Source organism: Cydia fagiglandana, chromosome 9 (assembly GCF_963556715.1).
Source record: "Cydia fagiglandana chromosome 9, ilCydFagi1.1, whole genome shotgun sequence".
NCBI classification, from domain to species: Eukaryota; Metazoa; Arthropoda; class Insecta; order Lepidoptera; family Tortricidae; genus Cydia; species Cydia fagiglandana.
Genome location: NC_085940.1, coordinates 16,572,629 through 17,568,039, shown reverse-complemented (window position 1 = coordinate 17,568,039; position 995,411 = coordinate 16,572,629). Strand labels below are relative to the sequence as shown.

Genomic DNA, 995,411 nt, shown 5'->3' with positions numbered 1-995,411 from the left:
ATAAAATTAAAGTTACAAAAAACTTTACCATATTGAATAACACTTTAATTTATTCACACTATTCGGTTTTTAGAAATCTGGAACAGCTGCTTTCTGGTGAACGTAAAAACAGGAATTATTATGAAAATACAGAATTAGAGTAGCTGATATTGCAAAATTACGATATTATCTATCAACTTAGTGTACATGTAAAAAGTTAGAAATGTAGACAATGTGCTTGTCTAGATATTGATTTCTCGTTAAGCAGTATAGCCAATATTGAATTAAAGTTTGTAGAGTTAATATTACACGGTCATAATAAAGATCTTACTTCTCACACAAAAGATTAGAAATATAAAATCACGGCGACACTAAATACTGATACGTAAGTATGCATTCCGAGCTTATATTAAGTTACATTTCAAACGCGCGGCGTTTGCGCGCGCCGCGCTGTGCGCCGTGGCAGGACGCAGCGATCGACGGTCGCGGGCTAGCGGTTAGCGCGGTGCCCTTAAAAATACGCAAAGCGTTTATAAAATTATTATCAATGGTAAATAGTTATTTTACACAGTACACTAATGGAAACTTACCTTCCCTTATTTATTTCTATATGTACTAGGGATTGCCCGCGGTTTCGTTTACGTAGAATTCGTTATCGTGTTAAGTACAGAAATAATAGATACATTTGAAAATTATTTTAGGTGCATTGTCATACAGATAACTACCCTTGTTAAAGTATTCTTCAAATTCAACACACAGGTGTCATTTCAATATAATTTTGCGTAATTTGGCGCTTTTAGGTTATAAATGACTAGCGACATATATTTTTTAAGAGCGATCATCTCCGATAATATTTACTTTATCATAAAATCAATTTCAAACTGACGTTATTCAATATTTATCATTTTAAAGTCAATATTACCAACCAACTGATCCAATTTACCTACGGTAACAACTCAAAATTTGCATCAAATTAAATGCCACTTTTCTTATCCGTTACGAACAATCAAGAGGGCCTTTACGAGCTGATGTGGTGAAAATTTTATTTAACCTTCGTCCCTTGAAACCTTCACTACGCTCAAGGTTCAACTTTACGAACCACTAACTACGCTCGTGGTTCAATTTTAGAATGTTTGAATTTGTGAATGCCTCGAACAGCCAAACTGTGGAATGAACTGTCCGATACGACCTTCAAACCTTCAAAGACCCCCATCTTAAAGGTCGGCAACGCGCTTGCAACCCTTCTGGTGTTGCGGGTGTCCATGGGCGGCGGTAATCGCTAACCACCAGATGATCCGTCTGCTCGTTTGCCTCCTATTTAATAAAAAAAAATGTTTCGCTTGTTTGGGTATCAATATTAGCACGAGCGGTTAATCAACAACTTTTCACCTTGTAAAACAAATAAATAAGGTAGATGAGGTGCAGGCATATGAGGCCCGGCGGGTAACAAGGCCCAGCATTCAAAAATAGCAGTTGCTCCCTATTATTCCCAATTATTCTGAATTTGTACTTGTTGCTAAGAAGGCCCACTGTCAGTGCAGGTAAAAAGGTCTAGTCCCGGGCCTTATTGAACGTATGAGATGAAATATTAGATTAAAATATTTTAAGATAATTTTCAATATTTTTAATCTCTTATTAATAAGGTCGATTTCAAGAAACTTCTATGAAATTATGACTTATAAATAACACTTGCACTGCGTGGGCTGTCAAAATTGCTGCAGACTTTTCTTGGTCTAACTCTAATAATTTTTCACTTGCTTTATTGACCTAAAGACGTTTTAAGAATCAAAAAGTCTAATAACATTGAGGCACTTATACTTTTTAAAGGCAGTAACTAATTACAAGTGACTTTTTTTTGTTAATACATAGGTAGGTATTTACGATCATCATCATATATTTAAGAGTATGACTCTTGTCGGTGGAGCAAATTCCATGTTTGGCGGTCCTCCGCCTTCTCTTTGACAGCCCGATACGACACGACTTTGATCTTTTCCTTTATTTGATCCATGTACGCTCTCCTTGGTCTTCCCCTCTTCCTGTTTGCTTCAACTTTCCCTTCTATGATATTTTTGATAAATTCGTCGTGTCGTATCAGGTGCCCAAGCATCCTTCCTCTTCTATTGTCTATAGTTCTTAACAAACTCCTCCTCTCTCCTACTACATAGGCCGCACTGAATGTTTTGCACTACTGGCCACTGGTAAATATTTAAATTATGAATTGTATATTTAAAAAAAATACAGGCTTTTGATTATGGAATGTGACAAATGTTGGCGACAAATCGATCGTCTTTTGTTTTTAATGGCTTGTCAAAGTAAGTCAGTGCGTTGAACGTGGCTTTAACGCGAAAATATTTTTAGAGCTATGATTTTGTTATGATTTTAAAAGTTCGCTTACTCCGCAAGAGCTTCGCTTACTCTGCTTGCCTTCAAAATGCTTTTGGGATTGAAGCACCACATCTGAGCATCGTGAGGCGTTGGTATGGTGAATTTAGTAGAGACAGTATTATTCTAGATAATGATTTTCGTGAAGGTCGACCGTCCACGGCGATCATTCAAGGAAACGTGGCTACTGTGAGACGACTCATTGAAGAAAACCCACGAATCACCTATGACGAAATTTGAGGACAATTAGGGATAGGTATGAGACAAATACAAAAGATTTTACAAGAATATTTAAAAGTCGGGAAGCCTTGTTGTCTTTGGATTCCTCACGAATTAACTTCAGTCCAAAGACAGGTACTTTTTGACTGGTGCCGAGAAATGCTGCGTAAGTACAAGCAAGAAAGTTCAAATGCTGTATATAACATCGTTAGAGGAGATGAAATCTGGATTTACTGCTACGATCCGGAAAAAAGGCATTAGTCCAGTCAATGGGTCTTTCGAAGGTGACAGGAGGCCCATAGAAGTTCAACAAGCCAAAAGCGTTGCCAAACATTTTGATCGTCTGTTTTTTTTAAACGCGACTTTTTTGTAGCGTACTTTTAAATAATAAAAGAACGTTAAATACTGAGTAGTACACTACCATTTGTGTGCCCGCAGTCATTGAAAAAGACCGCGAGAGACGACCGAGAAGCCGCATCCTCCTGCGTCATAATAATGCGTCCACCGATACCGCAATAAAGGCAAAAACATTTTTTAATTACGAAAACGTGGAAAATGTCTCTTATACGGATTATAATCCAGACATTGCACCCTGTGACTTCTATCTATTTCCCAAAATTAAGGATTTAATTTGGGGTTTGACATTTAAGACCCCGGATAAGGCAGTTACTACGTTTCATCACCACGTCGAAAACATGCAGTCAAGTGATTGGGCCTCATGCTTCCAAAAATGGTCTGAGCGAGTGAATATGTGCATAGAATGTAAAGGGAAACATTTTGAGAAGCAATAAATGTATTATTATGGTTATAAATGATTTTATTCAAAAGTTACGCAAAACTTTCAGTGCGGCCCTCGTATGCGTAAAACCTCTTCGTTAGTTTTCTTTTCTTTTACGATAGAATTGCGAAAAATAGATATTTTGCAACGAGTGACGAATTTTAAAACACGGTCAAAGGGAGTGTGCAAGCAGAGATGGGTGCTTATTATAGCACCGGTCGTAATGTAGCACCAGATGTACTGTAAAAATTATGTTAAAAGATAATACTTACTGTTACGAATAAATATTTTTACTGTAAAAAAATATCCCACCAAACACATTTTCATTTTGTTGCTAAGGCGAAACCATAAGACTCGCACTGTCAAAAAGTTGTCAGATCTCTTGTCGAGCCAAGCTTCAAACTCTACAAGCCCCAACTTCACTAACTCTACACCTTAGTCAAAATATGTGGCTTGGCTGTTTCGCTACCGCCACATGGGCATAAGGTGAAAAATTTATTAAATTCATTATTTTTAGGGTTCCGTACCTCAAAAGGAAAAATACTGAACCCTTATAGGATCACTCGTGTGTCTGGCTGTCCGTCTGTCACAGCCTATTTGCTCCGCAACTACTGCACCAATAAGTTGAAATTTGGTATACACATGTAAGTCTCTAGCCCAAGGACATACACGTAAAGTAAATAATAGAAATTCAAATAAAGGGGTCACTTTTGAGATGAATGATAAATAGAAGAAAAAAAACTATATCTTGTTATAATTAATATAAGAGAATTAGAATATGAATTAATATAAGAGAATTTTGTTAGAATTTTAATTAGTATAAGATAGATATGTATATTGTCATGTTATTTTCTCGAACTCCCCATCGGCATACAAACCTCCTCAAGGTTTTGCCCACGATGGGTCTTGTAATAATAATGTACTTTATTTAGCTTATTGTTCAATAAATTAAAAAAATATATATATATCAAACGAAGGGGCTCATTGTAAGAATCTCAGATATATTTTTTCATAATTTTAAAATAAATAGTTCAGAAGTTATTTAAGAAAATACGCAAAAAATGACCATTCCCCCCTCCCCCCTTATCTCCGAAACTACTGGGTCTAAAATTATGAAAAAAATACACATATTAGCTCTCTTCCTATAGATGACAGGAAAACCTATTAGAAATGTGCAGTCAAGCGTGAGTCGGACTTAAGTACCTAGTTTTCCGATACCTACGGGTTTTTAACCGACTTCCAAATCCCAAAGGAGGAGGTTATCAATTCGGTTGTATGTTTTTTTTTTATTTTATTTTTTTTTTTTTTTATTTTTTTTATTTTTTATGTTTGTTACTCCATATCTCCGTCATTACTGGACCGATTTTAAAAATTCTTTTTTTGATTGCATGTATATGCATACAGATTGGTCCCGTTTTTGTCAAAATCCAGTTCTGATGATGGGATCCATGAGGAATCGACGGAACTCCTCAAATCTTAAAGGCATATATATAGTGATTTTTGTGTTTTTATCAACAAATCAAGCATATACATTCAAAAACGTGACATTTGATGAAGTGGAACTGCTGATGATGATCAGAACGGAACTCTTCAACGACGCATAGTTCACCTTTGGCGATTTGTCCTCTTCCTTATGTTTGTTAATCAAGTTAAGTTTTTAAGCAACATTTTTGTCAAGCTTGAGTTCTGATGATGGGATCCATGAGAAATCGAGGGAACTCCTCAAATTTTAAAGGCATGCGTATAGAGGTTTTTGTATTTTCATCAGAAAATCAAGCATTTTCATTCAAAACTGTCGCATTTGATGGAGTGAAACTGCTGATGATTATCAGAACGGAACTCTTCAACGACGCATAGTTCACGTTTGGCGATTTGTCCTCTTCGTTATGTTTGCTAAGCAAGTTTAGTTTTTAAGCCACATTTCTGTCAAGCTCGAGTTCTGATGATGGGATCCATAAGGAATCGAGGGAACTCCTCAAATCTTAAAGGCATACGTATAGAATTTTCTGTATTTTCATCATAAAATCAAGCATTTACATTAAAAACTGTCGCATTTGATGAAGTGGAACTGCTGATGATGATCAGAACAGAACTCTTCAACGACGCATAGTACACGTTTGGTGATTTCGAATTTCGATTTTGACTTGGACTGGGACCCGGACTCGTACCCGGATCGGAACCGGACCTGGACTCGGACTCGGACTTGGACCCGGACTCGGACCCGGACTCTGACCCGGACTCGGACCCGGACTCGGACCCGGACTCGGACCCGGACTCGGACCCGGACTCGGACCCGGACTCGGACCCAGACTCAGACCCGGACTCGGACTCAGAGACCTGGACCTTGACCCGGAAAATCACTATGAAACCTAAACTAAATAAACCGCTATGATTACCTACCATAAAATGTAGGTATATAGTATGATGATGCCAAACCCCTCCCGCTCATACCCCCGTATACCGCACGGCATGCGCCGTTAAGTGGGTTAGGTTAGGTTTGAACTGCGATCCTCACAGACCAAACAAAAGTGGGTTAGGTTTGGTTAGCACTGCGGGCTTTACAGAAACGAAATGCTACTAGAAAAGTGGGTTTGATTAGGTTCGAACTACGATCCTCACAGAACCGAACTGCAATCAGAGAAGTGGGTTAGGTTGTAGTGTAGTCAGATCATACACAGCTGCTATCAGCTGATACAGCTGATACTTGATGCCTATCTCCCATATATGTATTTTACTACTTTATAGAACATTAAGTTAACGATGCCATAAACCTTGACTTACTGTAATTTACTATACAATGGTTAATGACCATTGCCATAACTTCCACTCGATTAAACCTGTTAAAACCTTAGTATATAAGGCCAGCGCTTTCTACCAATATATTCAGTATTTACTCGACTCTTGTGTTATCATTATAAACCCTGAACGCCGAACACTTCATGGCGACCCTGCCAGGCGGGCTGCTCGAGGATTAGCCCGAACACTTCATGGCGACCCTGCCAGTCGGGCTGCTCGAGGCAGCCCCAGTTTAAACGCCGCCCCGTAGCCCAGCCAGCCAACCAGACCCGCCGCCTCTACCAATACCGCCTGTGCCCAACAGCAAACACCAGATGACTACAGGCCAGGACGAGTGCGGCATGTGCGCGCCGCCCGCCACCGGCGCCAGTGTGCTCCCCAAACCCCAACCGCACCCGCGCTACAACAACAAGGCCGCCCGGCTCCGCACCTTCAAAGACTGGCCCAAGAGCATGAAGCAGAAACCCGAGGAGCTCGCCGAGGCCGGCTTCTACTACACCGGCCAGAGCGACAAGACCAAGTGCTTCTACTGCGACGGAGGACTCAAGGATTGGGAGGAGGACGACGTCCCATGGGAGCAGCACGCGCGTTGGTTCGACCGGTGCGCGTACGTTCAGCTCGTCAAGGGAGAAGATTACGTCCAGAAGGTCATGAGCAGCCAAAAAGGAAAAGTCATCATTGCTCCGAACAAAGCGTCCAACAGCGCAAGCACTAGCCAAGCTCACAGCGGCTCAGGGGCTATGATAACAATAATAATAACGGTGGATACCACGGGACAGAAAGCCACAACAAGAACAGTCCAGTGGGCCACAAAAACACCAGGTATTCACCGTCGACCCCAACTACCAACTCGGCCGGATCACCAGCCACCTCATGGACATGGCAGAGCCCACACTTCCAGGAGACAATACCGAAGCCGTCACGTATACCGCAGCCAAACGCAAACCTAACAAGTAAGCAAGCACACCAACTACTTAAGGATTTTTTTTTCTCGTCTTATTAAAATTATCAGTTAAAATTATCATTAAGGATAATATTAATCAAATTCATAATCTATCTATCTATGTAAAGATAGATCTATAATCATAATTATGTATAATCTATTCTTTAAACATGCAGATCCATCTGCGAGCGATATTTCAATTTCTACTATCTATTTATCTATTAATAAAATTATAATTAGTTTGCGATTACTACTTGATGACGAAAAACAAGACATGAATATATGTTAAAAAAATATATATATTCACCAGTTGACGATAAATAATAATTATTAAAATAAAACAAGTAATAAAACATACATAAAGATAAAATTAAATATCAACAACTTATTAAAATAAAACATACATATAGATAAAATTAAATACCAAAAACTTGCAAAGATAAAACAATTAATAACACAAAAACATTTTCTAATAACCATCAATAAATTTAACCGAGGCATCATTCGTTAAATTTTAAAACACATAAACAAAATTAAAACAAACAAAACACATATAAGGCGTCGCATGGTTAACTCAAACAGCTTTATACAATCAGCAATTTTTAATAACTGAGACGGGGGTGCATTCCATTATTTCCATCTTTACAATTAACTTAACATATATATCTTCATATAGGTATCTAAAACACCACAATAAAAAAAAAAAAACACCTCAACAATAATATTATTTAGCATCGATTAAAACATAACAAACCCATTTCCCAACGTAAAGACAAAACCACTATCACACTAACCCAACATTAACTTGGACTAACTGACAAACACTAGAATCTATTATTCCACACATAAAACGGCATCACTTATTATCTTTACAAATTATTATCCAATTTAACGTTCAAAAACTTAGCTTTCACACCATTTGGTTTTCAATACGTAACATATTTAATATATTTTTGCAAAGGCCCTCTTAACCAGTTACAAATTAATTTCATGTTTTCCAAAAGAAAAGCAAAAAAAAAAAACCCCAATCAAATCATTTCGCTATTACAATCAATCAATCAAACTTTTATTGGTAAATTAAAAGTATTTTACATGTCAACACTTTATTACAATTACAAAACACATTATTATTTTATACATGAAAACATTACTTACACAGAATATTATTATTATTTTAGATCAAATAATTTCAACTTACATATACTTTAATACCTTTAATGCGAATTATAAACTCTATATTTTTTTATTATTATCTGTTCAATTTGCAAATATGATTTCAATTTTTTTAAATAACGGCATAACTTATTTCTATGACATGTAGTCAATCAGAATAAATATTTTGTTTTTAAATCTAAAGTAAATAAATAACAATCTTACATTAACATACGTTAACTTACATTTATATATCAATAATATTCAGTCCACGGATCTATTACTCAACTAATTAGAAATTGCATAAAAATAAGAAAATGCCATCAGCCAGTCCCCACTCTCATAATAACCAAATATAAGGGAAAATACAAAAATTTAATTAAGAAAATCAATATTCACATCCAACAAATTACCAATAACAACAAAACATACAAAGTAACACAAACATATCAACACTAGCTACTAATCAACTTAAACATATGATATGATAAATGGGATGCACCAGACTCGTGAAGGCCGCGTCACGCGTGCTCGTCACACGTCACCCAATACGGATGAACAAGCAACACATGCTATGTCATCTCAAATTTCGAGTACCTACCTACAGAGAAAGAAGAAAAATAAATAACCATAAACAATTCATACACTTAACGCATTATTAGAGTTTTAAACTAAAAAATAATCGCAACACATAATATGAAAATCAAGGCATAATATAGGTACTATACGAAAAGCTATACACTAAATATAATGAAAGACAAAAAAAAAAGAGAAAGGAAAAATATAAATATCACATTGAGGGAGCTAAATCACATAAGTGTTGCAACCATTAGCCTGATCAACTAAAATTTATTGTGACTCTTATATGCTTTAAGTTTTCAAAATGACGATTTCCTTTCAAAATGGGGTAGCTCGTGGAATTAAATAATGTAAGCAAGGTACACCAGGATACAACCAGGCAATAACCCTTGAAACCTGACCATGATTCGATCGAGCATCAATCGTGGAGGCTCCTTGGGCACACGGAAAAGTTTTTTTGCTGTTCCGATGTGTGAAAACAACTGTCTGGCAATACATATTAACGCGTAATATGTATTAGCGCGCTATAATAAATAATGTCCATGCAAACAATTGCATGTTGATTTTTGTATCCTTAATAAATATGTTTTATGTAAAAAAAAAGGTCGGCCGACAGCGAAAGGTTGAGCGCTGTGTACTTTTTAAAAGACAGGTGACAAGTATCACAAAGTCAGCTTACAATTATTAGGTCACAATGCAGACATTACAAAATGGCTCATTGGCGATCAATTATTACACAATGCAGACATTGCAAAATGGCTCATTGGCGATGAATTATTACAATAATAAATAATTTTCCACAAATCACGAGCAATAATTCTGATGAAAAATTAAATTGAAATAAATGAAAAACCCCAGGGAAAATAATACACATTATAACACATCAGAATAATATTTTTCTTTTACAAGCACTGAATCCTTGAGACATCATGATAGGGTCGAGTTACCTTGCATGGAGGTCCTTGGACACATAGTATGTTTATAAATATAAACATGTGTTAAAAAAAACAGCCTGTAAAAAAAGTATATATGAATATATATACATATAAAAATCAAATATAGCCTTATACTAAAAAAAAAAACAACTATCAATCAAAACAGAGAAGAAAATAAATAAATAATACAATAAATTATGTACTAAGTATGCCCGAAGATGTGGTTTCAGCACAAAATGCGAACCAATTTAAAAATAAATCAGACAAACACATCAATACATCTACTTGTCAACGATAACTATTAATGATTACTGGATACAGGCAATGTCAGTTGTCACAACTGCCTGCCTGCTTACAAAATAATAAATATATTTATGAATAAAATAAAATTAAAACAAAGAACATTAATTAAATAAAAAAATAATAAACGTAAAACGAACATTAAAAAAATACCTACAATTATAGCGATAATAATAAACAAATCAATTAAATAAAAATAAAAATACATACTTAATTAAAAATAAGTTAAATTAATGAAAAAAAAACCAATTCAATCACAAAAAAAATACCTTACATGTAAATACAATACACGTTGTATTGTGTCCATAATATAATAATAAATTAATGACCAGTTTGCATGTCGAAGAAAATTCGCAAAGATACCTAACAACCTATTTACCATACCCACAATAGGTCAATGTAATAATAATAAAAAAAAACATATATATAAAATAAATAAAATAATACAAAACTTATTTCACTCAAAAGAATACCACTTAATTTAAAAGTTTAGAGTATTACATTATACTACAATACGAGTTTTGCGTCACCAATGTAGAAAAATCCTTTTAACCACATAGTTATTATTACCCAATGTATAAAAGAGCCATATACTGTTATTCAAAATCAGGGTACAAATATTAGCATTAAGTAAGAACATATTGTAAAAAAAAAAACCAGCCATGCAGCACAAAAATAATGCAACCCTTACATTGTCAATGACATATTATCAAAATTATAAATCAATTTTTTAAATCATTACACTTTTCGGCATCTAAAAATATCAGTTTACACTGAACCGTAATTATTCATAACAGATAGACCCAATTTATAATTTTAACTCTTATTCCCTAGAACTTAAGTATAGATTACAAAAGTCCCAGGAGGACGCTAGACATAATGTAATTATGTCAAAACAACTTAAAAACCAAAAATATGAAAAAAAATAATTCATGTAACAATAACGTAGGAAACTTGATATTAATAAAAAAAGGAAGATAGAGATAAGATGGACCCAGTATTAACCCTACACAGTATTTCAAGACTAAGGTCAAAATTTAAAAATATTAGTATCAGGAAAAGAAAACATTGTACACCAAAACAGAACAAAGCACTATTACTATTAGAACTCACCTTTTTCGGCACACCAGACATATACACACACAAACACACAAGTCAAATTCAAACGTAATTACAAGTTCCATGATCGACCGACACAAATCCGCGAAGCAAGCGACGGAACTAATCTGATAATCTAACAATCCACATTTCTTATTTTACAAATGCAATTTAAAACCGATCACCTTTAAACTTACCAAGCCGACAGAATCCAAAAAAGGATCTCCATCTTCCTTATTAGAACATAAGAAAGCAAGCAACGCATTGTTTACAGTAGTATATCTAATGTTACATAGAATAATTATAAGTAAGAAACATACTAAATGTCAAAACCGCACTTTTAGCTATAAGATAAATAATGTAACAGAAAACCTAACATCCCATCGCATACCACCATCCATATAAGGAACCACTATCTCCATGACACAGAGAATTAATAAATAATGCCTAACAAATAAATATCATATTAGTTAACAGTTTCAATAAAAGTAAACACATGTTAATGCAACAATGTATTTCATAACCATATAAGGAACATGTAATCTTAGAAATAGGCATGTAAGCAAATTGTATATCCAGATAGCAGTAAGATTTTTATTATATTCATAATTTTAAGAACCAATATGTATACCATAGATATAAGTTCACTTAAGCCAAAAATAATACTTGTTATATATTTTTTGTCTTCAAAAAAAAAAAACGGGAAAGCTGTAGTGTAGTCAGATCATACACAGCTGCTATCAGCTGATACAGCTGATACTTGATGCCTATCTCCCATATATGTATTTTACTACTTTATAGAACATTAAGTTAACGATGCCATAAACCTTGACTTACTGTAATTTACTATACAATGGTTAATGACCATTGCCATAACTTCCACTCGATTAAACCTGTTAAAACCTTAGTATATAAGGCCAGCGCTTTCTACCAATATATTCAGTATTTACTCGACTCTTGTGTTATCATTATAAACCCTGAACGCCGAACACTTCAAGGTTAGGCTAGAACTACGACCCTTACGGAAACGAAATGCTACTAGAAAGTACTGGTTTTACCTCCTTTTCTACATAGTGCACCATCTACCATAATTTTTCACCGGGCCCCATAGAAGTCGGTTTTTTTTTCTTAAAAATTATTTAAAGACTACTCACTTTTCTCTTAAAAAAATATATTGTGAAAAATTGTGTAATGTACAGAACCCTTGGAACGCGAGTGCGACTCGCATTTGGGCGGTTTTTGTATTATACTTACATACAATAGTTCTTGTAGAAACGAAACGGCCAAGCCACACACTTTTGGTGTAGAGCTAGTAAAGTTAGAGGGCTTGTAGAGTTAGAAGCTTGGCAAGAGATCTGATAACTTTTTGACAGTGCGAGCCTTATGGTTTCGTTTGGGCAACATTGTACATCAAAATGTTTTTGATGGGATTTCACTTCTTTTTGTAAGTTGTTTATGACAATCTTCCATCCCCTTTATTTAAAGGGTTGGGGGTGATTTACTATTAAAAATCCTGAAATAAGTATCTGGGGGCATCTGTTACACAATGTACTTCTTACTGATTCCCCATATAACCCTTCACCCCGTAAGGGTAAACTTTGGGGTTGAAATCTGCCTTCACCCCGTAAGGGTAAACTTTGAGGTTGAAATCTATTCTATATCCTTCCCCATGACAATACCTATCTACATACCAAATTTCAACTAAATCGGTTCAGCGATTATTGATTTCCCATACAAAAATTAAACCCCATCTTCATCCCCTTAGGGATAAATTTTTTTTGAATTTATTTGGTGTTTGTGTACTAAAACTATCTTACATACCAAATTTCAGCTTCTTAGAGGACTTCGGGAAGTACCCGGTATTGATGGTCATCAAGTGAGTGAGTCAGTGACGAAATCGAAGTTTTTAGATATGAATAAAATCTAAAGTATAAGAGCTATGCAATTGATATGCTTAATAAGTCCGAGAACTTTGTTTATCTGGTATAATCCAACCCCAAGTTATGAGGGTTCCAAAAAACGACGAAGCGCTTCGAGAAAAGGTAGATAGTGCCCTTGCGCTTTTCTCGTCTTGGCGGGGGCACTGCCGTGCCCCCAGATGTTAAAAGATGAGACTACTGTAACTAATAAAGATTTATGTTTAGTTACCTACTATTTTCGCGTAAACTAGACAATTTTTATATCTTTAGTTATTAAGACCCAAAATAATTATTTTCACTTATTATAAATAAATCCTCCTGTTATGAAGTATCAAATATTGTTATTTGTATATGTATAAGTCTTAAGTTAAAAACAATAAAATCTGTTATTACCTACTGTCAAAATGATTATTTTTTGCGGGATTAAGTAATACACTGGTAGTGTTCAATAAGGCCCATAATAGGACTTTTATAAAAGGTATATTTTCCAAGAGTATCGTAATATTTTTATAACTATTTTGGTATAATGAAGAAACTTAAATAAATGAGAAACCTATTTGAGTGAGTTTTTCATACTTCATATCCTGTTTATTAAAAAAAAACCATTTTAATTTAAGGTGGGCTGTATATATTATGCTTAAAAATATGTCCTATATCAGATAAGTATCACTTTTTCAACTTTAGAATTATCAAAACTTTTAGTGCAAAAATCCGGTCCCACTATTGAGCTATTGTAGGATTTGAAGGACCCAAGAGGCATCCTACTTGGGTTTGTAGGACGGCTCGTAGTCCGCGACCCCCATACACAATCCAACCCAACAAGGCGGACTACAAGGTCGGAGTGTGAATGGGGGGCTTAAAACATTGTGAAAACGCCTCTGCATTGAAGCGTTTTTTTGTATTCAATAACTTGGGACACGCTTGTGGACAGCGGTATAGTTGAGTGAGAATAAAGAATACCTTTAAACTGTCATTTAATTCCAAATAAATAGAGGTGTTTCTTTTCTGGTACAAAATATTTCAAAGATTTCTATAACAATAGTGGTCATTTGTCGTTGAAATTTTGTTTCCGTACGCTAACATAGCAGTCTAAATATAATAGAGATCATTTGTATTAATATTAAGAAGGAGGCGAGTGCCTCGAAGCCAAAATGACTTCGATAATTGATCAAATGGAGCAGCACTCCCAGGTTTCGACGAGGTTCCCTGGGCCGGAGCCCATGACGTCCTCGGGGTTCATCAACATGCAGCTCGAGGACAACACGCCCATGTTCGCGAAGCAGAAGATGAAGTTTAACCCCACTGACTCGATCACCCACGTAGCGGTGGCGAGCGACTATTTGGTGCTGGCCATGGCGAACGGGAAACTGTTTCGTATGGATTTGAAAAGGCCTGATCAAAATGAGGGTATGTGTTGAAACTAGACAGATATTTCTAGTTAGTGACTTCCTTCCGATATTTCGTTTATTCTTGTTCATTTATTTTCAAATGTGACCTTTCTATATGAAACTTATAAGATAGGTATTGATAAACTAAATATCGGAAGGTGGAAGTCACTAGCATTGCCTCGTTCGTGCTAGAAAAATCTCTGTCTAGTTGAAACTGTTAGTGCCATAATACAGATTAATAATTAAATATGTAGCTTGCTGAATATTGTGTACCATTCTAGAACATGTGGATCTTGTACTGCTGCCATATTTATTACATTGTTCAATTTTTAATAGATACAGAACATAAGAGCTTAATTATTCAGCTTTAAACTAGAATATGAGCAAATTATATTATTTATACAATTTAACATAACTAATCAAGACTATTATTTTTATCTCAATGCTCACAGATTAGTAACTGTATATGTACACTGTATAGGTTACACAAAAGTTGTATAAATAATATAATTTAATAATATAATATAATAATATAATTTGCTCATATTCTAGTTTTGTATGTTAGCGGTGATAATAATGCATTAATACCTGATTATAATTGCTCCTTTCCTGTTCTGATTCATATTCTGTTATCTAGGTACTTATTTTTATCACAAATATGTGTAAACATGTACCATGATTCTGAACATTCATTTTAAAATAATGTATTAAAAATGAAACAAATGCGACCACAAAAAAGTAATTCAAGAATTCATTTGAGGCCCGCTCAAGGATTCTTTTGTAACATAATGTCTCCTTTTCAGAACTCCAATATTCAAAGTTTGTGCAACCAAACACCCGGCTGACAGGAATATTCCTCGACCCACTAGGCTACCACCTGCTCCTAGCCTTTGCCGCCAGAAACAAAGATGGTAACCCTGAACTGGTCTATTTACACCGAAGAAGCTCAAAACTCAAATCCGTCACAAAATCTAGGAACTATGAAGTGACGGAAGTTTGCTGGAATAATGAAAATACTTCAGAGGTTACAACGGGTCCTTTCCTGCTTGGGACCTCACAGGGACACATTTTGGAGACTGAGTTAGAGGCGGACAGTGATAAAATGTTTACGGCTAACCAACAATATTGGCGACAGGTAATTTTTTGTTTATCTTGTATATTTTATTTCATATTTTTAGTTTGAATCTTTAGCCTTGATTTATTTCACTTTGTCAAATATATCAATTAAGAGTACTCAGACTTAAAGAATTGACCAATCTCTTCTTCGTCCTCGTTTTATCCCGGCATTTTGCCACAGCTCATTGGAGCCTGGGGTCCGCTGACAACTAATCCCATGATTAGACGTAGGCACTAGCTTTTACGGACGCGACTGACATCTGACCTTCCAACCCAGAGGGGAAACTAGGCCTTATTGGGATTAGTCCAGTTACCTCATGATGTTTTGACCAATGTGTGATTATTAAAACTTTCTCTACCATTTACTGATTTCAACATCATTATCCATCTTCAAAATTCTATTTTCGTTATTGGTGTATTCTAATGTGTAATTTATTCCTTGCAAGCTGCCTAATTACCTCCCGCTGTATGGAGGGAAGGAGATAGATGGTTTGGTAACTAGCATGTCATACTATTAACAGAGATTATAGATAATACTGTTGTAGTAACATTCAGAATTCTGATGGTCTATCTATATGGATTATCTTATCACTAATACAATAAAATTACGAACTTTCATCACCTTCTATCAAATATAATTTGGACAAGCCCATCGAGCTTAATTTGAGACTATTATCCCGACTCCTTGGTACCTTTAAAGAAACAAAAGGTTAATATGCTGCCAAAACATCTTATGTAAGTGTCCTTTTCATGATTGCTCAATTGAACATCCACATAATAAATGTGGTGAATTTTTAATTTTACATAAAAGCGACTTTTTACGCAACATTTTTAATTCCCGTGAATTTCTAAAACGCACTTTAATAATTTGTAACAATTTATGCACAAAAGCTAAAACCCGAACCTACGGGGCCTTAGCTTAGCCATGATTTAAAGATGCATATATATATGTATATACACAAATACATACTTGTCATCATATATCATGTTTTAAGTTAATTGCATGAGACTTGCCCGTCAAAGATGAAAAAGCCATTTAACATTTATATTGATATGTTTATCTTATTAAATCAAAATGCATGATAACTTGATTAAATTAACTCGACTTTTAAATTATGACTCAGGCTGCCAAACTATTATTGAAACCTATTGTACACCGTTGCAGATATTCGACATAGTGGACAAGGATTCCAACCCCCCAGTCACCGGCATTCAGTTCCACCGCGTGAACAACACGAGCAAGTTCTTCGTGTTCATCACGACCCCCACCAAGCTGTACCAGTTCATAGGATACGCTGTCACTACGGACGGCAAGCTGTCGCTACAGTCCATATTCCACAAGTAATATTATTATTATTATTATTGTGTAAGCAGGCAGGCAGTTGTGACAACTGATATTGCCTGTATCCAGTAATCATTAATAGTTATCGTTGACAAGTAGATGTATTGATGTGTCTGTCTAATTTATTTTTAAATTGGTTCACATTTTGTGCTGAAACCACATCTTCGGGGAGTTTGTTCCAAGCCCTCACTACTCGGTTGCTCAGAAAGTGTTTGTATGGGTTACTGTGGGACCTATGCCTTTCTAACTTTAAGTGATGACCTCTCAGACGGGTGTTGTTGTTGCGCTTGAACATCTCATGAAAATCCTTGAGGTCATAGTGCCCAGACAGTATTTTGTATGTTTCTATTAGGTCTCCACGTTCTCTGCGGTGCTTAAGAGTAGTGAGCTTCAGTTCCTTCAGTCTCTCCTCATACGGCTTGTTCTTAAGTTGCCTTGGTAGTTTTGTGAAACTCCGTTGAACCTTCTCCAGCATATCTATGTCCTTGGCAAAGTAAGGACTCCAGGCTTGAAAAGCATATTCCAGTATGGGTCTGACATAGGTTTTGTAAATTTTTAACATCATTTCTGGTGTCAAGGTTTTGAAAGCTTTTCTTATGAGGTAAATCAGGCTTCTGGCTTTCTTTACCATTGTAGAGATGTGCTCTTCCCACTTTAGATCCTCTGAGATCTTAACGCCTAGGTCAGTTTGTGTTTTTACAGCCGTTAGTGGAGTGCCATCCAAGTTGTAAGTTAGGCGGGGGTTCCGATTTCCTATGTGAAGTATAGTACATTTGGCAGAATTCAGATTGATTAGCCATTCTTTAGACCAGCTTGCTAATGCATTCAGATCATCTTGTAGATGGCTGTAATCTACGAGTGGGTTAGCAAATAACTTGGTGTCATCCGCAAAAGTACTAATACTGCATTTTAGGCGACGCGGCAGGTCAACTGTATACAAATACAAATACAAATACAAATATTTATTAATAACACCAAAGTTACAGGTCAAAATGTCTAAATAGGTACAATTTCAATGTCGCAGTATATCATTTCATATAGTACAGATTTAATTTATATTAATTAATCATTTACATTTCGTATAAAAACAATAATTACATTAAGTATATGTTAATACAACGTATGAGTATTAATAAGTTATAACCTATAACCTATTACCTATGGATATGGTAATTTAAAAAACTCCTCGACGTCATACAAAGATAAGGTTAGTAGCCACTTTCGCAGTCTACATTTAAATACATCGGTGGAGGCTGCATCTCTGACCGCTGCGGGTAGTCTGTTATAAACGGACGGACCCATAATGTATGGAGAACGCTCTGACTTCGAAAGCTTGTGTTTCGGTGTGACAAGACGGTAACTATATTTATTGCTACGGAGCGCATGACCCTCATTCGTGCCGCGCTTCTTGAACAAGTGTAAGTTAGTGTGAGTGAATAGCGCCACCTGGTACACAAGTTCGCCTGGCAATGACAAGACCCCTAGGTCCTCGAAGAGGTTCCTGCATGAGGTGTCGGTTGGTGCTTTAATAATGGCACGTAATGCTTTCTTTTGCATTCGAAATATGCGCAGAGAATCAGCCGCGCGGGCCCACACCTCGGCACCGTATGTGAGTAGACTATGCACTGTCGCAAAATAGCAGGAGCGCACTACGTTCAGTGACGCGGTGTTGGCCAGCCTACCCAATGCGAAACACGCCCGCCCAAGTTTCGAGCTTAGCTCATCGATGTGCCCGTCCCAGGTGAGAGAGGAATCGACTAGAAAACCCAGCAGCTTTGTCGACCGTACTTGTTGTAATAACGTGTCGCCAGCCTTCACATTGAGAGACTTTTGAGCTTTACCGTTCAAATCGAATGTCAGGAAGCAAGTTTTGTCCCTGTTCAATGCGAGGCCGTTCGACGCAAACCACTCCTCGAGCTTATGGACTACTTGGTTAACTTTAGTTTCGAGCATAGCGTCCGAAGGAGCCTCAATTACCGCAGCCACATCATCTGCGTACATATAAATTTCGGCGCCTCTAATGGACGCGGGAAGGTCGTTCAGTAAGAGGCTGAAGAGCGTATTCGACAGACACGATCCCTGGGGTACCCCGAGGACATTCTCCAGCTCCGTGGAGGTGACACGTCCCCCCTCGCCCACCACCACTTGGATCCTGTTGGACATAAATGAGGAGAGCAAGGAGAGGACCGGACCCCGAATCCCATGGAACTGGAGCTTGTCGGCGATGAGGCCATGGTCTGCGGTGTCGAACGCGCGCGAGAGGTCACAGCACAGCAGCGCCACGCGCAGGCCCGCCTCGCGCGCGCTCAGCACGCGCCACACCACTTCTCGAACCAGGTCAGTGGTCGCGCGTCCTGCCCGGTATGCGAATTGACGATCCGATAAAATGTTTCTATCCAGTACATAATTCAGCAATCTCTTATTTAGTCCTACCTCTAATATTTTACTGATTGCTGGTACAAGGGAAATCGGTCTGTACGATTTAGCTTCAGATCGTTTTCCTTTACCCTTGTACAGCGGACTGATTTTTACCTTCTTAAGGGCAGAGGGGTAGGTCCCTTTGCGAACGCTAGCGTTACAAATGCACGAGATCGTAGTAGCAGTTGGTATTGCTATTAATTTAAGCAAGCTTGCGGAAAGACCGTAGTAGTCGGTGCTAGTTTTTGAAGCTATATGGAATCTCAGTATGTTAACTATTTCGGAGGGATTGAACCGCGTAAACCACATTGACACGTCACTCGCTCCCGCGTTAGCTGCCAGCGCACCGCCGGCGAGGGGCCGGTTGGCCGGGGGGGCACCGCACTTGCTTGCCGCAGTTATAAACTCCACATTCAGTGCGTTAACTAGTTCCTGTTTAGATGAAAAAGGTTTACCATCTGGGTCCCTTATGCGGTCGGTATAGTCAACACGATCGCGGGTCTTACGACCTAATTCTACATTTACGACCTTCCACATTCGTTTTGATTTATTGGGGTCGTTACGAATCTGCTCGGAATAAAACAGTGTTCGCTTATTTTTTAATAAGAGCTCGTATTTCAAGGTCAATTCTTTAGCAAACTCGTCAACGACTGAGTTAGTCGGGAGGGCGCGTTTTAAATTTAACATTTCGTGTACTAGGTGTTTTAAATTAAGTACTTCTTCGTCAACCCAGTTGTTTGCGAGACACACAGTAGGTTGTTTTTTAAGCGGAAAGCAAATCTCAAATTTACCTAATACAATTTTAAGAAGAGCGTCCGTCAATGCATTACAGTCATGTTCAGCCTTTTTTATAACGTCGTTCCAATCAACAGACTCAATCGCGGATAGAAAGTTAATTTTATTAGTGGTGGTAAAACTGCGCCGTGTGACGTGCGCGTGCGAGCGCTCGAGTTCCCGCAGGATCGTCAGGCGCTGGGCGCCGTGGTCGCTGAGCTGGGTGTCCACACTAGTGAGGCTCTCGATGCGCTCCGTAGGGATGTTCGTGTATGCATGGTCTATAAGAGTGCTGCTGTCACCGTCTATTCGCGTTGGAAAATCTACCAATTGTCTAAAATTGTGCAATGATAGAAAATCCAATAGCTGTTTTTTAACTGCGGACTCGTCCAGGAAATCTATATTGATATCGCCCATGATAATTGCGTCGATATTCTCGCGTGTGATTTTGTCAAGGAGGTTTTCGAATAATTTTAGGTATTCATTGTTACTAGTTAGGTTAGAATGGTATATGCCGACTATCAATAAATTATCCTCTACTACTTGCGCTGCACAAATATCAAAGATTTGTTCCTGCGCTAGGTCGCAAACGTCTTGTCTATTACTAACTATAACGCCCGAGCGGGCGTAAATGCAGCATCCACCGTGCGCAATTTGTGGCCTACAGTACGAGGAGATAAGGTCGTAATTACTAATTGTTACGCAATCTATTTGACTATCGCGAAGCCAGTGCTCCGACATTATAAGGATATCACAAGACAATTCTTTATTTAATAAAACTTCTATTTGTTTTGTCTTATTGTTAAGGCATCTGATGTTTTGATGGCAGATTGTGAAAGGCTTTGGCTTAGTCGTCGACGGTGGGGGTGGTCTCGGGGGGAGTTCCTGAAATCCCGGGGGAGCGGTCGACCCTGGAGCTGTTAGAGTTGCGGCGCGGGTGACGGCGGCGCGGGTGGCGCGGGCGGGGGCGGGTGGACGCGTCTCCCGCGCGCCCGGCGCCGCGGCGAAACCACTCGCTCACCTTAGTGCCTAGTGGCCAGTTTTCTGCTTGCATAAAGAAATCGAAGCGGCTGCATGGTACGCTTATAGCAAAAGAAGCGTAGTGATTGTGATTGAGCTTAATCTTATCTACGCAATAGTCGTCGCAGGGGTTTATTTTATTCATGTGTGACGCTATAAGTTCCGGGGTTGTGTCTGGTTTGAAAAAACACGCATGTAATTTGCGCACTCGCTCAACAGTTCTCAACTCAGTATCGGTTGTGCTGCTACCAGTTATTACATTATAACGTCGTCGTTTGTTGTTTATTCCGCTCGCGGCAGCCGTGGTGGTGTCGTCTTTCTCAGTCTGATTGCCCGGAGGGCGGTTGTGTGAGCGCGATAGCGCAGGCAACGACAATAGTTGTGTGTTGGACGGCAGTGTGCGTGTGGCTGACTGTGGCTGTGTGTGTGCGTGGATACCGGTTGGCGGCGCGGGCGCAGGACTCGGCGAAGTACTAGTGCGCGGCGGGGCAACGGATCCTATATTGGCGGCTACAGCTGGGCCGGTCATCGCTGTGTGCGTGGACTTACTTGTACCTTGTGCAGATACACGACGTTGGCGATCGGACGTCATCAGTGGTGGAGCGCCAATCGACGCTCTGCTTTGCTTCTTGGTGTGCTCAGTAGTTATGTTCCTACCTTCGTCTTCTTTTTGTGTCGATCTATCTTCTTTAGTTTCTAAATTTCCAATTTTTTCTTCGAGCCTCTTTATTTCTTTAAGGGCTGTGTTCAATTTTAGTTCGATTGGGGCAAGATGCTTCGCCAAAAGTTTGTCCAGTGAGTCAAGAGTGGATTTTGCCATTGCAACCGAATTATAAACACACACGAACGCGAAACGCGACCAGCTGTTGCGAATGCGAGGGTACAATATAGTATGTAAAGCACGGGGCCCAAAACTGAACCCTGTGGTACCCCACTGTGTATCTCTCGTTGCCGTGACTTGGTTTCACCAACTCTAACTTTAAAGGTTCTATACTGTAGGAAGGCCCTTATCCATAATAATAGTTTCCCACGGATTCCTAAATGTTCCAATTTGTGAAGTAGCCTCTCTGTGGGAACTTTGTCGAAGGCTTTTTCATAGTCAAGGTAAATGACATCAGTAGGGTCTCTCTTGTTAAAACTTTTACTCCAGGCAGAGAGGCAAGACAGCAAGTTAGAGACTGTGGAACGATGCGGGCAGAAACCATGCTGTTGGTCACCTATCACACAGTGCAGAGCAAGAAATTCTCTTATGTGTTTTACTAGAATTTTCTCCATAGCTTTGCATGCTACGCTAGTGAGGCTTATCGGCCTGTAGTTAGATGGTTCAAGCTTATCTCCTTTCTTGAATATTGGTGTCACGGTGGCTGTTTTCCATTGCTTAGGTAACGTGCCCGTATCATATGATGCCTGCATTATCTTGGCTAAAGGGCTGACCAAGGTATCGCACTTTTGCAGCAGTGTAACAGGAATATCATCCGGTCCTGGTGCAGAATCTGTTTTCATTTCTTTAATGACTTGTTTAACTTTATCTGTAGAGAAGGTAATGTCTGCAATACACTCCTCAACTCTGAGGGATAGGTCTAGATGTGGCAGTTGACCGTGAGGTTCCAACTGAAAGACATCCTCAAACTGGTCCGCAAAAGCTTCAGCGATATCAGGGGCACAGGTTACGGTAAGTCCTTGTTTGTTTCTTAAGACGTTGGGTGTGCTGACCTTCGATGTTAATTGTTGACGAATATAGGAGTAAAACCGCTTTGGGCCAGTATTTAACAAGTCTGTTTCATATTTTATGCGGCATGTTCTAATACGGTTTGTTAGCTTGTTATTTAGCTTCCGGTAGTCTTTATAAAATTCATCCAAGCCAGTTAGCACATATTTGTCCCAAAGCCCTATTTTCTGCTTTATCATATCTCGAATCTCTTTATTGATCCACGGCTTATCAGAAGTGTCATCATTTGTTTTAATTTTACCCTGTGGTACATATTGGGCAACAGCATCCATCACTACAGTAAGAAATACATTGTACTGTTCTATGACGTTATTCACTGATTCTATACTTTGTGTTAACTTGCGTGAAATTGTCTCATTTAATTTATCGTAGTCCGCTCGGTTGTAGTTATATCGCAGTTGGCTATTGGTGCGAGGTGTCTTCGATTGCAACTGTATGGTAGCTTGCATGCAAGTGTGATCACTTTTACCAATAGGAGCTTGGTGGTCAATATTTGCTATTAGTATGTCATCATTTGTTAGGATAAGGTCTAGGCAGGATGGTTGGTTGCCTTGGCGAAATCTAGTGTCTTTATTAACCAGTTGATGGAAGTTCGTATCCTTGTACCATTGCACAAAGTTATCCTCTCTTGGTGTCAGGTATCCAGAGCTTTCTAATGGCCACTTTACTCCACCGTAATTAAAATCCCCCATGGCGATAAATAGATTCGACTCCGAAGCCACGCTCAGCGTATTAAGAAGGGTATTGTCTTGTTCAATCGTTGACTCATGTCCCCTATATACGCCACATAAGATGAATTTACAATCACCAACTTCCACGTCCAAAATAGGCACTCAGCGTTTGTATGTTTTGTGTTGTACTTAGTGTTTAATTTTGTTTTCATTTTAATGTCCAATTTATTTGCAGCATATATTGCTACTCCACCACTACGTTTTTCAATCCGGTCGTCTCTATATAAGTCATAGCCTGGTATTTTTATCATCGAGTCGGGAATATTTGGTTTGAGCCATGTTTCTGTAATAATGATCAGGGTAGGTTTCAAGTTATTTACTCTAGCAATAAGTAGGTCTAGTTTGGTAGTAACAGATTGAATATTCGTGTAAAAAATAGTAACTGTAATAATAGGAGGTAAATGTACTCCAACTGTGGTGGCCTTATTGTTGGTGACCACAGTCGGAAGATTCTGGCTATTTCTGGTGTGAACTATTGGTTTTTTGCCGGTCTGGCGGCCAGTTGGGCGGTCTCTCTATATATACCTTATTGCTAGGAGATAAGGTTTAGTTTAGTTCTTGATGTTTATGGCGTATCTGACCAAGCTGTACCTGTAAAATAAATGATTTATGATTTATGATTCTGTACTGATGGCTGAGATACGCGTCATACTCGTGAACGGGTGCTGTTTGTGGAGACTGGTCTGTTAAGCTAACACGAGCTATTATACTTAGTAACTTTTATTAATTAATTACAGTGAGACGCCTCATTCTGTTCTCGTATGTTTCTTTTCTTTTAATGAATGTATTAATTATACAGGATATTGACTCTTGGAGACCCTATACATCTCTAAGGATAACTTGATAAACTATATAATCTTATAGTTCTGACACCTAGAGACATTTACACCTCTAAATATTATAGATTTTTTGTGTGTGTTTTTTTATCTGTATTTTGTATGTAATTCGACATTAAGAGACCATATACATCTCTTAGTAATTGTAATACGTTAGATTGAATTGTTAGTTTTAATTTATAAAATTGTTGATGTTATTATTTTTGCTTTTATGTAAATTCAATGTTGACGTGTAAAAGTGCCCTTGTGGCCTATTTGCTGAATAAATGTTGATATTTGATATTTGATATTTGTACCAGTTCATAGGATACGCTGTCACTACGGACGGCAAGCTGTCGCTACAGTCCATATTCCACAAGTAATATATACCTTATTGCTAGGAGATAAGGTTTAGTTTAGTTCTTCATGTTTATGACGTATCTGAACAAGCTGTACCAGTTCATAGGATACGCTGTCACTACGGACGGCAAGCTGTCGCTACAGTCCATATTCCACAAGTAATATACAGGGTGGAAAGGCACGACGATCCTTTCCGCAAAAGGCGGATTGTTTAGCCTAAGCTCTAGATTTTCTCCATAGAAACTATGTTAATGTGGGCAACCGTTTCTAAATTATGGCCTTTTAAACATCCATGCAAAAAACTACTTTGTTCTAACCCTAACAGGTGACAAGGTCAATGAACTTACTAGTAAACAATCTGTATACGACAGGAAATTGTACTAATTTGTTGCCATCCAACTATTCTTAGGTCTGCTTGCAACACGGTAAGAATCGTTGCAGGATTTTCGCTTTCTTAGTGGTTCCACTTGTTCAATACTTGAATGAAGTAGTTATGTTATTCCTTAATATTAATAATACTAACCACAACATTGTTTACAACGACAGTTTAAATTGTGATATTGACAACCACTCAAAAGTACGCAATCGTCTTATAAATATCTCTGGTTTCCTTGACTGATAGAAAAGGTTTTAGTTTCTTAACACGTTTCACAAAATTATTTTCGAATAATTGGAAACTATCTAAAATAATACAAGTAGGTTGTGTCTGATAGACCAAATGAATTTGCAAAAATGAAATATCTGCTAAGAATACATCAAGAATAAATAGGTACTTCTTAAATACCTAACTAACAAACCTTCTTGCGTGGCAGAAAATAGACAAGACGTCTGATGTTTGAAATCAAATTGTCATTGAACTTTACTAATCTAATGTCATATTTTTCAAATAAAAATACCGTTGTTAGATGCTCGTGGTTATTTAAATTTGTGGGACTGTGTAAAAGATATGGTGTACCAAACGGAACGAAATGAGACATTAAAGGCTAATTGCTGCTTTTGACAATCTGCGGAGGAAAAATGACGAAGAGCTATCGCATGGGCAATGTGCGCGGGCTCGGGGGCGGGCTGCGGCGTACATTATAAGACACGGAGGTACATTTGAAAACCGTATGTGAGAAGATAGTGTTAAATATTGGCAAAAAGTAATTATCTAAGGAAGTAATAAAATTGTTTGTAATATTTTTGCATTCATTTGATTTATTTGTCATTTATGCGTCATTCATACATCATTGCGATTCTGTCAACGATCGGAAAAAAGCGTAAAGTCCCGAGCTTTCCCGACGGAGATCCTTAACCTAGCCGTCATGGGCACATGCTATAGGGTTATCACCACAGTTAAAAAGTAGAAAATTTGGTATTTTTATTTTTTACTCAATTAACGATTCTTACCATTACCAATCTGCTCTGTATCACTTAAACGACCTAATACTTCCGGGAAGGATCGTCGTGCCTTTCCACCCTGTATACCTTATTGCTAGGAGATAAGGTTTAGTTTAGTTCTTGATGTTTATGACGTATCTGACCAAGCTGTACCAGTTCATAGGATACGCTGTCACTACGGACGGCAAGCTGTCGCTACAGTCCATATTCCACAAGTAATATATACCTTATTGCTAGGAGATAAGGTTTAGTTTAGTTCTTCATGTTTATGACGTATCTGACCAAGCTGTACCAGTTCATAGGATACGCTGTCACTACGGAAGGCAAGCTGTCGCTACAGTCTATATTCCACAAGTAATATATACCTTATTGCTAGGAGATAAGGTTTAGTTTAGTTCTTCATGTTTATGACGTATCTGACCAAGTTGTACCAGTTCATAGGATACGCTGTCACTACGGACGGCAAGCTGTCGCTACAGTCCATATTCCATAAGTAATATATACCTTATTGCTAGGAGATAAGGTTTAGTTTAGTTCTTCATGTTTATGACGTATCTGACCAAGCTGTACCAGTTCATAGGATACGCTGTAACTACGGACGGCAAACTGTCGCTACAGTCTATCTTCCACAAGTAAAATATACCTTATTGCTAGGAGATAAGGTTTAGTTTAGTTCTTGATGTTTATGACATATCTGACCAAGCTGTACCAGTTCATAGGATACGCTGTCACTACGGACGGCAAGCTGTCGCTACAGTCCATATTCCATAAGTAATATATACCTTATTGCTAGGAGATAAGGTTTAGTTAAGTTCTTCATGTTTACGACGTATCTGACCAAGCTGTATCAGTTCATAGGATACGCTGTCACTACGGATGGCAAGCTGTCGCTACAGTCCATATTCCACAAGTAATATATACCTTATTGCTAGGAGATAAGGTTTAGTTTAGTTCTTCATGTTTATGACGTATCTGACCAAGCTGTACCAGTTCATAGGATACGCTGTCACTACGGACGGCAAACTGTCGCTACAGTCTATATTCCAAAAGTAAAATATACCTTATTGCTAGGCTATAAGGTTTAGTTTAGTTCTTCATGTTTATGACGTATCTGACCAAGCTGTACCAGTTCATAGGATACGCTGTCACTACGGACGGCAAGCTGTCGCTACAGTCCATATTCCACAAGTAAAATATACCTTCATCATCATCATCATTCAGCCTATATACGTCCCACTGCTGAGCACAGGCCTCCTCTCATGCACGAGAGGGCTTGGGCTATAGTCCCCACGCTAGCCCAATGCGGATTGGGGACTTCACATACACCTTTGAATTTCTTCGCAGATGTATGCAGGTTTCCTCACGATGTTTTCCTTCACCGAAAAGCCTAAATAAATAAACCTTAATATACCTTAAAAACCCTCTTAATATACCTTACGCGAAATATACCTTATTTCTAGGATATAAAGTTTATTTTGGGCAATGTAACTAGCAATCATAATGATAGACCAGAAAACACCAAAAGTATTTTATGATATTTTCAAACTATATCACCGTCAAAAACACAATCGTACTAAATTTTAGTTCAATCAAATAAGGTCCAGCACAAGAAGATGTTCATTTTACATACAGCGTTTTCTTCCTTATCAGGTACTTGACGATCCCGGAGACGGGTATCCAGGAAATCCCGTCGAGTCTCAAGTACTCCAAACTGCAGTTCTACTTCGACCACAACAACGTGCCGAAGTCCTTCGCCTGGCTCACGGGCCCTGGGATATTCTATGGACAGGTAATTTGCGTTAACTACAGGGCTGCACAAGAACATTCTGTTATTGGCACAAAGTGTCAATGTCAGTTTAAGCTTCCGATTTAAACCCCACAACCCACTAGGGGGCAAGAGTGAACACATGCTACATGGTGTGAAGTCAACGTCAAGTTTAAGAGCCAACAGGAGTGGTCATTTCTCGATACAAACGTACTCCACTGTTTCCTCCGTGGGTTTTGAAGCTAAAGCAATGATTTTTTCAACACAGATTAATATTTTCAATATCTGTGTCGGACCGTTTAGCTTTTTCGATATTTTTGTTTTTTAAGGCAAAATGGCCTAATTGACTATGCCGCAATGAGAGGCGTGGTATTCAAAACTGATATCAATTAGCCAAAAAAGCAAAACGGTCCGACACAGATAATTTCATAATCATTTAGATTTCCAAATTTGGTAACGATTGGTTAAGTTTTGGAGGAGGAACAAGTCGAGTACGAAACCTCGATTTTTGAGATTTTTGCGCAGGATTTTTCACTTTGTCCTTATCGCACTAGTTTTAGGTGCGGCTTCCGTTAGCGAGACGGGTATATTTACCTAAAATATTTAAATCTCAGCTCCTGTTTCGTCTTAAGTTTCCCATTTAGGTAACAAGATGGCAGAACCTCCACCACCTACGGTCCTTATTTTTCAAACAGCTGTTTGACTTTTTTTTTATATCAGATTAGTGGATTGCCTTCTTTAGTCTTGACAGGCGCACAGTGTTTCGTCTAGAACAAGCTAGGTGGACAAAATTATTTTTTTGTGTTTTTGGGTAGTATTATGGTTAGTATTGCTTAATTAAATATAATTTACTAAAAATTTTAAAATACCATGAAATAAAGTAAAAAAATTAAAATAAAATATATATTTAAATTAATTATATATTTTTTTGCAAATAAATTATTAACACAATAATAAACAAAATTTTACAGTTCATTAGATACATTATTTTCATAGTATTTACTTTAAAATATACAAAAAAATAAAAATGTAATATAGAAGATTAATTAAAACTTAACTTATTATTAATAATTAATCTGTTAATTATTAATAACTTATAATCTGTTCTAACTCATGTATTATATCAGAATAATAATTGTTTTCCTTGTTTTGCGTAAGTTTTTTAAAGTTCTTCTGAAGGAAATAACACGCTTGTACCTTTTGCATTGGGCAAATAATCATATGATGAATATTTATGATAATCAGCCTTCATTGACCACATTTTAGTCTGCTTGTAAGTTTGTATTTGTCGATTTTGACTCAATATAATATGCTAATGCTTCATTAACACTTAGCTGCCTAGAATTCATTGAAGTACCTACTGCTGTCGTAAGAACAAGACTACGTTGGCTTATGTGGACTTTCTCTAATATTTTTTAACATTTTTGCCGTGTTTTATTTGCTGCCGATCACGAATCAATCGGGATTTCGGCAGCAGTTAAAAAATAGGTACGTAATTGTACCAGATCTTTAACTCAGCGTTTTTTCCGTTTTAAAAGGGGAACTTTTGAAGTTTAATTTGGGTCTTCCTGCAGGATTAACATTTTCAGACGACGTTGATGCACTTGGTCTAGTTATGTACACTCGTAATTCTATATTTTGGCCATCCATACCACTTTTAAACTTTTTCACAAATTGCTTCTTTAAATCTTGACGCACTATTCCACTTGGTATTCAGTTTTGATGAATAACTGGTTAAAATATTTTTTAACCGTCTCTCAGACTCTTCTTTGAAATCTCGTAACTCATATTTTACCAATATAAACTGATAAAGGTGGAAATTTTCGTCGTTTTTCCCCTTATTTGTCCATTCTTCAAAAACCCCTTCCTTAAAATAGAGAGAACGTGTTCTGCAAAAAAATGAAAAAAAAAATGTTCTGCAAATTTCTGCAAAATGAAATATACACCATCATAAAATAGAATTATGCAAGTAAATAATATCAAAAATCTAGACCGGTGTCAAGCGGTGTCAAGTATTTGCTAGTCTATCAAAGTTCTAAAATGAAGAAAATCTCACCACGTTTTTAAGTGCATATTTATTGCTCTATACGAGCATTATTACAACTGATATGAACATATTTTTATGAAAAATATAAAGTGCTTACCTTCAGTTATAAGATCTATCACCAAACCTTTTCATAAAATAACGTTTTACTTGTAAGAGATGTCGTTGAACGCATCACAAAATTGCAACTGATTAAATTGTGCAATTGCACTTACCTCATTAGCTGACTTCTGCACTCTATGGCTCATAAAATTAGAAAGTTAGACATAATCTATTAATGGGTTTGGGGGTTTCAACATGTTGTTTATCATATCTAATGACTCATTAGAGATAATTTGATAACGACTTTTGTCCACCTAGCTTGTTCTAGACGAAACACTGTGAGGCGTGGCTCACTCCGCGATTTCGTTGCTTTGCTACAGGTAGCTAAAAGTCCATCCGTTCGACCCCAATTTTGGGGTTTGCCATAAGCCGCGCGTGGCGCTGTCGCCACCTAGCGGGCATATCTGTGCTGATCGTGACAGACGCGTTTTGTTAGAGAGCGAGTCTTCTGTACCTAGTACTATTATTTATTCTGTGGTCTTGTCAATATTACAGTTGGACCCGTCATCGCAACAGAACTCCAACTCCCTGTTCACCCAAGCGGGCCTCATCAATTACCCCGACGACAAAGACAAGGACGACAAAGACAGAGCACCCCTCTCTTTCGTACTCACCGAGTTCCACGCCCTCCTCATGTACCCCGACCGCGTCAAGGCAGTGTCGCTTCTCAACCACGAACTCGTCTACGAAGACATTTATTCCGAGGCCCATGGAAAATTAAAAAATATAGTCAAAGATTTCAGAAAGCGAACCATCTGGGCTGTGACAGATAAAACTCTGTTTAGATATAAAATTGTTAGAGAAGAACGGGATGTATGGAAAATTTATTCGGATAAAGAACAGTTTGATTTAGCTAAGGACTACTGCTTTAATAACCCAGCGTATATAGATATTATTAATGTCAAACAAGCAGAGCTGTTATTCGCTAAAGGAGACTACGAAAAGAGCGCAGAAATATTCGCAGACACGCAAAGTAGCTTCGAAACTGTATGCCTTAAATTTCTGGAGGCAGATCAGACGAATGCCTTAAAAATATACCTGAACAGGCGATTAGAATCTCTAAACGAAGACGATAAGACTCTAATTTCAATGATCGTTATCTGGATTACAGAATTATATCTATCTCAGTTAGGTGTGCTAAGACGGACAGGGCAAGAAGATACTCAAAAGTATCATCAACTGCAAAGCGATTTTGAAGTGTTCCTAGTACAACCTAGAGTTGAAAAGTGTATGCAGCATGTCAAAAAGGTGATTTACGATCTTATGTCCTCTCACGGCGACAAACAGAACTTAATCAAACTAACCATTTTAAACGAAGACTATGAAAACGTGATAGCACAGAATATTTACAAGAAATCTTACGCAGAAGCGTTAAGCACACTTTCTACTCTAAAGAAGCCAGATTTATTTTACCAGTTCGCTCCCGTATTGATGGAAGAGGAACCTAGATTGACAGTGAATACTCTAATCGCTCAAGGCACAAGACTGAACTACCTCAAACTACTCCCAGCTTTTCTGTCTTGCGAGAATGATGAAGCTCACGTGACTGAGATTATGAGGTACTTGGAGTTCATAATGCAGAACTTCAACGTGAAAGACACGGCGATACATAATTATCTGTTGACGTTGTACGCGGAACATGACAAGGTCGCGCTCATGAGGTATTTGGAGAGGCAGGGGCAGGATGCCGCGTTGGTGAACTATGATGTCCATTATGCTTTGAGGTGAGTAGACAAATGTTTTTTTTTATTTATTGGCCTACTTTGGTGTCCCACTGCTGGGTAAAGGCCTCCCCTTGGTTTCTCCACTCGACCCTGTCATCGGCGTTTTCCCACCATTTGGGGTAGAATGCGTCCAAGTCTTTTACTTTTAATCCTAATAAACAAAATTGTCTTTTACTTTGAGTGCTTAAGGCAATTCGTTTCATGGTTTATTATGGAGTTGCAATGGTTGCATCTCCTTCCTAAAGGAAAGGCGCAACCATTCAACGCAAAACTCACGACGTAGTCCCTTTTTTGCAGTAAAGTGAGTCTATTCCAGTATATGCCTACCTGATTGGGTCAAATCTGCTACTCTTTATGAAGATTGGAGGATGAATCCAAACGATTTGATATTTTACAAGCTTTTATTTAGTTTCACCTGACCGTTGTCTGTCTGTCTGTGTGTAATCAAATCTTGCAAGTTAAATTTGATCCACTTCCCGGTTTCCGATTGAGCTGAAATTTTGCATACATACGTAAGTCGGGTGACAATGCAATATGACGGTGTCATCGAGCTGATCTGATGATGGAGACCGGAGGTGGCTATAGGAACTATGTGATAAAACTACGAAACCTAATTGTGTTTGGGGTTTTTAGAATTGTCTCGATGAGCATTCGTTGCCTGTGGAAAGAAAAGTACAGTCAGCGATAAAAGCTTGTACCAAAAATGAAATTATTGCCAAAAACTTTTTAAGTTATTATAAAAATTTTACCTTCCAATAAAATTATTATTATGTTTCCTATCCACATCGGATATCTTCATTGAGAGAGTAACGCGATCGTTGACCAATGATGCCGCTAGCGTCTATGTAGTCGCTCCGCCCCACGCCGTGACGTAGTTCCGCTTCCACTTCCTGCGAACCGTTGCTCGCTTCCCGCCACTCGCCACCGCCATGTCATTGTTGAGGAGAAGTACCGTCGGCATAAAAGTAGCCTAGTAGCCTGCCAGGAAGGCATTACTCAGATATCCGATGTGGATAGGAAACATAATAATAATTTTATTGGAAGGTAAAATTTTTATATTATGTGTTCCGTACTCCACATCGGATATCTTCATTGAGACCTGTTTATTATCTCCTGGTGGCGAGTTAGCGGGCGCGCAAGCGATAGGGCTACACCTACTGTCATAGAACTCAGAGAACGAATAAATATGTATACACCATATTGCAACCCATGAAATCACAGTGACTCGTTATAATGTGAATTACAGGAAATTGAGAATTGAAATTGTAATCTCAGGTTCGAATCTGACGTTAAACTGGTTTAAGAGAATTCTCATTCGAAATCGCATCCGATCCGCAAAATCTCGGCGAGTCATGTTCCCAATTAACATAAGCGAAAATATCGCTAAGTGAATAGCTTTCCAGCCAATTTAGTTATTAAGTACATCGTGGATCAAAAGCAATCGTAGGCGAGGCCGGCTTGGATGAGACTGTGGCTGAAAGAAATAAGCGAAGTGTCCCCTAACATTTTGTGTAATTCTCGCAAGGTGACGTACCCAGACTACCTACTTATACTGGGTCTATACTTTATTCCGGAGCTTCTAAGAGTCCAGTCGGTAAGACACGTTATCTGGTTTAGAGCCGAATTTCGGACACAAAATAATAGCGTTAAAGTTATCTATATAATTGCCCGGGCTACAGTGTAGTAGAGTAAGGTCATTGACCCTGCGGCCTGATGCTAACAGCAAAAGTGCGGCAGCTATTCTATCGTACTTCTTCTAACGTACCTAACGTTGTAGGGCTATTTAAATTAGGGCAAGTAGATGTCTCGCGTCCCAAGCTGGTGCTTTGGGAGGCGCTGGTCTCGCTATTAATGGCGTTGGAAGAAGGCATAGTGTCCGATAGTGGTTCATACACAGCACTTGTGAGAGGCTTATGAACGAGTATCGTTCTGAAAGCTAACATGGATAATAGAAATAGACGTCTGAGATAGCTCGCTACTTCACTGGATAGAGGTACCTGGCAGTTGATCTTATTTTTGATGCACCATAAAGACCGTTTCTACATTGTGGCCGTATATGCAGCCTAGACAAGGGGACGATCTAGGGGCTCCCGTTACTGTTTTCTATACAAACACAGTACCGGAATCGGGAATATCCGGTTCTTCCATATTAGTGAGACAGTGACAGTTGCGTTTCGTTCGCTACGTAGCGTTAGACCTTGGCATGTTATATGCATGCGCCAGTCACGCCAGTAGCGGACGTCACTCCTGATCCCGCCAGCTCGGTGTTGGAGCGTCCTATCTGACAGGAGCTACGCCTCATTCTTAAGGTCGTTGACTCGTAAGGGAGGGCGGTCTGACGTTGTGTTCACTAGGACCGCCAGTAAATTGCAAGCTTACCACAGCTGCTTTAAGACTCCTTATCACGCCGTCGCAGTACACAGACTAGGCTGGGAGGTGGAGACATCCATGCCAAGTCTCACAGGCAGCTGTCAAAGGTCGTGGTAGCAGTTCAATGAGTCTGTTAAGAAATACCGTGGCACAGTGCGAGGGCTCTCGAAAGCGGAGGCCGGCCAACAAGGCGCCTGTCAGGTGAAGACAGTCTCGGCGGCTGCTGGGCGCAGCTGCCACTCGGGCGCGCAGTGACTTCTTGATAAACCGTTGCCCTCGGGGGTTGTACCGACCTGGCAAGTAGCAAGCAACCAGCGCGACCTGTAGACGATCTGCTGGCATCAGCAGTTTTTGCGACAGCCGTAGTAACGGAAGGGATGTAGTGTCGCCGTCGTTTTATGTATACTGTACCGGTGCGGTTGTATGTTTACACTTCTGTCGTCAGCGCTGCAGATGCGGCCCGTTAACGGTTACTCTTCGCTGAAAGGGCCTTACCTCGTACATTGTCTACCAATATTGGAGATTGTAACGGACTGCTTGCATAAGATGAGGAAGAAAGTGGTGCGAGGCTTTCGGCAGCTCCGTGTTGCTGGGGACTGCGAAGGCTTCACCTTCCTCCATGAACTAAAGTTTGCGAATTTGAGACTGAACAGAAGGCATTGAGTCTCATTTCTGCGAGAAACTCTGCAGCAAGGCAGGCCTGTATGTCGCGAAAAAGAAAACTTTCAATCGGTGTGTTGTGCCGCGTGTCCCACGTGATGTCTAGGAGCGTGATGGTCTAATTCGCTTTATCCGAAGAGACACCCTATATCGAGTTAGTATAGGGCATCGAGTTAGTAGCATGCTTTTAAGGAAATCGAACTGATGAAATCAAGTCTAAAATCGATTTTGGCGCTTTGCGTAACAAAACTGTTTCGATAAAGTCGAATACAGACAGATGGAAACTGCTGGAGTCCTCCTGGCCCCTTTCTCTTAGCACCGGAAACTCAAGCTTGTTCAGGCGCAGCGGGTTTATTTGTCCCATTTTGTTTATTATGGCTTTTCGCACGAGTTCGTCTTTGTAAGACGGAACTTAAGCTGGAGAGCGCGAGCAAGTAGAGATAATTATGTGAAGTCTGCAGACCTTTTCGATGCCTTTCACCTCGGTTTCGAGCGGTCGCACAGGGCCTTGTCGCTAGCTGTTCTCCGGTTGGACCACTCCATGGCCTCGAGAAGTCGTAGGAGCTTCGAAGCGACACAGCGAAGTCGATCAGCACCTTTATGAAGCCCGGGAACACGACGTATTTTCCTCTGAGTATCGACATATCTTACCGCTTTCAACTCCGGGCAGTCGAGCCGCGCTAGGACGGGGCTCTTTACGACCTTGTTTGCCGTCGCCGGAGGATTCTTTAACCGAAACCAAGAGCTTAGCGGTCTGTTCGTGCTGTACCATACCATACCTATACCTGCACCATAGCTATAGGCGCCTGCGTACCTCAATGGAACCATGTGGACAGGACAAAACTGATACTGTGGCGCCCAGCGAGCAAGGGACGACATCGTCGTAGTTGCAGCATCGGTGGACAGCATCGGCGTGATTGTGGCAACCGCCGCCGCTCGGGAGGCGCCGGTGCGTGAAGCTAGGGGCGCCATCGTGGCGGCCGGCTCGGGGGGGGGGGGGGGGGCATCGGTGCCTGAGGCCGGGCGGCTCATGGCGGCCGCCACTGGTTCGGGAGGCGCCGGTGCGTGCGGCGAGAGGTGCCATCGTGGCGGCCAGCTCGGGAGGCACCGGTGCATGAGGCGGTCGCCGTCTGGCTGGCTGGTCTGGGAGGCACTGCTGTGAGGCGAGAGGCGCCATCGTGGCGGCCAGCTCGAGAGGCGCCAGTGCGCAGGTGGTGGTGCCATCGTGGCGGGCGGCATCATCGTGGCGGGCAGCGCCATTGTGGCAGCCGCCGCCGCCGCGTCGATGCGTAATGCGAGAGGCGCCATCGTGGCGGCCAGCTCGGGGGGCAGGCGGTGTCATCGAGCGGGCGGCGCCATCATGGCGGCCACCGTCGCCAGGCTCAGGTGCGAGAGGCGCCGTCGTGGCGGCCAGCTCGACAGGCGCCGGTGCGCGTGACGGACGTTACCGGCACGGGAGGCGCCGATGGCTAGGCTCGTAGTTGCACGCATCATCACGGCGACGCTGTTGCCCTCGGCGGTGCCATCGTGGTGGCCACCACCGGCGCGTAGGTCACCAGCGACGTCATGACGGCCGGCAACCAACGCGGCGATCGTCGCTGTACTCGTAGTCTTTCCACTGCTTACACGTAACTTACCTTCCTTCCGCTCGAGCAGTCGGGACGCAGAAGCGGTCCGCCTTCACCTTGGCGCGATCCACCCGCGATGCGCCCGCAGCTGCAGGAGCGGGCGTGTGACGCGCAGAGCCACGCGGATCTCTCGGAGTCCCGCTGGACTGGAAGCGTCCGCACCGCAACTGCAGCAATAGGAGCGGGCGTGTAACGTCTCGCGGAGTCCCGCGGACTGGAGGCGTCCGCACCGTGACTGCAGCAACAGGAGCGGGCGTGTGACGTCTCTCGGAGTCCCGCGGACTGGAGGCGTCCGCACAGCGACTGCAGCAGCAGGAGCGGGCGTGTGACGCCTCTCGGAGTCCCGCGGACTGGAGGCGTCCGCACCGCGACTGCAGCAACAGGAGCGGGCGTGTGACGTCTCTCGGAGTCCCGCGGACTGGAGGCGTCCGCACCGCGACTGCAGCAACAGGAGCGGGCGTGTGACGTCTCTCGGAGTCCCGCGGACTGGAGGCGTCCGCACCGCCACTGCAACAACAGGAGCGGGCGTGTGACGTCTCTCGGAGTCCCGCGGACTGGAGGCGTCCGCACCGCGACTGCAGCAACAGGAGCGGGCGTGTGACGTCTCTCGGAGTCCCGCGGACTGGAGGCGTCCGCACCGCGACTGCAGTAACAGGAGCGGGCGTGTGACGTCTCGCCGAGTCCTGCGGACTGGAGGCGTCCCCCGTGGCCCGCAGCGTCGCGGTGTCTCGGAGTCACCTTGGACGACAGCAGAAGACGCGGCGCGCGCGGGCGGGGGCGGGCGCCGGGCCCGCGCCCCCGCGCCGGGGGTCGGGGCGCCCCGGGCGCGCCGCAACTAACAACACGAGGTACTCCCAGGCTACTGCCTGAGAACCCTCCGCGAGTGACGAAGTAACTTCTGAACGCCAATAAAATTAGAATATCTTAAACTGGCTCACCGGATGGTTCGAGACAATCCAAACCTCCTTATCAGCGAAGCGCGGCGCCCGAAAGCAGCGCGCGCAGGCTCAAGACGGTCGACGAAACAATGACATGGCGGTGGCGAGTGGCGGGAAGCGAGCAACGGTTCGCAGGAAGTGGAAGCGGAACTACGTCACGGCGTGGGGCGGAGCGACTACATAGACGCTAGCGGCATCATTGGTCAACGATCGCGTTACTCTCTCAATGAAGATATCCGATGTGGAGTACGGAACACATAATAAAAGTGGCGCATGTTGTGCCGTTGCAATGCGTTATAACAAATCCAACTTTATAAGTTTTTGCATTTTAAGAGCGCATATATTCTCATTTTTTTTTATCTCATCGACATATCTTTTTGTCATCGTAAGTTCGACCTGGGTCTCTTTTGCTTCCCATAAAATTTTAAGTCATAATGTATTGTTTGTCCACATTTTCGTTAGTCATAATTTGGTTTTTCTCAGAAACGCGTAACTTTTCAGGATTGCCATAAAACAAACCTAACCTAACCTATCTATAGAATAACCTTACGAATATCCTGAAATGGCTGAAAAGTTAACGGTTTCAGAATTATGACTAATGATAATCTGACAATCATTACATTATGACTTTCAATAATTATGTCAAACAAAGAGATTCGGTTCGACTTAATTATTGGGCCTGAAAAATCTTTTAACCGATTCGGTGCTGATGACACGCCTGCCATGTCATCAATGTTTTTTACACATGGCTGATGACACGGCAGGCGTGTCATCATATTCTATAGCGCATGGCATGGCTGCCGTGTCATGAAATGATTGTTCCGCGCCACAGCCAAAAGTTTTCGAAAATGGAACACGCAACGAATCGGTTACTTTGTCTTGAGGATATTTAGTGCGCGCACTTGTAACTAATCTCCTCGATCCACAGATTATGCCGCGAGAGAGAACTCCCCGAAGCTTGCGTCAAGCTATCCGCCTTACTAGGACTCTGGGAGGCGGCCGTGGAGCTCGCTTTACAAGTGGACCTGGCGCTAGCCAAGTCCGTAGCCGCGCTGCCGCCGGAGCCGGCCACGCAGCGCGCGTTATGGCTAACCATCGGTAACTAGCCTCAAATCAACTCAACTAACTATAGAGCTTGTCTCCAACTAGCAGCTTTGCTAGGACTCTGGGTGGCGGCCGTGGAGCTCGCTTTACAAGTGGACCTGGCGCTAGCCAAGTCCGTAGCCGCGCTGCCGCCGGAGCCGGCCACGCAGCGCGCGTTATGGCTAACCATCGGTAACTAGCCTCAAATCAACTCAACTAACTATAGAGCTTGTCTCTAGCTAGCAGCCTTACTAGGACTCTGGGAGGCGGCCGTGGAGCTCGCTTTACAAGTGGACCTGGCGCTAGCCAAGTCCGTAGCCGCGCTGCCGCCGGAGCCGGCCACGCAGCGCGCCCTGTGGCTAACCATCGGTAACTAGCCACAGATCAACTCGACTAACTATAGAGCTTGTCTCTAGCTAGCAGCTTTGCTAGGTCTCTGGGAGGCGGCCGTGGAGCTCGCTTTACAAGTGGACCTGGCGCTAGCCAAGTCCGTAGCCGCGCTGCCGCCGGAGCCGGCCACGCAGCGCGCGTTATGGCTAACCATCGGTAACTAGCCTCAAATCAACTTAACTAACTATAGAGCTTGTCTCTAGCTAGCAGCCTTACTAGGACTCTGGGAGGCGGCCGTGGAGCTCGCTTTACAAGTGGACCTGGCGCTAGCCAAGTCCGTAGCCGCGCTGCCGCCGGAGCCGGCCACGCAGCGCGCCCTGTGGCTAACCATCGGTAACTAGCCACAGATCAACTCGACTAACTATAGAGCTTGTCTCTAGCTAGCAGCTTTGCTAGGTCTCTGGGAGGCGGCCGTGGAGCTCGCTTTACAAGTGGACCTGGCGCTAGCCAAGTCCGTAGCCGCGCTGCCGCCGGAGCCGGCCACGCAGCGCGCCCTGTGGTTAACCATCGGTAACTAGCCACAGATCAACTCGACTAACTATAGAGCTTGTCTCTAGCTAGCAGCTTTGCTAGGTCTCTGGGAGGCGGCCGTGGAGCTCGCATTACAAGTGGACCTGGCGCTAGCCAAGTCCGTAGCCGCGCTGCCGCCGGAGCCGGCCACGCAGCGCGCGTTATGGCTAACCATCGGTAACTAGCCACAGATCAACTCGACTAACTATAGAGCTTGTCTCTAGCTAGCAGCTTTGCTAGGTCTCTGGGAGGCGGCCGTGGAGCTCGCTTTACAAGTGGACCTGGCGCTAGCCAAGTCCGTAGCCGCGCTGCCGCCGGAGCCAGCCACGCAGCGCGCGTTATGGCTGACTATCGGTAACTAGCAACAGATCAACTCGACTAACTATAGAGCTTGTCTCTAGCTAGCAGCTTTGCTAGGTCTCTGGGAGGCGGCCGTGGAGCTCGCTTTACAAGTGGACCTGGCGCTAGCCAAGTCCGTAGCCGCGCTGCCGCCGGAGCCGGCCACGCAGCGCATCCTGTGGCTAACCATCGGTAACTAGCCACAGATCAACTCGACTAACTATAGAGCTTGTCTCTAGCTAGCAGCTTTGCTAGGTCTCTGGGAGGCGGCCGTGGAGCTCGCTTTACAAGTGGACCTGGCGCTAGCCAAGTCTGTAGCCGCGCTGCCGCCGGAGCCGGCCACGCGTTATGGCTAACCATCGGTAGGTAGTACATATATGTATATTATCAGAATAAAATAACTAATTTTATTCCCTATAAAAAACCGGACAAGTGCGAGTCGGGCTCGCCCACCGAGGGTTCCGTATTCAGCGTATGTATTTATTAGTATTTGTTGTTATAGTGGCAACGGAAATACTAATAAAATTTCAACTGTCTAGCTGTCACGGTTCATGAGTTACAGTCTGGTGACAGATATACAGACGGACAGCGGAGTCTTAGTAATCCTCCTCCTCAGTCGTTCACTCTTGACAGAGTGGTCGTGGTTGTATGATGAGACGTATCTATTGTGGATAACGCAGCCCCCGCAATGTGCCTCCATTTGCCACGGTCTTCGGCGTTACGGGAACATTGGACTATGGTGGTTTGTGTCGCAGATTTTATCAGGTCTGTCCAGCGCGTAGGTGACCGACCTCGTGACCGCTTGCCTTCAACTCGTCCCTGGACAACGAGACGTTCCATGGAGTTTTGGTTTCGTGTAACGTGCCCGAAGTATTTGAGGATTCGTATTTGAACAGTCGACGATAATCTCTCCTTCACTTTGAGTTCTTCCAAGATCGAAACATTGGTCCGAAACGCAGTCCAAGGAATACGCAGTAGTCTCCGCCAGCACCACATTTCGAGTGCGTCAATTTTGCGTCGGTCTTTCAGACGCACCGTCCACGTTTCTGCGCCATAAAGAAATATTGGGAAGACTAAGCTTCTCATCAGGCGGACTTTCGTGGTTTTAGTGATGTTGCGGTTGCGCCAGACTCTGTTCAGCTTGTCAACGGCAGATCTTGTGATAGCACATCTCCTGCGGATCTCGTCCTCACACCCACCATTGTTCGTGATCGTGGAGCCGAGGTATATGTAGCTTTGGACAACCTCACAGTTGCCAATCATGGAGACATCAGGTTGATTTAGTTCCGCTCGATCCACGACCATCATTTTGGTCTTATCTCTGTTGATCGCGAGTCCGAAGGAGAGGCTTGTTGTCTCTAGGCGTTCCAACAACAGTTCTATGTCTTCTTTTGTTTGAGCGAGAAGAGTTGTGTCATCAGCGTATCTCAAGTTCGATGTTTTCCGCCCTCCCACTGAAATTCCCTTGTCCCATTGCTCCAGAACAATTCTCATAATACATTCTGTATAAATATTAAACAACAGTGGAGAGAGAATGCACCCCTTTTTTTTTTTTTTTTTTTTTTTTTTTTTTTTTTTTTTTTTTTTTTTTTTTTTTTTTTTTTTTTTTACGTGGAGTAATGCATTTAGGCATTCCGCCTAGCCGGGGAACTAGGACGGATATGTCGGACTCGTGGCCAAGGGGCCAAATACCGACTAAACCCTCCACGGTATGCCCGTCTCGCAGCAATAGTGACGGTGAACACGGGATCGCAGAGCATTCTACCGCGAACACCGCCTGCTGCCGACAGCCGAGGCTGTCCCCTCCTTGGACCCGAAGGCCCTGGAGCCGAAGCTCCCCCTCTCGAAGGTAGTATGCAGGGCGACACCACACACTGATCCCTCATGACAACCTCCACGCCGGGAGGAGATGGAAAAACCCCGGGTTCCACCTCCTCAGGTTGTCTTAGCGATTTTTTATAGAGGTGGTCATCCTCGTGGCCACCATGCCGGCGCCGGCCAGCAGTGGCAACCCCCCCGGCCGTCATCATAGGCCCTCTGCCTAGACAGTTACGGGGACCGCAGTTTTATACAGGTCAGCGGCATTCCTGTGCCCTCACGCGCCCAAAGGCGCCCGGCCCGAAGGCCCCATCCGCGACCGTAGCCGCCCGGCCCGAAGGCCCCCTCCAGCACACACTCGGGTGAACTCTCCCTCATTGAGAGGACACCCTGTGCGGAACCCCCTCAACCCCCCCACGACAGGACATTGGCAGCACCGGTAAGGAATCACTCGAAAATCAAGAGATTATTTACCGTTGCCCCCGGGGTGCACCGTCCAAGAACCCTTCCCTTACCCCCGGATCAATTAGATCAAGAGGAATGAGAAGGGACCTGGCGCTCTGGGAGGTTTCCTGTCCGTAGCACCCCAGAGAATGCACCCCTGCCGAACACCAGCGTGTGTCTGGAAACTTTTCGAGTCGACGTCGTCAATTCGAACTGTCGCAGTTCCGTCCTCGTAGAGTCGACGTATGAGGCGGACCAAGTGGCTAGGTACTCCCATATGAAGTAGAACGTCCCAGAGCTTGTCCCATTTCACGGTGTCGAAGGCCTTGCGAAAGTCAACAAAGCAGATATAGAGTGGGATGTTAAACTCTCTAGACTTTTCGATAATTTGTCGAAGAATTAAGATCTGCTCCCTTGTTCCACGACCTTCGACAAATCCTGCTTGCTCCTGAGCTATCTCCGGATTCAGAAAAGCTTTCAGTCTGGTGTTGATGATATGGAGAAGTACTTTGCTGGCGTGCGAAATCAAAGCTATAAGTCTGTAGTTGCTACATTTTTTTGTAGATCCCTTCTTGTGCAGTGGTACGAATACGGAGTGTGCCCAGTCCTTAGGCCATTTTTCTGTCTCCCAGACACGATTGCAGATTACGTGCAGCATTTCAACTCCGTATTCGCCCATTGCCTTGAATATCTCTATCGGAATGTTATCACCTCCTACAGCTTTGTTTTTCTTCAGGTGATCGATTGCAGCTTGAATTTCACTCATCAGCACACAAGGTTCTTAGTAATAGTGTCCCGTTTTTACCCGTTGGGTACGGAATCCTAAAAACCCGTAATCATAAAACTTAGCAAACCTTTGTTAACCTCTAGCCGCCCATACGTCAAACCTTGCCAAGCAAAATGAAATTTTGAGTTTGTCAACACAAAGTTCAAATTAGAATGGAACAGGAGACCTTTTTATAGGTCTCTGGGCGGCTAGAGGTTAAATGTTGTCCGTTTCTAACAAACACAAATGACAAAATGACGTATAGCGAAACAAATTACGAGAAACGATCGTCAAGGGCTTGTTACTCTTGTTAGACTTAGGGCCAGTTGCACCAACCACATTTGACAGACTGATTAACGTCACAGAATAAATAATAGTACTAGGTACAGAAGACTCACTCTCTAACAAAACGTGTCTGTCACGTTCAACACAGATATGGCCGCTAGGTGGCGACAGCGCCACGCGCGGCTTATGGCAAACCCCAAAATTGGGGTCGAACGGATGTACTTTTAGCTACCTGTAGCAAAGCGACGAAATCGCGGAGTGAGCCACGCCTGTCAACGTCAGCCGGTGCGCCCCGGCGCTTTATTACTATGAAACTTTCCATACGTAACAATTTAGCGAACTGTTTAACGATACGAACAGTTTGGTGCAACCGTCCCTTAGTAACATGGCGCCAGCGCGCGATATCGTGACGGTGGAAGTTGAAGGGTTAATATTTATTCAAATGACATAATTTCAGCGGAGCACGTCATCACCAAGAACCAAGACCTCCGAGAAGCCATGAGCTTCCTCACTGAGTGTCCGCTCTTGAAGATAGAGGATCTACTCCCGTTCTTCAGCGACGTGGTCACCATCGACCACTTCCGCGACCCCATCTGCCAGTCGCTCCAGGTAATCATCATCATATCAACAGAACCAAGACCTCCGAGAAGCCATGAGCTTCCTCACCGAGTGTCCGCTCTTGAAGATAGAGGATCTACTACCATTCTTCAGCGACGTGGTCACCATCAACCACTTCCGCGACCCCATCTGCCAGCCGCTCCAGGTAATCATCATCATATCAACAGAACCAAGACCTCCGGGAAGCCATGAGCTTCCTCACCGAGTGTCCGCTCTTGAAGATAGAGGATCTACTCCCGTTCTTCAGCGACATGGTCACCATCGACCACTTCCGCGACCCCATCTGCCAGTCGCTCCAGGTAATCATCATCATATCAACAGAACCAGAACCTCCGAGAAGCCATGAGCTTCCTCACCGAGTGTCCGCTCTTGAAGATAGAGGATCTACTCCCGTTCTTCAGCGACGTGGTCACCATCGACCACTTCCGCGACCCCATCTGCCAGTCGCTCCAGGTAATCATCATCATATCAACAGAACCAAGACCTCCGAGAAGCCATGAGCTTCCTCACCGAGTGTCCGCTCTTGAAGATAGAGGATCTAATCCCGTTCTTCAGCGACGTAGTCACCATCGACCACTTCCGCGACCCCATCTGCCAGTCGCTCCAGGTAATCGTCATCATATCAACAGAACCAGAACCTCCGGGAAGCCATGAGCTTCCTCACCGAGTGTCCGCTCTTGAAGATAGAGGATCTACTACCTTTCTTCAGCGACGTGGTCACCATCGACCACTTCCCCGACCCCATCTGTCAGTCGCTCCAGGTAATCATCATCATATCAACAGAACCAGAACCTCCGAGAAGCCATGAGCTTCCTCACCGAGTGTCCGCTCTTGAAGATAGAAGATCTACTACCATTCTTCAGCGACGTGGTCACCATCGACCACTTCCGCGACCCCTTCTGTCAGTCGCTCCAGGTAATCATCATCATATCAACAGAACCAAGACCTCCGGGAAGCCATGAGCTTCCTCACCGAGTGTCCGCTCTTGAAGATAGAGGATCTACTCCCGTTCTTCAGCGACGTGGTCACCATCGACCACTTCCGCGACCCCATCTGCCAGTCGCTCCATATAATCTAAAGCGCTGCCCTCACCTAAGGGTAATCATAACAATCTAATGACTTAGTAATAAGTTTTAGGCAAAAATTCATTTTTGGGTAAGCTTTTATCGCTGACTGTACTTTTCTTACGACAGACAAACTAATACTCATCGAGACAATTTTAAAAACCCCTACGAGTAACACAATTAGTTTGCGTTGTTTCATCACAGAGTACCTATGGCCACCTCCTGTCTCCATCATCAGATCAGCTCGATGGTACCATAATAAGTCATAAGTCATAAGTAAGTCATAAGTCATAAGATTTGATTACAGACTACGGGACAGGTAAAACTAAATAAAAGCTTGTAAAACAGCAGCTACCTTTAGTCAGCAATGAGTTATGATTGAAATCTCTCTTTCTTGATATTTATATTCTGGATAATTGAGGCTGAAATATTTTATTTTACAACTAGCGACCCGCCCCGGCTTTGCACGGGTAGTTCAAATTTACATAAACCCTCTACAAATTATACACCTAAACCTTGCTCAAGAATCACTATTGATAGGTGAAAACCATATGAAAATCCGTTCAGTAGTTTTTGAGTTTATCGCGAACATGCAGACAGCCGCGGCAGGGTACTTTATATTCTACATAATAGAAGTGTCCACATTTTTATATGATTGATGATGTGCATTGAACACCCTTATAAATAACTGTAATCACTAACTACAAGGCGGGTTTTGTTATGCCACATTTTTGTTTATAGGAATACAACTGTCAAATAAAGGAATTGAAAGCAGAAATGGACGAAGCCACACAAGCCGCTGAATCCGTAAGTAACCTATCTGAATTATCTTCGTAAATCTAAAATCCAGTTTGTCACCTTTTCGCTCTCGGCTCTTGTATAGGTTTTTTATTTTCCCGGAATTTGTTAAAACAGCTTTTATTACATAACCTTTCTGACCTTGTAATAAGGGCAACATACGAGTATTACGAGTATACCTATTCATCATCAATAGAAATAGAACTGAAAACACAAATACATATTATTTCAAATTCTCGTAGAAAAGGAACAGTCATAACTGTTTTTAATTTCTCACAGGTTCGCGCGGACATCAAGTCGTTCCGCAACCGCAGCGTGTGCGTGTCGGTAACGGAGACGTGCTGCCTCTGCGAGATCGCGCTGCTGCTGCGGCCCTTCTACCTGTTCCCGTGCGGGCACAAGTTCCACAGCGACTGCACCAGGGCCCAGGCCATGGACATACTGAGTCAGTACAGTATACACAGTCTAAGTCGTTCCGCAACCGTAGCGTGTGCGTGTCGGTGACGGAGACGTGCTGTCTCTGCGAGATCGCGCTGCTGCTGCGGCCCTTCTACCTGTTCCCGTGCGGGCACAAGTTCCACAGCGACTGCACCAGGGCCCAGGCCATGGACATACTGAGTCAGTACAGTATACACAGTCTAAGTCGTCCCGCTACCGTAGCGTGTGCGTGTCGGTGACGGAGACGTGCTGCCTCTGCGAGATCGCGCTGCTGCTGCGGCCCTCCTACCTGTTCCCGTGCGGGCACAAGTTCCACAGCGACTGCACCAGGGCCCAGGCCATGGACATACTGAGTCAGTACAGTATACACAGTCTAAGTCGTTCCGCTACCGTAGCGTGTGCGTGTCAGTGACGGAGACGTGCTGCCTCTGCGAGATCGCGCTGCTGCTGCGGCCCTTCTACCTGTTCCCGTGCGGGCACAAGTTCCACACCGACTGCACCAGGGCCCAGGCCATGGACATACTGAGTCAGTACAGTATACACAGTCTAAGTCGTTCCGCAACCGTAGCGTGTGCGTGTCGGTGACGGAGACGTGCTGCCTCTGCGAGATCGTGCTGCTGCTGCGGCCCTTCTACCTGTTCCCGTGCGGGCACAAGTTCCACAGCGACTGCACCAGGGCCCAGGCCATGGACATACTGAGTCAGTACAGTATACACAGTCTAAGTCGTCCCGCTACCGTAGCGTGTGCGTGTCGGTGACGGAGACGTGCTGTCTCTGCGAGATCGCGCTGCTGCTGCGGCCCTTCTACCTGTTCCCGTACTGGCACAAGTTCCACAGCGACTGCACCAGGGCCCAGGCCATGGACATACTGAGTCAGTACAGTATACACAGTCTAAGTCGTTCCGCAACCGTAGCGTGTGCGTGTCGGTGACGGAGACGTGCTGTCTCTGCGAGATCGCGCTGCTGCTGCGGCCCTTCTACCTGTTCCCGTGCGGGCACAAGTTCCACAGCGACTGCACCAGGGCCCAGGCCATGGACATACTGAGTCAGTACAGTATACACAGTCTAAGTCGTTCCGCAACCGTAGCGTGTGCGTGTCGGTGACGGAGACGTGCTGCCTCTGCGAGATCGCGCTGCTGCTGCGGCCCTTCTACCTGTTCCCGTGCGGGCACAAGTTCCACAGCGACTGCACCAGGGCCCAGGCCATGGACATACTGAGTCAGTACAGTATACACAGTCTAAGTCGTCCCGCAACCGTAGCGTGTGCGTGTCGGTGACGGAGACGTGCTGCCTCTGCGAGATCGCGCTGCTGCTGCGGCCCTTCTACCTGTTCCCGTGCGGGCACAAGTTCCACAGCGACTGCACCAGGGCCCAGGCCATGGACATACTGAGTCAGTACAGTATACACAGTCTAAGTCGTCCCGCTACCGTAGCGTGTGCGTGTCGGTGACGGAGACGTGCTGCCTCTGCGAGATCGCGCTGCTGCTGCGGCCCTTCTACCTGTTCCCGTGCGGGCACAAGTTCCACAGCGACTGCACCAGGGCCCAGGCCATGGACATACTGAGTCAGTACAGTATACACAGTCTAAGTCGTTCCGCTACCGTAGCGTGTGCGTGTCAGTGACGGAGACGTGCTGCCTCTGCGAGATCGCGCTGCTGCTGCGGCCCTTCTACCTGTTCCCGTGCGGGCACAAGTTCCACAGCGACTGCACCAGGGCCCAGGCCATGGACATACTGAGTCAGTACAGTATACACAGTCTAAGTCGTTCCGCAACCGTAGCGTGTGCGTGTCGGTGACGGAGACGTGCTGCCTCTGCGAGATCGCGCTGCTGCTGCGGCCCTTCTACCTGTTCCCGTGCGGGCACAAGTTCCACAGCGACTGCACCAGGGCCCAGGCCATGGACATACTGAGTCAGTACAGTATACACAGTCTAAGTCGTCCCGCTACCGTAGCGTGTGCGTGTCGGTGACGGAGACGTGCTGCCTCTGCGAGATCGTGCTGCTGCTGCGGCCCTTCTACCTGTTCCCGTGCGGGCACAAGTTCCACAGCGACTGCACCAGGGCCCAGGCCATGGACATACTGAGTCAGTACAGTATACACAGTCTAAGTCGTTCCGCAACCGTAGCGTGTGCGTGTCGGTGACGGAGACGTGCTGCCTCTGCGAGATCGCGCTGCTGCTGCGGCCCTTCTACCTGTTCCCGTGCGGGCACAAGTTCCACAGCGACTGCACCAGGGCCCAGGCCATGGACATACTGAGTCAGTACAGTATACACAGTCTAAGTCGTTCCGCAACCGTAGCGTGTGCGTGTCGGTGACGGAGACGTGCTGCCTCTGCGAGATCGCGCTGCTGCTGCGGCCCTTCTACCTGTTCCCGTGCGGGCACAAGTTCCACAGCGACTGCACCAGGGCCCAGGCCATGGACATACTGAGTCAGTACAGTATACACAGTCTAAGTCGTTCCGCAACCGTAGCGTGTGCGTGTCGGTGACGGAGACGTGCTGCCTCTGCGAGATCGCGCTGCTGCTGCGGCCCTTCTACCTGTTCCCGTGCGGGCACAAGTTCCACAGCGACTGCACCAGGGCCCAGGCCATGGACATACTGAGTCAGTACAGTATACACAGACTAAGTCGTCCCGCTACCGTAGCGTGTGCGTGTCGGTGACGGAGACGTGCTGCCTCTGCGAGATCGCGCTGCTGCTGCGGCCCTTCTACCTGTTCCCGTGCGGGCACAAGTGCCACAGCGACTGCACCAGGGCCCAGGCCATGGACATAATAAGTTCGTATACGGTCGGTTAGACTAGAGATACTGAGTTAGACTGCAGATGCAGTGTATTGGATTCACAGGGTACTACTATACTTAAAAGGAAAGGTACTTACCCAACTGTCCGGCTCGGATTTGATTTATTTTGATATATGTTAGAAAGTTGCCTAAATAACAGCAACGTATTTTTTTGACACCCTATCTCAACCTATTGGATGAAGTTGTCCTCCAAAGTACTGAAAAGTGACTAAGAGAACTTTTGTTCAAGCAAATTGCTAGATGATAGAGCAAGTGTTTTGTTATATCAGCTCTTATTTTTTCTTTCTTAAAATGACCGTAGTTATTGTTCCATCTTTGTAACTTCACGCCAATGTATTGCATTTTTGTCGATGCCGTTTTGACGTACGACTCTTCTCTTTATACCCAATGAATCCCATCTAAATCGTACCATATGCCCTAGTAATAAAGTCCATTTTCCCCAGGCCCCGCCCGCCGCAACAAGCTAGCCGACCTCCAGCGTCAGCTAAACGTCCTCTCCAAGATCGAACTGTCCACCATAACCAGCAGCGGGTTACCGCTGAGAGAGGTACTGAGGAACGAGATCGATGACATAGTGGCCAATGAGTGCATCTTCTGTGGCGAGCATATGATCAACTGTATAGACAAGCCATTTATTGCTGAGGAGGACTGGGACCGGGTTATGAAGGAATGGGAATAGATTTGGAGTATGGATATGATGGTCGTTGTCTACGTGACAGCGTGATAAAACGGTGTCCGTCACTTACTATCCCGCGGTGTTAAAAAGTGACAGTTATTTTATTACTTGGATAAAACCATCCATAATAGGCTGCCTGGCCTTACTTGTATCCGTTGTAATATACATATAACTATAAGTTAAAGGGCACGACCTATTCCTGAGGCATCGTCTTGGGTCGTCCCATTCGTTTTTCGTCAAGTTCTTAAATTAGTCCTATTCTGCTTTCGTCACGCTACATTCGTCACAATCGTCGGTAGCTTTCAATGTAGAATGAGTGACGAAAGCAGAATAGGACTAATTTAAGGACCTGACGAAAAACGAATGGGACGACCCAAGACGTGCTTTTTAGAAATAAGAAGATACTAAGTGACCTAATCTAAGTTTTTGACTTAGGTCGAGTTGAAAGTGAGTAGAATCTAGATACATTATTTGGGAGTGGAGCCCTATCCTCATACTATTTGTGTAATTAAATCCAGTATTTTTTAATAATAACGTTTTGTAAAGGACCAACAAAGGTTTGGCTGTGTATTTTGCTTGAAGATATCGACTGAACTGATGTATAAGAGGCTAATTTCTAGTTGATGTTCCTTTACACCTTGATTTATATCACACTAATGAGCATTGTATGTATTAAAAACAAAATAATTATATTTTTAGGCGATATGCTCCCTGTCCATAAAAGGAAATATAGGTCTAATGTCCCTCTCTACTCTAATTATAATCGCTTACTGTGATAACCAATTATAATTTTATCTTACGTCGCCATGTTATCTATATGTGAAACAATTATGTAAGAGAAATATGAAATAAATATATACAACATATTGTGAAATCATCATTTATTGAGAAAATTGTGTTATCAGATAGTGATAAACAATAAATTAATTAAATATATAAGGATTTAATTAGCGCTTCAAATCCTACGCATAAGGACGCCGTCCTTTCGTATTAGAAACTTAATGTACAAACATAAACACGTCAACACCTTGTTATTATGCACGAGAATATCACGAGGAAGGCTGAACGCCGCGGCGTACTCGCATCTACATGAAACAATTCACTAAGGCAATTCATTGACTAGCTGCCGCGTCTACTTCCATCTTCTGAGAGTCTTGGTCACCTTTCTCGTCGACTTGCATAGATTCTAATTTTTCATCCTTTTTTTCTTCCTTTTCTTTAGTCGTATTGTCTTTGCTCTTGTCACGCTTCTTGACTACTTTTTTCTTGGGAGTCTTTTTCTCGACGTCCTGCTCTTTCTTCTCTACTAGGACGGCTCGGTTCTCCTGGGGTCGCGTGTCGGGAGGCGGGACCTCTTTAGTTTCCTCCGGTTTAGCTTCCTCCGCCTGTGGCTCCTGGGGTTTCTGCTCCTCCTTGGTCTCCTGCGTGTCAGCCTTCGCCTCCTCTTTGGTGTCTTCTTTCATTTCGACCTCTCCGTTGGTCTGGTCGCCGGCCGCGGCCTGCATGTCCACATCCTGCGCCGGAGCGGGCGCCGCCGCCGCCGCTGCCGCGGCGTTCGAATTACTCTCTGCCTTCGCCTCTAGCACCGCTATACATTTCTGTATACACTTGATCGCCTCCTTTCTCGCCAGCCGGATGTTCTCCTTTCCGTCCGTTTCGATATTGTCTAGTTTGATGAGGTTCCTCGTCAGCATCTCGTCGAGGTAAAGGTACTGCTTGTCATTTTTGGCGCCGGTGAAGTTTTCGACTTCGGACATCAGGTTGAGGACGTCGGTCTGGATGGCGAGGATGACTGTGATGGGGTCATTCGGGGTGGTTTGTTGCTTGGGCGGAGGGGAGGGCGCGTGCGGCGGCGGTTGCTGCTGTTGCGGGTGCTGCTGTTGTTGTTGCTGCGGGTGCGGGTGGTGCTGTTGCGGGTGCTGCTGGTGCTGTTGCGGCGGCGGAGCCTGCTGCTGCGGATGGTGCGACTTCGCAAACTGCTCCTCCTGCGTCGGCCGCTTGGGCGACTGCGAGCGCTGCGGGGAGGCGCCGCGGTACGCGTTCTGCGGGTAGGCCTTCTGCTGCGTAAAGGGCTGCGGGCCCTGGCGGAAGCCCTTGTTGAAGGGCGTGCCGAAGGCGCGCGAGAAGTTGGGCGGGTGGTGGAAGGCGGGGCTGTCGTCGGCGAAGTACTGGTCGCGGTCGACGTGCGGCGGCGGCGCGTAGTGTGGCTGCGGCTTGGTCTCGCCGAAGTGCGCGCCATGGTCGACGTTCTTGTTGATGACGGGCTCGTCGCGGCCCTCCACGAAGATGGGGATGTGGCGCACGTTGCCGGCCTGCTGCTGCTGCTGCTGTTGCGGATGCGGCTGCGGCTGCGGCTGCGGCTCGGGCTGCTCGTTGGCGCTCATGCTGGGCGGCGGGCGCGCGTCGGGGGGCGCGGACATGGAGCGCTGGGCGCGGTCGTCCGCATCGACCGACGGGTCGGCGGCGCTCTTCTGGCCTAGATCTACCGTGTTCCTTAATCCGTACTGTGGGAGATGTGGGGAGGGTGCGGCTTCAGTCTGTGTGGCGGCGGAGGTCTGCTGGGGCTGCGGGGAGGCCGGGGCGGGCGGCGCCTGGGCCGGCTGCTGCTGTGTGTGGGGCTGTTGGGCCTGGTGGGGCTGGTGGGCCTGGGGTGCCTGGTGGGGCTGGTGTGCCTGGTGTGCCTGATGGGCCTGGTGCGCCTGGGGTTCCTCAAACCGGCGGCCCCAGTGCGAGGGGAACGAGTCGCGGAACTCTGGCGGGATGTCGTCGAAGGGGAATCTGTCGAAGCCGAACGCGTCGCCGAAACCTGAGAACAGTAAACGTTTCTTGGTAATGTAACCTGTAAGAAAATAGACATTCGTTAGAATGCTGTTTGCTAGTTTGTAGTAAGAGACGTCGTTCGTTTTATAGTTACCAGCTAAACTAAGTTGCTTTAAAACTTGACAAGTAAGTCGGACTGCATCTTTCTACAAAGCTTAGCAAAAACAGATTCATGAAAACGAATGGTATTTCCGATAGTCCAATAATGCAATGACCTTTTAGAGCTAGACAGATGGAGGATAGTGCCCAGCAGTTGGATGTTTATAAGCTAAATTACTAATGGTATATGAAATAAGACAGCAGTAGCTCGAGCCAATTATTTCCTCCATATTTTAAACTCAAAGATTAGGTAATTTATGATGTTGCCATTAATAAATATGAAGATGATAGTTACCGTCAGTGGCGTCCTGGCTGGAAGGCCTGCGCTTGCGCGCCCAGGTGGCGGGCCGCTGCCGCAGCCGCGCCGCTATGTCGGGGTGCCGCGCCGCGAGCGAGCTCCACGCGCCGGACTCGTCTTCATCAAACGGGAAACCGCGCTGAAACAAGAGAAAACATAGTTCAAAACACCTGTCATACTTGCTAAAACTGTATACGTGTTAAAAAACCTCAACAAAGAAAACAAGCATTTAAAATCACTAATTTATAGTCCACTACTCTATCGGTTTTTTTAGAAACTAACGGAATAAAAAGCACGGTTCATAAATTTACGTGTTACGATCTAGGTATCATACAGGCAAAGTTGTTTTAGATAACAAATAGGCGGAAGAATATCAGCTCTATGCAATTCCTACCGCATGATAAATGTGTATGAAAATCCGGCCCGTGAGCCGTTTCTTAAATATTATTATAATTACAGTTAACAAAAGTTGTATCTGATGACATTTTTTGTGTATCAATTTATATTTAGCCACCCACGTAAGTATATTTGTTGTGTGTCTAGTTAAAAATAATGACATCGTCTTTCAAAAACATGTTACTCGTATTACTTGTGGCACTGCGCAATGCCTACACGAGGCTATGTGGGCGTCGTTATTAAATCTTGATTTTACTATACATATAGGTATACCAGGAAAACACCTTAGTCACTTATCTCCGTACCTATCGTTTTCCATATAACTACAAGTATGCACGATTGACATAATATTACGGCACAAAACAGCAGGACATAGTTTTTATCACGAGTCTTATTTATAATTTAAACGTGTTGTAAGCTGATAAACCCAGACGCGGACGGCGGTAGTCGCGAAGACCCGACCATATAAGGCAAGGCCGACCGAGGGCGGCCTCAACGGACACTTTCTTATTGGACAGAGTTATGTTAATTCCGAGTCGATACCCGGGCAATTACGGAAATAAAAATATATTGAACATTGTCTCAGACTTGAATTTGGGTAGGTCAGCATATCGGTGACATTGTTGTCAAGAGTAGGTTTTTTTACAACTTTACGTAAAATTAAGAACGCACATTTTCAAAGAGTCCATCGATCGTAAACTCCAGTGAAAACAAAAGCCTATTACCAAGCACAAGGCAAAATACTAACAAGTAACAAAAGGTACAACTGTGTCCACAACAGTCACCGCAGAAACACTCAAATGCCATTGCCGCGAGTCAGATAGGACTGCACAAATAGTTGACAATTACTGCAAACGCACTCAAATTACAGGAAATTGTTAAGTAACGAGGCGCGACCGTGTTAGCGAGTGCTAAAAACATGGAATCATGATCGCCCGGTCCCATACAATACAAATTGCCGTGGAGACATAAATTTAAAGCGATATTATCTTTGACAAATTGGATTAAATTTATCTTACAACTCGTGCGCAAATACGCAACGTTAATATATTTTAAAGATGAATTAAGTAGCTTTTTAAGGCGTAATTGAGAATAGGTATTAAAAGCTGATAGTCCACTCATTATCAAGTTTGTTATTAAAATGTTGAATTCAAAAGGACCTTCTAAAATTAGCGGATGACTGAATTACCTAGTCTTGTTTACCACAACGCTATTAAGGCGTTAGGTATTACTCGATCCAACTGAATAAATTAGGTCGAGTTCTCAGAAGTATTACCATACAACTTCTTTTTAATCCAACAATAAATAAATACTAAATCACTCTGCGTGTATCAATCTTAATAGATCACAAACATATCGCTTATGGAAGTTAACGACATAATGACTCGATAAAATTATAGTTATGACGACAATTAATAGAGTAATTGACAAGCGCAAAAAGAAACCAGAATGTGCCTCGCGGATAATATTCACTTGATTAACAAATTGAATTTGAGTCGTGACTACCTAATCGCCGCTAAACGAGCTAATCACCAGAAACAGCATAGGGAATATAGCTGAAGTGGTAAACTCTTATATCGTAGTGTAGAATTCTTAGTTCCGGAATGATAAGTTGCCTGTTATCACGTCACACGGTGGGCTGAAAATCGGCCTCCATAGAAATAGAAACCGAAGTCTTAAATTTGAACTTTTTTTTATTGGAATAGCTTTTGTTAGGTTTTATTATGTCCCAAAATTAATCTTAGCTAATTTGGTTGGAAAAATAATTAATTATAATTTTTTTTCAAAATCTTTGTATGGCGCGTATCAGAAAAAACGAGTTTTCTCCGAAAATAAAAAGTTAACCGTAATATCCTGACAGATGATTTTAAAACCAATTATTCTTGATTTTTCCACATAATTAGAATTTTCCTACGGGGTGCACTTTTTTTTAAAAAAATCGATATATATTTTTTATTTTTATTATTTTATTTTTTTATTTTAATACGGTTATACTCGTTATTTTGACTACAAAAAATGAATTTGAGTTTGATCGAACCAATAACTTACGCGTAGTGAATTTTTGTTCTAAGCAAATGTATGGAGCGTACGAGTAAAACGGATTTTTTTTCAAAAATTAAAGGTATACCGTAATATCCTTGCAGAGGATTTAAGTACCAATTATTAATGATATTTTGACATAACGCGAACTTTTCTACCGTGTGCACTTATTTAATAAAAAATAAAAAACTTATTTTTTCATGCTGAAATAGCTTTTTCTCATTGTTTTAATCAAATAAATAATAAACATACAAGAGTTACAAGTAGAAAATTGAAAATAAAACCATTACATCCTTTACATTATTACCATTGTATCCTCTTTATTACATTATCTTTGTACTTAATGAAACAGTATTTAACAAATGACACATTGACAACTTATGAGTCTAAAATTAATGATCATTAATGAGGTCCGGTTACAATCGTTAGTAGATATTATGAATGCAGTTTAATCATTAAGGTTTTAATCATTATGCTTATAATTAGACGTAAAACTAATTATAATAGCAATGATATTATACTCGTAGAATGGTGGTGTTCATTAGTACTAGCAATAAATAGGTAAGGGGTACATTTTATATTTTAGTTCATCTTGAGCTTCTTAACCGCTAACTTACACGACCATAAACCATGGACAGTCTTATTACGAACTTGGACTTGTTTGTTATCCTAAAATCTCAAGGATCTAGTTTAAATCACGAAGCTTTGTTTGAAATAGTGCTAACTAAATCAAACCTTAACCTATTAGAAGATCGTGACACCTTGAAAGAATTTTGCCGAAGATTTACAAGAGCTGCTACTGACAGATGGAAGAAAAGCCAACGGAACACAGAAAAATTTAGAACAATGTATGGATCTTGGTTAGAAGCAAATATTGACTGGCCAAGTTGCTTTTATCTTCAGTTGGATCTTCAGTTAGCCCACGCATCAACCAGCAGTGATCTCATTCCTCATACACTAAGCACATCATCAACTGGAACCATGACGCGATTGAAACGTAAACCATTCGAAGACCTCGGAACGAAGCAGAAAAAAAACAGATGCAGCGATCTAAGCGTTGAAAACACAGACGAAGTGGTGTTTTCAGCTGTAAAGCTTTTAAAAGAAGATGGTCGGGGTGAAATTGCATCATTGATAGAATATATGTTAAAGAACCCAGAAGCAGTCCAGAAATTCACTGCAATCATCAAGAAGCCTGGTTCTACCGCGTCACTTACAGCAGAGAAGGCATTAGGTCTACTGATTTCTTTGAAGTTAAGTAAATGGCAATACATAACTTTACGAGAGACAGCCATCAGAGAGGGTGCTTCAAATTTATACCCATCGTATTATAAGGTGCAGAAGGCTAAATTAGATTGTTATCCACCAACGCAATCTGTTACTGTAACGGATTTTTCGCGTGAGATAACATTGCAAGCTTTGCTGGATTTAACAGTTACACGAATTTTGAATAGTTTACAGGAACAAGTAGAAGACATGCAGTTAAGTTTAATTTCTAAATGGGGATTTGACGGTGCTTCCAGTCAAAGCCGGTACAAGCAGAAAATTGGTGGCAGTGAACAAGATGACTCAAGCATTTTTATGACGACTTTAGTGCCACTAAAGCTTATCTCTGGCGACAAGACAATTTGGACAAATCCAAAACCATGTTCTGCTTCATATTGTCGTCCAAAGCAATTTACATTTACTAAAGAGAACAAAAACTTTGTTCTAGCTCAAAAGAAAAAAATGGACGATGAAATCAAAGACCTAGTGCCCACAGAACATAGGAACAACAAAGTGACACATAAACTGAAGATGACGATGGTAAACGGCAAAATCTGCACATATCTTTCACAGGCTAAGTCAAGTGCAACATGCGTTTTATGTTTAGCTAAGCCTAATGAAATGAACAATATAGACAAAGTTTCGAAAAAAACAGTGCCTGATACTACCTTATATGAATTTGGACTATCATCTTTACATGCCCGGATCAATACCATGGAATGCCTTCTTCATATAGCATATCGATTGGACTTTAAAGAATTTTATGCAACTGAAAAGAGGGGCCTTAAACAGAAGATGGAACTACGGAAGAAGATTATTCAAGATCGCTTCAAAGACGAACTAAATCTTTTAGTCGATGTAGTAAAACAAGGTTCTGGGACAACGAATGATGGAAACACAGCACGAAAATTTTTCGAAGATCCCGAAAAAACAGCTAATATCACTGGACTGGACAAACAACTGATTCGGAGATTTGCTGTAATTCTGCAAGCTGTCACATCAGGTGAAGTAATTGACACTGAAAAGTTTAAAGCTTATTGTAAAGATACAGTGGACGACTATATTAAATTTTACAGTTGGTATAAGATGCCCCCAACAGTGCATAAATTGCTGATCCATGGCACAGATATCATTGCACAAAATGATATTGTACCGATTGGTCATCTCTCTGAAGAAGCATCCGAGGCACGCAACAAAGACTTCAGAATGTTCAGAGAGCATCACTCACAAAAAAAAAACGAGACAAGATTCGAACAGGGATGTTTTTAATATGTTACTTTTGTCTTCCGATCCTGTCCTTTCTTCAATGAGGCCAACAATAAGTGGAAAAAAGAAACAGGCTTTCTTCCCTGAAACTTTAGAATTATTCATTTGTCTGGAACCTCAAGAAGAAGAAGTGACAGATACCTCAAATGTGTACCCTGATTCTGAAATGGACACGGATTCGGAAGTAAGCGACCAGGAAAACTAAACTTTCAGGATTCCAATATTAGCATTAGAATACTTTTAATTAGGATAGCATTACATATACTTATTTCTGTTTTTATGTAAACCAATTATTGATAATGTTACTGATATTTATTTAATTAAGTAAATTCGTAGTATCTACTAATGATTGTAACCGGACCTTATTAACGATCATTAATTTTAGACTCATCAGTTGTCAATATGTCAAATTTGTTAAATATTGTTTCATTAAGTACAAAGATAATGTAATAAAGAGGATACAAGGGTAATAATGTAAAGGATGTAATGGTTTTATTTTCAATTTTCTACTTGTAACTCTTGTATGTTTATTATTTATTTGATTAAAACAATGAGAAAAAGTTATTTCAGCATGAAAAAATAAGTTTTTTATTTTTTGTTAAATAAGTGCATACGGTAGAAAAGTTCGCGTTATGTCAAAATATCATTAATAATTGGTACTTAAATCATCTGCAAGGATATTACGGTATACCTTAAATTTTTGAAAAAAAAATCCGTTTTACTCGTACTCTCCATACATTTGCTTAGAACAAAAATTCACTACGCGTAAGTTATTGGTTCGATCAAACTCAAATTCATTTTTTGTAGTCAAAATAACGAGTATAACCGTATTAAAATAAAAAAATAAAATAATAAAAATATATCGATTTAAAAAAAAAAGTGCACCCCGTAGGAAAATTATAATTATGTGGAAAAATCAAGAATAATTGGTTTTAAAATCATCTGTCAGGATATTACGGTTAACTTTTTATTTTCGGAGAAAACTCGTTTTTTCTGATACGCGCCATACAAAGATTATGAAAAAAAATTATAATTAATTATTTTTCCAACCAAATTAGCTAAGATTAATTTTGGGACATAATAAAACCTAACAAAAGCTATTCCAATAAAAAAAAGTTCAAATTTAAGACTTCGGTTTCTATTTCTATGGAGGCCGATTTTCAGCCCACCGTGCGTCACTTAACGCGTTAACTGCTGAACTAACAACTCGGGATGGTCCATGTCTGTTGACCAATCATATATTTACAATTACATTACGCCGCGATGACTTTCAAACCGGTTGAAATGGTCTCTACAAACTAATTTTAGAATTTGCCCATCTTAGAAATACTAGTTATGAAGAAAGTCTAGATGGATGAATTTCACACCTTACGTCACTTATTTGTTCGGAATATTTATCAACATACGCGTGAGAAGTTTCTCTTTCTGGCCAGAATAAGGATAAGTTGCGAAAACGACCGCACTCTGATGATTTGCACAGGGTGAGATCATCGGGGGACGAGCAAAAACCGATTACCACAACACTGATTATTAAGTAATCTGCGTCGTAAGAGAATATAAACAACTAGGTAGGCATTTAAAAATACCTAGGTACTTATTATCATGAACTAAACCTGTTGAATAAGTTTTATATAAGGCAAAGTTTGCATAAGGTAGGTAGCTAACCTAATAGCGAAATCATAACTGTAAATTACTTTTGGAAATGAAAATAAAAAATGTAGAAGTAGAAACACGCATCTTCGACAGTTTTTTTTTTGGCAAGTCAATGGCCAAGCGATGATGGCAAAGAAGCAAAAAAATCTTTTGAATGTTAAACATTAAAGTTATTGTTGGCCAACGGGACGTAGGCGGGACAAATGTTAAGGTGTATTGACAACGCAAAAGGAACTATTCCTAATTTACAACTAAGGCCATTTGTTAAATCGAACACGAAGTCAATTCTAGGCGACACAATCTTTTGCACAATCTACAAAGATGGTAAAGCACGAAAACGACTTCCGCTCAAGGAAAACGTTGAGAAATCGTCACAATTATGCATTTACTAATAAAGAAATAGTGTTGGTCATCGAGAACAGTATATAATCCACCGTATTTGCACGGTAGTGGGCGTCAGATGGCGTCACGACAACTCCTAGCCCGTTTATGTGCAAACGATGGATTTGCCGTCTAAGCCGAGCGCGATGACATCATCTCCTCAGGTAGAGTGTTTGTGAGAGCCGTGAACGTGACCGATCGCCGGCTTCGGACGAAAAGTCAACAATCAGTGAGAAAGATCATTTTAGCACGTGGCGTGATGTAGTATTTGCATAGAATAATATGCTAGAAACACGTGACGATACAAGAGTGTAAAAAAACGAACAAAATAAATAGTCGACAAGCAATTTTGCAAGACAGCTTTTCTACAAAGGGGCTCATTTTCAATTGTATTTTCTTGTACAGTATTTATCTGCAATTTTAACTATTCCGGTCTATTCCTCTATCCTTAAGTTGTCAAACGCCCCGGAAGAAGTACGTTTCGAAACTTTGGCCGAAATGGATTGTTTTTGGGTCAAAGCAGACCTATCTTAAGCGTTAAGATAGTAACTGCTCATCAAACAACCAGCACACATTTCCAGAAGCACTCAAGCAGAATTTACAACAGAGTTGCAGCAAACTGACCCGTTTACATGCGTTTACGACTGAGGAACAACATGTGTTCAACCAATATTCGATTGAAAGTGCAGAGATTAAATCATATTTAGAACACTACCGGTAGGAATACAGAAGAGCACTAGTGTTTGAAGTCTGTTTGTCGGTAAATTTACTGAGACCTATTAAAGAGTAGCGTAGTAGTAATATTAACAGAAAAGTAGATAAAACTAGTCTTAAAAGTCAGACTATTACTAATTGCCAAGATGGAAAAGCATCGTAAAATTGTCCGTGTTTTTAGAAGTAAATCAACTTGCGATGATAAAGTACCAGACACCCGTGTTGCCCTCGTTCAGAAAAAAAGACTGCAATTGTGATTACCTGTCTTACGCACACTAAAACCATATTAATGAGAAAACAAATTCACGTGCAGATGCCAATGTAAGGGTGCCCAATGAATAGGTATGTCATTCAATAACCTAAATGACTTCATCTACCTACAGCACCAAAAATATTAAGAGCTTTAAGAGGGAATGCTACATTATTTCTGTTTTGGCAAGCAAAAGTGGTTAATATTTTGAAATGGCCAGAATCTCCGGTTTGGATAATTACTAAGCAGAATTGGCGGTGATCGAGACAAACGTTATGTGCGCGTGCGCTGGTGAGTCACGCAGCGTCGCGACGTCACTACATGTTTACATTCGCAAGCGTATTCTGTAATCCGAATTATATCCATTGCCAATTTTTTTTGTGGACAAAAATATTTGAAAATTTATGATGATATATTTAATTTTTCTATTGGGGCCCTGGACCTACAGGAAATGTGTAGATAGAGCTTTGCCGGGTTTTTTTTCAACAATTCTTGAGTTAATTGCGAAGATTTAATTTTGACATAGCAAGTGCTATGAAAGTTACCAAAGCGAGGATTTGGTTTTAGGCTTACTAGTTTGTGTGTGTTACTAGTTTGGTTTTAGTAGTTACTTATTTAGTTTTAAATGTTTCAAGATAGAAAATCGAAATCCATCAATTTCGATCTAATCGTATGACAACCATTTCTAACAGTTTCTTAAACCAATTATGTCCATCAAGGAACACCAAATTTAGACAATGATTGACAAGATCGAGTGAATCACTAATTGATTACAATGAATCTCATAACTAAGGCTGACCGCCCACACGTTTTTGAGGCAAAATTGGCTATTGTTGATCTAGGTACCAGCTGGTGTCTTGTATCGATCTTACTTTGGAGAGGTCACCGGTCGATGTAAATGTCCAATATCGCGAGGATTAGCGGAATTCCAAGAAATCTAAAGGCTTTCATGGTCTGAATAATACACGATGGCTAAAAAATAACTGCATTCCCATGCATTGCATGGGAGGTTTTGGGATTATACTGACCAAGTTTTACTATGGGGACCCACCCCGAAATCGTGATAAAAAAATTGCCCTCCTATAGAAAATTGACCAGCAAAAAGGAATGACACAGCCAAAATTTTCTTTCGCGATTTCGGGGTTGGTCCCATAGTAAAAGTTGCTCAGTATAATGCCATGCAAATCCCTGGCAACGGGAATGTAGTTATTTTTTAGCACCCCGTATAAAAGTTTTTCCTTATATACATCAGAATTATTTTATTTTAATACGCAGTGCGCCGAACGTCGGAGTTCTAATGAGTCATTATTCATGGGCACCACCTACGGTTTATTCGAACCAGAAGGTGGAATAAACAGATGCAATAAGACAGCCATACAAAGGTGAAATTTATCAAAACTTTTAATAATTAACCATAAGGATGCTACAAGTCATCTACCAATAATTGTATTATACAGACAAGGGTGGTATGAGGGTTTGTCTAAAAATATGACGATTTTGTCATAAGACCGTTCGATAGTTTTTAGGGTTCCATTACCTAAAGGGTAAAAACGCGATCCTATTCCTAAGACTAAACTGTCCGTCTATCTGTCACCAGGCTGTATCTCATGAACCGTGGTAGCTAGACAGTTGAAATTATCACAGATGATGTATTTCTACAAAACAACAAATACTAAAAACAATAAAATAAATATTTAAGTGGGGCTCCCATACAACAAACGTAATTTATTGGCCGATTTTTGCGTAGTGGTACGGAAACCCTTCGTGCGCGAGTCAGACTCGCACTTGGCCGGTTTTTTATTTATTTATTTTATTATTTCCTCTACTATTAGTACATTTACATGTCAAGGTAGCCATGTAAAACAAAGAAGCAGGTAATTTCCTTATGTAGGAGGTGCGGAAATTATTTTGGGCCCGCGTCCAGGGTTATTCACGCACAAAATTGCGTTCTAAGTAACTTGGCAAACGCTCAATTTCGGAAAAGATTGTGCGTGTGATTATGATTATTTTTTTGTTTTTATATTACCTACTAATGAATATTTCACCTTTGCCCAAGATATTTCGTCTGGTGTCAACCGCAACTCACTAATTGCAAAAAAGGTTGAATATTATTTATATTTATTGAAAAGATGAGGAATACAGAATGAAGATTTAATAAAAGAAAATTGTGGCTACTTATAAAATAAAACTATGTACTAAAACTAAATCTAACTAGGAAAAAAAATACATAAAATCAACTTTGTTTCACGGTTCATTTGATTCCGAACTTGCAGAAGTATGGTTGTCAACTTGTCACCTGACGAATCATATGATAGGTAGTAGGTTAGGTATAAGTAATTATTTTATTCGTGTGATACACACGACATTCTTACATATTGGCATGTCCATTGTCCATATGCTATGAAACATATTCAGCCTGATTTTTAAAATGACTAACCTGTTTTAATAAATAAATTACTTTATTTCTAATAAATTAAAGAATTTATAAAAAAAAAATGTTAATTCAATAAACTTCGTGAACGAGACTTAATTTGTAATAGTTATTGGTTAATAAGAATAGGTACAATAGAGTCAACTGAGAGACTGAAAAAATATTTTATGGTATGATTCAGGTACCTTTCAGCAAAAACATAAATGAGAAGAAGCAGCACCAGTAAAAGTAACTTTATAAAAAAAATGCTCGCAAAGGTCGGTTAACTCTATTGTCCAAATATCTCGTTTGTCATCAAACTAACAATTAGCCACTAACAGCGACAAAATTCTAAATAAGGTAATGTTTAAGTTACGTTAGACGAAAAGTTTATCAAAAGTTCAAAGTCCTAGCCTAGGTGCTTACCTCATCCTTACTCCCGTGGTATTCCGGGGGCTTCTCTAACACAACGGGTGATTCCATTTCCTTAATCCTAAACACTGGAATGTATCACAGATAAACACTTCACTTGGTTGCGTGTGGCACGCGAATACTGATATAAAGGTTAGCTTGGTAACGTACGCTCTCGTTTCTCAATGTATACTGAGTCGACGGCGAGCAACGCTTGCATTTATACCTACGCTGTTGGAACCCGCTTCGAGAAGCGCCCGGATTGTTCGAGAACGGGGCTTCGCTAGACGTTTCGAGGCGGTCGATTTATAAGCGACGAGTCCATTGCCGCTGCCCAACAGGGCTTGTTAACTTTTGTGTATGAGGGGAGGAACTAAAGCGGCAATGTACGCTTGCAAGAACTGTGCCACATTTTCTTAAAGCTCGGGCAAAAAGCTCGCATGCGTGGTCGGGGCGCTTGGAACTTTCGAGCTTTTTCTACTTTATTCGGGATATTACGATGTGGCGCCCTTAAAGGGATTTGAAAATGGCGAAGTTTTCTTTTTATACAAACTTGCATCAACTTCCAAAAAGTACAAGATCCCAATATCCTCGATACATTGATGCATATTAAAATAATTACAGACTACCTTAGGTATGTCTATAAATAATGTAGCGTACGAATATCTCATTTTATTCGTCGCCATGTATGAATCACCAAATGCAATTTATTTATTGTAGTGACAAGACAATGCAAATTACATGTGTGTTTATTATTAAATTTCCTTCAGCGATCCTTATACTTACAAGTAACATTTGTACCTGACACAGCTTATGTAGAGTCTTAAACAAATAAGTTGGTCATAAAATATCACATAAACGATTGTTTCGTTATATAAGCGGTCACCGTGTAAATAAACACTATAAGAACGACTGACGCCATACATTTACAAATCGCTATGAAGTTGGTTTAACAAATGTCTAACAATAAGATTATTCAGTACGGATATAATAAATAAAAATATGCAATAATTGCTTCTTTACAAAAGGTATAAGATATAGGGGTTGTCCTTCTTGAATATTTACTGGTTTCTGTGTATACCGCGGTATTACATGGAAGTTGGTGAGGGATGTAGGCCCCTGTGGCGAGCTACCAGAACAAGTGTAAGAATACATTCATGGTGAAAGGGCGTAATTAAACACAATGTAAAAAATTTAACTCTCAGTACAACAATAGTAGAACACTGAATCAGTTTAAATTATACTGTATAAAATTAGCTATTAATAGTGAGGCTATTCTTCAACAGCTGAGTACAGTGCCGTGGCATTTGACTTGGCCTGCGAAAGGTCGTTGAACCGCTAAAGAAAACGCATTTAGACCACTCGGTGCAATGCAGATGGAATACTAAATAATACAGGTGGTTAATATATTATAATTAGATACAAAGACAATAAATATAAGAAGTACTGTACTTGTTATGTTCTTGGCGTACAGGTATTTATTTCTTTTGTCTACCAAGATGAATAGTAACAGCAAAAAGAATATAGTATAGAGGGGTCCTGTCATAGTAAATGTTGTAGTCACTGTAAATTTACTGCCATCTATCGACACACGACTATAACTCAAAATAAACACGTATAAAATTATCAAAAAAATGAATATATGTATATGGATAAATGATTTTATTATTTTTATATAATTTTGACCCATGTTCATTCACTGATATCTATGTGTTAAAATTGTTAAATATGAAACGGTGTCGTCCCGCCATCTAGCCGAGCATAGGCTAAAGGTGTGTGCGCCATCTATCCGAGAATGACTTTTTCTTGATTTCCGATGCACGTTTTTTTCTTAGACTTTATTCATCTTATACGAAGTTACATGTCTTTGGTAACTAAGTTCAGCAGCGTAACAAGATCGAATAAGACGGATTAACCTTACATAGGTATATACCTACGGATGAAAATGAAAAAATAATTGTACTCGATAAAGTATGAAACCTTTTCAACATCCGTCAAGCACCTTTCATGTAAATATGTCTAACGTAGAGATATTTACGGATAATGGGTTCAATAACAGCTGATCCAGGCAGATTAATTACTAACCAAACATAATGTTCTCTTGTAGTCATCTTGTAGGCATGATTGGTACCAGATGCATTGCAATAACAACAGTTTATTCAGAATCAGACCAATGCCAATCGGTAGCCCCAAGGTTGATCGCAACCCGTAAACAACACAACTGGGGCATGGAGTGTGTAGGATGCCGTCTGAGTTCTAAATACAGAAGTTTTGGTCAATATTGCGTAACTAAATTTACGCGACAATTATTGGTGACCTCAAAACACTGAGAATCTGTGTCGTCTGGAAAGTATTTCATGAGCGCCAGACACTAACGAACGCGTTGAAGGAATTTATTAATAGTAAATTACACGAAAATATTACAACTTTAAACAGTCCGTGTAATATTCTTAGTATTAACATCAGCATAATGACAATGAAAGTGTTTTGAGAGAACGGGCAATGTCGTTGCGCTATTAAGTATGAACCGATTGGTTTTAGAGATCTTTTATTGAGACCACGTGAAAATAATTAAACACATGATCAAAGCTGTAATGTGGTGTAAACAAAACATAAAGATATTGGCAGTCCCGCGTTGTTACCGAGAGATATTTGCCTATTTTTATAACGTCCTGATCGTCCGGCTCTAGCCTTCTATCTGTACTCACATTTCGCTTCATTTTACAATCTCATCATCCGGGGATTCAGTTGAGAATTTCCTAGCAATCCGAAGGTTTTGTTCTTGAACTAAACACCACACCACAGAGTTTAGTTTTTATTCTTCGCACACCACTCACTCGCGCTGCTCGGTTCGTTTTGCACGTGCTGTGGGTGTATGCCGCGAATCACCGAAATAGAACTTTTGGAATAACTCTACACAAATTATATTGCCTGCGTCACTCCGTGAAGAATACTAGACGAGCTGAAGATCAAGAACGGAAACGCGTTTGCGAGAGCCTGTGATTAATGGATGTGACACATTTTGTGGAGACGCGAGATGCAGTGATTGCCGCGATCTTGTATGCATTATTAAAGTTTGCCATACTAGACTTTTGAATTTTGTTTCAGGAGATGTATGCAGGTCTTTTATCGAAGCTAATGGTTTATTCCACGCAACAAGAAACAACAAAATCCAACGAAACTACACTGTCAGGAGGAAGACCACCGATGTGTTGAAGAGTGGATCTCGGTTCCATCGTCTGTTTTCTGTGACAAATACTATTTAGGTCCCTAACTCCCATACAAAACAAGAGTATATGGGCGAATCATAAATAATTATAAATATTACTGAACCGATAGCTTCACCTTTGGCCCTGGCATCCCATAAGTCCCATGTCCCATCAGGTAGAAATAATAGGCGCAACCTTGTGCTGGTTTTCCGTGTTCATTGCTATTTTGTCTATTTTAGTTTCCGTTTACCTACTTTTTTCTGCACAAAAGGTATTTGATTTGTCTGTTAGACGCACGCCTGGGACGTACTGGCTACCAAAAATGTAAAGACAATAAAAAAATAATAAGTGATACGAGTAAGAAGTAAGTGAGTGAAGTGTATTAAGTGACAAGAGTCAGTCCACCTCCTTTCGCAAAACCTTCAGGTGTAGCTCAAGTTTCACGTATCATTTTCGAATAATATATCAAACGGTGACAGCGCCTTTGCACAAGCTAAATGGCTTCCTTCCTCGTAGTAGAAGGGAGTCCTTGAGCTGCAGCGCAGGCGTCTCATTAGCACCCACACTGCCTATCTATTCACACATTTTGTATCCAACAGATATCTCACTTCCAGTATAGATTGACCTTGATATTGGTAGGAAGTGTGTCTAATCGGTGGATAAAGTTATACTGGTCTGTTATCGATGTGAATCAGGGCAGGCTGGTGGGCAAGAGGGATTCTACTGCATATTGCAGCGCGTGGGTGAAGAGATCAGGGCTGCGTAATGCGACTTGTTTATACCTAGTAATAATGCATCATAATTCAAAAGGTATTTAGATTTCCTCGCCGTTTTCCTGTGTATAATCCGGCTTTGTGCAGGTGCGTACATATGGATGCGCACTTGATGCTTTGGTAAACAAATTTGCAGTTTGGTTCGAAGAACATTTAAACAGGAGTGCCGGTTTCCCTGCAAATCATCATAGAATGAACTTAACACCAAAAGTGTAGACGTTAATATAAAAGTACCTACCTATACTTTTTGTAAATATTTTCTTCCAGAAATGACTGAAATCAGTCCTCATTAAATCGTTTTTTTGTTTGACGAAAGGCTTTAATATTTCCGATTTTTTTTAATGGTCAATGTAGAACTTGATCGCATCAGCCCTAGAACAATTACTGGTTGATTGGTGATAATGGTGCAGCCCGCTAACGATAACAAATGGATAGAGGTGTTCTTATTACTGCAACCGCTGTTATTCCTACGTATAAATAATATGTTGAGCTTGTTAATGTTAGTACAAAGTTGCATTTACAAGTTGTGCCATATCAGAATTACATTGTCAACATCTTTATTAAGGATGTAACTATGAATTCCTATAGCTGTAAATACAAATAGGTTTGATAATCAGATAATAATTTAGAAATAACGAATCTTAATTCTGGGTCTTGGAATTTCGTCATCATTATACCTACATATAGACGGACTGCATTGACGGAATTGTCGGACTTTGTTAAGCTCTCGGAAATTTCAGGAAAATTTCACAAGTAAAGTGATTTAATTTTCACTAATAATTATAAGAATTTCCCAAAATTACCACGTGTGGAATGGAAATTTCGTAATTTTTGAAACATTTGTATTAAATAATGGAATTGTAAACATAAAATAATCATAATCACAAAACAGCTAAACTAAGGTCATGTCATAATACCTTTACGACAATATAAGATCAATTACTTTTGCAACGGTAATGAAATTGATGACAGTCAGATGCCACTCACATATCTATCGATGTCAATGGAATATTAATTAGTGTTCATTGCATTCATTATAATATTTCATATGAGTGTTTAGATTGTTTAAAATCATGCAATTATTTAAACATGATGATAAATTCCTTTAACTTTCTTTATTTTTGTTATCATTTCCATATATGACTGAAACTGTTCGATGTTTGTGCAATATAAATTCAATCAAAAAACAGGTCCCACTTTTCCCTTAACCCTATAGCAGTACATAGTTGATTAAAATATCCGATAGTATTGGCTTTTACGACAGCTGACACTGATTTGTGAACATTACAGATTCACTCGCCGGAAGAATTGCAAAATACAATTAAAGTTTACCTTCCAGAGTGACATCGCCTGATATGTCAAGTCGAAAATAAAACAAGTATCACGCAAGGGACAACGCTCGGACCACTACACCTTCAGGGTTTTTTTAGGTTAGCAACCAGTTTGTCACTGATCTTTGATCACGCAAAATTCTTACTGATGTCGGGATCAAGTTCTAGCAGCACTGTCAAATGTTTTGTGAAGTGACCAGGGCGCGGTCCACAATGTAAATGTATGGAAAGTTATTAATTAACACGGTTCACACCTTCACTACATTTGGTTGTTTAATGTATGATTAACGAGAATTGATAACACGGTCATCTTTATAAATAAACATGACATTGACATCATAAAATATAATAATATGAGATATAAATTACTAGGCGTGGTGATAATGAGGGTAAAAGTGCAATCATGTCATTCATTAAGTCACACGTGATATGACATATAATTATAAAGGCGTAATATTGCACATATTACATGATTATAGTTTTTAAGATTCCTCTCCAACTATGTAAACCTAAGTATTACACGATAAGATAAAGCAATAAAATTTATATGCGGATTAGCGAATAAACATATTGGATTTGGTTATTGGATACTTTCAATATAATGAAATCGTAAGTACAAATAGCAACACTCCTAACTGTACATCGGTGGACTTTATTCCAAAAGGCATAAGGTTCACCGATGTACAGTTAACACTGTAGGCGATGGTACAATAGTACAAGAGCCAAATAAACTTTATTGGCTGACGATTCTTCTTCATTATCCATGCAACAATCTAAGCTGTCGAATCTTGGAAGTATTGGATTGTAACCACGGGTCTCGAATGATCTTAATCCGGCCTATTTTCATTCCTTTATCCTACACCTAAATTCTTCCTCAATCAATGCTCTGGCACATTAGCAGATAAATCTCATCCCGCACTCACGGTAATGGAGTGTATGATACGGATTAGATATTTTTAAATGCTTATAGGTATCAATCTTCCATTTGGTATGTAGGGTAGTGGAATGTTGGCGTGTGTAAGGAATCATTTACACGAATCTCACGAATGTGTTGCCAAGCTAAGACAAAAGGGCATATCTTCATACGAGTTTTAATAACATACTTGTGTTTTGCTTTTGATAGCTTTTGCTTGTGTCATTCAACTACGAACATTCAGGTTTTTTTTTAATGGATTTATTGGTACACAATTACAAATTGCAAGTAAATATCTTGGCATCAGTCTAATAGATACCTAAAGAACAAAAATAATTTGTGCTTATCTTCGTGTGCTTTTAGATTGGAATTTGAATGGAAAGAGAAATATTGGAGAAAATATCTAACACGAGGGAGATTCGTGATGTCACAACAAACAGAGTTAAAGAAATAATCATACATTATATTCAATTTAAGAACATTACCCTCATTCTTGACTTGTGTAGATAATAGATCCGCTAACACAATTTATAGTTCACGAAACAAAACAGCAAATGTATTATCCGAAAACTAGATAAGAAATGTTGGATAAAAAAATGGTTACCAAGCTGTTTCAATTAAAACCATTATAAATATTTATATGTGTTGTATAAATCCAGAGAAACGTAGGCTGACTTTTATAGGCCATCTGCTAGTCAAACGACTCAAACGTCAGATCGAATGGCTATAAAATTACGACACCTTTTTATTTCCTATGGGTGCAATAACTCCAAACGCTGCTATATCGTTCGTAACTTGGCTCATTAGTGTCGTTTACATGATAATTGGTGACATACGATATTATCTAATCGGACACAGTGACAAGAGTGCTAATTATCTAGAGCGTATGAATTCGAGGTTTGCAGAGAAATGAAATGGATAAATAGCTGTCCATAATAACAGAGTCTGTGCTGAAAGAGAACAGTCGAGGAATGTATTGGACCCCATACCGGATCCATATTGGATGTCTATGTCTATTTGGAAAAGAAATCCAGATTACTTTATTGATGCTGACTACCAAGTAGGTACACTTGTATGCTGATTTTTGGTTAAGCAACGCAACCTCCAATATTAATTTAGTTAAGCACAATCATGTACAAACCCAGATTCGTCTAATACTTACTACTTATGGCATGGCTTAGTCGATTAGTGATGTAAGAATCTCTTTATCTATCTGAGAAATTGATTAACAGTCCGCCGGACGGTATCGGCCTGTCAGTTAGAACAAAATTTTGACAGTTCCGAACAACTAACAGGCCGATACCGTCCGGCGGACTGTTAATCAGTGGGCCCCTAGAATTTTCCTGTTCCAAATTTATACACATAAACTTCATCTAGAATTTACATAAACTTTATCCACTCTCCCGTTTTTTCTAAGAATCGTGCCCAAGGCGTATTTTACGCGACTATAAAACTTGTTGTAGCGTATTTAATTGGTCTGCCCTCAAATACTACAGGGCTTTGTCCCGTTACGTCAGAACGGGACATTCCCGATGGCGTCCTGTTTAGCGCATAAGGAATAACCAACGAAATACAATTTATTATTTATGGCTGTATATACCAGTAACAAGTTTATGTTTAGTACTTTAGTAGTACGTAAACATCTATCAGTAAATTTGCCGGACGTTTTGGTTTCTTAGCGCCACGTGCACCATCCCACTAACCCGGGGTTAACCGGTTAAACCATTAACCCAGTGTCAAATTGTACCGGTAACCATGGTAACTCTAGGTTTAACCGGTTTACCCCGGGTTAGTAAACGGTGCAAGTGGTCCTTAGCGCCACTTGCACCATCCCACTAACCCGGGGTTAATTGTACTGCTATTTAACCATGGTAACCCCAGGTTTAACCAGTTAACCTCGGGTTAGTGAATGGTGCAAGTGGCCCTTAGTATACTAAGAAAATAAAAGCTTGTAACAAAACGACTGGCAAATAGATCACCTACTGCGTTAATTATCAGTATTATCACAGTTTTAAATGATTCACGGTTAGTTTCACTAGTCTTTCGACCGGGATATGGACCGGGGTATATTAATGCCGTTTATAATTCTTCACTGTGTTCGATAGTTAACTAAATTAGCTGGAAAATCAGATTGTTAATTGTAACCCAGATTTGCTCAGGTTACTTTAAGAAGAAGAAGAAGAAGAAGAAATACATTTATTTAACATCTGGGTATAGAATAACACACAGAACAAGTTACATAAACTACTTAGATGCTAAACAGGATCCCCACTCAGCATAATGCCACGGCAAGCCATGACGCTGATTTTCAGTGGGTACCTGACTTAAAACTAATCTACATCTAAACTAAAACTAGACGAGTGACAACACGCACTTCAACACAGATTACAAAATACAATCATACAATAAAAGAGGGAAACTACAACAAAAAAAAATAACTTAAATTAGACGGTAGTTTATCATTTTTTGAACTTTAGGCTGCCAGCAGAATAGATTTAAAGATAAGGAATCGAAATGGACTTACAGATATTGTCCATTTGATGAATGAAAATATGGTAACTAGTTGCGCTACTTGTACTGGTACACAGACTTCGAAGGTAAAATGAAATCCCTAGCATTTCATTTAATCAATTTTCTCATTTTACATATGATTTAGTATATTAACCAATCTGACCAAGATCCCGACGCCATCCGCTAGTCGTTTTACTTTTCAATTAAATAATTGAATTACTGATGTCTTTCGACAATGATAATTATCATTTAAATGACATTACGCACGGAAACGGTCGAATCCATCGCTTGAGCGTAGAGAATCGATTGGACAAAGGTAATTTGCTAATTTACGGTAGTAGGTACTTTAATCAATAAAACCTTGAACATGGATGACCTTCATTTCCAGCCATAATTATGTCAGTCATAGGTATTGGATTGTAGGTAGATTTAGATAAGTAAGGCTACTTATCAAAAATAACTAGAATAGTCTTTAAATCAACGCATTCAAACTAGGTTAATTCTTATACGGTTATCTATAAATAGAATTTTTAGCTATAATTCCTTACTAAAAATAGTAATAATTTTCACCACATTTTCACCATGTCTTTTATTGTCACGTGAACACAAGCGTTCTGAGAAGAACTAAGTGTTTTCTGCAAAATTAAAAGGAACCAACAACTCTCCATGAGTTATATGGCCCGTACCGCATCCTTTTTGGAACGGCTTGATGAAATAGAGAAAACTTACTAAATCCGTTCTGTTACACGTAACAAACGATTACAATGGCACGAAGTGAGTTGTCCATTTGGTTGGGCTATTTTTTTTTTGCGTAGGTTCACAACTTGGTTTGGTTACTTAATGTCAATTAAGATAGTAAAAGTTGGATGATTTATTGCTTTAGTCTGGACATATAACCATGTAAACATTAAAAGCTGATGTATGTAAATCAAAATTGAACATTTATTTATTGATTTAAACATTATTGTGGATTACGTTTTAGTGTCGTTTACAGGCGTTTCTGCTTAATACAAAATTAATTTATTTTTATTACACTCCTTTTTTGGGCAGTTGTGTAAAAATGGGATTCGCTCCACTTGCCTATCTAGACTAGTTTTCTACAGGACTTAATTTATTTTACTTTATTTTATTTTATTTATTTTATTCTCAAAGAACTATAATTTCTTCTTTCAATGGGTTCTAACTAGGTAACATCACAAACCTAGTGTTGCTACTGCGTAGGTCTACTCATGTGAAGCGACATTATTCGCTCTCGACCCTCTCGATGTAACGATATACCCCAGCTCCTGCGAGCCGTCGCGGTCCGCCGGCTTGTCTCATTGTTTCAACTGCTACGTAACTTATAATATGGTTATAACATCGCTTACATGCTACCAGAATCACTATTAATTGACCTTTGTTAGACCTTATAACTTTGCAATAAGGTTTACGAAATGTAAGTTAATTTAGGGACGAAGGTACTTGATTCGAGCACGAGTTTATTCTAGTTCAAGTGGCAAAAACGGTAGATAAACATCTGATTCGTACAAATGTATAAACACTCAAGATTGTGGTATAATGAAGTCCGTGAAAAAGAACACTTTAAACTCTCGCGTTTTGTACATATATTTAAAATACACAAACGGGTCTACTGCGAATACTGCGATATAATTTCATTGTCGGGATATTGTTTCATTTAAACGTCGGAATTTACGGTAAATATACAATGAAATTATGTCGCGGAAGACCGGTAGACTCGTTTGTGTAACTAAACATCCGTGAAAAAGATGTTATTTAATTGAATTTAGAATATGTTGACCCATCAAATAGCCTAAATTATTTTTTAAAAGGAGTCAAAGTTACCTGTTTCATGAGATTTATAATAGTTTAGCAAAAGAAACTATGTTTATTAATCGAAGACCCATATTTGATAAGCTGCAATAGGTATTCTAATTGAATCACCAGCTGATTACTCATAATTAATTGCGATTACTTTCCCGATACAAATGTTTTCGATTTGACTCATATGGTTTGTAGAATTCGTTCCGCAACTGTCGTAGCGATTTTGCTGATGTTTTATTATTAGTGGAATTTACTTTGTGGAGCACTGATTGCAACAATATACTGTTGTTGTCATTTATGGGCTATAATTCGCCGAAATATAAATGCAACTGAACTAAAACCAGCCCGTGATGACACGATTGAAATGCTGAATTGAGCAAAATATACAAACATGTTTTTTCTGTGTACCGAACGAGTAAACAAACACGGGTGACAAATTAAAACAAATGAACCTTCAATAACGTTGACAAATCGTTGGCCTCTAACTTTAAAGTTGTTCATGAAATTGTAATGGAAGCAGGCAACGAAGACAAAAAAGGGAAGGCTTGTTCGCTTAATGGCCCATTCTGGTATTAACATATCAATGAAGGAACGTCACTCTTTCAGGGCGTACGGAAATTAAATACTAGTAAAAACTAAATATCGCCTAAACCAGCAATATAATTTTTCTGCATTTTTTACCATTTACCCTGTAAACATGTCTCAAAAAGAAAAAAAACTCTTTTGATATCGATATGACTATTTGTTTACGCACGAAGTATCACGACACCGCCACCGCGACAGTCGCGATGTCTACAACACACAGAGCCACTAGTTTATATTAGAAAGGACCCGATTTTTAGTATTTAAATAAGCCTATATTTGACCGATAACATAAAGTTCGAAGTATGAAAATCTATGTGCACGAGCCAATTCGGCGTTAATAAATGCGGTATTCTCCTAAAGTTTAAATTTACGATCTGTCGTAATCTACCCCATATGGGGTGCGCGTGACATCCGGACTGCACTTCTCGTTCAGCAAGTGATAAATTATCTTTCTGGCACCTCGACGTGTCGCCCACGGCCTCCCACTAGTATGCGCCGCAGACACGCGCACTGGACATTCACAAACTACAGATTAATCAGCGTTTAAACTCCAATTACCCTAGTTATAGCAAATCTACGGATCACGTTTAACTATAGTGATGAGATGAGTTAACGATTGAGAACTAAACGATTATTATGTAAAATCTAGGAAACGTCTATAAAGTGAACTAAACTCATGAAATAGATACGCGTCGCAAATATATCCTTCTTTAATCTTTGCAAATGCGAAGGTCTTCTTTAAATTTAATTAAAAGATGTCATGGAAAGATGAATTTAATAAAACTCTGTCTATGTATAATTCATTTTATTATACTTAACTACTGTGTGCCGATTTGCTACTACGGAACTCTATATGGCTCTACATACAGGTAAATATAATAATCAGAGCTAAACAATAAGGCTTGGAATGCAGGCAAGCCTCAGTTCTCGGCATATCCAAGGCCGCGGAGATAATAAGATGCTACAAAATGATGTGAAATTAGTCTCGTGTCTACGCTAATCAACGTAATATGTTGAGATTAATCTTTGTTACGAGGAATCTTTTAGTGACTGCTACTGTTTATTTTAGAGCAGTTCTATTCTAGAGTAGGAAATTGTAATAATTAGCCTTTATTATTATATATATTAGTTGGTACATAGTATAATTAATTCGATTTCATAACTTTAACTTCAACTCGTCCTTTGACTTAGGGCTCCCCCATAGCTTTCCATTTGTTTCTTTCTTTTGCTGTTTGCATCCGTTTACCTCTTCCTATTCTTGTTAAATCATTCGACCATCTAAACTTTTGTGGACCACTCTTCCTTTTATTATATCTTGGGATTTATTAGGACCAGCGACACGCCCCAGCTTCGCACGGGTTACACGAAACCATAACAAATTATACACCTAAACCATCCTCAAGAATCACTATTGATAGGTGAAAACCGCATGAAAATCGCGAACATATAGAAAGACAGACGTGGCCGGGGACTTTGTTTTATAAGGTGTAAGATTAGAAAAAACTGCATATGCATACAATTCTAAATTAGACATTTCGTACAGTAAAATTATGAAGTAATATGTACTGTAATAAATAATAATAGTCGAGTCGTGCTATGCTACTAATAGCCGTGAGTGGAAATATAATTTAAAACTTTTTGACGTATACCTCGCTTTTTTTAGCATTAGAAAAAAGGTAAACAATCTTGATGTGTCTTTTAATTGAAAAACACATTTTAAAAATAAATTACGGCAAATATGTAACAATTATGAATCTAATACGATCATTTATATTCTTCTGCTTTCATAAGTAATAGTTTTTAGTTTTTAAAAAGCGTTTTTCAATTAAAAGACATGCCAAGATCGCTTACCTTCTTGCAAGTTCTTTCTAATGCTAAAAAAAAACGAACTTTAGGTACAGCCAACTGTAAAAATATGGGTGTAGACAACCTACTCAAAAATATTTCCGGTTGTTCTTAATTCACTGACATAAGAGTTAATGGGACATATTTTTGAGATGATTTATACAACCATATTTTTAAAGTTGACTGTATCTACTCTCTAGAGAATGAAATCTCTAGGGAATTTCTGTGGTTTTTAATCACACTTACATAGGGTCAAGATACAGTCAATCTTCTCCTGGAAAGGAGATCTTCTCTTCTCCAAAAAAAAATTAGTTACAAGAAAAAAGAAGCGCTATGTGTTATTTACGCGAACTTTTCGTTTTACTCTTTCATACCTAGACCTATTGAACACAAACGCCTGAATAGTTTATTTATTAAAACCTAAGCCTTGAGACTATCTATAACCCTAAATTGATAAGTTTATGCATTTATTAAAGATAGTTCCTTCTTTAGATAGGCATATTAGAATGCGCTTATTGGAGACGGGTATCCGACTATGGGATTGGTAAGACACTCGGAATAAATTCCGTATAAGTAGACAATCTGCAAACTCGGTATAAATATTGTATAAGTAGACAATCTGCATAAGAGATTGGCCACTTATATGGTATTCTGCAAGTTTTCCAATGTTCATATTCAGCAGAATTTTTCAGTTTAAGCACTGAATATTCGGCAAATAATTTTTATTATGTTTGTCCTGTTGTAACACTGTAAAATGCAAGCTCCGTCATAATTTTTCAAGGAATCTTCATCAGGATGTTTTCCCATTGTCATTAAAACACATGAGACATGTTGAATCCATAAGGTGTTTTGATTACTTGTGGAGAGTTGTAAAATTTGATTGTGTCCCTTGCATTTTAGGCTGCTAATCTAATTACAGCGTTTTCAAATGGTTTATTTTATTATTATTATATTATATTGTTTAATACACTAGCAGCTGAAAGCTGATGCGTGTATATCACTGCACTTGTTTTTTTTTTAATTTTGGGTGAATCAACTTTACCTGGCACTAGTTGCCATGGTTACGGTCTCCTGGGTCACTCTTAAAATACTAGTTATTTCGTATTTAAATGAACCAAACTTGAATTTTTTGGTAGTTATAAGGCCTTTATAATGGGACATCTACTAAGCATGTTTGTAGAACATGGTACAGCAGCTCTTCTAAGAAACTATGCTACTATTGTCTCCTGGCTGATGGGACGGAATAACAACAAGAAATAGTTGATCAACCCGTTTAATGGGATATAATAGTATCTTAGGGACTTTACAAAAAAAGTATTGAAAGCTGGGAATTGATAATCTTAACAAAATAAATTTTGTAGAAAGATTGGGCTAAATACTTGTTACCACATATTCTAACTAAAAAAAATTACACATTTATACAGAAATAGATAAATACTAAACATATACCAAAAAATAGAATAAACAAAACAAAATATTCACACTAACCTCGCAAGCAGTTAGGGGCCACTCAGGATCACTAGGGTTAGCAGGCGTCAACCGTCCTGTGGAAGACCAGCAGATCAGAACTAGTTTGACAAACCAACGGCAAACACCGCCAAACTATTCCCCCCACATATTAATTCCCGGAGGTTATTACACAGTCAAGAACACTACTTTTGGGAAACTGCCAAAAAATTTGTTGCACAAATGAAGCATGCGAAAATGAAAATCATCAAACCAAAACATTTTACCTGCCTCACCTCACACAGATTCAACTAGAAAAGCAGTCGTCATCTCGGAACGGAGCTAAGTGCATCCAAGGTCGTCATCAAGGATACAAAAGAGTGACAAGCTCACATTATGTTAGAAAAATACTAGTTAGCGCATGACAAAAAATGTATGGTTAAAAAGATATCGAGTAACACTGCAGGGGCACTTACGAAACTACTTCCTCTCAAAGGCATTTCAGTCAGGAATACAATAAAATCACGCACTTTTTTGAGTCAAATATTAATGCAACCGTATTAAACACTCGTTACACAAAGACAAATACGTAAAAACTAATCTGTAAATTGCTTCTTGCCTCGGCGCTTGATGCTGCAGATAAAAATTTGACAGCACTAGCACTGTAGCAGTCAAGAATTCGTTTCTAGAACAATCACATGCCGCAAAACTTGTATGCATTGTGCAAACTATTTAATGATAACATTAAACATTACCTAAGGACTAACGCTACTTTTAAAACTTTATCAATATTTTTCAATTTAATTAATTTAAGAGTAGTACGTCTATTTATATAAATAAATAAGTACACATTTTATTATTCAAACTTCGATAAAATTCTCAAAACTCGTTGTAAATGAACAAAACGCTTTTAGAAGCGTTTTTAGCATAGACTTAATAATATATAAAGACGGAGTCTCAGCGAGCTGTCACTGTTGCCACTTTTGTTTCGTGTACGATTAACAATGAGGCAAATGAGGCCCACGTTGCTGTAGCCATGTCGATAAAGTCATATCGATAAACTATCGACATTTCTTGCAATTTTAATTTTACTTCAAAGGCTTAACGATACCTAAAATGACGAAAAACGCTTTTATTCTTTATTGTGGTTATCAGATCACAATTTTATAGTCACGCCCCAGCAGGGAACCAAGGGAAAGTTCAGATATTTAATTAAAATACATGAATACCTCCTAAAATAGGTGTTCCGCAATAATTGAATTATATTATTATATTATAATATATTCATTATCCATTAGCATTTCAATTATGTTTATGTTTAACGAAGATATTGAAGCTTCAATGAATCGCTATTTCGTTCCGCTGTGTAGCGTTTATCGATATATAACATGATTAATATCGACTTTTCACATCCCTAAAAGAGCACACATATACGCTTTTACGCACACATACACAGCCTGGGCGCATCAAGAAAGGCAACACTTGATTTGAAGTCCACCTTGTCAACAGTATGGTTGTCCTTTTTTGACAAACGGCATTTTAAAAGAGCGAGGAGAGAGAAATGATACTAGTTGCTGCGTCGTGAAAGAGAACAGAAAACGTTGGGCCCTTGATCTGCACAGTCGGACTGCACAGTTTTATCGCAACGATTTATCGTTACGTATGTAGCCGGCATAACCGTATCCTTAATGGCTCCTCTACACGATGGGCCAACGCCGGCCACTTCAAGGGACGCAGCCATGCGGTAGAATGAGATAGCAATATCACTTGCTCCCTCTAACGCGTCCCTTGGAGTGGCCGGCGTTGGCCCATCGTGTAGAGGAGCCATAACGTTCTTAAAAAACCTCTAGCTGACCAAATGTCATTTAAAAAAAACAAATGTCATTTGGTCATGTCATTTTTTATTAAGTTGCCTAATTTGACTGTTTAATACTGTAGACTGTAGTTGATAAATTTATAAAGACACTTAACTCCTCCTCATAAAGATTAAAATTGAATTTTCACTTGATGTTCGCAATGTGCATCATCTGCATGTATCCTCTACCCACCAAAAACATAAATGTAAAAAAGGAGAGCCAAGTTCAATACAAAAATTATGCTTGGCTGTGGGGCTCGCCGCAAAAAGAATGGAGATCTAAATGAGTGCCACTGCCAAGTTCTATGCAAAATCCAAATATGTATTTATAGGAACAAAATAACATTATAAACAAGTATTAAACTCTATTTCTTTGCTTTATTGGATACCTATAACAATTGCTGTTATTTAAAAAAATGTGAGACCTTAAAGTAGGTTAGATTTGACTTGGCCAGTTTTCATTATATCAATCATTTTATATATATTGTAATTCTGATAAAACCTGGCCAAGCCAAATCTAACCTACTTTAAGATCTCACATTTTTTTAAATAACAGCAATTGTTATAGGTATCCAATAAAGCAAAGAAATAGAGTTTAATACTTGTTTATAATGTTATTTTGTTCCTATAAATACATATTTGGATTTTGCATAGAACTTGGCAGTGGCACTCATTTAGATCTCCATTCTTTTTGCGGCGAGCCCCACAGCCAAGCATAATTTTTGTATTGAACTTGGCTCTCCTTTTTTACATTTATGTTTTTGGTGGGATATCAATACTTTTTGTAAAGAAAACTAGGCAGGTATTGAGATTTAATGTTTTTTCTTGTGTTTCCGCTGTATGGTTTTTACTTCTGTTCTTTGTATAATTATGTGGTACCGCGCGCCGCCGACGACACACCGTTGGCCGGTTGTTTAGAGCGTATTAAAAGTTTTTTGTATGGGGCACCACTTATTTTTTGACTAAACTTTATTTTAATATAGCAAATATAATAATACATATATTGGGGTAGTTTCAAATATCTGCTTGTAACGGTTCCAACGCTACAATAAAAAAATATGTTTTTGTATGGGGACCCCCCCTATTTTTTAACTTTTTTTTATTTTTAGATTTTTTCCTACGCTTACACACAATAACCGAGCTGGATTCCAAATTTCATCCTTCTAGGTCATCTGGAAGTAGGTTAGGTTTAGGTACTTATATCAGTCCCAATAAAAAATTGTTTTTTTGTATGGGGACCCCCCCTATTTTTAAACTTTATTTTATTTTTAGATTTTTTCCTACGGTTACACACAATAACCGACCTGGATTCCAAATTTCATCCTTCTAGGTCATCTGGAAGTAGGTTAGGTTTAGGTACTTATATGTCAGTCCCAATAAAAAGTGGTTTTTTTGTATGGGGACCCCCCCCTATTTTTTAACTTTATTTTAATTTTAGATTTTTTCCTACGGTTACACACAATAACCAAGCTGGATTCCAAATTTCATCCTTCTAGGTCATCTGGAAGTAGGTTAGGTTTAGGTACTATAAGTCATAAGTCAGTCTTAAAATTTACGACTTTTTGACCTTCATACCTTTATAACCGTTTGAGCTAGCTTCATGAAATTTGGGCTTCTAGATATCCTTATGGATATAATTAAACACACGTAGTTTTATGTGTTTACGTCAAAGATGTTTTGAGTTATAGAAGGGTCAAAAGTGGCACCAAGTGGTTCGTGTAATATTACACTCGGCGCTGGCTACCCAGTTCCTTTGCTTGAACTTGGCTTGACACGCTGCCGCGTGTCTAGATAGTTTTGTATTGATAAAATTTATTTTTTAGTTCCACGTTCTCCACAAAACCCAACGTAGGTGAAAAAAAGAGGGAACGTAAATCATTATTTGTACTATACATTGAGAATATAGGCTTACTCGAGAAGGAAACTACTTTGATTAACTATACTTTATTAATTTTTGCCTCTTAAGTGTGAGTAAATAAGGAAGTCTTAAGTTTGCAGAAGTTGTTATCAAAGTGGGTGTTGTATTCACCTTGGAATTAATGCGAAACTGAAATCTGAAAATGGGAAGCCATCCAGAACACGTGGAACCTTCAATCAAATCCAAATTTACAGTACTATTTGAGAAAATAAATGAACCGAACTATGTTATGGATAGCTACTACTCTGATAACTTGATCAATAAGTTAATTGAAACCAGAAAGGGTGAGTTTAATTTTGTAAATAAAATATATCTACAACTGTATGATTTTCTGTAGCGGATCCCCTAAATCTGCTACTTTTTTTTATTATTATTGCCTGTGAACTTACTTTGTGAGCTCCCTGAAAAATAGTTGTATATTTCCGTACACGGCGGGAAGAAGTTGATAACTCGAGATATTCTACCGAAGGAATTTGAACTTAAAATAAAATTACATAAGGTTCAGATTTCTTTTTGTTTTCCCGCGAGATATCAACGTCTTCCCGCCATTTACGGATTTATATGGGTGTGTTGTAACCTTATGGGCTGTCCCTGTCTTGAAGACTCCTTTAAATTTGTGCCCTGTATTGATTTAATGAGCTGTGCATTCAAAAGTATTTGTATTGATTCTCTGTCCTTTACCGTAGTAACTTATTCATTAATATGTGTATAATTGTATAATAATATACTGGTGCAAGTAAAAAGAAATAAATAATATTGTGTAACACCCAAATCACTGAACACCATACAAAATGCGAGTTTAAAGACATGTTTTATTAAAATCAGACTTATTCATAAGTTTTTTTTCTTTACAGATAACAACTATATTTGTGTACTATCACATCTATTGGGTGAACCAATACAGAATTTGAATAGATATCATATATCAGTGCAAGTTTTCCTCATCAGATCCCTGGGCTTTGTATGTAGCAAAGAACTGTTCTTTGCCAAATTAATACATCACATCAATGATACGCTAAGGAAAGGATACACTAATCTTGGGTCCCCTACTATGAACCCGAGCCTCAGCGTTGCATATCTAGAAGTTGCCTTGTCCCTGGTAGAGCACTACACCAGCCTATACTGGCTGCTAGACAGTGGCATGTGGAAAGAAATCCTTCGTGCCAACGAGTCCAAAACAGTATTTGTGACAAGGCAGAAATATAAGTTTGTATCCAGACTCGTTTGGAGATTAAATGGATTGGAAGATGAAGCTAATTTAAAACAAGTGCTGACTTTTATACTGAAACCACTGATTGAGACAGAAATTGTGATAACAGAGTCAATAACTACAGACGAGGAGGAGTTATCCGCCAAGCAGTTTGAACCAATGCTTCACATGCTCAACTCTATCATGAATGATTACAAGGAGCTGTCCAGATCATCTCTTGTCATTAACATGCTCCTGACACACTTCAAAGTGGTCAATCAAATGTATGTATTGCTAGACAGATACCGCAAAGATAGTTTGACTTCACCGAGTGCTAAATTAATCTTTCGTTTGATCCTGGCTAAAATTTTCAACACCAAACCAATGACCGACAACTCTACACACACTGCTGAAGATTTTATCGAAACTAGCGCGGCCTATTTCAATACTGTAAATGTGTTCCTACAAAGACGGAATCCTATGGCAGTTTTAGACTATTGCTATTCTTGCAATGAAATTTGGAATGCAACATGGGACAAGAAAATACCAAGAATAAACACATTAAATGGCAAAAAGGTGGATTTGCAGAACAAAATGTTGTTCTTATGTCTCGTGCCAGCTATTTCCTATATAACAAGATATATGCCGGATAATGCTTTTCAAATGGCTGGTAACATTCAGGACTATATGATGAAGCTTATTAATGCAAGTTGCGAGCACACGGCCAAGACCGCTTGGGCTCTGTCACGTCTTATCTTGGAGCTGGACACAGAAACCATCGTCCTGCAGAGCGTTAAAAGGCTGGCCAGCTTGAACAACTCTATGAACAACGAACAGGCTAACTTAATGTTCCAAGGTCTATTCTACGTACTCAAGCAGTTCGACCCCATGTCGGAAGGCCATCACAAGAAGTGTCCGGAAGCCATGTTCCAGGAAGACCAGGAGAACCTTTTCCTGTACACATATGCCCTAGAAGCTGTCTTGCTTCTGGTGAAGAACTATGATATCAACTGGCAGGAGAGCTTGGAAATTATTTGTTTGTACAATGTGGTCTTCAATATACTGCAGAAAACAAATTTATCCAGTAAGGTAAGTCTGCATGTCCATACATATTGATTCACAAAAGCTAACAGGAATGGAATGAACAAAACTTTCATTATATAAGTGGCACCTGTATCAATACATCGTGGTGAAAAAATAAGTGCATTCCCGTTAACAGGGAGGTTTTGGGATTATACTGAGCAACTTTTACTATGGGACCAACCCTGAAATCGCGAAATTTTTTTGACTGTTTCATACTTGACTGGTCCATTTTCTATGGGAGGGTAATTTTTTTTTCGCGTTTTTGGGGTTGGTCCATAGTAAAAGTTGCTCTCAAAACGTCCCTGGCAAGAGGCTGTCCATAAATTACGTCATCGATTTTTGACGATTTTAGACCCCCCCCCCCTAAAATCATCCAAAAATCATGCTTCGAATGACCCAGTTTCCTCCTACGTCATGCTACCATCATCCGATGTCCAGACCCCCCCCCCTAATTTGAAATGACGTAATTTATGAATAGCCCCCAACGGGAATGCACTTATTTTTTAGCCACCGTGTATAGTCAGAGCCATCATTTATTGGGCGAATGTGATACACACATAATAGATATTTTCATTCACTCATTCATTCCATTTGTGTCAGCTCTTCTGAATGGACCAGGGCTATAACCGCGAATATCGAAGTTCGCAAATTGCGGGGATTTTTCTCTGTCACTCGAATTACGCCTTCATTGGAGTAAAAGAGAAAGATCCCCGCAATTTGCGAATTTCGGTTTTCGCGGTAGCCACTCAGTGCCTACTTAATGTAACCATTATACAAAATAATATATACATGAAACTAGCATCTGCACGCAACTGGGCTATAACCGCGAAAATCGAAGCTCGCAAATTGCGGGCATCTTTCTCTGTCACTCTAATTACGCCTTCATTGGAGTAAAAGAGAAAGATCCCGCAGTTTGCGTATTGCGGGTTTGGCGGTAGGCCCTCTGTTTCTGCGTGGAATAATGATGATTGATAAAAATATAACATGCAGAGGTAACAGACAAACAAGAGTTACTTTCGCATTTTTAATATCAATATAATAAGTATTATAATAAGTATTATTATATTCATGGCGAGGGTTTGGTAATGGAATAAGCCAAAAATTAGGAAACTTTTTCGTCATAGTAGGACTGAAACAGCTCTTTATTCTAAGTAGGAATAAAAAAAGTACAACAAGGTTTTTTTTTGTACAGTCCAAATATGTTATTTTTATTTATCAGCATCTCCTGGGCATCACTTAAATCAATCATTTTAATGTTTGTATGTACGTCTAAGTACACAAATTGTGCGATTTTTTCGTTTATACCAAAAATTATATTTTGAAATACTGTGAAGTAGAACCGACTATATTGTCTAAGCAACAAGGCTCAAATTACAAAACAGCCAACCACTCAGTACTATCGTTATCAAAGATAAGTGGTTGGCCCAAATTATAATCTCGCAAGGTCTATTTCCGATCGAGTGGAGGGTGTACGTCCGATAAGGACGCAGCTATAAGTGAGAGCGAGAAAGTGATATGCTGAAAAGACCAGGGTCGCGGTCCAGTACACCTGTACTTAACACGACAGAGAGTTAAGATCTTACTTAATCTTTATGGTTTGACCCATTGGTTGACTGGTAGAGAATGCCTTAAGGCATTAAGTACGCCATTGGTACTATTTATTGCCAATAAAGATTAAAATAAATATCTTCAGATATTAACTGCTGTCGGATGAACTAATGTGTCCAGTAGCCACCAGGGCGGCGCCACAGTCATGCATGAAAAGACGATCGGAGACACGTCCAAGGGCTTGGTAGTTCTGCGTATGGATAAAAAAACGGACCATTTGGAAATGGAAAATTTCGTTCCTCATACAAACTACAAAATTAAGAGAAGGTTCCGAAATTTGAGCATGTGGATATTTTGCAATTTCTGAAACTTTTTTACATCAGTAATATCAGTATACAACATTATGATCTAGGAATTCTAGGATGAGTGTATCCAGGCTCTTGACTCTAGCTCTAGCTAGAGGAAAGGCCGATAAAATGAGATGCAAGATTTTTATCATCATTATAACCTCTCATTCTAACAGCGACCTTGCATGATAATATGTAATCAAGGGAAATTGATAACTACTACGTTAGCAAGCGACACACCCAATCGCGTGCGCGCTTCGAGTTTGATCATTAGTAAAACATCTCTGAATTGTCACTCCATCTCAGAGATGGTGAATAAATTGAGATCTTATGTCATTGTGATAAAGTCTAGTTTACATTTCAAGTTTGCTACTATCAACGTGAAGTCTGTGTGACCTTTAAAACATCAACGTGCTTGAACTTCGAGTTGTTGTGATTTGTGATCAAAGTTGGACGTAGTAGGTAGTCGAGTGGACGTACTAAAAATTTCATTAAGAATATAAAAAAAAAACTTAGTAGTAGTAAACTTAGGAGTATTGTCAGTGACTTGGTACGAATACCTAAAGTAATAGAATAATTCATTTTGTGATTAACTTTTAATTATACAGTGGTGGATTCAAAGATAATTCAGGAATTCTTAAAAATAATTACAGTGAAGTGACCATGGGCAATCGATCAAAATCTGTCGAAAGTGTAATTAAAATGAAGTTTAAATCATTATTCGAAAAAATAAATGAACCTAATTATGTGATAGATAACTTCTACTCCGATAATTTAATTAATAAACTGTTGGAGAATAAGCCAGGTAAATATAACCGGTCAAACAACTTTGTCAGTAGAAAAAGGTGCGTAATTTAAATTTTCAATGGCACGATAACCCTTCGCGCCTACAACTTTTAAAATTGCCGCTTTTTTCCACTGATTAAAATTTATTCACAACCTTTATTTACTTATATAGAGCAATAGTAAAAAATGTACACCCTTACCCTTACCTGTATGTGTACCCTTATCGAAAAAAAAATTGATCCATGCCCCATTTTGTTCTTTTGCTACGCTATGGTAGCGCTGATAACAACCATTCTGTAGTTTTTCGTTTTCAAAATTATCATTATTAAAAAAATACATTACCAACCTCTGCTATGGAGGAATGATATCATATTTCTTCATTACTAAAATAATTAATGACTCTAATGAGTAGCGATTTATTGTTTCACACGGCTGTTTTCTTTACAGAACTCAATGTTACTTGTAGTGTAAGAATCCTACTCGAGGAACCCGTACGTAACCTGGAACGGTACCATGTCTCGGTGCGGGTGTTCCTCGTCAGACTTCTGGCTTTGGTCGTCAGGGAAGAACTATGTTTCGCGAAAGTTATACATAACATTAACGACCCCTTAGCCAAAGCTTATCAAACCCTTGAATCTCCCACAATGACCCCAAGTCTTCGTGTGGCCTACCTAGAAGTCGCACTTGCTATAATAGAGCACAATACCGGCTTCTATTGGCTCCTTGAGAGTGGCATGTGGAAAGAAATCCTTAGCATTAACGACCAGTCCAATACAGTATTCGTCACAAGACAGAAGTACAAGTTTGTGTCCAAACTTGTTTGGAGATTGAACGCCTTGGAAGACGACGATAACGTTAGGCAGGTGCTGAATTTTATCTTGAAACCCTTGGTGGAGACAGATATCGAGGTAACCGAGTCTATGAAACCTGACGAGGAGGAAGAAGCGTCCAAGTGGCTGGAACCGATGCTCCTCATGTTGGTGTCCATAACTAACGAGTACAGCGAGCTCACCAAGTCATCTCTGGTCATAAATGCACTGCTGAACCACTTCAAACTGGCCAACCACCTGTGTGTGCTTTTAGATAGATTCCGAAAAAACAGCCTTACCTCACTCCTAGCCAATCTAATTTTCCGCATATACCTCGCCAAAACTTTACACAACAAGCCATTAGCTGACGACACGGTATACCGAAGTGAAGATTTCGTGGAAACCACGGCATCGTATTTCAATACCATACATTACTTTACAATTAGGCGTAAGGCAATGATGGTCCTCGACTTTTGCTATTCGTGCAATGAATATTGGAATGGATTGTGGCGCGACAGGAAGCCGTTAACGATTATAATGGATGGTAAGAAGGAGAACTTGCAGAACAAGGCGTTGTTTATGTGCCTCGTGCCGCCGATCTGCTATGTGACCAGGCGTTGGCCGAAGGCGGTGCGTTACGGCGAGGGGTGTATCCAGGATTATATAATGAAGCTCATAAATGCGAGTTGCGAGCACACTGCTAAGGCAGGTACCTTACTATCCGATCTTGTCTTGGAGTCCGACGTAGAAGCAATAGCCCTGAAGACTGTCAAGCGACTGTCCAGTTTAAATAACTCCATGAACAATGAACAGGCTAATCTAATTTTCCAAGGGCTCTTTTACGTAATAAAACATTTGGACCCTGACCCGGAACACTTTGAATACCGCTTACCGTCTTCAGATGCCAAATTACAAGAAGACCAGGAAAACATGTTCGTATACTCGTATGTCATAGAAGCTATCCTAAATTTGATAAAAGAATTTCATATAAACTGGCACGAGAGCTTGGAAGTCATTTGTTTGTACACTGTCGTGTTTCGTATAATGTCGAGACCGAATTTACCCTGTAAGGTAAGCAAAACGTACACCAATTCGTAATAAATTCATTAAGTAGCTGCAAGTACCTAAAGGTATTTGCATCGATCAATCGGTAGGCGCAAGTAATTATTAGTTCGTGTGGTCGCGAAGGTACGATATGGTGCAAGAAGCTTGCGCATGCCGAACTACAGACAAACTTGAATGCAAGTCGCTAGATTATTAAATTTTAATACCGTTTTATACACGATACTTATATTTGTGTATGTTATGTCTCAACATGCGCAAGCGACTTGCATCCTACGCAAGTGCCATAAGCGAGTCGGTCGGCTACAATCGTCCTGGGATCACGTTAGTTTAACTATAATATCTAATTAGTAGGAATGTAATAATAATAATGATGTAGAATTCGTTATTTCATGCGCTTGTTTCAACAAGTAATGCTAGAATTAAACTTATTCTTCTTCTCAGTCGTGCACTCTTGTCAGAGTGGTCGTGGCTGTTTTTGACGACGCACATGGCTGATCTTCATTTCCGGTTATTACTTATACATTTTATAAATTTAAAACTAGGCACTACTTAGGCGACAAAACGGATTATATTCCTACTAATATTGTAAATGCGAAAGTATGTCTGTTACCTCTTCACACTTACACAGCTGAACCGATTTAGATTAAATTTGGTATGGAAATCATACTATTGTTGCCTCACTTGCCCTTTACCTAGACGTAAAAATATACAAATACATATCCCCAATTTGTTTACAGTTCATAGTAACGGCCCTAAACGTGATAACGGTGACAGTGTGCAAATTCCTGCCGCCCAACCTGTCACTGTTAATGGAGTCGAAGCCCGGCTCAGCCATGCACGACCTCGGGCGTCTCATCTACATGAAGATGCACGACTTGCACTGGGAGGTGCGAGATTCAGCGCTCGAGCTACTACTCGTGGTCACCGAGATCTCTTACGTCAGTGAGTACACCTACTACACCAGTTCACGACCTTGGGCGTCTCATCTAGGTACATGAAGATGCACGACTTGCACTAGGAGGTGCGAGATTCAGCGCTGGAACTCCTACTCGTGGTCACCGAGATCTCTTACGTCAGTGAGTATACCTACTACATCAGTGCACGACCTCGGACTCATCTACATGAGGATGCTCGACTTGCACTGGGAGGTGCGAGATTCAGCGCTCGAGATCCTACTCGTGGTCATCGAAATCTCTTACGTCAGTGAGTACACCTACCACATCAGTGCACGACCTCCGACTCATCTACATGAAGATGCACGACTTGCACTGGGAGGTGCGAGATTCAGCGCTAGAATCTCCGAAATCTCTTACGTCAATGAGTAGGTACACCGACTAATCCTACTATAAAGCTGCGACCTCCGCCTCATATGCAATATCTACATGGACTGCACGATCTGCGCTGCACCAGAGGGGCGAAACTGATCCTTTTGGGCATTCTCAGCTCCGTTCGGCTCAACATTGCTCCCAGAAATTATTAGGGTTGGCACAACTTGACGTCCCTATGTGTGTGCAGTGTTGGGCAAAAAGTAATTGAATTACTAATTAACAATTGCAATTACAAAATGTAATTCCAACAAATAATTTCCATTACATGTGGAAAGTAATTAAAATTTTAATTACTAATTACAATTGCAAAATGTAATTAGTAATTAAATTATTCATTACATTTAGTAATTAAAATTTGTAATTTAATTACTTTTTTGAATTACAATTACTTTTATAGAATGCAAGTTTTTGATCATCTTTATTTCCAAAATCAGATGAACATTTTGAATGGTTTTAAATTTGACTAAGCAACATTGTCAATGTTAACTTTGGTTGGACTGTAGCAAAGGGAGGGCTGGGACTTAGAATTTTTTTCTGATTAAGTGGTGTCATTAATAATTAAGATACTATTTTTAAATGATTGTAATGTGTAGATCACGTCAAAATAAGCATCTTTTACTGAAAAAGCTTTTCTCTAAAATAAAAAATGGCTGAGTTAGACGCCTCCAAAGATTGATGTTTTTAAAGGGAGCTGGGACTTAGAAAATTTTCATCGCGAGTGGTGTCATTATGACATATATTTTAAATGATTGTAACGTATAGAACACGTTAAAATAGGCTACTTTTACTTGAAAAACTTTTTTCTAAAATTGAAAATAGCGGACTGTAACAAAGGGGGGCCGTTTCTGGGACTTGGTTTTTTTTTTGAGAAAATGAAAAAAACAGGGGTTTTAAAACAGTTCTTAATAAAGTTTTAGAAAAAAGTTTTTCAAGTAAAAGTAGCTTATTTTGACGTGTTCTATAAGTTACAATCAATTAAAATATATGTCATAATGATACCACTCGCGATGAAAATTTTCTAAGTCCCAGCTCCCTTTAAAAAATCAATCTTTGGAGGCGTCTAACTCAGCCATTTTTTATTTTAGAGAAAAGTTTTTTCAGTAAAAGATGCTTATTTTGACGTGATCTACACATTACAATCATTTAAAAATAGTGTCATAATGACACCACTTTGTCAAAAAAATTCTAAGTCCCAGCCCCCCTTTGCTACAGTCCAACCCGAAAGGCACCTTAGGTTGGCGCTTACGTCATTATTAGCGGCGCCCCAATACTAATGCGGTGCTACGCGGCGTAAGCGCCGACCGCCATATTCAACGTGGTTTGTCACATAGTACCCTGTAAAGGTATGATTCCAGGGACAAAAAATATGTTATAACGTTATCCAGCGTATAATGGAATTCATAAAAGTTTTTCTTTATAATTACTCCAAGTAAATTTGTTCATATTTGCATATTATTAAAAAGGTAAATGAAAAGTAATTGAGTAATTTAATTACTAATTAATGTAATTACAATTGCAAATTACACAGAAAATTTAATTACATGTAATTAAATTTTATGTAATTCAATTACATTGTAATTCAATTACATGTAATTCAATTAGTAATTAAATTACACGAGTAATTAATTACGCCCAACACTGTGTGTACGACACAGATAATTACCTGAATTTTGACAACAATAAATAGCCGAAAGGGATGCATGATTCGTCCCTGTCAAATTTCGATTTTGTAGGAAGGATCTTTTTTGTACGGTAGTACTTACCGTTGGTACTATTACTTATTCTGTAATAAGCCACACACATACACAGCCACAATATATCTATTAGGGTGTCCAGATATCTTGATTTTCAGCCATGGAATTTCGCATTGAAAGGTATACATATATTTAAAATTTTAAATGTGTTCTGATGTTCCACTCGGAAATAACGGAACCCCGAATTTCAGTACCCTTGCCCCGATAAATAGGAATTTGGACCTGGTACCAATACCCATACCTACTAATATACTATGGTGATTTTGCTGTCTGAGATGGGAACTGCGATATGGGGACCCAACACAGAACCCGCGAAAAAAAATCTGCTGTTCCATAGAAAACATTGACATTTGATTCACTGAAATGTATGAGACGACAGAATTTTTATGTATGACCCACATATTGACCCCTCAGAATGGTCAGACATAACAAAATCAGTACAGTAAAGATACTTGTTAAGTTAAAAAACTCCACAATGATAATTACAAAAGTCGTTAGGAATTATCACCTATTATTTATATAAGATAATGTATATTTAAATAAACAATCGTTCCTTTGTTGTACCTACCGTTAGCACACTTGATAATATTACTGATGTTATATTAAATAGATCTCTGTGGTAAATATTATGGACAGACTATTAATTATAAAGTAGTACTTCCGTGAGCTTAACAAGCGCCTCAGGGAGAAGGGGAATGACCCCCGTTCTGAGCCATGGCTTGTCCAACAGGTCTCCATCGCCATACAGCGGGATGACGCTGATAGTCTGATGGGGACCTTTGAACCCGGCATGGCCAGAACAGGTTTTAATTTCTAAAGACTTGTGGGCAGGTAGATTTGTTGGCAGGGAATATATTGCAATCAATTGATTCACCTCGCCGGTTTTTCAAATTTATCACACTTGCTCATAAAGCGTCGTGTTTCACGCAGGTTTAGCGGGAGTTACAGCCCACATTAATGTTAATCCCCAATAAAATGTTTTTTTATTATGTCATCGATTTAAAGATTTATCTAAAAAAACCAAACAAAAAAAATTACCACTATCAATTAGGTGGCATTTGTTGTTTCGTTAATTAAGTAGAAGTCACAATTATTGACATACCTATTAATAAATTTAATTACTCGTGTTAAGGTTAAGATACCGCAATGTAGTGAATGATAAGATAAGACAGAATTAGATAAAATGCTGATCTATAAGGTACGCATTAACATTTAGCGCCTTTTCTTCAATAATATACCTATTGTATTTATCAAGCAAACACTAAAATTTAATAACATTTTTGAGTTAAGATAATAAATATCACTGGCCATCAGATGTCGGAGCGCTGCGGCCAAGGTGCTCACAAATATCTGAAGACGCCTCTATTGTCAAGGCGTTAGAGTGCGTGTTGCGATATTTTTGAGTAACTCCGCCGCTCCGATATATTCATAAATCTGATGGCGACGGTACAAATAAAGATATGTAAGTTGCGGAAAGTCTCTAAAAAGTTGCAAGAGCTCTTGGAAATTTCGGGAAAATATCACAGGATACAAAGGAAACATTTGTTTTGGATTTGGAAATGGAAAATTTTAATCTCCATATAAAATATGAGATGGTTCTGAAAAATTTCTATGTGGAAATTACGCAATTTTGGAATTTTTCCGACGGCACATCCGTAGGTACAACAAACAAGCATTGAGGACGAGAAAACAACGTTTGGTATAATTTTATATCAATCAATCAATCAAAATTAAAATATTTATTTGCATAAATAAGGGTACAATGGGTGGTATACAAAGTTTTCATTCTCATTCCTTATTTTACCATAATCGTACAAATATTCAATAAATTACCCATAGACCCATATACTTTTGGAACAAAGGTCATCATGCCATCAATTAAATAAATTACGTTTCTCTGATACTAAAATGAGAGTTTGATTGGCCAATTTACCACTTCATCCGGTTTTTGTACCAATTTTGTAGGTACTGAAATAATAAATCGGTTCATTTTCCGGTAAATCCGGGCATTTTCTCTGGGATATAAAAGAGGATAGAAGTTGGTCTATATGGTAATTAATTTCTAATTGACTGTCTTATGAGTTGAATAACTGTAAATATTTAATATTCGAAATTAGCTCCAACTCACAACTCCATCTTACAAAAATACATATAGTTTTCTTTCGTTTCCAGAATTCCCGCCATTCCAAAAGCAGATAATCGAGAACGAACTAATCGTAGTAGCTACAGCAGTAGCGCTGAACGACCATGAGTTCTACGTGCGCGCGTCCGCGCTGCGCTGCCTCGGATCCGCCTGCAAGGTATCCACCGTGTGGGAGCAGCTCAAGACCAAACACCCTGATATACAGGTACCTACAGACTAACACGCATAGACCGGCCACTCGTGTCACAGATAGAGATCGTAGTAGCTACAGCAGTAGCGCTGAACGACCATGAGTTCTACGTGCGCGCGTCCGCGCTGCGCTGCCTCGGGTCCGCCTGCAAGGTGTCCACCGTGTGGGAGCAGCTCAAGACCAAACACCCTGATATACAGGTACCTACAGACTAACACGCATAGACCGGCCACTCGTGTCACAGATAGAGATCGTATTAGCTACAGCAGTAGCGCTGAACGACCATGAGTTCTACGTGCGCGCGTCCGCGCTGCGCTGCCTCGGGTCCGCCTGCAAGGTGTCCACCGTGTGGGAGCAGCTCAAGACCAAACACCCTGATATACAGGTACCTGAAGATACAGAGACATACAGACAGTGGTGCCACAAATACAGGTGTTACAGCTACAGCAGTAGCGCTGAACGACCACAAGTTTTACATTTAGCGGCCTCGGCCAAATCATAGGTTCTATGAATACTGACTTAAAAATCCGTTTACCATTCTTGCGCGTTTAAAACGACCACTAAGTACCAAGACCAGTAAATACAAAATTAATTGTGTCCTAAATAAGACATCCATACAGTTTTTTTTTATAGAGAACGTTTGCTATATAAATATTCTTATTTCCAGGATTCCCTGCTAAACATTCTATGCAACAACCAAGAAGGCATAGTGCGCAAGGAAGCATGCAACGTCCTCTGCGAGATGTACCTCAACCTGAAGCTGTGCCCCGAGTTCAAGCAGGCCCTCTACGAGCAGATGGTCTCCTCCGCCGTCAGCGACTTCCACTGGGAGGTGCAGCTCGCCGCCCTCAAGTTCTGGAAGATCGTCATCCACAACAACCTCTGCGAGCAGGGCATGCTCGACGGCACCTTCCCACCCGTCACCTTCTCCAAAGAATCCAGAAAAATCGTCACCCTCAACAAGGCAGAAATACAGAGGAGACTCTTGAAAATCTTAGACGAACTCTCCGCGAAAGGCTGCCTAACTGTCTTATCCAAACTATTACACGAGGACACAGAAGTCGAAATTATGGACGCGAATTTAGCTATCGCTCTGAACCTTCTGGATATTCTAAAGCGGTACGAGGTACCCGAGTGTGTGAAGCGCGTCGAAGGCGAACCGCGGACCATGCAGGAGTATTATACGGAGACCAAAGAAGATGCAATGGACCAGGAAGACGTTATCATCAAAACGGAGGATGCTCAGTCGGATAACGTTATCGAGGGCATTATAAACGCTGATGACATGAACCTGCTCGCGCACATATATGAACGACATATGAAATTGCAAAATGACAAACCTGAACTACAACCCAAACCGATGATCAAGTTATTACGGTATGTGAAGCCTTATTTGTTTGTGAATCATTTGATGAGCAAAGACTTCAAGGCGGTTATAGAGTACAAGAAACAGTGGAGGAATGGGATACGCAGCGTGGAGTCGCTGTTGGACGACGTGTTAGGCATTTACGAGGTTGGCAACGATGTAAATAATTTGGATTGCTATTGAGATTATATTTTGTTATCTAAGCATACTTTTAGTAAGTATACATTCCGTAAGGAGTGATTGTTATAAATAAAATGTAGGTATACATTAAAATATATTTTTATTGATCTTTTGTGTCTTCATCATATTTTTCCTTGCATCTATCCACTTACTTGCCTATATGACAAATTATAAAACAAATTTTCTTCAAACAAGGTAATTCCTAAAAAAATTCAGTGTGTATAATGTATGACACCTTCATCTGCTACACACGTACTCTTAAAGCTCATCAATACGCCACCAATTCATCTATCAACGTTCCTAAGTCGACCTTCGACGACCGCCTTTTCGTCGCTTCTCTTACTGTATCTATAAAATCACTTGGCTCCATAATTTCTATGGGAGCCGAACTATCAGTACTTAAGCACTCAAAAATTTCTGAAATGAGATCACTAACCTCCTCTTCTTTAGTGTTTGTACTCGTTGCCTTTTTGGCTTGAACTTCGTCCTTATCAGTGGGAGGAGTAGGACTCATATTAGCATTGTTCACAGCGCTAAGAACACCACTAAATTTATAATGATCTAAAGCTTCTACGATACTCTTAGTGATATTATAAGCTTTCTCCATCACTTCACTATTGCTCGAATTCAGACATTTAACCATTACAGCTAAGCAGCCCGTTTTCGACAGATTGTCCATGCAGATTTCTAGTTGTTTATGTATTTCTTTGTCGTTCAAAACAATGATCTTCCTCTTGTGCTTGCAAAAGGTGACAGCGGGGAATCTGCCATCGATCATTCCTCTGTCTGTGAATTGTTTCTTCAACATTTGCGTCCAGAAATTCAGGGCCGCTATTTGAACAGGCCAGTGCGGGTCTTCTGTGGCCGCTGTGGCCATGGCCTTTGAAACGCGCGTTGTGAAGGCCTGGTTAACCTTGCGGTTGATGTAGATGTGCGTCAGTACATTAGCTGCCTCTTTACGCACTTCTCCTTCGGAGTTATAATGCAAGATGCTCACCAGTTGCTCCTGAAACATTGAAAGTAAATACTAAGATCATGGATTTCTTGGTTTGGTTTTCCCTATCTCTGTACTTGTGATTCAGTGTCGTATGTTATCACGGGTTTTATTGTATCATAATACCAACTAATCGGTAGGTATGGGCTAGTATATATTAGGTATATACTATTACTAAACGATAACGTAATTTGTTGGCTAATAATATGTTACACAATTTATTCGGATAGGTACAACCGAATTCAAAGGTGTATGTGAAGTCCCCAATCCGCATTGGGCTAGCGTGGGGACTATAGCCCAAGCCCTCTCGCGCATGAGAGGAGGCCTGTGCTCAGCAGTGGGACGTATTATAGGCTGAAATGATGATGAATGATGACAACCGAATTGAGGCCAGTTTTTAGATCTAAAGACTGGCTTCCTATAGTTCCTATTCGGAACCATTAACTAGGTAAGTATGTAGGTTTGTAGGTAGGTACCTCTACAGGTTGAGATCATAATTCCGGTGAATCTACCTGCGTGTGCTTGCTACGCACGCGCTTACAAAGGTATTTCCAACGTAGCACGTACCTACCTACGCTATCTAATCCACCATAGAACCCATGCATAGCCGTTGAGGTACAAAGGCTCTGGGACAATTTAATAATGATCACTAATAGGGAGATCTGCACCAATACGAATACGGATACTGACGATCTAGGAATAGAATGGTCTTTTGAATTATCGGAGCGACGAGCGATCAATTATCATTCAGTCAAAATTAGTGCATTTATACGTGCATAAACTTACATATAGATTCTGGCAGTGGTCGAGCATCTCAGTCCACAGGTCTTCGCAGCTCGCCGCGGCCACGAGGCAGCGAAGCGCCGCGGCCTGAGCGCGCGTGTCCGGGTCATAGATCGCGCAGTGAGCAGCCCCGCATAGGAGCCCGTGCGCAGATATCACGGCGCGCAGCGGCATGAACTCTGGCGGTTAAAGATTATATTTTTAAATATACAATTTTAAAAACACCTAAAGTCGTGTTTGTAGCTTTAGAAAGCGTCATAAGCAGTAGAAACGCGCCCATTAGAATATGGGTAAAGTAATAAAATATTGCGATCAACAACCTAATTAAAAACCACTGATAAAACTGTAGGTACTGACTGACATAAGCCACCTCCAAAAAACTTAGAATCAGCTGCAACGCGGCGAGTCGGGCTTCGCTTTCAGGCCGCTGCAGCTTCGCTCAGCGAGCAGCCGCGCTGCGGCGCCATCAGCAGCGTCAGCTCCGGCGACAGCAGCTTGCACACGCACGTCGTCACCAGCTCCAGCGCTTGCACCAGCACCTGGAAACATCAGACTTTATAAAAGTCGCTTTTATCGAGAAAAAACCTGCATTAAATTATGATTAAATACATAAATTTAATATTAGATAGGTATCTACAGGTCAATCTTAGACTAATCCAGCTATATATAGTCCCACAGTAATTTTGGTAAGTAGTAGAAACCTACAAGTACCTAAAGCTCAAGTACTTCCAGTTCTTGACCCTTACCTCGACCGGCAACATGTTCTGCTTTATCAGATTCACGAGCGCTGCTTGCAGCTCCCCGATTTCCAGGCTCTCGTGCCAGTTGATCTCATGCTCGTCGAGAAGCATAGCGATGGCGTCGAGAATCAGCGCGAGGAAGCGCACGTCGTCGGGCGTATGCAGCGGGTTGGCCAGCAGCACCAGGTCCGGACCGTCAGTCAGCACGAACTCGCTCAGCGCGTAAAACAGCGTCTGAAACACCACGCACGCCTGCTGCCGGCTCAGAAGCCTTTTCAACCGTAGGAGCTCCCGTAGCGAGTAGGTGGACGCCAAAGTTAAATTGTTGCCAGTCGACTCTGTTATTAAGTCCCTGAAATCATAACCCGTGTTCACCATGTCGCACGGAACCGTCGTAGCCATGTCGCTATGGAATATTTCGGTTGCATCTTCCAGCTTAAGGTCGCGGACTAAACTTTTGCCATGCTTTTGCCTCAGATATAAAGGCATTAATATTAGAAGTAGGAAGTGATTTTGTAAAGTGAACTTCTTGCCAAATTTTTCGAACGCTACCTGCGCCATTACCCGTTCCACTTTGTGCCAGAAGGCGTGGCACTGGCATAGGAATTCGAGGACGGTCTTAAAAGACCTCTTCTTGATTAATGTGCCCATTATTTTGTTGATGGTCTCGTGGAATTCTTGGTTTACTCGGGTCTCGGGTCAGTCGGGCCGGAGCGAGGCGACCTGGCGGCTCGCGGCGTAGTAGTAGTGCAGCGTAGCCTCGGCCAGCAGGCCCACTAACTCCGGCTCCCGCGACTTCTCCAGGGCTGTAGTCAGTTTACTCTCTATGGAAAACACTTGTGCCAGTATGGACACTACATTATTAGGCTCCGCCAAATGCTCCACTTCTCCTAATATGTGCACTAACGCGTGCAGGGACGGTAATAGAGACTCTGATTGAACCATGAGGGTTTCCGATTCCATCGTCGTGCTAGACAAAGAGCATTCCAACAGAGGTTTTACAATGTACTTTAGGACTTCTAATAATGCCTCTTCTTCTTCATATTCGCTTAATTTCCATATTAATTTCGTGATAAATTCATACAAGACTGCTGCCGATTCAGCTGGCGGTTTATATTCTGTGAGAGAGGTCAAGACACGTTGGTAGACTTTATTTTCAACAACGTATCTTACCCCAGAGTAATGAGCGACCAATGCCATTGACTGCTGGGCTCTAGCCACCCCCAGTTCGGTGGGGGTGTCAGCAGATCGAATCACTACATGGCTGCGGTCCACGAGCAACTCGAAGCCCTGCATCTGCACGAATCGGTTGAAGAGCACCTCATTGCTTAGTACGATACTCACAAGCTTCGAATAAAATATATTCACCGATTTCGATGCGATGTGGATATTTTTTATTGCATATACAAGCAAATTTGCGAAGAAGGGGGTTTCTAAAATCTTCGCAACGCCTGAAAGAAATCAGAGGGCAACAGGTAAATAAACTTATTTTATAGTTGATGCTAGGTTAGTTAATATAAATCCTTGATCCACTTTGTAACTACTAGTAGCTCGTGATATGTTAATGGCTTATAGCTGATTAGTGATTACAAATGATTAGTATTAGAAATCAAGTTTTTGTTTATGATTTGAATAGAGAAGCGCTATCTACTTAGATAAAATAGGTATATAGGTATTTCCTTGGATGTAGGTAAATAATATTGATAGACACGTCATGTAATTGTGTTCCGTGTATATATTAATTATATTTAGCGCGAAATTTTGCGTTAAATTATGCCGTGTAGCATTAAGTCCGCCTTTTGTCACTGTATATTTTTTACTGTGCAATAAAGTTTAAATAAATAAATAAATTACCTAACTTCTCGAACTGAAGTTAACAAAACTTAGAATAAACACTTAAGGTAGGTACTTACACTACACTCTCTAGACCTAAGTTTAGAGATAGCAGTTAAGTTAACTTACATTTATCTTGGCTGCCATCCAGGTATTTAAGCAAGTCCTCAGAATGTTTAGCACTTAGTTCGAACTTGTTATTCAAAAGTTTATCAAACAACGCTGTAAACTTTTTTTTGTAATCACTGGACTCCATAGTAACACGCGGTGAACAGAATCACATGCGAGTGCCATTACTTGTTTGGACGTGAAAACTGTTTTGAGGAGGGATAGCAGCTGATAGCGCAATCACGATAAGCGATAACGATAATACCAATACAATTCGTTTGATTATCTAACCAATAATACCTATATGAGTTGCGCCTAACCGGCAGAGTGCGCTGATCTAAAAATTATGAAATGCGAACGCCTGAAATACTTTACCCCCCTACCCGAATGAAATACTGATAACCACCCAAACCAAGAATCAACGTAGAACCGTGGCAGATAATAAGTAGCATTTTGTCAGTTTTTATTTGCTAGGTCCACTAATGAAGTTGGCGTGTAATGTACGTAATGTTTTTGCATATGAAAATTGGCGGTTAAAAGGGTGAATATGATAATATAATTATTATGATGGATTAAATTTAGGTATGTGTTTAAATACCAAAAATAATGGAATTTTAACAGTGGTCCACTCTTGGGAAAGAGAAGGATTTCAGGGAATTAATGCAGTTTGCTAAAATATAACAACAAAGACTACATTTTTATTTTTCCAAGTATAATATAACATAAATTACAAACTAAGCTTTACATCTAATAATCTAATCAACTTCTATGATGGCTCCAACTTTGGTTAGCGCTTCCTTTAGCTTTTCAGCCTCATCTTTGGAAATATCTGCCTTGACGACTGTGGGGACACTCTCTACAAACTTCTTGGCCTGAACAAGGTTGAACCCTTCTAGAAGATTCTTCACTTCTTTGATTAGTGCCACTTTTTGTTTTTCATCAAATTTGGTCATTTTTACCTGTAAAATTAAAATTTTTTTTATAAATAGTGAAAGTATTATTGTTTGCTATAGTTCGTTTTTTTTAGCATTAGAAAGAACTCCACAGAAGCAAGCGTGCAGTTTTTGTCAGGCTCTTTAATTGTTAATAATTATTGAATTATCTAATGTAGCATGGTCAATACATGTAATTTACTTCAAATTATTACCACTCTAAGTGCCGGATTTGGAACTACAAGCTTACTTCTGCGAAGTTCTTTCTAATGCTAAAAAAACGGACTATAGAAAATAAATATTGTTTCCTAAAAAATACACGCTTGTTGCTCCATTTGGTTTCCTCACCATATAATTCAACATAAGAACAAGAAAATATATTTGTGACGCTATCTACGAAAAGGGACCCTATTGTCGGTGGCGCTTACGCCATTACTAACGATGCTCCGATACAATGCCGCGCGACGCTGTGCTGCGTAAACGCCATCAACAATAAGGTCCCTTTTTATAGATAATGCCCCATTTAAGTGTTAAATTTTATCTTCAAAACTACCATCATATTTTCTGGTCAGTGTTTATTTTTTATTTCATTTATTTAGAAATTGAAATCAGGCAACAAGGCCCATATTACAAATACCTTACAGACTAACATACATATGTATTTTATAAACTTAAAACTAAACACTATTTAGCTGTGCTGCTTTTGTCGGATTCTTGTGTTTATAACCGCCATACATGTTTCACACATGCATAACTTTAAATATTAAACTTTATTGTGGTTGTACAGAGTTTGATGCCAATCAAAAGCATAAATAAAATACGAAAAATTCACTTACAGTGAAACTAGTTTTGACTGCCTTTGGTGCAGCCTCCTCCTCCTCGGCGGCGGGCGCGGCGACGGCGAATCCTCCGACCGGCATCATGGGCGCGTCGGGCAGGTTCAGCCGCCGCTTCAGCACCTGACTCAGCTCCGACACCTCCAGAAGATTCAAAGTCGTGATCTCCGCTACCAATTTCTCTATTTTAGGCGACGCCGGCTTGTCTACGCCTTCAGGAACCGGAATGGACAGAGGAGCCGCGGCTTGCACTACTTCTTGGTGCAATACTGACCTACAAAAGATTAGGATTTAGTAATTTGTTCATTCATAAAATTATGATATTGGGTTAACATAACCTTCAAATTATTCTTAATTACCATCTTGAAAAAGAACGCAGCTGGCGAAAAGGAAGGTTTTTAACGATTCTAATACCGTTCATGGTGAAAATAGAATTTTCTTATTTACAAAACTTTATGAAATATCCTTTTTTAAAGTAATTTAAATTAATTCTATTTCCAGGCTCGCGTGACAGTTGACAGCCTCGTAGTGTTGTGCATTTTTTTTTATTTCTGTTCGGTAATCGATTGCAAGAGGAAGGCAGCTAAAATCGATTCATCTGGGAGTCTATTCTTCTCGTTTTTAATCGGAAAAGTACGGCACTATAACCTGTTTGGCACACAGATTAAACTGCTACTTTTAAAACGAAAACTTCAGAGGGATTCTTAAGTAATCTCAAATACTCTTCAAATCAAAACACAAGACAAAAATATGGCGGACGATGACGAGATTGACGTTTTGGGAGATTTTTCATTTAATTCTTGTTTAGCGCAAAATAATCAAGGAATGTAAGTACTTATATATTTAGCCTGAACTAATATTTACTATGCACCACTCGAAGAAAATATTTCCTCGAGGAATAGTGTATAAATTAATATAAATTTGTTGATGGGTTTGTTGACATCAATTACGTATCAAAATATTTTTGTTGTTTATATAACAAACTTTTCATCTAATTTCAATAAAAAATGGAGCATACATTTTAAAATTACGTAAATGAATGTATTCACCATTAAGTTTTGTATCAGACTAAAATAGTAAAGTAGATGAATTCATGATTTGTTTGAAAATGTTTATTCTGAAGATTAATGAAATACTATAAAATGTATTTTAGCCCCTCTTGCTCAAGCCGAGAGGATACGGTGCACCCACAGTGGCTACTAGACTCCACTGTCGCCAACTGGTATGACAATGAACGGGAAAAGAGGCAAGTAATTTAAGTAATTATTTATTTAGGTCAGTTGTATGCTAACAATAATTAATTGTTAAGCTGTTAGCAAACTTAAGTGAATATGTTGCTAATTACAGTGAAACCTGGTTAAGTGGGACCTGGATAAGTGAGAAAACTCTATAGCTGGGACTCATGGTGCGGTCCCGACACTTTAGCACTGAATTACCTCTGTTACTGAGAAAAAACGAACCTCTACATATAACTGGGATTCGTTGTTGTGATTTTATAGTCACATTTACCTCTATAATTGAGAAAGAGAGAGTATTTTAGCTCTTTTACTGAGACTATATTTATAAGATTACATTTTCCTAATTGTTTTTTAGAATTTTATAGGGAATTGACTTCTGTATCTGAGATAACGTCAATCTATGACCTCTCTAACTTGGACTTCATTGAACAATTTCCGTATTCTTACTAACTCTTAGTTTATCCACAAATTCCGCATTTGCCTAATTGTGTCTAAACAACTTCAAGTTTGATTTAGTTAATTTATGTAAGTAGTTAAAACTATCGAAACGAAAGCTGAAATTTTGATAAGTAACACGAAAAAATAAATTTTCATTTATTAAATTTCTAATACGCAATGAAGGCCGTATCAAATTTAATTTAATTTTGAAATATCTATCCTTTGGAGAATCATTCAAAATAAATTCAAAGAAATATTTAAACGGACTTAAAAATATTTAGGGACAAGGATTATTTTACCTTATTTATTTTTAAAGATAATTACTAAATACCTTATTAACCACCTCTATAACTGAAATATACTCTATTCTCACCTCTATTAATGGAACCCTCTGTAAATGAGACAGAAATTTATTTGTACCTGGCTAACTGGGAGCCTATGTAAGTGGAAAACCTCTTTAAGTGAGACAAATTTGCTCGTCCCTTGAGATCCCACTTATCCAGGTTTCACTGTATTTTAATAGGTCAATAAATATAACTAGATGCTGTCATGATCTTAGCAAATGTATAAAGATTACTATTTTGTTCTAGGGCAAAATATGGTCCGTCTAGGAAACTGTCAGGGGACTCCAGGCTAAAACACCAGCGCGTGCGGCACTCCTCATGGAGCCAGGCCGAGAGGGATTTACTTAGCAAGGAAATGGTAAATGATTATTGACAATTACCATAAAGTAATGTGTGTTTAACATTAACATAGAAATCATAGAATATCCCAAGACTAAAATATAATGTACAGAGGAAATGTTCAAAAGACTAAGGAAGTAGGTATTAGTCAAACATTGTTATTAATTAAAGTGTATTTTATTTTATTGTAGGCCAAATATGGAAGGAATTTTCATAAAATATCCCAAACAATAAAAACAAAGTCAGCAGCTGAAATACAAGCATTAATAGAAGCGGAGTATGGTGTCAAACTTGACGACCCTTCCGTCGGGCTCCCGAAGAATGAAGATCAGGATGACATCCCGAGTGTAGGGCAGGAAGAGATTGTCACCGATGACTCCAGCATCCACAATGTTCTGAGCCTGGTCACCACAGCCTCACCAACTATTACGGTACCTAAGAAACCATTCAGGAAGAAAAACAATAACGTTACCCAAAAAAGTCTGAAACCTGCCTTACAGAAACCGGAACTCATTGTAAATCCATCTGAAATATATTATGAAGATGAACTTGTGATAGGATCCACAGAGTCTGTAGGATCCCTGGATCCAAAGGAAAACCATGCAAAGTTAAAAACCATGGCTAAACAACAGAAGGTAAAAGTAAAAGCTGTAAAGAAAATTGGTAATCACCGGAGGAAAGTGTCAAAGAACTTTGATAAGGGTAGAGCTAGAACTAGCAGTAAAGAGCTCTTGAAGTCTCCTCAGGAGAGGCGGAGGAAGGATTCAGGGGTGTCTGAGGAGAGTATAAAGAGTCCTAAGTTGCAAATTGTCTTGGGCTCGGGACAGGCGTTACATGTTTCAGAAGGGGAGCAAGTGGTAAGTTACTGCTATTGAAATGCATGAATGTATCTTATTATTTACTGAATATTGTATTGTTAATAAAATTTTCTGCCCCCATCTAGATTAAAATAGAGAAAAAGAAGGATTCTGAATCTGATAGTGATATAGAAGTGGACATAGACAGTGATACTGAGAAGCCTATCAAAACGGAAAAAATTAAAGATGAGTTGGCTGAGAAGGATAGTGGCAGCGTGGTGTCTGAGTTGGAAGCTCCTGTAGCAGTGCCATTGAATAACTTTGGTCTGCCACCTAAGAGACAGAAGAAAATTGTTTTGGTGAGGTCTTATTCTATATTTTTTCTGGTCTTTTAGTGTATAATTTGATACTTCTTAAACTTAATGTTTATAATATTAAAGTATGTACAGTCATCAGCAATAGTATCTTACACAGCTAGGGCCGCAAAAATATGTGACACGTTCTTATTTGGAGCGCAATAAGAGCGCGTCATATATTTTTGCGGCCCTAATTGTGTAAGATACTATTGCTGATGACTGTACTACCAAGGCTGTTCAAAAGTTTCAAACTATTGGTTTAAGAGACTATACTGTTGTGGTGTCATATTGCTTTTACTTTCAATAATCAAACCACATTTGTTTTGATTTTGTGTTTCTTCAATTTTATGAACATTAGTATCAGTCTGAAGATTTCAGACTTGAAATTAGAACTTGACTGTATTAATATCCATGGATATTTTAGCATGAAATCTTTTCTAGCTTCACTCTCATGTTGAATATAATAATACGCCTCTTGAGAATGTTTGCTTAGCATTTGCATTTTGTTTTTAAAACACTATGTGCAGTGAATAGTGAATGTGTTGGTTCAGGACGGCGACGGCGGCTACACGATCGCGCACACGGCGGCGGGCGACGTGCTGCAGCGCCGCGCGGAGCCCCGCCGGCCGCCGCGCGCGCGCGCCGAGCGGCTCCTCGCCTGCCGCCTCTACAACGCCGAGCGACCCGTGAGTGTTCTGCGTACTCTCGAGTAGCCCAGGACCGGACACGTATGTCGCCTAGACACTGGGAGATGGAGCAAATGTGTCTTAGCGTAAATTTCAAAACGTCATATATCACTGGGGGTACTCTAAAAATTAATTTAGACGGTGCGCGAACTCGCATGCGAGTTTCATTACATTGCGGGTTTTGATCGTTCGGTTGAATTGGACGTAACCAATAGTCTGCAATGTAGCTAAAATCGCATGCGAGTTTGTGCGCCGTCTTAATCAGCCTTAAAGGAGAGGGACAGTAAATCGGCCTATGTGTAAATAAATTGGAGAGGTGTATGCCCAACAGTGAAAACTAAAGAAGAAGAGTTCAAATTTGCCCAATTGTCATACTTTTAATTTGATAGGTTTGATTTGTGTCGTTTCCAAGTATGTTACTATGGTAGTTGTTTAGCAATATTACTAAACTGGTTACCTACGGATGATGGATTTAGATTTAAACTAAATTAAAAAGAGTTTACATCATTGGTGTAACTAAGGCGCATAGGCTTCGGTGGCTCGGCCATCTTGAGCAAAAGGTAGGTGATCGGGCGGTGAAAAGAGCGTTTGAGGGAAAACCGATCGCCTGTTTGGCCGACCTAGGTATCGATGGGCGGATGTGGTGGGCGCTGATCTGTGCGAGCTCGGTTGAAAATTGGCGAGAAACGGCACAGGACCGGGATCAGTGGCGAGCAGTCGTGTTGGAGGACTTGGAGGCCAAGACACACTTTGGGTCGCTGCGCCAGAGTAGTAGTGGAAAAAGAGTTTAATTTATTCAAAACATTTTTTGTTGTAACAGGCGCCGTATTCGGTGGTACTGTCAGTATCGGCGCTGCTCCTGATGGACGCGCACGCGCACGGGTCGCGCGCCGAGGTGATGGGGCTGCTGGGCGGGCGCCGGCGCGGCGCCGAGCTGCAGCTGCGCGCCTACCGCGCCGCCGCCGCCGCCGCCGGCACCACGCACTGCGACATGGACCCTGGTAACCCACACAACACTAATTACTATTTTGTTGTTTGTTTAGAATGGAACAGGAGACCAAAAAAGTTTTATTTATGTCTGGGCGGCTAGAGGTTATCAAAGAGTTCCTATGGCTACTGGCTACCTTTTGTGTCCATCATCAGATCAGCACAATGGTACCATAATATTGCATTGTCACCAAAGTTACTTATGTATGTACGTGAAGTTTCAGCTCAATCAAATAATGAGAAGTGAGTCTAGTTGAGCTTGCAAGATTTTACGTTTGAAACATTGCAAATTAAATCTTGTAAAAAATTCGGTAGATTGCATTATTTCTGGATGACATTAGCTCAGGACCGGGACAAGTGGCGAACTAAAAAAGAGGCCTATGCTCGCAGTGGGTTGTTAAAGTCTGATATGATGATTTAAAAAAATATAAGTTAAGTGTCGTTTGTGTGGTGCAGTGTCTCAAGCGGCGGCGGGCTTGTGGCTGCGCTCGCGGGGGCTGCGCGTGGCGGGCTGGCACCACTCGCACCCGCGCTTCCCGCCCGAGCCCTCGGCGCTCGACGTGCGCTCGCAGGCCGCGCTGCAGGCCTCGCTCGAGCCCTTCGCCGCGCTCGTCACGTCGCAACACTGGCCGGCCGGCCGCACCGCCTCTCAATATAAGTGGGTACATTTATATCTCAGCCTCCCGCCAGCCCCGTTCGCGCGGCGCCTGTTAAAACAAAATCTTTGACCGTTTTGCAATCGTAACAACTAAAGAGCGGTATCACGTCTAGTATTATTAAATTATTTACTACAATCAACTCAGCTACAGTCTGGCATAAAAGAGCAGAAATTAAAAAGTGGCAACACTAGTGGTGACTAGGGTCGTCCCTTTTAAACTTTTTTTGCAAGACTGTAACTTATTGTTTTATTATAATTCTCTCCCAGATGCTTCCGCGTAGAGCACCCCGAAGCAGGCGAAACCGAGCCGCAGGGCTTCCAGCTCCGCGTGCGGCTGGAGCCCGACGTGACCGAGGCCTCCGCGGCCGACCTGCTGCGCGACATGCGAGACCTATTGGTAGATCAGCCGCCCGACCCGCACCGGGTGCAGATGGACCGGGACGTGTGTCCTCAGGCCAAGCTCACCTACTTGGAGAAGGTAACTAACACACACAACAAGCCTTCCAACTCCGCATGCGTCTGGAGCCCGACGTGACCGAGGCCTCCGCGGCCGCCCTGCAGCGCGACATGCGAGACCTATTGGTAGATCAGCCGCCCGACCCGCACCGGGTGCAGATGGACCGGGACGTGTGTCCGCAGGCCAAGCTCACCTACTTGGAGAAGGTAATACCACAGAATAAGTAATACTATCGTACAAAAAGAAACTTCCTACATACCACAGAATAAGTAATACTATCGTACAGAAAGAAACTTCCTACAAAACCGAAGTTTGACGACGATTCACGATCAAGATTCTTCAAGTTGTGCCAACCCTAATAATTGCTCGGAGCAATGCAGCCGGCCTAGCCGAGGTTACAATCGCTATCGCTTCGACAACGAAAAGCATCATGTCTCTCTATCACTCTTCCGTATTAGTCTGACAGTGACAGTTGCGTTTCGATCGCTACGGAGCGTAAGCGATGTGCATCTTGGCTACGCGGCCTGAGCCGGATGGAGCCGAGAATGCCCGGAAGGATCAGTTTCGCCCACTGGTATAATACTTATGATTTCCAATGCTTGGATTGTGGCAGTTTATAATTTGCATCTACGTTCAGTTGACGTAAATTTTGTGGTTGTTTTCAGTGCGTATCAAGCATGTCACACCACCTGCGCGCGGCCGGTTACGCAGAACAGACGCCGGTCTTCACGCGGCTGACGGAGGGACTGCGGAACATCTTCCGGTAGCCCAACTATACTCTGTCAAACCAACCGTCAGTAGAAAAGAGTGCAAAACTAAAAAATGTAGGCGCGAAGAGTTATCGTTCCATAGGTAATTTAAATTTCGCACCTTTTTCTACTGACAAACTTGTTTGACCGTCTATAAAAATAAAATGATAGCAACATCGAATACTTGTATCATATTATTCCAAGATCATTTTGACTAATGGTAATTTTGTGATTTGTATATTTTGATGATTATTGTGCATCACAATTGTAACATAATGTGATTTATTATTTCAAATTCCACAATATATTTCAGTGAGTTTGTATTGTTTTTACGTTTTCTATAATTTTATAAAACACCTTTATGCTTAGAACTATATCGGTACATATTTGTTTTGTATTACTGACAGTATTGATTGATTAGTTATTGTAAATAAATGTCTATATTTGCTATTATAATTTTTATGCTATTTGGTGCACATGACAATAATACTTGTAAGATGTTAATATTTCGACTGAGTTTAATTTAAGTAATACTATAATTATTTATAATAATAATTTGTAAGAAATTATTTGATTTATGATGATTAAAGCAGTTTAAAGAATTTAATTACATTCTTTTATTTTGCCTAATATACTTACCTAACCTTTATTTATGTACCTACGTTTTTTACTAAACAAACAGTTATGACTTATGAGATATATCAATTGAAAATGCCTGACATTATAATTATATCAATATTTTATTCATCTTTCCGATCCTTAAGACAGGTTTTAACACTTCTTAACCTGCTTTTAACACACTAGCTGGTTCTGCGATTTTGCTGTCGGGAGGTTTAACTTAACACATTCACTGCAATCGCTGCCAAGAGCACGCTAGTTGTCTTCATTTTGTATTGGAATTGGAACGCTTGGCATTGAAAGTGTTGAGTATTCCTCTGTGAAGCTATTCCAGTCTAGTATTTGCTTTCCGTCTATACTATGATTGTCTGCTACGGCTTCTCAAGTCGATCTGTTGGTTATAGTCGTTATAGATGTTAAATATGTATTGTATTGTAACTAAATAAAATAAACCTGGATATACAATAAAAGTCACAAGTATATGGCACAGTTCCAGTTTATTTTTTAAAATGTTACACGTTCTAGATAAAAAAATAATACAGTCCGATTATAGCAATTAAATAGTTACCTACAAGCGCGGCGCGGCGGCCGCGGGCTCTGCAATACTGCGGCGAGCCACCTCACGTTCGTACACATGGAAAACTGTATTTCTTTACATAAAAAACAATTTAAACTTCGAGATAATCATGAGTTCTTATGAACAGTCTTATGACAATGGTAGTTGTATGACAGAAAGTGCCCAATGTAATGTACACTTCCCGCGGTCACCGCAAAGCTCGCAGAGATGCGAGACGCTGTCAATAAACACAACTTTTTGAGATGACACATAAAACAATGCAAATACCGTAAAATTTGATGACTTGAAAAATCTTAGATGAGAAAGCAGCATTGTTCATTCCTGATTTATACGGTACCAGTGAGTTAAGCCGTTCTCGAAAACTATAAATCAGATGAGCAGGATAAATCTCCATAGATTCTATTTTCAAATAGGTCATTAAAAATGTTTATTTAAATGAAGCATGAATTTTTAAAGTCACCCCATTTTACGGCATCTAAGTTTTATTGACAGCGTCCATCGCCAACACAAGTAGAAGTAGGTATTCTGGACATTACGATACCTCTCAGACACGGACACGGGTACGTCTTCATACACCAACCTTCAAATTAAATCGATTATATTGACTATAATCGTTAATTACAGACACTAAACATATCAGCTGCGTTCAGTAAAGTTTTATAAATAAACGCGGCATAGTTCTAATCTTCTCTTAAATAAAAAGGCAATAGTCCGCATGAGTTGAGAGTGATAGCAATCGACATTATAAGAGTAATTTGAGCTAGACACGAAAAACAAATTGGCAGTGACAAGACTTATAATATAAATAGATCGAAGATTGTCAGAAGCAATAGCAACCTAGGAGAGCTCGACTGGGAAGTTTAGAGGCTGTGTCTGAGACGGGCAATAAATTAAAACGTGTTATATTAAATTAAATAAAAATAAAGTTAGAATCCAAGGAGCGTTACATCTATATTTACAAGTGTTAACTTAAGTCTAATAGAAGCATCAACTATGAAAAATGTATTAACATTGAAGGCACATATTTCCGCACCCGATTGTCGCACCGTGCACCCGCGGGGCGGGGCGGGGCGGGCGTGGGCACGCCGCTGGACCGGATACACTAACTTACGCTATATGATACAGTAGGCGAAACAATAAGTACGTGACGCGCGCCGCGCGGCTCACTCGTGCCGCGGACATGGACTAGGCTTTAGTGGAACTGACTGGCCGACGAACACTGGTCGGATGTGAATGGTACAGTAATACTGAGTTGATAGATTTACTAACAGAATGTACGTTCATGTATTTTTTTTTACTTTGGATTTTATAACTGGCTGCGAATATTACGTTCTGGGATGACCGATATTATCATTTCTAAGCATATATTAAAAAAAAGTAGCAAGGCCATACTTTGTGTGTCTTTAGTAAATCTGTCAAATCGGGTCACTGGATTGTGTAAGTATTAGGTGTTTCCCTATAACACTGGGCAAGCAGATTAATTAGTTCTAATGGATAAAACTGGCAAGCGGAAGAATTTCAGTCCTAGAACATGTTGAAGAAATACGCGATAAAAATATATCGTAAAAAAGGTAGCGTTTAGTATTAAAATACTTGGCAGAATTATCCATTGGATATAAATAGCATAATACTGGTTTCGTAAACACAGGTCTTGGGTCGTGTCCTGTATATTTTGTTAACACTTTGACCGTCAAGACGTCCATGGACGCGCAGGGTCACCGTTTGATATTTACCTTTTTGCATTCCAATAAGGTTTACTATGTAGAGGTATGAGTACATCTATAAAATGGCAGTGGATTTCAAAGCCTCTTTTGTTAACATTTTGAACGCCACGCCTATAGTGCGCGGCGCGTCATCGCGTGAACCTTATCAGAATGCACGAAGGTTGACATTGGGCTGTAGCAGCGCGTCACTTGACGTCTTTGACAGTAAGGTAAAGCTCGGTTTTCCTAGGATAGCGACATCCTTATATAGCCGTATTATTTTGTATGGAGACGGCCGCTTTATGACGGCACCGCTATCCTAGGAAACCAGAGCATATGGGTAAGGAAAGCGGTGCAACCAGTCCGGAGTATACTGACTTATTCTATTTCGCTAAGTAAGTCCTATTCACAGCTGCAGAACGGAAATATTCTCAGTTTCATTGTTCATTTGTAGCGTACATACTTCACTTCATGGAAACGTTTAGTTAAATGAGATCCTCTCACACGATGGAAGATTATTAAATTCATTGTAGCAACTGTTACGGAGAAGATACTGGTTCATGGACGCAATACGGAGAAAAGAAGCTCTTAAGTGTAATTATAAAATTACACTAAAAACCTTTGTCAACGGTGACTTTCCTATTTGTAGTATTGTTATAGGTTTCATTGCTTAACGTGCAGAATATATTTGAATCAAAAACTCGGCATTAATTTAACCAGACCAGACAACGAAATAAATTGGCACGTTCATCAGAAAAACCCATACATCTGGAATTGTATCTTGTATTAAGATAGTTTCTTTATTTCTCTGGTGTATGGTTGTCAATGGCAAATAATATTATGTCTTACAAGAACCAGTACCCTCTCCGTGAAACAATAATTCATTAACATCTCAAAATTCCGAAAGCCAATTCAACGAAGTAATAAATTTTAAACAGAACACGTCGTAACTATAGCTAAGTTATTAATTTAAAAATATACAAACTAAGCAGTCATTCAAATAACACTAGACTCAGCCTTACACGACTCTGTTGCGTGACCGCGCAAAATAACACTTAAATGTATTTCGATAGAGTATAATTTGCATTGATATTGTTTATCCTTATATATATTTTCGCAGACGTGTAACAGCAGTCGTGTAAAGCTGCCATAGCAAGCCGGACACTTGAACCATAAAGGCAGTATATGGGTGAATCAACTTTTTATTGTCGGTCTCCTGGGTCACTCTTAAAAAACTGGTTTTATTGTATTTAAAATGACCAAATACACATTCTTATGGCAGTTATAAGCCCCTTCCATATATAATGGGTCATCTATGTTAGCATATTAGTTGAACGTAGTATAACATTTTTTCTAACAAACTACAGATTTAGTGCATAATTATTTTCCATCTTATTTGCACGGAAACGTACGAACGTGTCTTGCTATTTCAGTCAGTCTCGGTACAAAAATAACTGAGGTTGACTGAAGTAGCATGACAAACACGAACGTTTCCGAGAAAACAATTATGCACTACATTTGTATAATGTATACTGCAATTGTCGGCTGGCTAACAGGACGAAAAGAAAAAAAAAGTTGATTCGCCCATTTATTTTGACGAAAAAACTGACCGCTTGGCCTAGTGTCCGGACAGCTGATATAAAAATTAATAATAAAACATGTGGCTTATCGAGCGGCCTTAAAATATATTGTACAAGCGTACTGAACTAGCTCCGTGTAAAAATAATAACTACGCGATCAATGTACGATGGCATTACACAAGCAACCTTGTGATGATCTAATGTGCTAATGTCATCGCCACTTCGACAAAAACGCCGATGAAATTCCAACGCAGTCCAATTTCTGGATTATTGGTATTTTTTGAAATATTTAAACATTGTTCTACACAAAAACATAAACAACATTTGAATATTTCAATAAAAGTTCAATAAAATTATCACTGCGCCAGAATTTCAATATTTGAGGAACCAAATAAACATAGTCGCGTATTTATAGCGATTGTACTTAACACTGATTTCTATAAAATAAATAATTTTAATATTTCTAGGTTCGCACTGCCTCTAGTGTGAGTTCTCGTCAATAAAACTATTCGATGATAATAGTTAAACGTCCGTACATACACGTACACATTGGCAAAACAATTGATTATGGTTTTTAACCGTTTCATTCGATACACAATAATTTACTAAATATATTTAGTACAACGAATAATCAGTATCGATACGATATGATAACCTGCTGTCATATATTCATTTATAAATTTCATAATTCGTCGGATGTTTATAAATCTATCACAATTCGTGCTCTGTATCTATCAGTTGTATGAGATTTGAATTGATTTGACTTGTGCATAACTCTTTATCTCTGTAAGAATAACCAACGATATTTCGATTTAAAATAATGTAATTTTTGTCAGATATTTTCGTGTCTTTATTTAGTAGAACAAACTGGCAGTGGCATATCTAGAAAATAATTTTGACCTTGTTTTTGACAATTATGTTAACAGAGAGCGTGTATTCATTGAATATTACCCAGCCAATCAGGTAACACAAATGTAAACAATAGAGAAAACTATAAAATAGACAGAGATTTTAATAAAAACCATTAGAAAGTAGATATTTAAATGTCATCCCACTATTTTTTTTTACTTATGCGAGGTAATACTCAATGAAATCATTCCTTAAAATTGTCAACAGTTTAAAATAAGAGTTAGCACGCAATATGGCAACTGATCACAATCCAGATCTGACCGTTTGCAGTCCAAACCCCGTAGCACAGAACACTCGTGCGAAGCGTGCACGTCGAACGAAGCGTGCACGCTGAGCGAGGCGTGCACGTTGAGCGAGGCGTGCAGGGCTCACTCGACGGGCTTAACGCGCGCCATGACCTTGCCGTCGAACATGGGCAGCGTGTCGGCGTCGTTGCTCACCTCCTCCTGGATCACGGTGTTGTCCAGATCCGCGCACTCCGTTTTGAAGAAGTATCTACAACAAAGGTTTTGAGTTAATATTTGTCTCGTGCTTAGCTGAAGGACAATAATCATCTAGAATTCTTAAAAAAACACGGGATGTATCTTCGGACCCGTGCGTGGATATTATGTTGTGAGTCGGATCGTTGACTATATAAGTGAGTATAAGTGAGAGTAGTAAGTATAATTTGGAAGTTGAACACATGTTCCGTATAGATGTGGTAACATTTACTGGCTTAGCAGTCGATCCGCGACCATGATCAATAGAAACTGTGCCACAACCTTAGAATTATTTCATTTGTTATAGACGTTCAACTTTCTCTTGTAGTCGCCTTGAAATTTACATCGGTCAGCATGAATTTGTTAATGATTAGTCTGAGGCACAGAATAAATACTGTACAAAGGAAACTTCCTACAAAACCGAAGTTTGACAGCAGTTCAGGGTCGAATCATGCTGTCCCTTTCTAATATATGACACTATCCCTTTCGGCTATTTAGGGTTATCAAAATTGAAGCCACTTATCTGTGGTCGTGCACGCAAAGGGACGTCAAGTAGTGTCAACACTAATAATTGCTCGGAGCAATGCTGAGCCGAGCGAAGCCGAGTTTGGCCGAAGTCAGGAGTTTCGCACCACTGTCTGAGGTAAGGATTCCTGAGCACAGGTATATGGATGTGTGTTACCTGTAGTTACCCCTCCTCGGCAGGAAGTCCTTGAAGGTCCGCAGCGTGAGCGGCACCTGCAGCACTTTGAACCGGTACGGCACCGCCTCGTCCAGGAACGACACCACCACCACCGTGTGCTCGCCGCACCCGCTGCCGCTGCCCCTGCCGCCCGTGCCCGTGTGTTACCCCTCCTTGGCAGGAAGTCCTTGAAGGTGCGCAGCGTGAGCGGCACCTGCGGCACCTTGAACCGGTACGGCACCGCCTCGTCCAGGAACGACACCACCACCACCGTGTGCTCGCCGCACCCGCTGCCGATGCCCCTGCCGCCCGTGCCCGTGTGTTACCTGTAGTTGCCCCTCCTCGGCAGGAAGTCCTTGAAGGACCGCAGCGTGAGCGGCACCTTGAACCGGTACGGCACCGCCTCGTCCAGGAACGACACCATCACCACCGTGTGCTCGCCGCACCCGCTGCCGCTGCCGCTGCCGCCAGTGCCCGTGTGTTACCTGTAGTTGCCCCTCCTCGGCAGGAAGTCCTTGAAGGTCCGCAGCGTGAGCGGCACCTGCGGCACCTTGAACCGGTACGGCACCGCCTCGTCCAGGAACGACACCACCACCACCGTGTGCTCGCCGCACCGGCTGCCGCTGCCGCCCGTGCCCGTGTGTTACCTGTAGTTGCCCCTCCTCGGCAGGAAGTCCTTGAAGGTGCGCAGCGTGAGCGGCACCTGCGGCACCTTGAACCGGTACGGCACCGCCTCGTCCAGGAACGACACCACCACCACCGTGTGCTCGCCGCACCCGCTGCCGCTGCCGCTGCCGCCCGTGCCGGTGCGGCCGCTGCCGCTTCCCCTGTTAACAATAAATACATCGTTAGGTTTAATTATTATCATAAGTGCCAAACATAAAGTCTTAATTCACAATTTGCCCCGCGGATTCCTATGTCTGTACATTATATACGAAAATGAGCCGATTAATCAGCACGTAAAGTGCCGTAAGTGAAAAGACTAGTCTTCTACGCCTTCTGTATTATGTTCTACACACATGATCGGTAGAAAATGATATTTCGTCCACGTTTTTTGTTAATTCAAAACGGGTTTTGAACTTGTAAACAACAGATACGTTTCTCGGAGTCTAAAACAACATAATTTTTTCACGTAAATATACACCGTGTTTTTATTGAATTCCGTTAACTTCGGGGTATGGTTAAGTACGTTTAAGAGAACTAAATGGCATAGTTAATTTTCGAAAAAAAAAAGTTTTTTTTTATGCTTTTTTTTATAAAAAAAATAAGTTTAAAAATTAATTAAATGTAGCATATAGCGTTGTTGTAACAGGGGCATTACATTGAACTCAACCAAAAAATTGAAATCTGTGACATATCAATGTCATTTCGAACATCGATCAACCGAGATTGTACTTAAGTTTGGTAGCAAATGTATGAACTCATTCTAAACACTAATCAATATGTAATCCAGCCCTAAGGCAAGTATACATACTTGTAGAGGCCTTGTAAGAAAAAAATAAATTATTGATTATCTCCGAAATGGAGTTAATTAGAACATCGGTGTCTTTGAGAAAGTTACTTCATTTAAGCTCAGGAATGCACCCTTGAAGTTAACGGAAATAAAAAAAAACACGGTGTATAGAATGTGTACAGGATTAAAATATATATGTATTATGAAGCGTTTTTAAAAGTTACACAAAATGGCCGTCTCTCGCCATTTTGTTCACCTGTCAAAGCCGTCATGGTTAGCTGGATTGTATAGTTTTGACATTTGAACTGTCTGTTGGTTATATGTGTGTAGTGTACAGAAAGGGGTGTATGCACTGATCGCGGCTTCTGCGCGGGATGGTTACTGAATGCTGAACTGTCTGTTGATTTGTTGTGTATGTGTGCGTATAGAAAGGGGTGTATGCACTGACCGCGGCTTCTGCGCGGGATGGTTGCGGCGGCGCGGCTCGTCGCGGTCGGCGGAGGAGGCGCGCGAGCGCGGGTTGTCGCGGCGGCTGCGCTCGCCCTCCGCCATCCACTGCAGCACGCGCCCGCCCGCGCTGGCGCCGTCGCTCACCACCGACACGCCGCTGTCCGTCAACTCCGTCACCGTCTTCTTCGAAAATGATCTGCGGAGGGAACTGTATGTTGTGATTATGAGTAAATTTGTCGAAAAAGAAAGAAAATGTTCAATGTTTAAAGTTGTGACCTGGTATATCAAACAGTCAGTTTTTAATAGTATATTATATTATAGTCGAAGTGGGGCGCCTTTACTTAAGAAGTTTGTCGAAGCTCGACGTATGGATGGCGCAAAGCGTGTAGCAGTTGTGATTCACGAAGGTTGCTTAATTTGGACGTCCACAGCGCCCACATGTGTATAATAAAGACGGTCGAAATCCGATGTTTGGGGCGCAATGGGTTCCAGTGTTGGAACCGCTTAGAGCGCCTTCGGAACACGCTCAACCTGCGGCACCCTCATATTACGTCGAGCTTGGACCGCGTGAAGTAATGTTCGGATAACTTACTTACTGCTGCCCTAGTGAAAACGGATACAAATCTCGCGTAGCTTAGGTCTAAAAGGGCACAAGTGTTACACGGACCTTACACCCTTTTATACCTGCGCTGCGCGAGACTTGTACCCTTCTTCACTAGAGCCACAGTTATGACAGTTTAAATATGATCAGTCTGATGAGGTGAGGTGAGGTGTTATACCTGGAGTGGCTCGGGGGCGGGTGCGCGCGGTCGCTGGCGTCGCAGTGTCCGGAGTCGGCGGAGAGCGCGGAGGGCGCGCGGCGCGGGTGCGCATGCGCGTGAGGTGTTATACCTGGAGTGGCTCGGGGGCGGGTGCGCGCGGTCGCTGGCGTCGCAGTGTCCGGAGTCGGCGGAGAGCGCGGAGGGCGCGCGGCGCGGGTGCGCATGCGCGTGAGGTGTTATACCTGGAGTGGCTCGGGGGCGGGTGCGCGCGGTCGCTGGCGTCGCAGTGTCCGGAGTCGGCGGAGAGCGCGGAGGGCGCGCGGCGCGGGTGCGCATGCGCGTGAGGTGTTATACCTGGAGTGGCTCGGGGGCGGGTGCGCGCGGTCGCTGGCGTCGCAGTGTCCGGAGTCGGCGGAGAGCGCGGAGGGCGCGCGGCGCGGGTGCGCATGCGCGTGAGGTGTTATACCTGGAGTGGCTCGGGGGCGGGTGCGCGCGGTCGCTGGCGTCGCAGTGTCCGGAGTCGGCGGAGAGCGCGGAGGGCGCGCGGCGCGGGTGCGCATGCGCGTGAGGTGTTATACCTGGAGTGGCTCGGGGGCGGGTGCGCGCGGTCGCTGGCGTCGCAGTGTCCGGAGTCGGCGGAGAGCGCGGAGGGCGCGCGGCGCGGGTGCGCATGCGCGTGAGGTGTTATACCTGGAGTGGCTCGGGGGCGGGTGCGCGCGGTCGCTGGCGTCGCAGTGTCCGGAGTCGGCGGAGAGCGCGGAGGGCGCGCGGCGCGGGTGCGCATGCGCGTGAGGTGTTATACCTGGAGTGGCTCGGGGGCGGGTGCGCGCGGTCGCTGGCGTCGCAGTGTCCGGAGTCGGCGGAGAGCGCGGAGGGCGCGCGGCGCGGGTGCGCATGCGCGTGAGGTGTTATACCTGGAGTGGCTCGGGGGCGGGTGCGCGCGGTCGCTGGCGTCGCAGTGTCCGGAGTCGGCGGAGAGCGCGGAGGGCGCGCGGCGCGGGTGCGCATGCGCGTGAGGTGTTATACCTGGAGTGGCTCGGGGGCGGGTGCGCGCGGTCGCTGGCGTCGCAGTGTCCGGAGTCGGCGGAGAGCGCGGAGGGCGCGCGGCGCGGGTGCGCATGCGCGTGAGGTGTTATACCTGGAGTGGCTCGGGGGCGGGTGCGCGCGGTCGCTGGCGTCGCAGTGTCCGGAGTCGGCGGAGAGCGCGGAGGGCGCGCGGCGCGGGTGCGCATGCGCGTGAGGTGTTATACCTGGAGTGGCTCGGGGGCGGGTGCGCGCGGTCGCTGGCGTCGCAGTGTCCGGAGTCGGCGGAGAGCGCGGAGGGCGCGCGGCGCGGGTGCGCATGCGCGTGAGGTGTTATACCTGGAGTGGCTCGGGGGCGGGTGCGCGCGGTCGCTGGCGTCGCAGTGTCCGGAGTCGGCGGAGAGCGCGGAGGGCGCGCGGCGCGGGTGCGCATGCGCGTGAGGTGTTATACCTGGAGTGGCTCGGGGGCGGGTGCGCGCGGTCGCTGGCGTCGCAGTGTCCGGAGTCGGCGGAGAGCGCGGAGGGCGCGCGGCGCGGGTGCGCATGCGCGTGAGGTGTTATACCTGGAGTGGCTCGGGGGCGGGTGCGCGCGGTCGCTGGCGTCGCAGTGTCCGGAGTCGGCGGAGAGCGCGGAGGGCGCGCGGCGCGGGTGCGCATGCGCGTGAGGTGTTATACCTGGAGTGGCTCGGGGGCGGGTGCGCGCGGTCGCTGGCGTCGCAGTGTCCGGAGTCGGCGGAGAGCGCGGAGGGCGCGCGGCGCGGGTGCGCATGCGCGTGAGGTGTTATACCTGGAGTGGCTCGGGGGCGGGTGCGCGCGGTCGCTGGCGTCGCAGTGTCCGGAGTCGGCGGAGAGCGCGGAGGGCGCGCGGCGCGGGTGCGCATGCGCGTGAGGTGTTATACCTGGAGTGGCTCGGGGGCGGGTGCGCGCGGTCGCTGGCGTCGCAGTGTCCGGAGTCGGCGGAGAGCGCGGAGGGCGCGCGGCGCGGGTGCGCATGCGCGTGAGGTGTTATACCTGGAGTGGCTCGGGGGCGGGTGCGCGCGGTCGCTGGCGTCGCAGTGTCCGGAGTCGGCGGAGAGCGCGGAGGGCGCGCGGCGCGGGTGCGCATGCGCGTGAGGTGTTATACCTGGAGTGGCTCGGGGGCGGGTGCGCGCGGTCGCTGGCGTCGCAGTGTCCGGAGTCGGCGGAGAGCGCGGAGGGCGCGCGGCGCGGGTGCGCATGCGCGTGAGGTGTTATACCTGGAGTGGCTCGGGGGCGGGTGCGCGCGGTCGCTGGCGTCGCAGTGTCCGGAGTCGGCGGAGAGCGCGGAGGGCGCGCGGCGCGGGTGCGCATGCGCGTGAGGTGTTATACCTGGAGTGGCTCGGGGGCGGGTGCGCGCGGTCGCTGGCGTCGCAGTGTCCGGAGTCGGCGGAGAGCGCGGAGGGCGCGCGGCGCGGGTGCGCATGCGCGTGAGGTGTTATACCTGGAGTGGCTCGGGGGCGGGTGCGCGCGGTCGCTGGCGTCGCAGTGTCCGGAGTCGGCGGAGAGCGCGGAGGGCGCGCGGCGCGGGTGCGCATGCGCGTGAGGTGTTATACCTGGAGTGGCTCGGGGGCGGGTGCGCGCGGTCGCTGGCGTCGCAGTGTCCGGAGTCGGCGGAGAGCGCGGAGGGCGCGCGGCGCGGGTGCGCATGCGCGTGAGGTGTTATACCTGGAGTGGCTCGGGGGCGGGTGCGCGCGGTCGCTGGCGTCGCAGTGTCCGGAGTCGGCGGAGAGCGCGGAGGGCGCGCGGCGCGGGTGCGCATGCGCGTGAGGTGTTATACCTGGAGTGGCTCGGGGGCGGGTGCGCGCGGTCGCTGGCGTCGCAGTGTCCGGAGTCGGCGGAGAGCGCGGAGGGCGCGCGGCGCGGGTGCGCATGCGCGTGAGGTGTTATACCTGGAGTGGCTCGGGGGCGGGTGCGCGCGGTCGCTGGCGTCGCAGTGTCCGGAGTCGGCGGAGAGCGCGGAGGGCGCGCGGCGCGGGTGCGCATGCGCGTGAGGTGTTATACCTGGAGTGGCTCGGGGGCGGGTGCGCGCGGTCGCTGGCGTCGCAGTGTCCGGAGTCGGCGGAGAGCGCGGAGGGCGCGCGGCGCGGGTGCGCATGCGCGTGAGGTGTTATACCTGGAGTGGCTCGGGGGCGGGTGCGCGCGGTCGCTGGCGTCGCAGTGTCCGGAGTCGGCGGAGAGCGCGGAGGGCGCGCGGCGCGGGTGCGCATGCGCGTGAGGTGTTATACCTGGAGTGGCTCGGGGGCGGGTGCGCGCGGTCGCTGGCGTCGCAGTGTCCGGAGTCGGCGGAGAGCGCGGAGGGCGCGCGGCGCGGGTGCGCATGCGCGTGAGGTGTTATACCTGGAGTGGCTCGGGGGCGGGTGCGCGCGGTCGCTGGCGTCGCAGTGTCCGGAGTCGGCGGAGAGCGCGGAGGGCGCGCGGCGCGGGTGCGCATGCGCGTGAGGTGTTATACCTGGAGTGGCTCGGGGGCGGGTGCGCGCGGTCGCTGGCGTCGCAGTGTCCGGAGTCGGCGGAGAGCGCGGAGGGCGCGCGGCGCGGGTGCGCATGCGCGTGAGGTGTTATACCTGGAGTGGCTCGGGGGCGGGTGCGCGCGGTCGCTGGCGTCGCAGTGTCCGGAGTCGGCGGAGAGCGCGGAGGGCGCGCGGCGCGGGTGCGCATGCGCGTGAGGTGTTATACCTGGAGTGGCTCGGGGGCGGGTGCGCGCGGTCGCTGGCGTCGCAGTGTCCGGAGTCGGCGGAGAGCGCGGAGGGCGCGCGGCGCGGGTGCGCATGCGCGTGAGGTGTTATACCTGGAGTGGCTCGGGGGCGGGTGCGCGCGGTCGCTGGCGTCGCAGTGTCCGGAGTCGGCGGAGAGCGCGGAGGGCGCGCGGCGCGGGTGCGCATGCGCGTGAGGTGTTATACCTGGAGTGGCTCGGGGGCGGGTGCGCGCGGTCGCTGGCGTCGCAGTGTCCGGAGTCGGCGGAGAGCGCGGAGGGCGCGCGGCGCGGGTGCGCATGCGCGTGAGGTGTTATACCTGGAGTGGCTCGGGGGCGGGTGCGCGCGGTCGCTGGCGTCGCAGTGTCCGGAGTCGGCGGAGAGCGCGGAGGGCGCGCGGCGCGGGTGCGCATGCGCGTGAGGTGTTATACCTGGAGTGGCTCGGGGGCGGGTGCGCGCGGTCGCTGGCGTCGCAGTGTCCGGAGTCGGCGGAGAGCGCGGAGGGCGCGCGGCGCGGGTGCGCATGCGCGTGAGGTGTTATACCTGGAGTGGCTCGGGGGCGGGTGCGCGCGGTCGCTGGCGTCGCAGTGTCCGGAGTCGGCGGAGAGCGCGGAGGGCGCGCGGCGCGGGTGCGCATGCGCGTGAGGTGTTATACCTGGAGTGGCTCGGGGGCGGGTGCGCGCGGTCGCTGGCGTCGCAGTGTCCGGAGTCGGCGGAGAGCGCGGAGGGCGCGCGGCGCGGGTGCGCATGCGCGTGAGGTGTTATACCTGGAGTGGCTCGGGGGCGGGTGCGCGCGGTCGCTGGCGTCGCAGTGTCCGGAGTCGGCGGAGAGCGCGGAGGGCGCGCGGCGCGGGTGCGCATGCGCGTGAGGTGTTATACCTGGAGTGGCTCGGGGGCGGGTGCGCGCGGTCGCTGGCGTCGCAGTGTCCGGAGTCGGCGGAGAGCGCGGAGGGCGCGCGGCGCGGGTGCGCATGCGCGTGAGGTGTTATACCTGGAGTGGCTCGGGGGCGGGTGCGCGCGGTCGCTGGCGTCGCAGTGTCCGGAGTCGGCGGAGAGCGCGGAGGGCGCGCGGCGCGGGTGCGCATGCGCGTGAGGTGTTATACCTGGAGTGGCTCGGGGGCGGGTGCGCGCGGTCGCTGGCGTCGCAGTGTCCGGAGTCGGCGGAGAGCGCGGAGGGCGCGCGGCGCGGGTGCGCATGCGCGTGAGGTGTTATACCTGGAGTGGCTCGGGGGCGGGTGCGCGCGGTCGCTGGCGTCGCAGTGTCCGGAGTCGGCGGAGAGCGCGGAGGGCGCGCGGCGCGGGTGCGCATGCGCGTGAGGTGTTATACCTGGAGTGGCTCGGGGGCGGGTGCGCGCGGTCGCTGGCGTCGCAGTGTCCGGAGTCGGCGGAGAGCGCGGAGGGCGCGCGGCGCGGGTGCGCATGCGCGTGAGGTGTTATACCTGGAGTGGCTCGGGGGCGGGTGCGCGCGGTCGCTGGCGTCGCAGTGTCCGGAGTCGGCGGAGAGCGCGGAGGGCGCGCGGCGCGGGTGCGCATGCGCGTGAGGTGTTATACCTGGAGTGGCTCGGGGGCGGGTGCGCGCGGTCGCTGGCGTCGCAGTGTCCGGAGTCGGCGGAGAGCGCGGAGGGCGCGCGGCGCGGGTGCGCATGCGCGTGAGGTGTTATACCTGGAGTGGCTCGGGGGCGGGTGCGCGCGGTCGCTGGCGTCGCAGTGTCCGGAGTCGGCGGAGAGCGCGGAGGGCGCGCGGCGCGGGTGCGCATGCGCGTGAGGTGTTATACCTGGAGTGGCTCGGGGGCGGGTGCGCGCGGTCGCTGGCGTCGCAGTGTCCGGAGTCGGCGGAGAGCGCGGAGGGCGCGCGGCGCGGGTGCGCATGCGCGTGAGGTGTTATACCTGGAGTGGCTCGGGGGCGGGTGCGCGCGGTCGCTGGCGTCGCAGTGTCCGGAGTCGGCGGAGAGCGCGGAGGGCGCGCGGCGCGGGTGCGCATGCGCGTGAGGTGTTATACCTGGAGTGGCTCGGGGGCGGGTGCGCGCGGTCGCTGGCGTCGCAGTGTCCGGAGTCGGCGGAGAGCGCGGAGGGCGCGCGGCGCGGGTGCGCATGCGCGTGAGGTGTTATACCTGGAGTGGCTCGGGGGCGGGTGCGCGCGGTCGCTGGCGTCGCAGTGTCCGGAGTCGGCGGAGAGCGCGGAGGGCGCGCGGCGCGGGTGCGCATGCGCGTGAGGTGTTATACCTGGAGTGGCTCGGGGGCGGGTGCGCGCGGTCGCTGGCGTCGCAGTGTCCGGAGTCGGCGGAGAGCGCGGAGGGCGCGCGGCGCGGGTGCGCATGCGCGTGAGGTGTTATACCTGGAGTGGCTCGGGGGCGGGTGCGCGCGGTCGCTGGCGTCGCAGTGTCCGGAGTCGGCGGAGAGCGCGGAGGGCGCGCGGCGCGGGTGCGCATGCGCGTGAGGTGTTATACCTGGAGTGGCTCGGGGGCGGGTGCGCGCGGTCGCTGGCGTCGCAGTGTCCGGAGTCGGCGGAGAGCGCGGAGGGCGCGCGGCGCGGGTGCGCATGCGCGTGAGGTGTTATACCTGGAGTGGCTCGGGGGCGGGTGCGCGCGGTCGCTGGCGTCGCAGTGTCCGGAGTCGGCGGAGAGCGCGGAGGGCGCGCGGCGCGGGTGCGCATGCGCGTGAGGTGTTATACCTGGAGTGGCTCGGGGGCGGGTGCGCGCGGTCGCTGGCGTCGCAGTGTCCGGAGTCGGCGGAGAGCGCGGAGGGCGCGCGGCGCGGGTGCGCATGCGCGTGAGGTGTTATACCTGGAGTGGCTCGGGGGCGGGTGCGCGCGGTCGCTGGCGTCGCAGTGTCCGGAGTCGGCGGAGAGCGCGGAGGGCGCGCGGCGCGGGTGCGCATGCGCGTGAGGTGTTATACCTGGAGTGGCTCGGGGGCGGGTGCGCGCGGTCGCTGGCGTCGCAGTGTCCGGAGTCGGCGGAGAGCGCGGAGGGCGCGCGGCGCGGGTGCGCATGCGCGTGAGGTGTTATACCTGGAGTGGCTCGGGGGCGGGTGCGCGCGGTCGCTGGCGTCGCAGTGTCCGGAGTCGGCGGAGAGCGCGGAGGGCGCGCGGCGCGGGTGCGCATGCGCGTGAGGTGTTATACCTGGAGTGGCTCGGGGGCGGGTGCGCGCGGTCGCTGGCGTCGCAGTGTCCGGAGTCGGCGGAGAGCGCGGAGGGCGCGCGGCGCGGGTGCGCATGCGCGTGAGGTGTTATACCTGGAGTGGCTCGGGGGCGGGTGCGCGCGGTCGCTGGCGTCGCAGTGTCCGGAGTCGGCGGAGAGCGCGGAGGGCGCGCGGCGCGGGTGCGCATGCGCGTGAGGTGTTATACCTGGAGTGGCTCGGGGGCGGGTGCGCGCGGTCGCTGGCGTCGCAGTGTCCGGAGTCGGCGGAGAGCGCGGAGGGCGCGCGGCGCGGGTGCGCATGCGCGTGAGGTGTTATACCTGGAGTGGCTCGGGGGCGGGTGCGCGCGGTCGCTGGCGTCGCAGTGTCCGGAGTCGGCGGAGAGCGCGGAGGGCGCGCGGCGCGGGTGCGCATGCGCGTGCGGCGGGCGGCGCGCGCGGCGCCCCCCCGGCGGCGACGCGCCCGGCGTGCGCTCCGACCACACGCGCGACACGTGCTGGTCTGGGGGACAGAGGACGTTGTTATTACTCAAGCGTGTCATGCAAAGAAAACAAGGCCCCTTTAAAAACTTTGAGCTGCGGTTACAAAAGTTTCACTAATGTGTTTGTTAGCGCTGTGGCAACCCAGCCAGCTTCGAACCAACCAATGATGTGTAGAAAGGCCCTGCTACTCCCAAGATGCCAACATGTACGGCGAGATCAGCGGCCAACCAGAAAGCGCGATGCTAGCGCCAATGTTTCGCCTATACGACGCATCCCCAGGCAGCGGACCGCTCTCATCTTTCTCTTGCAATCTAACCACCGATCCGAACGCGCGTGTCCTAGACTTATAAACGAACCTTTGTACAACTACATTTCACCATTAAAAGAATGGTATACATTTACCCCCTTATTCATAAACATGCTACAAACCTCAATTAGCTAATAATCATTTGTCCTTATCTGTCATTTTTACTTATGTATTTGTAAGAAAGGGATAAAACATAATTTAACTAAATCAGTTCCGTAAACTTTTATGAATAAGGGGGTTAATCAATAGTTTTATTTAAATAGCCCAAAAGGCTCAAACATAAATTGGCGACCGTGACAGGACACGCGCGGAATACTTGAGACTTTTTAAAGTGCCTGAGCATCAGCCACCATCTTGGGACGCCGTGGGCCTGCAGCCGACTACGACGACATGCTCCCTGAAGAATAGTTTCCTGCGTGGACTCACCGAGGATATCCTGGTCGTTATCGTCGTCCAGCTGCAACTTCTCGCGAATGGCGGCGGCTACAAGCTGTGGAGGCAGCGCTTGCGTCGACGCATCCTCGCCGTCACCCTGCAAGATAACAACTGCTAAAGTAACGTATACTTACTGGCGGTGTTATCCATTGGCGGGGTCGCCATGTAACGGTTCCTAAATTATTTTAAGAACTAAAGAAAAACTAACCCCGGATCTAACCTACACTTCTCACCTGAGAAGATACCGGCCGCAAAAGAAAGTAGGCGACCGATATTTTGTTAAAACAATATCTATTTTATACCTTATATTTATTACAAAATAAATTAAACATAGTCATATTATTGAATAATTGCGATCAACGTGTAGATTCTTTCGATTAGATGGCTCCCGCGTGTCACAAACCACGATACGTGCCTCTTAAATGATAGATACAGTGTATCTGCCTTCTGTCCATTGACCAATATATCGTTTAGTGGTATGTAGTCGCGTCTGGAGGGAGAGAAGCACAGCTCTAACTTGGCCACTATAAGTTACCTCCTGCAGGCGTCGCTCGAGGCGCTCCTTCATCACCTGGTCGCGCTGCACGCGCTCCAGTTTCTCGATGAGGAGAGGAGCGAACTCGGCCGGCGGCAACACTCGCAGCGCCTCCGCCGACATCCGCTGTGTTCGCGGGATCACCTGCACCAAACAAAAAACTCGTATTGTTGTTGCTGTGTGTATTGGTTATGGGTAGTCTGAAATTAAACTTTAAACGTCAAGGTATTTTTCAAGGCACAACGCAAATGAGTGTAACTAATGTAATTATCAGTGTATGTATGTTTTTATGTATATATTTCAAAAAGAAAATTTCTCAGGCCTTAAATTTGCCGCATTTTTAGTGACGTAAGATGATGGACAAGTATAATAGACATACGACGTATAGACTCACCATAGCCGTATCCTGTTCCTTGTTAATGACAGCGTTCCGGTCGAGGCCGGGCAGCCGCGGCCGCCGCGTCCGCTCGCGCGTGCCTCGCACGGACAGGCCATCCCTGTAACACGAAATAATTACTACCAATGGACACTGACAGGCGTGACTCACTCCGCGATTTCATCGCGTCGCTACAAGTACATGCGGCCCACACCAATTTTGGTGTCTAGCCATAGTAGTTGTCGCGCACCGCAACGGAATGAACGCCTACTCGGTATTGCGCTACCTAGCGGTCATATCTGTCGTAATAGACGCGTTTTGTTAGAGAGTGAATCTTCTGTACCTAGTACTATTATTTATTCTGTGACAGTGATCAAAAGACTGGCAGATGAAAAAGACACCTAGGTATACCATCGAAGTAATAAATAATTGGTACGTAATAATTCTGCAAATAAATTAGTTCCTGTCGAATCGAAAAGTAGAAGCGATGTGAGGACACATAATATGAAAGACGCTATATTAGAATCATTGTAGGCAATAACAAAGGTGCACGATGAAATTATGGTGATTTAAATTTAAAAATAAGACAGATAGCCACAAATTAGCTACATTCGTATAAAAAAGTGCTTGAAACAGCTGTAGCTAAGCTTTATTAAAACGACAAAAACTATATGATAAAAACTCGTGCAGGAAACACAATAATACGAGTATTTACTAGGGAGAAAACAGTAAATTACATTACCAAGCAGGATAGTGCTAATACTCACTTCAAACAGAAATACACGTCGGCGCACTCATTTTTTATTCTGGATACGAGTGTAGACCAGTACCATGAATTTCGAAGATTGTATATTCACGTTGTCGATCGGTACGAGCACATTGTACATGTCGGCGGCCGATCGTAAGATCAGGCATATCGTAAAATTCCTAGTCATATCGTGAAACGTGAAAATCTCTGACTGGTTCCCTGAGTCGACGGTGCCCCGCTACGCGGGGCTCCTATTTCTGGGCAGAATGTGACTATCGTCAAAACATTACACAGGAACATTCCGATCTGCCTGATCTTACGATCGGCCGCCGACATATACACTGCACTCGCAGCCAGCTAGACGCTGGAGGCCAGTGACACAGATGTCACGGCTTGTTGTTCATGTCCTAAGGCACCCCAGAGGCGAAGAGGGCCTTTATGAGCTCGCATCACGCCTTTCTATATTTAGCAACATACTTGTCTTATAGTCTGTTTCTTTAGGTATTTAAATAAAAGTAAACAAAATCTACCCTTCAAATGGCTCCAGCCAGTTGACGCTAGATGAAAACATTACATACATGATCAAATAATGTAGGTTAAAGTCAGGTCGTTTACTGACAGATCCAGGCGGTTTTGTTTTGGTTGGTTAACCAATAAATCTTGTAACTACCCGAAAATTTAAAAATTGTTTGTTTACTTTTATTTTAATACCTAAAGATACAGACTATAGGTCCAGCTCAGACCACCTTTAGGTATACTCACAGACTACTCCCGAAGAGCAAGACGACATCACCGCTACTCAGGCCAGCTCGCTCGGAATCTTGCCTCGATTGCACCAGAGTAAATAACGTTCAATACTTGTTGTCCTTGTCTAACACTTACACGCTGCTCCCGGAGAGCGAGACGACATCACTGTCCGTCCGTCCGCTGCTCAGGCTAGCTCGCTCGGAGTCCTGCCTCGACGCTGGCGTGTATCCCGCGTAGGTGACGTGCGCGCTATATACCGACTTCGTGCGGTGCTTACTGTTGCCAGCCGGGGTTCAAAGGGTTAAGACATGGATAGGTGGGTAAGCCAAGGGTTAAGTTATAGACAGGTTGTTTAGAGTGGATGTTGGAAGGGGGCAATCGGCGGCAACGCAGCGTTAGCGCGGCAGGGCGGCATGCAGGCATGGGGGCAAACGATACGACACATCAGATAAGCTGCCGGGGCAACTAAATATAAAATAAAATGGCGAAAAAATGTGGCCGAAATTTCTGCAAGTGGCTCGGACTATGTAAATGTATAAATGCATAGGAGGTTTTTTATAAAAAATGAATCTGAAAATGTTTTTGTTTAATGACATTTAGATGTAGCGAAAACTTTGTTTGTGACGTACATACATATATATTTTATTTTTGCAGAAATTTCAGTGCTATTTAAAAAATATGAATATATTTAAGTTGGCTCATGCTATGGGGGTAAACAATTGTTTGGTGAAATAAAAATGTAAAAAGCCACTAAGGATGGGGTCACACAAACTCGTCCATGAATTTGTAACACAACAAAATCCTTTGTAGCCGTCTTATTTTTTTGAGCAAACATAGGTATGTGATGTGTTAGTGAAATTCATGGACATGTTTAAATAACTGACTAACACAATAGTACCTTACGTTACGTTCTCAAGCAAAAGGCAATTTTAATTAATTAACATATTTAAGATAATAACTTTTTATTGATAACCGGCAATTTATCTTTTGCTTGAAAATTATAAACTACACATACCTATTACAAATCAAATCTAATAAAGATACCTACTTCCTACTGCATTCTTAGTTACTAAGCGAGAAAACTATCAGATCACAGTAGAATGTTTGGATTTGAAAGAGGGTTTTCAGACATTGTAACTACTGATTCTTGCAATTTATATTTGAAGACAGTATCTCGCGCGTGAGAATTAACTACCTGACCCTTTGATGTTAGAAAAGCAAGGGTAGTATATCTTGCGCGCTTGATACTGTCACAGTGCTAAGCCTACTAACTAAGGCTTAGAACGCACTGCGATTTATTTCTTGCGGTTTCACAACCGCAAAAAGTATAGCGTACGGCATGCATCCGAAGCGCGCGCACTTGCTAGTGTAGTGTACAGAACTATAGATCTGCACCTCTAGCACATCTTGCATCCGCGACTTAGACCGCGACTCGAGTCGCCATTCCCGCGGCTGTCAAATCTGTCGAATTCCGTAGCATAACTTGTACCCGCGACTGCAACAGCCGCGTAGAGAACTCAAAGTCGCAGCGCGACTCGTCAGTGTTACCCGGCGAAATCAAAGTCTAAACAAATCGATATTTGCAAGTGGCAACACTGAATCGGAAACCAGGGATGCGCTAAATCATTCGTTCTTTGATGGTAAAAAATCTAGTTTTTTGTCGATGGTTAAATTTTTCCTGTCAAAGTCAAGGAACTTTCAAATTGTGTCAACATTTAATTACGGGAAAAAATATGAAAAAATGTAAGTAATAGAGCCTTATATACTTAATATTGATAATATTCCTTAAAATACATATTGTTTAAAAATTTCTGTTTAATAAACCTTTTAAATAATTTTTTTTTGTAAGTAACTATAATAATGGAATTGCTATTATTGGTTTTGTTCTCATATTCCTGTTGTAAATAGTGTTTTTTTTTTCAGAATAAGTTCAGCATTATCCTAGACACGATTTATATCCCAGCACCCAAAGGAAAATATTATTAACAGGAACGTGCCAACGGGACCCGAAGTGGAGATTCAGGAAAAGAAACACACTAGGCAAGCTTGTAGGTTTCAAACGCGGAGCTGTCCCCTTTTCTAAATTAACTAAGATGTGAGAAGCGCTTTAGCTTTAAGAACACCACCGAGGAAGTGAACTATTAATAATAACCCTAATGGTTATGGCGTACCTATCTAAGCTGCCACAGTAACTCTCAAATAAGTTTCATATAGTTTTTCTTGTGCCAATAATGGATGGCATGTGTGTGTACTGTGTACCTACCTAACTGTTTATGATTTGACAAATTGATATGAAAAGCTTATTTCATAGTTCTCGATGAAGTCATGACCATATTTTATTGTCTTGTTTACAAACCAATTTTCTTTCCAGAGTGATATTTAATTGTCCTACGCCGCATGTCGAAGAAAAAGGAAGAGAGAAAATACTTATCAAGGGTAATAAAGAAGATTCTTACAATTTCTCTATTGTTCTAGATGTTAATATATATGTATTAGGTTTAATAATAAGAAGTCGAATATTGCAAGAATATATAAGGCAAAGCAATATACTATTAATTTAAATATTGTTTTTTTTTCTCCTGTATTTTTACCTGAAAAGAAACAAAAATAAAGTAGGTAGGTACCTAGAACTCCTAGAAGCCAGGATTAGCTCCCCAAGGCCCACTTCATACCTAATGCTGACAGCAACGTATCATAGCATGATCGTATCAGGCCCTGTCAAACATGAAGTGAAACATCTAGAACACGGGTATGATCTAGAGGAGTTTCAATATGGTAGACCATATGATAACCGTACCTATGCTACGCAGACTATGACATGAGCGTAACGACTCCTTCAAAATATTGTTGGTCGGCTCGGTCCAGACACGTCACGGTATGGTGTTGGCAGGGGATGGAATGGTTTAGTGGGTGATGACTGATAATATTTCATACAAAGCATTACTTTGAGCCAGAGACGATCCTGTTATAGTCACGTATTACATCATTCTGTTACAGTACGATGCAGCGGGCACAGGCCACATGTAGGTATGTTTTGTTGAAGACGAGGAAGGTTCCAAACGGTACGGAAATAGTAAGAGATTGTTGAAATTAGACATCTAACCGTGATCCTAAATATTAACTACTAAGACTATGGCTTACTTAATAAGTTGGATAGTTTGTTTTGAACATTTGTACATACCCACCTCATCGGCTTCGTTTATGTACAAGCAAGCGGGCTCCGTTGTTAGGTTGATTAAAGTTTTGTGTAAGGAAGTCTTAGGATTACTTTTACAAACTTACGAACCTGAATTGAAATTTAAAAATCCTACTTATGTAAGTACCTATTTACTTTTTAATTGAGTACCTACAAGCTAGCTGTTTGAAATTAAAGTTGTAAACATGATGGGTGTGTTGTGGACGTTGTGGTACTTGTAGGCATCACCGTGCATAATCGATATAAGAGTGCGTAAAGCGCATTTAGTGATTGTTCCATACTTCCGTATCCCTTAGGGCAATAAGTAATTATACAAAATATATAATTACATAATATATGAAACTTGTTTTTAAGTTATAACTATCATGAGTTTAGTTAAAAAAGTACAAGCAAACCACCCGCGAGAGCGAGTCGCGTTATAAAGTCGCGTAGACTTCGACTCGCGGATTGACATAAAGACGAGAGAATATTTTGTCTCAAAATAGGCAGTTGTGCTACGGATTTTAGTTCAAAGTCGCGATCGTTGTCATTTTCTGACAGTGACACCTGATCGCGAGTTTGTCGCGGCTCTCGCGCGTGAGTTGTGCTGCCAACACGCGACAAGCCGCCAAGTCGCGCCGATCTGTCACTTCTCGCGCCTGTCGCGGCCAGTTGTGCTAGAGGTGCTGAGAACTGAAACCGCAATAAATTAATCGCAGGGCGTACTAAGCCTAAAGGCTGATTTAGACGGTGCGAGAACTCTCATGCGAGTTTCATTTTTAAATTACTACGTTGTTCTTACCTACCTCTTTATTTTATTAATAATTGTGTTTAATGAACCTCCAGGTCTGTTTGTATCACCTCTCCGTTTCTGTACACTGTGTACAACATATGCAATATGTTTATTATGACTGTTTGTGTTCTAAATAAAAAAAAAATTACATGGTGGTATTTGATTGGTCGGCTAAATTGGATGTAACCAATAATTCTGAATGTAACTAAAATCGCACACGAGTTCGCGCGCCGTCTTAAGGGGCCCACTGATTAACAGTCCGCCGGACGGTATCGGCCTGTCAGTCGTTCGGAACTGTCAAAACTTTGTTCTAACTGACAGGCCGATACCGTCCGGCGGACTGTTAATCAGTGGGCCCCTTAAATCAGCCCTAAAGGTGGGAACAATCTGCTATGCGTATGGTCGCACGTCAGACAATAGGTACGTACGGCGCGTGGTCGTGGTGCAGGCGGCGCGCCTGCGTGGCGAGCAGCGCGTCGTGCGTGAGCCGCGCCGGCGCCGCCGCGCTCCCAGCGCCCAGCTCCTGCCCCTCGTGCAGCGTGGCCAGCCCCAAGCTCACCTGCATATACATACAGTTTTCAATTAGGGGCTCAGTAAGCTGTACACTTCACTAACTTCTAGACTCCTCCATTCTGAAGGACTACCACACAACAAAAAAAAAACACATACTTATTGATCCCGCTCGCAACATTACACGAGTACTGACTGAAAAGGTGACCAGCAGAGAAGAACATTTGGTCTGGACATACGAAAGAATTTTTGTCAAAACTGAAATGAAGATTCGGGAGCTTGGCTCAAAACTGTTCCAAGCAGACATTTAGGCAAAGTCTAGTAAGCGAGAAAGAGACGTTGTGAGGGACAACAATGCGCTTTCATACACCGATTTTGTTGGACAGTGAAAATTCTGTATGCATCACTATTCTGAGACCATGGATTCTTACCCAAATTTCCGGTAAACCTTAGGGTCAGAATCGTCTTCGTATACTCGTATTTTTAATTTGTCAACCCATCTAACACACAGGCTTTCTTTTAAGACCTTTAAAATTTCAATCTTTTCTGTAGTAACCTAAAGGCTCCAATGCCCGACACAGCTCCAATAATCGGCAATCAAATTGACAGCAAGGTGTCGAATATTGAATCTTAACATGTCGATTGTTGGGGTGTTTATACGCTATCTATTTTTAAAGTAGTCATCATAGATCCGACCCTTAAAAGATGAATAAAAGTAATGGTATCCCCACCTCTCTGGGCTGGGGCGGCGAGGCGTCGGGCGAGGAGAGCGGCTGCGTGGCGGCCGACACGTACGACACGTACGCCTCGCTCAGCAGGAACGCTTGGTACGTTGACTCCGTTATAGCTCGCGTCACCTGCGAATACAAACTTCAATTATTTATCTTATTATGGCTAAAGAGCTTATTTAGAAAGGTTATAATATAAACCATGAAAAATCTACGTGGACTACTCCAAAGACTTCGCGGATAACTTCTTAATAGAGTGTGCGGAAAGAGAAGAGTCTTGGAGTGTATGGGGCTCAATACATTCCACGACTCTTCTATTTTCAGACTCTAGTTGTGTAGACGCAATTTGGTACAGAAAATGCTCATTAAGATGAGAGAGAGGCGTGAGAACTCTAGATTGATTGAATTGGATGTAGCAAAGTAACAATTTAACGAAACGCGCATGCGAGTTCATTCACCGTCATCTAAGCCTCAACGATGAGAGCAAACGTGCCCAGCGGCTAGCACCTAGAGCTTATATCGGTTGATTGTGTGTCTTATTTGACAGGGTGTGGGAAGGAGTACCTCCTGCTCCATGCGGTCGAAGACGGTCTTCTCTAGCGGCGCGCCGTCGCGCAGCGCCGCCTTCACGCGCGCCTTCAGCTCCTCCGGCATCGCCAGCGCCGACTTGCGGAGGAACCTGACAACACAAGAGTTCCATCAGTGGACTCCAAATTATCTCAGCGATACATTATAGTCTGGTTTTAGTGGAGAGGTCGGCGTGACTGACCAGGCCGCGTAGCCAACATGCCAATCGCTTACACTTCGTAGCGATCGAACAGCAACTGTCGACACAAAGCGTTTCGTTGTCGTAGTGATAGCGATTGTCACCTTGACACACGATCTCAGTTCTCGGAGGGCAGAGGCGCGCGAACCGCGGTCGGCGCTGATCGCTCCGCGGCGCCATCGCGCGGCGCGTACGCCCATGTATGTGTCAGCGTTATTATAAAACGCTCCCTGAACATTATACATACATGTTGGTCAGCGTTAGAGTTGAAAAAACCCGGAAAAATTTCAAATCAGCTCATTGAGTGATGACAGTGTCAAAGTCAATACAATGCTAGAAACAAACACATTAGACGTGCAACCTTAACCTACCTGATTCAATTCTTAATTGAGTATATTGAAATTGTTTCGGCTTTATTAGTTTTTTTCGGAAGTATTGTAACTGAAACTTGTAAAAAACGAGCCTTTTTGAAATTTTCCCGTATTTTTCCGTGTTTTTTATGTTGTTGGAGCGTAAGCAGCAGTACTCACTTGTATATGGCGGAGACGACCTGGCGGATCTTGGTCTGCTCCGTCTCCTGGCGCAGGCCCTGCACGGCGAAGTGGAAGTTGAGCCGGTCCACGTGCAGGGCGCCGGCGCCGCCGACGAACTTGCGGAACAGCCGCACGCCCTCTGCATCCTGGACACACACACATTGTCACTACATTCATAGAAACAAGTCTAGCTGCCAATGGATAAAAAACGGCAGCTGTTAGTGTACTGCCGTCTTGAATTTGCCAAATAGCTCGTGCTTGCCTAGAGCGGCCCGTTCATTTTGCGCGCTATTGCCGCGGCTTGGTCGGTCCGGACATGCCTATTAGCAGCTACCGGATGGACGACGTCAACATTAGGGTTTCTGCTCGAGAATTCCCGAGGCGAGAAATCTCGAGAAATTTGTCCTAAGTCGAGACGGGAAAAAAATATTCAATGCCTCGAGAACTCGAGAAATAAATCTCTAGTGATAAGTAAAAAGAAAACACGCGTATAACATGAGGTGTCTATTATGTATTTCTTTAGGCAGTTAAATAAATATGAACAATTTTTTTTTTACATTTTCAGGTAGGAATCTACTTAAAACATTTATTACCAACCAAATAAAAAACTACCTTGATCCGTCCCCTATCGTTCTAGCTTTAACCGCTTTTCATGTTTTGAAACTTTTGAACTATCATGATTTTAATAACATTCATGCTGCGTCTTTTTACTGAATAACACTTTAAAAAAATTGTAACGAATTATAGGACCATGTAATAAGTGTAATAACAAATATTACAAAACTAAATTACTATTGATAAATCAAATCATCCCGATATATTCCAATTAGCAAAATATTACAATTTAGTAAGTACGAGTAATTAATATTACGTAGTAAAACTTCTGTAAGTTTTGTCACATCGAGTTAAATTTATTGACTTGAATATTGCTGCCTAATAAAATACCATATTGTGGTTTGTTTACATTTTGTTGACACGTAAAGAAATACACTATAGCACATCGCCGGTGCGCACGCCTGCACCTATAGTTTTTTTTTGTTGTTGTATTTTTGATTATTAAGTGCAATTTATGGTCACTAAAAATGTACCATATGTTTAATTATTGATCTCACCTACGATTCCTACGAGTTTGATTTGTAAAAAAGCAAAAAAATTTAAATAACATGGTGTTTTTGGAGCTTTCAAAATTTCTCGAGATACTCGAGAAACTCGAGAAATCTTGGTCGAGAATTCCCGTGCCTCGAGAAATTAAAAAGGTCGAGAAACCAGAAACCCTAGTCAACATCTTCGACTAAGTTGATTATTAATAACGTTATCTTAATCAGAGAGTTAGTTTAGTTAGTTAGTTTAGTTAATCAGAGACACTTATCACCAGATTCCGTCCACCTACGGTCTACTGTTACTTTTTACACTGTGATCTAGATAGACAGTAGGGTGACATTATAATATAACGAACCAATCGAGATTTAACAGATGTTAGAGACTCTTCCTATAGTACGTTCTAGTGTGTGCACAGACAAGACATCCTCCAGACTGAGCAATCTGAGCGTAGTAGCTCTACCCCCTCTGCCACAAATACGGTAGTTTTACTCCATTTTCGAGTCGAAAGTGTCTTTGTGTGACGTCCGTGTCTTTGAAACCAATCACGGCACGGGACCTCGCTCACCTCGTCCCCCGCACCCCCGTATTTTTGGTAGCATCGGTTTCATGAAATAATTGCTCTAAACTCCGTCTAGAGGATTCCTACCTAGTCTATGTGTGTGTGTGTTACCTCGAGCAGGTCGTGCAGGGAGCGCGCCCAGCGCATGTAGGGCGGCGAGGCGAGCGAGCGCGCCGACTGCCCGGAGCTGCCCGACGAGCCCTCCGTCTCCGAGCGCAGGGCTCCGGACGCTCCCATTCTGTACAAACACAACAATAGGCACACGTCAGCGATGTACAATAACAATTAGGGCCAGTTGCACCAACCACATTTGACAGACTGATCAACGTCAGCCGGCGCGCCCCGGCGCTTTACTATGAAACTTTCCATACATAAAAAATTTGCGAACTCTTTAACGATACGAACAGTTTGGTGCAACCGACCCTTAATGTAGCACCTAGCCTTATGTACGCAATAAAGCTTCTTCAAGGCCACCATTTTACATATTTATTTGTATCATCATTTCCAAGCGTAGAAAACCCTAATGTGGGCTGTTCACACTCGTAGAAAAATCCCGAGACAGGCCGAGAACGAGTGTGTACATGCTGCTCCCTTCTCATTACGCCCTTCCTTGTCTCGTCTCTCGCTTCTCCGATTGGATCGGGCGAGAAGCTGTCGACGAGAGTACACCAACACCATGTACCTACACACTCGCTGAATCATTTAAACCGCGGATGCCCGCCACGATGGACATAGAAACTGTTGCTGCGATTTGCCTCTGTGCTGCTAGCTACTATAATTATTTAGGCCTATATCATAAATAATTTTCACATTCACTTCTTTTATATGTAGTCTGTCTGAGCCAATACCAAAATTGTGGGAGAGGAAACTTACTTGGACATATGTGGGTGTGCGAAGACATGTTTGGAGTGGGTCTTCCTCTCCTCGCCAGAGGCCGGCGGCAGCGACGACCGGTCAGCAAGCTTGTGATCCCAACCTGAAACATAAACGATACTTAGCATTGACGTATAAAATTACGACGGAAGGGCCGGTGCGGACGGGCCGGTTTAAAAACCGGGCAAGTGCGAGTCGGACTCGCGCACGAAGGGTTCCGTACCATAATGCAAAAAAGGCAAAAAAAAAACGGTCACCCATAAAAGTACTGACCCCGCCCGACGTTGCTTAACTTCGGTCAAAAATCAAGTTTGTTGTATTCGCCCCACTTAAATCTTTATTTTATTCTGTTTTTAGCATTTGTTGTTACAGCGGCAACAGAAATACATCATCTGTGAAAATTTCAACTGTCTATCTATCACGGTTCGTGAGATACAGTCTGGTGACAGACGGACGGACGGACAGCAGAGTCTTAGTAATAGGGTCCCGTTTTACCCTTTGGGTACGGAACCCTAAAAATGGTAGGTACTAGTTCAGCGGTGTTACTCACGAATTCCAGCCAATCGTGCCGTCTAATGCAACTAGTTGCGACCAATAGCGCGCGTAATGCAAACTTATCAACCTATCGCGCGCGTGATGCGAACTCATCATTATTATGCAACCATAATTGTGTTTTTAGTTTTAAGATATATTTTGTAATAATATGTATGCTAGTTTTAAGGTATTTATCTATGGGCCAATAGTTGCCTGAAAATAAATGTTTTCATTTAATTTAATTTAATTTCATTATCAACCAATCGCGTTGTAGCGGTTTCACACCGCTGTACTTGCCCCTGTCATGCCTCATTATTATTGCCCGCTAAGCCAGTCCCTAGATATCTATGTCAATGATACTTAGCAACTAAAATCCTTGCTTATCTAAAGACTGCGAATAAACAACCAATAAAACAGACGAGAGTTGTAATCAAAGTAAAAGTAAACAGGGAAGTCCATAACTTCTTTCGCATTTAATTGATCGCTCTTAGCGATGAGTCCGCCTGTTAATTATTACTTAGGTACTCACTTATGTCGTGTCTCTGTTTGTAACATGTATTTTTCTTTGTAGTACACAATAAAATATTTTATTATTATCTGTTCTGTATGTCTTTCCATATCTCAGGAGCATAGGGTCCCGGACCTTTTATTATTGACGTCACTGGAAGGCTACCAAGGACAGCCAATCGATCACAATAAGAAAACTATTTCGTTGAGCCCTTTTGGGTACGGGCAGAAACGAAATCCTGTCGTAAACCCAATCCCCTCATTTCGATATGTTTAAATAAAATGACTAATTTCAAATCCGGTCATATCGCCTCTATCTCAGCTATATATTATATAAATTATTCCCAAAATGCAGCGGTATACAAAGCCGTGGCCGTCGCGTCCATCAAGTAATGTTCCAATCCGAGTATGATCTATACGGCATATGGGCACGCCAGCAGGTGCACCAATATGTGCGGTGATATATCGCAAGCGCATATGAAGCCCCCTCCAGACTATGCGCGTGAATCGCGGGCGAAGCCGCGAACGCAAGTGTGGCGTCGATTTCGCAGATTGTTCACGCCTTCGCGCCTTGTTCTCCGTTTTTTGTCGGTATTTCGGCCCGCGTCAAAGGAGACGCGAAGCGCGAACTTGCAAGACTCCACATTACACAATATTTTGGCTCCTCTGTGGCGAGATAAATATGAATTATATTATGATTATATTACATTAAGCAGCTATATTTTACGGTTTTACAATAAAACAAAATGGAAAAACAGCTAAATCACGTATGATGCCATAGATAACTAACAGTTAAACTCGATCAGCTGATGCTTTTCCGCCATATTGCCGCAAACCAAACTGCGAAATCGCCATGAAGTGTGCGAGTGTGGAGTCATACGTCAACTTCGCGATATGTTCGCTCCGCGACGTCGCGCCGCGATTCACGCACATAGTCTGGAGGGGGCTTTAGATGACGACGGTGCGAAAACTCTTATGCGAGTTTGGCCATATTGCGGTATTTCATCGATGTATTGAATACTTCAGTAGTCAGTATTCAAACTAAACTCGAAAGCGAGTTCACGCACTACCTATCGCATGTGTAAAATGAATGTTGAGGATGTAGACAACTAGGAACTTACCTTGCGGGTGGCCGCCTATAGGAGTGTGGCTCATGGCGCACAGGCCCTGCTCCCACCCGCGCGCTGCATGGCGAGATACCACCTGAGAACAACACATTACAACTATTTAATAAAATCACTGACTTTTTTTAACCTTTCATGTGTGTTGTGGTCAAAAATCATGGGTTCAAACTTCGGTTGTGCTGTATCTATAGAGCAGGAGAAATCTTTCTCGAAAAAATGCAAAAATCTTTATAATAAGGACGCCTAATATTGTACGACGTATTTTTACGTACAATAAAGATTAAATAAATAAATAGACACGGGCTTAAGACCAATAACCAGCATCTAGCCGTTTATTTATTCCAATTCACGAAGACGTAAGTCCAAAAGCGTAAGTTGGCGCAGTAAAATAAAATACGTAAATAGATTATGAAATGACAAAGAATGGGGCGTGTCTTATTTTCTTGGATTGAGATTACTATAGGCTACAAAAACTGCCAAATGATTATTTTAAACCAAAATATTACTTTGCTAATCCGCGTAAAAGAACGCAAAACGCTTTACGCGGATTAGCAAATTAATATTTTGGTTTAAATTCATATGGATTTCCGCAAAGTAACGCCTGATTCTATTCACTATTTGCCAAATGATTTGCAAAATATTAACAACTTTAGTTCAAATAACAATTGTATAGAACAGTTATTTCCAAGAACCCATGATGCGAAGCTTTCCTGCGCGATCTATTCATATCTATTTGAATAGTCTCACTGTATTCTAAAAAATCGGAGTCACTAGATACGGTCGTATATAATATTTAGAAGAATTGGTATAGATAATCATCGCGATAACACGATAAAATAATACGTGTAAATAGTATATAAAAAACAATAAGCAATAAAAAACGCTCCTATGTATACCTACTCTTTCTCTTATAATCAAATTCAAAACCATTCTTTGCTAATGTTTGGAAATCATTGTTTTAATTTTTGTCTTTTAGTCTCACAAAATACAAATTTTAAACTACTAAACAGTATCTAAATAATATTTTACTTCTTTAATAACTGTGTACATGTATTAGTTTCACCCATAGATAGCCACAATATAATAATTGAAAATGATGCGTCATGTCTGGAATCATATTCATTCACTCCGCATCACTAGAAACCACCAAGCCACCAAAAAAATCAATACATTACACAATGAGGATCATATCCAGCATCACAACTACTTGTATAGGTTGGAACGGGACAACAATAAAAAAACGAGATGGCGGACTGAAGTCAAGAGTCTCCGGCATCGATCGAAGCCTAAGGTGTTACGCATTCACCAACACAAATAGCGGGCAAACTATTTATAAGCTAGTTTACCATCACAAATTAAAGTATTAATAACACTCAATATCAAATATCAAACATCCCTATGTAAAAAACAATATTTCATAGCGGGCCCAAAAATTTATAAAATTCTCTTTCAAAAATCATCCCACAATGTATTGCACAAAAACTGATATATAATAAGGGCATGTCAAAACATATTAAATCATAACTTCACGGTTCAATAAGCAAGTTATGAAAGAAAAAACATTGGGGCAAAAAATTATAATAGACCTTACCATATTCATTGTGCATAAACAAACAATACACTGAGGTAGCACACCAGTTAGAGGAATTACTTTTCAATATTATAAGATGATCTTTATTAATATTTGGGATAAAAAACTCTGAATTGATTCCGGCACGACTGCGCAAAGCAACCGCTGTGGTACAAGTGATCCGAGCGGAGGCTGAATGCTCCACACAATGGGTCCGTAGCTGTGTAGCTTCGGACCCTTACCAATTATGCAGTGGTTGCATTTATGATAGGGTTTAATATTATTGTGGATCAATAACTTGATGCCAAATGCATGCAACTGAGAATAGAATGCAATATTATTTCAATGGATTAACTTTTTTTTATGAGTAGAATATCAAGTTTGGTTATGCACATCACTACTGGATAGAAAAACAAATAAAAATGAGAGACTCAAGGCCAGTGAAAGTAAATTTAGAGGGTTTCATATACAGTTTTGATCAAGCTTTTAAAACACTTTTAGGAATATTAATGTGTAACACTTTCAAGTGTATGGTTAGCTATACTGCTAGCAGTAACTTTATCAAGTATTAAACGCGGTTCCCATTGATGAAACTCGACTCTCGGGACAGGAAACAAACTATAAACAAACTTGTCACATTTCGTAGCCCTAACTGAAACAACGCCTCGCGACACCAAAACACTGTTTATTTCGTACTCGGAAATCTGAACACTGCGACATAATCACTGTATCACACCTTATGCTAATTTAGACAGATGGGAATGGTATTTATCCTGGAATCATTAGCTGTTGCGGGAGACAATATTATGGCTTTATGACTAATTATGAGTGAAACACTGCAAGGTCTTTGCTCTTACTTGTTACAACAATAAAGGCGGCCGCTGCAGAGCCAAACGGACGACATTAACAGAAAAGTTTCTTTTAAATTAATAATAAATTAGCTTGGTTTGGTTTTGTATACAACAGTGACACGAGTTTGACAATCAACCAACCATGACAGACAGCTGTCAACTAGCGCCCTCTATCGATGACGCCTCGAACCGCGGTAGACATCAAGAAGCATGCGACAACCGCATTTGCATACGTTGGAATATTTTCGTATAGATGGCAGCACGAACTGCAAAAATAGTATAATTTTGGCGGGAAACTAAATAAAATGTGTAGACTGCCAAAATGGCTACGAATACGTGCCTAGTAAAATATTTCATGATCATTAACCATAATTAGTATTTAGTAATAAATAAAAATATATTTACAGTACATATGGTCCTATTTTTCCGCACTAGTGCGTAAAATAGCACTTTTCGTGCGATGTCAAAAGTTTAAAGGGCCATATGTACTGTAAAACGTTGTACGATACACGTGCGAATAGATAATTCGCAACTCGTGTCGATTTAAAACACTCCCTTCGGTCGTGTTTTAATTTATCGCCACTCGTTTCGAATTTTCTCTTTTACGCACTTGTATCGTAAATAACTATTGTCTGAACTGAACACTAACCTGTATTGCAGCTTAATGCCGCTGCATTGTGATATCTTTTCTGACAGGACGGTGGTGAAATAATTTATCTGCAACAAGTAGGTAATTTCAGTAAAGATGGAGACCACATAGATTGTCAAAGTAAGTTTCTTACAAAGTTATTTCATTTAGTCATCAAATACCTAGTGTCCATTCCATAATTAAATTAACAAACCAATAAAATAGGAACATGAGACGTTGTTGTCAGTTATAAAATAGACTATTGGTGTTAATTGTTTAGACGGGACGCGGCTTATTGTGCCTTTTACTTTATTACTACTACTACTTTATACAATTCTCGAATTTTATAACTGCCTACGTAATAAATTTGTGTATTCGAGTCGAATATCAAAAAATCGAAACATACCTTGGGAAATTTATAATTCAAAGTTTTTAGTGTTTATCCCGCAAGCGCCTAAAACTATATTACATATTTTTTTAAGAAATAGGTGCAATTCCTCGAACGTCTCTAAAGCTCAATTGTAGCTTCCTAAATGTTTTTGTTTTCTATGGTGTTATTGGTGTTTCAAGAATTATCCATTAAATATTAATAGGAGATTTAACGAGTAATGACCATTTTTTATTAATTTTAGTTCTTAAAACACTTAAGTGTTTTGTAATTTGTCAGTGACCAGAATCGATTCAATACCACAATGGTCCACCTTTACCCACTTAATTTTTATAAAAAAAGCTCTTCCTATTTATTTCGTTTTCACTCGTTGGAGTCTTTGTTGAGGAAATATTCACGCGTTGCAGTCTTGGTTGAAGTTTTAACCATATTTTCTGCCTACCAATTACTCACAGCATTATTAAACTTTATATTACAATGTTAATATTCCTTTACAACCAAACTTCATGTTTACATTTTACAGTCACAGTACCTTTCAATATGGCCAATGATGTCTGACCGCGGCCCGCATTAATTGCCTAATGTCCCACCACAATCCCCGACAACGATCAAAAACGGCTTACTCCCGTCCGAACTCCGACACACATACGCCGGCCCGATCAGAGATGAAACTCCAAATGGGAAAATTCAATTAGTGTAATAACAGCGCGCAGTTCCATTATACCAATCAAAGGAAAACCGGAAAGTTTGCGCACATCAAAGAGTCGCTTAGTGCGTGTGTAATGACTGCTTGGGGACGGGATCGGGCACTGGCAACGGTAGTTCTATGAAATAGGCTCATATAGATGATCCCTTGATATCCATAGATAGAGGATAAAAGTTTCTAATACTATTTAACTCTAGGTATGCTATTTATTACAATCGAAGCCCTAATTAAGACAGGCCAGGTAAAGCCGCTATTGGATATTTTTGAAAACAAAAAAAACTTTAAACGCACAATTTCACTTTACATGTAAATAAGAGCCTGAAGATAAATACTTGTAATAAGGCCCACCAATAAATGAGCAAGTATAGATTTGCAATGAGTCAATGACTGAAAAAATTGATGATTGGTTTGTAGTTTCGTACCATCATATTTTTCAGTAATGTAATCTTGTAATTACAAATACACACTCGATCACTTTATGTAATCGGAATAAAGCGTAAACGTGTATACATGAGGTTGAGGCCGTGTCTACAAGTACGACATCAAAAGGGAAGTTAATCCTTCCATTCCCGAGCTGATTACCTGTCGAAAGAAATCATTTCACGTGTTTCTGTCTGCCATTTCTCGGTACCGCGTAAATTAGAGATTGGGACTTTGGTATTAATGTTAAGGCTTCAAAGGCTCAAATGACAGGAATTGGAAACTTTTTAACTGAACTTTTCCTTTAAGCCGCGGACTCAAAATGTTCTTATTAAAACACTTTGATGTCAGAAGGGTACAAATAAAAGGTATAATATAAACGAATCTTCATGAAACATCTTCTCCGGGTAACCGTATAGCAATGTGGTAAAAAATATCAAGAACTAAGGTTAGACAAACAAGCGCTATCTAAAAGAAAAAAAAATGCTAGGCAGTATTTTCGTTAAATCTCTCTGGTATCTTCGTTAGTTTGCCTCTACAAATAGATTATCTAATGAGCATCCAACTATCCGCTACATGTCATTCAAAAATGATGAGCTTTATCAATATCACACTAATACCTACTTCAGTTTGGAATTATTAAATAAAGCGAGATAACTATTCGAAGCCAAAGGCAGAATTCCAGGAGCGAAATGGCCTTTACAAAAGGTAGCCAAAAAGTATGGAGCGGCACAAAGCGAAACAGATTTCTGTTTTCAAACATCGCATAGAAGAGCGTAACTAATAGTAACTAGAGATCAAAACGATAAGGGTTGTTCAGGGATTTTACTCACAACTTTTACATAAGGAATCGCTCCAGAAAAACCGGTATAAATGTGATCGATAACAACTTACAATTGCTACGGAGATGGAGTTGCGCTTACGCTGGTTTTTTCTAAAGCGATGCCTTGAATCGTTGGGAATAGCAGGCCAGTATTAGCGATCCGTCATCAAAGGGGGACGACCACTTTGATCGGACCGCTTCCTGGGAAATTCCTTTAGCACTACGTAACATACTAATCAATCGCTGGGATATATCCAATCGGAAAAGGCATTAAAGGCAATAGTTCCAGCTTGCGGTAAACTGTTTGCGAGGGGGGAGGGGTTAGGGGGGGATGTTCGCGCCGCACATCAAAGGCGCGTCGAGACAAAGCTCTAAGAGCCTTTTAACTTTATTTAGCGGAGTGGTAAGTTTAGCCGGTCGCGATTCGCAGGTTAAAGAGTAACACACTCACTTGAGCCACGGGGGGACGGCGCAGGGTTGAGCGGAACTCACTGCTAACTACCCGCGCCAGCCTTCTGCATACCTAGAGTCGAACCAAACTAAGTCTGCATGGCATTTGCAATAACAAAGTGTGGAAATATGTCATCATTAATGTCTAATTTGTTTGCAAATTAGACTTTTACAACGACCACTTTTCACTTTGTTATACATATTCTAGTCGGTGTAGTATATTTATCGCTATTGATAAAGGACGTGGTTTTTCATAAAGCACACTTATCGCCAAAAATAATTTCGAGAAATACAGATGCGTTACTGTATATAAAGGGTTGATAGAGATAGTAAGTATATTAGGTAGAGCAGTTTATAAATACGAATAATTGCTGCCAATCCACTGCTATCAGCGAGTATTAACATATCTTGTTTGTCTTGCTACTCTTTGATTTACTTAGTCACTGCTATTCGTAATTAAAGTTTAATTATTTTGCAGCAAGTATTATACTTCTTGTTAACATGACACAATAGATGATACAAAACTTTACAACAGCCAATTTTTTCAATAATTTTAATCGTAAATCCCTGATCTAAACAGAGAACAAAGCATCATCAAACCTCTCAGCGACCCTCCACAACCTTAGACCACTCAACACAAATCCTGCTTCAGCCTAGCCCTAGCCCTAGATCTGGCAACCCTACCGGCCCACCCCGCACATCAAACGGGCCGCTAATGCCGCCCGCACCGCGGCGCCTCTTTGTCGGCACCCTTTGAGTCGCGATGCCGCGCCACCTAAGCCTCGGACAATGAGGCTGGATCGACTGCGAACTGCGAACTATACAACCTACAATGTCGAAAACGATGTTTATAAGTAAACAACGGTGATGTATGATCTTTGTTTGTCAATTTACACTGCATGCAGTGTGCAGAAACTGCAGAACAACTCGCCCAAGACACAGAATAAATAATAGTACTAGGTACAGAAGACTCACTCTAACAAAACGCGTCTGTCACGATCAGCACAGAAATGGCCGCTAGGTGGCGACAGCGCCACGCGCGGCTTATGGCAAACCCCAAAATTGGGGTCGAACGGATGTACTTTTAGCTACCCGTAGCAAAGCGACGAAATCGCGGAGTGAGCCACGTCTGCCCAAGAGAGAAGATTAATACAATATGAATAAATGGAATATCCTGACAAAAGTTCGGACATCATCCGGACGCTCATTTTTCCATGTCAAGAAAAATCCTGACGGATATCAACCCTATCCAAGAGTCTCATGACCAGACATAGGAATCCGCGGGGCAAATTGTGCTAATTACAACAAAATTTAGGCTGTTTTAAAACGATTAGGCAATTAAAAACAATTTTTTAACTATTTTGTTGTAATTAGTACCATAAGTGCACAAACATAAAGTCTTAATTCACAATTTGCCCCGCGGAAACCTATGTCTGCTCATGACTCTACATTTGGCCACATCATTACTCCTACTGTCTAATCCCTTCAATCTTTAATTCAAAAAGGCACAAATCAGTTCTCTCTCTCTCTTCAGCATTATTATTATTAAATCAGCAATAACCATTATTATTTTAGTTTTTCAACATTGCCAGAAATTGGCCGAGAGATTATTCATTCACCCTTATGTGATAAAAGTACGCTGTGTTTAGATCTTTCGCTCTTTTTCCAAGCAAAGTTGGTACACAGGCACATCAAAAAAAAAAACTGTACACTAACCATGCAGGCCATGCAGCCCTTAACCTCTTGTTTGTCTATGATAAGGATCCTGGCCGAATTTCTCATCTTTTTGTATTTTTATCGAGAACGATAAGTTTGCTCTATACAGCACAACCGACGTTTGAAACACATACGAGTACGTATGAAAGGTTAAAGAAAGGCTTTAACCAAGAAAGGACACACAAACCGACTTTGACTCATTACATTTTTGCACTTATTTAAAGGCTTCAAAGACAGGCATCTGCTTTAAAACAATCCAATCCACATTCAGATCCATGGCTAGTTAAATCTGATCATTAAATTCAGACTGCGTACGAATCAAATCCCCACTAGCGGGGGCGAGTGTGCGTTGATTACCATAAGCCGGCACAAAGGCAGGCCCTTTGACGAATTAGCGCTAACATGGCCTATGTTTATCTATCACATCTATACGCAAATGGCTTTCATGTCAGCTAGATAGCGTGTCACTAGTTTTCATCACCACATCACTGTATGATAGTTTATTTATACGCCCACGATCCTATTTTCAGTATTTTCTTTGACATAAAGCGAGCTCTCTGATGATCGTGTTATAAAGCTTCTATGTAGTAAATGAAGGATAAAACATAGAAGTCCCTTTAATATTTTAGAATAATTTAGTCCTTAAAATTAAAAGGCCCGTAGCTTACAAACAGAGAACAAAAGAGGAATGGAAGTAATCAGTGAACGTGCCATGATGTGTTATAGTTAGTTGCTTTTAGCATTGCATGGAACCTTTAGCGTATTTAATTAATTTATACATCTCACAAAGATGCCTAAAACAAACGTAACCGACTTATTTCCGTACCTGAGACACCGTAACACGATATTTAACAGATAAGAGATGAGAACCGTCCTTCGCCAGAACAAATACAAAGGCACAAAAGCTCTTATCTCAGTAATAAACTAACCGCCGCACCTTACAAACGAACACATAATGTTAATGATAATAATGATACAAGTGTGATACGTTGGTCACGTGACGTCAGCTGAAAGCGAGCGCGCAATAAGAAAGCCGATGCGTGTAATGTCCAATGCACACGTGTTTCATACGACATTTTTCAACACACTTGTGAGGAAATAGACAAAATATTATTAAAAATAAGTCAAATTTTAATTGTTCAAACAGTTACTAAAAGTACAATAAAAAAAGTGTTATTCATTCATTACCGCACAAGTTCGATAATTATAATTATGAGCCTAAAAACGTTACGAGCAAGTGTAATAAAAACAATCGTTAAATTTACACTCGAATATGTAATTACGGCATGTTATGTTCATTTCGCAAGTTTTAACAGGATTCCGAGCGGACCGCGTAACTTGCGGGGGAGGCGATGAAATTGATTTCCCAGTGATCAAAAGAATGAAATTCGCAAAGGGAAGGAAGGTAATTTATTTGACCAAAGCGTTGACAGAACGCTGCTACCTCCGCAAATGTTTCTGGACACGGGAATATTAAATCTGCGCCGAATAAAATGTTAAAGTGTAAGTAATCATTTTATTGATATTTGTTTCGCTGCAAAATAAAATCGTACGTAGGTGTTCCACGAACTCTAGCAGAGATCAATGTTAAAACTTTTTGTTTTAGGCTATTATTGTGTTAGTTAAGTTTGCAGCTAACTCTAATTAGGTGTGCCTAGTTAGTAATTAGTAAAATATCAAAGGACTGTTCACGTGACCCTCGATCGATCATCTTATTTATCATCATGAATGAGAAACTTTTCTAAACCTCGACATAATTAATGCAGCGCCAATGGTCAAACCTATCAGTGGCCCTATATACCTGGCCTATAACCGCGAACATCGAAGTTCGCAAATTGCGGGCATTTTTCTCTGTCACTCTAATTACGCCTTCATTGGAGTAAAAGAGAAAGATCCCTGCAATTTGCGAATTTCGGTTTTCGCGGTAACCCCTCTGATGCACCTATCTCGCTGGTGTAGAACTTACAGATATTTTATAATTATAATGCACTAGGTTCTAACCGCGACTTCGTTTGCGTGGGATGATGATGGTGATGATTAATACAAAGTATCTACCCTGTCCTTACCCTCAAACTCTTATCTCCATGCCAAATTTCATCTAAATCTGCGTTAAATTAGTGTTAATTAAGCTTGAAGAGGTAACAGGTAGACTTTATTTTTCGCATTTATAATATTATTACCTACCGATTAGTACAAGAAAGAGTATTATATAACGCACATACTCCATTCCATCGAGGGTAAAAACCAAGGAAAACTCTTTAAATTGTTTTCGTTCTTTGACAACCCTATCAAAGCCAAGAAATAAAAGTAAGCGTTCTTACGGGTACGTAAAAATTAAATCCCCTTCTTAAGTATTAGTATAATATCCTGCGCTTTCTTTCTACTACAAAAGGTTAAGTAAGAGCTCCGTTCGATCGTCCCAGTCCACGGTAACTCGATTGGAAGCGTAACTAACTAGTAAACTAGAGGCGTACTATACGGTAATTATTTCTATTGTGCCGTTACCGGCGGGCTAACTAAATCACCTCACGGTAACCTCATTACCGATACATGTATCACATGCGTATATGTATGAGATATAATGACTATTTTGCGTACAGCGCCTGCATATAAAGGTAATTAATTTACTTCGTTAACTGACAGTAACTATGTTAATAGTGTTCCTTGAATTTCTAAGTCTCTTCATAATATATTGCTAGGCATGAAGGTAAATAAAGATAAGAAGGATTGGTATATAAATGATAGTCCTTGCAAATAAGTTTGAATACCTAATTATATTAATAACACTACGAGATCTAAAATCATTTTATTTTGCTCAGCTCAACTCCTGAAATTCGATCTCTAAGAATGTGATGTGACCACAATATGATTCGCCTACACATTTCTCGGTATGCAACCAATATTAAAATATTTCCTGACCATTGAATGCAATACGCCAAGGATTCCATGAAATCTACATGGGCCCGAGCGTGGCCTGCCCGCGTCCTCGCATGTCTGCGGCCCGCCGAAGCGAAATTTTTGCTTCGCGACTCGTCTTGACCACGGAACGATTGGAATTCCATATCCGCATACATCCGAAGATAACTAATACTTAAATAGTTGGATATAAAGCTGAATGCCCTATGTTAAACGACAGTGCTCACCTCAACGCACAAACAAATCGAAAACATTTACCCCCCTTTAGCTTTCCCTATTTCTATAATTGAAACAGAAGTCTGAATAGCAGTTTTACAAGTCAGAGCGTCCAATCAGATCCATTCATGTGTCTCCAATTGTCACCCGCCTCGGCAACCCTACACAATTTGCCCACGTACTTTCGAAGTGAGAGGAAATTGACCATCGCACGTGTTACACACGATCCTACTCCACATGGCTACACCCGTGCTTACAAACGTTGAAAAAAATACCTCTTTATACTAATATATAAGGCTCAATATCGAACGAGCGCTGGACTTGGTGGAAAAGTCACGTGTCCCAGCCGCAGGTACAGGCGCTGAATTCTATTCAATAGAAAATCATTCGTGCGCAATTTCTTATGCAATAAGGAAGCCTCCTAAATTGTCACTAGGGAATTGAATCAAGCCTGCTATGTGACGCGGAATATTTCCGAATTACGACTATTCCAAGGATGTGACGAGTTAAATTTTTTTACGCGGGGTGTCGGGGTGTGGTGTTTTCAACGCTTAGCCAAATTTTGTGTAGTGAAATCACGAAAAAAATGTATGAAACAGCCAATTATTTTTCGCGATTTCGGGGTTGGTCCCAATGGTCCCATAGTAAAAGTTGCCGATATATGTACTCACCTTAAAACAATTGGCTGAGGGTGGAAAAAACAGTGAGATAAACATACTATTACGCGCTTAAATTAGCCTACCGGGTCCCATGAGCGTGCTTTTGAAAGACAATGAAACGCTTGGGGGCATAAAGAGAGCATTCAATCTCGCATCGAGCATTGTTTTTCCGACATTACCTGGCTGATTACACCGCTGCCGGTGACGGCTCCGTCTCCAGGTGCGGCAATCAGCCGTGGAATAGGGTCTGCCCGCGGCTGAATAATGTAACCCGTAACACAGATCACACACCTTCTAGACGGAACGTAGTCATCCGAATCAAGCATTGTGTCCCTGCGCTTGTAAATTCCAACATGCGTAAAAGAGCGCCCGTGGCGGTGACACAATGGTGACTCCGAGGCTTCATAATCATCATCAACTTGCCGTTTTCCCAAGTTCATTTGGGGTCGGCCCTTCTTGTGCGTCTGCCTGAACAATCTCTTTTGACAGGGGACCACCAGGAAGCCGGAGGTCTGCCCCCTGCTATTGGCTTGATGGCGTTAATGAGCACGGTTTTCGCGGAGTAGTTGTCGTACTGTCCCATCACATGACCGTACCATCGCATGTGGACCCTTCATAATGCGAGTTCTAAATGAGGGTAGTCTATACCTCGTAATCTTGGCTAACAATAACGTCGCCTGCACGCGACGCTTTGCATACAATGACCCGCCGCGAATGAGTTGCGGAGGGAAAATGCGACTGTCGTCTCTTAAAGGATTTTTTAAGCAAATTTGGCTCAAATCCAGTTTAATTTGAATTGTGCTCGTTATTTTCACTCGTTTCCAATGTTAATGAAAACGTGTTGACTGAGTACTTAGTTAAATCCCAGGTGCTCTAAAGTCTAAATTGTTTTAAGCAGATTTGAGTGTGTTGAAAATATTAAAGACACGAGTCTGCCCAGGGTACTTACTTCTTAAGACATTTGAATCTTAAAACGAATTGACCATTTAAACCCAACTTAGATTGTAATGGGAAGTTTTCAGGCAAACTACACCATACATACATTCCGGCAGTAACCCCCTTCCCCCTTGTTGGAAAGATACAATATAAGATCGTTCATTAATATTTAAGGTTATCTTCCCTTGAAACTGCACACATATGTGTCTCTTCTAATCGATTAGTTAGCGAAAACGCACAGGCGTCTGATAGTGATAGTAAATGTGATACTTGTGACAATAAAACAGTTGTAAGCGGAAAAGCATACTATATATAAAAAAGCTACCTGTCTTATTAAGTCATATAAAGCCGTCACTTGAACCGTACTCGCAGCGAACGCAATTCAATTTATATCAAACGGGAATTAATACAAAAAGCGAGTATTAATTCGCGCACCGTCGACCCGCGAACCACACTGCCAATCCATCAGTTGGCTGTACTTCCAGCAATACTATACTTGACCATTGATGAACCCTATATTGAAGCAATAAGGCTTATTGTCAGTTAACAGGATAGCACAATAGGTTGTGGTAAAAATTCATATTGTTTTATTGAAGCATTTGACATGTTCGATGGGTCTGCGGTTCGTCACGTCATTCGTGGACAAGCGCCGATAGGAAATGTTTTTCGTTTTTTTTGGCTTGTCAATATTTTGGCAGGGTCGCTAGCAGACGTGTTTTATTGTTGTGCAATTAAAACTAAAAAGCTAATCAGTACTCATGTATTCTAGTTCTGAGAAGTTTTCTCTGTTTGTTTTTAAGCTATACTTAGATAGGCAAAGACAAATTTAATTACTCGTTAGTTATTAAGTGATGTTTGCCATCCGTTATGCCCTTTAAATTATATTACAACAATAAAATAGCACTCTCCTCTCCTCTAATTTAGACCCTAGAAGTCTAGACTTATTTAGTTTTTTATTTATTGATAATAACGTTTATAAGTTATAAGGTTTTACTCAGCCAAGTGATGTTATTATTGCTGGCAGTACTGGAAAATCTTGAATGTTTCTGTTTTGTAAGTTCATCTGATTTCATATGTATGTATGTATGTATATGTATATGTAAGTAGGTATATGTATTTGTATCAATATTATTTATATTTATGTATGTTTATATTAGTGTATTTATTATGATTGTATTATGTTCGTACAGGTACCTAATTGTATCATCTACTACATGTTTTTGCACCGCCTACAACTTATCTGCTTTGCCTAAAGGTTGACTGGTAGAGAATGCCTTATGGCATTAAGTTCGCCTTTTGTACAGTGTATTTCCTTATGTGCAATAAAGATTAAATAAATAAAATAAAAAGTGTTAGACGGTTCGACAGTTAATTATATTGATAACAGTATGTTACAATTGTTATTGTAACAATAAATAAGAATATAATTATTCAATACTAATATTAACACCTCTACTTTAAATACAATTTAGTCACCTACTCGCTAACATCATGTGGATTATGATCATTGCGATAAAAACAATGAGTAGTCCAAGTTTTTTTACCAAAAGTATGTAACAATAAAATCGAAATAAACCATTTAACAAAGCCAATCCGTGCGTCCATCTCTCTCTATCCCCAACCGTAAGAACGAGAGGTCAAAGGGCAATACAGCAGATGTAATAATTTGGCCGCCAACGCCTCTGGAGAGTACTTGCGGGAATGATTGGTCTGATGAATAAAAGATCCGTCAATTTGTGTAATACGCGGACTAAAGCATTGTCATCGCTGCATTCAAACCAGTATAGAAATGACCTCAATCGCCTTTATTAAAAGCGTAATCAGAGATCAAGACTATACTGGTTTTTAAGTCAATTTGTTCCGGGAATGAAGGGAATGAGTCCAGGGATTATGCGACACTCAATTTGTGGTCCCGATGTTGAGACATCAATTATTTTCGCGTTTACATAAACAATGGGGACGGAAGAAGAGCAGATAACGGCTGCTTATCAATTAATGTTAATGCTTTAAGACGTCGTTATTGTGAACCGAAAATACATAATTTACATATACAAATTATATTCGAGTAAAAAGACATACCTATTACGTACATCCAGAAATAATTAGAAACTAAATTGATCAATCTGTTTTGGAGATGATTGAGATATTTAGTGTATTGTGAATAATGTGCACAACAACCTCTCACTTAAACTCTAAGCTATTTTTTTTGCACCGATTTGACTAAAACAAAGTAAGGGTGTGTCAATGGTCATAAAACATAGAAATTTGTCGTTAATAATGACATTGTCACACACCAGAAAGATTGCAAACTCGTTGCCAGCCGTTATGATGACAGTAGGTACGCCCTAGTATATGGATTTTTTATTTCAACATGTCGGAGCCGTAGGTTATGGGAGGTCTACAGCACAGCTCACAAAGCCACAGGTATAATTTCAACAACATACATAGTATGTGTATATATGTTAGTATCATTCACATCGTTCACATCCGGAGCTCCGCAGGCATCCACGCGAGCAGCCGCGTCTGACGCGTGTCTGGCGCACGCGCAAGGGTTGCTCCGCTACGCCGCGCCGGCCGGGCCCTGCGAGTGATCGCCGGGCGATTGAGCAGAAACGCGAATACTGAACCCAAATTATAGGAACCCTTTGCTGTATCTGCAAGGACAGGGACCGTTTAATGTAAAAATGTTATCGATTTGAAGATTTTACTCACAGTTGCGCAACTGTTTATATTTTTTCGTGATATGCGATGCGTCACTCTCGGTTTTTCTCGGCTAGTGACAGACAATGAAAGCGCGACAAACAATGGCACCATTTTCTAAATGTTACCTACACCCATTAGCTCACATCGCTCATGAAATAAAAAATCCTTGAAAACACAGAAAGGCCTAGGCGATGCCGACACATGAGCTGACTAGTTATGTATAATGGCGAAGGAAAGGAGATTTGCTGCTAGAAAAATATATACGTATGGGAAAATTATCTAACAAATCTTCTAAATGTCATCTTCAGAATTATTCAAGTCCGGTTATTTTAACCATCGATATAATCAAACCAAGCAACACCGATAGCAACAATTAGCGCTCCACTAAGTTAAGTTATTAAAACAGCCATCAGCACGGGCTCAGTTCGTCCGGTTTTCCGGGCTCAGTTAAAAGTTGTCCGGTTTTCCGCGCTCCGCCTAACTCGCGCAACCTAATCACTTACCCGTAACCACTATATCCGTTTTGCTCAAATTGTTTTACTCCGCTACAATACGCGGAGGGCTTTTATGGAACTCGAATCACTTTGCAAACACTTTAGACTAGATACTTTGTTTACTCGTAATAGGGCCTACAAAGGAATAAAGGATGCTTAGATTGGTTATTTTATTGTATGTTTTCTAACTAATAATCACTTACCTCGCTTTAACTTACAATTAATATCAATTATCAATTTAAGGCGGTTAACATTTTGTGTTCAAGTCCAGTCCTCTTTATTTAAAGGTCAGATGGCATGGTTGTCGATTTGCAGAAACTGCCCAGTAAAACTAACTAAACCCATAAGTTAGAAAGGCACTGACTGATCCATAATGTACTGAATGATACAAAAACGACTGTTTTACGGATTCTGACGTACAGTCAGCTGCAAAAGTTATCAAGCGGGTGTGGTGTTCAAAATTACCTTGACGCGTTCTTACTCTTAACAATAAAGTCGCGTCAAGATCATTTTGAACACCTCGCCCGCTTAGCAACAATTGCTGCTCATGACTGCAACTATTGGCTGTACATTTACGATAAGTAAGTAACAGGATATCAGAAACCCTCTAAATAGTCTAAATCTTCACAGTCAATAATGAAACCATTAACATCCCGTCCCGTGGCCGGGTCACTCGTATATTTGTGGGGTCGGAGTGGTTACGCAAGGGCACGAGTTGAGAAGTCAGGTGTTGGTAAACAGCGGCCGCACGGGCGGCACGGGCCTCGCCGCGTGAGCGGGGCGGAGGCCGACTTATCGCGGGCAGAGGCCGAACTTATAGCGGCGTCTGTGACGTTTATTTGAGAAACCTTTCTAAATTAAACGTACATATTAAGTAAAGTAGGTACGTAGGTAGTTGAAGGGAGACTTTATTTTATAGTACCGAGTTAATTTGTTTTTATTGTAACAAGGTAATTATTTTATCTCAAGAGATTGCTTTACATTTGACACTACAATTAGACTTGTAGTTAAAAGAAAATACTAAGGAGATTCAAAATTACTCCAGCCCAGAATATTTGTAGCCAATGGCTTCGTTTGAAATGACTAACAAATTGCTTAGTTGTAATATAAAAGGTTTTTAAGTTTAGTACAACTCTAAATTGATTAGCGCCACTTGCACCATCCCACTAACCCGGGGTTAAATCTAGAGTTACCATGTTTACCAGTACAATGTGACATTGAATTAACGGTTTAACCCCGGATTAGGGGGATGGTGCAAGTGGCCCTTAGTAAGTAATGTAACTCTCGGTTGGACAGTGTCGCCCTATAACCATTTGGCAACAATGCTGCTGTACTTAACAGCGCGCTTATATCATAATTCGGGTAATGGGGCTCAAACCGCTGTTATAGGAGTTGAAGTGTATTTACAGGTTTTATTCAAAATGTATTCAGCTTAGAGTACTTTTAAAGAGTTTAGAACTACATTAACAGCACAAGTCAGCCATGTTGTACTTTTCAATATAGTCCGGTGGCCAACTGCATGAAACCCTACCTGATAAAAAAATAGAAAATCCTGCTCTGTAGGGGTAGCTGACTTTTAGTAGCATCAACTGCTCTTGGTCGGCCTCGGCTTAATTTCGCAAATTTTGCGTAAATGGCAAAATAGTGGCACAAAAATTCATCAAAAAAAAAACCCCATCGTATAATAGAATGAAACTTGCAGGGTAGGATAGCTGCCTTTGAGGACAGCAAAACAAAAGTGGTCAGCTACATCCTGTGTTGGCAGGTTCCTGTGTTCGACCGAATTTCTGGTACCACGTGACAACTACAATTTACCTCATCGAAAAATAGAATGAAAAAAACTGACTGTAATACCTACATTAAATTTGTTGACGTATGTCTTGGTCGGCCTCACCTTAGCCTGATAGCTTTTGCAGTCCGTCCGCATTAAAAAAAATGTGAATGGCAGCAATCCTGCCATACAAGTGACATTCTATTTTTCGATGAAGTAAATTGTAGCTCACGTGGTACCACAAATTCGGTCGGACACAGGAACCTGCCAACACAGGATGTAGCTGACCACTTTTGTTTTTTTGATGAATATTTGTACCACTTTTTTGCCATTTGCGCAAAATTTGCCAAGTTAAGCCACGGCCGACCAAGAGCAGTTGAAGCTGCTAAAAGTCAGCTACCCCCACAGAGTAGGATTATTCAATTTTTTTATCAGGTAGGGTTTCATGCAGTCGGCCACCGGACTATAAATCCATAAACATGGCGACAACATGTGCTATAAGTGTAGCAGTAAACGCAGTTACTCGACTTATAGTCGAATTAATGAGATATAACAGAAACTAGATCGTGTAAGCAAATTTTTACTTATTTTAATTAATATTTTTTTATTGAAATTTAAGAAAATAGGCGGCCCATGAATATATATGAACCAGTGCCTTTGGTTTTATCAATAAAGTATTTTTCGCGCTAGGTTTTACTGTATTACGTGTACTTACAGACAGTAAAAACTTATGTACACAATCACGGTAAAAATAAATGTCATGGATGACAGCAGTAAAAAAATACTTAAGTACCTTTTTGTTTTATTAGATACGTGAAGACGATTAGGCCTCAAACTTATTAATCAAATAATTGAAATATAATCGCTTACCTGAGATCGTTTTTAGCACATATTAGTTGAATAAAAGCATTTACTGCACTCTTACACATTCAAAATGCCGAGTAAAAGCAATTCGGCTACTTTTACGAAACATTTTTGCTGAGAAAAAGCAGTGCGGTTGCTTTTATAGAACACTTTCACTGAGTAATAGTAAATTGCTAATGTTTATAGAACGAATAGTCGAATAAAAGCACTATCGTTGCTATTAAAACACTAGAATCGCTTTTATCCACTTTTACTCAACTCTTACAGCATCGATTTGCTTCTTATACAGCGCTTACTCGATTTTTATAACACTTTTAGTCTGTATAAGTGCGCCTTTTCGCGTTGAGTAAACGCTTACAGGACTTTTATTCGACTGTTTTTACATCGTTTATAGCACCAAAAAGCGAAAACAAAAACGTGCTCTCAACTTTTATAGCACATACATTTGCTAGTTGGGTACCCACCGCCAGCTCAGCACTGCAGCCAAATCCTCATAGTCAGTCATCGCCAGCCGCGGATATTTACATCCATCCCTATTGTTTTAGACGACAGTAGGGTAGATCTGTTCGTCTTATCACATGTACAAACAGCAACACTCCTAACTGTACATCGGTGGACCTTATTACAAAAGGCATAAAGTCCACCGATGTACAGTTAACACTAACAGTGTGGGTGATATGTAACTATTGGTCGGACAGTGGCGCCCTACACGCCGCCCGCCGAGCGCTGCGGCCGACATCTATGACAGTCAATCATCGCCAGCCGCGGACATTTATATTCATCCCTGTTGTTTTAGACGGGCAGGGGTAGACAATGTTTAGAATTTATTAGGTAAAGAGTATGAAAGATACGTTGTGTCTAATTTTATACCTGAAGTATTAACAAGTAAAGCCTGAAAGCGATTGAGGTGAAATTTTGAGGCGAGCGAGCTACTAAAAAGTAGATTAAGTAGAATAAATACATACATACCTACTCAATTACTAAATGGTAATAATAATCGATAAAGACCGGTTGTAGGGCTCTTTCATATAAGTATTACAACCTAACGAAAAAACCTTAAATACAAACCGAAAGCTCATAAAATTAGTTACAAGTTTTATCTAGTAAAGTTTTTCGATATCTTGAATAGTTTTTGAGATACCCGCTCTTGAAAGTTTATTTAGGGATTTTAATTTTATCTTGATATCTCCATTTTCGTATAAATCGGGGGTGCTGAATTCATTTATGGTATCACATTGACACTATTCCGAAGTAAAACCAAAATTTAAAAAAATATATTTTTAAAAATCCCTCTTCACGCTTAAACCGCTGAACCAATTTCGTTGAAATTTGGTATAGAAATAGTTTCAGTCTCGACACAGGACATAGGATGGTTTTTATAACCAAAAGCATCTTTTGAGGATGTGAAAAGTGGGGTGGAAGTTTGTATGAGGAGTCAATAACCGCTGAACCGGTTTAGGTGAAATTTAGGATGGTATACATCTGTGATTTAGATGAAAATGATACCTAACATGACTTCAAACTTTACCTTAAGCAGTATTTACCTCAGGAATTCAGTTTCGTCGATGAAGTTGAATTCCCCCCATACACCATTTCACAACTTTAAAGGATGATTATTGAGATAAAAAGTATCTTATGTCCTGTCTTGGGACTCGAAATATCTGTATACCAAATTACAATTAAATCGGTTGAGCGGTTTAAGCGTGAAGAGGAATTTAAAAAAAAAGGTATTTGCTTAAAGTTTATATGTTTTTTCTAAGGAATGGTGTCAATGTGATACCAAAAATGAATTCAGCACCCCCGATTTATACGAAAATGATACCAAACACGGCCTAGCAGCTTCACTAATGTAGATATCAAGATAAAATCGAGAGCCCTAAATAAACTTTTAAGAGCGGATATCTCAAAAACTATTCAAGATATCGAAAAACTTGACTGAATAAAACTTGTAACAAATTTTATCAGCTTTTGGTTTGTCTCAGTAGTCATGTCGCTAAGACGCAAAGTTTCCAAGATATTAGTGAAAAACCGAAAAATGAGACCTTCTTTCCCCCCCTCTCCCCCCCAGCACCGGGACTACGGCCGGGGACTTTTGATATGTTCACCTCCTAACTAGTCCAAACAAAGTTACGGAGTCAAAAATTGTGTTATAGAGGGAAATGCTAGTTCCCTCTATAACTTCTTATTTCTTGGCCTACTAATAGTATTTTTAAGTCATTGGACGGTCTAGGAATTTTATTTCTGTGCCACCATGTTCCTTGTCACAGTGACAATAATTTGAGAATACCGCCTTTAACATTAATGCACGAAGCTATTAGGTATACGAAGGACCAATTCCTTGACTGTATATGTATTTAAACTTAAGTAATTATTTATTTTTAGTTTTTAAGTTTTGTAGGTTAGTTATTTAATTATGTTTTAAGTATTATTTTTGTTTGTAGGTATTAAGCTGATATTAGTTCTGCCACTTTGCGTTGATGACAAGTACAGCTTGGGTTTAAATTTGTAAACAATTACTAGTATAATACTTAATAGACAAACCGCCTTTCCCAGTCTCGTCAGTTACTTACTGCCAGACCCGCCTTTACTGATGTCTTGAGCTTAAATATATTCCTAGGATCAGTATAAAAAGCAGTGAATGCAAAGTGTGTCGGCGGTGACTAAGAAATATGCACTCTCCTATTTCCATATCGCGATGTGATTACTTATTGCGTCGCCGTCTACAATTTCTACAAATGGGATTTGTGCTGCTGCCTTACGAGTACTGAATTAAAGTATGCGGGGTATGTATTAACTTAGTCTCTACTAGCATTATGTAGCTCCTTGAAAATAACAGATACCTGTTTCATATTCTTGGATGTGGCAGTATACGTAGACTAGTCGGAGAAGTTACACCTCTATCTTTTTCAGTGAATGTACAGAAAACAAATCGCTGCTCTAAAGAAGATGCAAATCGGTGGAAGAAATAAACCCTGTATAATACTAAACAATACACAAAATAATGATGATGATGATGATGAAAGTTATTTTTCAGATTATGAGGCTTGACTTAGACATGCCTAACTGATATTGAATTTACTGTTGTCGGCGCACGCAAATACTTTCATTCTCCTTTTAAAAATGTACGAAGAGAAGTAGCGCCGCGCAGGTGCCAAAAGAAAGTTTCTAAAGGTAAAAGGTTTCTCAATTACCCCGAGTACTTGACCGTTTCATAACTTGAGCTATTTCAAAATTTGGAAAGAAGTAGAATTCTAAAAGCAAACCAACAATTATGGTTTCGCACAAAACAAAAGATGTCGTTTCAGGAGTTTCATAAACTTGAACATTTTTACAGAAATTATAAAACCAATTTGGCAACAGTCGTGTTCTTATTTAAATAGCAAATGAACGTAATTTTGACATTTATTAAACGTCTTCAAAGGACAGATAATACAGAACGTTCATGAAGATGTATACATTCAAATAGTAAGAACGTTTCAAATTCCAAACCGTAATAAGTAATAAAATGTTACAAAGGCTTTTACATAAACCAATTTCGAAAAATTGCAACCTGAAACAAGCTCGTTAAAGCCTTTCAAGTCAGAGCAAGCCCCTCATATCACTTTAATAAGATAACTGAAGAGGCAATATCCCGCCATAGAGATTTCGCGTCCACTATGCCAGTAAGACACAATGCCTTAATCTCGTACATTATTACAAAGTGGAGACGTTGCGAGACCATTGTGGCTGGCGACTGCGGGCCTCTCGACCGCTCTCATATTAACTAGCTCCCCGATGACGATAACTCGATTTTTTCTCAAACGGTGCAAATCTATTCTCCACTTCTCTTTGCAAACCTTTGTTTTCTGGCGTTTTTGCTGCCTAATTAAAATTAACTTAGTCAAAGTCAAAGGAGTGTTCCAAAATAAAGCTTTCTGTAGATTATTTTATTCAGTTCTCTATCATGCCGTTTTCTAACAAACGAAAAAGCCAAGAGTAAAACTTTTACTACGCTTTTTTAATTTTCTGTCTTTGAGAATCTAGCGAGTTTTTTTTAGTGTTTTATTCATGTTAGAAGCAAGCGGGGCAAAGTAAAAAGTAAGTCAGGTTAAAAATTTAATAATTCCCGTAAAGGAGGCGGCTAGTGGGACGCTTGAAAGAAATATGGAAGGCATTGCTGGCAGTAGGACACTAATTTGAATATTGAAGGAAATTACATTTACATCGGGATGTATTGAGCTGCCAAAATGAATCTACCGGGCGATTAGTTAACGAGTAATTGAAAGAAATGGGAACAGAATTGGTTAAGAAAGAATTGTAGAAATGGAACGAGCCGCAGCTGGCTGTGGGTAAGTGGGTGAAATGGCTGACAAATCGTTCACGCAGGTGTTAGACGATGGTTTTAAATTGTAATAAAAACCCGTTTTACACAAATAATTTGTATAATTCGATATCCTCACAATATATAATCGCAGTAGCCCAGTAGGTAATCTATACCATTTTCTAATGTTGTGAATTGCTATTGATGTTTCTCTGAATAAAAAAAACTTTGTTTTACTAGAGCAGGGCTACACTGTTGACTCAGCGAAAAAAGAAACGTAGAACATAATTAAAGGGATCGTTACATACTCTACATTAAATGCATGTTATTAAAACAAAATGTTCTTGCTGAGGAAGAAAAAACCTGCAGCTTCATAAAACTTTCTGTTGACAGCCGAAACTGGGCATTCGTAACTAGAGAAGGGCCGAATATTCGGTACCGAATTATGCGGTATTCGGCATATTCGATATATTTTTCAATGTTCGTATTCGGCCGAATAGTTCGGCACGCACTGCCGAATATTCACCGAATAAACAAATTGCACCAACTGTCTGTCACCAAGTCACCACTGAAAAGCGCCCTATTTTTTTTTGTATGGGAAAGTCTGAGTGACGTTACTCAGTCCGTCAATGGTCATGGTGGTTAGTGCAGCTGACCCGTAGCCCGAAGCAAGCTCGTGTCGCACTTCGTTTCGGGAAGCTGTCCTACTCGGCTTTCTGTTCTGCGGCGCTCCGGCGGCACACTACAGACTGCACCGTGGCGTTACAACAGCCCTCCGCTTTCACGGCCCCGCCGGCATTATGCCTCTAATGTCACTTAATTTACCGTGGAGCGCCCTCACGTCAATGCAGCTGGTTTAATATAAAAATTTCCCTTTTCCACGTTACTGTTGCCTCTCGAGTATAAACGCTTGTGGGATCGAATGCGGCCACATGTTTAAAGTGACTCGTTTTTTTTTGCGGTAATCGTGATTTTAATGTTTACGCGACTCTAGTGAAACATACGAGGGCCTCTTACGAACGACTTGCTGTGGAGAAATAATTTGCAAAAATTCAAAAAATTTACTGTAACCAAGGAATTTATAATAGGTATATATAGGTTCGTGACCGCCGTCTTTGAATCAAAGCAAAATTAACTTAATGACATGCCATTTTTAATTTATCATTTTATTTTTAATTTATACTATCCCAATCTATCATTACAACATACCTAACATTACAACGTACCTAAGAATATTGATGAGTTAGAAAAAAACCCCACCCATTTCTGAACCCATTCTTTAATTCTTCAGACGATTTAAAAAACGCAAAAATATTCACAAAATCAAATTCCGATTAAGCTCAAATAAGGAGAAAATAATGTGTCGCTTAAAAAGAGGTACTTAACCGCGAGGTAATTGCCGGTTTTCTATAAGGTGCTAGGGTCAAAAAGGGTCTAATAAATATCATCCTTATCGATAACCGACGTACCTACAGTTACATTTTTACTAGAAAAAGTTTCAATGCCACGGGTCCCGTTCTGCGTGGGACTTATCGGAAATATTATTTATACCGGCCGCAAAAAGTATCATGTCAGCTTTAATACGAAGGCGGAAAACGGACAAAGGCACATTAAATCATTATAACTGAGAAATAAACTTATCGCTGACGGGGAAGGGCCATTAATTGGTTGTTTTCTGCCGACAAGGCTGCTTGGTTGGCAATTTATTTGTATGTAGGTACTATTAGTTATAAGGATTTTGATTAACCTTAGTAAGCAAAAATATGAAGCCTTTTGTAGAAAATTAACTTGAGCATCGGGTACATCGGTACTTACCGATGTACTTACATACATTCTCTATGGTGTCGTGCTGTTAGCTCCCATAAGTCGCGTATTTTTTTTTATATTTGGCAAATACATATATGGTATTGTTGTAAGGTAAGTAGACTAACGTCGCGAGAAGCTAGTCTAAAATAATCGTTAAAATAACCATAAACTAAACAAAAGTGCCATAAACTTTTTGTCGGATTATAAAATACTTATAGTAAGATAATCTTTACAGTTTAGCGAAAAAAGTACTATAAAGTTTATTTAAAACTCTGAACAATGTCTCAAAGTCCACTTGTAGCACAATCGTAATCTTCAAAAGAACACCTCCAATGTTCGCATTAAGAAGATCAGTACAGATTAACAAAACAAATTATATCTAATCCAACATACCTTAATCTTAGCTAAACGGCGCCGAATATGAGGTGAATATCATCCTGTAACAAAACAAAATTAATTCTATTATTATTGTTTCCTTAGAAGATTCCACACGCGGATAAATTGCCATTTTCGGTAAACAGATTAACTGAGATCAAAAGTTTGTTTCTTTTAATTTTGAGGCAAACGAAAGTACAATTAGCGTGAATATTTAAAATAATGTAAAAATAAATTGTAGGATATTACTTTGATACTTTTCCACAACAAAATAAGCACAGAAGTAAAAAAAGCACAGTAATAATTTTAGAAAAAAACCTCCAACCTAAAATACTTTTGACGTGGAACAGATAACATAGACACATCATTTCATATAATAAATAAATAATATTTCTCATATCATGCATAATTGTTCCTCCAGGACTCTTAGAGCGTTTTCACATTGACCGACACGATATAGGATGATCCTTGGAGAAAATCAGCTGCAAAGACAGCTTAGTGGTTTGTTTTTATCGTTAAATCTTAAATAATTAAACGGTAGATTTCAATAACGCAATTCGACAAAAGCACTAAACACTACACGCAGTTTGCATTGCACCGTGCACCGTCATACAAATGCATAATGGATGCACGACAATTCGCGGGGCATCTATTATTTAGGCGCACAATCAGCTAATGGCCGCGATGATCCTGTTTGCGGAGCCATCGACTGCGCCGCGGTTTTAACATCACAATAAATAGACGGATGAGGAAAGCCTTCAATGTATTAAATAAAGAAGGACGTAGTGGTTTAAAATCGTTTTGGTTTTATATTTAGAGAGAATGCTTGTATAGCTGTTGAGTCTGCACCGCTCGGCTAATCAAAATAATAATTAATGTTCCTTTAAAACAAGCCTGAATTGAAAGTGGGACTTGTCGATTTAAGTAGTGTTTTCATAGTCCGGCAATGCTCAGGAGGCATGCAAATTGAGAATAGTTCGACAACTTTACTATTCCACCATATCACATCACATTAAGTAATAACTAATATTGATATTAAGATGTATAATGGTATAAGTAAATACATGTGTACGATCATAAATAAATACGTCAAGATGTAATTTAATTGCAATAAAACTTGCGTGATAACTGACCTGACTAAGACACGATAAGAGTATAGGCAGAGCCTCAGAAATATTTGTGGAGACATTTATTTTGTCGTTAAGTACTTAATTTCACTTTTCGAGAGAAAAAGTGTCAACGTTTGACACCAAAAATGTTTATAAATAGGTATACATAGAAAAAGAGAAAACTAAAACGTTGTAAGATTAGCAATTAGTACAAATATTTCTGCTACAATCAATAACCACTAAATCTCTGGCAACATTCATAAATCCCACGGATTAGTCATTCATGCCTTTGTTTCACCCACTCCGGTGCAAGGGATATTCTAGGATTCAGACTCGAGTTTATGAAGACCACATTAAGACTCAACTCAGTTTTTTAGACTAGTCTCTACAAAACAAAAAGATTTACAAAGGGTGTATATGACTTCTGAATTCCATCGTCACATGAAAGTAATGTCGAGTTCTAATTTAGACTTATATTTAAAACTCGAGTCCTTAGTAACTGTAAGATATTCGCAACGTTATCGGTGCGGGCGGGCTGCGCCGGCGCCGCGCGGCCCACGCCGCCGCCGCGCGGCGCGAGGCAAAAAGCCCAGTCGAGTCGCGGCATTCCGGAGACCGGTCCCTGCTCAATGGAAGCCGAAACGCTGGCTTACGAGTATGTTCACATTGCATCGCGTTAAGAGAACCAGTATAATGTTACCAGCCCACAATATGTCAATACAAGTGCCAAAATATTTTTGGCAGACTTGATAGTCCTTTCTATCTAAGTACAATACAATACAATATATACTCTTTATTGCACACCTCACATACACGTAGTTTACAATAAATGTACAAAAACATAAATAAAGACAATAGAGGTAACAACAGGCGGTCTTATCGCTTAAGAGCGATCTCTTCCAGACAACCTTTGGGTATCGGAGACAAAAGAATTAGAATATACGGTAGGTGGCGCAAATAAAGAATATGAAAAGTCGATTTGAATATAACCAAACAACACAAAACATTAATATAGATAAGCATAGTTAAATACGTAGAACCATAAGTAGCGTGGATTTGAGTAATAAAAAATAAAAAAAAGTATAATTACTATCATTACTAATCATTAGTCATTTCGTACTTTTCGTAAATCCGTTTTCCGGTATTTAAAGTATTTTTTTTTAACCCACAACTAGATGTTCGTCGCGTCAGTGTGCTCCTAAATTTCCCAGATTACGGATACTTGTTACGAATCTCAATTATCTCGTAGGTAAAACACCTGGCTAGGAACAACTAAGAACGCTCGTGCGATGGCAATAGATGACCACGGCTCATCAACCCAGCGGATCAGTAAAAGTATGGCAACGGACAGTCGCTGTGTTGGGATCAAATAGTAATTGGAACTAGCTCACAGTAGAGACAACATTGTATTGAGAATAAATAAGCATTACACGAACGGGCTGCAATGTCAGCAATGTTATCCTTTTTTTCAACTCCACATAAAGTTGGAACTAGCATGTCAGAATTATTTCAAACTCAACTCTTTTAGGTATTAGGTTCAAATTGAATAAGGAACCTGAGTGAGGAAATTATAATCTTATTACTGTAATACATGACAAAAAGTAGAGGTAGCGGCTCGGAATATTAAATGGAGGTTTAATGGCGCCGCCTCAGAGACGGGCATCGGCTGTCATTACAGATTTCACAGCGAGTGCTCCTGTCCGATAGCGATAGTCTCATTTGATTTTCCGAGAATTTACCAACTTTTTGGAAACTTACCGCAACTTGAACAACGGTACACTTGGGCAAATCAGTGCAAGGAACTGCAAATACAATTCTTAATTTACGCTTCTTGTAATAAAATCCGAGATTACAGAAAATAAAAAGCCGGGTAATAGAGAAAAATTTGTCTTCTCTTGAAGTTAAAAGATCTATTGTCATTTATTAACTCTTAGCAGATTTAATCCCAATCCTTTACAATACCCTAAAACAAACTGTGTAAGCACTTCGCAAACATCCGCGGCACACACGGAAAGAAGAAAGACAAAGCAGGTATGTAGATCAAATATCCCAGGCCGAGACCAAACAAGAGGAAGAGGCTACACCGTACTTCAATTAAAAGAAATCAAACATCGGGCTGTGTGACGTCATGAAGGGACGCGAACAACTAGGTAACCGAGTATCATAATAATTTTCCATTCTATTCTCGACATAAAACTTAATGGACTAAATATCATAATCCGTTTAAAGATTGTGGATTAGGGTCTATTTGGAACTGGAGCTTCACTATCCGATTGTGTTTTCTTCAACCTTATTATGAAGGCGGTAGAGATGAAAATGTCGGTGAGGTCCATGGGCGCGGGCGCAGCGGGTCCGGCTTCCAGGAACTTTGTCGTAAACCCGCAACGGCGCGCCGCGCGCCGCGGCAACGTCTATGTTGTCGGATTTCGAATTCCAACATTTTTTAGCTACCTACTAAATTCCAATCGTAATCCGTAAAGAGGTCAGCCATGAAACTCAATGGTCGAAGTGAACGATGTATGTATAAAGAAGTAATGTTAAACCAAAGCAATAAATAAATTTTCTCAAAAATGGACGGCAAAGTCGACTTTGCCGTCTAAAAAATAGGTCGCGAAGCGCGTAGTTTATGGTCAGTCAAAAATTAAAAAGTTAAAAACATTGCAGTCTCGATTTTGGGACTGCAATGTTGCATACAAATTCCATTATTTGTCGAGTTCCAAACTTTTTAAAAGTTGAAATGACCATATCAAATGAAGGCACAGGCCCATTAAACAGCCAAACAGATGATTAGTACCGCGACTATTTAGATGTCTCAAATAGGTTGGCGTATTTTTGGCAGAAAAATACACTTCTATTTTTTTATTAAAAAAAATAAAAAGGCGGCAAGGGCATTTTCCTGTCAAAATATATATGTAAGAACGTTGCTTTTGTAAAATATTTCTATGATATTTATATTTCTTGCACCATTTTTGAGAAAAGCACTATATATGACTCGGCTGGAAGGCTACTTGCTGGCTTCGGATTCAATTAAACGGACTCCCAAGGTCGTCCGTTTAAAACGAATCCTCAGCCTGCAAGTAGCTACTTCCGAGCCTCGACAATAATGTACTATAGCTCAATAACATGTATTTTTTTAAATTTCAATACATATTTTAATTTACAATAGCGCAATCGTTTTATCTACAAAGTCGTTTAATTATATTACTGCAAATAGGTATGATATTTTTTTGCCTCGGCTGCGTTGTAAAACATCTATCTACAACAGAGAAATTGCCTAAAAATAAAAATAATCTTTGGTGCCTTTGAATGTGAAGTTTTAACCAAAGTTAGGTATGCTTGTTTCTAAGGCTTTAAAACTTTGGGAAACCTAACCGTAGCCTTTCATCTCTTTAGATTTTATTATACATTTACCTCCACGACTCCGTACTTTTCACTTTGAGAATTTTTAAGTGTAGGTACTAGATTATTCTCTGTCGTGACTTTGTTATCATCATTTCAATATGTAGATACCTTAATTACAGGGAGGGAGTCGGGGCCCGAGTAATAATATATCAGCACAAACATGCCGTTAGGTAGAAAGTTTCCGCAGAGCATATAGTCGTGTAAGTACGCGTCAGACGGAAGTTGATAGGACATTCCGTATTAATTAACTAAATAAGTCTGGCAAAGCGAGGCGAGCGCTGAAACAGAGTCGGCGAAGTCGGCAGCGGGCAAGTACGAGACGAGCAAGTTATCAGTCGCGTGTCAATAAGACAGCGAGCGACACGGTGGATTTAAGAATGGGGCCGGGGGCGCGGGCGGCGGGCGGCACCTCCCCAGTGTGTGGTTTCCTTTTGATGTCATCTTCGCGCAAACTTTGCTACGGATCGGCTTTGAGATAGAGAGACGGAGAGTGACTAATTTGGCCCAGCATTTGATCTCGAGAACTCCGGTGCCTGTGCGTCCCGCTCGCACCCGCCTCCACGCCGCCGCCGCCGGGAAGCTCTTTGCAAAATTTCGCTTTGATCGCAAAGTTAAATTATATGGGAATTGGGCATTAAATGGATACACATGTGAGGCGTGCTTGTACGGCGCTCGGCGAACGGCTCGGCCGCCGGTGCTCGGACGCGCCGCGTCGCGAACGGGTAATATAGTCAAAAATGAAGCTCCCGGGAGTCGTTTGAGGATTACGGCGACTTACATAAATGATGAGCGAAGAGTCACTTTCAAAGTTATACATTTGTGAGAGCGGCGCTTGTATTTAACTCCGCCTAATTTGCCGCGAGTACGCAGTACCTTTGAGAGCTCCGTTTTTACTAGTTTACGAAACAGATATTTGCGCCCGCCTTTCGCTTTGATACGGCACTTTGTGGAGCATTTTACACGAGTTTCTTTTGAGGCCATTCAGACGGTGAGTAACGAAAGGCTGTCTTTGATAAACACGTGCGAGGACTCTTCAGTACTTATTAGGGGTGCTCTCTTTGAAAGCGCTTTCTTGTGAAATCTTATTTGAAACGTTCACAATCTCCGAGCATCTACGATGAAAGCTGCGCTAATTAAACTGGCAATAATTAAATTATGTAAAAAATTAAATCTCCGGAGTGTTTGCCGATCTCGAAGACTCGCTCACTGTTTGTTGAGTAATGTGAGGACGTATTTCGGGAGGACAGCGTTTAAAGTAACGTGTTTCTAAGGCTAGTCGTTGTAGTAGAAGCATTGTTGGTGTTTCGGCGTTGGCGTGCGGGCACGTGTGCTGCAGCCTGCCGGAGTGCAGGTTATTAACGCGGCGCGGGCCAAACTCGCGTCAAAGACGAGTTGGCGAAGTGGCAGCTTTGTGAGCAGACTCGTGTGTTTTAACTCCGCGACACTCGCCGTGTAGCGACGCCTTTACAATGCACTAGTCGGAAAACTAAGCCAAATGACTTCATTGCAAACCGCAACTTTGCTTTTACACGAGAGGTGTAGCAATCGCGCATTCTTTCCTATGAGTTTGCTTTATTTAAATAACAAAGCTCTAACATTTTACATTACTTACAAGTACATTAACATAGAGCAACGATATATTCTTACGCCGAAATATAATGGGAAATTTCCAATATTGATGACTTGTTTGAGATCAAAGGCTCGGGTAGACTTTGATGTTCCAATCTAAAGGGACTTTTAACTGCTGTCTTTTTCGCGGAAGGCTCCTTGCCACGGCCGAGGTGAGGCGAGGGCGGAAGCGGGGCGAGGGGTGCACCGTGTGACGCAAACTAATGAATAACTAACTAATTAAACCTACGTAAAGCAGTGAAGAGCACCTTTTGATTTGTAAAGGGAGTAATTAACTGCGAGTTCCTGTATAAATATATGGTGGGTTCTGATACTTTCCGAGAATATTTTGATAATCGTATTTTGTTTAAACGGCTATTAACTGGCTATTTAACATGTAATGTTCAGTATTTTTACTTATTTTCAAACAGAGTTAGGACCGGTTCGCTCCAAACTTTATTTATTTTAATGTAATTTAAAAAAAAAATCTAATTATGTTCAAATATAATAAAAACAAACTGTAAATTACACTGTAATTTTAATTATTATTTGTTGTTAATTGGTACTACTAAGCATCCTCACAAAACAGCGAAAATTAATCGTCTAAAAGTCTATTAAGATATTTCCTCGAACAAACTAATCGTACAATTCCCGCGTAGATCGCAGCAATATTTTTCACAAGTATTTCGCAGAATCCGTCAAAAGGCTGTAAAAGTGTATTAAGATCGCAAGTCGAAATCAAAGGCGCGTAATTGACAAATTGCAATTACCCGGTAGCGGACGGCGCAAATAAATAAATGTAGAGCCGGCCAGATTAGGAACACTAAATTTAATTACAAAGTGAACTCGAATATAACAAATTGAAGAGGATAAACGCGACAAAGTAAAAGAGAAAACACGCCAAAAGGAAACTCGGAGCATTGATATAAACGAAATTTAAATTAAGTACAAAGGGAAAGAAGATGAAAAAAATCCTTTCATTGGAAGCACTCATCCCGGAGTCAGAGGGCCGCTACATCAAAGACACCTCCGCCTATCCTTATCTGTGCGAAACCGAGTTTGGAAATTAGCGCAGAGCGATCCTTTTTCTGCGTCGCGGCGGGCGCCGTGAGCTCGGCCCGTCGTTGAGATTTGAGCCCAGTGTTGCTAGATGGTCGCAAAAGTCACATTTTTTTGTGATTTTTGGCGCTCGTCTGTGATATGTGGAGCAATGGTCGGTTTTCTTTTTATTTTATAATGCAAGGACAATGTGACTTTTGCATTTAAATGTGACTTTTCATTAAATAAAACGTACTTAATACTGTTGGGTTCCAAAAAGGTACCGGTGTGCACCGAAGGAAAAGTCATCCCAGGTCCTCTGTGATTCCCGATTCTCGGGAAATTCACAGGTTACAGTTAATTTTGAAATAATGTCAAGTAATCCAGAAGAAATATGAAACAAGATACAATATAATTGACCTAAATGCGTGTGGCAACCTGTTTGCGGCTGGGTGTCCGTGTTGGTGCTCCTCATCGGTGCCCTTGTGGTGCTGATGTCGATGTGCGCGGCCACCGCGGGGCTACCACGAACTACATTCGACGTGTTGCCTCTCTGTCGCACTTGTCAATTCGTATGTAAGTGTGACAGGGAGACAACATGTCGGAAGTGGTTCGCGGCAGACCCTCTGGGCGTTTTTCCAGGCACTCGTCTCTCAACGACATCTTACGACGCGCGATCGGCAGCGCTAACGTGCCGACATTGCTGAAGCCCTCCGGCGTCCGTCAAGGACGATGGTAAGAGGCCAGACGGTATGTCATTGATCCCATGGGAGATGGGGCGGATGTTGGTGTAGGACGCTACATGCGTCGATACACTGGCCCTGTCCCATCTTCATGGCACCTCCGTCACCGGGTGCAGCTGCGGATGCAGAAAAGGGCTAAATACAGCCGTATTGGGCAAGAATATAGTTTGACCCCTTTTGGTGTGGAAACACTCGGCCCGTGGGGTCCCAGTGCCCTGAAATTTTTCGGAGCCTTATCAAAGAGGCTGATGGTGGATGTGACTGGGGACCGTAGGGCTGGCAGCTTCCTCGCACAGCGCATTAGTATTGCAATTCAGCGGAGTAATGCTGCCAGCAATCTGCGACTGAATTCTGGACATATGAACTAAAGGCAAATTTATGCTACGTATTTTTACCAACCCTTATTTTTAATTACCTGCAACATTGATAACGGGTTATCCAAAAAAACAGATAATTAGAAAGTTATGGAAGAGCGGCAGCAAGTAATTTTATCGTTGTATCTCATGGTTGGGTAAAATTTCCAGCACTGCGCCTGTGACCTATAATAAGTACTCGATTAACTCTAGGGCTGGTCACCCTATAATTACGTATTTGTTTGTTTGAGTATTTTTCTTTGTGAATCAACAACAGAAACACACTTCACAAAATTTTTAAAAGAATAAATATTTAAACAATTAACCACCTAATTATTTTCATCATCATTTTATCAATTTAAGTTTTTAATGAAACGATAATTAATAAAAGACAGATTACTTTCTGAATCATAATATGCACTTATATATATATGCATGAACTGCATTATATGTATTGCTACTATACTATCTAAGATATTTAACTGTAATGTTCTCCAAAAAAACAGCACTTATCAAAAAATCCGTTTAAGTGAGGCGCGTTGATGTCTTTTCTATAAGAAAGAAGTGCGCGACGCGCGCGTTTTCTGCACTAAGCGAAAATTATCTACGCCGAGTTTAAAATACGTAATAATTATTATATTACATGGTCTGACAACTTTACAATAACGGAATAAAGTCACCACACTACAAACATTTAACTACAATACGTTATTATGCTAATTGCAACTACACTGAACAAGCAACAGGCAAAGTTCTCAAGCATAAATATTCAGCCGGCAACTAATTCAATAACAAAATAAAACAATAAAAATAAACGCTCAAAGTGCCATTAAGCTCCGCTTTGAAACAATAGAGGGCACGAACGAGAAACAGCGTAACAATGGCAAATACAAGGGACAATAGCGGCATTACAATAAATATTTAGAATAAGCTCTAAGTAGAGTCCGTACCGCGCTCCGTCGCCGCCACCATAAACCGTAACAACCCCAAACTCTATTCAAAATTATACCTGCCGAGTTTAACAATCCTTAAAGAGACAATCCGATTAAGCTTCACAACACTACGACACAGATTTCAATTGAACACTAGCACAGATTAGATATAAAAGCTACGTTAAAAGTTACAGAGATGCCCAAAGTTTTTCGTATCCGTACGAGAATCGGAAAGACTATTTGCTCGAACACGGACGTGTCTCCGCGACGATGTCTCACGCGCGACTGCGGCGTGCGCGCGACGCACGTGGCCTCAGAGGGCGGAGCCAAGCGAAAACTGCCCTCCGATTGGCAGAGCGATCCCTTTGATCAGCCGCCGACAACTAACTACATCGTCCCGCACCTTAATCTCAGTACTAACGTCCTTTTAAAACAGGTAATTTTATTACAAAAATGTGGATGGCCCCGTGACAGTGAATGCAGTCCCAATACACGTCAAAGGATAAAAGACTTTCTGCCCGTATTACAGCAGTTTTGGCATCTACCCTTTGATGCACATCAAAGACGGCCAGCATCAAAAGTAAACAGATTAGTTTCAGAGCGCCCGATACGGAATGACATTTGCAAAAGAAAAAGTTTGACGTGCTAGCGTGCTAACAAGCTTCGTCATGACTTCATGATATGACTACATACTAATATGATACACTAATTGAACTAGATACAGGTTTTTTTCTGATACAGGTTTTCGTCTTTAAGTCTAGAGGTTCATCAGCAGGATCAATGTTTCACTTCAAATCTCTATTTTGGCCAAGATTGATTGCTAGCCTACAGGACCTATCCATCGCATAAACGCCGGTTGTCTTTACTCAAACAGAGATTGCAGAAACGTAATAGTTTCGAATATTGCTTCCAGTAAGTGTTGCGGCAGCGAGCGAAAACGCAGCCGCGGGCGCAGCTCGCGCTCAAACATCGCATATTGGTTGCGGTGCGAGCCGATATTAATAAGAGAAGATGCGCCCCGCCGCGCCGCGCCGCGCCCCGCCGTGCCGCGCCGCGCTGCAGCCGCCGGCGCCGGCCCGTCTCGTCTCCTGCATTATTACCCGGCCCGCTCCACCGCCAGCCCACACCCCCGCGCCCCACATATAATGTCAAAGGGTGAGCGCGCCGCCTCACAAAGCGTAAGTGCAACCACTAAAAGCCAATCCTAAGTTTTATTGATACACATTGTATTGCGACAAAGTCTCCGGCGGCGCCCCCACTCACCCCACGCGGCGCACAAAGACAATATCGCGACGTCAAAGGAGCGCCGGGCCGCGCCCGCCGCCCCCGCCGCGCGCACAAGCCCAAAGGAAATGAAAAATTAAATTGTCAACACATTTAATATCTGCGAAAACGTGCACCGCGCCGCCTTTGAGCGCCTCCTTTGCGGGACCGCAGGCTCCGGCTTTAAGTATAAAAATTTGAATGGTAAAATTGAAACTGTTTAGATTTAATTAGTCGAAGGCGGAGGTCCGCTGCAGCGGGCGCTAATGAGCGCGACACACTCGCGGCAGGTGCGGCCGAGCGCGGGGCCGCGGGGGTGCGCGACCCCCTCGCGTTTGATCGGCGCCGCCGCTTTGACAATTATTAAAATTTGCCTCGTACCTCTCGGGCCTCATCTTTTTCCGTCGCCTCGATTACGCCACGGGTTTGTCTCATTAGGGCTTTTGTATGGCCTCACGAGTTCCCCTTTTGATGTGCGCGGGGCGGGGTAGGTGCGTCCACCTGCACTTTTATTGTCCCGGTTCGAATTTGCACGCTCCGCTTTGACTTGTCTCTGTGCGATTAGCGGCCGCCCGCCGCTCTTTGACCCGCTATTGATACGACACGTCACCGCGAGCGCGTTTGTTGATCAACATTTGCCGATACGGATACAAAGAGAAAATAGTGCCGCTTAATTGCTGTAGCTCGGCGAGAGTTACATTAAATTAAAACGAATTATCGTCATTACTAGCCAAGATCCTATGTTAAAGAGATATTAATGAATAATTTTCAGGTCAATAAGTATTAACATGGGTTGAAATGTCGAGTGATGCAGGGCGGAGCGAGTCGCGCGGCAAACACTCGACACCCCTTTATTACTTCTGTACCCTTTGTGCTGTCATCATCGCATACGGCTCGAATTAAAACTTTTAAACAAGGACAATTTGCGCGGAACGCTTCATTGGCGCCCAACGCGGGACACAAAACTATCAAACAAATTGCTCCAGTAACTGCGCGACGCAAGTTTAAATTAAACCTGATTCCGGGAATGTTCGTATGGAAAATTAAACGTTTGTGACTTCCTGTACCTACCTATGTCATTAAGTGTTATCTGAACGATTACTTTTATTAATATGTATGTGTATAAATACTGGAGTCAGTTATGTAACGCTGCCATACATGACCCAAAAAAATTTTATTAAGCTATGAGCTTCATCACATCTGATATTTGAGTAATTCTAAGCATTTCTAGCGTGAAGTGGGGGGGAGGGTGGGGTACAAAGACGGCCGCCATCCGTCATCTTTAAAAAAAATCTACTCTGATCCTGGTGGGTACTAGGGCAAGTTTGGTATCATTTTCGTATAAACCAAAGACGTAGAATTCATTGCTGATATTTGTTTTTTCAATTTCATAGTAATTTTACAAGAAAAACGTAAAAAGGTGAAAAATTTGGTTGGAGATTTTTGCTACGCGGAGCCGAAACTACAAAAGATAGAAAGTTGAAATTTGCACACTAGATTACATTTATAAAGTGTACAAGAGATAAGAAGCGATTTTGAGAAATTCAACCCCTAAGGGGGTTAAAAAGGGGATGAAAGTTTGTATGGGGTTCAAGTTTTATTTTAAGCTAGGAATTTGAAACTTCGTAAAACGATATATTATTAAAATACAAGAAAACTAATTTCAGCGTTTTTGAAAATTCATCCCCTAAGGTGGTGAAAAAGGAGTTGAAAGTTTGTATGGATATCAAAAAAAATTTCGAACGCGGGACTTGAATCTTTGTATTTGGGGATATTATTAAAAGACCATACCACCACCGTGGCGCCATAAGAAACTATTTGCTATCCCTTTCTCTCGTACAAAATATTGCTCAAATTCTTATTTCAACCGTTGTCTCAATTATTATAATATAAATGTATCCCACATTGATCTATTTTCGTATAAAACCTGTGAAAGTATTAAAAAACAAATTATTACTCACTTTAAATTGAAATTATAAACAATAACAAACTGTATATTCAAGTAGGTAACGATAAAATAGGTATAATTGAAAATAACTTATGTATATTAGTTAGTATAATTTATGCACTCATTGATAACTTTGTTATTTAATGATAACTTTGTTTTCCGCTTACTGCTCCTACACTTAGATTAAAAATTGTTTTATTAAGATAGGGCACTCAAGGTCTATTAACACATATAATATTATTATATAAGTTTTTGTACAAGACTGTTTGTTGCCTAAATAAATTAAAAAAAAAAAAAAAAAGAGGAAAAGTAATTTCAGCGTTTTGTAAAATTCATCCCCTAACAGGGTTAAAAAGGGGTTGAAAGTTTGAATCCATTACAAATCCGAGTAGACACACATTTCTTATTGGCTCCCAGGCTTGAAATGCTTAGAATTACTCAAGGAACATATGTGATGAAGCTCATAGCTTAATAAAAAATTTTTGGGTCAACTTTATAACTGCTTCCGCTAAAACAAAAGAGCTTGTAGGCGGCCTTCACCACATTGACTATAGAACAGAATAAATAATAGTACTGCCGTACAGAAAGGAAACTTCCACAAAGTTTGACAGCGGTTCAGGGTCGAATCATGCTACCCCTTTCTAATATATGGCACTATCCCTTTTGGATATTTAGGATTGTCAAAATAGAAGTGATTATCTTATCTGTGGCCGTGCACGCAAAAGTAAATCAAGTGGTGCCAACCCTAATAATAATTGCTCGGAGCAATGCTGAGCCGAGCGGAGCCGAGTTTGGGCGAAGTCAGGAGTTTCGCACCCCTGACTATAGTAACATTTAGCCGACCGTGGCATTTTACGTATATAATTTAAGTTACAAAGTACCAAGACTTGAGATCTACCATCAGACCATCACAGTCCCAGACTGAATCCTCTCCCATGTTTCGAATCTCACGCTCGTCTCGGTGAGCCCGGCATAAACAAGGCTTTAAAACTAAACCGCAGAGATAAAGGCATTCGCACATTTCGTACCGCGAGCAAAAATACGGTTGACGGAGGTTTTGTGACGTCATTCACACCTAATGTTTCACTTCACGAAATCAACGTGTTTGAAGATGTTATGTATGAAAGTGCATATGTGAAAACTAGCTTAGATTGAGCGGTTTTGTACATACACAAACAAGTACGGATTTATTTTTAAATTAGTTCTAGACTCCGCTAGAATAGCAAGTGCCCATAAGACAGCGGTGAATGCTAACCATCAAGTAGGCCAGCACTTGATGGCCAATCGTAATGGCTCCTCTACACGATGGGCCAACGTCGGCCGCTCCAAGGGACGCAGCCATGCGGTAGAATGAGATAGAAATATCACTTGCTCCCTCTAACGCATAAATGTGTGCCTCGGAGTGGCCGGCGTTGGCGTTCATCGTGTAGAGGAGCCATAATATAAAAAAACCGGGCAAGTGCGAGTCGGACTCGCGCACGAAGGGTTCCGTACCACAATGCAAAAAAAAAACAAAAAAAAGCAAAAAATAAACGGTCACCCATCCAAGTACTGACCCCTCCCGACGTTGCTTAACTTTGGTCAAAAATCACGTTTGTTGTATGGGAGCCCCATTTAAATCTTTATTTTATTCTGTTTTTAGTATTTGTTGTTATAGCGGCAACAGAAATACATCATCAGTGAAAATTTCAACTGTCTAGCTATCACGGTTCGTGAGATACAGCCTGGTGACAGACGGACGGACGGACGGACGGACAGCGAAGTCTTAGTAATAGGGTCCCGTTTTACCCTTTGGGTACGGAACCCTAAAAATACTAACGCCGTCGGCCGACGTACCCATGACGCATCATATCCATAGGTTTCTGCATCAAACGGTCAATCATCACGTGCCGATACGCGGGGCGTCGCAACCCTTGACCGGCGGAGTCACAGGCTTTGTGCGCAACGCGGCTTTCATCTCGCGCCTTTGACCCACGCAGGGTTGGCACCTACGCGGGTCTTTTTGTTTCTCTATTTTTTTTTGTGATATTTATGGAATTTAGAGAAAAAGAGGCCTCTATAGTATCCATTGGTTTGACGCCGGGATGTCCCGAAGGGACATGGCCTCGTGCAGTTTTAATTACATAGGTTACAAAGCTTAAATTGCCCAAACCTTTTCTAAGCGGAAACTAGGGATGTACCGACTAGTCGCCGACTAGTCGGGAAAGCCGACTATCCGGCCACATTTGTAGTCGGCGATTAGTCGGCGACTAGTCGGCAAAAATGGCCGATTAGTCGGCACTTTATTAGTGAAAGAAAACAGAAAAAAAAAGAAATCAACAGTCAATATTTGCCATATGTTTTGTGTTTATTTTACCAAAATACCTATTCAGGGTGTAGACGAAAACTTTTGTTCATATAATTTGGCCGTTTGATCGTCATTCATCGTATGTTGGTGGGCTGGTGTTTTCCTCTCGTGTTGTCGATCTCAACTGATTCTCGTGTAAATTCATGGCCATGTTCTAAAGTTTATTATTATTCCGTTTTTGTTTTTTTTTTTAATGGTGGAGCCATGGGGAACTGTTAATGTTATTGCAAAATTTAGAGACTTATAAACAGGGCACGTTGCTCGTAATCTCGTAAAGTCGCTGACCATAGGTGATAGGTTCTTAACTGGCGACTACGTACGGGAAATAGAGCCGTGGAAATACCTCCTACAAGTTATACTGACGGTCTGCTCAGGATCGCAAAATAAAAGAAATACGGAAATCGAACGAGGATTCTTGTGATAGGTCTTTGAACCTGTAGAGAACACCTTTTAGCTAAGCTAATAATATATGATGAATAGCGCAACCAAAGGAGCAAAACTATTGTTTTTCACCTGAAATTATACGAAACTAATGATCTGGCCGACTAGCCGACTAGTCGGCCGACTAATCGGCCATTCGAGCACCGATTAGTCGGCTAGTCGGCTAGTCGGCCAAATCAATAGTCGGTACATCACTAGCGGAAACTATTAAATTTTAAATCATTTGACAATAAGCTTATTACATTTTTACGAGCTTCCGTATGACTGAAGTTGGAGCTAAAACCGCAATGCTGAAATGGGACTGGGATGATTCATCCACAGAGAGGGGCTTGTAGGTATATTAGGTACGGAGTAAGAGCAAGTCACTGGCAGGCCCAGGAAAAGATGGCGGGATGATTTGTACGTACCTATATCTTAACGACTGGCCAGAGATTGCCCAGAAGAAATTGAAGGGATACTCTATAAACTTTTTTTTCGTAACTTTTTTTTTTTTTAACTTTTTAATTATAATAGATATAGTGCGTCAAGCAAATCTTGTCAGTAGCAATGTAAAGCAAACTAAAGAAGGGCAACACCCAAAGAGTAGTATTGCGCTAAGAAAAGCAGCAATGTACAATGTACATCGAACCAAAACTTTTTTTTCCGCTGAGCGCGCCTTGTCACGTACGTCAATTCAAATTGTCACTCGCGGATTCTCTACTGAAAATGTTTGAAATTGTTATTAATACGTATGGACGGACAATTTAAAAGCGGTGTGTGATGTTGATAAAAATGATTAACTAATTTGAAGAACTCAAAATAAAATTGTAAGTGGACTATGCCGTTAAACAAGAATGTATGAATAAAATCATTGCTTCAGCAGGTAGATGTCATACTGGATTTTCATATTTTATTAGATTTCTCAGTTGGCACTGTAGGCATTGTAGGCACCTTAGCTTTAATTAAGCACAGTCTTATTTAATATATTGGTATTTAATGGTGACACAGCAGAAATATCTCTTGAAATGGAATCGATTCAAAATGTAAACATTGTAAACCATTTGTAAACAAACAAGATGATGGCTGTCATTCGCGATCCACATTCCACAGATAAAACACAGATGACACGCGATTTTCTAATTATTCGAACACAGTGTTGCTAACCCGCGGTTTTTCAAATTTGCCGCCGTTTGCTACTGACAAGATTTGCTTGACCCAGTATATAAGATCAAAATTTACGGAATTAATGCACGAAATGTGTTTGCCGATATTTGTAATTTCTGACTATGAAGAAAATTTAATCAAGAGTTCAAACACTTCAAACTTGTAAAACGTGAATATACTGCAAGTAAGCCAAAAATATTCCCCTTTTAGTGCAGGTAAGATAAACACAAAAAGAATAAGCCGGTATCAGAGGCAGCCCTAGAGTTAGTGCATTCCTTTTGATGTTAAAGAGTTATCCTTCTGGCAACGCTTTTCTTATTATCAACTTGGGCGTAAGTTCAACGTAAGCGCGGCTTTGACACAAGATCTTCTGAAATATTAGTTACTTAGTTTACCTGCCGACTTAAATTTGTTAACAGAATTTGGATTTCAATGCATTCTTAAATGGACATCTATTGCACTTAATATTTGCTTAGAAATATTAAATATACAAGTGATTACCATTTAGAAACATGTTTACGATACTTACCTACAAAATTACCCTAATCTCTATATGTAATAATTCAATACTTTTCAAAACAATAATAATTACATCAATAAATTGCTCTGAGAATTAGACTAAGATGATATTCAATTTCAAAGTGCTTGTTGCTAGGCCTACTTTAATGAATAATATTTTGACTTTGACTTTGAATTAACATGAAATAAAAAGCCAGGGGTCAGCAATACCTACGTTTGATTTAGCGCAGAATATTTTAGTCCACGATGTTAAGTATCACATCGCATTTGAGTTAGGTACCTGTTTAGTTATGTACTGGAGTTTTGGGGACATATTAATTATTAATGTATTGTTTTTATACCTATCATTTTTAATCACAAAGTAAATAAGATTCGTTCAAAATTTCTCGTGGATCTCATTAGCCTCAGCCTTCGGAAAAATCCAATCTTATACTCCATCTCGATCCATCAAGAATAAAGCGCGTCTCGTCGCGGGCCGACTGCCGAGATTGAAATAGTAATTTGGGCGGAGGCTGCACTCCGCAATGCTAAGTAAATCGCGACGATGCGCCCGCGATCTGAGATAGCTGGGGCCACGCGGAGAAGGACGAAACTTAACGTTGCACAAAACTGAACATCGCAGCATAAACCAGTTATCTCTGCATTAATTATTATTAATGCGATTTTGAGTTTGTAAGAATATTTATTATTATTGTACGTGTGTAAGATAGTAAGGTATGTAATGTGTCTATAATATCTATAAAGGTTAGGGGTATCAAAGTTAATGATCGACTATTTGAGCCAGTAGGTATTACTAACAACAAAATAGAGTAATATTATTATAGTTGAATATGACCACATATGCAAAACCGAACATGAAAGTGTCAAAAATGTCCTGAGAGAGCTAGGCCTCAGACCGCTCAGAGGCACTTTATCATCAGGTCTCATGTGTTTCGAAAAAATTGAACTTCTGCAAAGTGATGGAGACTGCACGCAGATTTTATTAATATAGCTAGGAGACCCATGTAGTGTAGGGACGCCCGGCCGGAAGCAGGCGGGCTGTCGATCGCTTGTCGCGTTCATTCAGCCCGGTATGTAGATGTAGATGTAGTGTAGGGACGCCTAGGAGACCCATGATATTGAATACATAATCAACATCAATTACTTATTTACTTTGTTTATTTGAAACAAGATTAGAAGTTTCCGAGATGCAGCACGTGGAAATTTCCCACTTTATCAGAATTTTCAGTTCGCGTCGTTGCATGTGGCGCGTCGGTACATTTTTCCATTCTTCGCCGGCAGATGTTCCCGGATTGAATAGGCAATGTGATAAATTCGGAGACGCCACCGCAGCCGATACGCTACATAATGTAATAGCGCAGACGATGGAGACGCAAATCGCATTTCACCCACAGATTTGCTGATTTGCATGTTTTGAAGGAATCCCACTAATTCCATATTCGGCAATTCATAGTTTTCTTTGTTTACTACCGTTTTAAGTATGTATCGTTTTAATATATTAATTTAAATATAGGTACTTCCAAATTTTGGTGAAGGTTGTATTTTTAATACAACCGCAAATTTGATCGAGGCGTAGGTTTCAGTGTCATAAAAACGAAATTTTAAACAAAAATATATTATTAATATTTAGACTTTAACTAAAGTGCAATTCATTCTGAAAATTTTTAAGCGGCGATATTGCGTACATAGTGCTCAGTTGTGTGACATCGCGTCAGTTAGTGCGATGTTTGGAATGTAATGATACATTGCGTGCTGAATTATTTTTTATAGTAGGTAATTAGTAAAACACATTAAAGTTAATTCATTTGGGCCTGTACAACAACCCTTATAATATAGTCGTACTAAAAAATGCTTTTCGAATCATAAAATCTCACAAAATCTCTGGCGTACAAACGTCTAGGCTTCGATACTACGCCGACTCTTAAGTATCATGATTATCATGAAAACTGTTTCGAAATTATTTTTCACTGAGCCTTACATAAGGAGTTACTGGAGTGCCAAAGCCAATAGCGGCGACAACAATCTGTCAAAGTAAGTTAGAAAATGGACATGTTGGCGTAACGTAAACCAACTAAATTAATAAAGTTGACAAACTGAAATCAGTATCAGATACAGTATCGAGCACCCTTAGACATGATTTGCGGAGTAATCCTAAAACTTCGGGCGAGAGTAGATTATTACTTCTGGAGATTGATATCTGGGAGTGGAGCGATATTATCAAACTTGGTCTGACTCGGAGAGCCGAGGCTGAGAGCAAGTGACGGGCAACTCATCCAAACTTACCGCCACGCCATCTACACGACGCAATGTCGATTCTCGGAGACATACTGGAAATTTGATGGTATTCTTGTACAAAGTGCCTAATGGGAAAATTTACCAAATTAAATTCATAATAATAAGCTAATTCCATTACGATACATCTACTACGCATGTTAAATAGATCGATTACAACATTATCTCTAACAAACTGTATAGCAGTTGTGTAATAGTATTTTATGCAACAGTTTTATAAGAGGGGTCAAAAAATGTGAGTGGCGTGGGTAACAATGTGAGCCGAAGGCGAACATTGTTAATAAATACGCCATGAGCATTTTTTGACTACTTATACAACGTTGCATACAATGCTTTTTCTATGAGTAGGCAACATTAAATAAAATACAAAAAACTATAAACAAAATTTTATTTATGAGAATGTCAATGTAAATTTTGGATAGTAGGTATGTATGTAGCTCTTGTCTGCGACAAGCACCCATAATACCAAATATTACTGCAACCTGTAACAAGAAAAAGGAGAGTTAAATAATATTCAGTTTCAATGCAAAAATATAAAATGTACGTAAATATAGCTCGTTGTACTGTGTACCCTAAAAATGTGTATCAAAATGTTTTATAACATATACCAACCTTGCTTAAAAGATAGATCTGATCCGGTGCTTCCAATTAGTCTTTGAAAATACACCAAAGACGTTTTCTGAGAATGACGAAGTTTTGTGCTCCAATCTCCACGCAATGCACTTCTCATAATATTTGTCATATAGGTGCTGAGATTTAGTACTTAGGCAGCAAATTTTCGGTCGCTGCTTGTGCTGCAGCGGATATTTCTTCCAGTGTAGAAACAATGCAGTCCTCTTTGTCCATTTTCAACACTTTTTATGAACGCAAAACAAATAGTAACGCAAAGTACTCAAAGAACAAGAAATTACCGGGAAAGGCGGGAAACGAGAAATAAACGAGTAATGTCTATGGTTATGTTATGTATTTTTTTTAAAGCCGTTACACACTACCGCACCGCACCAGGGTCGTGGTGCTGTAGGGTATAAAAGTATTTTTTATTATGTTGGTAGCAATGATCTCAGTACAAATTTGTTTCTTTTTTAATAAAAACCGTATGCATTCAATCGTTTGCCATGTTGGTAGCAATGTACCGGTATGTGGCACCTGCTACCCTAGCTGCACTATTAGCTTACCGTATCGTAATGTCTCTAAAACGACACAAGTGCTTTTTTGGGCAATAGACTATAGACTTTTAAGGATTATTAATAATGTATGCCCTTATATGTTCGTTCGTGACTATGTAAATGACAGATAAAAGTACCCGAGTAGAAAAACATAATAACCAGGCTTACTGGCTGATCGGTCAGAGAAAAGGGTCCACAAGTCCACATATGAAACCAAATGCAAAGAAATTGTACATTTTAATTACTAGGTACGCGGGATCGTAATCAGAATCACGAACAATATAAATAAAAAACAAAGCTGGTTTAAATTTTAAATTGTATCCCTCACTGTCTTTATTTTTCAGCAGAATAATTACTGGACCAACATACTGTACTGACTCTTTACATTACTTTCGTTTACACGCCTAAGTACTCGTAAGTACACAAGACTCAAGCAGAAGGGCACTCATGACAATTAAACTATACCACTAATAACACAATCTAACCGGCAGCCCCGCTCGGTTAGAATTAGCCGAGGCTCGTTTGATCTCACAGGTATTTGGTAATTGAATGAAATTGAAGGCATGTAAGACAGCCGACACCAGTTCCTCGCGCCGAGTCAAAAGGCTCACTTAACCTGCGCGAAACTCAATAACTTTCACTTTAAATAATAAATTTTCCTTTGACGCAGGCCGAACAACATAGGCGCAGGGTTGTCGGATGAGATGGATTTTGTTAGTGGTTTATCTTTCGACTTTTATACCGTTTGTTTCTTTATACCGAAATTATAATAATTAATTTAACACCATCAACAACTACATTATGTTATTTACAAGTCGCCTCGTTCTTATAATAATGATGATTGATGGTACCTACTTCTCAACCTGTCGACAATAATTCATCTGTATCTTCAAAAACTAATATTTCCTCGGAACTTTTTTTTATGTTCGTTGTGTAATAGCGACAAAATATAGATAAATATTTTCTGAGAACATTTCATCCTAGTCTAGGTACATAACGGGCCATGAGAATCAAGTGATACAGCTAGCTAATCGACCTACAGGTAGACGTAAAAGGGACACTTAGGTTCTCCAGTTTTTAGTGGTGTCTGGTTAATACCCTTTCGAAACGAAACCATGAAAGAACTTATAATTACAGACACAAAGAAAAGAAAATTGTGGAAACGTACTACATATTTGCATATTCAATACAATACAGCAGTCCGTCGTTTGGCAACCCTATCGCGCAAAAATTGGTTCTATCGGAGGAGTCCGTGGAATCCTTTTAATACAAAGAATTGATTTTGATTGCGAAACGTAGACAAAGCATTGTACCTTTATAAAATTTCGCTCGTTTTATCCGCAAAAGGATATGGCATTGTTAATTTCGTGGATGTCCGTCTGCGCCTTTTGTTAGGTTTTTGGGCGCGAACGGGTATAAATTGCATTGAGGGTAATTTAAAACTTCTACTGTACATATAGATACCCATGGAAAATTTAAGGAAAAACCTCGATGATGAGAAACACAAAAATAAATACAATACAATGAACTCAGTGAGTATAAAAAAAAAAATACAAATAAAAAACCTTACATAAGATACGACATGAAAGCATAGATAAAACCTTGTGATCCCTACTTAAAAGAGTGTAAGTTCTCATTTATCTCCCTTTGACTTTGAACTGAGGTTTTCCCTTTATTCTTTATTCGCGCGGGGCGATCGTGTTGCGACTTCATAATTAAATCATTCCTTCGGATTAAATCTGCTTTCAGATATGGCCTGTGTTCAGCTATCGAGTGTTCTTCAGAGCCTTTCATCTCTTAAATATCGCGTAATGGATGCTGGAACAAAGCCGTGTTCGGGAGACGTCTTCACATTACAAATAACGTGTGAAATAGGACGCATTAGAGAGCTAATAAGATCAATTATTTTTCGTACAGATCAAGATTTCAGGAATACAATTGTTAGGGCGCAAATTGGGCAAAAATAAAAAATATTTGCAATTGGCACGATGCAAAAAAGGTTGTGAAACCCTGAAATAGAGAAATCCTGGGACAATTTGGTCTTATTGCGATTAATGGAGTCGAGTCGTAATTCGGTGTTTGGTTTGCAAGCCAGTCTGTTGGTAATCGGTTTAGAGGCGTCCGGCGCGCCGCGGTCCGCTGCGCCGCGGCCAACCAATGCAATTAACCAAAATTGCATTGTAGAAAGCACCAGATAAACTTTGGAACTTCAACTGGACTTGACAATGATGTTAAAGTCTGAGATCAAGAATATTTCTTCATAAAGTTTGTGAACTCCGTAAGCGCAACGCTGAGCATGGCTCCGAATACAGTAATGGTGGTCGTATTTGTCTATGTCGGCGCCTGATTTTGGAATTCCTAGGTATATCATGAAATTCATGAAACTTTGCTCAGGCATATCACGATGTGCCTAATAAATAATCACGGCAGATCGATGAGAAAGACATTCACAGGGTGAAAATGATAGTGTCTGCCTCTTTCAATCACGCAAAGTTAAAACTTGACGCTAATTATCGTAGATAACGACATCCATCATACGGATAGGATCATACGAAATGCAGTAATAAAATAAAAATAAAATATTGTTGCGTTCGATTCGCAGTAAATGTCATATGTGGTGTTCCAAAGTGTTCAAACAAACGTTGAAAGTGTGAAACACAATGGGTAAATGTTATTTGCAAAAAGGTCGGCACTAGGTGCGCAATGCGCGTCGATTAAAGTTTTGGTGTCTCATTTTGATCTTCTGGCAAACAAAGCAATGGCGTCAAAGGCTGTGTAAAAAGGAATCCAGTGATAGAGGCAGTCAACAATGGGGCAGATAAGAGGGCAGACCAAGTGAGAGGAGCCAGCGTGTTTCTAGTGCAATCTGATGTTACTACATAACACACACAAACTTAAGGTTTTATTGAAAAATTGGCGGAGATAGTCACTATATTGTCCTTTACGGATAATCGTACCTATTTGTCCGACAATTATATGTTTACATAGGATAATCAGACACGTTATCGTGTCGATTTGTTCTCCGCCCTTGTACCCCGAGCCACGCTCGCAGGCGAGATGGGCTCCTGCTGGCGTTTTGTGCCGCGTTCATACTGCGGCGCCAATAGATATCGACTTGACGATGATCTGCTGATGGAGTCATGTATAGTGTGTAGCTTTCAAATAGAGCTCGACGGCTAATCCTATTGTCTATTGTTAAGTAAAACCGGTCGTGCTACTTACCTGCAAAAAAGGGTCTTCATTATTAGGTGCGCTCTCCGATAACGCGCCTTTGTTACGCATCTCGATGACATATTTTAAACTGGTTCTATAGCGTTGGACTCGCCGGCACTCAGTAACCGAAGTACGTATTTTTTATGCAGGTGGTTGTGGCACGTGGCACGAGCGGTTTTACTTAACAATAGACAATAGGATTAGGTGTCGAGCTCTATTTGTAAGCTACACACTATACCTAGGTGTCTATCCGCTCTGTCTCCCGCCCCGCTGCCACTCGTGTCCCGAGCCACGAACGCGGGCGAGGTGGGCTTCCGGCGGCGCTTTGTGCCGCATTGATACTGCGCCGCCGATAAATATTGTGGCGAGCTTTGACTAGGGACGCGCCGCTGCAATATTATAAAACACAAAGACGCTCGAACCATCCGTCTCTGCAGTTGCAGATTCATCTGCGTCGCGTTTGTTGTATTTTGGCTCAGCGGCGCGTGAATACCAACTAAAGAGATCTTAGGCTTTAGTCCTTATTTCTTAGCTTTCTCCTATTTATAAAAACACCAGACTGCTTACTAAGATAGCGACGAAGTCTTCAAATTATAAATTTGTTAAGCATTTTTAACCAAATTCAAAAATTGACAATAACTGAAAATATTGAATGGTCTCATCTTTTGACAGATTTTTTTTTGTTATAAGCTTGATACAGTAACACATGTGTCGAATGTGATGATTCATAAAGAGGTAACCACACAGACCAATTAAATCAACCAGCATTAATTACTGACCCTCACTTTAGTCCTACCGACTGCGCCAATACGGCAAGAACATAATTCTATTTAGTCCAATGTTTCGTTTCCTTGTTAGGTTAAGTAAGAGGTATGTTATTGGTCACATTTTCACACATGTTCTACCAGAAGAGATTGTGAATTCCGCTATGTTATCCATTTGAAGAAAAAAGTTTTTAAAAATCGAGCGCATAGTAAAACTTACAACCGCTTTGACAATTTAAGACGCCTTTCATTACAGAATAAATAATAGCACTACAGGTACAGAAGACTCGCTCTCTAACAAAACGCGTCTGTTACGATGAGGACAGATATGGCCGCTAGGTGGCGACAGCGCCACGCGCAGCTTATGGCTATATAGCCACCAAAATTGGTGTGGAACGGATGTACTTTTAGCTACCTGTAGTAAAGCGGCGAAATCGCGGAGTGAGCCACGCCTGCTTTCATCGACACTGCAGAGTGAGCCCCCAACCCCATCCCTAACCGGCACACATTGTCGCTGTATCGCATCGACGTCTCCCAAAGTCCCGGCAACTCAAATATCATAAGTCGCGCGTCTGTGCGGCGCCTTTGTCGGCTAACACCTACACTCTACAGTCGTACGAGCCTTTGACAAAACGTGCGGTCACATCCTTGTGTGCTGAATTAATATCTCTATTTGACTTTTGCTTTACAATTATAATGAATGCTTGATTACTCCCTGAAAGATAATGGTATATGTATAAAACATAAGATAAAAAGTTTTGGTAAATAGAGACATGACATGACAATCGAGATGGATGATAAAGAAATTTATCGGAATAAGTAAACATTTCAAATATTTTTTTTCGGCTAATTCAGCTTTGGCAAAAATGCTTTCGTATGTACATACCGGGTGTTTTCCGGTTTCGTCTACAGGTCGCAACTCGCAATTCTCAACCGATTCTTGTGAAATTTTTTGAGCAAGTTCGATGATGAAATATTATATATTTTTTAATCAGAATTGGATTTTTTTTTCCAAAATTTCGATTATTCAATTTTAAGTTATGCTCGCGAGGTCTACACTCTACAGCTCACAAAGCCACTAAGTTATATGAAAAAATACATAATTTTTAGGGTTCCGTACCCAAAGGGTAAAACGGGACCCTATTACTAAGACTCTGCTGTCCGTCCGTCCGTCTGTCACCAAGCTGTATCTCACGAACCGTGATAGCTAGACAGTTGAAATTTTCACAGACGATGTATTTCTGTTGCCGCTATAACAATAAATACTAAAAACAGAATAAAATAAAGATTTAAGTGGGGCTCCCATACAAAAAACGTGATTTTTGACCGAAGTTAAGCAACGTCGGGCGGGGTCAGTACTTAGATGGGCGACCGTTTTTTTATGCCTTTTTTTGCATTATGGTACGGAACCCTTCGTGCACGAGTCCGACTCGCACTTGTCCGGTTTTTTCTGTTTCAATTTCAGAACTACTCCTAGACGACGTCACGTTATGTTATGTCTCACACGCTAACTCTAAAACTAGCAAAAGTTACGTATCTGAATGGGCCATCACAGCCGGGTCATCTCGAGCGGGGACAAAGTAATATCTCATTCCAATAGCCCACAAATACGGACAAATCAAACGTTAACAAGAACCAGTATACAAGTGTTCTCTTTGTTTAAAAGATACTGTCGTCAGGTTGGTGTTCTACCTTTTCGCCGAACATTTATTGTCTGAATTTCACTTGGCAACCAACTTTTTGCTCATGATTTATTTTGACAAGTAAGCTTTGACAAAATTTTCATTACGATAACGTTTTCCTTGGCAGAATTATTGTTAAGTGGATTATTATTATGAAATTTATGACATGACACACAACATTTGGAAAACATTTAATTTTATGTTTTATATTAGTTTTACGAAGTCATTCTGCTGTCCAAAATGTAGCGGTGTAAACATGTCTGTTTAAGTTTATGTCCAAATACTGTTAGACTGTTGGTATCGTTAGGTCGAAAAGTCATACCCAACATATACCCAATTATTGTGTTGAGTTGCGAAGTGTCACTCGGAGAAAATTTAGAGAAGGGCCAAGTTATATTGGAATGTGGTGTAATCGACTCGGGGCTTCGGCCCGGCCGAAGGGAACACACGGTAAGGTCAGCGCGGCGGCGCCCTGCCTTTGTCTCAGTCCTTTGATCTCGCGCTTTGATTGATATTACGCTATTTATGCGACGTTGCCACAGTCAACCAATATTAAAGGTTGACTTGTGAAGAATATTTTAGAGTTTTTAGGATATTAGCTGTAAATAAACGTTAATAAGTACTTTAGTTTGTATAGTGAATTTTAAGAAAAGCCGTATTTATTTCCCGGGAATCATGTTTCTAATTAATTAATATTAAAGAAATAAAAGCATGCACAAAACCGTGACAGAAAAAGGCAATCCCATAATAGCCTTAGAAACAGAGACATTACCTATCATATAAATTTGTAATATCATCTCAGCCATAAGACGTCCACTGCTGAACATAGGCCTCCCCCTTGGACCTCCACTCGTACCGGTTGTAATATCATACTTCTTTAAATATTGATTAGTGGTTAGTGCTAGTTTATACATACATCCTCTAGTTGTATTTAGAAACAGTAATCAATGTGGCAGTCATAACAATATATAAATTAACATTAATTGACCATCTGTTTGTACAACACCACTCCTAATTCCTAACCTATACCAATGTTTACTCCACAAAACCTTTAAGCCCTTTTAATACGTGCTATATTCCGGTGCACATGTCGGCACGTCGCAGCTCTAATGAGCCCGCGCCACAAGTGTGCCCGCAGAAGGCACGTGCCCGAGAATTTTTCGGCACTAACACGTTTTTAGTACAGCCGCGACTTGACTCACTGCACAAAGAGGCTGTGGTTTGTGAAAAAATAAGGTTTGCTTAGCTAATGAAATGTCAAGCGAATGTAAATGAGCTTCCTAAAAAGATAACGGTGTGAAAATTCTACAATGCACAGTAGTAGCCTATGATACCTTCGTATAGTTTTTGATGTACCTGTTTCATGACATGAAACCTGTGCTATGGTACAAGTACCTGCATGATATATTAGGTAAGTAGTACTGCTATTCAGATATTTATATTTTTGTAAAATTATCGCCTAGTCTAATAGAGGTATACAGCCTGGCAAAAAAGAGTAGAAATTAAAGTGGCAACATTGTAGTGTCGTCCCTTTCAAATCAATTTATATAAGAGAACGGGACGACGCTACCAATTTCTACTCTTTTTTGCCAGGCTGTAAGATTGACGCCTAGTGTAGCAAGGCTCTTCCACTGTGACCAATCTTTCTTTTAAAGCAGGCAACTGGCAAGGGCTCAAAATTCCCGAGACCCCCGATGAAACTAAAAATAGCTTTAATTCATAAAAGGTATTCGAATTACACACGCGAAGTTTTATTTCGCAAGTGTCAGCAAATGTCAGTTTCCTCTTTATATATCCTGAAAACAACTTCAGCCGTTATTTTTTTCTTGAACAGACCGAGCCGACATAATTGCTACTAGTATTCAAGACATATCAGACGCCACTTCGTTATAACCAACCGGCGCTTCAAAGCTGGTCATATATAAGTATTAAACCAATGTTTTATGTCGAAGTCGTGATTGATGGCGGCATCAAGTTTATTGCCATTGTGCGGGTTATGGCAAAATTGCCAGCATGTTTTATTCATATTGTGCAGCCGGCGGCCATCTATCGAACAATTTGACACGCTTCTATCGCCCCTGGGTTCCTGTCAGCCGGTTCAACTAGTAACTATCAACTTGAACTCAAAACGCGTAGTAACTATGTGTAACTGGAGATCAGACTTATGAACCGATATGAAAGTAGTCCCTGGCCCTTCGGGACGGTTTTTACAGATCAGTAGTTTTTGTTTCATTGGGATTAGTTTAGAATTCGTTTTTTTGCATAAGAGACCATGACTACTAGTGTATATCAGCCTATTGTATCTATTCAATATACAGTCTACGTCAAAGATATGTTTAAGTACATATTTCGCATTAATACAATGAAGTAAGGTGCAAAATTGTATATATATCTTTGACATCGGTCGCGTCGACTGTACAATACAATAAGCACGTATAATTATGGTGACAATGTTATGTTTATGTTATACTAGTAATTACCTATATGCTCATGACGTAATTATTAATTGGCATATTATTGTAAATGGAATTTAAAATATATTTCAGTTTCATCCACAATGTGTAGGTAAATAAATTGTAAATTACTCAAAAATGGATTAATTAGTGTCTTATTGACATGCAATTATTCAGCAATGCAGTTTATAGATTCATATTAAAATAATTACACTAATACTATTTATATTTATGTATGGTGCTTTATTTATTAAATACCTTGATTCTCACTAAAGTTGCACTTAAATATTTTAACACATTTCCTTCTATTTTTACTACGAACTGAAATACTAAACAGTGCCAAAGCGATACAGATCTTGCCCTAGACTAGTTAATAAACGAGACATTCATCTAGTATGCTCCTCTAAAAATGTTACGCATACGTCCGTTTCACGTTGTTCAAACTGACTGCAATATTTCCATATTGAAAGCTAAAATTCAGCCCCGCGACCGAAACTTGCTCCTTTGAAGCTTTAAAATCGGTTTAGACTCCGCAAACGCGAACTAAATGACTTGTCAAAGGCGAGGTGTGGCGTACGTCCGTAAAATTGTACAAATAAATAGCGGTAAAGATAATAAATTACTGGGAAATTGCTAATGATGAGTGGGGGGTGCGGGGCGCGGGCCGCGGGCGCTGCATTAAGCCGCGGCAAACATCAAAGGCCCTTTGACCGAGCCGCCGCTCCCACACCCCTGGCGCGCCCCCGAGCTACTAATACACTAGTTTGTGTGAACAACTGATATCAATTAATCAATGTTTGACTCCTGTTTCGGGACAAATGGAGCTCCGCTGAGTAATGGCGTGTGGAGTGATGCTGTCCCATGATAAGCCGGCTAGGAGATAAGTTTTACGTGATAATGGGTTCGTATGTGACTCGCTGACTAGTACTAGTTAGAGGTACTATTTAGTAAATGGTTGTCGGCAATTGATTTATATTTGTCTATATCGCATTATAATTATCGTTTCTAGCATTAAATGCATCAACGTCGCATCTTTTTCTTTTCTTTTTTAGGGTTCCGTAGCCAAATGGCAAAAAACGGAACCCTTATAGATTCGTCATGTCTGTCTGTCTGTCTGTCTGTCTGTCTGTCTGTCTGTCCGTCCGTATGTCACAGCCACTTTGTTCCGAAACTATAAGCACTAAAGCTTGAACACGCCAAAACGTGGGCACATAAAATTACAAATAAATAGAAAATAAAGGTCTAATGGAGCGAAATATATATTGAATATAATTGAAAATATTATAGTTTATCATGCTAATATACTAGACTATCATTTCAGCCTCAGGATTTGACATGTCACAGACTTCGTGATGACCAGGACACAGGCACTTTGCACGACATGATTACTGTATGTTTAAGTAGTCCAAGCCAGAGTTATTTGCGGATAAGTTGATAATATAACTTTAACAGGTGTCTTTTTCAAATATTCATTGATATGGGCCCAGTCCATTGCCATCCGCCTTCATTTATTACCATCCCCCAAAAGTACCCTTTTGGCATTGTCAGCATGTCCATCATGTTAATACCCCTTCGTCACTGTTATAGTGTAATGATAACACGATGAATGCTACCAAAATAGTAACTGTGAGCTGTGGCTTCTTTAAAATAGGTTTAGGTCATTTTCGCAAATGTTTCTTGCATATATTTCTATAGTCAATGTCCCTTATGCGAATCAATTAACGGCATCGCTTGATGCAATCACAAGTAGCTGGCTCAACCATAAAGAATGGGGATACTTAGCATTATTTTTATCTTGCAATCTTCGGGAATGTATTAGCAACTCATAGAAGTCACACTTTTTATTTTGTGTATTGCTTGAAGTATGTATTTCTATAGAACCATCGTCTAACACCTAACACGCTCAAATACGTTAAAAATGATCAAACGTTTTAATATCCTACATTTTGCATACAAATTTCATTTAGCACCACTATTTTGGGAGCAGATAAGCTCTTGCTAGCTCTTAATCTAACTTGACTTCTCTTTTTGTACATAAATTTGAGATATTTGTCCGTTTTTTGTAACATAAGAAAAATTAGGTTTCGGTCTTTATGTAAGAACGCTGTATGTTCCTAGTTTCTTTTTTTTTCTCATTTGTATCTCGTGTTTTTCTGCTTTCTGGTTGTCTTTCCATTCATTGACGTCTCCGCAACATTTCAAAAACACAAAAACTAATCGATCCTCGATATATTAACATTTTCACAAGTTTCCTTAGCCTAATCGACTTTTCCAATGCTATTGGTGCAAAGTGATTTCGCTCCGTTATTGTTTAAAGCTCGTTATCATGAAAACGAATCATACAATTGACAACTATTGTGGTATCATATGTTCCTCATACTATAGCGATTTTAATTTAAGTAAAGAAATAAAATTTAACCACCCTTTACAAAATTTATAAGCAAAAATGTGTGCCCACGTTTTGGCGTGTTCAAGCTTTATACTGTTGAAACTTGGTAAGTAGATGAATTCTGTGAACCGCATTAAGATTTTCATACAAAAATAGAAAAAAAACAATAAATTTTTAGGGTTCCCCATACATAGAACTAGACCATGCTCCCGGGAATTCCCGGTTCTCATATTCCCGGGAATTCCCGGGAATTTTATGGTATCAAAAGAACCGGTACTGAAGACCCGGTACCGGTACTTCCCGGTTCTCATCATATGACTATTTATTCCCATTTCAATAGTAGTAATGTATTAGTACTTTAGCTCGGGACATTATATAACATTTAATAATGGTGCTATGAAACAGGGAACCCAAATAACTCGATAAATTAACCTAGTAAAGTAGGCATTCGTGAAGGCAGGCCGTGCCGTCATATAGTGCTGAGTGCATCGACTATGCTACGGCCGTGTGGCTCGGCCCAGGCGGAGCCAATGTGTGCCGGTTAATTTCGTAAAATAGGTTGGAACGCCAATTAAGTGCTTGTTTATAATAAAATAAGTCATTTATTAATTCTTATGCAATTATTTATATGAAAAGAAGTCATTCATAAAGATTGTACGCTAACAGAAACAATTTCTTAAAAGTAATCAAAAGATGCCTTGAGAACCGGGAAGAACCGGGAATCCCGGTTCCGGCCATGCTCAGAACCTGGAAATGAAATTCTTGGTACCGGGACCGGTACTGCATGCCCTACATAGAACTGAAACTCAAAATTTTTTTTTTCATCTAACCCATACGTGTGGGGTATCTATGGATAGGTCTTCAAAAATGATATTGAGGTTTCTAATATCATTTTCTTCTAAACTGAATAGTTTGCGCGAGAGACACTTCCAAAGTTGTAAAATGTGTGTCCCCCCCCCTGTAACTTCTAAAATAAGAGTATGATAAAACTAAAAAAAATATATGATGTACATTACCATGCAAACTTCCACCGAAAATTAGTTTGAACAAGATTTGGTAAGTAGTTTTTTTTTAATACGTCATAAACCGTAAACCGCAATTTTATTGTGTTACTTGCTGTTACGGAACCCTTCATGGGCGAGTCCGACTCGCACTTGGCCGCTTTTTTTTTAAACATAATCTCCTCTACTTGAGATAAAGTGAATACCTACTGTTTTATAATATAATTTTTATTGTATTAATATTCCAAAAATTCAAGAAATATGCTATCAAAAAATTGTCAGCAAACTACCAAAACACATCCCGGCACGGGTTTCAGCCAAGTAACTAGAACGAGCGAGGACAGCGCACGATCGAATTAGAGGAGATAAAAGCCTAAAGTAAAGGCCTTCCAGCATATCCATTCCGGAAGCGTCACGGCTCTGTGTCACGCGGAGGCGCCGCCTCGTCTTCCGCCGCTCCACAACACGCGTCAAATACAAATCAATGGCTTGCTAACTTACTGCTGCCACACCGCATCCAGGCGAACTTAACCACATACCGCATTATTGGCCACTGAAGCTGGTCAATTTGAACCATCATAAAAGTTTTGCAATAGTAGTTATTGTATTTATTACTTTTATTAGTATGGGCACTTCAGAAGCTTTTGTCGATGTTTAAATTGGAATGATGTAAAAATGGGCAATTTCATTGTAACTTTCATTTTAAGCACGACTTAAGGCGTGTTTCAGTAACGTCTAACCGTCACATATCTGACAAAATGTATGGGATTTGACATCGACCATCAGTTTCAGTTTTGCAACGATTGCTAACCGGCCGTTAATGGTACAGTCACCTGCAATAATATGTTACACAACGAACGCTGCACAAATATCTGACACGATCTTATTTGTAGAGCCATAAGAGCGTGTTACATATTTTTGCGGCCTTCGAAGAGTAACATATCATTGCAGGTGACTGTACGTAGTTAATTGAAAACGCCATTTATGCGTTACGCAACAAACTAAAAGATGACACGGATTTTATAAAAAAAATTAACAGTTCAGTAACAAACATTGTCAGCTTTTATGAATCTATCTATACAGAGAACTACACTTTTTTTATCTCAGTTGGCACAAATAAAGGGAAAGCGTTTTAGGGAGACAATAATCTTACCTACATGTTATTTACGTCTGCTCTTCATATCTATTACTATGTGTAATCTAGATACATATGTGTATAATAATCCTATTATATACGTATTTTTTATTCCTAGTCACTGCTCACTGCATAGGGGTGGGCACCTGTATTAATGGAAGCATCATCGACCCTTTGAAGATAATAGATTTATGCAGAAACGATATTTAATGAAATTAAGTTGAGTACCCGTGTGTCTGTGCCTAAACTCGCCAATAGACAAATATAATGTAATTATAGCAGAATGTAATTAGCTTCAAAATTACTGCAAAAATAAGTATACAAAACAAACAAATTTTAAAGCCATGTTCGCCGTGATATGATAAATAATAAAATAGAAGTTACTAATGTGAAATAATAAAACATTACCTTATGTTGTAGGAAAAATTCTATAATTTTTCCTGCAACCAAATTCCTGGTGTAGAGAGAAATGTACCTTCCTATGGGTATCTGTATGGGTATATGTAAGCAAAAAAGTAATAAAAAAAGCTAAAGAGAGAAATTAAAAGTAAACGATTTGAAAAACACAAGTATTTAACTTTTCAACAGTAAGCAGCTTATAGCTTAAGTGTTGCGTATAGATATTTGCCATTTTCAAAATGATCCCGCCTTCGCAGTAACCCAAATGCACCTTACTAACCTAGGCTATATAAGAAATGTAGTAGCAAGTCAGTAAGTGGGCTGTGCGCTAACAGTTTACCTAAAGCCCCTTTTAATTTTTAAACAGGTACACAATATTTAGGTACATTCAAATTTCCTCAACTCTACGACATCAAAATCCTCAATGGCATATGGCATCATTATAAGCCAAGGATCGTCTAACTCCAAATTCCAATAGCGCCAGGCCACAGCATCAGCGTTCTAACGAGACTCGTATCGTTAGTAGCGAGAGCGCGATAACGACTCCGCGAGGGCTCTTGCCGTAAGCGCGTCTTTGTCGCGCCTTCACTCATTCCCATACCCAAGCGACAACCAGAATAAGTAGATCTCCAGTTACGTACAGCTATTAAACATCACAAGTTCATAGTTATACTAGTTTAAGATTAAGGTTTGGAATAGAAGCGCACGCGCCGCCTATCGCCATCTGCACTAATAAACCAGGTGTCACACATTGTTGGATGTGCTTCAGTGAATCAAGTGCTTGTGCTGCGTTGTTTATTTGGCTTTTTGCTTTGATGTGGTGAAACTTTCTTTTTGATCAAGGGTTTTACATTTTTCGCAGTTGGGTTGGATCTATATTTATGTCACAGTACAATTACAACTAGGAAGTGGCTTATACTGCTTATAGATGGAGATGCTGCTTAAACTGTCAATCTGTAGGTAAAAATTCTAACGTTTTACAGAGGACGGATAAGACATGAAAAAAATATCGTAAGTTCCTAAACCGATGAAATAAATAAATAAAAATCATTTTAATTCGGATATAAATCCATAAAATCAAAATCAATTAATTCTTAACTATGATTGAACTGTTGAAGAAATGAATTAACGGTATGTATGTTATGTATAAGTATGTTTTTTATTTACTCGAATAATAAATTTCTGATTCCTAAACGCTGTGTGATACATGTGTGAAAAGGTAATTCACAATTTGTGTCGTTGTAAAATTGTCGATTGGTACGGAATTCCTTACTTCCTTTTTTTATTAGTGTTCCGAACAAAACTTTTTTAATTAGTTGGTGCTACCAGGGCCCAGTTTTATAAAGTTACAAGTTACAGGTTACAAGAGTACAGGATACAGGCACCTGTAATGCACTGTGTACGGCTACAGGTGTTTTATAAATACACATAGATAATTACAGTTGTAAAGCACCACGGTCAATCTCGATTACATGTGAAATTTACAGGTGCGAAGGACATCACTATTTAAAAAAAATGTCTGTCATAGAATTCATAGATACTCTGTGCTCTACTAAATGCTGCGTTATTGTTTGCTGTTAAGTATTGGAAAAATGGCCAGAAATGAAGGAGAAATCGAGTGGTTGAGAGCGGTGTTTGATGCCAAGGATATACTTTTCGGGCCGTTTTCAGATTCAGATTAAGTTAGATTTAATGAAATATTTACCTAATAAGTAAATAAGTACTGTTTCACATTACAATGTATCGTTTCGGTAGTGGCTCAAAGATAAGTACGCTGTGTATCGAAAATTATGAATAGTACACTTTACCATAATTTGAATGCACTATACTTAAATAAAGAGACGAATGCTAATAAATCAACGACAAATATCGGCACCAATCCCTTTCCGTTTCCTAGTAGATAAAATAAAACGAATCATCAATAAAATCAATATCAAACATATTGTCACTTCATTTCCTATTTACTATATATTTCAGATACATTAACAAAAACTGATAAGGTCAGTGCATGGAAAAGTATGCATGCCCTGGCACAATCGTTGGCGTTAGTGCCTAACAATAAAGAGTACAGTTTAAAATCTCTCAGAAAATGAATAACTTTAATTAAACTTAAGAATTACGAGCAAAAGAGCGAATCAGACACACTACAAGTAGCTGCTGTTGTGCTGTTACAGGACTCAAGACGTATGTCAGTTTTTGTTACAAGTTTACCAATCTACACTTGTAATTTACAATATTTTTATAAAACGCTTGTTCGATTATGAGTTTAAAACTATTAATCTCCCATATTTTCGTCTATGGTTGAGCTACAGGCACTTGTACCTGTAACCTGTAAAATTGTAACACGGTACTTTTATAAAACGCAAATTGTAAAAAACGGAGGAAGTGTTGCCAGTAAACGCCTGTAAACTTGTAACTTGTAACTTTATAAAACTGGGCCCAGACCATCTTCCAATTTTCAACAGAATGGTCACATTGCTTGAGCAATCTCAAACGTTAGATACAAACATGTCTCGATTCTCGATTGAGACGGCATCCAGGAAACAAACCTCGGTCTAATACGGTGTAATTGCCGTGCCCCGCCGCAGACGGCCGAGAGCTATCGACCGATTCTTGTGCAATTAAACTGCACACAGGGCTCAGATATGTGTTTGTTGTTCAAGAATTTTTCAGTTTACAAACGTTTGCAATAGCTTTCGCGTGGCTACGTTCAAGTGCGGTTTTGTTTTTCGCGACACATGATTGTAGCGAAGTTAGCTCGATAGAAATCCTGGGATTCTTTGAGCTATATGCACCTTGGTCTGTACAAACGTATTTGATTTCCTGTCGTCCTTTATTGCTGATTTCTATGAACCAAGTGCTCCAAGCGCGGTCAAACCAGTATAAGCGATCTCAGATCACGCATAGTTGTTACGGAACTCGAGGTCGCTGTTAATAGCTAGCTTTAGCTAGCTAGTTATTTGCCTCGTGACTTGAGCTGCATGAACAGAGCTAGCTACAGTCTCCGAACGAGCGCACGCTTTCCTCTCGAGTGGGATGCCATCTCGACTCAACATCAACTGTTGACAACCGAACTGCGTCCACGCCTCGAGTGACCCTAGACCGACTCAAAGCCGAGTGTTTGCCCCTTTGTCTTACCGGGCAATTAGTCGGTCCGTTCATTTAATTCTATCGGTCGATTAGCAAAGCCAGGTGCCCATTAATTGTGCGCTATCAATTTGACTACGGCTCCTGGACGGGCGATGTCGTTAGTCCAATCAAGTAGGATCGACCGAGAAACGTTAGACAAGTATTTGGTTCGAACTATCAAATCGTATCGTGCTTGCAATATGGCCAGATCTCAAATTTTATGATTTTTTGCTTATCTTAATTTTAAAAACATATTCTTTAAAGCCTTTTATTTGACCCTGTGAAAACATGTTGTCATCTACCCTCAACTGGCTTAAGAGGGTAGATTGTGTTTACCAGTTTTTAAATACCTAAAGATACAGACTGTTGACCTTGAAAGCCCTCCGGGTCATTGTGAAATACTTGAAAGACCATGAAATTCTCCGATCTTTTTTGGATTTTGAGAAGTTTTCCTACTAATCATTTATGTTAAGGCAAAAGTTGCTAAGAAGACTTTTCACCAAACCCTGATTTAAATGAGCATATCCGCTAACTTTTTCATGAGAAACGGCTTGTTTATTTATCCTATAACAGGCAAGCTATCGCGATTCGTATTCGGATGCCACGCCACGATAAGTGAACTAGCTAAATATTCAAGCAATCCAAATAAAAAGTAGATTAAACAAACTTTCAGCCCGCATTTGTGTAATGATCGGATCGTAGTTGCGAACTCCCACGCAACACAAACAGCCCACGGAAAGACTCGGAAAATTTGCCGGTGTCAGCTACCCGCATGTAATAGTTGAAGACTTTCACATTAAAAGGATTACGAATCTTTCAATTTAGATCGAAACTTGACTACAGGGAGGCGGGTTTGGAAACTTAAAGCCAATCATTTGATTGGCTAGCATGGGAGAACTTGGTATTCAATTTAATGTAATCGTTTTATCGGTGCATACCTACAAAAAAAAAAAAAAAAAAACGCTTGATGCTTATCATTCGTAAGAGCTGGATTTTTCTTATAACATCTACAACGAGTGTTATGCTACAGCAATCTCCTACTCTCTTAAATGGCGAAATATATAACATTAATTAAACATTGCTGTTATCAGTCAGTAACTTTATTCGAAGTTTACTTTTGTTTCGCCCTCGTCTTTACTTGAAGGGTGCGTCGTCAACGTTTACACTTCAGTTTGGTTCAGGAAGATGCTTGGTCAAAATACAAACATATACATTAGAGAATTTAATAGAACTTTTAAGATTTATGCTAGACTTTCAGTTCGTTCGTGTTTTAACAAGTATCTTCTTCAAATATGACGACCTTTGTAAAAAAAGGAAAACTTGACGCTATCGTATGATAATAATTTACTAAACAAAGAGATCAGATCCAACCCCAGCTGCCTACAGACATGTACAATGTACGAGTAGACACATCAAGTGCATAATTACGTACAGACAAACCGGACAATCTCCGAACGATCAAAAAAAGGTTAATGCCTCGGCTCAGACCTTTCGCAAAGTCTCCATCTCGTTCGCTACTTTCGCTAGTACGTATAAAGGCAGTAAGTCCCACTTACACGACAAAGCCTGAATCGTCCCCTTTAGTCTGGCTGCGACTGTCCTAGTTTCAAACCAAACGGTCGTAACAGCCGCGTATGATCGGTCTCATTAAAAATTCTAATTACGTACCTAGTATTCTGTTATAAGACATGTTTATTTAACCGTGAATATAAGCGAATAAAAATGGCTTTGAAATATAAGCGAAATTTAATTTTGCCGGTGTTTCTTCAGAGAAACACAGCGAGCACCGCAAGAACTCTTAAATAAAAGTCTTTGATGTGTTTCTCTTCATCAGAGACTTATTAAAAGACGTTTTACGTGTCTTGCGGAGGTAAAGGTCAAGTGCGGCGCCGCGCCGCGACGCATCAAAAGGGCAATAAAAGACCAAACTAATTATACCCCTGCAAATTACTTTGCAAGTTCGACTTAAGCAAGAGTTCGGGATTTCGTGGTATTGGGATAATAGTTACTCTGGCGGCATACAATAATATGCCTTAAGTAGAACATTGTAGCACAATGAAATATTGTTTTAATAACGGTTCCTTTGAAATTCGGTCACCTTACGACGTTGCCTGTAAAATTAGATCTCGAAAAAGTTTAACTACCTTTGGACTTTTTCGGATATTAATATTTAGGAAAAGCGTTTAATGATCTTAATTCATGCTTACAATTATTGTATTATAATCATATCCAGAAAAAAGTAAAAGGGGTTAATATAATAAAGAAAATATAAGGATATTTTGTAGCTCGTTTATGATATATATCATACAAAGGTCTAAATTAATGAGTGATAGTGAGCCTGCCTGCGACGCTGAAGGTACAGGTGGTTCAGGGTTCGAATCCGGCGATCGATTAACACGAATACCTATTCGTTGAATTCGTACATATTCTGAGTAGTTTACCTATATATTTAAGTACCTATGTAATGTCATGGGTCATACGTGTACATTTGTTTACCAATATTTATACCATAACATATAACTAGTCCTAGTCCTATATCAGCCAAAATTGTTTTCATCTCTAGACTAATTGAAATATATTTATTTATTTAATTTATTTTAAAGCAAAAAGGCATACATAAATAACGCTTTACAATACAACACTCGATGTATTGTACGAACATATATGTATTTCCATCAGAGAAGGGTCCTTATGCTTCATGTGCAATAAGGACTATTCTATCAAAATTTCTGTTGAATGTTGAAATTTCAAACGATAAACACCTTATTGCACTTGAAGAATAACGACGCTTCTGTGTGGGAAAGCCACATATTTTTGCGACAAACCCGTTGAGCACACACGGCGGTGCGGGAGCTTGTCGCTTTGTCGACCGTGTTAGTTGACTACCCGCACTGGTCTTTTGCCCTTTGACTATAATAATAATAACGTAGGTACTGTAGGTAGTACCTATAGTCGCACCAATAAAAGTCTGCAGTAGATTTGATAGCCCACGCAGTGTAAGTGCGTATAAGTCATAATTTCATAGAAGTTTGACGTTTAAAACGACACTTGCACTGCGTGGGCTATCAAAATCGCTGCGGACTTTTTACGGTCTGACTATATAAAGCCTACGTGTCTCGGACAATGCCACGTTTCGAGTTTACTCGAGCGGAGATTTGCGGAAAAATATTTGTCTGTTGGGGTTTACTTAAAATAAAAGTCCAGTTAAACAATTAATTCAACTTTGGGTATAAATACCAATCAAATTATTTTAGAGGTCAGCCAGGCTGGCCAGGGCGTTAGCCGCGTAAGCTAAAGTTCGACCTATTAATAGAAATAAATATCAAACCTACTACGAGAATAGGAAGAACATCAAAAAGTTTAAGAATGTTTTTTTTTTTATTTATACTATGATCATCGTAATGTCCTAGCCGGTTTTGGCCTCGGCGACTGGGTATTCACCGGTTATTGAGAGCGACGATCGTGATCTATGCCGATTTATACTATGCATACGGTTAGTTAAAGTAGTGTTAATAAAAAAATCGAATTAACGCACTAACAACATTTTAAACTTATCAAAAACATCACCAAACAAATTGGTACATTGAATTAGAAAACGTTTTTAAAATTAGAATTTAATTCCTCACGTCGCTTGCGCCCTTTCTCCCCGCGGCGGCAGTATTAGCGCACTGTCGCGTCTTCAGAGGGCGGCGAGATCAAAGGATAGGTACACACCAACCGCTCCCATTGATGTCGCGCACAAAGGGAATTGATTGTTGCAAAACTCTTTTTTTTTTTAAAGGATCCATGACACATTTTGCTTTGTTTCTATCGCGGATGCGTGTCACGCTTGTATGTTGTCTTAATAAGACAAGTAAAATTCAACAAAAATTTATTACATTAAAACAATCATAAGTACACAGGCAAAGGGTTAGGTAATACATATGTGGGTAGGGTAGAAAAGTGGTTTCAATCGATGTGTGGAAGGGCGGCACCGTCGTCGAACCCAAGCCACCTGGCGGTCGACTTAAAACGGTGGCGTGTGCCTCGGATACACATGCTGGTGGCGCGTATAAGACATGTAAATCACTTGTGAGGTTTTTGTGAGGGTTACTTATTATTTTATCATTTTTATTTTATCTTTGATGGATCAAAGGGGGTATGAGTTTTAGGCTGTCTGCTTTTGAGTTAGTATTTACGAACTAATGTTCCCAGTTCCTGTTTACCCATATATAAAATGGATTGAATAGGATTTTTAAGTATGTTTTAACATTGATGTTGTGCATGTATCCATGAAAATATTTTGTTTCATTCACACTGAACAAGTTATGAAAGAATTACTTATTAACGGACCCTCTGGTGTACGAGTTTTAAGCTGATAGGCTGTTTGCTTCTGAGTTTATATTAAACAATGAATATTTCCATTTAGAATGGATTGCTAAGGGTTCCTGGATAGGTTTTAACAGTAACACTTTCAAGTTTTAACTTATCAGAGGATACTGCTAGAATTATTGTTAGGGGTTTTCCAATGAGTTTTGTAAAAATGAAAGATCTCTGTGTTGTGTCATATTTCCATATTTTTAACTAACCATAAACTAGACCGCAAAGATTTTATTGCTGTTTGACACCTTATTTCATTGCAATAAGACAAATATATCACATCTATAATATCCGGTGTACCCTAATATTTATAAAAGATTTTTTAATAAAAGATTTGTTTGTTAATATGTATATAGGTTATAAATTGACTATATAAGTGGATGCTGATACGCAATAATGTGTCAGCCCACATTCATTTTGCAATAAGATGTGAACTCAAAAAAAATTACGCTTACAGTTGACATTTTAATGAAAAATTAATGTGGGTTGACACATTTTTGCTAAACACCATCTAAGTATGCTGAAGGCAAACAAATGATTTGAAATATTTTTGTATATCTAAGTTAAATCTTAATACAGACTGTTTTTTGCAATAATAATAGTCTCTGGTTGCTATCTGCAAAACTTTTTTAAAAGCAGAATAATTAAACTATTTTTTAATAATTGTCATGCATTGTGTAAATACTAATAAATTTAATGACAAATTATATTAAACCATAGTATAAATGTGGTGCCTGCATTTACTTAAAGAGAGATAAGCTTGTAACAATTTATGTATGTCCTTTAGTAGTAAATCTTATAGTTTTGTTTTATGTTTCAAGTGGCAGCCAGAAGACAATGAGGTTTATCTAATTTGAAATTTAATTAATTCATTAAAAAATGTCAATATTGATTACAAGCAATGGTAAATTTTAAAACATTTAGTACATAAAACAATGTTAATAAATTGATAAGTTAGAGGACTGAGCAATTATCGGATCAAAATAGAAGTAAAATTTAAGTAAAATATTAGCTACAGTGATAAAATTTAAGGACCTAGTTGTACGGTCACCTGCAATAACATGTTACTCTTGGAAGGCAGCAAAAATATGTGACACACTCTTATGGCTCTACAAATAAGATCATGTCAGATATTTTTGCGGCCTTTGTTGCGTAATATATTATTGCAGGTTTGTACTATTTACATATATTAGGGTGGTATTCCACCTGTCCAATTTCTTTGTCCAATGTGTCTTGTGGGCTCACATTTTGCTCTGTGAGATGCACAGACATTGGACCAAGATATTGAACAGATGGAATATCACCCTTATGGGTCGATCAACTATTTCTTGTTGTTATTCTGTCCCATCAGCCAGGAGACAATAGTAGCATAGTTTGTTGGAAGAACTGCTAAACCATGTTCTACTAACCTGCTTAGCAGATGTCCCATTATGGAAAGGCCTTATAACTACCAAAAAATTCAAGTTTGGTTCATTTAAATACGAAAAAACTAGTAATTTGTGAGTGACCCAGGAGACCGTACAACTACAACTAGTGACAACTAGTGACAAGAAAAAGTTGATTCATCCAATAAATAAAAAAATAACATTCTTCCAACTCTACACAAAAAATATTTTGATACATGATTATTTTGCACTTAAGTTTATTGAGTAGTTATTAAAGCATCTCTTTCTCATTTAACATAACTGTATTTATCATGGCCACAGTGCAAGAGTTTGTGATACTTTTGATTTATTCATATGTTTGACATATCTCCTTATCTTCTGCTACTTCTGTACTCTTAATCTCTTGAACTTGAAGGAATAATCACCTGTATTTTAAATGAAGATTAATTCCCGAACATTTTTATTGAATTAAGCTGTAGAATATATATAGAAAATAAGTTTTGAAAACAACAAACTTCTGCAAAAGTTTTGAATGAGTATTTAAATGTTCGAATTGCAGCCAACAAGCGCTGCAGAGTCGTCCGCACCGTGTGTACTCGAGAAATACACATCCATACACAAGGCAAAATATCATAACCTATACAAAGTATTATTAATAACTATTACCTGCGTTCTTCCCAAATTAGCTTACATTGAACTAATTACGAGGACCAGGAACGCTCATACATGTGTTAATATCAATAGTGTTAATTATAGAAGGCACAATCTTGGAATAAGCTTCGGTTTCTTACCTCGTTGACACCTGAATTCCCAAAAGTGAGCGATCCCAGAGTTCGTTACAACTTCAAACACTAAACTTTCAACTTTCTAAAGAAAAAAATAACACTTAATTGAAGATATACACTTATAGTAACTTTGTAAAAAGTAATTTAACTTATAAAAGGCTAGAAAACAACATTTTTCACTTAGAAAACAAAAAAATATTCGCACCGTTGACGTCGCTGCTTCGAGGTGTTGATGCACTATAGCGACCTCTAGTGTGCATTTTTACGTAACTATTTACCTTTTACGTTCCATTTCACGCTGCAAATGTCAATTATAAAAAATGTAAAAAAAACAAAGAAGTCTAAACAGGCAGGATTTGTTTCTTTCTGCCAGGCTTTTCTTTTGTTATAGATTATTTATCTATACTTGGTCAAGCAGATCTTGTCAGTAGAAAAAGGCGGCAAATTTGAAAAATGTAGGTGCGAAGGGATATCGTCTCATAGAAAATTTGAATTTCGCGCCTTTTTTTACTGACAAGATTTGCTTGACCGTCTATATTAGACTTATTAAGGCTCAGTAAGTTCGTGTTCATCTCTCTCTCATTAAACGTAAGCGTGAGCGAGATAGAAGTGCGTGTCAGGGACCTTTTCCCGGTTCGCGAAATTCAAGCCGAGTCGGTCGTAATTACTTCGTTTTTTTATTTTTAAAGACATTTTATTCCTGTTCCACTTAAAAAATAGATAGTTAAGAATTGAGTTCATGTACGGATCCCTTGGAACGCGAGTTAGAAGCGCACTTGACCGGTTTTTTTTATCGAAAGTCAAAAACTTCAAAGAATTCGAATCGCTGAAGTAGAGTAGAGAAAGCCTCAAGATTGCTATTTTCCAGTGAATGCATATATCAGTTCGCTGGTGTGTTATAATAATTATGAGTATGGGGATTATTTAAAGGCCTGTGCGTACCGGCCTGCGTGTGCGTGACGTGCACGTTTGCGTGTGCTAAAATGTTGGAGCCGCACACGCACACGTCACGCAAGCGGTGTGCCGTCTCTCATAAGGATCTTGTATACTACAACGCCACGCGCACGTGCACGTCACGCACGCGCAGCCGGTGTGCCACAGGCCTTAAATAAGAACACGTAAATTGTTCACAAAACATATTTATTTATTTTATTTCAAACACATCCACACACGTACAAAAAAGAAAAAAAACAAAAGTAACCATAACGGGGTAAGGATGTTTTTAAATGCCCAACACTATTGAAGTTGAACTGACATATTGCATACAAAAGTAAAGTCCAAAGTTCGTTTTTATTTTGAGCAGGTACAATAATAACTAAGCGTAACACACTCTAAATCTACGAAAATGACTAAATCAATGACTGTCTTTCTTAGTTCTAACAATAAATAAAGAGTAGAAGTGAGGTATTTCTTACACATATAAGGAACTTACTCGTGTAAGCTAGAGAATCACAATTTACGATGTTATTGACGTCATTAACGTTTAATAAAGGTATTGAGACTTATATAATCAAATAAACTAAACACTAAACACCCATCGCTTCTTTCGAACGGGTCAGAGCGGCTACCGCGAAAACCGAAAATCGCAAATTGCGGGGATCTTTCTCTTTTACTCCAATACAGGCGTACTTAGAGTGACAGAGAATAATCCCCGCAATTTGCAAACTTCGTTTTCGCGGTTATAGCCCAGGCCCAGTGTAAACGCACCCTTATACTGGAGGTACAGTGAAGTCAAATATGCATACCAATACCATTTAAAATAAGTGGAATTACATACATATTTAGAACCTTGACTACACAAAAAGATATCGTGGTTGTTACATATTAATATTATGGCTAATGGTAATGCTAATGACCCTTAGGCGCCGTTACAGATGTGGTAAATTTCCAAAAAGTTGGAAAATGTGTCGGAAATTTTAGGAACATTGTACAGGAAAGAAAGGAAACTTTTTGGAAATGGAATATTTCGATTCCCATACAAATATGAGAAATTTCCGAAACTTCTCCATGTGGAAATATCGCAACTGTCGCAACTTTCCGACGGCACGCCAGTAGGCGCTGACCATTTATTTTCGTGTAATTATAGCCTACTGGTATTTACTACATTGTACGGTCGCTATCAAATTTAAAGGAGCGGCCGAGTTGCTCACAAATATCTGAACACGCCTCTATTGTCAAGGCGTTATACTGCGCGCTCAGATATTTTTGAGGCCCTCGACCGCTCCGATATATCTGATAGCGACCGTACTGTGTACTCTAGACTAGTGGAACAGAGAACTTTATCATATCTAGAGTACGCCTTTTAGCGCACCAATACTATCATTTTATAATAATTTTTCGAATTCTGTCAATACAATATATATTCTGTCAATATTTACTTCTAACACGTAGTCAAAACGTACAAAATCGCTACAAATATAAGTGCTATTGGCATTACCTAATAAAGACACCCAGTGCAAATATTTCTTGGACAGTGCGTGTAACGCGCTAGCCACGACATTGCGCGACTGGCTTCGGCTAAGGCGACAACCGTAGGTTGGAGCGAGACACAGAGATCGGACCTTTCGAGGTGGGGTGGTTGTCGCCTTAGCCGAAGCGAATGTCATGTCGTGGCCAGCGCGTTAGGCTCAGAAATTAATTAGACATTATAATCCAGTAGAGATGCATTAATAATTAAAAAAAAAACTGATGGGCCTTCCACGAACAACGAAATTTCGTTATCTGCCTCTCTATCGCACGAATATGGAAGAGCGTTAGAGAGGCAGATAACGATATTCGATTTTTTTCGCGGTTAGGCCCTGTAATCATGTTTTAACATTTGATATATTTATTTATACTAAATATCAATATCTGTGTAAGTGAAATTTCTCTTTACAACATTTACTAAGGCAACTTGCTAAAGCTGTGGTCGCTTCACTACTGCTACTTTATATAAAACTGTGTTTATTTTGGCTATGAATGTCTAATCTATACAAAACTTCAAGTACGTCCATAAACTTAACATACATTTAAACAGAGACCAGTAGTGCAGGCTCTATACTTGCTTTCAGCATAGACAAAGGAAAGCAACCTACTTAATTCTCTTTGCTTTCAGACAGTTATTTTGCTTTACTTTATAAAAAATGTTGTTATTACTATGTTTTCGTGTTGCTATTTATTTAGTAAATGGTGAGTGCATTTATAAGAATATTAAAAAAGAAACTGGATATATCACGATTACGACAGGTGATTTGCTTATATTTTTTGCAACTTTCTTAGCGAAGATCGATATTTCTACTGGCCCAATAATACGTTGACAATGAATTTTTAAACTTTACACCTTATTTTACAAAATCGAAACGACAATCCTGTAGCTTTGATACACAAACACAAACGTTTATATTTAAAAAAAAATTGTCAATGTATTAAATGTATTTTTGAGCCAAGCTTTGAAGACTTAGTTCGCTTTCGTTTGATTTGTGTAATATTGGCACTTCACTACACTTTCATGACTAACCTTACTAATTAAAACCGAAATCTCGGTTATAAATATTCGAACGGCCCTTACATAAAACGGTAATCACACTGATGCAGATCCGCTCGTCGCTCCAGTATGTGACTTATGTGAGCGAGAAAGCGCTATCCATGTATATCCCGCTCGCACATAGCGGCGAGTGGATACACCGCGTGAGGACCGCCTAAAGCTCTGGTTTCCTAGGATAGCGGTACCGTCTTATAGCGGTCGTCTCCATACAAAATAGCACTATCCTAGGAAAACCGAGCTTAAGATTTGGTGTAAGCCTCTACAGTTACTCCTTCAGCGTGTTGAGTCCCCTTATAAAGTGTGACATGTCATACTCTTCCTCATATTGCCTGTCGTCCCACAGGTCGGGCAGCGCCTCCAGCGAGGAGGGCCCGGGGGCGGTGTTGGGGGTGTGGGGGGTGGAGGGGGAGGGCTGGAACAGGTCGAGCAGCTGCTCGGTGCCCATGGTCTCGATGGCCGCGTTCTCGCTGCTGATTACCGTGTTCGCTGTTTGGAGCTTGAATTTTTGTAATCTGGAAACAGATAATATTGGTGAGTTACTTGGATATTTATTAAGAAACCCCGTTATTAATGTTATATAGGCGCGGCGGGGACGTTGTATGGCGGTGTAGGTGAGCCGCCTCGACCGGGCCCACTCGACGGCGCGTTGTGGGCAGACTAGGCGGTTTACCTATACCCTCTAGCCCCCAGAGGCATATAAAAAGGTCTCCTGTTCCATTCAAATTTGAAGTTTGTGTTGACAAAATAAAATTTAATTTTGTTTGGTAAGGTTTGACGTATGGGCGGCTAGAGGATACACCGTCATACAAGGATCCCGCCGCGCCGCCGACATGCCTAACGGCTGACTTTCTCATCGGTGGCCATCCGACATTCGATATTTTGGTACTTCTGATAATTGAAATAGTGGGCCCCCTTCAGCTATCGGATCGATCATTTTTGATGACGCCGATGGAGTCACGACGGGCAGTTACAAGTACACCGCGGCCCCATTTTGCGGATGCAAAATTCTACATCCGATATCGGATTGGATCATGTGAAGATTCTTTCAGTCAACGGTCTCGTCGCTAGGTCAGCGTTCTCGGGCTCGTAATATTACAAGCTTTTATTTAGTTTCACCTGTCCGGTTGTCTGTAATCAAATCCTGCAAGTTAAATTTGATCCACTTCCCGGTTTACGATTGAGCTGAAATTTTGCATGCATGTATAAATCGGATGACAATGCAACATTATGGCATCATCGAGCCGATCTGATGATGGAGACAGGAGGTGGCCATAGGAATTCTGCGATGAAACAACGCAACCTAATCGTGTTAGGGGTTTTTAGAATTGTCTCGATGAGTATTAGTTGTCTGTCGTAAGAAAAGTAGAGTCAGCGATAAGAGTGTAATACCCCATGATCTTCTCCTCGAGCGTGGCGCGCGTGACGAGGCGGTAGACGTTGACGACGCGGCGCTGGCCGATGCGGTGCGCGCGGTCCATGGCCTGCAGGTCCTTCATGGGGTTCCAGTCGTGCTCCACGAAGATCACCGTGTCCGCCCCGGTCAGGTTCAGCCCCAGCCCGCCCACCTGCAATACATCATACACATTCTTACACTGTGCTCATCCGTAAAGCCTCTGTGGGATCTACGCGAGAATACTTGAAATACTTAATTAAAAAAAAACAAAAAACGGCAAAATAATCACGTTTGTTGCATGGGAGCCCCACTTAAATATTTACTATATTCGGTTTTTAGTGTTTATTGTCATAACGGCAACAGAAATACATCATCTGTGAAAATTTCAACGGTCTATCACGGTTTATGAGATACAGCCTGGTGACAGACAGTTGGACGGGCGGACAGCAGAATTTTAGTAATAGTTTTTACCCTTTAAGTACGGAACCCTAAAAAACAAAATCCAGTTGCATAGAAGAGCTGTTTCTGTCACCAAAAAAGTATGGATCCGCTGTTGTAAACTGAAATCAATGTCATATATGAAACCTCGCATGGTGGGACCGCAGTAAACTACAGTAGAGAGTTCTTCTTTGTAGAGATTAAGTTACCGTGGTGGTGAGCAGCAGCAGGTCGATGGAGACGTCGTTGTTGAACCTGGTGACGAGCGCGTGGCGCTGCTGCGGCGGCACGGAGCCGTCCAGCCGCAGGTACGTGACGGCGGGCAGGTGCCGCTGCAGCAGGTCGCGCTCCACGATGTCCAGCATCTTCTTCAGCTGGCAGAACACCAGCGCGCGGTGCTGGGAGACGACCGCCCCGGCGCCGCCGTCGCCCGCCTCCGGCGACACGCCGATGCCGCAGTCTAGGAGGAGTTGTCTGTGGACATGCAAATACAGGTTTAAATGTAATACAACCGGCTGGCAATTTTTCTAATTCATCTGACAGGGTATGCACGCTGCCCAACGGCTGTGGTTGCCAATCGTAAGCGCTTACGAACCGTTACTGTGAACGGTAGCTTAAGAGATTACGAGTGTAATTGGACTAAATGGCGACATACCCCAGGCTGGACTTGGCCTCGATACGTGTCTGTACTATTTATCAAAAATAAAAAAGTAATACTTGAGAGCGGGCAGCTTGGCGGCGTGGTCGATGTCGTCGAGGCTGGAGCGCTGCGCGGCGAGCTGCTGCTGGATCTTGCCGTACTCGGGGTGCTCCGGCGTCAGCACCAGCTTCGGGTGGTTGCATACGTTCTGCAGGTAGTGTAGGAACTGGAACGAGACAAACAGCCATTTTACAATTGTAAGGTACCACGTTTTTTTAAGCCCATGTTGTGCACTAGCAACTTGTAATGCCAGTCTTAAAAACCGGCGGAAAATCAATAAAACTCTGAAACCCAGGACCGTAACGAAGATAATAGTTAATCAACAGATGCCATTCGAAAAGTAAAATGTATCGGGCGAACAAAAACTGACGTGATCATTTCCATACATTACTTAAGTTTCGATTGACATTTTCTATTAACTATTGTCTTCTGGTTAGTCATAGTTGACAGAATATCGACCTGGAACACGTGTTGCTGGCGGGTGACCTGCGGCGGCAGGTGCTTGCTGAACTGCTCGTACAGACGCCTCTGGAGGGGCGACAGCTCGCAGTAGTAGTCTTGTGTGATCTTCGGCGGGAGTTCCTTTAGCACGTCTTCTTTTACGCGCCGCAGTAGGAACGGGAGCACCTGGAACGAGTCACGATGTTAGATCCCGGATTACAGAATGGCGTTGTATATTTTCTAAGACTACAATGGCTAGGCAGCTAGACACCAACATTGGCGTGGGTCGCATGCACTTGTAGCGACGCGACAAAAGCGAGGAGTGAGCCGCGCCTGGCGCGGTGAACTGTTCGTGTGGCATGTAATGGACCTTATGTGGTGGTAATAAGGTACCTGTCGGTGCAGCGCCTCGCAGGCGAGCGCGCCGGCCTGCAGCTGCAGCGGCGTGGCCTTGGCGTCGCGCGCCAGCAGGATGGGCCGCGAGTAGCGCGCCGTGAACTGTTCGTGTGGCATGTAATGGACCTTATGTGGTGGTAATAAGGTACCTGTCGGTGCAGCGCCTCGCAGGCGAGCGCGCCGGCCTGCAGCTGCAGCGGCGTGGCCTTGGCGTCGCGCGCCAGCAGGATGGGCCGCGAGTAGCGCGCCGTGAACTGCCGCTCGGTGCCGAGGAGGCCGGGCATCAGGAAGTCGAATAGCGACCATAGTTCCAGCACGTTGTTCTGAAATATCATCAAAGCTTACGTAAAAAAAAAAATCTAAAATTTAAAAATAAGTTAGCAAACTTTGCTACGTGTAATATTTGTGGTAATCATACGACCTGGGAGATCTGTAACAGACCGTCGTTTTATATAATATATCAGCTAAGAAAGAGAAAATAGCAAGAATCGATGAAGTGGTAATAAGCCTTTCAGTTCGGGTGAAATGACCTCGAAATCATAGAGTGGTAATTCTATCTGTCCAATATATTGGTTCAATGTGTATTGCGACTATTGCGTCTTACATTTTTCTTTTTCTTAAGATAATTCTTCTTAATAAGAGAGTGAGACGCAATGGCATTGGACAAAGAAGACGAGTGGAATACCACCCTTAGCTACGACAATTATTTAACATGGAGATTAAGTTCACATCCTACATAATCTATTCACCGCAGCGAACATGTTAATAATGTAATAGCAATATTTTCATATGTACCTGTATGGGCGTTCCGGACAATATTAACCTATGGTTAGCGACTAGTTGCTTTATGGCTTTGAACGCCTTGGTCTTGCCGTTCTTGATCACGTGGCCCTCGTCCAAGATGCAGTAGTTCCATTTGATGGCGCTGAACACAAACAATTTATTATCAAGGTTTTATCAGATATAGCCCTCCAACGCCCAATGGAGCGAGCCGCAATAGTAGGAGAAAGTGACTAGATTTGTTTATTTCATAAAGAAAAAGACAGTACTTTACGGGTGAATCAACTTTTTCTTGTCACTAATTGCCATGGTTACGGTCTCCTGGGTCACTCTTAAAATACTAGTTTTCTCGTATTTAAATGAACCAAACTTGAATTTTTTGGTAGTTATAAGGCCTTTCCATAATGGGACTTCTACTAAGCAGGTTAGGTTAGGTTAGGTAGGCAGGCAGGTAGAACATGGTTCAGCAGTTCTTCTAACAAACTATGGTACTTTGTCTCCTGGCTGATGGGACAGAATAACAACAAGAAATAGTTGATCGACCCTTACACAAAATGCTTTCACTAAAATAGTTCATGCAGACACGCGCCTTTTGTTTTTAGGGTTCGGTACCCAAAGGCTAAAACGGGACCCTATTACTAAGACTTCGCTTTCCGTCCGTCCGTCCGTCCGTCTGTCTGTCTGTCACCAGGCTGTATCTCACGAACCGTGATAGCTAGACAGTTGAAATTTTCACAGATGATGTATTTCTGTTGCCGCTATAACAACAAATACTAAAAGCAGAATAAAATAAAGATTTAAATGGGGCTCCCATACAACAAACGTCATTTTTGACCAAAGTTAAGCAACCTCGGGAGTGGTCAGTACTTGGATGGGTGACCGTTTTTTTTGCTTTATTTTTCGTTTTTTTTGCATTATGGTACGGAACCCTTCGTGCGCGAGTCCGACTCGCACTTGCCCGGTTTTTTCAAGACCGTAAGTAGCTACGTTCAAGATAAAATTACTCTTCTGTGTCCAGGAGGAGATATTCCTAGAGTTTTGATGACTTACCTGAAGAAGTCAATGTCCTTCCGCACGATGTCGTAGGAGGCCACGATGAGGTTGAAGTTCTTGACGTGGCTGCGCAGCCGCTCGCGCTCCACCGGCGGGCCCACGTACTGCAGCGGCTTTAGGTACTTGCTGGAGATGAACTTGTTCACTTCGAACACCCAGTGCCCTGGAATAAACAAAGAATTGTATTTTTTTTGGAATAAGGAGGGAAATTAGTATAGGGACGAGGCGGGAACAGTGGTTCAGCACGAACAGTGGCTCAGTCGCTCAAATATAGCTCTATGATGTGGCACCCTCTCGTGTTATAATAACCATTGCTCGTCCATTTGAATTGGTTCCATTACTTAATGTGTTTGCTGTACAAACACGGTGTAACATGTGGAAACCGAATAATTTTAACAGAGTATTCCTGATCATATTTAGAGACAAAAATGTCCTATAAACTTTTTTGAAATTCGCCTAGTTTCAGAGAAAAAAAAACAAGTTTTCATTGTTACATAGTGTACAAGGCCTTTTTGATGGTGATGTTGCTGCTATGGGACGTAGTCTAAATATCCTTATTAATAGATGTCAAAAAGTGACAAGTAACACTTTGCAAAAAGTAGTTTCTACGAAAAAAATGTAAAAATCTATTTTAAGTTACAAATTTACCACTAACATTTATTTTTTATGTACAAATACATTCAAAAAATTGAATAAAACAAAACAAAAATAAATTTTTATTTGGCGAAATTCACCTAAACTCATAATACATTTTTTACTTCTTTTGACCTCAGAAATGCGTGGTTAAAATTATTCGGTTTTCTCATGTTACAGCGTGTATATTAGCAGGCAAGCAAATGGCTATTTGCTTCTCTCGTGTAGAAATTAGTTTGAGTAAGCCACTGTTCCCGCCTTGACCCTAGGATAGCGCATTTGCGATAGGACTACAGAAGCGCCTCCCGCCGCGGGGTATCCGAGGAGGCCACCACTAATCTGTATCGTTTTGCCCACACCCATGTCCTCGCAGAGCACGCCGTGTAGTTTGTGTTGAGGAAGCGTGGCCAGTTAACGCACGAGAGACTGTCGCGGTGGACAGAGGAGGATCAAAGTCTGAAATAAGTATGTAGTGATCTTACCTGTTAGCGTGGGCGGGCAGACTACCAGACTAGGCGCGTTTGGCTCGCGGCGCGCGGCGCGCTCGGCGTGCGAGGACGCCACCACCACGATGGACTGCAGCGTCTTGCCCAGACCCATATCGTCGCACAGCACGCCGTGCAGCCTGTACTCGTTGAGGAAGCGGAGCCAGTTCACTCCCGCCTGAAATGATATACACGTTAGTCAAAATAAACACGATTCGTATGTTGAAAAGAGATGCATAAGAAGTCGAAAGAAGAGATACAAAATCTGATCTCGACGTTTACACGATTATGTCAACAGTCTTAACGTCAAATGTAAATGCTATATCATACATAAAGCATTACCGACTTGAACGCAGTCTTGACGCTAGCAACAGAAACGGAATGCAAGTTAGTTAGTGTTTTCCACCGCGAACGAGTAATGAGCGAGAGATGGCTAAGCGGAGCGGACTTCGTTGTTAAAAAATAGGTTTGCGTTTCCATCAACAAAGAGTTTAGTTGTTTGATTCCCACCGCAAAAGAAATGAAAAAGAGGAATGAGCGGAGCGGGCTGAACGACAAATGAGAAATAGAAAATGAATAGTCGATTTCCACAGAGAGCGAGTTCAGTTGAAGTTTTGAACTGGTCGACCACACAGTCGTGTTTGAACATGATGTCGAGCGATACGGAATCAAATGATAGCGATTACGAGTTTTTATACAAGAAGAAAAAATACATATTGTTGTGTATAAAACAGAGAAACAAGCGCCAAACGAAGATTTTGGTTATGCCAGCACATTCGAGAAAGAACACTGAAGGGGGAATATAGGCTATTCAACGATTTGCCAAAAAACACGACTCATCAGTCATTCAGCTATCACAGCAATATGAAAGCGCGCTCGGTGCCGGCGGCGACGGGGTAGGGAGGGGCGGAGACAGCAACGAGTCCTTTTCAAACTAGTCGGCCGGACCTTGACGCAGCGGGCTCATTTTAACTAGTTGGCTCGCTCCGTTCACCTCTTTCCCTGTGGAAACGCGCCTATGTAATTTACCATTGCGTATTGACCAGACTCCGTAATGACACCGCTCCGCTCTCACGAGCTGAGCGAGCTCATTTCAACTCTTTTTGCTCATTTTGTCATTTCCGCTCGACTATTTGTTGGTGGAAACACAAGTACGTAGTTTAGTCTCGCGAGTTAAACTAAGTCCTTAATGAGTCCGCTCCGCTCGCGGTGGAAAACCCGCTTAGTTTAGTAATATGTTACTACCTGTGAGTTCCTATAATTGGCTTCCTGTATCCACTATAATTTCTATGGTATTGTCATAGCTGTGGGATCTCCAAATAAATAAAATAAAATAAGTCAAACGTTACGGAATTCTAACCTGCTGATAGCTTCTTAGTTCCGCAGCCACAGGCACTGGTACTTTGTAGTCTTGAATAGAGCGAGGATTGAACAGTTGATCGAGGAAGCGCTTGTCGCTAAGCCGCCGTGCCCGTAGTTCTGGAGATAAGCCCTCTGGTTCTGGCGCAGCGCCATCTAGCGGCATGAGTTGTATGAGGGAAGCGAAGCAGCGGGTGGACATCACGCGGACGGCTTCGCAGTGGTCGCTCATACGACCTACATGTAACAAAAAATGTGTTCAGTTTATATTGCAGCGTTATTATATCAAAATGATTTGAGTTCGAAACTTGTGACTGTGTACGTAACATCTCGAATGTATTGCACTAAATGATTGGAAAACTTCGAAAACACATCGAGAACAAATTCCTAAGGAAGGCAATTGATCTATATATCACTCATTCATGTGATAATGGGTCAAAAATAATTTGTAATTCAGGCACCACTCACAACTTTAAATTATAGTGCATTGACTTGTGCAAACATATCGCGGACAAATTCTTGAAGAGCTCATACAAAATTGAATGGAAACAAACAAAATTATAATGTAATTTTTTGTAAAATATTTGTTCACAATGCCGGCCTATGTCACGCATGTGAAGAAAATCACGTATATTTACCTAATAGAGGTATGACGAGCAACGCGATGTAGGGCACCACTTGGAGTTGCAATGCTTCGACAACCCTGGACAGGGCCTCGGCGCTGCCGCAGCGGACGCGGACGGCGCTCATGTCGCTCAGGGCTGGCACGAGCTGTAACATTCATATTATGTTAGGGTACATATTACATTGTTCTAGAGGTGGATTATTTTATTTGTAATGAAATTTTGCTCGTATTCAAGCGCACGGCGTATTATTGCTTTCCAGGTAAATAGAGGAGCGAGTGACAGGAGAGGTGATCGCAGGCCATTTTAGGCCTAAATGAAGTACATAACTTACGTCTTTGACAACGGTAGCCATGACGGTGTGCGGGTCGCGGCGCGCCATGGCGGCGAGCGCGCGCGCCGCCATGTGGCGCACGGCCGTGTGCGCGTGCCGCGCCAGCCCCGCGCACGCGCCCAGCCCCAGCCGCGCCGACTCCCAGGCCAGGGGCGCCAGAGATGAGCACACCGCTTCGAATACTTGCAAGCGGGAGATTAGCTCTTCGGAGGCTTCCACGTCGACGCTCTCCAGCTCTGAAACGATATAAACTTTTTTGTCCGACGCGATTCTAGTGAAAAATATGAGTAATACCAAAAAGAATAGATAGTATAGAGGGGTCCTGTCATAGTAAATGTTGTAATCGCTGTAAATTTACTGCCATCTATCAACACACGACTATAACTCAAAATAAACAAGTATAAAATTATCAAAAAAATGAATATATGTATATGGATAAATGATTTTATTATTTTTATATCATTTTGACCCATGTTCATTCGCTAATATCTATGTGTTAAAATTGTTAAATATGAAACGGTGTCGTCACGTCATCTAGCCGAGAATAGGCCAAAGGTGTGTGCGAGAATGACTTTTTTCTTAATTTCCTAGGCACCCTTTTTTCTTAGACTTTATTCATCTTATACGAAGTTACATATGTCTTTGGTAATACGAACTTCAAATTTCCGTTTCTGCATTGACAGACGCCTCACGCTTATAATACGTCTAATAAAATATAAGAGATCCTTTTTAGTGTTCCGTACAAAACTTTGTTCACGGAACACTTATTTTGATACAACCTTTGAAACTTTAAATGACCGTACCCAAAATTCTGTTACCATATACGTATGCTTCAGTATCTAATTAAAAAGTAATAATTTACATTCTAAAGATATTGAGATTGCTCAAACCCGAAACGGATGAAGAACAAGGGGAATGCATTTTCCCAACAGTGGTACTAACCATATGGGTTAATAATAAAGATAACAATTTCTCAAAAATAATTATAAAACTAAAAAAAAAAACTACATCTTACCACTGTCAGTCATGACATTCGCGAACGGTTCCGTGATGAACTCCCAGAGCTTCGGTAATTTCTCCGGCAACTCGTCGCCGAAGTATCTCGTGAGACTAGTGAAGGCCAGCGTCGCCCCTCTTCGCTGAATGCGAAGCTTTTTACGATTCTGTTGAAATATATTCACTGTTAGTGATCTTATCTCTTAAATAATAAATAATTGCCACGCTCTATTGGGATCGATCTATCATCACTGACAGGACTATAATTGTAAATAAGCCTGACATTGTGATAATAGATCGATCGCAAAGTCGGGCCGTGCTCGTTGACATCACCATCCCCCATGATGAGAATCTCGTAAAGGCCGAGAAGGACAAGTCCAGTAAGTCTAGACTTCGCTCACGAGATAACCGCCATGTGGGATGTTGATTCGACGATCATTGTCCCGATAGTTGTTTCAGCAAACGGTCTGATAGCGAAGAGTCTTGACCTACACCTAGACACAGAATAAATAATAGTACTAGGTACAGAAGACTCACTCTCTAACAAAACACGTCTGTTACGATCAGGACAGATATGGCCGCTAGGTGGCGATCGCGCCACGCGCGGCTTATGGCTAGCCACCAAAATTGGTGTGGAACGGATGTACTTTTAGCTACCTGTAGCAAAGCGACGAAATCGCGGAGTGAGACACGCCTGACTCGGCTCACGAGATAACCGCCATGTGGGATTCGACGATCATTGTCCCGGTAGTTGTTTGCAGCGAACGGTTTAATAGCGAAGAGTCTTGACTAACACCTAGAGAGACTCTTGCTGGGTGGTTGGATCAAGTACCTCGTCCTCGCGGTCGTGCAGGATGTCGGGCGGCACGTCGGGCACGGCGTGGTGCTGCGGCGGCCGGCCGCGGCGGGGGGTCACCTTCACCGCCGCTCGCTGCTGCTCCCACAGGGTCAGTATACCCACGTGCGAGTCCACTACGGAGAGATAAATCAAATGAAATTTTATTATAAATAAATTATCTTGATATCATGTAGCGGACTCAAAACGGCGGCCATTTTTACGGTGACGACATGTGGAAAGTTCCACGGCGTCATAACACACCGTCAGCAACCAAGGTCAAACAAAACGTATCCACAAAAGAAAATGGACAACCTTGATTTAGCTTTGATGAATAAACTATCATCAGAAGAGGAAAATAATCGTAGTGCGGAAGATCATTTATTCAAATCTCGTGGTACAGAAGGTGCATTTGAGATTTTAGTAGATATGGCTTCACCGCTATCAAATAAAACGTTCACGGAACTATTGAAAGTATCGAAACCGTCAAGACGGCCGTCATGCAAATGGTGGCAGTTGGCACCGCTTTTTGACGTTACGGTGTCAATTACCGCTCTCTAGGAAACCGCGCCATTTGGTTTACATAGGCAACGTTCTAGTGACGTCATTCACCGCTATATGACGGCACCGCTTTCCTAGGAAACCAGAGCTTAAGGTGGTTCTCCTTGCTCGATTTTCATACAACTTTCTTGGCACCCTAGCTCCTATTATATAGGGTTTCTTCACTTGTATATGTAATGTTTGGGTAGTATATATATTTCTGTCTTCGCAGAACGTAAAAAAATACTAGATTTTGATTAAAATTATTAAGAAAAAAGCCTTTGAATATTGGTAAAAATTTGCCCCATTGCTTGTTTGTGTGAGTGATGCTTATAGTGTAGGTGTAATTCTAACATGGCGACTTCATTTGACAAGCAATCATTTTTAATTTATCAAAGGTGTAACAGATGGCACTTTAAAACCGCAACACAGATTACCTGTGTATTTTGTTTTATTTTCACTCAATAGAGGGAGATATATTTAATGCACAAAGCATGTTACGAGTATACTCATTTAAGAGTCTCCTTTCTGATATAATTTCATTCCCAGATTTAATATAACTTAATAATTATTATGATTATTACACAATAAAATACATTTATATAACTATACATTTAATAGAAAGGTCAGTCCAAACAATCATTCGCGTAACGGTCGTCCACCGAAAAGCCTTGTGAATTCTGCTTTCGGTTCGGCAGAAATATAAATGTTCGCTGGAAAAGCCTATATTTATTGTAACAATGATTTTTAAACTAAAATACCTAGCTATATTTTTCTCAAAAATATATAGGTATGTGGAAAAAAATGTCATCTTCTTGTAAATAAACAAGATTCTATATGTTCTACTTGTGCATAACAATAACATTAGTAGATTATTAACCAAGTGATCATTTCTTGTTGAAATTTTTTTCAAAAATGTTGCCTTTCACCCGAGTTAAAACACTCTACTTTTCATTTCGCATATAAGGAAAGTAAAATGCATGTGTTTTTTAAATACATTTTTATACTAGGTATTTTTGAGAGTAGGTACTTTCAATTAACAATTTGGCCAAAAGTAATATCGTTATTTATGGAATGGGGAGTCAAATATCAGAATGGAAATTGTTATACATCCATTTATACCCAAATTTCAATTCCTTATTGTAAAAAGAATAATAAAATCGTACTTGGAATTGGAACCTAAACTGCTCTAGTGCAGAAACGTAGGGTAAACCGGGTGCAATAGTACCACGGGGCAATAGTACCATCGTTATTATCTTCACAATTACAACAAAATATGAATATGTGGGTATATACGATAAAGCCCAATACTTGTCTGGACCCGCTCACTTAGTGTAGTAAATAAAGGTAGTGGACCCCGCAGTAATTCCTCAGCCAGAAAAAGCTTTACAGTATGATAAAGTATCAATAAATAAAAAGTATTGTATAAATTTCCAAAGAACAATAATAATAGTATTTAAGTAAATACCTAAAGTCTTAAATCGTTAATATCTTTTTAAGGAAAATTGCTCCGTTTAAACTTTCTTCTCCGGACATGTTCATGTAACGTATTGCAACAATATATGAAATATCAAAAAAAAATCCCCGCAGAAATACCAATATTAACAAAATATATTTTTTTGGCGTGGCTTGGACCGGAAAATTGCTCAGTCTAATTTTTTCACTGGAATGCCATTTTATTGCCGATTTATACATACAAATTGAAAATCTAAAAAATTTACCATGTAACTATACTTTTTTTCAGAAATTGCCTTTTTACTCGCTGTGGAAAATTTCTCTATCCATTTTATTTATTGAATTAAGTTCACAGTTTTCTTTCCATTCAACTATAAAAACATCCAAAAAAATAACGAGCGTATTCAAAACTAAACATATCGGGAGCAGTGTATAGGAGCGGGGTGTACAAGGGATGACAGTTCTTTTGGATATTTTGGATTTAAGTATATACGTGACTACTTAGTATATATTAAAAAAGAAATCAGGCTGAGAAATTTTCCACTCTCAGTTTTTTATAGTTCTAAAATACATAAACTTGGGTATGCATTTTTTTTGGATTTTCTTACCCACTACGCCAAATTATATTCTAAGATCATATAAGAAGGAAAAAATGGCAGAGCAATTTTCCGATGAAAATGAGCGCCAAAAAAGGAATTATCGTAAAAAAAATATTCTCATGTTTGACAAAAGTTGTAGATTTTTTCTAGTATCAGATACTGATACAAATAACTTATTTGGTAAAATAATTTTGGACGGAGGAATTACTCGGTTCAATATATAAACAGATTTGTATTTTTACGTATAAATACCTAACTTAGGAGTGGTTTTTTTTTGGATATTTATATGTTAGTTTCGGCTCATACTATACAATAACCAAGCAAAATTTCATCGACTGAGAAATTAATGCATGGGTCTCCATACAACAACTTGCTTCGTTTACTACACTACACTAGTCGGCCGCTCGCTGCGACGCGGAACGGAGGTGCGCGGAGACCATTTTTGTTTTCGAGTGATCAAAGTAAGTATTTACGAGAAATATTTTGTCATATTATTCAAAACCAAATAATCCTAGAGTTAGATTGGTATTAGATTATGATTAGTTAGTTATCAAAGTTTCTTTTGTGGGACAGTATGGGGATGAGTTAGGTAAAGGAATTGAAATATAAGTACTTTATGAAATTTTGGGTACTCGGGGGCATTAGTAACTATGTGAGCCGGGGACAATTGTACCGTTACAATTGACACCGCGGTACAAACGACTCCTTAACAACGTTACCAAAAATATTAAAAAAGCATTAGGAGAAACCAAAAATAAAGGAAAAATATGAGACGGAAAAAGCAAAAGGGAAGGGAAAAGGCAAGGTAATAGACAAGGGGAAAGGGACCGGAAAAGGAAAAAATATTCAACGACAAGGAGGATTCTGTAGAAGAATACTATTGCCTAGTCTGTGGTGAGCCTTATAGTATAAGCAGATCCAATGAAACATGGGTGCAATGTGATAATTGTCAATTGTGGGCTCATGAAGAGTGTACTGACCAGGGCCCTATTTCACCAACTACGACAGGTATGGCAATTGTCAAAAAATGACAGACCTCTGTTTTACCACACCGACATTTGTCAGTGACATATGTCGAGTGACAATTGACAAGTGACAGGTGACAATTTTGTAGATTGTTTTGTATAGAATTTCATATAAACATGACAGGTATTTTGGTACAATTGTCCATCTTAAATTTAATGACAATTATTTTGTGAAACAAGGGTAATTTTTACTAGTCGATATATTTGTCAATTCTTGACAAGATATCGTTAATTGCTTTCTGTGTACCGTGTTGTCATCACTAACATGATATTGATTGAGATCCCAATCCCACCTAATGCAGCGTACCTACATTATTTGTTGACAAGGCGTGAAAGCATTATTTTTTTGTTACTTTTAAGTTATTTTTTCTGCAAATGCAAGTGCAGTGACGTCAAAGTAGAAATCTATTCTTACCTACTTTATGTATTCCCTTGTATAAGAATGTCACCTCTGTTACTTTCGCGTAGATTCATTTTCTAACCAAAACCCTAACTTTACCGTTAGTGCCCAACTTCGCCCAAGTAAATTATAAAAAAAACAATACCTACCTATTTACCTAAACATACCTAATTTCGCTACCTGTCCCCAACTCAATCAAAACTATACTGAAACTTATTCCAAATCCTAAATGTTGAAGTACTAAACGCCTTCGTAGGCAACAATTACTATTTATAGTGTTATTATGATTTCATGCTTGTTAAGAAGAATTTAAAAGCGATTTTTATTTGTACCCTAAAGGCGAATTTAGGGTACAAAGTTTGTTTTGCCAACGTTTGCCAATAACGGGGTTTGCTAACAACGAAAACACTACAATTGTCACCTAAGCCTGACACAGCTCCGATTTCATGTCAAGAATTACCGACAAATTGACAAACATGTCGACTTATAAAAACTACTCTTGATTCATCAAATCATTGTCATTAAATGAAAGATTGACAATTGTAACTAAAGGCGTGTCAAGTTTATAAGCATTTCTATACAAAAACAGTCTACTAAATTGTCACTTGTCACCTGTCACTTGGCAATTGACACTCGACATATGTCACTGTCGGCTTGGTGAAATAGGGGCCAGGAATTGAGTTACACTTGTCATAATTGTGAGTAGCGATTATCTTACTATGAGATATGTTAGTTTAAGGTTCCTTAAAGAGCATTCGCTCATCAGACACGTAAACGTACATTTATTTATGAATTGGAAAAAAAAAACACCTCAAGCAAGCGGTGTGACTTGTCATAACGCACGCACAATATTAACTTTAATAAACGTAAAGTATCAGAATTTCACATTTTTTGTTGGATTTTACAAAAAAAAATAAGTAAAATACGATAACCCCTAATTCCGGAACCAGTTCCGGAATTCCGGAATTCGAATCCAATATCGAAAATCAGTTCCGGAATTGGAGACCATCCGATATTGCAAGCCCTAATTGTAACACAAGGAATCATTGACCAAAAACGGGATTTTCTACCATATTCTTACCGTTAACAACAATTACCCTCAAAAATACGTAAATCAATAACCTACTATTTCATATGTAGGTACGTACAGTTTTGGTTCAACTCCTATACATTCTGAACTAGGAACCATTATCCAAAAAATGGTACTATTGCCCCCGGTCTACCCTATCATTTCCTGCACACCTTTTACAACAACAATGACCGTCTTTCATAGCATGCGAAATGAAACGGATATTTCTTGTTTTCTTTGCATTAGCATTTTTCTCTCGATAATTTAATCAATTTGCAACATAAGTATTAGAAGAATCGTCATAAATTCATAAATAACAAAATATAAAAGGACATACATTTATAGAAGGTTTCCCCGCGCGACGTTGCCAATTGGTTTAAAGGGCAACATGCTCGCAACGTTTGGATGTCAATAATTCGACAATGAAAATTTATATTTCAAATCAATTCAAACTTGATATTTTTGACAGTAATGGGTTACTTACTTAAATAAGAAGGCATATTTCGCCCGGGTCTACTATGGTCAAATGGTCTAGTGGCTTTTAGCTAATGAGTATAAGTCTAATAAGTTGAACAGCATGACAGGGTTCAAACCACGAACAAAGACTCATTTCTTTTTGTATTTATTTTATTTCATTTTTTTGGCTTTTTATGACCTTATTTTTTATCACATGATTATTTTACGATTTTTAATCATTATCAAACGGGACTTACCTAATCGCGTATAATTAAGTTTTTAAAATTTACCTCCGAGTTCCAACGTTCCGATGGCGTAGTCTCCGTGGTTGTCGGGTCGGGCTCTTAGTTCTCTTAGACAACGGGGACGGAAAAGTTGGAGGTACATTTTAAAAACTTAACTAAAACGGTTAAGTACTGTTTTTCTAAATAATAATATAATGTATAGTATTTATTTTAACTCTAAATTAGTTTTAATAGGTATATATATATTAGAAAAGGTGGAAAGGCTGACCATATAGTCATCCAGCGTGGAAATGCTCTCAATATCCTTTAGCATTGCATTTTCTAAAAACCTATCTAGATAGAACATTAGGTGTTTATGTAAAATGGTAACTATGTATAATTTCAATAAAATGTAGGTAAAGGTATACTTACTTACTTTATAGTTCGTTTTTTTTAGCTTTAGAAATAAGGTAAACAATCTTGATGCGTCTTTTAATTGAAAAACACATTTTAAAAATAAGTTACGGCAAATATGTAACAATTATGAATCTAATACGATCATTTATAATCTTCTGCTTTCATAAGTAATAGTTACCGATTTTTTAAAAACGTTTTTCTATTAAAAGACATGTCAAGATCGCTTACCTTCTTTGTAGTTCTTTCTAATGCTTAAAAAAACGAACTATAGTTAGGTATAGTTTTTAGGACTGACCAACAATGACTACGATATTTACGATAGGTACAGAAAGTAAGGCTGACTGCTGTATAAACGTAAGGAAACATAATTATAATTATGTACAACAATATATAAGGTATACCTAAATGAACGAGTTCACATCCCATCATAATCACAATATTTTATTGTGTTTAAAGAACGATATATTTTGATTTTTTCTGTTTCTCATTTCTTCCCCAACAATGTGACTCACACGCCAGCTTAGTAGTGTTACGTTACTACTAAGGTAACGTTAAAAGCGTTTTTTTAATTTTAGGTACCTAATATAATTTGCGTCATTTTCAATTGATAATAAGAATAACAATATATAAATTATAAAACTTTTCATAAAATAAAAATAAAAAACAAAAAAAATAAGCACCGTCGTGATTTGAACCCAGAATCATTGTAACTAGCTTAAATTTATTCAAAACAGATGTTGTGGGTGCCACAAGCACATGACAATTTACGTTTCAAAATTCCAGTTGGTTCCAAGTTACTTGTCAATGTCACAAATAAGAATTTAAATTCTAAATTGTTTTTACAAAAAATAAAATTTCATGCGCTGCACTGCGCCCTCTAGGATACTTTATTGTAACATTCCAAATCTACTGACATTTGACACTGACTTTAGGTATGTAAGTGTGCGTGAATGCAAGAAATTGCAATATTTTGCAGTTGGATTCCGGTAATAACGAAATGAGACAATGTTGAGTTGAACATGTCTCGATTTGGATGTAGTATTTTTTATAGTTTTCGCACATATCAACACATCTTATGAAACTTTGTATTTTGGGAGAAATAGTGAAAATCCACAATTCGTGCACAGTGACGCCATCTTTTGGCTGATAATCGGCATCCCATCCCTAGACATCCACCTTAAGCAATTCTATGTGGGCAATACTATTTAATCCACTGATAGTAGGCCTCAGTAGCATAATTATTTAGTGTAGAAATGCATTTACAGTATATTTAACTTACTAGTGGGTCCATGCAGTGCTCTTTCCGCCTTGCCCTCCGCCCCGCTGTCGCCACTCCCAGAGTCTCCGTTTTCGTCTGTATTCTCGGCCAAAGATACGTGCGGCGTGAACTCAGGGTCACATCTGTAAAGTAAATGTCCGTTTAGTATTTCAAACCCACTCAACAAAGCAAACACATAAAGAAAGTTAGTAAGAATATGCGAAGTACGCGTGCAAATATCCGTAGCAACAGCAGACTAGATTTAGGGGGCCGTTAAAAGACAAAATTCAATCATACATCATCAAAACAATCTAATATTGCTGCACTGCAAAGTGAATATTTCAGAGGCGCTTATTTAATCTTTGATTATGTAAAATACCTAGCAATATGATAAAAAATTAATATCATAATCGTTAGCTTTAATTGTTGAGAAGATTCGATACTAACCTCAGAAACGCCTTCAAGTTGTGCAGTATCTTGTTATTAGGGCTCGGCTCGCGGCACACCAGACGCGACGCCAGCGCCGCCAGCGACTCCGCGGACTGCGCCTGCAGCTCCTCCCACATCTCCTTCTTTATACTCTCCATTAGCGGCCTCACCACTGGGTTCAACTTCTCTGGTAACGAGTTCAGACTAGCACAAGCGCCAGCTAAAGCAGCCTGTACTGAAATGTTCAGAATAGTCTGTTCTGCCGCGCATTGGTTCACGGCGGTTTGGAGATTCTTTCGACGCTCCTCTAACGTCGTAACTACCCGTTTCAGTTTTAGAGACGCCACCATAGGCTCTGTGACTGTTGTCATGTGAATAACTTGCTCGAGACGGATGATGTTGTTGAATTCTTCACCGTCTACTGGTAGTTTATAGTGTTTCATCATTGCTAGTAAATCTCTAGCTTCTTGAAGTATTCTGTTGCAGTTTAAAGCTACTTCATCGTAATATAGCGCTTGGTTGAGAGACGCGTGTAAAGTAATTGTTAGTGGGGGTGGAGCTAGTCGACTTATTGGGTCGTCGGTGATGTCGTCTCGTTTTTCACCGAATATCGGAGGGGGGAAGAGATTGTGGTGTAAGGAGCGTCGCGCCCACGCGGAGACTACTAGGCCTGCTACTAGCCGCTGCAGCGCGCTCGACGATCTCAAATGCACTAACAACACTTTTACGAAGCAGTCTATAGGGCTTTCGTCTTCAGGTTTGTACTCTATACCGGGAGCCGGTTGTACTAGATAACAGGACAGATATCCTAGTATCTCTGCAGCGAGGCAGCGCGCTCGAGTTACATTCTTATCACGAACGCAGGTAGGTTGAGATTCGCTTCCACCCAGGAACCATTTTTGATTGGGCCTCGCCTCAGGCGGCAAGCCCTCTCCTAATTGGCTCGGTTTTGTCGGCGCTCGCTTTTCTTTAGTAGGCGGCTGAAGTAAGAGATTGGGTGCTATAGGTAACCTGGCCGGCTGCATGGCGAGGCATAGCCAGGTAGCCAGCAGCGGGCAGGCGGCAACTAACACTATACCTAGCGGTGCGTAGCGGAGGAGATTCTCCCAAACTTGAACGGCGATCATCTGTATATCGCCGACGTGCTCAAACAAAATTCTTTGGTAAACGTGTCTCATAGCCTCTTGTAGTAGTTCAGGGGTCCACATTAAATATTGGACACCGTTTATTGGTTTCACATCTCCATTGCTGGACTCGCCGTTGCCATTCGTGTCCGGACCCTTAACCTCTGTGACTAGTGGTCTCGTGAGTGTCCTCAGTGTTTGGAGGGAAGCTTTTCTGACCGAGCTGGTGGAGTGGTCTAAATACGGCCACAGCCTTGGCAGAACGTCGGCCAAGTCGATAGGGTGAAGGAGTTTGGCCGCTTGCGGCATGGCCATTAGGGAAGCCAACAATGCCATGTAGGAATTGGCAGGCGAAGCGAGGTCATCCTGAAATGGAAGCATTTTGAAAGAGCTACGTATTTGTGATTTCATGTACATATATGTTTATTTTTTATATCAAATTCTATAAAGTTATGTACTCACTGAGTATAATTGCATGAATTCTATAGTAATTTAAATTGTATTTTTCTTAATTACTCGTAATGCATGTTAATTATAAGATGTAATAATGTTTTGAAAAGATGTGTCCCGCCGAGTTTGTTGCCGGTCCCATATTGGGATACCCTCCTCCAATTGAGGGGGGATTTAAATCTTCTCGGGGCAGAGGTGTACGGTTGGAGCCGATAAAGGTTTATTTGACGTTCATAAGCGCATTGTAATATGCCTACTTGAATAAACAATTTTTTATCTTTATCTTATCTTTATCATTATTGTTAAATTCAAAATTAATAATCATTTTTAAAAACTCACAAAAATATTTCGTTGAGACTAGGGCACTTCACAAGAAATAGTTGTTAAGGTCGAACAGGGTAGCTCCTCCAAGCGTTACAGTGGGCAGTGATTGTTAAGTTTGATTGAGACTAAAATGATGTAATACTCGTAGCTCTAGGATCATGCCCGCCGCCACGGCCGACACGTCCTCCGCGGGGTCGCTCAGCCCCGATATCAGGTGCTCGATGATAGATAGGTTACCTGGTCATGCAGCAGCTGCCACAGCCGTGCCACGACGGTGGGCAGCACGGCCGCCCGGGCGTCGGCGAGCGCGGCCGCGGCCGGCGCGAGCGCGCCCGCCGCCACGGCCGACACGTCCTCCGCGGGGTCGCTCAGCCCCGATATCAGGTGCTCGATGATAGATAGGTTACCTGGTCATGCAGCAGCTGCCACAGCCGTGCCACGACGGTGGGCAGCACGGCCGCCCGGGCGTCGGCGAGCGCGGCCGCGGCCGGCGCGAGCGCGCCCGCCGCCACGGCCGACACGTCCTCCGCGGGGTCGCTCAGCCCCGATATCAGGTGCTCGATGATAGATAGGTTACCTGGTCATGCAGCAGCTGCCACAGCCGTGCCACGACGGTGGGCAGCACGGCCGCCCGGGCGTCGGCGAGCGCGGCCGCGGCCGGCGCGAGCGCGCCCGCCGCCACGGCCGACACGTCCTCCGCGGGGTCGCTCAGCCCCGATATCAGGTGCTCGATCACGCCGCTGTCGCATGCCACTTCCTGTTCAGAGAACCACATGTAAACATTAGTTGAAAGTATATGGTGGGTCGAGAAAATTTGGGTCGGTATTCTGGTACACTGCCCATGGTTAGATTGTTACTTTTATTTTATACTAGTTTCACCTATATCTATCAATTTTTCTTGCAGTAGGTATGAAGGTTCTTTCATAAGAACCTTCTCCTGACAATAACAAACACAACAAAAAAAGAATTAACGAAATAGTAACCTGTCTCGCGGCCAGCAGGTACTTGAAGCCGAGCAGCGCCCCGTGGCGCGCCTCCCACTGCTGCTGCGCGGCCAGCGTGGACAGCAGCGCGGCCACGGCGCGCACGCGCGGCGCGCGCATCTGCGCGAGCGCCACGCCCAGCGTCTGCGCGCACGTCTCGCGCACGGGGGCCACCACCTGATGAACATGTAGCGCGTGAGACATTTCAAGCTTTTGGGGTAATGTACGATTGAAATTCATCATCAGGACTGGCGATGATCAATTAGATTATGCTTCTCTACCGCTCGAATATGAGTGAGCGACTGAGGCAAAAATATGAAATCAGTTTTCGCTCGCGTTACACCTCAGCCGAGATGCAGCAGATGGCTGGACTGCGGCGTATCAGGCGTAACGAAACGTATGTTAGTTGCGCGTCCAGATCGACTGAGAATTTGCTTCATTGTTTTGCTTATAAATGTTTAAATCAGTATACGATGTAATAAATATCGCTAATTTTGTATCACAAGAATACTTGAATGGTATTTACATCATTATATTTCACCAACTGAGGACAGTTTGTTGGCGGATAAAGCGCTCTCTATCCTTTGTTTTAGCACTTCAGAAATAGCTAAATCACAAAATACAAATGATAAAAACACTCACTTGATCTGACACAAAGTCTCCGAAACGGTCCAACGCTAGAACGCAAAGCAACCTCAGCGCCATATCTTCCAGCCATTCTTGGTGGGCATCTTCCATCTGAAAACAAAGCATTCGTTTTTCAAATTTCAATATTAGATAATAATTGATGGACCTGGTGTTTCAGTATTATTTTTTCTGGATATTTGCGCTGGATAAAAAAACTCAAGCCTCAGGCCCCACGCGCCGGAGCAGTCCGGCACCGCTAGTGACTGACCTGCTGCGGGGTCCCGCCGGCGGCCTGCCCCGCGGAGGCGGCTATGGGCGCGCGCAGCAGCTCGCGCAGCGCCGAGGCGGCGCCGTGGCGCGCCTCCCACGCCGCGCTGAACAGCGTGGCCTGCAGCGCGCCGCACCAGCTCTCCAGCGGCCAGCTCGAGCTGGCGCCCCACGCGCCGGAGCAGTCCGGCACCGCTAGTGACTGACCTGCTGCGGGGTCCCGCCGGCGGCCTGCCCCGCGGAGGCGGCTATGGGCGCGCGCAGCAGCTCGCGCAGCGCCGAGGCGGCGCCGTGGCGCGCCTCCCACGCCGCGCTGAACAGCGTGGCCTGCAGCGCGCCGCACCAGCTCTCCAGCGGCCAGCTCGAGCTGGCGCCCCACGCGCCGGAGCAGTCCGGCACCGCTAGTGACTGCTCCACTGCCAACAAGGGATCAATTACTAGATAATTGTAATTGGCTTCCCATCTCTTATTAATTTGGGATACTCTGTATCTATACTCTGTATAGTTGTTGGATTTCCAAAACAAAAATAAAATAAACACGAGTCAAACCCAAAAGTCATGTTGAAGTGTCTAAAGTCAGACCAAGAATAGTCTGCAGCAGATTTGATAGCCCACGCAGTGCGTTATTTAAAACGTCAAACTTCTATGAAATTATGATGTAGAAATGACACTTGCCCTGCGTGGGCTATCAATCGAATCCGCTGCAGACTTTTTTTGGTCTTTAGAAGCTTGAGACCTATAAAGACACGACAGAACGCGCTTAAGAAATCATCTTCTAAAACAATAATTAAAGAACATTACAAATCTAGAACAAAGAGTCACGAAAAGATACGGAGGCAAATCACGATTACGATCAGGCTACTGACTGTTGACGGCAAACCACAAATATGTAAAACTGACTCATTACGGCTCGTCCACGACATTGCGCGACTGGCGGCGGGAACGAAAGGTCCGATCGCTGTGTCTCGCTCCAACCTATCGTTGCCGCCACCGCCGCCGCCGGTAGCGCAATGTCATGGCCTGGCCGTTAGCGTTATCATATAGATCCCAAGGGCTATTAAACTAATACTCACAGCTAAACTCGTCGATCTCCAGCTTGATCTTCTTCCGGTCCGGCTCGACCGGCGGCGTAGGCGGCGCGGGCGGCTCCTCGCAGTCGCGCGACTTCTGCTTGCAGAACGCCGCTTGTCGCGCTTTGCGCTTCGCCAAGTTCATCTCGCGAGAGCTGAGCGGCTTGGATGACGATGGGACTAGCTCTTGCACTGGCCTCTGTGGAAAAAAAAACAATTAGGTAGTTTGCTTAAAAAAAGTACCTATCAAGTATTTCGAAAAAACCGGGCAAGTGCGAGTCGGACTCGCGCACGAAGGGTTCCGTACCATAATGCAAAAAAAAAACAAAAAAAAAAGCAAAAAAAAACGGTCACCCATCCAAGTACTGACCACTCCCGACGTTGCTTAACTTTGGTCAAAAATCACGTTTGTTGCATGGGAGCCCCATTTAAATCTTTATTTTATTCTGTTTTTAGTATTTGTTGTTATAGCGGCAACAGAAATACATCATCTGTGAAAATTTCAACTGTCTAGCTATCACGGTTCGTGAGATACAGCCTGGTGACAGACGGACGGACGGACGGACGGACAGCGAAGTCTTAGTAATAGGGTCCCGTTAATGCGACATATCCTTTTTTTCTTTTTATATGCCTTTAAACTTTACTATGTTATATGACGTGTTTAGCCAAGTTTTTTAGAATTAATCTAACTTTACAGGTGCACATAAGGACGTGTACACTGTCAGCATGACCGTGTCGGACATAACAAATTTAGCTCTACGCTAACTATTGAATTCGTTGTGACTCCGATTGTCACCTGTAACACTGTAACATTTTTGAAGTGAAAACTTCTTTAGCGGCGCTGAGCACTTTTTGAGGTGGGGAAAAAATGATAAACTCGAGACAGCGTAACGCGTAAGGTATATATACGCGTAAGGATAGGTCAATAAAATTATACATAGTGCTGTAGACATTTTGGACTAGCCATTGAGTTTTCACTTCTGTCGGCACTCCCGGAGTGCAACCCGTTGTTTTTTTTATTTGCTGTTTAATCAGGTGCGGTGCCGTACCCTGATCACTTCAGTCTTGACTGGCGGCGGCTTGGCGGGACAGAGGTCAACGTTGGTGTACAGCGCGGTGGTCAGGTCCACGCCGAGGCTGGACGCCACCTCGAAGCCGAGGCGGGCGTATATATCTGAGCACAAGTGTGTGACGTACCCTGATCACTTCAGTCTTGACTGGGACCGGCTTGGCGGGACAGAGGTCGTCGTTGGTGTACAGCGCGGTGGTCAGGTCCACGCCCAGGCTGGACGCCACCTCCAAGCCGAGGCGGGCGTGTATATCTGAGCACAAGTGTGTGACGTACCCTGATCACTTCAGTCTTGACTGGGGCCGGCTTGGCGGGACAGAGGTCGTCGTTGGTGTACAGCGCGGTGGTCAGGTCCACGCCCAGGCTGGACGCCACCTCCAAGCCGAGGCGGGCGTATATACCTGGGCACAAGTGTGTGACGTACCCTGATCACTTCAGTCTTGACTGGCGGCGGCTTGGCGGGACAAAGGTCATCGTTGGTGTACAGCGCGGTGGTCAGGTCCACGCCCAGGCTGGACGCCACCTCCAAGCCGAGGCGGGCGTATATACCTGAGCACAAGTGTGTGACGTACCCTGATCACTTCAGTCTTGACTGGGACCGGCTTGGCGGGACAGAGGTCGTCGTTGGTGTACAGCGCGGTGGTCAGGTCCACGCCCAGGCTGGACGCCACCTCCAAGCCGAGCCGGGCGTTGAGTTGTTGCCGCTGCCGCGATAGACGCTCGTTGATGTCTGAAAATAACAAAAATGTCTGACCACACCGTATGTGAAGGCATTAAGGATTCGCCGGATTTCTTAACGACTGATCAGAGGAGAGGAAATTAAGGCATTGCCCGTCAGAGGGCCGTTTTAATGGCTTAGAAAAAATTCGTATGACGATACGCTGAGATTCTATATGAGACTCTTGGAGCTACCCTATCGGATAAAATGACTTGACCGATTGAATAAACCTTCTTGTTCACGAATTTTCCTGTTCATCTTAGAGTTTTTCTTATTACAGCAGTCCCGAACACGATTTTTTTATCTCCAAGACTCAAGAAGTCTTTTTCTAATGCTAAAAAAACGAACTATACAAGCAAATGACCACTCTATAGAACAGAAAGTAGAGCAGGTATCTCGTCAACGTACGAGCAGCATTAAGGGCCTCTACGTTCAGGTCGTACCCGTGGCCCTCCGAGCCCATGAGGTACAAGCAAATGACCATTCTATATAACAGAAAGTAGAGCAGCCGGCCTAGCCAAGGTGACAATCGCTATCGCTTCGACAACGAAACGCTTTGTGTCTCTCTATCACTCTTCCATATTAGTGCGACAATGACAGTTGCGTTTCGATCGTTACGTAGCGTAAGCGATTGGCATGTTGGCTACGCGGCTAGGTATCTCGTGAACGTACCAGCAGCATTAAGGGCCTCTTCGTCCAGGTCGTATTCGTGGCCCTCCGAGCCCATGAGGTGTGCGCCGTGCCGGAGAACCTTCTCGATGTCGAACGTCTCGCACCGTAGCCGCCCGTCGCATTCCGATTTCTCCTCTATGGACAACAGAATAAACAATGTTTAGAAAAAAGTAACAAACCCCCTAGAAAAGCATAATCTTTTTAGTAACTACTCGTACAATCGCCATCAGATATTCATATACGTACCTACCTATCGGACCGGCTGAGGTATATGCGTGTTCAAATCCTTTTGTGAGCACCTTGGCCGTTCCAATATTGATGCGAGGTGATGGCGACTGTTCAATACCTATAAATGCTATAGTTTAACATGTATGTATATGTCGGAGTCTATTTCTACAAGTTGTTTATGATTTAGTCCTTTGGTTTGTAGTTGCCCATAAAACGGACTAAATTAAAGTGTATTCAAACACCTGCTTAGTACCATTATTACTAAATTCAAACCCCTTTATCAATCATTACGCGCAATCCCACAGTCAAACCGTGTAAACTGTTCAACAGTGTCCCACACACTGTAATTGTATAAGATGTATATTTTTATGTTAATAAATAAATAATAAAATGCCAGCAACTAACCTGACCGACATTCTAGATTAGTTCGAATCGAAGTATTGTTGTATATTCTATTTAAAGCGTATTAACAAATGAAAATATCATAAGTTTATTAACCCGCGCATACAATAATACTAAAAGAAAACATCCACTGAGTTACATTAAACATTTCATATTAAGAGATACCGATTGAATAGCGTCGATTCATATCAAAATCCTACCGAGTAACAATCAACTTCAAGCTGTCGTATTAACCATAATTGATCTAATATCATTTGAGCACTAAAATTGTCTGTTGAGTGAATATGTCGCTATAGCTATAAGGTGACCCCTGCGTTGATAAATGAGCCCCAATAGAGGCACGTGAGTCACGGGACTATTCCATGGCTATTAATAGCTCAATAACGGCGAGGTCTACTAGTGCTAGTTGCGCTGCAAAATACGTAGAAGACGCGCTACTAAGGGTTGCCATATATGTGAAACGTCGCGCGGGACAAATTGTTTTTTTTTCACATTGGTGTAACGTCGGAAATAGATGCCTCAATCTCACTGTCCAAGGTCCTAGATCACGCGGCCGCGGTAGGCCTAAGAAGTGCTGGCTGGACGTCGTGACAGCGGACATGGAAGAGAACAATCTCACACCTCAGGATGCGAAGACCGGGCAAAGTGGAGAAGACTGAGCAGGAAAGCGGACCCTGGCGCTAGGCCGGGAAAACGCTAGGTTGAAGAAGAAGATTATGGTGTAATGTGATATGTAGAATACATAAGCCATGCTTCAAAAGAATGTATTATGCAATCACTTTCACAAGGGGACATTTCCTTACTGGCCGGAAAATCGGGACACCAAGCTTCAAACAGACATGTCATGTTTGGCGCATGTTTTTTTTAACCAAATATATTTAATTTAATGTTAGTCATATTTTGAAAGATTGAGTTATAATAAATGAGACCATTATGCGGATACAATACAGAATTACTAGAGCGGCTCTATGCACAATATCGCTATCAATATACCTAAACACTTACAGGAAATCCGGTCGCCAGGAAAATTTTATTTTAATATATAATTATAAATGGACGGATAAAATATAATTATACCAATTATGCTATACCACCAGATAAACTATTGTTGTTAAGTAATGGAGCAAGTCAAAACTTTTGTATAAAAATCAAGTTTTGTTACATACAAATAAACTAATATTTAAATAGATACTTAATATGTATGTCATTCACAATCTATTTCATTGTTAGGTATAAAACGAAATGCAAAAATGGAAAACTAATTCATATTTTTTTATCATTCGTGTACAGCATTTACCTATTTTAAGATGTCTATGAATGAAAACTACCCCAGTGTCAACAAGCAGACGCCAACAAAAGCCTTGAAAATACTGGGGTATTGCGTGTCTAGATATTTTTAAGCACCTTCACCGCATCAATATATCTGATGACGACCGTAGTAGTTAGTAAGATCCTCTAATTCATCCCGGCAGACCTGTCATCCGTATCACTAAAGACATAATCTATGTATAACTCAGGGCTTCCGGCCATCACGTGCAAATGAACCAATTGGAACCCCCGCGTTTGGACCACTATCAACCAATTGTGGGGCTCACAAGGCCGGCTCACTGAGATACGGTTCCAAAAACATACAGGCGCGTACCTAACCATAGAACCGATAAAAGTTTGACCTGCGACCCGCTTCATGAGAGCTTGTAAATTTTGAAAGTCTATTTCTAAAGGCCCCAGTACACAGTGCCTAACGATGGGCACTGTCAAGCCACTGCCATGGGCGACTCTATCAACACCAGACACCAGGCTACGATTCCTTTGAAGTGTTAAAAAAAACCGATAACTTCCCGATTGCGCACGATAGACAACTGATGGCCAGTCGTCTGACATTGTATACCATTGCCCCCTGTACACAATGGCGACGGATTGTCATGGATTATTGGACCATCCTTGACCGCTGTGTATGGCCTTAAGAGAAAGAGAAAATAAAACTCTCGCTTTTTTATATAGAACTACACTATCTATGGTGCCAATTTTTGATGATTTTTTTTTCGATGTTTACATGGGACCGACGGCTTAAAGCAAAACGAAAACCAAACTAGAAAATCAATAACGCGTAAATTTCTACAGCTCTATTTCGAAATGCTTCAACTAAATGCTGGCTGGTGCTTCCATGTTTCCACTTTTGTCATCCCCTAAGGGGGTGAAAAGGGGGGGGGGGGGGGGTAGAATTACCTAAGGAACTGGGAAATTGAAGTTGCGGGCATAATCAGTTCTGTTATTAAATTATACAATTATGTCAACATCCTAATTGTAAACAATATTCAGGCTGCCTTTTCAGTGAGGCCGTGATGAGAGGAATCAACCAATGCTATTGGTTGATTTTTAGGGTTCCGTAAAACGGGACCCTATTACTAAGACTTTGCTGTCCGTCCGTCCGTCCGTCTGTCACCAGGCTGTATCTCACGAACCGTGATAGCTAGACAGTTGAAATTTTCACAGATTATGTATTTCTGTTGCCGCTATAACAACAAATACTAAAAACAGAATAAAATAAAGATTTAAATGGGGCTCCCATACAACAAACGTGATTTTTGACCAAAGTTAAGCAACGTCGGGAGTGGTCAGTACTTGGATGGGTGACCGTTTTTTTTTTTGCATTATGGTACGGAACCCTTCGTGCGCGAGTCCGACTCGCACTTGCCCGGTTTTTTTTTCGATGTTTACATGGGACCGACGGCTTAAAGCAAAACGAAAACCTAACTAGAAAATCAATAACGCGTAAATTTCTACAGCTCTATTTCGAAATGCTTCAACTAAATGCTGGCTGGTGCTTCCATGTTTCCACTTTTGTCATCCCCTAAGGGGGTGAAAAGGGGGGGTGGAATTACCTAAGGAACTGGGAAATTGAAGTTGCGGGCATAATCAGTTCTGTTATTAAATTATACAATTATGTCAACATCCTAATTGTAAACAATATTCAGGCTGCTTTTTCACTGAGGCCGTTATGAGAGGAATCAACCAATACTATTGGTTGATTCTTCTCATCTCTGCCTCAGTGGAAAGACAGAGTCATACTGGTCACCCTGACGCTATGAGCTCTGTAAGCTGTGCGAACAAATAGTCCAGGAGAGATGTAGGTCGCCGGCAGTCAATGCACTAGACGGAAAACAAAAGACGCCTGTTATGCTAAGCATGTTTACAATTTTTATGGTAATGCGTAGCGATAAGCGCTCAACTTGTAGGTATTGGTGTAGGTAACTAACTTATACATGTATATTCAATCGAGAACTATGTAACAAAGAGATTTTCTCAAGGTCAAGTTCGTATATTCTACAAATCTGTCTGGTTTGGAAAAAGTAGATAGGTACCTTAAAGTTCGTTTTTTTAGCATTACGAGTAGAAAAAGACTACGCGATATTGACGTGTCTTTTTATTGAAAAACAAGTTTGGAATAACAATTATGAATCATATACGATTATTTACATTCTAGGCCAGCCTCTATTTGCTACAATTATATAGGTGTTGTGCTGACGTGCCCAAAATGCGCTCGAGTATTTAGCAAGAAGGTAGGGTACCTGAGCCACCTAAGGGCGCACCAGAGAGTGGATCAGCTGCACTCTAATGGCTCCTCTGCACGATGGGCCAAAGCCGGCCACTCCAAGGGACGCAGCCATGCGGTAGTATGAGATAGCAATATCACTTGCTCCCTCTAACGCATAAATGTGTCCCTTGGAGTGGCCGGCGTTGGCCCATCGTGAAGAGGAGCCATAATAACACGAGTTCAGGGTTGCCTACTCCGGAGCACGCTGTCGCTGTGGTCGAATTCGGTCAGGAGAGCATCATCATCATCATTTACATTCTTTTGCTTTTATAAGTAATAGTTACTGGTTAAAAAAAAGCATTTTTCAACTAAAAGATACGTTAAGATTGCGTAGTCTTTTTCTAATGCTAAAAAATTAACTAAACATTTATTAAGCGTTTAAATGTCAAAGATAGATAGATACCTTTTGCATTAGGTATGTACGTACACCAAAAAGAAAATAAATAAAATCCAAAATATCCGAAATCTAACATTAAAATTGGACCTATAATGTTTTTTTAGCGTTCCGTACAAAACTTTGTTCATGGAACACTTATTTATGGCCCATCCCATGATCCAGCGCTTTAAGCGGGCCACAGACCATCAGTTTTAACTGTTCAGTCAAACTGTTCAGCTAAAACGTACGTGTGTAGGCAAATCTTGAACTGTGCAGTTGAACTGACGATCTAATCGAAATTTCATTAGATAAAGTTTTAACTGAACAGTTTGAACAGTTAAAACTGATGGTCTGTGGCCCGCTTAAGCGTATACAGTTTAACTTAATAGGAAAATAAAATATACAAAACTATTCAACACACAAGATAAAGTATTTTGCAATTAATTTGATAAGAATTGACCGCAAGCATTATTTAAAAATACACGTGGTAATGAGGTTAGGGGTCATCCATTAATTACATCACACGTTTAGGGGGAGGGAGGGGGTCAATAAAATGTGACATATTGTGACATGGGGGAGGGGGGAGACACAAACTTTGTGACGTCACTTTAACTTCATCAGTAACCGAAAATTTATTTAAATTATTTTATTCGCTGTACATTTAAATAACAAGTTTTTAAAACGATAATCGTTTTATTTGTTTAATTTTCTTTCCTAAGCAGTTTTGGGTTATAAAATTACTAATATTTATATCGTGAAAAATATTTTGATAAAATATTAATAATACTTAGGTACTTACTTAATTCGATTTGGCGATTTCGTAGAAAAAATGTGACGTCACACTAGGGGGGAGGGGTTTGCCAAATGTGACCAAGTGTGACAAGGAGGGGGGGAGGGGTCAAAAAACCTAGAAATTCGTGTGACGTAATTAATGGATGACCCCTTACTCAAAGATATGGTAAATAACATTGAATACAAGGATAACTGTATAGGCACGTTTATTAATTACTGAGCCTTCTACACAGACAAAACATCCTCTAGACTGAGCATAGTCGCGCTACCCCCGCTGCCAAGCATACGGTAATCTTACTCCATGTTCGAGTCGAAAGTGTCTTTGTGTGACGTCCGTGAACTCGTTCGTCGTTTGAACGGACAAATCACCGCACGGGACATCGCTCACCTCGTCCCGCGCACCCCCGCATTTTTGGTAGCACCAGTTGCATGAAATAATTGCTCTAACTCTAAACTCCGTCTATAGTTCGTTTTTTTTAGCATTAGAAAGAACTCCACAGAAGTAAGCGTACAGTTTTTATCAGTCTCTTTAATTGTTAATAATTATTGAATTATCTAATGTAGCACGGTCAATACATATAATTTACTTCAAATTATTTCCGCTAAAAGTGCCGAATTTGGAACCACAAGCTTACTTCTGCGAAGTTCTTTCTAATGCTAAAAAAAACGAACTATAGAGGATTCATGGAAACATGGTTGGTTATCGCTGTGTTTAGAATAAGGGACTGTTGTGTGGGTTCAGAAACTTTATTAGGTACACAAATCTACTATCCTCCTAAGGCCCAGCCATACAAATGAAAAATCCAAAATATGCCACTGAAATTGGAACCTATCGTGCAGGGAATAGAGTTGATTATGTTTTGTTTGAAAATTGAACGAAACAAAACAACTGCAACTCTATTCCTATTTTAATATGGTTTAAATTTCATCGAAATGGTTAAGTACTATAGGTAGGACCTTGGGGCTTAAGAGGCTGTCTTAAACTTAGAGCGTCCCCTAACTGGCTCGGGCGCATGCACGCGGTGTCATTGTAGGTAAAATTCGCCACAGGCGTCCGCGCCTGTTAGCGTTGCTCATATGTACTTACTATTTTTTGTTAACCCGCTCAACCGTTCCGTGCTCCCGCGCATGGCATGTCAATGTCACGAGTTTTCATTAGAACATGTGTAATACGGGCCCTGATCTGAATTGTAACCGTTTCCACGGCTGATTATATCCGCGCCAATCGACGCCAATGAGGAAATCCTCGGCAATGTAGCGCGAGTGCGATAACCCCCATGATTTTATTACGACACGGGTATATATATGTATGTTGTACTTGTGTGCCATAGTTTTATTGACATTCTAACCAAATAAGCAGATCAAATAACATGTATAAGGGGCCAAGTTACGGCCTATTTGGCAATCAGCCCCACGAAAAGATCCAAATTTCATGCAATCAGTCCCGCGAAAACGAAAAGGTAGCGAATGCCTCACGCCTGGCCGTAGCCACAGAATAAATAATACCTAGTACTACCGTACAGAAAGGAAACTTCCTACAAAACCGAAGTTCGACAGTGATTCAGGGTCGAATCATGCTGTTCCTTTCTAATTTATGGCACTATTCCTTTCGGCTGTTTAGGGTTGTCAAAATTCAAGTGATTATCTTTTGATGCTGATTGTACAGTCGCCATCAGATATATCGAGGCGGCTAAGGCGCTCACAAATATCTGAACACGCCTCTATTGTCAGATATTCTTGAGCACCTCGGACGCTCCGATATATCCGATGGTGACTGTACAAGGCAGGTTTCCCTTCAATCTACTATACTTGCTTTAAACTTTTCAAATGTATGTATTCAGTAAATTAGTAACACTTGTTTAATAGGTAACAACAAAAAGTATCGCGAACCGTGTCTAATAAACCAATTGAGCGTAGAACCGGAGCCGATTTGAAACTACACTGTTAAACAGAACAAAACTAGTGTTTTACAATACATTGGATGACTGACAGGTCTACAATGCCGAATAGATTTAAGCTTATTCAAAAATATAGTGGGTGATTTTGGGGTCGTGATCCTGATTCTAAAATGTGTTAAGATATATGGTCATACCAAAAAGGATAGATATTATAGTATAGAGGGGTCCTGTCATAGTAAATTTTGTATTCACAGTAAATTTACTGCCATCTATCGACACACGACTAAAACTCAAAATGAAAACTTATTAAATTATCAAGAAAATGTATATATGGATAAATAATTTTATTATTTTTATATCATTTTGATCCATGTTCATTCACTGATATCTATGTGTTAAAATTGTTAAATATGAAACGGTGTCGTCACGCCATCTAGCTGAAGGCTAAAGGTGTGTGCGGCATCTATCCGAGAATGACTTTTTCTTGATTTCCGAGGCACGTTTTTTTCCTTAGACTTTATTCATCTTATACGAAGTTACATATATTATGTCTTAATGTCTTTGGTCATACTAAACTAATAATTTCCCTAATTTCCCATGGTACTAACCACAATATCGCAAAAAAGACCTAAGGTATTCCATCTGTCCAATATATTGCTCCAATCCAATATCGAATGTGTATTGTGTGTGTCCTTTTGCGTTATGAGAGAGTGAGACACAATGACAATAGATAAAGAAATTTGACAGGTGGAATACCACCCTAATGGACACCTTGAGAGCCCGATGTAGATGAAACTTACGGGCCCAGGAATTTTTTTGTTCACTATTTTCATATCGGTCCCATGGGAAGCCTTGTTCAGTATGGCCATCCTAATTAATTTTTAACATTCCGAATCACGGCGGCATCACCCAGCATACCTATACATGTCTCTTTCTAACAATTGTACTGACCTTTCTTTCCGGTGAAGGGCGGGGGATGCCATTGTGGAACGTTCGTTAGAATGGCTTCCACTGCCTGGAACCAAAAACAATAAATATTAAAAAAAACATAGCAAACGCCCAGTTGCTGTTACCCACAGGCTTCTGGCGTGTATCAGAGTAGATTTTATGTGACATAAACAGTTAAACACATTATCCTCCTTTGTGTGGCGCTGTCAGGTAAAAATTACAGAAGCGCATAGCATATTGAAAGTAGCGTTTGTGACATTCAGCGGCATGGTGACTTTTGGCGCATGTGACATTACACGCAGAGGTGCTTATCTAACACGATCTGATATGCATTTAGGGACTTTAACTACTGTAAAAATGTCACTGCTTTAACCGTTTCGGTGCGGATGGCACGACAGGCGTGTCATCAATGTTTGTAACGCGTGGCGTATGACACGACAGGCGTGCCATCATATTCTATGGCGTAAGGCACGCCTGTCGTGTCATGAAATAATTGTTCGCCGCCACAGCCAAGTTTTCTAAAATGGAAGACGCAACGAATCGGTTAAAGATGTCCTATATCGGTTTAAACTGCAATCAATTTTGTTGTATATCTATCCGTTTGACCTAATATTTTGCTTAGGTAGGTAGTACTATTATGTGATGATGATGCTATGTTATGCGACCATCAAGATGTGATGATGGAGACAGAATATGGCCACAGGAATACAGTAATAAGACAACGGAACCTCATCTAGTTTAAAAAGAATGTTAAGATCACCTTGAAGGGAAAGTAGGTACAGTTAACGACGATGAAGGGTTGAAGCAAAATTGAAAATTTGGAGCAAAATTAAAATCAGTTATCGACATTAACTTGGATTAGCTCACACCATAACGAGAACCTGTACTGATAAGTTAATCAAAATAAAATAAAACCAACCGAAAATCATTCGTTGTCCAATCGTTGTTATGAGTGAGGAAAGCAGCGATACACTCATTATTAATCATTGATACCATTTTTAACCCGTCATAATCATGTTTTAAAAACCGGTCAAGTGCGAGTCGGACTCGCGCACGAAGGTATCCGTACTATTACGCAAAAAGCGGCGAAAAATCACGTTTGTTGTATGGGAGCCCCACTTAAATATTTATTTTATTCCGTTTTTAGTTTTATTTGTTAGCGGCAGCAGAAATACATCATCTGTGAAAATTTCAACTGTCTATCACGGTTCACGAGATGCAGCCGGGTGACAGACAGACGGACGGACAGTGGAGTCTTAGTAATAATTTAAGGTCCCGTTTTCACCCTTTGGGTACCGAACCCTAAAAATCGAAACAGTAGTGCGCATTTCACCAAAACATGTGTTACTTGAGCCGAGACACTGAAATTAAATAAGGCCGCCCATGAATTATTCAGGATTTACTGACTGGCTTACAGACTGATTTACGGATAAGCAGTATAACTACTGAAAGCACAACCATTATACAGATGTAGTACATAATTGTTTACCATCGAATTTTTTCGGGAACGTTCGTATTTGTCATGCCACTTCAGTCAGCCTCACCTACCTACCTACTTTTTGTGCCGAGAGACTAACTGAAATAGCAAGATATATGTTCGTACGTTTCCGTGAAAATACGATGGTAAATAATGGCTTTCATAAGTAATGTTATAAAGTAATTTGTTAAAGCGTTTTTCAATATTTTTAATAAAAAGACACATTAAGATTGTTTACCTTCTTACTAATTCTAAAAAAACGAACTATAGTCACCTATGGTTAAGAAGTGACACTTCAAGACTCTTGAAGCGTCACTTCTAACTATGTCGATACCTACTCGATATGAGGTCATCTCGACAAACACGCCCCTAGGGGATTTTTTCAATCTTCAAAAGTAGGTACGTGCTCGTATAATATAGAGTCATATTCATCTTCAGTCTCGCCAAGTCCACAGAGATTACCCCTTTTATAAGAGAAAACAATTTTTAATGATATTTTGATACCGTTTTATTAGATGACGAATCTCTCATGCTTTTAGAATGACGGGATCAAATTGATTCTGCCACACCATGTGTGTTTTTATGGCGGAGCCCCTGAGCTGGCTGAATGATTTATATCTGTTTCCACTTAAAACTGAAAATAAAACCACTACACAAATACTCATTCTCTTCTCATTCCAATACTTATATATATGAAATTCCATGTACGTCAGAGTCTGAGGATTTAATCGGCCGACATAAGTGGAACAGTTTAACTTACGTCAGATTCAATTTTCCGTCGAGATGCATCTCCATTGTGAGAAGGAATGCCATTGTTGATTTTACGGAATGAATGTACTCGAGATCGAGTCCCTGTTGCAAATTCTATTTTCGGCGTCATATCATGTCCAACTCAACATGAAACATTTTTTTTGCAAATGTATGAGTCGGGAATAAACGTTAGTTTGCCATAATCACTGATACCTAGTTAGGTATACTATAAAGCACATATTAGTGCCACGCCAATTCCAACCATTGGAAAAAATCAGCCGTCTTAAAAAACCGTAAAGTCAATGTGGGAAAGACGGGCATATAAAATTTTTGGTTTAGCAGACCGTCACAGGGCAAGAACGTAATTGTTATCCCACCAAAAACATAAATGTAAAAAAGGAGAGCCAAGTTCAATACAAAAATTATGCTTGGCTGTGGGGCTCGCCGCAAAAAGAATGGAGATCTAAATGAGTGCCACTGCCAAGTTCTATGCAAAATCCAAATATGTATTTATAGGAACAAAATAACATTATAAACAAGTATTAAACTCTATTTCTTTGCTTTATTGGATACCTATAACAATTGCTGTTATTTAAAAAAATGTGACATCTTAAAGTAAGTTAGATTTGACTTGGCCAGTTTTCATTATATCAATCATTTTATTTATATTGTAATTCTGATAAAACCTGGCCAAGCCAAATCTAACCTACTTTAAGATCTCACATTTTTTTAAATAACAGCAATTGTTATAGGTATCCAATAAAGCAAAGAAATAGAGTTTAATACTTGTTTATAATGTTATTTTGTTCCTATAAATACATATTTGGATTTTGCATAGAACTTGGCAGTGGCACTCATTTAGATCTCCATTCTTTTTGCGGCGAGCCCCACAGCCAAGCATAATTTTTGTATTGAACTTGGCTCTCCTTTTTTACATTTATGTTTTTGGTGGGATATCAATACTTTTTGTAAAGAAAACTAGGCAGGTATTGAGATTTAATGTTTTTTCTTGTGTTTCCGCTGTATGGTTTTTACTTCTGTTCTTTGTATAATTATGTGGTGCCGCGCGCCGCCGACGACACACCCTTGGCCGGTTGTTTAGAGCGTATTACAAGTTTTTTGTATGGGGACACCACTTATTTTTTGACTAAACTTTATTTTAATATAGCAAATATAATAATACATATATTGGGGTAGTTTCAAATATCTGCTTGTAACGGTTCCAACGCTACAATAAAAAAATATTTTTTTGTATGGGGACCCCCCCTATTTTTTAACTTTTTTTTATTTTTAGATTTTTTCCTACGCTTACACACAATAACCGAGCTGGATTCCAAATTTCATCCTTCTAGGTCATCTGGAAGTAGGTTAGGTTTAGGTACTTATATGTCAGTCCCAATAAAAAATGGTTTTTTTGTATGGGGACCCCCCCTATTTTTAAACTTTATTTTATTTTTAGATTTTTTCCTACGGTTACACACAATAACCGAGCTGGATTCCAAATTTCATCCTTCTAGGTCATCTGGAAGTAGGTTAGGTTTAGGTACTTATATGTCAGTCCCAATAAAAAGTGGTTTTTTTGTATGGGGACCCCCCCCTATTTTTTAACTTTATTTTATTTTTAGATTTTTTCCTACGGTTACACACAATAACCAAGCTGGATTCCAAATTTCATCCTTCTAGGTCATCTGGAAGTAGGTTAGGTTTAGGTACTATAAGTCATAAGTCAGTCTTAAAATTTACGACTTTTTGACCTTCATACCTTTATAACCGTTTGAGCTAGCTTCATGAAATTTGGGCTTCTAGATATCCTTATGGATATAAATAAACACACGTAGTTTTATGAGTTTACGTCAAAGATGTTTTGAGTTATAGAAGGGTCAAAAGTGGCACCAAGTGGTTCGTGTAATATTACACTCGGCGCTGGCTAGCCAGTTCCTTTGCTTGAACTTGGCTTGACACGCTGCCGCGTGTCTAGATACGTAGGTTAGGTACTTCGCTCTGACATAGGTAAGTGTCAGACCGGAAGAGCTTTCGCTCTATTTGCTCTACCGACCATCTGTAAGTCGAGTATGCGTACTATGTGTAATTGTGTACAAAGTCAAGAGTGAGAAGCGATGAAAGAACTTGTAGACGATCTTACCTGATAGTCTTATCCACATTGACTTTACCCCATTATTTTACAATTTTGTTAATTCTACTCCGAATTACGAGCGCTTCCAGACATAGGTTCCGGATGGTAACTAGTGGGCCAAAGTGCCTTAAAATTAGATCCCCACTAAGTAGTTTAAAAGATGGTATTCATTCCACTTAGAATTAGGAGCACCTTCGGGCCTATTGGGACAAAATGGTGCCTCAAAATACGTTTAAGAGCAGTCTACGAGAAGTGATTAATTAAAAACAATTAAGTGGGTATGTCTATTTATGATCGTTTAAAATAGATATCCGTATAGTATAAGTATTTATTTTTACTACCATCAGCTCCCGTCATCCCACAAAAATTACCTAAGGTCGTTCAAGTGCGGCTGATAGCACGGGTCATTATAATTATGCAATCAAAACGCCTATACATTATAAACACGTACCTATTTACCTATACACATCATACATATCTATAATATCAAAATCCGATAACATTAATGGCAGTGCAATACAATTGCGTAAACTGTAGTCGACCAGTCGAATTCGCGGGTCATTTAACTATGTAACAAGAGAGATAACAGAAATTCACTAATGTCAGGCGAAAATATGTGTTTTGCATTCCAAGGTTATTTTTAATAGGTAAAACAATATATGATGACAGACGGTATCTGATTGTCACAGTTAAACTGTACCTATATGCATTTAGTGTTAGCCTTGGTCTTTGCTCTTCCTTTGTTTTTTTGAATTCTTTAAAATAATCGGATGTCAACACCTAACGCATTCTAAATATTAATATGCAAGAAAATATGTTTAAACATATAAAATAAAATAATAAAATACCTAGGTCCCAGACTATGGAAGTATTGGAACTATTGGAAGTAGGTACCTAATGTAATCTAGAGAATAAGTGAAGTGTTTCTATTACCCTAATGCAGCCATTCTCAAAGTGTGTTCCGCGGAACCCTAGGGTTCCGCAAAGCCTCTGTTGGGGCTCCGCGAAAATACTTGTAATAATAAGAAAAAAAAACAGCTCTATAGGTATATCTGGTCCAGTGATGGATGAAATTTTTTAATTTGGGGCTCCGTCAAATATTTCGCTTGCCAAAAGGGTTCCGTCACAGAATAAATAATAGTACTAGGTACAGAAGACTCACTCTCTAACAAAACGCATCTGTCACGATCAGCACAGGTATGGCCGCTAGGTGGCGACAGCGCCACGCGCGGCTTATGGCAAACCCCAAAATTGGGGTCGAACGGATGGAGTTTTAGCTACCTGTAGCAAAGCAACGAAATCGCGGAGTGAGCCACGCCTGGTTCCGTCACCAAAAAAGTTTGAGAACCGCTGCCCTAATGAACGGAAACACAGCGGTGCCCGTTGCCTGACAGCAGAGCTGATAGTTAAAGAAGAAAGTGCGACTAAGCCCCTACTGTCTTTCTACTTTTTAGGATAAAGGAAAGAGTATCTCAAACATGTACGCTTTTTTAGGGTTCCGTACCCAAAGGGTAAAACGGGACCCTATTACTAAGACTCTGCTGTCCGTCCGTCCGTCCGTCTGTCACCAGGCTGTATCTCATGAACCGTGATAGCTAGACAGTCGAAATTTTCACAGATGATGTATTTCTGTTGCCGCCATAACAACAAATACTAAAAACAAAATAAAATAAAGATTTAAGTGGGGCTCCCATACAACAAACGTGATTTTTGACCGAAGTCAACGTCGGGCGTGGTCAGTACTTGGATGGGTGACCGTTTTTTTTTTGCCTATTTTTGCATTATGGTACGGAACCCTTCGTGCGCGAGTCCGACTCGCACTTGCCCGGTTTTTTTTTTATGTACTTAACCTCGAACGTTTGTGAATTATCATGGCTTCTTTAACTCAATGAAGTCAATTACAATTAATAATTATAATCTCAAAGTATTTCATTAAATTAATTCGACCGGACATGCCAATTCGCCGGATCCTTACTTTAATTGCACATCTCAAATATGCAAGAGAACAATGCAATGCGCCGGCGCCGGATCGAATGCAAATCGATCGCTAAACGATTTGCATAATCGAGCTCAGATCGGCGGGCTGATGGAAACGTTGCATGATTGACATTATCCTTATATCTGGCTACAATTGTATTTGTTTACGCATTTAGAACCTTTTTTAACAGGTGAAACAGGAAACTGATTAGAAAAAATGACTTTTCCTCGACATTGGCAAAATCATTAAAGGCCACGGAGCCATAATACTCAATTAAGCATGCAAAACCTCTGGAAACAACTTTAATTTAACAAAGGATGTTTTCTTAATCAACTCATTATCGCGTCATATATCATTTGACACCTCATTCACCAAAATCAGCTGAATACTTGATGGTACGGTGGAACAATACAACACATCCCACATAACATAAATGCGTACCTACATAACATAGACGGCTAACCCTTTCCGTGGTCGGATAAAATTAATTGATAAGTTGATACTAAAAGAAAAACCCGGATAGACACTTTTGGAAGATCGTGACTTACGTTCTAAAACGACAATATTTATAAACTTATACGAACGAATAGATCTTCTTACCTAGGACCAAATTGAAATCTACAAACCCCACTTCATTAATAAAGTAAACAAAAGTATATCGTCTGTCTGCCCCAGACCAAAACATAAACAAAATACTGCAAGTAAAGGAAATGCAAAGTAAAACTGAATACAAAGAAAAACCTCAACCTGTGTGGCATGTCCCAAGGACGCAGTATTAGAGGCGTGTTCAATTTTTCAATTACAATAATGCCTTCATTCTGTGTTAATAACCATATGCTCATATGCTCATAAATAATTTCAATACATAATTACATAATCACTAAACGTAAATTAGAAGTATACAACAATTATACATGTAATGGCATTCACTGGAATAAAGGAACTAGAATATATAATTACGAACAAACATGAATCTTGTAGGCATTTGAAAATCATCTTTAGTTTTCATAGAACGTTAATTTAATTATTAATGAGTATTTAGGATGTATAACGATTTTAAGTTTAACTATCGCTGCCGTTTAAAAGTTTAAATATGTTACCGGATATATTTTATTTTTTTAAATTTACTTGTTTGGAAGTAAAGGGATTCTAACTCATACATACAAAGATTCCTCAGGATATATAGTCCTCCTCATCGTTTTCGATGACGGCGACCCCAAATAAATATCATGGACGTTGTCTGGCGTGAGCTCTTATGTGGCTGGCCAGGCTGAACTTGGTCTTAAATATTCTATTGCACGTGTGACAATAAAGTTGGCCAGCTTCGTTGAGCGTGTACACGTAGGAGGGCTTAGGTCTCTCTTTCCTCAGGTTATATAACTAGGTGATGTAGCTTCATATTAACTCTCTTAACGCAAACCAGTTTCAAATACTTGACTTTATCTGACACTGAGTTACAGAAACGATAACAGGATTATTGATCTAGTTTTCCTTTTCAATCATAAATATGTTCGTCTCCGAATGTCCTTGTTGCGCAAATTGTGATTATGATTGCGGCCTATTGAGAGCTGATTGGGGATAATGAACCTTAATGTTGACTTCGTCTGCTTCCAAATATAGTCGAGAATTCTTTGCAGAGTAAAATTAGCTAAATGTCAATTAATGCTGTATTTACCTAAGGGCTTTCAATGGTTTCAAAGATTCGGGATCGGCCGAGTTTGAGGACAACGTCGAGTATCTTCGTACGTTCAGAGAAACTAATTTTTACAAGCCCGGTTTCAAACTCACATCCTTCTTTATGGAGAATAAGATCATCAAACTAAAACAAATCTCTGTTTTGTTTGCTAAATGCTAAAGCAATTGCAGCTTTTCTTGACTCATAATAATATGCGCCTAAACCACATGTACGCAGCAAGATAGGACTTTCATATAAACATGTGTGAATAAGCAGTAAGCCACGAGTTAGTTATAATAATAGAGGGAATTCTCCGCTTACAGAAGAAACACGCTTTATTATGAAGAATAACTAACTGCCGGATTCAAACTTTAAGATACGTCAATTAATAGATCTGGAAACGATATGGATTAGATGTGTCAGTGTCAAAAGTGACATATTTCTTTGAATAAACGTCGCTATTGACACTGACATATCTAATGCATATCGTTTCCAGATATATTAATTGACGTATCTCAAAGTTAGAATCGGGCCGTAAAACCCCACACCCAGAGTCGTTTGGATTAGGATAGCTAGCGAATTAAGTAGAGACAAACAAGTAACTACAGGGTGTGTGCCTTCTGAAACTCGCCCAGTTACCGGGCCGCCAACGAGTCTAAAACTAAAAAGGTTAGATTTGTACTCGTGGCGGGTAGGTTAGATCCTAACCTAATGTTAGTACTTGATGCGGCTCCTCAGGACGGGCTGCAACCCCTAATCGCCACTTGCACCATCCTACTAACCCGGAGCTAAAAGGTTAAACCGTTAACCCAGTGTCAAATGGTACTGATAACCATGGTAACTCCAAGTTTAACCGGTTAATCCGAGTTAGTGGAATGGTGCAAGGGCCCTAAGAAACACTAAATAACTCTAATCCAGACAGCCAGTACCTGCGAGGCGGCGACCCTGGTCTCCCAGGCGGGCGAGCGGAGATGCTTCATCAGGCGGTGTAGCAATCGGTGCAGTTCTTCAGGGTGTGCCTTCTGAACCTCGCCTAGTTGCCGCGCCGCCGCGCGCCGCGTTGCCGCGCCCGCGCCCGCCTCCAGCAGCACGAACAAACGGTCCAGCCTGTGCAAACAAAGGGTTGAGTGCCAAAGATACGGCAATAACAGTATGTCCCTATACCAAAATTATTTATTAGTCTGCTCAATAGTTTTATTGCACCATTACACATCAAATTATTAAAAAAAATAAAAATAATCATAATTTTCAATTCTAGGTATCTGTTACTGATATTTATTACGAAACTTTGAAAAAGTTTATCTAGCTTATTCTTATTTGGTTAAGAAAATACTAAACGCATTTTGTTCATTATGCGCTTATTGTTCTCAATGTAAACGGCCTGCATATCACATTTGAACATACCACCATACAATCGTTTTAATAAACCGTAAAATACATTTTCAGTTAACCCATTTCAACATGGTGTGTGTGTGTGTAACTGTGTAGCGCGCACTTGTATAAAGCCACGTAATCCATTTCGCAATTTCGAACATAATTCGTCTGTGCAAACAGTAACAGTTCGTACCAGGCTAGCGGAGATAAGAAAGAAACAATAAAGCTGGCTGGGCCGCTCAAGCAGGTCACGTAAAAAAATCTAGAGTTAATTGGCTCAAAACAAAATGAGACAAATCTACCCTTACCGTAACTTGGCAGTGGCCACTAGCGACTACGTAAACCCACCGAAGTTGTTGACTACGGCCACTGTGAAGTCATGGTAATGGTAAAACTGTGAAGTCATGGTAAGACTGTGAAGTCATGGTAAGACTGTGAAGTCATGGTAAGACTGTGAAGTCATGGTAAGACTGTGAAGTCATGGTAAGACTGTGAAGTCATGGTAAGACTGGTAATAGTAATGCTCGTGAAATGTGTCATGGAATGGTGGATTATGTCAGAAACTTCAGAAAGCCATCGGGAGAAGAGATCGGTTATAATGAAGACCACGACGGCAATTTTGCAGCGCATTACATTTCACGATACGGAAACTGATTAAATCGCCGTTCAATATCGATGCGAACGCGAAATAGTCGAGGTGCAGAAGAATATAATAATATTTGTGTACATTGAGTCTTGCACCTGTGGCCACTGCGGACGCGCGTGCCGCTAGATTACCTCAGTGAATGCGAGTTTTATAACTACCTACCGTGTTATTGTTAGTGGAACGTAAACAAACCGTGGTGTGCAGTGAAGGTGCAAGGGCTCCTGTTAACAGGAGTGCCTTAATTAAGAAATGAATCAATCCACAATGTCCCAAATCCCCACAATGTCCCAAAAAACCCCAACGTCCGAAATTACCCCAACGTCCGAAATTACCCCAACGTCCGAAATTACCCCAACGTCTTCTAAAACACAAGTGTCCGAACAACAACAGCCCAATTCTCAAAATCCCGTTAGTTATGCTAATGTAACTTCGACTGCAAGTTTCCCCAAGAAGGATCAAGCAATTATTCTTGACGCCGTTGACGGCATTACAATAAAAGACTATTTGGTGGCGTTATCGTCTATCGTACCATCTACCTCTATTCGCTTCATCTCCCGTATATCAAATGCCCGCATATGTATATACATGGATTCCAAGACAACTGCTGATAATCTCATAGACACAAAAAAACATTTGAAAATCCGAGATAAACAGCTGGAGATAAGACCATTAGTAACCAGAAATAAAAGAATCGTCTTATCGAACGTATGCCCCGTCATCCCGCATAACGTTATAGAAAACAAGTTCGAAGAATTAAATGTAAAAATAATGTCTCCTATCACCTTCATGAAAACCGGCGTAACGGAACCAGGTTTCTCTCATGTGTTAAGTTTTAGAAGACAGTTATACGTCACCCCTGAGGATGAAAAACATCTACCTGAATCATTCCAAGTAACCTTTGAGGATACAAATTATTGGATCTATATCTCCACTGACTCACTTAAATGTTTTACCTGCAATAGTATTGGGCATCTAGCTAAAAACTGTCAACAAAACACTGCTCACAACAGTGAAGTAAACCCACAAGCAGTCGCAGAAGAATTAATGAATATTTTCGAGAGAAACGACGACCTCATTCCGCCAACTCCACAAGGCATTAAAAGGGTCCATTCACCTACCACAACAGAATCGTCAAAATTAGAGAGTGTGACCCCATTTTACCCTCCACTCCCGCAAGAAAAATCGATGGCACCAAGAGAAATGGATTCTGATGACCTTGAAACCGATGAAACCCTTAGTAATGTATCCCTAGAAGAAAATTGGACAGAAGTAGAAGGAAAGAAGAAATTAAGAAAAAAATTGAAGAAGACTGATCCGAAGGATGAAGAACAGGCCTGGAAAGATGTAGAAAAAGAAATGATTAAATTGAGCGAAGAAGTCAAGTTTCCATTAAACATAGATCAATTTAAAAGTTTACTGGATAACACACGTGGCAAACAAAATGTAAAAGAAGTAGTTCATTCATACACTGATAATATTAGAGACATCATTATGATGTGCAACAGCCTACATGCAAAAATGAACAAAAGCCTGAAAAACAGATGTTCGCGCCTATCAAGAAAACTTCACGAGATCTTAAAGACAGAAACAGCTGTTTAATGGTAATTGTATAATTAGGTTAAGTTTATATCTATATCTATATATATTTTATATTACATAAATATAAACTATAGATAATTATGGATATACGGCAGTGGAACGTGAATGGGTACTTTACACGTTTAGAAAATATTAAATTGTTAATTAATCAGTTAACTCCAACCTGTATTTGCTTACAAGAGACTAATTTCTCTTCTGATTATTGTGCGTCATTAAAAGGTTTTTTTTTTCTGTCTATTTTTTATTTTTAAAGCCAACAAATTTATTCATAAACATTATTGGTAGGTACATTCAATGTCAATCTTAAAATCTATAAAAAATGTCAAAGATTACAATACAATACAATTCAACACAAATCCAAAAATCACTAATTTCTCAACCTAAACTAATAACTAAACTTATATTTAAATAACAACACTTAATTACAAACTACAAATTACATAACATAAAAAAAAAACACACACACACAAGTCAAAAACAAAACAGTCACCCGTCAGTCAAATATCCCACCCCGCGTCATCCCTGGCGCAAAGGTGCCCAAAACGCTTGCCGCATTACCGCGCTGAATCGCGATGGACAACCTCTGCACCAGGAATGACCCGGAGCGGGGATCCAGGCCTCTATCTCGCAACCGGTTCCCAACCTCCTTAAAAAACTCTCTAGCCTCTGAGCACCAACATCCAGCCGTTTCGACTGCCAGAGGCACAAACAAATAACCGTCCAATTCCGCATACTTCTCCCGTTTTCTCAGCGCCGCCACCTCAGCAGCTGCCCCTGCTGCCCTCACGGTGCGGCCAATGTGCGATGCAGCAAAAGTGCTAACGCATGTAGCGTCCCAAAGCAAGCACTTTCCTCTCCGCCAAGGCACCAGCGTCAACCCGTCAGGCCTCTTACCATCCGACCGGCTAAGGCCTGGGGGCTCAAGCATGCATGGGACATTCGCGGAAACAAGCGCCCTTCGGATCAGATCGTTAAGAGCGTGATGGCGTGGGAATCTCCCTGCACATCGACCACAACTCAAAGCGTGGTGGCCGTTGCTCTCCACCATAGTACCGCAGATGCATAAGTGAGGAACACACACATCGCAGCCCAGACGAAATGCGGAGTGCCCAAATGCGGAGATGGAAGCGCATGTAACCACGCCCCCAATTCCGATTGGGACCCCGCCAGCAGCCTCGCCCTATCCGCCCCCACTGCGTTCTCCATCAGACCCTCGACAATCCTCTTGACTCCAACATCGTCCCATAGCCGTTGTACGTCCGGCTTCTCGGGTCGGGGCGCGTCCGGATTGAGAGTCATCCAAGCCGCCAAAGCATCAGCAGCGTAAGGTATGGATACCCTGTTACCATTAGGAGATAAAATTCGAGTAACAAGATCCACGACCCCACTCGCCGATGCCAAGAATGCCGGTAGACTCACATCCCTCACGCGCCGCACCCCCAGACCACCACTCCGAATGGGCAAGGACGCCAGGTCCCATTGTTCTGGATTTAAAGCCACATTCAGCAAGGACTCAACAGACTCCCTCAAAGCACAGTCAAAGGAGTCCATTTGCGTAGGGTGAAGCCAAGTCGGTACTGTGCGCAAAAAGTACATGAGCTTGGGAACAGCAAAGCAAACCCGCAATAGCACGAGAGCAACATGCGCCGACAGTTTCTCTAATCTCTCCCTTGCCATCAAGAGAAGCTGTCTTCTAACCTCGAAGGCCTCCGGGATCGCTTCTGCAAAAATAGGGGAGCCCAAAAGGTTAAAATTTTGACCGGACACCTCCGTAAGACCGGGAAGGATATCATAAAAGGAGGGAAAGGAAGAACGGGCCCCGGCACTACAGGGGAAGAACTCGCACTTGGTAGAGTTAACCTCTAGCCCCAATTCTCGAAGGCGAGGAAGAAGCGTGAGCAGATCCCGTTCCACCTCTTCTGGTTTTCCTCCTATGGTGCCATCATCCAGATACCAGATGTTTAACGGGGACTGAATTTCGGAAATCGCCTTTTGTATCCCGAGACTGAATACTAGAGGACCCAGCGGATCACCCTGCTGCGCGCCGACTTGAGACAAAATCTGGGAACCGCTGTAAAAGAGGAATGATGGAAGCGAGTATACCTGGAAGAGAAACGGATAAAGGGAAGGGACCTTTTCTCGGACTTCGGTCAGAAGTATATCGCGTTCGATGGAATTAAAGGCATTTTTCAGGTCGATTTTTATTATAACACAATCCGCGTTGTTGGGGTCCACTGAAAAAGGTTTTGAACACTTCTTTAAAAACCGGTTACAAGGTAACAGAGCCAGTGGCGGAGTAGCTATTTTCGTGAAACCCTACACTTTTCCAGAACAAGTTCGTTTAAATACACATTTAGAAGCCTGTGCAGTCCAAATAAAGTTTCCCTTAAAAGTTACAATATGTAGTATATATCTTCCGAATAGTAGTTCCTTAAATATGAATGATTTAAATGATTTAGTCAATCAACTACCTCCCCCATTCATCTTGTTAGGCGACTTTAATAGTCATCATTATTATTGGGGATCAGAAAGATGCGATACTAGAGGTCGAATAATAGCCGATTGGTTAGACTCTCATGACAACATAGTCTTACTAAATACAGATCAACCCACACATTTTGATAGTAGCACAGGTCGCACAAGTAATATTGATCTAACAATAGCTTCACAAAATATTGCTTCATATTTTGAATGGAATGCTTTTGATGACCTATATGACAGCGATCACTTTCCAATTTTGGTTAAATCCTTAGTCAATGATGTAACACCTACCTCCAATTGTATGACAAAAAGATGGAAATTCCATGCAGCTGATTGGTCGCAATTTCGAGAAGAAATTGATAACAATATTAGTAAATTAATTGACTTGGATCACGATACCGACATTACTATTAATGACATAGTTACCAATTTTTCTAATTTTATTTTGGAAGTAGCAGAAAAATGTATACCTAAGTCTTCAGGCAATTGTAAAAGAAAGAACTTGGTACCATGGTGGAACGAAGAATGTAAAATAGCTATTAAAGAAGCAAAAAAGGCTCAAAGATTATATTATAAATGTGCTAAGAATGATCATGATTCAAAATTAAAAATTGATTATAAGAAAAAGAGATCTAAAGCTAGAAGATTACTTAAAGACAGTAGTAGAAATTATTGGGAAAAGTTTATTTCATCTATTAATAGTCAAACACCAATAGGTATTCTGTGGAAAAAGATCCAAAAAATTAATAAGAAAAATATTAGATGGGACACTATAGTATTGCAACATTTAGACGGAATTTTAAGTGCTGATCCTGTTGCAAACGCAGATCTACTGGCTAAGACATTTGCTTCAAATTCCAGTTCTATATTTTATAATTTTAAAGCTTCACAAGAGGTTCAAAGTAAATTTGATATTACTGATAATTCTAATAAAATAAATAAGGATCTGTCCATGCATGAGTTATTGTCAGTCCTTCCACAATTAGGAAATACTAGTCCAGGACCAGACAATATTCCAAATGTCATCATAAAACATCTTCCTATAAGTGGTTTGAATTACTTATTAAACCTCTATAATTACATTTGGAAGAAACAGATGTTCCCAGATAGCTGGAAAGAAGCTTTAGTCATACCAATTTTAAAACCTGGAAAAATTCCGAGTTCTTCAGGAAGTTATCGTCCTATATCTTTGACGTGCAACTTATGTAAGATTTTTGAGAAAATAATTAGCAAAAGAATCAGATGGTACATAGAATCAAATAATCTTTTATCACCTTTTCAATATGGATTTCGCCAAAGTAGATCGACAATGGACTGTCTGATGAATATTGAAAATGAAGTTCTAAACGCCCTGGCTTGTGATAATTCAGTAATAGCTGTTGCCCTCGATATTGAAAAGGCCTATGAAATGGTATGGAAGCACAGAGTACTTGAACTGCTGCAAAATCTTGATATCAAAGGTAACACACTGGCCTTCGTTAAAAATTTTCTATCGGACAGAACTATCAGAGTCAGAATAAATAATTTTCTTTCTAACACAGTCTCAGTGGAAAACGGTTTGCCGCAAGGTTCAGTTCTGAGTGTTATTTTGTTTCTGATAGCTATTAATGACGTACTCGTTGTTATTGATAAACCCGTAAAAGGTTATTTATTTGCAGATGATTTAACAATCACTTGTAGTGGCAGAACACTTGAACCTACAGCTAAATTAATTCAAAATACTCTAAATAATCTTCAAAAGTGGTCAAGTAAAACAGGTTTTAAATTTTCTAAAACTAAAACTGAATTCATTATATTTACAAAAAAGAAAAAACAAAACAAAACGATTGAATTATCATTGAATGAACATTTAATCAATGAAGTTAATAATGTTAAAATACTGGGATTAACGTTCGACAAAAAAATGTCATGGAAAACACATATTAATAAATTGAAATGGTATGGAAGCACAGAGTACTTGAACTGCTGCAAAATCTTGATATCAAAGGTAACACACTGGCCTTCGTTAAAAATTTTCTATCGGACAGAACTATCAGAGTCAGAATAAATAATTTTCTTTCTAACACAGTCTCAGTGGAAAACGGTTTGCCGCAAGGTTCAGTTCTGAGTGTTATTTTGTTTCTGATAGCTATTAATGACGTACTCGTTGTTATTGATAAACCCGTAAAAGGTTATTTATTTGCAGATGATTTAACAATCACTTGTAGTGGCAGAACACTTGAACCTACAGCTAAATTAATTCAAAATACTCTAAATAATCTTCAAAAGTGGTCAAGTAAAACAGGTTTTAAATTTTCTAAAACTAAAACTGAATTCATTATATTTACAAAAAAGAAAAAACAAAACAAAACGATTGAATTATCATTGAATGAACATTTAATCAATGAAGTTAATAATGTTAAAATACTGGGATTAACGTTCGACAAAAAAATGTCATGGAAAACACATATTAATAAATTGAAATTTGAGTGTATTAATCGATTGAACATAATTAAAACATTATCCTCTCTTTCTTGGGGTTCTGACAGAAATTGCCTTTTAAACACATATCGTAGCATAATCAGACAAAAAATAGACTACGGTTCAGTTTTATATGATTCTGCAAATATTGGAACCTTGAAGAGTGTACAAAACACGGCCCTGAGACTTAGTATTGGTGCATTTCGTACAAGTCCTGTAAATAGTATATTAGCAGAGTCGGGTGAAATGCCACTTAAATATAGGAGAAGAGCACTTTCGTTGATTTATGCTTCGAAAATTTTATCACGCCCAAATTGTCCTACATATAATGACTACATCAATCAATCTGTTACTGATAATGAATTAGATTTTCATCCAGGTTTACATCAACCTTTCAAAATTAGAGTAGCAAGATATCTAAAAGAGTTAAATCTCACTATTCCAGCATTATATCCAATAAAATTACTTACTGTTCCGCCTTGGGAACAGCTTCAAATGCCGATAAATCTTGAATTAGCTGAAAATAAAAGGAGTGAAACAGCACAATTTATTTATAAAAATCTGTTTAATGAACTTAATGCTGGCTTTGAAGACTGTAAAACTTATTATACCGATGGATCAGTTATGAATGACAAATCTGGATGTGCAGTTATATCTAGTAACAATCACTACAATTATAGACTCCATGATTTTAGCTCGATTTTTACCTGTGAAGCGATAGCAATTCTTAAAACTATAGAACTAATTGAAAAAGATTCTAACCTGGTGAAACATGTAATTTACACTGATTCTAAATCATGTTTAATGGCCCTGCAGAATCCCAAGAACTCCCATCCACTTGTTTTACATATTAAACAAAAAACTATTGACTTATTAGAAAATCATTTCAGAATTGAATTAATTTGGATTCCAGGACATCAAGGGATTCTTGGAAATGAAAAAGCTGATATTGAAGCTAAAAACGCTACTAAAAATCAACAGATAGACTATTCAATTAAATCCAGCTACCCTGAAGTTAAAAAACTAATCAATTCAGCTATCAAAACATTTTGGAATAATTATTGGAAAAATGGTAACTCAAGTAAATTATCGTGTGTTAGAAAATCAGTTTTTGAAACCCCACCGATACCCTTCACGTGTAGACGAGATCAGATCGCTATTACTAGGTTGAGAATTGGACACACAAACTTAACCCATTGCTATCTTATTACTAAGACTGAAAAAAATAAATGTGATAAATGCGGTTTGGAGTTGACTGTGAACCATATTTTAATTGAGTGTTTAGCATATAAGAAAGAAAAAGAAATCTGTAAGTTGCCTGAAACCTTAAATGATTGTTTAAATGACGGATATTTACATGTACTAAGATTTATAAAATTGATCGATATATATAAAAAATTGTAATTATCTTGTGGTCGCTAATGACCTTTGTTGTTAAAAAGCGACCTTAAATAAATCAAAAAAAAAAAAAAATATTTGTGTAGTCGATCTGTATTCAAGTTTTTCAGAAATAAATTATCCCCTTACGCGTTGTTGACCAATATGCAGTCATTATGTAAATGTATGCGCATTTGGAAATTTAGTTAAAATGAAATTAATATGTGCCACATTCGATACAGAAGTAAGTATAAAAATCTATGATATAGTACGTACGCCTAATAGGCGCGCCTTCGACCAATTAACAGTAATCTAATAGGGCAACTTAATTGAAACAATTTGCCGGATAAACGCCCCGTTTTATAGATGGTTTTATAACAGGCCGTAAATTGCTACTAACTCAGCATTTTAACCGATTCGGGGCTGATGACACGCCTGCCGTGTCATCAATGTTTTTTACGTGTGGCGTATGACACGGGAGGAGTATCATCATATTCTATGGCGCATGGCAGGGCTGCCGCTGCCGTGTCATGAAATGATTGTTCCGCGCCACAGCCAAAAGTTTTCGAAAATGGAACACGCAACGAATAGATAAGTTATGGCGTGCTTATGTTCTAAATCCTATAGTTCGTTATTTTTAGCATTAGAAATAAGGTAAACAATCTTGATATGTCTTTTAATTGAAAAACACATTTTAAAAATAAGTTACGGCAAATATGTAACAATTATGAATCTAATACAATCATTTATATTCTTCTGCTTTCATAAGTAATAGTTTTTGATTTTTAAAAAGCGTTTTTCAATTAAAAGATATGTTAAGATCGCTTACTTTCTTGCAAGTTCTTTCTAATGCTAAAAAAAATAACTACAAAAGAAGTAAAAAATATTGACGATAATTTTATTTAATAACATTTTTACAACTTTATAACAAATCACTAAAACTTATAAATAAAAAAATTGCCCTAAGTCATGGTCCGTAGGTAGGGTGCCCAGAAGGCTGGTCGCATTGCCCCGCTGGATGGCAATGCTGATCCTTTGGGCAAGTAAAAAATCTAAAAGATGATTTCTAATTATTGTGATATGCGGCGTTTTAATGACAGGTCACAAGCGGTGTTTTTATATTGAAGTTACTAAAATTACAGTCCCATTGGCCAATTTATTACCCCCATCACATGCTTTTGGACCTTCTGTGTACTGAAATCATAGATCAGTATGACAAAATAGATCAAATTCATATAGCTGGAAATTATTTACTTAGGGAAAAAGTACCAAATAGATACATCATTATCCAAGACATCACCAGCCCTGTTAGATATTGAGAATCTAAGGAACTTTGAATACATTGGTATGTACCTACTTATTCAAAGTTCCATAGGTTCCCATGTTGGTTGTGATACTTGTGATAATACGGACGGATAGTCTATTATTGAATTTGACACACAAAATCATCCAAGCGTCAAAGCGTCCTGACTATCCATTATCCAACAATTCTAAAATTAAATTCGTCTCATCAGAATCCTTATGTCATCTGCCTGCGTGGGCCGCACCAGACGGCTCATGTCCACCTACGCCACGTGCGAGCCTGTACTGACGTCATTAACCCTTCAAACGACGAATACGTCAACTGACGCGCGCGACTGCAGCCTCCTTGTGCTTTCCAACAAGGTCACAGAATAAATAATAGCACTAGGTACAGAAGACTCACTCTCTAACAAAACGCGTCTGTTACGATCAGGACAGTTATGGCCGCTAGGTGGCGACAGCGCCACGCGCGGCTTATGGCAAACCCCAAAATTGGGGCCGAACGGATGTACTTATAGCTACCTGTAGCAAAGCGACGAAATCGCGGAGTGAGACACGCCTGACAAGGTTTACGATGATGCGCCGCGCACAGAGGGGCTACCGTGAAAACCGAAATTCGCAAATTGCGGGGATCTTTCTCCTTCACTTCCATGAAGGCGTAATTAGAGTGACAGAGAAAAATTCCCGCAATTTGCGAACTTCGATTTTTGCGGTTATAGCCCAGGGCCGTCTTAAACCATGCTGGGGCCCTGGGGCACATAAGAATTTGGGACCCTTATGGAAAGTAAAGAAACCGAATTAAACTATTTTTTTTTACTATGATTCTCTATTTAGGTATACTGCTACTGTCTGTCCTTCGGGGCCCCGTGTACCTTTATGTTAAAGACGGTACTGGCCCACATGATAAACATTGAATGTGTTAAATGACATTGAATGCTGTAACTAGGGGTTGTAATTGCCCATAACTCGCCCAGAACTGGCTGCTAAGTGCTTCAATTACCTATGTGTAATGCAATTTCAATGTAATATTTATGCTTTGAAAGATAAAAGGAGACTTACCTATAAGGAAAAAAGAAGAGATAGGTAGAGCGTTTGGTGTGGTTATATTAGATCATCAATCTTACGCCTGGTGTAAGTTAAGTTTATGTTTCCTGTATTAAATTCAAGTAAGTATTATCCTTCATAGAGCATCGGACAAAAGTATTAAGCAGGTTCTTTCATAATTATATATATTTATGGCAAATAGCACCCATGAGTGTTATCGAAATTTGACACGCTGAAAATGAGACTAAAAATGTATTCGATTAAAAAACTAAAGTAGAGATCGACAACAAAACTAATGTTTGTTAGAAGTTAGAATAAACCTACTTAATTAAGTATTAAGTGATATTAAATTAACAGAAGAATAAATGAAGACGAAGACAATAAGAAGATTTATTCGTTTATGTACATAAATAAAACGCCCCATAACAAGACTGACAATAAACAAAGATTAATAAGAAATACTATTTATAGAAGCGTTTTTGTGGTGTCATGTCAATCTGACGTCTTAATAACATCCATGACTAGAGAAAACAATAGTTTCTAGTTCTCGTTGACACGTCACAAACAGCTTTGATTGCAGGTCGATAGTCTGCGAGTACTACTTATAAAAGTTATAAATAAATAAATAAATAAATATTAGGGGACATCTTACACAGATCAACCTAGCCCCAAACTAAGCAAAGCTTGAACTATGGCTGCTAGGCGACGATATACATACTTATATAGATAAATACATACTTATATACATAGAAAACACCCATGACTCAGGAACAAATATTAGTGTTCATCACACAAATAAATGCCCTTACTGGGATTCGAACCCAGGACCATCGGCTTAGCAGACAGGGTCACTATCCACTAGGCCAGACCGGTCGTCAAATATTATACTTATAATTATAACATTTATAATAATACTATTCTTGGATAAAAACTTACCGTGACGTCATGGCGAGGCCTTATCTCAGTCCAGGTTCAAGATGCAGTCCTTTCTGCAACAAACCAAATACACCTCTCGTAAAATTATCACTACGGATATGATGGTCGTATTTGTCTACGTGACAGCGTGATAAAACGGTGTCCGTCTCTTTCTATCCCGCAGAGTTAAAAAGTTACAGTTGTTTTATCACGTGGATAAATGTGGATAAAGCGATCCATAATAGGCTTGCAGTTCTGTATACCTATACCTATTAATAGGTACTAATACTATCGTACAAATCAATAACTATGTATAAGTAGTCCACTAAAGTGTATTCGGGTAAATCCGAAAGGAGAAAATCACTAAAAAAATCCGAATAATGGCTCATATTATAACGGAATATGAGTGATTTTCAAATGATTTTCAGGATTACCCAATTTCCGAAATTACCCGACTACACCTTTCTACAACTCACACCAACATCTTATTATGTAGGTAAATGACAATGCAATATTTAATAAATGCCTAACGACTAACTTATAGTCGACAAGTTATCAATATAATAAGACTCTTCTTCTTGGTGTTGGTGTTTTTTTCTTTCCTTTATGAAAATATTTAGCCTTATAGAACTGTGACGTTTCAATAATAGTCACACCTGAGGGACAGAGATGTTCGAGTTAGTTCTGAACCAATTGGACCATAGTTGGGAGCTTTTGGACTATAGTTGCGTAGTTTTACGGGTATACCTTTAAAGATCGTCATAGTGATCTAAAAGATTCGAGCCTTTTAATAGCTCTTGTCTCATCTCTTGACGCCTAAAAGGCTAAAAGACTATTTTACTAATTAAATAGAAATAGCTAGGCTTCTAGCCTTTTAGGCGTCAAGAGATGAGGCGAGCCCTAAAAAAAAGAGCTCCCCTTCCCTCCCTTTGCTTGAGTCTTTTAGATCACTATGGCTATCTTTGAAGGTATACCCGTAATTTTTAATTCTTGCGCAAGAGCTGCGAGATAACATCTTCAGTAGGTATTCTTCGCAGAGTAGGTATTAATTAAATGACGTAGGTCTATCCAAAGATTCGTCGTCGTTTAAAGAAGTCCTTCACGTAAAGTAATTGGACTTTGAATTAGAACGAATTGACTTATCTAGATAACGACATGCACATTTGCAATGCTTAATTCAATGTAATTGAAGATCGATCAGCTAGCACATCAATACATATTACTTATTTATTTTTCAAATAAGTGACACAGCATTACAGTAAAAACTAAGGCACTGTGAAACTACAAAATAAGAAATAGAATAAGAGATCGAATAGAATTATGTATAAAATAAAGACCCCCGCCACGTCTGTCTGCCTGTATGTTCGCGATAAAACTACTAGACGGATTTTCACGCGGTTTTCACCTATCAATAGTGATTTTTGAGGAAGGTTTAAGTGTAGGTATACCTAATTAGTATCGTCTTGGGTCGTCCCATTGGTTTTTCGTTAAGTTCTTAAATTAGTCCTATTCTGTCACTCATTCTACATTGAAAGACCGACCGACAACTGTGACGAATGTAGAATGGGTAACGAAAGCAGAATAGGACTAATTTAAGAACTTGACGAAAAACGAATGGGACGACCCAAGACGATACCAAGGTTTTGTGTAAATTACTTGAATCATGAGTTCAAGCTGTCTCACAATAGTGCTAATAATTTTGGTCTAGCTCAGTAAAAGATGCAAATAAACGGTCAAAAGTAATGGGTCTTCTCTCACTGTCCCGTTGCCAATTTAAGGTTCAATCAAAATAAGGATCAAACCTGCGCTAGGTTTTTGATGTTGAAGTGTAAAAATGTACCAACCGCGAATGATGGCCAGGTACAAGATGGCTATATGTCGAGACAGGATAGGAAAGCGTGCTGCCCTCATGTGGACAGAGCTATCCTAATTTTGGGATAGGAAAATACCTATAGCAGGCTACATTCCTGCTAGTCAAATCAGCTTCTTTTTTAAAACTGTCAAAACGTTTTGCTAATATGGAATTTACTATATGAAAACTAATGTAGTGCCGTCACGGTAAACTCACCTACTTTTTATATTTCAATCCGATTTATTAAATACAAATTGTGTTTAAGGGCCACCCCACATCTAGCGTCCCTCGAGCGTCGGCGTCTGGTCAGCGCCACTCAGTTCTATGGAAAATGACGTCGCTGCGCAGTTGCGTCGACGTTGCGTCGACGTTGCGTCGAGCAGCGGCCATAGAATTGTAGACGCCGACGCTCGAAAGACGCCAGATGTTGGGTGGCCCTAAAAATAGCTGCTATCTATGTTTTACTAATAATTATCTGGTGTTTTATTTCGTGCACGGTTTGAAATAATTTATTTTAAGTACAGGAAACATCCCTATTAAATATCATGTGCTAGTTTTATGAGCGGCTTTTTAAGAGTTGCATCCCTGAGACAACGAGTCAGTGGAGTGGAGATACACAGCTGCCGTCAGCTGCGTACACACACGATGTCATGTCTACATGACTCGCTTGCGTTGTCTAGCAAGAGAATAAGCCACGCTGTGTGTAAATACATTTTTAACACATTCACTGTCAGGATCCCGCCTAGTGGGCGCTCTTTGCTCAGATGTCAGACAACAACAAGCAACTAGCAGGGTTGACACCAGCAAACAAGTAATTTTTATGTTTGATATGTCGCTAAAATCATTTTAGCTGGCGGCGTTGCTAAATTTCCTCTCAGCCAATGATGACCTCTTTCCCAAGGGGGATGACTTCGAGAAAGAAAAAAATTCGGTATATTTTTCTATTTGCTAAACTTTTTCCGTCATAGACAGGTAAGTATCTAAGGAAGTTTTAAATCTGTACCATCAAAGCGTCGTCATCGCGTCCATAAAAGCAGAGTCCCACCGGCTTGCCTGTTTTTGGACGTTTGAGCTGGGTTGTAAAGGAAATATGTAAGCCAAATTATAGCACCGGCTATAGATATGTTTCACGCGCCGCCACTGGTACCTACCTACTAATTGTCGTTTAAAAGAAATCAATTGCATTTTAAACCTTATGTAAACATTATAAGGGTGGGATTCTATTGGCCGTGATTATTTGATTAATTAAAATGACTGAATTATGATATGATTTTAAGAGCCCGCATGCTAAGTCTGGAAACAATAAAACCATGTTTTTTTTTGGTACTATTCTGGTCTGATTTTTATTATGTTTAGTAAGTAAAACTGCAATAGGACTTCTACTAGAATATCAGCGCGTCACTTCATATGTTACCTAAGTAATAACTGGTAGACCTATAGAGTTATCATTTAGAACAGAATGTAGAACTTTCATAAAGTTTAATATTGTTTTAAAATGCCACGAATGTTGCTTCATGCCTGCATAATGCGTTTATAACGCGTGCCTCACCTAAACCACATACTTTAAACATTTAACAAATACCTTGCATACAGTATACATAAATACATATTATCAGATTATCACTTATCATTCAAAACATTCTTAAATAGGCAAACATTGAAATTCTCTTAAAGATTGACAGTTTGCGAGTTTAGTTAAGATCATATCTTTAAAAATAATTTGGCCAAGTCCGAGATAGCTCGAGGCATTTAGTGTTCCGTACGGCTACCATCAGTTTGGCATTGACATAAACGATATCGTGAACGTAATTTACTTCCTATAGGTATATCTCTTTCGCACTAATATATCAGTACGAGCGAGATACATAGAAAGTAAATTACGTTCACGCCCACGGTAGCGTTTATGTCAATGTCAAACTGATGGTAGCCGTACCGCTCGCATCGTTACATTTTACAGAGGTTGTTTGCCTGTTTTTAGGATACCGTATTCAACTACACACACAGAACAATAGTACAAAGTGTTTAGACACCGTGCGAAGGCCGAAGGCCGAGCTTTAGCAAAATGTCATTGCTTTAGCACAGAGCAATAGTACAAGTGTCTAAATGTGAAGGCCAAAGGCCGACCTCCGCGTAGCCCGAAGGCCCGAAGCGTCCAGGATGTCAGTGCTTTAACACAGAACAATAGTACAAGTGTCTAAATGCGAAAGCCGAAGGCCCGAAGCGTCCAGGATGTTAGTACTTAAACACAGAACAATAGTACAAGTATCTAAATGCGAAGGCCGAAGGCCGAGCTCCGCGTAGGGCCGAAGGCCCGAAGCGTCCAGGCTGTCAGTTCTGTGTTTAACCACTGACATCTTGCAGGCTTCAGGCCTTCGGCCCTACGCGGAGCTCGGCCTCCAGCCTTCGCATTTAGACACTTGTATTAATTACCTGTGTTTAGAACTGACCTCCTGGATGCTTCGGGCTTTCGGCCCAATGCGACTTCAGCCTTTGGATCTTGCGACTTAGACACTTGTACTTAAAAATACTTGGAAAAGTTACAGGAGGCGCGCGTCTGTCGGACGCTTCGGATCTTCGAATCGCTCCTTCGGCCTTTGCATTTAGTTAGATTCTTGTACTATTGCTTTGTGTTTGAATACCGAAGTCGAGCATCTCGCGAATGCTTGATGTATTATAATAATTTAGAGTAAGGCCAAGCGCGCACCACGATTTTTTGTCCTGCGATAATTTTGTCGCAGAAATGCAACGTATGTGTTTATATGTTAGTGCGCGCATATGCGACAAAAAAATCGCAGCGATTTTAAAATTGTGATTTGTCACATTTTTCCGCGATTGTTCGCGACGCGATTGTCGCAAAGTGAATTGCAGCATGCGGAGTTGTATGGCCCCGCGCGCGCTATGATAATAAAATCGCACCCCGGCCGGACCTCAGTCGGCATTTCGCTCTCCAAACCCCAACATCTCGGCACCTGCATCTCAAAATTAGACGCTAGATGTTGACCATTTAATTATGGAAATAGACGGAGATCACCTTTGTGTTATAAATGCTCAAAGTCATACAGCAATCGCATATTAAAGACACGTTTCATGACAAGCGACTGGTACGAAATCCATGTTGAGAATGAACAAATCGTCGACTTTTTCATCGCAGTGCGCGCAGTGAATTTTCTGCGATATACAGGGTGGAAAGGCACGACGATCCTTTCCGCAAAAGGGGGATTGTTTAGCCTAAGCTCTATATTTTCTCCATAGAAACTATGTTAATACGGGCAACCGTTTCTAAATTATGACCTTTTAAACATCCATGCAAAAAACTACTTTGTTCTAACCCTAACAGGTGACAGGGTCAATGAACTTACTTGTAAACAATCAATATACGACAGGAAATTGTAATAATTTGTTGCCATCCAACTATTCTTAGGTCTGCTTACAACACGGTAAGAATCGTAGCAGGATTTTCGCTTTCTTAGTGGTTCCACTTGTTCAATACTTGAATGAAGTAGTTATGTGATTCCTTAATATTAATAATACTAACCACAACATTGTTTACAACGACAGTTCAAATTGTGACATTGACAACCACTCAAAAGTACGCAATCGTCTTATAAATATCTCTGGTTTCTTTGACTGATGAAAAGGTTTTAGTTTCTTAACACGTTTCACAAAATTATTTTCGAATAATTGGAAACTATCTAAAATAATTAAAAATTAGAAGTAGGTTGTGTTTGATGCAGCAAATGAACTTGCAAAAATGAAATACTAAGAATAAATCAAGAATAAATACTTCTTAAATACCTAACTAACAAACCTTCTTGCGTGGTAGGAAATAGACAAGACGTCTGATGTTTGAAATAAATAAATTGTCATTGAACTTCACTTCATATTTACTTTATTTCACTTATTTCATATTCTTTAAATAAAAATGCCGTTGTTAGATGCTTGTAGTTATTTAAATTTGTGGGGCTGTGTAAAAGATATGGTGTACCAAACGGAATGTGAAACTGCGGACGAAATTAGACATTAAAGGCTAATTGCTGCTTGTGACAATCTGCGGAGGAAAAATGACGAAGAGCTTACACTTATCGCATGGGCAATGTGCGCGGGCTCGGGTGCGGGCTGCGGCGTACTGTACGCCGCAGCCCGCACCCGAGCCCGCCGCGTACATTATAAGACACGGAGGTACATTTGAAAACCGTATGTGAAGAGAAGATAGTGTTAAATATTGCCAAAAAGTAATTATCTAAGGAAGTAATAAAATTGTTTGTAATATTTTTTCATTCATTTGATTTATTTGTCATTTATGCGTCATTCATACATACATCATTGCGATTCTGTCAACGATCGGAAAAAAGCGTAAAGTCCCGAGCTTTCCCGACGGAGATCCTTAACCTAGCCGTCATATGCACATGCTATAGGGTTATCACCAGAGTTAAAAAGTAGAAAATTTGGTATTTTTATTTTTTACTCAATTAACGATTCTTACCATTACCAATCTGCTCAGTATCACTTAAACGACCTAATACTTCCGGGAAGGATCGTCGTGCCTTTCCACCCTGTATAATCTAAAATCGATTCTAAAAGCGTGTCGCAAAAATTAATATCGTGGTGCGCGCTTGGCCTATAATACCTTAAATGTATACTCCTTCAATTTGAATTTAGAACTCATTATTATTTTTTATTTGATTTTGTTTCTAGTTCTATGCCATATATATAGACTTTAATATTATTTAGAACTGCTAAAAAACAAAATCGGCTTACTTTAAATATTTCGTCAATTTTACCTTTGTTTCTAAAAACTGTGATATTTAACTGTCATATACTATTAATGTCTTCCAAAATTATTTTCTCGTAACAAGACTGAGGGGCTACCGCGAAAACCGAAATTCGCAATTTGCGGGGATCTTTCTCTTTTACTCCAATGAAGGCGTAATTAGAGTGACAGAGAAAAATGCTCGCAATTTGCGAACTTCTATTTTCGCGGTTATAGCCCTGAATCTTGTTGCTCACCGATCCGTTCAAAAATATACATAAGTACTGAATATAATTAATAGATATTATAATTATACAATTAATACAGAAATGTAATGGTAGGTACTTAATGAACAGGAATATTGTGTATATTGTTTCGACGAATCAGATACTCTCAATAAAATCTATACATGAGGCCAAAGCTGTTCATAAATATTAAATGACTTTATTATCTCTATACGCCTTACTAACTCTATGTGTCCTATTGTGGAAAAAAAAAACACAACGACAGTCAAGAACGGAATTCTTAATTTGAATTTTTCAGATTTTTGAAATGCCTAGTCCATTGGTTGGAAAGCCCGTTCGAAATTGAAACTTATTTGCAATGTTATAAGGTCGTATTTTGTAGATCTCTCTCATACTTATAGTAGGCTATTGAGATAAAATTAAATATCCCACAAAATAAGCAAGCTGAATTAAACTTTGTGTCAAAGACATAAGTCATAAATTTCAATGCCAAAGTTTTAACTAAGGATGTTTCTCGCCTAATACGAATTGACCAGTGTAAGCATCAGTTAGCTAGCCCTAAGCAACCAAAGGTCAAGCTGCAGTTGAAAAACTAATAAAGATAAAGTTAAGCTGATAATTTTCCCGCCGTCTCCATGCTTCTTTAAGTTGGGTATTGACTGGTCAGCTGCCTGTTAGCTATAGTTTTCGCGAAAATCGCCAGGACAGAGGTGAAAATTTTTGTATGAAAACTTGCAACTTTAAATGCCTTTTTTGGCGAAACTATTGCAGTCTAAAATGAAGTCAAAATCAGTCCATCGACTCAATTTTTTGCAAGCTTTCTAATGGTACCCCACACGATTCTTACAAATGAAAAAAGTTTCAGCCTACCCCTCTCAACCCCCTAAATTTCCCCCTTTAATAAGAAATAAGCAGTTTTGACTTATTTACAATATGAGTGGTGGTAATTGCTATAACTGTTCCACATTTTAGGTATCTATGTCAAACGGTCTCTGAGAAAAACGTATTTAACTGATTTGCAAGACCGAAGTGATCCCATAAGTGTTCCGTAAACAAAGTTTTGTACGGAACACTAAAAACTGCCTAAACCTGGTTATGGTTACAAGTCACCTACTTGTGTTATCTTATTTATCAATGGCTGTATTGGCTGTTATCTCACTTTCAAAGTTTTGAACACACAATATCAATATTTTAGTATACCATACTTTGTCTAGTTTTAATAAAGAGCCTTGGTATTATGATCTGTTTTAATATACCTAAACAACTTTTACTTCCTAACCAGATCATAATCTATCTTTTACAATACTTGTCCGGTCCGGTGGCATAGTTTGTTGTAGTGTTAATCAGTGCCAAGCACCATTTGAACGTAATACCAAATTTATAGCTCTTATGCGTTGAATATATATTAAGTTGTTAATAGTTAAAATGTTTTAAACTAAATACAAAATGTAAACCTTATGTTTCACCAAATTGAATATTTTCTTGAAGGTTCTCGATTTGGTAGGATATTTTTTTATGAATAAAGCAAGTACCAAAGTTACTCAAATATGAATATAGTTTTGCAGTTAGTTATTGATCAATCAAATCAAACAGTTCTGTTACAAACAATGTACAAGTACAGCCTAAACAGTTGTAGTTAATAATTTGGAACATGGATCATATCGCATCAATTAGGTTCACTTTTTTCTTGTGTATACCCAAAGTTAAGGGCTATTACTAAAGCATAATACCCTTACCCTTATAAAATCTGTAACACACCTACATATAATATTCACTCTGTAGGCATTGTAAAGTAAACAACTTCGCAGTTATCATTATTAACAACTTGGAATGAATCCAAGTTCAAAATACTTGCAGAGATTACATATAATATACCTACATTATAGAATTATCAACAGTACTTGTCGGTATAATACATTTATGTTACTAAACTAAATTACTCTTGCATGTGCAGACTCACGTCTTATTAATGAACGTGTCAATAGTTTTATTGACAGTAAGAGGTAAATTTGTGTAATAGTTGGTCCAGTTGCATTGCAGCGTTTGTTGTGATAAATCCCTGATAAATGAATCGTGCGAGTACCTACGAGCTGAATGCACTGTTATCTCATTACAACAGCCCATCCCACAAGTCCAATAGGTAATCTGAACTCACTGAACACTTTAGCTATCGGTCCGTGATATCACAGTCTTATAAAACCAAAATAAGTAGATCAAAACAATTGACTAGAAATAGTAACGGTAAGTAACATGACCCTTTCACGCATAACATATGGCCGAGCTAGAAGAATAGTATCGATTACTCCAATTAATGTACTCGTGGTCACATCACGGGGATATTAAAGACCTCTAGACTCGACCTTGGAATGCCTAAATTAAATTACGTCGAAAGGCACATACGTAGTGACTTTCCGATTGATTTTTTGGTGCCATGATTTTCGCTCGGAACTCTATGTAAATGAATTATTATATTATTTCACGGCGCTTTAGCATTCCTCATACATATATCGAGGCTCACCTTACAAAATAAGGCCGGTCTCAGGTCACTGCACCCAATTTTTTCCATATTTCATAGCACAAAAATTCACGTTCGATAACATTTTCGTCAAAATGCACAAATAAAAAAAAGCGACGTAACGAGAGGAAGCGCATCGTTCAAGCTTCAAATATATACTGAGCGCCATGCTGCTGATGAGTCCGTCTTTATTGTGGACTTGCGAGCTGATTGGCCGAGGAGTGGCTCATAAAAACTATTAATTCCTTGCTTCCGCCAATCACAGGCAAGAATTCTGAAATGTTTATGGAACCGTGCCAAAAATCGGTAATTGAAATAAAAATGTTTCATATTCTGAGAGTATTTTTAGAAACTGCCGTAATGATAACATAATAGTTAATCACTGATAGCATACTATTAAAATATAATTATAAATTTATGGAAAAATACAATTTACGGTATAAATTACAATAGAATCGTGTTTATTAAAAAAATCACATGCTAAAATCGAATAGTTACAATTCGATATTAAAAAACCGGTATAAAAATAATCAACTAGACAACCCAAATTTAAAAAAAAACATGTGTCAGTCTGTTAAATAGTATCAGAACTGTCAAAACATTGTTTTGCACGCTACTTTTTAGGTTATATTTGTTATTGTGCTGAATAAAGAGATTTAACTTAATATGGGAAAACGTAAAACCAAAAATCAAGAAAAGAAGAAAAAAATAACTCTAGTGTTCGACGAAAGCCAAAGAAAGTTGGTAGTTCGCCATGAAGATATGATGACAATTGGTTAAAGGTTACTAGAAGAATGATAAATGAAATTTATGTTTACAGGGATTACTTGTGCGGTTTCCGTAAGAGAAAGCTTGAAAGGAAGAAAAAGGCTCAAGAAGAAATTCAGCGTTTATTGAAGGAAGAGAAGAAAAGAATAAAACAAGAGGTTAGTTAGTACATACCTAATAATACCCTCATCACAACATTCAGGTTGAAATCCCTTTAATAATACTTAACTATAAATTCGAAATAAGTCTGTGCGTTCACACTTATATGACATCAAGATTGTTTACCTTATTTCTAATGAAAAAAAAAACGAACTTTAACCAGTAAACTGATTTATATCAATTTCGATATATATTTATTTATCTATCCTTGTGCAATTCTGTTTACAATTAATTCTACATGTTCTAAATTTTATTTTGTGTATTATTTATTGAGTATAGTAACAGAAGGTTCCAAATGCAACTTATTATATTTCAGAATAAAGAGTCCTACAAAAAACTTGTAGTCTCCAGTAGACCCTTACCTGACATTGAACAGCTACTTAAAGAAGAGTATGAAGATGATGATGTAAATGTCAAAATAGTTGAACTGTCATCAGACACTTTGCAAAAAAAAGACTTGGTTATAGGTGAGAACAGACCTCAAGAAAAAATAGAAAAGAAATCTATCAAAAAACCAAAAGTAACTTCAGCGGAAAGTGTTCCTGGCATGGGTTCAGATACTGAAATGGAATCTGCTGATGAAGAGGAAAATGATGATAATGATAAAGATGATAAAAAACCAAAATCCAAAAAAGAGTTAAAACATATGCTGATGCAGCAAGCAAAGAAGAAGATGCAGAAGAGCAAAGTATTCCAAATGAAGAGCAAGTTGGACAGAGTACAAAATAAGAAGAAATCTCACCAAAAGAAGGAACACATGGCCAGGACAAAGGCCAAATCGGGCAAACCTGGCAAACCAAGAAAGGAGAAGTCGAAAAAGAATTTTGGTAGAAGAAAACATTAAAAATAAAGTATTATAAAATACTAATTGTTTATTTTAAAAGATACTTGATTTACATAATTATATAACAATCAAATCAAAATTAACAATCATGCAACATTTAATGTATAATTGAGGTTGAGGTAAGATTGATTGGTCAATGACTTTAAATCACATAAAAAAAAACAATTATAACAATTATTCAAACACTGGAAGATCACATTGCTAAATATTCCTTCATGTGCTCTAGCATTCACATATCAATAAAAAAATTGCTCAGCAACTTCTTTACAAACTCTTAGTTTTCTTTCTACCAGAATTATTACTGGCAGGTTTGATATCATCTTTGTTACTTTGAACTCTTGGTGATTTACGTATACCTGGTGATTTTTTTGATTTAGCTGATTTCTGCACATTACTTTTAACTTCAAGTAAAGCTGGCTGCACAAAGTCATCATCATGATTTTGTTGTGATTGTACTTTTTTGGGAGTAATCTTTCTTTTTAGTGGAGCCTTTTTATCAAGGTTATTTGTACTTACACTTTTATCAGATTGTCTACTTTCTTTTACAGGTGTAACTTTTCTTTTTCTTGGTTCTTTTTTTTCACAGATATTATACTTAATACAGTACTCTGTTAAGCATTCTTCAATAGTGTTAACAATGTTAACATCAGCTGGCTCTTTAGCTCTTTTAGGTGTAATCTTTCTTTTGGTTTGCTGCAAATTTTCTGAATTTGATACAGCTGCTAAATTTTCAGCACTATCTTCTATGACTGTCACAGCCTTTTTAGGAGTGACTTTCCTTTTCCTTTGTACCTTTGTATCAGGGTTTCTTTCACCAACAACAGGAATTTTTAAATTGACTTCTTTATTGCTATCTTCATTTTTAACAATTTCCTTTTTGGGACTTATTTTTCTCACTTTTGGAGCTTTTGCATTTGTAACATTCAATGATATCCCATCTTCATCAAGTTTCAAGTTCTTCAAAGCTTTTTTCACAGCTTCTTCTATCTTAATATCTAATGGGTCAATTTCTTCTTTAACTTTCACGGGTGTTGTCTTCTTTGGGGACTTCTTTATACCTCTAGAAGGACAGATGTCATTGTTTAAGCACTCCTCGCAGTTTGGACCAATGGGTAGACAGATTGTTTGTCCGAAGCCTACAAGTAGGTGGTTGACCTCGCCCCAGAGCTCAAAAGGCAGCCAGGCCTCCAGGGCCTTGCGGGTATCTTCTGGGGTGGCTGTTGGCTTCTTCACCCAACCTATCCTGTTACTAATCCTGTGCACATGGGTGTCAACACCTGCAGAATGAAAGGTGAGTTTAACATATGGGTGTTCCAAAATATAATACAAAGTAGCTAATTACACTTTATAGTTCAACAACTTTCTTTTAGAAATCATCCACCATACAAAAAACTGCTAAACATAAGAAATTACCTATGCCAGTGACCTTGTTCCAAGCAACACTCATACAAATATGTGCCATCTTCGGGCCAACTCCAGTCAGCTTGCAAAGTTTCTCCACCGAGTCTGGTATGTCTCCGTTGTACTGCTCTTTCAAGGTTTGTGTTGTCTTCTTTATATACTTCACTTTTGTCTGTTCACAAAAAGATAATTTTGGATTGTTAAATAATAAACTGGTGAATGAAATGCTTCTTAGGATTGACCTGAACTTAATACAATGCATATCTGCTTTCTTCGCTAAGGGGTCATCCATTAATTACATCACACGTTTAGGGGGAGGGAAAGGCAGTTTTGGGTTATAAAATTACTAATATTTATATTGTTAAAAATATTTTGATAAAATATTAATAATACTTAGGTGATTTCGTAGAAAAAATGTGACGTCACACTAGGGGGGAGGGGTTTGCCAAATGTGACCAAGTGTGACACGGAGGGGGGGAGGGGTAAAAAAACCTAGAAATTCGTGTGACATAATTAATGGATGACCCCTAACTAAAAAGTAAAGAAAGAGGCCATAGGAGTATCTATAGCAGAGTTTGAATACATTATAAGTCAATTACATTTACATTAGTGTTGAAGAATATCAAGATAGCCCAAGCAGAGAATGTCAGTATACCAAATTTTAAGATTTTTGTTACCAATATGGATGAATATAATTTTAGAATAATCATTAAGGAATATGTAAACTAGATACCTTCCAAAATCCCACAGGGTATATCAGCTTCCCCAGTTCATCGTCACTCATGCTCAATACATTGTCTATGGTGAGCCCTCTCTCTCTAAGTCTCTCCATGGCTGCAAATGTGACCTGGTCCTTTGTTTGGCTTGACAGCATCAGGGAAATGAGATGCTGGTATCTGATCACCTGTAAAAAATACCAATTGCCATTACCCATTTTAAATTCAGTACTATTGTAGACCCATCCCATATTATCTACTCTATGCTCTACCCAATGCCATGATTGAAACTTGGCAGAAGGAAATATAAATAGATGGTGTTTTTATATCACTAAAAAAAAGTTATGGCAGCTAAGCTATGGCAGCATGGCCAGATAATTTTACAAAATCAAACTGTCAAACAGTGTTCTTAATAAATAAGTATATAATTTACCAACCTTTTGGCCGCCGGACCTAGTCCGCAAAGACGCTCACTCACACGCCAGAGCAAATTTTAAGTAAACAACTAATAAAAAGTTTAGGGATTGCAAATAGTGATATCGATATTTACAATATTATGGTAAAAATCTTTTTAATTTAGCTTTGTTCTTATCCTGTTTTAATTTCATTCCAAATTGCCAAAATTAAACATATGCTTTACACCCGAAAATGTTTAAAATATAGGTATTTAACATAAAAAACAACCACTAAACAATGTCGATTCAAGACGTGATATCGCCGCACTAGGCTGTACGAGAAGTCTTTTATACAAGACAACGGCGCCCATGGACTGCCCGCAATGCAGACCGACAAGGACTGTTTCCGCGCGGATCAAGTAATAATAGTCTCTAGGTCAACGGCGTAAGCGCTTGTCGGTACGTAAACTTTATTGGCGTAACGTTAAAGCTGCGCATCATGTGTCGATAAAGTCTATATACCGGAACTGTTTTAGTGAAAATTACACGTGGGTTGAATTTTTAATGAGTGAAGATATTATTCCGGAATTAGAATCTATCATTATAATTTACATTAATCTATAGGTAAACTCTTATCAAAAAAACGTTCAACGACTTGTTATAAAAAAATTACACATTAACTTCAATGTTATAACAAAAAAAGTAAAGTCTGATAAACAGGTATGTCCCTGTACCACACTTGTGCGAAGCGGTCGCTGCGGTGTATCCCTTCCCACTAAGCTATAAAATAACATCATTTTTTTTTTATCTCTTCTGCAATTAAATAGTCCACAATCTACAATGGCAAATTTACTTGTCTGACTCTACTTTATAGAGCTAAAGAAGCTACCTGAACTTTAAATATAGTTATGCCTACCTGACTCTCGTTCTACGTATTCTAGTAAGTAGTTACCTACTATTCGTTGAAAAAAATTGGCGATTAACAAGTGTTCAAATACTTAGATAAAAACATATTTCTGACTTTATATTTACTTTAAAAATTCCCATATCGAGTTAACATTCCCATCCCTAGCTGTCTTTTATACAAGACAACGGCGACGAGGAACATGAAAAATGTTGAAAATTGGAGCAATTTTTTTAAATGCCTTATTATAAAAGAAGGGATTTATATAGCGGCTTAAAAAGCAAATAAATGAAAAAACAAAGACCTTAAATATGAACACGAGTGTAAATGAAATTGCAATTGTTATTATTTTCACATTAACTCAGTGGTTGAATTTGTGTCTTGTATACAAGACGACGGCGCCAGCATATCGTTCTATCGTTGTCTTCTATACCGGACAACGGCGGTCAAAGGGTTAAGAACTTACTTCTGGTGGAGCTTTAGGATCGGATGACATGTGGCAACCCATTGTATCCACGGGGGCATCTTTATTGGCCCTCATATTTCTCAGGTTGAGGAGAAAGTCCTGCCAGTGTGGTGGTTCCCAAAGGCCTTTAGCTTCCTGTGAAAGTTGTTTTGGTCAGTTCCATTGTATTTCAACTTAAAGTAAAATATTAGTGTCAGCAAATGTGAGACACAAACAATCACTATATAGTATAGTAAAGGTGGACGGCAGACTTAGAAGAAGAATAGTATAGTGTAAAGAAGTACCTGCTTGACTGGAGATTCTTTTTCATATTCAATCCTAATGTGCGGTTTCTTTTCAAATTTGAATTTGCTTAAATCTAGAGTAGGGCTTTTATTTTGAGAGTAGCTTATGCCTTCCTCTGGCTCTATTTCCTGATCTTCGAATTTTATTTGTGTATTGGCTTCATCCTTGTATGGAGATTTCTTTTTCTTTACATTTCTTTGTGTAGTTGAAGTTTCGTTGTTTGCAACGGTCGCTTTTCCAAGTGGCATTCTAAGATATACAATGATAAGTTAATTAAGTAAGTTCTCCTTTTTATGATTACAATTTCCTAGAACTTACCTACTTACATTGAAAAACTCAATAATTTACGAGGTGAAACCTGCCGCCAAACGCGGTAGATCATTTATTTTTGAGGGAAACGTCAAAGCCGATATTGGTCTTAAATAGTTTCCAAACAAGTTTTTTAAGAAACAGCATCTATAAGTTCAGCTCAAATGACTTTTGTTTTTTTTCTATTCTTGGTTTAAAGCCCCCTCCAGACTATGCGCGTGAATCGCGGGCAAAGCCGCGAACGCGAGTGTGGAGTCGATTTCGCTGTCTGCAAAAATGTAGAGGGGGCTTAATGTCAATATTGTCAATGTCATTCTACTGTCATGTGGTCAACCTGAAATTTATCGATTTTATTTCTCTCAATTTCCTTTATAGTATTTTAGCTGTAATTCAATAGTTTATTGTAACTAACATTGTAAATATAATATACTTTACACGATGGCAGAATTACTGCTAGATCCCAATATACGAGGATGGGTGTTTCTGCCCATAGTAATAATCACCTTTTTAGTTGGAATTGTTCGACACTATATTTCTATTATTCTGTCGTCTCAAAAGAAGATCGAGCTATTGCAGGTTCAGGACAGGTAAGTACTAACCGCAAACATCATACCATATGCTCCGTATTTTTCATAAAATATTTTATTCCAACCTCTAAATATGACCAATTGCTAAATGATTTACTTCTCACGTTATAGACCCAATATCAATAATGCTTGCAGGAGTTACTGGATTATTGCAACTCTTGTTGTTACCTAATCTTAAACTTGTAATTCATTTTCTGCGTATTTCTAACTTTATGGTGCTTAACATTTTGCAGTCAAGTAATGATCAGAGCACGACTGCTACGCGAGAACGGAAAGTACCTCCCTCGGCAGTCGTTTGCGATGCGCCGCCACTGGTTCAACAACGAGGAGACTGGCTACTTCAAGGTGCAGAAAAGGGCTCCGGCGTCACAGGTACTTTAATTTAAAAAATTCATTCATACTGAATTTTAAGAACTTGAGCTGGTTACTGTCCTTGTTTACCTTTTTGGGGTTCCACACCCAAAGGGTAAATACGGGACCCTATTACTAAGACTCCGCTGTCTGTCTGTCACCAGGCTGTATCTCATGAACCATGATAGTTAGACAGTTGAAATTTTCACAGATATTTCTGTTGCCGCTATAACAACGAATACTAAAAACAGAATAAATTAAATATTTAAGTGTCCCATCCAAGAAACGTGATATTTTTGTTTTTTGCGTAATGGTACGGAACCCTCCGTACGCGAGTCCGACTCGTACTTGTTTTTTTTTGTGCAACAATAAAAATATTTCTACTAGATCCCTTGAAACAAGAACCAAATCACCCAACACTGGTTACTGTCCAACTCTGATTATAGTTCGTATTTTTAGCATTAGAAATAAGGTAAACAATCTTGATGTGTCTTTTAATTAAAAAACACATTTAAGTTACGGCAAATATGTAACAATTATGAATCTAATACGATCATTTATATTCTTCTGCTTTCATAAGTAATAGTTTTAGATTTTTAAGAAGTGTTTTTCAATTAAAAGACATGTCAAGATCGCTTACCTTCTTGCAAGTTCTTTCTAATGCTAAAAAGAGGCCACTATAGGCCAGAGTGCAGCCTTTATAACATATTTATTTAATTTTTAATTTCACTATACAAGAAAGTGCAAATGGTGGACCTTAAAGCATTGTCTGCCAGTCAACCAACTTATCTCACGATAAAAACTCAAGCATGCAAAGTTGGAGAATGATTTGTTTTTTTTGTTTGAATTCAGAACCCCATGACTGACCCCAGCATGATGACAGACATGCTGAAAGGCAACGTGACCAATGTGCTGCCCATGATCATCATCGGAGGCTGGATCAACTGGATGTTCAGTGGTTTCCTCACAAGTATGTACCAACTATAATATAATACTCTATATACTCTCTACTATCTATAACTCTATATCTGGAAATCCTGCTGTTGCCTGCTTAATTTTTTTAGCATGCTTAATTCTTCTTCTTCTTCGTCGTAACCTCATGACTGAGGGTCGTGACTGCCATAAGTTGCGTTTTCTTGGATTGCTCTCCAACCTGGCCGATCTTCTGCCTTCCGCATAGAGCCCTGGAACTTTTAGCATTAGAAAGAAGTAAATTATGAGTACTGACCATGCAACATTACATAATTCCATTATTATTAACAATTAAAGAAACTGCACGCTTACTTCTGTGGAGTTCTTTCTAATGCTAAAAAAAAACATTGTTTCTTTATTCTTACAGCCAAGGTGCCTTTCCCGCTGACGCTGCGCTTCAAGCCGATGTTGCAGCGTGGCGTGGAGCTCATGTACCTGGACGCCTCCTGGGTGTCCTCGGCCTCGTGGTACTTCCTCAACGTGTTTGGCCTGCGCACCATCTACACACTTGTGCTTGGGGAGAATAATGGTGAGATTCTGTTGACTTTCTAAGCCTAATAAAAAAATTATCACTCAAATGTCATGCCAACGCACAGAGCTGCAACAAAAACTGTAACCTACCTCTACCTTTATTCTATATCAGATTATATGTAGCTGTCTTGCCAAACTTCCTTAACCGATTCGACCAAGCCCAAGCACAAAAGCTGTCACACTGACGTCACTGAAGTGTCATAACTGAAATCAGGCGTATCTCACTCCGCGATTTCGTCGCTTTGCTACAGGTAGCTAAAAGTACATTCGTTCGGCCCCAATTTTGGGGTTGGCCATAAGCCGCGCGTGGTGCTGTCGCCACCTAGCGGCCATATCTGTGCTGATCGTAACAGACGCGTTTTGTTAGAGAGTGAGTCTTCTGTACTTAGTACTATTATTTATTCTGTGCTGAAATTAAACTTTATGCATATGCATATAGGTCTATGGCTCTGTGGTCTGTGACCGATTAATCAGAGTTTGGCGTTGGAGCTGCGGTGCGGATATATCCGTCATTGGCGTCCAAGAGGTTGAGAACTTTACTGTAACCTTAACCTTTTGGCCGCCGGACCTAGTCCGCAAAGACGCTCACTCACACGCCAGAGCAAATTTTAAGTAAACAACTAATAAAAAGTTTAGGGATTGCAAATAGTGATATCGATATTTACAATATTATGGTAAAAATCTTTTTAATTTAGCTTTGTTCTTATCCTGTTTTAATTTCATTCCAAATTGCCAAAATTAAACATATGTTTTACACCCGAAAATGTTTAAAATATAGGGATTTAACATAAAAAACAACCACTAAACAATGTCGATTCAAGACGTGATATCGCCGCACTAGGCTGTACGAGAAGTCTTTTATACAAGACAACGGCGCCCATGGACTGCCCGCAATGCAGACCGACAAGGACTGTTTCCGCGCGGATCAAGTAATAATAGTCTCTAGGTCAACGGCGTAAGCGCTTGTCGGTACGTAAACTTTATTGGCGTAACGTTAAAGCTGCGCATCATGTGTCGATAAAGTCAATATACCGGAACTGTTTTAGTGAAAATTACACGTGGGTTGAATTTTTAATGAGTGAAGATATTATTCCGGAATTAGAATCTATCATTATAATTTCAGTTTGGTTTACATTAATCTATAGGTAAACTCTTATCAAAAAAAACGTTCAACGACTTGTTACAAAAAAATTACACATTAACTTCAATGTTATAACAATAAAAGTAAAGTCTGATAAACAGGTATGTCCCTGTACCACACTTGTGCGAAGCGGTCGCTGCGGTCTATCCCTTCCCACTAAGCTATAACATCAATTATTTTTTTTATTTATCTCTTCTGCAATTAAATAGTCCACAATCTACAATGGCAAATTTACTTGTCTGACTCTACTTTATAGAGCTAAAGAAGCTACCTGAACTTTAAATATAGTTATGCCTATCTGACTCTCGTTCTACGTATTCTAGTAAGTAGTTACCTACTATTCGTTGAAAAAAATTGGCGATTAACAAGTGTTCAAATACTTAGATAAAAACATATTTCTGACTTTATATTTACTTTAAAAATTCCCATATCGAGTTAACATTCCCATCCCTAGCTGTCTTTTATACAAGACAACGGCGACGAGGAACATGAAAAATGTTGAAAATTGGAGCAATTTTTAGTGTTCCGTACAAAACTTTGTTTACGGAACACTTATGGGATCACTTCGGTCTTGCAAATCAGTTAAATACGTTTTTCTCAGAGACCGTTTGACATAGATACCTAAAATTTGGAACAGTTATAGCAATTACCACCACTCATATTGTAAATAAGTCAAAACTGCTTATTTCTTATTAAAGGGGGAAATTTAGGGGGTTGAGAGGGGTAGGCTGAAACTTTTTTCATTTGTAAGAATCGTGTGGGGTACCATTAGAAAGCTTGCAAAAAATTGAGTCGATGGACTGATTTTGACTTCATTTTAGACTGCAATAGTTTCGTCAAAAAATGCATTTAAAGTTGCAAGTTTTCATACAAAAATTTTCACCTCTGTCCTGGCGATTTTCGCGAAAACTATAGCTAACAGGCAGCTGACCAGTCAATACCCAACTTAAAGAAGCATGGAGACGGCGGGAAAATTATCAGCTTAACTTTATCTTTATTAGTTTTTCAACTGCAGCTTGACCTTTGGTTGCTTAGGGCTAGCTAACTGATGCTTACACTGGTCAATTCATATTAGGCGAGAAACATCCTTAGTTAAAACTTTGGCATTGAAATTTATGACTTATGTCTTTGACACAAAGTTTAATTCTGCTTGCTTATTTTTGTGGGATATTTAATTTTATCTCAATTGCCTACTATAAGTATGAGAGAGATCTACAAAATACGACCTTATTATATTGCAAATAAGTTTCAATTTCGAACGGGCTTTCCAATCAATGGACTAGGCATATCAAAAATTCAAATTAAGAATTCCGTTCTTGACTGTCGTTGTGTTTTTTTTTTCCACAATAGGACACATAGAGTTAGTAAGGCGTATAGAGATAATAAAGTCATTTAATATTTATGAACAGCTTTGGCCTCATGTATAGATTTTATTGAGAGTATCTGATTCGTCGAAACAATATACACAATATTCCTTTTCATTAAGTACCATTACATTTCTGTATTAATTGTATAATTATAATATCTATTAATTATGTTCAGTACTTATGTATATTTTTGAACGGATCGGTGAGCAACAAGATTCAGGGCTATAACCGCGAAAATAGAAGTTCGCAAATTGCGAGCATTTTTCTCTGTCACTCTAATTACGCCTTCATTGGAGTAAAAGAGAAAGATCCCCGCAAATTGCGAATTTCGGTTTTCGCGGTAGCCCCTCAGTCCTGTTACGAGAAAATAATTTTGGAAGACATTAATAGTATATAATAGGACAGTTAAATATCACAGCTTTTAGAAACAAAGGTAAAATTGACGAAATATTTAAAGTAAGCCGATCTTGTTTTTTAGCAAAATAATAATGAGTTCTAAATTCAAATTGAAGGAGTATACATTTAAGGTATTATAGGCCAAGCGCGCACCACGATATTAATTTTTGCGACACGATTTTAGAATCGCGCTGTAATATATCGCAGAAAATTCACTGCGCGCACTGCGATCAAAAAGTCGACGATTTGTTCATTCTCAACATGGATTTCGTACCAGTGCTTATCATGAAACGTGTCTTTAATATGCGATTGCTGTATGACTTTGAGCATTTATAACACAAAGGTGATCCCCGTCTATTTCCATAATTAAATAGTCAACATCTAGCGTCTCATTTTGAGACTCCATTGGAGATGCAGGTGCCGAGATGTTGGGGTTTGGAGAGCGAAATGCCGACTGAGGTCCGGCCGGGGTGCGATTTTATTATCATAGTGCGCGCGGGGCCATACAACTCCGCATGCTGCAATCACTTTGCGACAATCGCGGAAAAATGTGACAAATCACAATTTTAAAATCGCTGCGATTTTTTTGTCGCATATGCGCGCACTAACATATAAACACATACGTTGCATTTCTGCGACAAAATTATCGCAGGACAAAAAATCGTGGTGCGCGCTTGGCCTTACTCTAAATTATTATAATACATCAAGCATTCGCGAGATGCTCGACTTCGGTATTCAAACACAAAGCAATAGTACAAGAATCTAACTAAATGCAAAGGCCGAAGGAGCGATTCGAAGATCCGAAGCGTCCGACAGACGCGCGCCTCCCGTAACTTTTCCAAGTATTTTTAAGTACAAGTGTCTAAGTCGCAAGATCCAAAGGCTGAAGTCGCATTGGGCCGAAAGCACGAAGCATCCAGGAGGTCAGTTCTAAACACAGGTAATTAATACAAGTGTCTAAATGCGAAGGCCGGAGGCCGAGCTCCGCGTAGGGCCGAAGGCCCGAAGCCTGCAAGATGTCAGTGGTTAAACACAGAACTGACAGCCTGGACGCTTCGGGCCTTCGGCCCTACGCGGAGCTCGGCCTTCGGCCTTCGCATTTAGATACTTTTACTATTGTTCTGTGTTTAAGTACTAACATCCTGGACGCTTCGGGCCTTCGGCCCTACGCGGAGCTCGGCCTTCGGCTTTCGCATTTAGACACTTGTACTATTGTTCTGTGTTAAAGCACTGACATCCTGGACGCTTCGGGCCTTCGGGCTACGCGGAGGTCGGCCTTTGGCCTTCATATTTAGACACTTGTACTATTGCTCTGTGCTAAAGCGATGACATTTTGCTAAAGCTCGGCCTTCGGCCTTCGCACTTAGACACTTTGTACTATTGTTCTGTGTGTGTAGTTGAATACGGTATCCTAAAAACAGGCAAACAACCCCTGTAAAATGTAACGATGCGAGCGGTACGGCTACCATCAGTTTGGCATTGACATAAACGCTACCGTGGGCGTGAACGTAATTTACTTTCTATGCATCTCGCTCGTACTGACATATTAGTGCGAAAGAGATATACCTATAGGAAGTAAATTACGTTCACGATATCGTTTATGTCAATGCCAATCTGATGGTAGCCGTACGGAACACTAAATGCCTCGAGCTATCTCGGACTTGGCCAAATTATTTTAAATGCCTTATTATAAAAGAAGGGATTTATATAGCGGCTTAAAAAGCAAATTAATGAAAAAACAAAGACCTTAAATATGAACACGAGTGTAAATGAAATTGTAATTGTTATTATTTTCACATTAACTCAGTGGTTGAATTTGTGTCTTGTATACAAGACGACGGCGCCAGCGTATCGTTCTATCGTTGTCTTCTATACCGGACAACGGCGGTCAAAGGGTTAATAAACCGGTTTTCTATCCATTTAAGGGAAGTAGAAGCTTCAACTCGAATGTGATAGATATAGGCAGAATGATTAAAGAATAAGCGTTTCTTTTTATTTCAGCCGCGGACCAGTCGAAGATAATGCAAGAGCAGATGTCAGGCGCCGCCATGGCGATGCCTCCGGACCCGAAGGCCGCGTTCAAGGCCGAGTGGGAGGCCCTCGAGATCACCGAGCACAAGTGGGCGCTCGCCAACGTGGAGGCTGAACTTCTTACAGAGACCAAATAGGCTGATGCCTGATGCTAGTATTAAAATATTGTGGCTATTGGTAGACCTTATGTTTGTTGCAGTAAGGTTTACAATGAGCCAACCGTTGCAAATGACACGCAGAGTTAGCGACTCTACCTACTTTAGGGTAACAGCTGAGTGTGTTATGAATTATGATTTGTGAAAATCTCTGACCACTTTAATATCAACGTAAATAGTTGCAACTCTTGTATTTATACTTCGTATGTTACGTTATACCTAATTTTAAGTATTTTACGGTATGAGGGAGAAAAAGGAATAAATGAATTGTATAAATAGGTAACAGTGTTTTCATTTACTAATGTTTACATAAACTAAAAGCGACTAGCGGTCTACTATTATTTCGTGCAAGAAACGTATCTGATGACAAGACATGGATCCTGTGTGAACAGTATGTAAAAGGCAGAGGTTGACTCCCACCATGATTTCGAACTTTATTTCAAAGTGATAGGGTTCAGTTTTGTGTGTATGCTGACGCCATAAGCCTGCGGATCTCTAGACTGTTAACACTGCTCATAGTTACTCGCTTAACTCGCTTTTCCTGACCACCGCCGGTTAATCCTTTATGTCACGTTTATCGTGTGTGCCGCGCCATTGTGGCCCTTGTCGAAATACACGGAGGAAGGTTGTTATGGACTAGCCGCGCTCATCAGTTGACGACTTTGGCGGTCAAAAGGTCAGCAGCCAGTCGGAACGTAAGTTAGAAAAAAACAAAAATGCACTTTTAAAAAACTATTTATTCCATTGCAAAATTATAATTGAGTATATACAACAATGATAACTCTTGAACAGTCGTGATTGTTTTTATTGCTTGCGTTGGATTCATATGACGATAAACTTAGTGTAGATAAACACTCTAGTCTTTTAGAACTCGACTCAGTGTTTTAATTTTTAACCTTTTGAACGCCACAGACGGCAATTGACGTCAACGCAAAATCGTGACAACGACGCCAAAGGCGGCATTTGACGTCGTTCGTTTTTTGATGAAAATCTAATGCAAAACACCCCACTCATAGTCTAATAAAACATGGTCTTCTCTTCCCAGAGTGACACAGGCCTACGTCACACTAACATGGCCGCTATATATAGCGCTATCGCATATTATCATATAGCGCTGTCGCATGATGACGTAGGCTTGTGTCAGTCAGGTGACCTAGAAAAGACGGGAAGAGAGTACCAGGCGGAGTATATTATTATACCATGACCCCACTTTTAGGTTGGCATTATTTATTCACAAAACTAAATTTTACCCCCCTGGCGTCAGTGGCACGGAATTTAGATGCGCCGTTTGGCGTTCAAAAGGTTAATAGCCATTGTGGAAACTGATAGGTCTTGCATACGATACGAGTATATATCGGTCAGTCAGATACTTATACAGGGTGGCTTAAAAATAACTGCATTACCGTTGCCAGGTAGATTTTGTGATTATACTGTGTAACTTTTACTATGGAACCAACCCCGAAATCGCGATAAAAAAAATTACCCCCCCATAGAAAATGGACCAGCCAGAATGAATGAAACAGCCAAATTTATTTTTCGCGATTTCGTGGTTGGTCCCATAGTAAAAGTTGCTCATTATGATCCCAAAGCCTCCCTGGCAACGAGAATGCAGTTTTTTTTTGCCACCGTGTATATCGGAGCGACCAAGGTGTTCACAAATATCTGAACAAAGTCTCTATTATCAAGACGCTAATGTACAGTCAGCTGCAGATAAATAGCAGATTTATTAAATGAATACATAAAAAAACATACGACATACATTTTACTTCTATCCGATCGAAAATGTTAAAATGCTCTTAGGCTGCCTTTCCACTGAGTCAGAGATGAGAGGAGACGTGGAAGAATCAACAAATAGCATTGGTTGTAATTTCATGTGTTAATTACATTTTGTAGTTTCCCTCTTTTATTGTGTTGGTATTTTGTAATCTATCCTCCTAATGGTTAGGGAGGCGAGGTAGCTAAATGGCGTAATTCAACGGCGCCGTCGAGACCTATCAAAATCGAAAGATAAAATAATTTCGAAAAGAAAAGCTCGTATGGCAAAAACCATTTTAGCGGTGGGTTTGGCGTGTACGGTTTTTCAAAAATGTTAAAAAAAACAGTTACTTGGGCATTCTCGAGCGCGTCAGATATTCATACTACGTATGCCCCGAGTGCCTCTGATAACAACGGTATACTAATCTGCCGGTTTGCGTGGTGGGGGTAGGCATATAAAGTAGTCAAAAATGCAAAAAAAAAAATTTACTCGGGCGCGTCTGATTTTCGGAAGGGGTGTTAAGTAGGCCCCAAGGAAGCTTCCTTTAAAAAAACTGACGATTTCGGCGTGACGATAAGTTACGATGAATTTTTGAAAATGCAAAAAAAAAAAGTTTTTTTGAAATACTCGAGCGCGTCAGATTTTCATAGGGGAGGTTTATCTCGGTATCCTGAAAGCATATTTTTTTAATCTGACAAAAATGTTGGTGGGTTCTCTTAATCTGACCGATTTTATGATGCTTCAAGTCAAAAAGTTTTAACTTTGGACAAAAATGTAAAGAGACCTTTTTTGTGTAAAATAAAATTACCTTTTTTGTTTATTTAAACTTTTTTTTTGTAAAATGTATCGTTCGCGACTTATTATATGCCGCAACGCGTTCTTAGGAAGACGAAATGGCTCCTCCACACTTCCGGTCATGCGGAAACCGGCAGATTTTGTATTTTTAGTAAGTTTTAGATTATATTCTTCAAAATAAAAAATAAAAAAATCGCGCTCGAGAATACCGGATTAACGTTTTTTTTTTACAAGTTCGCGACCCTATAACTCGGCGGCGTCAAGGACTTATCGTCAGATTAGTTAAATTTAGTCTTTAAACACTAAAATCAACCCCCAATATCTTAATCTGACGCGCTCGAGTATTTCAGACTATCCATTTTTTTTTACTAATCTGATCGTCTATCCTAGGCGCGCGTCACTACATATAGAGCTAAATACTTTACAAGGTTGTTCTATTAGGTCTAAGGTATCTCTCATATCTTAAACTGCCACGCTCGAGTATTGCAAAAAATTCCCCTATTCGCCTCCCTAACTATAAGGCCTAAGGTGCTACCTATAGTACATATTCAGTTCGATGAAATTTAAATCATATTCAATTGGAATAGAGTTGCATTTGTTTTGATTCGTTCAATTTTCAAACAAAACTATAATCAACTCTATCCCCTGAACTATAGGTTCAAATATCAGTGACAAATTCTGAATTTTTCATTTGTATGGCTGGGCCTTAGGAGGCTATGATTGACGTGTGTGTTGTCACTCAGTTTTAGTTTAGGTTTAGCTTAGTTGCTAACATGGCTTGCCGTGGCATTATGCTGAGTGGGGATCCTGTTTAGCATCTAGTTTGTCTACCTAATTTGTGTTATGTGTCATTTTATTAAGATTGTTATTTAAGATGTTACAGAATTGTATTTCTTCTTATTCTTAATCCGGGGAAGCGGAGAAGAGAAACAATGCTATTGTATTGTATTATATTCTCATCTCCGCGTCAGTAGAAAGGCAGCCTTTTAGCATGGTCAGGCTCTTAACTATTAAAATAAAATGATCATTACAAGATAGCATTTCAGATGCCAGATTTTTAATAAATTAAAGTCACCAAGTTACATTGCTTTAAGTTTTATAACAATGAATAAACATTTCAACTAAAACCGCCCAAAAGTCGCATAGCGTTGACTAATTTTATAATTTATATAAAAATAATAGCATTATTGCTGTAAAAGTTGTCAAAGGCATAATGATATTGCGTCCAATCTAGTTATACAATTTCTGTTAACCAAAATAACACAATCTGACTACAATTTATACCTTTAGGCGTGCCGTAGTAGGTACAGTCGCCATCAGATATATCGGAGCGGCCAAGGTGTTCACAATATCTGAACACGTACTCTAACGCCCTGACAATAGAGGCGTGCTCAGATACTTGTGAGCACCTTGGCCGCTCCGATATATCTGATGGCGACTGTATATACAGAACAATAGTGATAGTGACATATTCTGTATTTACTCGAGATATACAGTACTACCGGTTTCTTAATTGCTATCAGCCAATATGCTAAAAAAAAACAAATATACATTATCCACTTGAAACCAGAAATATCATACAAAATGATCCCAATCACGTTTTTTTTTCTTACATACGACAGGGCTGAGTGGCGGAAAGGAGGGGAGGCCTTTTACCCAACAGTGGGACACTAAACTAGGCTAACGAAAAAACCGGGCAAGTGCGAGTCGGACTCGCGCATGAAAGGTTCCGTACCATAACGCAAAAAAAAACAAAAAAAAAACGGTCACCCATCCAAGTACTGACCACTCCCGACGTTGCTTAACTTTGGTCAAAAATCACGTTTGTTGTATGGGAGCCCCATTTAAATCTTTATTTTATTCTGTTTTTAGTATTTGTTGTTATAGCGGCAACAGAAATACATCATCTGTGAAAATTTCAACTGTCTAGCTATCACGGTTCGTGAGATACAGCCTGGTGACAGACGGACGGACGGACGGACAGCGAAGTCTTAGTAATAGGGTCCCGTTTTACCCTTTGGGTACGGAACCCTAAAAAGATCTATTTAGGACAATTTTAATAAAGTTATACACTACACTTTGATTTAGATTTGAGTAGTGTTTGAGTTATTCCATTCTGTTACAGTTACCGGCACACGAATTCTATAGTAAAGGGCAACGGAATGGAAATAAAAATCATGGGGGCACTTGTTTTCTCCTTGTATGTAAATTGCATCTTGACGTGTAACAGGGCCCTTGTGGCCTATTTGCTACATAAATGTGCGAGTTTATAAGAGCTAACATAGAAATACCTAAAATCAAATATCTAGAAACCGTATAACTTACAACGTTAAATAAAATGGCCCTCAAACATTAGTTGACATTGATTGATTTATCGAACATGGATTCATAATCAATTAGCATGACAACCCACAGATGAAAGTATATAATAGGCAGCTGATAACTCATAAGAAACTTATAGTAATGTAGATACATACCACACATCGATATCAGAAGGTCCGAAAACAGGCTAGTTTATTTAGATGTGCCCGCAAAATTAATTACCTGTAACCAAAGATTCATTAATCAGATATGCATAGATAAACAATAATATAGAGATGAAAAGGGGGAGGGGGGATATCACCGAACGACATGGTCTTATGAAACTTTCAGTAGGAGTAGCAGAGAAGGCGCTTTTATTTTTAGTCCTTGTCATAGCTGCCTGTTCATTTCGGCCTACTTCTAAAAAGTCGGAAGTGCTACGTCAAAACGGTAGACTAACACCAATTATGGAGTGTAGAAGTAAGTGTACCTCTACCTTCCATAACACCAATGCTTGGTGGGCAACAATGAACCCGACTAAATTACATAGGTTGTTTTTGGAATGTTGTCAGGAATGTTAAAATTTGTTTTTAATTTCGTCGCATTGCGTATTTTCTGTCCCTCGTGGATCGAGTGGCCCACGTGCTGGATGGTTACTGACAGACTATAGCAACTACTCGAGCCTACTTCTTGATGAGCTGCACCACGTCCTCGTCGTGGACGGTGTGCGCGATGCCGACGCGCTGCGGCGAGTACTTGGTGCTGGTGCCCCACACCAGCGCGTACTTGAGCTGCGCGGCCAGCGTGCGGTGGATCGAGTGACCCACGTGCTGGATGGTTACTGACAGACTATAGCAACTACTCGCGCCTACTTCTTGATGAGCTGCACCGCGTCCTCGTCGTGGACGGTGTGCGCGATGCCGACGCGCTGCGGCGAGTACTTGGTGCTGGTGCCCCACACCAGCGCGTACTTGAGCTGCGCGGCCAGCGTGCGGTGGATCGAGTGACCCACGTGCTGGATGGTTACTGACAGACTATAGCAACTACTCGAGCCTACTTCTTGATGAGCTGCACCACGTCCTCGTCGTGGACGGTGTGCGCGATGCCGACGCGCTGCGGCGAGTACTTGGTGCTGGTGCCCCACACCAGCGCGTACTTGAGCTGCGCGGCCAGCGTGCGGTGGATCGAGTGACCCACGTGCTGGATGGTTACTGACAGACTATAGCAACTACTCGAGCCTACTTCTTGATGAGCTGCACCACGTCCTCGTCGTGGACGGTGTGCGCGATGCCGACGCGCTGCGGCGAGTACTTGGTGCTGGTGCCCCACACCAGCGCGTACTTGAGCTGCGCGACCAGCGTGCGATGGATCGAGTGGCACACGTGCTGGATGGTTAGAGACAGACTATAGCAACTACTCGCGCCTACTTCTTGATGAGCTGCACCACGTCCTCGTCGTGGACGGTGTGCGCGATGCCGACGCGCTGCGGCGAGTACTTGGTGCTGGTGCCCCAGACCAGCGCGTACTTGAGCTGCGCGGCCAGCGTGCGATGGATCGAGTCGCCCACGTGCTGGATGGTTACTGACAGACTATAGCAACTACTCGCGCCTACTTCTTGATGAGCTGCACCACGTCCTCGTCGTGGACGGTGTGCGCGATGCCGACGCGCTGCGGCGAGTACTTGGTGCTGGTGCCCCAGACCAGCGCGTACTTGAGCTGCGCGGCCAGCGTGCGATGGATCGAGTGGCACACGTGCTGGATGGTTACTGACAGACTATAGCAACTACTCGCGCCTACTTCTTGATGAGCTGCACCACGTCCTCGTCGTGGACGGTGTGCGCGATGCCGACGCGCTGCGGCGAGTACTTGGTGCTGGTGCCCCAGACCAGCGCGTACTTGAGCTGCGCGGCCAGCGTGCGATGGATCGAGTCGCCCACGTGCTGGATGGTTACTGACAGACTATAGCAACTACTCGCGCCTACTTCTTGATGAGCTGCACCACGTCCTCGTCGTGGACGGTGTGCGCGATGCCGACGCGCTGCGGCGAGTACTTGGTGCTGGTGCCCCACACCAGCGCGTACTTGAGCTGCGCGGCCAGCGTGCGGTGGATCGAGTGGCACACGTGCTCGATCGTTACTCCCTGGAAATTAACGCCGTTTTAATTTTGATCATTCTCATGGTACCTAAACTCTTTCAGAAACAGGTAAAGCATAATAGCCCTATCAATTAAGAAATCTGAGCTACTTACCAAAAGTTAACAGAGGTAACAATTAAAAATACAACTGTTGTAGGTATTATACGTATTCGAAGCAGAATTTGATCCATACATGAGTTTGAAGCACCACCAAGTACTACCGTACAGAAAGGAAACTTCCTACAAAACCGAAGTTTGACAGCGGTTCAGGGTCGAATCATGCTATCCCTTTCTAATATATGGCACTATCCCTTTCGGCTATTTAGGGTTGTCAAATTCAAGTGATTATGTTATCTGTGGTCATACACGCAAAAGGAAGTCAAGTGGTGCCAACTCTAATAATTGCTCGGAGCAATGCTGAGCCGAGCGGAGCCGAGTTTGGCCGAAGTCAGGAGTTTCGCACCCCTGGCACCACCACTCAAATGTTGAACTTTGTATCATTGTCAACCATTTAATTGTCAGATTGAAGTGCATAGAAAAATGGGTTTTATTTTTATCTACATTTAGGGAAAGTGGGGACTTTTGGGACACTTTCGAACTTTCTAGAATTATACTGCAGCAGCAATGACAGTACACTGACATACCTTCCTAAGGATCAGTCCGTCATCAAAGTCTGGTGGCTGGCCAGGCTTCTTGGTGTAGACGCGGATCAGCGCCAGGTACTCCCACAGCGTCTCCAGGAGGTAGTCCAGGTTCAGCTTCATGTTGCAACTGCACAGGAATATTGCAATTAAAAAAAAAAACGGGTTGCACTCTGGGAGTGCCGGCAGAAGTGAAAACTCAATGACATTGTTACAGTTTTTCGATCAGGTCACGCGTCCGTCTTACGCTCTCGCGAGTTTAACATTTTTTCCCTATCACAAAAAGTGCACAGAGATGCTAAAGAAGTTTTCATTTCAAAAAAAGTTCTAAGTTTTATTTTTAAGAATTTCTTTACAAAATACTCAAACTCAATCGATGTCATAGATAAGTTTACAATTTTCGCCTTATTACAAATGAGTAAGTAAGTTGCAAAAGTGTAAACGTAGGTATCTTTGAGGTCGACTGTACAACAAATGGTTCTTACCTGACAACAACCGAGTTGGGTCCACGAGCGATCCTTTCCACCTCCTGTATGGAGATCTGATCTATCTTGTTGTACACGTAGATGCAGGGAAGGTACACCCTGTTGGCCGGATCACGTCGATCAGGTCGTCCGCCGTGCAGTCTCCTATCAGGTCGATCACCTGGTTTGGGTATTTTAGTAAGAAATCTGGTTCATACCTGACGACGACCGAGTTGGGTTCGCGAGCGATCCTCTCCACCTCCAGTATGGAGATCTGATCTATCTTGTACACGTAGATGCAGGGAAGGTACACCCTGTTGGCCAGGATCACGTCGATCAGGTCGTCCGCCATGCAGTCTTCTATCAGGTCGATCACCTGCTAGTTTGGGTATTTTAATAAGAAATCTGGTTCTTACCTGACGACGACCGAGTTGGGTTCGCGAGCGATCCTGTCCACCTCCTGTATGGAGATCTGATCTATCTTGTTGTACACGTAGATGCAGGGAAGGTACACCCTGTTGGCTAGGATCACGTCGATCAGGTCGTCCGCCGTGCAGTCTTCTCGGAATAGTACCTGCAGATTTTGACTTTATTATAAAACTGTCTTGGTTCATATTTCAATGAGTGGTGAATAGATTCCGCAATCTCGTTGCGCTGTCAACTTAATAATAAAATCGAAATAATTTAATAGGCTTCGGTAATGCATTGAAATTATTATTATTTTTATATTATTATTTTGGATGGACTATGTGAGAGACGAACACAAGTGAATGAGATGATGGGCGACAGAGAGGTATGGAAGAGACATGCTGCGCCGACCCCAAGTGAATGGGACAAGGGCAAGCAAAATGATGTATAAAAACTTACAAATACTTAAAATAGCTGCCATAAACTGATACATGTTATAAAAAATATCAAGTTGAATGAAATCTCCTCGTGCTAACAAGATGGTGGAATTTAAATTTAATACTTTACTTTATACAATGCATTAGATAAATGTAATATTTAAACGGCAGGGCCAATAGCGGCGAGCAGTAGCTGCCGCTGTAAAATGCAACATTAATAAACATACACCCAAGATTACAAAGCGCTAGATTATTACTACTAGAAGTATTAGAACAAATTAAATTATATTCACAAAATATTTCAGAAGAATCCACCAGAACCTGTTAGAAGGTCGTACCATACTGTTCTACCTTAGGGATGGGCAGGGGGCGCCATAAGCCTTCAGTAAGAAGTGCATATACTTGGAAAAATTCGACCTATGCCGCTGTGGCCCAGTGGCCGAATGACACAGGCACCTGCCGCGATAGCAGAAGACGCTAGTTCGATTCCTACACTGGAGGCTTTGGTGACTTTTTCTTAGTTTATGACATTTATTTCAGTTTACTAAATTATTATCTGTTGTGTGCACTAGATGTTACCTCAGCGTTGAATATCTTGTATTCGTGTAGGATCATCTGCACCATTTTCTCGTCCACCTTAGTGAGCTGGCACGTCGAGTTGAACGAGAGACCGCCGCCTTTCTTTTGCTGTGAATACAACGCACTTGTTAACTGTTTGTGAAAATATAATGTAGTTAAAATGTACACGTATACGTATAAAGATAGTAAATAATGTTGTGTGTGTGCGCGGCAGAGGCGTCAGCCTGGGAGCTATGCCTGTAACTCAATAGTGACTAATACCACAGAATAAATAATAGTATTAGGTACAGAAGACTCACTCTCTAACAAAACGCGTCTGTCACGATCAGCACAGATATGGCCGCTAGGTGGCGACAGCGCCATGCGCGGCTTATGGCAAACCCCAAAATTGGAGTCGAACGGATGTACTTTTAGCTACCTGTAGCAAAGCGACGAAATCGCGGAGTGAGACACGCCTGCTAATACTCAATTGACAGAAGCCAAATATGATCCTACGAAAGCTCATCTGTAGGTACACCCAGCTGAAAATAGCACTTACGGTACAGACAAAGCTTCGTGGCGGCCGGCATCATCACCAGGCTGTGTTACATTACCTATCATCTTCTTCCCCGGTCCCTCATTGCTGAGGATCGCGACCATGTATGCTCCGTCTCCACAGTGTGCGATCATAGGCCATATGGTCACGTACTGCAAGTTGCCGCCAACCACCCTCTTGACAACATCAGACCATCTCGTGAGTACTTTTCCATATTATCTATAAATTGTACTATACCTTAAAGTAAATATTAGGTTTGGCCTTGTTGAGCCTGATGCCCACACTCTCAAGCTCCTTCTCGAGCAGCTGGCGGTGCACGTAGGGCTTCGTGGCGTCCAGCATCATCAGCACCAGGTCCGCTGTCCGGGCCACCGCTATCACCTGATGACATAAATTTATAATAAATGTTATTGTATATCGTTAATGGGCATTCCGCAATAATGACACATTTTGTTGGTGAACAAACTGAAATTCGTCCCTGGAAAGACATTACAAATTTCAAACCGAATTTTCAGCTTTCTAGGGATTATATTTTCTTTCTTAGTAACATTTTAAGGATGAAAGTTTCAGGGTCCTGTCCTGCAATCAATGGGTACGACTTTAAGCCATACACTGTCTGTCAGTATATGTATGTATATTCAAGGAACTTCATTTCAGAATAAGGAGGTGGAAAGAAGGTTTATTGGTCTAAGTGCGTGAATCAACTTTTTCTTGTCCTAGTTGCCATGGTCAAGGTCTCCTGGGTCACTCTTAAAATACTAGTTATTTCGTATTTAACAACAAACTTGAATATGGTAGTTAGTAGAATTTTATAGGGCCTTTCCATAATGGGATATCTACTAAGCACGTTTGTAGAACATGGTACAGCAGTTCTTCTAACGAACTTTGCTACTATTGTCTCCTGGCTGATGGGACAGAATAACAACAAGAAATAGTTGATCGACCCAAATATTCTTCTTCTAATCTACACACAAAATAAGGTGATCTTAGTTAAAAGGTTGTGAAATGTTACCAGCAAGGTCTCTCTCTCTTTAGCCTTTTTCTACCCTTCGGGTGTAGGCCTCCTTCATTTTACGCCATTTGTCACGGTCTTGTGCAACCTGGAGCCACTTCTTCCCTGCAGTCCTTCCGCTCTTCCCCCCATGGTCGCCACCATGTACCAGCAAGGTACCTTTCCTTAAACATCACATATAATAGTGTAGTATTACCTGTCTTCCTCTTCCCTTGCCCTGTGCAGCACCCTCAATGATACCCGGTAGATCGAGCAGCTGTATGTTGGCCCCGCGGTACTCGATCACACCAGGGATGCATGTCAGTGTTGTGAACTCGTAGCTGGCGGCTTCTGAGTGTGTGTGCGTCAGTGTTGACAGCAATGTGGACTGGAAAAAAATGTTGTTACCTACAATTTCCTTGTCTACTACTACTGTCAAATGTATCATCTGTATGATTTTTATTTCTGTTATTGTAAGAAAGCAATCTAAATTGGTGTATTATTCAGAAAGAGTTACTCCAGGGCTCTCCAAACCCTGGCAAGCGTTCCAATCCGGCTCAACGGCAGCATTCCAATCTGGCCCATGGGAGTCAGGCTCCAAATGTTCAGCCCTAACAGCAGCAACCAGTTACACCCCCCAGCCCCTCGGCGCCGACGGTGGCCCGCGCGAAAATTCTGAGGCGCAATATGGCCCACAGGTAAAAAACTTTGGAGACCCCTGAGTTGATTGCTATTTAAAAATGCATCCAAAATTCAAGCACTTTGTAAAAATATAAATTTTACTTAGCATACAAGTAGTATAAAGAGAAAAACCAACAAGGATATTTTTATAATCAAGTATTTCATTAAATGAGGTTCAAGCACATCATATTTTCCTATGAACCTTCTAAGTTACTTATAAGAGTTGTTTCTATGTTTCATATTGTGGAGCACTAGTATTTGCACAGGAAAACATTTTTTTTAGCATTAGAAATAAGGTAAACAATCTTGATATGTCTTTTAATTGAAAAACACTTTTTAAAAATAAGTTACGGCAAATATGTAACAATTATGAATCTAATATGATCATAAATAATAGTTTTTGATTTTTAAAAAGCGTTTTTCAATTAAAAGACATGTCAAGATCGCTTACCTTCTTGCAAGTTCTGTCAAATGCTAAAAAAACGAACTATAGTATACAACGTATGTAACAAAGCTACTAATTAAAAATAAATAATTCTACAATAACAAACTGTTATTCCAGTCAATCTATTTAGCTTTAGTCTTTCTATAGTTCGTTTTTTTTAGCATTAGACATGTCATTTAATTGAAAAATACATTTTAAAAATAAGTTACAGCAAATATGTAACAATCATGAATCTGATACAATCATTTATATTCTTCTGCTTTCATAAGTAATAGTTTTTGATTTGTAAAAAGTGTTTTTCAATTAAAAGACATGTTAAGATCGCTTACCTTCTTGCAAGTTCTTTCTAATGCTAAAAAAAACGAACTATAAATATGTCATTAACCCATTGTTAATTCTGTACTCACCTTGCCCACAGAAGGGAAGCCGATGAGCGCCACCCTCGCGTCGCCCGACTTGAGCACATCGAAGCCCTCGCCCTTGTCCCCGCCCTTCTTCGACGGCTCCAGCAGCTGCGACCGGTACTTCGCTAGCTTCGCCTTCAGCAGACCCAAGTGGTACTCCGTGGCTGACAAAACACAAACAATAAGTCATATACTAGGAAGTAGGCTGCTACGCTAAAAATGTAGGTCAAACTCACCTTTATTCTTCTGGGTTCTTGCTATTTCCTTCTCAATCTCAGATATTTTCTCCAAAATACCCATCTTTGTAAGACACTAGCGGAAGCTTATATTTAACTATAATAAAACTTTATCCTAAGAAGCTATTAAACAACTTAATATTACGCTAGACTATGGACATTTCGTTGCTAAATTGATGTCTATTTCGATAAAAACAATTTGTTGCCGAGCATACATAAAGTCGTTATAGGTTATAGACGATCTACGTAAGTGACAATGTTGAGTGTTGACATTTGACATTGACAGTGTGATGCGTACAGAGAAGAAATAAAGCTTGCCATTAACGACAATAGTACATTACGATGCAAGTGCCAAAAATATGAAATTCTAACACTTGTATCCAAACTTGTATCGTAATGTACTATTACACATTTGCGTTAAAAAAGTGTGTGTTTATAAAATTATCACATTGTCCCACTTATATATTCCCTGATGATTCAATGAATTCTAGTGCTAATATTATAACTGTGTTTTAACCAAAGAGTAGTATATTAAAAATTTACTTTTACTTTAATCATTTTTTATTTATGTTGCCTTAAGTACTAATCAATTTTAATGCAATGCCAACTAGTTTTACAAATAATCATACAAGATTTTGTTTAGCACGATTTAAAAAACAAATAACCCCCGAAATGTCATGTTTGTACATTGTAAACATTGAACGTAATTAATATAATTATGTTCAATTTTATTATTTGTACTTATTCTTTTTACTGTATCTTGTTACAAATGGTTCCCGTATCCACAATGAAAACCACAAAATCACTATACGATATGGCCGACGACTATGAGGATGACAAAAATTCTGCAATCGCGATCTCTGACAAAGGTTTGATGTCAAATTTTCTTACTAGGAAATAGTGACCTATAAAACCTTTAATTCATTGGAGTGAAATAGAATAGAGCTGTCCTATATTCTTTATTCAGGCAAACACTAAGTATAAGTTGGTATAAGTTTACAGCTCCAGCCAAGACAAATACTGTTAATAGCCTATGTTGTCAGTTTCATAAAATTAGTACACTTTTATTACACACATTATACACTTTTCGAACTATCTCTAGAATTAAATATACATTCATATGTATTACTAAATTACATATAGAGATTTAAAAAAACAATTCTGATATTAAGTATAGATATTTAAAAAAATCCTGATACTACGTTGTAGGGACGGCCACTTGTCTGCGAATATGTCTGCGTTTTGGACTGTAGCTATGAAGTTATTTAGTAATATAATTATACTACTCTTTGGAATAGAGTGTTAAAGTCTGTTTTTTTATCGCTCCATGCTTGACAGTGGCGGCGCCCTAGTGGGTGTGTTATTTGACAGTCGATAACTCGATAAGTTTGTATTCCCATAAAAGTTCATATTTTCACCACGTCTTGCGTTGGCGTCGCATCTATTTTCCCACCAACTTCGCCCATACTGTTCAAAATATACTGCTTTTCAGATAAAGATAATTTCTACGATGATTTTTATCTTGAAAAAGATATAGAATATAAACATGAATCATCTATGGATATTATATTTTACGGACCCCCTGAATCATTCATGAGACTCGACGCCGAAACGATTCTTCATATTCTCTCTAACATAAGACTGAAACATTTAATTCCAGTTAATAAAGTTCTCCAATCTTGGGACATTATTACCGGTAAGTAACATCTTGTCGAATAAAAAGTCAGAATAATATTCAGTGAGAATTTAGTTCTTTCTGTATAACGAAATTGTATGTTACCATTTGTTTCTAGATGGAAGGACGGCTGCCTATTTACATGGAAGAGAATACTTAGCTTTTGGGCCGTTATTGAACTTTGTTCCGGAAGAAGATTTATACTATGTCAATATGGGAGATCGGAACGTCCGTGCTTATTTCGCTCGTTTCAGCCAAGAGTTGCACTTTCGGAAGGTAGACATATACAGTGGAACCTGGATAATTGCAATCTCAAGGGACCGGCCATTTTTTGTCAATTAACCAGGTTTTTCATTTAAGCAGGTCGTGTCAATTAACGAGGTTCAAAAAATCGTTGTGTCAATTATAGAGGTCCTCATTAATAGAGGTTGCGTTCTGACAAATTTCTTATATGGAGGTGCAATTAACCTTTGAAAGTAGATTTACACGCTTACGTTCTGGGTTTTTGGTCTTTATATTGCTTATGTCTATACTTGTACTTTTACACTATATTAATTACTACTTTATTTTCTTATTAATCATTTGGGTTTAAAAAAATCCCTTGAATTGTAGAAGAAAGTTTTATTAGAATGTAAAAAGCATACTTTGTTTTTGATTTAATTAAAAGTATTTCACCTACTACAGGCTGTGATAGATACCCAATAAATAAATTGAATTCGGGATGAAGATATAAATAAAATGATCATTGCTATCAATACATATATTGTTTCTGCTGTCTACAACTACATTATTTCAATTACAGAGGTAATAAGTAAGACTCGTTTCAATAATGGAGGTAAAAAGAAGAGCAAAAATAACGGATTTTTTTAGCACAGTGTCAATTATAGAGGTCTTAGTTGCGATGTGGTCAATTACAGAGGCAAAATTACTAAAAGCACTAAAATCTAAATTGCAATTATAGAGGTTCCAAAATTTCAATTATAGAGGCCTTTTGGTCTCAAGGGACCGGGACCGGACTTTTGGTTGCAATTATTGAGGTTTTCCATTTATCCAGGTGCCAATTAACCAGGTTTCACTGTACTGTACACGTTATTGTTAAACATAATCACGGAATATAAGTTAGTAGAAGTTAAATGAATCTACAGATTATTAAGAAAACACTGCTGTTGAAAAATTAGCACACAAAAAATTACGTGCTTGATTATTATGTGGTGCAGTGTTTAGTTTCCTTTCTGGCATGAAATTCTGGTGGCAGTTACAGTTGTTTTTGCGGCACCAACTCGCAGAATTGGTTTGCCATGTTAGAAAGCCAAGAAAATAGATAACATTAAGTTATAAAATGAGAAGTTAATCCGATCTAATTATGACAAGTGATATCTAAAATTGGGATTATTTTTGTTGCAGTTTGGTATATTAGTAGCAGCTTATAGGCGTTATTTCGGAAATACCTGGTACTTGAATGCAACCTCTGTAAACGAACTAGGCTACATGATATGTGGGTTTCCACCAAATGAGCTCAGAAAGATTACCCCAGCGATTATGAAAGAACTTAAAAGTTCTGTTCTAGGAAAATTGAGGAAATGTAATGACAAACAAGTTCAGGTAAACGTCACACAGAGATACTGGCTTATTTACATGCATGACATTACTTAGTTTATATGAAAGCACTACGACACCCAGACAATGGTCCCTCTTTTCATGATAATCCTCATCATCTATAACTAACTTAAGAGAAGGTAATTTCGCTTAATAGTCCACAATGATTCTAATATTGTTCGACTGTAGATAATAAATCCAGGAATTCACGTAGGTAATAGACGTGCTTGTTAGCATAAATGGCGGAAGCTGTTAATTAATACATTTTTGTAAGGGTCAAGTTGGAAAGAAATACCAAAATAGCTTACAATCATCACTACAGATATAAGTGATATAACCGATATAAACTTTACTGTTATTTCTTTTAGACTCTATATGATTTAGCCATACAGCCCGAAGTCTTTGGTGAGCCATACAGATGGACGTCACATGAAGTCAGCCGAATGGGATCATTACTTAAATGTTAGTAAACACCATGTGTATAATATCATATGAACTAACATTTGAAACTTCACGCAAAATGCGAACAAAAGTAACTAAAAATCGTATTTAGAGTAGTAGTGATAATATCTAAATGTTAATGTTGTTAGTTAGCAGCCACGAACATAGCTCTCTTTTGACATAGTGAATAAAATACAAACTTGTTTTAGTCCCTGTTCCAGTTTCAACATTCGCTACCTATTGGGTTGTTCTATTGACACATACACATTCATCGGTTCATCACTAAAACCTGAATGGAGTTTATCGAATTTCATGTTGCTGAACTACTATAGTTACGTTATTTGGTTTGTTTAAGAATAGTTAATTTATTGTCCCTAGGTATTCCAGCGGATCAACTAAGCTCTATACAATTAGAAGCAATGCCGGCAATAACAGAAGAAGTTATTAAGCAATTTAGTCAGCAAAAATTAACGCAATTTACAAAACAGCAAATAATGAAAATGCGACCATTAACACGAAGAATTTATATACTAAGAGTACAGTTATTATCTAGTTTTGATGTAAACGAACTATCAAAACACGCTGCGGCTTATAATAATGAATCTTTTATTTTATTAGTTGTGTGCTTTCTCTACATTATATTAATAAAAATATTTGTATACTAAATTCGAATTTTATTAGTAGTAGAATCAATGTGTCGGTATGGTGTAGACAAATAGATATATTGTTTTGTCGTTCTATGAACGATTCGCTGTTTCAACGAAATGCAGCACATGAAATTGTAATTTTCAACTTTTTAGACCACATATTAATTAAGATATCTGATAGAAATGTGTACCTTACCTTCATCACATCTTATTTTTTTTAGATTTCAAAAAGCACACTAAGAAATAAAAAAACAATAAACATATATAGGTATTACTAATTATTATTATAACAGTAACACGATGAACAAGTTTAGTAATGTTTAGTAACGTCTTCGTTACTTCTTTTGATATAATGAATGGGAACCTTTAATAAACTTGCGTATTGTATACCATCACCGTGCGTATACGCAAATACGCACAGGAATGCACTCGAAAGAGATTTATTATTCAACAAAATAACAGCATAAAATGGCGCTCATAAAAATGTAGTGTATTTTTAAATGATCTAATCATTTGAATGTAACTTTAGCTAAACACAACTTTGCTTTTAGAACTAGCAAGAAATAAACAATGTAACGACTATTTCGATTTTTAAATGTAAATAATACTACTGTCAAATGCTTTTAATTTCCGGTGATTTTTGATGAATATCTATTATAGGATAATATTGTCTCCTTGCTTAGTTAATAATGTTCTTTATAATGTTTTATATATGATTAAAATAAATAATTAATAACAATATTCACCTTATTTTGTTGTCTGTACATAAGTCCTTATATAATTAGTAGACATTAATTTGATTTATTTTCGAAAACTTTTCAAGGTCGATTCCACCATTTTGGTTTTAATTTCGCCATTTTCTCTTCTTGTCAAAAAATCATAGAAATCGTTTCTTTTTCCTTATGCGGAGTACGCGTAGTTGTAGTGCTCCTTAGTAAATATTTTCGAAACTATTATTTAAGATTAATAAAATTTATATTGGCAAATATGCCGCCTGTTAAGCATTATTCGTGTAGTGAAGTAAATCAACATGAATTATCTTCGAGATTATTATCTCTAACAGAAAATAACACATCTTATACATTGACGCAAATTAACGGGCAGAGGATCTACAGAAAGGCTCCTCACGCATGGTCTGGGCCGGAGCCGTCTAGGAATTGTGAGGTAAGATTCAATTTTATTATCATTACATCCAACAAATCCAAATTTTGAATTGAGGCGCCACGATGTCGCCAGGATGCCATACGCTCAAACTCGAGAATGATTGGCTTTTCTCGGAACACCTGTTTGATAATAATAACTTTTAGTAGCTATGTAGGTAAGTATAGGGATTGTATAGTTATTTACTTAACCCACATTACACCTGCTAAGTTATTTGTTCTTTTGCTGTTGTATTGTGATCGTTGTCCAGGGGCGCGATAATTTTCCCGCCTTCTCCGCACGGTACCTATGCTGAATGTATTGTACCTAATTTGTACTCTTAAGTACTGATTACTTCTATCATTCTGCATCAGACAAGTCCTTATTATTAAGTAATCCAAACGACGTGACGTCAGCTTGACCTATATTTTTGTCAGGTGTCTAGCGCAGGATTAGCATGACGCATTTATAGGTAAATGCAGTTCAATGTAAGTACCTAATGAAGTTGGGCATGTTCAAGCACTTTGTTTCAGCCAAGTTAATCAAGTTATGGCGTTGTGTGATGATGCGATGTTTAAGATGTGATGAAGCTAACTAATCAATATACTATCACGCGCATAGGTGATTCAAGGGCGAAAAAAATCGAAAAAACCTTGTTTCGGATCGGTTGTTCTACCTAGATATAAGGGCTTGTGCACACCGGATGCGTGTGCGTAGACGTGCAGGTGAACGTGCGCGTTGTAGTATACAGATCCTTATGTGAGACGCCACACCGCTTGCGTGACGTGTGCGTGTGCGGCCCTAAAGGCCCCCGTACACAGTGGTGAAGGATGGGCCATGCCACGCCGTCGCCATTGTGTACAGTGGGCAATGGTATACAATGGCGGACGACTGGCCGTCAGTTCTGTTGTCTTGGCTCCTCTACACGATGGGCCAGCGCCGGCCATTCCAAGGGACGCAGCCATGCGGTAGAATGAGATAGCAATATCACTTGCTCCCGCTAACGCATAAATGCGTCCCTTGGAGTGGCCGGCACTGGCCCATCGTGTAGAGGAGTGTGGCGGGCAATCGGGAAGTTGTCGGTTTTTTTGGCACACTTCAAAGGGATCGTGCATATCGTGGCCTGTGGTGTTCACACAGTCGCCATTGTTTGTTTAGTTTATTACTGACAGCTTGAATTGTTGACCGTTTGATTAAATGTTGATAGCCCAAAACGTCATTATCGTGGAGCAACGAAGAGACTTTTCAGTTTATAGATTTATATCAATCTTAGCCTGCAATTTTGTTTTTTTCTTTGTTTTTTTTGATGCACCATTGTGTGATCATCTACGTGATATAGGCCTACAGTTGCGCATTGCCAAGCATGGCTTGGCATAGACCATCGTTGACCACTGTGTACTGGAGCTTTAACATATAAGCGCATAGCTCACGGCCGCACGCGCACGTGCACTGCACGTCAGCATAGACAAAGGAAAACACTATCTACTTAATTTTTTTTGACGTCACGCACACGCTGCCGGTGTGCTCTGGCCTTAATAGAAAAGTACAGAAAGCCATCGAAATCAAAGAATCCAATTGCAATATATATGTCGGCGGCCGATCGTAAGATCAGGCATATCGTGAAATTCCTAGGCATATCGTGAAACGTGAAAATCTTTGACTCGTTCCCTGAGTCGACGGAGCCTCGCTCCTATTTCTGGGCAGTTTGCCCTCCGAGCATCTGAAGCAACCTAACGAACCTATCTTACCTATATATTGGTTTAATGTGACTATCCTCAAAACAATACTCAGGAACATTACGATCTGCCTGATCTTACGATCGGCCGCCGGCATATACATCATTTAGACAATGATTGTAGGATGGTATTCCACCTATCTAATGTTTCTTCTCACATTTTGCTTAATGCGAAAGTGAGAGGCAATGACATTGGACAAGTGGAATATCACGCTTAGTAACTCATTTAAGTCACCTAATCGCAATAGAATCCAGTTGAATTACCATAGAAAATAATAAACGTGTGCAAAAAAAAAATCGGCTAAAAAAACATCGTGTGTTGTGCCAACACTGCCAACCATCAATCAATCTTTAGGTACCTACCTATTATGGCTCCATCGATATTGTCGATGATTCCGAACAGAACCTTACCACGAACAAGAACACGAACCTTAACACGGGCCTTAAGCGCTACCTCAAGTGCCGAGTACCGTTACCGTGCTAGGGTGACCCGACGACCTATTGATGTGTCCGACTGAAACCGGACTTTTCGTTTTTAGGGTTCCGTACCCAAAGGGTAAAACGGGACCCTATTACTAAGACTTCGCTGTCCGTCCGTCCGTCTGTCACCAGGCTGTATCTCACGAACCGTGATAGCTAGACAGTTGAAATTTTCACAGATGATGTATTTCTGTTGCCGCTATAACAAAAAATACTAAAAACAGAATAAAATAAAGATTTAAATGGGGCTCCCATACAACAAACGTGATTTTTGACCAAAGTTAAGCAACGTCGGGAGTGGTCAGTACTTGGATGGGTGACCGTTTTTTTTGCTTTTTTTTTGTTTTTTTTTTTTTGCATTATGGTACCCTTCGTGCGCGAGTCCGACTCGCACTTGCCCGGTTTTTACCAAACCTTTACGTAACCAAACCTTCGGTTCAATTCAAACGTGATTTATGACGAATGCGAAACCGAAACTTAGACCGTACACTACCGAAAATACGCAGTTAATGCAATGCCTCCTGCTCCTGCAGTGGCGGATTTGCCCCAAGGTCCCGTAGTCCTGGGCCTAGAGCGGCAAGATATTAGGGGCGGCAGCAAGACGGCAGCCTGTATATGGGTGCTGAGACTGCTGAGAAAGGGGCGGCTAGTAGTTACTACAGGGCCTGGGACCTAGGGCGGCCAACACTGCAAATCCGCCACTGTGCTCCTGCCATCTAAATACGACGACAGATGTTATTGATCTTCAATCTTTGGCTCTTATTACATCTACACGTTCGTTTTTGTAGGGCAGTTTTCCTACAAAAAGTACCCGACGACGACGACCGCGTCTATGTCGGCGGCCGATCATAAGATCAGGCAGATCGTAATGTTCGTGTGTAATGTTTTGACGATAGTCACATTAAACCAATATAGGTAGGATAGGTTAGGTTACTTCAGAATCTTCAGATGCCCGAAGGGCAAACTGCCCAGAAATAGGAGGCCCCGCGTAGCGGGGCTCCGTCGACTCAGGGAACGAGTCAAAGATTTTCACGTTTCACGATATGTGTAGGAATTTCACGATATGCCTGATCTTACGATCGGCCGCCGACATCTACACGGATCAAACAGTGTGGTTTACGCGGTATTCACACTGGTGCTGGTGCGAACTCGCACGTCGCTCCAGAGGGCTTACCGCGAACGACGTTCAACGTGTTGCCTCCCTATACTTAGGTACGAATTTACAAGTACGACAGAGAAGCAACATACTGAACGCCGTTCGCGGTAGGCCGTCAGTGTAATATTTACCTACCCGTGCCACACTATGCTCCTCGCGCTGTAGCGATGTTGTCCACTCTGGCCACACACTGCTCTGCTCGTGCATTTAATCGCGACAACCAGAATTGCCGGTCATCGTGCATGCCAATAAACGTACTCGTGTCATTTGTTGACAACGCCCGTGTTTTTTTTTAGGTGTTCATCGGCCGCATCCCGCACGACTGCTTCGAGGACACGCTGGTGCCTCTGTTCCGGCAGGCCGGCGAGCTGTTCGAGTTCCGGCTCATGATCAACTTCTCCGGCTGGAACCGCGGGTCAGTACCAAGTCACTGGACTGTTGCTCAGTCTGACAACGCCGTGGCATGTTCAGGTGTTCATCGGCCGCAACCCGCACGACTGCTTTGAGGACACGCTGGTGCCTCTGTTCCGGCAGGCCGGCGAGCTGTTCGAGTTCCGGCTCATGATCAACTTCTCCGGCTGGAACCGCGGGTCAGTACCAAGTCACTGGACTGTTGCTCAGTCTGACAACGCCGTGGCATGTTCAGGTGTTCATCGGCCGCAACCCGCACGACTGCTTCGAGGACACGCTGGTGCCTCTGTTCCGGCAGGCCGGCGAGCTGTTCGAGTTCCGGCTCATGATCAACTTCTCCGGCTGGAACCGCGGGTCAGTACCAAGTCACTGGACTGTTGCTCAGTCTGACAACGCCGTGGCATGTTCAGATGTTCATCGGCCGCATCCCGCACGACTGCTTCGAGGACACGCTGGTGCCTCTGTTCCGGCAGGCCGGCGAGCTGTTCGAGTTCCGGCTCATGATCAACTTCTCCGGGTGGAACCGCGGGTCAGTACCACAGTCACCGCCGTGGCATGCTCAGGTGTTCATCGGCCGCATCCCGCACGACTGCTTCGAGAACACACGGTGTTGGCTCATGATAAACTTAGCTGACTGGAATCTCGTGTTGGTACCGACGAATACCCGCTGCTGCGCACTCGTAGTAGAGTTTGTAGAGCTGTGTTCCGATGGCGGCGGAGATGCGTTTAATTTCATAACGACATCAAACTATTATATATCGTATCGTATTCATTAGTTATTTATGTACTAACTAAGCGTGTAAAACTATACTATTGTGTTAACACAGGTACGCGTTCGCCATGTATACAACCGATGCGGAAGCGAGCAACGCCATACGGATGTTCAACAACTACATGATCAGGCCTTCTTGGCAACTGGGTAAGTAATAATAGATTGTAATAGTATTTACATCAAGAGTAACCGAACAGAACAAGCATTTTATTCGAGGAAATTTCAATCAAAGGGTGGGGTAATTTCACGTAAGTTTGAAGTTGTAACATTGTAATGATGTTTTCGCAATTTAGATTTCGACTTTATATCAGGTGAAAATGTAACCAGACTATTGGAGCATTCGGAGGATACCTTGCTCGACCTTTAAAAATGAGAGTTTTGACATTGCAAATTTACGTTCTCAGTGCGTTGTGTTGAACTGAGCTCCAAAAGCGCCTCTAGCTAGTCCGTCCGCACAGTACGAGCTGCCTTACGAGCTCGGTAAATGCGCCTCGTCCGAGGTAAACTCCGCGTGACAGCAATGCCTCTGGCGAGTCAGTCGAGGCACATCTACTCAGGTCGACCCGCTTCCCGCGCAATGCCTCGCCAGGCGGCTCGTCTGTGGACTCGCATGAGTTAACGCAGCTTGTTTACAGGCGTGTGTCCGTCCATCAACAACTGCCGCATCTTCATCTCGCGCATCCCGCCGACGCTGTCCTCGGCGGAGATCGTGCGCCTGCTGTACGAGCTCACGGACGAGGTGGTCGAGGTATGCTATATTTGGTTAACCATAATATTGAACTGCAAAATCTGTTACATTCTAATTCTGTAGTTCCTTATGCTGTCCAGCATTCTCTAAAAAAAATTCTCGTTTGAGAATATGAAGTTTTTCGCTGTTGGGGCTTGCCAGTACAACTCCTTTTACCTATTATAAAAGTTAAAAAAAAACCGGGATCACTGGTAGTAACAGCTGAAAGCATTTGATACCCAACACACGCGTCCATTCCGTGTACTAATGGTGTGTCTAGATCTGGCGAAAGCGCTGCTAGTGCTAGCGCACCATTCGAGAACCGATCGCGTAGATACTGCATGCGCGTATCGTAGGAACTACAAAACTTACACGACCTGCGGGCGCAGCATAGTTCCATTTTTATTATCTTCTATCACTATGCCCGTCACTTTTGCACTTACATACTCGTTAGAACGTGACAAGCATGGTGACAAGCGATAAAAATGCGACCGTGCTACCAGGCCTGTTAAGGATCCCTTTGTAAATGGTTTGTTGGTGTAATTGCGAGATCTGAAGACACATTAAATAAGGCATTTATATTGTAGGTGCGCGTCCGTCGCTCGGTAGCCTCTAGCGCCGCCATTGTGGAGTACAAGTCGCACCGCGGCGCCGCCATGGCGCGCAAGGCGCTGGTGGCCGCCGCGGCCGCCGCGTGGGGCTCCGGCGCGCGCCCCGCCGTCGACTGGTCGCTGCCGCAGTCGCCGCAGCTGCTCAAGCAGTACCGCGAGGTGGGTACAGTGTTGTAGTCTCTAGCGCCCTCTATTGCACACGGTCCCTTATGCCCCGATGCGCCCCTTTGCCTGAAATAACAGATAACGTTTATTGTTTTGTACCAAGCACCTATAAGTTTGTTTTCACTTCTCATGCTCGTATAGTTCGGCTTTAAGTCGTCCGTAGACGACAAAGTTGCTTATTATGTTCTAGAGCTTAAAGTAAAATCATGTATTACGACCCTTATTGACTTACTAATAAAGCCATACAAACTGCCAGCCCTGTGCCGTGCCGGCGCGCCCCCGACCGGTCCGAGTACAATTTTCTTTTGTCTTGAATAAATATGGTAAAATAACCCAAAATATTAGATATTTTATGTATATTTTACTCACAATCGAAGTGAAAAACAGAGTGTATAACTCAGGCGTAAATGTTCATTTTAAACTCTCGCTTTATGCCCTCGTACAATCTACTAGATATTTGTGTCGTGTAGGTCGGCCGCTGGACGGCCGAGCGCGGCGTGGAGTTGACGCGCGTGCCGGAGAGCGGCGCGTACTCGCCGCCCATCGCGCCGTCCTACACGCTGGAGCCGTGGTCGCAGGCGCGCCGCCTGCGCATGATCCATGAGGCCTCGCGTCGCCACCAGCCCCAGGAGTAAGTTGAGTCTCGCATTGTACCCACAGATCGCATACATACTAGATGGACCATATCAGAGGACTTGCGGTGTATAGACAGCTACACTCTTTTAACTGTACATCGATGGACCTTATTACAAAAGGCATAAGTATCGATAAAATAGGCAACGGTAGCCGTGTAGGCGTGTACTTACCTATCATGAGGCGTGCTGTAAGCTAGTTTGCCAACGTGGTGAATAAGTGCCAGTTGCACCAACCACATTTGACAGACTGATCATCGTCAGCCGGCGCGCCCCGCGCCATTACTATGAAACTTTCCATAGATAAAAATTTAGCGAACTCTTTAACGATACGAACAGTTTGGTGCAACCGACCCTAAGACTGTCACAAGTATCACAACACATTAGCGTTCGAATAATATATTTTCATGATAAATTCTCAGAAAAATCATCAACAATAATAAGATAAGACGGTGTATTTTGTAGTTGAGTGGTGCTACTCTCAGCAAAGTAGGTACTTAACTGATTCCATGGTTGCTTGACTTGCTTGTCGAACCAGTAACGTTCAGCAAAACCTACGCATCGCAAAATCTAAACTGACGCCTAGTGAATAATACTGACTTGTTGCTATGCTTCGATTGCTAGGCGTCATAGATTTTTATAACGATTGTAAACTAAATTTCGATTTCACAGGAGAACCTTTAGAGTTAGTGTAATAAGGACATATATTATTTTCTATTACATAAGGTTTATGATCAACTTTTTAGAATACCTACACAGGCAAAAAAGTGATTAACAGGTAATATATATTCTACGATGTCAGTCTTTGTTAACCATCGTGGTTGTTAAGGAGATTAGAATTTTTTACTAGCTACCTTATCGTTTTAGTTGCACGAAACTGTGTCGTTGTATCTATATTGCTATATTAGGTATCGTAACTATCGTAAGTATGACGAGATTAGGGCCGGGCAGAGCTAGTTTTAGAAAGGGAAGTGATTAAAAATTCTTGTTTTAGTTCGCCGTGACCGGACCGGTGTTTAGGATAGGTGTGTTAAAAAAATTTAATTCTGAAGAAAATTTCCTCAGTGACTTTCCTTTTTATGACCTCATTTAACTCATCGGTTCCTTATTGTAGTTTCACGAGATCATGTCATATACCTATAATAGGCATTGACAATTCGATGTTTTCCATTCAAACGTATCTTTTATCGTGCACACTGTATAACATATATGCGTATAGGCTTCGGTACTTGAATGTCTAACCTAACAGGTGGTCACCAATCCATTGTCAAATTAGTATACTTACTTTTCAGCACTACTTAAAATTCGGGATTCCGACATTTCAGAATGAAAATTGCGGACACGTCATAATTTTATATGTACTAAATTGGATTTCCTAATTTTCGGGATATGGCCAAATTATATGGCTAAAAATAGCGACGTCCCGGAAACTCGGGACATCTGGTTAATCTATTTTCAGAACAGGCGTGTATGTGAACGTATAAAAGTAAAAATGTACGTTGTGTGTGCAGCTGGAACGGTCGGCTGGAGACCGGCATGGGCATGGAGTCCCTCGTGTCTTCAATGTCGGGCCTGGGGCTGGGCGGCGCGGGGCGCGTGTGGGCGCCGCCGGCCGCGCCGCCGCCGCGCGACTTCAACCCCTGGACGGCGCCGCACCCGCTGCACCACTTCCTGCAGCCCGAGAAGCCGCAGTGAGTCCAGCGCTGGCCCCTCTCCCTCACCCTCACCCCTGCCCGCCATCTCTAGGTGAAGGTGGACGTCGGTCAGAGATACTCGTAGCGCCTGACGATTACTCTTGCTAACAAGTCGCTCATTCCCGGAAACGCGATATCCATGCTTCAATACGAGGTATTGCTTTAATATTCATGAAATGTTTTTATTTGTAATAGGAATCGTCAACTCGATTTCAGGAGTGGAAAAACTAGTGAGTTTTGTGGTTTTCCGGACATCAAATGCCGAGCTTTTTTTGGCGATTTCATAGTTGCACTATACAAAACCACGAGTGATTTGGAGTAGTGATGACTCTAAGGGCCGATTTAGGCGGCGCGCGAACTCGCATGCAATTTTAGTGATATTGCGGACTGTTGGTTAGGTACGCCTAATTCAACCGACCGATCGAAAACCGCAATGTAATGTAATGACACTCGTATGCGAGTTATCGCATCGTCTAAATGAGCCCTAACGCTTAGGATGTCTAAGCGAACGAGAATAGTTTTCAGGTTCGAATTCTTCATACTCATACGTAATAATGAGCTCAACGAGCGAAAGTGGGATCGAAATAGGCGGCATGCGGCCGACTTATGACCCCGTGTAATGAGCACCTTGTTAACAAGATTTTGTCTTTCATCTATTTAGGGCGATCTAAGAATCACGCTAATCGAGGTCACTTTAAATATGGCCTCTATTTATTACACCTCTACGCACTTTTGCAATCTTACTGGCCTGTACTTATTTTGCAGAAGTCACATGAATCTCCACTACAGATTCACAAAAGAATTAGAATATGGCGCCGCCGAGCAATAAAGAATTGCCAAGGCCGTGACCGAGTGCCTGCAGATTTTAAATGCAATGTTTTTCCGGTTGGCGTTCAATGAATCCAAAACTGCAGATTATGCCTTGTCAACCAGGTACTTACGTAATCTACTGTGACTAATTGAAGTATAACATTGAGACAAGTGTTTCAAAATAGCGATTATTTAATTGTCAGGCTGTGTTTCGGGCGGGTGGGGTAGGGATAACCCATTATTAATGTTTTACAATTAATTTAATTTTTACCCACGATTAATTTATTGCATGTATTGTTTAAGAATGCAAATGTGTTTTTATGTGTTGTGTTGCATGTCATGTGCAGTGTCGGAGTGTGAGAGGAAGCCCCGTGCATAACTGATTGTATTTGTTTTTATTTTGTTGCTACTAAAACGCTGACCAAGAGTGTTTACAAGTTTTAGTTGTCTCTGGAGCAGCTTGTCAACGTTTTTGTCAGTTTGGTGTTGGTGTGGCGATATGGGGAAAAGAAAAAGAATTTGGTTGTCATTTTAGTTTAATGTTTCCTTTCTGTTTTGGTGTTAAAATGCTGCTAAGGGCACCAATATTATTTTTCGATTTCCTAAAGTTATCCTCGGTGCTGGTGTGCTGCACTGTAATCTTCTCTTGCACTCCTTTTAATACTTAAGAGAGGTAAATTTTACATTTAGACACTATTTAATTTAACGGTAATGTATTGAATTAAGAATCCATTTTAACTGCATAGATTATAATTTATTAAAATTAAAAAATATGTAAGGCAGCATCGATATTTAAGTAAGTATGTACAAGATCGTTTTATGTTATGAATTAAGTGCAACCGCCGGTCCGCCGTGCATATAGTTGCATTACTGGCAATCTCAATTTTTTGATGTTTTTTCAACGAAATATTCATGTTATTGTAGTTTACTATTTCATACGATCAAGTCTTATTTAAAATCAGGTTTTAAATAAATCAATTTGGATCTGTTTTCTCTTCAATGGATAAACACAGCATTATGAAATTATCTATCTTATTCTACACGAACAGTATAACGAGACATGAATTTATCTCTCAGACTTTTATGAGATTTTTAAGCTAATATTGCATGCCAGTATTGATTAATAAATTTAAGTATAATGGTTAATGTTCCCGGTGTTTTATTTGTAGCTCGCTCCTTCATTCTCCTCGGCTGACCGGTACGTTTGACGTTTTTGCACGCATGTTAAATGTATAGGTTGTTACTCCTCCGTACCGACGAGCAATCGCCTCTTGTATGGTCTTCAAATACGGATAATTTCTGCAGATCTTGAGGTCACAGTTATACCAGTTGTTAAAGAGTCTAGAGCTCGGTAAGCTCCGAGGTAAGCGACGGGAGTCAGCGCGAGGCAATGCCGCGTAACATCCCGCGGAGGAAGGTTTTCCTTCAATGTCACCGCGCGCCGGCGGCGGCGGTGCAGCGTGGAAATGCTCAAACAAAACCCTACGCCCGCGCCGCGCGGCCGCCTCGTGTGCCGTCCTTGTTTACAAACACCGCGAAACTACTATGTCGTGACATAACTTACTTAGTCTACTAGTTGGATAGTTATCGTGCTTTATCGTTATGGCGGTGTGTGACAAGTGGGTCGCGCTCAAGATAGTGGAGTTTGTGAGTATTCCCATGTCTATAAGTGCAGCTACGGAGTTGAAGATTCGCGTTGAGTTCGATGAAGCGTGAAATTACTCTATTGTCAAGTCTTCTGACATGTTGACCGTACCTTATGCAACCAAGGCTAAAGATAAATAAACCCACAAAAAAATTTAAAACTATGGTTCGAAGCACAAGTTCTCAACAATAATAATGTCAATAATCGTTGTAGGTCAAACTTACTTCTGCTGCAGACAGTTCAAAGTCGGCATCAAAAGTAGTAAAATTGATCTGCATACGGTATGGCTCTATTGAATGAAAGTAAAAGCGTGTGAAGATTCCATAGCTTTTTCTGATTCTGACCGTATACATGAACTCTATTGTTATAATAATAAAGTATAAGATCGTGATATTTTGTGACGTTTACTAACTTTGCCCTTGGCTGTATAAAAGCTTATATATGATGTTCATATCTAACTTTCTCAGCTTTTATTTATTACGTTTGGGCGTTACATTTAACTCAACTTAATGTAGTAGTTATCTGTGTTTTCTGCGGGAGAACAGTACAGAATAATATTATGTAATTGTATTGTGCACAGAATATGTGCCCAGACATATCGGAACCAGAACACTCCTCAATGTAAAGTCCCCTCATCATCATCAGTCATTTAGGGCCGGTTCCACTAACCACAATTAACAGACTGATCAACGTCAAGCAGCAGAGAACTATGAAACTTTCCATACAATAAAATTTACCGAACGCTAAAACGGTGACAGACGGTTTGATGCAACCGACCCTTAGAGCAGCAGTTTGATTAGTTGTTTTTTAGCAACTTTGCTTTTCCGATGTATCTGATAAGTGATAGCTACTACTAATATGATAAGGTGCTTGTTATGTGGATTTTTAACCTGTACTTTAAGTTTGCATAAAGAACAGCTCACAATTATTAGCATTAACATTAAGTTTGCAATTAGTTTTTAATTACGCTTAATGCTGACTTACAATGCCCCATAAATATAACATTACTAACCCAAAGCTCCATTGTGCAATCTACCTGTGCGTCACCTGTATAGGCTCTTCGTTTTATTACAAGTATTACAATACTAGGCCTAACAATTATTAATTTAGTAGTCACGTACTTGCATTCTTACTAAGATAATGAGTAATGACCAGAGTCAGCGAACACACATTGGATAAAAATATGGGCGACCTTCTTACGACACTGTTAGCAATCACGTTCGAATAGGTCGTACAAGCGTTTCGAAACTATTTGTAATGCAATTAATCTCCGACGGGTTATTGGAAAAGTATATTAATTGAGTAGCCTATTTGGGGAGATATATAAATAGCTATTACGTTTGTTTTGATTTTGTTATCGTTTATATGACGGCAGTTAGTCCAGTTACAATAGTTTTACGTTAGGCCTACGATCAAGATTACAGTAAGTATGGTGTTCAAATATGCAAATGTCATGGCTCATGGGCGTTACCGGCCCTTGATCAAAGTTAATGCGTAATAGTAGCTACCAATATCATCTTATGATCACAGACACTAAGAATGAGAATTTTTATGGGTCGGCAATGCGCATGTGACACTGAAGTTGCATGCGTTAATAGGCTACGGTAAGCGTTTACTTTAAGATATCACCACAAAGTAGCCCCAACGTTATCGCTATGCCACAAGCGTATTGAGCGCTGTCCTCTTCCGAAATGCAAAACTAAATTTGCCAGACGTAATATCAATTATAGCGCCCCCTTAATGTATAATAAAATAAAAATAGAACTTAAAACTATAAAAACATTATGTAATCATGCTTTTAAAAAGACAATTTGGACATGGTTGTGTAATTTGAATTATGATGAGACTGAGAAACTATTAAGCCAGGGATTATTTGGGTGTTAGGATTAGTACACACGCACGCGCACACATACACACTCACACTTAACACACACACACGCGCACACACACACACACACACACACACGCACACACTCACACACACACACACACACAAATGCATGCAAGTTTTTGAATAGCCTTTCCCGCTATATTGTTATTGTTGGTACCTAAACTAGATATTATATAAAAAAGTTTATTTGTCCCTACTTTCTATGTTACAATTTAAGTCAAATTGTTCTTCAAAATTCTAGCTGATTATGTAATACGGGCAACCACTGGGGCTGCAACACAGTGTAAACTAACGCAGTCTCCAGGGCTCCAACTTCATATAAATCATGTATGTGTTTTTGATCAATAAAGACTTATTTATTATTATTATTTATTACTTTGAAATTGTATCAGTATTTCTTCTTGGTGTGAGACATTAGTATCTCATCAACATCGCTCGGTTAGTTGATCTGCCTAATTTTGGTCCCTAAGGGTGGGTGGTATTTCACTTGTGTCCAATGTGCATTGCATCTCACTCTCTCATTAAGCAAAATGTGAGACGCAAATACACATTGAACCAAGATATAGGACAGATGGAATGTCATCCTAAAGTCCTTAAGTAGATCCATATCTACAGAAGACGATCAAAAACTTTTACGTATGAATAACGGCGTTAACCTGCAGGTAGGTATTCTAAAAATGTAGACGAGTTGTCGCGTTTAACCAGTTATTATTTTATTTATTTTGGTAGAGTCGGCAACAGACACTACAAATTACAATTAATATACGCAGTGTTAAATAAATAAAAATATGTCTAATATTTATATTATAAACATTGAGTGCCAACATCTGCTGACTGTAGCAAAGGTATTTTGTTTACCATTAATACACGTGCGCCGTCTTGTTTGGCTGTAAGGTAAATCGTCGTATGTGTTCATATTAACCAGCAATCATAAGCTGCTGTCGAGGCTGTGAAACACAGAGATACACAGGTGATCTGATAGATATCTTATTACGGATGACTCGTCGCAGTCCTTGTCGATTGACATAATCTAACCGGTAAGGCAAGTGCGCTAGCGTACTAGTAATTATAGGAATCAGTGCGCTTAAGTTTTCCCACAGCACAGCCGCGCCCTTTAAGTATTATTGTCATTACTTATTATTATTTTTTTTTTTTAAATAAAAAAGGAAACTTGATTTATTGATAGATAAATCCACAGACATTTTCGGTAGGTAACGCCAGGGACGTGAAAAGTGTCGGTCTAATAGTCGATTCGCCCAGAATAACTACATATTATTGTAGAATAATTACTTATTATTGTAGCTAAGTATAAGTTTTAGCACTATATTGACAATATTAGACAGAATTACTCGTAATTACGGGTGTTATCAAGTTTACCATCAGTCTGTGGCTGTGGCATCCGAAACTAATTTAAGTGCGGTATTGTATTAACTTAAAAGGATTCGTAAATTGCGCTTTTATAATTTTATCCAGACATTTTTAATGTAGAGTCATGTTTACGTATTATTATTTTATTATTGTGGTGTTGTGGGCCTTTGAGTGTCGCATCGACCAGCATTGATCTATTGTGACGGCCCTTTAAAGTTCATTACTAATGCCCGTTGCATCCAGAAAGTTCCAGATTCTTTGGGCCGTAATGTTCTGTACCTCATACGGTTGCACTACGTGTCGCCCTAGGTAGGTACTTCTTTTTGACATTAGTGGTCCACAAGAGCAGAGAATGTGCATTGCAGTCTCCTCTGACTCCTGACAGAACCTGCATGTCGCATCTTGTTTCTTCCCAATTTGAAACATATGTTTATTCAACTTACAGCAGTTAAATACAAAAGTTATACTTTAGCAGTTCTGCTGTTGAACCCTTTGATTAGAGCTTTCGAGTGTTCTTGTCCTTTAACGAACTTCCACCACTCGGTTGCTCTCGTTTTTTCTAACTTGCTGAGCAGAGAATATGCATCCCGTTTTGTGATTCCACAGAGCGGTTCTGGGCCGACCAGGGGTGTGTCTGCGCCCTTTCTAGCAAGTTCGTCCGCTTCTTCGTTTCCGTTAATGTCGGAGTGCCCTGGTACCCATCTAAGTGTGACCTTGTTGGAGTTAGCCAGTGCATTTAGGTTTGTTTTACAGTTCTGGACTAGTTTTGAGTTTGACTCAAGGGATTCTAGTGCCAGCAGAGCAGCCTGGCTGTCTGAGTTGATGTAGATATGCTGGTGTCTTAGGTTTCTATCCAGGTTAATCTCCGCACATTTGTTGATGGCGAAGACTTCTGCCTGGAAGATTGAGGCCTGTGTGCCCATGCTGACGCTAGCTCTGAGCTTAGGTCTCTCACCATAGATCCCACATCCTACATCATTGCCTTTTTTGGAACCATCTGTATACCAAACGTGGCTTCCCTCTTCGACGTACATTTGGTTGTTGATCCATTTGTCTCTAGGAGGTATTTCTACTGTGTACAGTTTGGTGAGATGACATTCGGTGTGCGTGTCATCAGTGGGCATGCTAAGGGTTCTATTTGCAAAGACCCAGGCCTTTAGATTGGCTAATGCCTGAGAGCGCCATTTTGGCCTGTTTAGCGTGCATATTCTGTAGACGCACTGCTTGGCCTCCTTTTGCACCTGCAGGTGGAGTGGTATGATGTCTAGCAGTGCATCTAGGGCCGCTCCCGGTGTCGAGGAGAAGGCGCCTGTTGCTGTTAAACAAGCCGTGCGTTGCAGGCTGTTTAGAGTGTCTATTGCTGTCTTTTGGTTGGTTTTGTTACACCAGACTGCGGAGGCGTAGATGACAATTGGCCTCACTACCGCTGTGTATAACCACATAGCAATTTTGGGTCTTAAGCCCCATCTTGCTCCTGCCATTCGACAGCATGACCACATGGCCATTTTCGCTTTTTGCATAGTGTTTCTCAGGTGAGGGTTCCAAGTTAACTTTTGGTCAAAAGTGACCCCTAGATACTTGACCTCTTCCGAGAACGGTATTATTTGTCCATTAAGTCTTGGTTTTATTAGTTTATCGAATCATGTTTACGTAACTATGTAGAGGCAGTTGCCCGGCTGATCTTACATACATACATACATATAATCGCGCCTATTTCCCGGAGGGGTAGGCAGAGACCACGGATTTCCACTTGCTACGACCTTATGCTGTATAAAACGACTTTAAAATTTGAGGCTGACCGTACTTACTATAAATAAGTAGGTATGTAGATTAAATTAAATGCAGGGTCTGATTTAGTTAAGGCCTCTAGAAACATTGACTTTCAAGGGCCAGGCACTTGCGTGCGCACAGTTTGTCAATGAAACTATAGAGGTGTTACCGTGTTAGGTATGTCCACGTCCAGTGAACGGAGTCTTATTCAAAATTACATACTGACTGTTGTATTTAAATAGTGTTTAGTACTGAATTATATTGAAGCAAATTAAGATGATCTGGTACAAATGCAACAAATCGTTATCAAACGGGACAATCTGAATACAAACTCAATAAACTAGATATTGTTGATTTGCTATCTCAAGATATGGGATCGAGTCAATGCCAGATGTTACTAATGTTACTTGTATAACCGAGTAAGTAGGTGTACCTACGTAGGAATTTCGCGTCTCCTCGACCCGTATATTCTCTGGTAGCTCGGCACGCGTATGCAGGCGTGTCTCACTCCGCGATTACGTCGCTTTGCTAAAAAAAAAGTACATCCGTTCGACACCAATTTTGGGGTTTGCCATAAGCCGCGCGTGGCGCTGTCGCCACCTAGCGGCCAGATCTGTCCTGATCGTAACAGACGCGTTTTGTTAGAGAGTGAGTCTTCTGTACCTAGTACTATTATTTATTCTGTGGCGTAAGTGAGATTGTTTGTCAGCGATTAGTAGTTGACTGATACTTACAACTCGTAATTTTATATTGTGTAGGTAGTCGGTATATAGTCAGTATCACATACTCGTAGTGACAGCCGAAGTGGCCAAATATACCTATATCGTAACACACCATTGTTACCATATGCCATAGAAAATTAGAAATAATAAGGATATACATGTTCCGATATTTGGCCGTCACCGTTTATTTGATGCTGACTTCAAGTAGAAACAGGCAGGCGTGGCTCACTCCGCGATATCGTCGCTTTGCTACAGGTACCTAAAAGTGCATCCGTTCGACCCCAATTTTGGGGTTTGTCATAAGCCGCGCGTGGCGCTGTCGCCACCTAGCGGCCATATGTGTGCTGATCGTGACAGACGCGTTTTGTTAGAGAGTGAGTCTTCTGTACCTAGTACTATTATTTATTCTGTGAAACAGGTAGGTATGCAGGGCACATAAGGTTAGATGGTAGTAAAGTTAGGACGTATTTAACTAATACTAAGTAGGCAGAAATCTAACGTATTTTTTTTGGGATAGGTTGCCGAGCAGACATCGGACGGTCTAACACGAGTTGCTTTCTCGCGCGCGACTCCATACATCAAACGTGACTTGAAGTATGGACTCGCGCGCGACAACGCAATTCATGCTAGACCATTTGTACTGTTATTCACATACATGTAATAAGCTCGCTCTCCATAAACAAGATATTGGTCTGATATAAAATATTAAATAACCTAAACCTGGACCTTGAAAACCCGATTGCAGCGCCATCTACGTCAAGCTTTCCGTGTCTGATTTTTATGCGAGTCTATTAGAATATTCCGCACACGTACCACGCATATGCGACAAGATGCATTAACTGTCTGTACGTACTCGTAAGTGCGTCTTCAATGCCGCTCCCACGGTGGACGACGAAGGACTCGCGGATAGGTTCGTGATTGCTGGACCATTGTCACAGGGTTTTAGGTCAAAACTAACGACGCCACCTAAACCGATGTGAAGTAGCCATAATGCTTCTGGCTTTCGTATTTTTTTTGTTTGTTGTCGTAGGTAGTTTGCCGGGCATCACTTAGATTTGTCTTACTAACTGTTTTAAATTACCGTCCTTAAATTATCTGCGAAAACCTCTAACGAACTCGGTAGATAACGTTGGCATTGGTTCCAAGGGCGGATCCAGCTTTATGGTCTGGTGTCACAAGGTCATATTATAGTTATTTTTCGCATATTCTGAATTAATTTTCAACATATCTGAGCTAGGGAAAAATCAGCAGGAAGTAAAATCCAAGGATCCATTTGTATATTACGCGCACGTCTCGCGCCTCGCGCAAGATGCAAGTCTTCGTCTTCAATGCTACTCCCACGGTGGACGATAGTCGACGAAGGACTGCTGAGCTATTATGTAGGGCTTTAGGTCAACGCATTGACGGTGACGCTCAAGTGTCCATAAAGTAATGCGTAATGACGTAGGTTCAGCTGTTTGCTGAATAAGGATTTGGACATTGTTCGCAATGTACTCGTATCGAAAACATTGTAGGCACATTCTTTAAGATAGTTTTCTAACTGTTTTGTTTGAATTTAGTACATATACCTACACAAATTGCTAAACAATTTAAATCAAAGATATGAAAAAAAGAACTGCGGTTCAGCTTCGCAAGCTATTTTGATAAAGCTTGTATATGTTACTCCCACAACTGAGACGAATCTAATGACAACACATACATTGTAATCTTTCAAACTGTGTAGGCTGATTTAGATCGTGCTAAAGAATGAAACAAACATACAGTCATATAGTAGTCATATGTATATTATACATGCGTTCGAAAAGCAACCCTCCTTCGGTAGTCGTGTAAAAGAAACGAGTAGGTACCAGTAGTGGCACAAGAGCTATTAGCGGTAGTCTTATATTTAAGTAGAAACTTTTCTAGAACTGGCTGGTTGTGAAGTAAGGAACCAAAATTTTGGGACAAGCATCACTTCAATAAGGAAGTAGGTACTAATAGTCGACAATTATTTGCGGCACACTAAAACTTGTATACAAACCTTGCTGACCGTACACTTCACCTTAGATACCCATTACCTTTTAATTAAGCGCTTCAAGATATACCTAACGCGATCATCGAAACTTAAGTTCAATAAAAACATTAACATTCCATTCGAATATATAAGCTTTTCTTACATAAGATAGGTTAAGTACGTTCTTTTTATCCATCTAACATGGGTGTGGGTTGTCAGTTTCTAAACTTGTTTAACGCTATTGGTGATGGTATGCCGAACGGTAAGCGTCGTATCGTTGCGTCATAGGTTTCGACACAGCATGTGGATTCCGAATTGACACCGTGTTTAGCATATCAGCCGGCCTAGCCAAGGTTACAATCGCTATCGCTTCGACATCGAAAAGCATTATGTCTCTCTATCACTCTTCCATATTAGCGCGACAGTGACAGTTGCGTTTCGATCGCTACGGAGCGTAAGCGATTGGCATCTTGACTACGCGGCCAGTTGATTTTCTTTTGGAAACGAAGCAGTGTAGCGTGAAACAGTGTTAAAACAACCTATTACATGGCTTTGAGCAAATACTATTAGAGACAACTAAATAATACAGACTGTCCATCTGTAATATCTGTATACGAAGCGATCGTAGTTTTGTAAATCTTACATGGCGAGCCTCTATGACCTCCGCCTTATAGGTGCCATAAGGCCAACTAGTAGATAGTTTGAGATCGTTAAAATAGATGAGCGGGAGTTCAAATTACAACTATGACGACGGACGAAACCCTATGTGGTGTCTGCATTATTCACTTGTCTCTGATACTAAGTGTTTAAAGTAGGTCTGTACCTCTGCACTTGAGCAAAAGTAACGCCTACTTGCGCTCCTACTCGCTGCTTTAGGAGCAAGGACATTTTAGCATCTGTTAAAATAAAATGGGTCCCTTTTCTATGCGTATGAGTAGGTACCTACCTATTAGGACACATGCTATGCATGTAAACAGTAGGTTAATAGCAATGTCTGAGAAGCTGGTGGTCGTGGGTTCGAATCCCGATATCCTTTTACCTGTGATATTTATAGTAGGTATTAACAAGACGAAGAAAATCCACAAAGTTCAAATTCTTATTTAACGCAAGTTTGCAAAAAAAAAAAACATAACTTTGATACGTGGGGTTATATAAGAAAATTCTTTCTGGGCCCAGTTTTATAAAGTTACAAGTTACAAGTTTACAGGCGTTTACTGGCAACACTTGCTCCGTTTTTTACAATTTGCGTTTTATAAAAGTACTGTGTTACAATTTTACAGGTTACAGGTACAAGTGCCTGTAGCTCAACAAAGTATGCATGCCCTGCATACTTTTCCATGCACTGACCTTATCAGTTTTTGTTAATGTATCTGAAATATATAGTAAAATAGGAAATAAAGTGACAATATGTTTGATATTGATTTTATTGACGATTCGTTTTATTTTATCTACTAGGAAATGGAAAGGGATTATTGCCGATATTTGTCGTTGATTTATTAGCATTCGTCTCTTTATTTAAGTATAGTGCATTCACATTATGGTAAAGTGTACTATTCATAATTTTCGATACACACCGTATTTATCTTTGAGCCGCTACCGAAACGATACATTGTAATGTAAGAATGTGAAAGAGTACTTATTTACATGTTATTTACTTATTACGTAAATATTTCATTAAATCTAACTTAATCTGAATCTGAAAACGGCCCAAAAAGTATATCCTTGGCATGGAACGCCGCTCTCTACCACTCGATTTTTCCTTCATTTCTGGCCATTTTTCCAGTAATTAATATTTTACAGCAAACAAAAACACATAATTTAGTAGAGAACCGAGTATCTATGACACACGTTTTTTTTTAAATAGTGATGTCCTTCATACAGTGCCGGATTTACCACTAGGCTGAGTAGGCTGAAGCCTAGGGCGGCAGATTTTAGGGGGCGGCAAATTTGGGTCAAAAAATATTTTATGTGCTGCACACCCGACCAGAATTTATATGTAAAATTTAAATAACAAGCATGATTTGTTGATTTTACCGCCCTCTGTCATGTCAAGACCCTTTATAATATTGAGACAGACAGACGGCCGGACGGACAACAAAGTGATCGGGTTCCGATTTTTTCCTTTTGAAGTACGGAACCCTAAAAATTTACCTACCTACTATTTTCTCGAAAAAATTTCGCGCTCGCTACGCTCGCGTTTTTGTTTAAGTACCACCTCCATTATTTGTGCCCATCTGACCATCATCTGACTACATTGTACGTTTGGGATGATCGTCGATTCTTGTGTCTTCGTGGTATTGTGGATTCTAGTTTTTTTTTCCTTTTGAAGTACGGAACCCTATAAATGTACCTACCTACTATTTTCTCGAAAAAATTTCGCGCTCGCTACGCTCGCATTTTCATTTAACTAACTACATTTTTTGTGACCCATCTCACTACATTGTGAGTTTGGGATGGTCGTCGATTCTTGTCTTCGTAGTATTGAATCTCACTAAATTGTTCCGATCCCATGCCGAAACTCAGGATGGATAGAGGATATCAGATACAAGCTTTTCATGACTTTCCAGCACCACAGAATGAGAGACATTGGCACGGCCTGTGTAATACGTATCCCTACTACTGTCATTTGCAATCTGCATAGCAATGATTATCATTGATAAGCAGCAATGATAAGCACAGAACCTAGTGGAACGCCAGCGGTAATGTTCACACTATCGGAGCAGCTTTCATCTACTATACGGCTCATTTGCGCCTACCGGATAAAAAGCTAGCGATCCATTTGTATAGCATACTTCCTCGAGCAGACTCGATGCCAGACCCGACCGAACTCCTTACCTATATCCAGCCTGACTGCCAATGCCTCACCTTGATTCTCAATGGCCAAAACCCAGCGGTACCCACCGGTCACCGATCAGATCAGGCAAAATAACGAGATCGCATCGTGATTGAGTGACAAAAACGGCCCATATACACGGTGTAACATGAGGAAACCGAATAATTTTAACCACGCATTTCTGAGGTCAAAAGAAGGAAAAAATTTCATATGAGTTTAGGTCAATTTCGCCAAAAAAAAAAATTTTTTTTTTGTTTTTTAAATTTTTTGAATGTATTTGTACATAAAAAATAAATTTTATTGGTAAACTTGTTACTTAAAATTTATTTTAACATTTTTTTTCGTAAAAGCTTCTTTTTGCAAAGTGTTACTTGTCACTTATTGACATCTATCAATAAGGAATAGAATAGAATTTCTTTATGAATGTAGTCAGATATTTAGACTACGTCCCATAGCAGCAACATTTTGATGGTAATCAAAAAGGCATTTTACACTATGTAACAACAAAAACTTGTTTATTTTTAAATAAGTATTATCTCTGAAACAAGGCGTTTTTAAAAAAAGTTTATAGGACATGTTTGTCTCTAAATATGATCAGGAATACGCTGTTAAAATTATTCGGTTTACTCATGTTACACCGTGTACTTAAATCTGTATCTAGAATGTGACATTAGTGACGTCACCTTATATGCATTTTAATATGGCTATGGTATGTTGTACTATAAAATTAAACGCCTCTGAAAGAAAAGTACTTTAAAAACCTACAAGCGAGGCGGATAGGGGCGGCAAAATCGGCATAGCCTACGGGCGGCAAATGTCTAAATCCGGCACTGCCTTCATACCTGTAGATTTCACATGTAATCGAGATTGACCGTGGTTCTTTACAACTGTAATTATTTATGTGTATTTATAAAACACCTGTAGCCGTTCACAGTGCATTACAGGTGCCTGTAGCCTGTACTCTTGTAACCTGTAACTTGTAACTTTATAAAACTGGGCCCTGACCGTCTTTCTGTTAAGATTGCTACATCAATAAACTCTTAAGCTGGCGTTAAACAACCAACGTCTTACAGTTCCAAAGTCACTGATAAAATGTTACCCCATCCTCCATTCTACGATGGATAATATATATTTCAATTCCAATTATATTATAACTCAATGACAATGACAATTACCTAATTATACCTACAGATATTTTGCGTGGCGTGCCTGGTGTACAAGCGCGTGTCACAGGACGACGAGGTGCGGCTGTCCCTATTCCTTCAGAAGTATTCCAGGGAATGGTCTCTACTCACCTCCGTGACCTGGGACTCGGTCGGCGGGGCCTTCGCCGACGCCGTTTACGGTGGTAATACATACATTTTTTCTTTCTTTTGTCCTTTTAACGCAACCATCATATTAGGTAAAGGGCCCCTGTTTCGGCAGGTTAAGGCTCTTGAGAGTGAGTTGAGAGTTTGTGTATTTTTTTTAAATATTACTAAGCATATCAATACCTTGAAAGCTTTTGAATATGTTATATTCGTTCTTTGTTAATAATTTAATGTATAAACTGTAGGGTTTTAGTTGAAACTTTTTTTATATGAATTTTTTCGTGAACCTCTTATTTGGCTCCCATTTCGTGATACAAATTTAGGTCAGCTCCTAAATTCGTGAATTCGTGTCCCCTGTTTCGGCATAAAGTTTTCTTAGAGTAATTGGTGATAAATTGATAATTTGCTGATAATCATTTTGAATATTTAACGGTCTTACCTACTTACGAATAATTGTAAGGTCAAATTAAAAATAATAATAAAAAAAAATGTTAAATTGAGAGCTATTATAGCTTAAAGTTTTTTGTACTCGTCGACTTTAATGGTTGAATTAAGACTTAGGGAAACCATATGGGTACTTTAATACTTGATTAAAAGTCGAACTATTTAATTTAAATAAAAAATAGAAAAAATAAAATGAAAAAAAATTAAAAATAATTAAAAATAAAAATTATTTACAAAAAATAATTTACTATCTTATACGTTAAAAATAAACATACACAAAAATAAATCAAATTTCAATAATAAATAAAATTGTGCTAGTAGTTAATATGAGAATATACGTGGAACTTCCCTAAAAATGTTTAACTCGGGTCACATTCAAACTCGTTTTATGAGAATTCTAGTGAAAAAAACATATACCGAATTTCGCTCATACGAAACTTCATGAAATACATTAATTGTTTTCTAATTTATTTTTTTAATTATCTTTGTTGTTATATTTAAAAACAAGCATTCAAAATGTATCTAGAAAATCCTTGATTCGTTAGTGGCACGAAATAGGAGACACACGTAAGATAAAATGACCGCTATTTCGTGAGTCGATTTATTGCAATTTTAAGTTATTTCTATGCATATATTCAATCTTTTTTCTTATCAAATCAATTACTAAGGAACCCACAGAAACACTCCCAAAAACTTTTATTCGAATGGGTTTAGCTTTTCCTTCCTATAAGCTTAACAAGTGAGAGCGCGCACCTTACGCCTAAAAAAAGTGCACGCATACAACACAGCTATTCGCGGCCGTCTAACAGTTTCGACCGTCGTATTACTCTTAGTTTAATCACTAAAATATTGGTTATCACATTATTGAAGAGATTAAATAATACAGATTTTTTTCATATGTATAATTTGAATAAAAGATATTTGAATTCCTTATTATTTGCGCCAGAAAAAAAACTAACGAAATAACGTACTAACACGAACTTGGGGCCGTTTACCTTTGTACTATAATTACCTATTTGTGTTGGACTTGCTTGAAACATCAGCAGCAGGACACAATATGACGAAGAAAATTACATAAAATAACATAATGGCGCCTGTGCCTGCCTCGGCAACGTCGTTAACTATCATTAATCGCAATGACTTGTTAATGTCCAGTTCAGGCCTACAGCGCAATGGCCGTTAACGTAAAGAAAGCAGAGCTCGACCTTTGCAAAATACATGCTTTTTAGGTACCTGGGTGCTTAGCCAAAATGCCTATCGTTTATGCTCCTTAGCGAACGAAACGCACTATTTAATATGGTAGACAGTCACTGTCGCACTAATATGGAAGAGTGATAGCGAGACACAAAAAGCGTTTAGTTGTCGTAGCTCAAGCGATTGTCACAATGGCTAGGCACCCTGATGTATTAAGTAGGTAAATCGCTTAAGGCAGGAGATTAAATTGTTTGGAAAATTCCACATTATATTAATCATTTTTCTCGAAGCTACTCAAACATGTCTGACTACTATATTGACTTATCTGGTCATTAAAGATGACCTAGCGTTCTTGATGATATTAATAACTGTACGTCCGTAGTGACATCATCAAATAGTTGCAATTAGGTTGGTGAAACCCAAATTATACAAATTATCAAGTATCGTTTTGTTGTTTTTTAAGGTTACGTGATTATTACCTTCGGGTTGCTGATTGCGCGGATCTTTCAAGAGATTCCGAGAGGCAGGCGGATACTGGAGGGCTTCTTCCTTGGCTTTGGAATGCTGTTCTTCCTAGTTTTAGGTAAGAATTCGCAGTTTCTTTTGAAATACTATTTAATCCTTTTCCAGGCCGCACCAATCCACAAGGCTTTTTCGAAAAATCCAAATACCTATATCCCAATTTGGATTAATTTGATTTGAAGACTCATTTTATTTAAAGACAAGTCACATTTCCCGAAAGTGCTATCTAATTTGAACCTTAAACCGGAATACTAAAGTTGTAATTCTATTGGCGCGTATGTGGTGGATAAATTCATATGCCTGGAAAAGGGTTAAACATTTTTTTGCATAGGTAGACATCACCAGACAACGAAATTACTCCCATCCTACTTAAACCTGCATCCTACTAAAATTTAAGAATGCGCTCGCTTCTAGGTACCTAAACATTAAAATTCGTGCTCACATCGGATCTCTCATGATGTAAAAATTAGTTCTTGCAGACCATGATTTGACTTAAGCTGGATTTGTCTTGCAGGTGGTCTAGAGCTCGCATCTCTGGACGAAGTCCCCCACAAGCTGTACGTGAACGGCGCGGTCCTGGGCAGCCTGTCCCTCATCGTGGCCGCCCTCTTCCTCATCGACCTCCTGGCCCCGAGGGTCTACACCGCCACCCACCACTCGCAGACCGACCCCGTCTCTTCACCCAAGTCAGATAAGAAGGTATCCATACTTTCACAGCCGAAGAACAACGGAGTATCACAGCCAAATGGTAACGGAGTCATAAGTAATGGCAAACAGAATGGCCACATTACTACAGAGAAACCGAAGGATAAGAATAGACCAAAAGATCTAGATTTGACGCAAACCAAAATTGATAAAACTGACAGTCCTAGCTTATTTGACTCTCCCAGCCCCGGCTATACGAAGTTCGATGATAACATAGAGCCGCATCTAGAAAAGTCCAAATTCGGATCACTTCGCAGTGGCCTCGAAGCTGGAAACTATGTCCGGTTATCGGACCCCATGACAGAGCATGACAAACTCCACTACGAGCGTGAGCTCGCCAAATTCAACGAAAGATACTTTAAAGATTACCTGGACAATTTCGCTGGAACGTTACAATGTAAAGAGGGCTATCTTCCCGAGTTGCAATCGCCTAAATTCGCTAAAGTGCAAACTGGGCGATTAAGGAGCTTGTACGATGAAGTGTCACCGAATTACGAGAAGGCTCGACAGAAGTCCCCGACCAGAGCGAAGACGGTACCGAGCCCCACCATGCAACAGTTGGAAGACTACTTGAAAGGATCCAACAAGTCATCGAGAAGGTCGGAGACTCCTGCCTTGTTCCCCATGGAGCCTATAGAAGAGAGAGACAGGGAGGGTGTAGACCTGACGGACCGTGCGTCGGGGACGCCCACAGACCCTGGCTACGTGCAGTACACGGCCGGCAAGTGGCCGGACAAGCGAGAGATTCGCACGCCCCGACACAGCCCCAAGTAACCACCAAAGTATAACATAATGCTCTATTAGGACTAAGAAAAGAAGTTACCAAGTTGTTGACCAGATTTTGTAGCAAGGATTGGTTTGCTACTTCCGTAATGCTCGAGCCGCCTTTAATGTGTTTATTTTAATGCGCTCTTTTGTCCAGTGCCTTCTAATAAATCATGTGACGGGAACTCCGGTAAGAGACAAGCGTTCAGTATTATTGTGAACATTGACTGACATACAAATTCTATTGTTGTGTTTGGAGTGTGTGAAATAATTATAAATAGCCATTAATATGTAGATAAGCAGTAGGTAGGTACTAATAAATTTTGTATGACGATGGACGTAATAAACTAATTTTACACGGTTATTTGTTTTTATCGTGGGAACTTTGCAGTTTTTCCTCTAGAATTATTGTAGGCGTTAAAGACAAAATTAAACTTTAATCAAGATAAGTATACCAATTGTATGGACCTTTTAAGTTGCGGAAGTTCGTTGCTCCAGCTCTAAGTGGAAGATTAGAGTTAATTTCAAAATAATGAGGTTGGGACAAAGCATTCCACAAACGTCCGACAAACAGCGGACTGTGATTTGAGTCAACGCATTTGTCATGAGTTCTCGCGGCTACCGCTCGTGTAAAAACGGCAATTAGAGGTATGGTTTTTCCTACAGTAAAACATATGATTTATCTTTGATACGATAATTTAGGGTTTGAGTCTTTGAGATCTATCTACGTTAATTTAATCTTTGTCAGTCACTAAAAACCTAACTATTGCCCCTTGCGTGCGAAAAAAACCGCATTCAATTCGGTTCATCTCTTTAGGAGCTATAAATGCCACAGACAGACACAGTGATTCAGAAATAGGTAGGTACATACATTAAAGTTCGCTCGATAGAAAATAAAGTACAACAACCCATAAGTAGCAGTACAACCTATAGGTAGTTAAACCATGATTGCATTAATTTTAACTTCGAGTTCCCAACAATTAGGTACTTATATTGTTATTCAAATAGTTGTCACACAAAAACTTCCTCGTTATTCATGTCCACTCAAAACAAGTCCTTGAGTAGTTAAAGCCCACACTTTGCTACAGTTTGTGAATGAATTTCGCAACGTTACTACGCTAAACGCTACGCTAATACAATGGACCGCCAAATGATCAACGAATTCCGTTTACGTGCGTGTTACAACACCAAGTAGCCTTTGAACTTTGGTTAGCGACGGTCAAGAACAATTGGTACTGATATGTTAGGTACCTACTTGATCAGGGTAACAGGCTCTAAGGTTGACATTTTGACAATACCTAAAGGTTGGTAGGTTGAGGAAGTTTTAACAGTGGTCAACTTTTGTGGGTTTTTAAACGTTGGTGGATTTAAGCACATATTATTTTATCTTATAGGTATATCTCAGATACTCAACTTCGAGTAACCAATTTAGTATTGGCATATATTGGGTAGGGTGAGTAGTCGATTATCCTGCCTTCTGGTAATACAAATTGGGGTGTTATATATTTTAACCTAACTAATGATCAGATATCGTAAATTTTCTAGCATTTTTGGTGCAGCGGAGTGGTGTTAACGGAATTGGTATAGATAATGCCAACTCAAATGGTAAATTAAGGTTAATATTAACGAAATTAACGCTAATTAATCATTAGGGTTGAAGTTTTTTATACCAATTCCGTTAACACCACTCCGCTGCGGGATAAAATTTACAATGTCTGCTAATTATTATTTATTTTATCTGGAACATTAGCAACATTAGATTTCCCAATATTTGCCACCTTTTCAATAACGTGACGCCCTATTCGTCACCTTCCTTGCTATGAATTAAGTGTTTAGTCTCATTTCGTCGTCAACTTTTGTAACTTGTTTAACGACATTGCTACACGGTCGCCGACAAGCCTTCTAACCGTCTGACCTTGGTCTGTCCTTGGCCAGTTTTGGTCAAATTTTGTTGGCAACAACTGTCTACACGGTCCGGGACCGGCCAAGGCCACGCGGTTTGGGGGCTTGTCGGCGACCGTGTAGCAGGGGCTTAATTTTCGTAATCTGATGATTGAGCATTTGTCATGCATCTTTATGAAAATGTAGACACTTTCGAATTAGTCTTACCTATTTGTGTTTTAATAGGTACATATTAACGTTACAGTGTATTCATAATTTATTTTCGTCATACGGTTGTAATATTTAGATACTCAGCTGTTATAATATGTTTCCTAAGAGTCAGTCATCTCTACGTAAATATTATGAAACACATCGGCTCACCGTATTTTATGCTAACAACGTATTATTGCGACACTATGGTAAACTGTTGTCACAATACAGCTACAACAGAAAAATGTCTGTGAACGCCCTTATAAGCCTATAAAGGTATCTAAAACACAACTTACTTATTTTATTAAGCAACTATTTGCGAAACTTGCGAACCTAAATTCAAGGATTCACTGGAATCCCGCGACAAGTAGAGAGCTAAGTACTATGATATTATCACAGGGCCTACAGCGAACCAGTAGCGACTTCATAGAAGGGATGGGCCTTTCATAAAACCTTAAAAATCGAAAGTTAAATATGTACCTAACGTTGATTTTTTTTTAAGCTGACCGTATAGGGCTATGAGAGCTCATAGTTCTAAACGGTCAGCTTAAAAAAAATCAACGATACGTTGCTTTGCTTGCCATTCAAAGTCGTATTGAAATATATTAACCTCGCCTGTAGGTACATTTTAGTCATCTCAGTTAATGTAACAATACCACGGCAGCTTGAATACATGGAAATGTCAAATGCTAATACAAAAATGTCCAGCAACTTTTCAGGCTGTCTTACAATGGTGTGACCTAGACCTAATTGGTTGCGCATTGTAGGTAAGTTATTTATATTATTTTTTTTATATAAGTAGGTACCTGTCCTAGGGTTGTAACCGGCTAGTTAGTGCGGTAAAAGAAAACCAGGTTCTTTACAGTAAACAATATAATATGAAAATATGTACAATAAAATAAACTAATTTCTGTCAGTACTTGAACCTAAACCAAATAAATATCGTCACTGGCCTTAACGTTGTTGAATCCCATGCATTCTTAGTCGAACCGTACGATCAACTGTGGCTGCGGGTGCAGGAATCAGCTTTAGCAATGTAGGCTCCACGCAGCAAGGTCCACAGAGAGGAAAGCTTCAGCAGCAATTATTCAAATAATAAGCAGCAACAGTAGTAGCTCTTCAATTTAAAAGTAGAAGAAAGGGCTGGAACAATCGTACGTTCTTAGACTTGTAGTCGAAACCTAACCCAAGCCTTATTCCGTTACAAGAACCAGTGACGTGCATTACGTACAAATAAGACTTGGATTAGGTTTAATTTCAACATAAACCTAAACTTAATGCTATATATACAATTATACAAACTTTACCTGCATTAGTGGCAGCCCTAGTATTAAACTTTATCACTAATTATAATCATACAGTCGCATTAAAATAATAATTACAGAATTGTGCCATATCAGACAACATTTCCAAAGGAAAATTTTACGAAGAAAAACAAAAGACGGCGATACCCTTAGTTTTTTTATTTACAACCGGCCAGTGTGCGCGGTGACTGTACATGCAGGTTTGCCATGTTACAGGGTTTTTGCGGAATTTTCTCTTGCGAAAACTCAAGACTGTGGAAAGAGCTTCCGTCTGGGTTTTCTTCAGATGTCGGTTAAAAAAGGGTAGAGTTTCTATAATTAAATCGACAACCCGCATGTGACATCCGTAGTAAGGCAGTCGATCCATAATAGGCTACAGTAAACTGCATACGTTTGCTTTTCACACACGTAGGTACCCTTAAAAAAGGTAAGTACATACCGTCGGCCTAAGTCGCAAACCTCGTAACTCCCCCGAAGGTTTGCGACTTTAAGTATTGTAGTCCAATGTAGTAATTACTAATTTCCATGAAATGGAGTTATGAGGTTTGCGACTTAGGCCTACCTATGCTGCCCTCCTAACAATAAGTGCAATAACTCATATTAAATTATCCATGAAATAATATACCTTGTTCTCATACAATATGTCACACAAGCGATTGAGATTTCAAAATTAGTTATTGCACTTATCGTTAGGAGGGCAGTATGACTCATAGATGCTAAATGTTTTCGTCCCTACCGGTCAGCGGCGGCAATCAAGAGACGAAGACAATGGGGATTGTGTGAATGTGGCCCCAAAATGACTCGGAATTTCCGACTAAACACTAAACATCCTACCACTACTTACCCACAAAGCAGAATTATTTATGAAGAGAAGTAAAGAATAAAAAAAATAATCGTGTTTTAAATTTGAAAGCTGATATAGAGTAAGTAGTACAGTCAGCAGCAGTAGTTGCTAAGCTGGCAAGGTGTTCAAAATGATCTTGACGCGACTTTATTATTAAGAGAATAAGAGCGCGTCAAGGTAATTTTGAACACCTCGCCCGCTTAGCAACTTCTGCTGCTGACTGTAAAATGCCAACTGTACGGCGGTGATGATGGTAGTTTGCCATTTAGAATATTTATAGACTGTCAAACTCGTCTAGAACACTATTTTAGATAGACTTTACTTCTCTTCTACCATCAACTATTCTTTGCACATAGTATAAGTAGGCATTTGCTGATTTACTGTGTGACTTGCTGGGCCTCGTTTGGTCCTAACCAAGGTTAATGTGGTAATGTTATGTGTGAAGTATAAAACAGATGCAATAAATGTGTCATAATTGTATAACATTTGCATAGCACGGCGCTTGCACTACGTGTTTGCGATTGTTATTGAGGACAATATCGAGGCTAGGTTGACTGCTTCGATTAAGTATATAAATATTATAGTGAATATAAGCAATATTATGATTTAATGCAGATTTCTCAATGATTTTGCTTTAATTCGCATCAATTTTGTGTTCTTGCTAACCTTTATTAATATTTAAAACTTTCGCGTTTTGAACACATCATCATCATCATCATCTCAGCCATAAGACGTCCACTGCTGAACATAGGCCTACCCCTTGGACCTCCATACGTGCCGGTTGGAAGCGGCCTGCATCCAGCGTCTTCCGGCGACCTTAACAAGGTCGTCTGTCCATCTTTGAACACATATTAACTCACATTTATAGACGGGTCTACCGCGAATTATTATTACTTTTATTTACGGAGGTTTCGACACAGATCTACTTTATCAAGCAGCGAAGCAGTATGTACAGTTCTGTTTTTTTGACAGTAATCAACTAATCACGATAAGTTTCACACTCTGTCAGCTGTGCAGTCCCCTATGACTCACACCTATCAAGTATATTTCCCGTAAGTGCGACTAGGCGAGGCATATAATTATGCAGAGTTAGGAAGCCTTGGTGGTACTGAGTTGGCGGTAGACAAAGGACAGTTTTTCCGCGCCGTGGGAACGCGGGGGGCCTTGGCACATCAGCTGGGGCTGGCTTTTAGGATGCCACTGGCGTAGGGTTGTGCAATAAATGGTAATTGGAATTTGAAATGGTTAGGGCTATCGAGAAGTTTTAAAATGACAAAAAACGATGTGAGTAGGCAGTGACGCCAGGCGACCTATAGGACTATAGCTCATCCGCAAAACTTTGTCTGACATAAATACCTACTGCGTCGAGCCGTGCAATGTTGTCAGACATGTCAAGCAAGTGTTGGAACTAACTTAATTACTTACAACAATGATGTTGGCGTGTGCTTAATATACCTACATAGAGTTATTCAATCTGAATAACATGCGATGCGTAGGAGACGTGGTAAGTAATATGGGTAAAGAAAAACAGTACAGAATACTCAAAATATTACTTTATTGGTATCTACATTACATTCTCATAATTCGAATATTTATTTAAATTATATTACATAATGACAACAAAATAATTGATTTTAAAATATAAGTATACATGACTCCGACCCTAAAACGGCCTAAAATATATAAAAAGGAGTTATTGCTTACATTACTTTATTTTTGAGTTGATTTCATTTCAGATATTTAAAGAACTACTTCATAAATAGCACCTTTATAACAGAAGGAAGACAGAGTAAGGCACAAAATATCATACAATCGTTTTACCTCGAGATTCGTAAACTGTGGGATTCAAATTTTGTCGATGGAAATAACAATACTATATATAACATAATACGAATTCCATAAACAAAACACAAATAAAATTATCTACAACATATATATGTTTTGTGAATATTTTGTGATTGACACTATCACCCTGTTCACGTGTTGGAATGTTAAAATTTACTTGGAATGCATTTCACACATGCAATAATTTTTCATTATGCTAAAACAAATGTATGAATAAAATATATTAAACTTTAATGTATCATTGGTGGTTACACAAGAATGCGATTATGCAAAACATTCACCTAAGTTGACTAAGTAAATTAAATATCTTTTAAAACTTCTCGTAAATTATATTTACTAACTATGACTAAAATGAAAATAGAAGTAGGTATCTACGCGTGGAATTGTTTTGGTGTGAAGTAAACAAACATACATTAGTGCTAAAATCCTATTCTCATTTCAATCGCGGCGGCCGCAGAGCATACAGATCGATTCAACGAAGCTGGCGTGAATGAAATGAACTGACCGAATTACATATATCGTCGTGTGTCTTCTATATATCTTCTATCATCTTGTCGTATCATCATGTACATAATGTCTGATTTTGACGTATGCACAAATGCACATACATTAGTTCACGCCAGCTCCTTAGTTGATCTTGACATAGAAATAAGGCAATAATATACAAACACGTCGAAAGTCTTTAAATATAAAATTATTTCAAGATGACCGATCATGCATTGCGGCTGACGAAATATATAATAATAAAACACTATCCTCAATACTTATTACATTACGATGTTCAGATCTCCATAAGGACGGATTGTTTAATGTTAGGTGAGCATTATGCATTGTATATTATGCATTGGTTTGTAATATAATTACTGGAAATATTATACACACTGCACTTATTACTTGAGTCCGTTTATTACCTGCTTGGTCTAACTGCCTCATGCGTTGAAACCTGCAACAAAACAGATGATTAGTTTTCCGGCATTAACAATTTAGTATGAATGAATGTAGTACTACTATGTGAACAAATTTTGTAAAGTTATTTTGAAACATTATTTCCTGTTTGGAGCATTCCACGGGCTGTCCCGTACAAACGCATTTTATTTCCTGTGTTGCGACTTTTTTCTCGGCATTTAAAGCAGGCGATTATTTTTCTGTGCATATTTTTGACCATTTGTCATAGAAAAGGAAACTCTTATACCTTTAAATCTTCAGAAACTTCGCGTTTGTACGGGACAACGGTAGACAATTTCATGGAATGCTCCGTTTATCTTTCAAATTACAAATGTAATTGGTCACTCACCGTCGTGGTGCCTGTGGTCCCTCTGCAGCTGCACGTACTGCCGCACCAGCCGCGCGACTTCATGGGCCTGCTCGGCCTGCAGTCGGGTCACTCGCTGCTGCAGGAGCGAGCCGCACTTCACGTCCAGGAATAGCGTGCCGTCTTCAGACCGGACCTGGTAATAAAAATAAACATTTAGCAAAAATGAACAAAAGTGATTATATAAGTAATACATATAGTGATTCAGTAGTTAACCTTTCGTCTGCCTAAGCACTGATCAGTGCGCACGAATTAAAATCCTTTGTTTAATACAATAAGTTTAAATTCGTTTGCACTGATCAGTGCTTAGACATACGAAGGGTTAAGTAATATAGTGTTTATACACTATAGGGTTGTCAAATTTGCGCGTTAGACGCATTGTCCAACACACTCAGTGCCGCCCGAACTCCCAACCCAACTACTCGAACAGTCGTCGAGTCAAGCGCCCACTCTTTATTTTTTTTTTTTTATTTTTTTTTTTATTCAAACAAAATTTTATACAGTCTGACAGTATAAACCAAATCACTGTAACAATTTAGAGTTTACTTATACGCTACGGTACACAACACTTTACAAACAGTTTTATAAAATACCACTACCATCCATCGCCTCGCAGTACCTCAGGCAGATACTACATACACTTGCCCATCGACTTGCAAACAAATCACATTCAGGAGCCCATGACAGGTGCGCGTTTAGAAATTTTAGAGCGCGAATGAGAGGAGATTTTAGGTGTGCTGCAGTACGCGTTGCTGGAACTGCAAGAAGGTTATGGTGTCTAGGCCTAAGTTCCTGCTTGGATAGGAAAGGCACAGAGAGCCTCACTATCTGTGCCACTAGGTCAGGGCAGTCGGAATCTCCGCGCAAGGTTCTACAAGCCACTACCAGAAGATTATGGTTCCGCCTCACTTGCAGAGAGTTGAATCCCAGGGATCCTAACAAGAATTTTGTAGGGTATAAAAATGGATAGCGCTTGTAAACATTTTTGTACAAGAATCTTAGAAATGCCTTCTGTACCTTTTCTAGAAGCAAGGCATACGTACTTTCAGCGGGACTCCACACTATGCTAGCGGCTTCAAGCTTACTCCGAACAAGGGCAGTATAAAGTAATTTAATTGCCTTTGGGTTGTTAAAGTCGCGAGCATTCCTAATGATGAATCCCAGCCTTTTAAAACAGTCGGCAGCCAGAGCCTCAATATGATCACGAAAAGTAAGTTTGGTATCAAAGATAACGCCGAGGTCTTTTATAGTACTTACGCGAGTTATTACTTCGGATCCAAGCAAATATTGGGCGTGAAGTGGTTTCAATGAGCGAGTATAGGATAAAACACAGCATTTGGAAACATTAAAAAACAGTTTATTTACTGTGCTCCAATCGACTACAGCCTCTATGTCCGCCTGCATTGCCTCGCAATCTGCCACTCCTTCTATACCGCAGATAAGCTTCAAATCATCGGCATAAAGAAGGCATCTTGCGTGTTTCAGCACAAGTTCAAGATCATTAATCATGATTTCAAATAAAAGCGGGCCAAGAATAGATCCTTGACTAACGCCTGATCTTGTTGGATAGATGGAGGATATGAAACATCCGTGCTTTACAAATTGTTGCCTACTATGCATATAGCTAGCAAACAGTTTGAGAAGCCGAGGAGAAAAACCAATGTGAGCCAGTTTACTGAGCAAGACATCGTTATCGACTTGGTCGAACGCCTTTTTAAAATCAAAGTAAAGAACATCAACCTGTTTTCCTTTATCTAGGTACTCAGAAATAATGCTTGTAGCAGTTAAAAGATTGGTTTCGACTGACCGCTTTGATCTAAATCCACGCTGTGAGTCGCATAAGAAAGGTCTAATCTGGGGAGAAATCAACTTCTGCAGAATAGCTTCAAACAGTTTTGCACAAGAAGACAGAATGGCTATGGGTCTGTAGTTTTCCACGCGGGAGGTATCTTTGGTTTTGGGAATAGGAGTAACACGTGTAAGTTTCCACTTGCTTGGATACACTCCGGTAGATAGAGACAAATTTACTATGTGATGAATAGGAAGGGCAAGAAAATCGATGCATCCCTTAATCACAAATGCAGGAATATTGTCTGGCCCCACAGAACTTCGTGGCTTCAAGCGCCTAATGGCAGCTTTCACGTCCTGAGGGGTAATCAAATCAATGTCCACAAAGTTTGCAGACTTTGACTCATTGTTGTTATTGGCTGCGTTGTGATCAAGTAAAGGAGCATTAGGTAGGAATACGCTCGCGAAGTAATTTGCAAAAGCTTCAGCTGCCTCCTTGCCAATATATTCTTCTCCGTTATAGTTAACAGAGGCCTCGAAGCCACCCTTTGATTTTAAGGACCCCACATGTTTCCAAAAAGCACAAGGGTCATGACAAATTTTGGCTTGAAGGCCATTCATATAGGTATCGTACGCATGGATCAGTCGCTGTTTTATATCCGCTCGCAGCTTTGAGAACTCGTTATAAGTAGATACACAACCCGTACGTTTCCACTCACGATGTAGTTTAGCCTTGTGAATGATGTCACTTATTATTTCACTACTAAACCAGACCGGATATCGCCTAGTACGTTTTTTGGAGCGCGTTCTCCTGGGAGCTATAACGTTAAAAATGCTATACACAATGCTATAAAATATATCTACGGCTTTGTCAACATTATGAGAATTATACACCTCTTGCCAGGATACTTCAGATATTAGGTGATACAGTAGGCCGTAGTCGCCTTTAACAAAATTCCAGTCCAGCTCGCTATCAACATTGCTTGGATCTATGTATCCAGCTATAGGATTCTCTTGATTTGAGACGAGGTGGAAAGCTATATCTAGTGGAGGGTGGTATGCATCACGAAACGGCACAAGTCCGCCTCCTACGGTCTCCATAATACCAGTAATCCGGACGCGTTCTGCCACGAGTACTACATCAAGCTTACCCCCATACATATTCTCTATTTCATTCTTCTCATTCAAACCACAAGAAGTTAAAAAATAACAGTAATATTGCGAAACATTCTGAGATGTATATAGTGGGTTAAGATTGAGATCACCTAAAATAACAACTTTATCATCTAGTGATTCGATTACAGATTCCACTTTTTGAAAAAACTGCATGTACACATCATCGGTAGCTCTAGGATGGATGTAGACTACACATATATGTAAGCACGTTCCACCGATTCGCAAAGAAGCCCAAAGATCCTCACCGTCCGCTGTTTCTAACTCTTTGCGCCTCGTCACTTTGATGCCTCAAGCGGTCGTTCTATCCTAAAACAAAAGACCCGCACGCCTTGAAAATTGTGTGTAAGGGTGGTATTACATCTGTCCAATATCTTGGTCCAATGTCATTGCGCCTCACTCTCTCATTAAGCAAAATGTGAGACGGAATGCACATTGGACGAAGAAATTCGACAGGTGGAATACTACCCTAAGCCATTACGAGATTAGATTATAAGTATGATGCCATAATAACTAATTAACTATCGATGTTCAATTTCGTCTGGGCATGAGTCATCGTGTCATGCGTGTGTAAGGCCTGAGTGGACGCTCGAAGCGGAGCGTTCAGCGGGGCGTGCAGCGTGGCGTCGGGCTCACAAGTGATTTGAGCAGCGTGCACTAAGGCCGCTCCTATACGTTTGCATTTGTTTAACATGCATACCGTACGCCCCGCCCCGCTCGCTGCACGCTCAACTCGAGCATCCACTAAAGTAGTGTACACACCTTCCTGGTGGAGATGAGGTCGGCGTAGGGCCAGTGCGTGTCGGTGTCGTGCGTGTGCGCGTCGAGCAGGTGCACGCCGCGCCGGTTCAGCGCCAGCACGTGCTCGCGCCACTCGTTGGGCGCGCCGCCGCCCACGCGCCGCACCGCGAAGAACGACGACCCGAACAGCGGCCAGCGGGATAGGACCTGGGGAAAATATTACATTCATCATTTATTCACTTTGATGAAAACAACTTTGTTTCATGTTGGTAGCAAGATAGTCTCGAGCATTTCGAAATTTAAGCGTAAGTTTAATTAAGTTACGCTACAAGCTACTGCATGGTAAGTTAAATAACTAAAACTGGAAACCAGAGAAAATAACTATCGTAAACTTCACCAGCTCAAGCGTGAGTCAGTGTCAGCATTGGACAGCAATACTGTTCGGTCCCGGGCGGGCGACGCCTCGGTGGCTCGCTGGTTCTATACTTAACGCCTCTGGCACCATCCCACTAACCCGGAGTTAACCGGTAAAACCTATAGTTGTCATGGTTACCAGTACAATTTGACACCGGGTAAACGGTTTAACCGCTTAAACTCGGGTTAGTGGGATGGTGCAAGTGGCCCTTATAGATACTGCAGCCAGTTGAGAACACGAGCCTTACCTGTAACACTTTAGACTTGGCAGCGGCGGGTGAGAGAGCGCGCGCCGCCGGCCACTCCTGCGCCACCCAGGCGGCCCACTTGGCGGGGCGGGGCTCGCGCAGCGCCAGCAGCGGCTTGGGCAGCAGGAACTTCAGGTCCCGCGCGTGCGGCGCCTCGGCCAGCCCCGCCGCGCGGTGCAGCAGCGCCGCCACCAGCGCCACGTCGCGCAGCACGCCCGCCGCCGGCGCCGCGCCGCCGGGCAGCACTAGCAGTAGGCCTTCGAGGTAGTCTGGAGCCACCTGCGGATACAATTATAGATATGAAACATAAGCTTTGTCTAAGAATTTAATTGGTACACGATTCGTCACGTCTAGAATGTTCTCGTCTTGTACCTATGATTATCTGGACTGGATTACTGTCCAATGAGGACTCACCTGGTTGAACAACACCTCAGTGTACAGCGGAGGCGCGTCTGATCTGAGCGGGTGGTGCCACACGGAGCGGCAGAAGACGAGGTAGAAGGGGTGATGAGCTCGCTGCAGCTCCGTAGTCACGTCCAGCACGTACTAGTATCATACAAGTGTAGGACTCACCTGGTTGAACAACACCTCAGTGTACAGCGGAGGCGCGTCTGATCTGAGCGGGTGGTGCCACACGGAGCGGCAGAAGATGAGGTAGAAGGGGTGATGAGCTCGCTGCAGCTCCGTAGTCACGTCTAGCACGTACTCGTATCATACAAGTGTCGGACTCACCTGGTTGAACAACACCTCAGTGTACAGCGGAGGCGCGTCTGATCTGAGCGGGTGGTGCCACACGGAGCGGCAGAAGATGAGGTAGAAGGGGTGATGAGCTCGCTGCAGCTCCGTAGTCACGTCTAGCACGTACTCGTATCATACAAGTGTCGGACTCACCTGGTTGAACAACACCTCAGTGTACAGCGGAGGTGCGTCTGATCTGAGCGGGTGGTGCCACACGGAGCGGCAGAAGATGAGGTAGAAGGGGTGATGAGCTCGCTGCAGCTCCGTGGTCACGTCGAGCACGTACTAGTATCATACAAGTGTAGGACTCACCTGGTTGAACAACACCTCAGTGTACAGTGGAGGCGCGTCTGATCTGGGTGGTGCCACACGGAGCGGCAGAAGACGAGGTAGAAGGGGTGATGAGCTCGCTGCAGCTCCGTGGTCACGTCCAGCTCGTACTCGTATCATACAAGTGTCGGACTCACCTGGTTGAACAACACCTCAGTGTACAGCGGAGGCGCGTCTGATCTGAGCGGGTGGTGCCACACGGAGCGGCAGAAGATGAGGTAGAAGGGGTGATGAGCTCGCTGCAGCTCCGTGGTCACGTCCAGCACATATTCGTCGCCCGCGAGGGGCATGGTGAGTGCGTCGCCGGCCACGATGCAGTAGAGGGAGAACTCTTGACGCTCTGCCTCGCTAGTCACGCCGATCTGAAAGCAGTGACACATTTTAATCGGTTTCATTTATTGTACTATGATCTATATACCCGTCACACCCCCTCCGTTTTGTGCATATTTGCGTTGTCGTAAAGCAGAGTAGATTTATACTCCATATTTACTGTTCAGTTGTTTATCTACTCTCAACATCATACATCATCGACCCTTTAACTTTAATATAACAAACAACAACAGACTTAGGAAACTGGGTTACGAGAAATGAATATTGTGCGTGTTATTTTAAATTTGTACGTACCAGCTGGTGGCTGATGGGGACCGGTAAAATCGAGGGGAAAAGGCCAAAAAAAAAGAAAAACGAAAAAAAGAAAGAAAGAAAAAATAAAAAAAAATAAAGAAAGAAAGGAAGAAAGGGAGGGGGAGGGGGGAAGGGAGGTAGAAGAGTGAAGAAACTAAAAACTTGTCAGCGACGCACTCCACCAAGCTACAGAAAGGGACTGATGGAGAAAACTAGTTGACGGAATCAAACGGAGTCACTATCTTCAGCAATGAGGGACCGATTGAAGAGAGAGAGAGAGAGAGAGAGAGAGAGAGAGAGAGAGAGAGAGAGAGAGAGAGAGAGAGAGAGAGAGAGAGACGTACCAGCTCGCACAGCTCGTCGACGATGTCGCGCACGACGGTGGCGCAGCGCGTGTTGACGACGCGCTCGGCGCCGCCCGGCAGCCGGTACAGCTGCCGCCGCGCTGACCGCCCCGCCGACACCGCCGTCACCTGACAAATCATTATCATTAGTACATACTCGGTCAAAGGCAATGTGATATACACTGAACGTTACGTTAGATTACCCATTTAGCGCCACTTGCGCCATTCCACTTACCCGGGGTTAACCGGTTAAACCTGCTGTAACCATGGTTAGCAGTACAAAATGACACTGGGTTAACGGTTTAACTGGTTAGCCTCGGGTTAGTAGGATGGTGGTAATTTAGTATTAAGTGGCGCTTAATGAACTGAGGTTAACTAAGTAAAATTCAAAATCCTATAAAGACTGTCTTTATTTAGACATATGAATATTGTAGCTATAAGGGCGGGTGGTATTCCACCTGTCCAAAATTTTATCATATCTGCATAGCGTCTCTCTCTCTCTCTCAAAATGTGAGACGCAAATACAAATTTGATCAAATATTGGGCAGGTGGAATACCACCGTAATCAATGACTCTTATGTGTAGGCTTGGCTTTGTTTACTTTGAAAAAGAGTAGGTAGCTCTTGGAACCTATGTTTTACAGGAAAATGTGTCCTTACCTCCTCGACACTAGGTACATTCTTGCGTCCGCCGCAGCGGAGCGTCTTCCTTAGGTTAGCTAGACACACAGCTGCAGTGCCTTGGCACGGCCGCCGCCGGTCCGCCGCCGCAGCTGACAGGTATTCCACTAGGAACGGCCTGTAAAATACCATTTAACATTATTGCTATTATTTAAATCGGTAAAATAAAGTACTTAGGTAACTAAAATTCCTAACACATACATACATAATATACATTCAATTTGATTACGTTATGTTAGCAACAGGGTCGTTTTTACCATAAAGAGCACACTGGATCCGCGGCCAACAACGCCACAGGAAGGGCCCCATGGCAAGGAACCCATGAGGCGCATGCGACAAGAGAGTCCCCTGGAGCGTCTCATGGGTTAAAATGTATGTTATCTTATCACTATCAACTTTAAGTACTTATCGTCTGCTCTTATGTTGTCCTTCTTTGTGCCAATTCAAAACGAATCTCCCTCATTGTATCTAGTTCGGCGAGGCGTTGTCGTGTAGGTGACGTGTTGCTTTCAGAGGGGCTACCGCGAAAACCGAAAATCGCAAATTGCGGGGGTCTTTCTCTTTTACTCCAATGAAGGCGTAATTAGACTGACAGACAAAAATGTTCGCAATTTGCGAACTTCGATTTTCGCGGTTAAAGCCCTGTTACCTTCGTTAGTGCTACTGATTGTGCCACCTTTAGGGCTGATTTAGACGGCGCGCGAACTCGAATGCGATTTTAGTTACGAGTACATTGCAGAAAATGGGTTACGTCCAATTCAACCGACCGATCCAAACGCGCAATGTAATGAAACTTGCATGCGAGTTCGCACGCCGTCTAAATCAGCTTTTATACATATCTAGTTCTAGAGAGAGTTAAAAAAAGGGATAAAGACCTTAAAGTATCTGAGCAGGTGAAGTAAGCGGCCAGGATGGACATGAGCCGCCAGGCGCGCTGGCAGGAGTCGGGCGCCGCGGACCGGTTGGAGGTGGTCTGCTTCATCAGCTGGCAGTACACCTCGTCGCGGAGCTCCGGGACCGAGTGACAATGCTGCAAAACAATATACATAGTGTTATTGTACCTATATAGAAATAAGTAATAAATATAAACAACATAACTAAACTATTCAACAACAAAACTACCAACAAAACTATGAGCGTCACTGTCACGATTACAATGTGTTAGTGCCTATTATATAACAATTTCATAAAAAAACACTCAAATGTGGTGTAAAAGTGTGTCTTTGGTTATTAAGTTACTTATAACCAACTTATAACTATTTATTGATAATAAAAATTAAAAGTTTGTCATAATAGAAATTTGCTCCTTAAGTTTACAGGATTGAGGTATTTGATGAAACATCAAAACAAAAGGCTATTAAATTACTAACTCGTATTCCTCACGAATCTCATGATGGAAGTACTCAACAATTAGTTTAACACTCGGGTACAGAATCCCACGTGAACAAAGAGCATAATGTTGATTTGTATTTAAATTCAAGAAATGTTTCACGCAGGCTCAGTGAGGTGTGAATGTGAACACTTCCTCAATGGCGGCGTACTTGAACTTTAATAAGTGATATTTTTATTAGCAAGAATATATACGAAACGGAGACTTTTAAATGCTTTTACGACCACTTAAAAGCAAAATAATTGCTTGAAAGAAAGTAGAGTAAATAGTCACCTTAACGCGGCAAAACCAAGGCAAATAGCATCAATAAAGTACATTTACCACAAGCTGTATAATTTAACTTCAGTAAATCCTGATGCATGGCCCATTCATTCGAATTCAAATATCATAAAGCACTTCAAGGCGGACGGGACCAACGCAGGCTGGAGACGACGCGGCAAGGCAACTGATTTAGAACTCACCATAAGCACGGTATAGACGCATTTAACTTCAGTCAAATCCTGGTGCATAGCCCTCTCGTTAGCGTTCAAGTCCCCACAGTAAGCCCGCACACACGTGAAGCACTCCAAGGCCGGCGGCGCGAGCGCCGGTGGCAGGCGAAGCAGCGGCGCGCGCAGCGCCGTCGCCTGCCATTTCACCACGTCGGTCTGCGCCTTCCAGGTCCATTCGTTGCGCTTCGCCTTACTCTTGAGTGATGAATCAGCTTTCAGGATTTCTAGTCTGAAAAGGAAAACAAAATAGTCAGAACTCGATACACGACAGTGCAAATAAACGGCTGTATAAAATATTGCTGATTTAGAAATTTTGCAAATTACAAATAACGCGAAATTTGGTCCGTTGGTTGTGGAGCTAAAACTTTACTTCAAAGAGTTAAAAAAATAGATAAAACTTTATTTAGATTTCAGAGGAGAATAACCTAATCAGTCTAATCAGGTTAAAATTCTGTAGTTATTTTACCAAGAGCAACTTACGATCTATGTTAATTTGTCGTTGTCACTTTGCATAAAAATCACTTCATATTTGTGTCACCTCGTGTTATATAGTTTACCTAGAAGCGGCACGCGATTCAAACATTCTTCAGGAGTATAAGTAGGAATGCACTACACCACCAACCAACACACCTGACAGATTAACATTGCACCTACAATGCAGTCATGTCTCAATACAAGCGTGTAGCATTTGCCGTTTTCGACATTCAAACGGATGAAGTACTCGCTTTCTTATTGTTACTTAAACCAGCGGTCGGCAACCTATTAGCAGCCAAGGGCCAAATAGTAGTTACTGAAGTTGACGCGGGCCGCACTTTGTTAATATTTATGACTTTATGAGATATTGTCGTTTGTCAATATTACATACAAAATAGTCAGGGAGGCTCGCGGCCGCAAGTGAGAGGTACGCGGGCCGCTTGTTGCCGACCGCTGGCTTAAACTAATAGCCGATTTGGGCGCGCCTTATGGACGATAAAGTCGATAAAACATCGGTATCGGGCCTTTTATATGTTACGTCCGGATCATGATTTAATGTCTTTTTTAAAATATTCATAGCATATTACGCTGACTACGCAGTTAATTTTCACCGCCCATCTGTATAAATTTCGTTTCCCTTTAAAGTAATTATTTTTGACACCGTTTCTCTTTTCATTAGATAGTACCTACCCATTTACTATCTAAGAAATTTCAAAGCATTTGTAATGGAACTAATGGATTCAAACTTTCAACCCTTTTAGGGGATGATTTATTAAAAAAATGGAGGATAGGTCCCTGCCTATCCTAATCAAAACCAGTAAGTAAGCGACTTACAAAATAGTTTTCTTGACATTCATATTATATTATTGTCAGACACTAAAATTACACATGGTATGGTATTTTAAATTCTAGCTATTTTATGTAAATGTTACTTATGTAGAGTTCGTGATGATTTTGATGCTGTATCTAAACCATGTAAATTAATTTTAATGACAGCAAACTGTTTATATAAATAAATAATATAAATATAGATATAAATATGTATGTAATGTACTTTTCGTGACACCAGCTATTAAGGCTGAATAACATATTAACTTAAGTAGTTAAATGTCACCTCCACTTGTTTTATTGTGATGCAATAAATTACGTTTTATAACCTAAATGTCAAAGAAAGAAGCAACCGATATTGACATATAAATGCAAATCCTCTGCAAACTAATGAATCTCGTTAATATTATGACTTGCAAATTAAATGTTAATTTCAAATTTGTCTTCCGAAGTGTTATATTTATTGCCTTTGTGAACTAGATCCATTTCGCGAGGGTTATGAGTTTTATTTTAAGTTTTCGTGTTGCATAATACGAATATTTCCTACTTTTTATATTATTATCTAATATGTAAACATAACATTATTCGTTATTACATATAATACGTCGAATGTGTTTAACGTCAAAGTAAAAACGCAGTTTAATTGGATGCACTAACTAGGTACCTATCTACTTTAATTAATTTGCCTTATATACATTATTATATTACTCTATCTTGTATTTTAGGAAGTTTGAAGCGATATTGGAGTCAACCCAACCACGTATTTCGACCTGTAGGTACTCTAGATCTATGGAGATACATCTTTGAAGTATGCAACAAGGGGGTCAAATAGTAGCAGAAATAACCTCGCGTGATTTGTGCACAACACAACCCCTAAGATCCTAAGTATCATAACAAACGCCATATTTCCATAGAAATTTGACATCAATTGTCATGCAGAGTCAGCTTGGCCCGTCTCTACATCACCAATAAAGCCGTAAATCCTGACAATAGTGTACTCTACTATCTTGATAGTACTCGTAGCTTCAAATTATTAATACCTAGAGAACACCAAGGTATCGTTCTCGTCATTACAAAAACGCACGGCTCGATTTGGGAAATGAATTAGAGAGAGACTCACTAGACAAGCCATTTTTGGCTTAGCAGTTAAGAAACATGAAACTCTGCGATTCATTTAATTGTTTAGAACATTGAAAAAAAAAAAGATATGAAATAGTAAAGATATGCGACGTTTCACTGCAAAAGGTACCTTATGGCGGCTGGCGCCGCGATTCGGGAAATGAATTAGAGATTCACTAGATATAAAATAATGAAGATAATATCTTTACTATATCGTATCTAGTTAATCTCGAATTCATTTCCCGAATCGCGCAGGCAGTCAAAGTAAACAAAGCCAACAGGAAGCGCACGCGCATTCGATGCAAATTCACGCAGTCGCATTGTTGCGGACACTCCAGCGGTTATTGAGTAATGCTGCGCTTTTTATAAACGTAAATAAAGCGAAAACCAAACCGTTAAAATAACGTGCTACCGATCAGTAAAACAAAATTAGGCTCTTTTTAGGGTTCCGTACCCAAATGGTAAAAACGGGACTCTATACTAATAATCCGTCCGTCCGTTTGTCTGTCTGTCTGTCGGCTTGTCTGTCACCAGGCTCCCCTGTCTATCCCATGAACCCTGATAGGCAGTTGAAAATTTCACAGATGATATAGGTATTTCTGTTGCCGCTATAACAACAAATACTAACTAAAAACAGAATAAAATAAATATTTAAGTGGGGTAAATATATAATCCCATACAACAAACGTGATATTAATTGCGTAATGGTACGGAACCCTTCGTGCGCGAGTCCGCCTCGCACTTGACCGGTTTTTTTATTATCCGAACATTGGCAATACACTTAATCGGGGCTTTATTGTTATTGCATTTTGACAGCGAACACAACACTTCCACAGCACAACACGGATATGACCAAGGATCTCACAGGATGCTGGTGGCCAGCTCATCGTTGCTGGTCTCCTGCGGCACCTCGCTCCCCTCGCTGGACGACAGGCTGTCCACCGAGATGTCGTGGTCGGTTCCCTCCGACCGATCACCGCTCGACACCGCCGACATTGCGCGACTGCCCGCCATCATCGATACTACTCGCATCAATCGGGGAAAGTATCGAACCGGGGAAGCGATTACGGATTACGATACGAATAATTTTGCATTTCATTTCGGCTTTCAAACGTTAAACAAACGATCGGCCTTTACTGAGAGCCTACCGTGAACCATTTTCGACGTGTTGCCTCCCTGTCACACTTATGTACGAATTTACAAGTACAAAAGAGAGGCAACACGTCGAACGTGTTAGTGGTAGGCCCTCTGATTGCGCGATGTATGTTACGCGCTTCCTTATCCCTTAATTTGGCAGAAAATAAAAAACTTGATTTTAACTTTAATATGCACATTTATTTATTATTATGCCTTTAAATATGTCCTAAAAAATGTTTAAAAATTATTTCACTGTAAGATTTCCTGAAAATCGAATGTACAGTATTTTTAACAAAAACGTACGTTCGTCAAACTTAGTGTGTTAAATATACTTAACAAATTTCAAAAAAGGGTATCGAATCAAAGACAATAAAAACATTTTTTTGGCATTTAATCGAAGCAAAATACCAATGTTTAGTATGAGTTCATATATTTGCTACGAAACGCAAGTACAGTAATATAGGGTTAACGATTTTCGAAATGACATTGATTGAGTTTAATATAATGCCAGTGTTACAACAACGCTACTTATATACTTAGGTACTTGCAGCATTTAAATATTTTGAATGAAAAAAAAATACACAATACCACCTACATGAAGTATATTTGAATTGAATTGAATAAAAAAAATTAAAATTAACCATTTCATTTAGTTTCCTTGAATGTAATAGCCATAAGCCAAATTGAACGGAGTTTTATAAAAAAAACGTGTATTGATATTAAGTAGTGTTCGCTTTGTTGCATACTAAGCTGTAAATGAATAACGAATCAAACTATAGCATTCAATCTCTTCTATTATGGCAAAATATAAAGGTAGGCAGTGAAATTTGTCAAATAATTAAAACTGTAACATAACGTCTTGTTAAAAATGCTTAACAGATTGTTTAATTTCTAATACACTGTATATAATGTTTTGTCAAAAATACTTAACAGTTGTGTATGCTTGCTTATTTCACGTAAATAACTTGATTTGACGAATAAGTGTGATATGTAGAGTATACGTAATACTATAATTAAATGTAATAATAGTATATGCGGTAAAATTTCGCGTAATAGAATCGAAAAAAATAAACAAATACCTGGATAGAACGCAGTGTCGACTTTCTACTCGCTATGTTGATTCACTACTAACATATAACATTGTTGCCAGTAAGATTTTATTTTTTTCTTTATTCTTTATAATATAAATGATACATAGAAATTAATAAATTCGAATTTACGTAAAAAATAACATGTCTACATTTTTTCAAAGTAAGTGTTAAGTATACTTGACTGTGTCAAATTAAGGGTTATTAAATTTTTACACTTGCGTGAACTGTTATCAATGCTTTTAGTTTTCTGTCGCACCTATCTGTTTATCTATGCCGGATAAATAATTGAATCGAACTTGTTCCGGTTTTCACCGATGCGATTCATATCCGAGTATGGTTATTGTATATAATTAAGCCGTGCGAAGATAGGCGTAGCGTAGCGGTATTAAACTATGAAGCTTTAAGGTACAAAAACACAATGTATGAAAATGATACAGTTCCAAGTCTTAATCTCAATAAACTCGTCGTAAAGTTAAGACTCTGTCTAAACAGAGCTACAGTCGGGTTTGTCTAAAGTGGTTCATTCTTTGGTATTCTCAGGCTAGTCATGACTTTTGATTTATTCGCACATATATGTTACGAAGAAATTTCTCTTTGTATTCAGCCTTTCGAGCACCGGAAGGCATCGCTAGACACACCTTCTGCAATTGAATCGTCAAAAGTTCACGCAACGTCGCTCGATAATCGGTCGGTGTCGTCTTTACGCTAATTGCTTGATTAATTACAGATCCGACACACTCCGTGTAGGACAAAGCAATTAAAGTTAGTAAAACATTCATTACGAAACTTTTACTTCAGGTTGTTTATATAAGGTTTAATGACACTGAAAATGTATGGTAATGTTTAAAAATTATCCTGCCTACATACACATAAACTAGTCACCAGAAGGAATATACATAATAGTTTTTTTTAATAACTGTGTTTTTCTAATTTGACGTACACGGACGTAACACTTGCCGAACTAATCCGTGAAAATCGCTCATAAATGCGGACACCTTTTTACCAAAAAAAACTTATATCACAAAACAAACACTCGGTAAAAGAACGATTTGATGGAGGGAAAGCGTACACTCGACGTTCACGCGATTCATGCACGAACACTCGCGTTAGGAAACTGACGAACATCGGCACTAGAGTACTAGGGTAGCAGGACTAGAAGGTGTCGGGATACTTGCATGTAGTGCTTCAGCCTGGATAGCGCTGCGCACGGCATGGTGGGCGCCCCGCGACTGTCCCACGACGACCTCGGGAGCACCACGTTCCACCCGAATGATGTTCAACGCACAACTAACTAGGGCTGCCGCAGTTTTTCCGAAACGTTTTTATGGCGCATTGTCTTCGTTTCAATGCAACTGACAAAACTGTTGCTCAAGATTCTCATTACGAAAAACGTAGCATTTTTTACAATTAGGTCAGTAGATGTGCCCGTACGTCGGCTACTGTGGGCCAGTGATTGTTATGTTGGCTAATCTTGGCTTCGATCTCACAATGTTTGGATGTGACTTGTATGAATGGGTTGCGTCATGTGTCACGAAAATTACGCTATTCGCATAAATTGAGATTATATCACTGTTGGATTCGAAACTTTTTTTGTAATTAGTTGTCGATGGGTTATCTAAGGAAATTAATTAGTACACACAATAATAACCATAGCAATCGGTGATTGCTCACCTATTTTAATCGATCTGATTCAGACAAGATTTGCTATAGTAAGACTTCGCTTTAGGAACAGAAGGAGTTTCTGTTGAATTCAACAGTCAGCATACCTAATAAACTGCTAGGCCTAACTACCTACACTACCTGCAGCCTGCCGAAGTATCTTTTGCCGGTTGCAGAATACATTAGAAAATAATGTACATGTTAATTTGGCAAACCAAAACCTAGAACGTAAACAACCTGCGTTTTGATCCTGCCTATGGAGCCATTGGTCGTGAGTTGGAATCCCGGTAAGGGCAATATTTTAGTGATGAGCACAGGTATCTGAATCGTGAGTATATTTAAGTAATAAATCAATTATTACCTTTATATCGTTGTCTAGGTACCTACTCACAACACAAGTTTTATCTAACTTAACGTGGGGCTTAGTCAATATGTGTAAGAATGTCGTATGTATAATATTTACATTTAAACAACCACAACCCTGAAAGAGAAACAGCAGCCGCAAAAACGCGAGTAGAGTGCACATTCCTAGAGCAAGCAAGCACTACGCGACGCATTCAATGTAAATAGTCGTGGAAACGACGGGCAATTACACACGAGACGCTTTGTCGGGTTACTTATATGTAATGTAACATTATAATTACAATAAACTGTGGTAATATATATTATATATATGGACTATTTAATGACTCTATGTAATGTTCCTTCCTTCCTCGGTCAGTTTCTTTAATGGCTTTTGTATATGCAAAAGACTTTCAAAACAAAGCATTTCAGATAACTGAAACCTTTGTCATAAAACATATATTATGAATAATTTATAATACAAACATCCCAACGTTTCGACCTCCTTACAGTCTACCCTCTATACTTTGACGACGAACGCTATCAAGGAATTATCCTTCCTTCCTTCCTTTTGCGTTTCCTTCGAAACGCGGTCGTTCGGCTCGGCTCGCATCGGCCGGCCGCTACCGACGCGTCGCGTCGACGGCTTTTTCGCTCTTATTGCGCGGACATAAAACTTTCCTATCGGCTTTTGCCGAATTCGCGTCGATATATTTGGGGAGACCATTAATATGCTAGTTCAGAGGCAATGCACAATTCATACGTCAAGCGACGGGAGCTGGCAATAGAAGTCAGATTGATAGTTAGATGGTTGTAATTATCGATAATGTGTTTATCTGATGGTGTAGTGCGAGTGATACCGAACTATACGTTATGCTCGACCTGGACTCTATACTCTACAAGTCTACACAATGGATAATTGAGTGAGCCGCGACTCGCGAGTACTGTTTTTGTATTGGGTTGTTAAGCTAATAAAGTAGTAGACTGTGTTATTAAATTTGTCACAGGTATATTACTCGTATTATTAGTAGCGATTCAACGAGACCGTTAGTGACCAGTAGTATTGATTTAGTTCCAGGATCTAGGATGATCTACATTGACGCGCTAAGACAGGTGGAGTCTTTAACTGTAACTACCATTTAAGCCGGCTAATCGTACACATAAGTTTCCAGGTCAGTATTAGAAGTTCACAACAAAATATTGCATAAGTATGGTACCTACCTATATGTACGTGATGATGATGATGCTCCTGACCAATTTCGGCCACAGCGACTGTCTGTGTACTCTGCAGTAAGCAATTTTTAATTCGTGGTATTAGAGTGTAGCAGATCTACTCTCTGGTGCGCCCTTAGGTGGCTCACGTACCCTATCTTCTTGCTAAATACTCGAGCGCATTTTGGGCACGTCAGCACACCACCTACATAGTTGTAGGGAATTGAGATTGGCAGCCGAGACTTAAACTCATCGTATGTACCTACTAAAGGTATGTCTTGTAATGGTTGGCTTTAAAGACCGTTTAAGCTATTTAAAAGTTAAACAATCAACATATATATATGTATATAAAAGTAACGCAGTAGCCGCCGACTTATACGATTATTTAAAGAGCAACGTTTGTATTTTTATTTCACTGATCATCACTTTTGGTTACGCAATCAATTTATATAAAGAATTATACTTCGAGCTTCAACCGAAGACGATTTAAGGTTTACAAGGCAGCAGTTCACGGAATGATGCTGTCTCAGTCACACATTTAGAGCCCACAACAAAAACTAGATTTTTTATCTCACTCGCACACTCCTGGTGCTAGTGGGAACCGGGGCTCGCGCCATTTACGCGTTTTTGTGCGGTCGAAGTCACACGTCTCTTAAATAAAATTAATTTGTAGTATTCCTTCGATTCGAATAAGCACAAAAACATTTACGCCATGGGGAAAAGGAAGAGGTCGCGTTCTAGGGACGACGATTACGACCGTATATTAAGAAAGATTAAGAAACTTGAACAACGGTTAAAAAATCGTCGACGAAGTAGTTCGCGCTCGCCGTCTATTGAACAGGAAAATATAGATGTGAATATAGACGTGCATCAATCGGAAATGCAGTCGCCGTTGCGGGATACGGAATTTACCGAAGCAGGTAGGTTGGGATGACTATTTAGTGACCTACCGCTAGAAAAAACAACTTTGTCGCCGTAAAGTGAAAAATAGCTTCGCATCCGACTTTGATCCTTAACCTATTGGATTAAGGTTTCCTGCCTCCTAAGTGTATATAATTACGAAGTTAGTAATAATTTATTTTTCAAACTTCGCTGTACGTATTGGCTCACGTATATCGTGTGGCTAAATACAAGTTAACTTCCTATATGGAATGTTAAATCTCCACTATTAGTGTCGAGTAATTGACCTAACATCCTATATGGATTGTTAAAGATTGTTTTTCCGCGTATATCGCGTTGAGCAATATAGGTGCCTTTATGGCCTAGCTACTGGTGATCGCAAAAATATGCGTACTATAACTTCCTACCTGCTTGTACGCTAAGCGTGTACCTAGTATTTCTGTTTACTATAAATGCATGTCAGCGCTTTGTTTTTTTGCATTGCAGATAATAATGAAAAGGTATGCGAAAATCTCTCTGGATCTGACCTTGCCGATCATTTGAGGTCGTCTAAGGCAATTAAGAAATCGGGATTAGAATTAAAACCCGTTTACACACCGCGGGTGCAATCGAAAATAGTTCCAGCCACGCAACCTCAACGAGGGGCTTTAAACTCACGGGGGGTGTCGCGGACAGCAGCCTCCGAGACGCGCCCGTACGCCGCTGCCCGGAGACCACCAGCGACCGTTTCGACGACCAGGGATCGCCGTCACGAATCGTCTACGAGCCGCTCGAGCTATCATCGTCATCGAGTCCAGCGAGGGAGGAGGAGACGCTGAGCACCGCGTCGCAGATACACGACCACGACATTCCAGTAGCTGGCAGATTAAAATATTTTTATAAAAACTGGTGTGAGTTAACACATGATCCCATGATTTTGTCTTGGATCAGGGGCTATTCTATACCCTTCAAGGATAAGCCTTCTCAGTCTTCGGTACCTAGCGATCGTTGTTATACTAGTAATGAAACTGAGTTAATCAATGCGTGTATAACTGATATGTTAGCAAAGGGAATTATATCGTCCTGCGAACCGTGTGAAGGTCAATTTATCTCACCGATTTTTACGGTTCCAAAACCAGATGGCACATGTAGATTTATTTTGAACTTGAAAAACTTGAATAAATTTATACAAGTGGAACATTTTAAAATGGAAGACCACCGTACTGTTTTAAAATTGTTAAATTGTAATGACTTTATGGCAACTATTGATCTTAAAGATGCATATTTTTTGGTTTCTATTGACAAAAATGATAAAAAATATTTACGATTCTGTTGGAATTCCCAATTATTCCAATTTGATGTTTTACCATTCGGTTTATGCACGGCCCCTTACATGTTTACTAAATTGTTAAAACCGGTTATACAACACTTACGAAATTTAGGTTTCGTATCGGTTCAATACCTAGACGACTTTCTTTGTATAGGAAGGTCTTACTGGGACTGTTTACATAATGTTCAAACAACAAGAACATTTTTAGAATCCTTAGGTTTCATTATTAATACAAAAAAAAGTATGATGCGTCCTAATACTTCGTGTATTTTCTTAGGTTTTTTATTTAATACCGAAAATATGACAATTAACTTGACCGATGAGAAAAAGAAACGAGTAAAAGACAAGGCTATTAAATTTTCTAAATTGAGTAAGTGTTCTATAAGACATTTTGCCGAATTTCTTGGTTTATTAACTTCAGCTTGCCCAGCTGTAAGATACGGCTGGCTATACACAAAATTGTTTGAAAGAGAAAAGTTTTTAGCTTTAAATTATACTGAAAATTACAATAGAATAATGAAGTTACAGTCGAATCTAAAGAAAGATTTTCGGTGGTGGATCGATAATATTGATGATTCTTACTGTCCTTTATACAGTAATAATTACGACCTTGTAATTTTTACTGATGCCTGCCCTACTGGCTGGGGCGCCGCCTGCGATAACCAATCTGCAGGAGGGCATTGGGACAAGTCTAAATTAGATTGGCATATAAACGCTTTAGAATTAAAGGCCGCTTTCTATGGGTTAAAAATGTTTGCTCGGGATCGTAGCAATTGTCAAATTTTATTAAGGATTGATAACACCACTGCCATATGCTATATCAACAGAATGGGGGGTATTCAACATACCCATCTGAATGATATAGCCAGAGAAATCTGGCAGTGGTGTGAAATTCGACACATACACATTTTTGCTTCTTATGTAAAATCTGAGGATAATAAAATTGCAGACCGTGAATCGCGTCAAATAAAGATAGACACAGAATGGGAACTTTCAGATTATGCGTTTAAACAAATCAAAAAATCTTTTGGCAAACCTGATTTTGACTTGTTTGCAAGCTCACAAAATAATAAATGTAAAAGGTTTGCTTCTTGGAAACTTGACCCTCACTCTGAGGTTATAGATGCGTTCACTTTTAGTTGGAAAAACATATTTTTTTATGCTTTTCCGCCCTTTTGCCTAATCTTAAAGGTCTTACACAAGATTATCGCCGATAAAGCCGAAGGGATATTAGTAGTACCCAATTGGCCATCACAGCCATGGTACCCGCTGTGGTCACAATTAATCGTATCAAAGAGGCTAATATTTGATCCTCACAAATATCTTTTGCATTCTCCTTTCAGAGCCTGCCACCCGCTGCACTCAAGCCTTTCCCTGGTGGCAGCGAGGTTATCGGGCAATCGATTGCGAAAATAATCTTACCTCATACATAGTTCCCTAGACATTATCAGAGCCCCGTTTTCTAATAATACTAATTGCTAAGTACAATTCACCATTAAGATCATGGTGGGCATTTTGCCAAAAGAATGATTATGATTTTTACGAAGCTACACCTTCTCAACTTTTATCTTTCTTAACAGAGACATTTGAGAATGGTGGCAGCTATAGTACACTAAATACCTACAATCATTGCACCAATAACGAGTTCGTTAATGCAATTTTTTTGTACATGTATGTACTAGCTACAAATTGATTAAAATACTCATTTACCAAAGTTTAAATCAATCAATATTGAGTTATCCTCAATAAAATTAATTGATTATTTAAATATGTAGTTTTGTTTATTTTTTTTTTACATACAGGCTCTAAACATCTGCCTTGTAAACCTTAAATCGTCTTCGGTTGAAGCTCGAAGTATAATTAGGAATTAAACGAACTTACCTTGTGAAGTTCAATTCCAATTATGCGAGAGCTTTTACACTCCTGAACCGAAGACGATTACACTCCCACCCATAACCCAAGTTTTACAAAAAAAAAAAATTTTGTTGTGGGCTCTAAATGTGTGACTGAGACAGCATCATTCCGTGAACTGCTGCCTTGTAAACCTTAAATCGTCTTCGGTTGAAGCTCTCGCATAATTGGAATTGAACTTCACAAGGTAAGTTCGTTTAATTCCTAATAATGACACAAAACACAAATCGAAGGCGCCGAGCAATTGAGAAAATGACTACGTATTACGAGTGAGAGGTCGTTACATACACCGTTATAAAGGGATTATGATGTGTAAAACCCACACTAAATTGGTATTTGTAGCGTATGCCTTTATCGTTACGTTACGTTACACGTAAATTAGAAATTTTAAAATTATACGTTAGGAGTATATACCTATAATAGGTATACATATGTTGAAAATAAACATTACATTGCATTGTAATGCTATAACTATCTAGTAAAAACGTATAGAAAGTATCGAAATATTAGTGATATTAAATTAATTTATGCATTCTGCAATTCTAGTTTTTTTACTAAATTATGTCATTTTATTTAGTTTAACTTGCACCTGTTTAATTGCTCTCGAGTGTAATTAGATTCCTCAATAATGCACCAGTTGGTAGATACATTAATCGGAGATCAAATCTGTTTGGATTCCTCATGCTAGACCGAGCGATGTTAATTGGTATTCTAACGGTTGTGCAAACGATATTTAATTCATTACAATTAAATCACGGTCAATGCATTTATTCATGCAAAACCGCGTCATGGACGATGTCCGCTCAAATTCCGCTCAGGGTGCGTAGCCAACATGCCAATCGTTAATGCTCCGTAGCGTAGCGTAGTCATCTCTCTCTCTATCACTCTTCCATATTAGTGCTACAGTGACAGCTGCGTTTCGTTCGCTACGGAGCGTAAATGATCCCACAAATGCTCCCTAACAATAAGAACTTGTACTTTGCGTTGGTAAGTTGGAGTTGAAAATGGGAGTTGACGTTTAGAAAAATACTGGTCATTGAACGTTCACGGGCAAATTGTTTTACATTTTACAGCTGCAATATGCTGCACTTCGCATCAATTATCTTTATATATGCACTTTTTTTTTTAAATACACCGTGTTTTTATTGAATTCCGTTAACTTCGGGGTATGGTTAAGAACGTTTAAGTGAACTAATTGGCATAGTTAATTTTGAAAAAAAAAATTTTTTTTTCTTTTTTTTAAAGAAAAAATTAAGTTTAAAAAGTAATTAAATGTAGCATATAACGTTGTTATAACACGGGCATTACATTTAACTCAACCAAACAATTGAAATCTGTGACATATCAATGTCATTTCGAAAATCGATCGACCGAGATTGTACTTAAGTTTAGTAGCAAATGTATGAACTCATTCTTAACACTAACCAATATGGAAACCAGCCCTAAGGCAAGTGTACACGCTTGTAGAGGCCTTATAGGAAAAAAATAAATTAGTGATTATCTCCGAAATGGAGTTAATTAGAACATCGGTGTCTTTGAGAAAGTTACTTAATTTAAGCTCAGGAATGCACCCTTGAAATTAACGGAAATAAAAAAAAAACACGGTGTATATTGCGTGATTACAAGGCCATGATGCTGGAATTGTTGGATGACAAAAAGTGACGAAAAGTTAAAAGATTGTTAAATTTAATAGTTCATTAAACAAACGATTACTTAATAAAAACTTTTACACCACAGTAAATTATAAAAACGGCTACCGAATGTCTAATGAATAACTAATTATATTAACACTACACTTAAACGCTGCTAATTTTGTTCTCGTAAACTTTTACGTGTTTTTAATTAAGTAATTAAGAAACTTAGCGCAAATTCAATTTGTTTTTTAAAACGACAATCTGTAAAATTTAAATGATTGCAAAATTTGACATTTAAGTATGTAAATCCATTTAAAAAATGTTTCGACTTATTATTAGTACGTGACGTCGAAGCAGGTCCTGTTGGATACAGTGATACCACCAATATTTGAATTAAAAATAGGTATATAGGTATACGATAGGAATAATTAAGACCCTTTTTGCAGGTAACTAGCACGTGCCATTTTACTTAACAATAGATATTATAATAGGATTAGCCGTCGTCGGGCTCTATTAGAAACCTACGAACTATACCTACCTATCTAATGTTTGGGCATTATAAACTTATTTTTTTTTATATGTAATTATTTTTTATCAACAAATCTTTATTTAATAAAATTAATTGTGATATGTGTGTTAACACATAGCGGTATCATAAACGTACCCTAACCTAACTTCTACTTTTTTCCGTCTATCTTTAAAGTTATACATAGGTACCTCCTCGCTTCTAGTACGGGCGACCTACAACTCTTATTACTTTGTTTTATATTTTGCATTATATTAAGATATTATCATGTAGTATAATTGCTAACTTCTACTAAGAATAAATTGTTTTTGTGAAATACATTGATAATAGTAGTAGACCGATGTTTTAGGGTCTACAGAGTGTTAAAATAAAACCGAGTGTTAAAAGCTAGATAAACCCAACTAATCCCAATAAGACCTAGTTTACCCTCTGGGTTGGAAGGTCAGATGGCAGTCGCTTTCGTAAAAACTAGTGCCTACGTCAAATCATGGGATTAGTTGTCAAGCGGACCCCAGGCTCTCATGAGCCGTGGCGAAATGCCGGGATAACGCGAGGAAGAAGAAGAAAAGCTAGATAATGTAAGTAGGGTACTCACTCAGGGCTCTGTCGGAAGTGGTCCACAGCGAACTGCAGCAGCGGATGCCTTCCGTCATGCTGCGGCGTAGTCTGCTCTCTTCTATCCTCCCTCATCTCCCGTTCCCTGTCCCTCTCCCTCTCCCGTTCGCGGACGGGCGACGCGTGCCGAGGCGCATGCTCCGTCTCGTCGCGGGACTCCCGGGTGTCCCGCGTTTCCCGCGAGTCCCGCATGTCGCGGTGAGAGTCCCGGGATTCGCGGGACTCGTTCCGCTCCCTCACGTCGCGGTCCACGCGGTCCTTGGCGATGCCATTTGTGATCGCTTTCGGTTGGACCTGTAACAACATATAGAAGGTTAGGTTAGGTGACTTATTTATTTAACCTTTATTGCACAATACAAGAAAGTACAAATGGCGGACTTAATACCATAAGGCAATTTCTACCAGTCAACCATTGGGCCAAATATAAACATACAATTGGTGCGGAAGGAAAATCAGTACAGAGAGATAAAATTCACTATCTAAATAACTTCTTAGGTGTATTATGATTAGTTTAGTTACATCACTTATGTTGGTCGAAATCACTCATTGAATAATAATTTAGAAACAGTAATCGATAATTTGCTAATTTATAGACAGCTTTTATGATCTGTATTAGGCAAAAGTGGCAAAACTCAGGCAAAAAGCTACTTTATTGGTTGTCAATAAGATGTTTCACTAGCAAATAGATAATTAGAAATCGAATTTATTACCAACTAGGTATGACCTTTTGCCTAACAACGCCACAAATAATACCTGTGAGTAGGCAACAACACAGGATACAGTGTAATAGGATTAAGTAATTAACAGCCGACTATGTCAGTTTCAGCAATGTAGTTAACAATTTACGCATAAAACATTGTACGTGGAAATACCTAGGTAGGGTGACCTGTACATCAGTTAACCACCGCTTTTTCGAACGATCACTATAAATTACTTATAGCTAGAAATTTGCATTCCAGAAATTGTAATTTTCCTAAAGTTTTCACATTATTACGCTTTAAAAAAAATTTGAGTCCATCTTGGGGGTGTTTCTAGAGTTAACCAAGTTCCCATTTAATCTCCATGGGAACTTTATTTGAGTAATTTGCAGCAATTTGTGCTTTACATTGATAAATTTACATAAGTTTCTTTTTCAGTCTACTTCACTAAATAACATCGAATGTCCGAAAGTAACTAGGAAGCTAATTTGTGGTAAAATGTATGTGACGCCACAAGGTGCTACAACAGCTCCACGTCTAAACCGTAAATCACATTCTTCTTCTCAAATACAATCAATGACAGAATATAATTGTCGAATTTACTACTTAATCATTCTGTTCTACTAAAATAATGAATCGCTCCGACATATTAGGGGCAATGAGACCTCATTTTAATATTTGGAATATATAAATAGAATTTACGATCGCGATATGTTCACTAGGTAAGATATATTATCGGCGCGCGCGCAGGAAAGCGTGAATGTCCGCGCACTATCCCCCGAGGCATGCGCTGTGACGACGGTAGGGTTGCCCGTTTAATAGATAGAATAAAGTCTCAGAAAAACACATTATAGTGTCAGGAACAAAAAAGTACATCATAAACATTACAACGGTAGTACAGTACAAAATTACATATACATAGACACTGTTCGAGTTTAAAAATCAACGCATATTGCAACCCCTATTGAATTGTATTGTAAGTAGATATATTGTGGTTATGTTGTACTCGTAGAAGACTATTTTGAGGTCTATGATTTCAATACACTTTGAATCATAAAGTGAAGTTTTTGACAAAGCATGCATTGAAATGGTAGAATTTTGACTGGTAGGCGGCGAGGAAGAATGAAATCCCAATCGTATTCATTGCTTATTTTGATGTTATGTTAGACATGAATAAGCAAAAACAAAACTGAAAATAGGCAATTGTTAGACCAATAATAAAAGGTAATCGAACATCATCGTTGGCACATACATTCGTGTTATTTAAAAAGAAAAAAAAAATTACACAATAGATTTTACAACCAAAATAGGAACCTTCTTTTAAGTAAATAAATACTTGTACCAGAAGACTCCGTTCTTCCATTAATTACAAGGTTTACCATGATCATCTTAAATCTTAAGCTTATACTTCATATAAGGTAAGATACTTTAAATTAAAAACCAAATCATATTTCAATATTTATTACCATGCATTAACAATTTTCTATTTGAAATGTTATTTGTTTGTTCCTTTGGTTTTATACCGTTGTTTTATTTTCTGGTATTTGGCAGCCCTGTGTTCACACATTCCTAACACGGGATGCAGTTGCAGTGTGCGCCGCTAGCCAAAGTTACGTGCTTCGAAGCCCAGTTATAATAACTCTTACATGTTTGTTGCGTTATTGTTACGGACCCTCAATTCGTACTTATCATCAGACATCGTACATGCAATCAGCAGATTGCTAGTTTTATGTTGATCATTATCGTACTGTAAAAACTAATTATCCAAATCGGTAATTATTTCTTATAAAACTAAGTTTTGTACGAAGCTTCAAGAAGTCGGTTTATATGATCTGCTAATCCATTAGCTTACGTTTTGTGCGTTCGTAAATAAATATGTATAAGAAAACTCTAGGAATACGAGAAGCACCTTTTTTATCAAGTTCATTGACGCCTCATTACATTTTGAGGCTTGTATAGTACTTTGGATGAGTATGTAAGTACAATATTGTTGAGAAAAATAAAAAACGGAAAGAACACGAAGGCAGAGATTTCCCAATTATGACTTGCTGATAGTTAAATTGTTCATTACTTTTATTAGTATAGAAAATATTTCTTTACCTTCACTCTTCGTTTCAACGTCTTCCGACTCAAAGTCCGGATGATATCGTAAAAGTTCTCCATGACAATGGCGCACACACTACCTACATACAATCGTCAGTTTCGTTTTCGAATCGTTAATGTAATTGAATCATAGTTTTCACTATATCGCAAGTAATTAGGCCTAGTTAATCGATTGATATTTAAGTAATCAAGTTTGATATTTAATCATTTTTGAAACAATTTCATTTTTTGCAGTCGTATGTCCCTTTTAAGGGTATATTTTTTTAAATCGCTGCCACGGAGTAGCCAATATTGTAATAATTAGTTTGATCGTAGCGATCGCGACCGCGCTGCGCCGGCGACGTGCAGCGGCGGTGTGCGCGCGCGCCGCGTCGTTGCAGCTACCATTATTGGTGCAATCGAGATGCAAGCGATTTATCACGCTTTTTTATATCGCATTCACTGCCACCAACGCACATGTGCGTTCACTGTCATACAAGTTTGTTCCTAGGCCGCGCCCCCTGGCAGTGAATGCGTTAAACCTATGTATTTCAAATTATCATTTTGTATTCTTACTAAAGCTGGGCAGATGGCACTCTTGTTAGAAAAAAAAAGGGTAGGGGTTACCAGTTATTCTCCTAAAAGTCTCTTAATAATCCCTATAAATCCCCGTGAAGTTAACATAATCTTTATAGAGACATCTTCAAACCAACGAGCCGTCAGGGTGGCCGGTAAGATAAACGGTCTTGAATTATAAGCAGATTTAACTTGGTTATACACTTTTTAAGATTTTATTGAATATTCCAAAGAGGGAAAGGAAGAGCTTGAGAAGAATAGAGTAAAATCCATTAAGTAAGATGTAGGTACCTGGCGATTCCAAATTCCCATTTAATTAAGGAAAGTTACACTTAAATACAAATGAGTATGTTCGCGGACTCGGTGATACACATCTCATGATTCCATGTCAGTAACTAGTGCGTGCAACGTCCGACATCTCGGCTAAATTTGTAGTATCCGTTTTGATTTTCTTATTTATGAGTACATAAATAACTAGCAGAAGTACATATTAGGTAAGCGCGCGGGATAGGTGTTAAAATGACCTACCCAAACTCTCATGCTCTTGACAATAAAGTTTAGTTGTGATCTGATATTTTTACCTAAGGACTTCTAATTCTTGTGTGTGTGCACATGCTGCACTTAGAGCAGAAGGAGTGAAGCTCTTCGTTTCTGACTGTGGTGGCAACGAAGAAGCAACTCGATAATTTAATCAAAACTTCATTGTAATTAAAAAGTTAATTGTGTTAACATTAGTACCAATTTTCATTAGAAAATTGATTCACCTCCTGTCAAATTAGGCAAATGCATACCTGTAGCTACCGACAAGTAAATAATGTTAAATTATTACCGCTGTTCCGTTTCCGTTGTTGTTTTTTCCTGCATTTGAGCAATTGCTGCAAATTAGGAGTTTCTTCCAATAATGTTTGATTTCATTAAATAACCCAGTAAGTACCTATTTATTAACTAACTAATACTTGCGTACGTTTTAAATACGATCGTCCAAACAGTAGATTGGCAATCATGACCCATAAGTATTAAGTATAAAAAACATGTTGAATAGATAGGTTAGGGGTGTTGATATCAGTACTTTTGTACTATGTACAATTAATGTCTGTCTTATGAATTTACATACTTTCCTATTTTTAAAATGTTCAGTGTGCATTAGGTAGGTAGTCTTTCTTGAGATGCTCTTGCATGAGAATTTTATCCGTAGGTAAGGAAAGACGAAGATTTAATTTCAACAAAATTCTGGAATGAATCTTCCAACTTCGCCGCAAAGCCTTTATCGGTTTCGGTAGAAGAGTCATAACCCAGATTTTTTGCATTCTGTCCACGGTTCACTGCGTCGGTTGACCGGTAACTACAGTCATGTTTATTATTCATTTCAATAACCCAACCATAATGACCCAAACACGATTGTCATTTGTTAGTTGCAGAGAGCGATTGCTAAACAAACTCCTTTGATATCAATTTGGGGGTGCAACAAAGAATGGTAACATTACCTTGTAAAAATTAATCCCATCAAAAAAAATTCATGCAAAATGTTGCCGAGACCATATGGCTCGTACTGCCAAAAAGTTATCAGATCTCATGTATAGCCCAGCTTCTAACTCTTTCCGGCTTATCTTCACAAATTCTACACCTTAGTCAAAATATGTGGCTTGGCCACCATGACAATTTTTGAAAGTTTTTGGCGTTATAAAGACTACATATGAGTCGCTTAACTTCAAACTCGGGTAAATCCATCTGTCAGATTATGCCATTTTGGTATTAAGGAAAGGTAATATGGTAGATATTTGCTTAGAGGGTCGAATGGATTTACCCGAGTTTGAAGTTAAGCGACACATATGTAGATTGAGCGTATAATTTAGGTAGGTACTGTACTGTAGGTAGATACATTTCAGCGTGTTGCCAAGTGCAAAGTTGGAGCTGCAAATTATTGACAACAAATAAATTTGTTTGAATATTAACTACTAATCATGAATTCATGACACACTTTGATGTTTCAGCGGCTCATGATTTCTTAGCACATTTTTGTATATATGCATTTGTTTTTTGGTGGGATAAGATTTAATTAGAGGTGATGTTACCAGTTGCATGGTCATGGGAAAAAATGTTAATAATAACTAATATGGTCGGTCAAGGCTTCGTTCACGCATCTTGCCCTTGCGGGTAATTGCGTCAATCTCTTGTTATAATGATAAAAGTTATTATTAAGAACTTATGAACCGATGGAGTAATAATGGGTTAAATTACTTCGAGCAATTTAAAGGGTCAGCGGTTGAGCTTGAAGAGTACAAAGCGAAGCGAGGAAACCTCAAATGTTATAACCGAGTGGCCATATTTTGTGGTTACCAGAAGATTACCAGGTAATTCCCAAATATAGAGAAGACTAGTTTTTACCTTGAAGTATTGTAACTTCAAAACTTGTATAAGACTATTTACTTACTCACCATTTAAAAATAAATAGGAAACTTTAAATAAAAACGTGGGTAACATGGTTATTGGGTATTGGGCGTGGGTAAAATATGTAATCTAGGAGGAGAAAGAGGCATGATTTCGTTTTCATTTGCCAAATCATCAGTTTAATCGTATAAGATGTACCGATCGTAAATCCGACGCGATTGTTTGCAGAGTAGTAAAACCAAACCAAAGGTGGATGGACTGTGTGAGAGATGATATGAAACGAACGCAAGTGAATGATGAGATGACGGGCGAGAGAGAAGTGTGGAAGAAAAAGACATGCTGCGCCGACACCAAATGAATGGGATCAGGGCAAGCGAATGATGTTGATGAGTATTAAAACCAAAGTTACTTAGTGTAAATCTTAAAAACCCATACATATTTCACACATTGTGACTAGTGACAAGCTGTGGTTCGGTACAGTAACTACCCGGAGTCCGGGGCGGTTTTCCGAGACCACTCTCACTCAGGTCCGTGCTATTGAACTCGCCTACACTCATTCAAGTCCAGGCTCTACATTCCCATCGCTGGCTAGATAGCGTTTGCCTGACGCCTCGGCCAGGAAAAACGGTATGAGAGAATATGTTAGAACCATCTTTACAGCCCATTTGTCACCTCTGTTCGTGCCTGTTCGTGTGTGTGTTGTGTGTTCGTGTTCGTGATCAACTGGTGGTCTTTCCACCGCGATACAAGCGGCGGATAATATTCACCATTGCCTATAAAACATCATCTGACAAAGTTTCAATCCGGATGCGATGACAATATTATTTTTTCGTCATTAGGTGACTGCCGATCCCACCAACGGAGCGGCAGCTGACGTCATTATAATACATCGCCCTTAACGAGTTATCGTCCGGGGTGCGATGACTAACGAAATTTACGTCTGGACCGCGGTTTGTAAGCTTACAAAATTTAAGATCACGCTTATATTGGTTTCCTAGAGGCGATCGCTCGCCTATAGTCGGTAACAGATAGGAATGACAGGTAAGTGGCAAACAACTTGCAGCTTGTAAGGCTGGAGTAGGAAGCTTTTTTGTGGCACGCAGTCGGATAATCGTTAACATGAATTCCGTATAGGCAACTGTACTTATAAATGTCCGACGGTGTTTGTATGGTAAATGTCCTTATATGTATAGAAAAGAATACTTGCTAAGTCAATCAATCCCTTTACTAAAAAGTTTTCTGAAAGGAATACAGTACTTAAGTACAGAAAATTCGTTAAAATATTTACGTAATAGGACTACCACTGAGGTGTGATCTTATTAAACAATCATTGAAATCAGACACTCTAAAAAAATGCTACGAAACTTTTGTAACACTCTTGGTACTTGCGGGCATATTAAACAACCTACAATAACCTTTAAAATCTATTTAAATGTCTAAATTGTACAAGTATTTACACCTAGATAACTAAATATGTGATTCTCCACTACAATACAGATGTAGAGGACAAGTTACAACCATCGGTTGTTTGCGACACCAATAGGGCTAGGCCAGGAAGGACACCGTTACGAATGCTCAACCAACACATTAGCGCCCCGCTAACACTTTTGACCTACTGCCGGCCGCTTCAGAGGACTTGACTCAATATTTATATTATATGTTACACAGAAGACAGATAGTATTACTTTGTACAGTCACCTGCAATAATATGTTCCTCAACGAAATCCGCATAAATATCTGACACGACGTTTTTGTAGTGCCATAACAGCGTGTCGCATATTTTTTCGGATAAGAGTAACATATATGTATATTCTTGCAGGTGACTGTACATAATGCAGCTATTTGCTACTTTGTAGATAGTAGATAGATACTGATTTTATTTAACAAAAAACCTAAGATAAGTCTACTACCCAAGAAATTAATGTTTCTCAAGATAGCCCACAGATCGGATACAATCAAAGAAGATAAATTTAATTTGAGACATTTGGATTCACAAAGTGTGTCAGTGTCGATGAAAATAAGACGATTATAATGACCAGACATCGTACATTTTCCAGCATTTTTGGTGCAGCGGAGTGATGTTAACGGAATTGGTATAAATAATTTCAACCCTAATGATTAATTAGCGTTAATTACGTTAATATTAACCTTAATTTACCATGTCAGTTGAAATTATCTATACCAATTCCGTTAACACCACTCTGTTGCACCAAAAATGCTGGATGTACGATGTCTGATAATGACAATCGCTCACTTTGCTGTTCAAATCTGTGTAAAGTTATCTTAGACGGACTCTACGTAACAATCTGGTTCCTCATTAATTTTCTGCTTCAATGATCGTCCCATAGAAATCGTCACATCTAATGATAGGAACATGATCACTTTCCATAATTGATAGCGCAACCTCGTTAGTGCGTAATGTGAACTGAACATTGCAGAGCATGCCGCTGAACCGACTAATGAAACGCCAGGAAAGTGAGGAGCCGGGGAAAGTGATCATTGATGACCGGGGTGTGGAATTAAGTATGGGGATATTAGTAACGGTCGTTGGTTTCGTTGGCCCTTCGTTACTTGAAGCTCTGTGTAGACGGTTCCATAAGTCAACTTCATATAAAATAAATACAGTTCCAAGCCCTTTAACGGTAGGCATGATTGGCGCTGCAGTGTATATTTCAGCGGAGTTAGTTGGAACTAACACAACAATAGCTTAACAAAGGTGCAATTAACGGCGGCTACGCATCGTAATTATACAAGTACCAGTCGCAGACAGATATCGGTAGATGGCGCTAGAGATGACGCGCAGATATGATACTGATCTATAAGCACAGAATAAATAATAGTACTAAGTACAGAAGACTCACTCTCTAACAAAACGCGTCTGTTACGATCAGCACAGATATGGCCGCTAGGTGGCGACAGCGCCACGCGCGGCTTATGGCAAACCCCAAAATTGGGGCCGAACGGATGTACCTTTAGCTACCTGTAGCAAAGCGACGAAATCGCGGAGTGAGACACGCCTGCTGTAAGTGTCAAAGGTGATGTTTCTATTTGAGGAAATGTCACTTTGGATACTAACAGATCAGTAGGTATCATATTGGAAATAGATCGATAACTAAAACTCGAATTGACCCGTTAGGTGGTACAGTCGACGTCAAAGATATGTTTACATTTCTCGCCTTAAGTATTACAAAGGAGTAAGATGCAAAAGTGTAAACATATCTTTGACGTCGACTTTACAGCAAGCTGCAGAGATTTACGAGTAGTTTAGTGCTCTACAACGTAAAGTGTTCTTTTTGCATTAGCTAGCTAGAAATAGATGAATGTTAACATCGGCGATAAACGTTTCCATGTTTGGATAGGTAGCTGAACGTTAATAGGTACTGCACTGACATCGAAACAGGTAGCCGTGGCCACATCCTACTAACAGAAAAAAGGAAGATTCTGTGGTAGAAAATAAGTAAATTCAAGCTACTTACATATCCGTCTTACGTTATTTTCCTATATCTACTTGTTCCTATTAAACAAGCCAATTATTAGGACATTCACTGACAGATGTCACTGAAAGTAGATACTTTTATTGAAGACAGAAGAAAATTTTTTGTAAAAGTAATTACCTACTTCCAAGTGTCGCTCAATTGCTCAAAGGTTAACTGGAAGGGATATGAGCACTTTTGTACTAACTAATGTTGTGTTATTTCACTTGTTGCTTTTCTGTTAACTTCCATTAAGTTCATTTTATAAGTGAAACGTCAATTATTTTCTGGATGAAAGTGTTTTTGATGAGCGCTTTTAAAATTTTCGGCCCTCTTTTTAGATAAATATCTTGTCTATGACACGTCTAAGATTCCACCGCGAAGAAAGATGTTCATGTAGGAAACATCTGTTGCCGAAACTTATCTCGCTTTCACTGCGCACCGCCATCTCTTGATCAGACAAAAACGCGTGAAATATGAGCGCACGAACTTCCAGTCACGACTTGAAATAAATCTAATTGTTTATCTTTGCTTATTATGCTAGTCAACGGCACTGTGTTACAACGATAATCTGGCTCCAAGAACAGCCCGGCTTGAAGGTTTTCAAGTTTTATTTTCGTTTTAACTTCTTAAGTTCTTACGTACCTTCCTTCTTCTTACTTCCTTACGATCGCACAGTATTGACACTATTGACTGTGTGCACATCAAATTTGAGCTCAATCGAACATGACGGCTAACAATGCATATTTCGAACAAATACAATAGCGTGTCGCCGAAAAACAACACAATAGCGAGAAGATGCGAGTGGCTGTCGTGTCGTCGCCAATGTTATTAACACCAACAAAAAATTGAATGACACGAGTAGATGTATTGAACAATGTATTGTTTCTGAACAGGAGGCGTATTCTGATTGCAATAACAGGGTACGAATTTGATATGATCTGTCACTGTGAAAAGTGACATTTGTTCAACCAGAAACGTCCTAATGTGCGGAACCATTCCAAGCACGAATTAGTCTACAGATGTTACACATAAGTCTTTGTCTTTACTTACTACCTAACCTACCTAATAGTTAAATATTTAAAATAACACAAACTAAACATAAAACTAATTAGAAACCAAACTTAAATATAAACTAAATAAGTATAAAATAAATTGCCTACTGAAGCCCGTCCCGGGCTGCCCCCGACGCAAAGGTGCCCATCGCGCTCGCTGCGTTGCCGCGTTGGATTGCGATGGACAATAATGACAGTGCCAATGCCGTTATCCAAGCGGGTGTACAAATATTAGTACCTATAACTGTCCACCTTCCTGATGCGCGTACTTATTTTGCACTTAGGTCGCAGTAGCCTCTATTACCGTAATATCCAGTAATCGGCAGTATCCGCTCGATCGTGACAAAGAGTTTTCATGTTGCCTAAAATTGACAATGCTTGCTTGTTTTTATTTTTTTTTCATCACATAATTTCAATGGTACTACTTAAATGCAATTATTCCTTATTATTTTAATAGCATTTGTTAGTGTGCATGCAATACGAGCTCAAAGAACTAGGTAGTATTTATCTAAGCTTTATTTAAGTATAGGTTGAGTCAGTTAAAAATAATTTTTGATATAATTTCATATCAACTGACATTTTGGTTATAAACCAAAATTATTAGCCATTAGGTACTTTATCATATCTTACTATAAATCCTACATTGTAATACCTAACAGCAAAACTCATTAAAAATAAAAATTAAAGTTCAGTGCTTGCGTTATTATGAGGAGTATTTATGAGATTATGTATAGGTGTATGATGGATTCTCAATATTCTCGTAGCTATAGCGTTATTGAATGTGATATTATGTGTGCTACTGACAGTCATATCCAGTTACAGTCAAGTGTGTTGCAGACGAGAAGGTAGCAAGCGGGCATAGATTTTACCTAATTTCCCTTGTTTCTTCTTTCGGCATCCATTTCAAACGCGAACAACCAACAGTAGCTTCCTGTTATTAATAACAGTACTATTAGGTACCTAATAACAGCTTACATATCTGAGAGTGTTCTTACTGGTAATTGAGTAGTCTAAAACCATCTCTTACTCGTAACTACCGGCTTATCTCCAGCATCGATAAAAAACGATGAGTGTGTGGTTCACGTTCGTCTAGCTAGAGTGTTACCAACGCTGGCCAAGTACATATAAACCTTGTATAAACCAGATTAAATGCGATCTCTGGGGGCCTACCGCGAACCACGTTCGACGTGTTGCTTCTGTCGCACTTGTTGTACGTAAGTGTGACAGGGAGGCAACACGTCGAACGAGATTCGCGGTAGGCCCTCTGATTACGCGTGGTCAAGAAGCTTATAAACAGACGGGGATTAACCCCCTTATTCATAAAACTTTACGGGCCTGAATTATGGTTTCTTACATACCTATTACATAAGTCAAAATAACAGATAAGGACAAAGGAATATTAGTTTATTGAGGTGTGTAGCGCGTTTATGAATAAGGGGGTAAATGTAGAACTACATAAACTTGTAGAACAAATGCTTTTTCCGATAGTGGAGGGTCTTATGAAAATAGGCATTAAGATAATTTACTTGAAAGTTACTTGATAGCTATACTTTCCTTAGAAGACTAAGAGAGTTAGCCTGAAGGAGAGGACAGAGAATACATATGCGTGACGTCATTTAAGTACTTATTGCAATAAGGACGTACGCATCTAATTCTGGTAAAAACGTCCTTATTGCAGATGAAGCATAAGGACCCTTCTCTGATGGAAAGTCATATATTTTCGCTCCACAAATTTTCGTTCTGGGCACAAATTCCAGTAGGGGTCTCGTCGAGATGATAATAGTTTATTAGAATACGAAAATCGAAACTAAAATTCATAGCAGCTGTTATGCCGATACATTTTTTTCTTTTCGTTTGGCATTTGTCGATTGTGATCTTGGTCAGGCTCCCAGATGGATAATTGGAGAGGTATATAAGTTTCTTGCGTAGTGGTTTATAGATCTCGAGGACCCGTTTACAGTGGCGCCCAAAAACCAACCACTTGCGTACGCGACTCCTACAGCTATTTACTTACACACGGCATTTAAGGCGAGTGACGCTGTGTTTATTATATTACCGCGTAGAAAGCGAATCGTTCGGTTCCGCTCTCGTTGCGACCCATGGCAATTAGTAGCAATTGTCAATTACCATGTGAGCTACAGTGCTATTACCAGCAGCATTGTATAGGGAGGTGAGTATGAATAGGCAATTCGTTTTGGCTAATAGAAAGATAGTTAAAGCAACAGTGTTGATAAAATCTTTAGGTAATCAATTTTGCAAATATATTCTACGTAAATTATCAATGTGAGTGTTGATAGCTTCACATTGGATAGACTAACGTTGGAAAATTTGCATTATCTCACGTTACTATGGAGTGCAAGTAACTAGGTAGTCATTCTTTATTTAATGCAAAATGCATACGTTCAAGAAAGAAATTTCCTTCATATTTTCAACCATACTTCAGCAGTACTTCTTAACACAGGTAATGTTTTACTTAAAAAGAGATCACTATACTCGTATTGTATACTGTAAACTACTGTTGTTTGAATAAATAATTTCTAATTCAATTTAATACCTACACAGATAGTCCTTTTAAAAGTTTCCCATGACCTTCAATTAAAGCGTTTGCAAATATCAACCGAGCACAATGTAACAAAGGAGTTAATATCCGTGCCACCATGTTTCGGTGTGCGGTGTAAGGACGCGCTGGACGGAAGCACGGATCGGCGCGCGCGCCGGTCACGTCTGCGTGGGGCACCTGTTTGACAGCTACTCTTTATTTGACATATGTCGACCTTATGTCCTTGGAATAAGGTTTACGAAATGTCAGTCAACAGTTTGGACGATGGTAAGACATAGGAAACCGTTAAAAATGGGGTGCTTCAAACGTTACTTAGATTGATGAAACAATGGGACCAACTTGGAACTATCTTTCTAATATAGTTTCAAATAAAAGAATAACGACGAGTTCTGACTAACACACCAAAAATACGGTCGAATTGCCTTCTTATTTTTTTGAAGTATTAAAACAAAAAATAGTGCTTTGCTAAAAAAAATGAAAATAATTTATTTCGAGGAGTTGGCAAAGCAATATATTTTGTTTAATTATTATGAATTTCCGCAAAGTAACGCCTATATCTTTTAATTAATTGAACATACTAGAACTGATCGAGAAAATAAGGTAGGTAAAGCTATTTAACATGTGAGTAGATAAAAACATTGAGTTTTTTAGAGCGATAACCACGGTCTAAATTCTCAATATTATTATCTAAAGCTAACGTACAAAAGAATACTCGCAGTGATGGTCATAATAACATTTCTCATAATGTTATAACTCACAATGAATGATAGCATGCAAATGCTAATGTGTTAGTTCCTTAGTGTTCAACGTCACCGCTTGTCGCTCTTTCTATTACCGGTAATTTAATAGCTTTCCACGACATAAAAAAAGGTGCTAAAACGCTACCGACTGTTAGATTAATCGGCACAACTGGAAAGCGGAGCATTTATTAACATTAGTCCATAAATCGCATTGCAAAATAATTTTATGCTAAAAATGGCATAATGCAAATATTTTTATGCTAGAGATAGCATAAAATTATGCAACACGAGACTACCGTCGTAATTTATAAGTAGGCGTCTAATGTAAATAGTGCTGCTAACTGCGATTCTTGACACGAATCGATTGTGGGATGAATCGATCAATGATTTGCTCTTAATCGATGTAGCGGACTGTTCGTATCATGATCTAGTGTCGGTTACATTTATATGTGACACCAGGATACTGCTATAGGCACCTTATATTGTGCATGCAATATGTAGTTACTCGTATATTTGATGTAGGGAATGCAATAACCGGCCAAACTTCATAACCGATTTCGGTTACGGTTATGCCCGAAAAATAACCGATTATCGGTTATAATCGGTCTAACTCTCAAATTCAATTACTTATTCTGTTTAAAAAAATCCTAAACACCAGTCTAATTCTGTCTTGACATAAACAAGTTTGTCAAAAGTTTGTAAATGTCAACCTCCACAACAAAAATGAGAATAGGAACGTATATTTTATTCCTTTGACAAGAAAACCTTTGACAAGTATATTTCTCTCTCTGCACCAATTATAGATGTCTGTTTGGCCCTATGGTTGACTGGTAGAGAATGCCATTTGGCATTAAGTCCGCCATTTGTACATTTTTGTATATACTTTGTGCAATAAAGTTTAAATAAATAAAACCATGCCATGAGCAAGCCCCCTTTCTTAATTCTAATTAGTAACTGTAGTACAAACAAATTTCTATGAAGGGGGGGTTCCTCTTTCTGCAGCTGACTGTACAATTGTACTAACGATGGCATTTGTGACATTTAACGCTAAAGCCTATTTACAAGTATGTTCGGATTGCATTTGCAATCGAATGCAAACCCAGCGATTGCTCGGTACTGACCGTGTTGGTTTGGACGCCGTCTGTTCGCCTGCATTGTGCAGGCAATGAGTCAATGTGTGGTTCTGGTTAACTATCCGCGTATAACGGTATTATATACATACATTCCTTGCATGTATGATTGTATGTACCTACTCTAAGCTTATTTATATTTCTGGTTGATTCGGAATTTTCACTATTACAGTTTTGCGAGTAGGTAATGTTTCTTTCTTGCACTGAATTGGTGACTGATTATCATGATCCTAATATTTTTTCAGTTTTACTCGAGTTTAAATATTTTATTAGGCTCTAAATTATGACTTATTACTTGCAAAAATAACCCAATTGGGACATTTTGTGGGCACATTTTTAAATCTACTGAATGATTTATAGACGCAAATATTTTATCATGCATGTCTTTATTTTCTTATAACTAACCCTGATATGCAGTTAAAGGTTGAACACGCCAAAACTGGGGCACACAAAATGTAGTACAAAATTATAATAAAAGTGAAAAAGTATATTATGTTTTACACATTTAATAGCATATTTAACGCTGTTTAAAATAACATTCCATATTTTAGATTTGGTCTACACAGTAAGCCATTTTTCTAACTTTCCTACGTACACGGCTCATAAGACTTTGCACCATGTTAATAGAACTCTTGTTGCTAATAGAAGTCTTGACGCCCATGTCCACATCTTTTGTAGTTCAGGGACCGATTTTACTCCGCCGCCTTTCTTTTTTAAAATTCCCTTCATAATACTCCAGTACTCTTCAACGGGCCGCAGTTCCGGACTATTTGGGGGGTTGCACACTTTTGGTACCACCACGATCCCATTTGCAGCATACCATTCCATCACTGGTTTTGAGTAGTGGCAACTGGCTAAATCTGGCCAAAACAAAGGTGGTGAGTCATGCTTTCTTATGAAAGGTAGCAAACGTTTCTGCAAACACTCTTTTCTATAAATATCGCCGTTTATTGTCCCGGTAGTAATAAACGGCCGACTTCTTTTCCCACAGCTACATATTGCTTGCCAAAGCAGGTACTTTTTTGGAAATTTCGAACGTTTTTTTAATTTACACTCTTCAGGGGCGTCTACTCTACTTAGGCTGGTATAGAACTCTTGCCCAGGAATTTGTTTAAAGTCACCTTTTATGTATGTTTCGTCGTCCATGACGACGCATGCAAATTTGGTTATGAAATTCTCATAAAGTTTTCGAGACCGTTTCTTCGCGGATAAGTTCTGTTTCGAGTCTCGATCTGGTGCTGCCTGGGCCTTATAACTCCTTAGGCCAGCCCTACGTTTCACTTTTTGAACATAGGACTGAGACATTTTAACTTTTTTAGCAACATCGCGAGACGAAATCTTAGGAGGCAAACATGTTCACCACCTTCTCGTCCTTTTTTTTATTCTTGACACCCTGCAAGCCTCCACTTTCTGGCTTCCGATCTATTGTTAGGTGCTTACGGAACTTTTTTAATACGCGACAAACCGTAGATTGAGGACATTTCAGTCGTTTCGCGATATCTCTGTAGCTCAGTAATGAATTGTCTACGTATTCGTGCAAAATTCGCTCGCGTTGTTGATGTTGTTTGCTCGACATTTTGACAACGAATAAACATAATTTAAAAAAACTTGATAACATTATAGGCCAGTGTCTTGTGACCAAGTAGGTGCCATAAAAGTTTGTATATCTCTATTATTTGCATAGCAATAGTCGATTGTACATGCCCCAGTTTTGGCGTGTTCAACCTTTATATATAAACTAAGTGGGCACACACAAGGTAAGTCGTTCGAAATAGAAAGTAAAGATATTATGTGTGTGTGAATTTGTCACTGTCCAGTAACATTATTATCAAAAGAGCTTTTGAATGGCACTATGACTTAACATTCCATTCATGCGTGTATCAAAGCACCTATTCAATTTCATGTTATTATTAGAATTTGTAAATAAACCAGAGAACCAAATTGTAATTCATTTTCGTCACCAAGTAGTAAAATAACAACTTTGTCAAATTGAAGGCGATTGCAAGCCGCTGATCACTCAACTATAACAGCAACAAGGGACCTTAGCCATGATGACAACCGACGATAAAAAACGCCTACTTATGGAAATATTTAGTCATGTGACTTTTGGTAGCACCTGCAATCCCGCTCAATTTTTTATTTTCGTTTGGCGTAGAACAATGTACGAATGTTATCTTGGCTGGCCCCCCAGATCTTCTAGTATTCGATAGATACTACTATTGATTCAAAACGCGTTTTGAATTAATAGCGCGATTAAATGCCAAAACAATAGTGAGATATTACGGGACCCTATTTTAATTTTAATTTAAGTATTACATATTAGGGGCCCATTTCTCGAACGATTATAGTCTAATATTATTAGTGTGTTGTCATGGCAACCCATACGATTCGACAGTTAGTGGACTAATGATATTAGTCTAATATCGTTCGAGAAATGGGCCCTATTCTAGTTAGAGAATATACCTAATATGTAATTTTAGTTACTCGTAGTCCTCTAATAAACCAGGTGAGATTAACACCTTCAAGCCGTAAATCAGAGTTGTTCCTGTCCTGGCTACAGAACAGATAACCGACTGTGGGAACTAGGAAGAGCGGAGCATCCAGGGCCGATGACGCAATATCTGATCTTACAGGGACCTTAAAAACACGTACAAGACGTTAGTCAACACGTGATTTTAAATACTGCAGTTGTAATTTAATTAGTAAGCGCCACTTGCACCATCCCACTAACCCGGGGTTAAGCGGTTAAACCCTTAATCCAGTGTCAAATTATACTGGTAACCGTGGTAACGCCAGATTTAACCTGTTAACCTGGGGTTATTGAAAGGTGCAAGTGGCCCTAAGTAAGTAATTATTGATCGAACATTTTCAATGAAAATTTTTATATTACGGTTAAATTAAATAGAGCGGATCTTTTAGACTAGAATATCGCCGTGGCAAATATATTAACTAAACTGATTTCTTAATTATCTCCATGTTATCACTACACCTTATAAAACAAAGTCTCCCGCCGCGTCTGTTTGTTTGTGTGTTTGTATGTTCGCGATAAACTCAAAAACTACTGAAGAGATTTTCATGGGGTTTTCACCTATCGATAGTGATCCTTGAAGTCGGACGTAAGATTTAGTAGAAGACGGTGAGTGAAAGAAGCTTATTTTTAAACAGCGGCGGGGAATGTAACTCCAATAGCAACAATACGTTCTGTCGATACGTATAAACTGACCACAACCACAAACGGAAAAGAAAATATGACCACAATCACTTGTAATTTGACGTTGTCAATCCAAGCCACTTCCTAGATAAGTACACATTTCTCATTAGATTAAAAATACGAGCAGGTAAACGGGAAAAAGATGGACGGACGACCTTGTTAAGGCCGCCGGAAGACGCTGGATGCGGGTCGCTTCCAACCGGTACGAATGGAGGTCCAAGGGGGAGGCCTATGTTCACCAGTGGACGTCTTATGGCTGAGATGATGAAACGGGAAACGTTGAAACTCAAAACGGCATTTATATGTAAAGAAAAGTGCCAATGCCAATGGAATTTGAGTAATTCAACTTCAATGAACTAGGAAACCTTCATAAAAAACATATCTCTATTCAAAAATAGAAACTGCCTTTAATTCCTGTGAAATTTTCCCGAATTTATTGAGCTTCAAAATTTTTGACACCCGTAGATTTGACTTTTTTCTATGTTTATATTTTCCATAAAGTTTTTGGCAACTTCTTAGGCCGGTTGTAGACGTACGGTGTTTCCGCCGAAAATCGGACCGTGTTACGCGACTACGTCCAGTTTTGTATGTGGCTACCGACAGCTACACCCAAGAGAACGTCTTGTTCCCATAGTCATAGACGAACCCGGACATTGTCCGGCGAAACCACCGTTTACAAGCGGCCTTACGGAACCCGCCGGGATGGTTGTGTGAGCCCAGGTATAAAACGACAAGTAAAAAAAAGAAATAAAATCCAGTTACACCCGTTAGCGCCACTTGCGTCATCCCACTAACCGTTAACCCAGTGTCAAATTGTACTGGTAACCATGGTAACTCCAGGTTTAACCAGTCAACCCCGGGAGTAAATGGTGCAAGTGGCCCTTAATGACATTAAATAAAAACCAATTCCCTAAAAACGCATACATGTAAGTATTGCGTTAAAACTGAAAACCCCTAGGTAGTCATAAGGTTTCGTTTGGTTCCACACTCGGAAACGGAAACACGGGCCGGTAGCGATGGCCGCGGCTTGTTAGCATTAGCTGCGCTTTGTCACCGCGCTGTCGAACCGAATTATACATACCTACCTACACGCGTTCCCAAATCTATTTCAGGGCCAGCTCAATTTACAGTGGTTTTTTTAGGTTTGGTTAGTATGGTTATAGGCTAGGTATATGTAGCTCGAGCTCGATCGAATTTTTCTATAGGTAGGTTACAATTCTGAACAATAATTTTCAGTACATTTCCTTTATTTTCAAGCAAGTTAAATGAAAAATAATGTATGAAAAGTCACGCAAAGTTGGTTTAACTTGAGTGTGCAAGGGTTTCAAAACAGGAAGGTCAAACAGACTTTGCTGCGGGGCGCTTAACATGATTTACAAACATAAGGAAATGTTGGGAACCGTTCTACAATTAAATGGGGTCAAGGTCAACATATTCCTGGGGGGGGGGGGGGGGGTAGCCATTCTAGACAAGATGACAATCGACCGCAGAGAAACGAAACGCTGTCTCTATCACACTAATGTGGAAGAGTGATAGAGAGACAATTGCGTTTCGTTTTCTGTAAACCCCCTAGTAAGCCCCCTGGCCCCCTGAAAGGTAAGTTAGTAAGTCGTGTATATGTTGCTAAGGGGCTATTCATAAATTACGTCATTTCAAATGGGGGGGGGGGGGGGTCTGGACATCGGATGACGGTAGCATGATGTAGGAGGAAACGGGGTCATTCAAAGCATGATTTTTGGATGATTTTAGGGGGGGGGGGGTCAAAAATAGTCAAAAATCGATGACGTAATTTATGGACAGCCCCTAAGTGAAAATACAATTAAATTACAACAACTACCACAGCCGAGACGGTAGAAAACAGAGGAAGATGGTACCGTACCGATGTTGCATCTTTCATCAAAATTGTTGGGTATTAATGTATTAATTTGTCTTTTCTTTTGGGTAATAGGGTAATACGTGTGGTGAGAGCGCGGTTAAAACATTGGAAGTTTTGCTTATCAATAAGCAATGGATGATCCAAAATGATATTAATTGCTATATGTGAATGATGATGAGTAGACAAGCTTGACGTACGATCAACTTTCCCTAGCGTAGCCATCGTGACGGTTTTCCTTTTCGCCCGTTTTCATCGACGTTTCCGACCTATTGTTGACAGTTCTGACAAAACACACGCGCTCGAGGGGTGTTAATCATTTCATTATTAACCTAGATCGTTAAAGGAAATTGTATACAATCATAATTATGTGTTAATGATTTGAAATTAGCAATAATAAGGCAATATTTATTATAAACATTAATGTTATAGTAGGGATGAAAGATAAAAAATATGTCATTTGTACAATTTTGTTAAAAAAACACAGCTGTCAAGGTAATCCTGAATGCTCGTCTCCATACCTATTGCCCTTCTAAGCCGAGTAGCGCTATCTCAAAAACAAATGATTTTGAAAATTAAATTCACAGTTATAGAAACTAAAGTATAAGTTAGCAATGAATTTTCTTTTGAGATAGCGCTTTTTGGCTTAGCAAGGCAGTAGATTAAATGCAATTTCAAACCAAAATTCATTTCATTAGCAAAGAAATTGTAAAAGGCATTAGAATGGAACTCATGTTTGCAATGTCGAATGTCGCAATACGTGCAAACGATAATGAGACTGTCTGATTACATGTGTGCATTTTTAAACAACGATAATTTGCAATGACAGCGAGAAACGACAGACTCTACATTACTGTTAAATTAAGTTCTGATTGATAGTTAGGTCACAACTTCTTTTGACTCTTTTGTTGATCAAAAGAAGTCCCGCGTTTCAATTCGTATTGCAAAAAATAATAGTTCTATGCGTACTGCTACATTTGCGCGCAAATTGAAAATGAATAGATTTGTTTTGTTTTCCTATTCCCAAACATTAAGAACAATACTCGTAGTAAAAAATACCCACAGTTTTTGTACAGTTGTTTTAATCGAATAAGATTTACATTTACAGAAAATATAGGCTCCAGTATCCCCCTTGTATTTTTTGAAACCAGGAGAAATAACATTTATAGAGACAATCGAAATAACTTTTTAACAAGACACATCACAAAATAGATAAAATCCGAAGGGTAAGTTGGTAGGTACCTACCAAAATATTGAGGCAAAGAGCGGGATTATAATAATATTAAACGTTAACCTACCCAGTATGCAAGCCAAGCCTCGCAGCCACACCGTGAGGTGTTCAGACATTTATTATATTGTAATCAGCAGGATTACCTTGACTGGAGAAGGGTCACCGAATGATCTAAGTGCGTTGTAACAGCGGTCCTCCGTCTTACGTAAACGCATTACTGTATAAGTGTATACTCGTACATCCCAATGACATTTAAATGGCTGTTTTTGCTGCGAGTTACGTGGTCCGTGGCGAATTTAATGTGGTAGCGAATTTATTGTACTAGAACAAAAAATGGACACTACTTTCTCAAACATTATGATAACAAACCAATGATTTTAGGCTGTAGACGCGTAATAACACAGTAAAATCACGGTACGTCATCGGATGAGCATGCAGCCATGATTATTTAGTATTGGGATTACACAGCGTTAAACGGTTCTAAATTGGAAGGACACTACATTGGAATATTAAAAGCATATATGATAGATTGATAGGTGTAGAATAGTATAGACCTTAGCGAACTCGGCGCTGTTGACTGGACAGAAACGGCTCTGGACTGGACAGAGTAGCATGGCGGTCTTTGGTGTCGGAGGCCAAGATCCACTTCGGGTCGTTGCGCCACAGCAGTAAATAAGTAAGTATATAATATGATAGGTCAGGTACATCTTATATAAAGGCTGAAAAAACATATCATACAGGGGTTCTGTTAAAAATGGTAAATGTATTCAATGTTTAGATGGCGGAACCCGCTTCCTAGAGCTAGAATCATAATTAATAAGTTCGCAACACACAGACATAGTTCGTAACACACTAAACATACTAAACATAATGAATGTATGTAAATGTGTCACTGGTGGCCGGAAAACTATTTGCACATAAAATTGCGCTGAATTTACACAATGCCTCGTTTTGTGGTCATCTCTTTTCAATATATTTGTGTTAGTGTACTTTCGTAGGTACCTACGGTAAAGGAAATTCGACCAACTCATGTATATATATATGTACCTTAAATATCACGGGCGTTTGATATTATATTAACACTAGCGACCCGCCCCGACTTCGCACGGGTTAACAAATTATACACCTAAACCTTCCTCAAGAATTACTCTATTGATATGTGAAAACCGCATGAAAATCCGTTCTGTAGTTTTTGAATCGAGTTTATTGCGAACAAACAGACAGACGCGGCGGGGAAGGGGGGAATTTGTTTTATAAGGTGTAGTGATATCAAACGTAGGTAGCAGTAAAACATAGGTATTGTTTCACTGCTTCAGCCAGCAGTCTCTACAATAGCCCAATATCTAACGACTCCAAACACATTCACTAAATGATTTTTTCCACAGATGTGTAGTGTGTTGGGTTAGTGTTAGGTTTCCCGTGATGCATTTCTTCATCGACCTTTTTTATACATTTGACATACTTAAAGTTGACTACAATAAAATGGAAATAAATCAATAACAATATTTACGACAATAAATGATTAGCTACCTGTAATGTGAGTAGGTACCTATATTATTCCACCACATGAATTTAAATAATGTCAATTGGTAATAAAAATATATATACTTGGCTGGCTATAGTAGGTACTTATACATAATAACCTACTTATAGGTTTATAACAGTAATTACCCAACCCTCAATGCATTTTATCGGCTCATTTACTTAAATCTTATGTCATATAGGTACGAATGTTGTCGATAACGATGTCATTATTTACATGCTTATGCAATGGTTAATAATTCATATCGTTGCTTATCATGAACAGTGGTACAACTAAAAATGAAATGCTATTGCATTTAATATTCTATCTTTTACTGGTAAGATTTAAAGTCGAATGGCATTTCATTTTGTTTTGTGTCACTATTCATGATAAGCGTCGATATTATTGGCGTGTCACATAATCGCTCCACGGGCTATGCAACTTAAGTTCATATTTATAGGCTGAACATTCCCTGATTAAGAAAATGATAAACATTTATGAATGTTACAAAATCGCAATGCAAAGGACTGCAGACATGATAAAATAACTAGAGTATTTGGGTCTGGACTCAACCAGTATGATTCAATACTAATTCAATTTTAATTTACGCGTCGTTTTTTGAAAATTTAGTTAAGAATATACATAGTTATATTTGTGTAGTATTATCGATCGGTAATTGCTCCACACAATAGCAATTCAAACGGGTCACCTTGTAAGAAAATATAAGAGATTTCTGAGTGAGAGTGTAGGTACCTATAATCAAATTGTGCACGACACTTTAAAATATCATTATAAAGTTTCTTATGTGTTGTATTTATTAATAAATTACTTCGATTGCTCGGGACCGTTGGCACCGAGTGGAAAGCCGAACGATTGGAAAACAACAATCGATTTGCAATTATCATCTTCAGCCGATACAGAATAAGATATGTTGGTAAACATGCGATTTCGCGCACGCGCACATTGCCATTAGCGCCATTGTTATTAGCGTAATGACAAATAACAATCTATTATTTGCATATGGATGGTCTCGCCGAACATAGGCATTCTTCATTGTTTGTTGGCAGCTCGTGACATCGCCTTATGCACTAAAACTCAACGATATTGCCATATAGGTATGTCTATTTCAACGTTGTATGACTTTCGGCGCGATTCGGGAATGAATTAGAGATTCACTACATATAAAATAGTAAAGATATGTGACGTTTCACGGCAAAAGGTACTATTGCCCCGGCTGAATATTGGAGCGGCGTTAATAATAGCGTAAGCGCCAGCCGCCATAAGGTACCTTTTCTGTAATTCATGTCCCGAATCGCGCCGTTTGTATATTTCGAATAGCAAGTTTGATATTTCGCCGGTAAAATCACAACTTTTCACTAAAGTGATTGTGGGCACTATGTCACGAATTTAATTAAACAAGGTCGAATTTGCCTCTTATCTTTGTGCTCTTAGCTTTCATTTTCAGTTAATAAAAATACATTAGAAAATGTCTTACCTTCTCGGACATTTAAAAAAATAAAAACTACGTGATATGCCTGTTTAGAACACTGAATAAAATCGGCTGTCGCAGCTTTACACAGAGATCACTTCACTGGCACTGTACCTGATGCGTGTGGTTGTGCGCGGGCGGCGCCGGGTGGTCCGTCAGGTTCTCGAACCTCGCCAGAATCTCCTTCACAGACACCTTAGGCTCCGTCGTCTCCTCGTGTATCGTCTCCATGTGTCCGGAAGACGACGACGAGTAGCTCTGCGGGCATTTCTTGAATCTGTCGCTTCTAGGCCGGGGCTCGGGATCCCGGGTATCGGCGCCGGAGTCTGAGTCCTCAGGGGCGGTGTCGGCACTGGACGCGGCGCCTTCTGACGAGTTGATGAGGGAGTCTAAGCTCGGGGCCCGGCGCGGTGGCGAGCACTCCTCGCAGTCTAGCTCGAGCCCGTAGAGGCGCTGTAGATGGCGCCAGTTGTCGCGCATGGCGAGCGAGAGGCGCGGGCGCTGCATGGTGCGCGCGCAAGCGCGGTCGCAGGTGGACTGACGCGCGCGGCATGGCTATGCCTATGGTGTGACCGTTCAGGTCATTTCATATCTCTCTACATTTGATCGCGCATCGATATTGATTCGCCGCGACAGTTTTGCTGTAGGATTTTATTGATCCTGTGGTTTTCGCGTAGCTTTCAGTTTCTTTTTAGGTGCGCTACGAGAGTGCTACGAAAATGTGCTACTGTACAATATACAGTGTTCTTAATTGATTTTAAAATTAGTGTAATTATAGTAATTATGCTAAATGCCACTTGCACCATTCATTAACCCGGGATTAACCCTGGTGTTACCAGGTTACCAGTACAATTTGACACGGGGTTAACGGTTTAACCGGTTAACCATAGATTAGTGGGTTGGTGCAAGTGTATAGATGCTCCACGATTGTTTTGTATCAAGTTCTATTGATGCCCTAACGGTTAGGGCATCAAACCACAGAATAAATAATAGTACTAGGTACAGAAGACTCACTCTCTAACAAAACGCGTCTGTCACGATCAGCACAGATATGGCCGCTAGGTGGCGACAGCGCCACGCGCGGCTTATGGCAAACCCCAAAATTGGGGCCGAACGGATGGAAAAGCTACCTGTAGCAAAGCGACGAAATCGCGGAGTGAGCCACGCCTGATCAAACTAAGAGAATGGGATTTTAAAAATCTTATTTATTGTGACTTTTGAGGCTGTTTTCAAATTCAATAACTTATTAACTTTCATTTTCAATTCACACATGCAACATCTACGAGTACGTTCTATTTTTGGCGCATATTTAAAAAATAATAGTCTAACGCTTACTTGCAGTTATGTATGTACAGTGAAACTAAACTATATAATTCGTTAATAGCCCACCGCTCGCGCATTACTTACTTCTATCTTCAAATCTTTATATAGACCTTACCATATCGCAGCCATTTAAAATTGGCATTTATTACCCGGACTTAAGGTACATGGCATTAATCCAATATTTTACAGAGTATAAATGTTTAATATACGTTGTTTTAGCTACCGGAGAAAGTCACGAAATTCATTAAAACGCTGTATGCGCGATATAGCCCCAGATAAATAAACATGGTTGCTACTGCGTAATACTCATCAGTTGTAAAATGGCTTAAGTTGGTTGGACATTGGGCGTTCATACGCTTTGTATGTGGAGCAAGGAAAGGCGCATTTAAATAATTACCTTTTAATACGATCTAGTTACGTTAAACGAACTAGTTGGCTACACTATGGCATATTAAGGGTTGCACTTGTCACACTTGTTCGGTACCTGAGACTGATTCTAAATAAGATAGACAACTATGCATACACATTTTAAATCGCAAAGGCATGATTAAATAACTCAATCAAAGCTCTCTACCTACACTACAAATGAGCTATGGCTATTTGGACTTTTTGTGTAATGAATGTTACAATTTTTTTTTTACTTTAAAAATAAAGTTTTAGTTAGTCGTATATCTACATACAGCCTACATAAGGATAAGGATTTTTAAGGCGTGCAAATGTTACTTAAGATCATCTCATCCTACAATTTTTTTAAAACCTAACAATAAACTAAGAGTTGTTCTTCGTAAGTATCGAGAGGCGACGTTCACTTTAAGGATGACTCACGTTAGACCGGGCCGTGTCCGGGCCGGAGCTTCCGGCGCATCGTTTTCTATGGAAAGCATCACGTGATCACCTGTCATGTCATAGAAAAGTAAGCTCCGGAAGCTCCGGCCCGGACACGGCCCGGTCTAACGTGAGTCATCCTTTATAGAAGTTTATTGCATCCCGGAGTGGTGTCATTTATCGCGGGGCGTGAGTAGCGGGAGCCACAACACTGACTGTGTGGCCAGTATATTGATCTTTTTCTTATACAGCGGCCAGCAGCCTTTTAGCAGCCAAGAGCCACATTAACTAAGTTGACGCGGGCCGCACTTTTGTAATATTTGTGACTTTAGCAAACGTTGTCGTTTGTCAATATTACATACGAGTTACAAAATAGCCAGGGCGGGCCGCCTGTTGCTGACCGCTGATCTCATAGATGTAACTAAAACCATGGTACAGGAATTCTCAACGACGAAAAGTCATCACGGCACCGTGATTTAAATACAATTTCGACAAAATACAATATTTTATATAAAAATTTCTGTACCGACCCCAGTACGCTTGTACGGTCGCGTCGCGACAACGTTGAAAACCACTAGTATACAAATTATATATTATATTATAATAATAGAGGTCGACTTTTCGAAGTGTTTCTATATGAACGCGTTTATGTCGTTTATTTCACAGGATGCTTCTTTACATAGACCGCTTTCTTTTTTTGCCAGCGCTAAGTGTCGAACCCATGACAGTGGTGCAGTTGCGTTACGTTAAAAAGTTGGAAAACTTCTCGGATACTTATCTTTGGAAACTTTTAACCATCAGAAATTAAAATTTAGTTGTTGTGGCAAGTATGTGAGCAGTTTCCGAAAAAAATCCCATGAGAAATTTCGCAAATTCTGTAACTTTTTGTCAGCACATCAGTACCCAGGTCTAGGTAGTATCACCAAAAGATAATAAATCTAAATTGCAAGCTGTAAAATAATTGGTTAAACAAAATGAAATCGAAGTAGTAAAATAATTAGACTGTGATTACTCATAGCTGCGCGCGCGGCGCGGTCAGCCTAACGGGCGCCTGCGTAACGGCGCTTGCACATTGCACATTCATTTTATCACCCATTATCTTAACTTACAGCATCTTTACTCAAACGCGAATTGTATCTTAGCAGCGATATTTTTTGTAACTTACGAAAATAGTCTGATTATAGTGATTAATTGATTATAGTCGAATCTAGAAATACTACCTACATACTTTCAATTCCTACAATCCTATTTTTTCTATTCACCATATATTTTAATGTTAAAAAATACTCCAGTTATATCCGGCTTCTTCCGGTGGCTACAAATGCAAATCGCTACATTTCTATTCCTACAATTATTTTTTAACATTAATTGGCAATCTTATCTTAAATATTTTTACGTGGACTGTGACGCGGTGGACAAAGTTATGTTAAACGGCAAATTTTTATACTTTTACGGTATATTACATTCGCACCTACTATACAGGGTGATTTCTGGGTCGTGATCCAGAACCACTTTTTCTGACTCTGTAAAATTGTAAATGATCCACGTTATCATATGGTAGTATTTGATTAAAAGATAATTACTTTAATTATTTTTAATTTTTAAATAAAATTAATGTTATACTAAGTAATTATGGTCACCCTATGACTTTTGACATACGCTGTATGGAAAGCGACAAGACGTCACATTGAGTAGGGTCACCAAATTGTATGAAAAATGTTTTTTCCTACTTGTCATCTGGAAAATAATCCTCATTATTGGTGATAAACAATAATTAACAACATCATTAGGCCCATCTTTGGATTCTGTATGATGTCTGGCTCTCTTGCTCCACGACCCCGAAATCACCCTGTATTATTCGTAAATAATGGTACTTACTGTTGTACTTTCTTACCACCAATGTCTCTAGTCATAAGGGAAATGGAAATGACTGACGATATCCCCTGTGATTTCTATTCATCCTTTTACTTATTGCACGATAGAAAATGTATCGCTTTAATATATGTTCCGGCGTACACAACGCTCATCAAAATGTACGTAGGTAGTATTCTTATTTAATGTTCGCTTTTACTATTAAATGCCTATGTTTAGATTGTTTAGTAGGTTCAATATGTTCAACAAATACAGTAGGTACGTGAAAGCTACATACAGGTCATATTGTCGAAAACTTATCGTGTAGGTCAGTAATAATATAAACAATAATTTGTATTCTCAAAGTTTATTAACCTTACTTTTCTCTTTCCGCTGTTTATCAATTGAGTTTTTTTTAGTTGGCAATTAAATTTTGTTGGTATAGGTCGGCTGTTTGATTTTGAACTCTAAAGGTAAATATAGCAAGTTATATATTTATTCAACGACTATTACGACTAAGCGAGCGTAAAAGTGTAGTTATTTATCATAATCATCTCATTTTAATTAAAAACCAAGACCTTGCGCCACTAAGCGACCCACTTAAGAAACGTTCACAAAGTTTCATTGATAATAAAACATTTTATTAGCGCTGCAGTTTATTTCGTACGTAAGCACGTACTTACGTACAATTTCCAAAGATACTTTCACTAACTCGCATTTCACAATAATCTGATAGCAAAAGCAACCTTGTTCGATATAAAATAAAGTCCAAACTCTGATAAACAATGCATAAGATACGAGCATGCAAGTAAGCGGTATCGTTGCTCATCGTATCGTACACAAGTCGAACTTGCACGGTCGTGAACACCAGTAGGTCTACTGTAGGTACACAAGGCGGGTTATGTGTTGCTGACTGTACTTGTTCCAATTACGTACTCATTAAAAGTCTAATTGAATTGCAGATAGCGTCTTGTTGGAGCTGCTGGATCTAAGTACTTTTGAATTAACTAGTTTTAGAGGTTTAATTTCTCCTTTGATATTTTATGTATGTATGATAGATCGTCGCACTGTTAAGAGGAAAGGGGACGGTCGCTTCTCCATATAAACGTAGTCCCCATTTTCCTCTATGGATATATTGACATTATGGAAAATATTTTTACATCATTTGATATAACCATAGCTATGCCCCTACGTTTATTTTTTTTTCGATGTTTTGATAATAGCAAAAATTAAGAGCGAAAAACAGATGTCATGCAAATTTTTAAATACTCTTAACTTTTTTTAAATAAAAATTCAGCACTCACGCCCTTCTTTCTCATATCTCTTTCACACAACTGTCCACGTAATATGAATAAAGTATAAAGTTATGGCCAATGATACGATTAAGGACACTACTCTTACTAGACACTGCAGGCAAACATATTATCACCTATCTAGTAGAACAATTAGATACATAACACTAGGGAGTACAAAACTAGGTTTCCAGAACACGTATAGCCTTAAGCGCTAATCTTCTCATTACTTCTTCTTCTTCGTCGTTCCCTCATGACAGAGGATCGTGATCAACAACTATGTCCCTCCATTTATCTCGAACAAGGGCTATTTGCCCTCTGCATGGAAACACATGCTTGTTTAACGGAATCCGACCATCTTGCACAGGCTCTTCCTCTAGGGCGCTTGCCTTCAACTTGCCCCAGGATAAGATCATTATAATAAGATCATCACATGCGACTTATGAATACTATAAACATTACCATAATTAGACCTTATCTCGTTGCAATAAAGTTTACGAGTGGCCAGATAACTGTGCCTTCGATGGTACGGTCGAGATCACATACATTTTTACAAGCCAACGGTCCTAGAATATATTTACGTTTCACGACCTTATTGTCAGCGTCTTAGAGGCGTGTTAATATATTCTTGGAACGTTGGCTTGTAATGATGATTGTAAACTCGACTGTACATTCACCATTAGATATACCGGAGCGGCCAAGGCGCTCACAAATATCTGAACACGCCTCTATTGTCAAGGTGTTAGAGTGCGTTTTCAGATTTTTTGAACACCTTGGCCGCTGCGGTATATCTGATGGCGGCAGTACAATGTAACTATAATTAATGACCAGACTAATTAGCAGAACCACAACACAAATAAAACATCAGCCTCACAGTGACCCCGATATTTCTTTAATTACAGTTACGTCATTTCGCAAACGATGCGTATAGGTATTTATTTACATTTTATTCTCGGAGATCGAATGTGGTTATTGATTTTGTTTTCTTTATGTAACGTATGACGAAATGACGAGGTTTTGATTGGGTCGTCGGAACACATGAGACGTTGCTGTGTAATTGGTGTCATAATGTAAGTAGATCGGTCGCGATTGCGAATTTGGGTAGACTTAAGATGCTTTATTAAAATTATTAACTATCGGCATGACGAAAAAGATAACGATGAGATGTAGTTCACTGATAGTTTTAGTGATAGGTAGTTTAATAGTTAAACACCTCATAGATATACTAGATGCTACTAGCGACCCACCCCGGCTTCGCACGGGTTACACAGAACCTTACCTAAGCCACCCTAAGCAAATTATAAACCAAAACGTTTCTCAAGAATCATTCTATTGATAGGTGAAAACGCATGAAAATCCATAGTTTTTGACTTAACGGGAACATACTGACAGACAGACAGGGACGTTTTATAATATGTAGTGATAATCTGTTTTTCTACAAAACTAAGATACAATTCCGGATATGACTGTCAGTATAAAAGAACAACGGGTTGCACTTCAGGAGTGCCAACAGAAAACTCAATGACTAGTCCAAAATGTCTGCAGCACTATGTATAATTGACCCATCCTCCTTTCTATTGAAAAACTTTAGTTCCGAAATTGCTGGTCAGTGAGCTTGTTTAAAATTCGAAATTCAAATTTGTAGCGTTAATTGTTTAAAATTCGAATAGAAATTGTAAAGTTACTTTGCAGACCTCGCATCTAACAATATTCATGATATTTTGAGTTTTATTCACCAGTACTAGAGTTCACTTTTATTAGCGATTTCATCAAGATGTAGCTTTATTGAATTATATTTGAGTGATATAAAGTTAGAAAGTAACTGTGAGATCCTCGTATTTCAACTCGTACAAGATTAGAACCTTTTTCATGTAATGTTATTGAGTTTTTCTTTATTGATTTAAATGCCATCTAAATGAGTGGCCATCTTAACGTTACGGTCACGTGATCGCGTTACGCTGTCTCGAGTTTATCATTTTTTCCCCACCTCAAAAAGTGCCCAGCGCCGCTAAAGAAGTTTTCACTTCAAAAAATTAGTCAATCAGTCGATTAGGGTCAAAAATTAATCGCTGTATCATGCCCTATTGTCACTTCATTTACATAACACCATAAAAAACATATCGTTTTCCCATAAATACGTGTATCACATGACATGTAGTGATTTAGAATGCCCATATTACGAAAATAATCCGTTGGAAAATCGCCTTAACTGAGCAAAGTAGAAGATTCAAATTGTAATAACAAGCTTATAATAGTTTTCTTCAGGTTTTCTCTAATCAATTATGTTTAATCATACTTTATTGTGGCGTAGTGTCCCATACATCAATAACATCATTGATTGTTGATACTAAATTACTTCCCGATATTGCAATAAATTGCATAATTCGGTGACATCAATGTAATGCTAACGACGGAAGAGTAAGCGAGAACGATTCGCGTGTTCGTCTGTGACGATTTTACTTTTAAATGTCACATGTGTTACATTTTATGCTTCGTCATGTTTAATGTCTGGGCCCCGAATGCAAGTCACAATATCGTGATATAAGTTATAACCGTGTTTCATGTGTCTTTTCCTATCTGTAGGTACCTTATTACATCAATTGATTGCATCAATTATTGACCTGCTTCTGAATGGTTTTACTAAAAAGATCATTGTTTGCTAATTTCTTCTCCTGAAAATATTTACTAGTAAACTCTGCAAGAAAGGGATTCTGTTACATTGTCCGATCCGATATCGGATGGCCCGTGGTAAAAAAAACTACCACTGGAGAGTGCCCTACGGCGTGGCCATTTTATTTTAGTATTGACACAGAATAAATAATAGTACTAGGTACAGAAGACTCACTCTCTAACAAAACGCGTCTGTCACGATCAGCAGAGATATGGCCGCTAGGTGGCGACAGCGCCACGCGCGGCTTATGGCAAACCCCAAAATTGGGGTTGAACGGATGTACTTTTAGCTACCTGTAGCAAAGCGACGAAATCGCGGAGTGAGCCACGCCTGGTATTGACGCTTCATTTTGAACAATCATTATTAATCAGGTAAATGAATCAATATATTTAAAATCGCACTTTTTAAATTTTACTTCTTTGTGTTCGTATCCCGATATCGGATTGGTTGGGCAATGTGAAAACGCTCCAAGAAGTTATGGAGCGGGCAGCAAAATCATTTGAAATATTGAGTCGCCTCTCATACTACAGCCGAATAAACGCAATTCATCAACATCGCCCGCAGACATGCTCTTTATTTTGTGGTTTAGTTATATTTATATAAATATACTGCTTTTAACGCGCCTCTAAGAGCGATTGATTTGTATTTACATAATACATAGGAACTATGTAGGTATTACATAATTAAGTATTTTACTAATTGGGTAGGCATATTTGCCAGTTTCTTACAGTTATAGTTAGTAAAATTCACAGCTTTATATTAGAAATGCATGAATTTTATGCTTCCGTTTCTTCCTACTATTTCCTAGTTATTCTTTGGTATAAACAAATACATGTAGGTACCTAATCAAAGTAGGTACTGAAAACATGCCATCTATACTTATGACTACACCAGTAACGGGTCTTACTGAGCATCCTAGTAGCAAAAGAAGTCATCCAGCATAACAAGGTGCTAATTCAGGGATAGAAAACCCGAGTTACACGAGCCGCAAGCGGCTTTTTCGGGGTCGCTGGCTCCTTTATAAAAAAGTTTGTCGACTCCTGTAGGCACTAGGTATAGTTCGTAGCTTTGTAATAGAGCCCGGCGGCCAATCATCATATAATCATAATTATTCTATTTGGTACCTGAGCGCGGGCTAGTCCGACGCTCAAAAAACCAGTGTAGGTGCACTCTCCGATAACACGCCTTTGTTACGCATCTCGATGACACATTTTAGACTGGTTCTGTAGTGTTCGACTAGCCGGCACTCAGTAACTGAAGTACTGTACTTTTTATGCAGGTGGTTGTGGCACGTGGCACGAGCGGTTTTACTTAACAATAGACAATAGGATTAGCTCGGGCTCTATTAGAAGCCTACGAACTATAAATACTATCCTGTAGATTCTAGGCACGTACCTGATCAGCCTGTTGCGCCAATTCCGAGATAAGTGAAGCAGCGTGGTGTGCCAGCGGGGCGTGTAGTGTGAGCGGGGGCTCCCTAGCGGGGGACAGCTGCAGGGATTGTGGCGCGGGTGCCGCGGCGCGGAGACCCGCTAGTGGCAGCGAGCGGCGGACTGTCAGACCGGTCGGCCCTGTGAAAATATATTAAAATTAGTCAATATATTTTTAGAGATTTAAAATGAAGATATTTACTAAGGTTGGGTAGACGTTAGAACTCGGAGTAATTAACAATGGAGCCGCCATTAACAGGCATTCCCCTCTGTCGAAAATAGGCGGCCAATGGTCAACCATATGTATGGACTGACGTTTATCTGACATGACGTACCTATACATTTGATGTGCCCCTCCCCCGCAAAAAACGGCAGACTATTTTGTACCGAAAATTTTAGACATGGCGTCTCCGCTGTTAATTACTCCGAGCGTTAGAAGATCAAATTGGAAGTACTTTTCAGATTTGCACGTTTTTAAAAGTTTCATTTCAAAAACTATTGTTTGATGGCCTACCGCCAACCTAACATCGAAAAATCGAATATCGTTTATGGCCCCTATCTTTCTCGCATATTCAAGCGGCCTGAACAAACAAAACGCGCAGAAATCGCGAAGCGTCTGGTTGACGTAACTGGTGACCGAAGAACTGGCGACTACCTCGCACAACGTACATCAGCATTGCGATACAGCGAGGAAATGCCGCCAGCATCCTTGGTATTGGTAATTTCTTTTAGTAATATCACTGTATATATCTTGTTTGTAAATAAACGATTTTTTAATATCACCTTGTATGTGGGGTACCCGTCATGTACTATTTAGTACATCCCCGATCCCATCCCCGCTTGGGGGTACCAAGCAAACTTCACATTTCATATCACAATTCAACCTGTTCCTATGGTTCAACTCACCTCTGACTCCAATAGTGACACCATTATGCGAGACAGCTAGCACCGCGCTCTCTCCCGGCGGCACCCTAGCAGAGAACAGTCTAGCGAAGTAGAACGGCCACCCCCTGGCCATCTCAATGAGTTGTCTCTTGGCCTGGCGCGCGGGCGAGGCGCCGGCGGCCCGGAGCCAGGCGGCGCCCGCGCGCCGCTCGCTCGCGTTGATACGGAGGGATGAGGCGGTTGATGTGATGTCGCTGACGATCTGTTTGGAAGAGAACCATGTTGGTAAGTAATCTTTTATTATTTATTGGAGAAGTGACAACTTAATGGGCCCTTGCCAAAATACAAGTGTAGATTACAAGTAAAACATTTCACAATACAAAGTATTAATGCATGATGTACGGGTACAAGTAATCTTTTTAGGCAATTTACTAAAAATTCTGACACATGTCGTTGAGACACTGACATCAACTGGCATAGAGTCACGTAGAAAGTAGACAAAGAAATTAACTGGAAATTAATAAACTAAAGAATGTAGCAATGTAGCGTTTAATTATCGCAAAAAAATAAGAAAATTCATAAATGACTTGTTTTTATTTTATTAATTAGCGGGTTAAATACGAAATTCGAAACACACCACTTAGTATAAATTTGAGCTTGATCAATATGTTTTGTGGTGGTTTCAGCCAAAGCCCTAATTAAATTGTCTTGTTAGTATTGTCAATATTGTAAAATACCATGGATGAGTATTATATTCTTTGCCATGGATGCAATGAATAAAATAAATGATTATGATTATTGTCATATCAGTATTGTCAATATTGGCATATGATTGTCATGTATCGAAGTCAAGTGGCGTACAGCCGCTTCTTCTTAATGTTTTCAAAGTTTTAAACGTTCCACGCACCTGCGCGTATATGAGGTCCAGAACGGCGGGGTCGCTGTAGGTCTCACTCGGCGTGAAAATCTCCTTGCGTACGCGGAGACGCCACGGCACGCGCGAGTACGTGAGGAAGGCTCGGTCCGAAGACGGCAGCAGAGCGGCTGGTGCAGGGACGTCACCTGGCAAAATATACCGTAAGTATAAGGAATATGGCTCACATTGTATTGAACTAAGCAAAACTAAGTTATGAAGTCGGCGCAAGGGAAAAACGCCATCAAGGCAACAAACCGTAGGAATAAATTCGCGTTGTTTAAATTCTTGCCTATCTTAGGGTGTATACCACCTGTCCAATTTCTTTGTCCAATGTAACTAATACACATTTTGTTTAATGAGAGAGTGAGACGCAATGACTTTGGACCAATATATTGGACAAATGGAAAACCACCCATACAAATATATTGATACTTACGTTCAATGTGTTCTGTCCGATCAGTGACATGCGTTGATACGGAATGCCTTCGCTCCGCCTCCATCTTGCGATCCCGTTCCTTCTGCGCCATGTGTGTCTTGAATGTCGCGCGTTTGGCTGTGTCATTGTCGTTGAATCCCGCGTCCGATCGCGGGCTATTCCGCGCTCGCCCGACTAGCATATCCCGGGAATTCTTCCGACCGTCAAACCTCTCAAAATCGTCGGAATATGGCGACCGTTTGCGGTCGAAATCATCATGGCCGTTTTCTTTCCGACGCTCAGCTCTCGTCGGATGAATTTCGTATATTTCTGAAGCGTCACGACCCGAGAAGTTGTCACGCATGTCCCTCATGTCTCGTCTGTCGTGGGCGTCTAACCCAGACTCGGAGTCCCACTCGTCTCTATGCTGTCTGTCATCGTTGAAGCTACGGATGTCGGATTCGTCGCCCCATTCATCACGAATGCGGTGCTCCCTTCGATCGGCGGTTAAGAAACGAGTAGCCAAATCGTCCCGCGAGCCAGAATCAGGCTCGTCTCGTCGCCTCGAGTTCCAGTTGGCTAAGAACGCGTGTCTGTCGTCGGCTTCCCTATTCTGATGGACGCCGAACGTATCACGGTCACGACGAAGTTGAGCAAAAGACGATGATTCAGGGACAGGCGGTGGAGGTGCAGGTCTGTCTGGAGGTGTAGGGGGCTGCATTGGCGGAGGCGGCGCAGGGCCAGGCGGTGCTGGAGGTAATGGTGGCGGTGGGGCATCCCATCTCGCGCCACCTCCTAACTGTCGCTCTAACATTAACTTCCTCGTGTCCTCTAGCTTGTTGACTGTGCGCGGAGTTTCCGCTGCTGATGAGGAGCTACGGACAGAGTGATTAGCTGTAACACGCTCCAATCTTTGTCTCATTTCTGAACTAAGCTTTAGCTTGCCAACGCTTCCAGGCGAAGGGCGCTGAGCGCCGATCTCGAAACTCCTTCTTGCCGTTCGCTGCGATGGCGGCTCCCGGCTCGGAGACACAACGGGCCCGTCCACTTCAAACTCCTCCCATTCTATACTCGGCGAGGCCTCTGACCTCGATCTGCCACGTGGTTCAAGCTCACCATTCGTCTGCGACTGCGGAGTATGCCTCCGTTGTATTTGACGTAGCTTGAACTTAGTAAAGTCTTGATTTATGTCCTGGCCGTTGGCATCTTTGGGCGGGGGCCACCGCCATTTTCCGATGCGCACAGTTTTAGCGCGACCATAGGGATCCATGAAGCCACGAACTTCTGAGGGGTCGGTGGCGTGGAGGGGTGGAGGCATAGGTGGAGGAGGCGGCGGTGGAGCGCCCGTCGATGAACTCTCATTGGATTCTCGTCTAGACTTTGTCACTGAGGGTCTGGGAGGTGAATGTACTTGTGCATGGACAACTGTGGACGCTCGCACTGGCGACGTCGGCTCCGATTCCGAAGGCTCGACGACCTGACCCGCTAACAAGGTTTGTAGCGCCTGATTCTGAGCTAAAAGCTGCTGCTGAATCTGAAGATTTTGAGCCATCGCGCTTTGTAAGAATGCGCGCTGCAAATTCTGATGATATACATTCATGTCCACCGTACCAGACGGTGGTAGATGAAGACCTAACGCTGCCGCTAACGCTTCAGGCGTAGCCGGCATGGATATAGGCGACATGGCACTGAAGCTAAGCGCTGAAGTATTAGCTGAGGCTGCTCGCGGAGTTACTCCGCCTCCTTTAATCGCACCAGACAATCCTTCTCCATCTGTCAATCTTTTTAAGCTGTCATTCATGAAGATCGGATCAAAGAGATTGGTAATATAATCATCGACAGAATCTACGCTAGATTCCTTCCTGCTGCTTTTCTCCTTATCTTCTTTTCCGCCCCCTTTGATCAGCCTGCGCACTGCAGAGTTGTCCAACGCGTGCAGCTGTTCGTTGTAGTCGCAGCTGAGTACGGTGTCAATGAACTCGTGGTACGAGCCCCCCTTGATGCTGGCCGCGAGGGAGCGCGCGTCGGAGAGCTCGTCGATGTTGGGATCGAGCACCGGCGAGAACAGGTCGTCCAGGAACTGGTCCACGTCGGAGGCCTGCGAGGGCACGCGGACGCGGCGCACGTGCGACGCTAGCGACGGCGCTTCGGAGGTGTCTGACATTGCTGACGACCTAAAGACAAGGAAACGGCTAATTAATATGATAATACCACACCCCGGACACTGGCGATCAAATCTATGAAACAAACGCGTTCCTACGCGGACAGCTAAGCTCGTGTAGGTGAACGCGTAGTATGCTTGTGTGAGTGAGATAAGACGTGCGAGGGTTCTCGCCATTTTGTTGTCAAGTGCGATGACCTCAGTGACTCAAAACTTATTGCACGAATTAGGAATAAATAAGAATCGTATTATGCTGTAAGGTGGGTATCTAAGCTCGATTTATACAATAGTTTCCTATTTTGAATCGGTATAAACGAAGTAACAAAATTTTTGTAAGGAAATCAGGCCACCAAAATATTACGTAAGTTGAAAACATGATTTTTTGTTCATATAGATATTGTGTTGTTTTCAGTGTGATCTGATAGGTTTTGTAAATATTTGAATATTTTACGTGGCCCCCGCTCTGCGCACCGCGTCGTCGCGTCCTTGCCAGCCGGTAACTGTGAGGTAACCGAGAGCGGGTGGGTGGCACTTTCAACGGGAGGCAGGGAGTGTCCATACTGTACGTTAGTACTCTTTATTATACTGTGATAATACATAGAACAACTTCAATTATATTTCGATTAGATAACCTAAAAAATCAAAACTCAATAACAATTTTTTAAGTCAAAACGTAATTAAATCCATCTTGTCAAAGTATTTACATCCATGACTTGAAGAAAGAAAAATTATAAAACATTGTAGTGGTTAAATTGATCTAAAGCTACCGTGCATTATTTTTTCTTTTCAAATTTCAGATACTTAAAATAATTCAAAGTTAATAATGTTGATATTTAAATATATACATTTACTTATCAGACGTGAGTTAGGTATGCACTGTCACCAAGTTACTTCATATAAGTATAATATTAGAACACGGCTTAAAGTAGGTTGCAGAGTAAACAAAAAGAAGCACGCGATTTACAAATCTTGCAATACACCGTACCTGACACCGCCGAATTCCGAGCTCTTCTCAATATAAGCGCGACTGGACTGACTGCCGGCAGGCGCCCTCTTGCCCGCGTACTGACTCTTGATGTACCGGGACGGCAGAACCCTGGAACCGGTTCCATATTCCATCTCCATAGCTCCTTTACTACTGGACACGCTAGGAGCACCGCCTAGTCTTTCTACCGAGTGATATCGGTCGTTTAGACGAGATTGCGACAGCCCTAAATCAGCCAGCTTAGTCGGCTGCGGCACAGGGTTGTCACCTAGCAAATTATCCAAAGATCTGCTGCGTATTTTCTCTGAATTCTGCTCGAAGTATCTCTCGTTGAGCGCGGATTCTCGCGACAGGATGTCGTGGGAGACCTTTCTGGAGTAGTCGTTGTGCTTGGTGAGGGTGTGGGTCTCTTCCCTGTCCATTTTCCAGGTGTATTCCGACATGCCGTCGTCCATGGAGTCTTGGAGTAAGCGGCTAATGCTTGGTGAGCGTGATTTTGGTGGTTCTGGTGGGGGCACCTAAAAAAAAAATACTTGTTATATTTACATACACAGAGATAGAAAATTACCAACGAAAGAAGGTATAGGTATGTAAGTATATGACTAAAATACATTAAATCAAAGGCAAAATGCATGAACACGGAGAGGCTCGCTGTGACTAGGTGGGAAGAGTTCACCCCAGTGTCTATCTTGCTCTAACCTTTCCATGGGCCTCACGGCAGGCGAGCGATATGCTCGCTTGGGTTCAACAGAAGCCCGCCGGGGAGGGGCGGGGGTGTGCATCCGCGCCCAGCGTGGGTTAGAAGAGTGCACCCACAGACTAGCTCGCTCTAACAGTGTTCTTCTTATGCTCTAGTTTCCAAGGATAGCGGTGCCGTCACATAGCGGCCGTCTCCATACTAATACTACTACATCCATATTTAGCCGTATTATTTAGTATGGAGTCGGCCGCTATATGACGGCACCGCTATCCTAGGAAAACCGATCTTTACCATCGGCCTGGCGGCGGGCGAGCGCTCGGCTCTCTCCGGTTCTACGGAGGCCCGCGGCGGCGGCGCGGGCGGCGTGTGGCCGCGCCCGGCGCCCCGGAGCGGCTCGCTGCGGGTCGTGGGCAGGGCTGCCCAAGTTTCCAGTTCGCCTACTGCGTCTAATGCGAACTCACAGCCCGCCCATTCTGTGAATAATCAAAATGTAAGGTAGTGTATCGTTCAAGTTGTAATTTTCTGGTGCATTTATTATTAAATAACTTGTAAAAATATGTAAATAAGGAACCGGCGTACTCGAGTACCTACATAACGTTACGTTTTAAATTTTACCCGAGAACTATTTAACGCATGCTCCACGTTCGACGCTGACGATATGTTTTAAACAATGTATGGCGCCATATAGTGTTATAGCGTCTAGCGTGCACTCCCGGAGTTCGTATGAGTTTCATCTGTAAATAACCTTATAAGGCCCAATGTGCATTACAATGTACACTCTATTTCAGTCTAATTCGAACCTTTCAAAAACTACATAAAGTAGCAATTTTTTGTTTCATTATTTTCTATAACAAACGAAAGTGATCCCAATGTATCTCTACAACGAGGGTCAAATTACAATAGGGAAACTTTGTAAGGTGGGCCTTACGAGGATAAAGTGGATATACAGTATGTGTCTGACCATGGGGCTTTAATTCCAGGGCTTGATTTTACTCGCTAAACTGAGCTACTTTTACTATGGGACCAACCCTAAAATCGGGGAAAAATTTTTGGCTTTTCCAGCCAAAATGTATGAAAAAATAAAAATAAAAAATTCGGGATTTCGGGGTTGGTGCCATAGAATCGAGCCCTGGATTTAAAGCCCGATGGTCAGTTACAACCTGTATTTGTGGTAGTTACCGGTGAGTTGTCCATTATGCTCCATGGTAAGCGACCACCCGGTAGCCCGGCGCGCCACGCCCGCCGCCGCCAGCGCCGCCGCGGCCGCGCGCTCGCACGACGTCCACGGCTCCACGCACACGTGGTGGACTGAATCTGTGGGATAATGGGGCATTAGTTTGATATTAAGAGACATTTTAAATTGAGAGCACCTACAATTATTAAAAAAAAAACAGGTGAAATGAATACGCGGTGAAGTAAGCTTTAAATAAATGCTTTATAATGGTCAGGTATCGTGCTTAAATCCGAGCGGCATCGCAAGAAGCGTTTGTTTCCTAAGTTATGCACGTCACTCTAGTAATTTAAATTTTAACAAGCAGAAACGTCTGCGATGCTATTAAAGTAGTCTAGTAAAGTAGACGTGCATATAATATATCGCGTTTTCCAGTCTGGCGCGTAAGGGCGATATTCTACCTGTCAGATTTCTTTGTCCAATGTGTATTTTGCTTAAATGTGAGAGTGAGACGCAATGACATTGGACCAATATATTGGACTGCTCGCTCGCAAGCATTGCTATGTACCGTCGTATAACCGTAGCGGCAAAGCCGGGCGTGCGTCAGTCTTCTGCGACCGCCATTCCAGTAGCGTCGGCGGGCAGCGCCGCGCCGAGCCGGCCGCGCGCGCCGCGCCGGCGCCCGAGCCCCCGAGCAGGCGCAGCAGCTGCGCCCGCTCGCGCGGCGGAGCACGTTCCGACACGAAGCGGACCAGATACCTGGAATAAATTCAATTAGTTAGGACATATTAGAGCAGCATGTCCCAAACTATGGTTCACGACCTACCACCCATTGGTGGGTCGCGAACGAATATTTAGTGGGCCCTGAAACTACTAGGGCATCCGAGCGTTACCAATAATATTTTATGTGGATCCCGCATTTGGCAATTTTTGTTCGGTGGGTCGGAGCCCTGTTAACTTTGGGAACCACTCTATTAGAGCATTGTCCTGAAAATCTCAGTTTAGTATACTTATATACAGGGCTCTCCAAACCCCAGCCCGCGGGCCAAATTCGGCCCGCGAAGCGTTCCAATCCGGCCCGCGGGAGCCAAGCTCCAGGTATTCAGCCCTAACAACAGCAACGAGATACACCCTTCCCCCCTCGGCGTCGACGGTGGCCCGCGCGAAGTTTCTGAGGCGCAATATGGCCCTATGGTAAAAAAGTTTGGAGACCCCTGCTTATACAGATCGAGACATCTATCATATCGAGGCTTATAGAATAATTTTTTAATGTATCTAGACCCTAGGGTCTAATAATAAGAAGTTCTGTGGTTTATTTCTCCAAAGCCTAGAGCTACAGACTCACTTGTGCAGCGGCGGTGTGGGCTGGAAGGCAGAGAGGCAGTGCGCCATGAGCTGGCACACGCGCTCGGCGGAGTCCCCGTCGGCCTGGTTACACAGCTGCACCAGGATCTCGTCCCGTAGGCCTCTGGAGGCTAGGCCTCGGGACGCTATGTAGTCAGCCAAGATCTGACAAAAGATATAATTATAGTGGTAACAGGCAATAAGGGGGTTTTCAGACGAGTGGTACAGTGGTATAACTGAATCAAAGATGAGATCGGAAGTTGGTTAAAATTAAAATTAGGATAGCATGTTACCTTTTGTCTGGCTTCGTTGCCGGCAGCAGATTCGTCACACCATCTCAAAATAAGTTTGAACGTAGCCACGGCGTCGTTAAAATCTTGATCCCTGAAATATAAAACAACGTTAAAAATTGTACTCTTTTAAAAGAGAAAATCTATTTAGAACACGAGAAACGTGGTTTCGAGGCCTCAGGTGCGCTGTGGTTGGATATAAGGTGCAAAGAGGAGTGAAGATTTGCTTCCGAGACAGAGTGTTCGAATTGTTATGTACTTAAGCCATAGCTGATTTGCTTCCACTTCTCTGAACTTCATTTTTCCTACACCCCTGGCAAAAATTCGCCACGATACCTCCTCCTGGTTTATTTTTTTAGAATGTAAAATGTAATATATGAATAATATATGAAAGTAAGTTACCTGACAGCGGCCTTGGCAAGGAAGGGCCTCGAGATAGGATGCTTGCGCGGACTGAGCTGACCGCCGTCCGCGAAGTACACGGAGCTGAACTTGGCGAAGGCGAACTGCTGCAAGTCTCGTGGTAGTTGGATGCGCTCGTCTTCGGCGTACACGTCGCCGGCCACCTGGAAAACAGATAATTTAACCCTTTAACCATTTGACATTCCTTTGTAGTCATTCGATTTCGAACCGTAATTCTTATAGGGGGTCATCCATTAATTACGTCACACCAATTTCTAGGTTTTTTGACCCCTCCCCCCCTTGTCACACTTGGTCACATTTGGCAAACCCCTCCCCCCTAGTGTGACGTCACATTTTTTCTGCGAAATCGCCAATTCGAATTAAGTAAATACCTAAGTATTATTAATATTTTATCAAAATATTTTTGACGATATAAATATTAGTAATTTTATAACCCAAAACCTCTTAGGAAAGAAAATTAAACGATTAAAAACTATTTTCGTTTTAAAAACTTGTTATTTAAATGTACAGCGAACTAAATAATTTAAATAAATTTTCGGTTACTGATGAAGTTAAAGTGACGTCACAAAGTTTGTGTCTCCCCCCTCCCCCATGTCACAATATGTCACATTTTCTTGACCCCCTCCCTCCCCCTAAACGTGTGACGTAATTAATGGATGACCCCTAGTAGAGATGCGTTTTTGTTTTAAGTATGATGGCAAGTATGTTGCCGCTACGGACTAAAGGATTACAATCTTATAAATATAAATAGAATACATCTGAATATGTCTTGAAAATCGTTGCTGTTATTGCTGTTAGTAATTACTAAGGAGCAGTGGATCAGTGGCGACATCTGGACATACAATGAGCTCGTTTTAGATTTTCGATGGCATCCTAAAATGTTCTATTATCTATTACTTTAGTAAATTCTGAAAGAAAAATGTAATGACCCGAGTGGTCCGGTTAGCCCACGGATGTTATGATCGTAATCTGTGATGCTGTTCTGTTTATGCAGTTCTTAAGCCATTTAATACCTTGGCCATATTTCTCTCGGAGTGTGGCGGCTGCCACTCGTCCAACTTGGACAAGATAAACGCCAACTCGGCGGGCACTTCTAGCACTTGCAGGCTCTCTGCCTTAGCCTTCTGCTCTGCTGCTCGCCGCCTGAAAATATACACGAAACATTAAATCAAAACATAATATCTTGAACTGCTGTAGGCAGGCTTTCTCTCATTATACAAAAGGATCTGGGCTTCCACACACTGTCCCAATCGGGAACTATGAAATAGTTTAAGTCGCGCGAAGTGTTGTTTCATCAAACTTTATTCACATGAATTTCGGATATTTGGCACTGTTACAGTCGCCATAATTACTGGCGTTCGGGGGACTAAGTTTTTATACTTGTAATTTATTTGTATATAACTTTATGATAGGTAGTAAATAAAATAAACACTAACTTGGCTTGTTGGATCTGCAGGTCCTGCCGCCTCCGCTGCTGCTCGCGCAGATGCATGGCGAGCTTGCGCGCTCGGCGGCCGCGCACGAGCGCCTGCGCGCGCAGCACGCCGCGCCGCGCGCGCACGAAGCGCGCTCGCTGCCGCCGCCCCCGCCAGAACGCTTGGATTTTGACAGCTGACGCACGCATTGCGTTGTAACGCTTTCTGGAATTGGGAGGAGAATAGGTTAGTTCAGTTGTAGCAAGAAGGAAGTCGAGGAACTTGAGAGAGACATTAATACCTTCACAGGAGGCGCTCTTCGCTACATACGGGTTTTCCCGTGTTATCAGCTACGCTCGTAGCTCAAAGGCCCCCAGCAGTTAACTCTTTCTTACATTTAGGTACTTAATTTTACATATAGCTCATGTTTCTAACCTGTGTTCAACTGCGTTAAGAACATAAGTTTGTAGAATGTAGATATCCGTACCTGGCGAGGAATCCACGGGCGCGAGCCTGCAGCGCGGTAGCAGCGGCGCGCAATTTATCAGCACGTGCGCGCTCTAGCGCTCGGTGTAGCGCCTCTCGTAGGAACACGCGCGCTGCGCCGAGCTGGTAGTCCGCACCACCTGGAATAACAAAGGTGACATATGAGTATTATTGTCTCATAAAATAATACACTTTATATTACACACCTTACACTGTAGATTCTATAAATATTATATTAATTTAGAAATAATATTTTCTTTCTCTCATACCATGTTTCAGGAGTGAGAGCAGACGCAACAGATTATTATTTATTACTTAGGTAGGAAGATACACTATTGATGTATCATTAAGGGATAATCTTTTAAACGAATATTAACAATGCAAGTCCACGAAGGCCGTTAAGTTTTCTTTAGGTATCTAACAGTTACCTATAGGGGCAATCATTATCTTTGCGAATATTCTGACGATATAACATGCAAAAAGCTACAAGAGGAATGCCAATTTGCTCCTCATAAAATTACTCGACTATCGAATATTAATTCAAAAAAAATTCAAAAAAAAATTCAAAAATTCTTTATTACATAAGATACACTTTGTTTATAATGTAAAGTGATGGAGCCACCCGGTAAGCAAAAATGCCTGTGTTGGGTGGCGCCGCTCTTCCTTTAGACATAACTATTATTTAATACATGCTAAGCTAATTAACTCTAATTTACTGGCTAAAAATTGAAAAGTTTATCTTATAGTTACTATTTACACTTAATCTAGAATTATGATACATAAATCAAGAAAAATGAAATGTATATGTATCCCTCTCTATCTGTGTGTGTGTGTGTGTGTGTGTGTGTGTGTGTGTGTGTGTGTATGTGTGTGCGTGCGTGTGTACTTGTCTGTTTGTGTGGTTTTTCGATCAAGGTCAATGTAGTAAAGTCTCTGTCTCATCATAGGTTAAGGTCTTCAGCCAATTTGTCACTTCTCTCTTGCAGTCATAATAATGTTTCGAGTAAATTTCAAGTTGTTTGTTCAATTTAATATAAACACATTATCCGCCGCTCGATAAATTTTACGATCATTTTCTAACACGATAACTCACCAGCTCCTCTCGGTGATGAATTTGTTGATATTATTGAAACGCAATAAATCCGTATCGAGTCTGAGGATCTTGCTTAGAAATCGATACAAACGCGAGGCGGCTCAAAAAAGCATATTTTCAATGAATTTTAATTGCAACAAATACGTAGCCGAGCGGAACCCCTCCCCGCTATCTGACAGCTTGAAGTCTTAATGGAGCACTTTTCTTTTCACATACCGGCTAGCGAAAGCACGAAAAGTAAAGATTATATTTAAGATCATGATTTACGGTCATTTGTCTCCGTAATCATTTTTAACGCGGCTTTTAATCACGCATTTACACTTTTTTCGGCGTTCAGATCATTTTCAGGAACTTTGAACAAGATACTTTATGTCTTATAAAGTTTTTTTTTTATGACACATTTTCGTCACTTAATTTTGAACACTTCAGGATTCTTTCACAAGGAAATAGTTTAAAGCATTGGACAACGATACGCGAATGTGAACAGGCCGTGACTGAACCAAACTGCTTCGATCAATTAGTAGAAAGTGGATAATCAGCTGGTTTCAAAACTCGTTGTGAAGGATTGATGTGCACATTACTTACATTTATAGCATGCCTATTAACACGTGGGCACATCCAGATAGACGCGATCTTTGATATAAATTATATCATATATAAGTATAATAATTATTTATGAGTAATAAACAAAGCAGTTCCTTATGGTTTACTAACAACATCCGCTATTAAATTGCGAACTTAAGTGGGCTTTAAAAATTACATTAGATTCATTAATACAGCATCATGAATAAAACAAAATATATATTTTTTTAGTTCCCAAAAACTACTACCTACTTTCTTAAGATGTTACTTAGGGTAGTAATAGTAGTTTATTGCGAGTTTATTGTTCATTGCGAGCGTAAAATACCTATGTGGCCCAAAAGTTATCATCATCATCATTGTGGTGTTCATCAATAAATAAGCAGACGTGCTGGCAACACTGAGTCCCGAAGATGGCGGCGGCTGTTGCGGCTGGCTGTGTGGACCGAATAATGAATTGTTTTATTTACCTACAAACAGTAGAATTATAAATAAGAGTAAACCAGATTGATGATGTTAAGGAACATCACAATCATCATCATTATATCAGCCAGAGGACGTCCACTGCTGAACATAGGCCTCCCCCTTTTTCGGGGGGGTGAATGCCATAATCGCCACGCTTGGCAGGCGGGTTGGCGATCGCAGTCGAGTACACCGAATTTGAGGGACGCTGCTGCCCGTCCACCGGTGGTCTTGGACGTGGTTTAAAGACATACCCGGGTCCTGGACGTAGTTTAAGGACATACCCGGGTCCAGTACCCACATAAAATAATCCTGCATCAAAATCATACAAACAGATAGATGCGGTCGCTGACTTTGTAAGTCACATACTTACTTATGCGAACAATTACTTATGCAAAGGTTTTTTTCGTAGGTTCAGTTTTACCAATTTTGTAGCAACACATGAGCTTTAGAATGCGATGCTCATTATGCGAGTTGCAAAAGACAATGATTGTGCTCATTACACACAATAACAGCCGTGGGCGGATCAATTTGGTTGCAATACAACACGCAGCCTGCCGCCTACTGATAGTTCTTTACTTTTCGAAAAGATAATAACTACTTGTAGCTGCTGACATCGATCAAGAGAGCTATGGTATTTAGCTTTACTGCCGGACTAGCCAAGGTGACACTCGCTAACGCTTCGACAACGAAACGCTTTGTGTCTCTCTATCACTCTTCCATATTAGTGCGACAGTGAAACGCAACGGGCTTCGATCGCTACGGAGCGTACGATTGGCATGTTGGCTACGCGGTCTGGTAGCATTTCGAAACAGCGAGCGTTTCTGGTTGGCTAAGGTCTAACACATAAACAGGTATTTAATAAATAGTAAACTAGTATAATAGTAATTTTATGGTAAATCTCGTTATGTGCCTACTAGATGAAAGTGTCTAGTACCGCCTCAGTACCGCTATCAAGCTGGCTTCGAGGAGCGGTAGGCAAAAGGCTACCACGAGTAAGGAGTGCTCCCGGTACTGGTTTTCTATATAAATACAGTACCGGAACCGGGAATTCCCGGTTCTTGCCATACAAACTCAGTACCTGGAGCATTCCCTAACCACGAGCCACGAACATCGAAATTACGTTATCTGCCTTTCTATAGCTAAAATATGTTAGAACGATCTAATAGTTAATAAGATAAGATAAAAGATAAAAAATAGTTTATTCAACTAGGCATATTACAATGCGCTTATGAACGTCAAATAAACCTTTACCGGCTCCAACCGTACACCTCTGCCCCGAGAAGATTTAAATCCCCCCTCAATTGGAGGAGGGTATCCCAATATGGGACCGGCAACAAACTCGGCGGGACACATCTTTTCAAAACATTATTACATCTTATAATTAACATGCATTACGAGTAATTAAGAAAAATACAATTTTAATTACTATAGAATTCATGCAATTATACTCAGTGAGTACATAACTTTATACAAATACGTAGCTCTTTCAGAAAACGTATCAAATTCTTACAAAAGGAAAAGAAATAAAATCAATAAAAGAAATGAGAATACATATTATATGAATCTGACTGATTGTTATGAGATGCTTTCATACAATTTGATGTGCTTTTTACCTGAGCTGAGTCACCTTTAACTCTACACATAATAAATAAGAAAACTGTGATTGTCACGGCTCTTTAGATACTTTCAGGGGTAGGCACTTAAATCAAGCAATAATCTGAGTTGCAAAAAATATTTGACGACTTTCATGATATAGAATGCAATAAAAACAGTTAATTGTGACTCAAAGAAATAGTTCCCTCGTTAAGCATGTTCATAGACTAGGAAATAGGAATCCTCTAGACCGAGTTTAGAGCAATTATTTCATGCAACGCAAAAATGCGGGTGTGCGCGGGACGAGGTGAGCGAAGTCCCGTGCCGTAATTGGTCCGTTCAAAGACACGGACATCACACACAGACACTTTTGACTCGAACATGGAGTAAAATTACCGTATGAGTGGCAGAGGGGGTAGCGCGACTATGCTCAACCTGGAGGATGTTTTGCCTGTGCGCATGTTACATGATTAATAAAATGGAAACATACCGGCTCCTGTGGGTGGCATCTCGGCGAGTATGGAGTTGCATATCTCTCGATACGGCGTGGAGCGGGCCGGAGTTGACTTCAGCAAGTACCTGGAACACCATTCATGGTATTAATATACCGCTTGGACATCCGTCAGGCATAGCACTCATTCTTGTGGTATTACGCAGGTCACACTAGCTATAGAAATGACATCACATGAAATTATCAATACATTTCTAAGCAAGTTTTTCTAAGCAAGTTTATGTGAAGATATCCATTTATTTGTTCAAAATATGTCCTTGATTCTTCAGATTTCTGTTGGACCCTAATAGAGGACGCCTTGAACGATTTTAGAACCGTATGGCAAAGGAATATTACTAGTATAAGAGATATAACACTTCCTGAATACCGGTGGAACGTAAGTTTTGGACAGGTTAAAAATATTCTTCAGATTCTATCATCGTTGTCACGTTGATACCCGTGCCCATCATACACCCGCAAATGAGACTTGAATTAATTTCATGGCCTTAATAAAGTAAGACTTTCTAACACTACTTTTGCTGTCTTGCGGCCTTAGGCCGGCCGCAAGACAGCAGTGCACTCACCGATATCTATCAACGAAGTTCTGGAACGGTATCCTAATCGGGTACCCGGTCTGCCGGATCTTGATGGTGTCCAGCATGCCGGTGTACCGCAGCTGGGCCAGCACGCAGGGCATGTCGAACTTCATGGGCGACTTGTCGGTGTTGGGCTTGATGCAGCGCACGAACCAGGGGTTGCAGCGGGACATGGAGTCCAGCAGCTGGTGCAGGCTGTCGGAGAACCTGGAGGATGAGGTGGACGTTAAGATTAACCTTTTCGCCGCCATTGACTTGATATAAAGTCAGTACATATCGTGCCCCACTCGCCACGAATTCATATCAAGTCGTGGATTTGGTCAGGTTGGTATACATGCAATTTTTGACATGGCGTTGATGTCACTTTATTACTTCATTGACATGGCGGGGAAAAGGTTAATCGTTGCGAAGGCGGAGATTTCACCAGTGTGCGGAACTGTGTGACACAAGCATTTTTATACTGAATATGCTTGTGCTGTACAGAGCGGTGGAATCCCGCCTTTATGCACTATTTTGTGGAAGCGGTCCTTGGTGATCTAATCCAAAAAACATCTCGCATGTAACTAGCCAGTTAGCTAACTATTTTATCAATTAAAAAGTACTTGTAAAGGGCACTTAGGAGACGACACATAAATAGTTGACTTTTGGCAGTCACCATCACTAATGGATATGATAAGTGGCGTCTTAAGATTACCTAACCGGGCAGGTGCAAGGGTACAGGCTAGAAAGGGTTCCCGCAAATTATGGAAGGCGCGCTCATCTTTCACGGAAGAAGAGCAGCTAGCACTCATACAGATCTATTATATTTCTACTGACCTTGCAGCGACAGTAGGCGTCCTCGGTTTCATGGTGACGAAGCGGCCATTAGCCCCACGTGGAAGTGTTTTATTCGCATCATGCTGCGCCCGCAGCTGCGCGCTCATCTCAGCCACCAAAGGAACTTCGCTGGAGCAAAGCAGCTCCAGCACATCTCCGCGCAACGCATCTCGGTTCTTATCGAGGAACCCTTCTACGTTGTACCACACTTGGCCGGCATAATGCTTCACCTGTACGAAACAACTGACTGATTAAGATTTGATACACGGATATAATACGGATATAATTTGATCTAGTAGCTAGCTAGTAGCTAGATCTCCCTGCTAGCCCGAGTTCGCTGCAGCACCAACGGTATCCTGAGCGCGTTCGCGGACCGCTGGGATTCCTCGCTGATGCGTAGATGGACGCAGCTCCAATGTATCGCGCTCCACGTAGGTAGGTTATAAGTTTTATTTGTTAAATTTTATTTATGTTGCTTTGCGCTAACACTAAATTTAAGTTTGTACCAAACTTGTTACTAACATAATATGGGACTAGTCCTGAAATATTATTCATTCATTCAATACATTTTCTAGAATGATTACCTAATGTTTATAAACTGCTTTGGTCGATTGTTAAGAACGGATTGCTATAGAAATTGATGAGTGATGACATAAGATTTATAAACATTATTCAAACCTTCGTGAGACACAGACATATTAAAAGCTAAAGCCGAGTCATCGGGCGCGGGCGCAGTCTGCGCCGGTCCGTCAACGCAAACTCCTGATGACACTCCTCGGTACGCAGTGAAACATGTCGAGCGTTTTTCAACTTAAAACACGTGAGTGACCCGTTTTTAATATATTTAATACATTATCCAAAATCCAAAATTACACAACGTAATGAGTTGATGACATTCGCCGTTTAATCTCAAAGTAGATCACAAAAATCATCTAAACTACTTAATTACAAATTGGTATATTTGAAATGCGTATCATAATTCTAATTTCTAATTTACTCTCATTTCTATATTTAAATGAATCTCAACTTTATGTTACTGAGGTGTTTAGTGAGAAATCGTATAGAGTCTGTGCGGAAAGAGAAGAGTCGTGAAATGTAGGGGAGCCCATACATTCTACGACTCTTCTCTTTCCGCACAGACCCTACGAGTAACTATTGTGCCATTAACGAAATGAAACTGAGCTATAACCGCGAAAATCGAAGTTCGCAAATTGCGGGGATTTTTCTCTTTTACTCTAATGAAGGTGTAATTAGAGTGACAGAGAAAAATCCCCGCAATTTGCGAATTTCGGTTTTTGCGGTAGCCGCTCTGGTTAGAGGAATAGTTGGTTATAGCCGACTTACACCAAATTCACTCGCTCCCAGTCTGGGCCTCGAATACAGTTCGTTGAGAGCGTGATTGTAATGGCACTTCTCCAGGAAGGACGCGTCGGACGCGCGCGGGAAATTGCTCTCGTCGTCCAGCAGGTGCAGGATACCCACTGGCTTTTTGCTCAGGAGCTGGATCACTGCAAACCCAATCAAAATAAGAACATATCCGTATAGAATTAAAGCACAAATCAGAGAAACAACACCTACCCGGAGAGTTATCATTCCACGCGAGATTTGACCACTCCAACCTCTCTTTCTGATACTCTTGTTGCTCCAATTTGAAAATGTGTTTGTTGAAATAGTGCTGCAGCGTTTCGTTCGCAAAGTTAATGCATAATTGCTCGAATGAGTTCTCTTCCAGGTCTTCGAAGCCGAAGATATCGAGGAGAGATATTCTGTGCGCGTCGTGTAGACCCGCCCGGTGTACGATCGAGTTGATTCGAAGGACCAACCAGTTGAATAATGATGAGTATAGTGCTTTAGCGAATGCGTCTCTTGCGTCTAAAGCTTGATCGATCGGTAAAGGCGACCTCATGCGCTCGGCGCGGGCCGCTGTCACTCGGGTGGTCAGAGCTCTGGCCATTGCTTCCGCGGGGACCTTCAGAAGATGTGCCGCCCAACGCACTTCAGCCCCACCACCTAACTGCACCCCCTCTTGGCCGTGTCGAAGCTGTCTTCTATGAAAATAAACGTTTCCTAAGTGAAGAACAGCTGCTAATACTCTGATAATGTCTTCTCGCTCGGCGTCTCCAATGCCGAGCACTTGCATGGCACCACAAAGAGCGGACCAGTCGGCACCCGCGCCCGCTCCGCCTGAATCGCCTCCTTGATTCAAATAAAAATAATGCTCGGCAGCTAGGAGACCCCTAGCCTTCCTTTGCTCTTCGTCTAAACCAGCGAGTAGCTCGTAAAATACATGATAATTTCTTTCTCCTGGGGACTGCGTGACTATTCTCGACTTCTCAAGTAGATAATGTGCTACTCGCGCGCCGGCCAGCGCGCCATCTTTGAAATACAGTTCTAGAAGTTTCCCGAATCGACTAGAATTGTGATTTTTTGGTGTTCTAGCGTTTCCGAAGGCCTCTAGCAGCGGTGCTGCCTCGAGGATCTGCTCGGAGACGGGCGCTCGGCCTGGTGGAGCAGGGGCGACTGCAGCCAAGAACTGTACTGCTAGTTTGGTGGATTCCGTCTTGCCCGCGCCGGACTCGCCGGAGATGAGAATGGCCTGCGGGTGCGGCAGAGATGCGCGCGCAGCCGCGGCTATGGCAAACAGGTGTGGGGGGAGATCGCCCAGGGCTTCCGCTGCGTGGTACCTGGAACCAACGATCAATTATACAACACAGTTATGAATCATGGAATAAATACGAGCATGAGAAAGAAAAAGTGTAATTCTAAGTTCTTTGTGCGTAAATATTTTGTTAGCCTCACCTCCTCGCAGTCTGCAGTCCATACAGCGCATCCACGGGCCGGTACGGGTTGACGGCCACCAGTATGGAGCCGGCGTAGGTGTAGATGAGTCCCTGCTCGTAGCGTAGCTTGAGGTTCCAGAGCAGCGCGGCCTCGTGCAGGTCGTGGAGGCGCGTCATGTCCTCCACGCCGGTGGGGCCGAGCTCCTCGCGCGGCCATACCGGGTCGCCCTCCTCGTCACCCGTGCCCATTTGGAGGGCAAAGGTTTGGGGCTGTGAAGAGAAGGTATACGTTAGAAATAGGAAGAAAAATTTGTCGAGTTAGTTGAATAGAAGAAGCGAGACAAAGACCTCAATTTCAAGTAGTTAATGCAAATGAAAGGAACACGTTTATAAAAAATATATTTGTCAAACTGATTTTTTTCATTCAGAAGTTTATAAATGTTTTGGGTGTAAGACGGCAGCGTTAAAGTTATAGCCTGTTTTTCACAATCATGCACAACGAAGACCGCACGTATTTAATTCAAGCGTGTGCATTATTATCAAATGCTTTAAAACAATTGAACTGTTATGATATTCGTATAACAGGGAAGTCTTAACATATATTCCGTTTTGTAAAATTCGTCATAGCTTTGTAGCCGGCTCGGCAGTAGAAAATATACGCGAAAACTAGTTTTACTTAACTGTTTCGCAACTGGCATGAATTAAGACAAAACCGCACATAACGAAGCCATGGGAACTAGAATTTTAATTTTCGTATGATAGCATCTTCCCATCCCATGTTATGTAAAGAATGCCAATTCTAATCATCTAAGACGACTGTGAAAGTCATCAAAATATTAATTAATTGAACCAGATTTATTACGAAGACGCTTCACTTTCGATCATTGTGCAAGTTTAAATTAAATTAAATGCGTTACAATTTCCTACTGGCTTACTTCCAAGGAGTAAGTTGCCAAACGGCATAAAAATGCAACCAGACGTAAAATCACGCTCGCAGGCTGTAAAGCATAACTGTGACATAACATAATGAATGCTGCACAATTGTATCAGCCATCTTTCGTGACCCGGCCATTTCGCTTTCAAGCTTATTCAAATTACGCGATATTCACCGGCGGTTTGATTCGCACCTTCGGCGGGCGGTCGCGTGCTTGCGACGTAATGAATTGGACAGCTGGCTGACAGCCGGCGGAAAGTGTGTCGTGGTACAGGCTTGCAAATTGCTTAGTCGCATATTAGATTACGTTGCGTTGTCGTGGTCGAGTAGGCTTTAATAATGAGCTGGCCAGCATTGCCGCGGTACAGTTAGGTGACCTTCGTACAATCGACGGCTAAGTTAATGATACAAATAAATGCATTAAATGATTCATTGCGATCTTGTGATGCCCCAAGTGATTCTAACTAGATTCTTGAATTTAGCTGCGATGTTGATGACAGGTCTTGTCTCGGGATATCATGCACATTACGGTACTAGATTCCGCAGAAAGACGCCGTCGAGCTGGCTAATAAAATAATATAGAATGCAGTATGCAAGTGGAATCTTTCTGCTAATAATTAATTTGTACTTTATGTTGATAAAGCTTTTTTGCAGATGTAAGAAATTAGACAACCAAGCCAGGTGCAATGTGATTCTGCGTATAATTCATAAATAGAGCAAACGAGATACATATAGATATGTACCTATATTATATTTAAGTAAATAGGGCCAAGTGAAGGTTGCCCTAGACAAAATAACTATTCACACAAATTGCATTCCCACTGCAATCTGCAAGACGCACCTATTGTTTAACTAGAACAAGGCCATAAACAATGTAGTGTTAACAGTTCTGAATGTATTGTTAATAAATCTAATTACATTTCGCACTAGTACATCCAGGCACAGATCCCTCAGCTCGCGCACCGCCGTGGGCCGCCGGCGATGCCGGGTCGGCGCGCTTGGCAGCCTGGCGCTCGCCGACCTTGGCATTGTTGGCATTGTTGGCATTTTCGCGCTCGGTGCCACCGGCGCGCTATGCCGGTTCAGCTGCCGGCGTGAGATACGCGGTAGCCGGCATGTTGAGTCGCAAGAGTTGCACGAGATAGAACCGCAGGATTCGGGAGAGCTGCGCGGCGTTGGAGCGAAGCGAACACGCATCGGCTAACGTTACAGGTCACTCAAAATCGTAAAATAGGTTCACTTTTCACATTCTTTTTTATCCTACAAGTGCAAGGAAGGTACGTGAAAGATACCGTATGAAATTATGACAGGGCCGAATAGTTACTCAAAATGTTTGTAGGTTCGGTTTGCGTCATCCTATACACTGCAATCTTGAACACATTTCACGGCACATTCTTTAGTCAATCTTTGGTAAGACTTCAATGCCCCCAAACACACATAGGTCACGGCTAAACGCGCTATCTGACAAGGCGGAACACTCAACAACGTTTGCGGTCTATTGTCATCGTATTCTGCACATTTTTGAACACACACAGCACATTCTTAGTAAATGCAGTTCACAAGTGGCCGTTCGGAAGCTGGTTACAGAACTGTTAGCTCGGAGGAGTAACGGGCCCGCCGTCGGACCAGTCGGGGGTAGCTCGGCGTTAGATGGACGTTGATGGACTACCTATATGCGTTTACTACGTAAACCGGTGGCTTTAATCAGCGGAATGTTGAAATTGTAGTTTTATTAGATCGTTAACTACCGGATTGGGATTAGAGCAATGTTGTATTTAACCTATGAGGAGTAGATTTTAATTGACTCAACAACGATGCGGTAGGGAAATAACGAGTACCTACCTACTTAGTTAAGATATAAAAAAAGCTTTATTTACGATCAAATTTCCACCTAAATTACTATCACGCAACAAGATCTTAGAGTTACCTACAATCTTTGTTTATCTTGGTATAGTAAGAAGATAGATATTTTATGATAACTCTCTACTTTTTCAAAAACAATGGTTCAACTACAAAACTGCGTCGGTAGTTTAGGCAATAGTGTCGAACATGTTTAAAGCAATTCGGATTACGAAACACTTGAACCTGCTGTGGTTGAACTCAACAGCTAAATGACCCTGGCACCTCTTAACTTTTAATCAAACATTTTCATCCGATTACCATCTAAACTCACGTCGTTAATTATTAACAATGTGTCGACGCCTTTTCGAATCGTCACCAACATTAATCAATTGCGTGCCATCAAAATCTTGTGAAAAAAAGGTGATAAAGATAAATCACAGTTTTAACATGCCGTTGCCGTCGTAGATTCAGACAGCAGATTTAGAAAAATCTTTCGCACTTTCTTACAGCGTAATACGGATGCCAGAAAATATGAATAGCAATCTTAAGGCTTTTCTCTAGTAACTACATCGATTTGTGCCGTGTGGTGGCCGGCTTTAGAATAGCGCCAACCTTCACATAAGATAGGGTGTCGTACGAGGCGACTAAGTCCACAAACGAAGTAAGAAGCTATTTTGTCACAGGGGAGATGGTCCTCTTAGCATTGTTTTGCAATCCATCTAGGAGAAGGATACTCCAAAATAAAACCCGGAATGGAGTTTCCGTAAGGCGCGAGTAGGGTCCAACCTGAAATATGCGGCAGATTCCTGCAGCTGACCTGTCTCCACACGTATTGGCTCGCCTTTCCTGTGGCATAAGACAATGAAGCCGAGAGGGTAATGCAGGTGCTGGGCATCCCTGCGTTTCCTTAATTCCGTCCCAGGCGGTGTAATGTATGTTACACCATAAATCGTCTGCAATAGACGTAAAGGCCAATGATGACATCGATTCGAAACCAGATTAAAATAATTTTTAAGAAAAAAAAACCGACTTCCATGGGGGCCGATGAAAGATTATTGTAGATGGTACACTATGTAGAAAAAGAGGTAAAACCACCCACTTTTTTACTAGCATTTCGCTTCTGTATAATGGCTCCTCTACAGGATGGGCCAACGCCGGCCACTCCAAGGGACGCAGCCATGCACTATCACTTGCTCCCTCTAACGCATAAATGCGTCCCTTGGAGTGGCCGGCGTTGGCCCACCGTGAAGAGGAGCCATGAGGGTCGTAGTTCTAGCCTAACCTAACCCACTCCTCAGTTCAAACCTAATCAAACCCACTTTTCAAGTAGCATTTCGTTTCTGTAAGGCTCGCCGTTCTAACCTAACCTAATCCTTGTTCGGTTCTGTGAGGATCGCAGTTCAAACCTAACCTAACCCACTTAATGGCGCATGCCGTGCGGTGTACGGGGGTTTAAGCGGGACTAGCGGGAGGGGCTAGTAAGATTGGCATCATCGTACTTTATACCTACATTAATTTTATGGTAGGTAATCATAGTTGTTTATTTAGTTAAGGTATCATAGTGGTTTTCTGGGTCAAGGTCCGGGTCCGAGTCCGGGTCAGAGTCCGGGTCAGAGTCCGGGTCCGTGTCCGGGTCCGAGACCGGGTCCGAGTCCGGATCCGAGTCCGGGTCCGAGTCCGGTTCTGAGTCCGGGTCCGAATCCGGATCCGAGTCCAGGTCCGGGTTCGAACCGGATCCGGGTCCGAACCGGATCCGGGTATGAGTCCGAGTCCGGGTCTCAGTCCAAGTCAAAATCGAAATTCGTAATCACCAAACGTGTACCATGCGTCATTGAAGAGTTCTGTTCTGGTCATCATCAGCAGTTCCACTTCATCAAATGCGACAGTTTTGAATGTAAATGCTTGATTTTATGATGACAATACAAAAAAATCTATACGTATGCCTTTAATATTTGAGGAGTTCCCTCGATTCCTTATGGATCCCATCATCAGAACTCGAGCTTGACAAAAATGTGGCTTAAAAACTTAACTTGCTTAACGAACATAACGAAAAGGAAAAATCGCCAAACGTGAACTATGCGTCGTTGAAGAGTTCTGGTCTGATCATCATCAGCAGTTCCACTTCATCAAATGCAACAGTTTTAATGAAAATGCTTGATTTTCTGATGTAAATACAAAAATCTCTATACGCATGCCTTTAAGATTTGAGGAGTTCCCTTGATTCCTCATGGATCCCATCATCAGAACTCGAGCTTGACAAAAATGTGGCTTAAAAACTTAACTTGCTTAACAAACATAACGACGAGGACAAATCGCCAACCGTGAACTATGCGTCGTTGAAGAGTTCTGTTCTGATCATCATCAGCAGTTCCACTTCATCAAATGCAACAGTTTTTAATGAAAATGCTTGATTTTCTGATGTAAATACAAAAATCTCTATACGCATGCCTTTAAGATTTGAGGAGTTCCCTTGATTCCTCATGGATCCCATCATCAGAACTCGAGCTTGACAAAAATGTGGCTTAAAAATTTAACTTGCTTAACAAACATAACGAAGAGGACAAATCGCCAACCGTGAACTATGCGTCATTAAAGAGTTCCGTTCTGATCATCATCAGCAGTTCCACTTCATCAAATGTCACTTTTTTGGATGTATATGCTTGATTCGTTGATAAAAAGCCAAAAATCACTATGTGTATGCCTTTAAGATTTGAGGAGTTCCCTCGATTCCTCATAGATCCCATCATCAGAACTGGATTTTGACAAAAACGGGACCAATCTGTATGCATATACATTCAATCAAAAAAAGAATTTTCAAAATCGGTTCAGTAATGACGGAGTTATGGAGTAACAAACATAAAAAAAAATAAAAAAAAAATAAAAAAAAAATAAAAAAAATAAAAAAAAACATACAACCGAATTGAGAACCTCCTTCTTTGAGATTTGGAAGTCGGTTAAAAATTACGCTCGAAAGAAAAAATCATGAGCATAGGTCTAAAACGCACCATAAATTTTTTTTTAATTATTTTTGCAAAAAAATAATATTGCTTCTAAAAATGCGCAATTTTATTTTTAATCGATGTAAAAAATACAATTTAAGTTTAATTCACACGCCCCCAATATATTATTCATTTTATACAATCATAATATTACACATCATTAATACAATTATTGTAAAAAAACCCCTAAAAATAATTCAAATAATTCAAATAAAACTTAACCTACACAAAGCTTAAAATAACCCACCCTGCATCGTACCTGGCTCAAAGGTCCCCATAATGCCTGCAGCGTTCCCCCGCTGAACTGCTATGGAGACCTGTTGAACCAAGTACGACCCAGAGCGAGGATCACCACCTCTCTCCCGCAAACGCCGGCCTATTTCCCCAAAAAGTCGGCGAGCTTCGACTCCCCACGGCCCCGCTGTCTCCAGTGCTACCGGCACAAAATCGTAAGCGGATGCCAGTGCGGAGTATTTAACGTGCTTTTGCTTGGCAGCAGTCTCCGCCGCCGAACCAGCACAACGCATGGTCTGCCCTAAATGGGATGCAGCAAACGTGCTCACGCAAGTTGCATCCCACAAGAGGCAGCGTCCTCTCCGCCACGGAACCAACGTAAGGCCGTCCGGCCTCTTCCCATCCGTGCGACTGAGACCCGGCGGCTCCAACACACAGGGAACGTTTGCCGAAACCATGGCCCTCCGCACAATCTCATTTATAGAGTGGTGTCTCGGAAAACGGCCAGCGCATCGTCGGCAACTCAAGCCATGATGCCCGTTCTCCGCCACCCATGCTCCGCAGCCACAGCGGTGAGGCTCACACACCTTTGCCCCCAATCTGAGTGCCACAGCTATTCTCAGCGAGTCATTGTCTAGCATGGTACCCAGTTGAGGTGAGGGCAATGCATGGAGCCACGCCCCTGATTCTGGCTCCGCGATGGCCTTGAGACGCGCCAGATCTGCTCCCGAGGCACCAGACACCAATGAGCTGTATACATGTTTGCTCCGCACGTCGTCCCATTCCCGCTGTACGGCAGGGTTGTGAGGCCGCAAATCGGGACTGTGACCGACCATCTTGCCAGCGCTTCAGCAACGAATGGGACCGGGGAAATGCCACCATTCAAAGAAAAAATGCGAGTGACAAGACCCTCAGCTCCAAACGAAGACGCAAGAAACGCCGCTAGTCCCACATCCTCCACGCGACGAATCCCCAAACCACCGTACCGAACAGGGAGTGCCGCTTGAACCCACTGTGCTTCACTGAGCTCCACGTTCAGAACTAGCTCCAAGGTCAACTTCAGCTGTCCATCTAACTCCCTCGCGTCGTCGACAAAAAGCCACGATGGCGACGTCCGTAAAATATAAGTCATCCGCGGAGTGGCAAAACAATTTCGCAACAATGTTAAAGCGACATGGGACGACAGATTCCCCAAGTGACCCCGCACTGCTTCAAGAGCCTCTTTTTTAGTCTGCAGAGCCGCACTGACCCCATCAGGAAATATTGGCGCCCCCAGCAGAGAAAGAGAAGCTTTATTGACCTTCTTAATACCTGGTAGCAACTCTTCCAGAGATCTTGACGAGGCATCCGGTACGAGACCACAAGCGTAGAGCTCACACTTTGTTGGGTTTACTTCCAACCCAATCTCCCTCAAAGCTGGTATAAGCTTCTTTAGGTCCTCGTTTACCGCTTCAGGCGATCCACCAATGGTACCATCGTCAAGGTACCACACATTAAGAGGCGAGTTTAATGCGACAATGGCCTTTTGTATCGCCAAGCAAAAAATCAAAGGACCCAAAGGATCGCCCTGTTGAGCCCCAACTTGCGACAAGATTAAGCTGTCCTTGAGATACAAGTTGCTAGCACCCGAGTAGCATTGATACGCAAAAGGGTAGAGAGACGGCGCCAAATCTAAAACCTCCTTCAGAATAACGTCCCTGTCAACACAATTGAACGCGTTTTTTAAATCAATCTTGACAAGGACACTATTAGAGTTATCGTTACTTAAAACAAACGATCTAGTCGCATGTATAGCCGCCTCACACCCCCTCGCTGTACCAAAACCAACCTGCTGTGGCTGCAACTGCTCAGACATTCTATCTCGAACAGCACGACAGCCCAACTTCGCAGTCAGACGCCTAATTACGCTACCCACAGCAATCGGTCGTATGCCGCCATCCTTTTTTGAGAGTGCACATAACGAGGCGCCGTACAGGTAGGGCCTCACCTCCAAATTTAGCATACCCTTTAACAGGAAGTTGCACAGATCGGTAAGGGAATCCAATAAACGTCGACCATTATCACCCGCAGAAGAAGAAGTAAGCTCTTTAAGATGTTGTGGACGCAAACCGTCCAGTCCGGATGCAGAACCATTATAAAATGAGCCCAGTGCCTTAGCAACCTCATGGGACGTTACTGATAAAAAGGTGCTATTTCTATCTGGTTCCGGAGGATAACACAGCGGCCTAGATGGAGATGGATGCTCCTCTCGTAAAGAGTTCAAAGTATCCTGATCCACTGGTGCCAGCGAAGAATCAGACAGAAGCAACCGTACTGCACCCCTCACATCACCGTCGTAAACTTTAGCCTCTATAGCGCGATATTTAGAGCCCGATACGCGAGTTTCATGGTCATCACTGTCATCAGGAAAACATAAACTCGCACTTTCGATGTTTTCCTTGACTTTGGTGGTCAAAGATCGACTATCCGACTTGCTTTCTGGTACTCTCAGAGCTGAGAAAGAAAAAGTTAGGAAGGTGAACCAGTCGTAAACATCGTTTGTGTCTAAAACTTTTCGTATGACCTCACAAAGTCTACGCGCAGCTTGACTCCTTGCGCCCTTCGGAATATGCCTTAAAACACGCACGCTCGATTTCAAGGTTGGCAAAACCTCCCAGTTAACTGCCTGCATTTGCGGTGGAGCTGTTGTATTACCCGGGACCGCCTGAGATACAGTATTCACAAAATTTACATCAGGAACCGCTAGACTAGCAGTCTGGGCCACATCCTTGTGAACCTTACTTATGTGAATACTAAGACCCCGAGGTACAACATATAGCTTAGGCGACCCCGGACAATACGGGCACGTAGCCTTAGCTGGGCTACTCATATTCTAAAATAAATGTCACAATTATATTATATTTACAAGATACAATGCGCGAAAGTGTAAACAGAAAATTTTCCAAAATGTGTAAATTACAACCCGGTCACAACGGTATAAAATTTGTTCCTAGTAAAAACGAAATAAAAACGACAACATTAAATAATTAAAATAACATGTCAAAATCATAAATACAAAAAAAAAAACCTTATAAAATAATATTATGTCATAAATGCCTAAAAAAAAAATTAAAACATTATTTATATTAAAATGAATTCAATTGATTTAAATTAAATTATAAAAATTTCTATATTGTGTACATTAAAAAAACCTTACAAAATAATATTATGTCAAAAATAGCAACTTAAAAAATCTAAAACATTATTCCATTGTAACGAATTAAAATTTAATCTTTTTAATCTAACTCATTAAGTAATTTCTTGTTTTGTTAAAAATAACAATTCAATACGTCTAGCTCAGTGAGAGAAGAACCTATATAACCTTACGGCCTTAAATCGCATACAGTTTCAAAAGCCCTGAAACCCGGTTCATGGTTTGCCTAAAATATACCTACAACAAGTGTTGTTAAAGGAAACAAATGAATAAAGAGGATTTAAATACGTTTTTTGTTCCTTTGTAGCCCTAAGCGATGCAGCGAACAACGGACGGACGGACGGAAAGGCACGCAGCCCAGAATACTAAGTGGCACCACAATGAATCATTAGAGTGTTTGTACAGGCGGACTCCATACCTACATATTTTGTAAGTCGTCGTTCTAATTAGCACTTTCCTAGTGTTGCTCGTGTAACGACTCTATAGAGCGACTGGTCGTACAAGGAAGAGTGGAGGGAACCAGATCGCGCGGCAGGGCTATAACTGCGAAAATCGAAGTTCGCAAATTGCGGGCATTTTTCTCTGTCACTCTAATTACGCCTTTATTGGAGTAAAAGAGAAAGATCCCCGCAATTTGCGAATTTCGGTTTTCGCGGTAGCCCACCTATCACCTACCTACCTACCTACCTACCTACTGATCACCTATGCGCTGGACTGACCAAATAAAATCCGCAGTGGGAAAGCGCGTATCTGACTGTGTCAGGCAGTCTGCCAACGGGGAGAGATGGCGGGAGATCGTGCGAAGAGCTGTGTCCGCCTCTACTACCGATGACCTGTCAAGAGCGATACGACAGAGAAGAAGAATGGGTGGCTATGGCACCCGATATTTATGGTTTGTTTTGTTGGACAGTGCATGTGAATGGCAAACATTTATTGAAATACACATTATGTACCTATTTGCAGATCAGTTTGTTCCCCGCACGCTGTGCGATGCAAGGCTGAAAAGATGGCATGTCTCGATTTTGTTATGTACCTACATCGTCTGCAATCAACAATACTATTGTACCTGTTTTTATACGCCGATTGCGAAGCCGGTGTATTGTGGTTATTATTGGATAGCTCTTATGTCCTATCGGAGATTTAATCTATGTATTTGTATGTTTATTAACCTAGTGAGGCCCTGCGTACAAAATTTTATAGGTAGGTATTGCGCTCTGAGCTGAGCTTAGCGGAGGCTTGCAAAGGCTAAAGAAAGATTCGGATTTAAATATCGTTTTTATATGTTTGTATTTATTATTGGTCTTTGAACCAGCACTTGACAGTCCTAGCCTGCCTATTTTTTTTTGACCCCAATTATCGCCAAAAGAACGATATATATTTAATACTAAGTTAGCGATAAAAATTTTGATACTTGACCTACCTATCTTCCCTCTGTAGTCAAATAGCTGATTTAGTAACAAAGTGCCATCTACCTACAGACTGTCATATGATATTGTTCCCGCAAAAAATATATAAAAAAGGAACAACACAGTTCGTACTTTTATCTGATGTGTCAATTGGACGTAGTTTAGGGTAAAAGATCCAATCCACAAAAATCTGTTAGTAAAATTTGAACTTTCTGTCAAACGGAAAAGTCATTCATTTAAATGACAAATTTTAGAGGATGGATCTTTTACGCTAAACTACGTCCAATTGTAATTGTAACGCAAGCCGATAAAAAAGCGATTATCTAGAGATGGGGTTGTCACCAACAATGAGCTAGATGAAAACACGTCGTGATGGCATCTGTTCACTTGAATGTTGATCGATGTGATATTTATATCTTTATTTAAAGATATTTCGAAGTTTTTACTTAGTCATTTTCTATACTAGCGACCCGCCCGGCTTTACGAGTGAACCTAAACCAATTATACACCTAAACCTTCCTCAAGAATCACTCTATTGAACATCAATAGGTGATAACCGCGTGAAAGTCTGTTCAGTAGTTTTTGAGTTTATCGAACATTCAAACACACAGACAGACGCGGCGGGGGACTTTGTTTTATAAGGTGTAGTGTAGTGATTTAAATATATTATCTTTAGATAAGTTATTTACGATACAAGTGCGGAAAAGAGCAATTTTAAAAACGAGTATCGATAAATTAAAACACGACCGAAGGGAGTGTTTTAAATCGACAAGAGTTGCGAATTACCTATTCGCACGTGTATCGTACAACGTTTTACAGTAAAAATATGGACCTTAAAATTTTCGACATATGCACGGAAAGTGCTCTTTCCCGCACTAGTGCAGGAAAGTACCACCATATGTAAGGTATTTTGAAGTTTAACAATTGCTAGTCATCCTCTATCTTAAATCAGGCAAACACTGATGTTTTCGTTTTGTCGTTTACTGCAATTCCGCATAAAGGTTGTATGTATTGTAGCTTGTAGCATTAGTAGCGGTCGCCCCGACCTTGCAGGCCGGTCATGCTGCGTTGGCAGCGGCCGTCGGCCTCGCGAAAGGTACACGTTGTTTCGTAGACCAACGTTTATGTAACGTATCTGACTCGTGACCGATAAACTTACACTTACTGCAATTTACATGACTGTCAACACTTTTACTTACTCAAATTGTAAATAATCGATGATACATTCTAAGATTTGCTGTAGGTAAATTGGAATGGAAGTTACAGCATAAGTAGTTGGTCGTTTATGGCAATTTAATAGTCGTGCAGGCACCTAATAGGTATTGTCTTTTTAAGGGTTCCGTACCCTGAGGGTAAAAACGGGACCCTATTACTAAGACTCCACTGTCCGTCGTAGACAGTTGAAATTTTCACAAATGATGTATTTCTGTTGCCGCTATAACAAGAAATATTAAAAAGTACGGAACCCTCGTTGTGCGAGTCCGGCTCGCACTTGTCCGGCTTTTAGGTTTTAGTGATAGTCTATAAGCACTACATAACTGCGTAATAAGACTTTCCTCATATTAACATACTTTGGCATTCAATTCTCACTATTTTAAATTGAAGAATCCTGTTTCTTTTGCTAATATTTTTTACTCACACATTATTTTGATCAATTAAACGCATGTCTTGGCTTTCTCTAGTACTCTATTTTATTTATTCAATAGTTAGCGACAATATTTATCTTTCTCATCGCCTACAGTCCGATCTAAGTACGATAAGTTGTGATTGAGACCAGCTAATGACAACACGTTTTATAAGCCGAAATCACGCAACGAACGTGCTTCGCCCTAACACATTTATACACACACAGATTTTACTACCTCGTGCAATCAATAATGTTCCTTCTATTCATGGTGTATAAGGTATATTGTTGGATATTTGATAACGTAGTGTCTGTTATGCACTTGAACACGATTATGGAAATGTATTTTTTTAAATGTTCATTTCAGTTGTGTAAGAAAGGGTACCTTATGTCAAGTGGTGGTTTCGGTCCCCTTCCGCTCGGTGCATCTCCACCAAGGCCCAATTTCTCGAACGATATTAGTCTAATAGTCTAATATTATTGAAGTGTGTTGTCATAGCAACCCATACAATTTGACAGTTTGTGGACTGATAATATTAGTCTAATACCGTTCGAGAAATGGGCCCCAGCTGGGGGGAGGGGCCTAGCTGAGGCCTCCGGATGGCTGGAACCACAGCGCCCTACGTTACCTGTGAGTTGACGACCGCGTTGACGAGTAGCACACGCGCCGCTCGGTGCACCTCCACCAGCTGGCCGGGGAGGGGCGCGGGGGCGCCGGGTGGCTGGAACCACACCGTCCTACGTTACCTGTGAGTTGACGACCGCGTTGACGAGTAGCACACGCGCCGCTCGGTGCACCTCCACCAGCTGGCCGGGGAGGGGCGCGGGGGCGCCGGGTGGCTGGAACCACACCGTCCTACGTTACCTGTGAGTTGACGACCGCGTTGACGAGTAGCACACGCGCCGCTCGGTGCACCTCCACCAGCTGGCCGGGGAGGGGCGCGGGGGCGCCGGGTGGCTGGAACCATACCGTCCTACGTTACCTGTGAGTTGACGACCGCGCTGACGAGCAGCACGCGCGCCGCTCGGTGCACCTCCACCAGCTGGCCGGGGAGAGGTGCGGGGGCGCCGGGTGGCTGGAACCACACCGCCGCGCCCTCCGACCACTCGGTCCCCCCGGACCCCGCCATGCTGGAACAAACAACACAAACTGTTATTTAAAGATGTCTTCGGGATTCGGGTAATAGATTGATTACCTAATGATTGTATTTTACAATTAGCAGTGTAAGTCTGAGTGTTTGATGGGTTATTTTTTATTGCTCTTAAAGTATGCTATAGGTACCTCGATATTTTTTACTCTATCTAAGGTACGGATTGTATTAAAACATTTAAAACATATAACTGTGTACAGGTAAAAAAAATACCTATCATCAGCATGACAAATTAAGCTCTAAGTAGCGACCGTAAGTAGGTACGTGCTTGTATTGCGCTGACGGATAGACTTATTCGATATGGTATTTTAATGGAAATATAGTAGTTGATTACCTATCGGTACCGATATAAACAATTATAAAAGAGACATGATTCAAACTGGCGTGCTCGTATTTAAAGGAACCCAGCAAGCGGTCGCCGCCTGCCGAGTGGCTTGGATGCCACATTAAAATGATAATTTAAGTCTGGGTTATGATTATGACTAACGTAATGCGACCAAAACCAGTTACCTATTTATCGTTTGTCTATCTGAGGTATTTTACTATAAACTTGTAGGTTTATAAGGAAATAAAGAACTGCATTTTTTAATTATATAAAAAAGTTTTATTTCGAGTAAACTATTTCTTTTTTGTACAAATCAGTACTTAAACTATAACTTATCACTAAATATGGCTTCTACTTAGAAAAATCTTCCGCAATCGGGAGAGTTATAAGTAGATCGGGGCGCCGTAGCCGTACTGACACGGGCACGGGTCGTACGCCGGGATACACCCGCAGCCGCACTGCGGCGTGCCGTCCGGCACGATGCACACCGGCGGCGGCGTCGGCGGCTGGAAGCAGATCGGCGCCGGCGGGGGCGGCTGCACGCAGATCGGTGCGGGCTGCGGCGGCTGGAAGCAGAACGGCGGCGGGGGCGGCACTTGGAAGCAGATAGGCTCCGGCGCGGGCGGCTGCACCGTCACAGGCGGCAGCGGCGGCGGCTGCACGGTCACCGGCGGGAGTGGGGGCAAGTTCACGCACATCGGCGGCAGCGCCGGCGGCTGGATCGACACGGGCTCGGGCGGCGGCAGCTGCACGCACATGCCCGGCAGCGGCGGCGGCTGGACCGTCACCGGCGGCGGGCACGGCGGCTGGACGGGCACCGGCGGCAGCGGCGGGGGCTGCACCATCACGGGCGGGATCGCCGGCGGCTGGATCATGATCGGGGGCGGCGCCGGCAGCTCAATCATGATCGGCGGCGGCAAAGGAATCTCCACCATCATAGGCGGCAGCGGCGGCGGGTCGATATACATCAGCGGCGGCTGCGGTGGGTTCACGGTCACCGGCGGCAGCGGGGTCGGGTTCAGGAAGAGCGGAGGCGGGCAAGGAGGGGTTACCGTGAACGGCGGTGGAGGAGGAGGAGTGATGGTTAGAGGAGGCAGGGGCGGAGGAGTGACAGTTATCGGAGGAAGGCACGGCATCTCGATGGTGATTGGAGGAGGCGCTGGCGGGTTAATGCACATTGGTGGTGGCGGAGGAGTGGAAATAAAGATCGGGGCTGGTGCGGGAGGTTGGCACGTGCATGGCGGAGGAGCGAACGGGCATGGCGGAGGGGCGCAGCCGCAGGGGGCGTAGGCGGGAGGGGCGAGGGCCGCAGGAGCGAAGGGGGCGAAAGGAGCGCAGCCGCACGAATAGTACTGCGCGACTGACAGCTGGGGAGCAAACGACGGCACTTGAGCAGGCAGAAGAGAGTTCTACTTGCTCAAGACATTAAAGCAGCTATTGGCTACGCAGCAAGGAAGAACTAGCAAGCAGAAAATATGACTGACTTTTAGAGTTCCTTCGGGACCACCGCGAACTTCTAAATTTGAAAATCATCTATTTGCCTGTGATATCGCGCTTGCCGTTAAGAGATATGTATAATTGTATATAGCATTATGATGAGACGATCGAATTTCTATATTCGCAGTAGGCGCTCTTGTTTCTGAATGATAGCAAAGTGGGTTACTACTGGCAAAATGTATTTAGAAATTGAAGAAAATGGTAAATGTTACTGTTTTAAGCAAAACTTGATCAGACACAAACAAAAGGATAAATTTACTTTGCAAATTGACATGTGAATATAAACACTATATTATAGTGACATGGGACATAGTAGCCCTTGTGTTCTATTTTTTAAATTAGAATGCAAATGCTTACCTGAAGTAGCCCTGCCAGTAACAGATTCAGAAGTATTGTTGGAGCCATCTTGACCGATGACCGACTTGCCTTACCCCAAGCCCTGGCCTCATTATATATAGCCGTATTTCCCCAGACTAGGTCGCAACAATATGCAATGTGTGAAAAGTTATCGTATCACCCTTATTTACTAATAAATTATTAGTATTATTAGTAATAATCAGTTACTAAAGGCAGTGGAATGGCTCGATAAGCCACGTCTAGGCGTGTGATAATGATTATGTAATGGTGGCACTATGCTAAAAAACGTGCCAGAAATAGGTCGTTCCCTGGTGTAGATTGACGTCTGTTCTATTTTTGTAAGTGGGTTATTAATGAAGATTCTTTAGGACTCTGATAGGTGCTATGCATTTTATAAGTAATTTGCAGTCATCTAGACACGCGGCAGCGTGTCAAGCCAAGTTCAAGCAAAGGAACTGGCTAGCCAGCGCCGAGTGTAATATTACACGAACCACTTGGTGCCACTTTTGACCCTTCTATAACTCAAAACACCTTTAACGTAAACACCTAAAACTACGTGTGTTTAATTATATCTAGAAGCCCAAATTTCATGAAGCAAGTCAAATCTAACCTACTTTAAGATCTCACATTTTTTTAAATAACAGCAATTGTTATAGGTATCCAATAAAGCAAAGAAATAGAGTTTAATACTTGTTTATAATGTTATTTTGTTCCTATAAATACGTATTTGGATTTTGCATAGAACTTGGCACTCATTTAGATCTCCATTCTTTTTGCGGCGAGCCCCACAGCCAAGCATAATTTTTGTATTGAACTTGGCTCTCCTTTTTTACATTTATGTTTTTGGTGGGATTAGTTTTACTTTATCTATAATTTATTTGACACTTGCTCCGTCTGGTCTATTAGGTATCTATCTAGGATATGGCATGTTTTTACCCGACCCACACTACCTACCGAAAGAGTGAATGATTTTAGCAGTAAATTTATACACGTCTGTGTGTATGGGTACGTGTATTCCACCCTAACATCAAAACTACCGATTTTGGTGAGTGAGGTAATTACACTAATTACCACATATATTATTATTATTGATTACCAACATATGTAAACAACTTTAAAACGGGATTTTGTTACTAAAAAATCCTAGTCCTTGGGCCACGGTTTTCCAAACATTTTGCATGTTCAACGTCACTTCAACAATTACCTACATTGACTACAATTTAATATACAAGTAGAGAATGCGAAAATGTAATAATTCATTGTTGACATTTGTAGAAGACAATAGAGGTTCGCATTCATTATTTAAATGTTATAAGTACGTAATATAAAGATGATTATCAGTTACTTTATAACAAAGTGATGCAACTACCTTTAAAACTACTGAACTCGGCAAATTTTCATCACACGTTGGGAATATTACAAAGATGAAATAAAAAGAAAAGATAAAGGTGAAGATTTATACACATTATGCTTGGATATGCCAGCACATTGAACTTCCGACTATACGATTGAAGTAAGTTTATTAATTTCTTATGAAAAGTGGAAATAGAAAGTGAAAACTCGCGAGTTAACTTTGAGTAAGTAACCAGTTTTCTCTACAATCGAAACTTTATAAAAACTGTAGCCAAAGTAAAATGTCATTATGGCAATTAGCTTAATTATCATACAAATATGTCGTTCTGTCTCACTAAGGAAACCGTCAAAAGTAAGATCGTCATAACTTCACACTTGCCATGTCCGAATGTCGTTTCACTTTTCTCTTTCCGCGATTATGCGTCGTTGATATTTGTGTGTTGAGTCCGATGATTATCTCTACTTGCATTCTTGGCCGTTTCTACCGGGCATTTAGTCGACAAGCACAATATTTAATTACTGTTGTGTTAACTATATTGCCTTTCTTTTACATTGTTAGTAAATAAAATATACGTACGCGACGCTACTGTTTCTGAAAGATAGTTAAGAAACTTCTGTTTTATTTGTAATAATTAAGGGACACCAACAGTGTACATAGGACAAAGTCACGTCACAGAATAAACAATAGTACTAGGTACAGAAGACTCACTCTCTAACAAAACGCGTCTGTCACGATCATCACAGATATGGCCGCTAGGTGGCGACAGCGCCACGCGCGGCTTATGGCAAACCCCAAAATTGGGGTCGAACGGATGGACTTTTAGCTACCTGTAGCAAAGCGACGAAATCGCGGAGTGAGCCACGCCTGACAAAGTTCACAAAGTGGTACAGTGTTAATAATCGTGTAATGATTATGAGCACTTATATGTACCCCAGTTACAGGTACAACTTGATGTAACAATACATAAAAAAAATCACTTCATCCCTTCGCATGGCAAATTCCCACAGAAATGGGAAATTAAAATTTAAAGTTATCTAGGTACCACCAATAAATTCCAACTGTAATAATAATTTATTGTAGTCTATAGCAGCCAAGACGGTGCCACATTCAAACACATAGCCAAATGCCAGCAGGTATCTCATGTGATAAACCAGACGCGTATAAGACGCCTTGGCCTCCGGCCTCTGACCCCGAAACTAATGGCCAGTCTTCTCTGTTACTTAACAATAAACTATGATTCACTGACGGTGCGAATTGGCAATGTCATCAATTTCTATTTAATTATTTGCTTGGTAGGTTCTAGGTATGATTAAATTGGCGATAACATGGAACATCTGTGTGCTTTCTTTTAATTTCGATGAGTTCTTCTTAAACTACAGTTTAATTGAAGTGGAAATGTTAAAAAACTATACTTATTGCTAGAATGAATATCCAAACTTAGTTCCGTTAGAAGACGTTTGTTTGCTTGATTTACAATTCTAGACACTGACTCTCTTTTCGGATATGTGGAGGTGGATTGCGGGAAAGGACCAATGCGCTGAAGCGCGAAGTCAAGTGGACTAAAGCGGCGAGTGGTCACAGGATCCTCAGACATGAGAAAACAACTGGAGAGAAAAGTTTGGTCTTGAAAAGGCCAATGATTCAACGATTAATCCTGAAGTCGTAAATTAATTTCCAATTACCAATTTAAAATTAATGCGTGTCTACTAGGTATATTTATTTTAGTGATGATGACGGTATTTCGTGGTCAAATTGTATGAAAGATGCAATTGGTTGCAATCCACTTGGTTACTCTACCATCAACTAATCGACACATTGTGAACGGTTTAGCTCTAAACGCGGACTGGTCTGGTCGTTGCACTATATAAAATGTGAATCAAATTGATCGAAACGCATAAAACGTTCACCGTCGCGCCGTCAAGTTCACATCTCCAAATCGGTCTCAACATCAACACACCAGCGACCCACAAAGAGTTCATCGAAATCCGTCGACGTCGAGACAATCCCAGAAGTGAATCCACAATCCACACCGTCGTTGAATACAAATACCAAAATAGTTTACCATTCGCAAAAGCGGAGAGACAGGCTACGAGTATATACAAAGTATACTCGAGAAAGTTTACGCTATTTTATTGTAGGATATCCGCTTCTAGAAATTAGTATATACGCAAAACAAAAGGCACGTAAGTCACTGGTTCTTAGGTACAGATTTTATCCAGATAGGCGAGGAAGGTCAGGCTTTAAAGGAAGGATTGGTGCGTTAGTCGCATTTGCGATTAGGAGGTTAACCGCAGTCGTATGCCGGCCGCGCGTTGCTTTCACGACTCGCGACGCATTGCAATAAATTATCTTGATAGTGTCAGAGACAATCATTTTGGTTGTTGAGCTGAATACATTGAGATTTTATTTTCCCTGAGAACAAGTTTTAGTGTCATTGTCGTAAAAAGCTTATTGGCTGCAGTTTATCTGTTGCAGTGTTATCAGAACTTACAAATTACTCTAATGAGTGAATAATCAAATAGACATTCAGGAATTTCATCGTTGCTACTTAAACAACTATTTAAACGAACTTTTAGAGTCAATATGATTGAATTGTAAACTTATGATTGCCAGTGGCTGGTTTTTATGATGTTGATGTGTTATGAAGTTATGAACTTTATGATACGAAACCCGAGTCGCGAGTCCGATATTAACAACTCATAAACACCAGCATTTTCCATCTTAATTAAGATAACCAGCGCCAGTAAATATCCATACTTTTACATAACGCAGTTTGTTTTATTCGACGTATTTTCATAAATAAATATGAATGGGCACGGCATGCAGGGAAAGGTAGAAAGCAAACAATAATTTATTCTAATAATTTCCCGCCATAAAGGGCCGGTGTTGGCTAGAAAGTTGCGTGGTCATTAGTGTCCCTGCTAGAAAGCCTGGGGTCTACAATAACAACAGCTACAACAATAATTTTTCACGCATATTACGCGTGGATTGAAAATCTTGTAGAGAATTTTTCTAAGTACTTGCTTTGTTTGGTAGTTTTATACTAGCTCTAGGTTCTTCCCTATCCAAGTATCCATTCAAACTATTGTAACTGTAAATACAAATAATATGTAACATTAAAAGCAGATTAAATGCTTCAAATGCATTTTTTAATGGGAGAGCTAAACAGAAACGTTCACTCAAAAGATGTCTTAATTCAGCTTATTCCTATTATCCGATACCAATATATATATTACCGCTTTGTTCTAATAGGCTTTATAAATAGTTACACTTATTTTATTTATAACAAACTTGTTATACTTGTTAGATAGACACTGATTTAAACTTTCACGATTATTAAACATCATCAAACGAAACGAATATCGACAGTCGATAAATCGAATATCGTTAGTGTTGTGTGTCGACAGAGTGACATCCCTAGTGCGCAAAACGTTCAAACTGATAAACAAGACCAAGTGCGGGTAGTTCGAAAAACTCGCGCGGCTAGAAGATGTTGATGTCAACTTGAGCCAGTCTTCTCCGAGACCACGGGGACAACGCCGTCCTCGAAACGTCGGAGGTAAATCTTAAAACTTAAATACGCGATTAAGTCACGTTGTGCAGTTTGATGTTGTTAGATAGAGTTTTTCACTTATACCAGGAGGCGACTGGTGACAGGTCTTTAAATAAAAAGGACCCCAATTACGAATTCCATTCAAGCAAAAAACTATCACATCGAGATATATTTTTTGCAACCGGCTAAACTGATTTTAGAGCAGATACCTCTCAGAGAGCAGTGCCAATACTGCCAATCCGTGCGTTTTTGCCAAATTATCCGCACGCGATACCCCATCGCCGCCGCCGCCGCAAAAACACGAGGGTTCCTATTCCTACTGCTAGTTGAATACTCGACTTAGAAGAACTAGTATAGAGCTCCAGTTATGCATATCATCATCATCATCATTCTAGCCTTCAGTCGCCCACTGCTGAGCATAGGCCTCTCTTCGTGTACGCCACTTATCCCGGTCCTGAGCTAATCTCATCCAAAAGTGCCCCGCGATTTTCCGAATGTCATCCACCCAACGAGCCAACGGACGCCAGGCGCTTCTTTCTTCTTTTATGCTGTTTATGCATAACTACCAAATAACTATACACACGGGTTAGGCACTTAGGATAGGGTAGTGGACATTTCCCTGAGCACAGCGCTGCTTCTTCGTTCTCATGCATGGGACTCATTTTCGCCCTGTATAAAGTTTACAATATCGTGAAATATTGAACATTTTCGGAAACTTCGTATAAGGTAAACGCGCTCGACATGCTTTCCCAATGGATGACACCTTGCTGTCACCTGTTTTATGGATGGGGTTCTAAATCTTCTGATTCCAAAATGAACGTTTCCTTAATTTCCCATGACATTTTCCGAGAACATTTTCAACTTTTTATAAACAACTTGGACATCTGTAGGTTCGTCCAAGTTATCACTCTTCAAGCGTTGACAATGAGGGCAAGGAGTGGAGCGCGACCGAACGCAGTTATTCTGCTATTGAGGTTGATTCATAATCATAACATACCTAATACAAAAACAATCGTTCCTTTATAGTCTAAATATTTAGGTCGAATGTTTTTTCTTTCAACAAAAAGGGTCATCTGTTCGACTTTGAAAACTTGATCTCATCGGGCGTTGCTTTAAATATTTGTTGTTATATCAAGTTTTCATTGTTAACTGCCGATCTATTTGCATGTAAATCCGAACAGACGATGTCATTACCCTATACCATAGATAACCAGATAAGCATCAAAACAAGCTTAAAGAATAGCTGATCAGTGGCAGTGACCACGCCGTGAAGCGACAAATTATACATCATAAGAGTTCCCGTTAGAATTGTCCCACTGTCCATGTTTCTAATTCTAAAACGTATGGACACGAATCAGGTTTCTACAATCATATGACGTTTTACAAGAAGTAGGTGGTATAGTAGAATATGCCTGGGGTGACATGCTATTAATTTTTTACTTGTGTGTGGTCGCGAAACAAGTAAAAAATACTAGATAAAGATGTAACTAAAATATATTTGCGGTACTAGCATTATAATTAGCTAGGTATAACGTCGATGAACGTGTTTATGTAATACTGGGCTGCCACGTTATTCACAGTAAATAATAAATAAATATTATACTTAGGACATTATTACACAAATCACCATTTATAACCATGGTAATATTTCTGTATACGTATTAACTAATTGCTAAATTACTTAACTACTAGACTAATTAATTAGTTTAGCGGCTAGACAAAATGCAAATAACCACATCAAAAAATGTTGTTCTAACAACTCTAAGACATAACGTTTAACACGTATATTTGGTTATCATAATCAATTTACCAGTTTCTAAGTCAGCTGCCAACATTAATTAAACAGCGATTAGTCTCTTGCATATTCATTGTTACAATCCGGGTTGCGATTGACAAGACAGACATTACGAATAGCGGATTGTTGACTGTGTTCAATATTTAGTGGCTTATTCAAGCTTACGTCAATAGCGGGAACGAATTCCGTGCCAAAGTTGACTGGCTGATTGGGACGATAATAGCAGAATAAGCAACCAATAGGGATGTTTCCTCTACTTAAAATAAATTATTTTACACCGTGCACGGAATAAAGCACCAGATAATAATTAGAAAAACATAGACAGCAGTTATTTTTAGCACTATTTCTATTTAATAAATCAGATTGAAATATAAAAAGTAGGTGAGTTGACTGTGACGTCACTACATTCGTTTTCATATAAATTCCATATTAGCAAATTGTTTTGACAGTTCTAAAAAAGAAGCTGATTTGACTAGTAGGAATGTAGCCTATTGTCACTTACCACCTAAGACACTATTGTACCTACTTATTCTTTGCAAATAAATACTTATACTTACTTATAATACAGGATCTAACTATGAACATTTACGTTAAAATGCTTACGCTTTTTAATACTTATCGTATATTGTATATTAATTACTACTAGATCGACAAACGCCAAACGATTTCGAACCGTTTTCAATCAACGCAACCAACAAAATATGCAGCTTTGTAAGTAATTTGGCTATTACCATTTCCGAATCACCAAAAACACCCTTTTAGTAATTGTTAGCAATTATCAATATTAAGACGACTAAAAAGAGCCAACTACTTAACTATAATATTATCAAATTATGATGTCCGACGAGAAACAATATGTTCAAACGTAGTTACTCGTTCACACACAGGACTATAACACACTTGTATTAGAGTTCCACGCGTAGTCGAGTTTACTTCAATCTTCAAAAGATTATAGAGTCTGTCCAAGAAAAGTCTGCAGCGATTTTGATAGCCCACGCAATGCAAGTGTTAATTTCATAGAGGTTTGACATTTAAAATAACACTGTCACTGCGTGGGCTATCAAAATCGCGGTATCGTCTTGGGTCGTCTCATTCGTTTTTCGTCAAGTTCTTAAATTAGTCCTATTCTGCTTTCGTCACTCATGCTACATTCGTCACAATCGTCGGTGGCTTTCAATGTAGAATGAATGACGAAAGCAGAATAGGACTAATTTAAGAACTTGACGAAAAACGAATGGGACGACCCAAGACGATACCAAAATCGCTGCAGACTTTTCTTCGTCTAACTCTATTTGAACATAAGTCAAACCTTTTTTTTTTTCATGATGTTATATAACTATCAATAACACAGGGCTAATTTGTAACATTGTTTAATTCGACTTTGATGGTATAGGTACCTATCTATTTAACTTAATTGAACAAGCCAAGAAAATAAATTCTTGGTACTCCGAACGTTAATGCTGGTTTACGGCGATAATGTCATTTAAAGAGTTGTTCATTTCTCGAATACTCTTTCAACTCTGTTAACCACGATTTACTGAGCCTGATTAACAAACACAGAGGAATTTCAATAAAATGTCAAAGCGTGCCTGGCCCCACTTGCCTAAGCACCTGACAGGTTAGACGGATTATACCGATCCGATGCGATGTTTGAGCCTTCTATGTTTTAATTCCGAGAATCTTCTCTTGGGTATAATCAAAAAATTGGTTCAAGTTTTAATGTGCGACAAACCCTTCCATCAAAGCAAAAATTTGAAGGAAACTTAAAATGCAGTCTTTTAAAAGTTACTACATAGCTTATTTGGGTCATTATTGGAGCATGTGTTTCGATTTCGATTCACTTGCCTGGACTCGACACTCGACTCATTTTCGAGAATGACGGCAGATTTTGAAGTCGTATTTACTGTTTCTTACGCTTACTGCGGGCCTAGGTCGATTTGTCTAAGATTGTCCCACAATATTTATATATTTGTTTGTTTATCTTGTAGAAATATAGACACTCAACCATAGTGTCATTTTGCAGACAAAATTGCGGGCAAAAGCTTCATAATTTGCTTGTTAATCAGGTTTACAATTATCACATTTTAATGTAGCCAATGGCCAACCGGGTGAATTATGCATTTCATAACGGACCGGTAATGCTTGTGATCCGACCAGTCCGCCAGTCCGGCCACAGCCGATGGCGAAACGGCCGGTAATGAGCTTGGGGGTTTGTTACTGCGACCTACTGTGTCATTATACTCGTTATAATTAAGTAATTATGCATTGAGATTGCCTCACTTCTTGTGAATGTATCTATCTTGTCTTGTGACTGTTTTGGAAGCTCCTAACCTTTTAACAATGTTAACATATTTATCTCTCATTCATCGTTGTTCCTGATACGGTAATTGCCGTAAAATACGGCAATTGACGTGTTATCTGATCAAAAATACGGCATATGTCAGCATCTAGACACGCGGCAGCGTGTCAAGCCAAGTTCAAGCAAAGGAACTGGCTAGCCAGCGCCGAGTGTAATATTACACGAACCACTTGGTGCCACTTTTGACCCTTCTATAACTCAAAACATCTTTGACGTAAACACATAAAACTACGTGTGTTTAATTATATCCATAAGGATATCTAGAAGCCCAAATTTCATGAAGCTAGCTCAAACGGTTATAAAGGTATGAAGGTCAAAAAGTCGTAAATTTTAAGACTGACATATGACTTATAGTACCTAAACCTAACCTACTTCCAGATGACCTAGAAGGATGAAATTTGGAATCCAGCTTGGTTATTGTGTGTAACCGTAGGAAAAAATCTAAAAATAAAATAAAGTTAAAAAATAGGGGGGGTCCCCATACAAAAAAACCACTTTTTATTGGGACTGACATATAAGTACCTAAACCTAACCTACTTCCAGATGACCTAGAAGGATGAAATTTGGAATCCAGCTCGGTTGTTGTGTGTAACCGTAGGAAAAAATCTAAAAATAAAATAAAGTTTAAAAATAGGGGGGGTCCCCATACAAAAAAACCATTTTTTATTGGGACTGACATATAAGTACCTAAACCTAACCTACTTCCAGATGACCTAGAAGGATGAAATTTGGAATCCAGCTCGGTTATTGTGTGTAAGCGTAGGAAAAAATCTAAAAATAAAAAAAAGTTAAAAAATAGGGGGGGTCCCCATACAAAAACATATTTTTTTATTGTAGCGTTGGAACCGTTACAAGCAGATATTTGAAACTACCCCAATATATGTATTATTATATTTGCTACTAGCTGTGCCCGCGGCTCCGCCCGCGTGGAATTCGATCTGTGTCAGTAAGCGGCTAATTTCTAATCCTAATTTCTCTCCCTCTCCCCTGGAGGCGGAACTTGAAGTATAGTTGACAGATGGATATGCTAGAGGACTGCAGTCCAGATACAATATTTTACAATTAGGTACCACAAAATAAAAGTACAATCCAAAATCAATAGTTTTGCGATATAAAAAAAATCGATATAAAAACGCAATTTGATAGACATTTGTACAGTTTTACTTTTAGTATGGAAATCAGTCACATCATTTTATCACGAAAATCAACAGTACTACAGCAGCAACGTTGCAACAGAGTAATGCTGCCGCAGTCGCCATAATTATAAAGTCATTGAAAACGCGAGCGAAGCGAGCGCGAAAATATTTCGATATAAAAACGCAATTTGATAGATAGTTGTAAATTTTTACTTTTAGTATGGAAATCGGTCACATCATATTATCTCGAAAATTGACAGTGCTGCAGCAGTAACGTTGCAATAGAGTAATGCTGCTGCAGTCGCCACACATCAGAAAGTTGTTGAAAACGCGAGCAGGCGTGTCTCACTCCGCGATTTCGTCGCTTTGCTACAGGTAGCTAAAAGTACATCCGTTCGGCCCCAATTTTGGGGTTTGCCATAAGCCGCGCGTGGCGCTGTCGCCACCTAGCGGCCATATCTGTGCTGATCGTAACAGACGCGTTTTGTTAGAGAGTGAGTCTTGAAGTACTTAGTACAATTATTTATTCTGTGACGCGAGCGAAGCGAGCGCGAAAATTTTTCGATATAAAAACGCAATTTGATAGACAGTTGTACGTTTTTACTTTTAGTATGAAAATCGGTCACATCATTTTATCACGAAAATTGACAGTGCTGCAGCAGTAACGTTGCAACAGAGTAATGCTGTTGTAGTCGCCATACATTAGAAAGTGATTGAAACCGCGAGCGAAGCGAGCGCGAAAATTTTTCGATATAAAAACGTAATTTGATAGATAGTTGTGCATTTTTACTTTTAGTATGGAAATCAGTCACATCATTTTATCACGAAAATCGACAGTGCTACAGCAGTAACGTTTAACAGAGTGAGAGTGACATTCCATTTCCAACTGCAGCTGCAATACTGTTAATTTTACTATGGAAACGCGTCGCTGTCATTGTCAATTGCCATAGAAAATGAACAGTATTGCAGCTGCAGTTGGAAATGGAATGTCACTTTAATGCTGCTGCAGTCGCCACCCGAATGTCACTTTTATCGTAACTTATAATGTTATTGTAAACGCGAGCGAAGCGAGCGCGAAAATTTTTCGATATAAAAAACGCAATTTGGTAGACAGTTATACATTATTTTTTACTTTTAGTCCCAACCAGGCGCGAATCCAGGATTTCATACAGAGAAGGGACGGGACAGTTTTCTATCAGCCTAGCTTCGCATAGGGCTCGACATTTAAGGGTCTCAGCGAGGTTGTTTTCATACAGAAAAGATGCAAGAAAGCAGAGCTTTGAATTGACCAAGTGAATTGAATTGGCGAAGTGTGAGCAAGGCAGAAGGCCCAGCTGCGAAAGAGGAAAGCTTGGATTTGGATCCACGCCCAAGTGTAATTAAGGGAGAAGATCAACTTTGCCATAAGGCAGAAGACCTCGCGTGAGACCTTACGCCGAACTGCAAAGGAGTGGCTTGAAATCGAATCTATGCATGTAATCACGACTCTTCTACTGCTCGCTCTTTGGCTTCACTCGAAAGCGCTACTTCATAGGATGCTTTTAGTTTTCGGCTTTCACGGGGCCCCTTATAACACTTTGACAGTTAGGTCTCAGGATCGCGGCTAAGGAGCAACTCGGCTTGGCCGACAAATCTGGCGTGCAAGAGAGCAAAATTCGCTATAAAATCGGTAACCTATGTCGAAAAAATCGGCTGGCCGCAAGCCCGAAAGCAAGATTTTTTTCCATGACTTTAAGGGCCTCCGCATAAGGTCAAATCGAAAGCTTACGTTGGAGATGTTCTTACGTACCCTCACTCTCTTACTTGATCCCTATATACGGCCCTGCGTTATTAGATGGGTACTTGTATGTACACGTATAAAAGTTTCATGTAGGTACCTACTCCACGACGACTGCAGTGCTAATGCAGCCTGCGCTTTTTTTTGCCTACGGTTTTGGTGCCATAAGCAAGTGCTTATTTTGCTTAAAAGGGTTAATCCGGCACTGCAAATGACAGAGGTCAATGTTTTTTTTTCAAAGTACCCACCTTCGTGGTCATTATTATTAAGTGCTTAAAGTAGGCGATACGTATGAATATAGATTTGATATGGGTGCAATAATTACGATTAGGTATAATTCATGATAGAGAAAATTAATAATTTTAAATAACTATGCAATTATACGCGTGTTGATATGTGTGTTTATTTTACCTCTACGTAACTATGTAAACTCATTTTTAATTTTCTTGATTACTTAATGTTTACTCAGTTCCCCAAAAGATGGCACTGTGCAATGAGGGGCAATTAATTTACTGTCGTTTAATTTTGTTGTATTATTAATTTATTAAATCAACATAATTATTCCATTATTTTTGTTGATATATCCGTACCCCCTTTCTAAACTTAGAGTTAATTTGGCAAAATCTTTCCTCGGTGGCTTATTCATGTCACAATGTATTAAATTCAGCGCCATCTGTTAGTTTACCAGGATACTCAATAGTTGTAGCACAACTATTGAGCAATAGTTGAAAAGAGTTTGCCCCTCTTTCCTAAGTAGCGCCATAAGATTCAGGGGCAAACTTAAGTCAATCGAGTGTTGTGGCTACCCCCCCTTTTAGGGGTTGAATTTTTATAGCCTATAACCTGGCCGGGGATTTTCTCGACAGATTAGTAAAGTTTTCATCAAAATCCGTTCAGCCGTTTTCACGTGATGCGCGTTCGAATAAACAGACAAACAGATAAACAGACAAACAGATAAACAGATAAACAGACAAAAATTCTAAAAACTGTTGGAACGTGTTCTGTTATCGATTCTAAGTATCCCCAGCCAACTTTTTTTCAAATATCTTCCAAGTACAGACTTTCGACCGTCTTCAGCTTTATTATATGTATAGATAGATAGATATTAAAATAAAGTTTAGTCAAAAAATAAGTGGTGTCCCCATACAAAAAACTTGTAATACGCTCTAAACAACCGGCCAACGGTGTGTCGTCGGCGGCGCGCGGCACCACATAATTATACAAAGAACAGAAGTAAAAACCATACAGCGGAAACACAAGAAAAAACATTAAATCTCAATACCTGCCTAGTTTTCTTTACAAAAAGTATTGATATCCCACCAAAAACATAAATGTAAAAAAGGAGAGCCAAGTTCAATGCAAAAATTATGCTTGGCTGTGGGGCTCGCCGCAAAAAGAATGGAGATCTAAATGAGTGCCACTGCCAAGTTCTATGCAAAATCCAAATATGTATTTATAGGAACAAAATAACATTATAAACAAGTATTAAACTCTATTTCTTTGCTTTATTGGATACCTATAACAATTGCTGTTATTTAAAAAAATGTGAGATCTTAAAGTAGGTTAGATTTGGCTTGGCCAGGTTTTATCAGAATTACAATATATATAAAGTGATTGATATTATGAAAACTGGCCAAGTAAAATCTAACCTACTTTAAGATCTCACATTTTTTTAAATAACAGCAATTGTTATAGGTATCCAATAAAGCAAAGAAATAGAGTTTAATACTTGTTTATAATGTTATTTTGTTCCTATAAATACATATTTGGATTTTGCATAGAACTTGGCAGTGGCACTCATTTAGATCTCCATTCTTTTTGCGGCGAGCCCCACAGCCAAGCATAATTTTTGCATTGAACTTGGCTCTCCTTTTTTACATTTATGTTTTTGGTGGGATTTCTATTGCCGTATCTCCTATATAATTTTCCTGCAATTTTGCGCTCTTTAGAGTGCCGTATACCCAGAGACTCCACTGGCCGTTTGTCTGTCTGTCACCAGGCTGTATCTCATGAACCGTAATAGCTAGACACGTAGGCTAAACAGTTGAAATTTTCACAGATGATGTATTTCTGTTGCCGCTATAACAACAAATAATAAAAAGTACGGAACCCTCCGTGGGCGAATCCGACTCGCACTTGTCCAGTTTCATTTTGCGATTATGCAATATTTTTGAGTCAAGAAATAACTTTGTGAACATGTTATGTATGTAACTGTAAGTACCAACATTTTGTAAGTCGAGTCGTCTGTCTGTAGGTACATATCTCTTGCGCAAGAGTTTCGCGTAGGCCCACAATTAATGCGTTCACTAACAATAAGCTTGTGGGACGACATGTTTAACCCCCAGCGAATCGCAAGCGCAACAATGAGCATAGAAAACACAAAATGTCGTCTCAAACAAACTTAGCCATCCTCCGATCATCGCAACAAAAACCTTAACGCTTAGGTAATATGAGTCACGTAAACCGCGACCATTAAGTTGCATACCTGCAAGAAAAAAAATAAACATTAGACCAACCAGTGTAATCAGGCCTGTCAAAGTTCATTGCAATACGCTTTGGCCTCGAATCAACACCTAACAGTTTTTAGTCACAGAGGTCAATGTATTTTGGCTGGTGGGCATAGACAATGAGTAATTGGCAAGCCGCGCTAATCCTATTAAGGCGGGGCCGGACGATCATTAAGACGTTGGAAAAACGCCTCTGATGTGCTTGGAATGCGTAAAAGCGGCTGTTTTAAAACAACTTAAGCAAAGTAGTGTGAAGAAAAGCAAACACAATCAGCGATGATGATTAATTAATTAACTTTATTATTATTACTGAGAGCCTGTTATGTCCCACTCTCCCACTTCTGGGCAAAGTTTACATGTACATACTATAGGATGATATATGTTTTTTTTTCTTTCTGGGACAAGTGGAACCGAGCCTGAGATTTCTCATTTATGTAATAATTTTAAATACACCTACAAGTGGGATTTCACTAGTACTTACTAAATATCTTATTTTGAGAAAGACATATTTTATAGTGCGACATAAAATAGTAGAAATTAAATAAAATGGATCTAAATAAATTCCATACTAAATTGTTGACATGTTTAAGCATTTTACGTCAAAAATGCGACTGTTACGTAGGAAGTAGCGCCCTAAATAATTCTCTACAATTTCTTGTCGGACTTTAACTAAAACAATTAAGGCGGATAATACAAGAAATAAATTTTCTAGTTTTAAATTCATTATTCACACTTGTAAAATAGTAGTACGTAGTATACAAGTGTTACAAAATTAAGACAATTTAACCAACATTACAGCATAATAAGTTCCTTTGCCTCCCAACATAGCTAATCAACATTTCCTTCCGAATAGAAAACGTAACTTTATAGGTTAGTTTGGCGCAGTTTAATTGTTCGTAATTAGGATTGTTCATTTTTTTTCAAATGTTCTATTTCGAAAACCATTTCGAGATATAAGGTTTTTAAACAGTTTCCGACATTTGCTGCGATATAATAATTGAGGATTGAAGATATTTCAACAAATATCCTTATGACCTTAGTTTGACCTTCTCCTGGGCTGAATGTAAAGTCATTGCATAATAAAAGTTATCGAACCATAGTAAATAAATCCGTCACTCACGTATTGTCAAAGTTATCATTGTCATCGATTGTCATAACAAAATTTTTCAGTTAAACCGCTGCGCTTGTTTGTTACAATTTGATTTATAATTAATACCTAAACAGTAGATTTCATTGCTTAAGAATATATCAAAAACCTTGTTCCTATGCGTGGGAATGATTCACAAAAATAATAGTTCGAATCCACGAAGACCTACGACGTGAAAGATGGTGCCGTGAATTAAACTTGGAATACCTACCTACTTCACGTGTTACACACAGTATTGCTGTGAGAATCACGTCGATGTAAGTATAAAATTAATATTAATTTACTACAATTAAGTATTTAAAAGCTCACTTTATTGGTAGGGTCGTGGTATCTATTTATTTTCTGTGGTAATGTAGCCAGAGTATCTAAAGGCAAACCGTTAAACAGAGATGGTGCCTACTAGAAAGAAGGAATATACAAGAATACATAGCCATACTCAAAATTCAGCCTGAAACTGCTTTAAAAAGATATAATTTCTAATTTCCAGGTACATGTTGCAGTTCAAGCTGCTGATATCATGGTGGACAAGACTTAATAAAGAGTTGTGAATAATAAAACATGTTTTTGTTTACCTACTTTTTTATTAATTTGGGAAATATGTTAAATATGTTTCCAAAAAAATAGTAACTTTACATTAAATGTATGTTTATCATGTTCTGCACGAGCATCTGACAATGATGGCTTCTTGTTGACCATCCAGAAGAGAAGTGTATGGTTTGTTATTTACTCTGTTCCCAGGCATTATTTACGGTCGTAAAGTATTACGACGATTAATAATTAATATGACGTTCGTTTCAATACAATATGCTCAACTTTCTTCTGGGCCCAAGTGCAGTTACATATCTCACAGCTGTATCTAAATAGGAATCACGATGACCTGAAATAATAGGATATAATTAGCAAAATTGGCATGTTCCTAATATAGTAGTATAAGTAAGTATGTAGTACAATATCCAAACAATGGCGACAAGCCGGTAGAAAGCACCCACTGGGTGCTAAGCTACCTTTAGCAATGGACGCTTGTAACGATTTTATGAATCCAATCTTCTTACAAATCGAATCAGTTAAAATATATATGATGTAGGTAACTTACATTTGTATTTTTGCTCCCTTGATTTCAGCCAAGTTATGGTTGGAGTTGGATGCTATATGGATACATACTCCAATAAAACTAAGTTATATTATATAACTTAGGCAGATTTCTGGAATCAGCTTTCTCAAATTTATAGCGTAGGTATTTTGAAATTAATGATTCAAAATAAACGAGTTTTCCATTCCAGACGATTGTTATTTATAGAAACACGTGACACTGACATTGTCGACAGGTGACATTACAATCAATTGACAATGACAACTATTTTTTTAATGCTTGTTGTTGCTTGTGCATTATCCTAATCAGCCGACGACATGTAATTTACGAGAAGTCGTATCTCATATTTTCAATAAATTATAAATATTCAACCGAGCCACGAATTACTAAATCATTCAAATTGGTATCTTAAATTAACCTATATTTTCAGGAAATAAAATAAAAATGGGGGTCTATAAAAAATGAACAATCCTAATTGGAGCCTGAGAACACATACACGAGAACACGAGTGGAGTCACACAAAAACTGTACACAATACGCGGGAACGTGACAAAAAATAGCGTAGCTAACTTGCACGAGGGAGATGGCGTGATCGGGAGTTCCTTGGTTAAATCATCGCTTGCGTACGAGTTCGAATAATGTTGTAGTTGGTTTTTGTGACAGTTTAGTTGGAAGTTGGAGAGCGTGACATGCGGATCAGTTGACATATGTATTATAGAGGGTGTCCAGTAATTAATGGATAACCTTCTAACCATCGACAGGGCACCTTAGGCTGGTCCAGAAAATGCACTTATATCTAGGTCTAGTAAAAAGTTTCGTGGTTTTCGAGATAATCGCACTTTTCTGTCTTTTTTACAAGTTAGCACCATATTTCACTTTAATCACCATCTAGGCCATGGGCCAAATTCGACACGTACAACTGTCAGATTTCGCATCCATGTCAAATCAACAGTTGATTTTATTGCATACTGAGTGTTGATTCCATCAACGGTGGATAATATCATTTGGTACAACCAAAACCATCCAAAACTCAACTCTAAACTAAGGGTGGTTCGGTTTGGTTTGCTTGTCACCCTAACTGTGGATTGTTAATGTCAAATTTTGACATTGTACGTATTCGAGAACTTATGATTTTTCCCACATCAACGGGAGATCAACACGATACGTCATACGTCGCTTGTCGAATACCACCCCTGATCTTTGTTTGTAAAAGTGTAAAATATCACTTTAACGTTTTAGTAATGGAGGCTTTGGTCAGATATTTGTGAACACCTTGGCCGCTCCGATATATCTGATGGCAACTGTACAAATATTATATTATAATTAAAGTTTTATTTTGTATCGCTGTGCCCTTACAGAAAGTCACATCTCATGATAATCATATATTTTATCATTATGTCGGTCCTTCGCCCGTTTTCTTCTCGGCTCGGTCTCAACAGCCATCACTATCACATAATATATACCTTATAATAGTTATAGTTATAATCTGTTATTTACCTCACAATTGGATGAAAGATATACTCATACCTATTCCAAGTTACCGAGCTAATCGTAAAGCTATAGATTCTCCGGATCAGCAGCTATGCGGACGTAGATTGCAATATTGTTAGAAATCTCGATAGCAGCGCCGTTATTTCGGCTATGATTTCCGCGTTTTCTAAATAATTTCGTCCGGTATACTAAATAATTAATCCTGAAGATACCTGAGATTCATTATTTCAGTTATAATTTCCGTACTACCGTATGGTATTTCAACTATTGACGTAGAGTTAGACCAAGAAAAGTCTGCAACGATTTTGATAGCACACGTCGTGCAAGTGTTATTCTAAACGTCAAACTTCTATTAAATTATGACGTATAAATAACACTTGCACTGCGTATGTTATCAAAATCGTTGCAGACTTAAGTATCTCGGTCTAACTCTACCATGGCTGTAAATACGCTCAGTTTTTACAAGTGCCTAAGTCTTAATTTTATATTTTATGCGAATACCTAACAAATGAATTCGAACTTTAACCTCAAAACGACACAAACAGAAAGATTACGTTCTTAACCCTAAGCCGATATTTGTCATGATTACGTTTAATACTTAGCTTTAAATCCAAAGCTATATATATAATATAGATTTCTGCAGGTTATTTTATTAAGGTAGCTGCTATACGTGTCACGTGCCCGTCAAAGAAAACCATTTTACGGAATAGCCCCTGATTATGAAATCCATAAGGGTTTAGATGTAAAATTCCACGACTATAATTGATGGCACATGTTGCACCATAAAACTTGAATCGATTCCATCGACGCCGGCGAGTCTGCGACGAACTTTCCTCGCCGTTCACGGAAGCGCGAGAAACTCTCCCCTCTACCGCTGCAGTGTAAGGTATCTTCTTAGTAGTTTGTGAGTGTAAGTACTTGTCGAGCTATCACTCAATGAGACATCGCCTTCACATGTCTGGCTGTTCGTAGGTCGCGTAAAGGCTCCTCTTCACGTTGGGCCAACGCCAACGCCAACGAGGGACGCAGCCATGCGGTAGAATGAGATAGCAATATCACTTGGTCCCTTTAACGCATAAATGCGTCCCTCGTTGGCGTTGGCGTTGGCCCAACGTGAAGAGGAGCCTTAAGGGTCAAAAAAGAAGATGCATAGGAAATAGTGATCTATAACGGAATTGTACCTACTCCACTCATTTGTATGAGTCATTTGAATAATAATATACTATTAAGATAACCTGTTAGATATATTCTGCTGCTGCTGTTTATAGTTTATACTGCATCGGGCTAGGGTGGGGACCCTAGCCCGATGCAGTTTAGGAACAATTTAGGTAGAGTCAGACCGTGAAAAGTCTGCAGCGGATTTGATAGCCTACGGCCCAGCGGTTCTCAAACTTTTTTGGTGACGGAACCCTTTTGGAAAGCGAAATTTTTGACGGAACCCCAAATTAAAAATTTTCGTTCGTCACTGTGGACCAGAACCAGATATACCTATAGAAGTGCTGGTTTTTCTCTTATTATTACAAGTATTTTCGCGGAACCCCAACAGAGGCTTTGCGGAACCCTAGGGTTCCGCGGAACACACTTTGAGAATGGCTGGCCTACGCAGTGTAAGTGTTATTTATACGTCATAATTTCATAGAAGTTTGACGTTTAAAATGACACTTGCACTGCATGGGCTATCAAAATCGCTGCAGACGTTTCACGGCGTGACTCTACCTACTCGATGATTTTTATCCTTCACAAAAAAGCTAATTGAAAAAAAATCTCACAGTCCGGTCTATTTACAAAACAAAGTTTGCATAATGACATCTGATACTAATGAACGATTATTGTTACAATCACAACATCAAGTGCACGAAAAGCATGAAATTATTGTATTGCGTTGCTTATTATCGGACTTTATCAAGAACATTGGGGTTCTGTGGTCTATTAAAAGACTCGCTACTTACATTAAATACCTAGTCAATGTGTTCTTTCATCTGAGACTTAAGCGCTTTCGGTTGCAATATCCTAAGCATTCATTTAGGCACTAATTTTTACTAATGGACTGCCGCAGACCTTCAAATAGTTCTAATCCAGAGATTAAACTAAGTCTGACTGGAATGAAAATTTCGGTTTTTTCGAGATATTTTCCTTTAAGTACACGAACAAAACATGGTACGTATCAAAATTATATCGCCTAGTGCCTGCAATGCGTTCACAAAGTCCACATCTCTGTAAATGTATCTAACGTTGCTAAAACGAATGCTGACGTCACTCGTCACCATCGAGAGGCCCTTTTCTTGATTCGTTTGTAAAAAAGTGCTGTTTTTTATTGATTGAATTGAATGGTGTTTTGTATTCCAAGCCAGACAGCAGACACCCTGTTGTGCGCTACTGTCATTACTTTTAACTAAGTCCATGTTTGGTTGGTAATGTGGATAATGTAATGTTATCTTTCGGCACACTTAGAGCGTTACCACAAAAGTCAAAAAAAAGTCACCGACATAGCCCACCGGATTAGCAAGCTGAAGTGGCAATGGGCAGGCCACATTGCACGCAGAGAAGATGGCCGATGGGGTCGAAAAGTGCTCGAGTGGAGACCACGGACTAGCAAGCGCAGCGTAGGACGTCAAGATGGACAGACGACCTTGTTAAGGTCGCCGGAAGACGCTGGATACGGGTCGCTTCCAACCGGCACGTATGGAGGTCCAAGGGGGAGGCCAATGTTCAGCAGTGGACGGACGTCTTATGGCTGAGATGATGATGATGATGATCGATCCGATATCGTATCCCAAAAAAAGTAAAAAAAATCAAAGTGCTTTAATAACAACGTGTACCTATAACAACAAAACTGTATTAAACAAAAAAAGAAAGAAAAACTCTAACAGGTGCTGTTCTCAAAGGATCATCCGACATCTACCCTTAAATTGATTTAGATGACATTTGGTATGGAGATAGCTTGAATGCCTGGTAATTTTTTTACAAATCATAATATTACGCAAAATCGCGGGCAAAAGCTAGTTTATATTCACGCAGACGCAGAACCCTCATTACGCAGATCAGCTCGCCATTGGCCAGTGGCGCCGGCTTGTTTTATTATGCGATAGCTCACATTTAGCAATGTAAGTAATTATGCTTTTCTCACACTTGGCTGACCCTGTCCTACAAGCGTCCGATCCGATAGCCTCGAACCGAAACTATAATTTTTTTAACCTTTGTGTAAGTATTTTGAAGTTAAGTATTTATTAGTAAACTGTTGTATTCAATTAAGATATTGTATGGTATGTCTATGTATAGTCAAAGTTCAATGAGTTAATTGTTTGTCGAATGCTCAACATTTTGGGGCTCCCATTTAACCTTTGGGTAGGTGCCGACAGAAAGTTTTCAAAATTGCGAAATTTTCCTCATCGAAAAATTTCGGAAACTTCCCAATCTTTCCATATCTTTATTCTGAAATCTAGAATAATTTTAGCGCTTGAATTATTCGAATAGGCAGTAAACTTTAGAGCTTTTATTGGCATTCATTAATTAAGCAACATTTTGTGTGAAATTCTGACTATCATAAAGGCCGGAGCAGTTCAAATTTTGTTTTTTGACAGAAGAAAGTCGTGAATGTCGTGATCTATGTGCGTCCAGAAACCTTAAAGGTGGCCACTGACGAGCATTCCAACAGTCCAAATAGCGTGGCTGCAATCCAAAATTGGTCCGTGAATGTCAAAAACGTACAATGTTTAATATTAGGATGCCGTCTATTTGGATGAATCCGTTGTAACGGCATCCATTTGGAAGGCTCGTCAGTGGCCTGCTTTAGGTACGTTAAGATGTAACGTATTCACAATAAAACAAACCATTGAACGAAGTTTCAATTATCCACTGATAAATTAACAATGGGCTATCATGTCCACTCCATGAGGCCAACAGCTGCTGCGTTCTCAGTTTCTCACACACTTTCTACGTTAACTACGTAACGTAACCATTTGACTATTATTTTATAACGACTACATAATAACTATAGACGAACATTCAATAAAACTACGGCCTAAGGCATGGGAAATTAGGCTCGCGAAAGATGAGTCCGAAAGTAAAACGATTATAGCGATTATCGTAGAGTTGTCCAAGAATACACCACTAGGGATGGTGCCATAGCAAAGCGTTGTCTTGTCTGTACAGTTCGAATAAGGGTGGTATTCCACCTATCCAATTTCTTTGTCCAATGTGTATTGCACACAGGACAATACCACGCTAAGCTAACATAGCACCAACTTGAACAGATAAAAGTGAGAGATTGTTATTTCTTTAAAAATTGTACATTGATTGATGAATTTTTTGCAAATCCCATGCAAAAGTTAGCTTGATTAGACCAGTTAATAACATATACTAATCTATGGATTAGATTCTCTCGCCATATGCACGAATTACTGCACCAACAGCGCCATCTAGCATACGATTTATGTTCGTGCGCGAGAACGAAACTCATGCTACATGGTCTGGGGTCATTATTCTAAGAGAAATCTTGGTAGCGCGATTCAGCGTATTCAATACAAGGCACAACGCCATCTAGCATGCAATTTGCTAACAAAATCTTCCGCTTTAGCCTGTGCTCCGGGCCTCGCTAACAAAGGCGATTGTCGCCAGACAGTGCGTGTGCGCAGGCAATTACATCTTCGCGCCTATTCGGCACTTTCTTTTGCACCTCTTCGCCGTGCCCACGCCTGGTCATTGCAATTATTGACTTAAAGGTTGAGTGGGCGCGACTCGCTAAAGTTTCTAGACAATGTCTTGTTTGCAAAAGGTAAGTACCATGAGAAGTTAGTGCCTTTAAGATTTCCATCGTTAGTAGAGTCTTTGCGGAAAAAGAAGAGTCGTGGAACAAAAGGGAGCCCATACATTTCACGACTTTTCTCTTTCCGCACAGACACTGGATATTTGAATATATATACTATATACATACTGAAATCCAATCGTTTTAAGACTATTTCGAATGAGATTGACCGCAAGAGGAAGTAGTTTTTCAGAAAAAGCGGCCCAAAACTCTCAATTTCAACATATTTATTGACGCAGTGCCAAGAAACCTGCATATGATCTGAGAACAGGCAAAGGCATTTGTAATGGATTTTACTGTAAGCGGGAGTATGCATTTATGGGGTGTCGTTCGTCGTAATTGTGAGAGTGACGTAGAGTATTTAATTTTTTTTGTAGGCTCATGATAACGGGAACCCACAATTAAGGTACCCAGATAATGTCTGTATCGGTCGAGCGGCCGCAGACCGCAGATTTTTTCACCATCGTAACTACGTAACTGTCGTGCGTGGTGCGTTGGCATAATTCCTCAACAGTTCTGTTGCCACGGTAATGACGGCTCGTAACTGGTAATGATGATGACCGCTCATGTGAGCCGATCAAACCGAAACGCATGGACTGTGTATGGATTCCAGATGTTCTTAGTGCATTCTTCCTTTGGACGTCAGTTAACAACAGGGTCGTTGTCGTAGTTAGTTAAACAAGCCGCTTTAAATTGGTCACCTGCTAGAAGAAACTGAAAAGGATGGATAATATCTTAACCATAACACAAATACTTACTATTATAAATAAATTAACTAGTTACTCTTAAAATGTAACTGGTAAGGTGCCCACAACCCACAGCGCTGTTAACATAAAGTACATATTATATGGTAGAGACGAATCACAAAAGGACGTTGCCTATACAAATAAAATGTATTTAAGTAGTCCTAAATTTGAACAGTTTAGGACTACCTCGATTGATCTCTGTAACATGCTGGATTTGGATCATCCCCAAGTAGTCATTTATTCATTCAAAGCTACGGAGGTAGAACGACAGCAAGTTACCATTCATAAGGCAAACAACAGCTCGATGAACTCAACAGGACAGGAGGCTGTGAAATCAGAATAATCAGATCAAAGGGCTTTATATATAGAGGAACGTTCTCATAACACAATTTATAGGTACGACATTTTAGTTGCAGTGAAATAAGCAAGTGTAGTGCATTAAACGAGTGAAGCAAATGAGATGGAGGTCACGATAACTTACGTTTCAGTGCGAGCGTGTCAAGGACTCTGCTTCTGTCGCCATCGTATTAATGTAGAAGGTACAATAATGTTTCCTATTCAACACGTACCTAGAGAATAGAGAGTGAACAGTGGCAATCAAGTTAAGAAACATTATATCGCCCTAATAGTTTATTGGCATAAGTATTGTATAAATAACCACTTAGAGTGGGTTTCACTGAATTGTTTGTCACCGTTAAAAGTGTTCGCAAAATTTTATTGTATGGGAAGAGTTTCATAGGCCATTGCTGAGTGAACTTTGGTTGGTGCAACCGACCCTAAGTCAACTCCAGCAGTCAACATTGCGCACATGATTTTATCACTAAAATGGTAAGTCTTCCATACATCCTTTACTTAGCGGAAATTAAGATCCGAATGTGTAGGTGATGCAAATCATAATTATACGCAAATCATAATAACATCTTCCATTTGCATGATGCCATCTTCAGCTACCCAACCCGCGAAACCTTGACCTCAACATGGTTAATGTCACATCCGGCAGAGATCGCGTGCAACCCGATCCACTGGCCACCGATACAAGTATTAAGTGATACGGAGTAATAATACGGCAGGTTAAAGATGGCTGACCGCAGCGGTCAAGTCGCACGTCTGTTCCACGCCGCCGCCCCTAGTGGGAACGCTCCTTGCCCGACTTATATCAGGAATCTAGTTTATGTTTAAGTTTAACCTCTCATATGTGTGTGGTGGTCCATAGTTGTGGATTCAAATCTCGGTTATGCTGTAGAAGTAAACGTTCCCGAAAAAAATGCAAAAAAGATGACAAAAAATTCGGTCAGTCAGTATCTTATCAATCTTATCATATACAGACAAGAGGTTAAACGATATATTAGCATCAGGTTTTCAGGCTAACCGGAATCCGGAAGAAGTAACTTGATAAGTTCAAGTTCACGAATGCTACGCTTGGACATGATTTTGTACTTAGTTGTCTGATTTTTCGTACGTCGATTGAAAATGTAAACCTACCATTATATAGTTTTATATGCAGTTATTCATGACTTCCCGGATCGCCGAGGTCAATGTTAAAACGTTTATTTAAATGCTAAGAATCTTGCTTTTAATTTTAATAATTGTACGTCCTGCAGCAAATTGCACAACTTTCAAAGGGATATTACGGTACTGGTAGTAAAACTTCACGATTGTTATAAACAAAACATAGTAAAGGGTTGCCTCATCGATATCAAGATTGCCATAACGGGAAATCACGTACCCAAACCTGCCCGATCTCGCGCCGAAAGTTTTTTGCCCTTTCTCGGAAGTATTACAACAGAGGGCCTGAATGGGTGTGTACGAGAAAGTCGGCAAGTGTGTCCGATTGACATTCGCCGGCCGGACGGACGTGCTGGCACGTGTGTGGTCAGCTTGATCTGTCTCTGATTTTGTCTTATCGCGTATTATGGTAGTCACAGATAGACAAATTCAACCACAGCAATGATGGCTCTTTTAGCGAAGAAGCAGAAAAAAGTGCAGGTTTCTTCATTTCTATCGAATATGCCGTTTTTTACCACCTTGTGAAAAAGTATCTTCCAAGTTTGTAGCATCGTAGCCAATTGCCTCGAGTGAGAAATCGGGATTAAACGCAAAAATCAAAGTAAGAGAAGAGGCTCCACATTGGAATTTCGCAGCTTCGCGCGTGATTCGCGTGCAAAGTGTGGAGGCTCTTTAGCGGGTCGAGGAAAGCGATACAGCGTGGCCTGTTTCATACTTATTTACATTAGAGGCCAAGGAAAGCGAGATGCTTGCCGACTGGGGATGAGAAGAAATTTTGACTGGTAATCTCCGCAGTTTTATATACATAACGTGTCACCATTCCGGTAACCAAGCCCAGAGAAGACGTGCCAAAATACGGAGAGCGTTGGGATTTATAATTTTGCAATCATTCGCAAGGCACTAGAGAGTATGGAATACAAGACTGAAATGATAGCTGATGGACTTTTTCACAAAGATAAGTTTATAGAAATTAAGATATTTTATGCCCTACTTTATTGCAACATCAACATTAGTTTCTAGATTGTAATTAATCAGAGCTGAGTGCAGCTGTATCTAAACCTCGTTCAAAGTCAAGTACTCGAAGTCTGTTCCAAGCTGTTGTATACAGTAATTTTTCCTCCAAAGCATTAGTTACCAAATTGCTGTCAGATCACAAGGTAGACATAATATTGTATAGAAACGGGTCCAAATAGCCTCGAGCCACACGAACGGAAGGGCTGCAATGCAACATGCCGTCAAATAGGACACATTCTGAATGCTAAAGGTGTTTAGCCGTGTCTAATCTGCAAAGGAACCATTGTTTGACGTACTTGCAGGTTACCTTTTAGCGTTTTGCCACACAATGGTTATAGTACAGGGTACAGGTACAAGATGTGAAATATTTTAATGATAAATAACAGTTCATATTAGCTCATAATTAAGAATAATAAAAATATAAATTTGTAATTGATATTGCTAAAACTTCTATAGATAGATAACTGTATGTAGATCGATAATGATGATGATGATCTGCCACTATTATCAGATCGTCGGCCTAATTTGGGAACTCAATAAACCTTTTCATTTTCAGTTGAGAAACTTGGAAATGTATACGTATGTGTTATAGGTATGTATGCCAGTTTCATTTAAAGTTTAAAGGAAGGCAAGAATGAATTTGTTAACTCAATGCTTGTAGATGTTAGCGACATAGGTTGATAAAGGTTCAGTCGCCATGGCATATCCAGCGGCCGAGGTGCCCACAAATATCTGAACACGCCTTGTCAAGGCGCTAAAGTGCATGCATAGATATTTTTGCGCATCTCTGCCGCTCCGAAATATATCGGCAACTGTACTAGTAACAGCGACATTGTATCGGCAGATTCGCATCCAAATGTCTCTCGGTTGCGAGATGAAATGCCAACGCCGCGCCGACCGGTTCCGTTCGATTCAACCAAGAAAGCCCTACTCGTCTAAATTTAAATACTCGAATGATTGCTAATACATATTAAACGCCTTTATATTTAAATTATGCTTTAAAGTGGCGTGGCAGCGTTCTAAATTTTTCTATCAGCGTTTCCATTCAGTTTGAATACAGTTTATCACGTTATATGGACGTCTAAATATTTTACGATAATGCATAGTAATAAAAGAGCAGATTTACAATTATTACCACGTTCCGTAACTGTTAAAATGGGTGATGATAAAATTATAATTTTTAGTGGTAAAACAGACAGCCATACTCAATTCTTATGTCAGCATATGTGAGGTACGATAGACGTCTTGCTTTCTAATGTCCCCAGAAGTCTTGCTGTCAAGCTAAGCTAACTTCCTTCTGGGTTAGGTAAGCGGTTGCGCCACCTTTTGGGCTGCATTCCGTACATTAGGGACAGCCTAGTCGAAAGGAATGCCGTGCGTCCATTCGCGCCGATTTAAACTGCGACGGGATGCCGGTCGGAAAGACCTTACTTAGCCGTTTAACGCATAAGTCGTTAGCAAATCTCTTTGCGTAACCATTTAAGGTTATAAACGCCATCTTTTTACCGCGAAATTCTAAATTGCTTTGGCAAATTGACTACAATTTCGTAACTGACCAATATCTTAGGATTGGTCTGTGGATCTCGCAAAAAGCAAAGTCGTAGATGTATTGGTGATTTCTTTCGCCGCATTATTCGGAAAAATAACAATTGAGTATTCTTCCTACGCGACGCTGGAAGGCTGTTATTTCAATTGTGCAACGACGTCCTCACGTCCAAAGAAATTAATTATCCACGCTTAATTTATCAATAGTTACAATACAATCCTTACTGTATAAGTCAGGCCTAGGTGGGAACTTCCTTCCAGTTCTGTTAATTAGAACTGTTAATTACCTATTTGAATTTTGTAGAAATAGTATTAGGAAGTGCGAGCCAAATCGGACGGCGGTTTCCGCGCTAAACGAAGTCGGCAAGGAAAGTAGGCCTTCGCGCGTCGGAAGTACGTGTACGTGGGCGCCTAGACCACCGCCACCGTTGGATGGTGAATTCAGTAGGAATATAACTAGACACAACTATATGAAGCGCGTTAGTTAGAAAATCAAATGAATGAGGTATCATAGTCTCTGTTCAACCTAACGCATGAGCAGGATGGCGGTTACAGTACGTTCCTGCTTACTGGCTCATTTTAAACGAGGTATCATAAACCTTATTGCATAGATCTTAAGATCTACCAATGGTCAGCTAAGTGTCGTTGTAGGCTTAGTAGTAGTAGTAGTAGTAATCACTTTATTGTACACAACACAGGTTTACAAAAATAAATTACAGTAATGGAAGTACAAAGGCGAACTTATCCCTATAAGGGATCTCTTCCAGCTAACCTTCGATTAGATGAGAGGAAAACTCCAGTCAGGTCAGATAGACAAACTTACGGGATGTACAGTAATATTTAGAAAAAGTAAACTAACGTATTGTCAACTCATAAAATACATAAATAATATTATCGAATAAAATACATAAAATACATACTAGCATACATACAATACAATACAATATATATATATATATATATATATACAAGTTTAAAGTAGAAATAAAGGTTAGTACTTAACCAGATCACGCTGATTGGAAAGCCAAAGCTTCTTCAGATTAGCCTTGAGTGACGCCACAGACTGGGACCGCCTGAGCGACAGGGGCAACTCGTTCCACAACTTCACAGCGCGCACCGTAAAAGAATTTGCATATGTTCGCGTCTTATTAGGCGGAATAGTAAGCGTGAGATTACAGCTAGATCGTAAACGGTGATCACTTCCTTCAGCCAGATAGCTAAATCTTTCCGTTAGGTAAGATGGGGAACGGGGGTTGAAGAGTATATTGAACAGCAACGACACGACATGCACATCTCTGCGTCGGCGGATCGGTAACCATTCGAGCTGGGAGCGAAAGTTGGAGACGTGATCATATTTACGGAGGCCAAATATATACTTGATGCAAACATTTTGTAAACGCTCAAGTTTATCCAGCAATTCCTCATTAAGGTCCAGATACGCAACGTCACCATAGTCTAGCAGAGGGAGCAAGAGCGAACGGGCAAGAGTCAGTTTAGTATGAAGTGGGAGAAAATTCTGCAGCCGTCGAAGAGAGTGGAGGGATCCAAAAACTTTTTTACTCACCTCAGCAACATGGGGAGACCAAGAAAGCGTCTGATCCATGGAGATACCCAAATTTCGGACAGTAGAGGAGAGAGGGATATTAGTCCCATCAAACAAAATGTCGGGTACCACCATGTCCGAAAGCTTGCTTACATAATAAGGACTACCAATAATAATCGCCTGCGACTTCCTAGCATTGATTTTCAAACCAAATTTGCACGCCCAGTCCCGTATGGATTTCAAATCAAGGTTGATTTGAGTAATCAATGAAGGAAGATCATCTATACTGGCCGCTGCATAAATCTGAAGATCGTCTGCGTAAAGATGGTATGATGATGTAAGTGCTTCGGTGATGCCATTAATAAAAATAGAGAAAAGAAGGGGAGAAAGCACTCCTCCTTGCGGGACGCCAGCGGTGAGCTCACACCAGTCGGACAGCTTGTCATCTACTCTGACCCGCTGGCGTCTGCCAGAAAGGTAGCTATGAAACCACGAGAGGGAAGTTTGTGAGATTTTTAGAGTGCTGAGTGTGCCTAGAAGGATGTCAAAGTCTACAGTGTCGAAGGCACTACTAAAATCAAGAAGAACAAGGACAGTTAGCTTTTTGCACTCTATATTAAAACGAATGTCGTCGGTAACTTTAACCAAAGCGGTGACTGTGCTATGCCCGGGGCGAAACCCAGATTGGAGAGGGTTAAACAATGAATTTTTATTAAGATGGGATTGCAGGCGACGGTTAACGAAATGTTCAATAATTTTTGATAGTATAGGAAGAATGGAGATAGGACGATATTGGGAGAAATATGCAGGATTGGAGGTTTTTGGGAGAGGAATGACATGTGCATACTTCCAGGATGCCGGAAACGTGCCACTGGAAAGGGAGAAATTAATAATGTTAGAGATGATAGGAGAAATAAAATCCGCCACGAGCATGAGCATATCTACACTAAGGTTATCGTCACCGACGGCTTTCGTTTTAATAGTTTTGAGGATTGCTTGGGTCTCTTGTGCAGAAATACAGTTTGAGACTTAGCACGAGTGCGCCGGTACAGTATTTCGCGCGCGAGATTAGTCTCAACTAATGGGGTTGTTCATTTGTCATATGATTTTATGGATGGAGCCAGCGTAGATTTCCTCCTGTTCTAGTTTTGTTTTATGGGGTTTGGCCATAAAATAAAAAATGACACTGGACGCGAAATGCTTGCGCTATTTGTAAAATAAAATCGACCGGCCAACCCCATGGAACCTCTTCGGAACGAGTAGTCTATCTCGCGCGATCGATCCAGAGGGCCTACTGCGAACCACGTTCGACGTGTTGCCTCTCTGTCGCACTTGTAAATTCGCACGTAAGTGTGACAGGGAGGCAACATGTCGAACGTGGTTCGCGGTAGCCCCTCTGTCGCTGGGCTCACGTGCCCACTGCTGCTGTTGCTGTTATAATTAATACCTGACCGGCCACAGACAACAAAAACTAATATCTAATATATTTTTTGTTTTCTTTGTGACCGGCGATGGCGGCGATCTCAGCGTGACGTCATTCTAAGCCCCATCAAGCCGGTGCGCGTACGCAAAAACTTAACAATAACACCGATACTTTTTCTGTGTCAAGCGGTACTTTTATTCATGACATGACTTATAATATCATGCCATATTATATTTGGCATCTCATTATACCTCTTTGGCTATGAGATAGAGATAAAGACGTGATCAAATTAGTGTTAGCGTTATAGTTTCTATCAAAACTAGTCCTTATTATCAGTTTGTCGAGTAGAGCTGTTTCAAAAATCAACACGTACGTATATATATACTTATTCTCGACATCCTATACCACAAAATTTTGAGGAGGTAGTCTACAGCCTACATCGACTGCGATGACTGTATAGACCAATGGCCGATCGGCACTTCTTGCCGCATCGATCACAGACGTGTCTTGACTCCTGGGGTGGTCCAGCAGCTCTGCGATTACGTTTCTGCCTGAGTTGGTCCAGCCAGAGCTCGTCATGCTTTGCCATTCCTTCCCGCAGTTTACGACGCCACTCCGCTCTCATCTCCGCGCGTTCCTCACGACAGTCAGCTGGAATCTGGAATGCCGAAGTCATAGACTACCTCCTCAAAATACTTTCTTCAGTCGCTGCAACTATCATCTGCAAAGATGCTATGGCCAATGATAATGATGATACCACAAAATACTATCAAATTTTCCAATGATGATAATAGACTTTTTTTATTGGGTAGGGCCCCACCCGACAATCTGAGGAAGTTCCTAAGGTGGCAGTCGTGGCATTTGGCGGTTGTTGCCGTCATTATTCATCACATCATTGCTGGTAGATTAATATGTATCATCCGATTAAGCTGACAGGCTTCCACAACGGAGGTAGCGGGTTCGAATCCTGGTCTTAGTCAAAGGGAATTCGGAACATACGGTGTACAAAATAGCATAACCGGGAAAGCGTTAAAATAAGAAGGTCCAGAACAGTTGACAGGCTTCCAATATTTGATGTCGGCTCAGATATCCAACAAGGGTTTTTAAAAAGCAGGACAGAGTTTGTTATGGGTGCACTTTGGACGAAACCTGCGATGTAGAATTTGCTCTCATGCTCTGGTCATTGAAAAAGCAAGAAAGTGAAGAAAGTACGTAGTGTTTCATAGATTTTTATCTGCTCGATGTAACTCATCAAAGTTGCCGATAATAAAGTAAGAGTTTTTAGTTTTATTATGGTTTAAAAGCAGTTTTACAAACAAAACGAGGCACGATTTAAAAATACGGATGAATAGGAAAGTCGTGACCTGACGTCGACACTGTCGTCAGCGGATTCAGGCGGTATTGTTGACCGTGAGACAACAGATTAGCTGAGACGATCTATCAATGATCGATTATTTTCTAACCGGAGATTCTTTCAAGGTCTTGTGGAAAATCTGGGCTTTACATGTTTTGAGCCGTAAAAGACCTAGAGGGATCTCTATCGCGGAAAAACAAGTTGGAGTTGGGATTACCCAAGGGAAACTTGTTCTCAAAACTCGTAAGTTTTTGTATTGTACCGATGGCTATGTGTGACTTGTGACCTTTAAGAGCTATCGATTTTACCCCTTGTATGTTCAGTTTCAAAATCGTTGAGGAGTAGAATGCGTCAGATCATACTGCTGATACAGAAATTACAGAACAGACCGGTTCTTACTGAAAACCGGAATAGGTAATGATTTATAATGTAATTATAATTTCAGCCGATATACGGCTTGACTTGGACTCTAGTGCCCACGCTAGCCCAATGCGGATTGGGCTCTCCACTAGACCTGGGTTTATCATGCAACAAGGTGGAAAAGAAGGTCATATCAACGATATAGTCATTCCAACATAGGATTCCGCCATTGTAGGGTATTTACAACATTATCCTAATTACCTACGTCCCAACCTACTAGAGGGCTCAATTTTACCGTCATTCGTGAACGTCAGAATACTAGCAATGTCACAATACGAAGCTGTAAGAAAACCATGACTAACATTCGTAAATACGACTCTGGTATTAATAGATACACTGAGAAAATGAAATGGCTAGAAATAAATAAGTTTTTGCTGTTTACAACCGAGTGACTTGGCTCGGAGGGAGCCTGCAAAGTTCGTTGTTAAAATCAAAGAAGTCAACTAGGTTAACGTAAGTTGGTAAAATTACGCAAATAAATTTATTAAGAGTAAATAACACGCGTTTATATTGACTAAGGCATTATTTGAAAACAGATTAGTACTTGATTAAAACAACCAAGAACGTTTAGCAATAATTGCTTGTTTGTCAATTACAAAGCTTTATTCCGCATTCTAAATAAGTCTTTGTTGTATCCAACTGAATAAATTTTAACGAAGCCAAATTGGTACTTTGCTAGAGCTTATTTTTTTCCGTGTATCGCCAGGACATTTATAGGTTCAGCAAACCTAGATGAAACTCGTTTCTACCTACGTATAGCAAATTAATTCCATGTTATCTCCTGCAGTGGCCATTGCTTCGTGCAATGCGTAAAAAATCGTCTTGCATTTCAGGTTTCAATGTACTTACAGTGTAGCAAGGGAATTATCTGTATATAGGAGGATATTTACATAAATTGTACATCTAGATTTTATTTACGACCCGACTGCGCCGCGAGCGCCGGGGCAGAAGGTCATGCCTTTAAAAGTTAAGCAGATAACATTTTAGTTCGAGTTTCTTTGCATGATTTTTAGGGTTCCGTACCTCAAAAGGAAAAAACGGAACCTTTATAGGATCACTCATGCGTCTGTCTGTCTGTCCGTATGTCATAGCCTATTTTCTCGGAAACTACTGGACCAATTAAGTTGAAATTTGGTACACATATGTAAATTAGTGACCCAAAGATGGACATGTTTGTTTCATAATTTTAAAATACATAAGCTCGAAGGTAATGAAGAAAATAGCCAGAAAATTACCATCCCCCCCCCCCCTTTATCTCCGCAACTACTGGCCCTAATATTTTGAAAAAATACACAAAATAGTTCTTTACCTGTAGATGTCAGGAAAACCTATTAGAAATGTGCAGTCAAGCGTGAGTCGGACTTATGTACGGAACCCTAGAAACGCGAGTCCGACTCGCACTTGGCCGGTTTTTTTTTACATTAGGCTGATCTCACTTTTTTTTTTATAATTTTATATTGCAAATTGATAATGACTAGTGAACTTCGATTTTAATGGGTGTTTTTGGTATTCGAATAGCACAACTCGTCTTTGGCTACAAAAGTAGGTGACCTATGAAGTTGGAAGACTTTTGACCCGAAATCTATCAACCTAATCATAGTGAAATGTACGTAGCTACGTGTAGTAGATAGATAGGTACGTTAGGTTACCTATAGTACATTGTGTATTAAGGGCGGGAAATAAGAAATTACGAACGAGTGTCAATTTTAAGCCCGACGCGAAGCGAGGGCTTAAAATGTTCACGAGTTCGGAATTTCTTTACCGCCCGTGGCACACACAATGTTTTTCATCACACTTGTAAGGAAAAAAGGAGAATTAATAAAAACAAACTTCTGTATAAAACACTTTTCCGCCCTAGGGCGAAAATTTCAATTTCCCGCCCGCAAGCCCTACGTGTAAATAAGTGTTTTTCATCACACTTGCTCGGAAAAGATTTTTTCCGCCCTAGGGCGAAAATTTCAATTTCCCGCCCGCAAGCCCTACGTGTAAATACATCTTTTCCGAGCAAGTGTGATGAAAAATAATATGGATGTTTGTTGTTTTGTTTAGGACTAGGTATTTTGATCTCGACTGATTTATTTTAGGTACTCTAGCAATCAATGGAATCAGCTGGTCCACCTATGGTGTCTAAGTAGGTACCTACCACCTATTATGAATTTATGAACTTGAAATTAAAAATGCAGTAACTCTCAAAAACAGAGTGAAGGAAAGGCAATCCGACTGACAATAAAAAAGGAAAATAGTATAGGTAGGTAGGTACCTAATACTTACTGTAATAAAGGTAAACGCGAGGCACAGCTATGTATCCTATTTGTAATTTCATTGCACAGCAGGTAAAAAACTACATAGGTATAGGTACAACAAGTAAGTAGGTAACAATAAAAGACACGTAGTTATTAACCTACTAAAACACAAAAGTAAACAGGCATACACATTAAGTTTCTAGTACTTATTGATAAGTAGAAAGACACGAACCGGGAAAGCCTTCACAAGCTTCACGTCATCTCATGGTCTGACACAAACAGAAAACAGACACGTCTTACCTATATCTACGCGAGACACCCGAAGTTCCTTAACAACCTCCGTCAACTTTCACAAAACATGCCACAAAGCTCGCCGACAACCGTCACGATATCATACACTTATCAACAATAAACTAACACTTGTGGAGACGTAGGTTTCACTCATAGTTTGACAAATGCCGTATATAATAGCTCCCGACTGTAGGAGCGGACACTAGATGGCCGTCGGGGCCGAGCGAAAAGACTGGCTTCACTGGCTTGTTGTCGTCGGAGGTTGCGCTGCGCGAGCGCCGCATTCCTCGCCAAGGCACGTAAACTGCCGCTCGCTCGCTCGCACCTAACCGTGCGGGCCGTGATAGACAGAGACGGCGCTCCGCGATAGCGAACACTCCATGTAGATAGGTGGGACCCGTTATTCACACACCAAACATGCCACAGGTAAATTGCGTACAGACTTGGCGAGTTTTTAATTACCTACCTCGAAAATTCTATAATCGATAGGGTATGGATATCGCTCATTATTATTTATAGGGTACCTACGCATGTTACGAGTGCAGTGCGGCCGGCGGCACCCTTTTATTTGATCATAAAACTCATTTCTGCAGTTAGTGAAGCGAAACTCGGTACAAGATTCATGTGGATTGGATTAATTTTGTACCACTACGTTTTGATAATGTAGGTAGCCTACCTACTTTTGTGCAGAATTGTTTTTACTTTTATTAAGATTAAGAATAGGTAACTTTCCGATGTGATTACTTGATTATCTTGGGTGGATTCATTTATGTCGTAGGTAGGTATGTACGTTTACCTCCCTAGGGGCTGGGGCTAGGGCTAGGGGATATTTGACCCCCCTAAAATCATCCAAAAATCATGCTTCGAATGACCCCGTTTCCTCCTACGTCATGCTACCTGCATCATCCGATGCCCATAATTTATGAATAGCCCCCTACAAATAAACAACGAAATTTCTATGTATGTAGGCACCAGTCAGAGCGGCTACCGCGAAAACCGAAATTCTTTTTTTCGCGAAAACCGAAACCGATTTTCGCGGTTGTAGCCCAGGAATCACGAATACGAGTAAAGTCACAGAATAAATAATAGTACTAAGTACAGAAGACTCACTCTCAAACAAAACGCATCTGTTACGATCAGCCCAGATATGGCCGCTAGGTGGCGACAGCGCCACGCGCGGCTTATGGCAAACCCCAAAATTGGTGTGGAACATGGACATATATATAGTTTATATCTATGGTGTGGAACGGATGTACTTTTAGGTACCTGTAGCAAAGTGACGAAATCGCGGAGTGAGACACGCCTGGTAAAGTTAGTAAATATAGTCAACATAATTTGGTATGGACCCTCCATAACGTTGTTTAATTTTAATACGAGTCGCAATTGTAAATCAAGCGGTTTCGTAATCGTTAACGACGATGAGCTCATTCTTCATCGAATTTCAAGTTGCGGGAACGATCACTAAGGCAATAATTACGTGAACCAACTAATACTTACAGTAAGTACTGCGGTTTACTAACGAATGGGCCAAAATCGTTTCCCAAAGTATCACATCCCAAACTATGTTTCCCAAATTATCATTTCCCAAAAAAATGTTTGGCAAAACAACTTATCGCAAATTTTCAGTTAGCAATAGTCTTTTTTGGCAAGTTATTGTTTAGCAAATAATTACTTGGACAAGTTTCATTTTACCAAATATTATTTAGTCAAATGTATCATTAAGCATAACTTACATGTCCCAAAATATTGCATGGCATACAATTTACATACCAATAAAGTGGAGGCTGCAGAATTTTATTTGTCTGGTATTTAACTGATCATTACATATACATAGTAAAATGTAACGTCAAAAAAAAAAAAACATTCTTACTGCCAAAAATATGTAGTAAATGATCACTAAAATTAAAACTCCATTTTAATGTAAAATGACAACCAAATTTGTTACATCTTGCTATTCTATTAAAGCAAATAACACCAAAGTAATCATTATAACCCAAAAATAGTAAAAACCCACCAATATTTAAACCACATTTTAGTTTAAAATGTCAAGCAAATTTTTTACATCTCGTTATTCTATTAAATTAATTATTCCACTTCGCTGACCTTTTTCTAGTACATAGTATTTCGTTTCTGTAAGGATCGCAGTTCTAACCTAACCTAACCCACTTTTCTGATAGCGGTTCCGTTTTGTAAGGATCGCAGTTCAAACCTAACCCAACCCACCCAAATTACGTAGAATTTAACGTACCTATATTAACATAACAAAAAGTACAAATTTAAATAGAGATGCCTATTTGTCAAATTTGCGAAGTGACAATTTTGACCAAACATCTTTTTGGAATATAATATTAGACAATAAAAAACGTTTGCTAAATAAGTTTTTGTCCTAATAACATTTGACAAAGTAAAATCATGCCAAATGATAATTTGACCAAATAAATTATATGCGAAGTGTAACTTTGCTAAAGGTTCCTTTGGGAAATGAAACTATTGCGATAAGTTTGTTGGGAAGTGAAATTTGGCGAAATGTATTTGGCCGAAACGAAAGTACACCGAGTACTGCAGATGAAATTGATATCTACCCGACCCTTACACATTTCTATCATGATTAATTGTTTCATTGATCAGTAAGACGCTATACCTACCAAGAATGTTTAGAAAATGTAACTAATAACAAATATTAACAACGTTCAAACCCTCTAGCCTAAATTACCTACCTACATTTCAAAATTAGCACGCAAGTCCATACAAAGAAAAAAAAATTAGCACGCACCGTACGCACACGGTGTAAAGCGGGGGTACTTCCGGTTATGTACATTTTGTGAAGAGGTTGGTATGGACGGGTAAAAGGCAAGTTTCGCATAATGTAGCATAGCTGTTTTTTGTTAGTTAAATTTTTTGTCGGGACGTGCCCCTAACCGCGTGTTCAAGTTGAATGTAAGAACTTCGCTTCGCTCGGTCGTTCGAATATATCTTACTTAACTAAAAAATAAATATAAGTACTGCTAAAAATAATTATAAAATTTTTTTCTTGCTTGATTCAATGGATTACTGTGGAATTATAGCTGGTCAAGCAAATCTTGTCAGTAGAAAAAGGCGCGAAATTCAAATTTTCTATGAGACCATATCACTTCGCGCCTTGGAGGATATAACCAACGGAGACGCCATGTCTAAAATTTTCGGTACAAAATAGTCTGCCGTTTTTTGCGGGGGAGGGGCACATCAAATGTATAGGTACGTCATGTCAGATAAACGTCATTCTATACATGACTTCAATGAATAATAAATATATTAGATTATTATTTCTATACATATGGTTGACATGAGGTTGACCATTGGCCGCCTATTTTCGACAGAGGGGAACGCCTGTTAATGGCGGCTCCATTGTTAATTACTCCGAGCTTCGCGCCTACATTTTTCAAATTTGCCGCCTTTTTCTACTGACAAGATCTGCTTGACCAGCTTTATAATAATAATGTAACATTACTGTGGAATAATAATGGAATATATTCCGAACGTTCTTTAAAATGACGTTTGATTTGACAGCAGTTGACACTGACGTGACAAAAATATCGCATTGGGACGCTTTTTCATCATCACTCGTGTTGTTTTCCAACGTTTTATTTAACATCTTTATTCTGCTTTAGATAATCTACAAGAAGCAGAATGCCAAAAGTTCGCCGCAGCCGTAAGTCACCTCCAGAGGGCTGGGAGCTTATCGAGCCAACGCTAGAAGAGTTGGAACAGAAGATGCGCGAAGGTATGAACACTTTTCATTTATTTAACTATATTATTTTACCATTTCATAATATTACTAGAGCTTGTACTTTAGCTGACTATATCATTTAAAGATTTTAAGAAATCAATACATTTTTACAGCCGAAACTGAGCCTCACGAAGGGAAGCGTAAGCAAGAATCACTCTGGCCCATATTCAAGATACATCACCAGAAATCTCGCTACATCTACGACTTGTTCTACCGACGAAAGGCCATCAGTCGCGAGCTGTATCAGTACTGCCTTGACGAGAAAATTGCTGACGCTAACCTGATTGCCAAGTGGAAGAAGACAGGTTATGAGAATCTGTGCTGTTTGAGATGTATACAGACTCGTGACACGAATTTTGCGACAAATTGTATTTGCAGAGTACCTAAGAGTAAGTTGGAAGAAGGGCGTATTGTGGAGTGTGTGCACTGTGGCTGCAGAGGCTGCTCCGGGTAGTACTGTATAAATATTTTGTAAGATTCTCAGGCTCTACAAACTTTGAAAAATATGCATTGTCCTCTTACTGATATATTTTATTATGCATCACAAGTAACCATTATTTTGTAGATAATCTGCTTGTAGATGCAAGGATACTTCTGAATGATTAAGGTTTTCAGTGTTTAACCCATTCAGTGCCAAAAACCCAACTATCAGGTATTTTATGATTTCGTTCTCAGGCCAGATGACCCAATAGTCGGGATCATCATACTACTGCTTTATATGACGAAATTGTTGTGGTCTGGCACGGATGTCTTGTTTGGCTGGGTGGCAATGAATGTGTTAAAGTTCACATTTAGATGCCATTTTCAAGGTTTGAGGTCACCCAATTTTAAGTTAATGTTTTAGGTAATAAAATTTACATCTTGTTCATGTAATTAAAAATGTACTTATAAAAAATCTGTAACAGTTGCACATGCAATATTGACTTATCCAGACACATTGTAACTGATAGTAGCAATGTTAATAAATAACATGCAGTTTAATCCAGCTTCAAGTATTTTTGATTATGTCTCAAATTAGCTATTTGTACAGTCAGCATTGTATAGTAGGATGCATCTAAAGTATTCAAATAGTTCAGTACACCACATAATTTGTATGGGTTACCAAACTATTTGAATACTTTGGATGATTCCTTCTATACAACATTGACTGTACAATGAGTGTAAATTTCTAAACACAAATAGCATGATTTATAAGCAACACTCCATTCAGTTATTGAGATCATACTTTAACTCCTTCTCTAATTAGCACTAGCACATCTATGGCGCGGTCGGCGTCTGGTCAGCGCTATGGAAACTGACATCGCTGCGCAGTTGCGTCGACGTTGCGTCGAGCAGCGGCCAGAGTTGTAGACGCCGACGCTCGATAGACGCTAGATATGGGGGGCCCTAATATGCTTAGGTTCAGCTGGTTTACACATTCACTGTCCATGCCCCATATATGGGTCGCAAGCTTTTATTACAAAGCCGTAAGGTTAACAATTCAGATTGGGACAGTTAACATGTTAAATTGGAATGGGAGAAACAAAATAAACTTTTTGTAACAAATTTTGTAATGAAAATAAAAAATACAAATGTTTTCCTAGATAACAATAACATTTTCATTTTGAGGAAAAATAAACAAAAACAATCAAATTTTGAACTTCTTCAATGATTAGGAAAAACAATTAAGGATCAATTTTATTGAATGAATAATCAGCAAATAAATGGGCACTATATAAAGTGAATGAACCAATTATAAAGTTGTAGATCTGCACTTTCCTGGCAAATTGCCTACCAAACTGCAATTTTGGGTATTACATAAGATCTTTACTTAAATATATAGCCTTTTACATCACTATCCTTTCACAATATGTATACTCATTTTAGCTTTTGAGTCAATTTAATTACAAACTTATTATTATGATGAGTTGTGGTGCCAAAATTGAAGGCTATGCCAACGAAAATCTTGACCAATTGAAGGAAAACTGCAAGTGAATATAATTAATTATGAATTTAAATTTGGGAGAGATAATAATTTTATGTCAGGTGTAGGAGCTGATTAATTCTATAGCAGAATTACATATTATGCTTTCTGGATAACCCAGATTCTTATTTTATTCTAAGACGTGAAACAAGTATGCTAGTATCAGTATCAAAAAGTACAATAATTTATGTTACCTAAATACCTATCAACAAATACCCTGAGCTTGATACTTAACAATTACGACTTATATAAACATCCTATTGAGTAATAGGTAACCAAATTCGAAATCCAGAGATCAAATTTTGCATCTAGATCAGTCTTTACATAAATACAAACGTTTGTCACTTATCATAGAACTATACTATTAATATTAAAACATAACAAGAAAAAATTTTGAGCGTTTGCTAATAGCCTATTCTTAAATTGCAAGTTTTACCGCAAAACTTATAACAAAAAATAGACTATCACTAATGTCTTAAAACATAAATTAAATTTGCTCTATTTGGCAACAGCAACACACTATAACTACTTACAAGTAACTTATGAAGACTGATCTACAATGTAACCTTAAATAGTAGGATAATTATTACGATGCTCCATCTCTTTCGACAGTTCTAGAATTAAGTCTTTGTAGACATGCGGATTTAAATTTTTGCCCAGCAAATAGAGGACGAACCAGTCGCCGAAGCCAAAGCGCTTCACAATTCTGGTGACTGTGCTCCGTTTCACATGTCTCAAGAGGCCCATCATCATAACAGTGCGGAGGGGGCGAGCCGATAGCACTAGTACACGGAAGATAACAGCCAAAGTAGAGATAAAAGTGAGAAAGATGAACCAAAACCAAATTATGACAAATATTTTCTCATTGACAATGTTTAAAGGTAGAACACACATGCGATCTCTTAATTCAGCGGTGCCCGAGGGTCCGTAACGGCGTATAATGCACTTGGTGATCTTGGGAAAGTATCGGTCCATGGGATCAATGTCGGTGAGGTCGGTCGGGTCTTTCGGGACGCGCGTAAAGGCTGCAACTGTGGCGCCGTAGTTGCGGAACGCGCCTCCGAGGAATATGTCCAAGAGAAACATCTGCCCCACCTGAAAAATGATTAATGAAAATCAGGGCCATCTAGTATTCTTGACTTGAGTAGAGTCAAGTCAAGGTATTTAACCCTTTACCAGGCCAAGGGAAATATTCCACCCACATCTTATATCGGTTACCGTAGTCAGGTTTTAACTCCAAACCACCTACAAAATATTTTGTCAATCCCTGAAAATATTATTTTATGATCTTCATTCACAACACGCTTCTAAATTGCGTAATATATCTTTGGCAGCCATTTCAATTCACTTGAACGCTAATTTCAGCAAACTACGGAGAAATTCGAACACTTTCCATAATTTCTATGAAACAGAAGTACATAGATCGAACAATTTTTTGATATTTTGTAGATTTTGAGTGTTGAAAGCAAATGTAATCGTAAACATTGCTAAATATTCATGCATTATTGTGTATGACCAGAATTAGGATGTGGGTTGACATTATCCCATGGCCTTATTAGAGTTTAACTGTGTGGGAGCTATTTTTCCCATGGCCCGGTAAATTGTCTTGTCATGTCATAAAAACTCACGTAAGTAATAAAACAGTTTTTGTGTTCAACCTAGAGCGAATTCATGTACCTAGCTATAAAATCTCCTTTTAAAGGCTTTCCCTGAAGAATTTCTTCTTGTAGATAGTATCATAAAATTGAATAATTGTGTTGCTTTTAACCAAAAAGTAATGAGGTAAGTATTTATCCCATCCCAGTGATTGATATAATGGTTCGTAGGAGATTTGGAGTTAAACCTTGACTATTATAACTGATATAAGATGTGGGTGGAATATATCCCTTGGCCTGATCAAGAATATAATAAGACAAAATCTAGTATGACAGTTCATTACTTAGACAGGCGATGGGATAACCGTAACCCACATTTTTATTTCTGGTTTAGAGGAAGATCTCCGACTTTCATAAATACATTTTTTACAAGGCGTTCAATACGGTTGCAACAGCATATAAAGTACGTATTAAGACACGCTGGTTCTTCGGGGCCTGGTAAAGGGTTAATATTGATATGGATTTTATTTTTTGTCTTATAAAGAATAAGCTTTGCACACACATATTTTTGGTGCTTTGTAGAATTAGTACATGAAGGTATGCTTTATGGCCTATAAGAATAAATTCTAAAATTAATTGTTTACGAACCACATTGAGAAGGTTGAGAATCTCGCAAAAGGCATAGCGCAGGGCGTACATGTTGTGTGAATACATGTTGGTGTGCGACAGATAGGAGACCAGCTCCCCGCGACGGTACTCATGCCAGTCCTTGGTCACCATGGGGCTCGCTGCAAATAATAATTATGGTTTAGAGATTTATTTAAAAACTTTAGCAAAGTGGTGTTTGGACCTCCTGCTTGGGGTTGCAACTGTCATTGTCTCTAAAATAATTCTCAAGAACAAGAAATCCATCCAGAAAAAAAAGATATGGATGGTGCCTAAGGAATTTCATCAAAATCTTTCAACAATATTTTATCAAACTGAATGATTTTGATTGACCAAAGTTTAGTTATGAACAATAAAAGATAGAACTTGCATCCATTTATACATAGTAAAAATGCAATAAATAAACATTCAAAAGATAATTTAGAATCTTACATTGATAACAGCACCATCTTACAACAAGCCTTAAAACTACTAACCCAAATCAGAAGCTAGCGCCTTCAGCCGCCCTCCTTCCCAGAGCTTCCAGAGATAGCGCGGGGTGTAGAACATGACAGACTGGCCGAGTAGCACGCAGCAGACCCACTGGTAGTAGGTGTGCTCGATCCGGTCCTGCTTCCCACCGGTCTCGGTGCCCACGCCAATGTATGTCATGTGAGTGCCTTCAATCCCTAATAGCAAAGACATAAGATAAATACACAGTTCCATAAAAGGTTATAGGAGATTATCATATAGGTACTCAATTTGCTTAGAATTCAGAAAGCATACTACCAAGATACTACAAAAACTTACTTTGCAATAATATCATTAATAAGACTAGATGTGCGTGAGGAGCTATTGTAAATATAGGCAGTATAATGGAAAAAATTGTCAGTTTTCTAATAGGACAAACAGGACTTTCCTTGGTTCTAGTTGGGTTAATTCAATCATAAAAGACTTAAAGTAACATCAGTCTTAGTTTTTCAACATACAATTTAATCCCTAAACTTGTTTGTCGACCAGAAAACTTGAGGAATGATGAAAAAATAACAACTTTACCTTTTAACCTACTCTTCAACGTGTACGTCCCATAGATCCAGCAGTAACTGTTTATGGCGTCCTTATCGCTATCACTATCGCCCATACAGTGGATGGGATCTCCGAAGAACTGCTTCGAAGACACCAACAGCGTGAAGACCAGCAGCATAATCACTGTCACTTTGTAATGCATCCGAAACACGTTGTTGTCAATACTAACGTTATCCAGCTTTAGAAATGCCCGAAAGGGCATGAAAAGGTCTATCATTTTGCCTTATATCCTAAGCACAAGTAAGAAATAAATGGGGCTGTTACTTTTACGCCACCGTTGAAAAACAAAGCTACCCGCGAAATATGAATACGCTTGAAAGTTTTTCAATGTCCGCCTGCCACAAACAAAATCCGTGTTTACCGGAAATAGATCTCTGTGGTTATGTTGGCGTATTGAGTGATTTGAACGAATGAATGGAATTTAATTGCACACGGTCGAGTAATACTAATTTGCACAATAAGCGCAAAAATAAAATTAGGTACATATGAAGACTCTATAAATATGTACCGTCTACTAGGGTAAATAGAGATAACAACGAAGAATGAAATTTACATAATTATTTCTTAAATATTACCCAAAAATATCTAGTATCGTTGGTAGTGTTTTTAACTTTTTTATGTAACTAGTTACGGAATTTGCTACATTTGTTTATAATTTATTCTGCTGCATTGCTGTGGTTTTGCCCTTGATCTGATACGTCCTTGGATTATATCCAATATAGGGACCTCACGCGTTGGAGGGTTCGCTTTGAATTGCAAACTTAAGCTTGACAATAAAAAGGAAACAAATTTTTTACACAATTTCTTTAATTTCCATAATTGAATTTTAAGGTACATGTTTTGTCAGTTTGCGTGTGTACATACAATATTAACAATAACTAAATTTAAACTAATGGTACGGAATGTTAAGCTTAGGTATTGCACATAGTACTTGGCATTGTGACGGAGACTTCCGTGTAAAATTAAATGATTAGTTTCGATCTATACAACTGGTAGAATCGGACCACGCTGGTGTTATGTCAAATATAGTGTTCCTATGGGTTATTATAAGCAATGTCACTGCCAAATCAGTGTAAACTTACGCGTGGTCGGAGTCTAAAGAGTATTTTCTTATTTATAAAATTGAGCAATTGCTTGTATTAGTGCACTTATAATAAAAAATACTTAATATAGCTCTTTGTTTCAGGTGCCCAAATGTTATCTTCTTAAAAATTAACAATTAATCATGTAAAAATATAAAATTATGCCGCGACCCGTGTATTATCTTATCAAAATGAGTTTGACACATCACTTCGACCTAGTTTCTAATAATTAACGAACTAAAACCGCATGTTCGAAGGCACTGCTCACAACAAACACGCATCTATGCTACCTACATGATATTTAATCATTGTTCTGACCAGACTAATCCATTATCATCCATAAAATCGGGGAAAATAAATAAATCCTATAAATAAGATACCCAACTTGTAGATCTTCATGTAAAGCCAAAGGCCACTTCGTGGTTTGCTATTGTGTTTAGTCTTTGCGTTGCTTTCATTTGTTGTTTTTAAAGAAATGAATAATCGTGAAATACACCGCAAAGAAAGGTAGGCTTATGGCGTTATTAATCAACGTTTGTCAAATGTAACAAACCATTGATAATCATGTCCATGTTAAAAACAGACAAAATACAACAGCTGTTAGTAAGAGGTTACTAAGTTTTATGAATAAGGGGTTTTATAATGATTACATTTTGTTTTGATCATGTGCATTAAAGCCAAATATTTTGCCAAAAAAACAAGCTCGCAAACCCAGTAACAAATCAAAACTGGTTCAACGCTATAACAGAAATGCTTCCTATGAAAAATCAGTTCCTATTGTCAATTCTCGTTTTCTCAATAAGTAAAACTATGTGATATTTTGTACCACCTATAGTTTGCTTTTAACTATTGCCTCTTCGTGTTCCTCTTCGCCAAACGCCATGTTTCCAAGGGCAAAAATATTGTCGGGATCTAGAGTTTTCTTAGCAGCGAGTAATAATCTTCGTCCGGGTTCGCTTACTGTATCTTTGTACCATTTTTTTCGAAGTTTACCAACACCATGGTGATGAGATATTGATCCTGGAACAAATAAAATTATTTTGATCATAACCTGTTAATGTTATGCAAGCTTGCAACAACACAGTATTACTGCTTCGTAAATTTCATAGTAGACAGTGTAATATTGTTCGTTCAAACTTCCGCAAACATCAATACAGCCAACATACAGTACTATCAGTTTCGTTTTGTTTTTAAAAATATGTCCGGACCAAGGAATTCGGTTTATATATATACCCATAAACAGTTTTAGTGCTCGGTAGAAATTATTAATTAATTTTTACTAATAAAATTGCTTTATAACTGGCCGGAGGGAGCACAAATTCGGGAGTTATGGAGAACTAGGGGATAAGCCTTTGCCCAGCAGTGGGACACTCGAATAGGCCAAGAAAAAAAAAATGCTTACCGCCACAGTCAATAATTTCATCCCGAGCGGCCTCCTCGATTTCTTCATACATCGCAACGGGGTCCTTGAACGACGACGAGTTGAACCCGAAGTAGAAGTAAATGCAACACCCGGCGTCGTATCTGAAATCGAAAAAAGAAAAATAAGTCAATAAAATTAAAGGGCATGACTCTGACCACGCTAACTTTGCACAAACTTCTTTGGCAGCAAAGGCTATAACCCTATAACAGACGAGCGTACCGCGCGCGGCGCGTCATGGTGAATTTTGTTGGAATTGGTCTATTGGGCAGTAGCCGCGCGCGTCAGTTGATGTCTCCGGGGGTCAAAAGGTTTAAGTAAGTAAGTAAATATTCTTTATTGCACCAATAATTATACATTTCACATTACATGTAAAACTAAAAGTATAACCTCTTGAACGCCAGATGGCGAATAGGGAATATGCCGTGCTCCGGACGCCAGGCGATCGCGATTATTTAAGCGAAATTGAACTTTACGGAGTCTCCCGTAACTCCCTATTGAATTGGCGAAGCTGACGGCTGTAGCGGTTGTTGGCGCCCTTGGCAAGATTTTCCGATGACGTCCACAGCCGTCTGGGGCGGTCAATGGGAGCTAAGTACTAACGTCTGTGTGAGTCGGCAGGAGATGTGGTAGTGCTGGACCCCGCGGCGCTCGCACTCGGCGCGCACGCGGCGCTTGACGGCGGCGCACAGCGCCAGCGTGCGGTCCCAGGGGACCGACGTCTCGAACGACTCCGCCACCACGCTGTAGTCCAGCGCCAAGTCCTGGAAGTGGATTGGATTGGTGCATGGTATAATAATATACTCCGCCTGGTACCTACTCTCTTCCCGTCTTTTCTAGGTCACCTGACTGACACAAGTCTACGTCATCATGCGACAGCGCTATATGATAATATGCTATAGCGGTATATATAGCGGCCATGTTATTGTGACTTAGGCTTGTGTCACTCTGGGAAGAGAACACCATGTTTTATTAGACTATGGATTGGTGTAAGTATTCTGATGTACTGAGCTGCCTCCCACACGGACTAAAATTATTTGAATTTCGCGCCCTTTTCTACTGACAAACTTGTTTGACCGGCTATAGTTTTTCGATACAACAACCCAGCTGCCAGTGCCATTGATAATTCTGAAGCATAGAGAATATAGAGATCCCGGTGGTGAATTTTAAAACGTGCAGGATGCGCTTTGAAAACTCGTTGAAAGTTTAACCAAACACCAAACAATGAAATCCGACTTGCTTATGAGGAACGACAATTTTTGAAATAAATGTAATAGATGCCTACAGTCTCCATCAGATATATCGGAGCGGCCGAGGTGCCCAAAATTATCTGAACACGTACTTTAGGGCCTTGACAATAGAGATGTGTTCAGATATTTGTGAGCACCTTGGCCGCTCCGATATATCTGATGGCGAATTGGCAACTTTACAACGAGAAAACAATAAATAGGTAAAGTGTCATTCTATGAAACTTGCTAACTATGTAGGTAAACAAACCGCCATATTGAAATTGTATCTGAATAATTTACTAGTGACCCTTGTTTACATAGTTAACAAATTCCATAGAATGACACTTTAGGCACAGAATAAATAATAGTAATAGGTTGTACCTACAGAATACTCACTCTCTAACAAAACGTGTCTGTTACGACTTACGATCAGGACAGATATGGCCGCTAGGTGGCGACAGCGCCACGCGCGGCTTATGGCTAGCCACCAAAATTAGTGTGGAACGGATGTACTTGCAGCTACCTGTTGTAAAGCTACGAAATCGCGGAGTGAGCCTCGCCTGCTTTAGGTGTTTAAGCTAAGAAACAAACCAACTCACTCTGATATAAGCGATGACAAAGGTGAAGGTGTACCCCCTCTCTCCGTTGGTGGCACCAGCCGGCACGCCGCCATATTTAGCGGCGATGGCGTTGATCGTTTTCTCCCGCTCGGTCACCTAGAAAAGAAAGAAATGTAATTAATTTGTAATAGACAAAACAATGTCTAAATGAAGACTCATAAATATTTCTCACTCATAAATCTCATAATATTTTAACATTTAAAGCCCCAATGCACTAGGATACCTAATTTCAAAGAGTTGGTGTATCAATAGTTTATGCGGAGACAAATCCATCTGATCTTCTAAACTCGAACCAAAACTAGACCTTTATGAATCAATTTTTCTAAACGTCTAGCTTTGCCGGATTGAAGCTGTCGAGGATCACTCTACAATTTTCGGATTTGGACGCAATATCGACACGGGACTCCTCAGGTACTTTCTTGAACAGTATTGTGACGATGCTCAAATTGGTTCGATCGAAGACCTGTGCAGTATCCGTACCATGAGTCACTTACTGTCAGTATCAAAACTGACATGCTTATGACTTTCTTTAGATACATCTCGCTCGCACTAATACCTATGCGAGTATACGAAGATGCATAGAAAGTAAGTTACGTTCTCGATAGCGTTTATGACAGTACCAAACTGGTGGTAGCCACACAGGTCTTAATGTAGGGGATGCATCATGCCATTGAGGAGCGCGCATCCGCAGTTGAAAACGGAAGCTGCAAAGACCGATAATAATCGTTTGTCCCTTTCTGACGTATTGGTATGATGGAAAGGGACAAATGACTATTATCGGCTTGTCAACTTTAGTAGACGTTTATGAATAAGGGCCTAAGGGGGTATTTATTTATGTACCTCTTCCGCCTCTCCCTCGAACAGTAGCGTGACGACGCACAGTTTTTCCGGGTCGAAGCCTTTGATGCGGGTGATGTAGAGGTGTTTGAGGCCGTCGAGGATCACGCCGCCCCATGACGACTCGAATTTGAGCGCAAGCCCGAAACGGAACTGAAAAGGGGAAGGATTTATTAAAATGCGGTTATTGGAAGGAAGGAAAACTGACATAACGGTTAGCTGAACACGATTCAGTAGTTCAGTACATTGATTCAATATGAGTTAAAGAAAAAGACTTGAGTATCTTTGCCACTATAAAGTTAAAGAGAACAATCAAATGTTAGCTAAAGATGAAAAGGCAGCATCGTTTTACAATATTGAGACTGGTTCAATGCGAAGAAGAGTGAACGCCAAACTGATTCTCGAAACAACGGTGTGCGTGGCAGTGGTTATCCATAAGCCGTATGACGGACGATTTGAGTAACTCCTTGGCTATCTTGAGGTTTCACTCTATGCCAAGAACCATGTTGAGAACATGACAAGAACATGGTGAGTAGAGGCTGTTTATTTATTTTTATGCTAGCCTATCTCGGAGTAAATATCTATGGAGTGGAGACGCGCACTAATTTCTATCTGAAAAATTCTGTCGTTTTTGGCGCGGGGGACGAGGTAACGCACACAAATAATGTTAACACTAATGCATTTTTAGCATGCGTCGTTACACACGCACACGACAAAATTACCAAACACTAGCATAAACTGTATTCACACTAGTACAAGAACAAACACAGACAACCCTGTCCGTGAACGAGATGACGTCAGTTTTAAGTAAACCTAGGTAGTGCGAGGGACCGGTCGATAATATTGTCGATATCCCTTTAAGTGGTGGTCAACCCGTTAATGGTCGGATCAAACAAAGCAGTAAACTGGCGACCCACCACTCACGAGTCACGGGTCGATGCGAAAACCAGTAGGTAAACTGTCAGCCACCAGTGAGTGGTTAATGAGGTGTTGCCGTATTTAGAGGTGAAATTGAAGACATTTAAGTATAGTTACGCTCTTCTAGCGCCAAAAATTAGGCAGCGAGTTAGACAAGGATAGCACACCGTAAGGAACACAAATACCTACTATACAATTTGTTGGTGAGGGAGGACCATTAATTCGGGACCGCCCATACAACCATTTCCAGTCGCCGTTACGACGCGGTGTAGACACATCTTGTGTCGACACCGTCTGTTTCGGTCACAATTCCAGTCGCAGAGTCGTCGCCGTGTCGACACAGTTACCAGAAATGGGGAAGGGTCGACACATGACACAAAGTGACATAAAGTGTGGTCGCCGTGTGCACACATTGTTACTAGTTTGCGACTACTTTATGCCAAAATCATTCGTTCATTCGTTCATTTTGTTCCTGTCAAATGGAAACTGTCAGATGGAAAAATAGTTAAATAAAAATAAGTGACATTAATACGCCATCTCTAAAACGGATTACAAGACGTAATTATATATTGTTTGCATTTATATTACAATAGGACTTAAATTATTATGGGGAATTAAACTGCTCGAGTGATTTGATAAACTAAGTGTAATATAATCAACGCGCCACCAAATTGTTTTAGTTTAGCCGGAAATGAAATTGTTTACTTCTCAGTGCCTGTGTTCATAAATATATTATTTGATGCATTTTTAGTACTTCGATGCGTATACTATACTTTAATAACAGAAATAACGCTTTACATACTACGAAACTTGTTAATTATGATGTATAAATATGGTTTAAGGCTGAGAAATATTGCAGTCACAAAGTAGTCGCAAATGTTTCGACTTTGTGTCGACTCTGTGTAGACACATGACACGCGCTGTCAAAAGTAATAACAAAGTTACTGGATTTGCAAAATGGCTCCTTGTGTTCATTTGTTTTCAGATATTCTCAAAGTGTAAAAATGCCGTGGTCAGAGATGGGACTTAATAGATTAACTGTGTATTCGACTAATTAATGGAATAAAAAAAGTTAATCCTCAAATTTTAATCACGATTAGTTTAGTCGACCTAACATAGATTGAAATTGAATTAATCTGAACATTAATCGAATAAATTATCGATTAAATCTCGGTTGGAAGTTGACAGGGGGCCATTTTTGTACGTAAAAATAATAGAAATGTCTTGCATGCAGATGGTAGCCAAACACTTTGTCATAAAAGTCGAAATGGGTGTCGATTGATAGGTTTTAGGGAGTGCCGATTTCGAAAATGATGACCATTTTGGAATCCAAAATGGCGGCCATGCACTGTGTCATAAAAGTCGTCATGGATGTCGTTTTATACGTTTTAGGGGGCCCCAATTTTGAAAATGATGACCATTTTGGAATCCAAAATGGCGGCCATGCACTATGCCATAAAAGTCGTCATGGGTGTCGTTTTATAGGTTTTAGGAGGCGCAGATTTCAAAAATGATGACCATTTTGGATTCCGAAATGGTGGCCATGCACTATGTCATAAAAGTCGTCATGGGTGTCGTTTTATAGGTTTTAGGGGGCGCAGATTTCGAAAATGATGACCATTTTGGAATCCAGAATGGCGGCCATGCACTATGTCATAAAAGTCGTCATGGGTGTCGTTTTATAGGTTTTGGGGGCGCAGATTTCGAAAATGATAACCATTTTCGATTCTAAAATGGCGGCCATGCACTATGTCATAAAAGTCGTCATGGATGTCGTTTTATGGGTTTTAGGGGGCCCCGATTTAGAAAATGATGACCATTTTGTAATCCAGAATGGCGGCCATGCACTATGTCATAAAAGTCGTCATGGGTGTCGTTTTATAGGTTTTGGGGGGCGCAGATTTAGAAAATGATGACCATTTTGGATTCCAAAATGGTGGCCATGCACTATGTCATAAAAGTCGTCATGGGTGTCGTTTTATAGGTTTTGGGGGGCGCAGATTTAGAAAATGATGACCATTTTGGATTCCAAAATGGTGGCCATGCACTATGTCATAAAAGTCGTCATGGGTGTCGTTTTATAGGTTTTAGGGGGCGCAGATTTCGAAAACGATGACCATTTTGGATTCCAAGATGGCGGCCATGCACTATGTCATAAAAGTCGTCATGGATGTTGTTTTATAGGTTTTAGGGGACGCAGATTTCGAAAATGATGGCCATTTTGGAATCCAAAATGGCGGCCATGCACTATGTCATAAAAGTTGTCATGGGTGTCGTTTTATAGGTTTTAGGGGGCCCTGATTTCGAAAATGATGACCATTTTGGAATCCAAAATGGCGGCCATGCAGTATGTCATAAAAGTCGTCATGGCTGTCGTTTTATAGGTTTTAGGGAGCGCAGATTTCGAAAATAATAACTATTTTGGAATCCAAGATGGCGGCCATGCACTATGTTAAAAGTCGACATGGATGTCGTTTTGTTGGTCATGGTCATCATTTACTCACGGCTTATATGACAAAGTGCACGGCAGACATCTTGGAATCCAAAATGGTCATCATTTTCGAATTCTGCACTCCCTAAAGCCTATAAAACGATATCCATGACGACTTTTATGAGAAAGTGCACGGCACACATCTTGGATTCCAAACTGGTCATCATTTTCGAAATCGGCACTTCCTAAAACCTATAAAACGATATTCATGACGACTTTTATGACAAAATACGTAGCCGCCATCTTGGATTATAAAATGATCATCGTTTTCGAATTCTGCACTCCCTAAAACCTATAAATCGACATCCGTGACGACGCAAGTTATCTTTATTTTCAGATCTAACAAATTGCTACAGAATACAAAGGACAAAAAAAGAAGCGAGGAGGTAATGAAACAAGCAAAAATACAGATGATTCCTCGACGCAATTGGATGCTTCTTAAATTGTGTCCAGATTTTTTTGTCATAAAAGTTTTTATTTTTCACATATTACTCTCACAAGTTCCGTGACATTTCAACCTTGTAATTTTTTAAGTAAATGTTTTTGTTTATCTATGAGGATCTCACTAGAATAATATAATCAAGGTATGTTTAAATATTTGATGATTGAAATAGTAACGCAAAAAAATAAATATATTTGTGTCTTATATTCTTGCCGAAGACTTTTATTTTTCCTTTTCCTTCTACACAAGTTTGGTCAAGTAATAAGAATTTAGGGCTCTCAATTTCATTTTGACTTCTACAACAGTAAAGCTACGAGGCCATGTTTGGTATCGTTTTCGTATAAATGCGCAGTACCAAATTTAGTTATGGTTATGGTATCACATTGACACCATTCCAAAGTAAAAACATATAAACTTACTTTCTTTTAAACTCCTCTTCACGCTTAAACTGCTGAACAGTTTTAATTTATATTTAGTACACATATATTTTGAGTCCCGAGACAGGACATAATAAGTTATCTCAAAAATCATCCTTTATAGGTGTGAAATGAGGTGTAGGGGGGAATTCAGAATTGACTTCTTGAAGTTAATACTGTTTAAGTTTAGGTTTGAAGTCATGTTTTTTTATCATTTTTAACTAAATCAAAGATGTAGACCATCCCAAATTTAATGTAAATCGGTTCAGCGGTTATTGATTTCCCGTACAAATTTCCACGCCACTTTTCACACCTTCAAAAGATGATTTTGGTTATAAGATCTATCGTATGTCCTGTTCGGGGACGCAAACTATTTATATACCAAATTTCAACGAAATCGGTTCAGCGGTTAAGCGTCAAGAGGAGTTTAAAAAAAACCGGCCAAGTGCGAGTCGGACTCGCGTATTAAGGGTTCCGTACATTAAGTCCGACTCGCGCTTGACTGCACATTTCTAATAGGTTTTCCTGTCATCTATAGGTAAAGAACTATTTTGTGTATTCAGACGGACAGACATACAGACGCACGAGTGATCCTATAAGGATTCTGTTTTTTGCTTTTGAGGTACGGAACCCTAAAAAGATTTTTTTTAATTTTGTGGAATGGTGTCAATGTGATACCTTAAATGGATTCAGCAACCCAGATTTATACGAAAACGATACCATACACGGCCTAGCACCTTCACTGATGTAATATATCAAGATAACATTGAGAGCCCTAAATAAACTTTCAAGAGCGGATATCTCAAAAACTATTCAACATATCGAAAAAATTGACTGAATAAACTTGTAACAAATTAACTTTCATTTTGTATAAGTGGCCATGTCGCTAAGATGCATAGTTTCCGAGATATAATCGAAAAACCGGAAAATGGGACCTTCAAAGCCCCCTCTCTCCCCCCCGCTCAAGGGCTACGGCCGAGGACTTTTGATATGTTCACCTCCTAACTTGTCCAAACCAAGTTAAGGAGTCAAAAATTGTGTTCCGAGCAGAGGGAACTCTACAACTTTATTGAGCATTCGTTGCCTGACCTAGTACCTAGCGTATTGCATTTCTTTAAAAACTTTTCTGTAAAAGGTTGACGGGTGTTGGGTGTTTATATGGTTTTGGTCGATTATTATCATTTACATCGCCCATGATGACTTACTAGAATTACTTACGAGCACACGAGACACTAATAGTAGTTTGACAAACCTTGGTTTTCAAGAGGTATTTTATATTGACATTTGCTGTCACAAATTTGCTGTCAGATTTAGTCGCAAACCGCACGCAAAGTGCACACAAATGTGTCGACACCTTGTTACGGAAAAGTGTACACACGGCGACGACACTTTGTTTCGAAACAATTCTAGACACATTGTGTGGACTCTGTTACGACACATCTGACATTTAGTTACCACTTTGATGATTCTGCGACTGGAATGGTTATATGGGCGACCGCCTAGTCCGAGCTCAGTCTTGATTTTTAAGAGGTTGTTTTGTAAAATAAATTGTATGTTAGGTCCCTTTTAATGATATAATCTTTAAAATAGAAGTCTTAATTTGATAATAAAATAGCGGGCGCCTCGAATCATCAATTTGTTTTATGGTGGTATTCATTTTTAACAAGAAAACTGGAAAACTGTCATTCTGGCCAAATGTATGAACAATATGTGTAATAATTTAATTGCATAATTGCTTTATTCAAATAGCGCATTTAACGCTGATTATAACGAATTGAAAGTATATAAAATACATATTTTATATACTTTCAAACATAGAAAAGCTTAAATTAAAACTTGCACAGACATGACAGACATAATCTCGTAGCCAGAACTATTCACCAGCAACTTGTACTCCTATACGGCCTTGTGGAACGCGAAGTGCCGTACTACAAGTATTACTCACCTGCGCCAATTCTCGAAAATGGTCGTGCCACGCTCTATTGGGATCGATCTATCGTCGCTGACAGGACTATTGTAGCCAATAAATAAGCTTGACATTGTGCTGATAGATCGATCGCAACGCCACCAGGTAGTGCTCATCGACATCACCATCCCCCATGATGAGAATCTCGTGATGACCGAAAAGGACAAGTCCAGCAATATACAGTACGGCAATATAGTATAAGTACAGCAATATAGTATTTGTAAATATTATACATAATGAAATTCTATTGATTCTTAAAATGAATAAGTTTTGTGTATGTGTGCCTAATGCATTTCTTAGGGTCAGTCTTTTTAGATAAATAAGTTATCTTAATATTGGTATACTTTTGTGTGACTGTTTTTGCAAGTCAAATCTGAAAAATAAATAGAAATATTCATAATGTTTATATCGATTTTATCGATATTGGCTTTTATGGTGTCCCATCTCTAACTTTGGTTCGGTGATACCAGACTAATAAATTAAAAGTGCCTATTTAAGGAAAGTGACAGCCGTAAATGAAATACCTTAAAATAAATGAAATATTTGACACGTTGAAAAATATGTGTAGAAACTAAAAAAATAATAATTTTCAAACAGTAGTCTATCGGTAATTTCACGTTATTTAGAGGCTGTGCACAAATCACGCGAGGTGTTTTCGACTACCCCTTTTTTATTCTTATAGGTCTCCTTATAGCAGCCTCCCCCCCTCCTATCGAACCTCGCGTGAATAGTGCACAACTTGCACAAGCCTTTATAATCAATACTAGGTATTTATTTGATTGAAAAGATTAGGTTGATATAAAACTAAGGTGTTAGGTAGTATAGGTTAGATAACGATATTTCAATTTTGTTGTTCCGCGGTAGACCCCCAGATTGTGATGGATTGTGGTAGTAGCGCCCCCTACGCAGAGTTTCGCGTAATATATTTCCTATTAGAACTAATTAATATTGAGATTAGTGGTATTTATTTTTTAAGTTTTGTAGGGTAGTTATTTAATTACGTTTTAGGTATGACTTAAGGTATTATTTTGTTTCTATGTATGTATTATATTAAGTTTGTATGCACTACTAAATATATTAATATTTAGAAAGTCATCTTTAAAATTACCCTAAATTAGATCTAGTATCATTAACTGGTATCACTTTCAGATTGACAATGTTTTTTAGTTTTTTGTAAAGTTAGTGCATTATTTGATAATATTTAGATGTAATAGTGCTTACATATGAAAATAAACGTGTTCTTCTTGTACGCTAGACGTTTCCGATCTCATTTTGCACGAGAAAACGCTGCAATTCGGCATTTTCAGCTCCTATCATTCCGCTTAGACTGACGTACGAGTATGCTAAATGGCGTATGACGTGTGGCAACTAGCTTTATATAACCTCCTTGACCGGCGGCCGCGGACTTTTTGCAGAGGGGAACGCCTATTAATGGCCGCTCCATCATAGATATTTACTCCGAGTAGCCTATAATGGTGTCCCACTGCTGGGCAAAGGCCTCTACCATTATCTTCCACGACTCCCGACGTTGCGTCTGCTCTGGCCAGTTAACTGAAAAAGGTGTCTAGGTCGTCCTGCCATCCCCGTCTGGGCCTGCCGCGTCCGCGCCCTTCTTCTGGCATCCACTTGGTAGGGGCTGATATTTCTAGTACCTACCAAAAATACAACACAAGGTCAACATGGTACCTGGTCGTTGTCCATGAGCCGTATGCTGGAGGGCTGGAGCCGTTTCTCGGCCACTTCCCGCTCGAAGGCCACGCCGCTCTCCCAGTCCGGGAAGACGAGCGAGCCGTAGCGGGTCACCGGTGGCAGTGGACGCACTGTTAGTGTCACATGGTACCTGGTCGTTGTCCATGAGCCGTATGCTGGACGGCTGGAGCCGCTTCTCGGCCACTTCCCGCTCGAAGGCCACGCCGCTCTCCCACGCCGGGAAGACGAGCGAGCCGTAGCGGGTCACCGGCGGCAGTGGGCGCACTTTTATCGTCACCTGTAATTTCAAATGTCGGCACCTATTAAATTTCGGCGCTTAGAGGACACATCTGATGGAGGTTAGTGTTAAAAACTGTTATCAAACTTAAACAAATACCTATCACCATAACTTCTTTGCTTCTAAACTGAAGAACATTTCATATATTTCTGAAGATGAGCGTAAAATAAAATAGGTTAAGTTAAAATACAAAGTGTAAAAAAACATTGCGAATACCCAAATTAGACCTTAATACATAGATATAAGTTATAGTTTTATAAGTAAAGAGTGCTGTATTTCGCCAACAAACTGTCAAGCAGTTTGGCGAAACCATATAATTGTAATTGTGTACCTATGTACTTTTGTTAAAATAAATAAAAAAAAATATACTAAAGAAAAAGATGGGAAAAGTGACTAAGCCTTCCAGCTTTCCAGCTTTTGGCCGAGGTTGGCTCAGCTTTCGCGGCTAACACAAAGCGCCATAACCTCTGGCTATGAAGGTTATTGGAAAGTTACCACTGCCCTGCGATATGTGTCTCACACTTCAATAACAAACATCGAAAGTGAAAGTCGCAAGTCGAACAGTACTTAATTACCTTGAGTTACTCATTGGTATCGATGAATTCGTCAGTCATGTCACCGGGGGCGTAGCTCAGATGGTAGAGCGCTCGCTTAGCATGTGAGAGGTACGGGGATCGATACCCCGCGCCTCCAACGGTTTCTTTTTGTTTAAAATTAATGTGTTGGCCATATGCAGCTACAGAAAACTAGTATTTACTATTTAGCTAGCGTATCGTGGGAAAACTTTTGGAAATACATGCTTCTGTCGTCACGGGCATATTTTGGAGTGATTAATATGTAGGGTCATATCATCCTGAAGTAGAATATTAACGTTTTTTCTCACTCTTGAAACCGTATAGGAAGTAAATTCACACAAATGCTTACAGTTGTAACTGCTATAGAATCAATGTTGTTGTTTCTCTTAGCGGATGGAACAGACATGGACAAAATATAAGAAGTGATTGAATGGTTCGGAGTGTAGGAGTAGGTACATACCTCAGTGACGACCCCGAAGCAGCCCTCCGAGCCCATGACGACGTGCTCCCACTCCGGGCCGCAGGAGATGCGCGGCACGCGGCAACTCTTCTCCAGCACTCCTGTTGGCGTCACCGTCTGGAAAACGCCGTAGTAATTAGAATAGAATAGAATAGAATAGAATATCGTTTATTGCACCATGGTAAAAAACAAGTTGTTACAAAATAATAGTATCTCATGGACCCTAATAGGGTATGGCAAACATTTCCTTAATATAAGTAGGTACATATTAAGAACAAATACTACAAACTAGCTTTATAAGTTTAGGAGATCAAAACTTATTTACTATAAACTAACTTATTTAACAAAACTGTCAGTGAGAAAATCGGTTACTGAATAATATGCTTTTTCAGCAAGGAACGATTTCAACTTCTTTGTATACGAAGTGTCACTTTCCACTGATTTTAAATAATTTGGGAGGTGATTATAATATTTTACTGCCGCATAATGAGGGCTTTTGCGGTATATTTCTAAGCAAGTAATTACTTGTTTGAGTGTGTCAGTTTAGCCGAAATTATCGTCAGTGGTGACGATACGGTATCTCTCGGGATTGTTGATTGCACTGGTGGATTTTTATGTAGGTAACATATAGTTATACTTTGATCCATTTCGAAGACGGACACACCAATTTTACCATCAAATACTTTAGCAAAAAATACTTGAGCTGACAAGCCAGAAGAAGGCAATTAGCTTAGAAAACTAGCAAGAGTCCTGTTTGTGACCTACCTTGGTCTGGACAATGAGATACTCGATGTTGCTGTAGGTGTTAATCGAATCTTCATCCCACTGATTCTAGTGGCTACCCAAACGTCACGTGGAGAACTCGTGGGAATCTGACTATTAGCAGCCTAACTACGTTATGACACTCCTGGTCTTTACGATACCCATTAGCTAGTCCTAATTGTTATACATATAATACGACTTACGACTCACCTTGGTCTGAACGATGAGGTCCTCGATGTTGCCGTATGTGTTCTTCTTCATGCCGCTGGCCCGTGTAGCCACCCATCCTCCTAAGGTTGAAAACTCGTAGGAATCTGGCTCGTGGCCTACGGTGAGTCCACGGGCGCGCATCTCGCGCTCCAAGTCTTGGCCTACTATACCCGTCTGTAACAAGAACAAATATTATCAGAAGGTGTTTTACTTAATGACAGATTATAGAGGCAGCGATTTTAAGGCATAAGTTACGCTACGTTTTGTGGCAAGTGGATTGTCAAACTGCACTTGACAAGTTAAGAATATACGGGGCTGTAGCGGTCATCTACTTATTTTAGCTACAAGTATTAAAATTGTTGGTTGCACTTCGGGGAGTGTGCCCAAGAGCTACACGAGCTCATTCCACCGTCCCCATTCTACCATCGGACTTTTAGACGCACGGCCGGTTTCCATCCTTACTTGGTAGATATTCCACCAATTCGCACGAAGCGCTTTGCTTCTACTTTCCTTATGCACACTGCCAAGGAATGGAATTCCTTGCCGGCGTCTATATTTCCGTGTTCTTATAACCCGGCAACCTTCAAATCAAGAGTGAACAGGCACCTTCTGGGCGAGCTCGCTCCATCGTAGGCCACGTCTACGCTTCGGCTAGTCTGTGGCCATGAGTAAGCCCATTCATAATAAAAAAAAAAATTGCGGCCACGAATATTACAAAGGAACACTATCGAATACTTGTCACTAGACGAACACTTGCGAACTGGTGGCGAGTGAACTGACCTGTACACGCGCCAGGAGTTGGTCGCGGTCGATCCACAGTATGGAGTTCATCTCGCTGGTGTCGAGGGCCACGATGGGACGCGGCTCACGGGCCGGACACGTGATAGAGCCAGATACTGAAGCGCCTCCGCCGAACGGAATTATCACAAACTGGTGGCGACTGAACTCACTTGAACACGAGCCAGGAGTTGGCCGCGGTCGATCCACAGTATGGAGTTCATCTCGCTGGTGTCGAGGGCCACGATGGGACGCGGCTCACGGGCCGGACACGTGATAGAGCCAGATACTGAAGCGCCTCCGCCGAACGGAATTATCACAAACTGGTGGCGACTGAACTCACTTGAACACGAGCCAGGAGTTGGCCGCGGTCGATCCACAGTATGGAGTTCATCTCGCTGGTGTCGAGGGCCACGATGGGACGCGGCTCACGGGCCGGAAACGTGATGGAGCCAGATACTGAAGTGCCTCCGCCGAACGGGATTATCACGAACTGGTGGCGACTGAACTCACTTGTACACGAGCCAGGAGTTGGTCGCGGTCGATCCACAGGATGGAGTTCATCTCGCTGGTGTCAAGAGCCACGATGGGACGCGGCTCACGGGCCGGACACGTGATGGAGCCAGATACTGAAGTGCCTCCGCCGAATGGTATTATCACGAATTGGTGGCGAGTTGCGAGTGCGACTATTTTTACGACCTGTAAAATAAAAAAAAATGGTGAAACAAGTGTCCGTGATCCACAACAGTGCATTATGTACGGACAGTCAATTCTATCCGTAATCATAGATAGGATGGCGTTGGGGTTGGCGCGCACACATCCCGTACTCTACTAAATGCAGCTCCCAGGTGCATTGCAGCTTTAAAACAGCTTCAATACCTCTCAAACATACGCTCGTTTTGTAAATTGAGATAATGACGATGTATTTTGTGTATGCGTAAGTAATCCTAAGTATAGGTACGTACCTAATACCCGTGTGTGTAAATACCACTTACATCCTCATGGCACTCCGGCCATACAACAGCGTCCGGTATCCTCGGGAAGCTGTTGCTCCTGACCTGCGCCATGTCACTAAGCGTCTGCCCATGCGCCCTGATCAGCCGGTCCATCCCATCCACGCTGACCAGCGCTATCGTCTCCAGCTCCTCGCGGACGTTGCTGGGCAGCCTGCTGTCAGGGTACGAGGTGGGAAGTGGCGTGGTTTTGGGCAGCTTGCTGAGGTCGATGTTGAGGTTCTGAACCACCCATGGTGCGAAGTGCGGGAGGGTCTTCCCGCCTATTAAGTATCTGGAAAGGGGAAACGCCGGTTAAGTTTTCTTGAGTCGTTTTTTATAAGCCTTTGTTGGCGGTCGTAGAAGGTGATAGAGGGCTCTATTTATTTTCAAGATAAAATACCTATATATAAAATTATCATATACGATTACAATTCTGTTTTATATCTAATCTAAAAATAAAAGATTAGAAGAGCAGCGGGTCAGCGAAGGTATTTTCAAATCATTATAGATAGATGCTGTAGAATTCAAACTGGACTTTCACGCGTATTACATACATTGGTTTACCCTGGACTTTTTATATTAATGCAGCCAGCATCAAATGGACGGCCAAAATGTCCAAATATATCATCCTTCCTTGTGTCCATCCTTCTTTGTATGGTAATAAAGGTGTGAGGTGTGTTGCGATTTATTTGGCCTCTTTGATTGTCACTATTTATTTAGATCCAGATTCAGATTTTAATTGGTAAAAAGATATACAGATTTTTACACATCAGCTATTTTGTGCTTATTGTACTGTACCTATGCTATTTTGATGTCGAACGATGTGCTAATTCTAGCTAGTTCTCAGCTCATTATGACGTTAAACCTACGCACGTACCTATACCACTAGGTATAGAGGTATGTTACCTCAGAGCAAATGCCGCTGTTGACTATGGAGTATGGAACCAAACAATAGTAAAGGTTGTGGGCTCATTTATTTCTAGCAAACAAGCAAACAGCGTGCGCGTGCGGTCCCGAGAACAAATGTCCTAGATCGCATTAGTACTTACATAGCCGTATAATATCTTACATAGATATTATTTTGCTCCTTAACGTTATGCTTGGGTAGGTACATAAGTATATCTGTTAGGTATGCTCAAAACCTGCCTCACAAATCAAGTATCTAAAATCAGATTAACAGCCCAAAGATTACAAATCACTACCAAGCGCCATCTTGTCCGGCTACCAAACTAGGGGGTATGGCTTTTTCTTGGACTTTACCTACACTTTTTCCACAGTCTTTGTATTTTTTTCCTAATATACCTACTTCCGGGTAGAATGTTTGTGGGATGCGTGGATATATTTATTAGATATCTGTGCCTTATTAAATGATATTAAAATTAATCGGGCTAATTATTAGGTATACCATCTAATAATTTATGTTTTGCGCAACCGTATCATTACTGGGCTAATAGTAAATTGTCTAATCGAATTGTTATTTGAAAAACTTACTACTACTCGGCACTACTTTGACAAAAAAAATAACGGGTTGCACTCCGGGAGTGCCGGCAGAAGTGAAAACTCAATGACATTGTAACAGTTTTTCCATCAGGTCACGTGTCTGTCTCACGAATTTTCAATCTGTCGAAACTGACGGTCACGTGACCTGTCGCGATTTAAATTTTTTTCCCCATCACAAAAAGAGCACAGCGCCGCTAAAGAAGTTTTCACTTCAAAAAATCCTGTATCTTGTTCTGTCAATCAAAAGAAAAATGTGGTATAATGTAAATGTGGTGTAATCTATGTATGGGATGTATACAGAGTGCAGAGTTACTGCCTTTTTGTGAGCTACCCAGTTTATGTCCAAGTTGTACCGGTATGTACTACTATACCTATTACTGTAGATATGCTCACGCAAAATAGGCGCAATAATATGACGTCGAGTTGTGGAAACCAAGCCCGTGAAAACCTACTGTAGATATGTTACCATACCTAAAACTAAGTTTGCCTTAAAATGGCAATTTGCTATTTTATTTGCATTGGTGAGCTAATCGCTGTACTACTACCAGTACTCATTTCTTGGAAGAGGTTAACACATACCTAAAGGAGACACTTCATGGTAAAAAACAAAGTAACTTTCTCTGGAACAATTTCCACACATTTTGTCTAAAAAGCGCCGCATCTCACTTAGGAGTATCGAAAGGCAAACTGAAGACCAACAAAGACCCTACATGGTGGAATGAAAAGGTGAAATCGCAACTAAAAGAAAAGAAGGACTCCTTTAAGAAATGGCAGAAAACAAAACTGGAAAGCGACCGCCTAGATTATATCCTGCACAAAAAGAACGCCAGAAAGTGCGTAGCAATATCGAGAGCGACTTCGTTAGACTACTTCTACCAACAGTTAGAACATGCCCAATCCGACGCAGAGATATTTAAGCTGGCTAAACGCCGTAACAACAACACAAAGGATATCAAACGCAACAGGTACATCAAAGACTCCTCCGGAAAACTACTGACCACCAGCAAAGACATCAATAATAGGTGGAAAGAATATTACCAAGCACTCCTCAATGAAGAGTTCCCTCAAGGGCCACTTTCGTCACTACCACCAGTCGAAGGACCAGTTGAAGAGATTGCACAAAATGAGGTCAAAGCAGCTATCTCTAAAATGAAAAATGGGAAAGCAGCAGGACCCGATGAAATCCCATCAGAGCTTTGGAAACACCTAGGGGAGGTCGGTTTAGACTGGCTTACAAATCTATTTAACATAATCCTAGCGAGTGGTAAAATACCAGATATGTGGAGATCGAGCAATCTGATACCTTTTTACAAAAACAAAGGAGATGTTGCCGAAGTTGGAAATTACAGGGGTATTAAGTTGACTTCACACACCCTAAAAATTTGGGAGAGTGTCCTTGTCAAAAGGCTCACACGAATAACCAAAATCACCCCAAATCAGTGTGGATTCACTAACGGAGTGGGCACAACAGACGCCATACACTCCGTAAAAATACTCCTGGAAAAGTACAAAATGTGCAAAAAGGACCTCCATATTGTATTCATAGACCTAGAGAAGGCCTTCGACCGCGTACCACGAAAACTTATCTGGCAGGCGCTTCGAGCTCAAGGTGTCCCAGAACTATACACGGAACTGCTAAAAGATCTGTACCATAACATCACAACCAGTGTAGTCAGCCCAGCAGGAAGAAGTGAACATTTTGAGGTCAAGGTGGGTGTCCATCAAGGTTCGACGCTTAGTCCCACATTATTCAATCTAGTAATGGATTATATTACAAAAGACATCCAAAAACCAGCACCATGGTCTATTCTGTACGCGGACGATATAGCCTTGATAGCAGAAACGCTAGAAGAAGTGCAACAGGATCTCACTGCCTGGCATGAGTCCTTAGAGCAAAGAGGGCTAAAAGTCAGTACACAGAAAACCGAATATATGTATTGCAATTTCTCTGGTACCAGCACAAAAGATGCTCCATGTCCGTCCATCTCAGATGCGCCACTAAAGAGAGTGGAAGAGTTTAAATATCTAGGCTCCATAATTGCACCAACAGCCAGCACCGAGAAAGATATTCAAAACAGGATCAAGACAGGTTGGCTTAAATGGAGATCACTCACTGGTGTTTTATGTGACCCACGTGTACCTGTAAAAATAAAGGGAAATGTGTATAAGAGAGCAGTGAGACCCGCTCTTCTTTATGGCTCCGAATGCTGGCCGACACGAAAAGTGGACGAACAGAAAATGCACGTTACGGAAATGAGAATGCTTCGCTGGTCTGGAGGAGTCACGCGTTTAGATAAAATAAGGAACGAATACATACGCGGAACCTTCAAGGTTGCTAGTATTCCAGACAAAATGAGAGAAGCCCGCCTGCGTTGGTATGGCCATGTTATGAGGCGTGAGGATGACCACGTGACCAAAAGGGTACTTGCCATAGAAGAGGGTAAACAAGGCCCAGGACGACGACAAGCAACCTGGACACAAACTATTAAAAACGACCTAAAAGCTAGCAATGCAGTACCGGAGACAACCCACAACCGTGTGATGTGGCGCAGAACTACTAGGAGGGCTGACCCCAAGTAAAATGGGACAAAAGCCAGGACCAAGAAGAAGGTGAGCTAATCGCTGTAATAAGATGTCCTGTACAGTCGACGCCAAAAATATGTTTACACTTTTGCACCTTAATCCTTTGTACTATGGCGAAAAATGCAAACATATCTTTGACGTCGACGTACTCGTAACACTAGCTGAAGGCCTTTTTTGAGACGCCATTAGCAAACTATCACTAAATATCTTAGCAGGCAGCCAAATATTAGCCTGAGCCTAATATTCTAATATTGATTTAAAGTGTTGTAATGTAACGTAACGTAATGGGTTGTTACAAGGCTCTTTAGGTAGTACATCCAGGTACAAATGGATACTCCAGGAAACATTTTATAGTATTGCTTTCAGTATTAAGACTAGTGTTTATTATGGAAAAGCTGGCCAAAGCTATCACTAAGTATGTCGGCTTTAAAATATGTACATTTATAAATAAGTTATAACTACTTCTACTTTTACATAATGCCTGCTACATACTGAAAGGCATTAAAATACGAGTGTAGGGTGTGGGTTTATGAAATGGACGAAGCGAGTTCGATCCTTTCATGTAACTCGTTTCGTCCATTTCATAAACCCACACCGCATACCCCATACTCGTATTTTTCACGGTTAAGAACTTATTGTTAGGCCAGCAGCTACCATTGTGGGCACGGGCGCGGCTTTAGGTAGAAGTCAACATTGAAAATTTTATTGAACTAGAGCAAACATCAACTCAATCATGCGCAAAACAACCTCTAAAGTGAGCGTTAAAGTAAACTTAGGTACTGGAATTTTGTCTTAATCATGTTTTACGAGACGCGTCATATTTGGCTCGAGGTTTTTGGCGAACAAATACGAAAGCAGAAAAGTAAACTCTAGATTTTTGCGGCTTTTTGACAAACCTGCCGTTCTTAAATATAATATGAGCCTTATTATTATTAATTTTGTTGATGTATTTTTATTTCCGTTACATTTTGATAAAATTTGGCTGGCTTGAAGATCTTCTCATTATAGGCGAAATAAAAACGAAATCAAAACTTGTCCAATAATGTTCCCTATGTCAAAATGTGTGAAATTTACCAGATGTTTTCGAAACTTCGAGGAAGATTTTTAGAACATACGGTGAAATTGCGCTTATAATTTTACAAAATCTTAGGGAACACTTTCTACCACCAAATTCAAAATTTTACCATAAAGATATGGCAAAAAAGGGATTCGATAGCAAAATAAAAATTGGAACCATGATTGTAATAAATGAAGTCTTGGCAGTTTTCGGCCACAACGACTGCGTGTAATGTAATAGTACTAATAGTCCGGTAGCAATAACTTTTGAAGTTATAAGATTATTAATGTTGCTTATTTTTTACATATAGTTTCCAGACCACATACTAAACCTAATAATAATAATTTGTGTCATCCTAGGTATTTGCTTAGGTAGAAATTTAGGTATTTCTTTTTTTAAACAGCATTCGGTAAAAACAATATTCGAGATGAAATTCTTTGTTTCCCTGTAAAAGCGAAGTGGCTTCCGACATACACACGCATTTTGTGTCATTTTCATCCACGGGTATAATGACATTTAATAAATACCTAATAGTGAACCTAAAATGCCTAAAATAAAATTATAGTCGGTAAGTGAAGTGTTGTACTTCACAGGATATTATAATATGTTATTCAAACAAATGTGTGTCAAATTCATCCACCGCTTTTATTTTTAATATTTTTTTTTCTTATATAAATCAAGTATCTGCCACAAAAAAAAAATTCATGTTATTAAGTTTACGTCTACATTATTATAATGCCACATCGAGACAACATTCATAATTTGGGTCATTTTCAACCACGGTTTTTTACTATTTGGCAAAATAAAACTTTGCATGAACGGCGTACGCGGGGTAGGCTACCTACGCGGGTAGGGTGCTTGTTAGATGAACATTATGGCTTCTCTATCCGATGGGCCAACGCCGGCCACTCCAAGGAACGCAGCCATGCGGTAGAATGAGATAGCAATATCACTTGCTCCCTCTAACGCATAAATGCGGCCCTTGGAGTGGCCGGCATTGGCCCATCGTGTAGAGGAGCCATTACAGTGTATTTATTTCATTCGGAGGCATCTTTTCATAGGCTCCTCATACTGACCAACATTCGTGAAGTTCGCAATCAAAAGGTACCACTTTATCCTTGCCATAAGGACTCTCTGACAGGTTATTTGTATAAAGATACAATAAAGTTTCGTCTTTATGGTAAACGACAAAGTGGTCCCTACCTTTTGAATGAGAATGTCACATAAGCGACTTTTAAAAATAACTTTTATTCGATATTTAGAACACTTTTTAAGATTATTTTAAGACGCAATGTATTGCTAATTTTGTGATGTATAAAGCCTGGCAAGCAACGTCAATTATAATGATGATGATGTACATTGAATACAAGACCTCATAAATTATAAAAGTTATTGAAAAAAAAAGTATGTTCGTTTGAGGAGCAGAATATAATTGTTTTAATTATTTTGGTGATATTACTGGCTCCGGGCTCGGGTTGGTATAATTATGAGAAAAAATGTTGGCTTGCGATTATCGTTAGCCACGCCCCCCAAAACATAGCATCAATTGAATGCAATGAAAATATTTGCACTTGCATGTGCAACTATAATATGTACCTAGTTGATACATAATATAAAGACTGATTTTATTAATTTTAGTAATATATATTATTACGATACCTTTTGGTTCAATTGGCGTAAAGGACAAAATGCTACTTTTCAGGAGACGCGAAAAACTGCAGTTTTTTAAAATGTTTATAATATATTTTTGTGGTTTATCGAGCTATGTTTTTGATGTGTATTGGAAAAGTACTCAAAATGTTACTCTCTTTAACCTGAATTAGCAATCATATCTATAAATTAAATACGAAAGAAGTTAATTTCCTTTAAAATTGGTCAAAAACACTATGAATGTCCTTTACGCCCATGAAATTTTTGATAATTTTGTTAATTTTGTTTATTAGGGGGACGTAAGAGACGTTATCAGACTATTTTATTCCAAATTCGGGGTGTATTAGTTACCAGTCACGGTACACATGTTAACTTTTCTCAGCATAATTTACTGTTACGAAGCTTAAAAATGTATCACACGGTAGTTGATTATGCCAGGTATATCCCGATTAGAGTTATAATAGTATAGTATCTAAAATCCTAAGAACATTGTTTATTAAAATTTTCATACATAGGAATTTTACATCTTAAAAATAATTACACAGTAACTATTAGTCAAACCCGTTCTTTATCGCTTCCGGTGCAAAAGTGCCCATAATACTCACGGCATTACCCCGCTGGATGGCTATGGACAGCCTCTGCACCAGAAAAGATTCAGAGTGGGGATCCTCTCCCTTTTGCCTATGTCACGCACAAATTGTTTCGCGTCAGCACTCCAGCAGCCCGCAGTTTCCTCCGCAAAAGGGACGAAAATAAAGGGCAAGTAAAATAATATCAATATGTAGTATAATATGTCCTTTACGACCATATTGACCATACGAGATACGATATGAAAAATCATCAAGACAAATGAAGGGCTTAAAGGACGACAAAACACATGTAAGTCATTTACAACAATATTTATAGCGGTAACCTTTACGATAATATCCATATTTCTAATTTATACTGGTAATTTACCATTGAGATAAGCTGTTTTTGCAAGCTCATAGTGCAAAAATTGGGTCGTAAAGGCAACTTTTTAAGAGATATCGAACGAAAGCGCTTGGAATTCTGAACAAAACTGTATATAACGACTACCGTAGGCTCAAAGGGCGTAAGGGACAAAATTGCGAAAATGCAGTTATACTCAGTATTTTTTTTTCTATCGAATAGTATTATTTAACGTCTCGATAACTTGAAAAAAATGTCCGTTAAGCACTATGAAAAATCAATGCTTGAACACAATTTTCCAACGCATTTGGCCGTATCTGCCAATTCAAAAAAATTTTGTGAGACATTTTGGCGTAACTCCCAACTTTGTGTACGATTTGCGTGGATGTCTTTTGCATCGGAAATTTTATTAAATAAATATGTGGTAATTTTTTGTCCGTTACGCCTCTGCGCTTTTTGAGTGCTAAATGTACGTTACGCCCACAACTAATGGATGTTTACACGAGTGTTAGATAATTCAATGTACGAGATACGCCCCCATACTATGTATAATTTCGGGTTTATAATTGTTGTTTTTTTGTGTTTAAGTGGGATGAGCTAGTTATACTTTCCTTGTGATTTTTTTTATTAAGTAGGTACTTGCATTACCTGCTCATGTGCTCATTGCTTTATTTATAGGGTTACTAAATTTTGACAATTTAAACTGAACTAGTGGGTACTTTTTCATCAGTTTTATGAAAATAATAAAACATGACTATATTCAAATGATAATTATGGCGTTTAATTAAGGTAAGACTGATAACTTTTAGTTTTGTTTGTGACTGGGTCATTGGTAATACCTATTGATTAAAACGTATCATGAATACTTTTTTGTTTAAACCCTAATTTACAGGATTACCCTTATGAAAGTTACTGTTTAGTTAAATTAACGTTTGTTTTTAAATCCAAAGAAGTACGTAAGCCTGGCCTTTTTCTACTCTAATGTAATGTCATAAATATGCGATCATATTCATTAAGTTTTACTGAATAGGCATATGAAATTTCTAAACTACTATTGTACCTAATAGTATTTTAGTATGTAAAAGTAAAATTTATAATCTAACTAACATTACAAACAGAAATAACGCGTAATACTTTCTATAGTTAAATTAATTTGTTAGAAATTGTTGCATATCAATATATACATCAATGGTAGGACAGCAGTGATTCTGTTGAAGTAATATATCTAAACAAATAAATAGAACATTGTTTTAGTGGCTAAGAAAACGACCTTTTCCACGTTTAAGTATTCAAAATAACAAAAATGTGGAAAAACTTAACAGTGAATACTACATCTCTATATTTTTTCGGAACAAAAATGTAAATTATAGTAAGTACTTAGAAGTATAGTGTTCCCTAAATGCAAGTAGTAGCAATATTGGCAATATTGCAACGAAATTATTGGATTTACGCCAAATGGTACTAAAACCGTTTAAAGTTTAGTACATTACGCCCTTTTTCTAATAAGATAAACAATAAAGAAGAGACGTAAGGGACGCCCTTCTTAAAAACAGTCGTGTTTTTTGGCGCAACGGACATGCTATTTTCGTTAATAAGCATTGTATTGTAAGTTCAAGAAATCAGTTTAAAAGACCTCAAAAAGTTAGGAATAAGCCACATACAGGCATTAGTTTATTCAAACAAACAAAAAAGGTCTGATTTTTTTCCTCAAACAAAACTGATTTTTGGCTCTCCTGAAAAATCGCGTTTTGTCAGTTAAGCCCTTTGAGCCTACGGTAGTCGATATAACTCATTTTCACCAAAATGTCCTTTACGCCAATTGAACCCAAAGGTAATTATTATCCAAGAAGCTTGAACTATCAAAAGTGTTGGTAATTATTATTGAGGGTAAATGTATAATAATAATACTTCAATTTAATTTGTTCAAATACTTCATAGTAGCCTAGCTCTTGTCGGTGGAGTATTCGCCATTCCGTTCTTTTCTCTGCCACTGTTTTGAGCTCCTGATGCGTCACGTCACGACATTAATTTTCTCTTTGGCCTGGTCAATATATGCACGTCACGGTCTTCCTCTGTCTCTCTGTTCTTCTATTCTGCCTTCAATTATAGAGTTTATGTAAGTATCGTGACGTATCATGTGCCCCAACATGTTTCTCCTTCGGTTTTCTATTGTTTTTAGCAGAGATCTCTTCTCACCTACCAAATTAAATTAAATTAATATAGTTGAAGTAATATAAACAAATAAAAAAAAAACATTGTTTTTGTGGCTAAGAAAACGACCCTTTCCACGTTTAAATATCCAAAATAACAAAAATGGGGAAAACTTGACAGTGAATACATCTCTATAATTTTTCGGAAAAAAAATGTAAAGTATAGTGTTCCCTAAATGCAAGTTGCCAATATTGCAAAGAAGAGGCGTAAGGGACGCCTTTTAAAAAAAAATTCGTGTTTTTTGGCGTAACGGACATGCTATTTTCGTAAATAAGCATTGTATTCAAGAAATCAGTTTAAAAGACCTCAAAAAATTAGGAATAAGCCACATACAGGCATCAGTTAATTCAAACAAACATAGTGTCTGATTTTTTTCTCAAAACAAAACTGATTTTTGGCTCTCCTGGAAAATCGCGTTTTGTCAGTTAAGCCCTTTGGAGGCTACGGTAGTGGATATAACTTATTTTCGCCAAAATGTCCTTTACGCCAATTGAACCCAAAGGTATTATCCAAGAAGCTTGAACTATCAAAAGTGTTGGTAATTATTATTTAAGGTAAATGTATTCAAAACATAAGAATAAACAGGCTTTAAATAACCTCAATACGTGTAATTAATAATATCTATTGTAAAAAAATGCTAAGAACAAAAAAATACATTAAAAAAATAATGTGCATAATTTACGTTAAGTATGGAAAGACTGGTTTGTGCTATTTATAATGAAAAAAAAAATGTTTATATTAAAATTTATTAGTCCATATAATTAAGATATATTGAAGTTAGACTTGATTAGATAATTAGATATATAAATCAAAATATTAATAACATTAATATAAATTAAGTTCAAGAAGTAATATTTTTATCAAAGAATGAAAGTCACCTCAAGTCACGGCATTAATAAGCAAATTTTACTCAAGTGATACCTTTTCCCTGTCATTGTCACAAGTATATGATGCGTAACCGTGAACACTAAAGTTTGTAAATTGCGAACTCTTTCTCTTTTACTCCAATTAGACGTAATAAAAGTGACAGAGAAAGATGTCCGCAATTTGCGAATTGCGATGTTCGCGGTAGGCCCTCAGGATGGATATGTCGCATATTTGTTAATCAACATTACGTAACGAATGTCAAAGAGGAATTTCACATTCTCAATGTGTATAGATATAAACAGACCTTAATTCTCTTTCTTACTTACACACAGTTATTTTGCTAAATGGTGACATAATGTACAATATCTATAAGTTCTCTTTGTAGTAGTATAACTTTGCATAAGTTGCGTTAATTTGGCGCGCAGGCAAAGTAAACATGCGTTGCGTACGCAACGTGTGGTTTTTAGAGAGAGGCCCTTACCCGCCGTCACGCCAAGGTCGCGCCGCGCCCGCCGCGCCCGCTCCCCGTGCACGGTCCGCGTTGCCCGTTAAGAGCCACCCGCTAACGTCGTATGAACGCGAACATTATTTTTGTATTATTTGTTTATGCAATGGATGAAACTGACACAAATTCATATTTCTTATTTATCCCGCCTTTTATATTAATAAGGTGTGAACTCTAGTAACCTTAATATTCTTTTGTTATGGTAATTGCCTGTTAGAACAAAATTATCAAAAATCTTATGAAGCTGTGCCTCAATAAGACACAAAAACATGTAATGTACATATTGATACGATTAAATGCGACGTCAGCAATTTATTTTAACTTTAATTATTTTTTGAGTCATTTTGAATAGTATGACATAGTATCCGATTGCAATGGACGTAATTGACACAAACTATGTTTTCACATTAAAAAAACTATCCTAAATGCGACACAGTTACATGTTTTCTCTCGAATATTCTTTTCTCCAAAATAATTCAAAATAAAAATAATTACCACAAATTATTAAATAACTTAAAAAGCAAATAATATCTGTGACACAAAATAAAATGTAAGATTAATATCTTAAAACAGCATTCGTAAGCGAAAAAAAATTTGACTTTAATATTACTTTAAGTTAGGGCTCAAAATATAGCCAGCGCTGCAGGACTATAATAGTATTGGAGCCACGTGGATTTTGAATTAGCGTATCGCTAATCTTTCGGCTTGGGAATATTCTTGTAGAATGTAGAGTTAGCATTGAAGAGGACACTAAAATAATAGGCCTGAACAACGATCTAAAACTACCGAAACCTTAAACAAGCTTACACAGGAAAATGGATTTGCATGAAATGATCCGAAATTTTTCCAAGATGTCCGATTTGAAAAATTAAAAATAAAATAAAAGTTTGTATTATTATCGTTTTTTTATTGAATAGAAAATAAAGATATATACAGAATTGTCTCAGAGCAGGTACAAATATTGGGTTTTTTAGCAATAATTATTCCTTTTTTTTTCTTAGCGTATTTAGGTGTCCCACTGCTGGGCACCTCCACTCGACCCTGTTGTCGGCATTTTCCCACCATTTGGGGTAGAATGCATCCAAGTCGTCCTGGCGTTGTATAGTCGTCTATTATTCCTTTAACTTTTTTAAATATTATTTAGGTAACAAGCATGTTTCACGTGCCCAGAAGTGGGACTCTATTTAATAGGCTATTAAAAAAAACGTGACCTCTCGAGTTTTATAACTTAGGTAATGCTTAGGTATCTAATACTTTGATAACCTACATTGTTTAGTCTCACATCAGCATTGATGTTAAGTCCGCACTACACTAGGCACTGAGAAATCCTTTCACTTATTTCAAGTGCAAACACCATAATATGTTATGAGTCATAATGCAATGTTAGCTATAAGTAATAAAGGTTCGCCAATAAATGATGCTGCACTTGCAGTTTGAACAAGTGTGCAGTTCCACTCCACACATGACATAACTGTGTTTAAAATAAGTCAATATAAATAATAGGACATTGTTCATAAGTTTATGACCATCGATTGCGATGACGGCGACCTCAGCAATCAAGGGTTTTTCCTCTTATGAGCTCTTATGTGGCTGGCCAGGCCAAACTTAATACCACCCACCAATAACGCAGGTTGTGACCATCATAAAATAAATGCAAAATTAGACATGATCTATAGGCCAATCAAATTAAAAAAAATCAGGAAATTAATTCCCAGCAAGCTGGAAATCGTCTTGATACCTTCATTTGACTCTAAATTAGAGTAATCCGAGTTTACTCCATTCCAGGAGTTGTGGAAAAATCTTTGCTCTTTTTCAGTTTTTTGCTTGTAGTTCAATAATGATACCTCCGGCGGAAAATTTACTCTAATAATGATAAAAATTGACACCTGAGGATCTGAAAGATAACTTAATATGAATTTATAGTCAAAGAATTTAAAATTGGCCGCCACTTTGAATTTCTTTTTTTGGGATAATCGTGTTGAAATCCGAAAAAACATTTCACCAGTGTCTGATCCACAACAACCTTGCTGGTAGTGACATAGTAATTGATGCGTTCCTTCTTCATCGAGTGGTTATGTCAATCCAAGGTAAAATGTATCTCCCAAGGCTCTCAAAATCTATCCTCACCTCCTGGGATAAGCCAAACTCGGATTATACGCATTTAGGACCAAATGAAGGTATTAAAATGATTTCCAGCTTGCTGGGAATTAATTCCTCAAAACGCTTTTTATTTAAATCTAATTTGACTGGCCCAAAAACATTTAGGTACCTTGTGTCTACTAGCCCTACGTGTTAAAACAAATCCCTCGAATTCAGATCCCATTATCAGATGCTGATGACAATGGCGCCATTGTACTGTTAAACTATCTTTAAAGACCATTTAAAACATCTCCTGAGACAGTTTTGATATTTCTTAATTAATTTTTTTAGGCATTTAAATCCTCAAACTTTTGAGGATAACGAACCAATTTTCGGTGAATGTTTTTGCATGGTAATGGTAATGTACATCATATATTTTTTTTAGTTTTATGATTCTCTTACTTTAGAAGTTACAGGGGGGGGGACGGACATTTTACCACTTTGGAAGTGTCTCTCGCGCAAACTATTCAGTTTAGAAAAAAAATTATAACGAATCCATAAGGGTTCCGTTTTTTGCCATTTGGCTACGGAACCCTAAAAATTAGGAATTCTTTTTTAACATTTAGCGACATTTTTCCGATATTTTTGGCAATGTTCGTTGGAGAAGGGTGGAGAGTGTATAAACTCACAATAATCGCAACCGGTCAGCGAAGTATAATAAAAATAAAGGCGCGGGTGGGACGAGTGGGGACCTTATTCATATTTTTTTATAATTCGGATCTCCTTTTACTTCAGTTCAGTCCAAGCGGCCAGAATGCCTACACCTAGCTCATCCAGACCAGATCCAGCCGGTGACGCCAGTCCGTGGGCCGAGCTAAATTGCCATTTCCGTCGGATTCGCGACGTGTCGCGTAATGCGAATTGTTAGCGTGTGAGTTATGGCTTTTATGAGCAGTGGCCAGGCGCCATGTGAGGGGTCGTGAACTGTGCTGAATGCACTGGTCACTTTAATAACCTCTTGCTCGTGTATGATAAGGATCCTGCCGGCCTAGCCAAGGTTACAATCGCTATCGCTTCGACAACGACAAGCATTATGTCTCTCTATCACTCTTCCATATTACTGCGACAGTGACAGTTGCTTTTCGATTGCTACGGAGCGTAAGCGATCGGCACGGCATCTTGGCTACGCGGCCTGGCCCCAATTCCACATCGGTAACAGGTGCGAGAATTGTAAAACATCACTGTTGCTGACGTCACAGGCATCCATGGGCTACGATTACCACTTACCATCGGGCGGGCCGTATTCCTGTTTGCCACCATCACTATTATTAAAAAAAACTTTATTATATTGGAAAAAAACAGATATTTCTCTTGCGAAGTTTCTGACAATTGTCAAGATTTAGAAGAATTGTAGGTAATTCTTGACAGGTAATGAGTTATATGTCGGAATTTTGTGACAATTGTCATAAACTTAGCAAGAGAAGTATCTGTTTTTTTCCGATATAATAAGGTTTTTTTTAAATATTACAATGATGGTGGCAAACGGGAATACGGCCCGCCCGATGGTAAGCGGTAACCGTAGCCCATGGATGCCTGTGACGCCAGTAACAGTGATATTTTACAATTGTCGCACCTGTCACCGTGGTGAAATTGGGGCCAGGCCGAATTCAATCTTATTGTATGTTTTTTTTTGTGATTTTTTTATGCTCTATACAGCACTAGCGATGTTTGAACCCACGATCTTGACCATCACACTGACCAGGGAGATTTTAAGGGATACGGTATAATAACTTAATTCTATATTGCCTAGTTAGATGGAATAGCAGTGTTATTAGAAAGAAAATCCGTAGCCGGGATAATTATATTACAGCCGACAAAATAGCGAAATAGGGAAAACCTTGCGCTTGCAAGTACATATTTTATTTGTAGTGATTTTTTTACTGTTAACACCTACCTACTTCTGACGCTACTCTTCATTTGATAATTACTGATTCAAATAAGAACTAATAATTTAAATAAATAAGGCAAAATTCAAGCGACTAATTTTTTTGGCTTCCACCAATGATAATTGATATCAGACATAAGAATAAAGAAAATCTAAAACACGTACCTAAACACCTTTTTGTTAATGTCATGTCTAACGGTTTTAGATGACTACAACAACATGGACGGTTTGAAGAAAAAGACACGTGAATATTTTCTAATTCACTATACCTACACCTAAAATTATTTTTTCACCACACCAGCTCGGAAAGGCTTACTTTGCACTTCAAAAACTGATAGCAAAATTGCGTTTTATTCACATGTGAGGTAAAGTAATCAAATGCAAATCTTGAGTTGTTTTCTTATGTTTTCTGGTTGAATTGAATTTAAATGTTGATTTTGGATGATAAATATTTAATAACATTAATTTGGATTTTATTTTGTTTTATATTTTACTTTTAATATTTGCTTCGGGTTGGTGTGGTGAAAAATTTTGTGTTTCACTCGGGAGCAAATTTTGTTTAACCTTCGTGCTTTGAAACCCTCGCAACGTTTAAGATTCCATTTTTCGAACCACTCGCTACGCTCGTGGTTCAATTTTGGAAACTTTCGCTTGCTCGGGTATCAATATTAGCACGAGCGGTTAAACAACAACTTTGCCCCCTTGTAAAACAAATAACTATTAAATGTCACAGACACGTCATGGGCGTGTTTAAGGATCTGTGACAATGACGAATGGGCGTTACACTATTAGTTAAATGGAAATGGGTCATACCTTGCGGGGGTTATGTCATAGCGACTCTAATTGGCGCTAACGCTAATGGCTCCTCTACACGATGGGCCAGCGCCGGCCACTCCAAGGGACGCAGCCATGCGGTAGAATGAGATAGCAATATCTCAGCTTGCTCCCTCTAACGCATAAATGCGTCCCTAGGAGTGGCCGGCGCTGGGCCATCGTGTAGAGGAGCCATAATAAAGAGGTGTTAGGCTATCCACTACGTAGATTTCGAACTGATAATCTTGAAATAACCAGACGAGGGTAGAAATCTTCTGAGGGTAGAGGAGAGGATTTAAATGAAAAATACTTTGCATATAGGTACAGCGATTATGTGAGGTCGCAAGGAATTTCGGTCGGAATTTTTGGGCGAATTTTGCCAAAATTCCTTTAATAAAAAAAATCCCTGCCCATCATATTTTAGGAGTTCTACGTGAAATTAAAGCTTTCCAAAGGGCCTCTACGTGTTGGATCTATATCCCCACGTAAGTCTATCGATAGACCGGGATTTATACGCCCGTGAAATCCGAAATAGAGTACTAAAATATAATCAGGGCTCTACGTGGCTCTACCTTGTATTGAATATTACAACTATCTTGTGCTCATCTTTGGCACCGACACTTTGTATTCAGTTGTATCTGACCCCCTTTGGAAAGCTGTCACGCCTCCCATGGGCACGTCCCTCAATTTGAAAACCTCTTGAATGCATCTGTAGTTGTGACAGTGGGTTGAACAAAATAAAGGACATGTCCCTCCAAGTTACGTCGATTGACAATGTCACCTCGGCGATGACACATTTTATGTCTGATGAACAGCTTAGAGTTAGATCAAAAAAAGTCTGCAGCGATTTTGATAGTCCACGCAGTGCAAGTGTTATTTATACGTCATACAATCATAGAAGTTTGATGTATAAAATAACACTTGCACTGCGTGGGCTATTAAAATCGCCGCAGACTTTTCTTGGTCTAACTCTTGTAATTATTTATACACGTATGGCATTATTCATAAACGCGCTACAAGCTAAATAACTAGCCATTACTCGTCTTAATCCAGCATTTATACTTAATATATTTGTTAAAAAGGGATAATAGATAAATTAACTTATTGAGGCTAGCTATGTACAAGGCGGTATAGATATGTATAGCAGTCTTGAACGCTGCTCGCAATGTTAGTGCTTGAGAAAGAGACTGAAGACTGAAGCGAGTGACTTAAAACAAGCGAGTCTAAGGGGTCATCCATTAATTACGTCACACGAATTTCTAGGTTGTTTGACCTCTCCCCCCCTCCTTGTCACACTTGGTCACATTTGGCAAACCCCTCCCCCTAGTGTGACGTCACATTTTTTCTACGAAATCGCCAAATCGAATTAAGTAAGTACCTAAGTATTATTAATTTTTTATCAAAATATTTTTGACGATATAAATATTAGTAATTTTACAACCCAAAATTGCTTAGGAAAGAAAATTAAACGAATAAAAACGATTATCGTTTTAAAAACTTGTTATTTAAATGTACAGCGAATAAAATAATTTAAATAAATTTTCGGTTACTGATGAAGTTAAAGTGACGTCACAAAGTTTGTGTCTCCCCCCTCCCCCATGTCACAATATGTCACATTTTCTTGACCCCCTCCCTCCCCCTAAACGTATGATGTAATTAATGGATGACCCCTAAGCCGTAAAATTATTCAATGTTAGTATGTCTCACAACAGTTTAAATTCGATTATAGTGCAGTCTTATTAGGTTTCCCAAACTGCTAACAGGAGGCGCCATAAAAGAAGTTGAGAATCTATGGCTCTAGCATAGCATCTCTATGTACACAGCGGGAGCTCTGGGCTATAACCGCGAAAATCGAAGTTCGCAAATTGCGGGCCTTTTTCTCTGTCACTCTAATTACGCCTTCATTGGAGTAAAAGAGAAAGATCCCCGCAATTTGCGAATTTCGGTTTTCGCGGTAGCCCCTCTGCGCCAGTTTTGCAACTCTTGGAGGAAACTCAACCGTTAAAATTTTCTTACGATAAAAAAACAGTAAAATTACCTAATACGGTTTTTTTTATTTACATTGATAAACATTCCGTGCTGTCTTCACTGGGCGCCCCCCACATGTTGAGAACTTCTGCTATACAGGGTGAGAAAGTAAAAGGAACTAACCTTTCCCCGGTGAAGCGCGCCGCCATGTCGACCACCTCGAACTTGGAGTCCTTGTAGCCCCAGCCCCACCATTTCAGCAGCTCTTGTCTGGAACATGTCGATTTGGGGAAGGAGATTAATGTATCTGGTAAACAAATTATGAAAAAAAAAACGGACACTGATCGTTTTTATTTTGATTCGTTAAAAATCTTATTTTAATGTATATTCAGAGTGGATTTTTTCAAATGTGGGTAGCTCCCAGATCCCGTGCTGTTTTGTGTGTTTTCTAGTGTAACCTTGGATATTTGCGTAACAAACCGGGATTAGGTAGCTGCTTACAAGTTTAAAAAAATCCATCCTGTATAGATATATGCTTATCTTCATCTTCATTTCATATATGTTATGCTGACGATATGTTAGGTATAATATTCGATTCGCTGAAGAATGTTTTGAAAGGATTATGACATATTATATTATGATAATTAATTATGTGATTTGTGCCGATTGTGATATGATATATATTGTTATTGTATGGTTTTTGAGCATTGAAAAATTGAAACATTCACTATACATAGGTATATACCTACTGAAGTATAAAGATACCTATTAAATAACTAGTAAGTACCCATATAACATATGTTACTTAATGAATGAAAAAAATCTGAAAATACTTAAGTGAAAGTAATAATATGTTTCTATGAAACCTGGTTCTTTCCGATATGTATAGTTAGGTACAGCTGTGTTTATGAAATTCTAAACTTTGCAGCAGTTATATCAATACGTATTTTTATTACAAGATTGCGAGCCTTATTATTCTTATTAATGTATTGTTAAAAATCAATTTGACTGAACACGTATGGCAAAGTTTATCTGAATTATATATTAAACATTTCGGAAGTGTATAAGTAGGCTACAATATCGGTCAGTAACACGCCTATCTTGTGATAATAAAGATAAGATGATAAAAACACCTTATTTATACTAAGAAGTTATTACTCATAATGTGTTCAAGTCACATATTGTGGGCTTATACGAATGTGACGAATCATTATAAATTGGAGGTTCCGAATTCCGAATATTCTTTATTTGTAAATATAACATCTAGACCACAGATATATCTAGACCAAATTTTGACTTGAAAACATTAAGCATTTTTTGATCAGTGCGTTTTTATTAAGTAAGTATATTAAAATTTTTAGAATCTTGCAAAATTAGATTTATGACGGTATTCAAATAATTCCGAAGCAGGTAAATAAGTAAGTACCTTTTTAGACCTGTCTTAATAAAATGATTACCAAGTAAAAACTTTTCGTCTACTTAATATTTATTATACTTGGATCTATATATGATCTATAACATTTACTATAACCACATGAATAGTTTATAAAGTAGGTTACCTGACCTAATCTTTTGTATGGACCGAGCCCCGGAAGCTCACTTGTACAAAACCGCGCCAAACCGAAAACAACGAGCCATAATCAGTATAATCACCGTGCACTCATGTTTAGGTACTCCAGAAAACTATGGAGAATATTTTAGGACGCACGGTTAATTATATCCAGAAATGTAGAGCAGAGATGCCGGTTGGTGAAACATGTAACATCGATGTTTCAGTTTACACGCATATAAATGTGTCAAATATATGAATATTACATGATCTAACGACTTGTTCTGGCTATTGCTTGCGGTCTGTGTGCTTACAGGACCTTGAAAACAGTGTATTGTATTTTTTAACTAACTTACCTTCGTCTAGGAATAACACTTTTCACTTTTATAATTGTATCATTCCCACTGTTTGTATTTACAATTTTCTTTTTAACACTAGCCATTTTATTTTTATCACTGTCGTCTGTCCTGTTATTGCTGTTTTCATTTGCGTTAACCATCGAGCTGCTTACAGATGCAGCTGACATTTTTAGTTCCGACGATTATAGATTTGTGTCCGCTACCATTTGGTACGAAATTTATAAATCGCGCAGCCTGCCGCGCATGTGGTGACAAATGCTCGGTCGGTAAAGCAGACGAAGGGGGTGTTACTACCTTAGCGCCATCTAGGTACCGGTACAAATAATATTGCAATATTGATTACAGCGCTATCTGGCAGCGATATGATGAAACTCTTACATGTATGTCTCTACATTAGAGTATGTATTGTCACGCATTTATATTTGAACTGTTAAACTAGATGGCGGCACTTTTATTTTTAGATATTTGGGTATTTGGGCCATTTTATTTAAAGTTGTCCCCCACACTTTTTTTTCAAAATTGGGATTTTTTATGTTATTTCTACTAAGAATCATGAGCTCTTTTGATCCTAATAGGAGAAAAAAAGTGTCCCAAAATTTCCATACATTTTTCGATCTTTCCTTTCCGAAACCGCCATACAAAGTCTATGAAAAAATGGTAACGGTATGGGAAAAAAACCTTGGGACACTTTTTTTCTCCTATTAGGATAGAAAGAGCTCGTGATTCTGAGTAGAAATAACATAAAAAATCCCAATTTTGAAAAAAATGTCTAGGGGACAACTTTAAATAAAATGACCCATTTCCATTTAGAAAATTTAGATGGATTTAAAGTTGAACCCCCACCCCCACTTATAGATTTTGGATTTTTTATATTATTTCGACTCATAATCACGAGCTTTCTTTCTTATGTACCCCGTATACTTGTATTACTGAGCTTATTGAGCTTATTACTGTGTTACGATTTGTGTAAGATTTTTAATTATTTTTTATATATATAGTACTTCTAACCATGTAGAGTGTGTGTAGATGTGCTGCTTATTACCCTCATATAAATTTACTCGACGAAATAAAATAACAAAAATTCAATAAAATATTTTATTAGCCGTAGAAAAGAATGTTGTACATAAAAATGTTATTAAAGTATAACGACTTATATTATTGCCTTATTACTTAATAAATAATTTAAAGCGTAAGCTACTATAGTACCTTAATATTTTTAAATACCTACATACTTCGATTGTACGTAAGCATGGGTTAAATGATTATCGAGTCTTTTACTTACATAGATAATAAATGCAAAATCTAGGAAGAAATGTTTACCGTATTTAATTGGTTAAATGACTGATTTTTTATGAGCATAAAAAATAGGGCCAGTTGCACCAACTACAATAAAATTGACTGGTTAAAGTGATTAACGTCGTCAGCAGAAGACTAATGAAACTCCTCATAATATTTATACAGATGTGCATAATTGTTTTCCATCGTATTTTCTCGGAAACGTTCGTATTTGTCATGCTACTTCAGTGAACGTTAGTACTTTTTGTACCGAGACTGACTGAAATAGCAAGACTCGTTCGTACATTTCCGTGAAAATACGATGGAATATTATGCACTATGTACCTGTCTACATCTGTAATAAAATTTAGCAAATATTTTAGAGGTGACAGACGATTTGGTGCAACCTAAAGGCAGAGACACGGAGTCCACATACCTAATATGCGATATGATAATCGGAATTTATATGCTTGGAAACATACTTGCCATGCGTTGCGCTGCAGATATGACAAGCATGTTTCCATCCAAGCTTACAAATTTCACAAGCTTACAATTTTCATAACTCATTGCATACGTTACGTATGTGGGCTCACTTTGTACGTGCCTCTCCGAGTTCGAGTTCGAGTTCTCTGTATAAATGCTGCCCGGTTGTTATGAATCATATGAATATTGTGGACAAAATTAAACTGCACTCTTTACTAAACTTGCGGGCTACCGGTAAAATTAAAATAAAAATTTCTGGGTCTCTATCACTCTTGCATTCATATCGCCCTTAGATTTGAGAGATCAAAATACAAGCATTTTAATGTTTTCGTAGTATGCGGTAGGCCCCTTGCTTTCGGTATGAAATGGGAATATACAATCTTAATTTCTTTAAGATTTTATGTTTCTAGTCCTAGTAGCGTATATTACATAGGTATACTAACCTAAATATTTTAAATTCGTGGAGCAGTCTTACCTTACTAACACAACTAAGCACCTATTTATCTTAAATCTATTTTACAATAATTAATAATTCACGGCTCCTATTCGACATGCAACATGCCATACGGCAAATGAGCTTGTCGAATTGAGGCCCTGTTTGTTTTTATTTACAATAGAGTAACACTGGGTTAGTAGAATAATAAATTAATCATCTATGATTGTATCATTGAGTTTTACAGGCAATGATGTTTAAGCTACATGCGCACATGCACATTTTTATACGAGTAGTCGATACAAGTAGGTACCTACTTACAAAAGGTTTTGCACTGTTCATAATAAATATTTTTTCGGAAATAAATTTTCGCAAAATCACGTAATACTTAATACAAAAATTCACATCATAATTATAGTTGATTAGCACCCAATTTTATGGGTTTATATTTTTACTAAATCTCTTAGGGATCATCAACCACAAGGTTGTTATTTTTATTTCGGATAAAAAATAGATAAGACCTTACGAGATTAAAATGAAAATGAAATGAAGTTAGCATAAGGCAAGCTGTAAAACTCCATAAAGAGCGAGCTTTATCAAACCAACTACATATTAGTATATGTAGTTGGTTTGATAAAGCTCGCTCTAAAACCCGGGTTTTATCGGGTTTGATAAAACCCGGTCTTCTCCTGATTATTAGTGTCGATCACAGGAAGAACTCAGCCAAGTCGTTTATTTAATCGAGTGCATTAAAGTTATATCAACATACTGGATTATCTTTATTAAGGCCTCTGCAATAAATGAGCTGGCGTGTGTTACAACTTTAATTGATTTACCATTGCGTTTGTATAAAGTAAGAAAAGAATATTGAAATATAACGGAATGTGAGCCTAGGCTAGATAGAATAGAGAGCGTTTATTAGAGGCAAAATAAAAGAAGAAAACAACACGTAGGTAACATAAGAGATGATAATCGTACATCGCCAACTGCCAAACGAAAAAAAAATAGATAGGTAGGTACTTGTTTTTTGTACATCCGCATTTGTGGATAAACATAGTGATCGAAATGTATAAAAAGTACCACCTGTATTTATTACCTATGTTATACAAATAAATTTCTGATTTCTGATTCTGATTCTACGAAAAGTGACATAATTATTTAAGTGTTTCGATTGGCGTTTGTCATCTTGGCTAGGCTCATGGGAAGTTGGGAACGTTTTGAAACAAGTTCCAAATCTGTATACCACCTACATGTGAAATGAATTAGTAGCATGATTAGTAGTAACCTCTGCCCACTGTTTGGAACATACTGTTATGAAAATGATATCTGCATTTTATTATGTATACGTGAATTTTGCTAAAGAAGATAAAATCTTAAAAGCTCATTGTCATTCAAGTCGGTCTGTCTAATCTGCCCATAAATAATGCAATTATCTCTCGTTGATGCAAAATATGGAAGCTAATATTGATCTAGTATAATTTATTGGGTCTGTTGAGAGCTAAACGGGCGATAAGCTAGTAAATGACAGTTTTCCCAACCAGCGCGGCGAGTTACAAATCGCTATTTAATTGTGGGCAACTTAGAAAACAGTTAATATAAATTACTAGGCGTGTTTAGAGAAAGGCTGTTTGTAGGGCAAAATTAGTGCAAATAACGTTTTATTGCACCAACGTTAAATTTGTAACGACGGCAATAAATAAAACACATAAGTACTTCATTATTTTGCACGCAGAACATAAGGAAGCGTTCCAAAACAACTGCTTTTTTGCTTTCTAAAAAAAATATAATAATTGTTCATTTTCGAAATTGGATTGATGATATCTTGTTATTATGTTTATCCTTGATAAATTAAAACATATTTATTAAAACGCATGACACTAGCAAACGTCTACATTGTAGACGCGTTCAGTTTCATCCGTTTTCACCTATTTTAAAAATAGATAAATCAGCGAATTATGGCAGTAGTCTGTGGTACTGCGCCGAATTCTTGTTTTTCTGCAGGACGTAGAACGACTTGGGCTTCCCGTTTCCTGAGAAGTATTTCCTGAACGAGGTTTTCTTGTCGGGAACATAGTACGCCAAAGAGTCTAATGAGTTGGGATGATTATTCATGCCTTTGGGCCACGTCGGCGTGCTTTCGACGTCGACGACGTCGTCATCAAACCGTGCCTGTGGTCTGTCCTTTACTAGTTTTTGGAGCACAGGGAGGTTCCAGTGGTATACTCGAGCTGGTTTGCCGTTGCCTGTCATTTGAAGGGGTAGGGTTCTGGCTGCGGCTGGAGCGGGGTCAGCGTGGGTGTAATAGCTGGTGTTCGGCGGTAGTTTAATGACGAACATTCTGGAGTCTCCCGTGGCGTGCCGCCTGCCTTGTTCGGCGACCCGTTTCCTGTGGTGGGCGGCGGGCACCATGAGTTTCTTGAGGCCTAGCGAGCTGAGCAGCTCGTGTGTGGTCTGTTCTTTCTTATCGTCGACCGTGAGGCTGTTGTCGCGCCGGAAGGCCGGGGCGGGGACGCAGCATGTCGCCGCGACTAGTAGCAGGAATGCCGATACCCTGGAACAATCGAAAGGCAATATTAAAAAGTGTTCTAAAAATTATTTTTGATTATTAACAATAACAAATGTATAATTATAGATGGTCAAGCAAATCTTATCAGTAGAAAAAGGCACGAAATTCAAATTTTCTATGAGACGATCGATAACCCTTCGCGCTTACATTTTTCAAATTTGCCGCCTTTTTCTACTGACAAGATCTGCTTGACCAACTTTATTTCATTGATAGAATGTTTTTTTTTCAAACTCAGGTTTTTTCCAAGCTTTTTGATTTAGGGTCGGTTGCACCAAACTGCTCGTATCGTTAAAGAGTTCGCAAATTTTTTATGTACTTAAGGAAAGTTTCATAGTAAAGCGCCGGGGCGCGCCGGCTGACGTTGATCACTCTGTCAAATGTGGTTGTTGGTGCAACAAAGAGACCAAAAACTAATATATGTTAATGAACAAGCAGGTTTGTTTTTAAAATCCTTTCTTTTTTTATTGCAGCACGGTGTCAAATAAATCTATAATTATATGCCACAAACAACTCAAGAACAAATAAAAAATACTTCTTATTTTCCATTTAACGGCAGTTTGCTGGAACTTTGAATTAAGTCGCCAGTAAAAGCAGTAAATAATTATTTTATTAACTGTTTAAAGAAATACACCTTAAGTTACATATCTAAAATATTTGTAGGAACTTTAATGCTGGCAGTCAAGTTATATGACAAATAAAAGTTTTTCTTCGTTCATTCATTTAATTTAAAGGTATTTTGCTAAGTGCTTGCCATAGAGCCGGCAGTGAAAACAATAAGTAACGTGAAGTTGAAGACACCGCACAAACACGTGGTGACTTTGCAAACTTTGACAGCGACTGCTTCCAAAACTAGTAGTGTTGCCACAAAAAAAAAGAAAAAAATGGGTTGCCAGATAAATCGAGTCGTTTCTCCTATTATTAGAAGTGAAAATAAGATAACGGTTATAGTAGAAATTTAAATTTTATCTAAACAGGCATTGTTGGAACGTGTTGGTAAAGTTGCAGCAGTTGACGGTAACGTCAATGGTTTGCATTCCAAAGCCTGGTCATAAACGGATAACAACTTTGTTTAGCAATGGGCTAAAGTTTCAACAAGTATTTGGGATAGGTTGATAATAAAGACTGTATTTTACATATAATGTTGCGTTGAAGGCCTTCACTTTAGCAAGGTTCCATAATTATTCTATTTAATCCATAATTAAGTTATTTTTGAGAAATAGCCACGAACAAAATCAAGATTTAAATCCTCATAGAAGCGAAAAATTATTTTAAATTCAAAACAGCAAAAATCCCTCAGTGTCTGATTTGGTGGCAAATTCTCTAGTTCTACGCTAGAGACATTGATAATGACATTAATGACAAACGGAGGTAAAAGGCTTTACAAAAATTGTAATGTAGATCACGCTAAGAGCGTCTTCACATGGTCCGATCCGACATTCGGCTTGGAAAAAATCAGCTACTATAGAAAATGCCCTAAATTCTTTTTGCTTGTTTTGTATTTAGTCGGCTCCGACCTCCGATATCGGATTTATACGATTTAATGTGAAGATTAACATTAGTTATTCTTCCCTTAGTCTCTATAGTTTCAAGCTACCGAGTGCATTGACTTGGGGTCTCGGAGTTGTTTGTCGAGGCTGGAAGTTGAAGTCAAACAAAAGCAATAGTGCCTACACAATGTCTCTGCAGTGTGACCATCAATTAGCGTACACATGAACGTTATTCGGAATTACGTGGAGTAACATTAAAATATACCGGGTGTGGCCTGTAATATGAGCAAAAAATTTAACTGTAAGCTCTGCTGTACTCCTCTTACTGACCAACATTTGTTCAGCAACTTTTAAAAATAACTTGTGGTTTTATTTTTAATACAGTTTAAAATTTATTCTAAGACGCAATGTATTGCGAATTTTGCTATGTTTAAAGCCAAGCGCGCACCACGATTTTTTGTCGCGCGATAATTTAGTCGCAGAAATGTAACGTATGGGTTTATATGGCGGTGCGCGCATATGCGACAAAAAAATCGCAGCGATTTTAAAATTGTGATTTGTTACATTTTTCCGCGACAGCGCGCGACGCGATTGTCGCAAAGTGAATTGCAGCATACGAAGCTGTATGGCCCCGCGCGCACTGCGATAATAAAATCGCAGCCGGGACCTCAGTCGGCATTTTGCTCTCCAAGCGTCAACATATCGGAACCTGCTTCTCCAATGGAGTTACAAGATGAGACGCTAGATGTTGACCGTTTAATTATAGAAATAGAAGGAGATCACCTTTGTGGTATAAATACTCAGTCATACAGCGATTGCATATTGTTTCACGACAAGCGACTGGTACGACATCCATGTCGAGAATGAACAAATCGTCGACTTTTTCATCGCAGTGCGCGCACTGAATTTTCTGCGATAAATTACAGCGCGATTCTAAAATCGTGTCGCAAAAATTAAAATCGTGGTGCGCGCTTGGCGTAAGGCGTGACAAGCAACGTCAATCACAATGATATAGCGTGGCGATGGCGTCCATTGAAGGTAATATTTATTTTGTATGAAAAATAGGGACTTTTTCATAATTTTTAAAAGTTGTTGAACTAAAGTGTCATCGTTTGAGGAGTACAATCTATGTTTTAATTATTTGCTCGTGTTACAGGCCACACCCGGTATAGGAATTAACCTGCGGCACAGTCAAAAGCAGATATAATCTTTCCCCCTTTTTCATAAACGCGCTGCAAACCTCGATTAGCTAATAATCGTTTGTCTTTATCTGTCATTTTGACTTAAATATTTGTAAGAAAGGGGTAAAACATAATTTATCTAAATCAGGCCCGTAAAGGCACTGGACGGTGAACTGACGCAATGACCCTATATGGTCTCAATTTAAAACGACATTATGAAATTACATGAAAGATATTAACATTCCAATAATTCAAAGGTAATGCCGCCAGTATTTTTGGCACATTTGATCCGGGAGACAATCAGAGTGGGGGGCAATATTTTATTTGTTAAGTTAGTTTTACTCATTCTTAGATTTATTTTAGTTTATAATTTGTATGTTTAATCTATTGCAATCTAAAAGCACCTACTTGTGTAATAAAATACAATGTTTGTTTAGATAAACATTCAAATAACATAATGTATAATGTATGTCCACCCATACAACCATTTCCAGTCGCCGTTACGACACGGTGTAGACACATCTTGTGTCGACACCGTCTGTTTCGGTCACAATTCCAGTCGCAGAGTCGTCGCCGTGTCGACACAGTTACCAGAAATGGGGAAGGGTCGACACATGACACAAAGTGACATAAAGTGTGGTCGCCGTGTGCACACATTGTTTCGGGTTTGCGACTACTTTATGCCAAAATCATTCGTTCATTCGTTCATTTTGTTCCTGTCAAATGGAAACTGTCAGATGGAAAAATAGTTAAATAAAAATAAGTGACATTAATACGCCATCTCTAAAACGGATTACAAGACGTAATTATATATTGTTTGCATTTATATTACAATAGGACTTAAATTATTATGGGGAATTAAACTGCTCGAGTGATTTGATAAACTAAGTGTAATATAATCAACGCGCCACCACATTGTTTTAGTTTAGCCGGAAAGGAAATTGTTTACTTCTCAGTGCTTGTGTTCATAAATATATTATTTGATGCATTTTTAGTACTTCGATGCGTATACTATACTTAAATAACAGAAATAACGCTTTACATATTACGAAACTTGTTAATTATGATGTATAAATATGGTTTAAGGCTGAGAAATATTGCAGTCACAAAGTAGTCGCAAATGTTTCGACTTTGTGTCGACTCTGTGTAGACACATGACACGCGCTGTCAAAAGTAATAACAAAGTTACTGGATGTGCAAAATGGCTCCTTGTGTTCATTTGTTTTCAGATATTCTCAAAGTGTAAAAATGACGTGGTCAGAGATGGGACTTAATAGATTAACTGTTTATTCGACTAATTAATGGAATAAAAAAGTTAATCCTCAAATTTTAATCACGATTAGTTTAGTCGACCTAACATAGATTGAAATTGAATTAATCTGAACATTAATCGAATAAATTATCGATTAAATCTCGGTTGGAAGTTGACAGGAGGGGGCCATTTTTGTACGTAAAAATAATAGAAATGTCTTGCATGCAGATGGTAGCCAAACACTTTGTCATAAAAGTCGAGATGGGTGTCTATTTATAGGTTTTAGGGAGTGCCGATTTCGAAAATGATGACCATTTTGGAATCCAAAATGGCGGCCATGCACTGTGTCATAAAAGTCGTCATGGATGTCGTTTTATACGTTTTAGGGGGCCCCAATTTTGAAAATGATGACCATTTTGGAATCCAAAATGGCGGCCATGCACTATGCCATAAAAGTCGTCAGGGGTGTCGTTTTATAGGTTTTAGGAGGCGCAGATTTCAAAAATGATGACCATTTTGGATTCCAAGATGGCGGCCATGCACTATGTCATAAAAGTCGTCATGGATGTCGTTTTATAGGTTTTACGGGGCCCCGATTTAGAAAATGATGACCATTTTGAAATCCAAAATGGCGGCCATGCACTATGTCATAAAAGTCGTCATGGGTGTCGTTTTATAGGTTTTAAGGGGCGCAGATTTCGAAAACGATGACCAATTTGGATTCCAAGATGGTGGCCATGCACTATGTCATAAAAGTCGTCATGGATGTCGTTTTATTGGTTTTAGGGGGCCCCGCTTTCGAAAATGATGACCATTTTGGAATCCAGAATGGCGGACATGCACTATGTCATAAAAGTCGTCATGGGTGTCGTTTTATAGGTATTAGGGGGCGCAGATTTCGAAAACGATGACCATTTTGGATTCCAAGATGGCGGCCATGCACTATGTCATAAAAGTCGTCATGGATGTCGTTTTGTAGGTTTTAGGGGACGCAGATTTCGAAAATGATGGCCATTTTGGAATCCAAAATTGCGGCCACGCACTATGTCATAAAAGTTGTCATGGGTGTCGTTTTATAGGTTTTAGGGGGCCCTTATTTCGAAAATGATGACCATTTTGGAATCCAAAATGGCGGCCATGCAGTATGTCATTAAAGTCGTCATGGCTGTCGTTTTATAGGTTTTAGGGAGCGCAGATTTCGAAAATAATAACTATTTGGGAATCGAAGATGGCGGCCATGCACTATGTTAAAAGTCGACATGGATGTCGTTTTGTTGGTCATGGTCATCATTATCGAAATCTGCTCTTCCTAACACCTATAAATCAACATCTATGACGGCTTATATGACAAAGTGCACGGCAGACATCTTGGAATCCAAAATGGTCATCATTTTCGAATTCTGCACTCCCTAAAACCTATAAAACGATATCCATGACGACTTTTATGACAAAGTGCACGGCACACATCTTGGATTCCAAACTGGTCATCATTTTCGAAATCGGCACTTCCTAAAACCTATAAAACGATATTCATGACGACTTTTCTGACAAAATACGTAGCGGCCATCTTGGATTATAAAATGATCATCGTTTTCGAATTCTGCACTCCCTAAAACCTATAAATCGACATCCGTGACGACGCAAGTTATCTTTATTTTCAGATCTAACAAATTGCTACAGAATACAAAGGACAAAAAAAGAAGCGAGGAGGTAATGAAACAAGCAAACATACAGATGATTCCTCGACGCAATTGGATGCTTCTTAAATTGTGTCCAGATTTATTTGTCATAAAAGTTTTTATTTTTCACGTATTACTCTCACAAGTTCCGTGACATTTCGACCTTGTAATTTTTTAAGTAAATGGTTTTGTTTATCTGTGAGGATCTCACTAGAATAATATAATCAAGGTATGTTTATATTTGATAATTGAAATAGTAACGCAAAAAAAAATTATATTTGTGTCTTATAATCCTACCGAAGACTTTTATTTTTCCTTTTCCTTCTACACAAGTTTGGTCAAGTAATAAGAATTTAGGGCTCTCAATTTTATTTTGACTTCTACAACAGTAAAGCTACGAGGCCATGTTTGGTATCGTTTTCGTATAAATTCGCAGTACCAAATTTAGTTATGGTATCACATTGACACCATTCCAAAGTAAAAACATATAAACTTACTTTCTCTTAAACTCCTCTTCACGCTTAAACTGCTGAACAGTTTTAATTTAAATTTAGTACACATATATTTTGAGTCCCGAGACAGGACATAATAAGTTATCTCAAAAATCATCCTTCAAAGGTGTGAAATGAGGTGTAGGGGGGAATTCAGAATTGACTTCTTGAAGTTAATACTGTTTAAGTTTAGGTTTGAAGTCATGTTTTTTTTTATCATTTTTAACTAAATCAAAGATGTAGACCTTCCCAAATTTAATATAAATCGGTTCAGCGGTTATTGATTTCCCGTACAAATTTCCACGCCACTTTTCACACCTTCAAAAGATGATTTTGGTTATAAGATCTATCCTATGTCCTGTTCCGGGATGCAAACTATTTCTATACCAAATTTCAACGAAATCGGTTCAGCGGTTAAGCGTCAAGAGGAGTTTAAAAAAACCGACCAAGTGCGAGTCGGACTCGCGTATTAAGGGTTCCGTACATTAAGTCCGACTCGCGCTTGACTGCACATTTCTAATAGGTTTTCCTGTCATCTATAGGTAAAGAACTATTTTGTGTATTCAGACAGACATACATACAGACGCACGAGTGATCCTATAAGGATTCCGTTTTATGCTTTTGAGGTACGGAACCCTAAAAAGATTTTTTTAATTTTGTGGAATGGTTTCCATGTTAAATGGATTCAGCAACCCAGATTTATACGAAAACGATACCATACACGGCCTAGCACCTTCACTGATGTAGATATATCAAGATAAAATTGAGAGCCCTAACTAAACTTTCAAGAGCGGATATCTCAAAAACTATTCAACATATCGAAAAAATTGACTGAATAAACTTGTAACAAATTAAATTAACTTTCATTTTGTATAAGTGGCCATGTCGCTAAGATGCATAGTTTCCGAGATATAATCGAAAAACCGGAAAATGGGACATTCAAAGCCCCCTCTCTTCCCCCCGCTCAAGGGCTACGGCCGGGGACTTTTGATATGTTCACCTCCTAACTTGTCCAAACCAAGTTACAGAGTCAAAAATTGTGTTCCGAGCATTTCCCTCTACAACTTTTTTGAGCATTCGTTGGCTGACCTAAGTAGCTTATTGCATTTCTTTAAAAACTTTTCTGTAAAAGGTTGACGGGTGTTGGGTGTTTATATGGTTTTGGTCGATTATTATCATTTGCATCGCCCATGATGACTTACTAGAATTACTTACGAGCACACGAGACACTAATAGTAGTTTGACAAACCTTGGTTTTCAAGAGGTATTTTATATTGACATTTGCTGTCACAAATTTGCTGTCAGATTTAGTCGCAAACCGCACGCAAAGTGCACACAAATGTGTCGACACCTTGTTACGGAAAAGTGTACACACGGCGACGACACTTTGTTTCGAAACAATTCTAGACACATTGTGTGGACTCTGTTACGACACATCTGACATTTAGTTACCACTTTGATGATTCTGCGACTGGAATGGTTATATGGGCATGTATGGTACAGTCACCTGCAAAAGTATGTTACCCTTCGAATGCTGCAAAAATATGTGACACTCTATTATGGCTCTACAAATAAGATCGTGTCAGATATTTTTGTTTGATTTATTTTTTGCTAACTTCGTTGTGTTGTCAAGGAAATCAAGGAGGCGGCCCTGGATAGAGTCAAATGGAGAGAGCTACACCGACAAGAGTCTAACTCTTAAATTTACGACGACGACGTTGTGTTGTATTATTGCAGGTGATTGTACTAGTACAATTTACGTTTCTAGAAATACGGCTATATCTTAAACCAACGGCTTTCCGGATTTACATCATATGATATGTCAAAGCTGCATCACTTTCATGAGCTCCACATAATAGCATATCATTTCTTTAAACACCCCGTTCCGAGAGAAATGGAAAGTTACACCGTAACATTCGTGTGCACTCGCAGTTTCATTTTACATTTTAAGTTATGTTTAATAAGATGGTCTAGCAACCGTAGCAAGACCAATTTATTCATGAATTGAATATATAATTATTTAATTAAGTTAAACTTAGGCGTCGTAAGTTTGAAGGAGATGGCGGGACGACTTAGATACCTTCATATAACTGGTCGAAAAAGCTCAACAACGGATACGGACGGAATGTATTAACTTTTTAAATTTATTTGTTTTTTTAAGGCTTGGGTATATAGCTCTTGAGTTCAGCAAAGTACTACCTACCTACTAATGCATTGTCACGTCACAATAAATATTAAAAACAAAACCATAAAAACAAGAAAGCTGTAAAAGTTATATTTCTGAACGCAGTACGCGCAAACACAAGTACCAAAGTACTTACTATTCGTATATTACAGTAGGGTTGCTAAACCTTAGGACATTTTATCTGGCAGAATAAGAGCACAAGAGGGCCTACCGCGAACCATCACCTTTGTACATTCGAGCGATACAGAGGCAAACTACATATATATATACTTGGTCAAGCAGATCTTGTCAGTAGAAAATCGTGGCAAATTTGAAAAATGTAGGTGCGAAGGGATAGCGTCTCATAGAATATTTGAATTTCGCGCCTTTTTCTACTGACAAGATTTGCTTGACCATCTATATAACGAAATTTATAGCGATTTTTATGAGCGAAGAATCTGAGGAATAAACTTATGTTAAACTTATTGTTAGCTGATCAGGTGTGTTGTCCTGTAATTCACGAAATAATTTTAAATGTAAAATCAAATTTAGCTTTTAAGTACTATCCGTTTTAAGAATGTACTATTATTACTGCTTGCAGTCTTGAAGTTAGGTAGGGATCTAATAAAGTGAAATGGTACCGTAAAATGGGGTGAGTAGGGTCAAAACTGAAATTCAAACCTCGATAACATTTTATTTTTACATATAAAAAGTTCGTATAGAATAAGTGTTCCGGACGTTTGTATTTTAGTTTTTATTTTATTTTGGGTAGTTCCATTTCATAACTTTGACGATTAAGAGGAAACCCCACCTCACCCCGTAGTGCCTCGTATTTGGGGTGAGAGGGGTTTTCATACAAAGGTGATTTTGAAAGATTGTTGGATCGATTTTTTTTTATTATGCGTATTGCTATAGCTCCATTTTAAATTGGAATACATTATTTTTGTAGCAGTAGCCTTAAAATTCCTTCTCTCCCCCCTCTCAAACCTTCTCTCCCCATTCATAATCTGCCTCTCCCCGCGAAACCTACTCACCCCGTTTTACGGTAATGCCTAGCCTATATTACTTTCATGGACATTAGGACTGCAAGCAGAACAGTGAGTGGGAGGTTCAAAATTTTACATTTACACGCATACTGCTGATTTGCTGAAGGCTTGTAGAAAATCAGCGTTTTACCTGGCAACCCTATCAAGCGCGCAATTTTATAGCTTTCAGGCTTTCCTAGAACATGACAAACGACAAAACAGGCTATCCAGTGGTCTCAGGCAAGAAAAGCCTTACATTTGTGACGTACGACGGGTAAAGGTGCATTATGGCGGTTGGCACAAGTCGCATAGCACCGCATTAGTATTGGAGAGTTTTTAGGGTTCCGTACCCAAAGGGTAAAACGGGACCCTATTACTAAGACTCTGCTGTCCGTCCGTCCATCCGTCCGTCCGTCTGTCACCAGGCTGTATCTCACGAACCGTGATAGATAGACAGTTGAAATTTTCACAGATGATGTATTTCTGTTGCCGCTATAACAACAAATACTAGAAACAGAATAAAATAAAGATTTAAGCCCCACTTCCCATACAACAAAAGTCATTTTTGACCGAAGTTAAGCAACGTCGGGCAGGGTCAGTACTTGGATGTGGGTGACCGTTTTTTTTTGCCTTTTTTGCATTATGGTGCCCGGTTTTAATAATAGCGTAAGGACCGCTGACGATGACGGCCGTTACCTTTGCCCGTGGAACGTAGGTTTTTGTTATACCTACGCCATTGCTACAGTCAGCAGTAGAAGATGCTAAACGGAAAAATCTCACCCGCTTGTCTACTTTGACTGTACCAATGGTGTACGTTATTGTTACATGTTCGAGATATTACACGTGGGTGCGAGTTCCCGTCATATATCAAATGTAAATGAACTTTGAGGGCCATCAATCCGGGAACGCTGTGCTAACTAGCGACTTCGCAGCTAAGTAACAACATGACATGTTACGAGTATGCCCGACATTTTTTACGACTGATGAAAACATTGTTTACCGAGGTTTACAAGGGTTTAAGCTATAAACATTATCTAAATATATATGTTAAATTATATTTAAAACAGGTATTTCAATGTTATAACTTATAGAAATTATAAATCAAACTGTAACTAAAAATTTAAACTACTTTTGCTGGTCACGTGATGCTCATCGCATAATCTCCTTACTGCAAATCAGTTTAACCTACATATGTTGCCAAAGCGCGAGTCGCCTCTATAAGGAGTTAGGAAAGCGCCTTAATACTCCTTATAGGCTTCGGGTGACCAGAGGGCTGGCCTATATTCGCTCAGCGGATGGGCATTGCTATTCAGAGGGGCAATGCGGTTAGCCAGTAGTAGCCTAGAGCCTTCTGGACACCCTACCAAGCGATAACGACTTAGGACATTATATGTAGTTATTTACGATACAAGTGCGGCAAAGACTCCCTTCAGTCGTGTTTTAATTTATCGCCATTCGTTTCGAATTACCTATTCGCACGTGTATCGTAGGTACAACGTTTTACAGTACATAATGGCCCTTTAAACTTTTGACATACGCACGAAAAGCGTTATTTTACGCACTAGTGCGAGAAAATAGGACCATGTGTACCTACCTACTGTAAAAGTGTTTTTTATGATGTTACCCACTTGAATTCCGATGCAATAAATGAAATTCTAGTTACCAAATGTCATGCCAAATATCGGCTTCTTAATTAGCTTTATCAGAATTATAAAACAATTAGCAGAATTATAAGACGGTTTAGAAAATACCTGACCTTTTCGGTAGAATGCCATGTACTTATTTAAATATGTGTCTACAATTTTACATAGTAAGGTAAAGTAAAATTAAAGCCACTGCATTGAAATTATCAGCTTCAACGTCTATAGGCATTATTTTTATCTCATTCAGGTTCTGTATGCAACCAGCAATCGTTGACAGAAGTAGTGCCCTCAATATTTCCATCGTATTTTTTGCATACATGACAGACAGATTTTTTGCACCGAGACTGACTGAAATAGCAAGACACGTTCGTACGTTTCCGTGAACATACGATGGAAAATCATGATCCACTACTGTACTATATTAGTATATTAAAAGATGTCTCGAATTTCTACAACCATCTTATGGCTCCTCTACACGATGGGCCAACGCCGGCCACTCCAAGGGACGCATTTATGCGTTAGAGGGAGCAAGTGATATTGCTATCTCATTCTACCGCATGGCAGCGTCCCTGGGAATGGCCGGCGTTGGCCCATCGTGTAGAGGAACCATTAGACTGAATTAATGACGACTTGTACTGGTTCTCATTGAACAACATTACACAGCGGTGTTCCTTATTCGGGTAACTGGGTGATTCTATCAATACCATCGCCTGTTAACTGTCCATGGCTGAACCTTATTATAAAAGGCATAAGGTCCACCGATGGACAGTTAAAGTGTTGCCGTTTGTACATGCAAACTGCTTTGATATCTCAGTTAGTTTTTATTCATTGGCTGTTTATGGCTCGAGAACTTCTTTTACAGATTTCCGACATGTGACAAGAAGGCGCGAGATTGGTAATAATCGTAAATAGCCGTAGGTCTTTAGATTTATGCCTTGTATGTAGATGTTAAGTGGGTTCGTTGAAATCGAAGTTATTTTGCACGTTGTATGTAGTACATGTTCGTAAATAGTTAATGTCGTTTTTGCGTTTCATCCTGTTATTCAAGTATCGTAAACTACTCGACTATAGTCCAGAGTCCAGTATAGCAACTATGTAGGAAATTACCTATTCGCACGTGTATCGTACAACGTTTTACAGTACATATGGCCCTTTAAATTTTTAGACGTAGTCACATAAAGTGCTGAAGTAGCACCAATAGCACCATATGTATGTACTGTACATCAGACATCATTTTACAATAAGTACATATGGCCCTTTAAGTTTTCGACATAGTCACATAAAGTGCTGATTACCACACTAGTGCGGTAAAGTAGGATATGTACCTACCTAAAGTAAAAAGTATATATAATAAAAACAGTGTACCGCTGACCGACGCAGTCGACGTTAGTCCACTTTCCGTACTGGTACTTGAATGGCTTATCGCGTCTGTAGTTTATGGGATGCCAGGGCCAATAATGGTTCATGTTAATCAGTGTTAAAGGAAGAAGTTGATGTAAATGGGACAATTGCTTTGCTTGTTCATGAATATAAATCTAGAGTCTAGTAAATAAAGAAGACTGATAACGCCCATACTATGCTGGGAAAAGCAGGCCTAGTATGCATGGCTTTATCCACGTGACAAAATATATTTTTAACAGAGCGCGATTGAAAGTGACGGATACCGTTTTATCACGCTGTCATGGGCGTCATGGCACCTCTACACGATGGGCCAACGCCGGCCACTCCAAGGGACGCATTTATGCGTCAGAGGGAGCAAGTGATATTGCTATCTCATTCTACCGCATGGCTGCGTCCCTTCGAGTGGCCGGCGTTGGCCCATCGTGTAGAGGAGCCATCACGTAGACCACACAACGACCATCAACCACGTACATGTTACCTATGATTGTAAATAAAAAAAAACGGAAATTTAATTAATGTGTAAATTGTCTAACACTAACAACTAACTTTGCATGGTATTTGCAACGACAAAGTGTGGCAATGTTTGCATGAATGTCAGTTTTCTATGAAAATATGACGTAAATACTGACGCTCCCTCACTTTGTTGAGTTCAAGTAAATTAACCTAAACGTTAGATAGGTAATAATGGCCCTAATAGCAATAGTAACGGCAGCCCTTAAATCTGTGCTAGCCGCATAAATAACCTTGGACATGGACACGTCAAATTGGTCCCATTATAGCGATCATATCGAAAACGATAGCAATTTACTAATACATTTTGATTAACACTCCGAAACCAGGTTAAAGGCGTAAACATAGGTATTATCTTCAATGATCATCAGACTGTCATTATGTTGATTGCATGTTAAGATTCTTAAGTCACACGAATAGCCGCCGCCGTACAAAGTGTGGATTCTTATGGTTCCTCTACACGGGTCTCAAAACTTTTTTACCTGAGGGCCATTGCGCCTCAGAAACATTCGCGCGGGCCACCGTCGGATTTGGCCCGCGGGCCGGGGTTTGGAGACCCCTGCTCTACACGATGGAAAATCATACTGCGGCCCCTAATGGGCCACCGTGTAGTGGTGTCGGATGGCTTATGTTCTGGCTTAGATGTTTTTGTGGCAAAATAAAGTGATTGACAAAATAAAATATCGACATGTCTGTGGGTCCTGTTCTTAACTTACAGTAACTAAAAAAAAACAATATTAAATGGGAACACTGAATCTGCTGTGTACTACCCAAATTCATAGTTAGATATGCAAGTAAAAATTGTAAATAAAAACGAATTTTACCTCTACTATAGGCAGGTAAGTACATGTAGTTGCATCTATGAACACATTTGCTTTCAAGTAAATAGCAAAAGAGTAAGTACTTTAAAAATGTAAGAATACTCAAGCACCGGCCATGATGGATTATAATTGCATATAAAATTGTATGGGAGTTATGGGACGTAGGACAGTGCTTATTTAAATTCAGAGCATCAAAGGGTTTACGATACGATAAAGAATCTTGCGCATCGCATGTCAAAGTAATTTCATAGGGTTGCCAAATCACCACGGGTCTAGCCAAGATGACAATCGTCAATAAAAACGCCAATCTAAACTTACATTATTAATGCAAATAGAGTCAGACCAATAAGCTAACTCGGTAGCGATTTTGATACCACAGACTGTGCAAGCATACTGAGTTACTGCGTTTCAACCTTGAGTATACCTAATATGTGAAATTGCTTAACCACTTTATGAATGAAATTAATTCTTAAAGTGGGTATGCAATTTAGCAGCTCTCTTTACATAGTTATAAAATGAAATAAACAAGGTGTAGCGCCTGTGGCAACCCTATCCCGCCTGTACTTCAATTATCGCGCGCGCGCAGGCGCCTCACAGATTAATATCACCCTAGATCCTATCATTGCTCCGAATTAATGCAGGCGACAATACCCGTGTAATGAAGCCATAAACATTTATCGCTATTAGCGGGATATTGAAATACCGAGTTAACTTTTATAGGCGGTAATTATTTGACCGATGGAATTAAAAAATAAAACGCGTTTTATGTTAATCAGCGTCTGGACTTTAATTAAGGACTGACTCTATATAACTTCAACTAACTCTATATGTATAATCATAACTTCATAACTCTCGGTGTATTGGCTGGTCTCTAATGCTGTGTAAATATATTGTTGTTAATAAATAAAATTATAAATAACCTAACATTCTTAAAACCACTTATGTGACAAACGAAGACCCAACTCCAGTACAGTTAGATTTAGACACGTTAGAGCTTAACATATCGGCTGTTTGCAGAGCCTCAATACAAAGTCGCCTTCACACGTTCCCACGCCTGCAACGCCTAGGGCTACCTACCATAGACTCATAGAGTAGCGGTAGTGTAGGCGGGCCCTAACACTGACCGCTTGACCTCGGGGTCACACCGGTCAACGCACCACGTTGCAACGCAGTGTCGCGCATGCGCTTTGGTAAACTGGTCGTATGTTTTCATTGTTTGCGCAAGGGTGGTCGAGTCAAGTTCTTTAGCAAACCATTGTAATTTGATCTAAATCTCTATAAAAAGTATAAGTAATCGTAGAGCGTTCTTATACTAGTTTGCCTCAGAGCTCGATTCGAAGGGTGTACAATGGCATCCCTGAACGGTTACTGACGCGCTGCCATTTTGGAATTTCAAATTTGGAATGCGTCTTTGTGTAAAGGATTGCAATGTTTGGCATTTAAGCGGCGGCCCGTATGCAAGTGTCTAGGATTCTTTAAAGTTTTGCCTCGCAAAGCATGTAGGGCGAGTAAATATGCGCAATAAATTATAATTAAGGAGATTATGCTGTGGTTTTGTAGCGTAGAATTATGTTAAGCTGAGCACAATAAAAGAAGGACATAGTTTAATGACATAGTTGCGTTGCATTTCCTGAGGCTATCGCTACAGCATATCAAGTCGATACCTTAACTGTGGCCATTATAAGTTCGTTCTTCAGTTACACATCGTTATGCATCTCGGGGTCAAAGTTATATTGGTCACCTGGCTTATCATCATGAACATTACAGGTAGGTTATAATGCTAGAAGTAATCGGTCGCGTAATAACTAATAACTAGTATCGGGGTGCGATTGCGTTTAAACGACTGTGTCCTAGCTACTCGAGTCAATATTTACAATGAGTGTATGTATGTGTGGGTAATTACCCACTGCCGACTCCCACGGTATCGTGCATTAATAAAACCGATACTTTGCATTGGTGAAACAAAAGAACAGCGTGGATCCCCTTGGGGGAAATCGGACCCTTTACTTTCTTTTTAATGTCAAAGGTTTTCTAGAATTTTGTATCGTACACAGTAGATATTTTTGTGAGACTTCATCAGTAAATGCGCGATCATTGAATCTAATAAAACTTTTTCGTGGTATCGTAAGATCTAATACTTATTGCAGTAGCAGAGTTTATTAGTTAAGCAGAAATAAGTAGGTACCTACACTGGATATCACAATTTTTGATAAAGTTCAAAATTAGTCGTAGCAATCACACCGCAAACATGAGATAAAGATAGTTTATTATTCAAGTAAGCATATTACAATGCGCTTATGAACATCAAATAAAGCTACACCGGTTCCAACCCTACACTTCTGCCTCGAGGAGATTTAAATCCCCCCTCAATTGGAGGAGGGTTTCCCAATATGGAACCGGCAACAATTTTTCGGAGGATGGCCGTTTATCTTTATACAATTAATATAATAACTATTTAAATGTAAGTCGACTTTGACCCATTTACTTTACTCGGTCGCTGAAATCCGATACCCGTGGGGTTAACCATAATGCAGCGCAAAGCGCAACATAGGTTCGTTACATTATGAAATCACCAACGATAAAGTTTATTCTTAGCTATGCTAAAAACGGACTTGAGTAAAGCTTAAGTCGTAAATAACTCATATTTCCAGGCGATTTTTAAACCGGCATGAGACCAAGACAACGTCATTCATCCTGCATCTCACCGCTTAATATTAAAAGGTTTATTAAAAACGCAATTTTATCCTATGGCGTGGCAAATTGCTACTATATTTTATTACCTCTAGGTACATTTATAATTCCCATGACATAAACACCTTGAAAACGGGATAAAACTTGTTACTGACACTTCTTTACTGCCACTAAGGGCCCGATTCGGATTTTGAAATAGACATTTATTAGATACTGGTTATCTTTTACACATCACCAAGATACGATAACGATATGTTTAAGATCTAACCTGTCAAATTTGACATTTCTTCTCTGACATCTCGATTCTGGAAATACTCTTGAACGATTTCCACAGGATCCAATTCAAATCTAATAGATATCTTCTATCTAACGTAAAAGTGACATTGGTTGCCCGAATTGCGCTGCAAAAGAGAACTAGTTGATATCTAAACTATAACGTATCTAGAATGGATCTAGTACGTGTCGTCTCTTGTGAATATCTTGAAGTTCGAATACGGCAGTAAATCACACTTTGTTGATGTGTAATTAAACGGTGTTTATGGCAAAAGTTTTACGGTATTCCCTTCGCACCCTAATAAGGGGGTTAGTGTTTTCCATATGACTAGAAGAAATCACTGTCTCATGGTACGGTAACTATAGTCCGTTTTTTTTCGCATTAGAAAGAACTTCGCAGAAGTAAGCTTGTGGTTCCAAATCCGGCACTTTTAGCGGTAATAATTTGAAGTAAACTATATGTATTGACCATGCTACATTAGATAATTCAATAATTATTAAAGCCGAGCACTGACTAACAGTCCGCCGGACGATATCGGCCGGTCAGTTGTTCGGAACTGTCAAATTTTTGTTCTAACTGACAGGCCGATATCGTCCGGCGGCCTGTTAGTCAGTGGTCGGCTTAACAATTAAAGAGCCTGATAAAAACTGCACGCTTGCTTCTGTGGAGTTCTTTCTAATGCTAAAAAAAACGAACTATACATCTTCATATTGTTAGAGTAATTTTTAATTTTAGACTTTGTAATCATCTGTTTTCCATGTTGATAGTGATCATGACCAGGAAAAGTAGGTAATGATCCACGCTCCGGTACTCTGATTCGTTTTCCCTGATAATGCATCTCTGTAAAAATGTCTAAAGAGAAATTATATTTGTACTTATCCCTCGCAATTGCTGCATTGCTTCTGTTGACGTCTTTGGCTACTAGATACTAGATAATTATTCTAATTATGTTAGCCTGTGGAAATGTTAAATATTGTGCAAAGAGCGTGAAGCACTCTGTATTATTGAATTTTTACGTAGATTTGCGGTCAGCACACATCATCATCATCATCATCTCAGCCATAAAACGTCCACTGCTGAACATAGGCCTCCCCCTTGGATCTCCATACGTGCCGGTTGGAAGCGACCCGCATCCAGCGTCTTCCGGCGGCCTTAACACGGTCGTCTGTCCATCTTGTGGGTGGACGTCCTACGCTGCGCTTGATAGTCCGTGGTCTCCACTCGAGCACTTTTCGACCCCATCGGCCATCTTCTCTGCGTGCAATGTGGCCTGCCCATTGCCACTTCAGCTTGTTAATCCGGTGGGCTATGTCGGTGCACATAGGCGCTCTTTTTATCTTGTGTTACGCAGTGACCCGTGAGCCCTTCGATCCTACTAACTGCTAATTTTTACCCTTGGAATTTTATTGTTAAAAGTATTTGTAATTTACTTGAGTACAGGTCGGTAAACGTAGACGCAACTTAAATGAGCGGTCGCGCTCTCGTAATAAATTTGTATGGCAGCTACATTGTGTAGCGACGGCTAGTAGAATATAGGTACCTATAGTCCGTCTAGTAGGTAACTCATGGGGCGAGCTGTAAAATTAATGGAAACAGCAAGCTTTAACAAAACGAAACGCTCAAACGCGCTGCGGTGGCGTTACGCAAGATTACAGTCAGACACTTCATTACCGCAATGGGCATTCTTACCGCACGCCACACGCCGGTCAACGCTCGACAACCGCAGGTACAGTCACCCACAATAATATGTTACACAACGAACGCCGCAAAATATCTGACACGATCTTATTTGTAGAGCCATAAGGGCGTGTCACATATTTTTGTGGCCTTCGAAGAGTTACAAATTATTGCAGACTGTAACAATGGGTAAGAACAAAAAGAGGAAAACGTTTCATGGGCAATAAAAAAACTGTACCTACGTAAACAACCTGCGTCGCTCTTAGTTTGCTTTTATTGTGTTTTAAGCTTCCATCACGAAGAGATGTACTTGTGTAATGGAACCTCAATTCAAGTCAATTCCTATAGGTAACTACCTAGAAAGACAGTACCTAGTAGATATTTCTTTAGACGAGTGCTGTAAGGAACGGCATGCAGTTCAGAATTCAAAAGGGACGGCAAAACCAAACGGACCGATCTGCAAAGGTAGAAAATTCTTACAGTTAGATGTCGCTATGGGGAGGTGGCCCTAAGGCGCGTAAGCAAAAAGGGAGGAATGGAAAGTATCACACGCTGTCTAGTTTGGTAGCTCTGTTGGTTACAATGGATCCGACCGGTGTTCTGGAAGATCGTGAGTTCAAGTCTTGTCCGAAGCGGGAAATTAAAAAAAAATACTTTAATATTTTTTATAGCATCGCTCGCAGACATACCTAAATTATTTTGCTTGTAAATAATTTTTAAGAAAAAAAAACCGACTTCCATGGGGGCCGATGAAAGATTATTGTAGATGGTACACTATGTAGAAAAGGAGGTAAAACCACCCACTTTTCTACTAGCATTTCGCTTCTGTATAATGGCTCCTCTACAGGATGGGCCAACGCCGCCCACTCCAAGGGACGCAGCCATGCGGTAGAATGAGATAGCAATATCACTTGCTCCCTCTAACGCATAAATGCGTCCCTTGGAGTGGCCGGCGTTGGCCCATCGTGAAGAGGAGCCATGAGGGTCGTAGTTCTAGCCTAACCTAACCCACTCCTCAGACAGCAGTTCGGTTCTGTGCTGATCGCAGTTCGAACCTAATCAAACCCACTTTTCAAGTAGCATTTCGTTTCTGTAAGGCTCGCAGTTCTAACCTAACCTAATCCTTTTTTATTGTTAAAAGTATTTGTAATTTACTTGAGTACAGGTCGGTAAACGTAGACGCAACTTAAATGAGCGGTCGCGCTCTCGTAATAAATTTGTATGGCAGCTACATTGTGTAGCGACGGCTAGTAGAATATAGGTACCTATAGTCCGTCTAGTAGGTAACTCATGGGGCGAGCTGTAAAATTAATGGAAACAGCAAGCTTTAACAAAACGAAACGCTCAAACGCGCTGCGGTGGCGTTACGCAAGATTACAGTCAGACACTTCATTACCGCAATGGGCATTCTTACCGCACGCCACACGCCGGTCAACGCTCGACAACCGCAGGTACAGTCACCCACAATAATATGTTACACAACGAACGCCGCAAAATATCTGACACGATCTTATTTGTAGAGCCATAAGGGCGTGTCACATATTTTTGTGGCCTTCGAAGAGTTACAAATTATTGCAGACTGTAACAATGGGTAAGAACAAAAAGAGGAAAACGTTTCATGGGCAATAAAAAAACTGTACCTACGTAAACAACCTGCGTCGCTCTTAGTTTGCTTTTATTGTGTTTTAAGCTTCCATCACGAAGAGATGTACTTGTGTAATGGAACCTCAATTCAAGTCAATTCCTATAGGTAACTACCTAGAAAGACAGTACCTAGTAGATATTTCTTTAGACGAGTGCTGTAAGGAACGGCATGCAGTTCAGAATTCAAAAGGGACGGCAAAACCAAACGGACCGATCTGCAAAGGTAGAAAATTCTTACAGTTAGATGTCGCTATGGGGAGGTGGCCCTAAGGCGCGTAAGCAAAAAGGGAGGAATGGAAAGTATCACACGCTGTCTAGTTTGGTAGCTCTGTTGGTTACAATGGATCCGACCGGTGTTCTGGAAGATCGTGAGTTCAAGTCTTGTCCGAAGCGGGAAATTAAAAAAAAATACTTTAATATTTTTTATAGCATCGCTCGCAGACATACCTAAATTATTTTGCTTGTAAATAATTTTTAAGAAAAAAAAACCGACTTCCATGGGGGCCGATGAAAGATTATTGTAGATGGTACACTATGTAGAAAAGGAGGTAAAACCACCCACTTTTCTACTAGCATTTCGCTTCTGTATAATGGCTCCTCTACAGGATGGGCCAACGCCGCCCACTCCAAGGGACGCAGCCATGCGGTAGAATGAGATAGCAATATCACTTGCTCCCTCTAACGCATAAATGCGTCCCTTGGAGTGGCCGGCGTTGGCCCATCGTGAAGAGGAGCCATGAGGGTCGTAGTTCTAGCCTAACCTAACCCACTCCTCAGACAGCAGTTCGGTTCTGTGCGGATCGCAGTTCGAACCTAATCAAACCCACTTTTCAAGTAGCATTTCGTTTCTGTAAGGCTCGCAGTTCTAACCTAACCTAATCCTTGTTCGGTTCTGTGAGGATCGCAGTTCAAACCTAACCTAACCCACTTAATGGCGCATGCCGTACGGTGTACGGGGGTTTAAGCGGGAGGAGCTAGTAAGATTGGCATCATCGTACTTTATACCTACATTAATTTTATGGTAGGTAATCATAGTTGTTTATTTAGTTAAGGTATCATAGTGGTTTTCTGGGTCAAGGTCCGGGTCCGAGACCGGGTCCGAGTCCGGGTCCGAGTCCGTGTCCGAGTCCGGTTCCGAGTCCGGGTCCGAGTCCGGGTCCGAGTCCGGGTCCGAGTCCGGGTCCGAGTCCGGGTCCGAGTCCGGGTCCGAGTCCGGGTCCGAGTCCAGGTCCGCGTCCGAACCGGATCCGGGTCCGAACCGGATCCGGGTATGAGTCCGAGTCCGGGTCCCAGTCCAAGTCAAAATCGAAACTCGTAATCACCAAACGTGTACCATGCGTCATTGAAGAGTTCTGTTCTGGTCATCATCAGCAGTTCCACTTCATCAAATGCGACAGTTTTTAATGTAAATGCTTGATTTTATGATGAAAATACAAAAAAATCTATACGTATGCCTTTAATATTTGAGGAGTTCCCTCGATTCCTTATGGATCCCATCATCAGAACTCGAGCTTGACAAAAATGTGGCTTAAAAACTTAACTTGCTTAACGAACATAACGAAAAGGAAAAATCGCCAAACGTGAACTATGCGTCGTTTAAGAGTTCTGTTCTGATCATCATCAGCAGTTCCACTTCATCAAATGCAACAGTTTTTAATGAAAATGCTTTATTTTCTGATGTAAATACAAAAATCTCTATACGCATGCCTTTAAGATTTGAGGAGTTCCCTTGATTCCTCATGGATCCCATCATCAGAACTCGAGCTTGACAAAAATATGGCTTAAAAACTTAACTTGCTTAACAAACATAACGACGAGGACAAATCGCCAACCGTGAACTATGCGTCGTTGAAGAGTTCTGTTCTGATCATCATCAGCAGTTCCACTTCATCAAATGCAACAGTTTTTAATGAAAATGCTTGATTTTCTGATGTAAATACAAAAACATCTATACGCATGCCTTTAAGATTTGAGGAGTTCCCTTGATTCCTCATGGATCCCATCATCAGAACTCGAGCTTGACAAAAATGTGGCTTAAAAACTTAACTTGCTTAACAAACATAACGAAGAGGACAAATCGCCAACCGTGAACTATGCGTCGTTAAAGAGTTCCGTTCTGATCATCATCAGCAGTTCCACTTCATCAAATGTCACTTTTTTGGGTGTATATGCTTGATTTGTTGATAAAAACCCAAAAATCACTATATGTATGCCTTTAAGATTTGAGGAGTTCCCTTGATTCCTCATGGATCCCATCATCAGAACTGGGTTTTGACAAAAACGGGACCAATCTGTATGCATATACATTCAATCAAAAAAAGAATTTTCAAAATCGATCTAGTAATGACGGAGATATGGCGTAACAAACATAAAAAAAAAAATAATAAAAAAAAATAATAAAAAACATACAACCGAATTGATAACCTCCTTCTTTGAGATTTGGAAGTCGGTTAAAAATAGTCTAAAATGCGCAGAAATTGAATGTGCAAAAATTTGCGTATTCACTAGTATCGGATACGACTGCAATTTGACCCAAGCACTTACAAAAATCAAATTTGTATCACTTTAAAGTTTCAGTGCCGTATTTGTGTCTGACTGTACTTTTACAACAAAGAATAAATAGCCTAACTATGTGAATTTGACGTAATCTCCGGATTGTGATCGTTTTTTACGTCGCTGTGGTTTGCTACGAGCTACGAATGCCGGAATGTCTTGGGTGCTAGCAATTTGCTAGCAGTCCGTTTGTCACGTCGGGGCGTTTTATGAATATCTTGAGTTTATAAAATGACTAGCGACTAGCCCCGGCTTCGCACAGGTTAACAAATTATACACTTAAGCAGGCCACTGACGAGCCTTCCAAATGGATGCCGTTACAATGGATTCATCCAAATGGACGGCATCCTAATATTAAACATTGTACGTTTATGACATTCACGGACCGATTTTGGATTGCCACCACGCTATTTGGACTGTTGGAAGGCTTGTCAGTGGCCACCTTTAAACCTTCCTTAGGAATCACTCTATTGATAGGTTAAAAACCGCACGCAAATCCGTTCAGTAGTGTTTGAGTTTATCGCGAACAAACATACAAACAGACAGACGCGGCTGGGACTTTGTTTTGTTAAGGTCCTAGGAACATCCGTGTTACGTTGCGCAGATCTTCCTGTCAAAATGTACTGATTTCGTTCACATTCATGTAAATCATGTACATTCGTGTACTTGAAAATAATTAAGTGTGAAAAATCTCTTCACACTTTCCTCGTAACGAAAATGAGATTAAACATTTTCTCTTTCACTTACATCTTGATTTATGCTTAGTTTTTTCGGGTGCTCAGCGTCGGTCGACCGCGCACGCATGCATGACCGCATGGCAGCATGCGCATGCGCCGCATGCATACCATGCGTTTGTAAACAAATTAAATTATTTTATAGAGCGTGGCGCTACCTAGCGGGTCACGAAACAAACATTTCGGTAATTGTGAACTTTAGTTACAGTCATTAGATTGTGCAGTCATTTTATTTCTACGCACGACTTAGAGAATTAAAAGTTTGTCAAACAAACGATTTTGGGGAATGACTCTGTCAGTCATTACAGTGTCGCCTGACGATTTTCTAATACCTTTGAACGAGCAATTCTATATATATGAATTTCGGGCATCTCGGAAACAGCTCTAACGATTTCGGTGAAATTTGCTATATAGGAGTTTTCGGGGGCGATAAATCGATCTAGAGGTCTTACCTCTGGGAAAACGCGCATTTTCGAGTATTTAACTTTTTATGTTTTCCGAACAAAGCTCCGTCTCCCGGATATTAAGTTATTATGTAGATACACCTAATTGTTATTAAACATCTCTTTCTAACGATGATGCTCTATCTCACTCATGTTTCACACTTTATTAACGGTTTCATCATTCATGTCGAATAATTGCTTCCGCTTTTTTTCCATACAGGTAATAGCCGAGAAAAGTTAAACTGACAATTTTATTGTATAGCTTGAACACACAAGACAAGAGGCATGCTACGAGTTGTTTTTATACCACATCGATGCAAACAAGCATATACGGCTCGCCTGATGGTAGGTAGTAATTTAAATACTTAGTGGGTAATAATTTAAATACTTTTAATATGTCGATGGTGGTAAACGGTAACGCCCGCTTGATGGTAAGAGATACCCGTAGTCAATAGATGATCGCAACTCAACTCAAGAATTTCATACATTTCTTTTCTTGAATACCTACAGTTAGATACAGTACCTATAGTTCGTTTTTTTTAGCTTTAGAAAAAAGGTAAACAATCTTGATGTGTCTTTTAATTGAAAAACACGTTTTAAAAATAAGTCACGGCAAATATGTAACAATTATATATGAATCTAATACGATCATTCATATTCTTCTGCTTTCATAAATAATAGTTTTTGATTTTTAAAAAGCGTTTTTCAATTAAAAGATATGTCAAGATCGCTTACCTTATGCAAGTTTTTTCTAATGCTAAAAAAACGAACTATAGCTGTAGGGCTAGTAATGGGAAAACATTGTATGTATGTATTCATTCGACATTCAGAGTTTCAGAGGACTTGCAATGTAAAGTTAAACCAAGAAAAGTCTGCAACGATTTTGATAGCACACGCAGTGCAAGTGTTATTTATCCATCATAATTTCATAGACGTTTGACGTTTAAAATAACACTAGCACTGCGTGTGCTATCAAAAACGTTGCAAACTTTTCTTGGTCTAACTCTAATATACCTAGATCTTTAAGTATTTAAATGATTTACAGAAATAAACACTTGTTTTTTTTTTTCGTTAAGACATTAGTGTCACCTATCTATGGTATCAGCAATTAACCATAGACATTCTACAACATGATTAATATAGTTGGCTGCACACGTCTCGCTAATTGACGGCAAATGCTACTCATAAAGCATAAACATCACAAAATGGACCAGTATAAGATAAATCTTTGATTACACATAGTTACTATGAATGTAGGGGTCTACACACAGGTAAATAAGTACAGGGGACACTTCTTTTATTTTATGAACTAAGTAATTTTTTTAAGTAGGTACAGGGTAACCATTTTGAAATTTTAATAACAAAACTTTCGTGAGACACTGATATTTTTAGATGTATAAGAACGTACTCACGTAAGTAATGTTAAGTTGAAGATTAATCGACATATTTCGCTCCATAACGAAGAGCTTCAACGGCAGCACGCGTTGGCGGACCGACCTAAATCATACTCCTACTAAATTACAATGCGGTTGGCAACTGTCAAAAGTTTGCATAGATAGCGCCATCATAGCTTGCCCTTAACACTAGTTTACTTCTATGAGATTTGGCTTAAAGAGCTGGCATCTAGGGAAAAAATTCCATCAAAAAAACAAAAAATTGACACAATTATAAGGACTGACAGGGCAAGCTATGATGACGCCATATGCTAAATACTTCGACCGGCCAACCATGGGAGAGTGGTCTTTGTGTCATATTTTTTTTTAATTTACATATACTTTTAAAAAATGTAGAGTTCAAGTTATACTAGGCAACGAAGACAGTAAGAAATGACTTATGAATGTATAACTGGTTTATCTCGTGGGACGCGATGCATCACGCTTTTGCGAAGATGATTTATTCCTTAATTCATTATGCTGAAATTTATCGCCGTAATCCATTATAGGTAATCATAGATTCGTTAATGCATGGGTAGGATTGACAGTCTGCCAAGAACATTGCATAGACACATTATTTTTTTTATAGCCTACTTTAATAATGCCACTGCTGAGCAAAACCCCCTCCTTACATTAGGCACAAAACAGCATTAGGCCTTAGTACTTGTCATTTTCCACCATTCGCGATTCGCTATAGAATGTGTCCAAATCGTCGCGCCATCTCCTTTTTGTGTGTCCCTCTCAAAAACTATTTAATCCCACCTTTTCGGGACATAAATTATCTTCTTTGTAAATTATGGAGATATACTTCTATGAGTAAAAGCTAGCAAGTAGGTACCTAACTAAATAGAAGCCAGTGGCAACATCCGCAGACCTTCGTTAAGTTCGTAGATACATATTGAGTTCGTTAGCTAAAGTAATAAGAAATTTCATAAGTTTTCCATAACATTAGTTCAGGTAAAGATTGTCCTAAATAGACGAATATTAACCGGTTGTTTACCAAAGGACCAAAACAAGAAATATGTATTTTGTGAAAGCTGAGTTGACAAAGGCGGTTATCGAAGGAAACAATTGATTATAAGGAAAAAACAATTGATTAAAGATAGAGGCAGATAACATGCGGTCTTATCGCTAAAGAGCGATCTCTTCTCTTTATACACACTATTAAAATGCGTTACCTAACCTTTATTTAATTGCTTATTTCTTTCTATTTTACTGTATCTATATTTGTGTGATTTAGTGTGGAGAGAAATCCGGCTTATTCTATTAGAGGTATATAGGTATGAAAAGCGTCACCAATCCGATTTGGTGCCGAAAATAAAATGCGAAGACTCCATTCACGTACGAATTTTCCTTCAGATTCGAAAAGTGTGTACGTTTTTTGAAGGTTTCTTCATTCTTATCACTTCATACAAATTGTCAGGGAACTTTAACCTCTGTCGCAATGCAATTGGTGCAATTTACTATTGCTGTCGCACGCGTGGGCTTATCGCACCCGAGATTTATAATGCTTATCATATTGTAAGTGGGAAACGTTGCAATGATCTTGGAATGCTCTTGCTAAACGGCATAATAGTACAATATTTTTATTCGTTGATTCGTTCTTTTAGTTAGTTTTTATATAGCTTGGATGAGAGCTCTCTGATACCGTGTTTAGTTTTAGTCATATGCCTTATGGAAAACGCTCGGAGAGATAGTTCAAAGCTGGTAACCGCTATCAATTTCCAGTAGTTGTTGGGCGTGGTATTTGGCACCCTAAATACAACTGCCGGGAGATAGTGGCGCAGCTAATTAAGTAATTACTTCAGCGTAATGATGTACTTAAATAGGTATTATATCTCCCGCCTCATTGCGAATACAAGCAAGAAATAAAAGTGCAATATGTAGATACATTTAAATATTTCTAAAACGAGAGCGGCAAACCTTTACTCTGCAAGCTAGATGCACCGCGACTACGGTGAGTAATTTCAAATTAATATCAAATCCAGATTTGATAGTATCTGATTATATCTAGATTCGATTTCTTACATTCAAGCCACAAGCTCATCGACTTGCCAGCAACGGCAGCGGCACGCGCTTAAAGAACAAGAATTCACTGTCTTCCTTTAACTGCTTTCAGTTAGCGTCCCATTGAAGGTTATAGGTAATAAATCAGAGAAGGAATCCGCGCGGTTAGAGCCCGGCACGCACGATGCTATCACTTGTAGCATTTAGCTGGACTATTGAAAATATTATATCTAAGGAAAGCGACATAGTTCGTAGGATTTCTCGGCAATGCGGGTCACATAGATCGCAGCAAGGATGGTTGTTTTGACATTAAAGTATTTGAAGTCCTAAAGTGCCGTCAACCCCGCATAGGGAAAAGCCTCGCCTGAAACGCAACGCTACAATCGCAAGTTGAATGTCACTTTTAACCGACATAGCTCATAGGATTTCTCGCTAAAGTGACAATGGGCGGGTCAAATAGTTCGATGATAGAATTACCTACTGTTGCATTCAAGCCCTAGAGTGGCTATGGATATGGACAAGGAAGCGCTTGGCATTGCGGACCTTGACAAACTGGGCGATTATGAGAGCTTAGGTATGTCTACAATGTGGCAATTTCCACCATAGGTACCTACAGAAGCTATGAAGTGTGTGTTTTTTCGATATCTTTTCCTGCAGGCATGCAAATGCAAATTGGCTGTATTTTGCGGCAAACAATATACTTGATAGCTTAATCTATGATTTTCTTCGCCTTCGATATCTGCTACAACGCAATTTACCTCACGATAATATCTTCTAACATCGCTCATACATCAAAATAGCCCATTTGCTTCAAAACGCCCACTTTACGTAATAAATATCCTTCCACTCCTAATAGAACCCGTTGCGTAAGAAAGTAAAACGTGTAAAAATAAAATGGAATAAATTAAACGCAAGTTCTCACGTCTCCAGGAATGTAGATTACTGCAAGTCCAATTTGGATCTGTCATAGCTATCTTGAGATCTTGGTTTCCTTTTTTTATGGTTGACAGGCAGCTGCAACAGCTGATCAAGAATATCTGCGGACTAAGTGTACTAAATTTAATTTATGTCCGACATTACTTTTGCATTCCGTATAGGGCTGCCATAAAATATGGGATATCCTGATAAAAGTCTGGACGTTACATCGCCCTAAAAATCCTGACATTTCTTAGACTGTCATTTCTCCAAGTCATTGATCTGAATGTATGCGATTGTAGGCAACTGCATACAATCGCATACATTCAACGAAACGAAACGAAGATGAAACGATGACCACTACGGCCACTTTGTCAAGAGTCAAACACAATAAACAAACAAACAAACTCTTGACAAAGTGGCCGTAGTGGTCATCGTTTCAGCGATCCTACGACAACGAGCGACGATATTCGCAACGATTTACTGTTACCACTACCACGATATTCAACAACAACTCCAAACTTTTAGCTAGCTTTTAGTGGTTATTAGCTCAGGTTTCTAAAAAACCGTCACACTCGCCAAGTCCAAACGCCAAGGACCAAAAATCCTGACATCCTGACGCATGGCAGCCCTAACTCGCCCCCCTGCCAACGAAACTGGAGGTGTAGTTCGAATCCTGGCATTTATTGGTCACTGTAGGTATTCACAAGTAATTTGCCTACTCCACGTAAGTTCCCATACAATCTCAACTTCAATACACGTTTCAAAGGTAATTCTTTCTCATAAATAACACAAAGCCCCGCGATATTCCAAGCACGGGCGCATGCGCTTAACGGACATTTTACGCAATTTAAATTGTTCTTTTTTGAAAAAAAAAAAAAAAATTAAACGCGGTAGCTGTTGCTGGCAGATGCGACGTTTAAAAACAGTTTAAATAGATTAACAATAGGTATGTGTTTTAGGGCTCCGTAGCCAAAATGGCAAAAATTTCGTCATGTCTGTCTGTCTGTCCGTAGATATATACCTCAGAGCTATTTTACTCAAAAACTATAAGCTATTTTTAATGGAATTTAAAAACATTAGTGAGCCGCTACTTAGTTTAGAAACTTTAGAAGATAAAATAAAAAAAAAATGATTAGAAAATATGTAAAAATCAACGTGATGTACATCACGTATTTATTGATTTAAAGACAACTTAAAGGTTAATAATTTTAGTGTCCAAAAAATGTCTACGAAGGTATGGAACCCTCCATTACGCGTGGCCCGGCACGCACTTGGCCGGTTTTTTAAATTGTTACCAACCAGTGTTTCCATCAGCCAATTAGCACTCAATCTTGCTCACGCGCAAGTCGTTTAAAAAAGCGCTAGGTGCTAAAATTGCCACATACATTCTTTTAACTTTGTTTATGTATACAACCTTCTCATTTCTTTCTGGTATGCGAGAAAAGGAGGGTTGCTACAAAGTAGCACTCTAGTCGAAGTTATTTTTACTTCTTGATTGCTTGTCATGTAATTATCCCTCACTGGTATTTATGAAGACGTATTGCTTTTAAGTAGGCAGGTACTAAAGTAAGAGGAACACTTAAAAACAATGAAAAATGGTCGTTTTGCATAGCATTTCCATATAAAGTGACCAGTTTTATTGCTGGTCATATATTTAATAAACAATTATTGTCCAGCTGACCTATTCTCTTTAATTAGTATTAAATAAATCTTACTTTAGTACTTAACTACTTACCTACTTCTTGTAGGGAAATAAGATAGAGAAGCACAATATAAAAATAACGGTTACGAAAATTAACATCTAGTCACAGAATTCACAGAAAGCCGGCACTATTAATCGGTGCCACTAGCACTAATAGTAAAACATTCTAATAAGTACTAAATAGTAAAACACAGTACCGTAATAATGGTCAGTACTTAACGTAAATGTCGATTAACATTTTAATGTCGATGCGTATAATACGAAATTCCCCGATAAGATTTTTTAGTATACTTGGGTATTGTTTATCTGTTTGCAAATTTGTGGGCGTAAAATTTTGCATTTCTACATATAAACTTTATTTAAAAAAGGTTACTTTTTTACATCACGATTCTATAATAATTTGACTTTGAGGCCCGTAAAGTCTAGGTCTGCTGGCAATGGTGCATGAGCGAGAGGCATCCACTAAACGGTAGGTTTTTTTTTCTCACTCTTGTAATCTTTAACTCTTCAAGACCGTGAGTATAGATACAACCCTGTTAGTTTCTGGAATAACTCCCCGTGTAGGGTTGACATACGTCAGGATTTCCCTTGCTATGTCAGGACTTTTAGTCCTTTGTCAAGATTGCGGGGGGACTTAGGGGGGGGACTCGGATTCCTGAGAAACTTCAAGTAACCATTAGAAGCTAGATCAACATTTGGAGCGGTGGGAAGAAAGGAAAGGTTATGCTGTAGTTACAGCGTATTGTAGGGAATTAAGCGGCTATAGTGGCTCATAAAATGATTTGGAACAAGGGATTTAATGGGCGTATTCTTTAAAGAAATAATCATCCAGGATATGTCAGGATTTTTAGGGTGATGTCCGGATTTTGTCTCAGGATATCACATTTATTCATACAGTATGTACCAGAACGAAAGGCAAAGAAAGAGACTCATTAATGTTTAGGCCATACTGAGCATGCAACTTTTACTATGGGACCAACCCCGAAAACAATTGAAACAGTGGAAAAAAATTGACTCTCTCATAGGAAATTTCAACATCAGACCAGCAATATGTATGAAACATCCATTTTTTTCCGCGTTTTCGGGGTTGGTCCCATAGTAAAAGTTGCTTAGTATGACCTAATCATTAATGGGTCTCTTTCTTTGCCTTTCGTTCTGATACATACTGTATAGCAACCCTACCCGTGAATGATTCAGTGATGCGATCAGTGGCACGTTTGTGAGACACAGACATTGATTATGCAAGACCGATGGACAGCGGGAAAACCCACGCGATATAGAATATTTATCGAGGTTTAAAAGTGAACTTCGACGAAGACGGAAAGCGATTTGCTTTTCGAGTGTATGTATGTACTAGTATGTTAAGAGGAGTCTAGCGCAAATTGTAGTTTTTAATAAGGAGCCTACAGATTACCAGTTCGCCGGACGATATCAGCCTGTCAGTTGTTCGGAACTGTCACCTATTGCGTTAATAAACTGACAGGCTGATACCGTCCGGCGAACTGGTTTTTTTTTTTATTATTATGAATGGGCTTACTCATGGCCACAGACTAGCCGAGGCGTAGGTAATCTGTGAGCCCCTAGTAAGTACATATATTTAATTTTTACAATCAAGGGAATTAATCAAAATGCCTAAAAAATCACACGGAAACTAAACTATATTTGCAAAAGCAGACTGCAAGCAAAACCTTCAAAGGTTGGCTCGATATATAGAAGAATTATTCAGGATCTTGTCGTTTCCCTGTCACAACTAAACAACTATTCAATGAATATGGAATGGTATTGCAAGTAGTGTTCAACGACTTCGTCGCTACGAGCGTCCTCTATCCATATCTTAAGAAAAAAGCAGAAGAAAGCTGACTCAACTAAAGAAGACATTTGGGATGCATATTGCACATGTACGACCAATCACGCGATTTGTCCGAGGAGTAAAGAAGAAAGACGGATTGTCAGATTGGGCGAATGCACCAATATTTGTAATAATATATGCCTTCATCATCATCATCATTCTAGAATGATCTGATGAGGCTGAGTCGCCCACTGCTGAGCATAGGCCTCTCTTCGTGTACGCCACTTATCCCGGTCCCGAGCTAATAGTCTCATCCAAAAGTGCCCCGTGATTTTCCGAATGTGATCCACTCAACGTGCCAATAACGGACCGTCAACATTTTGGTCCACCTGCCATCACTCTGCCTAGCAACATGTCTCGCCCAACTCCGTTTAAGCTTGGTGATGAATATAGCTTTGGGTACCGTAAAACCATCCAACTATAGTCCAAAGTCAACACAATGCGAATTTTAATTCTTTTGTGGTGAGCGTTCCGACTGAATGAAATCAAGGAGAAGTTTTGGCCGAAGGGTGTCAAGTTTCGGCGGTTCCGCGGCCGGCCCCCTGACATTACAGGGTTGCGTACCCAACGCGTCGCATCGCAGCCATAATGCGTTTTTAGCTTTTTACACATTTTTATTTAGTTTCTCTGCGTATATACCTGCCTATATCTCTTTGTATATATGGTGCTTCAAATCTAGAATTGAACCACTTCCGGGTTCCGCCGGGTGTACGATGGAGCTGAAATTTCGCATACTTTCATATTTCCGATGACAATGCAATAATACGCTAGCATGTAGCTGATCTAATGATGCAGTCGGAAGGTAGCAAAATGAACTCTTATTCGATGTAAAAACATAAACACATTGAGTTTAGGCTCATTTGAAAGGTCTCGACAAGTACTTGATAGACATGTCAAGGAGAGAAAGTACAGTCGGCAAAAGTATGTATAAAAAATATTTTTTACGGTTACTTGTTTAGTTTTTAATTCTAAGATATATTTTTTATGATGTATGTATGTAATATTGAAGGTACGAGAACTTATCGCTGTTTTCATTTGATTTGGACATTACTGCCTGTAATATTTTTGGAATGTTTACGAAACAGAGGAGTGTACAAACACAGGTACGTTTACCTTGTACGATCGTGTCATTAATAATTAATTAATTGTTTCGTGGAAGTGCAGAGCAAAAAGATGGTCGGTAACACTTTAACGCATACCGTACAGACTCAATCCACTCAACTCAAAAAATAAAAGCAACAATGTTATAAAAGACCGTTTTCACATTCGCTCTAACATCAAAACTCACGGAGGAAACAGTCGAGTACGTTTGTATGGAGAAATGACCGTAGACGAAACAATTCCCCGTTTGAATAAAAGTTCCTCATTCTCTTCCACCCGATATGTATTGGTAATGAATGATGAAATTGATGAATGAATAAAAAAACAAGTGTCTCGTAACGTCCATAAGTTCTTAGAACCGAAATGTCAGTGTTATTTGAACACCACTGATTCATACGTGTTTAGTTTGCTAATGACAATACCACGAATAGAGGTTAGTACAAGTGCAAAATATTTGAATAAGACTTGTCAGCATCTTAAAATTCCTTTCTTTTGATATCTATAATTTAAAAATATAACGGTATATCGATCATCATAATTGTCAATTGTCATCCCCGTTTTTACATGATGTGCGTTGCCTTCCCTAACACTTCTGCACCCTCTTTGAGCTCTGCCTAATTTTCGAACTTTATCGTTAAAAGCATGTTAGATTCTTCTATTTCTTAAAGTTTGGATAGTTAACGTTTTAGAAAAATGTATCCAAATCCTTTACTTTTGTAATGTCCACAGAAAAGACACCAGTTTAACTCGACCCGAACGCTTTTGACCTAATGACGTACGCGTTGATTCAAGCGATATCATATCACGCCCGTAGGCATACGAATAAGCCTATGACACGGATAACTATGTCTAAAATAGGTAAAATCTGAAACAGTTAGCCACGAATGGACTAAAGGTCACTGCCCTCTAGCGGGAAATACTGCCAATTTATGAGATTCATGTATGTTAGGGACCGAATAGATAGACATACGTCGACATGCCACTTAGCGGATACAGGAATTTTTTTACAAAGTATTTGTAATTTATATTATGTGTACCATAAAAACATAGGTGTACTAATTTTTATTGCAGTTAATCTAAGATCAGTGTCAAGATTTGCAAGTTTTATTAAAAAAAATGCATGAATGACCCACTTATTCGGAACGAAATGTATGGGTTTATAGTATTTTAAAAGAGATCTCTATATACGATCATATTGAGGTCGCCACCGCAGAACATTTTGCTTCAATTAGACATATGGTGGTAGTTAGGGAAGCGACCTAAATATTATTCTTAGAAACCTACTCGTTTTCTGCATTACCGCTATTAAGACATACCTACGTGAAGTATCAAACAGGATATCTCATATATTCCTAATACCATACTATTTGTTACCCCAGAGTAGAAGGCGTAAGGTTACTTATCCACTGCACATATGCGAAGTATTTATATAAACGACGTGCATAGAGAATATCAATGTAAATTATCCATAAGTAATCAGGGTAACATTTAAACATACCTATCCCTCACAGCAGAAAGTATCCGAAAAAGGATAGATGATAACCCCTTGAGGTAGGTCCGATGCAGTTAACCCAGATACGAGATGAATCAGCGGGTCACGCCGCGGGGGATGACCGCGCATCGACGCGCGCACAGCCCGTTGGCCGTTACATTATAAACGCTCAGATCACAGATAATAATAATAAAATTAAGTGATGGTAAGCATACGTTACGGGAACTTTACCGTCCGTCCGGACTAAATTGTATGAGACCGCTGGTGGCTAGAGTAGTTTTGCAATAGTTATTTGTTTTACAAGGGGGCAAAGTTGTTGTTTAACCGCTCGTGCTAATATTGATACCCGAGCAAGCGAAAGATTCCAAAATTGAACCACGAGCGTAGCGAGTGGTTCGAAAAATGGAATCTTGAGCGTTGCAAGGATTTCAAAGCACGAGGGTTAAACAAAATTTGCCCCCGAGTGAAACACAACATTTTTCACCACACCAACCCGAAGCAAATTTTAAATGTAAAATATCAAACAAAATCAAATCAAATCAAATCCAAATCAATGTTATTAAATATTTGTCATCCAAAATCATCATTTAAAAGTCAATTCTACCAGCAAACATAAGAAACTAACTAAAATGTGAATAAAATGCAACTTTGCTATCAGTTTTCGAAGTGCAAAGTAAGCCTTTCCGAGCTGGTGTGGTGAAAAGTATATTGTCAAGTTGCAATAGGGGGTAGTATTAGTACTGCAATGTTCTACCGCCAGAGTGCAGCACTAGCTCCTCTAGTAAAATAAACAGGCCGTTGGAAATCAAATTATATGGCTGCCTTGCTATTGTATCATACTCATGGAATACAGTCATATTGTATAAGTATGGTGTAGCATAATGTGAAAGGGCCCTATTTGCTAAACGTGACTCCCATAGCTTGAAACAATACCAAACAGACACATTCACAACCCAATTAGGAATGAGCTCCAACATTAGCCAGACCAGAGACAAGAAAAGGAAGAAAGACTGTTAATCAAGCGTTCATAGCCATTGTTGTAGATTGAGCCACCACGCCACATCTCAGGCCAATACGTAGAATACGAGTAAGTACCTCACACCGATTTCGCCTTATGAAGCGTTCACGAAAACCACGTTGCCAGCGGTCAGGTATAGGTACAGACGCTATTCTTACTCCTATTGGTTAATCTTTTCAAAATTGATGCTCATCCGTATCCTATATTATTTAATACACAACAGCTCATAATGTCATAATGTTTTTCTAAATTTTTAGAGATATTTTGTAATTTACTTGAAGAGGCTTACAAGCCGTAAATTTTGTATGACTTTTCAAACAACAACAGCTAGTGAGACTATGGGAGCTCAAATGTGTATCAATTCTCCATACATTCTCACTTTAAGGACGACTCACGTTAGACCGGGCAGTGTCCGGGCCGGCGCTTCCGGAGCTTACGTTTCTATGACATGACAGGCGATCACGTGACGCTTTCCATAGAAAACGATGCGCCGGAAGCTCCGAGTCGGACACGGCCCGGTCTAATGTGAGTCATCCATTAGTATTTAAGTTATCTGTGGGTCTCAGGCCTGATTAGTATAAAACTTAGACCCCTAGCTTGATTTAGCACTAGGCAATATAACACTTTATACTCTCGCGTTTTGTACACATATTCAATTACACAAACGGGTCTACCGCGATATAATTTCATTGTTTTTGTTTTCATTGTTATAAACATTCAACTTTAACGGGTAGCTGCAATTTCATTGTCTACCCCGAACATTTTTATAAACTAATTTCGGGTAGTTTAGTGGTGTTTTATTAATATCTCCGCTGACATTTGTTGGGACGTCAGTCTTTCCGTGACCACAGCTGGTGCAACTCAGCTGAAACGTCAGAATTAAAGGTAAAAACAATGAAATTATATCGCGGTAGAACCGTTTGTGTAATTAAATATTAGCACTAGGCAGTCTACATTTTCTTGTCCCTGGCTAGACGAATAAAGCAGCATTATCTAGCGATCTAGCCACCAGACAGCACAATAACCGCGCCTGTCATAATTCATACATATCACACGATCTGGCGCACAATGGAAATGCAGTGTCGCGAACTTATTAGGGCTCTCAGACATTAACTTTGCAACAAGGTAAATTTACCTTGCAGGAGTATTATTATAGCGTGCCGCATGAACATGATATGATACCTTTACCTACAAATGTAATTAATGCATAATTGTTTTCCATCGTATTTCCTCGGAAACGTTCGTATTTGTCATGCTGCTTCGGCCAACCTCAGTACTTTTTGAGAGCTAGACACGTTCGTACGTTTTGGTGAAAATACGATGGAATAGTATTGTGCAACATGGGGCGTAAGTTGAATATTGCAAACGAGAGTAAGTTAAATCGCGAGGGCTTGCCGGAGCGATTTGTAGACTCGAGTTTGCAATATTATTACGCCCCGAGTTAAACACAATGTTTTTCATTACACTTGCGATACAAAAATTAAGTATAAAGACAAAAAACTGTTAATGATGGCACTAGAAACTTCATAACTCCCTAGGGAGAACGCTTTTTCTATAACTCCCGCTAAAAATGGTGTGTAATATAATGTCCCTTATTTTTACGATTTTCCAAAATTGTCTGCCTATTTCGAATTCATGATAAGTTCATATAGATACAGTCAGCGTCATATAGTATGTATCCAAAGTATTCAAATAGTTTGGTACGCCAGACATATTATAAGGTGTACCAAACAATTTGAATAATTTGGATGCTACCTACTATATGACGCTGACTGTACGTGATGGCTTTCTTTTTGTACACTTCAATTAAGTAAGTACCTGGCGTAAGAGTTATTGCAGATCTGTGGGTATTTATTTTAAAAAATATTGATAGTAGAAATTACCGTATCATCCGTTGCTCTTCTATTTCCAACGTTGTCGTCACAACGTGAACGCACGCAAATTTCTTATCAACGATCAATATTACCTGTAACAAAAACACGGATATACTTTAATAATCAATTAATGACTATCTATGTAATAGAGACAGTCATATCAAATGTAAAAATAAAAGAATCATATCGAATCGAAATTTATGATTGGTTTGGCTCTACATAAAATTCTTGAATAATACGTGTTGTGGCGAAATGTGAAACTAAAGTCATTAAAACACTAGCGTAGTACACTGTAGTAGCGTAGCGTAGTAGTATTGGTTAAAACACTAGCGCCGCTTTGATGTACGTTGGTAATATTGCAGAATTTCAGAACGGCCATCATACATGTTCCGGTGGAAAAATAAGTACCTACGACAAACAAAATGTTAAGACCTCATATTATTATAATATACGGGCAGTTAGTATAGAATAGACCCAAACGAATTAACTTTCGTGTTTTACTAAAAAGTTTTATTTTTCCAATTTAATTAGTCTCTATTAATTAGGGGTAAATTAAAAAAAAATATTTTATATTCGTGTCATGGTACCTACGTCGTAATCGTGTCATATAATTGTGACATAGTAGTCATAGTAGTTACTATACCTACGTCTTGTTTCAATGTGCAGTTCTATTAAAAATACACGCGTACAAGTTAGCGATAAGATGTCATTAGTAGCAGTTGTTTTGACGATTTTATGTGGCAGATGTAATTAGAGATTGCCCGCATGCCAATACTAATGGTTTAAAGCCGATATAGCTGCAACACATAACATTAAAGTGTTTACTATCTGCTCCATGCGCAATCATCCAGAAATACTGTTTTAAAGTATCAATTCAATAAAGATTAAAGTTGTATTAAATACATTACACACTACACTTAATGGTAGCGATTAAATGCTTGGTGAGAAAAGTAACATTGATTCCATTAGCGCGAATAGTTGTATATTAAGTAATAACTCTGAACTGGAATTTGATATCATATTTCCCATGTAGCTTTACACTATTCAAGTGTCCAAGCTATAGTTATTTTTTTAAATACATTTTTATACTCGTCGGGATAGTAAATTACGTATAAATGTCCCTTTATGTACTAAATGCGTCTAAAGCTCCATTTAGATGGTTCAAGAACTTGCACATGCAATATTCGTTACATTGCGGTATTTGGTCGATCGACTGAATCCATTGTACTGTGGAGTTATAGTTTGTTTTTGTTAGCATTAGAAATAATTTTTAAGAAAAAAAAACCGACTTCTATGGAGCCCGGTGAAAGATTATGGTAGATGGTGCACTATGTAGAAAAGAAGGTAAAACCAGTACTTTCTAGTAGCATTTCGTTTCCGTAAGGGTCGTAGTTCTAGCCTAACCTAACCCACTTCTCTGATAGCAGTTCGGTTCTGTGAGGATCGCAGTTCGAACCTAATCAAACCCACTTTTCTAGTAGCATTTCGTTTCTGTAAGACTCGCAGTTCTAACCAAACCTAACCCACTTTTGTTCGGTTCTGTGAGGATCGCAGTTCAAATCTAACCTAACCCACTTAACGGCGCATGCGGTGCGGTGTACGGGAGTTTGAGCGGGAGGGGTTTGGCATCATCATACCCACATTTTATGGTAGGTAATCATAGTGGTTTATTTAGTTTAGGTATCATGGTTTTCCGGGTCAAGGTCCGGATCTCTTTGTCAGAGTCCGGGTCCGAGTCCCGGTCCAAGTCCGGGTCCGGGTCCGGGTCCGAGTCCGAGTCCGAGTCCGGGTCCGAGTCCGGGTCCGAGTCCGGGTCCGAGTCCGGGTCCGAGTCCGAGTCCGAGTCCGGGTCCGAACCGGATCCGGTTATGAGTCCGGGTCCCAGTCCAAGTCAAAATCGAAATTCGAAATCACCAAACATGTACTATGCGTCGTTGAAGAGTTCTGTTCTGATCATCATCAGCAGTTCCACTTCATCAAATGCGACAGTTTTTAATGTAAATGCTTGATTTTATGATGAAAATACAAAAAATTCTATACGTATGCCTTTAAGATTTGAGGAGTTCCCTCGATTCCTTATGGATCCCATCATCAGAACTCGAGCTTGACAGAAATGTGGCATAAAAACTAAACTTGCTTAACAAACATAACGAAGAGGACAAATCGCCAAACGTGAACTATGCGTCGTTGAAGAGTTCCGTTCTGATCATCATCAGCAGTTCCACTTCATCAAATGCGACAATTTTTAATGAAAATGCTTGATTTTCTGATGAAAATACAAAAATCTCTATACGCATGCCTTTAAAATTGGAGGAGTTCCCTCGATTCCTTATGGATCCCATCATCAGAACTCGAGCTTGACAGAAATGTGGCTTAAAAACTAAACTTGCTTAACAAACATAACGAAGAGGACAAATCGCCAAACGTGAACTATGCGTCGTTGAAGAGTTCCGTTCTGATCATCATCAGCAGTTCCACTTCATTAAATGTCACGTTTTTGAATGTATATGCTTGATTTGTTGATAAAAACACAAAAATCACTATATGTATGCTTTTAAGATTTGAGGAGTTCCGTCGATTCCTCATGGATCCCATCATAAGAACTGGATTTTGACAAAAACGGGACCAATCTGTATGCATATACATGCAATCAAAAAAAAGAATTTTTAAAATCGGTCCAGTAATGACGGAGATATGGAGTAACAAACATAAATGATGAGGATTATTGATGATAGTAGAAGAGCCGGCCGCAAATTTTCTAACCGACTTGATACCACGATGAAATACACAATGGGAAACCATAAAAGTGATGCTAAGTCCGAATTCGATAGTCTGCCACGGCGGAACTTGCCGAAAGTACGAAAAAGAAGGCCACTTCCGGTGCGAAAAAAGGGGGCTGATTTAACCCATCTGATACCGAAATAATAGTTATGGCAGCAGTTAGAAATTTACATGTAGACACATAAAAGCGAAGTCTGCCAGTATTTTTTTTGCCGGAAGTGCTTGGCAGACGCTCTCAAAGGTGGCCAGCGGGACCCCTAATTTAACCCATCTGATACCACCATGAAACCAATTCCAGTCGGTAGGTATGAACCCTCATGTCAGGAATATATAAGTCTGCCAAGGCTTTTCCTGCCGAAACACCTTGGCAGACGAGATTATGTAAGCAAGGTCGGCATCGGTTACCCTACACTAACCCATCTGATACCACCATGAAACCAATTCCAGTCGGTAGGTACGAACCCCCATTTTAGGAATATATAAGTCTGCCAAGGTTTTTCCTGCCGAAACACCTTGGCAGACGAGATTATAAACAAGATGATCATCGGTTACCGTACACTAACCCATCTGATACCGCCATGAAACCAATTCCAGTCGGTAGGTATGAACCCTCATTTCAGGAATATATAAGTCTGCCAAGGCTTTTCCTGCCGTAACACCATGGCAGACGAGATTATGTAAGCAAGGTCGGCATCGGTTACCCTACACTAACCCATCTGATACCACCATGAAACCAATTCCAGTTGGTAGATATGAACCCCCATTTTAGAAATATATAAGTCTGCCAAGGTTTTTCCTGCCGAAACACCTTGGCAGACGAGATTATAAGCAAGATGACCATCGGTTACCGTACAGTAACCCATCTGATACCACCATGAAACCAATTCTAGTCGGTAGGTATGAACCCTCATTTCAGGAATTTATAAGTCTGCCAAGGCCTTTCCTGCCGAAACACCTTGACAGACGAGATTATGTAAGCAGCATCCACATACGAGGGATCCGTATTTTGGGATTATACAGATTACGGACATTATTAATAGCTGTAGGCTTATTTATTACTTTATGCTTATACATATTTGTATATTATTATGTTATTAATAAAATATATTTATAATTTATTAAACCTAAACTTAATACATTGGGAATTCATTACCTGCTTACGGCAGTAGTAGGGATAAGTGGGTCAGTTCTGGCTCACTGAGCCAGGCCAACAGTCCCTCCCCCTTTTTTCCCTTGTTGAGGCCCTGCAACCTTGCCTTGAACCCAAACTAATGTCATTGTAGCTCGAATCTAACCTAATCTATTTTTATTGCTTTTAGAATATTTCAATTATCTACTTTTGCAAAGTTAAAGGTTGAAATCTCTATTTCGCAAAATGGAATTTTAATGTGACTTTAATGTATGTGCAGTCTACTTAGTAATTGGGTTTAAAGATATAAAAACACACATTTATTTCCTATCCTAAGTATCCTATCCTAAGTTTATTCAAATAATATTCTGAACATATATAGTAATTAGACTGGTCATATTTTTCATAAAATCTATTTCGACTGGCAAAGCATATAACTTTTTGGCAACCGGGTTTTTTAACCTAATTAGATCCCGCTGAATCCGAATTTGCCGGTTGCTCGATCGAAATCTTGACCGGAAGTGAGATATTTGACATTAAAGGTCCCTTTTTTTCGTTTTTCGTAAATAACTCTTAAACGGTGGCACATAGCAAAAAATGTTCTATAACATAAGTATTCTGCATAAAATTGCCTACAAGAAAGATTCAGTACAATTTTTCGCTAGGATCAATATTCAAAGAGATTTTAACGCGGGAAATTTAATTATAATCACTTCTAAGGTCCCGTTTTTTAGGTTTTCGTAAATAACTCATAAACGGTGGCCAATATCAAAAAATGTTGTTAGACGTTAATAATCTACACAAAATTTTGAACAAAAAAGATTCAGTATACTTTTCGCAGGGATCAATATTTAAAAAGATAATAAAGAGGGAAAGTTAATTATAATAAATTCTAAGGTTCCTTGTTTTTATTTTTTCGTTAATAATTTGAAAAGTATGACTCATAGCAAAATAAAAACTTATACATAAATAATAAACGTAAAATTTCCTACAAGAAACATGCAGAACACTTTTCGCTAGGATCAATATTTAAAAAGACAAAGCAGCGGGTAAGTTAATTATAATCAATTTTAAAGTCCCTTTTTAGTTTTTTGTAAATAACTCGTAAACGGTGTCCCATAGCGAAATAGGTTTTTAAAAATAAATTATCTACATAAAATTTCCTCCAAAAAACATCTAGAACACTTTTCTCTAGGATCAATATTTCAAGCGATATTAAAGGAAGAAAGTTAATTACAATCAGTTCACAGGTCACTTTTTTTAGTTTTTCGTAAATAACTCGTAAACGGTGGCCCGTTGCAAAACAATATTCTACATAAAATTGTCCACAAAAAAGGTTCTGTACACTTTTTCGCTACGATCAATATTTAAAGAGATATTAAAGGGGGTAAGTTAATTATAATCAATTTCCAGGTCCCTATTTTTAGGATTTCGCAAATGACTCGTAAAATAAGCCTCATAGCAAAATAAGTTCTTAATGTTCTTGTAAATAAATAATCGATATAAAATTTTCTACGAAAGACATATGGAACGCTTTTCTCTTTTTAGGGTTCCGTACCTCAAAATGAATAAAAACCGGCCAAGCGCGAGTCGGACTCGCCTTGCAAGGGTTCCGTACATTACCCAATTTTTAACAGTGTATTTTATATGTTAAACGCGAGTGAATTGCCTTTAAAAAACCTGTAGGGATCGGTTCAAAAACTAAGTAATGTCCGACTCGCGCTTGACTACATAATTCTAATAGGTTTTTCTGTCATCTATATATTCTATTCTGTATATCTTTTCAAAATTTTAGACCCAGTAGTATCGGAGATAAAGCCCCCTTCCCCAAAATAAAACATTAAAATACAAAAAAATACCCCCCCCCCCTTTATCTCCGAAACTACTGGGTCTAAATTTTGAAAATAAAATAAAATAAAATAGTTCTTTACCTATATAGACGTAAACCTAAAAATAGGGACCTGGAAATTGATTATAATTAACTTACCCCCTTTAATACCTCTTTAAATATTGATCGTAGCGAAAAAGTGTACAGAACCTTTTTTGTGGACAATTTTATGTTTAATATTTATGTAGAATATTGTTTTGCAACGGGCCACCGTTTACGAGTTATTTACGAAAAACTAAAAAAAAGTGACCTGTGAACTGATTGTAATTAACTTTCTTCCTTTAATATCGCTTGAAATATTGATCCTAGAGAAAAGTGTTCTAGATGTTTTTTGGAGGAAATTTTATGTAGATAGTTTATTCTTAAAAACCTATTTCGCTATGGGACACCGTTTACGAGTTATTTACAAAAAACTAAAAAGGGACTTTAAAATTGATTATAATTAACTTACCCGCTGCTTTGTCTTTTTGAATATTGATCCTAGCGAAAAGTGTACTGCATGTTTCTTGTAGGAAATTTTACGTTTATTATTTATGTATAAGATTTTTTTTTCTATGAGTCATAGTTTTTAAATTATTTACGAAAAAATAAAAACAAGGAACCTTAGAATTTAGTATAATTAACTTTCCCTCTTTATTATCTTTTTAAATATTGATCCCTGCAAAAAGTGTACTGAATCTTTTTTGTTCAAAATTTTGTGTAGATTATTATCGTCTAACAACATTTTTTGATATTGGCCACCGTTTATGAGTTATTTACGAAAACCTAAAAAACTGGACCTTAGAAGTGATTATAATTAAATTTCCCGCGTTAAAATCTCTTTTAATATTGATCCTAGCGAAAAATTGTACTGAATCTTTCTTGTAGGCAATTTTATGCATATTACTTATGTAATAGAACATTTTTTGCTATACACCACCGTTTAAGAGTTATTTACGAAAAACGAAAAAAACGGACCTTTAATGTCAAATATCTCACTTCCGGTCAAGATTTCGATCGAGCAACCGGATCGGATTCAGCGGGGTCTAATTAGGTTAAAAAACCCGGTTTCCAAAAAGTAATATGATTTGCCAGTCGCATCAAGAAGGAGAGCGATTTTGAATTTTTTTGTCTAGTCTAAATATCATTACTTATTCTGTGTACAGTGGAGAAAACGAATGAAATTATGCAATTTGATTTTGCTATTTTTAAATAAAGAGTAACTAAACAGTATTTTCCACAGTTGTTGGTAATGATACCATCTCTTACAATTTCTCTTCATGAACATTTTATGATACCTAACCTTCCAGTTTTCGCCCGAATTGATCAAAAAATTCACCAACTCCATTTACACCAACCAAATAGAAAACGGGTCCGTGTCCGAATTCGTGATCTCGAGTCCGGGTCCGCGTCCGGGTCCAGGTTCAGGTAGAAGTCGAATTCAAAATCTTGCTTGTTTTGCCAGTGGGGTAACTTGCTTAACAATCAATTAGAAAAAGACAAGTCGTCGAGGAGTTCCGTTCTGATCACCATCAGCAATACCACTTCATCAAATGCCACTGTTCTTAATGTAAATCCTTGTTTGCCTGATGAAAATACAAGAGTCACTATACAATGCCATTAAGATTTGTAGAGTTCCCTCGATTCCTTATGGATCCCATCATCAAAACTTGAGCTTCACGAAAATATGACTTAAAAATCTAACGTGCTTAACAAACATAACGAAGACACATCCCCAAACATGAGCTATGCGTCGTTGAAGAGTTCCATTCTGATCATCATCAGCAGTTTCACTTCATCAAATGTCACAATTCTGAATGTAAATGCTTGGTTTGTTTAAAATACACCAGTATCACTATATGTTAGGGTGGTTCAAAAAACATTTTTTTTTCCTAAGGGGCACCCCCTTATTTTGTTAGACTTATTATGTTGATAAATTGAGATTATAGTTGAGATAAATTAAGAAACTTGGTGTAAAAGTTTCTTAATTTATCTCAACTTTACTTCGTTTTTTTTAGCATTAGAAATTAGGTAAACAATCTTGATGTGTCGTCTGCTTTCATAAGTAATAGTTTTTGAATTTTGAAAAGCGTTTTTCAATTAAAAGACATGCTAAGATCGCTTACCTTCTTGCAAGTTCTTTCTAATGCTAAAAAAACGGACTATACAATGGGTAGGACATCAATTTTAAATGAGTTTGTATGAGTACCTCATTTTCTAAAATGAGGTGTTACAATGTCTTACTTCAAATGAGGTGAGGTACTAGCATATTTTCAGCGTCGACTATTCTATTAATCCAACGGGCCAATGGTGACAAAAATATTTAATAAATATACATATTAATGTATTCATCACTTCCTTTGTAAATTAATAAATAATAATAATTAAGGAGTGCAATTCTGGAGGTAGAAGGTAAGAATAGAACTTATAGGAGAAAGATCCCACATAGTAACTTAATTTGCTGCTTTTATGAAACTTTTTCTAATTTAGCTCTTTAGATTGTTAGATTGTTTTGTCCTCCTCCTTGCTACTTGATATAGTTTTAAATATAATAATCACTAGCGAGAGCGACCCGCTCCGGCTTCGCACGGGTTAACAAATTATACATACACCTAAACCTTCCTGAAGAATCACTCTATTGACAGGTGAAAACCGCATGAAAATCCGTCCAATCGTTTTTGAGTTTATCGCGAACATACAAACAAACACACATACAGACAGACGCGGCGGGGGACTTTGTTTCATAATATGTAGTGATATATTTCATAACCATAAAACTACCACATTTTTAACAAACTAAGGAGAACAAATTCAATATTTTCACAAGTCATTATTATATAGAAGTGACTAACTTACCACTTCAGATAATTTAACAGTAATATCATCAATATGATATTAAACAAAGCACCATTCGCTCCGGCCGCCGCCGGCTACATTTACATTTCATTTTTTCATGCAAAAGGCACCAAGGAAGATCCGCGGGTAAATTTAATGGCGAAAACGATGTCCATATTTTGTTATTTTGGTATAATTATAAGAATTATCACTAGGTATTAGGTATTAGAGAACTAAAATTAGCTACAGCGACGTACGAACGAACAAAATAAATAAAAATATGTCACAATCATAATTTGTCAGTCCGAAGTCGTTTACAAATAATGTTAATAAAAAGTATTTCAAATTCAAATCGTTATAATTTACATCTACATGTTTATTTTACCTATGCAAATTATACTTACTTTTTATTTAATAAACTTGAAACTTATTGAAATGATCATATATTGTGTACGCTACAGTATTATATTTCAATAATATTTTAGTCACTAAAGGATTACTGTTTATAAGCAAGCTTCGTAAATGCCTGTCTGGTATACAGAGTGCGTACCGCGATCCATGTTCGTCATGTTGCCTCCCTGTCACACTTACGTACAAATTTACAAGTGCAACAGAGAAGCAACACGACGAACTTCCTTTTGGTGACTGATTTCTCGCGCCATTTTGACAAGTAAGTTAGGATCAAAAAGGCTTAAGATGTATGAAAGCTTGCAGCGCTTACGCTTGTTGTCTTTCGTGTTTAATTTTTAACGTATTTTCGGTGGTGACGCGAGGCGATATTGAAGTACGGCGCGTGTCTGTCTTACTCCCTCTTTGGGTATTTCTAATTCATTGTTTCATTTTGAAAGGATTTTTGAGGTGTTGACGTCACAGCGAGGCAGTGAATGGTACAAACTCAACGCATTTCTCGGTGGACCTTTTGTCGTTGCAATAAGGTTTGTAGTTCGGCAGTTGACAGTGTGGGCCATTACTCGTTTCTTCATTTGAGACATTTTGAATTTTGTATGTCGGCGAGCAGGCGAGCACCTAGCGCCTCGTGCCATCCAGGGACTCTTTTGCAAGTTGTGAGGAGCGTTGAGTTTTTGAGGTTCGCGAGTGAATTTGAAAGGATAAGAGTTTTTTTGAAATTTGAAGTGTGTGAATGATTTGTGTGGCAAGAGGTGTTTGTGATGCGCGCGAGTAAATGAGTAAAATGAATAGAGGAGTGAAGTAAGACATTTTTGCGGTATGAAGTACTGCGACAAATTAACAAAATGAGTGGTACAAATGAGGTGCCTCGCGAGTGAGCGACTCAACACTAATTTCAACGTGGTTAAGCACCACCTTGTATAGTATACAAGGTGGTGCTTAACCACGTTGAAATTTTGTATGTTGTTTGAAACCCAACAAAAAGAGTAATTATGATTCAGAATTTTATTTAAAATATCTGGTTTCACACTATTTGCACATGTGATGTATAAGTTTTGAAGTAGAAAAACATTTTCTTTCAAAATAATATCTTTTAAATCACACTTTCAAATAATGTGAAAACTACTACTTACATAAAAATCAAAAAAATAGTAACTTATTTATTTTTTTGATTTCATACAATTTGAAAAATTTCAAAGTGTTTGAGCACCCCCTTGTAGTTAAGATTGCAAGATGCTTGGCGTATTTTGTCAACATAATAAGTGTAACAAAATGAGGGGGTGCCGCTTCTTCTAGCTAGAGTTTGAATTTTTCCCATACAAACGTGAACCACCCTTACAAGATTTGAAGAGTGCCCTCGATTCCTCATAAATCTCACCATCAGAACTGGGTTTTGACAAAGACGGAACCAATCTGTATGTATATACTTACAAGTTACAACTCAACTAAAAAAATATTTTTCAATATCGATCCCAAAATGACGGAGATATCAAACATTAAAAAACCGAATTAATATCTCCTTTTTAGGGTTCCGTAGCCAAATGGCAAAAAACGGAACCCTTATAGATTTGTCATGTCTGTCTGTCTGTCCGTCCGTATGTCACAGCCACTTTTTTCCGAAACTATAAGAACTGTTGAAACTTGGTAAGTAGATGTATTCTGTGAACCGCATTAAGATTTAAACACAAAAATAGAAAAAAAAAACAATAAATTTATTTTATAAGTTAAAGGGGGAGAGGGTGCACACATTTTACCACTTTGGAAGTGTCTCTCGCGCAAACTATTCAGTTTAGAAATAAATGATATTAGAAACCTCAATATCATAAGCGATAAGACCGCCTGTTGTTACCTCTATTGTCTTTTTTTATGTTATTGTCCATTTATTGTAAACTAAGTGTATGTGAGGCGTGCAATAAAAAGTATTGTATTGTATTGTATCATTTTTGAAGACCTATCCATAGATACTTCACACGTATGGGTTTAATGAAAAAGACATTTTAAGTTTCAGTTCTAAGTATGGGGTCCCCCCCAAAATTTATTGTTTTTTTTTTCTATTTTTGTGTTTAAATCTTAATGCGGTTCACAGAATACATCTACTTACCAAGTTTCAACAGTTCTTATAGTTTCGGAAAAAAGTGGCTGTGACATACGGACGGACAGACAGACAGACATGACAAATCTATAAGGGTTCCGTTTTTTGCCATTTGGCTACGGAACCCTAAAAAGGAGATATTAATTCGGTTTTTTAATGTTTGATATCTCCGTCATTTTGGGATCGATATTGAAAAATATTTTTTTAGTTGAGTTGTAACTTGTAAGTATATACATACAGATTGGTTCCGTCTTTGTCAAAACCCAGTTCTGATGGTGAGATTTATGAGGAATCGAGGGCACTCTTCAAATCTTGTAAGGGTGGTTCACGTTTGTATGGGAAAAATTCAAACTCTAGCTAGAAGAAGCGGCACCCCCTCATTTTGTTACACTTATTATGTTGACAAAATACGCCAAGCATCTTGCAATCTTAACTACAAGGGGGTGCTCAAACACTTTGAAATTTTTCAAATTGTATGAAATCAAAAAAATAAATAAGTTACTATTTTTTTGATTTTTATGTAAGTAGTAGTTTTCACATTATTTTAAAGTGTGATTTAAAAGATATTATTTTGAAAGAAAATGTTTTTCTACTTCAAAACTTATACATCACATGTGCAAATAGTGTGAAACCAGATATTTTAAATAAAATTCTGAATCATAATTACTCTTTTTGTTGGGTTTCAAACAACATACAAAATTTCAACGTGGTTAAGCACCACCTTGTATACTATACAAGGTGGTGCTTAACCACGTTGAAATTAGTGTTGAGTCGCTCACTCGCGAGGCACCTCATTTGTACCACTCATTTTGTTAATTTGTCGCAGTACTTCATACCGCAAAAATGTCTTACTTCACTCCTCTATTCATTTTACTCATTTACTCGCGCGCATCACAAACACCTCTTGCCACACAAATCATTCACACACTTCAAATTTCAAAAAAACTCTTATCCTTTCAAATTCACTCGCGAACCTCAAAAACTCAACGCTCCTCACAACTTGCAAAAGAGTCCCTGGATGGCACGAGGCGCTAGGTGCTCGCCTGCTCGCCGACATACAAAATTCAAAATGTCTCAAATGAAGAAACGAGTAATGGCCCACACTGTCAACTGCCGAACTACAAACCTTATTGCAACGACAAAAGGTCCACCGAGAAATGCGTTGAGTTTGTACCATTCACTGCCTCGCTGTGACGTCAACACCTCAAAAATCCTTTCAAAATGAAACAATGAATTAGAAATACCCAAAGAGGGAGTAAGACAGACACGCGCCGTACTTCAATATCGCCTCGCGTCACCACCGAAAATACGTTAAAAATTAAACACGAAAGACAACAAGCGTAAGCGCTGCAAGCTTTCATACATCTTAAGCCTTTTTGATCCTAACTTACTTGTCAAAATGGCGCGAGAAATCAGTCACCAAAAGGAAGTTCGTCGTGTTGCTTCTCTGTTGCACTTGTAAATTTGTACGTAAGTGTGACAGGGAGGCAACATGACGAACATGGATCGCGGTACGCACTCTGTATACCAGACAGGCATTTACGAAGCTTGCTTATAAACAGTAATCCTTTAGTGACTAAAATATTATTGAAATATAATACTGTAGCGTACACAATATATGATCATTTCAATAAGTTTCAAGTTTATTAAATAAAAAGTAAGTATAATTTGCATAGGTAAAATAAACATGTAGATGTAAATTATAACGATTTGAATTTGAAATACTTTTTATTAACATTATTTATAAACGACTTCGGACTGACAAATTATGATTGTGACATATTTTTATTTATTTTGTTCGTTCGTACGTCGCTGTAGCTAATTTTAGTTCTCTAATACCTAATACCTAGTGATAATTCTTATAATTATACCAAAATAACAAAATATGGACATCGTTTTCGCCATTAAATTTACCCGCGGATCTTCCTTGGTGCCTTTTGCATGAAAAAATGAAATGTAAATGTAGCCGGCGGCGGCCGGAGCGAATGGTGCTTTGTTTAATATCATATTGATGATATTACTGTTAAATTATCTGAAGTGGTAAGTTAGTCACTTCTATATAATAATGACTTGTGAAAATATTGAATTTGTTCTCCTTAGTTTGTTAAAAATGTGGTAGTTTTATGGTTATGAAATATATCACTACATATTATGAAACAAAGTCCCCCGCCGCGTCTGTCTGTATGTGTGTTTGTTTGTATGTTCGCGATAAACTCAAAAACGATTGGACGGATTTTCATGCGGTTTTCACCTGTCAATAGAGTGATTCTTCAGGAAGGTTTAGGTGTATGTATAATTTGTTAACCCGTGCGAAGCCGGAGCGGGTCGCTCTCGCTAGTGATTATTATATTTAAAACTATATCAAGTAGCAAGGAGGAGGACAAAACAATCTAACAATCTAAAGAGCTAAATTAGAAAAAGTTTCATAAAAGCAGCAAATTAAGTTACTATGTGGGATCTTTCTCCTATAAGTTCTATTCTTACCTTCTACCTCCAGAATTGCACTCCTTAATTATTATTATTTATTAATTTACAAAGGAAGTGATGAATACATTAATATGTATATTTATTAAATATTTTTGTCACCATTGGCCCGTTGGATTAATAGAATAGTCGACGCTGAAAATATGCTAGTACCTCACCTCATTTGAAGTAAGACATTGTAACACCTCATTTTAGAAAATGAGGTACTCATACAAACTCATTTAAAATTGATGTCCTACCCATTGTATAGTCCGTTTTTTTAGCATTAGAAAGAACTTGCAAGAAGGTAAGCGATCTTAGCATGTCTTTTAATTGAAAAACGCTTTTCAAAATTCAAAAACTATTACTTATGAAAGCAGACGACACATCAAGATTGTTTACCTAATTTCTAATGCTAAAAAAAACGAAGTAAAGTTGAGATAAATTAAGAAACTTTTACACCAAGTTTCTTAATTTATCTCAACTATAATCTCAATTTATCAACATAATAAGTCTAACAAAATAAGGGGGTGCCCCTTAGGAAAAAAAAATGTTTTTTGAACCACCCTAACATATAGTGATACTGGTGTATTTTAAACAAACCAAGCATTTACATTCAGAATTGTGACATTTGATGAAGTGAAACTGCTGATGATGATCAGAATGGAACTCTTCAACGACGCATAGCTCATGTTTGGGGATGTGTCTTCGTTATGTTTGTTAAGCACGTTAGATTTTTAAGTCATATTTTCGTGAAGCTCAAGTTTTGATGATGGGATCCATAAGGAATCGAGGGAACTCTACAAATCTTAATGGCATTGTATAGTGACTCTTGTATTTTCATCAGGCAAACAAGGATTTACATTAAGAACAGTGGCATTTGATGAAGTGGTATTGCTGATGGTGATCAGAACGGAACTCCTCGACGACTTGTCTTTTTCTAATTGATTGTTAAGCAAGTTACCCCACTGGCAAAACAAGCAAGATTTTGAATTCGACTTCTACCTGAACCTGGACCCGGACGCGGACCCGGACTCGAGATCACGAATTCGGACACGGACCCGTTTTCTATTTGGTTGGTGTAAATGGAGTTGGTGAATTTTTTGATCAATTCGGGCGAAAACTGGAAGGTTAGGTATCATAAAATGTTCATGAAGAGAAATTGTAAGAGATGGTATCATTACCAACAACTGTGGAAAATACTGTTTAGTTACTCTTTATTTAAAAATAGCAAAATCAAATTGCATAATTTCATTCGTTTTCTCCACTGTACACAGAATAAGTAATGATATTTAGACTAGACAAAAAAATTCAAAATCGCTCTCCTTCTTGATGCGACTGGCAAATCATATTACTTTTTGGAAACCGGGTTTTTTAACCTAATTAGACCCCGCTGAATCCGATCCGGTTGCTCGATCGAAATCTTGACCGGAAGTGAGATATTTGACATTAAAGGTCCGTTTTTTTCGTTTTTCGTAAATAACTCTTAAACGGTGGTGTATAGCAAAAAATGTTCTATTACATAAGTAATATGCATAAAATTGCCTACAAGAAAGATTCAGTACAATTTTTCGCTAGGATCAATATTAAAAGAGATTTTAACGCGGGAAATTTAATTATAATCACTTCTAAGGTCCAGTTTTTTAGGTTTTCGTAAATAACTCATAAACGGTGGCCAATATCAAAAAATGTTGTTAGACGATAATAATCTACACAAAATTTTGAACAAAAAAGATTCAGTACACTTTTTGCAGGGATCAATATTTAAAAAGATAATAAAGAGGGAAAGTTAATTATACTAAATTCTAAGGTTCCTTGTTTTTATTTTTTCGTAAATAATTTAAAAACTATGACTCATAGAAAAAAAAATCTTATACATAAATAATAAACGTAAAATTTCCTACAAGAAACATGCAGTACACTTTTCGCTAGGATCAATATTCAAAAAGACAAAGCAGCGGGTAAGTTAATTATAATCAATTTTAAAGTCCCTTTTTAGTTTTTTGTAAATAACTCGTAAACGGTGTCCCATAGCGAAATAGGTTTTTAAGAATAAACTATCTACATAAAATTTCCTCCAAAAAACATCTAGAACACTTTTCTCTAGGATCAATATTTCAAGCGATATTAAAGGAAGAAAGTTAATTACAATCAGTTCACAGGTCACTTTTTTTTAGTTTTTCGTAAATAACTCGTAAACGGTGGCCCGTTGCAAAACAATATTCTACATAAATATTAAACATAAAATTGTCCACAAAAAAGGTTCTGTACACTTTTTCGCTACGATCAATATTTAAAGAGGTATTAAAGGGGGTAAGTTAATTATAATCAATTTCCAGGTCCCTATTTTTAGGTTTACGTCTATATAGGTAAAGAACTATTTTATTTTATTTTATTTTCAAAATTTAGACCCAGTAGTTTCGGAGATAAAGGGGGGGGGGGGTATTTTTTTGTATTTTAATGTTTTATTTTGGGGAAGGGGGCTTTATCTCCGATACTACTGGGTCTAAAATTTTGAAAAGATATACAGAATAGAATATATAGATGACAGAAAAACCTATTAGAATTATGTAGTCAAGCGCGAGTCGGACATTACTTAGTTTTTGAACCGATCCCTACAGGTTTTTTAAAGGCAATTCACTCGCGTTTAACATATAAAATACACTGTTAAAAATTGGGTAATGTACGGAACCCTTGCAAGGCGAGTCCGACTCGCGCTTGGCCGGTTTTTATTCATTTTGAGGTACGGAACCCTAAAAAGAGAAAAGCGTTCCATATGTCTTTCGTAGAAAATTTTATATCGATTATTTATTTACAAGAACATTAAGAACTTATTTTGCTATGAGGCTTATTTTACGAGTCATTTGCGAAATCCTAAAAATAGGGACCTGGAAATTGATTATAATTAACTTACCCCCTTTAATATCTCTTTAAATATTGATCGTAGCGAAAAAGTGTACAGAACCTTTTTTGTGGACAATTTTATGTAGAATATTGTTTTGCAACGGGCCACCGTTTACGAGTTATTTACGAAAAACTAAAAAAAGTGACCTGTGAACTGATTGTAATTAACTTTCTTCCTTTAATATCGCTTGAAATATTGATCCTAGAGAAAAGTGTTCTAGATGTTTTTTGGAGGAAATTTTATGTAGATAATTTATTTTTAAAAACCTATTTCGCTATGGGACACCGTTTACGAGTTATTTACAAAAAACTAAAAAGGGACTTTAAAATTGATTATAATTAACTTACCCGCTGCTTTGTCTTTTTAAATATTGATCCTAGCGAAAAGTGTTCTGCATGTTTCTTGTAGGAAATTTTACGTTTATTATTTATGTATAAGTTTTTATTTTGCTATGAGTCATACTTTTCAAATTATTAACGAAAAAATAAAAACAAGGAACCTTAGAATTTATTATAATTAACTTTCCCTCTTTATTATCTTTTTAAATATTGATCCCTGCGAAAAGTATACTGAATCTTTTTTGTTCAAAATTTTGTGTAGATTATTAACGTCTAACAACATTTTTTGATATTGGCCACCGTTTATGAGTTATTTACGAAAACCTAAAAAACGGGACCTTAGAAGTGATTATAATTAAATTTCCCGCGTTAAAATCTCTTTGAATATTGATCCTAGCGAAAAATTGTACTGAATCTTTCTTGTAGGCAATTTTATGCAGAATACTTATGTTATAGAACATTTTTTGCTATGTGCCACCGTTTAAGAGTTATTTACGAAAAACGAAAAAAAGGGACCTTTAATGTCAAATATCTCACTTCCGGTCAAGATTTCGATCGAGCAACCGGCAAATTCGGATTCAGCGGGATCTAATTAGGTTAAAAAACCCGGTTGCCAAAAAGTTATATGCTTTGCCAGTCGAAATAGATTTTATGAAAAATATGACCAGTCTAATTACTATATATGTTCAGAATATTATTTGAATAAACTTAGGATAGGATACTTAGGATAGGAAATAAATGTGTGTTTTTATATCTTTAAACCCAATTACTAAGTAGACTGCACATACATTAAAGTCACATTAAAATTCCATTTTGCGAAATAGAGATTTCAACCTTTAACTTTGCAAAAGTAGATAATTGAAATATTCTAAAAGCAATAAAAATAGATTAGGTTAGATTCGAGCTACAATGACATTAGTTTGGGTTCAAGGCAAGGTTGCAGGGCCTCAACAAGGGAAAAAAGGGGGAGGGACTGTTGGCCTGGCTCAGTGAGCCAGAACTGACCCACTTATCCCTACTACTGCCGTAAGCAGGTAATGAATTCCCAATGTATTAAGTTTAGGTTTAATAAATTATAAATATATTTTATTAATAACATAATAATATACAAATATGTATAAGCATAAAGTAATAAATAAGCCTACAGCTATTAATAATGTCCGTAATCTGTATAATCCCAAAATACGGATCCCTCGTATGTGGATGCTGCTTACATAATCTCGTCTGTCAAGGTGTTTCGGCAGGAAAGGCCTTGGCAGACTTATAAATTCCTGAAATGAGGGTTCATACCTACCGACTAGAATTGGTTTCATGGTGGTATCAGATGGGTTACTGTACGGTAACCGATGGTCATCTTGCTTATAATCTCGTCTGCCAAGGTGTTTCGGCAGGAAAAACCTTGGCAGACTTATATATTTCTAAAATGGGGGTTCATATCTACCAACTGGAATTGGTTTCATGGTGGTATCAGATGGGTTAGTGTAGGGTAACCGATGCCGACCTTGCTTACATAATCTCGTCTGCCATGGTGTTACGGCAGGAAAAGCCTTGGCAGACTTATATATTCCTGAAATGAGGGTTCATACCTACCGACTGGAATTGGTTTCATGGCGGTATCAGATGGGTTAGTGTACGGTAACCGATGATCATCTTGTTTATAATCTCGTCTGCCAAGGTGTTTCGGCAGGAAAAACCTTGGCAGACTTATATATTCCTAAAATGGGGGTTCGTACCTACCGACTGGAATTGGTTTCATGGTGGTATCAGATGGGTTAGTGTAGGGTAACCGATGCCGACCTTGCTTACATAATCTCGTCTGCCAAGGTGTTTCGGCAGGAAAAGCCTTGGCAGACTTATATATTCCTGACATGAGGGTTCATACCTACCGACTGGAATTGGTTTCATGGTGGTATCAGATGGGTTAAATTAGGGGTCCCGCTGGCCACCTTTGAGAGCGTCTGCCAAGCACTTCCGGCAAAAAAAATACTGGCAGACTTCGCTTTTATGTGTCTACATGTAAATTTCTAACTGCTGCCATAACTATTATTTCGGTATCAGATGGGTTAAATCAGCCCCTTCTACTAGTAGAAGAGCCGGCCGCAAATTTTCTAACCGACTTGATACCACGATGAAATACACAATGGGAAACCATAAAAGTGATGCTAAGTCCGAATTCGATAGTCTGCCACGGCGGAACTTGCCGAAAGTACGAAAAAGAAGGCCACTTCCGGTGCGAAAAAAGGGGGCTGATTTAACCCATCTGATACCGAAATAATAGTTATGGCAGCAGTTAGAAATTTACATGTAGACACATAAAAGCGAAGTCTGCCAGTATTTTTTTTGCCGGAAGTGCTTGGCAGACGCTCTCAAAGGTGGCCAGCGGGACCCCTAATTTAACCCATCTGATACCACCATGAAACCAATTCCAGTCGGTAGGTATGAACCCTCATGTCAGGAATATATAAGTCTGCCAAGGCTTTTCCTGCCGAAACACCTTGGCAGACGAGATTATGTAAGCAAGGTCGGCATCGGTTACCCTACACTAACCCATCTGATACCACCATGAAACCAATTCCAGTCGGTAGGTACGAACCCCCATTTTAGGAATATATAAGTCTGCCAAGGTTTTTCCTGCCGAAACACCTTGGCAGACGAGATTATAAACAAGATGATCATCGGTTACCGTACACTAACCCATCTGATACCGCCATGAAACCAATTCCAGTCGGTAGGTATGAACCCTCATTTCAGGAATATATAAGTCTGCCAAGGCTTTTCCTGCCGTAACACCATGGCAGACGAGATTATGTAAGCAAGGTCGGCATCGGTTACCCTACACTAACCCATCTGATACCACCATGAAACCAATTCCAGTTGGTAGATATGAACCCCCATTTTAGAAATATATAAGTCTGCCAAGGTTTTTCCTGCCGAAACACCTTGGCAGACGAGATTATAAGCAAGATGACCATCGGTTACCGTACAGTAACCCATCTGATACCACCATGAAACCAATTCTAGTCGGTAGGTATGAACCCTCATTTCAGGAATTTATAAGTCTGCCAAGGCCTTTCCTGCCGAAACACCTTGACAGACGAGATTATGTAAGCAGCATCCACATACGAGGGATCCGTATTTTGGGATTATACAGATTACGGACATTATTAATAGCTGTAGGCTTATTTATTACTTTATGCTTATACATATTTGTATATTATTATGTTATTAATAAAATATATTTATAATTTATTAAACCTAAACTTAATACATTGGGAATTCATTACCTGCTTACGGCAGTAGTAGGGATAAGTGGGTCAGTTCTGGCTCACTGAGCCAGGCCAACAGTCCCTCCCCCTTTTTTCCCTTGTTGAGGCCCTGCAACCTTGCCTTGAACCCAAACTAATGTCATTGTAGCTCGAATCTAACCTAATCTATTTTTATTGCTTTTAGAATATTTCAATTATCTACTTTTGCAAAGTTAAAGGTTGAAATCTCTATTTCGCAAAATGGAATTTTAATGTGACTTTAATGTATGTGCAGTCTACTTAGTAATTGGGTTTAAAGATATAAAAACACACATTTATTTCCTATCCTAAGTATCCTATCCTAAGTTTATTCAAATAATATTCTGAACATATATAGTAATTAGACTGGTCATATTTTTCATAAAATCTATTTCGACTGGCAAAGCATATAACTTTTTGGCAACCGGGTTTTTTAACCTAATTAGATCCCGCTGAATCCGAATTTGCCGGTTGCTCGATCGAAATCTTGACCGGAAGTGAGATATTTGACATTAAAGGTCCCTTTTTTTCGTTTTTCGTAAATAACTCTTAAACGGTGGCACATAGCAAAAAATGTTCTATAACATAAGTATTCTGCATAAAATTGCCTACAAGAAAGATTCAGTACAATTTTTCGCTAGGATCAATATTCAAAGAGATTTTAACGCGGGAAATTTAATTATAATCACTTCTAAGGTCCCGTTTTTTAGGTTTTCGTAAATAACTCATAAACGGTGGCCAATATCAAAAAATGTTGTTAGACGTTAATAATCTACACAAAATTTTGAACAAAAAAGATTCAGTATACTTTTCGCAGGGATCAATATTTAAAAAGATAATAAAGAGGGAAAGTTAATTATAATAAATTCTAAGGTTCCTTGTTTTTATTTTTTCGTTAATAATTTGAAAAGTATGACTCATAGCAAAATAAAAACTTATACATAAATAATAAACGTAAAATTTCCTACAAGAAACATGCAGAACACTTTTCGCTAGGATCAATATTTAAAAAGACAAAGCAGCGGGTAAGTTAATTATAATCAATTTTAAAGTCCCTTTTTAGTTTTTTGTAAATAACTCGTAAACGGTGTCCCATAGCGAAATAGGTTTTTAAAAATAAATTATCTACATAAAATTTCCTCCAAAAAACATCTAGAACACTTTTCTCTAGGATCAATATTTCAAGCGATATTAAAGGAAGAAAGTTAATTACAATCAGTTCACAGGTCACTTTTTTTAGTTTTTCGTAAATAACTCGTAAACGGTGGCCCGTTGCAAAACAATATTCTACATAAAATTGTCCACAAAAAAGGTTCTGTACACTTTTTCGCTACGATCAATATTTAAAGAGATATTAAAGGGGGTAAGTTAATTATAATCAATTTCCAGGTCCCTATTTTTAGGATTTCGCAAATGACTCGTAAAATAAGCCTCATAGCAAAATAAGTTCTTAATGTTCTTGTAAATAAATAATCGATATAAAATTTTCTACGAAAGACATATGGAACGCTTTTCTCTTTTTAGGGTTCCGTACCTCAAAATGAATAAAAACCGGCCAAGCGCGAGTCGGACTCGCCTTGCAAGGGTTCCGTACATTACCCAATTTTTAACAGTGTATTTTATATGTTAAACGCGAGTGAATTGCCTTTAAAAAACCTGTAGGGATCGGTTCAAAAACTAAGTAATGTCCGACTCGCGCTTGACTACATAATTCTAATAGGTTTTTCTGTCATCTATATATTCTATTCTGTATATCTTTTCAAAATTTTAGACCCAGTAGTATCGGAGATAAAGCCCCCTTCCCCAAAATAAAACATTAAAATACAAAAAAATACCCCCCCCCCCTTTATCTCCGAAACTACTGGGTCTAAATTTTGAAAATAAAATAAAATAAAATAGTTCTTTACCTATATAGACGTAAACCTAAAAATAGGGACCTGGAAATTGATTATAATTAACTTACCCCCTTTAATACCTCTTTAAATATTGATCGTAGCGAAAAAGTGTACAGAACCTTTTTTGTGGACAATTTTATGTTTAATATTTATGTAGAATATTGTTTTGCAACGGGCCACCGTTTACGAGTTATTTACGAAAAACTAAAAAAAAGTGACCTGTGAACTGATTGTAATTAACTTTCTTCCTTTAATATCGCTTGAAATATTGATCCTAGAGAAAAGTGTTCTAGATGTTTTTTGGAGGAAATTTTATGTAGATAGTTTATTCTTAAAAACCTATTTCGCTATGGGACACCGTTTACGAGTTATTTACAAAAAACTAAAAAGGGACTTTAAAATTGATTATAATTAACTTACCCGCTGCTTTGTCTTTTTGAATATTGATCCTAGCGAAAAGTGTACTGCATGTTTCTTGTAGGAAATTTTACGTTTATTATTTATGTATAAGATTTTTTTTTCTATGAGTCATAGTTTTTAAATTATTTACGAAAAAATAAAAACAAGGAACCTTAGAATTTAGTATAATTAACTTTCCCTCTTTATTATCTTTTTAAATATTGATCCCTGCAAAAAGTGTACTGAATCTTTTTTGTTCAAAATTTTGTGTAGATTATTATCGTCTAACAACATTTTTTGATATTGGCCACCGTTTATGAGTTATTTACGAAAACCTAAAAAACTGGACCTTAGAAGTGATTATAATTAAATTTCCCGCGTTAAAATCTCTTTTAATATTGATCCTAGCGAAAAATTGTACTGAATCTTTCTTGTAGGCAATTTTATGCATATTACTTATGTAATAGAACATTTTTTGCTATACACCACCGTTTAAGAGTTATTTACGAAAAACGAAAAAAACGGACCTTTAATGTCAAATATCTCACTTCCGGTCAAGATTTCGATCGAGCAACCGGATCGGATTCAGCGGGGTCTAATTAGGTTAAAAAACCCGGTTTCCAAAAAGTAATATGATTTGCCAGTCGCATCAAGAAGGAGAGCGATTTTGAATTTTTTTGTCTAGTCTAAATATCATTACTTATTCTGTGTACAGTGGAGAAAACGAATGAAATTATGCAATTTGATTTTGCTATTTTTAAATAAAGAGTAACTAAACAGTATTTTCCACAGTTGTTGGTAATGATACCATCTCTTACAATTTCTCTTCATGAACATTTTATGATACCTAACCTTCCAGTTTTCGCCCGAATTGATCAAAAAATTCACCAACTCCATTTACACCAACCAAATAGAAAACGGGTCCGTGTCCGAATTCGTGATCTCGAGTCCGGGTCCGCGTCCGGGTCCAGGTTCAGGTAGAAGTCGAATTCAAAATCTTGCTTGTTTTGCCAGTGGGGTAACTTGCTTAACAATCAATTAGAAAAAGACAAGTCGTCGAGGAGTTCCGTTCTGATCACCATCAGCAATACCACTTCATCAAATGCCACTGTTCTTAATGTAAATCCTTGTTTGCCTGATGAAAATACAAGAGTCACTATACAATGCCATTAAGATTTGTAGAGTTCCCTCGATTCCTTATGGATCCCATCATCAAAACTTGAGCTTCACGAAAATATGACTTAAAAATCTAACGTGCTTAACAAACATAACGAAGACACATCCCCAAACATGAGCTATGCGTCGTTGAAGAGTTCCATTCTGATCATCATCAGCAGTTTCACTTCATCAAATGTCACAATTCTGAATGTAAATGCTTGGTTTGTTTAAAATACACCAGTATCACTATATGTTAGGGTGGTTCAAAAAACATTTTTTTTTCCTAAGGGGCACCCCCTTATTTTGTTAGACTTATTATGTTGATAAATTGAGATTATAGTTGAGATAAATTAAGAAACTTGGTGTAAAAGTTTCTTAATTTATCTCAACTTTACTTCGTTTTTTTTAGCATTAGAAATTAGGTAAACAATCTTGATGTGTCGTCTGCTTTCATAAGTAATAGTTTTTGAATTTTGAAAAGCGTTTTTCAATTAAAAGACATGCTAAGATCGCTTACCTTCTTGCAAGTTCTTTCTAATGCTAAAAAAACGGACTATACAATGGGTAGGACATCAATTTTAAATGAGTTTGTATGAGTACCTCATTTTCTAAAATGAGGTGTTACAATGTCTTACTTCAAATGAGGTGAGGTACTAGCATATTTTCAGCGTCGACTATTCTATTAATCCAACGGGCCAATGGTGACAAAAATATTTAATAAATATACATATTAATGTATTCATCACTTCCTTTGTAAATTAATAAATAATAATAATTAAGGAGTGCAATTCTGGAGGTAGAAGGTAAGAATAGAACTTATAGGAGAAAGATCCCACATAGTAACTTAATTTGCTGCTTTTATGAAACTTTTTCTAATTTAGCTCTTTAGATTGTTAGATTGTTTTGTCCTCCTCCTTGCTACTTGATATAGTTTTAAATATAATAATCACTAGCGAGAGCGACCCGCTCCGGCTTCGCACGGGTTAACAAATTATACATACACCTAAACCTTCCTGAAGAATCACTCTATTGACAGGTGAAAACCGCATGAAAATCCGTCCAATCGTTTTTGAGTTTATCGCGAACATACAAACAAACACACATACAGACAGACGCGGCGGGGGACTTTGTTTCATAATATGTAGTGATATATTTCATAACCATAAAACTACCACATTTTTAACAAACTAAGGAGAACAAATTCAATATTTTCACAAGTCATTATTATATAGAAGTGACTAACTTACCACTTCAGATAATTTAACAGTAATATCATCAATATGATATTAAACAAAGCACCATTCGCTCCGGCCGCCGCCGGCTACATTTACATTTCATTTTTTCATGCAAAAGGCACCAAGGAAGATCCGCGGGTAAATTTAATGGCGAAAACGATGTCCATATTTTGTTATTTTGGTATAATTATAAGAATTATCACTAGGTATTAGGTATTAGAGAACTAAAATTAGCTACAGCGACGTACGAACGAACAAAATAAATAAAAATATGTCACAATCATAATTTGTCAGTCCGAAGTCGTTTACAAATAATGTTAATAAAAAGTATTTCAAATTCAAATCGTTATAATTTACATCTACATGTTTATTTTACCTATGCAAATTATACTTACTTTTTATTTAATAAACTTGAAACTTATTGAAATGATCATATATTGTGTACGCTACAGTATTATATTTCAATAATATTTTAGTCACTAAAGGATTACTGTTTATAAGCAAGCTTCGTAAATGCCTGTCTGGTATACAGAGTGCGTACCGCGATCCATGTTCGTCATGTTGCCTCCCTGTCACACTTACGTACAAATTTACAAGTGCAACAGAGAAGCAACACGACGAACTTCCTTTTGGTGACTGATTTCTCGCGCCATTTTGACAAGTAAGTTAGGATCAAAAAGGCTTAAGATGTATGAAAGCTTGCAGCGCTTACGCTTGTTGTCTTTCGTGTTTAATTTTTAACGTATTTTCGGTGGTGACGCGAGGCGATATTGAAGTACGGCGCGTGTCTGTCTTACTCCCTCTTTGGGTATTTCTAATTCATTGTTTCATTTTGAAAGGATTTTTGAGGTGTTGACGTCACAGCGAGGCAGTGAATGGTACAAACTCAACGCATTTCTCGGTGGACCTTTTGTCGTTGCAATAAGGTTTGTAGTTCGGCAGTTGACAGTGTGGGCCATTACTCGTTTCTTCATTTGAGACATTTTGAATTTTGTATGTCGGCGAGCAGGCGAGCACCTAGCGCCTCGTGCCATCCAGGGACTCTTTTGCAAGTTGTGAGGAGCGTTGAGTTTTTGAGGTTCGCGAGTGAATTTGAAAGGATAAGAGTTTTTTTGAAATTTGAAGTGTGTGAATGATTTGTGTGGCAAGAGGTGTTTGTGATGCGCGCGAGTAAATGAGTAAAATGAATAGAGGAGTGAAGTAAGACATTTTTGCGGTATGAAGTACTGCGACAAATTAACAAAATGAGTGGTACAAATGAGGTGCCTCGCGAGTGAGCGACTCAACACTAATTTCAACGTGGTTAAGCACCACCTTGTATAGTATACAAGGTGGTGCTTAACCACGTTGAAATTTTGTATGTTGTTTGAAACCCAACAAAAAGAGTAATTATGATTCAGAATTTTATTTAAAATATCTGGTTTCACACTATTTGCACATGTGATGTATAAGTTTTGAAGTAGAAAAACATTTTCTTTCAAAATAATATCTTTTAAATCACACTTTCAAATAATGTGAAAACTACTACTTACATAAAAATCAAAAAAATAGTAACTTATTTATTTTTTTGATTTCATACAATTTGAAAAATTTCAAAGTGTTTGAGCACCCCCTTGTAGTTAAGATTGCAAGATGCTTGGCGTATTTTGTCAACATAATAAGTGTAACAAAATGAGGGGGTGCCGCTTCTTCTAGCTAGAGTTTGAATTTTTCCCATACAAACGTGAACCACCCTTACAAGATTTGAAGAGTGCCCTCGATTCCTCATAAATCTCACCATCAGAACTGGGTTTTGACAAAGACGGAACCAATCTGTATGTATATACTTACAAGTTACAACTCAACTAAAAAAATATTTTTCAATATCGATCCCAAAATGACGGAGATATCAAACATTAAAAAACCGAATTAATATCTCCTTTTTAGGGTTCCGTAGCCAAATGGCAAAAAACGGAACCCTTATAGATTTGTCATGTCTGTCTGTCTGTCCGTCCGTATGTCACAGCCACTTTTTTCCGAAACTATAAGAACTGTTGAAACTTGGTAAGTAGATGTATTCTGTGAACCGCATTAAGATTTAAACACAAAAATAGAAAAAAAAAACAATAAATTTATTTTATAAGTTAAAGGGGGAGAGGGTGCACACATTTTACCACTTTGGAAGTGTCTCTCGCGCAAACTATTCAGTTTAGAAATAAATGATATTAGAAACCTCAATATCATAAGCGATAAGACCGCCTGTTGTTACCTCTATTGTCTTTTTTTATGTTATTGTCCATTTATTGTAAACTAAGTGTATGTGAGGCGTGCAATAAAAAGTATTGTATTGTATTGTATCATTTTTGAAGACCTATCCATAGATACTTCACACGTATGGGTTTAATGAAAAAGACATTTTAAGTTTCAGTTCTAAGTATGGGGTCCCCCCCAAAATTTATTGTTTTTTTTTTCTATTTTTGTGTTTAAATCTTAATGCGGTTCACAGAATACATCTACTTACCAAGTTTCAACAGTTCTTATAGTTTCGGAAAAAAGTGGCTGTGACATACGGACGGACAGACAGACAGACATGACAAATCTATAAGGGTTCCGTTTTTTGCCATTTGGCTACGGAACCCTAAAAAGGAGATATTAATTCGGTTTTTTAATGTTTGATATCTCCGTCATTTTGGGATCGATATTGAAAAATATTTTTTTAGTTGAGTTGTAACTTGTAAGTATATACATACAGATTGGTTCCGTCTTTGTCAAAACCCAGTTCTGATGGTGAGATTTATGAGGAATCGAGGGCACTCTTCAAATCTTGTAAGGGTGGTTCACGTTTGTATGGGAAAAATTCAAACTCTAGCTAGAAGAAGCGGCACCCCCTCATTTTGTTACACTTATTATGTTGACAAAATACGCCAAGCATCTTGCAATCTTAACTACAAGGGGGTGCTCAAACACTTTGAAATTTTTCAAATTGTATGAAATCAAAAAAATAAATAAGTTACTATTTTTTTGATTTTTATGTAAGTAGTAGTTTTCACATTATTTGAAAGTGTGATTTAAAAGATATTATTTTGAAAGAAAATGTTTTTCTACTTCAAAACTTATACATCACATGTGCAAATAGTGTGAAACCAGATATTTTAAATAAAATTCTGAATCATAATTACTCTTTTTGTTGGGTTTCAAACAACATACAAAATTTCAACGTGGTTAAGCACCACCTTGTATACTATACAAGGTGGTGCTTAACCACGTTGAAATTAGTGTTGAGTCGCTCACTCGCGAGGCACCTCATTTGTACCACTCATTTTGTTAATTTGTCGCAGTACTTCATACCGCAAAAATGTCTTACTTCACTCCTCTATTCATTTTACTCATTTACTCGCGCGCATCACAAACACCTCTTGCCACACAAATCATTCACACACTTCAAATTTCAAAAAAACTCTTATCCTTTCAAATTCACTCGCGAACCTCAAAAACTCAACGCTCCTCACAACTTGCAAAAGAGTCCCTGGATGGCACGAGGCGCTAGGTGCTCGCCTGCTCGCCGACATACAAAATTCAAAATGTCTCAAATGAAGAAACGAGTAATGGCCCACACTGTCAACTGCCGAACTACAAACCTTATTGCAACGACAAAAGGTCCACCGAGAAATGCGTTGAGTTTGTACCATTCACTGCCTCGCTGTGACGTCAACACCTCAAAAATCCTTTCAAAATGAAACAATGAATTAGAAATACCCAAAGAGGGAGTAAGACAGACACGCGCCGTACTTCAATATCGCCTCGCGTCACCACCGAAAATACGTTAAAAATTAAACACGAAAGACAACAAGCGTAAGCGCTGCAAGCTTTCATACATCTTAAGCCTTTTTGATCCTAACTTACTTGTCAAAATGGCGCGAGAAATCAGTCACCAAAAGGAAGTTCGTCGTGTTGCTTCTCTGTTGCACTTGTAAATTTGTACGTAAGTGTGACAGGGAGGCAACATGACGAACATGGATCGCGGTACGCACTCTGTATACCAGACAGGCATTTACGAAGCTTGCTTATAAACAGTAATCCTTTAGTGACTAAAATATTATTGAAATATAATACTGTAGCGTACACAATATATGATCATTTCAATAAGTTTCAAGTTTATTAAATAAAAAGTAAGTATAATTTGCATAGGTAAAATAAACATGTAGATGTAAATTATAACGATTTGAATTTGAAATACTTTTTATTAACATTATTTATAAACGACTTCGGACTGACAAATTATGATTGTGACATATTTTTATTTATTTTGTTCGTTCGTACGTCGCTGTAGCTAATTTTAGTTCTCTAATACCTAATACCTAGTGATAATTCTTATAATTATACCAAAATAACAAAATATGGACATCGTTTTCGCCATTAAATTTACCCGCGGATCTTCCTTGGTGCCTTTTGCATGAAAAAATGAAATGTAAATGTAGCCGGCGGCGGCCGGAGCGAATGGTGCTTTGTTTAATATCATATTGATGATATTACTGTTAAATTATCTGAAGTGGTAAGTTAGTCACTTCTATATAATAATGACTTGTGAAAATATTGAATTTGTTCTCCTTAGTTTGTTAAAAATGTGGTAGTTTTATGGTTATGAAATATATCACTACATATTATGAAACAAAGTCCCCCGCCGCGTCTGTCTGTATGTGTGTTTGTTTGTATGTTCGCGATAAACTCAAAAACGATTGGACGGATTTTCATGCGGTTTTCACCTGTCAATAGAGTGATTCTTCAGGAAGGTTTAGGTGTATGTATAATTTGTTAACCCGTGCGAAGCCGGAGCGGGTCGCTCTCGCTAGTGATTATTATATTTAAAACTATATCAAGTAGCAAGGAGGAGGACAAAACAATCTAACAATCTAAAGAGCTAAATTAGAAAAAGTTTCATAAAAGCAGCAAATTAAGTTACTATGTGGGATCTTTCTCCTATAAGTTCTATTCTTACCTTCTACCTCCAGAATTGCACTCCTTAATTATTATTATTTATTAATTTACAAAGGAAGTGATGAATACATTAATATGTATATTTATTAAATATTTTTGTCACCATTGGCCCGTTGGATTAATAGAATAGTCGACGCTGAAAATATGCTAGTACCTCACCTCATTTGAAGTAAGACATTGTAACACCTCATTTTAGAAAATGAGGTACTCATACAAACTCATTTAAAATTGATGTCCTACCCATTGTATAGTCCGTTTTTTTAGCATTAGAAAGAACTTGCAAGAAGGTAAGCGATCTTAGCATGTCTTTTAATTGAAAAACGCTTTTCAAAATTCAAAAACTATTACTTATGAAAGCAGACGACACATCAAGATTGTTTACCTAATTTCTAATGCTAAAAAAAACGAAGTAAAGTTGAGATAAATTAAGAAACTTTTACACCAAGTTTCTTAATTTATCTCAACTATAATCTCAATTTATCAACATAATAAGTCTAACAAAATAAGGGGGTGCCCCTTAGGAAAAAAAAATGTTTTTTGAACCACCCTAACATATAGTGATACTGGTGTATTTTAAACAAACCAAGCATTTACATTCAGAATTGTGACATTTGATGAAGTGAAACTGCTGATGATGATCAGAATGGAACTCTTCAACGACGCATAGCTCATGTTTGGGGATGTGTCTTCGTTATGTTTGTTAAGCACGTTAGATTTTTAAGTCATATTTTCGTGAAGCTCAAGTTTTGATGATGGGATCCATAAGGAATCGAGGGAACTCTACAAATCTTAATGGCATTGTATAGTGACTCTTGTATTTTCATCAGGCAAACAAGGATTTACATTAAGAACAGTGGCATTTGATGAAGTGGTATTGCTGATGGTGATCAGAACGGAACTCCTCGACGACTTGTCTTTTTCTAATTGATTGTTAAGCAAGTTACCCCACTGGCAAAACAAGCAAGATTTTGAATTCGACTTCTACCTGAACCTGGACCCGGACGCGGACCCGGACTCGAGATCACGAATTCGGACACGGACCCGTTTTCTATTTGGTTGGTGTAAATGGAGTTGGTGAATTTTTTGATCAATTCGGGCGAAAACTGGAAGGTTAGGTATCATAAAATGTTCATGAAGAGAAATTGTAAGAGATGGTATCATTACCAACAACTGTGGAAAATACTGTTTAGTTACTCTTTATTTAAAAATAGCAAAATCAAATTGCATAATTTCATTCGTTTTCTCCACTGTACACAGAATAAGTAATGATATTTAGACTAGACAAAAAAATTCAAAATCGCTCTCCTTCTTGATGCGACTGGCAAATCATATTACTTTTTGGAAACCGGGTTTTTTAACCTAATTAGACCCCGCTGAATCCGATCCGGTTGCTCGATCGAAATCTTGACCGGAAGTGAGATATTTGACATTAAAGGTCCGTTTTTTTCGTTTTTCGTAAATAACTCTTAAACGGTGGTGTATAGCAAAAAATGTTCTATTACATAAGTAATATGCATAAAATTGCCTACAAGAAAGATTCAGTACAATTTTTCGCTAGGATCAATATTAAAAGAGATTTTAACGCGGGAAATTTAATTATAATCACTTCTAAGGTCCAGTTTTTTAGGTTTTCGTAAATAACTCATAAACGGTGGCCAATATCAAAAAATGTTGTTAGACGATAATAATCTACACAAAATTTTGAACAAAAAAGATTCAGTACACTTTTTGCAGGGATCAATATTTAAAAAGATAATAAAGAGGGAAAGTTAATTATACTAAATTCTAAGGTTCCTTGTTTTTATTTTTTCGTAAATAATTTAAAAACTATGACTCATAGAAAAAAAAATCTTATACATAAATAATAAACGTAAAATTTCCTACAAGAAACATGCAGTACACTTTTCGCTAGGATCAATATTCAAAAAGACAAAGCAGCGGGTAAGTTAATTATAATCAATTTTAAAGTCCCTTTTTAGTTTTTTGTAAATAACTCGTAAACGGTGTCCCATAGCGAAATAGGTTTTTAAGAATAAACTATCTACATAAAATTTCCTCCAAAAAACATCTAGAACACTTTTCTCTAGGATCAATATTTCAAGCGATATTAAAGGAAGAAAGTTAATTACAATCAGTTCACAGGTCACTTTTTTTTAGTTTTTCGTAAATAACTCGTAAACGGTGGCCCGTTGCAAAACAATATTCTACATAAATATTAAACATAAAATTGTCCACAAAAAAGGTTCTGTACACTTTTTCGCTACGATCAATATTTAAAGAGGTATTAAAGGGGGTAAGTTAATTATAATCAATTTCCAGGTCCCTATTTTTAGGTTTACGTCTATATAGGTAAAGAACTATTTTATTTTATTTTATTTTCAAAATTTAGACCCAGTAGTTTCGGAGATAAAGGGGGGGGGGGGTATTTTTTTGTATTTTAATGTTTTATTTTGGGGAAGGGGGCTTTATCTCCGATACTACTGGGTCTAAAATTTTGAAAAGATATACAGAATAGAATATATAGATGACAGAAAAACCTATTAGAATTATGTAGTCAAGCGCGAGTCGGACATTACTTAGTTTTTGAACCGATCCCTACAGGTTTTTTAAAGGCAATTCACTCGCGTTTAACATATAAAATACACTGTTAAAAATTGGGTAATGTACGGAACCCTTGCAAGGCGAGTCCGACTCGCGCTTGGCCGGTTTTTATTCATTTTGAGGTACGGAACCCTAAAAAGAGAAAAGCGTTCCATATGTCTTTCGTAGAAAATTTTATATCGATTATTTATTTACAAGAACATTAAGAACTTATTTTGCTATGAGGCTTATTTTACGAGTCATTTGCGAAATCCTAAAAATAGGGACCTGGAAATTGATTATAATTAACTTACCCCCTTTAATATCTCTTTAAATATTGATCGTAGCGAAAAAGTGTACAGAACCTTTTTTGTGGACAATTTTATGTAGAATATTGTTTTGCAACGGGCCACCGTTTACGAGTTATTTACGAAAAACTAAAAAAAGTGACCTGTGAACTGATTGTAATTAACTTTCTTCCTTTAATATCGCTTGAAATATTGATCCTAGAGAAAAGTGTTCTAGATGTTTTTTGGAGGAAATTTTATGTAGATAATTTATTTTTAAAAACCTATTTCGCTATGGGACACCGTTTACGAGTTATTTACAAAAAACTAAAAAGGGACTTTAAAATTGATTATAATTAACTTACCCGCTGCTTTGTCTTTTTAAATATTGATCCTAGCGAAAAGTGTTCTGCATGTTTCTTGTAGGAAATTTTACGTTTATTATTTATGTATAAGTTTTTATTTTGCTATGAGTCATACTTTTCAAATTATTAACGAAAAAATAAAAACAAGGAACCTTAGAATTTATTATAATTAACTTTCCCTCTTTATTATCTTTTTAAATATTGATCCCTGCGAAAAGTATACTGAATCTTTTTTGTTCAAAATTTTGTGTAGATTATTAACGTCTAACAACATTTTTTGATATTGGCCACCGTTTATGAGTTATTTACGAAAACCTAAAAAACGGGACCTTAGAAGTGATTATAATTAAATTTCCCGCGTTAAAATCTCTTTGAATATTGATCCTAGCGAAAAATTGTACTGAATCTTTCTTGTAGGCAATTTTATGCAGAATACTTATGTTATAGAACATTTTTTGCTATGTGCCACCGTTTAAGAGTTATTTACGAAAAACGAAAAAAAGGGACCTTTAATGTCAAATATCTCACTTCCGGTCAAGATTTCGATCGAGCAACCGGCAAATTCGGATTCAGCGGGATCTAATTAGGTTAAAAAACCCGGTTGCCAAAAAGTTATATGCTTTGCCAGTCGAAATAGATTTTATGAAAAATATGACCAGTCTAATTACTATATATGTTCAGAATATTATTTGAATAAACTTAGGATAGGATACTTAGGATAGGAAATAAATGTGTGTTTTTATATCTTTAAACCCAATTACTAAGTAGACTGCACATACATTAAAGTCACATTAAAATTCCATTTTGCGAAATAGAGATTTCAACCTTTAACTTTGCAAAAGTAGATAATTGAAATATTCTAAAAGCAATAAAAATAGATTAGGTTAGATTCGAGCTACAATGACATTAGTTTGGGTTCAAGGCAAGGTTGCAGGGCCTCAACAAGGGAAAAAAGGGGGAGGGACTGTTGGCCTGGCTCAGTGAGCCAGAACTGACCCACTTATCCCTACTACTGCCGTAAGCAGGTAATGAATTCCCAATGTATTAAGTTTAGGTTTAATAAATTATAAATATATTTTATTAATAACATAATAATATACAAATATGTATAAGCATAAAGTAATAAATAAGCCTACAGCTATTAATAATGTCCGTAATCTGTATAATCCCAAAATACGGATCCCTCGTATGTGGATGCTGCTTACATAATCTCGTCTGTCAAGGTGTTTCGGCAGGAAAGGCCTTGGCAGACTTATAAATTCCTGAAATGAGGGTTCATACCTACCGACTAGAATTGGTTTCATGGTGGTATCAGATGGGTTACTGTACGGTAACCGATGGTCATCTTGCTTATAATCTCGTCTGCCAAGGTGTTTCGGCAGGAAAAACCTTGGCAGACTTATATATTTCTAAAATGGGGGTTCATATCTACCAACTGGAATTGGTTTCATGGTGGTATCAGATGGGTTAGTGTAGGGTAACCGATGCCGACCTTGCTTACATAATCTCGTCTGCCATGGTGTTACGGCAGGAAAAGCCTTGGCAGACTTATATATTCCTGAAATGAGGGTTCATACCTACCGACTGGAATTGGTTTCATGGCGGTATCAGATGGGTTAGTGTACGGTAACCGATGATCATCTTGTTTATAATCTCGTCTGCCAAGGTGTTTCGGCAGGAAAAACCTTGGCAGACTTATATATTCCTAAAATGGGGGTTCGTACCTACCGACTGGAATTGGTTTCATGGTGGTATCAGATGGGTTAGTGTAGGGTAACCGATGCCGACCTTGCTTACATAATCTCGTCTGCCAAGGTGTTTCGGCAGGAAAAGCCTTGGCAGACTTATATATTCCTGACATGAGGGTTCATACCTACCGACTGGAATTGGTTTCATGGTGGTATCAGATGGGTTAAATTAGGGGTCCCGCTGGCCACCTTTGAGAGCGTCTGCCAAGCACTTCCGGCAAAAAAAATACTGGCAGACTTCGCTTTTATGTGTCTACATGTAAATTTCTAACTGCTGCCATAACTATTATTTCGGTATCAGATGGGTTAAATCAGCCCCCTTTTTTCGCACCGGAAGTGGCCTTCTTTTTCGTACTTTCGGCAAGTTCCGCCGTGGCAGACTATCGAATTCGGACTTAGCATCACTTTTATGGTTTCCCATTGTGTATTTCATCGTGGTATCAAGTCGGTTAGAAAATTTGCGGCCGGCTCTTCTACTATGAGGAAATGGATATTCCGATGTAATACTATCTACTTGTTTGTTACTTATGCTTTTTTTTGACATTTAGATTTTATTCTAGAAATTCTAGACTAGTATTTTTTTATACAATTTTTTTTTAATGTTTGACGATCGTTTTGTGAAATTCTTAGTGTTAAATTTGACATGTATAATAATCCAATTTTATTATGGAATAATATTAACATCAATAAATTGCTCTGATAATTAGATTAAGATTAATTACGATTCATAAGAGCTTGTTGCTAGGCCTACATGAATAAAGTATATTTTGATTTTGATTTTTTGATTTAAAAAAATAAAAAAAATAAAAAAAAACATACAACCGAATTGATAACCTCCTCCTTTGGGATTTGGAAGTCTGTTAAAAATAAAAAACATCCAACCGAATTGATAACCTCCTCCTTTGGGATTTGGAAGTCGGTTAAAAAGGTAAACAATCATGAGTCTTTTTATTGGAAAACGCTTTTTTTTTAATCAGTAGGTACCTTTATAACTATTATTTATCAAAAGACCAAAAGGTCCCTTTTATACGCATATTATACGTAAATACCTACGTGCTCTTTTGTAATCTTTACGTACCTAGTTAACTTTGCGCGTCATCAGCTTTGCAGCCATAATTATCGCCATAAATGATGAGAACTACAGGGATGCTCAGAGATTAGAAGCCGAGATACATTACATGCATAATTATACTTATATGTATGTATAACTCCGTTATGCTATTTATGGCGCGCTACAAGCTTCAATTAGCTAATAAGTTTGTCTTGTTATTTTTACTAACTTATGTGAAAGAAAGGGATCAAACATTAATTTAAATAGGCTTGTTGTAAGAATGTATACATTCTAATCCATTAATAAACGCACGCACTTACTTCGGAGCAGTCTTGATAGCTGAATTAGATGTCACATATTACACAATAATTTAGATTATCGAGCGCTAACGTTCAACACGTTATCACAAAACATGATGTCGTGCAACGAGTTGTTTTACAATATGCTGCAATACTATAAACGGCTAAGATATTTGTCTAAAACATGCCATATACTCATAAACACTTCAAGTCAAGAATGTTGACAACTGGATTTCAACGAGTTTATTCGTACAAATTCCAATTAAAATTGATCAACGACCGTCAAATATGGCAGACAACTTTCTCACCTCCGTCACCTCAGAACCGTATTAAGGATGACTCACGTTAGACCGGGCCGTGTCCGGGCCGGAGCTACCGGAGCTTACTTTTCTATGACATGACAGGCGACCACGTGATGCTTTCACATAGAAAACGATGCGCCGGAAGCTCCGGCCCGGACACGGCCCGGTCTAATGTGAGTCGTCCTTTAGGCAGTAGGTAGAATTTAAGTTAATTTAATTCTTAGCTTTACTTTCGCTTTAGACAAGGTGTGAAGTACGATAAATGAGGTGTCCGGTTATTTAATGTCGTTTTATTAGGATTCCGTAGCAAAAACGGAGCTCTTATAGTCTGTCTGTTCGTCACAGCCATTTTACTTGGAAACTTTATGGTATATTTCAAATATGTTTTGGAACATAGGTGTATTTTGTGAGCCGCTACTTAGTTGAGAGAAGACCTATAATAAAAAAAAATAGTTTAGGGGCGGCACTCAAAACATGGAGTCAGCAAACGGTGGGCCATTTTGTTCTATAACGCTTTTCACTGCTGAATACTCAAGCGGTGAAACAATATTCTAAATATCGTAAGATCTTGCTGTTTTAGAATCAATTCAAGCATCAAGACGCGGAATTTTTCACGCATTTAGCTACTATTAGCCTGAATACTGATCACTGATCAGATAAACACAGATATCAATCACAGTATTATAACATTCCAGTAAAAACCAATCAATAACTGAACTTTCTTCAAGAAAAAATACACGAACAAGCATTTATTGAATACCCCGATCTCGAGGCACCCAATCGATCATGCGCAAACACATAACAATCAAGTAAATCGGATCCGAATTATATCACAATTTGTGGAAGTGAAAATCGCCGGTCACGCTTCTGAATGCAAAAAATGTACAAAGAGTTAAAACGGCGGGAGTAATCGTGATAAGACAGACGTGACTTCTCTCCGTTTATCATTGCAATGATACTCGTAACTGCGTCCAACGACAATTAATTTAATTCAGATTTGATCAGATATGAAATTTGTGGTGAATCGCGTTTGCTTCCGTTCCGCGTTAACGCTTCCATCTTTCCTCACGCAAAAAATTATCTACTTACTGAAATAATGCTCTTAGAGGATTAATTACCTGAATTATCTGTTTCTAAAAGAAAAGCCTCTCGCGTCCATATTCCAGAAATGACCCGAAAGGTTGCGCATGATTATAATTGGTAAAGATTTTTTTTAATAAATTATTTGTAAACGTATTGAAGAGTAGACGGTTTTGCCAACCCTAATTTTCAATGAATTGCAACATTGTTAACGTGGTATGGTTATGTAAGACAGGTTCTTTGGAGTGTATGATCAGCTTTAGCTAGGGTTGCCAGAGGGTCGGGATTTGGCGCGATTCTCCCGATTTTTAGCATGTGTTCCCGATTCCCGACAAAGTGTAAACTGTCCCGAAAAACGTTATAAAACAATAATTTTAAGTTATTGTTTTATAACGTTTTGGAGACTCATGGAGACTCATGGACATGTGCATACTTCCAATTCTCACCTACGGTGCACAAACTTGGTCTTTGACGGCGTGTCAGAGGTCCAAACTAGGGGTTTGCCAGCGAGCTATGGAGCGCAGCATATTAGGTGTTAAATTAATGGATCGTATCCGCAACACCACGCTGCGCTCCAGAACACAAATAGTCGACGTAGCTCGGAAAGCGGCCAAGCTAAAGTGGGACTGGGCTGGTCATGTCTGCCGAATGCCGAGTGAGCTGTGGGCCAAGATCACCACAGAGTGGCAGCCCAGATTAAAACGAGGATTTGGCAGACCACGTCGGCGATGGCGAGACGAGTTAGGAATGGCCAGAGACTGCACAGGATCGGGAAGACTGGAAAAAGTGGGGGGAGGCCTTTGCCCAGCAGTGGGACATTATAGGCTCCCAATAATAATAATAATAAGCCCCCAGGGCAGCTTGTGGCGAGCTGAATGGGAAGTGACGTCCCTTGGGTCCCATACCCCCGAGAGTCGGTCAGGCCCCTCTCTCCGGCTTGCCTTCATTGGCCGGCTGGAGTGAACACTGAGCAGGGGCCGCAGGACTCTCACCTCTGGCTTGCCTTAACCGGCCGTCCAGAGTGGGGTGTCAGAGCTATATGCTCGCAGGGTGGAAGTGAAACATGCCTAAGACGCGAGTTGGCACAGTGGCTGCTTACAGCCACTGGGTAGAAAGCGGTGCACACCTCTCCACACCCTGAGCCGCTCACGCGATGTTGTCCCCTTGTCGCTCCGTGCGAGCGGCCGTTTTCGGGGACCCATGTTGTGAGTTGGCGAGTCACCACCTGGCCCATTTTTTCATGTTTTTTAACATATGAGCAGGGCAGGTGCCATAGTCTCCTCCATAGTCCCAGTTACTAGCCCACTAACAACTCAACGTAATAGCCCGGTTTCTTTTTGTACCTTTTCTTGCAATAGTCCTACACTAACCGGGGCTTGTCCTTGGGTGCACTACTATAGTGCAAACAGGGATAATCGTCGGTTGGTGTCACATTACATTTAGAGTAAATTGTCTTATTACAAGGGGCCTCTACGTGTTGGCTTCGGCCCCACGCACGCCTTCCAAATGCCCGGGACCCCATGGTCCCGAGAATTTGTAAAAGACAGACATAATAATAATTTTAAGTTCCGAACTGTCGTCGAGCGAGTGAGCTGACGTAGTGCCAATAATGTAAAATATCGTTGTTTTTAATACAATTACTTTAATTTGAATGTATTTTTATTCCCGACTTAAGTCCCAAAATCCCGAAAAATTGATATTGTATCCCGATAATAGCGCCTTTCGATCTTGCAACCCTAGCTTTAGCCCGTGTATATTCTCGGTCCGCCAGCTTGCAGATGTCTATCCCAGTGACAATTTAAACACGAACGTGCTATAACAACAACTGACATTGACGGGAATCGATCCCGGACCTCCAGCTTCGTTGTCGATCTGTGTAATCACTGGATCATTCAATAGGACAGTTTGGCGTGAAACCTTCACATTTACACTTGTATGGGCGGATGATTATTTTGTTGTCGACTTTTTTTTTAAATATAAATTTGCTCGATAGATAGAATTCCCTATTCTGTACTATAACTATAGTCTGTTTACGACAAGGATGACTCATGTTAGACCGGGCCGTGTCCGGACCGGAGCTTCCGGCGTATCGTTTTCTATGGAAAGCATCACGTGATCATCTGTCATGTCATATAAAAGTAAGCTCCGGTAGCTCCGGCCCGGACACGGCCCGGTTTAACGTGAGTCATCCTTTAGGCTGTATGTAACGTGTGTCGTGTGTCCTAAAAATCTTCCTACGTAATACGTACCATAATATGGTATATTGACAAGTTTTGATTTCGTATTTATTCCACCCAGAGAACAAGAAACTCTTCAAACCAGCCAAATTTAACCATACAAATCTAACGAAAAAATAATGTATGTAAAAACGATGTCGCCGCCAACACAAAGCCAAGAATAAAACAAGTATTTTCGTACAAACCGCACTAGTGTTTGTCTAACTTTTTCCAGTTAAAGAACTCTTCAAACAATCCTAAACTTCTCGAACTGACAAGTGTTGGCTTTGTCAGTGAGTAGAAGAACAAAGTTCAACGGCCTGAGCAGTTGAGCACCTATGCCTTAAGAAAATACCTTAGGGTCCGTCTAATTTAACTGTTGCACCGATTTGTACAGAACAAAGTGAAGGAGTGTCATTTTAAACGACATATTTTCATAGAAATTGGGCATTAATAATGAGATAGCTGTGGCATTGTCATTGTAAATTATTTTATAAATCAACTATTGTGTGACACTTTGGCGATTTCTGATGTTTACATTTGATGACTCCTCTAATCGATGGGCCAACGCCGGCCACTCCAAGAGATAGCAATATCAATATCACTTGCTCCCTCTAACGCATAAATGCGTCCCTTGGAGTGGCCGGCGTTGGCCCATCGTGTAGAGGAGCCATGACGAGCGTGTACCGTGGGTGGGCTGGGGTATACCCACGGCCATGTCGGACGTCATATTGAAACTCGATTGGCAAGGGTGTTCGAACATTTCATTCTCAGTCATCATTTCATTGTCAGTTTTTATAAGAGATTTTAGGCTTAACATAAGTAATTAAGTACATTAATACACACCTACTATGTAAGTATACTTCAGAGAGCATTTTTAATAATTGTACTAACATTCAATGAAACAGGTTCAGTTGCACTAGAATGAAAATTGTATTTATACGAATATATTTTTGCGAATTAATTAAGAGCAAAATCTTATCTTCAACTTTCCCTTGGGAAAGTTAATTGTAATTACACACATTGTGCAATTACATCTGCAACTGCATACGATATTTACTGAACTGTTAAAATGTCTTCAGATTCTTTGCAGTGAGAAGGTATTTAAGAACACTCCATCGCAGAAAGATATTTTTAATTTAATTAAAAATTATTTTACATAATCCTCAAATTAAACACACTAATAACTTAATTCCTCCAAAATTCCATAAGTATATAGATTAAAGCCATAATTTATAGTTATTATAGCCACTTGGGCTAAACTAATAATGATAGGTTCACACCGACGTTGTGCAACATTTCGTTTCGGATTCATGCGCACGCGTCGCTGACGGTACACGCACAAACCGCGTCATTGTAATATAGACCTTGTACCTATGAAATAAAGATTATAATCTATCAAAGATATTACTTGACATGTCCATAAAAACAAAAATATCCGAAGTCCGATTAAAAAATATATATAACGTTTTTTTAAGGCCATAGTGTCTTTTAAGAATTTAAGATAAGTTGGTTATAGCAATGAAGATTATAAGAATTCCTATTAACAGCCATGAAATAAGCAATCCGTTGGAATTTGTAGCGCCACTGGGACAAATTAAATCGTTTTATATGTAATAAGTACCGGAGGCAAGTTGTAAATCTGCTATTATAAATAATATCTGCAGGTTATAGCCTCATTTAACGCGATCTAAATCAGGGTTTTAAAACAAATGTTAAGTGTGGGAGAGCCACTTTACCTACATGCGATAATTATTGGTCATAATAACTATAATCAACAGAATATCAACTTTCTTAGGTCTTTTCTGTACTTTCTGGAAACAGTAAATTGTACGAGTGTCACTTTCGCGTTATTTTCTAAAGTGAAATAATTTATTTTAAGCATTTAAAACTTTTCTAATCTCTAAATAGTCAGTTTATTCGAATATTCGAATGTTTTTAGTATTAAATTACCGATACAGAAATGTACAGTCAACGGTAAAAATATGGGTGTAGACAACTTACTCAAAGATGAATGAAGATGATTTGTACACCCATATTTTTACAGTTGACTGTACAAGAAATTGACAGTATCAGGTGTCAATAAAATTGTCAGGTTGGTGAAATAGGCGCCAGAAACTGTTGGTAACTAACATAACACTTCTTAGGTATAAGATTTAATGTGTTCATCATTGATCGATGCATCAAAAATTGTTGTGAAGCTGGTAGCACTACCAATTATAGAAGATTTTATCGTCCGTGATATGTCTGAGAGACTAGCGAGTGAGACATTGTAAGATTTGTAATAAGTGAAGCAAGAAAGTTGCCTAACGTGCGTTCCAATTGTGTCTCGATTGATTACTTATTTATTTATTCGTATAGCATCTTCGAGCAACACCGGCTTCCGACACGTCGGGAGGGAGGGGCCCAAGCGATATCTCGCCGTACAAATCTTTCTGCCATTTTTCGCGGGAGGAAAGGTGCACACAGTCGCATTTCTCACACACTTACATACAAAATCCAATCCGTAATGACGACACAAATACATAGAAAATAACACACGTCAAAGACAAATCTTGCAAACCTCGATCTCTTTTTGTGTACGGACGAGTGACTAGTGTCACAACACGCACACTAACACATTTTCGTTGAAGTATGTCATTGTATTCTGAGAGATGAGAAGTCGGATTTGTCGCTCAACCGATCCGCAATTTGTACTGAGCGAGCAAAATCGATAAATCCAACAATTACTTGAGACTAAAATATAATAATTGTATTACAATGTAATTTAACGTATGATATGTAAAAAAAAATATTACATGTGAAATGTAATACTTTCTTTTTGTAAATTTGATGTCCCCGACCTCTTTTTATAACAAAAAACCGAGCAAATAGGCATTTTTGTGCAGCAGTGTTCACGCGCGCGTCTGTACTCGGTCTAGTGAAAAATCCAAGTGAAACTAGTTTTATTACCCGCGCTAGATTAAATTGACGCGCTAATCTTGTACCTCGGCAGAGGGGAAATAGTGCGAATGCCGCCTCCCTTCCGTGTTGCTCGAAGTATAGCATCATCGTTTTTATCTCGCGACTTTGTCTGCATGAAATAATGACGACTTGATGACGATTGATAAAAACTATCCTATAGAAAGGAGGAAGGGTGCCGAGCCTCAAACTAGCTCCATACCACATTTTTTCTACACTGTTCAACGATTTAAGCGCGACGAAGTAACAGACAGACAGACAGAATTATTTTCGCATATAATATTAGCAGATTTTGACAGTGACATCGCCGATTTCCTACTGCTGCATAGCAGTCCTAATCCGAACAAAACCTTATTGGCCTATCTATCTCTCTATCATCATCATCATTGGCCTTTACATCTTCTTCAGATGTTTATTACAGCTGCTGTGCATTCCGAGAGTCGCATCTCCGTAGGTAATATACGTGTTTTCCTCTTTTATCTAAATTCTAAATAGCGTTAGTATTATGATTCACGATACCTTAAATTTAATTACGATTATTAGCAAAGTAAAATTTTGATGAAGTCAATTGGTAGCTCACGCTTATATATAATTGTAAATTTAAATGCAGCCTCATGCGGATTTTCTTAATGTAAATATTCATGACTATATTAACCATTTAACAAACAAGTTTCAGAAGTTCAAGCTGAGCTGAGCTGAGATACTTGTATATGTTGTATATTAACCCCTTATAACGGTTATTGTCATTAATCCTTAGAAAAGTTCCGCTAAACACTTACACGGTATCGAATCCTGTCTTGCTAAATATCGTTTGATCCGGTCATTAACTCGTGCTCCAAATAGCTTTAATCAATCAACATTTAAATACTGACGCCTATTATTATTGCATACGAACAGCGAACAGAACGTGAGGCCAACATTCAGAAAACCAGCGCCACTATAACTTCGAGACCCGTAACAATAACCAATACACCCTGATTCCTTATTCGAAGATAAGGAACTCAAATGGCCACACCATACGTATTACCCCAAGAAAACTCGGCAGAGAGAAAAAACACATATGTAACAAAACGTAGCGTTCCAGAGCTCGGATATCATGGATGCCGAGTTCCGTGGTGGGCCAAAAGTATATAGAAGCATGGATCCTGCAGCAGAATAGAGCTGAGGTTGTGCTGCAAGGCCGAATCCGAGATTCGAATACCCGGTACCGGAAGCTCCTGGTTCAGAAGCAGCGGGCTTCTTAGCGCAACAGGAGGGCTGAAATCAGACACTCTATAGTACACACTAGAGGTTGGCGTGTTTCAATGTATGTGGGTCCTCTATACATTTAGAAAAGCTTACTTATCTCGTGGCGGAGGCCCTAGGCATGAACGTTCGACTTGGGAAGCGATTAGAATAACGCTGCTGATCGGGTTTGCCTACATCTGTCTGCTTCTTATTCTTATGTTTTGATTTAATTATGTTCTTGTTATGGAATCGAGTTAATTGAGAAGTTGTTGACACCGGGGCTAGGCTGTACCGTTTATCGAACTTTGACGATATTCTGTTACATTGAATTTATGTTTATGATATTTCACTTAAATATTTTTTTGGTTTCCATAGGGGTTTGGTATTCTTAATTTGACGTCCAGTGAAGGTTCAATCTGCGAATGATTATGATACTTAATCGAATGTAACAAAAGGGAAAAAAGGTTTAGGTTTGAATTAAGTTAAATTTGTTTAATAATAAAAGTTCATACTTCACGGTCCTTTAAGTGATGTTCCGGTGGTAGTTGCAACTATTGCAACTTATCGTCCCATTTTTCCGATCTCGGAACCGATTGGTGACCAAAATTGTCAATGAATGTCTCTACGGGAAGCCCCGAGAATAAATTTTATATAAAATGGATATCGGCTACCGTAAAATTTGTTCAATAAAAGTAATGTAGAAAGAAATTACAGATACAGATTACAGAACACCTATATTTTAACAAGTTGTTAAATAAGATGACAAGTTTTTTATTTAATGTATTATTATGTATAATCAAATGAGGCATGACAGTCTCTGGTATGTTACAAACTTAATGCTCTACCGGCTTCATAAGGTATACTCAATTGCTATACTTTATCAGTCTCAAATTACATCAAAATCATAACATTAGCGCGCGAACATTTCCAATCGATTTACCAACAAAATTATACCCTCTTAACTTCAATACATTAGCATTTGCGCGCAGACTACCCGTTATCTTATCAAAGCCCTGTGGACAGGAACATGAAAATGAAAGCAACTAGAAAGCCCCATAAATCTCCGGTATGAACTCCACAAAAGGACAATCCAGTTTTTGTTTATGCCGTTCCGATTGCGGGCTAACGGACCGTGGGACCGGTCAGGGAGGTGCAGTTAGTGTTAGAGTTGCTCAAGGCCGGTCAAAAAGCCGGTTGGGGGAAGGATATTAATTAGGCGGTTTGAAGGATCGTTTGTCTTCGAAAAGCTCTTGCAACCGATGCGTGTGCAATAGGTACAGCGTTGAACTCTGTTCAAATATTAGGGTCAAAAACCATCGGGAAAACCGGAGATTTTTCTGTGGACATTACAAAAGTTAAGGATTGGGATACATTTTTCAAATACATCATACAGCGTTTTTAAGCATTGCCTATAAGGATTAGGTAAGAAAAGTAGGCTCTAAAGTCAGTTTATTTTGATCCATAATAAACCGCATTAACCTTAATTCTAATTAATAACGTTTTTGACTCATTATTTAAACTAATAATGGACATGGACTCGCCTACTTTCGTGACTATTATAATACTTCAGCTTTTTTGCTGCTACACGTTTTCATTTGTTTGGTAGTGATCCTCCAATTCTAGTTAGCAAACAATACGACGAAAATATAGAGAAGCTTCATCAAAAAATTGTGTTCAAAGTAAGTTACGTGGTAAGAAGTAATGCACTATATGTCCATGTCTATACATATATGAGCTGGAATCAAATTACACGCCTATTACACCAATTTGAGAATTGACACCTGACACTGACAATTTCCTACACATTTCTGGGTCGTTAAGTAACGAATGATAATGTATAGTTCGTAGGTTTCAAATAGAGCCCGACGGCTAATCCTATTGTCTATTGTTAAGTAAAACCGCACGTGCTACTTACCTGCGAAAAAGGGTCTTAAGTATTCTATTTGGCACCTGAGCGCGGGCTAGTCGAACGCTCAAAAAACCAGGCAGTGTAGGTGCGCTCTCCGATAACGCGCTTTTGTTACGCATCTCGATAACACATTTTAGACTGCTTCTGTAGCGTTCGACTCGCCGGTACTCAGTAACCGAAGTACTGTACTTTTTATGCAGGTGGTTGCGGCGGGTCTCTATTGGTTCCCATAAATTTTTTGTTCCGATTTTTTCAGTTCATAACGTTTTCCATCATAATTTTTACTAGTCATATTGTCAATAGTCATAAAATTTAACAACATAAATTGTAATTCCGATTTTTGCAGGTCATTATTATTGTTAGGTATAAAATTTGTTACTCATAATATTCATAGTCCAGAAGGTACACCACTACATAATGTTGAAGGCAATAAACTCGCTTATAATAATCGTTGTAAGGTCTTTTATCGCAGGTTATAATGATAAGTCGGGGTCTCTATTGCATTCCCTAAATTTTAAGTTCCGATTTTTTTAGACCATTACGTTTCCGATCATAATTTTTATTAGTCATATTGTCAATAGTTATAAAATTAAACAATACAAATTGCATGCTTGCCTACCTACCTGGGGATTATTTTTTATTTGGCTTACTGATTTCCCCTCCATTTCTTATTTTTCATTTTAAGCCATTTCGTCCCGCCAACGAGTCGACGGAGCCCCGCTTTGCGGGGCTCCTATTTCCGCTCTGAGGGACACAAGGTAACTAACGAACCTACCTGAGGAAATAGATTTTTTATTGTTTGCCTTACTGATTTCCCCGCCATTTCTTATTTTTCATGTAGCTTATTAAGCCATTTCGTCCCGCCAATGAGTCGACGGAGCCCCGCTTAGCGGGGCTCCTATTTCCTCTCTCAGGGACACAAGGTAACTAACGAACCTACCTGATGAAACAGATTTCTTTTGTTTGACTTACTGATTTCCCCGCTATTTCTTATTTTTCATGTAGCTTATTAAGCCATTTTGTCCCACCAACGAGTCGACGGAGCCCCGCTTCGCGGGGCTCCTATTTCCACTCTGAGGGACGCAAGGTAACTAACAAACCTACCTGAGGAAACAGGTTTCTTTTTTTCTTTATATGAAGGAGGATGTTATTGGTTTGGTTTCTTAGACGTAATTCACTTTAATCATAAAAAATGGGGGTCCCTTTGTTTGGCATAATTATTGAAAGTCATAATGTTTAAATATAAACAATAATGTTTCATAGTAATAGCTCCTAAATATTAGAAACATTAAACGTTTTATTTGCCAAAAATTATGTTATTGATGTTTATGTCCATTAATCATAATGGATATCATTTTCTGACTATCGAAATTCGGAACAGTAAGTTTATGGGAAACAAAGGGATGATATTAAAACTATATGAATAACGACCATTAGTCCGATAAAATATATGCCTTAAAATATTTCTGAATAATTATTGATATACCTTTGAATGTTATACTCATCAATTTTATAACTTTTGTGATTATAGTGTTCAATATTATAGATGCTTAACATTAGAACTATGAAACGTTATACTTAACAAAAATTATGACTATTGATGTTTATGTCCATAAATTATATGGATATCAATTTCTGACTATCGAAATTCGACACAATAAGTTTATGGGAAACAAAGGGATCCCGGTTGCGGCACGTGGCACGGCGGTTTTACTTAACAATAGACCAGCGGTTCTTAACCTTTTTCTATCCACGGACCCCTAGGAAATAAAGCACAAGGAAATAAAGGACCCCTTACTAAAAAAAACAGCAATATACTTCAGACCGGTGAGAATAGATGAGACTGCGGCGGACCCCCGTACATATACTCGCGGACCCCCAGGGGTCCGCGGACCACAGGTTAAGAAACACTGCAATAGACAATAGGATTAACCGTCGGGCTCTATTTGAAACCTACGAACTATACATAGCGTAGAGTCTGTTCGGAAAGAGAAGAGTCATAGAATGTATCGGTTGCCATTGCCATACATTTCACGAATCTGCTCTTTCTGCACAGACTCTAGAATTGTTTACTTATTGGACCAGCATTGTACGGCGAAATGTAAACGTCCAGTGACAATTGGTTAGCGTGGTGAAATAGGGGCCAGAACTTTTCTATCCCATCTAAGAGAAACTCTGCACATATTTTCCAACCATATCAAGCGCAAGTACAACTGCCAAGTACCATGACAAATGGTTCATAATAAACGATTTGCCATCCCTATTGTGTTGCCAGCCAACCCGCCAGTCCACGACTTTCCTCGAAGCCGACCCCTTTCCATATTTATAAACCAATGTACCTGAACAAGTGACTAACTACGAATAAATACAAACCTCTAGTTTATTTAGTCGATACTTACTGGATAGTGACCCTGTCTACGGATCCAGTGATATGATGGTCTTTCTTGTCTACGTGACAGCGTGATAAAACTGTATCAGTCACTTTCGACCCGCGGTGTTAAAAAGTGACAGTTATTTAATCACGTAAATAAAGCCAATCCATAACACGCTTGCTGGTAAGGGCATTTATTTTTGTGTTTATCACAAATATTTGTTTCTGTATTAGTATTTATTACATATATCGTCCTCTAATACCACAACACAAGCCTTATTGAAGTCACTGTGGGACTAGGTCGATCTGTGAAAAATTTTACAATTGTTGTTGTTGTATTTAAGTCGGCCATTTGTACAAGTATATTTTTATGTGCAATAATGTTTAAATAATTAAACAAATTGTAGTATAATATTTATTTACACGGGAAGGCCATAATCTTCCGTCGCAAGTCTCCGCGGCGCACCATGTATTTAGTTTCCTTCCAGTTTTCTGACTTTACTGACTAATAATACCTATAACTTACAAGGTATGAACACCTTGGCTGATATAAACATCTTATACACTTAAAGTAAACAGTAAGTAAATTTAATGACCATTCACGTCTACCTAAATTACTGTGGACCTGAATACCCTATTCCGTTAACTTTTATGTGACCAAAGCTGTAGTTATTTACCAGTCAGCCTTTTGTATTTAGACCTAGATGAATATGGCTTTCAGAATCACGGACATTCGTCATCAGACATGTCGGTGCGGCATCTGATATATTATGATTTGATATTTGCCAGTCGCTTTTCGGTGAAGGAAATCATCGTCAGGAAACCAGACTAATCCCGAGAAGGTCTAGTTTCCCCACTGGGTTGAAAGGGCAGATGACAGTTGCTTTCGTAAAAGCTAATGCCTACGCCAATTCATGGCATAAGTTAATGACAAGCAGACCCCAAGCTCCCATGAGCCGTGGAAAAAAAGCCAAGTTTTCAAGTTTGAATTAGAGAAAATCGCATCGCGGCCATTGCACCGCGAAGTTGACATTCAACACAAGTCGAGCAGGATGCCGGATACGTGGGAATATTTAATATGCTGTATGTGCAAAGGCAGCTTTGCAGATACCAGTATCTGACTGGCTAGGGAACCCTACTAGCTGATATGCCGTGCCGTGCTAGCTTAAAGATTGCGTTTGAGGTGTTTAAATTAAAGTTAGAACTTATAACCGCCGGAGACGACTAGGCTTGCAAGCAGCATTGTCCTATCAACGGGTCTATATTATTTCGCATAACTTAATAATTCAAATTGGCATAACTTTGAAATCGCATAACATTATTCCGCATAACTAAGTACGCATAATGTTAATGCGCATAACGTAAATTATCATAACAATTACTTGGGATAAATGTAACAAGCATAATGGTACTTTGCATAATTATTAAATGGTATAAAAATAAAAGGAAGAAAAGAAATGTTACGTACCCAAAAAGCAGTTCTATTTACCAATTCAGGTACTGACAAATGTAATTTTGATTTTGTATATTGTTTTATTTTTATAATTAGATCTGAGAATCGGAATTTCGTTTCTTACTCTTGCATATTCGAGCTATAGAGTGGCAGATAACGAAATTTCTATTTTCTGGTTTCGCTGCAGGCGTAGAATGTGAAAATTTATTGGGCTGTTAGAAAAAAATACCTAACATCGAACTGGACCTAACCTAACCGAGTTGGTTTTGCCCTGATCCACCTAATTCGGTTGCTTTATAAAATTATGCTAATTCATTTTGTGACAATTAAAGTTATAGTTAATAATGTTATGAATATTTCAATTATGCGAATTCATTGTTATGGACTTTAAATATTATGCTTTTTAATTATTATACCTGTTCAATGTTATGCACAATTATGTTATGCCAAATCTGTTATGCGAATTCATATTATGAGACAATTAATATTAGGCGTATTAAGGGGCACCCCCATCAACAGATTCTGGCAAAACTGTAGGGGTTACCAATTCCTATTTACAATCTCCTCATCATCCCTGGGATTATAACTCGTAGTTTGTCATCGTTGCGTCTAAGTGGCATGAAAATAGTTTATGACTCTTAAAATATTCATAACATAAACACGCAAAAATACATTATTATTTTCGGAAATAACCGGCAACAGGTTAACACTCCCATAATTTATAAAATATATGCAAAATGGCATGTCCAGTTACGATTACGAAATAAAAAGTTGATTTACGATCCATGCTGCGAGCCCAGAAGCCGTTACGATCAAACCTTATTAGTTGGATAAGTGAAAAACAGGTTTCGCTTTCAAGGATTGGAAGGATGGCTGTATTTACCTAAGTACCTTTAGGGGTCTTTGTCGCGATTAAAAACATGTTTCGGTCAATCTTTAGCGCAAACATTTTTTTTAATTTCCATCAATAGAGTGTTTGATGGTTTTTTTTCTACACTGAGAGAAAAAACTAACAAAAACACACTTAGAATTACAAAAATAAAACTTAATCCGGGGACAAGGAGAGTCAACTAATAGGAACAAATTGACTTTTGCAATTTCTATTAGTAGGATATACAACTTCTATTTTTGTAATTTGAAGTATGCTAGAGTAATTTCAGAAATTTGGTTTTGTTATTCCGAGAGGTGCTTTAGCAATATCGGAGGTGATGACGTCATGGGTGAAAACTAATCGTTTTGTAATTCTAAGAGTGCTTTTGCAATATCGGAGACGATGACGTCACAGGTTTTACTAAACTGTACTGCGATTCCAAGCTAGCTGTTGTTATTCTAGAGATAATGACTTCACAGGCAAAAACTAAACTGTTTGCAATTCCACCGCCCCTAGCACAGGTGCGCCGCGAGAGCATGTCGCGCGCGTGGTAGCTACCCGTCTCTATTTCTGTCTGTATGAATAAAATAGCAATTGGTAGTATATCTCTGTGCTAAAGAGGCACTATAAAAGCCTGTCGAAATATTCTACCCATTCCCGTTTTATTCATACAGTCAGAAAAAGACTAGTAGTTATTACGCGCGCAACATGCTCTCGCGGCGCACCTGTGCTAGGGAGGTTGGAATTGCAAACAGTTTAGATTTACCTATGATGTCACTAGAATAACAACAGCTAGCTCGAAACAATATATTCCTGTAGACCCCAACTACACAGTAGGTCGCGGGTTAATATGTCCATGGCGCACAATATATCCTAAATTTATTATTTAACTTAAGTATATTTTAAACAAAGAAGGCACTAGACACGCCCGCCCGACATCCGACACAATACTAACTCTAACCAAATGAACGTAGCAAGTAGTAAATTTTACTAAAAGTACTAACATTCGTTTCGTTGTGTTGGAATTACAAAACTCGTTTAGTGATTGGTACAACAATGAACATAAAAACAACAAGTCTATCTACTAAATACCAGTAAACTTTGTAATGTCGCTATAGTAACAACTGAATTGTTATTTTAAATGGGGTAATGTTATTCCCGCGAACTCGTTTTATAGATATTACAAAACTATGTAATTGAGACATTTACTAAAAACATAACTTGAAATCACAGATGATTTTTTCCAAAAATCGCAAACTTCACTAGTAAAATTCGGAGAACTTTAGTAGTAATGAAAATGGATTGTAACAAATACTGAACTTTGTTTAATGCTCCATTTACTAAAGTCTGTTTGTTGAAATTAGATTTAGGATTACTGAGCTGTTTGTAGAAATAAATAAATTTTACTAAATTAAATAGTGAAAGTTCCATAATTATTACTAAAACTTCATTTTTTCCCCCAGTACAGAACTGTTTTTTAATTCCTGGTGATGATTTTTCTCTCAGTGTAGATGCACACTGTGCACAGTGTTCACAACAGTTGGAATTATAAAACATAATGAATTGCATTACAGGTAAATCCTGAGGTATTATGTTATTTACCTATATTTTAGTTCACAATATGATACATACTAAAAAGTATAACGTATAGGTAAGCTATGTTAAACTTGTTTTCACTTCTACCTACCTATAGAAATCCATTAAAATAATTGCTTGTTCTATCAATATAGGAATACCTATAAGTATTTAATTATGTATAATGCGCAGTATGTTAAATAGTTTTGTGCGTTTATGTTTAAGCGTGCTTGTTTTTTCATAATTTCTTAGTAATTTTACCATAAAGATTAAGAATGTCTTTTTATTCAATAGGCTTGTTCTTGACCGCAAACTTGACTGTACTTACGAAGTGTATTATGTTCTTATTTTTCTATAATATAGTTAATTATTTCATCCTTTATGAATCTATTCACTTATTTATTTTATAATTAACTTATCGAGAAAACATTTAAGATATTAATGCTACGGACTCGTATTAAAATACTGTTATACTTAGATAATAACACACATGCATTTTAGTCCACACTGGAAATACTCGAAATAAGATCTGTATTTTATCGATATTATTCTTTGAAATTGACTTAATTGATGTAAATTCAAACGAGCGCGATTAAATAATTGTATCAATGTGGGTGGTTTAAATTATTTCAAGTAAGAAAAGAACCAATATCACGACGCCGATTCCGATTTGTTAAGCTTTTGATACGACCTTGACTTTTTAGAACCCCATATGACTTTAACCCATGTTATTCACAGATATTGGTTAAAATTGTTAAATATCAAACGGTGTCGCTAACGCCAAAGGCGTCATCTATTCGAGCATAAACTTTTCCTGATTTTCCGAGGCACATTTTTTCTTTAAGACTTTACTTATATTATACCTACGAAGTTACATTATCTTTGGCATTAGCATGAAACCAAAAATAGTCACACATGCTTGCACCAGCAAATAGGAAAAATGCCAGCATGACAATGGAAATAATATATGTTAAGTATATTTATTTTTGAAAATGTGGTTGTATTGTTTACGCCGGATCAAATAATGTACGTTAATGTCGGGTCGTTTTGTATTTGGTTAGTTAATCAATAAATGTTATAACTACCCGAAAATATAAAATTATTTGTTTCCTTTTATGTAGGTACCTAAAGATACATGGTCTACGAGTAGTAAAGGATAATATAATATGTATTTCCGAATCCCACCATTGAGTGGGTGGATATTTATACCATTTCAAACCCGTTACTCTCCTACTAGCTAGCGCCCATTTAATTTGTATCAGAAAGCCGTTATTAATTGAATATCATACTAATCTAATTACCGCAATCTGGTCGAGATGATAATGAAACGGTTTTTATTTGACTGTGAGGTGCAATTAAAAAATTATACCTATGTAAATTAGCTGTGAGGTGTCAAATATATTTAATTATTTATGCTCCGGTAAAAATGTGCCGAACTGGCTTTCGGTTGTCAAAATATTGGCGCTTTATTGTACTGTTTAATTGATGTAGATTTTTATGTTGTAAACATTTTTTTTTAAATTATTTACATGGATACTGTTTTAACTGACCTTCACACTGTGGCCACTATGCAATGCATATCCCGTGGAGGAGAGATTGGCAATCTTTAATATTAAAGGCACATGTATACAAATCGTGAAACACAAGAACAAAGCATAGTTTCAGTTAATAACTTCACACCTGCCTGCAATTTCTCATATCTGACTCTGACTAACAATAAGTATGAGTTTCTTAACCCCCGCTACATTCCATTCTTAAATAAATAAAAAGTGACATAATTTCCTCCATGGTTGCATTTGCCCGAACGGATTTCTAAGAAACCCCGTTTTCTTATACCTAACCAAAATACTAATGCATGCTCAGGAACATAAACATCCTTGAAAAGTAAGTTAAGTCACGTTAAGTAGGTACACACCTACCAGTTTTTCTTATAGAACTAAACAATTTACGTCCTTGGCTTGAGATTTAACGCTAAAAACAGTGTTAACGGTTCGTATTCCACATAAGGTCCTGCCACCCACCAGGTATCCAATGTTGACGTCATAATGGTCTGAAACGAGTTGTTTACTAGACTATGGATTGAGGTAAAATAGCGGATCCTCAGTGTGACTGGGTGTGACTAGTGAGCTTACCGTGTTTTCCCCAATAAGACCCATTTGAACGATTCTGAGTGACATGACGTATGAAAATGGCTATCTACTCGTCCATTACCTGCCTACATTCATGCAAGAAATAAGTATGTATATAGTAGAGTATTTGATATGTCTGCTGAATAGAATAGTGTACAATTTTAAAAGCCTAGAAAAGCATTTCCCCAAATATAAATAATCTACAGTTTCAGTGTTGCCTATTTTTAGTGTTCCGTACAAAACTTTGTTCACGGAACACTTATGGGATCACTTCGGTCTTGCAAATTAGTTATTCTATTATTAAAACTACATTAGTACGATAAAGTTTCTGCTATTCTCTCGCTGACTGCACTTTAGTTTCTGACTCCGCAAATTGAATCCCCTTAACGTAGTTAAATATGAAATTCTAGACACAATGGCACTGCAGAGATGTATTTACAGTTTCAGCGATGCATTAAGCCGTCACTGGGTAAATACAAGATGGCGGGTTGTAAATATAAGATGGCTGTCGGCGCCGGATAACGGAAACACGAATTTCACTTTAACTTCGTCTGGGTATTTCTGGGTTCGAAACTTCTGTGTCTATCAGGAATATTATAAATAATAGAGATTAGTAACCAAGTGCTAACTGGAACTTATTTGCTTGCGACGTGAAATGCGAAATAACAATGGGAGATTGCATTCTAGCTTTACTTAAGGAACGGTGAATGGAAACCGATTAAAATCACATCCTATGTACGTGATCAGGATAACGTCTACAATTTAATTCAGGGTGCTTTCTTGACCACCCACATGGCTTGGCAAAAATCCAGCCACCCAATTCTATTTAGGTACTAACTTACAGAGTAAGAGGATAGGCAGAGGTAAAATCGCTGAGACGAAGTAGTAAATTTACAACGCGCCGCGCTAATGGTTTCCTCGTATTAAAAACCCGATAAGTAAATATCCATCGAAGCCATTTTCAAGGACCTTTCTTCATAAATAGGCAACCTATTTTTAACAGGTATACAGCTTATATAGGTTATAAAACTAAATTTAGATTTTCTGAGATATTTTAATGTATTTTTAGGCTTTTTCGGTGGAAGGAATCACTTTCTGGTTTAAAAAGTCAACTATCTATTAATCTCATGTTTCCTTGGCTGACTTAGCTCATTCTACGTTTAAAGCATTATACTTATACACCGTGTTTTTATTGAATTCCGTTAACTTCGGGGTATGGTTACGTACGTTTTAGATAACTAAATAGCATAGTTAATTTTCAAAAAAATATTTTTTTTTCCAAAAAAATTAAGTTTAAAAAGTAATTAAATGTAGCATATAGCGTTGTTGTAACACAGGCATTACATTTAACTCAACCAAACAATTGAAATCTATGACATATCAATGTCATTTCGAACATTGATCGATTGAGATTGTACTTAAGTTTAGTAGCAAATGTATGAACTCATTCTAAACACTAATCAATATGTAAACCGGCCCTAAGGCAAGTGTACACGCTTGTAGAGGCACTATAGGAAAAAAATAAATTATTGATTATCTCCGAAACGGAGTTAATTAGAATATCGGTGTCTTTGAGGAAATTACTTGATTTAAGCTCAGGAATGCACCCTTGAAATTAACGGAAATCAAAAAAAACACGGTGTATAGGCGTGTATTGTCCTTCCATCTTATCATAACCATCACTCATTCGCGGTGCATCTAAATTGCATCTCGGCCACTTTGATCGGCGCGATTAATTACCGTAAGTGCTTCCGTGATACGGCAGCTTGAAGGTACTGTTACACATGCTCTAAAATAGCAAGCTAAAAAGCGTGCTATTGAGTATGCTCAATATGAGCATGCTCATGAGCAGTTTACATTTGCTAGCAATAGGCATGCTAGTTTTAAGTATGCTCCTGAATAAGCATGCTCAAAGCAAACACCCCACACCAAGGAACGGTGAATGGAAACCGATTAAAATCACATCCTATGTACGTGATCAGGATAACGTCTACAATTTAATTCAGGGTGCTTTCTTGACCACCCACATGGCTTGGCAAAAATCCAGCCACCCAATTCTATTTAGGTACTAACTTACAGAGTAAGAGGATAGGCAGAGGTAAAATCGCTGAGACGAAGTAGTAAATTTACAACGCGCCGCGCTAATGGTTTCCTCGTATTAAAAACCCGATAAGTAAATATCCATCGAAGCCATTTTCAAGGACCTTTCTTCATAAATAGGCAACCTATTTTTAACAGGTATACAGCTTATATAGGTTATAAAACTAAATTTAGATTTTCTGAGATATTTTAATGTATTTTTAGGCTTTTTCGGTGGAAGGAATCACTTTCTGGTTTAAAAAGTCAACTATCTATTAATCTCATGTTTCCTTGGCTGACTTAGCTCATTCTACGTTTAAAGCATTATACTTATACACCGTGTTTTTATTGAATTCCGTTAACTTCGGGGTATGGTTACGTACGTTTTAGATAACTAAATAGCATAGTTAATTTTCAAAAGAATATTTTTTTTTCCAAAAAAATTAAGTTTAAAAAGTAATTAAATGTAGCATATAGCGTTGTTGTAACACAGGCATTACATTTAACTCAACCAAACAATTGAAATCTATGACATATCAATGTCATTTCGAACATTGATCGATTGAGATTGTACTTAAGTTTAGTAGCAAATGTATGAACTCATTCTAAACACTAATCAATATGTAAACCGGCCCTAAGGCAAGTGTACACGCTTGTAGAGGCACTATAGGAAAAAAATAAATTATTGATTATCTCCGAAACGGAGTTAATTAGAATATCGGTGTCTTTGAGGAAATTACTTGATTTAAGCTCAGGAATGCACCCTTGAAATTAACGGAAATCAAAAAAAACACGGTGTATAGGCGTGTATTGTCCTTCCATCTTATCATAACCATCACTCATTCGCGGTGCATCTAAATTGCATCTCGGCCACTTTGATCGGCGCGATTAATTACCGTAAGTGCTTCCGTAATACGGCAGCTTGAAGGTACTGTTACACATGCTCTAAAATAGCAAGCTAAAAAGCGTGCTATTGAGTATGCTCAATATGAGCATGCTCATGAGCAGTTTACATTTGCTAGCAATAGGCATGCTAGTTTTAAGTATGCTCCTGAATAAGCATGCTCAAAGCAAACACCCCTATACACATGCCATTTTATAGCGTGCTCTCTCGCTCTGTCAGGTCAAATAAAGCCATGGACAATCAAACAGCTATCCGTATGGAGCTGAATAAGATCATCCTTTCATATCAGCTCGACAAAAAAAGTACAGAAAGAGAAAGATTTGGGTCCGTGATTGGATATCTAGAAGATAGGACTTTGGAGCAAGTGCTCAATTGCTTACAGAAATGCGAGTAGAAGATGCTGCGAGTTATAAAAAATATTTGCGGATGCTACCGCATCAATTTGATTTTTTACTCTCTCAAGCAACATAATAATCACAGGCGATATAAATATTAACTTGATAGCTCGCCCACAAGAACCAGCTCACGAATACACCAACAGGCAAAACTATCTCAACATGCTTGCTACATTTGCCATAATGCCCGCACATGTTCTACCAACTAGAGGAAACAACTGCTTGGACCATTTTATGATTAAGATTAATGTAAATAAAACTGATGCTGTATCTGCAGTACTTAATACGACGATAACAGATCATTTAACGGTTTTACTTACATTAACAAATCAATACAGTAAAAAAACTTGCCCAAAAATTAAGGAAAGTGTTGATTATAGCAAAGCCTCACACCAACTCCGCGAAAAAAACCTTCAAGACCTCATCCTGAGCAATGATCCTGTGTACGTTATAGAAAATCTCATAAGTAATATAAACGAGGCGTTAACTGAGAGTAAATCCATTAAAAAAATTCCTAAAAGTAAGCGAGTCATTAAGCCTTGGATAACACCTGGCATACTGCGATGTATTAGGAATAGAGATAGGATGCAAATTAGGCTGCGAGCTGATCCACTAAATGAAACATTGCGAGTCACATTTAAACGATACAGGAACTTCTGTAATAACTTAATAAAAAAACTGAAAAGAATCCATGATAAAAAAATGTTAGATGAATCAGCGGGAAACTCGAAATCTCTCTGGAACTCAATAAAAACCATCACACATTACAAATCTACAAAAACTAATAACTTTGAACTACTTACATCTAAAAACACACCATCGAGCTCAGTTAATCACGTGAATAGTTTTTTTGCAAATATTGGCAAAAAACTAGCTGAAAAAATAACTTGTCCTCCTGTAAATCTTGACTACACGAAAACAATACCCACTCAAACTAACATTTCCTCGTTTGTTCTACTGGATACTGACTTACAAGAAGTAGATACTGTTCTCGCTAGCTTAAAAACAGACAGCGCTGCAGGATGCGATGGTATCCCTACTAAATTCTTAAAACTATCTAGGCAAACGGTTGTACCAGTGATCTGTCATCTTGCCAACCTCTGTTTTGCAAAAGGAGTTTTCCCCAAAATACTCAAGCAAGCGGTGGTTACACCAGTGCATAAGAGTGGCGATAAAGATGATGTCAACAATTACAGGCCTATATCAGTACTGCCAGCAATATCCAAAATAATTGAAAAACTAATAAATACTCGACTTATAAATTATCTTGAAAAATATGAAATTTTATCACCACAACAATTTGGCTTTAGAAAAGGAAAATCTACGGAAGATGCAGCACTAGCATTAACAACTTTGATTACCCAAAAAGTTGATATAGGAAAAAAATGTTTGACAATATTCTTAGATCTTCGAAAGGCATTCGACACTGTTTCTCTCGCTACTCTTGTGCACAAGCTTGAACGTGTAGGAATTAGAGGTAAGGCCTTGGAACTTTTTAAAGATTACTTATATGGTCGAAGCCAGGTAGTAAAAATTGGAAATTATGTGAGTGAGGCTTTACCGGTTACATATGGCGTTCCTCAAGGAAGTGTCCTAGGCCCAACATTATTTCTAATTTACATCAACGAACTGACTAGTCTTACTATTCAGGATGGCCGGGTCTTTTCCTATGCAGATGATACGGCAATGGTCATTTGCGGTGATACTTGGGATGATTGTTATAAAAAAGCTGAAGCAAGCCTTGCAATTATATCAACTTGGCTAAGATCAAATCTACTATCACTAAACACCTCTAAAACTAACTTTATTTGTTTTTCTAAATATAAAATACTACAGCCGCCACACAAGCAACAAATAAAAATTCACAATTGTGACCTGACCGACCCCCTGAACTGTAACTGCACACAACAAATAGAAAAGGTTACGTCAACTAAATATCTTGGTGTAGTTATTGACCAGCGACTCTCGTGGCACGGACACATTGAGTACATTACTAACAGGATACGGAAGATTGTATGGATTTTTAAAATCCTAAAACAAATTGCTCCCACCAATTTGCTAATCAAATTATATATTACCCTTGGACAATCCATTATGTCTTACTGTATACCAGTCTGGGGCGGTGGCAATAAAAGCAAATTCATCGAGGTTGAAAGAGGACAAAGATGCCTAATTAAAGTTATGCTCTCTAAACCTCAACGCTTTTCCACTAAAGAGCTATATAGGACCACAGGTCTACTCTCTATGAGAAAGCTATATATTTTAAGAACAATATTAAAAATTCACCCTACCGTTAAATACAATCAGGGCGTAAATTCCAGAAGAAGGACATTAAGAGTAAAAACAGTACCATTATGTAAGTCTGCATTCGCAAAAAGGCAATATGAATCACAATCTGCCAGACTTTACAATGCTATAAATAATTATGTATCTATCTATAACCTGACATCAAACAAATGTAAAATTACAGTTACAGAAAAACTGAAATCCTTAACCTATGAAGAAATAGAATCCCTTATTTCTTTTGCAGTATAGATGTATTAATAGTAGAATCATACTCACACACTCACACACACACACACACGCACACACACACACACACACGCACACACTTAATAATAATAAAAATGTATATTTTAGCTTAAGTTAGTGTAAGGTAGTTTTTAGATTAGATTACACTAAACTAAATCAAATTTTAAATGTATAACGAATAAATTGTTAGAACAAAAATGTTAGCTGGGAAGAGCGGGGTCTCCTGTCACAGGTATAATTATACTTACTAGGAGACTCCATTAACTGTATTGTTAAAACGAAACCTTTACCTAAATATATAATTTTTCATTTTCATTTTCTCATTTTTCAAGTTGAAAGCGCTAATACGGAAACAAGATACTAAGCATGCTCAATAACCAAACCTGTTCACACGCGCTAAAAGCACGCCCCCCTCCACCCGCGCTGCAGGTAGCATGCCCAAAAATCGCACGACCGTTGATTTTTGAGCAAACTCAAAACGAGCATGCTCATTATTAGCAATTTTTCGACACACATGCTACTAAGTAGCAAATGCTCAATAGTGGCATGCTTTCGTGCTAGAAATCAGCATGTGTAACAGTAGCTTGACAGATATTGGCAGCGCCGGCTGCGGGCGTGCACGGTCAAGGTCGTAATAGTAAATTTATAAGCCATTGCAAAAGATTCAATGAAATAAAACATTATTGATAACCGTAAAGTGTCCCCTGGTACTCGTCAGCTTAGTGTCCAACACGGTTTAATAATGTACCTACAGGATAAAATATTTTTCTTTGGGAAATAAGTAGAACCAACTATCAATATCCACCATATAAGACGTAAATTTTGCTCTTCAAATCCTCTACCATACTTATTATACAGTTAAGAGTCCGCAGCAAGCTCGGTTCTCCATACAAACGCAGTTACGCTCTCATTTTAAAACGACTAGCTAGATTGTTCTGAAACTTGCAATAGTATAAGGTAGGTATATCTTATGCCTATTATGAAATAGTATATGCTGTAGCTTCAGATACTATCGTTAAAAAATACAGCGCATTTAAATTTTTCGTACAACACTTGTCTTTGTTTACACGACGGCGACGCCCAAAAAAGGAATGTATTATTTTTGCTCTATTTCGTTTGTTTTATAAGCTGAAGCTAGTCATATTTACTTATTTACAGCATTACAGGCACCTCATGTCATTGTATGTGCAAAGTTTCATTACAATCCAACTTCACAAAGTTTCATTACAAATTACAATCCGAAATTCGGCCGAGCTTGCGAGCAGTCGTTATTCCATATATCCCCAAACAGCAAAATCTGCAGAAAACACGTCTATAGATCAAACGGAAGTCCCCCATTTAGGTCGTTACATGAAAGGCGACCAGCCGGTCCGACGGCTGTTCACACATGAGCTGATTCTAACTCACCCTGTTAATTGGTGATTAATGACTCCATACATTGTGGTTGCTATTTAACAGTATCATGGTTGCACAGTTCTGCTAATTATCGTGGCATTATACGTAAGTATGTGGTGCTGATGTGCTACTAGTCTAAAACGGTGTTGTCTAACCGAGGGCATAGGTAGGCGGACGGAAGAATATACACGATGATTTTTTATCGGTGATCAGGGGCCAAATTCGACCTGCATAACTGTCATATTTCGCATCCACGTCAAATCAACACTTGATTTTATTGCATGCTGAGTGTTGATTCCATCAACGGTGGATAATATCATTTGGTACAACCAAAACTCAACTCTAAACTAAGGGTGGTTCGGTTTGGTTTGCTTGTCACCCTAACTGTGGATTGTTAATGTCAAATTTTGACATTGTACGTATTCGAGATCTTATGATTTTTTCCACATCAACGGGAGATCAACACGATACGTCAAACGTCGCTTGTCGAATAGGGGTCCTTGAGTAGAAAAATATTAATATCTGGCCCAAATTAAACTTGTTAGGATAGGACTCACGCAATTATCTCATTGTTTAATTAATTAAAAGGTAAAACATAATTATAACGAATAACCATTAAATACATGGTTATCCTACATAAAGTAACGTACGATACGTCATCAAGTGCCATCGATATGGCGGGAAATTTGACGGATCTATGACTTTGTTTATGCATAAATTATGACAAGACAATGACACGTCACACGACAGAGGCTATAACTCATAGATACCGATTAGTAGAGTGACAAGGATTTTAGGATAAAATTGATCTCAAAATTAAAATTATGATAAAAAAAACAAGTTTGTTTCCGTGTAATTACGACTTCACCGTGATCTATATCAATTACTGAGTTAGATAAAATGTTCCTGATTACCGATTAAAAATCACCGTGTATAATAAGACTCGACAATGAGAGGGAAAGATCGGCTCCAGAGTTACCTAGTAAGGTGGTGGTACTAGTGCTCGACATGCTATAGATGACACCCTGCTGTCACCGCTATTGACAAATGACATGTACTGGGACCGCGTCGAGCACCATCAGTACCACCACCTTACCCAGACCATGCCACAAGCAAGTAAACAAAAAGCGCAGGATCGAAATACTTGAATTCACCCAACATATTCAAATTACTAAAGTATATTTAATTATACTTAGAAGTATCTATAATTGATAGATTGTAAGTACATAGCTTGGGAATTACTTGAAAGCGATAAATTTGCCTGACCTTGACATTGACAAAAAGTCACACCTAATCTATGTATTGATTTAAAGGTTCCCCTCGGCATTCCCAACATCAGAAACAAAGTAGTTAAACACGCAACCAACACAATGCAAATACAGTGAAACCTGGATAAGTGGGATCTCGAGGGACGAGCAAATTCGTCTCACTTAAGGAGGTTTTTCACTTACCCAGGCTCCCAGTTAGCCAGGTACAAATAAATTTCTGTCTCATTTACAGAGGGTTCCATTAATAGAGGTGAGAATAGAGTATATTTCAGTTATAGAGGTGGTTAATAAGGTATTTAGTAATTATCTTTAAAAATAAATAAAGTAAAATAATCCTTGTCCCTAAATATTTTTAAAAAATATTTAGGGACAATAAAAAATATTATTTGTCTGTTTAAATATTTCTTTGAATTTATTTTGAATGATTCTCCAAAGGATAGATATTTCAAAATTAAATTAAATTTGATACGGACTTCATTGCGTATTAGAAATTTAATAAATAAAAAAATATTTTTTCTTCAAAATTTCAGCTTTCGTTTCGATAGTTTTAACTACTTACATAAATTAACTAAATCAAACTTGAAGTTGTTTAGACACAATTAGGCAAATGCGGAATTTGTGGAAATTGTTCAATGAAGTCCAAATTAGAGAGGTCATAAGATTGACGTTATCTCAGATACAGAAGTCAATTCCCTATAAAATTCTAAAAAACAATTAGGAAAATGTAATCTTATAAATATAGTCTCAGTAATAGAGGTAAAATACACTCTCTGTCTCAATTATAGAGGTAAATGTGACTATAAAAACACAACAACGAATCCCAGTTATAGAGGTTCGTTTTATCTCAGTAACAGAGGTAATTCAGTGCTAAAGTGTCGGGACCGCACCATGAGTCCCAGCTATAGAGGTTTCTCACTTATCCAGGTCCCACTTAACCAGGTTTCACTGTACTTATAAACTGTTAATTAATTTTATCTCAAAATAACCGCCTTTATGACTACCTCCTAACTCGCTACCATTAAGGCCCACTTGCACCATTCCACTAACCCGGGGTTAAGCGGTTAAACTATTAACCTAGTGTAAAATTGTATGGCTAACCATGGCAACTCCTGGTTTAACCGGTTAACCCCGGGTTAGTGGAATGGTGCAAGTGGGCCTAAGTTATTCTACAGCTAAGTCTAAACAGGAACTAGTCCGGCCTGTTAACAGCCTCCTAATAACCAGTACCTAGGGTTGCCAGATCGAAAGGCGCTATTATCGGGAAACAATATACATTTTTCGGGATTTTGGGACTTAAGTCGGGAAAAAAATACATTCAAATTAAAGTAATTGTATTAAAAACAACGGTATTCTACAGTATTGGCACTACGTCAGCTCGCTCTTGAAATTATTGTTTTATAACGTGAAGCTGTTTTTCGGGACAGTTTACATTTTCTCGGGAATTAGTGAGGATGTTAAGTGCAAACACCTTTTTTTTCTTGATTAAAGCATGAAACTTGGCACAGTTGTTCCTTATATCAAATAAAGCCGATTTCGATCGGTAGCCCGAAGGAGCCCCCCCTCTGGGGCCCGAGAGGGGGGGTCTAAGTACCGCTCCGCCCGGCTTCATTCTTAAAATTCTAACAGGCCCCGTTAAGCTAATAGGGCATATTTGGTATCAATTTCGGATAAATCAATAACGTAGAATTCATTTCTGATATAAAAAAATTGCAATTTGTAGAAAAAAAATTAAAAAAAATTAAAAAATCTAATTTTTCAAGTGTAATATTTATTTTTTATTTAGTATCAAAATTAAACTGCCTGGTTTTTCTACATATAAAAAATATGACAATAAAGCCTATTTAATGCAGATTTTAAAAACGTAACTTTTCCTTACCTTTATTAAAAGAAAATTGCATAAAAAAAATCTTATATCGTCTCGCGCGGTGAATATCTTTTTACCGACATCGGCATCGTTATGGACAACATCCGAAGTACACACTCTGGAGACCGATTAAATGTATTGTTTGTTGTTGTAGATCCTTTATAGATCCTATTATAAAGATAGAAAAGTGTACAAATACTATTTTTTATGTGTCGTTCAGTAAAAAAAGGGACCTAGGAATAAATTATCATAGAGCCTCGCGTTTGTATAGAAGCATACTCGTATTTAATTAGTGTAAACCACTCCATGGACTCCATGGTCGCTATTCTCAATGAATAAGAAGTAAACTGTAAGTATTATTAAATATTTTTATTACATTATACCACACTTTAATTTTGCGACTTGTGTATTAAAAAATACAATTCCTTCCCCCGGCACATGAATGCGTACATTTCATCATTCACGTATATAATATATGTCAGTTTCAACCATATTCTGGCCACAGCAGGGTTGTCAGAACAGTTTGGAAACAGTCATCTGCTCCTTGCTTCCATTCCCAAGAAGACAGACTGAGCAAGTTTAAAGAGGAACTAACGTCTGACCCCCAAGCCCCAAACATATAATTCTATCCTGATAAGGCTGCTTCTGTTTCAATAGTCTATTCAAGTAAAGAATTATTTCAGGCATTTTTTTTATTATTTAGCAACGGCTTTATCAGTAAGGTATTCACTTTACAAGGCTATTTCACATATCATATGAAGTTATAATAAACTTTTGGCGAATGTTATTTATTAAATTTACTGATATTGCTCTATCCTGTAGGAGCTTGAATCCTTGTATCGGCCAAGCTAAAAAGGGTCTATGCTTAGATCTCACTTTTATACACCATATATTAAATGGGGAACCCGGTTCAAATCCTAGAAGGCATATATTTGTGTTTATCGTGAAAGCTTGTTCCTGAATTACCTATGGATGTTTTGAGTGTATTTATCAAATACATATTTTCATATATATATCATCTAGTCTTATTATCACAAGTCTTATTGAGCTTACAGTATTACAAGGTCGATCGAGAGAATGCTTGGAATACGAGTAAGACTCGTGGTGTTTCAGAGCCCGATAGAAATAAGAGTTAAATTTACCATGATGATAAGCTTCACTTATAACCACTGATATTTTAGTGAAACTCATTTCTTTAGCACTAGGTAAATCATTTTGAGACACTGTGTTGACAAAACTTCGAAGAGTTATAAGTCCTTATTTATGCCATCGCGAAATTGTGTAGAGAAACATGTTATAAGTAATGTTCCTCGTGAGGTTCCGAATACTCCAAGAACCATGAAGAGTCCGATTCATTTCATATGATGGCCCTAGTTGCAGATGCTGTAAAATAGTCATTGCAAGGTATTGATAAGCACAGTAGACATAGACGATGTAGTTATAGCAGCTAGACTAGATTCATGCGTACGAATATTTCCCCAACTACAGGATTTGTGGGCTCACGTTGACACAGTGGAAAACTCAATTATATCACATGTCACTCCATTGCATCCACAATAGGCCAGGGAATTCTATTTTTAAGCCAATAAAATTATCTATTCTGTAAGCTACTTAACTAAACTCTTTTATTTACCCTAAAAGAGTTGAAGTCTTACCCCTGTTTCGAGCATTCAGCTGAAAGGGTAGAAAAAGTGAGTTGGAAACATGGAACCTGTTCAGAGTTCAGCCATGCTACTACAAGGATCCAAGCTCTTACAAGATGGAGCAATAGCGGTGGCTAAAAGCATTCCCCTAAAATACTAAAATGAGATATTATATGTTCGGTAATAAGTGCAATATTGAAGAAGACAAGTTACACCGGGATATTGAAATGAAGAGTTGTATAATGTTATACCTGTTCAAAAGGGAGCCGTATAAATGCCTCATTACGCGCAGTGTACCGTGTGGTTGATGTTTGGGATCAGACATTAGTTCGTCGTCAAACTTGCTCAGTCCGTCTTCTTGGGAATGGAAGCAAGGAGCAGATGACTGTTTCCAAACTGTTCTGACAACCCTGCTGTGGCCAGAATATGGTTGAAACTGACATATATACGTGAATTATGAAATGTACCCATTCATGTGTCAGGGGAAGGAATTGCATTAATACACAAGACGCAACGACGATTAAAGTGTGGTATAATGTAATAAGTAAGCAGATTAAATAATACTTATAGTTTACTTCTTATTAATAGGGAATATTACGCAAAACTCTGCGTAGGTAGCGCCACTACCACTATCTGTCAATCACTAACAATCTGGGGGTCTGCCGCGAAACAAGAAAATCGAAGTTTCGTTGTCTAATCCCTCTATCACTCTTGCATATTCGATAAAGAGGCAGATAACTTAATTTCGATTTTCGCTTTTACCGATAGGCCCTGGTTAACAAACCGCCTTGATGCATCAATGTCATATTTTATTGTCTGTGAAAACTTGTCAAAAAACAGTTTAAGGTACAGTATGTATAAGTTAGTTTATGAATTTACTAGAGTCGGTAGTGCTGCACATTGGCGGCAGAACATTGCAGTAATATCCCCTATTGAGAACAGCGACCATGGAGTCCATGGAGTGGTTGGCACTAACTAAATACCTACGAGTATGCTTCTATACAAACGCGAGGCTCTGTGATAATTTTTTCCAAGGTCCCTTTTTTCACTGAACGACACATAAGAAAATATTTGTACGCTTTTCTATCTTTATCTATCTACAACAATAAACAATACTTTTAATCGGTCTCCAGAGTGTGTACTTCGGATGTTGTCAATATCGATTCCGATGTCGGTAAAAAGATATTCACCGGCGCGAGACGATATAAGTTTTTTTTTATGCAATTTCCTCTTAATGAAGATATGTAAAAGTTATGTTTTTAAAATCTGCATTAAATAGGCTTTATCATCATATTTTTTATATGTAGAAAAACCAGGCAGTTTAATTCTGACAATAAATAAGAAACAAAAATTAAACTTGAAAAATTAGATATTTTGAGTTTTTTTTTATTTTTTTCTACAAATTGCTAATTTTTTATACCAGAAATGAATTCTACGTTATTGATTTATCCGAAATTGATACCAAATATGACCTATTAGCTAAACGGGGCCTGTTAGAATTTTAAGAATGAAGCCGGGCGAGCGGTACTTTGACCCCCCCCTCTCCGGCCCCAGAGGGGGGGCTCCTTCGGGCTACCGATCGAAATCGGCTTGGTTTGATATAAGGAACAACTGTGCCAAGTTTCATGCTTTAATCAAGAAAAAAAAGGTCCGACCTTTTTTTGTCACTTAGAACCCTAGCTAAATCGGGAACACATGCTAAAAATCGGGAGAATCCCGCCAAATCCCGACCATCTGGCAACCCTACCAGTACCCCCTACCTTACACAGAACGGAAAAGTCACAAGTCCTTTGATAGTTGTATAGATATATGATTTATTGTCTTGGTTTAGACCCCGGGTAGCCTGCTGAGCCAATTACAATGTTAACAAGGGCATGTCCAGTCGATACATGGAGGTGGCCAAGGTGCTTATAAATATCTGAACAGGCCTTTATTGTCAAGGAGTTAGAGTGCGTGTTCAGATATTTATGAGCATCTCGGCCGCTCCCTTATATCTGATGGCGATTGTTCATGGTGACCGCTATAAATATGTCATTGATAAAGTTTGCAGGAAGAATAAGATGTTTATGATAAGTTTGTTTTTATTATTATTATTAAACGGTTTTTTAAACGGTTTTATTTAGCTTGACCCCGTATCTTCTTTGTATATATCTACATATATATATATATGTGCTTCAAATCTTGCAATCGATTTTTCGACCACTTCTACTCAACCGATTTCAATGAAATTTGGCATCCGTATCAAGTCCCGGTGACAATGACTTTTTATAATATTTTCAACCCTGGACCTTAAACCCTGATGCTGCAGAAACACTGCTTACCATAACCGAGAGTACCTATTACAGACTTGCTAGTTTAACTATATTATTGTTGCTATGAAACAAATCCTTTGTGACTTATTACTGACTTCCAACTCTTCAGTTCTGATGCTGCACGGTTACTGCCTGCCTTAACCACCAGGATTGATACAGTTCTGATACTAGAATAGGATTTTAAGTATTAGGCAGGGGCACTTGCGTTTAATAATGGCCTCCAACTCTTCGATCGTGATGATGCAACATTACTGCCTGCCATAACCGACAGGTTGGAGAATGTGTCAATTTTAAAGTAGTGCTCTATGTTTTAGGAAGAGGCATTTACGTTTAATATTGTCCTCCCAAGTCATCAGTTCTGATGCTGCAGGGTTACTGCCTGCCTTAACCACCAAGATTAATAAAGTTCTGATTTCATAGTAAGATTTAAAGTATTGGACAGGGGCACTTGCATTTAATAATGACCTCCAACTCCTCGATCGTGATGATGCAAGGTTACTGCCTGCCATAACCGACAGTTTGGCGAATGTGTCAATTTTAAAGTAGTGCTCATTGTTTTGGGTAGAGGCATTTGCGCTTCATATTGTCCTCCCATCTCATCAGTTCTGTCTGATGCTGCAGGGTTACTGCCTGCCTTAACCACCAAGATTAATACATTTCTGACTTCAAAGTAGGATTTGAAGTATTAGGCAGTAGGGGCATTAGCATTTAAAAATGACCTCCAACTCCTCAGTCCTGATGATGCAAGGTGTAGCCTGCCCATACTATAGGTATAGCTTGGAAAATATGCGAAGTCCCAAGTAGGTAATCATTTTAGTATGAGGGCGCTTCGAGCCTTCGACCTTACGCGGTGCTCGGCTTTTGGCCTTCGCATTTAGACATGAGCACTAACCTGCCGGACGCTTCGGGCCTTCGGCCCTACGCGGTGCCTTCGGCCTTCGGCCTTCGCAATTAAGACACTTAACCATTGTTCTCTGTTCGAACCTGCTGGACGTTTCGGGCCTACGGCCCTACGCGGAGCTCGGCCTTCGGCCTTCGCAATTAAAACACTTAACCATTGTTCTCTGTTCGAGCACTAACCTGCCGGGAGCTTCGGGCCTACGGCCCTACGCGGAGCTCGGCCTTCGGCCTTCGCAATTAAGACACTTGAACCATTGTTCTCTGTTCGAGCACTAACCTGCCGGACGCTTCGGGCCTTCGGCCCTACGCGGAGCTCGGCCTTCGGCCTTCGCAATTAAGACACTGGAACCATTGTTCTCTGTTCGAGCACTAACCTGCCGGACGCTTCGGGCCTACGGCCCTACGCGGAGCTCGGCCTTCGGCCTTCGCACTCAAGACACTTGAACCATTGTTCTCCGTTCGAGCACTAACCTGCCGGGCGCCTCGGGCCTACGGCCCTACGCGGAGCTCGGCCTTCGGCCTTCGCAATTAAGATACTTGAACCAATGTTCTCTGTTCGAGCACTAACCTGCCGGACGCTTCGGGCCTACGGCCCTACGCGGAGCTCGGCCTTCGGCCTTCGCAATTGAGACACTTGAACCATTGTTCTCTGTTCGAGCACTAACCTGCCGGGCGCTACGGGCCTACGACCCTACGCGTAGCTCGGCCTTCGGCCTTCGCAATTAAGACACTTGAACCATTGTTCTCCGTTCGAGCACTAACCTGCCGGGCGCCTCGGGCCTACGGCCCTACGCGGAGCTCGGCCTTCGGCCTTCGCAATTAAGATACTTGAACCAATGTTCTCTGTTCGAGCACTAACCTGCCGGACGCTTCGGGCCTACGGCCCTACGCGGAGCTCGGCCTTCGGCCTTCGCAATTGAGACACTTGAACCATTGTTCTCTGTTCGAGCACTAACCTGCCGGACGCTTCGGGCCTTCGGCCCTACGCGGAGCTCGGCCTTCGGCCTTCGCAATCAAGACACTCGAACCATTGTTCTCTGTTCGAGCACTAACCCGCCGGGCGCTTCGGCCTTCGCAATTAAGACACTTGAACCATTGTTCTCTGTTCGAGCACTAACCTGCCGGGCGCTACGGGCCTACGGCCCTACGCGGAGCTCGGCCTTCGGCCTTCGCAATTGAGACACTTGAACCATTGTTCTCTGTTCGAGCACTAACCTGCCGGACGCTTCGGGCCTTCGGCCCTACGCGGAGCTCGGCCTTCGGCCTTCGCAATTAAGACACTTGAACCATTGTTCTCTATTTGAGCACTAACACTAACCTGCCGGACGCTTCGGGCCTTCGGCCCTACGCGGAGCTCGGCCTTCGGCCTTCGCAATCAAGACACTCGAACCATTGTTCTCTGTTCGAGCACTAACCCGCCGGGCGCTTCGGCCTTCGCAATTAAGACACTTGAACCATTGTTCTCTGTTCGAGCACTAACCTGCCGGGCGCTACGGGCCTACGGCCCTACGCGTAGCTCGGCCTTCGGCCTTCGCAATTAAGACACTTGAACCATAAATAAATAAATAATAAGAATAGTTACTATGTATTTAAGTTTTCCTTGCAAGTTGGAGACGCAGACTTTACACTTCTGAACAACATTCGCTGATGCATAAGTTTATGCAGCCCTTTAAATGCAAACTGCACAAGTACTATCTCCATCTCCGAGTTGCAAGGGTACCCATTACTCACTGCAAATGAAACGTCGGTACTTTAGTGTTTTATCAGACGTCCACGATTTTATGGACACCTTGCGATAGGCATTTTCAATTTTATGTGCAAGACGTGGTTATGTATAAATAAGTTTTATGGTTATCTTTATAGTTTGTTCAGATTAGCCACGCCTGGTGACAATGAAAGTATGTTTATTGTCAATGATTTCAATTCTGAATGTACAGTTTTATTGTGAAGATCCTAAATACCTACTTACATGCCGTCAGAGGACCTACCACGAATAACGAAAATCGAAATTTCTCTGCCTCTGTGAATATTCAAGCATCTCTATGATGCAAATAAAAAATAATCGATTTTATCGCGGTAGTGCCTCTGGTCCGACTATCTGAAATGAGATGGGAAATTTGTATGGATATTAATCTACCACCGCAATTCACGTTGGAAAATACTATACAAGTTACAATCCCTGCAATCCTTGCAAACCCTCAGGTGTTGCAGGTGTCCATGAGTAACGCTATAATTCCTTCTACATTCATTCGAGTGAACCATCTGATCCCACCTTAACCAGATAACCAGGGGTGCGTAACTCCTGACTTCCAGCAAACTCGGCTCAGCATTGCTGCGAGCAATTATAAGGGTTGACACACCTTGACGTCCCTTTGCATGCACGACTATACAGACAGATAATAACTTGAATTTTGACAACCCTAAATAGCCGAAAGGGATAGTGCCATAAGTTAGAAAGGGACAGCATGATTCGTCCCTGAACCGCTGTCAAACTTCGGTTTTGTAGGAAGTTTCCTTTCTACGATAGTACTATTACTTATTCTGTGTCTTAACGCTAATTGCTTACCATTATGCGATTCGTCTTCTCGTTCACCTCCTAATAAAAAAAAACCTCTGCAAGACTTAATAAATAATAAATAAATAAAAATAAAATGCGTTTATTTTCAGACAACAAGGTCCATAGTATTGTTAGTACGTACTTAAAATAACAAATATAAACTAAAATTACAACTAAAAACTAAAAAACTAAAATTATTAATACTAAACTACTACTACTAACAGTACTACAGCTAAAATGGGTTAGTATTACTTAAATAACAAAAAATCTAAAACTAAAAGCCCTGCATGACAGCCGTGCGAGCGGTTCACCGAGGCGCACGCACAATCGGAGCATGCAGCTCGTTAAACCTGCCGAGCACGGCGCTGTCCTGCCTCCCGGCCACGACCTGTAGGAGACTGTTGGGGCTTCCCCTAACCCGTCTGATGAGCGACGCGACTTTGTTGCGCATGAGCGCATAGAAGTCATCAATGTGCGCGTCGGCAAACATGCCTGACGCGCTGCAGTAACGAGGAAGCCCCACCATCGCCCGGAACAGGTTATTATACAATATTCGAAGGGTATTGTACGCTCTTTGGGTATAGTTGGTCCACAGACTGCTGGTGTAGAAAGTTTGGCAGTATGCCTTAAAAAGCGTGACCTTGACCTCAAGTGAACAGCCAGCAAATCTGCGAACCAGCATGTTCCCTCTTACAGACAAAGCCCTTCGTTCTCTTTCGATGTCACCATCATCCTTTAACTCCTCATTTACAATGTGCCCAAGGTATTTAAATTGCGAGACTCTCTGCAATGGCGAGCCATTGAGATATACTGGAGGAACAACTGCTGGCGGCTTATTTTTGCCTTTAAATACCAAGAGCTCACTCTTTTTGGAGTTGTATTTTAACCCATGCTTTTCAGCATAGGTCTCACAGATCGCAATTAATTTACGCAAACCCCCAATCGTGGGCCCCAACAGTTAATCAATCATCAACATTTCTTGCACTGACGAATTCCTAATTATTATTCAAATTATTAATTCACAAAATTCGTGCCACATGTCATTATTTTAGCCAGTCGTTGACTGCCGTGCTGCCATATTTCTCTCATTATCTCGCTGTGCTGATTTGATTAGTGTGTGTTAATAGTGTTTGTGATTGAACTGTATTTATGTATTTGCTGCCAGTTGACTTCAACTACCGAAATATCAGCCAAGAGCCAACTAATAGTCCAGTAGGTACTTACTACAACTATCCCACACAAGTTCAACACGAAATTATTTAAGTCTCAATACCAATATTAGGGTTCCGTACCCAAAGGGTAAAACGGGACCCTATTACTAAGACTTCGCTGTCCGTCCGTCCGTCCGTCCGTCCGTCTGTCACCAGGCTGTATCTCACGAACCATGATAGCTATACAGTTGAAATTTTCACAGATGATGTATTTCTGTTGCCGCTATAACAACAAATACTAAAAACAGAATAAAATAAAGATTTAAATGGGGCTCCCATACAACAAACATGATTTTTGACCAAAGTTAAGCAACGTCGGGAGTGGTCAGTACTTGGATGGGTGACCGTTTTTTTTTGCCTTTTTTTTTTTTTTGCATTATGGTACGGAACCCTTCGTGCGCGAGTCCGACTCGCACTTGCCCGGTTTTTATTTTAGGTGTCGCTCGAGCTTCGAGTACTTCTAGGTCGATTGTCGATTAGTACTCTTAGATTTAAAACATTACACTTACCCTGCTTCCGAAGTCGAAGAGCAGCTTAACCAATTTCGGTTGAAAATTGTACTTTACTTTTGTAAAAAGAGTAAAAATTAGAAAAGTCAATGTAAGTAATTTAACAGCCTTTCAGCGCGATTCGGGAAATGAATTAGAGATTAACTAGATACGATATAGTAAAGATATGTGACGTTCCACGGCAAAAGGTACCTTATGGCGGCAATAATATTGGAGTGGCGTGAATAACAGCGTAATAAGCGCCAACCGCCATATGGTACCTTTTGACGTGGAACGTCACATATCGTTACTATTTCATATCTAGTGAATGTCTAATTCATTTCCCGAATCGCGCCGTTTTTTAGTGAAATAAGTTTGCTGTAGGAATATTTAACAATATTTATGAAAAAGATCAATATTGTATTCAGTTGCGTGTAAATGCGTTTAATGCTCTGCGAGAGCACGTGCGTATCCGGCAAGCGCGACGAACTCAAATCAAATTAGAATCATATTTTAAGCTTCTTAATGTGCAGTAGGTTTCAACCAGCAGATATTTGAAAAATCGTAGCGCGTTTTTAGATCACAAAAAGATTTAATTAGCAAACTGTAGTAACTGCATCGATTTAAAACTTGATTTCTTGACATTCGCTGGATTGAAAAAAAAACACGAACACGATAACAGCACTTAAAGATTTGTAACAATTTTTACACAAAAGCTAAAAATATAAAATATTTTTGGCCAAGATCATAGCTTACTTTTTTTGTTAAAGCACGCAAAAAAATCAAATTTAAAAACATGATATCCGCGATCGCCCGTCACGCACTGCCATTTCGTTCACGCTTAAGCTCAGTGAGAGTGAGAAAAGAACCTGAACCCACGGGGCCTTAAGACGAAACAGGACGTCAGCCCGATCTCAGTTTTGAGATTTTGAGGTGAATATCGCCGTCGCGCTGACGGGGCCCGGGGGCGGCGCTGCGTAGTGAAGGACTATCCCTGTGTGTGTGGTGCGCGCACACAGACGCACACGTCATTTGCCTTCACGGGCCTCGCGAAGCGGTCGACCCGGTATAGCTTTGCTACACCTAGTTCTTTTCTTATAGTACAAACTTATTCTTCGGTGGTAACTCGTTAGCTCGCTACCGCCACTAAGCGTTTACTTATTTGATTCGGTCAAATTGTGTTTTTTGAAAAACTAACTATAGCCTGTATTTTATGAATGTAGTATGATACCTTTGGGTATGGTGCTTTACACACACTAGCGTCCTACCCCCTCCCCCTGACGCAATCCCCCCCACCCCTTTTAGCATGAAATAAGTCCCGGTTGGCAGTTTTATTTTTATTTTAGGGGTCGGGACACTAGTGTGCGTAAAGCACCATACCCCAAGGTATCATACTACATTCATTGAATGCTGGCTATAATTTGTTTGTCTTCCCCATACCATACATTAGAACACAATTTGACCGAATCATATTCCCTGTTATTGTGATTTAACTTCTTGGCTTTAGGTACCTAACTGAATTCAATATCCGTCTACAACCTGCAATCAAATTAAAATCTTAATAACTGTTTTATTAGTGGTCCGATATTTAGAGTTGCGTAGTCACCAAAGAAACCCTTATTGTTTCGCCATGTTCGTCTGTCTGCCTGTCTGTCCGATCCGAGGCTTTGCTTCGTGATCGTAAGTGCTAAAAAGCTGCAAGTTGGCAACTTATTGGCATGGATACATGAATCACGCATTGCGACGGAACGGTAAAATAATAAAAACTATTAAGAAAGAATTGCAGACCTGAGACCTCCCATACAATATTCGATACCTTTGGGTTCAATTGGCGTAAAGGACAAAATGCTATTTTTCAGGAGACAGAGATTTTTTTAAATGTTGATTTATTTTTGTTGTTTATGGAGCTATATTTTTGATGTGTATTAAAAAAGTACTCAAAATGTTAGTCTCTTTAACTGAATTAGCAATCATATGTATAAATTAAAAACGGAAGAAGTTAATGTCCTATAGAATTGGTCAAAAACACTATGAATGTCCTTTACACCCATGCTGCGTTTTTTGATAGTATAGTGTATCTTGTTTAGTAGGGTCGTAAGTGACATTCTGAGACTATTTTATTCCAAATTCGGGGTGTATTAGTTACCAGCCACGGTACCTACACATGTTAACTGTTTTCAGCATAGTTTATAACGAAGCTTAAAAATGTATGAAACGGTAGTTAATGATGCTAGGTATAACCCGATTAGGTACAGTTTTTATTAATATTTTTCTAATAATATAGTAATAATAAAGAAAGCACAATATTTTGAACCAATTATTTACTAAAAATAATTGGTTCAAAATATTGTGCTAATACAAAATAATTACTTGCTCACAAAGTAGCTAATATTCGGGAATGAAGGTAAATTAAATGTCTCAGTGCTTAACACTAGCCGCCTTTAATCATAAAATGACAGCCTTTAGTCATAACAAGGAAAGTATAAGATCAGCTAACGATGATAAGAATTAGCATATCAAGCATTTGGAAAGTCCTTAGTGAATAAAAGACTATAATTCTATATTTTCAATTTTTCAAGATGTCTTATTTCAAAATACGAAACAATAAGATATTAAATCGTTTTTTTATTCCTATTTAAGTAGTAATTTCTGTGTTATTTCATCCCTGTTAACTGTAGCTGCAATAATTTCTAATTTCAATCACTTAAAAATATCTTCTGTACATATTATGAAACAAGTAAGTAAACGAATTAATTATAACCGATTCGGTCATTAAGTATTATATACCACTTCGTCCAAATACGTTTCAAACTTTGTGAGTGTGTTTGAAACGAAGCATTGTTCTTTATTTCAACTAGTTATTGTAGCCGAGCTCAACCAATGACACAAATAATTAAATTACTCACAAAAAACAACTTCCACCGCGCACGGGTAATAAATAGTCAGGAGCGAGGCAATGGGCAATCGCTGATACACCTTACCTACAATCCTAATTATAACATAAAACGAACTTTAATTAATGTAGCGAGATCTTCTCATACTAGAACAACCTTTGCGAACTCACAATTGAACACAAAATCCGCTTTCATATATAATAAAATCAATAAAATCCTAAACATTTACCCTAATAAAACAATCCCATGAATGTAAGTCTACTGTAACCAAATGGCTCAGAACTAAAACATATGAGAAAACAGAGAGCCTTTTACGATAAGTACCATCACACACACACACACACACACACACACACACGCGTGCAGGCTTGAGTACTTTTCTGATCACATATTTTATTGTTGTCTTTATGTTGCTTATAGTTAATAGTTATAATTAATGTATTGCTTGTAATTAGTATATAATTATTATTTGTAAATAGTATAGGTAGTAAATGTTTTGTGACTTGTAAATAGTGTAGCTTAGTATTAGTTAGATTTCAATAATAACGGAAGAGCGGTGCCTCCCAACACAGGCATAGGTATATTGCTTACCGGGAGACACCATCCCTCAAATTATATGTACAGTTTTTTATGAAATAAAGAATTTTATATTTTGTACCTGTTTCGTTCTCCTAATCAACAAGAAATGCGAGTCGGAAAGGTTCAGAGTGTATTATGCACAGGCTAGTACATATGTTATTGTCGCAAGACTATAAGAGATTCCACTGCGAGAAACACAGTAATAGTTGCGGAAAAACACTGAGCTGAGTTTTCTAATTTGAAGGGCAAACGTTATATTTTGGTAATAAAGGACCCATAAAACTGTTTATCAATTTGGCTTTATAGACCTTTACGTGCATGAACTCTTGCGTAAATGCTTTCAAATTTGACGGCAAACATTACATTATAGTAATAAAGGTCCCAGAAAACGACTTTTTTGATAGTCTACATACTGCTACGTCCATGTTATTTGTTTGCAATTTGGAGTTTAAACGACACAAAAGTTAGAAAAGTCCTTTACAATTTGTTCGCCTCGTATACTTAAGGTAAAATCATTTTTAGGACAGGTCGTAAAGGGCAAGTAAAATAATTTCAATAGTCAAATAATGTCCTTTACGACCATCTTGACCACACGATATGAAAAATTATCATGTCAAATGAAGGGCTAAATGACGACAAAGGACATTTTAGTATTGTTAGTCCTTTACAACATAATTTAATTACAAAAAAAAAGAAAAAATAACTGGTCATTTACGCCCCTTGAGCTAAGCTGTTTTTGCAAGCTCATAGTGTAAAAATTGGGTCGTAAAGGCAACTTTTTACGAGATATCGAAATTTTAACTATACAGAACAAAAGCGCTTGGAATTCTGAACAAAACTGTATATTTGTTTATTTAATCGTATGGCATGCCTGATTAGGCAATCAGAGTACAGCTTTGAGGTTGTTAAGCCAGGTATTGAAAATGTATATATAACTCATTTTCGCTAAAATGTCCTTTACGCCAATTGAACTCAAAGGTATATATATTTATTTTTATAAATAGTCTTAGTCCCAATAGTGTGGGGTAGGTACCCTTGGATAGGTGTTTCAAAACGAATAAAGGTCTCCTTAAGACATTTTTTGATAAATTTATATATTTTCGGAAATAATCGCTCCGAAAGAAAAAAAAATATCCCCACCACCCTCTAATTTTTGAACCATGGTCCAAAATCATGAAAAAAATCAACAAAAGCTTAATAACTACTTTCAATGAAAACTATATAGCGAATATGACCGGACTCCAGTCGGTTTTGAGTTATTGCAAAAAATCTTCTGTTCTTAGTAAAAATCTAAAAATACGTAAAACGCTCTGTACTCCCTTGTAAACGTATGATACTGACTTATCGCCCCGGTTTGGCCTATTTTGACAAAACGGTAACTACGAAACTCTACACTAAGCATGGCCCGACATGCTCTCAGCCGATTATTATTTTTGAGTCAGATTTGGATACATTTAGGTACCTATGTTTGAGGAGCTCCTGATTTTGGTCGGAATAAATACGAAACCCCAATTTGGGACAACAGTATAGTACAAGTTCAAAGGTGTGATACCTCATTGGATTCGGAATGATGTTTAGAAAAATGTATTCAAAGCGTTTATTACCACAGATATGAAATCAAAAATTATTATTAAATAAAAGTGCGTCTACTCAGCTTTGTATGAACCAAGAAATAATAGTGTTAAACGGTTTCCCCTGAGGCAAAAGTGCAATAGGTATTACTTACTTCACTAACTTCGCCACTAAGAGGCAAATCGCGACTTTGTTATGGTTTATCGATAACTTCTCACATCACTAGATTATCGATATTACATGTCGACTATTGCCCATCACTTTTCTGTCTGTGTACGTATTTAGAAACTTGAACCCGCCCCTAAAATTAATGCGATAGGGACAACTGCAGCTTAGGCGAAAAATCCTGCGTAAAAATGACAAAAATCGAGGTTTCGTAGTCCTCTTTTTCCTCCTCCAAATCTTAACCAATCGTAACCAAATTTGGAAATCTGAATGATTATGAAATTATCTGTGTCGGACCGTTTTGCTTTTTTGGCTAATTGATATCAGTTTTGAATACCACGCCTCTCATTGCGGCATAGTCAATTAGGCCATTTTGGCCATTTTTGAAGGGCTCTAGCGCCTTAAAAAACAAAAATATCAAAAAAAGCAAAACGGTCCGACACAGATATTGACAATATTAATCTGTGTTGAAAAAATCATTGCTCTAGCTTCAAAAACCACGGAGGAAAACGAGGACTACGTTTGTATGGAGGAATGACTACTCCCGTTGGCTCTTAATACGCTTCTAAACATTTATGAATTAATGCTAAAAATAAAATGTCAAACATGACGAATCCATAAGGGTTCCGTTTTTTGCCATATGGCTACGGAACCCTAAAAATAATGGAGTTTCGCAGAAACTTGGCAGCATGCGACATGCGACTACCGAAAATGATAAAACTTAATTGAAAAAATATTGAGCGCAACGGCAGTTCGTATAATCTCCGTGTTACAATTTACAACATCGCTATATGCAGCATCCAGCGCGTGGCGTGGCACTGTCGCCACCTAGCGGCCATATATGTGCTGATCGTGACAGACGCGTTGTTAGAGAGTGAGTCTTCTGTACCTAGTACTATTATTTATTCTGTGCTGTAGTGCAAATGTAGGATTTAAAACTTGTCAAATGTCAATGAAAACCGCAGCAGGTAGCCCCTTAATTTGGTATCAATGAACCATAAAAGAGCCAAGTATCGCACGATTTTCAGAATTCAAAATCATGACAAAAATAGCGCTGATCGTGTGAATTTACCGGGGCCCTGTTATTTGGCCCACTTCTCGGTTGTATGACAGTTGGCCATTGTGGAAACGGTGATGAATGCATTAACTTTGACACTATTGGCAGCCGACCGTGCGTGCTATCTATCGGTTTTGCATATGCGGTATTCAGCGCAGCTAAGAATAGAATAGAATTTCTATTTCCGATTGATATTAGTCTACATTTTATGGTAAAACTAAACTATGCTGCCCGCGACATCGAAAGGGTAGAATAAATATTAACTTATACTACATCCATAGTAAATTACACCCCCTTTTGCATCATCTTATGGGGTGATTTCTTGGATAAAAACTATCCTATGTCCTCCCCCGGGATTCAAACTATCACTATACCAAAATTCATCTAAACCGGTTCAGCGGTTAAACCGTGAAGAGGAGTGTAAATCTTAATTTCAATAAGATAAACGACATATGTGTATTCGTATCCTATTTTAAGATACCTCTGAAGCATATCATGAAATTGTCTACCGTTTGTCCCGTACAAACTACAAACGCGAATTTTCTGAAGAAATGCAGGTAAGTATAAGAGTTTCCTTTTCTATGACAAATGGTCAAAAATATGCACAGAAAAATAATCTCCTGCTTTAAATGTCGAAAAAAGAAGTCGCAACACAGGAAACAAAATGCGTTTGTACGGGACAGCCCGTGGATGTTCTCTCTGCTACTACATGAGCTTTGAAAAAATGCTTAATAATTACCGATAAACCGATAATTATCGTGAGGAAACCTGCATACATCTGCGAAGAAATTCAAAGGTGAATGTGAAGTCCTCAACCCGCATTGAGGCAGCGTGGGGACTATAGCCTAAACCCTCTCGTGAGAACCCTTGAGAGGAGGCCTGTGCCCAGTAATGGGACGTATATTATAGGCTAAATTATTATTTATTATTAATTATTTATTAATTACCGCTGAACGATGATTAAGCAATAAGACTGTATACAAACTATAGTCCACGCAATTTGTAAGGAACACTAATTGGAAGATTTTATGAACCTACGTTAAAGCATTTTTGCTTTAATTAAAATATTCTTCAACGTACTCAAGTAGTTTTCGTTATACATAAGTTTAAGTTTGCATCGCTTTGGAGAAAATCCTTACGTTAAATTCAAAACAACAGAGACAGTATGAGTAGGTAGAGCTAGACCAAAAAAGTCTGCAGCGATTTTGATAGCCCAGGCAGTGCAAGTGTTATGTATACGACACAATTTTATAGAAATTTGACGATTAAAATAACACTTGCACTGCGTGGGCTATCAATTTCGCTGCAGACTTTTCTTGGTCTAACTCTATAACGACAGTTGTTGATTTTGTAACATTGTTCAATCGCAATCGATTCAATTCAAGTCCTATTAATTTAAATTATATGATGGGAAACAGTATGGAACGCTCACTTGTTTCTTATCTTGCATATAAAATGTATGACGTAGTACTTTATGCCGGGTGTGGCTTGTAATATGAGCAATTAATTTAACTGTAGGCTGTACTCCTCATACTGACCAACATTTGTTCAGCGACTTTTAAAAATAACTTGTGGTTTGATTTTTAATAAACTGTAAAGTTTATTCCAAGACGCAATGTATTGCGAATTGTGTTATGTTTAAGGCGTGACAAGCAACGTCAATCATAATGATATTTTATGGCGTGGCGATGGCGTCCACTGAAGATAATAATTATTTTGTATGAAAACAAGGGAGTCTAAATACTAATATGAAGTGTCTAAATACTTCATAATTTTTTGAAGTGTTGAACAAAAGTGTGACCGTTTGAGGAGTACAATCTATGTTTTAATTATTTGCTCGTGTTACAGGCCACACTCGGTAAAATGTATGACGTTGACGTAGTACTTTATATTTTAAAGGGGTGTGAACTGTGTAGTGAAGACTCGCATAACGCGTTCGTTGCCACCCATAGAAGGGTCAAATGCGAATGAGGAGCACTCCAGTTCTCATTAAAGAATCTTTGATTAATTAAAAACTACTGTGTATTAACATTATACCTAACGATGAAATTATAATTTTTTTTGACTAGAAAGGCTGCAGGAGGAAGATTTTAATTTGTACTTTTATATAGGAATATGTAAGTAAAGGTATATGGTAGAGAATGCCTCATGGAATTAAGCCTTTTATACCTTAAGTTTTTTATATTGTGCAATAAACTTTATATACTAAAAAATAAAGGTACTGTTTTAATAGTAAACAATACTTGATTATATGTGTAAGAATAAATCCAGTTTCCTACTTTTTAATTGAAGTTGTAATTATGTATGAGCCATAAAATGTCGACATTGTATTACTTATAATATAACTGATTGACTTCATGGCATCAATAAACATAACATGAAGGATTACGTACAGTCAAGGAATTTAAATTCCGACCCATTTCGTACTTTGTCACAGTGACAACCGTATGAGGTCTCTAGCGGCTTTCATATTGATTAATTGTCACTGTGACAAAGTACGAAATGGGTCGGAATTTAAATTCCTTGACTGTACAAGTTTGCTAGTGTCTTCCATTTCCTTCGCATATCCATAATAGTTCCGATGACTAGTGTGTTCAGTAACAACTCTAACAGTTTCTATCATTAATGCTCTAGTTTGAAGAACTAGGTAATACTACCTCATACATTTGTTCACACGCAAATTTATCTATGTGAGAAATCACAACTTATGAAGACTACAAAGAACGTTGCACATTTAATTCCTATGATCATGTAGGTATACTTACACAAAGTGCAATCCTTTACTTCACAATTCTACTTGATTCTCAATTCGTCAAGATTTGGGAGGAAATAAATTAGTAAACTTTTTTACAAAACTCTCCAGAATTTAATTGGCTTCAAGTCATAAATATAAAAATAAAAACATATCCGCTACAGTGCAAAGTTTCCTATAAATACTTTTTATCGCTAGCCGTTCCCTGGCAATAACCCTAAGGGAACGAAGACGATTAAATTGATTAATAACATAGCAAAACTTACCTTAAGAGGTTCCGCATGGCTGACCGGTCGGCGAACTGGCTGGCTGAGTTGAAAAAAAAAATCAAAATCACTGATTCAAAATTCAAATCGGTTCGAAATTTGAAAACACTCGTGTATTTGAAACTCCGGCGTTCGTTGGAAACGTTTTTCGCGTGCGCTCGAGGCGAGGGCTGCTGCTATTCTGCCTGTCTTCGGGCCGCGTGGCCACTCTTGAACTTGACAGCAGGTTGCAGTGATTGCACACCACTGCAGCCGGTTGCATTTTCGACTGTAATGCGGGTTATATGTAGATCTGTTGGCCTTTGAACTGAAGACGCTACTGCCTGTAAGTTATTGAGGGCGGGTTATAACTGCATCTATCGCCCGGTTCCCATAATATGCAAATTTGCAAACATTTTCGCAAATCTACATCAATGTAAGTTTCATATGTAATGTAATGTATCAGTTGTATTATGAAAATTTTAATGCGTGCTTTTATTCAATTTAACCGGCAATTATTTATGCATTATCATTACCACCGTTTCCAGCATTTACAAAGCGAAAGTTAACGTTTTCATAATTTTGCGTCACAGTTCCAAACATTAATTCAGTTTTGTTGAGTATACTTTCATAATAGTTAATATCTATTATAAAATGCGATAGTAAGTATAGTAGGTAACTCTGTCAGCTGTCTGTCTGTTACCTACCTCTTCATATCACGCTTAAACCGCTGAACCAATTTAGATGAAATTTGGTAGGTACCTATGAAGATTGGTTGAATCCCTGGGAACATTAGGATAGTTTTTATCACGGAATAAACCATTATTTTACGCAGACCAAGTCGTGGGCAGAAACTAGTACTTTCATAATTCGTAATCTAACTAACTAATATGGCTCAGCGACCCAAACTCTCTTCTCTACTCGGTCTTGGCCTCCGAAACGAGAGCACGCCACTTTTCTCAATCCTGGGCTATAACCGCGAAAATCGAAGTTCGCAAATTGCGGGCATTTTTCTTTGTCACTCTAATTACTTACGCCTTCATTGGAGTAAAAGAGAAAGATCCCCGCAATTTGCGAATTTCGGTTTTCGCGGTAGCCCCTCTGTGCCGAATCCTGCCATTTATCGGCTTGAATTCGTAATCAATTTGTATTAATTTGTAGACATCTAAGCGGACAAGTTTTTTAAATTCTTTTAACCTAACTTTCCAAATAAAAGTTTTGAGCGCAAAGTGTTTATTCGTATTGATATCACCGGATATTCGGCTCGCCAACACTTTTCCAGTCGGCGCCATACAGGCGTTATCTCGATCAAATTTAATACATTTTAATACCTGCTAGGTATGCAACACAGTAACTACTTTCACAATTTTAACATTGTTTGTTCATTAATGCTCATATTTACTCTGCTCCTTATTGATGTGGAAATGCTTTTATTAACACTATAATGTTTACAAAACAAGAATAAAAACGAAATTAATAATAAATACAAGAATAAAAACGAAATTAATAATAAATACAATATACTTCTTAAATTCAATTAATATTAAATAAACTATATTAAAACTAAATTATACTAGCACAAAAAAAATACAAATGTAGTTTTTAATAGATAGATAACCTAACCTAAACTATCCCTCTTGGCTATAAAATAAAACCATTATTCTTATTAAAACGCATCTATTTTATACCCTAACCGTAACGTTGATATTTCTACCCAATTATTGTTAATAACGGAAGCAAAATCTAGATCAATACTTCCAATACCGGGTGTGGCCTGTAACACGAGCAAATAATTAAAACGTAGATTATACTCCTCAAACGGTGACACTTTTGTTCAACAACTTTTAAAAATTATGAAGTATTTAGACCGTTTGTATTTGTATGAAAAATAGGTTTTCATACAAAATAAATATTATCTTCAATGGACGCCATCGCCACGCCATTATCATTGTGATTGACGTTGCTTGTCACGCCTTAAACATGACAAAATTCGCAATACATTGCGTTGCGTCTTAGAATAAAATTTAAAGTGTATTAAAAATCAAACTACAAGTTATTTTTAAAAGTCGCTGAACAAATGTTGGTCAGTATGAGGAGTACAGCCTACGGTTTAATTTTTTGCTCATATTACAGGCCACACCCGGTATAGGTACATAGTTGCTTTTATAATACCAATCATATGAATGCTAATTCGAGATAGCGTTTACAGCACTCTAAGATATTAAAGTGTGTATTCATGATTTTTATGATGTCTTTGATAGCTGTATTTCATCGTATAGGGTTTACCGTTTAACTGAGGCGGTTGGTAAGAAGTTATAACTTCTAACTCGACTGACGAGGCTGTCCACGAAAATTGAAAACCATACGCGTATGATAGAAATGCATGGAAATTGCTTCAGAGATGATTATACCCGAACAGGGTCATCTTGGCTAGACCCCGTGTTATATTTAGCTGTTTTCGGTATGGAGTAATACAAATATTGCACGTTTAATTGTTTAGGATTTATGTATTCAGCTAGTATTAAAACCGCTGCAGCACGCGCCGCGCCGCATTCACTTTCATCTAATGCCCGGACACGCTTGCAAACCGCCACAGGCCAGTGTGAAAGGGCCCTAAACGCTGCGCAGATCACTTATGCCTATTATGCTTCGGCCACGAAACCCAAGCTTTATTATGTATATATTACCATTATATTCAATACTTTTTCTACGAGTGAACTAAATGTTTGTTATTGCCAATGTTTTTTTTAATGAAATATACCGGGTGTGGCCTGTAACATAGATTGTACTCCTCAAACGGTGACACTTTTGTTCTACAACTTTTAAAAATTATGAAGTATTTTGACTCTCTATTTTTCATACAAAATAAATATTATCTTAAATGGACGCCATCGCCACGCCATATCATTGTGATTGACGTTACTTGTCATGCCATAAACATAACAAAATTCGCAATACATTGCCTCTTAGAATAAACTTTAAAGTGTATTAAAAATCAAACTACAAGTTATTTTTAAAACTCGCTAAACAAATGTTGGTTAGTATGAGGAGTACAGCCTGCAGTTTAATTTTTTGCTCATATTACAGGCCACACCCGGTATGTCACGTCTTGGACTGATCTGTAATATGTACTTATAAAGTTGTTTATAATAAATAAAATAAAAAATAACTGAACAAAATTAGGTATCTCAGATAAAACTATAGACATCAACGCACTGCTTATTCATGAAATAGTAGCGCGTTGGTGTCTTTTTCTCTTGACCGCGGCGACATGTGATAGTTCGAATTCATTTCAGTTGACAAAGCGTTTCGTGAAATCATTATAGTTGAGTCGCCGCCTCAGTAAAAGTATGCGATTTCAATTTGGTATTCGAAAAGTCTTCAATGTCTTCATTCAACCATTAAAGCCGACGGACGAGTAGAAAAAAATTGTTTTGAGTAACATGGGGTGGTAGAATACCACGATATAGGATGCAATTGTAGTACACATTACAAGCTTAAGATAAGATTTGTATATGATGATAGTGACTGCGATTCTTTGTAACCGCTTGATTGCGGTGTCTGTCGCAAGTTGTCTATGATCCTAAGCGTCCACTTAATTGATGACAATTAATACAGTAATAATAATGACTGCTGGCTTTCGTTGCTCAATCAGACCAGTCCAGCCGCTCTCTCGCTCTAAATCCCACGGGACATTGCTAATTATTATAATTCCGTAGACACTTTGCATGCTAAGTTAATCATAGTAAATCTAGAAATTATTCTGAGACATTTATAGTAGAGTAATCCGTGGTATGTTGTCTTTGAATACAGATAACATTTAACTTAGACGGCTGGTCACGAAGTTACGCGGTGGTTTAGTAGGTTTTCATTTTCTTAATGTACCGTATACAATAAAAATACTATTTATTGCATACCTGAATACAGGACACCTACCGCGAACCACGTTCGACGTGTTGCCTCTCTGTCGCGCGTGTAAATTCGTACGTCAGTGTGACAGGGAGGCAGCACTTCGAACGTGGTTCGCGGTAGGCCCTCAGAAAGAAAACAGCAACACAAGTAAAGGTAAAGAACAGTCTTAATATCGCAAAATATCTATCTAAATACTTATCCACTGGATAAGATATAGAGACAGTAATGCTGCTCATGGCGTAATATTAATATTTATAGAATAAATGAATTCGACCAATCACATGTCGCCGCCACATTAAGAGGAAAAGACATCAACGCGCTACTATTTAATGAATAAATAGTGCGTTGATGTCTATTGTACTATATTTTTATCTAGTGAGATACTTACCTAATTTTATTTTCGTACAATAGACATACATAAAAAGAACATAGTGACAATAAGGAATAGATAGTCAGAGATAGTCAGAATTTCACGTGAAATTGCACCTTCTATGTATAACCTCGCGATTTTCGTTAATGCTTTTCATAAAGGATGACTCACACTAGACCGGGTCGGGCCGGATTTTCCGGCGCTTCGTTTTCTATGGAAAGCACCACGTGATCACCGATCAGCCGTAATGGGAAATGATACGTCGGACGCTTCGGCCCGGGCAAGGGCCCGGTCAAGAGTGGCGTGACTGGCGTGCATCATCCTTAATGCGGTGTCTGATGTGCATGTGCCTTCATCAAATGAGTATCAGTATTGTCGCATAAAGGTCCTTTATACTTATTTAATAAACCGTTGGCTCCGGACCCGTAACATTTAATTTGGAAGCTTAATTAACACCCACGTTCAAGAGAATGACCCGGCGTTACTTTGACACGGCACCATAACAGTCTTTTACTGTCATATTATTTATGGCTTCCTTCCTTTGAAAATTGCGTTATAATTATGCGAATGCAGACAATTTTTGACAAACGAAAATGAGTTCTTGAAGGTGAAATTAAGAAGGAGATTTGATTCATCAACATCATCACAGATGAATAGATAACTGAGATATGAATGCCTGTGGGGAGTGTAGGATAATTCCCCCCCGGTCTGGCCACCCTAAAGTAAAAATGTATTAAATTCACCTATAAACAGAATTAATTTTAGTATAAGGTGGCCAGTTATTGAAGGCTAGCCCGTTATTGAAACCTTATACTAAAATTAATTCTGTTTATAGGTGAATATAATTCATTTTTAGTTTAAGGTGGCCAGTTACTGGCGAATTACCATATATTGCTAAAATATTTAGCAACTGTGGTTTGTGGGAGAGTTGCCTACTTACATATTTCATTTACTTTGCCTCGGTCATTGTCACTTCATTACAATTTTACATTTATCGATTATTTAATGAAGTACCGTTTTGTTGTTCAATTATTTATTTGAAACGTCTGCATTAAAGTGAGCCATAAAATCCTAAGACTGGTTTAATCATTACATCAACCTTCGTTAAAGGAATAATCTCGTTGGCAAGATTTAACACTCCCAATCAGTATCCCAATCATAAACCGCCATAAACATTTTGGCGAGATGGCCGTTACACGGAACATTCATCGCTTCTTGGTTTAACTTATTTTGACACCGCATGCAAAGTGTCCGGCCTGGAAGGGGTATTCAAATTTTCAAAATAGGAATAAAATAACACGAGGTAAGCTCTCGGAAAAAATATGTTTAAAAATGCACATATAAATAACCAAATCTCGCGTTCGTGTTCACTAAAATGAAATTGCAGAAATATTTTACATCCCTTTGGATTATTCATTTTTAAACGGAAGAAGTGTGTTTATCATGAACAGATATAATATATAACTGTATATATAATATATACAGTTATAATATTATTATGCTGGTGTATACCCATATCAACGAGATATCAACTGTTACCTCGTAAGGGAAAGATTCCCGTGATTCTAACCATAAGTTTGCCAAATTTAACAGATATCAGATCCATTTTCGCATGATTAATTTTATTGACAACATTCAAACTGTCCAAATATATTTTGTACTTGGCATTCTCGGCAGAACAGTCGTCTAACGAAGTTTTATTTTTAATTAGAGAAAAAACTCACCGCGTTGGGTGAGAGTCGAAGTACAGTACCGGCCCCAAGACACCAGCGCACTGCTCTACCACCTTCTGAATTTCCGAAGTATGACATTATACTTAGTAAACATAATGGCGGCGAACATTTCCATCATATTGTTTCCAGCCCTGTCGACCATGGTATCAAGGTGGCAAGGTATGGAAAAACATCAAAATTTTCCTAAATAGCCTTTACCTGACTGCTTCAAAATACTTTTTACTTGGGCGCTTCAAAATAAAATCTATCACAGAAACACTTTAAATGGCTTTAGATACGCATACTTAGAACCCAAATGATGATGATGATGATCATAATAATGCTTATTATTATATGTTACATTACGGTCCGTGTTGCGTGGCCGCGGCAATGCATAATGAATAGTGATGCACCGGATATTCGGTTACTATCCGGTATCCGGCCTATCCGACCGGATACCGGATAGTAAAATTGCTTGATTTCGGAGTAAACAAGATTGGTAAGAAACAGTTACGGTCATAATCGTACTCGTTTATTATTTTATAACAATTTAAATATTCCACTCACTTGCACGCGCACTTATTTCAAACCTAGAAATGAGTGCGCAAACGTTCACTACGAAACAGGTCAAAACCTGTACAATGCGCACATGAAAACCGTAATGTAGGTATAGCCCGACGGCTGAATAGTCGGCGGCTGGCTACCGAATATTTGGCCGATAGTCAGGCCCAATATCCGGTATCCGGTATCCGGCCAAACAACTATCCGTTGCATCTCTAATAATGAACAAGATAACTCCCTATTTTACTATTCTTAGACAGTGCACCAGTTATATTATTATTATGGTAATTTTAAAACAACTTCCACATCTTCGTCATATTACAATTAAGGTGGAAACCAGACTTTATGTGGTGGAATTAAAGTCTAAACTACAAAGCTTCCATAGCTTCGCCAAACTGCATAATTTGAGGTTTCTTGTAAATTTTCCTGGCAAATATCCAGTTATTGGGAAAATTCTGCACGTTTTATTGCAGTTTTCAGATGCACAGCCGTTTCGACGACATTCATATTGCATTTTGACATAATCCTATGTATATGTTAATAACAATGGTATATTTAATACGCAAGCCTACACGCCGAAGTTTAATAAATTTAATAAGTTTTACGAATGCTCGCTTTACACCTATATAGATACGTTTATATATTTTCCAGTATTGAGTTAAGTTGAGTGTATTTCACAAGACACAGCAGTCTTCTCCCGGACATTTTTCATGTTTATCGCTCTTCGAATCACAACTAAAGGATATAATTATTGCTACATATTTATTAGCTTCTTATTTCATTGAGACAGCTAGCAATGAAGTTATAAGCTACTTTATTACTGCTCATTAGGTTTTATATCAATTCAGTGTCACATAAACGTACTATAGAAACACGATACTCATGGTGCTTTTGTGTTGTTTTCCGGGCTTTAAACCTAACTAATGTTACCATTGGATTGTACTTTAACGCCTTGTAGGTATTTTGCTATCTACTTCCTCAAATGGGGCGCAAAATAGCGCTTCATACATGGAGCCGCGACCACAGAGTATGATTGAGTTACTATTAGCTACCCGACGGTATTACGCCTTATTTTAGATCATTGGAGCAAAAAGCCTCGCTCCAAAACCATGCTGCGATGCAGGTTAAAGGATGACTCACGCTGGACCGGGCCGAGCCCGGGCCGAGCCCGGGCCGAGCCCGGGCCGAGGCGTCCGACATGTCATTTTCAATGACGGCTGATCGGTGATCACGTGGTGCTTTCCATAGAAAATGAAGCTCCGGAAGCTCCGGCCCGGCCCTGGCCTGGTCTAGCGTAGCGTGAGTCATCCGTAAGTGAACGGGAACGGTAGCAATATACAGGGTGATTCAGGAGACGTGAGCAGGACTAAGACTGCGCCTTTTGTAAATTATAAGCAACTGTTTCGTATCAGTATTAGTGAGATTAACGTTAATTTTCTACTCGTGTTGAAAAAAAAATTTATAAATTTATTTACGACATGCATGGTCACCCTAAAATTAGAATACTAAACTACTGATATTCTGTGTCAAATTGATTGTCATCACTGTCATCACGGTCTGGTTACTTTTGAAAACTCGTATCTCACTCAAGTTTGACAGTTTATTTCTTCGTAATCAAATGCTGTCATTACGGTTAAAGAGGTTTTATGGTTATTAATTGGGTCTTGTAGGGTAACCATGATTGTAGAGAATTAAATTTGCCCTCACCAAAAAGTTAAAAAATAGGAAAAATTGTGGTTATTTCACCTAAATACGACGGTGATCGGTCAATTATCAGTTACTGAGTGTGCAGGATTAGTCCTGCTCACGTCTCATGAATCACCCTGTATAGTCCAATAGTCCTACAAGGAATTGTAGAAATTTAATAAAATGGACCAGTTGAGTTGTCGACTTGACTATAGTCACAACAATCACATAAAATCAGAACTTCAATTGTCGCCAGGTTCTTAAGACGAAACGGGAGCTGAGCTAAAAGTAAATTTTGAGATTTCATGCTGAATATACCCGTCGCTCTGACGGGGCGTAACCGCGGCGTGAGAGACTGTATTTGTGTGTGTAAAGCACGCACACAGACGCGTGCGGTGCGCCCGTACTCGCGCTGGCGGCCTGGCGCGCACCTCACTGATTGCAATTTGCATTGCCACTTTTTGTTACTGCTACTACTAAGTAGGGTAATTCGCCAGTAACTGGCCACTTTTAATAACTGGCCGCCCTAAACTAAAAATGAATCCTAATATTCACCTATAAACAGAATTCATTTTAGTATAAGGTTTCAATAACTGGCCACCTTATACTAAAATTAATTATATTTATAGGTGAATATAATTCATTTTTGGTTTGGGGTGGCCACTGCCGAATTACCCTATTGCGATTGAACTTTTTTACTTACCCGGCTTACGTTTACGGAACTCGATATCGAATAGGGTAATTCGCCAGTAACTGGCCACGTTAAGTAACTGGCCGTCCTAAACTAAAAATGAATTCTATTCACCTCTATACAGATTTCATTTTAGTAGGTATAAGGTTTCAATAACTGGCCACCTTATACTAAAATGAATTATATTTATAGGTGAATAGAATTCATTTTTGGTTTGGCGTGGCCAGTTACTAATAGTGGCCTGTTACTGGCGAATTACCCTATTTATGTACTTAGTGGTTAATACTAGTATCAAGTAAGTATTTTTTTTTCAATAATGCTCAGAAACGAAGTATAGACATGACAAATATAAATATTAACGTCTTTGTAAGGCAGGATTGGACATTCTATAGAGTAAGAGTAAGTGTATGAAACAACCAATTCAGCTAGGACTAGGGAATGCAATCTAGATCTCGTAATTTCGAGATCTCGCTAGATCTCGCACGTATTTTCGAAATTTAACCAAGTTGACAGGAAATCTCGATATATGCAATCTCGGTCGAGATCTCGATTAATATTTTCGAGATCTCGAACAAGACCGAAAGTGAAATACTTTGTTTTACCTTAGATTCATGTTGTTCAGGCAGTGCTATTATGTGTCCGGCTTTAGCTCTATTATTGTTACGCAGTTTCTAAGTAAAGGTAAATAGTGGTTTAACATCGATAGCATTTCATAGAAGTAAAGTAAAAATTAAAATTGATTTTATGTTATATGTCAATTTAATTTGTTGTTGTTATTTTCAAAATATAACATGAGGTACCTTAAATAAGTAGTGTGTCGGCGGCATGCATATCGTAAAATCGTAATCATAGGCGTATCATGAAACGCCACCATTTCCTGATCTAATATTAACCCAGGCATATCACGATCTTCCTTATAAAAGAGACGGCAGATCCATCAGAGCAATGCATTCTTTGATATTCCTAGCTTCATAGCGGGCGCATTGTAAAATAATTGATCGAGAAATCATATATTTCTCTAGGACGACCGGTCTGACCTAGTGGGTAGTGACCCTGCCTGTGAAGCCGATGGTCCTGGGTTCGAATCCCAGTAAGGGCATTTATTTGTATGATGATACAGATATTTGTTCCTGAGTCATGGATGTTTTCTATGTATTTAAGGATTTGTATATTATATATATCATTGTCTGAGTACCCACAACACAAGCCTTCTTGAGCTTACTGTGGGACTTAGTCAATCTGTGTAAGAATGTCCTATAATATTTATTTATTTATTATTTATTTTCAATGATTTTGTAAATGACTACAGTTATGACTACGGTTTTTAGAAACCAATTATAGTATGTTTAATATTCTTTCTAATGGTATGCATCACCAATTAGGATTGTTCATTTTTTTTCAAATGTTCTATTTCGAAAACCATTTCGAGATATAAGGTTTTTAAACAGTTTCCGACATTTGCTGCGATATAATAATTGAGGATTGAAGATATTTCAACAAATATCCTTATGACCTTAGTTTGACCTTCTCCTGGGCTGAATGTAAAGTCATTGCATAATAAAAGTTATCGAACCATAGTAAATAAATCCGTCACTCACGTATTGTCAAAGTTATCATTGTCATCGATTGTCATAACAAAATTTTTCAGTTAAACCGCTGCGCTTGTTTGTTACAATTTGATTTATAATTAATACCTAAACAGTAGATTTCATTGCTTAATAATTTATCAAAAACCTTGTTCCTATGTGTGGGAATGATTCACAAAAATAATAGTTCGAATCCACGAAGACCTACGACGTGAAAGATGGTGCCGTGAATTAAACTTGGAATACCTACCTACTTCACGTGTTACACACAGTATTGCTGTGAGAATCACGTCGATGTAAGTATAAAATTAATATTAATTTACTACAATTAAGTATTTAAAAGTTCACTTTATTGGTAGGGTTATGGTATCTATTTATTTTCTGTGGTAATGTAGCCAGAGTATCTAAAGGCAAACCGTTAAACAGAGATGGTGCCTACTATAGTTCGTTTTTTTTAGCATTAGAAAGAACTTGCAAGAAGGTAAGCGATCTTGACATGTCTTTTAATTGAAAAACGCTTTATAAAAATCTATAACTATTACTTATGAAAGCAGACGAATATAAATGATCGTATTAGATTCATAATTGTTACAAATTTGCCGTAACTTATTTTTAAAATGTGTTTTTCAATTAAAAGACACGTCAAGATTGTTTACCTAATTTCTAATGCTAAAAAAACGAAGTATAGAAAGAAGGAATATACAAGAATACATAGCCATACTCAAAATTCAGCCTGAAACTGCTTTAAAAAGATATAATTTCTAATTTCCAGGTACATGTTGCAGTTCAAGCTGCTGATATCATGGTGGACAAGACTTAATAAAGAGTTGTGAATAATAAAACATGTTTTTGTTTACCTACTTTTTTATTAATTTGGGAAATATGTTATATGTTTCCAAAAAAAATAGTAACTTTACATTAAATGTATGTTTATCATGTTCTGCACGAGCATCTGACAATGATGGCTTCTTGTTGACCATCCAGAAGAGAAGTGTATGGTTTGTTATTTACTCTGTTCCCAGGCATTATTTACGGTCGTAAAGTATTAAGACGATTAATAATTAATATGACGTTCGTTTCAATACAAAATGCTCAACTTTGTTCTGGGCCCAAGTGCAGTTACATATCTCACAGCTGTATCTAGGAATCACGATGACCTGAAATAATAGGATATAATTAGCAAAATTGGCATTGGCATAGTAGTATAAGTATGTAGTACAATATCCAAACAATGGTGACAAGCCGGTAGAAAGCACCCACTGGGTGCTAAGCTACTTTTAGCAATGGACGCTTGTAACGATTTTATGAATCCAATCTTCTTACAAATCGAATCAGTTAAAATATATATGATGTAGGTAACTTACATTTGTATTTTTTCTCCCTTGATTTCAGCCAAGTTATGGTTGGAGTTGGATGCTATATGGATACATACTCCAATAAAACTAAGTTATATTATATAACTTAGGCAGATTTCTGGAATCAGCTTTCTCAAATTTATAGCGTAGGTATTTTGAAATTAATGATTCAAAATAAACGAGTTTTCCATTCCAGACGTTTGTTATTTACAAAGAGCATATAATCACTACGTTATTTATAGAAACACGTAACACTGACATTGTCGACAGGTGACATTACAATCAATTGACAATGACAACTATTTTTTTAATGATTGTTGTTGCTTGTGCATTATCCTAATCAGCCGACGACATGTAATTTACGAGAAGTCGTATCTCATATTTTCAATAAATTATAAATATTCAACCGAGCCACGAATTACTAAATCATTCAAATTGGTATCTTAAATTAACCTATATTTTCAGAAAATAAAATAAAAATAGGGGTCTAAAAAAAATGAACAATCATAATTGATCAGTAAAATAGAACCCGAGAAATAATGATCAGTTGAAGTCGGTCGCCCGCCATTTACGTGACGGAACAAAATTCATCATTACTTTGTTATATAATATCATACAGCAATAAAACTTATGTTTTTGGAAAGCTAATGAAATTTTTCGTATATTTTATAATAACATTAATTGCGGTAAAGTTATAATTTATTGAGTTAGATGCATGTTTTGTCAGTACTTATGCCATCCATGCATGGTAAAAAATCATATATTTTAAATATTTTGTAAATGACTACAGTTATGACTACGGTTATTATAAAACAATAATTGCACGTTTAATACTCTTTCAAACGACATCTCACACGAACCGATCGGTCCCATAGGACTAAAGACGTGAACAAATATCAATGCTGGTCGGCCGCCCACTTTTTCCTTCCTTTTTTTCGACACGTCCCCCCCCCCCTCCATAAAATAAAAACCGGTCTATTCTGGAGACCACGAGGAACACGTCCATACCAATTTTAGGTATTTAGAAGAGATGTCGACGAAAATCGTGAAGGAGATGTCTTGTTTAATTTGCCTATAGGCTATAGGAATATCAGAATATCACACATTGAGGTTTGCACAAAATGGCTGGTGTTCGCTAGGCAGATCATGAAATGTCGGCGTTTCATTATATTCTACGATGTCTATATGTATGGAATTCTTAGAGATTTTTGATTAAAATGACACATTTTTAGTTAATTTGTCAAATTCGATCTCGTCGAGATATTAATCTCGATCCCGAAAATCTGACTGTCGTGATCTCGAAACACCCAATCTCGATTCGGATTTTTCGTGCGAGATCTCGAATCGCCAATCTTGGTGCGAGATTACATTCCCTAGCTAGGACCTTAAATTGCTCGATAATTACGGAGCGTGACTGTACCTAAACATTTTGTAAACCCATAACCCATAACCATGCAATAAAATATTTTTGATTTTGATTTCTAATTTGAAATATTAGAATCAAAAATTTCAAAATAGATTGTACCTATGTAACTACAAAAATGTGTTCCATCTCAACGCAAAACCCTTTGTGTCTTAGGAGGATCTAGATATTTTAACACAAGACGGTTTATCGATAACTTCTTACATCACTAGATTATCGACATTAAATTTCGACTATTGCCCATCACTTTTCTGGCTGTGTACGTATTTAGAAACTTGACTCCGCCCCTAAAATTAGTGCGATAGGGACAACTGCAGCTGAGGCGAAAAATCCTGCGTAAAAATGACAAAAATCGAGGTTTCGTACTCCTCTTTTTCCTCCTCCAAAACTTAACCAATCGTAACCAAATTTGGAAATCTAAATGATTATGAAATTATCTGTGTCGGACCGTTTTGCTTTTTTGGCTAATTGATATCAGTTTTGAATACCACGCCTCTCATTGCGGCATAGTCAATTAGGCCATTTTGGCCATTTTCGAAGGGCTCTAGCGCCTTAAAAAACAAAAATATCACAAAAAGCAAAACGGTCCGACACAGATACTGACAATATTAATCTGTGTTGAAAAAATCATTGCTCTAGCTTCAAAAACCACGGAGGAAAACGAGGAGTACGTTTGTATGGAGGAATGACCACTCCTGTTGGCTCTTAAGATGCTATGGCCCCGATTCGGATTTTGAAATAGATATCTAATAGATGTTTAGACATCACCAAGATACGATAACGATATGTTTAAGATCTAACCTGTCAAATTTAACATTTGCGCGATTCTGGAGATACTCTTGAACGATGTCCATATGCCTTAGAGATCTAATTCACATCTAATAGATATCTTACTCTATCTAACGTAAAAGTGACATTGGTTGCCCGAATTGCACTGCAAAAGAGAACTAGTAGATATCTAAACTATAACGTATCAAGAATGGATCTAGTACGTGTCGTCTCTTTTAAATATCTTGAAGTTCGAATACGGCAGTATATCTCGAGAAAACCCTACACATCATATAGATTTTCTTGTGATTTCTGATATCCGTTTCTACGAGCTGTTGAACCATTTCCCGTCATAAATTCTCCAAGTAAGGTTCTGTCGATTACTTCTACATAATGAGATATAACAGCAAGTAAAGAGAAATATGTGTTAATAGGAAGTATTACTGTTCAATGTTCTGCATACAGAGTGCAGCACTAGTGCAAATAGTAAACCATAGAGTAACTTTTTTGACAAGTTTTTATTTCACTATGACATTGATGCATCAAGGCGGTTTGTTTACAGGTGACCTACCGCGAAACACGAAAATCGAAATTTCGTGATCCGCCTCTCTATCGATCGAATAAGCAAGTGATAGAGAGGCACAAACCGAACTTTCGATTTTCGTGTTTCGCGGTACGCCCTGTGATTGTGCTAGTGACGCCCTCTAGGCAGAGTTTTGTGTAATATTATATTAATTGGAAATGCCGATGTAGCATTAGCCACGTCACAACATGTTTTTCCGAAGAGTCGAATAGAACCTAAGGAGTTAAGGAAACATAGTTAATAAAATAACGTCTTTACTTCTAATTTGTGCCAATCAGCAGGAAAGTACGTCCAATTTAATTCTAAAATAGTTCTCACTACTCAAAGTACTCAAACTACATATATCATAAGTACCTAAAATACAGCTGTCTCGGCGCCCAATACGAATTCGTCGCATTTGGCGTCGAGACACTTGGTTCGTGGGGCAGAGGCGCACAGAAGCTCCTCAAGGCGCTCGGGAAAAGGCTGAGGGAGGCAACGGGCGACCCCCGCGCGGGTAGCTTTCTCGCGCAGAGAATTGCCATCGCAATCCAGCGCGGGAACGCTGCCTGCGTGTTGGGCACCCTCCCGAAGGCACCAAATTTTGATAGGCATTTTTAATTTTTAGTTTTAGTTATTTTAATTGTAGTTAGTTTTAGTTTTATATTCCTGTTTATATCTTTTAGTAATATAAGTACCTTATCTAATCTAAATCTATCTAATACCTTTAAACGAGCAATTCTTGTTTATATTTAATATACTTCGGGTATCTCGGAAACGGCTGTAACGATTTCGATGAAATTTGCTATAAAGGGGTTTTCGGGGCCGATAAATCGATCTAGCTAGGTCTTATCTCTGGGAAAACGCACATTTTTGAGTTTTTATATGTTTTCTGCGCAAAGCTCGGTCTCCCAGATATTAATCATCAGATTTTCTAAAATCGGTACTTTTTCAGGACTTTTAAATGATCTTCACACACAATCGTGGAAGTACGATTAAACCAAAACAGGTGAAAAAGCTGTATAGAAATAAAACCATTTGGAAACGATTCATTATGGGAAAAAGTTTATGCAAAGTGTCAGTGAAACAGTGAAATGCAAAGTCTAAATAGCAGTAATTATACGCACTAGATCAAGAATCATAAATCCCAAGAGTGAAATGACCATATTTTCAAACTAATTACATTTTATATTTATTACAACCTCGCAAATCTCTAGATTTCTATATTTATGGGAAATGTATGCAAATACAAATTAATATGAAAGAAACCGACTTGTAACAATTATGAGTAACATCCTATACAGCTAATTGTTACTTACAAGATAAACTATTTCACGAAATAGAATTAAAGTACAATTAATTATATTATTTATTACCAGTATGAAAGTCTTTGATTATTATCGTTATTTAAGAGTAATTAATACGTTATGGGCTCCAGGAGCAAAATTCTGAATTAAAAACTTGTGACGGTTTTGATCTTATTTTGATACATCTTTGAAGTGCACACGCTGATTGGTACATGCGAAATGAAGTGACGGCCCGATTCGAACTTTAAGATACGTCAATTAATAGATATAGAAACGATATGGATTAGATATGTCAGTGTCTAATGTGACGATTCTTCAAACAAAAACATCACTTGACACTGACACATTTAGTCCATGTCGTTTCTAGATCTAATAATTGATGTAGATACCTATCTTAAAGCTCGAATCGGGCAGTGAACAATTGAACATGCGCGCCATCCACCAAGACGAACGTCAAGGTCATATCAAAATCATAACAAATCGTTAATGTAGAACCGACCTCCAAAGCAACTAAAAACCCTTTCAGGAAAAGTCAGGAAAAGAAGCTGTAACTGAGACAAGAAATTACATTAAAAATCAATTAGCAAAGGGTGAAAATTCCACTTTTACTCCCCCCGAGTACGAGTTAATTCTTTCATATGCTCGGATTACACTTTACGAGTACAGGGCGAGTCAGAGGGCCTACCGCGAACACCGAGCTGACAAAATGCGGGTATCGTTCTCTGTCGCTCTAATTACTCCTTAATCGGAGCAAAAGGAAAGATGCCCGCAACTTACTAAATTCTGTGTTCACGGTAGCCCCTCAGTGCTCTTGACTGGACCAAGAGCAACGTTTCGTTTCGGCCCTCGCCGCTCTATAGATATAGATATCCGTCTGTTTTACAGTCACGAGTACCAAGATCAGGGTTCCCTTAAAATCCATGGTCTCCTCCAAAAACGATTCGTCCACGGCTCCAGCAAGTCTATTACCTAGTTCCTCTTTTAGAAGTGGTATAAGAATTCGTAAGAAATATAATCTAAGTAGGTAAAGTAAGAAATATAATCTAGGTAGGTACCTATAAGTAGGTAACAAGCTGCGTATATTTTCCAAAGAGATCTTAGCGATTCATTATGACACACTGACTGGGTCGTCACTAAATGTACCAACCACAGCTTTATTCTTTGATATGTCAAAGGCGTTTGACTTTGTATCACATAACTTACTTCTAAAAAAACTGGAACATTACGGCATTAGAGGGCTGGCTTTAAATTGGATAAGATCTTACTTAGAAGATAGAACGCAATGTGTAGAAATAAAAAGAGTAAACAATAGGAACGTAACAGAAGTATTTACTTCTGAATATTCTACTAATAAATATGGAGTGCCCCAGGGAAGCATCCTTGGGCCTCTGCTATTTCTATTATATGTTAACGACCTTCCTGACATCACACATCATAAATGTATTTTATTCGCCGATGACATTTCAATTATAGTATCAAGTAATCAATCAGAAACTCAAGCAAATCACGAATTTGACATAAATAGTGCAATAGAATGTGTAGTAAAGTGGCTTGAAGGAAACAATCTCCAAGTTAATTTGGGAAAAACAACGTATTTACGTTTTAATCAATCTAGTCAATCTATAATTATAAGCTACAATGGACATTTATTACAAGAACGTGACATAGTAAAATTTTTAGGAATACATTTAGATAATAAGCTAAACTGGAATGGACATATTGAGACTGTATGCGCAAGACTGAATAGATTTGTTTTTGTCCTTAATAGATTGCGTAGAACATCTGATCACAGAACTGCCATGGCTGCCTATTACGGATATGTCGAATCAATTCTCAGATATGGACTCACGGTCTGAGGTAATGGGATAGATATTATAAGAGTACTGCGATCCCAAAAAAAATGTATTCGTGCAATCTGTGGTATTAGCCCTCTCGAGTCATGTAGGCCGATGTTTCTCAAGCTTAAAGTCCTGCCATTTCCTTGCCTGTATGTTTTTGAAGTAGCCAAATTTGTTAAACAACACCCTGAATTATTTATTACAGCTAGTGACATATACCCTAGAAATACTAGAAATGGTGAACGACTTGTAGTTGGAATGCAAAAAAAAACTGCTACTTTTAACAAAAACTGCCCTGCTATGTGTGTAGAAATATTTAATAAGTTGCCATCTGACATTAAATGCTTGCCAATGAATAAATTTAAGAAAACCCTACATGAGTGGCTGTTAAATAAAATGTTTTATTCACTTCACGATTATTTCAATGATATATTGTAGTACATAATGTATATAATGTAATAAATACTTAGCTTAAGAAATACAACAAATATTTGCATGCTGTTTGTGGACGGTTGAATTAGGAGGAACTTTATGTATATATAACAACTGTAATCTGACCCTATTCACGCAAATAAATAATTTATGATTTATTTATGATTTATGATTTAATGTAAAATTAGGTACTTCTAAAAAGTCATTCGGCCATTTTAAATACTCACTCCGAGCCGAGTGCTATTTTATTGTCTCGCCCATAGTCTAATACAGTGGTGGGCAAACTTTCTTCATGGGGGGCCAGAAAGTTTAGGAAATTTAAGTGGAGGGCCAGAATTGTAGCCAAATTGTTTTTGTTGTTTTGTGATAATCGTGGGCAAATATGCTATATATTCATTATTTCTTATGACCGGCGGCGGGCCGGATAAAATCCATTCGCGGGCCGGAGATGGCCCGCGGGCCGTACTTTGCCCACCAATGGTCTAATAAAACATGGTCTTCTCTTCCCAGAGTTACACAAGCCTACGTCACAATAACATGGCCGCTATATATAGCGCTATCGCATATTATCATGTATAGCGCTGTCGCATGATGACGTAGGCTTGTGTCAGTCAGGTGACCTAGAAAAGACGGGAAGAGAGTACCAGGCGAAGTATATTATTATACCATGGTCTCGCCACTGCATTCGTTAAGTGTAATCAAGACACTTATCTCTATTTGCAACGCAAAGTTAATCTTTATTTAATTAATTAGGTAAGTTGTGAACACATAATTTTCTATACAACTTGCAAACTACTTAATTAAATTACTCTGATAACATAATATGAATATAAAATTTAAGCGGAGTCATGCATGTTACATTTAAATGTACGAGTTTCTTCGCGATTATAATAGAAAGCGAATAAGTAATTTAATTTGTTTAGTTTTCGCGCCGAACGTGTGGAACCGTGCAAGAGCGTTTTCTCACTGTCCGATCCGATATCGGATAGAAGTAAAATGTGTAACATCTCTGTATTTAAATGTGGTTAAGGCGTAGGGACCCCAGTACACCCCGCGGCCCCATATTTGGATGTCGGACTGATATCGGAACGTAGGGGAGACCGAGGTGAGTTGTGACAGAGGAGAGTTGGAACATCGTCGATTTTTTGGAATCTATTAACTAGAAACTATGTCGCAATAGCGCGCGTTTGTTAGTTCAAGTTACGAGCTAACAAACGCACACTGTTGCGACCTAGTTTCTAGGTAATAGATTCCAAAAAAATCTACGATCTTCCAACTCTCCTCTGTCGCAACTCACCACCTCCCCTACAATGTGAAAACGCTCCAAGAGCTAGCTCCGAAAAATAGTCACCGATTTCAAGAGCAACGAAATCTGTGTGCAAGACGCTACTTATACTCGTAATGGCAAATGCCTCTTCCCTGGATCCGAGTCTAGCTCTCCTACTACGACAGTCCAGACAGTATTGTCTTTAAATTGGCTTAAAACCAGGCTTCTGGAAGAATTTTAACTTTTGTCTTTGCAACAATTACGAGCAAAACGCAATTTTTAGTGAGTTCTAGTGACTCGACAGATATAACGGGTCACTTAGTATAAATATTCTATGCAAAATTATCAATTTTAATTGCTCCTGAGTGTAATTTCCACGGAACGAAGGCACGGCCCTATTTAGTCCTTGTTCTTTAAACATGTAAGCCATAACGTACGTCGCGTACGCAAATGGTCCTTTAATTACTCTCATTAGCAAGCGCGAATGTACTTAGTTTTAATTGCGACAGGGTTAAAGAGGCGACTTATTTTTGTCACGTTCTAGTGGCCGCTAATTGCAAGTTAAAACAGGGTTAAATTTAAATCGTACATATCTGTGCCTACTAGCTAATAAGCTTATAGATAAAGGGAAAAACTCTATCGCAGTTTGCAGTTATAGTTCGTTTTTTTTTGCATTAGAAATAAGGTAAACAATCTTGATGTGTCTTTTAATTGAAAAACAGATTGAAAAAATTTAGTTACGGCAAATATGTAACAATTATGAATCTAATACGATCATTTATATTCTTCTGCTTTCATAAGTAATAGTTACTGATTTTTAAAAATCGTTTTTCGATTAAAAGTCTTGTCAAGATCGCTCACCTTCTTTCAAGTTCTTTCTTCATGCTAAAAAAAACTAACTATAGCAGAAATGCGCACGAACAAAGAAGATTTATGACTAAACAATTTTTACTAAATACTTACTGAAAATATTTTTTTAAATCAGGTATTTTAGATCTTTATCTAAGTATGGATTATTAAATATTGTTTCATTTCGTTTTACAATTTTACCGAAACTACTTTGAAATGGAGCTACAAGCCTACTTGGAAAATTATTTCACAAATAGCGGGCAGTTAAAATGTAGCTTTAACCCGAATTACTTGAACATTTAAGATTGGTTTTAAATGCAGTAATTTGGTTATTGCGCTCAATAAACCCTCGCTGTTGCAACTCTTAAGCTAGAGCTATAACTGCTATAAGCGACGTAACGTAAGTAAAACACTACACTTTTTTTACTATTTACATATTTAAGTATTAAAAACTTTTTTTCTCGCGTTATCCCGGCAATTTGCCACGGCTCATGGGAGCCGCCCGCCAGTTGTCCGCTTGACAACTAATCCCATGAGTTGACGTAGGCACTAGGCACATTTAAACTTTATTGCACATATTAACAACAAAAAACAATTAACAGCCTCCTAGCCTACTCCTGCATAAGAAGCCTGCTGGAATAAATATCAACCCCCCCCCCCCACATGCGTATGTATGTAATTAGTAATCACGTGAACGCCCCGATGATGTGTAATATTAACGGCAGCTAATATGCTATGCCCTTTCGTTTATTTATTTTTTTATAATTTAATAAAATTATAAGAGTTAGAAGTTTTTACAGTATAAAATTTGTTATTCGCTAATTCACCTATCACTGTTTTCTGAAATCAAATATAAATCTTTCTTTTCTAAATATAAATCGCGAGTATCGATGAAGCCACTATGTAGTTGACTATACTTAACGTACGCATGTCTTTCCCTAGCTTAAACTAGGTAATCATTAAACATTCATAAAAGCTAAGCAAAATGTTCGTGAATGAAGTTAATTAAGCTAAATGACTGGAAAGTAATCAGTTTCTAATACAGTACGTGCCGTCTGTTACACTTTCAAGATTCCAGCTTGGACCAGTCAGAAAGACGAAGGCTGTTCGTCATTTCAGTATAGAATAAGTCATTTTGACGCGCAGTAACTATGCGTCGGGCTTGCGTCGGGTGATTCGTCGACTTTTAATGTGAATTTGCATGTGAAATTAGAAAATCGTTTATAAGTATCTGAAACATGAATTTAAATGAGACAAGCACACGTCTTGTGATTGAAATCAACTCATAATTTAGATTGGTTTCATGATCTTTCTAATATTTTGAATAAGTATATGATTTAATCCCGTCTATTAACAGTCTGAAAATGTTTAACTCTAATCTAAACAAGCCAAAGGTTAAAAAGACCTTCTAAAGCTCTTCTAAGGAAGATAAAGGTCTATCTCAATCGTGGATTAAAATTATCTATCTGACATAAAGCTTTTGATTTATATAAATCCAAATAACTTGACGAAAAGGTTCAAAGAGACCCATTCAAAAAGTCGGACAATCCACTCCAGTTTCTGAGAAATAGAGAAATTTCCACTCATTACTAAAATGCTTGTTAGTAATCTACAACGTACAATATACATACATGTGTAGCCCAGATCGCTTTTCACTAGAGAGATACGTCCTCACCCATCTTTTACTAACTGTATTTAGTAGAGAAGAGTCTATCTCGCAGGCGACGCGTCGCTCCAGTGCTAAGCCTACCTACTGAGCGAGCGAAAGATTCCTAAATCGAACCACGAAAATATCAAGACTTTGGAGATAGAGACATGCTCGGAAATGTATTAAGCAACATGACCACTCCGATAAATCCTACGGCGACACTACACCTTCTGAAGGTGACGGCGATCACAGTACAACTGACGCTGAATTACTGTTGCAGCATTACTTTTCACTGTAAATTTCCTTGATAAAATGAGTGATGTCCCTACGGTTCCTAACCGCATTACTGTCACAATTAAAACGTTTAATCCAACACTTTAAATATCATAATTAATTAGTCATTTATATAAACAAATATCGGGTAGTTTAGTGTTGTTTACCAATATCTGAGATATTGGATGTCAGTCTTCCGTGACCACAGTGCAACCTGGCTGAAAGGTCGGAAAAAAGGTAAAATAATGAAATTTAATCTCTATAGACACGTTAATTACATTAATTATGTGTTAAACGTTTAATCTGTCTCTCATTTTATCCAGGTAATGGACTGTTACTGCACTCACGTCAAGGCCGCAGCAGTAAAGCCACCACAGTAATGCAACCGCAGTTGCCGTATCACCGTCACTTGCAGCGATGTGCCTCCATAGTGCGGGATCTGCGCCAGGAAATCTATGATAACCACATACGATTAGGTTAGTAAGATGAGCTCTCGATTATCCCTAGGTATGAGCTCGGTGAGTGGGTCAGCCTACTCAGGCTTCTCGGTACCAGGACCGCTATTACATCTGGACTGTTAGGGCCACCCCACATTATAGTGTCAGCCGAGCGTCGGCGGCGGCGTCTAGTCAATTCTATGGCCGCTGGTCGACGCAACGTAGGCGCTAATGCGCAGCGACGCCATTTTCTATAGCGCTGACTAGACGCCGACGCTCAAAAGACGCTAGGGGTGGCCCTTAGCTCGCGCTTCTACAGACCACCACGCTGGCTCTATACTTAATTATTTTTTATATTGACCTGCAGAAATCCGTATTTTATACCGTTCAATTAATAGCATGGGTCGGCCGCTAGTTTGGGACGCTACTTGCGTTGATACCCTGGCACCGTCCCATGTTCCAAGCACCAAAGATTCTGCTGGCGCTGCGGCTTCCTCAGCCGAAAGCCTCAAGCGCCGCAAATATGCCGCTCTGGGAAGCAGCTACATATTTGTGGCGTTTGGTGTCGAAACTTTGGGGCCGTGGGGGCCAAGTGCGCGTCGACTGTACAAAGACTTGTCGGCGCGCTTAATAGAGGCTTCTGGTGACCAGAGGGCTGGCCACTATTTCGCCCAGCGTATTAGCATCGCTATACAGCGGGGAAATACGGCCAGCCTTCTGGGCACCTTGCCCGTTGACGGCGACCTGGGGCAAATTTTTATCTATAGTTTTGTAAGTTTTATTATGTTTGTTTATTCCGTTCAATTTATAGTTAACAAACGTTATTATGCTAAATATTGACTTTTTAGCGTTACCAAGTGTTAAAAAAATAGCGTCACGTACCCTACACTCTTCTGAAATGCCCCTTATAAAATCTTGTCTCTGGTGAGGCCAGTGGACGGTAGCCCTAGTAAATTGATGAAAATGATTGCTATGCTCATTACCCGTGCGATTTGCCCGTGGTAAACACGTGGCCATCTGCCAGGTTTGTTTACTGATGAGCACCAGAGGGCCGCGAAAAACTATAATCGTAATTTCGTTATCTGCCTCTCTATTGCTCTTGCATATTTGGACTTCTATCGAGCTAGGGATAGATATGAATTGATTTCGTACTCATATTAAATCATAATTTTAGCGCCACCACCATGCCCTGAGTAACTTGCGTGTAAACGTAGGAAATAAAGAAAAACAAAATAAATTCGCCATAGAAGACTAGTTTATTAAACATGAACATGTTTAGTGTTTAATTTGGTTTGGTTTTTATTTGTAGTTTTTTTGTTGTTTTCTTGTATTCTTATTTTGTAGTTTCACAGTGCCTTAGTTTTTACTGTAATGCTGTGTCACTTATTTGAGTAATAAATAAAAATAATAAAAAAATAAATGAAATGTTTAAATCTTTAACAGTACAGTCACCTGCAATAATATGTTACACTACGAAGGCCGCAAAAATATCTGACACGATCTTATTTGTAGAGCCATAAGAACGTGTCACATATTTTTGCGGCCTTCGAAGAGTAAAATATTATTGCAGGTGACTGTACCTACTCATTAGTACGTTCCAGAGCTAAAATCTCCATATCATATGCATGTATTCTGAATCATGAATGAACAAATAGACAAAGTCGCAAATAACAAACTTAATCAAGTCGTTAACAGTTACTCTCCACAACCGCAGAAGCAGCGTAAGAAAAGTCGTTAGGAACTCCCAAATTGTCTCTGAGAAACCATTATTTGTAAGATTAATGATGATTTGTATACCTAGTTATTTATTAGGAACTAGAATCGTATTTTGCGCTCGTATGTATGTATAGTTTATTTAATGTGCATATATAGAAAGAATCTCTTTGGCATATAAAAAAATGCTTTAAAATGGATGAGACTGATGGTGATGAGATATATATATACACTAACATTGAAGAAATGTTTTTGCAAATACCCTAGTCGCGAAAGACGGTTTATTAAATGTAACAGATCCTGTAACTTTTAGTCAAGTATTTTTCAAGTAAAGTAAATTACTAGTTATTTCATAATTTTTTATCACTAAAAGTAAAAAAATAAAGTGCTAGGTTTAAAGTTTCTATTTAAGACGTTAGGCATACTACAGTTTAAGTATTAACTGGGAATCTGTAACCTCACAATATTCTTGGGGAGTGGAAATTAAGTAAGACTCGCGGAAGCTCTAGTTATAAACAATTACCCTACATAATATACTAATTCGCCGATGTACAGTGCTCAAAAACAGACTAAAATATAAGTTAAAATTGTTAAATATTAATAAATAAAACGTATTTAATTTATCTTGAAATGGCATATTTTGTGTGTGTTGTGTTTGGTTAAGTGTGTTGCAGGCGACTTGTCTGCTCGTTTGCTGACTATCAGTGCTATCACATAAAAAAAGTGTCATTGGGATGTGTCTATTTCTTCTCCGTTTCGGCTTGGGAAAAAATCTTCCGGTTTCGACGTAGATACACCGTAAAAAATACAGGTGCCTACAGAAAAATAGAAAATTCAATAACAATTACAAAAAACGTAAACAAGTTTAGATTGGCTTGGCTAGACTGATTTGGCTTGACGCTTAAGTGACATACTTAGTAGCCTTAAATGTGTAACGAAATTAATTTGTTTTTATTTACATTTTGCAATTTCTATTTATAAATTTCATCTATCAGAAGCGATCTAGCACTTTACTTTTATTCGGATTGATCCACATGCTTGACACGGCGCAACGCATCTTGACATAGGTATCGAGAAAGATCTCTGTAATTACATTACACTTTCTTTGATCATGTCACTTTCTTTTATACTTTGACAGCTGTCATCTGTAGCTTTTGGAATGAAATATAATACATAGAGTGATAATTAAATATATTAGGTAGCGATTATGAAATAAATTCTAATCTAATCTAATCTAGGCATTTAATGTTAATTAAGAATAGTATAATATACAGTTAAAATATCCTAGAGATCAAATCAACATTTGGATTTTATAATTTCAAAAGGATGAAATTGCCATATTGCACACCCCACAAGGGCCAGAAAGAAACGTAGGGCCGGCCTAACACTAAGCGGCAACCCTAGCCTATGGACACCTCTCAGTATCAGTGTCACATTTACATTGTTGATTTTCTCGAAGTATCCCATTTTGTATCCAATATTTTACATATTTTTTAGACTGTACTTTGATATAGGTATTAAGAGTTATTACAGCGCTCTCTAGCCGTTTACATAAAATTTTATGTCATATTTTAATTATAAAGGTGTATCTAATGTATAAGTATATTGTTAGCGTTTACGAGGGAAACTCTGGCTTAGAATGGCGAGTGGATATAATTAAAACAAGGCTAATTACACTTATTTAGAACTAGATACTTTCATCTTTTAAAAAAGGGTATAACTTGTTGGAAATTTTCAGACCTTACAACCTTTCTTGAACTTGTTGTTGTATTTGAGGGCAGGGGAGTTAAAATTTGAATAAAAGCACTCGCCTGTTAGTCTCCGATTTTGCGTCCATTCCTAGCCATCGGCTTATCTAACCTAATACAATAACCTAATTGAAAATTGAAAGGTAAGCCATGATCATCATCATCATCATTTCAGCCTATATACGTCCCACTGCTGAGCACAGGCCTCCTCTCATGCGCGAGAGGGTTTGGGCTATAGTCCCCACGCTAGCCCAATGCGGATTGGGGGCTTCACATACACCTTTGATTAATTTCTTCGCAAATGTATGCAGGTTTCCTCACGATGTTTTTCCTTCACCGAAAAGCTAGTGGTAAATATCAAATAATATTTCGTACATAAGTTCCGAAAAACTCATTGGTACGAGCCAGGATTTGAACCCGCGACCTCCGGATTGAAAGTCAGGCGTCATATCCACTCGGCCACCACGGCTAGCCATGATGCTCGAAGAATATCTAAGTATAGGTGCGTAATACTCAATACCTCAAAAACATAATTAAGTATTTACCAACTTACTTAAACCTGGTACTCGCGCTGTGCTGCATACAGTCCCGCAAAGAAGTAGCAAAAACATAAAGGTAGTTATTACCATCTCACTCTTGCCTGCTAGTAGAACTAATAGGATGAGTAGGTACTATTTCTACTACCGTCTGCGTGACCATTTCGATACAAGCTTGTAAAAACCATAATTGTTAAAGAGATACTACCGACAAGCGGTAATTCCCGATGTCAGTTGTGTACATCCTGTATCGAATGATGGATACTAGGTTTCATTCCAATTGCTCGCTGAGCTGATTCGAAGCTAATGGCTCCTCTACACGATGGGCCAACGCCGGCCACTCCAAGGGACGCATTTATGCGTTAGAGGGAGCAAGTGATATTGCTATCTCATTCTACGGCATGGCTGCGTCCCTTGAAGTGGCCGGCGTTGGCCCATCGTGTAGAGGAGCCATAAGCAGCTAAGCGCTCGGTCAAACATAAATTAAATACAGGATGCTCGGGGAAAACCAAAACCAGAAGAGTTTAAATATTATTGTTTGTATGTATTGTATGGATGTAATTTTTAGGTGATACAAGATATATGTACGCGATGTATAAGTAGGTAAGTAGGTAGGTACTTATTGATATAATCAACTTTTACTATAGCACAAAAAAATCCTGGCTTACACACAATTATCGAGTTTAACTTGAGTATGGATATTGGAAATTTATTTGCGATTTCTCTCATAAAAAAAATTCTCACATAGTTAGTACAGCGCGTAACTAGGATATCTTGTATCAACTAAAATTTCCAAAACATTACACCTCATAGGTACTTAGGTATGCTAGTTTTAAGACATGTCAGATGTGTGTTGTGTGACTTGTGTGTATGGGACATAAGTTGGTTCTAAAGGTAACATCAAGTACCTAGTAGGAGCAACGAATTCAATCGATACCAAATGCCGTAATGTAATGTTTTTTTTTTTATTATCAGTGACGTTTGAAGAGGCGATTATGAGTACAACGTCGGAGTCGGGTTCTATACTCTCCCAAATTCCGGTATTTAAAAAAAAAACCCGAATTAGCCCAATATTTTGAACTAAGTATTTTATGCTCTTTACGTAGGGCTGCATCATGTATTTAGGTAACAACTTTGTGTTATTAGGTTGTCCCATTAAAAATTAAAAAAAAAGAACAAAGAACAAAAAAGAAAGTAATAATACCGGTATTTTTGTATGGAGCAAATACCGGTTTCAGACCCCTGTCTCCTCCATATATTGATATTATATTGTTTGCGTCGAAATAAATTACATATGTATGTTGTTTCCGACCCCTGAGCTATAACCGCGAAAATCGAAGTTCGCAAATTGCGGGGATTTTTCTCTGTCACTCTAATTACGCCTTCGTTGGAGTAAAAGAGAAAGGTCCCCGCAATTTGCGAATTTCGGTTTTCGCAGTAGCCGCTCTGCTCCCAGGAAACACCCTGTAAATGGCCTGTACTGTAGTTACCCGGTACCTACCCCGCCGATGATAGATCAGGTAGCGAGCGCATCGTCAATCACGGCTCGATTCGGGAAACGAATTAGAGACTCACTAGATATGATATAGTAAAGATATGATATGTGACATTCACACGGAAAAAGTTACCTTATGGCGGCTGGGGCCGCGATTTGGGAAATGAATTAGAGATTCACTAGATATGAAATAATGAAGATATGTGGTGTTCCACGGAAAAAGGTACCTTATGGCGGCCGGCGCTTACGTCGCATAGCGCCGCAATAAATTGGAGCGGCGTTAATAATATCGTAGGCGTAAACCGCCATGGTACCTTTACCCGTGGGACGTCACATATCTTTACTATATCGTATCTAGTTAATCTCTAATACATTTTCCTAATCGCGCCGTCAGTATAGGTGCGGAGTGATGGACGATGGGCCGCGGAAGGTCGAACCATTATCCCTGTACAGTTAATAACGCTACTTGACACCGAACCGATTCCAAACATTTGTTAAACTGAGTGCTAAAGCGAAATGGGACACTGAGGAAAAATCAGAAACTATAGTTAGGTTTTTTTTTGTTTGACATAAAGCTTTTTGGTGAGGGTCAATCGGTCCTCGCTAGGAGTACGAGCGGGATTGCCTTTAAGTTTGTATTATTTATTAAATGATTTTAAATGAGCTATGATGTATTTAGTATACTTACCTAAAAAAGAGTTGAGGGCTTCTTCTTTTTCCGTAAGTTTGTTTATATTCAATGGGTCTATGTTGTACTTGGTGCATATGGTATCGTGGATCGTTCTTGCGTAAAGGAACCTTGGGCAAGTTTAGTTTACTATAATTAGGTTTCAAGAATTGAATGATTACGTGACATGTATTCGTTTCAAAGATATTATAAATAGCAAGACTCGTCAATCGAGAAAGAATAGCATTGGCTAACTAGTTCCAAAGTTGGTGGATTTTGTTGCCCATTTGGCGAAATAGTCAACTGCCTAGCCATCAGACTGACAGACGGACGGACAGACGGACAGCGGAGTCTTAGTATAGGGTCCCGTTTTTACCCTTTTGGTACGGAACCCTAAAAACCCTCACATCCAGCTGGAAATCGAACTTGGAAAAACCGTTAAAATCTGTAAGTAGGCATACTATCACTAGCTTTTTAGGGAACGCAGGACAGGTGAAATATAATATTAAGTCCGCCTGTTGTACTTTTTGTATTTGCAATAAAGTTTAAAAATAAAAATAAATAAATATTATGAAATGCCATCTTTTCCCTCTTTGATTCGGTCAAATTGTGGTTTTTGAAAAACTAATTATTTAATTTTTTTTTAATTTATTTGGGGCATCAACTAGCCATATAGCCTAGGGAGCGGATTGGACACTAGTGTACGTAAAGCACCATACCCAAAGGTATCATACTACATTCATTGAATTCTGGCTATAATTTGTTTGTCTTCCCCATACATTAGAACATAATTTAACCGAATCATTTCACGTGTGACACTAGTTAACACACTTTATCAATCCTGGTACGTGACAAACGACTCTGTATTATGCTATGAGATCTCAAACACCTAGGTAATATAGCAAGCTAGGCACATATCAAAATGTAAGCTGTGTAATACTCTATGTAGTATTTCGTATTTGCCAGAGACACGAACATAAAAGACTGTTACTCTTCATATAATGTCATAATATCTGGGAGACCGAGCTTTGCTCGGAAAACATAAAAACTCAAAAATACGCGTTTTCCCAGGGATGAGACTTATCGCCCCCGAAAACCCCCATATAGCAGATTTCATCGAAATCGTTAGAGCCGTTTCCGAGAACCCGAAATGTATAAATAAACAAGAATTGCTCGTTTAAAAGTATAGATAAAAATACTTTTGACAAAACCGTAGTCCGCAAAGGACTATACAATATATACATTACATTTAGGTACTTATTGCATGTAGACTTGTAGAGTCAGACCAAGAATTAGTCTGCAGCGGATTTGATAGCCCACTCAGTGAAAGTGTTATTTTAAACGTCAAACTTCTATGAAATTATGACGTATAAATGACACTTGCACTGCGTGGGCTATCAAATCCGCTGCAGACTTTTTTTGCACCGACTCTAAAAACTTTTTTTTATTTCTCTAATTTATCACATGTGACTCATAGTCATATTATACAGTAATCCGTGACGATCAATAGGGAATATCTGCGTAGGTGGCACTAGTTGTACACATGCAGTAAACAAACATCAATGACACATCATGCGTCACTACGCTCACTACGTCAATCACATGGCCTACCGTGAAAACACGACAATCGAGGGTTCGATTTCTGCCTCTATATCACTCTCGCATATTCGAGCAATAAAGAGGCGGATAACTAAATTTCGATTTTTGCGTTTACCGGTAGGCCCTTGCTAACAAACCGCCTTAATGCAACAATGTCGTATTTTATTGTCTATGATAACTTTGTCAAAAAACAGTTTAAGGCACAGTGTGTATGTACTGCTACTTCGCCACGGTGCACTCACTGCTGCAGTATGGCGCTGAGCTCTGGGGTCGCTGTGCAGAGTGGGAGCGGGTGTTCCGCCTCCAAAAACGCGCAGTGAGGATCATCGCTCGAGTTCCCCACGATACCCATGCTAAGCCTCTTTTTATTAAGCTAGGCATATTAACACTGCCGGCAATAGTCATTCTGCAAGTGGCCGTATATGTGAGAGTGCATCTGGCGTCATTTAAAACATTTAGGATGTTAAGCTTGTACGAAACGCGGAACGCAGATAAAATTGTGGGTATAAGCCGGAAGTTGACCAAGTCATCTAAACTCACTCACGTCATGGGTCCCACTGTCTACAATAAGTTGCCAAAAAACATACTTGATGCTCCAAGCTTGGGCAGCTTTAAATTTCGCTTAAAGCAGTGGCTTATCGAGCAATCCTTTTATAGCTACGACGAATTCATTGCGTATAAAGCGCAATAATTATACTGTTTATTATGTTATTGTAATAACTATCATAAGAACCATGTATTTTGGTAAATTACTATAGGTACTATTACTAAATTATTTATTAATGACGTATAAATTGGTTTTATAAATAAATTATTATGATTATGATTATGATTATAAGTTAGTCTATGAATTTACCAGTCGGTAGTGCTGCACTCTGGCGGCAGAACATTGCAGTAATATCCCCTACTTGTGTTACGGCGCGAGAATTAAAGCACGCAAACGCAAAAATTAAACTAACAGTCTTCATTGTTGACTTGTCTTTGGCACAATTATCGGGTTTTTGTAATGACCCATAAGTAGGTCACTAGGTTGTGATGAAATTTACCTAAATAAATTCCTATAAGTATATAGAACATGCTTCATTAAAAATATCAGCCTTTACGCGAACCATAGCTATGGTGTACGTTAAACTTGTTTTCTTGGCTGTGATAGCAACACTATGGGAGGTGAGTGACCTAAATATTTTGTTGACATAAAATACCTAATGGCTCCTCTTCACGTTGGGCCAACGCCAATGCCAACGAGGGACGCATTTATGCGTTAGAGGGAGCAAGTGATATTGCTATCTCATTCTACCGCATGGCTGCGTCCCTCGTTGGCGTTGGCGTTGGCCCAACGTGAAGAGGAGCCTTTAAATTAAAACCGGATTGATTGCGTATTATAGTATATTTTTTCGATGAGTACCTACTGTTGAGAAACATTCGACGATAGGACCTTGCATCCAAAATAATTTACTGATTTCAACATTTCCAAAGAAGGAAGACTATCGTCGATATTTTCGTCGGAGTCTTCGTTTTTTGTTGTACCGCACAAAACTTTGTTCACGGTACACTTATGGGATCACTTCGGTCTTGCAAATCAGTAAATTTTTATGTGTTTTCACTGTGTTCGCGAAAACGAGACCTGAATGTAGGCCCCAGCAGGTATTTCCATCGTACCTCGTTCACTCTCGGAAGAACTGCTGGCGTGACCTTAACATTTTTCATTTTATAGCATTGCAGTATTTTAAACTGTTTTGTAACACCATCAAATATTTTCCTCCAGGTATCGGAATGCAGGTACGTCCTGCGCCCCGTCAGGCCCTGCGGTCTGCAGCCGCGCGTCGTACCTCGCGTCATCTGCTCCTCAAGATACGAGACCGCACTGGAGAACATCATCTCTAAACTGATACAGGCTTTAGTTGTCACCAATGTTGATGGCGGATCTGGTAGCGGATCTGGTGGCGGATCTGGTAGCGGATCTGGTGGCGGATCTGGTAGCGGATCTGGTGGGACCGGTGGTGGTAGCGAAGGAAAAGGATCTGGCTCTGCGTCGGGATCGCTATTAGATCTCAAAGTAGATGCGGCTGGAAAGAAGCTGCTAGACTTGGAAGTGCTGCCTGGGAGCACTGGCGGATCTGGCAGCGGATCTGGTGGGACCAGTGGTGGTAGCGAAGGAAATGGTGGATCGGTATTAGGAGTCGATGTAGGAGCGGTCGGAAAGCCCCTGCTAGGCTTAGACGTGCTGCCTGCATGACAGCATTGTCGGCTAATGTGTAATGTTACGTCAAGATTACAAGCATGTTGTGTTCAATATCAAGAAGTCATATCTTCCGCGTTTGTCAAAATTTATTAGTACAAACTTGTCTGTGTAACGTCCACTTTTATGAATCTTTTAAATAACTACTCCTGCTGCTGCTGTTGTGTAGTGCCCTTTATTTAAGGCAGTGTTTCAAAAATGTGTGAAAATACAACCTACAAACGAAAAATAACATATAAATTTTCATTGTATGGCACGTTAGGCACGTAACACTTTGCCGGCCTAGACCGGCAATATTGTATGAAATTTCATTGAAGAGGGCGTACCCCGAAAAATGAAAATCGAATATTCGATATCTGGGTCATTCTACTGTTTCATGACCATTCAAAACAAATCGGTTGCATCGCTCAAGAAGAGATTAAAAAGAAGCCATGGTTATCTGACTGATTAATTTTCTTATATTTCTTTTGTATAGTTGCATTATATTTTTCTACTTCTTTACAATTTTTTGTGTATTTTCCCCATTCCTTTTTGTGTAAATATATGTTTACCTATCCTATCCTATAAATTTTGTATGTATTTAAATAATTTGTCTTTCTGGTAGTTATCTTGTACATTTTGCTGCATTTGTCACCTTCTTTTCACTCTCTCCTCTCATCTACTCAAAGGTTAACTGGAAGAGATTCCCTCGAAAGGATTAAATCTTACTTTTGTACTTCTTACTAATTGTATATATGTTATTTTTAATATGTATTTTTGAGAGAGTTTACAAGTACTACTAAAGTACAATATATATTTGTTGACCAAAATTCATGTAGCTATTTTCAAATAATGTTAATATCCAGAGAGGAAAATGAGAATTACGTTTTATGAAGACCTCCACTTTCGTCTTAAACACATTGTCAACATTTCACAAATTTGAAATATTACATATTAATCACTACATGTTAGGAAATTACACAAATTCCTCTTTCACGTATGACACTCACACTTATCAGTCGCTCAATACGTGACTTGATAATTTTTTGTATGATGCTATAAGCTATAAGTTCAAACACCTAATATTGTAGTATTTCGTACCTATTTTCCAAAGACACGTGCACAACAAAGACTGCTATTCTTCATACGATGGAGAGAGTCGCCATGTCGCCAACTTTGTGACGTCACATAACTTCGTCTAAAAACGAAACTTGTTTTGAATTCATTTCATCTACTTAGTTATATATAATGTTATATTATAAATGACGCGCTAGCAGTGCATTCAATCAGATCTGCCGACCTAGCCAAGGTTACAATCGCTATCGCTTCGACAACGAAAAGCTTTATGTCTCTCTATCACTCTTCCATATTAGTGCGACAGTGACAGTTGTGTTTCGATCGCTACGGAGCGTAAGTGAATGGCATCTTGGCTACGCGGTCTGTACCTAGGCACCTTACCAAGTTGCCAATGCTTTTCCGGGGTTATATATATTAATTTATAATACCTACAAATATGTAGCTATTAATTAATGATAAGTGGTATATTCATTATGATACTGTTAATGACAGCTATAAAACGAAAATCGCTGCCTTGAAGGTTCATTAGTGACATATTAAGGCAGCGATATGGACCTTAAATTAGCAGCTGTTTTAACGGTAAGTTGACGTAGAAAATAGTGCCTAAGTAGCGAGATACGTAAACACGAGTAAATAATGGGAGATGGACTGCAGTTTCTGTATCTTGCTTGGTTACTGCACGGCAGTCGCATTAATCCAATTGTCTTTTTAAATTAGATTTAAGGATCACTCACGCTAGACCGGGCCGGGCTCGGGCCGAGGCGTCCGACATGTCATTTTCTATGACGGCTGATCGGTCACGTGGTGCTTTCCATAGAAAACGGAGCGCCGGAAGCTTCGCCCCCCCCCCCCGTCCCCCCCCGGTCTAATTGAGTCATCCTTTAATTAATCCAAAAAATTAAACTGTGACAAATGACACCTTCAAATGAATCCTACACATGCACTTATTTGGCAACCTATTTTGATATTATAAAGTAGGCAAATAAATGTGTATCAGTGTGATCTTGTGTTATAGAATGTCATTTTTCTAATCCTCATTCCAGATAACGACATTAGCCGCTTCGACGACCGGCAACCCGGTTCCTCCTAGCAACCCAACAGCCTCCAGCCCAAAATACGTCCCAGTGTTCATCTCTGCCGACGCCCTCAACCGTATAGACGAGAAAGATGGTCAAGCGACACAGCCTGTCGAATCTGGTCAAGAAAAATTGAATGATATAAACAAGGAATCGCAGAATGTTCTCTACGGCCCGCCAGCGCCGGTATACGAGCATCAGCCTGAACAACATGAACCCAGCTACAACCCACCACAGATGCCACAAAATTATCAAACCAATCAGCAACTACAGCAGCAACAGTACCCAAATATGCAAACTCCTATACAGCAAGCTTATCCTAATCAACAATCGATTCAACAACCGTATCCAGTTAATCAGCAAAGTTTTCAAACTCAGCAACCAAATCAGATTCAGCAATATCAAATCAGCCAACCCCAGTCTCAGCCTTTTTATCCGATGAACCAACAACCCGCTCAGCAAAATCAACCGATCCTAGTTACTCAACAAACAGGGTCACAACCGTTATACGGCAACCAACAGCAAATATTACCTCTTAATCAGCAACCACTTTTAAACCAACAGCAACTCGTGGCTCAACCAATCCAGACATATCAGCAACCAAACCAGCTACTCATCAGTCAACCTGGAAATCAACAAACATTGTTAACCCAGTCTACGCAGCCTATCTTGTTAAACCAGCAGACTCCAATGCCGAACCAGCAAATACTTTTGCAGCCAAATCAAAACGGATTAATTCAGCAAATACCTAACCAGCAAGGGCAAGCCCTTCTCCTACAGCCAAATCAAAACGGACAAATGATTACCAGCAACATCAACCCGATTAACCCGATTAATCAAGTAAATCCAGGGTACATTCAAAATCAAAACCAAAATATGTACGCGGTTGTCCCTTTAAATGGACAAAATTTGGGATCGAACCAGAACGTCGTGGGCTCGAACACTTATCTGGTGCCAGTGCAACAAGTGCCTAATCAAGTTTTTGCTGTTAATTCTGGATAATATATATGATAATACATATTTATTTTGTATGAAAAATGGCGAGTCTTAATACTTCATAATTTTTAAAAGTTCTTGAACAAAAGTGTGACCGTTTGAGGAGTACAATCTATGTTTTAATTATTTGCTCGTGTTACAGGCCACACCCAATATATTAAAGTAAACACTTTATTGTACATCAGACAGGTTAAACTACAATGAAACTTAATATTATATAGGTAATGTACAAAGGCGAAGGGATCCCTTCCAGTCAACCTTTGCGCAATTGAGAGTAAATTAAATAAAACATGATAGACAAACGAACACTAAGTATTGTACAAAATAGTAGGTAAACTATTTCAATTAGGTATTAGTAAGGTAATTTGTATTGAAAAAAAATCAGTAAAAGGATGCGTCTACCCTAAACTAGAAGGTATCACTGGTCTATTTAAATACGACACTCCACTACTCCACTTATTTTCTCTCTCTCTCTTAATGGATATTTTATTTCCGGTATCTTAGTGGCTAATTGTAGTACTGTGTAGGTAAAGTATACAGGCACAACCATTGACAGATAGGTACCTATATATATTGTTTTAAAACAAACGCAGTTGTGGATACTGCAGTTCAGACGCCTAAGTAGTTTGCTATGCAAGTAATATGCACTCACGAAGTGTATCTATTATGTTAAAACCTACACTTACGGTAATTTCTGTAAAGTACGAATACCATTTAATCTAGGGCCGGCATAAACCGTTTCAAGGAACATAATGGTTACCGTTTTACAGTCTACTTGCACAAAATGACCAACTTAATCCTGCAAGGGATGCAAATGCTAATGCTAGCATAAGACTGTCCTATTAATACCTTTATTGTCCATAAGCATGAGTAGCATGGCTGCTTAGCGGTTACAGGTTATGGGCCACATAACCACATTAAGTTGCGTTCAGATATCCGAAAGCGCCGCTAAGCCCCCATACGCACGGAAGCTTTTTCAACGCGCGTTACAAAGCGTTTGAATGACACAAATGGATAACCATGTATGTATACACACGACAGCGGTGGCGCTTTAGCGTTGTTGGATTTACGACTTTAAGCCTTGGTCGTTAAATCGAATTTAGAATGCGGACAGATTCAAGCGCTTTTATAACGCGCGTTGCAAAAGCTCTCTTGAGAATGAGGTCTACCGCGAACCACGTTCGACGTGTTGCCTTTCTGTCGCACTTGTAAATTCGTACGTAAGTGTGACAGGGAGGCAACGCATCGAACGTGGTTCTCGGTAGGTCCTCAGCTTTAGTACATCGTGTTGGGTATAAGTTGCGCACGACGCACTCGTAAAATATGGACGCACCTTTGACGGAATGAAAAAAAACAGAAAAATCTCATAATTTCCACAATAGTTTACAATGTAAATATTTATAACGGTGTGCGCCGTGTGCGCTTAGTGGGTTGTTTTATTATTTACTTTTATCATGAAAATTAAATAAGTATGTAATAGTAAGCGGCAAGTTGGCAGCCCTAAAGCTAGGTTAGCTGACTAGATAGGCTTATAGTAAAACTTAATTATTCCCTAACGTACCTACTAATAGTAGGTACCAAGTAGGTACTTAGCATTCTTTAATTACGCTTTAAACTCCTCTAATTGACTAAAGGGACGGAATGGGTCATTCACTTACATAAAAGTTACCTACTCGTTGGAAATTTCCTACTTTTCGGACTTGTATCGTAATGTTGACTTAGGTAGGTATATAGCTTGAAAGTAGTAGTAGTAGCTTGAATTTGGTATATTCACAGACAAAATAACGACTATATACGTAATAGTACCTATTATGATAATACCCACTATATATATATTTATTTTTAACTGATGTCGTGTGTATATTGAATTAAACTAATTCTTTTATAAATAATAAATTACATCTACAGGCCGACTGGTTTTCCTACAAAAAGTGCCCGGCGACCGCGTTGATATAATAAGCGCTTAACATTAGTATATGAAACTAGGTGCCTACTTACTTAGTTAAAACAGCACCTTTCATAGTTTTTTTTTTTACACTTTAACACCTTTTATCACTTCTAACAAGCTGCTGCGGAAATGTAAATCCCTAATTATACAACTTTTTTCTTAGAGACATCCTACAGTTTGTAACTAGCAAATAACACTCATTACATTTCTTTGCCAAGTGTAAAAACGGTGTAATAATACACACGTCAACCAATCCCTAACGAGGGTAACCAGTTCTAAATCACTTTACTTACATAACATTTTCCAAAGAAAAACTAGATCTTTGTAACTGCTGCGTTTACCGAGATGGGCTGGCGGTTCGTAATAATAAAGCAAAACGAATTATTGTAGCGCGCTTAGATAAATTGAAATGATAAAAGGAGAAGCAATTTACTCTGACTCGTGAGGCTGCCGAGGCAGCGTGACACTTTTTACAAAAATGGAAACAAAAATGTTTATTATAGAGATTATTAAACGAGGAAAGTATTTTTTACGGAAAGTGAGCACGACGATGGCACGAAGTTTAAGTTTTACGTTTTACTTAGTACGCGTGGAGGCTAGATTCTTCTTATCGTGTGAAGGAATAACTATTTTGCCAATATCTTGCCACCTCTAACCCCTGGGGTAACTTTTATAAGGTCTTCTGCAGAAAACTATGATGCAGTGTTTTCTGCAGAAGACCTTATAAAAGTTACCCCAGGGGTTAGAGGTGGCAAGATATTGGCAAAATAGTCCAACAAACAACGCAACGCAACATAATAGGTATATGATGCAGTTACCTATTATGTTGCGTTGCGTTGTTTGTGGGTCGCCACATTCGCATAGTACCTACATAGTAGGTAAGTAAGTACATCATCGCTTTGTCCAGGGTATGATTCCCCATTTCAGAAGGTTGTCTTTGGATCGGCCAACTCCCGATCTGTGTAAAGACTCCCAGGTGCTCCCAGATCACCCAATTTTCTCTTGCGCAAGGGGGTATTATAAATGTTCGTTAGGTGTTAAAGCCGTAACAGACTACCGCACCGCAACCTTGGTGCGGCGGTCGATCACCCCTATAAAAATTTAATTTTGGGCCTATTTCTACTTACAACAAAATTAGTTTGCTAGACTATAATACTCTCTTAATGTTTTGTAAAGACTAGTCCAGACAGGACAATTTTTCGCCCAATCTGATTAAATTGTCTGATAAAATCAGGTGACTTGAGGAGTAAAAAATTAAATTGGCTCGTTCGATTATAAGATCTTCTCAGTGCATTTTTCGTGATTTTATGCCTGTAGGGATTTGCCCAAACATTTTTTATCATCTCTTGCATCTCTTTCTTTAGTAAATAGATGCACCACGCTACGCAAACCTAGAACACAATATGAATTGCGGTATTAATATTCAAATAAATTATTTGTGATTATTTTTTCTAATAAAGTAGCAATTTTGTTATTTTAATGTAATACAGACTTTTTTTAACTATAAACGACATTGTATTGGCGGAATGGTTACTTATCACTGCAACTTTAGTGACAGCCGATTTAAAAAAAAATATTGAACATGGCGGCGGCGGCTCGATAGGAAGTGTTATGTCAAAATAAGTTGTAATTGGTGTTTTTAATTGGGATAAACAAAGATTTCTGAGTAAAAATGTCGTCAACAGAGCCACCACAGAACAAAACATGGGAATTATCCCTTTACGAGTTGCACCGGACACCTCAAGAAGTGATAACGGACGCTACCGAAATCGCGGTGTCCCCGCGAAGCTTGCACAGCGAATTGATGTGTCCAATTTGTTTGGATATGCTGAAGAAGACGATGACGACTAAAGAATGTCTCCACAGGTTCTGCTCTGATTGCATCGTGACCGCTCTGCGATCAGGGAACAAAGAATGCCCGACATGTCGTAAGAAATTAGTGTCGAAACGTTCTCTAAGACCGGATCCTAATTTCGACTTATTGATATCAAAGATATATCCTAGCAGGGATGAGTATGAGGCCCATCAGGAGCGGGTGTTGGCTAAACTGAATATGTCTCACTCGCAGGCGTCTTTAGTGAATTCGATAACAGAGGGGATCAAATTGCAGTCTCAAAACAGGCCTCAGAGGTCGCGTAAAGCAGGCGCGGATGATAACAGCAGTCTGTCTAATTCTAATGGGGCGTCGGACGCTCAAAACGGTAGTAGTTCGTCGGCTCCTAAGGATGGCACTGCGACGTCAACGGGTAACCCCACGCCTCCTGGTCAGTCTACATCCAACCCCCCCTCTGTGAGGAGCACGCCATCGCCGGTGCCGTCCAATATTAGCTCCATTTCAAAAAACACGAGCATCACTAAAAGAGCCAAGTCGGTTTTGACTTCTGAGCGCAGCGAGGAAAGTGAATCTAGTGATGGCAGGTGAGTAAAACTATGTTACCTACCTACCTTAATATTATCATCATAATATTTTCGCTCTAAAAAATATTGCATAGGTTTGCACTACTAACCATAGATAATTTTTTTTGTTTGGGTTGCTTAACTTGTGCATCTATGTGGTTCCCGCACTGAGGCAGTTTGTTGTACTCTAGCTAGCTCGCAGTCTCTCGGGCAGATTAATGATATTTAATATGCCACTAGCATTGCTGTCAAGTCACAAATGATATGGTGCTTTTTCTATTTTGATTGTGTTAATATGAGAAATTTACTTATACATCATTTTTAAGCCTTTAATAGGAACAATAAGAATAAAATGCCTACCCCATAACATCATCTTCTTGTATTTTTATTTATTTTATAATCTGGTCCATTATAGAGTTAAACCAATGTTACGAGCAACAAAAAGTGTACAGAAAAAACTTTAATATTTTTCACTTGTCCAAAATCTTCAAATTCAAGTGTGCCGTTTCAGGACAGAGGGCGAGAACTCCATGGACACAGAGGGGGAAGGCGAGCCCCTGAACCCCAACGAGATTGAGCTGGTCTTCAAGCCGCACCCCACAGAGATGACTGGAGACAACCAGCTCATGAGGGCACTGCGGGATAGCTCTGTCAGATACATTAAAACTACAGCGAATGCTTCCGGTAGGTTTTGTAAAACATTGTTTTATCCATTTTATACTCAGGTATTTTTATCTGTTTGCAATACAGACATTAACGCTAATTCAAAAGTACATAATAACATCAATAACCCCCTTATTCATAAAACTTTACAGGCCTGATTTAGTTAATTTATGTTTTATCTAGGGTTGTAAAAAAACGGTTTTTTTTCTGACTTGAAAAAAAAACATGAAAAAAAACCGTGAAAAAATACCGTTTTTTTTCTGGAGTACGTTTTTTTTCAAAAGTATAAAAACTCAAAATTTGCAAGGCAGTTAATACTTTTATACGGTTGTTTTACTTGTTTTAGACTTTATGTTAACCATTAAACCAATTTAATTTAACAACTTTGATTAATAACAACATAAATGAAATCTGTAGTGGTAGTTATCGCAATTTACTGTTGGCAACACCAACGCCTCTCGTCGCCGCATCGGGGCACTTAGTTTTAAGTTACTTATATAAATAAATCACGAAAAACCGTTATTGTGGCATATTTTTGTTCATCTGAAAAAAAAACATGGTGCCAGGTTTTTTTTCATGCTTTTTTCATAAATTTGAAAAAAAACATTTGTTTTTTTTTCTATTTGCAACCCTAGTTTTATCCCTTTCTTATAAATACAAAAGTCAAAATGATGAAGACAATGTTTTATAGCTTATTCAGGCCAGTAACACGTTTATTTTATGAATAACGCTATAAGGCCTATAAGTACCTATTTAGTACAGTCTTTACTGTTACAGATGTTGTGAACAATCCTTAGCCATCGTATTTTCTCCGGAAACATTCGTATTTGTCATCCTACTTCAGTCAAACTCAGTACTTTTGTACTGAGACTGACTGAAATAGCATAACAGTTCATTCATAAAATCGTAAAGGATTATTCACTACATTTGTATGTATATCAGGAGCATTCCACGGGCTGTCCCGTACAAACGCATTTTATTTCCTGTGTTGCGACTTTTTTCTTGGCATTTAAAGCAGGCGATTATTTTTCTGTGCATATTTTTGACCATTTGCCATAGAAAAGGAAACTCTTATTCCTTTAAATCTTCAGAAACTTCGCGTTTGTTTGTACGGGACAACGGTAGACAATTTCATGGAATGCTCCATCAGACAAAATTTAAGTATCATAGTACAACCAACATAACTTTGCTAGTAACTTTGTTTGTCATCATAGTAAATTTATACAATTCTTATTAGAAAAAGTGTAACCAAATGCATGCAAAAAAAAGGATCGGATTGAAAAAACTGAACAACACAAACAAGACGAAAAATCCTAAACTACCTGACCTCGGAACTTATTTTGATGCTATTTACTCTATAATCTCATCCTGAATCTGTCCACACTTGATTCCAATTGACCACCATTATTTACAGTGGACCACCTGAGCAAATACCTGGCAATGAGACTCACGCTGGACCTTGATGCGGAGCTCCCTGAAGCATACCGGTTGCTCAACTTCTGCATCTATGTGGCTCCGGCGCCAGGGCAGTTTGTGCCACTGGCCGGCTCGCAGACTCTCCGCCAAATTAATGATAAGTTTTGGAAGGTAATTGTTTAAACATAAATAAATTCCACATGTGGTTGGTTGATTTCAACCGAGAAAGGGGAAAGTTAATATTTCCATACTCTATCATCACTGACCTGCTTGGATCTGAATAGAGCTAAATACTGACATCTTGGTCAATATTCATACTGTAAACCTAATAAACCTATTGGGACCGAAGAGTCATTCAAATGAATACATTATTCTATTTGGCTGATCTCCAAATCAGTGTTATTGTGATTCACAAATTATGCATTTAGATTGTTTTTAAGCAAAAGGGTAGATACTTATTGTTATTAGACTATAATGATCATGACATTCACGACTATGAAACATAGAATAAATTTTAAAGTGGAAAAATTACTGTCTGTGTGTTAGCTAAATAGCAACCTTCGCAGACGTTTCTGCTTGTTAAAAAATTAAATTCATGACTATATGTTAACTGGTAAATGTGCCCTCGGAAAGTTTCAAAATTTGCGAAATTTCCACATGACAAAATTTCTGATCCTCTCATATTTATGTATGAGCGTCGAAGTTTTATATTTCCATAATGAAAATATTATTAGCTTTCTATAAACACGAAATACCTTCAGGACGCGTTAATTATTCCTCGATAATGTAAAAAAGTAATAGTTTAGTTTTTTAAGTGTAGCACTAAGCCATTTATTGATTTCAGGTGAACAAACCACTGGAGATGTACTACTCATGGAAGAAGACCTAGAAATGCAGGTAGCCTGAATCCAGAGCCTAGTGATTAATTTTAAACAGAAATATATGTATTTAAAACGAAATTATTCGAGAAATGGACTCTACTATTAATGTGATAAGATTTTATTGAAGTTTCATATAATTTGTAGATAAGCAGGGAAATGATTGTCTTTTGTAAGTTAAATGAAAAAAGTAATTTATATAATTTGATGTCAGTAAATTATGCATTTACAATATTTTAAAAATACTGATTGGAATACATTGATTAAAGGTAGGTGTCATTTTAAATAATTAAAATGTTGTTACAATTAGTAATTTACTGTGCAGTATTTGCAGTGTTTTAATCTCATTTTAGTTAGTTTATAATAAACAATTCATAATTATTATTTGTTTGTATTGTAACTTTATGATTAATACTTTTAGACCACATTGTGTAGTATCGAGTATTGTGGATGGACCCAAAGAGTAGTATAATATATATATGGATGGACCCTACTGAAAGGAATCTAAATGATTTGACATTCAGGCAAAGAATTCTCTACATGCCCCTCAGCTTGTCATCAAGTAATATATATATGTCTATGTTGTCATCTCTTATGTTTTCATTTATGCAAGCATGTCCTATGCACCAGCGAATTATCAAACGAGTCTCAATTGTGTCAGCTTTTCATCATTTGAATATCCCTACAAAAGATACTTTATCCCCGGTAGGGCATTCATCTTTTGTAATTAGGCACGTCATCGTCATTTGTTCGGCCCGTCACAGCATAATATTAGTATTACTCGTTTTATAGAAAGCAAAATAGCGAGGTAGTTATACGGTCTGTTATAAATAGCAAAAATACATCTTGGGCCTTCCTAATACTTCAGGTAGAACTGTAGCTTTCGATAAGGATAGCGGTATGTTACCGGTCTACCTAGGCATACTATGCCAACCAACCCACTACTTCGGCACTCACCGGTCTGTTATAAATAGCAAAAATACATCTTGGGCCTTCCTAATACTTCAGGTAGAACTGTAGCTTTCGATAAGGATAGCGGTATGTTACCGGTCTACCTAGGCATACTATGCCAACCAACCCACTACTTCGGCACTCACCTTTTAAATATTACTTCAGCTACTGAGGGCCTACCGCGAACTGTTCGACGGGTTGCATCTCTGTCGCACTTGTATATTCGTACGTAAGTGTGACAGGCAACACGTCGAACGTGGTTCGCGGTAGGCCCTCTGACACTGATAAGATGATGATGGCTGGCCAGTGGCCAGACTACATCAAGATGATCAGTTTTATGTGGGTTATACATACATAGCAATGAGGTTTTCTCTCCTCTCCTTTGGACATAGGTAATGTAAAATGGGTACTTATTTTCGGAAACCGGTAAAAAAAATGTTTTTATGTGCATACAAATAAACTTAGGTATATAAGTACCTATTTGTCCAAAGGAGAAAAGATTTTTGATTGATAAAAATCAAACAACTTGATATTATTGTTGTATTCTCAATTTGTAGCAGTATAGGTATTAAGGAAAGGTAATTAAAAGTCGCTTAAATGTAATTAAATAATGTATTTTCCGGTCAATTGTCTGACTAAACACCACAATTAACAAGGCAACTAGTTAAGGTGCTTAACTGACCTACTTAAACTAAAAATGTACATCATGTTTGTACTTTTATTACAATAAATAAGCATTGCACAGGCTAAAATATACGTAGGTTTCCAGACCAGTTTAAAATGGCACCTACTTCCAAAATGCATACTTTTTTTACACAGTCTAACAAGGATGGCGCCAATTTTAAAAATGCTTCAAAATGCAAGGCACTGCTAGTGCTCGAAAAATCTTATTTCTTAATATATTGACGTCTGAAAGCATTATATTCTCTCCTAAGTGCTTTAGTGGACTCTACTTTCAATAATCTGAGTGCTTCAAGTATATGTTCTTTGTCTTCAGAATCTCGTGCGATCGTTAGTTTCTCCATAGTAGCGAAATCAAGTTCCTCTATCCTCTCAGCTTCGTCTATTAACCGGTCCAAGTCTCTCAGATACGAACGATAAGATCCACTTTCAGTATTTTCTTTGTAATTAAGTAGCCTCTCGACATGTTCCCAGAAATCTAGTGTACGCCGACCGTCTTTCATCCTCGATGTAAACATAAAATTTCTAAAGAACTTCCTGCCTTTCTCATCGTTGAGCACATTTTCTATCTTGTCCGTATACCGGTCTAAATCGGCTGTGGTCACTCCTCCGTTATCATCACAGCCACATGCGACGAAACAATTATCCATCTTTCATTTGTCTGACATCGTGACCCGCTCTCTTATCGATTTATTTTAGTTTCTCGCACGTCATTTTCTTCGCAAATCACTAAAACCGATGCCGCAACTTCTCACTGTTTTGTCTCACATAAAGTACTAAATAAATTTTACATTGCTCCAAAACACTGTTGTTAAATGAATCACCTTTCACAGGTAAAGTGAGGTTAACTTCAAAAATAGGTTTACATCACTCGCGATCACGACGGAGCGCGTAAATAAACTGCACTTGTGTGCGACCATTTTTCCTTCACGAAGAAGTTCACGATTTCGAGATAACTTTATTACGCATGCGCTAGTTTGTTTAGTTTGAAAACTCGCGCTCATTTGAAATCGTAAATCATATGCACACTATCAATTTTGCTAAAATCTAGTTAGCAAATGAAGCTTCAATTAAATCTTAGTTAACATAGCGCTGAGAATGCGTGTATCAAAAACTCAAGGGCATTACATCACGTCTCAGGTAAAAAAGTGTCGTGACCTCGACAAGCGAATAGCACGGTTCATTCATGTCATGGGAAATAAAAATCATCGAGGTGGGGCGAAGACAATAGCTGTACACAAGCGGGGCAGCTACTGTACGTTACGTGCCCTCTGCATGGTTTCTGGTTCTTTTTAATTATATATTTAGATGCCTACTATTACTTCAGGCACTTTAGATGTAAGTAGGTATACTTATGGATACTATTAAATCATAGGAAGGTATGTTATTAGTAATGGTTTTTCGTTAAAACTTAATTTGTTGATATGTAAGTTATCTAATTTTTCTAATTTCTATGTACCTAGAGGTACATACTCGCTAAACTAGACTGCAAACTGCAATGAAAACGCTATACATCTCTGTTTTGTTACTATCATCGAATAAAACAAACATTTCTTCTACGCATATTATTCATATCTTAATTAGTTTTGGTTTTATAAATAGATTATTACAGGAAACTATTTTAGGGAGGGAAGTGAGTCAGGAGCGTGATACAGTGGAGTGACGTGAATCATGTATTTTAACTAGGTACTAGAAATTAATGTTTAATCTTCCAAATATGTAAATTCGTAGGCACTTTGGTATTGTAAATTATTATGATTATACTGCTTCATCAGGTTGACTGGCAGAGAATACCTTGAACGCACGCATCCCACCCGGCTAGAGCCTGCATAAAAATGCCGTCTAATAACCGAAATAGCCAACTGGGAAAAACACAAGGATCAATACCGATATTACCGATAAAATGGGGCGCGGACGCAAGAATACCAATTTGTGACACCAGTATTTTCGTTTTGGGACAGTTTTTCAATTTAGAGAGCTCTATAACAAACTATAAGAAGATATGGCTCTAATATCATCATAAATGTAAACTTGGTGATTAAATTGATGCCAATTTCATTTCTGATCAAATCCGTCGATTTGATCACCCCGTCTGACTTCACTAAATGAAATGTGATTATGGCAACAATTATAACTATTTATTGGAGAGAGCAACATCGTAAATTGACATTTATTTTAGAATTGCCACTTATGAAAAAAAAGCGTTCCATTAACATTATTATATTTTCCAGAATAAAATAAACAAACTTTCGTTTGGAAAATATGAATCATACGATACGTATTGAAATGTTTTGAGACATTATTTGACCAATACTTTCCTCAAGAGTTTTTTTTTCAAAAATATTTTGTTCCAGAGATATTAAGAACTATATTTCAATAATCTGGAATCTTTTTTAGGGTTTATTGAAATTAAAAAGAACAGAAAACCTACCGCTAACATCGAAAATTGTTATGTGCATCTCTATCGCTCGAATATGCAGGCGCCATATAGAGGTAATTCATTCGTGGAACGAGACGTTTCTGTCAGATAGTTTGGACTTGCTGTAGCAACACAGCTCAATTCGGCCATTTTGCTGTTAACGCCGTGAACGCTATACACGTGTTCGGTAGGTTAACGAGATTATTTCACAATTTTTTTAATTCAGTTTGAAATCTCGTTGGTGTTGTGCAGTAAATAACATATTTTTGCACCTATAGGTCAAGATGGCAGTGACGAAGAAACCGGCACCCAAGAAGACCCAGTTGCACCAGAAAACTGGCAAGAAAGGAGTGAAGGGCGGTAAAATCCGCGGAAAGGGAGCCAAGAGGAAGATCAGCCTGAAGTTCACCATCGACTGCACGCACCCGGCCGAGGACAGCATTCTCGATGTAGGAAACTTCGAGAAATACCTCAAGGAACACGTCAAAGTGGAGGGCAAGACCAACAACCTGGGCAACCACGTTGTCGTCGCCAGAGACAAGACCAAGGTCGCCGTCAGCGCAGGTTAGTGTCTAATTTGGTTTTTCTAATCCCATTTTTCCAGGCGTTAAAATTAAATTATCACTAAATATCCCTTTGAACTTCCGCCACGAAATTTTGAGGTTATGTAAAGTGCAAACTGGCGCAAGTATTTTCAACTAATATTATTCAAACGAGACTCTGAAGCCTTCATAAAAAACCAGAATATTTTTTTTATTTTTATGAACATTGCAGTGAACTTTTGCCTCGTGTGACACAGACCAAAAAGTTAGCTTTTTGGTCCAGTAGAAAATCTTATTGCGAGTCCAATATCTCGTAATTACAAAATAGGAATACTTATATTACTATGATGGAAGAGGAGAGATATCCCTCCTATAACTTCCACTTTCATTGTTAAATGTTTGTCATAGTGTTAAAATGGGTTAAAGACAACATATATCTTGCAATGCCTTTGGCTGGTCAGCCATTAACCCGGCCACAGGAGCTTCAGAGCCCATTCTCTGTAGCTCACTGCGGCAGCCCTGCCGGCGCGTCCACGCCGCGGGGGTGGGCACCGCTCACCTCAGTAGGCCGGGGTGAATCGGTGGCAGAGTCCGGCAGGGACCCAACCGTGGGGTATATCACGGTACAATCAAATTCCAGGTCATTGAGATGTTTCCAACGCTTTACAGACATTCCTTTCTCCAAGAGGTACCTTAAGTATTTGACAAAGAGGTACCTCAAGAAGAACAACCTCCGTGACTGGCTGCGTGTGGTCGCTTCGGCTCATGACTCCTACGAGCTCCGCTACTTCAACATCAATGCTGACAGCGACAATGAAGATAACGAGGATTAAGCTGTTCGGATAATAAATTAGTTATAAACTATGATTTAGTTTTATTTTGTTGTAAATTCTTGCTAAGTCTTTTTCTTAAAATTGCTGCCCCAAAAGTATTAGAGGTTACACAATAATCCTGAACAAATTGTTCAATTTTCTTGTGCAATTCACCATTGATTGATAATGTTTATACATAAAAAGTGGTTTGTAACGAGTCCTAAACCTAAACTATTTATAGTATATCATTTGACTGAAAATGGCTTTGCCTCTTTTAAGCTGATGAGATAGCGTCAATAGTTTTAGCTTGTCCATCTGACACTAAACTTTCACCTTGCTTTTGCGGGTAAGGCAATGCCCACACAATATGTGGAATAAATTACTTCACTAAATACAGTCTTGACAAAAAAGAGTAGAAATTAAAAAGTGGAATTACTGTAGTGACATATTAATAATCTGTGCTGTAGTGTCTCTTACAAATCGACCTATATAAGAAAACGGGACTGTACAATTTGTACTTGAAAAACTTGGTAGAAAGAAAACGCAACAATAGTAACAATACTCTATAATTATTATAATCTTATATTGACAACTAATACATACAAACAGGGCCGGATTAAGGATGTCGGGGCCCCCTACAGTCAATTCTGCACACAGCACATTCAGTACAGGGAAATAAAAGTTTGCGTTTTTAATTTCAATCTTCAGGCGTCGGCCGAGCCGATCCAAATCGAACGATGTCTTTTTCGCTCTTATTGCGTGGACATAAAGCTTTATTCTATCGGGTTTTGCCGATTCCGCGTCGCGTCAAGTGTGGGGAGAGCCCTTTAGGCTTAAGGCCAATTCCCAGTGGAATACCAAAGATGAGAGCTTCAGCGTCACTTTCTTATCTACCTCTAATGGCCAATTTTAAGCGAGGCTAAAAGCTAAGCTCACTAGTGCCGCAAAGTTGATTTTCTCAATAGTTATAATATTTTGAGAGGCTGAACAGCCATTGTCCGACCATAAGCCTGCAATAATATTGATAGCACTCGCAGTGCAAGTGTTATGTTAAACGTCAAAACTTCTATGAAATTATGACGTATAATAACACTTGCACTGCGTATTCTATCAAAATCATTGCAGACTTTTCTTGGTCTAGGTACCTCTATAAATTCACCAGTCAATTTAATTAAAGAACCAAAAATAAACGCGAGCGCAGCGAGCGCGAATTTTTTTGACAATATCGCAAATGTGAAACCGTGTTAAAAGACCGGGTATCGATCTATTCATCTGGGCCTAAAAGTCCGAAGTGCCCCAGTGAGGCGAGCTTTCATGAGAAGTCAAAGCCGTGCTTCATCAGGCTTCAGGATAAATAGTTCAGCACAGACACGAACCAATGTCCTTTGTATTAAAAAGTGAGACCGCAGGCCGAGCTTGGCGCAGCGACGCCAAAGGCTAAGCTGAAGTAGAGGAGATGTGGAACACATTAAAGAAAACCTCTATTATTACAACTTTACAACAGGTACCTACGCAGAATGCGCCTCGTAAACTTTTACGTATTGCTTCAATTTTATTACAGTACTTCATTAATTTAAATAATGGATCGAAAAAAAACAACAACAAAGCATATTCATTATTATAACATAAAAAAATTTACTCATGAATTCTGAGCCTTTTGAGAATTTTATTTGGTGCGCGCTGTGCCGCCGGGGCCCCCTAGCCGAGGCGGGGCCCCCAAGCCGAGGCGGGGCCCCTAGGCAGTTGCCTACTTTGACTTAGGGTTAATCCGGCCCTGCATACAAATAAAATTTCCATTACATAATTCATACATGTAATAATATGATTTCTAAAAAACTATAAATGCTCACTATCACTACATTAGTTGATGTATAAATTACTTAAATAATTAATATCAGAGATAAGTGAATGAGTTTTAAATGTACCATTTTCATCCTACTGTCTATTTTTAGATTATATTCTAAGCGACCCTATCTAACCGGAAGTTCACCCTTTGAATGCCACGCCTATCGCGGGCCGCGCGTCGTCGTGAACCTTAAGGCCCCAGTACACAATGGGCCATCGCCGGCCACTCCAAGGGACGCATTTATGCGTTAGAGGGAGCAAGTGATATTGCTATCTCATACTACCGCAAGGCTGCGTCCCTTTGAGTGGCTGGCGATGGCCCATTGTGTACTGGGGCCTTTATGGGAATGTACGAGGGATTGGGTTGTAGCCGCGCGGCATCTTATGGCTCCTCTACACGATGGGCCATCGCCGGCCACTCAAAGGGACGCATTTATGCGTTAGAGGGAACAAGTGATATTGCTATCTCAGTCTACCGCATGGCTGCGTCCCTTGAAGTGGCCAGCGTTGGCCCATCGTGTAGAGGAGTCATTAGGCGGTCAAAGAGTTAACACACAAAGGCACTAAAAGCTTAACCCCACGCGATTTCATACAAAATGTATGAAAAGTCGAAAGCGTTAAAAGTTTCTGACATTGTTTTGTCTATGCCTACGACTCGAGGGGTTAAAATATGCGAGATATATTTTATAATATTACTTCCACTAGCAATACAAATTGATCGCTCTCAAGATTTTCAAGACAAATACTGATAAAACCCAAAGAGTTGGTTGTTAAAGAGGTTCGTAGAAACAATCGTGCCCCTAGTTAGCGCTACAGTGACATGTACTTACAGTCGCCATCAGATATATCGGAGCGGCCGAGGCGCTCACAAAATATCTGAGCACGCCTCTATTGTCAAGGCGTTAGAGTGCGTGTTCAGATATTTTTGAGCACCTCGGCCCCGATATATCTGATGGCGAGTGTACTTCAGCTATTAAATTCGAGGCACGAAGTTTTCTTGCTTTTAATCTGCTATACTGTAAATAAAATTACCCTTTGCTATAGCTGATAAGGGTGGTATTCCAGCTGTCCAATGTGTATTTTGTCTCACATTTTGCTTAATGAGAGAGTGAAATGCAACGACATTGGACCGATGGAGTACCACTCTTAGGTCATGCGAAACTCTTGACTTCGGGCAAACTCGGTTCCGTTCGGCTCAGCATTGCTCCGAGCAATTATTAGGGTTGACACAACTTGACGACCCTTTGCGTGCACGACGACAGATAAGATAATAACTTGAATTTTGGCAACCCTAAATAGCCGAAAGGCATAGTGCCATATATTAGAAAGAGACAGCATGGCTCGACCCTGAACCGCTGTCAAACTTCGGTTTTGTAGGAAGTTTCCTTTCTGTACGGTAGTACTATTTCTTATTCTGTGCTGCTATAGTTAAGGATATCTAGCCATCCTGATTTTGCAGTTGTTTCAACTGCTTCAAAACGGTGTCGAGCAGCTTCCTCCTGTCCCTCTCGTTCTTCTTCAAAACGGCAAAGACGGAAGATTTCGACTCGGCTTCCTTCAGCTTTTCGAGCAGCGTGGCGGCTTCGCGCGGAGTCACGAGGCTGTACTTGTTGCCCTCCATGTTGATGTCGTGGAGGTAGGACGACCAGTCCCAGCCGGTGATCAGATCGAGAAGCTGGCTGGAAATAAAGTTTTAATTACTTAACTATTAATATCTAGAGATAACTATATACATAATAAATCAAGTGCGAGTCGGACTCGCGCACGACGGGTTCCGTACCATAATGCAAAAAAAGGCAAAAAAAAAACGGTCACCCATCCAAGTACTGACCCCGCCCGACGTTGCTCAACTTCGGCCAAAAATCACGTTTGTTGTATGGGATCCCCACTTAAATCTTTATTTTATTCTGTTTTTAGTATTTGTTGTTATAGCGGCAACAGAAATACATCATCTGTGAAAATTTCAACTGTCAAGCTATCACGGTTCGTGAGATACAGCCTGGTGACAGACGGACGGCCGGACAGCAGTCTTAGTAATAGGGTCCCGTTTTACCCTTTGGGTACGGAACCCTAATACTAGAATAAAGTAGGGTAAACCGTCAACTAGCCACCTACTAAAATGTCTTTTATAGGTGAACAGAATCATTCAGCAGTGGCGTAGCGTGAACTAATCTAGCCGTGGGCGAAGTCGCATCTGTGAGGCCCCGTTTTTTTGCTATGTGCCGTACCGAAGGGGCCTCGTGCGAGGCCCTTTTGGGCGCGAGGCCGCGGGCGTCATCGAAATCGTTAGACCCACGGAACTACGGACATATTAGACATGACAATCAGAGGATAAAATCACATCAGTTCATGACAGACAGCCGACGGACCAGACCAGACAGACTGTACACGACCCTTATTATGCTTACCGTAGACTAGTAAACTGCTCCAGTAGCTCGCCCTCCCTGAGGCCGGGCACGGGCTCGCCGGCCGCGAACTGCTCGCACTGTATCACGTCCAGGTCCAGCTGGTACAGCGCTCCGGACGAAATCTGCTTGACGGCCGGGTCGAGCAGCAGGTTGCGCAGCCGGGTCGCGATGCGGTTGGTCGCTGCGCGCACCGCTGCCACTCTGTAAGTGAGACGATTTTGTTAATCTAACGAAAATGTTTCTTTAACTGTGTGCTAATCCTATGTTCTCATTTTATAAAGTTGTTCGAAAGAAGTCAAGAAGTGTAACAAAAGCCGAGGCATATCCGGTCGGTTCGACCAACAACCAGTCGCAGTTCTCAAGATCTAACTCATAGACTTTCTTCTAGTTTATGTACTAACCTGGCCCGCTCTGGTAGCTGTTCTAAAGAAGTCAACACCCCGGACAGGTAGCTCAGCATGTCTGTAACGAATGCGGAGGCCTGTCCGGTCGGTTCGACCAGCAACCAGTCGTAGTTCTCGAGGTCAAGGAACTCGTCCACTTTCTTTTCGAGGTTGTCGCAGATTTGTTTCTCTGCGTCGTCGCGGGCCGCTTGGAACATGCTGCCTGCCGCCTGCAACACAATTAAAAAAAAAATTTAAATTTATTGTGGGTAGGTACCTACTTACAGGTACAAAAACGACTAGTTGCCTTAACCTCTAGTCGCCCAGACACCTATAAAAAGGTCTCCTGTTCCATTCTAATTTGAACTTTGTGTTGACAAAATAAAATGTCATTTTGCTTGGCAAGGTTTGACGTATGGGCGGCTAGAGGTTAATTAATTATGCAACGTTCGCAAGCCCTGAATGTAGAGGCGGATCTGCGGCAGCTTTCGGCCAAAGCAAAGCAGAGACGCGATGGCTTACGTGCTGGCATCTTGGAGATCACGACCGCTGTCAGATCGCTTATTATCTATCACATAGAAATTCCTAAACTTGGCACGGAAGAAAAAGCTGGGACAGTCTCCGTCGTGAAGTCTAAAGGTAGAACCTTGGTCGATGAATTCCATTTGAATGAGGTAAATAACAATTCCATTAAAAAAATGAAATAACTTACCTGTGTAGTGACCAGCTCTGAACCGGTGATGTTGCTTATAAACTCGTAAAGGCATATGGTCGCGTCTTCGAGATAGTGGGTGTCCACGATTATCTGAAAATAGAGGCAGGTAAACAAAGATGGGTAAAAGGTGGGTAAGTAAATTACGAAATGATCTTTTAGCAGGACGATATATTGCTGAATTTTTTTACTTTAGTATTTATACACGGCGAAGGTAGCGGCGTAGGAGTACGAGGCCAGCATGATAAAAACTGCCGGCACGGAAGAGGCTGCGGAAAAATGTTTTCCTTAGTCTGACCTACTACTATGGCTGAGGCTTAGGGGTCAAATTACAAATGCAAAGGGAACCATTGCCGCGCGGATCGCATTATTTATTTATTTACTTATTTAAACTTTATTGTACAGTCAGCAGCAGATATACCTGAGCGGGCAAGGTGTCCAAGAAAACATATACACTTCAATCGTCACAAAAATAAGGACATCTTAGTTGTCATTTTCACTTAGGCTTTCAGTTCGTCACATATACCTTAACTTCTGAGTTTTTCTTTAACACATACACCCTTATTTAATCACAATGACAATAACGGTTAGAATGTCAGTGGTAACTAAGCGCTCAAATTCAAGCTGCTGTCATTAATACCTACACGCACTGCAAATCACGTACGTCAGCAGCCAGGGTGCCACCAGTTGCTAAGCAGTTGTTATTTCAATGGTAACTAAGCATCAACATTTTATCTGTTTAACTTTAAAATAAATACTGCCGCAGCTATGAATTGACACCTCCTTTCTTAAAGAAGTATTTTATCGTTAAGTGTCAAACATAGACAATAAATAAGTAGGTTCTACGAGTATGATCGGTTTTTTTTATTTTAATTGTCATATGCGGCTGTTCTTCCAAACCCTAGAGCATATTATATATGTTAATATATTTATTTAGCCCGCTTATTGTACTAAAATATACTATACAGGGTGGCCCATTTAGATCGGCCAGTATGGGAAAATCTGATACTATAAGATATACACCGATCTCTTCTTAGGAACCATGTCATCGATTTTAGTAACACGAAAAACTGCATTCATACATTTAAAATTGTGTACTCAGCTCGGGAATCGAACCCCGAACGTTTTGAAAAATAAAACTAAGACTATTTCTATTTAATATCGATTGTGTAGGTCTTAAGCTTAAATTTAATGTTACTTTGAAATATGATGTCTGAAATTAATAAAATGCATTGTTTTCATATCCTTTAATTTAATTTAGTAAGTTTTCGAAGAGACCACCATTTTCAGGGTTCCGTAGCCAAATGGCAAAAAAACGGAACCCTTATGTCCCTCATGTCTGCCTGTCTATCTGTCCGTCCGTATGTCACAGCCACTTTTTTCCGAAACTATAAGAACTATACTGTTGAAACTTGGTAAGTAGATGTATTCTGTGAACCGCTTTAAGAGTTTCACACAAAAATAGAAAAAAAAAACAATAAATTTTGGGGGTTCCCCATACTTACAACTGAAACTCAAAATTTTTTTTCATCATCACGTATAGGACGTGTGGGGTATCTATGGATAGGTCTTCAAAAATTATATTGAGGTTTCTAATATTTTTTTTTTCTAAACTGAATAGTTTGCGCGAGAGACACTTCCAAAGTGGTAAAATGTGTGTCCTTCCCTGTAATTTCTAAAATAAGAGAATGATAAAACTAAAAAAAATAAATGATGTAAATTACTATGCAAACTTCCACCGAAAATTGGTTTGAACGAGATCTAGTAAGTAGTTTTTTTTAATACGTCATAAATCGTAAACCGCAATTTTATTGTTGCTTGCTGCTATGGAACCCTTCATGGGCGAGTCCGACTCGCACTTGGCCGCTTTTATCCGCACAGGAGTAATCAAAGTAACGCCCACTGCGAGTTCAAACCTATTACAACGTTCTGATAGAAAGTCGTACATACGCTACAGTGACATAGCTTCAAAAATTATATAGCATAAAATCAAAAGACACAAATTATGAAATTAATAATAGATATGAAACCCAAAAAAATAAAAAGCTGTAATCTCTAGGTGCGTACGACTGAGATTTGAACCCGCGGTCTCTGCTTTGAAAAGCAAACGCCTGTTACTGAGACCACAACGTGCCTTGACAATTGGCTCTAAATTCCGCTTCAGTTAGCTTTCGCTATGTGTCATTCGTTTTGACGATTCTGTTAAAAGAAATAGTTTGCAGTAAGTTGACCGAGAGGCTCCTGTCAAATGGTTGAAGGATAAAACGTGAGATAGATGTATGTGATGACAAGACTGTACTGCTTTCGATGATTGTCAAAACGCTTTACCTGAAATTAGCATGGCTATCTTTCATTCAATATTCCACCATACTTGTATGCTTTAAAGTCTATTTTTCCATATTGTTCAGACATATTTGACACGTTGACCGCTTAGATACCATTGGTTTTTTGACAGCTAAGGTATCAATGACTTGTTGTAAGTGTAGACATTAATGAATAGCGACTGTTAAGATATTTGTGACACGTTAAGCGCTCACAAGTAAATACTACTATGACAGCCAACAACTTTTTGACAGTTTAAACGTTTACCTCTCTTTGAGCACCTGGAGTGTATAGCGACTTCTGCTGCTGACTGTACAAAAGAAAACTTATCGTACAAAAGGCGGACTTAACGCCAAAAGCATTCTCTACCAGTCAACCTTAAGGCAAAGCAGAGAGATTGTGGGCGGTGCAACTGCTACTACTACTAACAAAATTTTATATAAACCGCAACGCTAATTTAAAGAATTTTAACACACATATACAAGTACATCAAAATATACACGATACATATAATATATACCTAACATTAAATATATACAATAAAATATATAAATTATATAACTAAAACTAGGAATCCTTCATTCTACCAGCAAAGAAAGCACGTACCGATTTCTTAAAAGCGAACTTGTTTGGGGCATTTTTAATTATATAAGCTTCATAAAACAGCGTTTACATTTTCGATGCTCTTTATTTTCAAGGGCGTTGAGGCCGAGTACTTAAGCCACGTGTATGAACTATGCTATAGACCATGGTATAATAATATACTCCGCCTGGTACTCTCTTCCCGTCTTTTCGTGCTCACGTGACTGACACAAGCCTACGTCATCATGCGACAGCGCTATATGATAATATGCGATAGCGCTATATATAGCGGCCATGTTATTGTGACGTAGGCTTGTGTCACACTGGGAAGAGAAGACCATGTTTTATTAGACTATGCTATAGACTTTAAATAAGAATTTTTCAACCTTTCTTGGGAGTCTTATGTTATTAGACAGATATTTACCTGGACAAGTTGCATCAGAGGCAAAGGATGCCGGAACAGCGCCGACAGACATCCAGTGAAGGATCTGCTCAGCAGCAGCGAGGCCGAGTGCCTGGCCGCGGCCGCGCGCCGGCCCCCGCCGAGGCCGAGGCCGGCCGAGTACTTGAGCCACGCGTATATGAACTCCTTCACTTGCACGTACACCGCGGGGACTATTGACGAGAATGGGAACCTGGAACGAGTGGGTATGTTAATGTATGATTTACATCAAACCACATTTTTGCACCACTACCCCTTTATACAAAATGTGACTACTAACAAAACTTCCGTGAGACACAGACATATTAAATATCTTAAGAACGGGTCACTCACGTAAAATACGTGAGTGACCCGTACTAGATAGAAAGTTCAAATTTTTTGAACATAAGACACAACTAACTATAACCAAGTTTGATGGAAATCTGAATTAAAGATTAACCCCCTTATTCATAAACGTTTACTAAAGTTACCAAGCCGATAATAATCATTTGTCCCTTTCCATCATACCAATACGTCGGAAAGGGACGAACAATTATTATCGGCTTATCAACTTTAGTAAACGTTTATGAATAAGGGGGTAACATGTTTGTGACGTCACAGAATAAATAATAGTACTAACAATAAGTACAGAAGACACACTCTCTAACAAAACGCGTCTGTTACGATCAGCACAGATATGGCCGCTAGGTGGCGACAGCGCCACGCGCGGCTTATGGCAAACCCCAAAATTGGGGCTGAACGGATGGACTTTTAGCTACCTGTAGCAAAGCGACGAAATCGCGGAGTGAGACACGCCTGGTGACGTACTGTTATGTGATATCAAAAAGTCTTCACATCGAATACACATATGCACACAGATTAGTTACTTTAAAAACGTATGTAAATTGTGTCTGACTGATCAAACACACAGTCTGGAACAATATCGGGTACTTACTTCCTGGGGAAACCCTGTGCTTCTAATTCTTCTCCGTCGTAAGGGAATGTGTCCATTACGCCGTCGTATTGCTCTTGATCAGCCACCTGATTAAAAAAAAACGTTAGAGAATTATCAAACTAATGTGTGTGTAGTGTGGTTTGAAAACGTATCTCTTGAATACTCTATAGGGGATGTGTTACCCTATAGAGTATTCATGATATCTAGGCACGTACTTAATAATATAACTCCCAATGTAAGCCTATTACAATATAAATGTAATTAAGTATAAAATAATGAGATTGATACCTGACTCCAAAGTCAAACTAAATGTAGTTTTGTGGAGATTTGACCATAACAAGAAAATGTAATTTCTCGTGTAATAAATAACTAAAAATTATCGAGAAATCATAACCTATGACACTTGCAACTGCCGGGATGTAGGCTTACTCTTTTTAAGCTTTTGGCTCTACCTACAACCACGTGAGTGTGTATGAGAAGTTTGACTACTTGGGTTGTCAGTTTGGTTTGCGGATAGTATAGAATCTAGGCCTTACACTGTTAGTTACAATAGGTTTACCTCGATGGGCAAGAAGGTGGCGTTGTCGAGTATATCCCTGAACACGACCACCCAGCGCTGCATCAGCACCTCCGTGTAGTGCTCTGCCATCTCTTGCAGGAGTAGAGGGAGCGGATCCGCGGGCAGCCCGTAGCATCTGTTAATGCATAATTGCATGTTAACACACCTTGTACCATAGACTAGGAATCCTCTAGATCAGCGGTCGGCAACCTGCGGCCCGCGGGCCGCATGCGGCTCGTGAACCTGTCACTTGCGGCCCGAGAGCCGCCTTGGCTATTTTGTATGTAATCCGTCCGCGTCACCTCCGTTAACTACTATGTGGCCCTTGGCTGCTAAAAGGTTGCCGACCGCTGCTCTAGACGGAGCTTATAGCAATTATTTCATGAAACCGATGCTGCCAAAAATACAGGGATGCGGGGGACGAGGTGAGCGAGTCCCGTGCCGTGATTGGCCCGTTCAAAGACACGGGCGTCACACAAAGACACTTGTAGGTAGCGCTACTATGCTCAGTCTGGAGGATGTCTTGTCTGTGCGTTGCACCTACCACATTTCTAGCAAATAAATTTATATTAATAATAATGAGGAGGCACAGGATCGAGACAACTGGCGTGTACTCGTGTCGGAGGCCAAGACTCATTTTGGGTAGCTGCGCCATTAAGTAGTAGTAGTAGTAGTATTTAATGAGTAATACGGACCGTGCGCGTTGGGAGGTCTGCCATCTTGTGGCCTGAATCGGAAACATATGTGCACATGTACATTGCCAAAACAAGTGCTACCATCTACCGTTTGAGTACCGCTCTCGTAGGTCCTTGTGCATAGTAGGTTCTGCCATCTTGTGGGCTACATCGGAAGCATAAACGTCACATTTACGCCTCGCACCAAAATCTGACGGCTCCTAAGCTGCCTCCTATAGTTCATGCAGGCCTCTTATAGTTCATGCAGGCCCCCTATAGAGTACAGACTCGCATTAGGGCCGCGGTATCATCTTGGGTCGTCCCATTCGTTTTTCGTCAAGTTCTTAAATTAATCCTATACTGCTTTCGTCACGCATTCTACATTGAAAGCCACCGACGATTGTGACGAATGTAGAATGAGTGACGAAAGCAGAATAGGACTAATTTAAGAACTTGACGAAAAACTAATGGGACGACCCAAGACGATACCAGGGCCGCCAGTGAGTACTGCCGTTAATCATAAAAGGTCTGTCAAATCTAACAAACCGTTGCACGTTGATAATCCTTTATCGCTATCCGTCATTTTGACATTGAGTACTCACTTAAGCGTGTTAATAAACAGCACTATCTGATGCTTGATGCTCAGCATGAGAGTCGGGTCTGTGATGAGCGATGTGTTGGTCCGTAGAGTCGAAGCCACCTTGGTCACCGACATACTCCATGTGTCTAGAAGCCAATCCTGAAATAGTATATCATTTTTTAGGGTTCTTATAGTTTCGCCATTTTCGTCTTATTCTGCACTTGTAAAGAGCGCTCTTATAGTATGGAAGGTTTTAGAAACATACATCCAGTTAAAGTCACGTTTTATTTTTTAGGGTTCCGTGCCCAAAGGGTAAAAACGGGAGCCTATTACTAAGACTCCACTGTCCGTCTGTCTGTCACCAGGCAGTATCTCATGAACCGTGATAGTTGAGATTTTTACAGGTGATATATTTCTGTTGCCATTGTAACAATAAATACTTAAAACAGAATAAAATAAATATATAAGTGGTGCTCCCATTCAATAAACGTGATTATTTTGCCGTTTTGCGTAATGGAGCATCGTGCGCGAGTCCGGAGTAATAGGGTTCCGTTTTTACCCTTTGGGTACGGAGCCCTAAAAAGATTTGATTTGTTCCCAAATAGTTGAACTATGTATAAAGTAACATATTGAACTATTTGGGAACAAATAATTTGTTTTTACGAATGAATGAACATCTTTATTTCAGGCAACTCGTGGCCCATACATAAATACCTATTTTTTTTTTATGTGACCCCTTGACCACCAATATACGCCAGCAACTGACGCGCGCAGCAACAACCCAATGCCAAACGTCGTGCATTCCGCCAAGGTTGCGCCGCTCATGACAGACATGGCGTTCAAAAGGTTAATAATACCTTGGAAACCAGCCCTGCACCAGTGCTGAGCAGATGCTCCTCCAGTATGAAGAATCCCAGCACTGCGTTGAGGTAGTTCTTCACGCTTTGTATGTTGTCGTGGAGGTTACCCGACGGGATCAGCACCAAGCGCGCTTGCTGCTTGCGTTGTGCTCTGCGGAGATTTTGTAACCATTAGTATGTAAATAAATAAAATCAAAATTCATTTATTATTTCACACAATCGTACAGTACAACAAAAAACACAATAAGCATTAATCACACCACATCAAGAAAAAAAGATGTTGATGTCAAGAAGATGCCAGTCTTCTCCGAGACCACGGGGACAATGCCAATCCTACAACAGAGCAAGTGACGCCGCAACAAAAAACCGCGCCACGATAATGATTTTTTACTATTTAAGATTTTTATTATTGTATATAGGTATATGTTAGTTTGTAAGGTATGTATCTATGGGCCTTAGTTGCCTGAAAATAAATGCTGTGATTTGATTTGATTTGAATGCCGCCTTTGACACGTCGGAGGTAAAATATAACACTTAATTTAATTTTACGCGATTAAGTAAAGTAGTAAGTAATAGGGTATTTTCCTATTAGTGAAATCAGTTACTTTTTTAGAACTGTCAAAATGATTTGCTAATATGGAATTTATATGAAACATTACATCGTGACATCACGGTCAACTCACCTACTTTTTAGGGTTCCGTACCCAAAGGGCAAAACGGGGGTCCCGTTTTGCCCTTTGGGTACGGAACCCTATTACTAAGACTTCGCTGTCCGTCCGTCTGTCTGTCACCAGGCTGTATCTCACGAACCGTGATAGCTAGACAGTTGAAATTTTCACAGATGATGTATTTTTGTTGCCGCTATAACAACAAATACTAAAAACAGAATAAAATAAAGATTTAAGTGGGGCTCCCATACAGCAAACGTGATTTTTGACCAAAGTTAAGCAACGTCGGGCGTGGTCAGTACTTGGATGGGTGACCGTTTTCTTTTTGCATTTTTTTCCGTTTTTTTTTTGCTTTATGGTACGGAACCCTTCGTGCGCGAGTCCGACTCGCACTTGCCCGGTTTTTTTTCTATCCGATTTATTAAATGACGGACTTGTGTTTAAAAATAACTCCTATCTGTGTTTTCTAATAATTATCTGGTGTTTTATTTCATGTATGGTGTAAAATAATTTAGATACCTACAGTATAATACCCTATTGTATGGACCTGTTTTGGACGACAGCGGCGGCGGTTTGCCGCGCCGCCCGTCACCCCACTCGCCGCGCCGCGCGTGTCCAGTCCACAGCCTGGTGTCAGCAATGTTGTGTTTCCTTTCCCTACAAATGACCCTAAACTGACCTGTAGTACTGTATGAAGTCGTTCTTGGCGCCCAGCACGCCGTGGATGTGCAGGCAGCGGTGCAGCGGGCTGAAGTCCACCAGCTCGTGCGGACACTGCGGCCCCAGGTGCTCGCGAGCGATGCCGAGCACGGCCATGTCTGGAAGTAACCGTCAGTTGACTAAAATGAATGAAAATATTGGCAGACAGAGGCCATAAATTTGATTTTGTCTCGAATTTTTCACACAAGAACTATTTATACCAATTGCATTTATTAATATTGCACATATATAAAGACACTGCACCTACTTAATCTTTCTGGTTTGACCCATTGGTTGACTGGTAGAGAATGCCTTAAGGCATTAAGTCCGCCATTTGTACCTTCATGTATTGTGCAATAAAGATTAAAATAAATAATATATTATCCAATCCATCAACATTTTATTTGGCATAATACGGCTACAAGATCTTAAAACTTTAAGGCCACGGACAGGACGCGGCGCGGGAGCGGCAACGTGGCCCTAGAATATAAGGCTTAAGTAGCACTAAATCTGACGACAGGTCATTACTTGAACAAATCAAATATATTTCACCAATAAATTGATTGGTTTGGTAAACACTGCAATTTTAATTATTTTTTACTCACCCTTCTTAGTTTTTACAATAGTAGCCAAGCTTCTACCGAGCATGTCTTGAGTTTGCTTTAACGCCATCGCACCGACCTGTAAAAAAAACATAATATGTCATCATACAGAGAGGAACAATAATCTATGGTTTGCCGCAGCCGCGGTATGTCCGCCGCGATCTGCGCGCACCACTTGTATGGCCCTACGCGCGGTAGTAGAACGCATTCTAGTTGTTCTAATATGGTCTTCAGGGACGGGTTACACTTAGGTGTCTTCTAGTCTATGAGAGGAGGCCAAGACCAACCTGGTCAAGATAGTAATATTACCTGCGGGCTGAGCCGGCGTATGTTCTCCAGGAAGCCCCTGAGGTCGGCCATGGACGCGTCCCGTATGGCTTGCCGCAGTCGCGGTATGTCGGCCGCGATCTGCGCGCACCATTTGTATGGCCCTACACGCGGCAGTAGAACGTGTTCTAATTGTTCGAGTGTTTTCAGAGCCGGGTAGTATCTGGAAGGTAATTTGCATAATTAGTTAAATAGGGTAGTAGTAGAAACCAAGCTTTTTGGGTTCCGTACCCAAAGGGTACAAACGGGACCATATTACTAAGTCTCCGCTCTTTGTCTGTCCGTCTGTTTGTCACCAAGCTGTAACTCAAAAATGTTCACAGATGATGTATATCTGTTGCCGCTATAACAACAAATAATAAAAGCAAAATAAAATAGATATTTAAGTGAGATTCCCATACAAAAAAGGTGATTTTTTTGCCGTTTTATGCGTTTTCGCACTTGGCTGGATATCCCACATAGTAAAATGACAGTTTGATTGGCCATTGGGTAGTACCCAATCTATAATTTTTGTAAAAACCTAACACATTGGACTGTCGAAATCATTTTATATAGAAAAGTAAATAAAGCAATAATAATTCTCAAAAGTTTAATATAGCCGCATAAAGTGTGCCAGTAGCAAAAGGCGCGAAATTAAAATTTGAATTTGGGACGATTACCCCTCGCGCCTAATTTTTTTTTAATTTGGCGATTTTTTCCGCTGACGGAAATGGCTTAGAAAGACAATAAATAAGCTAACCATAATAAGCTATCGCGGTAACCGAAGCATTAGACATTCAAAGACATTGTAATGACTTTCGCATATTGCAACCACCCTGTGCTTCAACTTCAAACTTAAGTAAGAAAATCTGTACCTCTTAGCCTCGACCTGTGTCTTCAATTTGGAATAAGTAGTAAGCAGCGGGAGGCAGAGCTCCATCTTTTCTATTGTGGCTGCAATGTTCAGCTCTACACGACGCGCCCTGATCAACTCCTCGGCCCGGGAGCAGAGGCCTGGAATTATTAGACAAGATATCGTCAGGTGACAAGCAAAAGTCACTAATTACTAAAAAAAATTAAACAAAAATCGACCTTCTTTTAGTACCAATATGGTTCATTTTAGCTATGTACTTGTGGTGGTACTTAGTGACTTTTGCTTGTCACCCGACAATATCAAAAAGATGAAATATTAGAGTGCAAGTTTAACTAGTATTTATAGTTCTTCTTCTTCTACCAGGCGTTTTCCCGGTCTTTGCCAGGGTCTGCTTTACTACTTGCTTTCCTCCACTTTGCGCGCTCCTGGGCATCGTCTTGTGTGAGCCCGTTCACGCTCATATCTGCTTTTACAACATCAAGTCATTGCTTTTTTGGTATGCTTTGGGGTCTAGTATTTAAAGTTAATACAGTAAAACTGTTATAATATCCTACCTGATTCTGAGCATTTTTATTCTATGATGAATAAACTTCTACTTCCCATGTTTTTCTAATAATTGTGCAAATGAAATGGTAATTGCTATCTTGTATGACTGGTGAGGTATTTGCTATAACTGCTCTAATTAGTTAGGTTATGAATCAGAAACTCTAAACATGATGCAATTTTTTATTTATTTTGATATTGTGGGTATGAAGTGGCCTGTAAAATTTTTCCAATCTGGTATTACTTCTTACTTTGCCTCGCTAACCCAGTATATTGCAACAGCGTGTGACAGGATGAAAGGAACCCAATTGGCTTTTCCACCCTGTATAATTTTTACCTTCAGTAGTCTCCTTGACATTGGCATCCACATTAGATATCTCAGCATGCAGCTCTTCGGCATGTGAGCGGACTTGGAGCAACTCACGGATTGAGTCAATGAAGCCCTGCAAATCAAAATTGAACCTTGAGATAATAGGGATAAGGTAATTATCACACTAGTACCCATTAGGATATGAATATGAATACTTGTAGCAGAGAGACAACATCGAAACTATGCAGTAGGTTAACCCCTGTGTCATAGAGTTCACAAAACTTTTACATGAATTATCAGTTGTTAGTTGAGAGGTGACTTAACCTCGTAAGACCCAGGGCAATTATGGCGCTTTTGAATTTGGAACTTTCTTTATTTCTATGTGAGTTCAAAACTCAAATTTAATTTGTACTTGTACAAGTACACGGGGACTTACGAAGCTATACCCAGCAGTGGGATTGATATGTATGTTTGTTTGTGGGTTCTGTACTAAGATAAAGATAAGATAAAGATAAAAAATAGTTTATTCAAGTAGGCATATTACAATGCGCTTATGAACGTCAAATAAACCTTTACCAGCTCCAACCGTACACCTCTGCCCCGAGAAGATTTAAATCCCCCCTCAATTGGAGGAGGGTATCCCAATATGGGACCGGCAACAAACTCGGCGGGACACATCTTTTCAAAACATTGTTACATCTTATAATTAACATGCATTAAAGTGACATTCCATTTCCAACTGCAGCTGCAATACTGTTCATTTTCTATGGCAATTGACAATGACAGCGACGCGTTTCCATAGTAAAATGAACAGTATTGCAGCTGCAGTTGGAAATGGAATGTCACTCTTACGAGTAATTAAGAAAAATACAATTTAAATTACTATAGAATTCATGCAATTATACTCAGTGAGTACATAACTTTATACAAATACGTAGCTCTTTCAGAAAACATATCAAATTCTTACAAAAGGAAAAGAAATAAAATCAATAAAAGAAATAAGAATACATATTATATATTATATATACTAAAATTAGATAGTAGATTGGCCAATAAAAGTGTAATGTAACTTAGGTAACACTGGTTTCAGTGATTCCAATGAATGAGAGTTAGATTTATCTATAGTGAAATACCTGGTAGTGGAAGTTGCATAGTTTCTCGATCTCCTTGTCATGCTGCTTGATGCGCTCGTCGAGTTGCTGCACGAACGCCTCATGTCCGTCTCCTTCGTACACTGAACGGAACGCCGGACCCCAGTAGTCGTCTATCCCTTCGATCTCCTGCACAATTTGAAAGAAAGAAAGTAAATACATTTATTTACGTCAACTTATACCAAACAATGATATAGAAGACAAATATGACCCATTTAGTAGTGATATCAATCATAAACTTAGTTAATTTGCAAGAAAAAATCAATTAACAAAGTGGGTGTATACCTGAATAGTAGCACTCGTCATGTTAGTTTTTTTTTATTGATACAGCTTTTAATACAGGTGTAAGGCGTTGGAGTCCGATAACATTTCAAAAACGATGTATTATTTTGTGTATAAACGGAATTATAAAAAAACAAGTATCGTAACAACGAAATCACAGAAAAAATGTTGACATTGACTTTGACATTGACATTTTTTTTTTTTTTTTAACAATTGACATTGACAACGCATAAACGTTTTTATGCATTCTTTAAAAAATAGCAAGACCTTGCGTACTCGCAAGCACTTTGTAAGTTGCTAATCCAGTTTCTATTCAGAAAAGTCAGAGTAAAATCACATGAATTTTAGTACTAGGAATAAAATAGTACTAAAATATTAACTTGGGTAAGATTATATCCTACCAGTATTTTACGTAACCAATCCGAGCACGTATAAAGTTAATGGTTGTAAAAACACCTCATGCTTTTGACGTACGTTCAAATACTAGAATTATCCCGGTGTGTCGTTTGTCAGTTACGTGTTTTGTATCGGAAAAGGCCAATTTAATTGCATGCAATTACAATAATGTGTAGTTCTAAAAATATGCTTATAATATTTGAAATTATCTGCAATAAAATATAACTTGAATCAAAATAAAGCGTTTAAGTGAATTATTACAAAACTATGTTCCGAACGGTTTTATAATGATGCCGTAATAAATTTATTTTTTCCCTATTCTTATTTTATTTTAGGTTTTCGTTTCAATTTATTCTCCTATAACAGAATACTGGATTTATAAACTTTGATCACACAATGGGCAGTTATATATTATTTAAGTATTCTCAAAATGAGTCTCTTCTTTCTGTACATATCATACACGAGTTAAAATATATAACTATATAGTTATATATAACGAGGAGTAGGTAAATTAATGGTAATCCATGAACGGCACAGCTAAAACAATAGAATTCATAAAATATTAATTGTAGGAATGCAGCGAGGTTGACTGCGACACTTTTCCAATTCCAATCTGACTGACGGTTCCACTCAGGATGTCATCTCATTTCGGGCTGTCCTCAGAATCAGCCAGGATCCAATCCATTAAAGAAGCTGTTCGGGTCATTCATATAAAAGTCACTGTATCGCAGTCAAACACACTCAAGCATAGACTATTTCAATACTTGACATTCCATCAAACGCAGCCGTCATACATTCATTATGACGGTCTGCGACATATATAACTATTATTTTAAGACAGATTTTTTTATAGAAAAGGCAAAATTTCGTTTGACTAACTGGTCAAACCAAATTTTGTCAGTAAATAATAATAAAAAAACTATACTCATCCTTTTCTTTTGGGTGCTAGTACTAGTGTAAAACAAAGATAGTATGATTCTCTTTGTCTGTTATCATTATCTAACGCAATTACAATTCTATGTAAATTGCCTTGCAATGATGTATTTACGTATCATTATTTTTTTCCACAGTGCCAGCATATATTTTTGTGCTGACAACCCAAAGAGGGCTAACTGCCAAATTCTACCGACTGATCTGCCAATTCGGCTGAAGCCCTTGTGCGGTACGTGTTATATATTAGAACTGCATATTGCAGTCGAAAAACGGTAGATATCTGGATCAATCCATGTTGCCGTAATTGATTTTTTTAACAAGTCTTATATTATTTTGTCACTGGTGTTCTGAAGTCCGCAACCATGGCTCACTGTATGAGAGTTTTGCATGGCCAGGTAAGTCCTTCGCATTCCTAAATATTCCATGCTACTTAATTAATATAATAAAATTCCAGAAAAGTTTTTATAATTATCGGTTTTAGTGCTGCTCGTATGTTTACATCGTTATCAATGGTGATTGCGAAATACGATTCCGTATGTCGCATATCTGAATGGATAGGTCAGGTCACGCAAAATAAAGTTAACGAGAGGTCACCCCGGGTTATTAGTAGTAATCGTAAACCGGATTTTCTTATTCCAGACATTATTCATGATTATATTGTTTGTGGTACACTTTTTTTTACGTAATTTAATATTTTTTTAATTATTTTTTTTCAGGGTGGTAGGACTAGAACAGTGCTCTTGGAGATCCAGCAGAGATGCTTCAGCGTATCTCCCCTCACGGCCGCGGCCGCCCAGGTACGAAAAACCACCAAAATACCCGTTTTATCACTGTTTTCTTTCAAAAAAAGACATTGTTATGTAACCATCAGTGACCTGAAAATGATGTTTTTTATGTAATTTTGTGGTGTTTTAATGAGTGATATGGTGTTTTAGGTCGCGATGTCGAAACTAGACAAGGCACCACTGCCGTATGCGAAATTGTCCAAAAATTTGGAGATTGTCAAAAAGAGGTTAGGTCGCGACATGACCTTGTCCGAGAAGGTGCTGTACTCCCATCTTGATGACCCCAAGGGCCAGGTGAGTTTATTCTTATTTATCGTTTTTGGGCAAATCCGTGATATTGCAAATAATTGAGGATATCAAGTTGCAAAAATAGATAAGTGCTGATAAAGTAAACAAACAATTTATTGCATATGTGAATTGTTGGTGATTATTTAAAAGTATGAAAAGTTTGAACTAATACACACTACAATACACTTTTAACAACTTTCCTGGTAGAATTTGGACATATTTATTTTTATTCTTATTAGCAGGTCATATAGAACATATTATGTAAAGTTGTAAATATATCTAATTTTAGTTAATAACATTAGTGATACAAAACTGTATGAACTAGTGATACTAAATGTAGTGTTATAATATTTCCAGTTAAACCAGCTCCAATGAATAATTTATACATACACTGTTTTATATGAATATTATATTAATTGCAAGCACATATTTTATGCAAATTAAATGCAGTTCTCCAGTAATTTTTATATTGGCATTAGTAGTTTATTTATTTATAGTCCTTGGAAAATTTTATTAAAAAATTGATCAATTGTATTTTTTGAAACCAGGAAATTGAGCGTGGCACAAGCTACCTCCGCCTCCGCCCCGATCGTGTTGCCATGCAAGACGCCACCGCACAGATGGCTATGCTTCAGTTCATCTCGTCTGGACTGCCGCGTGTCGCAGTACCGTCCACCATCCACTGTGACCATCTTATTGAAGCCCAGACTGGTGGTGTCGAGGATTTGGCTAGAGCAAAGGTAAGTCTGCTCAAGGTATAATAGTCAATTTAGTGCGAGTCAATCGAAGCCATGGTAAAAATAAAATTATTTGTAATATAAATAAGTCTCAATAAGGGTCTATGTAGGTAGATATTTAACAACTGCCCAACCAAGAGTACATTTTAAATATTAAATAAAGTAGGTTGCGGTTATTTTTATGTTGAATTCTTCTTTTTCAGTAGGTTAATAAAAAAGTAATAATTATGCGTCCTATAAGAAAATTAAAAGACTGGCACAAGAAAGAAATGAGTGGCGATTACTCCACCAACAAGAGCAAAGCTCTTAAATTATGATGATGATGATGAATAAATATTATGATTCATCAATGAGTTTTTCGGAACTTATGTACGAAATATCATTTGATATTTACCAGTCGCTTTTCGGTGAAGGAAAACATCGTGAGGAAACCGGACTAATTCCAATAAGGCCTAGTTTACCCTCTGGGTTGGAAGGTCAGATGGCAGTCGCTTTCATAAAAACTAGTGCCTACGTCAAATCATGGGATTAGTTGTCAAGCGGACCCCGGGCTCCCATGAGTCTTGGCTAAAATGCCGGGATAACGCCAGGAAGAAGAAGATGATGAATAAATAATCAGTATTCGGCCGCTAATAGTGGGCAATATTCGGCCGAATACCGAATATTTACAGGAAAACTAAACAAAATCGTTGCCCTGTCCTCTTAAGTGACAACATTCACCTTCACAATACGTGTATGTGTTAGTAAACACAATGACGCTTCTGATAACTGCCAAATGGTACGTAAATACGTAGAATACTCCAGATTCCAGATAACTATTAATACAATGAATAATTTATTGTAAGGTAAGAAACAAACGAATAAAATTAAATAGTACATTACGATACAAGTACGAAAAGTAGGAAATGCGCAACAAGCGGCGATAAATTAAAACGCGACCGAAACGAGTGCTTTAAATCGATACGAGTTGGGAATTACCTTTTCGCACGCGTATTGTACAACGTTTTACAGTACAAAGGGCCATATATTGTACTTATCGCCACTCGTTGCGAATTTTCTACTTTTCGCACTTGTATCGTACTGTACTATTTACTGCTGATGTGCAATAGGAAAGTTTCCAAAAATGCAAAATTTCCACATTGAATACTTTCGGAAAGTTCTCATATTCTTCTATGGAGATCGAAATTTTCCGTTTCTAAACTGAAAGTTTCCTTAATTTTCTATGACAAAACCTTTCTTGAAATTTCGGAATTCTTTTCCAACTTTTTTGGAAATTTACCGATTTCGGAAATCTATTCAAACTTTCCGCAATTAGCACAGTTATCATTTTTGGCTCTGCCTATTCCTGCAAATTAGGCCCATAAGGTCAAAAAAATTGCAGGTCCCTGTTCTAAATCATAACCAGACTTAACTCTCCCCAGGACATCAACGCAGAGGTATACAAGTTCTTGGCTACCGCCGGTGCTAAGTACGGCGTCGGCTTCTGGAAGCCCGGCTCCGGTATCATCCATCAGATCATCCTGGAGAACTATGCATTCCCCGGCCTGCTGATGATCGGAACTGACTCTCACACGCCTAATGGTGGAGGTCTCGGCGGTCTCTGCATTGGTAAGTTTCAAAGATTAAATAAAAATACTTATTCATATTCATATATTTATTGCATCCATGGTAAGTACACAGGTGTTACATAGGTAATAGTCGTTTCACATGGGCCCTGGTAGGGCACGGCAATTCTTCTTAAATCTAAGGATTGAGTTTGTATGTATGTAGGTACCATTAACAATGTCTTATTTCATTTTAAATTAATGAATAGTTGTAAACATTATATAATTTTTAGTAACGTCAATAGTTGTAGTAGTTGTAGTAGTACTTACATATTCTCCTCATAAATCGTGCTCAATGGCGTGCAATAGGAGAGGCCTATGTCCAGTAGTGGACGAGAGTAGGCTGATGATGATGATGATTCTCCTCATCCTGGCGTTTCCCCTGTTGCATTTTAGGGACTACAACAGTTTTTTTACCGAACCGGTAATCATCTGACCCTGGGGAGGAACCCAGAAGGGAAACTGATATAGTTTCTGTCGTTATCGGTTATCTCTGACGATATTTTCCTTCACAAGCGATTGTTAAACATCAAGTAATATATCAAACATAAGTTTTATGAAACTCAGTGGTACGATTCGAGATTTGAACCCGCGATCTTCGGTTTGAAAGCCTCACGCCTTACTGCTAAGTCATCAACGCTTTACAAAGTATCTAGAATATGGCGGGTATAAATACAATACAGTCGTCATCAGATATATCGGAGCGGCCAAGGTGTTCACAATTCACAATATGAAGATGCCTTGAAAATAGAGGCGTGTTCAGATATTGACCGCTCCGATATATCTGATAGCAACTGTACCAAAATAAACGTCCATGTACAGTATAAACTAAGTGTTATTAATTTGATTGGTTATTTCATACATTTACAATGTAAATTATCGTAAACAAAATTAGAGGATCAGAGGGCACACGTAACTTTTATGATATTGATAAGTAAGTTTAATTGTGTGACCCGGACTTACTGTACATTCCGAAATTATATAACTTGTATCATTAAAACTCGAAATTGTAGCTTATAATTTCATGTAAACTAAGGGTCAGTTGCTACTATTTTATTACTAGTTAGCTTTAAAAAATGCTTACTTTAGTGGTTAGTTTTGTAGTACAACTAGTTCAGATATTGAATAATTTTACGGCTTAGACTCACTTGTTTTTAGTCTCTCGCGCGACATGTTTCAGTATGTCTCACAACAGTTTAAATTCAACTAGTTCTGACTTAATTTTATCTCATAAAAATATATTCTACGTTACTTGTTACAGGTATGTAGTTTCTTCTTTGGAAGCCTGCTTAGAATATATTATACAAATGATTATCAATGACGTGTTCTTCAGGTGTTGGTGGTGCTGATGCCGTGGACGTGATGGCTGACATCCCCTGGGAGCTCAAGTGCCCCAAGGTCATCGGCGTCAAGCTGACCGGTAAGCATACAGGACAATAACAGGACAGTGTTATAAGTGGTCATCCATTAATTACGTCACGCGAATTTCTAGGTTTTTTGACCCCTTTGGCAAACCCCTTCCCCCTAGTGTGACGTCACATTTTGTCTACGAAATCCAAATCGAATTAAGTAAGTACCTAAGTATTATTAATATTTTATCAAAATATTTTTGACGATATAAATATTAGTAATTATATAACCCAAAACTGCTTAGGAAAGAAAATTAAACGAATAAAAACGATTATCGTTTTAAAAACTTGTTATTTAAATGTACAGCGAATAAAATAAATTAAATAAATTTTCGGTTACTGATGAAGTTAAAGTGACGTCACAAAGTTTGTGTCTCCCCCCTCCCTCCCCATGTCACATTTTCTTGACCCCCTCCCTCCCCCTAAACGTGTGATGTAATTAATGGATGATCCCTAAGGTCGCAAACGAAAATAATAGTAGTCGCAAACCAAACTGAGGACACGGTCATGTCACTATCTCTCACTCTTATTACGATCACGCAGATGTGAGTTCAGTTCGCAGAGATCACGCAAGTATTACAATATCGGTACAGGCCACGTACCCAAGATGCCAATCGCTTACGCTCCGTAGCGATCGAAACACAACTGTCACTGTCGCACTTATATGGAAGAGTGATAGAGAGACGTTAAGCTTTTCGTTGTCGAAGCGATAGCGATTGTAACCTTGGCTAGGCCGGCAGATGTAGTGCATAATTGTTTTCCATCGTATTTTCTCGGAAACGTTCGCATTTGTCATGCTACTTCAGTCAACCTCAGTACTTTTTGTACCGAGACTGGCTGAAATAGCAAGACACGTTCGTACGTTGCCTTGAAAATACGAAGGAAAATAATTATGCACTACATCTGTAGTTAGTTTGGTTTGCGAATAGTATAGGAATGTCCACTTAGCGGTATGTTAATAACGCCCTGTTGGGCACTTGGAATGGTCAGTCAAGGAGTTAGTCGTAAATATATCAGATCAGAACACTTGAGAAGTGTGTAGAATTGTAGATAATCTTAAGGTCTATATTTGCGTGGCTACACCTGTTGTCTGAGCAACTGTGATTAAATCACTTTGTCGAATAGTGCTAATTAAAATGTTATTGTTTTGGCAATAAACTCTGCCCTGTGTTGGGTGACTACATAAGCATGAAAGCATTTTACCTATAATATTTCCTAATATAATAAGAACAAAGTGTTTTCGCGTTGATTCTTTTATGTACTAGCGACCCTGCCCCGGTATCGTCTTGGGTCGTCTCATTCGTTTTTCGTCATGTTCTTAAATTTTGTCCTATTCTGCTTTCGTCACTCATTCTACATTCGTCACAATCGTCGGTGGCTTTCAAAGTAGAATGAGTGACGAAAGCAGAATAGGACTAATTTAAGAACTTGACGAAAAACGAATGGGACGACCCAAGACGATACCCCTGCCCCGGTTACGCATGCGTTAACAAATTATACGCCTAATCATCAAGAATAACTTTAATGATAGGTGAAAACCGCATGAAAATCCGTTCAATAGTTTTTGAGTTTATCGCGAACATTCAAACAAACACACAAACAGACAGAGGCGGCGGGGGACTTTGTTTTATAAGGTGTAATGATGTATACCTATGTATTATTGATATCGTAAAAATGTGTGTTTGCCAACTTGTAGAACAAAATACAATTCCATATTAAAATTGAAATTAATAGTTAGGTTCCTAGTACCTATTTATAGTGTAAAATAAAATGTGTCATTCAATTATGTGATAACGGATAATGTAAGCACGGTAATCACATCATGGTTTTACCATGATACGACTTTTTACGCCATACTACAATACTTAGGCTAAAAAGAATTAAGTATTTTTGCAATACTTCGGCACTAATTCCTTTTTGATATAAAGCCGTTTGCACTGATACCATTATCAAGAGTACGTAGAGCTACGAAATATGATTTTTAGGCGTTGCCTTCTGCCACTTGATAATACTAAAGATAAACATGGTACCAAAACATCATACGTAAATGTGATAAAAATGCAGCATTTACAGTAAGCGACGTTTTGCAATAATAATCTCAACCTTACTGTCTTCATAGAAAGGTTTAAATTGCTTTGTTTTGCGTATTTCAAGTAAAACCAACAATAAGCCATGGTGTAAAACTAAAAGGACGTATGTATTTATACTCTTCAGGATACACTTACGACATTTAAGATCAGTTAAGTGATATGGCGTCTCGCCAAAGAATCAATGACACGGCTTGTTTATCTTCGCTAATGAAACGCACTTTTACTTTATTTTTAGACGGTATTTTAAACACGCGTTTTGACCTTGAACTTTGTACCCTAACTATACCTATGCCAAAAAATTAAAAACGAAACCGGTATGTAGGTATGTAATGGTGACAGTTTGAAATATGAATCCTTGGGTTGTTCGTATATACGGTGGCTAAAAAATAACTGCATTCCCATTGCTAGGGAGGTTTTGGGATTATATTGGGCAAATTTTACTATGGGACCAACCCCGAATTCGAGAAAAACAAATTTACCCTCCCATAGAAAATGGACCAGCCAAAATGTATGAAACAGACAATTTTTTTTTCGCATTTCAGGTTTGGTCTCATAATAAAAGTTGCTCAGTATAATCCCAAAACCTCCCTGGCAACGGTAAGGCATTTTTTGTCCACCCTGTATAGTTGAAAATTGTCACATCGAGTTGTGTCGACCTAAATTGCGCAGTCTTGTCATCAGCGTATAGCGTAGTAGACAAACTTTAACGTCTTGCACAATGCTTACACACATATTTTAAAATAATTGTCGGCTAATTAAATGGTAATGTAAGCATAGTAAAACATTTTGGTGCTTAGTCATTGAAATTTTTTTACTTGACGGTCCATGGCATTCAATGACAAAGGTTTACCCGTGCTGGAAAAAATAACCTTATATTTTTTAGGTTATGGGACTGATTAAAAAAATGTGCGTAACGGAATTTAGGGCAACGATGGAATGGTACTACTAACCTATACTCAGACACACCCACATTGTCAGAAGAGTATATTTATGAAGTGTTTATGACATGATTAAAAAAAGCACATCATAGTACATTAAGATTTATAATATGTAATGTATTATGTAGTAAATGAGAAGAACCCACCAATGATGATAATGTAAACTCGTCATAATAATGAGATTATCTCAATTAATGAGAAATTAATTATGCACGTGTCCGACTCGAGTTCCGGAGAATGTCTGAGGTCAGTCAGTCAATGTGTTATTAACAAGTCTAATGTCTAATTATTATCACAAGACCTAGTAAACTTATTGACGTTATGACGCTTAATATTAGAAAATAAAGCTCCATATCATGATTTGCCAGTTTATGTTGAAAACGCATTAGAAAATGTATTTAAAAACAATACTTTTAAATACGAGTACATATATAAATTCCCGCAAAAATAGACTAAGTATTTAGATATTTTGATAGGGCCTTTATTTTTGTTTTCTTTTTTACATCCTGTATGAGAGCGTCCTATTCTGTTAACTTCTGTCACATTTTTTTTATGGTTACATTACAAGTGAAACACTAATACATTAAATCCATAATAGTGCATACAAGTGTGCTACAAAAGCGTTCGTCCACTACATAACAGATGTGGTGCATTGTTTGCCATCGTATTTTCTCGGAAACGTTCGTATTCGTCATGCTACTTCAGTCAACCTCAGTACTTTTTGTACCGGGACTGATTGAAATAGCAAGACACGTTCGTACGTTTCCGTGAAAAAAACGAAGGAAAATAATTATGCACTACATCAGCAGGTGTATTATGGATGGCTTATCCACGTGATAAAATAAATGTCACTTTTTTTAAACACCGCGGGATAGAAAGTGACGGATACCGTTTTATCACGCTGTCACGTAGACAAAAACGACAATCATATCCGTGCTGTACCCTTTTAGCTAAGTGAAACTACGTCACATGACCCATATCATTGCGATATGCAACTAAACCGTAACACGATACGAAAATAACGTTTGCCCCATTAATTAAAAGAAGACGACCGAGTAACTTTCAATCCACGTCTGAGCCAAACTATTGTGTCTTATGGTAATAGAGATACGTGCTATATGCGCGTGAGCGTTTGGTTATGTCACGCGACATTGATACTGTAGTGAGTTTATTTTTATCGCGGGCGATCTACGTCTAGACATTCCTATCATGGTATAGTTGGATAATTCTAGATTGTTCAACACGTTTTCGATTCTACGAACTATAATTGTACTGTGAGCGAAAATAAATAAACGGTCAAGAAAAAAGTACTCGTGTAAAATGTTTTGTGTTATTACCGAATATAACTTTTTAATCATGTAGGTACATTTTATTTTCATAAGCTTTGTTTGATAGTTAACTATCTTGAAAGTTCTATATCTCACCGGGTTTATTAAACTTGTATGTATGAATGTATAACTCAAACAAAACAAGTATGTTTTGAGTGTATGTATATAGTTCATTATCACCAGAATTCGGACAATTTATCGCAAAAATAAATATGGTATGGAACATGATACATTTCTTTTTCACAATTTTGACCTGCAGTTTTTGAGTATAATCTGGAAATTTTATGAAGATACTGGGTACATAATATGAGTTTAATAAATCTTGTTCTATTTTGAGATATAAATGATTTTTGATGGGTTTTACGGTTTGTCCGATCACTGATTATCACTAGAGGTACATAAAAAAAATCTTTCATTTCAGACAAAGTCGATATCAATCGTTCCGTATAGTGATCAAATAGTGATCGGTACAGGTATACCCCCTTATTCAAAAACGTTAACTAAAGTTGAAAAGCCGATAATAATCGTTTGTCCCTTTCCATCATTCCGATACGTCGGAAAGGGGCAAACAATTATTATCGGCTTGTTAACTTTAGTAAACGTTTATAAATAAGGGGTTAGTGAATAAAATTATGCCGGCAAATTAAGTCTTATGTCAATGACACACATTGATAGGTTGCGTTTCTTACTTTATCTACGGTATTATGTTTGTAATAGTACATTTCTTTGTTTAAATAAACTCCTTAATGCCAATTTAAGATTTCAGTTTTGTTCAGAAATTTTAATTTTAGTTTAACTTTTAGTTCTGTATAAATCAGCAAAAACTCACGAAGGAGTTGATAACGTGTCTCTTACTAATTACATAGTAATAATAATTTTTGCGTTTTATAAATATATTATATATTTTATAAATACTTAGTTGACTTGATTCGACAGCAAATTTAGCATCATGTGTTAAAAATGCATTCAATACTCTCTTCCAATTTAAAACAGTAATCGAATTACATTTGTTCTGTTTGTTATATAATCGTACGTGAAGCGGCGCCATGTTTTGAGCCGTTGCCAAAAACGTTTATTTACTTTTTTCTTTATGTTTTGCGTATTATGTAAACATTGTAATTGGTACTTCAGTTGACTTTATTTAAGATTAAAATATATTTATGACGATTAATTAAATTTTATTTCTACAGCGCTATCAGAGCAAACAAAGATCTCAAACATATCTGAAATGACTAAAGTCAAGGCGTTACAGTTCAAATGTTTTGGATCATAAAGACAGATGATACTTTGATAAAAACAAAGAAAGAAATAAATAAACATAATAAAACTTAAAAACCTACAGATAAAAAATTTGGCCCAGATCGCCGTCAACGGGCAAGGTCCCCAGAAGGCTGGCCGTATTTCCCCGCTGTATGGCGAAATAAAGCCATATAGGGATCGGTCTAAAACGTTCGCTTTTCCTGTAGATAATCTAAAAGTTAAAGTAAGTACATTTTATGATGTTCACATCAAAGATCTCCTCTTGAATAAACTGTTTGCTGTGCCCTACAGGGTGTCATGTTGTACACAATTCTATGTAATAGGTTAAGATACAATGTGATATGCAATAAAGATTATGAGTATGAGTATGAGTATGAGTAAGACGCACAACCTTAACTCACATTAAAAAAGTTTTAGGCCTAGATATTTATTAAAGTAATCTTTAGAATAAGTACTTAGAATGTTAAAGTACACGTGTATGTAAATATCACGGCCTTCAAAATTTCCTACAAATCAAGTCTAGGAGACATTTTATCACGATAACTTATCCTGGCATAACTATCTCTCTTATACTAGCTAGGCTAGATTAGGTATATCAATAAGAATCATACTGATATTGATATCTCGTATCCGTTACATATACGTCACATAGTTTAACGTCATAGAGAGGCACACCTTTGTTTTAAAATTATGTCGCAATAAAATTAAATTGCGTACCCTCTTCTTTTAATACTTCTGAAGAGGCTGGCAAATTGTTTTTTTTTTACTGGTAATACTTTAGTTTAATAACATTTTTACAACTTAACAAAAACACTAAAACTTATAAATAAAAAATTTGCCCTAAGTCGTAGTCCATAGGTAGGGTGTAAAGAAGGCTGGCCGCATTGCCCCGCTAGATGGGAATGCTGATCTTTTGGGCAAAATATTAGGCCTTTAGTTTTATAGTTATTATGAATTCGTTCTCGAAATTTTATATAGCTACCTGCAGTATTTATAGCGCGACATAAAATAGTAGAAATTAAATAAAATCGAACTAAATATAGTAACAGCACCAGTCATGGGACATTTAAGAGGAAATTTGGAGTATTTATGATATTTCCCTTATACATGTAATTGGTCTACCGCTTAGCGTGTTAAAAGATGAAAGTCCTATCCGTCTTTCATGTTTTAGGCGTGTTGTATCAAAGATACTGCAATTAGTTTCCACATATTTAACAAATTAAAACTATGCTTTTTTTCTCCAGTCATGGACACCAAAGTTCCAGTAATGGGCCCCCGGTAATGGACGTGGATCCAGTAATGGGCCCCCTATAATGGACATTGCTCTATGAGTATAAAATATTGAAATGGGGAATAAATTACGGCAAAATAAAACAATTTTTGGTATAAGCTTTTATCGCTGAATGTATTTTTCTTTCCACAGCCAATTATTATTGTATTAGATCCATCGAGACAATTCTAATATACCCTAACACAATTAGTTAGGGTTTAATGCGCTACAGTTCCCACGGCCACCTCCTGTCTCCATCATCAGATCAGGTCCATGTTATCATAATATTGCATTATCATCCGATTTGCATACTTAATTACGTTCTTACACAGAATTTCAACTGAATCGGAAATCGAAAAGTGGCTCACATTCAGCTACCAAGATTGGACCCACACTAACTAATAGGGCAAGTTAAATAAAAGTTTGGAAAAACGATATTAATTTATCCGAAGTCCGAGAATACCTCCTGATTGACATATTTCTTAAGTATATTTTATTTCTGTATTGTTTAAACATGAAATTATGGCATAGCAAGCATCATTCTGTCATTTGTCCCATCATAGGAGGTATGCAGTTTTACAGCTCCTATAATGGGATTGGGCCAAATACCACTATTTTTTTACATCTGTGGAGTCACAACATAGTGTGTTGTATACCTTATCTCATGGTAAATGCAATTAACAAAACACATTCTAGTTTTCATCAAGTATTATTTAATTAAAATTTAATAAATTAACTCACCTCTCTTAGCGAAGTTGTTAAGAATTCGTAGTGGTATTTTTTTTCAGTGACACGACAACTTTTAGGTTGACGCCAATTTATTAAAAAACAACCAAATGTAATAAAACTACAAACTGAAACAGCTCTAGGACTCTTATTTATGATAATATACAGCCAGTGTTTATAAACTACGTTTAGATACTTATTTTAGAGGAATTATGTTTTTTTGTCCCATTACTGGTTCCACGTCCATTATAGGGTCCACTACTATAAGTGTTCCGTAAACAAAGTTTTGTACGGAACACTAAAAATTTCTGTGCACAATAAATGATCAATGAATATCTGTAATTTCTTGTCAGACTATTAGTGATCCTCTTCGTTGGTAGAATGCTTCTAAATACTAATTTTTCTACAGGAAAGCTCTCCGGATGGACCAGCCCCAAGGACATCATCCTGAAGGTGGCCGGCATCCTGACCGTGAAGGGAGGCACCGGCGCCATCGTGGAGTACCACGGCCCCGGCGTCGACTCCATCTCCTGCACCGGCATGGCGACCATCTGCAACATGGGCGCCGAGATCGGAGCCACCACCAGCGTGAGTGTTGCCACAGAATAAATAATAGTACTAGGTACAGAAGGCTCACTCTCTAACCAAGCGCACCTGTTACGATCAGGACAGATATGGCCGCTAGGTGGCGACAGCGCCACGCGCAGCTTATGGCTAGATTGGCTAGCCACCAAAATTGGTGTGACTGGCTTTACGGGCAATAAAAATGGGGCATGAATGGGGCCAGTACAGTGGCGTGACACCGCTACAACGCGATTGGTTGATGAGTTCGCATCACGCGCGCGATTGGTCGTTAGACAGCACGATTGGCCCGAATTCGTGAGTGACACCGCTGAACTAGTAACATTTTTAGTGCCCGCAAGGCCTGCCCTGAAATGTACGTCAATGTTCCTCCGCCGCCATCGTAGAGTACCACAGACTCGTTGACTCACCGGTATGGCGACCATCTGCAACATGGGCGCCGAGATCGGAGCCACCACCAGCGTGAGTGTTGCCACCATTGGCGTATATCTCAGCACTGAGTCCTGAGATATACGTCAATGGTTGCTAGATGAAGAAACAACTTTCCACCGCCGCCATCGTTGAGTACCACAGACTCGTTGACTCACCGGTATGGCGACCATCTGCAACATGGGCGCCGAGATCGGAGCCACCACCAGCGTGACCGCTGCTAGCATGACGTATATCTCAGGACTGGCCTTACGGGCAATAAGAATGGGGCCAGTACAGTGGTGTGATACCTCTACAACGCGATTTGTTGATGAGTTCGCATCATGCGCGCAACTAGTTGCGTTACACTGCACGATTAGCCCTAATTCGTGAGCATAGACTAGGAATCCTCTAGATCTAGACCCAGTTTAGAGCAATTATTTCATGAAACCGATGCTGCCAAAAATACGGGGGTGCGGGGGACGATGTGAGCGAGATCCCGTGCTGTGATTGGTCCGTTCAAAGACACGGACGTCAGACAGACACTTTCGATTCGAACATGGAGTAAAACTACCGTATGCGTGGCAGAGGGGGTAGGGGGTATGCTTTGTCTGTGTTCGTGAGTGATACCGATGAACTATAGTACCATTTTTAGTGCCCGTAAGGCCCGTCCTGAAATATATGTCAATAGTTGCTAGACGAAGAAACAACTTTCCACCGCCGTCACCGTGGAGTACAGTCGTGTGCATAAATATGTATACATTTCTTCACCTTAACCCAATGCAATAAGGTGAAAAATGGCGGAATGGCGACCATCTGCAACCGAGCAACCGGCACCTAGATCGGAGCTATTGAATGCTTGCTTAGATCCTCACCATCAAGGAGTCTTTTTTTTTCATCATGGGCATATTTGCGGCGCTTTATGTAATGTTAACAATGCACCCACCAGTCTTGTAAGTTGTTTGCCACCGCAGTACAAAATATAAGCAAAAAGAGGTCTAGTTTTGTCACAGTTCAATACAAACTATTGACTCACTCGTGTCCTTTATTTACCCAGGTGTTCCCGTACAACTCGCGTATGGAGGCGTACCTGAAATCCACTGGACGTCACGACATCGCCGCCGCCGCCAGCGCCTCCAAACATCTGCTCACACCCGACGCGAAGGCGCCTTATGACCAGGTAATACAGTCGAGTTTTGCATGCCATAGATATACTCGTTGGTCGTAGATCATAACGGTCGATAATCATGATTAGAAAAATTACTTATGTCAGCCGTCAGTCAAGGTTAAGGGGATACTCATCCTGTCTAATTTCTTTGACCAATGTGTATTTTGGTTAGTGAGAGAGTGAGACGCAATGCACATTGGGACAAGAAATTGGTCAGGTGGAATACCACCCTTAGATAAACTTTTTAAATTGGTCGACTCGTCAGTCATGATCAGAAATCGGAATTTCAGCGTTAATACTAGTAACATAAGGTATATAATTCCGAATCGGAATCATTTGATATTTACAGACATTTGCATGCCAGATACGTGCCGTCGCCGATGGAAAACTGTATGAAAAAAAATGTCTGTCGCGGCGCCTGTCTAGCAGTTTGTGATATAAACCGATCTTTAGACAATCAAATGACACCATTGGTCCAATACCCGCGTTTAGTACAGCTAATCTAATATCAACGAAGACTAATTATTGTTTTTTGGGATGTTTTGTACCATATAATTATATGAATAAACATTCAGACTAAAGAGTTGGCGTACCGCGTACCCAATCCTGATTATATTTAGGAACAATGCTATATTCCAATGAGGAGTTAGAGTGGGGGTTTCCTCATAACGACCTGACGGGTTATTATTCCCCAATGGAATTAATTCTGTAGTCTAAGGCCCACTTGCACCATCCCACTATCCCGGAGTTAAGAGGTTAAACCGTTAACCCAGTGTCAGATTGTACTGGTAACCATGGTAATTCCAGGTTAACCCCGGGTTAGTAGAATGGTGCAAGTGGCCCTAAGTGTTAGGCTGTGGTAACATTAAATTTTCATTTGCTCAAGGAAATATACTTGTTAGTGGTTTTTTTATAAACGCAACACACATCGACTTGAATTACTAATCAAATCTTTATTTCCAGCTGATCGAAATCGATCTGAACAAACTGGAGCCCCACGTCAACGGCCCCTTCACCCCCGATCTAGCCAACCCCATCTCCAAGCTCGGCGAGGCCGCCAAGAAGGCCGGCTGGCCCATGGACATCAAAGTGGGCCTCATCGGCTCCTGCACCAACTCCTCTTATGAAGATATGGGCCGCTGCGCCAGTATCGTCAAGGAGGTGAGACTATTTAACGGGCTCCTAGCCTAGTCGGTAGTGACCCTGCCTATGAAGCAGGAGATCCCGGGTTCGAATCCTGGTAAGTGTTTATGACAAATATTTCTTCCAGAGTTATGGATGTTTTCTATGTACTCGTATATAGGGTTTCTGCTCGAGAATTCCCGAGGCGAGAAATCTCGAGAAATTTGTCCTAAGTCGAGACGGGAAAAAAATATTCAATGCCTCGAGAACTCGAGAAATAAATCTAGTAAAAAGATAACACGCGTATAACACATGATGTGTTTATAATGTATTTCTTTAGGTAGTTAAATAAATATGAACAATGTTTTTTTTAGGTTTTCAGGTAGGAACTTACGTAAAACCTTTATTACCAACCAAATAAAAAACTACCTTGATCCGTCCCCTATCCCTAGCTAGAAAGCTTTAACCGATTATCATGTTTTGAAACTTTTGAACTATCATGATTTATGACATTCATGTAGTGTATTTTTATTAAAAACGCTTTAAAAAAAATGTAACGAATTATAGGACCATGTAATAAGTTTAATAACAAATATTACAAAACTAAATTACTAATTGATAAATCATCCCAATATATTCCTATTAGCAAAATATTACAATTTTAGCAGCTTTATTGTTACTTTGAGTAAGTACGAGTAATTAATATTACGTAGTAATACTTATGTAAGTTTTGTCACATCGAATTAAATTTATTGACTTGAATATTGCTGCCTAATAAAATACCATATTGTAGTTTGTTTACATTTTGTTGAATAGGTACCTAAAGAAATACACTATAGCATAACACATTGCCGGTGCGCACGCCTGCACCTATAGTTTTTTTTTTGTTATTGTATTTTTGATTATTAAGTGCAATTTATGGTGACTAAAAATGTACTTACCATATGTTTGATTATTGATCTCACCTACGATTCCTACGAGTCTGATTTGTAAAAAAGCAAAAAAAAAAATAACATGCTGTTTTTCGGAGCTTTCAAAATTTCTCGAGATACTCGAGAAACTCGAGAAATCATGGTCGAGAATTCCCGTGCCTCGAGAAATTAAAAAGGTCGAGAAACCAGAAACCCTACTCGTATATAAGTAAGATTGTTTGACCTTAACGCAGAAATATTATTATAGTATAACCTTAACATCATTTTATTCCTTTGTCTATACCTAATGTTAATCTACGAGTAACACAGTTGACACAACAAATCATGTTGCGCATTTTAAAGTATTGGCATTACTGGGGCCCTGTTGACCATTTTTAGGGTTCCGTACCCAAAGGGTAAAACGGGACCCTATTACTAAGACTTCGCTGTCCGTCCGTCCGTCCGTCCGTCTGTCACCAGGCTGTATCTCACGAACCGTGATAGCTAGACAGTTGAAATTTTCACAGATGATGTATTTCTGTTGCCGCTATAGCAACAAATACTAAAAACAGAATAAAATAAAGATTTAAATGGGGCTCCCATACAACAAACGTGATTTTTGACCAAAGTTAAGCAACGTCGGGAGTGGTCAGTACTTGGATGGGTGACCGTATTTTTTTTGCTTTTTTTTGTTTTTTTTTTGCATTATGGTACGGAACCCTTCGTGCGCGAGTCCGACTCGCACTTGCCCGGTTTTCTTCTAAGCTTAGAATAAATTTAAAAGTGGAAAATTACTGTCTTAGGTGAGACTTGAATTCACGGCCTCAAGATCGATACTCCAGCGCTTTGCCATCTGAGTCACCAAGACCTCATCCATTGCCAGCAAATCCTACCCTAAGACCCTAGCGACATCTACCGTAAGAGTGTTACACTTCTTAAACGGCAACCGGCATTTTTCTTCTGTTCCGCAGGCCCTGAAGCACGGGGTCAAGTCTAAGATCCCGTTCAACGTGACCCCCGGCTCGGAGCAGGTGCGCGCCACCATCGAGCGCGACGGCATCGCTGGCACCCTCCGCGAGTTCGGAGGCACTGTAAGTATACAGGGTGATCAATCCAAATGGGTCAGTATGGAGAAGTCAGAAACAATGAGAGATAGCGAAATCTGTTCTTAGGAACTATGGCTTCGATTTTAGATTTAATAATAATGGCATTCAAATTTTTTTTTAATCTATCATACATAACCGGGATTCGAACATGGTCAATATTCTTGTTGTCATTTTGTATGGCAATTTTTAAACGATGCGTGATAGGTGGGGGGTGCTCGACCAAATATCATAGAGGGCCCCGAGACAAACGAAACTACATAAAAAAAAATCAAAATGGCGACTTTTTTTTTAATTTTTTCAAGTTGGTCCGAGCGCGCTAAGATTTGGCATGCGGCGAGCCTAGGGGCCCAAAACAACCATGTCAAAATAAAAATAAAAAATCCAAAATGGCGGCGGACACAGGCAAAGTCAAATTTCCAAGTAGGTTAAGCGAGCCCGAAGAGCGAGCTTCAGGCCGGATGACCGAAGGCCGACCCCGGCGGAAGGCCGAAGGTCCGGAGCCTCCACCCCGACTCCCAAAATGCGAGGCCGAAGGCCGAGCTGCGTGAATGCGGTGCTTCCAAGCGTTCTACCAAGTCAACTGTCTTGATGAGCGAAGCCGGCGGGCCGAATGTCCGACGGCGAAGCGTCGAGACTTGCGAAGGCCGAAGGCCGAGCTCCGCGTAGGGCCGAAGGCCCGAAGCGTCACACGAGAGAGGGAATTTGGAGCTTAACACGAGCCAACACTTTTCCTATTGGGAGTCGGGGTGGAGGCTCCGGGCCTTCGGCCCTCCGCCGGGATCGGCCTTCGGCCTCCCGGCCTGGAGCTCGCCCTTCGAGCTCGCTTAATCTACTTGGGGATTTGACTTTGCCCGTGTCCGCCGCCATTTTGGATTTTTCAAAAAAAATTTTTTTGACATGGTAATTTTGGGCCCCCAGGCTCGCCGCATGCCAAATCTCAGCGCGCTCGGACCAACTTGAAAAAATTAAAAAAAATGTCGGCCATTTTGAATTTTTTTTAATGTAGTTTGTTTTGTCTCGGGGCCCTCTATGATATTTGGTCGAGCACTCCCTACCTATCACGCATCGTTTAAAAGTTGCCATACAAACAAACAACAAGAATATTGACAAGGTCCGAATCCCGGTTATGTATAATAGATTTAAAAAAAAATTGAATGCCATTATTATTAAATCTAAAATCGAAGCCATGGTTCCTAAGAACAGATTTCGCTATCTCTTATAGTTTCTGACTTCTCCATACTGACCCATTTGGATTGATCACCCTGTATAGAGCTGGTCAAACCAATTTGTCAGTCAGTAAGAACCAGGAAAACTATACTCATCCTAATCTTTTGGGTGCTAGTACTAGTGTAAGACAAGGGACAGTATGATTCTCTGTCTATGATTGAAATGAGGCAGTCTTTTGACAAACTATATCATTCATTTATACTCTGACATCATTATGTTTTTATGAGTTTGCTTTAAATAAAATGTAGTTTTACGGTTCTCTCTGGTGGCCTCGAGAATAGTAATAGGTTTCGGTGTCAAATTACCTTAATCTAGTTTCAAGCAAGTACTTTTTGAGGTTCAACTCAATTTTATGTAAGAGTTCCTTACCTTATAAATGCGAGTGGGCCTGAGAATTATTTGAAGAAACTCAATGACTATTTCTAGTTGATAGAAATAATAAAATAGAATAAACTTATTGAGTTTCTAGAAACGAAAAAAGATCACCAAGAGGGGCAAAGCATAGGTTGAATTGGGAACCTCTAGTTTAATAATGTCAAATAGTTGTATTGGATGTGGGATTAGCTGCCAAGCGGACCCCAGGCTCCCATGAGCCGTGGCAAAATGCCGGGACAACGCGAGGAAGAACTTGTATCGGATGACGGTAAAAAAAAACCTGGATTCCTGTTTTATCACGGAGTATTGCGTAATTCTTTTACTTTTTTTTTATGTAGGTCCTGGCTAACGCCTGCGGCCCCTGCATCGGCCAGTGGGACCGCAAGGACGTGAAGAAGGGCGACAAGAACACGATCGTCACTTCCTACAACCGCAACTTCACCGGCCGCAACGACGCCAACCCCGCCACGCACTGCTTCGTCACCAGCCCTGAGCTGGTCACTGCTCTGTCTCTTGCTGGTAACTATACATAATAAATGTGAAAGGAGTTAGTAGCCGGACCCAATATCATTGGCGAAACGAAATCCTACAGACTCCGCTGGTTCGGTCACCTATTAAGAATGGGAGAGGATCGGGCTGCCAAGATGCAAGAGGGCGTATATGGGAAGACCGACTGGTGGCCGCTCAGATACCGCTGGGGAGACAGTGTGGAAGCGGATCTGCGTCAGCTTCAGGCCGATAATTGGCAGGAAACAGCGGGATCGGGAAGAGTGGCGTGCTCTCGTTTCGGAAGCCAAGACCCTCTTTGGATCGCTGAGCCATATTAGTTAGTTATAATCTACAGTCTATTATTGACGACCGGTCTGGCCTAGTGGGTAGTGACCCTGCCTATGAAGCCGATGGTCCCGGTTTCGAATCCTGGTAAGGGCATTTATTTGTATGATGATACAGATATTTGTTCCTGAGTCATGGTTGTTTTCTATGTATTTAAGTATTTATATATTACATAAATCGTTGTCTGAGTACCCACAACACAAGCCTTCTTGAGTTTACCATGGGGCTTAGTCAATTTGTGTAAAAATGTCCTATAATATTTATTTATTTATTATTATTACTGCCCAGCGCTGAGGACAGCGCTTTCTCCGAATACGCCACTTGTCGCGGTTCTAATCTTGTCTATCTTCTACCCATCAAGCTATGATGATCGGGAGTCATGTCTGAAAGTCAGCCGTACGTTAGCATTACGAAGTCGAAATGTCCACCGCTGGACAAAGGCAGGCAAAGATCTTCACAACCACGGGTCGTACGATGTTACCCAACAATTTCCTGTGATCTTGATTAGGTTATGATTATAGTCTAATGAAACATGGTCTTCTCTTCCCAGAGTGACACAAGCCTACGTCACAATAACATTGCCACTTCATATAACGCTATCGCATATTATCATATAGCGCTGTCGCATGATGACGTAGGCTTGTGTCAGTCACGTGACCACGAAAAGACGGGAAGAGAGTACCAGGCGGAGTATAAAGGTTGAACACGCCAAAACTGGGGCATGTACAATCGACTATTGCTATGCAAATAATAGAGATATACAAACTTTTATGGCACCTACTTGGTCACAAGACACTGGCCTATAATGTTATCAAGTTTTTTTAAATTATGTTTATTCGTTGTCAAAATGTCGAGCAAACAACATCAACAACGCGAGCGAATTTTGCACGAATACGTAGAACTAGAAAATTCATTACTGAGCTACAGAGATATCGCGAAACGACTGAAATGTCCTCAATCTACGGTTTGTCGCGTATTAAAAAAGTTCCGTAAGCACCTAACAATAGATCGGAAGCCAGGAAGTGGAGGCTTGCAGGGTGTCAAGAATAAAAAAAAGGACGAGAAGGTGGTGAACATGTTTGCCTCAAATCCTAAGATTTCGTCTCGCGATGTTGCTAAAAAAGTTAAAATGTCTCAGTCCTATGTTCAAAAAGTGAAACGTAGGGCTGGCCTAAGGAGTTATAAGGTCCAGGCAGCACCAGATCGAGACTCGAAACAGAACTCATCCGCGAAGAAACGGTCTCGAAAACTTTATGAGAATTTCATAACCAAATTTGCATGCGTCGTCATGGACGACGAAACATACATAAAAGGTGACTTTAAACAAATTCCTGGGCAAGAGTTCTATACCAGCCTAAGTAGAGTAGACGCCCCTGAAGAGTGTAAATTAAAAAAACGTTCGAAATTTCCAAAAAAGTACCTGCTTTGGCAAGCAATATGTAGCTGTGGGAAAAGAAGTCGGCCGTTTATTACTACCGGGACAATAAACGGCGATATTTATAGAAAAGAGTGTTTGCAGAAACGTTTGCTACCTTTCATAAGAAAGCATGACTCACCACCTTTGTTTTGGCCAGATTTAGCCAGTTGCCACTACTCAAAACCAGTGATGGAATGGTATGCTGCAAATGGGATCGTGGTGGTACCAAAAGTGTGCAACCCCCCAAATAGTCCGGAACTGCGGCCCGTTGAAGAGTACTGGAGTATTATGAAGGGAATTTTAAAAAAGAAAGGCGGCGGAGTAAAATCGGTCCCTGAACTACAAAAGATGTGGACATGGGCGTCAAGACAGTGTTCTATTAACATGGTGCAAAGTCTTATGAGCCGTGTACGTAGGAAAGTTAGAAAAATGGCTTACTGTGTAGACCAAATCTAAAATATGGAATGTTATTTTAAACAGCGTTAAATATGCTATTAAATGTGTAAAACATAATATACTTTTTCACTTTTATTATAATTTTGTACTACATTTTGTGTGCCCCAGTTTTGGCGTGTTCAACCTTTATTATTATACCATGGTTAAAAACCATTGAACGCCACACCTCGTCGTGAACCTTTTCGGAATGCACGAAGGATTATAGCCGCTGTAGCCGCTCGCGTCAGTTACGTCTTTAACGGTCAAAGGATTAATCCATTAGTATTCAGACGGTTTCCAACGTAGTTAGTTTTGGTTTATGGCAGAATTGTGAGCATTGTGGGAATAAGAAAGGCAAATTATACCATAAACCTATGTGTTAAAGATATTGTACACGTTTAGGTTTCCCGATATTAATCTTTACATGTTTTCAGGACGTCTGGACTTCAACCCGCTGACCGACACCCTGACCGGCTCGGACGGCAAGCCCTTCAAGCTGTCCGACCCGTTCGGAGACGAGCTGCCCGCCAAGGGCTTCGACCCCGGCCAGGACACCTACGAGCACCCTCCCGCGGACGGCAGCAGTGAGTACCTTGTCTAATGTTGGACATCAGTGACCGCACGTCCTATTGGGGGGTCGAACAAGCCCTTCAAAATGTCCGGCCCGTTGGGCGACAAGCTGCTGCTAGCGAAGGACTTCGATTTCGGCTAGGACACATATGTGCACCCTCCCGCTGTACCATACGCATACCTAGGGACTCCGTGCACACTGAAGGAGGCAGTTAGCAACCTGAAGACACTGCTAGGTTTCATGGAGGAGCTGGGGTGGCTAGGGTAGTGATGCCTCGTTTTAACGCAAAATAGGCACAATGGTCGTCGACTTGCGGAAAATGCCCAGTATAACTAACTACCTAACCCTCCCGCTGGCGGTAGCGGTGAGTACTATTACATTTGCATTCATCCTTGTCTGTCGTGCCTTGTGACGTGTCACAAGATACTCATACCTTTAGGAAGGTAAGATAATTAATCTGTTGCGCTCTGACGTCAAGCGAAGCGCTACCGTCACATAAGCGTAAAGTGAGAAACGTATTCACTGTTCATTACTTTTCTTTTATACAATAGTTCTTGTAGTAACGAAATGGCCCAGTCGCGTATTTTGACTAAGGTGGAAGGTTTCTGAATAACTTCACAAACTCTCCACGAAGAGAAGGGTGGCTCTACATGAGATCTGATAACTTTTTGACAGTGCGACCCATATGGTGTCCTCTTGGCAACATTTTACATGAAAATGTTTTTGGTGCGATTTGATAATTTATAATTAAAAGTTATCACCAAACGTCGGACTATAGGGGGCAGTTTGAGGGCAAGGTAAGGTTTACAAAAAAAATCTGAACTTACGAGTATTATAATGTACCTAGTATTTGTAACATAGTTAGTTAAATTAGTTACCCGTTATCATTTATTCATCTTTAATGCGTAAATACTCTTTGAAGTGATGACTGATAGCCCACTGAAGTGGCCACTTAAAAAACAAATAAATAGCTGACATGCGTCATTATGACTTATGTGTAGTCCAAGTACGTTTATAAATAACGCAGTTAGTTGCTATGATATTTGGAATTTCACATTATAAATACTAGGTACCAAATACTAAGTACAAATACTCGAAAATGAATTGATTGAATTGCGAACCTTACCTATCATTCTGACATGCCACGAAAATGTCCGCTGGAGTCCGACGTATGGTTATCACTTTCGAGCCACGAGACGAGAAGACGAGACATCCATGATATTTAATAATATTATTGGTGTGGAAACTTGTTTTAATTGACTTCACTTGTCTCACAGGCGTCAAGGTCGACGTGTCCCCCAGCTCCGACCGTCTCCAGCTCCTCGCGCCCTTCGACAAGTGGGACGGCAAGGACCTCACCGACATGACCATCCTCATCAAGGTCAAGGGCAAGTGCACCACCGACCACATCTCCGCCGCCGGACCCTGGCTCAAGTACCGTGGACATCTTGACAACATCTCCAACAACATGTTCATCACGTGAGTATTTTTTTTGCAAAGGTCAAGGGCAAATGTGTTACACATTACTTCTTCTGTGTCTTCATCTTGCGTCTTTCGACAAGTAGGGCGGTAAGGGTCTTACCGAGGTGACCTTCCTCATCAAGGTCAAGGGCAAGTGCACCACCGACCACATCTCCGCCGCCGGACCCTGGCTGAAGTACCGTGGACATCTTGACAACATCTCCAACAACATGTTCATCACGTGAGTATTATTTTTAAAGGTCAAGGGCAAATGTGCCACACATTACTTCTTCGGTGTCTTCATCATGCGCCCTTCGACAAGTGGGATGGTAAGGGTCTGACCAAGATGACCATTCTCATCAAGGTCAAGGGCAAGTGCACCACCGACCCCATCTCCGCCGCCGGACCCTGGCTGAAGTACCGTGGACATCTTGATAACATCTCCAACAACATGTTCATCACGTGAGTATTTTTTAAAGCTCAAGGGCAAATGTGCCACCCTTTATTTCTTCTCTGTCTATTACGCGCCCTTTGACTAGTGACAATGCAAGGATGAGACGACCATTCTCATCAAAGTCAAGTGCACCGGCCGATGGGAGATGTGGTCGGCCACATCTCCGCCGCCGGATCCTGGCTGAAATACCGTGGACATTTTGACAACATCAACAACATGTTCATCACGTGAGTATTATTTTTAAAGGTGAAGGGCAAACGTACCATCCTTTACTTCTCTATCTTCATCTCGCACCCTTTGTATAGTGACAATGCAAGGATGAGATGACCATTCTCATCAAGGTCAAGTGTACCACTGGCTAAATCTCCGCCGCCGGACCCTTGCTGAAATACCGTGGACATCTTGACAACATCTCTAACAACAAGTTCATCACGTGAGTGTTATTTAAAAGTCAAGGCCAAATGTGCCACACATTACTTCTTCTGTGTTTCATCACGCGCCCTTTGACTGGTGCCAATGCAAGAGTTTGACCGACATGACCATCCTCATCAAGGTCAAGCGCAAGTGCACCACCGACCACATCTCCGCCGCCGGACCTTGCCTGAAATACTGTGGACATTTTGACAACATCAACAACATGTCCATTGCGTGAGTGTTAAGGTCAAGGGCAAATGTGTTTGTTCTGTGTCTTCATCGCGCGCCCTTTTTGTGTGGGGATGCAAGGATTTGACTGAGGTGACTTTTAGTAGAGGCTGTCTTATTACCGTAGTTTTAATAACGATCGCGTCGTCGCTAAATTTCGGTGTTCGAATTTCGAATCTAAACAAATCTCGAAATATTTTGACGTTTCGATACATTTTTGGTCGTTATTGTTAATTGCATATGTACATGCCTCTCCTTTACTCTATTTATTGAAATGTGAGAAAGCTCACGAATTGTATCATTACTTTCAGCGCCACCAACGCCGAGAACGGCGAACTCAACAAAGTGAGAAACCAGGTGACTGGCGAGTGGGGCGCGGTGCCGGCGACGGCGCGCGCGTACAAGGCGGCCGGCGTGCGCTGGTGCGTGGTGGGCGACGAGAACTACGGCGAGGGCTCCTCCCGGGAGCACGCCGCGCTAGAGCCCAGGCACCTCGGCGGCCGCGCCATCATCGTCAAGAGCTTCGCTAGGTGAGGAGGTTTTGTATGCGTATGGACTCTTCTCACTCGTAGGTGTTATGTGAGACATAAGATCTACTTGTGGAGCGGGAACGGACGGGAATGCACGGCTCAATTGTGACGAGAAAATGACGAAAGCTCCAGCGGCAGGGGCATGGCACGCCCGAGCGTAGGCATCTTGGTGGAAGGACCGACATCGTCAAGAACTTTGCTAAGTGAGCCTTTCAGAGTTGCCTATCTGTACTGTTGAGTTTTTTTTCTCAAAATGACGGCGCCATGTAGATTTGTAAGACTTACAACTTATAGAGACCCTAGTGATAACATTGATATAAAATGGTAGATGGATTCACAATTTACCTATATGACTAAATTAACCATCTGTCTACAGGATTCACGAGACCAACCTGAAGAAACAGGGCATGCTCCCGTTGACGTTCGCCAACCCCGCCGACTACGACAAGATCCAGCCCACGGACAAGATCTCGCTGCTCGGCCTCAAGGACCTCGCACCCGGCAAGGTAACACACTCTTCACTCACGAGACCGACCTGAAGAAGCAGGGCATGCTGCCGGTGACGTTCGCCAACCCCGCCGACTACGACAAGATCCAGCCCACGGACAAGATCTCGCTGCTCGGCCTCAAGGACCTCGCACCCGGCAAGGTAACACACTCTTCACTCACGAGACCGACCTGAAGAAGCAGGACATGCTGCCGGTGACGTTCGCCAACCCCGCCAACTACGACAAGATCCAGCCCACGGACAAGATCTCGCTGCTCGGCCTCAAGGACCTCGCACCCGGCAAGGTAACACACTCTTCACTCACGAGACCAACCTGAAGAAGCGGGGCATTCTGCCGGTGACGTTCGCCAACCCCGCCGACTACGACAAGATCCAGCCCACGGACAAGATCTCGCTGCTCGGCCTCAAGGACCTCGCACCCGGCAAGGTATAGTTTGTCAAAGAACTGTCTCATTTCAATCATAGACAGAGAGAATCATACTATCTTTGTCTTACACTAGTACTAGCACCCAAAAGAAAAGGATGAGTATTGTTTTCCTGGTTGTTACTGACTGACAAATTGGTTTGACCAACTATAACATCTACTTCGCTCATTACGCCTCATCAGTCGTTCCTTCAATGCTGACGATCCTTACATCATCCTGTTGAAAACCAAACTCTATCGTTCGAATATGTTACAAAGATGACAGACAAGCAAGATAGGCAAATAGACGAAACTCTGGTTTCGAAGGCAAACAGGATAGTTACCCTGTTGATTCGGTTAAATTGTGTTCTAATGTATGGGGAAGACAAACTAATTATAGCCAGCCTTTTATGAATGTACTATGATACCTTAGGGTATGGTGCTTTACGCACACTAGCGTCCCTCTCCCTCCCCCTGACGCAACCCCCCCTTTTTGCATGAAATATGTCCCGATTCACAGTTTTTTACATTTTTTGAGGAAAATATACATATTAGGAAAAAAGTGTCAAGGAAACAAATAATCCTTAATAAATTCTTAATAAAAAAGGTCATATTCATTTTTTTTATAGGATGCACCATATTCATGTATTAGCTTGTTAAAATTCGAAATAACGTAGTTTTTACTTAGGATTCGAAACTTATTTATTATACACGGTGTAACACGAGGAAACCGAATAATCTAAAACAACGTATTCTTGATCATATTTAGAGACAAAAATGTTTTGAAATTAGGCTAGTTTCAGAGTTAATACCAATTTAAAAAAAATAACAAGTTTTTATTGTTACATAGTGCAAAACGCCTTTTTGATGGCAATGTTGCTACTATGGGACGTAGTGTAAATATCCTTATTGATAGATGTCAAAAAATGACAAGTAACACTTTGCAAAAACTAAGTTTCACGAAAAATAAGCAAAAATCCATTTTAACTGACAAGTATACCAATAATATTGACTTTTTATGTACAAATACATTCAAAAATTTGAAAAAAAAAACAAGCAAAAAAAAAATTTTTTTTGGCGAAATTGGTCTAAAGTCATATTACATTTTCTCCTTCTTTTGACCTCAGAAATAAAATCTTTCGCATTTCTTGACAACACCTTGTATAATAAGTTAATAAGTGTTATAAAATGAATATAACCTTTTTTATTAAGAATTTAATATGGCATTATTTCTTTCATTGACACTTTTTTCCTAAAATGTATACATGAGGTCAAAAGAAGGAAAAGATGTAATATGAGTTTAGGCCAATTTTGAATAAAAAAAAAATTTAATTATTATTTATTTTAATTTTTTGAATGTATTTGTACATAAAAAGTAAATGCTATTGGTAAACTTGTCACGTAAAATGTATTTTTACTTTTTTTTCGTAAAACTTAGTTTTTCAGAGTGTTAATTGTCACTTTTTGACATCTATCAATAAGGCTATTTAGACTAAATCCCATAGTAGCAACATCGCCATCAAAACGGCGTTTTGCAATATGTAACAATAAAAACTTGTTTTTTTTTTTAATTGGTATTAACTCTCAAACTAGCCGAATGTCAAAAAAGTTTATAGGTCATTTTTAGGGTTCCGTACCCAAAGGGTAAAACGGGACCCTATTACTAAGACTTCGCTGTCCGTCCGTCCGTCTGTCACCAGGCTGTATCTCACGAACCGTGATAGCTAGACAGTTGAAATTTTCACAGATGATGTATTTCTGTTGCCGCTATAACAACAAATACTAAAAACAGAATAAAATAAAGATTTAAATGGGGCTCCCATACAACAAACGTGATTTTTAGGGTTCCGTACCCAAAGGGTAAAACGGGACCTATTACTAAGACTTCGCTGTCCGTCCGTCCGTCCGTCCGTCCGTCCGTCCGTCCGTCTGTCCGTCCGTCCGTCCGTCCGTCTGTCACCAGGCTGTATCTCACGAACCGTGATAGCTAGACAATTGAAATTTTCACAGATGATGTATTTATGTTGCCGCTATAACAACAAATACTAAAAACAGAATAAAATAAAGATTTAAATGGGGCTCCCATACAACAAACGTGATTTTTGACCAAAGTTAAGCAACGTCGGGAGTGGTCAGTACTTGGATGGGTGACCGTTTTTTTTTGTTTTTTTTTTTTGCATTATGCTACGGAACCCTTCGTGCGCGAGTCCGACTCGCACTTGCCCGGTTTTTTGACCAAAGTTAAGCAACGTCGGGAGTGGTCAGTACTTGGATGGGTGACCGTTTTTTTTTTGCTTTTTTTTTCGTTTTTTTTTTGCATTATGGTACGGAACCCTTCGTGCGCGAGTCCGACTCGCACTTGCCCGGTTTTTATTGTCTCTAAATATGATCAGGATTACGCTGTTTTAGATTATTCGGTTTCCTCGTGTTACACCGTGTATAATAAATAAGTTTCGAATCCTAAGTAAAAACTATGTTATTTCGAATTTTAACAAGCTAATACATGAATATGGTGCATCATATAAGAAAAATGAATATGACCTTTTTTATTAAGAATTTATTAAGGATTATTTCTTTCATAGACACTTTTTTCCTAAAATGTATACTTTCCTCAAAAAATGTAAAAAAACTGTGAACCGGGACATATTTCATGCAAAAAGGGGAGGTTGCGTCAGGGGGAGGGGGAGGGACGCCAGTGTGCGTAAAGCACCATACCCTAAGGTATCATACTACATTCATAAAAGGCTGGCTATAATTAGTTTTTCAAAAAACACAATTTGACCGAATCATGTCCCTCGAAGATCCTAAGATCTCGTGCCTTCAACTTTACCGTAATAATGCCTCTAATTTAGTCCTTTAAGTTATCACACAAACTTACAAAAGGTATCATGCATACTACATGATAAGCATATCATGCATACTTTTGTCTATATACGGATGTCCCGACGGAATGTTTCCAAAATAGCTATTTTTTATACATATTAAGTAGAAATATTTCGAGAAGTTTTATATAGAATTTTTAGGCCTCAACGAACATTAATATCCACTTTCTTCTACAGCAAGTGGAATGCGAGATCAAGCACAAAGACGGCAAGACCGAGCGCATCAAGCTGAACCACTCGCTGAACGAACAACAGATCGCATGGTTCAGGGCCGGCTCCGCACTCAACAGGATGAAGGAAATCGCCGCTGGCAAGAAGTGAACACCAAATCAACACGACCTAGGTAGCTAGTAGCCGAGATCATACGAAAACCACGCTGGTACAATTAATAATTTTAAATACCTACAAAAAATACTATGAAGCGACCTGTAACGCGCAGGCAGGCGTGCCTCAGTCCGCGATTTCGACGCGTCGCTACAAGTACATGCGGCCCACCAATTATGGTGTTTAGCAGTAGTAGTTGCCGCGCATCGCTACGGAACGGATGCCTGCTCGCGCTTGCGGACATATAATGTCGTAATAGACGCGTTGTTACAGTGAACTTTACCCTGGTACTCTTATTTATTCTGTGGCGCAGGTCAATGACCGCACCAGTGAAACAACACTAGGGTTGACAACGCTTTGATTTAGTTTAATAAATACAGTACACTTCGTGTCAGCGTGGTATTTGAACGAAGTATAGGTTTATGTATGGTTACCGTTACCATCTAGAATTTTATTCTAGTAGTATTTCCATTCTCAAGTTTTGGACAATATGCGGCAGTGATGAATCTTATACTTAGCTTAGTACAAATAGATGAATTTAGAATTTAAGCTGAACGTCTTATTTTCTTTGAATGTATTATTTTAAATCAATTAAGTAATGTTTTTTTTTATTTATGTAAATAATATTTACCAAATCGATGAATAAAGTTACGTATTACCTAATTGTTGTTTTTCTCATTTGTTACCAATTTTTAGGATATTTGTGGTCTATGGCATGTTTGTGTGCAAAATGGTACGGTACCTAAGAAAGTTCCTTCGCATATGCAAATTGAAGGCTTCAGTACCTTCATGTGATACGAAAAAAGTAACACACATAAATCATGCTCATTGCAGGCTCAGGCAAATTAAGACAAAAAATTCGCTGATGATAACAAGAAATAACTCAAAATGTAGTCAATATGATGGGACCTGAGAAAGGGGCGGCTACAGGGCCTGAGGCCTAGGGCAGCAGACTGCCAATCCGCCACTGTATCTATTTGATAATATTTCATATTTCAAAGCAATTAGGATTTGCAACTTTTCTAGCTTGCACACCAAGGTCACGGCCTACGACCTCGGCGCCGCGATAGATAAGTCGCGCGATACGATCAACTCACGCGCAGCTTACCTGCGATTAATTCTCCCTTTTCTCTGGGAATGACTTAAAGAGCATAAGGCTGGTAGTCCCACATCTCTGGTCCACAAAATGGGTTATGATTAAGGTTCGTGCATGAACTGTAGATGGCAGCACAGGAGCCTCCTATTCATTGGCGCGAAGCATTATGTCAAGTTTCCATTTTTAGATTTAAACCACTAGATGTCAGACCCTACTATGAGAAATAGAGCCAACGAGACGTGTAAGGGCATTGAGGTACAATAATATAGAGAAGACATGGGGGAGGGGCCAAATGACCGAACGAGATACACTTATAGAACTTTCAGTAGGAGTAGCAGAGAAAGCGGTACTATTGCTTGTCCTTGTCACAGTCTCACTTTTTGTTTGTTCCCCACCTTTTTGTTAGTATGGGCTATGGTGGGCAACAAATAACCCGACCGAATTATGTAGATTGTTTTTGGTATATTGTCAGGAATGTTAAAACGTGTTTTTAATATTGTCGCATTGCGTATGTTTTGTCCCTCACGGAGGCACGCGCACACCACTTCTATAGGATGCTACTTCTATGTGTAAGGGCAGCAACTGCTTAGAAGCGTGAATTGTTTTCGCTTTCGATTCAGGTCACGAGATGGCAGACCCTCCAATACGCACGGTCTCTATTTTGTATTTCCGTAAATTTATTTATTACGTGTTTCTATTTTGTAAATCTCTGCGATACTGGTTTTCGTCGAGATCTGGGTGACAACTAAAAAAGCTTTACTTTTTTTCTGCTTTTGCATGACCCAAATTTCCCCATATGTGGGGGTTATGAGTTTTGAAAATATGTGACGTTCCACGGTAAAAGGTACCTTATGGCGGCTGGCGCTTACGTCGCATAGCGCCGCAATAATATTGGAGCGGCGTTAATAATAGCGTAAGCGCTAACCGCCATAAGGTACCTTTACCCGTGGGACGTCACGTATGTACTTAATACTTCTTGAAGGGATTATTAGATTTATCCTTTCTTCGGAAACTTTCTGCTATCTCGGTGCTGAGGTATAGGGAAACATATAACTTGCTCTGTCCCTCTCAGCAGTGTCCTGAAAAGGATAGCTTTAATAACCCGTTGGAGGATTTGGCCACAACTTTTCTAGCCCACAGGGTCACGGTCTAACCTTGCTGGCGCCTGCGATACGATCAACTCGTGCGTCGCTTGCGAAACTAACGTGCGCGGGCCACGTGTAGGCGTTGTAACGCGGTTTGGAGAAATGGTTCAATCATTGACATAGATATCTAGGGACTGGCAATAATAATGAGGCATGACAGGGGCTAATACAACGGTGTGACAACGCGATTGGTTGATGAGTTCGCATCACGCGCGCATTGGTTGATGAGTTCGCATGACGCGCGCTATTGGTCGCAACTAGTTGCGTTAGACTGCACGATTGGCTGGAATTCGTGAGTAACACCGCTGAACAAGTACCATTTTTAGTACCCGTAGTGCCGGTCCTTAGATAAATACGTCAATGGGTTCAATTTAGCCGACTGGATATTGGAGGTATTTTGAGATTGGAGTTCATGTAGGTGTGTTTATACACTTTATACATATCACTTACATTCATAAATGATATACATAAATTGCATGTTAAAATTTGTCAGCCTGTTTGGGCCTTAAGGGTTAAATTACGGGGTTATTACGAATATATTATCAAAGGCGTTTTGTGGCTCAAGACCTGGACGCACTTGATAAATTAACCATTACTCGTCCAAATATCGGTCGCATGTATGAAAGAGGTATAACTTGGTACCTAGTACCTTAAAAACTAGGGCATAAACGTCATTCCAAAATGCCACAGAAAAGTTTATATACTAGGTACATATACATATTACATGACAAACAAGGTATCGATTATATCATAAACAGCTACAATTCACATTAGTGTAGTGAGGTCGACCGGTATTGACCGTTGATATTGACCCGATAATGCATTGCAGATCATTTTGGACTGAATGCCATTAGCAAAAGATAATAGGTACCTATAAGTTATTAATTTGTTAATATTAAATAGTCTGTGCGGAAAGGGAAGAATCGTGGAACGTATGGGGCCCAATACATTCCACGACTCTTCATATGGGAAAGACAACAACAGAAATCGGCAGACGGTTTTGTACCGAAAATTACAGACAAGGCGTCTCCGTTTGGTTATATCCTCTAAGATTCTAGTGCTCAACATACGTGACTTTGCGTTATACGTAGGTAGTGCCATATACATATTGGACACCAATAGATTTATCACCTAGATAGCAACACGATTAATTGCACGTCACAAATTACTATCACGCTACCTAGATACACTGTCAGGTGTCAGGTCTATCGCAAAGCAGGTCCTGGATCTAGACTATTCTAGACTGATAATTTCACGGCTCGATTTTGACATACATCATATCATATCTTTCAATCATTGACCGAGCGAGCGAGAAGCGTCTTCATTTCAGCCTGGGTAAAAATGCTTTTGTATGGTTTAGACTAGAGAAAACTGTAAAAGTCGAATTTCTCAGCCAAATCAAAAAAGTCTAATTTTGTGAGCAAGTTCGACAATAGGTACTTATGTGGATTTTAGTCGATTAAGTGATTGGTTTTTTTTTTAAATTAAATAGCCCTGAGCCACGGAGGTCCTCGGTGACAGGTTTACAGCTGAGTGAGCAACTAGTAGGTAGTTTTTTTTTATGAAATAGGAGGCAAACGAGCAGACGGATCACCTGGTGGTAAGCGATTACCGCCGCCCATGGACACCCGCAACACCAGAAGAGAGTTTAAGAGAATAAAGAGTGGATGAAGATATGAAGGACAGTATATAAGTAATAGCTTAACAAAATTAAATTTCTATATGTAGAACAATTAGACTATGGCAGATACCTACTATTGACATGTTACTACATATTTGGAAACGTATTCGAGTGTGGCAGATATTTATGGCGCGTTGTTTCACCCACTATTAATGCTGACTTTGTTGACTGTACACTGTTAGGCCGTTCACAAATCCAGGTCCTGGATTAAATCTGAATTTCACGGCTCAGATTTGTCATATAAATCATATTTAATTGGACACGCAGTAGCCTGCATGTGGGACAGGATTACTTAATAAACTAGTGCTAGGGCTCGCTTGCGACATGTAACATGGCAGGACTTAAGTGGACTTGTGTTATTATTAAATTTTGCTGTCAACAATTTGCTTATACAGTAATTGCGACTAAACAGAAGTTATCTTAATATAAAAGGTATGCCAGGCAAGGTTGGAGTTTGAGTTACCTACAGCTACCGCTTCTTATATTTACCACCGCAAATAATTTTACTTACCTATTCACAAAGTGTAATTAAATTACAGGTACCTACTGGACCTACAGACGACGTCAAAAGATACAAATATATATATTTTTTGCCTTATTACAAAGTGTATTTGAGGTGCAAAAGGGTAAACATTTAAATGTTTACATTGACGTCGACTGTAGGTATATCTATCGAAATAGAGTACATACATACTAAAAGAAATATCTATTCAGCATAAAAATATTAATAAGCAGAATTAGCCCACCTAAGAAATATGCCATCAAGACAAAAAAAACTTGATAAGACTCGTATTCCCGGAGTCGTAATAGGTATACTTTTTGGGCGCGTTTTGACTGTTTTCGGCATAAGTTTTCGGTCACATTGTGTCTTAGGTGTTCTATAAACATACATTTTATTTTAATCGAGTCACATACCGTGTATTACCAGGTAGATATCTAGTTAATGTATTAGTTAGGGAGGCGAGGTAGCTAAATGGCGTAATTCAACGGCGCCGTCGAGACCTATCAAAATCGAAAGATAAAATAATTTCGAAAAGAAAAGCTCGTATGGCAAAAACCATTTTAGCGGTGGGTTTGGCGTGTACGGTTTTTCAAAAATGTTAAAAAAAAACAGTTACTTGGGCATTCTCGAGCGCGTCAGATATTCATACTACGTATGCCCCGAGTGCCTCTGATAACAACGGTATACTAATCTGCCGGTTTGCGTGGTGGGGGTAGGCATATAAAGTAGTCAAAAATGCAAAAAAAAAGAAATTACTCGAGCGCGTCAGATTTTCGGAAGGGGTGTTAAGTAGGCCCCAAGGAAGCTTCCTTTAAAAAAACTGACGATTTCGGCGTGACGATAAGTTACGATGAATTTTTGAAAATGCAAAAAAATAAAGTTTTTTTGAAATACTCGAGCGCGTCAGATTTTCATAGGGGAGGTTTATCTCGGTATCCTGAAAGCATATTTTTTTAATCTGACAAAAATGTTGGTGGGTTCTCTTAATCTGACCGATTTTATGATGCTTCAAGTCAAAAAGTTTTAACTTTGGACAAAAATGTAAAGAGACCTTTTTTGTGTAAAATAAAATTACCTTTTTTGTTTATTTAAACTTTTTTTTTGTAAAATGTATCGTTCGCGACTTATATGCCGCAACGCGTTCTTAGGAAGACGAAATGGCTCCTCCACACTTCCGGTCATGCGGAAACCGGCAGATTTTGTATTTTTAGTAAGTTTTAGATTATATTCTTCAAAATAAAAAAATAAAAAATCGCGCTCGAGAATGCCGGATTAACGTTTTTTTTTTTACAAGTTCGCGACCCTATAACTCGGCGGCGTCAAGGACTTATCGTCAGATTAGTTAAATTTAGTCTTTAAACACTAAAATCAACCCCCAATATCTTAATCTGACGCGCTCGAGTATTTCAGACCATCCATTTTTTTTTACTAATCTGATCGTCTATCCTAGGCGCGCGTCACTACATATAGAGCTAAATACTTTAATACAAGGTTGTTCTATTAGGTCTAAGGTATCTCTCATATCTTAAACTGCCACGCTCGAGTATTGCAGAAAATTCCCCTATTCGCCTCCATAACCATATGGAAATAGAGTAAAATCAGCAAGCGAATCAGAGTCAGTGCTGTCTTTATATCTTCGGATTAACCTAAGTGCGCATTTCAATATCTCCAGATTATAGACCAATTATTATAATGGATATTTCTTATTCGCTCGGTCTATGTTCTTAGAAATACGATAGCTCGTAGTTGAGTACCAGAACGACTCAAGAACACATGAATCTAGGAACCATTTTACCACACATAGGTACGGTAAGCCAAGAAAGTGGTAGACCACTTTCTTGGCTGACTATACCTATACCTACATAATGTATTAAGGGACAGGCATTTTTGAAAAGTTTTTGATACGTAAGCGTTATGGTTCTAAGAGGGAACAATAGCTAGTATTGCTACTGACAATAGGTAGGTATAGTAACAGCACCAGTCATGGGACATTTAAGAGGGAATTTGGAGTATTTGTGATATTTCCCTAATACATGTGAATGGTCTACCGCTTAGCGTATTGAAAGATGAAAGTCCTACCCGTCTTTCATGTTTCAGGCGTGTTGTATCAAAGATACTGCAATGAGTTTCCACATACTTAACAAATTAAAACTATGCTATTTTTCTCCAGTCATGGACACCAAAGCTCCAGTAATGGGCCCCCCAGTAATGGACACTGCTCTATCAGTATAAAATATTGAAATAGGTCATCAGATCTGGTCCATGTTATCATAATATTGCATTATCATCCGATTTGCATATTTAATTACGAATACAAAATTTCAACTCAATCGGAAAACGGGAAAGTGGCTCAAACTCGGCTACCAAGATTTGACCCACACTAAAAAACGATATTAATTTATCCGAAGTCCGAGCATACCTCCTGGTTGACATATTTCGTAACTACATTTTACTTCTGTATTGTTTAAACATGAAATGATGGCATGGCAAGCATCATTATGTAAATTTCCCATTATAGGAGGTATGCAGTTTTACAGCTCCTATAATGGGATTGGGCCAAATACCACTATTTTTTTACATCTGTGGACTCACAACATAGTATGTTGAATACCTTATCTCATGGTAAATGCAATTAACAAAACACATTTTAGTTTTCATCAAGTATTAATTAATTAAAATTTAATAAATTAACTCACCTCTCTTAGCGAAGTTGTTAAGAATTCGTAGTGGTATTTTTTTTCAGTGACACGACAACTTTTGGGTTGACGCCAATTTCTTAAAAAACAACCAAATTTAATAAAAATTCAAACTGAAACAGCTCTAGGACTCTTATTTATGATAATATACAGGCAGTGTTTATAAACTACTTTTAGACACTTATTTTACAGGATTTGTGGTTTTTTGTCCCATTACTGGTTCCACGCCCATCATAGGGTACACTACTATAGATACTTTTTCATACAATTTCTATTTCCGAAGAAAGGTTTCCATCCACTAACTAAATCTTAACAAATCACTTTGATTTTGATGTCTTTCGCTTCAGCATAATATATTCTAGGTTTATAAGTTTCGCTTAAAAACATTTTAGCAAATTTAAAAAAAGGAAAACCTATAGTTCGTTTTTTTAGCATTCGAAAGAACTCCACAGAAGCAAGCGTGCAGTTTTTATCAGGCTCTTTAATTGTTAATAATTATTGAATTATCTAATGTAGCATGGTCAATACATATAATTTACTTCAAATTATTACCGCTAAAAGTGCCGGATTTGGAACCACAAGCTTACTTCTGCGAAGTTCTTTCTAATGCTAAAAAAAACGGACTGTAATACACCTAGATTTTCATTGTATCAATAACGTACTAAAAGTAATGGAGAATGGAAAATATTTAGATGTGGAAAAACATTATCTTTGTATGTAGAAAATGTAGTAATACTTCCCTTTTAAGAATGGTCCAGTAGTTTTCGGATCAATGGGCTGACCAGGGTCACAGAATATAAAACAGGTACTTCCGTGGGCCTGACATAGACATACTGCCGTATTCGAACTTCAAGATATTCACAAGAGACGACACGTACTAGATCCATTCTAGATACGTTATAGTTTAGATATCAACTAGTTCTCTTTTGCAGCGCAATTCGGGCAAACAATGTCACTTTTACGTTAGATAGAGTAAGATATCTATTAGATGTGAATTAGATCTCTAAGGCACTGGTCCCACCGCGAGCTAGTAAGCTATGAGCTATCGGCTATAAACACGAAGAAAAGATAGGCACTCCCGTGTAAATAAAAGAGACACGGCGATATTTATAGCTCACCGCTGGGCGGGTAACTATAAATATCGCCGTGTCTTTTATTTACACGGGAGTGCCTATCTTTTCTTCGTGTTTATAGCCGATAGCTCATAGCTTACTAGCTCGCGGTGGGACCAGTGCCTAAGTCATATCCTGTGGAAATCGTTCAAGAGTATCTCCAGAATCGCGCAAATGTCAAATTTGACAGGTTAGATCTTAAACATATCGTTATCGTATCTTGGTGATGTCTAAAAGATGTCTAATAGATGTCTATTTCATAATCCGAATCGGGCTCATAGGACCCATAGGAAGAGGATAGAGCCTATGTATATAAGTACAATTAATCTAGTTTATAAGTAACAGACTAACAAATGTGGACTGTAGCCTGTTTTAAATACGAATACGATGGACTTAATAGTTCTCAAATATATGCACGATATGCGATTTATTTTAATGAATTGCAATTCAATCCCACACGTGCGGGCCAGTTAGTTTCGTAATAACCAACTTATCTAATAGGGGTAATGGTTTTTAATCCTCGTTAATAGACTCTGTGACAGGCAGGGGTCAGATTAAACAATGACAGATGTTGCAATTTTTTTTGCCAAGAGAAACGAGTAAACTAAGTGCTTTGAAAACTACGAATATCTATAGGTAGTCATACAAACTAAAATTAAAAACTAAGCTTAAAAATAAACTATAAATAAACTATAAATAGAAAATTTGTCCCAAATCGCCGTCTATTGGCAGCGTGCCCAGAAGGCTGGCAGCATTGCCACGTTGTATGGCAATAGGTAGTCTGTATTTTTAGGTATTTAAATGAAAGTAAACAAAATCTCCCCTCAAATGGCTCCTTAAGCCAATTGAGGGTAGAAAACATTACACGATCAAATAATGTAGGTTAAAGTCAGGTCGTTCAATGACAGATCCAGGCGGTTTTGTATTTGGTTGGTTAACCAATAAATGTTATAACTACCCGAAAATGTACAAATTATTTGTTTAGTTTTATTTAAATACTTAAAGATACAGAATATAGTAGGTATTTTTTTTTCTCAGAGTTGGAGATGTGCTAGAATTTGATTGATTTATTCCCAAACAAGACCGAAGTGATCTCTAAGAGCTCCGCGAAAAGTTTTATGTGGAGCTCTAAAAAAAGGTAGAGTCTGTTCGGAAAGAGAAGTCGTGGAATGTATTGGGCCCCATACATTCCACGACTCTTCTCTTTACGCACTTTTTTCCTAATTTTAATACTTTTTTTTTTAATTTATTAAGAAACAAACAGTCTTATAAAACAGATAAGTATATAGAGTAACATTCTTCTAGTAATAGACTAATAGTTTCCTAGTAACTTTTCTCAGAAATTAAAAAAAAACCGTCAACCGGGACATATTTCATGCTAAAGGGGGGGGGGGGGATGCGTCAGGGGGAGGGGATGGGCCACTAGTGTGCGTAAAGCACCAAAGGTATCATACTACATTCATTTCAAGCTCGCTATAATTTGTTTTTCAAAACACACAATTTGACCGAATCAATTACGATGTGGCAATTTGATATTTTTGTGCGTTTGGTCGTAAATTGTTTTCAATTACTTTGAATAGTGTTTTAAATACCTACTGCTTAGTATGTAGATAACTTTATAATAAGCCTCTATATAATGGATGATGAATCGATGGAACCATAGAACCCGACGTCTCGAACCGCATCAGTACCGGATGGATAAAGTGGAGAGAACTTACAGGCATATTATGCGACCCCAAGATGCCTATTCCGGTAAAGGGAAAAGTCTACAAGACTGCGGTCAGACCAGCCTTGCTATATGGTGCTGAATGTTGGCCCCTTAAAAAGAAGCACGAAGATCAACTGCACGTAGCAGAAATGAAAATGCTGCGATGGTCAGGAGGCGTTACTCTGCTCGACAAAGTAAGAAACGAGTACATACGCGGTACCTTCCGAGTAAGACCAATTCAGGAGAAAATATGTGAGTCGAGATTGAGGTGGTACGGCCATGTAATGAGACGCCCAAAAGAGCACATGACGAGAACAGTGCTTGACATTGAAACCGGACCGAGAGGACGAGGCAGGCCCCGAGACACGTGGACATCTAAAATAAACCAAGATCTAGAGTCAGCCCAATTAGATCCACAGACGACCCAGGATAGAATGGCCTGGCGAAGATTGATTAGGAGAGCCGACCCCAACTGAAATGGGACAAGGCGAGGACAAAGAAGAGATACAACAATGTTAAAATAATACTAACACAAAACCTAAAACTAGATATTAAATATAGGTAAAATATCTCTTCTAAGCTGCCCGCTTCTGGAATGGACCCTAGAATGCTGGCGGCGTTGCCCCTTTGAACCGCCAAACTTAATCTTTGAGCGAAGAAGGAGCCCGCCCTATGGTCGCCCGAGACACCTATCAATATGGCCGAAACTTCCTTTATTAACTGTTTGGTGTCGGTCGACCATGGGCCCAGTGTTTCAATGGCGAGCGCTGCAAAATCGTAATGGTCCGTTAGGAACGCGTATTTGCGGCGCTTCAGTGTCTGGGCCTGATCCGCGGCAGTCCCGGGCTTCCGGGCCGATCCCTCAACGTGGGACGGTGCTAGCGTATCGACGCAGGTAGCGTCCCACGCTAAAGGGCGGCCAAGGCTCCAGGGCACAAGAGTGATGCAGCCGTCAGGTCTCTTGCCATCTGTGGCAGAGAGGCCTGACGGCTCCAGAGTTACTGCTTAGTTATTCGTATAATAGTAAGGAAACGTTATTTACTTCGTACCAATAAACAGTGGCCTTTATCGTTAATTTAAATCATGTTAACCTCTGATAGGGTTGTCCCGATTAGTCACAGTTCGGTTTAAATATTCGTAGTTCGCTAAATACGCATTGTATTTCGCCGACCGAATTTTGCTTAAGGATTTCTTCTCAAGGTCCCGCCTACCTACATCCGTCTTGTACAGTTAGCTACAAAAGTCATATTCGTATTCATTTAATCATTGCTTTGTGGGTACAAAACGATCTTATGATTATTATATTATATTTCAACACAATATAGGGGAAAGGGAAAGAAGAAAGGCCGGGTCAAGAGCACCCTAAACCGGCGAGCGTGTATGAGGAATGTTATGAATGTGAAGAAAGCGAAAGAGGTATGTCAGGATCGTAGCAAGTGGAAATCCGTGGTCTCTGCCTACCCCTCCGGGAAATAGGCGTGATTATATGTATGTATGTATGTATGTTTTAACACAACCCTATAAGGGCACTGCAATAAAATTACATACAAATTAATCAACTACTTAACCTAATCTAATCTAAGAAATCTGAAACAGATTATTTTTTGTAAAAGATATTTTTTTGCTGTGGGCTACCGTTTACGAGTTATTTACGAAAAACTAAAATAAAGATTGTAGAACAAATTACAAGTAACTTTCCCACCTTAATATGAGATCACTCTGACCCACGCTGAATATTATTTTTTATCTCCCATTTATCAACAGATTTGTACAATAAAAAAAAACTATATATTTTTTAAACGTAATAAGTGTAGCTTTACAACTGTATTTTTTGTTTTCAGATTCCTGCTACACTTTAAAAGAAATGGTAATAATAAAAAAAACTAAAATACGTTTTTTAGTCTTTTCTACTTTATTATTTTTTTTTGTTAGAAAGTGCATGGTTTTTCCGAAAATGATATATTACATGCCCTAATAGGTACAGTTTTAGAGAAATGTTGCTCCAAGTGAAGCTCCGCTGCGTCGAACTTGTGCAAGGTGCAAGGTCCCCATACAACGGTGTGCACTAACAAACCAGCTATTTGCTTTCAGGTCGTATTTCTGACAAGTGTGCAATGATATTCCATTTTTCAATGTTAGTGTGCGCGTCAGTACGCACACGCCGTGGGAACCAAAGGTGGTGTGTTATTGTATCGGATACAAACATGTAATAGGTACTTTATATGTAACATGGTAATGAACCCATTGAAACGTGAGAGCCGGTAGCGGTGACTCTAGGGTTCTCTTATTTACTTTACTAATTAGTTGGTGTCCTTTCATATACTTAATGTTTTAAATCCCTGGAAGTTAAAAGTTTCTGCGTTATGTTGCCTTTAAAATTCAATCCCGTAATTATATATAAGTAAGTCCCGTAAATAAAAAGTAATCTCAGAACTCCGAATTCATCAACCATTTGAAAAAAAGAGATTGAAATGTAGACTTACAGATTGTTCTCATTTCTGTCAAAATCCATTTATGTCGATAGAACCATGAGGAATCGAGGGAACTCCTCAAATCTTGTAGGCATACGAGTAGTACGAGTACCTGCATATAAGTACCTAGTCATTTTAGTATTTTCGTACAAATTAAAAACATTGGAGACCGGAATTAACTCGTCAAGTATTAGTCTTGGAGCTAATTGTAATTGTTATGAGATGTAATGATTGTAAATAATTTATATAAATGGCATTTCAAACTGTTTTGTGTACTCGGTTTTTTATATTCATTATCTGAATAATATATGTTTTAAAAGTGACAAAACGTGATGTATTAGGACCGATTCTGCATAGATAAAACAAACAAAATATCGTTCAAGGTAAATACGTACGCAGAAGATGAATGGCCATTGATTAAAACTAGTTTGACGATGGAGTTGGAGCTATTTTGACTTGGCAGTTTATACAAAAAAAATTATAGCTAGTCAAACAAGTTTGTCAGTAGAAAAGGCGCGAAATTCAAATTTTCTATGGGACGGTAATCGCGCCAACATTTTTAATTTGCCGTTTTTTCTACTTACGGAAACGGCTTGACAGATTATATTTTACGTACCTACATATAACATAGTATTTTTGTAGTTACCTCTTTGGACTATTTTTGTATATAGTTAGACTGATAACAGCGATTACTGGCTGTCATAGACGAAAAACTCAAGAAGTGCTTACTAAAAAAATAAAGTTTTTTATTTTTAAATTGACGGCTATCAAATTTTAGTGGCCAGTTATATATTGTGGTAAATGTAATTGAACAAAGAGTTGTATACACGTTATTAAGTAATACAATGTCACATTAAAACGGAAAGTGATGATGATTAAACTCAATAAAAGTTAGTTAAGATATATGTAAATAGGCATTAATAATTACTTACTCTCAAAAAATGTATTTCTCCCACGGAAGAAAGAATGAGCGCGCCGCGATTTCTCCAGATAACCCCTTTGGTGGGCCCAATCAATATTGTAATATAATCATCAATTATAATTGAATACAAACACGACAAAGATACTATGCTAATTAATTATGTCACAAATTGATATGTAAGTACCTACCTACTCCTACTTGCTATTGAATCCAAAATCGAATAGTAATTTTTTTACAGTTGCAAGATGCGAACAGACTCAAATCACCTATGCAAGACAACATGCGAAAAAGTGTCGCGAAAGCATTTTCAGTAGAAAAAGGAGACAAACTCGATTTCCCGTACAAATTTTGAATTATGCGTCTTTTTCTACTGACAAAGTTGGCTTGCCAGAGTATACCTTGAAGCTTTAAAAAGCTCGTAGGTAATTGGAACGGAAACACGCAAATTTATTGATCGTGGACATGGCTCAAGTTATACGTAAATAGGTTCGTGTGTCAAAATTATTTTCGTTGTCTTCTTTATGACCTCTCTGTAACGCTTCTATTTTAATATTTTTAAATATAAATAAAATAAAGTTGAGTGCTATTGAATGTCTTTCTAGCTGTAGATTATAATTATCTTGAGAAAATTTAAAATAGCTCCACTCCGTCACATTTTTGGAGACAAAAAAAAACAATACAACGAAAATTAATTTGACCCTCTGAATAAACAGGTACCTACCGAGGGGCTACCGCAATAAAATGTACCTATATATATATAAGTATGTACTTTTAAATTGAAAATTATTTGCCCATCCACCACTCTTGCGTATTCTTGAGATAGACAAGAATAAGTAAATAATAGTAATGAATGGATTTACGATTTTCGATTTTCGCGGTCTGGTTGAACAAGATATTATATATTTTATTTTGCTGGGATACTTAACCGTCACTTAGGCGTTCAGTCTAGCCGTCTTAAACCGGCCGAGACATCTGTTTTTTGCACAACGCTCCATTTACACTATCAATGTGAGTTATCCAACTATTTCAAAAGTCACAGCCGCTAAACGTAAGGTATATGGGATGGGAAATTTAAATAACGATTTAGAATAATAATGATGACTAGAATAATAGCCATTGTTGAGAATCCTAACTCCATAATGGTAGGGTGTTGTTGTGAGAAAAACTCTGCAGAAAATGCTAACTAGCTTTCCATTCGGAAAATTGTAACTAAGTTTCTATTTATATACTCGTATATAAAATTACACTTACCTACTTATTGCATGATACCTGGGTATTGTATATTATTTCTTGTTTCACAACATTTTATTGTACAACATTTTACAATGCATATGGCTTTTTTTAATTTTTTGACATAGGCACGTAAAGTGTTAATTACCTCACTAGTGCGGTAAAGTAGCCTGGGCCAAGATATACGTAAAATAAATATATGTACCACATTACAAATTTAATTACATGTAGGTATGATATAAAAAATCACCCTATATACGTCCCACTGCTGGGCACTGGCCTCTCCTCTCATGCGCGAGAGGGCTTGGGCTATAGTCCCCACGCTAGCCCAATGCGGTTTGGGGACTTAACATACACCTTTGAATATAAGCAATGTATTTGTTTCGTTTCAAGGCAGACAGAGGAAACATGTAACAACTCAATCATGAGTCACTAAATAAATGTAACAACCGAAACCCACTGTTTTTGGCCACTTAGCTGGTATTACAGACATCCTGTTAAACATTTCCCAATGATTCAACAATAGCATTCTTACCGTATTGTTAAGTTACACTTGACTCATTCCTAAAATAAAGTGTTAACCTAGTGTAAGAAACTTGTCCTGCCGGTCTAGTCAAAATGAAACACGAAAATGATCACAAAATTATCCGCCCGATTTCAGCTCAAATCTTCCAGTCTCGTATTAAAAAAAAAACATAGGAAATTGCAACAACGCGTTAGTCGAGGAAATTGTAGACGTTTCGAATCCAGCCTCGGCCATGGAGGGCTTGGACACTTTTCATTTAATATCACATCTATTTATTTATTTATTTAGTTTGGACAATAAAGTCGACATCAATATGATAATGATGCTTTAAATGGTAGTTATAGATGGTCAAACAAATCTTGTCAGTAGAAAAAGGCGTCAAATTTGAAAAATGTAGGCGCGAAGGGATATCGTCTCATAGAAAATATGAATTTCGCGCCTTTTTCTACTGACAAGATTTGTTTTACCATTCTATAACTACCATTTAAAGCATCATTATCATATTGATGTCGACTTTATTGTCTAAACTGCCACTGTCATTTAATAAATTACAGTTACGTATCGATTGATACATTTTAAAGTTTAAAACGGAGTGGTTTTTGAAAGTGGTTCGCCGAGATTCCTTGAGAAAGGTCGTGGTGTGGCCCAGGGGAGTAGGTTAGGGCTCAGCCTTTACAAAAATACGAAATTATTGGCAATTAAAATACGAGAGCATGACATGAGTCACTCAGGAGGTCAAAATTTAAAGCCTGAAAAATTGTATTATGGTTTTGAATATTTACAATCAGTAGGTATTTAAGTGAGTACAATATTTACAATCAGAGGGGTAACGCCGCCAGTGTCATGGGGTCCATGCCGCAGTCCGACCTGTTGGACGGGGTGTTCTTTTTATAGTTTGGTTTTTTGTAGGTAAGTATATTTTATAGTTTGTATTTTTATTTTATTTCTAGTTTTCACTTTAGTTTTAATATTGTATCCAATGTAAGTATTTTCTTTATCAAATATATGTTTTTTCATTCAGTGAGTACAACGGTTCGTATAGTAATTATTCGATTTTTTATGTCTTTACTTTTTTTCTAATAAAAATGTTAAGTTATTAGTGGGTATCAACAAAATAATGACATAGTTACGAATCAACACATTAAATTATTTAACAAAATTGCATCCGCTTGAACCGACTGCGATTCTAGATAAAATTGACAAAATGCAGAATATATCGTTAACATTTGCATGAACGTATTAAAGTGCTTGTTACACTTACATATCTATTCGTAATCTATTTCAGTTAAGGCTTGGCCAAACGAAATGTTTCAATGATAAGTCATTGCATTTACGTAACTCTGTTAAGTCTAACATGAACTCATATTAGCTTCCAGCCATCTTTGCATTACCAGTCTATAGACAAATGCTATGATTAACTACTACTTTACAGTCTAATGGTTCATTAAGCTACTTAAAGTCAATGCAGAACGCATGTCTATCAAATCACTCAAAGTCCAGATAGCGATTTAATATTAGATCCAAGTACGCTGTAATAAAGTTAATATCAAACGAGATTTTGTTACCAATTGTAAGTATGTATTTTAGCGTCGAAACTGATGAAAGGGTGAGGTGAGCATTACCACGCATTACGTATTTTGCCCTAAGCAAAGTGTGGTGTCACCATTGCATGATTCATTTTGATAGTATGTCGTTGTTGTCAATTCTGAAGAAGAAACTAAAAGTGGATTACTTTAGCGATAAAGATAACTTAGAGTATTTGGTTAGATATTTATCTTATCATAATGTCATAAACTGGGTGTCTCTAAAATCGATAACAAATCGAGAACTGTATTAGGGTAAAGTAGCTTAGCCTATCGATGAAATTTGAACCTCAATTCAGCGATTAGCGATTTATTAAATTAGTATTTTAGTTGGACTTTGTAATACCTGCTAAATTGCGAATGTCTGTAGGGATAGAATGTAAGTATGAAAATAGTTATATGACGTGTCTCAAGCGTGCGTGAATGTCCTGTGTTAAGGAAACAAGTATAGTTACTAAACTGGACTACTTCCATTGCAACACACTAGTGTTTTAGACAAGTTACATTTAGGTATGTGGACATAAACAATATCATACTCGTATGTAGATACGACATATTACCGCGGGTTTTGCAACATATTTGCATATTCGTGCGACCTGCAGTCGATTGCGACCAGAATAGTTTATTTAAGGACGAAAATAAAAATAAAATCCGCACTTAAAGGTTTATATGTGCCACCTACTGTTTGATTTACGATTTTACACTCAGGGCAATATAAACGTACAACTATCGCTTTTAAAACTTAAAATTGCGGCTGTGCTAATTTTAAAGACTAGGCATTAAAACTAATTTTTATTTATGAAAATAAGCTCACGTTAATGAGTGACTATCGCCTTAAAATATGATATGTGACATTCTACGGCAAAAGGTACCTTATGGCGGCTGGCGCTTACGTCGCGTAGCGCCGCAATAATACTGGAGCGACGTTAATAATAGCGTAAGCGCCAACCGCCATAAGGTACCTTTACCGGTGGGACGTCACATATTAGCTTAACATTGCACCGAATAAAAGTTAATTAGGTCTCGATACAAAGATGTGCTATTTCAAATTAATTTAGATTTTTTAAATAAAAGAAAACTATTAAAATCCAAATAGTTAATTATTTGCTGACCGTACATAGGATTGACACGAATACCTTTAGGTATTTAACTTCATTTTATTGTGTTCTCGTATTGAATTAAATTACGTTTCGTAAATACCAGTATTTATAACGGAATTGCGCGATTACTTCACAATACCCCTGCTTGTTGTATCGTCATTCGAAGGTAGGTATTTTTATTTCAAACCAATCGTTCGATTAAAAAGCGGCCAAGTGCGAGTCGGACTCGCCCATGAAGGGTTCCGTAACAGCAAGTAACATAATAAAATTGCGGTTTACGGTTTATGACGTATTAAAATAAAACTACTTGCCAAATCTTGTTCAAACCAATTTTCGGTGGAAGTTTGCATGGTAATGTACATCATATATTTTTTTTAGTTTTATCATTCTCTTACTTTAGAAGTTAAAAGGGGGGGGGGGGGGGGGACACTCATTTTACCACTTTGGAAGTGTCTCTCGCGCAAACTATTCAGTTTAGAAGAAAATGATATTAGAAACCTCAATATCATTTTTGAAGACCTATCCATAGATACCCCACACGTATGAGTTTGATGAAAAAAGAATTTTTGAGTTTCAGTTCAATGTATGGGGAACCCTAAAAATTTTCTGTTTTTTTTTTCTATTTTGAAATGAAAATCTTAATGCGGTTCGCAAAATACATCTACTTGCCAAGTTTCAACAGTATAATGCTTATAGTTTCGGAAAAAAGTGGCTGTGACATACGGACGGACAGACAGACAGACAGACAGACAGACATGACGAATCTATAAGGGTTCCGTGTTTTGCCATTTGGCTACGGAACCCTAAAAATGGAAAATCCTCATGTTTTGCATGCACAACGATAGCCACTTCTCGATCATGATCGAAGTTATGACTTCGCGTTATTTTGTCATAAATTGTGTAAAAATTTAATATTTGTACCTGGCATAGAATTTTAGCCTACACTGTCAAACTGTCTCACTGTAAAAGTGTCTACACTGTGTACTAGATAGACTAACTGAATATTTACATGAATTGTAACTCACGTGCTTGTTAAACATGTAAATTTGTCATAAAAAATATATTTTCTACCTAGAGGCGTCGATTGTTTAAAATATGTCAGTGTCTTTTATAAAATAAATTATATTTCACTATAACTTTATTTCAGTAACTTAAGTGTAACAGACTAGAATTTCTATACAAAAAATATTAGGAGAATTATTGCGATACAGCGGGGAAATGCCGCCAGCATCCTTGGTACAATGCCTCAGGGGCCTATTTTAGATTTAAGCTAGTTATTAATTTCGTTTTATTGGATACTTAAATAAAACAAAACATAACTAGGTAACTTAAAAACAAAAATCCCTACCTACCTAGGCCCCTCGGTAAGGTGCCCATCACGCAGGCAGCGTTCCCGCGCTGTATAGCGAAAGCAAATTATTATTATTTATTGTTACTGTCAAATATAGGTATATACCGAACCTATACATATAATATAAAGTATTATGTTGTTTACCAGTCTGTATTGGCCCAATTCAGCACCGCCACCGTGACAAGCAGTGACAATAACCAGGTATCTGGCATGCAGACTGCATTGATCTACCGAGATACTATCTGCGATTACAATTGATAAAGTCCAAGTTTTTAGGGATCCTTATTTAGATTACGAAGAAAGAATAAAGAAAACTATTTTAATAACTTGATAAACATATACAGTACCTACGGTATCAGTATCAGCTGGTATCATTATAGTAGACATTTTATGTCAAATTCTTATTAAGTATAGGTAAAGTTTTAATAGATAAACAAAAAAATGCCACTCAGTTGTCAATATCTCTCATTACCGGGATGACGTCAAAACAACTTGCAAAAACTGTAACTAGTTAATAGATTATCTAGATAGGTAATTGCGTAATAGTAGATAACTTTTCGGCCAACATTTCAGTTTTGGTAGTTACCGACACTGACACAATCACTGACTGTGACATATCTCATTTTGAACCATTCTTCTTAACATAGAGAATAGATAGTATAGAGGGGTCCTGTCATAGTAAATTTTGTAGTCACCGTAAAATTACTGCCATCTATCGACACACGACTAAAACTCAAAATAAACACGTATACAATTATCAAAAAAATGTGTATATATGGATAAATGATTTCATAATTTTATATCATTTTTACCCGGTCATCACGCCATCTAGCCGACCAATATGATAGGCCAAAGGTGTGTGCGCCATTTATCCGAGAATGACTTTTTCTTGATTTCCGGGGCACGTTTTTTTTCTTAGATTTTATTCATCTAATACAAGGTTATATAATGTCTTTGTTCTTAATCAGGGAGCCTCCAATCCAATCCTCAGTTTTTTCACAATTTGACAATCTTCAATATCCTTTGATTTTGAATTATTTGACCTTTAGGTATGACATTATATGGGGCAGACTTGTATTAATATCTGGGAGACCGAGCTTTGCTCGGAAAATATATAAGAACTCAAAAATTCGTGTTTTCCCAGAGATAAGACCTAGCTAGATCGATTTTTCAACCCTGAAAATCTTAAGAGCCCATCAACGTGCACACTAGCGCCACTGCTAAATAATCGTGACGCATCGAATGCGTTAGAGCCGTTTCCGAGATCCCCGAAAAAAAATTACTCGTTTAAAGGTACGTATTAGAATTAGATTAAAAAAAAAACCGGGCAAGTGCGAGTCCGACTCGCGCACGAAGGGTTCCGTACCATAAAGCAAAAAAAAAAAACGGAAAAAAATGCAAAAAGAAAACGGTCACCCATCCAAGTACTGACCAATCCCGACGTTGCTTAACTTTGGTCATAAATCACGTTTGTTGTATGGGAGCCCCATTTAAATCTTTATTTTATTCTGTTTTTAGTATTTGTTGTTATAGCGGCAACAGAAATACATCATCTGTGAAAATTTCAACTGTCTAGCTATCACGGTTCGTGAGATACAGCCTGGTGACAGACGGACGAACGGACGGACGGACAGCGAAGTCTTAGTAATAGGGTCCCGTTTTACCCTTTGGGTACGGAACCCTAAAAATTACAACAAAATACAAAATGACCCAGGTACACACGTCATATGACATAAACACAAAAGTAAATAAGGCCTTCATATTTGCTTGCGAATCGTGACTGCGCATTTTCCTTCCAATCTTATCACAACATAGCAAGAACAGCGAAACACATAATACCGGTTATCATCCCATTCGGTATCGTTTTCGGATATCAAGTGGTCATCTTTATATTAAATGACAATATATTTATAGTAAATGTTTAACGAATATGTCGTTTTCTGGAAAAAAATTCAGAAGAACTGGTGGTTCAAATTTAGACGATTTTTTTAAAGAATCAAGTGAGTCGTATATTTTAATCCAAGATATGCTACTTGTAAATAATATGCGAGCGAAGTGTTTGTATATATACTTGTAACTGTTTTTCGTCACGTGTGAATTTTAATACCTAATGTAAGTTTCGTAGTTTTGTGGACAATTTTATTTTTGTGCAAGTATAAATATTTATCTCGAAATTCCGAGAACAGATTCCTGAATTCATCGACACCGGGATTTCGGGTCTCTCTTGAGCTCGATATCGAGTTAGCTTCCAATCCTAAACTGGAATTATCCCTCTAATAATAGTAATAATACATATGTCTGTCAAGAACTGCTGAGGTGAAATCTGAGGCACTATCGAAAAAACGAAAATCGTTTTTATCTGCCTCTCTATCGCTCTAATATGCAAGAGTACTTATAGTCCGCGGTAGGCTCTCTGGTGTACCTGATTCTACTTATAGAATAGGTATTTCGCTTGCTCATGAAAGTCATGAATCATGGTTTATAGCACTCGAAGCAACAATATACTTTGCTCTCTTGTTGCACAAAATAACTGTTAAGTACCATTTTGACGTGACAACGTCTTATAAATCAATGAACACCGGTAGCATGCACGAAAAAGTGTCACGTTGTGGACGGATCTCCATGGTAACGTTGTGGACAAATCTCCATAGTAACGTTACATAATGTAATGGTAATGTTTTCTTATGACGTTCGGCCCGATTCTAACTTTAAGATACGTCAACTAATAGATTCTAGAAACGATATGGATTAGATATGTCAGTGTCAAATGTGACATTTCTTCAAACAAATACGTCACTTTTGACACTGACACATCTAATCCATATCGTTTCCAGATCTATTAATTGACGTATCTTAAAGTTCGAATCCGGCAGGTTATCACGCAAAATTTTCGTCCGTAACCTCCTAAGGCCCAGTGTCCTACATATAGTACTTCTTCAGGTCGATGAAATTTAAACCATATTCAATTGGAACAGAGTTGCATTTCTTCTATTGTATCGTTAAATTTTCTAAAAAATAAATATCAACTCTATTCCCTGCACTATATGTTCAAATTTCAGTGGCAAATTTTGGGCTTTTCATTTGTATGGCTGGGCCTTAGGAGGGTAAGCAGACTTTACAGACATCCATATTTTTTTAGATGCTCCTGAACAGTATAAGAAGATGCTGTGCTCGAACGCGCCTACGTGGTGCTACACCATGTTGGACGCACAGACCTTAAAACTGGAGGTCCAGACGGATAATGGTCACTTGAAATATATATTCCCGCTGGGTGTGGAACAGGAGGTCAGGAGAGTTGACGGTGTTAAAGGGGTAAGTAATGTAACGTATACGACTGATACGCAGTGTTGGCCGAACGTTAATTGCAATTGACCATTAACCATATTACAAATTGAACCTTGAACGGTAACGGACGGTTACAGTTGACGATTCAACTTGTACTGGTTAATGGTCAAGAATTTTCAATTGCATTAACGTTTCGGCCAACACTGATTATACGTATACAAACGTATAATGTTATAATATATTGCTCAGAAGATATAATTTCAATTTTAATAATGTTGTATTATATTAGATTCCGTTTTTAATTTGTATAAAATTGTACAATGTTATAAAACTTTAGATAAAAAATCGTATCCGATAAATATTAATAAGCAAAGTAACGTAGATTTTGTTCTCAATCTTTAATTTTCTGAGTATTATTTATAAAATCTTGAGAGCAAAAAAAGACGGTTAGAAAATAGATATATGTAGATGGTCAAGCAAATTTTATCAGTAGAAAAAGGCGCGAAATTCAAATTTTTTATGAGACGAAATCCCTTCGTGCTTACATTTTTCTGCCACCTTTTTCTACTGACAAGATTTGCTTGACCAACTATACAGGGTGATTCATGAGACGTGAGCAGGACTAATCCTGCACACTCAGTAACTGATAATTGACCGATCACCGTCGTATTTATGTGAAACAACCACAATTTTTCCTATTTTTTTAACTTTTTGGTGAGGGCAAATTTAATTCTCTACAATCATGGTTACCCTACAAGACCCAATTAATAACCATAAAACCTCTTTAGCCATAATGACAGCATTTGATTACGAAGAAATAAACTGTCAAACTTGAGTGAGATACGAGTTTTCAAAAGTAACCAGACCGTGATGACAGTGATAACATTCAATATGACACAGAATATCAGTAGTTTAGTATTCTAATTTTAGGGTGACCATGCATGTCGTAAATAAATTTATTAATTTTTTTTCAACACGAGTAGAAAATTAACGTTAATCTCACTAATACTGATACGAAACAGCTGCTTATAATTTACAAAAGGCGCAGTCTTAGTCCTGCTTACGTCTCCTGAATCACCCTGTATTTTACATGATTTGCAGGCATACATGACCTTCACGTTAGAAGGAGACAACGTGCTGAAACAAAGAATCAGAAAGCCGAACGGAACAATTGCAAACTTCAAGAGGGAATTCTTCGAACGATCAGCTGTAATGGTACTTGTAGTTATTAATATTAATTATCTACATAAAGTCAGTCCATGAAAAGTCTGCAGCGGATTTGATAGCCCACGCAGTGCACGTGTTATTTTAAACGTCAAACTTCTATGAAATTATGACGCATAAATGACACTTGCACTGCGTGGGCTATCAAATCCGCTGCAGACTTTTCTTGGTCCGACTCTAGGCAAGTTTTCTAAGCTAGTTTTTGACTGGCAATTTCAATCTTTGTCAATCTCGTCAACAATTTCTGTGAGCTATTTGTGTCTGGTAAATTGGTAATTAATATTTAATGATGCGTTCGATGCGGGTGGCGCAAGACCGGTCAACCGGTCATTGTGGCACTCTTTGGGGGAACTCTGGCTGATATGATGATGATGATGAATATTTAATGAAGGGATTGAAAAATTAGCTCCAATGAATTTTACTATAGTTTTATTTAATCGATTAATTTGCGAACCCCATTGGCGCTCAATAGTTGTAATGATTCGGTTCTAGTCAGGAAATGGAAACAAAGTCTAAGGTTATGTTTTGTATTTTGGATCCATGGATCCAGGGATCGAAATTTGTCAGCCAAGAAACGACCTACACTGAGAGAAAAATCATCACCAGGAATTAAAAAACAGTTCTGTACTGGGGGAAAAAATGAAGTTTTAGTAATAATTATGGAACTTTCACTATTTCTGTAAAATTTATTTATTTCTACAAACAGCTCAGTAATCCTAAATCTAATTTCAACAAACAGACTTTAGTAAATGGAGCATTAAACAAAGTTCAGTATTTGTTACAATCCATTTTCATTACTACTAAAGTTCTCCGAATTTTACTAGTGAAGTTTGCGATTTTTGGAAAAAATCATCTGTGATTTCAAGTTATGTTTTTAGTAAATGTCTCAATTACATAGTTTTGTAATATCTAAAAAACGAGTTCGCGGGAATAACATTACCCCATTTAAAATAACAATTCAGTTGTTACTATAGCGACATTACTAAGTTTACTGGTATTTAGTAGATAGACTTGTTGTTTTTATGTTCATTGTTGTACCAATCACTAAACGAGTTTTGTAATTCCAACACAACGAAACGAATGTTAGTACTTTTAGTAAAATTTACTACTTGCTACGTTCATTTGGTTAGAGTTAGTATTGTGTCGGATGTCGGGCGGGCGTGTCTCGTGCCTTTTTTGTTTAAAATATACTTAAGTTAAATAATAAATTTAGGATATATTGTGCGCCATGGACATATTAACCCGCGACCTACTGTGTAGTTGGGGTCTACAGGAATATATTGTTTCGAGCTAGCTGTTGTTATTCTAGTGACATCATAGGTAAATATAAACTGTTTGCAATTCCAACCTCCCTACCACAGGTGCGCCGCGAGAGCATGTTGCGCGCGTAATAACTACTAACTAGTCTTTTTCTGACTGTATGAATAAGAAAGGAATGGGTAGAATATTTCGACAGGCTTTTATAGTGCCTCTTTAGCACAGAGATATACTACCAATTGCTATTTTATTCATACAGACAGAAATAGAGACGGGTAGCTACCACGCGCGCGACATGCTCTCGCGGCGCACCTGTGCTAGGGGCGGTGGAATTGCAAACAGTTTAGTTTTTGCCTGTGAAGTCATTATCTCTAGAATAACAACAGCTAGCTTGGAATCGCAGTACAGTTTAGTAAAACCTGTGACGTCATCGTCTCCGATATTGCAAAAGCACTCTTAGAATTACAAAACGATTAGTTTTCACCCATGACGTCATCACCTCCGATATTGCTAAAGCACCTCTCGGAATAACAAAACCAAATTTCTGAAATTACTCTCGCATACTTCAAATTACAAAAATAGAAGTTGTATATCCTACTAATAGAAATTGCAAAAGTCAATTTGTTCCTATTAGTTGACTCTCCTTGTCCCCGGATTAAGTTTTATTTTTGTAATTCTAAGTTTGTTTTTGTTAGTTTTTTCTCTCAGTGTAGAGACTTTAAATTTCGAATTCAATTTCACGTCCGTGGGACTGAAGGGTTTAAAAGGCACCATAATTTTAACTTATTTTTAATTTACAGACAATTACCATGGAGGGGGCGGATGTTAGAAAAGCACACGTTTTCTACGAGGTGGTTGACTGAATACCTACTTAAATAGCTTTAGTTGAATTAGTTGTTTATTAATATGAAAGTATTACTTGCTAATATGTTAAAAAATACCTGCCTATCTATTAAAAAGTAATAATAATAAGTTATTCTGTAAATAAAATATAATATCTCAAATTAATTTGTTTTGTTATCGGCAATTAGGAAAACTTAAAACCTCTTTATTGTGATGTGAGTTGTGGTGCGTAAAAAAATCATAAATAAACCATACTGCGAACATCGAAAACTGTAATTTTGTTATAGCTGCCTCTCTACCGCTTGAATATTCAAGAGCAATAGAGAGGCAGATACACAGTGAATCCTGGTTAAGTGCAGGGACCTGGATAAGTGAGAAACCTCTATAGCTGGGACTCATGGTGCGGTCCCGACACTTTAGCACTGAATTACCTGTTACTGAGATAAAACGAACCTCTATAACTGGGATTCTTTGTTGTGATTTTATAGTCACAGAGAGTGTATTTTTTCCGGGGGTACTCCCGTGCGAGCAGTTATGGCTCCGCGAAAATTATTCATTAAAATTAGTAATACGGCCTAATTATGTAGTATGAATTTTTCCAAATTGTTTTTACGCCTAAGACCCTAATGAGTGTTAAACAAAAGCCATTGTTTCTTTGCTCCATTCGTGTTTAAGAATTAACTATTTCGCTTAAAATTTAGTTTTTTCTACACAAGTGCGATGAAAAACATTGTATGTAACTCCGAGTCTCTAGAGTCTTCAATTCACTCCAGCCAGTGGCTGTCGTGAATCTACACTCTCGTTTGCAATATTTCACTTACTCCCCCTCGTTGCACAATGTATTATTAATATTAGTGCTACTTAACTGAAAAACGTGACCATAAACGTGCCTTAAACCATACCAAAGGTGCGAACTGCGAAGAATACCTCCAAAACACGTACCCATAAATATCCTTGGCGCCTGCGCCGGCGTCATTAATCCCCAGATTAGCATATTGCGTACACGCGTGTGCGCATTAGTTTAGCATAGGCCCCTCCCCGTGCTATTGTCTCTGGCTTTGTCTATGGCCGAACAGCTGATCAAGTAGGTCGGGCAACCGTATTACACATTTACACCAAATAAGTACTGGGGCCCGTTTCTCAAAAGCTTGTAACTTGTAATACAAGCGGAAGTCACTTTTTGACAGCTTTTGTTATAAAAGGACTTCCACTTGTATTACAAGTTACAAGCTTTTGAGAAACGAGCCCCAGGTGGGAGCGTAGGTATGGGTTGGTAAAACATATCAAATCAAATCAAATATAATTTATTATCAGGCAACTAACGCCCATAGATACAATACCTTACAAACTAGCATACATACATTAGTAAAATCTTACAAGCTAAAAAATTATTTCGGCGACACGGCGGTTTTCAGTTGTGCCGCATGTTCCGGTGTAGGATTTGGCAAATTCCCACGGAACCGCCGAAACACCACACCCTTCGGCCAGAAGTCCCTGAAGAATATCCCTGATATACGTTAAGTGTGCAATTAAAATTGTCCGCACTAATAAACCCCCATACTGGGCATGTTTATTATATAAACTAACCCCGTACTGCAGGTAATTAAAAAAAATGAAAGTTTTATTTGTTTTTAATAGCTGTCAATATAGTTGAATATTATATCCGCCATAAATGGCTTCGTATGCGGTAAAGGGGTTAAAGTTTACCTGTATAATTTTAGTTTATGTACCTAAGAACAATTAACCTAGTTTATAAGTAGATGATTAACAAATGTGGACTGTATTGTCTTAATAAAGAAATTATTTATTTATTTAATTAAAATTAAAATATTCTTAAAAAGCCATCCAAAGGGGGAATGCAGCCAGCCTTATGGGAACCCTTCCACAGGGATCGGACCTGGGTGATCTAGCTAATATACTTATATTGGTCTAGGCCACCCATGTTATATTTTATTTATTTTGTAGGTATTATTTGGTATTATTTTTAGTTTAGTTGGTAGTTTTAATTTTAGGTTACTTTTTATCGTTTGTTTGATTATAATTATGTATCTATGAATGTAAACACTTTATTGTAGATAAGACAGGTTAAATTACAATGGAACAAAAAAAATATAAGGTGTGGCCCTTAATAAGAACAAAAAATCAAACTGGAGATTCCTTGGAGTACCCAAAGTTACCACCAAGTGGTCCCGATGGTTCAAAATTCTTAATTTAGGAGAAATTTTAATTTAAAGTCAAGTTTAGCAAGCAATGGATTTTCACATTGCGTTACGGTCGCTTATCTGTCGTAAGATGTCATGGTACCGGGACGTCTTGGTACGCGCCTTTTAGTACAATTTATTTTAAAAATTAATACAGAGAAAAGTAGCTCTTATTATTAGGAAATCAGAACTCTATCAATATGCAATGCCACGTTATGTTTTGTTGACAAACTCAAAAAACTTTTTTTGCTATGTAATGGAAACAGTTTTTAAAATAATTTATTCTCGTAATAAAAACCTCCATAAATACACTTACTTAATTATCCAGCCCATCGACACCCCATACTTTGATAAATTATGAAAGCCCTTGTTACCAACATTGAGGCATAGAAATAATCTTATCGAATTAAAATGACTGCTGTTGCATTTTGGTGGCACATACCATACTTCCTTTTAACATAGACGTATTATACTTACTTTTCTTTAGATTGGTATGATTGGTAGTAAAACGTCAAACGTCATTTGAATTGTCGTGAACGTGGAAATACGTGGTTATTTTTTATTGTAATTGGTAAAATAACTTTAGCTGTTATTTAAATGGGGGCCAAATCTTTAAGGAAATGTGAAGTTTGTAGTGGGTGTGTAAGAAGACTAACTACTGACGCATTTTTGGCCAAATTTCCAACTTGATCCGAACAGGTCGGTAAACTGATGTTTGTATGCAATATTTTCATTTTTTACTTTGAGTCGTTAACAGTTACTAATTTAATTAGTTTTAGTCGTGTACAATCCATGATTAAAACGAAAATATTTTGTGAATAAAGTATTTTTAAGTAAAAAACTAAGTAACCTATGACACGAATAGTGTACGACCAATTTTATCGATAATCTCTTTATTTCAGATGTCGATTATGGGCAAAGCTGAGGAAAAGGAAATGAGGATTTGGCGTATTTATTTACCTATTCAAAAGCTGAATGGAAACAAGTTCATTTGTGGAAATCATTCTCCATCCAGTGCCTTCAATAAAAAGGGACCAGATTAAAAAAGAATGCGCGCGAATTCAGCATATTGTAATATGCCTACTTGAATAATAAACTATGTTATTTTTATCATGTAAAATAAAATTGTTTATATATATATAATGTTCTTTTATTTTATTAATAGGTAGTACAGTAGGTAAATACAGCAGCACGTATCGCACATTTATCGATATCGATAAACAGTAGGTACTGGAAGTGTCGAGCCCTAGCGTTGTTTTTTTTGTGTTGGTAGTATTGTGTGGTTTTTCTTTTTTTAACAATTATGGCCTGGATGCGAGATCTTTAAGCCTGTATTTGGTGTGTTGGGATATGTACGTTCATAATTCGGTTCGAGGATTGTTCGAGAGTGCCGACTCTTAAAACGTAGTGATTATATGCTCTTTGTAATTATCTACCTATTTGAAAAATGCTTTGAACTTTGTCAATATTGACAACTGTCAAGCATGTGCATAACAATTAATTATGTAATTCAATCTAAACAAGATGGCTGAATTACATGATTGAACGGTGGAGCTAGAAGAAGTTCAAACCAAGCTGTTGCACAGCAAACGATTTCCCGATCGGAAGCAGACTGACAGTGTCATCGTCAACTTTGAACCTAGTGCCACGTTTGCGGGACAACGAGCCTTCCCGGGGCTCGGGACGGAGGTGCATCCTATCAGCCAGCGTGCATCAGACGGTGATATTCGAGTCTGTTGTTGGCGGTATACCAGAGAATACTCCGCAATTTTCGACAACCACCAGTATCAAAATATCAGAACTATGTGTATTCTATTGATCTAACCCAGAAGTCGTCTAGAGGAGAAAAAATACCTCATTCATAATAAAGTCATTTGATAGAATATGGGTACCTAATGATACATCACATCGAAAATAGAAAAAGCAAAAAAGCAATCGGGTAAGATTGAATGGAAACTGAAAAGTGTTATTCTTGTTTGTTAGTTGTGTTAATGTAAGTACTAATGTTATGTAGTTGCTTAAGATTAATAAACGCAGTAACTATAAGTTTTTGTTCATTATTTGGGATAAATAGCCAGGAAGAGAGAGAGATAGACGTAGCTACGACGTGGTCAAAGTGATCTTTGTATGAGAAATAAAACTTTCCATTCCAAAAACTTCTTAGAAACTTTCACTTTCCGCAACTTCCTCATCTGTACTGAACATGGCTCTGAAGCGGCCAACCAACCAAATTGGTTGGCTATTTTTTAGTGTTATCGAAGGTACTTTATCACTGAAAAGAACAGAGGGCTGAGTTCGCGCCGTAGCGAACAAAACGGTTATCTCTCTCTCTATCTCACTCGCACTAATATCACTCGTCGATATTAGTGCGACAGTGAGAGATAGAGAGAGAGAGAGAGAGATACATTAGCGTATCGTTCACTACGGCGCAAACGATTGGCATCTTGGCTAAGCACTCTGTACATATTTAGTACTTTTACAAAGACTGCATGCAAAAACATCAAGTATGTTGCTTTTTATTATAAGTAAAGTTCATAATTATTATCTCAAACTGTCTCAAACCTTCACGACGATGATAGAGATAGCGACAACAGGATCAGAGATACACTTGTCTCTATTATTGCCAGTTCATAGAAATAATAAAGACAGCATACGTTAACAACAGTTTGTTTAGACTTTTTTCTACCACTGTTTTCTACCGGAGTGCGTCGCCTTTCAAAAAGTTCATAATTGTTGTATTAAACCTTCACAGTCACAAGACATAAACCACGCATTGCAATTTTTTCAGTTTGTTTACTCTATTACTAATAGGTACATAAATGACAATGTACGTCAAGTTGCTAAATCAAAATAAAGAAAAATAGACATAATAAAATTATAAAGTTAATCAATTATGCACGTTAAATTATGTAACATAGTAATGACGAAGCAAGAGTAAATGTTCACCGAGCTTTATTGTTAACGCTCAGCCGGCCTAGCCAAGGTTACAATCGCTATCGCTTCGACAACGAAAAGTATTATGTCTCTCTATCACTCTTCCATATTAGTGTGACAGTGACAGTTGCGTTTCGATCGCTACGGAGCGTAAGCGATTGGCATCTTGGCTACGCGGCCTGAGCTACGAATTTGGGTGCACCAAATGTGATTCTGATTGTGACCGTACGCCGTTGTACAGCCAGATGAATTAGCTGTGAAATTCTTCGTTCGTTTTGAGACTTTTGAGAAGGCCTCACCTGCATGTGACCTGTGCATATGTCGATGTCGTGTCGGAGCGGAGTCAAACGGAGAACAGGTTGAACTGCCGTGCCGTTCGTAGTCGTTGTCGTGAAAAGGAAACATTCTTACAAAATTATAAAAGTGTAGGTAAGTTTTCTCGTGAATTGTGAAGTGGTTATCCAGTAAGATTGACATAATTATTATCGGTAATTTTATTAAAGTGCACTATTTTAGTTGGAACTGCTTAATAAATAACTCAAGTTACTTTATTAGCATTTTACTCATTTCGTCCTTTTGCCCATCAGGTCTATTTGATAAGAAAACTGTTAAGTAATGTTGAAAGATGTGACTATTTCATTAGAACTGCATGTTTAAAAAGCAATATTGATGTATTTAATAGGTTTTTCAATATTATTGAGAACGATCGTAAATGTCAATGTCAAGTAATCCGACTGGACACATAATGTCTGCAGTACATTGCTGGGTCGATTAATTTTGTTAGAAAATAATAAAAAAATAATTTTTCATTTTAATTAATTGAAACTATTTGGACTTGATTCCTGGTTAGTTAAAGGGTATGTACTTTAATTTTTTGCTCTTATTACAGGCCACACCCTGTATAATGTACAAAGGCGAACTTATCCCTATAAGGAGATCCCTTATAGGTCCCTTCCAGTCAACCTTTGAGCAATTGAGATTATTATGTTAAATTATGTTTATTGTTTTAAATAAAGTCCCTTAAAAATAAATATCTGCGATATGCACAAAGAGTCGGACAGACATACGGCGCGATTCGGGAAATGAATTAGAGATGCACTAGATATGAAATAGTGAAGATATGTGACGTTCCACGGCAAAAGGTACCTTATGGCGGTTGGCGGTTACGCTATTTTTAACGCCGCTCCAATATTATTGCGGCCGCCATAAGGTACCTTTTTCCGAGGAACGTCACATATCTTTACTATTATATCTTGCGCATCTCTAATTCATTTCCCGAATCGGGCCGATAGACAGGTGCGTCAGGTTGGACATGAGCAAGATCAACATAATGAAAAAACTGTAAGTTTACATTTCCGCTCGACCCTTGAATTTACGAAAGTCACATAAAAACAAAAACATGAATTCGTGTCGCTCCGACTACGATCGACAACGGCCGACAATCTATGAACACAGAAGAAATAATAGTACTACCGTACAGAAAGGACACTTCCAACAAACCCGAAGTCTGACAGCGATTCAGGGTCGAATCATATATGCTATCGCTTTCTAATATATAGCGCTATTCCTTTCGGCTATTTAGGGTTGTCAAAATTCAAGTGATTAACTATCTTATCTGTGGTCGTGCACGCACAAAGAAGTCAAGTGGTGCCAACCCTAATAATTGCTCGGAGCAATGCCGAGCCGAACGGAGCCGAGTTCGACCGAAGTCAGGAGTGTCTCCCCACTGCTAATATGAAGTTTGAGGTAAGTACCTATGCAACATGTAGCCTATTCTACGTCTTTAAGGAGACGATACCCTTATACGGATAACTTAAGTTCTGTATAGAGTTGTTTGGAAATGCCAGTTTAAAAGTGGTTTAAAAGAAAGCATTCAGTGTCCCATAACATAGACACTATAGTTCTATGAGACAGGTGTATCGTTACTTAAGAGCCCATCTACGCGTCCAAAGTTAAAACGGCCGTTTTTGTTTTGAGGTCCTAGTTCGACGAATCCGGCATCATAAAAACTAGTTTGATGTATTCAAAAGGTACTTAAATACACTATACAGTGTAAAGCGGCCCCCTTTTTAGGGTTCCGTACCCAAAGGGTAAAACGGGACCCTATTACTAAGACTTCGCTGTCCGTCCGTCCGTCCGTCCGTCTGTCACCAGGCTGTATCTCACGAACCGTGATAGCTAGACAGTTGAAATTTTCACAGATGATGTATTTCTGTTGCCGCTATAACAACAAATACTAAAAACAGAATAAAATAAAGATTTAAATGGGGCTCCCATACAACAAACGTGATTTTTGACCAAAGTTAAGCAACGTCCATGGGTAACCGTTTTTTTTTGCTTTTTTTTGTTTTTTTTTGCATTATGGTACGGAACCCTTCGTGCGCGAGTCCGACTCGCACTTGCCCGGTTTTTTAGCATTAGAAATTAGGTAAACAATCTTGATGTGTCTTTTAATTGAAAAACACATTTTAAAAATAAGTTACTGCAAATATGTAACAATTATGAATCTAATAGGATCATTTATATTCTTCTGCTTTCATAAGTAATAGTTATTGATTTTCAAAAAGCGTTTTTCAATTAAAAGACATGCTAAGATCGCTTACCTTCTTTCAAGTTCTGTCTAATGCTAAAAAAAACGAACTACAATTCGACGAATCAAGCGACATAAAAACTAGTTTGATGTATTCAAAAGGTACTTCAATACACAATACAGTGTAAAGCGGCCCCCCTTTTTAAATACCTGTCGTTAAATTTAAATAATCACGATTATTTCGCAGTGGCGCTAGTGTGCACGTTGATGGGCTCTTAAAAGTGGTTTAAAAGAAAGCATTCTGTCCCATAACATAGACACTAGTTCTGTGAGACAGGTGTATCGTTACTTAACTAGAGTTCGTTTTTTTTAGCATTAGAAAGAACTTGCAAGAAGGTAAGCGATCTTGATCTTTTAATTGAAAAACGCTTTTTAAAAACCAAAAATTATTACTTATGAAAGCAGAAGAATATAAATGATCGTATTAGATTCATAATTGTTACATATTTGCCGTAACTTATTTTTAAAATGTGTTTTTCAATTAAAAGACACATCAAGATTGTTTACCTTATTTCTAATGCTAAAAAAACGAACTTTAGACACTAGTTCTGTGAGACAGGTGTATCGTTACTTAACTAGGTTGATGTGGGACACGTCGAGTAGGTGTGACCGTAACGTCATAGGTAGGTAGGTACACGTAATAATCTATCAGCTTCATGTTTAGACTTAGATAGCGTTGCGGCAGTGGACGGGTAACTTTTATAAAGGTATAATCACAGCAAATCACCGTTGACTTAATCAGAGTCGCAATTTCTCGGGACAAGAACCATTAATAGTTATTTGTTTTACAAGGGGGCAAAGTTGTTGTTTAATCGCTCGTGCTAATATTGATACCCGAGTAAGCGAAAGATTCCAAAATTGAACCACGAGCGTAGCGAGTGGTTCGAAAAATTGAATCTTGAGCGTTGCGAGGGTTTCAAAGCACGAGGGTTAAACAAAATTTGCCCCGAGTGAAACAAAAAATTTTTCACCACACCAACCCGAAGCAAATTTTAAATGTATAAAATATCAAACAAAATCAAACCAAATCAAATCCAAATGAATGTTATTAAATATTTATCATCCAAAATCATAATTTAAAAGTCAATTCTACCAGCAAACATAAGAAAACAACTAAAAATTTGCATTTCATTACTTTGCCTCACATGTGAATAAAATGCAACTTTGCTATCAGTTTTTGAAGTGCGAAGTAAGCCTTTCCATGTTGGTGTGGTGAAAATGTTGTTGTTGTTTGTCCTAGCCTCCTAAAGCTCAGCCATACAAATGAAAAATACAGAATTTGGCCTTTGAAATTTGAACCTTTAGTGCAGAGAATAGAGTTGATTTTTGTTTTGTTTGAAAATTGAACGATACAGAAACAAAGGCGCCTTTGTTCCAGTTGAACATGATTTAAAGTTCACCGAACTGAATAAGTACTATAGGTAGGACCTTAGGAGGCTAGGGCACCCCAGAGGTGCATATAGGGCCTCCACAAGATCCTTCCACGCCTTTTAAATCATATAATCACTGCGTTTATATCCATGTTACAGCATTGTTAGCAGAGGTGCCAGAGGCCCTAATAGGTACCGAGAAAAAACGAAAATTTCTTTGTCCACCTTTCTATCCCTCCAATACGCAAGTATTGCGACACAAGAGCGATAAAGCGGCAGATAACGAAATATCGATTTTCGTTTTTTCCCTTTTTCCCTCAGACAATTCGTAGATATCTTATCTGTGAACTCTATCGACAATGACACTGGCACAAAATAACGTTAGCTTTTGAATTGAATTGCATTTTATTGATCTAAATAACATGCACCCATTATTATATAATTATGCATTTGGACAAAAGAACAAAGACTCATCGAAGTCTCAATTAACACTATTATTAATAGCAAATGAAAGTTAATTATGCAAGTACCTACATACTGCATTTCACGCCTACATGTAAGTTTAACCAAAGTAAAGTGACAGTACGGTAGTGGTATTATGTTTAGGCAGTTTATCATAGTAATTAATACTTTACGATCTCGAACAGCGAAGTTACAATAACAGTCGTGTAAGTTGAGAAAAGTAAAAAAAAAAACTGGAAAAGTTGCCCAAAATTTCTGAAAAATTTTGGAAGCTTTCATTTTGGAAACGGAAAATTTCGATCCCCATACAATATCTAAGATATTTCCGAAATTATTTAATGTGGAAATTTCGCAATGTTTTAAACTTTCCGACGGCACATCAGTAGTTTAATATTTACAAAGAGTTGTTATAGAGATAACTAATTTTTAACCCTCTTCGGTCAGTTGGGAAGAGACAAATTCCAGTGAAAAAGCAGTGGTGTGGTGGCCGAGTGGATATGACGTCTGACTTTCAATCCGGAGGTCGCCGGTTCAAATCCTGGCTCGTATATACTAATGAGTTTTTCGAAACTTATGTACGAAATATCATTTGATATTTACCACTAGCTTTTCGGTGAAGGAAAACATCGTGAGGAAACCTGCATACATCTGCGAAGAAATTCAAAGGTGTATGTGAAGTCCCCAATCCGCATTGGGCTAGCGTGGGGACTATAGCCCAAGCCCTCCCGCGCATGAGAGGAGGCCTGTGCCCAGCAGTGGGACGTATATAGGCTGAGATGATGATGATGTTATAGAGATAACTAATTTTTAACCCTCTTCGGTCAGTTGGGAAGAGACAAATTCCAGCTAAATCTATTCAATCGGATTTTTCGCGATTGACTAATATACATTAAAACCTCAGAAATCCATCCTGTTCAGAAAAAAAGATTAAATAAAATTAGCATTTCTTTAATACTAAAACATAGTCCAGATACATAATACAAAGCGGACCTAGCTGTCATGTTTCACTCATAGTAATTACAGTGAGTAATGTCAGGGTCGGATGACTCTAACCGCGGAACTAATACAATGCTCCTTAATGCTTTTCAAATTCACGAGACTACGCCGATAGTCAAAGGCGAGCGTGCCAAAATATTGAACTAAATAAAAATATGTAAAGCTTAACGTAGGTCTAACTATTGCAATTGTGGCCTTGTCCATTCCTCCAAAAGTTTAAAAACTGGAAGGCAAACAAAATGTAACTTGTTTAAAAATTATATATACTCGTACAGGGTTAAATTGTAACTTTATTCCAAGTTAGTTGCCCAACCCTGGAACGCGCAAGTGGCCCTTAGCTAATTCGCAATTTCCTCCACCGATCATGCAAAAATGACCTAGCCACGTACTTGAAACTCGAATCCACTCAAAAAATTCCGCCCGACATGCATCGCCCGCGTAACATGTGGCATTTTTGACATACGATTTGTGCAAGCTCCACTTACGGCGACCTTGCGCGCGCAGGGCGGGGGCGCCTATGACTGCGCTCGCGCAGCCTCCTGCTTCACTCTTACCGCGCACACCACACGAGCGGCGCGTACCGAAAAAAAAATCGAATCGAATCGAAATTTGAAAACGTTATGTATATTTAAGTTTTTAGTTTAAGCGAAAATGTTGTGGTTGTTATGTTTGACCGCGTTCGCGGTGTTTTCGGCGGCGAGCGGCGCGGGCGCCGGGGCCGCCCGCCTCGTCTGCTACGTTGACGGCGCGCGCGCAGAGGGCTTTTCCGAGTGCACACACCTCGTGTACCACGGCGACGCGAGGGGGGACAAACTCGACGGTGTGCTGAAGGAATACAGGAAAGATAATCCGAGGCTGAAGATTGTTTTGAGAGTTGCTGAAGTCGACAAAGTAAGTACCTACGCACGAGCTTACCTGCCACACAAAAAAGAGAGACTCTAAAAAAATATGCTTTTTAGCACTAAATGTCTTACAAGTACGAATGAAACTATTTAATTATAATTAATTTAGTTTGAATTCACTATAAAATATATTTTTTACCGCCAAAGAAGTCCGAGTAAAAGAAAAACTTGAAAGCCCTTTATAAGAAGAACTTGATTGGACGCTACTGAAGGGAGATTTTTTACAAGATAATATATAATATGTACAATAAAGACATACTATTTCAATTTTCGACCCATAGTCTTAAATTAACATGCCTAGTTCTTTTTTCTTTAGTACGATTTTCAACTAACCAATCATTTACGAGTGAGATTATTATTTTCGCTTTGGAGGAAGGTATACTATTACTAAGGAATGTTAGTCTTGTGTGACATTCGTTACATAAATTTGATTGATAACATTACACAATTGATCTGAATATTACCGGACTTGTCGGGATAAGCTCGGGCGTCGATCATTGTCACAAAATTACATCACTTTCATTATGCAACATTTGAACTAAACCTAAAAACATGTCACCCATCATAATGAGCTTCTTTGTCTTTTGAACGAGAAATGTTATAAGAAAGTAAGTGGGTTGGTATGTCCAAGCTAAAAACGATGTAAGGTGACAGTCGATGAAGACTGTATGCTAAAGGAACAAGTGCTATAATTGTGTGTTCGGATTGTCATGTTAAAGTTGCCACAGCAAAATAGGTTCTTTGTGGTGGTTGTTGACATGCTAATCACTGACTAAGTACCAACGGAAGCGAAGTTGTTTAGTTTTCGAAATGCTCCATTTTTAACGCAAATGTATTACTTAGTTGTAAGGCCATACTCACAGTTTGGTATCGTTTTCTGACCATTTGAGCCGATTTTTCTTTGTCTTATTTTCATTTTCATCAGATTTCGATAAAATTTTGTGAATAGATATATTCCTATTCATTACGATTAAACCGTCACCAATAAACGATATCTCATTGACTCAAGTCACATATTGATCAAAAGATCTGGGGCCTAGCCAAGGTACCAATTGTTTGCACTGTAGCTAACGAAACGATCGTCTCTCTATCACTCTTCCATGGATAGTTATTAAGTGCGACAGAGAGACATTAGCGTTTCGTTCGTTGCGGCGCAAACGATTGGCACCTTGGCTAGGCCCCCTCTAGTAAACCCAGTGACCGGTCCGGCATGTAACCTGAGCGACCGTGACGATCGGGTTTCTAGCTTCCTTACAATTAATTACTTAACACATATCTATTGTTGCCGTTTTGTCGAGCCCAGCAGAAAAAGAGTATCTACACTTATACCTACCTATAAACTATCAATTAAGCCTTGTCGGAGTCTAATTAAAATACCAATTTCTGTCTAAATTTGAATTCCTCGTTACCTATTAGTTATGAATTTTTCAAAGTCTAAATCTTTGACCCTAGTACTGACATACCCGGCCCTAGTATAGCTTCATGGAAGTTACGGACTTGACAAGACTGAATCGCCGGGGATTGTGCCTAATATTGATCTACTTTAAGTTCTGTAGAGGTACTTAAATAAATCTAAATGTATATCTTTAGTTCCGTACGAAATTTAATACGTAAATACAATTCAATTCTTATAGGTAGGTAATTATTACTTATGTTTTCTTCTGTAAAATTACTTCCAAACTTTTTAAAAGCTTTCCTTGCCTATAAAATTCTACATTAAAGGTCTAAGTTCTGAAAAATAAACAAACATGACATAATTCCAAGTCCAACCAGTGTTCTGAAATGATATTTTTTTGAGATCGTCATAAGGACACGATCATCTTAAACCATATCCTTTTATAGCAATCGTATCTTAACATGAGATTAGTGATTAAGCGTAGGTATATATTTATTACTGTAGCTTGTAGGTAATAAATAATAATTCGTTTCTCTAATATGCACCTATGTACGTTTTTATCTACCAGTATCATTAGATACATGTATGTAATCTTAATAAGTGTAGGAGTTTGTTACGATCATTTATAGTAGTTGCTGCTTTGATAGATTATTTGTTTTTGTGCTCTAGTTAAAGACCTTGCCAAAGACGATTATGCTTTTTTATGAAAATGATAGATTACATATATGGAAGTGTCTGTATTAATATATTGAATATTTTTGTCATAGATGTGCATATCACGAATAATAAATAAATCCATGTATTTCGTTTAATGTCCTTAAATACATACTTTAAAAAAAATATAAAAGTAAATAAGAGTCTGAGTACCCACAACACAAGCCTTCTTGAGCTTACCGTGGGACTGATAAATTTGTGTAAGAATATCCATACAATATTTATTTATTAAACCCATCAATATTTAGAATGTTTATAAAAAAAAATATTAATTATACATGATATATGAGCTATTTATGTAATTAACTATTTGTATTTATATATTTTTAACTTGAAAATATAAGAGAAAAATATGATACAACTAAAAGATATGTGAGAGTTTAAAATACCAAACAGCCATTTTTAAGTTTAAAGTTTCACAAAAACCTATTTTATAACAAGTTTCTCTAAAGTGGCTCGTTGAAGTTCATGCAAAACTCTTATTGGCTCGTTGATGTCGAATTGCCAGTAAGTCCCTTGCGAAAGTGGACTGTCAATAACCCATACAACGGGACACCCTTGGACTCAAAGAAAGCCATTGAGACACATGTAACACCCGCCCTTACGTAACCGTAATGAGCTAAAAGGTATGTGGAATTGTGGAGCATGGCGTCTCTCACAGCAGTCACAGCTTATTGGAGGTAATGGGACTATTGACCAGCTATTGACTGGCAATGTCTCGGGTATTATCTGTGCCCTTTGTGCATCTGTACTTCTTTACTCCTTTGGAAAGATATTGCAAAAAGAAGCATTATCATAATAAGGAGTTTTGCAACTGGAATTAAATTAGTTTAAAGAATTTTTTACTTTATTTTACTATAATATCGACGGTGGAAAGGAGAAATTGGATATTATACAGGGTGTCCCATAAGTGACATGTCACAGTGACACTGGAGGTAGACCAGGCCAAGAGCACCCAAACCAACTTAACATGACCCCAGTAAAAGTAGCACGGTTTTCGAGTTATGGCCAAATTAAGGTTTTTCATGAATTTTGACCGTTTTTAACATTGTTAGCGCCAGTGTGCACTCGAAAAGGTCTCGAAGTAGATTTTTTTTATGTGTACAGCATCATAAATAGTTAATTAAGATAACAGAATAGGTATTTTATCGATAAACGATGTAAAATGCAAAAAAGTACTGGTTTAATAATACCTACACCAAGTTATTGTATAGCATTAAGTTAAATTTATATTCTCATTTTAAGTGAATAATGTATATTCTTATGAGAATAAATGTCTTAAACCATAATTCAATTCACGGCGAAACATTAATTTCGACTTTGACCACCTGTCGTGAAAAAAAATTACTAGAAAAGTAATGAGCAAATGATGTCAAGTTATTGAGCATGTTATGCAAATTCAAAAATGGTATAACACATGTACCTTCCTGCAATCAAATAGGAATTATTATTATCTTTCCAAAGCCTCATAAAAAAATAAGTTAAAACTAGGAAATCAGTAATCCGTTGCAACTTAGTAAAAATAACGATTTATGTTAAGATATCTAATTCTGGATACAGAATTTCAAAAAAATGCCTATTCAGTATTTGCCGAATGCCTAAAAGAAAGAGATGGAAAATTGTTATCTCCCTTTTTAAGAATATCATTGAGTTGATAAACGTTCAAAGAAAATAAATGAGGTACTGCAGGTTGAAGTTTATTCAAGATTAAACTAGTACTTTTTCGGATTTTGCATTGTTTATCGATAAAATACCTATTCTGTTATGTTAATTAACTATTTATGATGCCGTACACATCAAAAAAAAATAATTTCGAGACCTTTCCGAGTGCACAATGGCACTAACAATGTTAAAAACGGTCAACATTCATGAAAAACCTTAATTTGGCCATAACTCGAAAACCGTGCCACTTTTACTGGGGTCATGTTAAGTTAGTTTGGGTCCTCTTGGCCTGGTCTACCTCCAGTGTCACTGTGACGTGTCACTTATGCGACAACCTGTATATTAACTTACACACGCTACACAATTATATATTAGACTGTCTCAATATATACTGTTAGGTTAGGTACCTAGGTAAATAAATATTTTCAAACATAAATTTGACTCTAATAGTACTGTAACAGTATGATAATGGTGAAATAAGTAATCATTAATTTATCAATTTCGTTTATTTATTTTTTCGTGTTTGATTAATTGAAATTACTTTTGTTTTCTTACAAATATGAATCTAGGGTTATTTGTAGTCGATATATAGGTATATGTATTATATTTGAGAATTACATAATATATATTTGACGACCGGTCTGGCCTAGTGTAGTGACCCTGCCTGCGAAGCCGATGGTCCTGGGTTCGAATCCCAGTAAGGGCATTTATTTGTATGATGATACAGATATTTGTTCCTGAGTCATGGGTGTTTTCTATGTATTTAAGTATTTGTATATTATATATATCGTTGTCTGAGTACCCACAACACAAGCCTTCTTGAGCTTACTGTGGAACTTAGTCAATCTGTGTAAGAATGTCCTATAATACTTATTTATTTATTATTTATGTATCAGACTGGTAATCTGATACCTTTTCGTGCAAAACGCGTGCGTAATTTAGTATGCACGACGTTTTCAGTCGAGTGCCCGTCACAACCCACTCAGCCACCCACTTTGATTCACCGCGTGTCCTGATCTGCAAGGTTGTCTTATCCTAGGACAATTTTCTGATACAAACATGAGTAAAAAATGTATCACATTAAGGAGACATTGCAATAAGTGTAATTTCGAATGCCGCTACTCGTCAAGTATTGTAGAGTGTAGAGTCTGTGCGGAAAGTGAAGAGTTGTGGAATTAACGAAAACCAATACATTCTATGACTCTTCTCTTTCCGTACAGACTCTATTTGTTAGTATTATAGGTATTAGGGGTATCATAGGACGATCAATATACATATTGAATATTTTTACGGTTTAAACACTTTATACTCTTGTTTTAAGTCACTCGCGCGACATGTTTCGGAGAGTATGTCTCGCAACAGTTTAAATTCGAATATGTATATTTATATTAAGTACTTTATTTACGTTTTCATTCCAAATTAGAACGAAAACCGGACTTTATTAGGAAGACTAAGACTAAGATTATAATTTTCTAAGGCGGATCATATATAGTGTCATATATGTATACTTAACATACTTTTATATTTTCAATGTCACCATTACATCCTGCCGCCCTATATTACAATAATGATTCACGAGATAGGTCACCATGATCACGTCATATTTGTGTTTTCTCACGATCATGTCCTATGTCCTCGACTTGGGTGTAGGCGCTACCTACGGCAGAAATGGTGCAAACAGGTTGCCAGGGGGCAGATTTGACTTGTCCTTATGAAAGCCACATATTAGCCAAATATTTAGAACTTATTGCGAAAAATGGCGATATAGGTATTTCTTAAAATAATCCCTCGAGATAATGCTGACACTTTAGTAAGTTCCGACCGTGAAGTGGCAGATCATTTTGAGCGGTTTTTCTCGAATATCCCGGTAGAAACAACAAGATCCCTTAATTCATCGCCAGACGTCGCTGAAGAAATTTTGAAGACAAATGTGGCAGAATGTACAGAAATCTTCAAATTTTCGTATGTCTCATCGAATATAGTTCTTAAGACTTTTAGGTCTTTAAATTTAAAGAAAACAGAAGATCTTTGGGGCCTGTCTGTCAAAGTATTAGATTCCATCATTGAGTCAATTACACCATACTTAGCTGAGATTTTCAACAGATGCATTGATGCTGGAATTTTTCCAGATATTATGAAACATAGCAAAATTATCCCTCTGTTTAAATCAGGAACGAGAACAGATCCCACGAACTTTAGACCGATTTCAATACTACCGGCATTAAGCAAAGTGTTCGAGAAACTTATTCTGAATCAACTATTGTCACATTTCAACAGAAACAAACTGCTTGATAGCAATCAATTTGGTTTCACCAAAGGTCGATCAACTACTGACGCCGGTGCGGTACTTCTAAAACACATCTTTGATGCTTGGGAAAAAGCTCAAGATGCTGTTGGAATTTTCTGTGATCTGTCAAAGGCATTTGATTGCGTTGATCACGAAAATTTAAAGAGAAAATTAAGCCGCTATGGGATAAAAGCTAGTGCCCTTAACCTGGTCTCATCGTACCTTTCGGATAGAACTCAGCGAGTAGTTATTAATGGAACTCAATCGGCGGGGTCCCCGGTAGCCCTCGGAGTGCCTCAAGGTTCAATTCTTGGTCCCTTCCTGTTCTTGGTATACATTAATGACTTACCAAAAGTTGTGCAAGATAGACATGATATAGTGTTATTTGCAGATGACACTTCCCTTATATTTAAAGTGGACAGAAAGGAAAATAGCTTCGAGAGCATTAATGACGCGCTATCTACCATTGTAAACTGGTTTACGGCAAACAATTTGGTTTTGAACGCCAAGAAAACCAAATGCATCAAGTTTACGCTACCTAACGTCAAGCAGGTAAATAACAGCAAGATTAAAATAAAAGGTGATACGCTGGAATTTGAGGACCGAACTGTTTTCCTGGGAGTCACTCTAGACTCCAAACTGCAATGGCATGCACATATAGGCACTCTAGCCGGAAAACTTAGTTCAGCAGCCTATGCAGTGAGGAGAATCAAACAGCTGACAAACGTAGAGACGGCCAGGCTGGTATACTTTAGTTACTTCCATAGTGTTATGTCTTATGGAATTCTGTTGTGGGGAAAAGCGGCAGATATTCAGACAATATTTGTGCTGCAAAAACGAGCTGTACGTTCCATCTATGGACTGGGCGCTCGAGTATCCCTAAGAGAGAAATTCAAAGAAGTTAACATTCTTACCGTTGCATCTCAATACATACTAGAGAATATTATGTATGTTCGGAAAAACATCCACGAATTCAAGGTTAACAGTGATATCCATAACTATAACACTAGAAACAAACATAAACTTGCTGTGCCCGCCCACCGCCTCCGTAAGGTTAGTACGTCTTTCGTCGGGAACTGTACACGTTTTTATAACAAAGTCCCCACTGATGTAGTGAATTTACCACTTCATAAATTTAAGTCGCACATTAAGCACTCCTTGTTACGTAAGGCGTACTACACTGTAAATGATTTTATAAACGATAGAGATGCTTTTAAGCCGGTAGCTTGATTTCATTAGTATAATAAGAATTAAATAAATATTGTTTTTTTTTACATTGTGAATTAAATATGCTAGTGTCCAGTAGAATTGACACATGAGACAATGATGTTCTCGCTTGATTATATTGTTTAATTTAATTTTAGTTTTGGACACTTGGAGACCTTATACATCTCTAAGTACATATTTATTTATTTGATTTTTATTTTTGATTGTACATACTTACCTATATTTTTAATGTTTCTGACACTTAGAGACCTTTACATGTCTAAGTCAACGTAGGCTAGTAATTATGTGAAGCTATATTACTGTCTTTTTATGTAACATATGAGCACAAAATGCCGTGTCTTACAGCTACATGTTATTACTATTTTAATATTAATATAGGCCGGTAGCTTGAACATGTCATGCTCGCTTAAAAGTCTTTGCTTACGGTGGCGTTGTTGATCGGGTCGCCACTTTCCCGAATGAAGGTTGAGGGAGGCGATGGCTGAGATACGCGTCATACTCGTGAACGGGTGCTGTTTGTGGAGACTGGTCTGTTAAGCTAACACGAGCTATTAGCTATATATACTATACTTAGTAACTTTTATTAATTAATTACAGTGAGACGCCTCATTCTGTTCTCGTATGTTTCTTTTCTTTTAATGAATGTATTAATTATACAGGATATTGACTCTTGGAGACCTTATACATCTCTAAGGATAACTTGATAAACTATATAATCTTATAGTTCTGACACCTAGAGACATTTACACCTCTAAATATTATAGATTTTTTTTGTGTGTGTTTTTTTATCTGTATTTTGTATGTAATTCGACATTAAGAGACCATATACATCTCTTAGTAATTGTAATACGTTAGATTGAATTGTTAGTTTTATTTTATAAAATTGTTGATGTTATTATTTTTGCTTTTATGTAAATTCAATGTTGACGTGTAAAAGTGCCCTTGTGGCCTATTTGCTGAATAAATGTTGATGATGATGTTAAAATCTTGGATGGTAGTATATTGAAACCACCGGGCCACCATTTAAAGTACCTAGGTACCTACCTACTTGCGGATTGCCTACCTTTAAGTTAATCGTATGTTTTCCTCCACGGGACAGGCTTATGCCTAGTGTGGGGGTCAGTATAAACTGTAAACGTTCTTATGTTTATGGAAATAAACTATTTGTATTTGTATTTGGATATAAACCAATATCTTAAATACTTTTATATAAATATATTAACCGTACCTATAGCATGAATTAAATTCACGGGCACAACAGCTGAGCTGGTAGCTTTAGAATAAAATAAATGGCGACCGACTTCCATGTGCTTATTTTGCGATTTAAATCGCAAAATATGAGTAAACATATCTAATAATTATTATATACCTACGATTATACGTTTGTTAAAAACACTTCTACTTGTAAAAGTAGACCAAAAACTAGAACTGCAAAATTTCTATGAAACACTCGATAATTATTACACAGTCGGGCCAATTAAGAACTTCATGCGAACTTACACTACAATTTCTTGTAATTTGTTACATGGTCGGAAATCGACCGATATTCGAGATTCGACGGTTGCATAAGTACAGGGATAAGAAGTTATCTAGGAGACATTTTAATAGGAGACACTTACCCACCCAATATTTAACAAAAACAAAATAATTAATCTAAACATTAAAATTAAAACTACCACCAGCCTTCTGGGCACCCTACCATCCGGCGCCGAGCTAGCTCCCATTTTTTATTTGTAAATATGTGTATATAGTTAGTTGTTATAGTTTAATTTATATTTAATAGTTATTTGAAAAAATGCTCAACATTATGTTTCAGTGAAGAGATGTAGAATAATGGGTATGTCAAATGTATAATTGAGATTTCGTTGGCACGGTGCTTATTAAAAATTACCTATATTATTACATAGTTGATTTCGGTGGCAGTTACTTTTTTTTTTTATTGTCATGGCAAGGTGTTTACTTATCCTTTTAAATTGTAAATAAAACGTTTATCTCGTGGCAATCTTGGTATCCGGATTGGCGGGAAACTACAAAAAACAGGGTCGAGTGGAGGAAACGAGGGGAGGCCTTTGCTCAGCAGTGGGACACTTAACCAGGCAAACAAAAAAAAATCTTGGTATATTTCTTTTATTACTAAATTTGCTACAAATTGGCGCCCGAACCCAGTTTCTGTATTTTTAGAGCACCCTGTACAAAATTGCATGATTTGCAAACAATTGGCCTTCATGTTTTCCCCAAAGCGTGATCTCGTTTAAAAGGTCAATTTTTGCACAGCCCCACGAGACATGCCGGAATTACTTACTTATAATTATAATTTAAAACTGACTTGAGAATGTGATACGATATTAAAATAATCGATGCATTGGCCTGGTAATATGCACATTCTTTTTTAATTAATGTGAATTAACTGAAGTAACGAGTTGGTGTTAATTAACATTTGATTAATTTAATTTTACAAAACAATTAAATAGTGTGTTAAATAAAATGAATGATTGATAATAGTCATTAATTTTCAACTCTTGAATAATGGCACGGGTGTGTCATGGTATACCTAACTCTATACCGGGTGTAGCCTGTAACACGAGCAAATAATTAAAATATAGATTGTACTCCTCAAACGGTGACACTTTTGTTCAATAACTTTTTAGATTATTATAATATGGGTCGATCAACTATTTCTTGTTGTTATTCAGTCCCATCAGCCAGGAGACAATAGTAGCATAGTTTCTTAGAAGACCTACTCTACCCTGTTCTACAAATGTGCTTAGTTAGATGTCCCATTATGGAAAGGCCTTATAACTACCAAAAAATTCAAGCTTGTTTCATTTAAATACGAAATAACTAGTATTTTAAAAGTGACCCAAGAGACTGTAACCATGGCAACTAGTGACAAGAAAAAGTTGATTCACCCATATACAATATACATTATAAATTATGAAGTATTTAGACTCCCTATTTTTCATACAAAATACATATTATCTTCAATGGACGTCATTGCCACGCCATATCATTGTGATTGACGTTGCTTGTCACGCCTTAAACACAACAAAATTCGCAATACATTGCGTCTTAGAAAAAACTTTAAAGTGTATTAAAAATCAAACCACAAGTTATATTTAAAAGTCACTGAACAAATGTTGGTCAGTATGAGGAGTACAGCCTACAGTTTAATTTTTTGCTCATATTACAGGCCACACCCGGTATTTAATGGTTAATAAAATATAGTTATGGTTAATTAAACAACATGTTCCTTATAGGTACAGTCAATAACATAAGTATCGCCGCAAATACATAAGTAAGCTTTCTTATTTCTGTATGATAGCAAGTAGGTACTTATAAAATTTATAAAAGAAACTACATTTAAAAGAAAAGTTACTTAGTTGTTACGAAATTGTAGCGACAGCGGGACACCTGCGCGTGAGTGGATTAGTGGATGCACGTACATAATAATACATGGTGCTTGATTTCTGGGCCTGGTTTATTTATATAGACTTTATTTCTAATCAAACAAGCAGACTTTTCTAGATAGATAATTAGCTTCGGTAATTCTTATTTTATCACCTTAGGCCAAGAAATACATGCAAATTCATAAAAAAATTACGGGTAATTACTTAATCCGTAAATCCGACCGACGAATCGGCACCGACTTATCATAATTATTTACATTAACATCAGTTGCTAGCACGTATAAAGTATAGTTTAAGGGTTAATATTATATTTTATCCTTTAGAAGTCGGTTTTTTTTAAAGCACGTTGACTTAAGGATGACTCACCTTAGACCGGGCCGTGTCCGGGCCGGAGCTTCCGAAGCCTTCTTTTCTATAACATGACAATCGATCACGTGATGATTTCTATAGAAAACGATGCACCGGAAGCTCCGGCCCGGACACGGCCCGGTCTTACGTGAGTCATCCTTAAAACGCATTCAATAGAAACAGCCTGTATAATAAAAAAAACGCAAGCTACATGGTGCGCTCTATGGTCTATAGAGAAAATGCGTGATCTTATCGAAATGGAAAGTAATATTGCTTTCTAAGTATTGCTCTAATAATTATAACACATACCTTCCGTTAATCTTGTGAGACACATATTACAACTTAATTAAGTAATTTACATAGTAGGTTACACCTGTGATTACCGACAATTAATGATTACATGGCTCGATGTAATCAGTGGCATTAAGTGTAGGTACAGGAAGTGTAATCAATTAATGATATCAGGGCTGCCAGTACATAAATCTTGATTATACGATCCAGAAGCCCGAAATTGCGGGGATCTTTCTCTTTTACTCCAAAAAAGGCGTCATAAGAGTGACAGAGAACGATGCCCGCAATTTGCGAACTTAAAATTTCGCGGTTATAGCCCACGTTGACAGTTGCTGTTCCATTAAATCTTATAAACAGTATTGGCACACTGTTTTTTAAAGCATATCAGTAGTTTGACATCGGTGTTTTTTTCGTATCCAATTATACCGACTGACCAATTATACGTAATGGATACAAAAAAAAATCGATTATACGAATTTCGTAGCCAATTCTACGATCTGGCAGCCCTGAATGATATGCATATACGATTGATATGCAATGACAGTCCCTTCGAGAAAATGAATTTTGTCTGAGTTAATTAAATCCCAGACTTCTCTTCTTCTTTATATTTAAGAGCCGTGCTCTTGTCGGTGGAGCAATCTCCAACTCGTCCGGTCCTCTGCCAACTCCTTAAACCTTCTGATATGACACGACCTGGACCTTTTCTTTTATTTGGTTAAAGTAATTGATTCCAGACATGTTACTAAAATAAATGATTACTTAGCTTAAATCTAAATCCCAGACTGTTCATCTTCATACTTAATGTAGCCGATACTGAACTTGTTTGAATGTGCATATAAATGCACATTCAATTCAATTTAAATAATTTACTAGACTGGAATCAATTCCTGTACCAATGAAAGTACCCGTTAAGTACGTATACTTAACGAGTACTTTCATTAGCTTTCTGTTCTTTTGTATCTTTTATTTGGATGAGTCGGATATATTTATTATTCGAGACAATAAGAAGAATCTCAGCTGATTAGGTGTGGGCGGTAACAGGCAAACCAATTAAAACTACTATATATAATAGTAAAAAAAAAAGATAGAAAAGTAATTGAGTCACTTTAAGGTTACAAAAGCCTCTTAATTAATCGAATACCTTTAAACGACCAATTCTTGTTTATTTATTTATATCTAATGGGTCCATATTGGGTCGCATAGTAATTGATTGTCCTAATGTAATGTTACGCATATAACTCATTTCGTATAATTGTTATTGTGCTGGAAATATTAACATTTCTGAGAAATTATAACACAAACCTAACCTAACCTACCCTATTCTACATAACTTATGCAAAATATTTTCGAAAATACTTTCTGTTTCAGTTGGAGAAAAAATATGCGAAAAGAGTTTTATGCGTAACATTACATTATGACAATCAATTATTATGCGATGAGATAGGATCCCATATCTAATACCTTTAAACGAGCAATTCTTGTTTATTTATTTATGTTTATTTATGTATATATATATATATATATATATATTTTTTTTTTTGAGTGTTTATATGTTTTCCGAGCAAAGCTAGGTCTCCCAGATATTTATGATGTGTAAGTGTGATGCACTATGAGTAATGTCAAATTAATAAAATCACATTCATATACCTACTACCTATTTAAAATTTGAATGCCACCCCCGAATTTGCGGTAAAACCAAATATATCAAATGAAAGTTCTATTATTTTAGTAAAAAAATAACCGATTTACTTAACAAATAACCGAGGCAAAATATTCGCAAAAATCACTAATATTAAATAAAACACTAAATTTTATTCTGGTACTATTTTACTATTACACTTTAATGAAAACAAATAAACAGTGACTGACATATCAATATCATCCTTGAATTGAATGAGCACTCAAATCTCGATCATTCACTCATTCATGCACATGACTCACTCAATCATAGGCAGATAATATGCATTCAATCAACAATGGCTTACTTATTGACCTTGGATTTGGCAGATCGGGTCAAGGCCGGCTTACCTATTGTCACTTTGACAGATGTTTGACGTTTGACTCGGGAATGTCGATTGTTAGTCGTTATCTTAATTAGATTTTAATAAGTCGGTTTGGACAGGTACGACGGTTTTATCTTATGAAATTATTAACCGGTGATATTTTAAATTATGCCTAAGTACCTATATTATTTCGTAAGTAGGTACCTACATGTAAAGAAATATCTAGGTATTAATTATGTGAAGCATAGCTGCCTCTTGTTGACTACTGTGGTTATTTATACTCGTATCATGACGTGATGAGTCACTGATGAGAGTTTCAAAACTGTAAAAAAATGTACTTTCTCTATACATCTTGCTCTAGTAGAAAATATCTCAAAAGCTTTCACTGCCGAGGAAACCTATACCGCGATCAAACAGCTGTCCTTGGGCAAAGCTGCAGGAGAAGATGGCATTTACAATGAATTCATTAAGAACTTAGGTGCCAACTGCCGCAAGTGGTTGGCTGCTTTCTACACGGACATATTAGAAAGAAACACGCTGCCCCCAGGCTTTAAGCATGCCAAGATAATAGCCATCCTAAAACCCGACAAACCAGCTGAAGACCCGAAAAGCTATAGACCTATCGCACTACTTAGCGCATTATTCAAGCTTCTGGAAAAACTAATTTCGAATAGGATCACCCCTCTCATCGATCGCATAGTCCCCGTCGAACAGGCAGGGTTTAGAACTGGACGTAACTGCACGGATCAAGTTCTGTCTCTCACAACGCATATAGAAGCTGGCTACCAGAAGAACTTGAAAACTGTAGCTGCTTTTATTGACTTAAGTGCAGCCTATGATACGGTGTGGAGACAGGGACTCTACTATAAGCTAATGAAGGCTGTTCCATGTCGTAAAATTACCTGCCTGATTGACAATATGCTTAGGAACAGGAATTTTGTAGTTCACCTAGGAGATAAACAAAGCCGCCTTAGAACCTTAAACAATGGCATTCCACAGGGATCTACACTGGCCCCACTGCTCTTTAATCTATATACTTATGACCTACCTAAAACAGTCTCTAGGAAATTTGTGTATGCAGATGATATCACCATTGCGCACCAGCACAAGACATTCGAGGTATCTGAAGAGCAGCTCAACAAAGATCTAGGTTCTCTAAACGAGTACTTTAGGAAATGGCGGCTTGTTCCAAATGCCAGCAAAACGGAAGTGTCGACGTTCCACCTCAACAACAAGCAAGCTGCTTATATTCCAACGGTAGCATTTGATGGTGAAATATTAACTTTCAACCCGCACCCTAAATATCTTGGTGTTACGCTGGACCGCTCACTTACTTTCAGTCCCCACCTTCAAAAGCTGAGCAAAAAACTTGTGACCCGAAACAACATTCTCCACAAATTAACTGGCACGACTTGGGGAGCAAAAGCGGACGTTCTTCGTACAACTGGCCTGAGCTTAGTCTATTCTGCTGGTGAATACTGCGCACCAGTCTGGCTCAATAGCGCACACACAGAGAAAGTTGACGTGCAACTGCGTAATACTATGCGATGTATATCAGGCACGATCAAATCCACACCCGTACAATGGCTCCCAACCCTAAGCCACATCCCACCACCTCATCTTAGACGACAATTGGCACTGGTAAAAGAAGCGAACAAAATTCACAGCGACCCGAACCTGCCGATCCATCAGGAATTCCTTAACCCACCACAGCATCGTCTGAAGTCTCGACACCCGCCCTACCAAACCGCTCAAAACCTGACGCAAGGTGGCTTCAATATAAAAGACGCTTGGAAAGATGAGTGGCAATCTAACCTGCCAAACCCCAGCCTAAATGCCTACGATCCTACCAAAAAGCCGTATGGCTTTTCAGCATCTAGGAAGGAATGGTGCCAACTAAACAGACTCCGTACCGAACATGGACGCTGTGCGGACTACCTGTTTAAGTGTGGTTGGCGAGACTCACCAGCATGTGACTGCGGGGCCCCAGTACAGACTATACACCACATTATACATAGTTGCCCGAAACGGAAATATGTCGGAGAGGCCCTAGACCTTCACTCGCCTAATGCACACGCTGCCCAATGGGTGAAGAATTTAGATATCGTATTGTAAATATTGTAATTGATAATTAGCGACTCTGTAAATGCCATACGAATAAATAAATAACATCTTGCTCGCACTAATATGCGAGTACGAGCAAGATGCATAGAAAGTAAGTTACGTTCACGATGGCGTTTTTGTCAATGCCAAACTGGTGGTAGCCACACTGGTTATGATCTGTCTATCTAAATAAACACACCAACAACTAGCTTAAAATGTATCCTAAGTTTAATTTGTCATCTTTGAACTTTAAAAATCAAACTTCATTATTATTCTCATTTGATACACTCACGCAGTGCGTAATAATGTCAAATCAATATCAAACAAAGTTGAGCTTTATAAAGTCTGAATGCCTCTTCCTGTAGATTGTCGGTTGTCTAGTACGTACTTGATAAGTTTTTGTAGTGCGCAATCGATGCCTTAACGGGAAAGTCGAACAACGAGCCCAGATAATGATTGCGTAGGTTTAGACCAGTATTTATTAGATCAGCTGAATTCGGTATGAACTACCTATTACTTGGAGGTTGAGTACATGAAACGAGAATAACGATATCTATAAAAAAATAAACCGGGCAAGTGCGAGTCGGATTCGCGCACGAAGGGTTCCGTACCATAATGCAAAAAAAAAACAAAAAAAAGCAAAAAGAAAACGGTCACCCATCCAAGTACTGACCCCTCCCGACGTTGCTTAACTTTGGTCAAAAATCACGTTTGTTGTATGGGAGCCCCATTTAAATCTTTATTTTATTCTGTTTTTAGTATTTGTTGTTATAGCGGCAACAGAAATACATCATCTGTGAAAATTTCAACTGTCTAGCTATCACGGTTCGTGGGATACAGCCTGGTGACAGACGGACGGACGGACGGACAGCGAAGTCTTAGTAATAAGGTCCCGTTTTACCCTTTGGGTACGGAACCCTAAAAAGTCTTACCGTCGATGGAAAGGCATTTTGAATGCGTGGGTTGTGAAGCAAGAGCGTCAAGGAAAATTTGCAACGACTAAGTGTGATAGAGTTGGACCAAAGAAAGTCTGCAGCGATTTTGATAGCCCACGCAGTGCAAGTGTTATTCATAAGTCATAATTTCATAGAAGTTTGACGTTTAAAATGACACGTGCACTGCGCGGGCTATAAAAATGTCTGCAGACTTTTCTCGGTCTGACTCTAGTGTCACCGAGCCTAAAGTATTTTGAAATCATTAAAGATTGTCTGTGGTTCCCATAGGACCGTGAATGAAGTATGTTTTTTACGTCAATTAAACATTTTCTATTTCTATTTTCTAAGGACGTCATTTACTATGACGGCTATCTGTGATCACGTGGTGCATTTCATAGAAAACGAAGCGCCGGAAGCTCCGGCCCGGCCCCGGTTCGGTCTAGCGTGAGCCAACCTTGAGACATAACGATTATGAATCCTTGTTTTCAGTGGTATCTGGGTCATAAATGCCGATACTACTAAAACAGCTGATATATAGTTTTATTTCTTAAAAATGCGTTAAGTCACACCAAGATGGAACGTAAATTTAAATCATTTAAATGGTAAAGTAATATAATTGTAATTGGCGATAATGGCGATGTTACGAGCTCTCATTAAACCACGTCGAGCACCACCGAATTATATTAGGCAACAGGAAGTTGATTGGGGAGTATTTGTAATGTAATGTTCCAAATATCGATTGATATTAGCTTGAATACCTTGAGATTAAACTGGTGTTTAGAGTAGGTACCCTATACTTCGGTTAATAGAAACTTTATCTGTCTAAGAAATTACACGAATTTCACTTATAAGACTACTTATAAATAGTTAACTTAAAAATTATAAGTTACGCAATAAGCAATCACTTATGACAATGTTCAATACACAGTTGCATTTGGATTTAAACTAATGATTCAAACACACAGAATAAAATTAAGATTGGACCCTAATGGTCTTAACATACTTCCAATGTTTTTAGGTACTACTACCAACACAAATAAAGTAAACATGTATCCCAACAAAAACATAAATGTCAAATGAGAGCCAAGTTCAATATTAAGAATATGCGACGTTGTTGACTCGCCGACAAAAGAATTGAGATTTATATGGGTGCCAATTTCTGTGCTGTATAGAAAATCCTGAAATTATAAAGGATTTGACTTGGCTAGTGGCTTGCTATACCATTGACGAGTTCTTCGATGGCCACGGGTCATTGGCTCAATCGCTTACCTACTGAATTATATTGGAATATATTTAATAAAATGTTATTATTAATTGTAATGTTTTGTAATGTTTTATGTAAGATAATTGTAAATAAGATGACTTGTAAATGTAAATATTTACCAATAAATATCATATCATATCATATCATATCATATATCATATCATATCATATCATATCATATCATATAGTTTTTACAAACAAACCAAACTTAAATAGATAAATATAATAAAACCAAATTTAAATAGCCTATACGTAAAAACTCACCCATATCTCAATTCTTTTGTCGGCGAGTCAAAAACGACACATATTCTTAATACATGTGTCCATGCTGTACTACCAATGCCACTGTTAACTACCAATTCGTAAATGTTATATTAAAGACAATCTCAACCGATGGTCGCTTGAGATTATTGCTGTAAGTACTAGTACATATAAAAATATTTATTGAACCATTTCTTGAAAGATTCCTCGACTGTATTTGGTCTTTACCTTTTGTGTGTGCAATACAAACATTTTGTTATTTGATCAAGTTATTCTCTCGAGGAATGCCAGGAACCCTAAGATACCACGTTATTGGACTAACCCTTCCTATTTTATACGAGTTTGTTAAAATGCAACCTAACCCGTCGTAAAACACGTTGAGTAAGTGTTGCAAGACTCGCAAAAACATTAGATCGCTTGAAGCCGTCAATGTACTCGTATTATGGTAATGAAAATCAGCACACCGACCTTGCGCATAAGCGTATGTTAATCAATCTACTATCTCTAGTTCGAATAAATGTGCTCCTTCATATAGCTACGAACGGAAAGAAAGCTTTTTTCATAATATGTATAGAGAAAATAAAATTGGGTCGAAACATGTCGAGCGTTTATTCGACTTAATAATACGTGAGTTTAAAAATCTTTGTGCCGCACGGGGGTCTCATACTTAGTTATAAATGTAGAGATTCGTGGTCCTAATTTATAAGGTAGACGTCCAAGTGCCTGCCATCTTTAAATATAAGTCATTCAGTTAAAATTATATACAAATAACAATAATAATCATACATCACCATAATACAAATGTTAAATTAAAATAAAATAATACAGTACTATTTATTACAACACTATTAAGTAAATATAAAACATTAAATTAGCTTACAAATAATAATACAAACTATCTCTAAACTAAATAAACTTAAAATAAAAAGCCTATAAATAAAAAACGTCCCCCAAGTCACTGCCGATGGGCAGTGTGCCCAGAAGGCTGGCCGCATTTCCAGCACGTTGTATGGCAATACTTATGCGTTGAGCAAAATACTGGCCAGCCCTCTGGTCTCCTGCGGCATCTATAAGGCGCTCCGCTAAGGCCCTGTATATACGACGCGCGCTTGGCCCCCACGGCCCCAGCGTTTCGACCCCAAACGCCTCAAAAATATAACTACTGCCAAGGGTGGCATATTTGCGGCGTCATTCAGTTAGTCAAAGCAGGGCATCTAATAGTATGTCGAGCACTAAGCCGTTTACTGTTAGTTTTTTTGTTTGAAGCTCATTTAAGGCCCGGCAAAATGCCATCTGTCAACGTCATCGTAGTTCGTTAAAAGGTTGCTTTATGAACAATTTGGTAGTTATCTATGAGATGACAGCTACCACCGCCATAGTTAACGTTGATTGTGCGTGCGTAACTGGCCCTGAGGGCTATAACCGCGAAAAACGAAGGTCGCAAATCGCGGACGTCTTTCTCTGCCATCAGTAGAGTAAAAGAGAAAAAAAATTGCGAATTTCGGTTTTAGCAATACGTCCTCAGTAGGTACCTTAGTTGCACCACCGTTGCACGACACCTGTCCTTCCTAAAGCTTTTCAGCGATCCCTAATTCAAGTTCAGTGCGCTGCGCTCGCGCTCTGTCATTGGCTATGCGCTAGCGCAGAGGTCGGCAAACTTTTAAGAAGAAGAGCCAATCGCAGTTGAAATCACCAACATTACGCTATTATAAATATAAATAATAATAAATAATAAATAAATATTATAGGACATTTTGTTTTACACAAATTGACTAAGCCCCACGGTAAGCTCAAGAAGGCTTGTGTTATGGGTACTCAGACAACGATATATATAATATATAATTACTTAAATACATAGAAAACAACCATGACTCAGGAACAAATATCTGTATCATCATACAAATAAATGCCCTTACCAGGATTCGAACCCGGGACCATCGGCTTCATAGGCAGGGTCACTACCCACTAGGCCAGAGTGGTCGTCATTATAATCGCAAATGCCGCAATGTTTTCTATGGTCTGTTGAGTGACTTGTGAGTGAGTGAGTGAGTGAGGAGTGAGCCCAATTATTGTACCTCCAAAGAGCCTCACATGGCTCGCGAGCCGCGGTTTGCCGACCTCTACGCTAGCGTAAGCAAGCTGCGTTACTGTTGTTTCCGAATCCTTTTCTTCTCATTTCTTCTCATATAATGACACGTTCAGATCGGTTGCATCCACTAAAATTAACTAGTTATCTAATCCACATAGGTTTACTTAGAATCAGACCAAGAATTTAATATTAGATTAAGAATTTAATAGTCTGCATCGGTTTTGATAGCCCACGCAGTGAAAGTTTTATTTTAAACGTCAAACTTCTATGAAATTATGACGTATTTAAATGACACTTGCACTGCGTGGGCTATCAAATCCGCTGCAGACTTTTATTGGTCCGAATCTATCATTCATTTTTAAATTCTGTTACAACACATTAGTTAGGTTAGCATAAACATTTGGTGGCCTGCCGTCGCCTGCGCAAAATAACCAATCAATACTTTGACGTTTGCCGGCCTTATTGATCAATGATCACTTAATGCCAGTTTAGACGTTTTGCTAAACCGCCGATTAAACATACTAGGTCAAATGAATGATTAAAGTACCGTAATGTGCTTCAATAAAACCTTTAAAAATAAATGTGACTGCCTCGAAAATGCGATAAAGCCAAATATCTAAAGAAGTAGTGGTAAAAAAATATAACCCATTTATTTAGCCAATAACCGCCCTCGCCTGACAAAGAATGAAGGACTTTGGAGCAGGATATCTGGAACCAAAGGACTTTAAAACGCTACCCATGAGCTCCATCATAGCTCTTGAGTAGTTGACGGATCTTTCCTAGGACAATTGCACAAAAGATCCCTATGTGTCGAAGTGTATCCGCAAGGGCTCCCGAAAACGATAAGATAACAGCCAATAACAGAGCCAAAATATTCGTAAAAATGACTCAAATTTGAAAACAAACCCGCAGGTTTATAGAGCCCATATAGTACTCGGGGACTACGAAGGCGCCTAAACTGTAGGCACTAGTATACATACTGCCGTATTCGAACTTCAAGATATTCACAAGATACGACATGTACTAGATCCATTCTAGATACGTTATAGTTTAGATATCAACTAGTTCTCTTTTGCAGCGCAATTCGGACAACCAATGTCACTTTTACATTAGATAGATTAAGATATCTATTAGATGTGAATTAGATCTCTAAGTCATATCCTGTGGAAATCGTTCAAGAGTATCTCCAGATGCGCGCAAATGTCAAATTTGACAGGTTAGATCTTAAACATTTCGTTATCGTATCTTGGTGATGTCTAAAAGATATCTAATACTTGTCTATTTCAAAATCCGAATCGGGCCCATAGCCTGCCAGTGGCATTGTCACTCACACCCTACAATATATTAGGTATTATTCAACCACTTAATTTTCAACCCTGTTTCTTACACACTAAGGTGTATCGTCAAATGTCAGTCGTAATTAATGCGCGTGACATTAGGTGTGAATGATCTCGTTCATATTACCATAACTGCATGGTTGCTCGCAATAATGACATTTTAATTAGCGGTTACAGCTTTTCAAGTGTGATAGAAGCATGCGTGGAATGAGATATTGCTATTTTAGCTTACCTAACTAAAATGTTATAAATTTTTAAATTTTCATCTCATCATCTGTATGATATTTTTCAGGGTTAAATTTGAACTGAATTTGATAAAATTTGACATCAGGAAAAATTTTGAGTATCGATACGTCATTTTAAAAACCACCTCATGAGGTAGAGACTCCGCACGGATCCCGAATAGGGAGCGGACAAAAAATAAGTCACGACAGAGTTAATCCGGGTCGGTGCTTGTGCTCTATATAGCGTAATTTAATAATAATAAAGATATCTTAAAAATAATCACAAATACTTGGTTGCAAATTAAAATTAATGACAACCAACAATAAGTTACCTTTTGCTTGAAAACAGCTCAACATGTATGTAGGTATATATAATTAGTGTAAAAAAAACAATAATTAGGTATTACACAACACTCTCTCAAAAAGGTGACATTTGCATGCTCCACATAAAATTCTGCCTACATGTCAATTAACACCACAATAACGCAAAATGTATGTCAATGTTAAGACAACTCATACAAATGTCAAATCGGAACTTAACGCATAAAGTACGTAATTAATGTACAAGCCGATGTATTTGGAGCAAAGTAAAGGTCAGGAACCAGATTCTGATTAAAAAAATTGTCATAGTTTTGAGTGTGACGACCGGTCTGGCCTAGTGGGTTGTGACCCTGCCTGTGAAGCCGATGATCCTGGGTCCGAATCCCGGTAAGGGCATTTATTTGTGTGATGAACACAGATATTTGTTCCTGAGTCATGGGTGTTTTTTGTGTATTTAAGTATTTATAAATATGTATATATTATATATATATCGTTGTCTAAGTACCCACAACACAAGCCTTATTGAGCTGCGGGACTTAGTCAATTTGTGTAATAATTTCCTATAAATATTTATTTATTTATTTTATTTGTTATTGATTCTGTTATGATACGTGTGTACCGCAGTGTAATCAGCGTGAGCGATTGCTAAGATCGTATCAAAACAAGATCAACATATTCACAAGTTGTTAATTCACAGAATTGGCCTCCTGGTTTGAATTTAAAAACAAGTGCGATAATTTAAAAATAGATCAGTTCTGAGTCAGTAAAATGTCGGATAAGTGCCTACGCCTACTTTGATTACATTGAAATGTTGTGTTAAGGTTTGCAATTTGCATTATGTGTTTGACAAATATAAACCTTGTAACTAACAGGTACTTTGATATGAGTTATATTGGCGACAGAACATATTAGAAACCTATTAGGATTGTACCTAATACTCGTATGTCGGCAATTTTTATGTAGAGTTTATTTTACAAGTCTAATATTAAATTCACTTTTAACTAGGTTAATAATGTTTTTCAATCTTGCATTGTTTTCAAAAACATTTTAAGTCAGATAGAACTATAAAATAAATAGGTAGTTTAGGTAACGGGTGTCTCATATTTGTACTTCTCAATAACTACATATATACCTAATAGATAATTAGCGATTAGATTCTTTGTTATAGAATTAGGTAGGTATACTTATTAATGAAAGATTATATAGATTAAATCTGTATTTAATCTTTCATTAAAACAAGATAGCGATTATGGTTTAGTTTTAGTATAAGTTCTAGTAATTCATCGGTGCAGAACCTTTACTTAGAACAGAACATTAAAAGATTGTTCTCCTTACCTTGTACCAAAACCTAACAAGAAGGTGACTAATCACCCCATAAGTTTCATTCAAGACCGATACCACAACACAACTTGAAGCACATTTCACACCGACAACCTTACTACGTTGACTTAAGGTTTATTCTCGCTTGTTTGGTGCACTCTTACTGCACTAAGTGAATGAAATGAATGAATGACTGACTCGCATTAGTCTCCCGCTGTCTTACTACTGTACTGTCTTCGAAAACCGAAAAGCTATTAATTTCATTGTGTTGTCATAGCCGCGGGCCTTGGTCTGGTTGCACTAAGACAAAGCGTAGAAAACAAACTCTTATTGTACCAATTTAAGGCTTTAGTTAATGAAGAGCTGTTGTCTCATTGTTTTCGCTGTAATTGGTTAGAATTCCACGTGGGAGTAACTCACCAGTAGTATCTAGGTACTGAAACCTTGATTTTACAAAAACTATAAAATTTCTTGGGAAAAATTGGTTTACCTAATACCCGAGTTTCCTCGGTCATTAAATAGTGTAGGTACACTTAGCAATGCACGCACGAGAACTTTCCAAAGTTGCGAAACTTTCCACATGAGAAATTCTCGGTAACTTCTGAGAATGTTCTCGAGAACGAGAATTTATTTATTTATAGTAGTTTATACCATGAATATTCACGATAGTTTAGGTGTAGTCCTTACCCCCAGAAAATTCCGACTTTTGGTCGTCCGCTTCCGGTCAGAAAAATGTATGACGGCCCGGCCAAACGGTCAGACTTAGGTGGGGGGTGCTCGACCAAATGTCATAGAGGGACCCTGGCAGTTTTTGACGCCGCCATTTTTTTTCAATATGGCCGACTTTTTTTTTAAACTTTTTGGATTTTGTCCTAGCGCGCTGAAATTTTGGTCACGGAATCTCGGGGTCCCCTAGATACCTATGAAAAAATATTTTTTTTGAAAAATGCTACAATTGCGGGAAAACTGGCCACTTTTATTTTGTATGGCAACTTTTAAACGGTGCGTGATAGGTGGGGGGTGCTCGACCAAATGTCATAGAGGGCCCCGAGACAAAACAAACTGCATTAAAAAAAACAAAATGGCCGACTTTTTTTTTAATTTTTTCAAGTTGGTCCGAGCGCGCTGAGATTTGGCATGGCGGGAGATAGAGGCCTCTAGATTCTAATGAAACTAAAAAAAATTTTGGAAAAATTTGTCGAAAATCGAAATGTTCTCTGATAAAAAGTGAGAATTTAAGCAACTTATTGGTAAATTTATCACATCAACAAAATAGCTAACTGTAATAGACAATAATATATGCATAATAACATTTAGTTTTAAGTTATGCCTATTTAAACTTTATTTCAAGTATATTCTCTTGTTTAAACAATAATTTCCATGTTGCAGGAATGTTCTGAGAACATTCTCGAGAACGTTTCCGCTTTTTGGGAATGTTCTGCAATTTGTACATTGCTAGGTACACTTTGATATATACTCTATTTTGCCATTAATTTAAAAACCTATGGGCATCTGATAACCTTCAAATTTTTTCAACCGTAATACATCACCCATAATCTCCTTTTTGCCATTCCAACTTGAATATCGTCCTTGTTCTGCTCCGTCACATTTAAACATAAAAAGGGCGTATTCTAAACCAAGGACCACTTTAGTACATTCTAGTTATACATTTGCATAAACCACTATTGTTCCCAATTAATTTAGTACGAAACTGGCATTGTTTCACATTATTTAGATGAACTGTGTAATTATATTTGTAGAATAACCTTTGTAAGATTAAGGAGGTAAGTAATTGTAGGAAGTATCTTTGTTTGAGACAATGATACATTAATATGCTATAAATCGTTATAGTGTACATGTATGTATTTAATTAGACAAGGTCACAAAAGGTTAAAGTTTTAAGTGGTAAGAAATTACACTTTGTTTTAATGAGCGCCATAGTCATAAAACTAGTTAATTGAGGGTTTTCCGGTTCTCAAACTGTCATTGATACCTACTTCAACAGCTCTACTATAAACCACAGAATCTAGACACGCGGCAGCGTGTCAAGCCAAGTACATAAAATTGACCGTAGTTCTGTAGAAAGCGACCAACTTTTTATTTTTGTCAAAGTGACTTGCACCCTAACTCAGTAGCATTGGTCGCTTTCTGCATTGATAAAAAAATTGAGTTGGTCGTTTTCTGCATAACTACGGTCATTAATAATAGTACTACTACCGTAAAGAAATGACACCTCCTAATACAAAACCGAAGTTTGACAGCGATACAGGGGCGAATCATGCTGTCCCTTGGCGCGATTCTTGGCATGATTCGTGAATCATGTTGTCTAAATTCAAGTAATTATATTATCATGGGATTAGTTGTCAAGCGGACCCCAGGCTCTCATGAGCCGTGGCGAAATGCCGGGATAACGCGAGGAAGAAGAAGGAGATATTATCTGCGGTTGTGCACGCAAAGGGACGTCAAGTTGTGCCAACCCTAATAATTGCTCGGAGCAATGCTGAGCCGAACGGAGCCGAGAATGCCCGAAAGGTATCACCCGACTGCTACTACTAAAACAGCAACTTCATAAAAAATATTAGTTGTGGTAATTGCTATATACTCGTATAACTGTTACAAATTTTAGGTATCTACGTCAAAAGGGTCTCTGAGAAAAACGCATTTAACTTTGCAAGACCGAAGTGATCCCATAAGTGTTCCGTGAACAAAGTTTTGTACGGAACACTAATATTAGTAGGTACCATTTTAAAGCTTCAGTCGAGTGCAGTAAGTACAGTAAAAATTAAGTTTCGCGTCGGGTCGTAGCTGCTAAACAACTTGAATGATAGACATGCCTTCGACAAGATAGCCATCAATAACCACTATTTCCTATCTAAACTACATATTTATTACCATCAATTGCGGAAACACTAACGGCGCGATTCGGGAAATGCATTAGAGATTAACTAGATACGATATAGTAAAGATATGTGACGTCCCACGGGTAAAGGTACCTTATGGCGGTTGGTGCTTACACTATTATTAACGCCGCTCCAGTATTATTGCAGCGATATGCGACGTAAGCGCCGGCCGCCATAAGGTATCTTTTTCCGTGGAACGTCAGAACGTCACATAACTTCACTATTTCATATCTAGTTAATTTCTAATTCATTTCCCGAATCGCAGCACCGGCCGTCATAAGGTACCTTTTGCAGTGGAACGTCACATATCTTTACTATTTCATATCTAGTGAGTCTCTAATTCATTTCCCGAATCGAGCCGTAATGCTCCTAGGACCGCGAGAAAGTGGAAATAAAACGAGTTTGGTGAAAAACGCCCATATAATAAAGCCCTTGGGAGTAAATAGTGTGATTGTACCTGACGATTAAAGTGTAGGTAACGTAACGAATCAGTAATTTCTTAGATGTTATCCGCATTCTATTGCTTACTGGTGGCTTTCGTATCATAATATCTATATCCTGTTGCCTTATGGGTCCGCCTTAGGGTGGTATTCGATCTGTCCAATTTTTTTTGCACGTTCCATGGCTCCTCTACACGATGGGCCAGCGCCGGCCACTCCAAGGGACGCAGCCATGCGGCAGAATGAGATAGCAATATCACTTGCTCCCTCTAAAGTCTAACGCATACATGCGTCCCTTGGAGTGGCCGGCGCTGGGCCATCGTGTAGAGGAGCCATCAGGGTTAGTTAACTAACTCCGAGTTAAAAGTAATACAGGTCTAAAATGTAATGTTAACTCCGAGTTTAAACGGTTAACTCCGAGTTATTTGGTTAACACTGGAACGTGCACGTTGCCCTAAGGGGGTAAGAACGCCAACATATACCTAATCGCCATATTTAAATTTTCAATGAATTTTGACTGTAAAATATGTGCAAAGACTGCAAAGTTAGCTTGGTTCAATTCTATTGGACTGACATAGCTATGGTGCCGCCGTCCAAAGATTTTAGGCTTATATTTTTAATGTACAGTCAGCTATTTATCTGACAATATAAAGAAGCCGCAGGCTGACTATACTTATGTATTCTCAGAGTCTAACCCCCTTATTTATAAACGCGCTACAAACCCTTTGTCTTTATCTGTCTTTTTGACTTATATATTTGTAAGAAAGGGATAAAACATAATTTAACTAAATCAGGCCCGTAAAGTTTTATGAATAAGGGGGGATAGCTACAGCATGCATTTTACACTCGCAATATTTACGACTACGATTATACTTAACCGCAAATCGCACACTTATGCTTACCAGTAATTTATGTAATCAGCGACTATGTGTCTCTAGCATAAATAAGTTAAGTCTGTAGATGCAAAAACCACCTTATTGTAAATACATAAGGTCAGTTTTCGCACTGAATCGCAGGATGCAATTAGGTTCTTTATAGGGAGAACAGCACATGCGTTTAAATGGATCACTCAGCACTTGAGATTCAGATTAGCTCTGGGTGCGGCTACCTGTTTCATATGTAACTTAATAGTATGATTTAGTTTCCATTGCCATTTCGTTAGATTGCCATGTTAACACTTGTTAATCTTGTTATTAAATGAGAGCAGAATTACAAAGACAAGAAAGAGGACTAGGGGCCCGATTCGGATTTTGAAATAGACATCTATTAGATATCTTTTAGACATCACCAAGATACGATAACTATATGTTAAGATCTAACCTGTCAAATTTGACATTTGCGCGATTCTGGAGATACTCTTGAAGAACAATTTCCACATGTTATGACTTAGAGATCCAATTCACATATAATTGTATATATCTTACTCTATCTAACGTAAAAGTGACATTGGTTGCCCGAATTGCGCTGCAAAAGAGAGTGGCTGCTAGTTGATATCTAACCTATAACGTATCTAGAATGGATCTAGTACGTGTCGTCTCTTGTGAATATCTTGAAGTTCGAATACGGCAGTCGTTTTTACCTTAGGTAGAAAAAGTAGAGTCAACATACAAATTGTTTAGGTTAATAGTTAGATTATAAATTACGATTAATTTTTCCCGCAATAGTACAAACACGGCTGTAATGCTACCTTATATCTGACTGGCTTCTGCCTGCGACTTCATCTGCGGGAAATGAAAAACAAGTGCGAGTCGGACTCGCCCACTGAAGGTTCCGTACTTTTTAGTATTTGTTATTATAGCGGCAACAGAAATACATCATCTGTGAAAATTTCAACTGTTTAGCTATTACTGTTCATGACATACAGACAGACGGACAGTGGAGTCCTAGTAATAGGGTCTCGTTTTTACCCTTTGAGTACGGAACCTTAAAAACTAGGTACCCTACATATCGTAGTTCTTCTCCTCAGCCTACAACCATCTTCATAGAAAATGTCATCTAAATCGGTTCAGCAGTTTAAGCGTGAAAAGGTAACAGTAAGGTATGCATTATTTATAATATTAGTAGGGATTAGGTACACTAACTAACCTAACCTCTGACCTCTTTAACATAAATGACAGTAGGTACTTATAGAAATTATCTCTTAAAATCTTCTTAAACAGAGCCAGGATATATTACAGTGCTCATAAGATCGCGAGCAGTTTTATTCCAAATCGCTACTTAATCTTACTTCAGGAACTCGAAACCGAAGTATTCGCGATGGTTCATTAATACATAAGTATACATGTATAAGTACAGATTTAAGGGTCTGACCACCTTAGTAACGCTATACTACCTGTGTTTAATTTTTTATATCTTATTAATTTATCCGCTCTCTAAAACAAAATCTCAATTGCATCATAATATTCATAATCTTCCAATTAACTCGATTGTATAACCAATTTCATACACAAGAAAGATCCATTGCAAACTCGTTCAGTTGAAACTCGCGAAGGACACGAAAGCCGCCTCGGTCAAGGACGGCAGCATAATCAACGAAATCAGATCCAGATCTGGTCTGAAAATGACGTGACGTAATCTATAATCTCGGTGTAAGGTTGACATAACCGGTTCAGAGGCGAGATGACTGCCACAGTTCAAGTATTGCAAGTACTTGGACAGTATTTTAACTATGTGTAACCCATTAAGTAGTAGTAGTTAGTAAGTAGTAAAACACTTTATTGTACAAAAAGAAACATAAAACAAAAGAGCACACGTCATTAGTACAAAGGCGAACTTATCCCTTTCAGGGATCTCTTCCAGTTAACCCTTGAGCAATTGAGGGAGAATTGGAGAACGGTAGACATAAAAGCTGTACCTACTAAACGGCATAAAGATAAAATATTTAATATCCTACAGTCAATATAGTTAAACCTATATCCTACTATAATTATGCTGCATGGTGGTACTAGTGCTCAACATGCTAATGCCCAATAGATCACACCCTGCTGTCACTTCTTTTGACAATGACTTAAGTTTCAAGACGACATGTACTGGGACCGCGTCGAGCACCAGTCTGTACCACCACCAGTGAGCCTACGTTATCGAAGACAAACTATACGGTCCATTTTCTCAATTTAAACTAAAAATGACAGTAATATTAACATCAACCTTACTTTATAATTATGTATAATTAAAAACAACTCCTCTCCTCAGTTACTACTACTGTATGTGCCAATTTTGTATAGCTACTAGGTATACAAAATTGATAGGTCAGTAATGTCAGTATGTATCAGTTTCCTATACGTCCCACCACGCTTAGCAGCCATTGATAAACTTCTATCAGATATTTCGATTAATTGCGCGAGAACAAAACAATTGGAAAGCTTTCCAATGCTTGTTTACAACTGTTAAATACGGTGTGGGGTACTGTACGGTAACCATCATGCAGTTTGTCACTGACATAACCGCCGTCGAGAACGTAACTTACTTTCTATATATCTCGCTCGCACTCGCATATTAGTGCAAACGGGATGTATAGAAAGTAAATTACGTTCTCGACGGCGTTTATGTCAGTGACAAACTGATGGTAACCGTACTGGTCGTGTTATTTTAACTGTGTGAGTAAATAAATATGTAGCGGCACGTACGTAACGCGCCGTGTGTTACATTTTAAACTTACTTACGCCATGTCGATGCTGGAGGAAACATACGAGTAGGGCGTGAGAAGTTGGCGTAAGACTAGTTTAAGGATAAACTGGTCTGAGCATCCTATTACTAAAGTTAGGAATTGGAAACTATAGTCAAATAGGAATGCATACATGCAAGGAATGTCACCTTATTGATATAAAATATAAATAATCTAGTACACATTTAAGTACTTTACTCGTACATATAAATCCCTCCAGTTTAATATTTACAAATAATCTTAATAGGTAATGGGCCCTTTCAAGTTCCAAGTTCCAAGCGGTTGTCAATTCAAAAATATAAAGACAAATAAGAGAATATAGACGAATTTTTCTAGGACTGCCTACACTTCTAACTTTGACTACAGTTCTAACTTCTTTTTCCAGGACCTCCTTTCAGCGCTCAAGTCCAAACATGTCCAAGGGCTGGAGATCCACGAAGCCCACCGCTCTCTCAACAAGACCACCGTCCTGGACACCGTGGAAGCCGCCAGGAAGGCCCTTAGCGGCGCCGGCGGCGGCCCCCTGTTTCTCGCCCTTCCTTCGCACCCTGAGCTCCTCGCGAAGTACTATGACTTGAGGACGCTGGTGAAGAAAGTGGATCTGATGATGGTGCAGACGCACGATCTGGGGGCGATGAAGAAGATGACGTATCATCCTAGCAGACTGAGTGGGTTGTGGGACATGATGAACACGGTAAGTGTTTATTTATAAAAGTATGAATTTATTGATTAGAATGAAACGCTATATTATTGTGTAAAAATAACAAATGAGTGCGATTATGAACGTAGTAAACTGCAGTAGCGTTGAACCCATATTGGGTAGAATCATGAATAGGAAGAATCCCGATTGCGTTAAAATAACGGCTGTATGGAATCATGAATGTAGTAAACTGCGGTTGCGTCGAAAAAATATTGTGTTAATCACGAATAGGAAGAATCTCGATTGCGTAAAAAAACAACTATGTGGAATCACGAATGTAGTAAACGGCAATTGTGTGGAATCCATATTGTATGATGGGAATCGCGAATAGGAAGAATTGAGTTTGTGTTATCGATCGCATAATCCGTCTCGATAATCCTCGCCATCCTCGCCATATATGTGTTCCTACTGCTTATTTTTAATTTACATTAACCATCTCCCCAAAATACTAGATCATACTTGTGTCCTTTTCGCTGATGATATTTCTATAGTGTTCCCTTATTCTACTAATAATAACAACGTAAACTCCATTTTACACAACACTCTTTCCAAAGTTGTTGACTGGCTCCATCTTCACAACCTTGAATTGAACTTAGACAAAACGAAAATTATGCATTATAAGCCACATCAAAAAAGTAATTTAAATATAAATTTCACTTACCAGAACCAGACATTCGAATGTATCGACTCATCAAACCTTCTTGGACTTGAAATTGACACAAATATGAATTGGAAACTCCACATACAAAAAATAGCTTCAAAACTATCCAGCTTTACGTATGCACTAATGGAAATAAAAAAGCATACCGATCTGAACACAGCTCTTTGTGCCTATCACGCATTCGCCCAGTCGTGGCTACGGTATGGTATTATAATATGGGGCAACAGTACAAATGTTAACGATCTCTTTTTATTACAAAAGAAATGTATAAGGATCTTAGTTAATATAAACCAACCAGATAGTTGCAGGCCACATTTTCCTAAGCTCAACATTATGACTCTGACATCCTTGTACATATTCGAACTATGTAAATTTTTAAGAAAGTACAATCAGTTTTTCCCTGCAGCAAAAAACCCTACCAATATTAACTTACGCCCTAGAAATAGAATTCCTATGCCGCCATCTAAACTAAAAATGCACGCCTCTAGCCCACATGCAATGTGTATAAAAGTGTACAATAAACTCCCAAAAACAGTTAGAGACGAAAAAAAGGATACTCTATTTAACAGAAAAATAACAAAATATTTATTAGACAGCTGTTTTTACTCAGTGCAAGAGTTCTTAGATAGTTAATTATAGTAATAGTATTTAATATAGTAGTTTAGTTTAGATATCGCAACTTAAAAAAAAAATTGAAACTGTTTAAAAGATGTATATATATATATATATGAATATAATATGATGCATGATCGTATGGTTATTTAAAAAAAAATGTATTAGAGATAGCCTTAAGCAATAGTTATTAAGTTAGATTTAAGTTATATTGCAGTGCCCTACAGGGTTTCATAGCTGAACTAATACCATGTACCAACCTGTATAACCTATGAAAGCAATAAATACACTGATTACTGATTACTGTGTACCGTCAAATGGGTTAATTAGGGACAGAGCGGTGATGATGAGACTTCATCGTATGGCTAGTTAAAAGACTGGCCATAATTGTAAATTGTAGGTAAAGTGCTATCGCAATATTATATCTTTGGAGTATTTCACGTGTCGAATGTTACCTGCCTTTTATTTTAAGAGGGGAAATGCTTTACGCATACCACCCGGCGCGGGGCGGGCCGGGATGGTTATGTGGGACTCCCTGTTGTGGGCTAATGAGACCCCAGGTTTACCCACTAAAACCCATCTGTTGCCGCCTCGCTGCTATACGGCGAGGTCCCAGGAACGCCAAAGTACTCTTCCGCTGTCCCAACTTCTATTTGACTGTACCTATAAGAATTACCTACTGTATCTTTTTCCATATGCTGCGTCAGCTTTCTTCAGTGATGTCCTCTGGTGCCCGGAAGCAAACTGGGCACAGATTATTTCAAGATTGTCAGTAGGTAGTGTCCGTCATTTGTTTTTGTACTTGTTAGTCGTTAATTACCACTTTTTGTGCCTAACGACTATATTTGCAAATGTCAGTTGATCATTGTTATTACGGACGTAATAATTGGACATTGTGAATATGAATCACAAATAATTTATTATTTCTTGACGTTAGTGTTTTGTATTTTAAAAATGTTTTTAATATTTTATGTTTGAGGAGATTGATGACGGGCTTTGTGACATTAGCTATAGCTTCTCTAGAGCTTCTTCAACGAAAACTAAAATAAAATAAGAGGATTATATTGGCCAATTAAAATTCAATCAAGGCGTTTGTACATACAGCTTCCAAACATGGGTATTTACTATTTAGCTAAAAGAAAAAAAATATGAAATCATATTCAAGATACAAACTTTCGTATTGATAGGCGGTGAGGCGGATATATGTGTATGATAAAAATATGTAGATTTCTGAATTCTTGAATTTCTGAATTTCCTAAAATTTCTACACCAAAAATTTAGGATTATTAAAAAATCGAAAAAGCTAGTATGCATGTAGTCTAATTTAGTAAAACAACAAAAAATAGTGTCAAGTTTTTCGAGATTCGTTTAACGCCGTTGCCATACAATGCACTTGTCACATCTGTGACCTAAAATCAGTCTGCCAATTAAAACGAAATGCGACCGACCTTATGGATAAAGTAAAAGTAAGTCGGCTGTGACTCACCGTAACATACAGTTCAAGTTTAAACGGTGGCAAGTCATACATAACTATATACTGTATTGTTTTTAGGGTTTTTTTGTGTAATAATTAGGATCATTGCGTCAGTTTACCGTCCAGTGCCTGTTTCCGTCCACTTGGCGTAGTTGCTACAGAATTGCGTATAATTTGAATATATGTACTTGTATATTCAAATGATACGCAATTATTTGTATTAGCAACTACGCCAAGTGGACGGAATCAGGCACTGGACGGTAAACTAACGCAATGGCCCTATATGCTAGCTGTTCATTATCGTAGCAATGATTATTTGTAATTAATTATGAAGGATACGGGTAAATATAGAACACAATTATTTCTTATTAGAGTTCCGTAGTCACCAAGTTTACTGTCACGTTTTTTAATAGTTATTTGTTTTACAAGGGGGCAAAGTTGTTGTTTAACCGCTCGTGCTAATATTGATACCCGAGCAAGCGAAAGATTCCAAAATTGAACCACGAGCGTAGCGAGTGGTTCGAATAATGGAATCTTGAGCGTTGCGAGGGTTTCAAAGCACGAGGGTTAAACAAAATTTGCCCCCGAGTGAAACACAAAATTTTTCACCACACCAATCCGAAGCAAATATTAAATGTAAAATATCAAACAAAATCAAACCAAATCAAATCCAAATGAATGTTATTAAATATTTCTCATCCAAAATCATCATTTAAAAGTCAATTCTACCAGCAAACATAAGAAAACAACTCAAAATTTGCATTTGATTACTTTGCCACACATGTGGATAAAATGCAACTTTGCTATTCGTTTTTGAAGTGCAAAGTAATTCTTTCCGAGCTGGTGTGGTGAAAAAACCTTTTATAAGTGTGTGGTGTTCAAAAGTCATGGGTTCAAACCTCGATTGTGCTGTATAGAACAAAAAAAAAATCGTTGTCTAAAAATTAAAAAAGATGACTAATAATTCAGTCAGCATCCTAATCAGTTATCATACACAGACAGGTTAATTAAGTCACTAAGACGAAATTTGAAATTGAATGTTTTAGGGTAACCTAACTCCCTTAAAATTATTCATATCTCCCCTCCCTTAATATAGGTAGGTATACCTACCAAACCCAAACCACTGACAATGTATGATTATTACATTACTGAAAAAATGATATGATATAATAATTACCTGTATTTGGAATAACAATCAGTAGGTACTTTCATACTTTGCCACAAAACTTCCGACAATATTAGCCATATCGCTAGCTATCGTTAAAAAGTCGAATAACGCTCTTGCTTATCCTAGGGTCCGGTATAACCGAATTAAGAGGACCAGTTTTTGCTGTATGTACATATGTATACCTATTACATGGCGAGTAAATAACGACGACAGTTAAGGCAGGCGATTTCCTTTACACATAAAAAACGTATCCACATAACGTGTGGTTTTCCGTTCGTTTCTCAACGATATATTAATTACACATTTCGTAGAATTTACGTTTACCTCATGACCACACATGCTTTTGTATGAAATATATTTAATGTTTTGTAAGTTTTGTTTAATTTAATATAAACTGAAATACGAAGTGGTCGTTACAATGTTTTGAATTATTTTAGGTAGCTCTAGGGTTATTAAATAAATGTTTTATTCAAATGAACATATTGTATTCAGTTCAAAACCATGCTATCCAAATATCCTGCTACAGTCTAGGTTTCTATAATATAAGTACAGACTAAGCTATAAAGGTGTGCCTAAAATACTTGCAGGTACCGTAATAATTATGATCCAAATGAAATAATTACCGTTTTTAATATGCTAGTATGTCTAATTAAACTGCAGCAATAATAATCAATCTAAACCGCACATACACAGTTAATATCGCTCAGTCTCACGACATCTATCTAATAGACTGGCGAAGGTAAACTAGTCCCTGTAGAGAAAACGACCGGCTGTTCACATACCCTTAAGTACATTATGTTAGAGTTTATTTTACATTAAAAGAAACGTGAGTCCTTAAATAATTTGGCTCAAGTAGGTCACATACCTATTGGCAGGTGCATCAAGAAAAGTTAAACATTAGTTAGCTAGACTGCTAATCTAGTGATGTTAGGTCGTGACCTCATGATTCAACTTTAATGGGTAGCTAACTGCAGAGAATTTGCCGTAGATGGTCGGGATTTGATGTATTTTTTACCCTTGACTGTCTGAGCGTCTGCGGCATAGTTTATCCTTTTAGAATGAAAGCTATGTTGAAAGGCATGTGTGCAGCACCTAACTATGTTGAGTGAGTTATTGCTATCAAAGTTAAACCAGTGATTTCCAGCAAACAACTTGGTTGGTTTAAGTTTCCTGTTAAATATTAACAACTAATAAAGATAAATAATATATAAAGTACCTATTTTTTATGTGCTTCTGCCGTATTAAAATATACCTACTCAAATACGATAATAAGCTAAGTTGTACGCGTTTCAAGCTATGATTGTTGTTGTTGGCATAAATACATCGTTGCTAAAGTAGTTTCGGCAGGCGTTTCAATATTGCTTATTAGGTACGTTAGATTAGTGTGAACAAATCGTTAATAGATCTACCTAAATATATAAGTAGGTGCATATACATATAAAGCGTGACATCTGAACTTCATTCATTTCTGTTTCCGAAAGTTAAATATACTTTCTGGAACCTAATTTCTGATTGTGACTTATGGTGCCTAAAACCAATTCCGATAATTTGATTTGTACTATTTTTTTAACTTTCGGGAATAAATACGATAAGTTAGAAGCTAAATACGTACGTACCTGTCCTACCAAGAATTATTTTCTTCCAGTCACTGTACAACTTCATCCAAAATTCCAGGACTCTGTAGTGGACCTAGTCGTCGGTCTCGGCGTACCAGCCTCCAAGATCGTAATCAGCCTCCCCGCGACCGCCCGTCAGTTCACCCTGGCGAACGAGACCCTCAGTACTCCGGGCAGCCCTGCTGTGGACGAGCAGCCTAAGGAGATAGACCAGGCTGAGCTCTGCAGGCTGCTGCAGAAGGGACGGTGGACTCTAGAAAGGGACCAGGATCTGTCGGCGCCTTATGCTTTCAGGTGAGTGGTGTTTGAGGGATTGCTCTAATGTTTCTCGTAGGAGGTTCATTTGGTAACTGTGATTTAAAATTTCGTGTTGTTTGTGTCTCATGCTTGTTTCATGTCATGAGAATTTTAAAATTGGTTCGGATATGTATGTGTATGTATATATTATTATAATTATAATTATTTGAAAACTAGCCGCTTCTATTGCAATGAATAGGTAGGTAGGTACTGAGTTTAAATGAAGGCTAATTTGTACGTTAACTTTGTGTTATTTATTTTATTGTCTCAAATAATGCCTAGGTAATTTTGTCCAAAACTTCTGGTTTTCTTCTTATTTTGAAGGGGTCGTACCACAAATGAAATAAATAATTAATTTATAGCAAACTCTTTAAATAACACTCTCAACTAACTTTTCAGGAACACAACTTGGATGTCCTTCGAAGACTCCTCATCCGTGGACGTGAAGGGCAAGTACGCCCGCGTCCGTGGCCTGGCCGGCCTGGCCCTTCACAAAGCTGACAAAGACGTCGAGACTCCATGTGGTCCCACGCTGAAGGCTTCCCTTGCTAAGGTGCTGAACCAGCAGAGCAGAGCGCCCAGGGCCGCTGTTCTAAGGTAAGACAACTTCACCTTCAAGTCTATCGAAGACTTCAGTGGACGTTAAAGGTAAGTACGCCCGCTTCCGTGATCTGGCCGGCCTGGCCCTTCATAAAGCTGACAAAGACGTCGAGACTCCATGTGGTCCCACGCTGAAGGCTTCCCTTGCTAAGGTCCTGAATCAGCAGAGCAGAGCACCCAGGGCCGCTGTTCTAAGGTAAGGCAACTTCACCTTCAAGTCTATCGAACGCTTCAGTGGACGTTAAAGGCAAGTACGCCCGCGTCCGTGGCCTGGCCGGCCTGGCCCTTCACAATGCTGACAAAGACGTTGAGACTCCATGTGGTCCCACGTTAAAGGCTTCCGTTGCTAAAGTCCTGAATCAGCAGAGCAGAGCACCCAGGGCTGCTGTTCTAAGGTAAGCTTAAGTTTAAGGTACATTTCAGAGTACAAGCATTGAGAGATCAAACTATTTTGTACTAAAGTTTACAGCTCAATTATTAAAGTCCGTGGCATGCCCGTACTTTTGACTAAGCATTCAGCGAGCAAACAGCAGTCGTCTGTATTGTTCGATTACAAATTATATAGAACTACAGTGCAACCTGGTTAATTGGCACCTGGATAAATGGAAAACCTCAATAATTGCAACCAAAAGTCCGGTCCCGGTCCCTTGAGACCAAAAGGCCTCTATAATTGAAATTTTGGAACCTCTATAATTGCAATTTAGATTTTAGTGCTTTTCGTAATTTTGCCTCTGTAATTGACCACATCGCAACTAAAGACCTCTATAATTGACACTGCTAAAAAAATCCGTTATTTTTGCTTTTCTTTTTACCTCTATTATTGAAACGAGTCTTACTTATTACCTCTGTAATTGAAATAATGTAGTTGTAGACAGCAGAAACAATATTTTAATAGCAGTGATCATTTTATTTATATCTTCATCCCGAATTCAATTTATTTATTGGGTATCTATCACAACCTGTAGTAGGTGAAATACTTTTGATTAAATCAAAAACAAAGTATGCTTTTTACATTCTAATAAAACTTTCTTCTAGAATTCAAGGGAATTTTTTAAACCCAAATGATTAATTAGAAAATAAAGTAGTAATTAATGTAGTACAAAAGTACAGTCAACAACAGAGCTATGAATACAGGCAAAGTGCCAAAAATATGTACGACCTTAATGTACAGGCAATAAAGTACTGTATAGATATTTTTGACACTTTGCCTGTGTTCATAGCTCTGTTGTTGACTGTACAAGTATAGACATTTTAAGCAATATATAGACCAAATACCCAGAACGTAAGCGTGTAAATCTACTTTCAAAGGTTATTTGCACCAAATTATATATAAAATATTTGCAACAAAAAGAAATTTGTCAGAACGCAACCTCTATTAATGAGAACCTCTATAATTGACACAACTATTTTTTGAACCTCGTTAATTGACATGACCTGCTTAAATGAAAAACCTGGTTAATTGACAAAAAATGGCCGGTCCCTTGAGATTGCAATTATCCAGGTTCCACTGTATATGAATAATTTCAAAGTTCCCTACTCCAAGAGAACTGATGGTTCTGTCTGCGTTGTCTGTCTTTAAAATTGTCTTGTTGCTTGATTAAAGTTTGAAGTGATTAAAGATTAAAGAAATAAGTGTTTTACTCGCAGTCGCAGTTATAAAGTAAAACCGTTATTTGCGGTTCCAGGTCTCTGGAGCACGAGATCCTCTCCGCCCCTGCGCACGCGCGAGCTCTCGACGCGCTGCAAGTCTCCCCCTACAGAATCACACAAATCGTCGACTCTGATGGCGTCATCCACTCGATCCGTGAGGTAACTGTTTTTGTCACAAGGCGTAAGATGTCTCTTCGAGCATCGTGACGTATTCATGTACATTTTGTGAGAGATGAGCAAACCCATTACAGTTTATAGTGGAAATGAAATAGTCGGTAGACACACACAAACCGAGTTACATTGTTGTACGGTGTACACGTGCAGCTTGGGGTCATAGTACAGTCGCCATCACTCATCAGGTAGCGGCCAAGGTGTTCACAATATCTGAACACGCGCTCTAACGCCTTAACAATAGAGGCGTGTTCAGATATTTGTGAGCACTTTGACCGCTCCGATATATCTGATGGCGACTGTACAAATAGCGGGTTAGGTACGCTGCGTCAGCGCTGCACCGGGATGATCCGCACGGCGCACGACAGCCCTCACAGTCTCCTGTCGACACATGTTTTACTCAGGATCTGATACTCTCTACTTCTCTACTACTCTTCTAATTCTACCCGACTAGGTATGCGTCACGCAAAGGTAACACCCGGAACTGCAATGTATTGTAATTTATTAATTTAAAAAAACTAATTTGTTTTCAGGACACCCGTACGGAGTTCTCCTGCTCCCGTCAGGGCTACTTCGTGCACCCGCGCTCCTGCGCGCGCTTTTACCGCTGCGTCAAATTCGACCAGCTCTCGCCCGACTACACGGTATAACTCTTCGTTCCTCCCATCACCTTTTCCCTGACGTTATCCCGACTTTTATCTTTAAGGGACTAAGTATAGTTTTGACGTGCGAACGAACGACCTTCGGGTTCGCGCGATTTACCATTATATTTATTTTTAAATTTTACTGAAAGTAAACTTTTATTTAGTGACTCCGGTTCAATGTCGAATCGTTTGATGGATTAAGGAATGGTTTAATAGTTAAACGATCAACATTTTATGGCAATGTTTTGTTAACAAGTGCTTGAGTTATATGCGCATGACGTAAGAAATTTTGCAGATTTGATTGGCAATTGCTTGAACTAGTTTTTTACCGTTTTTCCAGGTATTCGAGTTCGACTGCCCCGCCGGCTTGGCTTTCGACGCGCGTTACGAGGTGTGCGTGTGGCCCGGCAGCCTGCCGCACTCGCAGGCATGCCCTGGATCCTCTGAGATCGCCCCCGTACCCCGCACGAGGTTCATCTGCCCCGAACATGAAGGTAACATCATCATGACCAGACTTCCAGACAATATGCAGACACTGCAATAACTATCACTTCTGGTACCTACCAGATTCACTCTAAATTCCTCCAAAACAAGCTTCTGGAACCTTCAGTCCTCTAGTCGTAGGTATTTTGAAAAGACGCAAGAATATTATAATCTTTTCATTTACATGGATTTATAATATTTACAAAGAGTTTTAAGACAACCTCCAAGAACAAACTCCGAGTCACTGAAAATTTTCGTTTAGATTATTGGTACACATCAACATTACTACATCATCATTCGTTTGCCCTTGTACCATTTACTTAGGGTCGGCGCAGAATGTCTTTTTCTTCCATAGCTCTCTCTCGCCCGTCATATCATCATCCACTTGCGTTCCTTTCATATCATCTCTCACACCGTCCATCCACCTTTTCCTCGGATTTCCTCTCCTCGACTACAAACCATCAATATTGTTACATTGTGCTCAACTGCTCACTGTAACCAATTTCGGTTCCAGGTTACTACGCCGACCCCGAGAACTGCCGCTGGTTCTTCGCCTGCCTGGACCACGGGAAGGCGCCGCTGTCCGCCTACGAGTTCCGCTGCCCCTTCGGCCTCGGCTTCGACGCTGAGAAGCTTAAGTGCGACTGGCCCTGGCTGGTGCCGGCTTGTGGAAATATCGCCAGATACGAGGCCGAGGCCTTCGGGTACTCTGGAGCAGTTCTTACTGGTGAGCTTTAAATATATTTTGAACATCGATGGTGGCAGAAAAAATAAACGGATATTCCATATATTTCTTGTACAGTGTGACAAAAAACTCGAAGTGAAGAGTAAACCACATCCAAAAGGAACACTATGTCATGAACACTAGTGTTTCATTACTAGAGTCAGACCGAGAAAAGTCTGCAGCGATTTTGATAACCCACGCAGGGCAAGTGTTATTTTAAACGTCAAACGTCTATGAAACTTGCACTGCGTGGGCTATCAAAATCGCTGCAGACTTGTAATGGTGTAACTCTAGATTGAATAATTCAGAGAATTCATTTTGGTCAGGTCAACCTAGGTGAAACTTTCTTCTACTATAATTTTAAAAGCAAAATAATATTTTAATTTCCAGGAGCCGCTGGCTTCCATGGTCAGACCGCCGACGCCGTGAACGTGGCCGCTCACAACAGCCTGATCTCCGGCGCCGCCCTCGACAACCTCGTCGGCATCCAGGGTGGCTTCCTCTCCCAACAGGATGCGCTCGACGCCAACTTCATCGCGTCTCAGGAGTTCAACGGAGCCTCTGGATCCAACGAGCTCGCTTACCAAGTCAACGGAGCCGCGCATGGCAACGGACTCGTCCAGGCGACTAAATATAGTGATGAGGGGAAGTACACTAGTGGCTCGCTGATCTTGGATGATTATAGACTGCCGACTAAATCTGAGGCTCAGAAGATCCATGGTCATCAGATTAATATCCTCACAGGAACGGGTTCTGCCGGTTTTTCTTCGGGACAATCTAGTGGCTACTCTTCGTTGTCCTCGGGACAAAACTCTCAATATCAATCAAGCGATTATTCCGACAATTCTGGGGCGTACGTGCATGACCCTTCGGGTGATTACGCTGAGCCCTACAAGCATGTAGGTTCTCCAGATGTCCCATACGTCCACGATGATTCTGCTTACAAACAGTCCAGCGACTACTACGATTATGGAAGGTATTCGGCATCTTCTGGAGCTGATAGCAATGGGAAATATGTACATGATAACTCTGGGTCTTATGCTGATGATTTATCAAACTACGGAGGATCTTATAACTCAGGTTCCTACAGCGGCTCGGGAAAATACCAAGCTGGTATTTACAAGGAATCTTCACTTAGCGCTAACGGATATAAAAGTGGCAGTGGATCATACAGCGCGGATTATTCCGGCTCGTACACACATGACGACTCTGGTAAATACGTGGCTGGTGTATACAGGGCTGACGGCCATATTGGAGGTTATAATGGAGCAACATCAACTGGCAATGCTCTGAATAGCCAAGTGTATCATGGAAGCTACAGTACCGCTAACAGTGGAAACTATATCAGCGACTCTAAGGCCTATACTGGTGGATCGCACACTTTGGCAGCTGGATCCGTTAATGTCGGTCTGGTTGGCAAGACTACTTTGGTTGATACTGGATATAGTGACCAGTTCAACTATGACGCCTCTAAAGCATCTACCAGTGGCTCCCAATCGTTTGGTCATAATATTATCCACGACAGCCAACATACGGGACACGTCTCATATGTTTCGCAACCGGCAGTTTCTATTAATCACGTTGGAACAGGCTCGCACAACTTGGATGGTTACAGCTACGTCACTACTCCTACTTCATCTGGGATACCCACCACTGCTACTCCGTACGCTATTACCACAGCGATACCGACAGTAGCATACAAAACTACCTTCGTACCTGAAGCACCTAAGACCAGCGTTAAGCAAATCTTCGGCATCACCCATCCTGCCGTTACGTATGTTCAACCGACTGTGGTACCTGTAAAACAATACGTTAGCAGCACACCTAAGGTGGTTATCACTGACTACAATCAGGCAGCTGATTATCATCAATATGAGAATAAGGACTATTCTGGCTACCAAGCCGGTAACGCCGCATCAGTGAATGGTGAATCTTCTGGTTACGACTACTCCAAGCCAGCCATAAAATTTGAAGACGGGATAACCTACTCTACCCCAGCACCGATATCTGTGTCCACATATAAACCTCAAGGATTTAGCCACAGTCAGCAAACTCTACATAAGGTAGAATCGGTGGGTTATGATTACTCTAATGCCTCGCCAGTGACAGAAGAGCCTTTCAAAAAGGTTGTAGCTTACACCACTGGTCCCAGCGTCAGTACATACGCTGAGCCCACTGCGGCGACGTACACTCCTCAGTCGTTCAGTCATCAAACCATTCATAAAGTAGAAAGTGCCAAAGTTTACAGCCCGGCTGTGGAGGTCGGATCTGGTTACAACTACGTCCAATCAGGAGTAACCTACGAGCAACCAAAGACTGTAGTCACGTACACTACACCCCAGCCGGCTCTAGAAGTCCAACCTGCTGTCTCTACCTATGAGCCGCAAGGTTTTAGCCATCAAACTCTACATAAAGTAGACGCTAGTCAAGTTAACACTTACTCTCAAGAAAGTTCTGGATACCATTACGAGAAACCCGCTGTTAGCTTTGAAGAAACCGCTAAGACCGTTGTCCAGCATGTTACACCTACTCCAACAATTGTTTCTACATACACTCCACAATCGTATAGCCATCAAACAATTCATAAGGTCGACAACGGCAAGTCTTATGCTCAATCAGAACAAAGTGGATACGACTACAACAACCACGGTGTTAGTTACGAACAACCACAAACTGTAGTTGAGTATACAACAGCTCAACCAGCTCTAGCTGTCTCTACGTACGAACCGAAAGGTTTTAGTCATCAAACTCTACATAAAGTAGATACTGGCCGAGTGAACACTTACTCTCAAGAAAATGCTGGATATACCTACCAAAAACCAGCCGTTACTTTTGATGATAATGCCAAGAATATTGTTCAACATGTTACATCTGCTCCAGCAATTGCTTCGACCTACAGCCCACAGTCGTACAGCCATCAAACAATTCATAAAGTCGAAAACGGCAAGTCTTATGCTCAATCACAAGGAAGCGGTTACGATTACACCAACCACGGTGTTAGTTATGAACAACCACAAACCGTGGTTGAGTACACGACAGCCCAACCTGCCATCGCCGTCCAGCCAGCGATATCAACCTACCAACCCCAAGTGTTCAGTCATGAAACTGTTCACAAAGTCGACGCTGCTCAAGTCCATACTTATTCCCAAGACTCATCATTCTCTGGATATGATTACCAGAAGCCTGCAGCCAAGTTCGAGGAAGCCCCCGCAATCGTAACTTATTCGACCCCGGCGCCAGTTGTTTCTACGTACAAGCCACAGTCTTATAGTCATCAAACCATCCACAAAGTAGAAAAGGTGGTTCCAGTGTCATCTACACCTGCACCTAAGGTTGAACTCACTTACCAGCCTGCCGTATCTTATTATGAAAACCCTATAATTAAATACACTCAAAAGGTAACACCAGCGCCATACGTAGAACCTACTGCCGCTGTTTATACTCAAACATACAAGCCTATAAGCCATCAGCATGAGGTGAGCCATATTGTTAGCCAACCTACTCAGTACGAAACATCTCATCAATCGTACAATTACAACACACAATCCCTTAACTTGAACCAAGGGTACTCATACAGCCAGCCAGAGATTCAGCGTGATGTAGAAACAGTGACTGCCAAATCTTACTCTGATGCTAGTGAAGTATCACACCAAACGTATCACCTTTACAACGACAATGCTCAACACAAATCAAAGGACAGCGTTGTGATCGTATCAAGCACGCCAGCGACACTCGCCTATGAAGAGCATTACGCCGAATACGAGGCTCCAAAGAAGGCATACAAAGCACCCGAATATATTCCACCAAAGACTGATTACCAAGAATCATATGTAGTGTCATCTACTGCTAAGCCCATAGTTCAGGAGCAAGCCGTTTATAATCAAGCTCAAAATAACTATGGTTACAAATCGGAAGACTACTCCCAGCAGTACGAAAATGTGCAAAGTTACGTTCCTGCTCAGCAAGTTTCATTCACTACTTCTCACATTGAACAGCCAAAGAAGATAGAAACTAACCAATATTCATCATTCCAAGTATCATACCAAACGCCAGAGATCCAGGTAGCCAATAAGGCAGAGGAATATCTCCCCCCTGTAGTTTCTACAGTAGCACCAGTAGTGACATCTACGTATAGGCCAGTTACCTATTCTACGACGTCTCGGGAGTATTTGCCGCCCACACCAGAACTTACCTACAATCTACCTCCTAAAACAGAAAATACCTATCTGCCTCCGGTAACTAGAAAGACATACGTGAAGTCAACTACAGCGGCCCCTACTTACAAGTATACTGAGTCTACAACATACAAAGCCCCTGAATATCTGCCACCCTTAGAAGAAACTGCTCAGGGCCTAGTTAATTTCGAAAGTGAAGGGCAATCATTTACCTCTAAAATTGTGTACAACCCTTACAAATCCGTGTCGTCGGAAGCACCCATTGTTGTATCCACTGCTGCACCGGCGAGAAAGCAGAATATTGTTGTTGCTACGGCCAAGTCTCATGCTTACACCACATCGTCACCTGCGTACGTATCAAGTACGTACAGTCCAACCGTAACGTCAACCTACGCTCCGTACAAACATGAGCTTGTAGAAGTCACCCCAGCGCCTATTCGCAGGACGAAGCCAAAGGTTGCTGTAGTCACTAAGATAAACGATTTCAACCCCCTTCTCGTCAGGAAGTTGGGCGCTGTTTGCAGTTGCCAGTCCCCAACTGTTGTACTCAAAGGAACACGCCCTAAGGTTCAAAACCAAGACTTCTTAGAATATAACAACGATTATGATGACTCCAGCCGTGGTGACATAAACGATAACCAATGGGCTCAAAAATCTAGGAATATTGTGTCAAACGTTAAGACAGCTACTGTGGCTCCTTATGATTCTACCACTTTCAACCCTATTATTGTGCCCGACGACTCTTTCTACCAAGACCTCCCTGAACAGAATGAGTACGTATCAGTGACGCCTAAGAGGAAAGAAGTGTACGTATCAAGCACTCCCTCCTTTGTTACCTCCACAGAAAAGGTTTACACGATAAGACCACGCATCAAGGCTGTGACTGTCGCCCCTACATATAAGACCGTCCTGTTGAAACAGGAAGTAGCCCCTACTGCTATTGTCAAGGAAGCCATAGTAGCAGGGTCAGAATCTGGATCCATCGAATCTCAGTCGTTTGACCGATATGGGCCTGGTGGATGGAGGAGCAGAGACGAAACTTTGCAAGGCTCCGTCGACTGTCAGAGAGCTGGTCTTTTCAGACATCCCAAGCAATGTAACAAGTTCTACGCTTGCAGATGGGATTGTACCAAGCAGAGATTCACCCTCCACGTATTCAATTGTCCTGTTCAGCTAAGCTTCGACCCCAGCCTGGGAGCGTGCAATTGGCCGAGCCAGGGTCCCGCCTGCCAGGGCGACACACTTCTCACCAACGCTCTGTAAATTCTAGTATCTTATATAATCGTGCCATCGAAATTGTGATAAAATGTGATCACGAAATGTACCAGGGATAGTTGATGTTGATGTCTCTCTCAAATTAATCTTAGAAATTTATTTATTTGTTTGATTTTGTTAATGTTACGTTGTAGTTATTTATTACTTCTTTGCTTCAGAATGCTTTTTGCTTGCTTAGCACCATTACAGTTACCATTTTTTTGTTTCCAAACTTGTGTTCATTGTTAACTTTTATTTTGCGACTCATCGCGCACACTTATTTTTTTATTTTATTTATGATTAAGTACCAAGTTACCTAAAATGTAAGGTTACCATTATCTAGTTTATATAACACGTTTTGTTATGTAAAATAGTGAAGTCATTTTTGTATAATTCTCATTTATTGTGTATTATAGAACGGATTCGCTCTATGATTGTAAATACATTTTTAATCAATAATAAAGCATTTTATTTTAATAATAAAACATACAAAGCTTATAAAGAAAACCGGGAATATGCTTCCAGTAAATATAAAACAAAATTGTTCCCATATCAGGTTACGATTAAAACATTTAAATATTTAGTGTAACAGGTTTCTCAGCCTCTTTCAATACGCAAGTATACTTCGATACAATAGGATCCACCTCCTCTTCGATAAACTCAGTCACTTGTTCCGGAGCCCTTCCGATAAAGGTAGACGCGTCTAAAATCTTGTCTAACTGAGAAATTATCGGCGCGAAGTACGCATCCTTCTTCACACGGTCAATAAGATCATTATCTTTCCCATGCTGTTTCACCTGAGCTCCGGCTTCGTGAGAAAGAACCCTGATCTTCTCGTGGCATACTTGGCGATCTCCTCCGGCTTGGACCATAGCCATTATAATGTTCTCTGTGGCCATAAACGGAAGTTCTTGAGCAATATGCCGCTCGATCACTTTGGGGTACACGACTAAGCCTTGGCAGATGTTAAGAAGGGTCAGTAAAGTCGCATCAGCGGTTAGGAAAGCCTCAGCGAGCGTGATGCGACGATTGGCGGAGTCATCCAAAGTACGCTCAAGCCATTGAACTGCATGAGTGTTGGCTGCATTAGCGTGCAGAGTGATTAGATGGCGAGCAAGTGCGCAGCAGCGCTCCGAACGCATAGGATTCCTCTTATAAGGCATAGCGCTAGATCCAATCTGAGATGCTTCGAACGGCTCCTCAACTTCCTTACGGGAAGCAAGCAGACGAATATCAGAGCACATCTTATGCACTGTCGCTCCCAAACCAGACAGAGCCGCAACTACCTCCAAGTCAACCTTTCTAGAATAAGTTTGTCCAGTAACTAGGTAACGTTTGTCAAAGCCAGCGAGTTCGGCTACTCTCTTGTCGAGAGCGCGGACTTTAGCGCTGTTACCCTTGAAGAGTTGCATGAACGATGCTTGGGTGCCAGTGGTGCCTTTGACGCCGCGGAAGCGGAGGTCGTCTCTTGCCCGCGAGAGGGCGCGTTCGTCCATGAGCAGATCGCTCAGCCAGAGAGAGGCACGCTTACCCACGGTCGTCAGCTGTGCGGGCTGCAAGTGGGTGAACCCCAGGATTGGTAGCGTTCTGAAACGTAAAATATTACTATCAGCAATGAGACTTTGGATTTCGGTGAATGATGAGGGTTACGTATGGAATACTGCGAACATCGAAAATCTGAATTTCGTTATCTGGCCTCTGTCGCTATTCGAGTGAAATTAAATTTTTATATTAGACGTTGATTCGAACATCAACGTAAACTGTTCATCAAGATTGTTCCGCAACTCATCTACGATGCAGTAAAGTTTCACATAGTTAGCTACTTAAGAATTTGCATAAATGCTTGGGTGTATTTGTGTTTCATTCGTATATCTACAATAGTAACTGACTCACGCAGGAGGTAATTAAATCAACACCCCACCGATCCCACGCACATAAAACAAAGTACTTTCGAGATTTTAAGTCATAGAGTCGGGCTGCTTCTTTATAATTATCAGTTACCTAGTTATAATACTCAATGTCGGACCCTAAATCGATAATAACATCACGCACTGCGAAATAATATAGTAACAGATTCTTGCAGATTTTAAGTAGGTAGCAAAGTTGTAGTCTTGTATAGTCTTACTTTAGTTAGTCTTAAGCAGCAATGACACTGAGTTCAATAAGTACTGAAGATTAGAATTTTTTTAACTTCACTGAATTTGCGGCCCATGTTGATGTTATTTCCAACGTAGCACGAATTGGCTCTAAGTTAGCAATAAACGCTGCATCGGGACCATATTCAGAGAATCAATCTAAGACATTAGGCAAACTCTTAAGACTTACTTATATTCATCAGCAAACTGCGCCAGCCGACTAATAACAGCTGCAAGCCTCGGCAGCAGCAAATCCAGTCCATGCTTCAAAGTAATCAAGTCCGTATTATCCCCGACGTAGCACGAAGTAGCCCCAAGGTGTATAATAGGCGCGGCATGGGGGCAGCGTTCAGCCAGGGTGTGGACATGGGCCATGACGTCATGACGTACTTTCTTCTCGTGTTCTGCCGCTGCTGCGAAGTCGATGTCGTGGATAGCGGACTCCAGCTCCGAGATCTGCTCGTCGGTGATGTCGAGGCCTAGCTCCTGGAATGAGAAATGGCTGGAGTTAGAAATCAGTCAGTTAAAACTTAGCAACTAATTCGTGGAAACATAATGCTGTTATCGTTTCGTATTCTTTTTAAAGTAAAGTGTTGATCAAACTTAGGTGTACTGTAGGTACCTATGTATTATAAAACAAATAAAATTGTATTAAATAAATAAATATTATGGGACATTTTTTACACAAATTGACTAAGCCCCACAGTAAGCTCAAGAAGGCTTGTGTTGTGGGTACTCAGACAACGATATAATATATAAATACTTAAAGCGTCTGAGGTTAATAATTCTTTCTTGTTCATGCAACGCCGTGGTTGACTTTTCTGAGCACACTCAAGTAATGTCAAAAGCGACTAAATTAAATCCGTCAGAGCGTTTTCACATTGTCCGATCCGATATCGGATGTCGGATCCTAGTTACATTCACCTGCTGAGGCGTGGTAGCGGTTAATTAAAAACAATACATCAACTCCAATTATTAATTTAACAAGTGTCAACTTCGCATAAATACAGCTTGACACGAAAGTCACGATGCAAACAATAAACACGCTCAATAAATTAAAATTATAATTAGTCAGGTCATGAAAAGAGATGAAGTAGCTTTGATAAACGTGCACGCTTGACACTACTTAATTTGTACGGTAAATCTTCTATTCATAAAGGTCCCATAGTTGCTAAATCCGAAGGGCATATACAAACTCCCATAAACACGTATTTATGTATACTCAAACTCATAATTTCAACCTTTACGCATACAACATAAAGTTAAATTTGTAAAAGTAGGTAGTGAAGATACGAGCTCGTAATGGTTACCACGATATACCGTTTCGAATTACCTTCGCTTTCCCTTCAACGACAAAATAAATGCAACTTCCTCGTGTCAAAACTGCCCTGTTCCCAAAAAAGGTCGTATCTCCTTCATAATGTTATGTCGCTTACGTCGTTATACGGACGCGTTTAAAACAATGCGCAAGGGCCGTTGCGAAATTGAGATTTTGACGTTTCATCATCTCCATAATGCATGAAATTGACATCGTGATTCCTTTAGAAGACAATAAGTGCACTATGGTATTTTGAAAGTTTTTATGAGATTTTACCGATCAGTAGTTTTAAAATATTAGTACAGTGAGCATCCAAATTATCAGCCAAAAGTTTACTATACGCTAGTAGCAAAAGTTATTACTTTACTTATTTAATTAGCTTTATGAGACCTCTACATTAAAAGTATATCTACCTATTGAAAACAGGAGTAAAAGCACGTGATATCACGACGAGTTGCGGTTACACCATAAAGTTGCTATTCAGGAAGAGCTGGTTTTTAAGATCATCAACAACCAATGTTTATTATATGTATAGCTTTGCGGTATCTGTTTTTGAATTTATTACCTAGATGCATTATAATGTCTGTTTTTTTAGCATATAAGTACAAAGATAGTGGTGAATCAAATTATGATACCATCGAGCTGATCGGATAATGGAGACAGGTGGCGATAGGAACTCTATGTTAAAACAATGAAGCCTAATTGTGTTTGGGGGTTTTAGAATTGTCTCGATGAGTATTAGTTTCATGTGGAAGAAAAAGCACAGTCAGCGATAAAAGCTTTTACCAAAAATCGGACTTAGTAAACGGCCCCAAGTTCGTGTTAGTACGTTATTTCGTTAGTTTTGTTTCTGGCGCAAATAATAAGGAATTCAAATATTTTTTATTCAAATTATACATATGAAAAAAATCTGTATAATTAAATCTCTTCAATAAAATAATAACCAATATTTTAGTGATTAAACTGAGAGTAATACGACGGTCGAAACTGTCAGACGGCCGCGAACAGCTGTGTTGTATGCGTGCACTTTTTTTAGGCGTAAGGTGCGCGCTCTCACTTGATAGGAAGGAAAAGGAAAAGGAAAAGCTAAACCCATTCGAATAAAAGTTTTTGGGAGTGTTTCTGTGGGTTCCTTAGTAATTGATTTGATAAGAAAAAAAATTGAATATATGCATAGAAATAACTTAAAATTGCAATAAATCGACTCACGAAATAGCGGTCATTTTATTTTTCGTGTGTCTCCTATTTCGTGCCACTAACGAATCAAGGAATTTCTAGATACATTTTGAGTGCTTGTTTTTAAATATAACAACGAAGATAATTAAAAAAATTAATTAGAAAACAATTAATGTATTTCATGAAGTTTCGTAAGAGCGAAATTCAGTATATGTTTTTTTCACTAGAATTCTCATAAAACGAGTTTGAATATGACCCGAGTTAAAAAATTTAAAGTATATTCCACGTATATTCTCATAGTAGCACAATTTTATTTATAATTCAATTTATTTGATTTATTTTTGTGTATGTTTATATTTAACGTATAAGATAGTAAATTATTTTTAGTAAATAATTTTTATTTTTAATTAATAAAAAAAAATATTTTTTATTTATTTATATAGTTTGGCTTTTAATCAAGTATTAAAGTACCCACATGGTTTACAAAGTCTTAATTCAACCATTAAAGTCGACGAGTACAAAAAACTTTAAGTTTCAGTGTAGCTCTTAATTTAACATTTTTTAAATATTATTTTTAAGACTGCGTCGTGCAAAATCAGCGAAAAAGGCAGTCACCGTTTAGTCGCTAGCGTCCACATCGCTTGATAAAAAAAATTATAATAAATATCATTATTATCCCAAAGAGTGTGTTTACAACGAATCACCCTTGAAAATTTGAAATCTTTTACAATATAATAAATACACTCATGCAAAGTTGTACCTAAAACGTGATGAACGAGTGTCAGCGTTTAGTAAAATTTGTATAAAAAAATCGATGCTCATGCTACAAAATCGAGTGATTTCGAAAGCCAGATAACTAGACTACAACGAATCAGGCTTTTCCTATTTTTCCTCTTAAAGGCTACAGAGAAATTCAATCATAAACGTAAACTTTCGTAAAATTTCCATACATCCGCCATATCTGTCAAATTCTCCTTCTCCTCAGATGCCCGCTGTGGGCCGTTGGAAGCGGACGCGCACATGGTTTTTCCAAATTGACAGTTCAATTTGGCATATATATTGACAGAAATTCATGTCCGTATACGAATGATGATACCAGTGAAAAACTGTGTTCAAAATAAATAGGGTAAATGAATAATGTCACACGGAGATCCAGAGTCATTAAAATTTTGATTTGTTTTTATTCATAAGTCATAATACTTTAAAAATATAACAAATTATTTAAAATATATACGAACACAACCAAATCAGCGTACTTAGTTTCTTCCTAATTCACTAAAAATTAAAAAAGTTTGAAGATTTGTTTTATCTTATTGGAATAAATTTTCATTGTGCTGGCATTCATATTACGTCATTTTAAAAACATATATGACATAATGTCAATATACTAGATAGACAATTTATCAACAAATTTCTTCACATTTTAACGTAAACAATATAAATTATTAAAATTTTATTTATGAAGACGAAGCAATGTTGTTCACATAATATCAGCAATAAAATTTTTAGTTTCAACCAGTTTTGTTGCTATTCTGAGAGCTATCACGTGCTTTGAAAGTTAATTCAATGATATATCATCAAGAAATTGAAACCAAGACTCGACCTGCAGTCTCAGCGTGTTTTTGTGGCTATATTATCAGTTGAAAGAACGATATTTCCATCGCAGTGGTATGGTTTACGAGTACCTATATTGGTTTCATGTGACGATGTTTATATAAATGTATCTATCAAATAACAACGTGCTTTTATTTCATTGATATTCGGTTCAAAACGATAACTCAGTAACGAAAAATAATTACTTATCAGAAATGCCTTAAAGTTTTTTCAGTGAACGTTTATTTATAGGTATTTATGAGGTCTTATGTCTTATCAGCGTGACTTTGGCCTTTGGACATTTTTGTAATGCTTTGTAATAAGGTAGGTGAGGTATCTATATCCCTCATTTAATAACCTTTTTTTGAATGAATTACAATTTAATTATTTAAATAAATAAGTGGTCTACAAACATACATATCCGCTCGGTCCGCTAAAATAATTTAAGTGCCATACATAATAGGTATATTTAAGATTAACAATCAGTAAACATCATTAATTACGCTCAAATGCTTGTTTCAGTACAAATTGGCTGAAATACTTCCGACATAAAACCTAAAGGTATAAAAGTACAATTTGCTAAGTAAACTGTCAATCTACATTATTATAATAGATATACTCTTAGAAGTCAGCTTACTGAAGATTAAGAACAACATATAAGTACTTTCTAAATAAAATACAATTTGTTTTTCCATGACTCATGTAGGCCGTATTTTACTATAGACCATTTTAAATTGAAGATGAAATTAATTCATGATAAAAGCTAATAAGGCCCGGTAATATTTTCTGTTATTCTTGAACTTCTGTTCAAGTCAGTGTTCAACTGTCAGTGCAAGTAACAAGGCCCGGTTCCGAACCAACATGGTATGGTTTTTAGGGTTCCGTACCCAAAGGGTAAAACGGGACCCTATTACTAAGACTTCGCTGTCCGTCCGTCCGTCCGTCCGTCTGTCTGTCACCAGGCTATATCTCACGAACCGTGATAGCTAGACAGTTGAAATTTTCACAGATGATATATTTCTGTTGCCGCTATAACAACAAATACTAAAAACAGAATAAAATAAAGATTTAAATGGGGCTCCCACACAACAAACGTGAATTTATGCCAAAGTTATGCAACGTCGGGAGTGGTCAGTACTTGGATGGGTGACCGTTTTTCTTTTTTGCTTTTTTTTTGTTTTTTTTTTTTGCATTATGGTACGGAACCCTTCGTGCGCGAGTCCGACTCGCACTTGCCCGGTTTTTTTTATAAAACGTGTATTTTTCAAAAGCGCTGGAATATTTATATAACTATTTTGGTATATGAAGAAACATGAACAAATGAGAAATCTATATTGAATTGATTTGTTAATAATATCCTAATTATTAATAGAACTATTTCAGGTAAAATAAAGGTGGGCCTTATATGCTTCACCTGACCATAAAACAAAATGCCAACAATCAAATGAATCTAGGCCTTAATTTACTATACAGGGTGGAAAGATAAGTCGGGCCCTGGAGGGAAATTACCTTAATTATACCTTATTTTTAAAAAGAAACAAAACTGCATTCAAAGATTTTCTAAAACTCGTTTGCCTCGCCCGGGACTCGAACCGACTAAAAATTCCAAAAAATAAAAACTCGCAAGTTTATACTAGTCGATACAGTTAATGTTAATGATAACATTTCTCCAAGAAACATTAGGTCACTCGTCTGTCGTACAAAATATCCATAAAATCTAATATTTAGTACTTAAAATTTCGTTTGACAAGCCAAATTGAATAAAAAAAGAAAAATACTTTTAATGCAGTTTTGTTTCTTTTTAAAAATAAAGGAATGTCTCCTTTAAGTAAAATGAGCCAGCTTAAGGATTTAAGGCTCCCTCCAGGGCCCGACTTATCTTTCCACCCTGTATACCATTTTAAATTTAAGGCGTAATTAATTCCAGATAAAGGATAATAAGGCCTAAAGGGAAATTTTGTAGGCCTTATTACCCACGAACAATGTATGTGAACTGAATAGGATAAAAAGGAACTAGATTATAACATATTGTTCTCATGTTTAGCACAGTGTAATAAATAAATATTTTTTTATAACAAAAACGATCGTTATATGATAAGTACCTACAAGCTGAAATGTATGTACATTTTACCTGTGTGAAAATTGTATAATTGAGATAAATAAACTAAATTATACTTACTATATTCTCTGTTATTCTTGAACTTGTACTTGGGCTAAAAAGGCCCTCTGTCTGTGCGGGTGACAAGGCCCGGCCCCGGGCCTTATTGAACGTGAGATGAAATAGTAAATTTAATTATTTTTATGTAGGTAATTATGAGTTCTTTGATTTCCCGATAAGCATCACTTACTGACTTACAAAAGTATAAATGTAGTACATATGTAGTACCTGAATTTTATTAGAGGTTTTTAAAGCCTTATTATCAATTAAGTTATAAGTGAAATATAATAAGCGTCTTTAGTTGTAAAAAAATATTACAAGCCCTATAACTAGTGAGGGGATCATTTTAGATATAGTCCACTTTTTTCGAGTAGGTAAATTCGGACTATGTTTACAAACCGCATACCATCGCCCATGACCACACTGTTAACTGACAGTTCGTAAACCTTATTACAAAAGGCATAAGGTCCACCGATGGACAGTTAAGAGCATCGCCGTTTGTACCTATCTTAATACAAATAAAAGTCAACAACGAAAATAATTAATTACCTAATACGTCACATACCTATGACATGACATGAACAAACAAGGAAAGCTATATATAAAAAGTGATTTTTCTCTGTCTTCTCACAAAGGAAAGCTTTGACAGTTTAAATTCCTCAAAGAAGGTCCGTAGTTAACACTAAACTCGAAACAGCACCTTTAAAAAAACATTAGGGGTCACTGACCTGTCCCAGTAAATTGAGGTAGTGTGTGTGAGCTGCGTTTGTGTGTGAAATGGGGTAATTTGACAGAATCTGAAAATTTACCCTCCTCGACGCCCTCTTAATTACAATTATTCGTAAGAAGGTAAGACCGTTAAATATTTAAAATGATTATCAGCAAATTATCACCAATAACTCTGAGAAAACTTTATTCCGAAACAGGGGACACGAATTCACGAACTTAGGAGCTGACCTAAATTTGTATCACGAAATGGGAGCCAAATGAGAGGTTTTACGAAAAAAATTATATAAAAAAAAGTTTCAACTAAAACTTTACAGTTTATACATCAAATTATTAACAAGAAATAATATAACTTATTCAAAAGTTTTCAAGGTACTATGCTTAGTAATATTTAAAAAAATATACAAACTCTAAACTCACTCTCCAGAGCCTCAACCTGCCGAAACAGGGGCCCTTTACTTTCAGGTAAAAACACTGAAAGTATCCTTTACAATGGCAACATTAAATAGATAACATTTCCAGTTTAATAAGTAAAACCAAAGCTATGCCATAATTACCGCTACTGCCTATATCTTTAAGAACATATTCGTGAAAAGCTAGCCTACAGGTTGCCCCAGTAATTCGCTGAAAGAGATAAGATTACTTAGCGAACTAAATGATAAAACTGTGGCCACTGATAAGCAAAAACAAACCAGTGAAGAGCCGAACGTAAACGACACACGAAGTGAATCTTGTTTTTTTATCAAAAAAGTGACAAAAAAGTGCAAAAATGGTTTCGGTGCAGACGATAGCGACGATCACAGTGAAAGTGTTCAAAATTGTGAGTATCTTTTTGTTTTTCTTGTTTCAAATGTTCTTGAAAAGGAAAGCGAATCATCATTAATTGAAAGCGATATAGAGGTAGACATTTTTTTGCCGTCTGCTTCAGATGTGTTTCGATTGGCAATGACAAGTTCTAAATGGTTACAGTAGGATAGTGCTTGTAATTATTCTTAATGAATTCTCTTGAGACAAAATAGATAATGGAATGAATGACCACAGGGATTTAATTTTCTTTCCTGTGACAATGCATGTTTTGTGTGGTTTCTGAAATAAACTATTTTTTTCCTAAAAGATTCTTTAATAATATACAGTCCACTCATGCTCTACTACCTACTGAAGCCAAGACCGCTTCATATGGTGAGTCATACCTGTTGTCGGTAAATAGGGCAGCCATGTAGAATACAAAGATAATGTTACTCATTCTAATGCAATTTTAGATACAGACTCGAAATAGGGTGCCACTATTTTTAGTAAGTATTCGTAGGTACATTTACAAGGAGTTGTTTTTAAACATACTAAAATCCTTATTTTCAGTTCTGATAAGTTTAATACTACCAATAAATGACTTACGGATTGACACAGGGCTAAAACAGTGATAGTCCCGAGAAAATCAAGTTGAGATAAGGCAGGTATAGACTAGACTTATACGGGGCGAAGATCATAATAGGTATGATCAAAGTGCATTTAATGTTTTTTTGGCTTTGCCATAAATGTATGCCAACAAATGCTATCTTTGTATAGGAATTCAGATAAATAGTTTTTAGATTATTCACAATTAAGTGTGTATTTATAATTATTATTTGTACCTATTGAAGCGTTAATTAAGGAGGATTAAGTGCATGCTCATTGACTAACTCCGCGTAAAGATGGCGTCACCAACGCACGTTAGCAAACAAAAGATAACAATATCTGTGTCACAAAATCTTTAACCTTAACTTTAAAACACGGCGATACGATATACCCAGCGAAATGATATACATGGAAGTATTCTGTCCGCTCAATTATGACCCAACGCAAACTACCCCGCGATAGGCGGTACTTACAAACTGCTCGATTGGCAATCTCAGTACGCGACCGAGATGACAGTCAGTGACAAATGGCTAAATTGATTTATAAAAACAACGTTTTTTGTAATTAAAAATATATTCATGTGTCGTGAAGTGCTGCAGAAGTTATTTTAGTTCATACCAAGGACAGTGGAATCACTTTTCACTTGTAGTAAACAGATAACTTCAGTAAAATTTGGAAAAAACATGACGATTTGTTTTCAATACTACCGTGCTAAGCTAAAACGTAACAACTGCATACGACTTTCATAACAACATACGACTTTTTAAATTGCGAGGATAATAGGGATGGTGTTATGCCAAATGAAGTAGACTATTTTATTAACTTGTGTTTGGTTTAGGTATTTTATATATAATTATAAATAAATTCCTTCTTACAGATTTGTATTTTCCTTTTTTATTTCATGAGATGGAGCTATAAAAATACTACCTAGTTATTTTAAATTAATAATCAAATTTGGTATTGCCATTTTACATTACTTTCCATTCAGATTCCCACAAGATGCTATTCGCAGAGAACTATGGAAAAAAGCGTCCAATTAGAGAGACATGAAATTGAGTGGATGCCTGGCAAGATATCTAGAATGGTGTACTTTCGTTTGGGCCAAATACGTTTCGCCAAATTTCACTTCCCAACAAACTTATCGCAATAGTTTCATTTCCCAAAGAAACCTTTAGCAAATTCCGCAGCCTCCTCTCTATTAGTACCTATGTAAATTAATTGTATGCCATGCAATATTTAGGGACATGTAAGTTATGCTTAATGATACATTTGGGTTTACTAATGAATGGGCCAAAAACGTTTCCCAAAGTATCACATCCCAAACTATGTTTCCCAAATTATCATTTCCCAAAAAAATGTTTGGCAAAACAACTTATCGCAAATTTTCAGTTAGCAATAGTCTTTTTTGGCAAGTTATTGTTTAGCAAATAATTACTTAGACAAGTTTCATTTTCCCAAATATTATTTAGTCAAATGTATCATTAAGCATAACTTACATGTCCCAAAATATTGCATGGCATATAATTTACATACCAATAGAGAGGAGGCTGCAGAATTTTATTTGTCTGGTATTTAATTGATCATTACATATACATAGTAAAATGTAACGTCAAAAAAAAACATTCTTACTGCCAAAAATATGTAGTAAATGATCACTAAAATTTAAACTCCATTTTAATGTAAAATGATAACCAAATTTGTTACATCTTGCTATTCTATTAAAGCAAATAACACCAAAGTAATCATTGTAACCCAAAAATATTAAATAACCACCAATATGTAAACCACATTTTAGTTTAATATGTCATGCAAATTCTTTACTTCTCGTTATTCTATTAAATTAATTAATCCACTTTGATGACCTTTTTCTAGTACATAGTATTTCGTTTCTGTAAGGACCGCAGTTCTAACCTAACCTAACCCACTTTTCTAATAGCATTTCGATTCTGTGAGGGTCACAGTTCTATTCTAACTTAATCTAACCCACTTTTCTGATAGCGGTTCCGTTTTGTGAGGATCGCAGTTCAAACCTAACCGAACCCACCCAAATTACGTAGAATTTAACGTACCTATATTAGCATTACAAAAAGTACTTTAAATAGAGATGCCTGTTTGTCAAATTTGCGAAGTGACAATTTTGACCAAACATCTTTTTGGAATATAATATTAGACAATAAAAAACGTTTGGTAAATAAGTTTTTGTCCTAATACAATTTGACAAAGTAAAATCATGCCAAATGATTATTTGACCAAATAAATTATATGCGAAGTGTCACTTTGCTAAAGGTTCCTTTGGGAAATGAAACTATTGCGATAAGTTTGTTGGGAAGTGAAATTTGGCGAAAAGTATTTGGCCCAAACGAAAGTACACCGCGCGAACGGCTGTGGTCCCATACAAAATTTTCATTTTGCACCTTTTTCTACTGACAAACTTGCTTGACCGGCTATATACATATAAAATATTCTGAACTGAAAGTGGGGATTTATTGTGACTCCGCCTGTTCAAATATTTTTGACCCAATTCTTGTACCCATGTAAATTTTGCAGACTGTATAGCCAGTCCGATTTCTAAGATCAAGTTCGCCATACATTTACTGTGGCGTACTTGATCTTAGAAAAACGGACAGACTATACCTGAACGTGACTTCGCACTGCCATACAGGTAGATAATAAAATATACAAAATACTTATTATAGCGGAATACATTTATACAACAATGATATATATTTACTAATGTTGAGTTAGTCTGTCATGTCATAACAACATTTTAACTAGTTATCTTTTAATCTGCATTAAATTATTATACGTGTATTATTTGACTGGTTCTTCACTGTATGGCATAAACCTATCCCTGTCCAAGTCATATTCTAATCAAATATGAACCGCGAACTCTAAGCGGCCAGTACGTACAGCAAGAAGGTTATTAGCGGATTAATGTCGCTGATTGGTAGTTATTGACATTATATGCATTTCATCCACACTTAGCTATGTACCATTAGAGTAATAAAGATGACTCTTATTTTGTTTACCAGCTTTGATTACAGGCTCTGTAAACGCGTCGTCCTATTTGAATGTAGGCGTAATTGTGTATGTGTGCTAATTCGGCCCGAGAATTTGAACGGTAATGTTCCTAAAGGCGGTTTCCATACTAAATATATGCGTTCACTGGATATACCTTCCTGAGTATGGCGTGAATAAATAGTTGGCAGGTCTGTAAATGTAGCCCTTAGAATCTTGGCGTTTGATAAGATGAAAATATAGTTCTCCTTGCCTTACCCTTATTAATTATATTTAAGTATGTATAAAGCAATTTAAATATATCTTATTTACACTAGACGCTCTGTGAGTTGTTAGCAGACTTCGCAAATTCCATAACTTCGGCGAAAATACCAATTAAATGATGAATAAAAAAAAATTCCATAAATTGATATAGGTAGAACTTGGTCACAAAAAATCACGAATCGGCTGAGAAATGCTTTAGAAGAGAACAGCGGGATATAAAGCCAGATACTCATTAGCGAGCCGTAACCGTAACCGTTGCATGTACTGTAACCAAAAAAACATAGTGTGTACGTGGTTCGCAGGTTTGCGATGAGTATCCGGCTTAATCTATTTATTTACGAAAGCATTTTTGGCAAAACTGAAACAGACGCTTCGCGCTCGCTCGGTCTATAATTAAGTACCTAGTACCATCATGGGATCAATAATCAAGATAATCCACTGAGCCTAGACACTAAGCAATTAAAAGTTCTTCCTCGCGTTGTCCTGGAATTAAACCACGGCTCGTCGTAGGCACCAGTTTTTACGAAAGCGACTGCCATCTAAACTTTCTAACTCAGAGGGTAAACTAGACCTTATTAGGATTAGTCCGGTTTCCTCACGATATTTTCCTTCACCGAAAAGCGACTGGTAAATGTCAAATGATTTTTGGTACCGTAAAATGAGGTGAGTTGGGTGAAATTTGACTTACAAAGCTCGATAAAATTTTATTTTTACATGTGAAAACTGAATGGTGTATAACTGTATATAATAATGAGTATTACTATACCCCCACTTTAAATTGGAATATACATTATTTTTGTAGCAGTAGCCTTAAAATCCCTTCTCACCCCCCACTCAAACCTTCTCTCCCCATTCATAACACAACTCTCCCCGCGAAACCTACTCACCCCATTTTACGGTACATAAGTTCCGAAAAACTCATTGGTACAAGCCGGGGATTGAACCCATGACCCGCTAGGCCACCAGCATTAAGCAGTTAAGTTAAAAGTTTAATGATTATAGTCCACTGGACTTATATTGGACTGATTCCCAATATTGATTGGCTGTAGTGAATTTTCTCGGTAATTGGCCTAATTCAAACCTGTATACGAGATGTAGGTCTGTAGGTGTGCACCGCTTTGCGTGTTTTGGACAAGCCCTCCTATTGCGTGTCAAATCAAAATAAATGAATGAAGTTTCTAAGCGATATTTACGGGAAAAGTAGCACTATAGTTAAATAGTTACCTATTCCTATTGTGGTTATTAAAAATGTTGAATGATAGAGTTTTAATAAATCCTTAAAGTTGAACAGCTTATTACTATTACAGTAATTGTTTTATTTGATTGTTTTTACATAAGGACACATCGAACTTTGCTCAGTTCCATATATAATAAATCGCTTAATTCCTTTTTGTTATTGTTTAAACATATTTTTAGCATCAACACATTGTTTAGGTACTTAGTGACTTAACGTTCTTGAAAACTCATACAACTTCAAATTGGACATGTGGAATAACAACCTAAAGTACACGGCAATCCAGCGTTTTAGCTTAATGTCATTGTTTCAACGACGTTTCAACGCCTCGGCAGCAGGTATGCGGCCCCGTTCCGTATCACCGCGATAAGCCTCACCCAGTTGATACACAATCACTATGGCTTATTTACACCTCGCTTTATGCATACACCACGAAATGGAAAATCGTATTACAATTATATTATTTAGGTCAGGTCATTTTATAGGAAGAACATGTTAGAAAATTGACGCTGTAAGTTTACAACATAAGTAACATACCTGTGATTTTTAGAAACAAAGTTTACATATTAAATACAAATCAGTCGCATGTAGTCAAACCTTTAAAAGTTAGTAGGTACGTAATTAAATTAGGCATGATAATTTTTAAGTGGTCGACCTGCCTTGTGATAAACTACTGCTATAAGAAATCACGTCGTAAAAGTGTAAACATAATTAGTATTGCACTATCTAGGATTTTAGAATTCTAGTTAGGGTAACAGTTTGGATGTCTGAATTAGAATGTGTTAAGCGTTTTAGTTGGCCAGCGGCTACTGTCATCCCGTAGAAAACCATGAAACTTTTCATACAGTCAAGATTTCATACATATCTGTCCGTAGTCTCTACTGAATTTAGCTGACTGCTTCAACTTGTGATCCATAAATTATATACGAGCTCCTTTTAAGCGTAGTGTTGCAAGCAAGAACAAACACTCTTATCAGCGGGGTTACTCACTAGTTACTACTGAATAACTGGTGACTAACTCTTATACTACTTACCTAGTAGTAGTGGCTAGTACTCGGTTATCAATAAGGATGTCCGTGTGTTGAATGAAAGTAAATAAAATACTAATATTACGAGAAATGAAAAGGAATTCCCTATCTCCTTATTCGGGTCTAGTCTAGGCATAAATACTTTCATTTCGGTGAAGGTTTTATTATGCAGTATATTCATTTAGTTCAAAATGATTTGCCTTTGAATTTGATGTATTAGTGCCACTTGCACCATCTCACTAACCCGGGGTTAACCCGTTAAACCGTTATCCCAGTCAAAGTCAAATCGGTCGGTCGGTCGGGTCAAAAAATGTTTTCATACTATAATCGACTCATACATCGGGGTTTTAGGTGCGGGAATGATTTGATGTATTTATAACTTTGTTTATTGTAAAATAATTACCAAACTATGAATTAAACGTATGGGTAAGTCCAAATGTGCTTAGAAATGCTAAATTAGTATCGTTTTTTACAGTTTTTACCTGTTATTTGGCTAGTGTAAAACATTCCCGCCAACCACCACCAAAAACCCCGATGTATGATAATCGTAGTCTGTTACAGTATACTACATATTTTTATCGCGGTGATGAGGTACCTACATAAACAATGTGTTATGCGATAACAACACGGACCTCTAATGTCAATTCATATACCCATTAACTATTCAAATAAAATAACGCTGTAATTAAGCATGTAAATAAAGCATCAGTTACATGCCAGTAAAGTCGGTCACGTCCCGCCAAGGTAAATCTGCCCAAGGCAAGCTGCGCGCGCGCCGAGGGACGCCATTGTGCGCAGGAGATTTGCATTCCGGCATGGAAGGTCGTAAAACGTCTTAGAACGGAATATGGTCAAGAGTTCCGCTAGACGCTAGTGGGTACCGTCGGCATTTGGGTACCGTACATGGGGCATTATCTATGAAAGGGGACCTTATTGTCAATGGTGCTTACGCCACACAGCGTCGCGCGGCATTGTATTTATATCGGAACATCGTTAATAATGGCGTAAGCGCCATCGACAACAAAGTCCCTTTTCATAGATAACGTCACAAATACTCACGGCCGTCTTAAACTATGCCGTGCCCTTGGGCACATAAGATTTTGGGGCCCTTTTGGAAAGTATAGCTAATTAAATGAACATTTTTCTACTATGATCTTCTATTTATTATTAATCAAATATACTGTTACTGTCCTTCGGGGCCCCCTGAGGATGGGGGCCCTCGGCACGGGCCCCGTTTGCCCTTATGGTAAAGACGGTACCGTAAATACTACAAGTGTGGTCCTCAGAGGGCCTACCGCGAACCACGTTCGACGTGTTGCCTCTCTGTCGCACTTGTAAATTCGTACGTAAGTGTGACAGGGAGGCAACACGTCGAACGTGGTTCGTGGTAAGCCCTCAGGTTCAATACGTAATTAAGTATCAAAACCTACGTTCTCTTTCGTTTTGACCGAGTTATTTCTCTCGTTTATGAAAATACTTTGCAGCAGAACTACGGGATGCGGAACTACACGAGAATTTAAAGAAATTGAAAAGCAGTGATTTTTTATGTCAATGATAGTTATTTTAAATATCAATGATACTGGAAAATGGAACATTAAATACGCGGTTCAAATGGCATATATTGCCTTTATGAGTCGCTGAAACCCTTGATTTATAGTCAATCAATGTATAATCAGAATATTACTCAATAATTGACATCATAATCAAACAAATTACCTACATAAGTTATCAAATCGGTGCTAGAGTCGGTGCAGAAGAATTTAATTCACTAAAACATTTAAGTTGCTCTGTTGTCAGACATATACATGACTATCATCTTTTAATTACTAATAACAATTGACCAATTCTTAGATCTAGTAGAAAGTGTAGAATCGAGCACGCGGCCTAGCCAGGGTGCCGATCGCTTGCGATTCGCCATCGAATCGCTTTGTGTCTCTCTATCACTCTTCTATAATGCTTCCATATTAGTGTGACAGTGACAGTTGCGTTTCGTTCGCTACGTAGCGTTCGTTCGTTAGCGATAGACATGTTGTCTACAGGGCCAGAACGCTATAATTAACAGACTCGATTACTCACTCTCGGGGCAGGTCATATGTTAACTTACGATCCGGAGTACCCTTATGATAATTAATTGTCATATTTCCCTATTAGGCCGGATAGCAGACAATTGAGATTGAGGTTAATGTATAATGTGCCTTGTTTTCATGTCCCGTTATATATGGTTTCATGACTAAACGTTTCGAAAACCCATATCGGGTGTCACAGGAAATCTATAACGAAATAGTTAGATGGGTAAGACAAACCCTGCGGGAACAGAAACACTTGACCTTATAGATATTTTTTATTCAATTTAAGATGTATAATTACCTAGATAATAAAAAAAAAACTGGAATAAGTACTTATATAGAGTTACTAAATTATATACCTAAGTGCCAATTAACGCGTGTACGTTTCCTCTGCATAATCGACGTAAAAATAGAAACGTATTCTTAGAAACATTTGTATGGAAAGTGTAAGCCAATTTTTCTCCTAAAATCACCGATTCGTCATTCAAAACAAACTGAATCTGTGGCGAATTTGCGCGCGTCCGGACTGAAAAGAAAAACCAGCCTTGGTTTGTCAAACAGCTATATATTTATAAAGCTTACCGAGGCTTTTCCACAAAAGAATCAAAAGAATTTGTGATCTTCGATTACGTATAATGTTAAAGATCTCGGGGTCACACTTATACTGGCTGATTGTGTTTTGCGCTTCGTAAAAGACGAAAAAAAGCCGCCTGCTCTTAGTCGAAATCTTAAAACAAAACGCAATGTCACGGCCAATTGGCTTTTCGAGAATCGATCAAAAAGAGTGCCTAATAAAGCGAGACATGACTAAATATAAGTAGAAACTTGTAATGAGCGATTCAAAATTGAAGTTTCTTGAAATGTGAATCATCAGAATTTTTCTTTATACGTTTCTCTGGCAAAGATATTCGAAAAAAAAACTAATTTATACTCGTATTGACCAAAACACTACTCGTACTCGTATGTACTCGTATCTAATTGACCAGCGATATTTTGATAGAAAACAGAAAATGCAATGTGCAGTTTGCCTCCTTTATTCGCAGTGTCTATGACACCTTAGTTCCATAAAGGGCATAAAGTGATGGCCAATCTTTTTTTGCTGCTTGTTCTTCTCATCATCTCGTCTATAGTACCTACCTAACATAATGCAACCACAAACCAATTAGATCACCTGGTACGAATAGTTTCTTAGATTCGTTTTTAACTGCATGTATAAGTTAAATAATCAGAGTATCTAAAATTCTTAAAGAAAATAAATTTAATAAATTTATCACGGACATCACCAGTAAACACAGTACCATTATGAATCCATACTCTAGTTACATGTCATAAAATCTCTGTGTACTCTGCCGCCGACAGCTGACAATTATAACGGCGATCGTAATAACCAGAGTATGTACATAATTGCCGCCCGGATGCCCGATTCAAACAATATGGACGTTGACTTCCACATGCTGCAGCGATTGGATAGGGATAGTTGGAGGTTTTTTCTAGAGAGAAATTAGCATAGGATGATCACTCTAAAATCTCTGCACGGATGCAATAAATCGAAACAAATGAAGGCCTTACTTTGACTTACACAAGCACAGCTTCTGAAAATAAATATTAATGCGATAGACCGATAGTAGGTATAACTCTCTGTCTCCCTGTTACCTTTGCACGCTGAAATTTGGAATACAGACAATTTGACGTCCGAAAAGAGCGCTGGTGGCCTAGCGGTAAGAGCATGCGTCTTTCAATCCGGTGGTCGCGGCCGCGGGTTCAAACACCGGCTCGTACCAATGAGTTTTTCAGAAACTTTCAGAATTTATGTACAAAATTATATCGTCTGATATTTAACAGTTAGTTAGTTTCCCCTCTGGATTGGAAGGTCAGATGACGGTTCCTTTCGTAAAAACTAGTGCCTACATTGTTGGGATTATATAGTTGTCAAGTATACCCCAGGCTCCCATGAGCCAAATGCCGCGGTAGTTTGACGGCCGGAAAAAAGGAATTTTTTTTGACATTCATGATCAATTTTACGCTCACGAAGTCGAGGGGGTACGATCGAGCCAGTTTCGAATAAATGCTCCGTGCAGTAGTAAATGATTAATCGTTAGGCTATGTTGACGAATGTCTCATCTTCAAGCAAAGTATTCGTGGAATCCGTTCGCCGAACAAAGCGACGTTGTGCGTACGTTTGATTCCGGCTAGCTTATCTTACCTTATCTTATCGTTATCGACTAATACGTACACGATACAGGTGGAACTGTCAATGGGTGATCTCATGTGCAAAATGTTTGTGATACTGGTTATTTTCGATACTTACAAGTTATTGTTTTTTGAAATAAGTCAAGCTGTTTTTGTTATAATCTGACCTGTTTAATCGTAATCGGAGGTCAAAATGGTTTGTTTTGCTGTCAATAAAATGTAATTTAATAAGTGTAACTTACATAAAGACCCCTGTTGTTTATCAAAACAAGGGTCAAACAGTGTATTCAAATTAATGTTTTACAGACCAATAAGCTTTAAGTGAATCTAGGTATATCTGGGGTAAAAAAAGGCAACCCAGGGACCGAATACAATGCGCATAAAAATATACCTACACATCCCTTTTTATCTGGGTTAAGACTATCAGGTACCTAAAAATGATAATCACAATAACACACATCACAATACTAATCAATTAATCATCATCGTCAATGGTCACATTTATGTCAGTAATTGTGATATCTGAGATCAAAGAATCCTAGAGAATAATAGGTTTGTTCTCTGGTCTAACTAGTTCTCTAATTAGCTCGGTGTAGTCTGATTGTTTACAATAGAGACACTAATGACAGTAACCTATCTCGGATCGGAACCGCACATTAGGGATGACACACCGGAAATGAGTAACGAGATAAAGACCTGATAAGGTACCTGTTACACTGTAATTAAAACACTACCGTTTATTATTGTTTCAGATTGTTACACAGAAAGTAAACACTAAAGTTAACGAACAAAATTTAACGAAACAAAAAGGACATACATTTTACACTTTGACAGGATTAATTTAAAGGACTTTCTTATACATAGTAACAAAGTTAACGTAGCATTCATAGTTAAAAAAGAAAGTAGATCATCGACAAATCAAAAATCGAAATACATACAAAGTAATACTAAAGTACTTGCAAAATTTGGGTTTAAGATCATTATTTCGATAAACAGTAGCTTTGTAAGACCTTTGAAAGTATCATTGTACACATAACTTCTTGGCTAACGCTAGTCTTATATAAAGAAAAAAACCTATTACCTACACCATCGAAAATTTAAATTATTAAAAAGATAACAAGAAAATATAAATTACCTAGATTTATTAATCGATACCTTATCTGACCAACTGACTCCTGTTTCCAGGTCTTAAACATCATCATCCTGATCCTGTATCGCACGGGCTACAACGGCGAGTTCCTCGGCGTCGGCGGCACATGGAACCTCAACGAGGAGAAGAACCCGGACGCCGAGATCGTTGCGTCTGGCGTCATCGTCGGCTACCTCATCTACACGCTGGTGCAGTGCATCACGTTCCTGTTCGGTACCACTGAGCACAAGAGGTACGTCGACTAGAGACACTGTTGTTTCAGCAGTCATGTTAAGTATCTTGGCGTGGGCGGCATAAGGAACCTCAAAGAGGAGAAGAACCCGGACGCCGAGATCGTCGCGTCAGGCGTTATCGTCGGCTACCTCATCTACACGCTGGTGCAGTGCATCACGTTCCTGTTCGGTACCACTGAGCACAAGAGGTATGTTTGCTAGAGACACTGTCGTCTCTTAATCATGTTGTTACTTGACGTGGGCGTCACATCATGGAACGTCTACGAGGAGAACCCGGACGCCGAGATCGTCGCGTCAAGCTTTATCGACATCTACTCGCTGGTTCAGTGGATCACGTTCCTGTTCGGTACCACTGAGCACAAGAGGTATGTTGGCAAGATTACTTCTTTCTACTAAGCCTCATTGTTTATTATTGGATTCCTCATCTAGAATGACAGGAAGTGCTTATGCATTCAGTTTCTCTGGCGATTTCATTATATTTAGCGCCGCTGTAAAAGTGTTTATACATACATATTTGTTTAATTCCTATCCCTAAGTTATTAATAGATCAATAATCGGAAAGTGTGAAAGCTTATTCATTTTCTTTTATCAAAATATTGTTCTGCAATAATGCAGTATAAATTAGATGCAGTCCACAAAACAAGCGGTTTTTGGAGCATTCTTCATTTACACGCTTCTGGTGTACAGTCTGATCTTTATTGCTACTATTAATAAGAGTAACATGTACTTGAGTAGGAGAATCGCTTGATGGTGTAGGTATACGTTCTTGAAGTGCGCTCTCCATTTGATCGTGCTGATTGATTCCATTAAACGCTTGAATTTCGGTAACAAGAGATTCAGAAGTGACTTGAACAGGTAGTTCTATTACCGATACTGCATAATCTTGGCTTTTTTCCACGAATGGACATTTTCCAGAATACTGAGCGGATTTAATGAAGTAAATAAACAACTTGGCGTGCAAGTATTGCGGATGATAAAGGAATTTGTCGCTATGAAGTTGACAAACATCGGAGTATCTCAACCAATTGTGTACTAGTAACATCCTGTTATTACCCGTGATTTCTCGGCATGTTAAAAACTAAGACCAGCTAGAGATATATGGACTAAACTAAACATAATACTGAATATTTAATTAAGTTGTTTAAGACTGGAGACCATTGGCTCGAAGGTCACATTATGTACGAGATATATAAGATGGTGCTGGACGACAAGTAATGGATGAGTCTTGGACCGAGGAGTGGCCTAGTAAAAATGCTTAGATTCAGCAGTAGATGAACCGTGAATTTCGATATGAAGGACAGAACTATAGAGCAAAATTATGAGTTTCTTGAGGGTTTTACTGCGCCTCAGCTTCATCACTAAGACTCGAGAAGGAGGCTTAATTAATTCTTTGTTTTTCCAGGGCCCTATCCGAGATCGTGATGAACTTTGTGGGCGTGTTCCTCTGGATCGCCGTGGGGGCCGTGGCATTGCACTACTGGGGCGGGTACCAGGGCGAGCACCAGTATCAGTTCGTCTTCGCTGAGAAACAGGTAATGCCCTCAGTCAGATTAAGGGCCAGTTGCACCAACTATATTTGATGGAGTACGGTAATCAGCAGTAAACAACGAAATTTCCCATCCAATTTAAAGGTGACAAAACGGTTTACAACCGACCTTTATCACGCGATGTTGTATTACAATATCGCGTCGCGTCAACATCGCATATTCGCAACAGCAAGGAGAGTCATCTTTTTTTATACAAACTTGAAGAAATTTCTCGTCAGTGTCCACAGTAGGTAATTGCGTAACAGCGTCAGAAACTTTCTTCAGTATATTTATTTTAATTGATGGTGATCTATAATTTTACTAACTATGTAGGTATTACCAAGCGTGAAACGTTGGGGTTTGGGGTACTAGGCTCAAAGAAAATGGGTCGTCTAACTAAGGCGTCTAAAGCAATGAAGGCAATAAACCCGTGCCCCAGATTCACCTCCCTTGTCCTCTGAAAGTTCACGTTTTATACCATAGGTAATTCTAACCTAGTTTTGTTGCCATTTCAGGTGGGCCTAGCAGTTGGTGCTCTCTGCGTCATCCAAGGAGCCGTGTACCTTCTAGATACCGCGCTCTCCGTCATACATTATACTAAGGAGATGTAAATAATAGCCTTACTATATCTTATCTAAATATAAAAATATAGTTTAAGTGCTCAGCTGTCGAAAACATTTTTATCGGTAGTTTTTTGATTTTCATTTTTATGAATGTTGCGTTTCTTTTTTTTTATTTCTTTGCCAATTATGTTTAGCTCTCCAAACTTTTCATGTTTTCCCACCTATTAGTGTGCATTTTTTGTTAAGTAAATTATATCGACGGTGTCATTTCTTGACGAACATCGAGCGGATTTTAAAGTTACCATCACATTTAGGTAATATTTTTATAATAATACTGTAGATACCACCAATATTTTGTGTGTATTTCTAGGTAAGTTATATTTAGCAGCTATTTTGAAATAAATGTAATTTAAAACAATGTTGCATTTCATTTATAATCTACTTCCTCGCGTTTCCCGGCATTTTGCCACAGCTCATGGGAGCCTGATGGGGTCTGCTTGACAAGTAATAACTTAGTAACTATTTAATTTATAATATTAGATATTCCACTTTCTCATCAGTTTTTACACGCCTCTAAGTCACTGACAAAAAGGTCGTGTATACCTATTTTTGGAATGTTGGCTTGTAATAATGTTTGTGAACTAGAGCGTACACAGGGAGCGTATTGCCATCAATCGAATATACTTATGTATATGTACAGGTACTACGTCTAGTTTGGTGTACTAAGGCAGGTATATCTATACATACTTACATGTTACAGAGTTCACAAACAAAAAAAAACCGGCCAAGTGCGAGTAGGACTCGCGTTTCTAGGGTTCCGTACATAAGTCCGACTCACGCTTGACTGCACATTTCTAATAGGTTTTCCTGTCATCTATAGGTAAAGAACTATTTTGAGTATTTTTTTCAAAATTTTAGACCCAGTAGTTTCGGAGATAAAGGGGGGGAATGGTCATTTTTTGGCTATTTTCTTAAATAATTTCGAACCTATGTATTTTAAAATTATATAAAAAATATGTCCATCTTTGGGTCACTAATTTACATATGTTTACCAAATTTCAACTTAATTCGTCCAGTAGTTTCCGAGAAAATAGGCTGTGACAGACGGACAGACAGACAGACGCACGAGTGATCCTATAAGGGTTCCGTTTTTCCTTTTGAGGTACGGAACCCTAAAAAGCAATAGAACTTTAATAACAAACGTTACGCCTTACGTCAAATTGTTTCGGTTTTCCGCGACATGTTTATATACACTTGCCCGGAAATCTTTTGCCCGTGCCCTGCTAGTTTTGCCGGTGCTATCCGGCTTCACCCAGTCTCACAGCAATTAATGAATGAAATTACAACAATAACGCAATTATGGGTCAACCTAGGTGCCAATTTAAAGGTCGAAAAGTCACATCCCGCGGTTAATCTAGTAGCAAGACTGAGTCAGTCGTTTTGGCTTCTCCTGGCGGGACACTCGATTTAAAACGATCGAAATACGATTTTTTGGCAATTGCGAATTTAGGTATCTATGGTCCAGAACGAAAAATAAACTTTTGATGACCAAACCAACTTTTTTACATGAGCTCTATCGAAATAGAATACCTAAAAAAACGATAAATTATTTATAAAAGATTTCGACAGACTTATGCTTGAAGATTTCGAGTGATGAGTGGTAAAATCGATAAGACTTGATGTTTTATTTAAATAAGAACTCCACATACCTCACGTTTAGTTCTAGAGTCTGTTCAGAAAGAGAAGAGCCGTGGAATGTATTGGGCCCCATAAATTCCACGACTCTTCTTTTTCCGCACAGACTCTAATTCCAATAATTGCTCGACTTAACACCTCTCGATTTAAAAAAAATGTTTTAGACCATAGATACCTAAGATTTTGAGTTGTGATTGTTTTGTGCCAGTGACTTTATAATCGAATCGACGCTGTAATCGATCGAAAGTGGAGTGGTATTCGCGCGGCTTGGTGAGGATATCGCCGGGTTCGAGGGAGTTTATTATCTGGGAACACGAGAAAGGCGGCAAAATGGCCCCCCTGACGGATACCGTAAGTCAATTCAAAATTATCAGTAAAAAGGGTATAGAAGCGATCAGTAGTACTTACCAAATTAAGCTTCCATATAGAGTACAATTATCAGAGTTGATATATTTAAATGAAAAAAATATATATTTAAGAACAAATACTTCTAAATATTATATGTTCTTATACTACTAGAAATATAACTGTTATGAAACTGTATCTAACTGTGATACCTATATTTAAAAACAAGATAATTATCTGACACATAAAAATACAAAGATCGTCTTATCTCAACGACTGAAATTCCATACAATTTTAATGTTATGCGTCCATTAATAGAAGCATTTCTATTTCAACTTCATATTTACGAAGAACTTAATTGCACGCATCGCCTTACATTTCTTGACTCATCAAACCGAATTTACATACAATACCGTACATTCTCCTGTAAGTACACGTTTACGAGCAAGCTTATAAAAAATAGATAAACGTCTGCATTTAAACGAAAGAGAACCTTAAATTGTAGAGCTTAAAGTATAAATTGGGAACAAGTGTCGCGGTTGTTACGCACTTTATTTTATGCAGAAGAGGAGAGCCCAAAAATGTGTTAATTAGTGAAGTGTAATAGGAGGGATACTTTACAACTCTCGTCTCCCTTTAGATCGTGAATATCTGACCTACAACCTACAGCACAATCAATTGAATTAATACAACGTCATATTTAACGAAGACATGTGCCCACCAAGTCAATCACCGACCATCAATCAAATGCCTGAAAATATGTGTCAATTTCACCAACCATGACTACAGTTTGAGGGCCCGATTCGGATTATGAAATAGACATCTATTAGACATCTTTTAGACATCACCAAGATACGATAACGATATGTTTAAGATCTAACCTGTCAAATTTGACTTTCGGCGATTCTGGAGATACTCTTTAACGATTTCCACAGGATATGACTTAGAGATCTAATTCACATCTAATAGATATCTTACTCTATCTAACGTAAAAGTGACATTGGTTGCCCGAATTGCGCTGCAAAAGAGAACTAGTTGATATCTAAACTTTAACGTATCTAGAATGGATCTAGTACGTGTCGTCTCTTGTGAATATCTTGAAGTTCGAATACGGCAGTGATTCCCAGATTAGCCCATACATTTTCGACGTTTAATCTCGTATTAGTAGTAGTAGAACACTGTGGATTTGGCGGAGGCACTGCTGTGCCCCTAGATATAGGTACTTTTAGTTACTTATTTCGGGCCCTCGGGCCTAAGAAATGTTAACTCTATCGAAACACAATTTACCGAACGACGCAATTTAATGTTTTTACCGAAATGTAAAAGATGAAATATCGTTTAGTACCTACGTTTGATATTAATAACGTTAATATCTCTGTGTTGTGCTCATAACATGCGTTTTATTTTAAACAATAGTTTTAATAAAAATATTTTTATTTTATTTTTTACTAATTCAACTAAGCCGTTCATCGCCACCATTTTGCTAAGGCGTGTAACGCATTACGCGCGCGGCCGCACGCCGACCATGCCGCATTGTGAGCCGACCTACTGGGCGTAACAAACGACAGAATGTTGTATGTATGTGGCACAACGTATCCACAGATAATGAGGACTTTAGATGATAATGGAAGATTTTGTAACTGGAAAATCAAAAGCAATTATGCACTGCCTACATCTTAAGGTGGCACTTAGAACTTTTTAGAAATATGCAACAATGAAAAGTGATACCATTTATTTATTTATTCGAACTTGGTATTATTATTACCGTGTCGTCTCTATAGTCCTTGCTTTTAGCTGGAAAATTATGTGTGAGACTAGATGGACTCAAGATTGTACATATAAGTTTATGAGTTCGAGTTTGTTGAGCGTTACGCTCATATGTATTCGAAACATTTGAAGGATTTTAAAGACCTGGATTTAATGAAATAACGGTAGTATTCTGTCTAGACACGTCTAGACTATCTGGCCGTTAAATATTTACATAGACTCATTCCACGTAAGTATACATCTTCGGAAGTGGCAATTTTTGCTAATCTGAATTCCTAAGGTATATCCAAGGACTAATAGGTGGTCTGTATTTTTTTCGACATTCATGCTACTGACAAATATAAATTTCATCCCGATACACTTTTCGCTTGGTGTTTGTCGATGTATTACGCTTGTCATCTTGGCTAATCCAACACTGCTGGAAACTGTCGCAATGGAAACCATCTTCAATTACATAAATTTCAAGCAAAAGACGGGCGTCAACAATTGAAATTAGCCTGTCAATCACCAGGATGTTTACCTTACTTATAGGTATCTTAATAAAAAATTAATGACAGTTTAGGCTACCGTAGTCGCGTCCCTGTCACTCAAGGGATAGTAGGCCAACCATTAGCTAACGACTTGGGTGCACGCAGCCCGATTAGCGTCAACGCTCAAGTTGTACTGATAAGTGACGAGAACTGGGGAAAATGTGAGAATGGTGGCAGGTTGAAGCGTGTAATCTCACTTTTAATATGTGGTTAGTGGCAATATCGAGATGAGGTTATGTGGGTATGAAGGGCGACTGACGGATACAAATACAAGTGACGAAGCAAAGACGATATAATATGTAATATATTTATAGTGGAAACGATTTATTATTTAGAAAGACTTGGGAGGATTGCGATTTTGGCATTTTGCCAAGATGTCGTAGTAGATGTCCTGAAGATATTATGATTATGAAAGATTTACACTTAGGTATTTTCTTCCATTATTTTTAGGAACATAAGCCGTGGTGCTTTAAAGAAGCCTTTATACGAACCTAACGTCGTTATTCGTCGTTATATTAGGCACTAAGCATCCCGAATAAAATAAATTAAAATAAATAATCCGCCAGTATAATTGGATTTTGTAAAATATAAATACCACTACACCATAGCTTTAAAAAAGCGTATTAGATTAGATTGGTTAGACAACTGAGAGGTATAGTCTGGCAAACCAATTTTGTCAGTAGCAATAGAATAAAATCCCCTTTTTTACATTAGTGTAAGAAAAATACAATAAGATTCTCTCAGCCTACGCTCAAGTGACAAACTCTTGCCAAACTATACTTTTGGTCGCAGGACCAGGGGCACGCAGCGGCCCCGGGAGTCCCCGACCCAGGCAAACCGACAGAGCCCATAGACACAGCGCGGTTCCTGCAAGGCGTAGTCGATGGCATGGCCATGGAGAGCGACTACGAGTCCGAGTCCACCACCGACCAGATGGCCAGTGAAGCCTCACAGACCGTGCAGCCTGTGCATGAGCAGCCGAAGAGGGTAAGTAGTCGACTGAGAGGTACAGGACCAGGGGCACGCAGCGACCCCGGGAATCCCCGACCCAGGCAAACCGACAGAGCCCATAGACACGGCCCGGTTCCTGCAAGGCGTAATCGATGGCATGGCCATGGAGAGCGACTACGAATCCGAGTCCACCACAGAGCAGATGGCCAGTGACCAGTCTCAGGCCGTCTCTCTCACTGTCCATGAGCAGAAGAGGGTAAGCGCTACTTTTATAATAAAAATAAACGGGTGATGAGGTGTTAGGAGTCCAGAGTTATTTTTATATTAATAAGTATAGATGGGACTCTTGATAACCCATTGTAATCCATAGATTCAGTGGCTACCGCCTACATGACAACGTAGGTAAATGATAGAGACACGACAGAGCCCATAGAGACAGGTCCAGAGACACCAGGCCCGAAGTCCCCGACCCAGGCAAACAGAGCAGATGGCCAGTGACGCGTCTCAGAGGCCGTGTCTCACAATGTACATGAGTAGGCGGTAGGCGACCCCTCGTCCGATGGTATGCGCTAGTTTTAGAATAAAAATGAATGGGTGCTGATGTTCATTGAAATTCCATCAGAATCTGTAGATTCAGTAATTAACTAGAACACATATTCGGTAAGATGTCACTAATGGAAAAAGGCTGGAGTCCATTAAAAATAGGTAGCCAACACCGCAAATAAACTGTACAGATACATATGACGGCCAACCAAGGAGTGGGTAAACGTAAACTTTATATCATCAAGTAGAAAATAATGTCAATAATAAGTGCACTGACAGAAATTTTTTCAGAGTCCTCAATACAGCAGAAGGAACTTTGTACGCCTCTATAACCTAACCACAAGAATGAATAACGAAAGATAGCGGGAAAACGTAAACAAGAGTAAACGAAAACAAATTAAACATATCAACAAAATTAGTCGAAACAAATAATTACTATCTGTAATTGCGTGTTATTGTCATTAAAGACGCAGTTTCATAATTTACATGACTTTAGAAAAACAGGCAGCTTTATCTCCGAGACCTGATTTGTACTTTAAAAATGTATCAATATTGGGAAAATTGTATTGGTTGCTCAGATCAACACTTAAGGGGCCCACAGATTGCCAGTTCGCCGGACGATATCAGCCTGTTAGTTGTTCGGATTCGGAACTGTCACCTTTTGCGTTCAACTGACAGCCTGATATCGTCCAGCGAACTGGTAATCTTTGGGCCCCTTTAAGCATGTATAAGCCGTTCCTGTAATTCATGACTATACATAAATAAAGCAGAAGTGTTCCAGTATTTGGCAGCGTCACGCAAACCGCGGAATGTGCTGCGAGCATTGTCTAACTCTCTCTTGGCTGTTTCTTGTAAGAATTACTGGCATTACTGCAGTTATCTAACGATAACTGAACGTGATAGAAATCATAGAAAGGACATATTTCACGGCAGTTCGAGTTCTAGAGGATTAGTTTCAGTATAAGATCGACTTAAGGGCTGGAAAAGGTTAAAGGACACAAGAACTAACAATTTTCTAGGGCGGCGGACCGCTTCAGTAGGTAATTCCTACGAGTAAGTCAACAATCGCATCTTGAATCCCTTCCTTAAATAAAACTTGTGAGAATTGTATGACTAACGGCCTGATTCGAATTTTAAGATACGTCTAAAATTTGCTAAAGATACGATATGGATCGGAATCGGATATGTCAGTGTTAAAAGTGAAATTTGTGACGTATCTTAAACTTCGATTCGGGCCGTCAGTATCTCCCAAAATATTGACTCATTTCAATCATAGACAGAGAGAATCTATCTTACTATCTTTGTCTTACACTAGTACCTACTAGCACCCAAAAGAAAAGGATGACTATAGTTTTCCTGGTTCTTACTGACTGACATATTGGTTTGACCAACTATAAGTCAAATATCAATGCTCCAGTACATGTATACAATGCTTGACTATGCTTACAAACTGTTTAATCTTACTAACTTTTGAATAAGTAAGTAATTCGAATACAGTAGTTATAGGATAGTAGTAGTAGTAATCACTGTATTGTACACAACACAAAAAACTAGATTAATATAATAACTTTCCATTGTATCACTTTCCCCGAAATCGCATTGCGTAACAAAAGTGGGATAGTGTGCCATCGACAAATAGGTCGCGGGCAGCAACCTTTGTAAACGCACCCCGGGTCGCAGGCACTTTGGCGCCAAAACGGGGATGCCAACTTAGTGGTTTTACCACTAAATTTAGGGGGAAATAAACCAGCTAGAGGTTTTTTAGGGGCTAAATTTTTTGAGTGAGCAAAATGCGATTTTGCTCACTGACCAATGAATGAAGTGTGAATGTCATTCAAGTGACTATTATAGTCAAATGTCATTTCAACATGCGGGGTCTAATACAAGTTCGATATACTTGGGTTCTATTATCTCTGTCCCTCTAGGTATGTTATGCTTAGGGTGAAAAATTTTGTGTACTACACGAGATCAAAGTTATTTACATCTCGTGCGGTTTTGAATCCCTTACTACGCTCAAGATTCTAAATTAGATTCACTCGCTACGCTCGTGAATCTATTATAGAATCTTTCGCTTGCACGGGACTCAAAATAAGCACTCGAAGAAATATCAAACTTTGATCTCTTGTTGTACAAATAACTATTATTTTTTATTTAGTGGGTTTTCCAAAATAATGGTATTGTTTTAGGGTTTTTTAAGTTGAGCTCTAGGGGTAAAAAAAATTGGAGTTGGCAACCCTGGCGCCAAAACGGCGCCACCGTGGCGCCGGGGGGTCCAGACGGATCAATTCTGTGACGTATATTGTGTGTATAGCAGGGAAATGTATACGGGAGTCGGGAAAATACGGCCTACTTACCGTTTTATTTTCTGAAACTGTTTCTTTTTAGAGTTGGTGCAATAAAGAATATTTTATGAATTCTGTCCATAATCTATTCTTGGTCAAGCAAATCTTGTGAGTAGAAAAAGGCGCGAAATTAAAATTTTCTATGAGACGATAATCCTTCGCGCCTACATTTTTTAAATTTGCCGCCTTTTTCTATTTGCTTGACCAAGTTATCAAACTTATACTTTGGCAAGTGTCAATGATGCATTAATAGCTTAGGCAGAGAGAATCATATATTTTGTTCGTATTATAGTACCTTCCTATTGTAACCCCAAAAAGAGAGATAAGTAAAGGGGATAAGTAGGTATATATCCTATGAAAAGTAGAGTTTTTTCTACTGTTACTTACAAAATAGGTTCTCACGTAGTAAAATTAAAATATGACTTTGAAATACCTACTTTGAATGCAACTTCCTGCTCAAAGGTCATGAAATCGACAGTTTAAAAATGGAACGAAAAGAAAAACAAAGTTCAGCCATGAAATGTCAACCCGCGTGAGTAGATGGATTACTGCCAACACTACCAACTTATTTGAAACGGTGGTTTGTTTGAGAGATCCATACGTGATGCACCAGAATTTTTTTGCGAACATAATAATGGCTTTACTTTAGGTATGTTCATTTTTAATTAATTTTCAAATACGAAAGGATATTTCTTCATGTACAGCTCTCCGAGTCTCAGAGATCCTTATAGAGGCCTTATTCCAAAACTTAATTTTAACTTTGATTAAAATCAAGGTTCTAAATTTAAATACGAAAGTAACTATTCTGGGACTTAGGAGGATAGAGTAGTTTAAATAACGTTTAGCTCTAAACTAACTTGTCAAAAACCGTTACATTGGAATAGCGACACTTCCAGCCTATTAGCGATTGTTAAGTACATCTAAATACATACCTATTGAATTTATTGTACCGTTGAAGCGACATCAACGTGCAACGTAGTACCAGGCTACCAGGTAAGTTAATGTTAGTATAACAATGGGCAATGCTACGCCGCCACTGACGTCCGTACCATCGTTGCCAAATTAATTGATCATTCATGACCTTTATTGCAATGACACAAGGCCCACCAATGGTCAATGAAATTGTTGTTGTTCGTACCTACGTTACATTTACAAAGAGGCATTGTTCACACAACACCTACGACCGTAAAACGGTCCAGATACGGCCTAATATATCAATTTTTATGCAACGCCGAGACTAAACTTCATAAGGAACCCAAAATAAACATAGGACTTGTACGTGCTAATTTTTAGTACTCAATTTTTTATTTATTCTTGGGTTCAATGTCACCTTAAAAATAATGTCATAAACACTTACAAATAAATAATTGACCGAGCGTTAGCAAAGGTATCAGCTTCAGCTTGGACAAAAATGCTTTCGTATGTTCTCGTCTAAAGAGACCAGGTCAGTTGGAGGATCCGGAAGAATGCCGAAATAGAACATCTGATAGCCGAGCCGAATATAATAGGTGAGACCAAAGCGCATCGTCTCCGCTGGCTTGGCCACCTCGAAAGGAAGGGTGAAGATCGGGCAGCCAAAAGGGCCTACTTAGGTCGACCAACTGATGGACGCCGCCGTTCTGTTGGTCATCCTAAATACCGTTAGGCATATAGAGTGGAGGCAGATAGATCTCTGTGAGCTCGGCGTCGGCGAAAGCTGGCGGGATACCGCTCTGGACCGACCAAAATGGCGTGCTCTTGTGTTGGAGGCCAAGACTCATTTTGGGTCACCGCGCCGACCAAGTAAGTAGTAAGTATGCTCTCGTCTAACAGGTCACATTTCCCTGAGCAGATTCTAGAGTTTTTTTGTCGATTCTGTTTTCGGAAATATTTCAAAATGGCGGAGCCCATGGGTTCGCGAGGTCTACAACTAACAGAGCCACTATTAGTAATCAATAATTAATTATGCATATAAATGTGTCACTTAATAATTTACATGGTAAATAACGACATGATTTATTAGTCATTGCTGAATCATTTTCAGGACTTGGGAATAGGACTTTAATAACTATAACCCGTCTTATTAAAATGACTCATCTGAAAATATGTACAGTCAGCAGTAAGTCAGCTTAACACCTTTGCATACAAACTTCTTGTATCTATCTTTTGTTCTGCAGCTGACTGTACCAAGCTGAAATCTGAATAACCACGCCACATTATCTTTTTATTTTATTTGGGGTTTTGATGTTATTATATAGGTAGTAAAAGTTATATAGTATTATGAAGTGTATGTCTTAAAATTCGTTGTAGTGCCCCTTTGTCTATGTACTTTGAGTATCAAGCCTTACCCCCTTATTTATAAACGCGCTACAAACCTCAATTAGCTAATAATCGTTTGTCCTTATCTGACATTATGACTTATGTATTTGTAAGAAAGGGATAAAACATAATTTAACTAAATCAGGCCCGTAAAGTTTTATGAATAAGGGGGTTAGTGTGTATGTAAATAAATACAAAGTTAATCTCCCATTGAATATTTAGGTACGTAAATTTTAAATAAGTTATGGAACACGTTTGTGCTCATGCTAATGTGTTTATTCTGTTTGTTTTAACAAGTTGGTAACAACAGATTATAAATTTATAAAATAATAAACAAGTATGTAACAAAAACATCTTACAATAGTTACAATCTAACGTGTATCTGCGAGTTCTATCACCACATTACAACCACATGGTTAATATACTAAATCAAGTATCTAATTCTTTCGAATTTGATCTTTAGCATCCTTTAATAGAGTCCAAATTACAAGTACAATTCTCGTTGATTAAATACTTGTTGCTTTTACAAGTCTATATAATGCTTGCATCGGCAGCGCGCATATATGCAGTTATGTCGCTTGTAGACCGGAAAAGTCTAGAAAGTGGCTTTTCAATTTCCAAATAGCTCCATAATAAACGATCTGGCTGGTTAGAGGCGGGATGAATGCGGCGTTCTGTGTGGAAAAATACTAGCCAAGTGCGTGACAAGCAGACGGTTTTGAGGGTTCCATGGTTACTCAATAAAAATAAGTTAAATAAGTAACCATGCGACCTGCTCCCATGATTTGCTATTTGTGAAAACCACATCAAAATTAATCAAGTAGGTACCCTAATTTTGAGTTGTTCGTGGAAATAAAAGACGTGGCAGCTGCCTTAAATTTAGATACTTTTATATTGTGGCATGGGAATTTTAAATTGTCAAAAAGCCTACCGATTGTCAAATTCAAATTGTTACGATTTTTTTTTACTATGACGCCTATGACGGAGATGAAAAATACATATTAAGGTACTACGGAAATAACAGAATAGATATCGGAAAAATGAATGCTGTTCTAGAAAATTGTAACATAATTGATAACGATTTAGTTAGTCAGCGGCGCAGATCAATCCAGCATGAAATACTTTGTAGGTATAAAAACTGTGCTTAAAGAATAAACACCGGATAAGTGCGGGTTGTACTCACGCACCGGGGATTCCGTATATTTTCATGTTTTTAATTTTAATTTTCAAATTCAAAAAGTGTAGGATGTTTCCATGATAGCCAAGGTCGAGCAATGTCGGACTTAGCTGGTATGTAAAACCTAAATATATCTTGTGTAATTAAAATTGAATACAGAATTCAGAAAACATTGAAAAAATTTGCGCATCTTCAGGACGACTTTTGCTACGACAAAGTTCAGCACTTTGTAAAGTAAGTGTACGAGATAAACAAGTTGGATAACAACGTGATCTAGAGGCTGGCTGTGATGGCCCCTCAGAAATATGACAATGACAGAATAAATAATTCGTAGGCGGGTATAAAACCCTACATAAACATTAACACGCACTTTTTTACTAAATTGTCACAAAGTCGGTAATGTAAACTGTCGCAATACGGAACACGAATTAAATAAGTAACTACTTAATGACAACGACAATATACAAGGTGCTATCATGAACCTTCGACCAAACCTTGCCGAAGGTTCTTAGTGTTATGTTTAGCAGAAAAAACCTATTCACGCTTTGCCGCACGAACGAACATGGAGTTATAGATAACTGCGCTACAATAAGAAACAGTTATGACAAAATAACAGATAATAAAACCTGAAAATGTTCACTTTCAAGTCTGGTTTAGGAATGTTACTTTCAAATTACATATTTGGTGATAGTAAAACAACTAAGAATATGATTATTTTCTTAGTAAAAATAGGTCTGACTGTAGTCGGACATTGCATATTACGAAACTCAGCAATTTTACTCCAACAATAGATTTAAATGTTTGGATTAATTGTATTTTCGTCATAATAAATGCCGGCAGTGAATTGTTTTAAGCGATGTGTTTTGAAGATTCCCTGGACTTCTACAGGAAAATGATCAGTAGCACAATAATAATTTCAAACAAAAGAAATTATGACGTTTAAGATAACACTTGCACTGTCTGTGCTATCAGAATCACTGCAGAGTTATCTTGGTCTACCTTTATGTACCCAGTGATTCAGTTCGTGATAGAAGATAGAAGCAACTAGTCTATCTGCAAGGAATACAAGTGACCTTATAAGGGCGACAAAACTTTCAAACCGAGAAAGTAACGGTTAATTACGATTTTGAGACGATTGTCATTTCCCGCGCTTTCACACACTTCCACAGACTGATAACATCTGTATCTGGGGTAATGACAGCTCGTTACTGCCCGTGTTTTTTTAATTAAAAAAAGTGTAACCATTAACAATTTGTAGAACATGATATTTGATAGCAAAACATTGCGCTACGTGTCTCGGCTGCGATGTTTTCTTTCTCGAAAGTTACAAGATACTTAATAGATTACAGCCCGATTATAGGTGGACTTTTATTTCACTTAAGTAGGTTTTTTTTTATTTGTTTGTCCGATGTTAGGCTTTGGTACCTGTATTTCTAGTTTGTAAGTTTATTTTGTTCAATATTGCGTAACGCCACATGCTTGAATCCTACACAACTACTACTATTGACGCACAGAACACACTAGAGCCATCGTGCATCGCTCTAAATAAATGAAACAAAACAGTCCTCTTTAAAATCCAAACCAACGATCAACCTCCATTAGGTTGCAATTAAATATTTCACAACCGCGTCTGGGACACCTCTGATACGAAGAACGATCGGGATCATCCCAAGCTCGATATAAATCAATCAGTGAAACTTATTCAAAATGAATGAAAGTTTACTCATCTACCGTACTATGCCATCGGTTTACCAACCAGTAACTGAAGAGCTCCCCTACCCCTTAAGAACCATAGAGCTTAGCTCAAGCAAGGGGGAATTGTTTTAAAGTCCAGGGGTCTTGAGTGGAGCTCTAATGAAGCATAGAGGCGGAGTACCGGCGGTGGTAGCGATAGTCGCTCCGAGCCGCACGACGAACACGCTTGTGTCTACCGTTGAACGCATTCGAAATTTACGCGCGTTCGATATTTGAACGAGTGGAAGTGAATTTGAGTGACGTGATTTTCGATTAGTGAAGAAGTAGCTTTTGGTGAGTTTTTTGTTTATAATTTTGGAGTTTTTTTACTGTAATACTAAATTAGAAATAAATTATTATGCGAATCCATTATCATAATCTAGGTAGGGGTGGGTAGGCAAATATTATATGGATGCAGTAAACATAATAAGCACTTAAGTACCTACACTTAATAATTAATAGAACGAAACTTATTAAGTACAATGTATTTTACATAGTTCAATTCTTAATAATAAATGTCTGAAAACTTAAATTAAGTAGTACATTTTAGTAGTTTTCAATGGATTAGATAATCCTAAAGAAAAAAAAGTAGGTAAATAAGTATTAAGTAAACATAACACAATAGGCTAAATAGCAATGACAGTGGTCTTGAACGAGTTCACAGGTAGTACTTTGCTGTGAACATAACAGTAAACCTAAACCAGCATGCATGTCACGCAATCATTAAGGGCCCTTGCCATGTCGGATTTAGTTTTAAACAAAAAGGTTCACGAAATAGTGAAAAATAAGCAGTGGCTTTGCATTGTTGATAATAAAGATGACCTATATAAAAATCTGAACTAGATTGATACATGTTTATTTATTATATTTTAAACTTTGGTAGTTTTGTATGATTAGATTAGCCTTAATTTTTTATTCCAATAAATAAATAAATATTATAGGACATTTTTACACAAATTGACTAAGCCCCACGGTAAGCTCAAGAAGGCTTGTGTTGTGGGTACTCAGACAACGAGTCAAATAATAAGTTATTAATTAATTCACATCGAGGTATTGAATTAAGTTTTACAAATTTTACTAGAAAACGAAAATATCTTGTATTGTAATTATTTCGTAAAGAATAATTATTCATATAAGCATCCACATATTTTTTTTTATCCGTAACTTCCGTAAGTCAATAAATGCAATGAATTTTGTCAATTAAACTGACCGACCTCCATACATGTTTCAAATTAATATTTTTCGGATTGTATTTCTATGTATTTAACAAGATGGTAGAAACAATACATTTATATAAGAATAAAAACTAAAAACGCATAGGGTAATTGCGTCAGTTTACCGTCCAGTGTCAGTTTCCGTCCACTTGACGGATTTAGCAAATAATACATTTGATTTTTAATTTGCTACTTGCGAAATATAATTTATATGTAGATAGATAAAATTGTTTAGATATTAAGGATTGCAATAAGTGCTAATTTGTGCAGCAATTAAGGTTTATATTAAAATTTCGTCAAGTGGACGAAAACTAGCGCAATTACGCTAGGTATAAATAAACTTGAACTTAAGAATCAACCAACATGCAACATTTCCCCGTACACTTCACAAAAAATACCCGATAAAATATCCACTAAGTAATGTAAAGCAATTACTCGTACATAAATTAATTCATATACTTTCGCAATAATGCATATATCTCCGATGCGATTGGAAAGTGCGTGCGTGCGTCACGGTCCGGTAGGTGGCATGTCCACGACTGGACATTGTCTTGTAATTAGTATGGAACATGAAAATCAATGCTTGACGCTGAAGGATAGTATTCATAGACTTCATAGTATGGACACGACAAGACTATTTGTCGTTTTTTGTGATAAAAAATGCGACGATTTTACAAAAAAAAATTTGATGAACGATTGAAAATGTCTTCCTCATGCCACCTTAGAGCTTTCCCGGCTACATACTAAGAATCTCGGAACTTTTCATTACTGAGTTAACCACAATGCATTTTCAGAGTCTATGTAAAACAGAGACTTAATAAAAAATTAATTGATGAGATTTTTAGAGGAGGTTTTCTAAAAACTATTTAAACAAGATTACAAGATGCGTTTACGCGTTCACTTTGTAAACAAAACAAGTAAAGCATTTCGAAATACCGGCTATACCCCAACCCCAGCCAGAATTGCAGGTTGGATACATTTGAAATAAGCTTATACTTATGTATATTTAGCAAGAAAATGCTCTAAATGTAAATAATCCCACTATTTATTTGAAAATGTTGTTACTGCTTGATTTTTCCTCTGTGCCACAATAAATTTCATATAATTTTGTATTAATGAGAAATCTTCCTGAAGTAGGTAAAGTTCCTACTACAATAAAAATTCAAACAGGTGCGTCGCTTACAAGTTTGATGACGAGCACTCGACACCATGGGCGTGAATCACGCAACGCCATGACTATCTACTGTATGTCCGTCGTGTGTCGTGTAATCACGACAACGCGTTATTAGTTATTAGTGTTATTACTAATTAATACGTCATCATGTCGTAGGACTCGTAGGAGCCTTTTAGGATAAATGCGTTTTAGTGAGTAAGCCCCCTGTCCCTAGAGTAGGTCTAGGGGCAAGGGGCATATTGTCAAAGACGGGAGTAACGTTAAGTTCGCGTGATCTCGTGAAGATCTTAAAATCTATAAGCATAGTTTGATCAAACATACCTTAAAATAATCAATTCTAATGTTGTTCCACTTTATTATGGAAATTCCGCGCATGTTAAACGCTAGATTCCATAATTACAGGCCCTGCCTAGTCGAGGCATGTCCGAGTCCAAGATCAAACAGATACCAGTTCATCGATTAATTTATGCATGCACTTCAAACTAGTCCTATTTTATTATATACGTAGTGCGTTTGAATAACCCGACTAGCTTAGATTTCGGTTAGATAGGAGTAAAAATTAAACAATACGCGTTGGATAGAGTCTGTGCGGAAAGAGAAGAGTCCCATACATTTCACGACTCTTCTCTTTCCGAACAGACTAGCTAAAACGAAGTTAGTTTTAACGATATCGTCAGGTTACAAAGTAACTTCATTGGGACAAAAAATACAAACAAAACAGTAATAAAACTAAACTACATGGAATATAAAACTTTAAATAGTCATATAAATAGACATATAACTAAATAAGTAGGTAAGTAACAAAACAAGGTTGATTTTTGCTAACCATGCCTTGTCTCCTGGGTGACCTGACGATATATTCCTTCTTTCTTAAATTTACAACTCCAAGAAACATTTACGCATTTCACGACACCTTATAAAATGAAGTCCCCCGCCGCGTCTGTCTGTTTGTGTGTTTGTACGCGATAAACTTAAAAACTACTGAACGGATTTTCATGCGGTTTTCACTTATAAATAGAGTGATTCTTGAGGAAGGGTTAGGTGTATAATTTGTTAACCCGTGCGAAGCCGGGGCGGGCCGCTAGTATTTTTATAAATTGAACATCATAGACCGCACTTGCTGCCGGTTGTCAATTATATTAGAATCGCGACCTAAGTCTCTGATACAAAAAGCTTCTGAACAAAATTTAATTATATAATCCTCTACAAAATTACTAAATTAAAACGACAAAACGGACCTAAATAATGAAACAATATTTTTTCCCCGCAATACCAACATGAATAAGTGATTAGCTTTCAAAGCTCACCCTGTATTTAAAATAATTATAGTTTTATTCTAGAGCCACGTAAGATTGTTATAGTGTCATGTCATGAGTCACAGATGTGTCCAGTGAGGTGTAACCGCGTATTACATGTTTTATTACGGTAGAGTAATTTGGAATGAACCATGATCGTGCTACATAAATATAACACATTAAAGCTCTAAGTACCTACAGTAGCAGATTAGGAGTAGGTACTCGTACAATAAATTCTGTGTTAAATTGTGAATATACGTCTGTACAGATATGGTGCGGACTTTGTCATGGTTATCTCAATACATAATCTTGAGACATTATTTAATCTGGGTAGGTACCTACTGTAAAAAAACAGATCTACAAAATGTACATACGGATTTACTACCGTTCGTAATAAGTGTTCGTATAGGTAAAGTTTAAGCGCTCGAAAGCACGATAGCAAGTACGCTAAACCTTTCTTTTGTTTTACCTGTAGACTAAACATTGCGCGGAAAATTTTCTTAACTACATTATAATCGCTATGACCATATACAGGTATGCCCCATTTGTGGGCACAAGCCCCTTAAACGCCATGGATACTTACTTATATTTAGAAAAATGTTTGATAAAAACTTTGTAAGAAATTACCAAAATATTACATCTTCTAGTTTTCGTGTAAGTGACACTGATGCGAATGAGTTGTCACACTTGGTCACATTTGGCAAACCCCTCCCCCCTAGTGTGACGTCACATTTTTTCTACGAATTCGCCATATCGAATAAGTAAGTACCTAAGTATTATTAATATTTGATCAAAATATTTTTGACGATATAAATATTAGTAATTTTATAACCAAAACTGCTTAGGAAAGAAAATTAAACGAATAAAAACGATTATCGTTTTAAAAACTTGTTATTTAAATGTACAGTGAATAAAATAATTTAAATAAATTTTCGGTTACTGATGAAATTAAAGTGACGTCACAAAGTTTGTGTCTCCCCCCTCCCCCATGTCACAATATGTCACATTTTCTTGACCCCCTCCCTCCCCCTAAACGTGTGATGTAATTAATGGATGACCCCTAAAGAAGACTATTTACACTTTTATTAGGTACACTAAACTTTTATTTGTTCTTTGCCACCACTGCCACCAGGTGTCAGCTTATTACGAAGGTTTTATGAAAAGAAAAAAGAAGAGTTCAATAGAGACAGAGACCTATATTTTTTTGTAGTGTAGTTGTCATCAAAGAACTCTTCTAAGAGTCACCTGAAGATTCTAAATAACACCAAGTTAAACTTGTGTTTGTCCTCAGGTGTACAACTGGGCCATGTCGGCAGGAGACCGGGAGTCCGAGGCCCAGGCCAAGAAGGGCGAGGAGGGCGCGGGAGGCGACCGCGACTCCCGCGCCGCGGCGGCGCTCAAGAAGAACTGGTGCGTGGGACTCAGGATAACTGAACTGGTAAGTCTGCTGTCTGAGCCGTCAAGAGGCCGAGAGTTTCAGGCACAGGGCAAGGAGGAGGAAGCGGCCCCGCGCCGCGGTGACGCTCAAGAAGGAAGGATTTCTGGACTGGTAACGAACTATTGACACTTCGCCTTGGTCTTTACCAAACTTTATATTAGCCCTTTGGCTACAACACACATTTTATACAAGGTCATTGCAACAAAGAAAAGCACCAGATCAATATAACGCACTGTAATTATTACTTGCACTGGGAAACGACACATGTGCAAGTGGCCTGTCAGTACATTAATAAATAAATAGATAATAAGTCTACATATGTAGTTAACCGGTGCTCTCTACTCTCTAATACAAAGTAGAATACTTAAAGTTACAATCTAAAAATAAGATTATATGAAGGCTAGCTAAAGCTAGCTAAAATGCAAATATTACCAAGAAAAATGGCATTGATAAACCTATTTGAGTTTAATAAAAACAGCATGATTAAAGGGCCACACTGATTAACAGTCCGCCGGACGGTATCGGCCTGTCAGTTAGAACAAAATTTTGACAGTTCCGAACAACTGACAAGCCGATACCGTCCGGCGGACTGTTAATCAGTAGGCCCCTTAAGTTGTATCGAGATTCGAGAGTCACCTAAAGTAACGAAAGTAACCTATGACACGGATGTAGCTCTATAGAGCCACAGGTGAGCCTGAGAGGTGGTAAATCCACAATTACATTAAATATCTCTTTTTCCAAAATGTTTATTTTATTTATATAAAATGGGACTTGGCCCGAATTGCAAAAGTTATTGAAATAGACGCAGACATCGTATCTGCTTTAGCGTAAACTTTAACTGAAGGACCGATCGATCTTATCCATAATCAGGGGTCATCCATTAATTACATCACACGTTTAGGAGAAAATGTGACATATTGTGACATGGGGGAGGGGGGAGACACAAACTTTGTGACGTCACTTTAACTTCATCAGTAACCGAAAATTTATTTAAATTATTTTATTCGCTGTACATTTAAATAACAAGTTTTTAAAACGATAATCGTTTTTATTCGTTTAATTTTCTTTCCTAAGCAGTTTTGGGTTATAAAACTACTAATATTTAAATCGTCAAAAATATTTTGATAAAATATTAATAATACTTAGGTACCTACTTAATTCGATTTGGCGATTTCGTAGAAAAAATGTGACGTCACACTAGGGGGGAGGGGTTTGCCAAATGTGACCAAGTGTGATAAGGGGGGGGGGAGGGGTCAAAAAACCTAGAAATTCGTGTGACGTAATTAATGGATGACCCCTCATTGGAAATGAAGTAATCAATACAATTGTATGACTGGTATACGTTTGCGATGAACTTGCTATACCAATGGCATTATGATTCCTCACCTTGAGAATGGGTATTGTATCTCAATTAGCGGTACTATGGGAACTTATTGTTCGTTATGGCATCGCGGTAACATCGCGTAATTGTGTGTTTACACTTCTTTTACACGGAGAATTGCACTCAATAGCGCCTGTCCTGCCCTAATACCATTTTGTAGAGTGGGACAAGGAGTGAGTTACTGATCTCAAGTATTTTTAAGTAAGCCTGACCTGATCCATTGTCATGGAGAATCTTCAGACATTGACTTGTTAGTGAATAAATAAAAATTTCGCCGTAATTAGTAACGTCGCCCGTCGGATTCAGAAATTATTGCAGTGGTTCTGAACGGAGTTTGTGTTACATAAGTTAAAATACTCGTACAGACCTACATCCTATGATATATTATTAGCATAGGTAAGTAATTAAAATTACTTTAATTACGAAATTTTCCCGTTATAGTTGCCGAAGCTAATTAAAGAATTTACCTGCGCTGCTACACCACTATAATAATAAGATTTCTCTAAAGCTCAACAAAATTAAATTTAATAATGCTTAACTCATAAATTATTTATTATAGAGTCCCGACCACCATACAAGATGAGCGAAAGTGAAAACCATAATATTATCGTCAAAGAAAACGCCACAAGCATTGGAAATGCGTTTTGCGGTATTAACGAATATTCCAGAGACAACCAGCATTTTACGTGCGCTTTCACTTATCTGTGCAAATTTGCTTTGTGCGGTTGGCAGACGTGCACCGAGTATTTCTTTAGGAATGGCGGGAAAACTGACTGTTGGAAACTGGCTACAGTTCATTTTTTTAGCAGTAGAAAGAAGGTAAGCGACCTTGCCATGTCTTTTAATTGAAAAACGCTTTTTAAAAATCTGTAACTATTACTTATGAAAGCAGAAAAATAAAAATGATCGTATTTGATTCATAATTATTACATATTTGCCGTGACTTATTTTTAAAACATGTTTTTCAATTAAAAGACACATCAAGATTGTTTACCATTTTTCTAATGCTAAAAAACGAATTATAACATAGACTTCAAAAACTAAACTTTTAATTTTAACAAAGCTTCACTTCAGAATGTCCAGATATAACAGCAGAAAATTCTAATAAATGATGGTTTTTCAGGTTATCACGGTGATCGCTATTGGGCTTGTGACTGGAGCGCTAACTTCACCTTACATAGTGCAGTCGAGATTATCACACATCGCTGTTATCTTCTCTGCTTACTCAAGTAAGTACCCGTAACATATATCAATTGATACAGAACGATCAAATGGCTCCTCTGCACTATGGCCATCTCGCTGGTCCAGCACTGGACCATCGTGTAGAGGAGCTATAGCCGATGGTCCTGGGTTCGAATCCCAGTAAGGGCATTTATTTGTGTGATGACACAGATATTTGTCAGTACATATTTATATATTATATATATCGTTGTCTGAGTACCCACAACACAAGCCTTCTTGAGCTTACTGTGGGACTTAGTCAATCTGTGTAAGAAAGTCCTATATTATTTATTTATTTATTATTATTTTCTTTATTTATTTATCGTCTTAGGTTAGGTATTTTTATAATATGAATATAAAAGTAAAATTATTATCTTGCTGGTCCATTGTGTAGAGGAGCCATTCAACGCCACCTATGTATCGAAGCAACATCTTTTAAGTACCCATAACACTATCCTCAATTTTATAACTAAGTGCGCTATGGTACGCGTAGGTATAGTATATAGTATTAGACCTGACAAAGTTAACTACTTAATCAAGTCAAGCAAACCTCAGGCAATTAGGACTTTTTGTGCATCTGCGTTGACAATGAATAAGTATAATTAAGCACATTAAGCTCGAATTTAATTTAATTTTTTAATAGATCATCCTGAATGTTCTTATACATTGCTGCGAGTTTTGTGTTCTTTTTGTAAATTACTGCCCACAATGATGCGTGAAAAAGTACAAATACAAATAACTTTATTTTGCATGAAATATGGTACAGAAGATGGTCAGACAACGAAAATAGATAAAAATAATAACGTTAATAGGTTCATCACATGTGCTTTTTGGTGCGTGACAGCAGCTGTCCTCCATATCCACCAAATTATTCCTAACAGAAAAAAACACCAAGTGACCAAGGCCAAATGCTGCTCTGCTCACTGAAGCGTGCGTATATCCTACACCCTACCCTAGTGCAAGTTGATATTGTTCTAACGTATAGTCTATGATGCATAGTGATGACGGTTGGTCATAGACAAACAAATATTTGAATTTGTAGGAAGGTCAATTTATTTTAAGTTTGGAATAGCTTTTGGCTTTTTAGGTTTTTTTTTCAATTCTTAACCGGGAATATTTTTATTTTAGGTACGGTCGGTTTCGGCTCTATCATCTGATTGATAGAGTCGAAAAGTGGTAGACCACTTTCTTGGCTGACTGTACATAATGTATTGCTAATTATACATTATGTAAAATAAAAAATAACTAAAACCATTCAATATTAAGTATATTTTTATTTAAAAATCAGATGTTTTTTCCATGATTTTATAACCCTTCTTTATTCTATATTAGAATGGCAAAAAACATCCCAAGAAACTAGTAATAAAGAGCATTTCATTTACAATGAAGTACCTACATTTCCCCATCAGCCAGTTAAAGGAGATGGATGGTTTTCGTAGGTCTACACACTGTTTTTCCAAAGACCAGAAAATTGGCAAACTTCTTTAACACGGTCCGTGTGAAACCATGACCTAATTGGGACAATGGTATTCGTTGTAATCATTCAATTTGTTGTTAATTGTTAAACTATCGAACGTCAAAGTATTTCCATGCTCCATCGGAGTCGGCTGAAATCGGAACGATTAAAGGTTTGCTAGCCTTAGATTCGTTTTTTACGTATGGTGGTGGTCTTAGGTAGGTATAATCATTATTTTATATAAAAACAATAATTATAAAAAGTCATTGTGTTGTGTTGTGTTAATGTATCTTGTCTGATACTTTGGTGACAGAACTCTAAAAAGACTTCCGTATTTCCTGAATAGTCAAACCGAGAACATTCGGCATGAGCCAATTATTAAAAAGTTCAGAAGGGCCTTAAAACTGTAATTACCTACTGCAAACACTTAAGTGACAATTGCACATGTGCAAGTGCCACTTAAGTTTTTAGATTTAATAATAATTTAAATACTTACTTAAAAATTAATGTGTATGTAGAGACTCTTATCTACCGGCAAACTGTAAAACAGTTTTGCAGGATCCTGTCTAGTTATAAGCTCTGTACTGTGTATTAAAAAATAAAATAATTATAAAAAAGCTACCGGATGTTCGTAAGAAGATAATTCACGTCATTTAAAAACTAATTTCTTGGTTAATCAAGCGATTGATTAGGTCAGGAGGAAACAAAAGGATGTTAAATCTGTTAAACTCTTCCTTGTGTAAGTTTGACAAAAAATCTTAAGTATTAAAAAATAAATGATAGTAGGTATATATATATATATACATACTCGTACTATAATTCCTAGACTTGCCATAAATTCTTTCCCTCCGTTAACTGTACAGAACAATTATGAATTAGATTAATTAAATTAATTTTTATTTTACATGTTTAATAGTAACTAATTACGAATTTAAACTGCATAATAATTATTTGATATTGTCATCCTTTGCGTTAATACATACATGTTTTAATGAAAGGGTGATACTTTCTCATCGTCGATTTTCTTCTTTTTAAAAATAGGGTAATCAACTAAACTAAAAATAGTACTTGTTTACTTATTCTTTACCAGAAATAGACTCAATTATTTTATCCATTCATTGCACTAGGAACAATATTGATATCGTAATAACAAAACGGCAAAAACATAACACCGGTGTCATTGCCTTTTTATGCAATTTCAATTTACAATCTGTTTCACTGTAAACTGGAAAATCGGTTTCATTGAACTTTGCGTGAAAGTTGTAATGAGCAACTTCAGTGACGAGTAATGAATGATGACATTCAATTACGGACTTAGGTTCAATACTGTGACCTAAAATAAACATCGTTATTTCCTTTATGCGACTATATGTTATACAATACAATAAAAATATAAATATGTGCGTTATTTCGGCAATTTTTAATTTTTTTGTCAATTTAATTTTGTCAGACTTTAATGAAAATTGGGTAGGTCTAAAAAGTGCCTTATTCTGGAAGGAATAAACACGAAATCTAATTTACATATGTTAATTATAGGTAAATGCCTAAAACAAAATAATACAATAAATATAATTCATTTTTTTTTCAATGGTTTTTTGTTTTTTTTTTGTAATTAGTTGGCATTTCATAGGTAGGTACGTCATTTCATTTATTCGGCTGCGTAAAAATTATGTAAAATTGTCTTTGGTCACCGTCACAGCAGCGGTAAAAAAAAACGGTTGCTGTATAATTCCGATTTTAGAAATTTACCTGTATTTCCGCTATAGAAATGAACCTGCCTAATAAATGAGTAAAATGACCTAATTGATTAATGATCGACAGGTTACATCATCATCACCGGCATCCTGATCCTCGCGCGGCTTTTCGGCGAGTCTGCGGGATGGAAGACCTCCATCGGCTTCTCTGTGCTAGGGGTGGTCATGTTCACCGCCGCTGCTGCCGTCATTTTCTATGGTAAGTCGGGACCAAGGTTCGGAACCGGTTTATTCTTCATACAAAAAAAAATACCGGTATTATTACGTTCTTTGGTTTATTAATTCATTTTGAATGAGACAATCTAATAATGCGAAGTTGTTATCTAAATACGTGATTCAGTCCTACCTAAAGAGCAGTAAATAATTAAAAATATTGGGCTATTTTGGGAGTTGAAAAAAAACCGGCTCGGGATTGGAGTATCTTTAGCATGACTTTTAGGTCGTTCTCAAATTATAAGACCGCGGTCTGACTCAACTCCGTTAAACTTTTCATAAAACTATGAATCTGCAGAATGACCCTTTTAATCATAGCAATCATAAAGTTTTCATAATCTGTTGCTTGCCGAGTCAGTATACACAGTTAACTTAGAGTTAAGGGCTTCATACACCTTACTTAATTCAGTAGCTGACGACAGGGACGCAACAATGCGTATTAGAAGTGATATGCAGATATCTCTACCGTCTCTAACTTATATCTGCATCGCTGTCATCAGTTACTGAATTAAGAACGGTATTTGATGTGTGAAGCGCTTTAGACGGATTCGAGGTACCTACCTCCTTTGTTAGTACGCCGGCCGCCGGCTTTAACTACTAACGGAGGACCCAGTTATAGAATCTTGTTTGAGGAGTTGCAGCAAAAATCAACTTTGCTCTCTGTCGTTACTATGAAGTAGACATTATATTGATTAACTAATGTTGTTCTACTTCACAGACTGCTAAGCTAATGGTGCATGAACGTTGTAATAGGATACGTCTATGACTCGAATCTATGCTCTATTACGTTGTCTATGACTAATAGAAATATTAAAGTACCTATGTAAACCGGTTTGTGAAAACAAACATAGCAAATATTATGTGTCCTTATAGGTAGTATTAAATCATCATCAATAGCCTTCGTGTCTATAGGTATAATAGGTATAGACAACGTTTTTTGCATACTAGATAATAATAGAGCAGGGTTTTGCTGCCAATGGCACCTTATCAAGCATACAGAGCAAAAATAAATTGCACACTTTGGCAGATAACTGCTACTTGCTCTTAGGGCTTCGGCCTAGGACAGGGTCTTGCAAGCAAGACGGCTTAGCCATCAGATTTTACGAGCGATTAAAGACAGTTAAAACAACTGTATAATATAATTGTTATGCATGCATTGCCTTTGGTTCCTCTCACCCCATAATAAGGTGCAACGCAATTAACACAAACTCCTGGGAATGCCATAACTTCCGCTCCTTTCTATTTTAACCTCCATACCCCTCCTAATGTATTCGTGAAACTGTCCCGTATGATATCCGGGAGTTTATGGTCACTCATACAAAGAATGAGAGTAATAACAACCTTATAAAATACAGTTAGAGACACTAATCGATCGAGGACATAAATGATTTCTGTGCGCTCTATAGAAATTATGAAAAAAAAAATTGATTCCTTTTATATTTCTTAAAAAGTACACAGCTATCACATCAAAATTTTTAAATAATTACATGGATAAATCTAATTGGGAATGGAACCACGCAATATCATTTAATTTACATGTTGGTCAACAGCATTTACTCTGATCTTTAGTCCAGGCATCCAGACCATTTGTATTACGCTCATATTCTCCCTGAATGAATCCTTAATCCATTCTGCCGTTTACAAAATTACAGTTATTTTTTATTTCAGACTGGCACACTTCGTACTACGTAGTGGTCCGACCGAACAAGCAAGCTTACGATCTCCTTTTATCGTCGGGCGTGTTCGCGGTTCTTGGCGCGGCTGTATTCATGTTCCACGCCTTCTTCACTTTCAGGAAGGAAGCAGACATTTAAAAAAATAACATCAATCACTCTACTTTTACTATGTGTCAGAAATGCCAGTACTGTGTCAATCTATATAAATTAAAAAAAAAAGTCGATACAGAGATATGGAAATTCTGTATGATCTTCAATCTTTATTAACTGCCTTATAGTTTTTAATTTAAGTTTAGTGTTAGATATTTTTATTTGCTCTGTTGGCATAATGCAATTTAATGCAACTCATTTGTAAATAATTTGTTAAGAAACCGTAAGTTGTCCTCATTGAGTAGCTATTCAGTTTTTCAAATCCAGTTTTTTTCAGTTTGTTGATAAATAAAGTCAACGTTGTGAATTTTGTCCTATGTAGCAGCTCAAGTAAAATACATTTTTTTTCATGGAACCTTTTTTTTAAATAAATCATTGATTTTGGCCGAGGGAGTGCAAGTTACGTAAAATTAAGTTTTAGAATAATTTTCGTAGTATGAATTTAGTTTTTATTTCTTGGAGAAAGATGTATGAGGTTGTAAAAATCGGTATTATGTGCAAGAGAGGAAAATTAAATAAAGAAATGGTTGAGGTCTTATGTGTATTAAAAATATCTGGCGATGGCCTTATTAAAATGGGTTGTGTAAATGTGGTTTTGAAGATTGACACTTCTTTATAGGGCCTAGTACGGCTTAATATTTAAGACTTTTTAAACCAACGAGTATTACTTAAATATTTAGTATTACGACTTCATAACTTTCTTTATCTTTATAAGAAAAACCTTAAATTAAAAAAAGAGATGAACTTTTTAAATTTTCGCGCGCATATTGTTTATGAACTGCCACAGATACAGGAAATTATCATAAAAAAGTGGGACAGGTAGACATGCGTGCGACCCACGTGCGACCACAATCAATTTATAGTAAAAACAATTGTAGAAACTTTTAGACGAAAATACACTTCAATTTTATTATGGGCGTTTTAACGTGTTTTACGTTGCTGTTTGCTTAGGTAGTTATAATTATAATTTATTACATTGTAATCGTAATTGTTAATACTGAAACATTCCGCTAAAACCAAATTTATGTTAGTGTGTAAGTGCGTGTCGTATACAGACATGCAAAAGTTAAATATGTTGTAGTTGGACCATATAGCCCACTAGCATACTTCATAGAAAAGAGTTCTTAGACCTAGTAATATACACGGTGAAAATTAGCAATGGGCAGACGTAGGAATTATATTTAAGTAAATAGCAATTGATGTATACTGACTTATTTGTGCATAACTAATCAGATTTATAAATGAAAGTATGTAATTGATTTTCTTTTCTTTTCATATAAGTAATTTGTAAGCATTTAAAGACACAATAAGGTAAGGAAAAAGCAAAATGTTGCTTTCGAAAGAAATCACTTAATATTAATTTAAATAATATGTTAGTTATTTCATAGGTTTATGTTAAATAATTATTACTTTTATTGAAAGGGAGAACCAAAGCAGTAATCAGTATCCGTCCAGTAGTAGTTTTAGTTTATTAAATTTCCTTTCATTTTAACATACCTTCACCTACTTACATGATTCTGTATTTCTGTATCTTTTGTAATAAATTGAATTAAAATAGATTATTTTTCATCATCAAAATAGGTTATAGAGTTTATTTGGTAATTAACCTAAGAAAATTAAATAGTAATGTACAGCTTGGCAAAAAAGAGTAGAAATTAAAAAGTGGCAACATTGTAGTGTCGTCCCGTTTTCTTATATAAATTGGTTTGAAAGGGACGACACTACAGTGTTGCCACTTTTTAATTTCTACTCTTTTTTGCCAAGCTGTAGATGCATGTAAACAGTACACTGGCGCTAATGTTACCTTATTTATCCACGACCGCAACAAAAGGTACCCGCGACACGCACAGATAATTATAATAAAATATTAAATATTATTGTATATATACATTGTATCCGTTGTAATTGTTTAATAAATAAATATAATTCAAAATGTTGTTTTACTTCTTCTGTATAATTTACTTAGAGAGAAGAGGATAGGTAATTAGGTAACTGTTTTGTATATTTAGATTAGTTTACGGAATTTATAAAAAAAAATGTATTTTTTTATGTGAAACGTGAGTGAAATCTCTTTAAAAAATCCGTAGGTGTCGGATCAAGAACTAAGTAATGAAGTCCGACTCACGCTTGACTGTACATTTCTAATAGGTTTTCCTGTCATCTATAGGTATAGACCTATTTGATGTATTTTTTTCAAATTTTAGACCCAGTAGTTTCGGAGATAAAGGGGGGGCAATGGTCATTTTTTGCCTATTCTCTTGAATTACTTCTAAACTGTTTATTCGAAAATTATAAAAAATATATATTTGAGATCCTTACAATAAGCTCTTTCATTTCATATGTAACATGATATATATAGTTTGAAAAACTTTATTTTTTAATTTTCTCATTTACCCCCCAAAAGTGGCCCCCACGTTTAAAATTCATTTGTTTACGTTATATCTCCGTATTTGGGTCACAAACTTACATATGTGTACCAAATTTCAACTTAATTGATCCAGTAGTTCCGGAGAAAATCGGCTGTGACAGACGGACAGACAGACAGACGCATGAGTGATCCTATAAGGGTTCCGTTTTTTCCTTTTGAGGTACGGAACCCTAAAAAAAGATTGTCTTCTTGATACAAAATATTACAAGTGTGAAAACAACTCGAATAGATTTTTTTGTTTGTTACGTACAAAACTTAGGAGCGAAAAACAATTTCCATGCAAATTTGTAATTGCTCTAAAAATGCGAAAAAAAAATTGAACGAAGGTGCATAGCTATGGTCAAACTTAATATCTAATAAAATGCAATTTTGCCCACTGATTTAAAAGAACAAATATAACCTTTCCGAGCGGGTGTGGTACCCTTAGATGGTGCCATATCTTTTGGGCGCTTTCATTAATTACAATGGCCTGGTGATCCAAGGTATGACAACAGAATTTATTCTCACGACACAGCAGGTGTAAGACTGATTGTATGCTAAAATTGCCCAAGAAAAGAATTTATACAACGATGAGATGATAAATAAACGCAAATCAGGCTGACCAATATAAGGACCAAAATGTTCGTAAGTTACTTACTGTGTCTTAGTTCCTCCCTGAGTAGGGTTACCAGATACAAATTTAGAATTTCCTGACAAAATTCCTGATTTCCGATCCTGGCGGGTCTAGCCGTCAACGCGGTTCGATTCGATTTCTAAAACATCTATGTATGTATGCTTGAGTAAAGTATTTTAATTAATAATTACGAAGTTATTGATAAGTTGCCTGGATCTCATCTTATCATTTATTATTTTTTTACTGTGTTTTAGTTAATTTAAGTGAATAAAAAGGTACTTTATAAAAAAGTCTATCAATTCAAAAAATTCTTGACATTTTCGTGTTCCGTCCCCATAACAAAAGGCCAAAATTCCTGACATGTCAGGAAAATTCCTGTCATCTGGTAACCCTATCCCTGAGAAGTTATATTATAATCTGTGGCATTTTCGCCGTATTTTTTTATTTATTTTCTAACCTCAAAGTAATGGGTATAAGTAAACAAAAGTCAAAAATTAACCACTCAACCTGCAAAGGTACTCAATATTCTTAGAAATAGTCCTACCTTTTCAGCTTTCGCCAAGTAAATCCAAAGTTTGCGCCAAGTTGAAAACTTCTTTTGGTCACTGAAATTGTACTGCATTTCTTTCGATGCATATCTGGTGCTGAGCGGTGACCGGTAATTGCAATATTCTGTACCCTGGACCTCCACGGGAGCGTCAATGGTGAACATATTGAATGGATATTTAGAGAATTATTGGAACTGTTGTAACGTTAGACACCGCAGCTGTCAGTTCACTGAATAACAATCGAAATAACCTCCAAGGTCGATCAGATGGCGGGAGAATTCAATTGTGATAACAAGGTTATCGCTGCTCTCGTAGACTGACGTAAGAATATTGACGAAATAGAAAATAAGAGTTCTATTGTCGGTTTATTATTGCCAATACATTTAGTAACAAATCTAATAGGTAATAGATTTGGTACTTATTATAGTATATAATGAGAAGACAAACTTACGACACTATCAACTTTTTGATTCTGAGCTAGCCAGTCACAGATTATTAATATGTAGCTAGCATAGTCTAGTCTGCATGGGGTTAAAAGGGACGGCGAAAACTGCAAGGGAATTTTGCTTGAGAAGTGTTTAAGTAGGTAACTAGTCTATTTTAGTCATGAATCTAGTATTAAACTGGATTGGGCATGAGTGGTGGGGATAACTGACAGAACGGGATAGTCTTATGTATCTTTCAGTAGGAGTAGCAGCGAAAGCGCTATTATTGTTTGTCCTTGTCACAGTCTCACATTTTATTTGTTCCCCACCTTTTTTTTAGTATTGATAATGGTGGGCAACAAATGAATTCGACCAATCACAGTGTCGCATTTGCGTATGTTTTGTCCCTCACGGAGGCACGCGTATACCACTTCTATAGGATGCTACTTCTATGATTTTAGTAATACAAGTTATAATAATGACGCAATGTCATTGAGAAATAGTCTCAAGCCCCACCCATGGAAAATAACAGATAACAAGCAACTCATTAAACATTTTCATAATATAAGATAATAATTAATTGATCCAATCTATATACATAGCGGTCTCATTTAAATTTAATGAGTAGTTGAGTACTTAGGTATTTGTGACTGTACAGTTATTAATACTTTTAACATTAAAATCTTATTATTTGCTGTCTAAGCAAAAATAATCAAATTACAGATTTTTCGCTATTGCTACTGAAATAAGTAAGTCAATCTGTAAAGCAGAATGTGAATAAATAAATAAAAATACGAGTACATTTTAAACAGCACCTTTTTATTCATAATATTCCATCTTCTTATATCAATAAAAAATCCAATACATCTTGCGCCACGTTTGGCAGTGACTTACATATGTACAAAGACAAGGCACAACACTATAGAAGTTACTCCAATGACTTTTATATATGTACATAATTTTCAAACATATACAATGTGACAAAATACCTTCTAAAAATATACAATGATTTTTAATACACAATACAGTCTATTCTTTGAGTTTGCAACATTTACTGCAAATTATACTGGAGTCGAAGTCATTAATATAATAAATATCCAATTTCAGTTTAATATTAGTGAGAGCATGGTTATTTTCCACTAAAGTGAAATATCCATTAATCAATGAATAGGTATCAGTATATTTTTTATGCTTAACACGTTCACTGCGAGATAGGATCGACAGACCCCATGCAATGTATGCTTGATTAAGAGTTACACTAATTGCCGCAGCGAATATGTTAAGTCCGAAAAGGTAACTAATTTGAATTATTTCTGAAAAGTAACATGAAATCGTCAAATTAGTTAAAAGGACTTTTTTTGATATGCTCGACAATCAGTGTCAGAAGTCAGTGTGTGGGAAGCCTAACATTGAACGGGACTTTGGCAAAGTTACTTCTTCTGGAGGGATTTCATCATCTTCTCGAGCTTCATGGCCTTCTGCAGGTCTCCCTTGATTTTGAGCTTGCCCATCATGAACGCGGTGGCCGGCTTCAGCTTGCCTGTTAACAATGTTTTAACATTAACTAGCGACCTGCCCGCGTAGCCAACCTGCCAATCGCCTACGCTTCGTAGCGATCGAAACGCAACTGTCACTGTCACACTAATATGAAAGAGTGATAGAGAGACACAAAGCGTTTCGTTGTCGAAGCGATATCGATTGTCAGCTTGACTAGGCCGGCTGCCCCGGCTTCGCACGGGTTACACAAAACCTTAACAAATTATACACCTAAACCTTCCTCAAAAATCACTCTATTGATAGGTGAAAACCGCTTGAATATACATACAGACAGACAAACGCGGCGGGGGACTTTGTTTTATAATATGTTGTAGCAGAGGTGCGAAACTCCTCGCTTCGGGCAAACACGGCTCCGTTCGGCTCAGCATTGCTCGGAGCAATTATTAGGGTTGGCACAACTTGACGTCCCTTTGCGAGTACAACCACAGATAAGATAATGACTTGAATTATGATAACCCTAAATAGCTGAAAGGGATAGTGTCATATATTAAAAAGGGACAGCATGATTCAACCCTGAACCGCTGTCAAACTTCGGTTTTGTAGGAAGTTTCCTTTCTGTACGGTAGTACTATTATTTATTCTGTGGTTGTCGTGATTGTGGTGTTTAAAGTACCAGCAAACATGTCGGAGAAGTTGCCGCTGTCCATGGTGAGCGTCGCGTCGGGTGGGCTCTTGGGCTCGCCCTGGCCGCAGGCGCCATCTCCGTTCTTGAGGTCGATGTGCCATACACCCTCTTCTTTACCTAGAACATAACAATAATCATTACCCTGACTCGGAACCAGTTTATAAAATACCGGTATTTACCGGTTTATTTCGATTTTCCCTCGGACTTTTCATAAGAACGCGAACGTTTTAAGAACTTTATTGTAACCTAAATAAACCGGTTTATTCGACGAGCGACGAGACTCCCAGCCGGCTTAGTGGTGAGCCCCGTAAACATGGACATAGGAAGAAACCGGTTTTTATTATTCTAAACCGGTTAATATGACACAAATTTTATGGAAATATTCATCTAAAAACCGGTTTAAATATAAGGGTTTTTCGAGCGAAACCGAAATTAAAAGGTTTTGCGCCAAGTACATGATAACGGTTTGGAAACATAACCGGTTTCCGAGCCTTGATTATCGTTTTGAATTTTAATTTGGACCATAGTGGTAGTACTGGTCTATAGTTGGGTGATTTTACGGTATTGTTCCCACTCAGTCGACATACCTTTGACATTGAACTGGTAAACGGCTTGCGTCTTCTTGACCAAATCAGGTGACAGGCTCTTGCCGATGGCCGCGAACAACGTGGGGATCTGTCCTTCGGGCTTGCCCTCCTACAAAACAAACAGAAAATCGATTAAACTGAACTCTTTCATGTTTTCAAGCAATTATTCTTATTATATAGGTCTATCGTTGCCTCAATCAATGACAATCGATCACGTATTATTTGGATTGTTGCATTTGTTGCTCGACGTCAACAATAATTATAAATAGGGTATCGTCTTGGGTCGTCCCATTCGTTTTTCGTCAAGTTCTTAAATTAGTCCTATTCTGCTTTCGTCACTCATTCTACATTCATCACAATCGTCGGTGGTTTTCAATGTAGAATGAGTAACGAAAGCAGAATAGGACTAATTTAAGAACTTGACGAAAAACGAATGGGACGACCCAAGAGGATACCATAAATAGGAGAATTTTTTATTTTTATGGTAGCATCGTTTAGTTAGTTACAAGTAATCGATAAAATATCAACTGTAATTATAGATTAATGGACGTAGATTGACCATTCTCCTTGAAACTTACCCATTCCTTTAACTCAACATAAACTCTAATTCATTAATAAATTAAAAACATAAAAAAATCAAATAAAAAGGAAGTAGAATAACGATCACTACCAGCAAAATAAAACACGCTTACATACCTAGTACCTATTACCTACATATCAATAGTAGTAAATATAAATAAGTGTATATTGCTCTACCTCGCCTTATGATGTGTCCACACCGAGCGAATGAACGCCAAAAGATACAGCCGGCCTAGCCAAGGTTACAATCGCTATCGCTTCGACAACGAAAACCATTATGTCTCTCTATCACACTTCCATATTAGTGCGACAGTGACAGTTGCGTGTCGATCGCTACGGAGCGTAAGCGATCGGCATCTTGGCTACGCGGCCTGGCAATAATGTAGCAGAGAAGACGCCTCACATGTCTTAAATAAGTTTTACAGTAACAGTATGTGTTAATCTTTATCGCTCTATTAGCGTTTTGACTATAGTCAACTCTTTAGTAAATCATTAGATAAAGTTTTATGGCTAAGATAAAATACCTGGCAAACGCAATGGCACACAAAAATGCCTGGACATAATGAGTTGTTTATCCGATGTTTAAGCGCTTATCGGGATGTCGCCAATGTCAGAGAAGGCAAGCTTTATCGATATTCTGTAAGCGATATCATAATCCAGGCAATAAAATGTTTGATACTGGATTGTTACTGGGTATATATTTTTACATTTTTTATCTTTTAAATATTGTCTTTGGTCAGCCTCATTCTATAATGTGATGTATTTTTTGCGTGTTGATTTTCAACCCAGTTTAACAAAAAAGTTGTATGAAATACAGTTCTTTATTAATTCATATGTAAAGGAGCTTGATTTATTGGGCATCCAGTATATGAAAAAAGGAATCTCGACAATAATATAATAAGAGTTCAGTCTACTACTGATAGTTAAGGTTTCAATGCCCTCCATTGGTGTATATGTCGGCGGCCGATTGTAAGACCAGGCATATCGTGAAATTCCTAGGCATATCGTGAAACGTGAAAATCCTTGACCCGTTCCCTGAGTCGACGGAGCCCCGCTTAGCGGGGCTCCTATTTCTGGGCAGTTTGCCCTTCGGGCATCTGAAGCAACCTAACGAACCTATCCTACCTATATATTGGTTTAATGTGACTATCGTCAAAACATGACGCTGGAACATTACGATCTGCCTGATCTTACGATCGGCCGCCGACATATATACGACCCAGAATCGACGCAAAGCATTAGCGCCATCATGATTCGTTTTCATATTTCGTAGCCTAAAGTCGCACACCTCGCAAATCCTCCGGAGGAGTTACGAGTTTTGCGACCTTATGTATTGTTGGCTAAGGTAAGGTAGCAATTACAAATTTCCTTGGAGTTATGAGACTTACGAGGTTTGCGACTTTAGCCGATGATTTAATATCTATTGTACGATAACTATATAGTAATATATTATTATATTCCCGCCAGCAGCAGCGGTGAGGCCATATGCAGGTTTATTAAAAAGGTAACAGGTTAAGGTAGGAGTTGAAGGAAATAATTTTAGTCATGCATTTTATTAAACATAATAAATTAATATTTTGTAATATAATCACACCTTTTTCGCGGTCTGCGCAGAAGGTGAGCCGGGCACGTCCAAAAAGAAATCGGGTAACAGATTATCTATGTTACCTGTAAACAAATAGACGGTCCAATTTCAAAATTGTGTTTATTTTTTAATTTTGACAAATACGGGACGAACACAAACATTTATTCTGCTTATTTGTAGCAAATTTCCATAACTTACACATACTTCGTGACATTTATACAGATATACATATTATGAGCAATATTTTTTTAAGTTGTTATAATTTCAGTGGTATTTTTGTTGGCCTTTCGTGTATTTTTACTAGGTATCAAATATTCCATGCCCTGTGCTATACTGTAAGAATTGGAAGCCATATATGAGTGCTTAGTTGTAGTAGGTTTATTCCCATAGATGATGCGGGGACAAATACAAATGATTCATATGAATGCCCCTATTCCAATTTGTGCCCAGGGACAAATGGGAATATACCCATGAGTGTTAATAAATAATTAAGGTAAAATTAATATAGTGCGCAGATGATTCTTATACTATAATAAGAAAGTAACTGATAATATTAGATTTCCTACATGTGGCCTCACGCTTTTTTCTTCTGCAATATTTACATAAGGCGCGGTTCTCAAATTTCGATACGATTCGCACGCCGATGTGCTGATGTCGCTATAATAGTTAAGTTACGCGCATAAGGCTGTCTCGCTCAAATAACGGAGCGACGTGCGAATCGCATCCACTGTGATAACTGCCCCACAAAATATAATGACTACTTTGTGTCGATACTGGTTAAACAAAGGTACTGCTGCTGCTGTCACGACCGAGTGCAGTTTCACGGCCAGCGGAAAACCCGTCCAGCAGTTATTGGCGTTCTCTCAAGTGTTAAAGCGTTATCGTACGAAAAGCATTCTACGGCGTAAATAAGGCCTAATAAAGACAGGGGCACCAACCTTCTCAAATCGCCTGGCGGAGGCAGTCACGACCGAGTGCTATATTTAAAAGCTGTCTAGCAGTTATTGGTGTTCTCTCGAGTGTATACAAACATTATCACACGTGAAACATTCGACACGGTGTAAACATGCCTATACTGTCCGCAAACCAAAATGACCTGGGTCATATCACTATCTCTCTCACTCTACCTACGACCGCGAAAGTTTGAATGAGAAATTTTACGACGTCGGTCGTTAGTTTGGTTCGCGGATAGTACAGTAAAGACAGGGGCACCAACCTTCTCAAATCGCACGGCGGAGGTATGGTACCGCATGGCGGAGGCAGTCACGACCGAGTCCTATTTCAAACCTGTCTAGCAGTTATTGGTGTTCTCAAATCTGTCTAGCAGTTATTGATGTTCTCTCGAGTGTATACAAGCGTTATCACACGTAAAACATTCGACACGGTGTAAACACGCCTATACTGTCCGCAAACCAAACTAACCAGGGTCATATCACTATCTCTCTCACTCTACCTACGATCGTGAAAGTGCGAATGAGATGTTTTACGACTCCGATCGTCAGTCTGGTTCGCGGATAGTACAGTAAAGACAGGGGCACCAACCTCATCGCACGGCGGAGGTATGGTACCGCATGGCGGAGGCAGTCACGACCGAGTGCTATTTCAAACCTATCTCGCAGTTATTGGCGTTCTTTCGAGTGTATACAAGCGTTATCACACGTAAAACTTTCGACACGGAGTAATCAATGAAAAGGCCCCGGTCGTCAGTTTGGTTCGCGGATAGTATTATAGTATGAATAATCTCAGGTGAATTTTTCGGGCTCGGACCCTAATCTGTTAAACAAAAGATATTGTTTCCTTTATGCAGTGGCTTTATGCTTACTGCTAATAGCCCCGACGTAAGTAACGGGAACAAACCCATTTAAAAAGCAAATTTACCATTCTAATTATATGGTTCAAATTCTTGAATCAGCCCATTCGGGGATAACACGTTTTTGTTATCTCAAAAAACAAGATCACCCGAATTGTTCGCTGAACAAGCTGTCATATGATTTTGAACCTTAATACTATAACGATAGTTGCTTTTTAAACGACATGGTTGCTTTGGCATGAGCTGTTGTCCGCTCTTAAAAGAAACAAAGGCTCTTGTTTAACGGATTAGCACCCGAACTCGAAAAAATCATCTGAAATAATTCATACTATACTATAGTAAAGGCAGGGGCACCAACCTTCTCATATCGCACGGCGGAGGTATGGTACCGCCTGACGGAGGCAGTCACGACCGAGTGCTGTTTCATGGCCAGCGGGGAGTCAATGAACCCGTCCAGCAGGAGGTTATTGGCGTTCTCTGGGGTCAAAATTGATTACTTTTAATATGGGTCAAATTAAAATGGTAAGCTAAGATGGACAGTAGGAAACGCGTCAGATCGAATACTAAGGGCTACATACCGCGTTATGAAGCGAACGAAGGATTCACAGTCACCACACACAGGTGTACTTTCACTAATACCTACTTGAAAGCACTACCTACTGAGTTTCATGTTGCATCTGCACCATTTTAAACTACAGATATGTGCATACACAATTGTTTGCCATCGTATTTTCTCGGAAACGTTCGTATTAGTGTCCGACCGAAACATGTTTTTTTGCCGAAACCGAAACCGAAACCGAATGTTCGGTTTTGGCTCTAGTTTCGGCCGAAACCGAAACCGAAACTTTTGTAGACTTGTTAAAATCGTTGAAAAAATGTCATAAAACCCCTTTTATACACATATTATAGGGCTGTCAACACCCAATATCCTTGAAATTGATGTTACTTAAGCAGTTTTTTAAGAAAATTACTAGAGTTAAACCAAGATAATTCTGCAACGATTTTGATAACACATGCTCAAGTGTTATTTTAAACATCAAAACTTCTATGAAATTATGACGGATAAATAACATTTGCACTAGTTGCACTGCGTATGTTATCAAAATCATTGCAGAATTTTCTTGGTCTAACTCTATTCATTCACCAGTCAAGTTATTAACATGTAGAAACAGGGTCAACCAAAAACGCAAGCGCGAAATTTTTTGTTGACAATATCGCAAGGCCGGGTACCAATCTTCACCTGGGCCTAAAAGTCCGAAGTGCCCCAGTGAGGTGAACTTTCATGCGAAGTCAAAGCCGTGCTTCAGGCTTCAGGACTAGTAGTTGAGCACAGACTCCAACCAATGTCCATTGTATGTATTAAAAAGCGAGACCGCAGGCCGAGCATGGCGCAGCGAGGCCAAAGGCTAAGCTGAAGTAGAGGACATGTGGAACACAAACCAATAGTAAATTGAGGTAAAATCACTCATTCACTCCGAAACAATTAGACAGTGTGCGCGTTATAGGTATTGACAGTCTCTTAAGACTGCGTCGAGCGTCCAGTGGCGCCCTCATTAGTGGAATTATGTTTTATAATAAAGCAATTAATTTCTGTACCTATACATGAATCAGTATAATATGTCATAGGTATTAATATTGTTGTCCTACTCGTACTCATTCTCCAACTTTTGGTCTTATTCCGAAGTACCATTTCGTAAGTTTCGGCCCGGCCGAAAGGTTCGGCCGTTTCTTGGCCGAAACCGAAACTACAGCCGAAACATGATTTTTTGGCCGAAACTGGCCGAAACCGAAACCGAAACCGAACCTTCGGTCGGACACTAGTTCGTATTTATCATGCTACTTCAGTCAACCTCAGTACAGAGACTGACTAAAATAGCAAGACACGTTCGTACGTTTCCGTGAAAATACGATGGAAAATAATTATGCACTACATCTGTTGTATTGTTGTTGTTGCAGTTGTATTGTTGTTGTGTGTTGTGTTTACCCCTAAGAGCTCAACTTTTGCATTTTTAGTTCACCAGAGTACAGAAAGGCAAATGCTGACGCAACTGAGTGATCGCGCTCCCGTACTATACTAGTACGGTACGGTGCGCCCGGGTGTTGTAATTTGTCTTTTATGATCTATCTGTGCTAAGGGCACATAAAAGTGAACTAATAATAACTCAAATATAACTACCGGGTTACCTAACTACAGGTTTTCTAGGTCCATAATGAAACTAAGAAATAAAGCAATCTACATTCAAATCGGGAGAACCGATTTTTACCACGTCAGTTGAAATGTATAAACAATTATTAAGGCCATACTAAATAAATGAATAAGTACCCAAATTTCTATGATAACAAGGTTTTGAAAGCATAATAGTAATTTAATGATAAAACCTTGTTATATAATGTGATTAGCATATAGATATCCACTTTTACTTATTGAAACAAATGTAAATGTCCACTTATTACTAGCAAAAGATACTTAGTACTAAATTTTTAGCGCGATTAAATTATAACATGCCATAGTTTGATACTATATTCGTTTTTTTTAGCATTAGAAATAAGGTAAACAATCTTGATGTGTCTTGTAATTAAAAAAACACATTATAAAAATAAATTACGGCAAATATGTAACAATTATGAATCTAATACGATCATTTATATTCTTCTACTTTCATAAGTAATAGTTTTTGATTTTTAAAAAGCGTTTTTCAATTAAAAGACATGTCAAGATCGCTTATCTTCTTGCAAGTTCTTTCTAATGCTAAAAAAACGAACTATAAGGCTCCAGCGGCGAAGCACTCGCATTATTATCGCTTGTATCCATGCCTGTGACGTTCTAACAAGTACGTAAGTGCGTAAGTGACGGGCATAGCGACAGGCGATAAAAATTGAACCATGCTGCGCTCGCTGTTAGTAGTTTAGACGCATCTTCGTACGAATTTAAGTCATATTTATTTGTTATTTACGATCAAAATTTTCGTTTGCCAGAAATATTTATTTATTTATTTATTTAAACTTTATTGCACAAAGTATAAACAAAAATGTACAAATGGCGGACTTAATGCCAAATGGCATTCTCTACCAGTCAACCATAGGGCCAAACAGACATCTACAATTGGTGCAGAGAGAGAAATATACTTATTCAGTGAATAAAAAAAAAGCAAACTATACATATAAACTACATAAATAAATAAAATATATATAAACTACTACATATTTATACAATACATACTATAAATATAATAATGATGGATATTATTCGAACTCTTGTTTTAGCAAATGCTTACGCAACAACCGCTTAAAAGAAAACTTACTTGGAGCTTGTCTAATATTTAGAGGGAGTGAATTCCAGAGACGACTAGCCTGGACGGCGAAAGAATTAGTCATAAAACCAGTACGGTGAGAAGGTATGGTCAGTTTGAGAACGCGGGAGGTACGCAGCTCACATCCTGGACGAGGAGTATCGAAGACGAATTTACTTTTGAGATATCCAGGAGCAGAAGGCTCAAACAGGATCGAAAATAGGATACAAAGGATCCGGAAGGACCTACGACGACGGATGGAGAGCCAGTTGAGCTGCCGGCGGTAAAAGGAGACATGATCGTATTTACGAAGTCCAAATATAAATCTAATACAGTTATTGAGTAGACGGTCTAGTTTATTGAGTGATTCCTGAGTGGCATTAGTAGTACACACATCCCCGTAATCAATTATTGGTAACACTAAGGACTGCACTAACATTTTTTTCGTGCTTACAGGCAGAAAGTTTTTAAATTTATATAGAGTTCTAAGTGTACCTGTGACCTTCCGACTTGTCTCCGAGAGTTGACTAGACCAGGAAAGGTTGGAATCTAAAACTAATCCGAGATTCTTAACCCGACTGCTCACCGGAATTACAGCATCCTCAAAAAGGATCGGAGCAACAGGTATTGTACTCAACCTAGACATTTGCCACTGGCTACCTAAAATTATGGCTTGGCATTTAGCTGGATTTACACAAATGCCAAAGCTAGCAGACCACTCGGCGATGTAATCCAAGTCAGCATTTATTGATGAGATAGCCGTGTTTATATCTTCCACGTCAACTTGCGAGTACAGCTGAAGATCGTCTGCGTACAAATGGTAAGAGCATCGAATCTTGGCGGTAATAAGATTAATAAAAATTGAAAAGAGAAAAGGAGAGAGAATACCGCCTTGAGGTACTCCAGTACTCAGTTCAGACCAATCAGATAAGGAGCGGCTGGCACGGACTGCCTGGGCTCTATCGGAAAGATATGAAAAGAACCACTTTGTGGCATCTGAAGAAACCCGCAAATGAGTAAGAGTAGCCAAAAGTAGGTCATGGTCTACCGCATTAAAGGCGTTGGAGAAATCTATCAGCACTAACACCGTAACTTTGGAAGATTCCATACCGAGTCTTATGTCCTCTGTAACTTTAAGTAGAGCGGTGGTGGTGCTGTGTCCAGACCGGAAACCAGACTGCAGCGGTGAAAGGAGACTGTTGCTATGAACAAAGTGTGAGATCTGTTTGTGGGCCGCGGCCTCTAGTATTTTGGACAGAAACGGGAGAATAGATATGGGACGAAAGTGGCTAAGTGAGCTTGGATTATTAATTTTAGGGAGTGGGATGACAAACGCCTTACGCCAGCATGATGGGAAAACGCCAGTGAGTAGAGAAGTATTGACTATGTGAGTAATAACTGGCAAGACGATGTCCAGAATGTGAATAATCATAAGACGACTGACATTGTCATGGCCAACGGCCTTAGATTTAATTGATACTATAATTTTGCGGATTTCTTCAATGGCGACAGGAGAAAAAGTAAAAGGAACGATATCTGGAGAAGTAAAAGAGGCAATGAGAGATAAAGTTTTGAATTTGGTTAATGGATTGAGAGTTGATGTTTTAGAAAAATGCGAATTTAACTGGTTTAATGTAAAAGAAGAAGAATCTATATCAGGTTTACCTTTACCAATGCCAAGCGATCTCAAAAATTTCCACGTGTCAGCAAGGGATGAGTTCAAGACATTTTCGTGGATATGCCGACGCTTTGCTGCCCTTACCATTTGGTTACAGCGGTTTCTAGCAGCTTTAAAAAGACCCCAGTTACCCTCACTCCGATCCTTCTTGTATTTACGAAACGCTTTATCCCGTTTACCCATCGCCATCCGAACATCTCTAGTGATCCAAGGAGCAGGCGGTCGCTTCAGTCTCACTGCGCGAACCGGCGCGTGTGCATCAAATAACTTTAGGAGAGAGGAGTTAAAATTGGCTACTTTCTCATCTACAGTTGATGCACCCAACGCGGCAGCCCAATCAGCTGAAGCGGCGTCCCGCTTCAAAAGATTCATATCAAGCCGGGCAAAGCTCCGCAGATGTACGACTACCGGTTTTGGTTTCGGTGGCTTGACTTTATATGTTATGAAAATCAAATCGTGGTGTGAGAAGCCCGGTGCCAGAAACTGGCCAGAGTTAATAACGTTATCTAACGACGATGTCAGAATCACGTCCAGCCATGTATCAGGGGAGTCAGAATTGCGGTGCGTAGCCTGCAAGGGTACTAAGGAAAAATCTGCCGCTTCAACAATAGATCTTAGATGCCGTGATCTGGATGTGTCTCTCAGCAAGTCTGTATTAAGGTCGCTTATAGCGTTAAAACATAAATTAAAACTGTATCTATAGTGCGGACATCAACATTATATATCTTGGCATGACTCAAATTCGTACAAGAAAGACTGGCCCACTGATTAACAGTCCGCCGGACGGTATCGGCCTGTCAGTTGTTCGGAACTGTCAAAATTTTGTTCTCACTGACAGGCCGATACCGTCCGGCGGACTGTTAATCAGTGGGCCCCTTTAAAAGACGACACAACCGACAATGAGTACCGTAAGGCCGGATTACTTTATCCCTGTTTCTTTTGGCTATTGGGAATAACTCGGTGCAAGTTTTATTCTTCTTCGCGTTCCCGGCATTTTAGCCACGGCTCATGGAAGCCTGGGGTCCGCTTGACAACTAATCCCAAAAACTGACGCAAGCACTAGCTTTTACGAATGCCACTGCGGTCTGACCTTCCAACCCAGAGGGGAAACTATGCCTCATTGGGATTAGTCTGGTTTTCCCCACGATGTTTTCCTTCACCGAAAAGCAACTGGTTTTATACAAATGACATTTCGGACATAAATTCCGAAAAAATTGAAAACAAATTAAAGTCGCACGCTTTTTCGGTGCACATTTTATTGTTGCATTAAAATTATGGCACATTGTTTACATGTTTTTTTTTACTATGTGGCTTTTATAGGAGCCAAAGTTCCACTCCATTAGATTAAAGTAACCCGACTTCACGGTACGTCAACAAAGGTATAATAAAATACTATAAATATGATAACTTACTAGGATCGCACGCGTAGGGTGTGAGATCCGTGACTCCAGCTTTCTTCACGACATCTTCGTCGATGGCGAAGTTGCCTGTGTAGGTCTTCGGGTCTCTGTACACAAAATATGTACGCATGTTACAGAAAGGTCAGCTTTTACCAGATTATCAATTCGCAGACAACGTTTAGCCCAACATCGTTTCGAACTATCATTTAATCGTAGATGTATAGTTCGTTTTTTTAGCATTACAAAAAAGGTAAACAATCTTGATGTGTCTTTTTATTGAAAAACACTTCTGAAAAATACAAAACAAACATACAAACAGACAGACGCGGCGGGGGACATTGTTTTATAAGGTTTAGTGATGAAAAATTAAGTGCCAAAATAATAGGGAGTACTTACTGGCACAGCATGAAGTAAGCGGCATCGGAAACGATTTCGGGCTTGCGGCTCGTCGACACGTCGCCAGTCAGCATCTCGATGGCGGCCGTGGCGATGCCTGCGACAATACAAAAATAGTGTAATGAGAGATACATTGTTTCTAAGGACCAGGTATAAAGGGGTGGATCAATCCTGTTGTTACTCTGTCAGGCGTGTCTCACTCCGCGATTTCGTCGCTTTGCTACAGGTAGCTAAAAGTACATCCGTTCGACCCCATCCGTCCTCCGTCCGTTTGGATTTGGGGTTTGCCATAAGCCGCGCGTGGCGCTGTCGCCACCTAGCGGCCATATCTGTCCTGATCGTAACAGACGCGTTTTGTTAGAGAGGGAGTCTTCTGTACCTAGTATGTACTATTATTTATTCTGTGACTCTGTCTTGTTAGTCATAATATTAGCATAGTAGTAGCATAGTTTGTCAGAAGAAATTGTATACCATGTCCTATTAACACGCTTGAGAAAAACATGTTGTGCCGACTCCACAGAACGTGCGACAAGGACAGAAAGAAGAAGATTAACACGCTTCATGGGCGTAGGCACGTAGGCGCAGGGATGCCCCCCCCCCCCCCCCTAGTTCCCTGGCTGGCTACGCCTTTGACACGCTTGGTAGGTGGACCTTTATGGTAAGTGCTTTTATAAATACCATAGAAAGATACTGTAACTGAGACAAACATCTGCCAAGATGCCGCGGCCAATGATTACTCTCCTGGTGGTTCCGCTGTCTCGCAGGTAGCCAATGAGGTGTAACGTTCGAAGTTTACTCACCAGTCATAGGCCAGAGCGCATTGACGCCGATGTTGAACGGCTTAAACTCGTGGCTCATGCCCAGCACACACATCGACATGCCGTACTTGGCCATCGTGTACGCCACGTGCGTTGCGAACCTGCGAAACAAAGCCAATATTGACGACCAGTCTGGCCTAGTGGGTAGTGACCCTGCCTGTGAAGCCGATGGTCCTGGGTCCGAATCCCAGTAAGGGCATTTATTTGTGTGATGACACAGATATTTGTTCCCGAGTCATGGTTGTTTTCTATGTATTTAAGTACATATTTATATATTATATTATATATATATCGTTGTCTGAGTACCCACAACACAAGCCTTCTTGAGCTTACTGTAGAACTTAGTCAATCTGTGTAAGAATGTCCTATAATATTTATTTAAATAAGAGATAGCAGAAATGCACAATAGAAGAACTTAACTTGCAGGCGAGAATTAACCTAACCTAACTCAAAACCTAGGTTAGAACTGCGATCCTCACAGAAACGAAGCGCTATCGGAACAGGTTAGGTTACATTAGAACTGCGACCCTTACATGAAATAAATGTCACTAGAAAAATGGGTTATATCAGCAAATATCGCGTAAAATTATGAGATTTTATTTTACTTATATTACGGTCAAAAGAATAAACGGTAATCATTGCACGCGTACTTAATCAAAATAAAAACACATACATAGGTAGATGCGTACAGTATAGTCAGCAGCAATAGTTGCTAAGCGGGCAAGGTGTTCAAAATAATCTTGACGCGAGTTTAGTATTAAGAGAATAAGAGCGCGTCAAGGTAATTATGAACACCTCGCCCGCTTAGCAACTTCTGCTGCTGACTGTACATAGACTTTTATGATCATAACCTTCTCATAGATGCAAATTGCTTAGTTCTGTCATTCGTCAAAATATGAATGTCACTTATTTTACATTACCTAATTAGGTATTCATATATTTCAAGGTTATTACTGTATACACTATGTTATTACTCTAAAAACTACATGGTTTTTAATGTAAAACGACATCCAACAAACGATAATCTAACGTGGTAACCTTTGCATAGTTAGTTAAGTTTTTAGGGTTCCGTACCCAAAGGGTAAAAGGATAAAACCCTATTACTAAGACTGCTGTCCGTCCGTCCGTCTGTCACCAGGCTGTATCTCACGAACCGTGATAGCTAGACAGTTGAAATTTTCACAGATGATGTATTTCTGTTGCCGCTATAACAACAAATACTAAAAACAGAATAAAATAAAGATTTAAGTGGGGCTCCCATACAACAAACGTGATTTTTGACCGAAGTTGAGCAACGTCGGGCGGGGTCAGTACTTGGATGGGTGACCGTTTTTTTTGCCTTTTTTTGCATTATGGTACGGAACCCTTCGTGCGCGAGTCCGACTCGCACTTGCCCGGTTTTTTACTTGATTACTCACCAGAAGGGGTTCATGTTGAGCGGCGGCGAGAGGTTGAGGATGTGGGCGTGATTGCTGTTCTTCAGGTGCGGCAAGCAGAGCTTCGACCTGAAATTATACATTTTCTTTTAATGTTACATTTAAGGGTCGATCAACTATTTCTTGTTGTTTTTCTGTCCCATCAGCCAGGAGACAATTGTAGCATAGTTTCTTAGAAGAGCTGCTGTACCATGTTCTACCAACGTGCTTAGTAGATGTCACATCACATTATGGAAAGGTCTTATACCTACAAAATAATTCAAGTTTGGTTCATTTAAATACGAAATAACTAGTATTTTAAGAGTGACCCAGGAGACCGTAACCATGGCAACTAGTGACAAGAAAAAGTTGATTCACCCTTAAACAAATATACGGTATTTAATTTGGTAGGTGAGAAGAGATCTCTGCTGAAAACGTGATATATCACTATACATACATAAAGACTATAATTGAAGGCAGAATAGAAAAACAGAGAGGCAGAGGAAGACCGAGACGTGGGTATGTGGAACAGGCCAAAGAGAAAATTAACCCAGTGACGTATCAGGAGCTCAAAACAGTGGCAGAAAGAAGAACGGAATGGCGATTACTCCACAGACAAGAGCCAAGCTCTTAAGAATTATGATGATGATGATGTTACATTATTTAATTGCAGACATTTCTCTTAAATGACATATATTTAGTTTTATAGACCCTAATCTAAGGATACGAGGATACACTATACAAAACTGCAAAACGTAATTCAAGACCAAAAAAAGTAAGAAATGTTGCCACTTTTTTACTAGCGCGTCTTGTATTTATGTACAAATAAATAAATAAATAAAAGTACTTTTTTAAATAGTAGGAGTAAAATTACTAATGAATAAATTATCTTAGCGTGATTATTTATCAAAAGGAATTTACAATTTTAGAAACAAATTATTGCAATGGCAACATTGTCTCACTTTTTTTGGTCTTGAATTACGTTTTGCAGTATAATATAAGATGTTATAAAATAATGTTTATAGGATTTTCAACTTTATTGTATAGTCATTTTACGTGCCAAATTATAATACAGTCTATAATACAACCAAAACATTACGTAAGTATTGTACAAAAAAACAAAGTTGTAAAAATCTTACGCCAAAAAGGTGCCCCTGGTGTTGATGGAGTGCATGAGGTCGTATCTCTTCATGTCGGTGTTGGCCGTGTCCGTGAGCGAGATAGCAGATGCATTGTTGATCAGAATGTCGATGCCGTTGAACTGAAACAGAAGATTTCATACATATTTGCTTACCTAAAGGCAGGAGCGTAGCTATAGTTCGTTTTTTTAAGCATTAGAAATAAGGTAAACAATCTTGATGTGTCTTTTAATTGAAAAACACATTTTAAAAATAAGTTACGGCAAATATGTAAGAATTATGACTCTAATACGATCATTTATATTCTTCTGCTTTCATAAGTAATAGTTTTTGATTATTAAAAAGCGTTTTTCAATTAAAAGACATGTCAAGATCGCTTACCTTCTTGCAAGTTCTTTCTAATGCTAAAAAAAACGAACTATAGGCATGGGTGTGGTGGGTTCTCGCCCACGGCCTCACGCTTAAGGGGGCCTCGCGAGAGTCAATAGTTTTTATTATCTGGGATATACACATTGAGTGAAAAGGGCGTCACAGATGCCATTTCGACCACTACTTATAGGTAACTGTCGCGTCGAATGATGGTTCCTATGACCGTTTCTTCAAATCTCTATCTTATATAAATGTATTAATTAGATTAATTAAGTAATATAATAAATCAAATTTATGCACAGGAAAACACTAGGTCAGTAATGTTCCTCAAGTTGTTCAAATACTGTATAATTCACAGGATGTTATCATTGCCAAACATCATATTTTATGATATCGCTTATTGAGAAATACGCTCGCATAATTAGTTTTTGCTTTAATCAACGATTTGAATTTAGTATCTGGTAACCTGGTAAGATCGGTAAAGGTTGTTTGTTCGTTCAACAATAAAACAAAAATTGAACTTGATAAGAAGGAAAACGTGCAAACGGTCTAAAAGAAAGCAATACATTACTTATTATTCACGTGATATTTATCTAGACTCATCCCCAACGTGATTTTCATCTGACCCCCTGCGCCTAGCTTTACGTGATTTATGTACGGTCCCTTAGACGTCGTGGCAAATGACCACCCTTTTGGTCAGACCACCCAGATCCCATTTAAACTCTTAGGGCCAATCTATCCCTACTGGTCTAAGTTAAAGGCCTAAGGTGCTAACATACAATATTAATTATTGGAATATAAAGAGTGCCTAGTGGCTTTTGATGAACAATTTCTTTGAAACCAATTTAAATAAATAATAAATAAATATTATAGGACATTTTTACACAAATTGACTAAGCCCCACAGTAAGCTCAAGAAGGCTTGTGTTGTGGGTACTCAGACAACTATATATGTAATATATAAATACTTAAATACATAGAAATTTATATTTGAACATGTAATGTAAACATACAATCTAGTCCATCTACCATATAGCTTGTTTGTGCCATGAAACAAATATGTAACCATCATTTGAAGCCGTTTCTTTTGCAATAAGGTAGAAAACTGGTCATGAACCAGTTTCCATGACTGTATAATAACAGATGACAAAAGGGCAGCACAGCTGACATCCATCATCATAATTATAATGTACTCAGTGTGCTATTATTAGTAAACACCATAGATATATATGTGCTATGCTATAGCAGCTATAGCAGAAATTGGACCAAAGTTAGATAAAAAAAATTATCTGTATGATTAACATGCATCGGGATTTTCGGTGCGTGAATGATTTCATGTATTTATAACTTTGTTTATTGTAAAATAATTACCAAACTAGGAATTAACTGTAGGTAGTAAGGTCCAAATGTGCTTAGAAATGTTAAATTAGTCTAGCTTTTTACAGTTTTTACCTGTTATTTGGCTAGTGTAAAACATTCCCACACCGAAAACCCCGATGTATGATGATTAATGAAAATATAATAGTCAAATTACCTTTTTAACTGCTTCATCTATCGCCTTTTGCACTGCTTTCTCGTCCCTGACATCCACAATGCATGGCAGGGCCTTACCGCCTAATGCCTCAACTATGAGAATATAAAAAAAATCATTAACAGTCATAGTGTTGTGATATATAAATCCTATTTCTATTACTATAGGTATACAAATATTGTATAGATTTTTGCTTACACAAGATAAATAAAAGTTATTAAAGTAGAGCTAATGTCAGGTGATTTTTTTTCATTCCACCAGTCTAAGCCAATAATTTGCCTGATATTAATAGATAATATAATATGATAGCTCTAAAACCTAAACATAATGTTGACATATTGTCAAATGCTAATATTTACTAAACAATAATTTTGATACATAACACTAAAAAATGAATCCACATATTTCAAAAACATAAATAAACTTCTATAAAATATTACTTGGCGAAGTATCAACGCGCCCTACACAGTTACAGTACAAAGTCCAAAGTAACAGAAAAATAAACTTTCAACAAAATCTGCCTTATGAACATTTTTTTGTAATCTAAATGAAGCAGGCTTCTTTCCTAAGCACTTTAAAACTAAGGAAAGGTGTTTATGGTCTTACTTTCTTCTGCAGCGGTGTAAATAGTGCCTGGTAGCTTGGGATGCGGCTCGGCGGTTTTCGCCGCGACCACCACATTAGCTCCATCCCTAGCTGCCTTGAGGGCGATGGCCTTGCCAATACCACGGGATGCACCCGTTATAAACAGCGTACGTCCCGCTAGTTTCCTAAAATTTAAACGATTAGAAGAAAGTAGAACGCCAACGTCAATACGGATTGTTTTCCATCATTTACTCACCCGGTGTTAGCTACCAAACTCATTTTGACTTGTCTTGATCCTTTTACAACTAAAGTGTTTTGTCGGAGATAAAGGTATTATATATAGCGGGCTTACTGATAAAGTAATTTGACTGTACTCGACAAATTTAGTCAGTCCCGTTTATTGAAAAATGATTGGACTGAAGTGAAGTTAGCGACAAAAGCGATGTCAAAATATGACGCTGTCAGCTGTCAAACGAATAGATGACGTATACATGGTTGAACCCGTTCCAAAACGTGTAATGTAGTTTCCTGAATCATAATATTTAATTTTTGTGGTAGTTTGTTGGTGCTTGCAAATCGTGAACTAAAGCAAGTATAAACGCGGGCTACTAGTGCTAACAAATAGGTACATTGCATGTTCCAGTACAGCATCACACGGATATTCATACTTGTCCTTACCGATACCACGATGCGTGGTATAAGAGTGGCTGACCTATATGTTCCGAGAGTAAGCTTCCTCATTTCTATAGTTAGAACTAATCGCTCGTTGCGACATTACTTATTTTTACTAATAGTACTTACTACCGTCAAAGATGTATAGAATAGTAGAACTTCCACTGAGAGTTCATGTCATTGCATGTAATTTATTTCAATTAGAGTCTATGATCAGTTGATCACGATCAGATACTCTTAAGCACTGAACAGTGAGCATTCTGTATAGTGAAGTACGAGTATATGTATGATGGCGTCTGTGCCTGCCCTAATACTCAGGTGCATTTGAAAATAAAAACGCAAGAAAAGATTTGAATTACATTTATTTTTGTGCATCACGTTAAACTCCAACTTGTCTAAGTTCTAACGTACACTCAGGACCATAAAAAGTTCTTTATCAGTAGGTATTTCACGTAGTTTAACCACAAATACTCTCTTATCTAAGGTGGATTATATCCACCTGGAGCAACAATAAAGTTTCAACGACCAGACAAAATAAAACTGATATGACATCATATAATTGATAACCAAAGATTACATCGCTCGTCCTCTTCTTGTGAATGCATATTTATGGACAGGCGGGCTGTTTCAAAATCACATGACATTTAGAAGCGCATTTATCTACAATTCAAACATTTGAACTTTACTGGAATTTTTGGGAATTTCAACGTCCAAGCGTGAACATGTGTCCAAGCTGGGCGTGCCGCAAAACAAGCCGCATGTCCATAGAAGGCTTAAAAATACGTTTCATATAAACCAGGAGTGCATGCGGCACTTTAAGAGTAGAAAATAATTGGCGACTATCATGATTTCCACGGAGGTAGAATTTTTCTAACAAGTTTTTCTTGTTTTGTTTATGTACCTACTTAAACAATACGGTAAAGATCGAATAAGAAGTCAAATAAACATACGTGGACGACGTCACGGTTTTAATCTGGTAAAGGACTTTCGATCTCAAGTGTACACATACCGCGGCAGACGGGTGAATATAATAATCTAAAATAAATCTATTATATTTTTCATAAGACATTTAAGTTAGGCTTCGTAATTACAACAATTGCAATCCCTCTCTAAGTATGGCTCGAATCATTGATAATATTTAATTCATTTATATTATATCTATTTCACAATCTTTCATTACACATTTAGTATTGTACACAATGGCTAACTACAAAAATATACATTTCCCATAGAAACAAAACGTACCTACTTAGGTACTAATTTATTTTGAGTATTTATTCCATTATAGTTCTACAAATTGCTATGAAAATAAAACATATTTATGGCTATATAAAATTAATAGTTAAAAGAATACTTCGTTAGAGATCTATGGGTGAATTAGCCTACATATTTAGTATGATATCTTGCCGGATTTTTCGACAGAGGAAGCAGAAAAAATTAAACATTTTAAATGATGTTTTTGCCATATATTATTAATAGTGCAACTTGTGTTGTGTAGGTAAATCGCACAAAATAAAAATATTAAATAAATATCTTTACAAATATTTATTAAATGTACTGGCATCCAGCTATCATACACGTAATATCCCTTAAATATAGCATTTTCATTCATCCTCAGAAATAAAAAAAGAACTTTTATTTTTAAAAGTTAGTGGAGGTAAATATAATTAACATAAAAACCTCCAAATTAAAAATAATAGATTATAATAATTTATAAACCAATCAACATGCTGAGCTTCTTTAAAAAATCTAAGTAAGATTAATATTACAAGACATTGAAGTAGTTTTAAATTTCGATATTTTTCTTACTGTGATTTAGGAGCTTGTGTCACAAAATATATATTCTTCACCCTGTTTTCCTACGTGATATGACTTCTATGTTGTTCAAATTAACCAGGCACTTCGATGTATAAGTTATATTGATATTCAGAATTAAGAAGAGCGATTTGAAGTATGGATTCATTGATATAATGATAGTTCTTATGGTATAAGTACCCTAGATCTAAATCTTTTGATTTCATGGTTAAGGTTAGGATTGAAAGTGATTTATGATTTAATTTTCAAAGTATTTTACGTGAAATCTTGTTCACATTTTTTTTATATTGCCGCCATTTTACTCTTACTAATTCTGGATATCATTTAGCTAACTTCTGACTATTTAAACTCTTTCTTTGGACTAGTCTGAAGTTAGCTGATAGTTCCAAACATTGCTTTATTGGTGCTTAGGTGTAGGGTTGTTATGGATTGTAACTTTAGTGTCGTTTGAAAATTAGTACATTATTGTCGAGGCTCGGAAGTAGCTACTTGCAGGCTGAGGATTCGTTTTAAACGGACGACCTTGGGAGTCCGTTTAATTGAATCCGAAGCCAGCAAGTAGCCTTCCAGCCGAGTCATATATAGTGCTTTTCTCAAAAATGGTGCAAGAAATATAAATATCATAGAAATATTTTACAAAAGCAACGTTCTTACATATATATTTTGACAGAAAAAACCCTTGCCGCCTTTTTATTTTTTTTTAATAAAAAACTAGAAGTGTATTTTTCTGTCAAAAATACGCCAACCTATTTGAGACATCTAAGTAGTCGCGGTACTATTCATCTGTTTGGCTGTTTAATGGGCCTGTGCCTTCATTTAATATGGTAATTTCAACTTTTAAAAAGTTTGGAACTCGACAGATAATGGAATTTGTATGCAACATTGCAGTCCCGAAATCGAGACTGCAATGTTTTTAACTTTTTAATTTTTATCTGACCATAAACTACGCGCTTCGCGACCAATTTTTTAGACGGCAAAGTCGACTTTGCCGTCCATTTTTGAGAAAAAGTAATTTATGATACAATCATCACTATTTTGACATTTATCAATAGGGTACAGTGTGATTTCCAAAAAAAATGAGCACACATCACTACCCTAACTATACCGTAGTCACAGAATCACACACTATTGTACCTTAAGTCCTAAATAATTAGATTTGATAAATAGAGAACGACAAGAGATTGAAATCGATCTAAATCTTTAAGCTATAATTTGACCAGCTATTCGTATCACTAGGAAAATTATACTCTTCGCTTTCATTTGAGTAATGTTTGATGGCTCCTCTACACGATGGGCCAGCGCCGGCCACTCCAAGGGACGCAGCCATGCGGTAGAATGAGATAGCAATATCACTTGCTCCCTCTAACGCATAAATGCGTCCCTTGGAGTGGCCGGCGTTGGCCCATCGTGTAGAGTAGCCATAAAAGTATTCTCTCAGCCACTTTCTAATGATACGGTTGGCCCAACTATATTCTGGAAAGCGATAAAACTACGCCAGTCTAGAACTAGGTATGGAAAGTTTGATAGAATAGGTTATATCCCGTTACAGTGAGAAGCACCATAAATTCTGTAAACACACTAAAGTACTCACAACTTTTACTTACCTATCGTATTAAAGCATCAACAAAAATAATTGGCACCAGAAATCAACTTAAGACTATGAAATTATTTATTTAAAAATATAAAAGTCCATAGACACGCTTTTAAAAACAAACTATTTTTTTAAATGAACGCCGGCTGCTTGGCAGAATGTTGCAGCGCCGCTAGCACATCATGCTTGAGTCGGACGTATAGTCTGCCTTTTCTCCACGGGTTTTGGAGTTGCAACGGTCTGAAGTCGTCCCGGAGGCATCTTTCCCGGGCTCCTATGACGGCGACGAGGCAGAAGTCCTGCAGTTTCTCGGGGCCGTAGACGGGGCCGGGCTTGCCCTTGAGGACGGCGGCCATGTTGAGCTGTTTGACGACGAGGTCGATGACCTCCCGCGCCGAAGTGCGCGGGGTGACGTGAAGCTTGAGCGAAGTGCCGGCTGCTAAACCGGTCTCGTACGCAGCAAATACCTAGAAGAATAGGAAATGGCGAATAGAACCAAATTTGAACACAGGCGGCCTAGCACGGTCGCGTTTTTATCCCTTGTCACCATGCCTGTCACGTTCTAACAAGTATGTAAGTGCGAAAGGGACGCGCATAGTGATAGTCGATAAAAATGGAACCGTGCTGCGCCCGCAGATTACACAGAGAGCTGATATAGAGGATTGAGTTTATGTGAATATATTGGTGAAATTTCATGGAGCGAAATGGAATTTAAAAACAAATGCAAGGCGATATTCAGTAACTACCTTACTAACTATAGTTATTTTTTTAGCAGAAAGAACTTAAAAGAAGGTAAGCGATCTTGACATGTATTTTAATTGAATAACGCTTTTTAAAAATCAATAACTATTACTTATGAAAGCAGAAGAATATAAAAAGGCTTGGCCACACACAGAGCGCGACGCAGCGCCGCGTCCGCGCCGCGTGATGCCGACGCGAAGCCTGGTCAAACAGGGCGCGCGCCGATCGCGCCGGCCTCACGCTCTCAACACGCCCTCAAGGCGCGCGTGAACGCGGCGCGGCCGCGCGGGAACGCGGCGCACCGCTCGCTGCCTAACGTCCGATCCTACTGATGTGACCTTGTGCGACGCGGCGGGCCGCCGCGTTCGCTCGGCGCAGCGCTGCGCACGCGCCGCGCGGACGCAAGGGGCCGCGCGGCGCGGGGCGCGACAGAAGCGGGGCGTGATACCGGCGGGACGCAGTCTGTTTGACGTCGGTAACCTGTTAGCATGTGCCGCGGTCGCGCGGCGTGGACGCGGCGCGGACGCGGCGCTGCGTCGCGCTCTGTGTGTGGCCAAGCCTTTAGATTCATAATTGTTACATATTTGCTGTAACTTATTTTTAAAATGTATTTTTCAATTAAAAGACTCATCAAGATTGTTTACCTTATTTCTAATGCTAAAAAAACGAACTATAGTCTTGAAAATGACAGGTGTGATTTTTAACCGACTAGCGACTTCCAAATCCCAAAGGAGGAGGTTATCAATTCGGTTGTGTTTTTTTTTAGTGCGTGTGATTTAAATGTGGATTAACTGACCTGCAGTATCCCCGGCTGGTCCGGCGGCCGGTCCTCCTCGCCCCTGTTCTCGTCAGTCTTAGGAACCTTATTGTGATACTCGGCCTCCTCCTGAGCCTCCAACAACGTCTGTCGCTTCACACACGACCCCGACTTATTCGGGAACATATCTTGCCCAGTATCAGTAAAATCAACATCGTTAGACTTTACGTTAGTCATACTTTTAGATGCGATCACGTGTTGCGCTCTATGTTTTAGTTGAGGACGGACTTTCAAAGGAATTGCTGTTGTTATAGGACAGCTCTGGCTTTCGGAGTCGCTTGATAAGCTCTGAGCGGATTCAGAAGCGATGCCTTTAGCTCTTACGCTGATCATGCTTCCAGGGTAATAGCCTTTTACTGTGAGTAGGGGGCTGGAAGTTGTAGACATGCTTGCGTGCGTACTGTTCGGTCTGGGTTTGGGCTCATTGTCTTGTAAGACGAGAGTATCTTCGCTACGAGATGGAGGTAGTCTATTGCTGCTGGTGCTATGTGAGCTTGTGGATTTGACGTCGAACTGAGAGTTGCTGCTCATGAAATTGTTACTAACACTCGATTGAGTGTACTGTGAATCGGCGCTACCTTTTCTGGAGAAGTTAGGTTCAGCGTTGAGATATTGCGAAGTGCTGAGGTTCAGAGTGGAGACGGAAGTTTGTCGAGGGGCGAGACTTAGTTGTTGTTCCGACTTGCTGAACTCTGGATGTAGATTGGCGTGGTTCCCGTTGCCAGCCGGGCCGGGCCAGGAGCCCCTTCCTGGGGAAGTTTTGTTAATCTTGCCATCTCTTGATGGTATTTGAAGGAAGTCAACCTTCATGATGTTTTCGTTATTTTCCGCGTCGGAACCGTCGACGCTGGATTGCGACGGCATTCTTTCTATGACGTATTTGAGCAATATCCCGGAGCTGGGGGCGGCTTTGTCTTTGTCTCTAGCGAAACCGATCAGATCCATGAGCCATCTTTCAGCCTTCCATATAGCATTTAAATTGTTTTGGAGTTCTTCTAGCTTGGTCAGCCGCTCTTTGGCCGTCTGTAGCTCTGTGCAAGAGAATGCTTCTCGATGTGAATGAGCTGCTAAAGCAACGTCCAGCTCCAAAACGCAGCTAAGTTTAGAGTATTTGTTTAATATGTTAGTGTGATACGTTTGAAGATGTATCATCTCGAATGCCTGTATCGGTAAACTGAGTAAGTCTCCTTTCTGTAGCAGTATTTCTTTTTGGCCGGGTACTGAGCATGCTTGTTCCGCTGGAGGACATAGCATGATGAAACTGACATCGCTATTAAGTTCTATGACCTCAAGGTCGTAGATTCGGTGGGTGATAGCAGTTTCTATGGAAATGTCCATTTCCTTGAACAGCCGGCGGGAGGCGGACGCGATCTGGTCCAGGAACATCTCTTGAGATTCGGAAGGCTTCTCCTGGCTGCCCATGGCTACGAGAGTGGGGATCGCTTGCGGGTCCTCGGATGACGGGTTGCCAGCTTGCGTTTTTAGGAAGTCCCATTCCTCACTGTAAGCAAAAATAAAAATAAAATCTAATGAAGAACGACGAGCGGCAACAAAAATACTTTCACCAATAGAAACATGAAATACTTATTATTAGTGACAAGACTAATAAAGTCGGGCCTTTTGCATATCGACCATGCAACACAACACTTGACGCGGGAAAGTTTCCATAAGTTATACCAGCTAGACTCAAGCTAGGGAATTGAGAAAGACCGTATACCCGAACCCGCGGCTGTTAATTATTTAGAATTTTGTTGTTCGCCTGTCAGTTTAGTTGCTGTGGGTGTTCTTCAGTTTAAGGTCCAGAGTTGAGGGTAACCTCGAAATATATCAGGGTGTGTCTGACCATGGGGCTGTAAATCCAGGGTTCGATTCTACTCGCTAAACTAAGCTACTTTTATTATGGCACCAACCCCGAAATCCCGAAAAAAATTTTTACTTTTTCATACATTTTGGCTGATCAGATGTCGACGTTTTCTATTGAAAAGGCAAAAAAAATCCCCGATTTTAGGGTTGGTCCCATAGTAAAAGTAGCTCAGTTTAGCGAGTAAATTCTAGCCCTGGATTTAAAGCCCCATGGTCAGATACACCATGTATATGTATATACTCACGCGGAGACGTGCGGGTTGTCGCGCACGCGCGTGTGCGGCGGCACGTTGGGCGTGCGCGCGGGCGCCACGATGCGGACCACCTCCACCGACGACTGCAGCTTCAGGTAGCCCAGGTACAGGCCGCGGGGCAGCTGCACACGAGACACCTACAGCCGTGGCAGATATATGTATATACTCACGCGGACACGTGCGGGTTGTCGCGCACGCGCGTGTGCGGCGGCACGTTGGGCGTGCGCGCGGGCGCCACGATGCGGACCACCTCCACCGACGACTGCAGCTTCAGGTAGCCCAGGTACAGCCCGCGGGGCAGCTGCACACGAGACACCTACAGCCGTGGCAGATATATGTATATACTCACGCGGACACGTGCGGGTTGTCGCGCACGCGCGTGTGCGGCGGCACGTTGGGCGTGCGCGCGGGCGCCACGATGCGGACCACCTCCACCGACGACTGCAGCTTCAGGTAGCCCAGGTACAGCCCGCGGGGCAGCTGCACACGAGACACCTACAGCCGTGGCAGATATATGTATATACTCACGCGGACACGTGCGGGTTGTCGCGCACGCGCGTGTGCGGCGGCACGTTGGGCATGCGCGCGGGCGCCACGATGCGGACCACCTCCACCGACGACTGCAGCTTCAGGTAGCCCAGGTACAGGCCGCGGGGCAGCTGCACACGAGACACCTACAGCCATGGCAGATATATGTATATACTCACGCGGACACGTGCGGGTTGTCGCGCACGCGCGTGTGCGGCGGCACGTTGGGCGTGCGCGCGGGCGCCACGATGCGGACCACCTCCACCGACGACTGCAGCTTCAGGTAGCCCAGGTACAGGCCGCGGGGCAGCTGAACACGCGACACCTGAGGAGGAAAACGTCACATGTTAAAAAGGTACGAAATGGTATCTCTTCTTCTGTCGGTCCCTCACTGGTGAGGATCGTGACTCCGCTTGCAAATGCTTCCTATGGCAGCTCTCCACTTCTCCCTATCGATTGCTTTGTGGAAAGCGTTGCTTAGTGTGATGTGCATCTGGGCGGATATTCGGTCACACTATCTCGTTGGACTGGGTCCTCTAGGCCGTTTGCCGTCCACCCAACGAAAGTATATGTGTTGGAAATAGAATTGAGGTCACGCTTAAAAGGCCACCCCACACTAACGTCTTTTGAGCGTCGGCGTCTAGTCAGCGCTATGGAAAATGCAGTTGCACCAACGTTGCGTCGAGCAGCAGCCATAGAATTCGCACGTCGCTGAATTTGGGATACTGGTGTCCAGAGAGTGTTGAGTGCGGACACAGACTTGCTCGACTAAGCTTGATATTATATGTTGATATTCACCCCGAAAACCGTTGTCTTCCTAACTGTTTGTATTGATTGTAATAGACTATAAGGTTATTTGAGGATAGCACGTAAGCCATCAGAAGCTCCCCAATAGTATTCTCTTCAGTTAGCACGCGTCGCCAGTTCAGTTAGCAAGCCTGGATACTTGGGCCCAGCGAGAGTTGAGAGCGGAGACGGACTTGGCGGACTTGACGCTGTTCACAGTTATTAGGCCAAGAAATAAGAAGTTATAGAGGGAAATGCTAGGAACACAATTTTTGACTCCGTAACTTTGTTTGGACTAGTTAGGAGGTGAACATATCAAAAGTCCCCGGCCGTAGCCCCGGTGCTGGGGGGGAGAGGCGGGAAAGAAGGTCTCATTTTTCGGTTTTTCACTAATATCTTGGAAACTTTGCGTCTTAGCGACATGACTACTGAGACAAACCAAAAGCTGATAAAATTTGTTACAAGTTTTATTCAGTCAAGTTTTTCGATATCTTGAATCGTTTTTGAGATATCCGCTCTTGAAAGTTTATTTAGGGCTTTCAATTTTATCTTGATATCTACATTAGTGAAGCTGCTAGGCCGTGTTTGGTATCATTTTCGTATAAATCGGGGGTGCTGAATTCATTTTTGGTGTCACATTGACACCATTCCTTAGAAAAAACATATAAACTTTAAACAAATACCTTTTTTTTTTAATTCATCTTCACGCTTAAACCGCTCAACCAATTTAATTGTAATTTGGTATACAGATATTTCGAGTCCCAAGACAGGACATAAGATACTTTTTATCTCAATAATCATCCTTTAATGTTGTGAAATGGAGTATGGGGGGAATTCAACTTCGTCGACGAAACTGAATTCCTGAGGTAAATACTGCTTAAGGTAAAGTTTGAAGTCATGTTAGGTATCATTTTCATCTAAATCACAGATGTATACCATCCTAAATTTCACCTAAACCGGTTCAGCGGTTATTGACTCCTCATACAAACTTCCACCCCACTTTTCACATCCTCAAAAGATGCTTTTGGTTATAAAAACCATCCTATGTCCTGTGTCGAGACTGAAACTATTTCTATACAAAATTTCAACGAAATTGGTTCAGCGGTTTAAGCGTGAAGAGGGATTTTTAAAAATATATTTTTTTTAATTTTGGTTTTACTTCGGAATAGTGTCAATGTGATACCATAAATGAATTCAGCACCCCCGATTTATACGAAAATGATACCAAACATGGCCTAACAGCATCACTGATGTAGATATCAAGATAAAATTAAAATCCCTAAATAAACTTTCAAGAGCGGGTATCTCAAAAACTATTCAAGATATCGAAAAACTTGACTAGATAAAACTTGTAACTAATTTTATGAGCTTTCGGTTTGTCTTAGTAGTCATGTCGCTAAGATGCAAAGTTTCCAAGATATCAATGAAAAACCGAAAAATTCGACCTTCTAACCCCCCTCTACCCCGCAGCACCGGGGCTACAGCCGGGGACTTTTGATATGTTCACCTCCTAACTAGTCTAAACAAAGTTACGTAGTCAAAAATTGTGTTCCTAGCATTTCCCTCTACAACGTTTTTTGAGCATTCATTTACTGACCTATATAGTTACCTGATGGTACGCGATCTGTCCATGCACAGACGCCATTAGGAGCTTGCTAATAGTGTTGTCCTCGCTCAGCACTCGTCGCCGAAGCCTGGATACCGGGGCCCAGCGCGAGTTGAGGACAGAGACGGACTTGGCGGACTTGAGGCTGTTCACAGTTATAGTTACCTGATGGTACGCAATCTGTTCATGCACAGACGCCATTAGGAGTTCGCTAATAGTGTTGTCCTCGCTCAGCACTCGTCGTCGAAGCCTGGACACCGGGGCCCAGCGCGAGTTGAGGGCGGAGACGGACTTGGCGGACTTGACGCTGTTCACAGTTATAGTTACCTGATGGTACGCAATCTGTTCATGCACAGACGCCATTAGGAGCTCGCTAATAGTGTTGTCCTCGCTCAGCACTCGTCGCCGAAGCCTGGATACCGGGGCCCAGCGCGAGTTGAGAGCGGAGACGGACTTGGCGGACTTGACGCTGTTCACAGTTATAGTTACCTGATGGTACGCGATCTGTTCTGCACAGACGCCATTAGGAGCTCGCTAATAGTGTTGTCCTCGCTCAGCACTCGTCGTCGAAGCCTGGATACCGGGGCCCAGCGCGAGTTGAGGGCGGAGACGGACTTGGCGGACTTGACGCTGTTCACAGTTATAGTTACCTGATGGTACGCGATCTGTTCATGCACAGACGCCATTAGGAGCTCGCTAATAGTGTTGTCCTCGCTCAGCACTCGTCGTCGAAGCCTGGATACCGGGGCCCAGCGCGAGTTGAGGGCGGAGACGGACTTGGCGGACTTGACGCTGTTCACAGTTATAGTTACCTGATGGTACGCGATCTGTTCATGCACAGACGCCATTAGGAGCTCGCTAATAGTGTTGTCCTCGTTCAGCACTCGTCGTCGAAGCCTGGATACCGGGGCCCAGCGCGAGTTGAGGGCGGAGACGGACTTGGCGGACTTGACGCTGTTCACAGTTATAGTTACCTGATGGTACGCGATCTGTTCATGCACAGACGCCATTAGGAGCTCGCTAATAGTGTTGTCCTCGCTTAGCACTCGTCGTCGAAACCTGGATACCGGGGCCCAGCGGGAGTTCAGGGCGGAGACGGACTTGGCGGACTTGACGCTGTTCACAGTTATAGTTACCTGATGGTACGCGATCTGTTCATGCACAGACGCCATTAGGAGCTCGCTAATAGTGTTGTCCTCGCTCAGCACTCGTCGTCGAAGCCTGGATACCGGGGCCCAGCGCGAGTTGAGGGCGGAGACGGACTTGGCGGACTTGACGCTGTTCACAGTTATAGTTACCTGATGGTACGCGATCTGTTCATGCACAGACGCCATTAGGAGCTCGCTAATAGTGTTGTCCTCGCTCAGCACTCGTCGCCGAAGCCTGGATACCGGGGCCCAGCGGGAATTCAGGGCAGAGACGGACTTGGCGGACTTGACGCTGTTCACAGTTATAGTTACCTGATGGTACGCGATCTGTTCATGCACAGACGCCATTAGGAGCTCGCTAATAGTGTTGTCCTCGCTCAGCACTCGTCGCCGAAGCCTGGACACCGGGGCCCAGCGCGAGTTGAGGGCGGAGACGGACTTGGCGGACTTGACGCTGTTCACAGTTATAGTTACCTGATGGTACGCGATCTGTTCATGCACAGACGCCATTAGGAGCTCGCTAATAGTGTTGTCCTCGCTCAGCACTCGTCGCCGAAGCCTGGACACCGGGGCCCAGCGCGAGTTGAGGGCGGAGACGGACTTGGCGGACTTGACGCTGTTCACACATGACAGGACGATGGTGCCGTGCGAGTCTCGCAGCGGTTTGTGGTATAATTGACCTGTTATTATTATAAACAATTAAATGTAGTAATATTAAATATCTTTTAAATATTAAATTAAAGTAGTAAATATTTTACATGTGGTTAACTAGTACATTATTGTCGAGATGGGATATCAAGGCATTTGCTGGCTTGAGTATTAATTTTAAAGGGACGACCTTGGGATGTAGGTAAGGAACAATCAGTGGCCCGTTTCTCAAAAGCTTGTAACTTGTAATACAAGTGGAAGTCCCTTTCTGACAAAAGCTGTCAAAAAGTGTTGTCTAACTGTATTACAAGTTATAAGCTTTTGGGAAATGGGCCCCAGAAATCCGAATACGGAGTAGTAACTAATATTTAAATTTCTTGGTTCTTATTCGCCATTTTGACATATGTATATGTTAGAAAGAGACAAGACTTTACAGAGTTGTGAATAAGGGGATAATGTTTACCTAGATCCTGAATACAGAGCGCGGACTGCATCTGCGCACACGCCGTGAGCAGCTTCAGCCGAAAATGGATAGACGACGAAGTGTGCTTCTCCATGTCTGACCGAAGTGCTTTAACGTCGTCCCATGCGCATGACACCTAAAAAAAATAATGTTTACTGAAATAAGTAAATGTCATGTACTAAGAAAAAAATTTTTCAGTTTATAATTTTTATATAGTAGTGTTTCTACTTGATAAAAACAAATTAAAATATTTTCTGAAAAATTATTTAATTTGTTCAAATACTTCTAATAGTAAAAATAATGTTGTCTGTAAAGTCAGTTTACGGACAATAATTTTGCGTGATAACGTCATAAGAAAACATTGATGAAAAATTGCATGCTTTGGCCGTAGCGTTACCATGGAGATGTGTCCACTACGTTACCGTGGAGATATTGGGGATCTGTCCACAACGTGACACGTTTTCGTGCATGCTACTGGTCTTCGTCGATTTATAAGACGTTATCACGTCAAAAGGACAAGGACGTTATACAAATGTACAGTCACCACACGGGATTGGTACGCCATTTAGGGTTCTTGATAATTTGGATATTCTATTAAAGTATTGAATAACCAATTTTGCTAGGGCCCTAAATGGCGCAATAATCGCGGAGCGTGATGGTACAGTCGCCCTCAGATATATCGGAGCGGCCAAGGTGTTCACAATATCTGAACACGCACTCTAACGCCCTGACAATAGAGGCGTGCTCAGATATTTGTGAGCACCTTGGCCGCTCCGATATATCTGATGGCGACTGTACGTAAACGTGAAGGTTAAAATCTGATTGCGACTTTTGCTGATGTTTCGCTGCTGCTGTTTACAGGCAATCTCTCTGTTAATTTACTTAATAAACCTTGATAAAGTGACAGTTTCTCGTGACCATAATGCGGCAGCAACAAATTATCAAAGAGTTTGACAAAAACACCTGACTTGATTGCACCATCAACACTGATGAAGCCACAATTTAAATGTTATCTTAACATGACACAATTTGAGAAGAAATGATTCGGGATATGAAAGAATGAGGTATGAAACACAGCTGATGGCAATTCCTCTTGTGCAAATCTCAACATATTCTCGTTATTTGTGCTACTATGTATTGTACGTACGCTCCTATCCGATTCTATGTATTGTCACTGCCAACTTGGTGTAAACTTAGCGTGGTCGGAGTAAACCCCAATAACAATGCATTTATAATAAATATCTTATGACATGATTGAGACATACCTAACCCCTGTGTCCCGAAGTGCGCGTAACTAGCTGCAACACAGTTCACACTACTGCAGCTGTCTACGATCAAATAGGTTTTTTTTTATGTTCAATAAAAATCTTTATACCTTCATGAGCCAGTGGAAGTCCGTATAGATACACGTAGGATAAGTTTCGTCGACTTCAATCACTGGTAGGAACTCTTCACTAGTCACCAACACCTTGTCTTCGTGGTACAGTATGCATGCTAAATAGACGCCCCTGGAACAACATTTGAATTGTGAGATGTCTGGTGGTAAGGATAATTTAGTTAATTGTATTTTAAGTGCGTCCTCACTTATACAACACATAATCCGAAGATTTAATCTTAATTTGTATGTAATAAAAGCAAAAAGGAACCAAGAGCTCGGAAGACTATGCCGCTTATTATATCTAGGTATTATTAACGACTAAGTTAGAAATCGTCCCTTGTGTGAGGCAGGGACATCGGAACTACTCTATCGCCCTGTTTCTTATTATATTACATTGTTAACGACAGCTAAGCGGTGCCTGATGGAATACCCCCTTTACCTACTAAGTTTAGTATTATACCGGTCGAAACATCGCGTCAACCTACAAAATCTGTAGTACCACAGAATAAGTAATAGTATTATCATGCAGAACGGCCACGCACCGCTCCGCCCCGACTCGCATTACTTCGCCCCGCGACTGGCCGCGACATGAATCTGGCGGATTTCTGGCGTCCTCTCAGTAAAACGACTTACCCACACATACGCAATGACGCATGTACAGACGTGCCACGCACACATATAAACGCAAATTTTTGACGTATATGGCGTGTCCGCCCCGCGGTAGTACCTTCTAAGATTCTTCTGGAACTTGCTAGCGGCCGTGAACAGCTGGCGGATGGTGGCGGTCTTCTTGCGCGGCAGGCGCGGCGGCGCGGCGGCGGGGCGGGCGCGCGCGCCGGCCGCCGCGCCCGCCAGCGCCTCCAGCGCCGCCGCGCCGCAGCCGTCGCCGCGCGGCGCGCGACTCGACACGTCACGCCAACCTGACATATAACCAAGTCTTTAGGTTTTACGAATAGTAACAACCTCCGAAAAAAGATTCGAGCGAAATTGCCGGATGCTGACGTACGCTGACCGTCATAAATTTATTTTTACCGATAGGTACATATGGGTAGCGACAAACGCTTCACCCCCTTCTCGACCCGACATGGATTAAAAAATTCACTCGATCCAAAACTCTATGTCTTCAAAAATGAAAAGCCAGTTGCACTAACTTAACGAGTTGATTAACGTTAGTCGACAGAGAACTACGAAACTGCTCATACACCATCTAGCGACCGACCCTTAATGTTTCCGTAAGTCACCGTACGTTGACAGTGCGAGAAGTAAAGCTGGAAATTAGTCTATCTGGTTGGCTGTATTTAACTTACTTCTAGACATCACAGACAGTCTCTCTTCTTATATTTGTGTCTCTAACTTACTGCTAGGCACAACGCTTCGTGGAGTGGAGCAGGCGGGCGCGCCCCAGCCGCGCAGGTTGCCGGCGGCGGCGCGGAAGAAGTACCGCCGCCCGCGCGTCAGCCCCGCCGCCAGCACCCGCGTGGGGCCGTGCACGGCGCAGGCCACCTCGCGGGTGCCGCACACGTTGGAGAAGTCGGCGCGAGATGACCATTCAACTGTAACATTTAAAAGATTGGTTATCTTTTGATGCAAGAAATTTAGGTGTGAGACACCGCTTACGTGTATCGAGTAACTACTTTATGCAAATAATTAAATTAGGATTATCGATTTATACTTAAACAGCCGGCCTAGCCAAGGTTACAATCGCTATCGCGTCGACAACGAAAAGCATTATATCTCTCTATCACTCTTCCATATTAGTACGACAGTGACAGTTGCGTTTCGATCGCTACGGAGCGTAAGCGATTGGCATCTTGGCTACGCGGCCAGGAGTGACGGAGTGAGCCATCCGCGATTTCGTCGCTTTGCAACAGATAGCTACAAGTAGGTACATCCGTCCCACACCAATTTTGGTGGCTAGCCATTAACCGCGCGTGGCGCTGTCGCCACCTAGCGATCATATCTCTCCTAATCGTAACAGACGCGTTTTGTTAGAGAGTGAATCTTCTGTACCTAGTACTATTATTTATTCTGTGACCTAGGTAGATCTTTACGGCAGAGCTTACCATTCGTGAACTAGGCGGGTAAATATTATTGTACAATCACCTTTGTATTTGGTGATGGGGGGCTGTTCCCGCGTCAGTCTGGGATCTCTCAGCCGTACAGAGACAGAGTGGGCGCCGCACACTTCCAAGTCAGGAGGGGCGGGCGCCGCCGGCACCCGTAGAGCCTGCCATCCGTGGAGAAGACGTCTGGAATGTAAAAAAAGTTAAACCAAAGACAATTTAAAAGCGGCGATTGTTGTAATTATGATTTTCGTATGTAGACGCCCAGCGGCTTCGCATCTTTTGAATATAATACGTAATGTGTACAGGAAAATATTTGTAAAAATCATTTGTCAACGTATTTTTGGGCCCTAGTGTAATAGTACAGAATAGATAATAGCATAAGGACACTTCCTACAAAACTGAAGCTTGACAGCGACTCATTGTCGAATCATGCTATCCCTTTCTAATGTATGGCACTATCCCTTTCGGCTATTTAGGGTTATCAAAATTCAAGTGATTATCTTATCTGTGGTCGTGCATGCAAAAGGACGTTAAGTGGTGCTAACCCTGATAATGATAATTGCTCGGAGCAATGCTGAGCCGAACGGAGCCGAGTTTACCCGAAGTCAGGAGTGTCTCCCCACTGGTAATAGGTACTTGTTGGCTTACTTGAGCGTCCTCACTCTCCGCTCCCAGTGTTGCGCCTGCTTGTCTTTCTCAGAGCCCGCGCCGCCCGCGCACCCCGTCGTGTCCGCCTGCTTGCCCGCTGATGACCTGGAAATTAAATCTACTTTAAGTCGACGGTGACCAAAAAGTCTAAGGTTCTATTTTTTTTTTCATTTTATGACGACGAGACAAACGAGAAGACGAATCCCCTGATGGTATGCAATTACCGTCGCTCGGCCACCTGCAGGCATCAAAGGGGGTGCAATTGCACTGCCGGCCCATAAGATGGGTGTAAGCTCTTTCATTTTTATTTTTTATTGTTAAAATTGTGTTAAATGAACTGCCACGACATTGACAGTACCTAATATGCATTGGTGAATTGAATGCAGAGGTACCGTGTCTTATAATCGGGAAGGTTTCGAAAAAATGGGTACTAGTTTGAGTTATAGTCTGTATTTTTAGGTATTTAAATAAAAGTAAATAAACATTTTGTACAGTTTCGGGTAGTTATATTATAACTAACCAAACACAAAACCGCCTGGATCAGTCACTGAACGACCTGATTTTAACCTGCATTATTTGATCATGTAATGTTTTCATCTACCCTCAACTGGCTTAAGGAGCCGTTTGAGGGTAGATTTTGTTTACTTTTATTTAAATACAGAGTATAGATATGCTGGGCCACCATTGCTGGCACTGTATCAAGGACGCATCCGCATAGGATAATAACGCTCTAAATATATCTAAACTGAATCTAATATGTGTCTACTGTACCTACGGTACGGTTAATTCAATACAGCTATATAAATGAAATATTCTGCTCCAGGCGTGCCTTTTCAACTGAAAACCTAAACGTGCCTAAACTTATCAAACACGTTAACGACTGACCAAACCTAATCAACTATTGACATCTCTACCGAGGAAACCAAAAGGGTGTATCTCCATACTAATCAGTATGGCCAATACGACATTTTGTTGTTGAGAAAACAAGTTTGCTACGCAATCAAACTGTCCAAGTGTAAATTTGTCCGACTACCTACATTATGTGTACAATTTAGTTAGATCGATTCGATTAGCAGGGGACAGCTTGAAACAATGTTCACAGGAATTTGCTAAAGTTTTGACTGGTTCCATGGTATAATAATATACTCCGCCTGGTACTCTCTTCCCGTCTTTTCGTGGTCACGTGACTGACACAAGCCTACGTCATTATGCGACAGCGCTATATGATAATATGCGATAGCGCTATATATAGCGGCCATGTTATTGTGACGTAGGCTTGTGTCACTCTGGGAAGAGAAGAACATGTTTTATTAGGCTATGACTGGTTCACATTTGAATACGAAAACCGTGGAGCTAGCGGAAGGGTGCGTGTGCTATGGTTTGGTGCCTGGGGGCCTGCCATGACAATAAAGGCCTGTGCACACCGGTTTGCGTGTAGCTGACGTGCACGTGCTTATGCGCTAAAATGTCGGAGCCGCACATTTACACGTTGCGCAAACGGTGTGCCGTCTCTCATAAGGCTCTCTATACTACAATGCCGCACGCGCACGTGCACGTTACGCACACGCAGCCGGTGTGCACAGGCCTTACATCGATAAACGGCAAACTAAAAGAAAAAGTATCGGGATGACAGATGCTACGAAAAGTAAAGTGACTACTAGTATTTCCATATCTTATTTAAGTTTGATTGGCTTTTGTAATCTTTGTACTTTTCTTTTGTTGTCTTTTTTCTTTGTACCTAATCTTTGATGTGAGAACTAATATGACATGCTTTTTCATTCTTAATTGAAACATTTCCGACTGAAATTGAGGTTGGTATTTTGTAAAGGATTGCGATAAAAACGTTGTAAATTTAGTTAAGAATCTAGTGTGATGTGAGCGTAGTAAATATGGTTTCCGGCTCCTAACTCAACCTCAAAGGAAATCCGTTTTGAAGTACCTAATTGTGTAATTGGGTTGTATTTGCCTTCCTCTCTCCTCTTGCAATAATTTTACTTCAAATATACTAAGAGAGAGTTTTCCGTTCGTCGACAGGACGTAAACCTAATTATTTGTGTAAATAAATAGTTTAGTGCCTAATTATTTCAGAGTTTACGGCCATTTAAACTAGTAAATTCTATATAAATTAAATTAAGTAGGTACAGTTTGTTGGTTTGTGCCCTATTTGCCAATGGAAGAGCGGTGTCACCCGACCCGACACAAGTATCTTTATACTTAATGGGAGGTTCCAGCCTTTTACGATTTATGTAATATGTGTTAAAACCAATAAATCTAATCTAATCCAAAATGAACTATATAGTAGATTTCGAACCTTTTCGCGTTGCGTCCCTGTCACGCAGCGTACTATGTAGACGAAGAACACGCGAACGCGAAGCAAAGCGATGCGGCGAGGGGTGAATCAATCCTTTGATACCTATAGAAGTGTCTGATACGTGGGCGATCTCGTTGCAAACGCGAACGCTTTGGGCCCGCCGCGCCGGGCCGCGCCGCGTACGCGAGTCGTTCGCTTACGTAAGACGATGCGTTAGCGAAATATGGGGACTGCCTGATACAGCGCACGGCTATAATATTGCGCTTACATAGGTACATAATGGCAGTTTACTAACGTGTGCACTTTTCCTACTTGCCTATGATCTTCGTTACAAAGCATTTTTAGTACGTTAGGTCTGGCAGTTAAAACCATTCGGGAATACATGAACCCATAGTGCTATACTCTACGATACCTAATATGTATTAACTATATTATAGTACGCACAGACCTAATACAACATATTATTCAGAGTTATGCAACGATATCTGACACCGTCTAAAACAACTTTCTGCAGAATCTTTTCTTAAGTTTTACAGTCTCAAGATAAACTTGGTAACCTAACCTCTCTGCAAAACTTTCTTTAGAGGGACCAAAGTAATAGTGACAATGACAGTAACTAACCAATCTCCAGTAAGAATTATTAAGTTCGACATTCAACTCCGATACTAATTGAACTACCATGAAGTCATATTAGTGTTTGATAGGAATTCTTGTTCAGTCTTTTGAGTCCAAATTTGAAGAACTCGAATATTTTATACGAGACTATACGCTAAAAAAACTTCCGTCACGAGTCGAGTCTTTTATTGAGTCTTTTTAAAGCGCAACTGTATAGGATTCGAGCGTCCGAATACAGACTCCGTTAACAATTTTGGAATTTTTATCTAAATACTAGTACCTGCTAGGTATAGAGAAAAAGCGTTATTGTATGGTGTACCCCTAACCTATGAATTTTACATGCTGAAGTGGAAAAGAAAGACACGGAAGCCTGACCCCATCACTATGTAGGATCTAGCTTGGAAGAGAGAGAGAGAGAGATAGCTTTGCACTGCACTTTTATATGATGCGGTGAGCAATATATATACGAGCATAAGATCCACTGCGAGTAAGTTTCGAAGCGGCCTAAAGTTAATCCATGATGGATGAGTCTTTTCTGTATCGGATCGCAAGAATTTGCTAGTGGGCACCACATACATATATCTTTGCTTGAAGATGAACTACTCCATGTACATATTACTCTGGTAGAACTTTAAACTTTAAACTCTTGTGTCGGTGTAATTTTACAAAGCTTTTACACGAAACAAAAGCTAAGACAAACGAGGTATGTAACAAAGAAAGGAAGTTCAAAGAAAAGATGACGTAAGAAATGTGACGCAACAATCGATACCGACACATGATGTCTAATGACTAAAGGATACAACACCTTATGACGCTTCAAGCTTCCAAGAGAACTGGCACATGAAAAGGTTGATTATATGACATAAATAAAATAGAGATGATGGAGGTTGATCAGAAAGATCAGTAGGTCCATAGGTACGTGCCACGTGAGAGCAAAGTGCGACGTGCGTTATAGCGTTAGTCTATCTTTTATATCTATATACCTATTAGATCTTTTCTCTTTCTTTTTTTTCAGCAAAGAGTGTCCAGAAAAGAATAGATTATAACGATAGTCCTCTCACTTGTTTACTTAGGTATTGTTCTAACTTAAAACAGTTATGGTCCAATCCGCATTTTAAACAATATTCGGGCATCTAACTTCGTACCGATGCCAAAGCAAACAATGCCAACTTATTTTTTTCGTGTATAGCTTTTAGTTGGGTGTTGTACCGCGTTATTTAGCGTAGGTATATGCTACCCTTACTAGTCAGTTCAACCTTGACTAACCCCAAGCTTAATCAGCCACCTTAACCGGCCAAGTTCAAAGAGTTGGCTAAAGGCGCCTTAGCCTTTAGGTACCGTAAAACGGGGTGAGTAGGTTTCGCGGAGAGAGGCGGGTTATGAATGGGGAGAGAAGGTTTGAGAGGGGGGTGAGAAGGGATTTTAAGGCTACTGTTACAAAAATAATGTATTCCAATTTAAAATGCAGCTATAGTAATACGCATAAAAAAAAACGATCCAACAATCTTCCAAAATCACCTTTGTATGAAAACCCCTCTCACCCCAAATACGAGGCACTACGGGGTGAGGTGGGTTTTTCTCTTTATAGTCAAAGTTATGAAATGGAACTACCCAAAATAAAATAAAAACTAAAATACAAACGTCTGGAACACTTATTATATACTTACACTATTCAGTTTTCATATGTAAAAATAAAATGTTATCGAGATTTGAATTTCAGTTTTGACCCTACTCACCCGATTTTACGGTAGACGATTCTATGTTAGACGCAGCTAGCCGGCCTGGCATTAAACTGCGCAGCTTATTGAACTACCGTTTGATACTAAAGGGTTGATTTAGACGGCGCGCGAACTCGCATGCGATTTTAGTTACATTGTGGACTGTCGGTTACGTCCAATTTAATCGACCGATCAAAACTAGAGATGCAATGGATAGTTTTTTGGCCGGATACCGGATATTTGGCCTGACCATCGGCCGAATATCCGGTATCCGGCCGCCGAATATTCGGCCAGCGGAATTATACCTACATTTCGGTTTTTCAGGTGCGCATTCACGCAAGTCAGTGGAATGATTAAATTGTTTTAAAATAATAAACAAGTACGATTATGACCGTGTCTGTTTCTTAAATCAAATTTGTTTACTCCGAAATCAAGCAATGTTACTATCCGGTATCCAGCCGGATAGTAGATCTCTATCAGGTATCCGGCCGGATAGTTAATACTGGCCGCATACCGGATAGTAACCGGATATCCGGTGCATCTCTAATCAAAACCCGCAATGGTATGAAACTCGCACCGTCTAAATCGGCCCTTACTCGTCTAAAAGACCATACCTTGTACAAGCATCGTCCCGGCAGGCACGCTCCGGGAAGCACCCAGCAGCATCATGCAGCCGCGCCTCGGCCTCCCGAGTCAGCCGCCGCAGGTGTGCCCCCAGCGCCTCTGCGCTCTTGACTGAAACGATAATCATAATTCAATTACTAAATATAGACGGTCAAGCAAATCTTGTCAGTAGAAAAAGGCGCGAAATTCAAATTTTCTATGAGCTATCCCTTCGCGCCTACAATTTTCAAATTTGCCGCCTTTTTCTACTGACAAGCGGTATTACCAAGGTTACGAGTACAATTTGACACTAGGTTAACGGTTTAACAGCTTAACCCCGGGTCAGTGGGATGGTGCAAGCGGCCATAAGTATAAAATATTTAATGGGATAAAGAGGATCGTAAGTTGTTTTAAGAACCGAATATCAATATTAGAAATACGGATAATTATAAAACCTAATGAGACTGAAACTCGCAGGTTCTTGACTGAGATTATACGAGAAATCATTGCAGACCTTATTAAATAGTATTATAGTCCGGGAGCCGGCTGCATGAAACAAACCTCATCAAAAAATAGAATATACCTACCCTGTAGAGGTACCTGACATTTAGTAGATTTCAACGCACTTGGTCGGCCTAGGCTTAACCTGGCAGATTTTGTACAAATGGCAAAAACGTTGGACAAAAATTCATCAAAAAAAACCTCATCGAAAAATAGAATGAAACTTGTATGGTAGGATACCTGACCTTGAGGACAGTAAAAAAAAAGTGGTCGGCCTCACCTTAGCCTGGCAGTTTTTGCAGTCCGACCAGATTTATTGGGTCACGTGAGAGCTACAATTTACCTCATCGAAAAATAGAATGAAACAAACGGATTATAATAGCTAAAATAAGCCTGTCGACGTATGTCTTGGTCGGCCTCACCTTAACCTGGCAGTTTTTGCAGTCCGACCAGATTTATAAAAAAATCATCAAAATTTTTTTATCGAAAAATCGTATGAAACTTGTATGGTACGATAGCTGCCTTTGAGGACAGTAAAAAAAAAATGGTCGGCCAAATCCTGTGTTTGCAGTTTCCTGTGTCCGACCAATTTTGTGGTACCACGTGAGAGCTACAATTTACCTCATCGAAAAATAGAATGAAACAAACGGATTATAATAGCTTAAATAAGCCTGTTGACGTATGTCTTGGTCGGCCTCACCTTAACCTGGCAGTTGTTGCAGTCCGGCCAAATTTATAAAAAAATCATCAACAAATTTTTATCGAAAAATCGTGTGAAACTTGTATGGTACGATAGCTGCCTTTGAGGACAGTAATAAAAAAGTGGTTGGCCAAATCCTGTGTTGGCAGGTTCCTGTGTCCGACCAATTTTGTGGTACCACGTGAGAGCTACAATTTACCTCATCGAAAAATAGAATGAAACAAACGGATTATAATACCTAAAATAAACCTGTTGACGTATGGCTTGGTCGGCCTCACCGTAGCCTGGCAGTTTTTGCAGTCCGACCAAATTTGTGATACCACGTGACAGCTAGAATAGGACCACACATGCTGTATTCCATACGCATCATGACTTTGTGTACCTATCTGATGGGCGGGCGTATATGAAACGCCTTCTTGTACGTGCAGGTGATCCAGGTATACACCAAAGCTTAGTTTTCAATCGAACACTTGTAATATAAGAGGAAAAACTGCACGTGATCCTTCCAAAATTTAAATAAATGGTAAAATGTTCCTCCACGATGTTCTCAAAGGGCATCTAGACTGCGTTGGATTGCTGTCACAGTTAGGGCTCCGCGCTCCCACGCGCCGAACTCGTCACACCACACTATTCCATATTCCCTGTCATCGTACCAATTATGGCCAAAATTCTATTCTATTAAATTCTGAGTAGAATCGCACGTACCTATAATAAATCGTTCCAAAACATTGACCCTTTTTTCTCCTCCAGACGTGTTTTCAAATCACAAATTGCAAAGCAACTTTCCTGGTAGTCACGCACTATCACACCCACTTACACACATACACCCACCCACCCACACACACACACACACACACACACACACACACACACACACACACACACACACACACACACACACACACGAACATATACATTCCAATAAATGCATACAAACTAATAGATTCGCTCGTTTATGTAGGTACTGTATGTATTTTTATTTTACTATTTTTTATTTATTGTTTACGCAAAATTAGAGCTATACCTACTATTTTAAGATTTTTTTTCCAGTTTACAGTTATTATAAATTTTTTCTCTTTTTCCTTGTACCTTAAAGACTTACAAATTAAGTTATATTTACGATTCTTGTACAGCACAAGTTACAAGTCTACCCACAGATGATTTTTTATTATGTATAAATTACAGGAAGTTCTGTTATTGGCTATGCTATAAGTTCTCATGTTTTTTGTATATTATTTAATGTAAACGCTGTTGAACTTCTCAATAAATATAAATAAATAAAAATACACAAGATAACCTCACATATATTAAGTGATTATCTTATTGTTATTTCTTCGACTCGCAAAGGCGTTATGTGTCCTTCAAACCATTTGATCTTATACATTTCATCTCTTAATGTCCAGCCACAATGTGTTGCATCAAATTTGATGCAAGTGGATTCTGCCGCACACTGCCACATTGAATTTATGAAAGCCGCCCGTAACAAGCCATACGTCAACAGGGTTATTTTAGCTATTATAATCCGTTTGTTTCATTCTATTTTTCGATGTGGTAAATTGTAACTCTCACGTGGTACCACAAAATTGGTCGGAGACAGGAACCTGCCAACACAGGATTTGGCCGACCATTTTTTTTTACTGTCCTCAAAGGCAGCTATCGTACCATACAAGTTTCATACGATTTTTCGATATAAATTTTTTGATGATTTTTTCATAAATTTGGTCGGACTGCAAAAACTGCCAGGTTAAGGTAAGGCCGACCAAGACATACGTCAACAGGCTTATTTTAGCTATTATAATCCGTTTGTTTCATTCTATTTTTCGATGAGGTAAATTGTAGCTCTCACGTGGTACCACAAAATTGGTCGGACACAGGAACCTGCAAACACAGGATTTGGCCGACCATTTTTTTATTACTGTCCTCAAAGGCAGCTATCGTACCATACAAGTCTCATACGATTTTTCGATAAAAAAATTTTGATGATTTTTTCATAAATTTGGTCGGACTGCAAAAACTGCCAGGTTAAGGTGAGGCCGACCAAGACATACGTCAACAGGCTTATTTTAGCTATTATAATCCGTTTGTTTCATTCTATTTTTCGATGAGGTAAATTGTAGCTCTCACGTGACCCAATAAATCTGGTCGGACTGCAAAAACTGCCAGGCTAAGGTGAGGCCGACCACTTTTTTTCTACTGTCCTCAAGGTCAGGTATCCTACCATACAAGTTTCATTCTATTTTTCGATGAGGTTTTTTTTGATGAATTTTTGTCCAACGTTTTTGCCATTTGTACAAAATCTGCCAGGTTAAGCCTAGGCCGACCAAGTGCGTTGGAATCTACTAAATGTCAGGTACCTCTACAGGGTAGGTATATTCTATTTTTTGATGAGGTTTGTTTCATGCAGCCGGCTCCCGGACTATATTGAATCACGCAATTCGTCTCAAAGCCAGAACAAAATGATAAATAATATCAGCTCAGGGAATTTCTACAGATTCCGTCATTGCAAAAGGCTTTCTTCTTCCATTCAGTAGGTAGTAGTAGTAATCTATTCACTAAGCTCGGCCAATCTCGGTAAAACACCGGTGTTTGGTTAGGGGTTTAACTTCGATAAATTTTGGAAACGCTTATTAGTTTTGCGGAAACAAAAGGAAAGTTAATTGGTAGACTTCCTTCAGTCTAGTAAACGCCTTGGTTTACTTAGAACTTGGACGTATTTGAAATATTATAGAAATATAGGTTTCTGAAAATTGATTTTAATTTCCTGATTCTTTTAAGAACCGAGTCGAGTCCTTTACGAGTCTTTTTAAGCGCAGCTCAAAAGAACTCGAGCCTCCGAATAAAGACTCCGTTAACAATTTTATAGCTTTCTAAATGACAGTACAGAAAATAGTCGTTATTAGAGGTATGTTTTGTTATTCCAAATTTTATATTAAAGGAAAAAATTGAAAAATTTACGCTTCCGGCAGATTGGTGGATTGCGGAGGATGCGGGTTCTGCTTGTTAAAAAATTGATGTTTTGTTATATACATAAAGTTCCATACTCAAAGTTTCACCCTTTGGTTACGGAACTACTTGGGTACTAAATAAGACTCCGCTGACTGTCCGTCTGTTTGTCACCAGGCTGTAACTCATGAACCGTGATAGCTGGACAGTTGAAATTTTCACAGATGATGTAAAATGTCCGTTGCCGCTATAACAACACAATAAATACTACTTAATGCAACTTGTCAGGTTGGACACAAAATAACCACATCATTTTTAGGGTTCCGTACCCAAAGGGTAAAACGGGACCCTATTACTAAGACTTCGCTGTCCGTCCGTCCGTCCGTCTGTCACCAGGCTGTATCTCACGAACTGTGATAGCTAGACAGTTGAAATTTTCACAGATGATGTTTTTCTGTTGCCGCTATAACAACAAATACTAAAAACAGAATAAAATAAAGATTTAAATGGGGCTCCCATACAATAAACGTGATTTTTGACCAAAGTTAAGCAACGTCGGGAGTGGTCAGTACTTAAGATGGGTGACCGTTTTTTTTTTGCTTTTTTTTGTTTTTTTTTTTTGCATTATGGTACGGAACCCTTCGTGCGCGAGTCCGACTCGAACTTGCCCGGTTTTTTAGCTAGATGCGTGCTAGTGTTTCACAATTCAAACACAAAGTAAACAATAACCAAGTCAGTTTCACAACTGGGTTTAGTGTATTGATTGCCGATACCGTACAGAACTACACCATTGTATATAACTACACTATAACTAAGCTCGCCGGCCCCTGAGATGAAAGTTCCAACTTACCTACCCTTGAGACCGCGTCGAAAAGCGAACGCATACTGCTCATTTACAGGGACTGAAGTTATGTTTGCTATAAGCCGATTCCGAGTCGATATGCGTTCCAATTTGATTCAAGAATTCTAGTCACGGTAACGTGTATCTACTAGGTACTCGTACTTAATGCCATAAATTTAGCAATCGACATTATGTCTTATCGTCTGTCTGTTCTCTTGTCTTGAAAATAGTTCGCCCGCGATAAACACTAATTCAAAAGTAACTTTATGGTAAATAAAGATTCTGCTAGCTATATGACCAATGTCTTGTCACATTCTTAAGTCAATTATGGTGGTGGAGTCATTTAGACTGGCTATACATATACACAAGTATCATGGGCTACTTTTCGTGGTATAAAAGTGTAAAAAGTTAAATTAAATTAGCAGAAATTGTAAAGCTCGTTTATACCTCCGCGTCCTACCTAGGTACGAGTATACTCGTAAAAGTTCCACCAAAAAGTGAGTACAGATTGTTAAATAGGCACCAAAAAGTAGATAGAAAAGAATAAATCTTCGCTTTAGGACGTAGAGTACAGTCACCAGCAATAATATGTTACTCTTTAAAGGCAGCAAAAATATGTGACACGCTCTTATGAGTCTACAAATAAGATCGTGTCAGATATTTTTGCGGCCTTTGCTGTGTAACATAAAATTGCAGGTGACTGTACAATGAAAGGTTACCCTTCATTAGCTCTGTAAAAGTAAAAATATTTTTTTCCCAGAACTTTAGCAACAAAGACTTATTGTCTGAAGGCGTGTGTGCATAAAACTATAGGATAACTAGCTCCGAAGTCGAAAGTAAAGTCAAAAGTTCCCCGGGCCCCGAGGGCAGTACACGGCAGTTGTCTATTATGCAGGGCAAAATGGAATATAAGTTTTCGGAACTTGGAAACTTAAATGTTTTTATTGTATCTAACAGAATTTCAGCTAAAAATAAAGTGTTACGGCCTTACCATCACGACTGCCCTAGCAGTGTCAACTGTGTCAAGCTGACATATTCGCTAACGTCTGCGTAACTTACTTTCTAGACATCTCGCTCGCATGCATAGAAAGTAAGTTACGGGCACGCTAGCGAATAAAAGTTATGTCAGTGTCAAACTGTGTGGTGTAATAGCCGTACAGATTTCTTAAATTACTAAAGACAATTGGATAGATAGAGGTAACATCAGTGGCCTATTTTATAAAGCTACAAGTTACAATTTACAAGCGGAAGTCTCGTTCTAAAACATAGGGTTAGAAAGAGACTTCCGCTTGTAAATTGTAACTTGTAGCTTTATAAAATGGGCCACAGGCGGTCTTATCGCCATATTTCACAATAAGTAGTAAAAATCTGGTCTACTACATAACTTCTTTTATTCCTTCGTTTAGATTAACATGAATTAGGTATTTATAAATACGAAACCCTGAAGAGTCCAAACCAGAAAAAAAAGTATTCCTAAAAGAAATAAATCAAAAGTGCGGAGCATGTTTTGTGAATGTAAATATATCCCGAAGAGGAAATTATAAACTCTGCTGGGTAAAACCGTGACCCTGTGCCACTCCATAATAAATCTCTCCGAACACTGGTACTTAATACAAAACCGTTTACTCTCATAACCTGTGTTTGGTATTTATTTGGCCAATACCTAAAATAAAGTAAATATGCCGTATTTTTAGCTGACCTTAATTGCGCACTCTCGACGGTCGTCATCTCATGAAAAGGGCCTTATTTCGTGGGGCAATCCTCGAATACTCTTCCCGAATACTTTTATGAAGATGTGTTTTATATTCGTATTGTACTAAAACATGTACATTATCCTCTAATACGCCCAGAAACTTTATATCTCTTCGGTATTTATGTAAGTAATTCCAACCGACTTCATTCAGGTACTTTATATTTAAGCCCTGGGACCATGTAACACAACTTACGACGATAAATCTTCGAGAACGGCTCAGTAACATTGCTACTAATCCACTCGTAAGCGTCTTGGAAAACATTTTCTCTCAAATGTTGTAGGTACCTAAGTACATTATTGGTAAAAGCATTACCGTTAACCCATTATCGCCACTGATGCCGTACGGGATCAACTTTTAATATGATTAAGTAAAGTTAGATGACTGTATGATTTATATGGCCAAAAGAACAGTTATTACACACAGAAAGTTATCCAAATATGATAGGAGTAAGCAGTGGGCAAGGTGAACTTGAACTACAATATAAGAACAAAACAAAGGGCACGGAACTTACGACATATTTCTTTTCTTGGTTTTCTACTCCTGCCGTTTATTTGCCTAGGCATAAGGATGAATATCAAAATTGGCTGCCATCAGCCTTCATTTTTACTATTGAAGAAAATTTTAATTTTTTATATAAGATAATTTTTAATATAAATTATACACATTATCATTTTAATACTATCAAGAATCAAAACATTTTGTGCAATACCCGTGTTGTAATTCACGTGAACATTGAAGTAAGTGATTGGAAAATTGATCGATGTGATTTAAAATGGGGAATGAAAGTTTGTAATTTGTAATGGATAATTGATGGAAATTCCCATCGGGCATAGTGATATAATATCCGTAACTAGGGCAGAATTGGCACAATAACAAACAAACACTTTGGTTAAGCATAAGCTGTAGATTACGGACGCCATCGATACCGATAATTGCCATGGAAATCGGTAAGGCAATTACAGCTACTGGCAAACTGGATTCATTTTGATGCCTGGATTAAATTGTATGCTCATGGCCCCGATATAATTACTAATGACAATGGCACAAATAGGAACAAATTGTAGATTGGACATTTATTAAATTAATTGGTTCATTTCAATCTGACAGTATTGAGCTGCAGACATTATCATACAATTAATTTTGTATTTAAGTAGGTAGAAACTTCTGGAAACGACACCACAAAGCTTATAAATAGATGAAAAGCGAAAATTTGTTTCATAGCGTTGTAGAAAAATCTCATAGCAACATTTAGGTCAGAAACAATAGAGCGATGGATTTGATAACTCTCGAATCTCTCGATAACCACACTCATTTAACTTATCTATATATAGATGCCAATAAACTATCAGTCGTGAATCCCACGAATACTCCATTCATTTTGGACTTTATACCTACTAGTATAAGATGCAAATTGTGTTGGAAAACGATTGTTTTCAGTGCCACTGGTAGTTTCTGTGATTGATTTCAGATAAAAAGATAATAAAATTCAATATTGTTTAATGCCCCACTTCAAAGCGTGGGGGTACACTGTCATAATTACTTCCGTTCCGATATTGTCTTTATAGGTCAAATAATAATTAATGACTGAAAATAATGGCCCGGGGCAAAAATTTGTAGAAAAAAAAATGTTTATTGCAATTGTAACATTTAAATGGAGAAATTTAACTTTTCTTTCTATGTAAGTAGGTAAATAACGATGTCAAAACGCAAGGTTTAAGCTTTCTTATGTGACCATAGAACTAGTAAAAGTTGCAGAATGATGCTAGAAGAGATGAACCTTTTCGCTTATTGTGTATTAAATAAGATGTTTATGTGTTTTAAATACATCTGCTTATATTTATATTTAATAAAGCATCAAACAATGTACCTAAGTTTATTATTATGTGTAACGATGTCATTTTTGTAATGTGATCAAATCACGAGCAAAATACATTTTTTTCGGCGCCAATCAAGCAAATCGAAACCTTTCGACTGCGTGTTATGATTTACATGGCTTTATCCGCAATCCGTTCGTGTGTCGAATTTGCGTGTGCAAATTCATTTAATCTTTCACATTGAATCCGGCTTCAATCTAATATTTCCTGGTGAATATTTGACACATCCTTATTGTGCTTGCGTGTATCATGAATGGATCTGATCTATACAACAGTAGAAAACTTATTTGGCACACGTATATACACTACCACACTGTTAAGAGGGAGCTAACGTATAGTCGAAGTTTTTATATCGAAACTGCATACATTTTAAGCACAAATGCCATGAAAAAAAAATACGGATATTAAACTATATTTGCAAGTGCAGACTCCAACCAAAACCTTAAAAGGTTAAAGTTGGCTCGATAGAAAAAAAAAACGAAAATATTATTAATTTAATTTCCTTATTTTCAGTTTTAAATCGTGACCCTACATACGATACCATCAAGTTTATATTAGTTAAGTTTTTACTTCAGAAAAATTAGAACATACGTGATGCCGTACGGCATCGCTAGAAACTTACCTATATTCATAGACGAACAAGTTATAGGTACTACTATTGATTGTCTCAAAATGGAATCAAATTGACATCAATGTGTAAGTTAGACTCGGGGTCCTGATGTTTCAAATGAGTCGCTTAACTTTAAACTCGGGTCCATCTGTCAGATTATGCGAGGGTAGATATTTGCTGAGACGGTCGAATGGATTTACCCGAGTTTGAAGTTAAGCGACACAAATGTCCCCAATCATCAGAGGTCACCGAAACACCCTCTACTCTGACGATCGAGCCGTGTAAATGAATTATTCAATTATTCTCCGGTACCAACACAGCTAGAGATTAGTGCCGGTTATTCATTTGATGTAGCTACTACAGAGTAAACAAAAACAGCATGACATCTATTTCAGTTTATAATTGATATCAAAAATATTAGACAATGTATTTTTAATATTGATAATTTTCAAAATAGCCCGGTTAAGAAAGAAAATGGTCAAATTATAGGTATTACCGTTTACCAGTATTATAATTCGTTTTTTTAGCATTAGAAAGAACTCCACAGAAGCAAGCGTGCAGTTTTTATCAGGCTCTTTAATTGTTAATAATTATTGAATTATCTAATGCAGCATGGTCAATACATATAATTTACTTGAAATTATTACCGCTAAAAGTGCCGGATTTGGAACCACAGGCTTACTTCTGCGAAGTTCTTTCTAATGCTAAAAAAAACGGACTATAGGTAGGTACTTACAACAAATTGTTGTTCATTATGTTCTTATAGGAACATATTTTGAGCGTTAATGTTACGAAGTATTCGGCGACGATACAAGGGTAATACTCTAGGGATATTCCTCCATGTTTACACTGTTAAGTAATGGAACGGTGGGTTTTATGTCTCCGGGATATTAATTTCGGGAAAGTACTTTAAGGTCCCAAAGCGGGCCTTCTGTGGACGATCGTTTTGTGTCCTTAGCGGCCCAGCGTGTGTTCGTGTGTTCCCTCGCTTAGGGAACTTTGAGTCGCGTATTCTTATAAACCATTGAAGTTTTCTTTTTAGTGTTCCGTACATAAATTTGTTCACGGATCACTTTGGTCTCTTTATCGTAAACAAGGAACGTAATTTGAATAGGAGTGAAGCCAACGTGTTCAAAAATTACTATCTCAACTAAATTTTTTTTTTAATTTTTTATTTATTTATTGCTAATAAACAAAAAACACTTAAAACTATTACAAAACTTCGCCAAACTGCGAAACAGTTTGTTGGTGAATGAAATACACCCAATTATACCTATATATTTATACCTTCATGCTTAATACTATGCTAATTACTAAACTAAATATGACTAACTTGCATTAGCGTAACTATTTAATAACAGACTTCTAATTTTTTTCTTAAATATAGTTTTTTTGAAAAATTTTGCTCGGGGGGTATGACGTTAAAAATACGCGGTATTAGGTACTGCCTTGTTCTTCGGCCGTAATAATTGGAGGCTTGTGGCTCGACATATCGTTTTCGTGTAGATTCTCTTAGACTTCTGTTGTATATTTTTACTATCTTAAATTTAGGACACATATACTGTTCGACAGCTAACAGATATTTAAGTTTTTCGTGGACAGGTAATATGTTACAGCTCTGAAAAAGTTGGTTATAGTGCTTGTTATATTTTTCTTTAGTTTTCTTATCTACTAATATCTTAACAAGTCTAAGTTGTAAGTTAAGGATCTTATCAAGTTGAGTTTTAAATGTGCGACCGTATGCCACTAATCCATAACTTATCACAGAATCTGCTAATGCGTGGTACAGTGTAAATAGAACCGCCTTATTTACTATAGGTTTTAAATTGATAAATTTGCATAATATAGACCTTAACTTTTTACACACCGACTCCACATGGAGGTTCCAGTTAAAACAACTATCGACATTTAAACCCAAGTACTTATAGTTAGTGACCATTTCAAGGCGACTGCACTTACACGACATCATGTCATTGTGCAAACATCCATATGTGTGCCCTACTATTCCGAATTGTTCACAGGGAATTTTGAGGTACGGAGGCTTTATCAACATACACTTGGTCTTAGCTACATTCAGTACCCAAGTAACACACAAGCAGGATAATAGAGTAAAATTATCATCTTATTCAAATTAAGATTGCATAAATTTTGTGTATATGCGGTGGAAATTACTAAATTCGGAATAAGAAAATATGTGGGCCTAGTGGGGCCTTTATACCAATAAATGCTGAATAAATTTTGCATAGTATCGGTTTTGCATATTAAAGCTGAATAATACTTATTTCTTACACAGTTACTCAGACATTATTCAGCTTAAAGCATTTGTGGTTACTAAAAGCTGCATAATAGCAGCATTAGCAGCAATTAGCTGTATATATTCTGTGTTGTATGATTTTAAGCAGACAATATTAAGAAAAATGTGATAGTGGCTACTAAATGCTGAAAAGAAGCGTCGGTGAAGACTTTCAACTGTATAAAAGCGGTTGCAGTTTCTGTTTTAACGCTAGTTTTTGAATAAAGGTGGACGCTATTACTGGAAGCTGTAATAAAATCCACATATTATTTGTTATTCAGTAGCTGCATATATGGGTTAATTATGGCGTTTATTGACATAACGTCTGAATAATAAATACTAAAACAACACTTATACTTAAGTTATAGCGATTTTAGTACACATATACTATATTTTCTTGCTAAAAGCTGCAAAATGAACGCAATGAGAAGCGCTATTCAAACTACTGCTTAGTATCAACAAGTGCGCAGTGGAGAGGGTTCCGTAGCTTTATACACGGTCAACAGTGCTACTTGAATCTGATTGCTTTGAGCTTGAGCGTGTTTTTATTTTATTTTGAACGCATCAAGAATAAATACGCATATTCTTTAATCCAACCATTATTTAAAAAATCGAGGTTTAGTTTTCTTAACAATTCTCTTCGATTGGTTATTTTACACAAGATGCATTGTCCTTTTAATTAGAGATGCACCGGATATCCGGTTACTATCCGGCCTATCCGGCCACTATTTTACTATCCGGCCGGATACCGGATAGTGACCTTCTATTCGGCCGGATACCGGATAGTAACATTGCATGATTTCGGAGTAAACAAATTGGATTTAAGAAACAGACACGGTCATAATCGTACTTGTTTATTATTTTAAAACAATTTAATCATTCCACTGACTTGCACGCGCACTCATTTCGAACCTAGAAATGAGTCCGCCCGAACGTTTACTAGGAAACAGGTCAAACCTGCAGAATGCGCACCTGAAAAATCGGGCTTCCCTTTATCTTGCATAATATCGATTGTCCGAAATACACTTCGCATAGCAGGTTTCGCAGAAACATTTTTAACCGAATGATACTTTTGCATAATTGTATAATTAGCATAACTGTCATGTCGCATAACATTCATTTGGCAGAATTTTGAATAGCAGAATACTACTATCGTCGATTTTACATACGCGGAATTGTATGTAGCATAAATTACATTCCACCGAATTTCTTATGGCATATTGCTCATATTGTAGACTTGAATTTCGCAGAATGTTATGCAGCAGAATAAAAGTTCTGCCGAAATTGTTACCGCATAATACTCATGTCGCTGACTGAACCTACACAAAAGGAATTGCTGCCAGAACTACAGGTTAAGTTAGGTTAGAACTGCGACCCCTACATAAAAGGAATTGCTACCAGAACTATAGGTAAGGTTAGGTTACAATTGCGACCCCTACACAAAAGAAATTGTTGCCAGAACTGTAGGTTAGGTTAGGTTAGAACTGCGACCCCTACTCAAAAGAGGGTGCGTAACGGTCCATATAACAACTTTTGATATATTTTTAGTCGATATAACGATTTAGGGACATAATGCACTTTTGCTATAACAATACATGGTATATTCTTAAAGAGTCTAACTATCGTCAAGTATAATGAACTTGTAATATAACAACTTCTAATCTAACATTAACAGCGTATATAATTAAGTTCGATATAACGCTCAGTTGGCATAATGTAGTACTGGTATAATTTGTAATATTTACTACTATTATAACAACCTACGTATTCGAACTTAAGGCAGGTCTCAGTTAGGTACGACGACGAGCGAAGCGAGGAGGAGTGTTAGGTAGAACTGCGACCCTACAGCGCGCGAGCCGAGCGAGCGAAGCGAGCGTGCCGCGGTAGCGGCCGGCGAAGCGCCAGAACCGACTTTTTTTATTATAACCTCAACTTATTATTATACATTTGAATAGATTATACCATAAATACTTATAACAAATATTCATTATATCCAGTAAACGTTATATCGAATAGCTTTTATATCGATTAAACATTATATCCCATGAAAATAGTTATTTTGTTGTTATATCAAAAGTTCATTATACCGCTTAAGTGATTATACACCATGAAATTATATCAAAAGTTGTTATATATTTTGAAAATATATCAAAAATTGTTATACGGATCATAACACAACCCTCAAAAGAAACTGCTTCCAGAACTGTAGGTATATCTGTATGCGATACCTATTTCGGCGAGAAACTAACTATCCATCAAAATATTATTCTCATCAACAGTATGCCAATGAATTATTCTGCCTAAGGAAATTGTGCGAAAAGACAGTATGCCAAGTACATATTATGCGACGCAATTTTCGGCAAAACAATTATTCGATTATAGTATTATTCTTCAAATTGAGATTATGCCATTGCATTATTCTGCTTTACAAAATTGTGAGAAACAACAGTATGCCATGAAACTTATGCAAAAAGTAATTCTGCGAAATGATGATTCTGCCAAGGGTTGCTATGCGAAAGTAAAATATGACAATAAATTTTATGCAACATATTAGTAATCCTAGTAGTATAGTAGTCATAGTAGTATAAATGTAGGTGTAGTTCCGCCGGCCGAATATCCGGCGGCCGGATACCGGATATTCGGCCAGTGTCCAGGCCGGATATCCGGTATCCGGCCAAACAACTATCCGTTGCATCTCTACTTTTAATGACGTAAAACAATTGCTAGTTACCATCGTAAACACTGTTAACTGACCATTTTCATACCTTACTGCAACGAGATAAAGTTTACCAATGGCCATTTAAGGTTGTTGTTAGTTGGCAAACAATGTGTCAAATGCTAGTTATTCATATTGTTGCATTAAAAAGTTGTAGACTGGACTGGGTATGATCCATCCATCCCACACTATACTCGTACTCATACCTAAACAATACTGCCCATATCAAACTATACTTAATTGTACTCATACCCGTGATACCCGCTACTAATATGAATGAATGAATGATATACCTTCGCACCTATACCATATTCATATTCATACCATACTCGTAACCATACCATACTCATACTATATACATCTTCGTACTCACGTCGTACATCTTTGCGTTACCTTTACCTACTACATATTTGTCGGAACTGATAACGGAAAAAATAACTGTGTAAACTGCCGTGCCCCCAGATTTATCATATAACTTATATATTATATCGCGTTTATAATATTAGTGGGAAGTAGGATTGAATATTGCCCGTGTTACATACCTATAATGTTTTATCATCAAAGTAGTGAGGATCTATGTGGTTTTTACTATTTGTGTATAAAACCCTAATAGGCTTTAAGATTGAGAAAACAATTACTATTATACTGATGTTATTCAAAACTTGTTGTGTTAAGACCATTATTATCTAACGTGTTGCTTAGTAACGCGAATAATGTGAATGCTTATTCAGAAATTAGCACAATAATAGCTGTGGCAGCAGCTTATATTGAGCACAGTCGGACGCCATTACGGTTGCTCACTTTCTAACCTCTACAATTATATAGGAATTGAAAATGAACTGAAAAACCCATTATATTCATTTATAAAACTAGTTTTATCGTAGCATAACTTGTTAAAGTACATTTTCTATCACTAAAACATCTAAACACCGCAGAAAAATTACAAATTTAAATGTGGAGTAGTAAATTTTCTATATTTACTTTTGAAACGGTGCATTATTTACGCGGCGCTTTAAAATTTTAAATAAAATGCATATATATATTAACAGTAAAGTCGCATGCGCAATGAAATTGAAGTTATGTAAACATCAAATAAATATATGGGTGATGTCCTCCTTATTTGGTAAGTTTTTACTGCAGAAACTACACTTTGACACGAGTTCACAAATTAAAATGGAAGACAAATCATTGATTTAACACAAATATCTGAATATATTTTCTGTAAAAATGCACTTTGGAACCAAAAGCTTCATAACGTGTGAATAACTGATTCATTGTGTACAAAGCTGGATAACTTTGGTTTAAAAGCGGTATATAAGCTTTTGACAGCCTCTATACAAGTGTTATTCAGCGATTCAATGTGTGGGCACACACTTATATAGCTATTACATTACTGTTATTCAGAAATAAGCGGCGTGGGCACTGCCCACTTTGCGCCCAAACCTTCTGTATAACGTCTGTATTAGCGCTTATTCAGCTGTTATACAGCTACCTTATTCAGCATTAAGTACGGCATGCTCTATTATTCAAACAATATTCAGCTACGTTGTGTTACTTGGGTATAATACCGTTATCGTGTGCCCACCTCAGAATGTTGTTAAAGTCTGCCTGCAGCCTGTCCCGCATGAGCGCGACGTCCCGGTCGGCGTACACCAGGCACGTGTCGTCCGCGTACATGTAGGTGGAGCAGTGCTCCGCGACGTTTATCATCAATCTTCAAACTTTTAATATTTTGTGTGGTTTTTCATGTTATCTACATGCAAGACCATTATCTTTACCCGATTTCGTTTCTAAAACAATATATTGCACAGCGATTATCGGACGATCTAGAAGGCTGAATATCCTGATAATTTCTTGATTTGTTGATCAACCAAATGTTCTTTGACTATAATGTTGGATGTGATGTGTCAAAACAAACAGCGTTTCATACATTTCGGCCGATCAGAGGCCTAGCCAAGATGATAAAAAACGCCAATCGAAACTTAAAAATTAATAAATAAATAAATATAAATAAATATTATAGGACATTCTTACACAGATTGACTAAGTCCCACAGTAAGCTCAAGAAGGCTTGTGTTGTGGGTACTCAGACAACGATATATGTATATAATATACAAATACTTAAATACATAGAAAACACCCATGTCTCAGGAACAAATATCTGTATCATCATACAAATAAATGCCCTTACTGGGATTCGAACCCAGGACCATCGGCTTCGCAGGCAGGGTCACTACCCACTAGGCCAGACCGGTCGTCAAAATGTATTAATGTATGTATGTATTAATGTGATATCAAGTGACTTTTCGTAGGATCAGTCGTCCCGATACATTTTTTCTTGCCGTTTAGCGTTTGTCTATGTACAATTGTCATCTTAGCTAGATCCAGTTATACTGGTTCTCGGAAGAACTCGATTTCCCGTTCCTCTAGCAAGTCTACCACATCAGAATACACAACCAGAGCGCGACAAAACCATTGTTGCGTCGAATTACGTGAGACGTCTCACTTAGTGCGAGTATTGTCGCTAATTGCGAACAGCGACAAATTATCAACACGAATTGAGCGTTAGATAAATATACATAGTTTATTTTCCAAGTAAGCATATTACAATGCGCTTATAAACGTCAAATAAAACGCGTAAGCGTTGAAGACTTTAGTACCTAATAGTACTTACTTATGTATTAAGTACTTATTAAGATAAAAATATAGAATTTTCGGGATTTTTTCATCTAGGAATGAGTGCTAGATGCAGCGCGATGTCAACGCACACGTCTCAGTGCTTAAAAACAAACCAAGTCTGTAGATTGTAACTTCGTGAAATGAACCACAATAATCATTACACAGACATTATTAACCGTATTGAGTACTGAGAGAAACATTAAAACAGAACTCATTTACTCACTTATTCACGTACCTACTCATTACCTCACTCATATGTCGAGCCAATCAAAGAGAACAAATCAGTTGATCACCCTATTCTCGATCTCTGCATTAAGAGTGAATAATACCAATCCAATCTAACAACCCCAATCTCTAATAGCTCCCTTTTGTACGGTTATTCGTAAGGAATTACCGAAAACACACGTCCTAAAAGAAAACATCTTTTCCCGTAATCCGTGGAATGAATGGATAATAATAGGCATCATTGTATGAATATCAAGGAAATCGAATATATTCTCACAAACATGAATTTATCAGTTGAAAAAAAAAACGGTGTATTGCGCCATTAGGACGTTGTTTTATTCATAAATTTTCAATAGGTAAATGCGTATCGATGGACTATAATCGATGTTATCCTGTTTGTGGTTTTAATGGGTACAACTTAGTACTAATGAAAATACGATAAAGTTATACTATACTAGTATAGTGTATAGTAAAGCATAGCAGTGATTCTTTGATCTCCGAAATAGTCAGGAAGCGTCTGAAGTTGTACGTGATGGAACTTATACGAGCACTTTGTAGGCATATGGATTTTACCTATACATAGGTACAGTCGCCATCAGATATATCGGAGCAGCTAAGGCGCTCACAAATATCTGAACACGCCTCTATTGTCAGGTCGTTAGTGCGTGTTCAGATATTGTGAACACCTTGGCCGCTCCGATATATCTGATGGCGACTGTACCTACTTCCAATCAGTTGACACGTCGATACGATGGTTAAATAAATAGACCAGGGATCGGCAAAAATTTCAGAAGAGCTAACCGTAGTAAAAATCTAAGAACTCAAGGTGTCAATTAGTAAGAAAATCGTCATGGATTGCGATACCAAAGAAGGCCCCAAGTTAAGTAAAAAACCGGGCAAGTGCGAGTCGGACTCGCGCACGAAGGCTTCCGTACCATAATGCAAAAAAAACAACAAAAAAAAAATGCAAAAAAAATATCCAAGTACTGACCACGCCCGACGTTGCTTAACTTTGGTACCAAAATCACGTTTGTTGTATGGGAGCCCCATTTAAATCTTTATGTTATTCTATGTCTAGCTATCACGGCTCGTGAGATACAGCCTTAGTAATAGGGTCCCGTTTTACCCTTTGGGTACGGAACCCTAAAAAAAAGTTAGAGCACGAACTTGAACCAGAAATCACAAAAACCAGGTGTAGGCCAGTAAAGTCAAATGACATAAAAAACATGATAGCAAACGACACCTAGGTAAATCACTCTAAGCCGGCTTAGCCAAAGAATAACTACAGCTTTAAAGTCCAAACATTGCAGTCACGAGATCCGTACACATAATCCCTCGTTACTCCTCATACGAATAGTTAGCAGTTTAACCCAAATTAAACTGAAATTCAACTTTATTCTCAAATACGTAGGGATTACAATCGTCAGCGAATACGCTGACCATTCCTATTCCGAAGATACTTTTTTGACCGTGTAGCTCTCTTATGCGTTCATGAAATTTCTACCTTACACCGTAAGAAATAAGTGCTTTTTTTAGTATTTTTGTGGATTTAAATACGATGTTTTGGAAGTACAGTGTAGTATGAGGCAGTGCAATTTGTATTTTTCTTTTGAGCGGCACGGAAGGATCCCTAGTGAGCCCTTTACGGCGAGGAAAGCTGTAGTGGTTTCGCGTTTATCCTTTCTCCAAACCAATACGTCTTAAGCGGCATATTTCTTCATAGAAAATAAGCTTTTTTTTGTAACAGGAATGAATAAACGAAATCGTAGTTGCCTGCAAATTACTCGAAACTCTCGAAAACTCGAAATCGGCTTGAGCCCGAATTGTGACATTAAGATGACTCACGCTAGACCGGGCTGGGGCTGTTTCCGGCGTCATAGCATAATCACCAATCAGCCGTCATAGAAAATGACGTACATGTAGTGATCCAAAGGACTCGAGCTTTTTAGCTCTTTTTTTAGGGCTCGCCTCATCTTTTGACGCCTATTGAAAGAGCTAAATAGGCTTTTAGCCTTTTAGACGTCAAGAGATGAGGTGAGCCCAAAAAAAGAGCTCCAAAGGCTTGAGTTTTTTGGATCACTACGTACATGTCAGACGCCTCGGTCCGGTCTAGCGTGTCATCCTTTACTCAGCCACTTATGGGGTTGTCATTTAACGTTGAACATTTGCCAGGTGTAGGTACCTACCTAATCACAAAATGTTAAGATACAACTTAGGTTGAAAAGGGCTATGCTCGGAGTCTCTCTGAGGGATCGTATTCGTAATGAAGTCATCCGTCAGAGACTCAGAGGACTAAAGTCGTCGACATAGCCCACCGGATTAGCAAGCTGAAGTGGCAGTGGGCCGGTCATATTAGCCGTAGAACCGATAACCTTTGGGGTAGACGAGTTCTCGAGTGGAGACGAGCATCGGCAAACGTAGCGTAGGACGCCCACAGACTAGTTGGAGCGATGACCTTCGCAGGATGACCTTGGCAAGAGCTGGATCAAAGTTGCCGCAAATCGTGCTCAATGGCGTGCAATAGGAGAGGCCTATGTCCAGCAGTGGACGAGAGTAACTGATGATGATAATAACTTTGGTACTCACATTGCGTGCCCTCTTTGGCTCCGAACTCCATGAGCATCTTGGCAAGCGGTCTGTTGTTGGCCAGCACGGCCACATCGAGCGGCGACAGCCCATCGGGGTTGACACTGGAATATATACAATTCGTTAATTACATAGTACTGCGCACGTTTTACGCAGTGTACTACGTAGGCGAACAACACGCGAACGCGAAGCGAAGCAATGCGGCGCGGGGTTAATCAATCCTTTGATACCTATAGAAATGTCCTACGTGGGCGATCTCGTTGCGAACGCGAACGCATTGGGCCCGCCGCGCCGCGCTGTTTCGCGTTCGCGAGTTGTTCGCTTACGAAAGACGCAGCGTTACTGCTCAAATGATGTTTTTCAGACTCGGCGACGTTTGAGGTTAACAACTGTTTTAAGTTAAGGTACAGTCAGCAGCAATAGTTGCTAAGCGGGCGAGGTGTTCAAAATGATCTTGACGCGTCTTTATTGTAGAGAACAAGAGCGCGTCAAGGTAATTTTGATCACCTCGCCCGCTTTGCAACTTCTGCTGCTGAGTGTACTAAGTCAAGTTTGGTATCATTTTCAGCTAAATTAAATCTTTGATTTACGAAACACCGTATTTCATCTGGTACAACCTGGGTACGATGGACACTAATATATAGGTACAACCGGGTTTATCCATATTGTCACTTTGATATGTTTCGATATTCGAGTACTCGTACCATTTTGCTCAGCCATTTCACCCAAGTTTTATTTATTTATTTACCCCCTTATTCATAACGTACCGACGTATTGGTATGATGGAAAGGGACAAACGGTTATTATCGGCTTGTCAACTTTAGTAAACGTTTATGAATAAGGGGGTTAAACTTTATTGCACAAACATTTACAATTTATGTACAAATGTCGGACTAAAAAATATATTCACATATTTATATATTCTCTTCGTTTAACGACCAAAATATGAGACAAAAGACGTACAATAGAATCTTCTTATGATAATCAGACTAAATAAAAAACTCCTCACATCTACTGTCTTTATTCTGTTACCTCGGCGACGAGTAAAAAGTTGTAATGCCTTGGTTGAAAAGAATACCTCTTACCACAAGATTTTTCTCAGAAAATATTCAAAGCTCTTTTCCATGAGTACTTGTTGTAAATTCACTGTTCATGGTAAGATACCCCAAAGGTGCAGACGTTAGTGAATTTACTAGTAAAATATAAGGTTTTATATAAGGTGTTCCATTATCCTTTTTCACTTAAAGCCTTTCCCTTTAGCCCTGAAGGCTTTTGGGTGATAATTCAGTATTAGGTAGATTCGCTGCATATACCTAGCACAAATCTTTTTACTTTACGGAAAAAACTGCCCTCCCGGCAGTAGGTAGGTACATTGCTAAAGCAAGTGCTACCATCTACCTTGTGCATAGGTTCTGCCATCTTGTGGGCTACATCGAAAGCATAAACGACACAGTTACGCTTCGCGCCAAAAATCTGACGGCTCCTATGTTCCCCCATATAGTTCATGCACGGGGCCTATATGCAATCTTTGAAACCCTAGGCGTCTTTCACCAACTCCAAGGGCAAAATATAAGCGCCCTTACGCGCCTAGATAGTCAAACGATACCTATTGTTAACAAAGTGACTTTCATAGAATTAAGATACAATTGAAAAGAGTACAAAAGTCCACGTGCATATACGAGTAATCGTGTTATTGAAGCTTTCATGGAATCCTGCCATGAAAAAGGTTACGTAATTCAGTTATCCGAGTAGCCGTGACATTTTCTACAGGTGAGGACGTTGAGTACCTATATCATCAATTAATTATGTCACGTTTTATTGCTACTTTTTTATTTCTGTTTTTCTGTGTGTCGTTGGCGTTCATGTACCTACTAACTCATAGTTTTAAGTCAGGTCTCCACTGATAACCAGCGCCCTGCGATTGTCGCGGGCATCGTGGCATTATGCTGAGTGGGTATTCTATTTTAGCGTCTATTTTTTTATGTCTGCATGTCCTCTTTTTATTTATAAGACTACTGCTGTCCGGCTCTTCTCCTCACCATACCGCATTTTGTAAACAGGGTCGATAATTATTTAGAATTCTGTTGTCCATTCAGTTTTCAAAATGGCGGAGCCATGTCGGATTGCAAGGTCTACAGTTCACAGAGCCACTTATTGCATATAGAATATGAAATACCTAAGACTAGGTATATTTACATCGGTGTAGTATTGTTTTCAATGTAAATATTATTGAGCCTAAGTCGTAGTTTGGTGCCTCAATTAGAAAACAGTATGCCTTCGGCCTTGGATATTTAGATAACGCAAAGGGAAAGGGCCACGCCCAAGATAATTAGTCCCTCAAACTTATAAATAAAGTATAGAAATAATTTCAACCCTTATATTTGTAAAGCCCACTTTGAGTGTACTTGGTTAATGCGAGCCCAATTTTAATATTTCAGCAGAGGGCAAAAAGTCAAGAGTTTCTATATTATACGAGTACATACTTTTATTACTTACTTTTTGTACAATGAGTTTGGTTTAAGCACAGAATAAATAATAGTACTAGGTACAGAAGACTCACTCTCTAACAAAACGCGTCTGTTACGATCAGGACAGATATAGCCGTTAGGTGGCGATAGCGCCACGCGCGGCTTATGGTTAGCCACCAAAATTGGTGTGGGACGGATGTACTACTTTGTACCTATAGCAAAGCGACGAAATCGCGGAGTCACGCCTGACCTTACTAAGGTTTAACGGGTAGAGAGGGGCAAAGTTTACCTATTGACGTCGACATCGGTGGACTCGAGGATGTTCCTGGCTTTGTCAAGGTATCCGTGTTCGACGGCTGCGAAGAGTGCTGTAACAAACAAATGTCAACTGTCAAAAAAGCTGGAGACATTGCTGGAGGCTGGAGGAGCAGCCACTTTTCCTTTGAACTGAGACATCACATGACGAATTACGCGATCAAAAGTAATACAATCTTAACCCATTTTTGTGTGCTGCGCGAGTCTTTTGCTTACTGTATGCGCTTATTTTTCGTGTTAGCTTTAGAATCGTGTTAAAATTAATAAGTAACAAAACATATACAAACAAATCCCAAACCAATAACAAAAAAAAAACAACAAAAATACCGTGTAAGTGTATGTTAACTTGAGCCACTTTGTCAAGCTTGTCATTCGTCTTCTGCCTCCTCGCCTTGTCGAGGGGTGGGGGGAGCGGCGCGCACGCTGAGAGCGACGGCAGCTCCCCCGCGCACCCCTCGAGGAGCACGCCGTACTGGAGCTCTAGGGGAGAGAGGGGTAAATTGAAATAAAGGAAAATAAAAAATAATTAAATTTTGAACACGTTTGCGTATGGTTTTGACAGACAAGTGTTAAAATTTAATAATGAATAATGATGCAAGTGTGAACTATGAAACAAGAACAGCCAAATGTTAGCTTTAAAAAAAAGGTAAGTACGTATACTCTTTCTTATCTTTTTAAAGCAAACGTGTTCAAAAAAACTTATAAAATAAATTGAAACCAGTTAAAAAAGAAGTAAAACAAAATTTAAAAATAACTTAAAATTAAAAAATTAGTCCAAAAGTGTAACTAAATTATAAAAATAACACTAAGTATCGAATTATAATTTAAAAAAAAACTTGAGGCGTTCGCGTTTAGGTATGTCCTTTTATGTGCGTTTAAAAAGCAAGATCTTTTTATGCTTCTTAGATTCAATGGATTTATCGTATTTTTTAAATTACTATGCTCTATAAATGATATATTCTAAGATAAATTAAATAAGAATCTGTCACCTGCTTTTGACCTTACACCTAACAACAATAAAAGTAGGTAAGTACAAAGAACTGGCAGTCTCACAAAACAGACACATTAACCCGTAGGTTATAAATTTATAAAGGTACAATCAGACGCCTACAAATTCACGACGCTAAAAGCCTGCCCACATGACACGCAGTCAATGTCACGGATTGTATGTTAATGCAATAATGTACACTCGCCGACCGCGGTACACATGAGGAATATTTATCATTTTTTATGGCATTTTCATTGGAATATCGAGTCGTTAATGCCGACTTGTATTCTTCGATTTATTGCGCTTCGGTAAATTCGCTAAATAACATAAACAACTCCCATTGTTTACGTTTTGAATTACATTTGTAGGTATATTTTTGTTATTTCTTTACCTGATGTTGTGGATCTATTTTCTAATTCATTATAATTGTGTAAAAGACAATAGGGGTCGTTAGCGAGCAGTACCTACCTAACTATTGTTGTATCACCTTACTTATTTGGATTTGATCCACATATTTTCGTAAAAAATTGAAGATTAACTAAACTAATTCATGGCAAAATACGACTGGATATAAAGACATAATAAACGTAACGTCAACAACGGTAAAATGATATGTAGCTAGTACATATTAGGTAAACTATATATATTGGGACTAAAATTAACATTTTCATTTATTTTATTTTAAGTTTTAGGAAGAATACTTTAGCCATCACACTTTTGTAATTTTACTTGTAGGCCAAGCAATAAGAAGTTATAGAGGGAAATGCTAGGAACACAATTTTTGACTACGTAACTTTGTTTGGACTAGTTACGAGGTGAACATATCAAAAGTCCCCGGCCGTAGCCCCGGTGCTGGGGGGTAGAGGAGGGAAAGAAGGTCTTATTTTTCGGTTTTTCACTTATATCTTGGAAACTTTGCGTCTTAGCGACATGACTACTAAGACAAATCAAAAGCTGATAAAATTTGTTACAAGTTTTATTCAGTCAAGTTTTTCGATATCTTGAATAGTTTTTGAGATATCCGCTCTTGAAAGTTTATTTAGGGCTTTCAATTATATCTTGATATCTACATTAGTGACGCTGCTAGACCGTGTTTGGTATCATTTTCGTATAAATCGGGGGTGCTGAATTCAGTTTTGGAATCACATTGACACCATTCCTAAGAAAAAACATATAAACTTTAAACCAATACCTTTTTTTAAAAATTCCTCTTCACGCTTAAACCGCTCAACCGATTTAATTGAAATTTGGTATACAGATATTTCGAGTCCCAAGACAGGACATAAGATACTTCTTATCTCAATAATCATCCTTTAAAGTTGTGAAATGGAGTATGGGGGGAATTCAACCTCGTCGACGAAACTGAATTCCTGAGGTTAATACTGCTCAAGGTGAGGTTTGAAGTCATGTTTGGTATCATTTTCATCTAAATCACAGATCTATTCCGTCCTAAATTTCATCTAAACCGGTTCAGCGGTTATTGACTCCCCATACAAACTTCCACCCCACTTTTCACACCCTCAAAAGATGCTTTTGGTTATTAAAACTATCCTATGTTCTGTGTCGAGACTGAAACTATTTCTATACCAAATTTCAACGAAATTGGTTCAGAAAGCAGTTTAAGCGTGAAGAGGGATTTAAAAAAATATATCTTTTTAAATTTTGGTTTTACTTCGGAATAGTGTCAATGTGATACCATAAATGAATTCAGCACCCCCGATTTATACGAAAATGATACCAAACATGGCCTAACAGCTTCACTGACGTAGATACCAAGATAAAATTAAAATCCCTAAATAAACTTTCAAGAGCGGGTATCTCAAAAACTATTCATGATATCGAAAAACTTGTAACTTAATTTTATTAGCTTTCGGTTTGTCTTAGTAGTCATGTCGCTAAGACGCAAAGTTTCCAAGATATCAATGAAAAACCGAAAAATTCGACCTTCTTACCCCCCTCCACCCCCCAGCAGCGGGGCTACAGCCGGGGACTTTTGATATGTTCACCTCCTAACTACTCCAAACAAAGTTACGGAGTCAAAAATTGTGTTCCTAGCATTTCCCTCTACAACGTTTTTTGAGCATTCATTTCCTGACCTATTGTTCAAATTAAACATGTGTTTTACGCCGACTGTACAAGCGAGGTCGCCACGAATGGCCTTATTAGGCACACTTGATATATCACGATTAGCTACCGTTCAGGCGCCAACACTGGTGGATCCAAAATTAATAGCTAAACAGCGAACAGTCGAAGTAAGGTGCAGTTTATTTTAAATAATTTTATCTATTCATTATAAATTGTATATGTAGGTATATCAGAATGAAATGACCTATGATTAACTATGGTCAACGTAGGATGCAAATTCCAAAAAGGAAAAAAAATACAGCAGCTCAAATTACCTATGCTTTGCGACTTTAATTGCTGAGCGTTGTACAAGACAATACTTCAGTGCGCCTTGGCCTTCTTTAGCATACCTACTTCGACGCGATTAGCTGTACGATCATTAAAACTATTAAAAGTAGCTAATTTATACGTAAATAGTTACGCTAAGCAACTGTCAAAGAAGCTAGTAACTGGTAACCTTTAAAGTAAATTGTAGGTATATAAAATTATCTGACTGACAGATTATGGTGCGAAGTATCTGGCATCATCATCATCATCATTTCAGCCTATATACGTCCCACTGCTGAGCACAGGCCTCCTCTCATGCGCAAGAGGGCTTGGGCTATAGTCCCCACGCTAGCCCAATGCGGATTGGGGACTTCACATACACCTATGAATTTCTTCGCAGATGTATGCAGGTTTCCTCACGATGTTTTCCTTCACTGAAAAGTTAGTGGTAAATATCAAATGATATTTCGTACATAAGTTCCGAAAAACTCATTGGTACAAGCCAGGATTTGAACCCGCGACCTCCGGATTGAAAGTCAGACGTCATATCCACTCGGCTACCACTGCTCCAAGTATCTGGCAGTTTCATGAAAATAGTAGATTTACAACATAAGTTATGTACTTAAAACATGCGCAGTTATACACAACCCGTGTATTGTTTCTGAATGAACATTCTATATATCTGTCTAAGATCATTATTGTCATGCTAGAATTGTAGGTACAAAAAAAACATTAACAGTTTGTACAATGGCTTTGAGTGTACGATACAAAACCCCGGTCCTCAGCAGACGAGGTTACCTCGAATAGCCTTATTTGGCACACTTGATCCATAGCGATTAGTCGATCGGTCGTTAAAACTGTCACGCGGCGGCATTGAGGTTTAGCCAATTTCGAGCCGGAAGGATGCAAGGCCGGTTTTTGCAATGAGGAAAATTTGGGGCTGGGAATGGGATGTCCACACAGGACATTAATTCTGACTCACCGGACACTACTTATGTTTATTTCGTTTGTTGAAAGCGTAGGTACCTACTAATTACTTTTTTTTGGTTTTTTTTCTTAATTTTTTTTTAAATTTTTTTTTAGAAATCCGCAACGCAGGCTTCGTCCCGTGGCTACAAATGCAAATCAGCAACATGCCTCGTCCCAAACATACCAAGGATGATATCCGCTAATTACTTTTCATTAATAATTTTGTCTAAATTCTAATTAAGTATTTCTAAGAGATCACTTTTTAGCTATAAAAATGCAAATTGTTTTACTTCTATTTGAGTTCCTAATGCTGTACTCTTCTGTATTATATTTTTTGTACTGAGATGCTGAACCGATGAATATAAATTTTGTTACTGGGATGGGACTCAAAATTCCCGGGAAATCACATTAGTTTTTATCACGCAAAACAAACGAAACGAAGTCGCGGGCAATAGCTGGTAATAAATAATAAACAACAATATTTGCAAAATAAAACAACCCGACCCACCCGACTTTCCCCAAATGGCGGAAGATATCGATATTAGTCTGACATCGTAATCCTTATATTAATTAATGTGAAAATTTAATAAGGGTTAATCACGTTCGGTTGTTGTTGATTGTTCGCACAAGCCTCTCCGGTTGCATGAAATTAATAAGTTTTTAATTTAATTTTAATTGCTCCTCGGTTCGTAGGATTTCACAAACTCAATATGAGTTTATTACTCAAAGTCCTCAACTTGATACATTGTGTTCAAATTTTATAATATGTTATAGGTACCTAGTTTTGATAGATATGAGTTTAACAGGCACACACACAACACAGCAGCAGCAGGCAGGGTTTACTCATAACTAGAGATGCAACGGTTAGTTGTTTGGCCGGATACACACGGATTTGGCTGGACACAGGCCGAATATCCGGTATTCGGCCGCCGGATATTTGCCGGCGGAACTATATACCTACATTTCGGTTTTTCAGGTGCGCATTCTGCAGGTTTGACCTGTTTCCTAGTAAACGTTCACGCGGACTCATTTCTAGGTTCGAAATGAGTGCGCGTGCAAGTCAGTGGAATGATTAAATCGTTTTAAAATAATAAACAAGTATGATTATGACCGTGTCTGTTTCTTAAATCCAATTTGTTTACTCCGAAATCAAGCAATGTTACTATCCGGTATCCGGCCGGATAGTAAAATAATAGTAGGATAGGCCGGATACCGGATAGTAACCGGATATCCGGTGCATCTCTGCTCATAACAGGGTTTTATAAATTTTACGATATGGGTTTAGACAGGCAGGGGTTTGACACGACTGAATCTTGCGCGCTCCAATAAGCGCCATCCGATGACCTATCATATCAACAATACAATTTAGTTTATCTGTAATATTTAATATACTATTTAAAATATGTTATCAGCATATTAATATAGGTGCATTCATTATTATGTTGCGTATTTCTATGTTAACTAATAGATGTAAATGTTTATTTAATTAGAAATACACGCGATTGAACTTGGGTTGGGTTTAGCGTGCTGCACGCTTAGTATTAGTAGGTACAATAACTGGTTAATTATACTGATAACGGATGCTTGCTAATCAAGTGTATAGGTTTGAATTTATTAAAGATCATTGCATGGTAAAAAACTTATATCTTTTGGTCAAACATAGAAGTTTATGTGGCAAAAACGAGTGTTTGAGTAAATGAAACATCGAAAAATCTGTTATCGATAAGTCAAAGATTATAGATATTTAAAATATGTAACTTCTACTTGCTGTAGGTAAGTTACCGAGAAATTTCAATAATGCAAACCAATCACAAAGCGGTACATAATTTCTTTATTAGGTCAAACGTACACTGTAGTATACAGTGCCAAAAGAATAGAAAACTACCAATATATCAAAAGAAAAGTAGATATCGCACGTAATAAATATCTAGAAGTATAACGTTAAGGTAACATCGATAACAGACATGTCGATATTTCATGTTGTCAATCACTTTACTTTGCCCCCAAAAACGTCTATGTCTGCTTATGGTAAAATACTACACACGTGTAATGTTACTGAATTCCAATAAAATATGATCGTAATTATAATTATACTGCAAAATAAAATCGCTATTTGGGCTACTGAAATTGAAACTACTATAAGGAATATACGAGTATATAGATGGGGTTAGCACCGGCAAAAGGGGTACAATTTGAAAGCCACGAATCTGTACTACGCTATCATTGTTGTTTTTATTATCGACTTAACCCAGGCATCCGGCAGCTGGTCATCGGTGGAGGTAAGAATTTAGGGCCATTAAATACAATAGCTTATTAAATCTGCAATCACATTACTAAAAATATTTAATTATAATTTACTGCGTCTTTAAAAACTGCGCTATTGTCAGTGATCTAGCAAATCGGCTCCTAAATTAACAAGATTGATGATATAAACGGAAATGCTTTGTCGAAAATACAGGAAACACGTGACATAACGCAATTACGCAAATGAAAGAAAGCAGCGTACGCGGTACGGTGAAAAGTTCCCATAATTGTCCATTCGTGCACGAGTTCGTGCGCAATGTTACGGCGAAACAGTAATATCGTGTAAGACATTTCGTTTTCTGAGTTAGTAAAATGTGTCCCTAATATAGGGTTAGATACAAATTTTGAATTTCCTGACAAAATTCCTGATTTCCGAATATTTTTCCTGACATTCTAATTTTTGACGATGACGGGGGGGAGGGGGGCGGACCCGATTTATTAATTTAAGTTCTTCTCATTCAAAAGGGTCGAATAAGAAACATAAAAACTCATGGCATATTTAGTGCAATAATTTAACCTGGACCGAGTAAATCTCAATGGCCAAAGTTACCCTCCAGGGCTAAAGTAACCCGACTATACGGTACTTTATAATAAAGTCTATCAATTTAAAAAAATCCTGACATTTTCGTATTCCGTCCCCATTCCTGACAAAAGGCCAAAATGTCAGGAACATGTCAGGAAAATTCCTGTCATCTGGTAATCCTACCCTAATATCTACTACCTATACATAGTTACTCGTCTAAAGGGGCCCACTGATTACCAGTTCGCCGGACGATATTCCATCAGCCTGTCAGTTAAACGCAAAATTTGACAGTCCCGAACAACTGACAGGCTGATATCGTCCGGCCAACTGGTAATCTTAAGGAGCACGGCCACCAACGGCGGCAACGGCCACCACGGTGGAAAGACGTCACATACAATAACACTTTTGACACTAACAGATCCGATTCATATCGTATCGAGATCAAATTGTTGACGTTTATTACAATTTGAATCAGACCGTATGTTACTCAATTGCCCGCTTACCGGCAAAAAACTTTGAAAACAATAGTGATGAATTTTCTGTAAAAAAGTCTGGAAATGCATTAAAATCGCTTATCTTCATAGAAATTTGACGTTTATGCTCACATTGTCATTGCTAAGTCTGTGCATAGCCCGAGACTATTTTTCTCTATGTCACAAGGCCTATGCACCAACACTTCGCGTGGCATATGTTACTCAATTGCTCGCTTGCCGGCAAAAACGTTGAAAGCAATAGTGATGAATCGTTTCTGTGAAAAAGTCTGGAAATGCATAAAAAACGTCATATCATCATAGAAATTTGACGTTTATGCTCACATTGTCAATGCTGAGTCTGCGCATCTCGGCCCGATTAGAACTTTAAGATACTTATGTCAATTAATAGATCTAGAAGCAATATGGATTAGATATGTCAGTGTCAAATGTGACGTTTCTTCAAACAAATCCATATCGTTTCTAGATCTATTAATTGACGTATCTTGTTCGAATCGGGCAGAAAATCTTTCTCTATGTCACAAGGCCTATGCACCAACTCATCGCGTGGCATATGTTACTCAATTGCTCGCTTGCCGGCAAAAAACATTGAAAGCAATAGTGATGAATCGTTTCTACAGTCTGCGTTGCGGAAATTGCTTGAGGCCGTTCTAGGGTTACCAGACTTCAAGTTTTAGAGTTTGTGCGGAAAGAGAAGGCCGTGGATTGTATAGGGCTCAATACATTCCACGACTCTTTACGCACAGACTCTATCTGATTTTAAGGGGAAAGTGGATGGCCGTAGTCAAACGTAGTCCCTATTTTCCTCTCTGGTTATTGACACTGTAGAAACTATTTTAAACACAATTTGATGTATATTAACTACAGCCACGCCCTTCTTGTGACTTTTTTAAATTATTATACCTAACTATTATAAGAGTGAAAAAGAAGTCGAAACTATTTTTTAAAAGCTCCTTATTCTTTACAATAATAAAAAAATATTTTCTTAATGATTTATATCCAGAGAGGACAGTGGAGACTACGTTTGTATGGAAAAATGATGCGGTGTATGAATAACACCAGTTGGAATAATGTCGGGATGAGTGGCTTTATCGAGGAGGTTTTATTCAGTTTTTATACAGCTGCAATGTAAGATTTTTTTACAATTTTTAGATTAAGAATTTATATATCTTTTTTTTAACTCCTGATAAAATCTTAATGAATCAGATATTAATCTGATAAGTGGCAACCCTAGTTGCGCGGAAGATCGCGTTAATCGGCTAATAGCGGTATGATTGAAATGATACTTTGAACGGTTCGTTCAGATCGTTACGATTGGTCCGTTCCGTTCGGATCATATAGGTCTTTAGAACTACCCGTTGTCATAGCCTAGGCAACCGACGAAGGCCTCTGTACCTGGGCTGGGGGGAGCTCGGGGGGCGGAGCTGTGGGCCTAGACATAGAAGAGCAATCGTAACTTAATATGTAAAAAAATTCTGTTATTTCGATAGGTACAGTCAGCAGCAGAAGTTGCTAAGCGGACGAGGTGTTCAAAATTACCTTAACACGCTCTTATTAGTACACCTGGCCCGCTTAGCAACTTCTGCTGCTGTTATCGGTTAACTATTATCATGTTGGCTACTGGCCCTGATGTCGTGAGGACCTGCCGCGAGTTGAAATCTTGATTTTCGTTTTTCGCGATAGACCCTCTCGCTCTAGTAATGATTTTTCTTTTAAGAACTTCAAGAGATATGACAGACATGTGACCATCGTTATATAAGTGACATTGATATAAATTGGCTTTAATATTATCACTGCCAATTTGTTGCGTTTGTTACTTCAGTTCTATATTATGTATTTCTTTGAAATCATGAAGAATTGTTGATGCATATCAAACAAAAACAACATAAAACAAAATTAAAAATAAAGACGGGTCAAACAATTTCAACAATTAACTATATACAGTTTGATAAAACCTGAAGTTAAAAAAATATTAGGTAACAAAATTAAGCGTTAGTTAACTTATAATAACGTTTATGATTGATACCAAAAAGTGTTCCTACGATACAGTCATGCTTCACCTTCAAAATTAAGTGATGTTGTTGACAGAGAAAAAAGTCTAAGTTTCTTTACATTTTAGACACTTCTCAATACCATTTTAGATTAACTTAACAACATTAACATCCAAAGAGTTCAATCACAAACAAACTTTTTAAACACAAACTGGCAACATCACTACACGCGCATCACAAATTAAAAACAAAACTGTCCTCATTGAAATTTGAATTTGGAACTGACCGCATGATAGGAAGTCTAGCATGTCACTCCATTGCAGTATCATGGTTGCAACTGCCGCTCTCAGCGGTGGCATCATTGTGTGCACAATCTCGATCGTATAGCGTACATTTAGAATCTGTGAGAAAGTGCCATCTCTAGGCTAACTAGGTTGAGTGCAAGTTCAATTTCTCAAATTGGGTTAGTGCCGGCGACAAGATTTAGTGTCAGCTTTTTAAGGGAGTCTATTTTTAACCGGTACCACTACACTACCTTACTTGAGACGAGGCAGTGTCAATAGGGGATATATTAAAAAGCTATTTAACACCAATATAGCATAGAATTCATTTCGAACATCGGGACTATTTGAACAAATATGTTAAACTTTACTTTTACAATCTTTTAACTTGTCTGCAACAATTTTAGTGTACGTGTCTTCGCTGAAAATAAAATTATAATAAAATTATGTAGGTATCTAAGATAGCTGACAATTAAAAAAAGATTTTATAGTGGATGGAGTAAAAATGATGCAATAAATAAGCCGACAAAATCCCGTATCGTTTCGGCTCGTTAAAATCGATGACTTGACATTGAAAGATATGGCAATAGGAAGCTTGTCGAAACAAATATTATTATGTTTACACATACTTTTATATTATTAATATTAGAACTTATGCTATTTATCTAAGTTTCAAATTGGATTACATTGAGGCAGAATGCAACTTTCTTTCAGTGATAAGAGTCTTAAATTGGTTTCAGTTATTTCTTGCGATTTTCACCAAAAATGAATGGAATTCGATAACAACGACGATTACGAACGATCTAGTCATTAATCGTACATTAAATGAAAGAGTATTTAGGCCTCGTAATAGCCAAATTCCGTAGCCGCGTGCTTACATCAAATTTCCGTACTTTAAGCCACATTTACTTTGTGGTTCGCGATACATTAATCTTTCACAGCGCGGAAACGCACAAGGAAAGTGAAAATAAAAGAATACCTATGTCATAAGTCATAAACGCATGTTAGGTAAACTGTTATGGTTAAACTAAAATGATCTTTATGTCAATGGAAGAACTGTTGCAATCATAGAGAAATTAGTGGAGCTGTTTATCCCTAAAGGCGCCCACAGCAGTGTTAGCCGAACGTTAATCGCAATTGACCATTAACCAGTACAAATTGAACCGTAAACGGTAACTGACGGTTACACTGACGGTCCAATTTGTACTGGTTAATGATAAGAATATTCAATTGCATTAACGTTTCGGCCAACACTGGCCCACAGACTACCAGTTCGCCGGACGATATCAGCTTGTCAGTTCGGAACTGTCACCTTTTGCGATTACCTGACAGGCTGATATCATCCGGTAATCTGTGGGCCCCTTTATACTAAGCTTCGATTCAGATAAACCAGTGTAAGATGGAACTCCGACTGCTCACATTAGTTACGTATTATGAGGCTTTAATAGTGTTTTTTTAATGCGTTCGGAAAGTATTAAAATGACCAACGGTTACTAGAAGATTATCCGTTGCGGTGAAAGGTCAATGTCTTAACTTTCGTTACGTTAAGATTTCGTAACTAATGTACGTTACATTGTACGGAATCTTCCCATACTCCCATTGTGGGATTGGAGATTATATAACAGTCGTATCATAATTTTGACGTTAATTATGGCCGCTCAAAATTATGTTTAACATTTGTGGTAATTTCGTTACTTAGGTACATCAAAAACAAAAGTTTAATTTAATAAGTTTAAGTAAATAAAAAAATGTTCGTACATGTAAGTGTATTTAGTGCTAATGGGATAAAAAAAATACCACATCAAAATATATGAATATCAAAACAAAATAAGATCATTACAATCTGAATGCCGCTTCAAAACGTATACATAATAGATATCTGCAATATCTTACGCAACGAAATATCTCAAAACAAAATTCCACAAATAAAACGAAGTCAGATTCCTACGCGCTTTGTATTGAAAGATACTTCAGGGGACCTAACGCGCGCACAACTTCGTTCGTTCGTTCGTCTATTTGTGTCTCTGTCGCTCAAATAAGCAAGATTGACAGAGAGGCAGATAACGACATTTCAAGTTTCGATGTTTGTGGCAGGTTTAGGTGACTATAGATTTTTCGACTGACGAGCAAAATTTTATTCTACCTTTTCTTCGCCTAAGAGGAATGTTTCCGCACGGGGCATTATGATGAGAGCCTACATTTTATAAATAAATCTTGAGAGGTACTTACCTACAATTTTATAACCGTTGTAAGTAAAAGTGTGTAAAATAGGTTATATATTACATAGAGTAAATAAAAATCATAACATAATACATAGGTAGGGTTAAAAAGGGGTTTCAGTCGACATGTGGAAGGGCGGCACCGTCGTCGAACCCAAGCCACCTAACAGTGTAAACATAGATGCATATTAAAAGTTTAAAATGTGATAATTATGATATGAATAATTTTGACTATGGCAGCGACTCTAAGTTACTAATCCCAGCGCATCTCGTGTACAACATAGTTAGTAGCAAATCAAGATTAAATGTATGAATATCAGGCCAGGCCTCCTTAGAATTATATTATTGTAGTAGACTTTTTGGGATGCAAACAGATAAAATATATTAAGTAGTCAGCTTTTGTAAATAGTGAAGTCATTGAATACCGTCATGTAGATAATGTATAGCACAAATAACACTGAAATTGTGATTACTGGTTAGGAATTTGAGATACGAGTAACACATCACTCAGAGTAGTTCTAAGAAAATTGTTCATTTCTTTCAAAACTTCCCCCTAATATTTGCTTCTATTCTATGAGGTACATAACACTTAATTCTACACGAGCTATGAATACTGCTTATATAGTAAAATTTGTTATGGTTTTCATATTTACGATATGATCGCGTAACGCACAGCGAATCGTGTCAAAAGGCATCGCTCGCACTTATCATGAGTCGGCCCGCCGTCAAAAAGGGTGACAAATTGTATGGGAGCGGCTTTTTCGGCTGGTTCGTGTAGCTATTAGGTACAGGGCTAAAACCTCGAAAAACGAAGTTCGCAATTTGCGGGAATTTTTCTCTGTCACTATAATTAGGATTGTTCATTTTTTTTAGACCCCCATTTTTATTTTATTTTCTGAAAATATAGGTTAATTTAAGATACCAATTTGAATGATTTAGTAATTCGTGGCTCGGTTGAATATTTATAATTAATTGAAAATATGAGATACGACTTCTCGTAAATTACATGTCGTCGGCTGATTAGGATAATGCACAAGCAACAACAAGCATTAAAAAAATAGTTGTCATTGTCAATTGATGTCACCTGTCGACAATGTCAGTGTCACGTGTTTCTATAAATAACAATCGTCTGGAATGGAAAACTCGTTTATTATGAATCATTAATTTCAAAATAAGTACCTACGCTATAAATTTGAGAAAGCTGATTCCAGAAATCTGCCTAAGTTATATATATAATATAACTTAGTTTTATTGGAATATGTATCCATATAGCATCCAACTCCAACCATAACTTGGCTGAAATCAAGGGAGCAAAAATACAAATGTAAGTTACCTACATCATATATATATTTTAACTGATTCGATTTGTAAGAAGATTGGATTCATAAAATCGTTACAAGCGTCCATTGCTAAAGGTAGCTTAGCACTCAGTGGGTGCTTTCTACCGGCTTGTCACCATTGTTTGGATATTGTACTACATACTTATACTACTATATTAGGAACATGCCAATTTTGCTAATTATATCCTATTATTTCAGGTCATCGTGATTCCTATTTAGATACAGCTGTGAGATATGTAACTGCAATTGGGCCCAGAACAAAGTTGAGCATTTTGTATTGAAACGAAAGTCATATATTATTAATTATTAATCGTCGTAATACTTTACGACCGTAAATAATGCCTGGGAACAGAGTAAATAACAAACCATACACTTCTCTTCTGGATGGTCAACAAGAAGCCATCATTGTCAGATGCTCGTGCAGAACATGATAAACATACATTTAATGTAAAGTTACTATTTTTTTTGGAAACATATATAACATATTTCCCAAATTAATAAAAAAGTAGGTAAACAAAAACATGTTTTATTATTCACAACTCTTTATTAAGTCTTGTCCACCATGATATCAGCAGCTTGAACTGCAACATGTACCTGGAAATTAGAAACTATATCTTTTTAAAGCAGTTTCAGGCTGAATTTTGAGTATGGCTATGTATTCTTGTATATTCCTTCTTTCTAGTAGGCACCATCTCTGTTTAACGGTTTGCCTTTAGATACTCTGGCTACATTACCACAGAAAATAAATAGATACCACGACCCTACCAATAAAGTGAGCTTTTACGAGTAAATACTTAATTGTAGTAAATTAATATTAATTTTATACTTACATCGACGTGATTCTCACAGCAATACTGTGTGTAACACGTGAAGTAGGTAGGTATTCCAAGTTTAATTCACGGCACTATCTTTCACGTCGTAGGTCTTCGTGGATTCGAACTATTATTTTTGTGAATCATTCCCACACATAGGAACAAGGTTTTTGATATATTATTAAGCAATGAAATCTACTGTTTAGGTATTCATTATAAATCAAATTGTAACAAACAAGCGCAGCGGTTTAACTGAAAATTTTTGTTATGACAATCGATGACAATGATAACTTTGACAATACGTGAGTGACGGATTTATTTACTATGGTTCGATAACTTTTATTATGCAATGACTTTACATTCAGCCCAGGAGAAGGTCAAACTAAGGTCATAAGGATATTTGTTGAAATATCTTCAATCCTCAATTATTATATCGCAGCAAATGTCGGAAACTGTTTAAAAACCTTATATCTCGAAATGGTTTTCGAAATAGAACATTTGAAAAAAAATGAACAATCCTAATTACGCCTTCATTGGAGTGAAGGAGAAAGATCCCCGCAATTTGCGATTTTCGGTTTTCACGGTAGCCCCTCAGATATTTCTGATGATGCACCTCAGAATTAGGTTAAACGATCGATCGATGTTCATGTTTGAGCCACACAAGACCTAATTCCATTTCGGTAAAATCAGGCTCAAGTGAAAATCTGTATAACGGATGCACGATCAGGGGATGAAAATGGAAATTACTCCGCACGTTTTGCGAAATTGCCGTGGTATTAGAAAGCAATTTAGTACCTAAGCTTTCAGCACTGAATACTATATTTTGATAGGTATGAAAGTTTAGTACCGTAAAACGGGGTGAGTAGGTTTCGCGGGGAAAGTTGGGTTATGAATGGGGAGAAAAGGTTTGAGAGGGGGGTGAGAAGGGATTTTAAGGCTACTGCTACAAAAATAATGTATTCCAATTTAAAATGGGGCTATAGTAATACGCATAATAAAAAAAACATCGATCCAACAATCTTCCAAAATCACCTTTACATGAAAAACCCTCTCACCCCAAATACGAGGCACTACGGGGTGAGGTGGGTTTTCCTCTTTATCGTCAAAGTTATGAAATGAAACTACCCAAAATGAAATACAAACGTCCGTACCACTTATTATATACACCATTCAGTTTTCACATGTAAAAATAAAATTTTATCGAGGTTTGAAAGTCAAATTTCACCCAACTCACCCCATTTTACGGTACCTATTCAGTTTAAGTCCGCAACGTTTTCACGTGCAAGTTGTACGGCAAGTTGTCACTGCCAAAAGTGTGAAGTTGGTGCAACAAACTTATGATTAGCTCCTCTGTGTGGCCAAGCCACCGATTTTCACATGGTTCACATTTTGGCCGATTCCATGTATTTCCGAGTAGTATTTTAGATCGGCCCGATTCGTATTTTAATGTAAGTCAATATGTATGTATGTATGTATGTATTTACTTTATTGTACATAGAAATATAAACACGAGAAACACAGTTACAGAGTCAATTAAATACAACAAAGGCGAACTTATCCCTGAATGGGATCTCTTCCAGTTAACCTTTGAGGAAATGAGTAGAACAGAAGTAACGATGAATGACAAACAAAAGCAAAAGTGTACAATCCCTAAAATAAATAAAATGCACGTTTTGAATACACATTACTCCAAATATACATAAATAGAAATATAACAATACAAGAGCACATATACATATAATATATATAGGTATAAATAAAACTAAATAAATACTCAACATATAATATAAATAGATATATAGATATTAATTCGAACCAGAAAAGTAAAGGAAATGAAAGAAATAGGAATAGTCAATACGTCTATATACGATTTGGATTAGATATGTCATTGTCAAAAGTGATGTTATATCTCACATTTATAGAGGGGTCTATCGCGAATTTATTTTATTACCTTTATTTACCGACCGACCGATATAAATTTTTGCGATAGACCCGTCTATATATGTGAGATAACATCACTTTGGACAATGACATATCTAATCCATATCGTATATAGACGTAATATCGGGCCGATCTACGCCTATAAATGTGAGTTAAATATGTGTTCAAAACGCGAAAGTTTTAAGTATTATAGTGATGAATTTGTGTGAAAAAAAGACGTATTTGACACTGACATATCTAATCCATTACGTATCTAGTCGTAATATTTGACGTATCTTAAGTTCGAATCGGGCCGTCAGATTTAGATGAAAGTGCCAGGGTTATTAAGGGGCTTTAAGACAAAATAAAAAGGACCTCATGTTACGATTTTTGATTTTCTTGATTTTTGTTTGAGGCATCCAGTACCATTCTGATAACCATTGTTGCCTTCATCACAACGAGTAAGATGTAAACCGCTAAACCAACAATACATGTCACACACAATTACTCATATCCAATTCGACCTTTTGTTTTATTTCTCATTCGCATCGCAAGTATTTCGTATTTGCATATGAAATAGCTGAACCTTCATTCCACTTTATAAATATAAACTCAGTGTAATATTAATCACGTGTCGCGCTTCCACACATAAGCTGCTTGTTAAGAGCAAACGGGACAGATGAAACAATTTATTTTCCACGCGAAGCGGAATGTAGAGTCGTGCTACGAGTTGGCTACATGTCAGAATGATTGATATTTTGATTTGTATGGCGACTTTTCTTGGAAAATGGTGTTTTGAGGATTTATTGTGACGTTAGTGTGTTTGTTTTAGAGGTACTGGGGTAGTAGTGTTTATCATGACCTTATGTACGTAATAGGGTAATGTAATTTTATCTAAGGAGGTTGAAGATAGTATACCAATAAGGGGCAGTTTTAAGGCTATAAGGGGGTTTGTTCGACTAGTTAACTACTAATATTTTCTCAAAAGAGGCCATATTCAACTAACGGTAATTTTGACAAATCGAAGTACATCGTTGTTTGTTTTGAGTGTTTTAGAAAAGTTGCAAGGTGTGTTATTTTAATTATAGCAAGGTCTTTGTCAAACTTAATTTTTGATAAATAGGTACAAATCTTTTTACATTATTAAATTGTACAACGTACGGGACTTAATTGCGTATTTAAGTTTTAGGATTTACCTCCGATGTTCCGAGGATGGCGTTGTCCCCGTGGTCTCGGAGAAGACTGGCTAAAGTTGACATCTACAACTTCTAGCCACGCGAGTTTATATCAGTTATTTTTTCTCACTCCTCAAATGGAGCAAAACTTTTAAAACAAACATGTACTCTCAATTATTAAGTTGGTATTTCAAAGAACAGAATTGAGAAACCTAATCAAACTCTCTTTTCCTGATCTGGTCATGTGTTTTTAATTTAGTCGTAGTTGAGTGTTTAGTGTTAGTTGTATATTTTGTAGTTCTATTTTGATTTTGTTTGACATGTGTTATTTCGACATTATAGAAATCGAATTTGAATTTGAACTCTATTGGAAATATGAGTCCTACTCTGAAAAATACACTTTATTATTAGTGGTTACACGATAACAACAGGAAAATGTGTGGTACCTACAGAGAGCTAAGTTTCCCGTAAATCTTCGCACGAACAATAAATAATAAAGTCATTCATTAAAGAGAATTGTACGTACATTTACAAGCACCATGTCTACGAGAGAAGACTTGTAATTTACGGGGGTATCCCCAACACAACCCGTCGTTTTATATGGTCGTAACTTCACTAGCATATTTTTATAGTGTGTCTATATGTACATAAGTACATGTAGCGTTTGATTATATCTAGTCACTTACATTTTAATCACTTCTTTCGGTAAAACTTTGATGACAATGCAATAATTAATATTAGGTAAATGATGCAGTCGAAAAGTGGTCAAAGAAACACATCGGCAAAAAAAAACAACCACATGGAGTTACGAATAGGGCTCATAAGAAAGGTAGAGAGAACTTTATTGACGATGGACGGGAAATGATTTAGAGATTCACTAGATATGAAATACTTAGTAAAGATATGTGACGTTCCACGACAAAAGGTACCTTATGGCGACTGGCGTAAGCTATTATTAACGCCGCTCCAATATTCAGCCGGGACAATGGTACCTTTTGCCGTGGAATGTCACATATTAATCTTTACTATTTGATATCTAGTGGATCTCTAATTCATTTCCCGAATCGCGCCGGGAGATTGAATGGATAGACGTGCAATGTGCTTGGAACAGAAGGTACAATCAACAAGGAATTCAATTTCGTATATATTTTAGTTTAGTTTATTTATTAACCATAATGTAACATGATCATTACATGGTTAGTCAGCATTTCACAATATTATACTAATAGAGTATGAATTTACTATATAATTTGCGTCAGTTAAAATATTTTTTAATGATAAATATTCAGTAATCGAATAGAACGTTCACTTTTTTACATTAACATCCGTTTGTAATTTAAAATGTACTTGAATATTATCCATTATCTTCATGTTTCCCGCTCCAATTTCGCATAAATCTCCCTAGGGACGGGAAGTAATCGGAAACGAGTTGTGATGGAAAACAAATCATTTCGCGGCCGCATCCACCGATTGTTATTTAACAGATCATTTCCCGGCGCTTTACTTTGATTAATGCGATCACCGTTTTCAAACTTGATTAACTGAGCGATTGTAGATAATAGCGCTTTTGCGAGGTTAAAATTGGTTAGAGTACGGTCAACAAAATAGAATAAATATAGAACTGATAGAGCTCAAAATTCTCAAATAAGACCCTATTGTTTATTGTGCCGCGAGCGACTCAAACTGTGGACTCAACTGTACTCCGTGTATATTGACTTTAAGATACGTCAATTAATAGATCTAAAAACAATGTGGATTAGATATGTCAGTGTCAAATATGACGTCTCTTCAAACAAATACGTCACTTTTGACACTGACACATCTAATCCATATCATTTCTGGATCTATTAATGAATTGACGTATCTTAAAGTTCGAATCCGGCAGAACATCAAATATTGTAATTCCATGTATAAGTTATACATTATAAGTGGTATGAATTTTAGTTTTACTTTAACAGGAAATTGTGGTATTGGATAATTTTCCAAGGTACGGCTATATATTTATGGAGAATTTGTAACCTTATAAAGTGACCTTATTTACCTAATTGCTTAAAAACTATATGTAGATATGTAGCTATAAGTACCTAATTATAATATGTACCTAGATATATTGTTTTTACTGTAAATTGAATTGAATTCTAGCAGGTGTAAAATTTCCCTTAAATTTAAATTTCATCGCTTTAGTTTGTAACTACTATAATGTTAGTCCCTGCGGGAAAAACTTCCAAACCGAGGCAGTAATCTCATTATACTTAGTTTATCGCACCGCTAAAGAATAATTTCATTGCAGGCAATTAAAATAAAAGCTATATAAACTGGTAACACATGTTTTACGGCAAGAAACTTAATTTCGCATAATGAAACACTTAATGTACAATAACTCTCCCATTGGCACTCATTACCGTACAATACAATAGTACTACAATGAGGGGTTTTCTGGAGTTCCCACGGCGTGGAGAAATGGCTGATTTTCTACGCCGTAAAGCCGAGGTAACGTCTGATCGGAAATCAAAAAGTACGATTCACACTTAATGCGGCGTTTCTGATCTAATCGGAACGCATCCTTTTCCTAACTCGCCGATTCGTCACATTGAGCCAATATAGAATTTGACAATGCTTATTGTAGCTAAATAATGTATGTACTTATAGTGTGCGTTGTAAACTATACTTAAATGGGGTTGGCCGGTGGACGTTTTTAGTAATAGATGGCGCCATCATAGCTTGCCCTCTCAATCCCTAGAATTGTGTCAAATTATAAATTGTTTTTTTTAATACCCTGGATGCCAGCCCTTTAAAGCCAAATCTCATAGAAAAAGGGGCAAGCTATGACGGCGCCATCTATGCAAATCTTTGACAGTTGCCAACCCCATTGAAACCGCATCACGCAACATTATCATTATGCCATCAATGAGTTATCACCTTCTAATTTCAGTTAAAAAAACTGCTCTTAACAAACATGGATTGCCAAATACTCGGACACAAAACACAACAACAACAGTAAGTAATAAACATTCGTACCCACACAATTTTACTTATATAAATCTAAACCAACGGAAAACGGATCAAAAGTCAACAAAAAGCGCGACCGAGCTGTGCCTCGAATTTCCTATTTATTCCTGTAACCCATTTCACTTGGGCTATTCGAGAAAATAAACGAGCTCATTTTAAGGATTAGGTGCCTCTATGGACACTGTCCTATGTAAACTAGAAGAATTTATCTTCATATACTATGAAAGGGACTGCGGTGAACGCATTGGGGAGATATCGTTATTACGTGAGTATGTTTTGATACTTAAAATATATTTTCAATTTATCTGCTTTTAATCTCTAGTACCTGTAGGTACGTGATCTTAAAACGTAGTTTTAAGATAAAAGAGTATACGTATAGATATAATGAATTTAGGCAAAAGTGTAAACGAAAGATCGTTCAAATATTATTCTCGATCATTCACTTACAAGTTCGAGTAAGGGTTGTATTTTATTTATTTTTTATGTTATAAGAGGCAAATGAGCAGATGAATCGTCTTTGGGTAAGTAATTACCGTCGCCTAGGGACACCTGCACTGCAACAACAGAGGGGTTGCAAGTATGTTGCCGAAATTTAATATGGGGGTACGCTCTTTTCTTGAAGGTTTGAAGGTCGTATCGGTCCGGAAATAATGCGGGCTCTTACTCATTGTCCATAGTTTGATTACCCCATATTGTCCAACTGATCTCAAATGTTAGGATCTGGGAAATCAAAACATTGCTTGCCTACTTGCGGTAAAAATGTAATGTTATGTTTAATTACATAATAAACATATTAATATGTTGAAACAGTTCAGGACTGGTACGAGAATATTTCGGTTCAATGGTGTGAAATTTTGGCAATATCCTAAACTTTGATGTCAACCGAGGAAAAGTGAAATTAAGTTAGAAATTAATTCCGAGTCATACTCGCAGACATAAAATCTAATGTCATTACTACGGACAATTTAGTCATAAAGCTAAAGCTATTTGAAACTTTAATTTCGGTCTAGGTAAATTTACGGTAACGATAATTGCATACCTTGGAGGAAGCGCAGGTGGCCTAGCGGTAAGAGCGTGCGACTTGCAATCCGGAGGTCGCGGGTTCAAACCCCGGCTCGTACCAATGAGTTTTTCGGAACTTATGTACGAAATATCATTTGATATTTACTAGTCGCTTTTCGGTGAAGGAAAACATCGTGAGGAAACCGGACTAATTCCAATAAGGCCTAGTTTCCCCTCTGGGTTGGAAGGTCAGATGGCAGTCGCTTTCGTAAAAACTAGTGCCTACGTCAAATCATGGGATTAGTTGTCAAGCGGACCCCAGGCTCCTATGTGAGCCGTGGCAAAATGCCGGGATAACGCGAGGAAGAAGATAATTGCATACCTTGGGTTAAAATAGCAATTTCTGCCTTTGTTTATTTTTAGGTAAATCTGGATTTTAGCACTTAAAAATCAATCCCATAGTTCCAAAAAGAGGTAGATAGAAGATATATAGGACGTGTTTTAATTTCTACGGTTGGTATTAAAAAAAAAATTACTTTTGATACTCAATTTAAAACTCGTTATAATTTAAAAAAATATTGAGAAAGATGGATAGTTTTAAAATTGCGACTAGTAAGTATGTTTTTCTACCATTTTTAACCGACTTCCAAATCCCAAAGGAGGAGGTTATCAATTCGGTTGTATGTTTTTTATTTTTATTTTTATTTTTTTTATTTTTTTTATTTTTTATGTTTGTTACTCCATATCTCCGTCATTATTGGACCGATTTTGAAAATTATTTTTTTGATTGTATGTATATGCATACAGATTGGTCCCGTTTTTGTCAAAATCCAGTTCTGGTGATGGGATCCATGAGGAATCGAGGGAACTCCTCAAATCTTAAAGGCATACATATAGTGATTTTTATGTTTTTATCAACAAATCAAGCATATACATTCAAAAATGTGACATTTGATGAAGTGGAACTGCTGATGATGATCAGAACGGAACTCTTCAACGACGCATAGTTCACCTTTGGCGATTTGTCCTCTTCGTTATGTTTGTTAAGCAAGTTAAGTTTTTAAGCCACATTTTTGTCAAGCTTGAGTGCTCATGATAGGATCCACGAGAAATCGAGGGAACTCCTCAAATTTTAAAGGCATGCGTATAGAGATTTTTATATTTTCATCAGAAAATCAAGCATTTTCATTAAAAACTGTCGCATTTGATGAAGTGGAACTGCTGATGATGATCAGAACGGAACTCTTCAACGACGCATAGTTCACGTTTGGCGATTTGTCCTCTTAGTTATGTTTGTTAAGCAAGTTTAGTTTTTAAGCCACATTTCTGTCAAGCTCGAGTTCTGATGATGGGATCCATAAGGAATCGAGGGAACTCCTCAAATCTTAAAGACATACGTATAGAATTTTCTGTGTTTTCATCATAAAATCAAGCATTTACATTAAAAACTGTCGCATTTGATGAAGTGGAACTGCTGATGATGATCAGAACAGAACTCTTCAACGACGCATAGTACACGTTTGGTGATTACGAATTTCGATTTTGACTTGGACTCGTACCCGGATCCGGTTCGGACCCGGACCTGGACTCGGACTCGGACTCGGACCCGGACTCGGACCCGGACCCGGACTCGGACCCGGACTCGGACCCGGACCCGGACTCGGACCCGGACCCGGACTCGGACCGGGACTCGGACCCGGACTCGGACTCAGAGACCCGGACCTTGACCCGGAAAACCCCTATGATACCTAAACTAAATAAACCGCTATGATTACCTACCATAAAATGTAGGTATAAAGTATGATGATGCCAAACCCCTCCCGCTCAAACCCCCCTACACCGCACCGCATGCGCCGTTAAGTGGGTTAGGTTAGGTTTGAACTGCGATCCTCACAGAACCGAACAAAAGTGGGTTAGGTTTGGTTAGAACTGCGAGCCTTACAGAAACGAAATGTTACTAGAAAAGTGGGTTTGATTAGGGTCGAACTGCGATCCTCACAGAACCGAACTGCTATCAGAGAAGTGGGTTAGGTTAGGCTAGAACTACGACCCTTACGGAAACGAAATGCTACTAGAAAGTACTGTTTTTACCTCCTTTTCTACATAGTGCACCATCTACCATAATCTTTCACCGGGCCCCATAGAAGTCGGTTTTTTTTTCTTAAAAATTATTCGTATCTAAGTTACAAAACGTTACGTTCTATCTTTGTAATATAATCAAATTCTTTATCTATTACGAAGTGTTATTGTATGTAAAGAATGACGGAACAGACACGTGCAATGCGGTTCTTTAATCATCAGTTACGTTACTAATAAGTCTTGTAACCTATAATCAGTGTCTGAATTCTTTAAAAAAAAGCTAATTTCAGATCTTGCAACGTTTACGGTCAATAGACTTACTTAATTTCAGCGAAATGCATTGCGCAACGTGATGCAGAATTGCATTTTAGTCCGGTCATATTGACCGTAAGCCATAAGCATCATTAGAAACAAATAAGAAGTATAAAAAACCTTTCTTCGTAGCAACCGAAAATGATTGATGAAAAATTTTCAATAGTATTCATGAAAAGTAACATTTTAAACGCAAGTCCTGGGACCTTACCATGATGTCCTTATTATTAAGATTCTGTTTAGGACCTAAACTGAATCGCTAAAGGACATCACGGTAAGGCCCCTGTTTTGTTTTTACCTACCCAATACCAAATTTCATGATATTCCTGCTTATTTTTATTGAGGTAAAACCTATCTACTTGACACCAACTTTATGTAGGTATTGTAAATTTGTATTCAAAATATACCTTTTTGACTGGAGTATTACGAGCTGATTAAAGTGTGCTATTAATATTTATAAATGCGTACCGGTAATGTTGACAAAGGAACACTTTGTTTACCTTTTTGTTTGGCTTAGAAAATTAACGTTAAGTGAACCAAATACAATGTAAGGAAAATAAATGGTTAGTTTTAGCACAAGTTATTTACACATGTTAGTCAATATTAAGTGAACAAACTCATTAACTTAGTATTCCAGACAAACATACTGATAATGCCAATCCTGACTTCGCAAATGTTGTTATTTGGCTGCCATATTGCTACTATACTAGCCTCCACGCACAAATAAATTATTATTATTATGTGTGTCTTTTACATAATCTCTGACGGACGGACTTTTGGTAGGCGTGCGTGGGGCCGAAGCCAACACGTGGAGGCCCCTTGTAAATTGACAATTTACTCTAAGTGTGAATTATTATTCAGAGCCCTGTGTCGCACTGCTGGGCAAAGGCCTCCCCCCCTCTTCCTCCACTCGTCTCTATTTAGTGCAATATCTAAACCCCCCTCTCTATTATTATAGATACACAAATAAATTAATAAATAAATATTATCTAGGACAATTTCACGCAGATCGACCTAGTACAAACTACAAACAGCAACACTCCTAACTGATATTAGTATGAATACTTATTATGAATTGCCACTAAAACAAGTCAAATTTACCCCCAGTACGAAACCCAGTTTTAGATACTAATCGGTATATATTAATAATGAAGGAATTATAGCACGCAATATTAGACCGTTACTAAGCTGATTCTAATCTATCAATTGAGCAGTTTTGTAGCAGTTTACCGTTAACTTTACCAGGAAATAAGCCGTTTCTTTGCTACCTTTTTATATTTCGATAATGGTCAGTCTACATTAATACATCTTTAAAACTCATCACTCGAGTGTCCTCGACCTCATTAGTTTTATATGACATCTTGTTTGGATAACAATTTAAATAATAATATGTATAATTTTCTTCGTTAAGCTATGTAAAATGTATTGGGGCAACGAAAGAGTTTCTAAAAGCAGGGTAATTTTGAAAATGGCACATAGTATCTATAAAACCAGAAAGTAGCACTTAAATCTTCTTACTACTGCAACTCTTACCAAGGTATATAAGGTAGGCAGGTAAGGTCTTACTGTTGCTAAAGTATGAAGTGCTTCTCTAGTTTATTGATATTTGCCATTTTCAAAATCACCCCGCTTTCGAAGTTACCACAAGTACCCCAACCGTTTTTATGTAGGTATTAAAAATCTGCAATTATAGAGTACCTAATGCATTTATCAAAATATGAAGCCGGGGTGCCTCTCATCTCACATAGTTATCAAGCAGTTTGTACAGATTTGCAATCACTAGTTACCTAAGAATTTATTATATGCACATAATCTAGGAGTTGAGATGAGTAAACACTACGATTGTAAAACGGGACTAAACATGACTGAAGCCAGTACATAAAGCCTAAGTAGAGTCAGTTGTGTCATTTGATGTAAAAAGGCGTATCAATGAAAATATACTGAGAAAATGTCAGCTAAAAGCTTAAAAGAGGAGTCACCATACGTACTTAGATAGGCGGACGGTGATTTGGGCAGTTTCCTATCCTTCGGCGGCGTGCTGTACACAAAAGCTCGGTTGACGCGCCCCCGCGGCTCCTCGCACGACATGTCGCTCTCCGACCCGCGGCGCACGCGCCGCAGCGGCACGGAATCCACGATCGACTTCGCAGACTCCGACTTCCCCATCCCCTTTAACTTCTTCTTCCCCTTTTCTTCCGGGGAATGAATATGAAGTATGGCTGCTGCTTTTGGAGGAATCTTTTCAGGCACCAACAACTCCTTAGCCGAAGCACTCTTTAACTTTTTATGCGTAAAGAAATCACTGAACTTAGTTTTCTCCACTTTTCCATGTTTATGCGGTTTCAAATTTAAATCGATATCACCACTCTTCCTCCTCGGTTTCGCGTCAGGTTTCCTTTTCGCCATCGTAGGGGTTTTCGATTTGTATGTCCCTTCGAGGCCTTTGTACGCGACGTCGAAGTTTTCCGTCGGCCAGATTTGGGCGGTCGTGAAGACGACCGTGTTGCGTTTGAGGTCGACGTCCTCGGGGGGTTCTTCGTCCTTGCTGCGCAAGCGATTGCCGATCAATCGCAGGGAAGCTCGGACGGATCGGGAGCGGCGGAGACCTCCTTGCTCCCGCTTGAACCTGTCGAGGAGGGTGTCCATAGCCCTAGGACGGGTCGCGCGGTCTTGTGCATGGCCCGGTACGAACTACGCGCGCTACTCTAACGATAGTTACGCGAGTTCTTTCCGACGTTCACTCGAAACGACGGCGGTCGGTCGAATGGGCCTGCAACAATTCGTATTCTGAACCGTATTGGTAGGGCTCGGAAGAGTTCGCAGCAGCCCAGTCTGTCTGTAGTCGTTTGATAAACTGTTCTCATTTGCACAATCACTTGATTTGATAAGATAGCGGCTTGGAGTACGCATGTCACCGAGATTTGTTTATTGTGACGTGGAGATCTGATAAAAGTGGGGACGTATTTGTTTTGCGAGATTGCCGATTTTAATCAAGTGTTTTAATTAAAAGCGAAGTGCTGGTTACGAAACGGCTAGTATTATCGCCACTCTATGATTTACATTAGAATCGATTGCGTCGTTACGTTTGATTGATCGCTACTCTAATTTATTAAGGCATTAGGCGGCGAAGGAATTTTCAGCGTATCAGATTACTTCATAATGCAAGAGAATAATGGCGATAATTGGGGCGTGTGTTAATAATATTGTAGTAATAAGAGCAGTGGCTCGTGTAATGATGAAATTTAAGTGCGGTTCGGCGGCGGTTGTAGACATTATCGTAAAGATTCAATCTTCCACGAGAAGCTACCTACCTATATGAGCTTGCCGGCCTACTGGGAATAAGGCGTGAAATTAATTGGATATTATAGGCAGTTAAATAACCTTTTACACACATTATAATTACTTCAGAAAAGATCAGATAGTAAGATAAATTACATCCTTATGATATCCAGTCAGGGTCAGAAAATTTGGCAGGTCGTTTGTTAAAGTTTTTGACGACGTATGAAATGAAAGATTTTTCTTGTTAGCAATTGCTGCTATAACGTCTGTAACCTCTTAAAAAAGTAAATAGGTAGTCCAGTCTTATCCACCTATTTACTTACTACCTAATCTAATCTAACAAGTTTGCTCATTTCCAATGCCTAATGTTATACTAAAATATTTGAGGAAATAACTCCATATGTTTTAACAGGTACTGTAAGAAAGTGAACGTTCTAAACACTCAAACAAGATACGTTTATCTAAGTACTGGCACAGACGTCTCCACCGAACTGGAAAGCGGCACGCAAAGGTTCGACGACCCATAATTATTGGTTTATCACTAACGGAGCAATTCTAATTGGTTTACTAATAACACTGCCCTCTTGTTGACGCCACTTGTAATCAATAGGCTTGAGTCATATTGTTAAGTGGTCTTCAATTATCGATAGGGTCGGTAGGATACTTTTGAGATTGGAGGGTTACGTCACAGATTGAATGGCACAATTTGGGCAACCGGTCGTGTTACTGGATAAGAAAAAACACAATCGTACTGTTGTACCACTATAAAATTATCTTATATGCTAGCATTTACTGCAATCCAACAATGCTGAGCTGTAGATGATGCCAACATACATGACATACCTACTATATTTTCCCTCTTTCTTGAGTAGGTAAAAAAATTTTTCTACGAAAATTGAGTGCAATACCTACATACTAAATATGAGAATCTCATGTTTAATATTTCTAAAAGCTATAAAAACATGATCTGTTACGATTTTACTGCTGAAATCGAATGATGCCTAAAACGCGGGAGGACTAATAATGGATTTTGTTCGGCACATAAAACATTTGGCCTTTACGTGACATTTCAGTACAAAATCGTGCAAACTAGACACATCGTTTGTAACGAGATCCCGTACAAATTGGAATGCAACTCTGTATCAAAGCCACCGAACATGAAAATAAAAGCGCCCACACATTGGTTTATTGGACAGCGCGGCGTTCAGAAAACTGCACTGCTGGTAAAAGGAGAATAAAAGGATAAGAAAAGCCTACATCCAAAATATTTGACAAGGTAGAGCGACCAGGAAAAAGCTCTTATAAAGAAGAAACAAAAGGAAACATTTAAGATACCTCTGATTCAAGATTCGATGAGTTATGGTCACACAAGAAAACACTTCATAATCGTAGCTAATGGAATATGAGACAATACTAAATATATAAGCCGTTAGAGTTATCTCTACAAAAATTGTGCTCCTGCGAAACAAAGTTTCTAGACTGAAGAAGATTTAATTGTTCCTATTACGTAAACCTATTTACACCCAAAACAGCTACTAAACCGAATAACTATATAAACTCAGCTTTAGATGTTGCCTACAAAACTTTTTATTGTGACTACATGGCGACATGTGTGAACGATGCCGGGCATCAGAAAGCTTCATCGACTTTTTATGTTTCTTCCACAGCTTTGTCGATTTCTGAAACTGTGTAGGTTTTCGTGGCGCAATAAACGAAAGGTTTGTGAATCATGTGAACGCGTGTAACTCGAGACACATAATCTGTTATCTATTGAAGGCAAAATCAAAATCTGGATTAGTCATTTGTGAAAATCCCGATATCATCTCAAATCACGACACGATATCGAAGTTTATCTGTCAATGTTCTGAAGAACCGTATTGCATACATATTCTTTTTTTTTTTATTATGAATGGGCTTACTCATGGCCACAGACTAGCCGAGGCGTAGACGTGGCCTACGATGGAGCGAGCTCGCCCAGAAGGTGCCTGTTCACTCTTGATTTGAAGGTTGCCGGGTTATAAGAACACGGAAATATAGACGCCGGCAAGGAATTCCATTCCTTGGCAGTGCGCATAAGGAAAGTAGAAGCAAAGCGCTTCGTGCGAATTGGTGGAATATCTACCAAGTAAGGATGGAAACCGGCCGTGCGTCTAAAAGTCCGATGGTAGAATGGGGACGGTGGAATAATCTCGTGTAGCTCTTGGGCACACTCCCCGAAGTGCAACCTGTAGAATACCGACAGGCTGGCGACTTTCCGCCGATGGGCCAAAGACTGAAGCTTAGCCGTTAGCTTCTTGTCGCCAATCATCCTCCTGGCTCTGCGCTCCACTGAGTCCAAAGTGGCGAGTTGGTATTTAGCTGAGCCATCCCACAGGTGGCTGCAATACTCCATACACGACCGGACTTGAGCTTTGTAAAGTGTTAGAAGCTGTCCAGGTGTGAAGTATCGCTTCACCTTATTTAGGACGCCCAGCTTTCTGGCCGCAGTTTGTGCTTTAGACTCAATGAAGCTGCCGAAGCTGAGGACTGAACTCAGCTCCATGCCGAGGAGTTCCAGGCTGTCGGCAATAGGTACAGATGCACCCCGGAAAGAAGGAGTCAGGTCGAATGGACTCCGTTTTGCGGAAAATAGACACGTCTGCGTTTTGGAGGCATTGAACGTGACCAGATTGTCATCACCCCACTGGGAAACGAGACTAAGGGTCAAGTTCATTCGCTCAACCATGGCCTCTCTCTGTGAACGTATATCCTCCCTGCTGTCCCCTGCACTAGCCAAATATCTCTCAACAACCGTACTGTCATCTGCATAACCTACAATGCTGGGTTGCAGCATGTCGTTAATGTGGAGCAGGAAAAGGGTTGCGGAGAGAACAGACCCCTGAGGAACACCGGCGTCAATGGCCATGAGGTCTGAAGAGCAGCCATAAATAACTACTCTGATCGACCGTTCACTCAAGAAATCAGATAGCCAGCTACAAAAGTCAGCAGGGATGCCGTATGCAGGAAGCTTGCTAAGGAGACTTGCGTGCCAAACCCTGTCAAAGGCCTTCGAGATGTCCAGTGAAACAGCAAGCGCTTCACCGTTCCTCTCGATGGCCTCGCCGCAGCAGTGCGTGACATACGCTAAAAGATCCCCAGTAGACCGACCTCGGCGAAAGCCATATTGACGGTCACTGAGCAGATCATTTGCTTCGAGGTATGCCAGCAGCTTGCCGTTAAGTACCCTTTCCATGACTTTACAGAGCATGGAGGTAATGGCGATTGGTCGGTAATTGCAGGGTTCAGCACGACTACCCTTCTTGGGTACTGGCTGCACGTTTGCAAGCTTCCAGGATTTCGGCACCGTTCTTGTTTGGAGAGAGAGGCGGTACAGGCGTGTCAGTACAGAAGACAACTCAGGCGCACACTGCTTTAGTACACGTGCAGGTATACCGTCTGGTCCACTGGCCTTATTCACGTCAAGATTCTGCAGAGCTCGGCGTACCTCTTTTTGATGAATAGCAATTCTCTGCATAGAGGAACTGCATTGAGGTAGCGTAGGTGGAAGTTTTGAGCCTGCGTCTAGACGTGAATTGCTCGCAAACAGAGAAGCAAACAAGTTTGCTTTCTCTGTCGCGGAGTGGGCCAGTGTCCCATCAGGTTTCTGCAGAGGTGGCAATGTGGGTCGGCAGAAGTTGGATTCGACCGCTTTCGACAGGGACCAGAACCGCTTGCTACCAGGAGGGTAGGAGGCGAGTTTGGCCCCTATTCGACTGACGTGGTCGAATCGAGCCTTTCGAAGCACCCGTTTGCAGGACTTGGCAGCTGAGTTAAAGGCTTTTTTCCTCGCGCGAACCCTCTGTGCTCCAGCTTTGGTATCGCGGGCTAATACCCAAGCCTGGTATGCAGACTGCTTAAGGGCCTCGGCTCGAGCACAGTCCGAATTGTACCATGCTCGGGTCTTGTGATCGAGCGATAGGTCGGAGAACGGAATGAAATATTCCATTCCCTGCCGAATCACATCCGCAACAGCCTCAGCAGAACACGAGGGGTCACCCGAAGAAAAACAGACCTGCCGCTACCGCTCATCCCAGTCCGCTGACTCGTATCGCCATACTCTCCTCGTGCCCCTAGGGCAGAGATCAGGAGGAGAGTGGGTCGACACGGATTTCACTAGACAGTGATCGGACGATCCTAGCGGAGCTGATACCGAAACCGAGTGCCTGTCTGGATCAGTTGTCAGCAGAAGGTCAAGGCAATTGGGTGTATGGTCAGTAACATCCGGTATCCGCGTCGCAACATTATTCGGTATTCGTAACTTGTTTATCGTATCTTCACGCCCGCATAGTTTTTCTGGTAGGGTGATCAGGGCCATAGATAAAATTGTTGACGGTTTTTTTTAAAGGAATTGATAACAATTTGTAGCATTCAAATATTTTAGTGTAGAGAGATGCAGTTCACTACCATGATCAGCCCGAGAAGTTAATAATTAAGACCTCGGTTACTGCTTTAATCTAAGAGCATAACCGTAACAACTGAACCTGGAAATACCTACTATATTTACCATAGGTACGTAACATTAAAAAACCGGGCAAGTGCGAGTCGGACTCGCGCACGAAGGGTTCCGTACCATAAAGCAAAAAAAAACAAACAAAAAAAAGCAAAAAAAAACGGTCACCCATCCAAGTACTGACCACTCCCGACGTTGCTTAACTTTGGTCAAAAATCACGTTTGTTGTATGGGAGCCCCATTTAAATCTTTATTTTATTCTGTTTTTAATATTTGTTGTTATAGCGGCAACAGAAATACATCATCTGTGAAAATTTCAACTGTCTAGCTATCACGGTTCGTGAGATACAGCCTGGTGACAGACGGACGGACGGACGGACAGCGAAGTCTTAGTAATAGGGTCCCGTTTTACCCTTTGGGTACGGAACCCTAAAAAGGTATAGGTTCAAGATGTACAACCTTTTTAGTAACAGAATTGCATATTCCCACCAGCAAATTGAATTAGTTACGTAACTCCCATAAAACTGCCCCAAAATGATATTACCCTTCCCCTGAGTGCAAATTTCTCTGTCAGGTAGCAGGTGCCTTTGTACTGACCCTCTTACGCATTCCGGCAGAATATTATTATTTTTTGACGTCGGCAGGGCATTGTCAATGCTTACAGAGCGTTTACATCAAATTAACCACTATAAGCATCCTTCAAGCGTATTATGGATGGCTTTATCCATGTGACAAAATAGCCGTCACTATTTAACACCGCGGGATTGAAAGTGACGGACACCGTTTTATCACGTTGACACGTAGACAAGAAGGACCATCATATACGTACTGATAACGTCGTGTTGTTACGGATATGGATCTCGAGAGTCGAGCTCATACTTACTCAACTCTAAGGAAAGTGTTCTTTACCTGCGCTTGGAGCATTGGGAACATTTAGGCCCAGACTGGGGGTGTGAACGGAAGTGGGTATAAAAGCGTTATTGGTATAGATTTGAGTTGCTAACAGCAATTGTCAAGGTTTCTTGGAGCAGAAATTATTTGTCCCAATTGACTTTGTTTTGATGCGTAAGGTTGCAATGCAATTGTAAATGATCATGATGTGTTCAATGTGCGTCATGATATTTATTGGGACGGGTCATGTGGTTAACTCTGCCTCAGTACATAACATACATAAATATGTACACGTATTTATATATAGATACGTACGTATCTATATATAAATACGTACGTATTTATATATAGATACGTAATGACCTGCAAAAAGGTAATGTCGAGCCTTGGTATTGTTTAATGACATTATCTATCTTTCTACCTGGCTTCATAAAGGGAGGTTTAATGTTCTCTGATTGTAGTACTGGGTGTGATGTGTCATAATTAGAGGGCGGAGTACCGGTGGCAAATTTCACACAAAAGGTATGGAGTCGTTTTTATAATTATTATTTTAGGCTTGAATAATAAAATTATTCATTTACCTAATGTACTTGGTATGGTACCTACTCGTAAATTGGAAGTAAGTACTTAACACTATGCACTAAAATTCCGATAGAAGAAAGTTTTCTGGTAATAGATATAGTTAGGACTATTTTAAGCCTCCAAGGAAGTGAAACCGTGCGAAATAAACTCGAATTGGTTCTAGATAGAAACCCAGATGCTGACGAATTAAGGAATATGATTACAATGGAAAATTATAAACAAGTCCTTAAACATGCAACCATGACATCGGTAGATGTAGAGCGATCGTTTTCCACTCATAAATGGATCTTCAATAAATTAAGAAACCGATTCACTCCGAAAAACCAGGAACATGTGGCCATAGTCCAGTCATTTTATAACATGGATACGCACTTAAGTGTAGATTGTGAGGAGGACCTCGAACACATAATTCCAGTCCTCAATTGTAATTGAATGGTCTTGAAAATAATATATCGTTTGGCAGGTATAACTTCTTAGTCTAGTATTTAGTACCTAATGATAATGTTTTGATAAGAAAACATATTATTATGTATTATAGATATTAACAACATATTACATTATATTTGTATGCTCGTAAGATAATTTCTATAAGTTCCTAAAAATTATTATGCAAAATTAATCATTTATTCGTTATTTATTTAATCATAAGAATACTTAGGCGACTCCATACATTTAGTGTGAAATTTGCCACCGGTACTCCGCCCTCTAGTCATAATGAATAACGTTTCGTTCATATTCTACAAGCGGTAGCACAGGTCTTTTGAAAAACTCGTTAGTTGTCCTAGGTACCAGTTCCGGAGCCAATCCAGTTGCGCAACAAGAAAACTAGTTTTTTTCTTTTATCGGCTAAACTATTGGCAAAGCCGTTTGATTGTTTTAAAGTGTAGAAATATACTAATACTATATTTTCTGTATTTACTAAATCTTAAACTAGAAGGCTGTATGTACCTATACCTACATCATAACATAATTGTGAAAGCTAATAATCGTCATGTTTTTATATTTTTCACATTATTAGTACCTAGGTAATTACTAGTTATCCTTACCTACCATAAATTTATTTTAATGTTTAAATATGATCATTACGTTCCCCAAGGGTAAACAAAATTCAATTATAGGTGTCCCCTAAAACACTTAACTTATGATATTTTTAGCGTTTCTATACTATTCGTCCTCGTTTTATATCAGCAATTTATCATAAAGCAGCTTTATGGCTAAATGAAAGCTTTCAAAGTTGCATATAAAAACTCGTAATTACTCCGTCTATGGTTCATAGTCACGCGATGGCTATGGCTACCACTATAACATAATATGCCACATAAATAGAAACAATACAGCCTATCAATCTATCAATTATCTCTGGCAGTTATTACAAAGAATTAATGTTATATTCTGATAGCGGCGTTACGGCTAACCTAACCCCAACACATTGTTTTTGTAAATAATTAGAGTCCTCTGAAAAGGATGCAAGTTTTTACGAAAGATTCAGGGCTCTAACAAGTTGAAAAAAACTCGAATTTTGACTTAAATATGAGTCTGCAAAATTTGTTGTGTTACTTTGTTGCTGTCTTTTTCGCATTGCTGTTGCGATTCGAACATTCCATTTGTGACTAATTTTCTGCAGAAGATTGACAGTCAACATCCCCTACAACTCTATATCATCGCTGCAAACCCTACTACCCCAACGCTGCCGCTACCTACTGCAGAGTCAACCCGAATGTCACCTTTATTCATCACATCAAGCAGGGATAATGAAGTTAATTATGACAAAACACATATTGGGTACAATTTAATTCCTGAATTCGTGCCCGTGTTTGCATATTTATGCGCTGTGTGTATAATTGTTTTGTCCTTAATTGTATTATCTGACAATTGTGTAGGTCAAATTCATGTAGGGAATTATGGATTACATTATTAGGATGTACTCGTCTACCTATTTAGTCCTTCAGAGAAGGCCTGTGTCCTACATTGTGATATTTGCGACGTAAGATCAAAATTTCGTACGCTAATACGCAATATAACGCTAGAAAACAAAATATCCTAAAGCTACAATAAAGCCTCATGTTTTTCTTGTTATGTTATGGGTACGTACTTGGTGATTGAGTAGGCATGAGTACCTATGCCTTGTAGTAGCGTTTCTAGCGCTTGTAATTCTGTTCTTTACAACAGAATCTAACTAGATTTTTAACAATTTAAATAGGCCCGAAGTTATCATAGGAAATGGAAATGTTTGACCGTTGTCAAAATCAATAAACGCGGAAGTTAACCAATGGGCTGGATTAGTTAGAAACGAGGTTCCGATTGATAATGTCGTAATTAAGACCGCTCGAGGCAGTTGTGGAGTTCGTAGATTAAATTTGTGGTCATTTGATAGCAGTTCATTGCTGATCGATGGGACCTTCTGGTAATCAGAGTTTATTTGGTTAGGCAAGTCTCTTAAACGGTCTTTAATTGCGCTTAAAAGTAGAATTGGAAGAGACATCTACGTATTTAGGTAAAGTTTGATAACACAGATGAAGATAAAGATGTATCTTTTAAAGTTTTCTTTGAATAGGGGTCGTCATGGCATAATGAAGAAAAGTTTTCTCCATTAAGTTTATTTTTATGCTTCCGATGTAAGTAAGTAATAATTTGATTGATTGTTATAAATGGAAGCAGTAAACGTTTTAAAAATAACTTTTCGAGGTATAATTACCATGCTGTAAGAAATAAATCCAATGGTAATGGAATGAGGTAAAACCCCACAGAGAAATAGTCTGTCTTGGAAATCAAAATAAGTATTTTTCACACTATTGGTGTCCTGTCTGTCACCGATGGATAGGTAGTAGGTTTTGCTTATATATGTTGTTAGTTCTGTTTAGTTTTGGTTCGAGTCTTATCTCTTTTAGGGTGCAATATGTGTGTGTGTGTGTGTGTGTGTGTGTGTGTGTGTGTGTGTGTGTGTGATAATATAAGTTGGTAATAATATTGTTACAGAGTTCAGACATTAGGTGGGGAAGTACCTACCTAAGAAACAATGAATGTGGTTTACGGAATTTTATCTATTATTCCAGCAATTATCCTGTCTGCGGTTTATTGCAAGCTTACCTAGAAACAATTGCCTTCATTTTTTGTTTAAATATATCCAGTGCAGATAAAAAATAACAGAAATTAGGATTGTTCATTTTTTTTCAAATGTTCTATTTCGAAAACCATTTCGAGATATAAGGTTTTTAAACAGTTTCCGACATTTGCTGCGATATAATAATTGAGGATTGAAGATATTTCAACAAATATCCTTATGACCTTAGTTTGACCTTCTCCTGGGCTGAATGTAAAGTCATTGCATAATAAAAGTTATCGAACCATAGTAAATAAATCCGTCACTCACGTATTGTCAAAGTTATCATTGTCATCGATTGTCATAACAAAATTTTTCAGTTAAACCGCTGCGCTTGTTTGTTACAATTTGATTTATAATTAATACCTAAACAGTAAATTTCATTGCTTAATATATCAAAAACCTTGTTCCTATGTGTGGGAATGATTCACAAAAATAATAGTTCGAATCCACGAAGACCTACGACGTGAAAGATGGTGCCGTGAATTAAACTTGGAATACCTACCTACTTCACGTGTTACACACAGTACCTATTGCTGTGAGAATCACGTTGATGTAAGTATAAAATTAATATTAATTTACTACAATTAAGTATTTAAAAGCTCACTTTATTGGTAGGGTCGTGGTGTCTATTTATTTTCTGTGGTAATGTAACCAGAGTATCTAAAGGCAAACCGTTAAACAGAGATGGTGCCTACTAGAAAGAAGGAATATACAAGAATACATAGCCATACTCAAAATTCAGCCTGAAACTGCTTTAAAAAGATATAATTTCTAATTTCCAGGTACATGTTGCAGTTCAAGTAGGGATTGCAAACCGAATCTATTTTATAAAATCCGGATTTTCGGATAATTTTCACGCCGAAATCCGAACTTCGGATAAAATCCGGATTTAGGGAATGTTTTCTTGGTACCAGGAATAAATTAAAAAAAAAACGACTTTCTAATAAGAAATTAGTCTTTTTATTTACTGTAATAGTCTTATGCAGTGGCGTAGCTAGGTGAGGGCGGCGGGGGCGGCCCACCCCGGGTGTCACCCATTTAGGGATGATTTGGTTTCATGGTGGTATTATGGTGGTATCAGATGGGTTGATGTAGGGTAACCGATGGTGACCATGCTCACATAATCTCGTCTGCCAAGGTGTTTCGGCAGGAAAAGCCTTGGCAGACTTATATATTCCTGACATGAGGGTCCATACCTACCGACTGGAATTGGTTTCATGGTGGTATCATCATCATCATCATCATCATCTCAGCCATAAGACGTCCACTGCTGAACATAGGCCTCGCCCTTGGACCTCCATTCGTACCGGTTGGAAGCGATCCGCATCCAGCGTCTTCCGGCGGCCTTAACAAGGTCGTCCGTCCATCTTGTGGGTGGACGTTCTACGCTGCGCTTGCTAGTCCGTGGTCTCCACTCGAGCACTTTTCCACCCCATCAGCCATCGTCTCTGCGCGCAATGTGGCCTGTCCATTGCCACTTCAGCTTGCTAATCCGGTGGGCTATGTCGGTGACTTTAGTCGGCCTACGGATCTCCTCATTTCTGATTCGATCACGCAGAGAAACTCCGAGCATAGCCCTCTCCATAGCTCGTTGTGCGACTTTGAATTTTGAGATAAGGCCGATAGTGAAAGACCACGTTTCGGAGCCGTAAGTCATCACTGGTAACACACATTGATTAAAGACTTTCGTCTTGAGGCACTGAGGTATGTCGGACGAAAAGACATTACGTAGTTTCCCGAACGCTGCCCAACCGAGTTGACCTCCTTCTCGAAGTTGGACGAGCATCATGCTGAGTTCCTCCATCGACTTTGCCATGACTACGATATCGTCGGCAAACCGAAGGTGAGTGATGTATTCGCCGTTGATGTTGATGCCAAGTCCTTGCCATTCCAGGAGCTTGAAGGCGTTTTCCATTACGGCAGTAAACAGTTTCGGAGAGATAACGTCTCCCTGCCTTACGCCTCTTTGCAATAGAATCGCCTTCGTGCTCTGCTCCTGTACTCGGACCGACATGGTGGCGTTACTATACAAATACTTCAACACTTCGATGTACTGATAGTCAATATGGCATCGCTGAAGAGACTCAAGCACCGCCCATGTTTCCACCGAATCGAAGGCTTTCTCATAGTCCACAAACGCTAAGCATAATGGCAAGTTATACTCTTCGGTCTTCTGTATAACTTGCCGCAGCGTATGGATGTGGTCTATGGTACTATAGCCTTTTCGGAAACCGGCTTGTTCGGGAGGCTGGAAGTCATCAAGTCTGTGTTCGAGACGGTTCGTGATGACCCTTGAGAACAGCTTATAGACATGGCTCAGAAGCGTGATGGGTCTGTAGTTCTTCAATAGGCTGTTATCACCTTTTTTGAAAAACAGCACCACCTCGCCTCTATTCCATGTTTCAGGCGTTTTGCCCTCGGACAAGTCGGAATTAAAGAGCTTCTGGAGGACTTTAAGTACCGGTGTTCCACCCGCTCTCAGAAGCTCTGAAGTGATTCCATCTTTGCCCGGCGCCTTGTTGTTCTTAAGCTGCTTCAGGGCCATCCTAATCTCGTACAGACTGATGTCCGTACAGCTTGGCTCTTGGATCTCCTACCAAGCTGTCAACGGGCTTTGCGATCGAAGTGTATAACTGTCCATAGAACCTCTCGATCTCGCCTAAAACCTCCGCTTTGCTCGACGCTAAGATGCTGCCATCTCCCCGTTTCAGCTTCGTCAGCTGGCGTGATGGCGTGCTGGATGGTGGTTTCAGATGGGTTAAATTAGGGGTCCCGGTGGCCACCTTTGAGAGCGTCTGCCAAGCACTTCCGGCAAAAAAAAATACTGGCAGATTTCGCTTTTCTGCGTCTACATGTAAATTTCTAACTGCTGCCATAACTATTATTTCGGTATCAGATGGGTTAAATCAGCCCCCTTTTTTCGCACCGGAAGTGGCCTTCTTTTTCGTACTTTCGGCAAGTTCCGCCGCGGCAGACTATCGAATTCGGACTTAGCATCACTTTTATGGGAAACCATTGTGCGGAAAATATGCGGCCGGCTCTTCTACTGATCCGGCATCCGGCTTTTGTTGCACGAGCCTGCCGCGCGCGGAAAAGCCAAGCCACGGTGACGCCTGAGCCAAACATCGAACACTCAGTTTAACCTGAAGTCACACAGACACCGCGCTTGTCATGAGGCTGTTCAAGACCCAAGGCCAGGGAGTGAGCCAGGCAACCCCCCCTCTACCCGCTTGACGCGTATTTGCAGTAATCAGAACATTTTAACGGTGCAAAAGGCAATTGTATAATAGTTTAACAAAAAATCAGGAAATTCGGATTTGGGTTTAAAAATCCAGATTTAGAAATGGATTGAAAAATTGGCGGATAATCCGGATTTTCGAAGTTCGAATAATCCGGATTGCAATCCCTAAGTTCAAGCTGCTGATATCATGGTGGACAAGACTTAATAAAGAGTTGTGAATAATAAAACATGTTTTTGTTTACCTACTTTTTTATTAATTTGGGAAATATGTTATATATGTTTCCAAAAAAAAATAGTAACTTTACATTAAATGTATGTTTATCATGTTCTGCACGAGCATCTGACAATGATGGCTTCTTGTTGATCATCCAGAAGAGAAGTGTATGGTTTGTTATTTACTCTGTTCCCAGGCATTATTTACGGTCGTAAAGTATTACGACGATTAATAATTAATATGACGTTCGTTTCAATATAAAATGCTCAACTTTGTTCTGGGCCCAAGTGCAGTTACATATATCACAGCTGTATCTAAATAGGAATCACGATGACCTGAAATAATAGGATATAATTAGCAAAATTGGCATGTTCCTAATATAGTAGTATAAGTATGTAGTACAATATCCAAACAATGGTGACAAGCCGGCAGAAAGCACCCACTGGGTGCTAAGTTACCTTTAGCAATGGACGCTTGTAACGATTTTATGAATCCAATCTTCTTACAAATCGAATCAGTTAAAATATATATGATGTAGGTAACTTACATTTGTATTTTTGCTCCCTTGATTTCAGCCAAGTTATGGTTGGAGTTGGATGCTATATGGATACATACTCCAATAAAACTAAGTTATATTATATAACTTAGGCAGATTTCTGGAATCAGCTTTCTCAAATTTATAGCGTAGGTATTTTGAAATTAATGATTCAAAATAAACGAGTTTTCCATTCCAGACGATTGTTATTTATAGAAACTCGTGACACTGACATTGTCGACAGGTGACATTACAATCAATTGACAATGACAACTATTTTTTTAATGCTTGTTGTTGCTTGTGCATTATCCTAATCAGCCGACGACATGTAATTTACGAGAAGTCGTATCTCATATTTTCAATAAATTATAAATATTCAACCGAGCCACGAATAACTAAATCATTCAAATTGGTATCTTAAATTAACCTATATTTTCGGAAAATAAAATAAAAATGGGGGTCTAAAAAAAATGAACAATCCTAATTAAAATGAAGGTAAACTCGAGCTACTTTTACTGAGCATTTTACTTTTACGGAAGCAATTTATAGTAATTGCGCAAATGGAACAATTTTCCGGAAACAGATCCATCAATCGACTATCTATTTCCTTTTCGTGCATAGACAATTATTTCGGTTGAAGGTTTTAACCATACACAGTCGGCGAAGGTCTTAAATCACATACTGGGCTCTGCAATCTCTTTGCTACTAGTTTACAGGGTCAAACTAGTCATGTAAGTAATCTACAGTAACATACATTATTGCATACTACTGTTAATTACAAAACTATAATTTATAACATTAATTATATCACAAGATTTAGCGTTTATTACCAATTTCACACTATTTTACTCCAACTGTCAACATAACCGCACTTTCACTTAAAACATCACTATTTTCATTTCCCCAACACTAAACAACATCCGTAACGCACACATTTTCTAAAATAGTCAAACCAAATTATTTTACAACAAGTTTCATTGATAAAAATCGTAAAACCATATTCTCAAATATTGGTATACACCAACAAACTAGACGTTCAAACCATAACTATAACGTTCGTTCGTAAACACTGCGTGCCGCGAGAAGTTGACAGCGGTTGCATCATGGCCGCCAACATGCCAATATGGCGGGCGTAGTACCAACATGGCGGCGCTGGCGCGTCAGTCAACGGCCTTTGTCGTAAAACACCACAAAAATAACTTTGCGGGTGGCCAAATATGGAACTAACCGTTTTAATACAAACTTAACAGGTAAGTTGCGTCACTAGTGCCACTTTTATAAGCAAATTCTGTGTTGTAGTAGTAAGTTGAAAAAAATGAATGGACCAAAGTGAACCTGTTTCGTATATTGCGTGTACGCAGGTAAGGATTGATGATCCCTCGGGTCATTATAGGTAACTGGTCGTTATTAAATAACTTGATGCTCTAACTTCCGTGTGTTGTTAAGAGCTATACAAGTAGAGTTATTGCTTATTGCAAAGCAAACTAAGAATGGTTTGACTCTGATTTACTAAAAGCTCTGATTTAAGTATAGCCTATAAATAGATGCCGAAAATTACCCAATATACCAAATAAACTTTAAAAAAATATTGATTCATATACCGGGTGTGGCCTATAATACGAGCAAATAATTAAAACGTAGATTGTACTCCTCAAACGGTGACACATTTGTTCAACAACTTTTAAAAATTATGAGGTATTTAGACTCCCTATTTTCCATACAAATTAAATCTTATCTTCAATGGACACCATCGCAACGCCATATCATTGTGATTGACATTGCCTGTCACGCATTTAAACATAACAAAATTCGCATTACATTGCGTCTTAGAATAAACTTTAAAGTGTATTAAAAATCAAACCACAAGTTATTTTTAAAAGTCGCTGAACAAATGTTGGTCAGTATGAGGAGTACAGCCTACAGTTAAATTTTTTGCTCATATTACAGGCCACATCCGGTATAGTACTTAGTTATGTGTATCCATAAGTACCTACATTATCTAACGTAAGTACCTAGTCTAATTAGTTACCCTAGCCACAGAATAAATAATAGTACTGCCGTACAGAAAGGAAACTTCCTACAAGACCGAAGTTTGACAGCGGTTCAGGGTCGAATCATGCTATCCCTTTCCAATATATGGCTCTATCCCTTTCGGCTATTTAGGGTTATCAAAATTTAAGTGATTATCTTATCTGTGGTCGTGCACGCAAAAGGAAGTCAAGTGGTGCCAACCCTAATAATTGCTCGGAGCAATGCTGAGTCGAGCGGAGCCGAGTTTGACCGAAGTCAGGAGTTTCGCACCCCTGCCCTAGCACAATATACATATATAGTCAGCATTTTGTCTTTTTATTACCCACAATAATATAAGAAAACTTATGCACACTACACCTTGTATTACACGTACCCTGAAATAAGCTTTTTAGGCAAAGGAAAAAAAATTCACATAGATATATATACCTATTATACCTATAGAACCTTATTCTAACTTAAATTAGTACTTCACAGTGTTGTAATTATAACATTTTATAAATAAAATACTCCTTTTTTATTCGAATATTGTATTAATTGTATGTTACTTCTTTCTACTCGTTGTATCCTATTGGAGCATTCCATGAAATTGTCTACCGTTGTCCCGTACAAACGCGAAGTTTCTGAAGATTTAAAGGTATAAGAGTTTCCTTTTCTATGACAAATGGTCAAAAATATGCACAGAAAAATAATCGCCTGCTTTAAATGCCGAGAAAAAAGTCGCAACACAGGAAATACAATGCGTTTGTACGGGACAGCCCGTGGAATGCTCCATTGTATCATTGTATGTTTTTCATACATTACTCTAAGCGTCACGACTACGAACCACAAATCAAATAATCTTATGAGACTATTTTCTGATACAAAGATCAAAAAAGCTCGTGATACTTAGCCGAAATAACATAAAATCTTCCAAATAAAAAAGCCCGAGTTTATAAATGTCCTACACATTGTTGATCAAATTACCCCACAGTGGTTTCGACGTCGATTTCAAACATTCTCTGTGCCATAAAGTACCGAAGTATGCGGTCGATAGCCAATGTATTTCAATAACACTTGACCGATCGCCGGTGTATGTGCCGTGAATGATAGATGGACGGTCTAATTGTCCAACTAATTGACCATGTCAACAGTATAGTTACAAGTACAGTATGTTAACTATACTATAGTCTGTATCTTTAGGTATTTAAATAAAAGTAAATAAACAATTTGTAAAATTTCGGGTAGTTATAACATTTATTGGTTAACCAACCAAATACAAAACCGCCTGGATCGCCTGGAACGACCTAACGTTAACCTACATTATTTGATCATGTAGGTAATGCTAATAACAATGATCCTATTCATGTCAATTGGATCATACACAGAAATCACAACTCTCCCGTATACGAATAAAAGCGAACGTCCTTTTTTAACTTTTTCGGTAAGTATAAGATTCACATATTACATTCTACGATACGATATATGTACAGCGATAGACGGACATTATAGTCTCGCAAGTCCCGGCTAAGGAATGCAAATCGGTTATTTTTTGTATGGAAATAACCGCGGTTTCGATTAATAACCGATTATTTCCATACAAAAAATAACCGATTTGCATTCCCTAGTCCCGGCGTACTTGTACAAGTACAAATTAATTTGGAGTTATTAACTCTTATCTATAGAAATAAAAAAAAGTTCCAAATTTAAAAGCGCTAAAATTGGTCTGGGTATTACGATATTAAGATACCGAAAGTGTTCTGCTGTACCTATATGCATCATAACTGTTTTTATTACGGAACACTAATACTTTGTAATAATATTAACTAACTTGGAATTGGTATCAAATCAGATCGTACAGATAGTCATTAAAGTATTTTGGATAATTGGCTATTAAAAAAATCATGTCAATTACGATGAAAGTATGTCAATATTTTGAATTAACCCGTTACGCTCGTAAAGTCGAACGAAAAAGAAAGCAAATAATGTTAATATCATTGCAGTAATTCGGGATATTAAATTGAACAGGTATTTTATAAACAATTTGTTTATATTTCTCCTTTTCGAGACGTGTTATTCGATTTTAAACCTAATTTGTATAACAATATGAATGCCACACATAGGTATTTCGCGTATCGTTAAGTGCAATTGAAACCGTTAAAACCGTTTTGAGTCGTATTGTTTCACAAATTAGATTCCAATTTCATTTCTACCAATGCTAACATTGAATGTGCGTTAAAAAAATCTGAATCTTAATACAATAGAAATTAGGTTGATAATCAATAGGATCCATTACACGTATGGTAGAGTAGAGCTGATAGTGAAAGTGTGAGTATGAGGAAACAATATGTAATGCTGATCGGTGCAAAAACATTACCCTCCTTAGCGCGGGTGGTAAAAAGTGCTTCCGAGATAACGAGATTCCGATGCTGTTATTACTCGAGACAATCATTATTGTATGTGCTTTCTTTTTTTGTAGCGTTTACGGGTACTGTGTATGGATTTTTACTGTTGCTCGTTTTTTGTGCATAGTAACGATCTGCTTAGACCTTGCAGTCATCTGCATATAATCTCTGCGGCCTCAGGATTAGGTGTTGGAAACCTGATGCCTTAGGAAGGCTATGGTGGAGTGAAAACACTTGAATCTTAGCAAAAGCCCACACAAAAACTAATTTAGGTACTCTTAACATAATGTCAAAACTAGAATAAATGGGAGGAAACTTACATAACTGTCATTTATAATATTCATCCCTAACGAAAAAAGTGCCACGTCTCAGTCATCCAATATTTACTTGACATTTTATTTGCACTACGAACCTTAAAAAATACCGTACTCCACTTAACCTTTACCGAACCGAACTCATAAAGGACGTCAATGTGGAAGCCTATCACCACCAACTTATCTATGCTGACCCAAAAAGAAACAAATGAACATCGCTCAACCAACTTCAAAGGCAAACTCAACGACCCCACGTTTTCTAGTGTATTTGATAGCTTTGCAAGAAAAAAAACTGTCTTGGAAGGATAAAGACGTATGTAAAATGAATTGAAGGACTTTTTATGCTGTTTCAAATATGGTAAAGAAGGATATATTGGCTATAAAGGCGGGTCCACACGGTATGCGTTTTATGGCAGAGGACTAAATGAGCTATATGAGGCAGCTCTTTAAATTTCCCAAGGGACAACATTGCAATTTCCTTATTTAATTAAATTACAGTTTTGGTTAAAAATTCGCATACACTCTATAAACCTAGCCACGAGCCGCGGTTTTGCGATCTTTAAACGAGTGAAATAGGCCCCCTACTTATATCTAATCTGAAAACATAGCAAGTAAGCGACATTTGAGTATTCCCACACGATAATATGTGGAAAAGTAAATGCTTACTGAAATGTGAACAACTTTTACTCAATTTTCCCGAGACAATGGCGCATACTGGCTAATGGAGCCCTGCGTTATGACACAGTAAACACAGGGAAGACAGTAGGAAAATGAATAAAAAATATAAGACACTTTTACACAAATCCCTGAGTAAGCTCAATAAGGCTATAAGGTGCAGGGGGGGGCATTTTGACTGCGGGGTAATTTCAACTAATCGAAATACCTTCCATGTTATACATTATTAACTAGAGTCACAGAGTCACACACACAACACATATATATGACACTCTAGTTAATGAGATAAAACATGGAAGATATTTCGATTAGTTGAAATTATCCCGCAGTAGAAATTGTCCCCCTGTACTTTACTAGACGACGATATAAATAATAAAGGTATACATAGTTATAATGCCCTTACCGGCTTTAGAACCCGGAAACTCCTGCTTCGTAGGCCCCTGCCTACTAGTATTACTAGTATTACTACCGACAAGTCTAGAAGGACTTCGAAATATATCCATTCAAAACATAATTATAGGCACATTTTTATTGTAGCTTTTAAACGCCATTAATTCCAGGGATTTATAAAAACTTGTACACTTATTTGACTAACGACCCTCACTTTCCTCGGGTGTTTATTTCACCTGTCATACTGTATTTCAATTGTACACTGTGTACAGTTACGCAATTAAGTTGCGATCGCAATCCTTTTGTTTAACGGCTCCCGACAATTAGGCAGAAGCTGACTGTACTAATCTCTTCATCTCGATGTAGTTGCAAACAAGCAGGCGGGCCAACGTTTTATAGAGATAACGATCATCTTAGAGAGACTCCTCACTAGCGTCTCCCGAGCGTCAGCCTAGACGCTGATGCTCAAAAGACGCTAGTGAGAGACCCTAGAGTTATCCCATCCTTTTGCTTTATGTCTCTAAGGCCCACTTGCACCATCCCACTAACCCGGGGTTAAGCGGTTAAAGAGTTAACTTAGTGTCAAATTGTATTTGTATTGTATCCATGGCAACTCCAGGTTTAACCGGTTAACCCCGGGTTAGTGGAATGGTGCAAGTGGGCCTAAGGGTCTGGGGTCTGCTAGGTAATCTAGTTACAACAAAGGATTGGCGACGGCACTGTTACGGAAGTATCATCAGACTCATCAGACCTTATAACCCAGATGGGAAAGTAGGGGCTTGTTACGATTAGTTCGATGTCCTTACGAACTGTACTATTCTTTAATAGAAAAGCGACTGAAAATATGGAATGATTTAATACTTCGTTTTTTTTTAGCATTAGAAATTAGGTAAACAATCTTGATGTGTCTTTTAATTGAAAAACACATTTTAAAAATAAGTTACGGCAAATACGTAACAATTATGAATCTAATACGATCATTTATATTCTCCTGCTTTCATAACATTGTTTTTGATTTTTAAAAAGCGTTTTTCAATTAAAATACATGCCAAAATCGCTTACCTTCTTTCAAGTTCTTTCTAATGCTAAAAAAACGAACTATAGAGTGATAACTTACAACAAAAAACTGTACTATTATTAAGTACCTATAATTATAACCTGCGGTCTATCAAATTTCTATAAAATCGATTAATAGTACCTATTCTGATAAAATCGATTGTACACGCAATCGGACCATCAGCTGAAATGTTCAAGCCTCACCTCATATTTTAAAGGAGTACAAAATAACAATAAAGATCGTGAGCCGGGTAATTCCAGACCTTCTATTTGTATTATGCCTTTGATGAATAGACATCGCGTATACGAGTATAATCCCTTTGTACTAAAGTTGCAATTCCCCGCAGATAGGCGCTTAATATTTTCAAGCCATGTAGATATACATGTTGTTTGATACTTCATTCCGGTTTTGTCATTTAACTATAGGTGACAATGACAATGTTTCATTATAGTCATTATACAGAAACGATAACGTTTATCTTGATGTTAACAGAAAACAGGTGTTTTAGATATATCTACATAAGCGTGCGAAAATCACGTTTAAAATAAAATCAAGTCGACTACAATGCGTAAGAAAAATTGTGCAATCAGATTACATTGTTCTGAGTATTTACGTTGAAAATTAGAAAATAAATGATTCCCACTTGCATTAGGTGTAATGTCTACATTTAATAGCCAACTTTGTAGTATAACTAAACATACATATGAAGTGAGGTATTGTATTTGAACTCTGCATTCTATGCAAAGCATCTTGTGAACTTTACACAGAATTATTTTGTTATCTTTAAGAGATTTAATGTTGGTTGTATAAAACTAATTTAAGCCGCATCTCCGAAATCGTGTTTTTATTGTGATAACGTCTTATAAATCGATGAACACCGGTAGCATGCACGAAAAGGTGTCACGTTGTGGACGGATCTCCGTGGTAACGTTGTGGACAAATGTGGTAATGTTTTCTTATGACGTAATCACGTAAAATTATCATCCGTAGACCGACTTTACAGACAATCATATTGTTTTATTCAATAGGATTATGATTAGACATATCTACATATTCTATTAAACAGCAGGCTTAAACCTAATACATATTCACGTCACAGGTATGGCTAGACATAATAATGTACATTATGTGAAAACATAATGTACCTAAATTACGAATGTCAATCCTCACTCCTGGATTAGAGAGGATTTTTTTCAGAACCTTTACCATAATAGACGCAAATCTGACTAAATTGTTATTCAAATCCTTTTGGTTAAGCGTCGGGGTCGTTAGGCCTTAAAATATAGTTATCATGTAAAAAATCCCTTTTATAATCCTTAATATCAACAGTAATCAATCATACATTTTTTTATGTAACTCCTACTGTCTTATTTAATAACATAACTTCCGTGAGACACAGTCATATTAAATATATTAAAAACGGGTCACTCACGTACCTATACAACGAACGTAGTTACGGTACGGAGTGAAACATGTCGAGCGTTTTTCGACTTAAAATACGTGAGTGACCCTGTTTTTAATATATTTAATAACTCCTACTGTCTCCTCCATACACATACATACATATATTGATAAATATATTGTTTACGTCGAAATAAATTATTTACACTCAATTAACAAGAATTGCTCGACAGTAATCATCGGAAACCGTTGCTCTGATTTATATGTAATAGCTTCCATATTATCCTGTTGCCCTTATTAACTTTAACGTCCAATTTAGCTTGTATTTCAGCCCAATTCGAGTATCAGTTATTCGTTCTGCTTCCGATATGATCAGTGTAAAAGTGACATTTCTTTAACCAAACCCGTCACTTTTGACACTGACATATCAGTATCATATCGAATCACTGAAACCCGAATTGGCCTGTTTGACACAGCTTGAACTGATCACCTTTCGATCTCCGTGAACAGAACATTGTAACTGACCAAAATTTGCTGACAATTTCGAACCCTAAACGCAACGTTTTAAGGTTTATATTAGTCAAGCATCGACATATTGTGACTTTGTCTCGACAGATACGTCCTTCTAGAAATAGCAGTTTAATGACAGTAACATCTGCATAATTACCATAGCAATGATCGTAATTTACATCGATTTGCATTGCGAGTCATCAGCGGAAACGAAGAACTGTTGAAATTTCTTCCAAGCCGTAAGGGCGAAAATTAGTACGTAATTAAGCGGCTTTTACGACCTTTCATTAGTAAGGTGTGTTAAGGGATGAAGGCTTAGGACAATCTGAAGATCTTACACCCTTGAATTTTGGGGTAAACTGTACACTTTACCCCAAAATTCTCCTTAAAGGAGTGGTAAAGTGATATTCTTGCGGTGTCAGTAAATTAAGCAGACTGTCAAGTATCACTACTCCATATTCTATAATGATTGCTCGCGTTTCGCTATTTGAACTACTTTTACTCCATATTTATTAATCCGTTTATTACAGTTCGTTTTTTAGGGTTCCGTACCCAAAGAGTAACGCTACGTCTTACGTAGGCGAACAACGCGCGAACGCGGCGCGGCGCGGCGCGGCGAAAGCGGCCGCCGCCGCGCCGCGCCGCGCCGCGCCGCCTGACATTCGCGTGCAAATCGCGCCGCACCGCGTTCGCAACGAGATCGCTTACGTAGGACACTTCTATGGGCATCAAAGGATTGATTTCGCCGCGCCGCGCCGCGCCGCGTTCGCGCGTTGTTCGCCTACGTAAGACGTAGCGTAAAACGGGACCCTATTACTAAGACTCTGCTATCCGTCCGTCCGTCCGTCTGTCACCAGGCTGTATCTCACGAACCGTGATAGCTAGACACTTGAAATTTTCACAGATGATGTATTTCTGTTGCCGCTATAACAACAAATACCAAAAACAGAATAAAATAAAGATTTAAGTGGGGCTCCCACACAACAAACGTGATTTTTGACCGAAGTTATGCAACATCGGGCGGGGTCAGTACTTGGATGGGTAACCGTTTTTTTTTGCCTTTTTTTGCATTATGGTACGGAACCCTTCGTGCGCGAGTCCGACTCGCACTTGCCCGGTTTTTTTATTCGTTATTCCCTCTGGACCAGCCGGGAATGTTTATGAAAAGAAACGGAACCGTCTCATGTCTGGCCGCGCACTCATGCCTAGAGATGGGTAGTGAGTAAATACTCACAGGTAAATACCGAGTAAATACTCAGTATTTACTCAATATACCCGTATTTACTCGTTTATACCCAAATTGGTGGGTATAAACTATTTAGAGTGCTGAAAGGGGCATATAAATTTGAAATATAGGTGTATTTTGTAAGCCGCTACTGGATTAAGTATTCAAAATTGTAAGAAATGTATTTTTAAGAGGGGCACTCCATACATGTAACTAATTGTCACAAAAAATATCTCAGAAACCACCAACGTGTTGCACGTCATTAAATGGGTCTTCAAAAATAACTGGAATGTTTCTAAGAACATTTTTGGATAAATTGAATATTTTTGGAAAAAACTGTTTCGAAAGGCCAAAATAATGTTTATCTCTCTATAACTTTCGAACCAAAGTTCAGAAAAAATATGAAAACATATCGGGAGATTAGCCGTATAATAGAGTACAAAAAACAATATTTTGAACATCATCGGTTGAGCCATTTTTGAATTTCCTTTAAAAAACCCTTAATAAAAGGTCGTAAGTGCCGCGTAAACACGCACTTTTGCGCGACATGCACTTATCTAGAACATCGATAGAATTTAAGTACTCATATTTTTTAAGTAAATACCTTCTTATTTAAAACAAAATTGTTATCACAATTTGCCTCTCACTAATAATTACCTTTTTTCCTAAATTAAGCGCCCTCTATGCTTTTTATTTTATAGATATTGTTAATACACGTTAGCACTCTTCAATAAAAGACAATTTTGTTCTTAAATCTCACTTTTTGAATATTTTATAAGCAATCGTTTTTACCCACCTAAATGAGTAAATACGGGTATTTATCGGGTGCTTTGAGTAAATACCGAGTAAATACTCAGTATTTACTCACCCCTACCCATCTCTACTCATGCCAGCTAGCGGACGCCCTTAAAAAAAATTGTTTATTCGGTAAATATTTGCAAGTTCGAACCGAACTATTCGGCCGAATACGAACTCTGAAAAATATGCCGAATACCGAATAATTACCAACTATTCGGACCATGGGGGATCAATCTCAGCCTAGCGGAACCATAATAGCTATAGCTACCTACCGCTTGCATTCGCCGTTACCAAGCTCGGGTCAGTAATGGCCCCTATAACGAGCAACCATATCTGGGTTCTTGAGAACATCTATTCACGTCAAGAATACGTTGCGATTGTTGCGAATTTATTTTTGCGACCGATAGAAAGAATATCATTATTTGTTGCCAAGTAAGTATGTGATTGGTATAAATAAAACCATTACTGCGAAATCCTGGCACCTGAAGAAAAGTACCTAAAGATATTTTAGTAACACAGAAGCATTCAAACTTTCTCCCGGACCCCTGAGCGTGTGTTGGTCGTTATCAAGCATCCGGGGTCAGTAATGATCCCCTAACGAGAAGTATAATTGGTGCTCATAACGAGCCGCGCCCATTATTCGACGAAACGGCGACTTTTATCATTGCATATTCGCCGTCACTATTAGGGCTGATTTAGACGGCGCGCGAAATCACATGCGATTTTAGTTACATTGCGGACTGTTGGTTACGTCCGATTCAACTGACCGATCAAAACCCGCAATGTAATGAAACTAATGAAACTCGCATGCGAGTTCTCACATTGTCTAAATGAGCCCTGGACTGATTTAGACGGCGTGCGAACGCGCATGCAATTTTAGTTACAATGCGGACTGTTGGTTACGTCCAATTCAACCGACCGATCAAAAGCCGCAATGTGATGAAACTCGCATGCGAGTTCTCGCATCGTATAAATGAGCCCTACGTACTCTACCTATAGTATATTCAAGCTATAAATTAATATTTGTGGCTATTCCAATTTACCTATGTACCTATACTACCTATGTACCTAGCGATTACCTTTTTCCATGAATTATTTAACCATTATCCATATTTGTGGCAGCTTTAATTTGAGACACTGACGATTTTGATAGTTTTTTTACAGTGATTATTCGATTTTTTTTTTTGCTTTTTGCATAGTTTGGTGACCCCTGCAATCTGTGAATTGCTGATGTTGATCAATAAATAGAAATTTGTTATTAGCAAACCCGAGAATTCAGAATTTATTAAAAAGTTTCATTTCTTATAACACTAAGCAGTCATTCCTAATGGCATTAGGCTCTAGACGATGTCTAACTTTTATCAGTCATCGGAAATTATCAGATTATTATCAAAGCTCGAGTTACATAAACTGTTAAAATAATGATGAATCAAATTTCCAAACTGACCTCCAAAGTTTAAACATCTAGAGAGGTCGCGAGGTCGTACCTTAGCCCTTAGCAAGGGCAAAATGAAAATGTCATGATTGAAAGATGGCGCCTGGCTGACCCTGATTGGAGGCCTTAAGATATTGTCATAGGTATATTACAGGCTTTAAGGTCTCAGTGTGGCGAACAGCGATAACTTGAAATTAAATATCATACAAGGCACTGTCCAGAATGTCCAGTTTACAAGGAATTAAAATATGACATATTTACATTATATGAGCATTTCTCAAATAGTTCGTACATTTCGATCACCTCTTAGATTTCTATAAAAATTGGTATGCTGGTACATGAAGCTGAACAACTTCCACTATATTTCCCAAAATGTCCCAGAAAGTTTGTATGAAACATTCCTGTTTTGTTACCAGATTTCATGTTCAATGTTTCATAGAAACTTTCTGAGACATTTTGGGAAATAGAGTGGAAGTACTTTACCAGCATACCAGTTTTTATAGAAATCTAAGAGGTGATCGAAATGTACAAACTTTTTGAGAAATGCTCAAATAAATTATACAGTATGAATCTGAACGAAAAGCAATTACTCTTTAACCCTTTAATGTTTAGGTCATACTGAGCAACTTTTACTATGGGACCAACCCCGAAAACGTCGAAAAAAATTTGATGTTTCATACATTTTGCTGGTCTGATGTTGAAATTTCCTATGGGAGAGTCAATTTTTTTTTGTGATTTCGGGGTTGGTCCCATAGTACAAGTTGCCTAGTATGACCTAAACATTAACGGGTTTGAGTAATCGCTTTCCGTTATATTTGGATAAAATTTTGCTGGTTTGAAGAGTTCCTTATTCTGGCCGGAATAAATATGCACAGAAAGGCCCGAACAAAAATGCTTTCAATTTCTCGTTGAGTTATGAAAATGCCAGACGTTTTCGTAAATGAGAGGGGTTTTTAGGACATATTTACGGCGAAATTGCGCTTATTTTTACAGAATAGGGAATTAAATTTTATCAAATTCTGTGAACAAACAAAATTACCTACATAAAATAAAAATCGGCCCACACAGTAGAAATTTCTTGAAATTTAAAACTTGTTGTTGTATTTTTCAAATTGTAGAGTAAGTTAGAAAGTTTATAGATTCCACGTCGACGAAATCGCAAATGAAGTCTACTTATTTTACATTTGAATATTGACCCGCCCTGGCTTCGCACAGTGTGAAAATCCGTTTAGTAGTTTTCGAGTTTAACGCGAACATACGAACAGACGGCGCGGGGGAATTTGTTTTATAAGATGAAGAGATAAAGCTTTAACAGAAAGTCTTTGTTCTTTGTACTGATCAAAATAATTATGTAACAAGTCGTCTAATAAAACCTGCTATAAATAAAGCAATTGATACGCCAACCGCAATAGGCAATAGGTAGCTGCAGTAACTTGTGGACTGCAATTGATATCTGTTTAAACCACAACGCAGCAATTGGGTCACTCCTTGCTCCGCTTGAATACGGACTTGACGGGCTTTTACTATAAAGTTCTCTCTCTCTTTGGTCGGTCCCTCATGTCTGAGGATCGTGGTCAGTATCAGGGTTGCATCTGGAGCGGATGATCTGTCTCCACCGGTTTCTGTCCAACGCGTCTCTGACGACCGTGTAGAAAGCAGAGGATGACGAGTCTTTAACTTGATCGGTCCATCTTACCACTATAAAGTTACATCCCAACAAAAACATTAAGTACATGTAAAAAGATGCATAAGTCTCGCAACGCAGTACTTCTACTAAGCAAGCTAATTATTAACAATAGACATTAATCCCGCATTAATCTTTCATATGTGTGTGGTCGCCTGGTCGGCAAAAGTCGTGGGTAGACCAGAAAAAATCGTAATTACCAGATAGTAAAAACCAGATTTTTTTTATCAGGAACCATAGACAGACAAGGTTAAAGGTGAAAATATGTATGGCCTATTATTTTTCTTTCATAGACAGTGGTGTGATAATTTAGTAAATTGGCTATTGCCAACATTAAGCCTAGCCATGGTAGGTAAAGGCTATGAAATATTTGCCTAGAAAATGTAATATGTGAAATCTTAAATTATTTTCAGAAATCTCAGCTATTTAAGTCGCACGATTGTATGAACGACTTTTAGAATAAGTAGCCAACTTGTCGAATAAATTAAACTAACTTCGCCAAGTCGCTTTATAGCCCCGTTTGATTTAACTAATAGGCCAATTCGAACGTACATTGATATCAGAATTATTTTTGAATGATGTTATTTAGTTATCGTGCGTGTCGCCCGCGCCAATATACTTACAAGTATAGTTCGTTTTTTTTAGCATTAGAAAGAACTCCACAGAAGCAAGCGTGCAGTTTTTGTCAGGCTCTTTAATTGTTAATCATTATTGGATTATCTAATGTAGCATGGTCAATACATATCATTTACTTCAAATTATTACCGCTAAAAGTGCCGGATTTGGAACCACAAGCTTACTTCTGCGAAGTTCTTTCTAATGCTAAAAAAAACGGACTATAGGTACCTACATTTTCACTTAAAACTGCATTTACGAGTATTTAAATTATCGAAAATCCATCAACTTTTGTATTATTTATATTTTATATTATTAAGGGTTATTTCTTCTCACAATCACTATCTATTTAAAAAGTAAAATAATGTGTCCCTAAAAAAAACAATTTTGTAACACATTTTCACATCATTTTGTATTAATCGTTACAAAACTGACACCTAAAATTTTTATGAAAACCTGGGCACACTTTTCTTCTTTGTCTCATTCAATAGTACTAACGGCGCGATTCGGGAAATGAATTAGACATTCACTAGATATGAAATAGTAAAGTTATGTGACGTTCCACGCCAAAAGGTGCCATTATGGCGGCTGGAGCTTACGCTATTATTAACGCCGCTCCAATATTCATCCGGGGCAATGGTACCTTTTGCCGTGGAACGTCACATATCTTTACTGTTTCATATCTAGTGCATCTCTAATTCATTTCCCGAATCGCGCCGTAAGTGAGTCTTAATAACCCAAAAGTTAATGATTGTTCAAAAAAGTAAATGGTACCATTTTTTTGAAAACCCACAATAATATCAGTTAAGTTATGTACTTAACTTAGATGTCATTCTGACGTCAGAGTACCCACGTTCGAATTGGCCTGGAAGTTTATTGCATGAGGGTTCTATTTGATTTAATCCGGCGGTTCGTTAGGGAGCTAACCTGATTAGCTCCAACAAGTAATAGTACTATTGTTACCACTAATTTAGGTAGGTAATCAAACCATGTTGATTCTGACGTGAATTTTGGTGGACTACAGTCTACGTCAGCGGTCGGCAACCTTAGCCAAGGGCTACATATTAGTTAACGAAGTTGACGCGGGCCGCACTTTGTTAAGATTTATGACTTGTCGTTTGTCGTGTGTCAATATTATACATACAAAATACCCTAGGAGGTTCGCGGGCCGCAAGTGAGAGGTTCGCGGGCTGAATGCGGCCCACGGGCCGCTTGTTGCCGACCGCTGGTCTACGTAAATAAATAAAAATTAGGGTTTTTAGGTTAAATTACTTTTGTCATTTTTATTATACTAGTAACCGGTCGGCATATCTGATAAATGACTCACATACAATAAAGTCACGCTCTCATTAAAAAATATGCCGCTTTATTTATTTGTGCGGAGATCTTTCTTAAATTTTTCCTTTAATAATGTAAAAATCAGTTGCAGTAATATTTTATCACCCGGCAGTTTCTGTAACCCTTCGCTAAATCGTAGGTACATTAACCTCATATTTGAGTCAACCTCTAGCCGCCCATACGTCAAACCTTGCCAAGCAAAATGAAATTTTAATATTGTCAACACAAAGTTCAAATTCGAATGGAACAGGAGACATTTTATAGGTCTCTGGGCGGCTAGAGGTTAATTCGAGATGGTATTGGAGTTGTGAACTGTGTGTGGGCTGACATTACCATAATCACATCACATCCTCTCGTTAGACTTTTGGCGAGAGTTTGCATAATTCCTGTGACAACGCAAATAGCGGAGTGTGAGAGTAATGGTTAGCTAAATTGCAAAACTAGAAGCAAGAAGCTGAACACCTATTAAAACAAAACTAATTACTTACTCTCCCAACTCGCTTCCTAGTTCCTACACATAGTACATAGGGCCCATTTAATTTTTGACTTTTTGTCAGTTTGACAGAGTTCAATTTATGCTGGCAAATTTTGAAACTTAGTAGGTTACACGAGATATACTGGGTCAAGCAGATCTTGTCTGTAGAAAAAGGCGGGAAATTTGAAAAATGTAGGCGGGAAAGGAT

The 995,411-nt window shown here is 39.2% G+C and overlaps 34 protein-coding genes, 2 long non-coding RNA genes, 1 other non-coding gene and 1 pseudogene across 44 annotated transcripts; 20 read left to right on the top strand and 18 right to left on the bottom strand.

Annotated features, from left to right (window-relative positions):
• The first annotated feature begins 6,468 nt into the window (after nt 1–6,468).
• Nucleotides 6,469–7,111, top strand: LOC134667788 (death-associated inhibitor of apoptosis 1-like). Its single transcript, XM_063525197.1, has 2 exons — nt 6,469–6,858; nt 6,977–7,111. The coding sequence occupies exons 1-2, from the start codon at nt 6,469–6,471 to the stop codon at nt 7,109–7,111; spliced, it is 525 nt and encodes a 174-aa protein (XP_063381267.1).
• A 6,998-nt stretch (nt 7,112–14,109) lies between these two features.
• On the top strand, nt 14,110–50,286 carry LOC134667568 (vacuolar protein sorting-associated protein 18 homolog). The gene is made up of 11 exons (XM_063525002.1): nt 14,110–14,487; nt 15,272–15,603; nt 16,031–16,078; nt 16,750–16,925; nt 27,804–27,942; nt 30,560–31,788; nt 38,313–38,482; nt 43,477–43,628; nt 45,443–45,508; nt 45,779–45,944; nt 49,180–50,286. The coding sequence occupies exons 1-11, from the start codon at nt 14,232–14,234 to the stop codon at nt 49,413–49,415; spliced, it is 2,970 nt and encodes a 989-aa protein (XP_063381072.1). The 5' UTR covers nt 14,110–14,231; the 3' UTR covers nt 49,416–50,286.
• LOC134667547 (BAG domain-containing protein Samui-like) lies at nt 50,279–66,268 on the bottom strand. Of its 2 annotated transcripts, none has more exons than XM_063524973.1 (3): nt 66,125–66,268; nt 52,627–52,768; nt 50,279–52,218 (listed from the first exon to the last, which is right to left on the bottom strand). In XM_063524973.1, the coding sequence occupies exons 1-3, from the start codon at nt 66,134–66,136 to the stop codon at nt 50,525–50,527; spliced, it is 1,848 nt and encodes a 615-aa protein (XP_063381043.1). In that variant the 5' UTR covers nt 66,137–66,268; the 3' UTR covers nt 50,279–50,524. The 2 variants fall into 2 exon arrangements, with proteins under 2 accessions (XP_063381043.1, XP_063381042.1); XM_063524972.1 differs by lacking the exon at nt 66,125–66,268 and adding an exon at nt 63,432–63,620.
• LOC134667517 (uncharacterized) lies at nt 54,965–58,766 on the bottom strand. The gene is made up of 2 exons (XR_010098645.1): nt 58,348–58,766; nt 54,965–55,358 (listed from the first exon to the last, which is right to left on the bottom strand). It is a non-coding gene; the product is annotated as an uncharacterized LOC134667517 (long non-coding RNA).
• A 15,258-nt stretch (nt 66,269–81,526) lies between the features above and the next one.
• Nucleotides 81,527–95,522, top strand: LOC134667663 (uncharacterized). Its single transcript, XM_063525084.1, has 10 exons — nt 81,527–81,907; nt 82,478–83,901; nt 85,634–85,770; nt 86,399–86,595; nt 87,024–88,456; nt 89,188–89,392; nt 93,705–93,889; nt 93,925–94,065; nt 94,110–94,250; nt 94,533–95,522. The coding sequence occupies exons 1-10, from the start codon at nt 81,766–81,768 to the stop codon at nt 95,412–95,414; spliced, it is 4,887 nt and encodes a 1,628-aa protein (XP_063381154.1). The 5' UTR covers nt 81,527–81,765; the 3' UTR covers nt 95,415–95,522.
• A 157-nt stretch (nt 95,523–95,679) lies between these two features.
• Nucleotides 95,680–100,044, bottom strand: LOC134667516 (uncharacterized; annotated as a pseudogene).
• A 507-nt stretch (nt 100,045–100,551) lies between these two features.
• LOC134667738 (uncharacterized) lies at nt 100,552–102,172 on the bottom strand. The gene is made up of 3 exons (XM_063525158.1): nt 101,997–102,172; nt 101,638–101,911; nt 100,552–100,828 (listed from the first exon to the last, which is right to left on the bottom strand). The coding sequence occupies exons 1-3, from the start codon at nt 102,056–102,058 to the stop codon at nt 100,625–100,627; spliced, it is 540 nt and encodes a 179-aa protein (XP_063381228.1). The 5' UTR covers nt 102,059–102,172; the 3' UTR covers nt 100,552–100,624.
• Nucleotides 102,173–102,386: 214 nt separating this feature from the next.
• Nucleotides 102,387–109,191, top strand: LOC134667545 (uncharacterized). Of its 2 annotated transcripts, none has more exons than XR_010098650.1 (10): nt 102,387–102,464; nt 102,791–102,883; nt 103,904–104,015; nt 104,188–104,853; nt 104,940–105,152; nt 105,701–105,835; nt 106,656–106,836; nt 107,279–107,480; nt 107,748–108,143; nt 108,603–109,191. XR_010098650.1 is itself a non-coding variant. In XM_063524969.1 (10 exons), the coding sequence occupies exons 1-10, from the start codon at nt 102,388–102,390 to the stop codon at nt 108,702–108,704; spliced, it is 1,992 nt and encodes a 663-aa protein (XP_063381039.1). In that variant the 5' UTR covers nt 102,387; the 3' UTR covers nt 108,705–109,189. The 2 variants fall into 2 exon arrangements, 1 of the variants encoding a protein (XP_063381039.1); XM_063524969.1 differs by having other exon boundaries at nt 107,748–107,958; nt 108,603–109,189.
• Nucleotides 109,192–109,782: 591 nt separating this feature from the next.
• On the bottom strand, nt 109,783–207,514 carry LOC134667569 (axin). The gene is made up of 18 exons (XM_063525003.1): nt 207,194–207,514; nt 164,208–164,251; nt 142,668–142,735; nt 139,595–139,676; nt 137,433–137,535; nt 136,671–136,797; nt 134,897–135,045; nt 134,165–134,279; nt 133,604–133,729; nt 132,791–132,921; nt 128,530–128,670; nt 126,918–127,020; nt 126,524–126,667; nt 125,980–126,085; nt 125,085–125,265; nt 117,136–117,345; nt 115,882–116,061; nt 109,783–114,568 (listed from the first exon to the last, which is right to left on the bottom strand). Exons 4-18 carry the CDS (start codon nt 139,626–139,628, stop codon nt 114,442–114,444), a joined length of 1,977 nt encoding a protein of 658 aa, XP_063381073.1. The 5' UTR covers nt 139,629–139,676; nt 142,668–142,735; nt 164,208–164,251; nt 207,194–207,514; the 3' UTR covers nt 109,783–114,441.
• Nucleotides 207,515–208,310: 796 nt separating this feature from the next.
• LOC134667507 (TATA-binding protein-associated factor 172) lies at nt 208,311–265,879 on the bottom strand. Its single transcript, XM_063524935.1, has 26 exons — nt 265,825–265,879; nt 253,535–253,712; nt 244,595–244,658; nt 236,353–236,487; nt 235,535–235,692; nt 233,897–234,092; nt 233,031–233,239; nt 232,572–232,667; nt 231,930–232,106; nt 231,524–231,703; nt 229,067–230,538; nt 228,641–228,762; nt 221,174–221,313; nt 220,361–220,508; nt 219,346–219,581; nt 219,027–219,159; nt 218,390–218,625; nt 217,027–217,207; nt 215,909–216,074; nt 214,874–215,003; nt 214,228–214,401; nt 213,701–213,868; nt 213,259–213,407; nt 212,751–213,015; nt 212,100–212,275; nt 208,311–211,222 (listed from the first exon to the last, which is right to left on the bottom strand). The coding sequence occupies exons 1-26, from the start codon at nt 265,833–265,835 to the stop codon at nt 210,976–210,978; spliced, it is 5,547 nt and encodes a 1,848-aa protein (XP_063381005.1). The 5' UTR covers nt 265,836–265,879; the 3' UTR covers nt 208,311–210,975.
• Nucleotides 256,380–264,219, top strand: LOC134667662 (uncharacterized). Its single transcript, XM_063525083.1, has 3 exons — nt 256,380–256,443; nt 258,468–259,671; nt 264,057–264,219. The coding sequence occupies exons 2-3, from the start codon at nt 258,662–258,664 to the stop codon at nt 264,217–264,219; spliced, it is 1,173 nt and encodes a 390-aa protein (XP_063381153.1). The 5' UTR covers nt 256,380–256,443; nt 258,468–258,661.
• A 9,877-nt stretch (nt 265,880–275,756) lies between the features above and the next one.
• Nucleotides 275,757–277,024, top strand: LOC134667482 (nucleolar protein 12). Its single transcript, XM_063524902.1, has 3 exons — nt 275,757–275,905; nt 275,986–276,091; nt 276,409–277,024. The coding sequence occupies exons 1-3, from the start codon at nt 275,832–275,834 to the stop codon at nt 276,934–276,936; spliced, it is 708 nt and encodes a 235-aa protein (XP_063380972.1). The 5' UTR covers nt 275,757–275,831; the 3' UTR covers nt 276,937–277,024.
• Nucleotides 277,025–277,088: 64 nt separating this feature from the next.
• LOC134667481 (uncharacterized) lies at nt 277,089–281,514 on the bottom strand. 2 transcript variants are annotated; one of them, XM_063524900.1, is made up of 6 exons: nt 281,430–281,514; nt 281,103–281,352; nt 280,819–280,953; nt 279,071–279,241; nt 278,350–278,509; nt 277,089–278,213 (listed from the first exon to the last, which is right to left on the bottom strand). In XM_063524900.1, exons 1-6 carry the CDS (start codon nt 281,483–281,485, stop codon nt 277,201–277,203), a joined length of 1,785 nt encoding a protein of 594 aa, XP_063380970.1. In that variant the 5' UTR covers nt 281,486–281,514; the 3' UTR covers nt 277,089–277,200. The 2 variants fall into 2 exon arrangements, with proteins under 2 accessions (XP_063380970.1, XP_063380971.1); XM_063524901.1 differs by lacking the exon at nt 280,819–280,953.
• A 219-nt stretch (nt 281,515–281,733) lies between these two features.
• LOC134667498 (ER membrane protein complex subunit 3) lies at nt 281,734–289,226 on the top strand. Its single transcript, XM_063524925.1, has 5 exons — nt 281,734–281,999; nt 282,233–282,371; nt 283,203–283,320; nt 283,690–283,851; nt 288,759–289,226. The coding sequence occupies exons 1-5, from the start codon at nt 281,851–281,853 to the stop codon at nt 288,923–288,925; spliced, it is 735 nt and encodes a 244-aa protein (XP_063380995.1). The 5' UTR covers nt 281,734–281,850; the 3' UTR covers nt 288,926–289,226.
• A 436-nt stretch (nt 289,227–289,662) lies between these two features.
• On the bottom strand, nt 289,663–294,631 carry LOC134667480 (uncharacterized). Its single transcript, XR_010098641.1, has 3 exons — nt 294,483–294,631; nt 293,520–294,038; nt 289,663–293,174 (listed from the first exon to the last, which is right to left on the bottom strand). It is a non-coding gene; the product is annotated as an uncharacterized LOC134667480 (long non-coding RNA).
• A 1,113-nt stretch (nt 294,632–295,744) lies between these two features.
• Nucleotides 295,745–302,018, bottom strand: LOC134667495 (developmentally-regulated GTP-binding protein 2). The gene is made up of 8 exons (XM_063524920.1): nt 301,751–302,018; nt 301,518–301,678; nt 300,202–300,372; nt 299,231–299,374; nt 298,459–298,566; nt 297,451–297,608; nt 296,574–296,700; nt 295,745–295,935 (listed from the first exon to the last, which is right to left on the bottom strand). Exons 1-8 carry the CDS (start codon nt 301,812–301,814, stop codon nt 295,774–295,776), a joined length of 1,095 nt encoding a protein of 364 aa, XP_063380990.1. The 5' UTR covers nt 301,815–302,018; the 3' UTR covers nt 295,745–295,773.
• Nucleotides 302,019–302,405: 387 nt separating this feature from the next.
• Nucleotides 302,406–306,128, top strand: LOC134667734 (uncharacterized). Its single transcript, XM_063525154.1, has 6 exons — nt 302,406–302,619; nt 303,243–303,446; nt 303,544–303,701; nt 304,830–305,027; nt 305,390–305,483; nt 305,841–306,128. Exons 1-6 carry the CDS (start codon nt 302,469–302,471, stop codon nt 306,125–306,127), a joined length of 1,092 nt encoding a protein of 363 aa, XP_063381224.1. The 5' UTR covers nt 302,406–302,468; the 3' UTR covers nt 306,128.
• A 790-nt stretch (nt 306,129–306,918) lies between these two features.
• LOC134667733 (probable RNA-binding protein 46) lies at nt 306,919–315,659 on the top strand. 2 transcript variants are annotated; one of them, XM_063525153.1, is made up of 7 exons: nt 306,919–307,273; nt 310,917–311,035; nt 311,859–311,950; nt 312,439–312,551; nt 313,118–313,300; nt 313,777–313,937; nt 315,450–315,659. In XM_063525153.1, exons 1-7 carry the CDS (start codon nt 307,097–307,099, stop codon nt 315,631–315,633), a joined length of 1,029 nt encoding a protein of 342 aa, XP_063381223.1. In that variant the 5' UTR covers nt 306,919–307,096; the 3' UTR covers nt 315,634–315,659. The 2 variants fall into 2 exon arrangements, with proteins under 2 accessions (XP_063381223.1, XP_063381222.1); XM_063525152.1 differs by lacking the exons at nt 306,919–307,273; nt 310,917–311,035 and adding an exon at nt 311,437–311,560.
• A 2,249-nt stretch (nt 315,660–317,908) lies between these two features.
• Nucleotides 317,909–333,968, top strand: LOC134667479 (uncharacterized). The gene is made up of 4 exons (XM_063524899.1): nt 317,909–318,089; nt 329,856–330,012; nt 332,076–332,195; nt 332,649–333,968. Exons 1-4 carry the CDS (start codon nt 318,045–318,047, stop codon nt 333,611–333,613), a joined length of 1,287 nt encoding a protein of 428 aa, XP_063380969.1. The 5' UTR covers nt 317,909–318,044; the 3' UTR covers nt 333,614–333,968.
• A 5,410-nt stretch (nt 333,969–339,378) lies between these two features.
• LOC134667505 (unconventional myosin-XV) lies at nt 339,379–468,643 on the bottom strand. The gene is made up of 32 exons (XM_063524932.1): nt 468,411–468,643; nt 430,957–431,104; nt 417,761–418,011; nt 416,540–417,645; nt 416,306–416,469; nt 414,962–415,191; nt 414,134–414,352; nt 413,550–413,638; nt 409,331–409,469; nt 408,865–409,068; nt 408,442–408,571; nt 407,408–407,571; nt 407,009–407,099; nt 406,717–406,880; nt 405,940–406,130; nt 405,380–405,514; nt 404,492–404,673; nt 403,501–404,018; nt 400,376–402,528; nt 399,931–400,085; nt 399,045–399,285; nt 398,104–398,279; nt 364,699–365,012; nt 349,932–350,190; nt 348,956–349,110; nt 348,060–348,198; nt 347,401–347,529; nt 346,570–346,794; nt 345,365–345,643; nt 344,724–344,909; nt 340,983–341,136; nt 339,379–340,631 (listed from the first exon to the last, which is right to left on the bottom strand). Exons 2-32 carry the CDS (start codon nt 431,101–431,103, stop codon nt 340,618–340,620), a joined length of 8,703 nt encoding a protein of 2,900 aa, XP_063381002.1. The 5' UTR covers nt 431,104; nt 468,411–468,643; the 3' UTR covers nt 339,379–340,617.
• On the bottom strand, nt 431,777–433,433 carry LOC134667478 (uncharacterized). Its single transcript, XM_063524898.1, has 2 exons — nt 433,304–433,433; nt 431,777–432,816 (listed from the first exon to the last, which is right to left on the bottom strand). Exons 1-2 carry the CDS (start codon nt 433,349–433,351, stop codon nt 431,833–431,835), a joined length of 1,032 nt encoding a protein of 343 aa, XP_063380968.1. The 5' UTR covers nt 433,352–433,433; the 3' UTR covers nt 431,777–431,832.
• Nucleotides 468,644–471,945: 3,302 nt separating the features above from the next.
• LOC134667730 (protein BUD31 homolog) lies at nt 471,946–473,159 on the top strand. Its single transcript, XM_063525149.1, has 2 exons — nt 471,946–472,161; nt 472,281–473,159. Exons 1-2 carry the CDS (start codon nt 472,068–472,070, stop codon nt 472,619–472,621), a joined length of 435 nt encoding a protein of 144 aa, XP_063381219.1. The 5' UTR covers nt 471,946–472,067; the 3' UTR covers nt 472,622–473,159.
• A 437-nt stretch (nt 473,160–473,596) lies between these two features.
• On the bottom strand, nt 473,597–477,909 carry LOC134667477 (innexin inx2-like). 2 transcript variants are annotated; one of them, XM_063524896.1, is made up of 4 exons: nt 477,427–477,909; nt 476,868–477,050; nt 476,374–476,513; nt 473,597–475,225 (listed from the first exon to the last, which is right to left on the bottom strand). In XM_063524896.1, exons 1-4 carry the CDS (start codon nt 477,671–477,673, stop codon nt 474,698–474,700), a joined length of 1,098 nt encoding a protein of 365 aa, XP_063380966.1. In that variant the 5' UTR covers nt 477,674–477,909; the 3' UTR covers nt 473,597–474,697. The 2 variants fall into 2 exon arrangements, with proteins under 2 accessions (XP_063380966.1, XP_063380965.1); XM_063524895.1 differs by having other exon boundaries at nt 473,599–475,225; nt 476,868–477,059; nt 477,427–477,905.
• A 326-nt stretch (nt 477,910–478,235) lies between these two features.
• LOC134667510 (alkyldihydroxyacetonephosphate synthase) lies at nt 478,236–514,913 on the bottom strand. The gene is made up of 12 exons (XM_063524938.1): nt 514,657–514,913; nt 512,935–513,021; nt 494,644–494,935; nt 494,162–494,347; nt 492,872–493,045; nt 491,900–492,016; nt 490,718–490,864; nt 482,648–482,797; nt 481,787–481,903; nt 480,562–480,722; nt 479,941–480,062; nt 478,236–479,558 (listed from the first exon to the last, which is right to left on the bottom strand). The coding sequence occupies exons 1-12, from the start codon at nt 514,824–514,826 to the stop codon at nt 479,368–479,370; spliced, it is 1,914 nt and encodes a 637-aa protein (XP_063381008.1). The 5' UTR covers nt 514,827–514,913; the 3' UTR covers nt 478,236–479,367.
• Trnaa-agc (transfer RNA alanine (anticodon AGC)) lies at nt 491,485–491,557 on the top strand. Its single transcript has one exon. It is a non-coding gene; the product is annotated as a tRNA-Ala (tRNA).
• Nucleotides 491,591–874,468, bottom strand: LOC134667489 (adenylosuccinate lyase). Its single transcript, XM_063524913.1, has 4 exons — nt 874,167–874,468; nt 822,783–823,078; nt 820,995–822,044; nt 491,591–491,600 (listed from the first exon to the last, which is right to left on the bottom strand). Exons 1-3 carry the CDS (start codon nt 874,332–874,334, stop codon nt 821,030–821,032), a joined length of 1,479 nt encoding a protein of 492 aa, XP_063380983.1. The 5' UTR covers nt 874,335–874,468; the 3' UTR covers nt 491,591–491,600; nt 820,995–821,029.
• Nucleotides 515,741–639,720, bottom strand: LOC134667499 (uncharacterized). The gene is made up of 2 exons (XM_063524926.1): nt 639,501–639,720; nt 515,741–519,401 (listed from the first exon to the last, which is right to left on the bottom strand). The coding sequence occupies exons 1-2, from the start codon at nt 639,515–639,517 to the stop codon at nt 518,804–518,806; spliced, it is 615 nt and encodes a 204-aa protein (XP_063380996.1). The 5' UTR covers nt 639,518–639,720; the 3' UTR covers nt 515,741–518,803.
• Nucleotides 673,759–675,287, top strand: LOC134667787 (nuclear transcription factor Y subunit beta-like). The gene is made up of 2 exons (XM_063525196.1): nt 673,759–673,788; nt 674,253–675,287. The coding sequence occupies exons 1-2, from the start codon at nt 673,759–673,761 to the stop codon at nt 675,285–675,287; spliced, it is 1,065 nt and encodes a 354-aa protein (XP_063381266.1).
• Nucleotides 678,781–682,964, top strand: LOC134667494 (E3 ubiquitin-protein ligase RING1). The gene is made up of 4 exons (XM_063524919.1): nt 678,781–679,647; nt 680,138–680,310; nt 681,704–681,876; nt 682,550–682,964. The coding sequence occupies exons 1-4, from the start codon at nt 678,902–678,904 to the stop codon at nt 682,592–682,594; spliced, it is 1,137 nt and encodes a 378-aa protein (XP_063380989.1). The 5' UTR covers nt 678,781–678,901; the 3' UTR covers nt 682,595–682,964.
• On the top strand, nt 686,767–688,040 carry LOC134667504 (large ribosomal subunit protein eL22-like). The gene is made up of 3 exons (XM_063524931.1): nt 686,767–686,821; nt 686,913–687,198; nt 687,846–688,040. Exons 2-3 carry the CDS (start codon nt 686,919–686,921, stop codon nt 688,007–688,009), a joined length of 444 nt encoding a protein of 147 aa, XP_063381001.1. The 5' UTR covers nt 686,767–686,821; nt 686,913–686,918; the 3' UTR covers nt 688,010–688,040.
• LOC134667487 (exocyst complex component 6) lies at nt 690,200–705,868 on the bottom strand. Its single transcript, XM_063524911.1, has 16 exons — nt 705,728–705,868; nt 705,425–705,571; nt 704,319–704,424; nt 703,440–703,578; nt 702,568–702,748; nt 702,262–702,337; nt 701,637–701,775; nt 700,287–700,440; nt 699,452–699,588; nt 698,176–698,311; nt 697,617–697,702; nt 696,665–696,875; nt 693,337–693,429; nt 692,643–692,854; nt 692,242–692,442; nt 690,200–691,512 (listed from the first exon to the last, which is right to left on the bottom strand). The coding sequence occupies exons 1-16, from the start codon at nt 705,746–705,748 to the stop codon at nt 691,272–691,274; spliced, it is 2,280 nt and encodes a 759-aa protein (XP_063380981.1). The 5' UTR covers nt 705,749–705,868; the 3' UTR covers nt 690,200–691,271.
• LOC134667509 (probable aconitate hydratase, mitochondrial) lies at nt 707,249–737,506 on the top strand. The gene is made up of 16 exons (XM_063524937.1): nt 707,249–707,448; nt 707,770–707,850; nt 707,989–708,132; nt 708,675–708,866; nt 710,285–710,471; nt 711,801–711,887; nt 719,898–720,076; nt 721,536–721,658; nt 722,610–722,807; nt 724,651–724,770; nt 726,726–726,906; nt 729,508–729,657; nt 730,922–731,123; nt 732,513–732,731; nt 733,108–733,237; nt 736,702–737,506. The coding sequence occupies exons 1-16, from the start codon at nt 707,416–707,418 to the stop codon at nt 736,843–736,845; spliced, it is 2,370 nt and encodes a 789-aa protein (XP_063381007.1). The 5' UTR covers nt 707,249–707,415; the 3' UTR covers nt 736,846–737,506.
• LOC134667725 (uncharacterized) lies at nt 757,733–762,669 on the top strand. The gene is made up of 4 exons (XM_063525145.1): nt 757,733–757,971; nt 759,111–759,283; nt 760,358–760,471; nt 762,538–762,669. The coding sequence occupies exons 1-4, from the start codon at nt 757,902–757,904 to the stop codon at nt 762,598–762,600; spliced, it is 420 nt and encodes a 139-aa protein (XP_063381215.1). The 5' UTR covers nt 757,733–757,901; the 3' UTR covers nt 762,601–762,669.
• On the top strand, nt 773,706–820,920 carry LOC134667506 (uncharacterized). Its single transcript, XM_063524934.1, has 9 exons — nt 773,706–774,024; nt 804,614–804,922; nt 810,518–810,753; nt 811,156–811,353; nt 813,042–813,165; nt 813,711–813,821; nt 814,162–814,315; nt 814,819–815,031; nt 815,419–820,920. The coding sequence occupies exons 1-9, from the start codon at nt 773,785–773,787 to the stop codon at nt 820,464–820,466; spliced, it is 6,633 nt and encodes a 2,210-aa protein (XP_063381004.1). The 5' UTR covers nt 773,706–773,784; the 3' UTR covers nt 820,467–820,920.
• LOC134667503 (protein snakeskin) lies at nt 830,154–844,645 on the top strand. Its single transcript, XM_063524930.1, has 4 exons — nt 830,154–830,383; nt 841,941–842,137; nt 843,541–843,670; nt 844,180–844,645. The coding sequence occupies exons 1-4, from the start codon at nt 830,333–830,335 to the stop codon at nt 844,273–844,275; spliced, it is 474 nt and encodes a 157-aa protein (XP_063381000.1). The 5' UTR covers nt 830,154–830,332; the 3' UTR covers nt 844,276–844,645.
• On the top strand, nt 846,104–872,518 carry LOC134667501 (uncharacterized). Of its 2 annotated transcripts, XM_063524928.1 has the most exons (6): nt 846,104–846,273; nt 862,584–862,730; nt 865,235–865,340; nt 868,610–868,741; nt 870,424–872,204; nt 872,346–872,518. In XM_063524928.1, the coding sequence occupies exons 1-5, from the start codon at nt 846,253–846,255 to the stop codon at nt 870,567–870,569; spliced, it is 552 nt and encodes a 183-aa protein (XP_063380998.1). In that variant the 5' UTR covers nt 846,104–846,252; the 3' UTR covers nt 870,570–872,204; nt 872,346–872,518. The 2 variants fall into 2 exon arrangements, with proteins under 2 accessions (XP_063380998.1, XP_063380999.1); XM_063524929.1 differs by lacking the exons at nt 846,104–846,273; nt 872,346–872,518 and adding an exon at nt 857,750–857,903 and having other exon boundaries at nt 870,424–871,281.
• A 929-nt stretch (nt 874,469–875,397) lies between the features above and the next one.
• Nucleotides 875,398–894,397, bottom strand: LOC134667492 (hydroxysteroid dehydrogenase-like protein 2). 2 transcript variants are annotated; one of them, XM_063524918.1, is made up of 12 exons: nt 894,215–894,397; nt 893,980–894,143; nt 893,377–893,468; nt 891,475–891,596; nt 890,339–890,425; nt 888,903–889,021; nt 888,103–888,199; nt 887,719–887,813; nt 879,538–879,611; nt 877,365–877,473; nt 876,766–876,894; nt 875,398–876,135 (listed from the first exon to the last, which is right to left on the bottom strand). In XM_063524918.1, the coding sequence occupies exons 1-12, from the start codon at nt 894,235–894,237 to the stop codon at nt 876,026–876,028; spliced, it is 1,221 nt and encodes a 406-aa protein (XP_063380988.1). In that variant the 5' UTR covers nt 894,238–894,397; the 3' UTR covers nt 875,398–876,025. The 2 variants fall into 2 exon arrangements, with proteins under 2 accessions (XP_063380988.1, XP_063380987.1); XM_063524917.1 differs by lacking the exon at nt 879,538–879,611 and adding an exon at nt 881,697–881,815 and having other exon boundaries at nt 894,215–894,396.
• A 3,694-nt stretch (nt 894,398–898,091) lies between these two features.
• Nucleotides 898,092–965,324, bottom strand: LOC134667508 (ankyrin repeat and fibronectin type-III domain-containing protein 1-like). The gene is made up of 15 exons (XM_063524936.1): nt 964,529–965,324; nt 939,062–939,214; nt 938,709–938,787; nt 935,952–936,055; nt 916,241–916,361; nt 910,983–911,087; nt 910,372–910,517; nt 909,627–909,821; nt 908,996–909,188; nt 908,266–908,398; nt 906,891–907,026; nt 906,254–906,459; nt 902,419–902,564; nt 899,574–901,095; nt 898,092–898,503 (listed from the first exon to the last, which is right to left on the bottom strand). The coding sequence occupies exons 1-15, from the start codon at nt 965,184–965,186 to the stop codon at nt 898,168–898,170; spliced, it is 4,233 nt and encodes a 1,410-aa protein (XP_063381006.1). The 5' UTR covers nt 965,187–965,324; the 3' UTR covers nt 898,092–898,167.
• Nucleotides 965,325–995,411: the final 30,087 nt, after the last annotated feature.

Excerpts from the sequence above, each read along its gene's own strand:
- LOC134667495 (XM_063524920.1), bottom strand. The coding sequence starts at position 301,814 with ATGGGTATTTTGGAGAAAATATCTGAGATTGAGAAGGAAATAGCAAGA. Across the intron at positions 300,373-301,517 it reads GCTTCCCTTCTGTGGGCAAG|TCCACATTGCTGTCAACACT; the intron begins GTGAGTACAGAA and ends ATTTTTTTCCAG. Across the intron at positions 295,936-296,573 it reads ACGGACTGATCCTTAGGAAG|GGAGTAACGATCGAGCACGT; the intron begins GTATGTCAGTGT and ends GTTAATTTCCAG.
- LOC134667663 (XM_063525084.1), top strand. The coding sequence starts at position 81,766 with ATGGGAAGCCATCCAGAACACGTGGAACCTTCAATCAAATCCAAATTT. Across the intron at positions 83,902-85,633 it reads AAACAAATTTATCCAGTAAG|GGCGGCGCCACAGTCATGCA; the intron begins GTAAGTCTGCAT and ends AGTAGCCACCAG. Across the intron at positions 89,393-93,704 it reads CACCGAGATCTCTTACGTCA|AATTCCCGCCATTCCAAAAG; the intron begins GTGAGTACACCT and ends TTTCGTTTCCAG.
- LOC134667478 (XM_063524898.1), bottom strand. The coding sequence starts at position 433,351 with ATGGCTCCAACAATACTTCTGAATCTGTTACTGGCAGGGCTACTTCAG. Across the intron at positions 432,817-433,303 it reads TACTGGCAGGGCTACTTCAG|CTGTCAGTCGCGCAGTACTA; the intron begins GTAAGCATTTGC and ends TTTGCTCCCCAG.
- LOC134667492 (XM_063524917.1), bottom strand. The coding sequence starts at position 894,237 with ATGAGTTTGGTAGCTAACACCGG. Across the intron at positions 890,426-891,474 it reads ACCAGGGGCACCTTTTTGGC|GTCGAAGCTCTGCTTGCCGC; the intron begins GTAAGATTTTTA and ends GTATAATTTCAG. Across the intron at positions 881,816-887,718 it reads ACCCTACGCGTGCGATCCTA|AGAACGCCAATAACCTCCTG; the intron begins GTAAGTTATCAT and ends TTTTGACCCCAG.
- LOC134667506 (XM_063524934.1), top strand. The coding sequence starts at position 773,785 with ATGTTGTGGTTGTTATGTTTGACCGCGTTCGCGGTGTTTTCGGCGGCG. Across the intron at positions 774,025-804,613 it reads GAGTTGCTGAAGTCGACAAA|GACCTCCTTTCAGCGCTCAA; the intron begins GTAAGTACCTAC and ends TTCTTTTTCCAG. Across the intron at positions 813,166-813,710 it reads TCATCCACTCGATCCGTGAG|GACACCCGTACGGAGTTCTC; the intron begins GTAACTGTTTTT and ends ATTTGTTTTCAG.
- LOC134667788 (XM_063525197.1), top strand. The coding sequence starts at position 6,469 with ATGACTACAGGCCAGGACGAGTGCGGCATGTGCGCGCCGCCCGCCACC. Across the intron at positions 6,859-6,976 it reads CGAACAAAGCGTCCAACAGC|GTATTCACCGTCGACCCCAA; the intron begins GCAAGCACTAGC and ends CAAAAACACCAG.
- LOC134667505 (XM_063524932.1), bottom strand. The coding sequence starts at position 431,103 with ATGGCGGGGTCCGGGGGGACCGAGTGGTCGGAGGGCGCGGCGGTGTGG. Across the intron at positions 398,280-399,044 it reads TGTCACTATTGGAGTCAGAG|GGCCGACCGGTCTGACAGTC; the intron begins GTGAGTTGAACC and ends ATATTTTCACAG. Across the intron at positions 346,795-347,400 it reads TCGACGAGCTGTGCGAGCTG|ATCGGCGTGACTAGCGAGGC; the intron begins GTACGTCTCTCT and ends CACTGCTTTCAG.
- LOC134667477 (XM_063524895.1), bottom strand. The coding sequence starts at position 477,673 with ATGATAGACCTTTTCATGCCCTTTCGGGCATTTCTAAAGCTGGATAAC. Across the intron at positions 477,060-477,426 it reads GTTGAAGAGTAGGTTAAAAG|GGATTGAAGGCACTCACATG; the intron begins GTAAAGTTGTTA and ends CTTTGCTATTAG. Across the intron at positions 475,226-476,373 it reads TTCTCAACCTTCTCAATGTG|GTGGGGCAGATGTTTCTCTT; the intron begins GTTCGTAAACAA and ends ATCATTTTTCAG.
- LOC134667489 (XM_063524913.1), bottom strand. The coding sequence starts at position 874,334 with ATGTTCACCATTGACGCTCCCGTGGAGGTCCAGGGTACAGAATATTGC. Across the intron at positions 823,079-874,166 it reads ACTTGGCGAAAGCTGAAAAG|GAGCTAGGCCTCGACATCAC; the intron begins GTAGGACTATTT and ends TTCTCATTCCAG. Across the intron at positions 822,045-822,782 it reads CAGTTTGCTGATGAATATAA|AACGCTACCAATCCTGGGGT; the intron begins GTAAGTCTTAAG and ends TTTACGTTTCAG.
- LOC134667725 (XM_063525145.1), top strand. The coding sequence starts at position 757,902 with ATGTCGTTTTCTGGAAAAAAATTCAGAAGAACTGGTGGTTCAAATTTA. Across the intron at positions 757,972-759,110 it reads CGATTTTTTTAAAGAATCAA|ATGCTCCTGAACAGTATAAG; the intron begins GTGAGTCGTATA and ends ATATTTTTTTAG. Across the intron at positions 760,472-762,537 it reads TCGAACGATCAGCTGTAATG|ACAATTACCATGGAGGGGGC; the intron begins GTACTTGTAGTT and ends TTTAATTTACAG.
- LOC134667509 (XM_063524937.1), top strand. The coding sequence starts at position 707,416 with ATGGCTCACTGTATGAGAGTTTTGCATGGCCAG. Across the intron at positions 722,808-724,650 it reads GCGCCAGTATCGTCAAGGAG|GCCCTGAAGCACGGGGTCAA; the intron begins GTGAGACTATTT and ends TCTGTTCCGCAG. Across the intron at positions 731,124-732,512 it reads TCCAACAACATGTTCATCAC|CGCCACCAACGCCGAGAACG; the intron begins GTGAGTATTTTT and ends CATTACTTTCAG.
- LOC134667503 (XM_063524930.1), top strand. The coding sequence starts at position 830,333 with ATGGTTTCGGTGCAGACGATAGCGACGATCACAGTGAAAGTGTTCAAA. Across the intron at positions 830,384-841,940 it reads CAGTGAAAGTGTTCAAAATT|GTCTTAAACATCATCATCCT; the intron begins GTGAGTATCTTT and ends TCCTGTTTCCAG. Across the intron at positions 842,138-843,540 it reads GGTACCACTGAGCACAAGAG|GGCCCTATCCGAGATCGTGA; the intron begins GTACGTCGACTA and ends TTGTTTTTCCAG.
- LOC134667510 (XM_063524938.1), bottom strand. The coding sequence starts at position 514,826 with ATGTCAGCTGCATCTGTAAGCAGCTCGATGGTTAACGCAAATGAAAAC. Across the intron at positions 494,936-512,934 it reads GCGCGCTTCACCGGGGAAAG|ATACTTAATAGGCGGGAAGA; the intron begins GTTAGTTCCTTT and ends TCCCCTTTCCAG. Across the intron at positions 480,723-481,786 it reads TTGTCATCGCTTATATCAGA|GACTTGGCGCTGGACTACAG; the intron begins GTGAGTTGGTTT and ends ATCCACTTCCAG.
- LOC134667569 (XM_063525003.1), bottom strand. The coding sequence starts at position 139,628 with ATGAGCCACACTCCTATAGGCGGCCACCCGCAAG. Across the intron at positions 135,046-136,670 it reads CCCTGCACGACCTGCTCGAG|GATGCAGAGGGCGTGCGGCT; the intron begins GTAACACACACA and ends GTGTGTGTCCAG. Across the intron at positions 132,922-133,603 it reads CGCCGCCCCAGCCCAGAGAG|GTGAGCTTGGGGCTGGCCAC; the intron begins GTGGGGATACCA and ends ATGTATATGCAG.
- LOC134667508 (XM_063524936.1), bottom strand. The coding sequence starts at position 965,186 with ATGGACACCCTCCTCGACAGGTTCAAGCGGGAGCAAGGAGGTCTCCGC. Across the intron at positions 909,822-910,371 it reads CCCCATCACCAAATACAAAG|TTGAATGGTCATCTCGCGCC; the intron begins GTGATTGTACAA and ends TAAATGTTACAG. Across the intron at positions 908,399-908,995 it reads TTCCAGAAGAATCTTAGAAG|GGGCGTCTATTTAGCATGCA; the intron begins GTACTACCGCGG and ends ATGTTGTTCCAG.
- LOC134667481 (XM_063524900.1), bottom strand. The coding sequence starts at position 281,485 with ATGATCTACCGCGTTTGGCGGCAGGTTTCACCTCGTAAATTATTGAGT. Across the intron at positions 280,954-281,102 it reads AAGAATCTCCAGTCAAGCAG|GAAGCTAAAGGCCTTTGGGA; the intron begins GTACTTCTTTAC and ends CAACTTTCACAG. Across the intron at positions 279,242-280,818 it reads ATCCTAAAGCTCCACCAGAA|GTGATCAGATACCAGCATCT; the intron begins GTAAGTTCTTAA and ends TATTTTTTACAG.
- LOC134667733 (XM_063525153.1), top strand. The coding sequence starts at position 307,097 with ATGCCGCCTGTTAAGCATTATTCGTGTAGTGAAGTAAATCAACATGAA. Across the intron at positions 311,036-311,858 it reads TTCTCCGGCTGGAACCGCGG|GTACGCGTTCGCCATGTATA; the intron begins GTCAGTACCAAG and ends GTGTTAACACAG. Across the intron at positions 311,951-312,438 it reads CAGGCCTTCTTGGCAACTGG|GCGTGTGTCCGTCCATCAAC; the intron begins GTAAGTAATAAT and ends GCTTGTTTACAG.
- LOC134667730 (XM_063525149.1), top strand. The coding sequence starts at position 472,068 with ATGCCAAAAGTTCGCCGCAGCCGTAAGTCACCTCCAGAGGGCTGGGAG. Across the intron at positions 472,162-472,280 it reads GGAACAGAAGATGCGCGAAG|CCGAAACTGAGCCTCACGAA; the intron begins GTATGAACACTT and ends ACATTTTTACAG.
- LOC134667479 (XM_063524899.1), top strand. The coding sequence starts at position 318,045 with ATGGCGGTGTGTGACAAGTGGGTCGCGCTCAAGATAGTGGAGTTT. Across the intron at positions 330,013-332,075 it reads CGCCGACGCCGTTTACGGTG|GTTACGTGATTATTACCTTC; the intron begins GTAATACATACA and ends TTGTTTTTTAAG. Across the intron at positions 332,196-332,648 it reads GCTGTTCTTCCTAGTTTTAG|GTGGTCTAGAGCTCGCATCT; the intron begins GTAAGAATTCGC and ends TTTGTCTTGCAG.
- LOC134667734 (XM_063525154.1), top strand. The coding sequence starts at position 302,469 with ATGTTCAATTTTATTATTTGTACTTATTCTTTTTACTGTATCTTGTTA. Across the intron at positions 303,702-304,829 it reads AAGAGTTGCACTTTCGGAAG|TTTGGTATATTAGTAGCAGC; the intron begins GTAGACATATAC and ends TTTTTGTTGCAG. Across the intron at positions 305,028-305,389 it reads GTAATGACAAACAAGTTCAG|ACTCTATATGATTTAGCCAT; the intron begins GTAAACGTCACA and ends TATTTCTTTTAG.
- LOC134667494 (XM_063524919.1), top strand. The coding sequence starts at position 678,902 with ATGTCGTCAACAGAGCCACCACAGAACAAAACATGGGAATTATCCCTT. Across the intron at positions 679,648-680,137 it reads AGTGAATCTAGTGATGGCAG|GACAGAGGGCGAGAACTCCA; the intron begins GTGAGTAAAACT and ends GTGCCGTTTCAG. Across the intron at positions 681,877-682,549 it reads TTAATGATAAGTTTTGGAAG|GTGAACAAACCACTGGAGAT; the intron begins GTAATTGTTTAA and ends TATTGATTTCAG.
- LOC134667507 (XM_063524935.1), bottom strand. Across the intron at positions 232,668-233,030 it reads CCGGCGGGACCCCGCAGCAG|ATGGAAGATGCCCACCAAGA; the intron begins GTCAGTCACTAG and ends CTTTGTTTTCAG. Across the intron at positions 213,016-213,258 it reads GCCAAGCTGCCCGCTCTCAA|ACAACTCCTCCTAGACTGCG; the intron begins GTATTACTTTTT and ends GCATGTCCACAG.
- LOC134667482 (XM_063524902.1), top strand. The coding sequence starts at position 275,832 with ATGGGAAAACGTAAAACCAAAAATCAAGAAAAGAAGAAAAAAATAACT. Across the intron at positions 275,906-275,985 it reads TTCGACGAAAGCCAAAGAAA|GGATTACTTGTGCGGTTTCC; the intron begins GTTGGTAGTTCG and ends TTATGTTTACAG. Across the intron at positions 276,092-276,408 it reads AGAAAAGAATAAAACAAGAG|AATAAAGAGTCCTACAAAAA; the intron begins GTTAGTTAGTAC and ends ATTATATTTCAG.
- LOC134667498 (XM_063524925.1), top strand. The coding sequence starts at position 281,851 with ATGGCAGAATTACTGCTAGATCCCAATATACGAGGATGGGTGTTTCTG. Across the intron at positions 282,000-282,232 it reads CTATTGCAGGTTCAGGACAG|TCAAGTAATGATCAGAGCAC; the intron begins GTAAGTACTAAC and ends AACATTTTGCAG. Across the intron at positions 283,321-283,689 it reads GTTCAGTGGTTTCCTCACAA|CCAAGGTGCCTTTCCCGCTG; the intron begins GTATGTACCAAC and ends TTATTCTTACAG.
- LOC134667545 (XM_063524969.1), top strand. The coding sequence starts at position 102,388 with ATGGCGGACGATGACGAGATTGACGTTTTGGGAGATTTTTCATTTAAT. Across the intron at positions 104,854-104,939 it reads TTTCAGAAGGGGAGCAAGTG|ATTAAAATAGAGAAAAAGAA; the intron begins GTAAGTTACTGC and ends GCCCCCATCTAG. Across the intron at positions 105,836-106,655 it reads TCTACAACGCCGAGCGACCC|GCGCCGTATTCGGTGGTACT; the intron begins GTGAGTGTTCTG and ends TTGTTGTAACAG.
- LOC134667568 (XM_063525002.1), top strand. The coding sequence starts at position 14,232 with ATGACTTCGATAATTGATCAAATGGAGCAGCACTCCCAGGTTTCGACG. Across the intron at positions 15,604-16,030 it reads ACCAACAATATTGGCGACAG|CTGCCTAATTACCTCCCGCT; the intron begins GTAATTTTTTGT and ends ATTCCTTGCAAG. Across the intron at positions 45,509-45,778 it reads CCACACAAGCCGCTGAATCC|GTTCGCGCGGACATCAAGTC; the intron begins GTAAGTAACCTA and ends AATTTCTCACAG.
- LOC134667787 (XM_063525196.1), top strand. The coding sequence starts at position 673,759 with ATGGACCTTAAATTAGCAGCTGTTTTAACG. Across the intron at positions 673,789-674,252 it reads AATTAGCAGCTGTTTTAACG|ATAACGACATTAGCCGCTTC; the intron begins GTAAGTTGACGT and ends TCCTCATTCCAG.
- LOC134667504 (XM_063524931.1), top strand. The coding sequence starts at position 686,919 with ATGGCAGTGACGAAGAAACCGGCACCCAAGAAGACCCAGTTGCACCAG. Across the intron at positions 687,199-687,845 it reads CAAGGTCGCCGTCAGCGCAG|ACATTCCTTTCTCCAAGAGG; the intron begins GTTAGTGTCTAA and ends AACGCTTTACAG.
- LOC134667738 (XM_063525158.1), bottom strand. The coding sequence starts at position 102,058 with ATGAACGGTATTAGAATCGTTAAAAACCTTCCTTTTCGCCAGCTGCGT. Across the intron at positions 101,912-101,996 it reads CTGCGTTCTTTTTCAAGATG|GTCAGTATTGCACCAAGAAG; the intron begins GTAATTAAGAAT and ends AATCTTTTGTAG. Across the intron at positions 100,829-101,637 it reads CAGTCAAAACTAGTTTCACT|GTAAAAATGACCAAATTTGA; the intron begins GTAAGTGAATTT and ends TTAATTTTACAG.
- LOC134667662 (XM_063525083.1), top strand. The coding sequence starts at position 258,662 with ATGAATGATTTAAATGATTTAGTCAATCAACTACCTCCCCCATTCATC. Across the intron at positions 259,672-264,056 it reads CTGTCCATGCATGAGTTATT|AATCCTTATGTCATCTGCCT; the intron begins GTCAGTCCTTCC and ends TCGTCTCATCAG.
- LOC134667501 (XM_063524928.1), top strand. The coding sequence starts at position 846,253 with ATGGCCCCCCTGACGGATACC. Across the intron at positions 862,731-865,234 it reads GACTCAGGATAACTGAACTG|GTTATCACGGTGATCGCTAT; the intron begins GTAAGTCTGCTG and ends ATGGTTTTTCAG. Across the intron at positions 868,742-870,423 it reads TGCTGCCGTCATTTTCTATG|ACTGGCACACTTCGTACTAC; the intron begins GTAAGTCGGGAC and ends TTTTTATTTCAG.
- LOC134667487 (XM_063524911.1), bottom strand. The coding sequence starts at position 705,748 with ATGACGAGTGCTACTATTCAG. Across the intron at positions 701,776-702,261 it reads TATTGTAAAAACTAAGAAGG|ACATGGCCGTGCTCGGCATC; the intron begins GTGAGTAAAAAA and ends GGTTACTTCCAG. Across the intron at positions 691,513-692,241 it reads GAGCAGTTTACTAGTCTACG|CCAGCTTCTCGATCTGATCA; the intron begins GTAAGCATAATA and ends CTTTATTTCCAG.
- LOC134667547 (XM_063524972.1), bottom strand. The coding sequence starts at position 63,488 with ATGGAATCACCCGTTGTGTTAGAGAAGCCCCCGGAATACCACGGGAGT. Across the intron at positions 52,769-63,431 it reads ACCACGGGAGTAAGGATGAG|CGCGGTTTCCCGTTTGATGA; the intron begins GTAAGCACCTAG and ends CTCTTGTTTCAG. Across the intron at positions 52,219-52,626 it reads CAGCCAGGACGCCACTGACG|GTTTCGGCGACGCGTTCGGC; the intron begins GTAACTATCATC and ends TACTGTTCTCAG.